Consider the following 1,056,730-nt stretch of genomic DNA (forward strand, 5'->3'; position numbering starts at 1 on the left):
CCATCGCAATTTTTTTTATTGATTTTTATTGATCCAGAACACTTTATAGAATCTTGGGGGAGATTCTGTTCTGAGTTTGAGTAATGTAAATTCACAGTAACTCCTTATTAGAAAAGTTTCTGTAAAATCAAAACCTTTTATTGAGCTCAGTGGAACTACTTTGGATTTATTCTCTCATAAGTGAGTGCAGAATTTAACTCTTGCACTAGCCAAGGATCTCGGCCCTTGTATTTACAAACCCCAAACTTTTAATTAATTTGACTTGAGGAATGATCCCTGATTAAGTATTCTTAGCAGGACACTTTGTCACCATTTGTGCCCATAGCCTTTTCAGGACATCTCCAGGAAGTTCATGCTCAAAATCCAGTTGTGACAGAAATTAAGTTGCCATGCAATAAAACCATACTGCCAGAACTATATTTGCACATTGTAGCGGGGTGATCACACCGCTCCAGCCCTGATGGGGTTAAAACAGCCCTGGGAGAGGGCTGCCCTGGGGAGAACAGCTGGGACAAGCTGAGTGAGTAGCTGACCACAGCTGTGGCCAGCTCAGTCAGGGCCCAGCTGCCCTTTATAAGAGGGCTGTGAGCCAGGAGCAGAAGAAGAGTCTCATTCTAGCCCTGGAGTGGGAAGGACTAGCTGCCTGAGAGCAAGGTACCTGAGCAGAGCAATGCTGGGGAAGGGCAAAGGGAGCTCCAACCTGGTAAAGCCCCAGGCTATAGGCCTTGGTAAAGGCCCAGAAAGGTACTGGGGCTGCAGAGGGGCAGCCTGGGGACAGGCAAAGGCAACAGGTCCTAACCCCTTGCCAATGATGAGTGGCCATTACAGACTGCAGTCTGCCCCAGGGAGCAGGGGTTAGATGATGACTGGCAGTAGCCACTGAGGCAAGGTGGATTTAGAGGGGCAACCCAGAGCAGCTGGGTTACTGCTGGGGGCAGAACCCTGAGGAAAAGGAGCACTGGGGTCCAGGAGGGACACGGGGCCAGTAGCAGCTGAGACACCAGCCTGCAGAGGGTGCTCTGAAGGCTGGAAAGAGCTAATTCCTGAAATGACCAGCAGGAGGTGCTGCACCAGCGAGTCTTGCCTCACTACAATCTCTATTATTACATTTCACAATATATTTTAAGGAAACTGGTCACAGCACCAGCCTCCACTACTCCTGCTTATGGACTAAACTGGTGGAGCAGATGTACAGTACAAATGCTCTTCAGTTTGGCTAAGGGAGAGCCACGTCAGTAACCCCTGTGCATGGTTGCTCAGGCTTTGCAAAGGGGTCCTTAATATGTCACAGCTAATGTCTAATAAAAGGCCTCTAAAATGGAGTCTTCCATTCAAAGCCAAGTAATAATGAACACTGATAGGGTTATAGCAGAGATTGTTTATAAAATTCTGCTACAATTCTTTTTCAGGTTTCCCCCCACACACACTAAGTGATGTCTGTTATATATATCAAGAAAGAGATCCTAATCTACATCTCTGTAAAAACAGATAGGCCTAAACCATGAAGTACAGCTTATGATCTACTCTGAACTTTCCCAAATCTTAAGAGTTTCACATCCTTTTGGGGGGTTAAACGAATCTTAGATTAAAAATCCTCCATGCCTAAAAGTAATGAGCTGGTCTATATGTAAGTTTTTGTACTACTAATAGTTATAGTATCATTTTTTATTTGTATTCTCATAGCTTCTAGAAGGCCCAGTCACAGACTAGGACTGTTGTGTGCTGTATAAACACAGAACAGAAAGACAGTCTCTGCCAGAAAGCTTACAAACGAACTATAAGACAAGACAACAGATGGATACAAATAGACAGATGGGGGAAGCACAAGGAAACAATGAGACAATATTGTCTCAATAGATAAGACAGATGTAGGGGTGAGGGAAGAGGTATACCATGCAAGCAGAGTGAAGAATGCTTTAATTACATTTTCCACAATCACAATGACACTCCAAGCACGGATGCAGTAATACTGGTATAAATGTGCTTACATTGGTATAGCTTATGCCTAAATTTGGAATTTTTGGAAACTTGGAAGTTTCTAAGTCAACATAATGGTAGTAGTATAAAACCCGTGTGCAGATCAACTCTAAATTGAGCTCATCAATACTTCTTTACTTACTGTAGTTCACTTTAAAACCTGATCCAAGTCAGTTGATTCCCTTCAGCTTAGGTCAGTGACAGTCACTTAGGACACTAGAGGAACGTCTTTTCTTTTCAATCTTTGCATTAAAAAAAAAAATCATGATTTGTCAGTGACTAACAATTGGGCCACCCATGATAAAAGTTTACAACAATTCATTATAAGCATATTTTAAAAACATTTTAAACTAGTTAAATCCTGTTACATTGCAACCAAAGTGTTTTATCATTCATAACTATACATTTGCCTACCTACAGAATGATGAGTGTCTGTGAATTGAAAGGAAACTAACTCTTAGCTGCCTTACTTCAGTTTTTTTGCCATGATGCAGCATGAAACTAAAGTCATAGCCAGAGCACCAGGAACTCTGCGCCTAGTACCAAAATTTCAAAAGCAGCTCCTAAATTCCATAGCAGCAACCCCTACAATCTGAGGCAACGTTTATTCTATTGACATAAAATAACCTTTACTTCCATCCCCACCTCAGCTGTGGTTATAACTGAAGATACTCAGGGATATAAACTAGGTTGGTGATTATTTTCAATCACAGATTTCCCCCCCGCCCCCCACTCTGCTTTCCAAACAGCCCAGCTTTACTAACCAGGCCTCAGCTCCCATGATACTCATAACATCCTTCCTGCTTCATGTGTGCCAGGGAAGCAAGGAGTTTGTAGCTAACTTCAGCAGCTCAGAGATTCTCTCCCTGGGCCTCAGCTGCTGTGGTTTTTATCCAGTCTTCCCAGCTCACTGGTCTATACTGCTGCCTGGCTCCATGGAACAGTGCAGAGAGAATAAACTGTAAACTCTTGTCTCTTGGGAGGAATAGTGGAAAACAAGATGCATCTATAAACAGGTCCTGGAAGGTTAGGAATGTTGGGAACACTGGGGCATGGCCACTAGGTAACTCGAGGGGATGGAAGACCACGAGTGTCGATAAAGCCCACTCGCACTAGGCCCAGGTGTCCTTGGCCCCCCTCCTGCCTGGAGGCACTCGCAGCAGCTCTGCGTACTAGGCCCAAGTGTCCTTGGCCCCCCCGTCTGGAGGCGCACACAGCAGTTATGCTGAGAATCTGCAACAGTATGTTGCAGAGTCAGACTGCCTGAAACTAAGCAAGGCCAAACAGGGGAGATATGGAAGAACAATGCTGAATAAAGCAGCTTTATGTATAGTTTAACAAATGATACAGAGAATCAGGGAACTAGCTGGGAACTGGATTGGCTGGCTATATGGATACTTGGGGCAGCTTGCTATTGGATAAGTATGCTGGGAAAAAGGATGTATAAAAGCCTGTGTAACTTCCTGCTCTGTGTGCAGGATTTGAGATTTTATTCTCCCTGTACCTTTTTGCAGCTGCAAATAAACTTTTCTGCTTCTCCACCCTGTTGTGATTATTGGGTGTAGCACACCGGGTAACGAACCACTCAAGCTGTTGTTCAGCCTCTCGGCACTGGGTGCCGGCAACAGCTTTTGGCGTCCCTGGGTGGGCGACGAGGCTGCAAGATGGAAAAGGAAATGTTGGGTGCCTAGTGCAGTAAAATGTTGAATTCTGTGGCACCTTGGAAAAATTCCAGAATCCTTGACCACAGAAGCATGAAGTCTCTGAAGCCCTGACAGAAATGAACAGGGCAGATTGCACCCTTTAAAGCTGTAGATGCAGCCTCTCTGCAGGCTCAGGCAGATGACCCTGCTTTGGTTTACATTTGATTCATCCAGGTTAGCATTGTAACCATAAGGGCTACATGCATTTTTTTAAATGATAACAGATTCTGGAACACAATTCTGCATCATGGAAAAGAATTCTATGGTAAACTCTCTCACAGTGGAATATATGGACCCTGGTGAATGCTGAATGTAATATGAACAAGCACTGGTAGTTTGAGAAAGTCATGCTAAAGTATTTTCCCATATAGCAACACACAGTGTTCAGATTATCCTCATTGACCCTGGTACAACTTCAGAGTGACAGATGGCAGAGTTTGGCTCAGCATTTCTGTAGTCATTTTAGGCTAGTTAAAATCTTTCCTTGTGCTAATGTAGGTAGCATCGGAAACTTAAAGCAGTGTGTTTGTATTTTCAGATGTTACCTGAATTTGACAATGTAATGTAGCTTAAGACAATATAAATCTTATTTAAAAATGGGGAGTAGCTAGTCTAATAATTAACATGTACCTGCTGACAACAATGTAAGCTTGATCCAGAGTCACTGAGGGTATGTCTTCTAGACCAGTGCTACTCAAAGTGGTGGTCCGCGGACCGGTGCCAGTCTGCGAGCCATCGGCAGCCAGTCTGCACGCACAGTGGAAGAAAAAATTGTTGATCCCCCACATCAGATAGCTTGAGAAGCACTGGTCTAGGTTGCAATTTAAAACTTGCTGCTGGCCCAGGCTCAGGGGCTGTTTAATTGCAGTGCGAACATTCAAGCCTGAGCTCTGGTACCCTTGCAATATCCTAGAGCCTAGGCTCCAGCCCAAGCCTAAATGTCTACACTGCAATTAAACAGTGCCTAAGCCCAAGCCCCCTGAGCCCAAGGGATGAGCCAACTGCGGGTGTCAGATTGCAGTGTAGACATATCACCAAAAAGGAACTTAAGGTAACACCAGATCTTGAAAAGATGCAACCTGCTAGTTTATAAATCTTGGATCCAATTTATTTGGCTCTTTGTTCCTAGTGATTAGTAATGCGTCTAAAAATCCAGCTATGTATTTGAGCTCCAAGATGTAATTAAAAGAAAAAACAGCATGAAGCTGCATTCAGGAGCAGACAAACAGTGAAACGGACAAGCAGAGCCGAGTTTGCCGTTGGGCCTATGAAAGAACTGGTTTGCTCATTTTACTTCACATTTCTTCTTGGCAGCATAGTGTTATTGGACGAGGCTTCTTTATTTAGATAAAGAGTGACTAAAAAGGAGTGATTTATTCATATTAGTAGTGACTCTCTGTTAATGACTCATTAGCGTATGATCAGAGAGAGGATTTGTAACCCAAGGGCCTGTGAACAGATTAACAGAAGGAGACAAAGATGAATTTGCCTTGGAGAATCAGTTTGTAGGGAAGTAAGCCAAATAAGAAGGTTTAATAAATAATTAGGAATCTAGAATTACTAGTGGGTATTCCTATTCAAGCAATGAGCATATTAAGAATGTTCACATTGTGTCCTTGAGGTCATATTCCATGTCTGAGACACTATTGCAAATTATGGGACAAGACCATCCACATGGCACAACCTTCAGCTCTGAATAGCCAAGAGACTCCAGCCTGGTTATTCAAACATTAAAAATGCACAAATTAGAAGTGGCTGCTGACTTCCACCTGGACTTGCACCTTGTTTCTCTTTCATCTCTGCCACCCTCTGGCAGCACAAGAAAGTTCATTCTAGAGTTGTCCATTCTGTAACTAATGAAGGGTGTCTGAGTGCTGGGAAGTTCTTCATGCCCAGCTTGCAGTAGCTGCTTTGGGTCCAGGTTAATGGCAGCATCAAGAAGCTGCATTATATTCAGATTTCATAGCACTTGACTTAAACTGCCAGAGTCTGAATCTCCATTCCAGCTGAGCAATGATGAGCCCAGAAAATGGGCTTGCCCTCAAACATGGCTAAGATGGCTTTGGGACATTTTATGCTAACTGTATTCAGTAGCTGACCTGATGTGTGCGCATTCCCCAGTGTAACTTAAGGCAGATAAAGGTTTTCCTAACTTGCATCTGGCTGCCTCCAGCCTCAAGGGGCTGTTCCAGAAACCAGGAACAGTTAATTCATAAGGGCACACCACCATACCCTCTTTTTTCCAGGAATGATCTGTACACCAGGGAAACACAGAGATGCTCTGCCTGCCACATGTGGCTTTTCCCCTATTCAGGAAAATGTTCCCTGGGGCCTGTTCATCTGGGTTTATGGCCCCTTTGTAGCAGTGGAACAGCACAAAGGAGCCATAGCAGAACGGAGAATTGGATCTTAGATGCCAATCAAAACTAAATTTATTTCCATACCAACTTTAAAGTCAGTTATTTACTTAAAACTTGCTACATGAGTCCAGCCATTAATAATACCACCACTCAAAAGGCAGGTTTTGTAATGGCCTGGAGGTTTAAACCTGGATTTTGGTGGCCAAGAAGGGAAAGAGTTCCATGGTTAAGGTCCCTGATTGACAATGTTCTGCCAGCAGCTCTCTCTTAAATCAAAGGGTGTCCAGCTCAAACCCCTCTGTCTTTTAAAGATGATCATTAAATGTCTAAGATCAAGACATCCATTTCACTGATCTATCCCCAATATCGGTCTGAAAGTGCATGCACATAGAATTTGCAGGTTGGGCAGCACACACCATGGAGGCTACACTTATATAAAAAAGATAGGGCTGTCAACTGATTAAAAAAATTGCAATCATATGATTAATTGCACTGTTAAAATAATAGAATACCATTTAAATATTTGGGGATTTTTCTACACTTTCAGATATATTTCAGTTACAATACAGAATACAAAGTGAGTAGTGCTCATTTTAGATTTACTTTATTACAAATATTTGCATTCTAAAAAATATTTTTCAATTCACCTAATACAAGTACTGTAGTGCAATCTATCATGAAAACTTACAAGTGTAGAATTATCTACAAAAAACCCTCCATTTAAAAATATAACAATGTAAAACTTTAGAACCTACAAGTCCACTCAGTCCTATTTCTTGTTCAGCCAATTACTCAGGCAAATAATGCTGTCTGCTTCTTGTTCACATCACCTGAAAGTGAGAACAGGTATTTGCATGGTCCTGTTATAGATATTTACATACCAGATGCACTAAAGATTCATATGTCACTTCATGCTTCAGTCACCATTCCAGGGGACATGATGGGTTCTCCTTGATAACAATCAAAAGCAGTACAGACCAACACATGTTCATTTTCATCATTTGAGTCAGATGCCACCAGCAGAAGGCTGATTTTCTTTTTTGGTGGTTTGGGTTCTGTAGTTTCTGCATCAGAATGGTGCTCTTAAGACTTCTGAAAGCATGCTCCACACCTTGTCCCTCTCAGATTTTGGAAGGCACTTCAGATTCTTAAACCTTGGGTCAAGTGCTTTAGCTGTCTTTAGAAATCTCACATTGGCACCTTCTTTGCATTTTGTCAGATCTCCAGCAAAAGTGTTCTTAAAATGAAGAACATGTGCTGAGTCATCATCCAAGACTGCTATAATGTGAAATATATGGCAGAATGTGGGTAAAACAGAGCTGGAGACATACATTTCTCCCCCAAGTAGTTTAGTCAAAAAAATGCATTAAATTTGTAACAATCAGCATGGAAGCATGTCCTCTGGAATGGTGGCTGAAGCATGAAGGGACTTGAATGGTTAGCATATCTGTCACGTAAATACCTTGAAATGCCAGCTACAAAAGTGTCATGCGAATGCCTGTTCTCACTTTCAGATGAGATTATGAACAATGAGCAGCAGCATTATCTCCTGCAAATGTAAACACGCTTGTTTGTCTTAGCGATTGGTTGAACAAGAAGTAGGACTGAGTGGACTTGTAGGCTCTAAAGTTTTGCATTGTTTTGTTTTTTAGAGCAGTTATGTAACCAAAAAAAAAATCTACATCTGTAAGTTGCACTTTTACGCTAAAGAGATTGCACTATAGTACCTGTATGAGGTGAATTGAAAAAATACTATTTTAGTTACATTTTTACAGTGCAAATATTTGTAATCAAAAATAGAAAGTGAGCAGCATAAGTTCTGTATTCTGTGTTATAACTGAAATATATATTTGAAAATGTAGAACATCCAAAACTAAACACATTTCAATTGGTATTCTATTGTTTAAACAGTGTGATTAAAGGTTTCAGAGTAGCAGCTGTGTTAGTGCATCCGATGAAGTGAGCTGTAGCTCACGAAAGCTTATGCTCAAATAAATTTGTTAGTCTCTAAGGTGCCACAAGTACTCCTTTTCTTGGTGTGATTAAGGAGTTAACTCATGTGATTAACTCAAAATTGCAATTAATCAGTTTTAATTGATGCCCTAAGATAGGTTTTTAGTGAAACAGCTTGGCTGGCTGGCTGGCCCTAAATTGCTGCAAGTCCCACTGCCCCCCTCAGTCCAAAGTTCATTAGATCTCCCATTTGCTTTCACTTGTGATACAAAATGCAGCCTGCAGTTATTATTGCTATCCGATCATTAAACGTCATGGTAGGCCAAAAGACATTTCCATCCTGCCTTCTATGTGCCAAAAGCACACTCCTCCACCAGCCTGTGCCTTTTGAATGTCTCAGTGAAATTGCATCTCTTGTTGTGGGTAATCTGGAATGACTTTATGAGCCATGGAAAATGTGGGTATATGCAGGATCATCTAAAGTCAAAGAGGTGATAAAGACACTACAAATACTTGGTGGGAAGAGAAACTCCCTTTGCCTGTTCTTGAAAAGTCTAAAGTTCTCAAATTCTTCTGTCACATGCTTTGCCTGGCCACTCTAGATACATATCCAAGAACTAGCTTGATGATCTACTGAGCTAGCCTGCATCACCACAAAGTAATACTGCCTTTCTGTAACTATCCTTCTGGGTTTGCTGGGTTAGAGGGGGACAGAGAATGGACATATGGGTTCCATCAATAGCTCCTGCATAGGTCAGAAATCCCAATTGTTTCAATCCCTCAATTACTGGCACACTGACCACCTTGATTGCACACCCCTGCAATACATTATGTTTACAAAGCAAACTTCCACAACAGCATCTACCATGGGCTTTTCAATCCCAAATTGATGCCTAGATGATCCGTATCTATCTAATGTACCTAATTTCCACAAGGAAATTGCCAAACTTTGACAGAAATCAGAGCTTTCATTCTGGTGGATGTACTTCTCAGAACCAGCTCACCACAGAGGAACGTAAATGTCTTTCATTCTGGAATTATGAAGGTGCAGCTGCTCATCCCAATTCTCAAACAACTCAACCCACCAGTCTGTGATTAGCACTCAAAAGTAGTGTTCTGCTCAGTGAACATTACTCAGCTACTACAGAGATCAAAGCAACTCCAAGGATAGAATGCAGGCTTGTTGCAGCAAATACTCTATCAGCTGCTGGTCTCAGCATCTAACTCTCCACAGATACTGCTAGAGCACCCATCACCACCACTGCACAACAGCTGCTTCAAAAGCTTTGTGACAGCTTTCAGAGATCTCCAGCAGAGAGATTTGCAGAGCAGGAAGTGAAAGATGAAATTTCATCCTGACCTCCATTTTCAAAAGAGGAAAACAGCACCAGTTCCTGGGAATTTATGGGAGGCTCCCATGGATGTGGGAGTTTGATCTATTCTCCCACAATTCCTGTAGATGCTGAAGCCCTTTTGAAATCTCCCAGAATACACTGCTTCAAGAAGCTATTCCAAGAACTGAGAGATAAGTGCCTGAAGGGCAGCGCAACTGCAATGGTGTCATACAGTACTAGTGTGGACATGGGGCAAAACTGCAGATGAAATTGCTTGGCTAATGCACTGCACCTTTGCTACTTGAATTGGTGGTATCCCTTCTGGCAGCTCTCATTTATGCCAAAGACTAGTCTGGTCCCAGGACCTAGGTGCCACAAAACCATCTTTATATCTGATCTTGCACTGAGTTGGTGGCAGCCCAACCAGAGAATCAGGGACAAATTCTTTAATAATGTCACTTTCATATAAGCAATTGCTGTAGTTACACAGGATATTATGCAATTGCAAACGGGAAAGAATGTGATCCATAAGACATGATACACATTGAGACTCTCTCAACTTTTCTCAAAGGTTGAGAACTATTCATGTTATCCTGTTAAAATACTTTCTTAAAGAGTCTTGCTTCATATAGGTCTCAGATTAGCAGCCATGTTAGTCTGTATCCACAAAAAGAACAGGAGTACTTGTGGCACCTTAGAGACTAATCAATTTATTTGAGCATAAGCTTTTGTGAGCTACAGCTCACTTCATCGGATGCATACTGTGGAAAATACAGAAGATGTTTTTAAGACACACAGATCATGAAAAAATGGGTGTTTATCAGTTGACAATCTAAATGGGCCATCTTGATTATCACTACAAATTTTTTTCTCCTGATAATAGCTCATCTTAATTAGCCTCTTACAGTTTGTATGGCAACTTCCACCTTGTATATATACACACACACACCTTACTATATGTTGCATTCTATGTATCCAATGAAGTGGGCTGTAGCCCACAAAAGCTTATGCTCTAATAAAGTTTAGTCTCTAAGTTGCCACAAGTACTCCTGTTCTTTTTGTGGATACAGACTAACATGGCTGTTACTCTGAAACCTGTGTACAAGAGAGTACTTAAAGACAATTACAGTGTCCACAATAGCAGACATTGCCCATCCCAAAGCACGTGCGCACAACTCAGGAGCCCCAAAATGGTGAGTAAGCACAGGGTCAAGGGGGACTGATTGTTTCACGGCTGTACTGTCCTCTGGGGTTCTGTACCTTGGGGAGAGCTAACAGCTTCAGGGGGCCCCTATACTGAACACTATCCCCACATTTTCCACAGGAGTGTGTCCTGGAAGATATGTTGCTGCTGAGGGTGACCTGGGAAGCAAGGGAGGGTCTTCTACTGCAATGCGGCTTCCGTCCTGACCCATATGCAGCTTGCCTGTGTGCAGCTATGTCCCCCCCACCCCTCATGGCACAGTGGTGTGGACATGTTAGCCTGACTGGAACAAGGAGCACAGCCAAGGAACCTGCACAAGTGGATTGCCCATCTTCTGCATGAGACCTTTGAAGAGATCACTGAGGCAGATTACTGTGATGTGAGACAGCACATAAACACCCTATTCTGTATCTAGGCATGCATGCAGCCCTAAGCCTCCTTGCCCCAAGAGCCCCCACTGAACTTCCTTCCTTCCTAAAATAAAAGCTGCTTACTGGGCACCTCCTCTGCTGTTTGTTCTTCCCCAAGCACCATCCACTGTGACTGGCTACCTTCCTCCTGGCTTGAAAACAGCTTCTGGCTGCATGGATCTAGGGATGCCGGGCTTTCCCCTCCTCCTCGGCACCCTCACTCCTGCTTTCCTCCTGCTGCCTTGTTGAACTGGGCTCTGAAGTGTCCATGGTCCACTTTGGAGTGGAGGTGGGGTCACCACCAAGTATCGTGTCCAGCTCTTTGTAGAAATGGCAGGTCATGAGGGCAGCACCGGAGCAGCTGTTTGCCTCATGGGCTTTGTGGTAGGCATTCTGCAGCTCCTTCACTTTAACCCTGCACTGCAGTTCATCCCAGTCATGGCCCCTTTCCATCATGTCCCTTGATATCTGCCTGAAGGTTTCAATTCCTATGACTGGAGCGCAGCTGAGACTGGACAGCTTCCTCCCCACAAACACTGATGAAGTAGAGCACCTCACCATTGCTCCATACTGGGGATCGCCTGACACATGGAGGCATGGTCACCTGGAAAGATTTGCTGAGAGCACTCCACTCCTGGCTGAGCAAACGAAGGGGATTTTCAAAATTCCCAGAGAATTTAAAGGGTGGGTCTGATGCTTGGTTACCTGAGGGCAGGGCAGTAGAGTTCAAAGTGATGACCAGAGTGGCTAGAACAGGCATTTATGGACACTTCTGAAGGCCAATCAGCCAGCAGTTAGGTTTTTTGCCCCCACTGCTCCACTTGGAAGGCAGTTCCAGAATCTCACTCCTCTAATGGCTAGAGCTCTTCACCTAATTTCAAGCCTAAAAACTTGTTGATGGCCAGTTTATATCCATTTGTTCTTGTGTCAGCATTGGCACTTCATTTAAATAAGAAGGATGAATACCAGGGAGGGAGAAAACTTGTGTTTATAGAGAGCAATCATATCTCCCCTCAACCTTCTTTTGGTTAGGCTAAAGAAGCCAAGCTTGTGCTGGGCCCAGGTGGGGAGCACAGGGGGTGTGGCAAGCTACTACCCCAGCCAGACTCTCTCAGGAAGCTGCTGGGCTCCACAGAGCAGCAACCCAGAGAAGCTGGGATGAGAAGTGGCTTGTCCTGCCCCTTCTGCTCCCTGCCTGGGCCCAGCTGCCAGGGACAGGGGACAGGCATAGCCTAATTATTAGTGTTGTGTCAGAGGATATTTGAGAAACTCTTATTCCAGTGACATGTCTTCAGGATGCGAGTACCTCTGCAGTTGGAAGACTGGATGTTTTCATCCTGAATTGGAGAAAAAAGTCAAACAGACCATTTCAAAAAAGTGTCAATTCATTCAGAACTTTGAAGATTCAAAATATTTCATTTTGACTTGGCTTAATATTAATGTGTCCCCCTGAGCTGCCACAGAGCCACATAGGATTTGTAGTTCAAGTACCTAATGCCTCCATTCTCCTCTATGGGCTAGGCTTTCTAGATGGACTACATTTCCTCGGATTCCTATGACGCACCATAGTCACATGACTCATGTTGCACCATGTTGGTTCAACTGTTCAATTCAGTTCAACAAATCAAAAGGGTTCAATTCAGGTTGACCTGACCAAAACAAAAACTTCCCCACAGAAAACTGAAAAAATTCTACATAACTATTTTCCATTAAAAAACATTTTGATGGAAAATTTGACTGGTTCTAGTTTTCAGTTCCCATTCTCCACTGGCAAAGCGACTCAAGTGTCACCAGCTCTAATTTCTAGAGTCATAACAGTAGTAATTTGCAATGACTTCTGTTAAATTTCATTTACTAATGCCTCTACCAAAAGAGACAATGGCATGATAATTTTATACTATAACAGAGGAATTCTAACTACTTACAGCATCTTTACAGAAGGAATCCATTTGCAAACTTGGCTGATTTTGTACAAGTATGGTATTAGTTTATACTCATATCCACTACCTATTCATTTTTCCATTTCAGTTATTCTTTCATAAATCTTGCACAGTGCAGCAGCTAACAGCTCTTTCAATTTATAGTGTGCTTAACTTTCATCATGAGGTTTTTCTTTTTATGTTTAAATGAAATAACGCATTTTACATTGACAATTTACGAGAGAAAAACGTAAAAGGTGTTTTTATGGCCTTTGTCCAAAACTTTTCAAGATTGCATTCTGGGATGCATAGACTGAAATCATTTGCTTGGTATATTTTAGTGATCAAACATATTATAAATGATGGAGTCAATAGGGTAAAAGACAGTTCATGATTAAAACAACAAGTTTCACTGCTGAAAAGAGGATTTTTCCCTCCAAGAAGAGGCAGAAATAGAGTTCTGAGATTTGAAATCACTGTAAGGGTAACAGGAGTGAAATATTATTCAAGGAATTAATTGTTTCTTTGCATTTATAAGAATAGACAAAAAGGTACCCCCTCCCAGGATCTAGGTGCCCTTAATATAATGAGATTTACCAACCTGGCTGTCAAATTCTGTACCAGCTTCAGTTTGAGTATATGAAAAAAGCAGTTCCAAGTACAGCATTGCAGTAATGTAGTTTTGAGGTTCATAGATGTACAAGACTAGAGAGGACCACTATGATCATCTACTCTGGCTCCCTGTTTCACACAAGTCCTAGAATTTCACCCATTAGTTCCTGCAGTGGAAGGAATTATTCTTCCTACTGTGTAAGCGAGCACTATCAAGTCAAATAACCTAGAGCATATCTTTTAGGCATCCAATCTCTATTTAAAAGACTCTCAGTGATGATGAATCTACCACTACTTTTGAGAATTTATTCCAGTGGTTAATTACCCTGACTCAAAAATTTGCATTTTTTCCCCAATCTAATTTCAGTTTTCAGCCACGGCATCTTGTAATTCTTGTTTCCTACATTAAAAAAAGGTTCAGATCCTAGAGAAAAGGTTGCAACAAAGCCAGATACAACTAGTGGATAGGAGGTGCAAGGGGAAGAACATCCTGGCTACTGCTGAATCTAGATTACTGGGAATCAAACTAGACTTTCAAATAACTGACCTAAACCCTGTGGCCTGAAGCCCAAATTGTTGGGAGCTTGCTATTACATCTGTTGGTGAAATGGGAGAAGAGCAGCCCAGAGCTGCTGTTGGTGAGCAAGGGGGAATGATTCAACGGCCCAAGCTTTATTTGCATTTTAGTTCTATGACAGTTTGGGGCATGTGGTTAAAATACAGTTAAGTTTTGAGGGAAATAAAATACTATTGACCCTACTGAGAAATTGAGACAAGAGATCAACACCAAATGTGCCAGAGGTCACCCTGACTATTACTTCAGTCAGGCACAGTTGGGCAAGTAAGCCTGGACAGGTCAAAAAATAGAGGATTGTATTTTGCACTAAGTGCTTTTCTGGTGGTAAGGATTCTGTTGTAGATCAGGGTTATCTAGAATCCTTCTTTGAAAAGCTGAGTTAAAGTCAGGTACAAAAAGCAGATGGTACAGAGCTGAGGTGATGCTGACACAAGTGAGAGCCATGAGATAACTTGGGCTGAAGCTGCAGGGAACAACAGTCTACCTGAGGGAGGCTTCCCTATTTGGCCATCAGAACTGGTATCTGCTCAGGTGATAGAGTTCTAGGATAGCCTAGGCAGCACTGACCTGTCAGAATCATTGGTCTGGACAACAAACCAGTCCAGGACAAACTGTGAGTAAAGAGCTGGGGAGGACAGAAGTGGCTTGCATGCATTAGACACTCATAATTGGAAGAGGACTGAGGTTGGGATTATTGTTAAAATTGCCATAGGGCCTTACCTAATAGATATTAATTGCTGGCTTTCCCAAGTTCATTCTGTTGTCATTTCCCTCCACCTGCCCCCTCCCTCTTTAAAAGAAGGAGAACATTATTAAACCCCTGGACTCACTGTTTGTGAATGGGGAAGTATTATCCATCAAGGGTAGAGCATGGCAGCCCTGGATCAAAGGAAGCATGTATGTATGTACATACAGAGAGAGAGGTGGATTCATTCCCCTCTGGGTGAGGGTTTGAGCCAATGGTATTTCAGTTTTTTAGAAGGAACCCCTAGAAAATTGAACCTGGTCCTTTTAGCAGACAACACCTAGCAGAAGTGTTACATCTACAAGAGTAACGCATTGTAGACAAAGATACTCAGAGGGGAGTAGATTTAAACTTCAGCACATCTCCTAGCTGCTTTCCCCAACATCATTTTTGTTTTACCTGGATGAAGTTACAGCCAACCTGCTCTCATCCATGCCCCACTCAGCCAGATGCTGGGACAGAGCTCCTCTGCATTGTGTGTGAGACAAAAAAGGGAGAAACAAAGCTGGAGGTCACTTCTGTACTGAAGACCCCAAAACTCAGGCTCTCTCCCTAGCACTCCCATATATACTGAACAAGAGGATAAGATGAATCCCAACAGAACTCATAAAAGCATCTTTGGGGAACAGGACCAATTGTTCAACACTACCTTCTTGGATATTTTAGAGAAAAAAAATACTTGAGAGCAATCCCACCCACTCCTTTCACCCACAAGCAAGTCAACCACCTCTTATACTGAAGGCAGATAAATATATCTTCATAGATAATTATTCCTCTAATTGCAAGAGCAAGATTGTAAGCCTATGAAGACTAGGTACCACACAAGTAGTTTCACTGACTTGAGGGCTATTTGCATGATTAAGGCAAGCAGGACTTAGCCCTCCAAAAGGCCATTGCAAAGGATTAAACAAGAGAGTCACAAGAGGCTCTAAAAGCACCAAGGACTGTTACAAACCACAGCAGAATTAAAGATTCTTTACTTCACATTTAACATTAAGGTATGTTAAAGAAAAATGCCTGTGCCCTTTGATTTCTTTCCTCAAGGATTTGTTAATGCTCTAGGAACAGATGTCTGATAAGACTAAAACTGAGGGATGAACTACCAGAGCCTTGCTGGGGAGGAGAGAGAAGGATGCTGGTGGGTTGGTACTCCCCTGCCTGAGTAGGTGGCTGAGGAATGGGAAGAACTTGGGCTTCACCATCCAACATAGTGGCCTGCATCTAAGAGGTGGCATAAAGGAGGAAGTAAGCTGTGCCAGCAAAAAGGGTGATGTGACTTATTTCCCCTCTGGAGCAAAGGGAAACATGAGATTAATGACTCAGATTTCCCAGCGTAGTGCAGCTACATATTTCCCCTTTATTCAGACTTAATGGTAAGGTGAATGCCAGTACTTTGTTCATCTGAGACAAAGCTTTATACTAATTTGTTAAATTTATCTGATCTGGGTTTTGTTTGGCTCCATGTACCAAAGTTGATATATTTTTATGCAAGAATCTCTCCCTTGAGGGACTCAAGGCCCATGTTTGGAAGGGCTGTTTTCCATTCAGCCCTCAAAGCACTGCACTAGAAACAAGATAAAGGGTTATATCTGTCAAAGCAATTTTAAGGATAACTAATGAATATACTTGCCATTCTATTCAGCCTCTGTACTCTCGCTTTCTTCCCTGTTATCTATCTCTACTGTGATCTTTGTATTCTGTATTTATCTTTATTAAGATCTCTAGACATGGATGCTTTTTTTGTGTGAAGTATAACAGAAAAGTTATAGCTTCTCACTTCACTAATGGCAATAACAGTCATTTTAAATGTACAGGCACCCATTGCTGAAGGCTCTTTGATCCTTAAACTTATTACAGTAATGCCAACATGTGCAGCTAGGCACTCTATAGACACAGACACACTATCCTCAGCTGCCCTTTTACCCAGCTGTTATTCGGTGGCTAATTTCTTGTAGACACCACAGTACAAGTGTGCCATAAGGTGGGATTAGAATGAGGAGAGGGTAGTGTGGATCAGCTCAAAAAGGGCTTTTCATACACAGGATGGAATGGAAGAAAGTGTAGAGTCTGCATGAGAAATGGACACTGAAGCTAGCTTTCTTGGTACAGTGGAGGTGATAAGACCAATTAAAAACAACCACAGAAACCTGCCTGAATGGAAGCTAATCATAGATTATCAGGGTTGGAAGGGACCCCAGAAGGTCATCTAGTCCAACCCCCTGCTTGAAGCAGGACCAATTCCCAGTTAAATCATCCCAGCCAGGGCTTTGTCAAGCCTGACCTTAAAAACCTCTAAGGAAGGAGATTCTACCACCTCCCTAGGTAACGCATTCCAGTGTTTCACCACCCTCTTAGTGAAAAAGTTTTTCCTAATATCCAATCTAAACCTCCCCCACTGCAACTTGAGACCATTACTCCTTGTTCTGTCATCTGCTACCATTGACAACAGTCTAGAGCCATCCTCTTTGGAACCCCCTTTCAGGTAGTTGAAAGCAGCTATCAAATCCCCCCTCATTCTTCTCTTCTGAAGACTAAACAATCCCAGCTCCCTCAGCCTCTCCTCATAACTCGTGTTCTAGACCCCTAATCATTTTTGTTGCCCTTTGCTGGACTCTCTCCAATTTATCCACATCCTTGTAGTGTGGGGCCCAAAACTGGACACAGTACTCCAGATGAGGCCTCACCAATGTCGAATAGAGGGGGATGATCACGTTCCTCGATCTGCTGGCAATGCCCCTACTTATACATCCCAAAATGTCATTGGCCTTCTTGGCAACAAGGGAACACTGCTGACTCATATCCAGCTTCTCATCCACTGTCACCCCTTGGTCCTTTTCCGCAGAACTGCTGCCTAGCCATTCGGCCCCTAGTCTGTAGCGGTGCATTGGATTCTTCTGTCCTAAGTGCAGGACCCTGCACTTATCCTTATTGAACCTCATCAGATTTCTTTTGGCCCAATCCTCCAATTTGTCTAGGTCCTTCTGTATCCTATCCCTGCCCTCCAGGGTATCTACCACTCCTCCCAGTTTAGTATCATCCGCAAATTTGCAGAGAGTGCAATCTATACCATCCTCCAGATCATTTATGAAGATATTGAACAAAACCGGCCCCAGGACCGACCCCTGGGGCACTCCACTTGACACCAGCTGCCAACTAGACATGGAGCCATTGATCACTACCCGTTGAGCCTGACAATCTAGCCAGCTTTCTACCCACCTTATAGTGCATTCATCCAGCCCATACTTCCTTAACTTGCTGACAAGAATACTGTGGGAGACCGTGTCAAAAGCTTAGCTAAAGTCAAGAAACAATACATCCCCTGCTTTCCCTTCATCCACAGAACCAGTAATCTCATCATAGAAGGCGATTAGATTAGTCAGGCATGACCTTCCCTTGGTGAATCCATGCTGGCTGTTCCTGATCACTTTCCTCTCATGCAAGTGCTTCAGGATTGATTCTTTGAGGACCTGCTCCATGATTTTTCCAGGGACTGAGGTGAGGCTGACTGGCCTGTAGTTCCCAGGATCCTCCTCCTTCCCTTTTTCAAAGATTGGCACTACATTAGCCTTTTTCCAGTCATCTGGGACTTCCCCCGTTCGCCACGAGTTTTCAAAGATAATGGCCAATGGCTCTGCAATCACAGCCGCCAATTCCTTCAGCACTCTCGGATGCAACTCGTCTGGCCCCATGGACTTGTGCACGTCCAGCTTTTCTAAATAGTCCCTAACCACCTCTATCTCCAAGAGGGCTGGCCATCTCTTCCCCATTTTGTGATGCCCAGTGCAGCAGTCTGGGAGCTGACCTTGTTAGTGAAGACAGAGGCAAAAAAAAGCATTGAGTACATTAGCTTTTCCCACATCCTCTGTCACTAGGTTGCCTCCCTCATTCAGTAAGGGGCCCACACTTTCCTTGGCTTTCTTCTTGTTGCCAACATACCTGAAGAAACCCTTCTTGTTACTCTTGACATCTCTTGCTAGCTGCAGCTCCAGGTGCTATTTGGCCCTCCTCCTGATTTGGCCCTCCTGATTTCATTCCTACATGCCCAAGCAATATTTTTATACTCTTCCCTGGTCATATGTCCAACCTTCCACTTCTTGTAAGCTTCTTTATGTTTAAGATCCGCTAGGATTTCACCATTAAGCCAAGCTGGTCGCCTGCCATATTTACTATTCTTTCGGCACATCGGGATGGTTTGTCCCTGTAACCTCAACAGGGATTCCTTGAAATACAGCCAGCTCTCCTGGACTCCTTTCCCCTTCATGTTAGTCCCCCAGGGGATCCTGGCCATCCGTTCAGGAAAGCAGACTTCGACTCCCTCAGGGAAGTCCAGGGTCCGTATCCTGCTGCTTACCTTTGTTCCCTGTGTCAGGATCCTGAACTCAACCAACTCATGGTCACTGCCTCCCAGATTCCCATCCACTTTTGCTTCCCCCACTAATTCTACCCGGTTTGTGAGCAGCAGGTCAAGAAAAGCGCCCCCCCCCCAGTTGGCTCCTCTAGCACTTGCGCCAGGAAATTGTCCCCTACGCTTTCCAAAAACTTCCTGGATTGTCTATGCACTGCTGTATTGCTCTCCCAGTAGATATCAGGAAAATTAAAGTCACCCATGAGAATCAGGGCATGCGATCTAGTAGCTTCCGTGAGCTGCTGGAAGAAAGCCTCATCTACCTCATCCCCCTGCTCTGGTGGTCTATAGCAGACTCCCACCACTACATCACTCTTGTTGCTCACACTTCTAAACTTAATCCAGAGACACTCAGGTTTTTCTACAGTTTTGTACCAGAGCTCTAAGCAGTCATACTGCTCCCTTACATACAGTGCTACTCCCCCACCTTTTCTGCCCTGCCTGTCCTTCCTGAACAGTTTATAACCATCCATGACAGTACTCCAGTCATGTGAGTTATCCCACCAAGTCTGTTATTCCAATCACATCATAGTTCATAGCTAAGCATTACAAACCTCCATATTCCATCTTGCAATATACAAAGCACATGAGCTATTGCACACACACTAGCCATGGGGAGACAGTAAAGCTAGTGGCTAGACCAAGGTACTGTGAATGAGAAGACTAGGGCTCAATTTCCAACTCAGCTCCTGACTCACTCACCAACTGTTTAGGTCATTGTTTCTCCACTGTAAACTGGAGACAAGAGTACATGACTAAATGCTTTGAAATCCTCAGGTGAACTGTAAAAATTCTGATTATTAAAGTGTTACAGGGAAAACAAAGCTCTTAAGGGCAATCTGTAGCTGCTGGGAACCCATAAAGCCAGCTTCCTTTGTGGGAAAGAGGACTAGAAAGGTCTTAGTCTGCCCCTCTACTGGTAGAATGATGCCTTTGAGTGGGAGTGGAAGGATACCATGAAAGGGCACTGGCCATTAGAAGCCATTCATACTAGTGAGCCAATGTTTTATGCCTTACCACAATTTCTCTTCACCTCCCTTTCCCTCCCAAAGGATAATTGCATGCTAATTTCCTGTAACAACTTCTTGTATGAGAGTTTATGGGACTATGTTTTATTTTAATATTTTTCAGAGTAGCAGCCATGTTAGTCTGTATTCGCAAAAAGGAGTACTTGTGGCACCTTAGAGACTAACCAATGTGAGCATAAGCTTTCGTGAGCTACAGCTCACTTCATCGGATGCTATTTTTGTTCATCAAGAGAAACTGGTTTGAGCAAATCTGGCTAGTTGCTCAGGGCAGTAAATTTTCTTCACTTTTCTAATTTGATAATGTATCACTAAACAATTTTTTTTAAAAATTGATATGTGTACTTAGTAAATTATCTAAAAGATATGCAGGGAAAATAAGCAGCTTATTGGTAAGTCCTCAGAACACCTTTTGTACTAGCCAGTGTTTCAATTATCAGTGATAAAATTAATTTTGACATATAAAAATGTGACAGGTAATAGTGAATTAATCCAAATGTGTGTATTGTATCATCAAGATTTCAATTAATTTAGACCAAATTGTTCAATCTTAGTTCATAAAATGTCCTGATTATACAAAGTATAATCAAAGTTGCTTTCATTCCAGTGAAGCTGAAATTGAACCAACAAGTTAACTCTTGTCTAAGCCACTGAAGTTTATATCAGACACATTTTCCCTTATTTTTTACCTAATTTTGAAAACAGTTCCACATGGGGGGTTACAGGACTAGTGAATTATTTGAGCAAAGGAACTGGGCTAGTGGGTTTTAAGATACCATTGACCAAAACTGTAAACCCTGTATATGATGGAAACCACTTACCCTGCATAAGAGTCTGATAGCTAGTCAAAACTTCAGCTTTCATATGGAAAATAGAGTAAAAGAATTACTCTTTTTTACATTTTGTTGGATGCTTTCCAATAATAAATTTGCTCAACTCTAGTGACAAACAAGTCTTTACAATTCGTTCCTAAAATACCACCTAAGTCTGTGTGATATTACTGAGATCCAGTTGGATTATGATATACAAACCTATTGCAAAGCTGACTTAACTGGTTAAGTCAGAATTTCCCCTTGTGTAGATCTGGTATAGTGATTCCTATGCTATCACTTTCCCCTATAACCTTCCTGGATGAGGGGCGTAGCCAGTAAGCTGCTACTGCCATCTGATCCCTAGCGGCTTGAATAGACAACTATGGAGCAAGTTCGTACCTAGTTAACTCTATTCACTCCATTGATTTCTGATTTATTTTTATGAATTACTTGATGCTCTAAATATCCAGTATCTGTGTTTGTTTTGATTTTGTTGTGTCAAACCAGATGCAATTCAGAGATTTACTTTAATTCTTGCAAAGTAGTGTGAAACAGTAAATCCTAGCTCAGAAAATTATGGCTGATTGTTATCTCCCTTGTTATGCTGTTGTGGCACCAAGCACTGGTTCTAGTATGCAAAATTTGCCAGAGAAATCAGTCTAAATTGGAAGCTTTGTCTATTAAGACTTACTTATCCTGCCTATCTTGTATGTTGTAGTCACTGCAGCAGTTGCTTCTGCAGAAGAACTATGAAACTATTTTTATTTGCCTCTGGAGTCGTATTTAAATGTGCCAGCAAGAACACTGCAGATTTCCATTTAAAAGAAAGAATGCCTCCTCAAATTGTACAGCATAGATGAATTATTATTTAACAGCTGTGTGGGTTGGAAAAGCGTGAAGAGTTTTAATGTCCTTGTTGGATCATCTTGATTTCTGGGATGCTAAAGTAGAGAATCTAAAATGCATGACTGCAGCTCAGAAATTGAGGCAGCTATTAACAATAAAGGTTATGGTCCTAGACAAAATTTTAAAGAGGGTAGGCTAAATTCAGCCCTGTTTATAATTTTATGTAGCTCCCTGAGTTTGCTTACAACAGGCCTGAATTTGGCCTATTGTCTTACAGTGTGCAGAAAGAGGGAATTCTTGCTTTCCAACAAACAATAGTTCTCAAAAACAGATATTCAGGCACGGACAGTTAATGACTGCCAACCTACAACTAAAAATGGACATTCCCCATAACCTGACTATCACAAGCGTCTCATCCCTCCTTTCCTGCCTCCCAATGACAAGGACTAGATCATCCTCCTGCTGTCAAACCCTGGCTGCCTTCTCCTCTCGAGTGATTAGCAAGCCACTCCCAGTTTCAAAAACCCTCCTGTCCTGACCATCCAATGACAAAATGCAAATGGTTTTTCAACTCCCTTGCTCATCTAAACAGGAGATTAAAACACCCAATGAAATATAAATGCATTGGGTCCTCTCTCCTTCATGGGAAGTTGTCACTGGGCACAGCTTCCCTCCTACCTTCTTCCCTGCAGAAACTACATGGATTCTAGTGGTTGTGCCTTCACCATACCCTTTTATTTTAGGTTCCTTCCACCATTTCCATAACAATCCCCATGAAACAGTCTATTTACAGCACGACTGTGCTTTTTGGCCCTCTCTCCAGGACCTGAGGAGGTCTCCCTCTCTTGAGCCCTCCACATAACTGAGCTCACATAACCCTAGTTCCCTCCTCCTTGGGGCTTCCTTCCTGCCTCTTTATCAGCCTTGGCCTGGTGGGATAATTGGCTCCTTATCCCACCCAACCAGCCAGCCAGCCTGATTGTCTAGTTATCCCCATCAGCTTTCTTAATGGGAACTAGTGATCAGAGTGCAGGCTCACCTGTAGGCACCATGCTGTGGCAAGAGGGAGACCCTGGCACATGTTTACCTTCAGTGCAGCTCCTCCAGAACCTTCTCCTCAGGTTCTGGCTGCACTTCCCCCTGATCTTTGCACACCCCATCTGTGGCCCTACAATGTCACAAGACATCCTCATCAACCTCTTCCTGATGCAGGCAAAAGTGGCCATTTACAAAACCAGGAGGAGGATGCTGGATGGGGAGGTGGTGTGGCACTGTGGGTCAGACTTCAGTTCCTCCCTTCCATCATGTATCTGGGCAGAATTCCTCTGGGTGGCATCTGCTGGCTCCCTAGCAACCTTTAAGGAGAGTGGGTGCTGTCCAGGATTCTCTACTCAGCGTCCCTGCCTGGTTCCTTTTGTTTGACCCTTTGACCGCACTCTGGTCCCTGTTTATTCATTTGTTGTCCCCTGTATTCAGTTGAAACTCAGGTTTAATGGCTCACCTTTCTAGGTTGGGGTAGTGGCCTTCAGCTGCAGGCAGGCTTGTGCCTGCCCACCATCCCAGGATTCAATAGGTGTTCACACCCTGCTGCTGTGTGAGGGAGACCCAGGCACACATCTACCTTGAGTGCGCCAGATATCCTCTGGTTCTGGCTGCACTTCTCCCCACAAAGTCGTGAGATCTTCTTGTCAACCTCCTCCTGGCCCAGGCCAACGTGGCCATTTATTCCACCAGGAGGAGAATACTGGACAGGGAGGTGCTCTTGTTAAGGAAAAGTTAGCACATATGACTCCATTTTGTTTTGGGGCCCACCATTGTCTAAAAGCAAGCACATCATGCACCAGGAGGAGTGTTCCTTAGATACTGCATTCCTGTGAAAATCCTCCTCCTTGTCTCCAGCCTGCCTTGACTCCTGGTATGTGTTCTTTATCTGACCCTAACTCCCTATCTCCTGGCCTTTGATGCGAGGCCTTCCATCCTGATAATAAAAGTTACTGATGCATTGCTTTAGGACCATGCTGTGTAATTAACATACTAGTTTAGCACGAGGAATGCACCAAGCGGGAATAGGTGGTAGATAAGAAAAGGGTTTATTGGCTAAGGTTTCTGATGGACAAGGGCAACATGCTTTGCTAGGAGGTATATAACCTTTGTATAATCTGTATTCGGGGTCCCCTCCTGGCTAGCAGGGGGGCACCACTCTCGAGCATAATAAACTTGGTGTTTTTTGGGAACTCTGCAGTTGTGGACTTTGTTTATGTGCCTCAGCCTAGATTCAAACTGTGTGTGTCCTACCAGGTGTAATTTGCAGCAGTTGTGGCGACCACGAAGGGACCCTAGGCTTGCCCCGACAAGCGAGCCTGCACTCCTCCTCTCCGACAGCTCCAGCCGGCACAGGGCGAGTTCACCTTTGAGAACTCTGGGGGAGGGGGGGGGGAGATGAGCTGTCGCTTAAGCGATAAGGTGGCACATTTGGTGTCCTTTGGGTAGCCCATTATGGGTTCTGGGCAGAGTGTAAGTAAGGGGACCCCTTTGGCTGAAATTTGAGAATTGGGGGAATATTTCTGGTACCCATGAATTAGGTAAAAAAGCTGTAATCTTGTGTGAGGTTGAGTGGCCAGCACTAGCAACTCAAACACCTTTTGAATGGCCACCGGATGGTTCCTTTGCTGGGGAAAAATTAACAGCGCTTAAGTAAAGCCTGGAGAACAAAGCTCTAGCCCAGATGGATTATTGGTATGTATGGGACAACTGGGCTTATGTGCATGCGAAAGGACGTCCTCTTTCCTCCTCCTTTTCTTATTAATCTCAGGGGTCTCCAGCCCTGCTCTGTGCTATGCCTGCTTCTGCCCCTCCTCCGGCTTACCCTCAGCTTTCTGACTTATGCCCATCACCTCCTTGCTTGCCAATTGGCCGTGCTTTCTGTCCAGGTGACAAGCCTCATGGGGGGAGGACTCGGGTAGCCCTTGTAAGTGAGAATATTTAAGAGAAGAGACCAGGAGGGCTGGGGGGCTAGTTAAGAAGCCCACCCTCCTTGTTAAATTGGTAGTGAAACAAAGCTGGTGCTCATGGAAGGGACAGTTTGGAGAGAAAAACAGGATCGGGCCCAATGCTGGCAGGCAACAGATAGAGAGATTGGAAAACAGGTTGGAAACTTTGAGGTCATAGTGAAAAGAGAGGAGTAAATAATTACAGGAATGGGAAATGTAAATCCCGGAATAATACTTGGAATGGTAAAATCTGAGTTAATTGGGTGTTTTGGGAAATAAGCAAGTGATTTAAGAAAAGAAAGTGAGAAGTTAACTCTGTAGTTGCTGGAAAAAATTAAACAGTTGAACTTTGTGAAATACTAAAGAAGAATTCTTGGTTTCTTTGCAGCCATTTTGGGAAAAATGGGCCCTTTACCAAAGGAATGCAATTATACAGTGCTACTTAATATCTTATTAGGCTCCAAGGGGCTATAATAGGTGGTGTCTTCCTTTTCAGGTTGCTGTGTGCTTGACAGCAGGAGTTAAAAGTGAAAGGCAATCAAAAGTCTGGTAAAGTTTATTGTGCCCTTTTTAAAGTAAGAATCTTTAAGCTGTGGATCCAAAAGCAAGCTGGAAAGCATTTGTTTTAATGTAAAATTACCTAACTGATAAGGTAGAGGCCAGTGAAACCTGGGCTGCCTATAAAACAAATACAAGAAAATATGGGTAATTCCTCTGTTTTGCCTGTAATTAACAAGGGTATTTGTATAAAAAGGAGATATTTTAAGCAATGACTGACTGCCCAGAAGGGGTAGATCTGTGGTTTTTTTTGGTCTTTCAGAAAATCAGAAAACTGATGCCAGCTGAAAAGCAATTCAACATCTCATGAATTTACTAACACAATAAGAATTCTGTTCTGTGTTCTATGTCCTGTCTTGTGGTGTTTGTCTTGTGGCCAGAATTGCTGTGTATAATTTTTCATAGGACAGTTTAGTTTAAAACTAAATAGAAGGCTTAAATCAAAATGCAAATACTTATATCCAACTTGGAATACAAAGTGTTTGGATAATATCAGGAAAATGTGATATACTAAAGTTGAATACATTTGCTTAATTAAGAAAAAGAAATTTCATTGGCCAGATCTTTTAACTGAAAAAGTTGTTGTTAAAATTTGCACACCAACAGTCTTTGGAAGTGAGGACATGGAAGGTTAACCCACTCCCCATATTATACATGGGATCCTTCTGGCTACCCCAAATTTCTAGCCAAAGGGCTGGGGAGGGAGGAAAGCTATTGGACACCAGAGGTTGTACCAAGTGGAGTCCTCAAAAGGGAGTGTGCTTGTCCTGGCTTGTTGCTCCAAAGCTCTGTAATAAAGTCATTTTCCTAAAAGGGTGTATGTAGCATACATTGAATAATAAGACTAAAGTGCAGTATAATAGGCAACGTATAGGTGTTCATTTTTAAACAAAGGTGTATGGGTAAAAAGTGAAAGTTTCCTTTGCAGGTTAATAAAAGCCAAGAAGGGGAGAAAAAAACGGAAAACGAGCTAATTCAACACTGTAGCTGGCAGGCTCAGTCCAAAGATAAGACACTGGCCTGCCCAAAGACACTATTCACAGCTAGGATTTGGCTGACAGCCAAGAAAGAGGGGGGCTTGAATGTGCCCAAGCAGCTGTGAGATCTGCAACACACTGCCAGACATTAATGAAATGTGTTAGGTCTCTGTATTTACAGGTGAAAAGTCCTGCTTCAAGAATCCTGAGCAAACCTGCCATTTGTTAAAACCAGGTGACTGCGTCTACATAAAGGTCCATCAACAAAGAGACTACTCTGGCCCCATACTGGAAAGGCCCTTATTAAGTCCTGCTAACTACCAACACCGCTGTGAAGTGCCAAGGACTGACTGCCTGGACCCATGCTTCTTACTGCAAAAAGACCCCTCCACCTCGAGATGACTTCACTTTGACTACTGATCAGCCTGTCCCTCCTTCTGGGTTTTTTCTTCCTTCTTTCCTCCTTTTGGACAGCAGGGAAAAAAAGGTGAAGTGCTAGTAACCTCTCCCTTGTCCACTGACAGAGCTAGCCTGCATTCAGTATTTGCTAAAGAAACCAAAGCACTACAGGGTAACGTGCTAGTAACCTCTCCCCTGTATAAAGCAAAACCATGACTGTTCCAAGAGAAGAAGGAACACCTGCTCTGCTGAAACCATCAAGATCCAAGGATTCCTGACTGCGAAAGACACTGAAAATTGGCCTTGGTGGCAAAGACGGAGCATTATACATTGGCAGGGAGGAAGTTGCGGGATGTATTCTTGGGAATGTGAAGTGGTGGGGTGGGGTGGGTTTAATCCAGGGGCTGGAATCTGTGCTTGTGGGCAAGTATGAATACCAAAAACACCTTACAGCCACGAACATTACTCCCACCATCTGCCACCACTCCTTTGCAGGTGAAGGTTCCATCATAGCTATGTTAAGCTGGCGCTGGGACCCCCACCTGACCCTGACAAGCCATTGGACAAGCCACTTCACAAATGAACACCACGACCAACCCATGGACTAAGCTTTCCAGCTATTGGGACCTTTATAGCCCACCAGGACTTCTGTTCCTGTTTATTGGACTTACATTGGTGGTGTTGTTTTTTGTATGGTATAAAGGAGGATGCTGACATGGTATGGTTTGTCTGGGGGGTCCTCTCCCTATTCCCAGGTCCAGTACAAGGATGGGAGGGCAATAGCTTCTTGAATTTAACCCACACTACCAAACAGGGTGTAAATTGAACACAGTGTTGGATTTGTATTCATACCCCCACATATTTGGGTCAGGGGTCCCGTTTGTAGGGGTACCTATCCCTCTTAATCAAACACTCCAAGCTAAGCTATGGGCAAACACTACATTTAACTGGAATGTTACAATCCAAATATGGTCTATTGATATGGTGGCCCAGGGTAATTATGCTTTGGGTGTCACGATGTAAGGGCATAGAAAATACAGTTTTTGTAGGGAATTTTGTGGGGTGCAAGGACACCACCCAAATCAGCTCTGGTGCAGGAAGCCCCTCCACCTACTCCAGGACCCTGTGGCCAGTCCCTGAGGGGTCTGGTTGGTATTGGTTATGCAATCACACAGCCTATAAGGTTCTCCCAGCAGGATGGTGTGGTACATGTACCTTAGGGGCTATAGTACCCGCCGTGACAGTACACCAGAACCTGACCTGGGGAAAAATCCGCAATCTAGTATGGAGGGACTGACAAAGTATTCCTTTAAACCCCCTTTCTCAACGGCCCAAAGGCTTTCACTCCTTTGTGCGTTGGTTTCTGCCATGGTTGGGAGTAAGCGAGCTAGAAAAAGCTATAGTTAACATTTCAGCTGCTTTGGAACTAATGGCAAATGCTACTGCAGATGCTCTATTTGCCCTTCAAATTGAAGTAACTCAGCTATCCTAAACTACATTGCAAAACCATCTAGCCCTGGATTATCTCCTTGCAAACCAGGGTGGGGTTTGTTCTCTGGTCAGCTCAAGCTGTTGTGTATTTGTAAATCAGCACCATAGGGTGGAAACTGACATCCACATCCTCAAGCAACAGGCAGCCCTATTCCACCACATCAGCCTCGACAATACCAGCGCTGGATTCCAGGAGGTCTGGGACTGGCTCACTTCATGGCTACCGGATGTGGGGACTTGGGGATGGCGTATTTTGTATTTACTTTTTTGACTGTTATTGTTTTTGCGTTATTTTTTTATGCCTACAATGCTGCAGTATGTGCTATCGGCAGTTGCTAACCCTGCAGCGTGGTTACTCAGACCCGATATAGCTTACTGACGTAAAAAAAAAAGGGGAGGACTGTTAAGGAAAAGTTAACACATGTGACTCCATTTTGGTTTGAGGCCCACCATTGTCTAAAAGCAAGCACATCATGCACCAGGAGGAGTGTTCCTTAGATACTGCATTCCTGTGAAAATCCTCCTCCTTGTCTCCAGCCTGCCTTAACTCCTGGTATCTGTTCTTTGTCTGACCCTAACACCCTATCTCCTTGCCTTTGATGCGAGGCCTCCCATCCTGATAATAAAAGTTACCGAAGCATCGCTTTAGGACCATGCTGTGTAATTAACATACTAGTTTAGCACGAGGAATGCACCAAGCGGGAATAGGTGGTAGATAAGAAAAGGGTTTATTGGCTAAGGTTTCTGATGCACAAGGGCAACATGCTTTGCTAGGAGGTATATAACCTTTGTATAATCTGTATTCGGGGTCCCCTCCTGGCTAGCAGGGGGGCACCACGCTCGAGCGTAATAAACTTGGTGTTTTTTGGGAACTCTGCAGTTGTGGACTTTGTTTATGTGCCTCAGCCTAGATTCAAACTGTGCGTGACCTACCAGGTGTAATTTGTAGCATTTGTGTGCGTGTCCTACCAGGTGTAATTCTGTAACTGTGGGGCCTATTTCTGCTCCTCCCTTAGTTCATGTATCTGGGCAGAGTTCCTCTGGGGCCACATCCACTGGCTCCCTAGACACCTTCGAGGAGCACTGGGTGCTATCTGGGGTCCTCTGCCTGGTGTGCCCTTCTTGATCCCTGATTTTGAAACTGTGGACCCCCCCCCACTCCTGACCCAGTTTTTAGTTTGTTGTCCCCCATAGTTACTTGAGCCCTGAGTTCAGTTGCTCATCCACTTAGGCTGGGGGAGCAGCCTTCAGCTACACCTCCTGGAAAACAACAGGTGTTCATGCCCTGCACTCTGTCACAGAAGCAGTGATGTCAGCTCTCATAGCAGCACTATCCCCCACTTCCTGACTCAGTGGTTCTCAACCCGTGGCTCACATGCAGTCCAATTAGCACACAGCTATGGGCCAGCTGTGTGCTAAAGGTGGCCAGGCTGCACAGAGTCTCAGTTCCCGACTGCCTAGACACCCATCATGGTGGGCTCATGGTTGCCAGTCAGCCCCACATGGTGGGGTCTAGAGTTGCTGGGCAGCCCTCTGGGGTCAGAGGCTGCCGACCAGCCCCGTGGGGTCCAGGGCTTGCCCTGCTCTGGTGCTCCATCCTGGGAGCGGGGTCGAGGTCTTGCCCCACTCTGCATGGTTCCCAGAAGCAGCGGCATGTCCCCCCCTCCAGCTCTTATGTGTAGGGGCAGCCAGGGGGCTCCACATGCTGCCCCCGCCCAAAGCACTGGGAAGCCACCACACATTCTGCCAAAGACTAAGATGATTAATGACACGGAGGGTCTAGAATAGCTTGGATAGATCTGGGAAGTTATCAGTCACTGCAGATTAATGTGGGACTACTCAGAGACCAAACTCTGTTCAGTTCCACTGCTATAAGTCTCGAGTAACCACAGTCCAAGGGAGCAGAATTTGGCCCCTAGTCTGCAGATAATACAAAGATGTACACTAAATATAAAAGATCTACAGTTGAACCTTCTTATGTACAACCTGATTCTGAAACCCTCACTGTCATAAGTAGAATCAATGAAATCAGTGACTACGCATCCAGTTATGGGTTGCGGAACTGGACCCATAAAGTGGGATTTTCAAAAGTGTTCACTGTTGGCCTATGTCAGCTCCCACAGAAGTCAGTATTAAAATTCTTTAACTTCAATGAGAGCAGAGTTACACTGAGAGGTTTTGAAAATCCTGCTGAAAGTGATCGTGTCCCACAGGGCATCTAATAATAAGCAGAAGTTCACTATAAATGGAATTCTAATTGGACAAGTGCAGTTCAATGAAGCAGTTCATGGTTTTCATTTTGCTTTGCTAGAAATAGTGTTTCAACCAAGTATAACTGAATTAACTGTAATTGTGTTCCAGTGCATTAAAAATGAGGGGTATGGGGAATTAAGGAGTTTGATCATATTAAAATCAAAGGAGACTTCATGTAAAAAATTGCAAGATAAAAGCCATAGGGAAAATAAATCAATATAGATATAAATTATGAGAATATTATCTAAAAAGCAGTAATGAGAGATTTGAGGGTAGCAGTGTATTACAAATTGAATATGAATTCACTCTGATGTCGTTGCAAAGGTCAATTCTATTATCTGATGTAGATGTATACAGAGATCTCTTACAAGAGAAAAGGTTTTAGTGCCACTTTAAAACATTCCTAGAATGCTATGCATAATTCTGGTGTTCATACTTCAGAAATGAAACTTAAGAAACATTAAAAAGTTATAGGAGGAACAACCAAAATCATACAGGTACTTAATAAAGGCCAAATTAATTTACATATCATTGTGATGGGTCCAGCACCCCTTTTTGGCAGGGTTATCAGGGCCTCACCACTCTTATGTTCCCACATCTATCCTTTAAGGGTGTTCCCATGTGGCCCAATGGCCGGTTTCCCCGTGCTCACCCCTTGGTCAGGTTAGCAGGACCTAATGGCCAGAGTCCATGTGTCATGCCCCATGTACCAGGGCAGCATGGCCCAGTGGCCAGAGTCCATAGCTCCCCCTCTCAGCAGGGAAGTGTATCCCAATGGTCAGAGTGGTAAGGGGACCCAGGCCCACCCTCTGCTCCAGATCCTGACCCAGGGCTCTCCTATTGGCAGGTTTTCCCCTCATGCTTAGCTCAGCGGGGATCCACCCGCAACACACCGAGCATCAGCGCAGCTTTAACACTGCTTGTCTCTAAAGTTCCCCTGGGTCACTTCCTACCTATGCCATCATGTTCTCCACTCTTGTGGGGGGTCCTCCGATCCAGTCCATCCCCTCCTGTTGGGACCTTCATCTGGGACACCCAGTACATCCTAGCACATTGGCTGTCCCTCCTCAGGAGCTGGGGGTGTGCTTTCTTCTCCTCTAGAGATCAGCCCAGACTGAGCACCTTTGCAGTCTTTTATACCTATTCTCCAGTTGGAGCATGCCCAGCAGGGCTTCTGGGGTGGGGCTTCCTCTGCCAGGAAGGAAGGGTTAACCCCTGTGGTACCAGTGCGGGGCCGCTCTGCCACATCACAATCATACTGAAAGGATTTTTAAGGGAGAATCATGCTATCTCTACATAAAAAAAGGATAATAAAATAAGAGAGGGGAAGCCCAGCAGCAATTGTTGTAGGTGACTCACAAAGCCAACATGAAAACAGTGAAAGATATATCTTTAATATCTCCATTCAAAATAGAGTAGGGGATCAGGGACACACAGAGAAATTTGTTCTAACTTATCTTTTCACACAGCAAATTTTTTTTAAAAACTCTAGTATTTTCTGGTTGCTAGAGATATCACACAGTTATGATGTTCATTATGTGACATGAATGATACCATTAATTCATGGATTCTGAAATGTCTTTAGCAAACCAGGAAATACTTGGGGATTACCATCCAGATGAAAAAATTATTGAAAGGTAAATTTCTCTAGATATCTGGTAAAGGGGATGATAACATTAACTTTCATACAGTCTTCCATTGAGGATTTCCACTCCAGCCTTCATTCCAGATAAATTCCCAAAATTCTAATATCTTTCTTAAAAGGAGCTAAAATGACACATGCATATAATAATAGTCACACAGCAGCTCAATCTTTCATTCCTTTGTCATTGAAGTCAATGGTAAAAAGTTGGTCTTGGACTTCAATGGGGCAGGATCAGGCACTCATTTCCCTTATCCATCCATAAGCCGTCCCCTTATTTATTGTCATGCTTTCTGCTATGTCTAATTTAGAGTGTATCTCCTTGAGACAGGGACTTGTAATTTTTAATGGCCTGTGACATGTATGAAAATTTTAAAAAATATCTGAGCATCAACTTTTCCAACTCTCCATGTTCACAGGCCATTCTCAGCCCTCTACAGGCTTAGAGAAAGAATTTCACTGCTTCCTGGGCTTTTGCACAACGCTGGGAAAAGGACTTGGGCAGCCCTAGACCTCGCCATCTTGTTGTTTGGTTTTGGTTTGCTCACGAGCTCTCTCTCTCTCTCTCCCCACCTTCCCCCCCCCCATTAAAAGCAAAAAAAGGTAGATTAGTGCAATGTTAGTAAACAAACACTATCTAGATCCACTACACGGGGGAAAAGATGAAAAAGGAAAGTATAAAATAATTTCTAAAAAGACTAACAATGCACCAAAGTTAGGTAGACTAAATTTTATCTGGTTTGCTTCTAATAAAGCTGGATAAGCAATTCAGAAAAACAAACATTAGCCCTACCTGGCCAAATTTATCATTAGTGTACCACCACTGACTTTAATGAAATTATACCAGGAAAGAAATTACACAGTATGCCTAAGACTGTAAGTACTGGGAACTATTTGGGCATAAAGGTTACATGTCCTCAACACTGTGGTTTTCTTCATTATGAGGTGACTACATACCCTTACATTTGTAAGTATTAAATGTATAGCCTGTACCATTACCATATGACTTTGTAGGCATTACACATTTAATGCAATTACAGCTGTGATGTTTTCCTCAAAAATTAGTGATATGTAAAAAATAATATCTGTAAATGTTACATCCTAATATTTGTGATTTTTTATTATTACAGTTCTTCAAAATTTTCTTTTCTAAGTAATGTGATGTTAGGCTAGAATAGAAAAGAGTTGATAGAACTCACTGCAAAGTCAAAATGCATTACAGCTTGTTTTTAGTAGGCAGAAAATCTACAGTACAGTGAGATGATGTTTGATCCTGCAGTCTGGACTGAAGTCAATGAAAGTATTGCCAAGCAAGGACTACCGGATTAGCCTATACAACTCAAGAACTCTATGGCAACATGCCTCCAACATTTAATTAGGCACCAATAATGCTACTTTGAGAAACCTTTGTCAAGCAGACGTTCTCTGCCTTCCCATATTTTTGAATTGGCTAATTCTGCATAAGCACTTCTATACAAAGAAGAATTTTTTTCTGAACAATTTGTTAACATGTAAAGCATGTAGTTCAAAAGATGAAGATTCTTAACTTTCAGTTAATAGTACTGTGTACAGTGAATTGAACCATCTTTATCTAAACATATCTCTATAGAGTATAAATTCATTACATGTATTTATTACAAAAAGCACGGGCTTCCACTAGAGACAGCATGCTACTTCCCTTTCAACCTCCTGTTCCATTTACAATTACCTGCTCCTATTCTGACACTCTAGTGTGTATTCTGCCGCTGCTATCACAACCAGAACTGAATCCTACATATTGCCTGTAAGGAGCTAAGTAAATACAGTTTTAATAAATTGTGCAGTTGTCTAATTTAGTTACAATACTTTGCCAGTCCTGGTGGCATATAAAAATATGATGATTTTTAAAGCATCTTAAAAAGTCATTACTAGTTTAAAAGTAGTTCACAGAGAGCCACAGTTTTAAAAAGTAATAATAATTTTGAAGAAGTGAATATAAGTAACTTTCCCTGCAAGAAAGAAATAAAGAGAATCACTGAGGTCCTGACTGAGACAGGTACTGGAGAACATGTATAACTTTAAGCATTTGAGTAGCCTATAGACAGTTATGCATGTACATAAATACCTTGCTGAATTGAGGCTTGAAATAAGTTTCGTGGCCCATATGGGATAGAAACTGTACATTTGTCAGAATATACACAGTTTATGGATTCTTAATTTAATGAAGTCATGGGACTAAAATTCCCTAACAAGTAACAGTTGTTCAGTGTGTTGAGAAGCACAGCCAAGTGACCCATCACAGACCCCATGTAGTACTAGTTTATTTACTCCATGGAGAAATAAAGGATAAGAGAAAAAAGTAGTGGAAGGGGTGGGAGCATGACACGTTTTGGTTCAGGCACACTTAAAATCCAACGATAAATAAAGACCCTGATCCTGAAACGACTTATGCCTGAAAGTAGTCTTACTGGATGCAGTGGGTCTACTCAAGTGCATGAACATCTTATTGTAGCTTTTCTAGAATCCCTCTAGCACTTCAGAATACAGACTTGATGGAATTTTCTGTTGTCACTGAGTCCAGTCCACATGCACTCCAACCACCTTCCCTCTCATTTCATTCCCCTGACCTCACTCATACACCATAGTAAACTCCAGGAACATCTAGTGGGAAATAAGTTTAACATAAGTTAATTGAGAGACAAGGTGGGTGAGGTAATATTTTTTAATGGACCAACTTCTGTTGATGAGAAAGACAAGGTTTTGAGCTACATGGCTCTGTGTAGCTCAAAAGCTTGTCTCTCTCACCAACCAAAGTTGGTCCAATAAAAGATATTACCTCACCTACCTTGTCTCTCATAGACTTTAAGGCCAGAAGGGAGCATCGTGATTATTTAGTCTGCCCTCCTCCAAATTGCAGGCTACAGAACCTCACCCACCCACTCCTCTAATAGGCCCAAAGCCTCTGGCTGAGTACTGAAGTCCTCAAATCTTGTTTTAAAGACTTCAAGTTACAGAGAATCCATCATTTACTCTAGTTCAAACCCGCAAGTCACCCGTGCCCTACGCAACAGAGGAAGGTGACCCCCCTTCCCCCACCAGCTCTCTGCCAATCTGACCTGGGGAGAAATTCCTTCCCTATCCCAAACACAGCGATCATTTAAACCCTGAGCATGTGGGTGAGACCCAACAGCCAGATGAGAAAGCTGACATTCCTTTTATTGTAAAGGCCTTTGCTATAATAGTAACTTCATTGTTTCCCTTTCTGCTGTTTTCATACATTCTTTTTTGTCTTGAACATTTACCACTGTGTTAGAGACTTCTAATAGCAATACAATCCTTTTTGTTAGCAATGCAAACCTGAGACTGTTGCTGCATTTTTCTTCCCACATAAATGACTATTGCAGTTATACACATTGTTGTAAGAGGTTTCCTCTGAATCACACAATTATGGATTGTACTGAAGAAACAGAAACGTTCCTAGCTGTTGCTAGGTGGCAAATGCTCTTAAAGGTTTTGCAGGCTACAGATTCCTGCAAAACTTTAATCCTTCATTATGTATTTTATAGCCCATTGGGACTGGATGTTTATATGGATAAAAAGAATATCTAGAGCTATAATAATTAATGCTAAATAAAAAGAGTTTTTGAAGGGATATAAAACCTCATGCTTCAAGGCTTAAGGCAATCTCAAACTAGGGGTTAGCATGAGACTTTCATGAGGTGAAGATTATTCCAGAGCTGCCTACTATGAGGTTTCTTGCATCTTCCTCTGCGGCATTCAGTGCTAGCCACTCTTGGAAACAGGATCTAAACTTAAATTGGTGTAACTCACATGCCAAAAGGTATGTAAGTTTTAAGTTTTTACATACCAAAAGGTATGTAAAAACTTGTAAATTACAGTAATACGTGGCCTGCTTAACTTATATCTACTTGTTACCTAGCAGCTCTGTGTTCTTGGGGAACCAGGGCGTAGTACCCAGCCTGTCTGACTCACGAAAGACCTTCTTCCCCAAAGCCTCTGTTTGAACCAAAACCAATCAGAAGAAAGATTTACAAAAAGCAATGAAAAGGCAGTGGGAGACACACCTAAACCGCTGGGATAAGGGTGACAGGATTAAGGAAACTCCCCTAGCCTCAAGCTTCAGAGGGGTCGCTGTGTTAGTCTGGATCTGTAAAAGCAGCAAAGAGTCCAGTGGCACCTTATAGACTAACAGACGTATTGGAGCATGAGCTTTCGTGGGTGAATACCCACTCATGCTCCAATACGTCTGTTAGTCTATAAGGTGCCACTGGACTCTTTGCTGCTCCCCTAGCCTCATTTGCATCGAAGATGAGACAAGGAGGCATCTCCATTAGCATACAGCATGGAGAACAGAGATTCCAAGGCAACAACCACACGGAACTTTGGGACCAGAAAAGCAGGGAAGCACTGCATGATGGAGGATCTCTGCTCCAGATGTTAATGAACCCACGCCTGCACACACCCAGCTCAGTAGTTATCAGACCAATTCTAGTAATAAATCCTTTATTGGTATCCAAAATAGTGAAGCTCCCTAATTGCATTGTGAGCTCCCTCCAAGGAACACCACCCAAAGTCAGAAATCATCAGCTCTCATTGTCTAGCCTGAACAAAACAACTTTGGTATACTCCCTTGAGCTATCAGTTTCACATAAACAAATCTAGTGTTCTCCCTGGAACCATTGTTGTTTCTCTACAAAAACCCCTACCCAGACTCAAGTAAGTGTTCTGATGCCTGGATCCAAAATCTGCATCTGTTTGATTGGGACTTCATCTTCTCCTGACTGAGCATGCTGGGGGCTCTGTCTGACTCCAGCACTCTGGACCCTCAGCTACCATCACCACCTGGGACCCCCGATCAACTCAAGCCTCACGGAGTGGTAAGAGCCCAGCTCTCTCTCTCTCTCAGTATAGCCTTCTGACCCTGACTTGTGTGATCAGTTATAGTTTTCTAAACCTGACTTTTATAATCAAATTTAAGTTAGATTTAATATTATAACAGTTTTGTTTGTTTGGCTCCCCTATGATTATTACCTGGCAATAAATAACTTTTATGGTTAAGCTGGTTGCTTCTCTCTTCTCCCTCCCCATTGTGGGTGGTTTTTTTGGTTTCCTCATTCACTCTGCAGCAACAATCCTCATACCTAAGCTAAAAGATCCCTGGAGCGCCCAAAAACCCTGTGTGGTTTGCTCATCAAGAGGTTTACTACCAGAACAAATGTAATGTGAAAGTGGGGATAGAGACGTGCTGAACCTGGGACATACAGGGGTGGCAGCTTGAAAGTGCTGCTCGACCCAGTTTGCTCAGGCGAACTCTAGTCCAGTGCGGTGCCCAGGGCATAGGAGGGTGACAGCTTGGAGGTGTTGTTCGACCCAGCCTGCTGAGTCCAGGGACATTTATTGGGAGTGCTGATTAACCCGGTCCGCTTAGATGCACTCTGTTAATGTGTGTGTGTGTGTGTGTGTGTGTGTGCACTTGTCTGATTCTGGGGCTGGAAGAACCCAGCCCTGGGGAACCGTAGGTCCTGCAGGACAGCTCCGCTGGGAGGGAACTTGCAGCAAGGAGAAGTAGAGCTCCAAATGAGAACACAAGTGACATAAGCAGTACATTGATAGAATTACAGACTGCCCCCCCACCTCCCAAAGAGTAACCCTAATAAAATGAGCATACCCCAAAGTAACGGGCAAATCTGGTAACATTCTTCAGTTTCTTTGCCATACTAACAAGAACTGAGATTCCCGTATACATCAGTAGGGGGGTGTACATATGCCTAAAGGAGTCTAATTTGTACAATACCATTTAGTTATACGAGACAAGAACCATGTCTTTATACATATTTGTATAGGACCTCGTAAAATGGGGATCCAGTCCTGACCAGGGCCTCTGGATCCTATGGCCATTCCAATACAACAAAAACAACTACCTTAAAAGAACGGTGTTATGGTTGCAAAGTCAAGCTGTGACTGGGGTCCCAGTGGGGGCCAGGTGAGGTCACTCAATTAGGGTAAACTGCAAAGAATGGGGCAGATAATCCCCAAAGATGGTGGCTATTTTCAATACTTAGATTTACCAAGCCAGCATAAAACAGCTTCTTTATTACCTCACTGGTTGTCCAGAAGCCAACAACACAGTTCCCTTGAAGTAACCCAGCCTCAGGCCTCCATCCAAATATCCAAGTCAAATATGATGAAGATTTCTGAAAATCTTATTTTATCATATAAAAGGAAAGGTTCTAACAATCCCAAAGGATTGGACACATTACCTCCCAGGTTAATGAATATTCCAGATCTTACCCAAACTCACGCTACAGCCGATTCTTATTAACTAAACTAAACTTTATTAAAAAAGAAAAGCTAGCGAGTATGGTTAAAAGATCAATATACATACAGACATAAGTTTAATTCTTGAGGTTCAGATTCACAGCAGAGATGGTGAGCTTTTTAGTTGCAAACAGTTCCTTTAGAATTTAGTCCAGAGGTTATAGTCCAATGTCCAATATCACATTCAGGGAGCACCAGCATAACTAGGATCTCAGTCCTGTGGCTTAGGCATCCCCTGCATGAAACCTCAAGCAGATCTGAGATAAACAGGATTGGGACCCAAGGGTCTTTTTATACAGTGTTCTAGCATCCACTTGATCATGCAGTCTTGGGTAAACAATAGGCTTTTGATGTAACCTTCTGTTTTCTAAGCACCATCAGTAATTAGTTACACAAATTAACATAGGGCAATTTATTCATTAGGCAGTCTATTACAAATTTCAAAGAGACATATAGACAATGACATTATTTCACCCAAGATTCATCTAAATGTTAATATTCCCTTTTGATCTCTGAATTAATAGTTATAGTGATAGACAGGAACTGTCTGTTTACATGGCTATTCTCTAAGACAGTGCTACTCAAAGTGGTGGTCCGCGGACCGGTGCCGGTCCGCTAGCCATCGGCTGCCGGTCTGCGCGCACTTTGGGGAAAAAAATTGCCAGTCCCCCACATCAGATAGCTTGACGAGCACTGCTCTGAGATACTAATTGTGTGTATCACTTCTAATTTTTTAACTATACAGGTTGGCATTTCAAAGTTCTAGCCTATCTAGCCTTGAATGGTCTTAATTACCATTTCTAACATGTTTCTGCAGGCTGACTCTGGGTTAATTAGCCTGCAGGATACTTAACCCTTTCCGATCATGTGTTACGCTCTTTATAAGATTCGTTGCAAGCATATAACAGTGGTAGAAATAATGATTTGCATGGTTATATTTTAATTAGATAATGTCACACAAGCACTTTAAAGTTAGGAAATTCTACAATTAAAGTTGTTTTAGCAATCTTAATTTTTCCTCCTCGTGTGTATGCATTATGATACAGTTTTTATTTACATAACCACATACTATTTTTCCACAGGAATATGCCTTGTTCAAAGCTGGGGTCAACAGTTCAGTTTAGGTGAAATTCACTTTCCTCTGCATGAATTCCAGGTAAACCGTTTCTTTTCAGGAAATGTAATGGTGGATTCTGGAAGTGAAACCCACACCCTACCTCAGCCTTGGTGAGCAAACTATTCTAAGTAACTCATGAGAGAGTCTAAAAACAGGACGTTTTCAATACACTTAAACATGCTTTTTCATGACTCTGAAATACTGTACTGTTTATCATAGCACAAATATTCCTTCCCAGAAATCAGTAGTCCTAGCATGGTCTGTTAAGGCACGTATATTATTATTATTATTATTGGAGCAATCTCATATTCCAAAATAGAAAATATACCTGTCTCAGGGGACCCTACGTGTCAAGTGGGACTGCCCCCATTGGCCCAGTGCAGGGTTGGTACACCTTGTTACATGATTGGCCAGACTCCCTGTTGGATTAAGCAATTGCGGTTAGGGGGACTCAGGGTTCCTGACAGCATCCAGTATACCCTCCATCTTTGCCTCCTGAGCCTCCTGACTGGGGCAAGCAATCACAGCTGGGCTTTGACGCTCTGGGCAGGGTAAAGCCAACAAATAGTCAGCAGCCACAGGGCGGGGCAGAGCCAATGCTCACTCTCTAGTCTCCTAAGCCTCCTGGCTGGGACAAGCAATAGCAGTTAGGGGACTCTGACTCTCTGGGCAGGGCAGGGCAAACAGTTAGTCTGTAGCCCCTGGACAGGGTAAAGCGAAACAAATAGTCTGCAGCTCCTGAGCCTCCTGGCTGGGGCAGGCAATAGCAATTAGGGGGCTCTGACCCTTTAGGCAGGACAAAGCAGCCAATCAGTTTATGGCTGTAATACCCAATAGGCACACCTAGTCGCAAGTGTGCGGGGAGGGAGTAGGGGAACCTAGGCCCACCCTATTCCACTAGGTTCCAACCCAGGGCCCTCTAAAGCTGGGAAATTCCCAGTTAAGGGTTCAAGCATCAGCTTCTAATACATTCCCTGGATCACTTCCTACCACAAGGCTCATCTCAGGCATCTCCTTGGCTGGCAGCGATTCAGCATCCCAGTCAGCGTCTGCAAGCAGATGGTTATCTGCAGCATAGTCTGGGTCTGTGGTTCCCACCACTTTTGGAGAGTCGCAGACGCCCCTGCAGAAGTCTACAGCACACATCCTTCCTCCTCCTCAGCCAGCCCAGACCAATCTGGGTTTCCTCCTTTTATCTGTCCCTTCTACCTGGAGTATGCGCAGCAGAGGTAAGGGGGCATGGTCTCCTGGGCCCCAAGTGATTGGTCAGGCCCCGTTGGCCCAGTGCGGGCTTGGTACACGGTCACCCCACCATAATACCATTAACAGAATATCTTCTCCAGCCTCTGTTTTCCCTCCTCCTCAGGGTTACTATGTTCAGTTGCTTTGCTTCTCTATTCTGAACAACAAAATTGGCTACATCTCTAGTTCCTGCACATGGAACTGGAGAGCAGATCAACCACAAGTTCTCCTCAGCCTCAAACATGGGAGTCTCAGCAGCAGACACATATGAGAGTGCCCAGAGCACAGTCCTTGCAGTTTATCTAGCAAGCAGGGAGTTAATCCCTGATTACACTTCATATAGGTGTATAGGGGAGACTAATGAAGGAGGGTTGGTGACTGACTGCTCAATCAGGCTTTCAGAAGGAATATAAAAGTCTCCATAGAAACAACTATTGATGCTACTCAAAAGCAGGAAGGGTGCTTTTCAGAAGGTAGAGCTCCACCCACAACCAAAGGGGCTGTAGCCCAAAATGGTAATGTCAGACCATTTTGTTTTCTTGTTTTCAGACACTGTTCTATCTCCCTCAAACATAAAAACAGAAGGAAAAGACCTTGAGGACGATGAACATTTTTTTTGGCCAGCACATTCACTCTAACAGTTTACACACCGCTGATCAGATTTATATCTAAAGCATCTTTTAGTCTCAGAGGCTAAAATTTTCAGACTAACTAGTGATTTAAGGTGCCCAACTTGAGGTTCCTTAGAAGCTTGATTTTCAGAAAGTGCTGTACACCTGCTCTCTGGAAGTCAGGCCCCTTTAAGGCTCCTGAACTTAGGCACCCAAAATCACTGAGGATGTCTAAAAAATGCCACAGCCCAGCAGTGGGCCCTCAGCTTCCATGATTCCCTGCTGCCCTTTGGAATCCATCATGAGTTGCTGTGTGGCTCTGTGGGGACAGGTGGCTCTTCTGGCCTTGCAGATCCTCAACCCCACAATGAGACCTATCACTTCCAGAGGCTATAGGGTATGTCTCCACAGGTACTCTCCTTTCTTCAGGCAGAGGGTTCTCTGTGATGTTCCTGCAGGAGATTCAAACTGATCTGTCTGCCAGAGTTAGCTGGTGGCTGAAGTGGGGGGACGGGGTGTACTTCTGCTGTTTCACCATACACTCAGGCACAAACAAGATGAAGCCACCCTGTTCTTCTCAAACCTACAGCCCGAGGTGCTGCAGGTTGCCAAGGTCACACTGGGATGCCTGCTGTACCTCCGGGTCTGTGTGGAGGGGCTGATTCTCAACCTGTTTTACATCTTTTCCCCTATACTGGGCCTGGAGTGAGTGCAGGGGTATCGGCAGGTGTCCACCTTCCTCGGCACTCTGGATCTTCCCAAGTGCTGGGTCCTGGGTGGGAACTTTAATATCACTGTGGACACGTGGGACTGCCTTGGGATAGAGGAATGCCAGGCTGCCTTGGATGTCTTCAGGGAGACTGTCGACCATCATTTCCTGGTAGATATCCACCACCAGGGTGACTCTGCCACTTATGTCCAGGGGCAGGATACTTGGTCGTGCCACTCCCAGTTGAACCGCATTCACATTTCTTGATTTTGCATCTTGCAGGTCCACTCCTCCAGCAACAGGCCGGCCTCATTCTCAGGCCATCTGGTGGCTGTGACAGCCTTATTGACATCTGAGAGGTTGGGGCTAGCCTACCAGCATTTCAACAACAGTCTGTTGGAGAATGTGAGCTTTGTGGTGTCCTTCCAGGAGTTCTGGCTGGCCTGGTGGAGGTGTAAGGATAAGGCCTTTTCCTGTAGCCATATTGTAAGGCCTAAGGCCTTTGTCTGCAGCCATATTAGGAGAGCAGCAGCCATTAGCTAAGACACAGGAAGTCACATCCTCACATTCCATCTAAATTACAATGAAAGCAATGTAATATCGGGCTGTTAACACAGGGCAATCCTGTCCTAATAGCACTCACTATCACCGGATAAAGAAACAGATCTTAAGATGGTTAAAGAAAACTTAGTTTGATAGCATTCTGTCTGGCAAGAAATCATTTATCAATAGTTGTGGTTGTGAAATCTTAATTTCTTTATTGTTTTGTCTTTATGGTCCCCACTTCTCTATTGTCTGTATGATCTCTGTCTGGTTCTTTGATTGTTTCTATCTGTTACATAATTAATTTTGCTAGGTGTAAATTAATTAAGGTGGTGGGGTATGATTGGTTAGAGAATTTTGTTACAATATGTTCGGATTGGTTAGTAAAATTTTAGTAAAATGATTGGTTAAGGTATAGCTAAGCAGGACTCAAGTTTTACTACATAAACTGGGGTCCAAGAAGGAGACCAGCAGAAAGAGCAGAAGAATAATAAGAAGGAAAGACCTGGAAGAAGAAGAAGAATCACCTCTAAGACTCAGCCTAAGATCAAAGCTGCTAAGAATCTTCTGCATGACTGTGACATGCAGCAACCAGAATCCAGACTAGACTGACCTTGCCTGGCCAACAGGGAAAGTCTGTCTGTCTGATCAGGATTGGTGAGCATAGCATTGTATGCTTAGCATGTGTATTCTGCTTGGTAATTTTTAATAAACAGCGGATAAGGATATTACTGTGTAAGCTTCTTTCACTGGTAAAAGATCCTGCACACGCACAAAGAGTATGATACCCTGAGCCCTAGGAATTGGGTACGGGTGGGTGTCTAAATTAAAAAGAACAGGAATATTTGTGGCACCTTAGAGACTAACAAATTTATTAGAGCATAAGCTTTCATGGGCTACAGCCCACTTCATCGGATGCATAGGATGGAACATATAGAAAGAAGATATATATATATACATACAGATAAGTTGGAAGTTGCCATACAAAGTGTGAGAGGCTAATTAGTTAAGATGAGCTATTATCAGCAGGAGATAAAGATCTTGTAGGTGTTTGTCTCTGTCTGAGGGTTTGGAGGAAATGCGGTTGTATCTTAGAGCTTGGCTGTAGACAATGGATAGTGTAGTGTGGTCTGGATGAAAGCTGGAGGCATGTAGGTAAGTATAGTGGTCAGTAGGTTTCCAGTATAGGGTGGTGTTTATGTGACCATCACTTATTAGCACTGTAGTGTCCAGGAAATGGACCGCTTGTGTGGATTGGTCTAGGCCGAGGTTGATGGTGGGATGGAAATTGTTGAAATCATGGTGGAATTCCTCAAGGGCTTCTTTGCCATGGGTCCAGATGACGAAGATGTCATCAATGTAGCGCAAGTAGAGTAGGGGTGTTAGGGGATGAGAGCTAAGGAAGCGTTGTTCTAAGTCAGCCATAAAAATGTTAGCATACTGTGGGGCCATGCGGGTACCCATAGCAGTGCCGCTGACTTGAAGGTATATATTGTCCCCAAATGTGAAATAGTTGTGGGTGAGGACAGAGTCACAAAGTTCAGCCACCAGGTTTGCCGTGACATTATTGGGGATACCGTTCCTGACGGCTTGTAGTCCATCTTTGTGTGGAATGTTGGTGTAGAGGGCTTCTACAGCCATAGTGGCCAGGATGGTGTTTTCTGGAAGATCACTGATGAATTGTAGTTTCCTCAGGAAGTCAATGGTGTCTCGAAGATAGCTGGGAATGCTGGTAGCGTAGGGCCTGAGGAGAGAGTCCATATAGCTATACAATCCTGCTGTCAGGGTGCCAATGCCTGAGATGATGGGGCGTCCAGGATTCCCAGGTTTATGGATCTTGGGTAGCAGATAGAATACCCCAGGTCGGGGTTCCAGGGGTGTGTCTGCGCAGGTTTGTTCTTGTGCTTTTTCAGGAAGTTTCTTGAGCAAATGGTGTAGTTTCTTTTGGTAACCCGCAGTGGGATCAGAGGATAATGGCCTGTAGAATGTGGAGTTAGAGAGCTGCCTAGCAGCCTCTTGTTCATATTCTAACTTATTCATGATGACGACAGGTGCACTTTCATTAGATCCTGCATCCAGCTCCTTTGGGAGATGGATTGTGGCTCCCGCTTTTTCTACACTCTGGAGAGAAAAAGAGGTGCCAAAAAACTATCACCTGCCTGCTAGCAGAGGATGGCACCCCTCTCATGGATCCAGTGGACATGCAGGAAGGACCAAAGCTCCCTTCCAGCTTTTTCTCTCTAGATCTAAGCAACTCTGATGTTTGTGGGTTCCTGTGGGACAAACTGTCCAGTCAGTGTGGGCAACCGGGCCCTGTTAGAGTAACCGCTCACTCTGGCTGAAGTCTCAAAAGCTCTCTGTCTGATGCCCACTGTGACAGAATATACCTGCCCCTCGCTGGGCTGGAGCGGGTTAACTCCACGCTATGGGCTGAGGAAGCCATGCTCCCTCACCTCTGCTGGGCATCCTCCAACTGGAACCACAGTATAAGAGGGAGCAACTGTGTCTGGGTTGAGTGAGGAAGAGAGCAGATGGGTACTGCAGGCTCCTGCCAGGAAGCTGCTGAAGCCCCAGGCTGCAGAGGCCGACTGCACTAAGGCCCCTGCAGACACTCAGGCAACTGCTGAGGATGTCAGAGAAGTTTGCTGACCGCTGGGACACTACTGATGTGGGAAGTGAAGGTAGGAAGCATCTCAGGGAATGGAGCGGTTGTAGAGAGAGACTGAGCCTGAACCCAAGAGAATCAGTTCCTTGGGACCCTGGGTCGGAACCCAGTAGAGTAGGGTGGTCCTGGGTCCTCCTACCATGCACTGTACGCCCCACTGCATGTGGTCACCACCTGAAGGAGTGGGCTTTACTGCCTTGAACCCAGGGGCAGCTGCTTGGACTCTGGCTGTTGGGCAATGCTGCCTTGAACCCAGGGCCAGCTGACTAACTGGCCACTGGGCTTTACTAGAGAGCTGGGCTTTACTGGAGAGCTGGATCAAGCTAGAGGCCAGGACGTCTGACCAGCTGTAGAGGTGGACAGGGTTGCTTCAGTGCTTTTCCCTTCAGAGGAGGACACTTGTGTTCAACCAGTTGGTCCTGTCTATGCTCTAGCATCAGTTCAACACCCTGAGCCCACCCCTGGGAATCCTGGCCAGCCTGCAGAAGAATATCCTGGAGCTTTTCTGAATGGGGCTGCACAAGGTCTCTGCAGGTGTCCTAAGCCTTCCCCTTGGGGGTTCGGGGGGCAGACTGATCCTGGTCTGCATCCACAGCCGGGTCTACGCCTTCCACCTTTAGGCCCTACAGAGACTACTTTACACTCCAGGTAGTCCAGCATGGGGCATGATCACATAATTATGATACAGTTTGTACAAACTATACGTTATGAGGTATCATTTTAAAAGTTTTCATCTGTTGAACATTAATATCCTGTTGAATTATATGTGAAGTTATGAATCATTGCTACGTTTTACTGAAATATGTTATGGGGTTGGGAATGCTCACAAGCCAGCCTTTCATTTACAATAAAGGAGGGCCAGACAGTGCTTATGGCCCATCAAGGAAAAAATCCGCTATCCCAGAGACTCCTTATAGAAGGCACAAACAAAATGGAAACTGTTTGACCAATGGAGACTATCTGACCCCTCTCCATCTCCCCATCTCAACATCTAGAAGCATGTCTGGAAGACCAAGACTTTGAACTGTGGAAGTTTGGTACCAGGCTGGGAGGTAGTCCCAGCGTGTGTAGTGAGAGATGGTACAAGCAGGTTACAGCTCATCAGGGTGAGACACTGCTTGATTCAAATCCTGCTTAGCGTGGTTAGATGTTGGGCTGCATGTGTGTTCCCTCTGTGCGCCGCCCCAGCCCGGCGCAGACAGCTGGGACAGCAGACCTTGAACAAACTTCCCAATGACCACAAGATCCATTAAGGGGCGAACACAGGGGTGGCAGGTTTGTATAATTTTTGGTGGTGCCCAGAATGGGTCCAACTCCCGCACGTGGCGCACACGCCCCCCCCCCCCATACACACCTGCCTAAGGCTCTGGGAGAGAGTTTGGGTGCGGAAGTGGTGCAGGCTCTGGGAGGGAGTTTTGGTGCTGGATGTGGGCTCTGGGCTGGACCAGAGGGTTAGGGTGCGGATGGGGGGGCGGCCTGGGAGGAAGTTTGGGTGCAGGAGGTGTGAGGGGTCAGGATCTGCGAGGGAGTTTGGGTGTGGGATGCAGGCTCTGGGCTGGGGCAGGGGGCTGGGATGCAGGCTGAGGGGATGGGCCCTGGGAGGGAATTTGGGTCCAGGTTCTGGGCTGGGGCAGGGGTGCGGGAAGGGGTGAGGGTTGCGGTGCTTACCTCGGGTGGCTCCCCAAAGCGACCCGCACACCCCTCTGGCAGTGGCTCTTCGGGGTGGGGGTCTCCATGCACTGCTGCCCACAGGCCCCACCTCTGCAGCTCCCATTGGCCGCAGTTCCAATGGCAGAGTTGGTGCTCGGGGTGGGGGCAGCACGCGGAGACACCCCCCACCTCAGGGGCCACAGGGATGTGCTATCCGCTTCCGGGAGTAGCTCACACACTGAGTGAGGGCAGGCAGGAAGCCACTTTAGCCTCCCTGTGCTGCCGGTGGTGGCAGTGGGGCCCCCGGACCCCTTTAAATCACACAGGGGCAGCAGGTGGGCCCGGAGGCTCTCTGGGGAAGGTGCGTGGGGGAAGCAGGCAGGGCCGGAAGAGAAACCCAGCCCCAAGCATTGGTGGAGCTGGGCTCCCGTGCTCTAAATATACCTGGAATATGGGCATCATGGGCCCATACAACTTGCCACACCTGGACAAAAGCACCCAGCCAGATTTATTGTTGACAAAGCATGGGACTAGGATTCTGTAGACTCTACCGGACCACTAATACATATATGCCTGCAACAATGGACCAGCTCAGTGAACAGTGGGACTTTCTGTTCCTCCCTAGGCTAGACAAAAATACTCCCTCTGAGATATATCCTTATACCGTGATACAAACAAGTTAGTACTGCCCCTCTGACATAGTTACTGCCCTCTGACATGGCTAGTTATCACCCATCACCTCATACATGTTGGTTCAATCAAAACATCTTTATTATGTTATCCTGACCTTATCTTTTAGGAGGGGTCAGTGTGTTCCTGTTAACCTTGGGGAATGTTTTTGTACCATCCTTGATATTGGGACGTTCTGGTACCACTTGATATCGGGATGTGTTTGTGTGAGTACTTTCTAACTAGCACTTCTTAGGAATGTGTATTTCTGCAATATCAGTCCTGGTCTTGCTAAATTCTGTGAGTAGGTCCTGTCTCTTTAGAAAAGCTGGACGTGCACAAGTCCATGGGGCCGGACGAGTTGCATCCGAGAGTGCTGAAGGAATTGGCGGCTGTGATTGCAGAGCCATTGGCCATTATCTTTGAAAACTCGTGGCGAACCGGGGAAGTCCCGGATGACTGGAAAAAGGCTAATGTAGTGCCAATCTTTAAAAAAGGGAAGAAGGAGGATCCTGGGAACTACAGGCCAGTCAGCCTCACTTCAGTCCCTGGAAAAATCATGGAGCAGGTCCTCAAAGAATCAATCCTGAAGCACTTGCATGAGAGGAAAGTGATCAGGAACAGCCAGCATGGATTCACCAAGGGAAGGTCATGCCTGACTAATCTAATCGCCTTTTATGATGAGATTACTGGTTCTGTGGATGAAGGGAAAGCAGTGGATGTATTGTTTCTTGACTTTAGCTAAGCTTTTGACACGGTCTCCCACAGTATTCTTGTCAGCAAGTTAAGGAAGTATGGGCTGGATGAATGCACTATAAGGTGGGTAGAGAGCTGGCTAGATTGTTGGGCTCAACGGGTAGTGATCAATGGCTCCATATCTAGTTGGCAGCCAGTATCAAGTGGAGTACCCCAAGGGTCGGTCCTGGGGCCAGTTTTGTTCAATATCTTCATAAATGATCTGGAGGATGGTGTGGATTGCACTCTCAGCAAATTTGCGGATGATACTAAACTGGGAGGAGTGGTAGATACGCTGAAGGGGAGGGATAGGATACAGAAAGACCTAGACAAATTGGAGGATTGGGCCAAAAGAAATCTGATGAGGTTCAATAAGGATAAGTGCAGGGTCCTGCACTTGGGACGGAAGAACCCAATGCACAGCTACAGACTAGGGACCGAATGGCTAGGCAGCAGTTCTGCGGAAAAGGACCTAGGGGTGACAGTGGATGAGAAGCTGGATATGAGTCAGCAGTGTGCCCTTGTTGCCAAGAAGGCCAATGGCATTTTGGGATGTATAAGTAGGGGCATAGCGAGCAGATCGAGGGACGTGATCGTTCCCCTCTATTCGACATTGGTGAGGCCTCATCTGGAGTACTGTGTCCAGTTTTGGGCCCCACACTTCAAGAAGGATGTGGATAAATTGGAGAGAGTCCAGCGAAGGGCAACAAAAATGATTAGGGGACTGGAACACATGACTTATGAGGAGAGGCTGAGGGAGCTGGGATTGTTTAGCCTGCAGAAGAGAAGAATGAGGGGGGATTTGATAGCTGCTTTCAAGTACCTGAAAGGGGGTTCCAAAGAGGATGGCTCTAGACTGTTCTCAATGGTAGCAGATGACAGAACGAGGAGTAATGGTCTCAAGTTGCAGTGGGGGAGGTTTAGATTGGATATTAGGAAAAACTTTTTCACTAAGAGGGTGGTGAAACACTGGAATGCGTTACCTAGGGAGGTGGTAGAATCTCCTTCCTTAGAGGTTTTTAAGGTCAGGCTTGACAAAGCCCTGGCTGGGGTGATTTAACTGGGAATTGGTCCTGCTTTGAGCAGGGGGTTGGACTAGATGACCTTCTGGGGTCCCTTCCAACCCTGATATTCTATGATTCTATGATTCATACCAGGCCTCTGATATAAGGGCTTATGTTTCAGGCTCTCTTCCTACTACACTTAGTTCGTAAAATTTAGACTGTGAATTTATTTTTATTTCTTAAGTAGCCAACTTTGATCTGTATGGCTACTACTTATAATCACTTAAAATCTATCTTTCTGTAGTTAATAAATCTGTTTTTATATTTCACCTAAAACAGTGTGAGGTTTTTTGGTTGAAGTGTTAAGGGAATCTCATCTCAGGTTAGAAAGGCTGGTGCATGTCTACTTTCCAATGAAGTAGTGAACTAGGTAATGAGCTTACACTGGCTAGGCTTTTGACCAATGCAAGACAGTACAGTTCTGGGATGCAAGACTGGGAAGTTGGGGGGAATTGGCTGGAGCCTCTCTATTGACGTGGCTGGGAGATCATTCATGTAACTCAGTTGGGTGTGTCTGCCTGTCGATGGCTGTGTAAGTAGCAGAGGCTTGTGGATGGCAGTGCCTGTCAGTCGCTTGTAGCTTGACATCAGTTTCACAGTGTGAGAGGCAGCCCAAGTTGGTAGGTTTGGAAGGCTCAGTGGTCTCAGTCCAGGTTGCATCACAAGGACCCCATCACAGTGAGTAAGGATTGAATACCTTGTAACCAGCCACACCAACGCTTGGTATCAAAAGCCCAAATTCATTTCTTTTGATTGATGGGAAAATTACTTGTATATTTCTTCAGTTTCTGTGCCTTCATCTCTCATTCTTTCCCCTTGCAACACTGGACTGGTGCTTGTGGTGAGGAAGGGGCAGGAACACATTTTATAACTTTAGTGGACCTGAAGGAAACCCAGACCTGACTTAATGGATCTCAGGAAAGCCTTATAAGGCGACTGCCATCTCTCCTAGCTCTGTGGCAGTGCTCCTAGTCTATAGCTGACCTGCTCTTTCTTCTGAGGGGAAGTTGTAGATCAGGAGTTAATGTAATGAGCATCGTTAACTCTTAACAATTTGTTGTGTACGTTAAGAGCAAGTACTGGAGGAGGATGTCATGTAAAGCTGCTGCTCCCTAGCACCTCTTCCTTTCTGACCATCTGTTTCTTCCCTTTCATGCATATTTTAACACTCATTGTTTCCACAGAGATGTGGGTGGTGTCTGGATAGCTGTGAGGCATAGCATGCTGTGTGTGTGTTCTAGTATTTATGTATTCCCAGCCTGAAGAATAGTAATTTTTGCTTCCTGAAAATCTGTGAGGAGAATTCTGCCAATATCTCCTGAGGCAGAGAATTCAAGTGTTTATATATTTGGGGATAAAAGTGCTTACATATATCTAATCTACACTTTAGGTGTTTTAATCTTCAGTAGGGATGCATGGGTTTTTTGTTGCTGCTTAGTTCACACACCTCCATCTCCCAACTCCTTGGGAACCCTCTTACTATATTATATTTGAACACCCTCCAAAGCTTCTTTCCCCAAGTATCCTGCCTTTTCTGCAGATTGGTTAGATTTAAACTTTGCTGCCTCAAAGTAATGCCTCCACTAGCATATATAATTTGTTGAGAAAGGGAAGCTACTTTAAATACATATTGACAATTGTTATTGTACATACACTTAAAGTGTGTGTGTGTGACATATCTAAAAATGGGTCACAGAAAGAGAATTTTTTTTTCAGGAGATGGTTTTTACTTAAAATGGTCGTTATGTGGTTCTATTTCTCTTGTCTCGTCTCAGAGCTGAACATTTTACTTATCCTGTGTCTGATCTGGAAACTACATCCAACTTAGAAAAGGCTGAGCCTCAGTCTTTTTCAACACTGAAGAAATGGAGCAGCAGCAGCTAAAACTAACATACATTTTGGTATGGCTAGACAAGTCTACAGTGGGTGTGGGTGCATTGTGCCACATTAGATACAAAATGTAGATTTCATGTGGTTTATATTATGGTAGTGCCTAGGAAATACATTCAAGCACCAGGACCTCACTATTCTAGGGACCGTACCGACAAGTAACAAAGAAGACCGGCTAAGCTTTTTGGGACAGAGTCTAGGATTAACAGGAAAATAGAAGTCTCAGCAGTATTTAGAGCTAGTTGCATAAAACATGATTGACTTTTAATTTAAGAAGGTATACCTCATTTAAACATGTGCTATGAGATATTTCTGTCTTCTGGACAAGCAAATATCTTCATTGTAACACTTTATGTTGTACAATGGATGTCACTTTGGAAGATCCAATATTGGATGGGGATGGAATCCAATTTCCTGAGTTAATAAGAATAGGGTCATGGCTTTATCTAGGGTTATACAGATAGCTCGAACAATTTTCTCTTTTTATTAAAAATCTAAGAAGGCCAACTAAATCTTGACTCCCTTTATCTAAGTAGTAAAATAACTTTCAGTATCGTGTAAATGACACTGAAATCAAACAACTTACAAATGTTTTCAAAGGCTAATGACAATGCAAAACCTTTAATATGTAAAGTTTCAGAGTAACAGCCGTGTTAATCTGTATTTGCAAAAAGAAAAGGAGTACTTGTGGCACCTTAGAGACTAACTTAGGCTCAAATAAATTGGTTAGTCTCTAATGTGCCACAAGTACTCCTTTTCTTTTTAATATGTAAAGTAGAGATTATAGAACATCAGGAAATCCTGGAAAATGAACAGCCATAGGGGTAGAGCAAGTGATGTTTTTTTGGTTTGAATATCGTTTCTATGATAGTTTCAGTAGCTCATAAGGCAATGTGATGAGGTGAGTCAAACCAACCATGAAGCTTGTCTACTCTGCCACCAAAATAGGGAGCGTATAGGACATTTCCTCAAATTGTTGATTTGCAAATCAACAACATATGTTCTAGGTAGAGGAGTGCTTCTCAACCTATTTACCATCCTGGGCTGCATATGCGGCCTGGAATGTGTCATGTGGGCTGCATCCAATGCTACCTATATTGCCCGGAGGACGTCACAAGGGCCCCAGCTCTGTGCTGGTTGAGAACCATTGACATAGAGGAAGGAATCCCTGGAATAGCAGGTGGGGGGCTTATCACTTCAAGGCAGTGCTGCTGTAAGGACAGAGTGTGGGGCGTTTCTCCCTTCAAGACATTAAACCAGCTCCACCTGGCCTTTGGTTTTTCCAAGGGTTTTTTTTTTTTTTTGAAGCAGGATAAAACATATGAATCCCAGACCCACTTGCCTTCAGTACAGAACTGGCTTTGGGGCTGGCTCTCTGGCTCACACCTCATCAGCACCTCTGGGTTTTTGGTTGACTGCCAGAATTCTTATCTTCCTCCCCCCTCCTCAAAAGTTGCCAGCTGCATCAGGAACCATCAATTCCCGCAGCAGCTTCCGGAGCTCCAGCTGTTCACTGGCCCCTATATGTAAAAAGAGGAGGCAGAGAGTCTCCTAAGTGGTTGAGGGAGCAGCAAAGCTTGACCTCTAACAACCTCCCTGCTTTCTGGGCAGCCAGGTTTGCAGCTGCGGGGAGATGGGCCTGGCTGGCTGAGGAGGAGGAGGAGGAGGAGAACTGGCACGCGGCGCTGAAGGGGAGCTCCCGCCCTGCCCGGAGAAGTTCAAGGCACGGGGGGGAACGTGCGGTGTGGGAGACCGGCGCGGTGCAAGGCCGGGGGAGAGCTGATTGGGGGCAGCTAGGGCGCAGGAGAGCCGGGATGGCAGGCGTGCAGCACGCAGAGGGGACGGCTGGAGTGTCCTGTTCTCAAATCCTGTCAGCGCGAGGAGCAGGAGCGCGGGGGCGGGAGCGGTGACTGGGTTTGTTGTTTCCCAGGGGCCAGCGTAGGCAAACGTGCGGAGGCTCCGGCGGCCGCGGCGCGCCGGGGCTGGAGGCAGCTATCGCCGGGGGCGCGGGAGAGCCCGACAGGCCGAGGGGACGTGCCCCTCAGCGGGGGCTGCGTCCCGGGCCGAGGGCAGGTGTTTGCGCGCCGGCTGCGGCCCGGCCCCGCTGGGGGGCGATGTGCGCAGCCCGCGCGGCTCCTGCCCGGCCCCCGACTCCGGCGGGCGGGCCAGGGGGGCGGGGCTCGGGGCGGGGGCGGGCTCCGGGGCCGCAGCGGTGTCGGCGGGAGACGAGCGCGCTGCGGGCCGGGAGAGGCGCCGCCGCGGGGCCGGTCCGGCTGCGGCTCCCGCCATGGCCACGTCCCCGTGCAGCAGCAGCGGCGTCTCCTCCTCCTCCTCGTCCGCGGGGCTGGGCGCGGAGGCGGCGCTGGAGATCCGCACGCGCTCGGTGGAGCAGACGCTGGTCCCGCTGGTGTCGCAGGTAGAAATCCCGGCTCCGCGCGGGCCGGCCCGGGGGTCGCGGCCGCCGCGTGTGACGGGGCCGGGCGGGTTCCCCGCGGCCCGGAGAAGTTTGTGCGAGCGGCCCCGCGGCTCGTGTGCCCGGGCGGGAGGGGACCGCGGTGCCCCCGGCTCGGGCTCCAGGGAAGCGGGGCCGGCCCGCCCGGGCAGCATCCCCGCGCTGCTTTGCGGCCGGGCCGCCTCTCCCCGGCCTCCGGGGTCCGTAACTTCCCCGCTCGCCCTTGGCACGATCCTGCGGAGCCCGCGGGGCGGGCGCCCGGGCCCCCCAGCTCCCCCTCTGCGTGCCAGGGCCGGGCGCCACCTGCCCCCCGCCACAAAGGGGGGCGGCCGGGCGAGGGGTTTCCAACGCTCCCGTGGCGTTACGAATCTGAGCCTGTGCCCTGCGTGCGTGCGGGGTGGCGGGTTACATAAGGGCTGCGCGGAGCCGCCGCGCTGCACCCAGAGAGGTTCAGCCCTGGCAGGCTGGAACCGCGAAGTTGTCAATGTAAAGTACAAAGTCAGGGTGCGCGGGGAGCTCCCTTGGTATCGTTCATTTACGCTGCATTGGCAACGTGCACAACCTCCGAGATTGTGAAAAGATGTGACTTCGTGCGGCTACGTATACAGCGGAGCAATTAGAGTGGCTTCGGGAACAGGACCGTTTCAACTAGCTGGTGTTTTTGTGTTCCACCGTCCAACTGTGGGAGCTGAACATGCTGAACAAACATGCTGTTTGTAATGCTGCCGAGAGTTGGATTAACTTCAGTGGAATTATTCACGGTGGTAAACACCGGGCTCAGTAGTAAGTGCTTGCGTGCTGTGACCTTTAATGTTGCCTGAATGTGTGTTCTCATCACGTCCAAGATAGTACTTAGCAACTACGTTTTTAAAAGGCACAGGAAGTCAATATGCACATTGTGTACAGTGCTATCTGTGCGTTGAAAATAACTTTTGGCTTTGTAGACTTCTGGGTTGGTGGGTATGAAGTGAATTTGAGGGGCTTTTTATGCACTGGTTATATAGGTCCACTGTATGTGAAAATAACTTCCAAGAAAATCAGGTTTCAGATAACAGTTCAGGTAACAGCCCTGTTAGTCTGTATTCGCAAAAAGAAAAGGAGTACTTGTGGCACCTTAGAGACTAACCAATTTATTTGAGCATGAGCTTTCCTGAGCTACACGATTGGTTAGTCTGTAAGGTGCCACAAGTACTCCTTTTCTTTTTTCAAGAAAATCAGTAACTTTGATGACTTAGAAAACTTAGAATAGATTTATTGTGTACAACAACATTATTTTGAAAAGTTGCATGGAATAGTGGACATGAGTGAGAACTGGCAATGCTGTAGTTCGGAATTCGTACTAAACTTTACTGCTGTATCCAATGTACAGTAAGTACCTTGTTAAGTTAATCAGCAAGCTGAGATCACAGCAGCTGCTACCAGGAAGTTTCCTGAGTCCTGTTTTGTGTTCCACCCTGCTCTATGGAGAAAGGGTAAGTGGCCTGGGGAGACACCCTGACATTAGCCTCCCTCCCTTCCCCCAGCAAGCAGGAGGCTCCGGGGAGCTGCTCCAAGGCAGAGGGCAGGAGCAGCGCATGGCAGTGGGGGGAGGGACAGCTGAACTGCCTGGCAATTGATAGCCTGCTGGGCTGCTGGCGCACTGGGAGCTGAGGGGGGGCTGCTGATCCACCCTGGTTCCAAGCCCCCACCAGCTGGCTCCAATGGTCTGCTCATCTTGCAAGCAGTGGACAAAGCAGGCGGCTGCCAAGACATCATCAGGGAGCATTGCATAACTTTAAATGAGCATGTTCCCTAATTGAGCAGCAATGTAACAAGGAAGCAGTGTTAACCAGGAGGACTTTAAGTGGGGAGTTAGTGTACTTAAAAGTGGTGTCAGTATACTGAAAGGGGAAATGCGCATCTCTCTCTCCCACACACAGGGTGTGTCTCGCTGTCTGCCATGCTGTCTTCCCTCTGCATTATTTTTTGGTTAATTCTGCAAGATTCATATAATATAGGAGTTTTCTCACTACTTTGTCAGTTTTTTAAAAATACTTTGGTCAGGTCAAATTATAGTTTTTAAAAAAAAATCCTTATGAGCTCCACAAGCATCCTGTAAGCACAATTTTTCAGAATTGCTTTATTATTGCAACAGAGAGAAACAAAAAGGAAACAGTGGCAAAGAGTCCTGTGGCACCTTTAGACTAACAGATGTATTGGAGCATAAGCTTTCGTGGGTGAATACCCACTTCAGATGCATGTAGTAGAAATTTCCAGGAAACAACAGACTATTGTCTGATCAATTTAACTTTCAGATTTTCCTTCAATAAAGCCTTATGTAAACACACATTATACTGGTTTACTAACTCAGTTTTTAAACCAGTGCAAAAGGCTGTGCAGACAATCTCTTGTTTTGTGTTAAACCTGTTCCTAATTGACTTGCGCTATAAAATCTGGCTAAAATTAATTTTAATTTTAAGAATCCACATGACCTTTTGTACCTCTTTGCCTAAAGTGATTTTTAGTCATACTTTTATGTAATTGGTGGAATTTTGCATGAAAAGAACCCTAAGTGTTGAAACGTTGCCAGCAGTGTAGAGGAATTCTTATTTGTTCAAGTTAAACCAGCTGCCATTAGTATTAAAGAATTAATGGAAATATTTCTTAACATCTTAAATAGTAAGTTTTTACAACACTTGCACACCTAAATATCTTGCTTGACAGCGTCCTTTTAAAGTGTAGCAACTGGTTTTATGTTTTACTTTTTTGTTTGTTTACTAATCAAAACCTGACAAAATAAATCTTTAGTTTTCACTGTAAAGATTGTTTTAAGTATATTCCTCAAACTTTCCCCTCTGCTATTCAGACCTCCACACCCTAGGAAGTAAATTTAACATAATAGCATGGTGTACATCTTAGAGCAGGCAGTTTAGGAGTGATGCTTTTAAACAGGGATTGAAAAATTTACTACCTCAGGGCAAGTAGAAATTTTTCTTGAGCAACTGTTAGCTTCTGCAGAAACAGAGCTGCTACTTCAAGTATGTGTCAGCATGGATCCCACTGTAGGTGCGTGTGCACCTCATGCATGAGATTAGATTTTTTTTCACTAGTAGTTTTTGTTGGAGGCATGTGTTCACCCTGTGCCTTATTGTGGTCTCTTGCAAAGGCATAAAACATGGAGCATAGCCGTGATCCTCCCTCAGTTTTCTTTTACCTCTGAATTCTGTCTTGCTGCCATGAGGTTATGTCCGACCCAGTACTTTCTTCAGAGACCGTAAACCAGGCTTTTACAGCTTATTTGGTGTGAAATCTAGCCTCACTTTTTTCTCATAAGACATTTTAAAAAATTGATTGTATGCCCCCTCTGTATAACAGTGGAATGAGGTGCTGCAGTTCTTCCTAACTGCCATATCTCATGGGAGAGTGCAATTCTTCAGGGTTCAAACCCTGCTCATCCTGTGATGGACTGATTTCCATCAAGGATACACACAAATGATGCCTCTTCTGCCTATGAGACAGCCGCAACCCTTATAAGTGCTCTGTGGTGCAAGCCCTTCTGCAGATCCAGGGACATATGGCTCAAGATGCATTTATTTGAGCAATCCCTGTGGGTCATTTCATACCAGTCATCTTTGGATCTGACTAAAGTGAGACTGGATTAACCAGTGTCGGCCAGCGCTCCCTCCGAGCACTCTTTTTATGCAGTGAAAAGAAAGTGAGGAAGGCTCTGGCAGAGCCAGCAACATTAATGCCAACCACTTCAGTATTGTCAAAGTCCCTGGTGCATGAGACCTCTGTGCCAATAGCCTTGACATTGACAGTCCCAGCACTTGTAGTCCCAGTGCTGATGACTCCTTCTCCACACTAATTGCACCAGTGCTGCACGTAGCAAAGCCAGCAACTGCATCTGCTCATAAACGGGACACTGATTGTGTAGTTAGATCAAGCATATAGAGAGAACTCTGGAGGGGGACATGGTAAATCACTCCTCCAAGGGCAAAGCCCCTAAACAGTTGGGCAGAATGAAAGAACCAGCACCATACCAGTGCCTGTAATGGAGCCAAGCAAGAACTTCAGATATGTTGAGGCATCCATACTTCTTCCAGAAATATTCCCAGTGCTGAAGAGGCAGCTGGCCTCAGATCTGGTACTGGCCTCATACATTCCTCAGCACTGCCCTTCAGTGAGGAGGCCCATTCCTCCTTATTAACATCAGGTAGAAATCCCTCCCCCCTGCCATTTAAGAATGAACAGAGGCTCCCCAATACCCTCCTTAGGATCACAGTGCTGTCCCATCTGGTGTGGGAGTGGTGTTGGGCTGTCCCGTCTCAGCCAGGCCACTACTCATTTGGGTTGCCACCTTGGCCTTACAGGGGACCCTCCTGCCATGTGTGGAGAAGCAGATCACCCTACTGCATGTTTAGAAAAAAAAATCTTGCATCCTGGCCAGGCCACTCAAACTGAAGCTGAAAATGAGCCCAAAGGAACAGAAGAAAGTAAAGAGACAGCAGCAACCCTTGTCCCCTACCAAGAAATCCTCTTCTTTGCCAGACAAAGCAGTAACACTAGCACCTGCCCTGGTGATAAGTGATTTTAAAGCCTTCCGGGACCTCATCTGTCAAAATGCAGGGAATCTGGTCATTGAAGGTACATTCATGCAGGAGAAGTTTCATTAGCTCTTAGAATTAACCAGTGTCATCAGATGGATATCAAAGATCCCTTTGTTAATAAAGAGAGTGATTCTGACCAAAGAGTTGCAAACCCTGGAAGCCCTTCCTTTCACCTCCTGTGTTGAAGTTATGCGGCGAAGTTATCAGGTGCCACACAAGATTTTGAACACTTTTACACCCATCCAAATCCAGAGTCCTTTGTTGTATCTGCTGCACAAAAGACACTGAAGTCTACTAAAGGCACACCTATGGAGAAGGACTCCAAGAAGTTAGATCTATTTGGGCAAAAGGCATGTTCGTCAGCCTCACTGTGGCTTTGGATTGCAGATGGCCAACTACAATTACCTTTTGAGGGAGAGAAAGATCACCAGGAAGAAGCAGACAGTCGTGAAAATATTGCTGCAGGTGGCCAGGGCTATCACCTGATACAGCTACAGGGCTGATGGACATAGCCATCACTAAGAGATGAGCCTGCTGGCTCCAGGCATCATGTAAACCACACAAAGTACAGGCCGCTTTAGAGGACTTGCCTTTTTGGGGACTGATACTCTTAACTAGAGGAAAGATGAACAAACTAAACCTAGTTACTCAGGGGGATTCCACTCCTTGACCAACGTGGCACTCTCTCAGTGGCAGCAGATTTGATGGCTGTTTTGGGATCCACAAAAGTGTCAGCCAGAGGCTGGGAGCTGCCTTGCCCCATTCCACAGGGTCTGGGTGACTGTCACAGCCAATGAATAGGCATTAGACATTGTTTCTCAAGCCTGTCCTGCACAGTTCTGTTCACTACGCCCATCCCATAGCCCTTCCCTGTCTCCTTTCAGGACCCTTTTCAACAAGACCCTCTTGCAATGATGCCACTTCTGTCTGTTTCACCTGGGACCTGTAGAAATGTTATCGCCGGGGAACAGGTGAAGAGGCTTCTAACCCTTATCTGAAGAATTAGGGTCTTTTTGTCTTATTTCAGAAGACTGAACAAATACACGTGTCACCTCGGATTAAGGATAGTAACACCTAACCTCCATTGCTCTATTTCTGTAGGCTCGAGACTGGTTTGTGGCTCTTGACTTACAGGATGTGTACTTCCACATACTGTACACCTGGCCCCCAAGAAGTACCTAAAATTCACAGTAAGGTCCAACAACTCGCAATACAAAGTTCATGGAGGTCCCCACATCTGTACCCTATCAATGGCTATTAGCCAGGATGGGCAGGGATGGTGTCCCTGTCAGGGTTCCTTCCCCACTCTGAACTCTAGGGTACAGATGTGGGGACCTGCATGAAAGACACCCTAAGCTTATTCTTACCAGCTTAGGTTAAAAACTTCCCCAAGGTACAAACTTTGCCTTGTCCTTGAACAGTATGCTACCACCACCAAGCGTTTTAAACAAAACAGGAAAAGAGACCACTTGGAGACGTCTTCCCCCTAAGCCCTACACCCCCTTTTCTGGGGAAGCCTTGATAAGAATCCTCACCAATTTGTACAGGTGAACAGACTCAAACCCTTGGATCTTAAGAACAATGAAAAATCAATCAGGTTCTTAAAAGAAGAATTTTAATTAAAGAAAAAGTAAAAGAATCACCTCTGTAAAATCAGGATGGAAAATATTTCACAGGGTATTCAGAGTCAAAACACAGAGGATCCCCCTCTGGGCAAAACCTTAAAGTTACAGAAAACAAGAATAAACCTCTCTCTTAACACAAGGAAAATTCACACAAAACAAAAGATAAACTAATCTGCCTTGCCTGGTTTCCCTATCCTGGTTACAATATTGGAGACTTGGATTAGGATGGGTTGGAGAAGATGGATTTCTGTCTGGCCTCTCTGAGTCCCAAGAGAGAACAAACACGTAAACAAAGAGCACAAACAAAAGCCATCCCCCCCGCACCCCCCAAAAGATTTGAAAGTATCTTGTTCCCTTATTGGTCCTCTGGGTCAGGTACCAGCCAGGTTACCTGAGCTTCTTAACCCTTTACATGTAACAGGATGTTGCCTCTGGCCATGAGGGATTTTATAGCATTGTATATAGAAAGGTGGTTACCCTTTCCTTTATATTTATGACAGTCCCTAACCTCTGTTTGCCAGAAGTTGGGAATGGACGATAGGGGGTGGATCACTTGATGATTACCTGTTTGTTTGTTTGTTTTTTTTTTTCATTTCCCCTCGTGTACCTGGCATTGGCCACTGTCGGAAGACAGGATACTGGGCTAGATTGGACCTTTGGTCTGACCCAGTATTTCCATTATTAGGTTCTTATATTCTTTTTCTGGCATGAATGGAGCCAGGAGAACAAAGCAGGGTGGATTTAAATTTTTTTTTAAAAAAATAACATTTTTTTAATTTAATTTTTTAGGTCTTACACATCTATTTGAAATGGACAACCTGCATTAAGGACTAGATTTACTGTATTCTCTTACAATTATTTAAATAAAAATATTAAGCAGTACATGTTTGCTGCTGAAGTTTGAATGTTGAACCACTGAACTGGTGGAAGTTACTAGCTAACCACCTGAAGCCAGAGTGTGTTGAAGTGCTAAACCAGTTTTTGACTGAAGTAGTCTCTTCTGCAGATGCAGAGAGAATATTTTCTTCTTTTGAGTTTATTCAACTAGTTCAGTTTAAAGACTAATTCATTCAAGGTTAAGAAACCAGTTAAGAGTTGGACCAGCAGGAAAGCTTGTTTTCCTTTTCCAGTGTATGAATAAAAACAAGGTATGAGAATGAGACCCACTAGTTCTAAAATCTTCAAGGACATGCTAACTAAAAACAATCATTTGTTTTAATTCATTAGCTACAGCTAATAGTTCCTTTGTATAATCAGTTTTAAACGGATGTGTGTTATTCTTGCGTATTCAGGACACAAAGTAGGTTCAACTTAAAATAAACACTGTTTTTTTTATTTATGAAACTTCAGTGCCCATCTATAGAGCTTGGCACAAATCATAAATACAAATTTGTTCATTTTCTAATATTAAAAAATAAAAATTAGTAGTCTAAAGACATAGTAAGCTGTTCAGTTGCTTAAATAAATGCATATTGATACAGTGTATTCTTCTGGTTATGAAAAAAAGTATCAAATTTAGTGTAAAGGCTATATTTAGTTGCAAATCAACATATCTTAATGGTTACTGTACAATAAGTATCAATTTTTCTTTAGGAGGAGAACTGAAAAGTAAAAATGCAAAACAAGAAGAAAAGCAATTTATTTAAATCAAGGTTTCCTGCTTGCTGATTTATATAATGATTAAATTGATGTGTGATGGGACACTTGCCCCGCACTGGACTCTAAGGGGTTAATAGAGCCCTAGGGAGGCTGTGCAGAGGCAGCCAATCCGGGCCCGGCAGGTCCATTTAAGAAGAGCTGCAAGGCAGAGCAGCTTCAGTAGCTGCCTGGCGCTCGAGGAGGGAAGGTCAGGCTCCTAGCAGGAGGAAGGATTTCCAGCACCCTGGACAGAGCAGTGCTGCTAGCAGCAACTGCGGGGAGCTAAAGACTGCTCCTGGGTGGCTGCAGGGATTCGCAGGCTGAGAGTCTGAGGCAAGGGCGAATAGGTTGCTGGGGAGCTGTGAGGAAGTGGCCTAGGGAAATGAACTGAAGAGTTGGAGGGGACGTAGCAAGTGGTGGCCATCTATAGGGTCCCTGGGCCAGGACCCGGAGTAGTAGGTGGGCTCAGTTCCTTCCCCCGTCCCGCCACTGATGAAGTGGCCTGATAATTGGCTGCAGTTGCTACTGAGGGAAATGGCTGGACAGTGGACTGCAGTTCCCCTGGAACGGGGGAGAACAGTGTGACACAGTCGGAAGGTCCTGGGGGTGACATGGGTCGTGGAGCAGAAGTGACGACAGCAAGACACCGCCAGAAGAGAGTGCACTGCTAGCAGAGCTAATTCCTGGGATAGCCAGCAAGAGGCACTGCAGTGGTGAGTTGCACCTTGTCACATGATGATTCACATTAATCTACTCTGGCAAACAGAAACATCTTTAATGTGCCACTGTTAGATCTCTTGTGTAGCTGCTCCACGCCGATGGAAGAGAGCTCTCCCGTCAACATAATAATAAATAAATAATAAAACCACCTTCACGAGCAGCAGTAGCTGTGTCGGCGGAAAAGAGCTCTCCTGCTGACATAGCGCTGTGCAGACTACCGCTTATGCCAGCCAAACTTATGTTGCTTAGGCGGGTGGTTTTTTTTTTTTTTCACCCTCTGAGTGACATAAGTTTTGCTGACATAAGTGTTGGTGTAGACGTGGCCTAAGATGGAGTCTTTCAATTAGTCAGCCTTTGGGTCAGGCCCATACTGAAGTTAGTTGGTGGGCTTGAGGTTGCCCATTATATAGACCAGTGATTCTTGACCCGTGGGCTGCATGCGGCCCAAATAGCACACAGCTGCGGCCCAGCTGTGTGCTAAAAACAATTCAAAATTTGCTCTCTGGTCTGGCTTGGGGTGGGGGCTGGCTGAGGGGGAGACAGCATCAGGCAGCTCAGCTGGAGCACTCCTGCCAGCAGCAGGGTGTGGGAGCGAGAGTCTCTGGGAGGTTTGGGGGGGAGGGGGATCTGGGCAGAACAGGCACATGAACTAAGGATTTGCAGGGGTGCTGCAGCACCTCCAGTTTTTATGTGGAGCTCCACTCCTGGCCCCATGCCTGGGGTCATGGCTGCCGCCCCTGCGCCCAGGACTCTGCTCTTGGCCTTGTAGCAGGGGTCCTGGCCCCACTCTGTGGGGGGAGCCTCTGGGCGAGGGGTACTGGGCATAGGGGTGTGTGGAGTTTTAGCAGGTGGTTCTCGACCTGCGGCCCACAATGATAAATAGGTTGAGGACCACGGATACAGAGAATTGGATGTGTCAGTACAAACAGATCACACATTTCATTGTTCAAATTTTCAGTGAAGATATTTTGGATGAATCAAGTCAGAATTCATAAGCATCTTTGTGACTCAACAGATTACGGAACAAACAACTTGCCGATGTTTGGTGTACATCTGAAGGTAAAATTTAAGACATTTTGAGTAACATTGCATAAATAGAAATTAAATATGTGTAGCCTGCTGTAGCAACATTTGGAAGAGCAATTTCGTAGTTTGAAAAGGAGTACTAGTGGCACCTTAGAGACTAACCAGTATATTTGAGCATAAGCTTTCGTGAACTACAGCTCACTTCATTGGATGCATCCGATGCATCTGTAGCTCACGAAAGCTTATGCTCAAATAAACTGGTTAGTGTCTAAGGTGCCACAAGTACTCCTTTTCTTTTTGCGAATACAGACTAACACGGCTGCTACTCTGAAAGTTCACCGTTTGAGGAATTCCTGAGTGGCTTGAATTTTAACTAATTGCGAATTGTGGATTGCTGGTTTTAGAACTGACTTGTATATCAGGGCTGACATCTCAAATGAGAGAGGTTTGCCGGTGATTGTGTTGTGTTGGCCTGTGGACTTAGTTTTGAATATGCTGTTCCTCCTACAGATCAAAGTGTTTATCAAAGCTTGCTAAATAGCTCTTTACTCTGCAGGATTTAGAAAATCTGGATTCCCACATCCTGTCCCTGTATCTAAAACCTTGTCCACATTCTGGTCATCTTCCATCTTGGTAGCCATCCCATACCTTCTTCCTCAGCCTTGTTGATAGCTATTTCATTCCCTTCAAGTCTTTTTTTCAAAGTGTAACTGCTAAAATCTTCCTCTTGCATTTACCAAAAAGCTTCATTCACTTCTTGAGTACCTTCATTGGCTCTCTTGCCTCCCTAACATGAAATTTAAATTTCTCATTCTTGTGATCAGTTCCACCCCTGCCTACATCTTGAACCTTGCTTTATATTGTATTTTCTCCAGCCCCATTTGCTCCAATAACAAAGAGAACCTTGATGACCCTTCTGTATCCTTCCACTGTGCATTAGGTACAGGATGGAGAATTTTACAAAAAATATTATCCCATTACATAAATCGGTGGTGGGGGTCTCATCTGGAATATTTTGTGCAGTACTAGTCACTGCATCTCAAAAAATATTGCAGAACTAGAGTAAGTTAAGAGAAGGGTTGACAAGAATAACCAGAGGCATGTAAAAGTTCCTATAAAAAGTAGGATTGTTTATCTCAGATGAATAAGGGGGCACATGATAAAAGTATTCAAAATAAGAAACGTGTAGAGAAACTAGATTAGGAGCTCTGGTTTTTCCGATTTCATAATGTACGTGGAAAGGGGACATTCACTGAAATTTAAAATGTGGCAAATTTGAAACTGATAAAATTAAATACTTTGTCACACAACACATTTAGACAGTGGAACTCTTTGCCACAAGACGTCTTTGAGACTGAGAATTTAGCAAGTTTTTTTTTTTAATTGTTACTTTATATGGATAACTGACTTTGGAAAGCATATTAAACTTCATGCTTTAAGGCTTACGCTGATCTCTATTAGAGATCTGGATGAGATCTAATGTGGAAGGCCTAATAACATCTAGCTCTAGTATGGTACTTTTCACAAGTACATCTCAAAAGTGCTTTAAACAGGAGGTAAGTCCTGTTTTATCGATGGGGGAAGCTGGGCACAGAGCTGAAGTTGAGACAACAGGCCAGTGCCAGAGCCAGGAAGAGGACACAGATCTCCTGAGTCCCAGTTCAGTACTCTAGACACAAGACTACACTGTCTTGCAAGGCTTGTTGCACCTTCCTCTTAAGCATCGGGAAATCGCCACATTTGGATACCAGATACTGGACTAAGTGGACTTGCAGGCCTGATCTTATGTTCCTGTCTTTTTGTAACCTTTCATGTTGCTGCCTTCAAGTGGAACTCATTCTTAGGGTATGTCTACACTACGAAATTAGGTCGAATTTATAGAAGTCGGTTTTTTTGAAATCGGTTTTATATATTCGAGTGTGTGTGTCCCCACAGAAAATGCTCTAAGTGCATTAACTCGGCGGAGCGCTTCCACAGTACCGAGGCAAGCGTCGACTTCCGGAGCGTTGCACTGTGGGTAGCTATCCCACAGTTCCCGCAGTCTCCGCTGCCCATTGGAATTCTGGGTTGATATCCCAATGCCTGATGGGGCTAAAACATTGTCGCGGGTGGTTCTGGGTACATATCGTCAGGCCCCCGTTCCCACCCTCCCTCCCCCCGTGCAAGCAAGGGCAGACAATCATTTCGCGCCTTTTTTCCTGAGTTACCTGTGCAGACGCCATACCACGGCAAGCATGGAGCCCGCTCAGGTAACCGTCACCCTATGTCTCCTGGATGCTGGCAGACGCGGTACGGCATTGCTACACAGTAACAGCAACCCCTTGCCTTGTGGCAGCAGACGGTACAGTACGACTGGTAGCCGTCATCGTCATGTCTGAGGTGCTCCTGGTCGCCTCTGTGAGGTCGATCAGGAGCGCCTGGGCAGACATGGGCGCAGGGACTAAATTTGGAGTAACTTGAGCAGGTCATTCTCTTTAGTCCTGCAGTCAGTCCTATTGAACCGTCTTATGGTGAGCGGGCAGGCGATACGGACTGCTAGCAGTCGTACTGTACCATCTTCTGCCAGGCAGGCAAGAGATGAGGATTGCTAGCAGTCGTATTGTACCATCTTCTGCCAGGCAGGCAAGAGATGAGGATTGCTAGCAGTCGTATTGTACCATCTTATGCCAGGCAGGCAAGAGATGTGGATGGCATGCAGTCCTTCTGCACCATCTTATGCCAGGCAGGCAAGAGATGTGGATGGCATGCAGTCCTTCTGCACCGTCTGCTGCCAGCCAAAGATGTAAAGGATAGACGGAGTGGGTCAGAACAAGAAATAGACCAGATTTGTTTTGTACTCATTTTCCTCCTCCCCTGTCTAGATCACACTGCAGTCTCTCACAGAGAAGGCGCAGTGAGGTAAATCTAGCCATGTATCAATCAGACGCCAGGCTAACCTCCTTGTTCCAATAACAACGATAACTTCGGTGCACCATTTCTTATTGGAACCCTCCGTGCAGTCCTGCCTGAAATACTCCTTGATGTACAGGCACACCCTTTGTTGATTTTAGCTCCCTGAAGCCAACCCTGTAAGCCGTGTCGTCAGTCGCCCCTCCCTCCATCAGAGCAACGGCAGACAATCGTTCCGCGCCTTTTTTCTGTGCGGACGCCATACCAAGGCAAGCATGGAGGCCGCTGAGCTCATTTTGGCAATTAGGAGCACATCAACCACCACACGCATTATCCAGCAGTATATGCAGCACCAGAACATGGCAACGCGATACCGGGCGAGGAGGCGACGTCAGCGCGGTCCCGTGAGTGATCAGGACATGGACACAGATTTCTCTGAAAGCATGGGCCCTGCCAATGCATGCATCATGGTGCTAATGGGGCAGGTTCATGCTGTGGAATGCCGATTCTGGGCTCGGGAAACAAGCACAGACTGGTGGGACCGCATAGTGTTGCAGGTCTGGGACGATTCCCAGTGGCTGCGAAACTTTCGCATGCATAAGGGCACTTTCATGGAACTTTGTGACTTGCTTTCCCCTGCCCTGAAGCGCATGAATACCAGGATGAGAGCAGCCCTCACAGTTGAGAAGCGAGTGGCGATAGCCCTGTGGAAGCTTGCAACGCCAGACAGCTACCGGTCAGTTGGGAATCAATTTGGAGTGGGCAAATCTACTGTGGGGGCTGCTGTTATGCAAGTAGCTCACGCAATCAAAGATCTGCTGATATCAAGGGTAGTGACCCTGGGAAATGTGCAGGTCATAGTGGATGGCTTTGCTGCAATGGGATTCCCTAACTGTGGTGGGGCTATAGACGGAACCCATATCCCTATCTTGGCACCGGAGCACCAAGCCGCCGAGTACATAAACCGCAAGGGGTACTTTTCGATAGTGCTGCAAGCTCTGGTGGATCACAAGGGACGTTTCCCCAAGATCAACGTGGGATGGCCGGGAAAGGTGCATGACGCTCGCATCTTCAGGAACTCTGGTCTGTTTCAAAAGCTGCAGGAAGGGACTTTATTCCCAGACCAGAAAATAACTGTTGGGGATGTTGAAATGCCTATATGTATCCTTGGGGACCCAGCCTACCCCTTAATGCCATGGCTCATGAAGCCGTACACAGGCAGCCTGGACAGTAGTCAGGAGCTGTTCAACTATAGGCTGAGCAAGTGCAGAATGGTGGTAGAATGTGCATTTGGACATTTAAAGGCGCGCTGGCGCAGTTTACTGACTCGCTTAGACCTCAGCGAAACCAATATTCCCACTGTTATTACTGCTTGCTGTGTGCTCCAGAATATCTGTGAGAGTAAGGGGGAGATGTTTATGGCGGGGTGGGAGGCTGAGGCAAATCGCCTAGCTGCTGGTTACGCGCAGCCAGACACCAGGGCGGTTAGAAGAGCACAGGAGGGCGCGGTACGCATCAGAGAAGCTTTGAAAACCAGTTTCATGACTGGCCAGGCTACGCTGTGAAAGTTCTGTTTGTTTCTCCTTGATGAAACCCCCTGCCCCTTGGTTCACTCTACTTCCCTGTAAGCTAACCACCCTCCCCTCCTCCCTTTAATCACCGCTTGCAGAGGCAAAGTCATTGTTGCTTCACAGTCATGCATTCGTTATTCATTCATCACACACATAGGGAGATGACTACCAAGGTATCCCAGGAGGGGTGGTGGAGGAGGGAAGGAAAATGCCACACAGCACTTTAAGCACAGCACTTTAAAAGTTTACAACTTTAAAATTTATTGAATGACAGCCTTCTTTTTTTTGGGCAATCCTCTGTGGTGGAGTGGCTGGTTGGCTGGAGGCCCCCCCACCGCGTTCTTGGGCGTCTGGGTGTGGAGGCTATGGAACTTGGGGAGGAGGGCGGTTGGTTACAGAGGGGCAGCAGTGGCAGTCTGTGCTCCAGCTGCCTTTGCTGCAGCTCAACCATACACTGGAGCATTCTGGTTTGGTCCTGCAGCAGCCTCAGCATTGAATCCTGCCTCCTCTCATCACGCTGCCGCCACATTTGAGCTTCAGCCCTCTCTTCAGCCCGCCACTTACTCTCTTCAGCCCTCCACCTCTCCTCCCGGTCATTTTGTGCTTTCCTGCACTCTGACATTATTTGCCTCCACGCATTCGTCTGTGCTCTGTCAGTGTGGGAGGACAGCATGAGCTCGGAGAACATTTCATCGCGAGTGCGTCTTTTTTTCTTTCTAAGCTTCACTAGCCTCTGGGAAGGAGAAGATCCTGTGATCATTGAAACACATGCAGCTGGTGGAGAAAAAAAAAGGGACAGCGGTATTTAAAAAGACACATTTTATAAAACAGTCGCTACACTCTTTCAGGGTAAACCTTGCTGTTAACATTACATACATAGCACATGTGCTTTCGTTACAAGGTCGCATTTTGCCTCCTCCCACCGCGTGACTACCCCCTCAACCTTCCCCCCTCCCTGTGGCTAACAGCGGGGAACATTTCTGTTTAGCCACAGGCAAACAGCCCAGCAGGAATGGGCTCCTCTGAGTGTCCCCTGAAGAAAAGCACTCTATTTCAACCAGGTGACCATGAATTATATCTCACTCTCCTGAGGATAACACAGAGAGATAAAGAACGGATTTTGGTTGAATGCCAGCAAACATACACTGCAATGCTTTGTTCTACAGTGATTCCCGAGTACGTGTTACTGGCCTGGAGTGGTAAAGTGTCCTACCATGAAGGACGAAATAAGGCTGCCCTCCCCAGAAACCTTTTGCAAAGGCTTTAGGACTACATCTAGGAGAACCGCAAATGCCAGGGCAAAGTAATCCTTTCACATGCTTGCTTTTAAACCATGTATAGCATTTTAAAAGGTACACTCACCAGAGGTCCCTTCTCCGCCTGCTGGGTCCAGGAGGCAGCCTTGGGTGGGTTCGGGGGGTACTGGCTCCAGGTCTAGGGTGAGAAACAGTTCCTGGCTGTCGGGAAAACCGGTTTCTCCGCTTGCTTGCTGTGAGCTATCTACAACCTCCTCATCATCTTCTTCGTCCCCAAAACCTGCTTCCGTATTGCCTCCATCTCCATTGAAGGAGTCAAACAACACGGCTGGGGTAGTGGTGGCTGAACCCCCTAAAATGGCATGCAGCTCATCATAGAAGCGGCATGTTTGGGGCTCTGACCCAGAGCGGCTGTTCGCCTCTCTGGTTTTCTGGTAGGCTTGCCTCAGCTCCTTCAGTTTCACGCGGCACTGCTTCGGGTCCCTGTTATGGCCTCTGTCCTTCATGCCCTGGGAGATTTTGACAAAAGTTTTGGCATTTTGAAAACTGGAACCGAGTTCTGATAGCACGGATTCCTCTCCCCAAACAGCGATCAGATCCCGTACCTCCCGTTCGGTCCATGCTGGAGCTCTTTTGCGATTCTGGGACTCCATCATGGTCACCTGTGCTGATGAGCTCTGCATGGTCACCTGCAGCTTGCCACGCTGGCCAAACAGGAAATGAGATTCAAAAGTTTGCGGTTCTTTTCCTGTCTACCTGGCCAGTGCATCTGAGTTGAGAGTGCTATCCAGAGCGGTCAGAATGGAGCACTCTGGGATAGCTCCCGGAGGCCAATACCATCGAATTGTGTCCACAGTACCCCAAATTCGAGCCGGGAACGTCGATTTAAGCGCTAATCCACTTGTCAGGGGTGGAGTAAGGAAATTGATTTTAAGAGCCCTTTAAGTCGAAATAAAGGGCTTCACTGTGTGGACGGGTGCAGGTTTAAATCGATTTAACGTTGCTAAATTCGACCTAAAGTCCTAGTGTAGACCAGGGCACAGTCTACCAAGCTGCCTCTGTCCTCATTTAAATTGTTTTGAAAGATATTCTTCTGAAAAGCCTGCAATAAGCTATGATGAAAAAGGGGTAGTTTTTTTGAAAGGTGACTATAGTAGAATCACACAGTGTACATAATTGTAAGTAGCTGAATTAACTTATTTTTCCCCCTTCTTTTACTACCTTCCCCTCTCGGTTGTTGCACTTAATTGTCGTGACTATAATAAGAGTGTATGTCATTAGGTTTATAAACCCACAAAAAGGCAGGCAGCAGGCTTGTATTTCGCACGTGTATTTGTGATCCACAGTTTAAAAATATGATAGTATCAATATTCTTCTTGATGTGCAGTTTTTTTTAATGCAGTAGAAAATGTTCTCTTTGGTAGCTTTTAGCTATTAATTTAACTAGTCACAGTGAACTAACAAAAGCTGTCTGCAGTAAAATGTTTGCTATTTTAGAAGTATAACTTCTCAGATTTAAAATGAGTGAACCAATTAAGAAATGAAGCATGCAGGGCTGAATTGTCATGGCTCTCATTCAGCTACACAGTTGGAATACGTGCAGCCAAGTAAACGCTCTGATTAGCCTTCATACTTTTTGCAATCAAGCAGCCTAGGGCTATGGAAGTGTCTTGACTCTGCCATACCTATTTGTTGTCCACAGTAGCTGGCTGGATGCACTTGCGGGAATAAACTGCTCCATGAAAAGGGATGAAGTGGCTTAATCCACCCAGCCAGGAGGGATTCATTTAAATAACCAATTTTTATCATGCTTTAAATCAGTAAGCAGGAAACATTGATTTAAATAATCAATTTTAATCTTGTTTTGCATTTGTACTTTCCAGTTTTTTTTCCTAAAGAGAGATTGTGTCTCATTGATAGGTATAATTTGGTACTACTTTTGACTCTCTGGGAAGGTACACAATAGCTGTATACATTTATTTAAGCTGTTGTGCAGCTTAACATACATTTACTGAGGTTCTTAACATCTGCTTTTTTATAATGTTAGAAAATGGTGAATGATTTCTTTCTTTCTTACTAGATTTTTTTTACTTGTTTGCATCAAACTGGATGGAAATCAGACTAGCTAAAATGCACAAGCAGCATTATAAAGTAGGTTTATTTAACTAATAAACCATCTTCAATGTGCTGGATACTCGTAAGTTTATCAGTCAGTTTGAAATGCAAAACATGTTCTTATTAAACAGGGAAATATTATCTGTAGTGAATTGAACTAAGGTCACCATGTCCTTGAAGATTTTAAAATGAGTTGATCTTATGCTCTTGCACCTCATTTTTATTTGTGGATTGGAAGTGGAAAACAAACTTTTCTGCTTTTTCAGCTACCCATCAGGCTCTTAGCTTTCAGTGAACTAGTCATTGAACTGAACTAGTTGAATAAACTGAAATGAAGAAAATACTGTCTCCTTACCTGAAGAAGAAACTATTGTTGTCAAACGCTGGTATATCACTTCAGCAAACTCTAGTTATAAGTTTTTAACCAGCAGTGGTTTGACTTTCTTTAAAGCTCCAGCTGCAAACATGAACTGTCTGAATACTTATTTAATTTAAATAGGTTAAGGCCTAAACTTTTAAGTTTAAGTTAACTTTTAAGTTGTCATAATTTCAAAATGGCTTCTTTTTAAACAGAAAAGTTTAATTTTAAGTGACTTTTAAAAAATAAATTGGTTTTTGTCCAGCACAACAAGGGAGACTAGGGGAAGAATTGTGCCGTGAGAACAAATTGTTACCCATTGTGTTTCTGGGTGGTGCATATATATGTCACCTGTTACTCAGGCCAGAATGTAACTTACAATGTAGCCCCCAATGATTGAACAACTATATTAAAACATTGAGGGGAAAATGAATAAGGAATTATTTCTGTAAATGAAAACATGTTGAACCCCTTTAAGAGCCCAGGAAGGTGCACGTGGGAATTCCTTCTTGTGGGGTGCCCTCAAGCCCTTTCACCCCCTCCTCTGGGGAAGAGTGGGGGGGGGGCGGGGGGGAGAAAATCAACTGTTGCCACCAGCTAATTAAACAACATGTGCACAAACCTCTTAAGACACACACATCCAATTCCGTTCTTAAAGTAAATTTTATTAATTTAAAAAAAGAGAGAAAATACATCTGGAACTCAGGCTATTGCTAGATTTTAAAAGAGCAACTACAAGAATTAAGCACCAAGAATAGCTTTCTTGAGGTCCAGCTTAAAAGTTACAAGCAAAACAAAAGCACCTGGGGTTAGCACAGAGGAATCCATGAGTCATAACAAAATAAAAGGAATAAACCTAATTGCGTCTTCCTAGACATTTCCTGATCTACTTACTTATCTGGGGTTTTAAATGAGTGGTTTCTAGGTATGATTTGTTTTCATGCCTGGCCCAAGCGTCTTACAGCATAGCTGTTGTCCTATCCGCCTCTCCCCAGGAGAACAACAGACAGACAAAAGGGGAGTCTTGTTTCAATTTTAAAAAGTTCTAGCCTTCCCATTGGCTCTTTTGGCCAGGTGCCCACTCACTTCGTTTTACCTGTGCATAGCAGTGAGACTTTTTTAACCTTTTGCAGATAGAGCAGTTAGAGAACAGCTACTAAGAGGGATTTTATAGCTGCTGGGTGTCCATAAAAGGAAGCACCCCTCTTCTCCCCACCCCCTTATCGCAATACACTGATTTATTTTCTTATTCAGTAAGGGCTACGTTTTGTCACCCTTACTCATTATTAGGGCTATGGATTTGTCTTGGCATTATTTTTGGTCATGAAGCGGTCACAGAAGTTTTGTGAGTTTTTTTTATTTAAAAAAAAATGCTGAGATAAGTGGGGAGGAGGGGGCGCCAGAGAAGTGCTGGAGAGTGAGCTTGTCCTGCACTCCACCCCGCAGCTGTTACGCCTACAGTTTCTGCCCCATAGGGGTGGATGTAGCTCCTTGTTCTAGACATTGCAGCTTGGTACATATGGTTGCAGTGCTTCCCAGGTTTGGGCTGGCTGCCCCAATGAGGGCTGGATAGCCAGGCCAAACCTGAGCAGCGCTGCAATGCCCAGAGCCAGTTGCTGGGCTAAGCCCCCTAGGACAGACACTGCTGGGGTGAGTTTATTAAATTCATGGATGCAAAGACATCACACAGACAAGTCATGAGCAAACAGGAAAATGACAGTCTCAATGACCTTTCTCACTGACAAACCTACAGCCCTATTCATTGTCTGAGAAATACCTTACTCTCCAAATAGCCCTATTGATTTAACGGGGCTACCTTCAGATTAAGGTAGTATTCAGTGTTAATAACGATGGCAGAATCTGGCCTCAAGTCTTTAGCTGTAGATCTGTTCCATCTCTACAAACTATAATGAGAATAAACATCACTTTCTTGATTTGGAATGTAGAATAAACGATCTAATATGCAGCTAATTAACATTTAACTTTTGTTAATATAAATTCTTTGAGGATTTCAGCAGCTGGTTATAGGGAGCAAATCTTGGTCTGTTTCTTCATGCCAAAGACCAAGCTGTATTTAGTGATCAAAATTATTTTGTGGTCAGTTTTCTCTCAAAGGATTATCAGACTTTTCTTTGTATAGCTGTGATAAATGAAGGGGGGGGGTAGCTCCCTTTTATGGACACCCAATTAGCTATAAAGTCCCTCTTGGTGGCTGTTCTCTGCTTGCTTTATCTGTAAAGGTTTACCAGGTAAAGGAAAAGGATTGGGCACCTGACCAAAAGAGCCAATGGGAGGCTAAACTTTTTAAAAGGGAATAAAAACTTCCCATTTGTCTGTTTCCTGGAGAAGGAGACAGAGTAGCAATGCTATAAGCAGGAATGCTGTGTAAGACTTGAACCAGGTATAAAAATTCATCTTCCATACCTAGAAGAAATTATTGGACAGGAAATGTTTAAATAGACACAATCAGGTTTATTTCTTTATTTTGGCTTGTGGCTCTCCTCTGTGCTAACCCCAGATGCTTTTGTTTGCTTGTAACCTTTAAGCTAAAACCCCAAGAAAGCTATTTTGGGTGCTTAATTTTTTGGAATTGCTCTTTTAAAATCTAGCAAAAGCCTAAGTTTCAGATGTATTTTCTTCCTTTTTGTTTTTAATTAAAATTTACCTTTTAAGAACAGGATTGGATTTTTGGTGTCCTAAGAGGTTTGTGCATATGCTGTTTGATTAGCTGGTGGCAACAGCTAATTTCCTTTGTTTTCTTTCTCAGCTCTTCCCTAGATGGGGGATGGGTGGGTAGGTTGGTGAGAGAAGGGGCTTGAGGGTACCCCATAGGGTGGAATTCCCAAGTGTTCCTTCCTGAGTCCAAGGGGGTTTTTTGCATTTGGGTGGTGGCAGCGTTTCCCAAGCCAAGGTCAGAGAAAATCTGTAACCTTGGGAGTTTAATACAAGCCTGGAGTGCCCAGTATTAATTTTTAGAATCCTTGCGGGCCCCAACCTTCTGCACTAAAAGTGACAGAGCGGGGATTCAGCTTTGACAATAGCGCAGAATGAATAAAATAGAACTTCTGTTTTGTAGCAGTGTAAAAACTGAATGCATGTAGTAAGTGAAACAGTTACCCTCCTAATGAAAGATACCAGTTAAAGAAGGGGGGATGTGAGTTTGTCATATTTGTTAGTACTCTTCTTCTGTAGATCTGTAGCTGCTTCACATAGATGAGTATTGCCCAAAGTTTGCAAATGTTTGAAATAGAGAAACAGTGCATGGTTTCTCTCAGGATCTCTCTCTTTGAGGTTTCTCCCTTTGTAAGCAAAGATTTGCATAATACTTCAGTATTGAGTAGATGTCACGTTGTATTTTTAAATTCTCCCTTCTTTGCTTGTCATCAGACCCCATAAAATTTTATTTTCAACTACCAGTCTTTCATCAGCATGAGTCTATGAAAATGGTCGTTGGGTTGAGCTAGAGAGAGATGGTCTTCGGGTTTCTAGAGGTGGTTAACAGGTGCTTGGTCATAGCCATAGCTTGAGGGTTAGGTGTCTTTGTATTGTCACTTTGTCAGGATCAGGATTGATGAAGTCAAGGGGAATTTAGGGTGTTTCCTTACAGATAGGTTTCAGAGTAGCAGCCGTGTTAGTCTGTATTCGCAAAAAGAAAAGGAGTACTTGTGGCACCTTAGAGACTAACCAATTTACTTGAGCATAAGCTTTCGTGAGCTACAGCTCACTTCATCAGATGTATTTGATGAAGTGAGCTGTAGCTCACAAAAGCTTATGCTCAAGTAAATTGGTTAGTCTCTAAGGTGCCACAAGTACTCCTTTCCTTACAGATAGTTGCTCTCTGGGACAACTGGATGCCTAGTGTGTGGTCACTTGCTTGACCTATGATCTTTATGCACCATAGGTTGCAAGGAATGAGTTATCTAGCCACAAAAACATTTAATTATCTGGATGTGCATATATGTGCAATAGGGAATTATTCTTGATTGACCTCTGCACATTCCCATTCTTGGAATGTGCTGATTGTGCAGTTTGGACCAGTGGCACTCACAAGTAGCAGTTTCTATTGTAGCTTTCTTATATCCTCTGCCCCACCATCCACAGCTCTGACTGTTCAGAGGGTGGAGCCATAAAAGAGGGCATGATGTATTTTTTTTTTTACATGATTAAATTCAGTTTCAGGGTGTGAAAATGTAGTTAACCAAATAAATATTAGATGTCATGCTGTAATCTAGCCTAGTGTATTATGTAAACTTCTGATCATTGCTTGTGTTAAATGTACAGGTAAGTAGTGTAGTTTTTATGGCCCTTCCAGTAAATGATATTGGATATCCTATTCTTGCTACAGTGCATGCAGTAAAAGGTTTTTGTAGACTTGAATGTCAAACATCATGTGCTTTTCTGGTTAAAGGAGTCCTCATTAGGAAAAATGAGCAAATGTTGGTCCTAGGTATTACCTGAGATTTAGAGAGACTTTATTTAAAGAGTGCGGTATTTGAAATTGATGTTTTGTTTCTAAATGAATCAGCTAGTCTCTCTTTAGTTACCGAGAAACTTGTCTCAAAAGCCCACATACTAAGTCCTCTGCAAGTGTCATCTAATGTGACAAACAGTAGATTTTTATAGTGCAAACTTATGGCAGGATTTGTATGTCTTCTGTCCTATATGTGTTGCCTCAATTTTCATATTTTAGTGAGGTTTCTTGAAATTTTTAATGAAAATGCCTTTTGTAAACAACTTGATGTAGAAGGGAGAAAGATGCAAACCAGTGTAAGAACTAGTGCTCAAGATGTACTGCAAAACTAAAAGGAGTCCTTATTCCCTGTAGAAAATATCTTGAACATTTTGCTGTAGCAGGAATAAAAAACTTAGAGAATTCACTGAATAAAAATCTGATGCAATAAGCTATATGTATGTCGTATATGTGATAGCTATAAATATTTTCTAAAACCAGGTGATGTAATCACTTAATGCTGTCCATGCTCAATGGGGTCTCATACTTTTTACAAAGAAACCATGAATTAAAATATAAAAGTGCTAAGGCCCTCATGTGAATGAGAAGATTATGGACTCTATGACAGACTGAATATCTTTTTGTGGCTATAAAGCATCAGGATACTATTAGACAACTTAACCAAAGAAAGTCAGAAAAGATCATTCTTCCACAGCTGCTCATAAGCAACAAATCACATGACTCCTAATCCCTGGCAAAATCCACTGAAAGGAGGCAGAGTCCACTTATTCTCAGACTGTTGGCTCTCCAGAGCCTCAGACGGGTGTCTCCTGGGAATAGTACAAGGGGGCTTCTCAACAGAACTCAAACTCCACCTGAGGATCTACTTCACCGAGCTACCTTAAATAGAGGGTTGTAGAAGAATTCATTACCTCAGTGAGATTTATCAGGTGAAAATTCAAACCTTTTTTCTTTTGTCAGCAAAAAAAAAATCTGGTAGTACTAAGGCAATACTTAGCCTCAGGCCATGTACTCTAGATATGTCAATTTCAAAACTGAGACTAGATGGTTTCTTTTAATCCCCAGGGATTTCTTACCTTGACAAATATAAATGTGCCTTTTCTGATTCTTGAAGAGATAGCTGAAGGTTTCCTTTATGGATCATACCATTCCATTTGGCCTTTTGTGTATTGCACACTTGTTCACAACTATCACTTGTAGCCTTGAGAGAAACGGCATTCACACTTTTTCTGAATAACATCTTCATCAAAGTGTCCCCACTAATGAAGATGAACAAACATACATAGTATACAGTGATCACCTTCCTCCAAGAATACTGCTTCTCCATAAACAGCTGTGAGTTATACAAAGTTATTCTTCTCTGAGATTAATATCAATAAGATTGTCTCCCCTAAATCTGTGCTGTGTATCAGAAAAGTCACAACAAATCCACTGGAAACAATTGTTGAATTGATTTTGGCTATGTAGTACCACAAAGGAAGCTCATTTCTCTTGTTCAGGCGCAAGAACTTTGACCAGTCGGTTATTTCTGTGGTCACAGTAGGAGTTTGCCTAGGTAGCCCTGCTTTGATCTTCTAGTCTAAGGGAGCTTTGGCAAATGTAATTCACTTCCCTTCCTTCCTTGCTTCTCTTCCCCAAGCAGTGCAGACCTACAGATCTCAGTAGAAGAGAAGTTTGAAGTAGTTAGTTCTGCAGGTGAGCGATCAGAGAAGATTACTCATGTTGTGCATGGATGGGCTTTTACTGGCCTTTCTAAGGAGGGTGACTGCTTTATTGAAAGTGAAGAAACTGGGCTTCCACAACAACTCAGCTGTCCCTAGAAAGGGAGGATCAATGGTTATCCGAGTTATAGAAAAATGTAAGACTTATCATTAAGCAGATAAGACGCTACCCAGTTTTTTATATTCTGGACCAGATATCCAGTCTCTCAGGTGGGTTTCTATTGAGTCATGCCATGTAATATTAGCTATATGTGTGTCCTCTGTCACTTGTAGTAACGAACACATACGACTAAATTATAACCATTTTACTTTTTATAAGCACCTCTGTTTGATGTCTCTGTGTAAGTCTTGCATTTAGTACACAGTAAAAATCCCTTACCCTACTTAATTAGAATGTCTTTATTTAAAAGTCTCCAGTTCTTGAAAACTTAAGATTTTATTTGCCCTTGATTTGGGGGATGGCACTTACCTTAGGGTCACTTTCTCCTAAATGGATTCTACCTTCAATTTTATGTGTTTATCTAAAACAAAAGGGATATATCTGACTATTTGTATAATCACTTTCTCCTTCCGGAGGTTTCAAGAAGGGAAAAAGATGCTTGACTAAAATACTTCCCTGGATCATTTGTTCTTGTCCACCACACAGCTGTGCTTTCTGAAGTAACAGGATATTGGGAGCAGATTTAATCTGTTCCTGCAGAACTCTTCTTATTCTTCTAATGATGCTATTTTACATTTGGTATAATTGTGATTTTATTCATTACTTTCTCTGAAATATTACTAAGCAGTAAACAAAGTTTAATATCCAAAGTCAGCCTTCTCCAGCTCTGTCCTTTTTTGTCATGATTTTCATAACAATCCAGTACCCAGTATTATCACAAACAGCCCTTCTAGTTTTTACACCACAACAGAATACATTGTATCTGATGCTAACGTATTTAATTATATAAATTACACCAACATAAAATATTTCCAACTTCAGTATTTTTGTTTGTTTTTTGTTCTGTATTTTGATTTGTGGTTCAGTTTTTACCTGACATTGAGATGTCTTAACAAAACACAGCAGTTGTCAGTGTTATTTCTCTTTAACACACACAGCCCCCCATCCCTCCCAAAAACCAAACAAACTTCACCAAACATCCTTCCAACTTAAATAAATTAGAACCATCATAGTAACGACCCCAGCCTGCCCCCAAACAAATGAGGATTGTATTTTCCTATCCCATTACTTTAATCCTCAACAGATGGGGAGATGTTACTCCTCTGCATTGTAGAATCTCCTTCCCACCTTGAGTGCTATTAAGTATTTTACAGTCGGAATGAGCTAGGAGGGATTTAACTGCATGTTTTAAGGACATGCCTGCCTTTCTTTTTCCCTCCTTTCAAAGAGCCTGTCCTGATAGCAGAACATCTCTTACAAGTAATAAACTACTTATTGTAATCCCATATTACAAATGTTTGTTTTTTAAAACGCTTCACTTACCTTCCACACATGATTGCAGATGAACATTTTCTCCTGACTCATATTCCATGGCTAACTTCTAGAGTGTTGACAACACACTTCCACAACTAGGAAACCAGTCTTTCTAGACTCTTGTTCTCTTCACAGCTTGCATGGAGATCCATCAACACTGAGTAAGAAACCCAATAGTGGTAACAGAGTGAAATTGTATCCCATGCTATTGTGAACAATGTTGCTGCCAACCTCATTAAAAGTATTTTTCAAATTTGAAAAACACAACTGTGACGACTCCCCCCCCCCCCCCCCCCGCTTTCTTAGATAGCTGGGTGGCATGTCTTGCTTACATACTGATTGCCAGATTTGGGGTCGTGAAAGAATTTCCCCTTAGGTCAGATTGGCAGGGACCTTGTTTTTTTAAATTTCTTTTGCAGCCTAGGGTGTGGCTTGCCTGCTAGGATCATCTGGCCATATTCCACTGTAATGTAGCACTCATCTCTTGAGCCCCTCCTAGCAGCTGGGCGTGGTACTGCAGTCCTTTCTTTCCCCTCGTGCCCCCTGTAGACTGCCAGCTGAAACTGGCTGTTCAGTGATTTAGCCCTCCGGACAAGTCTTAAAGTCCAAATGAACCCCTTCCTTGGTAGGAAAGTCTAGCAAATAAAATTCTCTTTGCCTTCGCTAGGGTCTTCTGCCTTGGCTCTGGACCCTATAAATTCAGCCCTTTTCTCAGGCTTCCAAACAAGCAGTGCCCCTCTTGGGAATTATGCCACTTTACCTGGGACCAGTACAGGAACCTGATCCCACCCAGGGACCCTATACATAGCAGCCACGTACTGCTTTCTTCAGTCCTCTGCTGCTATTTCCCTGGGCCTCTTCCTACCAGGCCCTTTATCACTAGCCCCATCCCAAGGCCAGTGTCCTCTGGTTCTTCTCCCTCTGCAATCCCAGAGTTCAGCCAGCCTTAAATTCTCTGGCTACTTGTCTGGCTCCTTGGGACAGGATGGAGTACCCTTCTTCTCTGCTCTGGTCCCAGCCAGGAACTGACCTGCTAAGACCCCACAGCACCTTTTATCTGAGCCTGCTGGACTCTGATAGGCTGTTGCTAGCTCTTCTAGCTCTTGAAACACCTGGTCTCTCTAGCTTCCAGGATAGGGCTGCCAACTTACTAATTCCAGAAAACTGAACAACCTTGCCCCGTCCCCATCCCTTCCTGAGGCTCTGCCCCTGCTCACTCCATCCCTCCTCCCTCTGTTGCTTGCTCTCCCCCATCCTCGCTCATATGGTCATTTTCACTGCAAGGCCCAAACAGGCATATTTATTGTTTTGACAGATGTATTATTCCAAGTTCAAGTTTCATTTGTTACAGGATGCTAGAGCTGGCAGCAAAATAGCCAAAAAGGATAATTTTTTAAAAAATGAAAGTTTACAAAGGTTTTCATGATTCTTTCCCTCCGCTCTTCCAATTTTTTGTAACCAGCTCCATGTTTTTTGTTCACTAAAGTTAGTGTAACTTTGTGTGTGGAATTAGGACCACACATTATCACAGCTGCAGTGGGTCCATTAAAGGCCCACTCCTGAAGCCCAAATACAAATCCATAGAGCACAACCACAGAAATGCATACCTGTCCAGATAAATAAATCTGTAGAAACTGACTCCCACGCCTACATGCAGATTCACACGTGTATTCATGTGTTCACATCTAGCATACACTAACACGCATACTTCCACATTATTTATATATTACAATTGTTGTTTAGTGCTTAGAAACCCCAACTAAGATCAGGGCTCCAGGGTGGGAGGTGCTGGACATACACATAGAAAGAGAGTCTGCAACAAAGAGTTTATAAAGTAGCTAGACAAAGGTGGGGAGAAATGTATAATACATGGCTTTTCTGCAATTACTCATCAACAGGTTTCAGAGTAACAGCCTTGTTAGTCTGTATTCGCAAAAAAAAGAGTACTTGTGGCACCTTAGAGACTAACCAATTTATTTGAGCATAAGCTTTCGTGAGCTACAGCTCACTTCAACAGGATTCACTTTTTAAGAAATACATTTCTTTTATAGTTCTTCATTTCAGAACAAGTTTTTAAAAGAGAATACACAGTCTGTCATCAGTTTGTTTGGTTTTTGTTTTTTTTTTTTTGTGCACAAGCCAGCAAAAGAAATAAGTCAGAGTGAGGCTGCAAATTTTATTCACATAGGTATACACACATATGGGAATACATGCATCTCCCTACACACAGTCTCTTACACACATACAATGCATGCATGCACAGACTTGCCTACACAAAAAATCTTTTTCATACACTTTTCCAGGGGCTGCCTAAATCACCAAGCCAGGAAGGGAGGAGGGTGGGCTGGAGGGGAAAAAATGGGTGGAGGAGAGAGGATAGGGAGGGAAAGAGGCCAAGGATGAGAGCAGTGTGGGGGGGGGGCAGTGAAGGAGAGAGGAGGGGTGTGGCAGGGGGGTGGATGGGGAGGCAGAAGGCTACAGGTGCATGAGGATGTGGGGTGTATAGGGATATAATGGGAGTGCAGCAGTGTATGGAGGTGAATTGTGGGTGAGGGACGTGGGAGTGGCAGCTCTGGGAGGTGGAGAGGATGGATGGGAGAGCGCTGTAAGGGGTACAGGGCAGGGATGGGTAGGTGTGGGGGGCAGGATGGGATGGGGAGGGATGCAATGACGGGGATGGGGGAGTGGGGGCTGGGATGGGGAGGGCTGCGATGATGGGGGTGCGGGGGCACGGAGGGGTTGGGACGGGGATGGATGCAACAGTTTAGTCTCCAGAGGACCGAAATGCTTTGATCTAACTGAAGTCACTGGGCTCAATATAGGTGAAATTTAATGGCTTTTGATATACAAGAGGACAGACTAGATGAGCTCATGATCCTCCTGGCTTTACTCCGTGAAATGTATGAAAAAATCTTATTCATATATATTTTATTATTTGTTGATAAAATATGGTGACAACACAAATAATTAAAATTGAAAGTTTCTAGAATACTCTATAATTTGTATCTGTCCAGTTTATCTTCTGAGACCAAATACCCTCTGCCTCCTCCCTGTTAACCATTGTCATGTATATCAAGTTGATTGTTCACGAAATGTGAACCCTACCTTCAACAAAAATCAGTTTACCTCTAGTATATCTAACTTGCATTTTAGTCTCAGTGGCTCTGTTTTTGAATTAACCAATTTGTCTGCTAAAAAATAAAAGTTGGTTTCAGATTTTAGAATGTGTGCTTTTATTAGTGAATCTCGTGATACAAAATCCCGTTGCTTCTGTAAATACAGGAAGCACGACTCCCAGGATATAGTTGTGCCCTTCAGGTGGGATTTCAGCCTGCTGTACCTGTTTGTGGTCCTAGGTGCTCCAAAAGAGAACTAGGCCCACAGGGAACTTGATTCTGATCACTCTGAGCTAGCCAAAATATCCAAGCCTGGTGAATCTGGTTGTGGAACTTCAGTGACAAAAGATATCCTGACACGGGACCCTATCACCTGTGACAATACGTCTAATTTCAGGTATAGGGCATGGCTATTTGGAGGGCAAACTTCAGAAATAAAGGCTTTTGCATAAGGTCATTTCAATGTTGTTCTCTTGGAATCCATCTATTTGGTGCAGCATTCAAGCGTTCGGGAACGTGTCAGTTCTTGGTGTGACATTCACTCTATAGTTTATACCCTTCCTGATATTTTGGAGCTTTTTCAGAGTAGTCTGCCTCATAGGGATGAATGCCAGCTCACTGATTATCCAATTACCAGTAAGCGTGACCTCACAGGGCCACTTAGATAATGTGGCGTTGGGGGCATGTTCTGGTCATATCTGGGTTCTGTGGAGAATCTTAGGCTGGTTTTCAGTTCACCTGCCCCACTGAGAATTGAACTCGGCTCTGAATGCTGTCACCAAATCACCATTCAAGCTATTATGAAGAATTCTCTGGTTCTTATCACTGAAGGTCTTGTTACTACTTGCAGCATGGTGAACTGGTAAGTTTAAAGTCATTTTCTTGAAGAGATGGAAGTGATTCATTTGGATGGAAATTAGAATTAAAAATGCACAAAAGCATAATTCTGATATTATTCATTAGTTAAAACTAAAGATGCTGGATACATAAGAAGAAAGTGTATCAAATGTTTTTATTTAAAACTCCTTTATTAAACAAAGGAAGTATTATGTGTAGTTAGTGAATTGAACTTATTGTTTCTGGTCACGTCCTTCAAGATTTTACAGCGAGTAGAGCTCTTCCTCTCGTACCTAGTTTTTATTTACAGAAAGAGGAAAAGAAGCTCTCCTGATTTTTGTGTCTTCTAATTGGTTTCTCAACATTGAACCAGTCATTGAATTGAACTAGTTGAATAAACTGAAATGAAGATATCCTCATCTGCAGTTGCAGAGAAGGATACTAATGTCAAAAGTTGGTTTTAGCACTTAGTCTGTTAGTCAGTGACTTGTACGAGTTCAGGTTTTTGACTTTTTTAAAAAGGCTTTAACATTGGTTGTCATAATTTTCAAACTTAATTTTAAATTGATTTAGTTTTGAAAAGAAAAATATATTTCATTTAAAGTTTAAAAAAAATCAAATTAAGATTTTTTTTGTAAACAAGTCTGTTTTTATCCACGCTAGTGTTCAAGACATTTCTGTGGTTTTTGTGAAAGGCTTCCTGTTTTGTTCCATTTGAACCAAAATATTACTGTCCCTCTTTGTCCTAATCCCAAGGAACAGTAATGAATGTTTGAATGTAATCAGTTTTAAGAATCATCTCTGTCTCAGAAGCTCAGATGCTTTTCATTCTGCATCAAGGCCCTAAGAAAGGACAAACAGCACCCAAGTCTACCTTGTATAATTGAATGCATCCAATGAAGTGAGCTGTAGCTCACGAAAGCTTATGCTCAGATAAAGTTGTTAGTCTCTAAGGTGCCACAAGTACTCCTTTTCTTTTTGCGAATACAGACTAACACGGCTGTTACGCCTCCATTAGAGGATGTGTTATCCAATTATACAAGGTTTCAGAGTATTTCAGTAAGAAGTGTCAGAAACATTCAAGTTTTACTTTATGGAATTATTGGATTTATCATGGGAAAAGTGCATAAGCAGCTCTGCTGGCAATTTGTAAAGCAACCGCTGCATCATGTCACACATTTTTCAGATATTAGAGTGGATGTATAGCCTCAGTAGATGCAGCATTCAGAAGGAGAATACTGCAGGCCACTGTGGGTTGCGAGTGCCTCCATTAGGGGTCTGGAATATGCTTTGGAGAAGGTCCCGAGTGTCAAGATTAACATAGATGATCAAAGAGAAAATGGGGAATTTCCCTTGTTTGATTACTCTCTCTCTTCAGGACATTCGTGCCAGTTCATACTCCACTTTTTTCAGACTAACATCACTCCATATAGTTTCAGTCTAAGCTTAAATTAAGTTTGGTCTTTTTACTTTAAAAGTTAGCAAATGATCATAAACTGTTCTTAGAGGTGTTAGCTGAGCTTATTGAGGGATGACCTCCCCAAAAAGGTTTTATGTACTGTGTCCATCTGCTGCAAGTATCTGAAATGGCAGAAGATCTTGAAAGAATATTATTCAGGTAAAGAAAATTTTCCATTAAGATTCTTCTGTTCAGTTTCAGTGTAGTATTCTGACTAAAATTTCTGTGGAACTGTGAAATGAATGGAGCTGCGTAAGACTGTGACTGGAATATTGAAGTTAATATTTAATGCAAACATGTTCACTTATTTTATGCTGCTGCAAAAGTAAGTTTGCTACAGTGTAGTTAGTTCTTTTGTCTGGGGAATTGGAGAGGGAAAGAAGGGTTTCATAGTGGGGAGAAGGTGAGAGAGCATAAGCCCTTCTGTTACTGGAGGGAAGGTTTGGCAGCCAGCAGGATTTGTTTTTGCTAGATTGGAGTAGGGTGGGAGCATCCCCTTGCACAGACCCCACACACCCAAAAGTATTTTCTTATAGCTGGGCAATGTCCTGCAGTTTTTTTTCAGTAGGTAGGGGAGGTTCTAGGTTTCCTAATCCCGTTTTCTTTTCACTGCTATGAAATAAGACCTATTTTGATGCAAGGCTAATGGGTCCAAAATTGAGCCTGATCTAAGAGTAATTTTTTAAAAAATGCGTATCCGGTCTTGAGAGGTGGGTAAAGTTCTTCAAAATGTAATTTAGCTCCAGCATTGATTACATAAATGCGTTTGCTAGGCAAATTGCTAACATTAAGATTTTGATTGGGTACATGCACATCTCTGCAAATGGCCTTTTTTCTATTTATGTGATATAGCCGTTGATTAAAATACACAAGTTCTGAATAGACAGTCAGAATGGAAAGATGGCAGGACTTGTGAATGTGTTGGCAAACCAAAACAATGCTGGTCGGTTTAGAATTACACAACAACTTTAACAGGGACATTGTAAGTATTATTGGCCTGTCAAGTGACTTAGAATGGTTTATTTTTAGTACACCCGCTCCCATTACTACTTGTGAAGTTTAAAAATAAAAGTCAATCTTTAATCTTTTATGAGAAGAGGGTGTGAGTTCAGAAGTGAAGAGGGAACACCAAACTGCTTTTTTAATATTCAGTTTTGAATTTGTTTCCAGAAATATTTAACACATGATTCCATGTGACTCAGTGCAGTCGTGTGTTGGCTAATAAAATTGAAGGTCTGGCCCCAGGTGTATTTCAAAACTTGCTAGTAATTTTCATGTTAAAATGTTGACTAATCTGCCATCCTAACAATTAACTTTTTTTTTATTATAGATAACTACTCTTATTAACCATAAGGATAAACCAAAGCGGTCAGACAAGACATTGCAAGCAATTCAGCGGGTGGGTCAAGCAGTTAACCTAGCAGTTGGAAGATTTGTTACAGTAGGAGAAGCCATAGCCAATGAAAATCGAGAATTGAAAGAGGAAATGAGTATTGCTTGCATTGAGGCAAAGCGAGCAGGTATGTGATTATTTAAGAAATATGCCATTTATGTTGCTATGCTACACCTGACACTGAAAACAAACAGAATCTACTGCTTTCATCTATTGCAGCCATTAAACATGATTTTGGGAGACCTTTACAGTGATGACCCCTGCCTACATTCAATACCTGATTGGTACCAGTGCTCTCACACTCCACCTGCTGTTTAAATGTCCACCATTATGACTAAAGTTGACAGATGATGGCATTCTTGTGTCATGCTTTATTGTGTGCAACACTTTGCCACAAGAAGATTCACTTTTCCCTTTTTAATTTAAAAAAAACCCCAGCAATTCGCCCTCAACAAACCCTAAAGTTGTTTTTAAAAATACTTTCAGGATGACCAATGGTGAATCTACATATTTTTCCATTTCTCCCAGTAACTTTCCCTATTTCAAAATTGGAGAACCTGTATTTGTAGTTTTGATGAGAGAATCTTTAAATTAAGGAAATCAGTGAATTAAATTATTGTTTATTTTAAAGAAACATAATTTGATTTATATCTGGTTGAGTCTTCACAAAACTAACTTGAAAACTTGTGCTATTGCAATCTGTAATACATTTTAATATAAAACCACACTGTAAATACTGTTTTTAAATTCTTATTTTAAAGCTCCCATTTGTAGGGAATCTTCTATTTTAGTTTTACAAAGTTACTGTAAGCAAAGAACAAAACCACAAGAAAATATTAAACTTATATTATATTTGTAACTTTTTTCCATCCATCCAGTGGAGCAAAATTTGTCCCTAAAAACAAAATTACTTCAGTGTTAACACTGAAATGTTGTGTAGAGCTTCAAAACATGAAGAAAATCCAAATATGTGAGAACCGTTTATAGAGACACGTTCATAGTACAACATGAAGCATTGCTCCAATCAATGATTTAAAAAAAAAAAAAAAAAATTGCAGGCCGTTACCACTGGTTTGTCGTTGCTGACATTCACTTTCAAGGCCTTCAGAATTAAAATACTAGAAGGTAAACCAAACTTGAAAGCACTATTTATTCCCATGCCATATAATCTTTGTGTAATTGTCCATATGGATTCCACTCCTTGTGCTCTTCCCACCCAATGTGCACATGATTACTGTCCAGAAGAATCCAGTGTCCATTGGGGCTATGAAGGGACAGAGCAGGCCCAGTAGGCCATCAGTTCCTCCATACCACCTGGCAGTGAGATGGAAACCTAGCACATTGGGCATTGTAAATTAGTTTGGTTAATTAAGTTAGTCACCTAGTGGCATGCCAAAAAAAAAATTGACCTTTTTTTTTTTTTTTTTTGATAAATGTTTAGGGTAGAGCACCTGCGCCTTGTTACAGTGTGACTAGCATCATGGCACAAGCAAAAACAATAGATTTAAGGCCTGTCTCTCATGGAGTGCTTTGATGCCTGTTAACAACAGGTACTCTGATGTCTGCTCTGCCTTGGAGAAGGACACATTCTGTAGCAATGTTCTGTTTGTTGCTCTTTGTCCAAATTCACTCAAAGCAAGGAAAGCTTGCATGAAACTATTTCCCAAAAGATCGATGCAAGCTGCTTCAGATTACCGAGAAGAAGGCTATAACCATGCCTCAGCCATCCAGTCAGTCCTTCTCTGTTAATGGCCTTGGGAGGCTGGATTCCACCCCGATATCCCGAGCCATATTTTATCAAAGGCCCCATTCATCTGCTATTACTGTGTATTTATATTTTCAGACAGAAAGGAGCACTTCTCCAGAGATGAGCCAAGGCTTGGGTCATCCGTGCCCAGCAAGTTGAGACACCAGATCATCAGACTCATGATTTGTCTTGAAATCACTCTTCTGAGGGCTGGAAGCCTCAGAAGGCCTCTTCCAGTGTCCCAGTACCAAACTCAGAGACAGCATATGTGGTACTTGCTAAATCAGTGGACCGTGCTACCCTTGGTACCAGCTCCTCATCATTGACCCTGTCAAAGAGAGCCTTACTACTTGGTATTCCCAGTACCTTCCACCTTCGTGCAGATGATGTCTGCTTATACCTGTTACCGTGGAACCAACAATCTTGACACCTAAACTATATGTCATGCCACGTGACTTATCAGTGATCTGGGTACTGGAGTCCTCTCTCTTTGAGAGATTGAGGGTGGTGATATCCAAACCCAACAGTTTCAGAGTTACTGGTACATCAGATTCAGGAGGTATCCTTGGCACCCACCTCCACCGTACAGAGACAGACCCCCTTGTGGGAAGTATACCCTTCAGCTGGGCATAGCATGGACTCATCTCCAATCTGTCCATTTTCCCTTTCCTGGGTAGCACATTGGAAGTCAGGGAGGGATTCTAAAGAGGAGTCGATGAAAGGTAGAAGAAAGAGACCTTGGGCACATAGGAATCCTCCTTCTTGGGTACCCCCATGTATCTCCCGCTTCAGTATTCCTATCCTTACCATCCATGGTCCTATTGAACAACCTGTGTTGTGCAGCCATATTCCAGAAAGCCTGCATCATCCACTTTCTCGAGGGCTAGATCAGCCGCTCCAAACAGGCAAATCAGATCATCGCCAACAAGTCTGCGGTGGGTGCATTTCGGATAATGGAGAATCAAGAGGAGGATAGTAAAGGAAGAGTATCAGCTGCAAAGTGAAGAACTGCTGCTTTCTCCTCATCTTCCCCAGATGAGGAAGTGAAACCACCCTTGCCTGCCTCATTAGATGAATTCAAGGTATTCCAGGACTTCATGAATCAGATGGCAGAGACCTTGGATGTGCCCCTGGAGGTAATTCAAGCAAAATGGGACAAACTCTAGGACATCCTACGTGCTGCAGCTAATGGAACCTGCAAAAAAAAAAAAAAATGCAGTTAAGTGACAGGTGATACCAGGTATCTGAAAGGGGTCTAAATATTTTTGGTTACATATACCATCAGGTTCAGGAGAAGCCAAAACGGGGACATCCTAAGTCTACACCAGGAGAGAAGAATCTAAAGAAATTGGACATCTTCAGTCACAAGTTATGCACATCAGTTAGCTCCAGATGAGGGGGCTAACTATCAGACTCTCCTCTCCAAATATGACTATTTAACATAGGACCAGTTGTCTCAGTTCATAGACAAATTCCCTGAGGAACCCCAAGAAGAGATGAAGTCTGTCATGGATGAGGGCTGACTGCCTTCCTGAAATTGACAGCTGGATGCACTGAGTTGTAGTGGAATGAGTTGTGATACAATGACACGTACTATGACCTCAGCAATAGTTGTCATGGCTGCTATCCTTGGTGACCCAGTGAGCTCTAGACAACAGTCAAGGACCTGCCATTTGAAGGCAACAAACTTTTAAGTTTAGTAATGGATGAAGCCATCACTCCTTGAAAGGCTCCAGGGTGATTGTGTGATTTTTTTTTGGGGGGGGGGGGGGGGGCGGGTATCCTTGTCTCTCTTACATTGCTCCAGAGTGGCTACTTGGCAGATGCCTTTCTTATCCCCTGGACACTGGGACTAACATATGCTTTCCCACCAAGCCCCATGAAGAAATAGAGCAAGATGCTGGGTGGATGATTGATAGTCCCTAGCTGAGCCAGGCAGTTCTGGTATTAAGATCTGATAAACCTTTCAATACGCTAGTCTACCAGTCCTGCCTGACAGTCTTGCAGAACAGCAGTCAGATCCTACACCTAAATACAGCCTTGTTGCATCTGACAGACTGGATGCTGGCTGGATGTCATCCACCAAAAGAAGCTGTTCAGCGGAGTTTCCAGAATATTCTGCTCTCCAAAGCAAAATATTTTCAACTAGACTGACTTACTAAGCTTCATGGAAATGATTTTCTATCTGGGCATTTTAGCACAACGTTTCTCACGTGACATTACCGATTTCAACAATATTGGACAACCTGCTAACCCTGATACAAATCTGAGCTTTCCATTAGCTCCAAAGGCATCCATCTAGCAGCAGTCTCATGTCGTCCTCCTGTCCTGGACCATATTATTTTTTTCAGGCCCTACAGTGGCAGGATTCCTTAAGGGCCTCATTCATTATTTTCCCTCGGTGTGTGAGTTCCCTCCCTCTTGGGACTTCCTATGCAGTGTTAGCGAGGTTGATTATTCCCTTCCCTCTCCTCCCTCACCAATAGCAACCTGTTCCCTATACCACCTGTCTATGAAGACTGCCTTTTCAGTATCCATTACATCAGCTGTAAGAATAGGGGCAATTCAGTCCCTCATAACAGGTCTTCCTTTATTCAGTGTTTCATAAGAACAGGATCACTTCACCTTGGGTAGACCTCACCCCAAGTTTTTATCTCAGACTTCTCTGAAAACCAGTCCATTCACATCTCATTTTGTTTTTTCACATCAGCAGAACAAAATCATTCAGGAATACACCTAGACTATTTGTGGCCTTTGCTGATGGAGTTCGGGGCACCCTATATCCACACAGAGATTGTCTTAAGTGGGGCCATGTCTGTTGCCATTTCTACACTATGGAGCCTATATCTGCATATCTCCATAGAGTAGAATTAACGTAATCTGATAGAAGAAGCTCTACTGCAGCTTAGAAATACCACCCCTGAGAAATGTTAGCTAAGACAGCAGAAGCACTCTTCTGTTGGCATATTTGCATCTATAGTGAGGGTTTTGGTGGCATAGTTATGTTTGTTTTTTCTCTCAACACTCCTAGGCTGGCATAGCTGTGCCTGTATAACTATGTAGTGTAAACTAAACCTGGGTCTCCAACTGTAAGGGCATGCGATACATTAACCAGGTGAGATCCAACTAGCTATATTAGAGCTTATTCCGCTAGAGTTCAGGCAGCTCTGTTGCCTGTTTGAGGAATTTCCCTGTTTTGAAAATTTGTAGGGCAGCTGTGTGGATTAAGCTAGTTTACAGGACACTATTTCTTAGTGGAGGCTTCCAGATTGGATAACTGTTTTGGTAGGGCTGTCCAGAGCCATTAAATAGGACTCAGACTACTCACCCACAAGCGAATAGGCTACTGCTTGTTAGTAACCATGAGTGGAAGCCATCTGGACAGTCACTTGAAGCAAGAATGGTTACTTACCATGCAGTAACTGTGGTTGTTTGACATATGGTGCTGCGTAGATTCCATGACCCACCAGCTTTTCCTGCTATATCATTTGGATTCTGTATTGGCAAAGGCATTGAGGGACAGTTGGGCCTACTTATCCTTTATGCTCTTGGGGGAGGAGGGCATCTGGGGTGCATGCACGGCCCCAGTATTCGCTGCGGGCTGAAAGAATCCAAACTCATGCCCATGGGGTACATGCACACCAAGAATGGAATCTGTGTGGACAACACATCTCAGAGAACCACCGTTACTGTAAGGTAAGTAACCATTCTTTCACCAGGCCAAATGATGAAAATAGTCTTTAAACACAGCAAAGGAAGCCATTGCAGTTTACAGTTGACATACTGCTTTCATGATTGCATCTGTTTTCTCTTGGGATATTTACCTGAGACATTAACTAATGAACGGGTATAGTGTTTCAGTATTTAATTAGAGAGCATAACTTTCTGAAACGGAGAATTATTGTTGGCAGAAACACACTTCTAGTAGAAACTTGTATAATGCTTTCTCTGTGGATGCTGGTGATTGTGGAGATTAATCATCTGTTAGAAAACTGCGTGGTTTTGCAACATGATCAGTGTTTTATGAATTCATATTTTTACATTACATAATTGCAAGTCAGAAAATAGATTTTTCAGGCTTCTTCCTGTCTTCAGCGGCTTCAGCAATTGAACATGAATTCTTCTGTACAGAATCAAGAACCACTACAACTGGCATTAATATTCAGAGCAGTTCCCTAGCACAACTTGTCAAATTAATATTTGTTACTTTCTGTCAAAGACAGTATTCTGCTGCACTCCTCACAGACTTTGTGAACTCAGATGTTTGTTTCTGTCTACGTGAGGCATGACAAATATACAGACACTTTCCTGTTAATATTTGGTGAACTACAAAGTAGTTGATGCAAAATAATTTAATTGGAAGTGGGATCTTTGTTTTTTCCTTTCAAGCCTTTTGACAGTAAATTTAGAATGTATATAGATGTGTATGTAGCTATTAGCTGCACTACCTTTTACAAAGATGAATCATATGGCACCTACGTTCCTTGCCACTTTTGACTGTATCCTGAGTGATTGTAATCAAATATTTGGAAGAACGTGGATGACTGGAGTTATGAGTGCTAGACATGTAAATTGCTCCTCCTATAGCAGTTAATGTATCATACACAATAGTTTATGAATGTTACTCCATATATCTATACTCACATATATGCAGTAACTGGACAGTTTGTGAAAATGTGTATGTCCAGATCCTTCAGAAAGACTTCAGCGCCTAAATAGTTCTGAGCTCAGTGAGACTACTCACATTCAGTTAATTGTGTAAATTTCTGCAGGGATCGGGCTGAAGTCTTATTGGCTTGAAACACTTCATCCATAAAGTGCCGAAGTGCTGTATGGTGAAGTATAGCCTGATTGAAGCATTTCAGTTTGCTTGACTAATGGATTTCAGTATATCAGAAGGGGGTGCTGGTTGCAAATAGAATATAGGCTATTTGTAGAGCCCTTCCTGGATGCATAAGTATGACACTAGTATGTGCAAGGGAAAATGGCTGGTGAGCCTGGTGCCTGCCTAAAACCTGTACACAGTAGTGTCATTGCAGTACTTCCTCAGTAGCCCAACAGATACAAAACTGTTTTATTGGCTATTTAAAATTCCCGTTTGGGGGCTGCTTATTCTTTACACTTGAGAATTTTTAAAGCAAAATGAAATCTACAAATCCGCTAGCTTGTGAGAATTCTAGCCGGGGCTTGACAGAATAAATGCTGGTTGGGCTATGGGGTCTCCTGCTTTGTTCCAGTGCTTGCATGAGCTTAATTTTTGTCATTAAAAATAAAAAGTAGGAGAGAAATTCTAACTTTCATTTTTTCCAGAGCAAAATTAAACCTGCAAGCTCTTGAGGGCAAAACCAAAATTTTGTTCATGTGTGAGGAAGAGAAGGAGCGAATATCAAGCAGCTGGGAGCTGAAGTGAGGAGATAGGATCTCCTATAGTTAGTAATAGGAAACAAGACAGGACAAAACGGAGCAAGCAATAGGTCAGCAAGACAGGTGTCACTTATCCCTGCGCTAATTTAGGCTTTTTTTATGTTCTCAGCTTTTTTCTGTTTTAAAAGCACAAAAGTTATTTATTTATTTTTGGGGTTTTTTTAGGTGAAACAATTGCACAACTTACAGATGTAACTAACTTGGATCATCCAGAATCTGATGGCCGGATAACAATTTTTACAGACAAAACGGGAGTAGTAAAAGCTGCAAGATTGCTGCTTTCTTCAGTGACAAAGGTGCTGGTGCTGGCAGACAGAATAGTTATTAAACAAATTATAGCTTCCAGAAACAAGGTACTTAAGTGTCTTTTGTTATTTCTGAAACTATATGTACTGGAGATGTGAGAGCATTTGATACCAAATGAGGTAATACTTTGCATTACACTTAGTATTAAAGAACTATGTTTTTTTCCTCTTGGGTTTAACTATATATATTTTAAGAGAAGAAACTGTGAAGCTTGTAAAAAAGTCTATTTAGATTCTTTATTTCACGAAATACTGAAACGAGACTTTAGGTCACATTTGCAAATAATTTTTACATACTTTGCTTTATATTCTCTTGTCTGTCAATATGGCTACATCTGTGTAATCTATTAGTGGTACTTATTAGAGTTGGGGTGGGAAGTTAAAACAAAAAAATTATATACCTTGTGGCAGTATTTAACTAATCTACCCAGTGTATGAAGTGTGGTGGTGGTTGGGCAAGTGTCTAAAGTTATTTTGGTGACTTTGAGCATTTTGTCAAAAGACTTGAGGTGCTGTTTTGTGAGGAGAAAGATGAGGTGGTGTATTAGTGTTCATTTACTTTGGTACGAAAAAAAAAATGGCTATTATATTTCCTGTTGGGTGCAAAGGATGGCTGTTGGTAAAATGGTCAATGAAAATCTCTTCTGTTGATCCAGCACGATCTTTTTAAACAGGTTTCCACCAACTGTCAGCAATAAAAATTATTACCTCATCTACCTGTGTGTCTCATATCTTGCGCCCAGTATGGCTACAACAACACTGCAAACACAAATGTTATGTGATTTAACTTTTTGAGTCTTAAATTTCTTCAATTGGTGAAGTAAAAAAAAGATTTAGGAAATATACCTTAATTTTAATGTTGGTTGTTTCATATATACAATTAATGAAACTTAAGTGCAAGAAATAAAGCCACATGGTAATACTAGCTAGGGCTGTTAAGTGATTAAAGAAATTTAATTGTGATTGTGCGATTTAAACAACAATAGAATACCATTTATTTTAAATATTTTTGGATGTTTACTACATTTCAAATATATTAATTTCACTTACAACACAGAATACAAAGTGTACAGTGCTCACGTTATATTTATATTTGATTACAAATATTTGCACTGTACAAAACAATTATTTTTCAGTTCACCTCATACAAGTACTTTAGTGCAATCTCTATCATGAATGTTGAACTTACAAATGTAGAATTAGGTAAAAAAAAAAACTGCATTCAAAAATAAAACAATGTAAAACTTTACATGTAAAACTACAAGTCCACTCAGTCCTACTTCTGGGTCAGCCAATCACTCAGACAAACAAGGTTGATTACAATTTGCAGGAGATGATGCTGCCCACTTCTTGTTTACAGTGCCACCTGAAAGTGAGAACAAGCGTTTGCATGGCACTGTTGTAGCTGGCATTGCAAGATATTTACGTGCCAGATGCGCTAAAGATCCATATGTCACTTCATGCTTCAGCCACCATTCCAGAGGACATGCGTCCATGCTGATGACTGGTTCTTCTTGATAACGATCCAAAGCAGTGCAGACTGATGCATGTTCATTTTCAGCATCTGAGTCAGATGCCACCAGCAGAAGGTTGATTTTAATTTTTGGTGGTTTGGGTTCTGTAGTTTCTGCATCAGTGTTGCTCTTTTAAGACTTCTGAAAGTATGCTCCACACCTCGTCCCTCTCAGATTTTGGAAGGCACTTCAGAACCTTGGGTCGAGGGCTGTGTCTATTTTTAGAAATCTCACATTGGTACCACCTTTGTGTTTTGTCAAATCTGCTGTGAAAGTGTTCTTAAAACGAACATGTGCTGGGTCCTCCTCTTAGACTGCTATAACATGAAATACATGGCAGAATGCAGGTAAAACACAGAGCAGGAGGCGTACCATTCTCTCTCCCCCCCCCCCCCCCAAGGAGCTCAGTCAAAATTTAGTTAACCCATTATTTTTTTTAACAAGCATAATCAGCACGGAATCGTGTCCTCTGGAATGGTGGCTTAAAGCATGAAGGGGCATATGAATGTTTAGCATATCTGGCATGTGTATATACCTTGCAACGCCAGCTACAAAAGTGCCATGTGAATGCCTGTTCTCACTTTCAGCTGATCTTGTAAATAAGAAGCAGGCAGCAGTATCTCCCGTCAATGTAAACAAACTTGTTTGTCTTAGCAATTGGCAGAATAAGAAGTAGGACTGAGTGGACTTGTAGGCTCTAAAGTTTTATGCTGTTTTGTTTTTGAGTGCAGTTATGTAACCAAAAAAAATCTGCATTTGTAAGTTAAACTTTCACGATAAAGAGATTGCACTTCAGTACTTGTATGAAGTGAATTGAAAATGTAGGAAAATATCTAAAAATTTAATACATTTCAGTTGATAGTCTAAGTGTGATTAATAGCAATTTTTTAATCGCTATTAATTTTGAGTTAATCATGTGAATTAACTGCGATTAATTGACAGCCCTAGTTAATAATTTAAAATTAGTAAATTTCTGCAAAGGTGAGCAGTATGATGCCATTGTTGCATTAATGACAGTAACTTGAAGGATTCTATTTAGCAGATTCAACTATGCCTGCTCCTGCTTGGACTATTGATGGTCCTACTGCTGTCAACCATCTTTGGCAGTCAGATATGTAAATAAATGAGAATGTGATCTGCATGGCACAAGATACGAAGATAATTCCCATACTTCTTGCTTAGACTTAAACAAGATGAGCTGGAAGTATTTGTACATAAGCTAAATGCTCTGTCTTATTTGGCAGCACAGAGACTTGATGGAATAAATCTCGTGACTAGTATATTGGTACAGAGAAGTATGAATTGTTCAGGAAGAACAGGTGCAATAAAAAGGGAGTAGGTGCTGTATATAGTCTTGATGTATAATGCACTTGATTTGAGGTCCAGAAGAAGGTGAGAGGCAGAGCAGTTGAAAGTCTCTGTGAAAAGATATAAAAAGTTTATATATAAAAAAAAAAGTGGGGGGTAACATCATGGTAGGGGTCTATTGTAGACCACCAAATTGGGAAGTGGTGGTGGATGAAGCATTTCTAGAACAAATAATAGAAATATTGAAAACACAAGACCTGGTTGTAATGGGGGACTTCAATTGCCCAGAGATCTGTTGGAAAAATAATACTGCAAAACACAGTATTTCCAGTAAATTTTCGGAATGTACTGGGAACATTTTTGTTTCAGAATGTCAGGAAGTAACCAGAGGGACAGCCATTTTAGACTTAATGCTGACCAACAGGGTGGAATTGGTGGCGACCGTGAAGGTGGAAGGCAATTTGGGTGAAAGTAATCATGAAATGGTAGCTTTCATGATTCCTAAGGAAAGGAAGGAGTTAGAGCAGCAGAATGAGGATAATGGACCTGAAAGAAGCAGACTGCAGCAAACTCAGAGAACTGATGGGAAGAAAATCTAAGGGAAAAAGTTGTTCAGGAGAGCTGGCAGTTTTTCAAGGAGACTGTATTAAAAGAAAAACTGCAAACTCTCATGATGCAAAGAAGAAATAGGAAAAACAGTAAGATGTCAATATGGCTCCATGAGGTGCTCTTTAATGATCTGAAAATCAAAAAGCAATCCTACAAAAAGTGGAAATTTGGATGAATTGCTTAGGAGGATTACAAAAGAAGAACACAGGCATCTAGGGATAAAATCAGAAAGACTGCAGCACAAAATGAATTACACCAAGCAAGGGACATAAAAGGAAACCAAAGAGATTTAATACATTAGGAGCAAGAGAAAGGTGAAGCCAAGTGTAGGTCTTTCACTTAATGGGGAAGGAGAGCTAAAAATTGATGACCTCTAGAAGGCTGAGGTGTTTAATGCTTATTTTGCTGCAGTGTTCACTAAACATTAATGGTGACCAGATACTCAGCATAATTATTAACATCAAGGTGGAAGGAACACAAACCAAAATAGGGAAAGAACAGATATCTAAAGAATATTTAGTTAAGTTAGATACACTGGACCCTCGCTAGAACATGGGGTTCGGGATCCATGCGCGATACCGCGTTATAGCAGGGGCAGCGTTACCATGGATCCCAATTTAGATATTTAAATTTGGGATCCATTGCCGCGACCGTGCTATATGCGAATCCGCGCTCTAGCGATGTACGCTGTAGCAAGGGTCCGCTGTATGTTCAAATTGATAGGTCCTGATGAAATTCACCCTAGAGTCCTTAAGGAACTAGCTGAAGCAGTCTCAGAACTGTTAGCAGTTATGTTCGAAAACTCATGGAGGACTGGTGAGGACCAGAGGTCTGGAGAAGAGCAGACATAGTACCAGTCTTTAAAAAGGGGAATAAAGAGGACCTGGGGCACTATAAACTAGTCAGCCTAACTTTGATACCTGGAGAGATACTGGAACACATTAACAAAACAATTTGTAAGCATCTAGAGGATAATAGGTTTATAAGGACTATTCAGCATGGATTTTTCAAGAACAAATCATGCCAGAACAACCTAATTTCCTTTTTTGGCAGGGTTGCTGGCCTAGTGGATAGGAGGGAAGCAGTACACTGGATATATCTTGATTTTCAGTAAAGCTTTTGACGCAATTTCACATGACATTGTCATAGGCCGTATTTCTCTAGTTTGCTTATGTGAAATTACTATAAGGTAGATGGACAACTGCTTGAAAGACCATAAAAACTGTAGTTGCCAATGGCTTGCTTTCAAACTGTGTGGGCATATCTAATGGCGTTCCGTTGGGTCCAGTCTTGTGTCTGGTACTGGTCAATATTTTCATTAATGGAATGGAGTATTTATAAAATTAGCAGATGACACTATGATGGGAAGAGGGTTGTAAGCACTTTGGAGGGCAGTATTAAAATTCCAAATGACCTTGACAGATTGGAGAATTGGTCTGAATTAAACAAGACTAAAGTCAGTAAAGACGAGCAAAATACTTCAAATGCTCAACTACAAAATACAGAATAACTGTCTAGACAATAGTACAGCTGAAAAAAATTGAGGGCTTATAGTGAATCAGAATGAGTCATCAGTGTGACGCAGTTGCAAACAGGCTAATGTCATTCTGGGGTGTATTAACAGGAGTTTTGTATGTGAGACATGGGAGATAATTGTCCTGCTCTACTTGGCATTGGTGAAGCTTCAGCTGGAGTACTGCATCCAGTTCTGGGCACCACACTTTAGGAAAGATGTGCACAAGTTCGAGAGAGTCCAAACTGTGTTCCCTCTAAGGTGTGCGCCTGCAAGGCTGCACAGGAAACCATCAAGGGCCGCGCACCTGATTACTACAGGTGGACCCACAGGGTTGTAGCCACAGGGGAGTGTAGGGTGAGCTGGGGAATAGGGATGAGATGGAGGGCAGTAATGGGGGAGCATGAGGCATGGAGGTCTATGGTGGGGAGACACCTGGCCCCAGCTGTGGGGCTACAGTAAGGAGAGATGCCTCTCCCCCAGCTCCGGGGCTGCAGGTGGGAGAGACACCTCTCCCCCAGAGTCCCTTCTGCCCTTGATCTGAGGCTCCTGACAGTGCACCCATACAGGAGCTCACCCACACACAGTTCCACCAAGCTCCCCCTCAGAAAGTGCTCAGACCCTGCAGCAGACACGCACACAATCTCTGCTTTGCCTTTGTCCTCTTTGGCGCCCGATCTCTCTGGATATCACAATAACAGATGTAAGATAAGTCTTACAGGAACCTCTCTGCTGGGCTCCCCTAATCCTGTGTCCCGGACCCTGCTGGGTTTCCTTGTTAGACAAACGGTCCACTCCTGAGTCCTGGTCACTTGCGCTATCAAATCTCCTGGGCACTTTCTCCAGATGGAGAGTGCTTCACCTCTGAGAGATGTCCAAGTTTCCTTCCAAACACATGCACCAACCTGTCACCACATAAGCCCCGGCCAGCTCAGGTAGGCATTTTTTTGCTCTCACTTTTCTGTAGCTCCCCAATAAATTATCCTGAGTAGTGCCATTCCTTTGTATAGGCTGTCAGGCCTCCAGACATTCCACATTTCAGATCTGGCAGCACCGAGGTAGGAATATATCAAAAATGTGCATTGCACATGTGTTGTTTATTAACTCTTTCTACCATGCAATTTTGCAATTGACAGACTTTAGGGTGTTCCGTTGTGGATTACAGAACACGCACGCACACGTTGCTTCAGTTAAGGAGGTGTGAGAGTGTATGTGTTTAACTTGCTTTCATTCATCTGAGCGGTGCCTGCAATTATCTAATAATCTGTTTTATAGGTCAGACAAGAACTGTGAAGATAGGAATTGGGTAATTTACAAGAAACCTTTTTTTTCCCTAAGGGAGATCCTGAGTTACAGCAATTAAATGTTTCTGTTCTTTGTTCTGCGGTACCTCTGGTTACATGTGATTTATGGGGCTAAGCAATATTTTATCTGCCAAAAATATATACCTTTATTGCGTCTGAGCCACATCCTAAACCAAGATTTATACAAAACTGTGAAATACCACAATTTACTACCAGAGAAAAAATACCTTCAAGACACCGTGGAGTTTTAATTTCCTTTGGGTGAGGAATCTCAGTTTAGGTTCAGCTGTGCACTGTCAGCCACTAGTTTAAATTCTGAGCAAAGGGAACTGCAACCTGAAATATGGGTTGCACATTATATGATTTCATTGTTTTCTGTCCTTCAGAAAAGCCGGTTATGTTCATAAGACGTCAGTCTATGCATTTGCAATAGTGATAAGGAAGCCGTTCTAATATGATAAGCTTGAAGGGCCAAATCCTCAGCTGGTGTACAGCAGCCATGATGTCAATGGAATTACTTCGATTTACACAAGCTGAGGTTTGGGCCCTAAATGTCAGATTCCAGGAAATGTATATGTATGTTTTGTTTCTGTTGGTGGTACACATCTGCACGCTACCTCGGTATTGGTGCTGCACATAACAAAATTCATTCTGCAAATAGATGGAAAAGTTAGAGGGAACACTGAGCCCAACTACCAGTAAGGGATGGTCTAAGGCAGTGGTCCCCAAACTGTGTGGCACAGGATTCCCCCCCCCCCCGAGGGTGGCGCAGAGGAACATTTAGGGGGTGTGGAGGGGCAGGAAGGAGTGTCGCCAAGCCCTGCTCTGCTTATGGCCCCAGACGTGACCGTGGTTCCCGTCAGGTTCCAGGGGCGGGGGAGGGAGCAGAAAGTTTGGGGACCAATGGGCTAGGGTTACTTGGTCCTGTCTCAGCGCAGGGGGCTGGACTTTGATTTCTCAAGGTCCCTTCCAGCCCTACATGTCTATGATTCTTTAGAAATCTGCCCTGAAGTGTAGACCATTGGTTCTTAATGCGGGTGGGGGGCTGCGAGCCACTTCATGCGGGTCACAGGGCCCCATAACTAGAGCCACAAGCCCCAGCTCTCCTTTTGAGGCTAAAGCCTGGAGCGGCTGGCTGAATCCTTGAGCCTCAAGCCCAGGCACCCGCCATGAGGCTAAAGCCAGGAGCTATGGGGCTAAAGCCCAGAGCCACAAGCCCCGATGCTCCCACAGGGCTGAATAGGATGCTTGGACTTTGAAAACCCTTTTTTTAAAGTAGGGAAACTGGATCTTCTAAAACTTATTTCTTCAGATAGTAGGAGAAAAGGGAAATGATTTTGTTCTGAGAGGAAAGGGAATATAAAATGTTTATCCTTGTTGGCTTTCAGAACAAATGGGTCTCATATTTTAATTGAAACAGAATGATTTAAAATATTTTTCCATCTACAAGAAAAGAGCTTTTCTCCACCTTTTCCTTCATTTCCAACACTTGAAATAATGGTCTTACATGACCCAATTGATCTGTATATAATCCAAGCACCCTGTCTCTCAACTCATAGCATTTGGTAGTCAAATTTCCTCCTCCTCTATTTACCGAAGGAGCAGTTTTATTGCAAAGTTTTGTTAAAGATGAAATTAAGTAAATAATTACTATTCATTAATAGATAAAATGTAGCTTAATATGTAAATGTATGAAAATCTGCTTTAGAAGCTTCTGCACAACACTTTCTAAGCTTTTAGGAATATTCCTAATTTTATTTTACTCTGCTGCAGTTTTACAGGTTACAAATAGCCATCATAACTAATTTTCTTCAACATATTACAGGTTCTTGCAACAATGGAACAGCTAGAGAAAGTGAGTAGTTTTCAAGAGTTTGTGCAAATATTCAGTCAGTTTGGAAATGAAATGGTGGAGTTCGCCCATTTAACTGGAGACCGACAAAATGTAAGTACTGATGAAAAGCTTCAAGGTTTATTTCAAGTAATTGTGACTTTTGGCTCTATTCAACAGTGGTGTTTGGGTTCTTTTTTAAAAGGAAAAATGATTGTGGTGTGACTACAAAAAAACAATGAATACTTGTATCCTTATCCTGCAGACGTTTCCAAACCCCAGTTTCCTTTCCCCTCCTCTCACTGGGGAGCGCCATTCTTAGCGCATCACTTTCCAGAAGCAAGGGGTGGAGCTATGTGAATAGCCTGCTCTGGCATCATATTACCAAATTGCCAGTATTTTATCATTTGAAAGCTGCCAAAACAGGTGCTTAACTCCATGTTCTTGTTACTTAATACCTTGCATGTAACGCAGATGAGCACCTTCACTGCAATCCCAAGGCACAGTCTTCTCAAAGAACAGCATCAAACAAGCTACAGATAAGTAGGGAAACTCCAGCCTGGAAACTACAGCTTTTCCTTTTCTCCTAAGTCTCACTGGCAGTTGAATCCTATGAAGGGACAGATATTCCCCGAGTCAGTGACACATTAAGGCTAAATATTGCCCAGATCAAATGAAGACTGTGATCTGTTTGTGTATTTCTTGCTGAAGTTACTGCAAAATTTTGATTCTCTTTGGACAATGTGGCCTGATCACTGATTCTGCTTTAATCCATCAGCAACTGTTTTGAAGGAATATAAGGAAGCCAGGCCTCTTTCCTGAAATGGTCGTTTTGTAGTTTGGGCTTCAATATGCTGCTGTCTCATAGTTTTATCAGGGGGAAACATCACTGTCGGTGTTTTCATTATGTTTAATAACACTAGGCGTGTGTGCAAAACTTTAGGTATGTTCATTGTTCTCAGGGTGAAATGTGAACATCTCAGAGAAACAAGGCACTGTTTCCTTTAATGTACTCTAGAGGCTTGACCTTGTGTTCTGCATTTGTTTAAGAGTTTTTAAGATCAGAGGGGACCATTATGATGATTTATCTGCCTAACTGCGACCAGTTAATTTCACTCAGTAATTCTTGCATCAAACGCATAACTTCTGGCTGATGAAATAAAATCTTGTCATAAAGCACTCTCCCTCCCCCCCCCCCTTCTTTCTCATTCCCCTCAACACTTGCTTAACTACTACAGTGATCAAGGCTGACTATGATTAACTGTGAACACTTTTCCAGAAGGTTAGTGAAAACTAGTTTGGGCGTATTTACACTTTTGCTATTCAGAAAACTATATAGTGATTGGGCTATTGAACATTACTTGATTTGTGAAAATTATTGTAGAATTATGCTAAGCGTAGTAGTAATTTGTGGGGGTTTTTTTATGGCTACATCTTGTAAAGGGATCCACTCTGGCAAACCCTTATGCCCACAAGGAGCCTTGTTGAAGTCAGAAGTGTGTGGATGTGGGTGCAGTTAAAGGGTTGGGGCCTTAGTAGCTTGTTATTAGACATACAGATTAAACACATGTACTGTGTGCAGGAGTGTGGATGCTGAATTTCAAAAGTAATTCAGATTTTTTTTAAAGCTGTGCTCTACTCAGCTGCTACTAAAGACAAGTCAAAACTGTTTATGTAACAGTTATGAGCATGTAGGAGTCCTAATGGAACATTGCATCTCATCCTTCCTGTAAGGATGCTGAAAATGAACTGTTTCAGCTTTACTAGAAGCCAAATAATCTTAACACTTTTTGAGGAGGACCAGTTACTGATGACCATTATCAGAAATGGGTCATTTTCCTAATAGAGACTGTCCCTGCTCTAAAGAGCTTATAGTCTAAATGCACTTAAATACCAGTGAATGTTGGGGTAAAGGAATGCAACGGAAAAGCGAAATGATTTCAAAGATGTAAGTAGCTTTTGATTAGCATCACTACATTTCTATTTTTAAAAAAAAACAAACAGTTTCCTGCCTTTTTAAGTGTGTTCTAATTAAGTTTTCCCACCTTATTTTTTTTTTTAAGAAATTGCTTTCATATTTTTTATGTTGACAGGACAGTATTTACATAATGCTTACTAAATATTGGTAACTAACTGGAAAAGTTGTAAACACCTTTTTTTAAAAAAAGAAAGTTTTTAAAAACCCTGAAAGCTAAAAACAGAGTGGGGTTAAAATCCCTAAAGATACCATTATTGCAGGATTCTGACTGCTTTGTCTCAGCTCCCTGCTGTGAGACGGGCAGAACTCTACACTCAGAGCAATAAAACTTTGAAGAGCTGTGGCAGTGACCACAGAGCTCTACTCTTAGCAATTTTTAAGCCTGCCAGTCAGTTCTGTTACCTGGCCAGTGAAAGGATTCCTTCTGTAGCCTGCCACCTCTTTCTTATTTCTGGTTTTCCTTCTGATTCAATCCTTAGTATATCATAGGAGCCTTCATTTCCTGCTAAATCAGGAATTATCTGGAAAGTTTCAAGGGTGGTGCTTAAGCTTTGTGGTGTTGCATTACCAGGAGCAAAGAATGATTGCCCTTATAAAGGGGGGATGGCGGCCCTTTTATGCTCCTAAAAATCTTTCAGTCTTGGTAGAGTTCTGCTTGCCTCACACTAGGGGTCTAAGACTAAAAGTGAGAATTGTGCAAGATAATATCAGAAAGGCAGAATTACAAAGATAGTGACTTTCCCTTATATTCTATGTGGATAAATTTTTCAGTAAAGTTAAGCTTCTAGCAATTGCCTAAAAAATGCCGACTACATAATGTCATTTGCTATAGAATCAGGCTCCTGAGTTTTAAAGGGAAGAGGTCTTTGTAGCTGTCCTGCAGAATTCCTAAGACTTCCTTCTCTTCTTTAATGCAACTGAGCAGCTGGAGAAAAGGAGGAGAGGTTACTTACCTGTACCGTAACTTGAGTTCAAGGTGGTTTTGTCTTGTGGTGCTCCACCATAGGATGTGTATGGGTCTGTGCACCTTCCACTGGAGATTGTATATAGCAGTGTCTACAGGTCTGTGCCTGTGCAATGGATTGCCTCATGCTCCCGGGTGAGGTATTATGGGGAGGCTTGGACCCATGGCCTGTTCAGTTCCTTCTCAGCTATGGTGGCTGGAAGACTCCACAGCAGGTAGGAAGGAGGGCAGAAAGGTAGAGCACACAGAGGGACAAAACACCTTGAGGAACTCCACGTTACTGTACAGGTAAGTAACCTCTCCTTGGAGAGTATGTCCCTATGGGTGCTTCACGAAAGGAGCCTCCCATGCGGCATGTCAGTGTGGAGGCGGGTGCTAAGGAGGCGAATTCAAGACAGTTCAGAGGACTGCATCACCAAAGATTGTCACCTCTGGATGCACGTCTGATCGTGTAATGTTTGGCAAACATGTGAACTGAGGACCGGGTTGCAGCCCTGCAGATTTCTGCTATGGTAGCATCTTAAAGGAGGGCTACAGAGAAGGACTGAGCCCTCGTGGAGTGGGCTGTCATTGTGAGGGTGATGTATCCCACCAGTTTCATAATAAGTTCAGATACCATGTGATACCTACTCTGACAGCCTATACCCCTATATGCACCCCTTTTACAGGACTAGGACAAATTTTGTACAAAGTATGCCTTAGGAGGTATCATTTGAAAAACTCATAATTTGCTGATCATTATTGTCCTGGTAAAATGTGTAGCGACATTGCACGTAAAGTTATAGGATTCCTCTGTATGATATTACTAATACATGTTCCAAGTCTGGGGAGAGCAGCGACAAACCAATTCCCCAGAAAAAAGAAGGCTAACCAACGCCTCAGCCAGGCGTCCTCAAAATCAAATGGACCGTCAACTGGTTAAGTGGCTGTTCTTTGGCGGGAAGGAAGATGTGGGTGAAAATCTACATCTTGACAAAGAAACAGCTTGGGGTTCCCATCCACACAGACATGCTTTCTCGTGAACCTCTGCTGGTGATGATTCTTGAAGAAGAGAAAGAACTATAAAAGGAGACGCCCCAAATTATTCCTCCCTTTCTCTCTATCCATGGCATCCACAGTACCTGAAGAACAAAGGAAACAGCTTTGGACTGGAGTGGAATCCTGTCTGAAAGAAATTCAGCCAGGTAGACTGTTGGAACATGTAGTGAGAGAGACTGCTTTTAATTCACTTAACTTGTCAAGTTGGGCATTAGTTGTGTTTTACTTTTATTTTCTTATAACCAATTCTGACTTTTATGCCTCATTACTAGTAATCACTTAAAATCTATCCTTCTGTTGTTAATAAACTTGTTTTGTTGTTTTATCTAAACCAGTATGTCTGGATTGATGTGTTTGGGAAACTTCATTTGGTATAACAGGATTTGTGCATATCATTTTCTATTAATAAAATGACAGACTTTATATGAGCTTGTATTGTCCAGGAGAGGGCTGGGCAGTACAAGACACACCTTTCTAGGAGAAAGTCTGGGACTGAGCATTTGCTGGTGTTGCTCTGCAGTGTAATTCATTAGTGGCTGGCCATAGCACGCACACAATATAACTGGGAGTAACTTACATGCTGGAGGCTGTGCACGCACAGACAAGGAGTGGTAGCTCTCACAACAAAACAGTGTAAAAGGCATCCCAGGTTGGAGAACTGAGGGGGGACAGCTATTCATCAGTCCAGATTGTACCCTGGGTAATGTCAGTTTGAGTGGAAATTGGCCATCCATTCATCTTCTTGGTAAAGGACACAAAAAGTATGAGCAAGTCCTAAAGGTCTTAGTGCTGTCAAGGTAGATGGTGAGGGCCCTCACCATCTAATTTGTGGAGAATATCTTCCTCCCTTTAGGTGTGGGGCTTATGATAAAATACTGATAAATGGATCTCTTGTGTGATATGAAATTTCACCCAGACTTTAGGAAGGAATCGAGGATGGGGGCGCAGCATGCCCTGGTCTTAGTAGAAGATGGTGTATGGTAGGTCTGCCATGAGTACCCTTAAATCACCCATTCTTTTGGCCAAGTTGATGGCAATCAGGAATGAAGTCTTGAGATAGGAGAGTGAGCAGGTAGCCATTGACACAAATGTGGGCCATTCCTCAAGGCGTTGAGGACCAGTTTGAGGTTCCATAGAGGTACAGAGTTCTGGATAAGAGGGAATACATTGTATAAACCCGTAAGGAATGTTGCCATGGTTAGACTGGCAAAGACTGAAACCCCTTTGATAGGTGAGTAGAAGGCTGTAATGGCAGCCAGGTGTACTCTAACTGAATTAATTGACAGACCTTGTGCCTTGAGGTCCAACCGGTAATATAGGATCACTGAGAGTGGCGCTTCTGACTCTTGGCAAGAGTGGTGACAGTACCAGGAATGAGTGTTTTCACTTTTGCAGATAAGTCTTACAAGTAGTCAGTTTCCTGCTACACAAGAGGACCGACAGAACATTAGCTGAGCAGTTCAACTCTATGCCCAAGAACTGCTGAGGAGCCATACTTTTAGGCTCAAAGATGAGAGATTCGGATGATTCTAGGTGCTGGGACTCTGTGACAGGAGATTCCCTCCCCCAGTCCCTCCAAAGGGAAGGCAGAGAGGCATCACCACAGAGATCTGAAGCAGATCCGAGTTCCACACTTGTTTCAGCCACGAAGGTGCAATCAAAGATAGGGCAATGGCTTTCTTACATCAATTTGATTGAGGTCCTCAGGATTGGAGGTGTAGCTGTGTAGGCATAGAGCAGGATGCAGGACCAAAGTAGTAGCAGGGCATCTCCCATGGAGCTGTGGCTGCATCCTTTCTTGGACCAGAAAAAGCAACATTGGTTGAGGTTGCAAAGAGGTTTACCTTCGGGAGGCTCAGGTGTGACCGATTCTGTGGAAAAAGGAGCTGTTGAGCTCCCACTTGTGGTCCTAATCGGAGCTCCTGCTCACTGAGTCTGCAACTATGTTCTAAAGGCCCTGTAGATAAACTGCAGAACTTTCTAAGTGATGGAAGAGACAACAGTTCCACAGCCTTGGTGGTTCTGCAAATAAGAATTGGGATCTTGCTCCCCTTCTTTGGTGTATGTAGTATATAGCTGTCTTGTCCAATATTACCCTGATAGAAGGGCCTGCTGTGTCATGAAAGAAGTGCTGACATGCATAGAGACTGCTCTTTGTTCCCCATCAACATTCTGGAACTATCTCTTATGGGGACCCATTTGCCCTGTGCTCTGGCACCCTATTCATGCGCCCCCCCCCACCGAAGAGAGAAGCATTTGTGAGAAGAATTTTCAAAAGTGGTAGATGTGAAAATGGGATTCCCATTCAGGGGGTGTTTCCACTGTCTGAGAGAGTCTAGTACCTCTGGAGGCACAGTGATTCATTTGGAAAGACTGTGTCTGTTTGAGGTGTATGTAGGCCTTGGCCAGGCCTGAAGGCATATGAGATGCAGTCGTGCATGTGGTATAATGAACATGGAGGCCAAAGTGTGACCTAGGATTGTAGACAGGCCCTTGTAGTTGTTTGGGGGTTGTGCTGTAGAGCAGAGTTCAGGCTGGATGTAGTGGAAAATCTGTCCTTGGGCTGGTAGAGCCTGGTGGTTAGACTTCATCAGGGCTGCACTAGACTCCCTATCTGCTGGACAGTACTGTTGGGATATTTTAGGGTTAAGTATAACAATAAGCTGCTAATGTGCTAACGTGGCATTAGGGGACAAAGGCATATGTAGGCAGTATTTCTTTGTCTAATATATAAATTGCAGATTCTTTTCTTCTCTGTTGCTTGTAAGGGTTGATAAGGATGCAGCTTTAGGAGAAATGCCCTTTCTGTGAAAGAAGGTAAAAGAAATGTTATCTTCCCTTCTGTTCCTCCCTCCCCTGAGAACTGCTCACGGCCCCTTCCTCCCTCCCTGAGAACTGCTGATGAGGGAGATTTATGGCAACAGATTATTGCCAAGAAACGTATCTTCAAGGTAAAAGTGTCTGGATGAAAAGTGTAATGCTATGAGTAATATATAGGGGTGGGTTTACTAACAGTAGGTGTTTGTTACTTAAGGGTTTTTGGGGTGTTGTAGCAGATGTAGGCGTGTACATACTAACCTAAACAAAAAGTGTGCTGTAACTAATTCAGTGCTTACTGGACAATTGGGTCCAGGGGAACAAGTATCTCAATAAAGAAGCCTGTACTCATATCCGGCTCTGGGTCGATCTGCTGCTGCTCCTCCTTCTAACTAGTATTAACGTAGACTTCTTTTAGATTGATGCAGAGGCCCAGAAACTGAAATAGGGCTACAGCCTTGGTTGTTACTGACTGGGCCTTGTAGATAGAGTGGCCTCTGAGGAGCCAGTCGTCCAGATACGGAAAAAATGTGATGCCCCACTAGCACAGGTGAGATGCTATTGCTGAGAAGACCTTCATAAAGACCCTCAGGGCCACGGATATCCCAAAGGGAAGGACACGGTATTGGTAATGTTCTGAGCCTATTGCAAAAAGCAAAGAATGCTTGATGGAGGGATGACTAGACACGTGAAAATAGGCATCTTGGAGGTGGAGGGCAACGAAACACCCCCTGGAACTATGGGTGGGATTATGGTAGCTAACATCACCATCCTGAAGTACTGTAATAGGATATAGGTGTTCAGATTCCTAAGATCTAATATCAGCCTCCAACTGCCACTTTTTTGAGAACCAGGAAATGTTTGGAATAGAACCCCTTTCCAACAAATTGAGAAGGAACTGGCTTGATTGCCCCTAAGTGCGGGAGAGATTGGACTTAGTGCATTAGAAGATCCTTGTGAGAGAGATCCCTGAAGAGGAAGAATGAAAAGGAGGCTGGACAGGACAGAATGGCAATGAATGGAGTATCTTGTAGTGACCACCCCTAGAATCCACTTGTCTGTGGTGATAAACTCCCAGGCATGTAGGAATGGAATAGGCAATCTCCAGAAGGAGAGTAGATGGCAGAATGGTGCAGTTAGAGGGTCTTTATGAAAAGATTTTTTGAGGCCCTTGACCCTATTGTCAAAATGATGACTTAGAGAAAGATGCAGGCTGGGTGGTTGTAGAGGAGAGTAATCCTCTTCTAAGGGTCTTTGTAGATCTGTTGCAGATAGTACTAGAATGGTGGCTAAGGACTGTGAAGCCATGTCAGTGTCACTGAGAGTAGTCTGCAGGGAAGCTTTAACAGTCAACTGACCCTCTGAAATGAGGGCTGGAAATTGTTCCTTTTGGTCTTGTGGCAGTTCTAGAAAATGAGCAAACTTTGTATAGTTATGTAAAATCACATTTTACTTATCAAGGTCAGGTAGTTCGCAACTTGAAATTGATGAGCAGCTGACAAATAGCTTTTCCTACTCTGGAAATCTAGGTGATTAGACACCTTCTCAGAAGGAGGGAATCTGGAGCGAGCTTGACAGTCATTGACCATGTCTACAGCTAAAGAGTTGAGGAGCAATGAGAGAAGAAATACTCCATTCCCTTGACTGGAATGTAATATTTTTTTTCCGACTCTTTTAAGTAGATGGGATAGTGTCATAGATTACATGCTGGTGATGACAGTGCCTCATTGATGGGTAGGGATATCTTACTCTGCGGGGGGGATGATATGTAAAATGTCCACCTGGGAATGTTGAGGCTCCTGGACTTCCTCCAATGGAATCTGGAGGGATTCTGCTGACCACTTCATTAAGTCCTGGAAGGCCCTAAAGTGATCTTCATAAGAAGGCCATGGCAGCAGCAGCATCGTTGCCTTGTCAGGGATAAGGAAGACTTGGGTGAAGGGGGTGACCCTTCATTTGGTGCCTCTCGCTTCTCGTGAGTCTTCTCGGGTAACAGGGAAACGTTCAGTACTAGTGGGCTATCTTGCAGTGCCAGTGGCTGTTGCAGTACTGGCAGGTCTTTCTGTTGTTTTTTTGTGGGCTGGTACTCTGTAGATTGGGTGCCATAACCTACCCAGGCTTTCCAGTAGTCCCACTGAAGAAGTGGATGGGGAAGAATCCCCACAGGTATTTGTGCTCAGGGAACCTAGGGCATCTGCTTGGCTCTAGAAAGTCATCTTCAGGGTATGTCTCAAGAGGCGTAGTGTGGTAGGTGTTGAGATAGAGCCCTGTATGAAAACCTCAGAGTCTGAGGATGTCATTTTCCGAGTTGAATAGTGAGTCTTTGGGCATTGGTGTCTGGTACTCGAGGCAGAGAATCGGGTCTTGTTCTTGCGAGTAAGGGTCAGTCACCAACTGTTGAAGTGGCATTGAGGAAGAGTCTCTTACCGTGCCCTTTAGGAGAGAGTACTGCAGTTCATCTGAGATGAGATCCTTGGGAGGAAGAAATCTGGAGGGCGTTGGAGGGCTATGATAATGAGCAGTAGGAGCCTGAGGTAGTACCAGGTCCTGAAATGGGGATGGCTGCAGTGCTAGAGATGCATGTGGTATTGGAGAGGTGGATGAGGTGATGTCTCAGTGCTTAGAATGGTTATGTCAAGAGGAAGATGGATCAGCAGTTGGTCTGAATGGGGTCTCTGGCTCCAAGAGGTTGTCTGTACCAGTGCCCTTGAAGTGGTCTTCTTAAGAGTCTCTGGTTTTAGATGAATCTCACTGCCTAGAGGTGTCAGATGGTACAGAGGAAGGTTCCTCTTGGTGCTGCTTTGTTGATGACTTCTCCAGCTGAGGTGACAGCTAGGCCAGGGGTCTCAAACACGGGGCCCACAGTTACTTCCTGCGGCCCACCATAGGCACTGACTCCACTGGCAGTCAAGCTTCAAACATTACTGAGTGTTTATATTTTATTGAAATCCCTCTTTGCATTACAGTTTAAAAATGTTAATACATTGACTTTTAATAACATACTATATTACTCTTCATTTTTTACTATACTTTCGTATCATTGTATGAAAAGGTTTCAGTGATGCAGCCCTCAGGCCAATGTACTAGTCCTCATGTGGCCCTCATGGTGATTTGAGTTTGAGATCCCTGATCTAGCCGGTACCAAAACCTTGGTACTAGAGTCAGCTGGAGCCTGGGCTGTACCCATTGTGGCACGCAAGGTCTCCCTTGAGTCTGCTCTAAGAGGTGACCTACTCATCTTTCGAGAGTCTTTGGTGGGGAAAAAGGAGTTTTCTTCTCTCAGTGGGCTTCATCTCTGAAACTGCCCCAGAGCACTTGAAGTCACTGGTATGGCCTGAGAGGTTGAGCCCGGTGTACTGGGCGGGGGAGAGGGAATTGGACTCCGCCGGAGATAAGGAGCATTCCGTTAGGAAGAGCTTGAGTCTAGCTTCTCTATCCTTGTGGGACCTGCCCTTAAACTCCGTGTAGACTTTGCATTTGGATGGGATGTGAGGTTCTCCAAGGCCCTGTAGACAGCTGGAGTGCCTGTTGCTGTGGTGAAAAGATTTGTGGGCAGGTTTGGTAGGGCTTGTACCTTGAGGCCTTGGACGTAGTCCAGGGAAGTGCCATAGACCACAAAGCCTGCAAGGTCAAGAAATTTAGGGAGGGGGAAATCCCCCAAGGACAAAATTGTGCTACAACTAAGAAAAATTAACAAAACTGGAAAAAATAGTCATTGAAGCAAATAAGTAAGAAAGGTGAAAACACATCTAGGAAGCAGCATTCTGCAGTTGCTCTATTTGCTCAATTGTTCAGGTGGTTGAGCAGGAGTTGGAGTGGTGGCGAGTCTGCGCCTAGCTATATGCCCTTGCCTGGAGCACTAGGTGCTGCACTGTGCAGGCATAGACCTGTGGACGCTGCTGTTTACAATTTCCAATGGAGAGTGCACAGGCAAGTGTACAGCGTACGGTTGAGCACCCACGTGATCATCTGCTCAAAGAAGAACTTAAGAGTATTTGAGCTGGAGTGATGAAAGGGCCCTCATTTCTTTAAAGATTAAGACACTATGCAACTGAGTTCTGCTGGTGTGTGGAAGACCTTTTTCATCTTTAACTCTTTGCTCTTATAATGACTTCAGTGTGTCTGGAGCATCTTTCCTCTCTCCAGCTTATGTCCCTCAAATTCTCTCCTCTTGCAGGGCTTACTTTCCATGGGTTAAGTGACACACACCCCTCTCCTGGGAACTTCCTGACAAATTTCTGCTGTTATTGAGTTCCTCTCCGTACAAATAGATTGGTTTCTAGCTAAGCCACTTAAGTGTTTCATCAAGTAAAATTTTATGCACTTAATATTTTAACCACCAAGGTTGTAATTACGTAATACTATTCTTTTTAAAAGAAGAATAATTTTATAGCCTCTTCCTTTATGAAGATTTCTCATTCTTTGGTTTGCGAGTTTTTCAAAGGTGACCTAACAAAAAGGTAGTTGGTTTATGCTTCTTATTTGCTTTATGATGTATTGAGGATCTGATTTCTCCCTCTACCTTTCACTCTCACTTCCCTGCCCACCATTTTATTTTGGGATGGATTTTTTTGCTTAGTTTTTACATTAAAATGTCATATCTTGCCTTCCTGTTTATTCAAGAGGACTCCTTTGGATTAGCAAATTAAAGGAGTGGGAACTTTCTTAGGACATAGCTGGAGGATCTGGGATATTGAATATATCGGAGACCTTTTCTTCCACGAGTTTGACTCAAATGGATGTTAACAGAAATAAAATATAGTTTTCAAATAGTCTGACATAAAATGTCTTTCCCTTCAGTTGCTCAGGTTTCTTCTTTTGTGTTTTGTGATGTCATAATTCTGCATGTATTCTAGATTTCCAAGAAGTTATCTGTTGGATAGACTGATATTTCAAGACTCACACATCATAAAGTAGCTGAAAAAAAAAAGACAACTTTTAACTTTTTGTTGGTTCTTTTCTTTGTTTATAAGCAGCTAATTTCTTCAGCTATCATCCAAGAATACTCAGTGTTTTCATTTCCTTTACATAGGATTTAAAGGATGAAAAGAAAAAAGCTAGAATGGCAGCAGCTAGGGCTGTCCTTGAGAAATGCACCATGATGCTTCTAACTGCTTCAAAGGTAAGGCTTCTCATACTTTACTCAGTGTGGTAAACCACAGATTATAATAGCTGGTGGGAATAACATAACCCTGTTTCCCCAGCTATATTTATAAAGATTGCAACAAAAGAAATTTGAACATAAAATGATGTTGGAGAGAAGCTTTTCCATGAGTAATGCTAAAAATGTTGCCATATGCAATAGTGAGTTAATTGAGGGAATTTGCAATAACATTACACATTTGTGCTTTAGGCTGGGTATAGAAATGAGTATTTGTTTCATTATATTACATGTGGACTTTTGGGTAATATGTTAAATTTACTTTTAAAGACATGTCTGAGGCATCCTGACTGTGAATCTGCTCTTTTAAACAAAGAAGGAGTGTTTCACCGAATGAGATTAGCTTTGGAGCAAGTAATAGAGATTGTAACTGACTCTAGACTCAGTGGAGAGAATGAAATGGCCCCCATAAGTATATATACTAGCATCAAAGAATTCAAGGTAAGGATAAAGACAGTATTATTATTCTATGGCTTAAAAGAATTTGATTACAGCATAAATTTCAAAAATACATGTGTACACTAGGAAACTAATTTCTCTGCATCTTGAATGAGTGGCAGTTTCCAATGTCAGCCTTGCACAAAGCTCCCAGAAGTTCATTATAGTTTGAAAAAAGATGGTTATGGTTTGTCTGATGCTGCCACTGCACATCATCCTGCTAGTATTCCAACCACTTCTAACACGTAGGGGAGTAGATCAAAATGTATTCAGCTCTATATGCTATGTTGAAGTGCTGTTCTCAACTCTCACTCCTAGGCGGCCCAGATAGTAGGGTATGTCTACACAGCACTAACTCAGGGCTTGGCCTTAAACCTATGTCAGAGCCCAGCCTCTGTCCACACTGAAATCATTCACTCGGATTCACAGACCTTGCTGGGGGCGGGGGGAGGGGGGTGTGTGTCAGAGCCTCAGTCCCCCTTGAAATGATTCAAAGCCTCAGGCATTGCTATGTGGCTGCTAGGTCAAGTCCAGGTTGCCAGATTCAGAATCCAACAATGATATCCCACAGTCCTCTGCGGCTGTGCTTCCTAGCCCTTCAATCCCAAAGCTTTCCACTCACTTCCCAGGAACTGAAAGCAACGTCCTGGTTCAAATGCAGCTGTTTGGCATTTAACCCTTCACTTCCACATGGACTGCTCAGCTGAAAACACAATCAATGCCAGCATGTATTTGAACGGCCAGCAGTAAGATCAAGTCCTGCATCAAGCACATTGCCAGCTGGCCTGAGAAACAGAGCTGGATTCTAGTAAAACTCTAGTGCAAGGAGAGCAAAACATTCAACTTCATCAAGAGCACAAGAAATAATCATGTCTACGAAACTGTATCCAAGCAGATGGCAGTGTTGGAGATCAGGGGGACAACAGAACAATGTAGAGAGTGAATAAAGCAGCAAGTCAACGATGTTAACGTTCCATTCCAGGACCTTCCTGTAGCTACTGAGGTGTGTAGCTGAACCTTCTTTTGCTAGGTCCTCTGAAATGAGGATATGGTTTCATAAGCCATGGCAACAGGTAAGTGGGATCTCCTAGAATAACAGTAGGGACAGTGACTCCATTTATCAGCATGTCATTCAATGGGAATAATGTCCCAGCTTCTCCATGACCCCGGCATCATGCACCATGCCAGCGCATGCAACATTAATGTCCATGAATCTGCCCCTGTGGTTGACCAGGGCCTGAATAACGATGGAGTAGTACTTTGTGGTTTATGTACTCATGCTTCCAGTGTATAATTTATAGGCATGAGTCCCTCTGTGGTCCCGGCGCAGATTGGAAGACTCATTAACTGAAAGCCAGCAATTATTTCAGGAACATTTGTAATGCCCATCACCTTTGGGTACATCCTCTGCTCAGAAATCTCTGCCACAACAATCCTCACAATTGATTTGCCAATTCCAAACTGTAGCAGTCTGGGGTAGCCAGCATACCTATGGCTATAGCGACCTGTGTTTGGACCAGCATGACCTCTGTTATATGGGTGTCCTGGTGCTGGAAGATAGGGAAAGCTGATCACAAACCTCCGGAACATCTGCTTCTTCATGCGAAAGTTCAGGACCTGCTGTTGGTCATTCCCATGTCCACATGACAATGTGATCCCACCAGTCTGTGCTTGCGGCCCTTCTCCAGAAGCACTGGTATAAATAGGGGAAATCTGCGGCTAAGGCAAGAGGCATAAGCAGCATCAGCTGAGTTGTTACTGAAATGACAGTACCCCTATCTCCTCTGGCTGCTGGGAGTATATGGACACAAAATAGGTTGATAGGATGTGTTCATGGGGTAAGACCACCGAAAACACACTCAATTAACTTCCATGGGATAGACAGACAAGTTCTCCCAACACCCTCTGTGAACCAAGCCCTAGAACAGCTACAGCTGGCAAAAGTGCAATAGCCCACACACCCACAAAAGCTGAAGCTTTGACTTGGGTCTGCTTATTGTAGTATGGATGCTCCAGCATGGCTGTTAGGCCTGGGTTTCTAATGCATTGTGGATGTTCAAGGGCAGACGTGGAAATGCCAAGTCTGCAGGCATGGGTCACACAGGTCTGGGCTTAGTGTGCTGTGTAGATGTACCCACAATGTCACAGCCAGCGTTTCCCTAAAATAAGTCATTAGGAGGTGGACTAAGGAAGCTCCTAGTTGATCATTGGTAATTAAACTTCTAACATTTTAAAAGCTACACACTAAAAACATCACCCTTCTGTGAAAAGAGTGTAAAAGAGCAAACTGTCATTTTGAAGAAATTGTTCCAATCCAAAATCATCTCTTCTGCTCATTTAATCTTGCTCTGCTAAAATTCCATTGGATATCACATCCCCCCGAGAACATGTTTCTGATTAAATGGATCTCTTAGCTGAACACTTGACAGTCTGTCCTGCCCAAGATTTATTCCTCAGGATGGCAATCAGGGGAGAGGCTCTTTTGGCCCTTTGCATCCTGACTTTGAGTTTATCTGATATATCCATTCCCTGGAGGTTGTGCTACTCTTCTTTCTATATCCCTGCACCTAAAATTTGGTCAAGATTCCCATGATGCGGCTGCCCAAGAATATGCACTTTACTATATGTAAAATTTTTATAAAAATTTTGAATGCAGGAGGGTGTGTAAAAGACCAAACAAAACATGAATACCACATTATGTTTAGCAACAGTCACTAGATTGGGTTTATCTTCCTATTCACAGCAGAACTATTATAGCACAGAAATATTGAAATATGCTTAACTTTGCTGTTTGTTTCAGTGGTGAGATACAAATAACATTGCTAATGGTGCTAGTAGGTGAAGAAACAAAATGGATGGCTGCGGGTGGGGAAAATAATTTCTCATTGGCAGAAAGTGAGAACAATAGGCTAAAGGAAAGCTGAAGGGTGGGAGAAGAGGCACGATACATGCACTATCTGTATTTACATGAGTGATTCACAGGGAACTGAATTTTATCTTTTACAGAATAAGGTGGAAGGTCTTCGGGAGAATCTTTATTTTCTTTCTAAGGAGAATCTTTCAACAATGCTGGAACTCATTCTGGAACACACAGAAGATTTTACTGATTCTGCCTACACCAGCCATGAACACAGAGAACGCATCTTGGAGCAGTCCAAGCAGGCTAAAATGGAACTAGAGCAGCTGGTTTCAGTGTGGATGCAAGCTGTAAGAGCTTTTTAGCAAAGTAAATCTTTTCATCTATACTTTGGAAAGAAAAACATATTTTTTAGACTTTTCGTCTTTTTTGGTTTAAGAAAACAGAATGCATGTAATATATCAAAAAGCAGTTCTTTATAGCAACCTCCACCCCAGTCCTCTAAAATATCCTCAAGGCTGCAAGAGCAATGTAGTTTTCCATTGTTTTAGTCTATCTCCTTCTCTGACCCCATAATGCTCTGAATTCTGGCTACCATCCTTGCGGTGAACAATTGCATGGCATTCTTTTCAGAGACCGTTGTAGCTCCTTACTTGATTATCTCATTACTCAACAGTAATTCTTTTAATTATTTTCTCTCTCCCAAAAAAAGAGAGCATTAGCTTCTTAATTAAAAACAAAAGTAGTAGCCAGTGGAATATTTTAAAATATACTAATGGAACACCTAGTCATGTGTCCTACTTTTCCAGTATTTTTAGTGTTCAAAAATAATTTTGTTACTTGTGGAGGTTTTAAATTGGTAGAGGTGGTCAGTTTTTTTTGTTTCACGGAAATTCAGTGTACAGGCTAATCCAGAACGTTCAAAACTTTTGAAAGCTAAATTCCCTTTCAGGAATATGAAAAAAATTGTGCAGCCCTATCAGCCCTCCGATGTAATGTTGAAAGTCTGCTCAGAATGAGTGTCCACTCAAATGGACAGGTTTCTGAGTAGCAGCTGTGTTAGTGAGCTGTAGCTCACGAAAGCTTATGCTCAAATAAATTTGTTAGTCTGTAAGGTGCCTCAAATGGACAGACATCACGCTCATATTTGGGTCACATTTTCAAGGTTTTCTTCCTAATCTTAACAGGTGGAGACTGATGTTTTTAATGGAAGCTGAGGCTCTGGAGAATAATTGAGAGGCCTGGGTTCTCTCGAGTAGATTCCTCTGTGCTTTCCCAGGCTGTGTCCCACACTTTGGAAGATATTGGGTTAATCCAGGGGTGGGCAAACTTTTTGGCCCGAGGGCCACATCGGGGTTGTGAAATGGTATGGAGGGCTGGTTAGGGAAGGCTGTGGCTCCCCAAACAGCCTGGTCCTCGCCCCCTCCCACTTCCTGCCCCCTGACCGCTTCCCAGGAACCCTTGCCCCTAACCACCCCCACGGGACCCCACCCCCTATGCAACCCCCCTGCTCCCTATCCCCTGACTGCCCTGACCCCTATCCACACCCCCGCCCCCTGACAGGCTCCCCGGGACCCCCGACCCATCCACCAACCCCCACTCCTTGTCCCCTGACTGCTCCCTCCTGGGACCCATCCCTAACTGCCGCCCCAGGACCCCGTCCCCTGACTGCCCCCCCGCTCCCTGTCCCCCCTTCCCGGGACACCCTAACCCCACGGGACCCCACCCCCATCCAACCCCCCTGCTCCCTGTCTCCTGACTGCCCCCCCCCGAACCCCCTACCCAACACCTCCCTCCCCCCACCCCCTTACCATGCCGCTCAGAGTGGCAGGACAGGCTTATTGGGAAGCCTGGAAGTGGGCAGGCACAAGTTGCACTGCCTGCGTGGCTGCAGGGGAGGGGGAACAGCGGGGAGGGGCCGGGTTCTAGCCTCCCCGGCCAGGAGCTCATTGGCCGGGTAGGACGGTCCCGCGGGCCGTAGTTTGCCCATCTCTGGGTTAATCTGTAGTCTAATTAGAAACCTTACTTACCATTTACTTTTTACAAAAAATTATGGACTGATATTTAAAGCTTTTGAACAAGGATCATGTGTCACTCATACTCGCATGTCGAAGAATACACAAGTAGCATTACAGAAAGCAGGGGAGGGAGGCAAGGATAGCTCAGTGGTTTGAGCATTGGCCTGCTAAACCCAGGGTTGAACGTTCAAATCCTTGAGGGGGCCATTTAGGGATCTGGGGCAAAAATTGGGGATTGGTCCTGCTTTGAGTAGGGGGTTGGACTAGATGACCTCCTGAGGTCCCTTCCAACCCTGATAGTCTGTGATTCCTTTGCGTAGCACCTGACTTTCTAAGACCATGTCCACACTGGGAATTTGGCAATGTAGCTGGACCAGTGCAAATCTCAAGCATAAACAAGGATAGCCACAATTTTCAGGTAGAGCTTACCCCAGCTTTAAATGCCTTTGTCCTGGGGAAACAGCTTAAAAGATCTTTTTTTCTTTCCTCTATTGCTTCATGTTTAAAGTCCTCTTGCAGATGCTTCTGGGGAGTCCTAAGCAAGATAAAGCTTTACTAGCACTGTACTAGTAGTCACTGAAGTCTGACAGCAGTTTAGAAAGCTTCAGTTCCTTGGCTTTTCTTTGTTCAGGACAAAGATACTTTGTATACCCTATGGAAGGGATATTTCTTAGACTTTCTCCCTCAGTGTCCATTCTTCCTCTTGACTCCAGTAAAAGATGGCCTTATGGGGTTCAGTTTAATGGATTTTGCATTTAGGATCCATTGTATATCTGGGCAGAAGGGACTCGGGTTCTGTGTCTGCCAGTACTGATTTCCCATAATATATGGGAGATGTAGTATATTCCATCCTGTATTTGCCCCTTTCAGGGCTTGATTAAGGGATGTGCCTTCTAGGCCCATACTCCAGATCACGGAGTCACGTGATGAGATCACAGTCTATCCTATTTTTTGTTTGTTTGTTTGTTTTTAAAGTTCTTTGAGTACTTGCTCATGTCGATTCCATTTTGGGTTTTGCCAGAGATTTCTGCCTTAGTGGTATTCTTAGGGCCAGCTGTGGCGCCCTCTGGAGTAGTGTGCTCACGCAGCGGTATATCAGGTGCCGCTGGCCCTGCTCTCAGTTCCTTCTTACTGCCCATAGTGGTTAGTCCGAGTGCCTTTACTTGCGTAGCAAAGGCTAGCGGTTTCATCTTGTCCACAGTGGACTTCGTGCCTTAGAGCCTTTTTTGTAAACAGTTTGTTGATAGCGTTACCTAAGTAACTGTTAAGTATAGTTGTTAGCAGTTAGTCCCATCTGGGACTTCATCCCAAGCAGGGCATGCCCCACTCTCTCGGCTTTAAGACATGTTCAACATGCAGCAAACCGATGCCCATCAGCGATCCACACGACAGTCGTCTCAAGTGTCTGGGAGAAAGCCCGAGGAAGGACAAGTGTGATACTTGTAAAACCTTTTGCCCTCGTACCCAGAAGGAGTGGGATATCCACTTGAGGACTCTCCTAATGGAATTGGCTCTTTGTCCTGCGCTGGAGTCCTCCACGGCTGACCCCATGCTGAGTGGATCAGCTTTGGTGTGGAGCACACTACCAGCACCAGACTCTGCTCAGACCGCTCCCCCTCACTGGTGCCCAGGAAGTGGCAGAAGAAGCGGAGCCCTTCGGCGCTGAAGGACTGTGGGCTTATGGGCAATGTGCCCACTTTGGGGCTTCAAAGGGGTATTGCGGCGGTCAGACTCTCAAGCCCGATCAGGGACCCGCCCCCCCACCCCAGGCAGTGGCAGGAGCTCCCAGCCCACAGTGGGGCCTTCAGGGCCCAAAGTTTTTCCGGTGGCTAAAGAGCAAAGCCGACCGGCTCCACAGGTGCCACGCCAAGGGACTGAGTCGGCCCTGCCCCCAGCACCGAAGGGCAAGTCCACCAGAGTGCAGCAACATAGACTCGCGGAACACCCTTGGGCATCGGACCGCAGTTGCAGGTCTCCTTTGCCGCGATCTCTGTCCCCGCCTCAGCTCACCTACCAGAAGGCCTTCGTTCTCAGCGAGATCCCCACTGATCAGATTCTTGTAATGACTTTAATGTATCTGGAGCATCTTTCGTCTCCCCAGCTCATATCCCCCAAATTCTCTCCTCTTGCAGGGCTTACTTTTCATGGGCTAAGTGACACCCACCCCTCTCCTTGAAGGTCCTGACAAATTTCTGTTACTGTTGAGTTCCTCTCTGATCTCCAGATCCTTTCTGTTGGCTATGATCTGAGACAGAGCCCTCCTATGTCCATAGCCCTCAAACATTAGCCCAGACTTTGACATGTAAGTTAGTTTAGTTGTAGTTAGAAAGGATCACTTGCCATTTGCGCCGGCCATACCACGCTGCACTAAGGGCCACCATGGCCACGCTTGCACCAGCAGACCAACCTCTCTGAAGACCCCAGCCAGTTCTCCCACTAAACCTCATTACACCCTTCTCAAGGACCTGGTGCCTTACCCAGACCCTGAGTTGCTGATCCTGTTAAACCTGGTTCTGGTGAGAGGCATCATTACACCATCCACATGTCATTCTATGGTCCCAAACAGTGGCTGGCCCATGGGTGCTTTGACAATGTCAAACTGCTGGTTGCTGAGATATGCCTTTGACTGTGGTGCTACAAGACAGATGGTACCTGGGACAGCAGTCCAGAGGCCCCTACATCCCAGTGACACATACTGTGGAGCTAGAGATAAGTGGTGGCCCACCTCCATACCCATATGATCCCACCCATTGGCCACACAGGAGCTGTTTGGATCCATGTCATCGAGCTCCAGACTGTGAGAACCCAGGGCACAACTTTTGGCAGACAGCGCCTCTAAGAAAGGAGCCTCACACCTCTCAGAGAAAGTGGAGAAGCAAGAACAGCCAGTGTGCCGGCAGGTGTGCTGACAGCAGCATCTTCTCTGGATGAGGCAGTGGTGCTGGCCTCTCCCTCCCTTCCGGATGAGAACAGACAGTGCTAGGAACTGCTGATGAGGATTGCTGAAAAAGGTTCAGGATCTCACCCATGGACATTCTTCAGTCCATAGCTCCTTCCTATGTGGCTCTCCCTAGGCCATTTTGGAGCCTGCTAGGGATATGTGGCACACAGCAGCTGTCAAAGAGGGCTGAGAAAAAATGTTTTGTTCCCTCAAAGGGGCGGGATATTGGTTTTAAACTGTAACCTGAACTTGGTTCTCCTCCATGACCACTTGGGTTGAAGTCCCTTGTCATCTAAGTCTGCCCCTTTGGACAAGGATACCAAGAGACTAGATCTCTTCAGCATAAAGAACTTTTTGTCATCCAGGCTATTCCATATTGTGAGCTACCAAGAACTCATGTCAAAATATGATTTTATTCATTACGCCACACAGTCAGAGATCATCAGTTTAGTACCACTGGAATGTAACCTGAAACTGGGGTCTGTCTTAAATGAAGGGAAGCTGGTAGACAGATTGTCACTTGATGCAGTGGATATGGCTTCCTGTGTCAGGGCAACCTCAGTGGTTATGTGGTGGGCCTCTTGGCTGCAGCCCTCTGGGCTCCCAGTGGAGGTCCAGGAGACAACTGAAGATCTCCCCTTTGAGGGTAACAACCTTTTCAGTGAGAGAAGGTATGTCACTTTATACCTTTAAGGATTAGTATGCCTCTGCTCCTTGCAATTATACATCCTGGCTCCTCACGTGAAATATTCTAAGTCACTGCCGCACAGATACTGGCCAATCCCTCAGCAGTGCTACCACTAGAAGATCTGTGAGCCACCAAGAAAACACCAGAGTGTGCAGTGTGGTAGACATTACACCACCAGCATACCCTCTCTGGACTCAGCTGCCTACCAAGACGACGTTTTGATGGAACACTCGAGAGCTATCAACCAGTCTCCGTCAAACCTTTTGGTGGCCACCTGGCTCATTTCCTTCTGACATAGCAGTGTATAATACCAGGCAAATGGGTCTTAGACATCATTGCAACTGGTGCATGATTGAATTCCTGCTTCCCCTCCTCAAAAACCCCTTCCTCATCCCTATTCAGGGACGGTTCTCACGAGAGGATTCTCAGCAAGGAGCTGGACTCTTTAGTCTAGTTAGGGGCAGTAGAGCCTCTACCCCCTTGTCACAGGAGTGGGTGGAAGAGCTTTTACTCCAAATACTTTCTAATTGGCTGGAGACCCATCCTAGACCGCAGGCAGCTGAACATTTTCATCTGCCATTCAGGATGATTTTACCCAGGCCGCTATAATCCCCTCCCTGAATGCAGGTGACTGTGCGGCTCTCAATTTGAAGTACGTCTATTTCCATATAGATACCATCCAGTGCCGAGGAAATTCCTGCGTTTCACTGTGGGCGTAAAGCATTTCCAGTACAAGGTTTTACTCTGGCCTTTTGAAGAATGTCCTTGACATTCCCAGTAACAGGAAACCCTCTACAAGAAAGTGTTATGCTGCCAAATGGGAGCAGTTCTCCCTGTGGTGCAAGATGCATAATTTGTCTCCGGAGGAGTTTGGATTTCCTCTTGTCTTGGACAACTGTTTTTACAAAAGTCTTGGTGCTGGTGTGCGGCCACCACAGCCATCAGAACCACCCTATATTTCCCTACCTACATGACTGGCTGCTCATGGGATGATTGCTTCAGGAGATATAGGCATCATTCACCTCCTTATTTGGCCTGCGTAATTCCTTGGGATTTCAGGTAAATCCAGGAAAGTCCACTTTAATACCCACAACAACTATAGAATGTATTGGCACAAATCTGGACTCAGCTGGAACCAGGGCCTACTTACCACCGAACAGATTCCTTGTGATGAGAGACCTCATTTAACTTCATTTCATCTCTGACAACAATCTATCCCTGCTAGGTCACATGGCTGCATGCATCTGTGACCCCCCCCCCCCATTGCGGTCTCTGGGATTGGGTGAGGAAGGTTTGTGCTCCAAGCAGAGAAAAGTGTCTTGATTTCCTCAGTCTCCAGACATCATTCCCATAATAAGACAAGAGGGACAATGTTTATATAGCGGTTTGTTTCCATCGCCCCCCTCTCTCCCCCCAAACGCTTGTTACAAGTGCCTCTGCTGGGCTGGGTAGCACTCCTGGATGAGCTCACAGTACCAGGACACAGAGTCCACACTCCACATCCACCTTCTTCGGCTTTGAGCACAACACAAAGTACGCAAAAAGTTTTTGACCTTTATCCAATCCAATAACATCTGGGTCAGGTTGGACAGCATAACTACTGTTAACTATATAACAAAGCTGGGGGGCACGGGGGGGACCAAGGTCCACCCCACTCTGCAGGGAAACAGTCATGCTCTGGCATTGGTGCATCTGGCATCAGATCACCCTCTCTGCAGTACACCTGCTGGGGTAATGAACTCCCTAGCAGACTCTCTCAGCAAAGGTTTTTGCGAGGATCACGAGTTGGTACTCCACTCATCAGTGGTCCAGCAGATTTTTTCATCAGTGGGGATTCCCATCATGGGACCTCTTTGCAATCCAGGAATACCATTGCCCTGCCTGTTGCTCTCAAGATGCCCTGAGGCATGACTCCAGACAGGATGCAATGATCAGGCCCACTGATGTATGCTTTCCCTCCCATTCCCCTCCTATCGCACCCTCTAAAAGATCAAGTGGGACAAAGCAACAGTGATTTTAATAGCATCATGGTGGCCATAACAGTTCTGGTTCACGATGGCTGTGCCGATAGCCTCCCCCCCGTGCGTTCACCTGCAGTCATTTCCGGACCTGCTGTCACAGAGCAAAGGGAGGACTAACCATCCCTCCATCTGGCAGCCTGGTTTTTGGATGTGCAACAAGCTTAGAAATTCTTCTCAGAGTAGGTTCAATCCATTTTTCCCAATAGTAAGAAACCTTCTACAAGAAAGTGTTATGTTACCAAATGCAAGCCGTTCTTCCTGTAGAGCCAGATGCATGCTTTGCGTCTGGAGGAGTCTGGATTTCTTCTTGTCCTGGACAATCTCCTCTCCTCTACTTGAAGTCATCAGGCCTGTACATTAGTTCGCTATGGGTACATTTAGCCTTTCATCCTGTGGTGGTGAACTGCTTAATTTTCACCCACTCTATATCAGCAATGTTCTTAAAAGACATTGTCAGAACATTCCCATCAGTATCAAGATTCGAATCTGATGCTTTTGCAGGATAGGAACCTGCCACTAGATCACTTGGCTTCCTGTACGCTATGTGACAGACCCAGACCAGTGGGGTACAGGAGTCTGGTAGAAAGCCAATATACTGGCCACTGGATGAATAGTTTTCTGTTCCCTGAGTGACCAGAGCAGGGGATGCCTTAGAGCAGTCAGGAATCTGCTAGGACCAGTTAAGACAGGCGAGCCAATTAAGAACATACTAGAATCAGTTATGGCAGGCAGATTAATCAGGACACCTGGTTTAAAAAGTACCTCCCATCAGTTAGTGGAGGGCATGCAAGGAGCAGGGAGTGAGAAGGTGTGCTGCTGGAGGATTGAGGAGTGCAAGCGTCATCAGGCTTCAGGAGGAAGATCCTGCAGTGATGATAAAGAAGGTGCTGGGGGGAGACCATGGGGAAGTAGCCTAGGGAGTTGTAGGTGTCACGCAGCTGATTCAGGAGACACTGTCGACAGCTGCTATCCACAGGGCCCTGGGCTGGAACCTGGTGTAGAGGGCGGGCCCGGTTCCCCCTATCCCTCCAACTCCTGATCGGACACAGGAGGAGTTGAGCTGGTCTTTGAGCAACACCAGAAGGGAAGGTCTAATTTGGAAAGGGATCTGGCCTGTCCCTGACCCACTAGGTGGGACAACAGAGACTGCGGAGATTGTTCTCCGTTTTCCCCCATGCTGGCTAGTGATGAGGTTAGCTGAGTGAACAGCAGAAGCGGCCAAACTGAAGGCTGCCGTGAACCTCTGAGGTGAGCAAATCCACCAAAAAGCCCAGGACTCACCAAGGCGGAGGAGGAACTTTGTCACACCTCTTACTTTTATCAATGAAAATGGCCACCTTAACAGCTATCGCCCCTACCAGGTGAGAGGGGGGGACAATAACAGGAGGACAGGAGACCACTCTCTCAGAATGTAGAGCTCCGTCCTTGTACCTGGATAAGGCAAGGCTCTTTAGAAGATCTCTGTAGTTACCCACTTCCATTACTCAGTCTGTCAGGGCTCATTCCACCAGAACTTAAGCTCCCTTCATGGAGTGAGCTTCTCTGCAAGGAATCCTACTCCCTGAGACCTGTAAAGCAGCAACCTAAGGCTCCTTTCACATGTTTACGAGGCACAATGCCCGGATGCAAGCCTTAGCTGAGGATGCTTCCTTTGGTTCAGTGATCCTATGAACTGTGGTGCAGAGCACTTCCTTGCACCTGCCTCCTCAATAAACGCTCCTTGGGAGTCACCTACGATGAATCTACATAGGAACCAATACTTGAAGAAGAAAGGAAGATTCTTGTTTGAGTAGTGTCCCTGTGGGTGCTCCACTTGAGGCGTGCATATACCTTGGATCAGAGATTTTTGGTAACAGCACCTGCTCAGCCCATGCATGCACCCTTCACAACTTCATGTCCTCTACTAAGGATATACAGGGCTTCATGGGTTCCTTCTCAATTACCTTGGCCTGAGATCTATCATGCCAACTTTTATTATTATTCAAGCTTAGCTTTGCAATTCTTAGTTATAGTTCTGGTGTTAGTTGTAGTTATCCGTGTTAAGTTTTCTTTCATAATGTCTCACTTTTGTTTATTCCTTCTCCTGGTTCCCCATACGGAGAGATTTTTCTCAATGTTGCATGTGTTGCGGGAATATGCCAGGATCTCTAGGATTTAAACATTATCTCACCTGACGAGACCCTATCCCTGTCAGTGGCAGACATTTCCAATGCATTAGTTGTTTGGGGGACATACATGTCCCGCAGAAGTGCAATATTAGCTCAGACTTTAAGAGCAGAGCTAGGCAAAAGTGGGAGATCCTTATGATTAAGGCTAAGATTTTGTCATGGTTATTTTTAGTAAAAAAATCATGGACATGTCACGGACACTAAACAAAAATGCACAGAAGCAGTGGCCTGTCCGTGACTTCTGCTGCTGCAGCTCCATGGTTTCCCCTGCTACCATGGTGGCTGGGAACTGTGGGGTTCCCCTTCTGCCCGCGGCAGTTGGAAGCTGCAGGGTGACCATATTTCCCAAAGAGAAAACGGGACACCTCCAGCCACTTGTCCGAGGCATCCTGCTCCTCCCCCACACCCCGCATGAGGCTGTCGCCCATCACTAGATCCCTGAGGAGAGCTTCCTCAGGAGTCCGTCATCTGTTGCTGGAACCTTGCAGGGGTCCGCCTGGGCGGGGGGGGGAAGAAGGTAGGAGTTTGCAAGGGTCCGCCTGTCGCTGCTGTTGCCTGTCGCTGGAATTCTGTTAGGGCCCCGCTGGCTGCCAGCTCCACCATCCCGCAGCCCTTGGGGCTGAAGCAGAGAATGTCATGGAGTTCCTCCATGACATAAACGTAGCCTTACTTATGATGTAATGTTTTTGCCCTGTCTCAGATCCAGGCCAGGATTCCCCCTCCACCCCCTCCCCCCCACCCTTGTACATTGGTCTCTGAGTGAGCTTAGTGCCCCAGTCACCTCAGTACTGTGTTTGCCCCAACCTTTGTGGGAAACGGCATCAGAAGGTTCTTGAAAGGCCCCTAAAAAAAAGAGTTTTAGTTCTCCTCATAAAGAGTCCACTTTAGGAAAAAGTCTTGGTCTCTGCAAAAATCAACTGTACGAGTGCTGAGGTCCCATGCTGGGTACTGCTGAGGTTCCAGCCTCCTTTGGTTACTGGTAACACTTCTAAGAGCCATGCTACCAAGTATACTTCAGTACCTAAAACATCCTCAGTATCATCTAAACATGATTGTGATAGCTGAGAGAAACATTCTGCTTCCAAGAAGCTTACACCAACAGACTTTAGTATGTAACCTTCAGAACCTAGACATGCGACTCCCTTGGTATTTCAGAAGTCTAAACTGCCATCTCATACCGCTTGGTTACCTCTGAAGCACTCGGCATTTATCGGTACTGACAACTTCTAATGAAAGTGGCTTGTTGAAACATACAACTCCCATGGTACTGCAAATCCACCCAGTACCATAGGAGTTTAGACATTCCCGAGACTTTCTTTTCAGTTGAGCCAGCGTGTCACATTCTGACAGACAAAAAATTGCTTTAAGCAGGAGCTAAATTTGAGAGAACATATCAGAAACATAAGGGAAAAAGCATTACAAGAATATTGTAATTATCCCCAAAGCAAACATTACAAACTCCATTTTAATTTAATTTTTTTTGCCTGTTGTTATGGAGTACATTTCTGGGGAAGGCAATTGAAAGAAAGTATAAAGAAATTCAAGAGACCCTGAACAATCAGGAATATTGGTTTAAGATGTGTTTTAAAAGATACATTATCAGACTGGGCGGCTGTTCCTTTAAAAAAAAAAAAATTATGCCACACACAATCCAGAATCTGTGTTGTTAATCTGTTTGTAGCTATTAGAGAGAGAGAGAGAGAGTCAAGATAAGGTTTAAATCTGACCACATCCATCTTGTGCTGATGCTCTTAATTAAGATAATTTTTCCTCCCCATCAAGTTTTGGAGAAAGAGAAACTTTTTAGCTCCTACCTTCTTCCCCCCCGCCCCCATGTGCATCCTCCTTCACTTTTGTGCAGGTTGTCTTGTTTTGCAAATGCACACAAATTCCAAACCCGAAAGCACTCTTTTTGTATAAATTGAATGAAAGATTCATAACAATAATTCTTACGTTACATGAACAATTGAAATTTGTAGGGCATAGAAAAAGATTGTCTATTATTTATTAAATAAACCTCTTGAATTTAAATGACAAACATTAATTTGGTGAATTACTCTTTTTTAAATAATGAGGGTTTTTATAAAATCTACTCCTGTGGGCTTTTAAAAACTGGAATAGCTGTAGCTAGTCTAACAGGATGGTTCAGGCATAAAGATTTGATAGCTCATACTAAATAAAAAAGCCCTCTTTTTCTCAGAAAGGACACAATGTTCAAACCTGAAAAATCCTTCTTGAATAAAAATAAAGTTGATGGTGTGGCATCATTAATTGTTTTTTTTAATAGACTCTTGATTCAGTGATGAATAAACAAATGCAGTAGTAATAATGAATTCTTAATATAAAACTTCTTTTAAAAAAAAAAAAAAAAAGAAAATGTACTTAAAACTGGATTACTGCATTAACACAGCCTGGGATAATTTGTACATCGTTTGGGGTATTTTTTTTTTAAATATTTTATTCTCTTTTCCTTGTAGCAAAGCCAGAAAACAAAGGATATCACAGAAGACTTGGAAGTAGCCATACTAAAAACATGCCAGTGTATGAATGAACTCAAAAGAGAAGTAAGTACAGCTTATATAAACACAGTCTGAAGAAGATTTTGAACCTCCTTTATTTTCACGTGTAATACAAAATAAGGCCCTGACTCTGCAAAGGCATAAACATCACATTACATGCTGTGAATAGTTCTGTTGACTCAGCTGAATACTCTGATAGTCTTAACTTTATGCCTGTAGGTAGTATCATAGAATCTTATCCTGCAACACTTACTCAAGCAGAAATCAGTGGGACGCTTCTAAGAGTAAGGATTGTTTGCATAATTAAATGTTTATAGGATCTGATTTATAGTGAATTTCAGAGCCAGCGCTGCTGTAGAAGTCAATTAAAAACTTCTTCATAGGGAGCAGGAACAAGTAGTACATTTTCAAATGCATATATGTATAATCCACAGAGAGGCAAGGAAGGTGAGGTAATATCTTTTAGTGGACCAGCTTCTGTCCGAATTTTTTTAGCTCAGACACTCTGCTTCCTTCCCCAAACCTGAAGAAGAGCTCTGTGTAGCTTGGACGCTTGTATCTTCCACCAAAAGAAGTTGGCCCAGTAAAAGATATTGCCTCATCTACCTTGTATCTCTCATATCCTGGGTCCAACACAGCTACAACAACACTATATAATCTGCCAGTTTAGTGCCAGATTTTGCTCTTGGATGCATACATAGCTCTGATTAAAGTTTACTGTATATAAAGGTAGTACTTACTTCAAAGGATTTTTAAGAAACCAGGAGTTATGTTGACCAGTAATTATTACAGTATCCACGTGTAGTTGTGAAAACTGAATAAATGGCTTTTGCAATTTCTTTGCATTTTACTTATTGCAATTGAGAAGAAAACTTCCTTATTTTCTCTATGAAATACATTAAATATGTACCTTACAAAAACATTTTTTCAGGTATCTTGCTACAATAGATATTGTTAAAATGCAGCCTAAAAAAACTAGAAGTTAATTATTTACCAAGATAATTATTGTAGGAACTGCAATTATTCATAGTAGTATCTGACATCCTGCACATTTTTATCTTGAAGAATTCAAAAGTACTCTAAATATTACAGACAAAAGCTGTTTTAAAATAGCTTTTTACGTGCTAAGTCAAGATCTTGAAAGTTAGAAGTGTCAGAATTTAGGTTGATCTTGAAATCTCAATTTGGTCTTTGGAGCATATGTATTATGATTCAGTCTTTAATTAATGATCATATGCTGTTTTATTTTCCCCCATAGGAACTGTGCCTCGTTCAGTGCACAGGGTGGATGGTGCTCAGTGAATGAGGCAGCTGTTTGGTATTCTTGTTTATCCTTATTCAGTGGATGGGTTTGTGCCTTGTTTACTGCACACAACTCAAATTCTGCATTGAATACAGAATTAGTGATTTCCTAATGGTCTTTTCTATGGTGTTCATCACTCTAGTATCTGAGTGCCTCACAAACATATTAAGGAACTTATCTACTCAACTCCCTGGGAGATGAGAGAATTATTGTTGGAGAAACAAAGTGACTTGCCTGAGGTTTACTCATGGGGGAATTCTGCACCACTTTGCACATGCAGAAGTCATGTTGCCTGCAGATTTTTTTCTGTGCAAAATATAGATTCTGCTGGAGAGGTGCTGCAGTTACAGCTTTTGTCCACTAGGGGCTGCTGTGGTGCCAGAAGAGAGGGCAGCCAACCGGAGAGGTGCCAGGTGAGGGTGCACCAGACAAACAGAGAGGGGTACGCAGGGCAGGTAGGGGGTGGTGTCACAGACGGGTTCAGACCGGCTAGTGGTGGGGACAGACTAGGACGCGGGCTCAGGATCTAGTGGGGCGACTGCATTGAGCCGGGGGCTGAATGGGAAGTGGGCTGTGGGGCCACACGGGGACAGAGGCAGATATTCCTAACTGAATGGCATAGGCTAGGAGTCTGCATGGGGGAGGCTCCCCAACTCTCTAACAATCCCGCCCCTCTCCCCCCCCGAAAAGTAACCTGTTCCATGCTTTTCCCACCCACACCCAACAACCCTCCAGGTTCACTCCCAGGCTCCTTTCCTCTCCCTCAGCTCCTCTGTTACCCCTGACTCCCCCCAAGACTTTGCACCGCTTCTGTGAGCGGTGCCAAAAATACGTATCTGTATTGTAGTTTAAATGAATTACTCAAAGTATATGCCTAGTAAAGAATCTTATTTGTCAAAAAACATTTTCTGAATTTTTTTTGTCTGTATTGTTAGACATATTTGCGGACAGATATTTTAAAATAAATTACCAAAATAATTGAAACTGGCATGATTATATTGTTATTTTGACAAATAAAATATACAGAATTTTGCTGTATTTTAAAATTCTGTGCACAGAATTTTTAACTTTTTGGCACAGAATTCCCCCTAGGAGTAGAGGTTCTGCTGCAAGTCATTAGCAGAACCCTAATTTGAACTCCGAACCGACTGACTCTCATCCCTTTCCTCATCCTTCCATCCAGAGCTGTTGAGCATACACAGCTTCAGTTTGACTTAATTTGCAACCGACTGCTCAACGCACCCCACGTGCGTCAAATTGGGCACCCAGAAAATGAGGAACACACAGATAGTAGCCTCCGGCCAACATTTTGATGTGACTTGCTCATCATAAGGAAGTCTGTGGCAGAGACAACAATAGAAGAGAGTTCTCCTGTGCGACATTCGCCTGTTTTAACCACAAGACACCTGTCTCATTCTGTATATACCTGCCTATTCTAGAGCAAACGAGGCAGGGGCTTCTGCACACAATTCTGACTTATTCCCTGACCGCCATCCGTCCTGTGCACTAAAAATAGTATGTGATCATGCAGTTAACACCATCTCATAATTCATATGTGTAAAGGGGCCAGATTTAATTTGCATAGGAAGTGCTTGACTTTGCAACCTTAAATAACTTTCTTATAATGTCATTTTTAATATTTCCATTGTTGGTCTTAAAAAAAAAAAATTAAAAACAAGCTCTGTTTTGTACAAATGTAATGTCAACAGTTTGAACCCTGAACCTCTCAACACTGCAACACAGGCTTCTACCACTAAAGCTCGAAGATTTACTAAATTACCTGGCAGCAACAGAATAGTTATCCTCTGTAAACCAAACACTAGAAGAGGGTATATAATACATGTACCCAATGGGAACATGAGAAGCTCTGCTTTATTGACAGTGTAGCCAAGGTCAAAGATATGGCAAATTATTTGAGAGGCAGTGGAGCTAACGGGGTGTCATTGGGTTTGACATATTAGAAATCTGCATTCTACATTCCCAGCTTTTGTAGCCTCTCTGTGGGGAATGAAGTCTTGCTTAATGAAGGGTTTGTGAAGGCTATAGAACTATTAACACCTCTCAGTAGAAGTGAGTCTAACTTAGTGCTGTCTTGGTTCCCAGCTGTTTGTGCTCCAGGGCTTCTTATCCTGCACCTGTGAAGTAGTAAAGGGGATTGGTCCTCTGGGGCCAGGTTCTGGGTCCTGGGTGTGGCTGAGAAGTCTGACCTGCTACACGCTCCCACATCCCCTGTTTCTATAAATTGATCCATCAGGATCCAGGCTATTTCTGCTTCTGAGGGTTCCAAAACTTTGCAGCAACCCCTATATTTAGGTTGCCTTACAATTTTCATTATGAAAGATTCAATTTTCCGAAGTTATAATACCTCCATTGTTTAAAGACCACTTTATAAACTCAGTAGGGAGATTGCTTTGGGACAGAGGACATGCCTTTTGCTTGCCTCATGAAATTCTATTTAAAGTTAGCTGATTAGTACAATAGTAGTGGGGACCTAGCCTTAGCATGTATAGAGATTATGGCACGCTGCCAAAATTATGCTGCCAGTCCCTCATGTGATACAAGGAATATGTTTGCAAGAATCATTTTATTAATCACTGCAATGAACCCAGCTCTGGTTAAAACATGGCAATATTAAATAGCGCAGGTCAACATTACCTAAGAATTTACAGTGAGAAATGAAGAATACTACAGTTGATTGAAAACATAGCAGGAATTTAGGTAGGCAGAAGTACTGTAGGTAAGTTTATGTGAAGGCACTAATAAAAAGGCAAAAATGGAAACTGGACCACTGATCCTTGTTCACGCATAGCTGGTGGCCGCAATATCCTTATATGCTGGCCTGCCCGAACTGTTTTTCTGTCTGCCCCCAAAAGGCTTGAATACTCAGCTTTTTTTGAGGGTGGAGTGGATTTTAGTCTGTGTATTTGAGTAAAAATTGCAGAGTAAGGCCCCTGAGGTACAAACATTCTTTGCAGACTTCCTCTGAACTTAGTATCAGTAAGCTTCTTTTTTTTTTTTTTTAAATTCCTGCCTCTTGGTCATCTGCTGAATTTACTATCACTAAAGTATTTTTATTGTAGATTAGCTTCACATGTTGTTTATCTTTCAATGCTTGTTTTCTCTTTTCCTTACTACTACTGAAGCTTCACCATGCAGCCACATCATTGGCAGCAGACCTGCTAAGATACCATGCAGATCACATGGTTTTGAAGGCATTAAAAATCACAGGAGTAGAAGGAAATCTAGAAGCTATAGCAGAATATACTTGTAAGCTATCAGAGCAGAAAGAGCAGCTTGTTGAGGTGAGTTCATTTTATTTTCAAATAGATTTAATGTAAAAAGTGCCAAAATCTATCTAAATGAACTGTTCTTCAGGGTGTCTTTCGTGTTTTAACCTATAGAATGTACCTCTGGCGCTTCTGGACTCTACATTCTCCTGGAAGATAGTGTCTGAGTGAAGCATGAGTTTCCTCACTGCACCAAACATTTGGGTCCACTGTTATAGAATTGGACCCACTGCCCCACCTGCACAGTTCCTGTTGCTGCTTGCTGTGGGCACAGGAACCTCATTGCCTGATTTTTGGGGGCCTCTGTGACTGCCTATTGGGGCCAAGATTTTCATAAATAGGAGCTTAAAATTAGGCTCTTAAATCCAGATTTAAACACTTGCCTATTTTCTCAAGAATACTAAGCAACCAAGCACTTCCATTGATTTCAGTGGGAGTTTTTAGGTGCTCAGCATTCTTAAAATCAGGCAAATTCCTAAATGTGAATTCAGGAGCTTAACTTTAAGGATGCATATGCATATAAAATAAAATATATATAATATAAAATACAGACACACACTCACACAAAATAAGTAAGTACTCTATTTTTATTTCCACTTTAACATCTGCTTTTGCTGTATCTGTGTCTGAAGCACTGGGGATAACTTCTAAATGTGGCATTTAGATTAATCCAGCTTCTAATAAACATACCAAACTGAAAGGTAGAGAGCTTTGTGCTTGTAGGAGTGCCAGGGCCGGCTCTAGGTTTTTTGCCGCCCCAAGCAAAAAATTCACCACCCCAAGCTCCAAGAGCACAACTGCCCAAGCAAAAAAAAAAAAGGGGGAGGGGGGGATTTGTAACTTTCTCATAACTTCTTTTGGGCTGACATTTTCTGTTCCTTCTCAGCCCAAAAGTGAATTGTTGCTTTTTAATGTTTGCTCAAAAATGAATATATTTTGCTCAGAGTATGGCAGAAAAATTCTTTTCTGCTTTAAGATCAACTTGACACTGTTTTGCTCAAAGATCAGTCAAAATGAGATTAACTTTGAAATTGAAGTTTTTCATGTGACTAGTAATTACTGATTAAGTTTCTTCCTGAAAGACATTTTGTTTTCTGAGTACAGAGTTATATTATTTACTTGGCTACGGAGGACTATATACTTTGACTACTAATTGGATAATTGCAATGCTCTTGTGCAACAATTTCTTCTACAAAATTTCTTAGTTGCCAAGTTTCTTAATCTTTCATATTTATTCAACTGTGAATCTACAGTATGATATCAGTGTAGAGATGAGTATTGTAGACTTTTTCCTTTCTTTTGGTTTTCTGTTAAGAACATAAGAACAAATGTTGTCCTGGGATGCACGCCCTATGCTCCCATTGACTTCAGTGGGAACGTTGGCTCAGATAAATTTAAATGCAAAAGCTCATGTAATAGAGCATTAAACTGTTGCGTTTGAAAATTAAACAATCATCAGGAAATACTGGTATGAGGACCATATTTCAACTTGATGATATTGCATATCCTGTACATCTTATTTTTAAAAAAATAAGAACACAAAATAGTATCATTACATACAAAAAATGCACATTGAAAGAATGATTGTTATAGTCAAGCATTTGAAAGTTAAGAAATGCCAGGGTTAAGGTTACACTTACACAAGGGGAAAGAATTAAGGTTGTATTTGCACTGATAATATATGATCATGTACTTAGATATGTATTTCCACCAACCCCCTGCCTCATTCAGGATGGGAAGTGTTCTGGGAATGAGACAGCTGTTCAATATTTTTGTGTATGACATCTGCCATAATTACTGCACACTATCCAAAGCCTGCAGTGAATACATAAGTATTAATTTCTTGTTGTCTTTTTTAGGGTGCTCATCATTGTAGTTTTTGAGTGACTCATAAATATTAGTGAATTTATTTACACAGTTCCTCTGAAGTAGGAGAGCATTATTAACACCATTTTACAGATGGGGACAATTGATACAGAGATTTGCCAGAGGTCGCACTGAATCGGGCAGAGATAGGCATTAGAACTTGTGAGCCCCCTAATTCACAACACTTCTCTCATTCCTATAGACCACTCTTCCTACTGGCAGAGATGCAGAGTGGCCACCATAGCTTCAGTTTAACTTCAGGTGCAGTTCAGTGCTCTGCACTTGTGCAAATCTGGCCCCAGGAATCTCAGGTTGTGCACACAGAAAAATGAGGAATGCACAGTAGGGGCCACCTGCCAACATTTTGGTTGCTTGCTCCTGATCATACAGAAAGTCTTTGGCATAGGCATGGATAGAGCTGAGTTCTCACATGTGACATTCACCTGCCTTAACTGCAAGACCATTTTTTCTCTTTCTGCAGTCCCTTGTCCTTTTTTTCCTCTACCTACCTGACAACTTCTACAGAGAATAGCCTCATTCACTCTACAACCCCAGTTCATTCTCTGAGTGCTCTCCATCCTGTGCGATGAATGAGGTGGGGTCCTGTGGGGGGGAAATGTACTCAAGTAATTAAAGACTGTGTCATAATGCACACCCGCAAGGATGCAGAATTAAGGTTTCACGGCCAACATAAATTCTGGAATTTAACTTTCAGGTGTTAGATTTTGTAACTAAATGTTTTTAATGTCATGTGAGTGGATTTAATATGGAAAAATGTTTAAAAAAAAATTGTAACAGCCCCCTCCCATCATGCACCATCAGTAGAATCCGAACCTTGAATCCTCAGCATTGCAGCGTGTGTTGAGTTACAGGACTTGACTTAACATTAGCTGAAAGCAGAAGAAGGCTGTCCCAGCATGGGTAGGGGGGGAAATGGGTTGCTGGAGCCATGTGCTAAATTTGGGCTGTTGTTGGAGGAATCATCTACATCACAATTTTATAGCCCTCTGAGCTCAAGTCAACTGACCCAGGCCAGCTGCGGGTGTTTTATTGCTGGGTAGACATACCCTTTGAGAGGCTGCCTGCACCTGGGGATCACAGTGCAATGTAGTGGTATTTAGTGGTGGCACAGTCCTGACCTTGCATTAAAACGTCTGTATTCAGTATTACTTTGACTTTCTACCAACATTTTGATGACAAGGTAAGTCACAGAAGAGAAATAATGATTTTCAAAAGTTTCTATCTCAGCCAGAATTTCCCTGGACATAGAAAAGGCACTTCTCTGGCCTGTGGGCTTTCTCCCTGTCAAAATCCACAGGCCTGCATCAAATGATCGAAGTTTTTAAACCTTCTCAAAAAAAGGTTGCAAGAATTTTTAATGTGGAAAGTGCTAAGCAACCTAGATGTTGGTGTTGCTACCAGAAACACAAATGCATGTAAGCATGATCAGGGTAATGTTACTGTGAGGCCTGGTGACTTTCAATACCTGACCTGAAGGTCAGACAGTTACACACTCAAATGTAACTTCTTTTCTTAAAAAATTCCTGAGGTTTAGGAGGACAAAGGGGAAGGAGAAGCAAAGGGGAAAATAGCTCAATCCTTGTTTTCATGGTTTGATTTCACTTGAACCCCTTGCTGGAATTCTGACCCAATAATTCATACATCTGCTACACCAGATGCAATTTCTGGAAAATTTACTGTACCTGATAGGTGTTCACCTTTTCTCAGCAATGAAAAGAAAATAAACTTTACTGCTGTGTACGCTGCTTTAATATATCTTATTTATAATATTATTTACTCTTCAAAATATATTAACTTTTTTCTTAGACATGTCGCTTGTTGAGGCATGTTTCTGGAACAGAGTCACTTGAAATTACTTGCATACATGCAGAAGATACCTTTCAGGTCACTGGCCCACAGGTATGCCTACCTTTCATTTGATCACATTTTAAGTAGAATTTTGTAAAATGGCTGTACACTAAGATAAACATTCAACATATGCTCTTGGAGGCATGCCAGTTCAGTTCACAAAGAAACATAGTGAGAGTATTACAAGTAGGAGGCAGTATAAATATTTGTAGAAACGTGTCCAAGCTAGATCTTCTGGTACGTCTTGATTTGTGCTCTGGACATTTTGGAAGACTCTGCAAAGCTGGCATAAAGCTCCTACAGACCCTGTGTGCTTTTCTGGAATGTGCTGTAGCTTTAAGTCTGCTTTAAATTATGCTGGCTTATACCAGCCACTTGGGGCTGAATACTAGCCCAGGGTAGATGTAGAGTAGGGGTGTCCTCACCATGGCCTCCTTTTCAGTGACTATGCACCCCTCTTGCCAGCAGCTGAGCCACTATGCCACTGCAGGATCACTAGGGTTATCTTCCATGGGCCGTTCGCTTGAGTGCTGTGGCCAAAGTATGCTAGCAGTGCATTGCAAAGTGGCCACAATCCACCCAAAGATCTGACCAGTCAGTCTCTTATTTATATAGGGCAATTTTCACCCCTGTGCAGAGAACCAATATAAAGCTTATGAATCATTTAATTCCTGTTTTGAGTGTTTAAATAGGACTTCATTGGTACATAGGCCTTCACTGGGCCTTTGTACAGGGGTCAATTTCACAGGGATAAAAGGTATCCCTGTGTGCTAACCCAAGTATAAAATTATGCCACTATTACATGTGTAAACAGCCCACCAGCTACTTCAGGGCCTTAACAATATTGTGCCTAATAATAGTAATTAGTATTTACATAGTGCTTTATATTTAAAATGTATTTTACAGACACTGACTAATCATGTGTAAGTACCTGTGGATAAATTTTCTTTACAGTTGTCACACGAGTATATGCACAGGTAACTATATATCTTTATGTAGAACAATACTGCACCAAATACTGCATCCTTACCTATGTATGGCAATACTGTACCTAATTTTGCATTCACGGTTTATTTATCTATATGCCTGCCTGCAGATACCCCTGTAAAACACAAATAGCTTCTTTTAAAGTGCTAAGTATTTATTGTTCGTCATTAATTATATTTTAGACACAAGGTGGGTGAGGTAATATCTTTTATTGGGCCAGCTTCTGTCAGTGAAAGAGACAAGCTTTCAAGCTTATGTGTTAACTACTTGTGCTAAACAGCCTGTTCTTTGTGTAGATGCAGCCGTGTATTCCATTTTGGTATGTGCACACCCAGCACACCAAAGCTGGAGAATTTTGCCTTGGAGTACCTGTAGAGGGGCAGCGCTCTCACACCTTGTGGCCATAGCCCCTCCCCTGGCTATATGAGGCTGTGTTGCCCTGACCCTCTTTGGTTCCTTCTTACTGACCTGGCTGGAGTCGACGCTCTGAGTAGTTTCTTACCTCACAACCTCGCTATTTTTTAGTGACTTTTCTAGTTGTATATAGCTAATCAGTACTCTTAGTATAGTGTTTGTTAGTTAGGTTTAGTTTAAATATTTCCCTGGTGACACCCTCACCAGAGTTTAAACAGTGTCTGCTGTGTGGGGTAGTGATCCCTAACAACAATCCCCACACATGGTGGGTGTTGTGCCTAGGCGAAGCCCACATCAAGGAGCGGTGTTTGATTTGCAAATCATTCACGATACTGGGTGAGGGATCTTTTGTCTAAAGCAGCACCTGCTTGAACAGGCCATTCAGCCTGCTTCAGCACTGACACCTAAGTTGGACCAGAGGTCGTCCTCGGATTCTGATGCTGCTGCTGTTTTGTGCTCTGAAGAAAGGGAGAAGTTATTCCCCATTGAGTGTGCTGAGGAAAAGGTTGCATACGACGGATCCAGGTTGCATGGGGAATTGTCTGCCTCCTCCAGAAGGAGCACGAACTGGCACCATGTGAATACTGATGTAAGGGATGGAGCAGGTCCTGTCAACTGCTTCCTGGTACCGTACAAGGAGGTCAGTGACCCCACACCATCGACTCCAGTTCTGGCCCCAAAGCATCCGTCAAATCCAGTACCAACGAGGGCAGTGCGAGCACCGGCAGTTTACATGCTGGTGGCATATCAGATGGCAATGGCCCTCCTCTTCCTTTCTGTCCCATCTCTCACTTTGTCCTGGACTTTGCCGGGTTTGCATTGTTTATAGCCCTGTTGGCTGGGCAGGCGCTGAACCTATGGGTCTGTCGGCACAGCACCCTGATGTTTCCCTTCCATAGTCAGTGGAAGTGGGGCTGGTGCCAGGCTCTGCACAAGGGACCTGCTTGGTGCCGGGAACTTCTTCAGTGTCCCTGCTGTGGATGCCACTGTTATTACGGAGGTGGCACTCACCGCCCTGCACTTCAGCACAGTCAGTCACCTCAGTATTGCTGCCGACTTCGGGGTCAACGCCACTGACAGCACTGGAAATGACAAAGGCATACTGGATGCTGCCAGTACCGTTTCTGCCATCGCTGTCAGTTCCCTGTTCATTCTGGGCTACAGTTGAGTCAGACCAATTGCTCACAACCTCAGAGCTGGCTCCACCTTTCTTCCCTGAAGCTGAGGACTCGTTGGCACCCAGGTTGGGGTCTTCCTCTTCTCGCTCTCTATCGTCTGACCTTCATCACAGGCCATTCATGGAGCACTGTGTGTACCAGGATTGGCACTCATCTTGTGGTCGGGATGGGGGCCAGTGGCCAACCGATGCCCTACCCATACCAGTGAACTCCATGTAATCCATTAGATGCTTCTTGGTCATGGAGGTCTCACTCCTCATCTCACACTAAGGTGAGATCACTGAGCACGTTTGTGGTGGTGACTGTCGCTCTGTCATGGACCCAGCTACCAGTGAACCTTCCCATTGTGGAGTCTCCAAAGTCATCCTGTCCAGGTCTGTCAGTCCTGGAGCAAGATCCAGCTCTGGCACAGTTAACTGTTTCAGCTTTGTCCCTGCACAATTCCAAGGTGCCTGTCACTTCTTCTCCTTTGTTACTGGAAGATTTTAAGGTGTATCAGTACCTTTTGCAGCATGTGGCTGCTTCCCTGGGTATTCAAGCAGAGTTGCTGCAGAATACCCATAAGCTGTTGGATATCCTGCAGCCATCTGCCCCGGGAGAGTCTCCCTCCTTATTAACAGTGTGCTCTTAGAGCTTGCCAAGTTTCTCTGGAGCTCACCGGCTTCAGTACCACCTACTGCAAAGCACATGGGGAAAAGCTACTTCATACAGGTGCAGGGATTTGAAGGTTTTTACTCATATCCAGCCCCAAATTCCCTGGTCTTAACCATGGTGAATGATAGAACCCAGCAGGGCAGATTTAAGTCACAAGGATAAGGATTCTGAATGGATGGACCGATGGGTAGGAAGATTTACACCTCTTCTTTGCAGATGCACATTGCTAACCAACTGGCATTCCTGTCCAAATACGACTTTGTGAACTGGACGGCTATGTCTTAAGTTTGCGGACCAGCTGCCAAAAGACTTGAGGGAGGAATTTCAGGCATTCATCACCGAAGGCGGCTGTTGGCTAAGACTTTGCTGCAGTCCGCACAGGACATCATGGATACTTCAACCAGAGTTATGGCCTCGACAATGGCCATGAGAGAGACATCCGGGCTGCAGAATTCCGATATTGTTCTCGATATGCAACAGGCACAGAGGATTTGCCCTTCGAAGGCAGAGTGCTTTTTTCAGAAAAGACACTGCACTCCTTCAAGGACTCTCAGGCTATCTTTTGGTCCTTAGGGGTGTATAAAGAGCAGTGCATAGATGCCACTTTGGTGGTTGTCAGCAGCAGCAGTATGGTCTGTAGCCTTTCTCTGAGATGGATGGACTACCCCAGAAAGGGGCGTATGTCTCAGAGGAGGAGGCATTCAGATCCACAGTTTGGCCAGTCAATATGCCTTCCTCTGGCGCCATCCTCTCACCCACAAACACCCATTTTGACTCTAAGGGTAAGATGTATCCTTAGCCTTTGTGGCCTCAACAAGTGTATCAGATACATGAGGTTCCAAATGGTCACTCTATCAACTACCTTCCCTGCATTGTCTCAGAATGACTGGTTTGTTGCTCTGGACCTCCAGAAGCCTACTTTCATGTAGCAGTTTTGCTGAGACACAGAAAATCCTTTCAATTTGTCATAGCAGAGCACCATTTTCAGTATTAGATGCTTCCTTTCAGCTTCTCCTTTGCCCCTTGGGTTTTTACCAACTGTATGGTCGTGGTGATAGCATACCTCAGAAAGAAGGGAATCCACATCTTCCCATATCTGGACGACTGGTTACTGAGGGGCAGGCCAACACTACACTGTGCTTGCTCGACCATCTGGGTCTCATCCCGAACACTGGAAAGTCAACTTTGGCTCCTACTCAGAAAATTGAGTTCATTGGGGCCCTAATAGACTCTCCAAATTCAAGAACATTTTTGCCAACTGACTGTTTTCAGGCAGTTCACCACCTTTGCCTCAGCCTGCAGTATCAGTCTTCCATCACAGTTCAGATATGCCTGCGGGTTTTGGCCACATGGACCACCTGCATGCAGGCAGACAGTTTGCAATGTTGTCTCTTCACCCCTTTCAGTTGTAGTCCAGGACAGTTTACCATCTGATTCTTCCCTCCTTGAACAGATTGGTCTGTATCCATCCACAGGTCCTGGACTCCTTGCAGTAGTGGAAGCTTCCAGAGAATGTTTATCAGGGTGTTCCCTTCGTCTGGCCCTTTTCAACCAGGTCTGTTGTCACCGACACCTCCCTGATGGGCTAGGGAGCACATCTGGGGTTGTTGAAAGTTCAAAGTCTGGTCAGAGCAGGAGTTTTCACTGCACATCAACGTGCTGAGCTTTTGGCCATCTACAATGCATCTCATGCTTTTCTGTACTGTATCAGAGACTCATGGTTCACATACTTACCCGCAATACCACCATGATGTATTATGTGAACAGGCCAGGGGGAGCACACTCCAGGATGCTCTGCCAGTAGGTGATCAGGTTGTGGTAGTTCTCCATCAAGGAGGACCATCTCAGCAAGAATTTTTCCCTGAGTCGCCTGTGGTCTCTGAAGACAAGCATTCTCTGGGTCATCTTCACAGCTTGGGGAATTCCATTGATCAGCCTGGTTGCCACAAGGGACAACAGGAAATGTCATCTGTTCTGCTCTTGATGGGGGCCTTGATCCGAACTCCCTGTCCGACGCTTTCTACCTCAGCTTGCCATCAGTTCTCCTGTATGCTTTTCTCCCAATCATTCCACAGGCCATCCTCAAGCTGAAGGTGGATCAGGCCAATCTCATTATCATTGCCCTGGCATGGCCAAGACAAGTGTTGTATGATCTTCTTGTGCTGTTAATTCAGTTTCCCATACCCCTTCCTCTCCATCCTGAGCTACTCACCCAGGATTATAGTTGCACCATATATCCTGTGCTCAGCTCCCTGTATCTCCTGGCATGGCTTGCTTCGTGGCTAAGTGGGGAGAAAATGCATTGTTCAGAGGCTGTTTAACAGATCCTATTCAACAGTACAAAGCCCTCTACCAGAACGGCCTGTTCAACTAAATGGAAGCGGTTTTCGGTGTGGTCTTTGGCCCATGGAGTTCAGCTGACATTGGTTTCTATTCAGTACATCTTGGAATACTTGCTGTACCTTCAGTTGCTGGGCCTTGCACTTAGTTCGCTGAGAGTATATCTGGCAGCAATAGCACTGTTTCATCCCCCCGATCTGGGAAGATCAGTCTTCTCTAATGCCATGGTAGCAAGATTCTTAAAAGAGCTTCTTCATCTCCATCCTTCGATCTGAGGGCTGGTTCCTCTGTGGGACCTTACATGGTCCAAGTGGCTTTAATGGGACCTCGGTCAAGCACCTGGCATCTTGTCCCGTTCCACTTTTTGTGTCAGAAAACTGCATTCCTGGTAGCCTGAGATGTCCCTATGTTACGGTGAATCATGGTGGCTGCCCCGGGCTCCAAGCTTTGAGAGCTCTGTGCTTTAGTGAGGAAGCAGGCGGGGAGGTGAGGTAGGTATGTAGGTGGGGGGGGAGGGAGGGAGGAGCCCACTACCAACCTCCGCCTATCCCCAGCACCTCCTGCCCACCGGCTGCCCCGCTGATCAGCACCTTCCCCTCCCTCCCAGCGCCTACCGCTGATCAGCTGTTTTGCGGTATCAGGAGGCACTGGCGAGTAGGGGAGAGGAGCGAGGGTGCAGCGCACTCGGGACCTGGGAGGAGAAGAGGTGGGGTGGGGAAGGAGCATAGTGAGGGTGGGAAGAGGCAGTGGGGAGCACCCCCCGGAAGTGAGAAACATCTGTTCTGAGCCCTGTAGCTCCCTAGGGACAGCCCTGCTGGTTGCAATAACATCCAAAAGGAGAGTCTCTGAGTTGCAGACTCTGATGGTAGAACCTCCTTATACACAAGTCTCCAAGGACAAAGTGACTTTATGACCACACCCAAATTTTTTGTCTGAAATGGTTTCTCAATTGCATTTGAAGTAGGAGGTATATTTACCTGTGTTCTTTCCTAAGCCGCATTCATCTCCAGAAGAGCAACATCTCTATACATTAGATGCCAGGCAATATCTAGACTTCTACTTGGACAGGACTAAACCTGTTTGTGTCATATGCAGATCGTATGAAAGGGAAAGCAGTCTCTTTCCACACTGTCTCTAGATGGATGACATCCTGTATCAAGACTGCAGATGAAATAGCTTTGGCAGTGCCTCTTCAGTGGTTGTGAGCTTGTTCTACGAGAGCGCAAGGGATCTCAATAGCATTCCTCAGTGACATTTCAGTATGGGACATTTGCAGGGCTGCTATGTGGTCGTCCATGCACGCATTTATGCACCATTATTGCATTTTCCAGAGTGGATGAAAGTTTTGGTAGGGAGGTCCTGCAATCCTTGTTTAAGTAGACTTTGAGCCCTGCTTCCAGGGATGGGTACTGCTTGTGAGTCACCTAAGTGGAATACATGGCTGCCTATACTTGAAGAAGAAGTGGCTACTAAGTGTAATTGTGGTTCTTGGAGACATGAGGCAGGCGTGTATTCCTCGACTCATTCTCCATCCCCTCTGCATTGGATTCTAGTCTCTTGGCATTCAGTGCAAAGTAATTGAGGAGGGCTGGGGTGGTGCTGCCCAAGCACCGCCCCTCTTCGGGTACTACTATGCAAAATTCTCTGGCTTCGGCGTGCACACACATAAGTGGAATACATGTCTGCATTGCATCTCGAAGAAACACAGTTAAAGTAAGTAACCATTTTTTCCACCTTGTATTTAGTTGGGACACTTTTCCCGGACCTGAAGACGAGCTCTGTGTAAGCTCAAAAGCTTGTCTCTTTCAACAACAGAAATTGGTCCAATAAAAGAGATTACCTCACCCATGTTGTCTCCCTAATATCCTGGGGCCATGATGGCTACAATAACACTATAAAAAAGTTACATAATCTCAATAAACCAAACTAATTTTGATAGAATATAACAAACTAGAGTGGAGGAGTTGAAAATATCATGTACTTGGTTCTAAAAAGCAACCTGTTCCGCAGGTATAGTCCTGCAGACCCTTATACATGAGTAATTCTTACTTATGAACATGGTTCTTGTGACTTCAGTGGGATTATTTGCACATGTAAGGATTATTCAAATTTGTAGCAGTTTGCAGGATATAAAACTAAAATTAGTGAGGTCACGAAATACTTGTATTCTTTTCATTCTCTTTCCTGTTGTCTAATATGCTAGAACTCTTTGTCCATGCTGATTTTTAAAAAACTGCGTATTCACAAATACATATAATACCAGAATGTTCCAGCGAAAGGCCTTAGAAATATACCCCGTCTTCGGTCAACAGATGTAATATTAACTCTTTCTTACTGTTGACATTGTTTCTTGTTTTGTATGTGGAGGCATTTGCAAATTAGCTTGTAACGTTACATGAGAAGATGGGTTTTTAACATTTGTTGCTCTGATTGCATTTTTTTCAGATAATTTCTGCTGCAGAAACACTGACATTACATCCATCTAGTAAGATTGCAAAAGAAAATCTTGATGTATTCTGTGAGGCTTGGGAGTCCCAGCTGAGTGACATGTCCATGTTGTTGAGAGAAATCAGTGATGTGTTTGAGGGAAGAAGAGGTAAGAGTGCTGTTCATCATAACACAAATGCAGCATTCCGGGTATTTTACCTGTTCTACTAAGCTGCGGTCTAGCAAATATGCTCTTTTCTGCAGATGGATTAAAAAATAAACACTTCTTTTTTTAATATGACAACTTGGTATTTTAAGTAATATTACATCAGTTCAGTATATTGGTTTTATAGAAACAATGGATTGGAGTATAATTATCCGATCTGCTAAATAAAATACAGAATACTTGATTTTAAAAACTAAGGCTAAAATCTAGATCCTGTAAAAACATATGCATGTGCTAAACTTCATGCACTCTGACTAGTCCCACGGCTCACAGTACATAAAGTTAAACACTTCGTAAACCTTTGCAGGAATGGAGGCTAAAGGCTGAAGGAGTTATATGGTTTTCATAATCATCTAGTGTCATGACCAGATATGTCACTGAGTGATACTAATCAAAATTCTCATAAATTGTAAACGGAAAGTAAATTGAATTGTAGGACAAGTATCGTTTCATCATAGGGATTTAATATGATTAGTATTAGCATTTCAGTTTTATTTTTGAAGTGTAGTCTTTGAGGTTTTCAAAATTTTTCCATTCTGCTAGGCTTTTCATTGTCCAGTATTCCTGGAAAATAAAATATTTTAATTCTGTACTATCAGCTTGAATTTTATTCACTTCATAATGTAGTGAATGTAGCTATTTGATTTTTGAACTGCTGTCCTTTCTCCTGGATGGAATCTCTGACAACACCACACAATCTTGGGATGTTTTCTCTGGTTGGTAAGTTAACTGGTATTTGTACAACATGTAGAATGCAACCATGGAACTTTCAAGAACAAATTGGTGTTTACTCTCATTTTAGTATCCCCTCTATATGGTATTCTTTTTTCAAAATTTAAGAAAATAGCCTGGTGTTTATTTTTACGTAATTTAAATTTTCTTCAAAAAGTTGGTCTTCCGTGCAGCTTGGCATATCACTTTTGTGCAGTTAAATGCTTGTGTCATTCTTCAGGTTATAATATAGAGGTACAATGTAACATGCCATATATGTAGGCTTGGCAGAATTATGATTATTTTTAAAAATTTTAATGGCAATGGTTGCTGTTTATTTTTAAGCACGTTTAAAACTTTTTATAGATTTATATTTTCACGCTTGCAGGAAATTATTGTGGGGAGGGGGGATCAGACAATAATTATTTAATGACAGGAGACGTTGAGATTCAAAAAGTTAAAGCTTCAGAAGTGTTAAAACACAAATTGTCAGAGCACGTCAGAATATACAAAGTGAATATCCATACGTCAAACTCTAGCAAGTTCCCTAGCACCATTTTCTTGTATTTTTCTAACTTTGCCGAGCTGTAAATTTCAATCATCATCCATGGAAATATGGTGTGGGGGAGAGGAGACAAAATCCACATTTATTGATAAAAATGTAATCTTTACAAGCCTAAATATCTAGAATCTGTTTTTGTGTTTTAAGAAAAATTACTCAGGGAAATGCAATGATTTGGTTAAAAATTAGACAAACAAAGGGATTTAACACAATTTTTTCATATCGAAGCTATCACTGTATGTTCTGAATCAGGGTAGACAGATTGTCATTACATACAGTACTTCACTGACTAACAATAGGATTCTTTCAAAGATTGTCAAAGTGTCAAACTGGTAAACCTTCGTTTTTGTATTTTGGTGAACTTCTGCTACAGGGAATTCACCTGAAAATTGTTGGCTTTCTTGGTGTGAAGTCACATATTATCCGTGATGTTTTATGAAGTATGAATTAAAATATACTAAAACTATGAACAGGGCTAAATAAGCAGCATGTGGTATAGCATAGTTAGGCATATGAAAACAAAGGGAAACTTGTGTTCATGTTCCACCTGTTCTTTATCTTATTCCGGAACTATTGGATATGAGATCCTGTTTATGGGCCTGATCTTGTAAGAAGACGAGCCCTCAGACGGCTTTCATTACCTCACAGGATCAGTCGCTAAACTGGGACTATTAACTTTCTCTGAGTTAAGGGAATTTATATTTTTGGAATTTCAGCAAGAACTGTGTACGTAGGTTAATTCCAATTGGCAAATGCAGGTCAATTGTGCTCTTGAAAAAACAGCTTTGTTATAATGTGACATCACAAAGAAGACCTGTTCAGATTTATGGTTAGGGTTATAACTGAAGATATCTTTGCATGTCTTGAACAAGTTCCAATGCTTTAGAGACCATTTATCAAGGAAATCAAAATAGTTTGGGATTAGTTATGTCCGAATAACCCAACTTTCTTTCTTTAGTACCAAAATGATTCTGTGTTTTAAATTATGTTGTATCAAATGCTAACTATATTTACTACAAGTTATGTAAAAATAGAAGGTTTTAAGACTGACTGTGCAGTTTGAAATCTATTTAATTCTTACGTATTTAGGAAATAGTTTCATGTTACCTCATTGGGATGGGGGGAAACTTTTTGGGTGTGTGTTTTGTTATATTTTAAATGTTAGAGCAGAACAGTACTGTTTTGCAGCAAAGTATTTACTCATCACCCACAAAAATTGAATATGGGTTTTGAAGTAGGTTAGAGCAGTGCTACTCAAAGTGGTGGTTCGCAGACTGGTGCCAGTTTGCGAGCCATCGGCGGCCAGTCTGCGCGCACATTGGGAAAAAAAAAATTGCCGATCCCCCACATCAGATAGCTTGAGAAGCACTGGGTTAGAGGACAATCCTAGTGTGTCCTGTTAGCAACAGTTACTTTTCCTATAGTCTTCCATAGACAGTGGCCACAAGCTATATGGGTTCTGTATAGCTGTACTGTTAATATGCACCATGACAGTTGGGGCCAAACTGTGGTTGCTGCCCTAGACATTCTGAAGAGGAGACTGTGCTGTCTCCCTGTTTCTTAGCGTACCTGTGCATAAGGCAGCGCGTTATATGATTGCCAGACTTGGAAGTTGGGGGGAGGAGGTGGATAGCACTTGCCAGCAATCAAAGAAACCTCGTACCATGTATCAGCAGGGATGCAGTAGATGCTGGCTATTCCCGTTCTACAGGTGCAGCCAGGGACATATGTCTACATGTTTATAGCACCCAAAAAGCATTATGTTAGGCATGTCTTCAGGCAGTGCCACTTGAGCAGTGTGCCTGCTTCTCCTTCCTACCATGGCTCAGCCTGCTGAGGGACACAACTGAGCCTTTTGACTCTAATTGGCTATTATAAAGGGGGGGCCTACCTTTTTTAAAAGGACCCTGATAGAAAAATAAAATGGGGGTGAACTCCTCTTTGTATTCTCTATTATGTTTCACTTAATTCTCCATTATGTTTCACTTAAGTATTATCATAAGCCACAAATCAAATTAAGTACTTACGATAGTACCTCCATGGACTTCCAAATGTGGCTTGCCTTAGTGGCAATGGCTACCAGCAATAACCGTAAAAATCACTTTACCAGTTTCAGCATTACATTGTTTTCTAGAAACAAGTTGATAATAGGTGAAGGATGAGGCTAAATATTTAATCATCACGTTGTCATGAGATGACAGAATTTGTGGATGCTTTCATCGAGTAATAATCTCATCACATTCAGTCACAGTGTAGGGCTTGATAACATATTAGCATCTGATCTTGTTTCCCATTGTAAATTATACTACTTATTGTAAAACTGAGATTGGTAAAGTCATCTTTATTTTACTTAGTACAAATGTGAGAAATATTTTGCTCTTATGAGGAGTATGATTGAGTCCGTATAATAGAAGATAAAAATGTAGGAAGATGGTGCCTTTTCTCCTTAATTCTGAAATTCAGAGTTTTTAAAATGTAATTTTGTATTGTCCCTCTGAAACATTTGGATTTGATATGGAGAGTATGGTAGAACTATTATTTAAAAGCCTGAGAGAAAGAAACCTTTTGCTGTTGACAAACACTGAAGAGCAACCAAATGTTCTTGGCACATCTAATAAAGTAAGCATTTTCTGTGTTGTTTCAAAGTGTGGTTGTCTCATCTGTTGATTGGATAAGCAGGTATGCAATTGATTTTACATCAGTGTTTATTAAAAGTATTAGCAAGCTATGCACTTGGCAAACTAAGATTTGATAATTGACATAGAATAAATAGAAAGCCTTCAATAAAAGGAGCCAAATTCACCCTGGAGGTAGGAAGATGCAACTCCATTTATTTCAGTGGAGTTATTCCAGATTACACCTAGGTTAAATTTGGCTAATTGTTTTTATGATAAACAGGCTTTTACAGGGCTGCAAGGGAACTGAGCCTATACCTCATGAGAGAATTACTGCATTGGTCTGCAGGACTGTCCCTACCAAACAGTTGTTTCCTGAGTAAGGGAGAGTTGAGTTCAGTCTGCCCTAGAACAGAGTGCCTGATCCAACCACTGCAGTTAGTAGATGTTTCTCATTGAGGGAAAGGGAGCAAGTGAGCAAAGCATTTTCCCCTTCTTCAATCTCTCTCTGCTCTGTGGTGTGTGAAGAAGAATCCTCTGACAGCTCCCCATGCCTTGAGAAGTGGTAAAAGAATACCTTCCCCTGTAGTGGTCCTCCCCCTCTGTCCTCTTGTCTCTAGGTGATATGAGAGAGTTGATTAGATGTTAGGATCTGTGGGGGAGAAGAGTGGTGAATGCAAACAAAGGTGTAGTAGTTTTGGAAGGGACAGAGACTGAAGGAGCAGGGAGAAAACTGAGGAGTAGTATTGAGATGGCATGTGATGGGAAAAGAGGATGACACAAGGACAAGGTGAAAAGAAAGACTGGAAGAAACTGAGGGGAAAATGATAGAAGTATTAGAAGGTGGAACAGTAACAAGGAAGATGGAAGGAAAAAGGAGAGGTGAAATGATTAAATATTGAAAAAGAGAGGGAAAAAATACATCAGTAGATAGAGAATGGAGTAAAGGAAGGTAAAGAGAAAGAAGAACCAAGGTATGGCGCATATTCTTTTTGATGATTGTATTGACAGCTGGATCCCAAAATGATTAAATGTAAATATAAAATATTTTGTGTGTACGCATAACTCATATTATAGATCTAAAATCCATGAATAAATTGATGTGGATGATCTCCTTCTCAAGGATGACTTATCTTGGGCTTGAATAATTTTGCCTTTGGAAGACATGATCTTGTATCTAGTGACTTAAAAAGATTTTTCTGAGAATAATGTTACCTGCACTTACCTTTGCAACAAAATGCACACAGAATTCTCACTCATAAGTCTTTCACTTCCACCACAAGACAGGCTGGGAACTTCTAGCTCTTAGCATTTTGCCCCTCTCAGGCACTGGTAGTTGAGCGCCTCACTTTTGTGCCTTTTTCAACTACCAATGCCCTTCTAGAGTCTTCATGCCGGTTTTTTTAGTACAGTCAGCAAAGACACTCCTCACTTGAGTTGTATGTTGGTTTTGTTTCTTCTCTTCTGATTGCTGCTGTTTCCCTTACTTTTGTTTACACTCTTTTTCTACTCAGTTCCTTTGTTGATGGTTGTGTGTATGTATGTGCATGCGCATGCAAAAGCTTCCATTTTCGTTTGGGTCTCTGTGCACTTGTGGCTATGCTGCGACAGTCTCGATGTGCCCATTTTCCTCTGACAGCAAAAGTTTTCAGCTTTTCACTTGGAAATTGCATGCATAGCACCAAGGAGACCTCAGTATTTGACACTTTTGAACTGGGATTCTTGGTGCTACTTAGATAGCTTCTTTGATGGTTTTCTTTCTTGTTGCTTTGTACCTGCTTTCGCTATAATACTGAGACCCCTTAATCAGACAGCTTGACACACCTGAGATGTCATCCAGAACATTTGCTAATTTATAACACTCTTCAGTGCAAAGATTGGTCCACTTGGACAGACGTTGGGGCAATGGAAACACCTGAATGATTTTCTCTGTTCTTTTGATCTGTTTAGGTAGACAGTTAGTGCCCTGATGCCCGCTTCACCTCTAGTGTGGGTATCTTGGCTTCTTCTTGATGGAAGTATGGTCCTGGAAAGAATGCTGGCCGACTTGTAGTGCGATTACCGTGTTAATCAGCCACCACTTTTGGAAGGAATTTTGGTTGTAGGTGAAGGACCACTTTGTCATATATTGAAGATTGTAATAGGAGGGTCAGCCATAAGACCCTGGAACTTGTTTACCTTTTTCATGTTGTTAAGGCAATAAGCTGTGGATCCAAAAAGGGGTTTCATTACCCCAGTAAGCACTAAGTTTAAGTGCCAGGTGGTATTTGTCTTTCACCAGAGCATTCTCTATTCACTTATAGTCCATTAATAAAACATTTATCTACAAGATACCAAGCATGCTCTTGTTTTCTGCTTCTGGATTGTGAGCTCAAATGGCTGTAAGGTGCACCTTTTATAGAGGATATGGATGGTCTCATGGATGAGAGGTATAATAAGTACTCTGAAATTGAGACAGGGGCTGTGGTTGGAGAGAGATTTTTGTCCACAGTTATTCACATAAATAGAGATGTTTTTAACAGATGAAAGTAGATGGTGTTCTGTGATTTAGCAAGATCTCTTAAATTTGACCTGAGCAATTAAGTTTTTGTAGCAGTTAGAGACCAACAAAGACTGTCTTGAAGATTTTGGCTGAGCTGGTCCACCAGGATGTTTCCATGCCAGATGAACTATGGGATGTATCTGATGGTTTAGGCACCAGTTCTACACAGTATAATGTCCTTTTGCAGAGCTACCTGGACTTGAGGGACCATCTGACTGCCTGAAGCTTTCAGATTGTGTATTTTATCCTCCTGGGTATTCCAGTATCTGTGGTTCAGTGAGCAGTCCAGGTTTGAGCATCTGAGACAACTGATCATTGTTAGTGGAGGTCACATTCTTCCGGATGTTGCTCCATTGATTCTCCCAGTGGAAAGAGTTGACACCTTTTGTGGTATCCTCAGCAAAAGAGATACGTTATCTACATTGGGGATGTATTATTGCACTAACCTATGCTTCAGAGCCTCATTCTTAGTCAAGCATAAGGAGTTGCATAAATGCTTTAAGTCTTGAGGCCTATCAGTCTATGGAAGAACACCACTGGTTGACATGTTACCTGTCAGTGTTTCTAGCCTTACATATTTTGAAGTACCTCTGTCCTCTGGTAAGAGTGCCTGCCTTGTATCAAATCCAGAACTATCCGAGTGAAGATGATTCTTTGAGCTAGGGTAATGCAGGATTTTTTTTCCCCTCAGTTAATCTCTTGGCCCAACTTTTTAAATAAATAGCAAGTTGTTCTCATGAAATGTTAGAGCTTATTAGGATTGGACTTTGACCAGCCAGTCATCTAGCTGTGGGTATACATTGATGCCACGACAAGGCCACCTGAGAAGGCAAGGCATATGTGTCCTTTTTGTTACTTTATACCCCATGGCCAGAGCTATGTCTTAATAACCACACATGATGTAAGCAGTCTGTTTCATTTACCATGTGTCACAAGTTGCAGTGGGGGAGGTTTAGATTGGATATTAGGAAAAACTTTTTCACTGAGAGGGTGGTGAAACACTGGAATGCGTTACCTGGGGAGGTGGTAGAATCTCCTTCCTTAGAGGTTTTTAAGGTCAGGCTTGACAAAGCCCTGGCTGGGATGATTTAACTGGGAATTGGTCCTGCTTCGAGCAGGGGGTTGGACTAGATGACCTTCTGGGGTCCCTTCCAACCCTGATATTCTATGATTCTATGAAAACTTAACTTACAAAATCAGTTTTGTCTCTTGCTCTTCTCTTAAGTTTCTTCTTTGAGTGCTTGCACATAACCATTCCATTGTAGATGTGTGTGCTCACCCCATGCACCAGTGCCAGAAGATTTTTCCCTTAGCGGTATCCGTAGGGGTTTGGCTCTGGCGCCTTCTGGAGTGGCACGCTTGTAGGCACCAGTATAAGGGGCACTGCCAGTTCCCCCTCCCTCACTCCCTTCTTACCACCAGTGATGGTGCTGGAACATCTCCTTGCCTTGGCAAGCTTTTCTGTTTCAACTCCGCTTAGTAGCGAATTCGTTGGGTATAGTTTTAAAGTTGTATAGTTCCCTTAGTGTTAAGTTAGAATTAGTTAGTCCCATACAGGACTTAGCCTAGAGATGGGGCATGCCCTGGTCCCCAGGCTTCAAGCCTTGTGACTGCTGCAAAAAACCTGTGCCAGTCAGTGATCCCCATAGAAGCTGCCTGACGTGTTTAGGGGAAATCCACATGAACAACAAGTGTCACATTTGCAAGAGCTTCAGGCTGCAGACCAAAAAGGTGCAGGACATTGGTCTTAGAGCACTCCTTATGGAGCTGGCCCTTGCACTGGCCTCTGAGCCGATGAGATCAGACTCTGCTCCAAGCACCATGGCCTCAGTGCAGAGCATGCCACCAGCAGCGGTGCTGATCCCCATCCCTGGTACAAGCTAAAAAGCAAAGAAAGGCCAGGAGAGGGCATTCTCCTACATCCCATAAAGGGAAGTAGAGAGTGAGAGGAGAGCAAAGACCCACGTGGGGCAGCTCTTCCGCTTCAGATGTTAGCCAGGCTCCAGCTCCCATGGAGCTGTCGAGCCCACTTTCAGACCCACCCAACACCCTGGGAACTGGCAGAGGCACTTGGCACCTGATGGTGCCATCCATGTTGGAGGCCTTTCAGGCCACTAAGGACATCCTATGTCTTTCGGTGCTGCCCACGTCAGCTAGTAAGGTACCCCGTTTGAGAGATAAACCTGCCCTGGAACCCTTCCAGCGGTCTCCCATCAGTGCGGCACCACTTCCCGCTGCAGGGTGTGCCCACCAGCCCGCAGATGCAGGTTGGTTTACCTGCCAGAGTTCCCCGCGTTGGTCTCTGGACTCTAGGCAAGGTTCCCTGGGGTCCCGGCATCAATTACTGGCAGTCTGGCGCAGACCTGCGGAGGCACGTCACCAGTCGCCAGAGCCCAGTGCCGGGAACGCCCGAGTCGGTCTCCCAGTCCTTGGCACCGCTCCAGAGGATCGAGGTGCTGGTCCCTGGAGCCCTGTCACCGGTCTCCAGATTGCCGGTACAGATCACTACGAGCACATCGCAGTCTCCAAGACGTCTATCCTCTTGCTCCCGCTCTCTGCGGAGCGGCACCATTCTCAAAGCGTGAGGCATCGATCACCATGGTACCATCACCAATCTGCCAAACGCCGACACTAGTCACCGGAGTCATGGCACTGAGAGCCTTCGTGTCTATACATATGTCTCTCCCTCCTCTGGGTCTGACAGTGAGGAGGAAGACCTGCCTGCAGGCCAAGGTCACCCACTGGGGACATCGGCATTCCCTTCTACACCTTCCCCTCCTACACCAGTACCGCATAACCCCAGGGCCAGTGGCCGGCCCTCTGGTTTCCCCATCCATTGCAAAAGCATTGATTGGTCTTAGGGGCATCCGAAAGACAGTCGGCGACAGTCTCCAACCCACCCCATGAGTTGAATGTGGAGTTGAAGCAAGCTCCCCAGGGACAGCCAGCCTCGGCTGAAGCTCCCCTGACAGAAGTGGTGGAGTTGGCAGACCTACCTGTACCTGCCGCCTCCTCATCTTCGCCCAATGAGGTGATAGCAGGACCTTCCCCCAGGGTGATGCAAGGGCCCACCAAGACCTTTTGAAGAGGGTGGCAGCGAACCTGGGGAACTTGAGCCTGCTTTGTTCTGGGAAAGAGATTTAGGAGGAAAACCCTCAGATGTTTGTGGGCCCTTCATAACTGATGGAAATGGAAGGGGAGTAAAGCAATGATACTGTGAACATACTTATCCTGTGTTCCAGCAGACCTTTGGATCCACTGGTCAGATCCATATTCGTTGAATCTGTCTTGCTTCCAGTTTCAGATGCCAGTGGCCATTTTAGATGCGTTGTCTTAACCCCTAGAAATGTGCTGGGAGCCAGAGAGGCTCTCATTGGTCATGCACAGAACCTGTGGAGCTGAGAGCCTCTGAACTTTAGAGCTTTGCTGCCAAGGCAATAAGACTACTTGGAGGCATTCTCTGCCTCTTTCCTTGCCCTCAAGATGCAGGTCTTACATATGAAATCACATGAGGAGGACCACGCCTTTTCCAGAGAGTTGCATATGAGACTCGAAAAACTGCTGGGCAAGAGGTGTAACCTGTAGAGTCTGATCTCTTTTATTGGCAGGTGCACAAAAAAGCATCTTAGGGGGCTCAAATACTAGCTAAGTGTTTTCTCTCTAAAACTTCCTAAAATTACTAAAACAAATCCTAAGTGTTTACAAATGCAAAAAGAGATTTATTTATTTTTTTTAGCTAGGTCTGGTGAAAGACCAGACATGCTTTCCAGATCTGTACTCTACTGCAGTTGGAAGGAATTGAGACAGTTGTATTGCCATTTCCCCATTTTTTATACTTTGCCACCCTTATGGCTTCCAACATTCAAAAGACATGTGGGCTACCCCAACGGGCACTGTTTCTACAAGGTTCCACTAGTCTGCTGAGTCATGGGCGCATCTCCTAATAGATGAAATGTACAGTGACCTCTTGGATTGATTGGAGTTTCAGGGTCAAAGTAATTTGGGAACCCTCTCACAAGGTCTTCTAATGTTTCTTACCTTCACAAAATTATTTTTAACCAGAACTATGGCAAGTTTTGACATTTCTCCTGTTGTTGTCTTTGTTCTTTTCATCTCAGTCTCCATGTTTTTGGGCCACCTCTTAGTACTTGCACTTCAAGTGAGCAGACCTCTTTACTTTCTTGAAATGGATTCAAATTTTTATCTTCCCCTGAAGACACAGACCTTTTCAGGACACATAATGCCATGTGTAGTGCAGAGGATCAGTATTTGAGGTGTCCTGTGAATATTTCTCTTCTCCCATTGTACCTCTGTGAGCCAGGATGACATGGATGTATATTATTGTAGCCATATACCCATCGAGCTGAAGAAGTTTGTGCTGTCAGGGAGTAACTTATTCGTCACCGCTTCTAGTTAAACAAGAGATGCATCACAGCTCTTCTATCTTAGGATCGAGAAAAAATCCAAGTTTAGTGGAATTTTGAAAGATATGTAGGTCTGCAATAGCTGAAGTTGCTATGCAAGGTTGTCAGCACATGGTACAGTCCCACTTTTGTGACATGTTTATCCTTGGGAAAGCTCTTTAGCTCACTTGGATGTACTTCAAATGTATTTTCATTTTTTTTCTCTCCCTCTGACTCTCGTGTTCAGTTGTACTCAGAATGACTAAGGCACCTGACTTCTCAGGAAATAAAAGAAATAGTTCCAATAAAAAAATTCTAAAATTCTCTTAAACACACATCTAAAATAGTTTTTTCTACAAAATATGTGGCATACACTGCAGTAATGTATATCTGTATATCATAAAGTTTTTATTGGCACTTACTTGGGTCAACCCTGCATAACTCACAGGGGGCTTCACTGCTGCTGTGTGATGCAGCCATTCCAGACTCATGCCAGTAAAACATATCACAATACCATGTGTTCTGCATATGCCATATTTTAAGTGTGCCTGTGCACCCATGTTCATTACTTATTTTTATATTAAGATTTCAGTTTCTTGATTGTCTTTTTATTATTTCCAGGAGTGGGTAACCTGTGATGATGGTTCCTTTTAAAGAAAGGAATTAGTTACTCATAATTCTTTGTAGATATCATCTTGCAGGATTCCCACTCATGTATCCACCTCACTTTGGGGTTCTGTTTTTGAGGCAAGGTGGTGTTTTTATTTTCCATTCTTTTGCTGTCCATAGGTGCCGACTTCTGCTGGCACTGGTGGGTGCTGGACCCATCCCTGCACCACCCCTATTCCAACCCCTTCCCCAAATCCCTGACCTGCCCCTGCCTCTTCGCCTCCTTCTCCCCCCTCCCGCCTTCCCAGAGCTTGTTACGCCGTGAAACAGCTGTTTTGCGGTGGCAAGCACTGGGAGGTAGGGAGAAGTGGGAACATGGTGCGCTCAGGGGAGGAGGAGGTGGTGAGGTGTGGCAGGGAGGGGAGCTTGGCTGCCGGTGGGTGCAGAGCACCCACTAATTTTTCCCTGTGGGTGCTCCAGCCCCGGAGCACCCACATAGTCAGTCTATATGCCTGTCTTCTCCTTGGGTGGAGTGGGGATGCTGTTGGTTTTTGGTTTTGTTTTCTTTCAAGTAGTTCTGATTCCCATGCATTTCAGAATTGACTGGAAGGGTCCGGAGGCACTAGAAGTCAGAATGGAGTGAAAGGGGAGGGGCTTATGCTCAGCTATTGGTGACTGAGGGTTAAAAATCTAAACAGTAGGGGAGTTCCCAGCTTGTCTGTCTCTGGAAGCACAAGGTAAAGAGTGGAAATTCTGAGTGAACTTCAGAAAGGATTACAGATAAGTACGTTTCTTTTATAATTTAAAGTGAAGGAAGGGTGAAACTAGAAGTATTATAGTATTCATTAAAATCTGCATACAAATATTCTTATGTTCTTCATAGGAGAGAAGCGTGCCTACCTATCACTTCCCAGGCCAGGGGTAAGTTTTGTGGGTTGTTACTTTTTTTGTTGTTGTACATCTGTTGATAACTGATTGACCCCCACAACTTGCATATTGCTCACGTATTAACTGCTTTGTAAAGATACAGACAATAAAACCTTGTTAATGCACACCTTGATTGTATGGCCCTTTGTGAGTTACTGAATTAGTTATTAAATGAGTATACATTTTAAAAAGCCAGGGTAATCCATCATAAAATTCGTTTTTGTTATTTACTTTACAATTCTAGCTTAATTTTAATTATAGTTTGAAATGTACAGAATATCTGACTTTATTTTTACAAGATGTACCATAGTACATTGATTATTACAGTATCATGACTGCACTGTAATATATTGTAAAAATAAGTTTTGTGACCTGACACTTCCCTGCACTATTGTCCGAGTTAGTAACTCCTTTTTTATTGAAGGAAAAATTGACTTGTTTGTACATACTAGGAGGTGTCCATGGGAACGAGGCTCTACTGTCTGTAAATAAAAAAAAAAATTTCATTCAGACTTTGTCATCATTTTTTTATGTGATAAATCAGTTTATTACTATGCTGCACAAAAGGTCAACAGATCAAGCTAGAGTATATAATACACTGTTTCTGAAAATATCCATCTCCTGGTAAACCATCTAGTAAGTCCTGTTAGTATTACTTGTAATATAGTCATAAAAAGAACACAATAACATATTAGTCCTCTCATGGGGGAAGGGAAATGATAATATTCTCTCCAACTTTTTCTCTTGCCCTGATCCCTTTTCTAAACCTGTAGCATTGAGGAGTTGGTGGTATGGTATAATCACCTGTTCTTCTTTGAACAGTCTTTGAATCAGTCTTCTTTGAATGCTTCTGCAGCAGTTTCAGAAGCAATACTTTAACTGTTACTTTACCCTTAATGAAGAAATAAAATACCTTAAAGATAAAATTCATTCATTCTTGAGCCTACTTAAGGGGTTACTTAGGATTTAAGTGGTGCTGCGCTGGGCCTTTTGCAAAGGGGTGAATGTCACCTTCTGGAAGTAGATAAGTTGGTTGAGGAGAGATGACTACAATTTTTTTGGTTAACTGCTTTAGTGACTACTGACATATAGTTTGTCCCCAGAAGAACCATCTATGTAGGCTTTGGTTTGGGGATATAAATCATACTGCTCTGCTGTCTTTGAAAGCTCTTAGAATCACTGAATAATAGAATATCAGAGTTGGAAGGGACCTCAGGAGGTCATCTAGTCCAACCCCCTGCTCAAAGCAGGCACAGTCCCCAATTTTTTTTGTCCCAGATCCCTAAATGGCCCCCTTAAGGATTGAACTCACAACCCTGGGTTTAGCAGGCCAATGCTCAAACCACTGAGCTATCCCTGGCATTAAAGAACAGAGCATTGCAGAAGGGTAAAAGAGTTGAGAGGTCACAAAAGAGTAAGGAGGTTGCATTGTTGAGTATTGTGAAGATAAATGGACTTTTTCCTGTTGGTTTACTAGTAAGGCGGTCCTTAGGATTTATGGGGCCCTTTGCAGTATTATTAAACTGGTGCCCCTATGCCTGACAGCAGCCTAGGCTCGCAGCCCGGTGCGGGGGAGGGATGAGGCAGCAAAGGATACCGAGCCACCCAGCCCACCTCCCGGTGGCGGACAGTCACAGTTCCCCGCAGAGACCCCCGCACCCTCTCCCTCAGGCAGAATGCGCAGCAATGGCGCATTCGACTCTCTAAATACTGCCCCTGCCTAAGAACACTGCAGCGCGTGCTAGGTGTGCGGGAGCCAACCCGCTCTTACCTGCTGTCATGGGCGGCGGTGGGTAAAGCTGCCACTTGGGGAGGCTAGCTCTCTAGCCCACCTCTTCTGCCTGTGGCCCTGCCCATACTCCACCCCAGCTCTGCCCCTGGCCCCGCCCCACCCCCACTCTACCCAGGCCCCACCCCTCCCCACTGCCTCCCTCCTCTCTTCTCTCCCCCTCCCTGATCACACCCTTCCAGCCAAATCCCTGAACCCAAATGAAGCAAATGACATTAGAAAGAAAATGCATAAGAATGTTCTTTTCAAAAGAAAATGGAGCATGTTTTCCACTACATGCCAGGTGACGACTGGACATGCAGAAGGTACCTAATTAAAAGCACTAAATTTAGGAATAAAAAATGTCAGTCACAGGTATTTTGATAGACCCTAAAGTTTTGTCAGAGATTTATTTGCAAAAACTTTGTAGTAAGGGCAAGTCAGCTGTCCTGCTGAATACAACATTAATTATTATGGAATACATGATGCAGCTCTTCTGTTTTACATTTTCTTAATCAGTATTTCTAAGCTGATTTTATGTTTTAAATGTACTCTTAAGCCTTCATAAAGTAATCATTCCAGATTACTACATATGTAACTCTCTGAAACAAAGACATTATTTTAAACTAATCAGTCAGAGGTTTAGTGTGTTCATAACAATGTTCATTGCTTTTAGAAAAAGGGAACACTAATTTACTTTGTGTGATCTCCATAACAACAGACATGTTTATGAAATTTCACCAACTTTAAAAAAATGTTTCCAAAGATTTTAGGCATAACAAAGGATTTTATGTCTTACTAAGGTACTGATTTTGCTGGATGGTTCTCTTAAAACTAATTCATCAAATAATCAGAAGTAAAGAAAGGAAAACTAATTTGTCCAGCTATCTGGAAGGAAAGGGGTGTTGTCCCTTTAAGGGCTAGTCTCCCCAACAGATGAAGGGAGTAAGGGATGGACAGAAAGGACAGGAAGACTTCGGAAGGAAGTTTTTTGTACTATACAAAAAGAAAAGGAGTACTTGTGGCACCTCGATGAAGTGAGCTGTAGCTCACGAAAGCTCATGCTCAAATAAATTGGTTAGTCTCTAAGGTGCCACAAGTACTCCTTTTCTTTTTGCAAAGACAGACTAACATGGCTGTTACTCTGAAACCTGTCATTTTGTACTGTAGTAATTAAAATAAAAATGTGTATTTTAGATAAGTGGTCTTTTGAAGGATTTATTTAAAAAACTATATGTCTGAAGATCCAAGCACTACAGTAATGCACAACTGTTTTTGTTAGTAAAGTCAGAAACTGACAGTATATATCTGGGGTTGGCAAATGCCTGTTAAATGGCTTCACAAGTACTCCTTTTCTTATTACTGCTTGAATGGCTCTTTAACAGTTTCAATGTTGTGCTAATAGGGCTGGAAGGCTTTTTCACTTTTAAGTTACTAGATCCCCTCCAGAGTAAGAGTCACCAGGCTGCAGCAGCTAGCTGTGGGAGCCTGCAGGAAGGGTTACAACAGGGATAGGAAGAGGGCGGACCCCGGTGGACACTAAGACCCAGGGATGCCCCAGATTTTCTGGTGCCCTGTGCAGCCTTGTGTGCTGCATATGCCTGAGGACGGCCCTGTTTACTAGTCAGAATCCTAGTTCCCTCTGAGGCAGCTTCATGTGTAAAAAGCTTGATATAGAAAGAAACTGAATAATCCTGGTTGGTTCCCTATTGCTGGCTGTGCATCCACGCTGCTTGAGAACAAACACCAAACAGGCAAAAGTAGTATAAAGTATAAGGAAGAAAAAAGTGTGTGTGGTTGGGGGAGGGAGAAAAGCACTTAAAAAGGGGGGTAAGGGAAGGCGGAGTATAGAAATGCTACAGAAAAGGAGGGAGATACAAAGACACAAAAGACTGGGACAGATTCATAGCTGAAGTAGACCTGGTCAAACATTTTCCAACAGAGCAGTTTCCTGTTGGAAAATGCTGATTTGACAAAAACAAAATGTTTCACGGGAATACACTGAAACTGTCATGGGAAGTAGTCAGATATTTTGTTGTTCTTCAAGTGCTGTGTATTCCACATGTGTGCGCATGCACACTATCTGCCTGAGTCAGGAAATTCTAACCAGGGTCCATTGGCCTGCCTGCCTGCAGTAGTTCTCCTCATGCTTCAGACTGAGGGCATAAGAGGCAATGTGGGCCAACGCCTCTCCAGTTCCTTCTCACCACTGCATGGCCTGAGTTGGAATCCCCAAGCCCACAGATTTTTCCTGCTTTTATCCTTAGTGGTCTGCAAATTTATAAATAATTTTTATGTAAGTAGAGTTAGTGTAAATAGTTATTTCCTTGTCCTGGTGTGGGACTACGCAAAGAGTCCCCGCATTCAAGTACAGTGTTTTCTGTCCTTGCTCCTTCTCTGAGCGATGGTCCCCAAAGCTCTCTCTCTCCAGCTTGGGTGAGATGCATATTGCTGTGAAGTGCGACATTTGTCACTCGTTTCCACCACAAATATTCCAAGTTCATGAGCTTTGATTAAGGAAACACCTTAAGGCAGTGGTTCTCAAACTAGGGTCGCCGCTTGTTCAGGGAAAGCCCCTGGCGGGCTGGTTTGTTTACCTGCCGCGTCCACAGGTTCGACCGATCGCGGATCCCACTGGCCACAGTTCGCTGCTCCAGGCCAATGGGGGCTGCGGGAAGGGCAACCAGTAAATCCCTCAGCCCGCACCGCTTCCCACAGCCCCCATTGGCCTTAAGGAGAAGTCTGTGAGGCCTCACTCTGATCTGGGCCAGAGATTCCACCTTGTACATGGGGCCACATTAGACTAGCAGCACTCCTTCAAGCACGTACTTAGGAATGGAGCCCACACCAGCAAAGCCTAAGGTCTTTTCTGCCATGAGGGAGCACTCACATGATTGGAAGGACAGATCCTCATTCAAATCTGCCCATAAAAGAAGGGATTCCTCCCTGAGCCCATCCTGTTGGTCCATGACCACAAAAGATCCCCAGGCTGGAGGGTGACGCGCACAAGGAAAAGGATCTGTCAGTACCGTTGGTGGCACCAGCTCCAAAACGCAAGGACTGACATCTGTTGAGTCCATCCAGAAGTGCTGGACCTGATGGTTCCTTGGTACCAGCCTGCCCTTCAAGGACTGCCCAACTACAACTTCCCGGAATGTATTGGAACTGTCAAGCCTGACCATTAGAAATGCCCTGAACACCTGGTCATGTGGACACGTATGCTACGCCTGGTCATCCTGAAACACACACATCACTGATGCAGTCAAGTCTTCTGGCGTAGCAAAGAACAGTCCCCTCTCCAGCCCCTGGGCAAGAGCATCCACCTTCCATAACCATTGGCCCAAGCAGTGGAGACAGAGGACTTCTTAGATTCGGATGGATACCCTGGCTGGCTCATCTCATAGAGAGCTGAGTCCTGGTAAACAGTGAAAGAACTCTGAACGCCATCCTCCCAAATACGACTTCCCAGGGACCATTGTTACCCGATGCCATAGAGTCATTTCCCCCCTTCTTCCCCCCCCCATACACGGTTGATCCTTCCATTTGGGCTTATTGGGGCCCCTGGAACCCCTATAGTAGGTGTCCCAGAGCTGTCCACAATCCAACCACACTACTTCTAGCTGGCGCCCACCAGATTCCTAAGAGTACAAGGAGGCGGACGTTGACCTGGGTCTGCAGGAACCGATAGTGCCAACAGGAATCTTGTCCTGGTTTCTGGATGAAGCTGTCACTCCACCTTCACCATCTCTAGTGGATGACCATGAGCAGTACAAGGGGCTCTGGCAGGGGATAGCCAATGACCTCCAGGTACCACTGGTGGAGGTCAGGGACTCCCAACATCAGCTCCTAGATATTCTGCAGCTGTAGGACTATGGAAGGTGGTGCTCCCAGTTAATGAGGATATCCAGGAGCCAGCCAGGTTGGTTTGGCACATTGCAGCCTCGTGCCTCCATGCCTAAGAGGGCTCAGAAACTCTGATTTGTCCCTGCCAAAGGGGCTGAATTTCTTTTCTTCCACCTGGCAACAATGCTGTGGTTGTACATACAGCCACAGAGAGAGAGAGACTGCAGCATCCCAGACCACGCCAGCTGACATGGGCTGAAAGAGGTTGGACCTTTGGGGACAAAAGGACTTTTCTTCTACAAGCCTGCAACTCCATTTTGCTAACTATCGGGCCTTGTTAGCAAAATATGATTTTATGATTTTAACAATTACTCCAGGCTGGCCAACTTTAAGGACAAGCTTTCCTTGAAGACGGAGCCCAATTTCAGCCTTTCATAGAAGGGCAAAGAAGGGAATTCAAGCTGCTGTGTACACTGCATCCACAGGCTTGGCCACTGGTATAGTCATGAGGCATGGGTCTTGGTGTACTGGACCTTCCTGAGGAGTGACGCCATGCAGGACTTGCCTTTCGACAAGTCAGATTTGTTTAGCAGAAAATCAGATGAAAGACTCGACATCAATTCCTATGCTTCTTGGGAATTTACTCTGGTCCAGAGGAGAAAACACCAGAGGCAGGTGTATAAGCCAAGGCTGCCCCCTCTGCAGATATAGTGCCATAAGCATCCAGCCAAACCCCTGTGTAAGGAGAGGGTTCAGGGGCCTCTATTTTTTCAGCCCCCCTCTACTACCGGAACCTCTAACCATTCCCAGCTACCCACTAAGGGATGCTTTTGATACCTCAGTCAAGATCCACCCACCCCTATTGATGCCACCCACGTCTAACTCTCCCCTCCTTATCTTTGGGAGCTGCCTCTCACTTTGCACCCAAACTTGGGACTCTCTCTTGATAGTTGGGTATTAGAAATTATCCATCAAGCATACTCTGTAGAGTTTCCCTCCCCCCTGTCCTCACAAAACCCTTCCTGGTCCCCCTTCAGGGACCATTTTCATGAGGTGTTTGGAGGCGGACTGCTTCCTCCTACAAGAGGTAATAAAACAAGTGCCAACTCAGTATCAAGGAAGAGGGTTCTATACCCTTTATTTTTAGTCCCCCAAAAAAACAGAGGGTGGAGATGCATTCTGGACCTTCAACAACTGAGCATCTTTATTCAAAAGCCAAATTTAAGATGGTTACACTAGCATCACTAATCCGCTCTCTACAGGAGGGAATGTAGTTTGTGGCAAGCAACATGAAGGATGCCTATTTTCATGTAGATATCCATCTGTCCCACAGAAAGTTCCTTTTGGTTTTGAATGGGTCAGGAACATTTGCAGTTCAGAGACCTTCCCTTTGGACTAGCAACAGCACCCAGAGTATTTACAGAGGTCGTCTTTGTGGTGGCAGCCCAAATGAGATGTCAGGGTTACACAGTTTTCCCATATCTCAGCAATTGGCTCGTAGTAAGTCATTGCAGCCATGAGTTCAGATCAGCATCTTCGTTCTTTCTACATCTTCTAGAAGCGCTGGGTGTCTGTTTAAACAAAGAAAAGTCTTTTTCAGCACCCACACAGATGATGAACTTTATCAGAGTGACACTGGACTCCATTGCAACAAGAGCTTTCCTCCCCATGGAAAGATTTTAGTTAATGAGCAAGCTGATAGCACTCACAGACCAAGGACTATGGTCAGGATGTGCCTTTCTCTTCTGGGCCACATGGCCTCCTGTACTTATGACACACCATTCAGCAGGCTTCACTCTTTACGCTGCCCACTGGCCTGGCTCTAGTCAGTCTACTCACCAAATCAGGATCTCATCAACAGCAGAGTGACTTTTCCTATCATGGTCAGTATCTCTCTTACCAAGAGGTTGAACCCGGTACCGGGACCGCCTGGGAGGCCAGACTGCACATCCATTTACTGGAACTGAGAGCAGTCCACCTGGCTTGCAGGGTTTTTCTCTCACTCATTCATTCTCTTCATGTCCAAGTAATGACCGACAACATCACCATGGCTTTACATAAACAAACTGGGTAGAGCAAGATGTCTTCCCCTTTTCCTAGCAGTCAGGCTTTGGAACTGGTGCATCACAAACCACATCACTGTTCCAGCCTCAGACCTTCCAAATGCCCAAAACTTCCCAGCAGATAACCTGAGCGGACACTTCTCTGCAGACCATGCATGGGAGATACTCCGCTCTATCCTGAGCTAGATATTCACGCAGTGGGGAACACTTCAATAGGATCTCTTCACGTCCCAAATGAACGGGAAGCTTCGCTTGTACTTCTCCAGAGGAGCTATAGGTCACAGCTTCCAGGATGATGCTCTCCTGTTGTCATGGACAGACAATCTCAGAGATGCCTTTTCTCACATTCCCCTGTTACCACAGGTCTTGAGAAACATCCCTCAGGACAGGGCCAGAGTCATTCGTCTCATGCCCGACTGGCCCAGATACTTTTGGTCATGTAGCTCCTGAGAATGTCAAGCCATCCTCCTGTCAGGATCTGCCCGTTCCTGGATCTCCTTATTTCCTGGATCTCCTTATTCAGGAAGGGGGCAGAATCAGACACCCCAATCCATACCCTCTCCACCTCATGGCCTAGTGTTTTGGATAGGCATCAGAACGAGAACACTCTCTTGCTCAGTGCCAAGCCAAGCTATTCTTACTCTAAGTAGGAAAGACTTAGAACTTGCTACCTAACTAAAAAGAGACACTTGTCTACCTAGGCTCAGAATAAACCAGCCTCCTCCAACTTCTCCAAATATCCTAGTTGTTTAAGATTATTTCCTGTTTTTAAAAAAACTCAAGTCCTTCCATTAGCTCACCATGGGTCCATCTTGAAGCTGTCAGTGCCTTCCTGACAGCAAGGTTTATGAAAGGCCTAGTAAGACCTTTCTGCCAGTTGTAAAACCTATACCTGAATGTGACCTCAACCTCATCCTGTTAGCACTCACCAGGCCACCATTTGAACACGTAGTAACATGCTCCATGTCACACCTGTCCGTGAAAGTCATGTTTCTAGTTGCTATTACCTCAACCAGAAGGGGGAGTGAGATGGAGCCCTCCTAGCAGACCCACCATATGCTGTTTTTCTCCATTCACCTACAGCCTAAATTCTTCCTCAAGGTTGTTTCTGAAATCCACATCAACCAAACTATCCGCTTACGTATTTTATTCCTGAAACCCTAAGCTTCTGCTAAGGAGAGGTGACGACATTCCCTCAACCTCAGACGTACCTTAGCGTTCTACCTGCAGGGGACCACACCTGTCAGAAAATCATTTAGGCTATTTCTTGCTATAGTGGAATGGACTCTAGGACAAGCTATATCCTCTCAGAGAATCTCTAAACTGAGTTCTGGTTACATCATCATGTGCTGTGAATTACCCCATGCAGAAGGAAGTGTGCTTCCACAAGTGCATAAGCTGCCTGTACAGCATCCCTGCAATAAGTACCAATTCTGGACATATGCAGAGTGGCTACCTGGAGCTCCATTTACAAAACATTATGAGCTAATTCAGGCATCCTCTCACACACACCCCAGTCTCAACACTACTTGTCAGTCACCCAGGTGTGGAATACACATAGGCGCTGGCACTTGAAGAAATGGAGGTTTACCTGTAACTGGAAGTTCTTCGAGATGTGTGGTCCCTATCTGTACTCCACTACCCACCCTCTGTCCCGTCTGCTTCAGATCCTCCTCGATCCACGATAGGAGGAGGAACTGGAGAGGCTTCAGCCTGCACCTCCTCTTACACGCTTGGTCTGGAGCATGAGGATGACTACTAAGTACACGCGGGCTGATGGACACTGCTTGTTAGACTTTCTGGACTGGGGTATATGGCACGCATGGGCACTCGCATGTGGAATACAGTTAGGGACCACACATCTTGAAGAAGTTCCAGTTACAGGGAAGTAACCTCTATTTTTAACTTTGTTTTCTTTTGTTATCTTATTAATTGTAATATAAAAGTCAAAACATTTAAACTTTTAGATACATGACAAATTATAATAAATCAGAACAATGAAGTTGAAACAAAATACTTTTGGAGTGTTTCACTTCATGAAGAATTCTGAGATTTTGATGTTTCTGCCCTGATAAAGGATGAAACCAAAGTAGGGACATGCTGGCCGCCGCTTCCCACAGCTCCCATTGGCTGGGAAGAGTGAACCGTGGCCACTGGGAGCTGCGGGCAGCTGTGCCTGCGGATGGTCAATGTAAACAAACTGTCTTACGGCCCACCAGCAGATTACCCTGATGGACCGCATGAGGCCTGTGGGCCACGGGTTGCCCACTGCTGTAGAGGGAGAAATCAGTGTTGAGCAACTTTTCTGAAACTGACACCAAAACCACACCACTCTGCTATTATCTTATGAAGATACTTTTTCTTTTCTGTACTTATGGATGGCATATTGGGGCCCAAATCTACAAAAATGTATGAACGCTTTTGTGTGTGCTTGATATAGATATGCAGATCTCTATGTGCTCATCCTTGGATGATGGCTGGGTCCCCAAAGGTGGTACTTCAGTAAGGTTACTGAAGCCAGCAAAATCTCCAATGAGGAACAGTAACAGGAAATGAAAGTCATTCGTAACTGAGAATTGCTATGCAAAGTATTATTCTCCTATTTGCACATTTGTGTCAATTGTCTTCAAGATAACATATCTTTATTGGGAGAAGGCAGCCTATTCTGTTATGTAGTGCCATAAATACCTCATACAGTAAGGGATCTCTATACTACCACAACCATGTCGGGAAAGAATTCAGTTGCACAACTATGGTCCCTTTTAGAGTTAAAACATGGTTCTGTCTTTAATATAGGTAATGCTTTAACTGTGTGTGATCTGTGTTTTTGAACTGTACTACAACCTTGGACACAGCAAAGCAGTAACATGGTTAAAGGGCACAGTTAAAACGTTCCCGGGCTGCAGCATCATAAGCCTGCCTGCTGCTTATTGGCAACTTCCAGATAATGGCAACTTTTTGCTGCGAACCAAGAGATTGATAAGAAGCAGAATCCACTGTACATATAAAATATATTACATGAAACAAACTTAAATGACATTCAGTACTATGAATTTGTAAATTCTCTGGTGGATCATTTGGTGCCAGTGCAATTCCCCCTTCCCCCGCCCCCCCATTTCTAATACATCTGCAGAATTAGATCAGGTTTCAGAGTAACAGCCGTGTTAGTCTGTATTCGGAAAAAGAAAAGGAGTACTTGTGGCACCTTAGAGACTAACCAATTTATTAGAGCATAAGTTTTCGTGAGCTACAGCTCACTTCATCAGATGCATATCGTGGAAACTGCTTCCACGATATGCATCTGATGAAGTGAGCTGTAGCTCACGAAAGCTTATGCTCTAATAAATTGGTTAGTCTCTAAGGTGCCACAAGTACTCCTTTTTTTTTTTTCAGAATTAGATCAGTTCTTTATAACTAAGACCCCTGAAAGTGTGTTTTGGATAGACATTCATAAAGTTTATAATAAGCCTTTGGGAACTTTGGCAGGAACTTCCATGCAAGTTAAGTAACAGCAAGTGGCAAATTGTGGCAGGAGATCAGTAATAGTATTCCATTAGTGCCTAGAACCTCAAGCAAGATTGAGGCTGCATTGTGCCTAGATGCTTTACAACAGTGGTTCTCAACTAGGGATACACCTACCCCTGGGGGTACGCAGAGCTCTGCCAGGGGGTATGTCAACACATCTAGATCAGTATTTCTCAACCTGATGGACGCAGGATGGGTTTAGGGGGGTCGCAAGTGCAGGCCCAGTCTTGGGCATGACAAGCAGGGCAATTGCCTGGGTCCTCAAGCCACAGGAGGCCCCACAAAGCTAAGTTACATGCCTCAGCCCCAGGTGGTGGGGTTTGGGCTTCAGGCTCCTGAAAGAGGCACAGCAGTCTGGAAAGGTTGAGAACCACTGCTTTATAAAGAGAGCAAATCCATGGAATGAGAAAAGCAGCAGCTCCACTGAATGTGCCTGCGTTGGCCTCCAGCCATTACAGTCAATAAGGATCTGAATGGTACAGGAGGAGGAGCAGCATGCCCCTCCTGGGTTTCTGTGGATTTCAGTTTGGAAACCTGACAAGGAGCTGATGATGAGTCAACCAGTAGGTAGCGCCTCTCTATAGCTTCAAAATCACCCGAGAGGCAATTTAAAAAAAAAGGGGGGGAGGGGGGTGATGCAGCTATCTGCAAGGACCACTTAGCTTCTGAGCTGGTCATGCTGCCATGCAGGAGGGGGGCTATGAGGTCTGGGTGAATCTTCGGAAGTCTAAGGGGCAGAACCTCAGGGCAATTCCTTGGACACAAATCCCACTCCCACATTCCACAAGGAATGTTTTAGAAGAAACCCCAAGCAGAAAACAATGTCCTGTTCCTTACACAGAAAAATCTCTCATATGGAGCATGTAGGCCTCTGTCTTAGAAGTACTTTGCAGAATGGGATTTTAGTAACTAAAGATGACCAAATATTTTACTCTGTGACTTGTTACTAAATTGACTGCCTATACCTTTTATAAATCTTTTTCTTCCAATTATTTTTTGTTTGAAACAGAAGCATAATGCAAATCTGAAAGCATTAAAGCCAGTCAAACTTGATACTGAGGTAAGATGCTTCCCTCTATTTAGTATTGCATCTTTTAATTATTTGTTAATTTGTATAAAGAATGTAGTGAGTGGAAAAAATGCAGTAAGTTTATCATGTACAGGAACAAGCAAAACTTGGAAAACTTGGATTAGAACTGCATTTGCTCACCTCTGATGTAGACTCTGAGACTGAGAAATGGGAGGACCAGGAGAATGAGATTGTGCACCATGGACAAAGTATATCCAGCATGGCCCACTCCATGTACTTATTTACCAGGTAATTACTCTGAATACAGTTTAAAAAGAAAAAAAGTATTTGTAGGACTTACAGAACCAGAGACAGGTTTTGGCTTTATTGAAAAAGCAGAACATTTTATAGGCAACTATAATTGAGTTTCATCCATATGCCTCCTGATTTTATATTCTAGTGTATAATACTTCATCAGTAAACAGCTTGGTAAGCTTTTCTAAGTGCTGGACATAATTGTGTTGGCAAGCAGCTCTTTTTAGGACCTTCTGTGAAAGATATATATATATTTTTTTAAATAAACATACACTAAAATTTTCAAAGCTGACCAAGAGACTTAGTCACACAACTCCCATTTGAAAGGCAAACAGTAACTGTGGGACTCACTCCCTTCATCAGCTTTGAAAACGTCAATGCTTATGTTTAAAAAAAAAAATTGACATTATTCAAATATAATTTTTGTAACAATTTTTAAAAGCAAAAAAGTCACATGTTAAGGTTAATCCTCCTTTAACTTACAAAAAAAGGTAGCTATATTCTGTTTTTCAAAATCTTGAAAGCTGCAATTAAGGTTGCAGCAGGTCTTTCATCATAACCCCATATTCCAATGTTTGTAACTTCCTGAAAAAATGTCATTCTGCACAGAGAGGTCTGTCCAGATGTGATTTTTTTCATTTTGATTTTTAATGAGGAAAAACCCTTGCAACTATTGAAATGATTGAAGAATGAAAAAACTACTACTTCAGCATCTTAGGACCTACATTTTGCTCACCAATAAACACAAATGACAGAAAAATCCCTTCAGATTTTCCATTTAAATATCACTTTATACGTAATCATCTCCCCCACTTGGGTGGGGGGAAAAAAGATTGGAGTTAGACTGAAAAAATCTGATAGGTCATAACTGACAGAAAATGACAACTGGTTAGGATATTGAAAATACAAATTTTGTACAGAGTGGGCAGGTTAACGTTTTAAGAACCTTTTAATATTTGCTTTCCCTGACTTTGTTTAAATGTGTAGCTTTAATGTTAATTATTGGAGGTTTTATCTATATAATAGAACATTTACTTGAAGCAAATCAAATTGAAACAAAGGAAATTAAAACAAATAGTAAAAGATTCTTTAACTATGTAAATAAACAGAAGAAGAAAAGATATACAGCCACTGTGCTGTGAGGATGGGGTAGAAATCAAGGATAATGAAACTAAATGTATACTTTGCCTTAATTTTCAGTAAGGATTACAATACAGATCTTGGGGGCTGTTGCCCCTTTTCTATCTGAGGGCCTAATCAAATTTCAGAGATCTTGGAGATGTTCCAGTTGGCATTAGAAATTGATGGTCTGGTATTTTCTTTGATGAAAACTTGTTTGTTTATAAGGAATGCACAAAGTCCTGCTTCTCTGAATGCAGGAGGCTTTTCTTAGTTTACAGCCCCAGGCCTCTTTAGCCAACACCAGACACAAAAGTGCTCTTGCTAGCTTTTTTTTCTCTGGTCATACTGTAATCTGCAACTGTTTGTCTTATCTTACTTTTTGCATCTGCCTCTCTCTGTGTTCTGTTTGTTCTGTATGTGTGTGTGGTCTGCCCACTTAGTGCGAACTCTTGCGTGGGTTCACAACTCCCTTTTGTTTTAGGTGGGAGGGGACTTCTGATTAACTCAACCTAACAGTTACATTACTTGAAAGGCGTGTTCATACCCAGGGTATTGTCTACACTGCACAGTTGTCACCAAAACCTTTGTCTTTCGCGGGTACTTAAAAAGAAAAGAAAAAGAAAAAAACCTGCGAAAGACACAAGCAGCAGTGTAAATGCAGCTTTGTCGGCAGGAGCGCTCTCCAGGCTGGAAGTACCGCAAAAGAGCCTTGTCGCTAGAAGCTGCGTAGTGTAGACAAGCTCCCAGTCTGAGGTTTGTGATCAGAGCAGTGACCAGTGCCTCTCACCATAACAGGGCAAAAGCATGACAGCTAATGGGAAGGAGTGTATAGAAATGGAAATTACTACATCCACTGTGAAAGCAAAACCCAAAGAGCTTAATGCATACAGGGTAGGGGGACATAATGACTTCTCTCCCAGAACACTAAAAGAACTGACACATGAAATTGCAAGGATTTTTAATCTGTCCAACCATATGACTAGAGAATAGCAGACATAGTACCTATATTTAAGAAAGAGAAAAAGTTATCCGGACAACTACAGACCCATTAATCTGACCCCAATAGTATGTAAGACCTCAGAACAAGACATGGAGGTAAATGGAAAATGGGTTTACCAAAGGTAAATTGTGCAAGACTAATACTAATACATTAAGTTTTTTTTTTAATAAGAACGGATTTTTGGTGTTTTGTGTTGGATTTTTTTTTTAGACCAGAGAAATGTTGGATCTAAATCTGGACCTCACTCAACCATTTGATACAGTACCACAGGGGAAATTAATAGTTAAACTGGAGAAGATAGGGATTAGTTTAAGAATTAAGGGTGTGATTGACTGGCTATAGGGGAAATGTCAATAGGTTGTGCTGAAATTGGAACTATCTGTCTGGAAAGGAGGTTCCTAGTGGAGTTCAAGGTTTGCTCTGGGGACATTGACACAGAAAGGAGAGTGCTCATAAAATCTGATGACACAAAGTTGGGAGGCATCATCAATACAGAGGAGGACTGGAATATTTCACAGGAAGAAGAGGATGACCTTGAGGACTGGAGTAATAGAAATGAGATGAGATTTAATAGTGCAAAGTGCAAGGTCATGCACTTACGGATTTATAACAAGAATTTCTGCTATATGCTGAGGGATATATATCAGAGAGGTAAACACCAGGGAGGGTGAAGAGCTTTTAAAGCTAAAGGACAACGTTGGCACAAGAAAAAATAGATATAAACTGTTTGTGAATAAATTTGAGCTGGAAATTAGAATGTTTCTGACCATTAAAGAAGTGAGGTTCTGGAACAGCTTCGCAATAGGAGTAGCGGGGGCAAACAACCTAACTGGTTTTAAGATGGAACTGGATCATTTGTGAAATGGGGGTTGCCTCTGATAGCAGGGGACTAGACTCTGTGACCTTGGATGTTCCTTCCAGTCCTCTGTTCAGATAAGCAGACTGGCTGTATATAATGGCTACATTTGGTGAAGTTCTAGGAGGAGAAAAAGCATGTAAACCACATTATGTAAAAAACAAGGGAACAGACTAAGCAATCACCAGCTGTACATGGTATTAATTCTGTTATTGTCTCTTTCAGAGGAGAAGGGCTGCTGAAGACTACCCAGGATTTATTTCACCAAGCAGAGGTAATTTATATTGAGAAAACAGGAATTAGTAAACTGTCTAAGATGCTGTTAATGGCCAGTTTGTGGTGTTCTTGTATCTGAATTACAGAGCAATTTAAAGCTCTGCAGTTGAGGTCCTTAGCATTAAAAATTCCCAGACACCCCATAACTAAGGTAGTATTTTTCCTGAAAGTCAGCATACCTGCATTCCAGGAATTAGTTTGAGGGGCTACTATTAAAATATTAAGACAGTGCTCATCAAGCTTTGATGTTCTGTAATTTGGATATTAGTTTGAGAAAGGTGTAAAATTTCTGTACAAATCAGTTTGCGAAGGGACTCTTGTTTATTGAATCTTAATAGTCTAAGATACCAGATTAATCCCAAGGAAGCAAAGGGAAGATTGTACAACCCAGATCCTACATACACTCACGGACCAAATGTGTGCTGCTGCTATGGTGGCTCCTTAAAAGGCCCCTTCGCTTTCTACAGGCTCGGGCATAGATTTCTCTGCTGTGTGCCACTCAGCTCAGTTGTAACTGATGTTCCATCCTTCCCTGAGCAACATGCAGCTGCCTTTTGAGCAGGAGGAAGGGGGAAAGCAAAAGAATTTAAATAATAGAAAAGACAAGAAGGAATGCAGGAGAATATAGCATAAAAGGACATGGGATAGAAAATGAATTTTGGAGATGGAGGATGAGTGGGTAGTAGTGGCAACTCTTAGGGCAATACATGGGAACAGAGGAGCACCAGGAGGCATCCATAGACCAAATCCTTGCAAGGACTTCAACAAAGAAAATTTGGGAACCACTGAGTGAAAATGAAACCTCATCACTCTGCATCCATGTGCTGAATCTTTGCAGGGAAAGCAATTTTTTTATCTGAGAAAATGTCATTTTGTCCTGTATCATGTAATTTCAAAATTGCCTAAAAATGCAGGCAGATGTATATAATTTTAAATATTTCCAGAGCATGGCACATTGCTTTGTTGTAATACTAAGTAGTAGTCTGTTGCAATGGTTCTCAACCAGGTGTACGTGTACCCCTGTGGGTACATCAGCTCATGTAGATATTTGCCTAGCTTTACAACAGGCTGCATAAAAAGCACAAGCGAAGTCAGTACAAACTAAAATGTCACACAGACATACTCTATACTATACACGGAAATGTCAGTACAATATATTCCAATTGATTTATTTTATAATTCTATTGAAAATAAGCATTTTTTCACTAATAGTGTGCTGTGATACTTTTGTATATTTGTGTCTGATTTTGTAAGCAAGTAGTTTTTAAGTGAGGTGAAACTTGGGGGTATGCAAGACAAATCAGACTCCTGAAAGGGGTACAATAGCCTGGAAAGATTGAGAGCCACTGGTCTATTGTTCTTGAACTATCCAATGTATTTGCAAAATAAACAAACAACTCTAAATAACTTTTTTGTTTCAGGTTTTTGCTACAGAGGGCATAAAGCTTGCTTCAGTTCTTACTGCCTTTTCTGATCAGGTAATGTATGACTAACAAATGGTTATTTACTTCCCTACTTTATTACACTTGTGTTTGCCTGGAAGCTTGGGGTCACTGGTTTTCCTTGTAACTTACATATATGTTCTGTGATTGTAACACTGACTGGTTTTAACATCTTAAAATGTATTTCAGCTAGAAGACGATGACACACCTTTGCTTTTGTTGGAGATTGACAAGCTGATCCCTGTGTGCCAGCAGCTTCAGATAACAGCTAAAACCACTGTTCAGGGGAAAAATGCTACATTTACAAAGGTAAGATTTTTTTAAAAAAAAAAAACGTTTTAGGAGAAGCATCCAAGCCTTGTTTTGAAATCTCATTTACTTGCCTACTTCACTGTTTGCACAAAAAACAGAACTGCTGATTTAAATCTGGTCCATTCTAGTAGGGTTTTTTCTTTTATCACAAAACAGTCGTGAGTGGTGATGAAAATGCGGAACTTTCTGATCCCCCACACAAGGATATGAGCTCTGTCCCACTAATGCCTCAGTTGTGCTGTCTTGCCCAGAATGAACAGCAGAAGTTACTCCCCTTTCCTAACAAAAATATTCTGTTTAAAATTTAAACGTGTTTTTAAAAAACGATATAGAATAGCCAAAATATAGAGGAGCAGAAGAACTCCTTCTCTTTCGAAGAAGCCGTTCTATCTACTGGCTCTGGAGATTTGACCCACTTGTTAACTGTACTCTGAACTGTTCGCTTCAGTTTCAGACATGTCCAGAGGAGAAGAATTTCTTCAGGAAAGATACAGTACCTCTTGCTTTCAGTGTTCCTGTAGGTGGTGGTCTCATTGCACTGTCATTTCTACCATTGTTTTTCCTCACTAGCAATGAAGGCTGTCATTGATGCTTGGGTGCTCTCTTATCGTTAGGCTTTATCCACACTGGAAATTGGCTTCAATTCTAGATATCAGTGGACAGCCATTGATGTACCTGAATTGTTCCAAACCATAAGTAGGGACAAAGTCAAGATTTGTACAAATGGAACTTATCTCTGCTTGAAACTGGGGTAAGCTCTACCTGAAAATTGTGGCTGTCCTTGTTTATGCTTGAGATTTGCCCTGGTCCACCTACATTGCCAAATTCCCAGTGTGGATATGGTCTTAGAAAGTCAGGTGCTACGCAAAGAAATCATAGACTGTCAGGGTTGGAAGGGACCTCAGGAGGTCATCTAGTCCAACTCCCTGCTCAAAGCAGGACCAATCCCCAATTTTTGCCCCAGATCTCTAAATGACCCCCTCAAAGATTGAGCTCACAACCCTGGGTTTAGCAGGCCAATGCTCAAACCACTGAGCTATCCCTCCCCTCCTTAAGAAATATTGGGAAGCCAAGTTTTTCATTCCCCTGTCTCAAGGCTTAATACAGTTCTTGGCTCTGGAAACTTGAATTTGGCTCACATTGACTCTAGAGCCTTAGGTAGCAATTCCTATGTAAATAATAGGTCAGTTATGCATCTCTACACTATAAACACAACCAGTGTTGATTTAGCAAATCATTGTTGTCCTAAAAGTTTCCCCCATAGTTCTTGTCAGTCTGTTATGGAAAAATAGGACACAGTTGCCAAATGGCTTCCCTTTAATTCTTTCTCTGTACTTTGAAAGGTGATGAGATTATGCCACTTACTGTGAAAAGGATAAAAGATAATGCTATTTCTTTCATCTGCCATCAATGAAGACTAACTCTTGGGGAGACTGAATTGTGGGAACCTCCTGATGATAAATTCAGATCTTAATAAATTGCAAATGGATGATGCCATCCTTTGGATTTCACTGTTATGAAATATTCCAGAAAAATATATTTGCCCATTAGAGGCAATTCTATTTCTGGGCTCTCTACATGGAAGAAGAGGGTGAATCGAGCTTTTAAAAAGAGCTTAACTTTTCTTCCACACAGTCTTCTGCTTCTGTACACTACCTTCATGCTAAGTAGGCTCTTGTTACCTCTACTTAGGTAATACCCTGTTATGCAAACCAGCAATATGGAGTTCAATCCAAACATTTACCACTCACTGTTCCTGGTGAAAGCTTTCATGTTGGATGCTGGTTTTGGCGGGGCTGTCCTACATAGAATCATAGAATCATAGAATATCAGGGTTGGAAGGGACCCCAGAAGGTCATCTAGTCCAACCCCCTGCTCAAAGCAGGACCAATTCCCAGTTAAATCATCAGTTGAACATACACTGTTCAAGAAGGCTTCTCACCTACCTGCTGGATAACTGCCTGTTAATTACCACGCATGGAATTTGTGTAGAAAATCATTTGAAGAAAGAATGGTTACTTACAATTCCTGTGCATCTTTGAGATGTGTTACCCACACAGATTCCATATCCTGTCGTCTTTTCCCTACTCTTTATGTCATGGGCTATGGGAACCAAGAAGGCACAGGCGTGGTCCAAATGGATACTGCTATTCAAAATAATCCAATGTCAGGCATAAGTATGCCAACAATGGAAGTTGTGTGGACAACACATTTAGAAGTATCCACAGGTAAGTAACTGTTCTCTCATGCTCTAAGAAAGAGAACATGTTAGTGACAGAGAACTGCAGTCTTGGTGTTCAGTGCATACCCTTACCAGTAGTTATAAGACAGATGCTATCTGTAGGCTAATGTGGAATTACTGAAAACAGCTGTCGCCTTAAATTGCATCCTTCAAGTGTTAATAAAAATTCCAGATGAGGAATTCAAGAGAGCTAGTATATCCTGGATGGTACTGGAAAGTTCTGAATTCTGATTGGTCCTTCCTTGTTTTGTGAAAGAAGGTAAAACCTCTACCTCCATAGATTGGATTGTCAGATCCCTCTTGCAAGTAAATTGTTCTTTCTGGAGGAAGTAGAAGACAACTAACACTTCATTTTCCAATAGAGAACAGGGAAAATGTCAAAGGACAAATACTATTAATAATTCAAGCTGAGTCTGTGCCACACAGATGCATTTCATAAAAGTGTGAAGAGACTGTTCCTTGTCAATTTTAAAAAGGAAGAATCTGTTCATATTTTAAAGGGTCAGCATGTGATATTCTCATCTAATTATGATTTTTACATGAATTCTGTTTTAGGTTGATACATGCATTCGGAAAACAAAAGGTGTGATGACCATATTATCCCAAGTTCTCCCACTCAGCTGCAAGCTACTGAAAAAGGTGAGTTAATGATCCATTTGCAGCAATGAGACAAAATAAAACCATCCTGCTTCTCTGCTTTTTGTTTTGTTTTTATAGTGTGGAACTGGAAATGGCTGGCTTAAATCATCTCATCCATGGAGAGAGAACAGATTACAAACAAATACAAATGACGACAGTATGGAAGGGAAAACTGATGCCTTTGGAATAAAATCCTTGGAACATCATGTAGCAAATCTGACATTTTTAGAGAGCAAATAATAGTAGTATTTAGGAATGGAAGAATTTCATGTGGAAATTACAAACTGGCTCAAGTTTCAAAGTTGCTTTCTTTTGTGAAAGATAAAGCAGGTTATTTGAATTAAAGCTGTTGTGACCTTCTCACATCTAATAGATGTCCTGGTACTTAACAGTAAGAGCTGCATCATCGGTCAGTTTTTAACTGTTCTGTATTTTTATAATGTGAATGTGTCTCCTTTGCTCAACATTAATGCTGTTAGTTACAAAAATAACACTTGTGAACATCTTAATGGAAGTTTCACCCAAAGATGCTGCTAATGGACATTTATGCAGAGAAACTGGATAGTTTGAGGATATGTGCTGCATATACTACTACTGTGGAAGTTTGTCAGTCTCATTGTTGGCCAATATCCAGAAGATAATCTGGAAGGCTATGGCCTCAAGCACTGAATGTTGCTGTCTTAACTATGAGATACTTCTGCAATGAACGAAAGCTGCCTGCTGGTTTGCAATACACATGCCAATTTTTTTAGGCTAGTTTGATTTAAATAATTTAATTTTACTGCTGTCAATCTGAACTAATGATGTGTTCATCCTCCAGACACATTTTATATTTCCAGTGAATACTTAAGAATTCTCTGTTTTAGTGATAAATAGCTGATCTTACTGCTGCTTTTGATTTATCAAAACGTAGAGTAGGATTTGAAATGCATGTGAAACTACTGAAATCTTCATTTAGAATGTATGGCATATTTAAGTTTCATAAAGTAGATTTTTACAGTGCAAGATTTAGAACGCTTAGAAAAGATATTTTGATAGCAATTATGACCAATCGTTGTACAAAGGGCATTATTTGATTCCAAGCCACTATACTCTAATGTTGGAGATGCCTGTTTGCTCTTTGTACAGATGCCATACCTTATTTTGTTGGCCTTGTATATCATTAGGCTTTGTTTTCTTGTTTCTTTAAAACTTAGGGTTTTTTTCCTTGTTTTACTACTTTGAGACCAGTCGAGTACTCTAAGGGATTCAGGTCTTAAGGGTATTTCATTCTTGTAGGGCATCGTCATCTCACCAGTAGCTCTGTGTGTGTCCTTCGCTGGTAATAGACAGACATCAGAATGGGGATGCTGGCTTTGCAGCACCAAAGAAGAAATAGCTGAAATCCTCAACACTAGGGATTGGGGATTAATCTTGATCAGTCAGAAATGGTTTTCATTTGTGTATCTGTGTAAGATGACTTAAGTGAAAATAAGGTTTTTTCCTTATGACATTAAGCACTAGAAAGATAGATATTTTTCTACACTGCACCTGTCAAAAAGATGCAGAAGACTTAAATGTTTAAACTGTTTATTTCTGTATGAAATAAAATGGACTGTTTACTGATTAAAAAACAACAAAACTAATTTTCATTCCCCTACATTGTCTGTACAATTTTACAACTCTTTCATGTTACAACTCTTGAACTATGGGCTATACTGGAAGTAGATGATTACAAGTGTTATCTATGCAATACTTAATTCTGAAGCTACTCACAGTGTAGTTCAGACATTTATGTATTCAGTTAAATACAGAGCTTCATGAAGTGGAATTAAAACGTTTCAACAAAACTTCTTCATATTCCTTTGGTGTCAGAAGTCCTTGAGTTATGGTCTTACTTTCTTCAAATTTGGGTAGTACAACTGCAATGTATCCCTCAGTAGATGGCTAGAAAATAAGACCATGATATATATAGCACAGGAATAAAAAGGAAAAAAAACACAATGTAAGCAAAATTCTTACCTTTTCTTGTAGAATAGCTGGATTATCCAGAATGTTTTCATTAACTTCCATCAACCGCCCTCTGATACAACTGCAAAGAGGTTTCAGTGTTAGTAAAACCATGCTTTGTAATCAAAATAACAAAAAAAAAAAAAAAAACTTACCTATATATAGTATATTCTTCTCCATCTGAACAAGATATCCTGCACAGAGGGGCAAGTTCTGTTAGAAACTGAGCACCCTGCATGTGAAACAAAGAATTCCTATGACTGTAAGAAGTTTGTTTTCCAAAGAGCAGTCTAGGTTGGAGTTCTTTAATCTTTCGAAGTGTGGCCTTCCTAGCATATTAAGAGAAAATTCTGAACCTTGTTACAATCAGCAGTACAAAGTAGTCACATGTTCTGAGATTGTTTGTTTGTTTTAAAAGACTTTTGGTCTGTTTTATCTTTTTCTAAATTTTTCACATGACTAAAAGTAACTGCTGCTGTTATCCACAATGCAGGAACCAAATATCCCCCTAAGGATTTCTTTTTAACAGTGTAAATGAACTGAAATAAGTGTGTGTGGACATTTACATGAAACTAAGAGTTATATTAAGGCCTGGTCTACACTGGGGGCAGGGGGGGAAGTGTATCTAAATTATGCAACTTCAGCTATGTGAATAATGTAGCTGAAGTTGATGTACTTAGATCTACTTATCATGGTGTCTTTACTGCGGAAAGTTCACAGCTGACGCTCTCCCGTCAACTCCGCCTGCGCCTCTTGCCTTGGTGGAGTACCGGAGTCGACAGGAGAGTGCTTGGCAGTTGATAAATCGACCCCCGCTGGTAATGTAGACAAGCCCTAAAATAAAGACGTTTATTTTGTTGTTCTTTGGGTGTAGACCAGCCCTCAGGAGTTATCTACACATATCTCTAACAGCTTACTTAAACCAAAATCAGTTTAGCTCAAACTCTGGTTCTAAATCAACATAAGCTAAATTGAAATGAGTATCCACACTACCTTTTGCACTGGTTTAACTAAAGGTGTAATTTCAATGTGACTGTTTTTAGACAACCCCTAAGCTTGCCATATATATTTTCAACAAAAGGGCAGTTTTCATGTCCATTAAGTCCTTGACATCTCTGAAGAGGCTTTTAATGTTTGAGATCTAGTTTTTTTTTAAAATAAAAGACATGACACCTTTAAGCCCTATACACTGTAGGGAAAGTTTGACATTTTCCACCACTTAACACCAGTATGGGCAAACTACTTTAGACAACCCTAGCACTGGTACTGTAACAGTATTACATATTCCTCCTCAGAACAGATCTAAGGAATGGGGTGCTTAGTATAGACACTGCTGCAGGTATTTGAAGTTCTTTAATCTTGGAGGATCTGCACCAATGTCAACAATGGTAGACCACGTAAGAATTTCTTTCTGGGAAAGGAACCAGCCTCTGATATAGTGGATCCTTTTTATGCTACCATTAGAGATAAGCATTTCAAGGACTTAAGTAAAACATCAACTGACAAGATAGTTTTAAAATTAAAACAAGAAAAAATCCATACCCGCTTTGACTTTCCAGAGACTTTATTTTGAAGTCTACTGCAGTTGGCACTGATTTGGTAATTAATACTCTTAATTGTTTTTCCATTTTGAAGAAGAGGATGAGCTTCTGCCAGCGTGATGACACAGATTCTGCAAGAAAAGTTAGTTACCTACTGTACTTAAGCTTCATCCCTGGGATTGTTTAGTCTTCTAATATGCAAATAACTGCCTCCCGTAGTAAGTTAGTTCTAAGAAAGGCAATATTTTCTTATTCAACTCAGCTGCTACCAAGGGCATGTCTTCACTCCATGGTTCACTCAGGCTCTTCATGGGGTGTTGCCCCTCACACACAAAACCCAACTTTAGTGGAGAGTTCAACACAGACTACCTGGTTCATCTGGGACTGCAGGCTAAAACTTCTGAACATTTCACTAGGGTTGCTCACCTGTCCCCCCTTTGTAGCGAGCTAAGCCACTCAAGTAAGGCCTCATCTGGAGTAGTGTGTCAAGTTTTGGGCCCCACCCTACAAGAAGCATGTGGATAAATTGGAGAGAGTCCAGTGAAGGGCAACAAAAATTATTAGGGGTCTGGAACACATGATTTATGAGGAGAGGCTGAGGGAACTGGGATTGTTTAGTCTGCAGAAGAGAAGAATGAGGGGGGATTTGATAGCTGCTTTCAACTACCTGAGAGGTGGTTCCAGAGAGGATGGTTCTAGACTATTCTCAGTGGTAGAAGAGGACAGGACAAGGAGTAATGGTCTCAAGTTGCAGTGGGGGAGGTTTAGGTTGGATATTAGGAAAAACTTTTTCACTAAGAGGGTGGTGAAACACTGGAATGTGTTACCTAGGGAGGTTTTTACGGTCAGGCTTGACAAGCCCTGGCTGGGATGATTTAATTGGGAATTGGTCCTGCTTTGAGCAGGGGGTTGGACTAGATGACCTCCTGAGGTCCCTTCCAACCCTGATATTCTAAGTACTGACAGTCCTCCAATACCTTCCCACAATTCACTAGGAAAGAATGAGAGCAGTGGTCCCCAACGCAGTGCCCACGGGCGCCATTTCTTGCCACTCCTGCTTCTCAGCGGCATTTCGGTGGCAGGGTGTCTGGCGCCCACCAGAGTCTTCTGGGAATAGCAATATACTATTCCCACAAGAAAGGTTAGGGACCACTAAATCAGAGGCTCAGCTTACAACAGAGCAAAGGACAAGGAGGTAAAGCTCCAGAAGTCTTAACACCCACATGGTTAAGTGCACACCAATGCAGAGAGAATAATTCAGCTATGGTTTTGCTGTGTGACTGCTCACACTTGAGTGCCAATCATTCAAGTTAACTTTGCAGTGAAGACACACCCTGTATGTCAACTATACCTGCTTGCTTCCATGACAAGTTTTATATCCATTGCCCCCTTCCTACATTTTAAAATTACAACTGCAGAGCCAGATTCAACCCTCACTTCCACGTGCGCAACTCACTTGAAACTTTGGGGATTGCACAGTTGTATCACTAGCTGGAAACTGGCCTGCAGATCTGTCATCGCTGATACACAATTCATTAAGCATCCATGCTTTATTGTCAGATGGCAGATTGAAATTGCAAAGCAGGTAGTTAAAGCCATCTTTTTACTTGCAAACTGAACGAGTTTTATACAGATGCCATATAAGAACAACTGCAAATAGGAAAAAGAAAAGGAGGACTTGTGGCACCTTAGAGACTAACCAATTTATCTGAGCATGAGCTTTCGTGAGCTACAGCTCACTTCATCGGATGCTTTCATCCTTTTCTTTTTGCGAATACAGACTAACAGGGCTGCTACTCTGAAACCTGCAAATAGGAAATTTCACAGGTCGTTTACGAGTGAAATCTATCAAACTATTATGACAGCAGTTGCAAACTTGCTCAACTGACAGATCAACCAGAGTCAAGGTATGCTGATTACCTAAATGTCACACATCTGCACTGCAATCTATGCTATTTTTAATCTTATATTTTAGTTTTAAGTGATCTTTCCTCAAATGTAACAGCCAGGTTTCCTAGGTGACACTATCACCTCTGTAAGGTATTTCCTTGTTTTACACATAACCATTGAATTTTAGAATGTATTTTAAAGTCAGCAGCTTTATGAGTTCTAGAAAACACTCAGACAGTGAATAGCAGAATAGGACAATATAGTAAAAGTTAAAGAGGCATCAAGGCTATGAAATGAGAGCACAGCTAGCTAAAGTTCTAGAAATGAGTTAATCCCCTTTAATTGGCTAAGTGTTTTGGTACATTTTAAGGAGGAGGAGTTTCTTGGAGCTGACTAAGCTTTATTATAAGAGGGGATGTTTCTCAAATGAGAATCAAATAGACTTTAAATTCACTCTTATCAAGACTAGTAATGTTACAAAACATAATTTTGTATCAAAAATACATTGGAAACTGGAGGCCCTGTGGACTATGATGTACAATTATTGTTTTTTAAAGGCAGATTAAGTCAAAGTACGGTCTAGGCATTATCACCTCGTAGTAATATGCACATATTAAAAGTGAATTGGCTGTGTAACATCAGGCCTAGAGCTAAAAACCTCATTCCCTACAAAAGGAGATGTATACGAGGGTAGTACCCGATACAGAATTATGCTCAGCTTTTGTTTTTAAAAAGTGTTTCTAGCCCTTATGACTAGGGCTGTTGATTTTAATCGCAGTTAACTTGTGTGATTAACTCAAAATTAATCATTATTAAACAGATTAATCGCACTGTTAAACCATAGAATACCAATTGAAATGTATTAAATATTTTGGATGTTTTTCTACATTTTCAAATATATTGATTTCAATTACAACACAGAATACAAAATGTACAGTGCTCACTTTATATTTTTTATTACAAATATTTGCACTAACAATTATAAGAAATCCTATTTTTCAGTTCACTTCATAAAAGTACTGTAGTGCAGTCTCTATCATGAAAGTGCAACTTACAAATGTAATTTTTTGTTACATTACTGTGCTCAAAAACAGAACAATGTAAAACTTTAGAGCCTACAAGTTCACTCAGTCCTACTTCCTGTTCAGCAAATCGCTAAGAGACAAGTTTGTTTGCATTTACGGGAGATAATGCTGGCCGCTTCTTAGTTACAATGTCACCTGGAAGTGAGAATAGGCGTTTGTATGGCACTGTTGTAGCTGGCGTCAAAAGATATTTACATACCAGATGCGCTCAAGATTTGTATGCCTCTTCATGCTTCAGCCATCATTCCAGAGAACATGCTTCTATGCGGATGACACTCTTTAAAAAATAATGTGTTTATTAAATGTGTGACTGAACTCCTTGGGGCAGAATTTTATGTCTCCTGCTCTGTTTTACCCGCACTCTGCCATATATTTCATGTTACAGCAGTCTTGGATGATGACCCAGCACATGTTGTTCATTTTAAGAACACTTTCACTGCAAATTTGACACCAGTGTGAAATTTCTAAAGATAGCCACAGCACTTGACCCAAGATTTAAGAATCTGAAGTGCCCTCCAAAATCTGAGAAGGATGAGGTGTGGAGCATGTTTTCAGAAGTCTTAAAAGAACAACACTCCAATGCGGAAACTACAGAACTGAACCACCAAAAAAGAAAATCAACCTTCTGATGGTGGCATCTGATTCAGATGATGAAAATGAATATGCATCAGTCCACACTGCTTTGGATCGCTATCCAGCGGAACCCATCATCAGCATGGACTGATGTCCTCTGGAAGGGTGGTTGAAGCATGAAGGGACATCTGAATCTTTAGCGCATCTGGCATGTAAATATCTTGCAATGCCGGCTATAACAATGCCATGCAAACACCTGTTGTCACTTTCAGGTGACATTGTAAACAAGAAGCAGGCAGCATTATCTCCTGCAAATGTAAACAAACTTGTTCAGCCAATCACTCAGACAAACAAGAAATAGGACTGAGTAGACTTGTGGACTCTGCACTCAAAAATAACAATGTAAAACTTCAGTTATATTTTTGTACATAATTCTATATTTGTAAATTCAGCTTTCATGTTAGAGATTACACTACATTATTTGTATTGGGTGAATTGAAAAATATTTTTTGTCTGCAAATATTTGTAATAAATATACAGTGAGCACTGTACACTTTGTACTGTGTGGTAATTGAAATCATTTGAAAAAGTAGAAAACAACCAAAAACATTTAAATAAATGGTATTCTATTATTCTTTAACAGTGCGATTAATCATGATTAATTTTTTTAATCACTTGACAGCCCTACAAACAATATAAAAAAGCAGAAGAATACGTGAAGAGGAACAAACATGTTGTTGTATCACAAAATAAGAGAACTGAGCGGGGCATAGGAGTTGAAGATGTCAGCCATGAAAGACAAGCACAGCCAAGTAACTGAGGATGAACAAACAACATAAAGAATATTCTGAAGAACTGTGCAACCTGCAGAATGCAGTGGATTAAACTGTCCTGGAGACGCTCCCCAGTACAAATAAGGGAGAGCAGGTGCCGGAATTTTTAGGCGAAATAGCAAAGATCTTTATAGAAAGTTAGGAAAAGGTTCTGGGAAACAACAACATAACCACAGAGCTGTTCCACAAGAGAAAATGCTAAGTAAATGGGGGGGAAAGTGAAAATAGTACCAAATCCATAAAGAGAGAAGACTGAATGCAAGAACTATAGAGGAACCAACTTATTGATCATACCAGGAAAAGCATTCACTGAGATGCAGCAGAGGACAACGAAAAGGTATGTGGATGCAGCATCTACGGAGGAATAGGCCAGACTTCAACTAAGAAACTATAATAAAATCAGCTAATTGTGATGAGACATATCAGAGATGTATACAAAACACAACTAAACCTGTTACAACTACTTTATAAACTTCATACAAGCTTTTGATAGTATTTGGCAGAAGGCATTATGGCAAGTTTTGAGAACATATGTATCCCTGAGAAATCAAACTGATAGAAGACATCTACAGCAAGTCAATAAGTGTGGTTAGAAAAGACAAGAAGTTGACGGAATCGTTCAGGATGACTGTAGGAGTGAGACAAGGATGCATGCTGTCACCAGATTTGTTCAGCATGGTACTGGAAGCAGTAATGGCTGTAGCATTGAGAGATTAAACGGAAAGAGTTATGTGGAACAACAGAAAATAACCTTAGATTGGCAGATGTTACTAATCTCGTACCATTGACCAATTAAGATTCACAGAGAATTTGTAGAAGGCAGACAAGGAAAACAGAAAATCCAGATTGAAGATCAATAGAGATTACAAAAATTATGGCAACTGGAAGACATGAGGAAGAGATAAAGATTAAAGTCAAAGACAAAGAACTAGACCAAGAGGAAAAATATGTACTTTGGAGAACTACTATCAAAGAATGGGAATTATGACGACGACATAAGAAGAATCAGACTAGCTGCTACTGTACTCAGAAAAACTGCAAGATCTGGAAGACTAATGACATGTCAATAGAAATAAAAATTAGTGTATATGAGACAGTGCCATATCAATACCACTCTATGGGTTGGAATGTCTGGAGTATGAGGTAAGCTGAGGAACGAAAGATGTTGACTGCAGAAATGAACTGGCTGAGAGTTTCAGGACAGCGGAAAATAATTTAAGTTATAAGAAAACAGTTAAGACAAGAAATGACACTGTTGCAAAAGATTCAAGACAGACAACTACAATGCTTTGGACATGTGTCAAAACAGACCTGGAAAGTATAACATATCTGGTGATTCACACCCAGAGTGCAAAGAACTAGAAATAGAGGAAGACTGAGGATGTGCTGGATGAACACAGAAGAAAAAGTTTTAGAGACTAATTAACCTGTGAAGCGTGTACAAGGCAAAAATAGTTGAAAGACTGAATTCAATGCCATCATTACTTCTGAGCCGACAGACTGGAATTGAAGAACAAGAGAAATGGCTTGTGCCACAGAGTACATGGGGTCCTGCTATTAGGAAACCTCAAATACGTAAGGGCATGTCTACGCAACAAAATTTGATCAACCTAAGTTAGACTGATCTACAGCCGCCACAGCAATTAAATCAACTACCCTCCTTTTGCCAGTGGTGCGTGTCTTCACCAAACAGTGCTTGCACCGACTGAAGTGGGGTATTGTGGGGCACTGACAGCTACATGGGGCTCACAGCTGGAGCCCTCCACCCCCCCCAGGACAGAGCACAATTTCACAGCAGGGAGCCTACCACCAGTGAAACTGACATTCTTGTCAGTTTCACAGTTATTATTTCACATTTTGTCTTGGACTCCTGCTGTCAGCCCCTCATCCTGGGGCTAACAGAGCTTGATGGGAATGGGGGGGCACCTGCTGTGAGCCCCGTACTGGGCTGACAGCCAACAGGAGATTTAAACTGTCTGTTTAAACACTGCATCACCTTAACTACATCGACCTAAGCACTACGCCTCTCGGGGAGGTGGAGTTACTACATCAATATAGTGGGCAACTTACATTAGCAGGAGCACCACTGTAATGTAGACGCTTAAGAGTTAGGTCAGCATAAATAGCCCTACCTCGACCTAACTCTGTAGTGTAAACCAGGCCTAAGCAATACCACCACCTAACTGAGGACTAAAGTCTAGAGAAGAGGCATCTTTGCTTACACGGCTATAAACAAAGTTGATTCTGTTCCTTTACTCATAAAGCATTGCAGGGTGATGAGCAGTGTACTTGAAGACACTCAGTAATGCAGATTTGTAAGTCCAGTGATTCAACTATAATAGAATTGATCTAATGTTTGTATGAATCCTGGAGATGACTATCATAGCTTAAAGGGGTTGAGCTTAATACCCAAGCTCTCTGGTTTTCTTGTCTAAATTTGAGACTCAGTGACAAAAAAATAATTTTTATAACAATAGCATCAAATCTAATAGTTTTAGATGGAGAACATTACACCTCAAGGAAAACAATTAAGCACAGCATGCTGAGAAGGCAATGTTGCCAATGAAGCCATCAATGTGAATAAATGTCAACCTCCTCAGATGTTAGTCAAAGACAACCCACACCAGGGTCGCTGACACTTGAGCCCTAGTGTCTAAGACACCCTTCCTCCTCATCGGAAAGAGGCTCTGACAACTCAAAAGCAACTTTATCTACACAGCTAGAACAGTCTGAGAAAGGCAGTGTTGTAGGGAGCTACTTCAGCGCACCACCAAACTAGGGAAACCAGGGAAAGAATACAGAAATATTGCCAAAGCCACAAGGTCTAGAACCAGCCTGAGCAGCTGCAGTTCCAGTAGGAGCAGCACCTTAGCTGACTGCCATCAGAAATTAAGTGAAACAATGTTCTGGGGTACCCAACCCTCGCAGCTGGTCTCAAAATGAGGCCAGCCTGCTAGTATTTTAAAGGGCCAAAAATCTTTGAGACCTAAGGCAGATCCAGCTTCTCCATTAGCATCTGGAGAATAATAATTTTCCTAAAAGTCTGCCTGTGGTAAGATAGATCAATAAGCAAGGCTAAAGTACACTCCTGGGGGAATTCTGTGCCACTGCATAACTTGTGCAGAATTAATGTTCTGCACAGAATTTTGTTGTTCCCCATAGAACTGGTGCTGCAGAGCTGCTGGCTGCCACTAGGGGCCATTGAACCCAGCAGAGTCCAGCTCACAAATACAGGACACTGCTGGGGTAGAGGGGAGGGAAGGGTGCTGGGCAGCTGTGGTTCCTGGCACATCCTGAAGGAAGAAGGCACCATGCAGAAAACTCCATACAAGCCCAAGACTCAGCATTAGGATGTTTTTCCCTTGAATCCTTAGGCTCTGTGCAGTAGGGGCTGTGGGTGTCTGGACTTGGGCCTACCCCACAGCTGGGCTCTGGGTGTCTGGTCTTGGGGGCACCCTGCAGCTGGGCTCTGGGGGTGCAGGTGTCTGGGGGGTAGAAGGTGTCGGTGTCTGGGCTGGGGCGTGGCACCCTGCAGCTGGGCTCGGGGGTAAGGGGTGTAGGTGCCTGGGCAACCTGCAGCAGGGCTCTGGGGGGCAACTGATGCAGATGTGTGAGCCAAGGAGTGCCCTGCAGCTGGGCAAGGGGATGTGCATGTCTGAGACCAGAGGGGCAGAGTTTTCCCCCTAAAATATGCCCAGGTGGCACATGTGAAAACACCCAAACTGAGGCACCCAACAAAAGCATAACAGAGAAACAGGAACTGGGTTGTCATAGAGGCTTCTTTAACTTCTCTTAACTCTCTCTTTAACTCTGTGTGTATAACAAATGCAAGAAGAGAAATTATTTTTTCCATTTAATGTCATTAAAGCAACACTTTCATCTTGAATGTTAAGTATCCAAGTTGGACAGAAGGCCCTTTAATAGCATGCCTAGTGTTCTTTCTTGGAAGTGTTTTTTTTGTCGTTTGTTTTTTAATGAAGTTACTTTCAGGAAGAGAGACTGGGTGGGCTCAAGAACAGCAAAGTGGGCTCCCCTCTCTATGCACATATGTGTCTGCCTGCTCTTCAGCAGCAGCGTAACTCCTCTCTGGGAATTGCAGAGGAGTCCCTGCAAGTAAAGAATTCCCCACTCCTTTCCTCCCCACGACCCCACCCCACTAATCCCTGCTTCATATAGGGATCTGGAGGCTTCTCTCTGTGAACTCCCTGCTTCAGAGAGAGAAGAGGGCTTCCAGGCCTTCACGGACTTCTGTTACTCCCCAGCCCCATTCATGAGGATAGTGACTGAAGAAAGGGATTGTGTGAAACCCAATGTTTCAGTCCTGTTGAAGAATCTAGGGAGTACATGGAGCTCCCCATCCCCTTGCTCAGGAACTTGGAGAGGAAGAGGTTCTTCACTTTGGAGGAAGCCACAAGTACCAAAGAGTTTTAGAAGTAGGAATAAATAGCTCCTAATCCAATTTTAAAAGATTAGCTGAATCACTAGATTATTAATGTAATCTGTACAAAGCTGAGTATGAACGAATATGACTGTTTTCTACTTTATTATCAGCCTTATGATTTTTAGCAGGACCGGAAGATCAGAGTTGCAAGCAGACAAAGGAACAGCAGGAGTCTTCAACAGTTGTTCAATGTGACCAGTAAAGGATTTTAAAAGAGGATGCGTATCCCTTTTGCTCTTTGTGTTGTAAGAAACAAGACTGAAATGAGGTTTTCTGCTGTGTATTTTTCTAAATTTCTTGATTTGTACCCAAGAAAAATCAGGAACATTAAGTCTATTCTTCCCTATTGTGCTGGAAGCCTTCAGAGATGTTTATTGTCAACTCTCACACCTTAACTGGAGGGAGAAATAAATCAACAAGATACATCTTTCTTACAAATGTTTATGGTGTTAAATGAATTAAACAAAACAAAGTTGAATCTCTTGCCCTCAATTACTCAGCTTGCAGTGACTTATTAACCATTTAGATTGTGGCTGTGCCCAAGATGTGCTTGGTACATGTCCTTTGTAATGTTAATTTTACAAGTTGAAGTAACCATAAAATGTTCCAGGGTAGACATGACCTGGTGCTCTAATATTTGAAAAGAATCAGAAAAAAAACAAAACAGCCTTTTTGAATGAAGCTGGGCATTTTTTATACTTGAAAGAAACAAAATAGGACCCAAGACCAATATCCTCCCACCCTGGAAGGTATAGTTTTTTTTCTCATTTAATATGACTTAATACTTCCACTTTTTGTCAGAATCAGAGACCCAATCATAATAGTAGAGCATAGACTGCTTCTAAAACTAAGTGTTCCCTGTGTGTCTTCCCGTAGTACTGATCTTCATGTCCTGATAGGCACCATTCAGATGCCTTCCTTGGTCTGACCCAGTATGGCCATTCTTATGTTCCTTACTACAATTGTAGCCTCAAGAGATTACACAGCTTCTCAATTCACATTAATCAAAGTTTTAAAATACATTCCAATCTTTTTAAATCTGCTTTAAAAAAATTTTTAATTTAAGATAAAGTCAGTAGGTTTCCTTTAAAAAAACAGGCCTCATTGGAAAGTGGCATCATGGGACTCAATGTCATCTTAGTGATTTTTATACATATTACTAAAACTTTTACAAGTTACAATAATTTTACAGGTACCCACCCTGCAAACCTTGCCTGGGCTCTGAAACTCAAGTTATGTTCTGCCTTCTCATGCATAAATCGCTAGTAGTAGAGGTTCTGCAGGCAATGAGTAGCCCTATGGGTTAACAACTGTAATTTTGTACTCAGTTCTGTTGAGAATGCAGAAGGAATTGAATCCAACTTATACTCCAAGTTGTGCTGACTACAGGACTAACAGAACTACAAACTTAGCAACTAGTTTAAGCAGACGCAATTCCAAATGCACAAAAAGAGAGCTGCTGAGTACCCTGATAACATTCTTACCCAATGATTTTCATGGTAAAACCGCATTTTAAAAATGGGAGGCCATTTGTTCATATTGCAACTTACAGGAGACATACTCAGCAACATGACTAAAAAATTTTAAAATGAGACTTATATTACAAAATAATTCCTTAAACGTTTTTGGCCCAAATGCTGTCAACTAGAGTCAGAGTAGGTATATTGTGACCAAATATAAAAACCATCATAATATCTTCTGATACTAAAATATTTTGGACTTTTTTTAAATAAGACAAGATACTTTACATTTACATATTACAACCATCAGAAATTAAAATTAACTAATCTAGTAATTTGCATTTCACTAGACTGATGAATTTCAGTTTTAGGTTATCATACACTAGCAAAATACATACTCCAAATTTAAACCATCAAATGGAAATGTTTTAATAAAAAGGCTTGTTGAAAAAATTTCAAAAATTCTCATTCATATTAGGTTTTCTAATATTAAAACCTAAATATTGTGTCTAATTTACTTAGCTATGTACTTAGGGTAACTAAAGTATTAATAAAGAAGCTATCAAAGAACGATGGTGCTTACTCTGAAATATAGAAAACCCAAATATCATCCTTTCAGTGTTGAAAACATTAGCTCTCTATTAAAGATGTGTTTTCAAACTAGTAGTGCAAAACAAATATCCTAAGAATTTAACCAGATTTTACTTACCTATTAGAATGCTGCAATATACAGTGGTCCTCACATAGATTACCCTTAACATCTGTAAAAAAGAACCAAAACCAATCACTACACTAAGCTAGAAACATGCAAGAACCAATACACTGAAATATATTTCTGCATACTAAGATGGATTTATAGTTCATGAAGAAGGTTCCTACACACTTCAGTGATGAAGAGCAATCTCTGTGCCTCAGTTCTCCCATCTGTAGAACAGGAGTCATATTTTTCTCCTTTGTAAAAGCTGTGGCAGACCCACCCCCAGAAACCTCCCCCAGATGCAAGAAGCTCAGCATCCTTCCCTGCTTCCTGCCCCCACCACTCCTCAACTGTGGGGGTGAGGAGTCACCGTACAGAGAGCTGCTCCCCAATCCACCCAACTCCCTTGCATCTGGACCTCCCATACCCAGATACCCCTGCCACGCCTCAGCAGGTACATCCAGAACCCCCCTAGCCCTCCATACCCAAACCCCACCCCATTGAACCTCAACCCCTGCACCTGGAGCCCTCTGCACCCAGACCCCCTGCCTCCAAACCCCCAGACCACCCCCCACTGAGCTCCTTGCACTCAAACCCCAACTCTGATGTCCCTTCTCCTGCACCACCCTGAGCCCCCACACCACTGACCCCCAACTAGTTGTACCCAGACCCCTGCCCCACCAAGCCCCATTCTCCCAGCAACCAGACCCCACTGCTGAGCCCCAACCAGCTTCACCTGGAAGCCTTTGCAGAGTCCCATTGCCCCTGCACCTGGAACCTCCCTCTCCCCACCCCGAGCCTCAGTGCATCCACACCTACATCCCCCACTGAGCTGCCTGCACCCAGATTGTCCCACACAGAATACTCTCACCCCACACCTAGATTCCCCCCACACTTGGATCCTGCCTGGTTGAGCCTGCCTACCCCACCCCTGGTGTGCCTGGAGCAGAGGGGCAGGGTCCCAGGGCATTTCTTGGGCAGATCCAGGCCCTGTGCTGTGTCAGGATCGGGTGCAGCCTCACCACCGAGTCTGTGTCCCAGGGGCGGGGGGAGCAGTTGGGTGATCTTCCACCTTCAGCAAGCCAGTGGCCTGTGCTCCCCACTGCCATGCCAGAACCTCTGCATTTATTTATTGACAAAACTTGCAAAATTTTAAAATATTGTGGAGAGAATTTTTAATTTTTGGTGCAGAATTTCCTCAGGAGTACTACAATAACTCCCCACTTAACGTCCTCTCGCTTAACATTGTTTCTATCTTACATCCCTGCTCAATTACAGAACATGCTTCATTTAAAGTTGTGCAATGCTTCACAAAAACATCCTCTGGCTGCCTGCTTTGTCCACAGCAAACAGCCCTCCTATCAGCTCCTCTACGCCCGCCCCCACAGCGCTTCCCACCCTCCTGCAGACCGCATGGATCAGCGCCTTCTCCCTCCTTCCCCCCACCTCCTGCCCACGGCAATCAGCTGGCTTGCAGCAACCACCACGTAGCCAGGTGGAGAGAACAGGGGGAGCGATCCAAAAAAAAAAAAAAAAAAAGGCGCCACCCACTGTGTCGCATTTACTCACCCAGTGGCGCTCAGGCGGCGGGCCCTCACTCACTCCTGGTGTCTTCGGCTGCACTGAAGGTCCCGCCGAAGACCCAGAGCACCGCTGGGGTGAGTAAAAGTGGGTGGCGGGTGGCGCCTTTTTTTTTGGATCACTCCTCCTGTTCCCTCAATAGGTGAAAATTTAAAAGGCGCCAAGGCATTGACAAGGCACCACCTGTGCTCAATGGGGGAGCGCCGCTGCCCCGCTCCCCCCCAGCTACGCTACTGGCTTGCAGTGTTCAGGATGGAGGGGGGAGGAGCAAGGATGCGGTGTGCCTCCTGCCTCCCTCCCCTGCCTCCTACCTGCGGAAATCAGCTGGTATGCAGCATTCAGGAAGCAGGGGAGGGAAGGGGAGCCTGCGCACTGTGTCCTGGCTCCTCTCCCCTGCCTCCTGAACGCTGCAAGCCAGCTGATTGCTGCGGGCAGGGGGAAGGAGCTAGGACATGGCGTGAGGAGTAAATGGGAAGGGGGGGGAGAAGAAGCGGGTTAAGGGTGGGGGCTTGGGGGATGAGGTGGAGTGGGCAGGCCAGCCAAGGGTTAAGCCCCCTGCCTCTGGTGCTTGCAGAGTAGGGGAAGCTGCCACTGTGCTTCTCCTAGCCTACAGCACCTTCAGCCTCCTTGACTGCCTCATTGTCTCCAGTGCCTGTGGGCTGTGCCTGTGTGGGATAAGGCGGGGGCACCTCCCCACTATAATACTATATGGCAAAAAAAAAATTCCCTGGAACCTAAACCCCCCCCCCCCATTTACATTCATTTTTATGAGGAAATTGGATTCGCTTAACATAGTTTCACTTAAAATTGCATTTTTCAGGAACATAACTACAACATTAAGCGAGGAGTTACTGTACTTGTATTCTCACAGCATCTCGCAGCTCCAGTGACAGACCACCACCTCACGGCACTAGCTGATGTACAACACAGAACAAAGAGGCAGCCCTGCAGGCCCAAGGAGTTTACAATCTAAGTATAAAACAAGAGACAACAGACGGATACTACAGGCAGACTAGCAAATGAGTCCAAGAAAACCAGGAGACAACATTGGTCAGCATGAAAGGCAGCTGTCTCAGCACATCAGCAGGGAGTGTTTTCTTACCCAAATAGTTAAATATGCAATCCTTAATGCGGGCTCTGGTAGACTGGTACACAGCTGCCTTATAATGCTGACTTTTATTCTCTTCAGTTTACTGGAATAAGCTGTCCTGGCACAAGGCACCTCTGTACCCAGATAACTGCACCTACACAAGGAAGTGACCCTGCTTCGACTACATTCGTTTCACACTGATGCCCTTAAAGTGACTGCACAGACCAGCCCTCACACGACCAGGGAAGTATGTACAACACAGAGCCACGCACCACCCGTCCCGCATCACACAAAACCCGCCCCCCCCCCGGCTCACTGGGGCTTTCCACGGTGCGGCCTGGCTCACCCAGGGCGGCAGGCTACAGCCTGAGCGGGGCTTTCACGCCAGCCGCGAGCTCAGCCCCTTGGCAGGGAGGAGAGCGGCTAAGCCGGGTACGAGCTGACAGCCCGGCCGCGGCCAGACCCGCCGGGAGCCGCAGCGCACCCGCGGGCGAGGGCCGGGCTCCGCACAGGAGCGGGTCGCGCCCGGCGGGCTCTGCACGGGAAGGAGGCGGACCCTGGGCCGAGCTCTGCCACCAGCCCCCTCCCCCGGGCGGGGTTCGGGCAGGCCCGGCCCGGCCCATCCCCCCGTTACAGGGATTGGCCCCGTTCCCGCGCGACCCCCCGCCCGGCCTCTCCACAGCCCCCGCGGGGGGAGGGGCGGGTACCTGGCTTGTACCAGCGCGTGAAGTACCGCTCCGTCACCCCCGGCGTCACCGCCGCCGCCATGCCCGCTCCCACCTGGCGGCGGGCGCCTCCCCCTCCAGTCACGGGGTCACCGCGAGCCAATCAGCGCGCGAGTCCCTTCCTGGATTGCGTCCCGGCGGCGGCGGCGGGAGGGGCTCCTGCCCCTAGGCGGGAAGAGCCGCCCCTCGCTCGGCGCCGCTGAGACACGTGCGATGGGCGGTGACCTGCCAGCACGTGGCTTCTCACCCGCAGCCGCGAGAACGGCTCGCGCTCCCCGCTGGGCGGTTACGCGCCTGCTCCAAGCTCATTCCCGCCCTGCCGGCGGCGCGTAACCGGCCTGAGCGGTTAAACAGCGCGCCACGAGGGGCCTGAGCGGAAATCCCTGTCGGCTGCAGCGTTCTCCATGAATCGGGGCCTGGGAAGAGGCGCCCTTGGGATAGCCTCCCGTGCACGTGCGTGTTCCGCACAGACACGCCCAGCCCCTGTGCACCCTGGGTGCGTGTCACGCACGGTCCCACACAAGGGTGGGTGTGCGTGATGCTAATGCACAGTCACACACCACACGCACACACTGGGTATGTGTCACGCACAGTCACACGCGCCGGTGTGTGTAGGGCCCTACCAAATTCATGGCCATGAAAAACGCATCATAGAGTCAGGGCTGGATTAAGGTTACGAGGGGTCTAAGGTTAACGGGAGGGAAGGGCTTAAGTATGAAATTACATATTGCAAAAAAAAATAATGAAGTCATCAAACATTTCTCTAGATGCATATTTACATATTATTTATTTATGTAAAATTAACAAGTGTATTCTAATCTCGCTACACTCAGTCCTTCAAACAGATATTTCTGAGTAAGAGGTAGCATGAAGGATGCTACGCTGCCCTTCTCTTAGGCAGAGGTGAAAGTAAGCCAGCAGCTGCCTGAGCCCAGGGTAGCGGTGGTGGCCCGGAGCTCCAGTGGCTATTTAAAGAGCCGGAGCCCCAGGCCCTTTAAATCACTGCTGGAGCCATGGGGAAGTGGTGATGGCAGGGAGCCCTGGGCCATTTAAATCACCACCTGGCCGCGCTGAAGGGCTGGCTACGGGAGTCTAGCCACAGCCCCGCCTCTTCTGCCCGAGAGTCCACCGCCACCTTGCTCAGAACCTCGGCTGCTGTGCGTCCCTTAAGTTATTTTCACCCCTGCTCTTAGGCCTCCTTCTTCCTAGGTAGTGGAGTGCTAGTCATACATAGGCTGGGTACATGTGAAGTTGCGCACAGCACACACACTATGTTCATGTAATGTACAGTCCCATACAGCATACACACACTGGGTTCATGTCACATAGAGTCGCACACCGTACACGCACTATGCTGTCACACATAATGTACACACTACAAACAATGTATAGACTACAGAGCATGTACACACTCAACTACACATAGCGTACACACACAATACAGACTGTACACTACACACAGCATATACACCCTGTACACATACAAATATACAGTAAATACAAATACAGTGTGCACACCAGACACAGCATATACATCCAAAATGTAACACTGTACAATGTGTGTGTGTGTGTGTGTGTGCAATGAAGGAGTACTGCAGAAAAGGACCAGGGGGTTATAGTAGATCACAAACTAACCATGTCAGCAATGTAACACTGTTGCAAAAAAAAAGTGAACATCACTATGGGATATATTAGCAAGACTGTTGCAAGCAAGACACCAGAAGTAATTCTTCCACTCTGCTCAGCACTGATAAGGCCTTAGCGAATACTGTGTGCAGTTCTGGGCACCACTCTGCGGAAAGGATGTGAACAAATTGGAGAAACTCCAGAAGAGAGGAACAGAATCATTAAAGATATAGAAAACATGACCTGTGGGAAAAGATTGACAAAACTTGGGGGGTTTTTTAGTCTGGAGATGAGAAAACAGACAGGGGACAAGGATAGCAGTCTTTAAATACATAAAATGTTGTTATAAAGAGAAGGATGATAAATTGTTCTTACCCACTGGGGACAGGATAAAAAGCAATAGCTTTAAATTGAAGCAAGGGAGATTTAGGTTAAATATTAGGAAAAATTTCCTAATTGTAAGGATTTTTAAGCACTGGAACACATTACCTAGGGAGGTTGTGGAATCTCCATTATTGGAGATTTTTTTAGAACAGGTTGGACAAACATTTGTCAGGAATGCTCTAGGTAATACTTAGTCCTGTGTGTCAGTGTAAGGACTGGACTAGATGACCTATTGAGGTCCCCTACAGATCTATATTTCTGTGAGTCTAGAATGTAAGCGCAATGTATGCACTGTTCACACAGTGTACACACTATTCCCACTCACAAGATATGCACACAATGTGCACACTATACACACAATGTTCACAGAATGTACATTCATATGCAGTGTACACAGAGCAAATACAATCCCTCCAGAGATATTTGCAGTAACCTGGATTGGTTCCCCCCGGCGCTCCCAATGCTGTCAGCTCCAAGTTGCTCCAGTTCCTAGCTTCTATTTGCACTATTATGTGGTGGATGAAACAATAATAATTGTGTGGCCATCTAGACAGGGGTGACCATGCTCAGCGATCAGTAACCTGGGCTCATGAGGCAGCCCTGCCTGCTTGACCTCTTTGAACAGTCACAGACCAAGTGGCCCATGGGGCGAGGTGGATATGATGCTCTTTGTAACATGTCATTGATGTGTCACAAAACCTGACTGGAAAAGTGAATTCAGACCAGCCTGTACGCAGGCATTGTCATGTGAATATGGCCCGCTGATTGGCTCTAAGCAAAAGGGAGCACACAGTGAGAAGTGCTGCATTTTATTGTGTTGGTGCCCACTGCAAGGGTGGATGTCATGTTTTCACTCCTTCTTGATAAGGGAAGGGGAATAGCCTGTCCATGAGACTCATAGACCCTATTCACATCTGACGAACTTAAAAACACCATTGAGGACACTTGCAGTCACTAGTCTTTTTTTTCCCCCTGCTACACCTTCATCGTGTTAACTTGACATATCTTCTATCTCACAGATTTTATTATGTAATCCTATAGGCCTTAGATGCATTATCTTTTATAATTAGCTGATGGTAGGGCCTCTGCTTTGTTTTTCTCCACACGATCTCCTTAGCTACAGTCTTCTTATCATCTGAAATGGGAAGGGGTATTTGGCTGAGTAAATTTGCTGAAGGAAAATTGGTCAGTTGCATGATTTGTGGTACAACAGAACCACTAACCCAGGAACCTATCCTTGCAACAAAGTCCATTGCCAACTGTGTCCACATATCTATTCAGGGGACACCATCATAGGGCCTAATCACATCAGCCACACTATCAGAAGCTCATTCACCTGCACATCTACCAATGTGATGTGTGCCATCATGTGCCAGCAATGCCCCTCTGCCATGTACATTGGCCAAACTGGACAGTCTCTTCGTAAAAGAATAAATGGACACAAATCAGACGTCAAGAATTATAACATTCAAACACCAGTCGGAGAACACTTCAGTCTCTCTGGTCACTTGATTACAGACCTAAAAGTGGCAATTCTTCAACAAAAAAACTTCAAAAACAGACTCCAACGAGAGACTGGTGAATTGGAATTAAATTGCAAACTGGACACAATTAACTTAGGCTTGAATAAAGACTGGGAGTGGATGGGGTCATTACACAAAGCAAAACTATTTCCCCATGTTTGTATGTTTATTCCCTCCCCCCACCCCACTGTTCCTCAAACATTCTTGTCAACTGCTGGAAATGGCCCACATTGATTATCACTACAAAATGTTCCCCCCCACCCCTGCTTTCCTGCTGGTAATAGCTCACCTTACCTGATCACTCTCATTTCATGTTCATGAACATCCATTGTTTCATGTTCTCTATGTATATAAATCTCCGCACTGTATTTTCCACTGAATGCATCCAATGAAGTGAGCTGTAGCTCACGAAAGCTTATGCTCAAATAAATTTGTTAGTCTCTAAGGTGCCACAGATACTCCTTTTCTTAAAGCTTATACTGTATTCAGTAGATGCTGAAAAAAGATTACGTGAAGAGCAGAGGAGAGGAAATGTATGACAGAACAGCCTTCTAAATACCTTTGCATACTTCCCATACACAGGTCTCAGGGTATAGGCCTAGATGTTAACATAACCAATCATGCGTATTTCTGTATCCAGATAGACAACTTTTCAACATTTACTTCTTGCTTGGTACATCTTCTGAAAAATATAGTTAGTTTTTGTCACACAATTGCTCATCTGAAACAGATGCATGCTGTACAGTTGTCAAATTAGGTCAGTTGGAATAAGAGTAATTTCAGAATATTATGTATGAGATTTTAAATGGCTTGGGGAATATGGAGTGAATATTTCACCTTAAATGGAGTTAGTTTTAAGATTACTTAAAAACTAATCCCAGAATGAAGATTCTCTCTCTCTCCAAATGAGTGAAACCTAGCAAATATACATACTAGCTGGGCAAAACATGACCTTGTGACCTTTTGGCTATCTAGCATTCCTCCAACTGCAGCAATTACTGAACACAATGAACCTGATTCTCCATTGACTTCAGTAAAGTGTCTCCCAGTTTGCACGTCTGAGTAAGGGGTAAAATCAGGTCCAATAAGATTTTTTTAACATTAAATGTAAGTGTTTCTAAAGCTTCTCAAAGTAGTGTAATCCTAATTTTCAGTTTTAAAAGAAAATTATATAATAAACTGTCTTTTTGCCCAAATCCCCCCTGCAAAAAAAGTCTGTGGTAATAAATGAATTAAATTTCACTATCTTGAATGCACAGCAAAACCTAAATTCAGCTGACATGGTGGTTTTGACCAAGGAAATAGAGCCACGCTTAGAGCTATCAGAACAAAAAGATGTTCACTCATCTGAATGGATTTTGACATGGTGAAGATGTTTCACATGCCACAGACAGGTTATAGTACACAGACAGGTCTGTCACGGGCTGGTGTATTTCAGCCTCTGGATCACAAGTCAGTTGACCTGTCTAGGATGACATCTGTCAGGAATGCTCTTGACTCCTGCTACCAATCCTCCTTCACACTGGGGCACGACTACTTAATTTTCATCTTAGTCTGTCACATTTACTGCCATGATTAGCACATGATATCACAGAATATAACTAGTCAAGCTTAAAGTAAAACAGACAGAAACCAACAATAAGAATAGGAAAGCAAGAAAATAGTAAAAAGAAAAGGAGGACTTGTGGCACCTTAGAGACTAACCAATTTATTAGAGCATAAGCTTTCGTGAGCTACAGCTCACTTCCTCAGATGCATATCGTGGAAACTGCAGCAGGCTTTATATATACACAGAGAATATGAAACAATACCTATTCCCACCCCACTGTCCTGCTGGTAAATAGAAAAGAAAATAGTGGCGAAGTAGTTACACACAAGGAAGTGCATAGCAGGAATCTTAAAGACCAGAGGTTGCTTAGAATCCAGTTGATGGCCTGATATTCTAGAATCTAACTGTTTCATTTGTGATCCAGAGGTATAGGAGTATTCCCACAGACTTCATAGCAAAGATGTTGGCTGAGGGTGAGGTGAGGATTTTCAGGATCCTAAAAAATGTTAGTGATGTGTTCCTCTAAAATTTTGGTGTGGCATGGTCAAGCATTGCTGTTTCATCAGGCTGATTAGTTGAAAACAAAATATGATGGTCCAAACATAGGCATTTTTTTTCTATTTCAGAGAATACCTACTCTATTTTTATGTCAACTTGTGTCCTTTATAAAAGCCCCTTGAAGGTCATACCACCACCACACTTCAACCTAAACAAACACAATTCAGATAATTCTTTTCACTTTGCCTTCTGCTCATTTTTATTAGCAATTCTATATAACAGGTTTATGGGTTAAGATGACCTGTCACCTTTTATCTACTTTGACTCAGCAAGGGTCTATAAAAAGGTAACACCAAAGTTACGGTCCTTAATACAACAAAGAAAAATTAATCACAATACAACTTCTTGAAGAAAGCAGTTGAATTTTAGAGACAAAAGGAAAACAAACTCTGCATTGGGAAGGAATATTGAAGTGAAAGGAAAAGAGAGACACAGAATATACAAAAGCAGTGTGTCTTTCAGAAGAGAGAAGAAAAGAAAAAAAAAACAGCAAATGAATTGGATTCTGGAAAGAGGACATCAAACTTGCTGTGATATGTTCATGTTCCAAATCTTTTACTGAAATTTTCATTGCTTGTCTGAAATGAGTCATATACATCCAAGCTGCAGGACAGATTGAAAAGAAAAAATGGAGGTGGAAGGAAAAGCTGATTTGCATTTATATCTATTTTTAAGGTCAATAGAAAACTCTCTACTAAAAATTAAACTGCTGAAACAGAACGATGGTCAACAACTTCAGGATACTGTTTTGATTTTTTTCCCCTTACATTTTAAAGAAGTCCCTTTGGGGATGGGAAATTTTCTGCTAAAGCAAGTATTCATTCAATTTTCCATTAAATACAAATGTAACTGAAATGAAGGCCTCTCGTGGTCTTGTCTTCACTAAGAAAAAAGTTGTTGTTTTTTACTATTTGCTAGCTAACACATGGAAACTAACACGTGGTAAAATTGTAGCATGGGCAAGACAGTTTATAGTTTTCACATGTCAGGTGGTCAAAGTAAACTCTAAGCTCACCCCATCTGTTTACCTCAACCGGCTAACATGTGAAAACTACACACTGCTTTGTCCATGCTACAGTTTTGGTAAAATTCTAATGTTACCATCTTAGCTAATGCTTTGAGTTTTTCCTAATGTGGATGTGCTTTCTGTATTCAAATGCAGTAGCTGTTTAGCAGCTGTTCTGATGCTGAGAACACAGTTCAAGTGAGGAAGCAGGAAAAAGAAATTATCCAGCTGAAGTTACATGGGAATTGTAGGTACACAAAATTCATTCACACACACACACACAGAGGTTCTGCAAGGTTGTTATCATAGTTACCAGCCTTAGAGTTGCTTGTGCCAAGGCGCTGGCCAGGTGGCCTGGACACGAGGAGGGAGCAGGGCCTTGTCAGATGCACATCTGATGCTCCTAGAAGTTGATTTGCAGAATCAGACCCCAAAGGTCTCAGTTTCTAGAGTCCATTTTTATAGGAATTTATTCCTATGCCAGTCTATGGGAATTGCTTCATCATGCTGTTGCTGAATCAATCAGCAGATGGCACATTCCTGACGGCTCCGTGTTGCCAGATGTTATCTTGTTCTTCGGTTCTCCCATCCTTGAGGCTGTTGGATGGATTCCAGTCTGCCATCCGGGGGTCCTCTGGTTGTTTCCACTTGACGCCTTCTTTGGCCGATCGACAATGGATTCTTAGGCTGACACTTCCCTGATCATTCATTTATTATCCACACCAAGCATCCATCACACACATCCTCTATCTCTATTTTAATCACAATTGTTAACAAAGCGAGATTAATATAACAAAAGGGCGGAGAGTCTCTGTGTGCTGTTTCTGTTACAAAGTATTGCTTTGAGTCTGTCTCTGTGAGTAGTTGTTGTTACAAAGTACTGCTTTGAGAACAGACTCTGTCTTAGGATGTACTAACACAATTAGCAGCTTGCAAGTTTCACACAGAGGGAGAGAAACAGTAAAAACAAGAGACCAAAAACCAAGAGACCTCTTAATTAGTAATACTCTGGAATTTAAACTATGGGGAATCAAACTCATTTGTGATTTTAATACAGAACTTCTTTAATATGATCCAACAAACTAACAATAGGAATATTAACAATGTTATTACATAGGCAGGCTGCTACATTTCTGCCTCAGAGAATGAGATCAATTAACCATCAACAGCAACTTTAACATTATTACTACACAGTCAGGCTGCTACATTTGTGCCAGAGAATGAGATCAATTAACTCAGGCAGGCTGCCACATTTCTGCCTCTAGCCTGCTTCATGCATAATAAAGAGCCCTACCCTTCCACGCCAGTGAACCGCAGTCGGAAGAGAGATGGACAGAGTCACTCTCTCCCTTGCTTGTTGGCACGTGCATATGCCCAGCACTGCTCCCCCACCCCCAACGGTGATCAACCATGCATGCACACACACCTAGACCCCTCCCCCGTCTCTGAGGCTGCTCCAGGCACACTGGAACAGCCGCACTGCCTGGGCTGCCAGCGAAGAGGCGTGTGTCCCCTGGCAGATTTTTTGTGTGTTTTTCTGTGCAAGGGGCACACAAAAATGCAGGCCATAGGAATTCTAAATCTGTCAGGAGTAATTTGTGTGAGAAATGGAGTCCTTATCTGCATCTGTTGCATTCCTTGTGCTTTAAGTTTAAGAGCCTGTGGAGAGGGCAAAGGGGATCCCCTTCCTGCCTTTGAAACAGTACTTTTCTCTGGCAGAGTGGGAGCCCATGGTCTGCAAACCAGACAGGTCAGAAGCCATTACACTGCTACCAGAGACAGACAGGGCTTTATGGAAATAGCAGTCTTGAACAAAAGCCCTTCCCTGCATGCCCAGACTTGCTTCAGGGTGGGAGAGGGGTTGTGCACCTCATACAGAGCACTATGAAAGAGCCCTGTTTAGAAAAAAGAGCCCTGTTTCGAGAAAACCTGCAGCAAACATTTTTTCACACTGGGAGGATTAAACCCTGATTTTTACACCACTTGCATTGAAGTTACAAATAAGCAACTTGTTAATTTGCTTCTGTCTGGGGACCCAGAGCCTTGTTTGCAGTGCAGTGCTCTGACTGATAGTTCTCTGATTCAATGCTGTCTTGGGAAGTATGGCATCAGCCACATGGCAGACCTCGACCATGAGACTTATACTATTGGCAAGAACTTCAAAGTGGTGAACAACTTTCTATGGCCCTTCTCCTTGTGGTGGAATGAAGAAGAAAACTGCCCACTTTGTGGAAGGTGGAGATGCTGAACATAGGGAAGACCAGATTAACTGGCTCATAAGGAGAAAGAATTAATGGTGACATGCTCCAGACTTTCCTACTCCGTCCTTTTGTTAAAAGAATAAATACATTTAAAAGGACTGAACTGGCTGTGGGGAATCCTTGCTTTTGAACAAACCTGCCTCTGTCAGGGGCCACTGGTCTTGAATCCTGGTCCCCAATAACCTTAAGAGCTAGGCAGACCTAACCTCCCACCCAGTGAGCTTCTAACAGCTACTAGAATAGCAGTTGAATGCTAGAAGAGGACTGTAGTGCTGGGATTTGATTAGTGCAACTCCTGATGGGTCCCCAACCTCTATGTAACCCAAGTACAGGAACAGGAAGTTGTCCATGCAGCTGGGGTCTCCCTGATTTGGAGTGTTTCCTGTGATACCTGCTCCTACTTTCTGCTGCTGATCTCCTGGTAATCTGACCCTGCCTGCCTCCTGACACCTGATTCTCAGTTTGCCATCTCGCCCATCTCAGACTCTGACCTCCTGGTATTGCACCCAGCCTGACCCCCACCACTTGGTTAAACTGCTCACATCCTGGATGTGACAACCTCTGGCTGAATTACGGCTTCACACAAGTATAAGACCTGGCATGCCAGGCCAGTCTGACTCTGCTCAGGCAGAGCACAGCTTGACTATTGAAGCTCCTGAATAGCTGCCTTATAAATACAGCACAACTTGGACTTAGCTCAGTGCTTACAGAGCTTCTCTGTCATTGGACTGAGGAAAGAGGAAGCCAATTAAAGAGGGTCACCCAAAGGATTAAAGCCCCAATACTGTGGTAATTTCTCAGCTGAGGAGAGAGAGAGCAGAGCTAAAAGTGAAATGAAGTCACTACTGCACAAAAATGAATAAGAATTAAAATTATAAAACAAAGTAGTCAGGAAAAAATGAGCCACCAACCCTGCTGCCAGAGGCAGAATTTCTAGAAGCCTGATATGAGGGGCAGTGCTTAGTTTTGGAACCCCCAGCAATAATACCGGACCTCCACCATACTCCATAGGTGAGAGGATTTGCCATTCATAAAGAGTGAGGGGAGAAGCTGTGCATCAGAATATAGAGCTGTCCTAAGAAAAATGAAACAGCAGCTTTATGACAGATATGAAATTTCCCCATTTGTGGCAGTTATATGTCAACTCTGATACTTTCAAAGTAAGATTGTCAACTAAAGCATGTAGTTGCTCATGGAAAAATACATGTCTCATTTAGCATACATAATTACTGCAGTGGTGCACTTAGATCAGGTAGTTCCATATGTATGACTTTGGATCAAATAAATAAAGGGTAGAATTAGCAGTAGTCCTAAAATGACCCTGTTTAATTTTCCACTTAGTAAGGCTGAATGTGAAGTAATTTTAACTAAAGTTGCAATTATACTTGCTTTTTGTGCAACCCACTCATCACCCATGGGAGATCTGCTTGTGTGTGCCTCTGACTTAGTAGCCCCAATTCACACCACATAAGTAAAAATACAGTTAAGGTCAGGCCCTGGAATGCTTTTGACATTGTTCCAAATCATAATCATAAACAGTAGAAAAAATTGCAGCCATCTGCATAAAGTTGCTCTTCTCATGGTAACTTTTGAGTGTGTTTTTATGATATTTATATTATACTGCAGTCCAATGCTACAAAATACCTCAGTATGGAACACCTTATTATATACAATGATATACAAAAAAGCTACACATCATTTAGGCTGCAAAAGCAAGCACTCAAAAGGTAGGAAAAGCCAGACTTATGGTTGCCTGTACAACTTTCATTCTGCCTATTTTAAAATCCATCCTCTGCCTTGAATGAGGCAAGGGTCCTGTGGAATAAATAGTATATGATCATGTAATTAAAGATTGTATCATAATGCAAACACATAAAGAAGCTGAATGTGAACCAGTTACATTTATCAGTCATTGGAGATAGTCAGAAAGACTTGGACAAAGAAACTGCTCTGGATAACTAGGCTCCTATATGGGAAAGGGCAACAGAACCAACTCTCATTCTCCTGGGCAGCCTCAATTGTCCTGTGTGTCTGGCAGACTCCCAAACCTGGTCCTCCCTCTCTCCTGACAGGGTCTTGGCCCAGTTAACGTATTGCTCCATTGTTTCTAGAATGCAAAGCCTCTTGGTGCCCGAGACTATTTTTCCTTGGTCCCAGAGAGCATGCAGTAGGGCCCAACCACAAGAATGCACCTGCCATGGCTGCTCCAGTTTTTGGGCTGTTCAGTCTCGGCATCAATATGTAGCCCTGGTGTTGCCCCTAACCCCCTTTCTGTCCACACACAAAAACCTCTAACCCAGGTTTGAGGGCGCTTTAAACCAGAGCTGGAAGGCATAGCTGATGGTATAGGCTTGAGCCTAGGTTTTGGTTCAGCCCAGGCTGGCAACCCACTGACTTTGCAGTGAGAATGCAGGCTAATCAAGCACCTGTGCTCTTAGTCCTCCAATCCTATCTCATAATTACCCACCTAAACTGTACTCTGTCTAAGTCTTCCCTTGGTTTGCATTGCATTTTAACCCCATGTTTGCCTTCTCCATTTCTGTTGCACTGTCAGACAGCATTTGGACAGAGATTTTATCCAAGAAATGCTTCTCCCCTGCTTCAGTTGGCCAGAAGCTAACACCAGCTGGCAAAGCTATGGTGTGATAGCAGCATGACCTATAATTTGAGGAATTGTACACAAAATAATATTTTTTTATGTGCACTGGGAAGGAAGGAAGCAGAGAGGCAGAGATGTCAGTTGGGTGCACTATGACTCACATTGTGATTTGCAAACTGAATTCCTTAATGATATTCTCAGTAAAAGTTCTTGCTGTTTGCTTTCTTCTTCTGAACTGTCTACATTAATGAGCAACACTGTTTGGAAGTTTAAATCAGGTATTGTTAGCATGTCACTGTCACAGACAGCAGCTCCATACTACCTGAAAGTGAGAGCACATTAAGAATGAATTCAGAGCCAATCAGTTTAATGCACCACTTAGAACCATGGGATAGCCCACCAGAAAACCATCTCCGCATACAGGCTAGTGCAGCAGCATTGTGGACCCAGTTACACACGTCTGGCACAGATAATACTTTGCAGTGGGAATGTGCTGCCCTTGTTGGTTAGCCCAGGCTGACTCCACAGTGAAGACATGCTCAATAATGAGTTGTAATCATTAGTCTGGTGGCTCTCTCTCCTCTGCAGGTAAGGGGGCTGAAAATTGTCTGCTAAGTAGGTGTGGCCTCCTCAACCCTCTTCGCTGTAGTTGAGCACACGAATCACATTTTGGCTACAGATCAAAATATGGAATTAATAGATTCTGACAGTCATGTTTTCATATTATTTTATCCCCTCCCTTTGACTTTGTATTCTTGATCCCTTTTTAATCAGGACCCCTCCTTATTTTTTCCTCTCAGAGTCCTCCCTTCCACCCTCCTACGTCCATAAATCTCCTTCCTTCCAAGTAAGAGTAGGAAACCAGCCTCTGCAGCCTCATAAATAGTTTCACACTGTTATTATTCAACAGAAATTCTAGGTTTAGAACTTTGTATTTTTGTTGAGTCTTCTATCCAAGTATCTCAAAGCGTCACCATGAATGAATTAAAGGTAACATCCTATACAGATGAGAAAAGTAGACACGGCAAAGAGTATGTTATCTCCCTAACTTCACTTCGGAAGTTTGTGTCACAGAGTGGATTAGAACCCCAATCTCTTGACTCTGATCTACTACAAACCAAGAAGTTGGTCAATGTGCACTAGGAACTTTTAGTGTACTGTAGATTAAACTGTTTGTCTAGACAAATCCTAAAAAACATGGTACATCCTGATTTTATTAGAATGAAATCACCCATGAACTTTAAATGGAACACTGAATTAAGCTTTGCAACAAAGCGGAATTTATTGATTCTATCAACTCTATGCAGAATGGAACTTGTGTTTTAAACAGAGGGCTACAGATAACTCAGTCAATTGTTACAAAGAATACACAAGTTACAGAAATAGTGCTGCATTTAATTAATCTAAAACAACACCATCACCTAGAGTAGTTTATTCTAATGAGGCCCTTTCTGTTTAGTTTCCCAAGCACTTCCAGAGGATCATAGGCAGCACTTTTTGGATTTCTGAAGTAGCTACAAAATTTTATAGAAATTATTGTAAAATATCACCTCCTTAATGGATAAAATTGTTGCCTAAATCTTCCTGTGAAACACTAAGGTACACTGAAATCAAGCATTGGGCATGGAATCTAAACTGTACCTCTTAGAATGCTCAGCCCCAGAGATGTGGGTGACAAAGTGGCTGTACCATATTTGTGCTTCTTGAAGTCTGGAGGCAACTGCAAAGGACTAGAGTTGTCCCCAGTCCAAGCTAGAGCAGCACAATAATCTATTTTGCTTTTCTCTTTTTCATGTGGTTAATTCTCCTCCGCCTTCATATAACCAAAATAACTTTTTGAGACCTCAGGTCCATAGAACAGAGGGACCTCGTCAGTACACTTAGGTTAAAAGATAAGTCCCTCTCATCAGGAATAATGGCTTCTTCCTCAAACCCATGGAAGCATTCTGCACCAAAAAATTCTGCAAAATTCTGCAAATTTTGTCAAAATAACACTACATATTTTCAATTATTTTGGTAATGTATTCAAAATACCTGTCAGCAAGTATGTCTGTAACAATACAGACACACACACAAATTCCCCCAGGAGTAGAGAGTTAAAGAAACCCCTATGACAACCCCGTTCCTGTTTCTCTACCCCCTTCCCCCCATCCCACAACCCAGCCAGGGGCCAGACACTCACAATCCCTCCCCCCTCAGAGCCCCCTTGTGGCCTCCCCCAGCCAATACACCTAAACCCACTCCTCCCCAGAGCCCAACCACGGGGGGGCTCCCGTTCCCAAGACACTCATCCTCCTCTTCCCCAGAGCGCAGGGATCCAGAGGGAGAAACAGCCTGATGCTGGCTCTCAGGCTTGCATGGAGTTTCCTGTGCACTGCCCTCTCCTTCCCTTGGGGCATTCTGGGAACTACAGCGGCCAGGAATCCTCTAGCTCCCTCCTGCTCCCCCTCCCCCCCAGCAGTGTCTTCTATGTACGAGCTGGGCTCTTCCGAGTCCAGTGGCCCCTAGTGCTAGCTAACAGCACTGCAGCCCATTTCTGTGGGGGAAAGGAAGTTTTCTGCATGTACGTTAATCTCTGCAAAATCCTGCATTGCGCAGTGGTGCAGAATTCCCCCAGGATTCCTCATCAGCATATTAAGACTAAAGTTAGAGAAAAGTAATTGGTTACAGTAGTCTATATCCTTCAAGATGATGCATCATCAATAGACACTGTAGATATTTTTTTCCTTCTTAAGGTCCTCTGGTAGAATATTGATCATTTCAATGGCAACAATAGACTGATCTACTTCAGATGCTCTGAGTTAAGTTATTTAGCAGGCCTAAACTATATCAGAATAATGGTCAATTTTCAGACTACTTTGAGAATGAAAATACTATATTGTTTATTATTTGGCACTCAGGGGCAAGTTTACCAAAGGCCCTGCCTGCAGCTGAACTGTTAAGTTCTGCCACATGGGTGGAGCAGGTCAATATTTGAGGAGTCAAGAGAGGATCCACACATCCTGTGGAGCACAGAGCTCTATAAAGGTTCCCTGCCTGCAGCTGCTGAAGATGATTAGAGGGGTTCACCAGCTATACACCAAAGGTAGGCAGGGGCAGCACACAACCCTAATAGAGGATACTTCAGCTCTCAGGTTGATGTTTTTATTAAACATTGATATTGTGGTTGCACCTAACACCATAAACTGATTTGTCCCCATTATGCTAGGTGCTGTACAAACATCAGTCCCTCCCCAAAGAGCTTACAGACTAAAATGTAAGACGGACATAGAGAGGACGAACAAGCAAGCTGGGGTGGTGGGTAACAAATCTCAGTCATTTAGCAGCAGTGATCACAATTTACCACACATCTAGACATCCGGTTGTAGTGGCCAGTGTGCATTAAGGCAGAGGTGGGTTCTGAGGAGGGTCTCTAAAGGAGGACAGGGTGGTGGCCTTACTGATTTTGATTGGGAACTTTTCCCATTTGTGAGGTGGGCAGGCCTGGGAGAAATGCAAATGCGCTTGTCAGCAACTTCAGCAATGGAGACTGGCATCTTTGTTAGAATGAAGGCAGGAATTAATCTTGTAATAAGACAGTAGGTAGGGTAGGGCAACATTGCAGAGGGCTTTGAAAGTAAGGACAAGAAGTTCGAGTTTAATGCAGTGGAAGAAGGGGACACCAGACAGGGACTTAAAGAGGAGGGAGATGTAGTCAGAGCAATGACCAACTAACAGTGGCCATATTTTGTGGGGGCTAGAAAGAGGCACAGTTGGCAGGCATAAAATCCAGAGCAGAGTCAGGGCAAGAGATGATCAGGACTGGGACAGGAGTCTTGGCTGTGCAGAGATAGGTTAGATCTTAGAAAAGCTGTGCGGAAAGAAGTGGTAAGATATAGACACAGAGAGGATGTGTGGTTCAAAGCAGAGGGCTGACTCAAAGATAAAGTTAAGACTATGTGTAGGCCCAGGGCTTAACTCACCCTCATACTAAACTATCCTTAGGTGAAACTCAGGGATTTCACCACTAAAATTAAGAGAAATGCTCAACTGCTGCTAAGACACACCCACATCAGGCATGCTCCAAACAAGAGTTATAACACCAAGGATTGTAAAATAGTGACACCCGGGTGCTGGGAAGTTTAGGGAGGAAACAGAGAGGCACAACAAATGGTAAAATAGAAAATATAAACTTTGACCAGCAAATGTATGCTGACCAGCTGCACAAAGGAGGTCGTAAATAAATTATAATGTGGGCATGAGAAATAAAATGTAAAAAAGATTTGAGCAGGGAGAAGGAAACATAGATGCCAATGCATAATTGGTTAAATTTTGTTACCTAGGAGTATCAAATAATGTGATGGGTTTAGTGAAATTAAAGGAGGTAGCCAGTTTTACCCATCTAATGTAAATGAAAAAGAGTGCTCTTTGGGAACCATCTCCAGACTGCAGTTCAACATCAACCTGCTGGAACTCTGATCCCTCTGCATGACCACAATATGCAGAGGCATTGCTGGAAACCTCAGATGAGTTGGTCCTGACTGACCATCAGGTGAAGTTCGTCTGTATATTGGGAGTGGTGAGCATAAGAGATTTGCTTGGCATATGTATTCTGTGTGTGTTGCTAATAAATAGATGTTTAGAGCACAGCCGTGTAAGGCTCTTTCATTACGAAAAGGTGCTGCAGACCCAAAGAGCCCCATGAGAATGGGTGAGTGTTTTACACCCTGAGCCCTCGGTAGGGAAAGGGTGGGGGTGCCTAAATTAACCAGGTCATGTCTTGAGCCTTCAGTAGGATATAGGTGGGGTGCTCTAGATTTTTTGTTGGTAACAATGAGCTCATGTAACAGGGTGGTTACTGGTGATATTCAGTTGATTCTCTACTGTGATAGAGAAAGAGGAGGACTCTGAAGAGACAATTTAAGAGCATGGTGTTGGAGATGTTACGTTTCAGTTGATGGCTGGACATCCACAAGACGGCAACAGGGATAGGCCACAATTTGAGTCTGGAGGGTGAGAGAACAGATGGGCAATTAAGGGATCAGATGTGTTAATGTAAAATTGATGTCCCCAAGGATGCGTATGGGAGACTGTCAGGAAAGGAAGAGAGCAAGCCAGGAGTCAAAAATCAGAGGAAAGTGAACATTGAAGGCATAGACAGCACCCTCACCATATTCTTTTTGGATAAGATTCAGGGTGGGGGTGTTAGGAGGACTTTATAAGAGAAAAGGACTGCTGCAACAGCACTGGACGGAAGAGCTAGAGGTGGTAAAGTAGGAGAGAGGTCATAGATGGCTGTAGCACCATGGAGCGGTTTTGCTACTGCCATGGAGTTTAAGGGAACAATTCCTCCCTCCACCTAAAACCCCTCAGGATCTTCTCTTGCAAACCTAGCTAGTTGGTTTTGGTGTAGGACAAGATTTCCTCCTTAAAAAGTGCAAAAGTTTAATGAAATTGCAGAAGTGTAAAAAGAATCAAGGATATCGTGAAGCTGCCTCAATATGCTCAATCCAAGGGGTTCAAATTCGGGCTGTCAATTGCAGTTAACTCAAGCAATTAATTTTTTTTAGTTAATCAGTTTTAATTGCAGTGTTAAACAAAAGAATACCAATTGAAATGTATTAAATATTTTTGGATGTTTTCTATATTTTCTAATATATTGATTTAAATTTCAGCACAGAATACAAAGTATACAGTGCTCACTTTATATTATTACAAATATATGCACTGTAAAAATGATAAAATTGTATTTTTCAGTTCCTCATACAAGTGCTGTAATGCACTTTATTATGAAAGTGCAAATTACAAATGTAGATTTTTCTTTTGTTACATAACTACACTCAAAAACAAAACAAACATCCATGCTGATGACAGGTTCTGCTCAATAACGATCCAAAACAGCGCAAACTAATGCATGTTCACTTTCATCATCTGAGTCAGATGCCACCAGCAGAAGGTTGATTTTTATTTCGTGGTTTGGGTTCTGTAGTTACCGCATTGGAGTGTTGCTCTTTTAACACTTCTGAAAGTATGCACCACACTTCATCCTTTTCAGATTCTTGAAGGTACTTCAGATTCTTAAACCTTGGGTCAAGTGCTGTAGCCATCTTTAGAAACCTCACATTGGTACCTTCTTTGCGTTTTGTCAGATCTGCAGTGAAAGTGTTCTTAAAATGAACAGCATGTGCTGGGTCATCATCCGAGACTGCTAGAACATGAAATACATGTTAGAATGCAGGTAAAACAGAGCAGGAGACATATTCTCCCCCAAGGAGTTCAGTCAAAATTTAATTAAAGTATTATTTTTTTTACCGAGTGTCATCAGCATGGAAGCATGTCCTCTGGAATGGTGCCAAAGCATGAAAGGGCATGCGAATATTTAGCACATCTGGAACGTAAATACCTTACAATGCCAGCTACAAAAGTGCCAAGTGAATGCCTGTTCTCACTTTCAGGTGACATTGTAAATAAGAAGTGGGCAGCATTATCTCCCACAAATGTAAACACACTTGTTTGTCTTAGCCATTGGCTGAACAAGAAGCAGGACTGAGTGGACTTGGAGGTGCTAAAGCTTGAATTTTTACTGTTGAATGCAGTTATTGTACATAATTCTACATTTGTAAGTTCAACTTTCATGATAAAGAAATTGCACTACAGTACTACAGTACTTGCATGAGGTGAATTGAAAAAAACAATTTTTTTACAGCAAATATTTGTAATAAAAATATAAAGTGAGCAATGTAGTGTTCTGTGTTGTAATTGAAATCAATATATTTTAATACAGAAAACATCCAAAAATATTTAAATAAATGGTATTCTATTATTAACAGTGCGATTAATCACATGATTAATTGCGATTGTCTTTAATTGCTTGATTGCCCTATTTCAAACATGTGGAGCTATCTCAAAATGCTCAGTCCAAGGAGTTCAAATAGATCAAGGGCGGATCTATTTTGGAGATTGTCATCACTTTAATATTAAATGGGAAGGTGCAGCATTGCATCAGCCTGTAGCAATGGAATGCAACAAGGGGAAAAATATGGAGACAAAATAAAGGTTTCCCAAAGGAGTTCTTTTACCCATAGAGGGCCATAGCCAGCCAGCAATCAAATGTTACACGTATGCTCATGCAGAGTGGGTTGAGTTGGTTAGGGGCACATCACTGGTCTCCCCACCTATTTGTTTCAGGATGGAAATTGTGTAGTGATGTTAAACATAAAATATGGGAAGGGGCAAGGAAGGAGCTTTTCCCATAAATTTTTGAAATTTCTAATACAGCATCCTGGATTTTAGAAGATTTAAATACATTTAATCAGTAGGACATTTTGGGGCACTACCTATGGAGTTGGAGAGAGTGCATCTCTCTCCTTTCCTCTCCTGGTAAAGGAAGGGAGACCACAGGGGGTGGTTGTAATCTCCTTGTGGCCCTTGGAGTGCAAAAGGGGCCAACAACTGGGAGATCTTTTTCTTCAGAGGAAAGGAGAACAAATGGAGATACCCAGTTGGGAATCTTTTTTTCTCTCAGTTAGGCGCTGTTGCAGAAATTGCTTGTAGTGATGGAATGCCCCAAGGTGGAAAAATGGGGACAAAAATGTTTCCATGTAGTAGTTCCCAATCCAGGAACCAGTTCCTCCAGCTGCTCTCACTTCAGATTCCCTGTACTTGACCCATGGTGAGCCCACAAGGTCTGGTCCTCATTTTTACATTCTATTACTACTGAGATGTCAATATTAATATATAGAATTGCATGGTAGTTGTAGCAGTGTTCGTCCCAGGAAATTAGGGAGATTAGGGGTTGAAGGAATATCTTTTATTCGTTCAATAAAAGGTGTTACTTCAGCCACCTTGTGTCTCTAATACTGATGTGTGGCTCTTTGAGAATTCAAAACAAAGTGAGGAATGAACTGAATTTTAGATCAGTGCTATTTTAGGTTGTTTTGGAGTGTATAATTCATACAAAAGAAATTTAACCACCAGCAATTAGAATAGTCTCCTTTTATTCTCATTAATTCATGTAAAGTTGCATTACATAACTTAGGTCCAAATGGGCTGTGGGGAAGATACTGAAACCTCGGAGTGTGGCAAGTTTTAGTCCCACCATTTAAAACCTACATTCTATCCAGCAATACTAAATAGACAATTTCAAATTAAACCAAGTGGTTAGCCACTTTATTATTTTGATAAGCTTCTGAAAGCTGGCTTCAAGATCAAGGATAATGAGGTTCAGAATTTCCATTTCAAGTATATAACACAAATACCACATGCATGCACAGACAATGGTAACAGAGAATACTAATGTTCTGTCAAGTGAATGTATTTTGACTAATCCAATCATCCTTACTAAAGACTTTGCACTCAATGGGAGCTTTCTCCATTATTCAGGTGTAATTATGATAGAATTTAAGACTATACCAAACCTTCCTTTCTTCCACCACATGCTAGTGAGCATGTTCATTAGTGAGATTTGAGGGAAGGGTTAATGTTCATCACACAACTCTTTAGTAAGAAAGTTTGTCTAAAGCGTAAACCTGATGAGCTAAAAGGAACTGGAACACACTGCTCAAATGGAAAGGCCCTGAGCAATCACCACCATGGAGAGAAGGAAAACTATGGAGAAATACACAGTGGGATCCCGCAGAGGGGTAAAGCTACTACAGAGGACACCCTTCAGCTCCACATAGGATCCCCATTCCAACTACACAAAAAAAACCCACCACCAGTGGGCAGCATAGACAAAGCAGGCAGGGCAGGAACTGCACTAAGCAGTATGTACTATGGAATGCTGCCCGCAGTGACATGGAGAGCAGATGCAAGTTCTCCAATTCCCACAGAACAGATAAAGGGAAAAAACAGCTACTGGTCTTGTAATACAAGAGAAAAAAGCTGAAGAGAAATCTAGCAAAGTCTTTCTGCAGGGCTGGTATCCACAAATGATCACCCCTATTCCGTGGACACACACACACCTCCCATATTTCCTGCACACCTGTGAGAAGACTGCATGATTTCATGGTTTGGCTGAGCCAAAGTTTTTGAATTACTTTGTTCTTTCTAGATGCCTTTGCTTATGAAAGTATACGGGCTTAAACGCTGAGCTGCATCATTTAAGAAAACTGCAGAGAGATTCTTAGTGCTATGTCAGAGAGTTCAGAATATTTAAGATAAACAAAATGGCCAAGCAGTATACAAGATGCCCCAAAATGTTTATAGATCTCCCCTGGGTACTACCATTTTCATATTTACAAGGGAGACACCCCGCTGACATGCACCAAGCCAAGATCAGACACCATGGGCAGCAGAAGCAGCACTTTTCAGGTAAGTTCTGTGGGTGAAATCCTGGCCCCACTGAAGCCACTGGGGCCTTGCCATTGACTTCAACCGAACCAAGATTTCACCCAGTTTCTTTGTTTGGTTTTATACAGATGCAAATATAGCACATCTCACCACACGAAATACACCATTTATCGAAAAAGAGCTGTTAATGTTTCTTGTTCCTTTTGCCTCAGCTTGTTGTTCTGGTAATTTTTCTTGTACATAGATTATACACAATATCTTCCAGCTTCATTATTTCAGCAAGCTTTGTTATGAAATTTCCATATTTTGACTCAACTTGGGTACACTGGATAAGCCATGTGTCTGATTTGTAACTCCCGTAATAGCTGATACCTATATCCCATTTATTACATTTCTCTCTTCAAATATTTTGTTTTACAATACTCACTCTGCCCACATGTTAAGAGTATTCACTGTTTCTTGAAATAGAAAAAGTGGACAATTTTTGCATTTCATACTACAAGAAGAATATGGCCATTTCACTTGTTTATACAGGCAAGGACCATTTAGGTAAAAGTACAAGACACTAAAATCTCACAATTATTACATGCAGTAAATGAATCAGAGAACAATACTTTAAAATAAAAATTGTAAAAAAAGTGATACTCCTTTATGGATTTGGCACTTTTACCATGTGTAACAGTGCAGCAGTCTGACTAGCGCAGTTATCTATAGTACCTCATACAATACTGAGCATTATGTGTAAACAGTTCACACCATTCAGTTTTACTTCTGGAAAAAAAGATACATCAATAAAAAAATGCCTAGCTTATAAAGCCTAGAGCTCATTTACAGTAGCTAATAGAAAAAGCAGAACCATGTCTACTATAAGCTTCAATTCAACATCAGATAACCAAAATTATAGGTTTATGCTGAACACAATTTTATGTTCAAACACAGAGATAAGCAGCATAATCCCAAAACCTAACAGGATTCCAGCATTCTGTAACAGGAAATATCCCCAACGGCTACATCCGTGATCACTAGCATCATTGTGCAGCATTTCAGGCACCTAAATAAAAAAATAATAATATTACCATCTTCAAAATAAATAGTATCCCTCATTCTGACTTGTTCGCTAAGGGCCAGATTCTGTCCCCCTCACTCATGTGGAGTAGTCCCTTACTCCTTGAGTAGTCCCACTGACTTCAGTGACATCACTTGTGGCATAAAGTCTAGTCCTCAGGTGTAAGGATATCAGAGTCTGCCTCCAAACAGCTCATCATACCTTGGAACGTGATGATGTTGCACAGGTCTAATCAGCACCATCTATTTTCAGGAATTATACCAAATGAAATGAATGCCTTCCAATTATATTATTGGTGCATAGATGACTTATTTACAAACTAAAAATAAGAATATAATCTGATTTTCATAAACAATATAGTTCTAGAAACTGGAAACAAGAACAAGTTTGTACATTATTTCTGCCTATTAGAATAATTTCCAGTCTTGTACTGTCCCAGTTTAATCTAGAGAAGTGCTGAAGATTTATTGCAAGTGTGCAGCATGTCTCAGGATCATGCCAACAGTGTACAACCAGGCCATTGTACCATTATCCAATACACCAGCCACAGCATCTTCATCACTAATAAAACTGATATTAAAAAGTAACTGAAACAGGCTGACATAGGGGGAATGTCTCACTGAAAACAAACATCTCTACCTCCCCTCACTGTTATTTTTTTTAAATGTCTCATGTTTTTGCCTCAATACTTACTGCCAGAGACCATTGTCCTTTAATGTTCCATTCCACCAATATCTCCCATACAGAATAAATCCAGAACCTGAACAATTTTACTCAATTAAGCAACACCATTGAGGTGCCTAGAGATTCTTTACAATGTGGTTATGTGGATTCCCAGAGAATTTTGCTTTAAGCAGAAAAAAAAATTCTAGTAATATTCCAGTTTGGCATAAAATTTCAATTATTTGAATAGGAACTTCCAACACATTATGCTATTCACAATAATTTAATGTCTATTTACTTGTGTGTGTTCCATAGTTATGTTGAAAAGGTTCCTTAAGAACAAATTAAATGGTGTCAGTCTTTAGGTTAAGAAACATGTAATACATGTGGTCAATGTTTTCTAAGAGGAAAGAAACCCACTTCCTATTTTATGACAAACTGATTTTGGTATTGATTCTGAATCTCAGTTATGTAAACAGCAAGTAGTTCTAGTTACATACTTACCATATCAACAAGAGCCACATACATGAACAAGCCAGCAGTAAGTGCAAATATCCACATTGAAACATTGTCAGCATAGTGACCAATAAGAATCCCAGTTGCCATTCCAAGATATGCTAGCATAGCTGATAGAGCATTATAAAGAACAGCTTGTTTGACTGTCATGCCAGCTTTTAGAAGTACAGCAAAATCTCCTATAGCAGAAAAAAAAAAAGTATCTTTTACCCACTCATGTAACTACTGTAACATGCGCAGTAACATTTATTTTCACCACCTAGAAAGAATATATGGAACTATTTTAGTGCCTGTTATTGGCTTTCTTCAAAGTTTTCGTCCAGAAAATAAGTTGTTCATTTATGGGGAAATAGGTCAGTCAATGAGTGAACACGTGAAAACTGCTGCATAGCCACGATCTATAGTATGAAAATTTAGTCCTGCACAAGATCACATTTTTAGTTTATTTTTAGTATTCTGGAAAATGCATACTGTCGGACTTACCTGATTTAATAATGTATATCATTTTAACCGAAGTATTCCACAGTATTCAACCTCAGTGAACACTGTATAAAGTATTTTTTCCACAAACTGGCTTTAATGGATTTTGAAAAAAAATGGCTATGTGATGTGTTCTCATCATGGTTCTACCCAGTTATCCAGTGACTTTTCTAAATACTTTATACTCTAGCCCAGTCATTGCTTAAGAATTTCTTTACTAATTTCTATAAAAGTGACCTTACGTATCTCAGTTTCACTAGAATGATTAACAGCAGTGCTAATTTGAAATGGGTAAGAGTAGGGAAATATCCCTGTGCCATTCCAAACTCACTGTAAAGAAAATTGCCATGTTTTGTAGTGTTTACCTATTACACACACATATATATATGTTTGCAAACCATTTCTCTCTGGGGGATGCAACTCCCCTGCTAATCTCTATGTAACTCCACCATTTTATACCACAACCTGTAAAATCCTATGTCAAGGCAAATTTCCAGACAAGACAGGCTTGATGAGATTCCTTTTTAAAATCATCCACAGAAACATTCTAAGCAATGGGCAGCCTCCGTTAGTTCAGTAAACAAAACAAGCTTCATTCTACTGAGATAAAAAAGACTAAGTGCTCAATCCAATTCCTAATGACTTCTCTGTGACAGATACCAGGCCCCAAACCTATAACCTCATAGTATCTAAATTCTTATGTGGAAGACACACACAGATTAATCCAATCTGACTAGAAAGACTCAAGATGTAGAGTTCCAAACAACATCCCCAAGTTAGACTTTGGATGGGAATCTTTTGCAAGATCTGAACTTGAGCTGAATAATAGTGGAAAAAGCAATCCACCAATGTTTGTTCAAACTTGAAAGTGAATTTTGATTTGATATTTGAGAGTACCCTAAGTACCCTTTCAGCAAATATTCAAGCACTTCCATATTATCCTCTGTGCACACACACAAAAATCAAGTTAAGCAGGTATTTGACAGAAACCAATTGCAAATTGCATATTCAGTTGCAAGATTCACAAGTTACACGTAAGTCACACAAATTAAGGAACAGAAATAATGCCACGTAATTAAACATAATACATGTTGAATATCTGCAAACTGAGTGATCTGATCAACAAAAACTTAACTTCTGAGATTTGCAAAGAATTCTAAATAGTAAATCTATTCATGAATTTTATAATCTGTTTAAAAAACAGCTGTAAACTGAGTGAACACTTCTGATCCTGGTTAGAATTATTTCCTCCTAAGACTTCAGAAAAATGTTTGCTATGCAATAAAACATTGATAAAATAAAGCATTATCCTTTAATGTCTCCCAAATTCCTAGCAAGCTATCCTTTACTAAAATATCGTGTTGTCTTACCTAACTCATGGGGTAATTCATGGCAAAATACAGCCACAGAAGTACTTAATCCACTAGATAAACCTTCAGTAAAGGCTGCGCCTGTGAAAAGACAAAAAAAAACCCCAAAATGTTACAGTTGAAAAAATCAAGCTTGGAAACATTGCTGTATGTGTTCATATCCGATTAGGGCAGAAATGGCCAAACAGCCGAACTCCAAAGAAAAGTGAAAGTGTTTGTGTGTCTGTGTGTCATAGATTTTAAAACCAGAAGGGACAATCATCATCTAGTCAAACCAGTATAACAAAATAATTTAACCTTGTAATTTCTGTTTCAAGCCCATCTCTTATAGCACTTTTTCTTAAAAAGCAAAAACCTACCATTGGTCTCAAATGCCAAAACAAAAAAAAGCAGAGGATTGGTGCTTCATCGACCAACTTCACCCGACGCTTTACTCAAGCTGCTGTAGATTAAAAATGTGATTTTTACTAGCCAGTTCTATATTTACTCCTGACAGCATTCTGCACCAACAAATTTAAAAATTCTACACACAGTATTTTAAAATTCTGTAAGTTTTATTTGTCAATCAATAAATGCAGAGGCTCCAGCATGGCAGTGAGAAGCACAGGCCACTGGTTGCATGAAGGTGGAAGACCACCCTGCAGCCTCCCCACCCCAGGGACACAGACTCAGTGGTGAGGCTGCACCCAACCCTGAAACAGCACAAGGCCTGAGCCTGCCCAGTAACACCCTGGGGCCCTGCCGCTCTGCACCGGGTATGGGGCAGGCAGACTCAACCAGGCAGGATCCAAGTGTGAAGGGAATTGGGGGGGAGGGGGGTGGGCTGCTCCAGGTGTTTGGTGAGAGGATTCTGCGTGGGACAATCTAGGTGCAGACAGCTCAGTGGGAGGGGGGGGGTGTCCCCTAGGTGTGGGGGGATCTGGATGCACAGAGGCTTGTTGGAGAGGGGGAGGGGAGAGGTTCCAGGTGCAGGGGCAATGGGACTCTACCGGGGCTTCCAGGTGAAAGTGGTTGGCGCTCAGGAGAAGGGTTTGGGTGTCGGAGTCTCAGCAGGAGGGTCCGAGTGCTGGAGGGGTGGGGGTCTGGGTGCAGCTAATTGGGAGTCAGTCGCATGGGAGTCTGGATGTTGGAGCTCAAGAGGTGCGGGGGGTAGGGCTTGAGTGCAAGGAGTTCAGTGGGGAGTGGTGTGAGTGCAGGGGTGGGGTTCCAGATGGACAGGTTGAGGTTCAATGGGGTGGGGTTTGGGTATGGAGAGCTGGGGGGTTCTAGATGTAGTGGGTGAGGCTTGGAAGGGGGTGTCTGGGTATGGGAGATACAGATGCACAGGGGTTGGGTGAATGGGGGAACAGCTCCCCATACAGTGACCCCTCCCCTCACAGCTGAGTGATGGGGGCAGGAAGCAGGAAAGGATGCTGAGCTTCCTGCAGCTGGGGGAGATTTCTCGGGGTAGGTCTGACACAGCCCCAGCCTGCAAGGGGAAGTCCCAGTCCCATCCTCTCCTGCCTCCAGCCCAGCCAGGACTAGCAGCTAATCCTGGCTCAAGGTAGAAGCCACTGGCTGGGGTGTCCCCAGCCCTGCAGTGATTTACCATTTTTCTGCAGGGAAGCAAAGAAATCTGCGGGGAACATGAACTCTGCACACGCATCATGGCGCAGAATTCCCCCAGGAGTATATATTGCTCAATTTCACAAAATTTTGTCCTGAATAAATCTAGCACTGAAATAGTGAGAGTTATTCTTGTGGTTGTGTCAACCCTGCTTGTATCAAGAAATACTTGAAATATCACAAGAAAGCTCTTTCCGGATCAAAGGCTCAAATAAACACCAAAGAATTTGAATTCTTAGACACGTCTTAGCTTAACATTTGTGGTTCATCTCCTGCTACTTGCAAGAAATAGTTTATACAGAGTGTATTTTATCAATTTTTGAAGGAGAAGCCCAGGATGTATTCAAAGCTCTATTTGCATAATGTCTTTTGTCAAGGCCTGTACCATGGTTTATTAAAGTCTTAAGTGGATGAAAGATAACACAAAGGCAATATTGACCCCTAACTGTTATATAAAATTTATGAACATACATATAAATGGAACTGAAAAGGCAGACACCAGGTCCTAAAATCTGATTAGGGATTTTCAAGGCTTCCGGTAAGGCTGTATAATTCTATTAACAACAAACAAAGACCTTTCCCAGACCTGAAGAGCAGCTCTGTGTAAGCTCGAAAGCTTGTCTGTCAACAACAGAAGTTGGTCCAATAAAAGACATTACCTCACCTATATTGTCTCTCTAAAAAAACAAGATGTTAAAATGGGAGAGGTTCATACGTGGAACCAATGGATATTAGTTTTTATTGCAGTGGTGACTGGTGCTGAAAATAAGTGTGTGTGGGTGGAGGGCTGGTGGTAGCAAACTGCCTGTGGCCCAGCTTCTGCCAGGGTGATTATGTTTTTCAAAGTGGAAAACTGGAAGAATGCAAAAAGAAAAGGAGTACTTGTGGCACCTTAGAGACTAACAAATTTATTTGAGCATAAGCTTTCGTGAGCGACAGCTCACTTCATCGGATGCATTCACTGCTCCCTGACTGCCCCCTCCCCTATCCACACCCCTGCCCCCAACAGGACCCACAGGACTCTGACACCTATCCAATCCCCCATTCCCCATCCCCTGACCATTCCCCCTATCCCCCCGAACCTCCACCCATCCAACTGCCCCCCTGCTCCCTGTCCCCCGATTGCCTCCGGGAGCCCCTGCCCTTATCCAACCCCCCTGCTCCCTTACCATGCCACTCAGAGCACCAGTACTGGCAGCCACGCTGCCCAACCAAAGCCAACCACACAGTCAAACTGCACAGTTTAGAGCAGTGGGGTAAGCCGGTGGCTCTCGCAGCCACGCTGCCCAGCAGGAGCTCACAGTCCCACCGCCCAGAGCTCTGGCGGCACGGCAAGCTGAGGTTGCGGGGAAGGGCGGATGGCAGGGGAGGGGCTGGGGGCTAGCCTCCCCAGGTGGGAGCTCAAAGGCTGGGCAGGAGGGGCCCGCGGGCCGGATGTTACCCGTGGACCGCAGTTTGCCCACCTCTGGTCTAGATGAATCAGTTAATGAGGCCTTACTAAATTGGCTGGTCTCATTTGTTACAGGTGATATTAGCCTTCCCTTGTATTTTACTGCAAGTCCACCAAATCCATCCTTTCCCAAATCTCTCTCACATATACTTAGGAAAATTGATTCTTCTTGGCTTTTATTACATGCAAATCCTCTTATTTTTCCTACCACGTTTTCACTACTGATAAGCTGGAAAATTTAGATTCGATGGTCCAATTTTTATTTTAGAAAAAGGTTATATCAGAAGCTCTCATCACATTATATTATGAATTGGATACAGAATCTATGTTTGTTCACATCATTATTCTGAAGTCCAAAGAAATACTTATATACTATCACTTATTGTATCCCTTCCTCATGCAGACAAGAAAAAGGAATTCAGCCCTGCAATGTGATTTATAGTAAAGCTACTGTCCTTGAACTGACTACAGTGCATTGTTGCAACTGACCCTACATTAAAAATGAATCCAACATCTGTAGAGCAATGAGCACATCTAGAAAACTGTTGTTAGTCTTTCATGATCTTGACTTGTTGGTGTTGACTGCTCATTTAAAAAAAAAAAAATTTCCCTCCCATCACCATCTTACTTTACATCCAGAATTCTCATTATCCATCTTGCTAGAGAAAGGTAGGGGACAGCCAACCTGATCTCACTTGTCTAATGCCCAAAATGCCGTGCTGCATATACGGCTTTTGTGAATAGCTCATTAAATCTTTCCAAAACAGCTACAGCATTCCAGTATCACAGAACTGAAGGAATAAAACATGCATGAGAGAAGGAATAGGTACACGAACAAACCATGCAGGAAGAGGAGATACTGTTATACCTTTAGACAAGCTATGGTTTAAAAAAAAAAAAAAAAAAAAAGTCACAGGATATACACTAAACATTCAGTCAAAAAGTTTAGGAACCCCTTCCTTAGGGGCTCTGGACATTTAAAGTATGAATCCTGATCTTGGTGAAGGTCAATGAAGCTTGAGGAAAAATATGAAAGACGATGACCTGATTAAAATGAAAACTGGAGACTACATAGACAGGCTATAGGAGTGAAGACATGGGATCACCTATTTTTATGAACACAGCATAGGGAGAATTAACATCAAGCCTGAAATCAGTGGATGCTGCTCGGTGCCCAGCACTTTTGAAACGTGAGGCCAACTACTTAAGTAACTAAATCATGAATTTAGGTGCCTATCTTTAGGCTCCTAGTTTTGAAAATCTTGGTCTGATCTTTTGGGTGTAAAATAATTAAAGCAATATTTATAACTTCCCATTGTCTGTTTCTTTAAGAAATGTCTTTTCTGTTATCTGGTCATTATCCTTATACCTTTCTCAGTTGCAACGAATAAGTTATGGTTTACTGTTTCGCACTAGCTATCCAGGTTTCCAATCTGTAACCTTGACTGATCAATTCAAAACCCACTAGCAGATCACTGGCTAATTTATTATGGCAAGACTCTTATCTGATATCCTCTCGCTAGAAGTTAAGTGGCAGCAGAGGAACAATTTTACCTTGCTGTTATAACATGAGAAGGCAAAAGTATTGTATAAACACTTACCGATTGCTAAGCCATCACTGAAGTTGTGTAGTCCATCACCCATAATCACCATCCAGGCTAGAGTAGCTATCCCAGCATCCTTCAGCTCTTCGCGTGAGTAGCGCTGACTGTGGCTGTGTGGATGATGATTCTGGGTATGATGGTGATGCAGAATATGATGGTAGTCATGATGATGGTGACTCAGATGATCTGACTGTCCAAGAGTGTCATGTAAATGAGAATGGCATTTGTTTCTACACCCCCTGGATACATATTCATTGTCTGTTTCCTCTTGATGGGAATGAGCTATCATGACTTCTTCTTCTTCTTGTACCACAGGTTGCTGAGAAATGAAGTGTGATGGATCTTGTGACTCTGTCCCTAAGTAACCTTCAGGCCCTTGTAAATAATAAAATAAATAAGACTACATAACTGTACATAAAAATAAATCACATACAATGTTACGTTACAATAAGAGAAAAGCAAATAAATTCAGAATTGAGACGGACACCTTCTTCCACTGTGACTAAGTATGGCAATATTTTGAATGACTTACCACAATAGTTTCCTTTTAAATATCATCTCAAATTTCCCTAAACTCACCATGAAATTCTACAGAAATGTTACAAAATTATATATATAAAAAAAGTCTTAACTCCTAACTCGTCTCTAAAGACTCATTTCCAAAAACCAAAATCTTCACAAGTTATACTGCGGTGATCTATCTTCTTTCAGCTGATAAAATATATTATTTTTATAGCAACAATAGATTATACCATATCACATATTAAATCATTTGCTAGTTTTTGAACTATTTTTCTTAGGCACAAATGTGTACAGTTTTTATTTTTTAAACTTGCACAGTTTGACTTGTAGCCCAATTGTTTTGAAAATTAAAAAAAGTCTGAAATCACATTGTATGTACTTTTAATGAATTTTAGGCTGAATTATAAGCCACCAAAATCAGAGAAGTTATAATATAAGGATCAATTCTGGCACTTTGTGATGATATAGATGTAACTGATCACTACATAAAAATCCGGAAGTCTGAACTTCCAAAAAATAGTCAGACATATGCACAGAAGGAAAGTATGCAATACAGAAGGACATAGCAAGTTGTATTAAACATTTAATGTCAAGATAGGTCAGTTAAGTTAAGAATTGGCTCTAACTGGCACTTCAGTTAACTTCTTTACCTGCAGTGAGTGACACTGAAAGAGGACAATTCTTGTGTCTTTGGGGGAAAAAAACAAAACAAAAAACGTAATTTGCAATATAATCCTGAAATAAAAATCCCATTGACCTCAGCACCAATGGGAACTGGTTTCTGCAAAATATGATATGCTCCATATAGCCACATAAAAACTACAAATGGGGATCAGTAAAACCAAATTCCACTGTGATACCTATGCAGACAATCAGATATAGAAGAGTTCTGTTTGAGGCTACAGGATCATGTATGGCATGCAACACTAAGCCAACATATGAGCTTTTATGTATTTTCAGGAGAGTCTGGGGTTCTGTCGAATCAAATAGAGAATATTAGTATTCTGGTAGTTCTAGTCAGTGTTAGATGCTTGAGGTGCTTAAAAAACAAGAGACAGAAAATTGGAGAAAAAAATACAGTTAAAAGAAGCCAGAGATAATTTATCATGCCAGAAACAACATCTCCTGTTAACTACAGATAAAAAGTGCTGTCTCCATATAATATGATTGCAGGAGATACACCCATGCGATTTGGGGTCCCTGCAAACTGAACAAAGTTCCTTTTTTAAACTGACTATTTTGGTACTGTTCTACTCGGTGGAGCAGTTCATACATTTTGATTCCAAGAAATGCTTCTGAGATGGTGTTTTGCTCAAGAGTCTGAAAAACGAGTTAAAGCAGTAAAAGTGAAAGTAACCCTTCTAACCCTGAACATAGAAACAGAAATAAACCCAAATCCCCATTTATTTTTTTCAATTGAGTATATGATTCAGCCTTGCAATAGGATCAAGAGGAGAGAGAGGAAGTCCACAGAGGAAGTAACAGAGGCATATAAGGGCACATCTTAAAACCTCTAATGGGGTAACTAGAGAATATGAAGTCCAGGGCTTAAAGGAGTGAGGCAAAGGGGCATAAGTCAACTTCATCTATGCTTTCAATCCACCAACTTCAGTGGGCTTTCACCAAGGAGGTGTATATTTGTTCACAGACAGAACACTGCTGTACTTGGACAAATTTTTGACATGAACTCCCCTCCAGCAAATAATCACACTAATATGCAAGACATTTTATAATTATATTTTCACCTCAGAATTGCTTTAATCTCACTCTTGCTGAGAATGAGGTATTTTGATCACACTGTAATTTAAAACCCAGAATGAGATTACTTAATGTTAATATATCACACACACACAAGCCCTGTTTACACCTACCTTACAATCCAAGTGCTTATCATAGTGGATATTTCAGTAGCCGAGCACACACAGTACTGAAATCAGCCTATAAAAATCAAAAAGCTCAATGTTTTATTGTAAACTTGTACCAGAAGATCTGGACGTTTGGTGGCACTCTTGTTCCATGAAATTTTTAAGGTGTTTTCATTAATGGTCTGATTTGGAGAAATGCTGAATACCTGCAGCTTCCCTCTCCCCAATTAACTTCATCTCGAATTGTGGGTGCTCAGCCCTTCTGAAAATCAAATCCTCGGGTATTTGAAATATGTAAGCTTGAGTGCTTACGTTTTGATACCAGATTTGACACAGGGACTCTTAAAAATCCTTCCTCCATAGAGTTACAGGTACTATTAGTCTAGAAATTGGTAGATGCATAAGCATCTTAAACTTCTGTAGACAGAAGGGCTTAAACAGAACAGTTTTGATTTCCAGTGCTCAATCCTGTATCACAAGAGTAGAAGCTTAAAAATTCAGAAAACACATGGACTACTTCGAACCCCTATCAACATTAAAAAAAGGTTAAAAATCAACTTACTTAGGGTCAATCCTCTGCATACCAACGTGTATCAAGATTTTGTTTCAGGAAAGATTTAATTAACCTAGCTACACAGTGATCCAGTCAACAGTAAGTGAAAGGATCAATGAGCCTTCAATAGCATAGAAAAGATTCTTTACCCTTTTGATTGATACAATTGTGCAGTAGTATTACTAAGACTTACGATAATCTGCATCTAATTTTTCTTCATTTGTTGAAAACTTCTTACTTTCTGCATCTTCATTTTTTTTCTGACTCCAAAAGAAAAATTGAAGTTATAAATATTTTACTTATTTTTCAGGATATACATGAGCAATACACAGTATATTTATAAAATTATGCAGCATGAAAATCAAGAGGACAGCATGGAGATATCCAAAGAATACATAATCAGGAAGATGACTAGAACGTCAGCAGAAGCAGAGTAAGAAGTAGAGTAAAAAGGCAAAGAATTAGCTAGGGTACAGAGGGAAAAAAAATGTCACAATGAGCAGGCATAAGGATTTATACAGAATTACACAGTAACTATAGTTCCACTTTATACTTGAAACACTTCTAAAGCCTCACAAAATGCCAATTTTTTCCCTATTGTAGTGTTTAACGCATACTCAAATTTTAAACAAATGTCTCTTTAAAACATGATGAAAACCAAGTATCTGCTCTGCCTGGGAACTATTTGCCCAGAGGTACCTTGCAAAGAGCAAAGAACTTTAGCTGTAGTTATGGAGACTGATCCTGCCAACCTCATGAGTATTGGGGGGAGGGATAGCTCAGTGGTTTGAGCACTGGCCTGCTAAATCAAGGGTTGTGAGTTCAATCCTTGAGGGGGCCATTTGGGATCTGGGGCAAAAATTGGGGATTGGTCCTGCTTTGAGCAGGGGGTTGGACTAGATGACCTCCTGAGGTCCCTTCCAACCCTGCTATTCTATGATTTCTTACCCATTTTTACACTATGCAGCTTGCTACAGTGGGCACCATTTTGTAAAATAACATTTACACCCACAGTAGTTAGAATAGGAATAACACCAATGATGTAAGTGTAAGGACTACCATAACAATCCCAATATAGTAATCACTGGGATTTTTGGAGGGAGGAGGAGGAGAATGATGTGGTTTTTGTTGTTTTAAGATGGTACTCACTGTAAATCAGGTCTTTCACTGTAACTTCAAGGTAAACAACTGAAAGATGCAGACTGAATTATCTGCTTGTGCAAGAAAACAGTTAACAGAATTCTTTTTAGGAATATAAATACATGTCTACTCTGAAGGAGGAAAGATGGTTAGGATCACCCAAAGTATAGTACTATACACTTATAAGCAAAAATTGAGTTGTGAGCACATTCCTCATTAGGTACCAAATCTAATCAACAAGCTGCTCTCTACAAAAGACTAATTTTAATATCCACAGACACGACTATTACATAGTGCAATGAGGCTTCAAAAATGTAATTTCCCTACCTTTTTCTTCTTGTCTTTAAACTGCTTAATTAAAGTGATCAAATGCTCAGCTAGAAACATGAAATACAGGCCTCCAAGGGCTGTCAGTCCTTTCCATGTGGAATCCAAATAAGCAGTTTCTTCTACACTTTGAAAGACAAGATGCTTGAACAGGGCATCTTTATTTTGTTCAAGTAAAAGTTTCTCGTGGTGATGGTGATGATTTCCATGAGACTAAGGGAAATTCAAAAAAAAAATAAAAATTCAAGTTCCACTAATTCAGGATAAATTTCAGTACAACAGAAGAAAAAACTGAAAGGTGCTCTGTGGCTCATTTTTATTGATTCCAGAGACAAATCTTATTACTTTCTTAAATGTGAGAAAGAACTATAAATGAAAACAACTCAAAATGGATTAAACGGCTGTGATGTTTGTGGGTAAAGGGAAATATTTAAAGAGTACATGCAGACCCAGCCATCACCCTCTACCAAGTGTGCATATGCACCTTTCATTAGAATGGTTTGCAACATTAGGATGCTCTTGCTAAATCCTCAGCTAGTAGTGGTGGCCCAGACCACCATTTTTACTGCCTCATCTATAGCTGACAAAAAAGCTAGGAACATTCCTTTCTAATACAGACCACACAATAGTGACCCAAGCCTTTGCCTGCTCTCAGAGGACCCCATCTCTGGGGCTCTCCCCCATTGGGAGGCTACTTGAACCAAAGTTGGGCAGCTTTCAGGGCAGGAGAGAAGGACTTCTGCTTAACTTTTTCATGAGTTTGTCTTATTCCAGAAAATTCTGCTGCCAATATATTTTTTGAGGTGGCAGCAACAGTAATTTTGTTTAATGTACACGTTGATTAAATTTATGTTTTGAAACAGTAAATGGCATTCACTTCCTATGACAATAAATAAATCGCTGGTTAAATAGAGCAGAAAGGATCAAAATAATCTGCTAGCTAAAAAAAGATCCCACAACTCAGGCAGATTAGTGTTAAGGTGAATCCAAGGGTGTATAATGAATAAACCATCTGACAGAAGCACCATTATGGAGACTGAATTTTAATATCGGGGAAAACAAAAATCTAGGTATTGCATTATAAGTGCTCTAAAAAGACGACTGTTTAGCACTAAAAATCAAACTATTCCCTCTCCCATTTTTTTGCCAGGTATGTTGGATCTAGGGCAGCAGTTAAACAAGTCAACTCTATTCCCAAAGTAGTCTTGATAGGAGTGTGAAAGTTATTTTGCATTTTTTTGCGCTTTTTGGGGGAGGCGGGGGAGTGGGAGTGGAGGGCATGCAGAGAGAATAAAATGACACCTATTTGAACAAGACAAAATCATAAGGGAAAAATTTGATAACAATGATAAATTTACTCATTTTCACTCTCAGTTGTATAGTAGTAAATTTTCCAGATGGAGATACACAAATCTAGAGTTTCTGACCAGATTTAATTCCTTAGGTCAAATTTTGAGGTAGAGGTGCATTCCCCTAAAAAGCCCCAATGCATTCCTAAAGTATAGTTTCTTGTCCAGTATGAAAGAGGAAATCCCCTGAGGTCCAGATTCAGACCTTATATAAGCATGGTACAACTCCCATAAAACACTCTGGATCAAATGCAATAGTCACAGTGTAAGTGGGTTGGAAAATGAGTGTAAACTAAGGATGTCAAGCAGTTAAAAAAAATTAATTGCACGATGAATCGCACTGTTAAACAATAATAGAATACCATTTCTTTAAATAGTTTTGGATATTTTCATTTTTAAATATATTTATTTCAATTACAACACAGCATAGAAAATGTACAGTACTCACTTTATATTTATTTTTGATTATAAATATTTGCACTGTAAAAAACAAAAGAAATAGTATTTTTCAATTCACCTACTACAAGTACTGTAGTGTAATTTCTTTATCAGGAAAGTTTAACTTACAAATGTAGAATTATGTACAAAAAATAACTGCATTCAAAAAATAAAAATGTAAAACTTTAGAGCCTACAAGTCCATTCGGTCCTACTTCTTGTTCAGCCAATTGCTCAGACAAACAAGTTTGTTTATATTTGCAGGAGATAATACTGCCTGCTTCTTATTTACAATGTCCCCTGAAAGCGAGAACAGGCCTTTGCATAGCACTGTTGTAGCCAGCGCTGCAAGATATTTATGTACCAGATGTCCTAAAGATTCATATGTCCCTTCACGCTTCTACCACCGTTCCAGAGGTCATGCGTCCATGCTGATAACTGGTTGTGCTCGATAACCATCCAAAGCAGTGCGGACCCGATGCATGTTCATTTTCACCATCTGAGTCAAATGTGACCAGCAGAAGGTGGATTTTCTTTTTTGGTGGTTCGGGTTCTGTAGTTTCTGTATCAGAATGTTGCTTCTGAAAGCATGCTCTACATCTCGTCCCTCTCAGATTTTGGAAGGCAATTTAGATTCTTAAACCTTGGGTTGAGTGATGTAGCTATCTTTAGAAATCTCACATGGTACCTTCTTTGTGTTTTGTCAAACCTGCAGTGAAAATGTTCTTAAAATGAAGAACATGTGCTGTGTCATCATCCAAGACTGCTATAACACGAAATATATGGAAGAATGTGGGCAAAACAGAGCTGAAGACATAGTTCTCCCCCAAGGAGTTCAGTCACAAATTTAATTAAAGCATTATTTTTTAGCGAGCATCATTAGCATGGAGGCATGTCCTCTGGAATGGTGGCCGAAGCATGAAGGGGCATACGAATGTTTAGCATATCTGGCACATAAATACCACACAACGCCGACTACAAAAGTGCCATGCGAATGCCTGTTCTCACTTTCAGGGGACATTGTAAATAAGAAGCAGGCAGCATTATCTCATGTAAATGTAAACAATCTTGTTTGTCTTAGCAATTGGCTGAACAAGAAGTAGGACTGAGTGGACTTGTAGGCTCTAAAGTTTTACATTGTTTTATTTTTTGAATGCAGTTATTTTTTTGTACATAATTCTATATTTGTAAGTTAAACTTTCATGATAAAAAGGATTACACTTCAGTATTTGTATGAGGTGAATTGAAAAATAATGTTTCTTTTGTTTGCCATTTTTACAGTGCAAACATTTGTAATAAAAATAATATAAAGTGAGCATTGTCAACTTTTCATTCTGTGTTGTAACTGAAATCAATATATTTAAAAATGTAGAAAAACATCCAAAAATACGTAGTAAGTTTCATATTCTATTGGTATTTGTTTATCAGTGCAATTAAAACGGATTAATCGGGATTAATTTTTTTAATCCTGATTACTTTGAGTTAATCACATGCATTAACTGCGATTGACAGCCCTAGTGTAAACATTAAAGTAGTGTAGCTTGTACTAAACGGACATTAAGTGTGAAAAACAAATGTATCTTGAACATCAAGGAACACAGGAACACAAAAAGCAACTTTCAGGAGGGTGCAAGATAAAGAAAAGCAGCCTGACAAAAGGGTCAGAGCTGTTCTTAATCAGGACCTGCTTTTCCTGCTCCACTCCCTGGTGTGAGAGAATTACTCTTATTGTACCCACCCACCAAATGCCAAATCAGTGCAAGTGCAACTACCTTAATATATGCGCCCAAGTTCCTGTCCCAGTTACGACACTGCTGAATTTAGGCCTGAAGGCTAGTACTTAGCACTTTTGTACACGAGAAGAGTGCTAGTGGAGGTTCTTATGAAGAAGCGTATAGCACTCAGCAGCAGTGCTGCTTTTGTTGCTTCTTTTGAAAATTTTCAAGTTAAGATATATTAGCAACCCCTTAATTGCAGCATAAGTATGGTTCAAGCATCACTGAGAATACTGCTTTCACAAAGCCAGTCTTCCATAAGGTTTGTAAGTAAAGAACATACAATAAAGCATGCTGGATTTTCAGGATACTTGCACCCCAAGCACAGAGGCCCAAGTGCCTCCAGAATCTGAGAAACAGGTCAACAATATAATTAACTGAAGGGAGTAAGGAAAAACCTACACATACAGAAAGCAAGGCTTTCAACTCACTGCATAACACTTAGTTTTACTGATGGAGCGTACCACAGGGTTGGACTGTCCCTGTACTATAAGTCCGGCACATAGACGTCCCTAGAGACAGAATTTTATAGGGATTCTAGTCCAGTTCCATTCTTGACCTAAGTTGAGTCTCTTCAACCCCATCACATGGGTAAGTGGTCTGGTATTAAACCTCTCAAAGTGTTGTGTTCCCAGCATTTCTCAGATGCTCCATTCAGAGGATAAGCAATGTCAGCATTTGAATGTTGTAATTATCTCTCTCCCATCACACTGGAAAGAGATAATGGAGCTATTTCTATTTCTCAAAAAAAAAAATTAAAAAAAAATAAAAAAAAAATCAGGAGGTAGGGGAAGAGGGTGAAAAGAAAAAAAAAAATACCGAAAGGATTTTAAATTGCTGATCTACAAGCGCAACTTGTGTGTGAGGCACTGAGTAATGTACAAGAACGTTGCAAACCAATGTATGATAGTGCAACTGCATGCGTTGTGGGGAATCCTAATCAGATCAGAAACAGCAGCTACAGTTCTACATAGATTACTTGAAGGTAGATCATTTTTTCTTATTAGGTTAATACAAGTTTTCATTAATGTCAATAAACCAGTAGGTTTGGTAGACAGCCAAACCAAGTGTTAGTAGGCTTCCTAAAGCACTTGACATTGATAATAAGGTAATAAAGCCATATTTCACTAACATTTTTCAAGTTAAGATGAATGATTTAATACGAGTAAAAAATACTTACATGTGGAAGGAGATGTAAAAAAGCATCTCCACTCAGAGTCCCAACAGCCAGTGACACAAGGAAACTTAGAAGAAACTTGAAAAATACACGATTCATCAGCGGTATCAATATAACACCCAATAAAGAAAGAAAACTGATGATGGAGATTGATATAAGACCACCAATCCAAGCTGGTAAGAGAAATACAAAATATATCAGATGATGCTTGCTTTCTTCAAAACACTGATTTAGACGTTAATAACTAAGAAAATCCCCAGGATAAGGGTGTCTAGAAAGAACTCTTTGTACAGCATATAGAAAAGTCAAGTATCTAAGAAAAAATAATAGTTTAGAATCTAAATATTTATATTAGCTATAAAAAGAAGCAAATTTCAAGTGCGAATGATTGTTGGTAAGATTTATTCTAAATTTAAAAAGAAATTAAAACCTACCTATTTGCAAAGAATAGCTTTTTGGAGGGCTTTCAGTCTTTTCACTAGCTGCATGGATTATGCAGTGTTTGCCATCAATCTGGTTAATAATTGCTGGACAAAGATAGCTGAATTCTGTAGCAGTCAACAATACTTGTGTGCTTATTCCATGAGACGTCATCAGTTTTGATACATTGAAGCACTGCAGAAAGAAAAACCCAGTTTAAGATGAATAAGAACAGAAGTACTATCATATCCTAGAAAAACTTCAAGAGCAGTCCAATACCAGTTCAAAATACAGTAGCACCTCCCTAAAATAGTTAAATCAATTTTAGCCAAGGTCAGTCGCTAAGGTTGGTAACAAGCTGACTTCAGCTAAATAAACTTTTGCAAGTTTTATTCTGAAATAATTGTCAATGCACAGGCACCAAAACAGTTAAACCTATCAGTTCACACCTTTTGTTGTTTCAGTTCAAATTTGTGTGTAGATGGAAGCAGCCTCTATTCACTACACCCTAACCAAGAAGATACCCATCATTGAAGACACTGAAATCGAATCTCCCTCAAGATTCTATCCTTTCTTGTGTCTACAGTACATGTTGCATACACCTAAGGGAGGTGGACAATGCTAGCAGTACATTTCTCGTTCCATGGGCTAGCCTCAGCCTCCGGACTCGAGAGTTAATTGGACAACATTGCCAGCTGGATGCATGAGCTGACTCATTCCTAATTGAAGGAAGACAGAAATCATGCTGGAGGAAGAAGGCCTTCTTATGAGAGGCTCGTAATAAATCTTTTCAATCACATCATTTCGATCGAAAGTCATGTTCTGAACATGTTTCTTCCTGCAACTATCTTTGTATTCCACACTACTTGCAGTCTTTAAAAGTCTAGTCATTCCTCTTTAGTAGGGCTGCCAGCCTTGTTTCTCCTCTGCTTGTGAAAAATGAAATATGCCTCAACACTGAATTCAGAACCTGTGATTATGCGCGCACACACACACACCCTGAACTATTTAGCTTAGCTACCTCAAGTAGGGTAAATAGGCTTCAAAGAGGATCTGCTGATTTTTAAAGCCCTTAATGGTGAAGGATTTGGCTGTAGGAAAAGCTCTCATTACAGTGGTTTTATTTAGTGACACCAGCCAGCAGTTCCATGAGCATCCCTTTCCCCTTTTAAAAAAGAAAGAGAAAAGACATTTTATTTTCATTTGGGTTTGCCTCTACAAAACCTCCCCCACCTCTTAAGAAAAGAGGTAGGATCCAGCACTCAAAAAAAAAAAAAAAAAAAAAAAAGGTATGTTTGTGATTGAATTTTAATAATCTGTGCAACAGTACCAGTGGAAGGTAGTAGTGGGGTGAATATATACATATTACTTTAACAAAAACAAGATACTTCAGAATTAATTGGACATAGTCAAAAACAAAAGCCTTCTTTTGGGGAAAAAAGCCTTACATTTTACAGAAGAGGACACTGAATGACAGCTACCATGTCCTTACTAAAGGCAAGTTTACACTACAGCACTACATCGGCACAGCTGTACCGATGCAACTGTGCCACTGTAGTGCATCTGGTGAAGATGCGCGATGCCGATGTCTCCCATCGGCATAGTTACTCCACCTTAGCGAGAAGCAGAAGCTATGTCAGCAGGAAACATAGTGCCAGTGTGGACAGCGTGCAACTTGTGTTGCTTGGGATTGGGCGAAGAAGAGGGCTTTTTCACACCCCTGAGCCACATAAGTTATATTGACTTAGATATCGCTTAGGTAACGTAGACCTACCCTAAGAAGCAGGAGAAGTTAGGATAGGAAGAAACTTAGTCTGCATTGAAATGAATGGGAAAAGCATTAAAGACACTGAAGGGTTTTTTGTTTTTTTTTAAGTTTCATTACACTTAAGGCTTCCAGCTAAATTTTATATTATTGTCAGAATGGTTTCAGGAATATCTCAGTGCCCGTATGTCCCTTCCATGCTTCAAGCCCCTCGTAGATCCCATCATTCCCTCAGATCATCTGCCTGTCCTGACCTCAGGTCCATCCCACCTAAACTTCACCTTCTCAAAACCATGCTCCAACTTGAAAATACAGGGTAGCAGCAGGGAAGTGGAAGTGAAAGTGAAATGAGAGGATTATCATTTTTCAGGGACAGAGATGCAAGTATCTACGGCAGCTCTAATTACAGAAATAAAGAAAGCGCAGACAGCAGCTTTCACCAGAGAATGAGAATGTTTTACAAAGGTGATTATTTTCCCCATTTTAAAAGGGGAAAGTAAGGCACAGCAAGACTTATTTGCCTGATCACAGAAGAGTAAGTCAATTGCAGAGTGGTGAACAGAATTTAGGGCTCCCAACCTCTAGAATACAAGTTTATACCAGATTACATTTACCAAAGATGATTAGTAAATATACATAATGAAACTTGCATAAAATCCATACTTAAGTTCCAAGGCCTCTCATTGATTTCTATGTAGGATGAATTACTTTCTGTCCATGAAGGAGGAGTGCTGGGGCAGAGACGGGCTCCACCTTATGAAGAGAGGGAAGAGCATCTTTGCGAGCAGGCTGGCTAACCTAGTGAGGAGGTTTAAACTAGGTTCACCGGGGGAAGGAGACCAAAGCCCTGAGTAAGTGGGAAAGCGGGATACCGGGAGGAAGCACAGGCAGGAACGTCTGTGAGGGGTGATCAGCAGGTTATCTCAAGTGCTTATATACAAATGCACAAAGCCTTGGAAACAAGCAGGAAGAACTGGAGGTCCTGGTGCTGTCAAGGAATTAGGACGTGATTGGAGTAACAGAGACTTGGTGGGATAACTCACATGACTGGAGTACTGTCATGGATGGTTATAAACTGTTCAGGAAGGACAGGCAGGGCAGAAAAGGTGGGGGAGTAGCACTGTATGTAAGGGAGCAGTATGACTGCTCAGAGCTCCGATATGAAACTGCAGAAAAACCTGAGTGTCTCTGGATTAAGTTTAGAAGTGTGAGCAACAAGAGTGATGTAGTGGTGGGAGTCTGCTATAGACCACTGGACCAGAGGGATGAGGCTTTCTTCCGGCAACTCGCAGAAGCTACTAGATCGCATGCCCGGGTTCTCATGGGTGACTTTAATTTTCCTGATATCTGCTGGGAGAGCAATACAGCGGTGCATAGACAATCCAGGAAGTTTTTGTAAAACGTAGGGGACAATTTCCTGGTGCAAGTGCTAGAGGAGCCAACTGGGGGGGAGCTTTTCTTGACCTGCTGCTCACAAACCGGGAAGAATTAGTGGGGGAAGCAAAAGTGGATGGGAATTTGGGAGACAGTGACCATGAGTTGGTTGAGTTCAGGATCCTGACACAGGGAAGAAAGGTAAGCAGCAGGATACGGACCCTGGACTTCAGGAAAGCAGACTTCGACTCCCTCAGGGAACGGATGGGTAGGATCCCCTGGGGGACTAACATGAAGGGGAAAGGAGTCCAGGAAAGCTGGCTGTATTTCAAGAAATCCCTGTTGAGGTTACAGGGACAAACCATCCCGATGTGTCGAAAGAATAGTAAATATGGCAGGCGACCAGCTTGGCTTAACGATGAAATCCTAGTGGATCTTAAACATAAAGAAGCTTACAAGAAGTGGAAGGTTGGACATATGACCAGGGAAGAGTATAAAAATATTGCTCGGGCATGTAGGAATGAAATCAGGAGGACCAAATCGCACCTGGAGCTGCAGCTAGCAAGAGCTGTCAAGAGTAACAAGAAGGGTTTCTTCAGGTATGTTGGCAACAAGAAGAAAGCCAAGGAAAGTGTGGGCCCCTTACTGAATGAGGGAGGCAACCTAGTGACAGAGGATGTGGAAAAAGCTAATGTACTCAATGCTTTTTTTGCCTGTCTTCACTAACAAGGTCAGCTCCCAGACTGCTGCGCTGGGCATCACAGCATGGGGAGTAGATGGCCAGCCCTCTGTGGAGAAAGAGGTGGTTAGGGATTATTTAGAAAAGCTGGAGGTGCACAAGTCCATGGGGCCGGACGTGTTGCATCTGAGAGTGCTAAAGGAATTTGCGGCTGTGATTGCAGAGCCATTGGCCATTATCTTTGAAAACTCGTGGCGAACGAGGAAATCCCAGATGACTCGAAAAAGGCTAATGTAGTGCCAATCTTTAAAAAAGGGAAGGAGGAGGATCCTGGGAACTACAGGCCAGTCAGCTTCACCTCAGTCCCCGGAGAAATCCTGGAGCAGGTCCTCAAAGAATCAATCCTGAAGCACTTACATGAGAGGAAAGTGATCAGGAACAGTCAACATGGATTCACCAAGGGAAGGTCATACCTGACTAATCTAATCGCCTTCTATGATGAGATTACTGGTTCTGTGGATGAAGGGAAAGAAGTGGATGTATTGTTTCTTGACTTTAGCAAAGCTTTTGACATGGTCTCCCACAGTATTCTTGTCAGCAAGTTAAAGAAGTATGGGCTGGATGAATGGACTATAAGGTGGGTAGAAAGTTGGCTAGATTGTCGGGCTCAACGGGTAGTGATCAATGGCTCCATGTCTAGTTGGCAGCCGGTGTCAAGTGGAGTGCCCCAGGGGTTGGTCCTGGGGCCGGTTTTGTTCAATATCTTCATAAATGATCTGGAGGATGGTGTGGATTGCACTCTCAGCAAATTTGCGGATGATACTAAACTAGGAGGAGTGGTAGATACGCTGGAGGGCAGGGATAGGATACAGAGGGACCTAGACAAATTGGAGGATTGGGCCAAAAGAAATCTGATGAGGTTCAATAAGGATAAGCGCAAGGTCCTGCACTTAGGACGGAAGAACCCCATGCACCGCTACAGACTAGGGACCGAATAGCTAGGCAGCAGTTCTGCGGAAAAGGACCTAGGGGTGACAGTGGACGAGAAGCTGGATATGAGTCAGCAGTGTGCCCTTGTTGCCAAGAAGGCCAATGGCATTTTGGGATGTATAAGTAGGGGCATAGCAAGCAGATCGAGGGACATGATCACCCCCCTCTATTCGACATTGGTGAGGCCTCATCTGGAGTACTATGTCCAGTTTTGGGCCCCACACTACAAGGAGGATGTGGATAAATTGGAGAGAGTCCAGTGAAGGGCAACAAAAATGATTAGGGGTCTGGCACACATGACTTATGAGGAAAGGCTGAGGGAACTGGGATTGTTTAGTCTGCAGAAGAGAAGAATGAGGGGGGATTTGATAGCTGCTTTCAACTATCCGAGAGGTAGTTCCAGAGAGGATGGTTCTAGACTACTCTCAGTGGTAGAAGAGGACAGGACAAGGAGTAATGGTCTCAAGTTGCAGTGGGGGAGGTTTAGGTTGGATATTAGAAAAAACTTTTTCATTAAGAGGGTGGTGAAACACTGGAATGCGTTACGTAGGGAGGTGGTAGAATCTCCTTCCTTAGAAGTTTTTAAGGTCAGGGTTGACGAAGCCCTGGCTGGGATGATTTAATTGGGGATTGGTCCTGCTTTGAGCAGGGGGTTGGACTAGATGACCTCCTGAGGTCCCTTCCAACCCTGATATTCTGTGATTCTAGCCTTTTACTTGAAGCAGAAAAATGTAAGCCTACCTGGAATAAGTTCAGCAATATGCATGGTTATAGAAATGTTAAACTTTCAAAGAGTACTATTTGTTTTTAAATTTTTTTTATCTACCCTTTTCTACACCATAAGAAAACGTAATTGTTTTCCTATAAGGATCAAAAACTTTCACATACTTGTGTCAGACATTAACTAGTCTTAAAATGTTCTCCTAAAGAGAGAAACCAGAAAGATTAAAAAAAATAAATCAAATATTACAACTCAGTGTACAAACCAGAATGCATAACTATTCCACACACACACACCTCTTTCATCAAGATTCCTAGAAGTTAAATGAATGTCTCTGGAAGACAAACCATACTAACACACTTCTAATGGGGATATGCCCCCAAGAAGAGTACAGAACACTAGTCTCACTTCTTGTGTATTTTGGTTTTTAAATTTATAATACATGTAACTTCCTCTTTCCGATTCCCTTAGGGAAAGAAGTGATTCATTAGTTTTTCCATTAACAAGTAAACTCACACTGCTGCTGTCTGTGACATTCATGGCACTGGGGCTGGTTAGACTTATATGAACAGGCTTCACTTCTCTGGTTTCTGAATTCTGTAACATAGGATTGCCATCTGTAGCAGTGGTGTTGGTATATGCAGTTATTTCCATAACAGTGTTTTTGTTGCTTATCAAGTTCTGCTTGTGCTCAGCGTTTTCTATTCTTTGTAATTCCTTTGCCTGACCATTACTAGGATCTTTATTTATACCACCAGATTCATGATTTGGGCAATCTGTTCTCTCTAAGTTTTTGCTTAGCATAACATGGTTATGATGAAGATGATGATCATGATCGTGATCATGGCCAATAGTGATACTTTTCACTTTATCTATTCCTATGTTTTGCAGCAACTTTCTAAATCCTTCAATAGTCAAAGTATTGTTCTCCCCATAACGTTGGAAAAGTTCCTGAAGGTGATGCTTCTGCATAAGTGCTGCCAAGTCAGTGTTGACACCAGCTGCCTTATCTGGAATTAATTTCTCAGAGGTCTGTGCAACAGTAGCCAGCTCTACTTCATGACGATGACTTTTGCAGAACAATATGCAAAATGACAGAAGAAAGGTCATCAGAAGCTCATTCTCCATTGCAGCTTCCTATAAAAAAGGAATGACAAAAAAAAGTTATGAGACAGCACATATGTGCTGTAGTGCAACTCACTGTCTAATTTAGCTGATCTGAATTATTACCAGAAAAGGTGCCATAGCAAGAGGAATATCCATCAGTTGAAACCTGGCTTATATTGGTTTAGCTTGTTGGTAAATTTACAAGAGGCAAGCTAAACCAACATAAACCAGTGAGAGAGCATCATCACGCAGAAGTTCAACTAGTTTAACGACACTGGTTTAAAGTTAAATTGGTGCAACTGTGTTTAGACCAGCCCTGTAAGATAGCGTTTGACCAAACTCAACATTGCAGTAGGGGAAACTGTGCTGCTGAAGATTTTAGAGCAGTGGTTTTAGAGCAGTGGCAACCCAGTTGAAGAAAACTGTTGATGCCAACGGGTTTGGGGTATGGGAGGGGCTCAGGGTTGGGGGTGAGGGCTGCGGCTGGGGATGAGGGGTTTGGGTGCAGGAAGGGGCTCTGGGTTTGGGGGGGGCTCAGAGGAGGGGCAGGGAATTGGGCCACAGGCTTACCTCAGGCAGCTCTCTGTCAGTGGCACTGCGGGGGTGCAGAGGCAGGCTTCCTGCCTGTCTTGGGACCACGGACCACCCTGCACCCCGGAAGCGGCCAGCAGCAGGTCTGGCTCCTAGGCGGAGGTGCGCAAGCTACTCTGCGCAGCTGTTGCCTGCAGGCACTGCCCTCTCCAGCTCCCACTGGCCACAAACTGGCCAATGGAAGTGCGGAGCCAGCGCAGCACACAGTGCCCAATGCCCCCCGGCAGGAGCTGGACCTGCTGCTGCCTGCTTCTGGGGCGTGGTGTTGGAAATGGTAGGACTAGCCTGCCTTAGCTTGGCAGCACCACTGACAGGACTTTTAACGGCCCCGTCGGCCATAAGGTAGGAACTACAGATTCAGACCCTTAAACTCTGATTTTTAAAACACTTAAGCTTGTGCTTAATTTTACACATCATGGGACTACTCAGATGCTTTGTTCGAAGCCTGTGCACGAGCATTTGCAGTATCAGAATCTTAGTTTACAAGCAGTAGACAAAGTGTTTACTTCATATTGTGAAGAAGTTGCCCCATATGCTCCATGGACCCTGAACACAAAATACTCAGTTAAATTTCCCACTGACTATGAACAACAGCACGTTCAGTTAAGATTTGTACTTCAAAATTAGCGTGTCCATCTCTTATCAATCTAATGCAACTTTTCTCCAATTATCTCCAATACCCCGGACCAATCCCCTACCGCATCTGGTCCATTTCTAATATTAAACAAATTGCGAAGAGGTGAAGCCAGCCCTGGACAGATGTGCGACTCAGACGACACATTAATTGCACATATGACAAACAGCGGCGCCGGGGCTTGGGGCCTATCAGTGAGTGAGTACGCTAAGGCAGCGCGAAGGCAGATCCGGCCCAGCTCGGAGGACACTGCTCCCCTCCGTACAACTGGAGTGCGGGGGGCCGGGATCCCCACGCGGGCAGCCGGCTGGGCGGGGCACTTCCCCAGGCAGGAGACCGGCCTCCGCCTATGCGCCCCGCTCAGGCATCGCCCGCATGCCGGGCGGGGCTCGGGGCCGAGGCTCGCGGGCCGGCCGCAGTAGGAGCCAAACAAGCCCGGCACAGGCGGGCGCCATCCCCACCAGCCCACGTGGCCTCCCCGGGGAGTCACGGCCGCGCAGGCCCGGCCCGGTCCCGCCTCCCCTCACACCGCTCCGGCGGGGACAATTCACCTCCTCCTGCAGCCGCCCCGCGCCCCGGCTCCTCAGCGCACCCCCGCCGCCCTCTCCCCTTCCGGCTTCGTTCCCAAGCCCAGCGGCCCGCCGGGCAGCCAATCAGGATGTAGCGGAATGTCACGGGTTGACTCCGAGCCAATGGGCACAGGAACCGCGGGCCCCGCCCCCTAGCGGCGAACGCAGGCCGCGCGCCGGCTCGGCGGCAGTTGGGCGAGCGGCCCGGGGTACGCGAGCGCGCTGCCCCGTCCCGTTCCCACTGGTGCCTGCGGGGCCCGCTCCAGGGCGCGGGGTTCGGCTGCTCGCGCGTCCCCCTCGGCAGCCGTGGTCGGGGCCAGGGCTGGAGACCCCTGGGCGGCGGCGACTGCCCGGGAGACCCCGCGGAAGGCGGAACGGCCCCAGCGCCGCTGGGCTGGGCTTAGAGGGCGGGCTGGGCTTAGAGGGCGGCCCGGGGTCGTGCCGCGCCCCGGCGGGGCTCAGAGTCCCGGCGGTCGCGGAGGAGAAACCTGCCTGGGCGGCGTGTCGGCTCGGTGGGGCGGCTCCGCTCGCCGTCCGGCTGGGGAGACTGGGCAGGAGCGGGCGCTGGGGAGCCGTTGGCGGCTGCCTCGCTGCTGCTCAGGGCGCGGAGGGAAGGCCAGGCGCGCGGGCGGGGGCGTTATAAGGCGCGGGGCGACTCGCGGTGCCGTGGGAGCGGCCGGCGCCTGCTGATCGCACCCTCACGGGAGCCAGAAGACCGGAGGGGGGAAGCCGCGGTCCAGGCCTTGGCGTGCCCGGAGTCGTGGGGTGCGGCTCCGCTCCGCCCCGCCCTGCTGGTGGGCTGGAGCCAGGGAGCTTCTTACCGCCACGGCGGCTGGAGCTGCTGCTGGTCCCTGGGCTGGAGGCTGGCTGCGGTGTCACTCGGGTCCCAGTTCCCCATTTGTCTTGGTAACCCTGGGGGCTGGACTGTGTTCAGTTCAAGCTGAAGTGGGGGTACCAGGCACGTGCCTAGTGGGCCGCCTGAGCCGGGATGCGGCTTTCCCCAGTTTAGATCCACACCTCCCTGAGGCAGAACCGACTCTGACAGCTCCGCAAAGCCTGACTTCAGCGCTGTGATGTCTGCACAGCCTGTGTGGGGCATCTCAAGTGGGCTTGGAAGAGTCGCCCTCCCCTCCAAGCCCTAGTCATAGTTTTAAGCCGTGGCTGTAATTTATTTTCTAGAATTTATTCTGACTGTTAGCTGATTATAACTCTAAAACAAGTTGACCTAGACACATCCATTGTGTTTTCTTGAGTTGTGTGTGCTGAGGAGAGGTTCCTTTTAATCTTTTTGGGAGGATGGGATTGTGGGGTGGGGGAAGATTTAGGTGTATAGGGTGAGGGTTTTTTAGTAATGGCTTATAAATATTGTTTATAAACAATCTTAATAAATATTGTATCAGTTCAGGGCACCCACCCCTGTGTTCTCTGTGGTCTTTCAAGGGCACCCAGTCTAGGCTCCTGGATCCTCAGCCATCTCCTCACCATCTCTCGGCATCTCTCTCCCTCCTGACTAAGTTTTTCCCCCAGGCTGCACAATTCCCTGCCTACGCTATGATATCACCAGCAAGCCAGACTGCCTGAACAAGTCAGCATCTGTGCTTTGCTTTCTCTTCAAAGGCTATTAATGTAATTGTTAGCAGTTACAAGTTACCACACAGCTCTTGCTAAGAAAACACTTTTTTCTAAAGGTAAGAGCATTACAGAGAAAACAACAAAAAATCTACCATCATGCTAATAAGCTTAGCAGAGATCACCTGTCCAGTTCCAACAAAGGCTGTGGTAAAGGAGTTAGTCCTTCAAACCACCTTGGGGTTTTTCTGTCCTTACAAGTTCATAACAGCCTCAGCTCAGAATAAGCATACTGAACAGGGCAGATCAGCCTTTTTCTTTATAAAGCTTTTGGGCCTTTGATCTTCAGATTCTGGGAACAGGTAATTAATAGACAATGGTCCCTTCCTCAGGGCATAGCTTCAAAAGTCTGGATTTGTGCATAAAGATATTTGCATTAACCTTCCCATAGCTACTTCCCAGGAACTCCACATGTAATGTCCCAAATTACCATTCTTGTCTGCCACGTTTAATGCAGTCTGTTGATTTTCCAAGTGCACAATAATACATTATATTTGCATTTAATACAATGGACTGCAAAGATACTTATCGGGGTAGCCGTGTTAGTCTGTATCCACAAAAACAACAAGGAGTCTGGTGGCACTTTAAAGACTAACAGATTTATTTAGGCATAAGCTTTCGTGCGTAAAACACCGCTTTTTAAGATGCAGGTAGTAAAAAATTACAGACGCAGGCAATATATTGACACATGAAGGGAAGGGAGTTACCTCACAAGTGGAGAACCAGTGTTGACAGGGCCAATTCGATCAGGGTGGATGTAGTCCACTCCCAATAATAAATGAGGTGTCAATTCCAGGAGAGGCAAAGCTGCCTTTGTAAGGAGCCAGCTACTGCCTGTCTCTATTCAAGCCCAAATAATGGTGTTAAATTTGCAAATGATACTTAAACTTAATTAAATAATGTTTTTCAAGTATATTGTAGGAAATTGCCATATCTGTTACATCTCTGTAAAAATTGAGTGTAACTAGTGTGCTTGAGCAGCATCCTGGGGAACCCTTGACTTATTTTGTGGACAGGTTTATTCCCTGGACTCGGGTGGCAGGTTTGTAGAAATTTTGGTGGTGCCCGGAATGCCCAGAGCCTGCCCCCCCCCGAACTCCGCCCCCCCACATGCCTAAGGCTCTGTGAGGGAGTTTGGGTGTGGGGAGGAGATCTGAGATGCAGGCCCTGGTCTGGGGCAGGGGATTGGGGTGTAGGACGGTTGAGAGGTTGGGCTCTGGGATGGAATTTGGGTGCTGGGTGCAGGCTCCGGGCAGGGGCAGGGGGTAGAGGTGCAGGAGGGGGTGAGGGTTGCAGGTTCTGGGATGGAGTTTGGGTGTAGGCTCTGGGCTGGGGCAAGGGGTGGGGGTGCAGGCTCTAGGAGGGAGTTTGGGGGCAGGAGAGGGTGTGTGGGAAGGGAGTGGGAGTGCAGGCTCTGGGATGGAATTTGGGTGCTGGCTGTAGGCTCCAGGCTAGGGCAGGGGGTGGGAGTGCAGGAGCGGGTGAGGGGTGCAGGCTCTGGGCTGGGGTGGGGGTCTAGGCTCTGGGAGGGAGTTTGGGGATGGGAGGGGGTGCAGGATCTGGAATGGAGTTTGGGTGTAGGCTCTGGGCTGGGGCAAGGTGTGGGGGTGTAGGAGGGAGTTTGCAGATTCTGGGAGGGGATTTGGGTGCAGGAGGGGGTGTGTGGGAAGGGGTGGGGGTACAGGCTCTGGGACAGTTTGGATGCAGGCTCTGGGTTGGGGGTGCAGGCTTTGGGAGCGAGTTTGGGGGTAGGAGGGGTTGCGTAGGGAGGGGGTGCAGCCTCTGGGAGGGGGTAAGGGGTATGGCACGGGGAGAGGACTGCTATCACTTGTGGCTTCTTTCCTCCCCTGCTGCCTCTCACCACAGCCTCGGTAGTGGATGGGGCTGCCCCTTGCCCGGCGTTGGGCAGGATTGGTGGCTGCGGGGGGAGGATCACAGGGTTAAACATTCATGGAAGCCCCAGCAGCTGCTCAGGTGGGTGAGGTCCACTCCAGCTGTCTCCCGCCAGAAGCCCCCTCGGCGGTGTCTCTTCCCGGTGGGTGCAGGGGGAGGGGAGGGCTGCCAAGCATGTGTGCGCCCCCTCCCCCTCCTGAGGTTTAGCAGCAGCAGCCAACTGCCTCAGCCTGCCACCAGCACTGCTCTTGTGCTGTGCTGTAGCCGTAGGCAGCAGCAGGCAGGTGAGGCAGAGCCCTGCCGCTTTCATTCAGGCAGGGACCTCTGGGTCAGCAGGGGGGACTCTCTGGGGCCCAGGTGAGGCGTGCGAGGGGGCAGGCAGGGGCCAGGGGCTGCTCTAGGCAGGGCCAGGTGAGAGACTGAGCTCCAAACATTGGTGGCGCAGGGCCCCCAGCCCTGAATGTTCCTGGACCCCGGGCATCACAGGCCCATACAACTCGCCATCCCTATCCCTGGATGGTGTTTCTGACATGACCTTTATAATTTCACATTTCAGCGATTCAGATAAACATTCTGCTGGCCCAGGATATATCCTTCAAAAAAATCTATTGAGTCTTTTGATGTTTGACAAACATCCTTCATGATTTCTCTCCTTAGAACCTCTGAGCTCTTACATGCCCTTCTTAACCTTGTTCCCCCAAAATCTTTGGGTGTGAATTTGAGACCTGATCCTCAGATTCCCACATCCCATGCAGCTTTTAGGGAGTGTGTGTGGTGTCCCTTTGTCCCTCAAGGGGTCAGCTGCCCCACTGCCCCAGAAGTAGCAATTCTTTGGACCAAAGGGAGTAAGGAACGGCTTCCTCCCTATGAAATGAATTTCAACCTTGCACTGCTTCTAATAACAGGGGGATTGGGCAAGACAGGTTCTTCAGACCTCCCCTACAGCCAAATTCCTTTATCCCATTTCCCAGAGGTCGGGGTCCAGGTACTCGAGTGACTTTACCTCAGCTGCTCTTGGGGGAGGGGAGGAGTATTGATCTCCTACCTCACTGGGGTGGTCTTTTGAGCCTCATATGTAGAGTCAAGGGGAGCAGAATTTATTCTCCCATCCAGCTTAAGTCTTTTAAATTTTCACATACCATCAGGCAGTTGGAGACTGTGGGAAGATCTCCCTACTCCCTCCTGCTGGTAGTTACCTTTGTCGTCTCTCAAGCAGCTAATATAAGAACATAATGGCCATACTGGGTCAGACCAATGGTCCATCTAGCCCAGTATCCTGTCTCTGACAGTGGCAAGTACTAGAGCTTCTGGGGGAGTGTACAGGGCAGATGGAGTGATCCACCTGTTTTCCCCCTTCTGGCTTCTGGTAGTCAGACGTTTAGGGTTGCCCCAAGCACAAAGTTAATAGCCATTGATGGACCTATCTTCCATGAATTTATTCAGTGCTTTTTTGAACCCAGTTATACTTTTGGCCAACACATCCCATGGCAAAGAGTTCCACAGGTTAATTGTGAATTGTGTGAAAAAATACACCTTCTTGTTTGTATTAAAACCATTGCCTATTAATTTCATAGGGTGACCCCTCTTTTTTGTATTGTGGGAAAGGGAAAATAACACTTTTCTATTCACTTTTTCCACACCATTCATTATTTTATAGACCTCTATTGTATCACCCATTAATCATCTTTTTTCAAAGATGAAGAACCTTAATCTTTTTTGTCTCTTCTTGTATGGAAGCCATTCCATACCACTGATCATCTTTGTTGCCCTACTCTGAACCTTTTCCAGTTCCACTGTATCCTTTTTGAGATGAGGTGACTCGAGCTACATTCAATATTCAGGATGTGGATGCACCATAGATTTATATAGTGGCAGTATATTTTCTTATTATTTTCTATCCTTTTCCTGATAGTTCCTAATATTGTTAGTCTTTTTGAACACTACTGTGCATTATTGACCTGAAGTTTTCAAAGAACTATCCACATGAGAAGGGCAAACATAGTGTGACACCCTGGCACCCCACTGTTTACCACTGTCATGTAATTAGGATATGTTTTGTACAAAGTATGCCTTGTGAAAGTCTTGATCTGCTAGACAGTAATATCTTGTTGGATTGTATGTGCTATAGTCAAATGTGAAATTATGCAGGTTGGCTCTGCAAGTGTTACTGAAACATGTTGTGAGGTTGAAAACACCCACAAGCAGCCTTTCAGGTACAACAGTAAAAAGGCCAAACAATGTTAATGTCTTATTGAAGAAATGCGCTCAAGGATTACTCCAGGAACTGTGTACAATAGAAACCTCTCAGAGATAGCACTCCACAATGGGAACTGTTTGACCCAGGTCACACCAAAAGAGCTTTCCAGCAAGTGGGAAGAAGATATAAAAGGGGGGAAATGACATCATGATGGTATCTCACTCTCCTTACAACAACACACCTGGAAAAATCTGAAGGGCAAGGACTGAACTGTGGGACGTAATGGTCCCCGGCTAGAGGGATTTTTAGCCTGTGTGTGAAAATGTGGGGAAGCCAAGGCAACTTGTGCCTTAAGAATCTGCCAACCTGTTTATCACTCAGGGTAAGAATTTGCTAATTTATATCCTACTATCTAGTGTGTGAAACTCAGTTTGCAGTTATGTTTATTTACTAAGGTAATCTGCTTTGATCTGTTTGCTATCATTTCACTTAAAAATCTATCTTTTGTAGTTAATAAACTTGTTTTTGTTTTCTCTAAAACCAGTGTGTGGAAATTATAACTCGGGGCAAAAAGCTGTTGCGTATCTCTCTCCACATTGAGGGAGGGGGTGAATTTCAATGAGCTTATGCTGTATAGTTCTCTGTGCAGCGCACGATGATACAATTTTGGGTTTACACTCCAGAGTGGGAGTGCACTCGAGTGCTGGGCAATTCCTTAGCTGAGCTTTCCTATGCAGAGCTGATCTCAGCATCTGTGAAACTGCAGCTGGGTGTATCCCTACTTGTGTGTGTGCTGGAAAGGGGCTTGAAAGCCAGTCACAGCAGCACAGTATAAAGGGAACCCAGTTTGGTGATCAGGTGGGCTCAGTGGTACCCCAGTTTCAAGTGTCATCACAGGGGTACCTAAATTAACCAGGTCACATCTTGAGCCCTTGGTAGGGTATAGGCAGCATGTCCTAGGTTTTTGTGGGTAACAATGAGCTCAAGCAACAGGGAGGTTAATGGTGATACTAGGTTGATTCTCTACTATGATAGAGAAAGGGGAGGGCTCTGCAGAGAACATTTAAGAGCTTGGTGTTAGAGATGTTACGTTTCAGTTGATGGCTGGACATCCACAAGACGGCAACAGGGATAGGCCACAATTTGAGTCTGGAGGGTGAGAGAACAGATGGGCAATTAAGGGATCAGATGTGTTAGTGTAAAATTGAAGTCACCAAGGATGCGTATGGGAGAGTGTCCGGAGAGGAAGAGAGCAAGCCAGAAGTCAAAAATCAGAGGAAAGTGAACATTGAAGGCATAGACAGCACCCTCACCATATTCCTTTTGGATAAGATTCAGGGTGGGGGTGTTAGGAGGACTTTATAAGAGAAAAGGACTGCTGCAACAGCACTGGATGGAAGAGCTAGAGGTGGTAAAGTATGAGAGAAGTCACAGATGGCTGTAGCACCATGGAGCGGTTTTGCTACTGCCATAGAGTCTAAGGGGAGAATTCCTCCCTCCACCTAAAACCCCTCAGGATCTTCTCTTGCAAACCTAGCTAGTTGGTTTTGGTGTAGGACAAGATTTCCCCCTTAAAAAGTGCAAAAGTTTAATGAAATTGCAGAAGTGTAAAAAGAATCAAGGACATGAGGAGCTGACTCAAAATGCTCAGTCCAAGGAGTTCAAATAGATCAAGGGAGGATCTATTCTGGTGATTGTCATATCTTTAATATTAATGTGAAGATGCAGCATTGAATCAGCCTGTAGTGATGGAATGCAGCAAGGGGAAAAATAGGGAGAGAAAAGAAAAGTTTCCCAGAGAGGGAAACTTTTACCCATAGAGGGCCATAGCCAGCCAGCCAGCCAATCAAATGCTACATGTATGTACATGCAGAGTGGGTTGAGTTGGTTAGGGGAACATCACTGGTCTCCCCACCTATTCGTTTCAGGATGGAAACTGTGTAGTGATGTTAAATAAAATACGGGGAGGAGCTCTTCCCATAAATTTTTGAAATTTCTAATACAGCATCCTGGATTTTAGAAGATTTAAATACATTTCATCAGTAGACATTTTGGGGCACTACCTATGGAGCTGGAGAGAGTGCATCTCTCTCCTTTTCCTCTCCTGGTAAAGGAAGGGAGACAGTACGGTGGGGTGCTAATCTCCTTGTGGCCCTTGGAGTACAGAAGGGGCCAACAACTGGTAGAGATTTTTCTTCAGAGGAAAGGAGAATTGTCATAAATATAAAGGGAAGGGTAAACCCCTTTGAAATCCCTCCTGGCCAGGGGAAAGCTCCTCTCACCTGTAAAGGGTTAAGAAGCTAAAGGTAACCTCACTGGCACCTGACCAAAATGACCAATGAGGAGACAAGATACTTTCAAAAGCTGGGAGGAGGGAGAGAAACAAAGGGTCTGTGTCTGTCTGTAGTCGTCTTGGCCGGGGATAGACCAGGAATGGAGTCTTAGAACTTTTAGTAAGTAACCTAGCTAGGTATGTGTTAGATTATGATTTCTTTAAATGGCTGAGAAAAGAATTGTGCTGAATAGAATAACTATTTCTGTCTGTGTATCTTTTTTGTAACTTAAGGTTTTGCCTAGAGGGGTTCTCTATGTTTTTGAATCTAATTACCCTGTAAGATATCTACCATCCTGATTTTACAGGGGGGATTTCTTTATTTCTATTTACTTCTATTTTTTTATTAAAAGTCTTCTTGTAAAACACTGAATGCTTTTTCATTATTTTCAGATCCAAGGGTTTGGGTCTGTGGTCACCTATGCAAATTGGTGAGGCTTTTTATCCAACATTTCCCAGGAAAGGGGGAGTGCAAGTGTTGGGAGGATTGTTCATTGTTCTTAAGATCCAAGGGTCTGGGTCTGTAGTCACCTAGGCAAATTGGTGAGGCTTTTTACCAAACCTTGTCCAGGAAGTGGGGTGCAAGGTTTTGGGAAGTATTTTGGGGGGAAGGACGCGTCCAAACAGCTCTTCCCCAGTAACCAGTATTAGTTTGGTGGTGGTAGCGGCCAGTCCAAGGATAACGAGGGTAATATTTTGTACCTTGGGGAAGTTTTGACCTAAGCTGGTAAAGATAAGCTTAGGAGGTTTTTCATGCAGGTCCCCACATCTGTACCCTAGAGTTCAGAGTGGGGGAGGAACCTTGACATGGTGGCACAGTGGTGGGATTAACCTGAAATCATTTGAGATCCAGTTGAGATTTTTTGAACTAGAAATACAGATTTTAAAAAGGAAATTTTTTTTTCTTTGGAAAGAAAGTCCAGAAAGCAGCTTTGAAACTGAAAGCAGCTTGGTTTCTCTCTGCTTTGTGGCCAAGCAGAGACAAAAGGGGATTATCTTGTGAATTGCAGGTTTTCTTTGCCTGGAGGCAGGGTACTTAACTCCTGCAGGGAAATTCACAGTCTTCCAACCCAGAGGTTTTTTTTTCTTTTCTTCCTAAAAGTAAATAGGGGGGGGTGTGCTCTACCCATTTGCCTGGAGACAAAAGTGGCAGGGTTTTTTTTAGGATTTTGATTTTTTTATTTTTTTTTTGTTTTACAAGGAGCACAGGTTTGAAAAGAAATTTTTTTTTTCTTTGGGCTGGGTAAGCAGGTTTCCAAGTAGTTGGAGGTTTTTTGCTTTAATTTGGGCCCAGAGCAGAGACAAGGGAATTGTCTTTTTCTGTAGGCTGACAATCACTATCAGAGAATAGGTATTCTATTCCAGCACAGCAAAATTTTACAGCCAAGTTTTGTTTGTTTATTTCTAAACCTCGGGTGTAAAGTTAGTTAAAAACAGAGAGGTTAGAATGGCCAAATCCTCAGCTCGACTACAGCTGGAATTAGCCAAATTTCAGGCTGAGGAAAGACAAAGGGAACATGAAAGACAGATAGAACTCATGCAGCTGAAGAAGGAACAAGAAAGGGAGGCAGAACAACACCAAGAGGCTGCCCACAAGAGGGAAATGGAGGCAAGGAAGCATGTGGAGGAGGAGAGGGAAAAAGAGAGGAAGCATGTGGAGGAAGAGAAGGAAAAAGAGAGGAAGCATGTGGAGGAGATGGAGAGGATAAAGGCCCAGCAGAATATACCAACAAACCCTAGCAATCCTTCTCCAGGTACCACTTCCCATCCCAGAAAGTTCCCCACCTACAAGGCAGGTGATGATACTGAGGCCTTCTTAGAAAACTTCGAAAGGACCTGCCTTGGGTACAACATCTCTACTGACCAATACATGGTAGAGCTGAGGCCGCAGCTCAGTGGACCCTTAGCTGAGGTGGCAGCTGAAATGCCTAAAGAACACATGAACAAGTATGAACTGTTTAAATCCAAGGCGAGAGTCAGAATGGGGATAACACCCGAGCAGTCTCGTCGGAGGTTCAGAGCCCTAAGGTGGAAACCAGACATGTCATTTACCCGACATGCCTACCACATTGTAAAATATTGGGATGCCTGGATATCAGGAGCAAGTGTTGAATCTCCAGTAAATTTGCCCTTCCTAATGCAAATGGAACAATTCTTAGAGGGTGTTCCTGAGGAAATAGAAAGATACATCCTAGATGGGAAACCCAAAACTGTAATCGAGGCAGGAGAGATTGGAGCCAGATGGGTGGAGGTGGCAGAGAAGAAGAAAACTGGTTGCAGTTGGAGCGGAGACCAGAAGGGACCACCCCAGACCACACCCTATTACCGGGGGCCGCCCAAAGCCCCACCTACCTCCCAAAGAACCCTCCAGACCCCTTATCGTCCCACCACCCCGTTCTCCAGCAACCCTCCTCGCCCCAGTGACCCGTCAGCTGGACGATGTTTTAAGTGTAACGAGCTGGGGCATGTAAAGGCCAACTGCCCCAAGAACCCCAACAGATTACAGTTCATTGCACCGGAATCACACCAGAGGTCCACAGGCCCAGATACCTCCCAGATACCCTTGGAGTGGAGGGAAACTGTGAGTGTGGGCGGGAAGAAGGTCACCGTGTGGAGGGACACCGGAGTACAAGTGTCAGCTATCCATGCTTCCTTAGTGGACCCCAATTTAATCAACCCAGAGATCCAAGTGACGATTCAACCCTTCAAGTCCAACTCTTTCAATTTGCCTACAGCCAAGTTGCCTGTCCAGTACAAGGGCTGGTCAGGAATGTGGACTTTTGCAGTCTATGATGATTATCCCATCCCCATGCTGTTGGGGGAAGACTTGGCCAATCATGTGAAGCAGGCCAAGAGGGTGGGAATGGTCACCCGCAGCCAGGCTAAACAAGCTGTGAGGCCTAGCTCTGTTCCGGAAACTTCTATCAGGACCCAGTCAGAGGTGATGGACCTGGACCCCAGGCCAATGTCTGCAACAGCAGTAGTGGATCCAGTCCCAGAGACCCAGACGGAACCAGTCCCAGAACCGGAACCAGCCGAACAACCAACACCAGACCCCGTGTCAGCACTGAATCCAGTACTTGCAACCTCAACACCAGAGGGCCCCACCGAACCTGAACTGGCAGCAGCCGATAACCCCACACAAGAGGCTCAGCCGGAGCCTGAATCCCAACATAGTGCACCAGCGGAGAGCGGTTCACAGTCAACAGAAACAGCTCCATCCCCTATATCGCTTCCAGAGGGACCAAGCCTAGGTCCACAATCCCATGAGGAACTGATGTCTCCAGCATCAAGGGAACAGTTCCAGACCGAACAGGAAGCAGATGAAAGCCTCCAGAGAGCTTGGACGGCGGCACGGAGCAACCCACCGCCTCTCAGCTCTTCTAATCGATCCAGGTTTGTTGTAGAAAGAGGACTTTTATACAAGGAAACTCTTTCTGGTGGACACCAGGAAGACTGGCATCCTCAGAGACAGTTGGTAGTTCCAACTAAATACCGGGCCAAGCTCTTGAGCTTAGCCCATGATCACCCTAGTGGCCATGCTGGGGTGAACAGGACCAAAGACCGTTTGGGGGGATCATTCCACTGGGAGGGAATGGGCAAGGATGTTTCTACCTATGTCCAGTCTTGTGAGGTGTGCCAAAGAGTGGGAAAACCCCAAGACCAGGTCAAAGCCCCTCTCCAGCCACTCCCCATCATTGAAGTTCCATTTCAGCGAGTAGCTGTGGATATTCTGGGTCCTTTTCCGAAAAAGACAGCCAGAGGAAAGCAGTACATACTGACTTTCATGGATTTTGCCACCCGATGGCCGGAAGCAGTAGCTCTAAGCAACACCAGGGCTAAAAGTGTGTGTCAGGCACTAGCAGACATTTTTGCCAGGGTAGGTTGGCCCTCCGACATCCTCACAGATGCAGGGACTAATTTCCTGGCAGGAACTATGAAAAACCTTTGGGAAGCTCATGGGGTAAATCACTTGGTTGCCACTCCTTACCACCATCAAACAAATGGCATGGTGGAGAAGTTTAATGGAACTTTGGGGGCCATGATACGTAAATTTGTAAATGAGCACTCCAATGATTGGGACCTAGTGTTGCAGCAGTTGCTCTTTGCCTACAGAGCTGTACCACATCCCAGTTTAGGGTTTTCCCCATTTGAACTTGTATATGGCCGTGAGGTTAAGGGGCCATTGCAGTTGGTGAAGCAGCAATGGGAGGGATTTACACCTTCTCCAGGAACTAACATTCTGGACTTTGTAACCAACCTACAAAACACCCTCCGAACCTCTTTAGCCCTTGCTAGAGAAAACTTACAGGATGCTCAAAAAGAGCAAAAAGCCTGGTATGATAAACATGCCAGAGAGCGTTCCTTCAAAGTAGGAGACCAGGTCATGGTCTTAAAGGCGCTCCAGGCCCATAAAATGGAAGCATCGTGGGAAGGGCCATTCACGGTCCAGGAGCGCCTGGGAGCTGTTAATTATCTCATAGCATTCCCCACCTCCAACCGAAAGCCTAAGGTGTACCATATTAATTCTCTAAAGCCCTTTTATTCCAGAGAATTAAAGGTTTGTCAGTTTACAGCCCAGGGAGGAGACAACGCTGAGTGGCCTGAAGGTGTTTACTACGAAGGGAAATGTGCTGGTGGTGTGGAAGAGGTGAACCTCTCCATGACCCTTGGGCGTATGCAGCGACAGCAGGTCCAGGAGCTGTGCACTAGCTACGCGCCAACGTTCTCAGCCACCCCAGGGCTGACTGAACGGGCATACCACTCCATTGACACAGGTAATGCTCACCCAATTAGGGTTCAACCTTACCGGGTGTCTCCTCAAGCTAAAACTGCAATAGAACGGGAGATCCAGGATATGTTACAGATGGGTGTAATCCGCCCCTCTGAAAGTGCATGGGCATCTCCAGTGGTTCTAGTTCCCAAACCAGATGGGGAAATACGTTTTTGCGTGGACTACCGTAAGCTAAATGCTGTAACTCGCCCAGACAACTATCCAATGCCACGCACAGATGAACTATTAGAGAAACTGGGACGGGCCCAGTTCATCTCTACCTTGGACTTAACCAAGGGGTACTGGCAGGTACCGCTAGATGAATCTGCCAAGGAAAGGTCAGCCTTCATCACACATCTCGGGCTGTATGAATTTAATGTACTCCCTTTCGGGCTGCGAAATGCACCCGCCACTTTCCAAAGACTTGTAGATGGTCTCCTAGCGGGATTAGGAGAATATGCAGTCGCCTACCTTGACGATGTGGCCATATTTTCGGATTCCTGGGCAGACCACCTGGAACATCTACAAAAAGTCCTTGAGCGCATAAGGGAGGCAGGACTAACTGTTAAGGCTAAGAAGTGTCAAATAGGCCTAAACAGAGTGACTTACCTTGGACACCAGGTGGGTCAAGGAACTATCAGCCCCCTACAGGCCAAAGTGGATGCTATCCAAAAGTGGCCTGTCCCAAAGTCAAAGAAACAGGTTCAATCCTTCTTAGGCTTGGCCGGTTATTACAGACGATTTGTACCGCACTACAGCCAAATTGTTGCCCCACTGACAGACCTAACCAAAAAGAAACAGCCAAATGCTGTTCAGTGGACCGGAAAGTGTCAGAAGGCCTTTAACAAGCTTAAAGCGACACTCATGTCTGACCCTGTACTAAGGGCCCCAGACTTTGACAAACCGTTCCTAGTAACCACAGATGCATCCGAGCATGGTGTGGGAGCAGTTTTAATGCAGAAAGGACCTGATCAAGAATTCCACCCTGTAGTGTTTCTCAGCAAAAAACTGTCTGAGAGGGAAAGCAACTGGTCAGTCACTGAAAAAGAATGTTATGCCATTGTCTACGCTCTGGAAAAGCTACGCCCATATGTTTGGGGACGGCGTTTCCACCTGAAAACCGACCATGCTGCACTAAAGTGGCTTCACACCGTCAAGGAAACTAACAAAAAACTTCTTCGGTGGAGTTTAGCTCTCCAAGATTTTGATTTCGACATCCAACACATCTCAGGAGCTTCTAACAAAGTGGCTGATGCACTCTCCCGTGAAAGTTTCCCAGAATCAACTGGTTAAAATCGTCCTTGAGATGTGGAAAATATTGTTAGTCTTTATGTACTTGGTAGTATATTTTGAGATGCATGTATTAACTCTGTTTTCCTAGAGCTTCAGGAAGAAATCCCAGCCAGTGTTTCACCCTAGCTGAGATTTGGGGGGCGTGTCATAAATATAAAGGGAAGGGTAAACCCCTTTGAAATCCCTCCTGGCCAGGGGAAAGCTCCTCTCACCTGTAAAGGGTTAAGAAGCTAAAGGTAACCTCGCTGGCACCTGACCAAAATGACCAATGAGGAGACAAGATACTTTCAAAAGCTGGGAGGAGGGAGAGAAACAAAGGGTCTGTGTCTGTCTGTAGTCGTCTTGGCCGGGGATAGACCAGGAATGGAGTCTTAGAACTTTTAGTAAGTAATCTAGCTAGGTATGTGTTAGATTATGATTTCTTTAAATGGCTGAGAAAAGAATTGTGCTGAATAGAATAACTATTTCTGTCTGTGTATCTTTTTTGTAACTTAAGGTTTTGCCTAGAGGGGTTCTCTATGTTTTTGAATCTAATTACCCTGTAAGATATCTACCATCCTGATTTTACAGGGGGGATTTCTTTATTTCTATTTACTTCTATTTTTTATTAAAAGTCTTCTTGTAAAACACTGAATGCTTTTTCATTATTTTCAGATCCAAGGGTTTGGGTCTGTGGTCACCTATGCAAATTGGTGAGGCTTTTTATCCAACATTTCCCAGGAAAGGGGGAGTGCAAGCGTTGGGAGGATTGTTCATTGTTCTTAAGATCCAAGGGTCTGGGTCTGTAGTCACCTAGGCAAATTGGTGAGGCTTTTTACCAAACCTTGTCCAGGAAGTGGGGTGCAAGGTTTTGGGAAGTATTTTGGGGGGAAGGATGCGTCCAAACAGCTCTTCCCCAGTAACCAGTATTAGTTTGGTGGTGGTAGCGGCCAGTCCAAGGATAACGAGGGTAATATTTTGTACCTTGGGGAAGTTTTGACCTAAGCTGGTAAAGATAAGCTTAGGAGGTTTTTCATGCAGGTCCCCACATCTGTACCCTAGAGTTCAGAGTGGGGGAGGAACCTTGACAAGAATAAATGGAGATTCCCAATTGGGAATCTTCTTTTCTCTCAATTATGCACTGTTGCAGAAATTGCTTGTAGTGATGGGATGCCTCAAGGTGGAAAAATGGGGACAAAAATGTTTCCATGTAGTAGTTCCCAATCCCCAGGAACCAGTTTCTCTAACTCCAGATTCCCCTTAGTGGGGAATCTTAATTTCACCAGCATTTTGACCCCAAGTGAGCCCACAAGGTATGGTCCTCATTTTTACACTCTGTTACTGCTGAGATATCAATATTGATATATAGTTGCATGGTTGTTGTAGCAGTATTGGTCCCAGGAAATTAGGGAAACTAGGTGGGTGAGGTTCAATAAAAGATATTACCTCACCCACCTTGTCTCTCTAATACTGATGTATGGCTTTGTGAGAATTCAAAACAGAATGAGGAATTAATTGAATTTTAAATCAGTGCTTATTTTAGGTTGTTTTGGAGTGTATAATTCATACAAAAGAAATCCAACCACCAGCAATTTAAAGGAGAAGATTCTATTCTCATTCATTAATGTAAAGTTGAATTACATAGCTTAGGTCCAAAAGGGCTGTGGGGAAGATATTGAAACCTAGGTGTGTGGCAAGTTTTAGTTCTGCATTTAAAACCCAGATTCTACCCAGCAAGACCAAAAAACAGCAGTAAAAAGAGCACCTGTACCCTGTCCGGAAGTTTGCTGTTAAGGCATAAACCCTTTGCATACTATGGATCTGTCAATTATATTGGCTAACTTTTTCTCATTAAACATCCAGTTGTTTGGAAACTGAACCCCCCCACTAAATAGAGAATTTCAAATTAAACCAAGTGTTTAGCCACTTTATTTCTTTGATAAGCCTCCAAACACTGGCTTGGAGATCAAGAATAATGAGGTTCAGAATTTCATTTTTCGAGTATATAACACAAATATCAGATGCATGCACATACAATGGTAACAAAAAATATTAATGTTTTGTCAAGTGAACATATTTGGACTAAATCGATCATCTCTACTAAAGACTTTGCACTCATCCCCCATCATAGCAATGAGCTCTCTCCATTATTCAGATGTAGGTATGATAAAATCTAAGACTAATTACCAGGGGTCTCAAACTCAAATGACCATGAGGGCCACATGAGGACTATTATATTGGCCCAAGGGCTGCACCACTGACCAACCCCCGCCCCCACTCCACCCCTTATGTGAGGCCCCGCCCCTGCCCCGCCTCTTCCCACTCCTTCCCTGCCCCTATTCCAACTCCCTGAAATCCCCACCCCAACTCCGCCCCCTCCTGCCCCCAGGGGGTGCAACAGGGGTGCAGGCTGCAGCAGGGGGCTCATGGCAAGGGGTTGGGGTGCAGGAGGGGTGTGAGGTGTGTTGGGGGCTCAGGGCAGGGGGTTGGGGTGCAGGAGGGGTACAGCAGGGGGCTCAGGGCAGGCAGTGGGTGTGCAGGAGGGGTGTGGGGTGCGGCAGGGCACTCAGAGCAGGTGGTCGGGGTGCAGGAGGTGTGTAGGGTGTAGCAGGGGGCTCAGGGTAGGAGGTTCAGTTGCAGGAAGGGTTCGGGGGGAGGGTCCGGCCCAGTGTGCACCGGGAGGAGGGCAGGCTCCCTGCCTGCCTGCCTGCCTTGCCCCCGCACCGCTCCGGGAAGCGTCCGGGACCTGAGCTGGGGGGGCACAGGGGTCTGTGTGTTGCCCTGGTCACTCCTCCAGGTACCTCCCCTGAAATTCCCATTGGGCGGGAACGGGGAACTGCAGGGCAGGGAGCCTGCCCTGCCCCCGGTGCGTGCTGGGCCGGAGCCACTCTAGGTAAATGCTGGGGGGCGCGGGGGTGCTGCGGGGAGCTGGCGGGCTGCAGAAAATAACCCCATGTGCCACGTGTTTGAGACCCCTGGATTATACCAAACCTTCCTTTCTTCCACCACACGCTAGTGAGCATGTTCAGTAGTGAGATTAGAAGGTAGGGTTACTGTTCATCACACAACAGTTTAGTAAGAAAGGAGTAAAGCTACTACAGAGGATGCCCTCCAGCTCCACATAGGATCCCCTTTCCAACTACACACACACAAAAACCCCACCACCAGTGGGCAGCATAGACAAAGCAGGCAGGGCAGGTGCTGCACTAAGCAGTATGTACTATGGAATGCTGCCCGCAGTGAGCAGATGCAAGTTCTCCAGGTCCCATAGAACAGATCAAGGGAAAAAACAGCTACTGGTCTTGTAATACAAGAGAAAAAAGCTGAAGAGAAATCTAGCTAAGTCTTTCTGCAGGGCTGGTATCCACAAATGATCACCCCTATTCCGTGCACACACACACACACCTCCCATATTTCCTGCGCATCTGTGAGAAGACTGCATGATTTCATGGTTTGGCTGAGCCAAAGTTTTTGAATTACTTTGTTCTTTCTAGATGCCTTTGCTTATGAAAGTATATGGGCTTAAATGCTGAGCTGCATCATTTAAGAAAACTGCAGAGAGATTCTTAGTGCTATGTCAGAGAGTTCAGAATATTTAAGATAAACAAAATGGCCAAGCAGTATACAAGATGCCCCAAAATGTTTACAGATCTCCCCTGGGTACTACCATTTTCATATTTACAAGGGAGACACCCCGCTGACATGCACCAAGCCAAGATCAGACACCGTGGGCAGCAGAAGCAGCATTTTTCAGGTAAGTTCTGTGGGTGAAATCCTGGCCCCACTGAAGCCACTGGGGCCTTGCCATTGACTTCAACCGAACCAAGATTTCACCCAGTTTCTTTGTTTGGTTTTATACAGATGCAAATATAGCACATCTCACCACACGAAATACACCATTTATCGAAAAAGAGCTGTTAATGTTTCTTGTTCCTTTTGCCTCAGCTTGTAGTTCTGGTAATTTTTCTTGTACATAGATTATATACAATATCTTCCAGCTTCATTATTTCAGCAAGCTTTGTTATGAAATTTCCATATTTTGACTCAACTTGGGCACACTTTGGATAAGCCATGTGTCTGATTTGTAACTCCCGTAATAGCTGATAGCTATATCCCATTTATTACATTTCTCTCTTCAAATATTTTCTTTTACAATACTCACTCTGCCCATATGTTAAGAGTATTTACTGTTTCTTGAAATAGAAAAAGTGGACAATTTTTGCATTTCATACTACAAGAAGAACATGGCCATTTCACTTGTTTATACAGGCAAGCACCATTTAGGTAAAAGTACAAGACGCTAAAATCTAACAATTATTACATGCAGTAAATGAATCAGAGAACAATATTGTAAAATAAAAATTGTAAAAAAAGTGATACTCCTTTATGGATTTGGCAGTTTTACCATGTGTAACAGTGCAGCAGTCTGACTAGCGCAGTTATCTATAGTACCTCATACAATACTGAGCATTATGTGTAAACAGTTCACACCATTCAGTTTTACTTCTGGAAAAAAAAGATACATCAATAAAAAAATGCCTAGCCTATAAAGCCTAGAGCTCATTTACAGTAGCTAATAGAAAAAGCAGAACCATGTCTACTATAAGCTTCAATTCAACATCAGATAACCAAAATTATAGGTTTATGCTGAACACAATTTTATGTTCAAACACAGAGATAAGCAGCATAATCCCAAAACCTAACAGGATTCCAGCATTCTGTAACAGGAAATATCCCCAACGGCTACATCCGTGATCACTAGCATCATTGTGCAGCATTTCAGGCACCTAAATAAAAAAATAATAATATTACCATCTTCAAAATAAATAGTATCCCTCATTCTGACTTGTTCGTTAAGGGCCAGATTCTGTCCCCCTCACTCATGTGGAGTAGTCCCTTACTCCTTGAGTAGTCCCACTGACTTCAGTGACATCACTTGTGGCATAACGGGCTAGTCCTCAGGTGTAAGGATATCAGAGTCTGCCTCCAAACAGCTCATCATACCTTGGAACGTGATGATGTTGCACAGGTCTAATCAGCACCATCTATTTTCAGGAATTATACCAAATGAAATGAATGCCTTTCAATTATATTATTGGTGCATAGATGACTTATTTACAAACTAAAAATAAGAATATAATCTGATTTTCATAAACAATATAGTTCTAGAAACTGGAAACAAGAACAAGTTTGTACGTTATTTCTGTCTATTAGAATAATTTCCAGTGTTGTATTACTGTACTGGTTTAATCCAGAGAAGTGCTGAAGATTTATTGCAAGTGTGCAGCATGTCTCAGGATCATACTAATAGTGTACAACCAGGCCATTGCACCATTATCCAATACACCAGCCACAGCATCTTCATCACTAATAAACTGGTATTAAAAAGTAATTGAAACAACAGGCTGACACAGAGGGAGTGTCTCACTGAAAATAAAGATCTCTGCTTCCCCTCACTGTTAATTTTTGTTAAATGTCTCATGTTTTTGCCTCAATACTTACTGCCAGAGACCATTGTCCTTTAATGTTCCATTCCACCAACATCTCTGATACAGAACAAATCTAGAACCTGAACAATTCTACTCAATAAAGCAACAACATTCAGGTGCCTAAAGATTCTTTACAATGTGATTATGTGCATTCCCAGATAATTTTGATTTATTAAGCAGAAAAGTATTCTAGTAATATTCCAATTTGGCATAAAATTTCAATTATTTGAATAGGAACTTCCAATACATTACACTACTCACAATACGATACTTACTTGTTTGTGTTCCATAATTGTGTTGAAAAGTTTCCTTAAGAGCAAATTAAATGGTATCAGTCTTTAGGTTAAGAAATGCGTAATACATTTATAGTTTATATCCTACCTATCTAGTGTGTTAAGATTAGTTTGTGGTTTTGTTTATTTACTAAAGTAATCTGCTTTGATCTGTTTGCTATCACTTATATTCACTTAAAATCCATCTTTTGTAGTTAACAAACTTGTTTTTGTTTAAAAGTAGTGTGTGCAAATTATAGTATGTGGCAAAAAGTTGTTGCGTATCTCTGTCCACATTGAGGGAGGGGGTGAATTTTATGAGCTTACGCTGTGCAGTTAGTTCCCTGTGCAGCACAAGATGGTCAGGGATGCTGGAACAATTTTTATAGTGGGGGTGCTGACAGCCATTGAACCAAACTGTAAACCCTGTATATAATGGAAACCACTTCAAGTCAGGGGGTGCTGCAGTACCTCCTGCACCCCTAGTTCCAGCATGGTATAATTTTGGGTTTACACTCCAGAAGGGAGTATGTGCACTTGAGTACTGGGCAATTCCCTAGTTGAGCCTTCCCATGCAAAGCTGTGTGTCTAGCTGCATCTGGTGTGTATGTGTAAAGTGCAGTCTGAAGCCTGAGGGAGGGCTTGGCTGGGAGGGAGGGCTTGGCTTGGCTGTGTAAAGGGAACCCACACTGGTGGGTCAGGTGAGCTCAGTGGTACCCCAGTTCCAAGCAGCACCCCGGGGGGCAGGGGAGGACAGAAGTCATCACACATAGTACCTATCTTTAAAAGGGGGATCAAGGAGGACCCAGGGAATTATAGACTAATCAGCCTAACTTCAATACCTAGAAAGATACTGGACCAAATTATTAAACAATCAGTTTGTAAACATCTGGAAGATGATAGGGTTTTAAGAAAAAGTCAGCATGGATTTGTCAATAACAAATCATGCCAAACTAATTTAATTTATTTCTTTGATAGGATTACTGACCTAATGGGGGGGGCGGGGGACAGTAGACGTGTTATACCTTGATTTTCAGTAAGGCTTTTGACACAGTTCCACATGGCATTCTTTTAAGTAAATTAGGGAAATGTGGTCTAGATGAAATTGCTATAACATGTGTGCACAACTGGTTAAAAGACCATACTCAAAAAGTTGTTCTCAATGGTTTTCTGTCCAACTGGGAAGGTTTCTCTAGTGGGGTTCCATGGGGTCAGTCATAGGTACAGTATTATGTATTCATTATTTTCATTTATGACTTGGATAATGGAGTAAAGAGTGTGCTTATAAAATTTGCAGATGACATCAAGCTGGAGGGTTTGCAAGCACTTTGGAGGACAGGCTTAAAATTCAAAATGACATTGACAAATTGGAGAATTGATCTGAATTCAACAAGATGAAATTCAATAAATAGAAGTGAAGTACTTTTTACTTAGGAAGGAAAAATCAAATGCACAACTACAAAATGGGGAATAACTATCTCAACCTTTCCATACTACTGTACCCCTTTCAGAAGTCTGATTTGTCTTGTGTACCTCCAAGTTTCACCTCACTTAAAAACTACTTGCTTACAAAATCAGACAAAAATATAAAAGTGTCATAGCACACTTACTGAAAAATTGCTTATTTTCTCATTTTTACCATATCAATATAAAATCAACTGGAATGTAAACATTGTACTTACGCTTCAGTATATATAGAGCAGTATGAATAAGTCACTGTATGAAATTTTAGTTTGTACTGACTTTGCTAGTGTTCTTTATATAACCTCTTGTGAAACTAGGCCTGTATCTAGATGAGTTGATGTATCCCCTGAAAGAACCCTGTGTACCCCCAGGGGTATGTGTACCCTGCTTGAGAACCACTCGTCTAGGTGGTAGTACTATGGAAAAGGATCTAGGGGTTATAATGGACCACAAAGTGAATATGAGTTGCCAATGTGATGCAGCTGAAAAAAAGGGTAATACAATTCTGGGTGTATTAACAGGAGTATTGTAAGTAAGACACAAGACATAATTGTCCTGCTCTACTCGGCACTGGTGAGGCCCCAGCTGGAGTACTGTGTCCAGTTCTGGACACCATGATTTAGGCAAGTTGTGGACAAACTGGAAAGAGTCCAGAGGAAAGCAGCAAAAATGATAAAATGTTTAGAAAAACCTGACCACTGAGGAAAGATTGAAAAAAATTGGGCATGTTTAGTCTTGAGAAAAGTAAATTGTGGGGTGACCTGATAACAGTCTTCCAATATGTTAAGGGCTGTTATAAAGAGGACGGTGATCGATTGTTCTCCATGTTCATTAAAGGTAGGACAAGAAGTAATGGGCTTAGTCTGCAACAAGGGAGATTTACATCAGATATTAGTAAAAACTTTCTAAATATAAGTAGTTAAGCTGTGGAGTAGGCTTCCAAGGGTGGTTGTGGATTCCCCATCATTGGAAACTTTTAAAAATAAGCTGAACACCTGTCAAGGATAGTCTAGGTTTACTTTGTCCTGCCACAGCATAGGGGGCTGGATTTGATCACGTCTCAAGGTCTATTCTAGACCTACATTTCTGTGATTCTATTGTTCCAAGATCTCTTTCTTGAGAAGTATCAGATAATTTAGAACCCACCATTTTATATGTGTAGTTGGGATTATTTTGTGTTGCATTTACCTGTGTTGAATTTAATCTGCCATTTTGTTGCCCAAACACCCTGTTTTGTGACATACCCCTGTAACTCACAGTCAGCTTTGCAATTAACTATCTTGAATAATTTTGTATCATCTGCAAATTTTACCACTTCACTGTTTACTCTCTTTTCCAGACCATCAGTGAATATGTTGTAAAATACAGGTAAAGGTATAGATCTTTGGGGGACCCCACAGTTTACCTCTCTCCATTATGAAAACTGGCCATTTATTCATACCCTATCTTTTTTAACCTGTTACTGGTCCATAAGCAGACCTTCCCTCTTATCCCGTGACCACTTAGTTTCCTTAAGAGCCTTTGGTAAGGGATGTTGTCAAAGGCTTACACGATATCCTTATCCCCATGGTTGTTAACATTATGAAGTAATTCTCATAGATTGGTGTGGCATGACTTCCCTTTACAAAAACCGTGTTGATTCTTTTCCAACAAATTGTAATAATCTATGTGTCTGATAATTCTGCTCTATAGTATTGTTTCTATCAGTTTTCCTGGTACTGACAGTAGGCTTACCATGCCCATAATTGCAGGATCGCCTTTGGAGCTCTTTTTTAAAAATCAGCATTATATGAGTTACCTCCCAGTCATCTGGTACAGATGATTGTTTCAGTGATAGGTTACATACATACTACAGTAGGTAGTTCTGCAATTTCATATTTGAGTTCCTTCAGAACTCTTGGGTGAATACCATGGGGTCCTGGGGAGTTTGTTCTAAATCCTCTTCTACGGACACATCAGTGTGGGACAGGACTATTGGCCTTGTGGATAGACAGAAAGCAAAGTTGGGGATTCTTTCTCTCTCCCCGCCCATGGTAATAGAATGAATTCCCTTGGAAAACACTTCCACAGCTGCTGGGCCAAATAGCTGTGCAAGTAGCCAGCAAGTAGCCAGCAGTGGGCCAGAAGGAGGAGGACCACACAGGAGCTATTGGAGATGGGGGCAAGGAGGAGCAAAAAGCACCTTGCTTTTAAAATTGCCAAGGAGGAGAGGGACACGGTCCATAAAGAGAGACTGTTCCAGGTGTTCCTGGATGAAGAGAGCGGGGGCAGGGAGCAGGACCCATTGCTCAGGGAGAGAATGCTGGATATGTGGGCCAGCAGGGTGGTTCGGCCAGCTCACGTCACAGCGCCAGCACCAGTGCATGGGCCAACTGCAATGTCTGCAGGTCCATGTAGACCTGACAGTGGAATGGTGTTCCTGGTCCTGGCTCCCAATGCTTGAAGGCTGGAGTTTGTGGAAGGGCCAGTGAGCAAAATTACAGATGGCGTTTGTGTTCCAAACTATTGACAGTTGTGTGTCTGAGAGAAAAATCCTCTAACCCCTGACCAAGAGATGTGCCCTGACTCCAAAACCAGTAAGGTGGCAGAGCACATACTGGTTTATGCCATATACTGCACCTTTTCTGGTGGGCCCTGAACTATCCAGTTCCTTGATGAATGTTCTTCTGGCACTTAATAGCTTTTACATTTTCACTGTAGCGATTATTCAGATGCTCAGCCAAATCGGACAGGTCCTTCTCCCATGTGGTGCCTCACTTTCTCCCTCTCTGAAGTGGGGAGAATCCTGACCCACATTCAGAAAGTGTTTGGGTTTGGCTCTGCTCCTGCTTTCCAAGTCCCTGCCCTCCTTGCCCAACCCTGGCTTCTGCCCTATTCCCCAAACGTCCATGCCCATGTTAGTGCCTGTCTCACCCCGAAACCTGCAAGGGCTCATACACAGTCTCCTGCCGGCAAACGGAAGCTGCCCCTGGCTCTGGTGCTGCAATTGTATGTCTTGAGTGCTGTCCTGCACCATGTTCACCATGTGCAGGTAGATCATCAACTTCCATCTCTGTCCAAGGTGCAGAATGGCCTCTGGTCCCTGCTCCCTCATGCACCTGGAGCTGCTGAGATTGGGGTGGGTTTGGTGGAACATGAGGAGAGCTGCAATGTCTGCAGGTGCGCAGGGACATGTGGACATGAGAGTGGAATGGTGTTCCTGGTCCTGGTTCACAATGGTCAGAGGGTGGAGTTTCTGGCAGGGGAAGTGAGCCAATATAAAATCACTACTGATAAGATTGGTGGGTGACAAAATACTGGCAGAGTAGTAATTACTGATGAGCCCAGGGCAGTGATACAGAGCGATCCAGATCTCTTGGTAAGCTAGAGCCATTCAAGCAAAACAAGTTTGAACCGAGCCAAATGCAGGGTCCTATACCTAGCAATAAAGCATGCTGGCCACACCTAGAGAATGGGGAAGTGTATCCAGGAAGGCAGTGACTCTGAAGAGGATTTAGGGGCCATACTGGGCAAGCTATTCAACATGAGCTCCCAGTGTGATGCTGTGGTGAACAGGGCTAAAGCCATCATTACACATATAAGCAGAGCTATGAGTAGGATAGGGAGGTGAAATAGCATCAATGAGACAGATATTGGAATAGTGCATCCAGTTTAGGTGTCCACCTTTGAAAAAGATGTTGAGAAATTGGAGCTGGGGCAGCAAAGAGCCACAAAATGTCCTGAAGGCTGGAGAAAAATGCCTTCCTGTGAGCTATGGAAAGAGCTCAACCTGTTTAGCTTATCAAAAGAAGATAGAAAGGTGACTTCATTGAAGTGTTCAAGTGCCTTAATGGAGAGAAAATATCAGGTATTAAAGGGCTCTTTAATCTAGCAGGGGAAGGCATAACAAGACCCAATGGCTGGAAGGTGAAAAGAGACACATTCATATTACAAATAAGGCACAAATATCCAACAGCGAGGATGATTCACCACAGGAACAAACTACCAAGAGAAGTGGTGGATTCTTCATTTCTTGATGTCTTTGAATGAAGACTAGATGCCTTTCTGAAACGTGTTTGGTCAAAAACTAGCTACTGTGCTGTACAGGAGGCCTGTGACATGCAGAGGGTGAGATTAGATGCTCTAATGGTCCCTTCTGGCCCGGAAGTCTACTAATTTATAAAAAACTGAGTGTGGCATGGAGAGCAGCTTCGGATGTTTTGCTGTGTAGCCGGCTTGCTTCCTAGAATGAACACACATTGAGTGGGGTGATCCACAGGGGTTAGATCAAACATCCAAAGGGGTTAGCCATGGGCAGGACATTAGCCCTGCAGGGGAGGGGTAGGTGTGGCAGTGACATCACAAGGGCCTTTGGCAGGACTTCAGCCTATTGGTTGAAAGTGGTGGGGAGGTGGTGACCTCACAGAGAGATGCTGACATCAGCCAGAAAGGACAGGGGTGCAGGGCCAGGACAACCTCAGAGACCCCTGTGGCTTTGCCTCAGCAAGTCTCCTTCTCAAGGTCTCTCCTAGAGGACTGAGAAAGTATTCTGGTTCACGTACGTGAGCACGAGGAGGACCCTCTTTTGAGTTTTCTCCTTTCCTTTTACTGATTTTACTAAGAAAACGGACGTCCCTGTTCAGAAGGTAAGAGCCTCCAGAGAGGTTTGGAACCTGTTTGGTCTTATCCACCTGGTGCTGACTGAATTCTAAGCACAAAGGTTAAGGTGGCAGAATTTTATTCCCCACCTAGGACTTTGTCCCTTAGAATCACTGGGGACATTGGGGTTTGTCTTTTTTGGTTTCCCTTTTCCTCTGTCCCTCCCTCCTTTCTCTTCTTTTCTTGCTGGGCTGGGGGAGTGCACTGCAGCTCTCATTCTGGGAGGCTCACCCAAAAATGTGGGGCTGGAATATTTACACCTACAGTTAACCCCTGTAGTGGGGACCTGGGCCATCCTTTGGGCTCTTTGGTGAGAACACTCAGCCTCCCGCTCCTCACTCTCTACCCTGATTGGCTGAGCCGGGGGCTATTGACAGGGAGGAGACTCAGGTCCTTGTTGTTCTCTTTTAAGACCAAGCAAATAAGTCATAACCAGTTCTATGTTTGGCTAAATTTACTGCTTCTCTGCATTAATTGTCTCTGAGCAGTTCATGATTCTCTCTAACATTCCAGTATCAGAGGGGTAGCCGTGTTAGTCTGGATCTGTAAAAGCGGCAAAGAGTCCTGTGGCACCTTATAGACTAACGGACGTATTGGAGCATAAGCTTTCGTGGGGGAAGAAGTGGCTATTCACCCACGAAAGCTTATGCTCCAATACGTCCGTTAGTCTATAAGGTGCCACAGGACTCTTTGGCCTCTAACATTCCAGTTCTTCTAAAATACTTGCTGAATAATTACTATGAACAGTTGTTGGTCTATAGCTCAGTTGAAAGCACTTTATTCAGGTCATTCAATGTATGAAATTCAAGAGGTGATGGTTAATTTGAAAGTCAGGACTCCTGGGTCCTATTCCCAACTCTGCCACTGACTGGCTGTGTGACCTAAGACAAGTCACTTCTCCTTTCTCAGCCTTAGTTTCTCCCTCTGTCAAGTAGAAATAACAATCCTCTCCTACCTACCTCATGGTGGGTGTAGGATGGGGATCCATTGGAGAGTGTCACTAGGAGCAGTGCATAATATGAGGTGTCCTATCACATGGAGTCATATCAGATTATAACATACTATAATGGCTGGAAGATTCTATTTTATTTGTATTTTATTGTTTTGAAATTGTTAAGAGCAGCAACTACTTAGATCGGACTGAAGCAGCTCATCTGATTGTCTAGATCACAGTGACTCCTTTTTGTGTGCGACGAGACAATTGAACACACTGTGAGGAACAGGAGATGCTTTTGTTTTGCAAACAAATATTTTTGCAAAGAGTTTTCATCCAACTTGTTACAATTTCAAGAAACAAACTGTTTTAGTCTGAATGGGATTTTCTGACAGAAAACGGTTTTCATGAAAATGTTCCCACCATCGGGATTCCTGGGCTCTATCCCTGCCTCTGGGGGGTTTCTGGTCTGATAGTTAGGACAAGAGACAGGACTGGTGGCTTTTCTATCTGGCTTGCCACTGCCTTGCTGTGTGGGACCTTGGGTAGGTCACTTCCCTTCTCTGTACCTCAGCATCCCCTTTTGTCCCATGGGAATAGGGACAATTCTCTAACTCCGAGCAGCAGTGAGCCTGGGTGAGATAAGGGGCGTTAAAGCTCTCTGCGAAGGAGAAAGGGGTGTTTCCAAGTGCTGAGCGCCAAGGAATTCTAAACTTTGCTAAAATGGCTGGTCTGTGGAAAGAAAAAATGGTCGGGGACAAATTTTAACCATTTTATTTTTTAAAGCCCATTCAGGGATGTGAGTCCCACTATTTTAATCACCTGGGGCTCTTTGCCAGGAGGAGAGAAGAGGTTCCTGCCTCAATTTTTGTGGCCTTAACAAACCAGGTGCTGTGCACCAGCTGTCTTCTGAAATCCCAGAAAAAGAACATCTTCCCACCCATTAACAAGACAGGACCTATCTTTAAAAGCCTGGAAAGATACTGGAACAAATGATTAAACAATCAGTTTGTAAGCACCTATAGGATAATTGGGTTATTAGGACTAGTGAACATGGATTTGTCAAGAACAAATCATTCCAAACCAATCCTATTTCCCTCTTGGACAGGGTTACTGGCCTAATTGAGGTGAGTAAACAGTTGACATGATGTATCTTGGTGTTAATAAGGCTTTTGACACAGTGCCATAGGACAGTCTCACAAGCAAACTAGGGAAATGAGGTCTAGATGCGATTAGTACAATGTGAGTGCACAACTGGTTGGAAGCCCATACTCAGAGTCCTTCTCCATGTTTGGCTGTCCAACAGAGGGGGTGTACCTAATGGGTCTGGCAGGGATTGGTCCAGAGTCTGGTACTATTCAATATTCTCATTAATGATTTGGAAAATGGAGTGGAGAGAATGCTTATAAAATTTGCAGATGACACCAAGAATTTTGGAGCACAGGATTGGAATAACAAATTGGAGAACTGGTCTCCTTGAGCCAAACTCCATGACTGGGCCCTTCTCCCAGCACTTTACACGAGTGGGAAAGTATTAAATCCCCATTTGACTGCTGGAGACAGAGCCATAGAGAAGCAAACAACTTGCCCAGAGTCCCAAGGTCAATAGGAAAACCAGCAATGGAACCCAGGAGTCCTGCCTCCCAATGCCCTGGTCCAGTCACTACAGCAGAGCACACTCCCTCTCAAAGGCAGGGGGACCGGACACGAAGGTCTGGTTCTAATTGCCAGCTGTGGGAGGGAGAGTACAGCAGGGGTTAGTGAAGAGGCCTAAAAATAAGGACTACTGGGTCCTATCCCTGGCTCTGACACTTGGTGACCTTGACCCAGTAGCTTCCCCTCCTCAAGCTCCATTTCCCGTCAGTAGGGTTGGGGTGCCATCCCTCCAGCCCTGGGCATTTGGGAGGCTTCATGAAGGTGTGTAAAGTGCCAGGATGTCAGGAGTTGGAGGCACCATCACCCCCGCACTAGGGCAGTGTTCTGCACCCACTGCTGCTGGCTGAGTTTCTCCGTCCTTTGGCAATAAGAGAGATTCTATTTTTCACAGCCAGTCGATCGCCCAGTGTCATCACCCTGCCTGCTGGCTGGGCAGCGTAACTCCTCAGGTCACCACCCTCTCCAGCTTGGGGAGTGAGGAGGAGGGCAAAGGACAGCTGGTGACTCTGAACATCCTCCATCCATCATACCATCACCTAGAGCAAGTGAGTGACATTAGGGTTCCTTGGTGGCTTCCCCTGTCCATCTGGGGAGAGGCAGAAATAGGGGGAGAGAATCTCTCCCAAAGGAGATTGGATTTGCAAACAGCCCCTTGCTCTCAGACCGGGCAGGGGCTTCTCCAGAGCCATCTCTGGTGTGTTTGGAAATGTCCCAGCAATGGGACTCCCAGCCCTTCCCTTATGGGAGACTGTTACCCAGGCTGAGAGTCTCTGAGCTGGGTCAAACCCTGTGAGCTACTAAGCATGGAAATCAGTGGGAAACGAGGGGGCCCTGGGCTTCCTGTGCCTAGGGATTTTGTGACTTTCACGTGGGGAATGCATTTCCCATGAGAAGTAAGGACCCCTGGGTTCTGTTCCTTCTCTAGCCTGGGCGGGAGTGTGGCCTGGGATGGCAGGATGGGGCTGCTTGTCCAAAGTAACCGATGGTCTTTGTGACTGATCCCACTACTCTAAAAGGATGACGCTCCCTGGGTATTGCAGCACCAGGGCTGATGAGGGGGGACATTGGGAGCAGATCATGCAATGAACTCCTGCCAGTGTGCATAGCTTGCACTCCCTGCACCCCTGTGGAGGGGAGCAGGGAGGAGTTGCTCTGTTGGGGCAGGGATGGGGAGGGACCAAAAAGGCTGGTTAGTGAGAGGCTGCCTTGACCCCAGACTCACAATGCTCCCTGCTCAGTTCCAGGATGGCCTGGCTCACCCTGTCCCCTTCTCTCCCTGGTGTAGGGACCCCCAGGTACTCAGAGGAAGGCTCTGCAGGTGGCCCCAGAGCCTGAGGGAAGCAGCCGCCATCTTCCCCAGGAGTAGAGTGGCCCCTGTGTCCCCGCTGGCAGGGAAGCAGCTCTTCGCCAGGCCAGCAGGTGGAAGTGCCCAGCCTTCAAGTTCTGGGAGAGGAAACCCGCTCCAAGCGCAAGTGCCAAGGCAGGAGAGGCAGTGTCCAGGCCCCAGTGGGGCTGGCCCAGGATGCGGCTGGGCAGGCGGGACCCAGCCCAGGAGGGGAGCAGAGCAGGGTGGCTCTGGGGCTTGTTGTGTGGGCAGCAGCGGCCACAGGAGCCCAGCCCTGATTCCCAGCAGGAGGCATCGCCCTGCCTGGTCACTTGGGACCTTCCAGCCTCCCCGGGGCAGGAGGTGGAGGATCCCTGTCCCCCAGCACCAGCAGCTCGGCCTGGGACAGCAGCAGCTCCTGGGACTCCGCCAGCAGTGAGGCCGATGGGCGCCGCTGCTTTGTTCCAGGTGAGGAGCCAGGCTGGGCTCAGGGAGGGGTGAGGATGGGGCTGTGAATACCCTGGGCCCAGGCGCTCTACCAGTGCTATGGGGCAGGAGTCCCCAGCCCAGGTGTCTGGCCTGAGCCACACGAACCCCACTGACACCAGCAGCAGTCACAGAGCTGACCCTGCAGCAAGGGAAACTTAGGGGAGGGGGCAGCGCTGCCACTTTGGTCTCTGATGCTTTCAGGGGGGCAGGCACCTCCCAGGGAGTCCAGGACAGTGCTCTCTTCTATGGGCTCCTAAAGCCGTTGGGGGCTGAAGGCACCACTGAGTGGGGGGAGTGTGGAGTCTGATCTGCCCTGGGTCCCTGAGGTGGGAAGGGGGGACATTAATCCTTCGCTCCCCACCACGCCCCTGTCCTTCCCCCGAGTAGCAGCAGAAGTCACCCTGTCCCCTTCACTCCCTGGTGTAGGGACCCCCAGGGACTCAGAGGAGGAGGAGGAGGAGGAGGAATGGGTGGACGTGGCCATAGAGGAAGCTGCTCTCAAGGACATCTGAGAGCAGCTCCAGGGCAGAGAAAAGGTACAAACGTTCCCTATCTGGACTAGAACTGAGATTGTCCTGCCCCTTCCCAGCACCCAGACCCCTTGCTGAGGGTCTTATGTGTGATCATCCACCACCTCTAATTAGAACCTTTCTCCTCCATGATCTGGGACCCCCAAGATGGGGGTGTTTGTCATACGCCAGCCGGGGTCTCCTCCCCCCACAGGCACTGTCCCAGTTCCTGACCCTGCTTGTGTAGGAGTCGTGGGTGATTTGGACAATGGGTGCGTCCCCACTATCCCCCACTGAGGCCTGAGGCCTGCAGCTGGTGGGGGTGGGACAGGGAGGTCCCTGGCTAACTGGCTCTCTCTCTCCTGGTGAGTGTAGGATGAGGCCCAGCAGCTCATGTTCCTGCACGCCATCCACCCCGCGTGTCTCGCTGCACAGCAGAGAGGGCAGGACACATTGGAGCCACAGTGCTGTAAGGCGGCTGTGGTGGAGAGGATTGTGGTGAGCGAGACATGGCACCCGGCAGCTGGAATGAGGAGAGAGACATGGGACAGGCAGGGGTCCCCCCGGGCCAATGGATTGGGGCTGGGTGGTGCTGGAGGGGGCAGCACAGGGCAGGGATTGCTGGGGCTGAAAATTGGGGAGAAGAGATGGGAGATATTCTGAGATTGGTCACTAGTGGGCAGTGAGGGAATTGTGGGGCTGGAGGGGCAGCTGAGGCTGGGGGACAAGGAATCAGATGGTCCCAGTTTGGTAGTCGGGATGGTGGACCGAGCATGGCAGGAATCCTGGGAGGGGGCCAAGTTTGATGGGCAGTAAGGAATGGGAGGAGTGGGAGGCATGTGGAGGGATCCTGCTGGCCGTGTGTGGGGCTGGTTGTGTAATCTCCTCACAGGGAAGTGTCAGTGTGGCCCGAATCTCACACTGTCTCCTTGGGTCTCACAGGAGCTCATTGAGAATCTGTCTGATGACTCTCCACCCAGCACTGTCCTCGCTAACTCCCTGATTGCTGTGGGCATCCTCAGGTACTGAGACCCCCTGTGCCTGGCTCCCCTAACTCCGGTGCTGCTCAGGCCCAGGGCTGGGAGTCACTGTCCCTCCCACTCTCAGGTCACCTCCCAAGGGTGTCTCCTCTGGCAGAGGTGGCATCTGTCTGTGAGGCCTTGGCCTTGTCATTCCCTGGCTCAGTGCCTGAGTTTCCATTCTCGCCAGCCCCTGCCTATTTCTCTGCAGTTTTACATCTGTGTTGGTGCCAGTCCCACCCCCGCACTGCACAGTCTAATACCGGCTCCTCTCTCTTGCCAGCACCATGAAACCTGTCCTGGAGCCAGAGCTAGAGACTCACCTCCTGCGAGCTGCCCTACATGCCATCTTCACCCTGGGCACCCAAGTCCAGGTAGATCAAGCTAAATTATCATCGATTGAAGAGCCAGCTGTCATCCTGCCATGAATCCTTGCTAATTGTCTGCAGTGGGATGTGAATGAGAGAGGCCAGGATATGTGTTTGGGGATCTCACCGGTGCTTCCCAGAGACCCCTCTTCCCATCCTGTGGCAGGTATAGCCCCAGTTTCCCTAACTCTGACCCATGGCTCTCCCTTGCTTTGCAGGCTCTGCACAAGGTATTGCCAGACCTCCTGGATGCCATGCTGGGGAACCTGCTGGCAGAGTCCCCAGACACAGCCAGGCTCCACTACATCTTGGAGGTGAGCCCCATGAGAGGGGTGGGGGCAATTTTACCTTAACGCTTAGATCCATTTTCCAGGCTGTCCTCCTAGCTGAGTCCCCAGTGGGCCGTCCTTGGTCAGAGCAGTTGGTGTAATGCAGTGTCAGGTCCTTCCTCCTTGAAGGCCAGAGGAAGGAGCTGGGATTTCAAGCCAGAGCTCTGCCTGGTTCTGTTGAGCACTAACCACAGGGCCCCTGGCTGGCCTGGGGAGTGAGAGTCTGAACCCCCCAACCCTGTGAGCTCCATGAGATGGCCCTCAGAGAAAAGGCACAGGCTCCTTCCTAGAGAAACAGGAGGACCCAGGGAATCAGCCCTTCTCTCCGATGGGCCCTGAGATTCCTGGGGGAATTGTGCTCACACTCAGTCCCTTCATCCAGCCAAGGACTTGGGAGCTGGGGAGGGGTGAGGGGTCTGTCTCCTTCCTGGTGAGCTGTTCAGGAATCAGGAGTTCAGGGTGGGTGGGACCAGCCCCGACACTGAGCACTGTCCCAATCTAGAGAGACAATAACAAGCTGTGACCTGCAGGATACAACCATCGTCCTGGGGGCAACAATCTCCTTCTAAAGCTCTGCGATCAATGAATCAGATATTCCACCCCACACACAATGCCTCAGCCCCCTGGAGATGGGGAGGGGCTCATTTGCACAGCACGTGCACCTGCCTATTGATTCTGACTTGCCTCCTTCCCCCACAGCACACCAACTTCTGGATCGTCCAGGGTGTGCCAGGAGAGAGCCAGGGCCATTAGGAGCAGCACAGCCCTGCTCAGATCCACCATCACCCTCCCTGAGTTTGATGTAAGTGAACTCTGTTGCCAGCTTCCTGACTCCAGGCATGGGTGGGCTGGCTCCGATGGGCTGTAGGATCTGCTGCTGCGGGGGCTGTAGGTTAGGAGTATTTCTCTTGGGGAAGCAGTGTCAGAACAGGGAAAGAGCTAGACTTGAGTCAAGTTCTTTTCCTGGTTAACTGATGACCCTGGGCTTTGAAAGGGACCATGCTCCAGGTTCATGCCTTCCTGTCATCCTGGAGCAGCTGGGGTGGCAAGTCCTCATGGAGGACCCTGCCCACATCCCTTTGCTCCAGGCTTCCTTGGGGGCAGAGAAAATGAAGGGTCTAGCTCTAGTTCCTATCCTCTAGTATCTCCTGCAGAGGGGCTGAGGGGAAGGAGACTCCTGGCCCAGGGGGGACTGGGAGCTGACGGGAAAATGCTGATGGAGTCCCCTCTCCCTCTCCCTTCCATTAGAACTCAGCAGAATTCCCCAGGATGGGTCACCATGTGGCACAACTGGCTGTGTTCATCGGTTACCCAGCCAAGGACATCAGCCAGCAGGCCAGAGAGGGGGTTTACTGGCTCTACCAGCTGCTGCTGCACCAGAGGGGTAAGGAACCCAGCTGGGAAATGGCACCCGATAGAAGAGTGAGACTGGGACCCCAGCCAATTTCTCTCAGACTGACCCCAGCGAGAGGATGAGTCTCTCTCTGTGTTCTACACCACCTCCTGCAATTCTATTGGGCCAGGCACACAACGAGGACTCTGGCCACTGTGCAGCCAACAGTGGGATTGGAAGGACACAGACACTGCAACCAGAATGACAAATGTGTGTCTCTTTCCCAGGGCTGACCATCCATGAGGCTGAAGACTTGTGGTGCTGGGACTGGCACCAGGACAGCAGGCTCCTGGGCTACAGGAACACAGCCACGGTGGGGGAGGTAAGGACACTCTGCCAGGGCATGAGACAGCTCAGGGAGTGAGGGTGGCTGGGTCCCCTGCAGTGGTTGCCTCTTGGGGCCACTAGAGGGCGATGCTGTTCTAGTGCCAGAATTTGGAGCCTGGTTCTGGGCAATCTGCTAGTGCGTCACATCCTTTTGGTGTTAGGTCTTCAGAAAGTTCTTCTCAGAGGAGCAGAGAAGATCCTTTCTCCGGACGGCACTGCTGGCCATCCACGACCCCCTGCTGCGTGTCTGCCAGGCTGGGCTGCTCCTCACCTACTCCCTCCTGGGGGAAGCCCAGCAGTTGGTGGGGGACAAGGTAAGCAGCTGCATTAGACTCAGGAGATTGGGGTGGGTCCCAGGGCCTCATTCCCATCCTTTGCCCATTCACTGGCCTGGCAGCAAGGAGCCTGGTGGGGAATGAGAGTCAGAGCAGATGCTACTGGGATGGGAGATGAACTTAGCTCCACGAGCAGGAGGGAGCCAGCTTGTCCCCAGAGCAGCTCCAACCCAGCTCTTTAGCAAGGCTAATTAATGACAAGTGTTACCTCCTCATGGACTTATGTTCTTAGGACACGGTGCTGTCGCTCTTGGGAAGGGCAGCAGAGTCCCCTAAGTGCCCTCTGCGAGCCTCTCCTGTCCCACAGGACGGCACCCAGTTCCCCGTGGCCTAGTGTCCTTGTCACCCGAGCCACCACTCAGAGTTGCTCTCATCACTGGCAGCCTGGGAGGCCAAGGACTGACGGGTGATGGCAACTGACCAGCCAGGGCTGAGGCACATGGGCAGACATGGGGGAAACTGGGAACAGCAGTCATGGGGGAAACCAGGGAAAACCGCAGCAAAGGTACCGGAGCAGGCCTAGCTGTTCAGTACAGGGCCTTAGGGCAGAACGTAGAATCCAGGGCAGGACTGGGTTCTCCCACTGTCCCCGAGGAAGGGGACATACAAGGCCATAGAAAGGGCTGCCAAGCCTAGCCAAGGGCAGGCCGAGCCGAACTCAGGCTGAGGAAGAGCCCCCAAAAGGGCGGAAGGTCTTGTTTCTGTTTAAGACATGTTTGGACTTTTAGTCTGGGATGAGCGCGACCCAGGAAGGAGTGGACTAAAGGACTGTCACCTGGCTGGAGGGCTGAGTTCCCAGCCAACAAATGCCAGAGTGCCAGAGCAGCTATTGGCAGGGGTGCGAGCCCAGCAAAAAGGCTGAGACACCAGGCCTGGCCAGGACCTATCGGTGAGTGAACTCTGGTACAAGCCTGCTTCCATTATGAAAACAGCCTGGTATTGGAGAGTGGTGAGGATGGCTGGAGGGGTCATACAGGAAGGTCAGCAGGGTCCAGTGATGAGCGTAGGGAACAGGTTGTATTGCAGCCCTGCCACTGAGTGGTAAAGTGATCCTGGCCAGGTCACTCTCCCACCTGGTGCCTCACTTTCTCCATCTTTGAAGTGGGGATAATCCTGACGCAAATTAAGAAAGTGTTTGATCCTCTGCTCTTGCTTTGCAAATTTCTGCCCTCCTTGCCCCACACAGGACTCTGCCCTGTTCCTCAAACTTCCGTGTCCATGTTAGTGCCTGTGTCACCCCCCCAACTGTGAGGTCTCATGTACAGTCTCCTGCCAGGAAACTGAAGCTGCCCCTAAATCCGGAACAGGATTCGCAGTTCCTGTGCACTGTCCTGCATAGATTATTGCCCATGGGCATGAGGAAGGCCAACATTCACACCCAGGTAGATCATCAACGTACTCCTCTGTCCCAGGAGCAGGAAGGCTTCTGGTCCTTGCTCTCTTCCGTAGCTGGAGCTGCTGAGTTGGGAGTGGGGTGGGCAGAGATGGGAACAGGCCATAGAATTAAAAAAGTGTCAGGGGGAGACTCCCTCTCCATGGGAGATTATGTCACCCCTCTGTGGGGGATCCCTTCCTTGCAGATGCTGTGCTTTGGTTCCTGGACTCTGCCAGGAAGCCCAGCTCCCATCCCTAGCAGCTTGGCTGTTCCATACCCTGCTGTGCACCAGGCCCTCTACAGAGAACTGCTCTGGGCAAGGACTGCAGAGCCAGCTGTCACCCTGGCACATGTAGACCCAGGTTCGAGAACCATGACCCATGGTCTCCCTTTGCTGGCAGGCTCTGAACAAGGCTTGCACAGAGACATGGATGCCATGCTGAAGAGCTCACTGACAGCAACCTCCAGCACATCTTGGAGGTAAGCACAATGGGGAGGGGCAGCAGGAATTTTACCTTAACCCTGGGGAGTCCTGGAAATGAGAGACTGGATGAGCCACGTTTCCACTGTGTCCTGATACCTGAGAGCCCATTGGGCCAGCCTTGGTGAGGGGAGTCAGTGCAGTGCAGTGTTGGGCCCTTCCTCTTTCAGGGACAGAGGGAAGGTGCTGGCGCTCGATGACAGGGCTCTGCCTGGTTCTGTTGAGCACTAACTCCAAGCCCCAGGCCAGCTTAGGAAGTGAGAGCATCAGACCCCTGTGAGGTCCAGGAGAAGGCCCTCAGAGAAGAGCCCTGGTTCCTTCCTAGGGAGCTGCTGAGATTCATAAGGAGGAAGTTAGCTCTTCTCTCCCATGGACACAGATGACTGTAAGAAGCAGGGGGTTGTCCTTTGTCCAACAGAGACCTGTCCTAGGTCTCACCCACAAACCTGGGAGAGAGCTGGGAACTTGACTGGGTCCTATCTCAGCACTTCCCTGGTACATTCTCTTCTCCCCTCCCCCCTTGGCTATTTTACTATGGGTCTATGAACAGGAAACAAACAGGAACTTCTTCTCCATCTTTGAGGTTTTGCTCAGGACACCCAGAACCGTCAGCCCCTGTTACCCTGCTGCCTCAGCAAGTGAGAGCTTTGCTGCTGCCAAGCTGTGTCAGCTGCCAGACACGCTAGCCTCTCTGCCTTGCCAGCAAACTCTTCAAGACTCTGCCAGACTGAAACTTGCCTTGCAAGTAACAATCAGTGAACCCCAGTTCCCCAGAGACATCCCCCTGCAGAGTCCAGTCTTCTTACTGGACACTCACTAAAATTATTCGGTTTGCTACCTCCGAAGAGACAGGGCACACTTCAGCCTGTTAGGTAGGCTGGAGACTCACACTTCACTTGAACACACAGCACTGGGATGGTTTGGAAGCGTAGTAACAAAGAACAGAGATTTAAATGATACTAAGGAAGAGAAAGAGACAAGTTTGGTTACAAACAAAACAAATCATGCTTTGTAATGATTAAAACTGAATCTTAGCAAGTCACAATCTTTGCCTCAGGAGTTTGAAGACTAACGTCAAGTTGCCAGCATCTCCAGCTGTTCCCTCTCTTCCCTATGTGATGGAGAACTCAAATGTCTTTTGCTCCCCTTCTATTGCCCAAAGTCCATTGTTGGTGCTTCCAGAGCCAGGAAAGTTTCCTGGGGTGCAGACTCTGTTACCTGGTGTGCTTCCCAAGCTGTCATTTGTTAGCTTAGTTCCTTTGTTTACCTTCAATATTGATGTACTTTCATTGCCTATGGCTTACAAAGTTTGACCCAGACAGATGAATCCACGTTCTTGTCTCTAAGCCAAACTTGTTTATCAAGTCTGATCCCAAAACATAATTTAAGAACCTATTTCCAGCACACATACACAATTTATTATACCCCACCCGGACCTGCATCTCACAAGGATATTCTTGACCAGCGTGTTCTCAGTATTGCTAACAGACCTTACTTGATGTCCCTGGATGGTACAATAATTCTCTATTGAATGAGTTGATTTAATTGCTTAGTCTTTTGGTTTCAGACCCTCTGTTCTCCCTCGGGGGTGACAGAACTCTGATTGTCACATCTGTCTTCCAGCTCTGTCCCAGCCTCTCACACAGACATATCCTGCAGCCAGCCCAGCTCAGGGAGCAGTGGGGACAGGTGATCTCATCCTGTCAAACCAAGGAACATGGATCTCATTGAGGCTTAGATGGAAGATTCCATACATCTCCTGGAGGTAAGAAGCATTCACTCTTCAGGGCACTTGAGGCTTTTGCAACAAAGAAGGAGCTCCTGCTACATTGCCTGTCTGGGAGCTTTCCCTATCCCTGGATCCTAACCCTGGTACAGAGACCTATTTGTCATCATGATATCCTTATTTTATTCTCAGAGGATGTGTCTGGGATCCTGGAGAGTGTTTCCTGCAGGTGGTTCAAGCGGGGAGAGATCACTCACTGTTATGATCTGTGGATCTTCAACCCGGGTCTGCAGGGTTCATGGGAGCAGCCACAATCCAACCTTCCACCTGGAAGCCTGCTGACAACTATTTACCTAGGACCCATGAAGTCCAGCCCCACTTTGAGGCTCCAACCCTGAGGCCTATTGGTGGAGTCCCAGACCAGCTAATTGACCCCCTGGCCCTCCTTAAGCCAGCAGCACGGACAGGAAGCTGTCTGAACACCCAAGCTCCTCCCTCTTCTGGACCGTGTGCTACCTGTTCCTGCTCCCACTCCTCCAGCTTGATTTCCTGGCATCCAGACTCGGTATGACTTGTGGCATCCGATTTGTGGTTCTGATTGCAATTTTGTCTTTTACTTCGGACCTTCCAGTATCCTGACCCAGCTGACTCTCGACTCCTGTCTTGTGAGTGTGGACTCTGGCTCTGACCACTAGGTCTGGCTGCCCCGACCTGGCCGTGACACCGTTTGTACAATTTCTCCAATGCCCTTTTCTGCTCTCCAGCTCTGCTCCCTCTAGCAAGACACACCAATCCCTTGGCTCCCAGAGTCCTAGTTGCCTGCTGTTCCAGGGCTGATGGGCAGTGCTTGTAAACAGCCTGTAATGCTAGGTGAGTACAACCATGGCCACATACAGACACCATGGGCATCCATGGGGACTGAATCTGGGACCTTTGCTACCAAGAGCACAACTCACTCTAACTTGAGCCATGACAGTGGTGACCCCTGCCAGCCCCTTTGAGGTGGGTTAGTATTATTCCTGTTAGCAGGGCCACAGGGATGGAAAGTGACTGGCTGCAAGGTCACTCACAATGTCACTGACAGAGGCAGGACTGAAGCATGGTCCTGATACCACTCCAGCTCCAACCGCTAGACCACACCCACTTCTAAAGCCAGAGAACCCAGGAGCCCTGACTCTGACAACCAGTCCTTAAATGACAAGAGCAAATTCCCTCCCTTTCAGGAAGCCAGAGAAGGGACCGTGTGCTGAGCCCCCGTCTGCAATGCCACTGTCAGAGACCATTTTAGTGGGTGCCAAGAGACTGAGCAGGGAGCTCCTAGAGTGAATCCTAGGGGCTGCCCAGTCGTGTTTCACTGTGACCTCTGGGAGCCATGTAAAGAGTGCAGCATTGAAGAGACTCTCCTGCTCTAACAAAGGGTTTCTGTTCTCCTAGATTGTCAGCCAGGGAGGCCAGCTTGCAGAATGTGGAAGAGCTATTTGGCGATGGAGGATTCACCATATAGGTGGTAGCAGCTGGAGTGCCTGGGGTCCCCATGGGCCAAGCCTCCACTCCCGACAGTCTTGGCTAGTCTCCCACTGCTCTCAGTGGGGCTTTGGCTTTAGGTGCTGGGTCTGCATGCCTAGACAGAGGACTCAGATATTTCCATCAGGCTGCTCAATGGCAAATGCAGCCATCCAAAGAAGTGAAGAATGGAAGCAAAAGAGCAAAGCTGGACCATCTGCTAAGCTGCTGCAATCAAGTGAGCTGAGCCAGGGAGAGAAGAGGGAGACCTCAAAGGTGGCTGGCGGCTGTAGGGAGGAAAAGTGGTTTGGGAGCCAGGAGAGTAGAAATAAATAGTTAATGATGAATACTGTGGACTTTGTCTTGTGTGGTTAAGGGTTTAAAATGGATCTCTTTACACTGACTTAGCTCTGTAGGGTTGGCCTTGCACTGGCCTTAGTGGATGGACTGGGCAATCCCACTGGCCACATATGGAACACCTCTTCTCACTCCCCCGTCCCAGGGTTTCTCAGTGGTGGGTTCCCTCACTTCTGGATGTGGGTTTCGGCTTGGTCCTCATCCCTATCCTCTGATCCCAGCTCATCCCTATTAGATTTTCTGCCAAACCTAGGACAACATCCACAGACTGATTTGCCTATTTCCTAGTTATAGTTACATCTCAGAGATTTCTGTCTATCAACCATGCTTTCAGATGGGGATGGCAGAGTTTATAGAATAGTACTATACCCATTAATTCGTAGGCCTTATCAACCATGGTAACCCCCCAACCAGTTCCCCATTTTCTTACATAACCCCTAATTGGAGCTGAAACCTCAGCATCGGTCATGACCCCTTTTTTCTGCACTCCCTGAAAGCACCTCCTATACTCTTCAGGGAGCAGTATAAACTTGTTTACATCTCTCTTTCTGTTCATAAGGGTGAAAATGTTCAAAGCCTTTGTCCCTGACAGTAGTGGAACCAAGTACCATACCATGTTTTCCTTCCCTACCCTATTTCGAAAGCATTTAGAAACACATCCATGTTATCTCCCTCCCTGAAGGGAGGAAGTAATTTGGAATCTATGCCACCCACTGGGATAGGTACCTTGGGTCTGGCTTCACCTGCTGGACTTATGGCTCTGCTGGCACAGTTTCTCCAACTTGAGCTGAAGGTGATGCTCTTCTTCTCTCTTGTGGTGGTGCTGGTGCACCTTCTACTCTTTCTCATGCTGGCACTATTGCTCCTGGTCTGCAAGCTGCTGGATTTCCAGGTGCAGTTGGTTCCTCTTCAGCTGTATCCTCTGTTGGTTCACCTGTGGACCTTTCCTAGCTTCAGTGATGCATGTGGCTGGATTGTTGCTATTTCCGTCAGCCTCTTGCCTGCTTCCCTCCAGGGAGTTGGATCAAAACTTTCCCCTACCAGCTGGACACTCTGCCAATGGGCTGGATGTTCCCTGTGAATCTGGACCATCATTCCTTTTCATGTCCCCTGAGTATATGGCAAGTCTACTCACTGTGTCTTTGTCAGTGTTGAGCTGCCTTCTCTGCATAGTTCAACCAGCAGACCTTTCTTCAGTTGTTCATAATTCAGTTTTCCTGTCTCTCTTTTTGCTGTTCTGTTCCCGAAAGGACAAGTGAGACTTTTGTCTGTTTTTCAGACTTTTTCCTTTCTAAGGTGCTTCCTTTTGCTGCTGTTGGCACTTATGCAATTCACACTGTTATAGCTCCACAGACGCTACCTCCTTCTGTGTCACAGTTCAGGGCAACTGGACCTGTATTCCCCCTCTGTGGTCCAGCAAGGACACCCACTCTCGGCTCCCAGCTCTTCAGCCATCAAATCTGTTGGTTGGAGATGCATGTCCCTCTCCTTCCTGACGGGGTATTTCCAGGCTGCACAGCTCTCTGCCTGCACTGTGAATTCCCCAACAAGTCAGACTGCTTAAGTAGGCCTGCTTTCGTTTTCTTCTCAGATGCTATAAACAGCATGATTGCTCATAGTTGTAAGTTATCACACAGCCTTTTCTACTGAAGGTGTAAGCTTTATTGAGAAAACAATAAAAATAATAAAAGAAGCTACAGCCTGATACGGAGGATTTTTGGCTGCTCTATTTTGTTTCCTAAGCATAGCACTAAAAAACACAGCCTTGCCAGTTGCCACCACTAACTGCACCTAAGGGAAAAATTAAAATAAAGTTGGTTAAATTGGTAAGAAATAGGGTGGCACCCAGTAGATCATAACATTAAGGTGTTTAAGTTAATAAACAAATATATATTAGAGAAATAAGATTGTGGTTTTTAGTTTAGAAAGTTTTAAGGTATAAGAATTAAAAATGCAATCAAATTGGCACACTGCTAACAGTAACGAAAAAACGGGTCACTGGGCAGTTTTGAGCCAGGTGACCAATAACAATGTGGTGTTAGGCAAAGCCTGAACTGAGGTTAAGTAAAGGTCACTTTAGGCAAGAGGAGGGGTACTCTTAGCCCAGAAAGGGAGTGTCAGACAGATGGACTTAGCTCAAATTCATGTGAGGTTTAGCAGTTATGATTGGTTCATATTTGTAGACCAATCAGAAAGATCAAATAGGATCCTGTAGATGATTGTGTTGGGAACACTGGGTATGGCCACTAGGTAACTCGAGGGGATGGAAGACCACGAGTGTTGATGAAGCCCCCTTGCACTAGGCCCAAGTGTCCTTGCCCCCCCCCCACCTGGAGGCACTTGCAGCAGCTCTGCGTACTAGGCCCAAGTCTCCTTGGCCCCCCTGTCTGGAGGCACTCACAGCAGTTATGCTGAGGATCATGCAACAATATGTTGCAGAATCAGACTGCCTGAAACTAAACAAGGCCAAACAGGGCAGATATGGAAGAACAATGCTGAATAAAGCAGCTTTATGATTTAACAGCTGGTACAGAGAACAAGGGAACTAGCTGGTAACTGGATTGGCTGGCTATATGGATACTTAGGGCAACTTGCTATTGGATAAGTATGCTGAAGAAAGGATGTATAAAAGTCTGTGTAACTTCCTGCTCTGTGTACAGGATTTGAGATTCTAATCTCCCTGTACCTTTTTGAAGCTTCAAATAAACTTTTCTGCTTCTCCACCGCGTTGTGATTATTGGGAGAAGCACACCGGGTAGCGAACTCCCCCCCCCCACTGTTGCTCGCCTCTGGCACTGGGTGCCGGCAACAGCTGGAAGATAAGGTAGGATTGAAAAAATAGGCCAGTCAGAGCAGGCCAACAACTGTATATAAGGCAGAGAGCTGGCAGGCAAAGATCAGTCGGATCAGGAGCAGAAGGAGAAGATCAGAAAAACCTAAAAGAGCAAAGAGCAGCAAGGAAGAAAACCTGAAGGAAGCAGCAGCAGCGGGCTGTTGGGACAGAGCAGAGGAAAGATAGATTCTGGAGAGTAAGTATGCCAGCTATAGTATAGGATATAGAAAAGAAGTGGGGTTAATGAATGTGTATGCTTGGGATAATAAAGCTGGATGTCTGTATGTGTATGTTTGTTACTATAAAGTTTAGAGTTTGTTAAGATTGCTCTCAGTGTCCTGCATGTGACTGATCGCCATATGCAGAACACAATCACTTAAGCCATTCCAACTGTATGCCATTGCACTTTTGGGTACTTTAGCTTGTATACCTGTGCTAAGGAATTTATGTTTATGCTTTCAATTTAAGTTTAGATTAACTATATTAGGGAAAGATTAGTTAAATAAACAAAACACGGTTTTGAAAGAATACTGCCTGAGTGTCAATACTTTTGAGTGGAGGGCTGTATCCATGTCCTCCCAAGGGGGAACAAATCTAGTTTGTTCCAAAGGGTATAGGAGAATCCCTGGTAACCCTGGGTGGGCCACCTCTGGTTACCTCATTAGACTTTAGTAAATGGGCCAAATTAAAGGGGACCTCTAGTAAGACTGAGGAGGGGCAATAGGTAAGCTATTAGGGGTAGTAGGAACAGGTAATTAGTATGATCCTTTCCTTAGGGCATAGCTTCAGCAGTCTGGGGTTTTACCTAAGTGGCAGAAGGCATTTGCATTAACCTTCCATGACAGAATGTACCCCTGTGTCCACACCCTACACACTATTGTAATAATCCTTTTACAAAGTATTCCTTGTGAGATATCATTAAAAAGTCATCATTTGCTGATCAATAATATAATGATAAAATGCATGTAGCAGTGTTAAATGTGAGGTTATAAACATAAGCTGAGATCATGACTAAACCTGTGTTTTCCAGAAAAGTCTGGTGAGTGGCCAGACCAGTTCCTCAGAGACAAAGGGTAAGCTGACGCCTCAGTCAGGTGTAAACAAGGCTGATGGGCCATTACTTGCTAAGTGGCCATCCTTTTGCAGAAAAGGAGACTGGGGCAAAACATCTACAGTGTAGCAAACAGCATGGAGTTCCCTTCCAAAGAGATTGCGTCACTTTGCTCCTAGCCGGAAATGCTTCTCAAATGATTATAAAAAGAAGAGGCAGACACTCCAAGGTGTCTCTGTCTCTCTCTGCCCATTGATTCACTGCATCAGAAGTGACAAAGGAAGCAGCCATTAAACAGAAGACAGGGTCCTGGCCTAAGAAGTTTGGCCAGTAAGACTGTTGAGAGCATGTGGTGAGAAAAACTTTGCTTTGAGTTTAACACAGCTTGTTAAGTTAGGCACCAATTGCATTTTATCTTTATTTTTCTTGTAACCACTTCTGACTTTTATGCGTCATTACTATATTCATTTAAAATCCATCTCTTTGTAGTTAATAGACTTGTTTTATCTAATCTAGTGTGTTTGAATTGAAGTGTCTGGGAAACTCCATTTGGGGCAACAAGATTTGTGCATATCATTTCTATTAAGAAAGTGACAGACTTTATATAAGCTTGTATTGTCCAGGAGAGGGCTAGGCACTATAGGGCATATATTTAACTGAAAATCTAGGATAGGGGTCTAGGTTTTGGTCACCCTGCAATATAATCAAGGCTGGTGAGAACCAGAATATAATCCAAGTGTGAGTGGCAGGCTGCAGTTGCACACAGACACTCACGCTGTGGCTGGCATGCTGGAAAGGTGTTTGTGAGCAGCCCAGGTGGGAACTCCTTCAGCAAGGCATTGTAAGGCACCCATGGTTACAGGACAGGAGTGACACAGCTACTCATCAGTCTGGATTGTACCCTAGGTATGTCACACCTCCCTCTATATATTTCCTAGGAACTCTGCACACATGGTCCAAAAGACCATTCTTGTCTGCCACATTGTTCAATATCGTCCCGTGATCATCCAGGCCCACAATAATACATCATATTTGCATTTAATACAATGGAGTCCAAAGATATTTAAATGTGAAAAACATTATTGAATTAAGAATACTCCAGGAAATTGCCATATCTGTCACAAATATAAAGAGACATTCTGATTAGGGCAGAGTAAGAGACAGGAAAATGTGGCAGGACAGAAATCTGGGAAGGGAGTGGAGTAGGGGCAGGGGATTTTAACAGTCATAAACTAGGTGGTGCATGGAGGGGTGTTCTTTGTGGTCTCAGAATAGGATGGTTTTGTGGGAGGGGAGAGCAGTTGGGGTGGACACTCATGAAGTATGGAGGTATGGTCATAAGGTGTTGCATAGGACTCCAGGAGCATAGAGGAGGGAGGTATATAAGGATATCTGGGGAGGCATAGAGGGGAACAAAGAAAGGGAGAGTGGTTGGTATAAATCAGCTGGAACAATTATGAGTGAAGGATATGTCAATGGGGAACAGGATGGCTCCCTCAACTGTCATTTTTAGACCCTAACATTTAGGGGGTTTAAAAGGCACAGAATTTTTGCAGTGTTTGTGGTTTGAGGGTTAGAATATTGGGGATAAAGCTAAGTGTGGTGTACTGCAGCTCCTTTTTTTTATACTGGCAATCTGTAGATTTACTAATTCTTGGTAACTCACTACATATAACACATTGCTGTCATGGTATTTATAAGAAATGTGATGTAAGGTATCATATGAATATATAATAATGGTCATCATAATCACTGTGTAGTGTATGTATGGGTAACAATTAAAAAGTTGTATGCATATATCAAGAGTATGCTCAAACCATGAAACCAGGCAGGGCTGGTAAAAATGTTTGTCCCAGACAAAGGAATTTTGAGTGGCCTGTGTGCCTGGGTCTGGGATGTAAATGGAGCAGAGTGAGCCAAAGACAGGGAGAATTATATGTACATATTGAAGTAACAAGAAAAGCAAATTAACAGAAGAATGAGAGGAGCACAGCATGACATCTGCACCCCAAAGAATAAATCGGGGATGGGGGGGAGGACAGGAATTTTGCCTGGGGTGAAGATACACTTCAAAGGGTACATTTCAAAGGTTTTACTGGACTATAAGAAGACGGGGGGGGAGTCACTTTGGTTACCCATCATTGATTCATCAAAGAGATCTTTGCATTCCTGAGCACTGGGTCCTGGCCCAGCAGGGCTTGTGATGCAGAGTGGAAGCTTTGGGTGAGAAAATTGCCTTAGACAAGGAGTGTAGTATGTTACATTTCAGTTACTAGAAAGTACATAATACTTCTATTTGTAACAAGTTTCTGTTTCTATTATCTTTGTTTAGTATCACCTGGCTCTGTTCTTTATTAATAAACTTATTCTTGGTTTTACTGTAAGTTCATCTCAGTCCAATATATTACAGTAAAGTGTACATCTTCAGCTGAGCTAATAAGCTGGTGTGTTTACTGTCTCTTTGGAGATAGCAGAGTTTGTCATTTCTGTGAGTGCCCAGTGACAGGGGCTGGGTACTGCAGAGGAACGCTTTTCCAGGGAGTTCAGGAATTGAAGTGCAACAAGTGTTACCTGCAAAGCAAAGTGGGGACTGGCAGCGTCCTAAGGATTGCAGGGAGCTGTCACGCAGTTTAGCACCAGCAAAAGTCTCTCTTGCTGAAGCAGAGGGGTAACAAGGTGACTTACAGTTCTGGCCGCCAACCATCAGATTCCCCCATACCACTTTCCTCCCACTTGGTGACCTGGACCCCCACTGCCCATAAGCCTTGCAAGTGCATGTCCTGAGTTCTGTTACTGTATTTCCTGCTCCCTCCTTCCAGAACTACTCTCTCTGGCCCCCGTGTCAATTGGAATTGCTCAGAGATTGGCTTCAATGCTGCTTGCACATCCCAGCAAATACAAAGGGAAGAAATAACTCTTTCATCCCTCACTTTTCAATCCCTCACCCAGTCTGTACCCATTTTTTCTACTGGAAAAAAATAAAATGTTAATTTCTTTTTATTGAAAAAACTAAAAACATTCAACCAAAATTAAATTTTCACAAATTGTTGTTTTGGTTAAAAAAAGCTATAAGAAGTTGACCAGCTGTATTCATAACAATTTCAAAAATCCAACACTTTCTCTCTGTCTGGACTGCTAAAATTCTAGGTCAGACCCTTTTGACTACTGCAACTGCCTTTTCTTTGGTGTCTGACACACACAACTCCCTTCAGTATATTCACAATGTAGCTTTTAGGATCAGCCTCTTGGTCCATCATTCTAGCCTATCAGATCCCTCTATTGGCTTCCCTTGTTTCAGTGCCACCAAGTCTGAGCTCCTTCCTTATTTTCAGTAGTTGCATCTCTGGATTTAGTTGCTGCGCTTTGCATAATTAGTCTCCCACTATCAGCCACCACTAGCAACCTTCTCTGCCTGTTTGTCATCTTCTCCCACAATCATCTCCATGATACTTTCCACCCTGCCCCATGCAAGGTGGTTTAGATTTTCAAAAATAGAAGCCTAAAGATAGGCTCCTAATTCTGTCTGGTGCCTAATAAGTGGTCTCTTGCTGTGGCTCTGATGTAAATTAAGAGGCTCAGGAGTGAGGTACTTTGATTTGAATGGCTGGATTAGATGTGAGAAGATGGCGCGGGGGACTGATTTCATGTCTTGATTACTGTAACCTCTTTTTCCTACTCCCTCTCTTGCTTCTCTCTTCTCTGTACAAAATACAGCCATTCTCTATTATGATCTTCTTTGCCCATTACTTTGACTATACCTCTTACCCCTTTGAATCTCTCTGACTCCTGAATGATGTTCTAGCTTCTTGTTACTGCCTTCAGAGCCCTGCATAATAGGTATAGTTAATCATGCCTCACTGCAATGGGGTGAGGTGGGGGGATGAGAATAGGGGAAATGGACTAGGTGACCTCTTGAGGTTATCTTCCAACACTGCATTTCTATGATTCTGTAATCTGACATTCACTATTTATCTGCCCTTGTCTCATTTTATTCTGTGGTCACCCCAGTTGGTCTGCTAATGATGCCGGCTTTGTGCGCCCATTTGTCCATTTCTCTCACAAATGTCTCGTAGTCTTTTCCCATACCATCTATCAAATGAATGGGAAGCCCTTCTTGAGCCCATCTGCAAGGCACTACCCTCTCCATGTTCAAGTTCCCCAAAAAACACCCACTTCTCTAATAATACCTATAGGAGACTGGCTTAATAGGGGCAAGTTTGAGGAGTAACTGGGAATAGTAAATGGGACATGTCTCCCTGTCTACTTCCTTCTGTTGAGATAATTGTGTCAGGGTTCTTTTGTAAAGGACTGAGCTATCCCATGTAATTGTAACCCTTCTGCCCGTCAGAGTTGGCAGCAACAAGGGCTGGGTTCAATATCTAGGGGTTCCATTCCAATAACACAATGCAAACCGGCTCGAGCCCCCACCCAGTGACCTGGGACAAATATATACCACCCCCGCTGGGCGCCTCCAAGAGGCAATACTTCCCCTCTCGCAAGCACATAGTCTGAGTGTAGCAAAAGCCTTTTAATAACAGAGAGAACAATGTGGCATTATGTTGGGGAAACACCACCAACAGGATTCATAACACAACCCATGAGCAAAAAAAAAAACCCACCCCAGGCAAATTGGGGCATGCCCTTTTCCCTTTGGTTCTTGAGTCCAGCAACCCCAAATCACCCAAAGTCCCAAAAGTCCAATGCCCCAAAAGTCTCTGTCCCTGGTCAGGGCAGCCCCAGAGTTCGAAAGTTTATCTGTGGAGCTTTACCTCCCAACCTGGGTGGAAATGGGACGGGGGTAAGAGGCACCTTACATGATCTGAAGCTGACCGCCCCATAGCTCCATAGCGGTGCTCCGCTCCGCCAGCCGCCCCACAAACTCCTTCGCTCAGCTCCACAGCCCACAAGCAGCTCCTGCCATCCACACACTGCTCCGCGTCGAACTGCTTCACCAGCCGTCCCGCAAACTGCTCCACAATATATCTTCAGGCTCCCCCACTACTTAACACAACACTCAGTGATTTCAGCTCTTAGGTGAATTCAGCTTGTAGTAGGGGAGCCCCAGTGCTGGTGCACTGTCAGCCCAAAGTGAGCTCAGCAGCCTATAACTAGACTTCTAATGAAATCAAAATTAGCTCTGATATTCCACAGTGGAGAGAGGAGGAAGTGCAATTAGCATGTAAGGCCCTCACCAAGGGGCCCATGCCACCAAGTATTACTACTTGTCCCCAGCCTCTCTCTATTCACACAGTTTTGGAACCCATGACCCTTGCCTAGCGAGTGCTACTTAGTTGATGGTGAGTCACTCCATCATAACAAAAGGCCACGTACAGTTCCAAGCACAGTTCCCATAATCAGGGTAATAACAATTTATTCTTCCTGCCCCAATAACAGAGACACTGGGGATCCCACAGCAGCCAAAGTGACCATTTGGGCAGCTATGGCCTCATTCTAGGTGGGGTGGGTGTGCCTATGCAAATGAGATCAGCCCCTGAAGTTCTTTTCCACAACTTGCCACACCTCACCACCAGATGTCAGGGTGGAGCTCATCCTGACACTGCTTACATAATCTTGGGTAACGTGTTCATAATGGGGAGTACCGGCTCTTGAACGCTAGCATGGGAAGCCTCCGGGCCTGGAACTGCCACAGTCACCAGAAATACACCAGGGGCATGGTAACTGCAGATGGCTGAGGAGCTGGGGTGGGATTAAAAAGCGAGGAAGTGAGAGAAGGAAAGAGCTGGCTGACAGTGGCTGGGCTGGGCCTGGCTTAGTTGCTGGCCAGGCTGCAGGCTGGCTGTGTAGGCTGGGAGAGGCTGAGAGCTGGGGCTTGCAACTCAGGGGTGGCTTGGACTGGCAGTTGGCTGGTCTGGACATGTGACAGCTGTCTGTAAGGGGAAACTGAAGTGTGGTAAATATGGAGGAGAACACTCGTATGTGGACTGTCTGGAAGGAACAGAACTAAAAAGCAGCAATTCTGGGGATAAGCCCAGTTCAGCATACAAAGGGGATGCGGCAACAGAATGCGCCAGAGAGATACCGAAAATTAAAACTCACCCTAAGATAGTATATGCAGAAGCTATCAAAAGATATTGACAGAGGAATATGCAGAAGGAAGAAAATGCCAGTGAGGGAAAAGAGCTACTGGTACAACAACATACAGTTAGGGCGGGAAAGATAACGTAAAGGGAAAAGATGATGCACGGCTTGTAGGCAAAGAGAATTTTATAGCATTTCAGATATAAGTGATTAATTGCACTTTACAGACGGGGGGGAAAAGACTGAAAGAATAAAAATTATAACAAAAGCAGCAGAAAAGTATTTGCATATAGGCAATCTCTCTACAGACCCCATTCATGCCATTTTAAATAAAGGTAATAAAGTAGTTTTAACAACATGGTTCTAATGTGTGGTGTGGTTTTTTTTTTTTTGCTGGAACACCCATAGTCTAATCACACATGCTCACAAATTAAAAAATTGTTTTTTAAATGGAAACCAAACCTGATGTTATGTGTGTACAAGAAACATAGTGAGTGAGAGAACTTATGTTTAGACTTCCAGGATATGATGTAATCAGACATGACCGATGATAACAAGTGGAGGAGGAGTCTGTATATTTACAAAGGAAGGTCTTAGTTATGTTGACATAGATGTTCAGAATTTAAGTTTTGAGCATAATGCTGTTTAGATTACTCTGCAGAATAATAGCTCCTTTATATGAATCTATCATGTTTACAACCCATATAAAAAACTAGACAATCAAGAATTGGAAGAGTTAGTTAAGGGTGTCAAAGGCCTGTATATTATTTGTGAAGACCTTAATAGCCATACTAAGTTACAGTGAAGCAGGAAAACTGATTATAATGGCAAATGCCAGGAACAGTTCATTAACATGCACAACTTGGTATTGTTCAATACTGGAATGCCTGCTAGGTTTAATTTAGTAGATGGAACCTTTTCATGTTTAGATCTGGGAATTGCAACAAGCAATACTGCAAGTAAATGCAATTGGGAAATCTATAAAGAAGATGGAATGCGAAGTAATCACTTCCCTATGCTAATTACATATCAAGGCCACGGTAATGCTGAAAACACTGAAGGAATTCCTACTCGGAGCCTTAGCAAAGCAAATTGGAGACTCTTCAAGAGTAAGCGTGCTTAGTATCTAAGTGCCAATTATATAAGAGATAATCTAGAGGAATTTCATGATAATATAATAGACGGAGTTGTAGCAGCAGCCAACTTACCTATATGTAAGACACTGAATTGCCACAAACTCAGAAATCCCGTTCCCTGGTGGAATGAAAATTGTAAAGCAGCAGTTACAGGCAATAAGGCATACAAACAAGCAAAAAGTATAATGAATAGCAAGGACTTAATGACCTATAAAAGATGTAAAGCAGTGGCACAAAGAATTATTAAAAAGACAGAGACGGTATTTTGGGAAAAAGAACAAAGATTACAAGGATTTAGAAATATAAACAAGTTAAGAGAACGAATGGGATACAGAGTAAAAATAAATTTGTACCTGGTCTTATAGTAAATGATAAAGTTGAAAGTTCTAACGTAGGAAAAGTGAACATTTTAGCAAAAGAGTTCCAAAAAGCTAGTAGTGATATAATTCAAAGTAAAGAGTTATGTGGACAAACAAATATTCACTGAAGAAAATGTTGAGCTCTTGCATGGCTGGGTAGAATATAAAGATGATATACTGGATGAAAACTTCAGCATATGTGAACTCAAAGCTATAGACAAAAATAAAAATACAGCCTCAGGTAAAGATAGCATATGTAATCCAATGCTAAAGCACCTAATGGAAGGGAGTTTGAGTTTTATTGGAATAATATATGGGGGAAAAGGAATACTACTGGCAAAATGGAAGCAAGCAGTGGATATATCTGTAGGAGAAGCTGGCAAATTATACACAGGACCTGATGTATATAGACTTATTGCCCTCACATTGTGCATGGGAAAAATTATGGAAAGAATGACAAATGAGATTGTGAGGCTGGCTGACCAGGTCATGCAAGAGTGTATTCAGGTCAATTCGCTTCTGAATTAGATTGAAGCAATTGTAAATGTATAAGTGTTTTGGGTGTTTAAACTTCATAAAACTAATCAGGTGGTACATGTGTTTTCACTTATCTGTTCCTGTCATCATGTAGTTTCAGAGTAGCAGCAGTGTTAGTCTGTATTCACAAAAAGAAAAGGAGGACTTGTGGCACTTTAGAGACTAACAAATTTATTTGAGCATAAGCTTTTGTGAGCTACAGCTGACTTCATCGGATGCATTCAGTGGAAAATACAGTGGGGAGATTTATATACATAGAGAACATGAAACAATTGGTGTTACCATACACACTGTAACCAGAGTTATCACTTAAGGTGAGCTATTACCAGCAGGAGAGCCGGGGAGAGGAGAACCTTTTGTAGTGATAATCAAGGTGGGCCATTTCCAGCAGTTGACAAGAACGTCTGAGGAACAGTGGGAGGTGGGCGGGGGGGAATAAACATGGGGAAATAGTTTTACTTTGTGTAATGACCCATCCACTCCCAGTCTCTATTCAAGCCTAAGTTAACTGTATCCAGTTTACAAATTAATTCCAATTCAGCAGTCTCTCATTGGAGTCTGTTTTTGAAGTTTTTTTGTTGAAGTATTGCCACTTTTAGGTCTGTAATTGAGTGACCAGAGAGACTGAAGTGTTCTAAACATTTATATGGTAAATACCCTCGTAACCAAATAACTCATCAGACATCGATGAAATCTAGTGAAATGCTAATGAAGGACTTAACATTTTCTGTTAAAGCCCTTAATTTCAAAGCAATTGGCTTGTAGGTGATGGTTGGAGGTAAAAAGACTAAGTGCATTTCTCATGCGTGGTCTTCAAAGGAAAACCCATGTGGGTAGAGACATGTCAAGTTGCTTTCTGTGTGAAGATACTATAAATATGGATTCAAAGAAAGATCCTGTATCTCTGGGCTGTTTGGATTTTAGCAGGGCAAAACAACTGAACAAGAAGCTGGAGATCCCCAGAGTTATTCTGGGTAGATCTAAAAGACTTTTGGGAAACTGGCAGTTTATTATTTCACTGCCACCATTTGGAATTATAAATTGTGATTAATCTGTTATTACATTTCACCTGCTTTAACCTCTCAATAACTCTTATTCCTTTTTTTAGCTAATAAACCTTTAGTTAGTTTACTACAGAACTGTCTGCCAGTGTTATCTTTGGTGTAAGATCCGGAGTGCCAATTGATCTGGGGTAAGTGACTGGTCCTTCGGAATTGGGAGAAATCTGATGTTGTGTGATTTTAGGTTTAAATAACCTTTTATCACAAAGTTCAGTTTGTCTGGGAGGTAAGATAGACTGGAGAGGCTAAGGGGACTGTCTCTGACTCCAGGGTAAGACTGGTATAGTGATCCAGAAGTTCACATTTGTTACAGGCCTGGTGAAATATAATTATAGAACAAGGCACTAGTTTGGGATGTCTGCCCTTGTTTTCTGACAGTTTTCCCTGAGGTCGGCACTCACAGTTGTGAGCTACTCCAGACAGCGTGACAGAGATTAGTAGCATACTTGGAAAAAATAAAATTATAAACCGAACACAGTGATTTCAGGAAAAGAAGATGCACAGTTGATTATGTTGTAAGATTAGAAACAAATACAAAAAACCATGAGGAACATAATTTGGTAGCTGCCTTTTTAGACATACAAAAAAGCTTATAACATGCTATGGAGGGAAGGCTTGCTGTATAAACTACCCACAATTAGAATAAGAGGAAGAATGTTCTGATGGATAGAGAGTTCTTAAGTGATAGAACCAGGGTAGGGCAGCTTTGTCAAATATTTATAAACTTCTTAATAGCACTCCACAGGGGAGTGGTATCAGCCCAACCCTGTTTACCATTATGATTACTGACCTCCTGGTGCATATACCAGCAGGAATAGATATTACTCTATTTGTGGATGTGACATTCCCCAGGATACAATATGGATTGTTGAAAAGCTGTGTCCCCTCAATTTGCAAAATGGGGTGCCTTTTACACTGTTTTGCTGTGAGAGTAGCCACTCCTAGCCTGTTGACACACAGTCTCTAGCATGCAAAATCACTCCCAGTTGAATTATATGAATGCTTATAGCCAGCCACTCCTGAATTTTATTGCTCTGCCCTACCCCATGGGTCAGACCCCTTTAAAACTGTTTGTTGCTCCGCCTTGCCTGAGGGCCTGAACTCCCTAGGGTGTTTATTGCTCTGCCCTGCCAGAACGCCAGAGCCCTACAGATGGCTTGCCGATCAGCCCCAGCCAGAGGGCCAGAGCCTCATAGACTGTGTGTCGCTCGGCCCCGCCCACAGGGCCAGAGACTCTTGATTGCTTGTTGCTCTGCCCAAGCCAGGGGAATCAGAGCCCTGAAAATGCTAATTCCCCCTTATTTTTGTTGGGCAGCCACACAGTAGTGAGGGGGCATAGCTCCCGCACTGAAACTGAGAGGGAGGGACAACCATGGACCCTTACAGCATAATAACAGCCACATGGGTAGGTATCCTGTTGGCACTGAGCTGGATAAGGGATGTATGCCCAACTATGACTATTATCCTATCTGACTGTCCATCACATATAATGGCAATTAGAAAGGCACCCTCCTACACCCCAAACCCCTCATCCCCAGTCTCACCTCAGAGCCTGCACCCCCAGCCAGAGCCATCACCTCCCCCCTGCACCTGAGCCCCCTGCCCCAGCCCTGATCCCCCTCCCACCCTCCAAACCCCTCAGTCCCAGCCCTGATCCCCCTCCTGCATTCTGAACCCCTTGGTCTCAGCCAGGAGCATCCTCCTGCACCCCAAATCCCTCATCCCTGACCCCACATCAGAGCCCACACCCCAACCTCTGCCCCAGCCTGGAGCCCCCTCCTGCACCCTGAACCCTCATTTCTGGCCCCACCCTGGAACCTGAACCCCTAGCCCAGAGCCCATACCTCCTCCCACACCCCAATCCCCTGCCTCAGCCCAGAGTCCCCTCCATACTCTGAACCCCTCGGCTCCACCCCCGAGCCTGGAGCCCCCTCCTGCACCTCAAACCCCTCGTCTCTGGCCCCATCCCAGACCCCACGTCCCCAGACGGAGCCCTCATCCCCTCTCACATCCCAACTGACTGCCTCAGCCTGGCGCCCCCTCCTGCACTCTGAACTCCTCATATCTGGCCCCACCCTGGAGTCTGCACCCCCAGCCGGAGCCCGCACCCCAGCCCCCTGAGCCAGCCCAGTGAAAATGGGCGAGTGAGTCAGGGTGGGGAGAGCGAGTGACAGAGGGAGGGGGGATGGAGTGAGCGGGGATGGGACCTCTGAGAAGGGGGGCCATGGGCAGGGCCTCAGAGAAGGGGCGGGACAAGGGTGTTCGTTTTTGTGCAAGTAGAAAGTTGGCAATCCTACCGGGCAAGGGAAGGTAAGGATTATTTTCAAAGAATTCGGCAGGTGTAGGTTCCAGGAAGTGGGTTCTAGTTCATGGATTACTAAACAGCCTGGACTTAGGTGCCTATCTCTGAGAGATAGGTGGGTCTTAGCATACACCCCTCTCATTGGCTATGTAGGCTGCTCCCTGCCTTGCATGGTGGCTTTTGTGGATTACATCCTAAAGCACCTCTCTCTCTCCATTTTATAGGGAGCCTAGGTGCCTAACTCTGTTTTGTGGACTGCAGTGTTCCTGTGATTTTTTTTTCTAAGCACCTAAAAGTTAGGCGCTGTGACACTCAAAATTACAACACCTAATTTCCTTCCTGGATCCTACCCATCATCTCCATCCTTTATAGCTCTGTTAAGATTTTTCCTAATGCATTGAATTCAGTTTTGAGCAAGTCAACTCAGTACCAGAAAGATGCCAAACATTGGAGAGGATTTAGAGAATGTTATTGGCAGGAGGATTGACGGGCTGAATTAATAGCTTTTATTTTCCATCTCCAATTTTTATGACAGAAAAACTACTCCTTCCCCCCTCACAGGAAGCTATATGCTATGCACTATTAATGTTCTGCAATTGGATACTGTATTCATGTGAAAAACAGTAAGTGGTTAAATTTTCCCAAGTGGCTTTCTATATCCAATGTGGAGGAGGATTTCAGATGTCATTTTATCTGAGAATCTTTACTATATATAGAAATTAAGTGATACATTTGCACAAAAAAGAGAATATTTAATCAACAATAAAGTAGGCTAAAGCTGTAATGTGTGTGGGATAATGATATGCTCATCAAAAAGAGAGAGTAGAGCCTGTAGGGGGAAGTGTATAGAATCAGTGGAAAACTTCACATTTTTATGTATTCCACTTTCATTTAAAGGTGATACTCCCCCTATCTCTACTCCCATAAGCTTCTTGATGCTTTTAAATAGCTTCTGTGAATGTTACCGGTGGCAGGTATGACAAGACCCTCAAATTACATATCTCAAAACACAAAAAAGTGCCATAAAACCTGGAGCTATGTCCTTGTCAATAGTTCAAAATTTTCAAGACAGAAATCATCCAGTCTCATCACTGCAACTTATTGGAATTGATTGGGCACAAAGACATCATGGTTGGAAGAATAGACCCAACGTCTCCAAGGACTTTCCTGGATATTTATGCTGGGATCTGCTTATAGTTTGAATGGGACCTACTTCAGTTGATCGATGGACCCTACTTACTGAATTAATATGGTGATTTTTCATGAGCCCTGAAGTGACACTGTCACTGTGACATGCTATTTGTTTATTTACGAAATGTACATGAGTCCTGTTTCCTTGAATAGAGCTGGTAACAAACACACAAGCATCTGCCTCTTACAGGAATCTCAGTGGACCTCTGCCCTGTCCCCAGAACCAGCTATCTTGTGCCCCGTCTCACTCCATGGCCTCACTCCAATTTCACAAATTCTGTCCCTCTTTCTTCCTCAAATCCTGAGATTCCTGGATTTTACATGGAAAAGTGCTCAATCAAGTTGTTCACCAACACCTAATGGTGCTTCCTTTTATATTGTACTCGGCAGTTCAAAGGACTTGCTGGGAGAGTACTTTAATCCACACCATACCCTTAACAGCCCTCTGGGTTTAGCCACTGTACAAGCATCTTAACTCTTCCTATGTTCCCAATGTACCTAGAACAACAGGTCCTGCATCCTGATTGGGCCATCTGTGTATGACTGCAAAAAAACCTGTTAAACATTTTATTGTAATCACTGAGAAAATCTAAATGCCAAAGCATTTGTTATACAGATACAGCGTCAGAGAGGATGGGGGAAAGGAATGAGAAAGCGGGAAATAACCTGTAAATAAAAACAGTAAAAGTTTGTTTGGCTGTCCTCTTGTACACAACCTACCCCAAAGCCTGTATATTATTTATTTATATTGTAGTGGTGTTTAGAAGTCTCAACCCTGGAGGGGCTGGCCATAGGGTTTTGAGAAAGAAAACAAGAGCAAAATCCAGAAACACTGAGGATGAACAATATTAAAAAGCAATACAAGGAAACAGAAGACAGAGAAATGAAAATGTGAAAGAGAAAGACTTCCACACACAATGTTAGTAGTGGCTGGAATAGAGAGGCTGGAGCAAGGCCCTAGGAATGTTTGTTTGTTATTGCTCCATTTTTGACATGAGTGACTCATTGAATTTTTGGGCCCTGAGGAAGTTCCAGCTGGAAGTAGAAATGGATGGAGTCTGATGTTTTCTTTGATGCAAAAGTACAAAATCCTGCCTCTCCAAATGCAGGAAGAAGTAAGAACAAATGGAGCAGTTAGCCTACAGCCTCAAGTCTCTTTAGTCATAGACTCAAAAGCATCCTGCCTAGCTTTTCCCAGGGTCACACAAAGCTTGGATTTTTTGCTTTTTTGCTTCTTCTTTCTGTTCTTGTCTGTTCCCAGTTTGTGTGTCTTCTCTCACACCCACACCCACAACACTCAATGGAACCTCCTGCACACATGGTGCTAGTTTCTGGGCAATTCTGGTTGTTTTAGGTGTAGGCGTAGGACCCCAAAACTGTTGCAACTAGCTTAAATCTTAAATGAAGTTTGAACAAGGTTTTAACTCAACCCATAACAAAGTTTCACCCAGCTCACTTCCCACCTCAGTTTTGCTTATTGTCCAAGATGAGGCCTAAAATGGAGACACCAACTAATCCACCCCAAACAGAAAGAAAAATAATGTAACAAATTACTAATGATACACACTTACATAAGAATGGGCATACTGGGTCAGACAAATGTGCCATTGAGCCCAGTATCCTGTTTTCTGACAGTGGGCAGATGCTTCAGTGGGAATGAACAGAACATGACAATTTCAAGTGACCCATCCAGTCCCAGCTTCTTGAAGTTAAAGGTTTAAACTATAGGGACACCTGGAGCATGGACTTGCATCTTTGACCATCTTAGGTCAATCAACGGTAGTTACCCATCCTCCATAAACTTATCTAATTCTTTTTTGAACCCAGTTATAGTCTTGACCTTCAAAACATCCCCGGCAATGAGTTCCAAGGGTTGGCTGTGCCTTGTGTGAAGAAGTACTTCCTTTTGTTTGTTTTAAACCTCCTGTCTATTAATTTCATGGGTGACCCCTAGTTCTTGTATTATGTGAAGGAGTAAATAAAACTTCCTTATTCACTTTCTCCACACCATTTGTGGTTTTTACAGACTTCTATCATATCCCCCCTTAGTCATCTCTTTTCTAGGCTGAACAATTCCAGTCTTCTTACTCTCTCCCCATATGGAAGTTGTTCCATACCCCTTATCACTTTTGTTTCCATTCTCTGTATCTCTTCCAATTCTAATATATTTTCTGAGATGGCGGGGGACCAGTATTGCACATAGTATTCCAAGTGTGGGCGTACCATGGATTTATAGAACGGCAATATATTTTCTGTCTTATTTATCCATCCCTTTCCTAATGATTCCTAATACTGTTAGCTTTTTTGACTGCTGCTGCATATTGAGCAGATGTTTTCAGAGAACTATCCGCAATGACTCCAAGAGCATTCTTGAGTGGTAACAGCCAAGTTAGAATTCTTCATTTTGTACATATAGTTGGGATTATTGTTTTCAATGTGCATTACTTTGCATTTATCAACACTGAATTTCATTTACCATTTTGTCATCTAGTGACCCAGCTAAGTGAGATCCCTTTGTAACTTTTCACTGTCAGCTTTGGACTTAACTATCTTGAGTAGGGTTGTATCATTGGCAAACTTTGCCATATCAGCATTCACCCTCTTTTCCAGATCATCTACGAATGTTTTGAAAATCACAGCTCCCAGTACAGCCCTGGAGAGCCCTGCTATTTAACTCTTTCCACTGTGAAAACTTAACATTTATTCCTACCCTTTGTTTCCTATTTTTTAACTACTTACTGATCCACAAGAGGATTTTCTCTCTTACTCTATGACTGCTTAGTTTGCTTAAGAGCCTTTGGTGAGAGCCTTTGAGAGGATCCCTCTGAAAGTCCAACTATACTATATTGATTGGATTACCCTTGTCCACATGCTCGTTGAGGCCCTCAAAGAATTTTAATAGATTGGTGGGGCATGATTTCCCTTTACAAAAGCTGTGTTGACTCTTCCCCCAACATGTCATGTCAGTTTCTATATTTATAGCAAGGAAAAGAATTATTAGTTTCAACCACTTTGCCTGGTATTGAGGTTTGGTTAACCACACCTACACCCAGTCTTTGTCAGGATAGTTTCACATCACCAACATAAACTAATTTCATTCCCACCTGAATCTCTTTTGGGCTTTCCTTTCCATGGATTTCATTTCAATCACCAGAGAAGAATCCATTTCAGTCAACCTCTGAGGAATGCCTATTGTTTCTGTAAAATGTGCTGGTTGAAGCAGACTGTACCCATTCTGTTTGAATAGGGGATTCACCTTTGTAACAACTTTTCCCACCTCAACTTCCACAGCTACATTCTCAGATGTGGGGGTTGGGGTGAGGCAGCCAAGCTGAAATTCTGTCCCCCAAACTGTAAGCACCAGCATCTGTGTCCAACATGAAAGGGGTTTTGAAACACGGATAGTCCAAGACAGCAGTCATTTTTCACCTCTGAAAATTCTAAATCACACCCTGCTCACCACTGAAATGGTTTGATTGCAGCGTTATAGCAGTGTTGGTCTCAGGATATTAACAAGACATAGGGTATGTCTACACTACGAAATTAAGTCGAATTTATAGAAGTTGGTTTTTTAGAAATCGGTTTTATATATTCGAGTGTGTGTGTCCCCACAGAAAATGCTCTAAGTGCATTAACTTAGCGGAGTGCTTCCACAGTACCGAGGCTAGAGTCGACTTCTGGAGCGTTGCACTGTGGGTAGCTATCCCACAGTTCCCACAGTCTCCGCTGCCCATTGGAATTCTGGGTTGAGATCCCAATGCCTGATGGGGCTAAAACATTGTCGCGGGTGGTTCTGGGTACATATCGTCAGGTCCCCGTTTCCTCCTCCCTCCGTGAAAGCAAGGGCAGACAATAGTTTCGTGCCTTTTTTCCTGAGCTACCTGTGCAGATGCCATACCACGGCAAGCATGGAGCCCGCTCAGCTCACTGTCACCGTATGTCTCCTGGGAGCTGGCAGACGCGGTACTGCATTGCTACACAGCAGCAACAACCCATTGCCTTGTGGCAGCAGACGGTGCAATAGGACTGGTAACCGTCATCGTCATGTCCGAGGTGCTCCTGGCCACGTCGGCTGGGAGCGCCTAGGCAGACATGGGCACAGGGACTAAATTTGGAGTGACTTGACCAGGTCATTCTCTTTAGTCCTGCAGTCAGTCCTATTGAACCATCTTATGGTGAGCAGGCAGGTGATACGGATTGCTAGCAGTCCTATTGCATCATCTTCTGCCGGGCAGGCAAGAGATGAGGATGGCTAGCAGTCCTATTGTACCATCTTCTGCCAAGCAGCCATGAGATGTGGATGGCATGCAGTCCTTCTGCACTGTCTGCTGCCAGCCAAAGATGTAAAAGATAGATGGAGTGGATCAAAACAAGAAATAGACCAGATTTGTTTTGTACTCATTTGCTTCCCCCTCTCCCCCGTCTAGGGGACTCATTCCTCTAGGTCACACGGCAGTCACTCACAAAGAAGGTGCAGTGAGGTAAATCTACCAATGTATCAATCAGAGGCCAGACTAACCTCCTTGTTCCAATAAGAACAATAACTTAGGTGCGCCATTTCGTATTGGAACCCTCCGTGAAGTCCTGCCTGAAATACTCCTTGATGTACAGGCACCCCCTTTGTTGATTTTAGCTCCCTGCAGCCAACCCTGTAAGCCGTGTCGTCAGTCACCCCTCCCTCCGTCAGAGCAACGGCAGACAATCGTTCCACGCTTTTTTCTGTGTGGACGCCATACCAAGGCAAGCATGGAGGCCGCTCAGCTCACTTTGGCAATTAGGAGCACATTAAACACCACACGCATTATCCAGTCATATATGCAGCACCAGAACCTGGCAGAGCGATACCGGGCGAGGAGGCGACGTCAGCGCGGTCATGTGAGTGATCAGGACATGGACACAGATTTCTCTGAAAGCATGGGCCCTGCCAATGCATGCATCATGGTGCTAATGGGGCAGGTTCATGCTGTGGAAAGCCGATTCTGGGCTCGGGAAACAAGCACAGACTGGTGGGACCGCTTAGTGTTGCAGGTCTGGGACGATTCCCAGTGGCTCCGAAACTTTCGCATGCGTAAGGGCACTTTCATGGAACTTTGTGACTTGCTTTCCCCTGCCCTGAAGCGCATGAATACCAAGATGAGAGCAGCCCTCACAGCTGAGAAGCGAGTGGCGATAGCCCTGTGGAAGCTTGCAATGCCAGACAGCTACTGGTCAGTTGGGAATCGATCTGGAGTGGGCAAATCTACTGTGGGGGCTGCTGTGATGCAAGTAGCCCACGCAATCAAAGATCTGCTGATATCAAGGGTAGTGACCCTGGGAAATGTGCAGGTCATAGTGGATGGCTTTGCTGCAATGGGATTCCCTAACTGTGATGGGGCCATAGACGGAACCCATATCCCTATCTTGGCACCGGAGCACCAAGCCGACAAGTACATAAACCGCAAGGGGTACTTTTCGATAGTGCTGCAAGCTCTGGTGGATCACAAGGGACGTTTCACCAACATCAACGTGGGATGGCCGGGAAAGGTACATGACGCTCGCATCTTCAGGAACTCTGGTCTGTTTCAAAAGCTGCAGGAAGGGACTTTATTCCCAGACCAGAAAATAACTGTTGGGGATGTTGAAATGCCTATATGTATCCTTGGGGACCCAGCCTACCCCTTAATGCCATGGCTCATGAAGCCGTACACAGGCAGCCTGGACAGTAGTCAGGAGCTGTTCAACTACAGGCTGAGCAAGTAGAGAATGGTGGTAGAATGTGCATTTGGACGTTTAAAGGCGCGCTGGCACAGTTTACTGAGTCGGTTACACGCTGGCGCAGTTTGCTGAGTCGGTTAGACCTCAGCGAAACCAATATTCCCACTGTTATTACTGCTCGCTGTGCGCGGCACAATATCTGTGAGAGTAAGGGGGAGACGTTTATGGCAGGGTGGGAGGTTGAGGCAAATCGCCTAGCTGCTGGTTACGCGCAGCCAGACACCAGGGCAGTTAGAAGAGCACAGGAGGGCGCGGTACGCATCAGAGAAGCTTTGAAAACCAGTTTCATGACTGGCCAGGCTACGCTGTGAAAGTTCTGTTTGTTTCTCCTTGATGAAACCTCCCGCCCCTTGGTTCACTCTCTTCCCTGTAAGCTAACCACCCTCCCCTCCTCCCTTTGATCACCGCTTGCAGAGGCAATAAAGTCATTGTTGCTTCAAATCCTTGGGGGATTTGTGGGGGATGAGTTTGTAGAGTTTCTCTTGGAGTTGTCTGAGGAAGGATTTTGTGATATCCTTAAACTCTGTGGTGAATTTTGGTGTGAGGTCTTCTTTGAGTTCTTTATAATAGATGGTGTCAGAGTTGTTGGTTGGCCTCATTAATGTAGTCATCACAGTTAAGGACTATGATGGCATCCCCTTTGTGTGCTGGTTTGACCTCTATCTGGTGGTTGGATTTCAGGGACTATGTAACTGTTCTCTCAGCAGTGGATTGATTGCAGTGGATGTGATGGTTGTTGAGGGTTTCAGTCCATTTTTTCCCTTAAGCAATCAATGTAAACCACACACTTGATCATTACTTGATATATCACTACATTGCAGTTGCAGGCTGCCTGCCAAATAAGGAAAACAAGGTTACATTGAGTCATGTTCAGAAGGTTCTTCAACCATAAGGGCTAAGAACAGTGGTCAAAACTTTACAGATACAAGTGCCTTTGAAATCAATGGGGCCAGTGGATGCCCAGCACTTCTGAAAGTCAGGCCTAAATATGGGTCTGGGTTCTTATCAGTTAGGGCCCCTGTTTAAAAACATTGTCCTTAATATATTAAAATGAAAGCTTATATTTTGCAGGATCTTCGTTTGTCATGAGGGTTAGGTTTACACATGAAGCAAACTGGATCTGTCCGATGGGCCAGATGTTTGATCCGTGTAATCACTGGATCTTTTAAAAGATAAATAAAGGGGGATTATAATGACTGATGAGTCATTCCTACAGTTACAAAGGAGTGTCAGCAATGTGTCAACCTCAAGACTGACAGCAGTTCAACTTGCTTTGTTAAGTCATCATGCTTGTGAAAGTTGGAGCTGTTTTCAAACCAGTAATTCAACAATAATGATATGACACTTGACAGGTGCCACAAAAATATGTAATGTTAGGGTCATTGTAGTCTCCTCCATTTACCCTATATGAAATTTGGATAGAATAATATCTCTTCTGAAATAGAACACCACTGGATTGCTTGAAAATTGGGTACTGCAATTTTTCCCCTTATCAGGCTAATTTCTTTTAAATCTGTTTGCGCTTGAAGCAGCATCTATCAGATGCTGTCAGCAGAACAATAAGGTACCTACTGTAGATACTCTGTGGAATACCAATGAGCTCCTCATTTTACCACACTATGTAGTCACAAAACCTATTGTTTTCAGATGATGGCAGAAGGTCATTAGAACAAATGATCCTATTTCCAAACAGTGACAACAAAAACACAGCTCAATACAAAGTGGTGTATCTGTTACTGAGTACAAACAGCATGCTAAAGATTGTGCTGTACTAACTTCATCTGGTTCTTTACAGGTGGACTGATAGCAGTGTTGAAGTACTAAAGCTAAACATGCTGTTCTGATTTCTAAGGTTAAGTTGCAACCATGTTTGTCAGACAGAAGATACACAGGAACTTCTAATATAAAAAATGTCAAGTGCTGTAGCTCTTGCTTAGCTTGCAGACTTTGCAGGTTAGTTCCTAGCTAGCACTTCATAACTTCATCCAGATAAACAGCTAATTGATCCATAAAGAATTCTAAATATTGGCCCTTTGTTCTGTGAGAGTCAGAATATCTGTGAATGATAAAATTTTACACTATGTTCAGAACAGTGCATAGTGAGCCAGACCTGTCAAGCCTATGGCTTTTCCCTTTAGGCTTTTGCTTTTTGGCTTGGTCCACTGGGAAACCTGACCAGTCTACTGCTTTTCCTGGTTCTGGTCCCGAGGGCGTCATACGAACTCAGAATGATGTGTATCAGGAAATGGCCCTGTTTCATGCTGCTCTCCACCATCCATCCCTTATTTCTAAGGCCCTACTTGAAATGTGGGATGATTGGCAAAAAACTGCAGTTGAGTTGTGGCCAAGACATGGAAAATTGTGGAAAAGTAACAATGGATCTTATTATTTGAGGTAATAAAATCCATTATTACTTTTCCATGATTTTTCTGCCCAGGGCTGAGAGCGGGGGCTCCCACAGTCAGCCCTGGGCACGGCAGGGCTCCCACTATCAAAATTGCAATAGAAGCCTAATATTGTGGAATCTGCAATTTCTGAAATATCACAAGTTAATTAGGGCCTTACTTATTTCAGAATTTAGATGATCTATCCATATTCCTCAGTCTCTCACATAACGTAATTATAAGCAAATATTTTTCTTTATTTTCTAATGTCAACACTTATCAGATTTCCCATTTCATCCCATTCAAGATTGAAATTCTTCTTGAAGGGTACAATTACTGAGATTCCTCCCTTGGGTCAGAGAGCAAACTGCTTGACACAAACACATGGGAATGCAGTTTTCTGTGCACAGCCTGAAAAGGTCATCACCAAGCTCTAAGCTAACCTGTACAAAATTGTTAGAAATACCTTGATATTTCTGATATTTCTATTGCTTGATATAAAAAAAATTGGGGTTAATCAATAAAAGTATGGATAGTGCTAACAGGCACTAATTCCCATGCCTCTTCCCCCTTCCGCCCTCCCTCCCCCCCCCCCCCCCCCGGACTTGTGCACATGAAAAAGAGAATAGGATCAGTATTGGAAACTGGACATGGAAATAATTGTACGGTATTGACATAGTATCTCCCCACATTGCGGTTTTGTTATAACAGTTTGTCCTTTTTGTGTGATCTTGCTTTTGCTGTTTCTGTGTGTGGAACCAGAGGATTGCTCCAAAACATAGGTGGGAATTGGGCATAAGAAGGTGCATTTATACATAAAAAAATCCTGTGGCATTGAGTCTCAGAACCTGGGTCTAATGTCTTGGGCAGGATCTTGGGCTCTGAAGCCTGGGGACTGGGATTGGCTTCAGAGTCTGAGCTCCAGCCCAAATCACAATGTCCACATGGCTCTTTTTGACACCATAGCGCAAGCCTGTAGACCCAGATTCTGAAACTCACTACTGTGTGGATTTTTATTTATTTATTTTTGCTATGTAGACATACTGAGAGAGACTGCACTCCCAGCAATCAGAAAGGCTGTCTTTTTTCCCTCTCTCTCTCACACTCACACAATGTTAAAAAAAAACATTAAGGTTGCAAAGTCAAGCACTCCAAATCAGGAAATTAGTCCCCTCTAACCTGTCCCAGTCTTGTCTTTTCCCCACCTGAGGCTCCTCATCCCAGTCCCATTCTTTTTGCTTATCCAGTCCCAGTGTCCACTCCTCATCCCAATCTCAGTCTCCTTGCCCAGCCAGTCATGATCTCTGCTTCCGAGCTCCTTGTTTGATTCTTAGTCTCCCCCTCTCAGTCCCAGTCTTCTTGTCCAGCCAGTCCCAATTCCTCCTTCCCTGTTCCTCATCCAATCTGCCTCTCCACCCCTTTCCCCCACTACACTGGGCTGGTACGACAGCTCTGCCTGATTGCAGGCCAGAGCCTTAACTGTTGGTTGCCCTGCCCTGCTTAAAGGCTGGGGAAATAGACTACTGCAGCTCTGCCCTGGTCACCAGCCAGAGCCCAGACTATGTACAGCCTGCCCCACTTGAAGGACAGCCCCCTGGGAATCGCTAATTCCTCCCCCTGTCTTTTTCTGCTTAGAGAAGGATTTAGCAGACCCAAATTGTGGGGAGGCGTGGTCCCCCTCAGACACAGATGCGGAGGGGTGGCCCCGCCAGCCTACACCCTGCCTTCACTCTGCCTCTTCCCCTGAGGCCCGGCCTGCCTCTCACTCCTTTCTGCCTCCTCCCCCGCATCGCTTGCCCTTCAGGCAGGAAAAAAGTGGGAGGGCATAACTCTGGCACTTTAAAAAGTGATGGTCTCATGGGAAGAGGTGGAGTCGGGGTAGAAAGAGGTGAAGAAAGGGCAGGGCCTCAGGGGAGGAGGCAAAGCAGAGGTGGGGTCTCGGGGCAGAGCAGGGGCAGGGCCATGGGCGGGAGCGGTGGCAGAGCACAAGCGGGGCCTTGGGGGGGAGGGGCAGAGCGGGGGAAGCGGGGCCATGGTCTGGGTGCCGGTGGTCCCCCCCCTTCTAGGGACCTTCCAGTGCTTCTGCTCCCAGGGTGAAAAGGCGGCAGGCCGGTATGCCTCCAAAGGAAGGCATCCAGCATTTGCCTCCTGTTCTATATATTCTAAGCTCGGGGTTGGGGCTGACAGCAGGGAGCCCTGGCCGTGCCCACGGCTGACAGGATTTCTCAGTAAAAGTAAGCCTCGCTTTAGAACTCTCAAACGTCAGCATTTTTTTTTTTTCAGCTGAGTCTGAAAAAAAAGTTCTGATATTTGGGAGTTCTGTGGTGAGATCATGAGTGAGGCTTAATTTTACTCAGAAATAGCATCTCTCGTGGTCAGTTTGTGAGAGTTGGCGTGTCTGGAATTGCCAGCCTAATGCTGGCACATGCAGTGTAGCTGCTGCCTATGCCACCTACGTCTCCCCACCCCTTCCTGGTCTAAAAAGGGCAAGAGAGCACGCTGGGGCAGGCAAGGAGCCTGGGGATGTGTGGTGGAGCCAGGCTACGCTTGAACCTCACTGGCATGAACTCACTAAGGCTTTACTTTATGCTCTTATTTTTGAAAATCTTGGGCCAAGTACATAGCGATGTCCTTTCACTGTCTTAGAAACAAAACATATGTGCAGTCATCACATATATATGGTGCATATATATGGCTACAGGACAAATGTAAGGGATCTTAAGAGAATACCACTGGCCCAAGGGCACCTACACTAGATGGTAGCACTTATTTGGTAACACTGTACTCTAGCACTTATTTGCTCGGGTGCTATCAACTCTCACCATTGTGATAAAAAGGCCTGGTATTGCCAATCCCAAGTATTCAAAAAGCATAAGTCAGGTGCCAAAATGATAAATGTTGAGTCCTCTTGATTTGCCTTCTGGTGTTGAGCATTTAAAATTCACATTTTCAAGTTTTTCCCTGCAACCATGGAGGCAAGAACGTACTTATTTTGTGAGACTGAAAGCAGAGTCATTCCCGCAACAATTAGTTCTGCCCCTGCAGCCTTCCAGAAACTCTGTCTTCCACCTGTTCTTCCCTCGCCTCATCTCAGAGCCTCATGTAGTTCCTGGGATTCTTCAGGGCAGGGTGTTGCAGGGAGAGAGGGAGAAGCAGTAAAGGAGCTGTCCCATGGCCCACAGGAGAGAAGAAGGGGCAGAGTCAGTCTGAGCTGCTGGGCTATTTCTGCTCACTCCTCTCCTCCTGTGAGAATGACGTCAGCTCCTGAGGGGATGTGGGTGAGCTCTGTCTGCTTTCTGCCACAGCCCTGACTGACTGATCTTCCCCAGGAGGCAGACAAGTGGGGAAAGCAGCTAATTGAAGGGGTTTCCCCCAGGCAGGGTTAAAAAATTGCACCTGCCACCAATTTGGCTCACTTCTTAGAAATTTCATTTCCCAGGTCTGTAACCGCTGGTGCACACGAAGCACTGCCTGTGCCAGAGGCTCCACTCACTCCTCTGGCAGAATCTGAGCAGGGGAGGCCCAAACTGTGTCCACCCTATCCTGTGTAAGCCCCAGGCGTTATGTCGGATCAGGGTATTTACTTCTTCTGAAAGAAACTGAGAATGGTGGTGGGCAGAAGGAAGGGACTTTCCGGAATTAGCTGTATCTCGGCTCACACGAAAGAAGCAGAGCTGGGGACTCAGCTGGAAGTGCCCAGAAACAGCCAGAACAGAGTGTGCTAGTTACTGATTGTGCCCAGTAGGCTGCTTGAAGCCATATGGAAATCCTCCATTGTGGACAAGCTGTCCTCCCCCTGAGAGCTGAACTAATCGGAGCTCTGGGGGGAAACGTTATGAATACACGAGCTATTGGGAGCTCTAGAGGGCTGAAGAAGATAACGCAAGGTCAGGAGGCATGCTGTCTGTCAGGGCTGGGTCTTAACGCCTGTGTCACCTTGGCTACAGGCAGGATCTTCCTATATGACATACAAGCTGGGGAGTGTCAGCCATCTATTGGGGCCTAAGAGCAGATAGGTAAGAGGGGGTAAATATTTGTTTACTAAGTACTCTCTGAAGGTGAGCAGTTGTTCATACCTCAGTTAAGGTGTGTTAATACAATAAGCCCTGGGGTTTGGATTGTGTGCAGTGCCTTCTGGAAAGAACAGACTCTAGCCTGTGCTTTAGCAAAGTGCTGAGCTGAGGGAGTGTGAAAAAAGGGAATATAATAATAGCTGTACATAACTTGCTCACATCTCATTTAGCACTTGCAGTGGCACAGGGGCCAGTGGGGATGAGTCTCCTTAGCAAGGAGAGTAGGAGGCAGAACTGAGAGTAACTTTGTGTTCACTGAGCACCACCTGGTTGTATCTCTGGAGCCAACACAGCTTCTTTCAGAGATCAGTAACTTGCATGATCAAGCCCTGTGTATGCACTTGTACAGTACTAAACTACCTCTATCGTGGCTATGGTATTTATTCAATTATCTGAATTCCTTTTTCATTCTCATTCCTGAATTCCTTTTTGATACCCAACACACACAACAGCAGGATGTGGCCATGCATCCCTGCATTCAAAAATAATCTTAAAGCAACATACAACAGTATCTTGGAGGGGGTGGGGAGACCCACTGATATTAATAGAATCATGAATGGAAGAGCCAATGTTAATTTTTGCCAGAAGACATTCTTCTGACAGCAAATCTGCATTTTAAGGCATGTTGCTACTTTCAGAAAAAGGTTAGTTTTTAATGTTTATAGTAGATTATCATAGAATTGTAAGACTGGAAGGGACTTCAAGAGGTCATCTAGTCCGGTCCCCTGCACTCAAGGCAGGTGGATTAACTATAAGAAATGGATTTCTCACAAGCTAGAAAGTTAATTTTGACTTCTGTATTGTACTTTGACATTTTTGTGGCAAGATTCTTATTCTTGAAATTGAAATGGGATGTTACTCATTTTGAAAAGAGGCACAAAGTAGCAACAGCTTCTCAAGTTATTCTTTATATACTATACTATTTATTCTAATACCTAGCAGCTGAGAATGCAACTGCAATATCGTTATACAACATATTATTATTTAATACAGACACGGTCTCTTGAATCTTTAGAATATTATAATTTAAATTGTTCCCATATCCACAAATGTTTCTGAACACCGTTAGAGACTGATAGAGACTGTGGACATGGTATTTATATCTGTTTTTCTTGAGGGGCGGGAGGGAACCTCATTAGCAGGCAAGAGCTGAAAATTAGTAAACTAAAAGTGACGTTTAATCAAATCTCCCATCTTGGGGGGGGGTTAGGGTGGGGGAAGAAGCAGCAAATGTATGTGGTAAATTTTAATAAGTGAGAGGGTAGAGCATCAATGAATTTCTGAGCCCCTACATTTTTGTTTGGGGGTGGGATTTTTGGAAGAAAATTATGTTTTTGCCTACTACCTAGGCAAAAATGAATGAAGAAAACAAAACGCTGGTTTACTTAATTTTTTCTGACAGGTTTCAGAGTAACAGCTGTGTTAGTCTGTATTTGCAAAAAGAAAAGGAGTACTTGTTGCACCTTAGAGACTAACCAATTTATTTGAGCATAACCTTTTGTGAGCTTCAGCTCACTTCATCGGATGCATACTGTGGAAAGTGTAGAAGATCTTATTATATACACACAAAGCATGAAAAAATACCTCCTCCCACCCCACTCTCCTGCTGGTAATAGCTTATCTAAAGTGATCACTCTCCTTACAATGTGTATGATAATCAAGTTGGGCCATTTCCAGCACAAATCCAGGTTTTCTCACCCCCCCCCCACAAACTCACTCTCCTGCTGATATTATGTTCATGTAGAAGTTTTACTAGCCCTCTGTTGTAAATTTGTACATTATTGTTTTTCATTGCTTCTTACAGATATGTGAAAAACAATTTACCTGCAGTTTCTTTAAACACATTTACAACCATCATTTCAGTTGAATATTTTTCTCCACAGTTACAGAAATAAGATCTGAAATAATTCTCTCTCCTAAAGACATTTCCTTTGCTGCTCCTACAAGTGGATAATTTAAAATATTACTGTCATAGGAGGTCTGATATGGTTTTTTTATTGCTGTGAACTTCATACCCTATTTGAGACAAATGAGTGTTCTTTTGCTTTCAACTTACAATATACTCCCTGAAGAAATAATTTGCCATGGTGTGTTGTCCTTTAGCCCACATCTACATTCTCAGTTCTGCTGTTATTTCACCATAATTGATATGTTTTTGTTCAAGGCTACAACAGAATTTAGAGTCCTATAAATGGCACTATTTACTCTTCTGTTCCAATTATATCCTATCTTTCTCAAGCTCTTCCTTTAAAACTAACATCCAGTGATTTAAATAAGCTAGGATGAGGGAGGTGTACAGGAGTGTGTGTGTGTCACTTCTCCCCATGTGTGTGTCACCCCTTCCTGTGTGAACCCTAAAGCCTTAAAGATAAGAAAGCAAATAAAGACTCCAGCTACACAGTATTTCTTTTTAACAGGCTCAGTCAACTTGATGTTAATTTGAACATTTGTACTGCATAGTTCTGATTGCTGTTGAACTCGCTTGAATATGAATAATTTCCCCAGGTATCCCATATTCAGCATAGGGAAATATGGTCACCCTAAAATAAGCAATCCTTCATGATGACCATGGTCCTCAGAAATATTACATGAAGAAAAAATTGCTTAGAGGCAGCACTGAAACAGAAGTGGTCCCACACTGTAAAATTCAGAGCTGGACCCAGGGGCTTGTTCTGGCACATTAGAGATGGAGGTTTCAGTTAAGCCAGTATCAAGATCTAGGAGTCTTTGGTGCCGTACCAAACTAAGTATAAACACTTCATTTCAAATATTTAATGGCAGTATCCAGTCTTCAATGTGGACTGAATTTTTAGGATAAAATATGCTAAAATTGTGCATTTTCATTTAGAAACAGTTACTGAATATAATTACTTTATGGCTAGCTATCATGGTGAAAGCAACAGCAATATTAAGGAGTACTAGTGGCACCATGGAGACTAACCAATTTATCTGAGCATAAGCTTTCATGAGCTACAGCTCACTTCATCGGATGCATTCAGTGGATGCATCCGATAAAGTGAGCTGTAGCTCACGAAAGCTTATGCTCAAATAAATTGGTTAGTCTCTAAGGTGCCACAAGTACTCCTTTTCTTTTTGCGAATACAGACTAACACGGCTGCTACTCTGAAACCTAGCAATATTAAGGTTGCCTAATACCTTCCATAATAAAAATTGGTGTGACTGTTTGATTTGCACCAGGACTTGGAAGGGGCATAGTCCATGCGGCCAGTAAAATGCACCCCACAAAAATCTGTTCAGACTTGGCTGAGTTATAAACTGTCCAAAATAACTATTTTTTCTCTCTGCTTTATTTAGTACATCTTGGTTTTTGGCTTGCTGTCAAAACCCTCAGCATTCAATAGCAACACCATGTGCACCAGTAAGGCGTCTTGCTTCAGCATTTCACTCAAAACTCAAATTCCAGATGGGTCACAGACAAAATGGATTGTCCTTCTTCTAAAATACACTTTGACCTAAAGGAATGGAAATCAGGAAATGAGTTCTAGATTCACTTCTAATCTTCTCTAATAATCCTGCACCTGTCACAACCCTTCTTATTAAGCAAGTTTTAATACTCCACTGAGGTTATGTCTACACTACGAGTTAGGGGTGTGATTTCCCCTCCGCTCATATATACACACTTGCACTAGCTTTTGTGGAGTTAGGGTGAGTATAAAGAGCAATGGTTGTGGCAGTGGGGGTGCAGCGGAGCCGTGTTGAGTACAAACCTGCCTGAAACCAGTGGGTTTTCACTTGGCATCACTCAGCTGAGCCTCCATCACCACCACAACCAGTGTTACCATGGCTACACGGTTATTTATACTCACCCTAATGTGATAAAAGCTACTGCAAGTATTTATATAGGAGCAGAGGGGAACATCACACCCTGAGCTTGTAGAGTAGGCAAAGCCTGAGAAGATACATAAACTGGGAATAGAACCCAAATCTAGGGCTGACACAAATCCCATCCACTGAGCCACACTAACTCTTAGAAAGCCCCTGCCATATTTTGCTCATTGTCTATGCTATCCGTAAAATTGGACTAGACATGCACAGGTCAGCCATACATAAATCAAAATTAGATTAATAAGGAATGAGAGGTAGACAACCTCTATGGTTCTTGTAATACTATAATACTGCCTTTGTGAATTAAATATCTAATTATTATAAAGTTCTAGCAGAACTGATGTAATATTAATTGCTAGCTTTAAAAAATGTGAACTTTGTGAATTAGGCTCATGCAAATTTCCTAACATTTATTCACTAATATGAAGATGATGAATTTACTGATAAGATACTTTCATAAATAGGTAATAGACAGTAGCTTCCTATTATGAATCAGACACTTAGACAAATCTGTTCATAGCTCATAGTGTGTCCATCACTAGGAAAACTTTTCAAATTATCTATTGATGCCATAAAACTATTGTGGAAAAAAGTGAATAACAATGTTTTAAATAAACTGAAACATGAAAGAGTGAGATGCATTCATCACAAGTGTCTTGAAATTGCCAAGAGAGAGTGAGGTCACTCCCTTGGCCTCTACCAAGCAGTGGGATTACAACCGGATTCAAGGTGACATATGATACGATACACACACCAGTGATTCATACAGAATCTTGTTCAGAATGAAAGAAACTGACCATGATGGAGGAGGCTGGGAAAAACCCCAAAACACTATAACTAAGGTGGAATAAAGCAGTCTCCTGGCTGATCTAAGTTATGACAGCCTTGCATGCCTGCCTGCGGGATTCTTCACAGCTTGAATGAATAGCCAGATCATGCTTCCTTTCCTGTCTCTAGTATGCCTGCAGCCATGCCCCTGCAGTAAAGGCTATGCAGGATGGTGGTACAGCACTGCCCAAAGAAACCCTCCTACACTGGTGGAATTCCCCAGGGGCCCACTATGCCCTTTTATGCCACAGCACAAAGTAGAGTTGGAGCCCTTGTTTTGCTGAGGTATTTTTGGTCTTGTGCCGTCTTGTTTATATTTAGTCTTTAAATTTTTGCCATCTATAACAACCAACAGTGCTTATGAAGAATCTTATAATATCTGGAGAAAAGTGCAGTATCAAGGCATTCCGCTGTCCAGCTAGCAACCATTCCAGTGTTTTTAAATCATAACAGTATAGAAACCAAAAAAATAAGTTGAGTCTTCCAGTTCTGGGAGGTGGCAGCACTGATAAAATGTATAACATATCTTGAAACATAAGATTTCAATTCTCAGTTTTAGCAAGTACTGTAGGATTCTTAGGAGAAAGACATAAAATGAATACAAACTGCCTCAAATCTACCACCACCAAATAATTTCACACCCCTGAGAGACTTAAGTTTTACTGAAATAAGTGTTAGTGTAGACATGGCCTAAGTAAAACTGCAGAATACCGTTTATAGGCTAACAAACAAATGAAAAGTATGTTTACACTGCAAATAACCTGCAGCTGGTCCAAGCCAACCTGCCTTGGGTACCTGGAGCTTGGGCTAAGGGGCTGTCTAATTGCAATGTAGATATTCAGGCTGGAGCCTGAGCTCTGGGTTTGTGTTTTTTTTTGGGGGGGGGGCGGGGGGAGGGTAACAAAAGCTTAAACTAATGTTCAAAAAAAGTCTCTCAACCACTGTAGCCTCCTTCTTAGGTACATCAGAGTCTTCTCCACAGCTCTAGCCATGAGCACTGGCCCCTAGCATCTCTCAGCAGCATCTGTTCTCCTACAGGCTTTGGCTTGGTTCCCTTCACAAGACCTTCTATGCCCTAGGCTTCCTCCCTTCTTACTGAACTCTCCTTTCCTTTTATGAGGCCCAGTTGTCCTATTACATTGTCACCTGATGCCTCTTTGGCTTCTCTAGGTGAGAAGCAATTTTAATTAATTAATTACTGCACAGGTGCAACAGATGTAATTAAGTGGCTCTTCACCCCTTTCCATCCCCTGGTTGGTTTCACCCCATCATTGGCACTTGCAATTAGAACTTTTCTAAAAAAAATGGCTTTTACAAAATATTTTTCTAATTTTATAACATTCTTAAAGTAGGGAATACAGGTTGTATAGAAGAATAAGGAAATGGTATAACTCATAGAAACTAGAGTCAAAATGAATCTTGGCATCCTGACAGTGAAGGCATTATTCTTTACAGTCTATCTTTCAGTGCTTATCTAGTCCAGTTTTAAATGACAGAAGGCGATAAGACTTTGTGCTTGCCCATTAGAAAGTACACCACGCTTTAGTAGATATTTGCCATTAGGACATGTTTCCTGATATTCAACGTTCAGCTTTCTCAGTCCTCAATTCAAAACCCAATTAATTTTATCCCTTATGTTTTAGCTGAATTCAGATTTCAAAACTTGCAGGACCCTTTCAGCTTTTACTCCTTTATTGGAAAAGCTAAACAAAGCTTTGATTAACAACTCTGACTGAAAAAAAAATGGACGCCCAGGGGATCCGAGATTGAAGATGTGGCATTTCTCTTTGAAGTGTGAGTATTAGTTGTTACTTCTGTAAGCAGAGCCAGAGTGAGCTCTATCCTGACATCTGGTGGTGAGCTGTGGAAAAGGACTTCAGGAGCTGATCTTGTTTGCATGGGCACACCCATCCTGCCTAGCGTGATGGACTGCTTGCCCAAATGGTCACTTTGGCTGCTGTGGGATCCCCAGTCTCTTTGTTATTGTAATAAAGTAATAAAGGAGTAATAAAGGATTGTTATCCTGGTTATGTGAATCAAGGACAGTAGAACTGTACTTGGCATTTTATGACAGAGGGACTTGCCCTCAACTAAGTAGCACTCGCTAGGCAAGGGACATGGGTTCCAAAACCCAGTGAATTGAGAGAGGTGGGGTGTAGGTATGTGTATCTGGCTGTCTGGGCCCTAAACACTACTTTGAGCTCTTCACTGTGTAATAATAGAGCTAATTTTGGCTCCATTAAGAGTCTTGTTATAGTCTGCAAAGCTGAAATCACTAATACTTAGGTCTAAGCATTAGGCCTACTTTGGGCTGGGGTGCACCAGCACTGAGGCTCCCCTACTACCAGCTAAAAAATCACTGAGAGCTGAAATCACTAAAGAGCTGAAGTTGCTGACAGCTGTGTTAAGTTGGGGGGGAGCTGAAGACAAGTTGGTGAGCAGACAGCAAGATAGCTAGCATGTGGAGCAGAGCAGCGTGGAGAGCAGAGTAGAGCAGATAGCAGGGTGGCTGGTGGTGATGTCTGCAGCAGAACCCCATGGAGAGGCGTGGCACTCAGCCATTGACCTGAGCAGTGGAGCATGTAAGATGTCCCCCATACCTCCCTCTACTTCCACCCAGGCTGGGAGGTAAACTCTGCAGATGAGCTTCTGAACTCTGGGGGGGCTGCACTGACCAAGGACAGAAACTTTTCGGGGGGGGGTGACTATTGGGTTGCTGGACTTAAGACCCTGAGGGGAAAAGGACACTGCCAAACTTACTTGGGAGTGGGTCTTTTGCTCATGGTTGGTGTTATGAATCCTGTTTACGGTGTTTCCCCAACATAATGCCGCATTGTTTCCCTCCTTTATTAAAAGGCTTTTGCTACACTTAGACTCTGTGCTTGCGAGAGGGGAAGTATTGCCTCTTAAAGGCACCCAGGGGGAAGGTATGTAATTGTCCCAGGTCACTGGGTGGGGGCTCAAGCCAGTTTTGCATTGTGTTATTGAAAGGGAACCCCTAGATAACCTGAACCCGGCCCTTGTTGCTGCCAACTCTGATGGGCAGAAGGGTTACACTTCTACATGCAGCTTTCAAGGGTTAGTTTCTGAAATATCACACAGAGCATTAAACAGCTCCCAATTTTGACATTGTCAAAAAACGAAACCCTGAAAGGTGTCCAGCTGCCTCTGTGTTGCTGGTAAACAGAGATACTGTGTGGAAAATACTGAAATAAAAATACTGCTTGGCTTTGTTGGATGATGTGGGGGGGGAAGGGGTCCCCTAAAGTCCCCTCCAGATTCTACTTCAGATCCTTGTATAGTCTTTCTCTCCCCCATCCCTGAGGAGACACCCAAGAGGCTCTTAGAGTAAACAAACAAAAAAGAAAAGTCCTCTCCCCTCTTTCATCACTTATGGGAGAGGGGAGTCTGTGGGAAACTGAAAAGAAGCAACTCAGGCAGTCTTCCTGGGTCGGCCCTTTGGGCTTACTTGACACAGGGTCCACTTCCAGCCCCTCTTCATGGGATATGCTACTCTGAGGCTGGGTCATGCAGCTTCAGGAGTGGTGTCTGTCTCCGACTTGGTGAGCCTGTCTCAACTGTCTGAGGCAGGGCAGCCTTCCTGCTGTTCACTTCCCCCTCCTGGGTCATGTTTTCCCTTTTTAAGCTCCCCCCACCAAGCAGAACAAGCCTTACAGGCATAGGCACTGACTTTTCTTTTCCCGCACAAAGGCCACGCCCCCCACTCTGTCCCTTCCCCCGAGGGTCCACCTTTGCTCAGGCTCTGCCTGTCCACACTCCACCTCCTCCTCCAAGGCCCCACCCGCCTGCCACTGGCTCCTCTCCACCCTCTCCTGAGCACCTCCCACCAGCTGCCGAACAGCTGATTGGCAGCCAGCCCCAGGACTCTGCTGAACAACTATGGCTGGTGAGTGCTGAGCACCCCCTGTTTTGTTTTTTACGTGGGTGCTTCAGCAACGGCGCACCCATGGAGTCGGTGTCTATGGTTGCAGGTGTGCATCACTGCTGTTGAACAGGCCCAGAGGAACACATTTAGCCCTGGTCTACCCTACGAGTTTAGGTCAAATTTAGCAGCGTTAGATCGATTTAACCCTGTACCTGTCTGCACAAAGAAGCCATTTTTGTCGACTTAATGGGCTCTTAAAATTGATTTCTGTACTCCTCCCCAACGAGGGGATTAGCACTGAATTGGACATCGCCGGGTTGAATTTGGGGTAGTGTGGATGCAATTCGATGGTATTGGCCTCCGGGAGCTATCCCAGAGTGCTCCATTGTGACCGCTCTGAAACAACAATGACTTTATTGCCTCTGCAAGCGGTGATCGAAGCGGGGAGGGGAGGGTGGTTAGCTTACAGAGAAGTAGAGTGAACCAAGGGGGCGGGTTTTCATCAAGGAGAAACAAACAGAACTGTCACACCAAAGCCTGGTCAGCCATGAAACTGGTTTTCAAAGCTTTTCTGATGCGCACCGCACCCTGCTGTGCTCTTCTAATCACCCTGGTGTCTGGCTGTGCGTAATCAACGGCCAGGCGATTTGCCTCAACTTCCCACTCCGCCATAAACGTCTCCCCCTTACTCTCACAGATATTGTGGAGCGCACAGCAAGCAGTAATAACAATGGGAATATTGGTTTCGCTGAGGTCTAACCGACTCAGTAAACTGTGCCAGCGTGCCTTTAAACATCCAAATGCACATTCTACCACCATTCTGCACTTGCTCAGCCTGTAGTTGAACAGCTCCTGACTACTGTCCAGCGTGCCTGTGTACGGCTTCATGAGCCATGGCATTAAGGGGTAGGCTGCGTCCCCAAGGACAACTATAGGCATTTCAACATCCCTAGTGGATATTTTCTTGTCTAGAAAGTAAGTCCCTGGCTGCAGCTGTTCAAACAAACCGAGTTCCTGAAGATGCAAGCGTCATGTACCTTTCCCGGCCATCCCACGCTGATGTTGGTGAAACATCCCTTGTGATCCACCAGTGCTTGCAGCATCACTGAAAAGTACCCCTTGCGGTTTACGTACTGGCTGCCTTGGTGCTCCGGTGCCAAGATAGGGATACGGGTTCCATCTATGGCCCCACCACAGTTAGGGAATCCCATTGCAGCAAAGCCATCCACTGTAACCTGTACATTTCCCAGAGTCACTACCCTTGATAGCAGCAGCTCAGTGATTGTGTTGGCTACTTGGATCACAGCAGCCCGCACAGTAGATTTGCCCACTCCAAATTGATTCCCGACTGACTGGTAGCTGTCTGGCGTTGCAAGCTTCCAGAGGGCTATCACTACTCGCTTGTGAACTGTGAGGGCTGCTCTCATCTTGGTATTCTTGCACTTCAGGGCAGGGGAAAGCAAGTCACAAAGGTCCATGAAAGTGCTCTTACGCATGCGAAAGTTTCGCAGCCACTGGGAATCATCCCAGACCTGCAACACTATGTGGTCCCACCAGTCTGTGCTTGTTTCCTGGGCCCAGAATCGGTGTTCCATGGCATGAGCCTGCCTCATTGCCACAGGGATGGCCAAATTGCTGGGGCCTGTGCTTTGAGAGAAGTCTGTGTCCATGTCCTCATCAGTCCCATCACCGCACTGCCGTCGCCTCCTCGCCTGCTTTTGCAGGTTCTGGTTCTGCATTTACTGCAGGATAATGCGCGAGGTGTTTACAATGCTCATAACTGCCGTGGTGATCTGAGCGGGCTCCATGCTTGCCGTGGTATGACGTCTGCAGGAGAGCAGAGTTGCAGGGGAAGCGGTGGTTGGATGACCAGTTTTGCAGACCTACTGCACCGTCTGCTGCCAGGACACAACAGCTGAGCGGGCTGCAAGCTTGCCGTGGTATGGTGAGACAAGAGCAGCTGAGCAGAGTTACAGCAGAAGCGGTGGATGACGACAGTCATATAGAGGACCTGCGAGGTGGATTCATAGCACTCGATGATGACGGTTTGCAGCCCTACTGTACCATCTGCTGAAAGCAGTATGGCGCCCGCACCGAAAAAAGGCATGAAACAATTGTCTGCCGTTGCTTTCAGGGAGGGAAGGGTGACTGACGACATGTACCCAAAACCACCCACGACAATGTTTTTACCCCATCAGGCATTGGGACCTCAACCCAGAATTCCAATGGGCAGTGGAGACTGCGGGAACTGTGGGATAGCTACGTACAAGGACAGAACTCAGCTCTCCTGAATAAGGGCAGGTCTACACTATGTCAGGGATCGATGCTCTGAGATCAATCCACCAGCAGTCGATTTAGCGTGTCTAGTAAAGACCTACCAAATCGACTGCAGATCGCTCTCCAGTCAGCCCCTGTATTCTACCCCAGACGAGAAGAGTAAGGTAAGTCAATGGGAGATTTTCTCCCATTGACCCCCATGGTGTAGAGCCGGCGGTAACTCGACCTAAGGTACATCAACTCCAGCTGTGTTATTCATGGAGCTATAGGGTGACCAGATAGCAAGTGTGAAAAATTGGGACAGGGGCTGGGAGGTAATAGGAGCCCATATAAAAAAAAAGTCCCAAATATCGGGACTGTCCCTATAAAATCAGGACATCTGGTCACCCTATGTAGCTGGAGTTGCATAGTGTAGCGTAGGTTGACTTACTGCGGGAGTGTAGACATAGTGTCAGTTCCATGCTCTAAACCCAAAAGAACATCCTTTTTCTTCTTGCAGCCCTCTGCCTTATTCAGTCCCCAGCCTGTGTCCTGAGTAATGCAATCCTGTGATCATGTAATTAAAAACTGTATCTAATGCATACACACAAGGGGACTGAACTAAAGTTGCACGGAGTACCTCAATACTGGTATTTTTGAATTTGAGTCCTTTATCTGATCATCTTAATGTTCTTTAACATAGCTTTTTGTATACGATTTCCTATTTTTTTAAAAATAAAAAATACCCTGATAATATATAAATTCCATTATGTGAAACCATATTGACCCCCTTGCTGCAAAGGTAGTAAGCAGAGTTTGAGTGTAAGACCTTTTGAGCCACACCACAGACCTCTACCACTTGAGCTAAAGGAGTAACTAGGATCAAGCTATCGTCTTCTGTGGACCAGCCACTAGAGGGGCACACAGGAGACACTTTGGCCAAAAAACAAACAAACAAACAAAAGCCCAAGTGTTCAGACCTGTACCCTGGTTTTAAATCATGAACACCCAACAGCAAGGACTTACTATATGAGGGACCTATAACCTTGCCCTGAACACTCAGATCTCTATGCATACACTATTTTCCAGATTGCTTCAAGCTCACAGTACATCTTTTCCTAAGGAAGTAGAACTGCAGATGCAATTTAACAGAGAATTGCATCCTCATAGTATGGTACGAGGGGGCACTCATCCCACACTAGTCCTGCAGGGGTTATTATAGGCAAGAGAGGTCAGTTAGCCATAAACTGCACCTGGAGGGGAGCCAGGATGCAGCGAAGCTTAATTGGGGTGCAGGCTCTGGGAGGGAGTTTGGGTACAGGAGGGGACTCCAGAATGGGTTAGGGGGTTGTGGTGCAGAAGGGGGCTCGGGGTACAGGCTCCGGCCAGGAGGCACTTACATGGGGCGGCTCCCAGTCAGCGGTGGAGCGGGGCTAAGGCAGGCTCCCTGCCTGCCCTGGCCCTACGCCGCTCCCAGAAGCAGCCTGCAGCACCTGGGGGGAAGGGACAGGGCACCGTGCGCTGCCTGTGCACCATCCCCACAGCTCCCACTGGCCACAGTTCCCAGCCAATGGGAACTGCGAAGTCGGCACTCAGGGCAGGGGCAGTGCACGGAAACCTCCTGCCCTCCCCCCAGGGGCCTCGGAGACATGCTGGCCACTTCCAGGAGTGGCATGGGACCAGGGCAGGCAGGGAGCCTGCCTTAGCCCAGCTGCGCTGCTGGACTTGTAGCTACCTAAAATCTCCTGGTTTGGCGTCAGTAGCCTTCGGGAGATAGGACCTAATTCCAGGAGACTCCCGGTGAAACCAGGAGGGTTGACAACCCTATAATTGAAAGGACACTCTGATAATACCCTTGAAGGGGGAGAACTTCAGTGTGACTTGGCTGGAGGACTAAGCCACAAAGAAGAAAGTGCTGCAGCTCCAGCAACGCGAGAGAGGCCACAGAGTGAGTGAGTGAGAGACAATGGGCTGAGCAATTGCAGGAAGGGGTGTCAATGTGGTGAACTTATCCCCAGATGGGCCACTAGGTGGCACCAGAGCAGTAAGAGGGCATGCCATCCCCTATCCCATATGGTTATAGAGAAATAACCATGCAGTGATTAAGCAAATGATTGTAACCTGATGAATAATGGCTGTCAGCCAATCAGTCAGAGTACAGGGATTTGGATACTTGATAGTTCTTTAGGAACTGTATGACCATTATGCAGATCAGACACTCACAACCAGAGATCAGGGAATTGCACAGGTAATACAAAAGGGACTCTTTTTATGTATCAAGCTGAACAGCACCACTGCATTCTGATAGATGATTCCATTTCAATATAGTACATTATCTAGTCACATATTTTCCCTCATTGTTACACAGCTCACTACATTTTAAGCAATTAACTTTATTATCCAAATATAGTCTATATGTAGCCAAATATTTTAGCTTGTTAAAGAAACAAAACCATGTACAGTTTTAACCCTCAGAGAGCTGGTCCTATACCTGTGGTGGATGAAGAGATGTTTTCAGTCTTCAGATTTGTAAATCTTGTACCTTTTAATGTGACTTGAATTCATTTTTTAAAGAGCATCCTGGCAGGGAATGGAAAGGGAAGAAGTATGATACAATGAGTAGAGCACAGGACTTAGTGGGAACTAACATGTTCTCTGGCTCTGCTACTGACTTCCCATATGATCGTGGGCCAGTCACTTAACCTTTCTGTTTGTTTTCACATCTGTAAAATACTGGAGAGGATACTTATCTACTGCACTAGGACTAGTGCTTGTCCCATGCAAACCTAAATGATATATTATTTAAGAGCCTAATCTCAAAGGCCAGTGATTTCAAAGAAAAGACTGAAATTAGCTCTAACTACTTATTTCAAGACTTTGAACATGTTGAATAAATGTGTACAATGAGCTAGTCTTAACTAATGACCAAGGCAGTATAAAAGAATTCAAAATAGTACTTTGAATGCAGTGGAGGGATTCAGAGTGCATTAAACTTTATTTTATTTATAAAGAAAAAGCTAACGGCTCCTGCAACAATAATAATAATTTTATGCTTTTAGTTTAACCAACTATGACATAACTGGAGAACACAAAGTAGGCTAGACTAAAATATTAACATGAGTTATTGTAAGAATTGGAAAAGAGAATGGGCAGCAATAATGACAGTTAGAGCTCATCTCTGTTTGCTTATTCGAGACTAATGACTAGCAGTGTTTGTATTTGCTATATATGGAGAAAGAAAAGGAGTACTTGTGGCACCTTAGAGACTAACCAATTTATTTGAGCATAAGCTTTCGTGAGCTACAGCTCACTTCATCGGACGCATACTGTGGAAAGTGTAGAAGATCTTTTATACACACAAAGCATGAAAAAATACCTTCCCCCACCCCACTCTCCTGCTGGCAATAGCTTATCTAAAGTGATCACTCTCCTTACAATGTGTATGATAATCAAGTTGGGCCATTTCCAGGTGCTTTTGTAAGGGACCTTACACCAAGAATCACAATATTCAGGTTATTCCCAGTCCCAAAACGACTGGTCAACTGCACCTTAGATCACACACCAAAGACAATGCTTGTAGCCAATCCTATAATTAACTATCTAAAGTTTTATTAACTAAGAAAATAAATGAGAGTTATTTACAAGGTTAAAGCAGGTAAACACACACACACACAAAGAGTGAGAGAGAGTTACAGTCTTAGGTTCCGAGGTGATAGAAGCTGCTGTAATATGCAAGCTCTGTATGTCCTTTAAGGCTAACCTACGCTAAGCAGCTGGGGAATCCCTTGCATATGCTTAGAAATCTTGCCCTCCCAAAGTTCAGGCAGCAAAGAGATCCAATTTCTTCCTGTCAGCAGTTTTTATTCCCTTCCCCCAGATTTTACGCTGATGGAACCAGTTTTCCTACAAGTCTCATCTTTATGGGTGTTCGGGGAGTAATCAGCAAAGTTTTTTGCCCTCTGATGTTCCACACTGTTTGCCTGGTGTCTATGTGGCTTCTTTTGCTCAGTAGGAGATAATACTTCTTGTAGTAAGCTAATATTTCACACCTAGTTATACTTCTCTCCTGACTGTGTGGGTTTAGAGTTTCAGAGCAAACACTTAAATATTACCTTATAACATGGGATACGGATATTATACATGAGATTAATGCATGCAGCAATTTACAAGCCTTTCATAAAATCTAAACACTAAATGCATTTTTATAAATCTAATAACTATTTTACCAAGACTAACACAGACTGGTTTCCAGCTATGCATTTGTCAGTGTTCAGTTGAGGCCTCGGGGCCTCAGCATGAGCTGACACTTGATCTGCCAGTGTCGCTGTCACACCCCTCACTAAGCCCTGGAGATCACTGTCATGTCTGCCACCAGAATGCTGATGATCCCTACGGCAAGAAACTCCCTGAACACCAATACTGACATATCTACAGAACACAGTGCTGAAATGAGTAATATTTGATCCCTCAAAGTGCACATGCACCTCTTCTCCCATCACAGTGACAACTCTTTCAACCTGCTCCAAATAATCCCTCCACCATTCAATTCTGCTACACCAAACATAGTGAACAACAGCTGGAGTGCATGCAGATAAATGCTGAAATTCAAATCTGTGGAACACAACAATGGCACCTTCTCATAGTCCTTCCTTGTGTTTAGTTATTATGGTACCACCCTTACTGAATCATTCCCATTGGCTAGTGCCAGCCCCAAGGGAGCAGAGGTAAGGTTCTGATGTGGAGGTGGCATGTACCTTAACTCTATTTCCTGGTTTTCAAGAGGTTTGAGCATAGCTGAACTTGACGTTCTGGAAGGGCACAAGGAATCACTGGACAATATTAACGCTGTATTAATGAAGATTTGGGGCAGCTAATATATTTGTTTATCTAGATGAATATGTACACATTTTTGTGATTTAGTGTAATCCCAGTTCTTGACTAGTGGTAGGACATTTGTTTGCATCCAGTCAAATTCACTCTCAAATCACCCGCTCATTCCTTTCCTACATACACCCACACATCCCATATTACACAGCAAGGAAGTACTCCTACATGTTTACAAGTAGAACAAATATCTGCCCCTGGTTAACTTTAACAATCTGTGATAAATCATGCCTGGTTTTGTTGATTTATTCCTCCTCCCTTACTTAAAATGTCTGCTTCGTTAATCTTGCTATTATTTAGGAAGTTCTCTCTGACCCAGTACATGGTCAAAATCAGTAGGCATGTTTTATCTCTCTTCCATGATAAAAATGTTAAGCCTCAGTGACTTTACCACCCTCTTGATCTCTTTATCCTGCCATATTCTAAACTTCCTTTCTGATCTTTAGCTTTTATAGAACAGAGATAGGAACTATAATTCAAACCGACCCTCAAACTGTATTTATTTAGAGGTTTTCCTTTACAGTTCCCCTATTATTTTGATACGTTTGGAGGGATATAGGTTGTAGTCTCCACAGTCCATTGAAAATATTTCCATTGTTGAAAACATTATAGCAAATATTCTCTTTCAAACTATTTTGGTTTAAGATAATAATAGCCACTTCATTTAACCTCTGGTTGGTTTTCACAAAGCTGCCTATGGGAGTCTGCATGGATACACTTCTAAAAATAAATTTCCTTTTCTGCATGAGTAGGCATTAAAGCTGCTCAATTTCTGTTCAGCTATTTGAATTATAAAGCAGTTTTCAGGGAGTGATCAGAAAAAGGTAATATCTGTGGGTTTTGTTACCTTCCCTCAATCTGACATTCTGTATCTAGGATAATCCATTAGAGCAGGCTGAGGTGAAATCAGCTATTCCTCATCAATCTATCACTTTCCTGTTTCAAAATAAAGACAGTGGATTTCTTGAGAGAATAAAGTAAATGAAAAAGAGTTACAAGTCAATTTACAGTAGTCACGAGTAACATAACCAGTAGATAATATTTGTGTAACTGAAGTGGGCACCTATACATGGTAGCAGTCTGTAGATCAGAGAGAGGTCCATGTTCCTTCTAATTTTTTCCATCCATGTGCAGAATAAATTGTATACGTACTGAGGTATATGTGGATGTATGTCACCAGTACAAACACAAAACCTAGATATAATATATATTTTTTAAAAGTTACCATAGGCATAATTACTCCAGCCAGGACAGGTTAGGCATTTTAGTACCCACTAATCAAAGAATTAAATTGAAGGGTAAGAGAAATAAAAATTATGAAATGCATAGACCAGTCAAAACACTAAAATAACACTTTGAAAGAATAAAATTACAGAGAATATATGTGCATTGTAGGAAGTCCCAAGAAGTAACAACAACAATAATACAACTATGTGCTAGGAGTTGAGTGTGAAAGAGACAGAGTGTCTGTGTGTGTGTGTCACAGAGACTCTGTGTGTGTGTGACACAGTGTGTGTGTGTGAAAGAAAGAGAGAGAGAGAGAGAGAGTGTGTTTGCTGGCTGCTGGGGAAGTTTCTGAGAGATGCCGTGCGCTGCCTCCTTAAGACACTCACTGAAAGCTCTCCTGCTCTGTCCTGAGCCCTGTCTCCCCTGCCCCTGCTCTGTGTGTGTGGGGGGGGGGGGAGAGAGAGAGAGAGTGTGTGTGTGAGAGAGAGAGAGAGACAGAGGGACAGAGCCCTGGTCTACACTACAGGGTTAGGTCGAATTTAGCCACATTAGGTCGATTTTATAAGCAATGCGTCTACACAAGCAACCCTGTTCCATTGACCTAAAGGACTCTTAAAATCTACTGCTGTACTCCTCCCCGGCGAGGGGAATAGCGCTAAAATCAACCTTGCTGGGTCGAATTTGGGGTAGTGCGGACGCAAATCGACATTATTGGCCTCTGGGAGCTATCCCAGAGTGCTCCAAAGTGACCGCTCTGGACAGCACTTTGAACTCAGATGCACTAGCCAGGTACACAGTAAAAGCTCCGGGAAAGTTTGAATTTCATTTCCTGTTTGGTCAGCGTGGTGAGCTCAGCAGTCTGGTGACCGTGCAGACCCCCCAGAATCGCAAACGAGCTCCAGCATGTTGCGAAAAGGAGACACTGGATCTGATTGTTGTATGGGGAGAAGAATCTGTGCAGGCCAAACTCCAATCAAAAAGAAGAAATGCTAATATATATGCCAAAATCGCACAGGGCATGGTGGACAGAGGCTACAACAGGGACGCACAGCAGGGCCGCATGAAAGTCAAGGAGCTCAGGAAGCCTACCAAAAGACAAAGGAGGCAAACGTTCGCTCTGGGTCAGAGCCCCAGACATGCCGCTTCTATGATCAGCTCCTTGGTACACTACCACACCACTGTTCGTGGACACCTACAAGGGGGGAGTCTCACGCAACAAGGAGGAGCATTTTGTGGATGAGGAAAAGAAGGAGGAGGAGAATGTACAGCAGGCAAGCTGTGAATCCGTTCTCCCTGGCAGTCAGGACCTTTTCATCACCCTGGAGCCAATACCCTCCCAAGCGAGGATCCCTGACCCTGAAGCCAGAGAAGGCACCTCTGGTGAGTGCACATTTGTAACTACAATACAGGGTTTAAAAGCAATAGTGTTTAATGTTTGATTTGCCCTGAAGACTTGGGATGCATTCGTGGCGAGTACAGCTACTGGAAAAGTCTGTTAATGTGTCTGGGGATGGAGCAGGAATCCTCCAGGGACATCTCCATGAAGCTCTCCTGGAGGTACTCTGAAAGCCTCTGCAGAAGGTTTCTGGGAAGGGCTGCCTTATTTCGTCCTCCACACTAGGACACTTTACCACTCCAAGCCAGTAGCAAGTAGTCTGGAATCATCGCAGCACAAAGCATGGCAGCGAATGGTCCTGGGTTTTGGTGGAATTCAAGCAACATTCGGTCTTTATCTTTCTGTGTTTGCCTCAGGAGAGTGATATCATTCATGGTCACCTGGTTGAAATAGGGGAATTTTTGTAAGGGAACAGTAAGAGGACCCTGTTTATGCTGGGTGGTTTGCACTTGGCTAAAAGGGATCATCCCATAGCCATGTGGTGGGGGAGGGGTGAAGGGATCATCCCAAATAGCCACGTGGAGGGTTGGGGGGAGGTGTGTGCTGCACATCCACCCGAAAACTGCAACCCTTGCTTTTAAATGGCAAACCCAACCAGCATTGCTTACTATGGGAAAGGAGGACGCTGCCGTTTGAAAACATTCCCACACGTTATGAAGGCATTGGAAACCAAACCCGCGTACCCTTTGGTTTAACATGGCTGCCTGGAAACCGAATTCTGTTGCCCAGCCGTATGTGATGTGTCACCATACCGGCAGGCTCTCAATAGAAAAGGCAAAATGCGACCTTGTACCTAAAGCACATGTGCTGTCTGCTGTGAATTGCTTGATTCATTGTGAAAGAGTCTCCCTTTTGTTCTCAGAAATGTATCATCTTAAATTTTACTCTCCCTTTTTATTCCCCTGTAGGTGCAAATGTTTCTATGCTCCCCCTATGATCTCCGTCCCTGAGGTTATCGCAGATTAGAAGGCGAACAAACCGCCATCCACTATGACCTGCACATTTCCCATAGTTACTACCCTTGATAGCAGAACGTCAGTGATTGCATTGGCTACTTGAATCACAGCAGTCCCCCCAGTAGATTTGCCCACTCCAAATTGATTCCCGACTGACCGGTAGCAGTCAGGCGTTGCAAGCTTCCACAGGGTTATCGCCACTCATTTCTCAACTGTCAGGGCAGCTCTCATCTTGGTATTCCTGTGCTTCAGGGAGGGGGAAAGCAACTCACAGAGTTCCAGGAAAGTGGCCTTATGCATGCAAAAGTTTTGCAGCCACTGGGAATCATCCCATACCTGCAACACTATGCAGTCCCACCAGTCTGTGCTTGTTTGCCAGGCCCAGAATCGGTGTTCCACTGTATCAACCAGCCCCACTGCCACCATGATGTCCCGATTGCCAGATCCCGTGCTTTCAGGAACATCTGTGTCCATGTCCTCCTCACAATCATCCTCGTGCTGCCATCTCTTAGCCAGGTTCTGCACACACTGCAGTATAATGCGCAAGGTGTTTACAATGCTCGCAACAGCAGCAGTGAGCTGAGTGGGCTCCATGCTTGCCGTGCTATGGGGTCTGCACAGGTAACTCAGGAAAAAAGGCATGAAACAATTGTCTGCAGTTGCTTTCATGGAGAGAGGGAAGTAGGAAGGGAGGGGAGACTGACAACATATACCCAAAACCACCCGCAACAATGTTTTTGCCCCATCAGACATTGGGAGCTTAACTCAGAATTCCAATGGGCAGCAGAAACTGCAGGAACTGTGGGATAGCTTCCCATAGTGCACCGCTCCGTGAGTCGATGCTAGTGAGGTAGTGAGGACTCACTCCGCCGACTTAATGCACTTAGTGGGGACATACACAATTGACTGTATAAAATCAATTTCTAAAAATCGACTTCTATAAAATCGACCTAATTTTGTTGTGTAGGCATACCCAGAGACTGTGTGAGCTGGGTGCTAGGGAAGTCTCAGAGACAGTGCGCTGTCTCTTTAAGAAAGGCATTCACTCTCAGATGTCAGACCAAAGCAGCTCCGAGTTCTGAGCCAGGCTGTCCCCTCTGCCTGCTCTGTGGGAATGGGGTACAGGGGCAGGGGGAGGTGAAACCCTGACATCAGCGCCCACCCCATGCTCTGCACAGCCAGCAGGAGGGTCCTGGGAGCAGCTGCAGGAGCAACGTGGCTGCAAAGCAGTGGGGGAGGGCACCTGAACACACACTGCCGGATGTGAGTACTCTGCTCATCAGCTTCACGACACTTGTATCTGTCTTGGGCAGCCACCCAACCGCGCAGCTTACAGGGAACACAGAGAGAGGTGCATTTATACAGGAAAAATTAATAGGCTGGCTATAGCTATCACAAAAGCAAGCTTACCTGGGTGGAAAGATAGAACAGAGTATCCCAAGGGACTGTCTGTGACTCCCTGGTTAGGCTGTTATACTGCCTGAGGAGTGTACACTTGGTACCTGATGAAATCCAAGTATAGATTTCACAACCAATTTGTGGTTTGTGCTCCGCTTAACAGTTTGCCCTGAGTCTGGTACTCACTCTCCAGAGCCACTCCAGACAACTTGACTAGGGGTAAGTGAAAACAATGTTTCTGAAGGAATTCTCAGGGCAAGGGTGAAGGGTTGGTAACATTGACCAAGCCTGGGGTAGTTTGTGTGGAGCAGCCTCAGTGTTTGTGTAAGCCAGGTGTAGGTAGATCTTGTTTGCTACACCTGATTTAAACCCAAGTTTTGCCTAAGGAAAGAGAGGATATTAGGCTGTGTCTACAGTCCCCGAGGTTCTGTAGAATTTATAAGGCGTGTGTGTATGTTAGAGTGCTGGTATGTATCTTATTGGTGTGTTGGGGCATTGCTCAAAAAGGACAGAGTTAAGGTTGCATTATGGGGATGGTATACATCTAAACTCCCTATTTTGTTTGCTTTACAATAATTCTTTGATTCCTAGGTTTTGGATATTTTAATGAACTTGAGTTCTGGAAGGGCACAAGGCACTGCTGAACCACCATAACTCTGTGTTAATGAACGTTTGGGGCAGTCAATGTCCTTGGTTTTTTTTTTAAATAATTTTTCAGCCCCCACACATTCTACAACCCAGGTCTCCCTTTCTACTGCCTCTGGCTCATTGGCAATAATTACCCCAGTCACAGAAGGCACTGGATGCACATTTATCTCTTCATTGCCTTTGCATCATCTACTTGTCTCCCATCTCTCTGCCTGTCCAGCACAGCCTATGCTCCTCTGCATCGATAATACCTCCCTACATTGTCATCAACAAATTTCATTAGCACACTCCTACTTTTTGTGCCAAGGTCATTCATGAAGATATTAAATAATATCAGTTCCAAGACTGATCCTTGAGGAACTACACTATTTACCTACCTCCATCCTGGTAGTTGTCCTTTCAGCAAAATCCACTATAACCTCCCCTTTAGCTAGTCCTTACCCACCTTACAGTTCTTGTACTAATCCCCATATTCTCCATTTTAGCTAGTAATTTCACATGTGTACTGTATCAAATGCCTTATAGAAGGGCTGATAAACTAGCTCTCCCACATTTCCCTTGCCTAGATAGTCAGTTGTCTTATCAAAGAAAGATATCAGGTTAGTCTGGCAGAGAACAATTAATGTGCACAACACAGATTCTTTAAAAGCTGCCAAGGGAAGGGCTCAGACTCTGGATATTGAACCATTTTACTGAGTCTATCTTTTGACTCTGCTAAACTGGCTTTTCTTTGTGAATTATTTTTAAATACCAATTTAGATAACCGCAAAACCCAAACACCTTCTCCCCAAACAAAGGCAAATTTCCTCATAGCAGTCCAGACTCATTCAAAAAGATATGGCAAAGATGTTGCCTAATACTATTTTAATGATACCATAAGCATTAATGGAAATTGGCCTTTCCTTCCAATGGTCACAATAAGTACAATAGACTTGTTGGAAAAATAATTGAGAATATATTTGCCTTGTGTTGAAGAAGATGTCTGATCTTTTTTCCTAATATATTGAAGACATTATTTTTAAAGCTGCATGCTGCTGTTGTCAGTGTAACATGGGCCAAAGTCTTCCATCCTTCCAGAAGAACTTCCAGCGTTTGGCTCTATACAGTTTGAAGTTTCCTGGCCTGCTTTAATTTACTCACCTAGTTTTTCTGGAAGTTTCAAAATTGATGGAGAAAATACATATCCTGTTCTTGTTTTCCCACATCGACTTTATTCTATTGTTGTTCCATGCCCACAGATCCTAATGAAGATAATGAGTAGTGTAAAAATAGTGGGAATCAGTGACTCAGCAATATTTTTAGTTTTTTTTTTCACAACTATGTGGAGGTACCCCTTCCCATCGCCTCCAGGAAAGAAATACCATTATTACGTGATGCAATGAGATGCAATATTTAGCACTTTGTAGATTATAATACGGAAAATCCTCAAACTGTAAATGAAATGAGAATAAGGTCAGAAGAGTATTATGTTCAGTTTTGGCCATCCTTTTAATGACAAGAGAATGCTCAAAGAAGTACTGTAGAGAAGTGTAATTAAGGAAGTGTTAGGAGTATGGGGAAGAATATTCTACTTTGTCTTAACTGACATTTTAAAAGAAAGGTTCTCATTTTACTATACCAAATTACAAACACATTTAATGTCAGATCTGAGGTTTCATCAAATCAGGCAGTGGAGTTAAATGAAAGTCAAGGCAAAGAAAATAAATAAGGAGGATGTTACTTTTACTCAGAAAGCAATGAATCTTTGGAATTGCCCACCTGATAAAGTTAAAGGAGTGAAGCCACTAAAGGAGCAAGTAGGTCTTGTTCTTGGAGAATATGCTTTAACAAGGATAAACTTCATTGAGCTGAATGGCCTATTCCTCTTCTGAATCATTCACTTTAGAGGAAAGCAAATATTATTTATTTTTCTAGCAATTTGCTGATGCCAGTAGAGACTAGCAAAGCTCTAATTTTCATATGCCATAAAACCATGCTGTGAGTTTTAATAAAGTCATTATAAATGATTACTCAGTGCTCCCAAACTTATCATTTAATTGGTTTTCATTCATACTGATAATTGTGGCTGTTTAATAGGAGCAGTTCTCTCTTTAAAATGTAATACAACTTGTATACAGAAAACTATATTTTTGTTTCAACCATTTTTCATGCAATACCAGTTATAGAATTTAAGGAGAGAGAAATTACGATTTTTATATTTTTTTTTATGATGTCCATACTCTATTTCCCATTTTAATACATAGTTTTCTTTAAATAAGAACTTTTAACTTCTTACCTCCAGCTTAATACATTACTACATCATTTTCCCTCTTTAATAATTTCTTGGTATAATTTCTCTGATATTATGAAAGCCACTGAAAATAGAGAAACTAAGCACCTCCCACAAAAACTGTGAATACACAACTACCCACAGCTTTGTGGAACAATATGTCTAAGCATTGCATTGTTATCCAGCATCCATTTAAAATGGGTTAAGGAGTATGCTTTGGGTTTTGGAACAACCTTAGTTGCTACTTTTTGCATTAGCAAGTAAAAGGCAAAACCTGAGAGTGTTCTGGAGATTGGATTCATAGCCTATAAAATGTAGTGAAAGCCCTGAAATCTTCCTGTGATAAAGAAAGATACTGAATTTCCAGGAAGAGGTAGTTTCAAGAACGTGTTTCAAGGAAGAACATAGGATCAGAAATTAGCAGAAACTAGAGGGTGAAGAAGGATTTGACAGATATTGCAACCACATGCAGTATCTTTGAGGTCAATTGTATTAACTTTATTAATGTTATATTTACATATTATATGTATTGTTGTGGGCTAGGGATTGTATTCTACTCCATGGGGGAGGGTTACTGCAGCTTCTCTAGGAACTAAAAATCTTGTTCAAATTTTTACCGCCTGGAGATTGTTGTGCAGCATGCTATATACCCACCCTCCACTACAGAACAGACTGCATTTCTGAGCAGTTATATATTGTTATTTATTTATTTATTTTATCCTAATTGTATTCTCATAATCCCTAAGAGCCCCAGTAATAGTCCATGACCCCATTGTGCTGAGTGCTGTACAAACACAGAACAAAAAGACAGTCTCTGCCCCAAAGAGCTTCTAATCTAGTTTATAAAACACTGGGATCCTTTGGAACATAAGAAGATAAAAAAAAATAATTATATATATGAACTATCTCTGGAGGTCATTTCCTCTACACTTTCAATAATTACCTAGTTTTATATTAAACAGATGCTCAATAATGCACAGTACTTTAAAGTGATTTAAAGTAGTGTAATAAGATAAATTTGTCCAGGTTACCTTACAGTTATGTATAAATATATTCTTATTTTTGCGTTATCAATTAATTCAAATAAGTCTGCCTTTACAATGATTCAAATCCAGAGGGTTCTCAGAATTCAAAGAGAAAATTCAAAACGATATGTTAAACACAGGGGAAGAAAATATATCTTGCTCCTGCACAGAACACACAGAAATCGCAGTGACATTTAGCATCATAGAGAACAAAGCCTCAAGTTGAATATGGCTAATAGCCCAGCCCCACTGAGAAGAATAATATATGCATCGCCTAACACAGAACCACCACCCAGGGAGGCCACCAGCTGGCCTGAGCAATGTACCCAGTCAGTGAAGCATGATTTGAGTTTTAACAACATGGACTATGGCAATAACATTTCACCCCCTTAATTTTCAGATTTCACAAATGCTAACAAAAATAACTTGTCACCAAACAGACACAAAAGCTTTTGTGAAAGTTGTCTTACCAATGAAACTTCATGTTCACACTACTAACCAAGTTAAACCAACCACTGCTATTGTATTCTGACACTGTTCCAACAAGGGGAATGTAAAATTGTTTCAGAGAGTTCTACAGAACTTACTTGGTCAACATGGCCACATAAATAAGCTCTTGGACCACTGTTGAAGAGCTATGTGAAATAGTCATTAGTATTGTGTTGTTATTGGATATAACTCTAATTTAGTATCCATTAATATTAGAAACCTTTTTGCATTCTCTGCTGACCGTGCGTTAGATTCTGACACCCTTAGGCACCGACTCAGTGGGTGCTCCAGGGCTAGAGCACCCACAGAAAAAAATTAGTGGTGGTTATAACTCACTGGCAGCCAACTCTCCCCACCCTCCTGCCCACCAGTGGCCCCTCAAATCAATTTCTCCCTCCTTCCCAGCCTATCTCGCCTGCCACAATCAACTATTCTGTGGCGTGCAGGTGGCACTGGAGGGGGCAGAGGGAGGAACGGGTATGGGGTGCACTCAAGGGAGGGGGTGGGAAGAGGCAGGGCAGGGGCGGAGCAGTAGTGGGAAGAGGCAGGGCAGGGTAGGGACTTGGGGGAAGGGGTGGAGTGGGGGTGGGGGCATCAAAATCTCTCCCAGTATAAGTGTAGATTATGGAATACATGACTGTTATGTCTTTCAGCTCACAAAGAGCAGTCATATAATTTCAGAATGAAGGACTTATTTTAGATTAAGTAGAATGGCAAAAAAAAAAAAAGAGTAAAAAGACTCCATGAGAGAGTATAGTGTGTGGTTGTGTGTCCGCTGTGTCAGTCCATATTGAACTGATTATAACTGCTTATCTATACAGAAAGCAATGACGGTAGAGATTCAATGGTGCTATATGCAGAAAACCAAAAGGCATAGCAACTATGTAGCCAAAATACAAACTGCTATCTGCTTCTGAAACCCTCAGATGGAAATAGCTAAAGGAAATTGCACCTCATCTTATCCAGAACACTCTATGACCTTGATAGATTATACGTAGACACTGGTTATTCAAGTTTATCTCTCCTGGTTATTAAAATTTATTATAATTTTTCAAGTCCTGTAAAGCTGCAGGCACAAATCCAAATTTATTTATTTATTTATTTATTGTTTTATTTGATCTGGAATGACAAAAACCAGTGAGGAGTCGTGTTCCAACCGTGTACTTCTCAAAATTCAGCAGTTAGGCTTCAAGATTGTCCAGCCATTATAAAACCTAGATTTTCAGCATTATGCATGTACATTTGTATGCATAATTGCCATAGTTGTATGTGAAAATTAGGCATCCAAATAAACATTTTGCACATGCAGTAATAAAAATCTGGGCCTGTATCTTCAACACACTAAAAGAATGGAAGTGGCCAGTCTGGATTTCCTTGTCTTCCAGTTGATTAATTCCACAGAAATATTTTTAACCTTTCCCCCTAGGTTTAGGATTTTCTAGAGTGCATATGTGCACTTTGTTATTAAAAGCAAATGCCCATAGCAAGTGCTACACCTTCACCTTTAAATGAAAAAGTCAAAAAATGTAGATGTTTTGCCTTGGAATATATCAGGTCTTGTGCAGCTGGCAAACTCCTCTTGGTTAACATACAGTTTCCATATTTCCAGTTGGAGATTCAAGACAGGAAAAGCTCTTAGTTTCCAGAAGCCAAACCTGGGCACAAGACAGCCCATGAGTCAATTCCCAGCTTCTTAAAAGTTTCCTCAGTACCTCTTATAGACTCGGTCTGTAACCAGACTTTTTTATTCCCCGAATCCTGCTGCTCAAATCCTGGACACTTTACACCCATTGGGTGCAAATAAAGGGACACTCGGCTGATGATTCTTTCAGTCCTTTCAAAACTTCTGTTCATGTTTATTTTTAATTTTCAAACTACAGATTGAATGTTCTCTAGCTTTACCTGGAGAGCAGAGCAGTTTATCTGTAATTTGAGAATGATAATTAAAATTTAAGTTACTTCAAGTTAGCCATGTAAAGCTGTTATATCACCTTTGTAAAATTTTGAGGTGCACAGTAAAACATCAAGAGTTTTCACAGAAACAGAATAGGAAAGTGTTAATTTCTGTCATAATCTGAACCACCTGTGAGAAGACATTGAGCATACTGGAAGAAAACAGTATCATATTGTATGTGCAACAGAGCTTTGCTATCGTACAGAAGTTTTAGTACAAACTTAGTAAAGACTGAAGACCGATTTTATGGCTGCAGGGCAATGGACCAACCAGGGCTGGATTAAGGCACAAGGTAATTAAGCTACAGTTTAGGGCCTCACAATATGAGAAGCCTCTAAAAAAGAAAAAACTGATTCCATTCCAAATTTTATCAAAATCAGTTGATAAATAAAGGAGATATGGGAAAAAGAAGAGTCTCTCTAAATATAGACATTTTCGTTCAAATATGACAAAAATATGCACATCTTGCTACACAAATAGCCTTACCCTTCACTAATTGTTCATTATTGACAAATGGGAGGCCAGGGCTGAGGAAAAAAATGATAATTGCACTTGTAAAATTAGTATTTCTACGAGTAAGTCTGTTATCCTTCTCTTAAGGCAGCGTTTTGTTGGCTGGCTGCTACTGGTAAAATTCTGACCATGCCTCATCATTTATTTAAATAAATAAAAGCGGCAAAGAGTCCTGTGGCACCTTATAGACTAACAGATGTATTGGAGCATAAGCTTTTGGGGGTGAATACCCACTATTATGCTCCAATACGTCTGTTAGTCTATAAGGTGCCACAGGACTCTTTGCCGATTTTACAGATCCAGACTAACATGGCTACCCCCTGATAAATAAATAAATAATCTCGTTGCCAATAAAATCGGGAAAACTGTGAGGTCGGAGACGGCAGTGTCGTGAAGCCATCCTGCCACTCTCATACTCGTATGGGACTTGTCCTAGGAGTGACATCATGTATAGCAACCCTCTTGGCTGGTAATAGCCGGAAGGCCTCCATCTTTTGTTTATGGTCTAGCACACTCAGTTGTATAGTGCCTTTGCTTCTGTTTTTCTTCATTTTCTTAAGTGTTAGTGTATTCTTTCTTCTTTTGATCTGTATATACATACAACTGTGTATTTTAGTATGCACACCACTTTCTGCTTCGTGCCCTGTCCATGCTTCACATGATTTGAGTTTGCAGGTGATTGTCTTATGCACTTGGGTCGAATGGATCTTGAGGAGTGAAGGAAGATATACATATATATCAAAATATTCTGAATACTTGGTGAGCAAGTTATTTCAAACTATGTGCATATATGATTTATAGGCTATTAAAGCCTATAATAATCATTATATTTGCTTGAATATAGGCTAGTTTTTCTCACTTTCTCAATGCCTGTCTAGAGATTACCAGTCTTTTTTCTGGTTAACTTCTTTCTTTCTCTTTTGTGCATATAGCTTGTTGTCATTCTTTGGGTCTGAGTTGTTTATTCGAGATTAATTAGTGGTCCTGGGGGAGACAGAGGCTAGAGAAGCACACACGAAGAGAGACGTCTGTCTAGAAAATGCTGCAAGAAAAGATATCTGTCCTGAGCATTCTGTGCATCAAAAGTGTCAAACTCTGTAGCTTATCATTTGACGACATCCTCAATAACTTTGCTCTCCAAAAATTACAAAAGAAAGAAATCACAAAAGAAATTTCAGTGTTAAAATTAATATGATGTGCAAACAGATATACTGCAGGTTGTATTGCTTCCATTACGTAAGCTGGGCTGTGTAACTGTAACTGCTTTTGCATTGCTGTATATATAAAGTTTTCATATCTACTAATTAAGAAATCACAGATGAAAATATGTTAATTTGAAACTATTTTATAATGCAAATAGGCATATTGCAAGACGTGTTTTAGATTATTATTCTATTTTTACAACTTTGCCTTTGTATATATGCAAATATAAAGCTTTTTGTTTATATATTCAATGTCCTTTCTGTGAAAATAATATCTATTTTTTTATGGTATGGGGCCTCTTACACTTGATATAGCTTAGGACCTCAGAATGTCGTAATCTGGTCCTGGAACCAACTGCAGAATGTCGCGGATAACCAAAGACTGAGTCAGGTATGGTATTGCTCTAACAAAAGCTGATTATGGGACATAAACTCTGAGAGCTGCTGGGAATGTTATATGAAAACCCTGAAGGATAGAACAGCCACCAAGTGCATGAAAAAGCAACAATGAGAAGAGCTTCTGGAGCCTGAGCCAACCACAGGCTCATTGTTTTTTGAAAGTGCTGCTTGAAATTTTAAATGTTCGTGTTCAAGAGCTTAACTGGAAGTGTGTGCCTCTACTACTTCTTGCAAGTTCTTTGTAAGAGATGGAAGAGAAAATCATTTCTGGATCTCAGCCAACCTCCGACTTAAGCTCTGTAACTGAACAAAGAAAACTGAGAAAGTTAAAAGGCAGAGAAAAGAAAAGTTGAAGAAAAAATTCTCTTGACAAGCCAAAAGAAATGAATAGTGTAGCAGATGATAGCCCAGACAGATGGGAAAGTAAATGTAGCTGTGGAATATGTGCAGCCATTTTTGTGTCATGCATGAATGGCAGAGCTTAGGTTGTGAGCTCTGGAGAATATACCGATGCAGTGTTGTTGTACACGTGGCAGTTCCAGGATATTAGAGAGAAAAGGTGGGTGAGGGAATGTCTTTTACTTTCTTGGTGAAAGAGACAAGCTTTTGAGCCATAATAAGCTTGTAAGCTTGTCTCCTCAACAGAAGTTGTTCTAATAAATGAGAATATATCTACTTTTTTTTTCAATCTGACCTCTCATGGACACAAAATAAAACTCTGCACAGCCTCTTCCACGTTTAGCAGCTCGCTGCACAGTCAAGGAGACCACAAGAACAGTTGTGCTGAACCGCACAACTTTGTACTGCAGACAAATGGGAACTGCCATTTCAAACACGTTTCTGAGCATGCTTCGTAAATGCTAGAGCGCCTAAAATAGTGTCTGTTTCAGTAAAGGATCAGAGCTATATTATTTGTGTCCCACAGCCTAGGTTTAAGGTGTCTCAGTTGAGTTCTGATGCAAAGACTGGCATTGCTGAAACTGTCACACCGCTCACATTTACATCAGTTTGAGTTTTGCATTAATTTTAATTAGGGCTGTCAAGTGATTAAAAAAATTAATTGCGATTAATCACGCGATTAATCATGCTGTTAAACAATAATGGAATACCATTTCTTTAAATATTTTTGGATGTTTTCTACATTTTCAAATATGTTGATTTCAGTTACGACACAGCATACAAAGTGTACAGTGGCTCACTTTATATTTATTTTTTATTACAAATATTTGCACGGTAAAAAAACAAAAGAAATGGTATTTTTCAATCCACCTATTACAAGTACTGTAGTGCAGTCTCTTTATCATGAAAGTTGAACTTACAAATATAGAATTTTTACAAAAAAATAACTGCATCCGAAAATAAAACAGTGTAAAACTTTAGAGCCTGCACGTCCACTCAGTCCTACTTCAGCTAATCGCTCCAACAAACAAGTTTAGTTACAACTTGCAAGAGATAATGCTGCCCGTGTCTTGTTTACAATGTCACCTGAAAGTGAGAACAGGTGTTCGCATGGCGCTGTTGTAGCCGGCATCACAAGATATTTACGTGCCAGATGTGCTAAAGATTCATATGTCCCTTCATGCTTCAACCACCATTCCAGAGGACATGCTGGGTTCTGCTCAGTAACGATCCAAAGCAGAGCAGACCGATACATGTTCATTTTCATCATCTGAGTCAGATGCCACCAGCAAAAGGTTGATTTTCTTTTTTGGTTGTTCGGGTTCTGTAGTTTCCGCATCGGAGTGTTGCTCTTTTCAGACTTCTGAAAGCATTCTCCACACCTTGTCTCTCTCAGATTTTGGAAGGCACTTCAGATTCTTAAACCTTGGGTCGAGAGCTGTATCTATCTTTAGAAATCTCACATTGGTATCTTCTTTGCATTTTGTCAAATCTGCTGTAACAGTGTTCTTAAAATGAACATGTGCTAGGTAATCATCTGAGACTGCTATAACATGAAATACATGGCAGAATATGTGTAAAACAGAACAGGAGACATACAATTCTCCCCCAAGGAGTTCAGTCACAAATTTAATTAACGCATTATTTTTTTAACAAGCATCATCAGCATGGAAGCATGTCTTCTGGAATGGTGGCCGAAAATATGAAGGCGGCATATGAATGCTTAGCTTATCTGGCACGTAAATACCTTGCAACACTGGCTACAAAAGTGCCATGCAAATGCCTGTTCTCACTTTCAGGTGACATTGTAAATAAGAAGCAGTCAGCAGTATCTCTTGCTCAGCAATTGGCTGAACAAGAAATAGGACTGAGTGGACTTGTGGGCTCTAAAGTTTTACATTGCTTTGTTTTTGAGTGCAGTTATGTAACAAAAAAAATCTACATTTGTAAGTTACACTTTCACAACAAAGAGATTGCACTACCGTAGTTGTATGAGGTGAATTGAAAAATAGTATTTCTTTTGTTTATCATTTTTACAATGCAAATATTTTTAATAAAAATAAATATAAAGTGAGCACTGTACACTTTGTATTTTGTGTTGTAATGGAAATCAATATATTTGAAAATGTAGAAAAACATCCAAAATATTTAATAAATTTCAATTGGTATTCTATTGTTTAACAGTGCGATTAATCGCGATTAATTTTTTTGAGGTAATCACGTGGGTTAACTGCAATTAATCGACAGCCCTAATTTTAATTGAACCAGGAGGATCACGCTCTGTGTAGCAACTCTTTAAAAGATAAATCAATAGAGCGGCACTAGAAGGTGCTGCTTTGTAAAGTAATCAGTAAAGCTGCAGACCTTAGTGGTGCTTTGTAAGATGATAGCACAACACACAGCATACTGGACATTTCACACTAAATTCTTGCTGAAAAGCAGAATGCAAAGTTTAGAAAACAAGTAATGCCATTTGTGCTATTAGTAGATTCATACATTAGATCATATGTGTTAAACAGGCATTAGTAAGTAAAGCAAGTCAATAGGTCTTAAAATAAAGAAATAGAGGACGCTTAATTCAAAATGTAATGTTGGCTTGCAAGTATTGGCCAGTTAATCTCCTCCACCCCTACCCCCCACACTGTCCCTTTCTATCCCACCTCCCATCAGCATTGGTATCCAGTAGAGGAATAGCAGCAATACACCAAGCCTATAGTACTCTTCCCACAGCAGCAGGATTTTCATCATGTTCCTCTTGGTGGCAGCCAATAAAGCACATAGGGCCCTGGAGAGGAAAGGACTCCATTCAGCAACAGACGTATGGCAGCGCACCTTCCCTGTGCCTGCAGTGACCTGCCTGCATCAGAGCAAATATTCCTAGAACTTTTATTTCTCTGTTATCTGACATGGATTTAGGAGTACATGGTGGGAGGGGGAGGCCAAAGAATTTGGAGAAATCTCTTATCTATGTTCTAGGGCAGGGGAGGCCAAACTACAGCCTCTGGGCTGGATCTGGCCGGTCAGGGCTTTCAATCCGGCCCACAGGATTGCCAACCCCATGGTGCAGTGGGGCTAAGGCAGGCTCCCTGCCTGCCCTGGCCCTGTGCCGCTCCCAGAAGTGGTTGGCACCATGTCCCTGTGGTTCCTGGTGGAGCAGGAGGGAGGGCAGAGAGCTCCATGCACTGCCCTTGCCTGCAGGCACCACTCCCCCACCCCTGCAGCTCTCATTGGCTGGGAATGGGGAACCGCAGCCAATAGGAGCTTCAGGGGTGGTACCCCCAGGTGAGGGCAGTGTGCAGCAGAGCCACCTGCCCCACCCCACCCCCAAAAGCCACTGCTGGACATGCTGGCCATTTCCAGGAGTGGCATGGGGCCAGGGCATGGAGCCTGCCTTAGCCCTGCTACGTGCCGCTGCCACTCCATAGCCGCTCGAGGTAAGTGGCGCCGGGCCGGAGCCTGAACCCTTCCTGCACCCCGCACCCTAACCCCCTGCCCTGAGACCCCTGCCGCACCCTTCCTGCACCCCAATCCCCTGCCCTGAACCCCCTCCTGCACCCCCACACCCCCTCCCACACCCCACACTCCATCCCGCACCCCAACTCCTTGCCCCAGCCCTACATTCATGGCCATGCATACAATTTTCCCACCCAGATGTAGTCCTCGTGCCAAAACGTTTGCCCAGCCCTGTTTTAAGGAGTGAGCGGGGATGATGGTAAGTTACCACAGGGTTAATGGGACTGCTCATGTGCTTATGCATGTGTTTAAGTATCGGGGCCTTGGGGCCTTCCAGAACTAACTAAATAAGGTAGGTGAAATAGAAAAACAAGAGAAGTTTCTTTAGAACATATTAGAAAATAGAAAAATAATAAGGACCTAGAAATGAATTGTTTTTCAAACATAGATAGGAAAAGAATTTTAAGAATACCAAAGGGTTACAAACAGACAATTAAAAGAAATGAACTAAAAAAAATGGCAAGGTAAAGCCAAAAAAGAAAAGAAAGGGGGATGAACAGACAAAGCTGGAAGAAAACAACCAGAAAAAGCCCTTCATTCTTGTTCCTCCAAAGAAAAGAAAATAGGAATGGAAGAAAACATCTAGGGTTGCACCTCTTTCCTCTTCTCCTTTTTGTTTGTATTTTGTTTACTTAAACTGCAAATTCTTTGATACAGGAACCTCTTCTTCTTTGTTAAACACCTAGCCCACTCTTGGCCCTGGTCTATGGGGTTAGGTCGAATTTAGCCATATTAGGTCGATTTTAAAATGAATGTGTCTACAAAACCAACCCTGTTCTCTCGACCTAAAGGCCTCTTAAAATTGACTTCTGTACTCCTCCCTGGCGAGGGGAGTAGCACTAAAAGCAACCTTGCTGGGTCAAATTTGGGGTAGTGCGGATGCAATTCGACGGTATTAGCCTCCGGGAGCTATCCCAGAGTGCGCCACTGTGACCACTCTGGACAGCACTTTGAACTCAGATGCACTAGCCAGGTACACAGTAAAAGCTCCGGGAAAGTTTGAATTTCATTTCCTGTTTGGTCAGTGTGGCGAGCTCAACAGCACTGGTGACCGTGCAGACCCCCCAGAATCGCAAACGAGCTCCAGCATGGAGCGAAAAGGAGACACTGGATCTGACTGTTGTATGGGGAGAAGAATCTGTGTAGGCCAAACTCCGATCAAAAAGAAGAAATGCTAATATATATGCCAAAATCACACAGGGCATGGTGGAGAGAGGCTACAACAGGGACACGCAGCAGTGCCGCATGAAAGTTAAGGAGCTCAGGCAAGCCTACCAAAAGACAAAGGAGGCAAACGGTTGCTCTGGATCAGAGCCCCAGACATGCCGCTTCTATGATCAGCTGCATGGCATTCTAGGGGGGGGACCCTACCACTACCCCACCACTGTCCATGGACACCTGCAAGGGGGGAGTCTCATGCAACAGGGAGAAGGATTTTGTGGATGAGGAGGAGGAGAATGCGCAGCAGAAAAGCGGAGAATCCATTCTCCCCGGCAGTCAGGACCTTTTCATCACCCTGGAGCCAATACCTTCCCAAGGCAGGATCGCCGACCCTGAAGCCAGAGAAAGCACCTCTGGTGAGTGCACATTTGTAACTACAGTACAGGGTTTAAAAGCAATAGTGTTTAATGTTTGATTTGCCCTGAAGACTTGGGATGCATTCGCAGTCAGTACAGCTACTGGAAAAGTCTGTTAATGTGTCTGGGGATGGAGCGGGAATCCTCCAGGGACATCTCCATGAAGCTCTCTTGGAGGTACTCCGAAAGCCTTTGCAGAAGGTTTCTGGAAGGGCTGCCTTATTTCGTCCTCCACTGTAGGACACTTTACTTGCTACTGGCTTGGAGTGGTAATCTGGAATCATTGCAGCACAAAGCATGGCAGCAAATGGTCCTGGGTTTTGGTCACATTCAAGAAACATTCGGTCTTTATCTTTCTGTGTTTGCCTCAGGAGAGTGATATTATTTATGGTCACCTGGTTGAAATAGGGGAATTTTTGTAAGGGAACAGTAAAAGGACCCTAATCATGGTGGGCTGTTTGCACTTGGCTAAAAGGGATCATCCCGGAGAATAGCCACGTGGCGGGGTGGGGGGAGGTGTGTGCTGCACATCCACCCAAAAACCGCAGCCCCTCCTTTTAAATGTGAAACCCAACCGGCATTGCTTGCTCTGGGAAAGGAGGGCACTGCAGTTTGAAACCATTTCCACATGTTATGAAGGTGGAAGAAGCCAACCCCACTTACCAAAAGGCTTACCATGGCTGCCTGGAAACCAAAATCTGTTGCCCAGCTGTGTGTGATGTGTCACCATACCGGCAGGCGCTCAATATAAAAGGCAAAATGCAACTTTGTACCTAAAGCACATGTGCTGTGAATTGCTTGATTCACTGTGAAAGAGTCTCCCTTTTGTTCTCAGAAATGTATCATCTTAAATTTTACTCTCCCTTTTTATCTCCCCCCAGGTGCAAATGTTTCTATGCTCCCCCTATCATCTCCGTCCCTGAGGTTATCGCAGATTAGAAGGCGAAAAAAACACACTTGCGATGACATGTTTTCTGAGCTCATGCAGTCCTCCCGCACAGATAGGGCACAGCTGAATGCATGGAGGCATTCAATGGCAGAGGCCAGGAAAGCAGTAAGTGAGCGTGAAGAGCAGAGGCAGGAGGCGATGCTGAGGCTAATGGGGGAGCAAATGGACATGATAAAGCATCTGTTGGAGCTGCAGAAAAGCCAACAAGAGCACAGACCACCACTACATCCACTGTATAACCGCCTGCCCTCCTCCCCAAGTTCCATATCCTTCTCACCCAGACGCCCAAGAAAGCGGGGTCGGGGGAGGCTCCGGGCACCCAGCCACTCCACTCCAGAGGATGGCCCAAGCGACAGAAGGCTGTCATTCAAACAGTTTTGTTTGTAGTGTGGCTACAATATGCAATGTGGCCTTGTCCTTCCCTCCTCCCGCACCCCACCCCACCCAGGCTACCTTATCAGTTATCTCACTTTTTTTTTAATTAATAAAGAAAGAATGCATGGTTTCAAAACAATAGTTACTTTATTTCCTTTGCCAGCTGTGATCGAAGGGGGGAGGGTGGTTGGCTTACAGGGAATTAAAATCAACAAAGGGGGCGGGTTTGCAGCAAGGAGAAACACACACAGCTGTCACACTGTAGCCTGGCCAGTCATGAAACTGGTTTTCAAACTGGTTGCGCTGAGGGCTAACCTAGTCTGCAAAAAGCGCCAGCAAGCTTTTAAACATCCAAAGGCACATTCTACAACCATTCTACACTTGCTCACCCTATAGTTGAACTGCTCCTTACTACTGTCCAGGCTGCCTGTGTACAGCTTCATAAGCCATGGGAGCAAGGGGTAGGTGGGTTCCCCAAGGATAACTATTGGCATTTCAATATCCCCAATGGTAATTTTCTAGTCTGGGAAGTAAGTCCCTTCTTGCAACTGCTTGAACAGCCCTGAGTTCCTAAAGATGTGGTGTCATGCACCTTTCCCGGCCATCCCACGTTGATGTCGGTGAAATGTCCCTTGTGATCCACCAGTGCTTGCAGCACCATTGAGAAGTACCCCTTGTGGTTTATGTACTGGTTGGCAAGGTGGTCCGGTGCCAAAATAGGGATATGTGTTCCGTCTATCGCCTCACCACAGTTAGGGAACCCCATTGCAGCAAAGCCATCCAGTATGATCTGTACATCTCCCAGAGTCACTACCTTTGATAGCAGAACATCAGTGATTGCACTGGCTACTTGGATCACAGCAGTCCCCACAGTAGACTTGCCCACTGCCGCCATGATGTCCCAATTGCTACAGCCCGTGCTTTCAGGAACGTCTGTATCCATGTCCTCATCACAATCGTCCTCGTGCTGGCGTCGCTTAGCCCGGTTCTGCACATACTCCAGGATAATGCGCGAGGTGTTTACAATGCTCACAACAGCAGCAGTGAGCTGAGCGGGCTCCGTGCTTGCCGTGGTATGGCGTCTGCATTGGTAACCCAGGAAAAAAGGCGCGAAACGATGGTCTGCCATTGTTTTCATGGAGGGAGGGAGGAAGGGAGTGAGGGGCGACTGACGACATGTACCCAAAACAACCCTCGGCAATGTTTTTGCCCCATCAGGCATTGGGAGCTTAACCCAGAATTCCAATGGGCAGCAGAGACTGCGGGAACTGTAGGATAGCTACCCACGGTGCACCGCTCTGTAAGTCGATGCTAGCCATGGTATTGAGGACACACTCACTGAATTAATGTGCTTAGTGGGGACATACACAATCAACTGTATAAAGTCGATTTTTAGAAATTTCATAGTGTAGACATACCCTTGGTCACTATACAGATAATTATAAGGTATGTTAAGGTTACAAAGTCAAGCTCTCAAATGTCAGTAAATGCCAGAGTTAAGGTTGTCCATGTAACCTTAATTCAGCCTCCTTGTGCATATGCATTATGAAACAGCCTTTAATTGCATAACCACAGGCTATTTCCCCAGATTTTTCCTTTTTTCATCTCCCCCTTTCCCACTCCAAGATGGGATTCATCTGATTAGGGTCCCCTCCACCTTGGGAAGTGGAGAGGATGACCATGTCTTTTACTAAATAAAATCAAGAACATAAGTTGAGTGACAGGTCTCAGAGGAGTGGTTCTGTCTGATAGACTCATAGACATTAAGGTCAGAAGGGACCATTATGATCATTTAGTCTGACCTCCTGAACAATGCAGGCCACAGAATCTCACCCACCCACTCCTGCAATAAACCTCTCACCTATGTCTGAGCTATTGAAGTCCTCAAATCATGGTTTAAAGACTTCAAAGTGTCCTTCTCCTCTCTCTCTGCACTACCCTCACAGTGGAAAGAAAGCATAGGATGGCCTTTAGTCCCCTGCCACATGAGCAGACACAGAGCTGTCAGAGCTAGTCTCTGTGCTTCCCTCTCTGCAGCACTCAATGCTGTGGGTGGGGTGTAGTCAGCCTGGGCAGGAATGGCAATCCCCAGCGGGCAAAAAAAAGTCCTTTGTATTTGTGGCTGGGCAGAGGATGAGGGAACCATAATCGGCTCCTTGATAGTCCCCCTGACCCTCCTGAGCATCTGGGCACAGCAGAATTTGGGCCATAACTGGGGTCTAGCCAATGTATTTAGCATCCTACAAATCTACAAGGAAGTGAATTTATCACACCTGTAATTTATTTCAATTTGAGGTTGAAAAGAATGCTGCTGAACTTTAAAGAACATTGTAGTCATAGTGATGATGAACAATGCAGATGCCCAGGAACATTTTTTAAATTAGAAAACTGGAATTATACATTTGTTATTTACTGATTGATTCCTACAGGCAACAAAATACTCTGGTGGTAAAGCAATCACCACTAGTCTTATTTACAGTATTGTAAATAAAAATCCTTTCCTTTTCAGAGTTTGTATTCTTTATGATCTGTGACATGCATTAACTGTCTGTATACCCAGCCCTTATGCTGGTTGATATTCAGTACAGAAAGGAGCTTTTCAGAAAGATGATACCACTGCTCACTCAAAAAATCCCCAATTCCCTCAGTGTTTAGATACAAAATTGAAAGGCATCTTACAAATAGCTATGAAAGATGAATTCTTCTAGTTGTTCTAGCTAATTGCACCAAACACACACATGCTTTTAAAAAGGAAACTATAGTGTTGATTTTATTCCATTTTTATGTAGAACTATTGTGAGAGAAATAATAAAAAACCTGTTAATTTATGAGGTCTGGAGAGAATGTTATGGGAGCTGTCATGATGAAAAAGCATAAGAACTAAGATAAATTATTAAATAAAATGGGATGACTTTTTTGGTTCAAAAAGTTCTTATTTTTATGACAAGACAAATGTAACTAAATTATTAATACAGAAGAGGCATAGTTCCACAATGGAAGAAAATAAAAAAATAAGTACAATAATACAATGGCATAACACAACTATTTCAATGCCCTAATTAAGAGTGCAAGTTATATGACCAGAGAGATACTGAGGACTACATCAGGGGATAAATAATCATTTTTACATTGTGGAAATGTAACAGGCATATGAAATTTGATGTAAGTAAAATACAATATGAGACTATAAAAATATGTAAGTGTCATTTACATACTCCAGGAAATATATATTGATTTGTCAAATTGTGAGATATGAAAGGCCATTCTTCCTCAAAGAAAGAAATCTGCCCCATTTGTTATCAGCTGTTTTTTTCCCCCAATACATGACAACAACCACCACAATGACTAATTACTATTACATCTTTCCAATTAGTAATAATAACTTTTAATGCCAGAAGACTATAATAGGTTATCTTTCTAAAAGCATGACTCATTTCTGCAGAAAGAACTAACGTTTCAGGATTATTATTTGCAGATCTCAAGCTGATTATCACATTGCGACTTCTTTAATGAAATTCCAAATTGGTAACCAGAATCTGAAAGTCAAATGTCAATGAAAAGTGCTAGTTATTTACATTGACAGGAACCTCTGTTCTCTCTCTCTCTCTCTTTGTCTTTTTCTATACATTGATAACACAAGGAATTTCTGAAATATGAAGACTATGTAAGTGGAGGATATAATTTTTTGATTTTGAGGCTCTTGTAAAATGTTACTAAACATAATTCTGGTCTGAGAACTTAAGATCCACAAAGCTCTTTGCCAAATTATCTGTCAGGGCCTGCTATGAGCTATTGGTCCAAGGCTGAGGCCAGGGTGCCAGTGGGTGTGCTTGATGAGCAGTGGTATCACCAAGAGATTGGCGAGACACAGTTGTTTGAAGAGTGAACCAGGTTACACAGTCCAAGGTGCAGACAGGTTCAGCATCTGGGTGTCATTCTGGGGGGGGGGGGTGGGCAGGAGGGAGAAGGCAATGGATGAGCAGGCAAGGGGACAGGCTTGGCAGGATGGGGTTCAGACCGGTTGGAAGACTGGCTTGGAGAAGCAGAAGTTTGGTCCCAGGGCTGTCTGGATGGCAACTGACCTATGAGACTAGTTGCTCAGACAAGGGGTGAGACAGAAATAGGAAGTTCTATACTAAGAGGTGTCCAGTTAGCAGTCTGCTGCTAGTTAGCTGATCCTGTTGAGTCAACAGGCGTAGCCCCTGCTTGGGGGATATCAGCTGCTGTTGCATTGTGGTGGTGCAAGGGATAAGGCTCTTGTGTGGCACCCCCACAAGCTTGTGTTTGAGATTTGCTGTACCTGAGCCAAGATTCAAAAGTGCTCAACATACTCAACTGGGGCCAGATTAACCTCAGGACTCTTTGGAAAATCTGGCCAGTTATTTAGATGTCTAAATGGGAGCTGTTGGATGCGGAGCTGTTTCAAAAATCTGGTAGTATCTGCTTCATCCATCAACCATTTATTATAACAGTTGTGACAATTACTGTGATAGCTGATGGCAAAATGCAGCTTCTGCTATAGCACCTTCTCATCTCATTTCAGTTGTTCATAACTTTGGCAAATTAATTTCTTCTTGGCTGAAATGTTCCAAGCATACTCACAACCCAGCAACGCTTTATTTTGGACTGATTCAGCAGATTCTGTTATACTATTTTGAGCTCTGCAGCGTAGAAGCAGCAGCAGTGAACCCAATATTTAGGTTGCTTAACACTTTCCACTATAAAAATTCTTGCAACATTTTTAAAGAACTTCAATTCCTCCAGGGTTTTCTACAGAACCTTGACATTTGGCATGGGGCTGTCCTAAGATCAGGGAGGTGCCTTATGTTGGCCTCGTGAAAATTCATTCAGATGTTGGCTAGTTATCAGCTTTCAGAAGCTACCGTTTCCCGTTTATGTGGTACAGGCTGGTTTTGCCAGCATGTTAGAAACCCTTAACATTGCATAGTGCTACACATGCAGAGCCCCAACATTTCACAAAGAGTTCAAGCTCCAGATGGGACACAGACAAAATGGACTATTCTCCTCCTCCTCCTCCTCCTCCTGCTTTCCAGGATCAAAATACATGTTGGCCTATTGGGAATGTGCACTGCCCTGGAAACCAGGAGATGAGATTTAGACTCACTTCTTCTACTGACTGGTACTAATAATTCTGTACCTCTCACAACCCTTATTATTAAAGAAGTCTCATGCCCCACAGAGAAGTTACATAAGAAGGGAGGGTGACTCACTATGATTTCTAGTTTTTGTTTTACAGTAGAACCTCAGAGTTAAATATACCTCATGAATGGAGATTCTTTGTAATTCTGAAATGTTTGTAACTCTGCACAAAATGTTATGGTTGTTCTTTCAAAAGTTTACAACTGAACATTGACTTAATACAGCTTTGAAACTACTAGGCAGAAGAAAAATGCTGCTTTTAACCATCTTTAAGTTAAATGAAACAAGCACAGAAACGTTTCTTCGCCTTGTCAAATCTTTTTTTAAACGTTCCCTTTATTTTTTTAGTAGTTTACATTTAATACAATATTGTACTGTATTTTTTTTTAATCTCTGCTGCGGCCTGATTGCGTACTTCTGGTTCCAAATGAGGTGTGAGGTTGACACGTCAGTTTGTAACTCTGGTGTTTGTAATGCTGAGGTTCTACTGTATATTAATTACTATTGACTCTCTTTTCTTCCATTGCATCCCTTCACTTCCCCTCCAACACTTTTTTTTCCTTCTTTTTTAAACGAAGACAGCCTTCTTCCTCACTGTGGTGTTATGGATTTGGGGGCATTTAGTAAAGTATTCTTCAACAATTCCCAATGATAATTTGCATTTTTCTGATTACATGCTTTCTTGCAGCTGATCAGACTCAATTGTTTTCACCGTTGTGAAATTAGTCCCTTTTAAACAACAAGCATATAGATTCTTAGTTTGGACTTTATTCTGTTTGCACATTATAAGTCTTGATAACTTGTACGTAAGTTACCACTAATTTTTAGTTTTGTGATCAGTTCCTCTTTATCTGTCAAGATGTGGTCTACTATAGAATTCCCCTGTGTTGGATGCCACACTTTTTGAGTTAGGAAATTGTCATCTAGAATATTTAGAAATTTCAAGGATGTTTTGAGACATTCATCATATGTCACTCAGATTGAAGTTCCCCATAATCATGCAGCTTTTTCCCCTACACATTATAAATATGTGCATAAAGAGCCAGTCATCCTGTACCTTACTATGATTTGGTGGTCTGTAGCAGACACCAGGTAATAGCCCATCTTGTGTTTATCTGTTCAGACACTGATCCATAAGCATTCATGATCGTTGTCTTTCAAATTTTTAGTAACTCAGAAAGAGGTAATGCCATTTTTGACAATATAGTAACTCCCCACTTACCGTCCTCTCGCTTAATGTTGTTTTGATCTTACATCCTTGCTCAGTTACAGAACTTGCTCCATTTAAAGTTGTGCAATGCTTTGCTATAACATCGTTTGGCTGCTTGCTTTGTCCACAGCTGGCAGCCCCCCATCAGCTCCCCTATACACCCCCTCCCCCACAGTGCCTCCTGCCAGACCCCATGGATCAGCACCTTCCCCCTCCTCCTGCCTATGGCAATCAGCTGGCTTGCGGCGTTCAGGAGCGAGGGGGGAGGAGTGAGGACCTGGAGCGCAGGCTCCCCCTCCCTCTCCCTCCCCAATGCCGCAAACCAGCTGATTGCCATGGGCAGGAGGCAGGGGAGAGGCTGTGAGCCACATCCTTGGTCCCCCCGCCCCCGAACGCCGCAAGTCAACTGACTGCTGTAGGCAGGTGGCAGGGGAGGGGTGGGGAGGAGCGAGGACACAGTGTGTGGAGTAAAGGGCAGCGGGGGAAGAAGAGGCGGGTTAAGGGTGGGGGCTTGGGGAAGGGGTGGAGTGGACAGGCCGAGGGTTGAGCTCCTCACCCCTGGTGCTTGCAGAGTAGGGGAAGCTGTTGCTGCACAATGTGCTTCTCCTAGCCTACAGCAGCTTCAGCCTCCTTGCCTGCCTCATTGTCTCCAGTGCCAGTGGGCTGTGCCTGTGTGGGGTAAGGCAAGGGCACCTCCCAACTATAGTACTGTACGGCAAAAAAAAAATTTCCCTGGAGCCTAACCCCCACCCCCCATTTACATTAAATCTTATGGGGAAATTGGATGTGCTTAACATCGTTTCACTTAAAGTCACATTTTTCAGGAACATAACTACAACGTTAAGTGAGGAGTTACTGTAGAGTGCCACTTCCCTTCCCCCCCAGTCCTTCCTAAATTGGTTATTGTTGGGGGGCTTTCCCTTCACCCCTGCCCCTGGTTCTTGTAACGCAGACCGAAAGCAGGAGATCAGAAGTCTGAAGTGCAGGCAAAGCAATGTTTATTGGGGTTAGTTCCAAGCAAACATATCCATAGCTCTACACGCCGGCAGAGTCTGTTCCCCAGTGTTCCATTCCCAGCTCTGATGCTGCAGAGCCTTGCCTGTGTCCCTGTTCCCCATTCCCACCTTCTTCTTAACAGGTCCAAATATACCTGTGGTGCACACTCCTAGTCCCACCCCTTACAACTTATGGTTATGTTCCTTTTTGAAAGGTCGTGAGTCTGGGGTCTTTGCCCCCTCTCTTTTGTAGCCTACGGGAGGAGTGAGGTTGTGTTCTGGCCCAGGCCAGGATTTCTTTGGTTTTTAGTGTTTCTTATGTCTCCCTTCATCCCCACTTGCCCCTCCTGGTTGCTTGACCTTGACTTGAGAGAAGAGCCAGGCAGCCTTCCAGTATATGGTCATATATTACACTTCCACCATACCCTGTAACACTTTAGTTCCATCTCTTATCGCCCCATCTGCTTGTGGACAGATGCAACACACAGTGTCTTGGTTCACACATATTAGTAAGGATATAAGAGTATAAAAAAGTCAAACCCAAAATTGTATCCCAGGCAAGCAAACAGGCCTATATACTAACAGTTATAATAATTGATTTTAACATTGCAGTCACAGGAATCATCCCAGCAGATTTCAGTAATACCAATTACATCAAATTTAGGCTCATAAATGAGCAATCCCAATTGCTCGTGTTACCCAGTGTCCTAGCATTGGTGCATGGACATTTACAGAATTTCTTCCCTTCATGTACTTTGGTTTCTTGGTTAATTTTGTGCTGAACAACTCAGTTTTGTGCCGAGTGCTCATAGCTTTCCTTTATTTACCCTCTCCAGTATTTGCTGGCTTTGGGCACACAAGCTGAGGAGCAAGGATTCCTCTATATTTTCTGCATTGCTGACACAGTACATGTTTATGGCAAAGATTGTGGTTATTCTGCTGCTCTGTGAGAATCTTCTCATTTTTTTAAATTCTTGAGCTGTGACTTTAATTTCTGTGAACAACCTCAATAATTGTACCAGAATTTCTTTATTGTGCAATGTTTTAGCATATCCATTTATTCAGCTGAGCATTCGCAAGTCCTTTTTTCTCATGGTGCTGATATTTTCTTTTCACATTCTGAGTCTTACCTATGTATATACCTGTCTAAATCTTCTTTATGCTAGGATTTTTTTCTAAAATGTCTCACTGTTGCTACTCCTACTGCAGCTCCAGAAGACGTTGGCACTTTAAACACACAATGTCACGTGGACCTGCTCCAGCACAGTGAGATAGTGCTTAAAATGCTGGTGGCCACCTGGGAGGCCTGACTTCACTGGGACTCCCACTGTTACTACTACTGGTGGAGCAGCAGCAGTGTTCAGCAACAGTGGAAATTTTTAAAGAAAAAAGCCCATCTGGATATGGCCTCTGAGGTTGTTAACATGCCAAAAATAGGTGTTTTAAACTTATAAAGTCCCATGGGGAAAAACTGAGACAAGGTGATTCTGACTCTCTGTAATAGTATGGGACTTACCCCTGTGGCACCTCCTGCTGGTCATCCAGGGAATTAGCGTTCCAGGCTCTGGAGCGCCATATGCAGGCTGGTGTCCTGCTTGCTACTGGGCCTGAGTCCCTCCTGGACCCCAGCACCCCTTTCAGGCCAGGGTGCTGCCCCCTGGCAATACCCCTACAGATCTGGGTCTCCCCTCCCCAGAGAACCCCCAACCCCCTATCCCCACCTCAGTCTATGGCCACAGCCAGTCATCACCTAGCCCCTGTTCCCTGGGGCCAACTGCCATGTAAGTACCACTCAACATAGGCAAGTGGGGGTTTGGACCTACTACCTTTGGCTGCCCCCTGCAACCCCAGTACCTCTTTGGCCTTACTCTAGGCCTGCAGGGTTTGCAGTCTGGAGCGCCCCAGCTCTTCCCCCAGCCCTGCTCTACCTCAGGTACTCTCACTACTTCCCAGCAGCCAGGCCCCTCTCCCTCAACAAGCTCAAGGAAGAGTCCTTTCACCTCCTGACTTCACTGGCCTTTATAGGGCCAGCTGGGTCTGGTTGGGGCATGGCCCCAGCTGTGGCTGCTCCGCCAATCAGCCCAGCTTTTCCCCTGCCCCAGCCCTCTCCCAGGGATGTTTTAAGCCATTCAGGGGAGGAGTGGGTGACCAGGCTACTAGAGAGAGAGAGAGAGAGAGAGAGAGAGCAGTCAGTCAGTCAGTCAGTCAGTCTGCTTGGGTTGCCCTGCTAGTTAGAACCCTTTCTCTTCTTCTCTGGCTGCCTTGGGCTGTTACTGCTGGCTGGAGCTCTCTCCTTCCCTGGAGGACTGCTGCTGAGGGGAGGGGGGCTTGCTGGCCTGCCCCCTTCTCCCCCCTCATCTCTAGAGGGAGAAGACAGGACCCCACTACTGCCACCTGTGAAGGTCCTTCCTGCCTGGTCACCAGGGCTGCTGGAGCTGCTGTGTTTGTCCTGGGGAGCTGCTGGAGCCTGGAGCAGGAAGAGGACTAAGGGGACCATTGGCTGCTGGGGGAGTGCTCAGAGACTCTGGAGACCACTGTGGAGGGGGCCACTGAGGACTGAGTGGCCCCCTCCACAGTTTATTATTATTGAACTGTGCTTTTTTGTGGTCCTGACTGTTTGTGGGGATGTAGGGGGTGTGGTGTGGAGCCTGCCCCTGGTCCATCTGTGTTGACCCCCTGAACCCCCACCACCACCGTTGCCCCCTCCACCACCCCCACCAGTCACATACCATCTGCCTCAAGCTCCTGCTTCTAGGACTCAGCTGCTTGCCTGGCCTGCCACGCCTGTTTCCACCATTTGCGCTAGCAGCAGCAGCCCAGTGACTTTCCGCAAGTGCATGTGGGTGCACGTGCCCCCCCCTTTTGGAGTGCCCCCCTACGATTACAGCTGTTTACCCCCAAAGCTTCTTTGCCTAAGCCCTCTGTGAGCCCAGTTTGTTTGCCTGCCCCACCCTTTTCCCTCTGCAGTTTGGTTTGTTTGTCCTGCCCCAGTCCTACAGTTAGCCCCTTGGTTCACCTGCCCCAACCCCAGCCTGGTTGTTCCCTTTCCTTTGCAGCCGCCCTTGCCCTGATTGGCCCTTGCTTTGTGTGCCCCTGCCCCCTCCCATGCGCTTTTGCCCCCCCCCCCCCATTTTGGATGATCACTGCACCCCCCTGATGTTATTTTGACCTTTGCTCCCCTAGTGCAGCTAGGGGAGCTGGACTTCCATCCTAGGTCAGTGACTGACCTCCCACCAAGTCCTTGATAGCCCCCCCATCTGCCCCCCCCCCACACTTTGACACCCTCCTCCCCTGCCTGCAGCCTAGCGGGGAGGAGCTGTTGACCTGCTTCCCCTCTTAGGCCTTTCTCCAGTGTTTTTCCCCTCCCACACAGCTCATCATGGCAGGAGACACGACGGGTGCGATCCCTGGGGCAGACCCTGCCCCCCTTCCCTCCCCAGCCTATGCTGCCGAGGCCCCTCCAGCCTCTACTTCAACAGCCACTGCCAAACCACCGGCTATTGCCCCTCTGGGGCGCTGGCAGCGGCGGGCAATGGGGTGAACTCCGCTGCTGCCATGTCTCTTGCCCCCTCCAATTCTGGGGGAGCTCCCCCAGCCGGCAGGAAGGGCTGGAGCAAAAAGAAAGGAAAAAGCCCCGCTAAAAAGACTAGGCCCTCCATGGCAGGGGCGCCCCCCACTGCCGCGGTGTCCCTGCCTGCTGCTCCCTCCACCAGCACCGCGGGCATCCCCCCTCTGGCCCTCAGGGCGTACACCCAGGTGGCGGCGGCCCCCCCACCAGCTACTATGCCCTCTCTCCCAGCCACCACCGCTGTTACCATCCCTAGCGGCCAGGGCCCCTTCCCCACCGTTGCCTCCTGGTGCCCGCCTCGCCCCATGTGGAGACCTACGTGTGGGCATTGGCAAGGGTGGTGGGGCCCATGACCATCATGGAGGCCTCCAAAATGCATGGCAAGGTCATCATCTTCCTTGCCTCAGAGGCCGCTGCCCAGGAGGCAGTGGAGAAGGGCCTGGAGGTGGGGGGCATGTTTGTCCCCCTGGAGCTGCTGGAGGACCTGGGTGCCTGTGTGGTCCTGACCTCCATTCCTCCTTTCTTCCCCAATGCTGCCTGCCCTCTCTACCCTGGGGAAACCGATCTCTGTCAGCAGCCCTCTCCCGCTGGGCTGCAAAGACCCCGCCCTGCGTCACGTCCTCTCATTCTGCCGGTAGGGGCAGCTTCAACTGCCGCCGGCAGCACGTGGTGGAGAGGCGCTCAAGGGGTCTTTCCTGGTCCCCTACCAGGGGGCCCATTACCCGGTGCATTATTCCACGGGGGAGGCCCGGTGCTACCTCTGCCAGGCGATGGGGCGCGTCCGGAGGGACTGCCCCTTGGCCCGGCAAGGGGGGGCATCTGGGACCCTGAGCCCCGGCAGGGTGCCGGCCCCGTCATCGCCGGCACCCCTGGCTGCCCAGCACCCAGAGCCACCCCTCCTCCTTCTCAGACCACCATTGCTCCCGCTCGGGCCCAAGGGGTACTCCCCGCAGGGTGCCCAAATGAGCAGGAGAGCCCTGCCTCTGCTGCATGCAGTCTGGCAGGGCCCGTAGAGGAGGGTGCGGTGGGAGTATCGCCAGGCGTGGGAGAGGGCCTGCCCCAGGGGGAATCTGCCTCCCCGCGTGCTGCCCCACCCTTGCCTTCCCGAGTCATCATCCTTGCTCCCTGACCCGACCCCTGTTAACCAGCCCGCAGATGATGCCATGGAGGGCTGGACCCTAGTATGGGGAAAGCAGAAGCCTCGAGCTTCGCTCCTGCCATCCGATGTGGAAGCCCCCCGGAAAACCAGGAAGGGGGCACTGCTGCCGAGACTTCCGCCCTGCCCACGGCCACGTTCCATCCACTGGTGCCAGCTGGGGAAGATGGGGCAGCACCGGAGAGGAGCACCGCCCCTCTGTCGGGGTCTTTCCCCACGGAGGCCTCTGGTAAAGCCCCTCCTGCCCCCTTAACATCCGAACCCCTGCGAGCCCCGAAGCGAACATCGCTCCGCGCACTGGCGGGGAGGGCCCCAGTGTGGTGGGAGGTGATCTCCACTCCATCTATGAGGTGATCGAGGCCCTGGGTTTGACCCCGGTCACCCAAGGGGAGGATGGGCCTTGACCTGAGCGACCTCACCCCAGACCCCCCTTTCCCCATGCCCCCTCCCCATGATCACTGCTTCCGCTCCCACCTCCGAGGGTCCCCTGGACTCTTCGACCTGCCCGGCCGCAGGTGGCGCTCTGCTGATGGCCGCCGAGCCTGCTGAGGCAATGGCCAATGTCTCGCGGCCGGGACCCAAGTTACCAGGAGTATCCCCGTTGGCGTGGGGCAACCGACTTCCTTCCCGGGCACAGGCCCCACTGACAATTGCCCACCTCCTGATGCTGTGGCTGTTATACCTGCCGTTGAGCCTGAGCCTGGCACCACTGGGGACCCCCTCCTGTCCCTCAGATCCCCCCACCTCCTGGCGGCCCACTTACTGGGGCCCAGGATCCTGCCTCTGTCCCTCTCCCTGCCCCTACTCCTGACCCCTGCCCTGCCCCTACTCCTGCCCCTGTCCCTATCCCCTCCACCTCCCACGATGCCATTGCTGCCCCTGGGGCTGTCTCCTTCCCTTTCCTGGAGGGTGACCCCCAGGGAGCAGCCTTTGTGTTTCCTTTTCCCGACCCACTAGGGGCTGCTATCTTCCCTCTGATGCCCCCCATTGAGCCGGGGTCTGAGGCGGGCCACGTGGCGCCAGCCCGTTGGGCACCACGTTGAGGGTCTGCCCCTTGCCTGCCTGTTTTGGTGGGCCACGGGGCTGTGCCAGGGGCCACATCAGAGGATGACTGGGGGCCAGTGACCCCGCCCCCCCATTGGCTGCAAGAGGAGCTGTGGGAGTTTCTAGAAGACGTCCATGGCTCCTGCAATAAGATGCAGCTCGCTCTGCAGCGATGGTGGGGATTTTCATCAAGTCCTCTGGGCCGTGAGGGCCCTCATGGGGGAGGGTAAGAGGACTGGGAAGCTGGGCACCACAGCTTACCATCGGGCCCACGGCTTCTGTGACTCCTTGCTCACCTGCAGGGTAGGTCATGGTTTACTGCATGGCCCACTTGGGGCCGTGAGTGTCCCTGTTGGCAAGGATCCCCCCAGCCCTCCTCATGGCACCTATCACCTTTGCAACACTGAACACCCGGGACTGTAGGATGGGTTTCCGCAGGTACCAGGTGCTCTCCTACCTTCGGGAGAGGGGGTACTCTGTGGTTTTTCTGCACGAGACCCATATGGATCCGGCCACCAAAGACAGCTGGTGGCTGGAGTGGGGGGACATGGTTTACTTTAGCCATCTCACAGTTTGTACGGCTGGAGTGGCGGCCCTGTTCTTCCCCCGACCTACGGCCCGAGGTGCTGGAGGTCGCTGAGGTTGTGCCGGGCCACCTGCTGCACCTCCGAGCCCACATGGAGGGGCTTGTAGTCAACCTCATTAACATCTATGCCCCGACATCGGGCCCGGAGCGGCTGCATTTTTATCAGCAGGCATCTGCCTTCCTCGGCTCCTTGGATCCTTGTGAGTGCCTGGTCCTGGGTGGGGACTTTAACACCACTCTCAAGAAGTGGGACCGCTCAGGGATCGAGCAGAGCCTGGCCACCATGGACGTCCTCTCGGAGATTGTCGAACATCTGTCCCTGGTGGACGTCTGGCGTGACCACCACCCAGACGATGTCTTGACATTTACCTATGTCCGGGTGGAGGCCCATCGGTTGTGCCACTTCCAGTTGGACCGCATCTATTTGTCACGCTTCCATCATTCACTGGCCCACTCCTCCACCATCTGGGTGGTCCCTTTTTCGGATCGCTATCTGGCCACCGTGATGGCCTCTCTCTGTGCGGAGAGGCCGGGGCTGGCCTACTGGCATTTTAACAACAGGTTGCTGGAGGATGTGGGCTTCGTGGCGTTCTTCCGGGAGTTCTTGCTGGCCTGGCAAGGGCAGCGGCGTGCCTTTCCCTTAGTGTGGTGGGACCTGGGGAAGGTGCGCGCTCGGCTCTTCTGCCGTGACTACACCTGGGGCGCCAGCCGATGGAGGGGTGTGGCGATAGAGCAGTTGAATAGGAGGTCTTAGAGCTAGAGAGGCGTCTGGCCACCAGCCCAGAGGATCCATCCCTTTGCGGAGCATGGCAGGAGGAGCTCCGGGCCCTCAACGACCATCGGGCCCGGGTGCTTTTGTTCGATCCCGCATCCTCTTCCTTTGGGAGATGGATCGCGGCTCCCGCTTCTTCTATGCCCTGAAGAAAAAGAGGGGGGCCAAGATGCACGTCACCTGCCTTCTAGTTGAGGACGGCACCCCCCTCACGGATCCGGCGGAGATGTGCGAGAGGGCCAGGACCTTCTATTCACACCTTTTCTCCCCGGATCCGACCGATCCTACCGCTTGCAGTGTGTTCTAGAATGGACTCCCGATGGTCAGCGTGGGCGACCGGGACCAACTAGAGCTGCCTCTCTCTCTGGCCAAGTTATCGGAAGCCCTCCACTGCATGCCCACCAACAAATCTCCGGGCCTGGACAGGCTGACCGTGGAGTTCTACCGCATGTTCTGGGACATCCTCGGCCCAAACCTAGTCACTGTCTGGACTGAGTCATTACAAAGCGGGGTCCTCCCTCTCTCGTGCAGGCGAGCCATGCTCGCCTTATTGCCAAAGACAGGGGACCTCTGTGACTTCCGGAATTGGCGTCCCGTCTCGCTCCTCAGCACGGACTACAAAATCGTAGTGAAGGCCATCTTGCTGCATCTGCGGTCCATGTTGGAGGACCAGACCTACACCGTCCTGGGCTGTACCACCTTTGATAACCTGTATCTGGTCCAGGATCTCTTGGATCTCTGGTGGAGCTTGGGTGTAGGGATGGTCTGCCTTTCACCCTCCTGTCCCTGGATCAGGAGAAGGTGTTTGACAGGGTGGACCATGGTATCTCCTGGGCACTCTGCAAGCGTTAGGCTTCAGATCCTAGTTTGTGGGTTTTCTCCAGGTGCTGTACGCTTCTGCAGAGTGTCTGGTCAGGCTCAACTGGACCCTGACCGAGCCGGTCAGCTTCAGGTGGGGAGTACAGCAGGGGTGCCCCCTCTCGGGCCAGCTGTACACTCTGGCGATCGAGCCCTTCCTCTCTCTCCTCCGCCAGAGGTTGACAGGGTTGGTGCTTCGAGAGCTGGAGCTGTGGCTGGTCCTGTCGGCGTACGCCAATGATGTGCTCCTCGTGGTCCAGGACCCGGGTGACTTGGCGCGGGTGGAGGCTTGCCAGACCGTGTACTCGGTGGCCTCCTCTGCCTGGGTCAACTGGGTCAAGAGCTCTGGCCTCGTCATCGGGGACGGGTGGCAGGCAAGCTCGCTCCCACCTGCGCTTCAGGCCATTCGGTGGAGCGTGGGTCTGCTGCTCTATCTCGGCGTCTACCTTTCTGACACGCATTCGTCTCCGCCGGAGAACTGGCACGGTTTGCATGGCAGGGTGATGGAGCGGCTTCGGAGCTGGACAGGACTACTCAGGTGCCCCTCCCTTCGAGGGAAGGCACTGGTACTCAATCAACTAGTCCTATCTATGCTCTGGTACCAGCTCAACACCCTGGTCCTGGCCCTGGACTTCCTGGCCGACCTCCAGATGGCGATTCTGGAGTTCTTTTGGCCAGGACTGCACTGGGTTTCTGCAGGGGTCCTCCATCTGCTCCTGGAGGAGGGAGGGCAGGGTCTGAAGTGCCTACACACTCAGGTCCATGCCTTCCGCATCCAGGCCCTGCAGAGGATCGTTTATGGTGCAGGTAGTCCAGTGTGGAGAGTACTGGTGCACGCCTTCCTGCGCCGCCTCTGAAGGCTCCGATATGACCAGTAGCTCCTCTATCTTGATCCAAGAGGCCTTCCACGAGACCTGTCTGGGCTGCCGGTCTTCTACCAGGACCTCCTCTGGACCTGGAAACTGTTCTCGGTGACCAGGTCCGTGGCAGCCACCGAGGGGGCAGATCTCCTCGCGGAGCCCCTGCTACACAATCCCCAGCTCTGTGCGCAGGTGGTGGAGTCCCCCTCCGTGCACCAGAGGTTGGTCCTGGCAGAAGTCACCAGAGTTGGAGACCTCCTGGATTATGACCAGGGAGACTGGCTGGATTCCCTGACACTCGCTCAGCGTATGGGGCTCTCCAGGCCTTGTACTCCCCGGCACGTACTTCAGGAGGTGAGGGCCGCTTTACCACCCGCTGCTCGGGCTTACCTCAACCGGGTCCTGCACAAGGGCACGCCCCGCCCACCTGCCACTCCAGGCCCTCTAGACCTTTTCATCGGGCCCCTGCCCCATGGACCCAACCGGTCCCCTCCGCCCCTTTTCCGTGAGCCGGCTGCATGATTTGCAGCTGGTTTGTTTCCAGACTGTGCCAAGGAAACACCTATAAACGCTCGTGCTCCACACCCTTTACTTCCTCACCCTCACGTCCCGCCCCGCCACAAAGTGGTGGGAACTCCTGCCACCTCTAGAGGATGAGGAGCCGTGGTGGGCCAGCCTATACTCCATCCTGGTCCTGAGGCCCGCCAGGGATATCAGTCGGCAGTCCCCTCATGGGGCCATGAGCACGGGCGTGTATTTGGCGTGGTTTACCACTATCCCGGACACCTGCCCCTTCTGCGGCGTGAGGGAGACTCTGGTGCACGTTTACCTGGAGTGCGCCAGGTTGCAGCCCCTATTCTGGCTCCTCACAAATATCCTGGTCCATTTCTGGCTGCACTTTTCCCCTCACCTCCTTCTCTATGCACTCCCTATCCGTGGCCCCACAAAGTCACGGGACCTCCTGGTCAGCTTCTTCCTGGCCATGGCTAAAACAGCCATCTACAAAACCAGGGAGAGGAGGTTGGCCAATGGAGATTCCTGTGACTGTGAGGCCTGTTTCCGAACCTCTAGCCATTCACGTATCCAGGCAGAGTTCCCCTGGGCAGCGTCTGCTGGCTCTCTTGATGCCTTTGAGGAGCAGTGGACGTTGTCCGGGGTTCTCTGCTCGGTGTCCCCGTCAGGCTCCCTTCTTTTGACCCTTTGACCACGCTCCTGTCCCTGTTATTTCATTAGTTGTCCCCCAGAATTGTTTGGTTTCCAGGTCCTATAGATCCTCCACTCCCGCCCTCCTACTTCCTGGAACCCAACAGGTACACTCTTATAAATAGATCATGTAATTACAGTAAGTCAGATGGCCTGTTACCCTTGGAAAATTATTTATCTCTTGTTTTTTCCAACTAGAAAAAACATCCATCATAAATCAATTCTTACTAAATCACTTAACTGAAAGAATGAAAGATTGATTTAGACCAGCGTAGTCAATTATTTTTTGTCAAGCACCAAATTTCTTGGTCAAGGTATAGTCCAGGTCCAGACTACATAGAAAATAATTCAAAAATAATAACAATTTAATAAAGATTTTGGTGTCTATTCAAAAGCAGCTGGCAATCCAGATTTGGCCTGCGGTCTGCCTATTGCCTACCCCTGATTTAGATCTTCAGAATAATGATGTTCTGTCCATCCAGCAAAATTTCTAAATGAGCAAGTAATTGTAAATGTGTTTATAAATGGCTACACCATTCATATCCTACACTGGCCAAAAATGCCATATTTCATGGTGAGACCTCACCGACATGCACCAGATGTTAAATAGCAGATAATACACTGATGCACATGATGTGTCTTGTCATTTTGAGAAGCTTTGGAAGGCAGTAGGAAACATTAAGCCAGGTGGCTGATGCCCTAATCAGTTTATTTCCCTAATATTTTATACACATGGACATAAGTGAACTCACACCAGACAAGTGCTTATGGAAATTCATCAGTTTACCTTTGTTATTCACCAAAAGAGACATCACAAGGTTTGGAAATCTAATAAACATCCTGCTTATAAATCCTGGCTTCCAAATACTTACAGGCTTGCTCTACTGGAAAAAATACATTACTATGTTAATGGACAGGCATATGGTTTCCACAAGATTGGGGATTTCTTTCTGGATCTTTGTGAAGGAACACGATAAGAATAAATTATCATTTTGAAATGTTGTTATTCCCAGCTCCTAATCTCTCATTAACCTGAACATGCATTAAATTCCGAGGTTGGTGTTTAGTCTTATATTTCTACTTTATATGCTACAAACCTTGTACGTAGCCTAAATATTATGCAACCCAATAATAAGTTAGTCCTCTCTTTTATTGAGTGTTTTATTGTTTTTTCTAAGTAGATAATTTGTTTCAAAATATTTATTTCTAAATTTTTCAAACTTCATTTTCATAATGAAAATACAGCTTTTGATAAAAAGAAGCATTCAGGAATACTTGGAAAAGTTCAACATATATTGATGGCAATCATCTAAGGATGTTAATGGAATTGGTTAATAAACTTTGAAAAGTCATGGAAAACTAGAGAGGTAAAGTACCAGGAGGCTGGAGAAAATTAGATATTGAGTTGCATTAGCTTTTTTTTAAACTGACGTATGGCATTGCAATTTTGGATTATAGTCACAGAGCAGGGAAATAATAGTCCTTTTCTATATGTTTATATGACTGACAACCAGAATGCTACATTCACTTGTATGCATCTTTAAAAGATTATAGCGAGCCCCTTGACAAAAATGTCTCAGAATATTCTACAAACTACTAAAACTGGTTATGAGGGGCACGTAAATTCATCTTAAAACATATCATTCTTTAATCTGTTACATTTTGATTAAGAATTGCAGATAGCAACATGAAGGATCTTTTCAAAGAGAGGGGCATAACTGGAAACATCCTTAGGTCCCTTATCTCAAAATTATTCTCATAACAAACTAAATAACCATCTGATTCAGAATGCAGTGAACTGTTGGAGCAAGACAGCCCAAGTCTGGATACACTGGAGTTATAATACACTCAGATACACTGGAGATATATCTTTTGAAAGCCTTAAAAGTTAAAAAGTAGAATTTTAAAATCCATACAATATGTAACAAGGGAGCCAATGTAAGAAATGTAAATTCAGAATAATATATTGTCTCTTATGTCTCTATTAGTATACATGCAACTCTGTTGTAACTTGTGAATGGGTTGCACTCTAGACATAATACGGGATGAGTCCCTAGGAAACAAAGAATGGCAATAGTAAAATTTATGAAGACAAAAACATTTGTCAATTATTGGAAATCATTTTCACGGACCACAGGGCACACCTGGCAACACTTCATAGAATCAGACAGTAACTCCTCACTTAACATTGTAGTTATGTTCCTGAAAAATGCAACTTAAAGTGAAATGATGTTAAGCGAATCCAATTTCCCCATAAGAATTAATGTAAATGGCGGGGGTTAGGTTCCAGGGAAATTTTTTTGCCAGACAAAAGACATTATATATACACACACAGTATAAGTTTTAAACAAACAATTGAATACTGTACACAGCAATGACGATTGTGAAGTTTGGTTGAGGTGGTGAAGTTAGAGGGTGGAAGAGGGTGGGATATTTCCCAGGGAAAGCCTTACCGCTACATGATGAACTAGCACTTGGCTGAGCTCTCAGGGGTTAACACGTTGTTAATGTAGCCTCACATTCTACAAGGCAGCATGAATGGAGGGAGGAGACAGAACAGACGCATGGCAGTGGCTGGAAACATTCCCTATGGAAACTGAACCTACGCTGCTGAACCCATGCTATCCCACTGGAGCGCACCACTCCCTCCACTTTCTAAAGTGCCGGGGAGAGAGAGAAAGAGAGACAGACAGACAGAGTCACACACACACACACACTGTGTGTGTGTGTGAGAGAGAGACGGAGACACACACTGTGTGTGTGTGTGTGTGTGAGAGAGAGAGACGTATTGCCCCTTTAAGCACACTGACCCCACTCTAAGTACACTGCCTCTTTAAGTAGATCAGCAAGATGAGACAGCAGCTGCTGCCAGCAAGCTCCCTCCATCCTGAGCCCTGTTGTGTCCCCCCTGCTCTGTGGAGATGGGGTACAGGAGCTTGGGGAGGGGGACACCCTAACATTTGCACCCCTCTTCCCCCTCACCCCTTGCACAGCAAGCAGGAGGCTCCCGGGAGCAGCTCCAAGGCAGAGGGCAGGAGCAGCACATGGCAGTGGGGGGAGGGACACCTGAACTGCCGGCAATTGATAGCCTGCTGGGCGGCTGCCGCATAGGGAACTTAGGGGAGCTGATAGGGGGGCTGCCGGCCCACCCTGGTTCCAAGCCCCCACCAGCTGTCTCCAACGGGCTGCTCTTCCTGCAAGCAGTGAACAAAGCAGGCGGCTGCCAAATAATGTTATGAGGAAGCATTGCTCAACTTTAAATGAGCATGTTCCCTAATTGATCAGCGATGAAATAATGTTAACCGGGATGATGTTAAGTGAGGAGTTACTGTAGAAGATGAGGGTTGGAAGAGACCTCAGGAGGTCATCTAGTCCAACCCCCTGCTCAAATCAACTAAATCATCCCAGCCAGGGCTTTGTCAAGCCAGGCCTTAAAAACCTCTATGGATGGAGATTCCGCCACCTCCCTAGGTAACCCATTCCAATGCTTCACTACCCTCCTAGTGAAATAGGGTTTCCTAATATCCAACCTAGGCCTCTCCCCACTGCAACTTGAGACCATTGCTCCTTGTTCTGTTATCAGCCACCACTGAGAACAGCCTAGCTCCAACCTCTTTGGAACCCCTCTTCAGGTAGTTGAAGGCTGCTATCAAATCCCCGCAACTTTTCTCTTCTGCAGACTAAGTAAGTCCAGTTCCCTCAGCCTCTCCCCATAAATCATGTGCCCCAACCCTCTAATAATTTTCCTTTCCCTCCACTGGACTGTCTCCAATTTGTCCACATCCCTTCTGTAGTGGAGGGACCAAAACTGGACGCAATACTCCAGATGTGGCCTCGCCAGTGCTGAATAGAGGGGAATAATCACTTCCCTCGATTTGCTGGCAATGCTCCTACTAATGTAGCCCAATATGTTAGCCTTCTTGGCACACTGTTCACTCATATCCAGCTTCTCATCCACTGTAATCCCCAGGTCCTTTTCTGCAGAACTGCTGCTTAGCCAGTCGGTCCCCAGCCTGTAGCAGTGTATGGGATTCTTCCGTCCTATCTGCAGGACTCTGCACTTGTCCTTGTTGAATCTCACCAGATCTCTTTTGGCCCAATCCTCCAATTTGTCTAGGTCACTCTGGACCCTATCGCTACCCTCCAGTGTATCTACCTCTCCCCCAAGCTTAGTGTCATCCATAAACTGGCTGAGGGTTCAATCCATCCCATCATCCAGATCATTAATGAAGATGTTGAACAAAAGCAGCCCCAGGACCAACCCCTGGGGCATGCTGCTTGATACCAGCTGCCAACTAGTCTGATGATCTAGCTAGCTTTCTATTCACTTTATAGTCCATTCATCCAATCCATAATTTTTTAACTTGCTGGCAAGAATACTGTGGGAGACTGTATCAAAACTTTGCTAAAGCCATGTCCACCACTTTCTCCATATCCACAGAGCCAGTTATCTCATCATAGAAGGCAATCAGGTTGGTCAGTTATGACTTGCCCGTGGTGAATCCATGTTGACTGTTCCTGATTACCTTCCTCTTCTCCAAGTGCTTCAAAATGGTTTCCTTGAGGACCTGCTCCATGATTTTTCTGGGAACAGAGGTGAGTCTGACCAGTCTGTGGTCTCCCAGATTCTCCTTCTTTCCTTTTTAAAAGATGGGCACTATATTTGCCTTTTTCCAATCATCTGGGACATCCCCCGATCATCAGGAGTTTTCAAAGATTATGGCTCTGCAATCACATCAGCCAGCTCCCTCAGCACCGTTGGATGCATTCCATCTGGTCCCATGGACTTGTGCATGTCCAGATTTTCTAAATAGTCCTTGTGATGGTGCTGCCTGTGGTAGCCAGCTAAGGTCACTCAATCAGGGTGAACTGCAAACAGAACTGGGCAGACAAACCCCAAATGCTGGTGGATATTCCAAGACTTAGATTTACCAAGCCAGCACAAAACAGCTTCTATATTACCTCACTGGTTACTCAGAAGTCCAAATAATGCAGTTCCCTTAAAGTACCCAGCCTCAGGCCTCTATCCAGACACACATGTCAAACATACGATGATAAATTCTGAAAAATCTTATTTTGTAATATAAAAGAAAAGGTTCTCCTGATCCCAAAGGACCAAGCCCCAGACCCAGGTCAAATAATAACTTAGATCGTACCCCAAATACACGCTATAGTCAATTCTTACTAACTAAACTAAAATTTATTTAAAAAGAAAAGAGAGAGAGTGTTGGTTAAAAGATCACTATACATACAGACTTGAATTCAATTTTTGAGGTTCAGATACATAGCAGAGATGAGCTTGTAGTTGCCAAAAGTCCTTTTAGAAATAGTCCATAGGTTATAGTCCAATGTCTATCTTCAGGGTGACTCCAGTCAGTGATTGGGGATCTCAATGCTTATGGCTTAAGGTGCCCCCCTCTTGAAACCCAAAGCAGATCTGAGATGAAGAAGGATTGTGTCCCAAGGTTTTTATACATTTCCTGCAGCCTTTTGGCCTGAGAAAACAATAGGCTTAACATTCCTTCTTCCAACCATCATGGCAATTAGCACAGGATAATTTATCCATTAAACAGTTCAGACACAGGTTATCACAACCTTCAAAGAGACATAGACAATAATACTATTTCACTCAAGTATATGTTAATATTCCTTTTTTGATCTTTGAATCAAAGCTATAGCAATAGACAAGACTTGTTTGCTTACATCACAAGACCTGAGCAAACATCTACTCTTCTATCTCTAACAATACAGGCTTGCATTTCAAAGCTCTATTCATTTACATATCTTCCTAACCAGTCTCTAAAGTTCAGCCATGGGTCAGGTCAGTGTGAGTTAATTAACTCTTTCTGGCCCTGTCATCTTTCAATGAGATATTATATTACATTCATAACATCACAGTCCTTAACCTGTTCTTTCACTACTGAGGGCTGCTCATCTCCTCCCCATACTGTGCTGCCCAGTGCAGCAGTCTGGGAGGTGACCTTGTCTGTGAAGACCAAGGCAAAAAAGGCATTGAGTACTTCAGCTTTTTCCACATCACCTGTCACTAGGTTGCATCCCCCATTCAGTAAGGGACCCACACTTTCCCTGACCTTCCTCTTGTTGCTAACATACCTGTAGAAACCTTTCTTGTTACCTTTCACATCCCTTGCTAGCTGCAACTCCAATCGTGCTTTGGTCTTCTTGATTACACCCTGCATGCTTGAGCAATATTTTTATATTCCTCCCTAGTCATCTGTCCAAGTTTCTACTTCTTGTAAGCTTCCCTTTTGTGTTTAAGATCACTGAAGATAAGCTATTACCAGCAGGACAGTGGGGTGGGAGGAGGTATTGTTTCATATTCTCTGTGTATATATAAAGTCTGCTGCAGTTTCCACGATATGCATCTGAGGAAGTGAGCTGTAGCTCACGAAAGCTTATGCTCTAATAAATTGGTTAGTCTCTAAGGTGCCACAAGTACTCCTTTTCTTTTTGAAGATTTCTCTGTTAAGCCAAGCTGGTTGCCTGCCATATGTGCTATTCTTTCTGCACATTGGGATGGTTTGTTCCTGCACCCTCAATAAGGCTTCCTGAAAATACTGCCAGCTCTCCTGGACTCCTTTCCCCTTCATATTAGCCTCCGAGGGGATCCTGCCCATCAGTTCCCTAAGGGAGTCAAAGTCTGCTTTTCTGAAGTCCAGAGTCCGTATTCTGCTGCTCTCCTTTCTTCCTTTCGTCGGGATCCTGCACGTGACCATCTCATGGTCGCTGCTGTCCAGGTTGCCACCCATTTCTACTTCCCCTACCAATTCTTCCCTGTTTGTGAGCAGAAGGTCAAGAGGAGCACAGCCCTAGTTGGTTCCTCCAGCACTTGCATCAGGAAGTTGTCCCCAACACTCTCCAAAAACTTCCTTGTCTGTGTATTGCTGTATTGCTCTCCCAGCAGATGTCAGGGTGATTAAAGACCCCATGAGACCCAGGGCCTGTGATTTGGAAACTTCTGTTAGTTGTCTGAATAAAGCCTTGTCTACCACATCCTTCTGGTCTGGTGGTCTATAGCAGATGCCCACCATAAGACCACCCTTGTTGCTCTCACCTCTAAACGTAACCCAAAAACTCTCAACAGGCTTTTCTGCAGTTTCATACTGGAGCTCTGAGCAACCATACTGCTCTCTTACATACAGTGCAACTCCTCCACCTTTTCTCCAGTGCCTGTCCTTCCTGAACAGTTTGTACCCAACCATGACAGTTCTCCAGTCATGTGAGTTACCCCACCAAGTTTCTGTTATTCCAATCACATCATAATTCCTTGACTGTGCCAGGACTTCTAATTCTTCCTACTTGTTTCCCAGGCTTCTTGCTTTAGAAAGATGCTGATAATTTAGAGGAAGTTCCGAAAAAAGCAACAAATATGATTAATGGTCTGGAGGGACTGATTTATGAGGAAAGATCAAAAGAGCTAAATTATATCAAGTTTTACTAAATGACACTTAAAGAGTTTTTTATCTTAACTAAGAAAAGAGAATTGTTTAGAGTGGCCCAGAAGGGACCTACGATATAGAAAGGATGGTCATGTAATTGAAGCACCAGACTGGGATTCAGAAGATAGGGATTCTATACTTGTCTTTTCTACTTCCTAGATTGACCTTTGGCAAATCATTTAATCTTTCATTGCCTCAGTTTCCCTATATGTACAATGGCAATAATCTTACTTCCCTACTTCACAGGGGTGTTATGAGCATAAACTTGTTAATAGTTGTGAGGTAGTCAGTGTGGTAATGAGTGCCACAGAAAAGTCTGATAGTGATAGGATGAAATTTAGAAAAGTTAAATCAGTAAAAAAATTGTAATGGTGAACTCTATTAGACTATGAAATAATCCTCCTGGAAAATGATAGAAGCACACTACTTAAGACATTTTAAAATGGACTAACAAAAAACCATGTTGCAAAGAACTTGAGAGCAATTTCGCACTGATGGGGGGCAAGGAGGAGGGGTGGGGACTATATAGTGGGTTGTGATGTGTTGAAATGGTGGGGGAAAAGTGACAAATTGAAGACACAGTAAGAAAGGGACATAGGATCTCATCAATAGGAATCATTCCATTGACATGAATGGGATTTGGATCTAGTCCATAGAGAGGAGGAGATATTGTGGGAAAGGACAGACAATCTAATAGAAAGGGGAGATGTACAAGTGAGAAGCCTTCACAGGGAAGGACAACAGTTGAGAAAAGGAAAAAAAACAGGTAAGAAAAGCAGAGAAACAACAGAAGAAAAATGGGGCGGGGGTGAGGGGTGGGACAGGGGAAAGAAAAATAGGAGAGTAGTCAAAGATGAAATACCAGATAGAGAGACATAGGAAAATAAGGCAGAGACACTTTATGCTGACAGAAACAGGCCCTCTTGCCAAAGTTGCTGCTAGTGTAAGCGGGTGGATGGTCCTGATATTGTCCAACGTTTTAGCTGGTCCCTCTGTGTTACTCTCTCAGGACCTCCTCGTTCAGTCTGGATAGTGTAAACCGGCAGTTCGGGATTGTTGTGGGTGACCACAGTATGGGGGTTTGACTCCCATTTGTCCTGTATTTTATTACATCTCCAGCATCTATGTTTACAAACTGGTGCACAGTCACCAGGTCTGATGAGAACCCCACTGGAATTGCGATCATAAGTCCTTTTCCTACTTTAGGCTGTGTCTTTAGTTGTACTGAGAGCAACTTTGCCAGCTGTCTTTGGCCTGTCATGGACACCTTTGACTCAGTCATCGAAACTGGTCACCTCATCCTTAGAAAAGACTTCTTGATGCTTCTCTGGCAACACCCATAAGTTAGCCACCTGCACAGGAATCAGCCCTTGAGCGCTGCTTGAACTGGAACTGGCAGTCTCCCACCACATCTTTCTCAAGGAAAGGTAACTTGTCCTCCCTTCTCCCTCCTTGTCACCCGCAGCTCATTTCTGTTCTCTTCAAGTGTTACCTTCACCTGAGGAACCACCTCCTCAGGCCAGCGTACCTCTGCTGTTCTGATTTGAGGATGCAACTCCACAGCCTTTGCACCTGAGTTTAGAAGACTCCCTGGTACTCTTCCTTTGATGGCATTAGTCGGTACATTGGCTGGCTGGAGCTTACTAGCTAGGCTTGCCCCAGATTTAAGCTCTACAAAAGCTCGATATCCATTGGTATTTCCTGGTATCCAGCAGCATTCATCAAGGATCTTCCCTCTCCAAGGAGGAATAACAGTCTTCTGTCTTCTGTCCACTTTAACATTTCCAATCCACCCCATGGAGCCCAGGGAATGGCTCTGTCTCGCCGCTCGAGCCAGTACCCTACTCAGCACAGCATTTTTTTTAGAGTGCCCATGATGGTTCATCCTCCTGGTTCCTTCTCCTGGCAACAGTAGCTCCTTCAGCTCACTAATGATGTCCATTTCTAGAATCCCTGTGACTCCTTCTCTCATATGGCTCCCGTTAAAGGCTTTGTCTTTCAGGATGAAGATGCATGTTCTTGGCAGTGTCTGGCCAGTGTCTGGCCCACTATATCTGCTTTGAGGCATCCCAACACTGGGAATTCCAATCCATTAACTGCTGTTAGATGTACAAACCGTGTGCTGTGCATAATCAGCTCCTTGTCCTTCAAATATTTTTGAAAATGTGACTCAGTAATGGTGATGACTTCTGAGCCAGTATCTAACAAACATCTGGTCCTCACCCCTGCTATCCATACTTCAGAAGTTAGAATGCTCGCTCAACGAAGTTGCTAGCTATGCTGGCCCTGTCTGCGTTCCTTTCCACACTGTATACAGAGTGATTTTTCACCAGGGACAGGCCTAGGAATCCTTCTGCCTTTGTTTGGCTTTCTACTGTAGATGGACCACTCACTCCTGCTGCCCCTTTGGTTTTGAATGCCTGGGCCTCTGTTCTCCTTCTCAGTGGACATTCTCAGCTAGTATGCCCTGGACTTTCAAAGTGTAAGAAATGTACCTTCCCAGCTCGTCCTTCAGTGGGGAATCTTTGGGATCCTGGTGTCCTTGAATACTTTGGCATACTAATGGGATTTTTTCTTTCATCACTTTGGTCATCACTTTCAGCATCTCCTCCTGTTGGATCACCAGTTTTTGGACAGCTTCACTTAAACTTTCCAGTTAACTGTGTTTGGGGCAGGGTCTTTTCCCCAGTAGTTGCATTTACTAGGCCCCTACTTTGGGTAGGCTTGGCCATCTCTTCCACAGGAACTTCCTCTTCTTCAGACCACATAATGGCAGCCTGCATGAGTTCATGGAACTTCTTACCAGGCTCTTCCTTAAAACTTCTTTTCATTTCACGGTGAAGGGAATCATCCCAGAGCTCTAGCACCAACTGTTCTTTCAGAACCATATCTGGGTCTGGAACTCGTTGAAGGTCTTGCCGCTCCACTTTGATCATTCTCTTCTGGAGGTCATACGTGTACGCCTGGACAGTTTCAGCGGACTCCTGCTTTCTCTCCAAGAACTCCTTCAGTCAGGTTCCCATGGGTATCTTGTCTCCATACACTTCTAGGAGGAATTCAGATACCTTTTCCACATCTTTCTTATCTGCCATTGCCATGAACTTTACTGTGGCCTTGGCCTGGCCCTTGAGGTGTTCTTCTATGAAGTCCACACTATCTTCTTCAGGTACTCTTAGCACACGCAGAGCCACCTTCACAGACTTGACCCACTCTACCATAACGTCTCTTGGTCTAGTAGGGAAGCCACCGAACTCCGTGACCTTCTGCTCCCATGGGACATAAATAGTAGGGGGTTTCTTAGCTTCTGCTGCCTGTTGGTCTATTACTGCCTTAGCCAGTGATAAGGCTTCTCTCTGTTTGGTTCTAGTTTGTTGTAATGCCTCAGCTTGGTCTGATAATATGCGCTGAAGTTCAGCAAACTGGGCCTGTAGTTCTTCAGTTCCAGTCATAGTAGGGTTCTTGACCAGGCCTGGACAGTGCTACTAGAACTCAACCAGTAAACCAATGGGGTGGACCCTGTGGATAGGATCCTGTTCATGACGTAAATTATGTAAGCAGAAGAATGTAATTCAAGCAAATACACTTTATTAAACAGCAACCAATTTTAAAAAATAAGGAAAAGGTGGGAGAGGTTAAAGGAAAACATGTCACCCCGCTCAGTGGCACAAGGACATCACAACTAGAAGTCTCTGGAATGTAAGGGAAGTTCAATCTGTTCCTCACATGTCCCAGGCCTCCTTCTCAGGCCTTGGCTGTGCTGCAGGGATGCTGAGCGTCGGACACTAGCTCTGGCAGTGGCCACACACCCTCAGGCTCTAGGTGACAGGATCCTTCTTCCCAGGGTCAGCCCACGCCCCCCCTCCCCCCAACCTCCGCATTGGGGTTATGATCCCCCTCCCAGTCTGGCCTGCAAGGCCACTTGGCTGGGGACCTCTCCCTGCGCTGGGACTGCTGCCCAGGGTCCCCCCCTCACATTCTCCAGCTGCTCACCGCACCCAACTCCAGACTGCTCCAGCCCCAGATCCAGCTCCACTCTGCCTCATCACTGATGCTGCTCTGCCTCCAGTGCAGCTCCCAGGGCTGCTTCTCTGGCCCCTCTGGCTCTGGTTGCTTCAATTCTCCTCCCAGCACAGATCTGCTCCTTGGGCTGCTTCTCTGGCTTTTGTTGCTGTGATCTGCTCTGTGGGCTGCTTCCCTGGTTCTCTCTGGCCAACTTGGTCCTGCTCCCCAGCTCAGCTCGGGCCCCTGCTCTCTCTTTAGCTCAGCCCCACTCCTTTCCAGGCAATTCCAGCTCACATGGAGGATGAGACCTCCCTGGCTCCGTCATTAGCCTGCCTGCCTGTCAATCAGGCTGACATGGAGCATTGGCCTCTCCCCATTGCCCCTGGGGAATGTCGGTCTCAGGGTCCTGATTTCCTGTGGACCCTTCCCCTTTCTTGTGGTACTGTGAGCTAGCCAACCAAAACACCCCCCATTGAGTTTTAGTAAGGGCCAGCAGTCCCCTTACACTAGGCATTGAGAACAAAGGGACATCAAAACACTCGACCAAATTTAAAAAAGGAAAAGGAGAACCGCGGAAAAATAGTCTGCAGGAGAGCTACGTTTGATTACTGCAGTCTCAGATCTGAGCTGATAGAACAGGGGAAACACAGTGCTAAGTCCTGGAAGCAGAGTCTCTTCTCTGGTTCAACAGGAGCCTGTCCAGCTGAAAGATCCTACCTATTCAGAGAGCAGTTGGCTGCATCTTATATGAGTGCATGTCTAAATAAAATGTTTAGGGTGTTATTGATAAGACTCTCGTGGGCTGGATCTGAATTCTGTGTCAGGTTCCTGGATTCTGCACCACTCAGGCATGGCAGACTGAAAATTCTGTGGTATTGTTATATAATTTTAAGATGTAGATTTTTAATTCATGAAGTATGAAATTAAATGATACAATCAGTATAGTAGGCCCTTTGTTATTTATTTTGATATTACACTTAAGGCTGCATGTCTGTCACGGACATCACGGAAGTCCTAGATTCCATGACTTTCCGTGACCTCCGTGATTTCTGCAGCAGCCAGTGCTGGCTCAGGGTCTGCCCGAGTCGGGCAGCCCCTGGGCCAGCAGCAGCAGTTTGGGTGTGTGGGAAGAGGCTCAGGGCTGGGGTGGGGTGGGGGCTCCCTGACTCCCACTGGCATGTCCCTGTAGCTCCTAGTGGGAGGGGCCAGGGGCTCTGTGTGCTGCTCACAAAGGCCACCCGCGCATCTCCCATTGGCTGTGGTTCCCGGCCAATAGGAGTCGTGGAGCCAGCGCTTGTGGTGGGAGCAGCGCATGGAGCCCCCTTGGCCGTCCCTCCTCCTAGGAGCTGCAGTGACATGCCAGCTGGAGCCAGGTAGGGAGCCTGCCAGCCCCGCCAACCTTCCCCTGCCTCAGCACCAGCAATGGTCCCGGGCCACCGCCCGCCTCCTCCCCAGCACCAGCGGGGGTCCTGGGTGACCCCCCCAGCACTCACGGTGCTCCCCAGACTGCCCCTCCCCAGTGCACCTGCAGCCCCCCCCCCGGCCCAAGTTTTAGTTATGAGTATATAGTAAAAGTCATGTACAGGTCACGAGCCATGAATTTTTGTTTACTGCCCATAACCTGTCCATGACTTTTACTAAATACCCGTGAGTAAAATGTAGCCTTAATTACACTTAATATATTTATACCATCCCTGATGCTCAGATTCAAAATTCCAAACGCTTATATTGAAAATGCTTAATTGTATTATCTAAATTGTCCGGGTTCAGGTTGGTGATTTTGAGAAGGGGTTTTTGGCACCTGAGGAAGCATTGGAGACAGCTTGAAACTGTGGGATAAGAACAGTTGTAGGATGAGGTGGATGTTTCTGTTAAAAAGCTCAACCCTGAAACTGTTGACATGAGTCATCCTTACTGAGCTGAAGAGAGCAGTTAGCGTCTCTCAGAGCTATTGTTTCAGGCTGTTTGCAGACTCAGGAAGACAACACTATTCCAATTTACACTTATTTAGTGTTTCTGAGATTTTCTTCACAAGTACAAGTGCTAGAAACATATTTTAACAGAACAAAAACTGAGATTCATAAGTACAATTCTCTAGTAGAGTTGGGCAACTTATTTTGGACAAAACTCTTTTCCAACAAAAAAACACAAAGATTTGGGTTGACCACAATAATTCGCAAATTTGGGTTGAGGAAAAATTGGGTTGGGGAGAAAAAAAAGAAAACGCAGAAAAAAAAGAAAAAATCAAAATGTAATGCTTTGATACTTTTTAAAATATTTTGAGTTTTCAATTTGAAACACCTTTCTGATTTGAATCTTACTGCAGTTTTATTTTCAAAAAAGCATCCCCCCAAATGAAATAAAACATTTTGTTTAACCCAAACCAATTTATGTTATTTTTTACTTTTTTGGTTCACTAAAAAGTTAAAAAAATGTTTTGGGTTGCTCTCTGTCAAATTCAACTCCTCACAGTGGCATCTTTGCTCTTCTCCATACCCACATAATCCTCATCTCTTTTAGTATGTGGGTTCTCCCTCACCCAGCCAATACAGGGAGATAACAATAAAGAGAAGGTAGCTCCATTAGAAGTAGACCCTTTAAATATTATCCTTTGTTGCTCAGGGCCCCTATGAGAGATGAAGATTTTAGGCACTCTAAATAAATGCCACCTTTCACACAGGACCAATTGGAGGTGAGATGAAATGTAAACATTTTTCCAGTAAATGGGGGAAAAAAAGACAGTAATTGAAATAAGGTCATGTTCATTTACCAGAGACTACCACTACCAAATGCTGATAGCGTTTAACGTGATTCCATATTTGTGATTTTCTTATTGTGGAATTCCATTAGTTTGCAACAAACTATGGGTATAGGTAGAGCAGCTTGTTTAAGAATTATAATTATACACTTCAGGTTTCAGAGTAGCAGCCATGTTAGTCTGTATCCTCAAAAAGAAAAGGAGGACTTGTGGCACCTTAGAGACTAACAAATTTATTTGAGCATAAGCTTTCGTGAGCTACAGCTCACCTCATCGGATGCAGTCTTATAATTCTTCTGCTTCTTTTAATGGTCAGGGAAGCTCTTTTTAAAAAAGAAAACCAACCAACTAACCACCACCACCACAATAACAAAAAAACAAAACAAAACAAAACAAAAAACCAAAAAAAACCCCAGAGGGCAGAAGAAGAATCAATACCCACAGGGCATAGTCTGAATTTGCCAAACCAATCAGGCTTCATTGTATCATCCACTGAAGGCTAGCTACTCACAACAAATTTTTGGGTGGCCTCAGAGTGTGGCCACCAACTCTTGCTGATATTTTTTCTAGAATACTTAATTAACTTTAGGAAAAATAAATACATATGCACATATACATGTCCAAATCATTGTAATTTATTTATGTAGGTTTTTTTTTACCAACTCAGTAATAAAAAAAAAAATGTACAGACTTCTCTATTCTTTACTGGACCTAAACAGAATAGAAACATAAATAAGGTGCTTTGCATGTTCTTGTCTTTTTTCTTTTGTTTCTTTTGCTTTTCTGGTTGCTTTTTTAAAAAACTTGCTGGTTAACAAACATATATATATCACTTTTAACAACAGACTTACGCAGCCCCGGCAAGCCTGGGGACAAAGTAAGCCCTGGATGGGGAGGTGGGTACAGAGGCAGCAGGGGCTAGGGGTGATGGGGCACTGGGGGATGCAACGGGAGCCAGGGGTGATGGAGGGGTGAACTCAAGGCCAGAGCCTGCTACCGCACGGCTAGCAAATGGAGCCTGAAGCCCCGTGACTGGAGCCTGCCACCCGCCACCCCAGGGCTGAAGCCTGACCCCGCCACCCCTGGGAAGGTGGGGAACTCACACTTGTTGTCTGTTCCTCCAGCTTTTGTGTTTCCAGAGCGGGGCAGGGCTCAATCACTGCTGGCGGCCCTGGGGGAGGGTCCACTGCTTTTCCCCTGCCCCATCACTGCCCAAGAGGCTGTGGCCACAAGAAAAGCCCCTGGTGGCCACCACGGTGGCCGCATTTGAGAAACGCTGACTAAGCCTGATGTGGCTCTCCGAGTTTAAACAAAGGGCAGAATTGCCAACCCCAGGAATTCAAAAATAGAATACAAACCAAAATAAAAACCATGGGACTTATTTCCATTGTGAAATGCACATAAGACCTCCTTGGTTCCCACCCCATCTCCATAGCATCCCTGCCAGTGATATCCTGAAAGGAGCAAAAAAGTTAGGAATACCATGTGATAGAGATAGTGCTGCACTCCATTTGCCAATAGGAAATTGCTGTTCCAGCCTCGGCAGAATTGATCCTATCTTTTCATCAGCAGCCAGCCCTTCTTTAAGTTTTATGGGGAGTGTTTTAGGCTAGATCTGTCATCCTGGAGGGCTAAACCCACTTTAAGGCCCCAATCCTGCAATGGGATCTCTCCATGGCAGACTTCTGTGCCCACTTGTTGCAGGAGTAGGTCCTTAGTCCTGCCTGCAGGTATTTAATTTGTTGTTTCACTAGGGGGAGCACCTTAAGCACTCTGCAGCAGGTAGAAGAATCTGCTTGCTCTGCAATATGAATGGCTCATGTGGAAGGTTAGAGAAGGCTGCTTTTCCCAAGGACTAGCACCAAATATATGTCATAGTTTAGACTTGTCCAAGGAAAATCTTCTGTTGCATGTGTTATTTTTGTGTTATTTCTATATCAGAAACATGCATCCTGTTGCAAATGTACATTGCCCTTCAGGGCCATCTAGTAAGAACTGGTTTCAGAGTGGGCTTTAGCCCATGAAAGCTTATGTTAGTCTCTAAGGTGCCACAAGTACTCCTCGGTTTTTTTGCTAGTAAGAACTGTATCCTGTCATAACTGTATCCTGTCATTGCAATCTATAACCCACATCCTGCAGACACGTGCTCAGCTTTATGTAGGTGAGTAGTCCCTTTCATTTCAAGGAGCAGTTCTGTCCCACTCACTCCAAGTGCCTCCAGGAGAGGCTGCTTTTGAGAGAAGTGACCAGAAGTGAAGTGACTAGAAGGGGGCAAGTAGTCCCCGCACTTTCCTCTACTGTACTGACTGGGATTTGGAAATTGCTCCTGTCCCAGGAGCCGGGCTGAGGTGCAGTAACAATTACAAGCAAAGCGTCCAGTTAATCAGCAACAATTCCAGTGGGCTGTGGGCTTCCTCCTCAGCCTCCCGCAGGCCAGCCTTGCAGAGGGCACCAAAGCGCCCCGCGGGGGTGGTGACAGCGGGACTCGCCCTGGGGATTTAGCACAGAGAGAGCTGCGCACAGTTCACCCCGCACTATTGTCGCCGCGTCCGCTGCTAGGGCCCCTCTCCTCCGCCCCCGGTGTCTCCGCGCTGCCCAGCGCCCTGCGGGGAGCGGGGGATGCCGCTCCCCGTCAGCTTGTGGCCTCACTGGTGAAGGGTGCTGCTGCAGCCGCCCCTCACCGTGGCCTCCCTGGGGGCGGGGGCGGCTGCTGCCCTTTGCCCAGCGTGGGGCGGGAGCGGCGACTGTGGGCGGGGGCGGGCGAGGTGCCACCGCGCCCGCTCGGGTTCCTGGGGCAAGCCCCAGCTCCTGAGGACGAAGTCCCCTCGCCTCCCCTGTGGGGGGGGGGGGCTGCCATCACGTGTGCGTCCTCCCCTCCTCCCTCCGCAGCAGCAGCCGCCTCAGCCCCGCTCCCTTTGTTGTAGCCGGAGCGGTGGCAGCGGCGCTGGTGGGCGCAGCGCACAAAGGAGCGAGCGGCCGCGGCGAGGGAGCGCAGCGGCTGCCGGGGGCGCAGGGACGCGCCGGGGGAGCCGGGAGGCGCGCGGGGGCGGCGCGGGCCGGCGGCGCCGGGTCTCTCTGGCGGTCCCGGCGGGGATGCTGAGGGCTGGCTCCGGCCCGGCGGAGAAGGGACGGTCCCTGCAGGGCAGCGCTGCCGCCGGCTCCGATTGATGCCCTGGGCCTGCCGCTCCCAGCCGCCGCCGCCACCATCCCGCTGCCGCTGCCCCCCCGCCATGGTGGCGGAGAGCCCGGCCGCCGCCCGGCCGCTGCCGGGCCCCCCCCGGGCGTGGTGCTTCACCTCGGTGATCCTGGCGTTCGCCCTCGCCGCCCTGCCCCCCGGCCGCGCCTCCAACCTGCTGCCCGGCGGCGAGTGCCAGGGCGGCGGCAAGGGGAAAGGCATCAACTGCTCAGGTAATGCCCCGGCAGCGGCCGGCTCCCCCGCGGCGCGGCCCCGGGCCACACGCCGCCCCTCGCACGTGCCGGGCTGGGGGCTGCGAGCCTGTGCCCACTGCGGGCCTGCCTGTGCCCATCGTGTTTACACGGCAGCGTGGAGCCGGGGTGGGAACGGGGCCGCACGCTGCCACTTCCTCGCTCCTGCCCTACGTGCTGCTGAAAACAAAGAGCCCGGGCTCCGGTTCAGGCTGTCCGGGGCTTGGTCCCAGACGCGATTTGCGGGTAACCTGAAAAGGAGGAGAAATTTTCTCCTCCATCGGACAAAATGGGCTTCCTTAGAGAAAGAAAGGAGTTTGTGATGTGTGGACCTTTTGATTTCTTTCTGTCTGTTGGTTGTGGGCATCGGCAGGTGCATGTCAATCGCACCCCCCCCCCCATCTTAACCTCTAATCTTTTATTCCACTTCCTCGGTCCTGTTTAAGAAAGGGGGGGGGGGTTAAATCCCAGAGGAGCCCACGTGACTGTAACCTATTAAAACAGTCACACTGAATATTCTTATATCTGCTTCTCTGTGTTTATAAATACAGTCCAAATACAGAGCCCTTATCCCCTTCAGCTGGTTGCTATGTAGATTCATTGTTGTTCTGATGATTGTTGTGGATGCTCCACTGTATCCACAGAAGCATTTCCAGGTCGTTCCTTATTTGAGCCACGGTAGAGGAATACTTTCTGACATCTGCTCATGCCAAACATATATGTGCACTATCATTTTAAAGTAGAATATAAATCCTTTTTCAATTTAGATGGATTTATGAGTATAAGGGATCGCTATTTTCATAATTCTTTCGGGACATTGAACAAGTAGAAGAAAGTAGCAATATCAATGTTATAATTGGTTTTGAATACTTTAAAATGTTTGTCTTCCTCAGTAATATTTTGATAAAATAATTTTAGTTTTTCCTTATTACAATTAGCTGTGTGTGTTGAACTTCTTTTAAAATCACAGATTAATTACACTAGAATGATCACTAGTAGAAGTGTTGCAAAGTGGTTGTCCGAGGTGATGAGCATTTCCTGTGAGGTGCTAAGTGCCCTCTATTCCCATTGTTTTTGATGAGAGTTGAAGGTAATTTGTACTTTGGAGGTGGCTATCTGCACTTTTTAGAATGGGGTCCTTATGCAGTATAGCAGTTTTGAAATAATTTCAGCAACAATTTCCCTTTTAGTATATGACATTTAAATTGTATAATGTTGGCTAATGCTGGCTATCAAATTTACCACCTAGCAAACCATGTCAAAATAATTTTGCAATATAATAAATCTCATCACTGCTTGTTTGCTCTTAATTTTAGCTCATCTTGACATCTAATATGTTGCTGTGTTGTACCAAACTACTACTTTTCTATTCCTGCTTGACTTTTTTTATTCTGTTTGCATAAATGTGATGGTTATTTTAAAAGGAAGGTTAATAGGTTACTGTGTCACTAGCATTAGTGGCTTACCCAACAGAGACATGTGGGTCATTAGACCACAGTATATGCATAAATCAACGAGGTTAACTATGAATGCTCAGTGAAGTATTTGAGGAAGTTGCTAAGGCAATGTGGAAACCATGTATATTATTATTCTTCTACATAAACGATCTTCCAAATAGCATTTTTAAACCCAGAAACTGAGAGAAAACTATGTGCTGTCTCAAAGCTATTCAGAATGATACAATTCTAGTTAAAACAGGCAGAGGTAGTTCTAATACTATATAAGTATACATGTCATGCATTGATTTTTAGCATAGCTTTAAAAGATGAAATAATTGTTTTATTTAAAAAAAACCTATTCAATTTTTCTGTATTAACCATACTGTGAGGGACTATGGGAGAATATTAAGAGGAAAATTTGTCGCAGTGAGTTTCTGTTATGTAAATCTGCATAATTCTCTTAATTTTTAGTGGATAAGCTTCTCCTAGCATAAGATAAGCTTACTGCATATTTACATATTATGGTCCAGATCCCCCGCTGGCATAAATTGACATGGCTCCATTCATAGTGGAGCTTCATTATATTTACTATCTGGTACCACTTTATTAACCAAAAATTAAGGTAAAACATTGAGAACTCTTCTTCAAATCTACAGAACTGTATAGATTGCTTTTGTATCTATCTATATTTGGAAGAAACAGAATGGATGGCTCTTAATTATTATTATTAGTATTATTATTTCTCTCAGCCTCATGCTGACATCAGACCTTATCCGCTGCTCTGGAGCAGTTTCTTAAACTTTTTGACCAGATGCTGCTTTTGCAGCGTCTTATCACCAGCAGATAAAGCATCTTCCGGTGAAATCTTTGCCAGTCCTACTGTATATCTGGAATTAACTATTGTGAAGTGCTGAACTCCCCTTCCTCACCCCTTGAATATTCTGTTCAAGAAATTGTCCATAATACATCGCCCATGCAAAAGCTCATTAAAAGAATGCAGGGTTGCAAAGTGAAGAACACAAAAGTTAGGAAACATCAAAATTAAGGTAGTTTGTGAAACCTTATTTGTCTTCATTCTAAATTCTTTCCTTTCTTCATAAGCATTACAGCAGTGGTTCTCATCCAAGGGTATGCAGAAGTCTTCCAGGGGGTACATCAACTCATCTAGGTATTTGCCTAGTTTTACAGCAGGCTACATAAAAAAGCACGAACAAAGTCAGTATAAACTAAAATTTCATACACACAAAATGAGAAAGTAAACAATTTTTCTATAATAGCATGCGGTGACACTTTTACATTTTTATGTCTGATTTTGTAAGTAAGTAGTTTTTAAGTGAGGTGAAACTTGGGGTACGCAAGACAAATCAGGCTCCTGAAAGGGGTACAGTAGTCTGGAAAGATTGAGAACCACTGCATTACAGTACGGTCTTTAGTTATGTGGTAACATAGTCACATCATCACTGAACTACTTTCTGTGAGTAAGTAGTTCACTTTGCTGCTCCTTTACAGTAGTATTTACTGGACTTATATATATGGGGTCTTATTCTGGCTTTATGTAACCATGCATACCATTTTTTGATTAGACCAAATATCTCCTTTGTGGCTCAGAGGGCACGTACTCTGCCCAAGGTTTTGACTTTCTGATATATAAAATGGGTGGTATTATACCTTCATGTAGGTTGTTGATGACTGACTGAGGCCAAGGAAAAAATAAGGACAATTTCCCTTATACAGGATTCCCTTTCTGTTAAATGTAGGGGAGCATGAATATTTACATAAGAATAACTTCACTGGATAGAAGGGTTCTAGAAGTGTAAAGTAACTAGGAACCATGGCTGGTGGAAGGGGATTCAATCAAGTGATGATGAAAAGTTTGAACCTTATCTGGAAAGAAGTATGGAGCCAGTGAGGAGACTTGTGTGTGGATGACATGGTCACAGCAGCAGGAGCGGAGAATTACTTTAGTTGTTGAATATATGGAGAGAGGTGAGGGTAAAAGTGGTCATTGTCACTAACACTAGTGTTGTGTGCTGGTATCGGTGATGAAGGGCAGTCTTCATGAGACACTCTCTATTAAGATGAGATCCACTCCACACTATGAAGAATTGACTCAAATTTTTTCATAGTGTGGATCCCATCTTAACAGAGTGAGTATCCCATGAACCCTTCACCTCTCACTCAGGATCATACAACATCCATTTGTCAGTACATTCAGTACATATAACGTGTCTGATTATATTTACACATTAAATACCTTTATATAATGTATATGAATGTTGTCCTTAGTTTGACATTAACCTTCTTTCCCACCCTTTGTATGTTGACTATCTTTGGGGGAAGTAAAAAAATCCTGGACCATTGTGATTGAATGCTGTATCCACCTCCCTTACCTGTCACCTTTCATCTTCTTAGACTGTAAGCTCCTTGAACCATGGACTATCTTTTACTATGAGATTGCACTTTACAAAGCACCATGGCCCCAGACCTTAGCTGGAGCCTTTGGGCACTATTATTATAAATAATAAATAATATTAATCACTATAGCAATTGCTTACATGGAAAATAGTAGAAAAGTGCTTTTGATGTATTTTTAACTCTGTACTGAAACTTATGTTTTGTCTTCTTGAAAAAGCTAAGCACACCTTCTGCTTTTGCTCTTTCCCCTTCCATTTGATTTGTCCTTCTCTCACCCCTTCTTCTCTGCCACAAGGACCTTCTCTCTTGTGCTCCTCTGCACATTCTTTGCCTGATTCTCTTCTCCCCTGAATTTCTCTTTCCATGGATGGCTCTAGTCCTATTTGCAGCTTATGGTTCCTTTTCCCTTTAGCAGCTCCTGCTGGTTGGACCCCTTCCTCCCCCATTTCCTATACTCCTCTTCTTATGTAGCAGCAGCCCATAGTGGAGGCAACCAGGCTGGCTCCTCATTGCCACATCCAGGCTCTTCTCCATCCACTATAGCTATAACTAAGACCGTATGGCTTGCCAGGTCTCTGTGGACCATCAGCAAGTGGCTCATGGTTTGAGAACGTGTGATGCAGGGAATTTCAGGAATGAGGCTGAATCAAAATTGGCAGCAGAATACTTTAAATCCACAGCCTCGATGGGAGCTTTCTCTGAAGTGGTTTTACACAAAGGATCGGGCTGTGAGAGAGAAAGAATCTGAATCTTGCTCCCCTCCTCTCCATCATATTCTAAACTACATCTTGTTAAACATTGATAAACCTATTGTGGAAGAAAACAAATACAAATGAGTTTACCATATGGGAACAAGATAGCTGGTAAAGAAAATTGTGAAGTTTGGGGTAGATTATTAAACTAGGAGTTGAAGCAAAGGAAAAAACACTCTCACCAAAGAGAACTCAGGCTGGACCATAAATCTACTTGTAATTGAAGAAAATAGTGAACTTGCACTACTGAACAGAGGACAATGGAAAGAACTAAGGTCAGGGAAGGGAAACACAAGAAACAGAGGTGCAGAAATTAGACAACATTGAAGTACAGAAACTTATAGATGCTAAAAATAAAAGACCTGTTAGATCAGACATTGAAAACTTTATCAGACACCTATTAGCCTGAGGAATAAACTCACTCACCAGAGACTGGTGCAAAAGGTGAGGCTTGAATAAGCACTGTACAGGTATATGAACTAGTGAAAAGCCCTGCCTTTCCCCAACTGCTGGGAATGGGAAGGGTGCTGGGATTCCTATCAGAGTTCTATTTCTGTCCTTGTTTGGATGCTTCATCTTTTATATCTACCTTTGGCTAAACATTGTCTGATAAACTTAGTAGCCACCAGAACTTCCTCTGGCTGCTGGAAAGCAGGAGAATCTTTCTATCTTTCTGATTCTCCTTTCCCACCATAAAGCCTCCTAGCTGCTGTGAGACTGTGTATCTTCATGATTCTATTCCTCTCCCAGCCTTATGGCGGCTGCTCCCTGCAAAAAGATTTGACAGTTATGTGTGGGTAATAAGAATATCCAGAGTTAAAATAGTAAGTATTAAAAAGAAAATAAACAAGAGCTTTGGTAGGGTTACAGACCCTTAAACTTTGGGGCATAAACCAACCTCAAACTCTTGGGGATGAGGAAAAAACTTTCCTAGGGGGTGGTTTATCCCATAACTGCCACTTGCAGGATTTCTTACTCTGCGCATCTGGAGGTATATCTGCATTAGGCAAAAAGGTGTGTGTAACGGGTAGCAGGCCCACCACCGTGGCACCTCCTGCTGGTTGCTCCAGGAATTAGCTCTGTCCAGCTGTGGAGCACCCTCTGCAGGTGGTGTCCCACCCATTGCTTGCTAAGCTGTGCTGTCTGAGACCCGCGTTGCTCTCTGGCTTGCGGCATCCTCTTCTGGACACAGCCCTCCAGCTGTGCCCCACTTGTTTCTCTCCCCTTCTGCAGGTATCTGCCATCCTCACTCTGCACCTGCCCTCGTGGCCAACTGCAGCTCCTAAGTCTAGCCCCTTGCCTCAGAGGCAAGCCACAGTATGTATCGGGCCATGCTCCTCCACGGCCTGGTGCAGGCCAACCCACTACTCTGAGTCCCAATCCAGGGACCCTCTGGAGGCAGCCATGTCCTGCCCTTCTTCTCTTCCCTCTACTGCTCGTGCTTCCTGGGACACTTCCCTTTGGCCCTTGCACCTTCTTGGCCCTTTCTTTCAGGGGCCTCATCCTGGCAGGTATCAAGCTGGAGATTTCCCTCTGCTCCCCTGAACCTGCCAAGCGCTGCTCTATCTAAGGTGCTATCCCTGGAAGCTAGTCCTCCTCCCTTGCTTGTCAGAGAGAGACTGCTGTCTCCTCTGCTTTGCAGCCTTTATATTGGGCCCAGCCTGGCTCTGATTGGCTGCTTCCAAGCCTTCTTTGATTGGCTGGGTTCTGCTATTAACCTTTTGTCTGCCAAAGTGGGGCAACTGCCCCACTACAGTGTGCTTTTTGAAATACGATAGCTCAAGTTTTAATATACTAGTGTACCCAGGCCAAATTGTAGTTTTAGGATTCATCTGAAACAAAGGTACAAAATGCCTTGTCCACACTAAGCTTTAATCATGTTACTGATCACACGTTAGCTATCGTAGTTTAAAAACACTCTTCGCCCAGTGTGGCAGGACCTAGTACTCACCTCTTTGTGTCTGTTGACATGGTTAAAAAAATGGTGTACTTTTAAAATCGAGTTTAAGTTGATTGAGTTAACTCTCTTGAAGAACACTTTTTTGCCTATGTAGACAAACTTTCTCAGAGACAATATACTGGACTAGGTGTACCAGTGGTCTGATCCAGGAGAGCATTACCTATGTTCCCGGGAATCAACATTTAACACACAATCTCGCTAATAAACAGGATTAAAGGGAGGGAGTAGATCTAACTTCTAAAATAAATGCTGTATCCTCAGTCATTTAGGTTACTTGGCTATTATAGTGATGAATGCTATAAAATAAAACAAATACAGATATAAGGAAAATAAGATTATGGAAATGACATAAATAAAAAAATCACAGTAACAGATATAAATATTGTTTTTGTTTAATATGATTTTTAGAACCAAAGTATCCTCTTAAGACAAATTTTTGTATCCTTTAAAAATAATTAGGGGATGATTAAAGTGGAGTGGAAGACGTTTCAGATTTTGAATAAAGATTTTGAATCAGGTCTCATTACTGAGAATGATGGGGAAATTCCTATTCCATTTATCAAAGGTTATCAAAATGTAGCCCTGACAGAGATAGAAGTTTTAAAAGGCATAGATGATGGAAAAAACTGAGAAACTTGACTGTAATATGTTTCTAGCACCAGATAACATTCATCTGAGTTCAGAAGGAGCTAATAATATATAGTTGTGCTACTAACAAAGATATATCCTTAAAAACAGCAACTAATTTTAGGGATTGGATGGAGGCCAGGTTGGTTATCATCTTGAGAATAAAAAGGAGCAAAATTTGCTCATGGAAATTATAGCCAAGAGGATGTTACTTCTGTATCATATAATACCATAGTTATAATTCCCATTAAGGAGAGAATAATAAATGTCTTTATTATTGAACAATGTAACATTTTTATTGTTGTTGATGTAAGGATAAATAAATTGTGCCTGTAATCTGTTAGCTTTCTTTCAGAGTTGACAGAATAGTGGATAAAGGGAAGAGTGAATACAGTTTATTTGGCCTTTTAAAAAGCTTTTTACAAGTCCCTCAGATAATAATATTGATGATTATTCAGGTTTTTAATACAAAATAAATATAATTAAATAAGCACGTAATCATGCAGTACTGACAGGAAGGTAGATTTGCCTTTTCTCCAGAAGCAGATTATCTGGCTCCATCACTGATCAGTCAGCAAGTAGCGTTGCTGACATTGCCACCCCATGATGAGATCTTGGAGCAGTTCCACAGGTCAGAGCAGTGGTGCCCATGATACCAATGGTTGCAAAATGGTTATTGTGTCAATCTCCTGTTCTCAGTTTAGAATAACTTTCTGTAACTTTTATCTTCTGAGCTGACATTTCTAGGCATGCCTTTGTTTTTGGGGAAAGTTTGTACAAAAACAGTCTAACTGTTTTTGAGTACAAGGAAAGTTGAAAAGAATTATTTTCCCTATTATAAGGCTTATTATGATTGTGCTGAAGCCCTTTCGTCAGTCCCTGCAGATCTGATGAGGTGAGAAAGGGTTGCGGAGGACTGTTCTGCACTTTGCAGGTGTGAGTACCCCTTTATGGAAAAAGGTCTGTAAAATTCACTAAGGTTCTCTATAAATTACTCTAAATAAATGCATTAAATGATGTAAATAGTGCTATATAAGATAAAAAAAATTATGGCTGCTACTGAAAATAATCAAAATAATCCTGTACAATTAAATATTCCTACTATAAAAATCTGTACATTGGTTTAAAAATTCTCATAGGGAATAAATATAAATGTATAACTTCTATTAACTCTATAGAACTTTTCTGTAGGGGCTGCTCTGATGCCCTGCGGGGTTCTGCAACACTAATCTTGAGAGAGAGCCTCTGTCTTGGGGAACTTCTTCAAGTACGTGAGACAGGGCATTTTGGTGGTGTTTAGTAAATTTGTTCAGACCATCACATTTACATGTGCTGTTTTTTGCAAGTCAATAGAGTTTGAAATTTGTGGATAATGCAGCTCTTTTATAAAAGTATTTTCTTCCTTTGCCACCTTGTTTCTTTCAGAAAAATATAAGAAACTCCACATAAAAAACAGGCTAAGAGAATTTTTCTGCTGAAGTGGGGAGTAGCATATCAGTGACATCCTTTGAGCAGCTGGTCTAGTAATAGGAAGTTCTTGCTTACTTAGCTATATCCCGGAACATCCTGGCTAGAGGATGCTAGCACCAACAGTACTGGAGGTTGCTGAAACATTTGTCCATGCATTGTTGTGGTGGTTTTTATTCCCTTTAAGATACCAAATTAATGGGGTATTGATAGCACCACTCTGTTCTGTAAATTTTCTGTGATGCTGTGTTCTAAAGTGATGCTGTGAGGAGTCAGTGTTCTGCTAATCTTTACAGGATTTATTTTAAAATAATTTAAATATGTTTTTAATTTTTTGAGTTAACTGATAAGTACAGAAAAGTCGTGCTCTCCTATTAGTAACCTCTGTAGCGTGTTAGTTAGATCAACGGTCCTATATCAGGGGAGCTGTGTTAGTCTGGATCTGTAAAAGCGGCAAAGAGTCCTATGGCACCTTATAGACTAACAGACGTATTGGAGCATAAGCTTTCGTGGGTCAGTACCCACTTCGTCAGATGCATGACAGTCCTATAGTTCTTAAAGTTACTAGTTTAATGCAATAGGAAACTGGTTTACACACAGAGTATGTCTACACTGCAATGTAAGCCCAGGGTTAGTGGTACTTGAGTCAGCTAACCCATGTTGAGGAACACAGGGCTTGTTCATCTACATTGTTTTTTAAGCCTATCTAAAGACTTTTCTAACCTGTGCTTGAACCTGGCGCTCTGGTGTCCACACTGCAATGGGCAGACCCAAGTCAAACTAACGATATCCCAGAGTTCCTGGCAGCAACCCAAAATGTGGCCACGCTAGCCCTAGGACCATGAATCACTTTGGGAAAATTTTACTGCCTGCCCTGTACGTTACAGGAAGTTTGAACAGCCCGCCAACACTAGAGATGAGCCATTTCCCCCTGAATGGACCTATGACAGTGAGGGGATGCTGGATCAGTACCCTCAGCCAGAAAGGGCAGCTACTGCTGCAGGAGCTGGTTGCACTTGGGTAGCAAAAGTAAGGGATGCTTTGTGTTCTCACATTATGGACTTGCATGGTCCAATGGAAGAGGAGGAATAGTACCAGTATAAATGTGCTTGTGGGGGAAAGTGGCTCATTAATTTTTTTTGGGGGGAGGCACTGCTTGGGAGGGGTGTGAGCTTGATTGCAGTGTAAGTGTGAATAACATAATGAATAATGGATGTGAATGTGGGAGGGGCAACCCAGGTTTACAGATGGAATTTATTGAAATGTGAATTGCTATACCTAACTAAACAGAGGAATACTATTTGCTTACTAATATTTAATTGCTCCTGACCATGCTTTTAGTTTTATTATCTCAAATCATGATTGTCTGATATGATGCAGTGATAGCAATAAATGTTCTTGAAAACATAACACATTTCATTTGCAAACATGTCTTAAAATAGTACAGCACTCACAGTGTTGGGCAGGCTAGCTCCCATTTCAAAATCACCCAAACAAAAAAAGAGCGGGAAATAGTGAATACCTGACAAAATCCCCTTGCTGATGCATGTCCGCTGTCCCCACGTTCTCCTTTCCCTCCTTTCCACATTTCCCCCTCACTTGGGGGCAGAGGAGAAGTGGGAGGTGTCCAGTGGAGAGGGCTTGAAGAAGGAAGGGTACATGGGGTGTTGTTGCCATGCCCAGCTGCTCATGAGTTCTGAATGCATGTGCCAGTTGTCCAAGCCACTGCTGGAGTGAAGGTATGTTGCATGGTGATCGTGCCATGGTGTGGGGGATGCAGCAGGAGACGGTGCTCTTGCAGCCATCATGGACAGGAATTACTGAAGTAGTTCTCTCTGTTGACCTCTATCCTCCTTCCTCAGCCACAGTTCCTTTTTCAGGAACTGCTTTGCAAGTGCTTGCTCCCTCGCTGAAACCCTGTCCTCCACCTGGCAGCAAGCCTCAGCCTTTCCTCTTGCCTGTCAGCATGCCATTGTTCCAGTCTTTTGTTGCTTTGCTTCTGGTACTGGGCCTTCTGATCTTGACTATAAATTCATCACAGAAACGCTTCTGTTTGGAACCATGCATGATGGCTCATTGAGTTCCTGCAGAACAGCAGGCAGTATTAGTTGAAGAGCCTGAGATAGACAAGAAACAGGGGATTATTGTCTGAAGCTGTTCAGTGGGGGAGCACAGAATTAATTATTGTGGAATCTCAAGGACAAAAATTGTAACATTTCTAAAGTGAACCAACACATATTGTCAGGGCAGTGCTTAACTTGTGCCAGAGCTGAGCCCCGGCACCTCTAGGCTTGGCAGTTCATAGCCCCGGCACCTCTGAGCTTGGCACATCAGTTATGAAAGTGAAAAAATGGCTTGAACCCCGGCACCTAATTGCTTGAGCCCCGGAACCTCTTTCATTACAAATTAAGCACCGTGTAAGGGGATGCTTCAGTCTTCATACTGTCTCCGGACATAGTGTTGTTAATTGCAGTTACAGAAGTGCAGAGGCAATGGTAAGTTTAAAATAACCTTTTTTCTGTTCCATAAAAAATTCATAACTAATTGCTATATGGCCAGGGGGGAGGGATGGTGCATATGGTTCCCTTACTGTTTTTTCTGTCATTTCAGACCTTTCACATTTTGGAAGATGTAACTATTCTTGTGGTGCCCGATTGGCAGGGGGAGATGTTATTCCAAGTTGCTGGTGGGAAACCTGCAGTGGATGCAGCTGAAGTATTCAAACATATAGTGACCGAACAGCACATTTGTGAATGGAGTGGACTAGTCAGATTCCCGCAGCCCCCATTAGCCGGGAACGGTGAAATGCGGCCACTGGGAGCTGCAGGCAGCCATGCAAATGTAAACAAATGGTTTGGCAGCCCTCCAGCGGATTATCCTGATGGGCCACAGGTTGCCCACCACTGTTCTAGGAGCTTTGGTTTTTATGTCCTAGACATGGCATCATGCAGCACCCAGACCTTTTCCCGATGAAGTTCATACAGCCTTCTTCTATGCAGAACTGAAGAAGAGACCAGAGGTATCATAGCTAAGACTATCTTTTAGGCATGGGTATTTTTAGTACAGTAACTCCTCACTTAAAGTCATCCTGGTTAACATTGTTTTGTTGTTACATTGCTGATCAATTAGGGAACATGCTCGTTTAAAGTTGCGCAATGCTCCCTTAGAACGTTGTTTGGCAGCCGCCTGCTTTGTCCACTGCTTGCAGGAAGAGCAGCCCGTTGGAGCCAGCTGGTGGGGGCTTGGAACCAGGGTGGGCTGGCAGCCTCCTTATCAGCTCCCCACTCCCCTAAGTTCCCTGTGCAGCAGCCGCCCAGCAGGTTATCAATTGCCGGCAGTTCAGCTGTCCCTCCCCTCCCCCACCATGTGCTGCTCCTGCCCTCTGCCTTGGAGCTGCTCCCAGGAGCCTCCTGATTGCTGGGGGAGATGACGTAAGAGGGGCTAATGTCAGGGTGTCCCCCTCCCTCCTGCTCTTGCCCACCGCTTACCCCTTCTCCATATAGAGCAGGGTGGGGACACGACAGGACTCAGGATGGAGAGAGCTTGCTGGCTGCAGCTGCTGTCTCAACTTCCTGCTTTGGAGTCAGGGCCGGTGCAACCACTAGGCGAACTAGGTGGTCGCCTAGGGCGCCAAGTGGTTGGGGGCGGCCAAAAGCATGCTCCAGGGAGGCAGTGGAGCAGAGGTGAGCTGGGGCAGGGGGGCGTGGGGAGGGCCGCCTGCAGCAAGTAACGGGGTGGGGGGGCAGCGCCACGCAGTGGAATCGCTCCCTCCCCCAGCTCACCTCTGCTCCACCTCCTCCCCTGAGCACACCGCCCTGCTCTGCTTCTCTCCCTCCCAGGCTTGCAGCGCCAAACAGCTGATTGGTGCCGCAAGCCTGGGAGGCGGGAGAAGTGGAGCAGCGGCCACGTGCTCAGGGAGTAGGTGGAGCAGAGGTGAGCTGGGATGGGGAGCTGCTGCATGGCTCCCTGGGCCGAGGAGAGGGAGGGAGGGGGCGGCGGGGAGCTGCCACATGGCTCCCTGGGCCAAGGGGGCAGCTGGGAGCTGCCGCATGGTTCCCCAGGCCGAGGGGAGGGAGGGGGCGGCGGGGAGATGCCGCACAGCTCCCCGGACTGAGGGGAAGGAGGGAGGAGGCGGTGGGAAGCTGCCGCATGGCTTCCCGGGCTGAGGGGAGGGAGCAGCGGTGAGTTGCTGCACGGCTCCCTGGGCCAAGGAGAGGGAGGGGGCAGTGGGGAGTTGCCGCATGGCTCCCTGGGCTGAGGGAGAGGAGTGGGGGGGCGGCGGCGGGGCACTGCCGCAGGGGGGACACCTCGGGGGGGGGGGGCGGGGGATGGGGAGCTGCCTCAAGGCTCGCAGCAGGTGCAAGGAGGAAGTTTCGCCTAGGGTGCGAAACATCCTTGCACCGGCCCTAACTGGAGTTGTGAGTACTTAGCAAGTCAGATCCAACATGACTCAAATTGAGTCCCAAAAACTGGGACATCCAAAATTAGTGAAGGCTCTTGAAAATTTGGGCCTAACTGAATGTTTACGATTATGCTAATTAGCCTAAGTCCTGACTGGATACCTCCTTCCCCAAACCCCTGGGAGAGACAGGGATGGTTGTGCTACATAAATTATTATTTCTAGGACATGGGTTAGCAGCAGTGAATGCTTAGAAAGGATAAGAGTAAGAGAGGACTCCATGTGTAGATGCACTGACAGAGAAGCGTAGTGTCTCCATACAGAGGGGTCTGTCCTCCAGATTCTCTGTTCTAAAGTATTCTGAAAACTCTGCAAGACAAATCTTATGGAGTTTCCACTTTCTTACTGAACACTTTCCAAGCACGAGCCTTTTAGGGGCTATAGTTTAAGGGAGTGAAATCAAACTAGCAGGTTACCTTCATGGAAGACTTTTTCCTATTGTTTGCACATGAAACACCAATCTTCTTGTGAAAATAGTTCCCTTAATTGTGTTAATTCTGTGTTTAAATGTAGTTCTGTCCTGGGTATGTTAGTCCATTTTAAAATGATTTCTGAGCTGAAATGATGACACCTTTTCACCTCAGAAGTTTATTGTTATGGTAGTTATGGAACAGGAAGGATGAAAGGTTCTGGCTAGAAAACGGTTTTGAATCATAGAAGATTAGGATTAGAAGAGATCTCAGGAGGTCACCTAGTCCAACCCCCTGCTCAAAGCAGGACCGATCCCCAATTAAATCATCCCAGCCAGGGCTTTGTCAAGCCTGACCTTAAAAACTTCTAAGGAAGGAGATTCCACCACCTCCCTAGGTAACGCATTCCAGTGTTTCACCACCCTCCTAGTGAAAAAGTTTTTCCTAATATCCAACCTAAATCTCCCTCACTGCAACTTGAGACCATTACTCCTTGTCCTGTCATCCGCCACCACTGAGAATAGTCTAGATCCATCCTCTTTAGAACCACCTTTCAGGTAGTTGAAAGCAGCTATCAAATCTCCTCTCATTCTTCTCTTCTGTAGACTAAACATCCCCAGTTCCCTCAGCCTCTCCTCGTAAGTCATGTGTTCCAGTCCCCTAATCATTTTTGTTGCCCTCCGCTGGACTCTCTCCAATTTCTCCACATCCTTCTTGTAGTGTGGGGCCCAAAACTGGACACAGTACTCCAGATGAGGCCTCACCAATGTCGAATAGAGGGGAACGATCACATCCCTCGATCTGCTGGCAATGCCCCTACTTATACATCCCAAGGCCATTGGCCTTCTTGGCTACAAGGGCACACTGTTGACTCATATCCAGCTTCTCGTCCACTGTAACCCCTAGGTCCTTTTCTGCAGAACTGCTGTCTAGCCATTCGGTCCCTAGTCTGTAGCAGTGCATGGGATTCTTCCGTCCTAAGTGCAGGACTCTGCACTTGTCCTTGTTGAACTTCATCAGATTTCTTTTGGCCCAATCCTCCAGTTTGTCTAGGTCCCTCTGTATCCTATCCCTACCCTCCAGCATATCTACCACTCCTCCCAGTTTAGTGTTGTGTGCAAAGTTGCTGACGGTGCAATCCACACCATCCTCCAGATCATTAATGAAGATATTGAACAAAACCGTCCCCAGGACCGACCCTTTGGGCACTCCGCTTGATACTGGCTGCCAACTAGACATGGAGCCATTAATCACTACCTGTTGAGCCCGACAATCTATCCAATTTTCTGCCCACCTTATATATAATATAAACTGAAATTTCCTATACAACATAAAGTTACAGTACAGTAAATACAAGCTGCTTTTTTGCCATGGTTTTTAAGGCCCCAGTCCTTCAAGGAGCTCAGTGTGGGCTCAGGGGTTTGCCTGTGCAGAACTCATTGCACGATTGGGGGCCCAAGTTTCAAGATCTGTAATGCAAGCCAAATTTGAAGAAAATCAGCTCAGCAGTTTTAAAGTCATGAATGTTTCAAATGAAACTTTTTCATAAGTTTGTTTAGATGAACTGAACTCTAGAGCAGTTTAAAATATCACGGTGCTTTGAATTGGACACTTTTGAAAATGTAGGCTTGAATCACTTTCGCAAAGCTACTTAGCAAGTCAATGAGGGTGAGAATCTAGGGCAGGGATCAGCAACCTTTGCGGGAAGCAGCGCGGGCCGAGGGATGTGCTGGCCACCGCTTCCCACAGCCCCCATTGGCCTGGAGCGGCAAACTGTGGCCAGTGGGAGCCACGATCGGCTGAACCTGTGGATGCGGCAGGTAAACAAACCGGCCTGGCCCACCAGGGGGCTTACCCTGGCGGGCCGTGGGCCAAAGGTTGCCGATCCCTGATCTAGGGGGTCTTGGTACCCAGACCTCTGATTTAAGCCACACTATTTATCTAACCATTTCTAAAATTTTGTGTCAGTGGTACTCACTTGTGGATTGAGCTAGAGAGTTGCTTTCACAGGATCTAGGGTAATTTTATTTGAAAAATCTTTGCTGCTTTTGTCAAAATATTTTGACTGTAGTGTTTTAACAGGTTTTCTTCACATTTGTTTTACAGAATAGATATCATACTTACAGTGGAGAGAGGTGATGAGAGATGGATCTTAGCTCAGTGGGATAGTTATCTCTTTCTATAGATTGTCATTGAAAATTAGACTGTCTGGAAGAGACCTGGGACAAACAATACTTCCCCCACCAAAGAGCCACAGTCACCTGAGAATTGGGAGGTAATTAGGGTTGCCAACCCTCCAGTATTGTCCTGGAATCTCCAGGAATTAAAGCTCAAACTTTAATTAAAGATTATGTCATATGATGAAACCTCCAGAAATACATCTAACTGAAATTGGCAACTCTAGAGGGGAGCAGTGGCTGGTTTCACCTCTCCTTCCTGTGTCTGTAGCCCTTTGATTTCCTGCTGAGTGAGAAATAGGAAAAGGAGGACTTTTGTGGCAAGTTCCTTCTGCTCCTTCTGCTTGTATGGGAGTAGCCTAATCCCTCACTCTAAGGGTATGTCTACACTTCAAAATTAGGTCAAATTTATAGAAGTCGGTTTTGTAGAAAGCATTTTTATACAGTCGATTGTGTATGTCCCCACACAAATGTTCTAAGTGCATGTAGTCGGCGGAGTGTGTCCACAGTACCAAGGCAACCGTCGACTTCTGGAGCATTATACTGTGGGTAGCTATCCCACAGTTCCCGCAGTCTCTACCACCCATTTGAATTCTGGGTAGAAATCCCAGTGCCTGATGGGGCTAAAACATTGTCACGAGTGGTTCTGGGTACATATAGTCAGGCCCCCCTTCCCTCCCTCCTTCCGTGAAAACAAGGGCACACAATCGTTTTGCACCTTTTTTCTTGAGTTACCTGTGCAGACGCCATACCACGGCAAGCATGGAGCCCGCTCAGCTAACCGTCACCATATGTCTCCTGGGTGCTGGCAGACGTGGTACTGCATTGCTACACAGCAGCAGTTTTTTGCCTTTTGGCAGCAGACAGTGCAGTATGACTGGGAGCCATCGTCGGTATAGTCTTGGGTGCTCTTTTAACCGACTTCGATGAGGTCAGGGGCACCTGGGTAAACATGGGAGTGACTCAGCCAGGTCATTTCCCTTTTAAGTTTCATCTCATGGCAATTGAGTCCTATCTGCAGTGCACTGTCTTTTAATCAACAGCCAACAGATGACGATGGCCAGTAATCACACTGCACCATCTTCTGCCGAGCTCCCAGGAGGTGACGATGGCTAGTGGTCGTACTGCACAGTCTGCTGCCAGCAGGATGTATAAAGATAGATGAAGTGGTTCAAAACAAGAAATAGACCAGATTTTTTTTTATTCATTTTCTCCTCCTTCCCTCCCTCCCTCTGTGAAATCAACGCCCTGCTAAACCCAGTGCTGAGTTCTATCCTTGAGGGGGTCATTCAGTTTCTTGCAAAGCCACCCCCTTTGTTGATTTTAATTCCCTGTAAGCCAACACTGTAAGCCATGTCGTCAGTCGCCCCTCCCTCCGTCAGGGCAACAGCAGACAATCGTTTCACCCCTTTTTTCCGTGCAGACGCCATATCACGGCAAGCATGGAGCCCGCTCAGATCACTTTGGCAATTAGGAGCACATTAAACACCACACGCATTATCCAGCCATATATGCAGCACCAGAACCTGGCAAAGTGAAACCGGGCAAGTAGGTGACGTCAGCACAGTGACGAGAGTGATGAGGACATGGACACAGACTTCTCTCAAAGCACGGGCCCTGACAATGTGGACATCATGGTGCTAATGGGGCAGGTTCATGCGGTGGAACGCCGATTCTGGACTCGGGAAACAAGCACAGACTGGTGGGACTGCAAAGTGTTGCAGGTCTGGGACGATTCCCAGTGGCTGCGAAACGTTCGCATGTGTAAGGGCACTTCCATGGAACTTTGTGACTTGCTTTCCCCTGCCCTGAGGCGCAAGAATACCAAGGTGAGAGCAGCCCTCACAGTTGAGAAGCGAGTGGCGATAGCCCTGTGGAAGCTTGCAACGCCAGACAGCTACCGGTCAGTTGGGAATCAATTTGGAATGGGCAAATCTACTGTGGGGGCTGCTGTGATGCAAGTAGCCAATGCAATCAAAGATCTGCTGATATCAAGGGTAGTGACCCTGGGAAATGTGCAGGTCTAGTGGATGGCTTTGTTGCAATGGGATTCCCTAACTGTGGTGGGGCCATAGATGGAACCCATATCCCTATCTTGGCACCGGAGCACCAAGCCAGCGAGTACATAAACCGCAAGGGGTACTTTTCAGTAGTGCTGCAAGCACTGGTGGATCACAAGGGACATTTCACCAACATCAACGTGGGATGGCCAGGAAAGGTACATGACGCTCGCATCTTCAGGAACTCTGGTCTGTTTCAAAAGCTACAGGGAGGGACTTTATTCCCAGACCAGAAAATAACTGTTGGGGATGTTGAAATGCCTATAGTTATCGTTGGGGACCCAGCCTACCCCTTAATGCCATGGCTCATGAAGCCGTACACAGGCAGCCTGGACAGTAGTCAGGAGCTGTTCAACTACAGGCTGAGCAAGTGCAGAATGGTGGTAGAATGTGCATTTGGATGTTTAAAAGCGCGCTGGCGCAGTTTACTGACTCGGTTAGACCTCAGCGAAACCAATATTCCCACTGTTATTACTGCTTGCTGTGCACGGCACAATATCTGTGAGAGTACGGGGGAGACGTTTATGGCGGGGTGGGAGGTTGAGGCAAATCGCCTAGCTGCTGGTTACGCGCAGCCAGACACCAGGGCGGTTAGAAGAGCACAGGAGAGCCTGGTGCACATCAGAGAAGCTTTGAAAACCAGTTTCATGACTGGCCAGGCTACGGTGTGAAAGTTCTGTTTGTTTCTCCTTGATGAAACCCCTCGCCCCTTGGTTCACTCTGCTTCCCTGTGAGATAACTGCCCTCCCCTCCTCCCTTCGATCACCGCTTGCAGAGGCAATAAAGTCATTGTTGCTTCACATTCATGCATTCTTTATTAATTCATCTCACAAATAGGGGGATAACTACTAAGGTAGCCCGGAAGGGTTGGTGGAGGAGAGAAGCACCAGAAGGGGTGGTGGAGGAGGGAAGGACAAGGCCACACAGCACTTTAAAAGTTTAAAACTTATTGAATGCCAGCCTTCTGTTGCTTGGGCAATCCTCTGGGGTGGAGTGGCTGGGTAGCCGGGGGCCCTCCCACCGCGTTCTTGAGTGTCTGGGTGAGGAGGCTATGGAACTTGGGAAGAAGGGCGGTTGGTTACACAGGGGCTGTAGCGGTGGTCTGTGCTCCTGCTGCCTTTCCTGCAGCTCAGCCATACGCTGGAGCATATTAGTTTGATCCTCCAGCAGCCTCAGCATTGAGTCCTGCCTCCTCTCATCATGCTGCCACCACCTTTCAGCTTCAGCCCTCTCTTCAGCCCGCCACCTCTCCTCCCAGTTATTTTGTGCTTTCCTGCACTCTGACATTGTCTGCCTCCACGCATTCGTCTGTGCTCTGTCAGTGTGGGAGGACAGCATGAGCTCAGAGAACATTTCATCGCGAGTGCGTTTTTTTCGCCTTCTGATCTTCACTAGCCTCTGGGAAGGAGAAGATCCTGTGATCCTTGAAACACATGCAGCTGGTGGAGAAAAAAAAGGGACAGTGGTATTTAAAAAGACACATTTTATAGTACAATGGGTACACTCTTTCACAGTAAACCTTGCTGTTAATATTACATAGATATTACATGTGCTTTCGTTCCAAGGTCTCATTTTGCCTCCCCACACCACGTGGCTAGCACCTCCCCTCCCCCGTGGCTAACAGTGGGGAACATTTCTGTTCAGCCACAGGCAAACAGCCCAGCAGGAACAGGCACCTCTGAATGTCCCCTGAAGAAAAGCACCCTGTTTCAACCAGGTGACTATGAATGATATCACTCTCCTGAGGATAACACAGAGAGATAAAGAACGGATGTTATTTGAACGCCAGCAAACATACACTGCAATGCTTTGTTCTACAGTGATTCCCGAGAACGTGCCACTGGCCTGGAGTGGTAAAGTGTCCTACCATGGTGGATGGAATAAGGCTGCTCTCCCCAGAAACCTTTTGCAAAGGCTTTGGGAGTACATCCAGGAGAGCCGCAAATGCCAGGGCAAATGAATCATTAAACATGCTTGCTTTTAAACCATGTATAGTATTTTAAAAGGTATACTCACCAGAGGTCCCTTCTCCACCTGGCAGGTCTGGGAAGCAGCCTTGGGTGGGTTCGGTGGGTACTGACTCCAGGTCCAGGGTGAGAAACAGTTCCTGGCTGTCGGGAAAACTGGTTTCTCTGCTTGCTTGCTGTGAGCTATCTACAACCTCATCATCATCATCATCATCTTCTTCGTCCCCAAAACCTGCTTCCGTGTTGCCTCCATCTCCGTTGAAGGAGTCAAACAACACGGCTGGGGTAGTGGTGGCTGAACCCCCTAAAATGGCATGCAGCTCATCATAGAAGCGGCATGTTTGGGGCTCTGACCCGGAGCGGCCGTTCGCCTCTCTGGTTTTCTGGTAGGCTTGGCTCAGCTCCTTAAGTTTCACGTGGCACTGCTTCGGGTCCCTGTTATGGCCTCTGTCCTTCATGCCCTGGGAGATTTTGACAAATGTTTTGGCATTTTGAAAACTGGAACAGAGTTCTGATAGCACGGATTCCTCTCCCCATACAGCAATCAGATCCCGTACCTCCCATTTGGTCCATGCTGGAGCTCTTTTGCAATTCTGGGACTCCATCATGGTCACCTCTGCTGATGAGCTCTGCATGGTCACCTGCTGCTTGCCACTCTGGCCAAACAGGAAATTGAAATTCAAAAGTTCACGGGCCTTTTCCTGTCTACCTGGCCAGTGCATCTGAGTTGAGAGTGCTGTCCAGAGTGGTCACAATGGAGCACTCTGGGATAGCGCATGGAGGCCAATACTGTCTAATTGTGTCCACAGTACCCGAAATTCGACCCAGCAAGGCCGATTTCAGTGCTAATCCCCTTGTCGGGGGTGGAGTAAGGAAATCGATTTTAAGAGCCCTTTAAGTAAAAAAAAAGGGCTTCGTCGTGTGGACGGGTGCAGGGTTAAATCGATTTAACGCTGATAAATTCGACCTCAACTCCTAGTGTAGACCAGGGCTAAGGCATAAGTGGAGGGGGTGAGGGATAATGATATGCTAGATCCAAGGGCTCTCTGGCAGTGAAGGAGGAGACTGGCAATGATCCTGCCTGCAGCTAGGTGATCAAAGGCTCATTCCACAGCTGGTGAAACCAGACTTCCCTCTTACTTCTCCTTCCCAAACCCTCTTTGGAGATTTTAAGAGATGTCCAGGATAGCCAGATGAGAAAGCAGGAAGGTATTAGCCCTATCTTAGAAATCTGTCTGTTTCTGGAGGGGGCACTGAAAGTATCTGTTAGGAGTAAATTAGAGAACATCTTTTTTCTAACACCAGGGAGCTTCAGGAGCTCCCTGTCAGATGTCATCAGCACACAGAAGATCTTATTCTTGAAAGCAGGCAGGGAGGTGAGAAGCTTAAGGTCTCTTCACTGCCCTCTGGTTAAAAAAGAGTCTATCATTGTTGACTCTTTCCTTCACTCTTTTTTTTAATTAACTGAGGGTCAGTCAGGGATATAATAGGACTTTAAAGAGACACTGTCAACTTGAGTCCCCTTAAAATGAATGAAAAGTAGTTTAAGAAATGTGAGAGGGTCGGGCCAGATGGCTAAAGGAGAGTGATAGAAGGCACATATATTAGCCCCAGGTTAAGCAGGTTCCTTTCCCCTGGGTAAGGTAACAGGGCAGTTCCAGAACAATCAGGAACTTGCTGGAACCAATTAAGGCAGACAGGCTAATTAGGACACCTGGAGCCAATTAAGAAGCTGCTCGAATCAGTTAGGACAGGCAGGCTAATCAGGATTTTAAAAGGACCTCACTTCAGTCAGTGAGGGGTGTGCAAGGAGCTGAGAGTGAGAGGGCGTGCTGCTGGAGGACTGAGGAGTACAAACACTATCTGGCATCAGGAGGAAGGTCCTGTGGTGAGGATACAGAAGGTGTTGGGAGGAGGCCATGGGGAAGTAGCCCAGGGAGTTGTAGCTGTCACACAGGTGTTACATGAAACACTACAGACAGCTGTGATCCACAGCGCCCTGGGCTGGAACCTGGAGCAGAGGGTGGGCCCGGGTTCCCCTTATCTCCCCAACTCCCTATTGGATACAGGAGGAGTTGACCTGGACTGTGGGTCCTACCAGAGGGGAAGGTCCCTGGCATGTCCCCTGACCCACTAGGTGGACCAGCAGAGATTGTGGGGATTGTTCTCCTTATGTTTCCCCATGCTGGCCAGTGATGAGGTTAGCTGAGTGAACAGCAGGTTTGAGCCACTAGCAAAAGTGACCAAACTGAGGGCTGCTGTCATTCTCTGAGGTGAGCAAATCTGCCAATAAGTGCAGGACCCACCAAGGCAGAAGAGGGACTTTACCACAGGAACCACACTTACCCCAAGTTCCTCAGCCAATTGTTGTGGTTTTTAGAGTCACATTTTCCTATTTTTTTAAAAAATGACTCTTCTCTTCTGTTGCTGAGTGATTCACAAACACAGGGGAAACTGACTGACTACATGAACAGAAGAATGAAACTGACTCCTCAAGAAAGGACTGATTTTCAGTGAAACCTCCATTTGAAACCATTGGGAGCCATGGGTACACACTGCCTCTGAAAATCAGGCCCAAAATGCTGTCAAACGTGCACAGCAGACAAAATGGAAAAAAATAATTGTAGGCATTCCTTGTAACAACAGTATCTATCTGTCCAGGTATGTATGACCCGCCTCATTGTAGTATCTGAGCACCTCACAATGCTCCCCTGAACTAGGGAAGGATCCATATTTTACAGATAGGGAATCTGAGGTATGGAGAGATTTAGTGGCTTGCCCACAGTTACATAGAAAGCCTTTAGTAGAGGGGGGTATTGAAGCCAAGTCTCCTGAGTGCTAGTAGTGTCTTAGCCAAACCTCTTGCCCTTAGGTTTGCTGTCAGAAATATGATTCTAATGCCTAAATTCTGCCTTGAATTATACCTCTGTCTGTGTGTTATACCCATTATACCAAATCTAACTAGTGTAAATGAGTGCAAACTCCTCTGCAGTCAATGGGTGAATGCACATTTGTTTATATCAGGACTGAATTTTGCCTATTTCATTGGAATTGCACAGGCATAACCAAGGGCAAAATTCGGCCGTATATATATTGCAGTATTACGTTAAATTTTTCAGTGTTTCATGTTGAAAATACACAATTCTGTTAAAAGATGTCCAGTCTAATCTGTGGCCTGGGGCCACCTGCGGCACTTGTGGCTCTATATTGTCATCCTCTTGAGCAACTATGTTTAAGTAGAAAATGTTTACTTAATTGTGAATTGCAAATGTATTCCCTGAGCTATGCTGTGTGATTTTTTTTTAATCTGAAGTAGTTCTATCAGCCCTGTCACAACTGCCTCCCACTGCTTCTCCTGCAACCTCAGGAGCCACAATATCAGCCAGATGTTTTCTGAACAGCTGCTGTCCCCCATCTGCTCAACAGCTCCCACAGTGGTCACCCTCCACATTGCCGGGAACGGAGGAGAGCTCTGCTTTGCTCCTTTTTACTTGTGTACTTGTCTGGCTGTTAGGGAGCACCTTGGGGGCTCCTCTCTCCAGTGCAGCCACCAAGGGTTGCCCAGGAAATGATAAAATGAGGAAAAGATGAGAACTAATAACTAGTGACAAGCTTCCTGATTCTTTGCCCCCAGCCTGGTCGCAGCAACTCACTTATGCCAGCTGGTAAACGTCCCTCTAAGGCAACTTGGGATTGCTGGACAGTAATGTGCTCCAACCATGTCTTCAACCCTTGCTGCCCTCTGCAGCAGGAGTGCAGGGAGGGGTGCACAGATGTCTGCACTGGCCCTACCCTTACTAGGGACTCTCCCATGGTGAGGGAATCCCCAGCAGGGGTATGGTGGGTGATTTCCGCTCCCCTTGTGCTGCTTGACTGGCACACAGGGAACAAACCAGTGCAGCAAATGTACCTGAAATAATTGCATCCACTTGACCTTTTGAAATAATGCTGGTCCCTCAGGCTGAGAAGCTGGAGCACTGGAGTAGTCTGTCTATCTATTTTATCTAGTCAGTGAGTGAATTTTAAAAAAAATTACAGAGATACCATTAGCTCTGAATAAGTTGGAGTCAGTCAGATCTCCCTATTTGCAAAACTAGCAGCCTGCCCACCAACTGCGAGAATTAGAAATTAGCTAATTGTATTTGTGCTACATTACCTGTGACTGTAATAGGCAGTGAGGCAGGTGCACATTTCTTATTATGCAGTCTGTGCTGGAGCACCACAGTAAATTCATAACTGCTAAAAATCCTTTTGAGAATTTCAGTAGAGATTAATCGAAGCTTTGAAAACAAACATTTCTCCTTATATTTTAGCGAGGATAAGCATCCTGGCTGAATGCGATTATTAGCTCTATAGTCTAGATTATTAATTAACAAGATTCTGCATGGGATGGAGATATATTTCAATGGACTAGATTTATCAGTAGTGTTGGTTTTGTGTTTGAAAAGGGTAATATCTTAAACTTTTCTAGAAATACCTTGTAAGTCTCTTCCTTCTGATCTGTAATTTATTGGCATCATTAGAATTCATTAAATAACTTGGGCTGTCTCTTATTTTTCTCTTGTTTTTCCCACCTCTGACATTTATGTCACTGCTTATTTTGTTACTTTTTCAGTTTCTATTGACTATTTAATTATGGTTTTCAAAAACTGCCCTTAAGAGTTGACCAGACTTAAAGTGTATGAATATATGTAGGAGAGACTTTGCACAAATCTAATCCATCTCCACCATTTTCTTACTGTCCATGTTTCAATAATATTAGCTTTAACATTATCTATTTACTTTTTCTGTATTTGGAAGAGGATTTCAGTCACACAGCATTTTCATGCAGGCATATTTGTATATGTATTATAAGAATAAACAATGATACATTGCTAAATTATAGGTTGGTTGAGGGATTCTAATGATGTAAATGGTGTGAGTAAAATCTGAGTTGTTTGTAATAATACCACACCTCCAGATTTAACTCTTGCAAGTTGCTATCATTAGCATCATGAACTAATTTTCTTACTTAGAATTAGTTTAAGTATGATTTTTGGAAAAATTGAAGAGAGTTTCATCCTTTATGTGAAATTAGTAATTATTTAAGATATTTTATATGATAAATCCTTTATTTTGAAGTAGGCTGGCTTAGTTCTTGGGAGCCTAGAAATTTGTTTCCCTCAAGTGAAGGCATCAAGTGTGTGCTTAGTGTTTGCTTCTCTAACCAGGATTGTAATCTTTAAATGTTCAAAACTGTAATAAAAATGTGGATGAGTACTGACAATATTTGTACAATCTGTACAGTGAATGATATGTTGCTGTTTATGTCTAATGTACTGGTGTGTCTCAAGTGAGGTATAGGTGGCACCTTCGGTGCTTTTTTATAAAAAGGTAAATAAAATAATGAAGAGAAAAGAGCTTCAGATATACTATTTCCTTATCAGTTTGTTGCCATGCATTTTTTTTTATTTTAAAGAGGTCTGATATTTTTAAAATGCTTAGTGTGAGACTATAGCAGCATCAACATTAAGGCCTTTGTTATGGGGAACAACTTCTACTGAAATATTATGAAGCAACAGCTTATTTTTCTGTAGTGAAGGTTGCTGAATCATTAAACCTCTTTATAATCCCAAATGGTTTGAAAATTGGTTTATCATTTCAAGATCTTGGGTATAGTTTTTGAGTGCATATTTAGGGGTCTTTTTTTCAAGGTGTTCCAAAGATACAGATCTCCCTTCTTCTTCGCCATAATTATTTTCAAAAAGTTTGAACACCAGAATATGTACAGTTAATGTCTCTCAAAGAATCCCGAAAAGAATGTTAGTGTTACAAGAATAAATAAATCTACGAAATTTACAAAAACCATGAAATACAGTTAAGCTACTTCTTCACACACAATACAATCCTACAAATTTAACCCTTACTCTATAGTGATTCCAGTACCTTGTTGTATTGTCCTAGGAACAGGGAATATTTGCCTAAACTTGTGCATTACTAGCCTCTTTAATTGTGATTGTGGAACCGGAATCAAGGAGAGTGTCCAAAGTGACTTCAGTCACCAATTACTCCTAATATCAATGTAGCTACATCAGTCATGTTGAGGGCCATGCTACCCTAGCAGGAGAGACAAGGTGGGTGAGAGATAATATTTTTTTTTACTTGACCGACTTCTGTTGGTGAGAGAGATGAGCTTTCGAGCTTATGCAGTTTTTCTTCAGGTCAGGTCAGCTCTGTGTAAGCTCAAGAGCTTGTTTAACCAACAGAAGTTGGTCCAATAAAAGATATTACCTCACTCACCTTGTCTATCTAATATTCTGGGACCAACATGGCTACAGAAACACTGCATACACTAGTGGAAGTCCTGGTTGGGAATTATGGTGGGTGTAAAGAGAATGGCATTTTTGTTAGTACCTTCTTCTTCCCCTAACCAAAAAAAAAAAAGAAAAAAGAAAAAAAAGAAGCCATTTCTCCTGGCAACTCTTGTTACCATACAGCCTTAATTAATTTCTCTTGTGTATACGCGTTAGGATACAAATTAAAACCCAGTCCAAAGCATGCTCTAAGTTATGCATGATCTTATATAAAAATGTGTTGCAATTCTAACCAGAGACAGCTGGAATGTTATACATTCAAACTTTAGTTAAAAAGCTGAATGGAAAGCTGTTTCAAGGCTCTAAATTCTGTTTCTTTAATGAGAACCAAGGTTTAAAAGAGCTAAGCTTGACGCTGGGGTATGACTCAGTTGCATACCACAGAGTATGTTTTTACCTTTTCTCTTAAACAAACTAGCTAACTAGGAAAAACCAGCCCTTGACCACTACAAAGAAAAAAAACTATGTTAAAATAAAATTATTTATGGTGGAAAGTTAAATGCTTGAAAGTTAGGATATGCTAAATGTATGGGTTGCTTGTGCAACCTTAATCTTGGAGCCTTGTGCCTATGTCTTATGATAATAGTCTTTAATTACATAATCACATGCTATTTTTTCCACAGGACTCATACCTCATTCAGCCATAGGATGGATTGTGCTCACTGAATGGATAGCTGTTGAATATTTATTGAATATTTAGGCCTTATTTACTGTACATACTTCAAATCATGTATTGAATATAGAATTATTAATCATTTTCCTCATAGGCTTTTCTGTGACGCTCATCAACAGAGTATCTTAGTGGGTCACAGACATTAATGAATTTATTTTTACAACACTGCTGTTAGGTAAGGTTGACTTATTATCCCCATTTTACAACTAGGGAATTGAAGCACATAGATTTAAGGTCAAAATTGTCGAGAGTGCTCACTAATTTTGGGTGCCCAATTTGAGATGCCCTGTGGCCTGATTTCAGTGAACTTTGCATTTTTATAAAACTTCATATGTTCAAAACACAGCTCCCATTGTCTTCAGCTGCAGTTGTTTGTGCTCAGCACTTCTGCATCAGACCCTAGTTACGTTTTTTTACAAAAAAGATGTTCAGAAAATGAGGAACGCACCACTGGTGGCCAGGTGTGGAAAGTTTGGTTTAAGTGGCTTGTCTAACATCACATAGGACCTCTGTGGCAAAGACAGAGATAGACTCTAATTATTTGGAGTGATATTTGATTGCCTTAACCATACAATCATCCCTTTTCCTTCTGTACTCCCCTGCCTCATTTCACTGCACACCTTCCAACCAGGCAGTGATCCTACAGACAACAGCTTAATTCACTACATATCCCCGATTCATTCCCTGAACACTGTCTGTCCTGTGAACCAAATGAGGCAGGGGCCCTGTGAAAATAATAGTATACAATCCTGTCATTCAAAACTGTATCTTACGATATATGCATAAGGGGGTTAGAATTAAATTCATATGGGCACCCTTAATTCAGGCATTTCATAACCTTTGGGTGCTTGATTTTGCACCGTTAATGTTCTTTTAATGTAGTTTTGTTTTAATGTAATTTTAGACATTCAAAATAAAATTGGAAAAAACTGAAAATCCATCATGTGTACCATATTGACCCCCACATGGATCGTCACCAAGGTTTGAACCTTTAGAACCACAGCACAAATCTCTCACATGGACTAATGGATTTACTGTAGGAGCTGAAAATAGTTATCATCCAGGGATCAGCCACTAGAGAAGAAACAGACACCCAGTTTCTTGGTCGGTTTCATAGCTGTTTACTATGGAATCAGAGGAATATTGGCCAAATTTGGTGGATTTTCACAAGGACTGAAAAAGGTAGCTCTCTGACCCCCATTCAAACACCCTCCCAAATTTCAAGCCAAATGCCTTGAGATATTAGAACTTCTTAATTAAATAGTTGCATGAATATTTTTTAACATTGGCAAAACAACATATTTTCTCCCTAACCTCATGCTTTGCAATAGCTAAACTTTTTGCTGAAACTTTCTTAGAAACCATCAGCCTAAGATAGACACCTGCTAGGAAAAATACTAGCTCAAGCAGTTAAAGTTCAGCTAACTTATAAGCAACTGAAAACAGAATCTTATGATGGGATGTGTTAGGCAACTTTAACTACAGGCATTGTTGCCAGCTCTGGCCATAACTCCATTGAATAAAAAAATCTATTATAAGGAACATTAAAGTTACTCAGTTAAACAGTCAAAAGTAAGAAAATGTCAACATTTTGCTTGTCTCTAAAAAATCACTGTTAATTCAAGTGGATGGTGGAGAAGCTATTTTTGATATTTAATACAAATTCAGCCTCATTCGGGTGAGGTGTGGGGTACCACACTTGTCATAAGATGAAATACCTGGTCTGTTTAATTAGCAGTATCCACTCTCATTTCCCTGGAAAGGATCCTGAAAGGTCTCCTTACAGATAATCCTCCAAAAGACAAGTAATAATAACAACACACAACTTTTTCCTTTTCTATGTTAGGCTCAGTAAGGCTGGGTATTTTCTCTCATTGCTGCTGACTGTAAGAGAGATAAACAAAAATACCAAGCTCACTTGCTATCCAGTAGAAAAATTAGTCAAAAAATGTTAAATAATACCATATAGTAAATCACTTTTTATAAAGTGACTTTTTACTGACAAACAGGAGGCAGGACTTATAAGTGATTCTGTAGTGACATCCAATATCAAGTTTCTATCCTACTGTCCTAATTAAGCCCAGAAGATTCACTAGATAAAAAACTCAAGCCCTCTCTGAGAAAAATTATGACCTCTTTGCTTGCCAAGAAAGGGCATCTATTTATTCCATAAGTGCAGCAGTTTTAAAATGGTTTCTGTGAACCATTTCCATGAACAAATGTTAAAGTTTCCGACTCGTGTCTTCCTTAATTCTAGGACCACTTGAAATTGGTACAGTGGTAAATCAGTGCTATCCCCTGGATTTCACCCCTCTTCACTGAAAATATCAGTTTCAGAACCTTTTCTGTAAAATGGACAGAAATCTTGTTGGAGACTGTGACAGAGCGGACTGGCCCCGCACTGGGAATGAGAGGGTCAACCCTTCCCTGCTGGCAGAGGAAGCCATGCCCCTGAGGCTCTGCTGGGCATGCTCCAACAGAGAGTCAAGTATAAAATCCTGCAGAGCTGCTTGGTCAGGGCTGGTGGCTGAGGAAGGAGGACACCCAGCAGAGGCTCCAGCCCAGGAGCAGTGGCGACTCATACAGGAGGGAGCCGAGGGGCCAGGAAGTGGGACCAGAGACTGGCAGCTGTGGGAACTCCAGGGAGCCCCAGGGACTGAGGAACCAGAAGACCCTGATGCCACAGGGACTGCTACATTTGGAGAAGTGGTAGGAAGTGACCCAGGAAAGGGAAGGGAGTGGTATCTCCCACCACTGTGAGGGCAGTGTGTTGCGGTAGGATTCCCCGCTGACCCGGGGCGGATCACGCCGTCAATGACAGGGCGCTGGGTTGGAGCCCAGTGAAGGCAGGTAGGCCTGGGCTCCCCTACAGGGGGTCTCTAATCCCCCCCCCTTTTTGGGACAACATAATTCAGCGACCCCTCTCTTACCCCAAAGGAGATAGATGAACTCCGGCCGCTGGGCCACAGTATCCTACGAGGGAAAGAGGACTTAGAGGGACCCTGGCCATCAGGCCATGCTGCTTTAGGAGCACACTATAGGGACTCTGGCTGCTAGGCTGCGCTATCCTACCAGGGAAATAAGATTTAGAGGGACTCTGGCCATTGGGCCATACAGCCCTGACTACCAGGGAGGTTGTGGAACTGGTGTAGAAGCCGGAAGGCGGGGTTAACCTCGCCCCCCCCCCCCCCCCGGAATCAAAGGGGTTGATGAGGTACAAAACCCGCCACAGAGACTGTCATGATTTTTCTCACCAGATTATCCAGCAGTGCATCCGTGTCTTTTCAGTGAACTAGCCAAAGTAATCTCCCTGAAAATTTTATACATTTTCTGCAGAAAATTGGATTAAATTTCCAGCTAATGCAGTAAAGTTTCCTACAGATTTCCAATATTCCTACTAATGACCTGCCTATCAGGTAGAGATGTCCAGTCATCGTTTTCAGATTGTTCATGTCTGTCATTAGAGGAATCCTGCCTGGTCTCGCACTGCTTCAGTCTCTGTGTGTAGGAACAGGCAGATACCAAAGCTTTGTTCTGGAGATATTTTGCCACATCGAAAGCTACATGTACAAATGAAGCAAATAATTTATTTCTTTAGTAAAAGTAACACTCAGAAGAAGCCTAATAAAAGAGGGAAATACTGTGTCTCTGTACTGGCTAGCGTGGGGATGCAAGTACTAGCTTTCCTTAAATGTAAAAGCAGTTAAGTTTCATTGTATGGAGGAAGCTAGAACCTGTAAAATAACATGGTAATATAATGAGCAGCAGTTCCTAATGAGGTTTCTTGGGCAGTTATTACTAGCAAAAAGTAGTTAGGTCTATGACAAACAGAAAGTACTGCGAGTACTGTGTAATCAAATATTGGTGTTATTGCAATTAGTTATAGCATTAGACACTGACCTGGTGGAGCTGTTCTATTTAGCATGTCTTTTATGAAGAGCAAAAGAACGAAAGGAAATAATTTCTCTGCAAAAAGTACAGGGGTTCAACCAAGGAAGTGTGAGCTCACAAAAGAGAATGATCGGATTCTCAGTCAGTCAGAGAGTCTTCTATCTCAGAGGAATTTTCTTCCTCAGAATCCGACTCAGAATTTCTGTAAACATGCTTGATGGAAGATTTTAATCACCTCATCAAACAAGTAATAGAAACATTAACAATTTCTAACTTGTTCAAACTGCAGCATTGCTTGGGGGACAATTCAGCATCTGAACAGGTAAGATCTACATCTGTCAGCTTGGCTCATGGGCATAAAACAAAAGAAAAATTAGTTCTGTCTGAGAAAGTCATCCCAACCATTCTCTACTTAAGAAAGAAGGTGACTTTAAAGATGCATTATAAAGTATGGATGGTATTCTTATCAAAGTTTATAGAAAAAGGAATTAATTTAGGGAAAAATTATTCTGTTGCTAACACTGCAGTATTTTTCATAAGAATGGGTGGACAGAGAACGAGCTGTAAGTGTTTTTCATTATTGTTCAGAAAGCCCATATCACTGCCCTGAGGAGGAGCTTACATTCTAATTCAAAAAAATGAAATGCATGAGACAACGGTGCAAATACAGGGAGGTGTAGAGATGTGGTCTGGGAGAAAATCGGCATTGAGAAGCTCCACAAAAGAAATGGATTTTAAAGAGGGATTTGTGTGAGGAGAGGGAGGGCACTTGGCACAGAGGAAGAAAAAAGCTGCTTCAAACTGAGGGGTGGCATGGAAGAAATACAAAGTTTGATTGTGTTTAGGAGGCTACAAAGAGGGGAGAGCATACAAATCTTAATAGGGGTTTAGGATGAAAGGAGAGCAAAGATGGTGGGGTGGAACTGAGCAGAACCTTGAAGGCAAGGAGCTTGAATTTGACACCAGAGGGTAGAAGAAGCCAGTGAAAGGGTTCAAGGAGGTGAGTAAAATGGGAGGATTGGCAAAAGACGAAGAATATCTTAGCTGTATATTGGACAGGGTGGAAAGAGGGAAAGGAGATGTGAGAATGCCGGAGAATGGGAGGTTACAGCACCAGGGACATGGCCCAGGAATTTGGTAATAGGAATGAAAAACTAAAGATGTATTTTAGAAAGAATACAGAGGGAAAATGACAGGATTTAGCAAGAACTTGGATGTGGGGAGAGAAGGAGAAGAGTCAAACATGATAACAAGAGTGGGTGACGGAGCATGGTGCTCCTGCTGTACACAGTGATAAAGAAGAGGGAAAAAGAAAGGAGGTGAGAGGGAATAATAGGATAATTTTTATACATGTTGAGATATGTATGATGGTGAGACATTCAAGAGGATTTATTTCTGGGTCAGGTGCAGATTTGTGATTGGAAAGATGGTGAAAGTGAGGAGCGGAGAAGTAGATTTGGGATCCAGCAGCATAGAGGTAGTAGCTAAACCTTCAGGATCAAATGAAATCATCCAGAGAGAGAGAGTGAAAAGGGAGAAGAGGATGGATCCAAGACAGAATGTGTGTGTGTTTGTGTCTGTCTGTAGAGATAGGACAAGGACTCTAGAAGTGAGGAATGGAGAAGTTCTGATTTTTTTTAAAAGAAAAAATTAAAAATGAAGGATTGGTCAGAATGTATGAGGAGAACTGGGAGAGTGCAGAGCCATGTAAAGCAAGGCTCAAATATTGTGGCAAAGGAGTGACTGACTTTATTGAAGGAAACAGATTAAGGAGAATGAGGCCAGTGAGAGAAGAGGCAGTAGCATTATTTTATTTGCCTAGGAAGCGGACATTGCCTTTCAAAACTGGTTCAGTGGAATGAAGATGGAGAATAGAGAGGGGACAAGAAGACAAAGTTCAGGGTGTGGTGCAAATCCACCTGTACAAGGAACTGAGCAGGAAAAAGTAGGATCGAGACTGGGTGGTAGATGTAGTTGGGGTCAAAAGAGGACTTTTGGGGGATAGAAGACAGAAGATGATGTTGAAAACAGAAGGAAAGAAGGAGCTGTGGAAAGAAAAGTTAAAGATATGGGAAAGAGAAGGAACCAGAGGGCAAGTCATGTAGGAGTAAGAGAGGAGAAAAGGCAGTGGAGGGAATAGAGTTTCTTTTGGATATTGCTGATTCAATCTGATGAAACAAGCAGTATCTTTGGTGGAGGTGGTAGGAGTGTAGGAGAGAGACAAGGCAGAAGGCTTGAATTGCCAGTGGGTAGCCGTGCAGGAGATGATGAGTAGAAACAGAGTTGTTCAGTTAGGGAGATAACTGAGACGAGGAAAGAAAGTACACATCTGTAGTGGTGAGAGTCAGTGGGATTTTTCTGAGGACTTTTATGAGATGCTCCATGGGCTAAATATAGAGGTGGAGGTAACAGATATGGGAGACAGCCATGGTTGGGAGTTAGAGGTGAACAGGGTAGCTGGAAAGAAGAACAAAGGTTAGGGGCTTTTTCAGGAAAGGGGAGAGTTTTACAGATGCTGTGGAATCCACTGTGGATAGGTGCAGCAGAGAAGTCAGAAAGGCTAACTTGCAGTATGTAAAAAAAAAAAAACGTGACAGAATAGGAGAGTGAGCAGTGTTGAATAAGAAATGTCAGTGGTTAGAGCAAAGAAATATGGAGATTAAAAAGTTAGAAAGAGCAGTTAATTAATAAGAGCTGGTCAGGTGAGTGACACAGTCAGGCCAAAACAGATGAGAAAGGAGAAGAGTTGAGAGGTTCAGCAGTAGGTAAAAATAATTACAGTAAAGGTTGAAATTACTTAAGAACAGGATAGGGAACTGAGGAGACAGGAAGAGGGCAAATCAGCCATCAGAATGGGAGACAAAGGAAGAATGAACAATAGATTGGGCAATAGATGACAGCAATTTGACAGGAGGAATCAATGAAAAGTTCTAATGCACTCAGAGCAGGAAGGAACGGAATGTTTGAAGTGATGACAAAATAAGAGGACTGGCCCCTCCCAGCTTTCCGAAAGGGTAACATTTGAAATTCTCCAAAAGAGAAGATGGCCTCAGACAGAGCCAGATGAACTGCAGTGAGAACCACACAAGAGAAGAGAGCAAGGCAGGAAGCTATCGTAGACAACAATGAAATTGCTGAAAAGGGAGCAGGAGAAATGGCAATGTCAAGTTGGAGAGAATAGCGATAAATTGCAACAACTTTAGGAGCATTAGCGTTGGATAGGATAGACAGGGGAAAGATATTGAAAGAAGAGGAGAATGGGCTAAATGTTCCAGAGTGCAGCTATCAGCACTATAAGACCTGAGTGGAAAAATTAATTAAGGGGACTCTGTCAATGGAAAATCTAGTCAGTTTTAAAAAAAAAGTTGAAAATAGATTTCGCTATTGTACCTAATCCTAAATCCCCTTGCCAATATTGTGGTTTTACAGTGACTGTTTCTGAATTTTTAAAAGTATTTTTCTCTCCCTTCTTGGTTTGAAAGACCTATACAAATAGGGGAAACTGATTGACTAGGGTCCTAATCCTGCAAACACATATGTGTTTAATGTTAAGCACTTGAATACTCTTATTAAAGTCAGGCACCTGCATGTGTAACCCACACACCTCTTGGGCGTTTTGTTCTGTCCCCTCTAGTAGCACAGAGACCACTTAGGGCAGGGGTCTCAAACTCAAATGACTACGAGGGCCACATGAGGACTAGTACATTGGCCTGAGGGCCACACCACTGACCACCCCCTCACTGCTGTCCCAGCCCCACCCCCACTCCACCCCTTCCATGAGGCCCCGCCCCTGCTCCGCCTCTTCCCACCCCTTCCCTGCTCCCACTCCAACCCCTTCCCTGAAATCCCCACCCCAACTCCAGGGGGTGCAGGAGGGGTGCAGGGTGCAGCAGGGGGTTGGGTGCAGGACGGATGTGGGGTGCATCAGGAGGCTCAGAGCAGGGGGTCGGGGTGCAGGGTGGGGCAGGGGGTCAGGGTGTGGCAGATGGCTCAGGGCAGGGGGTTTGGGTGCAGGAGGGGTGCAGGGTGCAGCAGGGGCTCAGGGCAGGGGGTTGGGGTGCAGGGTGCGGGGTGCAGCAGGGGGCTCAGGGCAGGGGGTTGGGATGCAGGAGGGATGCAGCAGGGGGCTTAAGGCAGGGGGTTGGGGTGCAGGAGGGGTGTGGGGTGCAGCAGGGGGCTCAGGGCAGGGGGTTCGGCTGCAGGAGGGGTTCAGGGGGTGGGTCTGGCCTGGTGCGCACCGGGGGCAGGGCAGGCTGTTCTTAGGACCTGTTCTTAAGTGATTAGGTCCTGTTCTTAAGTAATTTCAACCTTTACAGTGCCTGGGGGGGCACAGGGGTCTGTGTGTTGCCCTGGCCGCTCCTCCAGGTACCTCCCCTGAAGCTCCCATTGGCCAGAAACGGGGAACCGCGGCCAATGGGAGATTCGGGGGAGGTACCTGGAGGAGCGGGCAGGGCAACACACAAGACCCCTGTGCCCTCCCCCCAGGTCCCGGCCCCTTCCCGGAGCGGCGCGGGGGCAGGGCGGGCAGGCAGGGAGCCTGCCTTGCTCCCGGTGTGCACTGGGCCAGAGCCGCTCTAGGTATATGCTGGGGGGGCGGGGGTGCCGCGGGGAGCTGGTGGGCTGCAGAAAATAACCCCGCGGGCCGCCTGTTTGAGACCCCTGACTTAGAGATTAATGAGTCTGCTACAGCCTTAGCTAAGAGTTATGTCGCTTTTAGCTCATGCAGTAAAAGCTCATGCATTTAGCTCCAGAGGTTCTCTGGTTCGATCCCACCTGCCGATGACTGGGGTCTGTTGACGTTACAAATGGGGGCTCACCCTGGATATCAATAGGGTTGCCAACTTTCTAATTACACAAAACTGAACACCTTTGCCAGGACCCCTCCCCCAGTCCAGTCCCCCTCCCGAGTCTCTCGCTCTCATTCACTTTCACTGGGCTGGGGCAGGGGGTTGGAGTGAGGGCTCCAAGGTGGGGCCAGAAATGAGGGGTTCAGGATGTGGGAGGGGGCTCTGGGCTGCAGCAGGGGTTTGGAGGGCAAGAGGGGGTAAGGGCTCCAGCTGGGGGTGTGGGCTCTGGGATGGGGCTTGGAATGAGGGGTTTGGGGTACAGGAGGGGGATACTGGGGCCAAGGGATTTGGAGTGTGGGAGGGGGCTCAGGGCTGGGGCAGGGGGTTGGGGTGCGTGAGGAGGTTCAGGGTGCAGGCTCCGGAGAAAGTTTGGATGCGGGAGGGAGCTTGGGGTGGGGGTGCAGGGTCTGGGAGGGAGTTAGGGTGAAGGAGGGGGTTCTGACCTGGGGCAGGGGGGTTGGGTGCAGGAGGGGCTTCGTGGGCTCCAGCCAGGCAGCGATTATCTTGGGTGGCTCCCGGGTGGAGGCACAGCAGGACTAAAGCAGGCTCCCTGCCTGCCCTGGTTCCATGCTGCTCCCAGAAGTGACCAGCATGTCTGGCCCCTAGGCAGCGTGGCCAGGCATCTCTGTGTGCTGCCTGCCCCCGCAGACGCCGCCCTCACAGCTCCCATTGGCCACGGTTCCTGGCCAATGGAAGCTGCGGAACAGGTGCTGGGGGTGGGAGCAGTGCATGGAACTTTCCTGATCACCCCGTTCTAGTCGAAAACTGGATGCCTCGTAACCCTAGATATCAACTGGGAAGTTCTGAAGCTTGGGACATGCTTCCTCAGCTAGGGGAAGTATATAACCCACTCACCTCCTGGATGTGGTGTTCTGTCCCCTCTAGTGGCACCGAGACCACTTAGAGATTATTGAGTCTGCTACAGCCTCAGCTAACAGCCATGTGGCTTTTAGCTCATGCAGTAGAGGCTCATACACTAAGCTCCAGAAGTCCCAGGTTCAATCCTGCCAAGGTTGCGGATCTCGAGGCATCTAGGTAGACTTATGTGTAGTGCTGGGGTGGAGCTGGTGGTCGTGGTACATGTAGGTACCAATGACATAGGGAAGGGTAGGAGAGACGTCCTGGAGGCTAAATTTAGGCTGTTAGGAAAGAGACTGAAATCCAGGACCTCTAGGGTGGCTTTCTCAGAAATGCTACCAGTTCCATGCGCAGGGCCAGGTAGGCCGGCAGAGCTTCAGAGTCTCAATGCGTGGATGAGATGATGGTGTAGAGAGGAGGGGTGTAGATTTATTAGGAACTGGGGAAACTCTTGGGATGGGGGAACCTATACAGGAAGGATGGGCTCCATCTAAACCAAAGTGGATCCAGACTGCCGGCACTAAACATTAAAAAGGTTGCAGAGCAGTGTTTAAACTAAGAGATGGGGGAAAGCCAATTGCTGCAGAGGTGCACATGGGTCAGACAGAGACTTCTCTTAGAGGAGAGTCTATTGATAGAGATTCTCTAGGTTTTAGTCAGGAGGAGGGGATGAAAGAGGACAAACTATGTGCCAGATCAGATGAGAAACATTCACATAAAGAATCTGACACATCAGAAAAGGTCAGACAAATAAACAGTGACAAGTTTTAAAAGTGCTTGTACACAAATACTAGAAGTCTAAATAATAAGATGGGTGAACGAGAGTGCCTTGTGTTAAAGGAGGATATTGTTATAATGGGCATCACAGAAACCTGGTGGAGTGAGGACAATCAATGGGACACAACCATTCCGGGGTACAGAATATATTGGAAGGACAGAACAAGGGGTGCTGGGGGGAAGAGGGGTAGTGGCACTATATGTGAAATGTAGACTCAAATGAAATAAAAATCTTAAATGAATCCACATGTTTATAGAATCTCTATGGATAGTAATCCCATGCTCTAATAAGAATATAACAGTAGGGATCTATTATCGGCCACCTGACCAGGACAGTGATAGTGATGATGACATGCAGAGACAAAATTTCTCAATACTTTAAATGACTGCTTCTTGGAGCAGCTGGTACAGGAACCCACAAGGGGAGAGGCAACTCTCGATCTAGTCCTGAGTGGAGCGCAGGATCTGATCCAAGAGGTAACTATAACAGGACCGCTTGGAAAAAGTGACCATAATATAATAACATTTAACATTCCTGTGGTGGGAAGAACACCTCAAAAACCCAACACTGTGGCATTTAATTTCAGAAAGGGGGAACTATGCAAAAATGAGGAGGTTCATTAAACAGAAATTAAAAGGTACAGTGACTAGAGTGAAATCCCTGCAAGCTGCATGGACACTTTTCAAAGACACCATAATAGAGGCTCAACTTAAATGTATACCCCAAATTAAAAACACACTGTAAAAGAACTAAAAAGGAGCCACCGTGGCTTAACAACCATGTAAAAGAAGCAGTGAGAAATAAAAAGGCATCTTTTAAAAAGTGGAAGTCAAATCCTAGTGAGGTAAATAGAAAGGAGCATAAACGCTGCCAAATTAAATGTAAGAATGTAATAAGAAAAGCGAAAAAGGAGTTTGAAGAACAGCTAGCCAAAAACTCAAAAGGTAATAACAAAATGTTTTTTAAGTACATTGGAAGCAGGAAGCCTGCTAGACAACCAGTGGGACCCCTGGACAATCAAGACACAAAAGGGGCACTTAAAGACGATAAAGTCATCGTGGAGAAACTAAATGAATTCTTTGCTTCAGTCTTCACAGCTGAGGATGTTAGGGAGATTCCCAAACCTGAGCTGTCTTTTGTAGGTGACAAATCTGAGGAATTGTCACAGATTGAAGTGACACTAGAGGAGGTTTTGGAATTAATGGAGAAACTTAACAGTACAAGTCACCGGGACCAGATGGCATTCACCCAAGAGTTCTGAAAGAATTCAAATGTGAAATTGGAGAACTATTAACTATGATTTGTAACCTGTCCTTTAAATCAGCTACTGTACCCAATGACTAGAAGATAGCTAATGTAATGCCAATATTTAAGAAGGGCTCTAGAGGTGATCCTGGCAATTACAGACCAGTAAGTCTAACGTCGGTACCAGGCAAATTAGTTGAAACAATAGTAGAGAATAAAATTGTCAGACACATAGAAGAACATAAATTGTTGCACAAAAGTCAACATGGTTTCTGTAAAGGGAGATCATGTCTTACTAATCTATTAGAGTTCTTTGAAGGGGTCAACAAACATGTGGACAAGCGGGATCCAGTGGCCATAGTGTGCTTAGATTTCCAGAAAGTCTTTGACAAGGTCCCTCACCAAAGGCTCTTACATAAATTAAGTTGTCATGGGGTAAGAGGGAAGATCCTGTCATGGATTGAGAAGTGGTTGAAAGACAGGGAACAAAGGATAGAAATAAATAGTAAATTTTCAGAATGGAGAGGGGTATCTAGTGGTGTTTCCCAAGGGTCAGTCCTAGGACCAATCCTATTCAACCTATTCATAAATGATCTGGAGAAAGGGATAAACAGTGAGGTGGCAAAGTTTGCAGATGATACTAAACTGCTCAAGATAGTTAAGGCCAAAGCAGACTGTGAAGAACTTCAAAAAGATCTCGCAAAACTAAGTGACTCGGCAACAAAATGGCAAATGAAATTTAATGTGGATAAATGTAAAGTAATGCACATTGGAAAAAATAACCCCAATTATACATGCAATATGATGGGGGCTAATTTAGCTACAACAAATCAGGAGAAGGATCTTGGAGTCATCGTGGATAGTTCTCTGAAGATGTTCACGTTCACGCAGTGTGCAGTGGCAGTCAAAAAAGCAAACGGGATGTTAGGAATCATTAAAAAAGGGATAGAGAATAAGACGGAGAATATCTTATTGCCCTTATATAAATCCATGGTACGCCCACATCTTGAATACTGCGTACAGATGTGGTCCCCTCATCTCAAAAAAGATATGCTGGCATTAGAAAAGGTTCAGAAAAGGGCAACTAAAAGGATTAGGGATTTGGAAGGGGTCCCATACGAGGAGAGATTAAAGAGGCTAGGACTTTTCAGCTTGGAAAAGAGGAGACTAAGGGGGGATATGACAGAGGTATATAAAATTGTGAGTGGTGTGGAGAAAGTGAATAAGGAAAAGTTCTTTACTTGTTCCCATAATATAAGAACTAGGGGCAACCAAATGAAATGAATGGGTAGCAGGTTTAAAACATATAAAAGGAAGTTCTTCTTCACTCAGCGCACAGTCAACCTGTGGAACTCCTTGCCTGAGGAGGTTGTGAAGGCTAGGACTATAACAGGGTTTAAAAGAGAACTGGATAAATTCGTGAAGGCTAAGTCCATTAATGGCTATTAGCCAGGATGGGTAAGGAATGGTGTCCCTAGCCTCTGTTTGTCAGAGGGTGGAGATGGATGGCAGGAGGGAGATCACTAGATCATTACCTGTTAGGTTCACTCCCTCTGGGGCACCTGGCATTGGCCACTGTCGGTAGACAGGATACTGGGCTGGATGGACTTTTGGTCTGACCCAGTGTGGCCATTCTTATGTTCTTATGTTTTTATGAGGTCTGTCAGTGTTACACATGCTTACCTACGTTGTTGGGTCATAGCCAGAGTGCTCAGGACCTTGTAAGATTGAGTCCAAAGTGCTGCCAAATGCACTAAGTAATCTTTCAGTTCGAGGAACCTTAGGTGTTATATCACTAATATGTTAAATAAAATTTCACATGTGTGATTTCTAAGTTGACGGCATCCCTCAAAATAGGAATATAGTGAATTCTATTGGTAAGTCATTAGGGGAAAGAATTTCAAAAGTACAAAGAACACTTAGGCGCTCAATTACCATTTGTGCCTTTAAAAATCTCCCCCATAGTTTTTTACGGCGGCAAATGAGATCAAATTCAAAATTAAACCAAGAACTACATGGTGCTAGATACAATCAACACTGAATAGACTGGTGGTCATTTAAGATAAAAAATGAATTTTAAAATACCTGCCAACTATTTCTCTGTCATGGAGTCATCACCAGGTTGGAATACACATAGTTCGGATTTTATCTTTGCCATCAATGGGTAATTCATTTGAAGCATAGATTAATAACTGTTTAACTAATCTTATGGTCAGGGTTATTAGTATTATTTTCTTTTTGGTACGGACTTTTAATTATTTTGCCTTTAAAAAAAGAAGAAATAATAAAGAAGAAAGTCAAAAAGGATGAAAACATACTGTCAGAGTTTTATGAGCATACTTTAATTTTATTCTTGAACTGCAATTCCATGTTAAAATATATGAAGTGGGTAATACAGTATTTGTAAGTTCATTTGGGAAGCATGGAATTTAAAAAACTCTTAATTTTTGCATTCTTATTTAGTTTCACAGTCTCCAAATTTTCTGCTGATAAAATTAAACTGGTGACAACAAAATGAATAATGTAAAAAAAAAGTTGATAAATGTATGCATATGTGTAATTACACATACAATATGTTTTGTCTTGTGTGCATGGAGGAGAGATGCATCAGTGCTGCTATAGTTTTATTTCTGTGACTTAGAAAAATAAATTTTAACAGTGTCTCTTATTATGTGATTATTACTCAGAATAAATGTTCTGTATTACACTGTGCAAAAATACTGATCTTCAGTGACTTACATCTTCGCAACCACAAGAACTTTTGGGCTAAAATTTAGTATGCTAATCTAGGTTCTCAATTCACAATAAAAATTAGATTTAGCCATTTTGTTTGCATTTTGTAGGGTTACCATACATCTGTATTTTCCCGGACATGTCTGGCTTTTTGGTTTTTAAATCGCTGTCTGGGAGGAATTTTTAAATATCTAAAAATATCCAGAATTTTGCCATTATTATTTTTCCCCAAAGAAGAGTTGATCATTCAAGAAAGAGAGTGAATGCTGATCATTCGAGAGAGTGCCTGCTTTCCCCCCCACGTTCCCAGTGCTTGCGAGGGAGGGAGGGGGAGGAGGGGGAACGTGGCGCGCTCAGGGGAGGAGGTGGGGCTGGGGTGGGGAATTAGGGAGGGGGTGCAGTTGGGGTGGGGACTTTGGGGAAGGGGTTGGCATGGGGGCGAGGAAGGGGTGGGGAAGGGGTGGAGTTGGGGCAGAGCCGGGGCTGGGGTGGCGTTAGCAAATCCGCCCCCCCCGGGGGAGTGTCCTCTTTTTTGAATATTCAAATATGGTAACCCTACATTTTGAGGATCATAATATAGTGTTCAATTCTGTGGCATTTACCCATTGAAAGAGATAGGATAATTGTTTTTAAAAGGTACAAAAAAATTCACAAAGAATTAAAATTTTAAACGTATTCTAGGAGTTCTCAGAAAATCAAAGTAATTTCCTATAAATGTTTAAAATGTATGGTTTAAAGTGAAACACAATAACTGTCAGACTGATGCAGCAACTTAATACAAGACAGCACTTTTTGTTATATAGTACAGTAGCGGAAGAGTGCATGTTACTGAAAAAAATTGCAAAAACGAATGTTTATATGTGTAACAACAGAGTTTTGGGAAGACCCTGTATGTTTACATTTAAAAGTTCTTTCAAATGTGGATTTGCCATGAATCCACCGTGAAGGACAACATGTTCTTGTGCTGTCCTAGGAGTAGCTCAGAAGAGAGGTTGTTACTTATGGAGTCACAGTCTCTTCCCAGTTCCCCCACTGCTCCAGGAAGGGAGTAAATTGCACCGGATCTATACTCATCACAGCATACGTTCCCATCTCCACATGCCCACCTGCATGAAGACAGGGCCTGTAGCAGCTCTGAGGCGCCTGCTTCCTCATCCCATGCTGCTCCCTGTGATGCAGATTGGAAGCACAATATTATAGAGGTGTGTCTTGCTCCCATTCACACCGCTGTGCCAGCTTGGCCACTATCTGGCCCTGTAGTATTTGCTCAGTAACATGATCTAAGACAAAACCAATGTTCCTGTTGGCAATAACGTTGTATTAACAATTTCCATAGAACAACGTGAATATAATGTTCTGATATCTGGGAAGTGTGTTGTTTTTCAATTAGTTGACGAGTTGATGAAGATAGAGGTCATTAAACACTGAAAAAGTGTTTTCTTGGCAAAATAATACTCAGTAATTCAGAGAAGAGAAAGTGGTGGGACTGTTTTCTATACTGCTACCTTAACAAAATATTGGGTGATAGCTTTTTAGCATGTAACACTGTATTAGCTATATTACATCAATTTATGTGCTGTACTTATTAATGCAAAATTAGGTTAGTCAGTTAGACATATTGGAGAACATTCTGGGGCCAAATTATAGAAACCTTCATTACTCGTGCTGGAGAGCACTTACTCACTTGAGAAATTCTGTGGAATTATTTAATTAAGTAGGAGCTCACCAGAGAGAGGAAGGATTCTAGGATTGAGCCTGTAATAATATATTGCACATGTGTATTTTCATATTATGTTCATGTAATTGCAAAAATAAACTAAATGAATGTTAAAGAAGAACTTTTGTAGAAATGTAACCACTTAGGGTTTCAGTTGCCCAATTTTGGAGCAAGTTGATCACACAGTGCTCCTCCTGCAGTAATATTGTGTGCTCTTGAGCAAGAGCATGTCTGACAATCCCTCAGAGAGTGAGTCCCCTCCTCTGCAGTCTTTTAGAAATAGTTCAGTGCTGAATCCAGCTGGTGTCCCCTAACAGCCCACCTACTGGAAACCTGCTAGAATTTCCTGCCTCTCACAGTAGTAAGAGCTCAGAGTTTGGAGAACTTCCACTGATCTCTGTCATTTTCTAAAGCTCATGGCTTGTGTTTAGCTAAAAACCTGTTTTATTCTTCTTTCTTGTCATGCCTTCTCCTCCCTCTTCCCAGTCAGTCCATTGTCGGGTTACCATCTCTCAGGTTCCCAAAAAGAGAATGCTGTCAGAGGGGGTGGGAGAGTGCTAGAGGGGTGTGTGTGTACTGTGAGGGGTATTTGGGAGGTGTTGGAGGGGGTATTTGAGGGGTGCTGGATCAGTGTGTGTACTGGGGGGTATTTGGGGTGCTGGGGGCTATTTGGGTGTGATAAAGGGGTGTGTGTACTGGGAGGCATACCTGGTGGTGTTGGAGGGAGTACCTGCAGCCTCACTCTTGAGGTGGAGGGCAGTGTCTCTCCCTGTTATGGTGGCAGGGCAGCTGACTGTCAGCACCTCCGTGCCTCTCCTCCCCTCCAGGGCTGGGAGCTGGGGGCTTTGAGGGCAGGATCCGGCAACTGCCGCTGCAGCAGAGGGACCAATGGGGACATGGAGCCAGCTCTTTTTGAGCTGCAATATCTGCTCTGCAAAAATCACAGACATTGCTGCTTATTTGAAAAATCTTCCCAGACAGAGGGCAGAGGGTCAAAAAAGAGGAAATGTCCAGGAAAACCCAGACATATGATAATCCACAGTCCACGTGCTTTCCTTAGACATGTGATGTTTCCATTGCTCAGCATGGCAGACATGGACACAGGAGGCAAATTCTATTCTATTCTAATTCTGTTCTGTTTAGGTTCTTCCACCATGTGCATCACTGTGATACTGAAGCACCTGGCTGTCATGCATTAAGCAATGTAACTAACATTTGTCATGTGTGGTTGTCTCCTTCTTTCACTCTTCCACTCCCAAGGGGGAAATTGCATTTGGATTTTTTTAAATGTGTGCTGTGCTGTGTGTGTTTATTAGTGAAGAAAAGGCTGAAGAAATCTGCAGACCAACAGAAATATATTGGAGGGACAGGTCAAATTCTGCTCCTTAGACACAGTAGATTGAACTATTATGGCAATGGTAAAGCTCACTTGAGCAGGAGATGGAGCTTTCTCAGGAGCCAGTCAAAGACTGTGGAACAAACTCCTGCTGGATCTAGGAACCAACACAAACCGCACCACTTTCTGTTCAAAGAGAAAAGTACATCCCCAGGTTTAGGTGTTGTGTCATGTTGCTCCCTGACACTTGGCCCTCTATTCTGCTTCTTTCTCCTCCCTTAAAAATCCTTCCTTAAACCCCACTTTTTCCAACAATTGGTTCTACTTTTTGTTCTGCCCTATTGTTCCACGCTTTGTTTTTTGGTGATTGTAAACTCCTTGTGGCAGGGAATATGTCTTCAGTCTTCATGAAGTATGACATAAAAATAACTTCTGTAGCACATTTTTTCATCAGTAACTATAATGGGCCCAATGGTCTGGTGGCAGAGCATCAGAATTTGGAAAAGTCTGTCTTTCACTACGTTTGGAGCACTCAAGAGGCACCTTAGGTAATGGTAAAACTTCTGTCATTCTTTAGTAACTGCTCCACCTCTGGCTGACTGAAGGAACAAATTTTTCATTGGTTCTAGACTAGTAGTTGCATCCATTGTTGCCTACCAATGAAGATGGTTGCCTAGGTGGATACTTTGAAGCTGGGGAAAGCGAACAAGAAAATATGGGAAAATCAGAACACTTTCAGGAGAAAAAAAGGAGGTAGGATATCTTGAACAAAGGGTATTAGTGAGATATGTGGAGACAAGCAGAAATAGGATGTATAACAGAAGAGAAAATGCATTATATCTGGTGGCGGGAGGGGGGAGAGGAAACAGAAAAGGAAGAGAAACTGGCATGTTACCCTTAAAAGTCTGAAAGATGTAACAGAAACACATGAATTCCTGTTACATACCACTGTACATAGATATTGGAAAGCCTTTCATATGTAGGTTATTAAAGGTTATTGGCAAAGCTCCATGTAGTCTGCAGAAAGATGGACCTAAATTATATAGCAAGGCCACTGGTTTTTACAGCACTCTGGAAATTATGTAGCAGCTTTATTTACATTAAAAATAAGTTTTGTTCAATAAATATGAAAATGAATAATACACAGTACAGTAGCTCGTGCTATTTATTGTGATATGAAATTTAGTAGCTCTCCACTCCACTTGCTGCATATTTTTGTAATGACAACCCAACACTGAATGATTAGCAGTTGTAAAGGGGAAGTTGTGGCATCTGGCACTCAGAGAGGTGTGTGAGGCCATTTGGGATTGTGGGATCCATTTGGGATTGTGGGATAAGCACATTGGCTGGATACTTTGTGGTAAAACGATAAGCAGTTAACAAAGATGACATTCAAATTGTCATTGGGTTTCATCATTAAGTTATTTATATGAATTAGGACAGTTCAAACCATACAGAGCTACTGTGAATGACACAGACAGATGACACTGCATTGGTTTACGCTCTTTAGATGGCTGGAAGATCTTCCTTGTGAATAAAATGACTAGAAACTTAATTTAAAAAAAACCACAATGAAAGCTTAGATTCTGGAGGAGAACTGGAATATCATACAAGAAGATCTGGACAACCCTGTAAACTGAAGTAATAGAAATGGGATGAAATTTAATAGTGCAAAGTCATACTTTTAGGGACTAACAACAAGAATTTTTGCTATAAGCTAGGGAGGTATCAGTTGGAAGTGACAGAGGAGGAGAAAGACTTGAATATATTGCTTAAACACAGGATGACTATGCCAATGTGATGCAGCCGTGAAAAAGGCTAATGCAGTCCTAGGATGCATCAGGCGAGGTATTTCCAGTAGAGACAGGTAAGTGTTAGTACCATTATACAAGGCACTGGTGAGATCTCATCTGGAATACTGTGTGCAATTCTGGTCTCCCATGTTTAAGAAAGATGAACTCAAACAGGAACAGGTGCAGAGAAGGGCTAGAAGGATGATTCAAAGAATGGAAAACCTACCTTATGAGAGGAGACTCAAAGAGCTTGGCTTATTTAGCCTAACCAAACAAAGGCTGATGAGAGATATGATTGCTCTTTCTAAATTCATCAGAGGGATAAATACCAGGGAGGGAGAGGAGTTTTTTAAGTTAAGTGCCAACATGGACACAAGGACAAATGGATATAAACTGGCCGTTAACAGGTTTAGACTTGAAATTAGATGAAAGTTTCTGACTATCGGAGGAGTGAAGTTATGGAACAGCCTTCCAAGGGGAGCAGTGGGGAAAAAAAACCTAACTGGCTTCAAGACTGAGCTTGATAAATTTATGGAGGGGATGGTATAATAAGACTCCCTACAATAGCATTTAGCTAATCAGTGACTCCTAGCTGCAAATATCCCCAGTGGCTGGCTATGGGACACTAGGTGGCGAGGGCTCTGAATTACTACAGAGAATTCTTTCTCATGTATCTGCCTGGTGGGTCTTGCCCACATGCTCAGGGTCTAACTGATCGCCATATTTGGGTTGGGAAGGAATTTCCCCCCAAGTCAGATTGGCAGAGACCCTGGGGGATTTTCGCCTTCCTCTGCAGCATGAGGCCTGGGTCACTTGCAGGTTTCAACTAGTATAAATGGTGGATTCTCTGTAACTTGAAGTCTTTAATCATGATTTTTAATCATAACCTCAGCCAGAGGTTAGGGATTTATTACAGGAGTGGGTGGGTGAGGTTCTGTGGCCTGCAGTGATAAGGAGGTCAGACTAGATGATCATGATGGTCCCTTTTGACCTTAAGTCTATAATTCTGTATATGAAGGAGGGTACCATACCAAATTCCGCAGCCCCAGCCATAGTGTAAGGATTTTCAGGACTAGAACCCAGGTTTATGGAGCCTGGAGTAGCTTACATTCTTACATCACCACCAGGAGGACATGCAGAGCCATATCCAGGGAGCACTATGGAGATTTAGGTGCCATGGGAAGTACTGCTCACAGGCACCAGAGCAGTTGCACCCAGTATTCTTCTGATTGGCCCATGCTCACTATTTAACCCTTGAGGGTGCCCCAGAAAGTTGTCTGGTCAACCATACAAACTTCTGGCTTACTGTCACCTCACCTGCTGATCTCCAGCCTCTGACCCCAGCCTGACTCTGACCCTGACACTTGCCCATTGATCCTGGCTCTTGTGATTACTCTGATCCCTATTCGCTATCACTTTGTGACCATTTTGACTTGGTGACACCAGCCCAGCTGTGACTGCTAGATCTGACCGCCTATGTCTTGGTCCCTTAAAGTTTTCTCAGACACCTTTGACCTCCTCTGTGGAAGTCCCTTAGCAGTCCCTCTTCCTGCTCCACCATTGAATGTATGCCACCAACCAGGCCGGGGTGGGACTAGTGATAAGCTTGAGAGCCGGAGAAGTAGGACAGCCCGGGAATGCCTTCCTGCAAACATTTTCTGCAATTTTTGATTAACCTTATTGTGCTTGCATAGTGAAAACGGCACTATGAAGGTTCCAGCAAGGGCGTGAGCCAGCTACCTTGTACACTGCCCAGTTCCAGAGACTCGCAGCTGAGGTTGAGTGGAACGATGTGGCCCAACTGAATCAATTTTGGTGTGTTCTTAGTGAGGAGGTAAAGGAAGAGCTAGCCTGTGTTGAGACTCTGACAAGCTTGGATGCTTTTGTTGATCTCTCTCTCCTCATCAACAGCTGGCTGCATGAGTGAAATGAGGAGAAGAGGGGAACTATCCTGCCACCTCATCCACACACCATGCTGAAAACCCCAGGGTCCAACTCTGAACCAATGTAGGTTGATCAGGCCTGCCAGTGCTTGACCCCAAAAGAGAAGGGGCAATAAATTATGCTTTTATTGCAGTGCACCAGGACATGGGGTCGAGGTTAATGTTGGGCAAGAGGTGAGGGCGAAGAATTAGGAAACAAGCAAACCCAGGTTTGTGGGAGGGGGACAGCCTAGGCACCCCCAGACACTGTGTTCTGGAACTACATCCTAACCCTAGAGGGAAACTGTTAGTATATAGGCTTGTTTGTCAGCCTGAGATAGAATTTGGGGTTTGACTTTTGATACTCTTATATCCTTACTAGGGCTGTCAATTAATCGCAATTAACTTATGCGATTAACTCAAAAAAATTAATCACGATTAATCGCAGTTTTAATGGCACGGTTAAACAATAGAATACCAATTGAAATTTATTGAATATTTTGGATGTTTTTCTACATTTTTATATATATTGATTTCAATTACAACACAGAATACAAAGTGTATTTATTTTTTATTACAAATATTTGCACTATAAAAATGATAAACAATAGTATTTTTAATTCACCTCAAACAAGTACTGTAGTGCAATCTGTTTGTCGTGAAAGTGCAACTTACAAATGTAGATTTTTTTTGTTACATAACTGTATTCAAAAACAAAACGATGTAAAACTTTTGAGCCTACAAGTCCACTCAGTCCTACTTCTTGTTCAGCCAGTCGCTGACACAAACAAGTTTGTTTACATTTGTGGGCAATAATGCTGCCCTTTTCTTATTTCCAGTGTCACCAGAAAGCGAGAACAGGCATTTGCATGGCACTTTTGTAGCCGGTATTGCAAGGTATTTACGTGCCGGATATGCTAAACATTCGTATGCCCCTTCATGCTTCGGCCACCATTCCAGAGGACATAGTTCCACACTGATGACACTTGTTAAAAATAATGCGTTAATTAAATTTGTGACACAATTCTCCCCCAAGGAGTTCAATGTCCCCTGCTCTGTTTTACCCGCATTCTGCCATATATTTCATGTTATAGCCGTCTCGGATGATGACCCAGCACATGTTGTTTATTTTAAGAACACTTTCACTGCAGATTTCACAAAACGCAAAGAAGGCACCAAAGTGAGATTTCTAAAGATAGCTAAATTACCCGAGAAGTGCCTTCCAAAATCTGAGAGGGATGAGGTGTGGAGAATGCTTTCAGATGTCTTAAACCACCAAAAAAGAAAATCAACCTTCTGCTGGTGGCATCTGACTCAGATGATGAAAATGAACATGCATCGGTCCACACTGCTTTGGATCATTATCGAGCAGAACCGGTCGTCAGCATGGACACATGTCCTGTGGAATGGTGGTTGAAGCATGAAGGGACATATGAATCTGCACATAAATATCTTGCGATGCCAGCTACAACAGTGCCATGAGAATGCCTGTTCTCATTTTCTGGTGACGTAAACAAGAAGCAGGCAGTATTATCTCCTACAAATGTAAACAAACTTATTTGTCTGAGCCATTGGCTGAACAAGAAGAAGGACTAAGTGGACTTGAAGGCTGTTTTATTTTTGAATGCAGTTATTTTGTACATAATTCTACATTTGTAAGTTCAACTTTCATGATAAAGAGATTGCACTACACTACTTGTATTAGGTGGATTGAAAAATATTATTTCTGGGGTTTTTTTCAGAGCAAATACTTGTAATAAAAAATAAATATAAAGTGAGCACTGTACACTTTGTATTCTGTGGTCTAATTAAATCAATATATTTGAAAATGTAGAAAACATCCAAAATATTAAATAAATGGTATTCTATTATTGCTTAACAGTGCGATTAATTGCACGATTAATCACGATTAATTTTTTAAATCACTTGACAGCCCTAATCCTTACTAATATGTGTGAAGAACAATGAACAAAGACATGGTGTGCCCCACTCTGGCACTTCAAGAGCAGAAGAAGGTGGGGATCCGCAAGGATTCTAAAAATTAATACTGGCAACTCCAGGCTGGTATTAAACTCCCAAGGTCAGTTTCTCTCTGACCTTGGAGGGGTAGATGCTGCCGCCCTCCCCAATGAAAAAAAAAATCCTCCTTGGGACCCAGGAAGGCTCACTTGGGAATTCCTTCCTGTGGGGTACCCTCAAGCCCTTTCACGCCCCCCTCCGGGGAAGAGCTGAGAAAGAAAACAAAGGAAATTAGCTGTTGCCCCCAGCTAATTAAACAACACATGCACAAACCTCTTAGGACACCCAAACTCCAATCCTGTTCTTAAAAAATGGTAAAATTTATTAAAAATGAAAAGAAAAAAAATACATCTGGAACTTAGGCTTTTGCTAGATTTAAAAAGCCCACTTACAAAATTTAAGCAGCAAGATAGCTCTCTTGAAGTTCAGCTTAAAGGTTATAAGCAAACAAAAACATCTGGGGTTAGCACAGATATTCCCCAATTACTTACATATCTGGGGTTTCAGATAAGTAGGGTTGAGGTATGATTTGATGCTTTTTCATACCTGGTTTTAAAACTTTTTACAGCATAGCTCCAGCCCTGTCCTGCTCTTTTCTGGAGAACCACAACACACAGACAAAGGGAAGTTTCCCCCCCAATTTTAAAAGCTCTAACACTCCCACTGGCTCTTTTGGTCAGGTGCCCACTCCTTTCCTTTTACCTGTGGGCTTGTTAACCCTTTACAGGTAAAGCAAATAGAGGACAGCTACTAACAGGGCTTTTATAGCTAACTGGCTGGCTGGGTGTCCATAAAAGGGAGCTACCCTCCTCCCCCTTCATTTATCACAGTATTGCATTTCCCACAACCAGACAGGGCTTTTAGTACAACGAGAAAAGATACGGGATAGAGCTAATAGTGTTACAGGGTATGGTGGGAGTGTAATATATGAGCATACACTGGAAGGCTGCTTGGCTTCTCTCTCAAGCCAAGGTCAAGCAACCAGTTAGTAGGGGCAAGGGGGAATGGGGAACGGGGACACAGGCAAGGCTTTGTGGCGTCAGAGCTGGGAACAGAACACTGGGGAACAGACTCTGCCAGCATGTAGAGCTATGGATATGTTTGCTTGGAACTAACCCCAATAAACATTGCTTTGCCTGCACTTCAGACTTCTGATCTCCTGCTTTCGGTCTGTGTGACAAGAACCAGGGGATGCGGTGAAGGGAAAGCCCCCTAACAGAAATCCCATTTAGGACATGTGGGTCCTCCCCACACTTCCATGTGTGGATACAGTATACTTCGGATGGGGCCAAGCTGATTCCCACTCAGTGGTCCCTGATCAATTCTGGGGCTGCTGATAATTTCATAGATGCTGAAGCCACCCAAGCCCTACAATTCTGCCTCCAGTTAAAGCAGACATCAGTTCTTGCAGAGGCGATAGGTCACTCCTGCCCACAGGGCCAGTGACTCAGGAAACTGTCCCCTACAGGCCATACTCCACGGACATTGGGAGGTGCTACAATTCAGCCTGACTCATTCTCCACATTCTCAGCCTTTGAAGAAAGGCTCGACGGGAGCCAACATCTGGTGCAAGTATTTTCTGAACATAAGAACCTCGAATATCTGTGTAAGTCTCGAGCGTTGAATCAAAGACAGTTCAGGTGGGTATTACTCTTCCCTCGGTTTGATTTTGTCATCACCTATCAATAAGGAACCAGGAATGAGAAAGCCAGTGCCTTATCCTGAAAGGGGGAAGGGTGAGGAACCTCACCAAGAATCACCTATCTCCTAAAGCCTCGCAACTTCCTTGCCTTGCAATACACCAAGACCTGCTTGATCAAATCTGATCTCCTTTGCGGGGATGGCCTGTTAGCCCAGGAGGTGGTGGAACAGCCTGAGCAAATGAAAGCCAAAACCAAAATAAAGTGTTCTACACTGGATGGGGTCACATACCTCATTGGGCACATATGCATCCAACTGGGGCGCTTTTGGTTAGAAGTGTTTCACCTCTGCCATGACACTCTCTTGGTGGGCCATTTTGGCCACCTTAAGACATTCTGCACAGCTTTCAATTTCTTCTGGTGGTCCCGTATGTGAGCTGAAGTCCAGGACTATGTTGACTCTTGTGACCCGTGTGCATGCACCAAGATGCCTGTGTCTCTGATTGGCTTATGCTCATTAGTTAACTCTGGAGGGTGCCCCAGGAAGTTGTCTGGGTAACCACCCAAACTTCTGGTCTGCTGTGACTCCAGATGGCATCTTGCTGTCTGATCTCCAGTTTCTGACTTGAGATGGACTCTGTCCCTGATTCTTGCTTATTGATCCCGGCTGTAGTGATTACTGTGATTCCTGCTCACTGACTACCACTCTGTGGCCATCCTTTACTTGGTAACATCAGCCCAGCTGTGACTGCTAGACCAGACCGCCTATGCCTTGGTCCTTTATACACGGAATCCCAGATTACTCTTGGCCTAGACTATTGGATATTGCTCTGTTGTCTTAAAAATACTTTAATATTAAAGTAGTATGCATGCAAAATGATAGGTAATCCTCTAGTCAGTGTGTGTGTGTTACTTGTTCCCCTATATGCCTGTTCCACTGAAGCTGTTAGTCTGTTACAGCCCCCACATGGAGGACTTGGTCCTATAGCTCAAGCTATATAGAATCAGGCTTTCAGCAAAGATTCCGCTGTTGGCCATGTTGGTAGTTGTTACTAATACACATAACGGCAGGTACAGGCCCATATCAACAGGAGAACATACTTAATTTTCTTCAAATAGATTTTTTTTTAAAAAAAATGAAGGAATGTATTAATTTAGCAGCTTTATTTTATTTGTTTCCATTTATAACTGAAAAACAACCTTATGCAGCCTCTGAGCACTCTGCCAATTGTTTAAAAGTGCAAAATCAAAATAAACATCAGTCAGCATCTCTCCTTTGACTATGCTATAAGTTGTAATCCTAACACCCCCTAATACTGGAAGAGTTGTGGTGGCTTCTCCATCAGTGGCAATTTTTAAATCGAGATTTGATATTTTTCAAAAAGCTACGCTCCAGGAATTATTTGTGGGAAGTTTTATGGTCTGTGCTATACAGGTCAGACTAGATGATCACAATAGTACTTTCTGGCCTTGGAATCTATGAATCTATAAAACAGTATCTCAGCCTTCTCTAACTATCCTGAAAGGCCCGGCAAAACATATTGGCCATATAGCATGCTCTGACACTTGCTACATTTGGCTCTTTTGGACCCAGGCAACTAGGGCCTTTATGGATATTCCAGCTGTCCTCTCTCAACTGTTTACAAATTAAAAATCCAGTCAGGCCTTGCTGAAATGGCCATAATTTGTTCTACACAGGACAAGGTACCAAAAAATAAATAAAATAAAACATTAAAAAACAATAAAAAAGGCAGGGAGGAGGAAAAAGGGGGAAGGAAATGGTTTGGACTAAAATGTGACAGCACTCCCTAAAATGTAAGGGTACAATAATACACTTTCATCTTCATGATCAAAGTTTCATATGCATAATTCCCCTAGGTGTTAGTGAGAGTGCCATACTTGCTTCCTCGAATACACATACTTACATACAAATGAATATGTGTATAAAGACATTCTGTAATTTATGGACTAAATTCTATTGTGGCAAATATCCACAGAAAATGCATGATACAAATGCTATTGCCTGTGCGACAAACTGCTATGGTACTCACAAAATTTACTTACAAAAGATGTTTTTATATATTTTTAAAAAGCAAAATAACTGGATATGCTGAAAAAATAATTTGCAAAATATCTTTTTTCTATATCGCTTTTCTATACCGCCTATTCAGTAAGCTCCTAAATGGTCCACATGCCCATTAGTGATGAATTTTGGTCAATAGTGGTTTTTCTGAAGGCTACATTGCAGAGCTGTTCTGTCGGCTTTTAGTTATTGGATAATTAACATACAAGTCAACCATATATAGGACACTATATATGATGTATAATTATTAGGCTCACTTGCCAACCTGTATATTGACAGGTACTACTTAGTGTACAGCAGTTTACATTTCACATGTCGTTTACAGAATAAAAGGAAAATAAATGTGAAAAAAAATACTTTATAGCATTGCAATGTTGACTGAAGACTTCCTCATCAAATGACCCAGTAAACAAATGGCTCGGAGAAAAAAAGAAATGTTGTCTTTGTTTATAAAAAGACATCTTTAAAATCAGTGGCTATTGTAATACTGCTATTTTCTGTCTATTTCAAAAAGACACATTCAGAGAGCAAGGGGATTTGAAAGGTTTTATGTATTTCTTCATCCTTGGCCTCATATCTAGCACAATGTTTTAAAGGATTTTTAAAGATAGCCTTGTAAAAATTGCCACTGAAAAACTATGCAGAGCATAACATAGCATTCCTCCAGAGTAGCAATATTTTGCTCTGACAATAACATTTCAAGATTTGAATATTAAACAGCTTCCCGTGTAGTATAATTTCAGATTAATGCTGGATAATAAATCATAACCAGCAGCCAAATGCATTTGCATCATATATATTATATTAGTTTTCTTCTAACCAGAGGGGAAATATTTTTAAGACTGCAAAAAGCACTTTTAAAATAGAAAAAATTCACATGAAACTGAATTTAGAAATGGCACAGATTTTAAGGCCAGAAAGGACCATTATGTCTGTCTAGTCTGACCTCCTGCATAAATAGGCCATAGACCTTCACCCAGTAATTCCCTCATTAAGCCCATAATTTCAGGTTGAGCTAACGCATAAGTTTTAAACAAAAAATCCAATCTTGGTTTAAAGATTTCTGCTGACAGAGAATCCACATCCTCATGTAAGTCATTCCAACGGTTAATATCCTTCACCTTAAAATATGCACTTTATTTCTAGTCTGAATTTATCTAGCTTCAGTTTCTAGCCATTGAATCTTGATAAGCCTTTGTCTTCTAGATTAAAGAGTCTTCTGCTATCAGAAATCTTTTCCCCATGTAGGTACTTACAGACCATGATCAAGTCACTTTTTAACCTTCTCTTTAAGCCTATAAAGCAGGTTTGCCATATTTTGAATCATTCTTGTAGCCCTTTCCAAATTTTTAACATCCTTTTTGAAGTGTGGACATCAGAAATGAACACAGTATCCTGGTAATGGTCTTACCAATGCTGCTATATACAGAGGTCATATGACCGCCTTACTCCTACTCGATATTCCCCTGTTTACATACTGAAGAATCACATTAGCCTTCTTAGCTATAGCAATGCAGTAGGAGCTGATTTTCAGCTGGTTATGCACAATGACCTCTAAGTCCTTTTCTGAGTCACTGCTTTCCATGATACAGTCCTTTATCATGACATACAATCTTTGTTCCTAGATATATGACCTTGCATATGGCTGTATTAAAAGCTCAGGTTACCACCCACCCAGATTGCTCTGTCTAACTGATCTATGCTCATCATTATTTACCATTCCATCAAATTTTGTGTAATCTGCAAATTTTGTCAGCAATAATTTTGTCTTTTCTCTCAGATCATTGACAAAGATATTGAATAATATTGGGCCAAGAACACATCACTGGGCTACCTCACTGGAAACACCTGTACATGGTGACAGTTCCCCATTTACCATCACCTCTTGAGATTTATGTGTTAACCAGTTTTTAATCTATTTAATATGAGCTATATTAATTTTGTTTAGTGATGATTTTTAAAATCAGAATATCATGTGGTACTAAGTCAAATGTGCTGCAGAATTCTAAGTATATTATATCAACAAGGTTACCTTTTCAACCAAACTGGTAATCTTATTAAAAAGCAATATGAAGTTTGTTTGATCAGCCCTATTTTCCATAAAACTATGATTGCCATTAATTATGCTGCCATCCTTTAATTTTTTTACTGATTGAAGCCCATATCAGCTTTTCCATGACTTTTCCCATGATCAATGTCAAGCTAACTGTCATCAAAACCACTGATGCCTAGCTTTGCACACTGAGTTTAGAAACCCATTCAGGTCTTGCAGTCACATTTCTTGTCTTTTCCCCAGGAAGACAGAACACTATTCTGCTGTCCATTTGTAAATTGCAGTATGTTGTGTGAACTCTTCCTGATATTAAATACTTGATGAGGATAGTCTGTCTCCTTAACACAATTGGAGATTTTCTCTTGGGCATCCTTGCTATCCTTGAATATTAAGCAGAGCAGCCATCCTCAGAAATGTCCTATGCAGTTCTCTCTTCCTGCTGTCCAGTTGAATCTTCAGAGGCATTCTCTATAGTTGCCATGCTGAGTCCCTGATAGAAATTGGATACTTTTAGTTGCATAGAATTCCTCCTGGTTCTTGTTACTCTGATAGTCAGAAACTGCATATCCTCTTCTACTGATAGCTGTGTAGGACACCTCCTAGTTCTCTTTCCTCAGGTGGCTGGCTGTGAATGGCCAAGCCTCTTTTTTAGTGCCTATTTTTTCCTGTTACATCATTGCCAGTTCTTTCTCTTGTTGTCTCTCTCATGGTGCTGCCCAAATCTAGTTATCCAAGAACTCTTTAGCCTCTCTGATGCTAAACAGGGTCGATAGCTCTTCTTCAGGATCACAAATCTTTTCTTCCAGTATGGCCATAAACTTGTACTTCATACAAAGGAAATTTGTTCTGTCTTCAGGCAGGAAACAGAATGTTGCACATGCCTGGCAGGTCACAATGGCCTCCCCCTCGTAGACAGGAAAGGATCAAATTCTGAGGCTTCAAAAACCTGACCTGATCAAAGCATCCGGAGGAGCTTATCTGCATGAGTCATTTAACCTTGGATTCCCCATGCCTGCCAATATCTGGGTCAAGTATAGGGGGAGGTGTGAGAATTGCATCCCATGATTCTAGGTAACTAGAATTTTGCTTTCTAAACCACCATAGGGATTTTGCAATTGTAGCAGTTTTCCTACAGCCTTGATAGTAAATAAACAAGCTCCTTGGCTGCTTCTTATGTCAATCCTAAAATTTTGGTAGCAGAAGTTATCTCAGAAGTGAATAAGACTGTGAAAAAAGTATTCTGTATTATATGTCTGTCTCCACTTAACTGGTAATTATGATTCTTTAAAAAAAATTACCACTGAAATGATGAACCAGATAAACTCTTCTCCGTTCCAAACAGTACAATGTGATCACTAGGCTTGTTTAAACCCTCTCCCCCAAACCTGCATCAATTTACATCAGTATAATGTACAGTACAGAGAAATTAGTCTTAAGTGAATATTTAGATAGGATAGATGAATAAACCTGCCAGGAGAAGTAAGTTAATTATACATGCTTCCCTTGTATACAAGTTATAATTTAGGTTTTTTTGTATAATTGGAATAACATTAAAAAGAAGCACATTGTGTTTGAATTAGCATTTTAATATCCTCTTTAAAGATTGAACACTATTATTCAAAAGGTATTGTTCTCTTTCCTTTCCTCTAACTATTCATTCTGACTTTAAAACCACTTAAAAGAAAAGAACCTTCTGTCTTACATAACTAAACTAACAGCTACTTTTATGGGACTTGTGATAAAGAGGTCTAAAACTATTAATTGAATAGGCAGACTGCTCTGGTGAATTCTGGTAGAGAAGAATAACAAACAGCTGGCATGGCATCTTAGAGTATACAGAGTGGTCAGGGCCTCAAGACTCTAGTGTTCTATTCTTGGTTTTGCCACTAACTTCTTGTATGATCTTGTGCAAATGTTTTAGTCTCTCTGGTCTTGTCTAAACTGGAGTTTTCAGTCAAGTTGTAACAAAAGTTAGCTGATTTTCAATTGATAGATGTCAATTAAACAAATCGGTTAATGTGTACACTTTACAAATGTTCCATGTCTCAAGCATTTGTTCTTGGTTATGGTTAACCTTAGGCAATGAATTAACATGTGTAACAACGTGGCTGAAAAGTCAAGTCTAGACAAGGTCTCCTTGACTCATTTAAGCCATGTTTAAATAGGTCTAATAATAAAACCTACCTGTGAGGGGAGTTGTATGATTGTAAAGGGGTTTGAGACTTTCAGATAAAAGATGAAGCCATCTCCAAGAACAGGAGTGTTAGGAAAGGATTAGCCATTATGGTCATTTTAATCAGGATACAGTGGCTGCTTTTCTGGTTTGGCCAGTTGACAATATCCAGGAAGAAAGAAAAACCTGTACAATTCAGGCTCCTGAGGAAGATGGAAGGGACTGCTGACTTCAGCGAGGCTGTACCTTCAATTGCTCTGACATTGCCATTGTGTCAGGCTCTCTCTTGTGACTCCAGCATTTTCAAACCTGAAACTTTGTGGTTATATTTCTGTCTGATGGTGGCTGGATGAATTAGACTTCATTTTTTTCTTTCCTTTTTCCCTCTTACTAGTAGCTTGGAAATGTAGGAGAGGGCAAGATATTGATATATGAAGTGACAAATCAACTTCTCCCTCCCCTGTCCAGAGGAACATATTCAGATGAAAAGTTAGGGACACAGGATATAATGCTGAAGTCTCATTTCAATTCAATTTAGTTATTATCTGCACAATTTGGTTAATTACATGTCTTTATGGCACTTGAAAACATAACAGAGATGGTTTAGACAAAACTGAGTAACTATGAGAAAATGGCAACAGTATTCACCAGTCAGTCAGGATGTAGTTAAGCAGTTAACAATATATTGATCAAGGAGAATGAAGTCTTACATAGGAAAAAAGAGAACATATTAGTAAAACCTTCTTGCAAAATCATAATTTAAGGCTCCTATCTCTCCTCGTGTTAAAAGCAAAACTTCAAAAATTAAATCTGAAATTAAAAAAATGTGAAACTGAACACAGAGACAGATAGTGAATGTACTGTTAGCCCTGCACTCAGAAAAATTGAGCAAAAGATAAGAGGATTTATTTCTGGAACAAATGGAATAATTCCCTCCCTCTTCCCCCCCTTAGTTTGTCCTTAACAAAATTAAAAATAAAAACTGGCCAGAGATCTGAATTTTGCTGGTTAAACACTGCAGCCTCTGTTTATTCAGCTCTGGGCCCAGGTGGCCCCACCCAGTGACACCTGCAAAGACTGCACAAACTGGAGGTGGAGTTTAAAACAGGAAGCAGAACAGCTGAGAAGGAGGCAAGTGGTGGGAGGGAACAGACCTTTGCTCGGAGGGCTGAGAAAATAATGGCCCAGGAGTTCTTGTTGCCTGAGATCTGACCATGCCTGCAAAGGAGAGACTGATGACTCTCTGGAAAGGTGAGAAACTTTTTCTTCTGTTTGATTCTTTCATTTACTCTCGGGAGAAAAAAAAAGGGGGGGGAGGCAACTTAAGTAGGAATTGATCCAAGGAAGCATCTATTTAGCAACTCCAGGTGCAGAACTGCCTATCATTGGGCCCTGGATCAGAGCCCAGTGGAGAGGTGGGCCCAGGCTCCCTACCCAACCCCTGAAGGTGAGACAAGAATAGGAGTCCACCCCTAGGTGAGGAATCCAGTTGAGGAAGACCCAGAGTACACAATGGTCCAGACCCCAAGTCCTGGAGCTAAGGAAAAAGCCCTGAACCAGCAGGAGGGCTGAGCCTCGAAAGATGGGACTGACCCCATAGGATAGAGTTGCAGAAGAAAGGGGAGATATCTGGGAAGGGGCCATGACCACACCACTGCCTGACCACTAGGCAGCACATCTGGTCAGGATCATCCTTCACACTTTCATAAAAAAACCCAGAAACTTCACGAAGTTACTTACAAAAACTGCATTGAAAGGACATTATGTTGAAAAATTAAGCATTTAAAAGAGGGAATGTAGGTAGTTAAGAATAATTTGGTTCAGAATACAGCTGTGGAAACTTCATTTAATCCGGATGTCATCTTTCTTCTACTTTTCTTCCTTAACCTTTTTGGAGGGGAGGGGGCTGAGGTAGAGACCACGGTTAGCTGTAATTATATCTTGCTTAACATTAGTAAGACACTTGACACAATCCCACATGAGATGAACAAACTAGGGAAATGCAGTCTAGGTCGGGGTGGGCAAACTATGGCCCACAGGTCAGATCCTGCCCATCAGAGCTTTGGATCTGGCCCATGGGATTGCCACCCCCATAGTGCCCCGGGGCTAAGGCAGGGGAGGGTGGGGCAGAGGTCTCCGTGCGCTGCCCTTGCCTGCAGGCACCACTCCCCAATGGGAGCTTCAGGGGAGGTACCCACAGATGAGGGCAGTGCGCAGAGCCCTCTGCCCCCACCAGGGGCTGCAGAGACATGATGCTAGCCACTTCCGGAAGCAGCGTGGGGCCAGGGCAGGCAGGGAACCTGCCTGAACCCCGCTGTGCACCACTGCCACCCTGGAGCCACTCAAGGTAAGTGGTGCCAGGCCAGAGCCCACACTCATAACGCCTCCTGCACCCCAACTGCCTGCCCTGAGCCCCCTGCCGCACCACTCCTGTGCCTCAACCCCCTGTCCTGAACCTCCTCCCACACTCCACACCCCCTACTGTGCCCCAACCCTTGCCCTGAGCCCCTTCCTGCACACTGCACCCCCTGCACCCCAACCCCCTTGCCCCAGCACTACATTCATGGTCCTGCATACAATTTCCCCACTCAGATATGGCCCTTGGGCCAAAAAGTTTGCCCACTCCTGGTCTAGGTGAAATGAATATAAGGAAGGTACACAACTGGTTGAAAGACCATACTCAGAGTAGTACGAATGGGGAGGGCATATCTAGTGGGGCCCAACAGGGGGTCAGTCCTCAGTACATCATTAGTCAGTGTTTTTCATTAATGACTTCGATAATGGAGTGGAGGGCATGCTTATAAAGTTTGTGGATAACACCGAGCTGGAAGCAGTTGCAAGCACTTCGGAAGACTGAATTAGAATTCAAAATGACCTTGACATATTGGAGAATTGGTCTGAAATCAAGATGAAATTCAATAAAGACAAGTGCAAAATAGTTCACTTAGGAAAGAAAAAAATCAAATGCACAACTACAAAATGGGGAATAACTGGCTAGGTAGTAGCAGTGCTGAAAATGATCTGTGGATTACAGTGGCTCACAAATCAAATGAATCAACAGTGTGATGCAGTTTCACAAAAGGTTAATATCATTCTGGGGTGTATGAACAGAAGTGCTGTAACTGTCTCACTCCACTCAGCACTGGAGGACTGTGAGTACTGTACTCCAGAGTACTGTGTCCAATTTGGAGTGATCGCTTTAAGAAAGATGAGGCAAAATTGGAGAGAGTCCATGTCAAGGTTCCTTCCCCACTCTGAACTCTAGGGTACAGATGTGGAGACCTGCATGAAAGACCCCCTAAGCTTATTCTTTACCAGCTTAGGTTAAAAACTGCCACCACCAAAGTGTTACACAAAGAATAACAGGGGAAGTGCCCACTTGGAAACACATCCTTCCGCCCAAGCACTTCCCCCCTTTCTTGGGGAAGGCTTGATAAAAATCCTCACCAATTTGCATAGGTGAACACAGACCCAAACCTTTGGATCTTAAGAACAATGAAAAGCAATCAGGTTCTTAAAAGAAGAATTTTAATTAAAGAAAAAGTAAAAGAATCACCTCTGTAAAATCAGGATGGTAAATACCTTACAGGGTAATCAGATTCAAAACGTAGAGAATCCCTCTAGGCCAAACCTTAAGTTACAAAAAGACACAAAAACAGGAATATACATCCCATTCAGCACAACTTATTTTATCAATCATGTAAACAAAACCAAATCTAACATATATCTAACTAGATTGTTTACTAACTCTTTACAGGAGTTCTGACCTGCATTCCTGCTCTGGTCCCAGTAAAAGCATCACATAGGCAGACAGGATCCTTTGTTCCCCCCGCAGCTTTGAAAGTGTCTTGTCTCCTAATTGGTCATTTTGGTCAGGTGCCAGCGAGGTTATCTTAGCTTCTTAACCCTTAACAGATGAAAGAGTTTTTCCTCTGGCCAGGAGGGATTTAAAGGTGTTTACCCTTCCCTTTATATTTATGACAGTCCAGAAGAGAGCCAAAAAAAAATGATAAAAGGTATAGAAAGCCTGAGCCCTGAGGAAAGGTTAAAAATAAACTTGACATCATTAGCCTTGAGAAAAGAAGACTAAGGTGGGACCTGTTAAGTCTTCAGATATGTTAAGGAAGGTTACCAAGTGGACTGTGATCAGTTCTCCACATCCACTAAAAGGCAGGACAAGAAGTAATGGGCTTAATCTGCAGCAACTTTCAAACTGTAAGGTAGTTAAACTCTGGAATAGGTTTCCAAGGGAGGTTGTGGAATCCCTATCACTGGAGGTTTCTAAGAACAGTTTGGATAACCGCCTGTCAGGGATTGTGGGTAGCCACTGGCTCCTGTCCTTTGGGGCTTAAAACAGCCTGGAGAGGGCTGTGGCTAGAGCGAGAACCCCAGGCTGATTGGGGAAGGTAGGCTCAGCTGTAGTCATGCCCCAATCAGGCCCAGCTGGCCCCATAACAGGCTGTGAGCCAGAACCTCAGGCAGTCTCCCTCTGCTTGTAGAGGGAGAAGGACCTGGCTGCAGGGCTGGATGCCTAGATTAGATTAGATTAGATTGGATTAGATTAGATTAGATTAGATTAGGGCTGGGGAAGGGCCGGAGGGGCTGGGAGCTCTGGCCTGGAAAGCCCCAGGCTGCAGGCCTGACTACAGGTCAAATAGATGCAGGGTTGCAGAAGGGCAGCCCATGGGTAGGCAGAGGCAGCAGGTCTGAACCCTGTGATGAGTGGCTGATACACTGCAGTCTGCCCAGGGAGCGGGGCTAAGTGAGGACTGGCAGTAGCCAAGACTGAGGCAAAGTGGGGATACTGGGTGGGGAGACCCTGAGTCTGAGGGGTTATTGCCAGAGGGGCAGCACCCCAGACAAAAGGGCACCGGGTCTGGGAGGGACATAGGGGGCAGTGACAGACTGGATGCTAGCCTGCAGAGGGTGCTCTGGAGGCTGGTGAGCTAATTCCCGAGGACTACCAGCAGGAGGCGCCACAGGGGTGAGCTAGGTTTACTTGGTCCTGCCTCACTGCAAGGGCTGGACTTCATGACTTGTAAGGTCCTTTCTAGCTCCATATTTCTATGATTCTATTTTTATACTGTTCAAATGGTTAACTTTCAAACATAGCTATTTTGTAGATATCCCTTTTTATATTGCAGAACTGTTCATTTTATAAAATAGAAATCTTGCTTCAGATATTCATGTTTGTAATTGCTTATTTTATTAGGTTTATAAAAGTGGTAAGAATAAAGTTAATCTACAATCTGATCTAAAAAGATAAACATCTATCAATTGCAACATAAAATTACATTTTTGCATCATATTTCTGTGCATATCTACTGAACCACACAGCCATTGGTTGCCATGCATCTGAATGCACAGATACAAAACTTCAGGGAAGGTCAGATGTTTAAATGAAATAGAAATATAGTAAGAATTTAAAGGTACAGTAATAATAAATATTAGATACAAAGGCTTGGTAGTTCAAAATTGCATTTCCTGGTTCATATCAAAATTTGCAGGCATTCAAAATGTTATGCCAATGTTACCTATGTTTTATGCTCAAATGCTAAAATGGTTAATTTTTATAATTTTTTTCATTATAAAGAAAATAAGCATTGCAAATGTAGAGATCCATTGGAGACAGAGGAAAATACGGATGGAAGAACTTCTCATAAAACTACACCCCCTTCCCAGGATTTTAGTAGCTTCTGCTATTAAGTATACTACCCGTTGAGACCAGGTCATGAAATACTGAACAACTGATAAGTTTATATCTATCCATGCTACCCCCTTCTGACCTTTCAATAACTGAATTCCCCCTCTCTGACCACTACCTTATTTCTTTCAACACTGCTTATTCTCTCCCTGCCCCCCACTCCTCCATCTGGCCCTTCTGTGACCGCCAATCCATCAACATCCTTGACACCTAAGCACCTCCCAACATCATCCTCCCCTCTCTCAGCTCCAGCAGTTCACTTCTTGTCTCTTACCTCCATTCTCTTTTGACCCTTGACTGTCTTTCCCCTATCTCTCACAGCACTGTCTGTCCCAAACACCCAACCCCGGTTCACACCCAGTATTTGTTTTTACTGAGTGCCTCTGGAAAAAAAATACTGAGATCATACAGAATTCCACCACTGAAAATGTTTCCTCCCCTTGTCCATCTTCCTTGCCTAACAGCTCTTCTCCACCCTCAAGTCTCATGCCTACAACCCGTCACCTATTCAGCACTGAAACTCCCTCGCAAAACCTGCCTGCTCCCCTTCTTTGCAGGATTGTTTACTTCTTCTTCAAAGAGACTTTTAAAAAAAATCTGTTTCTCTCCCTCAGCCTTCCCTCTCTTTCCCTACCCCTCATAAGCTTGCTCCCTTTCCCCCATTTCTGGACTGATGTCTATTACTTACTCTATCTTTAATACTCCTGGATCCTTATAGCCCCCTCACTGCTGACCTCTTCCCTCCCCTCTCCCCCCTGCATTCTCACACCATCCTTCTCCTTTTCCTCTCTCATTCCTGTGGCTCCTTTCTCACAAAATACTAGCACACTGTCTTGCTGCCTCTTTCCTTCTCAGAAACACAGGACACCTCCCACCCTTGATCCCTGATGCTTTTACAACCACTTCTCCGTCTGTCTTCTTTCCTTCACCTTTAAACTCCTCTGGCTTTTGTCCTTTGCCCATCACTGTAGTGCTGTCACCAAGCTGTCTAATGACCACTTAGTTGACCATACATCTTGGCCTGTACTCCATCCTCCTCTTACTGGATTTCCCCATTGCTTTTGGCACAAATGCTCATACCTTTCTTCTCAATCTCTTATCCTTCCTGGTGTGCTGATTTTCACAATATACTGTCCTCTCCTGTTTGTCATTCCACCTCTTTTTGGCTTTTTCTTCAGCATTTTTTGGTGGGTCCCCCCACCTAACTCTCCATCTTAATTTAGCTGTACTGCAGGTCTACACCTTCCTTTACTCCACCTCAGATCTTCAATCACACATCATGATTCCCTTCTTCTGACTTTTTTTCTCTTTCTCATTAGGGTTGCCAACTTTGGTTGGATGAATTCCTGGAGATTTCGTTACTTAACAATCTTTAATTAAAGATTCATTTTAATTCCTGGAGACTCCAGGACAATCCTGGCAGATTGGCAACCCTATTTCGCATACAGAGTCCTACATCTGCTTCTTGCTGGCTGACTTTTTTTCTTTCCTGAAATTACTAAATCTTTCTTTTTGAACAAGAATAGACAACACATGCACATATAGGAATATGCAGCATACACATAAATGACAAAGATTCTCAATAAGGCCCTCTCTGTGTGTTCTTGGGAAGCATTAGTGAATGGTCTTGTTGTATCTAGGAGTATTCAGCTCAGTTGACTCCTTGTAGGAACAGTTTGCCCTTATCCCCTACTAAAGTCCTGGAAGAAACTAATTTCAGCAAACTTCTCCAGTACTAGGGGTATGATTCCACATTGTCACTCAGGTCTATAACATAAGCATCATCTTTAACTCTTGTCTACCCAGGCTGTATTAAAATTCTCCTGTTTCTTCCTCCAAAACATTTCTAAATCTGACCTTTTCTTTCTGTTCAGACAGGAAACACTTTTTGATCCATGCCCTTGCCTCTCTTCTTACTTATTGCTTACCTCCTCTGGCTCATAACCACCCACTCCAAGCCATATAAAAGGCAGAGGCCAAAATCATCTGTCTTGTCTGTCATTCTGACCATGCTGTACCTCTCTCTGAATCCTGCCACTGGCTCCCCCTTCTCCAATGCATCTAGTTTAAACTTCTTGTCCTTGTCTTCAAGGCTGTACACAACTTTCTCTCTGGGTTTATGTCCAACCTAGTCTTTTATTGTCTCCCCCATCTCTCTCCAGTTGGCCACTGATGGTCTGGAAGCCTTATTTATCTGCTTCTTCCACAATCATCTTTGTGCATTTATTGGTGCCAATCCCCACCTATGGAATGCATTCCTTGTTCTGGGAGGCCAGGCCAGTTACCCCTTGTCACTTAAATTTTTCTTTAAGGTCCACTTCTTCCAGGCCAACCACAGGAAGTGAGCCATTATTTATTTTTGTATAGACTGATTTTTTTTTTAAGGTTCTATCCATGATGTGCACCTGCCCTAACAACTCTGTGATGTTAGTGCTGTCACCCCTGTCCTTCTTTCATCTACAGTCTCCTTCTGGTTGGTTGTACTGTTCATTGTGCTATATCTGAAATTGGATTTTAAGTTTTTTGGGGCGGGAAGCCTGTCCTTTTATACGTACATACTTAGGTGTCTAGTAGACTTCTGGGTGATGTAAAATTCAACAATTTAAGAGTGTATATGTGAGGAGGTAATTATGGCTTGAGGATCTTTCATTTCCAGAGCTGAGGTTAGCTACCCACCATCTGAGTTTCACCATTATAGTCTGTTTTTATGTAAGTTTTAGTTCATAATAACCAAATGGCTCACTGTTGTCTTTAAAATTAGTTGATTTAATCACACTGTACATTTTATAAATTTTAAATAAGAGTTTAGTCAGTAATGAGTAATATACCTAGTTGAAACAATTTTTCCTTTGGACATTCTTCCATTTCATCTTCTATCTTTTTTTCTTCTGGCTGTATTGCCTTCTGCACCTACAGAATTTGATTAGCCATTTTTAAATCTCCTTTGTGGTCTGTGAATCATAATGCTCTTTTTTAAAAAAAAAAAAAAATTTAAAAAAAAGGGGGAGAATCAGAGCCTGCTCCCTGAGCTTCTGATTTTTATTTAAAATTTTTCTATTATTCCATCCCCCTAAAAGTCTCTAGCTGTTACTTCTAGTTTACATACGTTGACTTTAATTACCCAGGAAGTGTTTTGTGATCTCTCTGTTTAGATACATCATATAAGAATATATTGCAATGCGTTGTATAGTTTCTATTTGTAAATTTGACATAGTGTGACTTCTACCTGAGCAAGCTTAGCCAAGCAACTATTAGGTCAATGTAGGGAGGCTGCCGTTTAGCACATCTGATGGAGTTGCTGTCTATAATCCCAACAAGAGTGTTCACTGCTGTTACAAATAACATGTTAGCCACTGGATGGGGGAATCCACTAATTGCTTGTCTGCTTTGGCATCTGGTTACCAGGTGACAATACCTGCTCAAATCTTGGATTTTAGATTTGACTGTGTTTTAAATAAGAGGGGGAGACTTTGTCTCAGTTAGTTAGGATAACCATAGAACCAAAGAAATTGCACATGGGGAAAAACTACAAAATTAAATCATCCTGTCCATTCTCAAGCAATGCAGCGTAATTTGTACAGTACAATACATATTTGCCCAGTCCAGTTTTTAAGGACTTAAATTATAGGGCTTCCTGGGGAGGCCGTTTCAATATCCAATAGAACTCACTGATAGGAATTTTTTCTTGCTATTCAGCCTAAATTTTCACTTTCTCTATTTCTTTGCATTGCTCAGTTGTATCCTTCGGAGTCACGACAGATAATTAGTCCTTCAACTTTACTCCCATTAGCTGCTGCAGATGATTATTCTATCTGTCCTGAATTGACAGCTAGGATAGTTTAATCTTTCATTTTAGGAGATCTTTTCCATGCCTTTCTAGGAGGAAAGTTTTTTAAAAAAAATTAGGATTATTAGTTTGGAAAGGAAAAAAATTTAGATATGACAGTTATGGTATACTAACTATATGTGATAAAACATATAAAGTAGTCAATAGTCAATAGACAAATTCAGTTGAGCACTTCTGATTACCCCATCTCATAATCAATTTTATTGTGTACCAACTTTCTTTAAAACATTAAGCTAGAAAAGAGTGAGTAGCATTCTTGCAAATCACATAGTTAACATGTGGAACTCGCTGCCACATGATTTTCAAGCAAAGAGTTTAGTAGAATTAATAAAACTGCCACACAACTTTGGATAAAAAATTAAGAGATTTCTCGCCTCTTGCTGTAGGACATGAGACCATCTCTAGGTGTCCGGCATTGGCCATTGTTGACAACAAAATACTAAACTAGATGGTCCCAGGAAATGCAATGCCAGTTTCAGACCAATATTCCTGTGATTACTTTTTTTTTGTGATCCTACAGGCAGTTGAAAGCATAAGCAACAATTGTGTGAGGCACTATATCATGTTCGATAGTTCAGGGTGGCGGCAGCTCTGCCTAGTAGTGATAGTTCAATTGGAGGCAGCTCCTCCTAGTGACAATAGTTTAGTGTGGCAGCAATCCTGTGTGTTGGCAATAGCAATAGCTCAGTTGGCAGTAATCCCTCTGAATAGCGACAGTTTCTGTGGTAGTAATCCTGCCTAGTGGTCATCACTTGATCAGGAGTAGGGGAACCTGGGCCTACCCTACTCCACCAAGTTGTGAGCCAGGGGCCTCGTGGGCTGACTCAGCTGGTCACCTGGCTCCACAGGGAGTTTAGTTTCCCATCAACTTCACTGGGCCACTTTCTACTCTGGTCTGTGTGCCATCTAACTGCCACCCAGCTCTGGAGAACATTGCCTTCAGGGCTCCCAGCCCTCATCCCTGCCATCAGGTGCTGTGTCTCTCCTGCTCTCCAGCCCAAGGCAGGCTCTGCTCCACTCCTCTCTTGGAGCTCCCAGGGTACATCCTTCTCCCTGGCTGGTCAGGCCCAGACTGAGCTGCCTTGCTGGCTTTTAAACTAGGCCTCCAGGTCAAGCATGCTTGACAAGGACTAAGGGACAGGATCTCCTGAGCCCGTAGCTGGACCTCTCTTGGCCAGTGAAGGGTCCATACATCCCATCACACTACTGCATTCTTCTAGTCATAAAATGTTGTAATGGGATGTTTTTCTTTGCAAGTCCTTACTACCTATGGTGGTTGGTCTTCTCTAGATTTTTTCATATTAGTTTAATTATTTAAAAAATTCAAACTAAACTTAGCTTTTATAATCATTACTTGATTTTTTTTCCAGAGCATTAACAGCTTTCTAATTCTCTATACTTAAAAATAATTATCACTCTTTCAGTCAGTGAAACAAGGTAGATGAGGTAATATCTTTTATTGGACCAGCTTCTGTTGTTGAAAGACAACCTTCTTCTTAGGTAGTGTCCGCTGAGTATTCCACTTTAGGTGTGCATGCACCTCTCGTCCTTCATAGGAGATTTTTCCATTAGTAGCATTCATTTGGCCCGTGCATATGCTTTATACAACCTTGTGCCACACACCGAGGATGTATCGGAACGTATGGGTGAACCACCGTCAGTTTCTTCTCTACTATATTGGCCTGAGATGGAGCTTTAGCATGTCTACCTTTTGTGTGTCTCAATGTGTTTTGCAGCTGTTCTGTAGTTTAATTTTTTTAGTATTTTCTCATTCCAAAGAAGGAAGGAGGGTGCAGACTGATCTTAAATGACTGAACAAATTTGTGAAATCTCAAAAGGTCAGGATGGTGACTCTGGCAGCTGTAATCCCTTCTCTAGAGGCCCTTGACCTACAGGATGCCTATTTCTATATAACAATACTTCCTGCACACAGAAAATACCTACATTTCACCGTGGGCCAGGATCACTTTCAATACTGAATACTTCTCTTTGGCTGCTCTTCAGTCCCAAAGGTGTTCTTAAATGTTCTAGCAGTAGTAGCTGCTTATTTTCCATGAGAAGCAATTTTAGTCTTCCTACATATTGACAACTGGCTACTCAAGAGACAGTACTAACTTCCAGTCAGACAGCTCTCTCCGTCTCTTCCAGGAATTGGATCTCCAGCTAAATATAAAAATTATCCACATTAGCCTCTGTACCGAGAATACAATTCATAGGGGCATATTTGGATTCATTGACAGCCAAGACCTTCCTTCCCACCAACAGATTCATAACTTTGGTGGATCTGCTCGGGACAATTCAAGGAAGCCCCTGTACTATAGTTCGGAACTGTTTTCAGCTCCTGGGTCAAGTGGCAGCTTGAACCTTCATGACCCTGCAAAACTGCATGCTTTCCGGGCATGTTCCTCAACCAGTCACAGCTTGGACAAACAGGTCCGTCTCCAGGTGAAGAACTCCCTAGACTGGTGGAAAAAACCAACTCAATATCTGTGTGGGTTTACCTTTCACCTGCCTACCTCTAGCAATATCTGTGACAATGGATACGTCACTATTAGGGTGGGGAGCACACCTCAGTAACCTCACAACTCAGGGCAGATGAAGCCAGTCTCCATATCAACCTTTTGGAACTCAAGGGAGTCAGGAACACCTGCCTTCAGTTCCTACCCGGTATCGGGGCAAATCTGTCCATCATGAACCTGACTATGTGGCTTGCGTATTTTATATCCACAAACAGGGAGGGGAAAGTTCCCCCTTCCTATGCACCAATGTTATGAAGTTGTGGAACTGGTGTAAAGCCCATCAGATTCAGATCTCTGCCATGTACCTTCTGGGAGTCCAGAATGTCACAGCTGATGTGCTCAGCAGGTGCTTCTCCCAGGACTACTATGAGTCTGACTCCTATTCTTCATGAGATATTCCAAAGGTGGGGACTTCCAGAGGTGGAACTATTCGCTACATTGAACAACAAGAAGTGCCTGTCATTCTGCTCAAGAGGAGGCATAGATCACCATTCTTTGGGAGATGCCTTTCTCCTTCCTTGGAGGAAAGGCCTGTCCTACACTTTCTCACCAACACCACTAATGCTAAGAGTGATGAACAAGATCAGACAGGACAAGGCTAGAGTTAAATACCAACTTGGCTGAGGCAAGCTTGGTCTCATCTGTGTCCAACTGGCCTTCAAGCTTCCAACCATCCCTCATCTCCTCTCTCAGGATATAGGTCATGTGCTTTACCCCAACCTAGGGTTCCTCCACACTGAAACATGGCTCCTAGATGGTTTACAGGTTTAGACTTCATCTGCTTGACCGGAGTACAACAGGTATTACTAAAGAGTATAAGGGATTCAACTTGGAAAAACTCACCATCAGAAATGGAAATGTTCAACCACTGGTGTCACCATCACCACCTTTTGCTTGAATCTTCTATGCTATTAGCCATCTTGGATTTCCTGCTGGACTTGAAAAAATTAGGGTTATCAAGCAGCTCTATTAAGGTTCATTGGCTGCAATATGTGCTTTTCATTTCCCACTACTATGGGTGTTCTGTGTTTTTGCTCACCCTATGCCCTCTAGATTTATTAAGGGTTTGAGGAGCCTTACCTCCAGGTTAAGGATTGTACTCTGACTTGAGATTTCAACCTGGTACTCAAATACCTCATGGGACCTCCATTTGAAGCTATGGTAACCTGCTCCTTGCTTCGCTTCGCTTCACTTCACTTCTCTATGAAGATGGCCTTTTAGTAGCTATCGCATCAGCACACAGGGTTGGGGAGATTGAGGCCTTGATGACAGATTCCACACCTTCTCCCCCCCCCCCTCTGAATTTATAGTATTTTTCAAAGACAAGCTCTCCTTATGACCGCATCCAAAATTCTTATATAAGGTGCTGTTGGATTTTCATCATAACTAATCTATTCATCTACTGGTATTTGTCCCTAAATCACATAAATCTCAGTGTGATGCTTCCTTTCATATGATAGATGTGAGACAGGCATTTGGTCTTTTATTTGGATAGGACTAAGCAAGGAAATCATCTAGACTGTCTTCATTGCAGAAAGATCTAAGGAATCCATGATTTCCTCATAGACTTTTGAGGTAGGTCTCTGGGTGTATTATTTACCTCTCTAAAGGATAATAGCATACTCTACCTTATCACAGGCAACTTCCACAGCTTTATTCAAAAACATTCCAGGGTCTGAGGTACACAGAGCTCCAACATGGGCCTCTTTTAACACTATGCTTTGGTGCCCACTTGGTTCTGCAGTACTGTCTTCAGTCTTGGATTTGATTCCAAAGATCCCCTCTCCCTGTGGAGATACTGCTCAGGAGCCACCTGAAGTGGAACACCCATAGGGACACTATTTGAAGAGGTTACTCACCTTGTGCAGAAATTGTGGCTCTTTGAGATGTGTCTCCCTGTGGGTGCTCCACTACCTGGTGAGTAATCTCTTCTTCCTTTTTCAATGAGTTCATTAGCCAATTCATAGTAAATCTTTATCCTAAATATTATACAAACCAGCTGATTGGTACAAACTGTTTTTTTTCAAGTATTTTCTATATTATATTCTCCGCTATAGTTTCAAAAATGTCATTACTTCCTAACTGTCCATACTTCTTTCCTTTATTTTTCCTATGTCTGATTTAAAAAAAAAAAAAAAAAAAAAAAAAGCAATTGTGTGCTCAGTCACTTTTTAGAATCCTCTCATTTTTTTTATCCTTCCATATTTATTATTGGTCATAATTTCTCTAACTTCTCTCCCGCTCCCACCATGGTATATTTATAAGAGCCCTTTTGTTCTCTTTTAATCACTTTAGCTAGCTTTAAATCATTTCCTTTTCTGCTGCCCTTATTATTTTTTTTTCTGCGAGGCTTAACTGCCTGTATAGTCTTCCTTCATTTCCATCTCCTTTTGTCCTTTGCTCTCAGATCTTTGAACAATTCCTCCTAAAGCCACATTAGTTAGTTCTTGTTCCTTTTCCTATGGATTTGCAGTCTGTGGCTCCTTTTAGTTTTGGTTTCCCTTTAAAATGTTCAGCCTTCTTCCACGCTCATGGATTTTAATACCTTTTGCATCATACTGACGAATACCTATCACTTGACTATTGCTTTTCTTTGCTTGCTTGAAATCTAATCAGTGAAACTCTTTGCTATTAAGAGTTCAAGCAGTCCATGAAAACTAGCACCAGTCCTTCCTTTTTATCATACAGGCAATTTTTGCTGTTAAGAGACCCAGTATACAACTAAAACTTCTTACACATAGGTGGACTGCTACAAACAAGATTGTTCAGTCTTATTTTGGAGAGTGTCTGTCTTATGAAATGTCTCCAAATGCCTTATGGAGCTAGAAATAACAGCAAATTACAGAACGATAGCAGAGAAAGTGAAATTAAGGAATAAATATAGAGATGTATGCTGTTCATCCACTTCTACAGTTGATCTGGTGAGCTTTGAAGTAAATATCTTTTTAAATTATCTCTAAGAAATTAAAGTGATTTTGAGGGCATTAGTGAAATGTGCACATGTAAATCCTGTTGAGTATGAAAGCCTTGCATTGAGAGAGATTGATCTGATAATCATAACTGCATATTTGATCAGTTAATAGAGATCTGAACAGCTAACAGCACCAATAAAATGACAATTTTCAGAACAAATTAATATTTCGTCTGTTTTGAGCTTCATAATTTGCCCTACACAGAGAGTGAACAGCAGGAGGGCTTTCTCCTGTATCTCCTTCCAGAAGTCTCTTTTAACATAGACATTTTGAAGAGAGAACCCTAAAATAACATTAATCTGAACTAAATCAGAGAAGCAGAATTAAAAGTACTGTGCTCCTTAGGTCGCAAGGCAGTGCAGCCCAGTGATAGTGTGTGTCCTCCTTGCTCACCAGAGGCTCACAAATGTACTTAAGAATAGAATTTTTGACCCACAGAATTGCTGTTACTGATGCATAGCTTGACTTCCAGGACAGAGTAAGTTTACAGGTAGAAGAGGCTGGAAAACAGTTTCCATCTCATGGGAAGCTTCAAAATGTTTGATCTTTTTGTTCTGAATCTGGACAAAAATATCAAATTCAATTTTTCATGGAACAAAATATTCTGAACTTGGATTCAGAAGTATCAAGACTTTATTGAAATGAGACCCTTTTGAAAACGTTTATTCTGGAATAGTGAACATTTTGAATTCAATTTCCTGTGCATTAGCGATAGGGTGAGAGGAAGTCATTGACACACATACAATATAAATAAATAAAAGGAAGGATGGGTGGGGAGGTCGGAGTGAGTGAGAGTGGGGTTTGGAACAGGGAATAGATGCCTCCCTCAGCAGGCTACAAGAAGGAGGCTCTCCAATATTTGGGACCATTTTGCAGTGGTGGCAGGGCAGCCACACTGGGAGGCTCCCAGGCACCCAGGAGAAGGGGGTCTGGGACCAGTACCAGGTGTTGCTACATCTGCAGGAAGCACCTGGAGTGCTGGGGGATGCACCAAGAGTCCCATCCCAGAGCCAGTAGCCAAGTATTGCCCACCACCCACTGTAACACTGGGCTGGCTTACCAGGCCCTGCTCCCCCTAGATGCAGATCCCAACACCCCACCCAGATCTTCTCCTGGTGGAGTGGTACCAGCCGTGGTTGTGTCTGTAACCTGGTAGGAACCACAGATGATACCAGCTGGTAGGAAGCAGGCTACAGAGCTGGTCTCATCTATGGGAATGGAGAGAGAGAGAGGAAATGTAGGCATGGGCCAATTGACATATGGGTGCAGGTGGGTGGGGGGAGAAAGGAATGTTTAGTGCCTTTGGAGTACTGTAACATCTACCCCACTAGATGATGTAATCCTGTCAGCATTTTGTAGTTATTGTGTTGAAGTTGCTGAGAGGCATAGTGGTGTGAGCATGGAAATATTGCCTGTATACATAACCTTATGGCTACCTTTTTAATGCTACCAGGGCTGTCTCTGTGCTGTGTGCTGGTTGGAAGATCCATAGCAAGACATCCAGGATATTGCTTGTAATTGCATTTTGTTGTCACTACTGGCTCAATTATTTTGCCCTGAAATTTGACATTGGGGATGGAGAAGTCTTCTGCACAGTGTGGGCTTTTTGAAGATTGGGTGGTCTTTTGTATCTTCTAAGTAGAATAGCAGGTTCACTTCTCCGAACTAGGCATTTCCATTAATAGGGGGCATAGCTGTTTTTCACTGGCTTTCACCAGCCATGTGGTGGCTATAATATTTTGAGGGCTTCTTGAGTTTCAGCAGATGTGCTAGGGCCAAACTCTGTTAATGGTGGTGGGATGGGTAATACAGTTTGGTCTATATTAGTTTTCTTCCATGGCTAGTTCCATTTAACCTTTTCAGTAAACGTATAAGAACTCCTTGCTGCTGCCATTTTAAGTAGAATACTAGGTGTTTAGTAGAGGTGGGTGCCTTATATTTGCATCAGAAAATTCTGCAGTTTCCTTAGTACTCATGCTTATTTTTTGTGATGGTCAGACACAACACTTGCAATTAAATAATACATATATTAGGGTTAGTTTTGATTTTTACAAAGCAAGATCAAAAGTCTTTATTTAACAAAAAAAAGAAAATGATTGTTCTTGGCAGCTTTATTTTATTTTGTTTTTAAGAATAAAGGAATATATTTTTAATGACTGAGTTCCTCAGCTATGTCTGTTTCGCTCACTCAAAGACTGTGTAACAACACACACCTAATCAGAACCCCTGTATCTCCACAATTCCACAGCCGCAAATATAGTCATACTTCATGATAGCGAATTGCTCGCTTGATACAGAAAATGCACACTAAGCACCAGTAAAAACTTTCTAAATGCTATTGACTGCCTGCAGTTGGTTCTCTTCTCTGTTTCTCCCTATGTATCTTTGTGAAAGCCAGTTCTGTCATCTACTTAATTTTGTCGTTTTTACTGTAGCTTCAAGAATGAAATATAAGCCAGCCAGTGCGAATTTACTGCTTAGCTAATGCTCCTGCTGCTTTACAAAACAACTAATAAGGCATAGTATCAGAGTATGAGAAATAATAAGAGTAAAGTAAAATAGAAGTGTGATCATAGGAAAGTAACAAAGTGGTGTGGAAGACAAAGAGGAGGGAAGAAGCAGACAATGAAGAAAGGCAAGGATTTTGGAAGGAAAAATGTGTAGATCCTTTATAATATAGAATATGCTGATTTAGGTTTTCTGAACAGTGGTTATGTGCCTTTTCATGTTTAAGTGAATTCAGTGCTGGTAAAAAGTGCTAGTTTTACATTGCTGGAGACTAACTGTTCAGACCCAGGATAACATAAGCAAGTGGCAGTGAAGGTTTTGCCCCACTTGGTCCTTCCAATATACCTCAATTATAACTTACTATTTAATTTCAAAGATCAGCTTTAAAATAAAATATTCCATACTAAGTGAATGCTATTGTCACACACGCATTCACCTGAATTTCCTTTAGTGAGCGATGATGGGTCATTAAAAACACTCTTCATGGCGAGGATGATACATCTTTCAAAGAAAATGTGAAATCATTGTCCACCATAATGGTAAAACTTAACACCACCTGTTTTTTCACTACCCATGTCAAATACACAATAGAACAGTGACTAGGAATGGGAAAAAATCTAATTTAAATATTTTAAAGCCCCCTCCTTAATTTTCTTTTTTCTTGGAATAATTTTAAATTGAATCCCCTTACCTTATGAATTTAAATGAGGTCTTCACTAATTTAAATGGTGAAGGGTTCAGTCCTGCAAAATGTAGAGCACTCTGGTCCCAATCCTGCAAAGTAGTTAAACATGTGTGTAAGCCTCTTGATACTGCCTCACATGACCTTCTCCTTAACAAACTAGAGAAATATAGCCTAGACAAACCTACTATAAGGTGGGTGCACAATTGACTGGAAAACCATACTTGGAGTAGTTATCAATGGCTCACTATAGAGTTGGAAGGGCATATCAATTGGAGAGCTGCAGAGATCTGTCCTGGATCTGGTTCTATTCACAGTCTTCAAAAATGATTTAAATAATGGCCTAGAGAGTACAACTATACAGTTTGTGGATGATACCAAGCTGTAACAGGTTGCAAGAGCTCTAGAGGACAGGATTAGAATTCAAAATGATCTTGACAAACTGAAGAAATGGTCTGAATTAAATGGAATGAAATTCAATAAGAGCAAGTACAAAGTACTACACATAGGAAAGAAGAATCAATTGCGCACATGCAAATTGGGAAATGACTGCCTAGGCTGGAGTACTGCTGAAAAGGATCTGGGGGCGATAATAGATCATAAACTAAATGAGTCCATGTAATACTGTTGCAAAAAACCCAAACATCATTCTGGGGGATGTATTAGCAGGACTGGAAAAGAGAAGACTGAACAGGGACTTGATAACAGTCCTCATAAAGAGAACAATTTATCACCCCTCCTCTTTAACTACCAAGGACCGGACAAGAAGTAATGGGCTTAAATTGCAGCAAGGGAGACTTAGGTTAGACATTAAGAAAAGCTTCCTAATTGTAAAGGTACTTAAGCACTGGAACAAATTACCTAGGGAGGTTGTGGAGTCTCTGTCATTGGAGGTTTTAAAGATTGGGTTAGACAAACACTTGTCAGGGATGGTCTAGATAATACTTGGTTCTGCCACTGTGCAGGGGACTGGACTAGATGACCTATTGAGGTCCCTTCCACTCCTACATTTCTATGATTCTGTGTGATTAATGTTAAGAATGTGAGTATTTGCATTGAACTCAATAGACCTTACCTGCTTAAAGTTTAAGCATCTGCTGAAGTAATTTGCTGGATTGGGGGACAGAATGCTTTGCTTATCTTTCAGGATTGAGCCCCAAATAACTCAAATTAATGGTATTTTAGGTACAAGTGATCCTGACTTGATCCATGTTTATAATATGCAAACAGAATAAAGTCCAAACCAGGAATATATAGACCTGACCTTTTAAAAGAGCCAATTTAGCAAAACTAAAAACTATGAGGCAAGTCATCTGTGAGGAAGAATTTAATCAGAATAATGTGATTGATTGAGAATTTAAGAGCACTTTACTAGGTGCCCCAAAAGCCACAATCAAGTAAGATCATTATACTGGTTAGAAAGCCAACCAGGTGTAGAGTGGAAGTGAAGGCAGCTATCAAAATTATATAAAACATATGGAAGATAGGGGAGTCAATAGTAATATAAACAAAAATTAAGAATTGTAGAAAATTGAAAAGGGAAGCAAATGTGCGCAAGGAGACATCTACAACCAGCAGAGGACGGTAAGTTTTCTAAAAGTATATTAAGAACAAAAAATCCTTTTGATCTTGATCCATTATTAGATGGCAATGGTGGAATGATCAATAATGCAGAAAAGGTAGAAGTGTTCAATAAATATTCTGTATTTTGAAAAAACAGATGTAGTTGTAACATATGATTGTATTCTTTCCAGTCCACTAGTGTCTCAGGAGTATGTTAAACAGCAGCTATTAACTTTAGACATTTTTAAATCAGCAGGTCCAGATAATTTGCATCCAAGAGTTTTAAAAGAGCTGGCGTAGGAGTTTACTGGACCATTAATGTTGGTTGGGTTATTTTTTCAGTGTCTTGGAACACCAGCAAAGTTCCAGAACACTGGAAGAAATGTAATGTGCCAGTATTCAAAAGGGTAAATGAGATGACCTGTCAGTCTGACACCTATCCCAGACAAGATAATGGAGCAGCTGATAAAGGATTGATAAATATAATTATTGCCAAATCAACATGTGTTTATGGAAAATAGATCCTGTTAACCTAACTTGATACTTCTTTGATATGATTACCAGTTTGGTTGATGAAGGCCGTAGTGTTGATGTAATATACTTAGACTTATGTAAGGCATTTGACTTGGTACTGCATGACATTTTTATTTAAAAACTAGAAAGATATAAAATTAACATTAAGTTGATTAAAAACTGGTTAACTGATAAGTCTCAATGTAATTGTAAACAGGGAACAGTCATCGAGTGGGTCTGTTTCCAGTGGGATCCTGCAGGGATTGGTTCTTAGCCCTACGTTATGTAACATTTTTATTAATGACAACCTGGAAGAAAACCTAAAACAATTACTAATAAAGTTTGCTGATTATACAAAAATTGGGGGAGTGATAAATAATGAAGAGGACAGATTACTGGTACAGAGCAATCTGGATCGCTTGGTAAGATGGCCACAAGCAAACAATGTGTATTACTATGGGTAAATGTATACATGTAGGAACAAAGAATGCAGGCCACACTTACACAGTGGGGGACTCTATTGTCAGAAATAGTTACCTTGAAAGATTTGGGGGTCATGGTAGATAGTCAGCTGACTGGGACCTCCAGTCAACTCTTTGGTCAAAAGGGCTAATGTGATCCTTGCATGCATAAACGGGGTAATCTAGAGTAGGAGTTGGGGGTGTGTGTGTTTATTTTACCACTGGATCTGGCACTGATATGACCACTAGTGGAATACTGTGTGCAGTTTTGGTGATTACGGTTCAAGAAGGATGTTGATAAATTGGAGAGGGCTCAGAGAAGAGGATATGAGAGACACAATCAGAATATCTTTTATGAACCAGCTTCAGGTCTGGAGAAGGTAGCCAGAGTGCCTAAGCTAAATACAAGGTGGGACAGATTGTTAAGTATAAGGGGTTTGCACATGCTGTAGAAAACTACTTAAAATAAAATGGGCAATTACGGGTTAGCAGGCAGTAGGGTGGACTATAAAATGTGGTAATGTTCTATAAAGCCAGTGTCCCTGTCTGTGTGATTTTCAGTGTTCAGCAGAGTTATGGATTTAAGTTCCAAGGCTCCTCTTTTGAAAGTGATTTTCTGTTATTTTTTTCTGTATAAATTCATTGAAGAGCATAATGACAGGTTTCAGAGTAGCAGCCGTGTTAGTCTGTATTCGCAAAAAGAAAAGGAGTACCTGTGGCACCTTAGAGACTAACCAATTTATTTGAGCATAAGCTTTCGTGAGCTACAGCTCATTTCATCGGATGCATTCAGTGGATGAAGTAAGCTGTAGCTCACGAAAGCTTATGCTCAAATTTGTTAGTCTCTAAGGTGCCACAAGAACTCCTTTTTCTTATTGAAGAGCACAGTGATTTTCTGATTTAACCCACACAGGTGGTGTTGGGGCATTTTGAAGTGGGAGAGGTACAGAACATGTTGTAGGCATCACGTAGGACCCAATGATCTTGAAAGGTGTGTTGTGGGGGGTATTATCATAACAGTGAAGATACAAATGGATATAAACTGGTCATTGGGAAGTTTAGACTTGAAATTAGATGAAGGTTTCTAACCATCAGAGGAGAGAAGTTTTGGAATAGCCTTCCAAGGGAAGCAGTGCGGGCAAAAGATCTATCTGGCTTTAAGATTAAACTCGATGAGTTTATGGAGGAGATGTTATGATGGGATAACACGATTTTGGTAATTTATTGATCTTTAAATATTCATGGTAAATAGGCCTAATGGCCTGTGATGGGATGGGATCAGTTACTACAGAAAATACGTTCCTGGATTTCTGGCTGTTGAATCTTGCCCATATGCTCAGGGTTTAGCTGATCACCATATTTGGGGTCGGGAAGGAATTTTCCTCCAGGGCAGATAGGAAGAGGCCCTGTAGCTTTTTTGCCTTCCTCTGTAGCATGGGGCTCGAGTCAGTTGCTGGAGGATTCTCTGCTCCTTAAAGTCTTTAAACCACAATTTGAGGACTTCAGTAGGTCAGCTATAGGTGAGAGGTTTTTCGTAGGATTCGGTGGGTGAGATTCTGTGGCCTGCGTTGTGCAGGAGGTCGGACTAGATGATCATAATGGTCCCTTCGGACCTTAGTGTCTATGTCTGCAGGTTTTGCATCTGTTCTGGCAAGGTCTGGTGTTTCCTGGCCTCTGGGGAGCTTGCTTCTGATATGGAGGTTCTAGAAACTTGTACTGCTAGTAGTGAAAATGTATTTTCAAGCTGGAAACACTATTCCAAAAATTGGTATCTTCTATATTACTTTACTAAGATTAGTCTTGTAAACAAATTGAGATTTGTGAATGAAACTTCAAATTAGCAGTCTGGTTATAGGGCATGGGAGCAAGAAAAGATGGATATTGAAAAATGTATCACTTTTCCAGCATGGCTATACCAATTTAACAATGTCAGAGGAAAGCATTTATTTTACTGTTCTACAATTTCAGTAGGGAATTTTTACAGGATAAAGACTGAGTTTTCTATCCTATGATTGCAGCAAAAGCATTGTGGTTGTTTTAAATAAAATGATGAGGACTAATAAGAAAATCAGATTAAAATCTTATCCTTACTAAGAGAACCTAAAACATAGTGTGACACTCCAAGTTATACTTTTGTATAAGGAAACTACTGACTTTGAGTCATTCTACCCTCCGATAAATGCACACTTCTGATAGACTTCAGTGGGTGTTCTATGCACATAATTGAGAGTACGGTTTGACTTTTTATATTGCATTTTTTCAAAGGAACAGCAAACCAAAATCAAGCCAGCATATTAGCTTTCTATAATAGTGAAGGAACATAAATTGTTGTTCACAGACAAAGCTGGCAGATGAGCCAGTTCAATGTGAATGAAAAGCCCCAATTTAAAAGCACGTTGTGAATTACACTTTCTGATACAGGGAGAGCCAGTGCTTTTGACAATGCCATTTTTATGAAGATTTTTTTTCCCCCCCATGGTTTGTGTGACATAGTAACTGAAGCAACAAAGAGGCAGCGGGTGTCGTCTTTGTCAGTTCAGCAGCTTCCAGTATCTGTGTGGCACAGTGCTATGAACAGCACTTAAATATTTCATAAACTAGGCACTGTGGGGTGAAGCTCAAATGAAGAGTCCCCTTTCCAAATGCAATGAAATCACACACAATCATCTGAATAAGGAGTGCTTTATTGGTAGAATTATTTTAAAAAAAATTAAGATTGATTGATTGAAAGGGTAGCCCTCAGTAAAAGCTGTGTTCCTGTGAAAAATTTTAAATTATCTATGAAGTTTTAGTGTTGGATAATACAGTACAATTTTGCTTTCTAGTTCTATCTTACAAACATTACCCTGTGCAATGGTGGTATAACTGTATTGGTCCCAGGTTATTAGAGAGAAGATGGGAAGTAATTTTTTCCACTAAAAGATACAATCTCAAACATTACCCTGAAATTTCCCGGTGTTTTGTAAAACAGCCCTTTATATAATGTTTGTGTATATATACTAGGTAGTTACAAGAAGGAAGAGACTGTTCCCTTTCTTCTTAGCCCTTCTTTGTGTAGCCCAAGTAATTTCAGCTGTTTTCTTTCACAATGCTCCTTCAGATTTATAGGATCTGAAGAGAAACCAGAGTATAGCGCCCCCCCAGCCCCAGGTATATCTTTCAACCTTAATGATGGCTTTGGTCTAATACTTTTGAGAGTTCTGGGCCTGATCTTATTCCCATTGGAGAAAAAGGCAAAATTCCCACTGATACGAATGTGGGGCAGGTTCAGATCCCATGTGTATAATTAATCAGTTGACAAATGGGTCTCTTTGTTTAACTTACACAAAAAGGAATCTTCTATTTTTTCATTATCACAGTAAATTTTGCACAATTAGGCAAAAATAAGCGTTTTTTATTAGCCTGGCATCACAGTGAATAAAACAAAGTCTTGTCCTTGAAATGATAGGGATTTTTTTTCCTTCATATTTTATTTACAATATTTTTGTCTGGCCTACTTTTTATACTCATTGGAAAATTCCCCAGTACATGATTTATAATCCTCTGCTGATACAAGAATGGCAATTTTCCTCCCTACAAAATGTAACCAACAAACTGGTGGTATTCCAAAACTAAATTACTCTTATAAAGAAACAATGAGAAAAAGATGCTAAATTTTTATCTGACAACTCCTTAATCAGAGGAAGGTAATACAGGTATTATCCACGTTGTCCTACAACTTTGAGAGGGAGCCTGGAAATACCCTATTAGGCATCAATTTAATCAGTTTTTCTCTCTTCCTCCTCACACTGCAAACATGCCATAACTTTTGGCTGCCTGATATTTCTGTTTAAATACCAAACCAATAACATTGTGTTCAGTGGAGCTCCCTCTTCCTCTTCCTTTGATGACCCTTAGGGCTCAATCCTTGCCACCCTTCTTTTCTCACTACCTCCTACCTCTGGGTAATCTCATCTGCAAATGTGGCTGGCAAACAAGGGCTTTCACAGAGAATCTCGTTCCTCCTTGTTCCAGTTTTGTTCAACATCTTTATCAATGATCTGGATGATAGGATGGATTGCACCCTCAGAAATTTGCAGATGACACTAAGCTGGGGGGTGAGGTAGATATGCTGGAGGGTAGGGTTAGGGTCCAGAGTGACCTAGACAAATTAGAGGATTGGGCCAAAAGAAATCTGATGAGGTTCAACAAGTACAAGTGCAGAGTACTGCACTTAGGGTGGAAGAATCCCATGCACCGGTATAAGCGGGGGACCGACTGGCTAAGCAGCAGTTCTGCAGAAAAGAACCTGGGGAATTACAGTGAATGAGAAGCTGGATATGAGTCAGCAATGTGCCCTTTGTTGCCAAGAAGGCTAACAGCATATTGGGCTGCATTAGTAGGAGTATTGCCAGCAGATTGAGGGAAGTGATTGTTCCCCTCTATTTGGCAGTGAGGCCACATCTGGAGTATTGCGTCCAGTTTTGGGTCCCCCATTACAGAAAGGATGTGGACAAATTTGGAGAGGGTCCAGCAGAGGGCAACGAAAATGATCAGGTGGCTGGGGCACATACCTTATGAGGAGAGGCTGAGGGAACAGGGCTTGTTTAGTCTGCAAAAGAGAAGAGTGAGGGGGGTTTGATAGCAGCCTTCAACTACCTGAAGGGGGTTCCAAAGAGGACCGATCTCAGCTCTTTTCAGTGGTGGCAGATGAGAGAACAAGGAGCAATGGTCTCAAGTTGCAGTGGGGGAAGTCTAGGTTGGATATTAGGAAACCCTATTTCACTAGGAGGTTGGTGAAGCCTTGGAATGGGTTACCTAGGGAGGTGGTGGAATCTCCATCTTTAGAGGTTTTTAAGGCCCAGCTTGACAAAGTTCTGGCTGGGATGATTTAGTTGGTGTTGGTCCTGCTTTGAGCAGGGGGTTGGACTAGGTGACCTCCTGAGATCTCTTCTAATCCTAATCTTCTATGATTCTGTTTAGGTATAGCTGTGCATCAGGTAGCACATACGGATGATGAGAAAACAATGGCTGTGACTTGCATTTGATATTTTCCTTTCTACTGAAAGAGAACTGGTGCATGAAATGCAAGCTAGTGGCCAGACTGAAGGACCGGATACATAAATCTATAAATAGCCTTTACTCCCATTGTGATGCTAAGTCACAAATCTATCCCTTTGTCTTGACCTGTTTCTCTCTATCCAAACTAGATTCTCATCTTATATTTCCATCTCCTTATGAATGCCTAGCCATCAAATAAACTTAACATGGGCGAAACCGACCTCTTGATGTGTCCCACCAAAGCCCTCTCCTCTCCCTCCTTCCTGTACTATGGGAGACAACTTCACCATCCATCCTGTTGCTCGAGCCAATAATCTTGGCTTTATCTTTGACTCGGCCCTTTCCTTTGAGCCACTCGCCCAGGTCATGTCTGAGTCTTACTACTTTTTCTTGCACAACATCTCTAAGATCCAACTTTCCCACTCTACTCACGCTGCTACACTCCTGTCCAGGCCCATATTGTTTTGTTCCTTGACTTCTACAAGCTCTTCCACTCCGGTCTTAATGCTTGCAAGTTTGCTTAATGCTTCAAATCCATTCCAAACAAGGCTGCTAGATCATCTTCTTCGTTGTTCTAACTACTAGGTCCCCCTCTCTTTCAGTTCCTACATTGAATATTTTACGGAAAATCAGATGTCTTGAGAGATCTTATGGCTGTACTTTGCTTGAAAGTGCCATTCTGGCTCTTTGATGTGGTATGAGGAAAATGGTATAGAATGGGAGTGGGTGGAGATATGAACCCTGAATAGGCACAGTCAATCTAAACATTTGAGAAAGTCCTTGAAGGGAGGAAGAGGGTTAGGTATAGTACGGAGGTCAAAAATTAAAAGGAACCACTGTTTTGTTGGATTTAGGTAGATTTGTTTCCTGAGTAAAAGTTAACCACCTTCTCTCTCTCTCTCAGGGAGGCAAGGCCCAGTGTTTGAAAAAGAGAAATTGCAGCAATATTGATCTGACCATGTCATGGAATTTTTATTATCTCTTTGGCAATGCAATAGTTATGGTTGAGGAGACATTTTCATTATATATCCTTTTTGTTTTTTAGCTGCTTACAGCTCTCAAATTAACGTTTTTGAGCTGAAATGTGTCTACAGCAGGGGTCTCAACTGTCTTAATTTAGTACCACATTTTGAGACAGTCTCATGGACCACCTTTCCTCCCATACATGATTCTGTGGCCAACCTGTCCTTCAATTTGAAATCCTAAAGCATCTAGAACACATGGAAGAATAACTTTAGGAAATTAATTTCTGTCTTATTGCTTTTTTCAATCAAAAGGCTAATGATTTTTATATTTAAAGTTTTTGATTAAAGATTTTCAGTTGCAGTTTTTGCACCAATGTAATGTTAGTCACCTTTTTAAAAAATAGCTTTCAGTTCCAAATGTATTTAATTATCACTCAAGACCAGTGTTTTTGTGTTGAAAGTTTGATTTAGAACTTTGCACTGATGTGCATTGAGACTTTCTAATGCTTATGTGAAGTAATGTGATTTTCTATCTTTTGAATAATTAATCATGTGATGCTGCTGCTATGCTCCAGTTATGCACATATGTGCATTTGGAGCATCACTCACTAAAATACAGTCCAGGCCATCCACGATCTTGAGCCATTCTGGACTAGAGATGGTACTGAACAATAACTTCAGATTTGAATGCCTATGAACTTCAGAACAGTTTGAATCCATATCCAAACTTTTACAGCTTAGTCCTACCTTCCCTTTAGACCCTAGCTGCACCACATCCAGCCAACTGTCCCCCTCTGTGATGTATGTGTGTTTGTTTTTCTACAATCGTTAGATAGCACATCCAGTGCAGAATGGAACATATAGCCTTGCAGCTTGCATAGTGCGTGTTGTGTCCCACCATTTGCTTGACATTTAAAATGGCAGACATTGAGAGAACTTGGATTCAGCTGGACTTTCCTTGTGCCACTCTTTCTGCATCCATCTTAAAAGTGGGGGAGGAGAGAGAAATTAGTCTTAACTGCAACTGCCTTCATTGTGATGTTGGAAGGATTCCAGCACTTCTGGTGGCTTCCTGCTAGGACCAACATACTACCACGTTCATATTTCACACACATAGGAGCATGGGAAATTTTGTGAATGCCCATTAAAATGTTTGTTTGAATGTGAAAGTTATTTTCATTTCTCATTTAGTGTAGTCACACTGGTTGTAGCTTCTACTTCATTCTACCTCCCTTCCATTCAAACTTTCAGTTGCCACAACCCCACCTTCTGTGCCCATAATGCTTCTTATCATCCTCCTCTTTCCATCATCTTTCTACCTTCCTCCTCCTCCTCCTGAGTTTTCCTTTACCAACTTCCCTCATTTGCTGCAGCAGTTGGTCTTGTTTTTCTTGCTTCAGTCAAAGTGCTGCCACAAACAATAGTCTCACCCAAAACTAAGTTTGTGATATAAATAAAATATGTTGGGCATGGAACTGGAGAGCAGGGGCCAGTCTTACATCTACAGAGGGGATCTCTGTGCCTGCCCCATATAGGCTGGCATAGAGATAGCAAGGGCCACAGGATCTGCATTTAGATGGAGCAATGATGAGGGGTTCAGGGGTTGCAACTGCTACTCCAACCACATGGCTAAAGTAGCAACTGTACTAGTGATCAGTGCTATATGGTAGTCTTGCTCCTTAACACCATTTGAGTGGGATTAAATTCTTCTCCCTGACCTGACTAGAGTTTCAATACTTGGTCCTTTTGTGGGAGAAGTAGATTTCATCCTAAAACATTACCTCACTTGAGGTCAGAGGTATAAAGTTAACTCAACAGTTTTAATTTTTATGCTTCTCAAAAGAGTAGTCTTGAAATTTTTCCTTGATTCTTGTCTACACGCTTTGCTTTTCTTCTAAACAGTGGAGCTTAATTTCAAGTAACTCTACTGACAAGGGATTTGTCAATTCTGCCTTTGTAGATCTAATTAAAGAGATTAGTAATGGCTCTTCTACTCATAGTGTGGTGGTTGTGGTTTTTTTTTTTTTTAAAATACGTCAAGTCTATCTTATAGGGCTAGTTGAAAATTTTCAGTTTTCTTTCCTTCTTTTTTTTTTATTTGAGAACCAACATGGAAAACTTTTCCAAATGAAAACTTGGGATGAGGGGTTGGCTAAAATCTCTCATTTTCAGTTAACTTTTCATGTTGAGTTTTCAGTTTGTCAAAAATGTCCAATGTTAAAACAAAACAAAACCCATTTTCTGACCAGTTTTTTACTATCTTGCTGAAGGATGCAGAATTTTCAAAACTGAAGTTAGGCCCAGATCAAGCAGAATTTTCAAAACTGAAGTTAGGCCCAGATCAATTTAACTAACTATATTTAGTCAGGTGAGCAGATAAAAATAGGATGGTCAACAGGTAGTTCTATGATGTGTACGATAATTTCTCTGCCTAGGCATTGTTTAGAGTAGACCATACACTGTTACCATCTGACATCATTCCAGTGGCATATGGTGACTTTTGCTGTACGGACCCACTGGGGGTGGGAGGGAAGGGAACCTGCCTGCCCCCTCAATCAAAACTGGCACTGAGTCATTACCAAAATTGTTGTTTTAGCAGAGACATGAGACTGACGTATCTTCTTATATCCAAAGTTTAGCATTCCAGGTCAAGTTTCAGGCATGTTGCTGGGACAAGGTAAAGGAGTTTCCACTGTCACTTACCCACACTGTGCCTGATCTGTGAATAAATAGAAAACTTCAGTTTTCATTGCTGCCAGACACCATGGTACAAGCATTAAATACACAGAAAACTCTCTTCTTCCTCCTCCCCAGCTAACTGCACTTGCTTTTCAGCATCTTCATGCACATAGACATACAACCTCATAGGCTCGTTGGCATCCATTTTAAAGAGTGACCCTTTAAAGCAGACTAAAATAGAGTAAATGTAGCTATTTTGAAGGTTTTACATAGGCCTTATAAGTGTATTCGTTTTGCCATTTCATCAGAAACGGGATAATACAACTTACAAACACCACAAGCAGTGTTTTTCAGTGTAGTTGCAAAGTATATTAACAATATTTCAGTTCCATTATTAAAATCAATTGTATGTTGTCCAGGAATAATAAAGTTTTGCAATATTGTTTGCTCTTACCAAGCAAACCAAAAGAGAGAATTAGTTACCATGGGAAGACAAAGGTAGAAAAAGGAGATAGTAGGGTGGAGGGCAGAACACTTTGAGAAGAGAATTTTTTTGGCTTGTAATTTTTTTCTACATTAGAGAATCATCTGTTAACTGACTTTTATATTTATACAATTGTTTGGGTTTTTTTCCAATTATTTCACAAAGTATAGCTAGAGTTCAGAACACCCTTCGGTCTCTTAGGAACCTGTTACATATCCACTATGAAACAAGCTTGTTGCACTCATTCAGTAAATGTGTGTGTGTGTGTGTGTGTGTGTGTGTGTGTGTGTTTGTGGGAGAAGGAGAGGATGACTTTCTCTGTCAAATTTCTGTGGATTAAAAGTATGCCATGAAGACTAAAATACAGCTAGAGCTTTGCTCCCCCTGCTGATTTTTGAAGTCCTGCAGATCTAAAATAGACATTTCTCATGTAGCAGGGATTTGAAGTTTGGTTATTTCTTCCTATAAAATACATGATTAAAGACAAGTGGGTTATCTTTGGACATTTCTGTGAAGTGTGCCTTTCTGTCAACAGTTCTAGTAAGACTTTCTTTTTAGAAAGAAATTTAACAGGCTGATAGAAGGCCTCTGTGCTGTGTAGTTGTCTGAGCCTCTGTGGAAGAAAGAGTGACTGCATTACTGCTGGTTGGGAAGAGGACAGAGTGATCTGGATTGTTTGGTAAATGGGGAACAAGCAAACAATTATGCATTTTAATATAGTCAGATGTATGACGTTACATCTAGATCATGCTTTCAGGATGAGGGACTCTATCTTGGGGTAGTAGTGACTCTCTAAAAGGACTTAGGGATTCAGGATCATGGTTGATAATTAAGAGAACATGAGTGCTCAGTGCAACACTGGCCAAAAAGGTGAATGCAATTCATGGATGTATGAACAGGGGACTATTAAGTAGGAACAGAGACATTGTATTACCTCTGTATTTGGCACTGGTGCAGCCACTACTGGAATATCATGTGTAGTTCTGGTGTCCATATTTCAAGAAGGATATTGGAAAACAAGAGGGTTCAGGGGAGAGCCATGAAAATGATTAAATGATTGAGCTGCTTCAGTTTTCCAGTCGGTTTAGATTAACAAAAAAAGGTTAAGGGGTGACTTGATCAGTCTGTAAGTACCTACAGGAGGGACAGACATTTGGCAATAGAGGGCTCTTCAATCTAGTAGACAAAGGTATGGATGGAAGCTGAAGCAAGACAAACTCAAACTAGAAATAAGGTGCAGGTGTAGGTAATTAACCATTGGAACAATTTATCAAGTGATGTGGATTCTCCAGTGCTGGAAATTTTTTTAATCACGTTAATCTTTTTCTAAAAGAGATGCCCTAATTGAACCAGGAATTAATTCAGGGATGCCCAATGGACTGTGTAATACAGGAGGTGAGATTAGATAATGACAATGGTCCCTTCTGGCTTTATTATCTATTAATAAAATAGGGTCCCAGGCGAACATGTATTTAGGAATATCCCCAGAGTGTTCTTCCACAAGGACACTGTAAAGGTCTTCCCTCAGGCACACAGGTATGTAAAATCAAGCCTGTTGTATCTTTTGTGCATCCAACAAAATTGTTGTATGTAGGGGCTGTTCTTAATAGCCATAATCTGTTAGCTATCTACCTACCTATCAAACTTGAAGTAAACCAAAAAATGTCATGCAGGCACAGACAGGATCTGGGATTTGGTAACAAGAAATGGAGAACTATGAAAGAAATTGTGGCACCGTGTAAAGAAGCTGACAAGAACCAGGCCCAGTTCTACCCCCTCAAATTTTTATATGCATCTGAGATAGCAAATGGCAATACTTACATTGAGGTGAGAAGAACAAATGGCTAGGCACATGCTTTTCAGTAGATATGGCATTTGCTTTGGGAGATGTTACCACTCCCCCTTCTGAGTCATTCCCTTTCTTGTGCTTAACTTCAACTCCTGGAAGTGGGGCAGGGTGTCTGCTCTCTGATAGAATGAGGAACATGGGCTAGCCTCAGTCATCTCAGTAAGAGAAATTCAATTTGGTTCTTAGGGTGGAGCAGAGAGCCAACTGCTGCTAAGTGCCTCAAATTCGATGAGTGACAAAGCTATAAAAGACAAATGTAAGTCCAGAAGGGACCATTAGATCATCTAGTCCAACCTCGTGTATATCAGAGGCCACCAAAACCACACAGCACCTGCACACTAAACCCAATAATGAAAATGAGACCAAAGTAAATGAGACCCACAGGAGACTAGACTATTATGAGCCACAGGCAGAGTTTAGGAAGGGCTGAGGTGCACCAGTGCTCAAGACCCCTGCAGTAGCAGGGAAGTAATTAAATGAGAGATGCCCAAATAATCCTGGCAAATGAGCCATACCTACATGTTGCAGTGAGAGACAAAAAAACCAACAACCCCAAAGTCACTGCCAATCTGATCTGGGGGAAAGTTCCTTCCCAACACCAGACGGTGATCAGTTAATCACTACGTAAGTGAGCAAGAACTGGCCAGCCAAGCAGCTGAAAGAGAGAATACTTGGAGCCACCTGAGAGCCCTGACCCACCTTATCTAGTGTCCCATCTCCTCCTCTGCCTATCCCTGATTGATCCTGGGTCCAGTTCTGTTCAATACCTAAATCATTGATAAAGGTAATGTCAGAGAGTACACTTATAAAGTTTGCGGACAATACCAAGCTGGGCGGAGTTGCAAGTGCTTTGGAGGATGGATTAAAAATCAGTGATCTAGACAAACTGGAGAAATAGTCTGAAGTAAATAGGATGAAATTCAATGAGGACAAATGCAAAGTACTGCACTTAGGAAGGAACAATCAATTGCACACACACAAAATGGGAAATGACTGCCTAGGAGGGGATCTGGAGGTTATAGTGGGTCGCACGCTAAATATGAGTCAACTCAATAGTATAACACTATCACACACAGAAAAAAGCAAACCCCATTCTGGGATGTATTAGCAGGAGTGTTGTAAGCAAGAAAAGAAGTAATTCTTCCACTGTACTCCAGGCTGATAAGACCTCAGCTGGAGTATTGTGTCCAGTTCTAGGCACCACATTTCAGGAAAGATGTGGACAAATTGGAGAGAGTCCAGAGGATAGCAACAGAAATCATTAAAGGTCTCAAACGTGACCTATCAGGGAAGATTGAAAAAATTGAGTTTGTTTAATCTGGAAAAGAGAAGACTGAGCGGGGACATAACAGTTTTCAAGTACATAAAAAGTTGTTGCAAGGAGGAGGGAGAAAAATTGTTCTTTAACTTCTGAGGATAGGACAAGAAGCAATGGGCTTAAATTGCAGCAAGGGCAGTTTAGGTTGGACATTAGGAAAAACTTCCTGTCAGGATGGTTAAGCACGGGAACAAATTGCCTAAGGAGAGTATGGAATCTTCGTCACTGGAGGTTTTAAGAACAAGTTAGACAAAGACCTGTCAGAAATGGTCTAGTTGTTACTTAGTCCTGCCTTGAGTGCAGGGAACTGAACTAGATGACCTATTGAGGTTCCTTCCTCTCGTACACTTCTATGATTCTATGTACAGTTCCCATTGACTTTAAGTGGAGCTATGAATATTCAGCACCTTTGGAAGTCAAGACCAAGGTGGCTCAAATTGTATGTCCACAAATTTTGTGTGTGTGCCTATCGACAGTACGCTGTATATTATGTACACACTAATATGTATTATGCAAGTCTTTGGGCCAGAGGCTGTCATCTGTTTATACAGTGCCTAGTATAATGGGGGCAAACCTGGTTGAGGCCTTTAGGCACCACCTTTGTATAAATGTTAAATCCTGATAGTCTTATGCTATTGCCCGGATGCCCCAGTCAGATCAAGGGCCCACTGTGCTGGGTGGTGCACAACCCATAGTAAGTGTTCCTGTCCCAAAGGGTTTATAATCTAGATCAACACAAGACATAACAAATGACTGAAGTAGGGAGAATGTGGGTGGTGGAGATAACCCATGGCTACAAAGACTAGCTGTATGCCTGGTTTGTATTTTTTCAAGTCTTTTCTTTAAAAAATACAAAAACATTTTTTTTACCTTTTCTCTTCAGTCCCTCTAATTTACTTCTTCCTTTTGTATATCTTATGTTACATATCTTATTTCTTCCTCCCTCTTAAAATTGCTTCCTTTTCTTCCCTTAACTCTATATCCCTCTGCTGCCTCCCACTCTTTCACCCATGTACTTTTAATCTATCATCGTCTCATTCCCCAGACTGCTGCATATCAGTGGTGAGTGAAATGGTGTGTGTGTGTGTTTTAGCAAAGTGTTTTGGGACTTGGGGGGATTTACATTTATATAAATAACAAGTACTAGGATAGAAAAATTCATTATTTCATCATTATCCCAAAAATATAATTAGATTTGTGGTAAAAAAGACTTAAACTTCTTGTCGAAGGAATACTGGAAAGTTAAACTCAAGAGTAAGTTTCACTTAAATAATAAAGTGTTCTAATGCTACGTGGATCATTCAAACAGTGGAAATTCTGTTCAAATGCCATTAAACCATGGGAACACAATTTATACCTGGTATTTTAAAGAAAATTTGAAATGTCAAACACACAGGAAGCATATATTGTAATGGTAGATAAAATCACATCATTTCTGTAACTCCTAACATCAAAAATACGAAACTGTTGGAATAATATTAGAGAATACTTACCTGACTATTGAAGTAGAGTTCCCTTATTTCTGAATGTTATAAAGGCTTCTATTTTCAAAGCCCTGTAAAGAATTGGGTACTACACTATGGGAGGTAGTTGGGGGCAGAAGATTTGTATTTAAACTTAGTAACTGCTGTAATTTATCTAAATTTTAAATCACATATAACCGAGCAAGTGAAGGACAAAGTGAGTGAGAATTAATGTATGCCTGTAACTTTCAATAGAGTAATTGGGGCTGTCTGCCCAGGCAAGTCCTGATGATAATACCAGCATAAGTTTTATATTTGTGTGTGGAGAGGAATATACGACATCCTATTTATAGTTAGTATCTCCAAATATACTTTAACTCATATGCCACTGTTGGTAAGCTTAAGGATAATTATAACTATTAAGCAGACTGATGTTAGCATAGTTGTATTAGATTTGTTTGGTCTTATTTCATATGCCATCCCCCTTATTCTCCATCTCCCTGTTAGCTGTTTAGAACGAGATTTGGGCTCAGAGTTGATTTTAAAACTGTGCTGCAGCTCTGCTAAGGGTAGTCTGCAGCCAAAGTGCGATGCAGTTGCTTCAGACCAGCTTCACAGCTTCAGGCAGAATTGACAGCATCTGTAAACCTGAGCTTCAATATTAAGCGTTTTTTTTTCCATTCATTTCTTACATCATTACTTTTAAAACATTGTAGATATAGTTGTTAGTCTCTATTCCAAAGAGCTTGCATTCTCAGTAGAACTACACACACGTTTTAAAGTCAGATATGTGCTTATAGAAAAGGAGGACTTGTGGCACCTTAGAGACTAACCAGTTTATCTGAGTATAAGCTTTCGTGAGGCTGAAGTGAGCTGTAGCTCACGAAAGCTTATGCTCAGATAAATTGGTTAGTGTCTAAGGTGCCACAAGTACTCCTTTTCTTTTTGTGAATACAGACTAACACGGCTGTTACTCTGAAATATGTGCTTATGTGTGTTGCAGAGCAGGGAGCTATGTTAATATAAGAACAATAAGAGGAAAGGACAAACAGATGAAGAGTAGCGGAGAGGAGAAAGAATGGGTTAAAATAGACTGACTATTGACTTCAGTGGAATGCGAATTTGGTCTTTTTTTTTTCATTCTCACAGATAAGCTAAGCAAATGACCTAATTCTAGAGAAAATGACCCCCTTTAAATTTGCAAACGTCTGAACTCTATATTTCAGTTGTGAATGCTTTTGTCCACTTCAATGTATCTTGATTTTTCTTGTAATTTCAATGTTAGTTATATTATACATCTTTCCAGTTGTTTTAGTTGCACTAAATCAGCCTTTTGTTGTCCATGAAATTGAGAATTTATCAAGGTCATTTCCATTTATGCAAGAAGGGAACAGTACACATATCCTTACAAAGGGTTAGGAAACGCACAGATAAGGATGAGTGAACTCTGAACCGAGCCGCCAAGCCTTTCAGCTGCATTCTTTAAAAGAACCCTTGCTTTCTCTAGAAGAAAGCTGTCCAGCTGAGTGATGCACAGAGACAGAGGTGAAAACTCTATGGTGAGAGAGAAGAATTTGATTCCTTATCCTATTGAATCCCATTTCTTTTGATCTTTTCTGTGCTTCTTGCTTTTCAAGACCGTTAAAAGTGGCAAAGTTTAGTCCAGTATTCACTCGTCCCTACACACAGAAAAAATGACCACAGGGCAGCTTTAGTTCATGTGATCAGCCTATGATCCACTTGTTGTCCTCATTACAAAACCATAACTTAAGTATGTACAGTTAGACCATATTTTTAGACAAATAAGGTGTTTCCATAAACATATCAATGAGCAGCTTATAATGGCGCATAAAATGCATTCCTTTTTCATATTAAACAGTGTACTAATAGCTACTTAAAAATCTGTACATGAAATGGGAAGAAGGGCATGAAGTTGCAAACAAACTGTGGCTTACTTGAAATATGAAATTGTTTTTTACAGCATGAATATTTTATACTATGTATATTTCCAGCCCTCCAGTTGAAATCCCTCTGAAAACATACCTTTGTGAGACCTTTTGCTGATGATCCAAATACTGAATTTAAAATAAATAAAAGTATTAAGTTTATATTTATAGTCATTTTGAAAAATTGATCCATTCAAATCTGCTCTACTGGAATAACCTCTGAAAATGTTCTCATTTGATCTACTGTTGTCTTTTTTTTCTTATTTTCCCTACCTACCAACGTATGTTTTTCTTGTATTTCTGATCTAAATTAGATTTATTCTTCCTCGAGTGCTTGTTAATGTCCATTCCACATTAGGTGCGCGTGTGCCGCGTGCACGAGTGTCAAACTTTTTCCCTTGGTGGCTCCCAGCAGGCCCCCCGTGTGGCACCACTGCACCATGCATATAAACCCCTGCCGGCCTGACCCCCTCCAGTTCCTTCTTACCGTCTGTGGCAGTGTTGGATCTCTCTCTTTCTCACACACACACGCAAATAGAAGAGCAGTCCCTTAGCCTTTAGAGTAGCTGTTATCAGTTTAGTTTACGTACAGATTGTGGACACTTAAGTCATTAGGTGCTTGGAGGCCTCCAGCACCTGCCGCGGGCCCACAGCTTCAAGGCTTATGCTACGTGCTACAAACCTATGCCAGTTAGTGACCCCCACGACTCATGTCTACGTTGCCTGGGGGACGGACATCAAACTGAAAGGTGTAGGATTTGCAAGGCGTTTAAGCCAAGGACAAGGAAAGAAAGAGACTTTTGCCTAAAGCAACTGTTGATGGAGGCCGCATTGCAGCTGCTGGGCCTGGAGTGCCCTTCGCTGGCTCAGGCTTCCTCTGCGTGTAGTGCCCTGGAGCCGTTGAGAGACCCGGCACCCGCTAAGCACCGTAAACTGTCAGCCCCGGAGCACCAGGCTAGGCCCCGGCACTGATCATCCTCCCCGGTGCAGCCCCCGGCGCAGCCTAAAGGAAGACATGGTCGTTCCCCGCACAGGAGGCCGGCGCCTCCCAAGGCCCCGAGCACTGACAAGAGCAGGAAGGCTGCGGTACCGGCGCCGACACAGGTGGTCCCGGCAGCACAAGCCCCACCGAGCCCAGAGCTAAGTGAGCTCAGTGCAGACGATGGGCTCGAGGGCATAACGGATCAACCCTCCACGCCTGGCACCTTTGAGGCTGCAAAGGACCTCATTGAGCTGTCGGCGGCAAGCCCCCTCCGGTGTTCGTGTCTTGGGCGCTGTCGAGAGGTAAGCCGGCAATGGTGTGCTGCTCGAAGACACCGTCCCGCAGTTGGTCCTGGTCGAGCTCCAACTCTGCAGACTTGCACTTGCCAGTGGCCCAGAAGGAGGCTGTGGCACCAGCAGCGGGTCAACGCGAAGAAGCACCAGAAAGGGCACACTGCTCTCCAGCGCTGCCCAGAGACCGGCACCGGGAGAAGTCAAGATGGCCCTCACCAGAGGTCTCCCGCAGACGGTCCCAGTCCAGGGAATGCCGGCACTGGTCCCGGTCCCACACAGCCAGGAGCCGCTCGTTCTCTCGCCGGTGCAGATCGTTGGCACCATTGTGGCCTTCACAGTCTGTGTCGCCACAGTCCGGTGCCAGCTCTGGCTGCTATAGCTACCCGCATTGGGGCCCGGAAAGCAGGGACCCTCAAGGGAGCTGGCAACCTCAATGGGGGCTGCCAGGCCATTGGCCCTTTTGGACCCCCTGGGCCTGTCAGGAGTGCCAAGGGGCCCTGTCCAGGGCAAGTTACTCGGTGCAACGGTCCTGGTCCTCACACCAGTGCCAGACCGTGCCGGAGGCAATAGTATCCAGGCCTCCAGCAGCCCCCCAGCATAGACCGGAGAATCTGGCACCGAGCCTGGTGCCATCCCATGGACTCCCACCCTGGCCTGAGCCAGAGGCCCCTACCATGGGAGATGTGGAGCAGGAGTACCAACCAAAGGGGGTTGAGCAGCAGCTAACCACTTCGTCTTCCCCCGATGAGGCGGTGGCGGGTACAGAGGTGTCTGGCCCTCTGCCGATAGACCATAGAGCCCACCAGGAACCGCTGCTCACTTGCCCAAAATTTGGGGTTGCAGGCTGAGGAGACGGTTGAGCAAGAGGACTCCATGGTGGGCATTTTGAGCCCCGAAGGTCCATCCAGAATAGCGCTCCCACTCATTAAGACCATCCAGTCTAACTATAAGACTATATGGCAGACCCCAGCCTCCAGCACTCCAACAGCTAAAGGAGTGGAGTGTAAATACTTTGCCCCATCTATGGTATTTATGGTATTTACCCATCTTTGCTATGAGTTCCTGTTCTGCTACCTGAGTCCATGCTCCCTAGTGGTTTTGGCGGTGAACAAAAGGGAGCGCCATGGTCAGCAGGCCCCAGCCCCTAAGGCCAAGGAGGCAAAACGCCTGGACCTTTTTGGCAGAAAGGTGTACTCATCTGGGGGCCTTCAACTGAGGATTTGCTAACCAGAAGGCCATCCTCAACAGGCACAATGTCAACTCCTGGGAGGTGGTGGGGAAGTTTAAGGACAACCTCCCACAAGGTTCCCAACAGGAGTTCATGGCCCTGGTGGATGAGGGCAAGGCAGTAGCCAAGACCTCTCTCTCTCTCTCTCCAGGCCTCCCTGGATTCAGCAGATGTGGCGGCTAGAACAATCACGTCGGGGTGGTCATGAGGCGCTTGGCGTGACTCCAGGAGTCAGGCCTGCCCCCTGAGGTCCAGAATATACTCCAGGACTTCCCGTTCCAAGTGTCCTGGGCTCTTCTCGGACCAGACAGATGTGAGGCTGCATAGCCTCAAGGACTCGTGAGCTACGCTCAAATCACTGGATATGCACACCCCAGCAACCCAGAGGAAGCCCTCTAAGCCGCAGCCTTCCCCTCAATGCCAGTACCAGCCTCGCCATAGGCATGAGCCTTACCATAGGCGAGGCAGGGATAACCGGCGCAATAACAATTAATGTGCCGGGCCAGAACCAAGGCCAGCACAAACCCCAGCTGGGCACTAAGCCAGGCTTTGGAAGGTGCACACGAGGACAGTGTACCAGATCAGTCACCGGATCCGTCCCTTTGTTTCCTGAACTGCCTGTCTTGTTTCTCCCGTGCGTGGTCCACCATTACGTCAGACCGTTGGGTCTTGCGCACAGTGCAGAATAGGTACTCGCTGCAGCTTGCCTCCCTCCCACCCCCCTTCTCCGTTCCTCTTCACGGACCCCTCTCCGAGCATCTCCTAGAGGAAGTCCGCTCACTGCTAGAGGCAGGGGCAGTAGAGGCGGTGCCTCACGGCCTAAGGGGAAAAGGGTTCTACTGCCGGTACTTCCTCATCCCCGAGGCCAAAGGGGGCCTTCGCCCCATCCTAGACCTGCACGGGCTCAACAAGTTCCTGGTCAAGGCCTGGTTCCACATGGTCTCTGTGGGCACCATCATCCCTTCCCTGGATCCGGAGGACTGGTACACTGCCCTTGACACGAAGGACACGTACTTTCATACCTCCATCTTCCCAGCACATCGACAGTTCCTATGCTTCACCATGAGCTGAGAACATCACCAGTTTGCGGTTCTCCCATTCAGTCTAGCCGCGGCCCCAAGGGTGTTCATGATGTGCGTGGTGGTGGTGGCCTTCTTATGGAGGAGAAAATCTGGGTGTACCCATACCTCGACGACTGGCTCCTGACGGGCCGATCCGAGGCAGAGGTGCAGGGCCATGTGGAGGTGGCCCTGAGATTTGTTCTGTGAACTGGGGCTCCTGGTCAACATCCCCAAGTCCACCGTTGCAGAGAGTGGAATTCACAGGGGTAGTCCTGGATGCAGTGCAAGCCAGGGTCAGCCTTCCGGTATCCCGATTCCGGGCTATCCAGCAAGCAGTGGCCTCCCTGCGCCAGTTTCTAATGACAACAGCCAGGTGCTGCCTGTGGCTGCTGGGCCGCATGGTGGCATGCACATACGTGGTCAGGCATGCCAGAATGAGACTCGGGACTCTGCAGGCATGGCTCGCTCGGGTGTACCACCCAGGCAGGGACCCCCGGACTTGATAGTGACAGCCCCAAGGGATGTGCTGGACTCTCTGCTGTGGTGGCAGTCCCAGCCTGTGTTTTGCGAAGGCATCCCCTTTGCCACCCCACTTCTGGACCTGACCCTGGTAACGGATGTGTCAGACCATGGATGGGGGGGCTCACCTGGGGGACTTCATGACACAGGGGTTGTGGTCGGAGGCAGAGCGGTCGCTCCATCTCATGAAGGAGCTCAGAGTAGTTCATCTCGCCTTCTAGACCTTTCACGCCACTCTGAGTGGTCACAGCGTGACGGTTCTGACAGACAACGCTACTGCCGTGTTTTATATAAACAAGCAGGGTGGGGCTCATTCCTCGCCACTCTGTCACGAGGCCCTCCTCCTCTGGGACCTTTGCATGCCCATGCAATTCACCTCCAAGGCATCCTATATCTCAGGGGTGTGGAACAAGCTGGCAGTCTCCCTCAGCATGCATGACTGGATGCTCAGGGCAGATGTCGTGTTTTCGCCCTTCCACAGGGGGGAGTTTCCCCAGGTAGATCTGTTTTGCCACCAGGGCCAATGCCCAGTGCCCAGGGTTCTGCTCATTCCAGGGCCGCAGCCCGGGCTCACACGGGATTGCAAACATGTCCACGAGGAGAGGGGGCTTGATGTATGCCTTCCCCCCCGCTCCTCTTGGTGCACAAGGTCCTGCTTAAGGTGTGCAGGGACAGGGCAGTGGTGATCCTCATCGCCCCAGCTTGGGCCTGCCAACACTGGTACACATCGCTCCTAGAGCTGTCGGTGGAGGCCCCAGTAGTCCTGCCCCTGCACCGGGACCTCATTACACAGGACGGCAGTCGACTTTTCCACCCCGACCTGCAGTCACTGCACCTGACGGCATGGAGGCTCTAGGGTGGCTAAACGCACTGGAGAGCCAGTGCTCCCTTCCTGTGCAGCAGATTCTGCTTGGCTATAGAAAGCCCTTTCCCAGGGCAGCCTATATGGCCAAGAGGAAAAGGTTCTCGTGTTGGTGTGAACCCCGACAGGTTTTGCCGGTGCAGGCCATTCTGGAGTACCTCCTGCACCTCAAGCAGGAAGGGCTAGCCCCTTCCTCGCTCAGAGTGCACCTGGCGGCTATTGAGTTGTAAAGAGAGGTGGACCCACATGTCCACTCTAATTTTTTTTGCCATTATAATAGGTGGCCACTTAGCCAGAATGGTGGTGTTTTACTATCACAGTTTTGGGAGAACTGCACCTTTTGACCCCCTCTGTGGTCTGGTCAAGGAATGTAGTCTCAGGCCTCCAGTTGTCACCTCTCTCTGGCACAGGACCCATACTTATCTTCCAGACCAGGGGTTTAAGTTGCAGTTGCAATGTGATTCTCCCAATGCGTCTGACTCACTCAGCACCTGCACTTTCACCCCCTCCCCACCCTCCAGGGACAATGAGTGGCTCGCCAATTATTACAGGTGACCACCATTGCAAAGCAGAGTACATTTATTTAAGGACAAAAGAATATAGAGCAGGAGTGCTGGAACAATTTGTATAGTGGGGGTGCTGAGAGCCATAGAACCAAGCCACTTCAAGACGGGGTGCAGCACCACCCCCTACACCCCTAGTTCCAGCACTTTTATGATACAGAAACATACAAAACAATAAAAAGATCTAAATATAGCAGAAGTCAGACTCTGGCAGGTTCAAGTTCTTGTAACTTTTCACCAGGGATGGGTACCCCCTTGGATCAAAGGTCAGATCCATTTGTGAGGGAAAGTTCCCTGTGTCAGAATAAACTCAGCCTTTTATCCTTAAACTCTTGCTTTGTCTTGCAGCCCTTTAGAAACAGGCAAAACCAGTCACTGCTCCTCTCCCTAGGTGGTTGAGCCTCAAGGCTGGGTATCTGCATAGCCAGCCTTGGGATTTTGCATTAATCACCCCTGGTGAATCTAGATTCCACAGGAAATCCACCCAATGAGCCAGGAACATACGAATAAATATATGTATTGAAACAAAGGGCTATGAATTTTCTAAAGGCTCTTATTGTCAGGTCCATCCCAATATAATGGTCTTTGAAGTTGTCATCCTGTCAAGGCTGGCTCAGACATTTACTTAACAGTCCTAATATTAAATGCAAAAGTCTTGTGGTTCGCCGGTGTTCATCAGATTTGTCACACAGAACTTTCATGTAAGAACTATGAATGTACTTTCACTGATGTACTTTCTGTAAGTCTGTCTACACTGAGCTAGTGGTGTGATTCCCAGCTCATGTAGACATACTCCTGCTAGTTCTCATCTGAGTAGGTATGTTAAAAGTAGTAGTGTAGCCATGGGAGCACAGATTGCAGTGGCACTGTGCTAGCTACCCCAAGCACAAACCTTCCAGTCCCCAAAGTTTTGACATACTGCAACCTGGCTGTGCATCCACACTCTCCGGAAAGCTCATTCTCTGAAGATTCTTTGCCCAATATTTATTTTCAAACTATTCAAAAAATTCTGGAGTAACATTAAAAAAACACAGAAGTAAATTTAGTGTTCAAAGTGCTGGATTTACAGCTGTTGTGATTTGGAACACAGAGTAATTGAGAGAGGCAGCAGCAAATGCAGATCTCCACATGCTGTCCTGTCACTTTGTGCCTTTGTAGAATCTCCAGGAATCTCTTAGAGGGAGTTTTCTTTCCATGTCTTTGAATTCTTTGGTAGTCCTGGTGAAACAGTCAACCAAGTACCACTTCTTGCCAATTATGGAAGTCATCTATTGGGAAGTGGACTGAAATCACCAACTAATTTCACAGTTGTTAACATTGATGGCACTGAACTAGAGGGAAAATTTATCAGCATGGGGAGTCCCAGTGTAGACAGGTGATTGGCACATTAAACACCTTGTCATGTAACCCTCTTCTAAGCTGGTGTTTGACATGTTGTTAAAACACTGATGGCAGTTTTTGGCCTGTCTTCAATAGAGCTGTTAACAATGGTAGATTTAAACAGGTGGTTGCAACCCTTGGAAACTTCTAGTAAGTTTCCCTCGTGTAGACAACTGAAACAGCCTTCAGGTGGTAAAGAGTTTCAGTCACTACTGACTTGGGTTAGATCTGAAATGCTGACCTGGAGATGGAAAAACTCCATTTCCTATTCCCAATCCCTGAAACAGCAAATTTTGTTTGTATTCTGAATGTTCCAGAAATAGCTTTGAAACTTGAATTTAATAGTTCCTGATAGTTAGTGCTTGTAAAACGTTTGATGGATTCTTCAAATTCGGCAATTTTAGAATTAAGTAAGATACTTTAGATGTTTAAAGATTTTTAAATCTTGATGGCTTTAAGCGCTACTTGTGGACATATTGCCATATGCACCACCTGCAGAAGCAAATTCCCCAGAATAACTTGCTCAGCACAAAGGGAAAAGGTCAACTCCAGATCTAGCAACTCTCTCTCCCCATGACCCTCACCACCCTGACCTAAAGTGATGGTTGAAGGCTTCTGCTGGTGGGTTGTCTCCTGTGACTTACTCTTGGGCTGGATCACTGCTGCCCAGAAAGCTCAAATGATTAAAGATACAGAGAGAGACTGTTCTGCAAACATGAAATCCTCCCATTGAACTCCAAATGCAACAACTGACAGCAGTGCAAATACTCTCAAATTTTTTCCCCCCGTTTTCCCCCACCACTCCCTAGACTCTGACAGGTTTTCCTCAGTGAAAAATGGCCTCTGCTTTGGCTGAACCCAGTTTGTGCCACCTCTTGTTTCTTTTCCTCCCCTCCCCTGCATGCAAGGTAATGATGGAACTTTAATTATACTTTCGATCTTCTGGTGAGTAAAGCTTAACCATTGCATCTCAAGGTCCAGTTTTTTACAATGTGTATTTCTGAATAAACAAGAGGTTATTCCTAATAGAACTATTAAATGCTCCTTTGTGTTTGCATTGTATTATCTTTATTAAGCCCTATCCTAGCTGCACAGTTTGAATTCTGAGCAGTGATTATCAGCTATTTGAATATGGAATATAAATTGAACAGGCTGCATTAACACATCAGCATTCCTGTTTAGGAGGGTGTTATTAGCATTAGCAAGTTAACAGAAATTCATTCTCTCTCTCTCAAGTGACAACTGCATATACTGGGAGTCTTTTATTTATTTATTTATTTTTTCCTTCCATGCTCCATTTTTTAAAATTTTTGCATGGGCATTTTAGACACACTTTTTTTCTATGGAAAAAATGTGGGGAAGTAGAGAAAAGATGGCCTTGTATTTATGGGACTAGGTTTGAGTCTGGGCTCTATCTTTCTTTGACCTTTGATAAGTCACTTCATTTCCCTGTGCCTCAATTCCTCATCAATAAGATGGGTATGATGATACTTTTGTTTCTCTCACCATTTGTATGTCTTGTCTATTTATACTGTCTCCACCAATATGTGTATGCATAGTGCCTACTTCAGCTGGGGCCTCTAGATACCACAGCAATACTTGTTGTTGTTGTTATATCTTTATTAATACAGATGCAAATTGTATGCACTTCTTTTTAAATAAGCCACTTAGAGGCCACACTTCAGATTTCTGCTTTCAATCCCTGTTGTAGTTTCCAACATTTTCCCCTTTTGAAATTGAATAATTAAGTACAGATTTATATTTTGTTTGACAACTTTGATATGTTTTCTGCTGCACTTAATGGAAGCTTTCAAATATGAAGATGAAATGGCCTCTTAAAAAGTAAGAAAAAAAAATCTGTAAATGCTATAAACTTCTTTCCAAGAGTGAGGCCATAGTCACACTAGTTATTTATACAAAAAGTGGGCCATTAAACAACTTGATTATGGCCCTGATCCTACAGTGCAAATAAAAACACACTTAACCTTAAATCACATTAAGCTCATTAGCTCTACACATGTGCATAAGGTTAAGCATGTAAATGTTTGTAGGATTGGCCCTAAAATTGTAGCCTCTCTTGTGGCAGCATTTCATTTATAATCCAGTTAATTGATATCATTCATTCAGGCCTTGTATTTGTTGCTTCCTATATCATGTTCAGAAAATAGCAAATTCTGCTTTTTCTGCCGTAGGGCAGGAGGGTCCTGCATGGGGAAGCATACCAGAAACCTGTACAGGAGGTCTGTGTCTCCTTTGCACCAAGAAACTGTTTCCCTCCAGGGACTCTTTCTGTGCCATGGCAAAAGTTGGGTGAGAGGCAGACAGAAGGAGCAGGGCCCATGGATCTCTACTTACATAGATCCATTATCCATTCCTCCCCCACCTGCAGAGGGAGATCATACTTGTTATGGAGGTTAGCTCAGCCATAAGGCCACAGAGTGCCTTTACTATGGCTCCAAGAGCTGGTTAGGAGGATTGTCCTCCATGTTAAGACCACAAATAACGAGTTGGCACTGGGAGCAAAATTTGTACTAAGCTATTTTGCAACTGAGACTTAACCGGAGCTACTCCGATAACCTGCAGCTTTGGGGAAAAGTTCCCTGTCATGTATGATGAGACTACTTAGTTTTGTCTCACTGCTGGTTGTGTTACAAATTAGCTACTTTGTTTGGGGTTGTTTTGCTTTTAGGGGAGGTGCTACTGCACCATTAATTGGGTATAAGTGTAAACCAGAGATCTGGTCTCAGAATTTGTTTGAAAATTTTGTAATTCTGGTATTGGGTATCTGGAGCAGCCATCCGACTTACTTTATAAACAGGCTTAAAGAGTTTGTCCTAACTTCTTCTGACCTGTAGAAAGATTTCTTCGGGGAAAAGATGCAAGTGCTTTGTCTTTAGCAGTAGAGGCAATGACTTCCCCAAGGGCAGTGTGGCTGTCCACTCTATCTTTATATAGGAATTGATGAAAAGAGCCAGAGGGAAGGTTCCAATTTTGTATTGGAGCCAGAGTTTGCCCCTAATAGGCAGAGCTAGGAAAGGGTCATGGAAAACTTGGAAAGGGTTATGGGTGGTCAAGCCCATTTACATTGAGGCTGAAAGACAACAGGAATGCATTATGAAAAGGAAAAGAAGTCAGATTCCCTGCAGTAGGAAGACACACTAACTCTATCTCTGGTGGTAATTTTATATAGCAGTTGTTAGTAGTATTACAGTAGTTTCTAGAGGCCCCAGCCAAGATTGGTGCTGCATTGTGGTAGATGCTGTACATACATATTGTGTTGATGGTCAAATTAATCTTTCCTCACTAGCAGCAAATTGTTAAGAGAAAGGTTAGTGGACCAACCAGCTGGAGTTACTAATCTTAAAAACCCAATCCCAGATCACTTGTATTACCATGTGATCCCTAATTCTTTATAAACCTTATCACCACAGTGGGAAAGGAGATGCAGAACAACCTGCTTCTCAAATGGGGAAAAAAGTGATCAGTTTCTTAAAGTCAGTCCAATATTTGTTCCAGCCCTATTCAGTATGAAATCTACTGTATGTAGATACACTGGGAGTGTTACCTTCTGTGCTGTCAATTGGGTGCCCATTTAGCTTTATAGAATTCATTGTTTCTTGGAGTCAAAGGGCCTTAACGGCCTTTGAACACAAGAATTAAAATATTATAAGTTGCAAAAATCAGTTTGATAAGGAGGAGGGATAAGGGAGGAGCTGTTAGGGGGGCTGCCAGTAAGTGCTGAGCACTCACCATTTTTTTTTCCCCCTGTGGGTGCTCCAGCCCACAGAGCATCCACGGAGTCAGCATCTGAGTATTCTGACAGAACTGTTGTCCATACACCCATTACAAAAATGACACCTTCTGTACTTGTTCCTGTAGAGTACTGCACACCTGTGGGTGGTAATGCGCATAATTGCAGTGTGGGAGACTCTCAGATTCCAAAGCAGTGTTGTTACTCCAGCCACCTCCACTCCCCTGCATTTCTGTGGCCTTTAGACATTAAAAATTCCCTATGCTTTCCCATTGTATGCAGGAATTTAAAATTATTTTAGCAGTGTATGTACGTTCTGTTTTACTTCGTTTAAATAAACTTTAAATAGGTCTCTTAAAATTTCTTCTAGAAGACAACGTTAACATATAACTGTGTAAAAGCACCCCAACTTACCCAGATGATTGTAGTTTTACATTTAAAAAAGAATATGTGAGGAGAATTCTCCCAATTAACATTTTCAAGAGCCAAGCTACAGCATTTGGATTTGTCTGCTTGATTGAGCTTTAAATATTGCCTCAAGCCACAAGTCCAGTTTTATTGGTCCTCTAATACATGGCAAGGGTGTTTTGGAAGCAAACAAGTGCCTTCAGCTGTCCAAAATGTAGATTAATTTACCCATAAAACATACCCTGGAGTGTCTTAATTCTGTCAGACTATAGCTCTCTACATTTTAAGTTAAATTTATTTTAAACAAATGTTTTGGTTTTATTATGTCTTATAACATATCCATCCCCTATGAACTATTTTCTTGTAGTGGAAGAGTGAGAAGAAATAATTGGAAAAAGAGTCACTTTAAATTAGTTTGCAGTTGACTTCTGGGCCATCTTCTCATTTTTCCCCTTTCTTTTCTCTTGTTCTTCTCTTCTTTGGCACCTGTTTCCCCATCTGTTCTTCTCTCTCCTTCCCCTTCTGTCTTTTTTTTTTTTTTCATATTCCATACAGCAAACACTAGAAGTGATGTTCCCCAGTTAAACTGGGCTTCTTAAGAAGTGCAGGCATTAGTGAATGGACAGCTGCAAAGGGGTATGCCTTTGGTGTCCCGTCTCCTGTTCAGCTGCAGCCCTTTGCAGGAAGCTGAGCTGCATCAAAGTTTAACTTCCACAAAGCTATGAGTTCAACTACTTAATTACAACTAACTTTAAAAGCAGCCCATTTGCCTCAGAAGCACTGCAGTTCAACAAGAGAAAGATCTATGTGTGTGTGTGGGCAAAATATGGGGGATAAGGCCAGGGCCAGATTAACCCATAGGCTAATAAGGCTACAGCCTTAGGCCCTCCTATTTTTAGGTCCTATTGTAGGCCCTCGATTCCATATTGAAGTAACAGCTGAGTGACCATAGCAGGGTCATCGGAAATGTTTTGTCTCATTAGATATTACTCTGTACAAATTAATCCATCAAGTCTGTGAATACAACTTATGGTGGTTGTGATTTTGTCTTTGTGAGCAAAGCAAGTGTTTGTGGGCCCAAGCAATATTGAACTTTGTACACAGTAGGCTTACACTGGGCAATAAAAACCATGTCAAACAAAGGAAGATGGCAGAAATTGAAGGAAGCCAAAGAAAGACAGCAAAGACAAGATGTAGTGCTGAAAGGTACTCCTTCTCGCCTAACGTTTTTTCTTCCTACTAAGTCTGGCGGTGAGTAAGTCCAGAATACCAACCCAAGTGGTGAAAAGGAGCAGCCTCCTGTGACTTCTCTGACCCCACTCCTATGAAGACTTTCCCAGTGATAGTAATACAAAAATAGCCTTCTCCTATGATCCAGGCAAGTGGGACATGACTTCTCAAGATCTCATTGCATATTGGACTGAGAAGGGCCCAAAGAAATGCCAGAATCTAGATTCTGACTTTTAATTGACAAAGTGAGAGTACACCAATCAGAATCGTTATCTGACCAAATCAGTGTTTGAATATGTGAAGCCTAACAAACAGATTGGCACATGAGAATTGCTCATCCATTTGCCTTCTAAGAAGAAAGTGTACTGTTTTTATTTCATGCCTATTTTCTGAAACCAAAAAGTGGGGAATGTTCTGTGAAGGCTTCAGTGATTGGTAATGTATGCAGTATTCTTCCAATCATGTAATGAGTGAGCAGCATACGTTGTCAGTTAGCTGAAGCTGTGAATGCAGTTGTTCTGGGATACTCCAACATCCTCGAAGCGCTAGAAAGCATTAAAGATGATGAATCGCAAAAATCAGCAACAAAAAAAATGCGAAGATCCTGAGTGATGCAATGCACACTTTGGAAACTGGTATTTTGTGTGAGATCTGAAATGATATACTTCAGCCATTCAGCAGGTGCAGTCTAAGCTTGCAAAGTGCTCAAGTTGACCTTTCTACTGCTGCAAACCTCATGAGGAGTCTTGGAACTGTTCTTCAACAAATGTGGGATAGTTTTCATGAGTATGAAATTCAGGGGGCTGCAAGGACTGCTAACCATGAGTATAAGTAGGCCACATGCTGCAAAAGACAGATATGCAATGATGCAACTGCCCACTCATTCAGTGACAAGGAGGCCTTCAGAGTTAATATGTTCATTACAATCATCGAAAAACTGAAGAATTCATTAGAACATCAGATGGAGGCATACAAAAATATTGACAACTTTTAGTGTACTGACAAATTTTCGCCTAAAATTTCAATTTCTTAAATCAGTGAGGGTATCCAACGTCTGTGTCAGAAGTACCCAGATGATCTCCCAGTAGATTTTACTAAAGAATTTCTTCAATTTGTTGAATTCACATCACACTCAGATATAGAGAGAAGAGAATACGAAAGCAAATCTATTTGGATGTACAGAGTTATCACTGAATCCAACGTGACAGTATGTTTTCCAAATGTTGAAACTGCATTGCTGCTGTATTTGTCACTAATGATCACTAGCTAGTGAAGAACATTCCTTCTCTCTTCTAACAAGGGTCCAAAATGTCCTCCAACCCACCATGACTCGAGCATCTCCATGCTTTGTCCCCCTTGAGCGTTGAGAATGAAATCATCAAGTCTTTGAATTACGATGACATAACATCATTGATGTTAAAGCTAAAGCTAAGGAAAAGAAATTGTTTGAAGAATTGAGTGTAGTGAGAGTAGAATTAACTTGTTAGTTTTACATAAATATGTATGTAGATGTTTGTCACTTTTTTTGCAATATGTAATTCATACCTAGGTCCTTCCCTCCTATTAGCCTTAGGCTCCTCATGACCTTAATCCAGCCCTGGATCAGGCACTTGAATGGAAAAAAGGACTACAAATAGGGCTTGTAGAAAATTTTCTGTCAAAACTATTTTGCTGGAAACATTGGACTTTTTGACTAAATGAATCTTTTTGTGAAGTGTTTTGACTTCAGTGAAAACATTAACTTTTTGTCCAAACGAACACTCAAAAACTGAAAAGTTTTGGTCAAAACATGAAAAAATGTATTTAAAAATGCTACTGAAGTGCAGCATGAGTTGTGGTACAGTTGCCCCGTGGATCCATTCTCCTCTATGGGCCTACTTCTCTGGCTAGACTACCTGTGGACCTGGTGTCATGACGGATAATCAGCTGAACATGAGCTCCCAGTATGAAGCTGTGGCCAAATGAGCTAATGCAGTCCTGGGATGCATAAATAGGGGAATCTCAAGTTGAAGAAAAGAAGTTTGGCACTGGTGCTGCCATTGCTGGAAGAATATTGTGTCCATTTCTGGGGTCTACAATTCAAGAGGAATGTTGATAAATTGGAGAGGGTTTAGAGAAGAGCCATGAGATTGAATGAGGGATTAGAAAACATGCCTTCTAGTGATAGACTCAAGGAGCTAACTCTCTTTAGCTTAACAAAGAGAAAGTGAAGGGATGACTTGACTATAGTCTACACATAGCCACCTGGGGAACAAAATATTTAATAAAGGGCTCTTCAGTCTAGCAGAGAAAGGTATACTAAGATCCAGTGGGTGGATGCTGAAGCTAGTCAAATTCAGGCTGGAAAGAAGGGGTACATTTTTAATGGTGAGAGTAATTAATTTACCAAGCAAAGGTTGTGATTGACATTTTTTTAAACCAAGCGTGGATGTTTTTCTAAAAGATGTGCTCTAGGAATTATTTGAGGGCAGTTCTGTCACCACGTTATACAGGAGGTTAGACTAAATGATCACAGTTATCCCTTCTCTGAATGTATGAATCTCTCGATGCACGTGGTGGCTCAGCAAGAAGGGAGATTGTGATGCATCCTGAGAGATGTGGTCTTGCCAGGGAGCCTGACCCACAGAGGAGAATGGGGACTACAATGTGCCCAAACTTTAACTCTCATGAGATACCTCTGTGGCACTTCTGAACAGACTTTTTCTTTTTCTTTTTGCTGAAAACTTGAAATATTCCATCCGCCACACCATTTTCTGATCTGCTCTAGCAGTAAGCTCTTGCTGACACAAATCTTTCTTTTTTTTTTTTAGACGGGGACAAACATTGGGTGTAAGTCTGAGAGTGTTCGGACTGTCCTCAGACTTTTTACCTACATTCCCAGAATATTTGTATGTTTCTGCCCAAAGGATGAGCAGTGACCTAGTCAACAATACAAACCATCATCATTAGGCTTCAGAATTAACACCTGTTGAAATGAATGTGGACAGTTCAGACTCAAAACTATTGTAGTCTAATTGTGAGAATGCACATTATTTACCAAATTGCCTGGATTTGGGTACTTTTCAAATAATACATTTTTATTCTGTTAGACAAAATAATGAATCTTTCAGAATCTTTAATTTTTGTGCACCAATTTCTGATGTGAGAGATGACTGTAGTACCATTGGACGAGGTGTTGGGTGCAGGACTGAGCCCAAAAGGCCTCCACAAAAGATGAATAAATCAGCATTTTCACTATATGATCTAATTTGTATAGTATGTATTAGACCAGACAGCAAATGTGAAAAATCTGGAGAGGGGGTGGGGGGGTAATAGGAGCCTATAATAAAAGAGACCCAAAAATCAGGACTGTCCCTATAAAATCGGGACATCTGGTCACCCTAGGATGTAGGGATACCTTTTATGCAGCTGAGATATGTAGAAAAAATAAGACAAACTGTTAGTATTTTCCCTTTCACCATTTATTTAAAATATTATTTTCAAAAACATACTAAAGGCATCAGCAGAAAATGCCTCAGGCCATTGCCTGAGAACCTGGAGATTCCCCCTGTGATGGGTTAGACCCCCCTGTCTGGGTGTCACCGGATGTGCTGGGATCCTATTGAGCCCACCGGTCCTACAAGCCTGGGTTTCCCTTGCACTGGGTTGCTGTGCCAGGCTCTCAAGCCCCTTTCCAGCACAAACCCAGACAAGGCCACACCCAACTGCAGACGCAGACTGAAATCAGCTCTGTATAGGAGGATTCAGCTAGGGGAATGAATGGCCAGCACTCCGGAGCACACACCATCTGGAGTGTAAACCCCCTAAAATATTGTCTTGTGCTGTATAGAGAGAGCTGTGCAACGCAAGTTCATAAAAATCTTCCCATCCCTCAATGTGGAGGGAGATGTGCACAACTTTTTGTCCTCTCCCTTCTTCTCCCCCCCCTCCCCCGATATGAATTGCACAAACTGGGTTTTGGAATAAAAAAATGTTTGTTTATTAATTTCTATATTTGAAAATGCTAAATTGGGAATGGTTTGGCTCATAATTCAGCTTTTTCTTAGAAAAACAGCCCAGCCAGAAGTGACTGTATTATCAGGGAAGTGATGATGAGCACAGACAAAAAACCCCTCTGTTTCCAGACTTGTTCCCTCATGTTCTCAGCATGCCGAGAATCATTCTTCCCAGTTTCTTCAAGAAAACTTCTTTGCCTATCTGACCATTTTCAACTTTTAACTTCTACTACAGAAGCTAAATTTGAGAACTGTTTAACACTGTTTATCTATCCTAAAAGAAGTTAAAGGTACCAGGAAAGAGCTGCTATTAGACTCAGTTGTTGCTGGTGTTTCACACAGTCTACAAAGGAAAGCTGCTTTTCAGAGTCCACTAGTGGTTGGTTTTTGCTTCTGCAGCAGCTCCTCAAAGAGAGAGCTACTTTATAGAACCTCCTTTCCCCCACACCTACTTTCCTTGCAGGCTAAGCCTTTTTGAACAGTGTCAAGGTTCCTCCCCCACTCTGAACTCTAGGGTACAGATGTGGGGACCTGCATGAAAAAACCTCCTAAGCTTATCTTTACCAGCTTAGGTCAAAACTTCCCCAAGGTACAAAATATTACACCCGTTATCCTTGGACTGGCCGCTACCACCACCAAACTAATACTGGTTACTGGGGAAGAGCTGTTTGGACGCGTCCTTCCCCCCAAATACTTCCCAAAACCTTGCACCCCACTTCCTGGACAAGGTTTGGTAAAAAGCCTCACCAATTTGCCTAGGTGACTACAGACCCAGACCCTTGGATCTTAAGAACAATGAACAATCCTCCCAACACTTGCACCCCCCTTTTCCTGGGAAATGTTGGATAAAAAGCCTCACCAATTTGCATAGGTGACCACAGACCCAAACCCTTGGATCTGAGAACAATGAAAAAGCATTCAGTTTTTTACAAGAAGACTTTTAATGAAAAATAGAAGTAAATAGAAATAAAGAAATCCCCCCTGTAAAATCAGGATGGTAGATATCTTACAGGGTAATTAGATTCAAAAACATAGAGAACCCCTCTAGGCAAAACCTTAAGTTACAAAAAAGATACACAGACAGAAATAGTTATTCTATTCAGCACAATTCTTTTCTCAGCCATTTAAAGAAATCATAATCTAACACATACCTAGCTAGATTACTTACTAAAAGTTCTAAGGCTCCATTCCTGGTCTATCCCTGGCAGAAACCAGCATACAGACAGACCCAGACCCTTTGTTTCTCTCCCTCCTCCCAACTTTTGAAAGTATCTTGTCTCCTCATTGGTCATTTTGGTCAGGTGCCAGCGAGGTTACCTTTAGCTTCTTAACCCTTTACAGGTGAGAGGAGCTTTCCCCTGGCCAGGAGGGATTTCAAAGGGGTTTACCCTTCCCTTTATATTTATGACACACCCCCCAAATCTCAGCTAGGGTGAAACACTGGCTGGGATTTCTTCCTGGAGCTCTAGGAAAACAGAGTTAATAAGACACATGCATCTCTAAATATACTACCAAGTACATAAAGACTAACAATATTTTCCACATCTCAAGGACTATTTTAACCAGTTGATTCTAGGAAACTTTCACGGGAGAGTGCATCAGCCACTTTGTTAGAAGCTCCTGAGATGTGTTGGATGTCGAAATCAAAATCTTGGAGAGCTAAACTCCACCGAAGAAGTTTTTTGTTAGTTTCTTTGACGGTGTGAAGCCACTTCAGTGCAGCATGGTCGGTTTGCAGGTGGAAACGCCGTCCCCAAACATATGGGCGTAGCTTTTCCAGAGCATAGACAATGGCATAACATTCTTTTTCAGTGACTGACCAGTTGCTTTCCCTCTCAGACAGTTTTTTGCTGAGAAACACTACAGGGTGGAATTCTTGATCAGGTCCCTTCTGCATTAAAACTGCTCCCACACCACGCTCGGATGCATCTGTGGTTACTAGGAACGGTTTGTCAAAGTCTGGGGCCCTTAGTACAGGGTCAGACATGAGTGTCGCTTTAAGCTTTTTAAAGGCCTTCTGACACTTTCCGGTCCACTGAACAGCATTTGGCTGTTTCTTTTTGGTTAGGTCTGTCAGTGGGGCAGCGATTTGGCTGTAGTGCGGTACAAATCGTCTGTAATAACCAGCCAAGCCTAAGAAGGATTGAACCTGTTTCTTTGACTTTGGGACAGGCCACTTTTGGATAGCATCCACTTTGGCCTGTAGGGGGCTGATAGTTCCTTGACCCACCTGGTGTCCAAGGTAAGTCACTCTGTTTAGGCCTATTTGACACTTCTTAGCCTTAACAGTTAGTCCTGCCTCCCTTATGCGCTCAAGGACTTTTTGTAGATGTTCCAGGTGGTCTGCCCAGGAATCCGAAAATATGGCCACGTCATCAAGGTAGGCGACTGCATATTCTCCTAATCCCGCTAGACCATCTACAAGTCTTTGGAAAGTGGCGGGTGCATTTCGCAGCCCGAAAGGGAGTACATTAAATTCATACAGCCCGAGATGTGTGATGAAGGCTGACCTTTCCTTGGCAGATTCATCTAGTGGTACCTGCCAGTACCCCTTGGTTAAGTCCAAGGTAGAGATGAACTGGGCCCGTCCCAGTTTCTCTAATAGTTCATCTGTGCGTGGCATTGGATAGTTGTCTGGGCGAGTTACAGCATTTAGCTTACGGTAGTCCACGCAAAAACGTATTTCCCCATCTGGTTTGGGAACTAGAACCACTGGAGATGCCCATGCACTTTCAGAGGGGCGGATTACACCCATCTGTAACATCCTGGATCTCCCGTTCTATAGCAGTTTTAGCTTGAGGAGACACCCGGTAAGGTTGGACCCTAATTGGGTGAGCATTACCTGCGTCAATGGAGTGGTATGCCCGTTCAGTCAGTCCTGGGGTGGCTGAGAACGTTGGCGCGTAGCTAGTGCACAGCTCCTGGATCTGCTGTCGCTGCATACGCCCAAGGGTCATGGAGAGGTTCACCTCTTCCACACCACCAGCACATTTCCCTTCGTAGTAAACACCTTCAGGCCACTCAGCGTCGTCTCCTCCCTGGGCTGTAAACTGACAAACCTTTAATTCTCTGGAATAAAAGGGCTTTAGAGAATTAATATGGTACACCTTAGGCTTCCGGTTGGAGGTGGGGAATGCTATGAGATAATTAACAGCTCCCAGGCGCTCCTGGACCGTGAATGGCCCTTCCCACGATGCTTCCATTTTATGGGCCTGGAGCACCCTTAAGACCATGACCTGGTCTCCTACTTTGAAGGAACGCTCTCTGGCATGTTTATCATACCAGGCTTTTTGCTCTTTTTGAGCATCCTGTAAGTTTTCTCTAGCAAGGGCTAAAGAGGTTCGGAGGGTGTTTTGTAGGTTGGTTACAAAGTCCAGAATGTTAGTTCCTGGGGAAGGTGTAAATCCCTCCCATTGCTGCTTTACCAACTGCAATGGCCCCTTAACCTCACGGCCATATACAAGTTCAAATGGGGAAAACCCTAAACTGGGATGTGGTACAGCTCTGTAGGCAAAGAGCAACTGCTGCAACACTAGGTCCCAATCATTGGAGTGCTCATTTACGAATTTACATATCATGGCCCCCAAAGTTCCATTAAACTTCTCCACCATGCCATTTGTTTGATGGTAAGGAGTGGCAACCAAGTGATTTACCCCATGAACTTCCCAAAGGTTTTTCATAGTTCCTGCCAGGAAATTAGTCCCTGCATCTGTGAGGATGTCGGAGGGCCAACCTACCCTGGCAAAAATGTCTGCTAGTGCCTGGCACACACTTTTAGCCCTGGTGTTGCTTAGAGCTACTGCTTCCGGCCATCGGGTGGCAAAATCCATGAAAGTCAGTATGTACTGCTTTCCTCTGGCTGTCTTTTTCGGAAAAGGACCCAGAATATCCACAGCTACTCGCTGAAATGGAACTTCAATGATGGGGAGTGGCTGGAGAGGGGCTTTGACCTGGTCTTGGGGTTTTCCCACTCTTTGGCACACCTCACAAGACTGGACATAGGTAGAAACATCCTTGCCCATTCCCTCCCAGTGGAATGACCCCCCCAAACGGTCTTTGGTCCTGTTCATCCCAGCATGGCCACTAGGGTGATCGTGGGCTAAGCTCAAGAGCTTGGCCCGGTATTTAGTTGGAACTACCAACTGTCTCTGAGGATGTCAGTCTTCCTGGTGTCCACCAGAAAGAGTTTCCTTGTATAAAAGTCCTCTTTCTACAACAAACCTGGATCGATTAGAAGAGCTGAGAGGCGGTGGGTTGCTCCGTGCCGCCGTCCAAGCTCTCTGGAGGCTTTCATCTGCTTCCTGTTCGGTCTGGAACTGTTCCCTTGATGCTGGAGACATCAGTTCCTCACTGGACTGTGGACCTAGGCTTGGTCCCTCTGGAAGCGATATAGGGGATGGAGCTGTTTCTGTTGACTGCGAACCGCTCTCCGCTGGTGCACTATGTTGGGATTCAGGCTCCGGCTGAGCCTCTTGTGTAGGGTTATCGGCTGCTGCCAGTTCAGGTTCAGTGGGGCCCTCTGGTGTTGAGGTTGCAAGTACTGGATTCAGTGCTGGCACGGGGTCTGGTGTTGGTTGTTTGGCTGGTTCCGGTTCTGGGACTGGTTCCGTCTGGGTCTCTGGGACTGGATCCACTACTGCTGTTGCAGACATTGGCCTGGGGTCCGGGTCCATCACCTCTGACCGGGTCCTGATAGAAGTTTCCGGAACAGAGCTAGGCCTCACGGCTTGTTTAGCCTGGCTGCGGGTGACCGTTCCCACCCTCTTGGCCTGCTTCACATGATTGGCCAAATCTTCCCCCAACAGCATGGGGATGGGATAATCATCATAGACTGCAAAAGTTCACATTCCTGACCAGCCCTTGTACTGGACAGGCAACTTAGCTGTAGGCAAATTGAAAGAGTTGGACTTGAAGGGTTGAATCGTCACTTGGATCTCTGGGTTGATTAAATTGGGGTCCACTAAGGAAGCATGGATAGCTGACACTTGTGCTCCGGTGTCCCTCCACGCGGTGACCTTCTTCCCGCCCACACTCACAGTTTCCCTCCGCTCCAAGGGTATATGGGAGGTATCTGGGCCTGTGGACCTCTGGTGTGATTCCGGTGCAATGAACTGTAATCTGTTGGGGTTCTTGGGGCAGTTGGCCTTTACATGCCCCAGCTCGTTACATTTAAAACATCGTCCAGCTGACGGGTCACTGGGGCGAGGTGGGTTGCTGGAGAACGGGGTGGTGGGACGATAAGGGGTCTGGAGGGTTCTTTGGGAGGTAGGTGGGGCTTTGGGCGGCCCCCGGTAATAGGGTGTGGTCTGGGGTGGTCCCTTCTGGTCTCCGCTCCAACTGCGACCAGTTTTCTTCTTCTCTGCCACCTCCACCCATCTGGCTCCAATCTCTCCTGCCTCGATTACAGTTTTGGGCTTCCCGTCTAGGATGTATCTTTCTATTTCCTCAGGAACACCCTCTAAGAATTGTTCCATTTGCATTAGGAAGGGCAAATTTACTGGAGATTCAACACTTGCTCCTGATATCCAGGCATCCCAATGTTTCACAATGTGGTAGGCATGTCGGGTAAATGACATGTCTGGTTTCCACCTTAGGGCTCGGAACCTCCGACGAGACTGCTCGGGTGTTATCCCCATTCTGACTCTCACCTTGGATTTAAACAGTTCATACTTGTTCATGTGTTCTTTAGGCATTTCAGCTGCCACCTCAGCTAAGGGTCCACTGAGCTGTGGCCTCAGCTCTACCATGTATTGGTCAGTAGAGATGTTGTACCCAAGGCAGGCCCTTTCGAAGTTTTCTAAGAAGGCCTCAGTATCATCACCTGCCTTGTAGGTGGGGAACTTTCTGGGATGGGAAGTGGTACCCGAAGAAGGATTGCTAGGGTTTGTTGGTATATTCTGCTGGGCCTTTATCCTCTCCACCTCCTCCACATGCTTCCTTGCCTCCATTTCCCTCTTGTGGGCAGCCTCCTGTACCTCCTTCTCCAGCCGCATGAGTTCTATCTGTCTTTCATGTTCCCTTTGTTTTTCCTCAGCCTGAAATTTGGCTAATTCCAGCTGTAGTCGAGCTGAGGATTTGGTCATTCTAACCTCTCTGTTTTTAACTAACTTTACACCCGAGGTTTAGAAATAAACAAACAAAACGTGGCTGTAAAATTTTGCTGTGCTGGAATACAATACCTATTCTCTGATAGTGACTGTCAGCCTACAGAAAAAGACAATTCCCTTGTCTCTGCTCTGGGCCCAAAATAAAGCAAAAAACCTCCAACTACTTGGAAACCTGCTTACCCAGCCCAAAGAAAAAGCAAATGGGTAGAACACACACCCCCTATTTACTTTTAGGAAGAAAAGAAAAAAAAAACCTCTGGGTTGGAAGACTGTGAATTTCCCTGCAGGAGTTAAGTACCCTGCCTCCAGGCAAAGAAAACCTGCAATTCACAAGATAATCCCCTTTTGTCTCTGCTTGGCGACAACGCAGAGAAAACCAAGCGGCTTTCAGTTTCAAACCTGCTTTCTGGACTTCCTTTCCACAGGACAAAAATTCCTTTTTAAAATCTGTATTTCTAGTTCAAAAAATCTCAACTGGATCTCAAAATGATTTCAGGTTAATCCCACCACTATGCCACCATGTCAAGGTTCCTCCCCCACTCTGAACTCTAGGGTACAGATGTGGGGACCTGCATGAAAAAACCTCCTAAGCTTATCTTTACCAGCTTAGGTCAAAACTTCCCCAAGGTACAAAATATTACACCCGTTATCCTTGGACTGGCCGCTACCACCACCAAACTAATACTGGTTACTGGGGAAGAGCTGTTTGGACGCGTCCTTCCCCCCAAAATACTTCCCAAAACCTTGCACCCCACTTCCTGGACAAGGTTTGGTAAAAAGCCTCACCAGTTTGCCTAGGTGACTACAGACCCAGACCCTTGGATCTTAAGAACAATGAACAATCCTCCCAACACTTGCACCCCCCTTTTCCTGGGAAATGTTGGATAAAAAGCCTCACCAATTTGCATAGGTGACCACAGACCCAAACCCTTGGATCTGAGAACAATGAAAAAGCATTCAGTTTTTTACAAGAAGACTTTTAATGAAAAATAGAAGTAAATAGAAATAAAGAAATCCCCCCTGTAAAATCAGGATGGTAGATATCTTACAGGGTAATTAGATTCAAAAACATAGAGAACCCCTCTAGGCAAAACCTTAAGTTACAAAAAAGATACACAGACAGAAATAGTTATTCTATTCAGCACAATTCTTTTCTCAGCCATTTAAAGAAATCATAATCTAACACATACCTAGCTAGATTACTTACTAAAAGTTCTAAGGCTCCATTCCTGGTCTATGCCTGGCAGAAACCAGCATACAGACAGACCCAGACCCTTTGTTTCTCTCCCTCCTCCCAACTTTTGAAAGTATCTTGTCTCCTCATTGGTCATTTTGGTCAGGTGCCAGTGAGGTTACCTTTAGCTTCTTAGCCCTTTACAGGTGAGAGGAGCTTTCCCCTGGCCAGGAGGGATTTCAAAGGGGTTTACCCTTCCCTTTATATTTATGACAAACAGAAACAGTTCAGGTGCCATTAACAGGTTGCTAAAGATATGGCAGCTGGGTTGTGAAGAAGGGGTGGGCAGTGGAGGTACACAAGGGAGGAAATATTAGGAAACAATGAGTCGTTTGAAGATCCAGACTAAAGCAGATGGAGGGAAGAAAAATTCTGTGCAACTGCCTGTAAATACCATTTACCTGTATAGTTTTATCTGTACATATTTCCATAATTACCTATATACTTAACTGCAGCCTTGGTGTGTACTTACTAGTAAATGACACATTGAAATAGAAATAAACACCTATAGAACAAAAATTAAGAGTGAAACATATTACATTTTTTCCTATTGTCTCTTGTACTTCACAGATGAACTGTTTCTCCATAGAAGGACATCAGAACAAGGAAAATAATTTTTTTTCAATATTGTTCCTTAAGAAATATTTTATATATCCACATTAGAATGACATTAAGATACATAATGTTTTATTGGTCCATTGATGCTGTCATGAATGGTTGAAGGTTCATTCAAGGATGACATAATTTCACACCCACGCACATTACACCGGGGTAGTCAATTATTTTTTGTCACGGTCCAAATGTCTCAGTCAAGGTTATAGTCAGAGTCCAGACTCCAGAGAAAAATAATAATATTGATAAGTAAAAAGATTTCGCGTTCGGCAGTCTTGATTTGGCCAGCAGTCCACCTATTGACTACTACTGCATTACACCATAGCTCTTTCTCTCTTGCCTCATCTTGTGGTTTGGAACTGGTATTAGGTGAACATCTAAAAGCAGATGTCGGAGTAGGTCTTCAATATAATTCCCACAAGCATCTCGAGAGGAATGGTGCTTGCCTGAAGACCACAAGAGGCAGAATGCCTGAGCCACTGTCATTGGTACCTCAACGATCTTTACCATGGCTGTAACTTATATAGTCACAATGGAGCCTTTACTGATTTTGCACTGGTTTTTCAGTTAATTGATTCTAAAAACAAAATCTGAAAAAAGTTAAATGAGGTAAACAAATTTTGTTTCTCAGCTGAGACCTTGAATACCAAGCTTCAGTTGGGAGAAGGTTTGCATGGCTAAGTTATAAACCCTTGACCAATAGGGTTTCTACTGGAAGGTCTAACAGCAGCATAAGTCAGTATTCAGATGCGAAGTGACCAAAAAAAAGTAACTTGGTGGACTTTAGACTTGGCCCACTCTGTCACAAGACCTACAAGTTTATGGAAGGGGGAATGGTTTTCTTGAAGAAACCAGACGTTTTTGGATAGCAATGCACAGTATTGCTTACAACATCAGCTAGGTGTTTCATTCAGCAACAATTCTGGTGGCTGTGATGGATCAGGAAGTTTCTTCACTTTGGTAATATTTATGTAACCCATGTTTTCTGATGGTCACATCATCCCAGCCTTCAGGTGTTTGCATTCATCTGGGATTGGAGACTACTAGGGATTGGAGAATACTCGTGTGACCTGCCTCTGTTGTTAGAGGGGTCTTGATGGGGAGGGGATGAGGAAAGTCACTGACATGCATTTCAGGAGCCTCTCCTGGACTGGGAGGCGCTCAGAGTCTGCGAGAGGAACCTGTATAGAAGAACCAAGTTGTGTGTGTATCATGTCTGGGCCTCACCCACCCCTGCTTTTCTGTTGATGACACCATACTGTGGCACTTAGGGGAAACCGTGTGTGAAGATCCTGCCTGGGCTTATGTTGAGTTCTGAAAGGTTGGTTATTATATTATATATGGTTCAATGTTATAAGCCTAGTAGAAAGGATTTTTATCCTCCCCATGGTTCCATAATACAGTATTACCAACTTCAAAAGTTCAAAAATCATGGGTCCGATGACCCAAAATCATGAGTTTGGCCCCAAAATCACAAACATTATATTGTGTATGCTTGGTCTGTCTGAACTCATATTGTCCACCCCAAGATGAGCATGTGTGACAGACTACAGTTAGTGTTGCCCATTCTCCAAAATGTGCGGGGTCAGGTGATTCTGGCCCTGCTGCAGGGTCTCTCGCTGCTGCCTAATGGTGCACAGCTTTCAGCTGCTCCCCAAACCCCAGCATTCCAACTCATTACTGTCTCCTCCCCCCCCCCCCCAGCCCAGCAACTAATTGTGCTCCCTCACACCGCCACACCTGACCACTGCTCCAGAGGTACCTCTGCTCTTCCTGCAGCTCCAGGGGTTCTTCACCCCTTCTCCCAGGCCCGGTGTAGTGGGGTCTTCTCTCTCCTCCCAGGGTGTCTGGGGGCATTTCCAAGGGTATTAACTCCTATCTTGGGAGAGGGGTGCAGACTGACTCTTTGTTGTTAGGAAGGGAGGCAAGAGCTGGGAGCAGAGTCACGCTGAGCTTCTGGGCTCTTTCTGCTCCCCCAAAGCCACCTTCCCGTCCTGTGAGAATGATGTCGGCTTTTCTTGTCTCATGGAAGGAAGGGGAGGAAGAGCTCTGCCTGCCTCCTGCAACAGCTCTTATTGGCCGCTTTCCCTCACAAGGTGGGGTATTAGGGAAGGCAACCAATTGTGAGGGGAGGGTTACCCAAGGAGGGCTGAAATTTGAGTCAGAGCTGGAGCTTCTTGGTACATTGTGAGACTGGCCACAATAGGGGCCGAAATAATGTCACTGGTAATGAGCGTTGACGACGCTGCTAATAAATGTGCCATCTCACATGAGAATCCATCCGCCTTCAGAGTTGCTGGTTCTGCATCTGCCCTAGCTTGTTTAAAATCAAACCCAGGTTTCAGTTACACCAAGCCCACCGTTTTTAACGTGTAATGTAATACCTTGGGTGTAAGGGTCACTGCCTCTCAGATCAATACATATTGATGGTCCGCAGGACAAATGTCAGTATCCAATTATTTGTATCTGATTATTTCTTGAGTAAAAGAGGTGCCAGTTAAAGGCAAGTGCGTTAGTAAATTAAACTTCTACATTACTAATTGTAGCAGAATGTGATTGTTCTAGGATGTTTGGCTGATTTGGCAGAGTCAGTTGCATGGGCAGATCCAAAATATTGAAGTTTTTACTCCATTTTTAGACATTTCTTATTCATACGAACTCTCACTGTGAATTTTCCTGAGAGGAAAGGGGTGGGTGAGGGGAGAAAAGGAAACCTTGGATTGAGGCTTTACAGCCAGATCTCTGCAAGTTGATCTCTGCACCTGTGCAGAACTCCATTGGCTAAAAGGGACAGATACTAACAAATCTTTTCTAATACCTCCTTTCAGGTCCTTGGTCACAAATGTTACCATAAATTTGGAAGCTTTATTTAATTGTACTAATTATGTTTTTCTCCTGGAACTTGATGAATTACTATTTACCCTTTCTGAGTAATCAATTATGCTGATATGTACTGTTATGTACAACTACTTAAAGCCTTGAAAATGAGTTGTGGTTGTTATTAAATAACCATACAAGAAATGATCCTAAATTGCATGCTACATGTTCTTACTCTTATCCATTCTGGTATATGATGGTAAATGATTCTTTCTTCTGGAAATAATTGCAGAAAATCTTCCTTATCTTTCTTTATCTGCAGGGATTTTGTTCAAGGCTGAGCATATCTTAGACATGCCAGACATCTTTTTTTTTTCTCCTAGCCTTTAAATTACACCATTAACACTGATTTTCATTTTTGAATAAAACACTGTAGGTGTGAAAATCATTATGGCTAACGCACATTCTTACAGTACTTGTGATTCCATCAAGTGTAATTGTATACATATCAGGGCTCTGATTTTTACTTTTGCTTGACTGCATTTTCAAATGGATGCAGGGATTAGAGGACATCTCATCAGAAATGTTAATCTAACAGAAAAATGCCCATCACCATAGTACCTAGGTGCATAATACAGCATTGGAAAAGGAACATTTGTTCCATTTCCATGAATAGGCAGTATCTGTTCATTTCTTCCTCGATGATAGTTCTTCCCACTTGTAAATTTTATAACCATTACTTAGAATTGAAACCAAAAGAAACAGATACAATCTGCCCCCTAAAATTAAGCAGTATGCTTCTAATTTTTCATTCTGTCTTCCCCTTGTCTTCAGGGGATACTTTTGTGGGGCGTTGGGAGTGGGTCCATCTAGTTTTACTTTTGTTGTTTTAATTTTGTTCTTCTCTCTTTCCCCTCTCCCGGGGCATTCATACAGAGCTACATTAGTGTCTTTGCAGTAAATCTGGTTGGTAGAACTGGGTTCAGTCTAAAGCTACTCTCCTCCTCCAGAACCCAGTAGGTTACTGGGGCTTGTTTTGTCCTTTCCTTTGCTCATCCCCTCCTCTCCATCCCACAACTACACAAAGATCTCTCCCCTCCCCCATGGACAGTGAGATCCTCTGCCTCCAGAGAAATGAGATTCGTCTCTGGAATCCTGCAGAGGGATATCTGTCAGATAAGGATCCACATGGGGAGAAGCTCTGGGCACCCTCTTGTTTGGGTGTTCGCAGAGTGGGATTCCTCCCTCTGGCCCTGCAGAACATACCCACAAAAGGTTGTATTATCTTTTCCACAGAGCTCTCTCCATAGTTAGGTCCCCTGGGAGCGGGGGGAGATTCTGGCAGTGGGGCTGCATCAGAGCCATGCTGCCAAGGACTGCCTCCACAGCTGCCACAATACATAGCTGCTGCAAAGGTGAGAGGCTGCCACCTGGATGGCCCAGGCCAGGCCTACTGCTGCTCCACAGTTTGGGAGTGGGTCTCTTGGCCTGTACTGCAGGGCAAGACAGAGTGTCTGACAGATCAATATTGAGAAAAATCCATGGGGTGATACTTGCTTAATTTTCCTCATGATGAACACTATCTTGTGCATTAAATTATGAGAGAAAGCAATAGAGCCCATGGATCAGCCGAAGGGCTGAGTAGGGAGGAGCAAGGTGAGCCCAGAGAGCCAGGACTCAGCCTTGCAGAGGGATGGAATTCTCAGCTTCAGGAGAAGTGAAAGTTTGTGGGCTACAGCATTCTTGGACTGCACAGCATACTTACAATTCTGCTTGCATTATGGTGAAGAAAGTTACACCTTGGAAAATGACCTTGAAATTTTTATTTGCTTTAGAGAATAGGGGGCCAGTTCTCTGTTATATTCTCTGAAATAGCCCCCTTATTCTGTGCTAATTGTTTATCATTAGTATTACCATAACATTCAAGTTGCAGTGGGGGAGGTTTAGGTTGGATATTAGGAAAAACTTTTTCACTAGGAGGGTGGTGAAACACTGGAATGCATTACCTAGGGAGGTGGTGGAATCCCCTTCCTTAGAAGTTTTTAAGGTCAGGCTTGACAAAGCCCTGGCTGGGATGATTTAGTTGGGGATTGGTCCTGCTTTGAGCAGGGGATTGGGTGAGATGACCTCCTGAGGTCCCTTCCAACCCTGATATTCTATGATCTAGGAGCACTAATCATGGATCAGGACCCCACTGTGCTAAGCACCGTACAAACAAAACAAATAGAGTCCCTTCCCTGAACAGCTTACAATCTAGGTAAAAGACAACACATGGATACAGACAGGTTGGGGGAGCCGATGGAGGGATGCAAAGAGAGGGCTGACATGGTCAAAGTGATGGACTAGGAGAATGACCTTTGCATCAGCATTTTGAATGAATCTAAGTGGGGCAAGATGCATTTATCGGGCCAGAGAAAAGGATCTTGCAGTAAGCAAGATACAAGATGATGAAAACTTGGATAAGAGTTTTTTGTGTGGGTGGATGGGCAAGGCCATATCTCAGATGTGATGCAGAAAGAATCTGCAAGACTTAAACATAGCCTGGATGTGAGGATCTAAAGAGAGGTCCAAGTTGAAGATGACACTCAGGTTATGGGCAGGGTGGCATCATTGTCAACGGTGTTGGAGAAAGAAGGTAGCAGAAAGGGCTTGGAGTGGAGGAATATTAAGAGCTTGGTTTTAGTCATATTTAGCTTGCACTGACAGCTAGCCAGCCACATGCAGACGTCAGAGAGACAGGTCAAGATGTTAGTTTGGACAGAAGGAAACAGGTCTGGGATCTTCTTAGTATGGGCTAATGTAGTGCCCATCTTTAAAAAAGGGAAGAAGGAGGATCCTGGGAACTACAGGCCAGTCAGCCTCACCTCAGTCCCTGGAAAAAATCATGGAGCAGGTCCTCAAGGAATCAATTCTGAAGCACTTAGAGGAGAGGAAAGTGATCAGGAAAAGTCAGCATGGATTCACCAAGGGCAAGTCATGCCTGACTAATCTAATCGCCTTTTATGATGAGATAACTGGCTCTGTGGATGAACGGAAAGCAGTGGACGTGTTGTTCCTTGACTTTAGCAAAGCTTTTGACACGGTCTCCCACAGTATTCTTGCCAGCAAGTTAAAGTAGTATGGGCTGGATGAATGGACTATAAGGTGGATAGAAAGCTGGCTAGATTGTTGGGCTCAACGGGTAGTGATCAATGGCTCCATGTGTAGTTGGCAGCCGGTATCAAGTGGAGTGCCCCAAGGGTCGGTCCTGGGGCCGGTTTTGTTCAATATCTTCATAAATGATCTGGAGGATGATGTGGATTGCACCCTCAGCAAGTTTCCAGATGACACTAAACTGGGAGGAGTGGTAGATACACTGGAGGGTAAGGATAGGTTACAGAGGGACCTAGACAAATTGGAGGATTGGGCCAAAAGAAATCTGATGAGGTTCAACAAGGACCAGTGCAGAGGCCTGCACTTAGGACGGAAGAATCCCATCCACCGCTACAGACTAGGGACCAAATGGCTCGGCAGCAGTTCTGCAGAAAAGGACCTAGGGGTTACAGTGGATGAAAAGCTGGATATGAGTCAACAGTGTGCCGTGGTTGCCAAGAAGGCCAATGGCATTTTGGGATGTATAAGTAGGGGCATTGCCAGCAGATTGAGGGACGTGATCGTTCCCCTCTATTCGACATTGGTGAGGCCTCATCTGGAGTACTGTGTCCAGTTTTGGGCCCCACACTACAAGAAGGATATGGAAAAATTGGAAAGAGTCCAGCGGAGGGCAACAAAAATGATTAGGGAACTGGAACACATGACTTATGAGGAGAGGCTGAGGGAACTGGGGATGTTTAGTCTGCGGAAGAGAAGAATGAGCGGGGATTTGATAGCTGCTTTCAACTACCTGAAAGGGGGTTCCAAGGAGGATGGCTCTAGACTGTTCTCAGTGGTAGCAGATGACACAACAAGGAGTAATGGTCTCAAGTTGCAGTGGGGGAGATTTAGATTGGATATTAGGAAAAACTTTTTCACTAGGAGGGTGGTGAAACATTGGAATGCGTTACCTAGGGAGGTGGTGGAATCTTGTTCCCTAGAAGTTTTTAAGGTCAGGCTTGACAAAGCCCTGGCTGGGATGATTTAATTGGGGATTGGTCCTGCTTTGAGCAGGGGATTGGATGAGATGACCTCCTGAGGTCCCTTCCAACCCTGATATTCTATGATTAGTGTATGCGCAACATGCCTCAGGTGGCACGTGACCAGGATTCATCACTGAATTTGGTCCCTGGGTTGGATCATTAGTTTCACCGGCCTGGGCTGGCTACTGATGAGGAATGAGACGTGAACACTGATTGCAAAGTCCTTATATCAGGTTTGCAGCAGTGATGGAATAGGCTGCTGGCTTGTAAAGTCTCTCTGGTAACTTCTAAGAGATTGGAAGGTCCTCAGTCCATAGTTTAAGATGTTCCTTTTCATTTGTAAATCCACAATCCAGAGAATTGGAGCAGGAAAGAGGCAAAATGGAGGTGTTTCAAGGGTCTTTTATATCCTTAGCCATGTGCATGAAAATTTACTGTCCCAAACAAAGCCCTCAGGCCCTTTGTAAGGAAAGTTACTGGCCCAAGATGGAGTCCAGGGTCACATGAGCATATCCCATGTTCTTACATGGTTTGCTGAATCACAGGGAGTGGCCATTGGCTCCTCACTGTCTGAGGCATCCACAGAAAGACCTACTGGGTGGGATGAGGGTTTGTTTTAATGGGCCATTATGAGACTGGAGTGTCCTTAATGGGTCATCAACACATAGCTGTCTATCCCTGATGTAAATCTATCTGGAGGGTGACAGGAACAAAACATGTTTAAGATAAAAGTACGTAGCCAACATTCATAACTTCAGATATAAAGATAATACATGCATATAAACAAGATAATCATACTTAGCAAACCATAACTTTTCCATTGACACCTTACATGATACATTTTGTATAAGATTTATGGAAATTGTGTAACCGTGGTAACAGTGATGGTGATGGTCACCTTTCTTATACACAGCATCAGAGTTATTATTTGAGAACACATGTGGTAACCTGGCTAGCCTAGCCTAGCCAAACTATGAGGAGAGGCAGAGGCAAACCAAGACAAGGGGGCTAATTTTAGATTTTTAAAACTTTATAAGGGAAAACACCAAAGTTGTCTCTGGAGTATAAATAATATAGAACATTACCAAAGACTTACTATTTATAGTAATAAACTATGCATTACCATCTCATTAACCTTTGTGAGCTTGTACACCCTGTGCAGTTAGTACCACGTGCATTGTTATTAACAAGAATAAAAGAGATTACTTTACAATACAGTGTCACTCCAGAGAAGAATCAACTTTTCCTCTCTTTGGCTGTAAGTACAGCTGCATTCTTGCTGTCCTGTTCTTTGCTTTCTTCAGCTCGAAGTGCTCCTCCAATTCAGCATTCCTGTGGCTGTCCCTCTCTTCAATGAGTTTATCCACAAGTGGGGTTTATTCACCTAGTGGCCCTCACTTGTCCATTAGGTGCCTTTGAACTGTGTTCAGTCAATAGATGTTCACACAATCTCTCTCTCTCTCTCTCTCTCTCTCTCCTCTCTGTGTTCATGTCTTTTAGGTCCTTTGTGGGTGGGCTTCTGGTTGATTGCTTCCAGGATCTGTTTACATCTAGCACAGCTTTTTGATCAATTCCTTTTTTCACCAATTCCTTTCAGGTTTTTCCCTGGATATTCTCTCTGGTAAGTCTGTAGATTTGCTTTCCCTCTTCTTCCCTTCTCTACCAGCATCTGCTCATGTACCCAGGTCTGCTTTTTTTCTGCTTCTTCTAGCCCAAAACCTTTCCTATTTTCCTCCTCCTCACTTCCTAGTCCTCTACTTTTATTGTCCTGTTCTTCTTTCATTTTATCCCCTCACCTGCTACCCAGGCTCCAGTTCACCTGTTAGCTCAGCACCTCCATCCTTCTTCTCTAATGGCTTTTTCTGACTGCCCCTTCGGATGGATTCCAAGCGCCCTCCCCAGCTCGAGCTGCGCTCTCCTTGGACGTCTCTCTCCCCGGGACAGCATTCTGTGCTGCTGCATCACAACTGCAGCAGGTGCTAGTGCCAGGGTGCGGGTTACTACACATGCACCTAGCTGGTGTGGCAACCAGGGTAGTTAACGAGCACATTAAAGTCTTCATTTATATCTTTTCATGTTTACCTAATTTGGCGGCTGCCGATGGCGCTTCATCATTCAGCTACTAATAGCAAGGTCTGACCTAGCTCTTTTGTCTGTAGCTCTCAAAGTACTTTACAGATGATGGTATGTATAATTGTCTCCATGTTACAGAGGGGGAGGCTGGGGGACAGAGGCAGAATGACTTGCCCAAGGTCACCTCGCAGGTCGGTGCTAGGACCAGGTGTAGAGTGTAGATCTCCTTGCTCCAAGCCCAGGGCCTAACCTATTGGTTCATGCTGCACCCTAGAGTAACCTCACTGTAGCGCGCACTAGGTTCCACACCGCCTACCTTAGAAAGTCTGGCAATATGTTTGTCCTTCTTAAACTGGCATCAAAGCATGATGAAAGCATGTTCTATGTTTTCTATTGGGTTTCCACTGCCAATGTCACCAGTGATGACATCGCCTGTGGTTTTATCCAGGGTCTGTCTCTGTGGTGCCTGAGTATTGACATTTTAGCAGGAAGGTTGCCATGAGCGTTGTCCTGTAAATGATTATCATAACTATTTTGTTTTTAACTTTCACCTACATTTCATAGTTCCTGAAGAGTGAGAAATTCTTTCCTTCTGCTTTTATTCAGCCCAGCCCCCTGAATACAGTTTTCTCCAAATTATTATCAAAAGTGGTAAAGAAAGTTCTGAAAAACGTCGGTGTAAATGGATCTGTGTTTGTGGTTTGTACTACTGTAGAGCTCTGTAGGTCTCTAACACAAACCTAGCCCAAAGCAGGAAAGTTCCTTTTCCATTTAAAGAAATGTTATCAAGCTAAACTAGTGGCGGGTAACCTGCAGCCCATCATGGTAGTCTGATTGCGGGCCGCGAGACATTTTGCTGACGTTGACCGTCCGCAGGCACGGCCACCCGCAGCTCCCATTGGTGGGAACGGTAAACCGTGGCCACTGGGAGCTGCGGAGGTCCATGCCTGCGGACGGTCAATGTCAAAGTGTCTCGCAGCCCGCAATCAGATTACCCTGATGGGTTGCGTGCGGCCCACGGGCCACGGGTTGCCCACCACTGTGTTAAACTGTTAGAGTGGGATTTTTAAAAGCACACAGTGCTGATCTCCCTCTGCTTCCACTGAAGTCAATGGTACAACTCCCATTGTCTTCAGTGAGATTTAAGCATTGGGCTCTTTAAGTAATCGCCCCCCTTACTTTTCATGTTTATGTGTGGGGTTAATAATATTCAAATCCCCCCCCCAAAGTTCTTCTTTGATGTGATGCCTATAAAAAAAAACTTGACAACAGTTAGGCAGTTGGTGCTCTGAGACCATGCTATCATATACCTATCATGCTGATCAGTATTGTTGCTTTGTGCTCCCCAAGTCTGTTTGTCTGTCGCTCAGTCTGTTGTCTCTTGTCTTAGGCTTTGTCTCCACTATCTTGCTTTGAGCCACAGGGCCGTGCTGCTAAAAGGCACACAGGAGAGCTCTCCTGCTGACAAAAGACTTCCACCCCCCAGGAGCAGCAGTGGCTTTGTCAGCAGAGTGCTTCTGCCAATAAAGCGCTGTTCTCACTGGTGCTTTTCATCAGTAAAACTTTTGTCATTTGGGGGTGTGGTTTTTTAACACCCCGGAATGACAAAAGTTTTGCAGAGACAAAGGCCTTAGAGGTTTCAGAGTAACAGCCGTGTTAGTCTGTATTTGCAAAAAGAAAAGGAGTACTTGTGGCACCTTAGAGACTAACCAATTTATTTGAGCATGAGCTTTCGTGAGCTACAGCTCACTTCATCGGATGCATACTGTGGAAACTGCAGAAGACACTATATACACATGCCTACTCTGCAACGTGAAGGTGTGATTATAGCAGGGGTAGGCCTACTTGTCTTAGCTTTTATCTAGCTAGCATGGGTAGTAATAACAGTGTAGAATAGGTGGCCTGGGCTAGCAACCTGAACAGGTCTTGTATTCTGGATGCTAGCCCATGCTGAACCCATGCCACTACGTCTACACTGCTACTCTTGCCCACGCTAGCTAGACTAAAGCTAACATGGATACTCCTATCCCTGCTACAATCACGCCTTCACTTTGCAGTGTAAACACTTTGTTCTGTTATTGTACCACCCCTAGCACAGTGAGGTCCTGGTCCATGACTGGAGCTCCTAGGTGCTACCATAATACTAATCAACAATAATAATGTGGTACATATTCATAATGTTTTCAGTTTGAAGGATAACAGTGTGGCTTGCAAACTGGGCGGGAATGCAGGACAGATGTTTTCTGAACAGATTCCAGCCTCCCCTAAAATCCACAGCACAGCTCCCCCTTCAGGCTTTGTGACGAGAAAAGCAGAAGGGGCAGAGGGGACACGGTCTATATATTTGTGTGTATCTTGACTTCTGCCATTATCTGTCTGGGGAATGGGCCGTTTATGTATTAAGGAGAGCACTGTTCGTGAGAATATGGAAGAGAATAACTGTTCTGGCAGTGTATGTGTGTGCGCCTGTCCGTGTGGTGAGGCAGAATGTAGCTGTAAATACAGTGCCAGTGGAACAGCTATACCTCTGGTAGCCAGTTGGCACACAGCATCCGGAACAAGAGTAGCTACTTTTAAAAAAAATCTGTGTGGGAAACTTACTTGAAGGTTTAAAGATGAAGCTGACATTATACCAAAAATTAAATCATACTACATTATCCATCTTTTTTTCTTTTTTTCCCTTTTACAGAATTAAATGTAAGGGAGTCTGATGTGAGAGTGTGTGATGAGTCATCATGTAAATATGGGGGAGTGTGTAAAGAAGATGGAGATGGCTTGAAATGTGCATGTCAGTTTCAGGTAAGGACTTTGCACTTTTGTATCTGCTGTGATTTGAAATACTGGGCTATTTATAGGAACACTGAGAAGTGTGTTAGTTTTAAAGTTTCAGCTACCTAACATTTGTGCAATCTGATCAGACGTGTTCTCTAGATTCTAAATCTGTACTAGTACAGGTTGTGAGTCCCCCTGACATGGAGTTAGAGGGACTATGCTCCCAACCAGCTCCCCTGCACAGCCTCATTAGGACATTCTGCGTCATAGGTCCAAGGATGGGTAGGAGAGCAGGCGTTGTACATTTGATGTTCATGAGGCAGGGAGGGAGGAAGAGAATGTGTATCCTCCCCAAACTTATAGCACTGACTCTGAGTATAGAATGAATTTTCTGAGATCATACAAGTAAATCCATTAGTTGTCTTAGGAATTAAATGAATTAAGGCATTCATCACCCTGCATCAGACCCTTATTTGGCCCTAATGATCCTAACAGAATAACACAGACTTGTCAAACTTACCATACAGTTAAAACACATCAAAACCTTCAGCACAGGCTACAGCTGAACAATTTTTAAAGCATTATTGTTCGTTTTTTCCCGTTATTCTCCATAACTAAAAGTTACTCCCTTAGCAAAGGATAATGTTCGACTTCAGAAAATTCTACCAAGAATTGCCCCCTTTCAAAAAGGTTACCATCTCCTACTGTTCTGAATGAGAGTAAAGCTACAGGTCGCCCTTATCAAATATGCCCTTCAAAACTACCTTTCTTCAAATCAAGTTTCTTAGTAAACTTGTGCCGTATCTGTATGGCCAGCTTTGTAGCGCCGGAATCTAAAATGATTGCAAGACACTCAGGTTTCTTTAGCTTTCTAAATTATTGGATACAGCGTGCTAAATTATTTTTAAACTGCTAAATCAGTGGCCATCCTATGACTAGTTGACATTGTTGCCAAATTTCACAATTTCATTGCAAGGCTCATATTTTGGTGGGTTTTTTTCAAAACCCTGAGCTCCTGGAGTCATGTGAGAATCTCAGCTTTGATTTTTTTTTTTTTAAGTATGCTTCTAACCATAATGGTTATATGGAAAAAAAACTTTAAAATGTAACTGGAGTGTCCTCCTGAAGGCTCAAAAAACAGAAAGCAAATGACAAGAGCACAACATTTCTTACTTTTTAAAATATGATTTTAAAGACAATTTCATGATGATTGGCGGTGCCTGATTCATGATTTTTGAATCAATAAATCACAAATCACTGGTTATTCTGTCTTGTCTTATTTCTGTTTGCAATGCTCAAAGTGTTAGAACATATTGTATTTTTGTTGGTGCACATTTCCACCTCCTCAGCTTAACTTAAAAGTTGCTATTCTCAGCACACAGGAATTTACAAGCCGTAAAATCAGTTTCCACCAAAAGAAGGAAATGGAATGAGGGAATCAACAGAAAATGCCCCTTGCTTAAAATGTGTATTTTTTTCATATGTAACAAAGAGGTTGAATATTTATTTTAAGTGCAAACCTCAACTCAACCTTAATTAAGGAGCTGCAACTGGCACCACCAATGTATCCCAAATTAAAGACTTATTAAAACAACAACCACACAGAACCAGCTTGACAGTGTCCCTTCAGCTGCTCTGCATATAAATTGAAAAGTCGTGCCTGGCAAGAGAAACAGATAATAAAAATTTCAGTCGATATTCTAGGGATGCTGCAGTTGTTTTTCAAAGATCTGTTCTATCTTGGCAGTTTCATAACTAAAGAAACTAGTCTGGATTAGCTAGCTGAAAATGTCCCTATTGAAGGACAGTTCTCAGCTGGTGTAAAGCCGATGGAGGTGGATCCACTTTACTCACCCCTTATCCACTTCCCCCACCCCCGTATCAGAGATGTCCTGGATGACGAATGGGATACTGTTAAACAGAACAACTACAAAGCTGCTTTAAATAATTGCTGGCACAGATCTTCCCTCATATTCAGGGGGCTGTAACCAAGTCCCAGATGTCCCCCGCTCTCCTTGCTGAGTTGGGCTCCTCCACATGAGAGATTCTGTCCCTGAATGTATAGGAATAACCAGTGACCAACATCCCAGTCTTGTCTTGTTTCTTCTTAGGTTTTTAAACCTTTAGAAGTTTAAGTACTAATGGATCATAACTTTTCCTCTTAGAAGCCCCTTTGGAAATGACTTGCTGTCAAATATAAGGATGTCATTGAAACAAACGTAACATCATTGAAGGAATAGTGCCAGGGGATTTAGTCCATCTATGAACAACTCTTTCTTTCTGTCTTCCACATCTACTGACTTTAGGTGATATTTTGAACTTTAAGACTCCAGAATTAAATTTGCAAACAAGGTTGCTTGCAAGTAGCTAGGGGGTTCTCCAGTGCTCTCCCTGCAGTGACCTTGCACATTTTTAATGATGTCCTGACATTCAGCAGCTGTAAACCTTAAAAGGATAGTTTTGTTTTTGCACTCACTAGGGGGAAAATGTGCTCACTACACTTTTGATAAAGATGTTTCAGTGTTTGATCCTTGCAGAGCAATTTACAGGCTATTTTGCAGGATTTCAATAAAATAAAAATGATTGACATTTATGTCATCCAAAGTTCCCAAAGCATTAAAAACACAAACTATAAAGCAGGCATTACTTCACGTATCACTGAAATACGGTGGAAACTGGCAGCTTTTAAAGAGCACACAGCAACATCTTGATTGAATGTGGGGAATACACATAGGCATTGGAAAATATAGTTCTCCAAAAAAACTTCTCCCATCCCAGCAATGACTAGTCCTGGCCCTGCTAGCATGAGATCTGACAGGTTCACAGGCCAGGGTAGAATGTCTGCAGGCTGCTCAATAAATTAAAAGAACCACAGAGATGCTCTGAACACTTGTCAGAGCAGTAATGTGAATTGTTTCTGTGTGTGGAGTTTATTACATTCTTGGTCACTTCTGATTGGGTGACAGGGAAGGAAGAATAATTTCCTTTAAAATTAACTTTAAAAATGAAATACTTTGCTTGTATGCCAAAAGAGATTCTGATAAATTATACACATTTGAAAAATAAACAAACAACTGCAGTCTCAAAGAAGTTGATCCAGACATCAAAGCATTTGGGGGGTTTGTCTAAACATAAAATTTACATCAGTGCAACCTTGTGTGCAGACACTCTCTTGCACCAGTTTAGCTAAATCCGTTTAGCATCACACCTGTAGTTAAACAGATGCAATATCTGTGAGTACACCAGGCCTTAGTCCCTGTTTTTCCTTGTGGTAATATGGATCAGAAAGTGGTGTACTATGAGAGTTGGATCAGACCCTAAATAGTCATTGGGAGTTTTTTCCTTGATTTTGGTGGGGAGTGGAATGGTATTTCTTTCCCTGGGTATTTGGAAGGTGGGAATGGAGGGGTTACAGTATATTTTCTATGTTGTTTTTATGTACACTGGGTACAGGAGACGCTTACTCTGTCTTTATTAGGCTGGGACAGCTATTACTAAAATACTGTGCCAAAGCCTTTCATGGCAGGCATTGATTTATTTAATGTATTGTCCTTTCTTTTTTTTAAATGGACCTATCACAATATCTTTTGATATATAACAACAATGCAAAAGTATTATGACAGATGTTGACTAAATTTAAAAAATCACATACTAAATAGGAGTATGAATATTCAAGGGATGGGATTTTTGCCATCTTCCTTGAAAGACAATTCCACAGTCTAAATGATCTTGCAGCCAGGAAATCTTCCCTGATGTTCACCTTAATTTTTTCTTTGCTCAGTTTCATTCCCTTACTCCTAATTTATACATTCTTGTTTTACCTTAAAGGACTTTTCTCCCTTCTTGGTGTTTTTTACCCTTCAAATACTTTGTAGATGATTATTGTATTCCCCTTAGTGATTATACAGCCTCGCTACACATATTTAATTCTTTTAATCTTTCCTACTAAATTAATCCCTGTAGCCTCTACAGAGATATCCTTTCACAGGCCACGGGAATGATAGACTATTTTAAGTCATTCTTAACCAAACAGAATGATGATTTACTGTTAACTGGCAGTCTTACAGTTTACCTCTCTGCATTACTATTTTCCTATACGTTCATGTGTATCCTATTAAAGATTATTCATGTGTGATTGCATGACTGAATTTATTTGGTACTTTCTTTTTTTAGTGTCATACAAATTACATTCCTGTTTGTGGATCAAATGGAGACACTTACCAAAATGAATGCTTCCTCAGGAGAGCTGCTTGCAAGCATCAAAAAGAGATAACAGTGGTAGCAAGAGGACCTTGTTATTCTGGTATGTAAGATATGATTGTGCAACATTAATAAATAAGGTTGTGGTTTTTTAATCAAAGTGCTTTTCATTTTTTTCATGCTCTTTGTAGAATTAATTTTCAAAAAATGCAGAAATCACAGATGACCTTTAATTATGAAACGTTGTCACCAGCAGATATAGGGATTCTTCTGTATGTTAGCCAATCAGAACATTTTTTCCTTTTTAAATATTTTTAACCTAGGAAACAATTGGTGAATGCTTTTAGTGCAAAAGAAAAATCTTGATTATCACCTAAAATGCTTAAGGCAAAATTGAGCAGGTTCCATGTTATTCATCTCTTCATGACTCATGTCTTGCGTGTACAGAATTAAAACTATGTTCAGCAAAGGAATCCAACAAGCACATCCTTATAGCTGCAGAGTATCCCACTGAATGTAATGGAGCTCTTTGGCATGTTCCTGGGCAGGTCCATTTGCAGGATCTTGCCACATATTTACAAACAACCACATATACCATAGCAAGGTACTGGCTAATACAACCTACTAGCAAATGGAAAGAAACTAAACGCTTTGTTATCTATTCAGGGGAGAGACCCAACTCTGTAGATTTACTATCTAGGGTAAATGGTGACTCTTCTTTAACCCTTTAGCAGTGCAGGATCTGAGAGTATCGTCTTGTTTCCTCTTTCCCTTTACTCCTTTCTGGAGCATACTTTGGAATGGTTCAGTAGTTTTGGACTCTCCCTTTAGAGCAGAAACCTCCCTGGGAGCAAACAGCTTCTAAGTTCAGGTTCCAGTTCTGTGTCTCTATGAACAGGAGGTGATGGTAGCTTTGGATTAGGCTATTTTAGGGAGCAGGTAAATCTATTTATTGTAGACTCATGGACATCTCATGTTCTTTTTGCCAAACCCACCCACCCTCTATTTTCATTGCTTTTCTACATCAAATTGATAGTTTTATTTTCCAGTACTATAATGTTATAGTGATTTAAAATCAAAGAAAACAATATGGAAGAATTCTAGCCAAAGGCCTTGGATATAAGAAAACTTAATTGCTCGAGCTTTCCTGAACATATGTGCAGATTTTAGTCTCTTAGGCCAGTTTACTAGGATACAAGCAGGTGGCTTCCTCAAAACTGCCCATTTCAGAAGATTTCAGTGCATGATTAATGCACCAAAATCCAATCTTGGGGGACAAATCTGGCCTATATCTGGTCCACGGGAGGTTTTCATGGACATCATGTCTAAAGAAATAATTAGACTTCATTATCACTGGTTTTCACATGGCCAAACTGTAAAAGTCCAAGAGCTTTCCAATCTAACACTTCATTAGTCTCTTAAGTTCTGCTATGGACACACCAGTAACCAGAGAAAGCGGGTTTCTTTGGAGGAAACTTATTTGTGGTGTCATCCAGTGCCTTTTTCATATTGTTTAGGGGAGTAAACCATGCAGAAATGTCCAAGGTCTCCAAGTGTTAAGACTTGATATAGAATTGTGATAAAGCTTTATCTTGACTAGAATATATTGAAATGGGGGAAACCCCACCTCTGGACGGAGCTAAGGGAGTGAAATCTTAAATTGCAGCCAAAGACCAGGCAGAGATACTGGACCCTGAAGCCAAACAATGAAGCAAGAGAAGATGCTTCTATGGTCCAGTCACTTTCTCTTCCCAACCTCTAGCTTTACCTATAGGCAACCATCAATGCTGCCTTTCATTTCACTCAAGGAAAAACTGCCTGATTCTCTGAAACAAAAGTAAAATTCTCCCCCACAACCCCATACCCTACTTAGAGTCTGCAGCCTTTAGATAGAGAGGCGGAGGAAGAGGACTTAGAGCACTGAAGCAAATCCAGTGAAGTGTTTAGGCCCTAGGAGGATCAAATCATATGGGGTTTGTTCCAGGGCTGTGTCCAGCTAAGAGTACTCTCATCTTCAGATCTCTGGTTGCTAATCACCACTTCGCTTAGCTACTCCAAGGCATATGTCTCAATGCTCTGGAGAGCTTCCTTCCTTCCATCTCCTTTTTCTCAAAGATCTACACAAAAAGAAGGGCATTCAGGACATGCAGTGTCACTTTATAACAATCATCATAGTAGCTGAAGACCTGTTTTGAGACACATTGGACCAAACCATATAGAACATACGCTTGACCCTAAGGGCTTGATTCTGGCTTCACACCAGTTTTATACTAGTATAATTCCATAGATTTCAATGGAATTACTCCTGATTTACACCAACATAACTGAGATCAGAGCCAGGACCTAAGTGTCTGCTTTTTTCCATTAAATCCTGGATCATAACACCATAAATTCCTTCCTCTGGGGCTCATCCTGTTCACACGGAGTACTTACCCTGTGATCTTAAGTAATTGTAGGTGAACGTTTTTGTGCTCTTGATCTGCATGATGCATACAGTCAAAAACAGACTCTTCAAATTACATCAAAATAAATACAACAGATGCACATTAATTTTCAACTAGCCCACCAGAATTTGTTGCGATAATTCTTTTTGTTCTGAGATGCCATTCGGAGTTCAGAGCTCTGCCTGGCTGCAGCCAATCAAATGTTCACCAACTTCATGGTGGTCCTGGCTTCGGTCCTTTTGAAGGAAAGGCCCTTTCATCCACACACACTTGGACAATTAAACTGGGGCCGTTGATTCCTGGAAGCACAAATTGCGGGGAGGAGGGGATGGCAAAGGGAAGTAAACCAACCTTGCTCTAGGTTCTTTTCAGGAGCTGGTTTATTTGGGGACCATATTCAATAACCAGCATCCTGTAGCAGAGGGCGCAGGTGTCTGTTCTGATGCAGGTTATCAGATGGCCTGGACGGGTCTCAGAGTGTTGGGATCTGTGACAACTCGCATAAAAGTGGTTCTCTAGCTGCAGGTTCACATGCATCCTATAGTGTTCCAACTACTTAGCCTCAGGTCATCACATTTTGTGGCTGTACACATTTGGGGCAATAATATATTTGAGACCCACTTTTCACAAACGCCAGACCTTATGCTAGCTCTCAGTTAGCGATTACAGGATGGCAAGATACACTGGGGTTACTAGGCTGGAATTCTTTCAGTAATTGCTGTTTAGGGACTATTTTATTATTACAGTATGTGAGATTTTTTTTTTAATTACTTCTAATACTCTAAGTACAGGGCAATTATTATATGTAGGGGACTATTCCCACCTGAAATTATATCACAGAATTGGAAAAGGCCACACAGCATGTTTGGTCTGGCTATTAATATCTATTTCTTATTTGGTAACATTTTAATTAATAGCTCAAGTCAGGTTTACAAGGTCATCAGTAACTTAGCCATAAATGTATTAGTAATAGATTGGCTTGCTTTGCACAGGATGCATGATAAATAAGCCCTGTAGGTTTTTTGAACTCGGAGATTCCCAAATACACAGAATTAGAAAATGGTAAATCTGGGGTGGCATTGGTATAACCAAAATGTAGGACTTCAGACTAAAAGTTCTGTTTTAGGGAACGATAATATTATGTGTAACTGAGGGCTTTGAGTGATTGCATGTGGAGCAGCATGCCTCAACTCTACTAGCAAATTTTAATATAAAAGGCCAAAAATTCCAAACATGCAGCTCTACGGAGATATTCAGCACCCATAGCTCCCACTGTAGTTAGTGGGAATTGTGGATGTTCAGCATCTATGAAAAATCAGACCACTTTGTTCAGGTGTCTAAACAGAGGCGTAGGTACCTAAACATAGGCACCCATGTTTGAAAATTTGGGGTAAACTAAAGAAACGAGTTAAGCCCAGGTTAGCGCACACTTTACGTAATACCTCAGTCTGAAATTTAAGTGCTGATTTTACAAATCTGTTTTTATAAACTGTCCTGCTGTTGTGAAATTCCATGATTGGATAACCACTCCTCAAAATCCATGATCTGTTCATGAAGGTGAAATTCACCCAGGTGCGCTGACACAAGTCCCTCTATCCCATTTAAACCTACTCCATACCATTTGGGGATTTCCCTGTGCCAGGAAGATTCCTGAACTGCCCAGCTAAGCCAACTGTGGTGCTGGTACCAAGCAGATGGGACAGGAATTGCCAAAGTGCTTACAATGTTGAGAAATAGTCACAAAACTTTTAGTTTGCTTCCTGACTCTTTGGTAGGAGGACATTACTTGCTTTGATTTGCATTTTATGGGTCATGAAGAAATCAAACCAGTAAATAAGAAATGAATGTTCATGATTTATTTTAATTTGTGTGTTCCTATTAATCAGTACTGCATGTGTAGATTGTTGCCAAGATTTTGATGTCTTCCAGATTTGTATTATATGCCCATCAAAATTAATCAAGCACAATGACCTAAAACTGATATTTTTATATAATGTACTCTTCAATTCACAGCTCTCAGAGGATAATATTTATTGGAAGAAACAGTCTACTTCTTTTACTGGGACTTCTAAACTGAAAAAAGAACATGCTATTTGCATAATTAAAAGCCAATAATATAGCTCTATTAAATATATATTGTATTTTTTCAGTTTGTTTTCTCTTGGACACACTGCACTGCAGTGAAGAATGAGTCTCCTAAGACATCTTCTAATTTAAACTGGTGTTCTTCAGTTTGAAGTAATCAAACTCTTATTATGAATCCTGACTTCACCAGTTTTTACAGTTTGTAGGATTTTTTTCTGTAGGAGATTCACAATGAGTGTAATTAGAAGTACATATATGAAAAGAACTCCTTGTATCTGGTTTTCTCCTTACTAAACCACTAAAACAGCCTGGGAAATTCATTTATTTATTTTTGATAGCTGAGACGCTGCTAGTTAAATTCTTATAAGGATCAAATACTGGAAATAAAATAAAAAAGCCTTTTTAAGAGGGCCAAATTGTCCCGTCCAGCCTGTGAGGAAGATTTGCTCCAATGCAATGTCCCATTTTTATCATTAGGAAAGAAATGGTTTGAGGGTAAACAATGGATGCTAGCATTTCATCTTCTGACCGTCTGTACTACTTTTCACAATCTATAATTAAGTGAAAAAAGCTGCTACAAGATACAAATTTGGATCAAATAATTGTAAAACTTTTCTAAGAATTTGTGCCACAGTGGACATTCTTGAGATGTAGCCTTGCAAGCCAGAGGTTAAAACCCTATATTAGGCAGCTGGAGTCCCCACAGCTGCTGGCAATTAGGCTTATGAGCATTCCTCTCAGAAAACTCCTGCTGGCATATCAAAATTAAGGGTAATTGCCAGTAGGCAGCAGTGCTCCTAGAGGGTGGGGACATAGCAAGAAGAGGATTGAGTGTTGTTGCTAGGAGTTTGAGAAGACTAAATTGGCATACTTCTTAAACATATTTTGCGTCCTGTTAACTGTGTAAACCTCACTCTGCTGACTGAGTAGCAGGAAGTTGAAGGTTTTTTTGTTGTTTGTACTAGAGCTGTGAGAGCGACCAACCTTTCTGTTCAGTAGCCAAACAAAAAATTGAAAAATTCATTTTGGATTAACCTGAAATGAAATTTTTTGCAAACCAAAAGAATTGTAGGGAAAAAAATCATTTCAGGTCATTTTGTTTGACCCAAAATTAAATATTTCATTTTCTGTTCAAGGGTTTTTTAATTTTTTACAAAAATTAATAAAATGGAAGTAAAATTCAAAATTAAAAGTTGTTTTGAATCAAAAAGAGGACACTTTTCATTTTGAAATCATCAAAACAAAACATTTAGACTATTTTGGGGTTTCTTGGTGGGGTGAATTAGATGCAAATTCACAAAATATTTCAATCACTCTGAAACTGCATTTTTCAGGGGGGGAAAAAAAAGGTTTTGTCCTAAAAAGTATTACCCAACTGTAGCTTGCACTGTGGCTGCTGAAAGCCTTCATTTGTGTGGCAGAATGAATTGGATTGTGCAGTTTTTCTTTTCCTTCCTAAAACACCAGTCCCTATGCTGATGACTGCTCTGACACTCTTGGTATTGCATGGAACTGTGATGCTTCCAAAGGGTAAAAGGTGGAATTGCACAGAGTTGTGAGACAGCTAAAGAAAAAGTTAAAGGCCCTTGTTGAGTGCTGTGACAGATGGGCAATTCTAGTTGCTGGTGAGTAAACAGGAGCTGCAGGGTAGAGGATCCTGATGTTTGATATCAAACTCTCCACAACTGGACCCAAATTTAACCTGAAAGCATTTCTCCTGGCCTGGAGTGAGTTGCAGAAGGCGTGCCTGGCCCAATATGCACTGGGCTATTCAGTTAGTTCCATGTTGTCAGTAGTGGTGGATTAATGATTTTGCTGCTTCTATGCCCTGAAATAATTGCTGCCCCCACCAAGCAGCTTCTCCTGCCCCAGTTCACCTCCGCTCCCTGCCAGCGCTTGTGCGTGAAACAGCTTCGTGAAGAAGGGGGAACGCGGCGTGCTCAGGAGAGGAGGCGGGGCCGGGGCAGGGATTTGAGGAAGGGGACCAATGGGGGTGGGGAAGGGGTGGAGTTGGGGCAGGGCCAGGGCGGAGGGCGCAAACGGGCGCCGGGGGGAAGCAGCCTCTGGTTGCTATTATAAATTTGCCGCCCCTGCAAATTTGCCAGCCTGGGCATTAATATGCTGCTGGTTGTCAGGAAAAGCCCAGGTGAAATATAGGCAGCCACTGGGAATTGTGGGTGACTTGCAGAAAGCATCCAGTCTTGATCTCTTTCACCTTTGGCCTTATTGAGGAGATCTATCAAAAATATTCCAGAACTTAACTGCCACTGAATATAAAACCTGGATGATGCTGACCATTTTATGGAAGGCTACATAGGAAAGGCTGAGTACTGGCCTGCACATGAAGGTAGCAAGCACAAGTTGGTGGAAAAGACTTTAGTTTTCCCTCCAAACAGTTTATGGGAGAAATCAGTGATCTCTACAATTGGTTTCAGAGTAGCAGCCGTGTTAGTCTGTATTCGCAAAAAGAAAAGGAGTACTTGTGGCACCTTAGAGACTAACCAATTTGTTTGAGCATAAGCTTTCGTGAGCTACAGGTCACTTCATCTGATGCAGCTTATGCTCAAATAAATGTTAGTCTCTGAGGTGCCACAAGTACTCCTTTTCTCTCTACAATCGGGACATTCTTTTACTGTCCCTACTCTTTTTGATCATTTGAGAGGTTCCCCTTTTGTCTATGTGGTTCCTCTTGTTACAGCTGTTCTGTGGAGACCACGCTGATAAACCCTGACTTGGCTGAAGACATGTGGAAAGAACAGGGCCCCTCTGATACTAATCAGGTGCCAACAGCCCCTTCCCCCACATCCCTCTCTGCTGGACACAGGTGCTGGTACATACACTAAGCTTGCACTATTCCTCTGCGACTTGGGCATTTGCCACCTTTGCTTATGTGGGTCCAGAAATTCCTGACACAAAACCATTACGTGCACGGAGCTGTTCAAATCATTCACATGACAGACCAATGGGCCCTAGTGGGGCTGGGAAACTTAAGGGAATTCAACAATGGTGAAAAACTGGCAGAGTCCCTGCCCCTCCCACAGTGTATGACTGCCAACCCCACTCGTGGTGCATATAGAACTGAGAGGCGCTAGCCTGGTGAGTTGGCTGTTCCTCTGGTGGCTGCTCAGTGTGGGCCTCCGTCCCAGTGGGGTTGTGGCTCTGCAGCCCCTCGGCCTTCACCTGCCCTCAGGACACATGCAAGCCTGAGGCCAAAGTGCTCACAACAGGACCTGTCTAGCTGTGTCTGTCACATGCCTTGCCCTCAGGCTCAAGCACACCCACACCCAGAGCAGCACAGTCCTTCCTTCCTCCACCAACATCCAAAATGGGGCTGCTCCCAGGTTAAGGTTGCCAACTTTCTACTCGCACAAAACCAAACACCTTTGCCCCACCTCTGCCCCGCCCCTCCTCTTCGGCTGCCCAGCTCTGAAGGCAATGTAGGAAGTAAAAGTAGCAATACTGCAACACCTTCTACAATAGCCAGATTTCACGAGGAAGACTAGATTTCATGGTCCATGACACATTTTTCATGGCCTTGAATTTGGTAGGGCCCTACTTATGAGCATTAAAAACTGGGTTGACAAAGGGAGAAACAGATCTACCCTATCATCCTCTCAAAACTCTTGAGGGTGAGAGACCATTTGTTTTATCTCTGGGCCTCAGGCACATAATCATGCTAATTTAGAGTCACTACAGATGGAAGAGCAGTTTTCATCCCCCCAGGCTGAGATGCAGAATCTAATCAGTAGCTTTTAGCACAGTCTCCAAGAACCAACCACAGTGAGACCAGCCCTAGAGCATGGATATCTCCCAGAAAATGCCAAGGAAGTATTGTTTAATTTATAATATTCCTATTGCATCTCTGTAGGCACACTAATCAAATTCATAATACACACATGAAACAGTTACTTTAAAACCTCCCAATCCACAACCCTTACAAGTTCAAAAAGAAAACCCCCACCTTACTCAACTCCCACCCCCCCAAGTGGGCTACATAAATAAATAAACCTTGCAGCATAGAAAAGAAGAAGCAAATTTGGGATTTGTCAGACCAAACAATAAAACTGGAATTCCAAAGATGGGAACTTGCCAATGAAAACACTGAGACAGATCCTCTGCTGATGTACATTGATTTCAAAGGATGTACACCAGTTGAGGATCAAAACTTCTCTGCACGCAGCCAGAGTGAAATCCCAAAGAATGGAATCTTCCTCCCTCTGCCCTCAGCATGCTAGTGGAATTTCTACTGCAGCCTCTAGGCTGGAATATCCTCAGCAGCATATCCCAGCCTCCATGTAAAGGTGTCCCAGAGGTTGTGTGTGGTTTAGTCACAAGGTTATGGAACCATTATGTCCCCACACCTCCCCGCCTCAAAAGTGCACCTACCTGGTTGTTTAAATGAAGCCCCAGAGAGTACAGGGGATGTTTGAATACTTTCCAGGGAATTTCAACATCCTGTTCACATGCAGCAGACTTCTAGGGTGTTGCTGCCTTTGGGGCTTTCTGGAGCAGGCACTGGGGAATCAGGCTTTGAAATAATTGTATAGATTATGAAAAGTAACTCCTTTAACACTGGAAGAATTGCAACTGGAATAATTCCAATTTCTTCAGACCTAAACATTTGTTGGACAGATTTTAGCAGCTTTTATGTCACAGGTACAGAATCAGCTCATCACACAATTTCACAATCCCAAGGATGCCTACGGGTTTAGCTTATGTATGCAGATGATGCCACCTTCAAATTTGTTAATCAAGCAATGCTGCACCATATGTCACATTGTCTGTTCAATGGTGCAACAGTTGAACAATACACAAGGGCTGTCTGCTTTTCAGGAAATTGGGTCATTATTGATGTCAAGAAAATACCAGACAGACATTTTCCTTATGTTATCCTATTCGTTTGTTTAAACAATGAGACTCCAGCGTGAGACTTGGTGTAATAGTATGGAATTAAGAAAGGAAAATGTAGGTTGAATAGCAGGAAAATCTCCATTCCAGATGACAGCCCCTGTGGTAAGAGGTTATTTTTAATGTGTGGTAGTGACCTAGTGCCATAGAATTTCACCCTGTAATTCCTGCAAATTAGAAAAAGAATTGAACAAGCTGGGAGGTTTTCTGGCTTGAACTATGAGTTCCTGTCAGGAAGTAAGAACCCCCCTTGGGTCTGGGTGTGTAGAATTAAACAGGGCTAACTCACCTGCCTACTCTATCCCCTGAGCAAGTGTGCTGGGGGAGGTGGGAAATGAGTGGAATTCTGGCTCTACTCCCCTCCTCACCTTCTGGAGTGGCTGAGCCAGTTAGTCAATTTAGTGTTGGTATAGGCCAGCTGTAAATTTCTCTCTTCTTCCCCATAAGGAGTAAGGAAATAACAGAGAAGGATTGGTGGCTCAGAAGTGCATGTCTGAAGGCAGTGTGTCTTCACGGCAGTGTCAGCTCATGGTATAACTTGAGTGTTGACCATAGTCCAACTCCAGTCCACACACAAAAATCTGTATCTTGAGTTAAGTGGTACTTTAAATTCAGCCTGACTTGTCTGTTGAGGGTATGCATTGAAGCTTGAGTGCTGCTGATGCAGTAGCCAGTAATGAAGTGAGATGCAGCTACAGGCCACAGTTTGAGTTAGTACAACTCATCAGCGGCTCATCCAATCAATTTGTATTACTAATCAAATCACTGTGCAGCTCCAGTGTTGTTTCACAGTGTGGCCACTTCAGCAGGAGGCTAGTTAACGCCAGACTAGAACATGTAAACTGGAGCGAACTCTGAAATAAAGACACACTGAGTCACAATAACTCCTGAGGCCACTTCTGGAGTCGTGCAATTTATGCACCATCCCTAGCCTAGGACTGTGTTTCAAGTCAAAATGTAGCCACTGTTAAATAGATTGCAAAAATCAAATTGTATATTATTAGTCTGTTTTTTGTTTAACAACTTGGAATCTTTTATAATTTAAAAAGGACTTAAAAGCAATATAAGAAACAAGCGAGGTGAAATGATATACAGTAACTCCTCACTTAAAGTCGTCCCAGTCAACGTTGTTTCGTTGTTACGTTGCTGATCAATTAGGGAACATGCTCATTTAAAGTTGTGCAATGCTCCCATAGAATGTTGTTTGGCAGCCACCTGCTTTGTCCACTGCTTGCAGGAAGAGCAGCCCATTGGAGCTGGCTGGTGGGGCTTGGAACCAGGGTGGACCGGCAGCCCCTCTAGCAGCTCCCTACTCCCCTAAGTTCCCTGTGTGGCAGGTTATCAATTGCCGGCAGTTCAGCTGTCCCTCCCCCCACTGCCATGTGCTTGCTGGGGGCTGGAGGGAGAAGAGGGGAGCTAATGTCAGGGTGTCCCACTCCCCCTTGCTCCTGCACCCTGCTTACCCCATCTCCATAGAGCAGGGGGGCACAGAACAGGGCTCAGGATGGAGGGAGCTTCCTGGCAGCAGCTGTGGTCTCAGCTTGCTGATTAACTTAATGAGGCAGTGTACTTAAGAGTGGGTCAGCGTACTTAAAGGGGAAATGCACATCTCTCTCTCTCTCACACACACAGTGTGTGTCTCTGTCTGCCATGCTGTCTCTCCTCCCTCCATTCCTGCTGCCTTGTAGAGTGTGAGGCTACATTAACAATGAGTTAAACCCTTGAGGGCTCAGCCAATTGCTAGTTCATCATTTAATAGTAAGGCATTCCCTGGGACATGTCCCACCCTCTGACTTCACCACTTCAAGCAAGTTTCACAATCATTATTACTGTGTACAGTATTAAATTGTTTGTTTAAAACTTATACTCTGTGTGTGTGTGTGTGTGTGTGTATTATATATATATATTCTTTTGTCTGGCAAAAAAAAAATCCCTGGAACCTAACCCCCCCCCCGCATTTACATTAATTCTTATGGGGAAATTGGATTTGCTTAACATTGTTTCACTTAAAGTTGCATTTTTCAGGAACATAACTACAACGTTAAGTGAGGAGTTACTGTATTTTGTTGGTGATGCAGCTACAGACTACATGCAATGGTTTTCAGCAACTCATACAAAAAACACTGCTGCTCTCAGAGCAAATTTACCTTGACAGGTAGGGAAAAGAGTGTATGATAAGACTGGACAAATTCTAATAGTGATGCCTGATATGATGGGAGACATTGTTTTCATACTTGGCTCTTGATGTGTAATATTTGTATAGTTTTTGCAATGACAGGTTCTTGAATAAAGAGCTATTCCTGAGACAATGTTTCCCCTTTTATTTCCTTATCAGATAATGGTTCTGGATCAGGAGAAGGGGGTAAGTACACAGTCACAATTGCACTTGTTTTCTGTTGTAGTACATTTTTGTGTGTACTTTAAGTCTGTTTTAGTTACACTCTTTCCTGTAAATTATGAAAAACAGATAATTTTTAAATTCTTTCAGCATGAAAAACCCAGTGTGGTGTTAGTAATACACAAAAGCCGTTCTATGGCAGTTTGTACCTGTCCCACAATGACTTGCACAAACTGTGGCATAATATCTGTTTGCATCCAGTTACATTTTTGGATCATTCCATTGCCTGCTTTGAACAGTTCTGCCCTGCCTGAGGGAAAGCACGTTTCATGAGGAGCTAGATGAGTCTGCAAGGTATAGAGTTACAATGGTGCTTCTCTAGCATGGACAAGGTCTTAATTACAGCTGACCTAGAGCAGATTTGAATCAATGCTCTCGGGAGAAAAATCCCCTAGGCATCCAGCACCCCTGTGTTGTTTAATATTTCAAAATATCTTTAATTACATTAAAAGTTGCTATTGTGGAAAATGATTATTTACTTTGCTGTGTGACTAAACCCTAAATTGAACTCGCAAGGAGTCAGGAGCTAGCTTTTCTTTTTTATATACTAAGAGGGAACTGGGGCAATATTTATCCTCTTCACCAACAGGTGACAATCATCACTCCATTGCACCAGTTTCCTTTTCTACTCTGCTTTGTTGGCTAGTTGCCTCAGCAACCTCTTGCATCTCCGATATAGAGGATACAGATTATGTTAATTCACCCCATATCTACTGATTTTAACTTGGCTTCCAGTTTTAGAAGAGCTCATGTGTTGATAGAATTCACTCTGATTTCGGTCATACAAAACAAATCTTCTTAAAATTAAGTTTAATTTTTAAAAGCATTTGGCTGGAAGATACCATATGATGACAGAATGATATAGTCTTGTTTCACTCTAGCTCTAGCTGCTTAACTGGGAGTTGCATTGTAGGAAAAGAAACTACAAAAAAAATAAGGCTGGTCTTCAACGTGTCATGTTATTGCTCCATGTCTGACAAAGTGATGGAATCAGTCCTTCCTTGAGTCATTGGAAAATGTTCTGGACAAGAATTCAAGAAGATTATTAAAAAAAAATTTGATATTAAACTGAAGCTACAGTTGAGTACATATCAGTAATTTAAGGTAAAGCATTACATGGATGTTGTAATAATCCTGAGAACAAATATTACAAACCCAGGAAATTCAGAGTTAAAGATAAACTTAAAAGAAATCTGAATGTTAAGGTCTTGAAGTCCACAGTTCCAACACCCAAACAGCCTTAACTCTGCCCTGTAGTGACATCATGCAAGAAGGCTTCTTAGGGTTTTTTTTAAAAAAAAATCTTTGTGTACATTTTATTTCTCCACACACCTCAAGATGTTAAGGGTGTTATGAGGGTAACTTTATTAAAGTTTGTGAAGCATTCATATACTGCAGTGACAGGGGAAAAGTAGGGTACAAGAAGATGAGAGAATCCCTGGTGGAAAAGAAAGGGAGGAGACCCCACTTTGTGTTTGTGGGGGCAAGGAGAATAAACTGAAAGTGACAAAAGGAGAGCCGAACAGGGAACTTAGGTTGGGGAGAAGGAGAGGAAAACAGGGGGATATGCTAATACCAGAGGAGGGAGCAATCCTGGTAGCCACCCCAGTCGCAGCAGAGAGGGTAGCAAGCTACTAGTCTGTCCCTAAGAAGATCTGAACCATTGTGGTTGATGATCTTAGCCTACCCAGGGTCGGGTGGTTTTATGCAAGACAGATACAAAGCTCGAAGAGAATTTTATGTGGTTCCAGATAAGTATTCTGGTATGTTCACAGCATACATAAAGAGAAGTTGGATAAAAAGCGTAAAATACTCTTGCTGGAACGTTGCAACATAACACTATGTAATTATTGGGGTTGCTCAGGGCCGGAGTACACCAAGCCCTCAAGATGCTAGTAGTGTGCCAGGTGTATTATGATTTGGAGGCAAGCACTGTAGGTGTTTCAACAGCTAGGTCTTGTAGATGCTAATCCTGATGGGTCCCAGTAACCACTCTGACACATAACTAAGTGAAAGGGTATTTTACTAGGGCTGGCAGGAAAGGGAAAGGTTGCAAATACTGTAGGTACAGAGGCTTAAACAGTTAATGTTCAAAGTGAGTAATATCAATAAATAGTTGGGCCCTGGGGCAGTCCAACTGAGAGTCAGGGTTCTTTGGGCCTAGTGCATGGGATGCCCTCTCCAGTCTCTATTCGAGCAAATCGGAGCTTGCAGGTTTCCAAGCCAGGGTCACTTAGTAGTGTCTCTCTCATGGGGCCCCTCTGCACTGGCTCCCTGCCCAGCAACTGCTGCTCCCCCATAAACTCCATACAAACCTGCACCCTGCTGTAATGTCTAGCAGTCACAATTTGTTTTACACCCAGCTCTGCATACAATTCCTGGAATTCCTCTCTGCATCTTCTGCAGCTCCTGTAGGGTTGCCAGGTGTCTGGTTTTTTACTGAAAAGCCTGGTTGAAAATGGACCCTGAGGACTCCAGTCTGCACCGCCAATCGGGCCATTAAAAGTCCAGTCGGAGGTGTTTCAGGACTAAGGCAGGCTAGTCCCTACCTGTCCTGGCACCGCGCTGCACCCTGGAAGCGGCCAGCAGGTCCGGCTCCTAGGTGGGGGGGGCCACAAGGCTCTGCGCGCTGCCCCCACCCCAAGCACCAGCTCTGCACTCCCATTGGCCGGGAACCACAGCCAATGGGCGGTGCCTGCGGATGGGAGCAGCATGTGAAGTCTCCTGTCCTGCCCCTGCCCTGCCAGGAAAGACAGGGAGCCTGCCTTAGCCCCGCTGACCAGGATCCGCCCAAGGTAAGCCTGAGCCCCTGCCCCAGCCCTGAACCCCTCATCCCCCAGCCCTACCCCAGAGCCCGCACCCCAGCCCAGAGCCCGTACCCCCTCCCACATCCCAACCCCCTGCCTCAACCCACAGCTCCCTCCCGCACTCTGAATCCCTCAGCCCCCATCCCCCAGCCTGGAGCCCCCTCCTGTACCCCAAGCCCCTCATCTCCAGCCCAACCTCAGATCCCGCAGCCCAGAGCCCTTACCCCCTCCTGCCCCCCAACCCCCTGCCCCAGCCCAGAGCCACCTCCTGCATTCCAAATCCCTCAGCCCCACCTCCCAACCCAGAGCCCCCTCCTGCACTCTGAACCCCTGATTTCTGACCCCACCCTGGAGCCCACACCCCCAGCCCAGAGCCCTCACCCTCTCCCACACCCTGGCCCAGCTCAGTGAAAGTGAGTGAGGGTGGGGGAGAGTGAGCCACCAAGGGAGGGGGAATATAGTGAGCGGGGGCAAGGCCTCAGGGAAGGGGCAGGGCTAGGGTGTTTGGTTTTGTGCAGTTAGAAAGTTGGCAACCCTACTTACTAGCCATGCACCAACTCCTTCCTAACAGAGCCCATACACTTCCTGGTTCAGGACCCTTCTGCATTCCCTTTGTCTGGCCAGAGGAAAGGAAAGTACAGTGGGGAGGAGGCTGATGGGAGTTGTTGTCATCTACTTAGCAGATCCATCACAGCTATTTTATTTCTTAGAATTCAGAAGAACGGAACAATAACACACAAGAACCCAAAATAGAGCAAAAAGCTGGGTGCTCCCAAAAACAGAGGCACAACTCACCCTCTTGTACTTTATGCTGTGTGTCTGCTAAATGACTGCCGATCTTATGCTTACCTATGGATACCCCTAGCCTGCAAGCAGGATCGGGAAGCCCCACCACTTTTTCCCCCCAAAGTGATAGCTTGCAAACTCAGTATAGTCCTCAATTCACTACAGGTTCCAATTTTCAGATGCTAATGGTGGGTAAATGCCAGTTATGTATCTAACTGGTCATGTATGATAGTGTATGCTGTTGTGATAACTGCAAAAACAAAGTATATATGTGTAGCTGATCATACGCAGCTCAGAAAATGTGCATGTTGCTGTCCAGGTCCATGGTAATATTAGTAGATTTTTGCACCTGAGTGGAGTAATGGTAAAAGTCTAAATTCTGCCCTACAATCACCATGAATCTGTCTGTTAGGGTTTCCAGTGCTAAAAGGGGTCATTGTTCAACAGACTGCTGGCACTAGGTATGATTTAAATTTGTGGTGTTGGTTCATGTGGTTTTGTTTCAGTTGCCAGTTCCTTAGTTATTCTGTAACTGGACTCAACACAGAATATCCTCCTACTTGAGAATAGCATCATCTGAAATATAATGGTGTTTGTGCCAAAAGAGCAGATTTGCAACAGGAAAAAGACTTGTTCTACAGTGGATTAGCTCAGACAATGTTTCCCTAAATTGTCATGTATCACAAAAAGGCCAAAGATCATGTAACTACTCTGCTGGACTCTCTCTGCCAAATCATGTTTACTGTCACCAAGATGTTAGAATAAAGCAGTCGGAGTTGTAGCATTTTGCAGTATGCCTGACGGTGAAATGACAGTCATATCATCCACCTATTTTTTCAGCTGTGCCACACTTATCTAGGTTGCCCTCTGACATTTTGGATAAGCGATTTTCAGTCTCTTGTGCTCTCACAACACATCAGCGGTCACAAAAAAATTGCCCATGTTGCTCATGACAGAAGTCTGAACTTAAAATACATTATTTTTATTAACCTTATTGAATTTATGAAATTCAGCTGTAGATCACCTGTGGCTATTAGAGTCCGAAGCCACTTAATATGAGGATGGGATGTTAATTCAGAAGGTAAAGCAGTTTTGAAAATCTCATTAATATGCCTTTATGCCCCCACCTTCCTACTGAAAGAAACATTAGTTACTGAGGCTCATCCCTGAAAATATTGCTTATTTGATACAACAACTGATGATTTGGAACTCTTTAGAATGCATATAAAGACAAGGGGATATTCCATTTTTGGAGGCAAAATTGATGGAGTTTGGGTATTTTCTTTGATGTAGTATTGTTTAATTACAAGGAATGTACAAAGTCCTGATTCTCTGAGTGTAGGAAGAACCATAGACAAAAGGAGTAGTTTTTTAATTTACAGCCCCAAGCTTCTTTTCAGCCAGCACCCCCAACTCAGGATCTTTCTCTAAGTTTCTCTCAAGGTCACACTGTCACCAACTGCTGCTTGGGTTTCTTCATGCTGTCTCTGTCTCTCTCTAGTTCTGTGAGCTCCTGCTTCCCCTCCTCCTCACCCCTCTTCTCTCACACTTCTCTCTCATCCAAAACCATAATCAGCAAACCCCCTCTGCCCACACAATCCAAAACTCATAGGCAGGTTCACAACCCCTTTTGTCTTAGCTGGAAGACTGTGATTAATTTATCTTTACAGTTATGTTAATTGAAGGGTGCATTCATAATCATCAATCTCAACAAAGTTTTTACTCAACCCATAACCATGTGTCACCCAGCTCATAACAATATTATTCAACAATTTTTCTGCTCTGTCAAAACACATCATCTTAATTGTTTTATATTCTTCTTCCAATAAATGTGATTTGTTACTGTTGTTTTCGCTTCAGCAAAATAGAAGTTAGTTTTAAATTCATGTCCCTATCTATCATTTCAGAAAATGGGACGAAGTATACCTGATTTATAACAAAATGAAATCAGTGGGATTATATAGGTTGTAAATCTTGGCAGAATTTGATCCAGTAAATTGAGCAGGAAAATTCTTAGAATGGCCCATCCTTACGAAGAAGCTGGATGGCTAGCTTGCATGCATTTTCATTTTTGCATACCAAGGTATTTTTGTCTCCAAACCTTTTATTTCTAGTGGTACTTAGTGCACAAATTCTACCTAGAGTGACAGTTGTGTACATTCACTGAAGTAGCCTTGGGAAGAGTGATTTCAGTGGGATTGCATAGGAATGACTGAGAAGAGAATGTAGTCTGTTTTTTCACTGTGCTTTCTTAGTGAAAGCTCTCTAATGGATGGGAAAAACCCAGTGAGTAGTGGCTTTTGTAGTGACTCACTGTACCTTACCTGAAGCAGCCCCGTATTTGTAGCCCCATGGTTTTAACCTACTCCAATATACCCTGCTTTTTTGCTAAAGGCACTTTAGAGCCAAGCGCTGCATTGGTCCTGCTGCAGGTGAGTCAACTGCAGGAGAACTATAGGGGCCATTGGACCAAATTCTGCCTGGATTTGCAACCTATGCAACCCCACTGGTTCCATTTTGTTGCAAACCAGAGATACTTTTGTATGGCACTTGCAGTGACTAGCAACGTTCAAGTAACCAAGTCCAGATTAGTGAGCCAGTGTGTCGTGTCTGAAGTGGCTTAATGTAGGTCTGAGATGCCACTGGCAAATGATCAAAGTGGGCACTAATTTACAGTGTGGTCCATATTCTGTAAATTTTGGTGTCCACGGTCACATTGTGTATTCTGGCAGCTTCTAGCAGTGTAAGAGATGACAGCATGTGCCATTCGATGTTCTGAAATGGTTCAATACAGACCCTTGTTTCTGAGGAGGTTAAAGCCTGGAAGTTGTTTTGGGGGGGTCAGCAATCAGATGTTTATTCGGTATATTAGCATTATCCCATAATTCTTCCCAGTGAGCCTCAGGATTGAATGAGGATTCTTTAAGAAGGTTTGTGGGATTTCAGATGTGTCTTTGGAAGGTTCTGGAGGTCCTCAGAAGTTGGGAAGTTCAGGCTGGGGTGTTCATGGTTTGATTGTACTCACGAGGTGTGTGTGTGTGTGTGCGTCAGAGTGGGCAACCATTGAATGGGTGTTGATTTTAATGTTCCCGTTATAATTCTCATTGCAGCATCAGGCTGCACATTGAGAAATATGGTATGTGAACTGCCTGCCCATACTGGAGTGCAATATTCAGTGGTTGAATATACCAGTGCATCGGCACCCACTTCGACCCATGACTTAGGATAGTAGGTAGGGATATGAATTTAAGCCTTTAAAGGGAACTTTTTGGGGGGTGTGGTTGGGTTCCATTTTGTCAAAGTTGTTTATTGTGATGCACAAAGGAGGATTGTAGCCAAGTCAGACAAATTTAAAGGGTGTTATTCAATCTTGTCTTATTTGGAGGGCTTTCTCGGACTGCCATTGGTGGTTGGAGAGTGCAACAGTTCTGAAGTCACCATCTTAGAGGTTTGGTTGGGCTCCAGGGGCCCATCTAAATCTACTGAGATCCCTAGTTGGTCCAAAGTGACAGACAATAGCTCATTTGAGGGGAGATCCTCTGGGCAGTTCTTACGGTTTCTCCACACACCAGAGCTTCTTCTTTTCTGGTTCCAGACAATCCTTAACTTCTCTGCTGAGACTGCCAATGAGGATTTCAATTAGTTCCTGTTTTCGTAGTGTTGCTTTTGTGCTATTGTCAGCTGTTCCCTAGGAACAAGTCTGAAACCACTAATCTATGTCAGATAGGCCATCAAACAGTTATCAGACAGTAATGACTTTGTCAGTTCAGGCCTGCTCTTCAGATTCAGATCACTGACCTCAAGGTGAAAGGTTCCATATTCTAGTACCAGTCTCTTAAACCTTCTAGACCCTCAGAGGGCAAGATTTCTAAGCATCATGCTATGGGCATAGAATTAATTTTTTTCTCTTTCGGTGTAAAAATACATATAGCAAGTGTCTGTTTACCTAAGCAAATGCATTTTATGTATTAAAATAAAATTAATTTTAGACAGATGGCAGCTGGTCAATTCAGGTTTTCAAGCTGAGGAAATAACATGCTTGCAATACAGATAGCGAAGTTAATTGTTATTAAAATAATTTGTTTTGAATTCCCAATCTCTCTGAAATTTAGTATCTAAAGTATCTTGTGATGAAAGTTTGGCAGATTGCTTTTTATAATTAATAAATTGATAGACAGTATGTGCTTTTTAGTAGACTACCATCTGTTCCTTACCCTCCTTGGGCACAACAGTTACCCAGGGTTGTCACACACTCAGGCGTGTGTCAACATACAGATTTCAAAACCTTTATATTTTATAAATTTCAAAAGCTTGAATTTTTGGAGCTTTCTAAACATGTCAGTTACAGAAGGTGGAAAAGGATAATGTGACTTTGCATTTCTATAGCACCTCCAATCTGAGAGTCTCAGAGTGATTTACAAACATTACAGGCCTGATTCTGTCCTGAATAGTGCCTTAAACCCCTATTAGCTCCATTTATTTCTGTAAGTTAGTAAAAGTGGCAACAAAACAAAATCTCACAACACGGTTGTGAGGCAAGGAAAGGAGACAAATATAGAGGGCCTGACTGTGCAGCCTTTAGCATTTACACAGGTAGTGACTTCTGGGTGAGTGATCTCCTGGGTTAGTGCTTGCTATCCTGAGTAAGGGTATCACAATCAGGACCATGGAGAGGCTAAGAGACAGATGTCTGGCCCTTACCTGAAGGGGCAAGGAATGAGGAACCCACTCCGCACTGTGTGGTCCTTGTAAGAACTTGGCATAATGGTATTGCCTTTGTTCATGAAAGTGCAGGGACTGCTCCCTCATCACTCTTCTGGGCATATGGTGACTTTCCGACCTCCTCACTATCATATGTTGGTGCATAGTTTGTCAAATGCATATTTTTGAAGTTGTTTAGCTTCCCTTTGGAGCATCAGGAACTGGCTCCTGAGGAAACAGATCACAGGAGTAGTTGAATATTAGTCTATTCCTCCATGGTGATTCTTATGCAGTCAGAGAAAACTCATCAAATGCTACCAGAAATGTTAACTTTGTCTGAGATAACTCATTGTTAATGCATAAGAACACTGTTTGTGAGTTAAGTTTGCCAGATATGTAATATACCTAACACAGAACTACAAAAGGAAGGAAAAGAAAAATGAAAGCATCTAACATACCCTCTACTCCTCCACCCTGAGTCACATGCCTCATCACTAGAACAACCACCGGACAACACAATCCTACCTTTATTCTGCCTCAGGAGGCGTGTCAGTCTTCAAACTCCCCCCTTCCCCAAACTCAGAACCACACTAAACGGAGATGATGTCTCTCCTGCCATTATCTATAGTGATCTCATGGTCGAAGGCAAAGGTGCTGGGAGACTGGCCTCCTACTGGGGCAGAGCTAAGGTTGCTGTGTGGTATTTTATGGTGAATGATGGATGTTCCATCAGTGAGGTGTGGATCTCTGGATGGAAGAGGAGAACTCTGCTCCTAAACTGGCTAAACAGTTTGACAGTGAACAGGATCTTCCACATTGGTAACCATTCCTTACACAAAGACTAGAGCACACAAGCCAGCAGAAAATTCAACTTTATTGAAAGGTATGAAAATTCAGAATAAATATGCTGTTTTTCATATAAAACAAAGGGTATGTCTACACTGCATTCAGAGGTGTGACTGCAGTATGTGTAGACATACCCAAGCTAGCTTTGATCAAACTAGCTTGAATACCAATAGCCATGAAGCTGCAACAACACAGGCTAGCTGCTCAAGTACATGCCCAGGTCACGAGCAGGCTTATATAGCCCATGCTGGCACAGTTTTGTTGCTATTTTTATTGGACTTAGCTTGATCAAAGCTAGCTCAGGGATGTCTACACATGCTACAGTCAACTTCTGATTGCAAAACAGAACACAGCCTTAACTAAGGCATCATAATAGCGTTTCCATAATCTGTCAATCAGACAAGTCACTAGATCGTAGCCTTCAGCTACAGCCTGTAGTAAGGGTGTTGTGGTGCTACACTGCCTCAAGGAGGTGCATTCAGAGGCATTTTGGAGACATCCTAGTTGTGCTGAGAGGAGCACAATAGGAGACACCCGTCTTAAGAGGTGCAGCACACAACATGGTCAGCATGCAGGAGTGATAGAGCTCTGGTTCCCCGTATTTCCCAACCCATTTTAGATAAGTCGCTCTTAAGAGGGATACCTCTCTAGCAGCATTTGTATTCAGAACACAGAGGCTTCAGCTCTTAGTAGGGGGTGCAGGTCAGAGAGCAGTCCTTTCTGCATGGTCACATAAAGACTGGCTACAACTTAACCATAAACACTAGTCACTCCACTCTGGTACAGTGTATTTATATTTCAGTTTCATAGTATTGGATTGTGACTTTAGGCACAGCCCTGAACAAAGTGTGGGTATGTATGCTGCACTATCCTGGGGTAGCCCTGGAAGACATTCAGACTCAGAGAGTATATCTACAACAGCAAAGAAAACCCCGCGGCTGGTCACAGGGCTGTTTCAGTGGTGTGTAGACTTCCAGGATTAGGCTGGAGCCTGATCTCTGGGACCCTGCTACCTTGCAGGGTCCTAGAGCCCGGGCTTCAGTCTGAGCCCAGACATCTACACAGCAATGAAGCAGCCTAAGCCCCAGGAGCCTGAGTCAGCTGGCACAGGCCAGCCATAGAGGTCTAGTTGCTGTGTAGACATAACAAGAGATCAACCCCGGGCTGCTGTGTATGTGTGTGTGTATGTTAATTTGATGGTGGCCTGAGACTGTGAAAAGAGGGAACAAATGAGCATTCATTGAGAACAAAATCAGGATGCTGAGAACAAAATTAATCAAGACAACACAGGATGTGAACAGAAGAAGTTCTTTAATTGCCTATGCTCCAGGGCCAGGAGCCTGGGTAATAAACAAGAGGAATTGGAATTGCTCATTTATGAGCATAAATTCAATCTAGTTGGTATTACTGAAACCTAGTGGGATGATTAGCATGACTGGAATGTAGAAATCAATTATTATAACCCATTTAGGAAGGATCGAGTAGGTAAAAGGGGAGGGAGAGTAACATTCTGTCAAAAATGGCATTACGTGTTTCTGAGTCACTGACAGCTTGGAAGAAAATGATCTTGAATGTTTATGGATCAAAATCCCCACAGATAAAGCACAAGATTGGTACTAATTGTTGTCTGCTACAGACCACAAAATCACATTAGAGAACAGGATGACCAGCTCCCTAAGAACCTATCTTTAATGCGGGGGGGTGGGAGGGGTGAAAGAGGGGGGATCTCTGTGATCATGAAGGACTCTGAGTGACACATGTTTAGGCCTGGAAGGATTAGATTTTTATTAGTTAATGTTGGTAAGCATTGATTTCACTGTACACACACAAACCGATAGATATTTCTATTGATAATAACACAAATGTTAGCACAGTTTGTTTTAAGGATATTTACTGTGTATATTTTGATATGTGATGTTTTATGTTTTAACAAACATATACATGTATAAACATGTATAAAGCTTTAACTTCTTGAGTCTCCACATCTACTGTCATTAAGTTGTCTGTTCCCCCCATAATTTCTTGCAACTGTGAAAACTTAGTGATTAAAAATAGAAAATATGCATAAAAATAAGCATCAGTATTAGCCTCATGCTGAGCAGTCCTTTCGAATGAGAGGAGATATGCCTCTACGTCATCTCCTGATGTCATCTTTGGCAGACAACCAGTGGTCCTCAGGGTTCGCATCCCGTCGGACCCCTGGCCTGGGTGGTGGGGATCTTCAGCTAGTCCACCACCTCTCTCAAGAGGGCACGATCTTGGGTCGCCTGGCTCATCAATAATTGATTGGTTTCCTGCTGTAGCCGTATAGACTCCTGTTATGCCATTGCCTGAACCCGGGTGGCCTCCTGCTGGGCTACCATGGCTTGTACCAGAGCTCTTACCACCTCCTCCATTGTGGTACAAAGCAAACAAACCAAAACAAAAAAAAATCCAAAACCCCAGTGCACTTTTTAAAAAAAAACCTTTCTTCCGCCATGCTGTGAACGAAGTCCCACTCCTGACACTAGTTGTGACAAAGCTCTGTTCTAGTCTCCGTGGGTCCCGCATTTCCTGGTGGATTTCGCTAGCCTCAGAGGCTCACTGTGACCCTCCATGTAACCCTTCTCTCGCTAGAGACAAAGAATCATAGAATCATAGAATCTCAGGGTTGGAAGGGACCCCAGAAGGTCATCTAGTCCAACCCCCTGCTCAAAGCAGGACCAATTCCCAGTTAAATCATCCCAGCCAGGGCTTTGTCAAGCCTGACCTTAAAAACCTCTAAGGAAGGAGATTCTACCACCTCCCTAGGTAACGCATTCCAGTGTTTCACCACCCTCTTAGTGAAAAAGTTTTTCCTAATATCCAATCTAAACCTCCCCCACTGCAACTTGAGACCATTACTCCTCGTTCTGTCATCTGCTACCATTGAGAACAGTCTAGAGCCATCCTCTTTGGAACCCCCTTTCAGGTAGTTGAAAGCAGCTATCAAATCCCCCCTCATTCTTCTCTTCTGCAGGCTAAACAATCCCAGCTCCCTCAGCCTCTCCTCATAAGTCATGTGTTCCAGTCCCCTAATCATTTTTGTTGCCCTTCGCTGGACTCTCTCCAATTTATCCACATCCTTCTTGAAGTGTGGGGCCCAAAACTGGACACAGTACTCCAGATGAGGCCTCACCAATGTCGAATAGAGGGGAACGATCACGTCCCTCGATCTGCTCGCTATGCCCCTACTTATACATCCCAAAATGCCATTGGCCTTCTTGGCAACAAGGGCACACTGCTGACTCATATCCAGCTTCTCGTCCACTGTCACCCCTAGGTCCTTTTCTGCAGAACTGCTGCCTAGCCATTCGGTCCCTAGTCTGTAGCTGTGCATTGGGTTCTTCCGTCCTAAGTGCAGGACCCTGCACTTATCCTTATTGAACCTCATCAGATTCCTTTTGGCCCAATCTTCCAATTGGTCTAGGTCCTTCTGTATCCTATCCCTCCCCTCCAGCGTATCTACCACTCCTCCCAGTTTAGTATCATCCGCAAATTTGCTGAGAGTGCAATCCACACCATCCTCCAGATCATTTATGAAGATATTGAATAAAACCGGCCCCAGGACCGACCCTTGGGGCACTCCACTTGATACCGGCTGCCAACTAGACATGGAGCCATTGATCACTACCCGTTGAGCCCGACAATTTAGCCAGCTTTCTACCCACCTTATGGTGCATTCATCCAGCCCATACTTCCTTAACTTGCTGACAAGAATACTATGGGAGACCGTGTCAAAAGCTTTGCTAAAGTCAAGAAACAATACATCCACTGCTTTCCCTTCATCCACAGAACCAGTAATCTCATCATAAAAGGCGATTAGATTAGTCAGGCATGACCTTCCCTTGGTGAATCCATGCTGGCTGTTCCTGATCACTTTCCTCTCATGCAAGTGCTTCAGGATTGATTCTTTGAGGACCTGCTCCATGATTTTTCCAGGGACTGAGGTGAGGCTGACTGGCCTGTAGTTCCCAGGATCTTCCTTCTTCCCTTTTTTAAAGATTGGCACTACATTAGCCTTTTTCCAGTCATCCGGGACTTCCCCGGTTCGCCACGAGTTTTCAAAGATAATGGCCAGTGGCTCTGCAATCACAGCCGCCAATTCCTTCAGCACTCTCGGATGCAACTCGTCCGGCCCCATGGACTTGTGCACGTCCAGCTTTTCTAAATAGTCCCTAACCGCCTCTATCTCCACAGAGGGCTGGCCATCTCTTCCGCATTTTGTGATGCCCAGCGCAGCAGTCTGGGAGCTGACCTTGTTAGTGAAAACAGAGGCAAAAAAAGCATTGAGTACATTAGCTTTTTCCACATCCTCTGTCACTAGGTTGCCTCCCTCATTCAGTAAGGGGCCCACACATTCCTTGGCTTTCTTCTTGTTGCCAACATACCTGAAGAAACCCTTCTTGTTACTCTTGACATCTCTGGCTAGCTGCAGCTCCAGGTGCGATTTGGCCCTCCTGATAACATTCCTACATGCCCGAGCAATATTTTTATACTCTTCCCTGGTCATATGTCTACTGAGCCATTTTCATCATAAGCCAGCGAGGGAGGTGAGAAGAAGTTATCTTTCCTTGCACAGTCTCTATTGTCTCCCAGTCTCAGTGATTAATCAGGGGACAAAGGGGGAGGGGGGAGAGCCTGGGCCCACCCTCTACTCCAGGCTCCAGCCCAGGGACCCAATAGTATCAGCTATGGTAGCTGACCTTTTAGAAACATGGCATGTACAATTCCCTGGGCTACTTCCCCCACAGCAGGAGCAGTGGGCCAGCATTCTCGCCTCTTTTTGTGTGGAGAGGCCCAGAAGGCCTACTTTGACTTGCCTGCCACGGATGCCACTGACTCTTCCCGTCTGAAAGCAGAGATCCTAGCACGATCAGGGGTAACGGCAGCAGTAAGGACCCAGAGATTCCATGAGTGGAAATACCAGGAGAACAAACCCTCGAGGTCCCAGCTATTCGACCTCATACACCTCTCACGGAAGTGGTTAGAGCCCAAGGTGTGCAGGTCAGAGGAGATTTTGGAGACCCTGGTCATAGACCATTACATGCGGGGACTGCTGCCAGATCTCTGCAAATGGGTAGGCCAGAACGATCCATCCACGTATGGCGAGATGATCACGCTGGTAGAAAGACGAATGACAGCCAGGGAACTGACCCGACTGCCCAAGGAAGGCCCCTTTCAAAGCAAGCACCCGACCCCAAACCTGGAAGTTTGGGCAGCCAAACCCCGGGGAGTCCTAGGTGGAAGAAGGGGGGGCCGAAAACCAGCAGGGACCCCAGAAGGAAGGGATTGGCCTGAGTGGGGGGAACCCTGGGACTAAACCCCCTAATGCCCGGGATAGGGAGTGATTAAAAGCAATTATAGATGTTATGCATGTGCGGAGTGGGGAGACACAGCAGCACAGTGTCCCAGCACTGAGGAGCCTATGCAATGTAACTTGGGGAATTGGGAGGTCCCATGCTCCTTATCCACCTCACGGGAGTCGGATTAGCCCCGCATAAGTACACCAGGCCAGTGAGGATAAATGGAGCAGAGACTACAGCGCTTGTGGACTCTGGGAGTGCTATCACCCTCATATCGGGTAACCTGGTAAAAAGTAGTCAGCTGCTACAAGCCAAATGCATAGCAGTGATGTGCGTGCATGGGGCCGTGAGCCATTACCCCACCATCCCAGTGGAGATAGAGGTTCAGGGAAACCCCATTGAGGTGACCAGGGGCGTAGTTCCTAAACTCACATATCCTGTAGTCATTGGGAGGGACTATCCAGGGTTTGATAATTTACTCCCCCTGGAGAGGCTGGAGGGAGGTGGGGACCCTGAGGACAGCAACTCGTCACCAGAAGAATGTCAACCCCCGAGGTTCGCTGAGATTTCTCAGGATCTGTTCTCAGCCACCGAAAAGACCCGGAAGACAAAACAAGAGAGGAAGGCCGCGAAGGCATTGGGAACCCAGATCCTGACCCAGGGCCAGAAGATTTCCCTAGTAGGCAGATGGACGCACACAGCCAACAGAGAAACTTCCACCACAGAAGGTGAGCCAGAGGCTGCCTCCAGCCATGACGGCAGCGAGCCGTTGGAAGAAGCAGAAGCCAGACCCTGGGAGCTTGGGCAGGTTAGTCCTGGGAGAGAGACTTTTGGGAGGGACCAGGCAGAGGACCCCAGATATGATAACACCAGGAAAGAGGTGGCCAAGATTGATGGGATACCCGTGGATGGGAAGGTCCGGGGTCCCCGGACCTTCCCCTATAGTGAAAAAAGATCTCCTGTACTGCGTGGTGCAAATGTAGGAGCAAGAGATACAACAACTTCTGGTGCCACGAAAACATCAAAAAGCCATATTGAGTCTCGCCCACAGTCACCTGTTTGGAGGACACCTAGGGGTAGAGAAAACCCAGACACGGATCCTGCGGAGGTTCTTCTGGCCAGGAGTACATGAAGATGTCCGGCGATACTGCACCTCTTGTCCAGAGTGTCAGTTACATAGCCCTCGCCCATACTTGCAGGCTCCTTTGATACCTCTTCCAATAATAGAGGTTCCTTTCGAACGGATAGCCATGGATCTGGTAGGGCCCCTAGAGAAGACAGCTTGGGACCACCAACATGTGCTTGTTGTACTGGACTATGCAACCTGGTACCTGGAAGCTGTTCCCCTGCGCAATGCAGCTTCCAAGACAATAGCTAAGGAGCTAGTATAGATCTTTGCCCGGGTTGGGCTACCCAAGGAGATATTGACTGATCAAGGGACACCTTTCATGTCCAAGTTGATGAAAGATCTCTGTTCATTGCTCCATGTACAAGCCCTACGGACCTCTGTATACCACCCGCAAACAGATGGCCTTGTGGAAAGATTCAATAGGACCCCCAAGGCCATGATCAGGAAAGTGGTGAGCCGGGATGGGAAAGACTGGGATACCCTATTGCCTTACCTCATGTTTGCCATCCGGGAGGTTCTGCAAGCCTCCACGGGTTTCTCTTCATTCGAACTACTATATGGGCACCACCCTCGGGGCATATTGGATATAGCCAGAGAAGCCTGGGAAGAGGAGCCAAATCCTGGAAGGAACATAGTTGAGCATGTACTGCAGATGAGAGATCGGATAGTCTGAGTTACGCCCATTGTACGGGAAGACTTGGAGAGAGCACAGGAGACCCAATGAACCCACTTGGAGAAAGTTGAGGCAGTTCTGTGCACCTTAACGCGGGCTGGCCTCACTGCTAATGTGCCATAGGGCTAGCCATAGCTAATGCTAAATGCACCATAGGGCTAGCAGAGGCTAGGTACCTGGGATATATTGTGGGAAGGGGTATAGTGAAGCCCCAAATGAATAAGCTAGAGGCAATTCAAAACTGGCCCTGGCCGACCCATAAGAAGCAGGTCCATGCATTCCTAGGCATGGTAGGCTACTACCGACGTTTTATTCCCCACTTCGCCACTAGGGCAAGTCCCCTAACGGACCTGGTGAAGGCCTGAGGTCCAGACATGGTAAAGTGGACCGACGCAGCAAAGGAGGCATTTACAGACCTTTGGACGGCCCTCTATAATGACCCCGTACTCATAGCCCCGGACTTTAACAGGGAATTTATTTTACAAACAGACGCTTCCGAGGTGGGGGTGGGGGCAGTTCTGTCACAAGTGGTGGGAGAAGAGGAACACCTGATCCTCTACCTAAGCAGAAAGCTTCTCCCAAGAGAAGACTCTCACAGTAGTCGAGAGAGAATGCCTTGCTGTCAAATGGGCTATGGAGACACTGTGTTATTACCTCTTAGGCCGGCGATTTACTCTTGTGACGGACCATGCACCCCTCCAGTGGATGCAGCAAAATAAGGAAAAGAATGCAAGGGTCACCAGGTGGTTCTTATCCCTCCAACCATTCCAGTTCCGCATACGGCACAGGGCTGGATGCCACCATGGCAACGCTGATGGTCTGTCATGAGCATACTGCCTGGCATCCCAAGTTGCCCAACTCTATGGTGTTGAGCAGAGGGGGGGATATGTGACGGGGCAAGGCCAAATGGCTATAGAAAAGTAGTGGGAAATAGATATATTAGCTCCAGGCTAAACAAATCCCTGGTACCAGGATAAGTGAAATGGCAGCTGCTCCAGGTCAATTAAGACACTTGGGGCCAATTAAGAACTTTCCAGAAGGTAGGGAGAATGCTAGGTTGATTGGGACACCTGAGGCCAATCAGGAACTGGCTGAAACTAGTTAAAAGCCTCCCAGTTAGTCAGGTGGGTGTGCATGTCAGGAGCTGTGGGAGGAAGTTGTGCTGTTGGAGAGACTGAGTAGTACTCACCATATCAGGCACAAGGAAGGAGGCCCTGGGGTAAGGGTGAAGTGGAGCTTGAGGAAGTGAGGGTTGCTGTCGGGGAAGTAGCCCAGGGAATTGTACGTCATGTTTCTAAAAGGTCAGCTACCATTGCTGATACTATTAGGGTCCCTGGGCTGGAGCCCGGAGTAGAGGAATGGCCCGGGCTCCCCCACACCTTTGCCCTTTGATTAATCACTGAGACCGGGAGACAACAGAGACTGTGCAAGGAAGGATAACTTCCTCACCTCCCTCACTGGCTTATGATGAAAATGGCTCAGTAGACTGTGACCCTTGTCTTTAGAGAGAGAAGGGTATGTGGAGGGTCACAGTGAGCCTCTGAAGCTAGCGAAATCCACCAGGAAATGAGGGACCCACAGAGGCAAGGACAGAGCTTTGTCACAATATATATATCGATTAAGGTGGGCTATTATCAGCAGGAGAAAAAAAACTTTTGTAGTGATAATCAGGATGGCCCATTTCAAACAGTTGACAAGAATTTTCCCCCTACTGTTACTCACACCTTCTTGTCAACTGTTTGAAATGGGCCATCCTGATTATCACTACAAAAGTTTTTTTTCTCCTGCTGATAATAGCCCACCTTAATCGATTAGTCTCATCAGAGTTGGTATGGCAACCCCCATTTTTTCATGTTCTCTGTATGTGTGTGTGTGTGTGTGTATATATATATATATATATATATATATATATATATCTTCCTACTGTATTTTCCACTGCAAACATCTGATAAAGTGGGCATTGGTCCATGAAAGCTTATGCTCAAATAAATTTGTTAGTCTCTAACGTGCCACAAGTACACTCCTCATTCTTTTAGCTGTTTTGCTTAGCAAAGAGAAGGTTATAAGGTGATTTGATTACAGTCTATATGTTCCTACATTAGGAATAAATATTTAATAATGGGCTCTTCAGTCTAGCAAAGATATAACATGATCCAAAGGCTGGAAATTGAAAGTAGACCAATTCAGACTAGACATAAAGTGTAAGTTTTTAACACTGAGGTAATTAACCGTTAGAACAAATTATCAAGGGTCATGGTGGATTCTCCATCACTGACCATTTTTAAATCAAGACAGGATGTTTTTCTAAAAGATCTGCTCTAGGAATTATTTTGGGGAAAATTCTATGGCCTGGAAGTCCTAGTCTACAGGAGGTCAGACCAGATTGTTGCAGTTGGTCCCTCTGGCCTTGAAATCTATGATAGAAGAATGTTGATAAATTGGAGAGGGTTCAGAGAAGAGCCATGGGAATAATTAAAAGATTGGAAAACATGCCTTATGGTGCAAGACTCAAGGAGCTCAATCTATTTAGCTTAACAAAGAAAAGCTTAAGGGGTGACTTGATCACAGTTTATAAATACATATGTGGGGAATAGAAATTTGATAATAGAGGACTCTTAATCTAGCAGACAAAGGCATAATAAGATTATGGCTAGAATTTGAAGATAGACAAATTCAGACTAGAAATGAGATTTGAATTTACAATAATTAGGATAATTAACCATGGAACAATTTACCCAGGGTTTGATAGATTCTCCATCTGTGGAAACTTTAAAATCAAGATTGGATGTTTTTCCAAAAGGTGTGCTCTAGTTCAAACAGGAATTGATTCAGGGAAGTCCTATGGCCTGTGCTACACAGCAGTGGTTCTCAAAGCCAGTCTGCCGCTTGTTCAGGAAAAGCCCCTGGCGGGCCAGACTGGTTTGTTTACCTGTCGCGTCTGCAGATTTGGCCAATCGCGGCTCCCACTGACCGTGGTTCGCTGCGCCGGGCCAATGGGGGCTGCAGGAAGCGGCGCAGGCCAAGGGACATGCTGGCTGCCCTTCCCGCAGCCCCCACTGGCCTGGAGCAGCGAACCGCAGCCAGTGGGAGCCGCGATCGGCCGAACCTGCAGACGCGGCAGGTAAACAAACCGGTCCAGCCTGCCAGGGGCTTTCCCTGAACAAGCGGCAGACCGGCTTAGAGAACCACTGCTATACAGGAGGTCAGACTAGATTATGACAGTGGTCCCTTCTGTCTTTATAATCTATGAATCTATCACTCTGAATTTATATCAACTATAAATTATTGCATCCAGCTCTCCTCATGCTTTTTCAGCTGTGCTGGCAACTGAGTAAGAAATGGAGCCAAGACTTTACTCATCTCTTTGTCTATCTAATCCCAGTTTATCTGCTCCAGGTGCATCTAGACCTAAGGTCCAAGAAGCCATGTAGGTACAAGGGGGCTTCTTCCTCTTCCATACTCCCAGGCATGCTGCATTTAAGGGATACCAACAACTTAGAATTTACATTTCTGGCATAATTTGTTTAACTGGCTATTGTTACAAATAGCACATGACCACTATAAGAGAAGGAGATGAGAGAAAATACTTTTCTCTGTTACTAACTTTATCTTTGACAACATTTTGTATTTTGTATAGTCAATTTCACTGTTTCAGTATAGTCAGTTTCCCCTGTTTGAGTCTTTTTAAAGTCAACAAAACAGAGAAAAACACTTTAAAAGTAGGAAAATGTGGTTGTAAAAACCACCAAAATTGGCAGTGTGACTCAGGGACAGGTTAGTATCTGAAATTATTTTAAACAATTTTTTTTAATCACTGTATTGTGATGTTAGAGTGTTCCTTTAATGGTATTATTGAGATTGAAAATTTAGCTGCAGAACTCCAAATGTAAAAAAAAAAAAAATACTGTAGGAAATTAAATTAACCAAATTATTTTAAACTATTTCTCTGCAATATTATTTTTATTCCAGTATGGAAAAAATTGTGTTCTTAAAAGGATAAAGACAGATTTAATTCTTTAAGGTGCACTCATCATACACATAAATGTATTATAAAATATAACTAGACACAGCTTTGGTTGTGTTTGATAATTTTATATTTATATTGCCCATCCAACATTAAAATGTGTTTCATTTTTAATGTGTGTGTTTGGCTCAAGTAGATTTTATATTTAGCTTTAACTTGGCCACTAATAAAGGCAAGAAAGCTGAGACAGTAGTTTAGAAAAAATGTGAGCTTTGAAATATGAAACATGTTTTCATATTCTGCTTTCCTGGGGAGTTTTTAATTTAGAATCAATTAACAGAAATATAAGTCATTATGGTGTATAAGGATCCTGTAGTGTGTAGAGATTCACGGTGATCTGACATGCAATGTTTGACATGTAATAATGCCTTTAAAATACACCATGTCCTTCTAACAATGCAGTACTTTTGGCCCAGTGAAATTTTTGTACCTCTGAAGATCTTAATATTCTTATGGTTACATTGTTCTGCACTTTGAATTTGAAAACTATATTTTTCTTGATCAGCTTGATATTTTTTATGAACTCGTGGAGAGAAAAAAAGAGAACACCATTTACTATGATATTCCACCAAATGTGTCATAACAGTTATAAATTGTTATAAACAGCTCAGGATTAAACAAAGACTGTGAATGGCTAGCCAACTACAAAAGCAGTTTCTCCTCCCTTGGTGTTCACACCTCAACTGCTAGAAGAGGGCCTCATCCTCCCTGATTGAACTAACCTCGTTATCCCTAACCTGATGCTTGCTTGCTTGTATTTATACCTGCCTCTGGAAATTTCCACTACATGCATCCAACAAAGTGGATATTCACCCACAAAAGCTTATGCTCCAATACGTCTGTTAGTCTATAAGGTGCCACAGGACTCTTTACTGCTTTTACTGATCCAGACTAACACGGCTACCCCTCTGATACTTGACAGTTATAAATTAGGCATCTATCAAATTCTAGATATCCTACATCAGAACATTGTGGATCTACATTTTCCTCCCATGTGACTGATGAGCTGTGATGTCAGTGTGAACCACAAGAATAATTCTGTTGCCTGTAGGACCAATATTTTTGAACCTTGGAGATGTGTTCTATCTTCTACAGGAAGTTCCATTTCTATCAGTATCTTATCAGGATAATGCTCTGGGTCTTCTGTATGTCCTAAACCACTGATGATGATAAGCATGAAAAGGAATAGGCTGGAACTATGAGAAATTAGTATAATCTAGTACAAAGTAGAAGAAAATCTATCCTCAGGGACGTAGAGGAAAAAATCATTACATGTAACAAGTAGTTATATGGAACTATGTCTATAATTACAGAACTTCAATTAAAATTTTTTCCTTTCTTTCTGCTTGGCTATGTATACATTCTTTACATGAACATCATTAAATTACCAGTCAAATGGTATTAAAAGGTGCATGTTTTATATGGTGTTAGTGTCAAATAAAGTGTCCTTAAAATGAGCTAGTATGTATATTAGTGTTGGATTTAGAGAACTGAGGAAAATCAATAGCAAATCACTCTGTACAACAATAAAGGAGTAGTAAATAGCAAATGAAGCAATGGTTTTTGTTTGGTTGGTTTTTTTGTTTTTGTGTGCTATCTTGTAATTGTTATCACTCTATCAAACTTTAGTTGTTGCCCAATTTTGGAAGAAGTAATACTAGTGAAGCTAATGACTGTGGTATAAATACATGACAACGCTATGCCTACAAGCTGCTTTCCTGTTGAAAGGCAAGCTGCCATAAATATAAAGGGAAGGGTTACCACCTTTCTGTATACAGTGCTATAAAATCCCTCTGGCCAGAGGCAAAGTCCTTTTACCTGCAAAGGGTTAAGAAGCTCAGGTAACCTGGCTGGCACCTGACCCAAAATGACCAATGAGGGGACAAGATACTTTCAGATCTGGAGGGGGGGAAAAGGCTTTTGTCTGTCTGTGTAATACCTTTGCTGGGAACAGATCAAGGATGCAAGCCCTCCAACTCCTGTAAAGTTCGTAAGTAATCTAGCTAGAAAATGCATTCGGTTTTCTTTGTTTTGGCTTGTGAAATTTGCTGTGCTGGAGGAAATGTGTATTCCTGTTTGTGTGTCTTTTTGTAACTTAAGGTTTTGCCTAGAGGGATTCTCTATGTTTTGAATCTGACTGCCTGTAAGATTATCTTCCATTCTGATCTTAGAGTTGTTCTCTTATCTTTTTTGTTCTTCTAATAAAGTTCTGTTTTTTTAAGAATGTGACTAGGTTTTTTTGGGCCTTAAAAATCCAAGGCTGGTCTGTGCTCATCTTGTTTATTCTCAACCCTCCCCAGGAAAGGGGGTGTAAGGGCTTGGGGGGATATTTTGGGGAAATAGGAACTCCAAGTGGTCCTTAGCTGAGTGTTGGTTTGTTAAAGCACTTGGTGGTGGCAGCGTTTTACCTAATCTAAGGGCAAAGACTTTGTGCCTTGGGGAAGTTTTAACCTAAGCTGGTAAAATAAGCTTAGGGGGTCTTGCATGTGGGTCCCCACATTTGTACCCTAAAGTTCAGAGTGGGGGAAGGAACCCTGACACAAGCTAATTTGCGTAGACAGAGTCATAGCATAATGTAAAAGAAGTCATATTTTCTGATGACACTGCCTTGTTTTATTTAGAGTATGAAGGATCTGGAACAGAAGTTCACAGAAAACACTCCAAATGTGGGGCTTGCAAGTACAGGGCTGAGTGTGATGAAGATGCAGAAAATGTTGGGTAAGTAATAAGTTTCCTTCCAAAAAAGAAAAGAAAAAGATAAAATCATGATAATATTCCTGACAGTAATCTTCACTTTTAATATGTGAAATCTTGCAGCTATTTGGTAGAATTGCATGTGAATATATGTAAACAAGGAGCTACATGTAAGGATTTATTTTCTGCTTTACTTTAAAGCCTTCACAAATGGTTTATACTTCATTGGCACAAATATCGCATTTCAGCTTGATTTCTGATTAAGGACATTATATAAATACATTATTAAAATATGAATAAATAAAGGAGTCTATCAATATCATTACAATAAATAGCTTTAATGAGTTTTTTTTTAAATTCAGGTAAGAAGGAATAAGGAATCTTTAAAAAAAAAAAAGAAATCAGAAAAATGTTAGTCCACTTCTCAGTTCAGATTTATTATCTACTGTAGCCCATAAAATGGTACAGGCTTTTGTCAAGGCTGTCATTTCTGTCAAAATAAACTTCAGATCAAAATATTGAGCGGAACTGGGGATCTGATTCAGTAATTTTTTTCTAGGTCATTGTGACATTTGACCTCTGAAACACATCTTTGGGAAACTCCTCTTATGAAAAGAAAAATATCTGTCAGTTGTCAAAGTAAAGGACCATGCAAGGAATAGTTTTTAGAGAATTTTAAAGAAAATACATAGTGCACAAGCAAATGTGCAAATTAGATTACATTGAGGCCCTGATTACACTACATCATATTTATATTGCATCTGACAATATATTTAGGCTGTTAGCACTGTCCTCTAAGACAGTGGTTCTCAAAGCCGGTCTGCTGCTTTTTCAGACCTGTTTGTTTACCTGCTGTGTCCGCAGGTTCGGCCGATCGCGGCTCCCACTGGCCACGGTTTGCTGCTCCAAGCCAATGGGGGCTGCGGGAAGGGCGGCCAGCATGTCCCTTGGCCCGCGCCGCTTCCCGCAGCCCCATTGGCCTGGAGCGGCGATCGGCCGAACCTGCGGATGCAGCAGGTAAACAAACCAGTCCGGCCCGCCAGGGGCTTTCCCTGAACAAACGGCAGACCAGCTTTGAGAACCACTGCTCTAAGGTACCAAACTATGTGTTGTCATGCAAGAGACAGCTCCTCAGAGTGGCCCTACAGGCTTTAGTCCTTTAGGCTTTGGGAAGAAAGAAGTTAAAAGGTTTTGCATTCCAGATTCGCAAGTAGTCATACATTAGCATTGCAGTGCTGAAGGAGGTTATCTTTAGTGTCTGCTGTATGGTGAATACTGGCTTTATGGTTGCTGAGGCTCTGGGTAAGGTGTTGTGGGAAATATCATACCATTGCCTTCCAGGCCTCGCTCTGGTTGTACAGGTTAGTGATATTTGTGATGTTGTTGTAGCCATGTTGGTCCCAGGATATGAGAAAGACCAGATGGGTGAGGTAATGTCTTTTATTGGACCCACCTCTGTTGGGGAGAGAGAAAGACGAGCTTTCGAGCTGACACACACAGAGCTCTGCTCCAGACTTGAAGAAGTTGGTCCAAAAAAAGATACTATTTCACCCATCTTGTCTCTCAGGTTAGTGACAGGCACACACACAATCTGCCAAGTCCTCTGAGCATTCCCCTGTAGTGTCCAGCCTCTGTTCCACTGAACACTCTCAAAATTCTTAGATCCCCTTTTCCCTAAGGAATAATATACCTCAGCTCACCAGTTTTAAGTCAGGGTCACCACTCCACTCAACACACAGCACTTAGATATATTTATACTATAAACAAAAATAAGTATATTGTCAAGGAATAGAGATTCAAATGATGGGAAGTAAAAATATTGGAAACAAATAGTTACATATAAAACAAAATCATAACATCCTTTCTAGAGCCTAAACTTAACTCACAGGATGTTCCCGTTTTCCTACAGAATAGCCTACCCAAAGTCTCTGCACCCCCAGATAGACCAGACCAGACCAAACCTTTGATCTGCACCTGAAAATAGGGTCCCACCCTCTGTGCTGTTTACTTCTTCCTGTTGATTTTCCTCTGAAGTCTTCACAATCTTTGAAGTAGCTTTTGACTCAGTATGCTAACAGGTTGCTATGATAACACACACAATGGGCAACCACGGAGATAAGTGTTTCCCAGCTCCTGTCTGGAGAAGCTTGTCTCAAGGCATGACTTTTGTTAACTGCAGACTTCAAGAACATGATTTTTAGTATCTATACCTAGCTCCTCACTTATTTTCCATACATACCTCTTGCAATGATTATGATGACCAGCGTAATGTAGACTGACATTAGAAACCTTACATGACATTCTTTTGGTGAACCCAGGTGGTTCCTGTCACCCTGTGTGCTCAGCCAGTTGGCATCAAGAGGTTTCTGGGTCACAGATACGTACACACAAGGGGAAGGATTAAGATTGCCTGTGCAACCCTTAATCCTAGTGCTTCCTAACTTTTGAGTACATGACTTTTTTCAACATAAATAACTTCATTTTAAAACAAAGGGAGTTTGTTTATGTAGTTATCGATGCTCTATCTATCTATCTATCTAAAGAGATAAAAACAAATGCTGTTGTGTGCAACTGAGTTATGCCCCAAGATTAATCTTCGATCTTTTTAAACTTTCATTCTCCTTAAAGAAACTGAATTGTGAGTCTTGAAATTGCTCTTAACTCAGCTTTTTAACTAACATTAGAGTTTATAACATTCCAGTGGTCTCTGATCAGAACTATAACACATTTTTATTATGCAAGAACATGCAGAGCTTGAAGAACTCAGGCTTTATGTTGGGTTTTGTATTTTTTTTTTTCATTTTGTTTGATGCTCCAGAAATGTTATCTAGTTAGAACACAAGTGGTAGGAGTGCATGGTAAATTAAATGCAAAAATATAAACAACTTTATCACTTTTACAGTGTCTGTAGAAATTGTTATTGTTGACTTTAATGTTAAGTGGACTGATTAAGAGAAAAGTGACGTCTGAGCAGATGGTTGTCACAAATGACATGCCACAGTTGGAAAATTTAATGTTCAAATAGATGCAAATTAGTATACTGTGTAATATTCCTGTATGATAATGCAGAAAGAAATTATGTTGAGGAAACATCTTAGAAATCTAATTCATCATTGTTTTTCATTTCATACATTGGTGATAATTATAATATATATTTTTAGAAGTAAACAGACTTTTATGTAAAGGCTTTTAAATACTATATAATAAGCATTAACACATGCACAAACAATCTCAAGTTTGTATGCACAAACAGAATATGGTTACAATACAGTATATTTTTATATAAGAGAGATAATGTGGCTGATGAAATGTCTTCTATTGGACCAACTTTTGTTGGTGGAAGCTTTCAAGCATCACAGAGCTCTTCCTCAGGCCTGGAGAAGATAACCAGAGTGTCTAAGCTAAATACACGATGGGACACATTGTTAAGCATAAGGTGTTCCATGTTGTAGGAGACCACTTACAATGAAGTGAGTGATTAACAACTCTGCAATTGTGGGACAATCAAGGGTTAGCTTGCAGCAGGGTGTGTTAGAAATTGTTGTAATGGGCCATAAAACCAGTGTCTCTGCTAAATCCATGGTTTTTAGTGCCCATTATACAAGAATCTCATACTACTCCAAACCTGCAGAAAACCGGACAAATTCAACAGGAATGGGTTTCATGCAGCAGCCCACAACTCTGTTAAATGAATCCCAAAACATGTATATGGGAATGAGAGTGAAGCCGCCGTCCCACCCTACTTTTTAACTAGCGGGTAGTTATTTGCATCCAGTGTGGTAAGATTATCCAGTTTAACCAAGAGGGGGAGATGGGACTCAGCTTTACCCCAGTAGCCTTCAACTGGGGACTCAGCCTGTGCTGAGATCCTTTAAACCCTCTTCTTGTATGGAGGATGAGGGTACTCAGGAAGGTGACTGAGGGTTTGTCTACTCTTTAAATGCTACAGCTGCAATTGCGCCTCTGTAGCGCTTCAGTTTAGATCAGAGGTGGGCAAACTATGGCCCTCAGGCCACATCCAGACCGCAGGACTGTCCTGCCCAGCCCTTGAGCTCCCGGCTGGGGAGGCTAGCCCGTGGCCCCTTCCCCACTTTCACCCCTCCCCTGCAGCCTCAGCATGACGTGACACCAGCACTCCTGCCGGGCAGGGCGGTGGTATGGCTGTGAGCTCCTGCTACTCTGAGCAGCATGGTAAGGGGGGGAGGGGTTGGATAAGGGCCTGGGGGTTCTAGGGGGCAGTCAGGGGACAGGGGGCAGTCAGATGGGGGTGGGGTCCCAGGGAACGGTTAGGGGCAGGGTCCCAGGAAGGGGCAGTCAGGGGACAAGGAGCGGGGGGGTTGGATGGGTCAGTGGTTCTGAGGGGGGCAGTCAGGGGGCGAGAAGTGGGAGGGGGAGGATAGGGGGTGGGGTCCAGGCTGTTCGGGGAGGCACAGCCTTCCCTACCCGGCCCTCCATAAAGTTTCGCAACCCGGATGTGGCCCTCAGGCCAAAAAGTTTGCCCACCCCTGGTTTAGATGCTACCTACACTGACAGAAGGGATTCTCCTGTCAGTGTAGATAATCCACCTCCCTGAGAGGTGGTAGAATTCTTCCATCAGGAGTTGGTCAGTTTAACTACATTGCACAAGGATGGGAATTTTTCAAACCCCTGGAGTGATGAAGCTGGGTCAACCCAACATTTTAGTATAAACCAGGCCTCTGTCTGCGGAAACTTAAGACCACCCTTGTCCCAAACCAATTTCAGTCTGTGTCAGTCTCTCCTGAGTCTGGTGTTCAGGTCACCCTTTTAGTCCATTCATTCACACTGGATGCTGGATGCAAGCTGTAACAAAGCTGGTTTTTGTTTGTTTTTGTTTTAAATTTGTTATTCCTCTTCACTACCCTCAAGATATGTCTACACTATAGTAGCTACAGTGGAACAGCTGTGCTCCTGTAGCACCGTAGTGTAGATCAGGGATGATCAATTATTTTTTGGCAAGGTCCAAATTTCTTGGGCAAGGTATAGTTAAGGTCCAGATTCCAGAGTAAATAATTTAAAAAGTAATAATGATAATGATAATAAGTAAATACAAAGATTTTGTGGTCCATTCAAAAGCCTCTGGCAGTCCAGATTTGGTCCACAGTCCACCTATTAACCACCCCTGGTATAGATGCTTCCTACTCAACAGAAGGTTTTTTTCTATGGATGTAGTTAATTTGCCTCTCCAAGAGGTGGTAGCTAGGTGGATGGAAGAATTCTTCTGTCTACAGTGGGGGTTAGGTTAACCAAACTATGTCACACAGGGAGTGGCATTCTTCACAGTCCTGAGCTATGTAGCTAGATCAATCTAATTTTTAGGTGTAGACTTGGCCTAAGTAACCAGCCAATCCTCTGGGCTTCTGTGAAGGAGGTAAAAAACCCAGTCTGAAATAGGCCAGTCTTGACTGGTGGGGAAAATCCCTTCCCAACCACTAAAAAGGTGATCTGGCTAGGCCCACCATATCCCCAGAGATCCAGCCAGGCACATACAGACCACAAGGGAGGGCTGGGTGGGGGCTGAATGGCCAACCATTCCCAGGAGGCCTTGTATCCCTAGAGGGGGATGATGCAGGAGCCGATTGGATCCAGTAACCCATCCTCAAACTGGCTAGTCATGGATTTTCACAGGGTGGCATAGTCCCGTGACTTGTCGCACCTGTGTAGGCATTCCTGGTGCCCATGAGGAGAGTAAACCTGGAGAAGGGAAAAGTCACAGTGCCTTCCTTAGGACCCAAAGAGTTGTCTATCCCCCGCTGGTCTGACCAAACCCCCTTCTGCACTGAATTGAAGGGGCAATGTACGACACATATAAGGGTCAAAATGGTATCGTAAAAAGGTGAGAGAGGAGCAGATAGGGACAGTAGACGAGAAGAGATAAGAAAAGCTGATACATGTAAGCACTGGTATAGGAAACTGGCCAAATGCTCACTGACTGTGGGCAGTAAAAAAGAAGTGTGTTTTGAGTTGAATTTTGAAATGGTTTGGGAATGAAACCTGGTGAGGAGGAGAATCAGATATGCCAATATAGCGTTTGAGGCATTCTTGGAGGTTAGTATGTTCTAAAGCTGTAAAAAAGGCTAAGGCATTTAAATAGTGTAGGGCAGCAATTGAAACCTCCATAGTTGGTTTTCCTTAGTTATACCATAGGAAAACTACATTGTAACTTTTTCCAGCATGTATTGTACTTTACAGTGTTGTTCTGTTTGCTCATGTAATAGTAAGTAACAGACAATCCTACCAATATGCAATCAACTTGCAATCAAATGTTTCAATATTTATTGAAACATTAAAACCACTGTTGCATAAAGCTTAAATAAACATACGTATGTGTGTAGCATATGTTTTTAATCTTTATAGTGTAGTGTTTTAATCAACTACTTTTTCGGTGCAAGGAGCATTTAGGACTACATGCTTTTAATATTATTACAAGCAGCAAGAACAGTGAGTCAATTTTTTTATAGCTGAAACAAATGGCACCTGATGCAGATTTGATAAGGAATCTAAAGAACAATAAGATACCTTCATTTTGGTCTTAATATTAAAATTTTACCATTAATGGATATCAGGGATGCCTAATACATTTTTCCATCTCTAAGTTTATCTATAATCCTCTGAAACCTGATGTAGTAGCATGAAGCACAGAATCATCCTTTTCGCAATATCCACCTGCAACTCTGGCAAGTTAACTGGCAACAGAAACATGAACATATTTGTGAATTCTTTAAGATGTTCTGATGAGAAAGGTGTGGTATCAAGTATGCATACTTTTTCCTGAGGGTTCAGATCTCTCAACAACGTACCAAATGACATCTGCTTTTTTAAGCTTTAATTTTGTTGTCTTGCTGTTTTCTACTTGTCCCTTTTTGACATACCAAAACTCTTATCAAATTGAAGGCAACATAATAAATATGAATATGTTTTAAACTGGGCTGTCAAACGATTAAAATTTAATCACGATTAATCGCACTGTTAAACAATAATAGAATGCCATTTATATAAATATTATTGGATGTTTTCTACATTTGCAAATATATTGATTTCAATTACAATACAGAATACAAAGTGTACAGTGTTCACTTTTTATTTATTTTTGATTACAAGTATTTGCACTGTAAAAAAACAAAATAAATAGTATTTTTCAATTACCTAATACAAGTACTGTTGTGCAATCTCTTTGTCACAAAAGTTGAACTTAAAAATGTAGAATTATGTACAAAATCCCCTGCATTCAAAAATTAAACAATGTAAAATTTTAGAGCTTGCAAGTCCACTCAGTCCTACTTCTTGTTCAGCCAATCCCTCAGACAAACAAGTTTGTTTACAATTTGCATGAGATAATGCTGCCCACTTCTTGTTTACAATGTTGCCTGAAAGTGAGAACAGGCATCCCCATGGCACTGTTGTATCCAGCATTGCAAGATATTTATGTGCCAGATGCGCTAAAGATTGATATGTCCCGTCATGCTTCAACCACCATTCCAGGGGACATTTGTCCATGTTGATGGTTCTACTCGATAACAATCCAAAACAATGCTGACTGATGTGTTCATTTTCATTATCTGAGTCAGATGCCACCAGCAGAACGTCGATTTTCTTTTTGGTAGTTCGGGTTCTGTAGTTTCCGCATTGGAGTGTTGCTCTTTTAAGACTTCTGAAAGCATGCTGCATACCTCGTCCCTCTCAGATTTTGGAAGGCACTTCAGATTCTTAAACCTTGGGTTGAGGGCTGTGTCTATTTTTAGAAATCTCACATTGGTACCTTCTTTGCATTTTGTCAGATCTGCAGTGAAAGTGTTCTTAAAATGAACAACATGTCCTGGGTCATCATCCGAGATGGCTATAACGTGAAATATATGGCAGAATGCAAGTAAAACAGAGCAGGGGACATACAATTCTCCCTGAAGGAGTTCAATCACAAATTTAATTAACACATTATTTTTTTAATGACCATCATCAGCATGGAAGCATGTCCTCTGGAATGGTGGCTGAAGCATGAAGGGGCATACGAATGTTTAGCAGACCTGGCATGTAAATAACTTCCAATGCCAGCTACAAAAGTGCCATGCAAATGCCTGTTCTCACTTTCTGGTGACATTGTAAATAAGAAGTGGGCAGCATTATCTCCTGTAAATGTAAACAAACTTGTTTGTCTTAGTGATTGGCTGAACATGTAGGACTGAGTGGACTTGTAGGCTCTGAAGTTTTCCATTGTTTGTTTTTTGCGTGCAGTTATGTAACAAAAAAAATTACATTTGTAAATTTCACTTTCATGATAAAGAGATTGCACTACAGGACTTGTATGAGGTGAGCTGAAAAATACTTTTTCTTTAGTTTATCATTTTTACAGTGCAAATATTTGTAATAAAAATAATATACACTTTGATTTCAATTACAACACAGAATACAATACGTATGAAAATGTAGAAAAACATCCAAAATATTTAATACATTTCAATTGGTATTCTATTGTTTAACAGTGTGATGAAAACTGCGATTAATCGTGATTAATTTTTTTAATGACAATTAATGTTTTTAAGTTAATTGCGTGAGTTACCTGTGATTAATCAACACCCTAATTTTAAAATAAATAAAATGAGGATTTAAGGATTGTACAATTCAGCTGTCCAAGTCAGTTTTCTTTCCCTTTATCTTTCTTGCGCTAGGGACATTGTAATTCAGTACAACCATCTCATATTTTGTAATATTTTTTCAGATGCAAAGTATCTTCCATCACAGAAATTAGCATATATTAATAGGGAACTAAATGAGCCTCTTCTGCTTTTTACACTCTGTTATGTGGTACATCCCCGCTTTATCATGCCAAAACATTGCTTAGGGCTTGTCTGCAGAGCAAGTTACTGTGCTGCAAGCCAGGGTCTGAATCTACAACGCACCAGCTTGCCACACAGTAACATCCCATGTCGACTCAGCTATAGTGCAGTAAAAATCTGGGACTGTAGCTGGTGGGCTATAGATTCACACCCTGGCTTGCAGTTCAGTTACTTGCTGTGTAGAAAAGTCCTTAGATAACTGTATAAGATGACATGTTACACTCTAGTGACTGGCTAATTAAGGGTTAGAAAGACTTTTTATTAAAAAACCCTTTTTCCAGCCTGTCATAACTTTAGCAAAAATATTTCCAGGGTGAAACATTGAGTGAAAGAGATTCTCCCCCAACTCATTTCTCTTTTTTGGCAAAAACTAATTTATCCATTTCTGAGTTAAAAGAATGCAAAACAAGATAATTTTAAGTCTCATGTATTTTTCTTACCGAACGCCAAAAACCGATTAATTGTAAAACTTCAAATATTGCATTTCATTAGTCCTGACAGAGGATTACAGTTTTACCTATTCCAGTTTTTTTTTTAATGGATAAGATGTGCAAATGAGGTACTGAGCATGCTCACTCTTATTTTATAAAATGTCAAAGCCCTGTTTTGAAACATGATGTGGATTTTCAAAAGATTGGCAACTGATCCCTAGAAAGAGCTTTCTGGATTAATGTTCGACAACATTCACTTTTTGAAAAGAAACATTTTTAGTGATATTTAGATCAATATGAATGATGTTTGACATTAAACATGTTTCTACTTTATTCAGCGACCACAAAAGAAACTTTGTGGCCCTTCTAGGTTATGACAAAGTAAAGTTTAAATAGCTGCTAATAAACATGTTAACCTTATTTTTGGTGAATACAGGTCAGCCGGAATAATCCTCCTTAATTATTCCTCTTTTCTCCTGAACACTTGTTTGTAAAATTGTAAAACGTATAGGAAAACAAATCAAATTAAATAGTGGATCCATGTAAACAAATTATGTAAAATTGAGCTGCCACAGTCCAGGAATAAAAGGGATTGTATAATAGTATTTTTAAGGTACTGACCATTAAAAACTTGATTGGTGGAGAAAGCTATTACTAAGCTACTAAGGGAGAGGCTGTTCTAGATTTGATTTTAACAAATAGGGAGGAACTGGTTGAGAATTGCAAAGTAGAAGGCAGCTTGGTAGAAAGTGGTCCGACGAAGTGGGTATTCACCCACAAAAGCTTATACTCCAGTACATCTGTTAGTCTATAAGGTGCCACAGGACTCTTTGCCACTTTTCCAGATCCAGATTAACAGGGCTACCCCTCTGATACTTAAATAAGTTACATTAACTGTTACATTTATTTCTTTAAAAAAACAAAAACAAAAAAAACCTCCATGGTTTCGGTCATACCTGGATCCCCAGGCTTCAAGAGATGCGTCTCCTGTAAAGATGCCATGTCCATCTTGGACGGGCATTCACAGTGTGTACGCTGTTTGGGGGAGTCTCATGTATCCCAAAAATGTGTCCACTGCAACAAATTGAAAGCGCGAACCCGCAAGGACAGGGAGCTCAGGCTTAAAAAGCTGCTCCTGGAAAACTCCCTCAGACGTGCGTCTGACCCTGGCCAGCAAACCTCTGTGACAGCCTTCAGAGGCAAAACAAAAGGAAAAAAACATGGCCAGTTTCCTCTCCCCTCAGGAGCCGTTCCTTGAGGAAGAAGTTAAAACAGGCTCTCCTGTCACCAGTAACTGCCGCTCCGCGGCTCAGCACTTTCCACGTGGCAGGCACCTCAGGCACTGACTGCGAGTCGGCTGCCCCACTACATGGTGCCGAGGCTCAGGGCTTCCAGTTGCCTGCCTCTTTCAGCTCTCCCTCGGCCTCCTCTGTCAGTATGGTGCCAAGAGCTGCTACGGTGCCGACAGTACAAGCGGCAGCTGCAGCACCACCCTTTGATCTTGCAGCGCCGCTTTTGCAGCTGCCACTCTTAGCACCGAGCCTGCTGACATCTCTAGACTCCCTTGCAGGGCCTACCTCAGGGGCTCCTATTCCACGGAGCCAGCTTGCACCCCCGGGACACCCTTCGGTGCTCCAGCAGATGCCCTAGCAGACTCTGCTTCCACCAGCTACACTGGCACCAACTCCTGGTCACTCAGCTCCACCGCAGTTTTTACAGCCAGAGGAATTAAGGGTGTCCCATGCTCCTGACTCTCCTCTTCTCAGCACCAGCCTCTCACTGAGACCGTTAGCACCCTACCTTCAGTACTCCCCTACCACTTCAAACCCCTCCAATGAAGTGTGGGAGGACGAGGAAGAGGAATATGATGACCAGAAGTTTTCCTCTCAATACTCTCCCCAGATTCAGTTACCTTCAACTGGGAGACACATTACAGCACAATCTCCATATCCTCAAGGCTATCTACACCCCTGTATGGCAATCCCTGGATGGCCACACCGGGGTCCATAGACCTACACCACACCACACTCAGGTCTTTCACGGGCTGCCCAGAGGAAAGCTGTCAGACCCTCTCCACTGCCTGCTTACACTGAAACCCAGATAAGAACTGAAGTGGCCGCCACCCCTACAAAGGACACTGCCCCGCACACCTCTTCTATAGTGATAACACCACAAGACGCCATGGTACCCCCACCACCTCCCACTACTGATGATGAGCTTCCTCACTTTCTAGAGTTGTTTCAGAGAGTAGCAGAAGAGCTCAAGATTACCCAGGAGGAGGTACCTGAAACATACCACGAACTTACCGACATCCTGCAAGCTATGACCTCCCCCAAAATAGCCCTACCAATTAATGGGGCCATTATGGAACCTGCTAAAGCTATTTGGCAGACCCCAGCTACAATAACACCCACTAGCAAGAGATTGGACCGTAAATATTTTGTCCTATCTAAGGGTTCTGAGTTTCTATTTACGCACCCCTCACCTAATTCGCTAGTGGTCGACACGGCCAATCAGAAAAACAAATACCAGCACTTCCACTCCACTCCTTCAGACAAAGATAACAAGGGAATGGACTCCTTCAGCCGCAAAGTGTATTCTTCTTCCACTTTTCAATTTAGAGTAGCGAACTATGTGGCGCGCTTAGCAAACTCTGACCACAAAAATTATGCTAAAGTAATGCAATTTATTGTGTCGGAGGATAAACGACAAGATTTTAAAGCCGTGGTGTCCGAGGGCCAATTGATCTCCCACACAGTTCTTCAAGCTGCCCTTGATGCTGCGGACGCAGTGGCCAGATCCACAGCCACGGCTGTCGTCATGCAGCGGGCCTCATGGCTTGCTTCTTTCTCCTTTCTGAAGGAGATACAGAATATAGTCAAAGATCTCCCTTTCGATGGAGACAAGATCTTCGTCTCTACAACCAATGAGGTCCTTCACTCCATGAAGGACTCCCGTGCCACACTCCGATCCTTAGGCATCCAAATACCTGCCTCAAAGAAGAGACAATGTAGAGATCAGCCATACCAATGGCTGCATTACCATACCTTTGCGCAACGTCCACTTTTCGGACAATATGATACGCAACACCACCAACGACATAAGCCCAGGAACCAAAGACATTTGCCCTTCGCAAACAACAGCAACCCACCCTCCTAACCCAAATAAACAAATTTGAAGTCTTGGTCGAGGGTATAGAAAACCTCACATCCCCTCCAGTTCCAACTCCAACCAACCATTTTTTTGGACACCATTTGTGTCCATTCCTGGCCAATTGGAAAACCATCACTAAGGGCAGATGGGTCCTGGAAATTATCAGATTGGGTTATGCCATACCCTTCCTTGCCTTACCTCCCACCCCATCCCTAGTCAGGGACCCCTCTCACAAACAGTTGCTCTGTCAAGAGGTACAACATCTCATACATCTCGAAGCAATAGAGGAGGTACCCCTTCAACACAGAGGGAAAGGGTTTTACTCCCACTACTTCTTGACAGAAAATAAAAATGGCTGTTGGCGCCCTATCCTCGATCTTCGACGTTTGAACAAGTTCATCAAGAAACAGAAATTCCGGATGGTTACTCTCCCAATGATAATTCCGACGCTGGAACAAGGAGATTGGTTTTCAATCCTTGACCTCCAAGACGTATATTTCCATGTCTCTATCCACCCTGCCCATCAACATTTCCTCTGGTTTGCTGTGGGAGCGCAACATTACCAATATAGAGTCCTCCCATTTGGCCTCTATACCGCACCACATGTCTTCTCCAAGGTGCTAGCAGTTGTAATAGCACATCTCAGAAAAAAAGGAATCCTCATATTTCCTTACCTGGACGACTGTCTCCTCAAGTCTCCCACTCAGTTTAGAAGGGTTTCAGAGTAACAACCGTGTTAGTCTGTATTCGCAAAAAGAAAAGGAGTACTTGTGGCACCTTGGAGACTAACACATTTATTTGAGCATAAGCTTTCGGATTTGTGCTGGAAATGGCCCAACTTGATTATCATACACATTGTAAGGAGAGTGATCACTTTAGATAAGCTATTACCAGCAGGAGAGTGGGGTGGGGGGAGGTATTTTTTCATGATTTGTGTGTATAAAAAGATCTTCTACACTTTCCACAGTATGCATCCGATGAAGTGAGCTGTAACTCACGAAAGCTTATGCTCAAATAAAATTGGTTAGTCTCTAAGGTGCCACAAGTACTCCTTTTCTTTTTACTCAGTTAGAAGTGAACCACGCAACTCTTGCAACCCTTCAATGCTTCCGCACCGTGGGCCTGCAAATAAACAAAAACAAATCTACCTTACAATCTACCCAACAAATTGATTTCATGGGCACCCACCTCGATTCCACCACTGGTCTTGTATCTCTCCCCCAGGACAGATTCCACACAATGGGCATCCTTATTACCCAGATACGTGCCAGCCCACAGACTACAGTCCAAGATTCCCTACAGCTCTTAGGACATATAGCTGCTTGCACATTTGTGGTAGCAAATGCGCACCTGTACATGCGATGACTTCAGGGTTGGCTTGCCATGGTATACAAACCAAACAAGCACAGGCTAAACAGATTACTAACTATGCCCCAGAAAGTCAAGGACTAACTTCTCTGGTTAACCTCTCCCATCAACCTCTGCACTGGAATTCCTTTCCGACAAGATCCCCCTTCAATTACCATCACAGATACATCCCTCACAGGATGGGGAGCACACATCGGCCACCTCATTACTCAAGGCCACTTCAGAAACCAAGCTTCACATAAATTTGCTAGAGCTCCGGGCTGTACGCAATGCCTGCCTCCATTTCCTTCCCATCATCCAAAACCGCTGAATTCGAATCATGACCGACAACATCACATGCATGTTTTATATCAACAGACAGCGGGGAGCTCGGTCACACTCCCTTTACACAGAGGCCGTAAAACTTTGGAACTGGTGCCTTCAACACAATTATCCATATCTCCACCTCATACCTGCCAGGTTCTCAGAATCCCACCGCAGATGAGCTCAGCAGATCGTTCCCCATACAGCACGAGTGGGAACTCAACAACTCCATTCTTTCCAACATCTTACAGACCTGGGCCTATCCCCAACTGGATCTATTTGCCACAGCAATAAACAAAAAATGCCTGACATTCTGCTCCAGAGTAGGCCTGGGGAAACACTCATGACAAGATGCCTTTATGCTCCCTTGGACCAAAACTCTCATGTATGAGTTCCCACCAATGCCTCTATTACACAAAGTCATTCAGAAGATACAAACAGACAGAGCCAACATCATTCTCATAACCCCAGCGTGGCCCAGGCAACCGTGGTACCCTTTCCTCCTGCGCATGTCAGTCAAGCCACCCATTCCCCTTCCCCCACTCGGCAACCTCCCATCACAACACAGGGGACAACTGTTTCACCCTGACATACAACGTCTCCACCTGAGGGCCTGACTGATCAATGGTTCTCTAATGTTGAGTTAACATGTTCGGACCAAGTATGCACTATCTTGCTACACAGCAGAACACACAACACACACACTACCTAGCTGCATAAATGGAAATGGTTCGCATCTTGGTGCACTGACAAGCAGACCTGTCCAGTTTCTGTTTCACTCCCACGGATACTGGATTACCTGTTACACCTTAAAACATCTGGCCTCTCTATGAGCTCACTCAAGGTCCACCTCGTGGCAATCACCGCTTCCACCATAAGATTGACAACGTAAAGGTCTTTGCCCATCCAATCACCAAAAGGTTCCCGAAGGGTATCCAGACGTTATACCCGGATGTGAAACCATCTGCTACACCTTGGGATTTACTCCTAGTCCTCAAAGCCCTGATGAATACAGCCTTTGAACTGATGGCTACCTGGTCCCTTCTCCACCTATCCATGAAGACCACCTTCCTCATAGCAATCATGTCTGCCAGATGAGTAGGAGAAATGGGGCGCTTATGGCGGACCCTCTGTATACCACATTCTTCCATGATAAGGTCACACTCTGCACACATCCAAGGTTCTTACCGAAGATACACTCTTCCTTTCACCTCAATGAACCTATACACCTTCCAACATTTTCCCCAAAACCTCACGCTAATGCCTCTGAATCAACAATGCACACTCTTGATGTTCACAGAGCATTATCCTTTTACCTGGATAGAACAAAACTGTTTAGAAACCCCCCCAGACTTTTTGTCTCTACTACTCAGCGCTCACAGGGAAATGCTATCTCTACCCAGAGACTTTCTAAATGGATTGCTGACTGCATACGCTTTTTTACCAACTCGGGTAAATACAACCTCCTACATCAATTAGGGAACATTCTACCAGAGCTGTCTCCACCTCCACGGCCGTTTTCCGTAATGTCCCACTGTCTGACATATGCAAGGCAGCTACCGGGGCATCGAACCTTACCTTCACTAATCACTATGCTCTCATCCACACTGCAGCATCTCACACCAGATTGGGTAGAGCTGTTTTGTCAACAGCCTTCTTGCCTCATCCGAAGTCCCAGCCATCCTAAGGGATACTGCTTTTCAGTCACCTGAAGTGGAACACCCACAGGGACATCTCTTAAAGAAGAGGAAGAGGTTACTCACCCTGTGCAGTAACTGACGTTCTTCGACATGTGTCCCTGTGGGTGCTCTACAACCCGCCCTCCTCCCCTCTACTTCGGAATTCGTAACACACTCCATTGAAGGGAAGGAACTGAGGAGCCCGGGCTGTGCACGTGCTATTCAAACACTGACAGCTCGAGAGGTAGGCACAGCGTGTGCGCAGCCCGTGGGGCTACTGCTGTAGAAATCTCCGATTGAAGGTGCTGAGACGCACCTTGATCTGAAGTGGAGCATCCACAGGGACACTCATCTCGAAGAACGTCAGTTACTGCACAGGGTGAGTAACCTCTTCTCTCGTACTTAGTTCCTCAGTCCCATAAAGGGTTTTAAAAAAAGGAGACCAGAAAAAGCTAATGGAAGTTCTGCTGTGCCTGAATGGGTAGAGCAATCACTCTGAAATCCAAATTTTCCTGTTCAAATTTTACCTGAGAAGGATTGTTCACAAGGGAAGAAACATCAAATGAGAGTAGTCCTTCATTTGATTTCAACACACTTGGTTATCTTCCTCACTGCAATTGTAACACCTCTATTGTTATAATTTGCCTAATTTATTCCTGCCATCATGCACTATCCATCTGCTGTTCTTGTGTATTTTGTTTAATTGTAATATTTCCTTTGTAAGTTTGTAAAGAGGTGTGCCAGTAAATAAATGAATAGCTGAAGAAGATTACTGCTGCTGGAAATGTATAGTGAAGCCCAGTCCAGCAAAAATTTAATCAAATTTGTGAGCTGAGCAAGTCTCAGAAGGCCACAGATGCTGGCTCTGCAGCATGCTGACCTATTAAGAGGAAAGATCAGCCTCTCAGAGAAGCCATCTCCAATCCCCCAAGTGTTATCTTTGCTTTGTTCTTTCTACTGTTAAAAGCTCATGGGGTACTTAAGAGAGCAAAACTTTCAATACAACATGGGTATCTTGAAGTCCAGAAAGAAAAAGGAGGCCTGGAATGCTTTGGGATCTGTAGTGGGTCTAATTTGTCTACTGATAATACCAACCTAATCTACACAAGCTAAATGCTGATTGGACATGTTGTATGATTGTACTATGATCATAGGTTTCAGAGTAACAGCCGTGTTAGTCTGTATTCGCAAAAAGAAAAGGAGGACTTGTGGCACCACAAGTCCTCCTTTTCTTTTTACTATGATCATACTGTATGATTGTACTAAACCTGGTAGAGAAACTTGCTGTGCTGTTTGATCTCCTCTTGGCAGTGGTTGAAGATCAAGTGTCAATACCTTGGTTTTGCTTGGATTTTTTTTAAGATCAGTCTGCTGGCTTCTATACTGCTAAACACTAGGGGTTCAAGTCCTGGCTCTATGAGAGTCAATGGCAAAACAGCCTTTGACTTTAGGGAGACCAGGATTTCACTCATGGTTCTTTTTATGCTTTTGTTATCCCTAGCATGGCTACATGGAATTTACCTTGAGCGGCTTCATTCCATTCTTTCCGAGGATAGCATTGGACAACTGCTCATCTGCCCAGAAGATTTTCTTATGTGGGGAAGGAGAGGGCTCACTTGTCACTCCTATTTTTCAATGTGTATTTGAGCCTGTTAACAGGGCTATGGTATTTTCAGAAAGCTGATGGCACTCAGCTCTGACTAAGGGTATGTCTACACTACGAATTTAGGTCGAATTTTAGAAGTCAGTTTTGTAGAAAGCGTTTTTGTACAGTCGATTGTGGGTGTCCCCACACAAATGCTCTAAGTGCATGTAGTCAGTGGAGTGTGTCCACAGTACCGAGGCAACCGTCAACTTCCGGAGCATTGCACTGTAGGTAGCTATCCCACAGTTCCCACAGTCTCCGCTGCCCATTTGAATTCTGGGTACAAATCCTAGTGCCTGATGGGGCTAAAACATTGTCACGGGTGGTTCTGTGTACATATCGTCATGCCCCTGTTCCCTCCCTCCCTCTGTGAAAGCAAGGGCACACAATCGTTTTGCGCCTTTTTTCTTGAGTTACCTGTGCAGACACCATACCATGGCAAGCATGGAGCCTGCTCAGCTAACCGTCACCATATGTCTCCTGGGTGCTGGCAGATGCGGTACTGCATTGCTACACAGCAGCAGTGTATTGCCTTTTGGCAGCAGACAATGCAGTATGACTGGTAGCCATTGTCGGCATAGTCCTGGGTGCTCTTTTAACCAACCTCGATGAGGTCAGGCAATGCCTGGGCAAACATGGGAGTGACTCAGCCAGGTCATTTCCCTTTTAAGTTTCGTCTCATGGCAATTGAGTCCTATCGGCAGTGCACTGTCTTTTAATCAGCAGCCAGCAGAAGACGATGGCCAGTAGTCATACTGCACCGTCTTCTGCTGAGCACCCAGGAGATGACGATGGCTAACGGTCGTACTGCACAGTCTGCTGCTAGCAAGATGTATAAAGATAGATGAAGTGGCTCAAAACAAGAAATAGTCCAGATTCATTTTCTCCACCCTTCCTCCCTCTGTGAAATCAACGGCCTGCTAAATCCAGTTTTGAGTTCTATCCTTGAGGTTTTGAGTTCTATCCTTGAGGGGGCCATTCAGTTTCTCGCAAAGCCACCCCCTTTGTTGATTTTAATTCCCTGTAAGCCAACCCTGTAAGCCATGTTGTCAGTCACCCCTCCCTCTGTCAGGGAAACAGCAGACAATCGTTTCACACCTTTTTTCTGTGCAGACGCCATACCATGGCAAGCATGGAACCCACTCAGATCACTTTGGCAATTAGGAGCACATTAAACACCACATGCATTATCCAGCAGTATATGCAGCACCAGAACCTGGCAAAGCGAAACCGGGCGAGTAGGCAACGTCAGCGTGGTGACGAGAGCGATGAGGACATGGACACAGACTTCTCTCAAAGCACGGGTCCTGGCAACGTGGGTATCATGCTGCTAATGGGGCAGGCTCATGCGGTGGAAAGCCGATTCTGGGCCCGGGAAACAAGCACGGACTGGTGGGACCGCATAGTGTTGCAGGTCTGGGACGATTCCCAGTGGCTGCGAAACTTTTGCATGCGTAAGGGCACTTCCATGGAACTTTGTGACTTGCTTTCCCCTGCCCTGAGGCGCAAGAATACCAAGATGAGAGCAGCCCTCACAGTTGAGAAGCGAGTGGCGATAGCCCTGTGGAAGCTTGCAACGCCAGACAGCTACCGGTCAGTTGGGAATCAATTTGGAATGGGCAAATCTACTGTGGGGGCTGCTGTGATGCAAGTAGCCAATGCAATCAAAGATCTGCTGATATCAAGGGTAGTGACCCTGGGAAATGTGCAGGTCTAGTGGATGGCTTTGCTGCAATGGGATTCCCTAACTGTGGTGGGGCCATAGACAGAATCCGTATCCCTATCTTGGCACTGGAGCACCAAGCCAGCGAGTACAAAAACCGCAAGGGGTACTTTTCGATAGTGCTGCAAGCACTGGTAGATCACAAGGGACGTTTTACCAACTTCAACGTGGGATGGCTGGGAAAGGTACATGACGCTCGCATCTTCAGGAACTCTGGTCTGTTTCAAAAGCTGCAGGAAGGGACTTTATTTCCAGATCAGAAAATAACCATTGGCGATGTTGAAACGCCTATAGTTATCCTTGGGGACCCAGCCTACCCCTTAATGCCATGGCTCATGAAGCCGTACACAGGCAGCCTGGACAGTAGTCAGGAGCTGTTCAACTACAGGCTGAGCAAGTGCAGAATGGTGGTAGAATGTGCATTTGGACGTTTAAAGGCGCGCTGGCGCAGTTTACTGACTCGCTTAGACCTCAGCAAAACCAGTATTCCCACTGTTATTACTGCTTGCTGTGTGCTCCACAATATCTGTGAGAGTAAGGGGAAGGGAGTGGGAGGGTGGCGGGGTGGGAGGTTGAGGCAAATCGCCTGGCTGCTGGTTACGCACAGCCAGACACCAGGGCAGTTAGAAGAGCACGGGAGGGCACGGTGCGTATCAGAGCTTTGAGAAGCTTTGAAAACCAGTTTCATGACTGACCAGGCTACGTTGTGAAAGTTCTGTTTGTTTCTCCTTGATGAAACCCCCCGCCCCTTGGTTCACTCTACTTCCCTGTAAGCTAACCACCCGCCCCTCCTCCCTTTAATCACCGCTTGCAGAGGCAATAAAGTCATTGTTGCTTCACATTCATGCATTCTTTATTCACTCATCACACAAATAGGGGGATGACTACCAAGGTAGCCCAGGAGGGGTGGTGGGAGAGGGAAGGACAAGGCCACACAACACTTTAAACGTTTAAAACTTTAAAGCTTATTGAATGCCAGCCTTCTGTTGCTTGGGCAATCCTCTGGGGTGGAGTGGCCGAGTGGCCGAAGGCCCCCGCACTGTGTTCTTGGGCGTCTGGGTGTGGAGGCTATGGAACTTGGGGAGGAGGGCGGTTGGTTACGCAGGAGCTGTAGCGGCAGTCTGTGCTCCAGCTGCCTTTGCTGCAGCTCAACCATACACTGGAGCATACTGGTTTGATCCTCCAGCAGCCTCAGCATTGAATCCAGCCTCCTCTCATCACACTGCTGCCACCTTTCAGCTTCAGCCCTCTCTTCAGCCCGCCACCTCTCCTCCCAGTCATTTTGTGCTTTCCTGCACTCTGACATTGTCTGCCTTCACGCATTCGTCTGTGCTCTGTCAGTGTGAGCTCAGAGAACATTTCATCGCGAGTGCTTTTTTTTTGCCTTCTGATCTTCGCTAGCCTCTGGGAAGGAGAAGATCCTGTGATCCTTGAAACACATGCAGCTGGTGGAGAAAAAAAGGACAGTGGTATTTAAAAAGACACATTTTATAAAACAGTGGGTACACTCTTTCACAATAAACCTTGCTGTTAACATTACATATATATCACATGTGCTTTCGTTCCAAGGTGGCATTTTGCCTCCCCCAGCACGTGGCTAACAGCAGGGAACATTTCTGTTCAGCCACAGGCAAACAGCCCAGGAGGAACGGGCACCTCTGAATGTCCCCTGAAGAAACCAGGTGACCACGAATTATATCACTCTCCTGAGGATAACACAGAGAGATAAAGAACGGATGTTTGAACGCCAGCAAACTTACACTGCAATGCTTTGTTCTACAATGATTCCCAAGTATGTGCTACTGGCCTGGAGTGGTAAAGTGTCCTACCATGGTGGATGGAATAAGGCTGCCCTCCTCAGAAACCTTTTGCAAAGGCTTTGGGAGTATATCCAGGAGAGCCACGAATGCCAGGGCAAATGAATCATTAAACATGCTTGCTTTTAAACCATGTATAGTATTTTAAAAGGTACACTCACCAGAGGTCCCTTCTTCACCTGGCAGGTCTGGGAGGCAGCCTTGAGTGGGTTCGGGGGGTACTGGCTCCAGGTCCAGGGTGAGAAACAGTTCCTGGCTGTCGGGAAAACCGGTTTCTCTGCTTGCTTGCTGTGAGCTATCTGCAACCTCATCATCATCATCTTCCTCATCCCCAAAACCTGCTTCCGTGTTGCCTCCATCTCTATTGAAGGAGTCAAACAACACGGCTGGGGTAGTGGTGGCTGAACCCCCTAAAATGGCATGCAGCTCATCATAGAAGCGGCATGTTTTGGGTTCTGACCCGGAGCGGCCGTTCGCCTCTCTGGTTTTTGGTAGGCTTGGCTCAGCTCCTTCAGTTTCACGTGGCACTGCTTCGGGTCCCTATTATGGCCTCTGTCCTTCATGCCCTGGGAGATTTTGACAAATGTTTTGGCATTTTGAAAACTGGAACGGAGTTCTGATAGCACGGATTCCTCTCCCCATACAGCGATCAGATCCCGTACCTCCCATTCGGTCCATGCTGGAGCTCTTTTGCAATTCTGGGACTCCATCATGGTCACCTCTGCTGATGAGCTCTGCATGGTCACCTGCAGCTTGCCACACTGGCCAAACAGGAAATTGAAATTCAAACGTTTGCAGGCCTTTTTCTGTCTACCTGGCCAGTGCATCTGAGTTGAGAGTGCTGTCCAGAGCAGTCACAATGGAGCACTCTGGGATAGCTCCCGGAGGCCAATACCATCTAATTGTGTCCACAGTACCCCAAATTCGACCCAGCAAGGCCGATTTCAGCGCTAATCCCCTTGTCAGGGGTGGAGTAAGGAAATCGATTTTAAGAGCCCTTTAAGTCGAAAAAAAGGGCTTCGTCGTGTGGACGGGTGCAGGGTTAAATCGATTTAATGCTGCTAAATTCGATCTCAACTCCTAGTGTAGACCAGGGCTAACAGTGGGAAAACTCCTGTTGACTTCAGTAGGCCCAGGATTTCACCCAGAGTTTTTAATTTGTCTGACCCAGTTGTAAAAAACAATAACACTATTGGGGAAAAAAATTAAATTGTCACCTTTTAAAACACACAAAAAACAGTTTTTTTGCAGTTGGTGCTGATGAGCGATTTACTCAGGGTCTGTGTACACTTAAACTGCTACAGCAGCACAGCTACCGTGCTGGAGCCACACTGCTGTAACACTTCAGTGTAGACACCACCTGTGCCATTGGGAGGGATTCTCCCATCAGCCTAGCTAATCTACCTTCCCGAGAGGTGGTAGCTAGGGTGACAGAAGAATTCTGGGGGTTAGGTTGGCATAGCTACATCACTCGGGATGTGGATTTTACACATCCCTAAGAGACGGCATAGTTATGCTGATGTGAATTCCCAGTGTAGACAAGCCCTAAGTATCTGGTTGAGACTGCAACTGGATGAGGTTCAACTCACAGAAGACTGAAGTAATACTGCTATGTTAGAGAAAACAACCAGAAGAAGAGCAGAGATTGTGTCGGCCCTCCTAATATAAGGAATGCATCTACTGTTACCCCTCTTTGCAGTTTGGGGATTGTTATCCTCAGGTGCAACTTTTTCTTTAGGCTGCAAACCTCACTACAATTATCTTTGCGTTTGTCACCTCAAGGCCAGCATACTCTAATAAGCTCTGTTGAGCTACTCCCGGGGTACGCTTTAAGACCAACTGGAATTTTAAATTAGTGCAGAAAGCAAGTTGCAAAATTAACATGAGTTGGTCAGGAGAAAGCAATAGTAAACATTTCAGCGTTTTCTAAAGCATTTTCATTTTGTTGGCTTTTAAAGCAAGGGGCTTTTTGTTTCTTTTAAAATTTGACAATTAAATTTTTTTTCCAATAGTGTTATTGTTTTTTATCAGTTTTTCATTTTTTATCATCTGTCATTTTTGAAATAGGAAATTCAAATATTTTAAAAGAAAATCTTACCAAATTAGTAAACTGACCAGTCAAAAGTTACACAATAGCAAAAGGTGGGTAGAGGTGGGAGGCAAAAACACTTAAAACATTTATTAAAAAGGGAATGTTTGACTAGGTCTTCTTGTATAAATAATGCAGATTATACCAATTATCTTTGGTTTGAATTGGCTGCCTACTAGATTCAGGTTTTCCATCCTGCTAGCTCAATTCAGCAAGGGTTCTGAAGAAATAACATAATGTGAAAATCTATTTAAAGACTTACTATCATCCCCCTGATTTACACTGCCCATGAAAACTTAATATTGTCCTCAAAATTTGCAAAAATATCCACAAAGGTCAAAATAACAGATTTCTAGGAGATTATTGGAAATGAATCCCTCACACAGAAGTTGTTACCCACGCACCTCTCCCCTCCCCTCCCCTCCTTCATTCCCCATCCCCACTGGGACCCAGTCCTAATCTCCCTCCTCAGGATCCTCATCCAATCTCTGTGTTGCCCCTCACTTAGCTCTTTGTTCCAGTCTCGTTGCCCAGCCAGTCCCAGTTCTTCCCGTGCAATCCTACTCTTCCTTAGATCTGTGTCCCCTCTCCCTCCCCTCCTTCCTTCTATCACACTGATTCTCAGTCTGGGTCTCCAGAGTAGTTGCCAGGCTAGTCCCAGTCTACCCCACCCTCACCCTCAGGCTTCTCATCCAGTCTGTCTACCTCCCCACCTACTGGTTCCCAGTCCCACCCCTGATTCTCTCCCACCCAACTCGCAGTCTCAGTCCACTTGGCCAGCCAATACCAGTCTGGCCCCCCGCAACCCAGTCCCAGTTCACCCCCACCCCACCTTTCCTGCTCCAAGTTTTCCTCTCCCCACCCAGGCTAGCCTCCAGTTCCAAGTTTTCACCCCAGGTTGCTTGTCCCAATCTAGCCCACTCTCTCCTGCCCCTACCCCCTTGTGCACAGGTCTGACGCTTGTCTCTTCTGTATTTGAATCGGGCAGCTTATTCCTCCATGCTGCCTGTGCCCAGCACCAGGCAAACAGGCTTCCTGCTCTCATTTCAGGTTCTGGGACGCAGCGCAGCCCACAGCAGTCCAGAACTGCAATTGCATGGAAAGTCCTGCTCAGCCCTGGGCAGGAACATGCTTAGTGAATGTGGGAATTAAACTGTGAAACTCAAGTCTCTATGGAGCATGTGCAAACTGCTATATTTCAAAGGCTTACAATTTTGCCAGATTTGGGTGGATTTTTACAGGAGCAGCAAAAGATATTCCTCACAGAAAGGCACCCCCCTCCCCACGCCAAATTTCAAGTCCCTGCCCCAGAGCAAGGGCGTACAAGGGCTTTTCAGAGAAAAGGTCCTTAGAACTTCTTAGTGAGGCCAAAACAATTTATTCCCTAGTTCTTGTTCTCAGAAATGGCTGAAGCATATGGCTGAAATGTTCTAAAAACAATTCAGCCGGTGGCAGATACCTGGCATGGAAATTTTCAGCCCAATTAGTTGAAGTTTGACAAGGTTATAAGCAACTGAAATGGGGTCTTGTAATGGGAAGTGCTGGGCAACCTAAATAATAGATAATGCTATAAACCTGGCCTATACAAATATTCTGGATTTGCCAGTTGTGGTTCCATAGTTAAGCTTCAGTTGAGTTTTCAACCTAAAGGAGGAATTATTTGTTATGTATGAAGCACAAAGGTACAGTGTTTAGCCTTTGAGTACAGATTATTTTTCTAAGAATTTACAAGTTGATTTGTTAATTAGTTTATAAATTAATTTTACATGGGTCCTTTAAAAATTTAGCACTTACTGTTAGATCTTTTATTGTCCTGAATTATTATAATAATGAAAAATACAGATTCATCAAACTTTCCATATAGTTAAAACCAAGTGAAGTCTTAGGTACAGGCTAAGTGAAGAATTAAGTTGTAAATAAGTTATTACTGATTTTTATATCTAATTATTATAGACGGGTCAGGTTAACTGCTTAAGACACTCATAACTGGGGCCATAGTAATACGAGAAGTAATTCAATCAATCAACATCCTTCCTCTACAGTGAATTTGCATGTTACATTTCTATTGACTGTAACGACTGTGGTATGAGGACAACTGATCTCTGTGTCAAGAGCTCTCATTGGTTGGTTACTTGGCCCAAATGTCACTGCTGTTTAAAGTTTCCATGTCTGCACGCTGGTTTCAGCATTCATGCTTGGAATGCTCCACATGGCAGCAGTGTTGGGGGCTCAAGCAGGAGCACAGAGGAAGCTTTTAAAAAAACATTCAGACTCAATGACTGCCCCCCACCCTCATCACGTCTCCATTTATGTAGCACCAATCTCCTCATCACAACCTCCTTTCCCAAACATATCCCTTCTGGTCTCAGGCCCCCACGTCTCTGCTTCCCTCTTCCCCCCTCACATCCTGTTTATTCCAATACTCTCCACATATTACCACTGCAACAGGTTCCCCCTAGGGTGCCACCTGGAATTGTGGTATCACTGACCCCCCCTGACCCACCAACCTGGGCTCCTTTTACACTGCACTGCTGTGACAAGCTCTCTCCAGGTTCCAGCCTGCACTGTCCCCAGCACCCATACAGGCAGGGACACACCCAGCTACAGTTACATGTAGACCCTGTGATCAGCCCTGTATGGGAAGGCTCCAGCTAGGGAACTTCCCAGCTACTGAGGTGTGCACCTAAAATTATACCATCTTGCACTGCACAGGGAACTGTACAGCATAAGCTCATGAAATTTGCCCCTTCCCTCAATTTGGAGAGGAAATGTACAACAGCTTTCTGCCCCAAGTTATGACTCCCACACACTGGTTTTAGACAAAGAAAAACAAGTTTATTGACTACAAAAGATAGATAGATTTTAAGTGATTATAAGGGATAGCAAACAGATCAAAGCAGATTACCTAGCAAATAAACAAAAATGCAAACTAAGCTTAGTATACTAAAGAGATTGGATCTGAGTAGACACAAGCAGGCTGCAGATTCTGAAGAGGAAAGCTGCACTTGCTTAAAGCTTGGAATCCCCAAGTGTTCCGTTCACAGGCTAAAAATCCCTTTAGCCTGCATCCAACACTTCCACCAGTTCAGTCTTTGTTTCTCTGGTGTTTCCAGGAGTCTCTTTGGGTGGGGAGTCATTGAAGAACTACAATGATGTCACTCCCCTGCCTTATGTAACTTTTGTATAGGGCGGGAACCTGTTGTTTCAAAGCTTGGGTCCCACACCAGTCAGTGGAAAAACACGGGTATCCCAAGATGGAGTCCAGCATGAGGTGACCTGGTCACATGTCCCTGTACTGTCACAACAGCCATTACTCAGAGGCTGTTTGTAGTGTCCTCAGGAAAGCTCCCCAGGTGGGAGATAAGTTTCTCCTAAGGCCTGTTGTTCTCACTAAAGGCTCATTAACTTGAATGGGCCCTTCCCAGCCAACCAGATTTTAGACTGAGAGCCTTTTGCCTAGTGAGTGTTGCCTAGGAATAGCTACATGTGAAATACATACATAGTCAATATTCATAACTTCAGATACAAAAACAATATATGCATACAAATAGGATAATAGTATTCAGCAAATCATAACCTTTCCAATGACACCTCACATGACTTATCTTTAAGGCTATGATTTAGTCACGGATATTTTTAGTATAAGTCATGGACAAGTCACGGGCAATACTCAAAAATTCACGGGCCTGTGACCTGTCCATGAGTTATACTATAAATACCCTTGACTAAATCCTAAGGGGATCGCTGCTGAAGGGAAGCTGGGGGCTGCTGTTGGGGGGGCACCCTCAGGGGCTGCTGCTGTGGGGAGGCCGGGTGCACTGGCTGCTACTCAGGAAGCACGCCAGCAGCAGCTCATGCAGTTGGCTGCGGGGCTGCCAGAGCGGCTGGCTGCAGAGCCACTCCAGCAGCAGCCGATGTGGCTATTGCCGGGGCCACCTGAGCAGCTGGCCCTGGGGTCAGCCACGCTGGCCCCCGCAGAAGTTCCGGAGGTCATGGAAAGTCACAGAACTCTGCTCCCCTCTCCCCTCCCACCCCCCCGCACCACATCTTCCTCCAGGTTTTCACATCAAAATAAAAAGAAGTTAATTGCTATATCCTTTCAGCTACAACAGTCAAGGTCCACTGCTTCCCATCCTGGACATTTGTTTTGTTCAAAAATTAATTAAAATGTTTTTAAAAAGACCAGGTATCCCAGACATTTACACCAGTAAGTAGATTGTAAATTACTTGTAATTACCATTACACCCCACCAACTTCTTGCTGCTCTGGCAATGCAAAGGATCTATACACCCATCTTAATTGACCAGCATGCGATGGCTGCTGAGATCATTAGAAATATCATATGGTAGCCTTCCCTTTGGGTTTCTTGTTTAGTATTGCTGTATTTTTGTATTATTAATAATCATAAAAAGCAAATTCCAACACATAAACCATGTTAGGGATTTAAATATGAGAGTATATATCTGTACTTGAAGGGTAAAAAAAACGTAGCAGGTATGTTGTAATCATCTCAAAAACAAACATTGCAAACTTTAGGAAATTCAGAGTTAAGGACAACCTTAATAGAAACCCGAATATACTACTGTATGCAAAAGAATGGTGAAAACTCTCAAACAACTTGAACTCTGACCTGTAGTGACACCAGGAAGATGAAAAAATGAATGTGTTAAAAATCAGTTTCACATAGTCTGCAACCACAAAGACTGAAATGTGGTAATTATAATTGTATGGTTATTGAAAGACATCACTACAGGCCAGAGTTAAGGTTTTTTGGGTGCCTTATCTATAGTTCCATCTTGATGCAGAGGATTTTGTCTGGGAACAGAAATTATATATGTATGTGGACCTGTATGCATGGCTGGCTCCAGCGTTTTTGCCACCCCAAGCGGCAGAAAAACCCAAAACTTGCCGCCGAATGGGGAGGCAGAATCCTGCCCGCCGAACACAGAGGTGGAGTGACAGTGCAGCCGCCGGATTGCCGCCGAGCGTGAAACACGCTGTGACTGAGCAGCCGCCGAATTCCCACCGCCGCCAAGGGCAGATTGCCGCCCCAGAGCCCAACCTCCTGCTGCCCCTTTATAGTGGCCGCCCCAGGCACCTGCTTGGTTCGCTGGTGTCTGGAGCCGGCCCTGCCTGTATGTATTATACATGATATTCACACCCAGCACTGGTTCCTGTGGGTTAAAAATGGGTGAATGTGAAACAAATGTTAGCGACAAAATGGTCAATGCCATACAAACAAAAGCTGAAATAAACTTAGTAGCAGTGTCGATCTATGGGAACAATAAAACAGCTAATCTGCTAGCCTCTTATTTAGTGACAGTTATATTAAATCCTTAAGTGTGTGTAAGTCCCTCGTCAGATACCATTATGTGGGAACCGATATAAAATTAAAATGTAAATGTTTTACCAGTATTAACATTTATAGCCATCCTTATTTTAGTTGTACATTTAGAAATAATAATCAGAATCTGTTTTTAACATGATAATATTTAATGATTATAAAAATGTTTTAAGGCAGCCCAAGATACTTAAATACTTAGTGATGCAGTAGCCACGCAATTTTGAAATTACAATCAGAATGGATGCACTTAAAAAGTTCATTCCAGTTTTAGTGATATTACTAGGGCTGTCAAGCGATTAAAACAATTAATCACGATTAATCATGTGATTAATTGCACTATTAATAATAGAATACCATTTATTTAAATATTTTTGGATGTTTTCTACATTTTCAAATATATTGATTTCAGTTAGAACACAGAATGCAAAGTGTACAGTGCTCATTTTATATTTATTTTTTATTACAACCTAATATAAGTACGGTAGTGCAATCTCTTTATAATGAAAGTCAAACCTACAAATGTAGAATTATGTACAAAAAATAACTGCATTCAAAAATAAAACAATGTAAAACTTCAGACACTACAAGTCCACTCAGTCCTACTTCAGCCAGTCGCTCAGACAAACAAGTTTGTTTACAATTTGCAGGAGATAATGCTGCCTATGTCTTGTTTACAACGTCACCTGAAGGTGAGAGCAGGCTTTCGCATAGCACTGTTGTAGCCAGCATTGCAAGATATTTACATGCCAGATGCACTAAAGATTCATATGTCCCTTCACGCTTCAACCACCATTCCAGAAGACGTGTCCATGCTGATGATGGGTTCTGCTCGGTAACGATCCAAAGCAGAGCGGACCGATGCATGTTCATTTTCATCATCTGAGTCAGATGCCACCAGCAGAAGGTTGGTTTTCTTTTTTGGTGGTTCAGGTTCTGTAGTTTCCGCATTAGAGTGTTGCTCTTTTAAGACATCTGAAAGGATTCTCCACACCTCATCCCTCTCAGATTTTGGAAGGCCCTTCAGATTCTTAAACCTTGAGTCTAATGCTCTATCTATCCTTAGAAATCTCACATTGGTACCTTCTTTGCGTTTTGTCAAATCAGCTGTGAAAGTATTCTTAAAACAAATGTGTGCTGGGTAATCATCTGAGACTGCTATAACATGAAATAAATGGCAGAATGTGGGTAAAACAGAACAGGAGACATACAATTCTCCCCCAAGGAGTTCATTCACAAATTTAATTAACGCATTATTTTTTTAATGAGCATCATCAGCATGGAAGCATGTCCTCTGGAATGGTGGCCGAAGCATAAAGGGGTATATGAATGGTTAGCATATCTGGCACGTAAATACCTTGCAACACCGGCTACAAATGTGCCATGCAAACGCCTGTTCTCACATTCAGGTGACATTGTAAATAAGAAGCAGTCAGCAGTGTCTCCTGTAAATATAAACAAACTTGTTTGTCTTAGCAATTGGCTGAACAAGAAGTAGGACTAAGTGGACTTGTAGGCTCTAAAGTTTTACGTTGTTTTGTTTTCGAGTGCAATTATATAACAAAAAAAATCTACATTTGTAAGTTACACTTTCACAATAAAGAGATTGCACTACTGTACTTGTATGAAGTGAGTTGAAAAATACTGTTTCTTTTGTTTATCATTTGTACAGTGCAATTATTTGTAATATAAAGTGAGCACTGTACACTTTGTATTCTGTGTTGTAATGGAAATCAATATATTTGAAAATGTAGAAAAACATCCAAAAATATTTAATAAATTTAAATTCGTATTCTATTTTTCAACAGTGCGATTAATAGTGTTTACATTTTTGAATTGCAGTTAATTTTTTTTGAGTTAATCACGTGAGTTAACTGCAATTAATTGACAGCCCTAAATATTACCCAATTTATGTAGAGGGAATATCACTGGAACAAATAATATCTTTAAAGCCAGGATGAACTGGGTGTGCTCACTGTACTTAATTAAAAAACAAAAGTTGTTCATAGAAAGAGAGGAGAAAAAAAGAGCTAACAGTAAAACTAAGTTCAAAGATTGGCTTGTCTTATTCAGAGAACCTTGCTGGCACCAAGCATTTGCATTAGCATTTGATGTAGATGCCCAGGGGAAGTAGTAGGAACTCTGAAATCAGTACTCCATTTTTTCAGTGTTCAGTTCGAGTTTGGGGAACGATTATTTAAAGCAGTACATCTTGTACTCTAACTCAGTTCTCTAACTCAGCCTCATGTCACTGCCCACAGACTGGACTGCATTGTGGGGGAGGGAAAGCAGCTCCCCATAACGAAGGATGTATGGCCACATCAACTCTCTTCCATTAGCATATGCTCATACCCCTTCCTCCATGCAGGAGGAGGCCAATAGAGAGCTGTTTAATCCATACCAGATACACACAGATACCACACAGCTCCCTTAGTTTTGTGGTATGCCATTATCCTGAGGCATAACAGAAGATGCACAGCAGTAAGAAATACATGGAGCAAAACATTTAAAAACAAGTTGTTAATTAAATTAAAAATCACAGTATTAGTTTTATTGAATTAAACGAGAGTGACACAGACTTCAGAATTGTTAAGCTTTTCCAAGGCAGCCTCCCTGATATGAAATGTCAGGATTGAGTATTGATTCACTGCAGAACTCCACAGCAAAACTCTATCATTTAAAGGTAGTGTCCCCTGGACTATACAGTTTTCTAGTGTAGAGACAATCCTGCCCTTGTGTGGGGATGCACCTTATGTGTAGTACATCTTTTCCCCCTCTCATGGCTATGGTTTCTTTGTTACAAATGATAAAAAAAATGTTCTCTGCCTAAAACTAGAAATGTGTTAATTGGATACATTATGAAATAATCCAGATTGCATAACCCTGTTTTAATTACAGCATAATGAACCACTGAGTTTTCAAAGGCATGAATGAATGGCTTGTTAAACTAATACACTTGACCAAACTTATTGCTGCTGTTCAGCCTTTGAAATGAAAAATACTTAGTTTTGATGAATAGAAATGAAAGTTCATCCCCACTCTCCACAACAGTCATTCAGTTTTCTTTGCCAAAAAACAAACAGAACATGTAAAATCTTTCTTTGGTTTTACCCACATATGGGAATAGACAATGCACTAAATTGTTTTATTGTCGTAATAAATTTTCCTTGTAATATGTTGCTGTTGTTTTTTCAGAAATTAAAATAATCAGTAAGATTTATATCATATTAAACCCATGAAAAAATCAATAAAATATTGAAGGGTACACGGTAGCTTCTGTTTACAACTGTGTATACATTCTGTCTGAAAACCTGAGATGGCAGCAAATTCTTTGGTATACATACACAATAGATTTTTCTCCCAGGTCATGGAGCTGGTGCTAATGTATAAACAAATGTTTAATCAAGACACAACTTTATTTAACTGTACTTCTTTGATCTCATTGTGTGTGTTTATTAACAGGTGTGTATGTAATATAGACTGCAGTGGGTACAGTTTTAATCCTGTGTGTGCTTCTGATGGAAGTTCTTATAACAATCCATGTTTTGTTCGAGAAGCATCATGTTTGAGGCAGGAACAGATTGACATAAGGCACCTTGGACACTGCTTAGGTAGGTTTCATTTTAATTTTCATTAGAATTGTCTCTTGCATCACAAAGGGCCCAAGCAGGCCCTTTAATTCTTTTTAATTTTTGTATTAAAATTCACTGATCTTTCCTAATTGCCACCCAAAATATGTATGTATTTAGTTAGTTAGTTAGTTAGTTGTTTGTGTTGTATGTACATTATGTCTCTATCACTATGCTCTAGGTTGAGGAAAAAACACATGTATTTAAAAAAATACATCTGAGCAATAGTCTAAATGTCCATGAAATCAGCCACAATGGAAACACATTAAGAGAGCTCCATCCTACTAGAACACCCCAAGTCATCCTCTTACAACAGCATGAATTAGATAGGCCTTCCAGCATGCCTAGCGGCTCAATACACTTGGGCCCTGACCCTACAAATACTTATCCATTTGCTTTTTATGCATGGGAGTGCTGCCATATGCAAATCATGAGCATCAGTGTTTGCAAGGTTTGGGGCCTTGGATCCTGCCCTGAGTGTATTCTGCCACCAGCTCCCTGCCACTAACATCTAGATTCCGTAAACTTGAGAATCCCAACTGGTTCAACTGTCTGGCTGAAGAACAAATGAGAGGCTATCTGTAAAATGCACTCAACCACCCCGCAAAGAGCTTTTTAGCTCAAAACCAGGAAGAGCACCCAGAATTGACTGGAAGCTGGTACAATCTCCAGGTGGTGTTTACCTAACTATAACAGAGAAAAAATATTGAATCTGACTGTATGACTGTAACTAAATTATTTTCTCAAATATCAACTTCTTACATTGTAATAATACACAATGATCTGAAAATAAACACTTCTAAACAGATGTATTTTTATTTATTTATCATATAGAAACAGATGACACCAGCTCAGTAGGAAAGAAAGATGATGGAATGCAATATCGACCAGAGGTGAAAGGTAATGTACTGGTATTTTATGCATATGTTACATTCTCCCAAGATACCAAAATATAGCATGCATGCCCTTTCTCATCTGCTTTGCAACCGGGAGAGAAGTGAACATCTGCTTTCCTACACCACTATCACCCCATCTCTGGTGAGCAGGAGATATGACTATGCCGAGTCTGCCTGGCATGTTTCCCTAAAATGCTGAACTCCCTTCTGTATTTAGTAGGTTATAGGATTAGCATTTCGCCAATTGCTGTGCCAGTGCTTTAGCTGGCTCCAAGACTGTAGAAATGTGACTTCTATACAAGTGGCACAGGCCCCCTCTGCCCAGCCTTCCTCGATGACTTCTGAATAAGTGACAGGTTCTATATTTGCTGCTTCTGCACCTGTTGGACCACAGTGGATGAACCATGTTGTTTAAAAGATTTTTAGCCATGTAAATTAGATGGGCCAGATCCTCTGCTGCTGCTTTTGTTATTTTGTTTGTTAGGACTTTGTTTATGTTAAATTTGAAATAGTTTAGATGCCGCTGTGTAACAACGAGAATGAAGCGAGAAGAAAAGCTTACAAGCTCATTAGAAATGCTTATGAATACAAATGAGCATGTGTGTTACCGGTTTGCTTGTGTGCTGAAAGTGCAGCATTGTGAGAGTGAGGGTATGTGGAACATTTTGTCAGAAGAATTAACGAGAAATGAAGGGCGTAGGAAATTAGAACTGGATGAGACTTACTTAGTCATTAAGTCCGGTCCCCTGCGATCACAGGCAACCCCATCATATAATCCATTCATATGTTTTTCAAGATTCATCTTAAAACCAGTTAGCTTGTCTGTCCCCCACGCCTCCGATGTCTATTGGGAAGCTGTTCCAGAACTTCACGCTTCTGATGATTAGAAACCTCCTTCTAATTTACAGCCTAAGTTTACTCATCACCAGTTTATATCTATTTGTTCTTCTGACAGTGTTGTCCTTTAATTTCAGTAGCCCCTCAACTGCCTTGGTGTTTACTCCCCCTCCTCCCGATGTATTTATAGACTGCAATCATATTCCCTCTCAGCCGTCTTTGTGCTAAGCTAAACAAGCCAGACTCTTCTAGTCTCTGCTCATAAGACACGAAGACGTGCCCTCCATTGCCCTGATCATCGTAGCAGCCCTTCTCTGCACCTGTTCCAGGTTGAATTCACCTTTTTAAAACATGGGTGAGCAGAATTGCACACAGCATTCCAGATGAGGTCTCCCTAGTGCCTTCTACAATAGCATTAATGTTTCTCTATCTCTGCTAGAAATATCTCACCTGATACTTCCTAGGATCACATTTTCCTCTTTCACAGCCACATCACAATGGTGTTTCATAGTCATGTTGTGATCACCTGGCTCTTTCTCCTTCTTGTTCACTTACAACTGCTGAGCCCCTCAGCTCATAGCAGAAAGATTTGTTATCTGGCCCTAAGTGCACGATTTTGCACTTTGTACTATTACATTTCATCCCATTTCTATTACTCTAGGCAAGGTCATCTAATTCTTCCTCTATGATATTCCAGGCCGCTTCTGTTTTGATAATGCCCCCCAACTTGGTGTTATCAGCTAATTTCATTAGCACTCTCCTGCTTCTTGTGCCCAGGTCACTAATGAAAATATTTAATATAGGTCTCAAAGCAGGTCCCTGAGGAATTCCACTAGTAACCTCACTCCAGCCTGGTAGTTCACCTTTCAGCACAACCTGTTGTCATCTCCCTTTTAGCCAGTTCCTTATCCACCTTACAGTTCTTATACTAATCCCCATATCCTCCAGTTTAGCTAATAATTTCCTATGGGGCACTGTGTCAAATGCTTATGGAAGTCCAGAACGATTAGATCTACTGTTACATTAGTCACATTTTCTCAGGCTCCTTGAAAAAAAGCTCTGTTTCTGTGAAGATGGTGATATCTTCAGGAAACTGGCCTGTGCCCAGCTACAGTAACTCCTCACTTAACGTTGTAGTTATGTTCCTGAACAATGTGACTTAAAGCGAAACGATGTTAAGTGAATCCAATTTCCCCAAAAGAATTAATGTAAATAGGTGGGGATTAGGTTCCAGGGAAATTTTTTTCACCAGACAAAAAACTATATTATATACACACAGTATAAGTTTTAAACAAACAATTTAATAGTGTACACAGCAATGACGATTGTGAAGCTTGGTTGAGGTGGTGAAGTTAGAGGGTGGAAGAGGGTGGGATATTTCCCAGGGAATGCCTTACTGCTAAATGATGAACTAGCATTCGGCTGAGCCCTCAAGGGTTAACTCATTGTTGTTAATGTAGCCTCACACTCTACAAGGCAGCACAAATGGAGGGAGGGGAGACAGCATGGCAGACAGAGACAGAGGCACACACCCTGTGTGTGGGAGAGAGAGAGAGAGAGAGAGAGAGAGAGAGAGATGTGCATTGCCCCTTTAATTATGCTGACACCATTCTAAGTACATTGCCTTTAAAAAGATCAGGAAGTTGAGATAGCAGCTGTGGCCAGTAAGCTCTCTCTGTCCTGAGCCCTGTCCTGTCCCTACTCTGCTCTCTGTGGAGAAGGGATAAGCCGGGGGCAGGAGTAGGGGGGAGGGGAATACCCTGACATTAGCCCCCTTCTTCTGCCCTCCCTTGCACAGCAAGCAGGAGGCGGGTAGGAGCAGCACATGGCAGTGGGAGGAGGGACACCTGAACTGCCCCGCAATTGCTAGCCTGCTGGGAGGCTGCCACACAGGGAACTTAGGAGAGTGGGGAGCTGATAAGGGAGCTGATAAGGAGGTTGCCAGTCCACCCTGATTCCAAGCTCCCACCAGCTAGCTGCAACGGGCTGCTCTTCCTGCAAGCAGTGGACAAAGCAGGCGGCTGCCAAACAACGTTCTAAGGGAGCATTGCGCAACTTTAAATGAGCATGTTCCCTAATTGATCAGCAACGAAACAACATTAACCGGGACAACTTTAAGTGAAGAGTTACTGTAGATGTCCCTTGAGGGCTAGCTACACTGAGGGTTTGGGGAGGTCACTGTGATGCACTTATGCTGAGGCGTAGGGATGGTGAGAGTCTGCTGAGAGGTAGGGCCAAGCCAAGAGTCCTGCCTGAACTGAGTCCAATTGACCCCACCTCATCTCTTCTCGGAACAACTTTATAACCTCCACCCCCACACTCTTGCTGTTAGCTGCTTCCCCGCACTGCCAGGCCCAGGCCCAGCTCCAGCATAGGGTCTGTTCCAGGCCTGGAGTTCAGAATGATTTTGCTGAAGAATGAGCTGGCTACTCAGAGGTTCTGGTCATTCTGGAGTGGGACTGTTTCAGCAACTGCTGTGGTAGTCAGGGGAGGGATAGAGAGAGGGAGGAGAAATCATTCTGAAGAAGGAAAGGAGGTGGAGGAGGCCTCTTTGCAGGAAAATAAACAGGCCATATTGGGTGGGCTTGGGAAGGGCTGAGGTGCTCAGGAGGAGCCTTTGCATCCTACAAGCCTCAGTACAGTTTACTATAGTAGTCCTTGGAGTACTAAAGTTAACCCTGTGGATCAAAGAGCTGCCACCAGGAGCTGGTGCTAGACATGGGGAGACTTTTATAACTTTGAATTTATTCAAATGTTTTCCTCTGTCTTTGCTTTTAGGCCCTTCTCTCTGCTTTCACATCTCTGCTCTCAGAAGCTCCAGCAATTTGTCCTTTGTGCCCATAGGTCTCTTTCTTTTTTTGCTCCAGAGCCCTAAACTTTTTTCTGCCAGCTCTTCTACCTATTCTAAAGTCTTAGTAAGTGCTCACTGTGCAACACTGACAGACCCCAGTCGTCGTCGTCAGGATTGAACTGGGGACCTCTGGAACTTAGTGCATGAGCCTCTACCGCATGAGCTAAAAGCCAACTGGCTATTATCTAAGGTAGACTCATTTAACTCTCTCTCTCTAAGTGGTCTCGGTGCCACCCAGAAGATGCGCGGGTTACATACTTCCCCTAGCTGAGGAAGTGCATCCCGAGCTTCAGAGACTTCCCATTTGAAATCCCAGACGAGCCCCCACTTGTAACACCGACAGACCCTGGTCGTCGGCGAGTGGGATTGAACTGGGGACCTCTGGAGCTTAGTGCATGAGCCTCTACTGCCTGAGCTAAAAGCCAACCTCCTGTTAGCTAAGGTTGTAGAGCAGACTCCTTTAACTCTCTCTAAGTGGTCTCAGTGCCTCTAGGTGGGACAGAACTTCACACCCTGGAGGTGTGTGGGTTACACCTGCATCTGCTGCACCCTCGATCTTTTCTGCACCTGAGTCATTGCTCCACTTTCAGTCCCTGGCCTTGTCTATGTTGCCCACTCCCTTTCTCTTTCTCCTCTTCCCTCTGCCCTCTTTTTTGTCTTTTGGGTCTCTTCCTCTCTTTTGTTCCTGTCCATCTCTCTCCTCCAGGTTCTTTATCACACTATTTTCTCCTTCGCCCTCTTTTCTTTCTATTATCTCTTGTTAACTCCGGTCCTTTAGTATTCTCTTGTACTCCTATCTTGCTTTTCTCCAGAGCTCTGTTAGGCCTTGTCTACACTTCCACTTACAGCACTGAAACTTTCTTCGCTCAGGGGTGTGAAAGACACAGCTTTCCCCAAGCCAAGTGCTCTGTGTGGCTGTCTACCAGCTGTTTGCCTAGACCCCACTGGCAGAACTTCAGCCCAGTATGTTGATTCTTTGTCAGGAAGGTTTTCCCCAGTTTAGGAAGCCCACAATAGCAGCAGATTTAGTTATCACTAAGGAGTAATTTACAGCATTGAGTGAGTGTGCTGCTAAATTCCACAGGCTTCTGTGAAACTTGAGCTCTAAGCCACTGCTTTATTAATTCTTTGTCCTGTCACCACAGAAGTTTTTGGAAGGATGCTATATGTGTGTTGGTTTTGTACATTTACTAAATCTGTTTGTGTATGTTTTCAAGATGCCAGTGATCAAAGAGAAGACATTTATATTGGAAACCACATACCTTGTTCAGAAAGCTTCAATGGTTACTGTATACATGGAAAATGTGAATTCATTTATTCCACTCAGAAGGCTTCCTGCCGGTAAGTCAGTGAATGAATAAGCAGCACAGATACTATATGCACCTGAAAGTCACTCTCATGTACTGTGTAAAGCTTTAACACAATACATTTTATACACATAATATTGAAAACATTGGTTTGTGATAATGTGCTGTGGATTAGACTGTGGCATTGGAGCCACATCCATGTGTAGGGGGCAGTGCAGAGCTGCCCAATCCCAGTAGGAGCATGAGGAAGGTGGGACTTGGGGGCAGGCACAGTCTCTTCCAGGGCTCATCAGCGCACACATTAGGAAGGAGTATATTGCTCCTCCCAGAGGACCAGCCCTGTTCTGCAGTCCAGTGAACATAGCTGCCAAGCCTTTTGTCACTCTGTGTCACATTTTATAGAAATGATTTAATTATCTAATTTGCACAAACTTATAAACTTACCGGCAACCCACCCTGCCACAAGCAGCAGTCAGGGTAGGACATGGAGCTGGACAAAACTTGGTTGCTGTGTCTAGGTGTTTGATAGATGAGGGGATTCTGGAGGGTGTCTGGGGAGGTAGTTCATTGGGGGGTGGCATCTAAGCTGGGGATAGGTGAGTGCTGGGGCAGCTGTGGATAGGTGGATATTTGGAGTTTGTGATGGGGAAGCCTATGACCTAAATCTTCCCTTTCTCAATTCCATCCCACTATCCCTAGTTTTGACACACACATCCCCATGCCTCTCCTGGTATCGTCCTAACTTGATGATTCCCAAACAATGGCCCATGAAGTGCCAGTGGTCCACAGTGTTGGTGGATTGCAGGGAGCTGGTTGGTCACATGATGCTGGTGCCTCATTTTCAGCTGCTAAATCCCATTAAAAAGAACCCACAAATACAATACTTTCCTTTTATTACTTTCCTGTGTAAGCAATTGCTGTAGTTTGCCACAAGGATATTGTATTATCATAAATGGGGGTGGGAGGAAGTGTTCATAAGATGAGATGTTAAGTGTTCTCATGACAAGGTGAGTGAGGTCATATCTTTTATTGGATCCACTTCTGTTGGTGAGAGAGACAAGCTTTCAAGCTACAGAGACTTGAAGAAGAGCTCTGTTTGGCTCAAAAGCTTGTCTCACCAACAGAAGTGTGTCCAATAAAAGAAATTACCTCACCCACCTTGTCTCTGTAATATCCTGGGACCAACATGGCTACAACTACACTGTATACAGTCTGTTAAGACGTCCACAGTACAAAAGCTTGACAACTCCTGCCCTAAATAATTCTTCTCCTTCCTTGGAGTTTGCATTCTTTGAATATTTGTAGTAATTTTTACATCACTTTTTAATCAGCACTTTAACCAAGTTCTGTAAGTGCTGGTCCCTATGTGTATTCCACACATGGGTGCGCATGCACACGATCTGCCTGAGTCTGGAAATTCTAATGTCTGTTGGCCCACACATGTGCTGTTGTTCTCATGCTCCAGACTGAGGGCACAAAAGGCGGTGCAGGCCGATGCCCCTCCAGTTCCTTCTTCCCACTGCATGGCCTGAGTCAGAATCCCTGTGTTCACAGATTTCTCCAGTTTTTATCCTTAGTGCATACATTTTTATCCTGTACATACATTTGTAAATAGTTTTTATAGTTTTTATATTAGTATAGTTAGTTACTGTAGCTAGTTCTTTCCCATTATTAGGGACTCCCTCGCCATGGTCTGTGACTATGCTCAGAGCTCAGGAGTTCAAGAACTGTGTTTCTTGCCCTTGCTCCTTCTCTGTGAGGTGACTATCACCAATGCTGTGTCTACTGCATATCACTTCAAAGTGCATCATCTGTCGCTCGTTTCCAGCACAAACAGGCAAAGCTCGTGAGATTTGATTAAGGGAGAAGGCTGTGTGGCCTCACTCTGATCTCAGTCAGGGAGAACCCCCTCCCATACATCGTCACTATCAGACAAGCAGCACCCCTCCGAGCACAAGCTTAGAAGCAGAGCCGACAACTGCTAAGGCAAGGAATCTTCTTCCTGGGCTTCCCTTGAGAGTAGGGGGCACTTTGGTGATTGTAAGGACAGAACCCCATCCAGATTTGCTCACAAAAGAAGGGATCCCTCCCTGAACCTGTCCAGACCGGGTGAGCCTTTACACATGGATCCTATGGGTCCAGGACTGTTAAAGACCCCCACCATGAAAGGTAAAGTGGGCAGAAAAAGAAGGATCTGTCAGTATCATTGGTGGCACCTGCTCCAAAACACAAGAACTACCATCTGCCGGTTCTGTCCAGAAGTGCTGGGCCTGGTTCTTTCTTGGTACCAGCCAGCAACAACCGAGGACACATTGGTTCTAACTGTTGGAACAGGGTGGGATATTTTCCTCCCTTACCTTCAGTTTCCCCTCCTCTCCCACCTGATCCTCCCAAGAGACATTTCCACACTGGAGGATGAAACTGCATCAGTGACACAAGAACCATCCCCTCTCCAACCCTTGGGGCACGAGCATCCACCCTCTGGTGCCATTGGCCCCAGCAATGGAGACAGAGGAGTTCTTAGACTTGGATGAGTTGGACATCCTGGCCAGTTCTTCATCTCCTCCTAGAGAGCTGAGTCCTGAGAGATGGTTGAAGATCCTCCCAGATCATCCCTGGAACTGAAGATCACCCCTGGTACTGCTGGGACCTGCTGCTGTGGAGTCCCCCTCACCCACTCGATCCCTCCTTTGGACTTATTGGGGCTATTGGAACCCCTATGGCAGATGGCCTGGATTTGCCCATGAGTCATAGCACTCCTCTCCTACCCAGCACCCACCAGATCCGTTGACCTAAGAGGAGGAGAACATAGACCCAGATCTGCAGGTACTGACGGGAATCTCATCCTCATCTCTAGATCAGTGGTCTCCAACCTTTTTATGCACAAGATAATTCCTGGCAAGTCTCTGCGGCCCCTGGGGTGGGAGTGGAGCAGCAGGTTTCCGTGCGCTCCCCGCACCCGCAAGCGCTGCCCCCTCAGCTCCCATTGGCTGGGAACTGGCAAGTGGGAGCTGCGGGTACAGTGCTGGGGGTGGGGGCAGCGCACGGAGATGCCTCACTTCCCCCCACCCCCAGTGGCTGCAGAGATGTGCCAGCACCCAGCCGCTTCCGAGAGCGGTGTGGGGCCAGGGCAGGCAGGGAGCCTGCCTGAGCCCTGCTGCGCTGCTGGACTTTTAGTGGCCAGAGATCGCAATCAACTGGCAGAGGCTCCAGGATTGACCAGTCAATTGCAATCAATCGGTTGGTGACCACTGCTCCAGATGAAGCCATGGCTCCATTTTCACCATCTCTTCTGGACACCCATACGCTGTATGGTTCTCCTTCAGAGAATTGCCAATGACCTCCAGATACCACTGGAGGAGGTCCAGGACTCTCAACATCAGCTCCTGGATATTATGCAACTACAGGTTCAAGCAAGGTGATGCTGCTGGTTAATGAGGTCATGATGGAGCCAGCAAGTGTGGTCTGGCACACCCCAGCCTCCTGTGCTCCCCACAACTAAGAGGGCTAAGAAATGTTTTTGTCTCTGCCTAATGGGCTGAATTTCTTTTCTCCCACTGAGTGCCAAATTCCCTGGTTGTACAGGCACAAAGAGAGCAAGATTGCAGCATCTCAAGACCACCCCAGCTGACAATGGCTCAAAGAGGTTAGACCTTTGGGAAAGAAAAGCCTTTTCTTCTACGAGCCTACAGTTCCATATTGCAAAGTATTGGGCCTTGTTAGGAGAATATGATTTAACAATTACTCCAGGTTGGCCGACTTTTAGGGCAAGTTTCCCCTGAGAATGGAGCCCAATTTCATTCCTCATAGAAGAAGGCAAGTTAGCAGCAAAGAATTTCCTTTAAGCTGCAGTGGACAAAGCGGACACTGCATCCAGAGGCTTGGCCACTGGAAAAGTGATGAGGCATGAGTCTTAACTTCACTCCTCGGAGCTCCCCAGGAAGGTCCAGAGCACCACGCAGGACCTGCCTTTTGACGAGTTGAATTTTAACAAGAAATCAGATGAGTCCCTGTACTTGTTGAGAGTCTCAAGGTCAACTCTGTGCTCCCTGGGAATTTACATCCTGGCCCCAAGGAAAAAACACCAGAGGCAGGTGTATAAGCCAAGCCTCCCCCCTACCCCTGACTTTTGCCACCAACATCCAGCCAAGCCTCCGTGTAAACAACAGAGAATTCAGAAGCCACATTTTTTCAGCCCCCCACTACCACAACCTCTACCCATTCCCAGCTACCCACTAAGGGCTACTTTTGATGCCTTGGTCAAGATCTGCCCACCACTGTTGATACCAACCACCTCTTCCCCCCCCCCCCCACTCCTTATCTTTGGGGGCTGCCTCTGCCTTTGCACCCACAATTGGAACTGTATCACAACAGACAGTTGGGTTCTAGAAATTATCCATCAAGTGTGCTCTGTAGAGTTTCCCTCCCTCCTCACAAACTCCCATTCTGGTCTCTCTTGAGAAACAACTCTCATGAGGTGATTCTCCAACAGAAGGTGGACTCCCTCCTCCTAAAAGAGGCAAGAGAACAAGTGCCACCTCAGTATCAAGGAAGAGGGTTCTATATCCCTTATTGCTTAGTCCCACAAAAATATGGAGGGTGGAGACTCATTCCGGACCTTCGACAACTTAACATCATTATTCAAAAGTCAAAATTCAGGATGGTTACACTAGCATCAATAATCCCTTCCCTACAGGAAGGGATGTAGTTCACGGCTTGCAACATGAACACCTATTTCCATGTAGATATTAATCCATTCCAGAGAAAGTTTGTTTAGTTTCTAGCAGGTCAGGAACATTTCCAGTTCAGAGTCCTTCCCTTTAGAGTAGCAACAGCACCCAGAGTATTCACGGAGGTCTTCTCTGTGGCTGCAGCCCAATATCTCGATGATTGGCTCCGAGTATATTGCTCCAGCGAAGATGTAAGGTCAGCAGCTATGTTCCTGCTGCATCTTCTAGCAGCACTCGGTATCTGCATAAACAAAGAACAGTCTGTTTTAACACCCACACAGATGATGAACTTTTTCAGCGTGACAGTGGACTCTGTTGCAACAAGAGCTTTCCTTCCCATGGAAAGATATCAGTTAATGAGCAACCTGACAGCACTGATTACTTGCAGACGAAGAACTATGGTCAGGATGTGCCTTTCTCTTCCGGGCCACATGGCCTCCTGTACTTATGTGGCACCATTTGCCAGGCTTCTCCTACGCTGCCCGCAGGCCTGGCTCTGGTTGGTCTACTCACCAGACCAGGATCACATCAACACCAGAGTGACTGTTCCCACCGGGGTCAGCAACTCTCTTACCAGGAGGTTGAACCCAGATAGAGTGAGAGTTGGTGTCCCCTTTGTCACTCCCACTTTCAGCACCATCATTGTAACACACACATCCCTTATGAGGGGGTGCTCACCTGAACAGCCACACTGTACAAGGTGCCTGGACCCCCCGGGAGGCCAGACTGCACATTCATCTACTGGAACTGAGGGCAGTCTACCTGGCATGCAGGGCTTTTCTCCTGCTCATTGATTCTCTTCATGTCCAAGTAATGTCAGACAACATCACCATGGTCTTTTACCTAAACAGGGTAGAGCAAGATGTCCTCTCCTTTTTCTAGAAGCAGTCAAGCCTTGGAACTGGTGTATCACAAACCACATCACTGTCCCAGCCACTTCCAGGTGCGTCAAACTCCCTTGAAGATAGGCTGAGCTGACACTTCTCTGCAGACCATGCGTGGGAGATACTCAGCTCTATCCTGAGCGAGATATTTATTCAGTGGGGAAAACCTCAATGGGATCTCTTCACATCCCAAATGAACGGGCAGCTTCCCTTGTACTCAGGGGTGCTGGAACAATTTTTATAGAGGGGGTGCTGAGAGCCATTGAACCAAACTGTAAACCCTGTATATAATGGAAACTATTTCAAGCCAGAGGGTGCAGCAGCACCCCCAGCACCCCTAGTTCCAGCACCTATCCTTATACTTCTCCAGAGGAGCTATAAGTCACAGTTCCCAGGGCAATGCTCTCCTGTTGTCATTGACAGACAATCTCAGAGATGCCTTTCTTCCCATTCCCCTGTTACCACAGGTCTTGAGAAACATCTGTCAGGACAGAGCCAGAGTCATTCTCCTTGCTCCCAACTGGCCCAGACTGTTTTGGTTCCCGGAGCTCCTGAAAACGTCAGTCCATCCTCTTGTTAGGGTCCACCCCTTCCCAGATCTCTTTACTCAGGAAGGGGGCAGAGTCAGACACCCCGATCCAGACCCTCTCCCCCTCATGGCTTGGTGTTTGTATGGGCATCAGAACTAGAACACTCTTACTTGGCACCTGTCCAATCTATTCTTACTCAAAAGCTCAGTGGTTTGAGCATTGGCCTGCTAAACCCAGGGTTGTGAGTTCAATACTTGAAGGAACCATTTAGGAATCTGGGGCAAAAATTGGGGATTGGTCCTGCCTTGAGCAGGGGGTTGGACTAGATAATCTCCTGAGGTCCCTTCCAACCCTGATATTCTATGATTTATTTATTTAAAATAGGAAGGACTCAACTAGAACCTGCTACCTAGCCAAACAGAAAGACTTCTCTGCCTAGACTCAGCATAAACAGCCTCCACCAACTTCTGCAAATATCCCAGTCATTTTAGATTATTTTTAGGGCTGTCAAGTGATTAAAAAAAATTAGTCGCGATTAACCGCACCATTAAACAATAATAGAATACCATTTATTTAAATATTTTTTGGTGTTTTCTACATTTTCAAATGTATTGATTTCAGTTACAACACAGAATACAGTGTACAGTGCTCACTTTATATTTATTTTTATTACTAGTATTTGCACTGTAAAGAAACAAAAGAAATAGTATTTTTCAATTCACCTAATACAAGTACTGTAGTGCAATCTCTTTATCATGAAAATTGAACTTACAAATGAATTATGTAGAATTATGTACAAAAAACTGCATTCAAAAATAAAACAATGTAAAATTTTAGAGCCTGCAAGTCCACTTCTTGTTCAGCCAATCGCTCAAACAAACAAGTTTGTTTACATTTGCATGAGATAATGCTGCCCGCTTCAGGCTTACAATGTTACCTGAAAGTGAGAACAGGTGTTCTCATGGCACTGTTGTAGCTCGCGTTACAAGTTATTTATGTGCAAGATGCGCTAAAGAGTGATATGTCCCTTCATGCTTCAACCATCATTCCAGGGGCATGCGTCCATGCTGATGGTTCTGCTCGATAACAATCCAAAGCAGTGTGGACTGATGTATTTTCATTTTCATTATCTGAGTCAGATACCACCAGCAGAAGGTTGATTTTCTTTTTTGGTGGTTCGGGTTCTGTAGTTTCCGCATTGGAGTGTTGCTCTTTTAAGACTTCTGAAAGCATGCTGCATACCTTGGCCCTCTCACATTTTGGAAGGCACTTCAGATTCTTAAACCTTGGGTCGAGTGCTGTCGCTATCTTTAGAAATCTCACATCGGTACCTTCTTTGCGTTTTGTCAAATCTGCAGTGAAAGCATTCATAAAGTGAACAACATGTGCTGGGTCATCATCCGAGACTGCTATAACATGAAATATATGGCAAATGTGGGTAAAACAGAGCAGGGGACATACAATTCTCCCCCAAGGAGTTCAATCACAAATTTAATTAACGCATTATTTTTTTTAACGTGCGTCATCAGCATGGAAGCATGTCCTCTGGAATGGTGGCTGAGGCATGAAGGGGCATACAATAGTGAACATATGCAGAGCGGCTACCCCAGAGTTCCGTTGACAAAACATTACCCACTAATTCAGGCCTCCACTACAGATGCAACAGTGAGAAGTACAGAACTTCAAGCATCTTTCCTGCCAGCATCCTCACACTCACCTCTAGTCTGAATACTACTGGTCAATCACCCACATGTGAAATACACTTAGAGACCAGCACTCAAAGAAGAAATGGAGGTTACTTATCTGTAACTGGAAGTTCTTCGATATGTGTGGTCCCTATCAAAGTTGCTGTTTTTTTCCTTTGCCTGGGGGTGCTCCAACCCCGCTCAATCTCATGCCCCGCCCCCACTCCACCACTTCCCCCTAGCCTCCACCCCCACCTCCCCTCTTCCTGCTCCCTCTCCGCCCCCACCCTGTATCTTCCCGCCCAGTTCCGCCATCCTCCCCGAGCGCACCCCATTCCTATTTCTCCCTCTCCCTCCCAGCATCTCCTGCACACTGTGGAACAGTTGATTGCAGTGGGCGGGAGGGAGGGGGAGGAGTTGATTGGTGGATGGGAGGCACTGGGGGAGATTGGGGGAAGCTGGCTGCCAGTGGGTACTAAGCACCCGCTAATGCGCCTATAGTCCCTATCTTTATTCCACTACCTGCCCTCCATCCCCTCTGCTTCAGAGCCTACTGGATTTGCAGTAAGAACTGGAGGGGCGTCAGCCCATGCTGCCTTTTATGTCCTCAGTCTGGAGCACAAGGAGAACTACTGTGCATGTGTGGGGCACTGCTTGTTAGAAGTGCCTCTCTCGGGCACATGGCACGTGTGCACACCTGTGTGTGTCATACAGATAGGGACCAGACAGCTTGAAGAACTTCTGGTTACAGGTAACTAATCTCCATTTATACTCCATTTATATACTGATCTCTTTTAACTTTTTCTTATAAGTCAATCCCTCGTGTGACTGGTTATTATCTGTTACTCTTGTCAAAACTCCCTCTAGTTTGTCAATATTTTACTTTTAACCATTTTTTTTTATTTTATGCAATAGAAAATATTATTTTATAAAAAAAAGTAAACTCTATCCTTGTCTGCTCAGTGTACTATGGTAACTCCGTATACTACCAAAACTTGAAATTAAACATTTCCAAAAATCTACGAACGTTTCACTTTATTTCTTTAGTTTCCAAGTAAAATTAATCCTATTTCTTCTAAAGTAAGAAGTCATTGAGGAGTGTATTTAAAGAAAAGTGGCCACCTTTTTTTGTGGATGGTGATGGTCTAGCAGTCATGAGCAAACATCATTAAAGAATTTTTATCCTGAGTATATGGCCCGTGGTGGTATTTTCATACTAGTGACTGATGGTTCTGTAGCTTTCTGTAGCTCTTTGCTTTACTTTTCTTCCAAAAGATCACTTGTAGAACTGCTAGAGTTCAACATATTTCTGACCTTGATCCTTGAAAGTGCTACAGTAGCCCAGAAGGGAGCAGAGGGCCCCCTTACGAGCCAGCATGGCTGGGAACACAGCCTTTTACAAATCATTATTTTCCTTTTCATCTGACCTTTTTCCTCATTACTGGGACACAATAACCTTTTCATTTGATTTTCACCCTCTTTAGCGAGTGTGTCAGACTCTCTCTTCCTTTAGCAGGGATCAAGCTGCCATTTGCAGCAGTAGAGCTCTCACAACACACCCCTCCTCATTTTTGGCAAATTGTTATGCCCCCGTCTTATTTTTCTGGTAATGAAGTGACCAGAATTGACTGCAATATTGTTCTGGATTGGGGCCTGGATTAGGATGCTCTCCATCCCATCCTCCTCATCATAAATGAAGAGATTAAACAACATTAAGTACTGGACCCATGAGAACTGACTCCATTTGGGTGCTACTGAAGAACAACTTGCCCACCCTAACTTGACAGTGAACCTGAACTCTCCATTGGATTTTATTTTAGCCACTTGTGTATTCATCTTCTCATACTTCCATGTGGTACACATTTCCTACCTTCATTATCAGCTGTTCTGGATCAAAAGTGGTTACATTAAAAGCTCAGCACTTAGTCATAGTAATCACACAGTAGTGTACAAGTAAAGCATTTATCCTTCCTTCTGTATAAAGGGAAATATGGTGGGCAAATGTCAAGGGACAGATTTTTGAAAGGATTTTGCACTCTTGTGCACACCTGACTTACCTGTGTGCAAATTCTGATGCACACAAACTCATTTTTACTCACCTATGTGTATCTGCAAATCTTAGGGTACCTATCCACAATGGAGGTTTTGTGTCTGCTAGTGAGGTGTGCAGTTTTAAAACTTAGTCCTGACAGTTAGATGGTGAGCTCTGATATAGCAATGACTTACTAAATTACAGAGAATCTCAAATTCTACCTTACACAAGTAGGTGTGTAGTGATGGCTAATGGTCTCCTGGTGCATTGAGCAGTCTACGCAGCTGCTAAGCATGATTGCAGACTCTAATGCCCCACAGGTGCCTGGTACCCCAACAGGGGTGTGGAAGGAGAGGGAACTATGACTTCATCCCCTATTCACCAGCCAGTGGAGCTGTCCGATCACATGAGGGGTATTCAGTTGCACCCCATCAAGTGATTTAGCAGTGGTCATGCTGTCTCTAAACAGCTAGTGGCTCTAGGTTGCCTCCAGGTGCTTGCCCTGGAACAGTGCAGCTTTGCATCACCCCCAGTGTAGGGCTGTGCCAACCACACACAGCTGAGCCCTTTGCTTGTTGTCTGAATAAAGAAATACATTAAATTAATTTGACATAATTTTATTTTGTTAAACCCATGTTGTCTACTATTTATCATCTTATTTTCCAGTAAGTGCTTATAAAATGGACTGCTTTACTAGTTTACCAGGTAATTAGAGGTTTGGTCTATAATACTTCATCCCCTCACCTGCCAATTCCAGTCTTGAACTCAGTATTTTCTTTGCGTTATTCCAGTCCTCCGGATTCTCTCTTGCCCTGCAGGAGTTCTCAGAAATAATTTCCAACCATTTCAGTAGTTCTGAGAATGTCTTTAGCATTCTAGGGTGACATTCATTGAACTGTAATGATTTTAATATTTTCAGATTATCTGGATATTCTTTAACCTCTTCTTTCTTGATTCTGCTTTATAGAATGGTTCTTGTATTAAGTCTACTATGGCTACTATCTTCTTTAAAGAAGACAAAAACAAAGTAGGGAATAAGGATTTAGCATTCTATTTGTCACCTGTTCTTTTCCTTTCTTCCTACTAGGTAATGCACAAACAGGTTCCTTTGTCATTTGCTTCCTTCTTATTAATGTACATAAATCTATCTTGGTTCCTTTCCCATCCACTGATAATTATATCTATCGTAATGTTGTGCCTTTTTCTTAATGACGCTATTTTTATTGGTACATATCCAGTCTGTGAGCCAGTGTCTCCTGCAGAAAGCCCATAGATGAGGAAAGTGTATTCACAAGAATACATGGGTTTCATAGCACTGAAAATCCAGGGCATTTTCCCTGCATGCCTGTGGAACAGTTTTTTGCTTTCCCAAATGTAACTAATTCCTGTCTTCCATCATCATCTCACCAAGCACAGGGTTGGATTTGAGGGTGAGTTGGAGTGATTCTTTGTGATACACCCAAGCGTAACTGACTTTGTTTATATCAGAGGTGTTTTGTGTGTGTGTGTGTGACAGATTTTTGTTACCAATCTGCCTGAGGCGACAGTTGATCAGGCTGAGGCCACAGGATCTTTAAGGGAGGAGATGACGTAACACACCAAGTGTTTAAATGTTAAAGCTTTATTGATAAAATGATAAAATAATAAAATAACAGCGAAGAGTGATGGGTGCTCCCCATGTCACTCAGAGGAAGGAAGGAAGCCTTAGTGCCCCAAGCCCTAACCCACTTTCATACTCACATACGCTCTACCTGAGGCTGGCCAAGCCTGGGTGTAACATAAGAAGAAGAGGGGGTAGGGTGGACAGGAGTACTGTCCTGGACCCAGGTCATCCAGGGTCTGCTATGATCTCCAAATTGCTCCAGCTCTCAGGAGGGTTTTAAGGCCTGGGCTCCTTTGAGGGAGTTCCATTCCACGACCTCTGTACCTGGTGTTCTTTGTGCCAGCCCAAACCAGCTTTCTGTGGTCTTCTCTGCTTTCCCAAAACACAACGGCTCCAGGGACGCGAAGCTCTGCTCCCCCCCTCATCATCTCGCCGGTGTTTTCCATCTCTGCAGCCCTGGTTCAGTGTACTTTTTCTTTTCTCATGGCTGGCTGTGGCTGGGTGAGATAATTTTTCATCTAGTGCCGTGACCTTGGACTGGGGCCAGCTCTTATCGTTGAACTGAGCTTGCTAGCTGCAGTGTTGAGTTAACCCATTCTCTGCTCTCTTTCTCCTTCCCCCTTTGGCCTTTTGCAGCCTGCAAAAGAATCTTCCATCCCACATGCACTCACACCTTTGACTCTTCCCAAAATATCCTGCAATGCTTGCAACAGCCTTAGCAATATACAATGCTGATCTGCCTTCCCCAGGGGACCCCTTGAGGGAGGGGGCCATTGGGGTGTGACACGTGTGTGTGCATGTATCTTTAATTCCTCTCCAGCCTGCTACTGCAAAAGTGGAGGCCAATTGCTTGTTGAATTCAACACGACTAATATGTTTACATCTGTTTATTTTCAAGGCTAACTTCACAAGGAAAATGAGCAACACGTTTACGTTTTAATGTTAAAGCTGAGATTTTTTCTCTTTGTAGTTCCGCCCCAAGTCAGGGGTGAGGCTTCTGGTCTAGCTCTGGCTGCATGGAGAGGTAGGGGTAGGGCCTGTTAGCTATGAAGAATCCACCAGCGGATGCTGGCTCCATTAACCCTGGCTAACCAACGTGGTGCTTTCCTCTCTGTGCTCTTCAACCTCCCTCCCCTTGGCAGCATGGCTCAGTCAGGAGCATGCTCTTGTTGTCTTCTTCTCTATGGCTGTGCCCTGCATGGATTGAAAATTTGTGTTGCTCTGATCAGTACAAACATCCACTGAATTGCCTTTGAGAAATCGGCTGGTTTGCTTGGGGAGGATGCTATTTAGAGAACAGTGCTCCTGCTCTGCCTCCTACCAGCCTGTTCACACCCCTCCCAAATTTCCAGGGACTCCCTCAGGAGCACTGCTCACTTGTTTGAGGGTAAGTGGGGCAGCATGCTGTGTAGGACAAGTCTGTACTGTTTCCTACCTTCCAGTAAGGTTCTGATGGGGTGCTCTGTCCTGCCTGGACATTGACTAGTGCCTGTTACTGCACTAATCTTCCTGCATGGCTTTTGAGGGGGTGCCTGGTGCAGTCCTAGAATCATCTGACTTGTGAGCCAGGACTGTGGTCAGCCTTCCTGACCTTTCTATACAGTCTTCTGGGGAGCTAACCTGGCCTTTGTCTAGCACCTGCAGCCTGGAGTTCTGGCCTACTGGGTGTTTGGTGAGTCCAGGTTAAGAGGTGGCTGCGGGGAGAGCACTGGGGTAGGTTTGGGCTGAAACCCAACCATCCCGGTAAACCAGTTGATGTTGTTGGTGCCAGTTCTTACACAAGGGCCTCGCAGCATTCTGTTCCTCCAAACTCTACATGGTTTGTTCATCTCTGACAGGCATATTATAGTTATATACACACCTTCTTCCATAATATCATCATCTATTGTTCTCCATTGTTCCTCATCATTGTCTTTTGATTTGTGTTGTATATTCCTGTTTTGTTCCATGCACCCTGGTCCCTGACTGAGTTTTCTGGAGATCCTCTGCCCACGCGTTTTATCCCATCTATTAAATCTATCTCCCATTTATTGTTCCCTAACTTAGGCCCCAGTTCAACAAGGTACTTAAGCATGTACTTAACTTTAAGCACGTGAGCCGTCCCACTGAAATCACATTCTTAAAGTCTATGCTTAGTTCCTTTGCTGAACTGACACCAAGAAGCCTTACTAGGCAAAATTAGTTGTACTCGATGAAAGTGGAGGACATCCACTCTGTGCCTCCCTCTCTCCACAAAAGGAAAACCCAGGCTGCCTAAAAGCTTGCACTCTACTCAGCCTCCCCACGTCCTGCGTGACAGCTACAGTCCTGCTTGCTTCATCATTTTCAGAACTGGCTGAATCTCAGAGGAAATCCCTTGTGCTGCTCTCGCCCTCCAATCTCATCTGAGGTCACGGAAGTAGCAGTGCAGTGACAAGTGGGTTTCTTTCCTGCTGTCTCTATACTATCCTCCATCCTTTACATTATGTCCCAATTTTTCAAGTTTTCATCGATTCCTAGGCTTTTTGCCCTGTCCCTCAGATTACTGTTTTATCTACAGAATGATTTGCATATTGATAAGATCCATATTCCATGAAATATTCCTTGTCTCTTTCAGATGTGAATCAGGATATACTGGACAGCACTGTGAAAAGACAGACTTTAGTATTCTTTATGTTGTCCCAAGCAGACAAAAGCTTACACATGTCCTTATTGCAGCAATAATTGGAGCTGTACAGATTGCCATTATAGTTGCAATTGTCATGTGCATAACAAGGTAGGTAATTACAATAGCAATATAACACCACACATTTTTATGTATGTGTGATTATTTATTATAAATATATTTAGGAACTTGACCGTCCCGAAGCTCTATGTGCATAACACACGTTCTAAAAAATACAGTGATCAAATACAGAATGATTAATGTGTCCAGACTGGTTACACGATGCCTCTGTATATCACAAAATGTAAATTAGTCCGGACAATAAACTACCCCTTCACACACAAATCACCGCTAGCTGCCCCCTTCCCCTCCACCAATCCCTGTGCCAAAAGTTGAAGAGAAAAAATGAGCTTTGCAATAGATCCCAAACATCAGCAAATTGTTTAGACCAGTGGTTCTCAAACTGTGGGTTGGGACCCCAAAGTGGGTTGGGACCCTGTTTTAATGGGGTCGCCAGGGCTGGCGTTAGACTTGCTGTGGCCCGGGGCCGAAGCCTGAGCCCCACCATGCAGGGCTGAAGCCAAAGCCCAAGGGCTTCAGTCCTCGGCAACGGGGTTCATGTTACAGGCCCCCTGCCTGGGGCTGAAGCCCTTGGGCTTTGCCCCTCCCCCAAACCCTCCTGGGCTGGTGGGCCTCGGGCTTTGGTTTTGCCCCCCACCCCCTCCCAGGACAATGGCGCTTGGGCTGGCTCAGTCCCCCATCCTGGAGTCGTGTAGTAATTTTTGTTGTCAGAAGGAGCTCGTGGTGTAATGAAGTTTGGGAACCGCTGGGTTAGACAAAAGTGGGAGCTACTTCCAGAGTAGAAGATACCTCATGAAAAACACCATGGCCCCTTCCCCCCACCAGAGGATGGGTTGGTTCAGGCCCCTCCACTGATCATAAATGCGGTGCTGACATATGGAGAAAGGGGCATCCCTCGGGTACCCAGCTGCTTAACCATTTAGGACTTTATTGGTTAAAGCCAACACCTTAAACTCCACCTAGAAATGAATATGCAGCTAGTGCTGTCTGTAGAGCACCAGTGCAATGTGCTGTCCATGTTAAGCTCCTCTTATGAAACGAGCAGCTGAATTTTGCACTTAGTTAAGTTTCCAAGATATCTTAAGAGAGAGCCCTGTGGACACGAGAGTTGACAAAGGCACAGATAACTGGAGTGAGGTCCAGATCCTCTTCTCGTCAAAGGCCTGAGCCCATAAGGCACTGAGCACTTTTCTGATCTAACAAAGCTCTTAAGCATGTACTCACTTTTAAATATGTGAGGCATCCCAGTGAAGTCAGTGGGGTTAATCACATGCTTAAATATTTTGTGGGATCAAGGCCAGAGTGCTTTCAGCCCTTGCAGGATCAAACTCCATATCCACATGAAAGAAATCTCTCCTGGCAACTGCTGCTACCACTGTAGTCAGGGATCTCATGGACCCTCCAAAGTACCAGCCTACCAAACCGCCGGTGCACTTCCCCAGTCAATGATGCTGATAGACACTCTGCCATTCTTGAGATTTTTGGTTAAAATCATGAATGCTGTTTTAAATATACAGAATAAGATTAAAATACATTTTCTTCTCCTTTTTAAAAAAATACAGAAAATGCCCTAAAAACAACAGAGGACGTCGACAGAAGCAAAACCTAGGCCATTTTACTTCAGATACATCATCCAGGATGGTTTAACGTGATGATTTTTATACCTACATTGACCATGTGATGTACATTTTTATTATATCTTTTTTTAAAGAATGGAACTATTTATTTCAGAGGCCTTATTTTTGGACATTTTTAGTGTAGCCCTGTTGGTCTGTTGTATTCTGAAAGCATCAGCTCTAACAGCTAAGGACTGTTTTAGTAATTTTCTTTTTATGTTTTTGAATACCGTAGTTCATTTTCTGTATCTGTATCACATGGTTATATAATAGATTTGTGCTTTATTCATGGAATGTAATATTTTTGAGAACACAGACTTATTTCACCAATGGTTGTAGATAAAAAACAAAAATACGCCCACATTACCTAGCAAACAAGGCATGAACTAAAGGTAAAGATGTTTACAGCTTACTTTTCTTACGAAAAACTAGGAGACACTGTGTTTAAATACCGTAGATATTTAAATGTTTTTGAAAGTTAGTAACTGATTTTTTAGACACTGCCTATCGCATGAACTGTGAAGCTGTGTGCTGTGTGTAGTTGTAACATATTCATAAGATGTATTGGCTGGGTCTAAGCACTACCGTCTTCATAAATAATTCTGACACTTTATTTTTAAAACGTAAAAATATAAATTTCATAATCCAGTAGAGCAAATGGCATAGTTCCAAAGGACGTAGGTCTTGGTAGATTTTGGTATTGTAAAAATCTGTGTTTGAATAATCAAACTCACATGATTGGAATAAAGCCTACTTTATTGCTGTTAAAACTGCTTTAATACTTATTAAACTTTTTTTAAGACAATAGATGTTTTAACACCAACAAGACAGATTGTATAGTGTTTGTGATTTAAAAAAATTAAGTTAATTAATGACTAGTGCTCTTATATAGAATATTTTCAAGAGCTAAATAAAGTCCATCCAAGCTAGTCTGCTGGTTATAGTTATATTAATAGATTGTTAGTTGTTGTTTAAAAGATCCAGAGATAGAATGTGAGTAGGATGTGTTCAGCTGTTTAACATGTAGTTTAGGCTTTCAGAATTCTGCATGTAGGATTTAATAATTTGTTCAATAAAAAAGATGCTTTCAACATTTGAACTGGAGAAGCATGTCACAATACAGTGTTTTCATTATATTGCCTCTGCTTTAGTGTGTTTATTTGTTACTTGATTTTGTAGCCAGAATGATTTGAAAACTGCTCCTTTTTTTTTTTTAAATACACTCGTGTTTACTTTTGAAAACTGTCTGAATTCCCCCAAAGGAAATCGCTTCATTAAAATGAGAGCAACAGTAAATCTTAAATAAATATGTCAGTTGGCTTTCCTGCTTAATTAGTAAGTTGCTTAACTTTCCCGGATTAACACTAATAACTTCATTGGTACAGAAGTGTGACCCTTTAAATGTATGTTTCATTCCAGACATTGCTTCCTAATTTTAGAGGTTTCATATTGCAAAAAGTATCCAAATAATCATGGAGGGATAGTCTGTAGTTATAAATATTTGACCAACCTCCAGGGATGGAGTTTCACACCCTGCTCTGAACATCTCTGAAGCCAGCTGTCAAGCTTCTTGCACAGGTGCCAGAATTGTTTCCCTACGATTTGAACAGTCATCGTGGGGAGCATTTATACTTCAGTTCCTGTAAACCTGACTGAACACAGACAAAATGGATCACCATGAAGTTACCTCGGAGGCTGATAAAATCCACCAAAATCGTCTCTCAAATGTCACAGAAGATGAAGAGCAAGATGCTGCATATACAATTGTGACAGTCCTAGATAAAGTGGCTAACATTGTACACAGTGTACAGGAGAGCCAGAAAAGAATAGAAGAGCGACACAGAGAAATGGAGAATGCTATCAAGACCATACAGATTGATATTTTAAAGCTTGCCCAGACTCATGGCAATACAGGCTACACTGTTAACAAGTTGCTTGAGAAAACCTGCAAAGTTAGTTCCCACGTTAAAGAAGTGAGGGCACGTGTGGAAAAGCAGAGTGCTAATGTGCGAAAGGTTGAAGCAAAACAAGAGGAGATGCTGAGAAAAAACAAATTTCGGGTTGTAATATACCAGGTACGCATGCACTTTAATTTATTTTACCTTTGAAGTTTTGCCACAACCTTAATAGTTACTGGGTACTAGTTGTTTAACAAATCAAAAGACAGGTAACACAGTCTTCCCAGTGTAGGAGTTGTGTTATATGTTCTTTAAAATTGATTTCTGCCTCTCGGTGTCTTTCAACACGAACCCACTGATGGCAATTCACAGAGTCTATTATTAGTATTGGTTGGCTTCTCAGCCAGGAGTGTAAGATTAACTGCAGATCAGCAAGGACTATTTGTTGCCTATGTGGAAGGTTATATGAGGCAGGCACTGTAAATCTTGTCATGCTAGTCATGCCTGACAATCATCTGTTATTTTTTCACCATATTAGGTAGAAGTCCAAACAGCAAAACTATTTATGGAGGCTCCAGAATTTAGTCATTCCTTTAATGCTAAATGTAGTGTATTTTATTTGCAAAGTTATCAAGGTTTTTTGTAGCTGTGAAAAGTTTTTTCATGGTCTCAATTCATAGGAACAAATATTCAAAACTAAGTTCAGACCTGCACCCCCTTATCACACAAGCCGTCCTTTTGCGTGTAGTCTCACTGACTGACTGCTTTGGAAATACATGACTGAGGACTACTAACATGAGCAAGGTTTTGCAGGATCAAAAACAAATCATATATTTTTCTGACATTACGATTATTGTATAATGCTACTTGTTCTTGTAAATGAATAAATAGCAATTGTTCTTATTGTCTGAATGCAAGTGGCTTGTCCGTGTGGATCATACAAATACAAAAAAGTTAATCATGCTAGGGGAGTTATAAGGCTAGGCCACTTACTGGAAAATGCTGCAATACTAGGTGTTAAGGACTAGATCCTGTGAAGTTCTAAGCATGCTCCATCAAGCTGTCCTGGAGTGACACAGGAACATGAGTACCAACCTCTGGGCAGACTGCTAGGAAGTGGGGCACAAACCCCAAATTTTGTACTTAGATTTCACCAACCAATTATCCAGCGTAAACTCCTCAGGCTCTCTAACAGCCATAACATGGAGTCTCAGACCATCCCTTTGGGTACTCCAGTCTGTCTTGTCACCCAGATGAGCGGACGTATGGTCCCTGACACCAAGGATCACAGCAATGTTCAGGTTAATCCCAGTCCCAAAGGACCAGTCATTTACCCCAGGTAAAGACAATGCTTGCAGCCAATTGTATAATAAACTATCTAAAGATTTATTATATAGGAAAAGGAAATAAGAGTTCCAATCTTAAATTTAAAAAAACTAATTAAAGCTTTTCTATAATAAACAAGCTCCTTAGGTCCAATGCATATGAAGCACAGGGAATTTTTTGCTTATGCCTAGTGAGCCTTGCACCCCAGAGTCCAAGCAGCATAAAAGATACAGTTCCTCTTTGTTAGGGGTTTTTTATTCCCTTCCCTCCCTGTACTTTGAGATGCAAACTCAGCTGATGGGAAGAATTCACTTGCCAGACTCATCTCCATAGAGGGGAGAGTAAACAACAGACTCTTTTGTCCTCTTAAAGGTTCCATTCTAGTCCGTCTGGTGTTGATGGGCCTTCCTTGTCAGGCAGGACATAACTCCTGTTGGAGACCAGCATTTCACACTGGCTGTCTCCTGCCTGGTGATTTACAGTTACAGAGGCTTACAGTGCAAACACGCAGATATTACCTTGTAATGTGGGATAGGATACAGACATTATAAGTGAGATTAATGCCTGCAGCAGCTCACAAACATTCCATAAAGTCTAAACACATGCTTATCATTCTAATACCTGTGTTAACAGTACTAACACCCAGGTGAGCTAGACTGATTCCAGGTAGGTATTTGTCAGTGTTCAGTGGAGGCATGGGGATCTTGGCCTGAGCTGGCACCTGGTCTGCTAGCATCACATACTCGGCTCCTCTAGAATTCAGTGGGAACTGAAGGTGCTCAGCCCCTTACTAGGACCCTAAAAATTTTGTTTGTGTATATCATTTATCATTACGTAGTCTTTAAAATAGCAATGAACCCATACAAATAGCTTTTTTCGTTCGAGTAGACCCATGTCCGTGATTGGGAATATTCATCTGAGAAAAGTTATTCATGTGCATAAGTGTTTGTAGGCCCTGATTTAGCTTTTAAATTATTTGATTTCTAGTAAGAGGAGGTACTAGTCAAACCTCTGGTTAGCAATGAAAACAGTGCCAGTGGAAACTGATGATGGGGGGAGAAATGTCTAATTCAATACAAAACACGATGTTTATTTTTTCCCACAGACATGTTTGTTGTCATTTATTTTCAAATAGTTCATGAAAAAGTCTGTGGCAATGTCCTACCAGAGATTCACGCAGAACCATAAAAGACAACTGATGCTCTTTTTGCTGTCTCTTCTTATGCTTTTCATACAAAGGAGACTTTGCCGAGAGCCTCTGTGCATCCGATTTTCTTGAACAGAATTAGCATCTCGAATTATCCTCTTCACTCTTCATATTCCCATCCCTGTTTAGATCAGCTACAGCAAGAGTGGATTCCTCTTAGCACGGATAAAAAAGCTACAGTGACACAGCTGAAGCACTTCAGTGTAGACACTACTTATGCTAACAGGAGGGATTCTTCCATTGGCGTAGGTAATCTACCTCCTTGAGAGGCGGTAGTTAGGTCGAGGGAAGAATTCTGTCTACACAGGAACTTAAATTGGTTTAATTGCACCACTTGGGGTGTGGATTTTTCATACCCCTGACCAATGTAGTTAAATCGGTCTTTTCTAGTGTAGTCTCTCCCCCTCCCCCTGCACACACACACTCTTTAGCTAGTGGAAACTTCTCTTATTCCCGATCTGCTAATCCTTTTGGGATGCAACATTTATCACCTGGCTGGTGGGTGATAACTGTCCCCATTCCAGGAGCGTTAGAACAGAGGAACCTGCTAGAAGTGTATTGAAACTTTACACACTGCACTGGTGCAAGTCACTTTGTACAGCAATGCAGTGCTACTACACCAGGGGATTGGTCCAGTGCAACCACACTGATATAGTGCAACCACCCCCTCGCCCCCCACAAACCACTGCCAAGGCATTAATGGAGTAAAACTTCACTATAAGAGGAGTGACAATCCATTGACATGCACTGAAGGAATTTGGGACTTCCATGCTACTGCACTGTATGCTACATTGCACCGTAACTAAGTTCATGACTGAGTTGGATGTTGGAAGGGAAGACTTGGTCTACAGTGGAATTTTGCCTGAGAGGCATTAGGGATATTGTGAAGGACTGTGTGTAATGAGGGGAACGTGACTTACTTGTTTGGATCAATGAGTTTGTATTTCTGTAATGGCCTCTGTCAATCAGCACAGCAGGGTTCGTTTATAAAATGAACACAGAGAAAATTGCCCCAGTTAATTTTTCTTAGTTAATAGTTTTGATACTATTAATAGATTGATACAATTAATAGAGGCAGAAGCAGATTAGAGGATGCTGGCCTGGAAATGATTGTCCAAGAGCCCTTAATCCCTCACAAAAAAGAGTTGTAAGAGCCCTTATGCTAAATGGAGACCTAATGAGAATCTTTGACCATGGGAGTTAGGGAAATGAGAACAAGGGGTGGTTTACTAGACATTGTTAGAATTAGGGCTGAGAAAATAGCTGGGGGTTCAGTTGGCAATCGGGTTAGCAAACTGCATAGTGTAATTTGGCTCAGGTCAGTTGGAAGTAAAGCCGGTTCTCTTGCTGGCTTCACCTCAAACTTCCAATCAGAATGGAAACCTTCCAAACTCAATTCAAATGGGTTTGAGGCTCAATGTGAATATTTTTCACTGTTCTAGAGATGATTAATTTTTAAGCAGGCCATGTAATGGAGAGAGAGGCAGCCAGGTACCCCTGCCACCCAGACTGTTGTCATGGTTGAAGTCACAGTTTTAGTTCAAATTGGGGTACTGTGTGTCCTGTTGGTACTGCAGTAGTATAGGTTGGAGGGACACACAACAGAAAATGGAGAAGGAAAGGTAAGCAGTAGTCTCAGATAGTTTTGAGGAACAGCCCAGAGAAAGTGATGTTTGTCTGCAGTAAAGTGGTCTTTGGCTATTTTAGTCATTCCAGGTAAATAATTAAAAGATGGAATTAAAGTGTGTGCGTGCATGTTCATGCTTTGTTTTTTTCATTTTGAAGGAATCTGTTCCTTTTTTTTTTAGTTATCTCTTGGAACTCTCTGGTCGAGCTGGGAGTTACCTCAGGTGAAATTTTATTGTAATTTAGAAGTTGTAAGCTTAAAAGAGCCTAGGAACCAGTTAGACAAGGTGCCCGAGGTAATGGCTTTTATTTCAGGAACTAGTTACAAAGTCTAGCAGAAAAGATGTCCTATGAAAGGAATTCTGGATCTCACTCCTGGCTACCGCCTTTCACATTTGAAAATGCTTTGGCAAACAAAGTGGGCATTCCTAAAATGAGTTGGCTTTCATGTTTTTTTGGGTTGGCCTGCCAAACAACTTTGCATCCTTGTACCGCACAATAATTGATTCCTCTCCACCATGATCACATCACTACATACAGGGCACGGGCCTGGAATTGTGAAGAGGGTTGGTGAGTTGATTCATTGGGATACACTCCGAACCTACCTGACTCATTTACATGTATAGAAATAAAAATGTAAATGTGACATAGAATCATCAGGTCACCATAAAATTCCTGTTGCAGCTCGGTTGATTGTGTATGGTTGGCTGGACACAGGTCTGGCACCCAGATGACATGATGCTGCTGCTTTTGAGGTGCTCCAAGTACATTCCTTGAAAAATTAAGGTTTTTTTAAAGAGACAATTGTCTAACTAAGCCGATGAATGTGGTTCTAGCTTGGTCCCCAGTCACTGCAGGGTATGGTGTGCATTCTAGTGAATTTTAGCACTTACACTGTGCTTTGCAAACTTTAACTATTTACTCTTCATATTACTTGTGTGGCATAGGTGACAATATAATCCCATTTTACAGATGGGGAAACTAAGAAAGAAAAGTTAATTGCCTTAGCTAAAACCACAGAGAGACTGTGTCAGAGCAGAGCTGTAGCAAAGGAATTGCCTTCAGGGCCATCCTTAGTCCACTAAATCAGGTGGTTGTTCACACTTCTGAGCGGCCCGCACCTGTTGTGGCCAACAGCCAAGTTGGCTCTTCAGTAGCACAGCTAGGTCAGTCAGCTGTGAGTGAGCCCTAGAGTCATCAGTGGCATCTCCGGATACTGCCCCCCACAACTGTGAACTGGCCCGTGGCCCTCCTAAAACACTGGAGGCAGAGAGGGAGACCATGAATAACCTGTGCTCCTTAGGAAAAAGCAGTTACACCCTGTCAATGCTGGAGTGATAAATTTACCCTTTCGGGGATATGTTTACAAGGAAAGAAGCTTGAAATTGAAGGGGGGGTGGGAAAGGATGAGATTAGTCTGATCATTTATATCCCTAAAAGGCGGCTCATGGCTATGAACTTCATGGGCTCTGTTCAGATGGGATTATAAACCTGACTCCATGTATTTTCTGAACCAGTGTAATCAGACTTACCCAGATTTGCTGTTCTTCTGTGATGGTGTGAACTAGGGTGAGTTAATAATCCTCCTAGAGCCAACATAGACTTTCCCTATCCGGGAAAATGAAGCAGTGAAAACAGCTGATCTAAATTTGCATTTGTATGGGACCTGTTTTCAAAGTTTTGCTTGGGTTTGGCCTGGAAGGCACCAGAATATTGTAGTTAGATGATCACCCTCCATTTCCTATGCCACTTCCCCAAATCATGAGACAGCCTAGATAGTGATTTATCCATAGCAATTGTGGCTGATCATTATAAAAGTCTCCTTGGTGCTTATCCTTTTGTGCTCACTCCACACTGGGGAATGGAGTTCTACTTCCCTGTAACTGACCTTGCCTTTCAGGATGAGTAGCTTCTGATTTAACTCTATAAGCCAGTGAAGACTCCTGATGTCATTTTCTTCCATGGGTGTTACAGGACTGAAGTTGCTCAAACCAGCACATTTTCAGAACTGGGGAAAATCTGAGCTCATCAATAGCATGTTACAGACTTTTAGTGGTTAGCAACAGCACCCTGGTGTACTTAATAGATCTGCATCTCTTCCAACTGTATCTAGTCTGCAAGAACCGTACCTTTTGTTATTGTGGGCCAGGACTGAAAGCAAGTTATTAGCAAAGGTCCTGTTTTATCATAGCACCTCCTGTCTGGACCCTGTCTCTGCCCCTTCTCACACATGCAGATGTTCTTTGTATCTACATTTAAAAGAGGCTGTCTAGGAAATTGCATATTTTGAGCTACTAATGACAAATTCACAGGGTTCCCTTTGCTGACACCCACTTAACATGGAACCTCCTAAGGGGTACCTACTGGACTTTCAGGGACTCCTTCAGAGGTACTGATTCACAGGCTTACTTGTTTAGCAAACTTTAAATGTGCCTCAGATGAATACACAGCTTCCTTCTGGGGCTGCAGCTGCCCTTTACATCATTCAGAAGCTGTCCCAAGGAGTGGATGAGATGGGAGATGCTCAGAATGACATTGTACAGTTGTCTAACTTCTTGATCACTGAGTTCTCATTGGATCACTCTAGTCAGTTAATGAGAGAATGGATTTCTAGATGAGATGAGGTGGGTGAGGTAATATCTTCCATTGTACCAACTTTGGTTGGTGTAAGAGAGAGAAGCTTTTGAGGTACACAGAGCTCTTCTTCGGGTCTGGGAAGATGCTCAGTGTCTCAGCTAAATACAAGGTCAAACAGCTGGTTTAGCAGAAGTAGTTACAGAGTAGCAGCTGTGTTAGTCTGTATCCGCAAAAAGAAAAGGAGTACTTGTGGCACCTTAGAGACTAACCAATTTATTTGAGCAGAAGCTTTCGTGAGCTACAGCTCACTTCATCGGATGCCTGCTGTGGAAAATACAGTGGGGAGATTTATATACACAGCGAACATGAAACAGTGGATGTTACCATACACACTGTAACAAGAGAGTGATCACTTAAGGTGAGCTATTACCAGCAGGAGAGCCGGGGAGAGGAGAACCTTTTGTAGAGATAATCAAGGTGGGCCATTTCCAGCAGCTGACAAGAACGTGTGAGGAACAGTAGGGGGGGAAATAAACATGGGGAAATAGTTTTACTTTGTGTAATGACACATCCACCTGTGCATAACCACTTTTTACAACAGGGATGTTAATGGGTCTCTTCACCTTGCATGGCCCCTTGCAACATGTGCTAACTACCTATGCTAAACGTTCGACCTAGTATTTAGCTGTGACATTCTGAGTAGCTGTCCCAGACCTGAAAAAGAGCTCTGTGTAAGAGGGAAAGCTTGTCTCTCTCACCAGCAGCAGTTGGGCCAATAAAAGATATTACCTACAACAACACTGAGGGCATGTATGTGGTTTGGGTTAAATTGGTGAACCCCTGTCAGAATTTAAGGAACAGGGATTGTAGCTGAAGCTTTATGAAAGTAGAATGAGGGATTTACTGTGCTGGCCAAGCTAAGCACCTTTTCATTATGTAAGAACAATTCCACATGCCAGCTGTAGCATTTTCCCCCAGAATGGCATATTTTTTGGTCTTATGAGCAGAAGAGTTTATTCAGCACGTACTTTATGGGGTGAACTCACATAGGTGCCCTTAAGAAATAATCCTATTTCGCTTCTATTTGAACAGACTTGGCCTGAGGGCAGAGATTTTAATTCCAAATCTGCAAAACTACAGCAAGATCACGTGTGATTTAGTCCCATGCTTGCAGTGAAAGAGTGACACTTTTACAAAATGATGGGATGCTTTGTAATTGGGTAGTCACCAGAGGCTAAGGATTGACAGAAGGGTTAATTGCAAGGGGGCTTTAGCAGTAACATAAATTGTTTGATGCTAAGGACACTTTTTGGTCAATGGACAGGTTGTTATGGTAATTTCTGTTAACCAGCTGGCTACATGGTTAATGGGTGTATTAATAGGCATGAGGGTGATGTGGTGTTTTAGCGATTTACTTTGGGCATTGCTTTGAATAATGTACAGTCAATTTAAAATGTAAATTCCTAGGCTGTGATATTGTTTTGATTTCGTTTCTTGTCTACAAGCTGCAGATTGTTTGCAGGCCTTCCCAGTGAGGGTATTTTTGTTATTCTTCATCACGTATCAAACATTTCTAGGTTGTTTCTTTTACAAATCAGTTGTCAGCCACCACTCAGTCAACAACCCTGGCACTGGACTGCCTATTGCCTGATTTGTGCTCCAGCTTCAGGAGTGTGAGGGGTTTATTTATCCCATTTGCAATTGTTAAACATTTTTCACATGAGTATTCCCCACATCATGTAGGCTCAGGGTGACAGGTCACTGGCACGTTACTTTGCACTGAGCAACACAATAAAATGACATAATTCTGTATTTTTGTCTGTTTTGCCTGTAGTTTTGGTATAAGGATGTTCTGACTTTGAGGAGGTTGAGAGTATTTTGGCTTGTAATGGTTATTATATTTTTCAGAATAGATTCTGGAGCTGAAGGGATGTCATGCTATTTGTTATTTTGTTTTTTCTTTGTTTTTATTTTTATTTTCTGTACTTTTTTATCATTTTTCTAACTTTTTACTTGGGGCTGGGAAATGAGTGGGAGCGTTATGAGTATTGATCATTTTAGTTTTAACGTGCAGTCTGAAAAGTGACTGTAAATAAATGGTTTTCTGGAGTTTCGTGGTATTGGCTCAATTATTTCTGGATCAGATGTTTACAAAGAAACAGATGGTCTTTTTTAACTGCCAGCCCGGCAAACTCAGTCTGGGTGCTGAGAGACAAACCTAGTGCACCTATTTAGAATTTTTTAATTCATTGAAGTCATTTCCATTTCTCCCAGTAAAAAATGACCAATTTTTCATTATTTTTGTGTTATTTAAATTACATTCTTTTATCAAATCATCACTGAAATCATTGTGTGTTTTTCATTTACTAAAAATCCATTCTTCAGTCAACAAAAATTTTCAGTAACTGTTTTGACAACATATTTTTTATAAAAATTTATATTAAAAAGTGGCAAAAAAGGTACAAAAATGAAAATTGTTGAAAAAGTCAATAGTTTTGAACAAAACATTTTGTTTTTTAAAAAATGTCATTTTTCTGTGGAAAACAAACATTTTGCATTCAAAAAAATTTGACCAGCTCTGTAAACCAGGCACTTTTCACCTCCTGGAGAAGATTATGGAATTGAACCTCTGGCTAGGTAAGTAGTGTCAGGTAGAGAGTTTTGGGGAATGTTGGTCCAGCTTTTATGGGGAGAGTGGGGTTGTTTAATTTGGATGGCCTCCACCTCAATCTCCTTGGGGACAGGCTGACTCGTTTAGTCAGGAGGGTGTTAAACTAATAGCAAAAGGGGAGGATAAAAAGAGGCAAACTATGAGAATTCAGGTTTCAGAGGAACAGCCGTGTTAGTCTGTATTCGCAAAAAGAAAAGGAGGACTTGTGGCACCTTAGAGACTAACCAATTTATTTGAGCATGAGCTTTCGTGAGCTACAGCTCACTTCATCAGATGTTTACCGTGGAAACTGCAGCAGACTTTATATACACACAGAAATCATGAAACAATACCTCCTCCCACCCCACTGTCCTGCTGGTAATAGCTTATCTAAAGTGATCAACAGGTGGGCCATTTCCAGCACAAATCCAGGTTTTCTCACCCTCCACCCCCCCACACAAATTCACTCTCCTGCTGGTGCTAGCCCATCCAAAGTGACAACTCTTTACATAATCAAGTCGGGCTATTTCCTGCATAGATCAAGGTTTTCTCACATCCCCCCCACCCCCATACACACACAAACTCACTCTCCTGCTGGTAAGTGAGTTTGTGTGTGTATGGGGGTGGGGGGGATGTGAGAAAACCTTGATCTATGCAGGAAATAGCCCGACTTGATTATGTAAAGAGTTGTCACTTTGGATGGGCTAGCACCAGCAGGAGAGTGAATTTGTGTGGGGGGGTGGAGGGTGAGAAAACCTGGATTTGTGCTGGAAATGGCCCACCTGTTGATCACTTTAGATAAGCTATTACCAGCAGGACAGTGGGGTGGGAGGAGGTATTGTTTCATGATTTCTGTGTGTATATAAAGTCTGCTGCAGTTTCCACGGTAAACATCTGATGAAGTGAGCTGTAGCTCACGAAAGCTCATGCTCAAATAAATTGGTTAGTCTCTAAGGTGCCACAAGTCCTCCTTTTCTTTTTATGAGAATTCAGTGAGCACAAAATCAAGATATTGGAAAAAAAATTAATTAAGGAACAAAAGGCAGGAAACGAAGAAATTCTTGAATTGCCCAGACACCAATTACTAGGAGCCTGAGTAATAAACAAGAGGAATTGGAATTGCTCATGGATGGGCATAAATTCAATGTTGTTTGTATTACTAAAATGTGATAGGATGATTCGCACTCCTGGAATGTTAAAATAAATGTTATAACCTATTTAGGAAGGAATAAGTATGGAAAAGTGGGAGAGGGAATGGCACTCAACAGGTCTCTCTACATTTACAGGGGTGTGTAGCGTACAGACACAGCATGCCCAGCTAGCAATGTAAACAGTGAGGCACTATTTAGGTGAGCAGGGTAGAGACACGCCAGTATTACAGGGTGTGGACCCTACACAGCTCTCTACCTGCCCAAACAGTGTCTCCCATGTCTACCCTGCTAGTCTACTGCCTTCCCACTGCCAGAGCCTTTTCCCACCACAGTGAAAGGCTCCAGCCACAGGAAGCTGCCAGAGCCTTTTCCTGCTGCCTCCCCCACCCCTTGCCAAAGCCTTTCACTGCCACCTGAAGATACAGGTACCTGACACATCGCTACAAGGAAAGACAAGGCCTATGTCAAAAATGGCTTTATCTGTTTCCTAGTTACACTGACAACTTGTTGGGTGAACTGCTGGTCCCATTGAAGTCAATGGAAATGTCGTCGTTAATGGGGGGCAGTTTTTTATTCTTTTTGTATTATGGTATGTCTAATAAACTCAAGGTTTGAATTTAGGCTCAAGCCTAACCCTCCTTCCATCGACACACAAATTGCACTAATCCAGGGCTTGCACCCAGGGTCACAGGACCCCATGGATGTACTGGGTCGAGCAGGGACCCAGGATTCAAGCTCTGTTGCTCTGTAGTGTAGACACAGCCCCTCTGGACTTGTGCTGTGGGTGTTCAGCAAACGTATCCCACAGGCCAGCTTTCCTTGTCCTCAAGTTTGACGGACAGACAAGTTTTCCCACACTGCACTGTCAACAAAAGGCTAGAGCAACCACATTTTGGTAGAGTGCTAGGAAGTCTGGGAAATGGGTGTTTGGACTCAGGCTTGCACAATGCAGTGTAGGCACTGGAGTTCCAGGGTTTAACAATTCCTAACCTAAAGTTACAGATGAACGTAGACGCGCCAGTCCTAGGTTAACAACCCAGGGTCTGCTAACTCAGGTTCTACTAACCCTGGGCTTACACTGCACTGTAGCCAGACCCTTAGTTTCCTCGTATGTAAAATGTGACATATTATTCCAAAGAGCTACTAGAGGGTGGATGGGATGGATTGAAATGGAAAGATGATCTAGACAAGAGACTCATTTCCCTGGGGCTTTTTTGTATAGACTTGAACACCTTATGTCCGTATGAAACAATATCTTAATGTGTTTATAAACCAGTGGTAACATTATCACCCCCTTTTATTGGATGCTTGCAAGTTTGTGCAACAATCACCATTTGGGTGGACATTTTCCATGTCTGGTCTCTGCTCACATGTGTATTTTTGTCTGGCAAGATCGAACAAAATGGTTCAGTTGCTTGTGAAAACAAGGGCAGTGGGGGAAAAAATCAGATTGTCTCCTTATTTAAAAAAATAAGGAAAAAGCTTCTTTTTCGAAACAACAACAACAACAAAAAACATTGCAGCCAAAATAGTTGCAGCGGCACAGGAGCTAGCAAACAGAGCTGTAAACAGGGGAGTTTGAGTGGGAGTTTGAAAGGGGAGTTTGTCTTGTGGTGCTTGTGTGGGGTTTGGTTTTGCTGTGGGTGGTGGTGTTTTGGTGTGGTTTGTGTTTCCCAGATTAACAGGATTTAGGTGGGAAGGCTATGACAGATACAGAGGCGGCAGTGGGAGTGACCCATGTAGCAGAAGACACAATGAAGATGACTGGATGTGGAAGCTGTGGTATGTACATGATCCTGGAGGGGGCACCTGGTAAGAGTTTTCTCTGTATGAAATGCCGTCTGATAGAGCTGATGGAGGAAAAGATCCGAGGTTTGGAGATGCAGGTGGAAAGTCTGGTAGAGTTTAGGAAGGAGTTTGAGCAGATTATGGAGCAAGGACATGAGGTATCTGAAGGGAAAAGCTCAGACTTGCAGATGGAAGCAGGACTAGGGAATTCTGAGGGGAGACTGGGGTGAGGAAAGTGGTCAGTGGAAGCATGTGACTAAAAGAACTAGGCAGAGGAAAAGACAGGCTAGTGAAGGAGAAATAGAGCTTAAGAACAGGTTTGCAGAGTTGGAAAATGAAGAAGGGGCTCAGCAGGTAGTCACTGAAGGTGGAGGGGCAAGGAAGAAGAGAAGAGCAGCTAGTCCTATAGGAAAAGGGGAAGAGTTAATGGAGATTACACCAAATATGAGCCCCAGGAGGATACAGGATGGGTTAAAAAGGATTACAAGGGAGAATGGGACTGGAAAGAACTTGCAGCCAGAGGGAACAGAGGATAGACTGGAGAATAGCACCGTCACTAGGAAAAGGCAGGTCTATGTGATTGGGGACTCTTTACTGAGAAGAATAAATAGACCTGTAACTAGAGCTGATCCGGAAAATAGGAGGGTGTGCTGTCTTCCAGGTGCTAAGATACGGGATGTAGACCTGAGGTTGAAAAGGATTCTAAAGGGAGCGGGAAAGAATCCCCTAATTATCCTTCATGTGGGAACAAATGATACGGCTAGATTCTCGCTGGAAAGTATTAAGGGAGACTATGCTAGGCTGGGGAGGACGCTTAAGGAAATTGAGGCTCAGGTGATCTTTAGTGGGATTCTGCCTGTTCCTAGAGAAGGGCAACAAAGGCGTGACAAGATTATGACTATCAACAGATGGCTTAGGCAGTGGTGGTATAAGGAGGGCTTTGGGATGTATGGCTGCTGGGAGGCGTTCATGGATAGAGGACAGTTCTCTCGGGATGGACTTCATCTGAGTAGGGAAGGAAATAGACTTCTAGGATGGAGGCTGGCACAACTGATTAAGAGAGCTTTAAACTAGGAATTTGGGGGAGATGGTTGGGAGATGTCCAGGTAATCTCCACTCCAGAATTTAGCATTGAGTGGAAAGAAAATGAAGTAAGAGTGGATACAGCCATAGGTAGGAGGAAGGGCAGTGTAGATACAAGTCTAATAGGTTATACTGGTAGTAAAATAACCTTGCCTAATAGGGTACAGAATGTGAGTGAGGCCAAACAGCAAAAATTAAGATGTTTGTATACAAATGCGAGGAGCCTAGGTAACAAAATGGAGGAACTAGAGTTACTGGTGCAGGAAGTGAAACCAGATATTATAGGTATAACAGATACCTGGTGGAATAGTAGTCATGACTGGGCTACAGGTATTGAAGGGTATGTGCTGTTTAGGAAAGACAGAAATAAAGGTAAAGGTGGTGGAGTAGCATTGTATATCAATGACGAGATAGAATGTAAAGAAATAAGAAGCGATGAAATGGATATGACTGAGTCCGTCTGGGCAAAAATTAAATTGGGGAAGAAAACTATTAGAGCCTCCCCTGGGATAGTGATTGGGGTGTGCTATAGACCACCAGGATCTAATTTGGATATGGATAGAGCCCTTTTTAATGTTTTTAATAAAGTAAATACTAATGGAAACTGTGTGATCATGGGAGACTTTAACTTCCCAGATACAGACTGGAGGACGAGTGCTAGTAATAATAATAGGGCTCAGATTTTCCTAGATGCAATAGCTGATGGATTCCTTCAGGAAGTAGTTGCTGAACCGACTAGAGGGGATGCCATTTTAGATTTGGTCTTGGTGAGTAATGAGGACCTCATAGAAGAAATGGTTGTAGGGGATAATCTTGGCTCAAGTGATCATGAGCTAATTCAGTTCAAACTGAACAGAAGGATTAATAAAAATAAATCTGCAGCTAGAGTTTTTGATTTTAAAAGGGCTGACTTTCAAAAATTAAGGAAATTAGTTAGGGAAGTGGATTGGACTGAAGAATTTATGGATCTAAAGGTAGAGGAGGCCTGGGATTATTTTAAATCAAAGCTGCAGAAGCTATCGGAAGCCTGCATCCCAAGAAAGGGGAAAAAATTCATAGGCAGGAGTTGTAGACCAAGCTGGATGAGCAAGCATCTTAGAGAGGTAATTAAGAAAAAGCAGAAAGCATATAGGGAGTGGAAGAAGGGAGGGATTAGTAAGGAAAGCTACCTTATTGAGGTCAGAACATGTAGGGATAAAGTGAGACAGGCTAAAAGTCAAGTAGAGTTGGACCTTGCAAAGGGAATCAAAACCAATAGTAAAAGGTTCTATAGTCATATAAATAGGAAGAAAACAAAGAAAGAAGTGGGACCGCTAAAAACTGAGGATGGAGTGGAGGTCAAGGATAATCTAGGCATGGCCCAATATCTAAACAAATACTTTGCCTCAGTCTTTAATAAGACTAAAGAGGATCTTAGGGATAATGGTAGCGTGACAAATGGGAATGAGGATATGGAGGTAGGCATTACCATATTTGAGGTAGAAGCGAAACTCAAACAGCTTAATGGGTCTAAATCGGGGGACCCAGATAATCTTCATCCAAGAATATTAAAAGAATTGGCACAAGAAATTGCAAGCCCATTAGCAAGAATTTTTAATGAATCTGTAAACTCAGGGGTTGTACTGTATGATTGGAGAATTGCTAACATAGTTCCTATTTTTAAGAAAGGGAAAAAAAGTGATCCGAGTAATTATAGGCCTGTTAGTTTGACATCTGTAGTATGCAAGGTCTTGGAAAAAATTTTGAAGGAGAAGGTAGTTAAGGACATTGAAGTCAATGGTAAATGGGACAAAATACAACATGGTTTTACAAAAGGCAGATTGTGCCAAACCAACCTGATCTCCTTTTTTGAGAAAGTAACAGATTTTTTAGACAAAGGAAACGCAGTGGATCTAATTTACCTAGATTTTAGTAAGGCATTTGATACCGTGCCACATGGGGAATTATTAGTTAAATTGGATAAGATGGGCATCAATAGGAAAATCGAAAGGTGGATAGGGAATTGGTTAAAGGGGAGACTACAACGGGTCCTACTGAAAGGTGAACTGTCAAGCTGGAGGGAGGTTACCAGTGGAGTTCCTCAAGGATCAGTTTTGGGACCAATCTTATTTAATTTTTTTATTACTGACCTGGGCACAAAAAGTGGGAGTGTGCTGATAAAGTTTGCGGATGATATAAAGCTGGGAGGTATTGTTAATTTAGAGAAGGACAGGGATACCCTACAGGAGGATCTGGATGACCTTGTAAACTGGAGTAATAGTAATAGGATGAAATTTAATAGTGAGAAGTGTAAGGTCATGCATTTAGGGATTAATAACAAGAATTTTAGTTATAAGCTAGGGACGCATCAATTAGAAGTAATGGAGGAGGAAAAGGACCTTGGAGTATTGGTTGATCATAGGATGACTATGAGCCACCAATGTGATATGGCTGTGAAAAAAGCTAAAGTGGTCTTGGGATGCAACAGGAGAGGTATTTCCAGTAGGGATAAGGAGGTTTTAGTACCGTTATACAAGGCACTGGTGAGACCTCACCTGGAATACTGTGTGCAGTTCTGGTCTTGTTGGATCATATTAAAGAAGTTCTGTATTAAAATCACAAATGAGTTTGATTCCCCAGAGTTTAAATTCCAGGGTATTACTAATTAAGAGGTCTCTTGGTTTTTGGTACTGTTTCTCTCCCTCTGTGTGAAACTTGCAAGCTGCTAATTGTGTTAGTACATTCTAAGACAGAGTCTGTTCTCAAAGCAATTCACAGAGAGAGAGACTCAAAGCAATACTCTAACAACAGAAACAGCACCCAGAGACTCCCCACCCTTTTGTTGTATTAACAATTGTGATTAAAATAGAGATAGAGGATGTATGTGGATGGATGCTTGGTGTGGATAATAACTGAATGATCAGGGAGGTGCCAGCCTAAGAATCCAGTGTCCATCGGCTGAAGAAGGCGTCAAGTGGAAATAACCAGAGGACCCCCCCGGAGGGCAGACTGGAATCCACCCAACAGCCTCAAGAATGGGAGAACCAAAGAACAAGATAACATCTTGGAGCCGTCAGGAATGTGCTATCTGCTGATTGATTCAGCAACAGCATGATGAAGCAATTCCCATAGACTGCCATAGGAAGAAATTCCTATAAAAATAGACTCTAAAAAGTGAGAACTTTGGGGTCTGATTCTGCAAACCAACTTCCAGGAGCATCAGATGAGCATCTGACAAGGCCCTGCTCCCTCCTCATGTCCAGGCCACCTGGCCAGTGACTTGGCATGAGCAACTCTAAGGCTGGTAACTATGATAACAACCTTGCAGAACCTGTGTGTGTGTGTGTGTATGTTTGTATGAATGAATGAATGTGAGAATAAATTTGAGATTGAATGGAATGTTATAACTATAACTAACTGCTTACTATGATTCTTTCTGTATTCACAATAAATGTGGTATTTTGCCTTTTTCCCTTTAATAAGATCCTGCTGGTTTTTATTTTATTGGTACAACATTTTGGTGGAGAATTGCGAAAGGGGGAATATTGGTAAAAAACCTCAGTTATTGTAAATATTGGTGTGCACACCGCCAGCTCTAGTGAGCTAGGCATTTCTATTAGGTTAACCAGACCTGCTGGCCTCCGAGAAGGTAGCAGGGGACCTGCTGGCCTCCGAGAAGGTAGCAGGAAAAACAGATTAAACCAGACCTGCTGGCCTCTGAGAAGGTAGCAGGGGACCTGCTGGCCTCCGAGAAGGTAGTAGGGAAAACAGATTAAATCAGACCTGCTGGCCTCCGAGAAGGTAGCAGGGGACCTGCTGGCCTCCGAGAAGGTAGCAGGGAGAAATAGGTAAACTGGACCTGCTGGCCTCTGGGAAGGTAGCAGGGGACCTGCTGGCCTCCGGGAAGGTAGCAGGGGAAAAACGCATAGATTAAGCTATGATTTCAGAATCTAGGCTGTGTCACTTGCTAAGTAATACCAGCAGTGACAAAGAGATTGAAATATCCATGTTAAGATGTTTAAAAGAAAACAGGGTGAGCCAGTACTAGAGGGAGGAATGGAGTCAGAAGGAACTCCAACCTCACCTTTTGTTAAAGAAATTACACCTTTTAAACAAATCCTTCAAAAATTTGGGCACAGTCCTTGGACTAAACAAGCCCTAGCTGATGTCTGCACTATTTCGGACCTAGAGGATAGATTGGCTCAGTATATCCTCATATACAAACCTTCTAGTGCTGCCAAAAGAGATGCAGCAGCAATTTGGTTGTTGTGGGAGGCATGTAAGGATTCTTCCCTCCGCTTGTCTTCATGTAAAGAGGAAAAGGCACAAATGGAAAAGGGAGCAGACAATTGGAAGGTGCTGGCTACAAATATCCAAAGCCAGCTGAAAATAGTGAAAGAGGCACTCCAGGAATACAAAAAGAGTGAAAAAGTTAACTCTGCAGAGGCTGGAGGGAGGCAGGTAAAGGGGGAGAAGGTCCTATGTACGGCACCCCCAGGCATAATTACAAAGAGAAAAGAGAGTAAAAAAAAAAAAAAAGTTAACTCTGCAGAGGCTGGAGGGAATTAAGCAGTTAAACTTTGTATTTCACCCAAACAACTTTTAACCGAAAATGTTAAAAAGGAAAAGTGTTAGAGCATTCTTGGTTTCTTTGCAGCCATTCTGAAAGAAAAATGGGCCCTTTTCCAAAGGAATGTCTGTAAATTAGCCAGGCAAAAATAAACTATCTGATTAAAATCATTTGACTGGACAATTTAGTCAAATTTGCTAAAAGAACATAAGAGGGTTCTATTGGAACTTAACTGCCTCAAATGTATAAAGGGAATGTAAGATGTAAAAAACAGAGCAGTGTGGAAGGGATGTTAAGGAAAAGAAAATGTGTATGTATCTATCTGTGTGTGTGTAAATATGTAAAGTTCTAAGGACCAGTTTGTTTTGTTTTTGTTTTAAATAATGCCACTAAAAATCCATTTGACTCTTTAATTCAAAGTTGCAAAACTGACAGACCTTTTTGCTAGACACAGGTAATTAGTGTTGTTTGGCTCTGGGATTTGGCATTTAACCCTTAAAAGGTAACTCAATGCTTTACAAAATTTAAAATGTTTTTAAGTTGTGGCTGCAGCAGGGCAGTCAAAATCAGGAGAATATAAAAAAAAAAATTTGGATTCTTTTTGTTTGTTTTTTGTTTTTGTAACAAAATAGCAGATGAGAGTTGTAGTAAAAAAAATTAAAAAAGACAGTGCCTCTCTGAAGCAACAGCAGGGGTGAGGTGCACAAAACAAAAAGAAGCAATGTTAGAAACACTGAGTCTTAAAATGGCTCTGAGTAATCAGACTGTCACTTTGATAAAGGTACATGAAAACTCTGTAAGCAAAAAAAGAAATAGTGACACCTTATGTAAAAATGGATCTGGATAATGTTATAGAAGTTAAACTATGGAAGGAATGTGCATTTGCCCCAGAACATGTGCAGGGTATATTGTAGAAGGGGCAAAAGAAATGCAAACATACCATGCTACTTAATTAAAATGCTATTAGGGCTCCAAAGGGAGCCACAATAGGTTGGGTTTTCTTTTTCAGATTGCTGTGTGTTTTGGAAGCAGAAGTTAAAAGTAATCAAAACTCTGGTGAAAGTTGATTGTGTCCCTTTTAAGATAGAGTCTCTGAGCTGCTGATGGCTTTAAATCCAAAAGCAGGAAGTTTCTGTGAAAATGCAAATTACCTAAATGATAAAGGAAGGAAAGAACTAGCAGCACAAAGGAGCTGCAGATAAAGGACATACCTGGTCAGCAAACAAATTGTCTAAATAAAAGGCATGGGATAACAAGATAATTTTAATACATTTAATGATAATAAGTATCCCTGTAACAACGTATAGTGTGTATGATTTTTGGAAAAATCCTTTAAGGTCGTATGGTAATGATGCTTCTCAGTTATTACCTGTAAATACAACTTAAAGCTTAACACAGCAGGAAAAACATTATAAACTTGGTCTGCTGTATAAGAAGGAAAACTCAGTGATTTAATGACTAAACAGTGGGATAATTTCCCCATAACCCTTAAAAGATAAAAGCCTTTGAAACCTGGCCTGCCTATAGAACAAAAACAGGAAAATATGGGGGCAATTTCTCTGTTTTGCCTGCAATCAGCAAGGGTATTTGTAAAAGAAATATTTTAAGCAATAATCTGCCACCCCAAAAGGGGTAGAAACATGTTCTTTTTGTCTTTCAGAAAATCAGGAAAAGCTGCCAGCTGAAAAGCAACCCAATACCATGAATCTACTGTCACAATAGAAATTGTGTTCTGTGTTCTATGTTTTGTCTTGTGTTTTCTGTTGTTGCTAGCACTGTTGTGTGTTTAAAAAAAAATACTGAAGACCTGCAGGAACTTAAAAATAAATTAAGCTTTCTGTCCCAGCTACAGGACAGCCTGATACAAAAACAAGTACATGCCAATGTAGACTTGGTCCAAATTGGTCTGGGTAACCTAAAAGGCCAATGGAATCTTTAGTAATGGCTTAATACTACCACATGGCTTATCCATAAGAAAAAAAAATATTAGAAATAGGAAACTACACAGCCATAGCTATGGGATGCACTGAAATGCAGATACTTGCACTAGCTACTTTGGAACACAAAATGTTCTGGGTCATATTGGGAAATATTAAGGGTTTGATGCATTTGTTAAAAAAGAAAGAGATCATTGTTTGACACTTATCAATATGAATGGATGCAATATGTTTCCACTATTGTAAACCAGACTTGTTAATGGGAGAAATTGTTGTCAAAATTGCACACCAACAGTCCCTGGAGGCAAAGGTGTTGAAGGTTAACCCACTCCCCATATTACACATGGGATCCTTTTGGCTACCCTGGACCTTGAGCCAGTGAGCTGGGGAGGGAGGGAAGCTATTGGACACTAGAGGTTGTACCGAATGGACTCCTCAAAAGTGGGTGTGCCTCACCTTGCCTGTTGCCCCAGAACCTTATAGTAAAGATACATCACTAGGATCATGTATGTGGCATGAATTGGAATCACAAACTCAAATTGCCTCACAGTACTTTCTCTTGAATAGGCTACATAGAAAGTGACACTGACGATTATAAATCTTAGTGTCAAAAGGGGGATTATGTTGGATCATATTAAAGAAGTTCTGTATTAAAATCACAAATGAGTTTGATTCCCCAGAGTTTAAATTCCAGGGTATTACTAATTAAGAGGTCTCTTGGTTTTTGGTACTGTTTCTCTCCCTCTGTGTGAAACTTGCAAGCTGCTAATTGTGTTAGTACATTCTAAGACAGAGTCTGTTCTCAAAGCAATTCACAGAGAGAGAGACTCAAAGCAATACTCTAACAACAGAAACAGCACCCAGAGACTCCCCACCCTTTTGTTGTATTAACAATTGTGATTAAAATAGAGATAGAGGATGTATGTGGATGGATGCTTGGTGTGGATAATAACTGAATGATCAGGGAGGTGCCAGCCTAAGAATCCAGTGTCCATCGGCTGAAGAAGGCGTCAAGTGGAAATAACCAGAGGACCCCCCCGGAGGGCAGACTGGAATCCACCCAACAGCCTCAAGAATGGGAGAACCAAAGAACAAGATAACATCTTGGAGCCGTCAGGAATGTGCTATCTGCTGATTGATTCAGCAACAGCATGATGAAGCAATTCCCATAGACTGCCATAGGAAGAAATTCCTATAAAAATAGACTCTAAAAAGTGAGAACTTTGGGGTCTGATTCTGCAAACCAACTTCCAGGAGCATCAGATGAGCATCTGACAAGGCCCTGCTCCCTCCTCATGTCCAGGCCACCTGGCCAGTGACTTGGCATGAGCAACTCTAAGGCTGGTAACTATGATAACAACCTTGCAGAACCTGTGTGTGTGTGTGTGTATGTTTGTATGAATGAATGAATGTGAGAATAAATTTGAGATTGAATGGAATGTTATAACTATAACTAACTGCTTACTATGATTCTTTCTGTATTCACAATAAATGTGGTATTTTGCCTTTTTCCCTTTAATAAGATCCTGCTGGTTTTTATTTTATTGGTACAACAGTCTCCCATGTTTAAGAAGGATGAATTCAAACTGGAACAGGTACAGAGAAGGACTACTAGGATGATCCGCGGAATGGAAAACTTGTCTTATGAAAGGACACTTAGGGAGCTTGGCTTGTTTAGCCTAACTAAAAGAAGGTTGTGGGGAGATATGATTGCTCTCTATAAATATATCAGAGATATAAATACCGGAGAGGGAGAGGAATTATTTAAACTCAGTACCAATATGGACACAAGAACAAATGGATATAAACTGGCCACTAGGAAATTTAGATTAGAAATTAGACGAAGGTTTCTAACCATCAGAGGAGTGAAGTTTTGGAATAGCCTTCTAAGGGAAGCAGTAGGGGCAAAAGATCTATCTGACTTTAAGATTAAACTCGATAAGTTTATGGAGGAGATGGTATGATGGGATAACATGATTCTGGCAATTAATTGATCTTTAACTTTTCATGGTAAATAGGCCCAATGGCCTGTGATGGGTTATTAGATGGGGTAAGATCTGAGTTACCCAGGAAAGAATTTTCTGTAGTATCTGGCTGATGAATCTTGCCCATATGCTCAGGGTTTAGCTGATCGCCATATTTGGGGTCGGGAAGGAATTTTCCTTCAGGGCTGATTGGAAGGCCCTGGAGGTTTTTCGCCTTCCTCTGTAGCATGGGGCACGGGTCACTTGCTGGAGGATTCTCTGCTCCTTGAAGTCTTTAAACTATGATTTGAGGACTTCAATAGCACAGATATAGGTGTGAGGTTTTTTTCTTTTGTAGGAGTGGTGGGTGAAATTCTGTGGCCTGCGTTGTGCAGGAGGTCAGACTAGATGATCATAATGGTCCCTTCTGACCTAAATATCTATGAATCTATGAATCTATGAGTTGCAGCTTTTGAATCTCAATGGCACGTGGACAGGCTCAACTGAGGAGCACTGTCCAGCCTTGTGTTGGGGGATATTTGTTGTTGTCCTGGGTCTGACCCTTTCCTATTGGAAAGTCGCTCAACCTCTCTGCCCTGTGATGAGGTTACTCTTGTGTACTCAACTCTCAAAAGTGCTTTGAGATAAATAGTGTTTTTTCATTACGCTACAGCTCTGCTTTATCAGTGGAATAACCGGCTTACTCAACGGGGGGTATTATGGCCTCAGTGGATTATGTACTGGGGCTGAGCAAAGACACTTTAGTTCCAGTCCTGAAGTTGACACTTTGTTGTGTAAACTTATCCTCCAGGTTTCCCCAGGTGTAAAAAGAAAATATTGAGACCTGCCTCACAGGGGCACTGGGGAGGCAGTGGGGAAAGGCTGCAGATGAATTAAGACGTATTTGTACATTTTGAAAAGGGTCTATAGCGCTTTATTCCATATAAAAACAAACAAGCCCCCCTTCCTTTAAAAGAGCTTTGTTTGCAAAAACGAAGCATTCAGAATTTAAGAGTTGGCTGAGCAGCTCTCGAGACCATTGATGTTGGTATTTAATGAAACTTGGAACACTGGCGAAGTTCCAGAGGACTGGAGGAAAACTAAAGTCACGCCAATATTTCAAGAATAAAGGGGATGACTCAGGTAATTAATTATAAGCCTGTTAGCATGACATTGATCCTAGGTAAAATAATGGAACGGCTGATACGGGATTCAGTCAATAAAGACATAAGGTATTGTACCATAATTCATGTAAATCAATGTGGTTTTTATGAGAAATAGGTTTTTGTCAAACTTTATATCCTCAGATGGGACTACACATTCAGTTGATGAGATGTCTGCATGTGAACTAGCACTGCCTGGCACTCTGATTAAAAAAATACTTGCACTATACAAAATCCCTGTAGCATACATTGCATTGACTAGAAAATGGCTAATAGCTAATCTGAAAATGTAATTGTTAATGGGAAAGGATCATCAAGTAGGGGATGTCGTGAGTGGGGTCCTGCAGGAATCTTGGCCAAATGCTTTTTAGTATTTTCCTCAATGAACATATAAAATAATTGATAAAGTTTTCAGATTGCCCAAAGATTGGTGGACTGGTAAATAACAAGGACAAGTCATTGTACAGAATGATCTTGAGCATTCGGTAAGCTGGGTGCAAACATAAATGTATTTTAATTCAGACAAATGCAAAGACGTATATTTAAAAGCAAAGAGGACAGTAGAAGGAACTATATCTTCGAAAGCAATGACTCTGAAAAGGATTTAGCGACCATGATGGATAACCAGCTGAACATGAATGCCCACTGCGAAGCTGAGACCAAAGACAATTGGTGATCCTTAGCTCTATAAACAGAGGACTATCAAGGAGCAGTAATGACGCGGTAATTACCTCAACATACAGCCCTGCTGAGACCATTACTGCAACACTGTGTCGCAATCTGGTGGCCACACTACAAAAGCTGCTGAAAAATTGGAGAGGGTTTAGCCAAGAATGATCGGGGGTCTGGAAAACCTGCCTTACAGTGCGATACTTAAGGAGTTCAGTCTATTTAGGTTATTGAAGACAAAGTTAAAAATCGACTTATAGAAGTCTGGAATTTCCCACCTTAAAAAATAAAGGGGGAAACAAAGAAAATCCACTACTTGATAGGCAGCACGAGCGTGCTCTGGAACCCCCACTATGTACAGTCAGTGAGGCAGGAGCCTTTGCCTCATTCCATGCATCCCTTTCTATAGCATATGGCAGAAGATAGGACTCATTAGGACCCCTGCTTCTTTTCCTGTGCACCTTCACTAAGAGAAAAGGGCAGCACTGGCTAGAAGCGTCCTAAGTTGCATACACAGGCACGGACCCAAGAGGACACTGGCAGACCATTAACAGATTTCATTACAAAGTCCCTGATGCATGCACACAAAGTACAGCTTTGATAACTTTGATTTAAATTGAAAATAAGCACGAAGGTATCCACAGTGGCAACGGAGCTGTCAGGTTCTGCCAGAGGGAATGGCTTTGTGTTATAAACCTCAGGTTTGAAATATTTTACTCTCTGTGGGGACACCTATTCGAATGTAAGCAGTAATGGCGCAGACCTTTATCCTCAAACTAGCTACAGCGAGTTTCATATGGTTTGCTTTGTGCTGTTCAGACCAGAGCTTAAAAACGGAAGCTCTGCTGTACCTGGCTGGTAGCAAGCTGGGGAGGCACACGGTCAGAGTAAAGTACTCAAAAGCAGGACAAACCCAAGTTGAGTTTTATGCATGCAGTCTTAATGCCACTGGTGTACGCAGGCAGACCTAGAAGTGTTCAATGATGTGACAGTACACTATTTCACAAGTAGCACAAATATCGAGTAGTGTAAATACAATTCACAAAAAAAACCCAATCTGTGTAGCATCTCTTACTAAGGCACAAGACTCTGTCACTACTCAGAGACTATAAACGCTATTCATGCAAGGCTTGAGCTAGCAAGGTGCTGAGCACTCTGGCTCCTTTCCAGCCCAACTCTTACTCACAGGCTTAACTTCAATGGTCGTTCCCATTGACTTGCACCAGCATTCTATAACTCAAATAACTCCTATCTCAGTGGCTAGCCAGCTGGCTAGGATAGGTAAGATGAGGTGAGTACATGAATTTACATTTAGGTGGGAAGGACCCACCTTCCCTTTGTAATTTGACCTGGCTATCTTGCAAGCCATCACCTTGTGCTCCTGCTGGAAGAAGGGGGAAAGCAGGCAGGCATCTTACTCCTTTTCCCCTCGTAGGGCTGCTGCCACATCCTTGCCCAGGAGACATACTTGCCCAGTTTAGGGCGTGAGCCTGCACCAATGAAGTCAATGGAACATTGCCTTTGACTTCAGGGGGAACAGGAGCAAGGTTTTAGCTATCTTTCCCCACATCAGCGTCCCCCCTAGTGCTCAGACCGACTCTCCTCAGATGTTCTAACTCTGGGAGACAGAAGCTTTCATCTTCCCTAGTAAACAAAAATGACTTTTGACAGTGTAATGCTAAAACCCATTGGTGGTTCAGAGTGGGCAGGTCCCTACCAGGCTGAAGTATAGCACTGATTTTTATTTTGAAAAACCTTCACACTGTTGACCAGTTCCAGTAAGACAGTGCATTTCTGTAGCACCTCCCATTTAAGGATTGCAGCATGATGTACAAACGTGAATGAATTTGGCCTTTGTATACCTGCTTTCTCCAGGAGAGAGGCAGAAACTGAGAACAGAGAAATTAAATTATTTGGCAAAGGTCACACAAGGAGTCGGTTGAAAAATATTGCCCAGAACTCCTGGGTGCAAGTCCCGTGCCCTAGACACAAAACATTTATCCGATAATTTACAGTTCATAGTTCTTAATTCTAATACGTGTGAATGTTACAGCCAGCCCTTTAAACCAGTGAACAGTAAATCTAAATACAACTGGGGAGAGGGAGAAACAAAGCCTCTCTCTCGGTCTGTGTGATGCTTTTGCCGGGGACAGAACAGGAATGGAGTCTTAGAACTTAGTAATCTAGCTAGATATGCGTTAGATTCTGATTTCTTTAAATAGCTGAGAAAAATAAGCTGTGCTGAATGGAATGGATATTCCTGTTTTTGTGTCTTTTTGTAACTTAAGGTTTTGCCTAGAGGAATTCTCTATGTTTTGAATCTAATTACCCTGTAAGGTATTTACCATCCTGATTTTACAGAGGTGATTCTTTTTACTTTTCTTCTATTAAAATTCTTCTTTTAAGAAACTGAATATTTTTTCATGGTTCTTAAGATCCAAGGGTTTGGGTCTGTGGTCACCTATGAAAATTGGTGAGTATTTTTATCAAGCCTTCCCCAGGAAAGGGGGGTAACGTTTGGGAGGATTTTGGGGGGGAAAGACGTTTCCAAACGGACTCTTTCCTAATAATAATACCGGTTAGACGTTTGATGGTGGCAGTGGACGTCCAAGGGAAAAAGGTAAAATAGTTTGTACCTTGGGGAAGTTTTAACCTAAGCTGGTAAAAGTAAGCTTAGGAGGTTTTCATGCAGGTCCCCACATCTGTACCCTAGAGTTCAGAATGGGGAAGGAACCCCCCCCTCCCCCACTGTTCCTCAGACGTTCTTGTCAACTGCTGGAAATGGCCCACCTTGATTATCACTACAAACCCCCCCCCACTCCACTCCCCCGGCTCTCCTGCTGGTAATAGCTCACCTTAAGTGATCACTCTGGTTACAGTGTGTATGGTAACACCCATTGTTTCATGTTCTCTATGTATATAAATCTCCCCACTGTATTTTCCGCTGAATGCATCCGATGAAGTGAGCTGTGGCTCACGAAAGTTTCTGCTCAAATAAATTTGTTAGTCTCTAAGGTGCCACAAGTACTCCTTTTCTTTTTGTGAATACAGACTAACACGGCTGCTACTCTGAAAACTGAAGAGATGGCATTCAGTAGGGAACACAAGCCTGCTGGAGTCTTCTATTCACTTGAGGATGACAGTTAGCCCAAATGTTGTCTAAAGAACCTAATCTCTCATTTTCTTCTTCTAGGAGAGACTCTTAAATCTCACCCTACTATACTCATCCCTGTATGGACTAAAGTTTCAGAATAGTTAGTAAGGAAATATTGTTGTCAACGTTTCAGCTAAAGGAGTGGTCTATAATTAAGAGTTTAATTATAGAAAAGCTGCTCTACGTAAACACTATCCCTCATTTTATGAAAAGAAGCTATAACACAGCTAGGTAATAAAGTTAATTTTCACACATTAATGAAGATTATTAACAAAGAATTCTAGTTCTTGCTCATTCTGGTTTTGATATATGGAGTTAAATAAAATTCTGCTGCTCTCACAGCAAAATAATTTCCCCTTAATTTTGGTAAGCATTAACAGCCATTTTATGTTTTAAAGAAGCCGGAATAAGATGACCAAACCATAAATAGCCTTTATTTGCTGAGTGGCTTAATATATTTTTATTCTATATTACTGATAGTTAATACATTGTAAAGTAAAATTAAACATGCTTTGCTACTAATCAGTCATTTTGAAAATTACAGCTGTTTTTCTGGCCAGAAATCAGTTCAGTCTGCAGTGCACCATACAGGAATTCATCAGCACAAGATACATTTGAGAAACTAACTGGCACTTGGTGGACTCTCTCATTCAAACTTCTTTGGTAGTTAGAAAAGATTATTAAGCTATGGACCAAATTCTGACAAGCTCCAGGAATCAGGTGTGACACTCCCACAAATGGGAAACGATACATTATGCAAAAGCAATATTAATATGCCATGTATTCTGCCTGAGGCTGTGTGAGGAGCTGCTCCTCGTGGGAGTATGAACAATCTTTGTGCAGCGTAGTTTGTGTGCACAAGGAGGAGATTGCTGGGGTAAGAAAGGGATGTCAGTTTCCATCTCATAGCTGCTACTGCTTTTGCGTTTTCTGCTATAGTACCGGCCAGAACTTGACTCTTGTCGGGCAGATCCAGAATCTCCACGGGAATCATTTCATTGAGCTAATGGTTCTTGGCTCCGCTCCTGTGTGACTATGATTTACAGGTTGGGTCTACTCTTTTTAGACATATCCCTTTATTCACCCTAAACTTTTTGCACATAAATTACCATTAAAATGACGCCCAGTAATTTACCGCCCAAAAAGAGCTTTCAGAAAAAACTTGCATTTTTCTGGCTGTTAAAATCTCTCTTTCTCTAGGTATCTACAGCACCCCTATCACCAGGCTAGCTGAGATGCTCACCTCCTCCACAAGCATTGCCTCCCTCTGTGTCACTTCTTTTCAAAATGCAGCTACCATCCTCACCAGCACCCTGTGAAAGAGGGTTGGGTGCATTTGAAGCTGAACTCACTGACAGGGATTAGTGGATAGAGGGCAGCTAAACAAAGCCAAAGGTTTAAAGTAAATGTATTTTATCATTTGGTTTCACTGCTTAGTATGTGGTTAGAATGGCACTTATCTAGAACATGTGTTTAATATTCAGTACAAATTAGCAATACTTGTGACATGGCAGGCAGTGGATACCAAGGTGATGAATGCACCATTCAGTAACCTCCCATTGAAGCTCTACTATAGAGACCCACAGATATTTGCTGATTGTTCAGCTAATGCATTAACATGGGCTAATACACTTTTACTGTTGAAAATGCCAGAAATACGTGCATGGCATTGTTTAGTATTACAAAGAGTTGCTTGCCTCTACTACTGCCACCTGGAGCTTTGCTTTTGTTGCTGAACTGATAGGGGAGGAGTAAAATGTGGCACTGAAAAGTGACTATGTAAAACTGGCTTCCCATTCAGCAGATCAACTCCTGGTGTGTACTGAGCCTTACCCGCTCGCATCAGTGACATCTTACTCCTATGAACCCAACACTGCCAAGGGTGTGTTATCACTGCAGAGCTCACCCTGGCTCTTACCGGGTTTTAGCCCAACCCATCGCCATCCACACACACAAACCTTTTACGTGGGTTTGGAGGGGTTTTAAACCTGGGCTAGCGTCCCTACTTGGGAATGGATTAAAGCCCAGACTCCACTTCAACTTGGGCTGGAACCTGCCCCCTTTGCAGTGAGGACAGAGGCTATGCTCCCAGTCACACATGGGCATCTACATAAGCTTTTTAGTGTGGCCACCTGCGGTCAGGCTAGGCTGACCTAGGTGCTCAGACCTGTGTACCAATCAGCTGGACTAGCTGCAGTGAAGACATACCCTAGGAGGGTCTGAGCTGGATTCTGTTCATCAACAGATTTCTCTACTAAGTTCCAGTTAATTACAACTGTGCAAACCTAATGAAAGTTAGGAGGGGTTACAGGTAATACTGAGGAGTTCATCTGGAGTCAGTGAGGCTGTATATAGGTGAAGGCCAGCTTGCCCTGCATGATGCTCACTACTGGTGATGTATGAGAAGGGAAGAACCCAGCTTGACTCTCCAACCTCAGAATAGCAGGGCTGGTAGCTATAAAAACATCCTTTCTAATTGCAAACTAAGCACATTTGAGCTACAGACAGTCCATGGAGGCACACTAAAGTGGGACACAATGATGCTAGTTTTACATTGTTAATCCCTTTGCAGAGTAGAACCAGCCTTTAAAGCAATCTCCCTAACAGGCATGGGATTGAACAGAGGCTGCAAAATCAGAGCTTTTCCAGACTCCTTTATCCTCAGGAGATCGTGCAAGTTCTCAGGAGAGATCCCACCTCCCTGTGCCACATGATTATAGCTCAGTTGTTGATACTTACAAATAAGAAGCCCCAAAAATGACATGCTTAAATGCTCTGCTCCCTTAAAACACTAGCAGAAAGATGTCTTTATGTTTTCATTCACAGGAGGAAACAGAATGCCCTTCTTCGCTGTCTGTTATCAAAGACAGGACAAAAGGTGAAAACCTGGAGGACCAATTCTTTCCACCTGATGACCTCTCTTCTGATGAAGAATATTATATAGACGAAAGCAGAGCATCCAGATTTAAAAAATCAGGCATCAGACGCATAGATAATATCAAAAAGGCATTTTCAAGGGAAAATATCCAGAAGACCAGACAAAATTTTGGCAAGAAGGTGAACAGGCTTCGAACTAGAATTGTGACACCGGAGAGGCGAGAGAGAATGAGGCAGTCAGGAGAGAGGCTGAAACAATCTGGGATAAGGCTCAAGAAAACTATTTCAAAAGCAGCTCCAAGAACGGAGACATTCAAGCTCAATAAGAAAGATAAAGAGCGAACAGTAGCTGAAGGGCAAGAAGGAATCCAGGAAGCTGGTGCGCATGCAGTTTCAGCAAGTGGGGCAGAAGAACCGGTTACAGAAGAGATTTCCTACACAGAAGTGATCACTAAAGTGAAGAAAGACAAAGGCAGTGGAACAAAAGGCACGTCCCAGCCAGCAGAGAAAGTTGTGCTCACCCCTGAAAAAATCGTTCTTAACCAGGAGGCAGCAGAAGAAGGAGGTGATAACGTGCTTCTGTTGGACCTCAAGCAACCAGCATAAGTGATGGAGTAGTATATACTGTGCTATTGTACAAGAGAAAACATAGTATCTGTTTATCTGGGCAGCTTGAGAGGTGTGTGTAACTTTTTATTGTTCTATATTGGTGCTGTTCTAGTGTTTATGTGTGTAGCAGACAATGTGTTTGTTGCCTTTTTATTACTACGCAAAGTCACATAAACAGAATGAAGGGTCTCATCTCTCTTGACGTGTACATATAACTTCAATTAATGCGAATGGGAGTTACAATTGCATATCACAAGGAGATGGAAACTCCTTGTATATTTAAATCAAAACTATGAGGCACTTAATAGCCTTGTTGCTATCTTTAGTTGTATGCACAGTGGCATTCAAAGAACATCTCCGTTTATCTCATGCCAACATCAAAAAGCAAACAAGCAACTGAGATATATGTCAGGTTTCAGAGTAGCGGCCGTGTTAGTCTGTATTGGCAAAAAGAAAAGGAGTACCTGTGGCACCTTAGAGCCTAACCTATTTATTTGAGCATGAGCTTTCGTGAGCTACAGCTCACTTCATCGGATGCATACTGTGGAAAGTGTGTATAAAAAGATCTTCTGTACTTTCCACAGTATGCATCCGATGAAGTGAGCTGTAGCTCACGAAAGCTTATGCTCAGATAAATTGGTTAGTCTCTAAGGTGCCACAAGTACTCCTTTTCTTTTTGAGATACATGTAGTATTTTATATTAGCAGAAGGGAAGACTACGACTATGAGAATTGCTCTAAGACTCTTCTTGGAGCGCCTGCTCACATAGCAGGAGGAGGAAATTATTGCTTTGGAGACAGTGCAATAAAAGGCAGCAGAGACCCTAGATTTTTGAGAACTGTTCTCTGAAGTGACTAAGAGGGACTTCTAGCATTTTGAAAGGGGGGATTAATGAAGTTGAGAGATGTACTTTCTGAAGCAGCAGCAGGCTAAAAACTATAGGCCAAATTAAACACTGGAAAAATCTGGAGGCAATGGAGAACTCTGGTAGAATATCTGTATTATGCAAAGGTCAGTGCAAGTGTCAATTGGTACTGAGGACGGCAATGGTATAAATTAAATAAGGGAAACAAGATTAATATATGAAAACTGAGGAATAGAGAGTTAAAAACAAGAATGTGGGACTAAAGTGAATTTTGAGAAGGGCAGGCCCATTTGTCTTTTCTGTGCAAGAACTGATTAATAGTTGTTCCTCTACTCCCATCATACAAAACTAAAAACAGCTTAAGAATTAATTGCCACCGACAGAGCAGAGGAAAAACAGATCATTGTTGTTTTTTTCTTAAGGTAGCTGCTGAGATAAAAGGACCACTGTGTTTTCTGCTCTTAACATTTTGCTGGGGTTCTAAACAATTAAAATAAATTCCATAAAAAGCTATTGACACGCAGGCCAATCCATATCCAGGTCTTTGTTTCCTTTTCATCATCACTATCGACCAGTCACAGCCAGAGAGAGTGCAAGCCAGACACTGTCTTTAAGAGTATGAAACACAGTGTGTTTGTAGCACTAAAGAGGCAGAAATCCATGCCCTGAAATGAGGTATGTTAGTAAACATAGCCATTGTACTGGCAGAATAAGTAGGGTTTAATGGGCCTCTTCTGTTTAAGTTTACTTAATGTCTCCTTAGTACTTACATAAAATTAGATCTCAGAGTGAGGCATTAATATCTGTAGAATATTGACAACAGCTATGAGTTTATTTACTGTCTAAGATTCTATTTTGACAAACATTGCCCCAGGATGGCTAACTGGTCAAGCTGTCATTCAAACTCAGTTTGATTGCCAATACTTTGCCTGCCAGTCCTGTGATTTAGCCCCGGGTACCTAAAATTGGAATGTTCTGAATTAGGAATTAGCTATGGCAACTGTGGAACACCGGTTCTAAGGGCTTAATGATATACTATGTAAATGACATGGCAAAGCTTTCAAATTGGATTCATGTTGCTGGTTTGGGATGAATGACGTCATGCGGCACTATAAGCGAGAACGATGTTTGCATAACATCTATTGTAAATATATTCAATACTGTAATAATAAACTGTTAAAAAGAAAAAAAACCCAAAGATTCCTCAGCACATATGGAAGAAATTTTTGAAAGTTTAGCTTGCAAGCTATGTAATTTTGTAATATTTTTCTTTAAATCACAGGTGCCATCTTAAATTGCACAGATGGTAACGGTGACTGTTTATGATGTTACATAGTCCGTGTTCTATTTTGCGTGAGTTGATGTTATCCTACAATAAAAAGCCCTAATAGAGACTCAGTCTGTTTCTTAAATAAAGCTGTTTTACTGCCATGTACAAATTGTGAAACTTGCAGTAGTTTGCAAGATACTATGTGCTAACGAATGGGCCTAGAGTTTAAAAAAAAAGCTATTTAATTTTCTAATTTTACTATAACTTTATAAAACAAAAGGGTTGATAGAATTAGGATGAAAAGCTTTAGTTGGCCCATTACATGGAAATTCTGTCAAATTACTACATTTATTAGAAGATTTGCTTTTATAGCAAGTGAGCTCTTGAGTTGTGCAGAATATTTCAAAGTGCCATTTTCATTCTAACAGAGTGTATTCTCAACATTATTTTGTTGGCTGCTGCAGCTTATTAAGGCATCAAAGTTAATTTACTCCCCACATACAGAAAACAGTAATTGATTGGAGCCTCTAGTTCCATAGAGTGGAGCAGCCTTATCCTGGTTAACAGCCTCTCTGATCTTTCCCATAGTTTCCCAAAGGGTCTAAGCAATGTTCTTGAAGCCTGATCCTATATCCCTTTCACACCCCAAACTCTCATGAAAGTCAATGGACGCAAGCAGCTGCACTCCAAGTGGGAGGAGCGATGAGCCTTTTGACAGTGTGGTCTCATTTAGGTCTGTCGTCTCCCAGGAATTGTGCAGAGAGTTCTGTGCACAGATCAAGGGTAGAATGTGACCCTTAAGGTACAGCTTGTTCTCTGTTTTCCAGGAACAAGTCTGACACTCTGTGCTAGTTGTGGAAGTGAATTTTATTCCTCCTAACAGTCAGAGTCCTGCAACTACTAAACATAAAATAAAACTGACTGTGTGAAAAGTTGAACCCTGTTTCTGGGCCAGTTGGCCGGATCACCATTTAAATGGACAGAAAAATTGAAGGTATCTGCACAAAAAGCAAAAACACAGAGCGAGACATTGGCAGAGCCTTCCCTGTAGGCTCTTCTTACCCTGGCCCCAACAGTAATGCCTACTACTTTGAAAGTGTCCTGGCCTGGCCAAAAAAAAAAAAAAAAAAAAAGCCATACAGCTTTTCTGCCAGTGGTAGCCTTGTTTCTGTTTTCAAACCAAGCCTGTCTACACCCATCCTTGCTTTACATTGGAAGCTGCATACACGCCTAATAAAAATAAACTCTGCAGCTATTTCTGGATAGAGCTTCTACTATGCCGGCTGCTGTTTCTTTCAGTTTCATCACAAATAGTGATGCAAAATACAGGTATGGGAAATAAAGCCAAGGAACCAGCAGTAACAAAGAGGCTACAAAACTAAGATGTTGTTAAGTAAAAAGGCCTCATGTGAGGTGAGCTTGCATTTCTCTGTGAACGCTCTGCCTGCATGCACAAAGGAGGTAACTGTCAGACAGAGGTATGTCTCTTTGTATGCACAATTACCCACTTTACAAATGAAATCAAAAGTAACTGCGTGCCAATTAGACAGGCCTTTTTGTGTGCAGACATTTAAACTTGTGGTACATCATCAACGTTTTATTTTATTTTACTATTATAAAAATAAGGGGAGAACAGTTTTAAAAAAAAAACCCACAAGGAAAAAGAAAGAAAGGAAGTGGGTGGGGCAGAGAAGGGAAAGGAGAGTGACACCTTGCACCTCAGTTTCCAGTCACTAAGAATTAATCAAAGGTTTCTAAAAGTTAGACCAAATCTTTTCACATTTGTCTGAGGTCCTGTTTCTCCAAAACATTAGCTGCCAGCTTAGCCAAGTGTCTATCCCTGGAGGCAGTCTACGCTACCGTCTAAGCAATCTGAGTCATTTAAAGCAGTGCTTATAGCCAGAGAATCATTTGGATATAGCACCATCTTTCTTCAATTATGCTGCAGCTGATGCACTTGGAACTGAAACATGGCTGCATAATTACAAATCTGTACCCTTGCTCCTTTTTGGCTCCAGAGGCCAGTCAAAGTTCAGGCCCCGAGGGCTGTTCTACTTGGGAGCAGAAATTAATGAGGGAGCTGATATTTTCTTTGATGCAGTTTTGTTTATTTACAAGGCATGCAGGAGGAATTAAAAAAACAGGATCATGTCTTTGATTACAGCCCCTTTACCCAGCACCAAACCCAGAATCTTCCTCTAGGTTTCTCCTGGCTCACCCTGTGCTTACAAGCAACTGCTTGGCTTCCTTCCTACCTCTGAGGCTTGCTCATTCTGCTAGTTCTACATGCACACACATTCACCTTACCTAGCAAAATCCCTCTGCCCACATGGTCTTTAATTCCTTGGCAGATTCACCCCCCCTTTTGTCTTAGGTCGGATGGGGGGCTTGTGATTAACTTGTCCTGACATTTATGTTAAATGAAGGGTGTATTTGTACCCACTTCCAAAGAGGTTTGTGTTGGATGCAATCACCAATAACTGTCAGCATACCTGTATTATAAAGAGGAGATAAGATCTATAAAGAATCACTGTAAAATGTAGTTAGAACAGTAGTCTCAAGCAAGAGGCATTTTTAATGAGCATATATTTTGAATGTGGAATAGAGTATTTAGTAGAATGAGTTAATTTATGCAGCAAATGGGGATAGATTCAGCACAACTAGACTTTATATCTATAATTGGTTTCCATGTTACAGATTTGAAGGTTCCCTGGTTGATGTTCCCAAGTTAAACATGTTTAATGATTCCTGCTGTGAAAAGGTCATACAAATCACCATGGAGATACAGCTGTCTCTACAAATAAGATTTGCTAATGCCCATACCTCTATGAATAGAAATATACCACTGCTATGTAATAAAACCAAAGCCTGAATGCCCTTGGCCCAGTATTCCAGTTGGATCTTATAGCCATAGTGCTATTTGGAATCACAGAGCAATGCAACACCCCTTAGAGTCCAGTGGTCAGGATTTTGCACAGTTTTCAAATATAAAGAGAAAATGTATGTCAGGTCCGTTCGTCGAGGCTTTTTGTACACAGGACAGGAGTACAAGCTCCCTGGCTGTTTCTTTGGATCCAGTGGTGCAGTGGTGCTGATCGCGTACACATGGACTACAGGAAGACTTGTGAACAGCACCTAAGGGGAACATTAACAAAAAACAAACCACTCAGAGAGCCATTCCAGGGACGCTGAATCCCACTGGTGACTTAACAACCCCTTTCGGGATGTAACAGACCAGGGCACGGTAGGTAGCTGCCAGTGGCACAGCACTGCAGGGGACATCAAGGGGCGTGGGCCACCCCCTGACTTTTTCTGCTGCTTCTTTGCTTACAGCAGTGCTGCTGGGAAGCTGCTTTGCTGGGCTCCTAGCAGGTGCAGCAGGGAGTGGAAGCCCCATGCTGCTGCTTAGCCCTGCACGATCACAAAAATATCGTCAAGCCAGTGAAAGCCCCAGGGTGGCTGGGGTTGGGAGGACCCGGAAGGTAAAGGCAGTGGGCAGGGGGACCTATAAAAGAGCCAAGAAGTAGAGGAGAGTGGGGAGATTAGGGGAGAGTGGCAGGGGGCCTTCTTCCTTTTCTTTCCCTGTCCTTTCATTAGCCTTCCTCATTCTTTCCCCACCCTCCTCCTCTTTGCTAACTGGGAGTAGTGGAGCTTCACAGGAGAAGCTGCTACTAGCAGCCCCACTTGCCTGAGCTCTTTTGCTAGCAGTGGAGCTCCAAAGAACAAACAGGTGCCTGTTGGGTGTTTATCCAAGCCAGATCTAACTATCTGAGATTTACCCATCACTACACATTACACCTGTGAGCAGCTAAATACCTGACACCACGAGTCAGCTTAATCACAGTTATACACTGGATTTGCTGCACAGAAACTATATAGCATGCACTGCTTGATGACAAGAAGTTTATAAACGTTTGCTTCAGTCAGTCAGGACAGGCACACGCGTGGGAAACATCTTACCACGAACAGAGAACGCTAGAGTTGGCTGTCACAATGGCAAAGATCTCAAAGACACAGTTCTCATCCAGTGGGAGGTGTACGTGCTTTACCAGCCCCAGACAGGAATTCCTGACCCACGACTGCAATGTAGTTACCTCTGGGGTAAAGCCTGGCAACGTTTTACAGAATACAGGAACCGTACAGAACAGTCTGGAGTGGGAACTGAAGAATACTGCACCCTGCTGATACCACAGAGGCAACTGGTTTTAGATAAACTTAACCAAACTGAGGCTTGAGCAAGACCTCAGAGCTAACACATCTACTTGTGTAAAAAAATGCCAAGGACTTCAATGACCGCAAAGGTCTGGTCTTCAGTGGCTTCTATCATACGCTATCCTACTTAGCTTACAAGTTTTGATGGGAGCACAGCTTAATTTGATATGGATGTGGGCATTACTATTATGTAGCTACGTACCTGTGGCTCCCTGAAGCAGAAGAGTATGCCTTTGAACTGCTACAGTTACACCCATCCCAGATGAGATCCTAAGTTCCTCTTCACAATGGTGCTTCATTGTTCTAAACCCACCCCCCATATTTATCCTTTCCTCCCTAGACAGCCCTGGACACAGCTTTCACCCCCTGGCTATGAGGGTGGCCAGCCATACACATGCCAAAACAACTCTTCCAGATGTGCAGATGAGAGGTTCTTGTGTAATCACCTTTGGCTTCCAAGAGCAGCACCTTGTGCTGTGTGTTTGAGTGGTACCATTCTGGGGAGCAAAAGCTCAGGGGCTGCCTGCAAGCCCGGCTTTTCCACATTCCAGGGCACAGAGCTGCTATCAATCTACTCACGTCCCCCGGGTAGCATTTTATCCCAACTACAATATACTGTGCAATCACTGTCCCGCTCACACTGAATGTTTCCTTAAGGCACCCTGCTAACCAGGTTTTATTTACTATTCTGTAACTGTGCCACACTCTCTTTGTTTCAGACAACTTGACACTAACCTTTGGTGCAGACTCCATGAGCTTGGCATTCCTGCGGTCCCAACCTGCTCCGTCCAGGAAAAGGCCATATATGTAAACCCCACCAATGTCAGCAGGAGGAGGGCTGCTAATATCTTCTTTCATCATCCTGGTTACGTCATTGTGTAAAATAACACTGTCGAGCGCCCAGCCTTTTGCTAAATTCAAGCGTGTTGTTTCCTGCCGCATGGCAGTTAGGAATCCCTGTAGTGAAACAATGTTAAGTGGAGAAAGAAAAGGAAAGTTTGAGCGTTAGCCATGTCCCACTACTATTCCTTCTTCATTATAACAGTGACTTAAAAGCATAAAGTGCTACACTACATAATGTCAGCTGCTTATCAAATCAAGTGCAACAGTGTAAACCCACTGCTTTCATATATAATCACAGTGACATGCCCCATTATGTATTTGCTATTTGGGTGTGGGTGCCAAAAAGCATTTAACATATCAAACATTACATACATAAAGGAGCCCACCTAGCAGACATACTTTACAGCTACAGATACTTTGGACAGATGGAGAGAGATCTGACAAATATGCCAGATTAATTTAATGTGGTTTGTGTCGTCCCTGAACACAGGCAATTGCTTGGCCACAAATAATTTTAGTATTTCACTATATGCTCTACAGCTCTGCTTTTCCAAGAATAATATCATTAGTCATTTACACTGCAAAAGTACTTCTCATCCCACAAGGATGCCAAAGTACTTTACAAACTTAAATTGAAGTACAAAGGAAGTATGCACAGGCATCAAATCATCCCCCTGAAATGCAGCCATCACTGGGGTGAAATGCAGTCACTGCTTAATGGGTCGTTGCAAAGCTATACTAAATTATTTTATTATATTTTATTCATTTGATGCTCATTTATACAGCACAGTAAACGACACAGCATTTAGAAACACTATGAAATCCATTTCTGCCCCAAAGAGCTACAATCTAAGAGAGACAAGAAGAATAAAACAAAGATTCAGGGAAGTGAAAGATGGAGCCCGGGAAGAAATAAGTTTTAAGGACAAATTTCAAGGAATAGAGAGAGTGAGGGTTTGGTGGACAGATGTGGGAGACATGCGGGGCAGTGAGTTATAAGTATGAAACAAAGGGTGGGAGTGCAAAGGGGGCAGTGAGGTTAGAGGACTGGTGGTGTCAGTCAGGGAGAAAGAAATGAGACCATCATGAGATTGGAAGCAATGAAAGACCTTCACTGTGATATTGGAGACTGTTGGGTGAACAGGCCCATTATTATTATTCACTACTAGTAGCAGAAAGCCCATGCTGTTGCACAGGTGTAATTTGTAAAGTTGTGTGCACAAAAAAGCCAAAAATGGCTGAGAAGCTAAAACCTGGATGGTAATAGAATGCTAATCCTGGTGATAATTGAACTTGGTGCTATCCTGAAAAAAAAAGACCCCCCCCACCATGCTTGCAGTTGTATCTGTCACTGCACACTCACTCAACAGACACTCTAGGCTTCAGAGTGATGTTTGGGGCAATTGTGTACACTGGCTGCGTTGTGCGGGAGTTATGTTGTGCGAGGAGAGTTATGTGGATTTGTGCAAGTGGTGAATGGGGGTGCGTGCTGCAGTGATGGGTTATGTGTGTTGGGGGTTATTGTGTGTGCTGGCTGTGTTGTGTGCATGGCTTGTTGATTTGTAGTTAGGGACTGTCATACTGAGAGATTTGTTTTGATTTGTGTGGGTGGTGAATGAGGGGTGTGTGCTGTGGTGAGGTGCTGTGTGTGTCTGGGGTTATTTTGTGTGTGTGTTGCATTGTGCTGTGAGAATTGGGGGGGGGGGAGGGATAGCTCAGTGGTTTGAGCATTGGCCTGCTAAACCCAGGGTTGTGAGTTCAATCCTTGAGGGGGCCATTTAGGGATCTGAGGCAAAAATTGGGGATTGGTCCTGCTTTGAGCAGAGGGTTGGACTAGATGACCTCCTGAGGTCCCTTCCAACTCTGATATTCTATGATTCTATGAATTGTAGTGAATTGCGTGTGTGGTGAATGGTGTGTGCTGCTGTGAGGGGCTATGTGTGTTTGAGTAATTGTGTATGCTAGTTGTGCTGTTGTGTGGGTGGCTGTGGTGATTTGTGTCTATAGGTGTTGTGCTGGGAGATTTGTGTTGTTTTGTGCGGGTGTCTGTTGGGCATATGGGGGGGCAGTTCTTGGGACAAGTAATCCACCATCTGTGCAGTCTCCCTCATATAACCAATGAAACTACTGCATGCAGATTAGATGTAGAGTTAAGAGGGTGATTGGTTGAGTTACCACTGATATCACAATGATCTAGAATTCTTGGCAGGGCATAGATACATGCCTAAATGTAGCTGTACATGTGTAATTCGTAAAGTCAGAATAACTGAGAACTTAAAAACTGGACACTACCAGACTGCAAAATCCAGTGATGATGGAACCTGGTGATATTCTGAACACAAAGAGCTCTCAAGCACACTTGTGGTGCTTCCATCACTTCACACTGACTCACCAATATTTTAAGCTTCAGAATGACACACAGAGTGACTGGAATCTTACTATTTAGATTTGTATTGCAGTAGACCACGTTGGGCCCTTGGTTCAGTACTGCTTCCAAAGAAAGAAAGGCACCTGCTGAATGATCAGCATCTTGGCTCAAACAGGTACAGAACCCACCCACCTCTGCTACTTTTGTGAGAACTAGTGGGATTAGATCACACAGAATATGGCTGCAGGCGCTGTTTGTCACACTACTGGATTCCTTGTTCTTAGTGCCAGTCCCAAGTCCCAATAAAGCGGGAAGGTTGGGTGATGGCCTGGCAAGCCATCCCCATAAAACATCTCTAGCTTCAGCATGTGGAAGAAATGGACATAAAACTTTGGCTACTTCAACAGCTTTGGCAGTTCCATCTGCTACTCACAACAGAACCAAGCTTCAGGATTCGTCTAAATCAATTACGTGCAGAGGAGTCAGACCGTATGATGATGGTCCTTCAATAAACCAAATATGGGGCGGAAGAGCCTGATAATAAAAAAGTACATCCACTTCTGCAGCAATGTCAGTGTCCGAGGATGGGATTGTGGAATAACTGGTCATTAAGAGCTGTTGGAAAAACAACTCTCCCGGTGGAAGAATTGGAATGGTTGAATGTGGATATATGCAGTGTACAGGAGTCATGGTGGAATTTGAGCAGCAAGGGCACAGCTGTGACTCTTAGAGGTTAGACCTTTTAATTGTTACATGCATGATGAGCATGCTGGTGTTGCTCTGGTTTTGTGCCTGAGGGTGCAATTGGCAATACGGACCTGGCACGCTTCATCACCACGCCTGATAGCCACCATTTTCAGTTGGAAGGTAGGATGTGTGGTAGTTATTATTGCATATGCTCCACAGGACACTAGGCCTGATACTGAGATGCTTTTTTTTTTTTTAACCATGGTAGATGACATTGGATCCGATACATCACCCTGACTTCATATGGTCACCATAAGGAGATATGAACATGAGAACTGGCCATGACCGAACTGGATTTGAACTGGTACTGGGACCACACAGTTTACCAGAAGAGAGATCAGATAATGAAGTGCATCTATAAGAATGTGTTTCTACACACAGACTATTTTTAATGGCTACCTGGCTTCAGCAAAAGAAGTGCCATAACATTTTGATATCCATCAGGCAACAATGCAACTTTGGATCACATTTTGAAATCCTTGATTAAAATCATCCGTGGATCTATGTGTATTTAGGAGTGCTGATCTTGCTCCGGAATCTGATCATCGACTCCGAACAGTTCCATTTAAAAAAGTTCCAGAGAGGACATCTATTGCATGGAAATGCTTCAATGTTCATAAACTTCATGAAGAAATGATCACTAATAGTTACCCAGTAGTGATTTCCAACAAATATTCTATATTAGATGATCAATTGTCTTCTGCAGAGGAAGAATGGACTTTATTTGGGGATTTTATCACAGAAGTTGCTGGAAAACAACTGGGACTAAGGAGAATGAACAAGCAATGTTGGATTACAGATGACTACATCAAATTATGGGAGAGAGAAAAAAAAAAGGTGTGATGCCAAAGGGATGCACCTGCAGGTCAGAGCTGAGTCAGCGAAGAGATGAGGAAATGGATAATAGAGGAAAAGAAATGTCTTGAATGAGCAATCAAGAGGGCCTTCTGGAATGATCATAATCAATGTTGAAATAGTATGGCCCAGTACATTGAGAAAGCCTCTGAAAGACATGACCAGAAATGTGTATTTGTCCTAAATGGAAGTCCATTCTTTTGGGTTCTGCAAGTTAAGCATAAAAATGGATGTTGATGCACAACTTAAGCACTTGCATGATCATTTTTGTGAATTAATGAACAGATCCCCATCAAGCTGTAAACTACAACTTAATCCAAAAATGAATCCACCATAAAAAAGGCTGGTGACATTAGAGGAAATGATACTTGTGGTTAAACAGTTATGAGATGATAAAGCATCTGATCTTGACAATATTTTACCATAACTGCTAAAGAGAGGAAGCCTGGATTTTGTTCACTGTCTTCACAAAGTTGTCTTAAAAATTTAAGAAATGAGTTATATTCCATAACATTGGAAAAGGGATTGCATCATCTCTTTTTTCAAAAAAAGGAGAGCCATCAGCTTGCTCAAATTATAGGGGTATATTGCTCCTGCCAGTCAGGAAGGTGTTTACGATCATATTACTGAACCAACTGAAATATTGTCTCAACCCAAAAAAGAGAGACAACCAGTGTGGTTTCCACACAACTTGATCGTTAATCCATGCTATATATTCTCTTTGGAAAATTATTGAAAACAACTAGAACAATGAAAGGAAGCGAACATCACATTTATAGACTTTGCAGCTCCTTTTTACTCAGTGGATCAAGTACTGCAGATACTGCTACACCAGTATGGGATGCGCAAGGATTTAGTGTGCTAATGGAGGAACTGTACCTGGGTACATTTAGCTGTGGGAGGTCACGGTTGCATTACAGACTGGTTTTCAGTAGAATCAGGAGTATGCAGGGTTGCGTTCTCTCACGTAGGTTATTTAATGTTCTAATAGACTATCTGATGACAAAACTGACTGAGGCCAAAGTAGGAGGTGTGAAATTTAAAGATTCATCTTTAGAGGATCTCAAATATGTGGATAATATTGCTTTACCTTTACTGACCAACCACAGCTAATGCTAGAAGAGCTGCAAAAAACTGCAGAATCTATAGGATTTAAGATCAATGGTGATAAAACCAAATGCACACCTCTTCTAAACAGCAACAAAAAAATGATCTGCTAACACTGAATGTTGATGGCAGTAACACTGACCGGGTGAATAGTTTCTCTGCCTGGGTAGCTGTTTGACCACAGGAGATTCTATATCCAGAGAAGTCACACATGGGATTGGTCTTCCATCATGGCATTTCTGCACCATCAAAGGCCTCTGGCTGTGTGACAATGAAGATACAAACATTTCCTGTGGTAGTCATGACAACTCTGTTATATGGATCAGAAACATGGCCATTAAAAACAGCCGAGGAGAGGAAACTAAACAGTTTTCAGTGTCAATAGTTATGGCGTATTCTTAACATTCATTGGTTTGATATTGTCACAACAAGGAGACACTTAGATGATCCTGGCAAGTCACAATCGTGCACTAGTTGAGAACAAGATGACTGCAGTGGTGGGTTTATGTCTGCAGTGCACAAGAAGTTATGCTTTTACAAAAGGTTTATAGAACTGAGATCAAACGAATTAGAGCACAGGGCTGGACATGAACAAGGTTGGAAGATGGAATTTTGAGGGATTTAAGAAATCTAAATCCTCCCATACAGACTCTTACTAAAGAAGACTTGCAAGGAACAGTTCAAGGTGGAACTCCATCTTACATGCCACCATGACCACATCATAGCCATATGAATCTGCTGCTGGTGCGTTTTGTAAGTGCGTATTACTCCTCAAGTTAAGAGAGCTTGGATGCATAAGATAATGCAACACACTGTCTCAGTTAATCTACATTACTACCTTCCTACTATCATTCTAGAAAGCCCAGCACAGGAACATTTTAAAGAGGTTTTGTGTCAACAAATATCATTATAATTGGGTTTGAACGAGTTGGGATCCCTATTATATAGCTAAGGGAGTTGGTAAGTAATGGCCAAATAGTGTCATCAGATACGCCCATTAGCTCAAAGCAGAACCTATGTGACGAGAATATGTTTTTCCCTCTCAGTCTGTAGAAATGATCCCAGTACCAATATTTTAAAATAGAAACCTGTAAAACTAAAAGCCAAGTATCCTTATTCGGAAGGTCACAGAGAGATACCAGATCCCAGATAAACTAAGAAAAGAAAGCACAGAGAAGAGATTAAAGTACAGAGGGTAGGGTGAGGAAAGTGGTTCAGATGCTTGGCCAAACAAGGAAATAGTGATAATAATAAATAAAATACTACTAATAATAAATCATAAGAAGGGAAGGATAGCTGTCCATTAGGAGCAAGCCTGAGACAGACGGCAGAGATCAGCTATTATCACAAAGATGGCAGGACCCATTCATTGTCTATAGCGGGGTTCTTAACACTCATCACCATACTGGAAAGAATCCTAATCAATGCAAGAGATGGGCTGATACTGAAAAGGCTGGCTGCCCAATGATTCTGCCATTACTGACGATGAATCAAGAAGCAACAAGATGTAAATCAGTGTAATAGGGGTTCGGGTTCAGTTCTTCTTCCATTTCTCTCTCCCTTGCGACAATTGACTTTCGTGTGGTGTTTTGTTTCAGTTTCTAGTGGTCTATGCCATTTTCATTCAGATTCTGAAGTAGGGCAAGATATTTAATCCCACTCATCTGCATGCCCACTCATCTCCATGCCCACTCATCTCCAGCATATTCACTAGAGGCTACTGACGTAAACTGGAGTTTTGTTTTCTTTCCCTTCCAAGAACTAATACAATCTAACTTTGACTCTTTGGATGTGGAGGATCAAGACAACTGGGCTATGTGACGTGGTAGACTGAAGTCAATTATTCTTATTGTTACAATAAACATGTTTTCCTCTTCACCTCACCCAGCTAATGTGGGAGGCCTCCCTTTATGGTTTATTTCATATTTCCCAACTATGCTTGCAAAACAGAACTATCATTGTGTTACTGTGGAAATAAGTGTGCACTGGCGAATGGGGCACTGCACCTTACAGAAGAACCCTTTCCTACTGTGCCTCCAACACTAAGCCCCTGCTGCAGCAGAAAGCAGTGCTTGCGGGGTTTTTTTGTTTTTGTTTATCACTCACATTAAAACATCCTTTTTGACACAAAAACAAAACCAAAGACACCATACTAGCTTGTAGTGAAAGTGCAAGAGAGCAAGGGTACTTTTTGCTTGCTGTAACCTGGAGGTGCAAAGATACATGAAAGGTGCTAACATTTTTTTAAACCATATTTTAATCACATTTTGTCTCACTTCTAAAAAAGATTTAGTGCTGGATTAATTCCAGGGGTGGGTGATAGTCCACGTCAGGTCTCATTTACTTGAACTGGTTTCCTTGGCCCAGTGTAAACACAAAAGGAACAGGGTTTCTTTCACATATGGGCCTGATCCTCCTCTCACACCAGTATAAATCAGGAGACGTTCCCATGAAGTCACTGAAGTTACCCTATTTTAGAACCAGCATAAGTCAGAACAGAATTGGGCCCTCTATTTTTAATGTGAGAGCACACTATATTCTGAATGAAGCAGATTTATCTTCTTCTCTTGTGTTAACCATTACCATTATCAATAGACTGATGCAAAGAGAAGACAGCAGGCTATACAGACGGGGATAAGAAATAGATTTCTGAGATATACAAATGAGAGACGTTCTTGACTATTTATAAGTTATTATTAACGAGCCAGTTTTGCCAGTAGAATTAATTCTTTATCCCTTTGAACCCATTTTTGTAGATGGGAATTCATTTTCTAAATCTCTGATCCATGTGATAGTGATTTAAAAAAATTATAACTATATTATTAATTATAATCATTTTAAATAAAATGTAACACAATAAAGTTTAGCAGGATACTTTCTGACTCTTACGTTTGTAATTGCTGACACAAATGAACATTAAAGTCATGTAAACATACAGTATGCAGGGATTCTTCTGTACACTTTCCAGGTTTAGAAAGTTTTACAAATGTGTGTTATGTAGTGTTAAGTTTGCACATTTCTGCAAGCTTTTCCTGTATTGTTGTGGTCTATTAAGTCCCAGCTTGTTTGGAGACATTTTATTCTGATTACTTGGATTCTTATTGAGGTGTCCAGATGTCCAGAGCCAACAAGTAGGATGCCCAATTTAGCCTGGCAGAATTGTAAACCTGTCACTAGACCAAGGCATGAACAAAGCCAACTAACATGGCCAGAGTAAAAACTAGGTCTGTTCTTGGGCATCTTTAGTGCAAAATCTAGCAGCAGTAAGTGAAGAAAATGTCAGGAAACAGTATGAATTTTGAGATGTCTAACCATTCTCTAGACAAGTACTAGTTTACACAATACTTCACGTTACCAAAATAGTGTATCAACACTAACTTAGGTTTCAGAGTAACAGCTGTGTTAGTCTGTATTCGCAAAAAGAAAAGGAGTACTTGTGGCACCTTAGAGACTAACCAATTTATTTGAGCATGAGCTTTCGTGAGCTACAGCTCACTTCATTGGATGCATACTGTGGAAACTGCAGAAGACATTATATGCACAGAGACCATGAAACAATACCTCCTCCCACCCCACTCTCCTGCTGGTAATAGCTTATCTAAAGTGATCATCAAGTTGGGCCATTTCCAGCACAAATCCAGGTTTTCTCACCCTCCACCCCCCCCCCCCACACAAACTCACTCTCCTGCTGGTAATAGCTCATGCAAAGCGACCACTCTCCCTACAATATGCATGATAATCAAGGTGGGCCATTTCCCGCACAAATCCAGGTTTTCTCACCCCCCCCCACCCCCTTTTCCACACACACAAACTGACTCTCCTGCTGGCAATAGCTCATCCAAACTGACCACTCTCCTTACAATGTGCATGATAATCAAGGTGGGCCATTTCCAGCATAAATTCAAGTTTAACCAGAACGTCGGGGGGGTAGAAAAAAACAAGGGGAAATAGGCTACCTTGCATAATGACTTAGCCACTCCCAGTCTCTATTTAAGCCTAAATTAACATTCACAAACCAGTCGGAGAACACTTCAATCTCTCTGGTCACGCAATCACAGACATGAAGGTCGCTATCTTACAACAAAAAAACTTCAGATCCAGATTCCAGCGAGCAACTGCTGAATTGGAATTCATTTGCAAATTGGATACTATTAATTTAGGCTTAAATAGAGACTGGGAGTGGCTAAGTCATTATGCAAGGTAGCCTATTTCCCCTTGTTTTTTTCTACCCCCCCGACGTTCTGGTTAAACTTGGATTTATGCTGGAAATGGCCCACCTTGATTATCATGCACATTGTAAGGAGAGTGGTCAGTTTGGATGAGCTATTGCCAGCAGGAGAGTCAGTTTGTGTGTGTGGAAAAGGGGGTGAGGGGGGTGAGAAAACCTGGATTTGTGCGGGAAATGGCCCACCTTGATTATCAAGTGAGTTTGTGTGTGTATGGGGGTGGGGGGGGTGAGAAAACCCGTATTTGTGCTGGAAATGGCCCACCTTGATTATCATGCACATTGTAAGGAGAGTGGTCAGTTTGGATGAGCTATTGCCAGCAGGAGAGTGAGTTTGTGTGTGTGGTTTTTGGAGGGGGGTGAGGGGGTGAGAAAACCTGGATTTGTGCTGGAAATGGCCCACCTTGATTATCATACACATTTTAAAGAGAGTGGTCACTTTGGATGGGCTATTACCAGCAGGAGAGTGAGTTTGGGGGGGGGGGGGGGCGGAGGGTGAGAAAACCTGGATTTGTGCTGGAAATGGCCCAACTTGATGATCACTTTAGATAAGCTATTACCAGCAGGAGAGTGGGGTGGGAGGAGGTATTGTTTCATGGTCTCTGTGTATATAATGTCTTCTGCAGTTTCCACAGTATGCATCCGATGAAGTGAGCTGTAGCTCACGAAAGCTCATGCTCAAATAAATTGGCTAGTCTCTAAGGTGCCACAAGCACTCCTTTTCTTTGTGCGAACACTAACTTACTGATTCTCACAGCACCCCTGGTGAGGCAGGTAAGACAGCAAATGGTCTGACAGCATAATAGCAGTTCAGGGATATTTAAAAGTGCCTGTCATGGACTCTTGAGTCTTGTGGACAAAATCAAATGTTAAACTATAATAGCTTCTTTGAATCCTTGGATTCTGATGTCTGTAGGACAGGACACTGGGACTATAAAATTGTGACGGTGGACTATTTATTCTCCAAAACAGTCAGTCCAGATAGACACCTGAAGATCCTCTACCCTTAGCCCAGGACAATATTTGCCACACCCATCTCCATCAATTATTTTTCTCTTCCTGGCAACTTCATCATCTAACATTTACATTGCTAACATCCATTGGTATTAATAAAAATACATCTTTTAAATAACTCTCTTTCGGTTCCACAAAATTGGCCATGCACTCACCCAAGACATCTCAGAATCCATCATTTCCAGATGTCACAGCTCCCAGAAATATCTGCTGCATCATGAAACTTTCATCAGTGTGCACAGCCATACAAAGTAGCCACATGATGAAGGTGTGAATTCTTCCTTCTTCCACCCTCAGCCCTTCTCTTTGTTGCTTTTCTTTTTGTTATGTCTGACCTATTTTAGACTATGCAGTGTGGGGACTGTGTTCTTTATCTCTCTGCAAATTGCCTGGCACAATTTTAGGTGCGGTATACAAAATATATAACTCCACATTATGGAACTGGCCCACAAGGGCTCGGAGGCAAGTCCCATTTAACCCATAAATGGCATGTTTTCAAAACTTTCTTTTTAAAATGTAATTATTTCATAGTCTAGGAAGCTTTAAATAAATGAATGACACGCAAATGACTCTTATTACAGGGCAAGGGGAGGGAAGAAAAAGAAAGAAAAAAGGGAGTAAGGAGTTGAAATGTGCAGAAACTCATTGAGACTATTTATATAAATTCTATTATTATTATTATAATAACTTGATGGTGCTACTTTCTGTTATTTCAGTAACCACATTTTGGGCTAATAAACATCTCATCCTTAAGGTCTGGAGCTTATTTAACTCGGGACACAATTATAACTGAGTTAGTGGGATGCTTTCTCAAGTTATCATTTAGTTATTGCATAGGATTTAAAATATCATGCTTAAGCTAACTTGGTAACCTTACCTGTGGATTAAAGAATCCTGTCATCCAGAATTGATTTGGTCGTCCATCCAGCAGCCAGCTGCTAAATTGTTGGTTTCTTTCAAGAAGCTCAGTAAACCAAAACCCTAAAGTAGCAGATTCCCAGGAAATCTTGAACCAAAGCTTGGGAATTCTGGCATCATACATGTTATCTAAAGCATCTCGCAAGTCTTCTGACATAATAATGGTTCCTGAATTGTAAGTAAAACATGTACAGAATGAACTTCTCCCCAGCTTCCAAAGGCAATTAAAACTTCTAAACAATGTTCTAAATCCAAATGGATCTCTCTTGTTGAGCCTTAATTATACAACTGTTCAAATGAAGTCAAATTGCAACAAACATATAAGTCTCAGCCCACAGCTAATAATGAAGGACATTTCTTATAATATTATGTGAAGAAATAAAGAGATTTTTTTCAAACAACTTTTTTTCCCAATTTATATTCATTGTATTGACACTGTGCTTGTAAATGTGATGAATTGTTTCAATATAAGTATATTTTAATGTCTCCCTTCACACTATCAGAGAGAGATGTATGCTGTCTATGCCATCTATATCCTAATCATGTATTGACAGAGAATATATTCATTGCAATTATTTTGTTACAGATGATGAGTCCACACATTTTCATTACTAAGAGCTCCCAATAGTGAAATAGTAAAGTAATGGCAGAGATACAGGCAAATGTTTTCTTTTTGGCAGTGGTAGTCCACACACACATGCTACATACAGTACAATGGTTTCCATTAAAAAAGGTTGGCATTTACTGCTTGTAAAATAATTAACTTCACTATGACATCCACAGTATTCTGTAAAGCAGAGGTTCTCAGCCTCTGCTCTGTGGAGCACTTGCTGGTGGTCCACAGCGAGCTGGCTGTCCTCCATATTTTGAGCTCCTAAATTGTATTAAAAGACACCTATAATAAATTAAATAGAGCAACGAGCTCAATGTATCCCAGTTCCAGTTAGAACCCCTAGGTAGTACCACAATACAAATAACAATTATATTTCATTATAACCAACTGCTGTAGTTGCCACGGGGATTGAATGTTATTGCAGATAGAATGAGGGGGCTCACGGAATTGTACAGGGGGGAGAAAGGGAGGTGATCTGTGTGACTACGAATGGGAAGGTGTGTGATCCAGCAGACTACCTCTGTGCTCTGGTGTGGTCCACACTATGGAAACCTCTTTCCTACACTATTCTCTGGTTCACTGAGATAAAATTTTACAAACCTGGGGTGAGAGAAAGGAGTGGTGTGTCAAGAAACCAAAGTTCAGTCCATAGTTTAGGTGAACTCCTGATTCCTTGCTGACACAGCTCTCACATAGGAGCATCCATGAATACACTACATTTATGTCACGGAGGTCAAGGAAGTCACGGAATCCGTGACTTCTGGAGACATCTGTGACATTCTCTGCTTCAGCCTCAGGAGCTGTAGGATTCTGGAGCTGGCAGCCAGCAGGGTCCTGGCAGGATTCCAGTGACAGCAGCAACAGGGGCCCCCTGCAAGGTTCCAGCAACAGGTGATCAGACTCCTGAAGGGGTCTAGGGGGAGGGGGACACGTTGGGCTAGGAGTGTCCCATTTTCTCTTTGGGAAATATGGTCACCCTGCAGTTTCCAGCAGTCCTGGGCAGAGGGGGAACCCCACAGCTCCCAGCCACCACGGTGGTGGGGGAAAATCATGGGCTGCAGCAGCAAAAGTCACAGACGGGTCACGGCTTCCATGAATTTTTATTTATTGCCCGTGACCTGTCCGTGACTTTTACTAAAAATAACCATGACAAAACCTTAGCCTTATCCATGAGTAGTGCTTTTTACATTCTCCCATTGGTTATAAGACTCCATCCCTTCCTGGCAAACAATGACCTGGCTCAGTTATACCTGCCTTTGTCACCTCCTGTCTGTGCAATATTCCTAGGCAAGAAGCTGTTAGCTTTTAGGAAACTCCAACTAGTACAGAATGCTACAGTGCACCTCTTCAGCAACACTGGTTTTCCATAGATCATCGAGTCAAGTTCAAGATCTTGGTCCTTACCTAGAAGATGCTCAATGGCAAGGTCCAGAATATCTAAAAGATCATCTAAAGCTCTGGGATGAAGAGCATTGTTGACAACTTCACTCCACAGCCACACTACGCTAAGAGGAAAGCTTGTCTTTGCAGGAGACGGGCAAGTCCGAGACTGTGGAAAGAAGTCCTCCAGGAACCATCCCAAGAATAACACAAACCTCACCACCTTCTGCTCCACATTCAAGGGGCATTTCTTCAACCTGACCTTCTCTAACATAAACACAGCAGAATTTACATTACAAAAACACACCAAAACGCTCCTCTGCACACACAATTCTCTCCCTCTAGGGTGAGGATGAGATGGAGAAAGAACCACACGTGACAGATGTTAATCATGTCACATAATACACTATTAGAAGGCACTCAGACAATACATTGATGAGGGCGGAAAACAGAACAGAAAAGTATAAGGGACCCTAAGGGACCCTCTGCCAGTGAAGGATAGCTAGAGTTCATTGCTCTCTGGCCACTCCTCCTCCCCATACTGACACGACCAACAACCAGGATCTGTGAGAGGGCTACTCCTGAGGGAATTCTGCGCCCAAAAATAAAAAAAAAAAGTAAAGTTACAAATACTTGGTAACCAAGACCCTGCATTCCAGGTATAATCCTGGATTTTCATTTAAATTACATTACTTTTATTTTGGTGTTTGGGTGTTCTGTAAAGTAGACTGTCACTTTAAATTGCTCAGACATTCACACGTGAAAGTCAGACCGTTTTACTAATCATTGTCCTGCATTTTTTTTTAAATGGATAAGTAAAATAGATCCCGAGCTGTAATCTAACCCCATTGTGCCTCTCTGGCACTGGAAAAAAAGCGAGACAGCACATAGACTTTCCTAGCTGAGGATTGCTTTACTGTCATTTACAGTAAGGCTCCTTTACACCATTCTGGCAAGGTAAAATTGACCATAATTGACTAAGAATGGGAACGCCTAACTAACAATGGGAACATTAGCAGCCGGCCTGCTTAGTTGTTACATTCCTGCTCTGCCTCAGGGACAGCGCCTGCTTCACGCAGCCCTACGCGGAGAGGGACAGAGTGAGGGCTAGTCGACACTGGCAGCATTAAAGCACTGCTGCGGCAGCACCTGAACGTGCCTCGAGTGGTCGCAGTGCTGCACTGGGAGCTCTCCTAGCTCTCTAAAAAAACCCACCTCCATGAGGGGCGCAGCTCTCAGCGCTGGTGCACTGTCCACACCGGCAATTTACAGCGCTGAAACTTGCTGCGCTCAGGGGGGTGTTTTTTCACACCCCCTGAGCGAGAAAGTTGCAGCGCTGTAAATTGCCAGTGTAGACAAGGCCTGAGTCTCTCTCACTCGATCACACGCAGGCATGCGCCCAGCCCCACTCCCTTAACATCTCTCCCCAGACTCATGCATGCACACCCAGCCTCCTTCCTCCCCCAGCAGTGATCTGCTCTCTGCTGCCAGCTGCTCCCAGCAGACACACCCAGACTGCCGCAGAAGGGGCATGTTCCTCACAGATTTCTTTGCTCCCCTATTTTTCTGCGGAGAAGCCAAGAAATTTGCGGAAGGTATGAATTCTGCACCCCCGCCCCCAAGGGCGCGGAAGTCCCCCAGGAGCAGAGGGCAGTATAGGAGCCAGCTATGCCATCTCTACACCCATTAGGCACTTCCCTATGCTGCAGCCTCCTAGTTGGTGTTTATGTGTGTGTGTGGGTGGGGGGGGGACAGACAAACACAACCAGACTCTGCTCCCTGTGCACCATCTGAGAGACACCAAGGGAGCAGCGTGGACCAGGGAGTCTCCCACTACAACTGGAAACACTGTCCCACATGTCCCTCTGTGATGACTCATGATTGTCGCTGGAAATAATAAACCAGACTTTTGTTACAAACATGAAGCAAACTTAACAAAAGAGCTGTAGAGGCTGAGAAGACGTGCTCAGTGCCCTGGCCTTGGCTACATCTCTGCATTACTATGCTGAGTGAGTGGGTGTGAGCTTTGGCAGCAGGGATATGGTACTTGAGTTGCAGCACCAGGACAGACTGAATGCCATCTGTGGGCGTTGCTATGCATTCCTGCAGCTCAGATGCTTTGATAAAAATAAAACAGTGGAGAGAAATTAGATTAATTACCAAATTAGAGGGATAGATACATCTGTTCCAGAAAACAGAAACTCTCAAATAACAAGGACTGGAAAACAGACACAGGGAATGTTGAGTGAATAATGCAAAACCATATATTTCTACTATCTAACTAATAGAAAACAGGAGGCAGCCCCCTGTAAAGGGGCTGACTGAACATTTTATGAACTTAACGTGACTGGCTGTAATGTTCTATGAACTTCACTTGCCTGCTGTTTATAACAGTTATTTTTGGATTTTATGTGGTCGGGTCCCCTTTCATGGGTACAATGAAGCCCTTATTAAGATGACAGATTAAAGGTCAGATCATTTAAAGGCTCTGAAGGGGCTTTTTGATATTTCTAAAATAATTTGTACTGTAACCATACTGCACGTAGATTAGAGCTTTTAAAACAGGTTTCTACCCTGAGTTGCCCTGTCTCTGGCTATGCCTGCACTATGAAGTACGGGTGTGATTTCCCTGCTGGCATATACTTATTTGTGCTAGCTCTTATTGAGCAAGGGCAAGTAGAAATCGCTGGGTAGTGGTGGTCACCCTGGCAATGGCAGCAGAGGCACAGCTGAGCTATGCCAAAAACCTATACACACAGCACCCCAGCTCGTAGTGTAGACGTAGCCTCTTTTGGCCCGTCTAAATACTTCCAACTACTGTGCAGAGAAAGAGGCAAGGTAAAGCTCCTGTAGGTGTTCAATTCAATACTGGACAAGACGAGTTTTTGTGGCTAATTAAAGTAATTATGTCAAGGGGCTGCACAGCTACATTCTAGCACATTTGTCCTAGTCTGTGATTCTGTATTTAGTGATTCACCATGTAACAGAATGAAAGCTTTGTTCGATTTATATTATCTGAGGGCTTGGCAGAGCTCGATTTTCCCCCCATAATTTTGATGGATAATGTATGTTTATTTTTTCCTATTTTTATCAATTTAAATCTTTACAGTTGCATGAAATTATGGGGTTTAAGCATTTCTTTAGTTTTTATTGATTTAAATTCTCACAATTATGGGAAATTATGGGACAGTCAGCCAATAATTATTTAATGATGGTAGACAATGAGATTCAAAAAGTTAAAGCTTTATAACTGTTAGAATACCAATTGTCAATATCCCATGTCAAAATTTATAAAATAAATGTCCTTAAATCAAACGCTAATAAGTTAAGCAGCATTTTTCTTACTTTGCCTAGCTGTAAATTTTGGTTATTATAGATGGAAGTAGTTTTTAATTGATTTGTGAGTGTCCAGTGAAACTGATGTTCATTTACCGATAACAATTTAATCCTTCCAAGCCTAATTATGTGTATATAGTAGCTCCTCGTTAATACTTGGGCTCACACCTATCTCTGTAATGAGCTGGATCTGAACATCCTGAAATATGGGAAGGTTCGGATTTGGACCACAGTTTTGAACCTCTTCATTTGGAAGAATTTGCCTCCAGCTAGAGAGGTGAAGATCCAGATGTGCAGCTCGAACTAGCAGTTGGGATCTTAAGCTTTGGTTTCAGCAAGAACTCAAGTTTCCAAGCCTCATTCTCTTTTCATGTGCATAGGTGTAAATCAGAAATAACTCAACTGAAACGAGAGAGTTACACAAGGATAAAACCCATGTGAATTAAAGGAGAATCAAGCCTCTAGTTCCTGTATTCTGATATTGCTCATAAAACAGTTGTCATGGTTACAGGGCAAGCTGTGCTTTAGACCTTTTAGTCTATCTGATGTGCACCCCTCAAGAGGCAGTTTTTGCTACCTTCCATCTGGGTGGAACCACACATTCCTACCACTCTTAGACTGTGTTTCTGGGCTGCAGCCCCTCTGTTTACCAACTATATTAACCCAACAGGCCCGAATGAGTTCTGCTCCTGTAAGACCTTTGCTCTGGGGGCCTGTGACAGTGGCTGATTAGAGTGACTCACAAACAGCTGCTTCAAAACAAAGCTTTATTTATTCATTCACCCAAAGGTACATAGGATGCAGAGCAAAGGGTAAAAACAATAAAGGCCTATACTCATATTTACCTTTACCTAACTTTTAATCTTTCCTTGCAAGCTTTGGTAAATTCTATTCAGCCCACTTACCTCCATTTCTAGGCTGGAAGAAGCAGACTGACCTGCTGCAGCATGCTCTGTGTGTCTTCTTGCATCCCTCTCAGTGTTCACTCACACTCCCTGGGTGGCTCCTGGCAACATACCCAACTCTCTTCCTTTTCTAGGCCTGAGGTCCTTTAATGGTTTAGCACCCACTTTGATCCTGAGCTTGTGCATAGGAAGAGTAAACCTTACCAGCCTGGTTGGCGCCAGGCAAGGGCACTCCCCAGTTCATAGCTTCCCCCTTAGTTCCCTCAAGGACTGTTGATATTCTCGCAGACTGTACCTTTTCTTTGCCATTGTTTTGTTTCCTGTTTGTTTCCCCCCTGATAGCCTCCTTTGATTTAAGACCTTGCAGTCAGGCAGGCTACCACCAATCAGGTAAACCGACGTGCATATATTTGTAAAAAAATAGCACACTTAACTCCCTCATTCTCCACAATAGCTATTTACTCTGTTCAGTAACACTGCTGACATATTTTAAAAACAAGCGCACACAATTTATCCTGGCAAACTGTCTTGAAAATTTACCAGCACAGGCACCAAATCTACATGTCCACGCATTATCATGATGGTAGATGATACAAAAAAAATTAATATTTTATGTGTGCGCACATGCACACACCTACACAGAGCCTTGCCCCACACCAGCTCAGTAGAACATTGCAAAACTGTTCTGCAGCATATTTTAAAGTCTTCTGTGTTTCCTGTAGTTTATCCTAAATCTACACAATTTGCTTCTGAACACTTAGATATTCAGCATCAAGCCAAGTGTGTATATAAGATTTAGTAATATATCCAAAAGTATCTTTTATCTTTTAAAAAGATAATCAGAGTAACCAGCTTTCCTCAGGGTGAGAAGAATAAGAGAAATTGGAAATTATTGGGCCAAAATGTTTTTGAGTTACGAGGTGGCAAAACACATTAGTTCTTTTTTTCCAGAAGTCTCAAAACATGAATTTTCCGATTGCCACATTTTATGAATGCTTTCTTGAATGCCTCCAAACATCCCCAAATAAAATTCTCCTCTGGAATACCCTGATGACTCCTGATGTGGCTCCCATACAGTCATTGTGGGAATCAATGGAGAAAGAACAAAGGACTCTTCAGTCCAAATGCACACGCCCCACGATATGAGCTAACAAAAATGTCATTATCTTTAGCTGCACTGGAGCTCTTTTCATCTTGGCAGGCAGCCATCAGAAGCCAATAGGATCCTAGCTCGCAGGAGACCATGCTTTTAATCTGGTTGCTAACACAGCAAGATCAACTCATTGAGCTTCAACTTCTCCCTTTGCAAAATGAAGGTAAAATTATAGTTTAGTTTACCAGGGTCTTTTGAGATCTAACTAACCTACGTTTGTAAGGTGCCATGTATAATGTGTGTAAAGCATTATGACTCACTGGAATCACAGATGGGAATAGAATTCAAAGCCTCCTGTCCTGACTGTCTTCCTCCACCTCCAACTATCATTCCTCCTGGCTACCTGGCCTACTGACTGAAAAATGATGATCCTTCATCATAGTTTTTTGGAAAGATAAAGTCAGCTTGTACAGCTACAAATCTTAGGAACTCTGCAAGGTACTTATCCTCCACATAACTCATATTATGTTTCCACAGGGGTCATGGGTACTTCAACATTGTGGCTGTACAGTGTAGGAAACACGTATGACACTGATGTCATATTTAAGAAGCACCTAAAGCTAGCATGCTAGCCAGCACGCATTACATAGATCAATGCAGAACTCAAAACAGATGATGAAAAGGCTTTTAATAACATATTAAATCTGCAACCGAAACCTATAAAGACTAGTGAAAGGCACCAGTACTCAGCTAGGGCAACATATTAATCTCATATTTGGGATTTCTAGACCAAGCCTTTTCTGAGTTACATTGGTCTGAAAGAGTCAGGAATGTGTCATTTTTAGGATGCCCACAGCTCTATCTCCCAGAAACTTTATCTAAATTATCTCAAGCTTTATACCCTGGCATAAATTTAAGCCTGAAAAAATTCCAAATCCAGACAGGAAATTCACCAAAGTTTGGGTCATTTTGATCTGGGGGTTTGATTCAGAGCCATTTCTAGTTACTCCCAAAATGAAAAGGATATACATCCACAAAAACACGACCCCCCTCTGAAATGACTGCTCTGTGTCAAACTCACACTTATTTAGGTCAGTTGAGAGGACAACGTTCACTTTTGCTTTCAGATTTATGTGGAGTATTATATCATTCCAACTGTGAAATAAATTCTGGGCAATCAGTAAGTAATTAAAACAGCACTAACGGGTGGAACCTAATAGTGAGTACAAAGCACAGCTACATCTCTAATAACCATAATTTGAACTCAAAAATATAATCTGGATGAAAAACTGGTTGAAAAACCCTACTCAGATATCAATGGTTCACTGTCAAACTGGGGGACTTAACTAGTGGGGTCCCACACCGGTCAATCCTGGGTTCAGCACTACTCATTATTTTCATGAATGACTCAGATAATGAAGTGGAGAGTATTCTTATAAAATTTGTGGATGACACCACATTCTACTTCCACGTACTGAAAAAAATCTTCTTAGGCTTTTCTTTTGGGAGTCTGATTTTATATTCTCCTTCCAGCTAGCCATTTTAATGATACCATATGGGCAAAATGGGATGTGAGAAGGAGGAAACAGAAAGCAACACGAGCCATCTATTCCATCGCCTTCACTCCAGCATTGCTTATCTCTTACCTTAAGCTGAACTCTCTCAGCTCCAACATGTGCAGAATGCCACTGCCCCGCTGCTAATTAGTATGTAATTTTATAACTATGCTTCTTCTTAGCTCTATACAATTAAGCCTCAGTTTGATTCTGAATCATTTTGCCATACAGTTTATGGTCCCAATCCTACAATTCATAGCACACAGGTGCAGCAGTGCAGCTCTGCAAAGACGGATTGGCTTCAGTGGGGTTCATGTGGGTACAAAAATGATTAGGGGACTGGAACACATGACTTTTGAGGAGAGGCTGAGGGAACTAGGATTGTTTAGTCTGCAGAAGAGAAGAATGAGGGGGGATTTGATAGCTGCTTTCAACTACCTGAAAGGGGGTTCCAAAGAGGATGGATCTAGACTGTTCTCAGTAGCTGATGACAGAACAAGGAGTAATGGTCTCAAGTTGCAGTGGGGGAGGTTTAGGTTGGATATTAGGAAAAACTTTTTCACTAGGAGGGTGGTGAAACACTGGAATGCGTTACCTAGGGAGGTGGTGGAATCTCCTTCCTTAGAAGTTTTTAAGGTCAGGCTTGACAAAGCCCTGGCTGGGATGATTTAATTGGGGATCGGTCCTGCTTTGAGCAGGGGATTGGACTAGATGACCTCCTGAGGTCCCTTCCAATCCTGATATTCTAAGATTCTATGAGCAGTGCCACAGGGCACAGTGAATTGCAGGACCAGGGCACCATAAATCAAGGTAGATGTGGGAACATTGTTAGTGTCACTATACTGTTATAATCCTTTAGAATCATAGAATCATAGAATCATAGAATATCAGGGTTGGAAGGGACCCCAGAAGGTCATCTAGTCCAACCCCCTGCTCAAAGCAGGACCAATTCCCAGTTAAATCATCCCAGCCAGGGCTTTGTCAAGCCTGACCTTAAAAACCTCTAAGGAAGGAGATTCTACCACCTCCCTAGGTAACGCATTCCAGTGTTTCACCACCCTCTTAGTGAAAAAGTTTTTCCTAATATCCAATCTAAACCTCCCCCACTGCAACTTGAGACCATTACTCCTCGTTCTGTCATCTGCTACCATTGAGAACAGTCTAGAGCCATCCTCTTTGGAACCCCCTTTCAGGCAGTTGAAAGCAGCTATCAAATCCCCCCTCATTCTTCTCTTCTGCAGGCTAAACAATCCCAGCTCCCTCAGCCTCTCCTCATAACTCATGTGTTCCAGTCCCCTAATCATTTTTGTTGCCCTTCGCTGGACTCTCTCCAATTTATCCACATCCTTCTTGAAGTGTGGGGCCCAAAACTGGACACAGTACTCCAGATGAGGCCTCACCAATGTCGAATAGAGGGGAACGATCACGTCCCTCGATCTGCTCGCTATGCCCCTACTTATACAATTAAGAAATTAATGCTGTATGATTATATACTTACCATCTATGGCCAGTTTGAGATTAGTCAGTGTAGTTCGAACTCTTGATATAACACGCTGCATACGGTCAATTTCCTGACGTAGAAATATATTTAAGGGTTGAATTTCTCCCATCTTTTGAAGCTGGGCTTTCACCTAAACAGAGTTTAGGGAAAAAAACATATCTATTATTATGTAGATATACAAATATGGTAACACTTTTAAAAGCACAAAGGTACTTTTTAAAATTTTACCCACGAACCCTAAAAACCAAACTACACAGTAATGGATGGCCAATGGTCATCCTGCACCAGCTTTATGGTCTAGTATGTTGTGACTCTTCAGGCCTAGTAAAAAGGAGCTTCATCCCAATGGAGGGGAGATTGCCAGCTTTTGGAAGGGAAACTTTAGCCTTTACTTCTACAGTAGAAGCTCAGAGTTACAAACACCAGAGTTACGAACTGACCGTTCAACCTCACACCTCATGTGGAACCGGAAGTACGCATTCAGGAATCAGCACAGATAAGAAAAAAGCAAACTCAGTACATTACTGTGTTAAATGTAAACTACTAAAAATATAAAGGGAAAGTTAACAAAAAGAAAAAGATTTGACAAGTTATATAGAGTTAGAATTCTAATAAAATCAAACATCAGCCTAATACAGCGGGTGCTATTTTGCCAAGGCCAAAAGTCCATTAAATGTTAATTTGTGCTTTTCTTGAAAGACACCAAGGTTTTGTAGACACCGGGAAGTTAATGCAGAGTAAGCTAGATGAATTTAAAGCACACTAGTTTTAGCACACTGAGGGCTAGTCTACACTTAAAATGCTGCAGGTGCGCTGCTGTAGTACTTCAGTGAAAACATTATCTATGCTGGAGAAGGGACCTCTGGTGAGTGTACCTTTTAAAATATAATACATGTTATAAAAGCAAGTGTTTTTTAATGATTAAGTAGCCTTGAGGACTTGGGATGCATTCGTGGCCAGTACAGCTACTGGAAAAGTCTTTTAACGTGTCTGGGGATGGAGCGGAAATCCTCCAGGGACATCTCCATGAAGCTCTCCTGAAGGTACTCTAAAAGCCTTTGCATAAGGTTTCAGGGGAGAGCAGCCTTATTCCGTCTTCCATGGTAGGACACTTTACCACGCCATGATAGTAGCAAGTAATCTGGTATCATTGAATGACAAAGCCTGGCAGCATATGGTCCTGGTGTTTGCTGGCATTCAAGCAACATCCATTCTTTATCTCTCTGTGTTATCCTCAGGAGAGTGATATTGTTCATGGTAACCTGGTTGAAATAGGGGAATTTAATTAAGGGGACATTCAGAGGTGGCTGAAAAGAAATCCTCCCAGCAGTTAGCCATGCGGTGGGGTGAGGGGACCATTGGCGCTGAGCTGTTCGCGTTTGGCTAGCAGGGATCTTCCCTGATACCAGCCACACGGTGGGGTGAGGGGTAAAGCAATCATCCCAGAGAATTGGATGGGGGGAGAGAGGGTTAGTTTGGTTTCTGCTGCTGCACGTTAACAGGAAAACCGCAGCACTAAATGGCCAACTCAACATGCTTTGCTTGGTATGGGAGAGGAGGGCACTGCGGTTATGAAGGTTGCAGAAGCCGAAAGACTATGGCTTACCATGGCTGCCTGCAAGCCAAATTCTGTTGCCCAGCACTGCGTGTGTGATTTCTAACACCAAAGCTGCAGGTACTCAATATAAGATGCAAAATGCGACCTTGTACCAAAATCTCATGTGCTATGTAATGTGAATAGTGTTGTTCACCATGAAAGAGTATAGCCACTGTTCTGTAAAATGTATCTTTTTAAATACTTCACTCCCTTTATTTCCTCCAGCAGCTGCAAATGTTTCAAGCCTCCCTCCTCCGTCCCAAAGGCTATCTCAGATAAGGCGGTGAAAAAAACGCACGCGCAATGAAATGTTCTCTGAGCTCATGCAGTTGTCTGGCACTGACAGAGCTCAACAGAATGTGTGGAGGGACACAATAGCAGAGTACAGGAAAGTGGCCAATGAACGTGAGGAGAGGTGGCGGCAGGAAGATCAGAGGAGGCAGGATGCAACGCTGGGGCTACTGCGGGATCAAACGGACATGCTCCAGCATCTGGTGGAGGTTCAGGAATGGCAGCAGGATCACAGACTGCTGCTGCAGCCCCTGTTTCACTGCCCTCCCTCCTCCCCAAGTTCCACAGCCTCCTCACCCAGATGCCCAAGAACGCAGTGGGGGAGGCTCCGGGCACCCAACCACTCCACCCCACTGGACAGCCCAAGCAACAGAAGGCTGTCATTCAAGAAGTTTTAAAGTGGCCTTTTCCTTCCCTCCTACCCTCCTCCCACACCCCACCCAGGCTACCTTGTGAGTTATCTCCCTATTTTTATAATCAATTAATAAAGAATACATGGTTTTTAAACAATAGTGACTTTATTTCCTTTGCAAGCAAGCTGTGACCGAAGGGGGGAGGGTGGGTGGCTTACAAGGAATTTAGAGTCAACCAAGGGGGCGGGTTTTCATCAAGGAGAAACAAATAGTGTCACACGGTTCCCTAGCAAGTCATGAAACTGGTTTTCAAAGCTTCTCTGATGTGCAGCGCTTCCTGCTGTGCTCTTCTAACTGCCCTGGTGTCTGGCTCCATGTATTCAGCGACCAGGCGATTTGCCTCAACCTCCCACCCTGCCATAAACGTCTCCCCCTTACTCTCACAGAGATTGTGGAGCACACAGCAAGCAGCAATAACAATGGGAATATTGGTTTCGCTGAGGTCTGAGCGAGTCAGTAAACTGCGCCAGTGACCCTTTAAACATCCAAATACACACTCTACCACCATTCTGCACTTGCTCAGCCTATAGTTGAACAGCTCCTTACTACTGTCCAGGGTGCCTGTGTATGGCTTCATGAGCCAGGGCTTTAAGGTTAGGCTGGGTCCCCAATGATAATTATAGGCATTTCAACATCCCCAACAGTTATTTTCTGGTCTGGGAAGTAAATCCCTTCCTGCAGACATTTAAACACACCAGAGTTCCTGAAGACCCAAGCGTCATGAACCTTTCCCGGCCACCCCACACTGATGTTAGTGAAATGTCCCTTGTGATCCACCAGTGCTTGCAGCACCATTGAAAAGTACCCCTGCAGTTTATGTACTGGCTGCCCTGGTGGTCTGGTCCCAAGATAGGGATATGCGTTCCATCTATGGCCCCACCACAGTTTGGGAATCCCATTGCAGCAAAGCCATCTACTGTGACCTGCACATTTCCCAGAGTCACTACCTTTGATAGCAGCAGCTCAGTTGGATTGCGTTGGCTACTTGCATCACAGCAACCCCCAGAGTAGATTTGCCCACTCCAAATTGATTCCCAACTGACCGGTAGCTGTCTGGCATTGCAAGCTTCCACAGGACTATTGCCACTCGCTTGTGAACTGTGAGGGCTGCTCTCAGCTTGGTATTCTTGAGCTTCAGGGCAGGGGAAAGCAAGTCACAAAGTTCCATGAAAGTGCTCTTACGCATAAGAAAGTTTCGGAGTCACTGGGAATCATCCCCAACCTGCAACACTATGCGGTCCCACCACTCTGTGCTTGTTTCCTGGGCCCAGAATCGGCGTTCCACGGCATGAGCCTGCCCCAGAAACATCATGATCTCCAAATTGCTGGGGACTAAGGTTTTAGAGAAATCTGTGTTCATGTCCGCATCACCGCGCTGCCGTCACCTCCTCGCCTGCTTTTTCAGGTGCTGGTTCTGCATAAACTGCACGATAATGCGCGAAGTGTTTACAATGGTCATAACTGCTGTGGTGAGCTGAACGGGCTCCATGCTTGCCATGCTATAGCATCTGCTCGGGCAACCCAGGGAAAGGGGCACGAAATGATTGTCTGCTGTTGCTTTCATGGAGGGAGGGAGGGAGGGAGGGTTGACTGATGACATTTACCTATAACCACCCGCGACAAATTTTTGGCCCCATCAGGCACTGGAAGCTCAGCCCAGAATTCCAATGGGCAGTGGGGACTGCGGGAACTGTGGGATAGCTACCCACAGTGCACGCTTGGATTATCGACGCTTGCCACAGTACTGTGGACGCACACTGCCGAATTAATGTGCTTAGTGTGAACGCATGCACTTGACTTTATACAATCTGTTCCCAAAAATCGACTTCTGTAGAATTGGAGTACTTTTGTAGTGTAGACATGGCCTTAGTAACTGTTCTCTACTTGCTTTACCTGTAAAGGGTTAAAAAAGTCTCACTGCTAAGCATAGGTAAAAGGAAGTGAGTGGTCACCTGACCAAATGGGAAGGCTAGAACTTTTTAAAATTGAGGGAAAAACTTCCCCTTTGTCTGTCTGTGGTTGTTCTCCCGGGGAGAGGGGGTTAGAGCAGCGATGCTGTAAGAAACTTTGGGCCAGGTCTGAAGAATCATCTGTATTATACCTAAAAACTACTCATTCGAAACCCCAGATATGTAAGTAGATCAGGAAATGTCTAGGAAGATGCAATTAGGTTTATCTCTTTTATTTCTTTATGGCTTGTGGATTCCTCTGTGCTAACCCCAGGTGCTTTTGTTTTGCTTGTAACCTTTAAATTGGACCTTAAGAAAGCTATTCTTGAAGCTTAATTCTTGTATTTGGGTTCTTTTTAAATTTAGCAATAGCCTGAGTTTTCAGGTGTATTTTCTTTCCTTTATTTTTTTAAATAAAATTTACCTTTTTAAAGAACAGGATTGGAGTTCTGTGTCTTAAGAGGTTTGTGCACATTTTTTTTTAAACTAGCTGGTGGCAACAGCTGATTTCCTTTGTTTTTGCTGCTCAGCTTTCCCCGGGAGGGGGGAGGGCTTGAGGGTACCCCACAGGAAGGAATTCCCAAGTGCGCCTTCCTGGGTTCTCAAAGTGGTTCTGCACTTGGGTGGTAGCAGCATCTACCCATCCGAGGTCAGAGAAAAGCTGTACCTTGGGAGTTTAATATATATATATACCTCTGTATATTCCATAATAGCAATGAAATGTATCAATGCAAGAACCACACTATATTAATTCATCCATAGCTGCATTCATAGCACTCAGCCTTGACCATCAAGTACAACACAACACAAGGCTTTGAATTAATGACATACCAGTAATTCACAACCTGTCATGCCTTTGTTTTCATTGAGATGAGACTCAAATCGTGACCTCCTGTGAGTTTTGCTAATTACAGTACAGTCCTGTTCTTGGAAATCTTATTGTTAATTACATGATGAAGTGCATACATTTTGAGTCATGATTGATTGTTTTGCATTAGATTCTGTATCAACCAACAAGATCACTCATTTCCTGATCCCTATTGTAGAATTACATTAAGAAACCAACCTGCCTGGCAGAAAGGAAACCTGAAGACAGAACCCATTAGTCAAAAGAGCCTTCTCTGAGATGAAACAAACTAATTACAAAAAGCCCAGGTAAAAATATTTCCTCACTAGTTGTATATATTTTATCAAGTCACAGTTGGATGGGGAAGTGGAATGTAAACAGATGTCTGTTAACACGAAATACAACAATTTCAGAAAGGAGGCAACAAAAATCACAGTCATACTAGTTCTTACTGTTTCTATAATGTCATGGTCCTAGCATGCATGATCCTTACTCAGATGTGCATGGGTAACACAGTACTTTGAGTTCCAGTGGAAAGGCCGTTACCATGAACCAAGATTAGTGACCAAGTATCACCCTAAGCATTGCTGATATTTCTACAAAATATGCCTTGTGAGGTATCACTTGAAAACACTGGTGAATAGTATCACAGTGGAAGATATGTAACTATACTACATGTGGAGTTATGGATGTTCTTTGATACTATGTTTTAAAGTGAATTTGAACGAAACAGGTCTGCTCAGGTCAAATACAAATGAAGCAGGGTGACCAGTGACAATGGAGTTGCAATTTACATATGCTGTAAACAGAACCATCAAAGCTCAGAAGTTGGTTTGGGACTCAGCATGTCTGGATCATAAAGAACTGTGTATTTGCTTATCTAACCAGCCTGGGTTATCAGGCAGAGACAATGAAGGTACATTTACTGGGGATATGTTGGGGTCACTTGGCTAATAGTAACCAAGGCTGGTGGAGACCAGAATGTGGCTGTGGTGTAAGAAGCAGGCGGCTGTAGTCAGAGTTGCTGAACCAGGGCTGCTTATGACACAGAAATTCAATGCAGGCTTATATGCTGGCTGGGAGCATCCAGATAAGGGAGCTACACCAGCAAAGCATTTTAAGGCAACCAGGGTCATAGGTCAGGCAGTGACACAACTTTTCACTGGTCTGGGTTGCATCCCATAATGTGACACCAAGGAAGTTACTATAGCAGCTCAGGAATTTCAATCTACTTCTACTTCAAAACTGCAAATTAAGATAATGCTTTGGAATCATTTTCATTAGTCTCCCCCCAGCCCCTGTACTGCCCTGTCAGCAGATTTGGGGAGGACACCATTTTGAGAGGTGATATCCCCTTCCAAAATATGGTAGGGCTGTGGAGGAAAGGCAAGTTCAGGGAGATGCCCCTCCCCCTTGCCACTCCCACCACAAACAGAGCTGCTTTAGAGTGGCACCAGCAACCAGTTCAAGGTAGGTAGGATGAAATCCGGGAGGGGGATGTATACAAAATCATCCTATCATTACTGTTACAGCTCTCTTATTGGTTAAGGGGGGTCACATGGCGCTGTGGAATAACAAAGACACCACAACAGAGGGGAATTTAAAGCTGAAATGTATTTAGAGCAAATCGTATATAGGGAAAAAACATTGTCACTTGGATTACGCAGCTGACCTCCAATCAGCAATAATGCCTTTAGAATTCCATCATTATATTCCCTAGTGATGTTTTTCAATCTGTAAGGCAAATTTTTTTTCATTACTGTCAGGATTCCCGCCCCACTCTGAACTCTAGGGTACAGATGTGGGGACCGGCATGAAAGACCCCCTAAGTTTATCTCTACCAGTTTAGGTTAAAACTTCCCCAAGGCAAATTCTTCCTTGTCCTTGGAACGGTATCACTGCCACCACCAAGTGACAGGTTTCAGAGTAGCAGCCGTGTTAGTCTGTATTCGCAAAAAGAAAAGGAGGACTTGTGGCACCTTAGAGACTAACCAATTAGACAAAGATTTAGAAAAAAGGGCCACTTGGAGTTCCTGTTTCCCCAAAATATCCCCGAAAGCCCTTCACCCTCTTTCCTGGGGAGGCTTGAGAGTAAACAAGGTGAGCACAGACCAGCCCCTTGGGTTTTTAGGGCACTAAAAACCCCAATCAGATTCTTAAAAACAGAACTTTTATTATAAAGAAGAAAAAGTAAAAGAAACACCTCTGTAAAATCAGGGTGGAGGATAATTGTACAGGGTAATAAGATTTAAAACATAGAGGATTCCCCTCTAGGCAAAACTTTCAAGTTCCAAAAAACAGGAATATATCTTCCTCTTTGCATAGGGAAAATTCACAAGCTAAAACAAAAGATAATCTAACGCATTTCCTTCCTATTACTTAAATTTGTAATCTTATTTGCTTAGTTCAGGTATGGCTTTAGGAGATGCATTTTCCCTGCCCTGGTTCCTTGCTGACGCAGAGAGAACACAAAGAAACAAAACAAAAACCTTCCCCCACAGATTTGAAAGTATCTTCTCCCCTTATTGGTCCTTTTGGTCAGGTGCCAACCAGGTTATCTGAGCTTCTTAACCCTTTACAGCTAAAGGGGGGATTTTATGCTACCCTTAGCTGTATGTTTATGACAATTACAAACCTAACTGCATGATGAGTTGACATTTATATTTGCATCTATCCTCACACATATGGAGAGATTGGACCCTATCATTTTACTTCAGATGAGAAGGTTACTCACCCTGTGCAGTAACTGAGGTTCTTTGAGATGGTTGTCCCTGTGAGTGCTCCACTTTAGGGCTCCACTTGGTGCCCTGTTTTTGTAATTGCAGATTTGTAGTAGCAGTGCCCCAGTTGGCTGCACATGGGCAGCAGCTGTCTCACGCCGCTCTGAGTGGCTACCTAGCATGCGCAGCCAACCGACCGCCAGTTCCTTCTCTACCCCAGAGGATCAGCATGACACTCGGAAGTAGAAGGGAGGAGGTGTGAAGTATATCTCGGTAGTGGAGCAGCTACAGGGACAACCATCTCGAAGAACCTCAGTTACTGCACAGTGTGAGTAACCTTCTGTTCTTCTTCGAGGAGCACAGGGGTGAGTGCTCCACTTTAGGTGACTATGGAGCAGTACCCCTCAGTGGAGGGGGGGCTTTGAAGTTGGTTTATTGATGGTGGCTAGCACCGAGAGTCCAAACTGTGCATCTGCAGCTGATTGTTGCTTGAGAACGTAGTGTTTAGTAAAAGTGTGGGCAGAAGCCCAGATAGCTGCTCTGCAAATATCCAGGATGGGTATGTCATTAAAAAATGCTACTGATGTTGATAACACTCTGGTGGAGTGTATGTGGACTCTTGGTGGAACAGGGAGGTTGTTCCGCTGGTAACACAAATGGATACAGCCCGACAGCCATTTAGTGAGTCTCTGTTTAGAGATGGTCTGACCCTTTGATCGTTCAGTTTTAGAGAGAAAAAGAGAGAGACGATTTTCTAAATGTTTTTGTTCTTTCTAGGTAAAAGGCTAGTGCTCTTCAGACGTTGAATGTGTGAAGAGACGCTTCCCTGTTGTTGGCATGTGGTGTTGGGAAAAACACAGGTAAGTATGTTGGTTGATTTAGATCAGTGGTCACCAACTGGTTCATCGCGATCAACTGGTCAGTCCTGGAGACTCTCCCAGTTGATCGCAATCTCCAGTCACTAAAAGTCTGGTGCAGCAGGGCTGCTGCTAAAGCAGGCTCCCTGCCTGCCCCAGCCCCACGCCACTCCCGGAAGCAGCCAGCACACCCCCGTGGTCCCAGGGTCGGGGGGGGTAGGGGTCTCCACACGCTGCTCCTGCTTGTAAGCACCACCCCCTGCAGCTCCCATTGGCCAGGAATGGGGAACTGTGGCCAATGGAAGCTGCGGGGGTGGTGCCTGCAGAGAGGGGCATTGGCCCCTTCCGGGAATGGTGTGGGGCCCGGACAGGCAGGGAGCCTGCCTTAGCCCCACTGTGCCATCGACTGGGATCAGCCCAAGGTAAGTAACATCCGGGGGGAGCCCACACTCCAACCCCACTCCCAGAGCCAGCACTCGATATGCCCACCCTGGTCCATGACCATAGAAATCAGAGTGATTAAATTGAGGAATTGCTGATGGGGTAACCTTGCTGTTGCTGTGAGGCAATCGAGATAGGCCCCTATAAATTCCAGTTGTTGGACAGGGACCAAAGTGGGCTTCTGAAGATTTATTTGAAGTCTGCAGTTCATAAAGAGGGCTACTGGGGTATGTGTGGCTTCTAGTGCTGCCCGCCGTGTTGGTGCTCTTAACAGGCAGTCATCCAGGTATGGAAAAATCATGACCCCTAGTCTGTGAAGTTGAGCTGCAGTGATGGCGAGGACCTTGGAAAAGACCCTTGGGGTGGTTGACAGTACAAAGAGTAGCACTTTGTATTGGTAATGTTGATGTCCTAGGGTGAAGTGCAAGAATCTTCTGTGCACTGGGTGAATGGTGACATGAAAGAAAGCCTCTTGCAGGTTGAGGGACAAGAGCCAATCTCCTTTCTCTAATGCTGGAATCATCATCGATAGGGCCACCATTTTGAATCGCTGTGTTCTCACAAACTTGTTGAGTTTGCATAATTGCAGAATGGGTCTCCATCCGCCGTTCTTTTTCTGAGTGAGGAAATAATGGGAATAAAATTCTCTTCTCCTGTGTTGAGCTGGTACAGCTTCCTCGGCCCCTAATTGCAGGAGGTGCTTTATTTCCTGATGTAATAGGAGCTCATGAGAGGGCTCCCTGAAGAGGGACAGGGTAGGGGGGTGGGTAGATGGGTTAGAAATAAATGGGATGAAGTAACCCTGATGGATAATTTCCAGGACCCATCTGTCTGTGGTGATATTGTTCCAGACTGGGTAATATGGTACCAGGGGTCCCCAAACGGTGTTGAAGTGGGGTTGAGATCCGGAATTAGAGATTGTAGAGGTTTCAGGCCCTTGAACAGACCTTCAAAATGATGGCTTAGAAGTGGAAGGCTGGGATGTGGAAGGCTGGTCTTGATTCTGCCTTTGTCCTGTCTGCCTCTGTTTAGGCGTTGGGTATGGTGTCTTTGAGGCTGGGAGCATGGTGTAGCCTGGAATTTTTGGTTATAAAACCTGCCCTGCTTTTTCATGTTTCCAGGGACACAGATGCTGAGAGTCTTTAAGGTGGCCTGGGAATCCTTTAAAGTATGCGCAAGTACGCATTGGTGGATTTGGCAAACAGTTTCTGACCTTCAAAGGGTAGGTCCTCAACCGCAGCTTGTACCTCTCTCAGGAATCCTGAGCGGTGGAGCCAAGATGCCTGACACATGACCATGGAGGTCGCAATGGAGCATGCTGCTGTGTCTGCGGAATTGAGAGAGGCGTGGAGGGCAGTCTTTGTGATGAGAGACCCTTCGGAGATGTTGGACTTACACGCTTCTCTTGTCCTCTTATATTTTCAATAAAAGATTTTCAATAGAAGATGACATTGTAGAAAACAGGTTTTGTGTGTGTATTCTGCAAGCAGTGCAGATTAATTAGTGATGCGGAATTGCAAGGTGGCGGAAAAATAGGTTTTGTGGCCAAAGAGGTATAGCCTCTTCCTGTCCTTGACGTAAGGGGTGGATCTAGATGGTTGCCATTTGCCCCTCTGATTTACTGCCTCCATGACCAGTGAATTAGGAGTGGGGTGGGTGAAGAGAAATTCAGGCCCTTTTGCCAGCACATAATATTTTTTGTCCGACCTTTTGCAGAAAGGAGGGGCCGTGGCTGGCATCTGCCAGATGGTTTTTGCAAGGTCCATTATGGCAATGTTAATAAGCAGTTCTATTTTTGCTGATGGGCATGCCTGGAGAATGTCAGTGAGCTTATGTTGGGTCTCAGGGATCTCAGACAAGGCGACGTTGAGGGAGTCTGCTGCCCTCTTGAAAAGATCCTGAAAGGACTTGAAGTCATCCCCCGATGCGGAGGGTGGTGGCATGATTGTTTCATCTGGATGAGATATGTGTAGGTGGCAAGGTGTCTCCTTCAGGTGCGTCTGCCTGCTCGTCAGTCTCCTCATCCTGGGCCTCTGAAGGTGCTGGGTCCGTTGGTGCGGGAGAGCGGGGTGTTTTGGTGACCAGTGGGTTAGGTGCTCTAATGTTCTGGGCCCTATAAATGGCCCCTGGGTCCCAGTATGGCCAGTTGGGTGGGAGTGCCATAGGAGGTGGCAGCCAGGATGGGGGTTGACAGGCTCACGTGTCTACCAGTTACTGGTGATATGAGGGTCCAGCTTTAGGAGAGGAGTGGCCAGGGGTGTACAGTCCTGAGTCAACCTCCTCCTCATCATCACTGGATTGAGGTGGAGCTGAAACCCCAGGGGTAATGATCTGACTTAGTCCGCGCCTCACTGGGCTACCATCGGTACCGAATAGGGGGATCCCTAGCATAGAAGAAACTGCCAGGTACGCCTGTCTGGTGAAAAGTTGCGGTACCAGAAAGCTCGGTGCCAGGAATGGCAGCGCAGTCTGAGAGGAAAGGGTCAGAACTATCAGTGCCAAGGTCTTACTGAGCTGTGTGTGTGCAGCAGGTGGTGCCATTACACTGGTCAGTGTTGGGATGTTCTTCGGCACGGTCGGTGCTGAGCTAGGGAGCTTGACTTTAGATTATGCACCTGACTGAGAGCCTGCCCATACCAGTCCTTGGCTCCTCGGGAAGTCTTGGTACCGGGGCTCTTGGTGCCCTCAGTACCAGGGAAGATTTTTCACCAGGACACCATTTCTTTTTAGGCAGATCTCGCTGTGGTGATGACTGAGACTGGTGTTTGGTCACCTTTTTAGAGACAGAGTCCTTAGAAGCAGTCTTGGTAGTGCAGCCCTTGTCTGAGGCTGCTGGCGACCATTGGTCAAGAGGCGTCCTGGTCTCTGGGTCGGAGGCTGGCCTGAGGGATTTCTTCATCATGAGTGACTTAAGTTGGAGGTCCCTGGCATTCAGTTTTTTACAATGAGGACACTTTTGGGGAATTGGGTCTCTTCGAGACAGCAGATGCACTGAGCACGGCCATCTGAAACTGGTATCAATAACCTGCAGGTCAGGCATTGTTAAATGCAGGAGAACCAGGCATGCCTGAGGGAGGTCCAGCACTGGAGAAAAACAGGGTAGTCCATTTTAAAGCAGTCATTGTTGGTGGAGGCCCGCCGGGTGGCGAGTGGGGGAAAACTACACTAATTTTTTTTAATATGGAGGAAATTAAAAGTAATGTTAACTGAAGTTAACTAGAATTGAGAGGATACAAGAAAAAAGGAAGGACCATGATCTATCTATGGAGTTGAAGGGGTGCTGCTGTCGCTCTGACTCAAGCCAAGGGCGGTAAAAAGGAACTGGGGGTCGGTTGGCTGCTCATGCTAGGTACCTGCTTGGAGTGGCGCGAGATGGCTGCTGCGCATGCACAGCCAATCAGGGCACTGCTACTACAAATCTCTGATTACAAGGGCACCAAGACACCAAAAGTGGAGCACCCACAGGGACACTCCTTGAAGAAGAACTCTTTGTTATCTGTTATGTAAGCCCCTGAGCGAGGAGGCTTGGAAGCAACAGAACTCTCCGGTTTCTTCTGTATGTGAAATGGGAAAACTAAAGGGGATCTTACGATGTGCAGGACAGTTTCAATTGTTTGTCACTTGTTTTGATGTAATCTCATTAAGTGTTTAAAGTTGTTTTTGTGACAGGTTGTCACCCTTGGGGTGCAGTCTGGGAGCTGTGGGAACTGTGGCATCCTTCTAAGACACACAGCTAGGTTGGGGACACATCCAGCCTCAACCCAGGCACTGTTATCCCCCAACACAACAGCAGGTGGTGACATCCACCCAAACTGGGCTACCTGATTGCAAACAGTAGACACCAGCCAGTTTTCCAGCTCCGCAGGCATGCACCCCACTCTGGAGTATAAAACCAAAATTATACCATCTTGCACTGCACAGAGATCTGTACACTGTAAGCTCATTAATATGTCTACCCCTGCAACATGAAGAATGTGTTTTATGTTTAAACAAAACCACAAACTAAGCCTAAAATACTAGAAAGATTGGATATGAATTAGCAATTTCTCACCCTGACTGATGATACAAGCAAGCTTGCAGATTCTCAAGGCACTAGCTGCACTTGCTTTACAGCTCAGGCTCCCCACCCCCGTTCCAAGTCCTTTTCCTTTCGAGCTTCTCTTAGGTGTTGAGTTGTGGGGGAGTGAAGAACCACAGATGAGGTCATTCCCTGCCTTATATAGCTTTAACATATGGCAGGAACCCTTTGCTCTAAAAACAGTTCCCAGCCAGTTTGTGGAAAAATACAAGTACCCAAAATGGAGATCAGTGTCATGTGGTCTGGTCACATGCCCTTGCATGCCCTGCTGAGTCATAGCAGCCATTACTTACAGACTGTCTGAAGCGTTCTCAGGAAGGCTCACCAGGTAGGGGATAAGCTTCTCCTAAGGCCTATTGTTTTTCCTAATGGCCCTTTACCCTGAGTAGGCCCTTCACAGCCAACTATCTAGACTGGAAGCTTCTTGCCCAGTGGGCATCACCCAGGTGTAACTACATTTGAAATATAAATACATAGTCAATATTCATAATTTTAGATACAAAAATTATACATGCATACAAACAGGATAATCATATTCAGCAAATCATAACTTTTCCAATGACACCTTACATGATGCATCTTGTACAAAATGCACCATAAGTATGCCATAATCATATCATACTAATATTAAAGGGATGAATATGGGGTGTTGTGTCACAGTATTATTTGGAGATATTTTAAATTCTGTTTTTATGAGTGATGTTCTACTTATCTGAAGGGCTACAGGAGAACATCAATATATGAAGAGGCATACACCATGGGGAAAATGGGTCAGTTTGTTCTGATAGTCAGTGAGCTCAGATCAGGTAGCTGCCCCAGATGGATAAGGAAGAAGACAGGGGCTCTATCAGAGACTCTTGCTTTGTTCTAAGCTTTCAGATTATACCAGAGGCGAACATTCTGCCATAGCTCATCCATAGTTTGCAGTTTCTACTTTCATTTTATTACTCAATTAGATGTTTGTCTTCTTCTGTACTGAAAAGTGGGAGTCTTTGGGAATCTGGTAACACAACCAAGTATCCAGTGAGTAGGAAGAAATACCAATATATTCAGTTGTTGCTAAACTCTGTTGCTTCTTCATTCACAGCATGTCTAGAATCTGTCCCTTCCTGTCTATTTCCCCTGTCAGAGTTCTTGGCCATGCCTTAACCGACACAATCTCTCACTGATTTTCCTGAAACATATTTCCCTTCTTTACAGACTATCCAAACTGTTATCTCCAAGCTCTTCTTCCTTGCTTGCTGCTCCAGCTCTTTTCATGTCTCTCCACTCATACCACATCCGCTTCCTCGATAATTTAAAACTCATCTAGATTATTAAAGCTCTGCAGAGCTCTACCCTGCATTTATGTCACCATTAGTCACCTGAAACTCTGGCAAGCATATTTGGTATGAGATCCTGCTTTTGCTTGCCGCCTAAGGAGCCATCCGCACCTTTGACAAATGTTAATGTAATAAAATAAAACAACAATAATATCCACTTTCTTTTATTCAAACACTAATGCAAGACTCACCACCACTTCCAGACAGCATGTCATGTTAGTGTTTAAATACTATGTAACTAACCATTATTTCTTCATATGTAACTTTTTGATGTATATACACTTTAGATAATAAACCAGAACACTTATACTTTTAATAAAGTGTGAGTTATTTCATTAATTAAAATACTTTAAAAGTTGCACAGAGAAGTGTTTCCACATGAATGGCATATATAATAATTCATATGTATCTATGCAGCAGTGTCTTGCTGTATATATTTGTACCTCATGAGGGATGTAGTCTGATGGCAACTTCTCCAGCATCTCATCAGCAAGACGCTGTACCATTGCTTCTCTGGTTTCCCCTCCTCCACTGCTACTGTCTTTAGGCTGAATGCTAACTATTGTGCTTAATGTCTCATTAGCCATATTAGTCTGATAAGTTATGTCTGCATTAGGGTGAAGTCCAAATACCTTAAGATAAAAAAAGGACACAATAAGAAAAAAATGAAGAATTATGTCTAAAAAAAATAGAGTGCTCTTGTTAATACACTATATTGATTTTTTAAAATATATATCAGTTAATAGTCTACACAAAAGAAAAAGACAAGGGAGCAGATCCTTAGATAGTATAAATCAGCATAGCCTCATTAAGGTCAATGGGGTTACACTGATCTAAACTAGCTAAGCATCTGGATCAAGTTATAAAAAAACTCTAACGTAAGCTGTGAATGAATATGCACCCCCTAAAACCAGCCAAATCACCTTATCCATTTGTTTCAGAAAATGCTTTCCGTGACCTATTAATTTTAACAGAAAAGTTACTAGTGACTACAGTACTGACTACTTCAGTATATAGTCATGTGAAAGATATGCACATGTATGGTATTGTACAAGACATAAATATTAGTAATTATGATGTTTCCTTTATCATTACTTTTCCATCATTTTCCATTTCTGACTCCCCACCCCCAAGTTGTCTTTCTTTTTAATTTTCTCTTTTCTCTAATTTATTTGTTAGGAGTGGTACTGGTGGATTAGGTTCTAAAACATGGACAATAAAAAACAAAACCCAAGCTGTATATATATTTAAGAGCACCCATACAGATGTTATGAACAGAGATATATTCTGGATGTGTTATGTCTTTCTGGTTTTAAGTCTTTTTCCCCTGGCTGTGAAGACTTGATTCTTTTATTTAGTCTGAAAGAGGTATAACATGAGCAGTGACCTATGCCCTCCCCTGCTTCAGTCCTGACCTAAAAACAGCAACCATAGAAGATAACAACAGTTCAGACTTCATGCTTATTCAATCTTTGTATTCTCTGCTGAGACTATCAGTAAGTCTTTAACTGTCCATTTGGATGGTGATTCTTGTCCATCAGGAACTGGACTGTGGACATCAGCTCATTTCATATACACAAGACACTTTTAATTATCAGTAAAATTAAGAATAAAAGGCATAAAACGATTAAATTTAATATTGTTATGCTTGCAACTTTAAAAATTCAGAGTCAGATCTTCAGCTGGTGTAAGTGCATCAGAGTAAATGGAGCTGCACCAGTTTAAACCACCTGGGAATCTGGCCCTGAAAGTGTTATTGTCATAGATCCAGTTCTACTTGCAGACACAGTGTGTGCACACAATTCCCATTGAATTAGGCTCCAAGTAGGATTTAAAACATATTTCACAGATAGAACTTGTAAAGTTAATACAACCTGCGTATTTAGAAATATGTGAAAGAGTCAATGCACAGTATTACATCTGTATTGACTATCATGGAATACAATAAAGCATTTGGAGATTAAAGATGTTCATGATTTTCTGATCTCTTTTGTTGAAGAGAGTGAGATTTTCTCCGGGCAAAGGAATTAGGATATGGCTGGCAGGAACCATATCATCTTTATCATTTTAAAAACAGAAAAGCTTCATTTTTGCTAGAGTGAAGTTGTAGTAATGCCTCTGTCTTAGTTCAAAATAAGAGAAAATGTCTTCCTTTGTGTATGTAAATTATAGTCCTAAACTGAGGGCTAGATTTATCCCTGGAGTAACTTCACTGAAGTTAGAGAAGTTACTCCAGGGATGAATTTGGTCTTGTGTGCATCTTTGTGCATGCATGGGAGAATAAAGAAAAAACAGAAAAATTGTATTATCCTGGGGCAGTTCAGTGTCCTTAATCCTTCTGGACACTAATCTAGAAACTCAATTTAAAGGGTGTTTTGGATGCATAAGGAATCCAGAACTGTACCCCTTAGTTTTTCAACTGACTATTGAGTTTCAAATCCGGCCGTAAACACTCCACTCCCTCCTGTCTAAAATCTAAGTGCATTTCAAAGGGATTTCTGAATTCAATAGCTCTCTTCAGAAGACAGTGTTTATTCTGATTTACTAATGCGAAGGTTGAATTTCATCAAAGGAGCAATGATACAGCAGTCAGATTTATTCAATCTGTCTTTCTTAACCAAAAATGGAGATAGGAGGAAACAAAAATTATACTGTCTTGACTAATACAATATCCTTCTTGGACCAGAGAAGACTGAGCTTAAAAGGTCAGGGGTTTCCAACAGCAATTCAGAAGGAGCTTGGAGTGACAGAAGGAAGTTGTCACTTTCCTCATGACCTGTGAGAATCTGGGTCAGTCTTTTGTAGGAGAAAGAGATCTTTGCATATTCAGGGTTCAATCCTACACCATTGAAGTGAAAGGCAGAACTCCCGTATATTAAAAAAAAACCCACAAATCTGGATTGGCAGGCAACAAAATACTGAGAAAATAAGCCCCCAAATTCTGAAGCAGGCTTCAAAACACTGACGAAAAGCAGGTGCAGGAACCAGAACTGAGATCTGGGAAAGAGCTGAAGCTGACGGGATGCAGTTCCTGTGGTGACCTGCTTCACTGACTATGATCAAAATGGATCCACTGGAATGTTGGGAGAGCAGCATTTACACTCAGCTGGGGAAGGTGCACATCAGCCAGTAGGGAGTCTGGCTTGCACTTACCCCGCTATTGCTGCCTTAAGGCTCCAAAACCTTAATAGCTAAGGGAGTTGCATTAAGAAGCTAAGACCCAGAAATGAGAATCCTGGACAGATGGTGGGTCAGAATCTCACCCAAAATCAATGGAGCTAGGGGATCTGACCAAGTATCTTTAGAGAGATATTTTATCCAGCGCTTTTCCACAGTTGCTTCTCTCCCATCAAGAACTCAGATGATGTCATCTATTTTTGCAGCTCTTTTGTAGAATCCCGATAGTCCATTCTGTATGTTTGGAAGTACCTCTGTGGTTTCCTTTCTTGGAATTAGAAGAGGAACCTTCAATTCTGGATTATACCACTACAAAGTAAAAATCAGGCTTTGCCTACAATGGGCTTTTTGCACGGGACAAACTGCACTGGTCTGAGCCATTACGGTAGTCACGTTGCACTGTGCCTACACTAATTTTACCTCATTATCCAACCAGAGAAAGCCACACTGGTGCAAGTCACCTTTTACAGTGGTACAGTACAATTACACTAGAGATTTGCACCAGTGTAGCTATCTCAGCGCAGCTACACTAGCATAAAAAAACACCAGTGCAGACAAGGCATTCATGGATCAATCCCTGCAGCAACCTGCATGCAACTTGGAGGGAGGAGCCCAGGTTGCCGGAGGAAAGAGTTTGGAGGAGGCAGCAGGAAACCAATCAGGATCTCTGCAAACAGTTCTCTTAATAAAGAGACAGTTTAATTTTACAAGTACGGAGTCCTTTCACATTATTACCTAGCACGTGGTGGTGGTGGATTAAATAGTCTCAGAAACAAGTCTGTATATTCGGTGCATTTTAATTCCAATACATGTTATCTTCAGAGGCATTTGTAAACCTCATAGTATATGCATTATGAACAGTTAATAACAGTGATACAGAAGTCAAGAGCATCCATTTTTATTTCAACTTCAACTAACAACTTCCTGTTCTCAAAATGGAACAGGCCCAGATGATAACACTGGCTTGTTAAGTGAGAACAATTGTTTTCATTTTCATAATGTCTGTTGTCTGAGCTCTGCCCTGTTCCATATATGGATGATTAGAAAAGTCTAGCACTTTAATTAGTATAACTCTCTTAATGCTTTAAAACTTAAAACATTTTTACCTCAGGTGTATCGACCATTGGCAGCTGCTCTATGTGCTGGAGATAGTCTTCAACTGTCTTGCCTTTTGGAATAATGTAAGCTTTGTAGAAGCAAAATTTGTCAGTAAACATACTCTCTCCAAACCACACTCTAGCAAATGTATTTAGCAACATTTTGTCAAGGTTGTCTGTTACACGGCCACCATACTGTACTTCTCCAAGCATATAGCGAACACAGCTCCAGTTCACCCCACGCTTAATGTCAACCGCATCCAAATGATTCTGAATAAACTGCACACTGGCTGCAAAGTCTGCTTGGTTAAATTCATAAGGGATGTTCCAGCCCAACGGACCAAACTTTCGTCTTTCCTAATGGAGGGAGATGTTTAAAAGGGTGAAGTTTAGTAACAGAAATTCTACGTGTAAAAGAATTTGTGAAATATACTAAAAATGCAGGTTTCAGAGTAGCAGCCGTGTTAGTCTGTATTTGCAAAAAGAAAAGGAGAACCTGTGGCACCTTAGAGACTAACAAATTTATTTGAGCATAAGCTTTCGTGAGCTACAGCTCACTTCAAAATGCAATAATCCACTAACCATCAATAGAAATTAAAGGGACACTGAGCTTGATTCTAACTGTGTTTACTCCACTGACTTCAATAAAACTATTCTTGATTTACACTTGTGTGAGAACAAAATCAGCCCCAGAATTAATTAACTGAAATCTTATTTTTTTAATATAATCCACAGGGAGAGGCAAAGGAGCAGGTATTACAAATGACTGGATAGAAATATTTTCATAATTGTTCTTAAAAAGTTCAATGACAGCCACCTGATTAATTCCTGAAAAGATCTTTCATGGAGGGTGAAGGTGTATATTATCTATTTTCCTCTCAGGTGTCTCCTGGTGGAGGGATATGATCAGTGTGGGCAGGTAAGTTCAGTACTGGGGGTATGTTTCAGTTTAGGGTATGGGTGACATCTTTTGGCTGTTCTCATTTTACATGTTCAATTTTGCCCACCACATTATTTATATTTAACACAGCTTTCAAGTTCTTAATTATATTCTCATTTATGAAATATGGTTTTTTAGTGTAATTGTAAGACAGTTAATTAATAACCTGAACAGTTGTATGTAGAAATGCCACAGCATATAACAATGGTTTCCACTGTGGCATATTGCTCACTTCCAGCTGTTCCTGAGTAATAGCAGAGTATGTCCGCTTTAAACCAGCCTTTACACCTAAAAAATAAATAAATAAAATAAAAATCACACTGTATTAGTAAAAAAAGGTATAGCATCCATATCTTGGCATTTTAAGATTGATTTAGGTCTGTTGTAACAGATGGCCTTCTATGAGAAATGATTATCCCAACACAGAGTATCATTTTTTTTTAATATTCTGAATCACTGAACTGTTTATTCATTTTGATACAGTATCAGTCAAATTACATTTTAGATATGCTTATAGGGACAGGCTTAAACCAAAACATTGGATCTAAAATGTGAGAGTGTCAAAAATTCAAACACAGCTCCAGAGCAGAATTTTCTTTTTAAAAAAACCCTCTATTTTTAAAATGGGCAGACCCTACATTACAAACTTGGAGTGTTTGAAACCAGGATCCGTGTCTAAATTTTGGAGGGAAAGCCCATTTCTAATTCTAACACTTTAAACGTTACCATCCTAAAATATGAATTTGCCCTCATACAATTTTTTTTTTCTCTTTGGAGGAGGGATTGATCATTTTTAATGGTCTATAAAGAACCATTGTAAAGCCCCTCATCATCATGGCTTTTGTTTTTATGTAATAACTTAACATATTATTTAGTATATCACAAAAAAGTGGGGTTTTTTTATTTAAAATATTTAAAGTGTGACCTTCTGAATTAAATGAAACAAAGGACATCTTTGGGTAGGAGCAGTGATGCCACAATCTAAGCAAAGCAGTGAGGTGCACTTGCTCAGGCCTAGGCCTGGGAGTCCGCAGAGCTAAGTTCTGTTCTCAGCTTTGTCACTGACCTACTGTGTGACCTTGGGCAAATCACTTAACTTCTCCGCACCTCAATTTACCCAATGATTAAACAGGAATAGTGCTATTTACTCACCACTGTATGGCATTTTGATATCAATGAATGAAAAGGGCTACATGAGTTCCAAGTCTTGTTATAATTGCACTTTCTCTGGCCTACAGCAATCATGCAGTAGGCTGATATTAAGAGCATTCCAATACAACTTTCTGCCGCTTGGACTGCACAAGTATAAATACTTCTTTGATGTTGCCAATCTTGTTAAGCAATGGAAGAGAGTCCCAAAACTCTGCAGCCTAATTTCAGATAAATGATGATGCTCCAAACCTAAATTAAGCTCAGGAATCTTGAAACAATTGTTCATATTTAATCTGATTCTAAATATTAGCGATGACTGTAGATATATAAATACATAAAAAAGTTAAATATACAGTTATAGATATTCTGCTAACCAAGAAAGCCATCCAACATGTCTTATGAAATACAATGATACATATTAAAAAGTGTCTGTGGTTCCAATTTTCAAAGACAAGGTGAAATCCTGGCCTTACTGAAGACAGTGGTAAAATTTCCTTTGACTTTGATTTCACCCTCGGGCCTTAACAGGGTGTCAAAATCCCACATTTGGCATATAGGCACACAAAAGGCCATTTACATCAGCACCTAACTGATGAAATGAGAATCCAGCCACTGTGTTTGGATGTTGTACTAAGGTATCCGCATTTGTTCACTGGGCTTCCTAACACAAATCTGTACAAATCTCCTAACACAAATCTCCACCAGCCCTCTGTGGAGAAAGAAGTGGTTCGGGACTATTTAGAAAAGCTGGACGTGCACAAGTCCATGGGGCCAGATGCGTTGCATCTGAGAGTGCTAAAGGAGTTGGCAGATGTGATTGCAGAGCCATTGGCCATTCTCTTTGAAAACTCATGGTGATCGGGGGAAGTCCCAGATGACTGGAAAAAGGCTAATGTAGTACGCATCTTTAAAAAAGGGAAGAAGGAGGATCCTGGGAACTACAGGCCAGTCAGCCTCACCTCAGTCCCTGGAAAAATCATGGAGCAGGTCCTCAGGGAATCAATTCTGAAGCACTTAGAGGAGAGGAAAGTGATCAGGAACAGTCAGCATGGATTCATCAAGGGCAAGTCATGCTTGACTAATATAATTGCCTTCTATGATGAGATAACTGGCTCTGTGGATGAAGGGAAAGCAGTGGACGTGTTGTTCCTTGACTTTAGCAAAGCTTTTGATACGGTCTCCCACAGTATTCTTGCCAGCAAGTTAAAGAAGTATGTGCTGGATGAATGGACTATAAGGTGGATAGAAAGCTGGCTAGATTGTCGGGCTCAACGGGTAGTGATCAATGGCTCCATGTCTAGTTGGCAGCCAGTATCAAGTGGAGTGCCCCAAGGGTCGGTCCTGGGGCCGGTTTTGTTCAATATCTTCATAAATGATCTGGAGGATGGTGTGGATTGCACCCTCAGCAAGTTTGCAGATGACACTAAACTGGGAGGAGAGGTAGATACACTGGAGGGTAGGGATAGGACACAGAGGGACCTAGACAAATTGGAGGATTGGGCCAAAAGAAATCTGATGAGGTTCAACAAGGACAAGTGCAGAGTCCTGCACTTAGGATGGAAGAATCCAATGCACCGCTACAGACTAGGGACCGAATGGCTCGGCAGCAGTTCTGCAGAAAAGGACCTAGGGGTGACAGTGGACGAGAAGCTGGATATGAGTCAACAGTGTGCCCTTGTTACCAAGAAGGCCAATGGCATTTTGGGATGTATAAGTAGGGGCATTGCCAGCAGATTGAGGGACGTGATCGTTCCCCTCTATTCGACACTGGTGAGGCCTCATCTGGAGTACTGTGTCCAGTTTTGGGCCCCACACTACAAGAAGGATGTGGAAAAATTGGAAAGAGTCCAGCGGAGGGCAACAAAAATGATTAGGGGACTGGAACACATGAGTTATGAGGAGAGGCTGAGGGAACTGGGGATGTTTAGTCTGCGGAAGAGAAGAATGAGGGGGGATTTGATAGCTGCTTTCAACTACCTGAAAGGGGGTTCCAAAGAGGATGGATCTAGACTGTTCTCAGTGGTAGCAGATGAGAGAACAAGGAGTAATGGTCTCAAGTTGCAGTGGGGGAGATTTAGGTTGGATATTAGGAAAAACTTTTTCACTAGGAGGGTGGTGAAACACTGGAATGGGTTACCTAGGGAGGTGGTGGAATCCCCTTCCTTAGAAGTTTTTAAGGACAGGCTTGACAAAGCCCTGGCTGGGATGATTTGATTGGGAATGGTCCTGCTTTGAGCAGGGGGTTGGACTAGTTGAGCTCCTGAGGTCCCTTCCAACCCTGATATTCTATGATTCTATGAAAGGGCCAGAAATACTGTAGCATGAATTTTTAAAGGCAGGTTTCAAATACAGTGAAATAAATGGCTAAGTCCTAAACTGATAAAACTTGAAAACTTCCTTTCTATGACACAGGAAAAAATACCAGTGTCATCTGCCATCCTTTACAACTTTTCCAAAATATATTCTAAAGGTATTAAAGGAGAATCAAAAGAATCAAGACAAAATTATCAAACCACAGTATTTAACAGCACAGTGTGCAGGCAATCTGGGACAAGATCTGAACAACATTAAAACAGTTTACATTCTACTCAAAATTAAACCATTATCCATAACACATCTCTGAATATTGTTAAAATCAAATTGCAGACTGGCTACAACCTGTCTTATAAAAGAACCAGGATGTCATCTGAATACAGACAAATGCTCTAAAAAAGATGCAATATATTTAAAACAACAAAAAAGAACCTAAACCAGAAACTTGGGTAACTGCCCTTCTGAGTGAAAATATCTGGGATTACTCCATAATTCAAACCACGCTGTCTTTCAGACAGATCAGAAGCAAAGCACATTTAGAATTCTTACTAACTCACCAGAAAGTTAAATAGTGAAATAAGAGGCTTAAATGACTGAGGGATCAAATTTGACCTTGGATACATATTCTCAAGCTCCCACTGACTTCAATAATTGAAACAAGCTGCAACATCTACATATAAATGAAAGGCAAACTATTGCACGGTGCTATGGTAGTTGAAAAAAAAGGACTAGAGAATTGCAAGCATTGTAATCTAGCACTCAAAGAAGCCTAGGTTTGACAACAGCTTCCTACCACTGACAAGGCAGACCTTGTCAGCTCCTTTCCCACCTTATCCCAGCAGCAGGCATTAGGCAAGTGGCTTCTTTAAAGGAAAACTAAGGGGTAAGCCTCTTGTGCACTGCCCTGAAAGATCCTTCCCTGTGCTAGCAAAATGCCGTTGGGTACCCACACATGGTTGACAAAACTCTACTCTGCTTCCTGCATGTCTCTCAATAGAGGACTGACTTCGTCCCTAAAACACCAAGAGCCAGACTGTAGTTGGCTGTTGCACAGGTGTGCAAAGTGGAGAAAGCATAAATAGTCTTTCCTCAACCTTGCCTCCCTGTCTCCAGCGCAGAGATCAGCCACGGTTGCCATTCATGCACTCTCCTGAGCATAGGGACTGCCTCTTGTTAGTGCCCCTGTGATGCAATCCTCTCAGAGACAAAGCATGACCATGGCTTAAGAGAGGCTCATTTGAGGGATAAGCCTCTGCACCGCCTCCACACATACCTTGGTCTGAAAGGCAGAGTCTGGTCCTGAGTGAGAAGCTGAGGTTTGAAAAGGGATGCAATGGTGAAGAAATTCACCTTAGCAAATAGGCTGCAACAGGCAGCTCTCTCGAGATCTTCACTATAGCTTAATGACGTGTTTTCTGTTTTTTTAATAAAGCAATCTAGTGAAAAGCAGGAACTCAGTAGCAACAGTGTAAGGAAAAGTCTATAGGGTTTCATATACTACATGCACACCTCTGCACTTCATATTCTCTTAGCCACATGCAAATGAACCATGGAAACAAACTGATCTGCAAAACGAAACTAACATTAATCATTGTATGTCCGCTGGGGAGGAAAACATCCATGTGACATATGATGTGATGATGCCAAAAGAATCCTCGTTCTCAGTCTGATTCTCTATAAACACTTTCCGACTGATTCTCTATACACAATTGCAGTCTGATTCTCTATACACACGTTCAGGAGACATTCACCTCCCCCAGCAGCTGCACTAGTCCAGCTGTTCCTCTCTGCTCTTTCCCTTTGCTTGGTTACTTTGTGCCAGTGTCTTTTTCAGCACAAAAGAGGTCAGAGATAATGGAATTGCCAAGTACAGCAGTATGAAAAAATCGACACTAAAGCACAGGTTCTGGAAGTAGGGGTGCTAGAGGTGTGGCAGCACTCCCTGGCTTGAAGTGGTTTCCATTATATTTAGGGGTTACAGTTTTGTTCAATGGCTTTCAGCACCCACACTATACAAATTGTTCCAGCACCTATGCACCAAAGTAAAATCATATTAAAAGTTGCCAAATTTATGAGACGCAAGAGAGTTAGCCTTCAATTTATTTATTACTTTGTGTTTTCTGAAGAAACAAAAGGTGATATTTTTGAGGGCAAAAAAAGGTGTGTGAAAACGGTAACTGTTGCCTTGAGACAAATATAAAGAAATCTGAGATTTGTTACAGAGTGCAATGTCACCAGTTATGGCAAGAAAACTCAGATTCAGTGACAAACATTAGCCCTTCAAATTTGCAAATTCTTGTGAAAATTCCTGTTTCGACATGAACATTTGTATATAAAAATCTCTTTCCATCTTTCAGCATAGATCAGCCCCTCATTCTTAGCAGAGAAAGACACACAGAAAAATGCATATTTAGGAATAATATCATCTCCTACACCAAACATAGAGTGCTTCCTGTCAGTCAGGGTTGGGACCCAGAAGGGGGATCCTGGCTGATTCCTGCTGAGGTGACTCAGTCTGGCAGGTGTGGCTTATTAACGCCTACTTCCACATAAGGAAGGGGCAAGTGACTCTTTGGGTAGATGAAACTTGGATCTATGGCAGGAAACCTCTGGTGACAGCCAAGCTTAGGAAGAAAGTTCACCCTGAGGTTTATGATTTTATTCTTGTTATTATCTGAAGTACCAATACATCCAAACCCCAGGAACAGAAAAATTTGGATGAGATGCTGTGAGCCAGATTGCCCCCTCTCAGATTATCTCTCTGGTGATGATCACCCCAAATTGTCTGTCCCCCCAAAAGGTAAAAGCCACTGGGGTCAACATGTGCCCCTGCAGCAGCTCTGGCCACTGGTCCTCCTGTGACACCCAGATTCCAGTCAGCGCAGTGGCTTTGGAGCCGTGCTTCCAAGGACTAACCCCAGCCACATCAGCTGCCACAGACCCTGGGTAGGATCTGCAGAAAAGTGAATGAGGCCTGGGGCTATGTTAACTTGTCAGTATAATTTCTGTGGAGCTAGAGTGCGGGATGATGTCTGTCCTGCTAGCCCTTTCCTGTTAACCCTTCCTCCTGCCTGCCTGAATACAACCTCTTCTCACAGAAGACCCTGAACCACACAGAGCCTCTACAGGGTGTAAGGAGGGGAACAGTGTTGTGGATGGTTTGAAGCCCCCCTTCCAGGCAGAGAGGGAAGATCCATGGATGCAGGAAACCTCCTTGCACATGTCTATGTGAAAACACTCCGGCCCAATACGTGTAGTTTCAGTTCAGAGCAGGAAGGGGTTCTACCTTACCATAAAGATTTCTGTAAACAGGAACATAATTTTGTTCTCTAATGAAAACACCATTCTAAATCAGGAGGGTATATTATAATAAACGTAAATACCCTGGAAACTTAAATATCCCAGGACTAAATGGTGGTAAATACTTATGATCTGTGTTTCCAGCAAGATACTAAACTTGTTACAAGCCTCAAGTTCCACAGCCATCCATTCGTTGGAAAATATTTCATTATGAGAAACAGCATCTGTATATTACTGAAAATTCTGGCAGTCTTGGATGCCAAAAGTTAGGCACCTAAATATATTTTTAAGCATCTATGTACATAGCCTGATTGCAAAAGTGCTGAGCACCACAGCTCCTGTTGATATTCAAGCCACTTATTTAGGCTCCAAAATCTAAACTTAGGCATCAATTTTTAGCACTAATTGCAGATTTTGGCCTAATATTCTTCACAATTTATTATATACTGAAACAACAAGATTGCCAATAGTCTGTGTTAGAAAATGAACAATGAAAATGTTCACAAAAACAGTTTAAAGCTTCATGCATAATGAAATTGATTCACACAGGGTTGCATTTAGTTAACTGAAGAACAGGGAGAACATAGAGCAGCACAGAGTAATCAGTAAAAGCAGCAACTGTCAGGATGATTTTTTTTACCTTGAGGTGGTTCATTAGTAAATTTGATAGATGACTGCAAAAGATTAATAGGAAATTTTGAATGGACTTCTGTAGTAATCCACGTCCTGAAACGAGGGTTCATAGATTCTGTTGTTATGATGGTGTCCAATAATTCATCAAGGAAATCCAAGCCCAGGTGGCAGTTCTGCAGAAGGAGCCATCCTCCATCTTGTATACACTGATTTAATAAGCGCCTTGCATGGATCTCCTGGCCCTGGCCCATTGAAATGGCACGACAAGGAGTATTCTGTAAGAAAAAAGTATCTTGTAATCTCTTAGGAATGATTATTAGTGTTGCTTATTATTTTTACAGCACCACAGGGGCTTATGGAACTTAACAGACAAAGAAATGAAATGTAAGGGGGCTGCACTAAAGCTGACACCTCTGAAGATCTGGGTTCTGAACAGGCCCCTATCCTCTGCTCCTTCCGCACAAGCTCAGAGGAAACTACTTCTATGAACATGGTTGCAGCAGGATCCATGAAACACCCACCTTTGCTGCACTTCCCTTCCCCATAACTCTGTGGAAACCTTTCTGTGGTGCAACATGGATAGGGAAGGGTGGATTGGATATAACCAGCAGTTTTCTGCTGGATGCCCTGACACCAGTCAGCTCTGTGTTCTTGGGGAACCAGGGTGCAGTATCCAGCCTGTCTGATTCATGAAGGGCACCCCCACCCCAGTCTTCTGCTTGAACCAAAGCCAACAGAAGAAAGACTTACAGAAAGCAATGAAAAGGCGGTGGGAGACACACCTAAACCCCTCCTGACAAGGGTGACAAGATTAAGGCAACTCCCCTAGCCTCATTTGCATCAAAGATGGGACAGGGAGGCATCTCCATTAGCATACAGCATGGAGAACAGAGATTCCAAGGCAAGAACCACACTGAACTCTGGGACCAGAAAAGCAGGGATGCACTGCATCATGGGGGATCTCTGCTCCAGATGTTAATGAACCCACGCCTACACACACCCAGCTCAGCAGTCATCAGACTAATTCTAGTAATGAACCCTTGATTGATATCCAAAATACTGAAGCTGCCTAATTGCATTGTGAACTCCCTTGAAGGAACACCACCCCTGAATGATCAGTTCCTATTGTCTAGCCTAAAGAAAACAGTTTACCCATAAACAAATCTAGTGTTCTCCCTTGAACCATTGTTGTTTCCCTACAAAAAACTCCTACGCACGCCCAAGTAAGTGTTCTGATGCCTGAATTCAAACTCTGCATCAGTTCCACTGGCACTTCATCTTCTCCGGACTGATCGCGCTGTGGGCTCTGCCTGTAACCAGCACTCAGGACCCTGAGCTATGGAACCTGACCATCACCTGGGAACCCCGACCAGTTCACGCTTCATGGAGTGGTGAGACCCCAGCTCTCTCTCTCTCTGTTTTCTTTTCTACCTCAGGTATAACTTTTTAACCCTGACTTGTTTGATCAGTTTTTGTAATCTTTAATAATGTAACTGTTATGTCTGTTTCGGCTCTCCTTGTGTGGTTATTCAAGAAATAACTTTTATGGTTAAGCTGATTGCTTCCCTCCCTCTCTCTCTCTGAACTTCTCTTTAGTGTTTCTGGCTTCCCTATTTACTCCGCAGCAATGCTCCTCTTACCTAAGCTAAAGATCCCTGTAGTGTCCAAAACTACGGTGGGGTTTGCTCATCAAGTGGGTTATTTCCAGAACAATTGTAATGTGAAAGTGGGGATAGTGCTGAACCTGGGACATATGAGGGTGGCAGCTTGGAAGTGCTGCTTGGCCCAGCTTATTGAGTCCAGGGACATATAAGGGGTCAGCTTGAGAGTGCTGATTGACCCAGTCCACTCAGACTTGCTGTGTTAGTGTGTCTGTGTGTGTGTTCATCTGATTCTGGGGCTGGAGGAACTCAGCCCTGGGGAACCTAGGTCCTGCAGGACAGCTCCATTGGGAGGGGACTCGCAGAAGGGAGAAGTAGAGCTCCATATAAAAACACAAGGGACACGAGCAGTACATTAACAGAATTACAGAACCCCCTCCCCTCAGAAGAATAACCCTAATAAATGAGCGTACCACAAAGTAATGGGCAAATCTGGTAACAGCTCCCCCATCCCTCCAGTTAAAGTACCACACATTACTGTGAGCAGGGTGTGTAGTAGCTTACTGTTCTCCCCTTCTGACACTCTGTACTTCAAAACAGCATCCTGGAACCCCCATATTCACCACTGTGATATAATTATATGTTTTGTACAAAATATGCCTTGTGAGCGATCATTTAAAAAGTCTTGATGTGTTGAACATTAATATCTTGTTGAATTGTAGGTTCTATCATTGTATGATAACTTAGGAAGTATTGCTATATGTTTGTTACTGAAATATGTGCTAGGTGGGAAATGCCCACAGCTAGCCTTTCAGTGGCAACAAAGGAGCAACTAATACTGACGAGACAGATTTACATCAGGACCTGCCAGACGTGTTGATGGCTCATCAAAAAGAATCCCACTCTCTCAGAGAGGGTATGTACACAATGGAGGCTACCTCCCCCCCATGTCACAGCAAAGATCTTTCTAGCACCTGGAGAGAAAGTATAAATGAGGGTCAAGGACATCACCTCTTAGCCTCTCTCCTCCCCCATCTCAATACCTAGAAGATTGTTTGGAAGACAAAGACTTTGAACTGGGGAGATTGGTCCCAGGCTGAGAAGGGAATTCAGCCTGTGCATTAAGAACTGTAAAGTGCCTGGAACATCCAGTGAGCTAAGAAAAGCTGTTTGATTCAAATCTTGCTTAGTCTGTTAAAGTTATACTGTGATTCTATTTTTTTTTCTTATGTAACCAACTTTGACCTCTGTACCTAACACTTATAATCACTTAAAATCTATCTTTATGTAGTTAATAAACTTATTTTAATGTTTTGTCCTAACCAGTGAGTTTGTCTAAAGCGGTTGGGGAATCTGCTCAGATTACAAAGGCTGGTGCATGTCCAATTTCCTGTCACGAAGTGGTGAACTAATTAATGAGCTTGCACTGTTCAAGAGAAGGTCTTGAGCAGTGTAAGACAGGACATCACTGGGGTGCAAGACTTGGAGGCTGGGGTCTCCCTGCATACAATTCATGAGTGGCTTAGAGAGCATTCATGCAATTCAGCTGGACATGTGCCTCTACATGTTGATGGCTGCTTGATCACAGCACCTGGAGGTATTTGCTGTTTGTCACTAGCAAAGCACTGTGAGAGACAGCCCAGGCTGCAGAGTTTAAAGGGACTCATTGGTCTTGCAGACTAGGTTGTACCCTAAGGGTATATCACACCCCCTTATGCTGTGGAAAATCTTCAGGAGGTGTGATGGATTTGGAGCAGTTCTGTAGTGATTTATGAATACTGTATGTTGATCTGGTTATTGGGATGTTTACTGTATGACAGTATGGATTTAGTTTAATCAGGAACTATCTGGGGAAAAAATGTAGGAAAGGAAAGTGTGGCTCAAGATAAGAAGTGAAGCTCTGTGCATGGATGTCCTTGCCTCCAGCAGAGCCCCAGGATTTATGGGGGCCAAACCCTCTCCCGCTAATGTGGGAGCAACCCTGCTGCCCTGAGGCAATCAGAAAGAACCTCTGCAAGTGCAATCTTGTGGAGTTTTACTCCTGGGGGAATTCTGCACCACTGAGTGTGTGCAGAATTCATGACCCCCACAGATTTCTCTGCTTCCCTGCAGAAAAATGACTTCTGACAGGGAAACAAAGGGAAGCTGCAAGAGCAGTCACGCACCACTCCCTAGCTGCACGGGTACAACCCGGAGCAGCCAGTGGAGAGGTAAATCACCGTAAGGCTGGAGACACCCCAGCCAGTGGCTCCCAACCTGAGATGGGCTCAGTTGCTAGTCCCAGCTGGGCTGGAGGCAGAAGACGGGACTTCCTCTACCCCTGAAAGGAGTGGCTGGGGCTGGATCAGACCCACCCCCAGAAACCTCCCCCAGCTGCAGGAAGCTCAGCATCCTCCCATGCTTCCTGCACCCATCGCTCCTCAGCTGCAGGGGAGGGCTCACTGTACGGGGAACTGCTCCCCCATCTGCCCAACCCCCATGCATCTGGACCTCCCATACCCAGGCACCCCACCAAGCCTCACCCCATACACCCAGAACCCCCCTAGCCCTCCATACCCAAACCCCACCTCTTTGAACCTCAACCCCTGCATCTGGATACCCCTGCCCCCAGACCTCCTGCCTCCAGACACTCACTCCTACACCCAGACCACCCCCCACTTAGCTCCCTGCACTCAAACACACACCCTGAGCCCCACCTCCCTGCATCCCCCTGAACCCCATCCTACTGACCCCCAATTAGCTGCACCCAGACCCCCACCCCACCAAGCCCCATTCCCCCAGCACCCAGACCCCCCTGCAGAGACTCCCACACCAGACCCCTCGCTGAGCCCCAACCACGTTCACCTGGAAGCCCCGGCAGAGTCCCATTGCCCCTGCACCTGGAACGGCCCCAATGAGCCTCTGCCTGCACCCAGATCCCCCCCACACCTAGACCCCCCACTGAGCTGCCTGCACCCAGATTGTCCCACACAGAATCCTCTCACCCCACACCTGGATCCCACCCCACCGAGCCCATCCACACTTATATCCTGCCAGGTTGAGCCTGCCTGCCCCACACCTGGTGCACCTGGCACAGAGAGGCAGGCCCAGGCCTTGTGTTGTGTCAGGGTTGAGTGCGTATCCCTGGCATAGGGAGGCTGCAGGATGATCTCTCACCTTCATGTAGCCAGGAGGGTTAGACTGATTAATCTCTCGTCTTCCTCTAAGAGGAGGCTACAGCAGAGACTGAGGCTAGGTCGGCACTACAGACCTATGTCGGTATAACTACATGTGAAAAATCCACACCCCTGAGCGACATTGGTATACCAATCTTAACCCCCTGTGTAGACAGCGCTATGTCAACAGGAGAGCTGCTCCGATGCACCATTTTAAGTGTAGACCTGCCATTACTGGCAGCAAGGGAGGATGGAATGAGGCTATTATTGGCAAAACAGTAGGCCATGGAATCACAAGTATCACGAAGGCAGCCGAGAGTACTGAAAAAATCAATTTCTGGACAACACCTGCAAGACCCCCCTTGTGACAATCAGGGTCCAGACAGGGGAGAACAGGGGGCTTGAACCCCAAAGAATAAGCAGTTGAATCAACTGATTGTATACCATGTGTGCTATAAAAACATGCTGAGCAAGGTCTTTAATGAGTTTGTAATGTTTGTAATGTTCTAAACTTAGTGGTCATTATGAGATACGTAGACAGGCTATGGTTATGAATTTATGTATTTGTGTATATGGACAACTGTGCTCATAATCTGTGGTGCAGTTCCACCTCACCCCTCAGGGTGGAGGACAGACAGGCAGGGAGGGGCTGCCTCCACAACCAGTTGAGACTAGCTCCATGCACCTAGCACTATACCACCCACGAAAAGACAAATGATGGGCCATTCGAGTTACTGGAAAGATACTGAGACATCCCAGCTAGAATTTCCCCAACTAAGAGTCACCATGTCTGAAGGAAAAAAAATTGTGAACCCTTTTAAAATGGAAGGGGTTTGAAACAAAAGGCATCCAGAAACTGAAGGACAGTGACTTGGTGGTTGCTGTCCATGAAACACTGGATCCTCCCTCTGCCTAAGGGGTATGCTAGGAAACGGTTCAAAAGCAATAGGTAGAAGAGGGAATGTATTAGAAAAGGGATTTTATCTAATATGGAAGTGAAACACCTGAGAATGCACATTTATGTTTATTTTCTGTGTAACTTGTATAAGTTTCCTCTCCCTTACTATTTCATCTTTGAATCTGTGGCTTTTCTATTACATAAACCTTTTGTTTATTTCTACCCCAAGCAGGTCTCTGGTGTGGAAACTGAGTGGAGCTTGTGTCTGGGAGGCTGGTTTCACACCTCCAGGGCCTGTGAACCAGAGGGGAAAAGTCCGAGTATCTTGTAGTTAATAGCATGGGGAGGACGGATTTGGAGAGACTCAGGACTGGACGGCCTGCTGGTGTCATCCTGCAGGGAGTAACTAGGCTGGTGGAAGCCAGGGTGAAACCTTGTGCTTGGGGGCACGATACTGGTGTCAGGGGTCTGGACCAAAGCTGCACAGGATAAAGAAACTAAGCAGGAGGTGGCAGAACCCCTTTCTGGTCTGGGTGATTCCCAAAATGTCACACCGCATCAGATCACAGTAAGGATCTTTTATACTCCAAGGAAGAGCGTCTTCTGATCCCTGGGGACAAGAAGGGTAGCTTGAAGATCCACACTGAAAGGTTTGGGTTTTATTTTGCTTTTAATTTTGAGATTGTCTCTTTCAAGTTACCCCTTCAAATGCACTGCTTCCAACAAAGATACAGATCCTAGTCCCTGTCTCAGGGGTGTCTTCACAACCTCTATTTAAAAATAAAAAATTGGAGCTAAGAAGAAGGATGCCATATTCCCCAGCTCACTCCAACTGCCTCCCTTCCCCACCCAGTGATTGTGTGTTAGCTTCCTAGACCGTAAATTCTCTGGGATGGGGATCATGCCCAGGGTAATCCAACTTGTGTTCCTAAAGTTAGACCCTTAAATCTGTATCTTATTTAAGCACCTAAATAACATTGGCCTGAATTTCAAAGGTGCTAAGCATCCAGAGGTTCGAATGAAGCTAATGGGATCTATGGGTGCTCAGCACTTTGAATATCAGGCCACTCTTACCCAATTTTTATAACATTATGCATCTTTATTTGAAAATTTTGGTCAGAGTCTCGTATACATCCTCATAGGCAGGCAGCATAATGGGGATCCATTATTCAGGTGAAAATTTCTTCTCGGTAAATTCATGTTTATATCTACATTTTGAACCATAAATACAAGGGACCACAACCCTTTCCAATGATGCTGTGCTGTTGGTAAGCAATTTTTCATGTATCTACCACGCAAATGTATTGAATGTTATGGTCTCCAGTTTCCTTTTGTCTTTCATCATTCACTGCAGTCACTGACACAAATGAATTGGGAACTATGGCGTGTGTATGTACGGTTCTAGTTAAGAAAGGTGGGTCTGGTACCCCAAAACACCCTCCACATCAGGGCATCAGCCAGGCTTCCGAGGAACATTTTCACAAATCTGTTCACCTGCTGGATTAATTAAACATTGTTCTATTTCCAACTGTAACTGCCATCAGTTCACAGAACAAACAAAAGATAACAATATACACGACCAGCACTGCTTTTTTGTTACAACTAGATACCTCCTGGTGATCTCTGGCACAGAAACAGCTGTCTCTTTGTACAAACTGACTGGGAAAAGTAGAACAGACCCAAAATCCATTTCCTAAGAACACAGGCATGAACCAAAGTGTGCTCATATGAATGCATGTGAAAAGTGACAAAAAGGGGTGAGCTCACTGCAAATCAAAATTCAATTTCTAATTCAACAAAATATTCATCGATAATTTTTACCACTGTTCATGCAGCTCTACTAAATAAGATTTAAGATACCTTTGATTTTGCAAGACGCTCTATATTTTCAGTGGGATCAGATCCCATAGATAAAAAGCAAGTCAAGGGCGTTCGACAGTCACTTTCAGTCCACATTGCTTCCATATCAAGAATAAATCCTTCTGCATATTTCACACCGAGAGATTCTGCAATGTAGTGCCGAGCCTGCAACAAACATTTCCAAATACATATTAAATAATCTTACTTGTATACCCTTACCCACATCAATGTGTGTCACACAAACCCAATGTCTACTACCATGGAAACTGAGGAACCATTCACAGATAGCCCTGGTGGACCAGATGGAGGAGCTAGATCTAAGTTTAATTTTCAGTTTAACTTAAACCCAAGTTACAAATATTATAGCTTTAAATAGAAAATTTCTTACCTGATGCTGTCCTTTCTGGGACTGACCTATTCCCAGTCCAAGACATGTGGGCAGCACCTCTCCTGTAAATACTGGAAGCAGCTCAGATTTTATCCATAAGGCTCTGGGCCTTACCCATACCCTTTCTGCCCTCATTTCACATGAGTACTTCCAAAGCTAACTTGAAAGAGTAAATTTTGACTGGGATATAAAACATAACCTTTTGGACAATAATGCCTCTTCAAGTGTACTAACTATATATATGAATCTTGAAGAGTCCCATTAAAGAAGCACCCGGGAGGACTTATCTTGGGCGTGAGTGGGCTGACAGGGAACTAAATTTTTCATTACAGATCATGACCTCTCCCCCAGTCCAAGATATGTGACTTAGTGAGCAGATTAGGCAGACTCTGAACCGTTCTAGAACTGGTTTATCCACAGCTGTTGTGACAAAGTTCCTCCTCTGCCTTGGTGGGTCCTGCGCTTATTGGTGGATTTGCTTGCCTCAGAGATTCACGGCAGCCCTCAGTTTGGCCACTTTTGCTAGTGGCTCAAACCTGCCGTCCACTCAGCTAATCTCATCACTGGCCAGCATAGGGGAAACTAGAACAACCCCCGCAGTCTCTGTGTCCCACCTAGTGGGTCAGGGACAGACCAGATCCCTTTCCAATTTAGACCTTCCCTTCTGGTGTTTCTCACAGACCAGGTGAACTCCTCCTGTGTCCGAACAGGAGTTGGGAGGATGGGGGGGAACCCGGGCCCACCATCTACACCGGGTTCCAGACCAGGGCCCTGTGGATAGCAGCTGTCTACAATATTCCCTGTATCAGCTGTGTGACAGCTACAACTCCCTGGGCTACTTCCCCATGGCCTTCTCCCAGCACCTTCTTTATCCTCACTGCAGGATCTTCCTCCCGAAGCCTGATCAAGCTTGACCTCTTCAGTCCTCCAGCAGCACACCTTCTCACTCTCTGCTCCTTGCGCACTCCCCTACTAACTGATGGGAGGTCCTTTTTAAACCAGGTGTCTAGATTAGCCTGCCTGCCATAATTGATTCTAGAAAGTTCTTAATTGGCTGTAGGTGTCTTGATTAGCATGCCTGTCTTAATTGGTTCTAGCAGGTTCCTGATTGCTCTAGGGCATCCCCTGCTCTGGTCACTCAGGAAACAGAAAACTGTTTATCCAGTGGCCAGTATATTTGCCTTCTACCAAACTCCTGTACCCCACTGGTCTGGGTCTGTCACACTGTATAGACTTTGGTGATGCAGCTTATCCAGCTGGCAATGGGAGATTTAGAAACTTTCAGACCCCAGAATATAGGGAGAAAGGAAGTGAATAGAGGTATTTTTTCTTAACTGTTTGGTTCCACTAAGGTATATTTTAACTGTTCGTTTCACATCTAGCATGTGCCGTGCTCTTCCTTTCAAAGGAAGAATGCTCTTCTATGATACCTGGAATAAAGAGTTTGTCTTTGTAATGAATGTTTCTGCAGTATGCAAAAGGGCCTTGTCTTCATGGAAGAGGCAATGATGGTCATCCCTTCTAAGGGTGGAAATTCTATAACTTCTTCTTGCTGACTTGATTACTGCCTGGACCCCTCATCTCTACTCTGCCATTGGCCAGGAAATGGAGAGAAACACTCCTGAGGGTTCCCATATCCTCCTCATGGAAGGAAGGAGATTTGGAAAGAATGAAAGACTCCTTGCCAAGTGGTTCAGTTGCACACTTGAGAATGCAAGAGGGAACTGTGGACCTTTTTTTCTGGTGGACTGGGCCAGGGGATTTACCCCACAAAGAATCCCTGATCAGTGAGGACAGAACCACCTGCTAGGTTTCAAATGCTAAAGAGGATGGATACACCATCCAGACTCAGAGTTTCTTCTCCTGGCAGAATGAGGGTCCATGGGTTGGGAGTAATTGTGGTATATAGAGAGTCCCTTCTCAGGCTCCTCCTACACCTAAGCTGCCTAATTCCATAAGAAGGGTTCCAGGTTGTAGATCAGTGGCAGAGATAGGTGTCTCCCTGCAGCCTGGACTTAGATGCCTATCTCTAAAAGAGGGACAGAGGGACAGACACTTCGCTTGTTGGCATCTCCCAATGGATAGCTTAGATTGCTCCCCATCTAGTATGCTGGCTTTTGTGGATTGCATTATTGGGCACTTATCTCTCCCCATTCCTTGTACGGGGAACCTAGGCTCCTAACTCAGGCTTTGTGGATCACAATGTTGTTCCTGTGATTTTCTAGGTGCCTAAAAGTTTAGCATTGCAATGCTGAGTGCCAAAATGTCTAACTCCTTTTGTGCATCTAGGCCTGGGGTATACAGATATTATGGTGGAGCAATCACTAGATCATAAGCACCGATTCTGTGCATGCTCCTTTGTGCTCACATCCATCAGTCACCCACCGACCAACTGTTCGGTGGGCTCCGCCGATCAGCTCCACCCCATCCTGCCCCGGCGCCTCCCGCCCACTGCCAATTAGCTGTTCAGCGGCTGCTGGGTGTATGGGGAGGAGTGGGGAAGGGGCACGGAGGAGCCTTGTGGGGGGTGGAGTGGGTGTGGGGCCTTGCAGGAAAACGTGGAGTGCTGGGTGTCCTCTAGATGGAGAAGGGGCGCTACTCCACAATTTACCTGTAAGAGTTGGAATAATGATAGATGAGATAGGAGAAGTGAGATGCTCCTCTTTAGTCTGGCTACAGGCATAGAATTTGGAGTGAGAGTGGAAGGGACGTGATTAGAGCTGTACAAATAACAGATTTATGAGTTTGCTGGCAATTAAAAAAAAAGGAAACTTGTTTTGTGTCGACCTGTTCCATATTTGCAATGTGCCTTTCAGAGATTCAAACTGAACTGTTCTCTTTCCACTGCTTAAGTGAAGAAATGAGACTGTGTCTTCTTATGTGAAGAACCACAAAAGCTGTACAAATTTCAGGACTATACTGTATAGCTGTGCCACTGTGTAATCCTTCCTGGCACATAAAGCAATATAATAGCTCTAACAAATTAATTAACATATTACATATTTTTTTAATTTGTTATAACCAGCTATGTAAAAAGTATCCATAAAATATTTCCAAACTTTCAGAACAGGCAATTGGATTTCTACCATATATTTTGTTGCAAAACCAAAGAAACTTATATCAATAATGCTCGCTTATGGCTTATACCGTACATTAAATCTCTCCTTCTCACCTGAGCAATGGTATGATCAGGACACCAGCTCCGGATAAGGAGCAGTTTACGGAATGTATCCAGTAAACTGTCATACCCATCAGGAAGAGGGGTCTCTTCAGGTGCTTCTTTATCAAACCAGGATTTCCAGGCCTTTTCATTCCTTGTAACTTGCCCCAGAAGCTGATTAAAAGGGTACAGATTAGATAACTGTACAAGATTGAGCCATGTCATGTCAAGGATCCACTTCTTTGGTTTTGGCTGTACAGAGTTCAGATCCAAACTTGCACCTCCTGCAAGATGAAAAGCATTGTGAAGAAAGCATACATTATTTAAGCCAAAAATTATGAGTCAGCAAAGTACTTAACTCTTAGTAGTAACCATCTTATGGAATTTGCAAACAGAAATTTGGACTCCCAAAACTGCATTGCAAAACTTTGTTAATTCAGAAGGATTGTTTATAACCCAAAGTCCACAAAATGGAAGGGAGAAAAGGTGGTCTTGTATTAACATGCAGGAGGAGTCAAGAGATCTGGGCTCTTAGGGCATGACTCTGAAGTGCACAATGCCTCCTGAGGGGTAGAAGTTAAAGGTTCTCAGCAGACCACAGGGAGGTTATCTTAATTTCTCCATTATTCATTTTCCTCATCTGAAAAGTGGGAATAATTGCCTACCAAATAGGGTGCTGCATGAAAGCCCCCAGAGCGGAAGGAGAGAGGATCCGAGGACAATCTCATCCTCCTTCCTCTAGGCCAGAAAACCTGGCCTAGAATGAGGAAGCACATGATGCATCCTTGTCAAGGGCATCACAATGCTCATGCTCTTCTTGCATGCCAGAAGGCACAGTAGCTGTTTGCACCACCACCCCACCAAGGTCGATAGCTTAATGCCACCACCATGGAATCCTTAACTAATGGATCCTGAGATCCTTGGATGGAAGGCACAAAATACTGGTAGTATAAATATTGCAAAGTGCTGGTTTGACAACTCATGGATATATTTAAATAGGAACATATTACAAGAAACTACCTTTGATGAGTGTCTGAAACTCATTGTGAGAAATTTTCTTGGCCTGCAAGTCAATCTTCAGTGCCATGAGCAATGTGAAGAGGAACTTGTGATTTTCATACAGCCCTCGCACAGTGTACTTGTAAACTTCATAGGTGAGATGCTCAATTATGTTGGCTACTCGTTTGGCTGTGATCTGAGATTTCAATGATTTTTCCACCGATAGATCAAAAATGCCAAGGAATTGCCGTAAGGATGTTTGGTACATTACATTTACCAAGCTCATTTCCACAATTAGGAAATAAAGGATGCTGCCACGACAAGCAACTGGACGATATTCTTCACGTGCGGTGTTGATTTTCACCTCTGTCTCTGCTGCAACATTTAACTTTTCACTCACCTTAAAATACATTGAAAGACCATGTAGATTATGTTGGGTCACTTGCGATTTATACAGCAAAGATAGAAAGGAAGGTATTGATTAAGAAGATGATAGTATTTTTATTTAAATTTTACTTTTTATTCTAAGAGCTTCTGGGCAGGCACTGTCTCTTCATATGTGTTTGCACAACCACAGTGTACTTTGATACTGCTTGGGCCCACTAGGCATTATTGTATTAAAATGTGCCCCGCCAGAGTTGTATTTTCTGTAGAGAACGCAAGGTAGGCTTGCAGAGGGCTCCCTGTGCTGCTGTGAGGCTGCTGACACCTGATCCCTGCAGCTGTGAGTGGGAGGCTGTGACCCTAACTTGGCAGAGCAGAGACTCCCTAGGCAATCTAAGAGGCTGAGGAGGAGCCCCCAGCCACAGGGGAGGCCACCCCAACTGCTGAAGGATCCTGCCATAGACTTTTGCTTCTCTTCCTCCCCGTTCCAGTCCCGGCTGGGGGGTCTCTGCTCTGCCCTGCCAGGACCACAGCCTTCCCAACTCACCCCCACCCAACACACCTTATGCTTCCAGAAATCGTGTGTCAGCAACCCTGGGGGCGGTGCAGGAAGTCCTCTGCAGCTCAGCTCTTATAGGAGCGAGTGAGCAGGTCCTGGGCTCCCTGCACTCTGCTACAGGGCTGGTGACACCCGATCCCTGGAGGCACAAGGTGCTGCGGCGGGAAGGAGAGAGGCTATACTTGTGCCAACTTTTATCAATTGATGTTTTTCCCAAGATTTCAGTGTATTTGTTGAAACTGGTGTTTACTGATCTTTAGCCATTAAAATTGATTCCTGCCAGGCCTAATTAGATTATTTATTTGTTATACAATCAGATATTAGGTAGTATTATAAACTGTGGAACAACAGCAAAGAGGCGAGTCTGTTCAGACAATATTTAAATAACAAAATATATCCCCAATTTATTCAAAAGTCACCTCTTCTGCAGTTATTTTAGTGATTCTTAGGACTTCTATCAGAGATTCATCGTCAACCAGAGACCCTTCTGTGCTGGTTAGACGGAAGAGAAGACTGTCTTCAAGATCCTGCATTTTCCTCTTGTTCGATGTCACTTCTTCCATCAGCTTCACTCTTTCTGCCTCCAGTTCCTACAGAAGAAAATATTAGAATCTTTAAAGTTTATTCAAAGGAGAGACGACTTATACCCATGCAGAAAATGCATGATTTCATGTATGGCAGAAAGAACGGGAATTTTTCTACTGTTTCTCTAAGACACAAAAATGTATGTAAAATGGGATGTATGCGCATACTGTATTAATTTGAGTAATGGAGCATATGGATTAATGAAATAGTAGGTTGAGTATCAGGAAAACTTCCTGACAGTAATGTTATGAAGCTGTAGTAAAAGACACATTGTTTTGGATAGTTAAAATTAGACTGGACAGAGGACTGGAAAATGTAATGCAGGGACTAATCTTGCATAGGCAGGGGAACTGGGTAGATGACCTTTTCCATTTCTAACTTCTATTATTCTTTGGTTTAGCAAAGTAAGAATTTTCTCTCAGCTTATAAAGCAAGAGATGCTCTAGTGGCGAACATCTGTACAGTGTGACCTTTCTATAATATTTCTACAAGAAAGATGAACAACGGAGCAGATCTTCAGCCCATTCAATCTGATTTGTGCTGCTTCAGTGGCATAATACAGACCCAAAGACGGTGTAAGTGGCCACCTCTGGAGTCCCTTTGCATAAATGGAGTGTTGGGGTATGGCCATGAAGGGCCTCTAGGCCCAGCTGCTGGAAGACCCTCTTGACCCATCCTCTGCAGGGAGGATGCTTTGCCTCTCCTAAACTTTCAGTTTATTTAGCCTTAAAGATTAAACCTTTTATTGTAAAATTGGTATTTTTTAAACAAATTATTGGTTTATCTCTATCCATAACTCCTGACAATCTATTTTCATTCATTTCAATATGTCGTGTTACTGAGACAATGGAACTCTGTTCTGAATGCTGTACATTTTATTTGTGTTATATCAAGCATCACCCCCTTACGGTCCCATGCAGCAATTCTATTTATAGTGGTATATGATCATCATCCCCTTTTGCCAGAGAGAAGAGAGGGAAGAGATTTCCCCCTGCAGAGGTCTCCCTTTACCTGGGCCAGGCCAGACTGGGCCTCCCCATCCATCACTTCCTTCCTGTGCTCTTTTTAAAACACTTGCCTGTTAATGGACGATTTAGCTCATTAACTTCCTAACCCCACTCTTGCCTAGTAACCAGGCACCCCTTGACCAATTAGGCCTTCTCCAGGGGAACCTAATTGCTGCCAGTAGTGCCCAGAGTACTGGCTCAAACTCCATCTCTCAGCACTCTGTCACAGGCACTCTGTCATACTTCAGCAGAGTCTTTGAGCATGTATTTATCTTTAAATATACCTTTAAATTCAATTTAATACAGTTTTCATTCCATATTTAATACTTTAATGTATATCTTCAAAAAATGGTTAAACAATTTTTCCCCCTTTGCCCCTCAATGCTAGGCTTCTGCCTGCGAAGAATTTTTATGGATGCATTTATAATATCAGAAAATAGCAGTTTAGAACAGAAGTAGTGACAGCACCTTCACTATCATGGTGCAACAGGGTTCTTCTGTCATTATCATCACCCACGTGGTTTCAGCAACACCTTTTTAAGATGAGAAGAACACACCCTCCACTGGTTATACGTTTTATTGATTCCTGTAGCAGCCCTTAAGAATGTCAGGGCTGTTTCTTTCATTTTTAATCTGTTGCTGAAGGTCAGTAGTTGTGTACTTGCCTTCCTGATTATAACAGGAGGCCTGCTTTTCAGTTTCTCTGATACAATTTACAATTTATCATTATCAGAGAGAGCTCCCTTGGTTTTGAGTTTCTGTGGCAGAACGTTAATCTTTTCTTGAGAGAAGAGGGACAGGTACCTTAACTATTTTATCTCTGCTAAAAGGGAGAGGTTTAATAAATGTTTATCATTTCACAATTGCATCCTAAAGCAGTAGATAGTGCTAATTCTAAACAGATATTCTGCAGCCCTAGTTAGCAAGGCATTGACTGCTAAACTTTCCAGTAAGTAATCAATTAAACCATGAAGTGGCAGGGCAGAGATGAATAGAAAAGGTCTAAGAAGGAAAGAAATGAAGTTGCAGAACTTCACAGGGTTGATGTGAGGGAGTAAGGCTCTGCAAAACACTAGCGATAGGATTTTCAAAGCACTCAGCACTGGCCTAACTCTGTTCCCAATTAAATCAACAGGAGTTTCAAAGGGCACAGTCAGACCACAGTTGAGCACTTTTGAAAATCCCATGTTAGATTTCCTCAAACACTAGAGACAGGCCTGGGTTCACAAAATTGATTTAAGTTCAGCAGCTCTTTTGCATGTAATAAACTCAATTTTTAAACATTCTGATTTATGAAAATCTTTTTCTCATTGAACAGGAAGCCTGTGCTACATATCAGGGAACAAGGAACTGCCTCAAAACCAGGCTGGTTCAAGTGGATGCTTTCATGTATGGAATATATGTTACTCTACATCTTTTATTTTTATTAGCATTTTCTCTCTCCTCAGCTCCTTCCCCCCACCATTCTCTCCTATGTGAGAGTAAGCCCAATAAAACTTACACTTTCATTCAATTTTTTGTACTCACAGTCTTTGAGTTGGTTCAGAGTTATGCAAAACAAGTGTGACACAGAGACCCATTGATTCTTCACTACTCTGTCAGCAACTCTTGTCAGCTCACTACACCTAACACACTGTTGTCATGATATACAACCAAAAGTTGGCATGTAATACGCCATTGGAAAAAAATAGCTTACTGATCATTAATATTCTTACATGATGTATGTACAAGGTATGTACTAAGTGTTATAGACCCGTGCTAGTATTATGTTCTTAAAATGTGTTTGTCTAGGGCAGACTGGGCTTATGCATTGCTTGCCAGAGGAATGTGTATTTCTTTATCTGACCAGCCTGGTCGTGAGGCAACCACAATGAAGGCATATTTACATAAAAGGTAAACAAAGTCATCAAACTACCAAGTCAAGATAGCCCCTTGCGAGGGGCTGAACCTCAAATGATAAGTAATTGAAACAACTGATTGTATACATTATTACTGTTTTATACAAGTGCATCAAGTAAGGTCCATTTGGAAAGCCACTGACACACTGGTGATTAGTATCATTGTAAAACGTATGCATTAACACTATATGAGAAATTATGAATACTCACTGATACTACGCTTTAAAGTCTGTGACCATGAAGGGAGAAACAGGATTTCTCCCAGATCGGAGGGAAGGCAGCTTTCTACCCGTCTCCAATTAAATTAAGCCAGGTGTGATCAAAAACAATGGAAGCCCAATTTACATACAAATCAGCAGGGGAATGGGAAGTCTACAGGAAGGAAAGAATAGCATGAGATCATCCAGAGCCCAGGGACAATACAGTGAGTTTGGGAAGATATAAGGGGAGAGAAGCTTCTTGGCATCCATCACTGGACAGACACCAGGGGCCAGAGCTTTTACAAGCTGAGAAAGATGGGGCCTTCAACCAAGGGGTTGAAGTCTTTGGGATCTGACTATAAATGAAAAATCTGCTTAGGCAAAGATCTTTCACCTAGGAAGACAAGGGAAACCAGCACTGTGTACGTCTGTGGAAGGTCTTGACTAAGAGAAAGTCAGCCATGGCTGGAAGAAAAAGATTGGTAAGAAAACTACCTTGAGCAAAGACTGTAACTTGTAAAGTTAGGTCTTAAGCACTAGAAAGAGTATTTTTACTTTTGTTGGTTTGTAACCCATTCTACCTACAATCCCTTCTACTTGGTATCACCTAACCTATGTCCTTTTGTTAATAAATTTGTTTTACTTTTATTCAAAATCAACCTCGTGTTGTATTTGAATTGAAGTGACTGTTAACCTGTACTTTTGTCCCTTTAAAGGAGCAATGAAACTTATTGTTTCTCTGAGTGTTCCAGGAGGGAGCTGGACACTTCAGGTCAGACAGTTTGGGGAAAATTTGGGACTGGGAGTGTGTTGGGGGTCACGCTGCAAGCAGTAACCAAGGTTGGTGGAAACCACTGCGGAGCTGGTTTGTTGTAGGCAAGCTCCTAGGATCAGAACACTGAACCAGGGCTGCACATCACACAGACACTCAGGGAACCATGCGGTTGTCTGCTGGCTGTTGGTGTCCAGGCAGTGAGTCAGAGCAGCAAAGCATCTAAGGCACCCGGAGTTACAGGGCAGGTGATGACACAACTTCTCACTGTTCTGGGTTGAATTGTGACAAGTCAACTCAAATTGCAAGTACCAAGTAAGCCTTCTTTTTATACCAGTTCAAATGTTGCTAACCCAAAGATCAGCATTTACCTGTTTTTCAGTCAGAATGACATGGCCAAGGAGCTGATCTTCCAAGCCTTTCATGGTAACAGTAAAATCAATCACAGCCGTTTTTGCACTGATTTCTGGAGTATAGGCAGGATTAGCCAATTTAGTTGTTATATAAAGGGTAAATCCCTTCATTATATCTACCTCCTTGTCACCTACTTTTACCTGAAAAAAAATATAAATACATTTTTCATTTTTTAACAGCTCACTTTCCAACAACAGTTGTTTCTTCCGATGAAAGATGATCCCCTCTTAAAAAAAATCAGATAAATTATTTACTTAAATAAATGATTGCTGTCTGCCTGTCTAAACATTTCAAAGGTGCAATCACTGTGGTGTCTAGTCACCAGCCGATATCAGGTATCTATGACACTGTCCTTTTATTTTCATGTTCAAAATTCATCTTACTTTATGAGTTGAGCCAGATTTTATGAAATTTTTTTCCAAAATGTTATCCAGAGCAGGGTCGAGTTCTTCTCCAACATCTTCTATTAACAAAGGTCTTCCTAGGGAAAGGCAGTCTTCTAGGTGACTCCTGAAGTATTTGTGGTTCAGAGACGTAACCTATGGAGATTTGCTTATAATAAAATCCAGTTTTGCTCTATACAGTGATCAACACAAAACCAATCAGAATTTTTTAAACATTCAATTCACAGTGAGAGATCCATATACATCACCACAATTTTTGGGCTTACTCCTGCTCCCATTTAAATTAATAGAAGTTTTGCCGTTGACTTGAATGGGAGGAGGATCTGCCTCTTTGCTTTTCCTCATTGTTATCTATTTTATTTGCTTGCTTTACCTTGCTCCCATCACTGCAGTGCCTGAGTACCTCATAAACATTAATGACTTTATCCTCACAACACCCATGTGAGGCAGAGAAGTGTTACAGTGGATGATCGACAGGGGGCAGCTATTGTGAGGTACTGAATGCCTCCTGAGAGGTGTTGAGAACCTTCAGTTGTCATTGACTTCAACAGGAGCTCAGCACTTCACGAGATCAAATCCCTTCCCAAATCTTTGAATATCAAATGGTCTGATCATGATTTATTTATAATTCTTAAATTGCGTGTAAGTCTTTTTCAGTCTTTGGATGAAAATAGAATAGTGTTCCTCATCAGCCTGGTAAATTGTGTTTTTTCAGATGACACTAAGATACACACACAATTAAAATGAAGAAAGCCCTTGCCCAGAAGACATAGATTCATAGAAAAGTCGGACTAGAAGGGACCTCGATAAGTCACCTAGTCCAGTCCCCTGCAGTGAGGCAGGACTAAGTATTATCTAGCATCTCTATGTATACCTTTTCAATTAAAATGTTAAGAAATATAGTAAACAGATATAATTAGATAAATATAAAACATATAATTGAAAAGATTACAACTATAGCTGTTCACACTTTTAGCCTTGTTAAAACTGAAGTATGTATAAAACCACCATAATAGCACTATGCCCATAGTTTCTGTCAAATTAGGTTGATGGATGAGAAGAAATTTATTGAGAAATAAGATAAACACAACAACCGCACAGGAAATGAAGATGTTCCAGATATGATGCTATGACCTAAACCCTCACTCTTCCGAGGATCTGGCCTAACCCTTTTCACCCCTTGACTCCCACCTTGAAGTCCAACCTTACATAGGGAGGTTTGGTGTATGGTCCAGAACCCCTAGACCAATGTCTGTTGAGTAGTCCCACTCCTAGAAATTATAAACACAGCTAAAACCATGTAAAAAAAACTAAAATGTAAGAAGAGATGAAGAGAGAAGGAGGAATTTTAATATACTTTCAAAGAGACCTAGAAAAGAAAAAGGGATGTTTATAAATCTAAATGTTAGCAAAAAACCCCAGTGTGTTTTTTCACATGAAGAACTGGGGAGAAAATGTTTTTGACTTTAAATTCTGATATAACTACTGGCCTGATGTTAGAAAATTGATGAAAAAGTTATTTCAGGGCCAGTATCCCCCAAGTTCCCATGGGCATGGTGCTAGGATTATATACTGATATGTCTGAATTTAAATAAAGACAGACATCTATTCAAAATGTGTGTGGTTACACCCAATAAATGTACTTTATCACTCTGGTTCCCAAAACATGTATCCTACACAGAACCAGCATTGGAAAATTTCTTACGTATAATTTCCTTTCTGCTATCAGCGTGTCCCACAATTTTGGATGCTTCAGCTACTCTCCTCTTTCTGCAGCTCATGGAGGGAGATCAGCATTTTGGAATGCAAAATTTAGCCATGCCCCCTCTGCTCCTGCTTGAGCCAAATGAGTTATTCCCAAACTGTAAAACTTGCATATTATTATTAACACATATTCCAGAGATAACTATATACATTAGACCAAGGAAGATGATTATATGCTAATGACTATATCTGACTCTTGACTCATGAGCCATCTAGGGAGGGCAGAATTGTGGGAGACACTGCTAGCAGAAATTAAATTATTGGCAAGAAATTTTCTTTTCTGTAGCCTTGCATCTCCCACAATTCCAGATGTTTGGGTAGTAGCGAGTAGTGATCAGGTGTAGGGAGGGATATGAAACAAAAGTTTGGTAGGAAAAAAGTACCCCCCTTTTGTAAGCTCATTGAGAAGTCTGTATTATATTTGGGCCACCGCCTGCAGTGCCTTTCTGCGGAAGGAGGCCTCTGTATTGCTGTCCATCTTGTATTGCCTAATGAAGGGGTAATTTATAGACCATGTGGCCACGTTGCAACTGTCTGAAATTGATGCTCTTGGTCATTCTGTCCACAAGGTTTCTAAGGATCTTGTGGACAGCACCTTGATCCCTTCTGGGACAGGAGCCTCTGATGATTTGTTCTACAATACACAGTCTAATCCATCTACAAATGCAGAACGTGGAAGTTCTGAGTCCTTGCTATTTCATGTGGAAGGACGTGAATAAGGAGCTCAATCGTCTCAGGGATTCTTTATGCTTGAAACAAAATTTCAATACTCTTCTGACATTTGAGGTCTGCCACACCTTTTCAGTTGGATGTTGTGGTTTTTGACGGAACAAAAGAAACACAACTTCTTTGGAAGTGTGGAAAGATGAATTCACCTTAGAAAGAAAGAATTCTGGTGTCCTGAGCACAACCTTGCTCTTGTGGAACATGCAATATGGCTCCTGTATAGATAAGGCTGCCTGCTCTGACACTTGCCTGGAGGATGTGACAACTAATAAGAAACAAGCCTTAGTCGGTAAATAAAAGGCTGACACTGAAGTCAGATGCTCTAAGAGCTCATCAGGGCCCTCAAAACTGGCAGAAGGTCACCAGTGTGGCTTATCAAACTCCTTGAAAGAAAGTGGCTATCTGTGCATTGTCTGCCAGGGAGCCCGAGGATAACCTGCTACTAAGAGCAGACACCTGACACGCAAAAGCACTGGTTTGAAGGCCTCTATCTATGGCTTCTTGGAGAAGTCCAGTATGGTTGGAATTCCTGGATTTCTGGGATACACACTGTGCTCTTGGCACCAGTTGTTGAATCTGGACCAGAGCTGATAGTGTCAATACTCTCCTAGACTAAAGTAATTTTTTAATGACTCTGGTGGACTGACCAAGACCTTCTAGTTCTTCCTTTTCAACAGCAAGGCTGTTAGTTGAAGCTGTTTTGGGTCCAGATGAAGTTGGCGACCTTGCAAGAGGATATCCAGTCTCCATGAAAGCTGGAGTGGGAACTCTAGTTTCAGCTCTGTAAGGTCCGGGAACCCAGGTCTCTGCAGTCAATGAGGAGTTATCACTATTACCGTAGTCTGTTCTCATTTTCTGGACCATCTTCTCCAGTAGTGGAAAGGGTAGAAATTAGAAAGTAGGCCCTGCAGCCAACTGCATGATAAGGCAACTGTCCCCGTGGATCATGGGTCTGCCTCCCTCTGAATCAATCATAGGAATGTAGGACTGGAAGGGACCTCAGTAGGTCATCTAGTCCAGTCTCCTGCACTCAAGGCAGAACTAAGCAATGACTAGACCATTCCTGACAGTTTCTTAAAAACTCCAATGACAGAGATTCCACAACATCCCTAGGCAATTTATTCCCGTGCTTAACTGGACAGGATCGAAAACCTCCTGATTCAGGTACCACTCAGAGTTTTTGACCATGCACCTAAGTCAGTCTGCCTTTTGGTTCAAGTCCCCTGTGATGTGGATTGCTTTGAGAGAAAGGAGGAACTGTTCTGCCCATCTCATTATGTCCATTGCTTCTGTGGGTAGTGCTGGACTCCTTGTTCCCCCTTGGTTGTTTAAATATGCGACCATAGTCGTATTTGTCTGACTGAACCAGGACACGGTTCAGCCTTTGGGTAGGCTGGAACCTTTGCAGAACTAGTTTGACAGCTCTCAGTTCTAGGAGGTTTATGCTGTGAGCCTTTTCCTCCTCGCTCCAGAGGCCCTGGGCTGTTTTGGGTTTCCAAGTGAGCTCCCCAGCCTTCCAGGTTGGATTCAGTTGCCAGGACTAAAGGAAGTGGAAGGCAGTTGGGCATGCCCTTGTGGGCACTGTAGTGGGCTCACCACCATTGTGAGGAGTTGAACATCTGTGTCAGAACCCACAACTGATCTTTCATGTGTTTCGGGGAGTGGTACCACACCTTTAGTATGATGGCTTTAAGACTCCTGATACATGAGTGTCCTCATGGAGTGACCCCTCTGCATTATACCAGCAGTCCTAGCACTTGGAGAAATAGTGCTAGGGTGGGCCTCCTGAAGCTCTGGATCAAGAAAATACATTCCTGGATGGAAAAATAAAACTGTTCTTGGCATTGGTGATGAAGCTGTGCACCTGGAGGAGTTTCAACATCCGATATGTGTGGCTCTGTGCTCTGCTGATGGCGACAGATTAAAATGTCATCCAGGAAGGTACAGGTGAATTTCCTGTGACCTGAGTATAGCTATTATTACCACCACCATCTCTATAAAAACCCTTGAGGCCAACGTCATGCTGAACAGGAGAGTTTAGTACTGATAAATGTTTCCTACATAGATGAATCTCGGAAGTCTGAAGTGGCACAGACTGATGGGGATATGGAGATATGCATTCGCTAGACCTACTGAAGACAAGAAGTCCTCCTGGGGTAGGGATGACACCACAGAAGCCAGGGTCTCCACCCAAAACTTCATTTTCTTTATCTTTATTCTGTTGCGCCTTTTGAGGTTAAGACTGGCTGTGATACCTCATCCCCCTGCCTCCCCATGCACTTCTGTACAATAAAGAAGATGGAGAAGAACTTGGAGAATCTTTCCTCTGTGGGGACACTCCCTATCACTCCCATATCCAGAAGATGAGATATTTCATTCTGGATTAGATTTTGTTTTATGGGGTCATTGGAGCTGGATGACTGGATGAAGAATGGATGGGGTGAAGCCCACAGTTTGAAAGAAAAGTATCCCTGGCTCACTGTCTCCCTGACATGTCTGTGGTTAATGAAAACCATTCCTTTAGGAAATGGGAAATCCCGCCTCTTAGCTTCAGTTATTGATGGAGGTTTGTGTAAACAGTGGATTGGGGCATGGGGGGGACCTGAGGTATGTCTGGATTACATCACACCCCTTAGGCTTTGATTCTGCTGTATTTCCTTTGGGAATCTGTTGTTCCTTCACTTATACCTTTGTGAGGAAGAGGAGTGAAAGGAGCACCTCTCTCCGAAGGGCAGTCTATATTCTTTCCTGATGGCATTTAGTGGGGAAGAAAGTGTTTGGATTTTGCAGCACAGTCATCCACCATCTTATCCAGCTTTTCTCCATAAAGCACGGAGCCTGTAAACTTGGCCAAGCATCAGACCTGCTTAGAGCCACCTTCCAGATTCAGAGCCATAGGCATTGCTGGCACCTGGCTACTGAGCTGGAAGCCATGGTTTGTGCTGAGGAGGACCTCACTGCATCCATTCAGACATCAGATACAAACACTGTTGCTAGGGAGACTTTCTTTAAAGTGGAGCCAAAGTCAGGGTTATCTCTGTCCTTAATGGATTTGAGATATTCCAGCCAGGAAAGAGATGCTCTTGCAAAGCAGGCAGCTGCCAGGGACACTCAGAGAATGATGGAGGAGGCTTGAAAGCCCTTTTGGAGAGAGGCCTCCATCTTTCTTTTGTTGGGTCCTTGGGATAGAACTCACAGTCTGACGAAGTAACCATACCTGGCGAGGGATGCTCAATCTTCAGAGGTGTCAATCTTCAGTGTCTCAGCAATGGTGCCCTGTGGTTCTTGAATGTTATAGACCCTGAGGTCACTCTTGTTAAGGTGTTGCCCTTGTCAGGCTTGTTCCATGTACCCCTAATCACTTCCTCAAGGGACGAGTGAAGGGGTATTGCAGTACTCAGCCGAGGAGCTTAAGGGGAGAAATTTACTCTAAGGCTTAATCTCAGAAGCCTGCTCAGGTTTCTGAGCCAGACAGCTCACCCTCCTCAGTAGAGGAAGAGGGGTCAGGGGTATCTCATCTCCTGGATTTGTTGTGCTTTGTGTTTCCCTTTTTAGCCTTTTAAAAAAACATGTAAACCTCTTTTACCCTTGTTGTGTGTTTTGGGAGTGCAGAGGCTCGGCTGAGGCTTTGGTGAGGCCTTTTGCAGCTTGCCTTCCTTCAGACCTGGAGCCCTCTCGAGACGTCTGTCCTAGAATCCTCCCCACTGAATCCCATTCCCCCTGGGAGGGGGGAACTCATTGTCAGAGCCCTCCTGGTTGGCTTGGGAGGGAGGAGGGCTGATTAGAAGCCCTGCTTCTTTCCCTAAAGCATTCAGAACAAACTTTAAGACTTGGGGGGGCGACTTGTGGCCCCACAAGCCTCCCCTCTTTGTTTGGCAGGCGTTCACTGGGACTTACCCTCTAAGTAGCGTGGTCAGGGTCCTCCCCACTGTTGGTGCCTCTCCCTCCTCTGCACTGGGGTTCCTCGTATATTTCCCCCCACTGGATTCATGGTTACCTTAATGGGTAGGGGACCCCACCTGCCTGTGCAACTTGCAGCCCCAGGACCTAACAGAGTAAGGAATGGAAGGCTGGGTGGAGGCTGGGCCCAACTTGTTATCTGCCTAACCTGGACAGGCTGCCTCCCATAAACAGCATTGCTTGGATTTGACCTGATGCTTTCTTGGCTGCTCTGCTGTTCCTATAAGGGACAGGGAAGCCAGCAGGGAGATGCTGCAGTGGAGGCGTTGGGACTCGGGAGGGTTAAACCCCTGAAGGGTTGACTGATTCAGGGAGGAGGAATGCTGAGGAGCGAGAACACTGCTCCCTACAGCCCCCCAAAAAGGGCAGAAAAGCTGAAATAGAAGGATGAAGGATGAGAGCCAAAGAAGCCACCCTGTCTGCTGCTATAGAGGCAAAAAACCTAGCAGCAAGCAGGAGCAGAGGGGGCATGGCCACCTGGCCAGACCATGTGGCACCAGAACTCTGATCCCACGTCCATGAGCAGCTGAGAGAGGAGAGCATCCCTGATGTCCAGAATTGTGGGAGATGCTGGGCTACAGAAAAAAAAAGAACAGAAGTATAGTGACTTACTGCCTGTAAGAGACTAACAATGGACTTATCTGAGGAAAGATGAGACAAATGGGATTAATTGACTTTTTAAAATTCCTTTAACAGAAATTTTACGAAATCAATATGAATACCTTCTGGAACGCATAACCTATAATGTCTCAGTTCTGTTGCATTCCCTTACTCTTGGTATTTGCTTCCTCTCTTTTAACACTTACATAAGGACATCAACAATTCTATTTATCTTTAAATAAAAAGTCTAATATTTGCCCTCTAGTAGCAAATGTGTAAGAAATATATACCTTATGTCACAGGTTTAAAAAGGATCATTATAAATACCTGTCTTTTACCATTTTCTCTTCAGTTATTCTCATGGAAAATCATACTGGGGTGTTTTTGTTAACATTTGGATCTATAAATGTCCCCTTATCCTTCACAGGACTAAGTTTTTTAAAACACCTCTCTCTCTCTACATTTTATCTTTTCCCATTAATTTAGCTGCAGTTCTTTATCCTTTCTACATGTGGTGTTACAAATCAGTCTGTACAAACTGGGTTACAGTTCTGAGTCATATGCCAAATATTACTGGCTTCCCTCTCTAGCTAAGAAGGGCCTTAGGGAACTGGTAGATTCTTGCTCAGGTACCCCTCTAGCTAAAACACAGATTGAGGTGATTTTGTTAGCCTGTTAGTAAACAAAACAAACCCCCCAAAACACGTAGATTCTAACATCCATTTTTTTCTTGGCAGGTCTCTGCGGATATTTTATATCATTTTTTTCTTTTTTCTCATTTTAGTTTTGTCATGCTCTTAGCTGTGTTTCTTCGCCATATCTGGGGTGGGGGTGATGTTTCTCAATTATTGGTTTAAGGGTTCTGGGCTTGATACCAAATCCTATTGATTTCCCTCCCTAGATGATGTGGCCTTCTGTTTGGAGGTTGCAGGCACAACAGAAAGGTAAGGGTTTAGGTCATAATATCACGTCTGAGACATCATCATTGCCCATGTTTTTGTTGTCCTATTCTTTTTTATTAGTCTCTTTTCTCATCCATCAACCTCATTTTGACAGGCTCTAGAGGCAGTATATTACTCACCATATTAACAGTGATTGGGTATCCATGTGATAAATTGCAATCCTCATGCACCTTCGACTGCCTCGGTGGCACTCTCCCAATAATCCATCTCCACCAGGACCACATTGGCAGACAATAGTATAAAGCTCCCATTTCTACCTCTTCAGGATCATGAGATATTGGACTTTAAATCCATCAAAGATGCAGGATTGCACTATTGCCCATCTTGCATCCTTGAGCAGTGGAGTTTGGAGAGGAGGTAAAAATTCCACACTTGTTGAGGAGAATAGAAAACTATCAAGTAAGAAATTTCTCTTCTGTTAGCAGCTTCTCTCTTCATTCACCACTAATGGATTAATGACCCCCCAACTATGGAATTCAAAGGTGGTGTTGCTGGAGGCTCCAGGATTATGCTCCATCCTTCAGCTCAGGCTTACAGCAGAGTTCTTCCACAAATACAGAAAACCTCCAGCAATCAATTATTAGCATTAAGACACTATATGTCTAAATCTCTCACTAGAGAACATTTTCAATTTATATTCTGGTCATTTACCAAACTACCAGGATGGGTTGAATTCAGAGAGAAGGTGCGGACAAAAATAAAATTATCAGGTAAGAAAATTCTCATTCTGTTGCACGGCTTCTCTCCTCATTCATTACTCCTGGGAAGTAATGAGCAGTGCATACCAGATGTAGAGAGGGAAAGAGTAAGCAGAGTTCAATTATTATAGTAGAATAGTAGGCAGGAACAGATGTTTCCTCCATATAAAGCAAGAACTTTATACACTAAGGAATTATATGGGAACCAACCCAGCAGCACCTTCCTACCAAAGGATGTCTCTACAGAGGAATGGAAACTTACTTTGCAAATACTCCTCGAATGAGGCTCATACACTCATACCCAGTACCTTTAGGGACTTCTGTGAATAGTTTCCCAACTATTCACAGAATAGCATGCCAACTGGTGCAGGATTTTTACATCTTGCCTGCAGCAACTTTGAGGCTCTCGGGCCTTGGCATTATGATAGAATGAAATGAACAGGGTGCAATTGGCATATGCATTCTGTATGCTTGAAATATATCTTTAGAGCTGTAAGAATGCCTATTTATGCCATAAATCTTCCAAGGGTTAGAATACAATGATGGGAGAACTATTTCCCAGGAATTGTAGAAAGCGTAACTTACCTTGAAGAGAAAGGTTTCTGGAACTATAAGAATAACCTTTTCCTCATGACAAAGGCAGTGTGGTTTTTGTAGGGATATGGGAACTAATTCTCAAACTTACTTTTCAGAAGTAATGGTGACAAGAAAGGCCAGCTAAAGGCTCATCTAATTTGTCACTGTGAATAAACTTGGCACCTGATACTCAAATGCAAGATCTGATGTGCCTGGCTACAAAATGCCACTATGGTTGGTACCCACATTTCTATAGCGCTCAGTTGTAGGACTCCAACCAAACCTCCTGGAGAAACTCTAGTGTAGCTGAGATCACCAGATCTTTGGGGATTATAATAATATTCATATCACAACAGCACTGACAGGTCAGGGCATCACTGTGCTGGACAATACACAGTGAGGCAGTCCCTGTCCCAAAAAGCTTTCTGTTTCCCCATAATCCTGACATGTAAATTTGGCCAGATGAGTAAATGAAATATCCTGGTTGAGTTCTGTCTGGATACAAAACTGTATCATTGCTTAATGGAGATTCCATGCTAAACTACATTTCTCTTCCAATGCCCAAGTTGTTAAAGGTAGATGTTCCCAGTCTACATGAAGGAATCCCAGCTTCAAGATGTCTGGTCTTTTCTGAAGGTACAATGTGGGGTCCTTGCCTATTTAGCAAGTCCAAAGTATCTTCTCGGCCAGTGAAGGATGAGGAGGAGGATTTCAGCTTCTTCTTCTTCAATTTCTTCTGTATCCTTTATGTGAACTCTCTGGAAAGGCAGCAGATTCTTCTCTTCCCAGGACACTATTTCCACTGTCATGGAGAAGATTTGGACTCTGGTTACTCCCTGGTTTTCAGAATGGATATAAACATTCATGCCTCAAAAATAAGGCAACTCTTAACAGGAAGCAGGGGGACACTTCCTCTGCAAATACCATAATTGCCTGCCATATAGTATCTTGCACCTTCCATTGAAGCAGCTGGTACTGGTCACAGTCACAAAAAGGACATGGTACTCAGTGGTCCCATCCCATATGGCCATGTTTGTGGTTTTTGCTTTTTAAAATAATCTATTTAAAGACACACCCTTATAGATGTGTCAAAATGAACTAAAAGGACACCTACGATGAGATTTTGGAAATTTGTCTTCCAAGTATGCTTGCTTCCATAGTGAGTTTGCAAGGGTCTAGCGTGAATGTTGTGTTGGCTTTCAACATGTTGTTTATGCTTGCCTCCCCACACAGGGGCACTGGATGTTATCTGAGAATAATGCTTAATTTTGCATTGCATCAAGTACATGGTTTTATGTTTTCAGAAGGAATTTCAGCAGGTGTGCTTTGAGAAACCCATGAGGAATGAAGCTGATACATGGCACTAGCAATCCTAACCATTGGAAATAACTAACTAACTACTACAAGGAGTCCTTGTGGCACCTTAGAGACTAACAAATTTATTTGGGCATAAGCTTTCGTGGGCTATAACCCACTTCATCAGATGCATGGAGTGAAAAATACAGTAGGCAGGTATAAATATACCGCACATGAAAAGATGGGAGTTGCCTTACCAAGTGGGAGGTCAGTGCTAACAAGGCCGATTCAACCAGGGTGGATGTGGCCCATTCCCAACAGTTGACAAGAAGCTGTGAGTATCAACAGAGGGAAAATTACTTTTTGTAATTACTTCTCCTGGCTGTTTACAGTGGTGAGGTAGTACACTATTTATCCTGGCCTGGGGACCTGTTGTGATAACTGGGCCCACAAACTGGGACTAATTGTGAGCTCAATTGTAAAAAGTATGTGAATGTTCATAAGATGTCACAATAACCTATAATGTTGATGGGAAAAGATACAAAAAGGAGGCAGAAAGACTAAATTAATCAAAACAAAAAGGCCTCCTGATATAACTCACGGAATGTGGTAAGATCATGCTTGGTAAATACAAAAAGTGGAAACAGAAATCAGTGAACCAAAATTGGTGTGCCAGAAACTATGTCTAATTGGTGGACAAAATAATGGGGGGGGATGGTCTGTTCCACCCACCACTTCGTTTTGGGATCTGTGATGGGGTGTACCAGCCCTGCACTGGACAAGAAGGGGTTAACTCCATATTGTGGGTAGAGGATGTCACACCTCCTGACCACTGCTGGGCATGCTCCAACTAGAGCCTAGGTATAAAAGAGAGCAGCCCAGCTCACTCAGGGCTGACCACTGAAGAGAGAGGACGCACATTACAGGCGCCCACCCAGCAGCTGCTGGAGCCCCAGATCACGAAAGCAAAGTGCGTTGAGAGCCAGGCAGATACCCGGCTGCCCATGGAAGCCCAAGAGAGGACGGAGTTTTTGAGAGCTTCACAGGCTGACGACCCCAGATGTCCAGGAGACCTGTGGACAGCAACGTTCGAAAAGAGGGTAGGAAGTAACCCAGGGGGACTAGACATTGATCCGGTTGTGGAACTGGGACAAAGGCAGCATGTTTCAGATGGATCCCCGCTGACCTAGTGGCAAATCCACTCGATGTTGACCGGGCTCTGGGTTGGGACCCAGTGGACTATGGAGGGTCTGGTCCCCCGGCCCCTACCCTGGCTACCACCCAGCCCTGAGTGGCATCTCACTTCCCCCCTGGCTTCTAGGCCACACAGCCCTGATAAGTGGGCAGCCATATTGACTCTGGCCACTGGGCCACACTGCCCCGAATAGGTGGGCAGCCATATTGACTCTGGCCACTAGGGAACACAGCCCTGCTTAAGAGGGCAGCCTCACTGACACTGGCCCTTAGGTCATACTGCCCTGGGGCTAAGGGTAGCCATTTGGACTCAGCCGTGGGGCTATAATACCCCATTTCCACCCCAAAGAGTGACAGGGTGTACCATTAACACTGTTTAATGTTGAACAGTGAGTGGCTATGTTATCACTTCTAGCCTATATATTCCATCTAAATTAATACAGCAGACCACACAACAAAGGAAGGGTATTGGTACGTATACCTCGATTGTTGAAGAAGCTTGTTAACTGACTTGGGGAGTCTGAAAGGCCTGTTCCCCCAGGCTAGCTAACATGCAGGTAAGTACTATAGGTGCAACCTAGTACCACTCATGGCTTTCCTCAGTCAGTCAGGATCATTCTGATCATGGGAAGGGATTTCTCACTTACCTCCCTGGAAGGGGAGCTAGGTAGGAGCCCTGCTACTTTCCCCAAGGAGCAGCAGAAAGCCCCTTTCAGGACCCAGCCCAGCTCTGTTGTGGGACTTACCAGCTGAGCTGGCCAGATAGCTTCCTCCTTGTCTGTAGGCTCTCTCCCTGAAAGCTCAGAAACCCCTTAGTTGGCTTTTCTGCTTTGAAGCCGGGACTCCACAGGGCATGGCAGGGACCTGACATGCCAGTCTGACTCTATGCCCCGTGCCCTGGGAAGTGGCAGGACATAATTCCCTCTCTAGAGAGCCTATAAGTGCTGCCTTGTGTAGGGAGCCCTGTTTACATTTAAGTCAGTTGTTTGCAGGACAGCTCAGCCGTGCCTGAGTTGGGACAGAAGAGTCTGGCAGTGGCACATCCAAGGGGTTGACACCACCACACTGCTATTTACCTGACACAGGGGAGGGGGAGGAGAAGGAGGAAGATTAAAACTTGCAACTGCACAAAAATGAATACAAAGATGATAAAATCACTGGGAGAAAGTGAATCGCCAACTTGTCATACTTCTGGAGGCAGAAAATCTGGTGGCCTGAGTTGAAGGGCAGAGCTTAGCCTTGGAGCCTCCAGCAACACTACTGGACCACTGCTGAAGGGGCATTAGCCCATGAAAAATGAATGAAGAGAGAAGGTGTGCAACAGAAAGGAAACATTAACATGGAATGCGGACTGAACAAATCATCTATTTGAAGATCTCACAGATCTGGAATGTAACAGTAAGTCCCAAATCCCAAAGAGGATCGACTGGTCACTAGAGTGTGGGTGAGGTGGTCAAAGGTGTAGGATAAATACAAGTTATCACATGGATATCATCCTTTTACATAAAGACATAATATATGTGTGATCTTTACAGCATTTCTATACATCTTTTCACCATATACAGAATATAAAATGAAGACTTGATTCGAATTACCATAGTGCACAGCCAAAATATGGTGGTGTATAATTAACTTGTATTGGTTATTATACTATTAGCAATGATCTAACATGACACAGAGATGAAAAATGATTTAAACAAAGAATGTACCTGGAGTTCGTTATTCTTTTCCTTATTCTTAATCCAGATCTTTCCTTGACCCTGTGGGTCAATCAGCAAAGGATATCGAGATGCCTTTGTGACAATGATGCCATTCTGAATTGAAAGGTCGTCATTTGGAAGACCCTGGAGGCTCCACTCTCCAATTGTAGCGTTGTCAACAAGCATACTGATGAGGTTAAGATCCTAATATAAAAGCTTAAATTATTATCTGTTAGCATGCTCTTATTAAAAATGCTTAGTTGGAAGCTAAAGTTTGTGAAAAAGCAAACATGCTTCATCTCGCTGGGTTTTAGAGCTTGGGCTCCAGCTTGAATGGGAATGCCTACACTGCTATTTTTATCCCCATAGCATGAGCCCCACAAGAATTGTCTGGGGCTCTGAGACTTGCTGCCATGTTTTTGTTTTTTATTTTGAAAATTAGACGCACCATAAGACAAAAAGGCTAAGTGACCTGACTGGTCCAACGAAGGGAGTCAGTGTCAGAGCCAGGATTAAACTGCAGGAGTACTTTACTCCCAGTTCTGTTCTCAGTCCACAACCACACTCTGTGTCACTGTTAGTGAGCTGCCCTCCTTTTTGCCAGCTCAGCTACAAGCAGCCACTTTGTAGCCACATCTGCTGTAGGCAGCCTTTGTCTTCGGCTTCATCCTGCAAAACACTGCCCATTACAGCTATAAATTCATATCATGCCCTCCAATAGATCCAAAGGCAGGGAGCGACTATCCCACAAACTCCAAATCATAGCAATTAATTTACATTTTCAAGGGTATTTTCAAAGAAAAGGATTAGAAACTTACTGTTAAAATGTCAAGGCTTTCCCCCGCTTTCATTCTCTTTTAAGGCCTGATCCTGCAAAGATTTACTCACATGCTTAACTTTATGTACTGTGAGTAGCCTGATTGGCTTCGATGGCCTAAGTCTCCCCAATTTAGAGGTGGTCAGAGCTAGGCTCGCTATTGCCAACCCCAAGAGTTCAGAAATCATGAGTCAGGCCTCCAAAAATCAAGAGATTTTAAAAATAATATAGTTTGAGTTCTTTTATTTGCCTTCTGTTTGGGGGGCTTTTAGCATTCACATTTTCAAGTTTTCTTTGCAACTACTAGGGCTAGAAACTTCTTTATTTTTTAAATGTAAGCTGAGATTCTTACAAAAGCAGATGACTCTAGAAGATGAAGCTTTAAGAAAAACACCAAAAATTGCAAGACTTGTCATAAAATCATGAGAGTTAGCAACACTGGTGGCTGGAAGACCTAATGGCTAGTTCTATTTGCATTCCTTTGACAGCTTCAGTCTGACCATGTCAAAACCTTAATAATTTCATTTCAAGCTGGGAAAAGTGAGGCACAAAGAAGTTAATAGTAGGGCTGTCAAGCAATTAAAAATATGAAAAAAAATTAATCATGATTAATCTTGTGATTAAAAAAATGAATCGTGATTAATTGCACTGCTAAACAATTATAGAATACAATTTATTTGAATATTTTTGGATATTTTCTACATTTTCAAATATATTGATTTCAATTACAACACAGCATACAAAGTGTACAGTGCTCGTTTTATATTTATTTTTTATTACAAATATTTGCACTATAAAAAACAAAAGAAATAATATATTTCAATTCACCAAATACACGTACGGTAGTGCAATCTCTATTATGAAATTTAAACTTACAAATTTAGAATTATGTACAAAAAATAATTGCATTAAATTTTTTTTTAAAACTTTAGAACCTACAAATCCACTCAGTCCTACTTCAGCCAATCACTCAGACAAACAAGTTTGGTTACAATTTGCAGGAGTTAATGCTGCTCATGTCTTGTTTACAATGTTACCTGAATGTGTTCACATGGCACTATTGTAGCTGGCATCACAAGATATTTACTTGCCAGATGCGCTAAAGATTCATATGTCACTTCAAGCTTCAATCACCATTCTGGAATACACGTGTCCACGCTGATGACGGGTTCTGCTCGATATCGATCCAAAGCAGAGCAGACCGAAGCATGTTCATTTTCATCATCTGAGTCAAATGCCACCAGCAGAAGGTTGATTTTCTTTTTCGGTTGTTCGGGTTCTGTACCTTCCGCATCCAAGTGTTGCTCTTTTAAGACATCTGAAAGTATTCTCCACATCTCGTCTCTCTCAGATTTTGGAAGGCACTTCAGATTCTTAAACCTTGGGTCAAGGGCTGTGTCTATTTTTAGAAATCTCACATTGGTACCACCTTTGCGTCTTGTCAAATCTGCTGTGAAAGTGTTCTTAAAATGAACATGTCCTGGGTCATCATCTGAGACTGCTATAACATGAAATATATGGCAGAATGCGGGTAAAACAGAACAGGAGACATACAATTCTCCCTCAAGGAGTTCAGTCATAAATTTAATAACACATTTTTTTTAATGAGCATCATCAGCATGGAAGCATGTTCTCTGGAATGGTGGCCGAAGCATGAAGGGGCATATGAATGTTTAGCATATCTGGCACATAAATACCTTGCAATGCCAGCTACAAAAGTGCCATGTGAACGCCTGTCCTCACTGTCAGGTGACATAGTAAATAAGAAGCACTCAGCAGTATCTCCCATAAATGTAAACAAACTTGTTTGTCTTAGCAATTAGCTGAACAAGAAATAGGACTGAGTACACTTGTAGGCTCTAAAGTTTTACATTGTTTTATTTTTGAGTGCAGTTATGTAACAAAGAGTTTAAAAATGAAGCATGAAGCTTGAGAAACGGAAAAGCTGTTTAGTTCCATTTTACAAACATTTTCTAGCAAATCTTGATTATCCTGATGTTATACTTAAGTAACCCTAAATCCTAGTAAACCTTATTCTGTGAGTGAGGAGTCAATTGCTTTGCCAACTTAATCTGTAAAAACAGTGGGTTAAAGTATTCATTACACAATCTGGCAGAAATATGAAACAAATAAAGGGAGCTTTCATCCAGATCCATCCTTGATATTCATGGCTTTATACTTCAGGATCATAACAACAAAATAAGTGATTCTAGGTTGACCAGATTTTTAATGTTGGTGGGAGGGATAGTGGGTAACAACGGAAAGGGAGTGGTCTTGGTGACAATAGGAAGAGGTGCTTGGGAGAGTGAGAGAAGGGAACCTCTGCTCTCCTCAGCCAAACAAGCCTCTTCCCTCTCCTACATGCCATCCTGTGGGTTTGTCACAGGAGGAGTGCGGATTAAAGGACAAGTACAGAGGGGTGGGAGAGTCCCTGGAAAGTTCTGGCAAGAGTATGATAATCCTTTCAGGGGGAAGTCCTTGAAACACACATGTACTCATTGCTTTTAGTGAAACACACCCTGAAAACAAGGATATTTTGGTTTTTAGGGACATAATCACCCTATATATGCTGACAGGGATTTGGTGCCTAAAATTGCCGCCATTGACTTCAATGGGAGCAGGAACAGGCTCTTTTTTATATTATCTTACTGTCACGAAATACCATATATAGCTAAAGTGATTCACAGAAATGTTAACATAAGAGGTTCTCAGATTACAGTAACCTGGTTGAATTTGCTAACTCCACCATGTGATTCAGTACGTACAGGATTTTTGATGTACTGAAGTAAAAAGAGAGGATTTTTGAATGAGATTTTTTCATATTAGCATATTTGCCAATTTTTTTGTTTAAAGAAGGAGATGGAACTTGACAGCCGGTAAATCTTTTCAAAGGATTTCTCTGTTAAGAATTACATGTTCTTAGCAGTATTTCTCTGTGGGGCACAATAATGTATCTTTTTCTAGAATGCAGGAATACTTACGTCACTATATGGAATCCTATTTTGGTCCATCTCTGTCTTCCACAGCCGGAGCAGCAAGTTTCTATACTCCTGATTGAATGGCCCAGAGTAGGAGAGAAATCCAGTGGCTAGAAGAACATTTCCAACTAATCGAATAATTTGATCTTGAAAACTTTTGCTGCTTTCTGTCCAACGAATCTAAATTTTAAAATGTTGTAAAGAACTTTGTTAAATAGGCACAAAATTCAACTGAAGTTCAAATCAAAGCATCTATTTTTTCTTCCCAGTATATTTTTACTGCTAATTGAACCAAGAGTGTTTTGGGCTTAAAACAGTCTATTCTGAAAGCATAAGAAATTTCCTAAATCACTTTTTTAATTATTCCCTTACTTTTATGAATTTCTATTCTCATTTGTTTTGTATGCACTATGGGCCTGGTCTTACAATCTTTACTTAAACAAAACTCTCATTAAAGCCAGTGACAGTTTTGCCCAAGTGAAGATGGCAGGACCAGGCTCTGTGTATCCCCTTATCGTGCTGTCGGTCTCAGAAAGTATAGCTGACTCACAGGTCCTGAAAGATCTTACAGCTCAACACCCATGAAAACCCACCATACTGAGTTGCAGACACATGTTCAGATTTGCTCTTTCAGTTTAAGTATTGACTTAAAAATATGTAGCCAAAGCATTCAATACATTTCATATATATTTAAAACACAATAAAAAAACGACAGCTTTTTTGCCTCAAACTTCGAGACTCTGTGGATGCAATGGTGGAGGCAAAAAATGTCTTTATAGTTCTGAACAGCCACAGCATATGATTAAATCATCACATCATATACCTGATGATGGAATCAATTAGATCAAGTCTTGCACCACCACTGGTCTAGCTGTTCCTGTTTCTGCTTCAGCGGTCACAAGTCCTCCATAAGCAGGGTGACTTGTGAAGAACCCAGGGAAGAAGGAACCGAGGAGCCAACCCATCAAAGTGAAGGACATACGGTGAAATCCTGGGCCCACTGGAATCAATGGCAAAACTCTCATTGACTTCACTGAGGCCAGGATTTCACCCAAACAATTATTATAAGGTGCTACCAAATGACCAGCAGAGATGAACAGTATCCTGCTTCAGAGTCCTCTGGAAAGGTTCAGGTTCCATAAGCCTCTGAAGTCGGGCCATCAAAGTAGTTCCCTCACCCTTACAAGGAATGGCAACTTCAAACTCAAAGCACATGGGGCAATGGTCACACCATGACATAGTCAAAATTTCCAACCCTTGGGTTCAAAACATATATCCAGTGTTTACTGGAAGCACACATAATTTCGTAAAGGCAATGCTCCTCTATCTTCAGATATGCATTCTGAATTAAAAACAAAGTATTTTAAAGATCTGAAATGCTGCCAGGTCTTATTCTTCTACTGGGTGAAAACTATAACAACATCTGTGACCCGACAGGTCTTGCCCATGGGATATTGACAAATCAAAATTATACCCTATGGATTGAAATGTTTGTCAACTCACAGACCTGCAACTGGAAGTTTTGCAGGGAAGTAGTCAATACTTTGAACTACTATTCTTGGGTATATATAAAAAAGAACAATTATTTTCATAATATTTAATTCAAATGTTTAATTAAAGACCTATTTCATGATCCTGTTTAAGTTAAAGGAGTTTTGCCAGTATTGCTCCCAGTGCTTAAATCAAACCATTAGCACAACATGAATTGCAGAATAATGATCTAAATATGCATACAAAAGAGCAATATTAACTCAACAGGCTATTATAACTTTGTTATATACACACAGATCAACCAAGAATTTTATATATATATATATATATATATATATATATATATATATATATATATATATAAGCAAAATACAATAACATTCACACTACAGTATATAGATGTCACTTTTTGTCTGTGAATTTATTTGGCACTATTGATTGTTGCTATGGATTGTGCTCAAAGCAATTAATTTATGCTGGATCTCTGCTCAGATGCATCAATACCTTTTCTCCACCTAATCCTTCAATTAGGGCTGTGGCATTGTTCATCTTCCGTCTGCATGCGTCAGCATCATCCAGTAAAGTTTGTTTCTCTTGCATGGTAGCATTATACATGGCTTGTACTTGGTCCAATTCCCTCTGTTTCTCATCAAGCTGGTTCTGTGCGTTATTTAATTCAGTTTGCGCAACTGCTAGCCTTGCTTCCTGCAACGCTAGATTTGCCTACAAATAATTCAAGGTGAAAAATATTGAATCCCAATTATCTGACAGTTCTAACTCATAGCATTCATTCCATACTACTATAGTGTTGTATGTACGGTACAGTACTGGGGTATTATTTTAATACAATGCTTTGTTTGAAACCACAAAATTTGAATATAGTTTCTTTTTTCAATTTTAGTTATTGCTGGCAAGAAATCACAACATTAAGCAGCTTGGTGCAGTATTAAACTGCTTTGATTCGTTAGTATCTTCAGGCTGATCAGTTAATCATACAATGCATCTTCATTTTCAACAGTTCAAAATCGGCAATGCACTCGAAGGCCATCACGAAACAGCTGTACGCTAGGGACTTTAGGCAATCTGTTCAGTATTACACCCAAGACTCAAACTTTTGTAATTTCTTCTCAGGGCAAGAACAAATGACAACTGTGACTTTTGAATTATGAACAGCTACTATGGAAACTACTGATTTTCCTCCCAACTACTTCTGTGATAAAAGTAAAAGGAAGCACACTGTACCAGTTGCACTAAACATGCATTTTTGCTCTTCTGGGAGCTAAAATCCAATCAACATGCTTCACCTAACTGTTTAATTCTTAATTACTAATATTAAATCATTGAAATCTGAGCTCATGACTAGTGCATTCCTACCAGACAAAACTGATATTTATTCAATGAATTATTAAAAGTTTATTCCACTATATACATGATTGTAAAAAATCAGGGAGCAACTAAAGGAAACCCTGCTTAGTAATCACATTTATAATTAAAGATTATTTCCAGCTGAACTGGTTATTTTGGAATTTAACGAGCATCTGGTTTAATCAGCATGTAACTTAACTCTATACTCCTTTTGTTACAAGATTTCTGAAGTGGTCATGCATTTTCTGTCAAAAGCTTTATTACCCGTATATATCTCATAAAAGGTCTCACTTAGGCAAATACCTCCCACCTTGCCCAAGCCAATAAACAAACAGAACATTGACACTATTATGGTGACTCTGTAAACAGTCTAAATAAGCACTGATTTGTAACACAGGGCTCTGCTAAGAAAATGTCCTTAATTCTGATTATAATATGCTGAAATCCAGTAAATTGTCCTTGCTTTAATTAGTGAAATTCTTGTGAAAAAGAAAAGCCAAGTGCATGTCTTGAGATTTTATCCCAAGAGCAGGGCTGGATTTAGCAGCAGATGACCCAGGCAACTGCCTGGGGTGCCGGGCTTGGCAGGTGCCGGGCTTGGGGTGCTGCCTGGTTTACCCAAAATCAACTGACAAAGTGTTCTGTTTTTCTTGCAAAATATTTGACAAGAATGCCAAATTGTTGCTTATGCTTTCTGGGTACAATTACTGGCATAACTTAGCTGATGCTCTGAAGCAACATGAAAAGTCACCTGGCCATTTCGTGCCCTACTCCAAATGGATGGAGTTCGAGTCTAGGCTCAAGCTAAATAAATGCACAGACGCAGAAAACCAACGCATTATTAGTGTAGAAACCCAGCATTGGAGGAACATGCTCAATTACCCTCTTCCTTGCAAACATGGGAGGCCAGTGACCCAGCCACCCAGGGAGGCTAATGCTTGTCTCCTCCCCTTGTGCCTGAGGCCCCGCACCTTCTGTCCCCTCTCCCCTGCAGAAGCCCAAAGCACTCCCACTGCAGCCCCCTGGTCCCAGTGCCGGATGGCCGGGGGCCGAGGGCCCAGCCCCGGTGTGCCACAACCTCAACTCCCACAGCCCCTGGGCAGCGTGGCCACAGCATCCTCAACACCGGTGCTGTGGGTGGCTGGGAAGCACAGCTGCCGCGCCCCCAGCTCCAGGACTCCAGATGTCTGGGAAGCATAGTCGCCATGTCCCCAGCCCCGGGGTCAGGTGGCCGGACAGCACCGGCACTGCACCCCTGGCCCTGGGGTTGAAGCAGTCAGGCAGCACAGTCACCAGGCCCCCAGTCCCAGTGCTCGGGCAGCCAGCCCCAGAGCACCAGGCAGGCAGCACGGCCCAGCAGCAGCTGCCCCAGTGACCCCGAGTCCCTTCAGGAGGCATGCTGGCCTGGGGGCAGGGCCATGGTAGGCTGTTTGGGGAGGCACAGCCTCCCCTTGCCTACAATACCCACCACCATGCTTGCAAAGAATAATATGGCTTTCCAGAGTTTGTTGGATATGTTGTTCACTGAACGTAATGGTAATTTCCTTGGTTTAGTAGAGCTCCTTGGGAAATACTATAATGTCTTTCATGAGCACCTACATTGAGTAGTTCGTAAAGAAACTGTGGACCATTACTGCAGCAAAACAATTCAAAACAAATTGATTGACCTTATGGAAAGGAAGGTGCTTGATAACATATTGATGCGGCTCGGCAAAGCCAAGACTATGCCGTAATAATGGATTCCACGCTTCCCATATCAGTCACATAATGTTATTTACAGTAAGATTTGTTGATGACGAAGATGGCTGTATCCAAGTAAAGGAACATTTTATCTGTTTCCGATCTGTGGACGGACTTTATTAGAAAAGGCCTAACAGAACTGTGCATAAATGGCTTGAATGAGAATAAAATAAAGCTTTAGGACTGCTGTGGTCAAGGCTATGACAACGGTGCGAACATGACGGGAAGAAACAATGGTGTCCAGGCAAGGATCCTTGCGCTGAATCCAAGAGCTGTCTTCCTGCCTTGTGGCTGCCGTTCCCTCCACCGGGTTGTGTCCGATGCAGCATCATTTTCTTTACATTCAGTATCTCTCTTCGGAGTACTGCAAAGGCTATACATCCTGTTTTCAGCATCATTTATCAGGTGCAAGATCCTCACAGCCATGTTACAAATCTGACTGTGAAGCTGCTAAGTGATGCTCGCTGGGAGAGCTGCATTGACCGCATAAGACCAGTGAGGTACCAAGAGACTGAGGTTTACGACGTATTGATGGAACTGGCATAGTCAAGTAAAGCCAAGGCCAGAGCCCAACACGAAGTGCAAAGCCTGGCAAACCAGATCACTGACTTCAAACTTCTGGTCTCAGTTGTGGTTTGGCACAATATCCTGTTCCCAGTAAACATTGTAAGCAAGGCATTACAAACTCAGTCAATGGACATCACGACCACTACTACTTTGAAAAGAAGCTGTCTTGATTTCTTTGTAGCCATCAGAGACAACGGATTTGAAGATGCCATCATGCTGCTAAAGAAATGGCAGAAAACTTGGGAGTTGAGCCAGTCTTCAAGGAAACTCATAGTCATCGGAAAAAGAGAGTTTGGTTACGAGGGCAGAGATGAAGTGATGGGAAGCTCAGAAGAAAAATTCAAGAGGGAGGTTTTTTTGCTCACTTTTTAACTGCTTGAGTGTCCATTGAAGAAAGGTTTGGATAAATGAAGCAGCACAAAAAGACCTCAGGGGGGAGGGGAGGTTGTATGACCTTAGTAAGCTGCCAGCAGACAGGAAAACACTTTTGGACAATTGTACAGACCTTCTCTGGACACTGACACATGGGGAATGTTCTGACATCGATGATAAAGACCTCTATGTCAAATTGGACAACACCTGTCACATTCTACAAAACAGGAAGCACTCTCTTTTCCAATTCATTCATGATGCAGAGCTGACAGACACTTTTCCTAATCTGTGGATAGCTTTCAGGATTCTGTTCACGCTGCCCGTCACAGTTGCAAGTGGTAAGTGCAGCTTTTTGAAGCTCAGGCTCATTAAAACATAACTTTGATCGATGATGGCTATTTTATCGCTTCAAAATGCTATTGGCCAGTCTTTGGATCTCTGTGACACTCTGACAGTTCGCAAGGGCAAAGGTGAGAAAAGCAACTTTTTGAACGAAAGGACTAGAGTTAATATTCTAAGGCTGTCACTTACTGCAACACTATTTAATGCTGGTCCACCAAATATTAGTGCCCAGTTCAATTTGTTGAAGTTAGTACATTTCAGTTATTCTTAAAATTAAAAAGTTTCTATAAGCTTAGAGGAAACCATTTTTATTTGCTTATATATGGCATGAATAAATACAGATTTACAGATCCTATCATGCAAATTTATCATCTTATATGACAGAGATAAATCATGCATGCAAATCATAGAATAACAGAGTTGGAAGGGACCTCTGGAGGCCATCTAGTCCAACCCCCTGCCCAGAGCAGGACCAATCCCAACTAAATCATCCCAACCAGGGCTTTGTCAAGCCTGACCTTAAAAACTTCTAAGGAAGGGGATTCCACCACCTCTCTAGGTAACGCATTCCAGTGTTTCACCACCCTCCTAGTGAAAAAGTTTTTCCTAATATCCAACCTAAATCTCCCCCACTGCAACTTGAGACCATTACTCCTTGTCCTGTCATCTGCTATCACTGAGAATAGTCTAGATCTATCCTCTTTGGATCCACTTTTCAGGTAGTTGAAAGCAGCTATCAAATCCCCCCTCATTCTTCTCTTCCGTAGACTAAACAATCCCAGTTCCCTCAGCCTCTCCTCATAAGTCATGTGTTCCAGACCCCTAATCATTTTTGTTGCCCTTCGCTGGACTCTCTCCAATTTATCCACATCCTTCTTGTAGTGTGGGGCCCAAAACTGGACACAGTACTCCAGATGAGGCCTCACCAATGTCAAATAGAGGGGAACGATCACGTCCCTCGATCTGCTGGCAATGCCCCTACTTATACATCCCAAAATGCCATTGGCCTTCTTGGCAACAAGGGCACACTGTTGACTCATATCCAGCTTCTCGTCCACTGTCACCCCTAGGTCCTTCTCTGCAGAACTGCTGCCGAGCCATTTGGTCCCTAGTCTGTAGCGGTGCATTGGATTCTTCCATCCTAAGTGCAGGACTCTGCACTTGTCCTTGTTGAACTTCATCAGATTTCTTTTGGCCCAATCCTCCAATTTGTCTAGGTCCCTCTGTATCCTATCCCTACCCTCCAGCATATCTACCTCCCAGTTTAGTGTCATCTGCAAACTTGCTGAGGGTGCAATCCACACCATCCTCCAGATCATTTATGAAGATATTGAACAAAACCGGACCCAGGACCGACCCTTGGGGCACTCCGCTAGATACCGGCTACCAACTAGACATGGAGCCATTGATCACTACCCATTGAGCCCGACAACCTAGCCAATTTTCTACCCACCTTATAGTCCATTCATCCAGCCCATACTTCTTTAACTTGCTGGCAAGAATACTGTGGGAGACCGTGTCAAAAGCTTTGCTAAAGTCGAGGAATAACACGTCCACTGCTTTCCCTTCATCCACAGAACCAGTTATCTCATCATAGATGGCAATTAGATTAATCAGGCATGACTTTTCCTTGGTGAATCCATGCTGACTGTTCCTGATCACTTTTCTCTCGTCTAAGTGCTTCAGAATTGATTCCTTGAGGACATGCTCCATGATTTTTCCGGGGACTGAGGTGAGTGAGGCTGACCAGCCTGTAGTTCCCAAATCGTGCATCAAAGTCATGAAATGGACTACAAATGCAGTAAAAAATAAGGTATTCAAAAGTTTAATACATGGTGGGGATCGCTGAAGATGCTCCTCGCCTGGAGCACCATATGGTCTAGAGCTGGCCCTGGCCAAGCGTGATAAAACATACAGCATGAAGTCTGGTGGGCCCTAAGAGAAATGGCTCTGTCAACAGAGAATTAGAGGAGCAAATCTGATTCATGTCAACAAAGGAAGAGTACATTGTTCCATGAATTCAACCTCTGGGGAATAGCAATGTCAACAAGAACTTCAGTAGCTATTGCCACTACATCTGCTAACATACAGCAGATCATAGGGACGAGGCTGGTGATAGCAATTATTTTATAGTGGAGAAAAGCAAGGAAAAATACACACCATGACACCTAAAAGGTGAGATGTGTGAGACTGAGAGAGAAGACTTGAGAGAGAGCTGCCCCCCATAGAATGGGGTATTTGGAGCTGAAAGCTAATCCAACACAAAGAGGCAGGTCTTTGGGAGAAAAGAACTAAATAGATCAACTGGAACAGGGAGCTTAGGTATCAGGGCCTGCAGCAGAGCGAGTTTGGAAGTAGGGCCTGCAGCTGAATCAGTCTCCAGTCAAACTAACCAGTACGGCTGGCCGGAAGTGGGATGCCTGATTGGCTACCTCACCTGATTGGTTGGAAGAGTCAGCAGACTGGCTCTTCAGCACAGCAGCAATAGCTGTTCAGCAGCTGCTCAAAGCATTAGCCCATGGCTGTTATAGTTTTTGTGCCTGCTTGTTCCCACTCCTGTTCCTGCCTTGGACCCAGTCTTACCTCACTCCAGGGAACCCAGTACTGACCCTTGGCTGCAATTCCTTACCTTTAGCTCTGGAATCTGACCTCTGACTCTGATTATGACCCCTAGCTCTGATTTCTGACTTCTGATTTGAACTCTGACCCTTGATTCTGGTGCCTGGCCTCTGACTCCAGCTCTGACTCTGGTCTGTGATTCCTGGCTACCGACTCCTGCTCTAACCACTGGGCATGATTGTCCATGTCCTGATCACTGACAGTGTGCGTAGCCCAATCACAAACAATAAAAGGACTAGGACTGATAGGGCAAGCATGGATTCGATAAAGGTCAGTATCTCTCTGACAGAGACAGTGGAAGCCCTACAAGACCTTGCAAGCCCAGATTGCTGCCCTGCAGGCACAGAATGCAGCCCTGTAATCTCAAGCCATGCTACCTTCAGCAGTGACCGCTGCTCCTCATGGGCTCAAGCTCCCCCTACCTGATAAGTTCCATGGAAATTCAGTGTCAGGTCATATTTCTTCTCTGCCCACAATTGCACCCTACTGACCAAGCCCGAGAGGGATTGATTATAAGCCTGCTTCCCAGGGAGGCCCTGGCTTGGGTATCTCCACTCCTGGAATAATCAAGCCCACTTCTGGGACAATTTGAGGACTTGGTTCAAGCTATGGTGATGATCTTCAGTGACCCAAGTCACAAGTGTATGGCCAAAACCACGTTTCAAGTGTTGTAGCAGGAACACGGGCCAGTTGCTAAATATGTAGTGGAGTTCTGATGTTTGGTAGAAGAGACCGAGTGGAATGAGGCTGCCCAGTGTTATCATTTCCGGATCACCTTAATCAATGATATTAAAGATGAATTGGCATGGGTGGAATCCCTGTCCATTCTGGAAGCCTTATCTGACCTATGCATCAAGATTGACTACCGCTTGACCAAACACTGGCAAGAAAAAAGATGGTCCTCTTGGCTCCAGCCAGCCCTGCTGGTTCAGCCCTTCCCCCATCACCAAGCCCTTCCTTGTTGCCCAAACCCATGCAAGTCGAGGAGGCCTCTCAACATGAAGAAGAATCAATGCTGGGCAACAGCCTATGCCTATACTGCGGGGAACTAGAACACTTTGCATCAAGTAGCCCTGCCAAGGTTCAATCTGTGCCCTGGTCAGGTAAACATCAAGCACCAGCCTCGATAGGGGGTCCAGGCTGGGCTGGCATCCTTCCTCTCTCCCCAAGCAGCCCACATCAACTCGTGTCTGCCAGTACCCTGGTGATGGCCAATCAGGATCCAACATATTTCCAACTCCCTCTCAGGCTCTGGCACTCTGTGATGCCCGATACCAACCTAGAGACACTGGTGGACTTGTTTGCCCTCAGGCAATTTCATGGAACTGGAGTTTGACCAACCACACAATACCCCCATCCACTGCAAGGACTCCACCAAGTTAGTGGAGTCCATAAATGGTTCACTCCTTTTGTTGGGACTGGTCACCCACCGGATGGTTCCCCTAGAGTTAACTGCCATTTGAGGCCACCAAGCAATTTTCCAATTTGGGCTAAATTCCTGCAACAGATTCAACTGTTGTCCTTGGCATCCCCTGGTTCATCACCCACAACCCGCACATCTGCTGGTGATCAGGCACAGTACACTTTGACTCTGTCTTGCCAACAGTTCTGTTTCCCAAGAGTTGACTCAGGACCAGCAACGTACTGCAGTGTACTGTGTCCTCCTCCAAAGAATTCAAAGGGAGGATCCAAAGATGCAAAGGGAGGATTCAAAGGCAACTCCCATGACCTCCCCAATAGCTCCTGGGATTCCTGTTAAATATCAACACTGTGCAACATGCTCAAAAAAAAGAAAGCCGACAGCATACCGCCTCCTCACAGCTATAACTTTAGGATTATAGGAAGTCCAGATAGTGACCCCTATAGTTAAGGTTACCACCATTTTCCATTATAATAAAATGTTTGGCTTATAACTTTGCCAAACTTTAACTGTTCAGACTGATTATTATTTTATTTTTAATCAAAAACAGTTCAGAGAGATGAGGGAAACTTTTTCCCCATTGCAAATAATTCTTTCAAACTTTGTGTTGAGAAGCTGTAGTATCTCCATACTTTGGAGAAGGGACTTGAAATTTGGCACAGAGGCACTCTGGTATCAGGAATGTATCTTTTCCCATCAAAGTGAAAAACCACCCACGTTTGCCCAAGTAAGCCTTTGAAAGATCTCACATATGCTCAGGAGAGATTTGTTAGAGTTTGGCAGCTAAATTCTCCAAAGATTCCATTTGCACCGAGCATGCTCCAGCTCCTCACAGCTTATACATGTGAACTGAACAGAGGATGCTCCATCCCAAGGCTGTGGAGGCTGAGCAGTAATTTCCTTGCAATTGCTCTTCCTAGCAGCAAGCCACAACCTTTCACTAGGCCTAGGGGAGACTCATAACACAGGCCCACATCCCAACGCACACAGACACGCTAATTAAAGGTTTTTTTGTCATGGTCATGGGCTTATGGTCTTCTGGCTGAGCACCTCCCTTGGACTGGGCCCTGGTAAAGTGTACCCATTTCCCCTCTGTATTTGGGGCCTGCCCATCAGCAGGGAGCCACTGTGACACTGTACTTTCAATATTTTTCCATGCTGGAGCCCAAGCAGAGTGAAGGAGAAGGAGAAGCTGGGCTCTGCATGAGGCGGGGTTCTGTCTAAAAAACAGTATGTGATCATGCAGTTAAAGTCTATATTATAACATATATGCATCAGAGGTCGAATTAAAGTTGCACAAGCAAACTTAATTCTGGCATTTCCCAACTTCTAAATGCTTGACTTTCCAACCTTAGTGTTCTTTTAACATAGTTTCTTTCAAAGTAAATAGTTTAGTTATTTCAAACGTGATGAGAAGTTATTTTTACCCATGTGTTTTAGCATTTTAACCTCACTGGTGGAAAATAAATATATGAAATACCTTAAGGGGAAGGACTTCTTTATTAATACTGTAGAAGTATGCCATTGCTTGTGTCCATGAACACAGACCTGCTACATTCCCACAAACTTTTTTAGCCGTCTCCAGATTATAATCTTCCATGTCTAAATAAGGCTGTAGCAGTTCCACAATCTCTCCTGTAATTGAATCCTATTTAATAAAATATATATATATATATTTATATATACACACACAAAACACAATACATCATTTTATCATGCATATAAAAGTAGAACACATTGTAAAGCCAAAAAACTGTAATTAGAGGAGTTTATTTGCAAGAAATCTAAAGATAAAGTTAAATTATAAATTCAATTACATGATTGTGACCAATTAATTTTCAGGCAAACATGCAGTATGAACATATGATCCTTACCAAAATAATAATCACTTTACAGTGTGCATAATTATACTTATTTTAAAAACATGACTGTAAAATAATATTGTTCTTCAAAAAATGTTTTTTCTTAAAAAAGTGATTTACCATTACATGTATATTAAATCACTTCACTTTTCAACTCCTTTTCCCATTTACATGGGGCAGGAGGTGCCCACAGTTCTTCACAACTCCTGCCAGTCCATGGCACAGGTTCACAGGTCTTGGTGTTCCATTGTATTCTCTTCAAACTTCTCTTGACAGAATCTTTCCATCGTATTTTCAGTCTTCCATGTCTTTTCTTGCTGCCCTCTTCCTCCCATTCTTTCTTTGCTGGTTTCTTCCATTCTTATCACATGTTCAGCCTACTTCAAGTATGCACTCTTCAGCCTGTCTATCACTGAGAGTCCCAAGTTCATCTTCCCCCTAATTTCTTCCAGGCACACTCTGTCTACCCCCTGCTTGTCTGCCATTCTCCTCAGTATATTATTTTCAACTATCTGTATCTCCTTTTCTTAGAGTTCCATAAGACCCACCATTTCCAAATCACAGAGCAGGCAGGAACAAATACATGCAGCATACACTTTTCCTTTCAGTTTGTTACTTAATTGCTGACCCTCTTTTCAATTCTCCAGATCTCTCTCCAATTGCACTAAGTGTACTTCCCAAGCACACAAATTCATTCTTCTGCTTCTCTCCTGAAACCTACCAGCCTATATTAAATATCCCTCTTAATTATTAATCATTTATATTACTATTGCACCCAGAGTATTGTATTTGGGTTTATATTTCACTCGGTATTGGAATATGGTGCTCTACACTGTTTTTTTTCTTTTTTAAATCTAGGTTGTATCTACGTAGGATTAAGTTAGTCAAAGTTTTGCTTGGGATCTGCTCTAGAAAGATGATGGAGAATTTATATCCACATGACTTCAATAATTTAACACCAGTTTTAAAGTGATCGATTTATGTTCTTAATTTTCTTTTTGAACTTTCCCCTGTATTCAGTGCTCAGAGTGTGTTGAAAAAAATTAGCAACCTATCAGATTTTGCAGAGTAGGCTTGAATTTGAAAGCAGAACACAAACAATTAAAGCAAATTATTAAAGACGAGATCGCTTCTAGTTCAATATGGATGCACCAGGAGGAGGGAAGAATGCTTTTCGCACCTGTGCAGAGGCCAGCTACAATCTGACTGGGGAGCGAATGCATTCTTTTTGGCTGATGCAAGCCTCCCCAAAGGAGCAGGGAATGATGGGTGAGAGAAGGACTATGGCCACACCCACTTGTCACACTTATTAGCAAACCTACCAGTGTTGAGGGAAGTGCAGGCTGCACACTTTCATCCTTTTTAATGGGTAGTGGAGTTGCTTCTCCTCACAGTTTGCCAGAATTCCTCCTGCAGCCCCACTGCAACATGGCCCCATCTGTACCAACAAAGGGTTTAATCTTGAAAGCCCTATTTGGCTCTACACGGATTGCTGATAATACTGATGCTGATCCTAAATTTTAAAAGGCATTTGTTTCAACTTTCCATTTCATTATTTTAACCTAATTTTTTCTCACAAACTATAGAGAACATTAAAAGGCAAATCAATAAAGCAATGATGATTGTGGTCCTTATATAATTATTTAAATAATGGAAAAAACTGAAACTAACCCCTAAAACAATATAATATGTACTGGTAAGGCATATATGTGGGAGGCATGACTGTTTAATGGAGGAAGTATTAAATGTTTCAAACTTTATTTTACATACAATTTATTAATATGCTTATTTTAATGAGTCTAAAAATCACCCTCCTATTCATAGCATCAAAGTAATAGATCTTTGTTCTGAAGGTACTTGACAGAAATGTCTGCCTTGCTCCTGACAGATCACTAGCTAATGTAATGGTTACAAAGACAGTCATGAAAATAGATGAAATTAGGTTTAGTTACATTATAATGAGGAAAGTTTGCTGAAATTTGGATGTTTGAAAAATATCTAGATTTTATTTCTTCCTATTCAATTTTTGGGTTTAGCAAACTAGCATAGGTGGAGTAAGAACCAGTCTAAATCTCTATTTTGAGGTTTGAAACATGCAGTTAATAATTTTGCTTTTAAATAGATGCATGTCTAAAATCCATCTGGGACCTGAATTGACATTCCTGGCCCTGACAAAACCAGGCGATAAGGAAAATCTCTCAAAAAGTAAGATTTACATCAAATGGTTCAGATGTAGCATTGTAACCAATTCAAAACTCCAAACACTATGAGGTTTCCCCACCACTATATACACTAATGCAGAAATTCAGAGTAAGGAAAGAAGAAGGCAAGAAAATCACTTAATCAAAAATGGAAGATGTTTTCCAGTGTTTTTCATTCCATTTGCCAGTATCACTTACAACAAGAATTTAGACATTCTGATAGAAGTTGTTCTGGTTCCTTGGAGTAAAGTTAAATGCATTGAGAACTACCACTCGGAACATATATAGTATTAATAAGTGACGAACAGGACAACTCATTAGGAGTTTTAGTTGAGAGAGGAGTGCATAATTAGGCCTCATTGTCTTTAATCTCATTTTCTTCTTTTTTACTTTCAGTGATTATAGAGTTTGGGAAAGATACCAGATAAAGAGTCCTAGGTACTGACTGCCTACAGAGGTGTCAGGAATAAGGGCATGTAGCTGGGCCTGGGATCAACTGGCTAACTACAGCCCTGGTTAACCAGATCACTTGACTGACTGAGTGCCATTGCCAGGATTGCTGTTAAGACCAGCAGTAGCACTTGGACAGCAACTGCTCAATGCACTCACCCACAATTGTGATCTCTCTTGCATGTGCCTCGTTCCTGCCTTACTCCCAGCTCTGCTCCTGCCTTGTTTCCAGCCACGCTCCAGTCCTGCCTTCGCCCTGTCCCAGCCCTCTGACACTGTCTCTGGCCCTTGACTTGGCTTCTGGTTCTTGACTCTGGCTGTCACCGCCACTGTTCCAAACACTAGTCCTGACCACCCTCCTCCTGGTCCATGACAAGATATGGCTGAACAGGTGCAGTTGAAGTTTCCTCATGCTGCCCTGCCGATATGCCTCAGGAGGGAGGGACCACCACTAGTGAGGATGAAAGGAGAGTGGAGACTCCATGCACTACAAAAATTACCCATTATTGATAACAGGCATCAACCAAATGTGCATCTGAAACAGTGCTGAAATTAATTTAATTTGACATGCAGATAGGATAAAAGTGTAGTTAGCACCATTTCAGAAACCATGGTTAAAACCTGTCCAGGTCTACTAAGTCTGCAGTTGTGTCAGGATCCTGGTTCCCCTCAAATAGATTCTGTGATCCCCACAGCTCCAGGCCTGGCTCCACAGCATCTGGGTCTTCCCAGCTCCTTGAGGCAGTCCTTTCCCCAGACACTCACCCCACCTGGCTTTTTACTTGTGTCCAACAGCATCTCAGGTTGAGGGTGAAACCTCAGAATCCAATTAAGCTCCTTGTAAAAAAGGGAAGATTTTCTGCCCAGACCCAGAGTAGTTGTGATTATCTTTCTTATATTCGACTTTCAGGCTTTTAATTTTTACTGTCATCAACTGCTTCTCTGGTTTACATTAAGCTCAAAACGTCACTCAGACATCCAGTTAAACACACGTTTTTTTCTCCCATGCTGCTTCTAGATTTCCTCTTCACACTACAATCAGGACCCAAGTGTTGGCCTCTGGCCAGCTGGGCGCATACATATAAACTGTCTTCTTTGGGACATTGTTGTGAGATGAGAAAAAGCTGTTGCAGATCTGTTGCTAGTAGAAGTTGTCTTCCCTTGAAATAGCTCACATAGCAGAGCTCCATAGTGTGTGCAGAGATATTTCTGTGAGTAAGTGGCTTCCAGTCAAATTGACCTCTGTGCAGTGGAATGCAGAAAATCAAGTGCAGGCATCTGAGCAGTGATTGGTGCACTGCAGCACAATCATGGAAGGACAATGTGTGAATGATTTGTGCTAGGATACCAGAAACCTCTATCCACATTGGCACTAAAATGGTTCAAAATGAAACAGTTAAGACTGAACCAGTTCCTATACTTGCTGAAAGCAAGTATAATCAGAATGGTTCCTTGAATACATGCAGACCATTTGGAACACTTTTGAAACATTTCACAAGCTTTTAGGATGACCAAGCAGTTCTTAGAATGGTAAATTTGTCTAGCGTAGACAAGACCTTACATGCATGTATGCAAACAGTTCTGGTAACATAATGATATGAATGGTAGGATGTTGTGGCCTGTTCCAAAAACAGTAGTCCAGATCCAGCTATCCTTACTCAAATTTCAATCCATTCTTTTTTAGGCAAAGTCCCATTAAAGAATAGGAGCTTGCCTGAGTAAGAACTGAATCAAACCAGAGTAAGGATTTCAGGATTTGACCACTGCTTGGGACATTTGTGCCTACCAGCGCAACCCCCTTGCTAGACTCCTGAGCCATCCATCTCTCTTCAGCAGAAAGGACTATAAAAATAATGATCAATGAAAAAGAAATGAGCTTACTTACATTACTGAATGTGAAAGCTATGAACTATAAAAAGCCCCAACAGCTTTAATAAGGTCAATGTTTGAACTACAGCTACTATGAATTATACATAATATAAACACAAAGGGCATGCTCATGTGGATCTATAGGGGTGTTATGAGGAATGATGATGTAATTTAGTTGTTACCTTTTGGAAAGTAAGCAACATGCTGAGAAATCCTGAATTATTCATTAGCTTCAGAGCTTCATTCCATGATGGCTTCACACATGTTCGTTCTGGGTCAGCTGTCACAGAATCAATTTTTCTTTGGAACAGAAGTAGCACACAATCCATGATCCGCATTATCAAGTGAGGAGGTTTACCCAGTTTGCGAACAGTAGCAATGTCAACTGGTTTAATAGTCTGAAAAATTACAAAAGAAAATGACCCTCTTATTTAAGCATCTATCCTTTGCAAACTGAAGTGCATGAGAATTAATGACTGTCTCCATCAGGGACCAATGTCTCTTTGAATCCAACATAATGTAACTAAAATTCAAACTGTAGGGTATCTCTTTTAGCCTTTTACATAAAGAGCAAGACTGTGGCTTAGCCATTACCCATGATGGATAGTGGCGGTAATGAGGTGCTATACACTGGTGGCACCTCCCTGAAGTTCTGTGCCTCAGGTAGACACAATTGACTTGTTTTAAAGTTGTATCTGTAAAATGAGCACTGCAGCTGCAGTTTTGCAAGCAGTTCTGGTGTACCTGATTCTCCACAGTTTTAACTTCATAAATGTACAAGCAGGGGTCCTGGAACAATTTGTATAGAGGGGGTGCTGAGAGTCATTGAACCAAACTGTGAACCCTGTATATAATGGAAACCACTTCAAGCCAGCGGGTGCAGCAGCACCCCCAGCACCCTTAGTTCCAGCACCTATGTGCACAAGTGAAGATCAGACATCCTTTGTGCAAGGGGAGGAGCTAAATGAGTGGGCCTTGCAGCCGACAACCCTATTCCCTTCTGTCCATTCTCTTGTCTGCAGCAGTGGCTTTCTGGAACATTGTAACCCCTGGATTAGTTAATCTTACCACATTTCAGATCAGTTCAGCAAAATGAAATATTCCAATTCAGGTCGAATTGACCTGAAACTAAACATTTTAATTTTCCAGGTGGAAAATCAAATATTTTTTACCAAAAATTTTGATTTTTGCAGAAACTGCATTTTCCATCAGCAAATCATTCTGGAGGAAAGTTCCCAACCAGCTCTTGTCCTGAGTGACTTTTACATGCTGAATCTACACAAACACGCTGCTGTTGCCTGTGGGCAACTCTCTGTGATGAAAGAAAAGGAGTACTTGTGGCACCTTAGAGACTAACCAATTTATTGGAGCATAAGCTTTCGTGAGCTACAGCTCACTTCACTGGATTCATGAGTCATCCCTGAGCCTGAGCTGGTGAGTCATCAGAGGCAACTGCCTGCAGGGCCTATGACAGGGGCAAGCCAATCAGCAAAGGCCCAGCCAATCCACAAGCAGGTATAAAAGTTCCTAATGGAAGCAGACACTCCAGTCTCCTCAATGTTGCTATCTTGCTGGGAGATTCTCCACTACCTGGTAGTTCTGACAGACTCCCCCAGATGCAGCTTGCCCCTGCCCCAGTTTGTGCCTGTTCCTGCCCCGGCTCCAGCCTTAGCCAACCCCTCAGCTATCTGACACTCTCCCTGCCATACACACAGGAAAACAGATTGCTATTTCCACGGACTATATGCCAGGCATCAATCTTACACAAAATGAGAATACAGGATAGGGAATATGGAAAGAGACACGTCTCACCAGGGAACGTCAGTTGAGTGTAGACAAGAAGAATGGCACTCCCAGGACTCGTTATTGAGCAGGGTCCCTGTACACCAGCTTTGCACTTGTGATAAAAGCAGACTTGTGGCTACTCTAGATTACACCCACCACTTATACCTGCTTTATCTAGACACTAGCCAGAGAATCAGTGCAGTGTACATTTTTGCACATTATGTCCCTTTGTGGCTACCTGCCTCCCTTTTTGAGTTTATACCTCAGCACACAGAGGCAGCCAGTGCAACTGTCACTGCACCTACTTTGTACAGAAGGAGAATCACTTCAGAAGCGTAGAATGGGTACGACTCACTTTACATTGACTCAGCAGCCTACACATAGCGCAACACATGGAAGATATGGCCAAAGTGTGCTGAGGGAATGCACACAAAAGCAGCATTTTCTACACTGTGCACTCTCCCCTGGAGCCCACCTCTGCTGCCTGATTGTGGGAGAAACATTGCCCACCTTTACTTCTCTGCTCCCTTCCCCAGCCTTTAGGGTTTCTGCACAGGGGTTAGCAGTCCAGTGCCAGAGCCCTCTGGACGTTGCCAGTCAGAAGAATAAAACTGAGACTGCAACTGGCCTCTGCTTTGGAGTGAAAGATGAGAAAACAGCCTTTTAAATCTCACCCAGGGCACCCTTGCCAAGCTAGGTTCAATCTAACCCAAAGGGTAGTATGTGATTGTGTTTAGTGTAAGGTGTCCGGATGATTCAACTGCAGTCTCTGGACCTTGTATCTCACTCACAATTAATATGGCAACTGGAACCTGTCCGTTTATGCATTTTCAGCATTCTGATTTGCCTTGCTGAAGATGGACAAACAGAATTAAATGCTCTAGGTTCCACACATAATGATCATTACGCTCATTATCCGTATGCGTGTCATGGGATCAATTCAATTCTAACCTGCAGTGCTGCCTCTGCTTCCTCCAGTGCAGGCCTTGCAGCTTCAAGCTTCTCCTCAGCTGCTGCTTTATCAATGGCAATTTCATCTACAATGGCATGGGCTTTATCTTTCACCTTTTGGACCTGCATTTTCACCTTTTCAGCAGCTTGGGCTTTCATAGTCACGTCCAGTAAAACGCCATCAGCTCTTTTAGAAGCAACAGCCAAGTCTCTCTCTTTCACTGCCAGTTCTTTGGACAGCTGGTTTACTGAAATCTCAGCTTCCATGAGTTTTGCAAGACCTGTTTCAATCAAATTATGACAGTATATTTATGCATCAGGAAAAAGTGAGATGTAAGCCTAAATGTTCAAACTTCGGTGCCTACAACCAGTCATCCAAATCCATATTTAGGAACCTGAGTAAGTGACCTGAAATCTGATCTCACTTATTGTAAACCTGTTTTACACCTGTGTAAATTCATTTATTTCCCTAGAGTTACCTCTGATTTTCACTGGAGTAAGGGACATCAGAATCATGCTCCAGGGTCACTTACTAAATATGGATTTGGATGACTAATTTTAAATATTTATTTTCTTTTTATGCATGTTTTTAATTCCTTAAATCTATCAGACCACATTGCATAATGGTACTCATTCAGGCTAACAGCCATTTAATTTAATATTAGCACAGAAATATGAAGCGAGATTTTCAAACATTGCTAAAATTTAGTATTGTGATGTGCAGTTTTATAAACTTCATACGACATGACAGGCACTTTATAAATCCATTAGACACAAGGAGAAACAGGAACTCATTAGATTGCTCCTAAGCTCCATAGAACAGGGCAAAGCAGAGAGGCCTGGAGACTTGTGGAGCTCAGGAGATGCAGCGGACCATGTTGAGCTCCTAAGTTCAGCATTACATGGAAATCTGGGGAGGTGGGGGCAGCTAGAGACAGACAGTATGCTCCTGAGCTCTGGACTGGCTCCACATTTTTAACAAACAATGAGAGAAACAGACACAAAAAAAATCACGTGTAAAAAAACTCACAAATAAACCATTACTTTGCATACTCTCCAAACAAGGATAACTCTGCATTTGTGTAGCCATCCACCGGCCATCTATAGGGGTATCAGAGTAACAGCCGTGTTAGTCTGTATTCGCAAAAAGAAAAGGAGTACTTGTGGCACCTTAGAGACTAACCAATTTATTTGAGCATAAGCTTTCGTGAGCTACAGCTCACTTCATTGGATGCATGCTGTGGAAAGTGTAGAAGATCTTATATACACACAAAAAGCATGAAAAAATACCTCCTCCCACCCCACTCTCCTGCTGGTAATAGCTTATCTAAAGTGATCACTCTCCTTACAATGTGTATGATAATCAAGTTGGGCCATTTCCAGCACAAATCCAGGTTTTCTCACCACACACACACCCCCCCCCCACAAACTCACTCTCCTGCTGGTAATAGCTTATCTAAAGTGTTTCCACAGTATGCATCCGATGAAGTGAGCTGTAGCTCACGAAAGCTTATGCTCAAATAAATTGGTTAGTCTCTAAGGTGCCACAAGTACTCCTTTTCTTTTTGCGAATACAGACTAACACAGCTGTTACTCTGAAACCTTTGGATGATTATTTGTGAGAGTTTGTAGTCCATATTGGAAATGACTATGGAGGTAGAATGGATAGGTGCAGATTTTTAGGATGAATGCTGATCAGGAACTCTGGGAACAGTTAAGCTTGGTTTTGGAAATTTTACCTGGGTATATTTATTTAACAGACTATTAATTGTGAATGTATTTGAATATTTACCTACTTTCCTTTGGTTGTTAATTTCAATACTTTTAAATGCATAATCTGTTTTGGGGGTTTTTTAGCAGTACCATTTCTTGGAATACATCCACAGTAGCAGTTTTAACTTAAAGCGAACAAAGGGTTTTTTATCTGTTAATTAATATCAATTTACAATTCACTTGTAGTCTACAAAACATACAAAGTTAATGAAGCAAAATTTTCAAGTGTTTTGTAAGCACACTGTACAATATAACTGAAAACCAATTATGGTAGCTGCCTTGCTAATCGAAATGAGTTCAATTCATTTAAATCTATACAAACAGGATAATTTTTTGAAATGCTGTGACTCAGATTCTTTGTATAAAAGAGTAACTATTAATGGTATACTACCGTTCCATAAAATGTTAATTTTGCAACGTAGGTTTTAATGGTATCAAAACCATTAATTCCCCATCCAGTACAAAAGAGTTTTAGAAATAATAATGGTCTCTGACATGTTCAGCATTTTGAGAGATCTAAAGGATATGTCAAGCTGTGCAAGATCTAAGAGTGGAATGTTATATACAATTCACTTTGGACCAATTCTGGTCCCACTCCATTTTTTATCCACAGCAATGGGAGCAGGATTGGAAACTTACACTGATCTACCCTATAGGGTGAAATCTTGCCGACACCCACAACCGCAGACAAGCCAAAATGCAACAGAACCACCAGGAAGCACAAAGGGTAGTAGGAGTGAGCAAAATGGAAGCGCTGGAGGCTTCTCCAGACCCTCTTTCCCAAGCTTTGCATCATTCACTGACTCCTCCTCCATCCTTCTGCCTTCCATGTCCCCTTTCTCATCACCTCAGCTCTCATATTCTTATGTCCTCCCTGACCATCAAAAATCTTCCTTATTCCCCAAAAACGCATTGCTACTTATTACATTTAAAAAGTAAGTATGTGAACTTTAGAGTTGTACATAAAACAAATTCTTGTACCACAAAGGAATAATTACACACACACACACACACAATATAAAATGGAGGCACCAGTTGTGACTCTGGACTCTATAGTTAAGGATGAGTTGACTTTTGCATTTAGAGCAGGAATGCAACCTCTTTATTCTTATATCTATTATACAGTATATACATATCTCTTTCTAAAAAAAAGTATATGGTACCTGTTTTCATGCGGTCAGACAAATTTCCCACACCAGCAAATTTCTCTCTGTAGATGGTTTTGTAGCCACTGATGAATGACAGATAAGACTTTGGAGTCACAAACGTTCGACGCCTGTATCGTTCAAAGTACTCAACACATTGTTCAGCTACAAGATCTTGAAACGTTCCCATAGCATTAACAACGCTTTTTTTTACTCCATCTGTGCATTCAATTTTGTAGGAAGCTAAAAAATGCTGTGCAACAGCTACTAGAGCATCTTTAGGCCAGGGCTGGAGCCAGTCCATAGTACATCCTGAAATCAAACCCGGAAACTTCAGTGCGCGAGTTCTGAATTTTTCCCCAACAGGCGAAAAACAAAGAACCACATGCAAATTGTTGCGAACTCGAGTAAGAAAATAGTCATAGAGATTTTCACTACTAGGAGAACGTCTTGGGTACTCTTTCTTCATCACAGATATCAGGTCTTGTGTAATTTCATCTATTTCATCTCGTGCAAAAAGACTGGAAACCTCACCTGAAGCCAAAACATTGTTCATGTACTCAAGAAAAGACTCATCTCTGATTTCATTGTCTGTGAATATAAAGGTAATACCCTGTCCTTTCTGTCCAGCGGTGCGATACAGAATTTTCAGATCATCCATAAGGTTATTAATGCCATACGTTCTAAGATAGGGAAGGGTTAAAGATGGACAAAACAAAATAAATAGATCATTTCAGGAAACAATTTAATATTTTCTGGCTCAATCTAGTTAGGTAAAAATGTATAAATATGAAATTCATTTACAATATCTCATTTCACAAACACAATCTATTGCATTATGTTAGGTTCTCTTACACCATTTGGACAAATTCAGCATTGGCAAAAACTGGGGCAACTTCGCTGAAATTAATGGGGTTGCCTCCTTTAATAGGGTGGAAAGACTAAGACCCTGCCTAGGAATGTGGGACTGCATTGATGAGTCACTGAGACTCAGGTGCTAAAGTTCTTCATTAAGATTCAGGGTAACTACTGCTGAGTCACACTGGAGAATGGTCCAATTACTTCTAACCAAGACATAAAGAATGTGGGATTGCAGTGGGGGAGGTTTAGATTGGATATTAGGAAAAACTTTTTCACTAAAAGGGTGGTGAAACACTGGAATGCGTTACCTAGGGAGGTGGTAGAATCTCCTTCCTTAGAGGTTTTTAAGGGCAGGCTTGACAAAGCCCTGGCTGGGATGATTTAACTGGGAACTGGTCCTGCTTCGAGCAGGGGGTTGGACTAGATGACCTTCTGGGGTCCCTTCCAACCCTGATATTCTATGATTCTATGATTGTCTTTTAGAGCAACTGAGAGTTAGAACTGAGACGATCCTTAGAGGAAAGCCCTAGGAACATCCAAGCTTAAGGTGGAATCTTAGGCTGAGGTTTATGTTGTGTTATTCATTTTGAGTTAACAATTATGCCAAACTCCAAAAAGGGATGAGTCTGGACACTAGCTCAGGGTCTATGTGCTCTGTTGACAACAGAGGAGGGACTCAGCTTGTTCACACATCAAATATGTAAAACTGTGGTCCATATGAAGCCAACGGTCATTTTGCTATTGATTTCAGATGGCTCAATATCAGGTCAATAGTTCATAAACTGGTCTTTTTATCCATTGTATCTTTAACCAATGGAAGTTGAAATTAATATTTTCCCCTTTCCTTTATCAGTTCATCTTTGAAATGAACATTTGGTTTCTAAAGTGCCTTCTAAAACTAATAAATAATACTTGTAATATCCACATAACTAATTCTAAAGCACTTCATAACAAACCTCTGAGTCAAGGTTAAATCAATTACCCAGCAAACATTTCTAAGTTCTGCTGCAGTTCCTTCACAATATTAACATTGCCCTGTAGCTACTGCCAGTTCTGCCACTGCGGGGCACCTGAAGCAATCCATCCGTTTAGTCTACACTTAGTGACTATAGTTATTACAGTAATTTGTATTATACTGATCACCACAACATTTATCCATTCCTGAAAGTTTATGAAATATTTTTTTCATCACATGGATTTGAATGGAATCCTACAGATATAGAACTAAATTCTGTGCTGTCTTGAACCTAATTCTGTACCTGTTTCTCTGCTTTCTCTCTTTCTTTTAGCCAATCTCTCTCCTGCTGTCTCTTTCTTTTCTACCTCTCTGAAAGGTTAGAGGGGCTTGACATGTCTTTTTTCCCTTTCCCTTGGGTACAGCTCCAAGTTGCAAGATTTCCAGTTGCACAATTTTCACTTGAAGTGTTTATTTACAAGTGATACTGCACAGAGAGACCTAATGAAGTATTCAGTCTGGTCATTTTAAAGTGAGAGATTTTTGAAGCAGGATTTAAATAGGATTTTATAGGGGAACACTGTGGGCCAGAATCACTTAAAGGAAGAAGAAAGGCTTTCTGCCAAAAGTTTTTACTGTATCTCCGTGTATTATTAAGGCAGCAGAACAGCCACCCAGTTCTGCCATCTGCCAAATGTGCACCTCAACGTGCACTTTTGGCTGAAAAATGTAGTTTACAATTCAGGCTGAAATGCTTGAAAGGCTTTGTACTATTTGAAATTAATTGTAAATGGTTAATTTACATAGCAGATTAAGGAACCAATATATTAACGTCTGTGTTTATTGCATTGTGTTACCTTGTTAGAGTAATCTGAAAGCTCTGATATCCAGCAATATATGATGCTAATCTGGTCAGGCTCTGTTTTCCAGATCCACCCACACCAACCAACAAGGCATTTCCCTGCGGAGTACGGATAATTCGGGATATTTTAACCAAATGGATCATTGCATCCTGCATAAAGAAAACATTGTTAAAATGATGTAAAGACAAAAAAAATTATTGTCTATCATCTTCATGTAGAAACTCATCAGTTAGTGACTACCTTCATTTGGAGCCAGATCCTCACCTGATGTCCACTCAGGGACCAATCTAATGCCCTATGAAATCAATGGAAAGGCTCCCATTTACTTCAATGGGCAGTAGATCTGGCCCTGAAAGAGCATCCCTATTTCATGCTCACCCAAGAGCATGTGATATGCAGTGCCTGCTCTCAGGGGACCTAAGGGGACCTGTGACTCTGAGGGTAGAGGAGGGCAGGGAGGAAGCCTACTGAGGCTCCTAAAAACTGGTCTCTGAGGAGAAATATTTACAACCTCTCTAAACAGCAGTTTGTCTTATTAGGAAAAGTAGAAGAGCAGTAGTATTTGTATTCTATTAACCATATTATTTATGCCCTAAACGGTGACAGCAATACATAAAACAAGCCTTTCTGTTAATCCGATCACACTTGAATTCAGTTCAAAACCATGCACTCAGCCCCAGGGAACAGGCCCATCCCTTGCAGTGGACATAACAAAGAACAGGATGGTGTCAGTATGGTGAGCTGATACAATCAAAAACTGGTCTGTAAGTCCACCACACCCAGACAGTAAGAAGTGTCTGTGAAGAAAAAGGGGTCAAGGGATCTTTTAGGAGGGGGTAGCCTCGATGGGTAGGAGGGTGGGGAAAATTAGTGAGGAGACGCTCTCAGTGCATGCAACAAGCTTTTGCTTTGGAGTTTCAAGGCAAGAAGAAGGAAAAGACTGGGAGCTGGAAAGTGACTGAATAACTGGTGTGAACAGAGGCAGCAGCCTGGTGGCATAAAGAGCATCCTCTATGGCTCATTTGTAAGAGATACAGGAGTTCCTCACAGAACATAGAATTGGCAGGTTTGGTCAAACTTCAATGACAATCTTGGCAGGACCATATAAAATCCATGCATCATTAAGTAAAGAGAAATCTACACAGGAAGGGCTGTATATTGGGGCACTTTCAATAATAACTATTTTTACTGTCAATCAGAGAAATAAATACCTTGAATAATACTAAGTCCATATGTGTTCCTCTGATGGTTTCATTGTACTGCTGCATGAACATCTGTAATCTTTCAGCCAAGTTATCAAAGGAAGGAATAGACTCATACATTTTAGGAGCTTCTAGCTCTACCTCATCAGGTTCATCCCCAGTGGCCTCTGGGGCATCACGCAAAAAATCCACAAAGTATAATTCTTTGTGGTCATTTCCTAGTAAGTCTTGACCATGATCCTCAGAAGCAATCTACAAGAAAACGTATATTACCATCATCAATTATGTTTTTGGTAAGCCTCCTTCAAAATGAATACTGAACATTATTCATCTTACCTTTCTTATTATATCTTCAAACCAGCCTTTGTCATTTTGGCTGATGAACCTATCTGCAATAACACGACTGCATTCATGCTGGAAGAGAGCAGCCAAAACACTGGTGTTCTGGCAGACTTCAGCGGAAACTGTAAGAATTCCTTGCCAAATACGACTGAGATCTCGTAAATTAAAGATGTAATGAAATTTAGCTGGAGTTGGTAACATCTATAAAAGAATGTTAGATCCATTTTCAAGTAACTACTTAAGAAGCACTGAAATAGTTCTTTCATAATTATCCACGTGGTATTAAATGAACATTGCATTTTTTAAATCAACTTCAAAATTAATTTTGCACTAAAGACAGAAATTAATTCATGATATTTAGAACACAGTTAACATATGAAAGTAAAACAAGATTAGGATGATGATCAGCTCATAAATTACTTGTATGTGGGATATCAGCTTCTCCAGAAATCTTCAAAGCCACAGTAACAAGGAATGAAGGGCAGTAAGGACAGTTCAGCCAACCATGGAATGAAAGGCCTCACTAAAAACAGCTGCAATTCTTGGCCCCTCGATCCTCTCCTCCCTCTTCCCCCGATTTTGTCTCCCTCTTTTTGTTCTTTTTGAGAACATTTGTCTTGTTCACAAGCATGAGTACAAGGAGATGAAGGGAAATGCGGGGGGGGGGGGAAGAAGAGGAAGGAAATGAGGAAGGATAGGGAGGAGGAAAAAGAGCATGGAGGAAGATGAAGAGTGAGAGGAGTTCTTTAAACAAAAAACTTTAAAAGCAAAGTAGCCCCTTTTCCTCTTCTTCCAAAGACAGCTGAGTAATGGATATCTTTAGCCTTTTTGTTTTATATTTAGCAAATTTGGAGTTCTAATAGTTCACAAACACACTTTTTTTTCTCCTGGGGCACAGTTCCCTTTGTGGAGAGTGGGGTAAATAGTGGGGGAACGTATTTACAAATGTTTTATCCCAATTCAGAGACATGCCCCCCTTATTTTGCTTGCGTCTCACGAGCATTCATATGAGTGAAATTTTATTCAAATGAATGTTCACAAGAAGCAAATTTCAAGCTATTAACCAATATTATTTGAATTAGAAAATGAAATTAGTTTTGTGATTCATTAAATTAATTCAGGTGGAAATGGAGTAGTTCATGACAATTTGGTCAGCCAATCAACGAGCAAAACAAATGTCATAGGACTTTGGTGATCAGTCACAGATCTCAAATATCCTGATCATCAAATAACTGACTGACTACTCAATGCAAACAGATCATCAGTGATCTGTAATTCAAGATGTTTGTAGAATCTATGTGTTAAGCAATTTTGAACAATGAATAAATGTGTAAAAAATACAATTTCTTCTTAGACAATTCACTGACAGAAAAAAGGCCTATATTTGTTGAATAAATTGTTCACTATAAAAAGTTTGACTAGCTGTTCCTCTGTGTCTCTGCTGAGGCCCATATAATATGCACAGTTCCTTATCCCCTTTCCATACCCCTATTCTCCAGGCCTCAAGTCATGGTCACAATCCTACTGACCAAGGAAGTTTATAACAGCTAGAGTTGGCTGTGAATACCTGTTCAAATTCAAAAACAATCTGTGATTCAACTGGGTTTGCGGCCTTTTCATATTTAATATCTATGAATATTTGAGCACTCAAGCTTTATTAGCATAAAAACTTGAGAAAAATATTTTAAATTTTAGCATTTGCCAGAAATGAATTTTAAATTGCATTCTATATTGTAAATCTGCCATTCCCACTGTGTGTGTTAGTTAAGCTCATCATCCAGGCAAGGGACAAAAATGCCATCATGTGATGTAAGCAGCTAGCCAGCACAGCATGGATATTGCATATTCACCATGAATCATTTGCAAACAATCTGCAAACCAAAAATTATTTGCTGAAGAAATTCAAATAAATTCAAAAATTTCATAATTCATGTACAGAAAAGAGGCAAAATTTGTATGATAAGTTATTCATTGTTGATTACTTGCTCAGGTCTCCTATCATTATCTCAGAAATGCATATAAAAATACAATTTGATTACAGCAAGACTGATGGCAAGTTATGACTATTGCTTGTGATCAGCTAAGAATTACGGAGACTATTATTTTTTGTTACTCTGTTCCCACATCCCAATATTTGTCCCGCTTCTTTATTTCTTCCACCTGCAATTTTTTGTTATTTAGAGTGTAAACTCCCTGGAGCAGGGACTTGTATTTAATAGATGTTTGTGCACTGCCTGGTACAATGGGGGCCCACCTGCATGGCTTCCAGGAGCTACCATTAATAGTATAAAATAACAAAATAATAATATCATCCCATCAGAATCATTGTCACCATCACATTTTCCGACAGACAATAGATTCTGTGGATACTGATTATCATTACAGCAGAAATTCCACAGGTACTGTGCTATAGTAAAAAGAGACACAATTCTCCCACCTTTTCATTTTATGGTGCAAATATAGGCTTGTTAACAAAAGTCACATTCGTTTTACCTTTACTTTAGTTGCTTGCCAGACTTTTCGAGTTGTAGGTACTAATGCTGATGCCAGTTTACATATTTTGTCTGGGAAGCCTCTCTGTACACAGAAATAGCCTTCAGCTACTGTTCTAAATATTTTGTCAATAGACGAATTGGAAGGTAGGGTGCAGTTATAAACACTAAATTGACGCTTGAGGCGCTGAGGAATGTCATTCCGACCTCCTCCAGGGTGAATCATGGCAGCTACAAACTGGATGTCAACCACATTAGTGAATTCTCCTGGCTTTTCCAAATTGTAGAAACCTTTCTGCTCCATCAGCTGCCTTACAATCTCATTGGTGATCTTACAGAAACATAAAGAGAATAATCAGGAATTATTTCTTGACAGTTCATCTGAATCCAAACCTCCTGCACAATAAATGAGCAAGCAAAAGAAAAAGGCACAGTACTTTGCAGTGAATCATGTTGTTTACCGAATACCATTCAGGAAAGCAACAAAAGAAAACAAATAAGTTATTCCAAATATTCTGGTCCGTTTGGCAGATGTAACTGATTACTTGTCCAGGAATTTTCAAAGCTATCTAGTAACCTCACTTATCTTTTAGAACATTAACTAGCACCTACTGTTCTTCCAAGCACCTCAGAAATGTTTATACAGGATGGTAAGTGGGACCAGCAGCTGCAGGTGCACAGGGTTGGCTGCATAGAATGGTATGTATTGTAGTCATAGTCAGGTGACCAATTGGGTTTGTCACAATGCAAGAGGGTACTGGGGACCAGGGAGAAGGAAGGTGCCTAGGAAAACTTACGCACCTCAATGTTAGGCATGGTGAGGTGCCACCCAACTCATGAGGTGCAGGTGGGTAGAGAATCAGCCTGCAGCCATATACTAGAGACATCAGGGTGGCCAGGAAGCCCAAGAAGGGACAGAGAGAGACACACACACATTCATACAGTAACTGTAACAGACATTTGATGAGTGAGTGGAAGTGGTTACTTCAGCAGCGGGGATGGTTATATAGGGGCTTTGGAGAGTGAGAGAGACAGGTTTCGGGGGCTGGATGGAAGGAGAGGGGGAGACATGATAGAACATGGGCTTTGGATGGGAAGGGGAAGGCTAAGGAGTAGTCCATGATGAATAACCTCTACTTCCAGAGGGAAAGAAAGCAGGAAACTGAGAAGAACCTTACTTTCCAAACCAGGTCTACAAGGCTTGCAGGACCAGGCTGGGGTTCACAGTGCTACAGATTCGGAGGTACAGGCTCAGCAAGGATGCCTGCTGGCCCAGTGTATGAGTGATTAAATTGAAGACAGACTTTCAGAAAGGGCAGGTATATAAAATATTCATTTATTAATTTTTGAAAACTCATGTGAATACCTAGGCACCTAAATACCTGTCTAAGCTATTGTGTTGGAATCCAGCTAGTGGTAACTGTGCTTTAAAGTCTGGATTGATCAAGAAGGAAAGATGCTTTGACTGCTTCCTGGATTCTCATGCTCCCTTTTCCTATCTAGATAAGCACAGTTGTTTCAGTAGAAAATAGAAACTACTGCTTTACTTCCCATTGCTCTCAGTACAGCCAGTTCATAAACACCACAAGTACTACAAGTAACTGGGATGAAAGGCCTAAAAGCTACAATGGTTATCAAATAGCTTAATGCTAATTCTGACCACTTTATTCTGACAATTTCTCATCAATTATGAGGAAAAATAGCACAGAGGTATTTATAATCCAATAGATCACAGGGATATGTCATCCTATGCTATTTGCCCATCTAGTATTCATCACTTTTGCTATGCCTGGTTCTCCACAACCATCAGTAGTAATGGTAGGAACGCTGGAATTGACAGTGCTCTGGTTGCCCATTTAAACTCTGTGTTGTCTAAATGCTGTTCAGAACAAGTCTACAGATACAGCCTATAAAACACTGTTGGCCCCTGGTACCATTGCTACAAATGGTGGGGAATTTTAGGCAAAATGCCCCATTGCTGACATGGCCTAGTATTCATTGCAAACACACCCAGCAAAAAATATGGATTTTCAGTTCTCCTTAAAATATTTACAAAGTCTTAAAAACACCACTGTATCAAGTTGGCTTCTCCTTTATGTACACATGAAGCATCTGCATTCACTCATTACTTAATGCTAACGTTTTTTCACCTGATCACCCCATTCATTAATCACAGGCATGTTGATGTCATCAATAAATATGGTCATTTTCTTTCCAGCTGGAGGACCGTAGGTAGTGCCCATTCTTTTATCTATGTAGCTTTCCATACTCCTTTGGAACATATTTGGCAGAGTGGCAGAAGAGAAGTTTAAGCGCTTTGTCAGGTGAAGTTCAGGATCATATTTGCTGGTATAACCCTATAAAATAAACATATATTTTATGTAATTCAGAACTGCAGAGCACCCACAATTCTAGGTGAAGTCAATGAGAGACACTAAGCTCAGCCCATCTGAAAAATCAGACATAAGGTATCTCAAGTTGGGCACCCATGGACAGAAGCAACCAAAATTACTGTCAACTTTTAAGAATCCTGGACTTACTATTTAATTTAAAATATTAACAGAAGTTTATTTAAAACAAACATTATGAGCCTATAACCTGAAATTCAAAAAAACTCTTAATCAATGTATAGTATTAAAGTTTACAGGGTTTAACAGATGTCTTCAATTGTTGCCACTGTTGACATAATGCAAATAAATCTTAAACTTGTTTTTTTCTGAAGGTAAAGGGGCACTTTTGTGAATGAGAAACAGGCACATCAAAGGGACTGATATTTCTCTTTCCCTGATAATACAGAGAATCTTTGTGATTGTCTGAAAGCTTTTTACCTACAAAGACCTGGGTTCACACTCGTATTATTCCTGCTACTGTTGATGATAACCTTAAGCAGTCAAGGGGGTTCAACTCTCTGCACTGCTTTACATATTTGTAACATCACCAACTGTACCAAAGGCGAAATCCACAAACCCTGAATTTAAGTGAAGTCAAGGCAGGTACATTAAGGAGGAAACTGTTTTCTGATATTTTGTTTAACAGGATAAGTCACTACATGTGCTGCATTAAAAACCTGGGATTTTCAATTGTGTTTTTAACTGAACAGTTTTAAAAGATTCACTTTGCCTATAAGGATGAAAATACCAAACATAATTTAAATTCTTAAATTTATAACAGAGTTGAATGGAAATTCTCCAATTTCAGAACATCAGAACAAAGAATATTTAGAGCTCTGCATTACTCTTAGTCAGATTTTATAACTATCTGATCAACAGCAGATCTAGTGGGGTACTTCAGAAAAGAAAATCAGCTACATCAGAAAGGAAAATATTTTCCATCCCCAAAAAGATATTTTGATGAACAACATTAGGATCTTGATTTTGCTGACTGCCCAAAACCAGAATCTCCCTTTCAGAAGTGCTGCCTTTTAGAAGCACTTTTTCTGAAGAAGACACAAAAAGATGATGTTCCTCGAACACCATAGTTGGGTATTTGAAGAACACCACAGGCAGCTGGTTAACTGGAGCGTTTCACTGCCCATCCCTCTCCTTATGGTATTAATAATAGCCTGTGTAACATTACAAATGCAAGAACAATTCAAAAGAAATCCTGTCTCATTTTTTTTAGTACAAACTTTACATGGTGAGAATAATTACAGCTCAAATAATTAATGCTCATATATATATGGAATAAATAGTTTTGACTTAAATGGGTCTTCTGAGATCTCCTGTTGCAGAAGTCATGTTGCTGAAAATCATTTCTGACATCTGTAGGACAGGAACTCTCAATGTCAAGATTATTAACCGGATTCTGGGCCTGGTTCTCCACTCTACTACACCAGTGTAAATAAGGCTTTCTACTCTTAGAAGAGTAGAACTCCCAACAACTACTACTATAATAAAGGTTTCAGAGTAGCAGCCGTGTTAGTCTGTATTCGCAAAAAGAAAAGGAGTACTTGTGGCACCTTAGAGACTAACCAATTTATTTGAGCATGAGCTTTCGTGAGCTACAGCTCACTTCATCGGATGCATTCAGTGGATGCATCCGATGATAAAGTGAGCTGTAGCTCACGAAAGCTTATGCTCAAATAAATTGGTTAGTCTCTAAGGTGCCACAAGTACTCCTTTCCTTTTTACTATAATAAAGGTTGTAAACCAGCCTCCATTATAACCATCACCATGTATTCACACAAAGCTTTTCCAAATTTTCAGTTAAACTCCTGAAATTTTCCATTTCAAAAAGGTGCTTGGCGATTTTTGTTTTGTTTTTTTATGAAAGCAGTTGCACATATCTGGCAATTCCTGAACACAAGGAATTCCTTTCTATAAAGTGCAGGTAATGAGCAGGGCCAGCTCTACAGTTTTTGCCGCCCCACACAGTGAAAAAACTGCCACTGCAGACGGCAAAAGGAAGAAGCTGCCCCCGACTTGCCGCCGTGGTGGGCGGGACAGAGGAGCTGCTGCCAAATTGCCGCCGTGGCCGGAGGAACTGCCGCCGCTTTCCAACTGCCGCCCCAAGCACCTGCTTGGAATGCTGGTGCCTGGAGCCGGCCCTGGTAATGAGTAAAGTAAAGGAGGAGGAGGAGGATCACTTGGAGAGGCAGTTTGCTATAATCCTTAATATGAAATGAGACTGAATGGATCTTGGTGCTTTTTAAAATTATGCCTCCCTCTGTGAAGGGATATTCTTTTTCTGTTTAGAATAGATAAGAGGTAAGTCACTCCTTGGAATAAGTTCTAAGTATTTTTAGGGAGGGGAGAGGCAGCTGAAGGCTGGAGATTGTTAGCATCTGGCTGAATTCCAGTATGTAGGCTATCAGGACCAACATCCATACCACTCCCCTTCATGCAGCTAAAAGAGTTTTCCCAGCTGGTGCCAGGAACAGAAGTTGACATTATATTGGCACGCATGGAGGCACCAACAGCTGAACTGAAAAAGTAGTATTAATTGCTACTGGTGTCAGTACAAACCAATTGAAGATGGGTCTTAAAATTCACATTCCAGGGGAAGCAGATTATCTAGAGGGTGCGCTGGTGTTTAATCTATAATTTGGGAGTAGATCTTTTCTTCTAGTCTTTGGGTTCTTATATAGTAAGCTATTAAATTTTGTACCTGGACCATGAGACTAACTAGGGGCATTTTATAAATGAAAAAAAAAAACACGCATTGAGTACTTTAAGAGTAATTCTTGTAGCATTCCCCCTGTGGAGAAAAGTACAATAAGTAGTTTTCTATTAGCCAATGAAGAGGGCAGATAAGAACTATTAGACTTGGCCTCTGAAAAATCTCCAAGTGAAGAAAGAAGTTTTTATTTCTGTCCTTCTTAGCTTCTGAAAAAGTCTTTGCAATATGGACAAATAGTGTTGGGGTAAAGGATCAAAAGGATAGTTCATGCATATGTCACAGAAAGAGCATGGAGAGAAACATAAGAAATGCTCCAGCCAGAGGCAGTGTGTTAGCAAACTCTCTAATCTAGCTTCTCATGAAAAATCCGGAGACAGCACCTGAAAAAAGGTGACTTGCCTAACAATTATGTCATGGTCCTATGATCATCACTAGCAAAATGATAAATAGCTATTATGTATCCTTTTCTGAACTACAATTTGTGTGTATTGGGCAAAATGTCTCAATGGGAATTGCTGTAATTTAATGTGGTGGGCATTTAATCATATTTTCTAACCTGCCCATTTCAGTGTAACACATGCGCTAAGGTCAATTATTTTTGTATCAGTGCTGTACTCTGAAGATGGGAAGATTTTTTTTCTGTTCTATGTACCTTAACCATAACTGTTTTTGCTGTTCCCTGCTCTCCAATAAGTAGAACTGCTTTCCCCTGCTTCATGATAGTGTCCATTAGAAAATCTGTTCGGACATTGTCTACATTTGGAACTAGGATGGAAGTATATTCTGGCACTGACTCTTTAGGATAAACATATTCAGGTACCTGAAATAGAAATAATATAAACAATAGGTTAGACATTTTCTTCAGAACCATAAGGGCACTGCATGTGAACACAAAACCAATACACTATTTCAAAAGTATTTTTTCTTGAAAGCAGAGTGTTCGCTAGCAGTTAGTCAGTAGGCTGCCCTGCTTTCCTGAATGGGGTGTAAGACTAATGGAGTATTTTCACTGCCCCCAGCCCGATTATCCATTTTATAGACTACTTTGGTCTTTGCTGGGGGAACTTAATTATATTATGGTGACAGGCACTGGAGAAAGCTAAGACAGGATTTTTTTTTCCTGTTTCATTCCCAAACTATTTCCATTGTCTGTTCTCAATCTCTGACCCAAAATACTTGTGGTGAGAGAAAAATTCCTTCAAAAAAAGAATCTTATGGTCATTTATTAGGCATAATTTTCCAAACTAAATTACAAGTTTTAGTGAGTAAAAAACAATGTTTTTCTTGTCAAATATATTTATCAGGCTTACTCAAAAGAAAGAACTAGTATATTACTGCATACCAACCCTCTTTGACCAGTGCTCCCACTGACCACAATCACTAATACCAAACTCAAACATGGTTTCCTCTCCATTCACGGCTGGGAGTTCCAGCGTTGTAGAATGATTCTGTAAGAACAGTTCCATTTTCACTCTGTCATCCAATTCCAGAAGAGCTCCTACTGACCACATTATAGCAAAAACAAACAAGCGAGCTAGATGCTCTTGGCTGGGCTGCTTCTCATTTCTGTCTGCCAATAAACCCTGTAAAAAAGACACAACGTGTAACCATTGCCTGCTCTGAACTATATCCAGGCACAAATAACAGAATAAGATACAGATAACCTGATGTCATAGCTACCTGTAGGAGGTCAATAGCTTGTTTGATGTACATGCATTCTAAAACTGGCATTTTTGGTGTCACAGCAGTGAAAACAAAATCAATCAAATCCTGCAAAGGAAAACATTATGTTCATCTGAGTATAAAGAAACCCATTTTAAAAACTCATAAATCAGTGCCATGATTTATTTTTAATATAAGTGTTCAATTGCTTTATTCTGTGACTTAAATACATTTCACTTCAATTTCTGAGAGTACGAATATTCAGATTTAAAACATGAAAAGTCACTATTAGCAAACATCCTAAATAGGTAACTTTGATGTATCATAGTGAGTGAAATTATTCATAATGGCTACATAAAGCAATATTCAAAAGGAGTGATTCAAAAAGTGTTCTTGAGTTACACTGCAGATCTGCCATATATGTTGTGCACATTTACTGTTGCCTTTTTTTTGGTTGGAAGACAGCAACACAAAGCTTGCCATAACGATACATACATTAGACCATCTCCCTCTTTCTTGAGTATGATTCTCCTCTCACACATGCTGGTTTTTCACTAATATAACTGCAATGAGGTCCTTCAAACTGATGTGAGAGGATAATCAGGGCTATAGTTTCTAATGCACTTCAAATAAATTTCTATTACTATATTTTAAATGCTTTCAATACATTGGAAGAAAGTAGGTTGCAAGCTCCAGGAAGATAGTTTAAATGAGTTTATCATTTATTTGGATATTTTCTTTAGACATGGAGGAACTGGAGAAATAATAAGAGGAAATGACAAAAAGTATATAAAAATATTAATGGTATTGAGAAGTTAGATCAGAAACTTCTGTTTTCCCTGTCTCAGAACACAAGAACAAGGGGACATTCAATTAAATTAAAAGGTGGCAAGTTCAAAACTGATAAAAGGAAAAAAATTTTCTCAAGATGTGTAGACTGTGGAACTCTCTGCCACAAAAATTGAGCAAGATTCAAAAAAGGCTTGGACATTTATATTAATAACAAAAATAGCCAGAGTCATAATAGTTAATGTTAACAAAAATTTTGGATGGGAGATTAAACTTCATGCTCCAAGGCTAATGCTATTCTTCAACTGTTAGAGATCAGGATGAGATCTAATGTGGGGACCAGATTATCTCCCATCTGTCTATTGCAGTACTTTTACAAGTTCCTTTGAAGCACCTGTTTCTGGCCACTGTCAGAGATAGGACACTGGATTAGATGAACCTTAGCTCTGATCCAAGATGACAATTGCTCTGTATCGAATTGTACAAGAAAATGATAAAGCTCAAGTTGCCTACATCAAAGCAACAACAGATTTTACAGCTTTATATTCTCTGACAAAAAGGACCAATGCCACTAACTGAGCATCCTCTTTGTAGGATTCCTCTGATTACTTCAATCTCCAGAAACTTCCCCAGATGCTTACCTCTTGCAAAAAAGCAACTCTATCAGTTATAGGAGGCTGTATAACTCAGGGAGAGGAAATGTGCATGTACAGCTTAGTGTTAGGATTTTAGATGTGGACAGTAAAGTTTAATATTTTGAAGCCACTTCTGAGGGTCACGGTAATCTGACTGAAAAAGCTCCTATGGAAAAAAGAGACCTCAAAGATAGTCCTGATTCTATTGAAAATAGGTTTTTGTGAGTTTATTCTTCTCTTTTCTTTTGGTCTTTATATCACATTTTATATAGAAAGCTGAACTTCTGAAATTGTGTATATTTTATAAATGAGTAAATAGATACATTTTCCCCAAAGTTTCATACTGATATGTAATCTTCTTCACTTCCTGTCCTAAACTGTTGTCCACCACTGTTGTTTGCTATTAAATAGCTGCTGCAATTCCACACCACATGTGTTCAGTAGTGGGTGAAGTGGTTCTTGCACAGCGAAGTGTTTTGGGATCCTTTGATAATGAAAGTAAATTTAAAATATTGGTATTATTTTTGGTCTCTTAACAGAATGTTATCATGACAAGAATTGTAACAATATTTACCTTGACAGTCCCTTTACATTATGGCTTAGTACAAATTGTCAGGACATCTGTGCCAGACAAAATAATATGGCAACTCTGATTCACAGTTCTTGTTTCTGATTAGGAACTGGCCCTGAGATTTCATTCATGGATCATGTTTACCTTATATACTGATTTTTAATGCTGTATAATCAAAGAACTGATTGTTCCTTGTAAACGAACTGTAAATACTGCATTTGATCTCTCACCTAATTCAGAGCCAAATTTAGTTCAATTCGCATCGATTTAAGTGGTTTTGCACAAGTGGTAATTGAAGACAGATTCTGGCCCTTCTGTAGCATTATCAACACTGTTCTACTACATGTTACTTAGTTATAAGTTATCATCTCTGTATTTTTATCGATACTGGGTCTAATGTGAGTAATCCTGTATTTGAAGTTTGAATACTGCTGTTAGTACACTTTATTTTATGAAGTTCTCTTGTATAGTTTACTTATCCAATTTTTTATATACTGAAAAAAGTAAGAAGAGAAAAAGAAGCCATCTGTATATGGAATCAGTATTATCTCCATCTGTAAAATCAGCGTTATCGCTCACATTATTTGAGAAGCAAAGCTAGCTCATTAAAAATGAAAGGAGAACTGACAGTCTGACAACTTTGGTTTACATTTGGATAGTTCCAAATACAGCCTTCAGCATGGAAAAAACTTTATATTTCACTGCTTTTCCATCTCTCAGGCTAATAAAATACACTTTTTTTCTGAAAAACATCACTCTTATGCGTTCAGAACAAGATACAGCATAAAATATAAAAGAAGATCATGGGACGGAAACAGTAAATTGACCCAAATATACATTATTTTGGAAGCATATTTTAAAAATTCATTATAAAAATTACCTTTCTTACCGCTGCAGGAAATATTAAGTCTGAGCATTACTTTTTGGAGGTTACAGCAAAATGAATGTAATGCCAGAAGTGGGTTTCAATGTAAATGGGAAGGAACTAAGATGAAATGTTTCTATGAGAAGTCATTTGTTAACATTCTAGCTATTGTAATAGTATATTAGTCATTGCTTTTGTCGTATTTATAAATAAATTTTTTAAAATGACAGGTCAAAAGGCCAGCACAAAAAAAACCTCACTTGTAGACTCCAACAAAAATGAAAAAGGTGGGGAAAAAACAACTATGGAATCTGAGGTAAATGAACAGGGAGAATTGGCAAAAGAGACAGTTAATGGGAAAGGAAAGGAAAGGAAAGGAAAGGAAAGGAAAGGAAAGGAAAGATAAGATAGGTTTCAGTTGTGCTACTACAGGTGGCAACTAAAGAAATGAGAAGAAAATTACAAAGGCAAAAAGAATACACAGCATTAACTTTCAGTAGTAATGTTTTATGAAGAAAAATTAAGTTTCAGTTGCATCAGAGATTGTCTATTACATGTAAGACTAATATACATCCACCACTGTGTAGGACTGTCCCTGGTGATTAATGAAAACTCTGTCAATTCTCAGCCTTTGCCTCATTCATGAATATCTTGCAGAGGGTTACATAGCATTTTGTACTTGTAGTATGGAAGGATAAGACATTCTGGATTTTCCTTCTGGTCTTTTTGGATTCAGCATGATTTAGCCTAATAATTTATTAAAGAGATGCTATGTCAAAAGTATCATGCACACAAGTCTTAACTTAAAAGTGCATGGTGCTACAGAATATACACTTCACGGATCAAATGCACCCCTGCTGTAACTGAAGTTAACAGAGCTTCAATAAGGATGAATTTAGCCTGATTTTTTTCTTATTTATTTAAATATAACACAAACAAAAAAGCCCATTTAGACCCTCCTGAGCACTCTAGTGATAATTAAAATACCTAAAACAATGTTAGTCACCAAGCAGCATAAATTAATTCTGCCAGCCAGCAGCATAAAATAATCAAATGGAGATAACAATTTATCTCCAACCAGCCAACAGATTAAAAAAATAAAAACAAAGGGAAAAGCTCTCCCACCACTCAAATTAGTGGCCATATTATCCACCTAATATCGTTTCATTTAGATTACGTTAGCTATTGTCATAGGCCCTTTCTTTGTCCGCATTATGTCTTGTGGTTATCCTTCATGTCAGTTCTTTATTTTATTAAATAAATAAATGGGATAAACAACTGAAGTAGAATTTAGGAAAAATAATGCTAATTTATCCAGATGTGTTAAATAAGCAGATTGCAATTCATTTTAATTTGTAGCAAGTATTGGCCTTAATACCTGAAATACACTGTTAAAGCTGTTCCATAGGACATCAGAGTGTGTAGCAGGCAAAGTTTGCAGCCAAGCCTTTAAAATAGGCCTCCAATCTAACACTGAGGAACTCATGAAGACCATCCCATTACGAGATACTGTTGCTGGGGAAGCATTGTCAATGTTATGGGGCTCAAAAACAATCTTGCAGTTTGGGGACATTGGAATACGATCTCCATTAGCCAAAGTAAGGGTCTTGTTATCATCTAGAACGGAGTTCAGATTTTCAATCCATATTGCATCCACAGGACCATCCAAAACTATCCATATGTGTTCTCCCTAAAACATACATGTGCAAGTGTAAATACTATGATCAAAAATATAGTTTTTTTAACACAGGAGAATACATTACTTTATATAATATTGACTTATAAATTATCTGATCTGGTGCTGAATGCTTTATTATTAATCATAATATTTCCTTTTTTTCCTTATTTACCCAGTGATTTGAAATCTCACTTCATTACTGTGTGTCATACCAAAGATTTTTTGATCAAAGTGACAAAAAGTTAACTTCAGTTGTTATATACAGAGAGATGTTGCTTTCCCCTGTGACAGCCATATGGCCTGATCCTGTTCCCACAGAAGCGGGTGAAAACAATTTCCATTAACTTCAGTGAGAACAGGAGCAGGCCTACAATCCCTTAAGAGATGATACCTAATTCTTTCATATCAACCTTTCACATTTTCCAAGGCCTAAATAAAACACAATGCAACCTTCATAACATATATGGCTCTGTGGCAGCACTGTTGGCAGGTCTGAGGAGAGAGAAGAGAAATCAGTATGCAACATTTTTCAACTGAGGCTATAACTACATTGCTCCAATATAATTACTGATCTGGAGTGGCATGGATGTAAAACATGGGTGGGAGAGATTCCCCCACTTTGTCTCTATATTAAACCACTGAAAATCTTTGTATGGGAGTTGAAAAGAATGGAAGGACTAAAGGTTTACAGAAGATGAAAGAAGAAATAAAACCCTACAGAGCTCACTGATCCAGCCCCAGAACCTCAAGTCTGTGCTTAAGGAGGTGAGTGTTCTCTGGCACGTACTTCAGAGTAACCCTGTATACATTCCTAAATGCTCAGGGCTTGTCTTCACTTCCAGGGATATTGCAGTGGATGTCAATTTAGCGGGTCTAGTGAAGACCCACTAAATCAATGGCAGAACACTCTCCGGTCAACTCTAGTACTCCAGCTCCATGAGAAGATTAAGGTGAGTCGACCAGAGAGCATCTCCCATAGACGCAGCGCAGTGAAGACACCGAGGCAAGCTGACCTAAGCTACATCGACTCCATCTACGTTATTCATGTAGCTGGAGTAGCGTAACTTAGGTTGACTTACCGCAGTAGTGAAGACAAGACCTCAGACACAAACAACAACTAAAATATTATATTTTCAAATTTGATTTGATCAAAACAGACCCTTCATGTAAATGAAGCACTGAAAGGGATGTGTTGCTTTGTAATAATATCTTACAGAAACAGTATTACATGCTATTATTGGCTGTCAGAACACAATATCCAGTTACCTTCTTTGCTTTTAAAGTTTTTCTCCATAAAGTAGAGAAAATGCCATCTGTCCAATCATTTGTAGCAACATCCAGAGTACCAAACATCTGGGAAGCTGTAATTGCCTTTGGGTTCATCCTCATCTCTTTATGAGGAGTGCCACAGTCTGTCATGGCTTTCATCAAGATATTAATGCATTTTGTCTTTCCTGAACCAGTCGGACCCAGAGTCATCATACCTTAAAATAACATAAACTTGTTTTAAATAAAATGCCAAAATGTCAGACACCAATTTAATGATGCATTACATAAGAAACTTGTTTTTTTTTAAATCAAAACTAAATTTAAAAAAGATGTTTTTCATTCCACTTTCTTGATGTTGACTGAAATTAAATTTTTAAATGTTTTATTAAAGCCTTTCATAAATGCCTGATTTATTCTGCTAGGCAAGCCAATGTGGCTCTCTATCCTCCCGTAGGCAGTTCTGTTCCTTTTTCTAATTGGAAAACACAGCTGTCTTTCGATGTTCATATGACACTCAATTGATTGGTGGTAAACAAAAACAATCATTTTTAAATATCTTTTACAAGAAAGAGTTGTTCCAAGTGATATACAAAACTGAACATTTCTTCCTGGAGACAAGGAACAAAAACATACACTTGCATAAACCAGGAAGACATTTTTGATATATTTTTCTTAGTAACAGACAAACTTGTTACTTCGTCAGTTTATACTCATGTTGCCAACTGAGTTCTTAAACAATAAATTAAAATTAGGCTATAGCTGATCCTATTCAGTTACTTTATATTAATTCAAAAAAGCTGTTTGCCAAGAAACAATGACATAGTTTGAAAGCAGATGGGAGATTCAGACTGAGATTTTCAAAGCCACCTAGAGATTTGGATGCCCGTTTCCCATTAATTGTAATGGAAATTGGACATCGAAATCCCATAGGTGACTTTGAAAATCTTGGATGCAAAGTTATGGAGGGATTTAGTAGCATAGAGCTTCTGACCAACATTATGGACCCAAGCATGCGTAATGCAGAGTAACTGTGACTCCCTCTAAAAGGAATAGGAGTTGTATGTGTTCAATATCTCATAGGAGGTGCTCAGAACTGTGCAGGATCCAGCCCTACATTAGGAACATAAGATCTGAGCCAAACCCATTCCAGTTAGAGAGAGACTCTCCGCTGAATCCAATGAGCTTTGGATTAGGCCCATAATGCAGAGCATGCCTCTAGGATCTGCGCAAAGAGGGGACTCTAAACATACACAGATCTCCCTCTCTCCCTGTAGAAGAGAACAATTACAGCACTCTGCAGCACTCTTACCATTTCACTCTGGGTCCCCTGGAGAGCTCTCATAGATCTGAAGATCCAGGAGTGGTGAGAGTATTGGGAGGAACTGGAGCTAAGGGAATGTGCACTGTCTCCCCTCCAATTTATAAAGTTAACGGTGGAAAGTTAATACAGGTAAAGGTGATGTTAACTTTTCAGTGGTGCCTCTCTGCCTTGGCAACCACCTAAAAGGAGTATTACTAGGCCAAACATCTGCAAGGGAGTCTCTGACAGCAGATCTCACAGCTTCCTTTGGAGCTGCACTGCCAGGGAGCTGGGCCAGAGTTTCAGGGGCCCAGACCCAATATGGAGGCACTGAACAGCAGACCCTCTGCTCTCAAGGGATCTTGGGGATCTGTGTGGATCTCAGGGGAATTGTGGTGTTTGCGGGTGAATGTTCAGTTTCTTGCAGTTGGACACAAATCCCACACTCCAAGAGTAAAATTCAAAGGAAATTCTACAAGGGGAACCTTGAAGTTTCCCTGGCCCTCACATTGGTATTGCCCCTAGAGGGTATTATATTAGCCTCAGAATTTCATTCTGCATTAGACCAATGAATCAAGAAGAAATATTATTAGCCATAACATTATTCAGCTCTTTAGTTTAACCAGATATAATATGTGAACTGACTTTCTGAGACAGTAAAGACCACAGATTTAAATATGCTTTTGTGAAGAAAGATCTCCTTTTATTTGTTCTAAATGCACCAGGGTATTAGTTTAAGCTAGAGACCCCTGATTTGTGCACTATGGGAAAGCATAAAAAGGATCATCCTTCACAAATCCCTTCATAAATCTTGAGAAATTTAATCAGAGTCCCTTTATCTCTTTTCCTTTCCAGGCTAAGTAATTCTGGTGTTTGCAATCTCCCATCATTTGTAAATCTGGCTGTACCACTGTCTTTGTTACCCTTCTATGGACTGCGTCAATTTCTATTCTATCTTTCTTCAACTGAAGAGATCAGCATTGAACAGAGAAGTTCTAATGGTGTTTGGAAGTACAACAGGCATGTGGTAGTACCCATTACAGTTAAGGATTCAAGACAGTTCATTTGCAACCTCTTCACTTTAACATGGTCGTAACTATAGGAAACATTCACCTTTTGAGCTGAAAAGAGCCATGATTAGTCTCTGCCTAAATTTGACTTTTTTCAGAATATTGAGCAAAATCAGCTGTTTCTGAGTTTGGCGAGAAGATTTCCCATAAAAAGACATACCATAGCACAGCTAAATTGTCAATATTATGAGGACAAGGTGAGCTCTTTGTTTATGATAAAAATTATTCTTAACAATTTTCTCATAAAAATATCCATATGAGGCTTTAAAAACGACATCTGTTTAGTTTCAAAATACATTATTAAAGAAAAAAATCTACAATTTGTAGAAAACAAATATAAAAGCCTTTACTGCTATAATAGAGTATGAAACCCTCATTTGGCATGCTAACCATGTCGGACTCGCTGAGTTTCATACAGCTGAATAAGCTTAAGAATCCAGGGAGGATGATGAATAAGCCCTGCTTTCTCTGTCTCTTTCCGAATGGCCGACTCCAATTCAGGATACCCAACCTTATCAAGAGTAATTCCAGGGAACAGGTCGTTAATCAGACTCATAAATAAAGGTTCATCTTCATCTACCTGTCAATTAAAAAGTAGGAAAAAAAACCAATTATTTATTCTTTGAAAATAATTATTATTGTAATTACAATCTGCAAGAATATGTTATTTAAATGACAGTAGTAAAATAGATCTCTTTTCTAAAACAAACGTGAAAATTATGAGTGGATGTATGCTATTAAAATGACTTTCAAGCAATTTAGCCATAGATAGGAATTTCTAAATTACATATTAACTTAAAATGTATGTGAATGTTTAAATTTTAGTACAATTCTTGTAAATCTCTCCATCCATTAGTCCTTTAGACAAACAGGCTAGATTTCCCCTTACTTCTTCTCTTGAAGTCTAATTTTTTTCCTATGTAAATCATTATAATATAGACTGTGGTTTAAAAATGTGCATGAATTAGCAAGACAGTTAATTGTGAATCTGGTGTTTGTGTACTTTAACAGAGGTTACACACAGTATATAATCTTCCCACTACAGCAAAATGGAAAAAACGAAGAATTCTTTGGATAGAAGAGGGTAATGGTGGAAGAGAATAGAGTAGATAAGTATTCTTTAGCTGCTTCAAAACAGCTCACTCACTATAAGTCATTCTGGTTGTTATGATGTCTGAAAAGGCAGATGGCCAAGAATTAGTGTAAATTGAAATTCTGGATTACTAGGGATCTAAAATGACAGATGAAATGTTAATTCAATGTGCTCTTTTTCCCTCTCTCTTTTGTTTGCTCTCCTTTCCATTCCATATAAAAGTAATTTAAAAATCAGGCTAGATTTTCCTCTCAGATCTTATAGGATTTCTTCTTCTTATTTCCTCATTTGAAGGCTTTGATTGCTGGGGGGGAGGGGGGAGAGTTGTCCTCTCTTCATAAAAAGGAAAAAATGGGTTCAGAGCCCCATCACTTTGATATGCCAGACATTAAAAGAGAAGTAGTATAATTGCCAATGGATGTAGCCTACTGCTGAGAAAATAAACTTTATTTCATACTAACATGTAATAAATACATTTTTAAAAAGCGTTTTGTGAAGGTAACCAATGTTACGATACCAGCTTGGAGAGGTTCATGTCCCGTAGAACTCTCATCACTACTGTTTTCTCTGGCTCATTGGGATTGGATCTTTTTACTGCTCCAAGAGTTCTTAAGACAGATAAAATATTTCTTAATCCAAAATCATAGTGAACCTTAAAACAAAGCATGAACACAATTAGTACTGTAGAAGTTAAGCACTTTAAAATTATGGCAAAGGCTGGAAACGAAATGCATTTAAGAAGTAGCCTATCAATAAAATTTCACAGTTCTTCATCCTCACAAAAAGAGTAAAGGTTTTGTTGGTGTCAGATCCTATAAATAATTTTCATTGTTGTATCTCCAGTTATAACAAACACAATTACATTTACTTAACCTTAAAGTTGTAACACAAAGCCACAGCAAATAAAATCAAGGGTTCTATTCTTAACACTCTGTGTGATGCCCAGGATTTGACACACATATGGCACTGTAAGGAAAATCACCCATTTTCTGCGTAGAGCCCTCGACAATAGGTAGATTCTACCAGACAGACTCAGGAGTGCGTATCCTGATTTTTTATTGCCTAATTTTGGGACTGACACACACGCACACAAGTATTTGCAAGCTTCTCAGCTGTACAAGTAGCTGAAAGCTGTGGCTCCTGCCTCGCTATAGAATGAACATCCAAGGAAAACAATGGCCTGCCAATGAAAGCCTTCTTCCTCTTCATCAAAAGATTCAGCCTTGCAGCCACAAACTGTTGTGATGCTGAAGGGTTGAGAGCTCGTGCAAATCACAATTCTGGATAAATCATGTGCTTTAAACTGCTGTGAAGCAAGTTGGAGTTACTTTAGTGATAGTATGGAATAACTATCCTACATACTTAATTTAGGGCAGAACAGAGTTGCTCTCATAAGCTGCCAAATATTCTTGTCTCTCCATGGGAAACATGCCTGACCCAATCTTCTACCAAGTGTGCTGCCACTCCTTTGCTCGGCAATGAAGTATTACAGCAATACCAACACTGCGGTTACAAATGCTCACTTTCATAACTTCAGGTGAAAGGTGATACAGAATGGCAAATTATTACCATTTTACTATTATTTCAGGGGAAAGGAAGTACAAAATTAACTGCAAATGTCGACCCAGAGGAGCAGAGACGGGCAAAAAGAAGCAACTACAGGGGGGAGGAAGAAGTGCAGAGTAAATCTAAACACAAAAGAGGAAATGCTGAAAGATCATTTCTTATCCAATAACATCTTTTTGAAGGCCCAGCATCTCCACTAGTCCTGACTGCTCAGTGCGGGCCTCTGCTGGAATTCTGGGGGCTACTGAACTGCTGCAACTGTGCCCCTCAGGCCACACCTCTTCCTCTTGGTGTACACTTGAGTATTTTCACAACTGTGTAAATAAATTCAAGCATTAGCAACCACACCTAATTATATTCTTTGTAACTTTAAACAAAGCTTTAAACAATTAACTGTAAACTGTGTTCAAACATGGTACAATGTCCCTCCTTCCTCTGGGTGGGATGAACTATTGCAGATGCAATTTCTAAAAAGGAAATTTTCAGATAAGAAGTTTGCCATTCTAAGGGAAGGGATCTCCTCTTCTTCTCACAGCTGAGAAATCATAGCAATAAATAAAGAATAAGGAGGGAGAGAGAGAGAAAAGAAAGATTATTAGCTAGATTAGAATATCTCCTCTCTTGAAATACTTCAGAGTTCATCTGGGAACCACTACATGGAGCAACTTTCTCCTGAAGGACGCATCTTCAGAGGAATGTATGCCAAGTCTGTAGTGCTTACAGAAAGAGCTGAATGTCCACAACTCTGCCTTGTGTATTTTTTCTGATGTGGCCATACCTCTGTCTGCCCAGAAGATGGCTGTAGATCTAACTGTGGGAGCTGTTGTTTTCTCTGGGATGGGCTGATCTGGTGACATATAAGAGTGTCTGATGCATTCCTTTATACGTTTGGCTACTTTGAGGTCTTGTGTAATTTGCATTTAAAGTGAACTACCACAAACAGTCACATGATTTTTCTTAGCGCTTATATAGGCTTTATGTATATTAGGACTGCCTTATGTTCAACCAGACTGTGCAAAGGTGATGTTCTGTCATAGACAGGATTAGTGCAAAAAGATGGTAGAATAATTTCCTGTGAAGGATGACGACACCTTAATGGTGAAGTCTGGTATAGTGCTCATAATTCGTCTGTCTTGGTGAAATGTTCAGCAGAGTTGTGAGGTAGACAGGGCCGATATTTCTGATACTCTCCATGCTAGGTGACTGAAGAAATGATTATCTTATCGAACTTGCAGAAATGCTGTCAGAATCATCAGAAAATAGATAGAAAAACTAGGTAGAGACTTTGGGCCAGATGCTCTGGTACACTCTGGCTGCTCCGTACCACTCTAGTGATACAAAATGATCTTAAGCCTGGCTTAATCAGTCTGCTATTTTTACAACTGCATTGCATCTCTGGAATGTCAGAAAGCAGCTGGAGCTTACTGGCAATTTTGTTCTTCTCCTTTTCATCCCAAAACATCTTTACAGACAGAGGGAGCTGTTACTCTTGCTGTTCATTCCTGTCCCTGTCTTGTTCCTCCATTAAGCCCAGTTTGGTCATGACCCTGCACACAATGTCCCATCATCTAGTCAGTGGTCAGCCTCTAGGTCAGACTGACCTTGGGTGTGTTTGCATTACAGGGAGTCCTCGGACTTATGACACAATTTGTTCCTCAGAATTGCTTTGTAAGTTGAAACGTAAGTCGAAACTGCTTTTCCCATAGGAATCAATGGTATGAAGGGGGGATTGGTTCCTGAACCAAGGCTTGATACACTATTTTCACCACAAAAAGAAAAGGAGTACTTGTGGCACCTTAGAGACTAACAAATTTATTTGAGCATAACCTTTCATGAGCTACAGCTCACTTCATTGGATGCATGCAGTAGAAAATACAGTGGGGAGATTTTATATACACAGAGAACATGAAACAATGGGTGTCACCATACACACTGTAACGAGAGTGATCAGGTAAGGTGAGCTATTACCAGCAGGAGAGAAAGGTATCTCGGGGCCTCTCCTTCTGCCCCTCCACCCCCACGAACATGATAAAGTTCTGTGGTGACCTAGAATCCTATTTTTGACGTCTCCAACTCAAGGAATATTTCCAACACACCTCTGAACAACATACTAACTCAAAGATACCTTCCTACCAACACTACAGAAAGAAGGATTCTGGGTGGACTCCTCCTGAACGTCGAAACAACAGACAGGACATCTACATAGAGTGCTTCCGCCGACGTGCACGGGCTGAAATGGTGGAAAAGCAGCATCACTTGCCCCATAACCTCAGCCGTGCAGAACACAATGCCATCCACAGCCTCAGAAACAACTCTGATATCATAATAAAAAAGGCTGACAAAGGAGGTGCTGTCGTCATCATGAATAGGTTGGAATATGAACAAGAGGCTGCTGGCAGCTCTCCAACACCACTTTCTACAAGCCATTACCTTCTGATCCCACAGAGGGTTATCAACAGAAACTACAGCATTTGCTCAAGAAACTCCCTGAAAAAGCACAAAAACAAATCTGCACAGACACACCCCTGGAACCCCGACCAGGGGTATTCTATCTGCTACCCAAGATCCATACACCTGGAAATCCTGGACACCCCATCATCTCAGGCACTGGCACCCTGACAGCAGGATTGTCTGGCTATATAGACTCCCTTCTCAGGCCCTACGCTACCAGCACTCCCAGCTACCTTCGAGACACCACTGACTTCCTGAGGAAACTACAATCCATCAGTGATCTTCCTGAAAACACCATCCTGGCCACTATGGCTGTAGAAGCCTTCTACATCCAACATTCCACACAAAGATGGACTACAAGCCAACAGGAATAGTATCCCCGATAATGTCACGGCAAACCTGGTGGCTGAAGTTTGTGACTTTGTCCTCACCCATAACTATTTTACATTTGGGGACAATGTATACCTTCAAATCAGCGGCACTGCTATGGCCCAACAGTATGCCAACATTTTTATGGCTGACATAGAACAACGCTTCCTCAGCTCTCGTCCCCTAATGCCCCTACTCTACTTGCGCTACATTGATGACATCTTCATCTTCATCATCTGGACCCATGGAAAAGAAGCCCTTGAGGAATTCCACCATGATTTCAACAATTTCCATCCCACCATCAACCTCAGCCTGGACCAGTCCACACAAGAGATCCACTTCCTGGACACTACGGTGCTAATAAGCGATGGTCAAATAAACACCACCCTATACCGGAAACCTACTGACCACTATGCCTACCTACATGCCTTGAGCTTTCATCCAGACCACACCACACGATCCATTATCCACAGCCACACTCTATGGTACAACCGCATTTGCTCCAACCCCTCAGACAGAGACAAACACCTACAAGATCTCTATCAAGCGTTCTTACAACTACAATACCTACCTGCTGAAGTGAAGAAAAGAGAATGACAGAGCCAGAAGAGTACCCAGAAGTCACCTACTACAGGACAGGCCCAACAAAGAAAATAACAGAATGCCACTAGCCATCACCTTCAGCCCCCAACTAAAACCTCTCCAGCGCATCATCAAGGATCTACAACTATCCTGAAGGACAACCCATCACTCTCACAGATCTTGGGAGACAGGCCAGTCCTTGCTTACAGACAGCCCCCCAACCTGAAGCAAATACTCACCAGCAAGCACACACCACACAACAAAAACACTAACCCAGGAACCTATCCTTGCAACAAAGCCCATTGCCAACTGTGTCCACATATCTATTCAGGGGCTGCACCAAATATTACAAAATAAGGTGCCAGGAATCAACAGTACCTAGGAAAAGAAAAACTCTGATTTCAAACCGGGGCAGACAGAGCTCACCTAGGTGGTGGCACTTACCCTTTCATAGTTCTAGAGAAATGAATGATATCTGGTTACTTGTCCAGCCTGCTTGTTGGCCATTTCTCTTTGTTGTCTGGCTTCCTAGACAAGTCTCTGCTCTGGAGTAAGGGGAGGACCCATCTTGCCTCAAAGAATCAAACTGCCTTAGTTAGCAAGGGCCAGATCATATTTTCATAGGTATTTAGACACTCAAAGATGAAGATAGGTGTCTATTGGGACTCTCAAAAGCCCCTAAGCAATTTAGGTACCTAACTCTCATTGAAAATCTGGCATCATGAATCCAAACATATAAAACTTACAGGGAGAGAAAGATTAGGGGCACCTAACATAGCTTTTCTGTACTTGGAAGTTCAGTAAGTTGGGACTTTCAAGGGCCAGAAGCAAGTGATGTGTCCCATTGCACAGCTGGAACTCTCACCTTTTCAGTTGGTATCAAGCTCCCATTACTAGGTGGGTCATGATCATGTTCCCATTACGCCTCTGGCGTTTAGGGCAGTGACGAAGCTCCTCAGTCCTCTCTGTTTCTGGCAAGTCTTTCAGTGGCTCCCCAGCTGTGCCCCAGGTTTTTCAGCTCAGCTCTCACAGCTCTTCGCCATGTTGTTTTCAGGCAGCCTCGTTTTCGCTTGTCTTCAGGTATCCATCTTATTGCTACTCTGGAACTGATGGAATCAGTTTCCAAACAAAGCACATTGCCAATCCATCTCCAGCGCCTCCTGGCAATGATGGTGCTCAGATCCTCTTGGCTGCACTGTGTCAATAGATCTTGGTTTGAGATTGTTCTGGGCCAAAAGATACAGAGGATTTTTCTGTGGCAGGTTGTATGGAATCAAGACAGTTTGGACATGTCATACTTTCTCATTCCCCAGCATTCTGTACTGAAAAGTAATGTTGAAAGTATGCAGCTCTGATACATCTTGAGTTTGGTTTTGGTGTTGTATTTTGATGATTTCCAGACTGTATTTAAGCTCCTGGAGGTGTTCCTGGCTTTATTGATTTTGTTCCAGATGTCCTGGCTTGTTCCACCATCCTGGCTGATGGTGCTGCCCACGTATGTGAACGTTTCTACATTGGTGAGAACATAATCTTCTATCTGTACTGGTGATGGTGAGGCAATATTAAGGGTCATGATATCTGTCTTATTGCGATTGATTTTCAGTCCAATTTGCTGGCTGAATGCATTGAGTTGAGTTGTTTTTTCTTGTATATGGTGTTGGGTATGTGATAGGACAGCGAGATCATCTGTGATGTCCAAGTCTTCAAGGGATGAGAAGAGTGTTCATTTAATGCCTCTTGGCATGTCTTCTGTTGTACGCTGCATTACCTAGTCGATGGCAATGTTGAAGAGGATTGCAGACATGACACACCCCTGATGTACTCCTGTTTTGACTTCAAAACTGAGCTCACTGTGATCAACACTGCATGTAAAGTTGAAATAAAAACTTTAGATGTTGATGATGATATGGAGAGGGATTCCATATGCCCTCAGAATGTGCCATAGGCTGGTCCTGTGAATGCTATCAAAAGCCATCTCAAAGTCTATGAAGTTTATGTAGAGCTGCTGTTGCCATTCTAAGCATTGTTCTATTATGTTTCGTAGAGTGAAGATCTGGTCTGTGCATCCACGCCCTTTCCAAAAACTGGCTCTCTCTTTTCCGAGAAAGCTATCAATTGCCTCTGATATACGCTGGACTATGGTCTTACACAATACTTTGCTTGGAACAGATAAACGTGTGATACAAAGTCAGTTATTACAATCCCTGAGAGTTCCTTTCTTTGGTATCTTCACTATAACCTCATTGGTCCACTCATTTGGCACTTTTTCCCTTTCCCAGACTGATGTAAATAGAGTGGCCAGGATAGATGCTGCTAACTCAGGATTTACCTTGAACAGTTCTGCATTCCAATTATCCTTACCAGGAGCTTTCCCATTTTTTAAGGATTTGACGGCTTGAATGATCTCTTCCTTAGTTGGGGTGTCAGTGTGAATATCAAGATCTTCTTCTGCCTCCTGGATGTTTGCTTCCTCTTTAGGTGGCTCCCTGTTCTGCAATTCTTTGAAATGCTCTGTCCAGCGCACTTCTTGTTCTTTTTCTGTTGTTAGTTGGTGGCTTTGTTTGTCCCTGATGAGAGTGTTTGTTGGTGTCTGCTGTTTACCATTGATAAGCCGCGTCATTTTGTAGATGGTTCCTTGTTCACCACAAGCAGCTGCATCCTCTGCTTGTGTTGCCAGATTATTAATATAATGTCATTTGTCCGTTCTTACAAGAACATAAGAATGGACATATTGAGTCCATCTAGCCCAGTATTCTGTCTTCTGACAGTGGCCAGAGCCAAATGCTTCACAGGAACAGAACATGGCAATTTTGCGTGATCCATTCCCCATTGTCCAGTCCCAGCTTCTGGAAGTTGGAAGTTTATGGACACTAGGAGCATGGGGTTACATCCCTGACTATCTTGGTTAATAGCCATTGATGGACCTGTGCTCCATAAACTTATCTAATTCTTTTCTGAAGTCAGTTGTACTTTTGGCCTTCACAACACCCCATGGCAACGAGTTCCACACGATGACTGTGCATTGTCTGAAGAAGTACTTCCTTATGTTATGCTACCTACTCAACCCCCTTGTTCTTGTGTTATGTGAAGGGGTAATATAACCTTTCCAATTCACTCTCTCCTCCACACTGTTCATGATTTTATAGACCTCTGTCAGATCCTCCCTTAATAGTCTCTTTTCTAAGCTGAACAGTCCCAGTCTTTTTAATCTCTCCTTGTATGGAAGCTGTTCCATATGCCTAATAACTTTTGTTGCCCTTCTCTGCACTTTTTCCAATTCTAATATACCTTTTTTGAGATAGAGTGACCAGAACTGCATGCATTATTCAAGGCGTGGGTGCACTATGCATTTATATAGTGGCATTATTATTATGTTTTCCTTTCCTTTCCATACATTCCGTTACCTTTTTGACTGAGTCTGCACTTTGAGTGGATGTTTTCGAAGAACTATCCATGATGACTCCAAGATCTGTTTCTTGAGTGTTAACAGCTAATTTAGACCCCATCATTTTAAATGTATAGTTGGGATTATGTTTTCCAACGTGCATTACTTCGCACTTATCAACATTGAATTTCATCTGCCATTTTGTCACTCGGTCAAGTGAGATCCTTTTGCAACTCTTCTCTGTCAGTTTTGGATTTAACTATCTTGGATTATAAACTATCTATTCACATATTCATACACAGTCACAGCATGGCCCTAGTCCCAAACTGGGATATTCAGGAGCTTGCCAGTCTGAATACCACAGATGCACAGAAGCTCTGGTGAGCAAACTATTTAGACAGCTGAGTAAATCCCCTCCACATCACACTATCCAGTGTTCTTCCAGTGCACACCTCTGCTAGGTTTACTACAGGTAAACTGGAAGATGGGTAGAGAGTAGATAAAAACTGGCTATGGTCATCCAGATAAGTTGTTATTCCCCTACCTTAAAGAAGCAGTACATAGGAACTCCAGCAGGTCCCTCAAGTTAATCCATCACCTTATCTGTAGCAAGCATGTTGGTACAGAAGGAGATGGTCATGCACAGGCAGGACAAGCTGGCATACTGTAATGAGCCAGCAGATGGTAGCACTTCCAAGCACCAGAAGGAAGTGACAGCTTGGAGCAAACCTCTCCAATGGCCAACAGTTCCCTCTGCTAATAGTAGGTACAGAAGGCCTAGCAAGGAGTAATCAGTATACCATGCATACACACACAGTGCACTGTCCCACAGGGACCCCCTTGGAGTGTGAGGAACTGAGACACCCCAAGTACCACAGACAGGACACATAGGTAGTGAACAACCACTAACCTCAGGAGGTCATCTAGTCCAACCCCCTGCTCAAAGCAGGACTAATCCCCAATTTTTTGCCCCAGATCCCAAATGGCCCCCTCAAGGATTGAACTCACAACCCTGGGTTTAACAGGCCAATGCTCAAACCACCGAGCTATCCCTCCCAGTTCTAGTGTCTGTGAGTGTACCTCCCAGTACAGTAGAGAGAACCATGTCCAAAACAGAAACTAACCGCAACAACACAGACAAACCATTCAGACAAGGAGAAAATCCAATACAATATCCCACTGAGATTGACCCTGGGGAAACAGGCCAGACCATGTCCAATACAATATCTCTGCAGATAACTGTGTTGCTGACCCAGGATATGGTGCGTACACACAATATTCCTAAACTTCATGACAAATCTGCACCCAGCACAGGGTTTCTCTGCGACAAGTCATCTCACTCCACAACACCCTCTGACACAGTGAAGCTCTTTCTCCCGAGGTGCTGGAAGATGTCTCTACAGAAAACACAGTCTGGTTACCTCAAAGGGCCTGCTATAAAGCGAAAAGTGGACAGATGGCTGGACCAATGAAGCAGGATCATAAGCAATATTTAAATAGTTACCAATTATGCTGGATCAATATATGGGACTGTATGGGAAGTTCACAGACAAGGCAGACTCTCTGGCAATATTACAGGAAAGCTAGCATCTGACGTGACCTGTCAGAAAATCAATCTGCAGCAGAGAGCTGCTATATGACCAAAATTAACCTGAAACAAAAATCAAACTAATGTTGTCAAAAATAACGAGGCAAGGCACTTCACAGAGTCTGGGGGTGGAGGTGTGGGTGGAAGAATTAATACATGGAGAGAGAAAAACATCCCAACCTGTACTTTTCTTTTCTCTGAAATAATGGGTGTGATTCACCCCGGATTGCTCAAATTGTATGCCAAGATAACTCCATTGAAGTCAATGGAGATACCATGGGGTAGAAGTGGAGTAATGCAGTGGTGAAGCTGGCCTAATATGACTCTTCAATGGGTCCCAAACTGCAGGACACCTAGGCTTTGGCTACACTAGCACTTTTGTCGGCAAAACTTTTGTCAGTCAGGGCTATGACACCCACCCCACCCCACCGACCGACAGAAGTTTCACCAACAAAAAGCACCGGTGTAGACAGCAGCTGTGTCAGTGGGAGACACTCTCCCGCCGACATAGCTACCACCACTCGTTGGAGGTGGTTTAATTATGCCGGCAGGAGAGCTCTCTCCCACTGGTTACACGGGAGTCTTTACAGTGGTGCAGCTGCAGTGGTACAGCTGTGCTGCTGTAAGGTCCGTAATGTAGACATAGCCCTAGTTTGTGTTTTGCCTCAATGTTCACATCTCCTCTCTCTGGATAACTCCCCTTTGAGAGCCCTTAGTGGGCATCCAGGGCAGAAAACTCAGAATTCAGCTATTTCTGTATAGATTCTCACCAAAAACCTGTACCTTTGTCTGCATTTAAATAACTCTCACTAGATAAAATGGTATGTTTCTGGTAACACCCAGCAAGATGTGCCAAACACAGGAATATGATTTCTGGACATTGTAAAATTGATTATAATTCATAAAATTCAATACCCCTTTTTGACTATATATATATATACACACAGACACGCTCCTGTAGCAAATAACCAAAATCAGAAAGAAGAAAAAAGTTTTTAAGAGCAATGGGTGAAAAATTTGGCTTCTACCAACATATCTGCAAACTGTCCCTGATATTTAATCCCTTAAAGCTTGAGTTTTTAATTAAAAAACAAAACAAAAAAAAACCCCACAAAAAAACCCAAATCAACAAGCTTCTGTTAGTGGGTAAAGTACTTTGAAAATTAGAATAACATGATTATTTACGATCCAGTTGCTAGTACATTCTGAACTGTGAACTTAACCAAAAAAACAGGCTTACCCAACTTCAGAATAGTTAGTAATACACACAGAAAGTGCTATAAATTCGCTTACAGCAGTGGTTTACTCCTAAACAAATGTTTATTTCACCTGTTTAGATAACTGTTCTTCACAAAGTTTGTAGAGTGTGTAAAATTTTCGACTAAGGATTTGATTGTCTCGGAAACCTGCACTTGCCAGCTTGACTCTCATAATGATACCACGGTCAGGCACCATCATAGCTACTGTACGGAACTGAATCTTTAGATTTTCTGGAAGTTCCTGTCGCCCTGCATAACCAGGATTCTGAAAGACACAGAGTGCAAAATAATAAATTATCACTTAAACCCTCTGCTCACACTGAGAGTATTTTTTTCTGGATATTACTTAAAATAAACACAGGAGTGAGTGCTGGAATATGACAAACAGAGCACACAGCACTCACATACCATGATCCAATTTAATCTAAAATACTGCAGCTCATGCAATATGTAATACCACACCCACTATTCTGAGACCACAGGAATATCTAGTAAATGTGTTGCTTTGGCAAACCACAGTAATATTATTAATATTTTTAAAAGTAAACAATTTTAAAATAAAGATAAATGCCTTGATCTTCAATTATGATTGAGGAACACTCAGCACAGCTTTATGCTCCCCTGTTCCTGTACCCATTATGCTGACAGCAGAAGTTATGCACTGCTGCCCTGCCCAGGAGGAATCCTCCAGTGGTCAATTAAACTGGATCTTAGGCAGATTTGGGCCACCCCTAAATTCTGGAGGACTGACACCAAAAATTCTAAATTCTGATGAAGAGCTTGATGAGACAGACTATAGTGGGTCCTGAAAGAGCCGACTGTGTGTCCTTTTGTTCATTCCGGTTTCTAAAAATATTTAGTACTTGAATTTCATCTCAGCCTGACAAGTTTTCTATATCCAATTAAAAAAAACACCCTGAAACATGTGGTTTATGATGGAAATATGACTTGTATTCAGTACAGCAAATCCTATGTTCCTATTAGAGACAAGAGCAACAGAGGACGTCAATATTATTTATGAGCCTGCACACTATCAGTCAAATCCTGATTGCTTTACTCATACAAATAGTCCCATTGACTACATACAAATAGTCCCATAAGACTATTTTGTGGGTAAAGGAAACAGGATTCTGTCCTCTGATGCTATGATTCACACAGACATACCATAGTCAGAAATATGCCAAATTCTCTGTCCATGTCAACAACGTCACCATCAGTAAAGATGAACTGGGGCTTCTTATTTTTTTTACACTGAAGCACAATATAGATCTGCTGAGCAGCTACTGACAGAACAGGAAGTTCAATGCGATTAAATTCATCAAAGCAACCCCATGCACCCGACTGGGCTAAACCTATGAGAAAATGAGGGGGGAAACCACAAGAATTTTGTTAGACACAGTACATCAGGCCATACATAAAGTACAGTATATTTTGGATTTATAATGTAGCATAGAAAAAACTAAGAGAATGTGATAAAACATAAGGAGGAAAAACTCAAAATAAATCAGCTTACCCATTAGAACCACCCAAGGAAACACTCCTCAATCAAATAGATGTATGAACACCTTTGCAGGGAATCCCATGCCTTTATAGCTACCATTATCAAAGCTGTAAATATTATATTTATATATAGCACCTATGGGCAGAAAAAAAGGCCCAACACCCTTTGCAGTGTACGGAGAGCCAAGAGTGCACAGGGCCAAGAACAGGATTGTTTGAGGGGATTCACCTGAAGTAGAGCTTGGGACCACATCCAGATATCATTGTACTCCTGATAGCACCACAGCTGTACTCAGCTTTTTATAGTAACCAATGCACACAGCAAGAACTGAATGGAAAACAGAGTTCTCCTCCTGAAGAACTAACAATCTGAAGTCACACACCATTACAACAAACGCACGTAACAGGTCATGGAGTGGAATTGTGGCCTGATGTTATAAACCTCTTGGTACAGGTGTACTTTTAAGAGGGTCAAATCCCTCCATTTCTGCATCAAGTCCAAGTCACCAGGCTTGTAGCAGGGGATTTTACAGTTATGGATGAGGGAAGAAATTCTCTCCCAAGTTGTGGCGTGGCAGTGAAGGTGCTGCAGTAGCCCCTTCTGCTATTTCACTCCCATCCCAAGAGAGGCAACAGCCAATCAATGTGTGCAGGAGTTGATCCATTCTCTCCTCTCCTCAGTGGTGCAAGCAGAAATCATTTCTTGATGGTATACAGCACTCATGGGAGGGACACAAAGGGGGTGGCACATGACCTCCCCAGATGACCCCCCTCCTGCCCCACTCCCAGCCTTGGGCCCCACGCTCTCCCCATCCCCTCCCTATGATCCACATCCATCCCAGGTTACCTGCGGTGGGGAGGGGGGAGCTCTGTCCTCCTGCTGCTGCGTCAGGGACTTCTGCTGCACAGACCCCAGGCAGGAGGACTCAGGAGATGCAGCTGCATGGAAGGGCTGGGGGGGGGGGGGGCGGGGCTGGGCTGAGGGCAGTACAGCCACGCCAGAGCTGCTGCTGATGTTCTGCTCCTTTCCCCGCTGGGAACGGCAGCAGTTCCTCCGGTGGCTGTACTGCCCCCAGCCTCACACCCCCGAGCCCCGGCCTCCAGCGGGGCTGCTATACAGACGGAAGAGACGCAGCTCCATGGAAGGGCAGGGGGCAGGGTTGGGGGTGAGCTCCTCCTCTGTCTCTCCGGTACACCATACTAGCTATAAATATCTTACTGGTACGGCGTACCAGACTGTACCACCGTACTTGCACCACTGCCTCTCCTCTCACAGCCCACTGCTGCCCCGTCTCCAAACCTTGCTGCACTTGAATAGAGGGAACCTTAGCAGGTGGCCCCTGTGGCGCGGCCTCTGTGCAGACTCACTAAACCCCGCCTGCTCTTGTGCAGCAGAATATCCCCCGTTCTCCAGCAGGAAGGATCTCCATGGACATCCGGATTTAACCCAAACAGTAGTTTGGAGCTGAAGATAGCTAACTCCTGGTAACAACTGATTGGGAGGCCATTCGAAGTATAGAGTGGGGCATGGACGAAGGTATTACACTGGGAGTGGATAAAGAAACAAGGATCATTGTGCAGTAGAGGGAGTGACCTGGAATGAGATGGGAAGAGAGAAGACTAGAGCTGTAAGCTGGAATGGAGCAGTGGAGTGCTTTAAAGACAAGGACAAATAATTCAGACTGAACACACACAAAAAGAGAAGGAGCCAGGACAAAGATTTAAGATGCGGGGAAAGAGGTGAGAGGGAAATGACATTGGTGGCATCCTTTTGCACAGAGCGTAGAGGGAAAGGATGAGGTACAGAGAGGCCAGAGGTTCAGACTGTCATGGTACCCAGGGAGGAAGAAATAGAAAATGTGGCTATTCTGCCTGAAAGACTATTTACAGCAATTTTTTAATATAGTACTATTTTATATTCTTTGTATGGAATGCTCTATTTAAAAAATATCTCTAACATGCACCCACTATAAGAAGAAAACAGACAGGGCCCTATATATGCCACGATTCTGCATATTCATATTCTGTATTTTTCCCTCCTAGGGTACCTTATGAATGCCATATTATCCAGCCCTTGCCACAGAATTGTCCTACAGATTCTAAGCTTTCATTTATAAATTTTGTTAGCCCTTATTGTTATGAAAAAAATTTACAAACATAAACCACCTCTCAATCAACGTAGGGCTGTCTTCCTGCAGACAGTGTGCAACAATATCAGAGAGTTGTGTGCAGTCCTATTCATCTCCACAGGTGGCTAACAATGAAATCTAAAATGTACAATTCAAAACCTGACTCAGGTTTCTATTTCTATTCAGGAAGGGTGCCTAAGCATGTGCTCAATTTTAAGTATGTGCTTAAGTGCTTTGCTTAAAAGGCGGGGGGTGAGATTTAAGAGCATGCTTAAGTACTTTCCTGAATCGGGGCCCAAATGTCAACTCTGTTAACTACTTCACTGCTGATACGTTTAGCAGAAACATCCAGTTAATATGTTTATCCCACAATGCCAAGCTGCCTCTGAAAACCTCAAATATCCAAAACCCAAAATACCCCAACCCAGCTGCCAAAACTTCCAGCTTTAGCCCTGAGAATATCTAACGCAGTTACGCACAGTCCATACAGAAACATGCAGTATACTGAAAGCATTAAATGTTGAGACAGTGGAAATGGAATTTAATATCAAAATAAAATGCACAGGGGGTTTTATACTGGGTATATTTTTCCTTTTCGTACTTAATTTAAACTCTTCCTTTTTAATTTAAACAAAGCTGCTACAGAATTTTTCATCAAGTGTTTTTCATCATTTTCCACCGAAGTGTTGAGGAATCCAGGGCCCTTCTGCAGAATTTAGGTCTAACTTGTCCCAGATTACATGAGGCATAGAAAACATATGTCTCACACATATATACTAGCCAAATCTATGATGAGATATGATAACACTGGCTTTGGCAGGCCACATTTCACTTTATTAATTAAGAACCTATTTTAACTTCACCACTGGAGCTTTTAAAGAGAAATAACAGAACTAAAACTCAGAGTCTTGATCAGGAAACCTACTCCCTGCTCCTCCCCACCCTAACCAGCAGACCTTTATCAACAAAGCATATGTCCTACAAGAGGCATTAGTGACTCTGTGATGTTGAACTATATAGTATGATCAGGGTTCTCAGATTTTTCATGCCAATGTTTGCCGCACAGGTGAAATAAATCAAGGGCTGATTTTATAGATTCTGCAGAAGCTGTTTCCCCACAGAATTCCAAGAAACTGAAAATACCCAGTTTTTTGTGCATATGCATTTACATACACACACAATATGCTAATATAGACTGTGTGTAAATTGCATTCTTTGAGTGAGAGCATCCCTCTGGTTTTAAAAACTGTAGCAGGGGACTGTGTGGGAAGAAATCTTTATGAGGATTTCATCACAACATCCCATGGAAAGGAGGGATTGACCTCTGCATAAAAGGCCACAGGTCCATTCCCAAACCTGGCAGATCTACATAGAAGCCACCGCTTCTACAACAACTCTGGGCCCCAGAAGGCTGCTCCTTGTCACTCTGGCTGCAGTGGCTCCTAGGACTCCAGAGGGAGACTGTAGAAAAGTTATTACAATTTGGGTCTCTATTACCTTTTCCAGGTTTCTCCACAAACCTGGACACACTGGATGATGTGCAAACCCACCTGGCCCACCCAATTTTCTCCCCACAAGTTTACACTGCCAGGCCTCCTTAGGGTCCATGTGTGTGCCAGGATTACGGTGGAAGAAAACCATGCCAAAGAGTGGCTGAGCCTCCTTCTGGGTAGAGAGGGAGATCTTTCCACAGAGGGTCCTCATCACATGTGGATCTAGGGAAGGGAGATGATCCAGTACTTTCCTTGTATCTTGTTTAGCTTGCCCATGTGAACAGCTAACTCTTTTCTAATGTGATAGCTTTTTTAAAGATATGATGGAGGTGATTCCCCACAGTGCTACACTAGTTTTATGTCAGTGAAATTCCATTAATTGTAATGGTGGTATACTGGTATAAACTGGAGGAGCATAGTGATGAATCCACCTCATACCTTTATTTAGCGGAATTCTTTTTTCTTCCTTGGCTTTTGTGAGCACATAAACAGGCACTAAAAATCCAATCCTACCCCTTTAAAAGCAGTTCAAAAACTTCCATTTTCTTCAGTGGTACAGAATTGGATCCCTTTCTGAAGTATTTTTCCTCTATGTAGACAGAGAATTTGATGAGTTTTCAAAGATCCAGACACAGTTAACATTGGGGTCAGATTTGGCCCTACATGTTTTCTGCTTTAAGTGACATACTTTTATTGCAAGTTATCAGGTTCCACTCTAAAAACTATTTTTGCAACAATGATCACCTTGGGGAAAGAACAGGAAAAAAAATAAAACATGCAATTCTTTAACATAAGTGTATGTTGCTGGATATAATATTGACATTTTATGCATACTGTGAGCTGTGTATGAAATTATCTTAAACTTACTTTGCCTTTATAATGGTGAAATTCAGTTCTGGTCAGATTTTTTTCCCCTTTGGGAGGAAATAATAATTTGTTTTGTATTGCCACCTGCTGGAAAAGTTGAGAGTGCCTAAGAATTGGGAGGCCTGACTTTCAGAGGAGCTGAGCATTCCACAACTCCCAATGAAATCTGGCCCTTGCAAAATAATTTCACTTGTGCAGAAAAGGACAATGTGAGGGGTTATCTACCCCACACAAGGCCTGAGTAGGAAAAAGGGGCCAACTGACCCCATGACAGGCCTGGAAGAGAGTCAGGACTGATAAGGCCTAATAGCGGATGAGGCCCAGCCAGGAGAGGAGCTAGGATAGGCATGAAAAGAGAGACCAACCAGGGGGCGAGCAACTGAAAGAGAGCTGGTCTAGAGCTAATCCCCGAGATGAGCCAACAAGAGGCAGCAAGTAGTAAATGCCATGACAATTTGGTGGCAAATACATGTATGACGGTTGCCCCTAGTACAAGGGGAGGATGAGAGGCCATAGTAGCGAGTTTAGAAAAAAAGAGACAATGGGGCCACAGGGCCTGGGGGCCTTTTTTGGAGAAGGCCAGTGTACCCTTCTGAACTGGGCACCAGCGTTTTCACTCCCATTTAACCAAGGAAGAAAAGCATCCAATGGGGATCCCGGCACTGCTTGCACAGGCCCTGCAGAACCAGCAGGGCAGGAAGGGTATTTATTGAAACCAGTGCAACAGCAACAATATTTTTTTAAGACCCTCCCCCAAAGCGAGCAGGGGCGGAAGAGGCTGGGAGTGGAAATGGAGTTCCAGGGCCAGGAGGCTGGTGACCAGGCCGAGAGAGTGTTATGCCTGGGGGCAGAAGGGACGCCTGGAAAGGGAATGCCCCTACATATAAGGGCAAGAAAGCTAGTCATGAAGTCATGAGGGATGTAGGAAAGCCTCAGAAAGTCCCAGCTGCTGAGGGAGTAGGGAAAAAAGGGACCTGTTTTTCATTCGGGGAATGGGGACATGTGAGGAGGCACTGTCTGCTCAAGAAGAAAGAAAGTAGTCAAGAAAAGGGCATAGAGTCAGTAAAGGAACAGAAGGAGGAGCCAGAGGCCCATTGTATGTGCACAGTGGTTGTAGAGAAGGCGGGGGACTTGTGAGGACGGAAGGTGAAGAGAAATTGGAGGGAAGAAAGAGTCCCCAAAAGACAAAGTTAAATGATACTGGGACCAATACAGAGGGTAATCAGAATACAGCAGGATCTCAAACCCTGATCAAAAGGGTGGTGGAAGAATCTGCGGAACAAGGGCAAAAGCTACAAGAGAAGTTAGTAGCTGCAGAGCAAGCGTTGAGAATTGCTTTGCAACACTTAGAATTTCAGAGGGATAAGTATCAGAAAACAATGGAGGAGAAGGGTAGATTGCTTCTCATGGTGGACAAGCTGAAGCAGGAATGAGATGACCGGTGGGCCCAGCTCCAGCAACTCCAGGGGAGAAGGCAGCCGTATTCCTGAGGGTTACAGGGTTACCTTGGAGGGTATGTGATGGGGGTCTACCCCACACAAGGCCTGAGTAGGAAAAAGGGCCAATTAACCGTGGAGGAGAGTAAAAACTGAGAAGGTCCAATAGCTGATGAAGCCCAGCTGGGGGAGGAGTTGGGATAGGCATAGAGAGAGAGAGACCACGGGGTGAACAACTGAAGCAGGGGAGCATCAGACCAGTTGAGAGCTAATCGCCAAGAGGAGCCATAAGGAACAAACTCTGTGACAGACAGGCACAGCAAGTGAACTTCCAGCTCTGTAGGACATTAGAGCCATATTAATTATTTGGAAATATTCAGGTACATTCACGCAGCATATGATGACAGTGCTTGAATCAGCTGTAGAAGCAGACATCATTTCATGTAGAATAAAAAACTGAAAGAAACAAATAAACAAGACTACACAGAGGCCATTTTCCATTTACACAATCATCCAAGGGGACTTCAATGCAATAGCAGGTGGAAATGAGGGTGAGAATGAAAAGTATGTGGGAAAATTCAGTAAAGGTTGAAAAGCCCAATGGAGTCATACTTGAAGCTGTGGAGGTGCAGAGAAGTACAGCAGAGAGGATGGGGATGCAAAAGGAGGAGAGGAGCAAAACAGGAAGTATTCAGGAAAGATGAAGGAAAGAAAGGGGAAGCAGTTTGGAAACAGAAGGAAAGAAGAACAATCAGATATCAACACCTAGACAGTAGAGATAATGGCAGGCAGAGAGGATTCGTTAAGGAAAACAGAGAAAATGGGAATAGTGGGGAAGGAAATATAAAAGAACAAGAGGGAGAGAGGACAAGGCACAACTGGTGCTTAAAAGGAAAATGGAGACTACAGAAAAGGAAGGTAACAGAAAAGGATGGAAGAGGATGGAAGATAGAACACAGTCCCTTCAGAAATTAATTATTTCCTACATCAGCTGTGTACAGTAATGTTATCAAATAGAAAATGGAGAAACAAATACACCATAGCACATGTGTGAAAACTCACTCATGAACTGGCAAATGTTCTTATTTACAGGAGTCTCTCTGACAGGGCAGTGTAGCATTACTGTTCTGTACTGCCTTGCAAGAGACCAAAATGAGATTGTTCCTGCCAGTCTATCAGCACTGGGGTGTGCAGTGTAGGGGAGTGGGATGGGGAAGGTTAGGGTTCTTGGAGAACACCACCTGAGTGCATGATAAATCTCTATGGCTCAACAGGCACTGAAAGAATGCTAAATGTAGAGGCACATGGCCTGATTCTACTCTTACTTATTACGGCAGTGTCCCTACATTGACTGCAGTGGAATTACCCTGATTTACAGCAGAGTGACTGCAATGAGAATCAGGTTCATAGACCAGAGTGCAGATTAGGTGACTTTCAGTGCATCCACCAGTTGCCACTGAGATCCAATTCAAAGTCTGTGGAAGGAACTGTTTAAAGCATAGAGCTCTCCAGGCAGTGGAGAAGGGCAGTGAGAAGAATAGTACGGCTCTCTTATTTGTATCCCCAATTACTTATTTTTCCATCAAGCTAATCTTAAGCAGGTTGCTTCTGCGCTTCTTCATCCTTCTGCTGGCTGTAGACAAAGCTCACTAACCATAGATCATTCTATTGTTTCAGTCTCACTCACAAAACCACTCCACACAGAAACGCATTTTTCTTTTAACGGCTAAAATGAATAAACAGAACAGTGTCTTACCTTTATAAATACGACCTAGGCCTCTGTAGTCCATCTGGTCTGAACAATTAAAGACAACAACGTATTTTCCCAGACATTTGCCCATGTCTTTAGTTGTCTCTGTTTTCCCAGTACCTGCGGGTCCTGCTGGAGCACCACCCATACTCATTCCCAAAGCCTGAGCCAATGTGATATAACATCTGGAGACAGATTGGAAAACAGCATTAATTTTTCTTCACTGTTATCTGCCCAACGTATAGTGACTAAGTGTAGTAACTGTTATATAAATCTGGGGGTGGGAAAGGAAAGGGAATTTCTTCCTTTCAGTACAGCTTGGTAACTCCCATTGGTGTTAACAGTAATTGGTGCATATCAGGGGACAAATCCTGCTTTTCCTTTATGTTGTTGGGAGTAGGATTTTGCCTCCAAAGTGGATACTATACTCCTAGTGTGATTACCTGTCAGTTAAAGGAGTTATAACGAGTCTGTCTGTACAGCCTAAGTATTCATTGCAGTAGCTGAACTCCACATCAGTGATTTGGATGATGCATTTGTCCACATCTTCAATAAAGTAAAACCTGGATTGTTTTTGCCATTCAAAGTCAGATGGAGATTTAATATTCATACGGACCTGTAACAAAAGCACAAAACCATTAGTGTAGACGTGATATACTGTAATAAAAAATATGAGCAGAGAAAGTGACATATCTTAAAGTGTCTACTTTCCATTTCCATCAACAGGTCAGAAAAAACACAATAGGATTAACCAATTTCCGAAGGGTTAATATACAGCAGACGTCAATAATACTTGACATTGAATTAACTGATATGAAATACACATTCAAAAATACTCATAAAAATTAATGAAAAATGATGGGGACAGGAAAAAGCCTCAGACATCATACAGAACTTGGCACTTTGACTTCTAGCTATCAGTGTTAGTTCTTTATACTTTTCTTTCCTTATTTAGAAACTCATTTGGTATTTCTCTCTGCGCAGTATATAAATCATTTAAACAATACATATCCCCCTGAATTACTGCTCTTAGTATGCAGGATGTTTCCTTCAACCTTTTTTTTTTTTTGCTTCCAATTTCTTAATCATTGTCTCATGCTTTCATATTATCTACCATAGGGAAAAGTTTGATGCACTTAAAATTTTAAAAGTAAATCTGTGTAAGTTATTGTTTACTCCTCTTCTCAAAATACATGAAACCCAGCTTCTTTAATCTTCCAGCAGCCCTTGCCTCAAATCAGGAAGTGGAGACAGGGGCTGGAAATCACAAAGCTCAATCTAAAGCTAAAAGGGAACATATTTTTGAAAACTCCAATGATGTAAAGTCTTAAATTTTGAATCACAGGGTAAGGTCAACAGTGCTTTCCCCTTAGCAAAGACAGTTCTTGTATGCTGAAAAACAGTAATAATTTTAAAAAGGAAAACCCACAGTTTATGAGTCTTACTCTGCAAACTGATCCACATGCATGCACCCTTCCACCTGTGTGGAGTCCTGTTGACTTCAATGGAATTCCACAAGGGAGTAAAGATCTGTGTGTGTGGCTCTATTTGCAGGACTGGACTCTAAAGTTGTGTGTTGTGAAGCCCTGGCCCCCCGGAAGTCAATGGCAAAACTATCACTTCAGTGGGCCAAAAATTCACACTATGTTTTTAAGTCCCCAGGCCTGCAATTTGTTTCATGTGGCTGGACTGCTGCCCCTGGAGAAAGCCACAGTGAGATCAATAGGCAGCCATCAATAGTCTGCCCATATGCAACTACTTGCAGGATCGGAATCTACATTTTTCTTAGTGAATATGTTTATGTTGTCACCCACAAATAATTCAATACTGCAAACAAATAAGATACTTGTAATGTAAATCTTTTAAGATGCAGTTAGAAAAGACAAACCCAGATAGCATGCAACTGCATGACAGTACTAACAGCAGTGAAACAAATATTTTGAAATGTTTTTCAATTAGAGAGCTCTTAAAAAAAATCCTCACCAAATCATCAAAGATATCCTTTTGATGTACATGAATAGTGATTAAAGTCTCATATTTTGTGCGCTCCATCCTTGTCAGATTACGTGTTGTCACGTCAATCAAATCATTTAAAAGGTCCAGAAACTTCTGATTTGTTGTGTGCATGACCTTTCCCACACAGCAAGAGAACAGAGTTATATTAATACAAACACCCTTTGCTCTTTCAATCTCTAGAGGATGAACAGTTGCAGAGATTTACAAATATATATCCCCTGTTTTAGTTACGTTTTGCTCCAGCCTCAATTTGTATTAACTGGGGCTGCAATCCTGAATCAAGAGCAGTAGCTAGAGCATATTCCCTGAGCCCCTGTGGAGCCCCAGTGACTTTAGTGGGATGATACATGTGCTGAGGGGTCTATGCTAGCAGGTTCCATTGCAGGACAGTGGCCTAATATAGTACACCTCACCTTTACCTGGTAGAGTGTTTGTATTGTGTCCTTGTCAAAAGCAATTAAGCAATGAGACTTCAGCCTTTGGTTACTAAACTATACACATCAGCCAACCAATATGTTCACTTTTGGGAAACATGAAGCTGGGATTCTGACTCTGTCCTTAATACCACGGTAGCTTTCACAGGAGAAAACTGGTGTAAGGGACAATTTAAATGTGCCTGAAGTGACCCTTTATTTCTGCTACAAGAGACTATGGAATAAAATAGTCTGACTTCTTACGATTATAACAGGGGCTCCACTCCTGCAGTTGCGGCGATAAGTTGGACCCCTGTCAATAACTCCAAATGGGATTCTGTGCAGGCCCAGGGGTGATGGAGTAGTTTGTAGCACTTAGGCCACAGTGAGTGCTTTGAACACATGAAGGGATGATCATATTGGGGATTGTGGGTTTTTTGAGGATATTTGCAGACCCAGACCTATTCCATATGCTGAGGAAAACTACAAATAAATGTTTTTTTAAAGGAGGAAACAAACAAACAAAACCAACAAGAAATTTTGTTTGCCAGTGATGTTTGATTCTAGTTAAATTAGCTGCAATGGAACAAAAACTGGGTCCATGCCCTTTTTTGGCTTTGTCTGATGTAGAAAAATGGGGGTTTAAAGTATTTCCCCCCTAGTCTGGAGACTTGTCTAGTTTAATTTTAGCCAGTAACATCACAATATGGTATGCCGTTTTCTTTAGCTTTTGCCTGTGTTTATGTTCCTGGTAGGACAGTGTTACTAGCTCTTAGCTTGGTACTACTGCAAATGTTCCTTACGCTGCTGTATTAGTACTCTTGGGCTATGTCTACACTGACAATTGAATGACAAAACTTTTGCCTTTCAGAGGTGTTAACCCCATTCCCGCCTGAAAGACAAAAGTTATGCCGCAACAGGTTCCAGTGTGAACAGCGCGTTGTCAGCAGGAGCGCTCTCCTGCTGACAAGCTAACCCTGCTCGTTGGGGGTGGAAGTTTTTTGTGGTCAGAAGAGCCGACAAACAGCGGCTACACTGAACGACTTTTAGCGGCATGGTTGGGGTGACACAGCCATGTCACTAAAAGCTGTGTAGTGTAGACGAAGCCTTGAGCACTCCTCTGAGTTGCCTTCTCACAAGCCTCTATATAAGTTCCAGAGGAGAGGCACTTATCAAAAACATCTATGGTGCTGAAAGCATCTTTCCTGGGCATAAGGTGGAACCAATCCTCCACCAAACTTGCTCCCATGCTCCCCCTTCCTCCAAAAGAGAGGGAGGACGCTAGCACTGTCCCCTCAAGCAGCTCCATGCACAAGAGAGACACTGCTATTCCCCTATACTGGTGGCTCTCACTTCCCCCAAACCAGTTTTGGGATTATAGTAGATGATGACACGCCCTTCACCCTAAACTGCCCATCGTTCCCTCCCAAAGCTTGTAGCCACTGACAAGAATGGGGGGATGGGACACAACATTAGAAACTGTTTTAAAGTTAGTTTTAAAGCAAGTGAGGATTGACCTTCTATCACTTCCTGTCATACTCCTTTCCTCACTAGTTCACAGCATCAGAGGTTCTGAGCAGTGCCTCTCCATCAGTGCCAATATGGACAGCGGATGGAAGCAGGTGGTGCACAAACCCTATAAGCTAGACCCTCAGCTTATGTAAATCAGTGTCTTGCCATTAAGGTATGCTGATTTACCCCAGCTGGGGATTGGTCCCATGTCACCAGTTGTCAGGACAGGTAGCGCAGTAGTGCAAAGAGCATATAGAGAGGATGCTAATACTGTGGGTTAGTATCACCACCCTACATATCAATATGGAGGAATTAACGGGTCATTCCAGTTACTTCCTTTTTATTTTGTCATTTTCTAGCTTTTTTTTTTAACTTGCACAGAGTGCACTGATCTAAACAATGTTTTTAATTAACCCCCAAGGATTTGCTAAGTACAACCTTTTTGTCTGTTTTGGCACTGTTTAGAGCATCCTCTGCATCTCTGGTCCAAATCATTTGAATTCCCAGAAGACCGATTTGTGCAGGAAACGTTGTCTGAAAGTCATACAGCTTAAATCCTGAATCACTAATGGCTATAGATGCCTGTCTAATGATAGAGTGTATTGTTTTCTTAATCCCATTCAGCAGCTGTCCTAGCCAGAATTCCACATTACCCTGGAAGACAAAAAAAGCACTTTTAAAGTAAACTGCTCCAACCCAGCAAAAACTCCACAGAAGACATTTCCTCCCCAGGGCTGATGTTCCCATTTCCCACTTTTCTATTCTCTCATCCTCACAGTTGTGCCTGACCCGTTCTTCCAGATGCAGAGTGATGGATTTAGGAACTTCAGTGCTGCAGGGGAGACAACTAGAAGGGTTGCTACAGAATAATACAAGCCCTTCCATCCTCCCTCTGGAGCAAAAGCACTTTGCCCCTGTACTGGGCACCTGAAGGGTCTCTACTTCATATTCTCAAATGGAAGCATGCTGTGGTACTGCATGGAAGTAGGCCAGCCCCTTATTACACAGATTTGCTTTAAAGTAGCGAATGAAAAAAGCGTAATATATTCTTCTATTACCTGAGCTAGAACAGGCTCAATAATATTGACTTGTTCTCCTTCTTGAGATTCAAATAATAAAATCTGGTCATAGTTCTTTTCATGAAATCCCACTCGGTTAACATTGTCAAACAGACTCAGTAAATGTGCCTAGAATAAACAAACACCGGATCAGCCAAATATGACCGATAAAATGATCTACAATGTTATTTTTAAACTGCATCAAAACCTGCAAGTTTAGAAGGCTAAATGGATCTTTCCACAAATAAACAAACTTAGGTCAATTTAGGTAACAAAAGGAAATCATTCCACTCAGTTATTAATACTGGCTATAAAGGGGGTTACTGCTACATAATTTATACCTGAATAGTGTGTGAATCTGATGCCTGACCAAGGATTTCCAGAAGTGCAGGATCAGATACAAAGAAAAATCTTGGAAATACTAATCGTTTCTTTTCCAAGTACCCAGTTAATGATTTCTGACATATTTCCAGTTGTTCCAGCAAATGTGGTAGTAGCTGTGCCAAGGTCTCATCTCCAACACAGCACTGTACTATGTTTGATGTCTCATGAGCTCTCTGAATAATCTTCTGCCAAGATTTATCAATGTTCTGAAACCTCTTGGCTTCCTGAAACACATTACAAATGCATTAGCTATTCCTGCTGCTTCCCAAAATGCTGAAAAATAAAAGTACCCTGTAAGTGAGTCTGATTCTATTAATCAGTACGTCCTTTGGATGGTCAACACTATGCATATTCTATTGGTGGATATCAAGAAAAAATGGGCCATGAGGCCAGCCTCCATCGTCCACTTATTATATTTTCAAACAAGTACCATTGTGCTTTCTCCCATGCTGTCCCTCACACTTGGGAGCACTCCTCGTAAATATCTGCCAAGCTATCTCATTATCTGCCTTCAAATTCCCCCTTAAAACTCTCCTTTGTTGTGATGTCCAGAAAAAACTCAACAGTTAGGCTGCTGGTGCTGAGACCACTGCCTATCAAGCTGGCCCGCATTGTCTCATTGTTTCCTTGGACTCCCACATCAGTATCTATCTGTTGGCTCTTGTCTTATTCTAGGACTGTAAGCTTTGTGGGGCAGGGACAAACTTTTCTGTTCTGTGTTTGTACAGTGCCTAGTATAACAGGGTCTTTGTCTGTGACTGGGTCTTGTAGGTTCTACAATAATAAATATAATAAATAATAATAATCAGACAAGGTAATAGTTTAATATTCACTTTGCTGCTCGTGTCTGTTGAAGAGTACAGTGCGTGAATGTTTTTAGAGTGCCTTTGTAACACTGGTAGAGCCACAGAAATGCATCAGGTTGATGGGGCAGCAGTGCCTTTTGCCTTATGTCACCTGGTACTAGGCAGCACTAAAGTGGCTATACAATAGGACTTCAATCAACCTCTCAGCAGAAAAGTCAAATAGCACCCTCCTCTAAAAAAGACAAAACATTACCGACACTACGACTCTGTTTCCATTTACATCATTGCTTTTCCACACAGGCCACTCCTGAAAACAATTACTGACATGCTGCTCCAATGTTAAACAATTATTTGGGTAAGATTCAAGGGATGATCTAGAGTTCTAGACAATACTTAGTCCTGTCATCAGTGCAGGGAACGGGATTAGATGACCTCTTGAGGTCCCTTCCAGTCCTATGATTCTATGATCCATCCACAAAGTGTTGAAAGTGAATGAAGCTGAATTTTCAAATCCTCAAAAGGCAAGAAAAAAACTATTTTTCTGAGCTTTATTGTGTGATTTTCTTTTATTCTTCTTATTGCACAATGGGAATAACATTCATGCAGTATACTTACAATAAGTGGCTTCTGCAATTATCAAATTCATAAGCATTGCTGTGGTGTTTAGTCATCTGCAAAAACCACTTATTGCCTCCCTAATGAAAGTTATCCTATAAATATACTGTAGGACCTAAGAGGCAATTTATTATAATCTTAATTAACAACTAAGAAGGCTTTAGCTAATCACAGAACAAAATGTTCTGGGTTATGGAAAATGGAAACTGTAGATATTTAATTATAATGTCTTTGGCCTGAAATAAATGGAATAGTGTAGAATATTCTTGTTTTTATTAAATTATATATTTCTGACATCTTTAAGCAGTAGGTGATCCTACATGCCACGTGCCAAATTCTGACTGGCTGACACACGTAAACCTGCCAGCAGAAGCATGCAATGGAAGTTTATTGCTCTGATTCTGCCTCACCCAGAAAATCAGAGAGAGGTCAGTCTTTAGGTTCTCTACAACTGACATCACAGAAAGACATAACAGGACATGGACTGGTGAAAAGTGAGCAAGATCCACATATGTATATACATATACGTGGCTGCCCAGGCCTAGCAATGTCCCTATGCACAGCCCCTTGCAAAAGTTATTGCAACTCTTAACAGTATTGAATGCATAAATGAGGTGTATAAGGGCTAGTGTAGGCAGAATAAGGGATTGCATTTGTCATAAATATAGAGGGAAGGGTAAACCCCTTTAAAATCCCTCCTGGCCAGAGGAAAACTCCTCTCACCTGTAAAGGGTTAAGAAGCTAAAGGTAACCTCACTGGCACCTGACCAAAATGACCAATGAGGAGACAAGATACTTTCAAAAGCTGGGAGGAGGGAGAGAAACAAAGGGTCTCTGTCTGTCTATATGCTGCTTTTGTTGGGGATAGACCAGGAATGGAGTCTTAGAACTTTTAGTAAGTAATCTAGCTAGGTATGTGTTAGATTATGATTTCTTTAAATGGCTGAGAAAAGAATTATGCTCAATAGAATAACTATTTCTGTCTGTGTATCTTTTTTGTAACTTAAGGTTTTGCCTAGAGGGATTCTCTATGTTTTGAATCTAATTACCCTGTAAGGTATCTACCATCCTGATTTTACAGAGGGGATTTCTTTACTTCTATTTACTCCTATTTCTATTAAAAGTCTTCTTGTAAGAAAACTGAATGCTTTTTCATTGTTCTCAGATCCAAGGGTTTGGGTCTGTGGTCACCTATGCAAATTGGTGAGGCTTTTTACCAAACCTTGTCCAGGAAGTGGGGTGCAAGGTTTTGGGAAGTATTTGGGGGGAAAGACGTTTCCAAACAGCTCTTCCCCACTAACCAGTATTTGTTTGGTGGTGGTAGCGGACAATCCAAGGACAAAGGGTGAAATATTTTGTACCTTGGGGAAGTTTTGACCTAAGCTGGTAAAGATAAGCTTAGGAGGTTTTCATGCAGGTCCCCACATCTGTACCCTAGCGTTCAGAGTGGGGGAGGAACCTTGACAGCATTATCACAGCATTAGCCAGAATTTACCTCTCCACCAATATGTGCTATAATATCTTAATAATACAAAGTGAATTGAGGTAAGCATTTCAGCCTTAACTTTAAAGTGTCTTGCTCTTGTAGGTTTGAATCAGGCCCTAAGAGTCCAACCCTGCAGACCTCACTCTGGAAAAGCTCCCTCTGAAGTTATCTGTGGTAATTTTTCCTGAGTAAAGTATGGTATAATTAGACTTCCACAGTATAGACTAACTTTTATTTAAAAGGTACTGTGGTTTGGCTGTCTATAGTGTGCCTTCATATATTGCTATTATAAATCAACAGACCTGAGGCAGCTGTTTTGCAATGTCTCCACCAACAAAAACAGCTTCAAGGTAAATCCAGAGGTTTTGTACAGTAATCCAATTTTCAATTATTTCTGTGGTATTGGCCAATTTCTGGACCCACTGTTGGATCGTGGGCTTGAATGGTGCATTGTACCTGTTATATGAACATGAGTAAAAAAAAAGATTATGGTATTTTATTTGTACTTATTATATTTATACAATATATTTTTTTGTTAATTTTTGTACCTGTTGCTCATGAGGGATCCCAAAATCATGAGACTATCCTCCATCAGAGCTATCTTCTCAGAAGTATCTGAGCCTTTCAGAAGCAATTCTCCTCTGGTTTTGAACTGGCCAAATGTAAAGACATGAGTACTCCACTCATTGATGACATGTTTCAGTTTTGCTTCAATATCCTTTTCTTTAACAGCACTGATGCAGATATCCTAAGTAATATCAAGTTATTATGTTTTATTACACTGAAGATAATGTAATATCTACTTATCAAAACAATTAAAACTCATGGGCCAAATTCACAGTTCAAAGGGAATTGTATATGCTCAGAATTATAAATTAAAATGGATCAAAATGACTATATTGTAAGACTGGAATATGCTTCACCTGTTCTATGGGCCAAATTTTGTCATCAGTTACACTTAGCTAGTCACACTTCAGTGACTTAATTGGACTTTTACAAGTGCAACTGAAGGCAGAATTTGTATCTGTACATGAACTAAACCTCTGCATTCTGTGCTGGGGATGGGTGGGAATTTACATTACTGATGTGAAATTAACCAGTAAATCTTAGAAAGAGGGGAGAGTCTGTCTCCACATAAGCCCCTCCATGTGAAAATTGTGTATCTGTGTGAACACTGTGTATCTTGGGTTTGACAGAAGCTTGAGGACATGGCTCTCTGAAGGAGGATAGAGCTGTTCTGCTAGATCTTCTAGAAGAAAACCTTGTGACAGTTTACAGCAACATTACCTTCATATCTGCAGCTTCTGTTGCCCCTTGCAGGCACCAGTGGCATCACAGTCACTAAAATGCCCATGTTGTCAGAGGGGAGTGGAGCAGACACTCTGTGTGGATCACCCAAGATCCACCAAGTTCGGCTACCAACCATCATAGATTCCACGAAGCCCCATGACTGCAGGGTGATGTCCCTGATCCTTCCACAAAGCTAAATAATCCTGCCTCCTGTAGAAAGCATCCATACAGAGTGTTTGACTTAGTTTTTCTCCTTCCATGTTGTCATAAAAATAAAGGGAAGGGTAACCACCATTCTGTATACAGTGCTATAAAATCCCTCCTGGCCAGAGGCAAAACGCTTTCACCTAATAAGGGTTAAGAAGCTAAGAGAGCCTCGCTGGCACCTGACCAAAATGACCAATGAGGAGACAAGATACTTTCAAATGAGGAGGGGGGAAACAAAGGGTCTGTCTGTCTGTGTGATGCTTTTGCCGGGAACAGATCAGGAAGGCAGACTCAGAACTTCTGTAAAGTTAGTAAGTAATCTAGCTAGAAATGCGTTAGATTTCCTTTTGTTTAATGGATGGTAAAATACGCTGTGCTGAATGGAATGTATATTCCTGTTTTTGTGTCTTTTTGTAACTTAAGGTTTTGCCTAGAGGGATTCTATATGTTTTGAATCTAATTACCCTGTAAGGTATTTACCATCCTGATTTTACAGAGGTGATTCTCTTACCTTTTCTTTAATTAAAATTCTTCTTTTAAGAACCTGATTGCTTTTTCCTTGTTCTTAAGATCCAAGTGTTTGGGTCTGTGTACACCTGTACAAATTGGTGAGGATTTTTATCAAGTCTTCCCCAGGAAAGGGGGTGTAGGGCTTGGGGGGATATTTTGGGGGAAGACGTCTCCAAGTGGGCTCTTTCCCTGTTCTTTGTTTAACACGCTTGGTGGTGGCAGCATAGGATTCAAGGACAAGGAAAAAAGTTTGTACCTTGGGGAAGTATTTAACTTAAGCTGGTAAGAATAAGCTTAGGGGGTCTTTCATGCAGGTCCCCCCATCTGTGCCCTAGAGTTCAGAGTGGGGCAGGAACCTTGACACATGTAGAATAAGACAACTTAGTCCATAGTGTTTAAAGGGCTAATCTCTTGGCTGACAAGCTCACAATATAATTTAAGTTTAAAAGTTTTTTTTCTCCTTTTTGCCATCCTTCTGCTCTTCCAAAAATTATCAGGCCTTGTAAATCTAACATATTTGCTGGGTGACCGTGCCCAGTAAACACAGAAGCAATAGATTTGTACTGGGTGCACATCACAAAAGACTACTTGTTTGCCAGCCTCTTTTGGTCCTGTGAAATAGTGGATTTCTTGCTCTTCTTTAATATTCTCCCAAATCACCCTCAATATATTAATCTAACACCCAATCCTGCAAAGTGCCAAGCACCCTCCACTCTCACAGAGTTCAGTGGGAGTGGAGGTTGCTCATCACCTTACAGGATTAGGCCTATAATGACCAATTTCTCTTACTCCTGCATGAGACTAGAGGCAAACAAAATTACAATAAGTAGCATCTAAAACCAGAGTTCAAATTAGCCTTACAAACAATAAGAAGAAAGAATTCTTTAGAAGTGTTAGCTTTAATCCATCCAACCACTTTTCTATTGCTCCATGATCAAAGGAAGTGAGCTAACCATTTCAGCTACAACTAGCTGCCAAATTCCATTCTCCAAATGAACTAAACAAGCGAAGTTAAATTTGTTTGCACTATTAAGCTACGTATGAATGGACGACTCTGAAAGTGCAGAATCCCAGATCACAAAGCTAGCCTTTAATGCCAACAGAAGAAGAATGTGTACCTCAATATCTTCCTTATATTTTAACAATGAGGCATCCATTATGTTCTTCAGAGAGAAACTTTCAGAGACGACATCAAACTTATGGCCAGTTACTTGTGCAATTCTTTCCCAGTGTCTTGGCATCATTGCCTAGAAAAGTCCACAGGCATTAGAGTACAATAACATTTTAAAATCAGTATTATTTTTAGGGGGGAAATTATTATGCAATTTTCCACTGAAACAGTTCAATATCGGGAAATGTCTCAATCTTCATTCCATTAAAAGAATTACCATTCATCTAGTCAAGCTGTGAAGTATTTTGTCTTTAGTTGTCTGTAACTAATCCTAATCAGATGTTACCATGCATACAGTTGCTTTAATCTTTTAAAAATGAAAGGTTGAAAGCATCTTATACACATAACATTATTTTGATCATCAAGTTAATCTTATCTTTAAAGTACCATATTGAACTAACTTTGTTTGCCATCATTTCAAGCAAAGGACAACTCTCAGCAAAATCATCAATCTTCTTTTTTAGGTCGTGAAAAGCTTGCCATTCCTTCAGAGCCTTAGGCAATTTACGAATTCTAAAAAGAGAATGGAATATCAGATTTGACACACCCATCATTCATGTTCTTTTATAACTGTTATCATCATCTCACCTTTCAATTTGTGGACAAAAAAGACTGTAAATAAAACACCTGAGTGCGACAGAGTGAAAACATCCCACAATATACTGAAAAAATCTTATGGAATTAAGATAAGTTTTACTGAGTTAAATTAAACCTCATTGAATTAGAGTTAACACTGTTGTGGTACATTGTATTCAAAATGAAATTGTGAATGTGCAACTCTGGAATTGTATAGCAAAGGGGGATGAACTTCCTCAGGGCATGTCTACATTATGGGCAGGATCGATGGTCAGCCATTGATCCAGTGGGGTTCAATTTATCGCATCTCTAGTTTAGGCATGATAAATCGACTGCCGAGCACTCTCCTATCAACTCCGGTACTCCACCAAAGCGAGAAGCATAGGCGGAGTCGACGGGGGAGTGTCAGCCATCGACTTACCACAGTGAAGACACAGCGGTAAGTAGATCTAAGTATGTCGACTTCAGCTATGTTATTCACGTAGCTGAAATTGCGTAACTTAGAGCGACACTCCCCTCCCCCCCGCAGTGTAGACCAGGCCTTAGTGATCAGCCATTCAAGGCCCTTTAGAGAGGTGCAGATATACTAGTTCAAACTGGATTCTCCAGAGGCAAACAGACAAAGAAAAGACTTTTGCATAAAAAGCTTGAGTTTAGGCTGACTCAGGACCTTCTTCCCGATCCCACAAATAGATAGGACCCCTGATCTGTGGAGGGGATTAGAAAGACTGTGGGCTCATTCTGAGATGAAGCTCTGACAAATGTGTGATCACAAAGAAACCGTTACGATGGGGTGCTGCCTAGTAAGCTTATTAGCATGCATGTAGGTTCTTTTATTGTTTTTTATGTTTTCTCTGCAATGTTTTTTTACCTTAAAAATAAAGTAGCCTTGCTTTGAAAGACCTGTGTGGTATCTTATATGTGTAGCAATTACACTGTTATCCATCTCCGAAGAGAAAGTAAGCAGGTCTGTTTGGGCAGACTGCCTGTGCTGTGAATTACACAGTGAAGGCAGGCAACTGTCCAGCCTGGAAATACCCTGGTCAGAAGAGAGAGGGATGTGTGTCTCCACCCAAGAGAGGCCACAGCTGGGGAGTTGGAAGCCTAAGCATGGGTGCCCTTGCTGGAGCACTGAGGGGAAATAGAGGTGCAGTTGCCCTGAACTGTGACATTGACCTGTATGAAAAAAATTTAAGGTAATGAAAAACTACTTGAAAATTGTTTCTCTTCCTCCCTCCTCAAAATGTAGGCCCCAATCCTGCAAAGATTTTAGCATGTATCTGTAGCTTTATATATTTGAATAGTCCACTGACTTCAAGGAGGTTACTCACATGTGTAAAGTATGCAAGTGTTAAAGTTTTCACAGGATCATGGCCTTAATTATTAATTTACAAATAGACCCATTTTTGCAAACATGCACAAAAGATATAAATTTTTCCAAGCAATATGAGACCTCAAAGTTGGAGGGCAAACGGATGGGTTTTTGAGCAGAAAAACAGTCCAGTTTCAGTCCAAATGATTTTGCCTTGTTATTTTACAGGGTCCCCATCACTCTGATATTTGGACATACTTTGCATGACTTAAAGCCGGATCACTTAACTTTTCCATATTAAAGGTGTTTGCAGTGTAGCTGTAGCAGTGTTGGGCCCAAGATATTAGAGACAAGGTGGGTGAGGTAGTATCTTTTATTGGACTAACTTCTGCTGGTGAAAGAGACATGCTTTTGAGCTTACACAGAGCTCTTCTTCAGGTCCGAGAAAGGTACTCACATAAAAAGAGCAGATTCATCACTCAACTTCAAAGCGAGTACAGACACAGCCCTGGCCAAACTGGCTAAATGCCCCAGATGTCATATTCACTGGAAGCCTGAGCAAAGACATGCTTTCCTCAGGCTATGTTTTCGGAGATTTAAGATGAGACAGATGGTCAGATTCTGATCTGAATTGTATCTACTTAAATCCTGAATAATACCAGTGACTTCAGTTAAGTTATTCTGGAGTTACACTAAAACTGAGATCAGAATCTGTCCCAGACTGTTGATAAAGCAGTGAGATACAAGCAGAGGACAGGAGCTGCAGAAGAACAGGCTCTTCCATGTACAGTACTGATCTCGGGCATGATTCTGCTTTGATCAACCTCAGTGGGAAAAGGATCAGGCCTAGTATGTAAAGGGGTCAAGAAAAGACTGGTACAGAGGAGTGGACGAAGACCGAAGGGGACCAGAAAGAGACAAGACTATGATTTTTTTTCCACTAGGTGATTGAGACAAAACTCCTTCTGTTTTGAGCAACACTTTCATTAGCTTATCAGGCGCCCTGTGCATAATTTGGTTATGCTATACATTTTATAATCCCATAAACAGCAAAACATACTATGGACCTGTGACGGGGCAGCTGCCCCCCACTGGCTGGTAAAGGGTCAACAGCAGCCCTTGGAGCGGTTGCGCAGAACCCAGCCAATCAGAAGAAGGCTTGAAAGCAGCCTATCGGGGCCAGGCTGGGCCCTATAAGAAGGTTGCAGGGCAGAGAGGAGCACAATCTTTCCCTGGACAGCAAAGGAAGAAGAACTGGCTCTTAGAGAAGCATCTAAGACAGAGCAGTGGTGGGCAGGGTCAGCAGAGGCCGGGAGAGCTCTAGGTTGACCACTGCCAGACTGGGGCCACAAATGGGCAGAAAAGGTGCTGGGGCTATGGGGAAGCAGGCAGTGGAGGAGAGTTGTAGGAGGGCAGTAAGTGGCTGCCACTAAAGGGTCCCTGGGTCAGGGCCCAGAGTAGCAGGCAGGCCTGGGTACCCCTTTAACCGCCACTTGCCAGTGGTGAGAGTGGCTAAGCCAGACTGCAGTTTGCCCTTGGATGAAGGGACTAGACTGAGGACTGCAGTGAGCCATCGGAGGGTAGTGTCCAGAAGTGGATGCCGCGGTCTGGGAGTGACATGGGTCCGACTGTGAGGACAGTGGAAACCAAGAAAGTAACGGAGGGCAAGACACCACTAGCGAAGGCATGCTGCTGAAAGAGCTAATTCCCTAACCAACCAGCAAGAGTCTGACCCCATTACAGGGCCATAATCCCTGCTGTGACGATGGGGGAACAGAATATCTGAAGCCTGTACATAGGGTCCGCACATTTACTGTCATAGATCTCAGTTCTTTGGCAACTCTGCCCATACCACTGTACACCAGGATTTTGAGTTAGAACAGGTATGGGTCAGAGGAGAAGCAGGAGAAAATCTAGTGGATCTTCCAGTAGCTGTAGTCACCAACCATTGATCCAGATATTGCAGAGGAGGAGTGCTAGGGGTTATTGCAGTCTTATAGATTCAGTTGTGGCCACTCCCTCGATGAAATCTTGGACCTACTGATGTCAATGGCAAAATCCCCATTGACTTCGGTGGGGTCAGGATTTCACTTCATGGCTCTACTGTGTTCCATGGACTGTGGGAAATATTTCTCCTCTGAGCTCTCACAAAGAATCCCTATGAACCAAGCCTGGCTACTCAATCTCAACAGAGGGGAAAGGCTTTGGTTCCTATAAAAGAAAATGGAAAACTGAAGGTATAGAAATTGATAGTCACTTGACAGAATTCTGCCTAAAAAGCTCAAAGATTTTGGTTGCGAATGAAGGACCCAATTACAAAATCATAGACTCTCAGAACTGGAAGGGACCTCAAGAGGTCATCTAGTCCAGTCCCCTCTACTCATGGTAGAACTAAGTATTATCTATACCATTCCTGATAGGTGTTTGTCTAACCTACTCTTAAAAATCTTGAATGATGGAGATTCCACAACCTCCCTGGGCAATTTATTCCAGTGCTCAACCACTCTGACAATAAAGAAGTTTTTCCTAATGTCCAACTGTGATCGGGCAGTCGCCCCACCCCCTGAGAAAAGGGCTGGAACAGGCCTTTTGAGGCTGCACAGACTGGCAGCCAATCAATAAAGGCCTGTGGAGGGCCAATCAGGGAAAGGAAGAGGCAGCCAATCAGGGCTGGGCGAGGCCCTATGTAAAGACTGCCTAGCAGAGAAGAAGGGAGTCTCTCCCTGACTAGCGAGGGAGAAGGACAGGCTCCTGAAGCAAGGAGCCAGCACCTTGGACAGAGCAGTGCTGGGCAGGCTCTGGGGAGCAGGAGAGAGCTCCAGCCCCATTACCTGCGAGGCTGCAGACCTTGCTACCAAGGGCCAAGAAGGTGCATGAGGCCAAAGGGGAAGTGGCCCAGGAAAGAATAGGCAGACAAGAAGGGAACGAAGGAGGGAAGAAAGAGGCTGCTGCTAGAGGGTCCCTGGGTTGGGACTCAAGAGTATCCGGTGGGCCGGGTCCCCCCTTTCCCCCCTTATACTGCACCTGACCATGGAAGACGGTGGCCCATAAAGACTGCAACTTGCCCCTGAGCTGAAGGGCTAGATTTTGGGTTGTGGTTGGCCACTGAGGCAGGTGCAAGTCCCAAAGTCTGCTGTTAACACCCCCCACCCAGAAGGGAGTGAGACTGGAGTAGTGGGCACTGCTGGAGGGCAGTGTCCTGAAGAGGACACCGCCGGGCGGGGAGCAACGCAGCTCCCAAGGCAGCAGAGCAGATGATGGGCAAGACACCACACACAGATGGTGCTCCATGACTGGACAGAGCTAATTCCTGGAGCAACTAGCGGGAGGCGCTGGCGGTGGGGAGTCTGGACCCTGTCACGCCAATCTAAACCTCCCTTGCTGCAATTTAAGCACACTGCTTCTTGTCCTATCCTCAGAAGTCAAGGAGAACAATTTACCTCTCTCCTCCTTCAACAACCTTTTATGTACTTGAAAACTTATCATGTCCCCTCTCAGTCTTAAACAAACCCAATTTTTTCAATCTTCCCTCAAAGATCATGTTTTCTAGACTTTTAATCATTTTTGTTTCTCTTCTCTGGACATTGTCCAATTTGTCCACATCAATGTGGCGCCCATATCCCTTTCCGCAGTACTCCATCTAGGCAGTCATTTCCCATTTTGTATGTGTGCAGCTGATCGTTCCTTCCTAAGTGGAGTACTTTGCATTTGTCCTTATTGAATTTCATCCTATTTACTGCAGACCATTTCTCCAGTTTGTCCAGATCATTTGAATTTTAATCCTATCCTCCAAAACACTTGCAACCCTTCCCAGTTGGGTATCATTCGCAAACGTTATAAGTGTACTCTCTGTGCCATAATCTAAATCATTGGTGAAGATACTGAACAGAACCAAACCCAGAATTGATCCCTGCAGGACCCTCACTCAATATGCCCTTCCAACTTAACTATGAACCACAGATAACAGTTTTCCAACCAATTATGCACCCACCTTATAGTAGCTCCATCTAGGTTACATTTCCCTAGTTTGTTTATGAAAAGGTCATGTGAGACCATATCAAAATCAAGATATATCACATCTACCACTTCTCCCCATCCACAAGGCTTGTTACCCTGTCAAAGAAAGCTATCAGGTTGGTTTGACACTATTTGTTCTTGACAATCCATGCTGATTGTTACTTATCACCTTATTGTGTTCAATGTATTTATATTCATGCAGCACCTGTGTTGTTTTTTCTGCCTCCTTCTGCCTGAAATTTCTGCCTCTTGGATATTAGATAAGGCCAAAGTTAGAAATATATAAGCATGCTGAAAAAATTCCCTAAAGGATCAGCTCTCATGAATGAAAGATGGGAGAGAAGAATTTTGATGCATTTCAACGTATACTAAATCATTTACCTGTTTTGAAAATCCAGAAGCTCACTGTTAATTTTTTCAATGTCCAAGTCACTCCAAAATATTTCATAGTATCCACTGATATTAGCATTAACTGAATTGTAAAGACCATAAAGTTTCTGAAGCAGTGTAAGCTCCCGTTTTATTTTTTGTAGTTCTGGATATTCTGTTCCAAATTTTAAAAGAAGCAAATTGTTATTATCTACTAGATTCAAACTATTTCAGAAAAATATAATCTGTGCCTTTTTAAAATGAAGTTTTAATAAACATAAAGGGTCAGGTTTTGACACCATTATTCACACTGAGTAGTGAATACTCCTCAAATAGTCCCAAAAACAGTCCCATTGAGCAAGTGTCTGGCCCACAGTAATTACTCAGTTTCCAGCCAGTGTATGACCACTTCTTTATATCATAAACCTAGCCATATTATGGAGATACAGCTCATGACTTTGTACTTAAATTTGTGTTGAAGAAGGCAGCTAAAGTGGAGACTTAGTCTACCGATTTCATATTAAAACTAAAATATTTTCTTCCCAAATGCACCAGTTACTTCTTTTGCACCAGTTACAAAAGAGATACAGATTTAATATTAACATTTAAAGTGATCCTATAAAATATGTTAAAAGTTAGAAGCATTTAGAAATGCCCCAATTTTTTTAAAAAATCACTCATTTTATCACAGTGCTTTGGGGATCCCTAGCTAAATATATTGTTAAAATTTAGAAATGTCAGACTTGCCATTTGCAGGCACATTTCTTCCTTTCTTTTTTTTTTTTTTTTTGTTTTGTCAAAGTTACAATAAAATGTTAGCATACTTCATTGTTAATGCTACGATTGTGACGGAGGTCACAGAATCCATGACTTCCACTGACCTCCATGACATTTTCTGCCCTGGGGCTGGAGCTCCCAGCCAGCCCCGCCCCCGCAGCTGCCCAGCCGCGCTGGGTATCATCCACTTGCAGATCCTGCAGCTGCCACAGCAGTGAGGGACCCAGGAGCCCCAGCAGCAGTGAGAGCTGAACCTGCCTCTCTCTTTTGTCAGGGATATTTTTAGTGAAAGTCAGAGACAGATCATGGGTTTCTGTGAATTTTTGTTTATTGCTTGTGACCTGTCCATGACTTTTATTAAACATAAAAGTGACAAAAACTTAGCCTTGTTCATTGTACATTACTTACTCAGGATCAGGTTAATAATCAAAGAACCTGACTAAAGATTCTGGCTTGCTCCATGGAAAGCCCGTCTCCTCTGAGTTTGCTAAAAAAAAAAAGGTGACCAAATTTCTGAACACCAATGAGGTTGCTCTATATAGACTTTTAATAACATTTGAGGAGTTGACCCAGGAGCAAGCTGGAACAAATGGTTTAAATCCTAAGATATACACACTTTTCATTCACAAATTTGTTAGTCTCTAAGGTGCCACAAGTACTCCTCTTCTTTTTGCGGATAACGTGGCTGCTACTCTGAAACTGAACAATTTTGATTGAAAACAATGTTGATAATAACCTAGATGAAAAGATGGGTGAGGGATTAGGACAAAGAAATGGGTATGGATGAGTGGGTCTCTATATGGGAAAGGGGATAAACATTTTTAATTAGTGTAGTTCATAATGAAAATGTTTATAAATTACTGTCTAGATGGCATTGGAGTTCAGTTGAGATCCATCACATTTTTGCTACTAGGGAGGCGCTCTGTTGGAAGGTTGCAGGGAAAGGTGGTTGTGTCCAGAAATGAAACAGTTTTGGGAGGAAATTATTAAAAAGATTCATCTTATGACAAAATGCCAACTTCCTAGAGATCCCTCGACCTGCTTACTTAATGCCTCAGTAAAGGATCTACATTTTAAACAGAGCAACAAATTAATTTATTACTTATTGTTAATAGCTAGACTTTGTATTGCACATTATTATTAAAATGACCCCCTCCTCCTATGAAATTGTGGCATAGTAAAATACAGATGTCCTTGTAATGGAAAAGCTTTCACACCATGAACCACCAAAAAGAGGATAGGTATGTATATATATTTCTGATGTCTCATAGGGAAAGCACTAAATTGAATATTTACAAAATAAGGTGTTTATTACATTTTGGTCATAACTTTAATTTAAACCAAAGCATTTGTTGGGGAAGGCACTTTACTCTAGACAAGGAACATATTTTACTACAACGAAGCTGACACTGAAAGCATTTACCAGTATCACTATCAGGATTTACAGCATTACGGATAAGGTGTCAACGTCCCCACTTTGGTCCAGAGCCTTGCTGGACCCCATCTCCCAGAGAACCTATCCCTGACATAATTTTCTGTAGCCCTATCCCTTCCTGTCAGAGCTCACTGTCCCTTATTTCTAACCCTACCCCCTGTTGTTTTTAATGACCTTGCCCTCATCACCTCTGTCAGCCTCTAGGCCTACACTCACACATACTCATATTAACCATGTACTCATATTAACCATGCCCACTCACACAGGGACCACAGACACCTTAGTACCACACTCAATTCAACAAATTTTTATTTCAATTCATTAATACTGGACTGATAAGACAATCTACTCTAAAAGTGTCACCAAAGCGTAACAGAGACAGAAGCTCAGGTTCTACGTGCAAGGTGCCTTTCCAATCTTCAATAGCATGCACACTGTTTCCTAGATGCAGTCTCTATGGGTATGTCTACACTGCAATTCAACACCCAGGTCTGGCCTCTGTCAGCTGATTCAGGTTCACGGGACTTGGGCTAAGAGGCTGTTTAGTTGCTGTGAAGATGTTTGGGCTCAGGCCAGAGCCCATGCTCTGGGACCACACAGACAAGCCCAATCATCTACACAGCAATTAAACAGCCCAGTAACTTAAGTCCTGCAAGCATGAGTCAGCTGACACAGGCCAGCTGTGTTTGTTTAATTGCAGTGCAGACATACCCTTATACTAACAAGAATTTGTCATGTTGCCTCTCCTTCAGAGCTCCATTTCTCAAAAAAGCTTTCTTCTTTATGTCAGGTAGAATCTATGGTTAAACTCATTTCTGCACAGGGTTGTCTAAATCATCTCTAACTGCAAATAAAAGATTCCTTTGAGGATGTTGACCCAGATCTTCAGGTGTGTCACAATGCCTCTTTGTGCACCGGAGGAAGTCACCTTTGCAGTAACCCAGGGCCAGATTTGTAAAGGTATTTGGGCACCTAAAGTTGCAGATAGGCGCTTAGTGGGATTTCAAAAGCACCTAGGCACTTTTGAAAACCCCAGTAGGTACCTATTTGCATCTTTAAGTGCCTAAATACCTTTACATATGTCACCTCCAGCCCTTGGGCAACAGGGGACCAGTTTGGTATTGGATACAAACTGCTGCAACCGCTATCATTTTCCTTTGATTTTAGTTTGTGCTTTTGAAGCAGAAGTACCTGAGGTCTATTTTGTTGTCATATTGAGGTCCTAAGTTGCCACAGATTTGTTGGAGATGCCTATAATAGAGTTAATTAAAATCCATAACCTTTTAATTTCTCCAGCTATTTGTTTAGACTTCCAGATTACAAAAGCAAATGTTGAGATGATATCCCTGTGACAATATCTGATTAGCCCTTTGTACAACTAAGACCCAAACCTTAATGGACAAAGCTGCCAGCCGGAGAGCAACCACACAAACACTTGGCTAAAATTATTTGCTTGACATTTCTTTTGTGACGTTTTGAACTCCAACTGTGGCATCATTACCTGTGACAGAAAGACCAAATAATTCTTCCCCACCAGAAAAAGTGATATACTTTCTCCACAGTTCATCAAACTTGGCTTGGAAGACTTGTAATCTATCACTTGCTTCCCAGGGAGGAATGTCTTCCACACCAGGGCCTCTGCAAAAATCAACATAGTCAAATTCACATATACAGTAATACCAATTGTGCAGGTTTTCCAAAGAGCATCATAGAGGTACTGTTTAAAGAAATGGAAAACTCTCCTAGCGCACGCTATGAAATATTTTTTAAACATAAGGGATTTTTTTCTGATAATTGACGTTTATCACAAAAGATTTGAGAAGAGAGACCAAAAATATAATTGTTTTGACATCAGATGTTGGTCTTTCCTAAGGGCCTTTCCTACATTTTTGGTGACACAACTCGTCCAACTGCCAGCATCTGAAGTTAACAGGAACAAAAAGTTCAACAATCATTTTGTTTTGTTTCTATTGCATTAATTTTTGTTTTTAAACATATATTTTAATTAATGAGATTTTCACTTTCACTCTTCATGAAACAAGGGAGGTGGTGGAATCTTCTTCCTTAGATATTTTTAAGGTCAGGCTTGACAAATCCCTGGCTGGGATGATTTAGTTGGGTATTGATCCTGCTTTGAGCAGGGGGTTGGACTAGATGACCTCCTGAGGTCCCTTCCAACCCTGATATTCTATGAAAGGAAAAATCACTACAATAGATAGCAATCAACACCCAGTGGAGAAGATTACAACAGTTAGTGCCAGAGACAAAATTAAACAATCTAGTAAATACAATGAAGGTATATGATTTTTGCCCCTAACTGTAAACTTGGACAGCTCAGAGCACTGGGTAATGGGATTCAGCAGGCCTGAATCTCCATTGACTTCAAAGGGACTATTCACACATTTAAAATTAAGCACATGCTTAAATGCTTTGCTGGATCAGGACCTTAGAACAGTTTGACTTGAGATCTGGACTGAGGTTCTGGTTGATTCTTATGTTTTCCAATCCTAATTAATTCATCTGACATTTCAGACTTGAATCTTACACTGAAATTACTGAAATGAATCTATGGCAATAATAGTATTTGCCCAACCCACACCTTTAACTGTCAAACATATTGGGAAAAAATTGTACTTTTTGAAATTATGTATTTCTTTCAGCTGTAATGTGCTTCTTGCAGCCTCTTGTTAGTTTCCTGAAGACAACTTAGATGTACCGTTCTTGAACAATTACCAATGTAACATAATGTTGTACTGCACCATGATTCACTCACTTTTCATTATAGTCTGTGTAAAATTCCACAGCATCAATCTGGAACTTTTTAACACCATTCAGTAAATCTGTTTTCATGGATGGTTGCACTTCAAGCAGCAAGTCCTGCATCTTCAATACCTGTCATAAGTAAATATATGGCATAAAAGTGAAAATAATCAGGAGGATTTGAAATAAGTGAATGTTTAAAATAAACTGGTTCTCCTCCAGTCATGTGGCACAAATTCTGACAAGAATAACTGTACTTTGCCTACTCTAGAAGTGATAAAGCTACAATACCTGTGTGTTTAGGTTCTTCCAAGCATATGCCAACCCATCAACTCTTTCTGCATTTCCATCTTTAAACAGTAGATCATATTTATGTAGCAGAGCATAAGATTCCTCTATAGGTCCAATTGTCATGTCAATTTTAATCTCAGCCTCTCTTATTTCCTTTAGTGCTTCCATTGCTCCTCGCACATCATCAAGATCATTGACAGGCCTGTTTAATCGCTTGCTGAGATTGTCAATGAATGTGTAAATTGCATCCATGTCCATGGCAGCTTTTTTTTTTAAAGCTAATCCAAATGATCTCTGCCTCAAACGACATTCCTGAATTAAGGCCATTTTCAAAGACTCAGTTGCAAAATCCACTGATTCCAATATGCAATGACTTTGCAGTTCTCTAATTTGGATTTCTAATTGCTAAGAATAAAACAAATTATCAACTTTACTGCACTATAACTTTTCTCTGAACAGCAGAAGAATTTTAGGCAATACTTACAGAAAAGTAATTAATCTGTGTTTGGAATTCAGACATCACTGGGTTAGTCTCTAGAAACTCTTTTACTTTTTCCTCTGGATCCTATATAAATGGAGAATTGTGTATTATTGTTTAACATTTATAGTAGCCTCCTTATCCCCCAATTGGACTAGGTGCTGTTCAAACATAAATGAAGACATGGTCTCTGTCTCAAAGAGTTTAAGATCTAATTTAAGTTTTCTAAATCATTCCAACTGCTTTGTTTTTCTGTCTTCTCTCCTTTTCCCCATTACCCTTTTGAATCACATTTTCTGTATCTGTCAGCAGGAAATTGACACAGACCATGATTCCAGTTACCACTCCAAATATTTCTATGGAGTTTGAAATCAAGCGACCAAAACTATGGTGGGAATTTTTAGTCTACCCATCCCCACTCATTGCAAAAAACTCATATTCACCAACACCTAGCACATCTTCATGAAGTTGAAAATACACTCCATAGCAGCCTAACAGTAGCTGAATGAATCAACAGTCCCTTCTCCCAGAAATTGTATGTTTTTTACCTACACTTTACAGCTACTAATATCAGACATGGGCATATTCAGCACCAGATCATTTAGCATACAGTGTAGCTTGGTGGGAGGAGATACTAATAATGGCACTGGCAGGACGTTCTGCTTCTATGGGGGCTGGCTGTTGGGCTCTGTACAAGTTGAAGTTGCAGTTTCACCTCCACCCTTACACCCAGATATATTTTTGGTCGTGTATAGGCTCACTTTGAACTATCTGATCTTCATGCAGGTGCTAATCTGTAGCTGGCATTGGGAAGTCTTTGTGATTACACTTTTTGCATCTGCTGAGGAGATAGAAAGCAGAGTATCATCTGTCTAGTGTTGGTTACGGAGACCATGGCAACTCACAATTTGCACAAATGGCCTCACAGAGACACTGAAGAGGAAGAAGGACAGCACTGATTCCTGCAGAATTCTATACATAAGTGCTCTTGTGGATGAAGAGCAGCTGCCATTCACAACTCTTGGGATATTACTGGAGAAACCATTTGTTTAATGGTTTAATGATTGAAACCATTACAGTGCTATATCATTTGATCTCGCAAGTCTTGTAAGTGCACCAGCAGCAACGGTGGCCAACTCTGTCAAATACTGAGGAAAGATTAGGTAATCACTGAGGTTCAGCCCCTATTCATGGCCATGAGGTATCTCCCCGTTAGGGCTTTCAGAGTGGTCTCAATGGCAATCCCTGGTCTGAAGTCTGACTGATTGTGAATGATCCAGAAAGTCAGCAGATGCCATAGACTGTTGTAGCTTTTTTGTCACAATGTACTCTATGATTTTGCTTAGGAGGGGAGGTTGGAAACAGCCAATAGTTAGAGAGATAGCATTCATCATGTGCAAGGACCAGACAGACTCTCTCATTCTTTAGCATGAAGGGTTCTTTAGCACGAAGCACTAAAGGAGGCACTGATAATATATGCTTCTCTGCACTGGTTTTACTAATCAGGAGCTTCCCAGATCTATGTCACAAGTTATTACTTGCTAAGCCATTGATGGGGCCAAACTCAGAGCAAAATCCCATCCACCATCCTGGTCTCTGTTCTGTTTTAAAATCTTCAGTCCTAGCTTGTTTTTTCTGTATGCAATTTATCCTTTCTGTGAAGTTGGATGAAAGCTCCTTGCAGCAGCTGGTGCTTGTGTCTGAGGTCTCATTTATGCATTCAGGGAGGATTAGCCAGTTCACTCTTTGGAACATCTCTGCAGGCTCTGATTTCCCAGAGGCAATGGTGGAGGAGAAGATGATTCTTTTCACTTTCTATACAGCTGAGGTACATTCCTGTAGCAAGTCCTTCTGCTGTTGTCAGAAAGATTCAAAGTGGATTTTATGCTACCAATGTTTTGTTTTTTCTATCTTCTTCTGACCAATAAAAGATATTACCTTGCCATTTGTTCTTCTGACATAGTTCATCAGTGAATTGTGCTCATTTATATAGTCAGTAAGAAAGGAAGGGAAGTATTAGGGCTGAGGTATCAACTTTATACTGTAAAATCTTAAGATCTAGCAAACACCTACAAAAAATAAACCTATTGCTCCTACAAAATGTTTGAGGGGGAAAAAGCATGAAACAGTCAAAATTATCCACATTTACAGGAAACACAATTTATTCATATAACCAAAAGTAGATCACTCTACCCAGTAAAAAGTAGCATATTTTGCAATAAAGTGAGATATATTAATGTATCTATTTAACCTGATTCCAGATGCTGGAGAATTTAGCAAAGCTCTTCAAAATATCCGCTGCATCAGTTTTAAGAGATAAAATTACTGTGGTAAGCTGGATCATAGCTTTGTTCACATCCTTATGTTCACTGATCTGTTTGTCCAAAGGTCTCAATGCCACCATCTTGGTGAGTTTGCTCTCATCACCCAGCTCTGTGGCAGCAGTCTGTTCCATCTGACATAAATGAAACAACAGTAAACCTGTGTCCAGTAGTTTTACTGAACATTCTACAACAAGCTCAGTGGTTTGAGCATTGGCCTGCTAAACCCAGGGTTGTGAGTTCAATCCTTGAGGGGGCCATTTAGGGATCTGGGGCAAAAAAAAATTGGGGATTGGCCCTGCTTTGAGCAGGGGGTTGGACTAGATGATCTCCTGAGGTCCCTTCCAACTCTGATAGTCTATGAGTCTAAGAATGAGCAACTTATGAGCACAGATAAAAACAAAAGAAAAACACCCTTCATGAATAACCACTTGCTCTTAGTTTGGCTCATGTCACTGAATTATAATTCTATTCTTAAAGGTGACTTTGTAAAAATGGTTTTTGTGGGATTCCATGTTTGTCTCTCAATGATTTCTATATCAAATGTGCAGCATTTATGAGTAATATTGTAGGGGCGGGAGTCTCCTAAACTGCCAGCCCTGCAGTTCCTGTCTGGGCTCTGAGAGCAAAGCTGAGTTTTTTCCTTCTTGCACATACAAGCTTCTGTAAGCTGCAGAGGGGTAACTGGAACATAGTAAACAATTCTGTTCTGATGATGCATAAGGAGAAATTGAACCCTACTCCCTCTCTCTTAGCTGTTTTCATGATGTAGGGTTAAGAGAAGGAAAAAGCAGTAAATCCTTTATTTTTGTCATTGAAATCTGCAGATATCACTAACTACACATGGAACAGATCTGCCAAAGAAAAAGGAACCATTTTTACAAAGCCACTTTTCAGAGAACTAGCTTGGAAATGAAGCATTTTCTCTTTCCCTTTCTTGGAATTAGAGCCAGCTCCTTCCCCTCTTTGATGGCCACAACGATAGAGAATTTATTTGGACAACCCTCAATCTGATAGAGTTTTTCCTTTGACTTTCAACCTGATACAGCTGAGGCATGACACTGCAGGCCCCAAACCCCTAGATATTCCAGTAGTAGCACCAGTATTTAAAAAAACACACACACACACACACACACCCCTTACTGTATGTATTAACGAGGCTAGAAAGAACATGATTTCCACTGTCCAGTGGAGAAATGTCTTCTGTCTGCAAACCTTGCTGGAGCCCTAGGCATAACTAACAGTGTGAACCAAAGGCTGCGAACCAAAGTAGAGCTGGTGCTGGCACAACAGTAACACACTAGGTATAAGCTAACACCAGATAAGCACATTCCTGACCAGACAGGATGGCGCAAAACCACACAGATCTCTCAAGTAACTATGTTAACACATTCCTAAGAGATGGTACAAGAACACACTGACCCCTCCTACAGATAAGGATGGAATGACAGGATAATGGATAAGGATGTTTTGTTCAAACTAGCAGGTATAAGGGTGGCAACTAACAACATCTGGAGTGTAATATGTAACTTGTTTGTACTAATGTATAAAAGAAGTAGTCCTAGAAGGGGCATCTTTGTATTGGCCTAGGGGACAGCATCCTGTTATGCTGACTGAGCCTTTACTTTGTCACAGGCATACATGGGTTAGCGTCCCTGTGACCCATTGGACTCATTGTTCAACTCAAGTGTTCAGACTCATTTCTGACACACATTGAGCATTAGGTTTGAAAGAAGCATGCCTTTGAAAATTGTCCATGTTTCCTGAATCAACTTATCTGAAACCTGCTTTTCCTTTCCCTGTCCCTGTTATATACAGACTTGCAAACCAAAAATGTCAGGTTTCAGAGTAGCAGCCATGTTAGTCTGTATCCGCAAAAAGAACAGGAGTACTTGCGGCACCTTAGAGACTAACAAATTTATCTGAGCATAAACTTTCGTGAGCTATAGCTCACTTCATCGGATGCATTCAGTGGAAAATACAGTGGGGATGCAGCAGATGAAGTGAGCTGTAGCTCACAAAAAGGTTATGCTCAAATAAATTTGTTAGTCTCTAAGGTGCCACAAGTCCTCCTTTTCTTCCTAACTATTTAGTTTCTTTAACCATTCTTTTTTAACATTCTAAGCAGTTTAAATTTTAAAAAGTACTCTACCTGCTGCTGTCTATGATGTAAATGAGCAAACTTCCACAGTGGTATATTTCTGGCCATCGATAATACGATATTTACTGCTTTGTTTACAGCATTCTGAAAAGAGTAAAACATTCACCTTAAACAAAGGTCAGTCCTCGCTTCAAAAAAACCAGCCTGATTAATAGCAAAGTTGAAGAACACACCTCTCATCTTTACATTCTTCCACTTAGCAATGCTATATTCTAGTAAGTGATATATTATAGGGCACCCCAAATAGTTCATATACTTTGAGAAAGCAAAAGGGTGTTCCATAATATCCTATCCACAACAGCACAAAGTTAAACCGGATTTAAAAAATCATCTAATTTAAACATGGATTAAACCACATACTAATAATCCTTACCACTTCTACATGCCTTTCATCCAAGGATTTTAAAGAGCTTTACAAACATTGATTATACCTCATAGCACATTGTGGTTTAATTATTATATTATATCCTGTTTAAAGAGGAATAAACAGAGGCAGTTAACAGAATTAATTTAATCTTATTTCACAACCATCAGAGTGCCTTTATACATTTATTTACTCTAGTTACATACATTTGTAGCTGTACAAATGATGGCGTCATACAACCCTTTCTATCTACAGTATTTAAATTTAATTCTTATTGTCTGACTTCTTGTTCACAGACCACACAGGCTGCAAATTAAATCTGACTGAGAATTCTAAGATTGATTTAGGGAGTGGCAGATCAAAATGTTGCTAGGCTCCCAGTCACGTTATAACCAATTGCTTTTGGAATCCGTGTAAAATGATTCACATAGCAGTTGATTTTTAAGCATGTGCTTAAATGTTTTGATGAAATAAAATAGGATTACTCATATGCTTAAACCTAAGACTGTTCTTAAGTGTGTCACTAAATCAGAGCCTCATTGTGTGGCAACTGATATATAGCTTTCAGAGTAGCAGCCGTGTTAGTCTGTATTCGCAAAAAGAAAAGAGTACTTGTGGCACCTTAGAGACTAACCAATTTATTTGAGCATAAGTTTTCATGAGCTACAGCTCAATTCATTACTGAATGCATCCGATGAAGTGAGCTGTAGCTCACGAAAGCTTATGCTCAAATAAATTGGTTAGTCTCTAAGGTGCCACAAGTACTCCTTTTCTTTTTGATATATAGCTATTATTTCACACTTATATGGTCACTGAATATTCTTCAGGAGTTGTAGGTAATGGGAGCAGCCTAAGTTTTTACTGATGGCTTTAAATTCAACTTCTTTGGTTTGCACACCCTCTTTGAAAAGTTTTCCTTTTTAAAGTAGAGGATTATAGATGGGAGGTGTTAAGTTTCCAGTAGAATTATTGTTTTTATTGGCCAGTATAACATCTTGATGGATGGCTCCAGTTATCTAATTTCTCAAGATGCCATCTTGTGTACCATTGATTTTTTTTTAAATGTAGTCCTATTTTTCTCAGTTCTATTCTTATCTGAGGTTCAATAGACACACCTTATTTTAAAAAAAAACAACTTATTTACATAAGTATGTGATACCAAGAACGATTGTGATGTGCATTTATTTTTTGTTGATGTTACCTGAATATCATCAAGACTTGGCCTCAAGACAACATTTGGAATGGCCAATTGAATTTCAGCTTTGAATAACGGAACTCTTTGATCCTTTATGAACTTGGTCATCTGATATTTAGAGTTGAGAACATGTAAGCGACGCCTTAAAGCATCTAAAGAAATCCTGGTGCCTAGATAAATGCACATTTTAGAAAAATTATAGTTGTGACCACAAGTTCAGAAATCTTTAAAATATTATAAAAATAAGTATAGTTTAAAATGAAAAACCTACATTTGACTAGAGAGTCAGTATTTTTCTGGCAAAGCTGCCCCATCAGGTTATAGTAACTACAGGACAGACATTCCTGGCAGCGTGTTTTCTGTTTCATATCAAGATGTCCACAGGCAAATGAATCCTGAAAAGTCACAATGAAACAGCAAACAAAAAATAAAAAGGCTCCAAATAATTCATATTTAATAAATGAAATATAAGCGGCTTAAGAAATGCTTCATAATTATTTACATTTTAGATCTTACCTGCATATTGCTTTTGTCTTCCGGTTTCAATCTGTGCTTCAGAATGTCTATCAATTCATACATGGAACGTTCCACTTGCTGGCTTTGTCTACAAAGGAACGTTATGGATTTCAGAATATAACCACCCACAAAAGAAATGGGGTGCCCAAAAGAGAAGAGACTACTACCACTCTGGTTTTCAGAACACACTATATTAAAGGGGGAATGCAGAAATACACGTAAACTGTTCAGTTCGTTCGTTTCTACTGCCTGGATGTACTACAAAATAACCAATGGATGTTAAAGTATCCTAGGGATATTATCAACATCCTATTTTGAAGATTGCAGTATATCCAGTACAACTAGATCTCCTGGATTGTTTAAAGAGGATCGGGGGGGGGGGGTTAGCTTTGGTGAGCAATCATAGACACACATTTCATCCAGGTTGGGCTTATCAGGATGATACAGCAAGCTAACTTGATGTACAGACCAAACCATACAAAAATTATAGTAGGCTAGAAGAGAGGCAGCCTTTCATCATTCTGACATGTAAAGCACACTTAGATATGTCTCAGTGGAACACAACTGAACAAGTATTACATGATAATGTAAAAATGCAAAATATTATATGCAGCACCTAGAGAGGGAAAGAGTCTATCTTCTAGTCCTAAATCAGTTAGTTAACATTAAGAATCAATGTTACTTGTCATTGCATAGATAATGGACTGATCTAAAGTTCTCTAACCAAAGGAAAGGAGAGTAAATATCAGTCAAACAAAACAGAAGTGAAATAGTATAAATGCTTTATTTTTGTTGCATTTAAGATGCCTATAGATTTTGTTGTTAAAAGTTCAGAATAAGAGTTCAACTTGGTCCAGCAGTCTTGTTACAATAGAGATTAAAATGCTAACCATACAATTTTAAATCCTACCATTATGGACTCTACAAACCGCGCATGAGTAGACCTACTGAGAGAGAGTTTCAGCAGCTGCAGCAGTAAGTTTTTCTGTCCTTTCCAGGAAAGCAGGTACTTCAATGGGTTCATCTTCGGGCAGAGTTACAAGAGGAATTTCGGACATACCCTGCAGAATTCTTTCAATTCTGCATTCCAGAGTGTCAGAAGCTTCTTTGACTATATATCCCACTTCTTCTAGGGAATTATAAACTTTCTCAAGGACTAAGCAAACAGAAAATATAATGAGAACATACAAAATATAGCACATGAAATCACTTTTTAAAATATCATATTATATTGGAATACAAAAGAGTTATCTTTCTAAATGTGAATCTTAATTAATGATGACATACTGAATTAAAAGTCTGAAACCAAAGACCTAATGGGTCTCTGTGCATCTGAATCTTTAAATACAATTGTTTTGCAAGAAAAAGACATAATGGAATATTTAGTATTATAAAAATATTATATGAAAGAGGACAGTATCTACTGGAAAGGATCAATAACAGTATACCAGAAATAAAAGGAATGTTACTATTGAAAAGTTATTTCATCCTTCACACATACACCTACTTTAGGAAAAAGCAGATCTGCTCCATATTCCATCTAAACTATTCAGGGAAATTCAGTATTTCATCTTCCAAATCATCTTATGGGCAAAATTCCTCAAGGCAAATTAGTATGTAGATTATGCCACTGAATTTCTTCTTACAAATTTATTATCTAATTTATGAGTCCTCTACAAGCATTGTGAGCACTAAATCATGCCAGATAATGGTCTCAGAGACCAGGGAGTAGAGTTTTCCTCTAACTTTTCAATCTTTTTCAAACATTTATCTTCCCAACCCTCTAATCCACAAACCATTGATTTGCAACTAAGTACTATACATATTTTTGTTTTTAATAAATCTTTTGTATTTTTTGATAATGAAGAAGAGGAAAAATAAAATCACATAAAAGTACATTCAGTGCAATCACCGCACTATGTTCCTTCATAACCATACAGCGGTCATAATTAAAAAGGCATAGTTTATCCACACAGTGGTATTGGAATTGCCAAAATTATTTCCTGTTCTAAGTAAGAAGGAATTGCTGGGGTATCTGATATATCAAAATGTGATGATAGTGGGCAAACTGATATTTTTAATGGAAAATACTGAACAAGAAAACTCTCATATTTACCATGAACATCTCTTTTTAACAGACAGTTATTGAGTACACAAGCAAAAGTGAACTACGTGTGTGTTAACTGTCAAAAAAACCTACAGTATTAACTTATTAATTTTGGAATCCAGAACCAAGATGAGGGTTAACCTTCCCTACTGAAAAAATTGGACAAATGAGTCAGTCCATTAACTACACAGCATACATTTAAATTAAGCAATCCTAAACCCCTTTGCCCCTTGTTTCTCAAGTCCTACTTTAGGATGAATCCTATGTAATGATTCACATCTGAACAATTCTGGGATATTCTGGATGTGTTTTAGGAATCCCACTTCTATTTTTAATTGGATGTTATTAATTAACCTGAACCTAGTTCCTTCCCCATCAGTGTGTGGTGGAGGTATGGAATGGTCTTGGAGCCCAAGCACTGGACTGACATTCTGGAGATCCGGGTTCAACTCCCACCTCTCTTACAGATGTCAGCAATTTGCCTAACCTCTCCATCTCAGTCCTTCATCTGTAAAATACATATATTGATATTTCCCTACCTCACTGGAGTGTTATGAGGATAAATTCATTCACAACTGTAGAGTGCCCAGACACAAGTGATGAGTACCATATAAGTACCTAGAGATATAGATGCTGAGTGTAATCAGGTAGCCCCCTTACAGGTAGTGATGTCTTGGGATCAGCCCACCCCCCCTATCACCTGGAATGGCCCTTTAAGATTTGGGACATTTTGATGTATACAAAGACCTAGGAAATAAGAAGGTTTGATAGAGAGGAAGACGCCCCAGAAATCAGTAGTGTTTGGGAGCAAGTCATCTACTGTTTCTTTAAGGGTCTACAATCGGGACCCTTGCAGTGTGGATGGGTCAAGGCTCCCCTCTCACTCAACCAATTGGGGAGGAGCTGTAAGGAAGAGGACCAGCATATATGCTACCTCCTTCCTTAGAGCATGGCAGACACCAAGGGAAGGCTATTTGCTGAATCTTCTGAGCCAGAGGACTGAGCAGGGGTGCTGGAACCATTTGTATGATGGGGGCACTGAGAGCCATTGAAACAAACTGTAAACCCTGCATCTGATGGAAATCACTTCAAGCAGCAGCAACCCCGGTATGCCTAGTTCCAGCATCTATGTGACTGAATGCAATCCACCTGCAGAGCAACGAGGGGGCATGCTGAAGGGAAGCACCCCATGACATTGAGCAATTCACAATTGCCACTCTGTAAAGGTACAACACCTGAAAGGGGACAAGTACTTTTAACTCTCATTTAAATCAACTGGAGTTGACTGCACTCAGCACTTCACAAATTAAAATCAGCAGTTGGCAGGATGAGGCCTTTAATCGGTTTGCAGGGGGTACTATTAAAGGGACATATCCTGCTTGCTGATTTTGAGGTCCAAAATTGTCCTAAGAATAGCTCAGGATGGCAGAGTTCTAGTAAAGAGATTCTGTACTGTGAGAAATGGGAAAGAAAGACTTAAAATGATCTAATTAATATTGAAATAAAAGATGCACTTTATAAGAACCAGTGCAAAATGTACTGGATAATTAATGCTTTTAAAACCCCCATTTAACTTCTACCAAACTAAACACAAAAAGAAAGCATTTCATCCTCACTCAAGAAAAGCATGAGCTTCCAGGAAAGATTCTAGTTCCTTAGAGCCACAGGAAGCCCAGCAGCAGCCACCCGCATACCCCTGCTATAACTACTAGTTCAACAGACACACAAAAAAGCTGCCACAAAAAAAGCTGACCCAAAGAACCACACAGACCACTTGAGCTGAAAGCATCAGTAAAAAACTACGTTCCAAATGTTCAAACGGTAAGGTTTCAAGAGGGCAGTCACTGGATTAACATCCTTTGGGTAGTGAGGTGGGAGTTAGTAACAAATGTTTAATTTTAATTTAAATAATATTTGCAACATCTTTCTTAATAAATGATATGTTACTGTACTAACCAGTAACAAAAAATCCTTTGAGCTGAGATTGTAAAACAAAGCATGCTGCTGTTTAGTGTTATCTTGTTGTTTACATTTTAAAAAACATAAGTAAAGCCATATACCAATCTGTCTCCACTGAAAAATGATCCATAAGCATAGCCTGTTGGCTTATTGTAGAACTGCAACATACTAATTCCTCCTAATGCCTTTACATTTATCCATTTGGATCACTCATTACTGTATTATTAATGAGTTTTATGCTCTTTGAGGCAAGGGTTGTGCATCATGCTAGGTTTGTACAGTGCATGGTACGTTCTGAACACTTACATTTAATTTTTTAATTACTATTTGGATAGGAACCCCCATGTAGATAACTTAATGGCTAGAAACTATAATGTGGACAATGATGTTTAAAGATACTCAGCCTACATTAAAAAACATTTTAAATAAAAAATGAGATCTTCTCTTCTGATAGTTCACTCCCACCCCGATTTCAAATTTGTGCCTCATGTTGTAAGGCATCTCCCTCATCTCAATGGGCCAGCCCATCAGCATACTTTTCACAGAGAAATAATATCATAATAAAGGCATGTGACAAAACTCTTAATAGCTTCCTTAAGTGGTAAATCAGTTAAAAGAAAGATCAAAATAATGCTAATAGGGGTGAATGAAGCAAACTTATAAAAACAACAAATTGTTACTCTAATTTTAAAAACGAAACTTGGACAGTTAGTTTAAACTCAGTACATGAAGATACATACAATTAAAATGAGCTTAGACTGTATAATAAGTAGTTTACATAACTGTACACAAATTGCCAGGTACTAGCTAAAAACTTGTGAGAAAACAAGAAATTTGAGGCCCTAGAGAATCTATACGCCAATAAAGGATTGTGTATGCCAGCTATATAGTGTCAGATGAACAGGCCAAATTCTTCTCTGAGTTACACTGGTATAACTCTCAAGTAACTCCATTGACTTCACTGCAACTTCAGTGAAATTACTCTGGATTAACACTGGTGTAATTAAGAGCAGAAATTGATCTATATATTTGAATGGTTTACAACATTTTCCAAAAGCCATAGTAACCTTGATTGGAAAGACTTGTTTTAATCTGTGTGATACTGCTGTACGTGCATTATTTCATAATGGTAAACAACATCTTTAAGGAGGAAAAGGGTGAGGAGTACTTTTCAGGGTGGGAGCTATTTTAATTTACAACTTTCTCAGGCTCTTCAGCAAATAACTGCACCTATGTACGTTGGGAGAACAGGTTTTAGTAGGTCTTAAGGAGTTTGACAGTGTAAGGTAGAGAGACAAGATGGGTGAGGTCATATCTTTTATTGCAGGGGTGAGCAAAGTACGGCTCCCGCCAGGGAGCAGGGTCAGGGACTTGCTCCACTCTGCATGTGCTGTGGCTCCGCGCAGCTCCTGGAAGCAGAGGCATGTCCCCCCTACCACTCCTACACATAGGGGCAGCCAGGGAGCTCCGCATGCTGCCCCCACCCCAATCACCGGCTCTGCAGTTCCCATTGGCCTGGAACTGCGACCAATGGAAGCTGCAGGGGTGGCACCTGTGGACAGGGCAGCATGCAGAGCCATCTGGCCACCACTGCATCTCTGTGTAGGAGCCAGAGGGGGGACATGCCGCTGCTTCTAGGAGCTGTGGAGGTGGCACCAGAGGATGGGGCAGTGTGCAGAGCCACCTGGACGTGTCTCCACATAGGAGCCAGAGAGTAGACATGCTGCTGCTTTTGGGAGCTGCAGGGGCAGCACCTGCAGACGGGGCAGAGCACAGACTCATTTGGCTGTGCCGGAGCTGGAGGGGGGACATGCTGCTACTTCCAGGAGCTGCTTGAGGTAAGCACCACCCAGAGACTGCACCACTGACCTCCTCCCATGCCCCAACCCCCTGCCCCAGCCCTGAACTCCCTCCCACCCTGCAAACCCTTAGGTCCCAGCCCGGAGCACCCTCCTGTACCCCAAACCCATCATCTCCAGCCCCACCCCAGAGTCTGCACCCCCAGCCAGAGCCCTCACCGCCCCCCCCTGCACTCCAACCCCCTGCCCAGCCTGGAGCCCCCTCCCGCACCCTGAACTCCTCATTTCTGGCCCCATCCCAGAGCCCGCACCCCCAGGCAGAGCCCTCACTCCCTCCCAACTCCCAATTTCATGAGCATTCATGACCTGCCATACAATTTCCATAACCAGATGTGGCCCTCAGGCCAAAATTTTTGCCCACCTCTGTTTTATTGGATCAACTTCTGCTGGTGAAAGAGACAAGCTTTCGAGCTTACACAGAGCTTTTCTTCAGATCAGTGTAAGGTAGTCTAAATTACTGCAGGGGCATGTAGGTTACACAACCTGACACATCCCATCTGAAGGATTCTTTCTAAAGGCTCCAAAATCTCTTTTGAAAATGGGAATTAGGCTGCTACGTCACAGACAGACAGGTGGATCCTGAATCGATCTGGTGAAACTGGTCAGGATTTGTTTGTTTTAAATTTGAATTTTGGGTCATTTTTAGTTTTCATTTACCCAGGAATGGTCAGTGATCACATGGGTACACAGGCTTCAGTGGTGCAATAAGATTGTCAGAGATGGACTTGCAGAGAACATCCAACCAGTATGTCTTAAGGATGTAGCCAGAGATCAGTACTTGATCTGAAAGGAGGCTACGTCCCTTTGAGATTTGCCATAATGATGATAATAATAAGAACAGCCACAATGGGTCAGACCAATGGTCCATCTAGCCCAATATCCGGTTTTCTGACAATGGCCAGACCCAGATGCTTCAGAGGGAATTCTGAGTGATCCAGCCCCTGTCATGTAGTCCCAGCTTTTGGCTAGTTGGAGGTTTAGGAACACCTAAATCATGGGGTTGTGTCTCTAACCAACTTGGCTAATGGCCATTGATGGACCTATCCTGCATGAAAGTATCCAATTATTTTTTTTAACCTGGTTGTACTTTGGCCTTCAGAACATCCCATGGCAACGATTTCTACAGGTTGACTGTGCATTGTGTGAAGAAGTACTTTTGTTTGTTTTAAACCTGCTGCCTCTTCATTTCACCTAGTTCTTATGTTATATGAAGAGGTAAATAACACTTCACTATTCACTTTCTCTACACCATTCATGATTTATAGACCACTATCATATCCCTCCTTAATCATCTCTTTTCTAAGACGAACAGCACCAGTCTTTTTAATCTCTCCTCAATACGGAAGCTGTTCCATACTCCTAATAATTTTTGTTGCCCTTCTCTGCACCTTTTCCAATTCTACTGTATATTTTGAGGTGGGGTGACCAGAACTGTTTGCAGTATTGAAGGTGTGAATGTACTATGATATATACTGTTTTATTATCTATTTCTTTCCTAATGGTTCCTGACACTCTGTTAGCTTTTTTTTAACTGCCGCTACACACTGAGCACGTTTTCAGAGAACTATCCAAGGTCTCTTTCTTGAGTGGTAACAGTTAATTTAGATCCCAGCATTTTGTACGTATAGTTGGGATTATGTTTTCCAATGTACATTACTTTGCACTTAACACTGAATTCATCTGTCATTTTGTTGCCCAAATTTTGTTGTCAATTTAGTGAAATCCCTTTGTAACTCATCGCAGTCAGCTTTGGACTTATCCAATTAATTTTGAATCGTCTGCAAATTTTGCCAAATTCATTTATGAATATGTTGAACCCTTAAGGGACCCTGCTATTTACCTCTCTCCACTGAAACTTTTTATTCACATTGTAAATTAAAATTCACACATTGTGCACGTAATCTGGATAGATGGGGCAGGCACATCCAGGCCTGACTGATGGGGCTGGACATATAAAATTTCCATCATAACCTACAATTTCCTGTCAGATTGTTACCTACAATGGTGACTGTTTCATGGGCAGTGGTTTACCGACCAAATATTCTCCTTCAGCCGCTGTACTTCAAACCCTACGGATTTGTACTCCCCTGGCCCCAAATCATGAAACTGCCATATGGTTAAATAAACATTAAATTAATAAACAAAAAATTCATTGGGAAGCCATTACGGTTGCTATACATATAAAAGATACATGACACAAACCTACATAAAAAAGGAAATGAAAAGTTAAGCCACATAATAATACGTACACTCTTCTCCTTCACCTACAGACACATACATTACCACTGCCACCACTACCATACATGACAGAACACACACCATACCCTTAACTTTCCCCCTAGAGATCCCAAATCCTATCACACCCTTTAATTGCCCTTCTACACACAACCCTTTACCAAACTACCTTCTTCCAACACAAACTAGTCTCCAAGCATCCAGTGATAGGAGGAAAATAATCTGCTAAAGGGGAGTGCAGGAGAGGGAGAAGGGGGGTCTGAATGAAGGTGACAGTACCTGCACTGTGGAGTATGGTAGTTGTGGCAATGATAGGGTGTGTCCTTACTATTATTATCATATTATCATTATATTACCAAGGATGGATTTTAAAACTTGGATTTATGATATAATGGGTGGTGGCAACTGTACTGATCTATTGATATGGATGTTTGGGATCAACATCTTTTTATTTAGTATTCCAATCTACCCAGATTTACTTTGAATGCTGTACAGATAACAATGTATGAATAACAGTAATGTCAGCAAATTAAAATATTTTTTAAAACTTCCTGCTGACTATTTTTGTATAAGACTAGAATTTTCTTCTCCAAAGTAAGACTCTCATGGTACAAGGAATAATTTTTTCTACAAGTTTGTATCCCTGACTGCTTTATTTTGAACAATAATTCCTCTTTCTATTAATGTAAATAGTATGGCGCAGATTGTGACTGGCCTTTCCAGAGATGCATGGCTGTGTTTGAGCAAGGAGTTTTCCTCCCTCTCTTCTGAATCCTGTAAAAGGGTCAGGGACAGTTGCAGTTCATCTATTTAAGGAAGAACAGGGACAGCTCCCTCTAGACAACATTGGGTATGCATACATCACCTCAGAGAAGGTTGAGAGAACTCAGGGCAATGGCTCCATCCCTTATCCACACTGACCCTGCTTTCCTGGGAGCTCAGGAAGGGACTGATCTTCCCTGAGGAACAATCATTGACCGAGTCCCCACAGAGCCATGAGGCAAAGCACCACCCCATTCATGTCTGTGCCCACCTAGCACAATCCATATAAATATAACTAAAATGTCATCACATTTACAATCAAACAAATGTAAAATATTTTACTTTGTGTACACATACGCTAACCATCACTCACAACATGTAAAAGCAAACTGGAAAAAACTAGAGAGTGCACTGCAGAGAACCACGTTTTACTGACAGTGAGATGAACCAGAAGACTTAATAGGTCTTTCCATTTGCAAATGCTAGGACTCTACGATTCGCATAGAAATAACAAAGGTCCATACATTTGTCAATGTTTGAAGAAGTCCATGATAACTGTGTCAGGCCTGGAGTAAGGGCTTCCTCAATTTGCTCCATAAATGGTTTCATCAGTGGTTCCAGAATAGCAGGAATTCCATTTACAAACTTTTTGTAATCAATCAAAAGATCCTGAAGTCTGCAAGATACAATCGTATTTTTTTAAGGCTAGCAATCATTTTTGTATTTCTTTCCATTTATTTAAAATGCACATAAATCTGGGCACATCTGCAATATTAATTAATAAAAATCCATCTATTTTGGACCAACATCCAAAACTAGAAACTCTCCCTAACTGACTCAAACTAAAACTCTCAATAATAACAACAAAACAAAAATCCTTACAGACACTTTACACATCATCAAGAAGAAGGAAATGGCATATATCTTTTTTTAAAATTCCTTTGTAATTTACCTTTATTACTAGTGTGACAGATTGAGGGGGTGGAAGCAGTATGTTTGGGTCAAACTGCGAACTCCATCTTGTTTTGTGAATGCCATTTTGACTGTAACTTTCATTTTCGGGTGTATCCCTCAGAGGCACCTACCCCATGGGTGCTCTAGGCTTTAGAACCCACGGAAAAAAACTAGTGGGTACTTAGCACCCACTGGCAGACAGCTCCCACCAACACCAACCTCCCAGTGCTTCCCATCCATTGCCCAGCTCTGCCAACCAACTCTTCCCCCTCCCTCCCAGCACCTCCCACCCATCGCAATCAGCTGTTTCACAGCGTGCAGGAGATGCTGGGAGGAGGGGGAGGAGTAGGAAGAAGGCATGCTCGCGGGAGGGGGTGAAACTGGGTGGGAAGAGGAGGGGCAGGAAGAAGCGGGCGGGGGTGGGGGCTTGGGAGAAGGGATGGGGTGGGGGTGGGGCCTGGGCGAAGTGGGGGTTTGAGCACCCCCGGGGCCCAGAGCAAGCCGATGCCTGTGGTGACCCTCATATGGTATTGCAACCTCCTTTGTGAAGAACATCCATTTTGGAAAGAGGGCTTGATACCTAGTGGCATGTTTAAGTAGTCTGAGAAACCAGCACAAAACAATCTAGGGCCATCAACATGGAATGAGTCTTCCCTAGTAGAACTAGGGGTTTTCTATCCATAGGGCGTTTGACTTCGACTCTCTACACAGAAGCCGATGGAGGTGGGGCTGGAGCCAGGAACTTCTCCAGTGAAAGCACAAAGGTAACCAAGAGGGCCAGAGTTTTACAAGGTGGCTGCTTCTCAGAGCAAGAGGCTAGAATTCCACAATTCCACAAGGTGGCAGGGGAGGGGAGGGGAAAACAGGCTAAGAGGAGAAGCCTAAGGATGCTGACCAAACCCAGGACTCCCAGGAGGGGTGAGATCAGACTTGGGGAGCTGCATTCAAGATTTTATTGTTTTTCAAAGATCTGTAACTTAGAGAAGTGACTAGTCACTACCCAAATGCAGGGAGTTTAGAAACACATGGGATACAGCAGTTGGGTCCACTCATAACAGATAGTATCAGTCCCAAGAGGGAGACTGGGCCAGACTGTGACAACAAGCAACTGGTATAACATAACCTATGGGCAAGACACTAATAATATGCATAGGTGGCCATTCAAATAGCTACAAAATAACCCTATTTCTTAAACTGCCATATAATTGTTTTCCAGAATCTTAGCCTTTACGGATGCAAAGAAAACTTTCAAAATGAAAACAATGTTCAGGTTTTGCACAGATACATGAGCATCTGCCTGAGTCTGCTGACAACCTGAAACAATCCTAGCCCTATATAAATCAACAAGAGCTTTGCCATTGACTTCAGTGGAGCCAGGTCTTCACCCACCAGACTGCCCCTTGATATTAATCTCAATGTGTGTTAACTCCGTGGACTAATAAGGACAATTTAATTGGGAGCACTCTTACTTATTTAACTACTGATCGCTTCAGCGAAAACATCCAGCTGTGGTACTTATCCATCATTGGCAGATGAAGCAGCAGATACTGGGGCAAGATAACTAGCTGCTATCAAAGAATGGGGAAGTCAAATCTCCTTCACTCAGATGTGAAGATGCCTCTGTTCCAGCCCAAAAGAGGAAGGGTAAGAACAGATGCATCCCCTCCCCACTGAAAAAGTTTCCACAGCCTCTTGAGTGCGAAAAACAAAAAGTGTCTGCTATACCTTGTTGGATACCAAAAGGGGAGGTTACTGACGTGTAACTGCAGGTTCTTCGAGCTGTGTGGCCCCTATCTGTATTCCACAGTGGACTACACATGCACACCATGCACCCAGAGCCGGAGAATTTGAAAGTAGTGTTCGCTGGTCCGCACATGTGCCCTGCTTCACCTCGTGCCTCCATCTGATGGGATAAAGGATGGGGCAGACTGCCTGCCTCTCCAGTTCCTTCTCTACCATCAGTCAGGTAAGATCTGAAGCAGAGGGGAAGGAGGGTGGGTAGTGGAATGAAATAGGGACCACACATCTCAAAGAATCTCCCCTTCTTCTTTGAGTGATGGTCCCTATTGTATTCCACTGAGGGTGACTGACAAGCAGTATCTAAGTAGGAGGGGGATGCGAGGATACAGAGGATGCCCCAAAGGAGGCATCAGCAGAGGAGTCCTGCTCCAGGGCATAAATGTCTTGCAAACATGTGAACAGAGCCCCACATGGCTGCTTTACAGATGTCAAGGAGGGGCACCTTCTGAAGTGATGCCATAATTGTTGCTTGTGGTGTGGTGGAATAAGCTCTTACCCCAGGGGGGTTGGGGCGGAGGAAGGTTTGATAGGGGATAGAGTATAATGTAGCCAGAAATCCATCTGGAGATTCTCTGAGTGGAGAAGGTGTGCCCCATAATTCTTTCTGCTATGGCAACAAACAGTCTCAAGGATTTCCTGATTGGCTTTGTTCTTTGCGGGTAAAAGGCCAGGGCCTGCCAAACACTGAGGGAGTGGAGTCTTCGTTCCTTTGGAGCAGGGTGCAATTTTGGGAAGAACACAAGTAACTGAATTGATTGGTTAAGGTGAAATTCTGAGACTACTTTAGGAGTGAATTTGGGGTATAGACACACAGAAACATTATCCTTATGCAATATAATATAAGAAGGATCTGCCATCATCACTGCAAGCTCGCCAATCCTTCTAGCTGAAGTGACAGTTACAAGGAAAGCAACCTTCATGGAAAGGAGAGCATGAAGCAAGAAGCTAAAGGTTCTAAAGGGGGCCTATGAGTACTGAGAGAACAAGGTTTATGTCCCATATGGGGAGCAGGCTTCTGAATAGATGTGAAAGTTCTGATTAGGCCTTTCCAGAATCTATTGGTCAGTGGATGTGCAAAGACTGGGCAGCCATGAGAAGGTGGATGGTATGCACTGATTGCTGCCAAGTGGTCTTGCAAGGAGCTGATGGACAAGCGGGATGTCTTCAAAGATAGGATATAGTCCAAGATGAAGGGAATATCTGCAGTTTCTGGGAGAATGCCTCTTTGATGTACCCAAGAAGAAAAGTGCTTCCATTTAGTTTGGTAACATCTTCTAGTAGAATCCTTTCTACTGTTCAAAAGGATGTCTCACACAGCTGTGGAGCATGAATGTTTTAAGGATGATGCCCATCCAAATACCAAGCCCTAAGACATAGAGGACGCAGATTTGGGTGCTTGATCTTGCTGTTCCACTAGGTCAGGAGCTCAGGAAATGTTGAGATGAGGATTGGTGTTCAGGATGACATGCATAGGAGGTTGGGAAACAAAAACTGTCTGGGCTAGCACGGGGCAATCAGGAAGAGCTGTGCCCTGTCCTTCTGGATTTTCCATAGAACTCATGGCAGGAGTGGTAGCAGAGGGAAGGCATAGCTGAACTGGTCCAACCAAGAAAGAAGCAGAGTGGAGGGTAGCCCTGGAGTCCTTCAGGATATGGAGGGACTCATCAGTCTTTTGGTTGAAAAGCTGCAATTCATTGAAGGGAAGGTCCTCAATGACATTCTGGGCCTCTTTAGGGAACCCTTACACATGGAGCCATGACTCCCTGTGCATGACAATGGCAGTAGCCAAAGCTCTGGAGGAAATACCAGCAGCATTGACTGAGGATTGGAGAACAGTCTTGGCTATCAGTTTGCCTTCATCTATCAGAGCTTGGAAATGAGCTCTGTCCTGCTGCGAAAGGCCGTCGGTAAATTCCACAAACTTGGCATAGTTGAGGAAATCATATTTAGCCAGTAGCATCTGGTAATTGGCTATCCTGAACTGGAGGCTGGATGCTGAGAAGACCTTTCTCCCCAACAGATCCAAACGTTTACCCTCTTTATCAGGAGGAGTAGACCAGGCCTTTCAGAAATGGCTTGGACTACCACTGAGTTGGGAACTGAGTGAGAAAACAAAAATTCCACTCCTTTGGTTAGCACATAGTAACGCTTCTCTGTCCTTTTCAGGAAGTACAAGTGGCAGGGGTGTGCCAAACTGTCCCAGTTGGCTCCATTAATGGAAAGAGCTATTCTGTTGGGTCCAGATGTATGGAGAATGTCTCAGAGTTTGTGCTGGGAGACCTAGACTTCTTCAAGACAGATCTGAAGTTCTCCAGCAACTCTGCGAAGAAGGTCCTGGAACTATCTGAAGTCATTGGCAGGTGAGGCGAGAGATATAGAAGTCACTGCTTTGACTGGAGATGAAGACAACAGTCTTACTGGTTCCAGCAGAACAGCAGTTTCTGATGTGTAATGTTCCTCCTCCTCTTCTGTCATATCCAGGTGCATATCTGAGTGTTCCCTTAGAGAGGAGGCAAGGGGTGACTCCCTAGCAAATTGGATCGACTGCAGGGGAGAACTGGTCCCAAGATCCTCAATATGGCCAGTAGGAAAGGTCAATATGTTGTCGCAGGGGCCACCATGGCATGGGGTACATCAACAGCTCAGATGAGGCAGAGGTTGGCCCCAAACCAGAGGTTGGATGAGGCAGAGGTTGACCCCAAACCAGTGCAGGTCTTTTGGGTGGCAGAGGATACCTAGGATGGGGGGTGGGGGAAAAGGTTCATTGAGTGGTTCAGAATCTCCCGAATAAGAGAAGGTTGATTCTGGTTCCAGTAGCAGTACCGTCAGAGCTGTCAGAGGGAAGATATTCCCTGTATTGGATGGGTGTCAAACTCCTTCCAGCTGTCAACTCTTGGTGGTGGTGTTATCTCTCTGGAGATGGAGGGACCCGATGAGGAAAGGAATTCTGGATCCAGGACAGCAAAAATGTCCTGTGGAGCAGCAATGGATTCAGCTCTCCCTGGTGTGAGAGGGGTTCTACTTGTTCAAGCCCCTGGAGCCAGCAAGGAAGACAGTGCCCAAAAGTTGATGATGATCGGACTTCGTATTGATTAATTCTGGGGTTTTGGAGGTGCCAAGGATGACGGTACCAACGGATCACGGTCTGGTACCAATGTAGCCCAATACTTATGAACTTTCTTGTCATGCTTCTTTGACTTAGGACGTACTAAGTCCTCATGGGCTGAGCTGATGGGCTTACTTAGAGCCAAACCCAACTTTTTTGAAGTGGATTTAGAGGAAGACTTTAGGGTATGTCTGCACTATGAAATTCGGTCAGTTTTATAGAAGTCGATTTTTAGAATTCGATTTTATACAGTCGATTGCATATGTCCACACTAAGCACATTAAGTCGGCAGACTGCGTCCTCGCTACTGTGGCTAGCATTGGCTTACGGAGTGGTGCACTATGGATAGCTATCCCACAGTTCCCACAGTCTCCGCCACCCATTGGAATTCTGGGTTAAGCTCCCAATGCCTGATGGGGCAAAAACGTTGTCACAGATGGTTTTGGGTACATGTCGTTAATCATCCCTCCCTTCGGGAAAGCAACGGCAGACAATCGTTTCACGCCTTTTTTCCTGGGTTACCTGTGCAGACGCGATACAACGGCAAGCATGGAGCCCACTCAGCTCACTGTCACCGCTGCTGTAGGACTGGTAGCCGTCCTCGTCGGACATATAGCTTGGCCAGGGGTTCTAGGAAGTCTTCCCTGCCCAGCTCCTAGCAACCTCCAGGGCATGGTGTACAGCTCCAGCGCTTCCACTGCAACTCTGCTCTCCTGCGAGCTGGAGGCTTCTGCCTCAGGCTGCTCTCCCAGCTGGCAGCACCACGCGGTTGCACCTACCCCAGTCTACCCCTTGCTCCCATGGCTCACGAAGCCTGGACAGTAGTAAGGAGCAGTTCAACTATAGGCTAAGAAAGTGCAGAATGGTGGTAGAATGTGCCTTTGGATGTTTAAAAGCTCGCTGGCGCTGTTGGTCAGACCTCAGTACAGCCAACAATCCCATTCTTATTGCTACTTGCTGTGTGCTCCATAATATCTGTGAGAGTAAGGGGAAGACGTTCATGGCAGGGTGGAAGCTTGAGGCAAATTGCCTGGAGTCCAATTTTGAGCAGCCAGACACCAGGGCAATTAGAAGAGAACAGCAAGGCACGCTGCGCATCAGAGAGGCTTTGAAAACCAGTTTCATGACTGGCCAGGCTTCGGTGTGACAGTTGTATGTGTTTCTCCTTGATGCAAACGCACCCCTTTGTTGATTTTAATTCCCTGTAAGCCAACCACCCTCCCCCCTTTGAAATAAAGTAACTATTGTTTTGAAACCATGCATTCTTTCTTTATTAATTAAAAAAAATGAGATAACGGACAAAGTAGCCCGGGCAGGGTTGGGGAGGAGGGAAGGACAAGGCCAAATTGCTTATTGTAGCCACACTAAAAATCCAACTGTTTGAATGACAGCCTTCTGTTGCTTGGGCCATCCTCTGGAGTGGAGTGGCTGGGTGCCCAGAGCCTCCCCCTCCACGTTCTTGGGCGTCTGGGTGAGGAGGCTATGAAACATGGGCAGGAGGGTAGGCGGTTATACAGTGGATGCAGAGGGGGTCTGTGCTCTTGTTGGCTTTCCTGCAGCTCCAACAAACTCTTCATCATGTCTGTTTGCTCCCCCAACAGATGCTTCATCATGTCCATTTGCTCCCCCATTAGCCTCAGCATCGCGTCCTGCCTCCGCTCTTCATGCTCACTTAATTCCTTCCTGGCCTCTGCCACTGAATGCCTCCCTGCATTAAGCTGTGCCCTATCAGTGTGGGAGGACTGCATGAGCTCGGAAAACATGTCATCGCTAGTGCGTTTTTTTCGCTTCTAATCTGCGATAACCTCAGGGACGGAGATGATACAGGGAGTGTAGAAACATTCTACGCTCTATGATTCTGGGGAGACTGCATGGTCACCTGTGCTGCTCAGTTCGCCACACTGACCAAACAGGAAATGAAATTCAAAAGTTCCTGGGGCTTTTCCTGTGTACCTGGCTAGTGCATTGGAGTTCAAAGTGCTGTCCAGAGCAGTTACAATGGAACATTCTGGGATAGCTCCCGGAGGCCAATACCGTCAATTTGCAGCTGCATTACTCCAAATTCGACCCAGCAAGGTCTATTTTAGTGCCACTCCCCTCGTCGGGGAGGAGTTCAGAAGTCGATTTTAAGAGGCCTTTAGGTCGACGGAACGGGGTTGGTTGTGTGGACGCAGTCATTTTTAAACCGATCTAATGTGGCTAAATTCAACCTAACCCCATAGTGTACACCAGGGCTTAGTCTCATGCTTATGAGAGTGCTTCCTGGATTTCTGACAAGATCCTGCCAGAGGGCCTGGGGGTGGGGGGTAGAGTCTCCCACAACAAAGTCAGACTTCTCCATGACCTTTTCCATGAGGTATTTGTGGAGACGAAGTTCCCACCCTTCTTTAGTATGGCTGGAGAACGATTGGCAGATTGATTGGCACCTAGCTGTAATGTCGGCTTCCCTGAGGCCATACAGGCAGCACTGGTGGTCATCACTAACTGAGGAGGATTGTGGGCAGGAAGAGCAGAGTTTGAACCCCAGAGTCCTAAGCATAGTCCAGGACCCAAACAGAGTCCAAAACACTAAACTGTAAAAGCCGTTAAAACTATTTATAAAAGTAGATCAAATTCTTATTTTGTAGAATGAAGCTGAAGCTACAGACACAGGAGGTTCCAACCCAAAACATGCAGCGGTAAGAAGGAATTGGAAAGGAAGTCAGTCAGTCCCACTGTTTACTCCTTTGGATGGAGGCATGAACTGAACCAGGGCACATGTAGGCCCAGGGACACTATTTTCAGATTCTCCAGCTCTGGGTGCATGCATAACCCATAGTGGAACACAACAGGGACCATCACTCAAAGATGAATCCCAATTTCCCCTTCCCAGCTGCCAAATTCCCCAGCTTTTCCTGACAACTTCTATAGGGCAGTTATCCATTGTCAACAGGAAAATATTCTACACATTAATAGCTGAAAATCTGGGGACAGCATAAACTAAATTGATTTTTCACCAAAATAAAGAAATAAGTAACACAAGCAATAGTATATTGACAGTACTTTGTACTGCACCTGGATTGTAGCAGGGACAATTGGTAGGGAGAAGAACTGGAGAGCAGTGCTCCATAATTCTAGCATCAATGCAGCATAGTTTTGGCCTAATATGCCACACAAGACATGGAGATTTGCATATGAGTGAATGTCCCTGCCTTTGGAATGATTGCAAGGGTTCAAAGGGACTTTAAGGAAAAGGCATAAGAAAAGAGTATTGATGCTTTCTAATGATCAGGTATTTATGGAGATGGAAACCATGGATCACTACACTGGGGACATTATTATTAAAGATGGGTGGGCAAATGTACTTAGACTCCATTGGACTCTACTAACATCTGTCACAAGGAAAAGTGATTATAATGACCAAAAAAGCAGATAAAAATGAGACCCAAAAGAAAATTTCCGGATAAAGATGAAATCAAGTTAAGTGTTCACTAACTTCATTTGCTGTTTTTTAATCTGTTCTTCTTCTGCACACATGCCAAGGGCAACATCTGGAACTTCAAAATTCATTTTTTTTAGGTATTTTGTTTCACACAGTACTTCAAGGACCATAGGATCCAAATTCACGAATAATTCCTTTACACACCAGAACAGGAGGGGAGGAAAAAACAACAGTGAACACAAAGTGGCAGTTTGGTGGTGACATAGGCAGTGTGATTTTTCTGAAAAATGTATAAAGTGTAGTACAGATGACTGACAAAGATTTTGAAAACAGGTGCCTACATTTAGACTCCTGAACCCATACTCAGGCACCTCAAAACTGTGACAAAGCTCTGTCCTTGACTCCGTGGGTCCCGCGTTTCCTGGCAGATTTCGCTAGCCTCAGAGGCTCACTGTGACCCTCCACGTAACCCTTCTCTCTCTAGAGACAAGGGTCACAGTCTACTGAGCCATTTTCATCATAAGCCAGTGAGGGAGGTGAGGAGAAGTTATCCTTCCTTGCACAGTCTCTGTTGTCTCCCAGTCTCAGTGATTAATCAGGGGGCAAAGGGGGGGGGACCCAGGCCCACCCTCTACTCCAGGCTCCAGCCCAGGGACCCTAATAGTATCAGCTATGTTAGCTTACCTTTTAGAAACATGACATGTACAATTCCCTGGGCTACTTTCCCCACAGCAGCCCTCAATTCCTCAAGCTCCACTTCACCCTTACCTCAGGGCCTCCTTCCTTGTGCCTGATATGGTGAGTACTACTCAGTCTCTCCAACAGCACAACTTCCTCCCACAGCTCCTGACATGCACACCCACCTGACTAACTGGGAGGCTTTTAACTAGTTTCAGCCAGCCCCTGATTGGCTTCAGGTGTCCCAATCAACCTAGCATTCACCCTGCCTTCTGGAAAGTTCTTAATTGGCCCCAGGTGTCTTAATTGACCTGGAGCAGCTACCATTTTACTTATCCTGGTCCTATTGGGATTTCTTTAGCCTGGAGCTAATATATCTATCTCCCACTACTTTTCTATAGCCATCTGGCCTTGCCTTGTCACAATACGTAACTGGATTTTCCAAGTACTGAGCAACCAGCAACTCCCACTGACTTCATTTTTCTGTGAATCTTTTACTGTATCTTCATCATTTGAAAACAAATATTGGCTAGAATAGTCTTCTTTCTCCATACACTGTGGTTAGAAAACCCAAAACTTGCTAAGCTAGAAAATTATTCCTGCCAATATGAAAATAAAAATTAACAGAACAATTCCTTATCATCAGAAATTAACAAAACAAGTTATATTTTAGCAACAAAGCAGCCTTTGAGCTATCTGGGCACAAAAAGAGTAAAACTCAAAATAATTAATTTTTATGTCAATAACTCAAGAATAACCACAATAAAGGCCTGATCTTCCAAATGAAGAGGAGGAGGGTGTTGTTACATTTGGGCACAATAAAATTTGGATGTGATTTTACCTTTTTTTTCTTTTCTTAAAAACTAGGATATTAAATTTTAAAAATGACATTAACAGAATGTTATTAAGGTTGGAAAATCAGGCACTCATAATGTTGCCCATTCTCTCTCTTCCTCTGCCACAGAATTCCTCTGTGATGTGGGCAAGTCCCTTAAATTTAATTGTGGCCAGTGGCCATTAATTGTGTGTTCATCTCTGGATGCCTATAGTGAGGCTTTATTGGGAATCCTGGGAGGTGTGCAGGCACAAACCTGCCCATGTCTAAAGGCCCCTCCCCCAGCCTTGCGGGAGGGACCACTGGACCCAGAAACCAACTAAATGCAGGTGACAACTAATGAATAACAGGGTCAGGAGTGAAGGTCACAGGTTCAAAACTAGGGATCCAAAGGGGGACACCCAGCAGAGAACCCCGGAGAGCACCCACTGCTCCTCAAAGCTGTCTAGGGAGCCAGCGGATGCCGCCCAGAGGAACTCTGCCCTGATATGTGAGGTCAGGGAGGAGCGGAAATGGCCCCCCACTCACAGAGCACCCTCTCTTCTAGCATCCTCCTCCTGGTGGTGAAGATGGCCACTTTGGCCAGGTCCCGGAGGAAGCTGACGAGGTGGTCTTGCAACTTCGTGGGGCCCGGGACAGTGTTTGAGAATATAAACTGGTGTAGGGAAAAGTGCAGCCAGAAGTTCAACAGAAGGAGGAGCCAGAATAGGGGCTGTAACCTGGTGTACTTGAGATAAGCGTGCCCCAGGTTCTCCCTCACGCAGCAAAGGGGCAGGCTTCGGGGATGGGGGTGAACCACACCAGGTACACGCCCGTGCTCACGGCTCCATGAAGGAGCCACCAACCGATATCCCCAGCAGGCCATGGGACCAGAGTGGAATAGAGGCTGGCTCACTGGGGTTCCTCACCCTCCACAGGTCATAGATAGTCCCGCCATTTGGTATCAGGGCGGGACAGGAGGGTAAGGAAGTGAAACATGTGGAGCACAAGCATGTAGAATTGTTTCCTTGGCGTGGTTCAGAAGCAAACCGGCTGCAGAGCATGCAGCTGACTCGGATTGCGGAAGGAAGGGGGCCGGGAGGGCTCACAGGACAGGGGTCCAATGAAAAGGTCCGGAGGGCCTGGGGTGATTGGGGAGCACCCTCTTGCAGTACCCACTCAAGGAAAACCTAAGAGGTGGGCGACAAGGCTGCCCCAACCTCCTGGAGCACGTGCAGGGAGGTCAGGAGGGTGGAGAGCCCCATGCACCAACTGAGCGCTCAGGGATCCACCCAGTCCCCCCGTCGTAGTCCAGGAGGTCTCAGATTCTGGTGGTTTCTGCCATGACCACCCTCTGGCGCACTGAGGGGGACTCCGCTACCTGCACATGAAGGTAGGGGTTGTGTAGCACAGACTCCGCAAGGAGGTCTGCCCCTCAGTGGCTACAATGGATCTGGTTGCCAAAAACAGCTTCCAGGTCAGGAAGAGGTCCTGGTAGAAGACTGGCAACTCAGAGAGGTCTCGCAGAAGACCCCTCGGTTGGAGAAAAAAGAGATGCCAGTTGTATCGGAACCCTCGGAGGCAGCAGAGGAAGGCATGCGCCAACGTGTTCCACACCAGACTACCTGTGGCATAAAGGAGTCTCTGCAGGGCCTGGAGGCGGAAGACATGGACCTGGCTATGGAGGCAGACCAGGTCCTGTCCTCTCTCCTCCAGGGGAAGACTCAGAACCCCTGCAGAGACCCAGTGCAGTCCTGGCCAGAACTCCAGAACTACCCTCTGGAGCCTAGCCAGGATCCCTGGGACCGGGCTCAGAGTGTTGAGCCGGTGCCAGAGCATGGATGGGACAAGTTGGTTCAACACCAGTGCCCTCCCCTGCACTGAGAGACACCAGAGGAGTCCCGTCCATCTCTGCAGCCGCTCACCCACCCTGGCCTCCAAATCCTGCCAGTTCTCCGGCAGAGAAGGATGCGTGGCGGATAGATAAACCCCAAGATAGAGCAGTGGTCCCACGATCCCCCGGATGGCTTGAAGGTGGGAGGTAACTCGGCTGCCATCTGTCTCCGACCATCAGGCCAGAGCTCTTGACCCAGTTAACCCGGGCAGAGGAGGCCACCGAACAGATCGCTTGGCAGGCCTCCACCCGCACTAGGTCGCCCGGGTCCTGGACCATGAGGAGCATGTCATCGGCGTACACCGACAGCACCAGCCACAACTCTGGCTCCTGAAGCGCCAAGCCCATCAACCTCCGACAGAAGACACAGAGGAAGGGCTCGATCGCCAGCGTGTACAGCTGGCCTGACAGCAGGCTTCCCTGTTGTACTCCCCGCCCAAAGCTGACCGGCTCGGTCAGGGTCCAGTTGAGCCTGACCAAACACTCCGCGGAGGCATACAGCACCTGGAGGAAGCCCACAAACTGGGGCCTGAAGCCGGGTGCATCCTGTCCAATGCCTTCTCCTGGTCCAGGGACAGGAGGGAGAATGACAGATCATCCCTACCAGACTTGAGAGTGAAAGACCACTACCCTCCCCATGGTGGGCAGAACCAAACCCACCTCGCCCACCTCGTCAGAAGTACTGGGGAGGGGCACGAAATAGAAAGGGAGGGCCCTGCAGTTCAGTTGCAGCTGTACCAGGGAAGGAGGCGGACATCTTTTCTAGGGAGCCAAACCTTCTTCGGGACCCTGGATCAGCAGCCAAGCAGACAAGCAACCTACAGACTGAAGAGAGTTAGGACCCCGAGGAATGGCTGAAGTGGCCACCGCCCGACTGTGGGGCAACCAGACGGAGCTCCAGCTTAACAGAGCAGTGCCAGCTAAGTAGGGTAGGAAGTAGCCAGGGGAACCAGACTTTGGACCAGCCATGGTGCCAGGAAGTGAGGCACCATATTTCGGTTTCCCCGCCAACCCAGTGGCAGAACCACCTGCCACTAATAGGGCCATGGGCTGGGACCCAGTGGGCTGGGAGTAAGGTGGGCCCAGATCCCTCTATCTCCTTTGCCACTACTTCACATCTGGGGATTGGCAGCACACTCATGCTAGGACGGAAGGCCTCTGCCTTGATTGTTGGTTGTCCCAGCCAGGAGGCTGTGGACTCTAGATTGTTGATTGCTGTCTGCCATAGCCAGGAGGCTCTAGGCTAAAGACTGCTTGTGCCTCTGCCCCTCCCCGGGGGCCAGCGCTCCAGACTGTTAACTGTTGTTTACCTCAGACAGGAGGCTGCAAGCTATAGACTGCTTGGTTTTTTTGTGTGTTTTTTTTGTTTTTTTAGCTTAAGCAGCCTGTTCTGTATTTACAGCTGAAATGTAAACATTAAAAAGAAGAATGAAAAAGGCTTATCAGCATATGACTTGGCACTGAAGACTGGGAATGAGGAAATAATTTCATTGTTTGCTAGTAAACTTGGACAGGGAATGCTGGACAAACTGACCAAGCCCAAGAATATCAGTCTGGCCATGGCTTGATTGGAGCTTTCTTATCCAAGGTAGAGCTGGATGCTGTGTGTGGAGGAAGAAAGTGGGTTTTTTTGGTTTTTAAAAGACTGCATCGCCAAGGCTTGGGTTTTTTCATTTTTTTTTAAACTGACTCTGAGGGACTTTGAATCAAGCAAGTAGTTGATACCTTTTGATATCAAAATCATAAGTAATCTTCTTATACTTGTATTGAGCCCAAGGAGAGTAATTGCTTGTTGCTTGACCCCAGCCAGCAGGGCCCGAGCCCAACTACTGTTGCCTGATGCAGTGAGGCGGAGTGGCCTCCCTCCCAACTGAGAGTGAGGGACCACTACACACTGCCCAACCTGAGTCAAAGAAGGTCTAATATGCAAAAGAGTTAAGGACTCACAAATGCAAATGAAGTCAGTAAGAGCTACTTGGCACATGCACATGAGGCAGCATCGTCTGGAGAAATGTGCATAGGGATGGGAATCAGGACAATTTGAGTTCTAATTCTGAATCTGTCAATGAGTCACTCTGTGGCTTTAGGTAAATCACTCTCATGTCACATCTCCATTTCCCCATCTGGGGATAATACCTACTTCAGAGGAATGATGTTGCGAGGATTAATGCCTGTACAGTGCTTTGAACATGTAAAGTGCTATAAAAAAATGCTAAGTACTCTAAAAAATCAGGTTCTAGGTATCTAAAGTGGGGGTTTTCCAACCACTGAAGCATTCAAAATTGCATATTTTGGACTTACTCTCTCTGTGCTGTAATCCCTATCTATAAAGAAAGGATAATAATACTTTCCTATCTCACCAAGTAGTTGCAACCTCAAATTCATGGATGTTTGTGAGGTACTCAGTATAGTGTTGATGAACATAGAAAAGACCATGAGGCAGTTAATAATTACATATTTGCTGCAGGTTTTGGACAATGTATAATAAATAAGACATGGGGTCTATACACGGAAAGAGTAGGATAAAAAAAAAATCAACTAGCTATATCATTCTCTGAGTATTGTCCGTTATGTGCTCTAACATAAGAACATAAGAATGGCCATACTGGATCAGACCAATGGTCCATCTAGCCCAGTATCCTGTCTTCCGACAGTGGCCAGTGCCAGGTGCCCCAGAGGGAACTAATGAACAGACAATCATCAGATGATCCATCCCCTGTCATCCACTCCCAGCTTCTGGCAAACAGGCTAGGGACACTCAGAAAATGGTGGTGCATCCCTGGCTAACCTATCCTCCACTAAATGAGATAGGCATCCTGTGGGAAAAACTAGCATGTGATCAAACAATTAAAGTCTGTATTGTAATATATACACATAAGGGGGCAGAATTAAGGTCACACAGAGTATCCTTAGAGTGCTTTATTTAGCAATCTTAATGGCATTTTATAAACATAGTTTTTTGTGTGTGATTAAAGTAAAAGCAATAAAGTTCACTGTCCTTTTATTCTTAACTTTTAACTTCTTTACCTTGGTTTCTCGATGTCTGACAAGTAATGAAGCATGCAGTCCATTCTTAGCTTGCTCAGCAAACCTGCACCATGCTCTGTGATAAAGAAGTTCGAATTCTAAAAGAACAGCAGCCATCTTGTTGTAGCTCCAAATTACCTTCTTCATTTCCGGAGTCTACAAATCACAAGAAATTTGTTTTTATAATGTTGCGCTCATATAATGGATTAGATTGTGCCTTTCCTCACGATGGTCAATGAAACCAAACAGGTGTGGAGTTTGTAGGCCAAGCCATTTTGGGGATCAGATGTGCCAAACAACTTAGAAAGATATTTTAAAATTCTATTAGGAAACTTTTAAAACACCTTCTTAAACTCCTTTTCTCATTTTTATCAACCTTACCTACAAAAATTCTACACTGTAATATAAGACATGGCATGTGCAATTTCACTGATTTGTTTCTTTTGGGGAAGTTGAAACAATGGTCTACAGCGCAGGGCAATGTGGGGTAGGCCCAGGCGAGGACAAAAGGAGTGACCTGAGTTACCTACTAGGACCAAGCAGCAGAAGGTGATTGGGAAGCAGCTGTGATGAGCCACAGAGGGAACTGGCATTGCCACCAGAGGTCAGAAGCTAGAGTGGTCAAGTATGGCAGGAGCTACTAGGATCTGAGGGCCAGGCCTTTAAAGTTGCAGAGGAATGGATATAAGGGAGATAAAAGTAAGCTATGTTATTGGCATGTCCTTTTTTTTTTTTTTTTCGAATTTAGAATTCCCCCCACTAATTTCCAACCTTCAAAAGTGCAGTCTTCTTTTTAAAAAATTTCATTGGATGATCTATTTTTCTGAACAACTGCCGGGCCCACATAATCTTCCCAGTTACCTGCAATGGAGCAAGATTTAAGTTTATGTTTTCATTAACATAAAACAGACAAAGAGTAAACATCTTTTTCTCTCGCCTTAGTTTCATCCTTACAGGTGGTACATTACGAGGCATAGGCGGATTTTCTTTTTGCTTCTGGTAGAGTTTTCGAACCAGATCTAAATCTCGGCTGTATCGCTGAAGGATGATTATATATTTTTCAGTAAGATCAATATGGTCTTTACCAATGTGTTCAAACTTCATCAGAAGTCCCAACATCTGTTCAGTCTAAAAAGAGAGATTGGAGATTTGCAGTAAATGCTACATCAAGATGGCAATCGCTTAATAAGTTGTCATTGTGTGTTTATAACTGATTAAGTTATTTTATTGTGAATATAGAACAATCTTATCTAATAGGTTAATTTATTAAATTCTCATTTTGCTCTAATATCATGTTTAAAATAGTCTGATTTGTCAAAAGAGCTACCTACATAGGATAATGGGGCAATACTTAATTTCTCTCTGACTCTTCTCCAAATGATCAGTGTCATTTAGCCATACACAAGTCTGGTGTAGAGTACTCCTGGAATTCTGTGCCACTACACCTGGGAAGAATTCATGTCCCCCACAGATTTCTTTGCTTCTTCGCAGAAAATGATGGAGAAGCAAAGGGAAGCCACAAGATCAATGATGCACTGCTCCTCAGCAGTGCAGGGGTGTCTTTTCAGGTGCCCGGAGCAGCTGGCAGAGCGGTAAATTACAGCCACCCCAACCGGTGGCTCCAACCCTGCACCAGACTCAGTTGCTAGTCCTGGCTAGCTGGGCAACAACAGGAGTTCCTCTTCCCCTGCAAGGAGTGGCTGGGACCAGGACCAGGACCCACCCCAGAAATCTCCCCCGGCTACAGGAAGCTCCACACCCCACTCCCCGTATCCTGCCCCCATCGTTCCTCAGCATGGGGTGGGACACTGTAGAGGGGGCTTCTCTTCTGTATGTCCAACCCCCAGGCATCCATACCCCCCTTACCCAGACTCCCCCCCTGCATCCAGAGCCCCCCTGCACCCAGAGCCCCCCTGCACATGGAACCTCTGCCGAGCCCTACTGCCCCCCCCCACATCTGGACCCCCACCCCACTGAGCTCCAATCAGCTGTACCTAGATCTGCACCCCACCAAACCCCACTCACCCAGTTCTCAGACCCCCCCCCCGCCCCATTGAGCCTCTCACACCCAGACACCCCCCCAATCCCCAACCACCTTCACCTGGACTTCACCCCCCTCCTGAGCCCTAACCACCTTCACCTGGACCCCCCTGGAGAGTTCCATTCCCCCTGCACTCGGAACTCCCCAACGAGCCCCTGTGCATCCAGATCCCCCCCTGCACTTGGACGCCCCCACCAAGCAGCCTGCACTGAGATTTCCCCACATAGAACCCTCTCTCCCCACATCTGGCTCTACCCACACTAAGCCCCTAAACACTTGCATCCTGCTGTCTGAGCCTACTTGCCACACACATGGATCAGGACCTAGGGCTGGGCGTGTGTGCAAGACTGTCCCACTCACTTGTGAAATTGGTGTGCCTGGCATGGAGGGGCAGGGCCCCAGGTTGTTTCTGGAGTGGGCCTGGTCCTTGCACTGTGTCAGTGTTGGGTACAGCCTCACCTCCCAGTCTGTGTCCTGGGGGGAAGAAGGAGACCTGCAGGGTGCTCCCCACTGCCATGCTGGAGCCTCCACGTTTATTTATTGACAAATAAAATGAATAGAATTTTAAAATATTGTGCGCAGAATTTTTTTTTTCTTTTTTTTTTTCAGAATTCCCTCAGGAGAAAGTAGAGCAGTACTTCCCCCTTCATCAAGACTCCGATTCCTGACATCAGTGGGGCTCTGTGCAGGCACTGAGGTCTGCTCACATAGCTTGTTTTAGAATTGGGGCCCAAATCTAAAATTGGTCCTGATTTTAAAGACATAGCTCACAATGTTGATTTCTTTGTTTATTTCAATCTGGAAGGAGGAGCATAAGAAATGCAACTGAGAAAATATTTCAAATGAGCTGCTGGGTAATATATTTTTTAAACTGAGTACAGCTCTTTTCTGTCTTGTGCTATGTACTGGATGAAACCTTATAATGGGTTGAGTTAAAACTGATGTGTGAATGCACTCTTCACTTAAGATAGTTCTAAGAAACACTTAAGAGCCCATATCTAAACATGGCAAAACAGAGCCTGCTCAGAAACTAGCACCATGTGGGTGGAGAGTTCCACTGAGTATTGTGACTGTGTGCATGAGTGAGACACAGACGAACAGTTTAACAGAACAGAGACAGATTGAAAGGCCAAAAACGAAGCAGGAGCCTGTGAGCACAATGTATGACCTTGGAAAAAACTAGAGAAAGAACTTTTTGGCTCTGGTGTTGGCTAAAGAGGCTTGGGGACATAAGCTAATAAACTATTCTTTTGTTTCTGGTTCCTCCTATATTTAGAGTATAAAGAAACAAGATTACATTAAGAAAAATACCCAAGGCCTTCATCAATTACTATCCCAACCTGAAATATTCACAGGGCTTTGAACTTTGACTAGCAACTCAGGTCAAAAAGGGGCAACACTTGGAATAGTTTAAACTTGATTCTAATTCTTTTAAATTTCCACTCCCCATTTTCCCCCTAATAATTCTTGTAATGTAAGCACAATTGGGAATGAAAAAAAAAAAGCCAGCCAACATTTTGGAAGCAATAGGGGGCCAATCTTTAATACACTTTTTAAAAGGGGGAAATATTCATCTTAACAATATCTGTCTGTCAATTTAGGTGTTTATATAACTGTCTTCCTTGCCAGTGTAAAAGGAACAACCAACCGCTTTGCTCTGAGGCATAGAGGGGAGCATAGGCACCGTCTTTCTTAGTTACCCAGGGGTGCTCGAACCCTTACTACACCCCAGGCCCTGCGCCCACTCCACCCCAATGTACCAATGACAAACTGTAGGCTGGAGTAGAGAGAAGAAGGACAGAAAGCACTGAAAGGAAGTAATAGAAGGAAAGCAAAACTGCAGATAGTTCTGGAGGTGCAGAGAGGAACCAGGGCCTGTGAGGTAAATTGGAGAGCTAACGACAGATGCTCCAAGAGGAGCAATTTATTATTTTGTTGCACCAGTAGGGAAGAAGTAAGAGCCTGGGGCAGAAAAGAGAAAGACGAAACAAAATGGGGAAGACGAGAGGGACAAAAGATGTGAGGAAGACAGAACAGGAAATTGGCACTTGACAATTGTCAGTATTTAAATTTCCAATATTTCTGACTGAGTGCACTTGAGCTTGAAGAGTGTGCCGATACTGCTCAACTCCTCTGATATTATCTCACACCGAACAAGCATTGTGGCCTGATTTCCAAAGATGCTGAACATCTGCAGCATACAGAGATTTCAGTAGGATTTGTGGATGCCCAGCACTTCTGAAGGTCAAGTATTTTACTTGCAGAATTACTCACAGTTAAAGATTTCTCAAACCAAGAATCTACTAATTCTTGCATTGACTGGTGCAGACCTTCAATTTGATTCTTAAATTCAAGGTAATCTTTCTCAAACTGAAAAGGGGGAGAGGGTAACAAAACAAAAAGAAACAAAAATGGGTTATATGATGTCATTAATTTTCATGTAAAGCCACCCTCTTGGAGTCAATACAGCATTTGCATATTCTTCCCATTAAGTGTATTCAGCACTGTACAGAACAGTACAGTGACAGAGCCCATAACCCCCCAGGAGTTTACATGCTAGATCAGGCAAACACGAAACAGTTAGCAGGACTACTTTCCATAATGATTTATCTTGAATGCCCAGTGTGAAGAATCCTGTGAGATTCTGAGTGCCTTCATCATCTCACAAGAGACACCCACCACCCTACAGGGGCAGTCCACACTATACTCTCACCCAATCATTTCATATGTAGAAATGCCAAAAAACCCATAAAAGCAGTTAGAGATCTTGAAACAGCCCAAAACCTCAGCAGGCATCCAAATATGATTTTCAGTGGACAACCATACAACAAATATTACAGACATCAGAGCACAGTCCAGAAGTGCTCCAGGCCTGAAACATAAAGAGCGATTTTAAAAATTTGCAAACCATGAGTTAGGAAGAACGGGAGTGCAATAAGTAAAAATATTTTTCATGTGTTGTAATTATGGTCCAGATCTAGCAAAGCACAGGGCCCTGATTCAAGAAACTGGGGCCTTAAATATGGGAGTAGTGACACTAGCTTCCATCAGACTACTCATGTTCTTGGAGCACATGCATAACTGCTTTGATAGAACAGAGTCTAAGAACTGCTATTAAAACAATCCAGTTTGAGCTCTGTGCTTTACCACGGCACATAAAAGAGTCACCTAAGTGCTAACTACAGGCCTGATTCTTCAATTCTTCCTCCTCTAATTAATCCTTACTGATGCAAGCAGTGCCACTGACTTCAGTATCACTGCATGCATGAGTTAGGGTTTTCCAGATGGGATTCAAGGTTCACGGATCTCAAAAAAAAAGGAAAAAGTTTTGTTTTCCAATTAGCATAAAATATGCTCAAGATACAAGAAAAAGTGTTTGCACCACTGGGCCATTAAGCTGTCACATTAACAACTAGTTCACTTATCTGGGTACAACTACCAGTGGTGAAGTCTAACAACTTAAAATTGTCTTAATAAGATAGGAACCTGTTAGAATTATAAACAAATTAATGCAGATATTGTTATAAACTTTACACTGGTTCTTTTGTACACTGTTATAAAATCCACCATATTTTCAAGGAAATGCATAGTTTAAAGTGACTGATTTAGATTTTCACGAGTGTTTAACATTTCTGATTATTATTTCTGAAATACGTACCTCTTGTTTCCTGTGATCCAGAACGTCATAGGTTTTTGATTTGGTGTTTGTAGCAATCATCTGGTAACGAGCACTGATCTTTTCAATACCTTCTATTTTTATATTCTGTAGCTCTAAAAGGCCTTCCATGATATTGCTTATATCTGAAATCTTTTCCAAGCGTTTACAGAATGCGTCAAATTTTCCAAATATATAGTTTTCACTGATGATAAAAAAGGCAATAGAGGGACTATCATAAACATATGGAATAAAACATACTGCAAGAATTTCTAAAATTCAGATATTTTCTTCCAGTACTTGCACAATGTTTCTCTTTTTCTAAAATGTACTCTTCTTAGTGCAGAATCAAGTAAAATACTTTTACTATGAGTATGAAGTACTTAATGCTTAATTCTTACATGTGCCAATTTTGGTCCTAATTGTAATTGTTTTATTTAAAAGAGTATCTCCACTTATGTCACATTTTCAGAACATCACAATTTGGCCTTGTAATGCTAAGATGCAGGCTGAAAGCCTTGTTTGACAGTGCTGATTCAGGCAAAACTCTCATTGGCAATTGTTGTAGCAACCAGGCAAGGTACTAACAAACTTCAACAGGACTTTATTTTTAAAGTGGAAACCTCTTTACCAAGCTGCTGCTGCACCCTCAGTAGTTCTCACTCCGCCTCCTCAACTTCCCCCCCCCCCTTCCTGTTTTCTGTCCTTTCAGACTCCCAACAGCCAGTGCTAATAATTACAAGCAGCATCTAAACACCACATTCCCTCCTCTCTTAAGAAACTCTCCCAATTGAAATAAACATTGTTGTTCTAACCACAGGAACAAATACGAAACAAGACACTATACTGTTGGCAGAAATATTACACTGAAAACACTGTAGATACTACATAACATAGTCTCTAGTCCAGACAGGTGGTCGTCTGGGTATGACAGGCCATCTCTCAAGCCCTGGTTCCAGTGCAATGTCTTGTTGTGTTGATACTATGGTGAAATCATCCAATACAGACTGGGTGTTAGCATAATCTCTCTTGGTGCATAGGCAGGTGCAAGATAAGAAGCATTCCATACCTGCCCATCAGAAAGTCAATAGGTGTAAGGTCCCTTCTTCTCTATGATTTTAAGAGGAGCTATGAATTTATGGTCCCCTTTGCATAAAATTCCAGGTTTTCATATCCTAACAAAGAAACCACACCCAAACTTTGGTTCCTTAGCACCCCGCCACTTGTCTGTGAAAGCCTTATACTTTGCTTGGTTCTGTTCAACTGTTTTTCTCATATCATCTGCGGTTGGGGCATCAGGTCGTGACTTTAACAATCCAGCAATGTTCAGTTTAGTATTCATCTGTTTCCCATGCAGTAACTCTGCAGGTGATCTTTGCATTGTGGCATGTCGTGTAGCCCGGTTTGCTTGCAAGAAATCAGTAGTGAAGGGTATCCACAATCGCCCTTCCAGTTTAGCCATTTGCAAACTCTCTTTCAAACTTTTGTTAAACCATTTGATTTCCCCATTGGCTCGAGGGTAACATAGGGATGACCTTCTGTGTAAAATGTTCCTCTCTGCAAGAAAAGTTTCAAACTCCAAGGAAGTAAATTGACTACCATTATCTGAAACCAGTTCTTTGGGGTTACCTTCCCTGCTAAAAACGAAGAGAGGAACTTAATTACTGTAGCAGAAGAGATTTGCAATGTAAACGCTACTTCAGGCCATTTACTGAAATAGTCTATGAAAGTGATGGCATAACGGCAGTCACTTGGAACTGTATCAAAGGGTCCTAAAATGTCAATCGCCACTTTTTCCCATGCAGATTCAGGAAGAGGAACAGGCTGTAATAGAGGGATACATGTCACTGCTGTCTTATCATGCTTTTGGCAAGTGACACAGGATTTTATGAGTGCTTCAGTTTGAGAGTCCATCCCTGGCCACCAATACAGATTCCGTAGTCGTTGTCTGGTTCTGACAATTCCTTGATGAGGATCATGTGCCAGGTGTATGAGTTTTGACTGTAATTCTTCTGGCACAAGTAACTGGTGTGTACCTCATAGCACACAGCCATCAAGCAAAGAAAGTTCATCCCAAACTCTAAAGTAAGGCAGCAAAACTGGGTCAAGGTTTTTAGGGTTTACTGGGCCATCTCTTTGTCAGAAATTCCTGTAGTTTTTCTTGAATTGGACACACTGAGCAAGCAGCTTGAAATTGTTTTCTTGTAACTGCAGTAAGAGTGCTTGTAATAAGCGCAACTACTACACCCTCATCCTCCGGTGGACCATCTGGTGAAGGCAAAGGTAGGCGAGAAAGGCAATCAGCTACCACATTTTGGTTTCCAGGCTTATATTCCAGTTCATAATTGAAAGAGAGTAGTCTTGCAGGCCACCTAGCAATACGATATCCTGCTCTTCTCAGTCCTTTCGTGGTGAGCAACGTCGTCAAAGGGCTGTGGTCTGTGCGCAACTTGAACGTGCGGCCCCACAGGTAAGTTCTCCATTTTTCAGTAGCCCAGACACAAACAAGTGCTTCTTTTTCAACTGTAGAATATTTCCTCTCAGCATAACTTAGTGTCCTTGAAGCAAATGCAACAGTCCTCTCTGTGTTGACCTCATGAAGTTGTGTGAGGACAGCCCCAAGTCCATAACCAGAAGCATCAATAGTTACAACTGTGGGCAATGCAGGAGTGAATAGTGCAAGTGCTGGACTATGTACAATCAAGTCTTTCACCATTTCGAAACTAGCTTGTGCATCTGTTGTCTACACTAAGATTGAACTTCTCCGTAGTAATTCTCGTAATGGTTCAATGACAGAAGCATAATTGGGAATGAATTGTGCATACCAGGGGGTCAGACCCAAGAAGGAACGTAAGGTTTGCAGATCTGTTGGAGGAGGAGCATTTGAAATTGCCAGGATATAATCTGGATCAGGTTCTAGTCCAGCCTGTGAAATTGTATGCCCCAGAAAAGAGAGTTCAGTTTGTCTAAATTTGCATTTGGACCTATTGAGCTTGAGGCCTGCTTTGCTGATGCAGTTTAGTACAGACTGCAGGTTATTGTCATGCTCCTCACAAGTATTTCCAAACACTATAATATCATCCAGATAGCACTGAACTCCATGTTGATTCTTCAGAATCAATTACATCATTTTTTGGAAGGCACTTGGGGCAGATGCGAGACCGTATGGAACATGTTTAAAATGAAATAGTCCCTCGTGTAATAAATGCTGTGAGGTCTCTGCTATCTTCATGCAACATAACCTGGTAGTATGTGGTCTTCAAATCAAGAACAGAAAACATCTTTGCTCCATGGAGTTCTGCAAATACTTCTTCTATGTGAGGAAGAGGATGGCTGTCAATCACAATAGCTTTATTTGGCTCCCTTAAGTCCACACAAAGGCGAATGCCTCCACCCTTCTTCTCCATCACTACTATAGGTGAAACCCATTCCGAGGAGTCAATCTCTTCCATAATGTCCTTTTGAACAAGTTTTCTACGATCCTCTGAAACAGCATCCCTGACTGAAAATGGTAAGCGCCGTAACTTCTGTCGTACAGGCATCACATTATTCCGCATTTTAACTTTATGCATAAAACCATAAGCACAGCCGAGTTTCTCCTCAACCTGGTGTTGGGTCCCAGCTGAAACTGGTGTGTGTACCGCAAGAGTGCTTTGCTGAGGAAGATCAATTCGTCCATTAACTACCCTGAGATTTAAAGCAGCCAATGAATCTCTGCCAAGGATAGGAGTGCCTTTGTGGACAATGTAGAACTCTGCAGTTACACAGCAATCACCAAAAGTAACTATTGCTGGCAGGCAGCCATGTAGTGAAATATGGTTTTTCAAATAGCACACCAAGTGAAGTTTGGGTTCAGTAAGAGGCACATCGTTAAAGTAATGCAAATAGATGGAATAAGGTAATATAGATACTGCTAAGCCAATGTCCAACATTAGCTGAATAGAGTGTGATTTGTCTGAGGGTATGGTGGAAACATTTACAGTGCACTTTATTTCTTCTGGAATATGTGCAGTAGTGATTTTGTCCACGCTCAGCACAGTAACATCTGGTATTGTAACTGCATGCACCTGTTGATTGAACTGGCTGCTGCGACATACTTTAGCAAAATGCCCAATCTTTTTGCAATGATTGCACTGAGCTACTTTTGCAGGACATCCTGTGTAGCTTGCAAGGTGTTGTGGGGATCCACAGTGAAAGCATGTTTTTACTGTATTTTGAATTTGCTGATTCGGTGGTTTTCCATTAGTTTTCCTCTTGTAATCGTTTGTCTGCAGCGATAGTGAACTTTTCTGCAAAGGAGTCACAGCCTGGACTGTGCCTCCTGTATCCATGCTCATTATTTTGGCTTCAGCTGTAGCTGACTCAATCTGAGTAGCAGTGGTTATTGCTTTTTCTAGTGTAAGTTGTGGTTCTAGAAGTAAGCGTTCTCTTACACGAAGCATGGTTGTTTTCTCAATGGGCTGGTCTCTATAATCATCTCATCTGCCATATTCCCGAAGTCATAAGTTACAATCAGACTCCTCAGGGAAGCAATATACTGCATTATAGTCTCCCCTGTTTTCTGGTCACACTGGCGAAATCTGTAGTGATTAGCTACTACATTCACTTTTGGCACAAAAATGTTCTTTAATGCAGTGAGTGCAGTCTCATTTATCATCTGCAAGGGAAAAAGCGTGAAATATATGCTGCCCTTCTGCTCCAAGGCAGTGGATTAGCAGAGCACGCTTTCTTGCTTCAGAAATCTCTGTAGCAGTGATTGGAAGCAGATAAGTCTCAAACATATGGATCTAGGCAGTAAAAGCAATTGGAGGCTCACCTGGACTTTGCAGAAAGGGTGCAAGTGGGTTCAGAGGCAAAAGATCTATCCTCGTCACCAAAATGTTGTAGCAACCAGAGAAGGTACTAACAAACTTCAACAGGACTTTATTTTTAAAGTGGAAACCTCTTTACCAAGCTGCTGCTGCACCCTCAGTAGCTCTCACTCTGCCTCCTCAACTTCCCCCCGGCCCCGCTTCCTGTTTCCTTGTCCTTTCAGACTCCCAGCAGCCAGTGCTCCCAGTTCTAATAATTAAAAGCAGCATCTAAACTCCACAGCAATATGATTAAAGACCTGATCAAAAAGCCCACTTACGAATATGCTTAACTCTAAATTCATGCATTAGTTCAACTGAAATCCCTTTGGGCCTATATGGGTAACAAATCTGTGACAAACTCTGGCAAAACTTGTCACTGAAAAAATTTTTCTGAATAAATTCTGCAGGATCAGGTCTGGAACATGCTACAGTTTATATTTTCACTGAATGTTAAACTCTCCAGTTCATCTGAACATATGTTGATTGTGCAGTTATAAATTATATAAATGGACAAGATTTGATTCAAGGACAGAATGAATGATTTACCTGAAATCAAACTGCCGATCACTTGGATTTTCCTTTAGCTTCTCCCTTACTCTCTGAAAATATGTTTGATATTGTTCATTGAGATAAATACATTCTTGTACCCTCTTTAATAATTCTTGCCTAAAAACAAAAGTGAACAGAAGACAAACTTAATAACCATAGAAAGCTGCACAAATGATTACAATAATAGAACATTTCAGCTACGTAGACATTTTATCAAGCCCAGTACTTAGAAAATATTGTATTAACATTACAAAGAGTACCTTGATAAAATGTGTACATAGATGTATATAAATACATCATTCAAAATGTGAAAAGGATTAAATTAAAATGTTCATTTTTAAACTGTTTTACAGGCTAGAATTTTGTTTTGTTTTATGTTTTACTGTGATTGGACCAAATCTTGACCCTATGACACTGCTCAGCACAGGCCAGATAGGAACTGCCTACACCATGTAGCCTGTTCAGTTCCTGTACTTCAGCCATTTTTTTCCTCTACAAACTGTGTCCTTGTTTCCAGGAAAGTTTGGATTCTCCTCTTCTTAGGTAGGATCAAACGTCAGAAAAGTCTCTTGTTTCCTTTAAATGTGAACATCTAGAAAGCCACAATTCCCAAGTCCACAGGCTGGGTTCAATTTATGTGCAGTAGTTTGACCAATCTTGACATAGCTACTATAGATTAAATAGTGGGCAGGGGGAGGCTGTACTTGTCCCTTTTAGTTTAAATAATGGACTGTTATTACATATATAAGCCAACTAGTTGTAAAGATCATCACTGTGTTAGGACTTTGTCACTCTGTTTCCAGAACGTTTGTCAGACCAAAGGAATCATAAATTAACAAACGTAAAACCTCATGAATTCACCCTACTCACTCAGAGACTTCAGCAAACAAAGTGATAAAACAAAAAGAATTCATTAGAAATTAATTTTGTTCAAGTATGTTAAAAATTGTATTTTAATTTTATTTATGAACATTCTTTATCTTTAAGGATACAATTTAGTCACGGAGATCAGGGAAGTCAATGATTCTGTGAATTCACCCAACCTTGGTGACTTCTGTGGCTTAATCTGTGAGCAGCTGGAGCCGGGTCACAGGCTCCCATGAATTTTTGTTTATTGCCCGTGGCCTGTCCATGACTTTTACTAAAAATTACCATGACAAAATCTTATCCTTATTTATAATGTACATACCAATATTCTGTCATGTGCTGGTTATTCTCTCGAGTGCTGGTTAAAGATAATTACGTTTTTCTACACACAAAGAGCAACTAGAAATCTTCAGCATGAATTACTTTTATGTCAGTCATGCCTGTAATCTAGGGGTCATCTTTAACTTGATCCTCTCTCTAGATCCTCACATCAAGGCTATGTCTAAATCTTGCTGTTTATTCCTGCACAAGATCTCTAAAATGCAGTCTTCTCTACCCATCCACAAAGAGAAAACTCTCGTCCAGGCTTTCACCATCTTGTTTTCACTATTGCAGCATCCTCTTCTCTGGCCATGACAAATGCAATCTCTCGCCCCATTGATCAGTACATGTAGGTGAATGATGACAGATACAGGGATGGATTTAAGCAGGAGGCTACAACTTTATTAGCACTGGGGAAGGATTCTATCTGTGCGGTCTGCCCATCTCTCACATACCAGGGATTTAAGTGGGTCCAGTCCAGTGAGTTATAGAGCTCCCACCGTTTAACACGTTACTCCAGGGCGGCTCTTCTCTGCCTACCTGTAGGATTCAGCTCACTCTTCTGAATCCTCTCCCCAAAAGGGGGACAGAGGGTACCAAAGAGGTCTCTTGGGCTGTGAAGACATCAGGTTTCTCCTTCACCCATAAGCACAAGTTGCAAGTCTCTCTTAAGTCTGGAAGATGGCCCTTTCGCCTTTTATCCACACTGGACACCCTGCACAGCTTGCAATGAACTAAACATTCATTCCCATTACTAATATTAATTTCTAACTCCTATTTCTTCTTTGTGCTTTCTCCTATGCTGCCCCTCACTCGTGGGAGGAGCTTCCCATAAATATCCATAAGGCCATCTCATTGTCCTCCTTCAAATTCCTCCTTAAACTCTCCTTTGCCATGATTCTACAAAAAATTTGATGATGAGGCAGCTGGTGCTGAGACCACAGCCTATCACACTGATCAACATTGTCTCATTGTTTCCTTGTATTCCCCCATTAGTCTGCCTGTTTGCCTTTTGTATTGCAGCAGCGCCTAAGAGTCATGGATAAGGAGCCCACTGTGCGAGGTGCTGTACAAACACAGAAAAATGGTCCCTGACCTAAAAAATCTAAGGGTATGTCTACATTACAAAATTAGGTTGATATTATAGAAGTCAGTCTTTAGAAATCGATTTTATACAGTCGATTGCGTATGTCCACACTAAGCGCATTAAGTCGGCGGAGTGCGTCCTCACTACCACGGCTAGCATCGACTTACAGAGCGGTGCACTGTGGGTAGCTATCCCACAGTTCCTGCAGTCTCCGCTGCCCATTGGAATTCTGGGTTAAGCTCCCAGTGCCTGGTGAGGCAAAAACATTGTCGCAGGTGGTTTTGGGTACATGTCGTCAGTCACCCCTCCCTCCGTGAAAGCAACGGCAGACAATCGTTTTGCGCCTTTTTTCCATGCAGATGCCATACCATGACAAACGTGCAGCCAGCTCAGCTCAGCTCGCCAACACAGCCGCTGTTCTGTCCTGGGTGCTGCTGGCAGCAGATGGTGCAGTAGGTCTGCTAACCATCATCATCCACCGCTTCCGCTGCAACTCTGCTCTCCTGCAGCTTGGGGGATCCGTTCTGGTCCTCCTGGGTGCTGCTAACTGTCATCATACACCGTTTCCACTGCAACTCTGCTCTGCTGCTATTGTCTCAATAGCGAATTGCTGCATGTTGTCTGTCATGGGCTCCTGGGTACGTGTGTTCTTCCTCGGGAAATGTGCGCAGTGCTAACCGTTGTCCTCCACCGCTTCCATGCAACTCTGCTCTCATGAATCCGCCTAGCAGGTCCTCTTGTCGTTCTCTATAAATATCTATTCTTGTGTCATCCGTCTTTAGCCACCACTTCTGCTGCAAATCTGCTCTCCTGCAGACACCATACCATGGCAAGCATGCAGCCCACTCAGATCACTGTGGCAGTTATGAGCATTGTAAACACCTCGCGCATTATCCTGCAATATATGCAGAACCAGAACCTGCAAAAGCAGGCGAGGAGGTGACAGCAGCGCAGTGATGAAAGTGATGAGGGCATGGACACAGACTTCTCTCAAAGCACGGGCCCCAGCAATTTGGACATCCTGGTGGCAATAGGGCAGGCTCATGATGTGGAACGCCGATTCTGGGCTCGGGAAACAAGCACAGACTGGTGGGACTGCATAAGGAATTGTTGCAGGTCTGGGATGATTCCCAGTGACTCTGAAACTTTCGCATGCGTAAGGGCACTTTCATGGAACTTTGTGACTTGCTTTCCCCTGCCCAGAAGCGCAAGAATACCAAGATGAGAGCAGCCCTCACAGTTCACAAGTGAGTGGCGATAGCCCTGTGGAAGCTTGCAACACCAGACAGCTACCAGTCAGTCGGGATTCAATTTGGAGTGGGCAAATATACTGTGGGGGCTGCTGTGATCCAAGCAGCCAACGCAATCACTGAGCTGCTGCTATCAAAGGTAGTGACTCTGGGAAATGTGCAGGTCGTAGTGGATGGCTTTTCTGCAATGGGATTTCCTAACTGTGGTGGGGTGACAGATGGAACACATATCCCTATCTTGGGACCGGACCACCTTGGCAGCCAGTACATAAACCACAGGGGTACTTTTCAATGGTGCTGCAAGCACTGGTGGATCACAAGGGACATTTCACCAACATCAACATGGGATGGCCGGGAAAGGTACATGACGCTCGCATCTTCAGGAACTCTGGTTTGTTTGAACAGCTGCAGGAAGGGATTTACTTCCCAGACCAGAAAATACCTGTTGGGGATGTTGAAATGCCTATAGTTATCCTTGGGAACCCAGCCTACCCCCTTAATGCCATGGCTCATGAAGCCATACACAGGCACCCTGGACAGTATTAAGGAGCTGCTCAACTGTAGGCTGACCAAGTGCAGAATGGTTTATACTGCCTATAAAATGTCTACTTTGTGTACCCAGACTAATGTATTGTGTTTTGTAACTTAGCCCTGGTCTACACTAGGACTTTAGGTCGAATTTAGCAGCGTTAAATCTATGTAAACCTGCACCCATCCATACAATGAAGCCTTTTATTTCGACTTAAAGGGCTCTTAAAATCGATTTCCTTACTCCACCCCTGACAAGTGGATTAGCACTTAAATCAACCTTGCTGGCTCGAATTTGGGGTACTGTGGACACAATTTGATGGTACTGGCCTCTGGGAGCTATCCCAGAGTGCTCCATTGTGACCACTCTGGACAGCACTCTCAACTCAGACGCACTGGCCAGGTAGACAGGAAAAGAACCGCGAACTTTTAAATCTCATTTCCTGTTTGGCCAGCGTGGCAAGCTGCAGGTGACCATGATGGAGTCCCAGAATCACAAAAGAGCTCCAGCATGGACCGAACGGGAGGTACGGGATCTGATCACTGTTTGGGAAGAGGATCCGTGCTATCAGAACTCCGTTCCAGTTTTCGAAATGCCAAAACTTTTGTCAAAATCTCCCAGGGCATGAAGGACAGAGGCCATAACAAGGACCCGAAGCAGTGCCGCGTGAAACTGAAGGAGCTGAGGCAAGCCTACCAGAAAACCAGAGAGGCGAACGGCCGCTCCGGGTCAGAGCCCCAAACATGCCGCGTCTATGATGAGCTGCATGCCATTTTAGGGGGTTCAGCCACCACTACCCCAGCCGTGTTGTTTGACTCCTTAGAATATCATAGAATCATGGAATATCAGAGTTGGAAGGGACCCCAGAAGGTCATCTAGTCCAACCCCCTGCTCGAAGCAGGACCAATTCCCAGTTAAATCATCCCAGCCAGGGCTTTGTCAAGCCTGACCTTAAAAACCTCTAAGGAAGGAGATTCTACCACCTCCCTAGGTAATGCATTCCAGTGTTTCACCACCCTCTTAGTGAAAAAGTTTTTCCTAATATCCAATCTAAACCTCCCCTTCAATGGAGATGGAGGCAATACGGAAGCAGGTTTTGGGGACGAAGAAGATGATGATGAGGTTGTAGATAGCTCACAGCAAGCAAGCGGAGAAACCGGTTTTCCCAACAGACAGGAACTGTTTCTCACCCTGGACCTGGAGCCAGTACCCCCCGAACCCACCCAAGGCTGCCTCCTGGACCCAGCAGGCGGAGAAGGGACCTCTGGTGAGTGTACCTTTTAAAATACTATACATGGTTTAAAAGCAAGCATGTGAAAGGATTACTTTGCCCTGGCATTCGCGGTTCTCCTAGATGTAGTCCTAAAGCCTTTGCAAAAGGTTTCTGGGGAGGGCAGCCTTATTGCGTCCTTCATGGTAGGACACTTTACCACTCCAGGCCAGTAACACATACTCGGGAATCATTGTAGAACAAAGCATTGCAGTGTATGTTTGCTGGCATTCAAACAACATCCGTTCTTTATCTCTCTGTGTTATCCTCAGGAGAGTGAGATATAATTCATGGTCACCTGGTTGAAATAGAGTGCTTTTCTTCAGGGGACACTCAGAGGAGCCCATTCCTGCTGGGCTGTTTGCCTGTGGCTAAACAGAAATGTTCCCCGCTGTTAGCCACAGGGAGGGGGGAAGGTTGAGAGGGTAGTCACGCGGTGGGGGGAGGCAAAATGCGACCTTGTAACGAAAGCACATGTGCTATGTATGTAATGTTAACAGCAAGGTTTACCCTGAAAGAGTGTAGCCACTGTTTTATAAAATGTGTCTTTTTAAATACCGCTGTCCCTTTTTTTCTCCACCAGCTGCATGTGTTTCAATGATCACAGGATCTTCTCCTTCCCAGAGGCTAGTGAAGCTTAGAAAGAAAAAAAAACGCACTCGCGATGAAATGTTCTCCGAGCTCATGCTGTCCTCCCACACTGACAGAGCACAGACAAATGCGTGGAGGCAAATAATGTCAGAGTGCAGGAAAGCACAAAATGACCGGGAGGAGAGGTGGTGGGCTGAAGAGAGTAAGTGGCGGGCTGAAGACAGGGCTGAAGCTCAAATGTGGCAGCAGCGTGATGAGAGGAGGCAGGATTCAATGCTGAGGCTGCTGCAGGACCAAACCAGTATGCTCCAGTGTATGGTTGAGCTGCAGCAAAGGCAGCTGGAGCACAGACTGCCACTGCAGCCCCTCTGTAACCAACCGCCCTCCTCCCCAAGTTCCATAGCCTCCACACCCAGACGCCCAAGAACGCGGTGGTGGGGGCCTCTGGCCAACCAGCCACTCCACCACAGAGGATTGCCCAAAAAAAAAGAAGGCTGTCATTCAATAAATTTTAAAGTTGTAAACTTTTAAAGTGCTGTGCTTAAAGTGCTGTGTGGTATTTTCCTTCCCTCCTCCACCACCACACCTCCTGGGCTACCTTGGTAGTCATCCCCCTATTTGTGTGATGAATGAATAAAGAATGCATGAATGTGAAGCAACAATGACTTTATTGCCTCTGCAAGCGGTGACTGAAGGTAGGAGGGGCGGGTGGTTAGCTTACAGGGAAGTAGAGTGAACCAAGGGGCGGGGGGTTTCATCAAAGAGAAACAAACAGAACTTTCACACCGTAGCCTGGCCAGTCATGAAACTGGTTTTCAAAGCTTCTCTGATGCGTACCGCGCCCTCCTGTGCTCTTCTAACCGCCCTGGTGTCTGGCTGCGCGTAACCAGCAGCCAGGCGATTTGCCTCAACCTCCCACCCCGCCATAAACGTCTCCCCCTTACTCTCACAGATATTGTGGAGCACACAGCAAGCAGTAATAAAAGTGGGAATATTGGTTTCGCTGAGGTCTAAGCGAGTCAGTAAACTGCGCCAGCGCGCCTTTAAACGTCCAAATGCACATTCTACCACCATTCTGCACTTGCTCAGCCTGTAGTTGAACAGCTCCTGACTACTGTCCAGGCTGCCTGTGTACGGCTTCATGAGCCATGGCATTAAGGGGTAGGCTGGGTCCCCAAGGATACATATAGGCATTTCAACATCCCCAACAGTTATTTTCTGGTCTGGGAATAAAGTCCCTTCCTGCAGCTTTTGAAACAGACCAGAGTTCCTGAAGATGCGAGCGTCATGTACCTTTCCCGGCCATCCCACGTTGATGTTGGTGAAACGTCCCTTGTGATCCACCAGAGCTTGCAGCACTATCGAAAAGTACCCCTTGCGGTTTATGTACTCGGAGGCTTGGTGCTCCGGTGCCAAGATAGGGATATGGGTTCCGTCTATGGCCCCATCACACTTAGGGAATCCCATTGCAGCAAAGCCATCCACTATGACCTGCACATTTCCCAGGGTCACTACCCTTAATATCAGCAGATCTTTGATTGCGTGGGCTACTTGGATCACAGCAGCCCCCACAGTAGATTTGCCCATTCCAAATTGATTCCCAACTGATCGGTAGCTGTCTGGCGTTGCAAGCTTCCACAGGGCTATCGCCACTCGCTTCTCAACTGTGAGGGCTGCTCTCATCTTGGTATTCATGCGCCTCAGGGCAGGGGAAAGCAAGTCACAAAGTTCCATGAAAGCGCCCTTACGCATGTGAAAGTTTCGCAGCCACTGGGAATCGTCCCAGACCTGCAACACTATGCGGTCCCACCAGTCTGTGCTTGTTTCCCGAGCCCAGAATCGGCGTTCCACAGCATGAACCTGCCCCATTAGCACCATGATGCATGCATTGGCAGGGCCCATGCTTTCAGAGAAATCTGTGTCCATGTCCTGATCACTCACGTGACCGTGCTGACGTCGCCTCCTCGCCCGGTATCTCTTTGCCAGGTTCTGGTGCTGCATATACTGCTGGATAATGCGTGTGGTGTTTAATGTGCTCCTAATTGCCAAAGTGAGCTGAGCGGCCTCCATGCTTGCCTTGGTATGGTGTCCGCACAGAAAAAAGGCGCGGAACGATTGTCTGCCGTTGCTCTGACGGAGGGAGGGGCGACTGATGACACGGCTTACAGGGTTGGCTTCAGGGAGCTAAAATCAACAAAGGGGGTGTCTTTACATCAAGGAGTATTTCAGGCAGGACTTCACGGAGGGTTCCAATAAGAAATGGTGCACCTAAGTTATTGTTCTTATTGGAACAAGGAGGTTAGCCTGGCCTCTGATTGATACATGGCTAGATTTACCTCGCTGCACCTTCTCTGTGAGTGACTGCAGTGTGACCTAGAGGAATGAGTCCCCTAGACAGGGGAGGAGGCAAATGAGTACAAAACAAATCTGGTCTATTTCTTGTTTTGATCCACTCCATCTATCTTTTACATCTTTGGCTGGCAGCAGACGGTGCAGAAGGACTGCATGCCATCCACATCTCATGGCTGCTCAGCAGAAGATGGTACAGTATGACTGCTAGCCATCCTCACCTCTTGCCTGCCTGGCAGAAGATGGTACAGTACAACTGCTAGCAATCCGTATCACCTGCCCGCTCACCATAAGACGGTTCAATAGGACTGACTGCAGGACTAAAGAGAATGACCTGCTCAAGTCACTCCAAATTTAGTCCCTGCGCCCATGTCTGCCCAGGCGCTCCCGGCCGACGTGGCCAGGAGCACCTTGGACATGATGATGACGGCTACCAGTCGTATTGCACCGTCTGCTGCCACAAGGCAATGGGTTGCTGCTACTGTGTAGCAAAGCCATACCGCGTCTGCCAGCACCCAGGAGACATAGGGTGACGGTTACCTGAGCGGGCTCCATGCTTGCCGTGGTATGGCGTCTGCACAGGTAACTCAGGAAAAAAGGCGCGAAACAATTGTCTGCCCTTGGTTTCACGGAGGGAGGGAGGGAACGGGGGCCTGACGATATGTACCCAGAACCACCCGTGACAATGTTTTAGCCCCATCAGGCATTGGGATCTCAACCCAGAATTCCAATGGGCAGCGGAGACTGCGGGAACTGTGGGATAGCTATCCACAGTGCAACGCTCTGGAAGTCGACTCTAGCCTCGGTACTGTGGAAGCACTCCGCCGAGTTAATGCACTTAATGCACTTAGAGCATTTTCTGTGGGGACACACACACTCGAATATATAAAACCGATTTCTAAAAAACCGACTTCTATAAATTCGACCTTATTCCGTAGTGTAGACATACCCTAAAGCTATACAACAATCCCAACCACATCACATTATCACCATGAAAATGTTGTTGCTTTTACTGCTGTTTAGCATAAAGTTATGTTATTGTTGCTGTAACACATGTATTTATCATTGACAATCCAACCCTAAACCTGCCAATCTCGGCGCAAAAAAGCAGGCGGCACTAATGATTGTAAATAAAATGTGTAACACAGTTTGGGCAAAAAAACAAAAAAAAATAATTAACGGGCACATAGCTATAAAAGTTTAGGCCCAATCCAAAAAAAAAAAGGGGGGGTGGGGCATGTGGAGGAAAAATTCAGTGGACCCAAGTAGGCCTAAGTTGGTCAAGCTAACTGTGTATATGAAGCATAAGAAAAGAGTGTGGAAAATTCCATTCTAAGGCAATTGCAACAGCACAGCTTAAGAAACGTTAACTGCAAAAGAACACCTGTCAATAACAGGAAAAGCTTATTTTGCTATATTCCAAATAAGGTAATTAAGACGAAAGTATGTGTAATTTGTCTGTGGTTTTAAGCTTTAAAAAGCTGTGTGTGCTTTGCATCTGGGGGCAGCTATTTAGAGCTGTTACCCCCCTGCGATTGTAATCAATAAAGGAGCTTCAGGCTTGGTTCTGATCCAAACACAACGCGTGGTTAATTTTTCCACCACAGATGTTTAAAAGCACGCTGGCGCAGTTTACTGACTAGGTTAGACCTCAGCAAAACCAATATTCCCATTGTTATTGCTGCTTGCTGTGTGCTCCACAATCTCTGTGAGAGTAAGGGGGAGATGTTTATGGCAGTGTGGGAGGTTGAGACAAATCGCCTGGCCACTGATTACGCGCAACCAGACACCAGGGCGATTAGAAGAGCACAGCAGGGCGCGCTGCGCATCAGAGAAGCTTTGAAAACCAGTTTCATGACTGGCCAGGCTATGGTGTGACAGTTCTGATTGTTTCTCCTTGATGAAAACCCACCCCCTTGGTTGCCTCTAAATTCCCTGTAAGCCATCCGCCCTCCCCTCTTCGATCACAGCTTGCTTGCAAAGGAAATAAAGTCACTATTGTTTAAAAACCATGTATTCTTTATTAATTGATTATAAAAATAGGGAGATAACTCACAAAGTAGCCCGGGTGGGGTATGGGAGGAGGGTAGGAGGGAAGGAAAAGGCACAGATTCGTCTCCCCATACAGCGATCAGATCCAGTACCTCCCATTCGGTACATGCTGGAGCTCTTTTGCGATTCTGGGGCTGCATGGTCACGTGTGCTGATGAGCTCGCCATGCTGGCCAAACAGGAAATGAAATTCAAAAGTTCCCAGGGCTTTTCCTGTGTACCTGGCTAGTGCATCTGAGTTGAAAGTGCTGTCCAGAGTGGTCACAATGGAGCACTCTGGGATAGCTCCCAGAGGTCAATACCATCAAATTGCATCCACACTGCCCCAAATTCGACCCGGCGATGTTGATCTCAGCGCTAATCCCCTCATCGGGGAGGAATACAGAAATCAATTTTAAGAGCCCTTTAAGTTGACAAAAATGGCTTCGTCATGTGGACAGGTGCAGGGTTAAATCGATCTAACACTGCTAAATTTGACCTAAACTTGCAGTGTAGACCAGGGCTAATACTTACAACCTGTAATACTTACTTACAATCTAAGTATAAGACAAAGGACACAAATAATAGCCATAATAAATAATAAAAAGGAAGTAACAGAGCGAGGAAGAACAAAACTAAAGTCTCCAAAAAAATCAGAGTGTGTTTAACTTAACTTGCAAGCCTAATGTGGATCTAGCTTTCCTAGGTCAGGAGCTACACTGGCCCCATTAAATCTGGCACAGTTAACATTTGCCCTACTGAATCCCTGTGGCAATACGTGCAGAACAATAGCAGTACAAGCAAGTTACCACTCTGCTCCTAATAGAGTACATACCCACATTGAATATGGTGCAAACTTACCCCCTTTGTAGTGTTTGCCTGTATCGTTAACTTAAGTACACACAAAGCATAAACCTGAGCTTAAGCTTTCTCAGCTTGCCTGTCCCTAGGGTTTTCTCTCCGAAGAATCTATTTGTTCCTAATCCTAGTTTCCTCTCTCTGAGTGTACTTTGCATCAAGAAAGTCATGATGACAAAATAATAGCTTTTTAAATTGTTGTATTTGCATTTTAATGGCAATCTATATAGCATAAACCCTGATCCAGCAAAGACTTACACATGTGCTTAACATTATGCACTCTGAGTATTCCCGCTGAAGAGAACAGAAGCATTCAAGTGCTCCAAATTAAAAACTTATTTGCTTGGGTGAATCAGGGCTTACACAATATTACTTTGTAATAATGTTCATATTTAACCTATGAATTTTCTATTAGTCTTAACTAAAGAAGAAGGTAAAACTAGTAAGAGGTCATGTTACCTGTCCAAGTCCCAGATTTTCAAAACACCTTCACTTAGATATATCTTGCATGTAATAATCATCTGGTTAGTGATTTTGAGGAGAAGAGAAGTCATCTGTTCCGATGTATTATAGTATGGTGATGTACTGTAAATCATACGAATACTGTTCATTAACCTGGGTATGTGTTCCACCATTACTGCCTAAGACACAAAAGGGAAAGGAAAAAATCAGCAATTCAAATGTCCTAAAAACTAGTAAATATGAAAACCTACTGCAAACCTTAAAGAAATGCATGCAAGGAACTAAAGCGACAATCATATTAGACAGGTCTGCTCAATTTACTATCAGTGGCAGTTCATTTCAGCACGAGCAGCGGGTGGGGCTTGGGAGAATATCACCAGGATTTGTTCCTGCCCCTGCATTAGCACCTGGAATGGCAAATGTCTGCTACATGAGAAGCAGTATTTTTTCATTTCCGGAAAGGGGGGGGGCGGTTCTTTGAAATCTATACATTCAATTCAACAATTGTATGGGCACTACATTTGAAAATGGAAAAGGAGAGTTATTCTCCCACTGGGAGTAATAGCCCTTTTTTCTCTTCTAAGTTTCATACCATCTAAATGCTTTATTTAAAAAAAATAAACATACTTACAGGTGAGGCTTTACCAAGTGGACCAAAGAACTTATCCAGTGTATATAAATATTTTACATTGTCTTTAGCTTCATTGGCAGCATTTGTTACATTACCATCCTGAAAGGGAAAAGCCAACTAAAATTAATAGCATTTAGGTCAGGAAAGGGAAAACTATGGCCCACGGGCTGGATCTGGCCCATCAGGGCTTTCAAGCCGGCCCATAGGATTGCCAGCCCCATGGCGCAGCTGGGCTAAGACAGGCTCCCCGACTGTCCTGGCCCCACGCCACTCCTGGAAACAGCCAGCACCACGTCCCTGGGGTGCGGGGGGGCAGAGGGCTCCGTGTGCTGTCCTCGCCTGCAGGCACTGCCCCCCCGCTGCTCCCATTGGCCGGGAACGAGGAACCGCGGCCAATGGAAGCTTTGGGGGTGGTACCCACAGATAAGGGCAGCGTGCTCCAGCCCTACATTCATGGCCCTGCATATAATTTACCCACCGAGATGTGGCCCTCAGGCCAAAAGGGTTTCCCACCCCGATTTAGGGTTATCACACAAATCTCAGTGGGCTCACTACCTTTCCGATGCATGTTATTAAAAGAAGAATAAATACAGGAGCCAATCCTGCAAACCTTTACTTATAAAGGTACTCCCAATGAAATCTATGAGACAATTTGTTGGAGTAAGAATTGGAAAGATCTGTCCCACTCTATATTTAACAATCGCTACCTGATGATCAGCAGCTTTTGGACAGGATTATACATCCCAATTTAGGAAAAATTCCTCACTGAAGTTGACATAGTTTTGCCTGATTAAACCGCAATTCTACTCTGAAAAGTAAGTGTAAAAATGGCATTCTGGGATCCAATGTTTATTGCCTTTCAGTTGTATATTTTTCAAAGCAGTGTTGGCAACTATCATCAATTTATCACAAGACAGCTCCTGCAGTCATGAGATTTCAACAGAATTTCAGCTGACTTTTATTAAAGTAAATTTCTAGTCCTCATGGTTTAAAAAAGAACAAACTTGAAAACATAAACCCTAAAAGCTCAAAAACTAGGATGCAAACAAACAGAGCACAATGTTATCACTTGGTAAAATCTCATGATTCTTTAGCCAATATCATGGTTTTGGGGGCCTGACTCATTATGTTTGAATGTTCAGGACTGGCAATATTGAATGTGCTCAATTTACATAGAGACGGTTGATTTTTCTAACTGCCAGCCCTGCAAAACCAGCTCAGGCTCTAAAACATACTGGGTTCTTCCCTGCTTATACACTATCACCTTAATAAAGTAGTTCCTCAATGACACCTGTGTATCCGTTTTGTCTACAATAGCTTACACAGGTCTGACTGATTTGAACTTGATAAATAATTCTGTTGATGCTACACAGGAAGAAATGGAATCCAGCTCACTATCTCTTACATGTGTTGGCTCTGCAGGGATAACAGATCAAAAACTATTTTTACCACAAAAGTCAGCAGAAATTACTCTGAGCGCACACAGCAAGATTAGTTGAGTAAGAAGTTACCATTTTTCCACAGGCTATTCTCAAAGTAGATCCACACTTTAAAGACTAGAAGATCTTGACGGTAGACCTGCTGTTTCTGCCCATCATCTCCTCTACTGATGAATTCAGTGGCTTTTGAATCTCAGGTCACCTGCACATGGCTTGTGAGTCCATTTTTCTGGACTTGTCTGCACTTTGCATTGTTAAATTTGGACCAGGTGTCCATCTGACTGATGTAGTAAGTGCCCTGGGTAAAACTAGTTTGGGCCTGTAGCCAATACCTCCTCTATCCCCTTCCTGGCAATCCCATAGGCCTGTGTAGATATCTGTGTAACTGGCAACATAGGAGATAGGGTTGCCCCCTCCCCGCCACACACAAATATGTGTCCTTGACTCCAAATCAAGAGAATTGTTATTATTTGTTTATATAAAAAAAAAATAAAGCCCAATACATAAAAACCATCATCCCCAAACTATTATGAGCAATGTGGGTTCATTTCCTTATGTAGCATAAGCACAGCAGCGTGTTTTTAATTGACTTAAAATTATTTCTATTAAAAGCACAGTCATTACCAGTTCTTTCCACTGCTTTAATAGTCTTGATTTTGCTGCCTGAAGAATACTTAGAACTTTATTTACTCTTGGACTCTTGATCTCATCTAAAAGGCTTTGAAAAAAGAATAAATTTTAATTTTTTTCTGCCAGTGACAGTTCATGTTTATAAACAAAATGCCCTTTAGCCTGCAGAAGAAATAATGCAATGCTTTAACCTGTTAAATGATGCCATTCTCGATTTCCAGTGTTCCAGTTCAGCTGCTGGGCCAATGTCATCAGCTTCTTTTCTCATTTGTTCACTTTCCACCAAAATTTGTCCAATCTGTTTGATCCAAATTACTAGCACTCCCTCAAGTTTCTCAATGACCTCGATGTTACTGCCTTTAAAACCACAAGACAAAAGTTGCATTCTACTAATAAGTGCCAAGAAACGTACATAGATTTAAACATTCTATAGAAGAATTCTCACCACCTGGCTCCAGATTGGATGCAGAGCTGACTTCGGAAGGCTTCTTTACCCCAAAGTAGCCATTCATCCTAATCCTGGGGCAGATGACTAGAGAATCCATGCAGCAGATCCTCTATCTTGCCACTGTCTTTCCCTCCCTTGTCACCCACCTATTTCCCCTCTGTACACTGCCATGCAGGGAGCTCCGACAGTGCATGTTCCCTGCAATCCTAATTTGTTAGGAATAAATCCTAACGTCTTTGTGCAAGCTTTGCTCAGTCCATACCCAGGTAAATTCCCAACAAAGTCAAATGAAATAAAACTGAACAAGGACCACAGGCTTTAGCCCCATTAGCACATGCATAACTTCAAAATCAGATGTATACTTAAAAGCCACTGGAATATTGCTGCATTTTTCATGTAGAATTTTCATATCCAACAAAAATGCCAAGCCTAACTAACAATTTAAATTAATGTACTGGTACATTAACCACATTTAGTTAGGTTTCAGAGTAGCAGCCGTGTTAGTCTGTATTCGCAAAAAGAAAAGGAGTACTTGTGGCACCTTGGAGACTAACAAATTTATTTGAGCATAAGCTTCCGTGAGCTACAGCTCACTTCATCGGATGTATCCGATGAAGTGAGCTGTAGCTCACGAAAGCTTATGCTCAAATAAATTTGTTAGTCTCCAAGGTGCCACAAGTACTCCTTTTCTTTTTGCATATTTAGTTAATAACCCTACTTGTGATTAAACAAGGATTCTCTCTTTCCCAGCCATCTCCTTCAGTGAAGTTAGAGGGCCACATTGTCCTAAAGGTGGAAGACAATCCACATAGTGACCAGGAAACTCTGCATGTTTCAAATCAAAAGGTCTTTCAGATTGTTCCATCTGCGGAGACAGTGTAGAGTTTGCCCTCTGCATTATGACTAGGGCTCCTGGACCTTCAAACGTGCAGTTTACCTGAGATCCAGAGGGAAACCTTTCAGACCTTGTGCCATCCATTGGAGAGCAAGGCACTTGCTCAGTGACTCATGATCCCTTAGCAGCCCTGCTGCCATAGGTTTGTTTTTTTTTACTTGCAGCTGCCCCAAAACATACCCACTAAGGGGGTTTTAGTATGTAGCAAGGGATATGATAATGCTGATCGGATCAGCATTATTTTACACTGAAATGTCATGTGGTGACAAGGAAGGGGGGCAGGGAGGAGAGGCCACTGTTGTAGAGAGGGTCCATAAGTCAAGCCCACTTATCCAGCTATGCCCCCTTCCAATCCCTGGATCTCAGAGCCATAGTGTACCTAGTCCACCTGAGGACCAACAAAAGTAAGGAGCATTCCATAGGTAGCAGCTGATCCTCCTTTCTATGCCATCCTCTCCAAACCCACCTTATTGAGCTTCCCTCACCCTGCAGAACTGGATGGTCATAGTGCTGATTTTATCACATCTCAGGCATTTTCAAGATCATAAACTTGGAATTATACTCCACTTCTAAGATCAAGAAGAAGAAGAAATATAGCTCTAAGAAAGAGGACAAATAAACCTTTTAAAAGAAAGCATCGCTAACAGCATAGAGGACATGGAACATCTCTCTTCCTATAAATACTCTCATTTCCATGTTCTGTTTTGGAACATATAATATTTCTCCTTTAAGAATTACTGACCTGCTGTTATGTAGTCAGAAGGGTTATGCAAGTTGTTGAGGTAACTCTCAATATCCACCTTCTGCAGCTGAATTTTATCTTCTAAATTCTGTCTTGCTGATGACAAGGTACCCACAAATCTATCCACAGAATACAGGAAGTCTTGTATCTGGCTGTTCTTCAAGCCTTCTTTCACAGCTCCCCAGTGCTGATTATTTGAAAATAATGAATGCAAGAAAAAATATAAAACAAAGGTATTGTTTTTATTAGAAAAGTATTGCTTATTCACAGAACCATAGAATTTACAGATAAATCTTTCCTGGCCAGTATGGGACCCCTTACAATATATTAGTCAGTGCTTTGGTATGCCCGATTTTAAATGGGCATATTAATTTTGTGTTTGTTGGTGTGATGGGGTGTACAAGCCCCGCAGCGAGGAGTTTAGGGTTAAGGAGCAGCTCTGGACCCAGAAAGCCATGGACAGCCGCCCCTGCTGGGCATACTTCCAGTGGAGGCTGAGCTCAAAAGGGAGCAGCTCAGATCAGTCTAGTCAGACCACAAAGGAGAGCAGTTGTGTAGTGCAGGCTCCTGCCGAGAAGCTGCTGAGGCCCCACGTGGCCAGGACCAGGCCCCATTGCTGGGTTGCTGCAGGCCCTTCAACCATGGAGGCTGACAATGACAAGCTGTGACTGAAAGAAGATGACTTTCCAGGGCGCAACCACAGAGGACTGTAGAGGGGACTCTGAAACAAACCAGTGGCACCAATAAAGGAACCAAAGCCAGGATAAGAAGTGGCCCAGGTTGCAGAAATAGGAGTGCCCAACCCCTACGCCGAGCATTTTGAACTACAGTTTACTGGGCCCTGAGCTGGAACCCAGTAGAGAAAGGAGGAATCAGGTTCCCCACCAGCCCCAGCTACAGACTCTTACCACTAGGCAACACAGTCCAGAGTATCGCCATTATGTAGTTCTGCCAGGCTTGGACACCAGTCTCCTGACAGTTGGGTAAAAATTAGGGCTGTCAAGCAATTAAAAAAATTAATCGTGATTAATCATGCTGTTAAAAAATAATAGAATACCATTTTTAAAAATATTTTTGGATGTTTTCTTCATTTTCAAATGTATTGATTTCAATTACAACACAGAATACAAAGTGTACAATGCTCAGTTTCTATTTATTTTTATTACAAATATTTGCACTCAAAAAAACAAAAGAAATAGTATTTTTCAATTCACCTCATACACGTACTGTAGTGCATTTTCTTTATCATGAAAGTTGAACTTACAAATGTAGAATTATGTACAATAACTGCATTCAAAAATAAAACAATGTAAAACTTTAGAGACTACAAGTCCACTCAGGCCTACTTCTTGTTCAACTAATCGTTAAGACAAACAAGTGTGTTTACATTTGCAGGAGATAATGCTGCCCACTTCTTGTTTACGTCACCTAAAAGTGAAAACAGGCATTCGCATAGCACTGTAGTAGCTGGCATCGCAAGATATTTACGTGCCAGATGCGCTAAAGATTTATATGTACCTTCATACTTTATTCACCATTTCAGAGGACATGCGTCCATGCTGATGACGGGTTCTACTCACTAACCATCCAAAGCAGTGTGGACTGACGCATCTTTATTTTCATCATCTGAGTCAGATGCCACCTGCAAAAGGTTGATTTTCTTTTTTGGTGGTTTGGGTTCTGTAGTATCCGCATTGGAGTTTTGCTCTTTTAAGACTTCTGAAAGCATTCTCCACACTTCGTCCCTCTCAGATTTTGGAAGGCACTTCAGGTTCTTAAACCTTGGGTTGAGTGCTATAGCTATCTTTAGAAATCTCACATTGGTACCTTCTTCGCATTTTGTCAAATCTGCAGTGAAAGTGTTCTTAAAACATGTGCTGGGTCATCATCCGAGACTGTTATAACATGAAATATATGGCAGAATGTGGGTAAAACAGGCCCAGAGACATACAATTCTCCCCCAAGGAATTCCATCACAATTTTAATTAATACTTTTTTTAAACGCGCATCATCAGCATGGAAGCATGTCCTCTGGAATGGTGGCCGAAGCATGAAGGGGCATACGAATATTTAGCATATTTGGCATATAAATACCTTGCAATTTATCTTGCTGGCTACAACAGTGCCACGCGAACGCCTGTTCTCACTTTCAGGTGACATTGTAAATAAGAAGAGGGCAGCATTATCTTCCGTAAATGTAAACACATTTGTTTGTCTTAGCAACTGGCTGAACAAGAAGTAGGACTGAGTGGACTTGTAGGCTCCAAAGATTTACATTGTTTTGTTTTTGAGTGCAGTCATGTAACAAAAGAAATCTATGTTTGCTAGCTGCACCTTTACAATAAAGAGATTGCACTACAGTACTTGCATGAGGTGAATCGAAAAATACTGTCTTTTGTTCATCATTGTTACAGTGCAAATGTTTGTATTCAAAAATAATAAAACAAAGTGAGCACCGTACACTTTGTATTCTGTGTTGTAACTGAAATAAATATATTTGAAAATACAAAAAAAGATCCAAAATATTTAATAACATTTCAATTGGTATTCTATTGTTTAACAGTGCGATTAAAACTGTGATTAATCACAATTAATTTTAGCTAACTGCGATTAATCGAAAGGTCTAGTAAAAATCTTATTTTTTACATAATGACAGCTGAGATTCTCATGTAACCTCTTGATTCCAACAGCTGAGGTTATAAGGAAAACATCAAACATTGTGAACGTCACAATAAAATTATGAGAGTTGGCAACACTGCATTTAGCAGCTCTGTGTATTTATAATGGTAGTCAAAATGGAGCTGTCTTGTATCAGAGTCAACCGTCTAACAAAGCATTATGGCAAGGACACAAAGTTATAAGGAAAATGTCATCTATGCTTCTGACTGCAACTGCTGCTTCAAGAAACTGGGCTGGCCCACTCTCAGAGCTTTGGCAGGTGAGACAAAAGGCTGCAGAGGAGACAAATGAGAGCAAAGACCTCATGAAAATGAAATGTCGCTCTGAGTTCTCTCTCTGAAGGTGACTTGTTGGGCTTTCTTTTCAGCTTGACTTCAGAACAATGGCTCCCTTTGAAGGGAGGAAGTTAGATACTAATCTTTCTTTCTACTTCAATATGAAAGAAAATCAAAAGAGCAGCATCTGGACCATGTGACACCAAATTACTTTGGAGGGGCTGAAGCTTTGGCAAGGCCCACCCTGCTATGTCCGTGCTGAAGATGGACACAATACTGCATTGTGATAAGCAGGGCACACTGAGCTACAAGGACAAGGGAGGCAAGACAACAGGAGTATGTGTGAATGAGGCAAAAGGAAAGAAGCAGCAGAGTGTAGGTGTGGAAAGGTGGCCAGAATGTCCACTTAACTGGTTCTAATGAAACCGGGGTGAGGGCGGGGGGGACGGTGGGGGGGGAGGAATCTCAGTTTCTACTAGATACAAGGCCCAAGCTGCAAAATACAGTTTCTGATTTCAAACCCAACAACGTCTGAAGTTATTCAGATGCTGGGTTTTAATTTGGTCCCATTTCTAGTTTCAACAGACCAAATCAGGACCCCCGGACAGACCCACAAAACCAGAAAAATTCTAGTAGGCTGGGGCTTTCAGGCTGTGCTAAAGTGCTGAAGACCCTCTAACTGTAAACATCTCTGGATTAAATCATGGGCCTACCTATGTTGCAACTAAGAGAAATTGACACTTCTTTTTACTCGAGCTTACCCTAGCATCACACTCACCGTTATTCTCTTGCTTTATCATGCATACCTTATTATGCTATTTTTAAGTTGTGGTATTTTTAAATACGAACAATGAATATGAAATATGAATTTCAGACTCCCAGATAAAAATGTCAGGACCTGTGCACATCCTAATTTAGACCTTTATATCGTTCTCTGTTCCCTTTGACAGACACTTTTGTTTTAGTTCATCTGATTTACAACTGAGATAGAAACAGCTATTAGACATAACTCAAAAGAGGTTTGTTAAGAAAAGATACTGATTATTTACCTGCTGAGATTTAAGTGCTGGTACCATGACTTGGGCCAAGAAAATTTCCAGGCCCTGAAGGATATTTCCATTAGTACAATCAAACATTCCAAAATTCACCTCCTTTGGGGGGAAAAAATAGTTAACAGAATGCATTTAAATGAAACTTCTGCAGTTTTGTGACCGAGTGAACTTCAGACACATTTAAGATGGATGTAAATAGACTATAACCTAAACTTCTAGGAATGAGAAATTTCTTACCTAATAATATTCTGTTAGCAGCTTCTCTCGTCATTCATCACTAATGTGTTCATGATCTCCACTGTGGAATTTGGAGGCAGTTCAATGTTATTGCTGGAAGCTCCAGGACTAAGACACACCCTTCGGCTCAAGTCACCAGAAGAGTTTTTCCAAAGATAGAGGTGCTCCAGCAACCAATTATTAGCATTAAGACAATAACTTGATATAATGTATTAAATAAACTTGTGATGGGGCATCTGTTCCACACTGGCAGAGAAGGGGTTAAAAGCAGCCTACAGAGGCTGGGCAGGGAACAGTGATACCACGAGTTGAGTCATGAAGAGGAAGCTGCTGTACTTGGACTGAGGCAGGTTTGCAGGCGGTGACAATGACAAGCGAGGCACCACCAGAAGAGGGCACACCAGCTAGCAGTGCTAATCCCAGAGATAGCCAGCAGGAGGTGCCACAGTGGTGAGTGAATCCCATGACAAACCTTAAGAGAATTATATTTCTAAATCTTTCTGTACAGAAAAAAGTATTCTTGTCATTTCCACACTACTAGGATGGACTGAACTCAGAGAGAAGCTGCTGACAGAAATAAAATGATCACGTAAGAAATTTTTCATTCTGTTGCACAGCTTTTCTCCTCATTCATCTAATAGGAAGTAGCAAGCAGCGATTCAAAGACATAATAGGGGAAAGATGAGAAGTGTTTTAATTATTATAGTAGAATTGCAGGCCGGAATGGACTCTCCCCCCCCCATATAAAGCAAGATCTTTGTACACAAAGGAGTTATGTAGGAACCAACCTAGTAGCACCTTCCTACCAAAGGATGCCTCTGCAGAGAAATGGAAACTTATGTTGCAACTCTGTCTCAGATGAGGCTCGTACACCTCTTTTCCAATGCCCAAGAGATTTCTGCAAATACTTTCACCGATGCCTAGCATGTCAACTGATGCAGGATTGTAACATCTTGCCTGAAGCAACTTTGAGGCCCTAAGGCCATGACATTTTGGATGGAATGAGATGAACAGCATACTAGCAATGCTCATTTATGTCACAGCCTATCAAATCAGCATCAGGGGTTAGAACAAAATGATGGGAGAACTATTTTGCAGGAATTGTGCAAAGAACTTACCATGGGCAGAATGCTATAACAACTGCCTTTTGCTCATGACAACAACAACATGGTTCTTGTACAGATACAGGAATTAATTCCAAAATCTGCTTTTGGAGGCAATGGGGACTAGAAAGGCTAATCATAGGCTTGTCTAATCTGTCATTCTGATTAATTGTGGCATTTTAAGATACTCAAATGAAGAGTCCAATGTGCCTACCTACAGATCACTGCTAGGGCTGATACCGTGTTTCTACGGTGCTTGGTTATAGGAATCCAACCAACCATTCTGGAGAAACTCTAGTGTAGCTGAGATCAATAATTGTGACTATTATTAAAAAGAAAAGGAGTACTTGTGGCACCTTAGAGACTAACAAATATATTTGAGCATAAGCTTTCGTGAGCTACAGCTCACTTCAGTATAGCAGCATCTGGAGGCCAAGGCCCCATTTTGCTGAGCACTGCACAAAGAGGCAGTCCCTGTCCCAAAGAGCTTTCTGTTTTCCCTCACCATCAGAAATGGAAATTCGACCAGATCAGTGAGTGAAATATCCCGGTTCTGTCTGGATACCAAACTGATTCTGAGGTTAATGGAGAATCCATGCTGAACTACGCTTCTCTTCTGATGCCCAGGCTGTTAAGTGTAGATGTTCCTGGTCTAGATGAAGAAGTTCCTGTTTCAAGAGGTTTGGCCTTTTCTGAAGGTACAGTATGTGGTTCTTGGCTATTTAGCAAGTCCAAAGCACCTTCTAGGCCAGTAAGGATGGGGAAAAGGACTTTAACTCTCCCTTTTCCTTCTTTTCTGTATCCTTCATGTGAACTATCTTGAAAGGTTGCAGATTCTTCTCTGCTCAGAAAACTATTTCCTTTGCCACAGAGAAGTCTGACCTAGTTTTGGAAGGGATATAAACATTCATGCCTCAATTATAAGCCAACCTCTAATGGAAAGTAGGTGACTTCTCTTCTCTTGAGGGTACTGTAACTGCGCACTGCATAGTTTTTTGCACCTTCTACTGATGCAGCTGATACAGGCCACTGTCACAGTCAATATATTGGACTCTATGGCCAATTGCTCTGATACCATATGGCCACAGTGGGAGAGGTGTTCTTGTTCATACATGCCACTGATAGAGATGTCAAAGTGAACCATTTAGTTCACTCTCTGAGACTTTGGAAATTTGTCTTCCAAGTAAGCTCCCCATCCTGGGAAGCTTGTGCCCATAGTGAGTATGCAAGAGTCTAGAGTAAAAATCGGGTTGCCTTTCAGTGTGTTTGTACTTACCTACCCACAAAAGGACATTTGGATGTGATCTGAGAATGACACCTAATTTTGCATTGCATCAAGTGCATAGCTCCATGTCTTCAAAAGGAATTTCTGCAGGCACATTTTGAAAGATCCACTCAGGAATGAAGCCAACACAAGACATGAGCAATCCTAGCCATTGAAAACAATTGGCTATGAATGGACCACGGCCCTGAAATGACTGATGCAATGAAGTTTTGGTTCTTTGCTAATCTCTACCATCGTGGTAAAATTATGGCCAGATCCTCGTCTGTTTTGACCCCTCTGAGCAACTCTCAGCATTGGGATTAAAATCTCTTCTTGATTTTGAAGAAGTGGTAGCTACAAATCCTTTACAGCAGCTGCCCAGTAATGAATGGGTCTGTTTCTCAGGACAGGCTACTTATTGTTATGTTGTCTATACATGGAGTAGAAGTGTGTAAATTGTGACCTGTCCCTTGCTGTGATTACTACCAGCTATTTCTTAAGGCTCTAGGTACAATGGATGGATAAGAAGGAAGAGTCTTGTACAGGAACTGTGAGCTCTCATTCACAAATGCTCTTTGTCTTTGTCATGCTGACAATTTTTTTGTTCTGGAGGAAAATATATTTAGATTTCTTTCGAAACTTCTGCTCCTGATTTTTCGCTCTGCCAGGGGAAGAGTCCCTTCTTGGATACCATTGGTGTTGGTAGAGACCAACGGATTGCCCTGCTGGCATTGATAACGAAGACTGAAGTCTCTGTGCACTCTAAGTTACTGATGTTTCCCCAAATGGTCCCTCACCTGTAAGTTTGGATGCAAAAGGTATCTGTTTAGGATGACTGATTGCTGTCCTGAGTGTAACATGGCTTCTTTGTACCCATCAAGTTGGAAACCATTGCACATCACAAATCACATCAAGGATCTTTAACTGAAGCTTTGAAATTGCTGTGCAGTGTGGCATCAGTTTGATGGTCTATAGGCATTTTGGAAGGAGTCCCTTTCTGAGGATGTGACTGTGTCTTTCACCTGTAGAGCTACAGCTGCACCAACATTAGGCTACTCAAACTTATACCATTTCTTTGGTTTTATATGAGGTTTTAGTTTAACATTTGGTTTTAATCAGATGGCCTCATTTGGATGTTATGATGGTTCTCAAGGAGGCATCTACGTGAAACAGTGTATTTAATAATGCTTGACAGAGAAGATGTTTTATTAATATTAATGAGTTCCTTGCAGAACACTGGCACCCTGTCTTGGAAGAGCAGGGACAGTTTTGTGGAGGGGGTTGGCGGTGCATCTGTGGTACTTCCCCTGGCTTTTTACAGGGAAGAGGTAGTATGCTATTCAACATGACCTCAAGACCACCCAACCAAGGAGGGGTAATGGACCAAATACCTCAATTGTGTAAGTAATTTGCTAGATATCTCTGGGATCCTGAAAGCCTGCTTGCCTGTTCCCTCAGGCTGGTTAGCATGCAAGTAAGTACTGCAGAAACAACCTAGTACTGCTCAGGACTTTACTCAGTAAATCAGGATCATTTTGAACATAGGAAGGGATTTCTCATTTACCCCTCTATAATCCCATGATGGTGCACCTCTGTGGGAACAGACAGGGCTATCCCTAGACATTTTGGGGCCCTACGCAGCCCCACCACGGGGGTGGGGGCAAGAGCAGGCTTCAGGGACAGGGAGGAAATCACCCCCCAGCATGAGCCGGCAGCGGAGCCCCCCCCCCCGCACTCACCAGGGGTGCAGTTGGGAGCCGGCGGAGCCGAGCGGGCTGGGGCGCGTCAATCCACTTCCTGCCGCCCGGTGAGTGCAGGGCATGCCTGACCCTTGCTGCAGTCCCCCGGGATGTAGCTCAAGGGAAGGGGTGGAGTGGGGGCGGGGCTGGGGAGAAGCAGGGGTGGGAAGAGGCAGGTGTGGGAGCTTTGGGGAAGGGGTGGAGTGGGGGTGGGGCTCAGGCAGAGCAGGGGCCATGGGGAAGAGGTGGAGCAGGGGTGGGGGCAGCTATCCTGGGCGGCTCAGCTTGCCCCGGGGTATTGGGCTGGCCACTGGAGCAGCACGCAGCTGCGTAGGGCACCAGGAAATCTGGGGCAATGTGATGCTCCAAATTTCCTGGTGTCCTACACAGCTGCGTACTTTGCATATGGGTAAAGATGGCCCTGGGAACAGAGTCCGCATGTGCCTCTGTTCTGGTCAGACATCACCTCAAATACTCCTTTTGCTTGTCAAGCCATCCTGCGGAGCAGATATGGGGTGATCAGCAAGACAGAGAGCTTTCCCTGCCTTTCAGACTCAGCCCTTTTCCTTGGCAGAGCAAAGGTTTATGGCTGATCACAAGGCACAAATCCCCTTCCACTGCTGCCTAAACCCGAACCCTTGTCTGTGACAGAGAGGATCCTTGGGTTGAGAGCCAGCCAGGCACAGTTCCAATTATGCTGCAGTCTGAGGCAGGGCTGCACAAGAGGGCCAGGCTTTTCTGCAAACCCAGACATACTTCAGGGGGCAAAGGCTGGTGAGCCTTATTCAGTGCACTGTGAGAGCCTGTGTATAGGAGAAAAGCCCCAGAAAACACTCCTTCTGGAGGGAAGGCAAAGGAAAGGGGGTTTAACCCCTGATCTTCACCTCACGTGTTCATTTAAGAATATGAATTGCTGCCTTGGGAAGGACACATTTGTTTTTCCTTTTTGTGACGCAGAGTCTCTGGGGTTTGCAGCACTTATCCCTGAGTACAATAAGAATCTCCTGATTCACAGTGAGAGGAAGAGGAGCAGATTAGGAGCCATGCTTCGTTCCTGAGGGAGTCAAGGACCCACTTCAGTATCTGGGGGAGACCTTGGGTCCTTTCAGTGACATTTTCCCCCTTCAGCCAGGTCTGTTGCAGGACTTACCCAGTGAGCTGCCCAGATAGCGTCTTCCTTGTCCTTATATTCCCTGACCAAAAGCTCAGAGGCTCCCGATCAGGCTTTTTCATGGTGGAGTCACTGTTCCTCAGGCCAGGATGGGGACCTGACATGCCTGTCTGACTCTAAGCTCTGTGCTGTGGCAGTGTGAGGGTCGGCTGGCTGAGAACAGGCAGAGCTTAGTAAACCCTCTGTAGATCTTGTAAAAGCTGCCTCACACAGGGAACACTGCTTAGATTTAGCCTGGTGTTTGCAGGATAGCTCTGCCATACCTAAGTGGAGGAAGAGGAGTCCAGCAGGGAGGCACTGCAGTGCCGGATCCAGGTGGCTGAGACCATCACATTGGTCTTTACTCCATCCAGGGGAGGAGGCAGAGGAAGGAAGGAAGATTATAAATCACTACTGAACAGAAATTAATACAGGTGAGTCGCATCATAAGCGCATTTAACTTACGCAAATTCAACTATACGCGCTCGGCAAAAAAAAAAAAAAGAAGAAGAAGATACCTATAAATAGTTTGGGCGATTCCGCCCACCATTCCACTCAATGGGCGTATGCCCCAGAGTGAGCGTGAGATGGGAGATGTGAATCTGCTGTTCCCTCAGTCGGTCTCAGTTCCCGCATGCCTCTCATAGTGTGAGCATCTCGCGGCGCTGAATGTGATTCTAGTGTTTAAAGATACATATTTTTATACAACATGGCCCCTAAACGCAAGCCAACTACTTCATCTGGTGCTCAACCAAAGAAACAGTGATCTGTTCCAAAGCTGGAGGAAAAACTGGCTGTACTGGACTTATTGAGAGACGGTATGTGGCGCGTAAATATGGCCTCAATAAATCTAGCATCCATGCCATCAAGATTCGAGGGAAAGAAATTCATCAAGCCGTGGCATCAAGTGCTCCAATAACTGCTCAGGTGATGAGCCAGGTGCGTGATAAGACTTTAGTGAAGACTGAAAAGGCATTAAACTTATTGCTGGAAGACATGAACCGTAAATGTGTACCTATCAATGGCAACACGTTGAGAGAAAAGGCTCTTAGCCTCTACGCGCTGTTCAAACCACCCGCCGAAGAGGAACAGCCTTCTGATGAGACGGAATTCAAAGCCAGCAAAGGTTGGCTTAACAGTTTTAGGAACTGCTTCAACCTCAAAAATGTGCAGACTATTTATGAAGCTGCATCTGCCAATGAAGAGGCAGCAAAAGCCTACCCCAAACAATTAAAAGAAAATCATAGAAGAAAAGGGCTATCTTCCGGAACAAGTTTTTAATGCTAATGAGACTGGGCTCCTCTGGAAAAAAAATGCCCAACTGCACTTACATTTCAAAATCAGAAAGACCAGCCCCTGGCTTCAAAGCAGCTAAAGACCGTGTGACTGTGTTGTTTTGTGGCAATGTGACTGGGCATTTAATAAAGCTGGGCTTGCTCTACAGGGTTGCAAATCCCCATGCCTTAAAAGGCAAGAACAAAAATCTCCTGCCTGTGTTCTGGCAATCAAATAAAAAGGCGTGGGTGACGGCAGCATTATTCTGGATTGGTTCCACAAGTGTTTCATTCCAGAGGTCAAGCGGTACCTTGAAGAGAAAGGACTTGACTTTAAAGGGTTGCTGATCGTAGACAATGCTCCTGGTCACCTTGCGGCACTCCAGTTTGCACATAACAACGCTGAAATCGTCTTTCTCCCCCCTAATACCACCTCCATCCTCCAACCTCTCAACCAAGGCATGATTCGCTATTTCAAGGCCACATACATGAGGCTTATGTTCTCACGGATACATAGCACTATGGATGCTGATCCCAATCTTAATGTGATGGAGTGTTGTAAGTCCTTCAACATTGCCGATTGCATCACTTATATTAAACTGGCAATAGATACAATCAAGCCTGAAACAGTCAATGCTTGTTGGCGAAACCTATGGAAAGAATGTGTGAATGATTTTAAGGGTTTCCCGACCATTGACAAAGAAGTGAAACACATTGTTCAGGTGGCTTCGTCAACATCCTTGAGGAAGAAATTGAAGAATTAATTGAGAGCCATAGAGAAACTTTGACTAACGAAGAGTTAGAGGAACAGACAAAATTGTTTACAGAAGATGACGATGATGATGACAAACAGAAAGAGCCAGCAAGTTGGAATCTTCATAAATTTGCTGAAGTGTTCCAAGCAGCGAAACACTTGAATGATTTAATTTCTGAATACGATCTCTCTATGGAACGAAGCCTCAAAATGACACGTAGAATTATGCACGATTTGAGACCGTATCAAGAAATGTTTGAGCAGCTCAACAGACAACAGCGACAGTTGCCGATCACCATATTTTTCAAGGGAAAACGACCAGCAGCAGATGAGCCTACAACTTCTCAAGCTGAACCAGAGCCAACCACTTCATCTATGACTCGCTCTCCTTCACCCAAGCTCTCAGTCACCTCCGTCTCCTGGATCGGCATGAAGCCCTGACGACCCCCTGTAATTACCCCCTGTAATTAAAAATACAGTACTGTAAAATTATATTTTGCATATGTACTCTTTATTATATGCTGTACATTACTGTATACATTATACATTTATACATATTACTGTACAGGATTGTATACACAAAACCATGTACAGTATACTGTACTTTATGGGCAATTTAAGGGATTTTCAAGGGTAGTTTTGACTATACATGATTTTCACCTTACGCGCTGACTTTAGAATCTAACCCCCGTGTAAGATGCGACTCCACTGTAACAATTAAAATAATAAAAAATAAAATAAAATAGTTGGGAGAAACTAAACCATCAACTTGCTCTACTGCCAAAGGCAGAAAATCTGGTAGTCACAGATGAAGGATGGGCATAGTCCTGGAGTCTCCAGCAGCAATGCTGGACCACTCCTGAAGTCCATGGGTGGGGGGCATTAATCCATTAGTGATGAATGAGGAAAGAAGCTGTGCAAAAGAATTCATCAGCTTTTACAAAAATAAATATATCAATAGTTCGGAAGAGTATAGACTCTCACTCTCTCTCTTTTTATTTTTGTATGTTAAATTTGGCATGTTTGGATTCCCTTTATAAAGCTATTGCAGTGTTTCCTGAAAATGACAACCCCTCCAAAGGTCTTGAAATATTTTAATTGTATTTTGCTGTATAGGGTAGGGATATGCTTTGAATTATATCTTGCTTTTAGTTTTAGGGAATATCTATTTCAAAATGTTTTTAAAGGTGCATCTATTCAAGTTGTTGTTTGCATAATTTGGTTGTGCAGCTGTAAAAGAACTTGCATTGACAGTGAGTAGAGAAAAGCAAGGCTTGCAACCAATTGTTAGTAACGCTTGTGTTTGTGTGTTACCAAGACTTGATCCTGCAAACATTTAAACACATGCATAGTTTTACTCACATTAGTAGGGTGCCTACTCATGTGACTAAATTTAAACACATGCATAATTGTTTGCAGGATTGGGGCACAGATGTTTAATGCACCCAGATTCAAGATGAGGGGTAAATTAAACAATTTAAAGTAAATAGTCACACCACCTTGTTTTAAAAGCAAAAATCATCAATTAATTTTAAATTGTCAAAAACAAAATACAAAAACAATTTAAAATTATTAAAGAAACAAAGCCACAATTTCACCTAACTTGTGTGCTAACTTAGGCCCTGGTCAAGCAAAATACTTAAGCATTTAAGCACAAAATTAAGTCCATTCCTATTCAGAAAAGCACTTAAAGTTAAGCAAATACTTAAGTTAACATAAGTTTAATGATTGTTTTGAAAGATGGCCTTAGAGCCAGAAACGTGCTTCTATTGAAATCAGTGGTGGGGGCGGAGGGGAAGGGACACAATCCTGAGTTATGCTGAGCATCCTCAACTCCTTTTTCAAATTTCTGCTGAAAATGTCTCTCTCCCTCTTCTTCTCTGTAATGGCACTGTTATAAATCACATAATATTTTATTAGGGTGAAGGCAATCTAAGATATTTGCTGGTATTCTTGTATATTTCTTGGCTTTTAGAAAAACTAAATTCAGGAGCTTCAGTAGCTACATCCTGCAGAACTCTCTTTATTCCTGAATTCTAATGATTTATTCCTATTTGGGGTCCTTCTGACTTGTGGGTAAAGATTAAATGGGGCCTGGAAACACCAAAACTTCATGTTCTCACATCATGGAGCTGCTTTCTCAGACTCCATTCACTCATTTATCCTCATCTCTCTCAAAACAACTGTTCCTCCCTACCCCAGATAGGTCTACTTCACTGTTTCCTCCAAGTGCATTCCAAAATATTGATCTCCTCGCCTACCTATAAACTTAGTGTCTCACTGACTCACTGCTGTGTTGAGTCTGCTTAGACCGGGGCGGGCAAACTGCAGCCCACAGGCCATGTCCAGCGTGTCAGACCTTTTAATCCAGCTCTTAAGCTCCTGCTGGGGAGCAGGGTCTGGGGCTTTCCCGGCTCCACGTGGCTCTCGGAAGCAGCGGCATGTCCCCTGTCTGGCTGCTACACATAGGGGAATCCAGGGGGCTCTGCACACTGCCCCCACCCCAAGTGCTGGGTCTGCAGCTCCCATTGGCAGTAGGAGCTGGAGGGGGACATGCCGCTGCTTCTGGGAGCTGTGGGGGTGGCGCCTGCAAATGGGGCAGCACGCAGAACCGCCTAGCCGTGCCTCCACGTAGGAGCCAGAGGGAGGACATGCTGCTGCTTCCAGAAGCTGCTTGAGGTAAGCGCCACCCAAAGCCTGCACCCCTGAGCCCCTCCTGCACCCCAACCCCCTGCCCCAGCCCTGATCCTCCTCCCCCCTCCTGCACCCCAAACCCTTCATCCCTAACCCCACCCCAGAGCTTGCACCCCAACCTCCTGCTCCAGCCCCGAGCCCCCTCCTGCACCCTCAACTCCTCATTTCTGGCCCCACTCCAGAGCCTGCATCCCCAGCCAGAGCCCTCACCTGCTGCCACACCCCAACCCCCAATTTCGTAAGCATTCATGGCCAGCCATATAATTTCTATACCCAGATGTGGCCCTCAGGCCAAAAAGTTTGCTCACCATGGCTTAGACGTCTGGGCCTGAATCCCAAGTATCCTTCCTTAATCCTCTGATTATGATTCCGGACTTAGGCCTCATCTCACAACCCTTACTCATGTGATCAGCCCCATTTACTTTATTTGGGTTACTTGCACGAGTAAGAATTAGTCATATGAGTAAAGTCTGCAGATTTAGGCCCTTAAACATTTCTCTATTGAATTTTACATTTTCACTTAGGAAAATAAGGGACTGTTACTCATACAATGGGTCATTACACCTTTGCTGATTTCAGAGTAACAGCCCACTATCAGTCACAGAGTAACAGAACACTATCCCCGATAATGTCACGGCTAACCTGGTAGCTGAACTTTGTGACTTTGTCCTTACCCATAACTACTTCACATTTGGGGACAATGTATACCTTCAGATCAGCGGCACTGCTATGGGTACCCGCATGGCCCCACAGTATGCCAACATTTTTATGGCTGATTTAGAACAACGCTTCCTCAGCTCTCGTCCCCTAAAGCCCCTACTCTACTTGCGCTATATTGATGACATCTTCATCATCTGGACCCATGGAAAAGAAGCCCTTGAGGAATTCCACCATGATTTCAACAATTTCCATCCCACCACCAACCTCAGCCTGGTCCAGTCCACACAAGAGATCCACTTCCTGGACACTACAGTGCTAATAAACAATGGTCACATAAACACCACCCTATACCGGAAACCTACTGACCGCTATTCCTACCTGCATGCCTCCAGCTTTCACCCTGACCACACCACACGATCCATCGTCTACAGCCAAGCTCTGCGATACAACCGCATTTGCTCCAACCCCTCAGACAGAGACAAACACCTACAAGATCTCTGTCAAGCTTTCTTACAACTACAATACCCACCTGCAGAAGTAAAGAAACAGATTGATAGAGCCAGAAGAGTTCCCAGAAGTTACCTACTACAGGACAGGCCTAACAAAGAAAATAACAGAACGCCACTAGCCGTCACCTTCAGCCCCCAACTAAAACCCCTCCAACGCATTATTAAGGATCTACAACCTATCCTAAAGGATAACCCAACACTCTCACAAATCTTGGGAGACAGGCCAGTCCTTGCCTACAGACAGCCCCGCAACCTGAAGCAAATACTCACCAACAACCACATACCACACAACAGAACCACTAACCCAGGAACTTATCCTTGCAACAAAGCCCGTTGCCAATTGTGCCCACATATCTATTCAGGGGACACCATCACAGGGCCTAATAACATCAGCCACACTATCAGAGGCTCGTTCACCTGCACATCCACCAATGTGATATATGCCATCATGTGCCAGCAATGCCCCTCTGCCATATACATTGGTCAAACTGGACAGTCTCTACGTAAAAGAATAAATGGACACAAATCAGATGTCAAGAATTATAACATTCATAAACCAGTCGGAGAACACTTCAATCTCTCTGGTCACGCAATCACAGACATGAAGGTCGCTATCTTAAAACAAAAAAACTTCAAATCCAGACTCCAGCGAGAAACTGCTGAATTGGAATTCATTTGCAAATTGGATACTATTAATTTAGGCTTAAATAGAGACTGGGAGTGGCTAAGTCATTATGCAAGGTAGCCTGTTTCCTCTTGTTTTTTCCTACCCCCCCCCCCCAGATGTTCTGGTTTAACTTGGATTTAAACTTGAAGAGTGGTCAGTTTGGATGAGCTATTACCAGCAGGAGAGTGAGTTTGTGTGTGTATGGGGGTGGGGGGGATGTGAGAAAACCTGGATTTGTGCAGGAAATAGCCCAACTTGATTGTCATGCACATTGTGTAAAGAGTTGTCACTTTGGATGGGCTATCACCAGCAGGAGAGTGAATTTGTGGGGGGGGGTGGAGGGTGAGAAAACCTGGATTTGTGCTGGAAATGGCCCACCTGATGATCACTTTAGATAAGCTATTACCAGCAGGACAGTGGGGTGGGAGGAGGTATTGTTTCATATTCTCTGTGTATATATAAAGCCTGCTGCAGTTTCCACGATATGCATCTGAGGAAGTGAGCTCACGAAAGCTTATGCTCTAATAAATTGGTTAGTCTCTAAGGTGCCACAAGTACTCCTTTCCTTACCTTTCCTGATGTTCATCATAAATCCTGTGAATAGCTACCTGCATAATTATTCACATCAGAACACTGCTAGGCTGTAAATATTTTTCCAGATCATAAAGGAACATCCTAACATATCCAAGTAGCCCTTTTCATGCAAATACTCCCTGCTGCTTTATCTGACTCCTTTGAGACTAGTTGTGTGAGTAAAGGTTTGTAGGATCAAATCCAAAATTTTAAGCAAGCTGTAAACATTATCTGATTTTTGCCTGACCTGAGAGATATTTGCAGTAGTTATTGCTTTATCTGTAGTCCTTAGAAAAAATGCACAAGTTCCTGTTAAGCCCTGTAAAAAAGACATATAACACACATACAAGTAAAAATAATATACTCAACAAATTGGAAAGAGACAAAAACTAAATCATAAAGAAAATCAATTACTCGAAAAAATATTTAACAAACTATTTCCTGAAACTACTGTACATTTATAGGCAAATAACTGGTTCTCAAATATCAATCAATCAGCTTTGTTTCTCAGCTGGCATTAATTCATTGAACATACCGGAGGAAAAGTTCAATTTTCAAGCATTTCAAGTACTTTCATAGATTCATTGTATTTTTAGGCCAGAATGAACCATTTTGGAATATTCTTTCCTTCCATTTATTTAATTTTAAAAAATCCCTAAAAGTGTATTTTTTTCAATCCAAATACATTTTTAAATGTCTAACATCAGCTTTTTCCTTCCTGGTGGATTAGAACCATGGGCAAACTGCACTATCAGTTTCTCAGACAACACTCAGATAAATTACAAGTATCTACAGCTAAATGAGCTTACAAATAAAATGAAAATCTTATAAATCTGAATAAAATTCTGTGCTTCATGTTTCTCTTTATTATTTATTTATATTATGATAATACTTAGGAACCCCAATCAAAGATGAGAGCCTGACTGTGCTAGACACCATACAGACATATGCAACTAGAGATGGTCAAAAATATTTGCACAAAAGTTTTTTCTGTCAGAAAATGTTGTTTTGTGAAAAAAAATTCCGCAAGAAAATATTGATTTTTGTCCAAATGTTTTATTTTCCAGTCAGAAAATTTGAATGAAAATTTTGTTCCATTACAATTTACATGACATTTTGTTAAAGTTTTTTGGAAACAAAAAACTTCAGTTTTCTATAAAGGTTTTGGATTCTGGGGATGTTTTCACTCCTTTCTCTCCCTTCTGTTCTTTCTCCCTCCCTCCTTTTCATATGGTGAGTTGAGGAAAGCATTTTGAAAGTTTGCAGGCATAATGCAGTCACCTTTGGTTAAAGGATAGATCCATAATTGGACAATTTAATCCACAGTTTGAGTGTTCTTGTTTCTTCACTGACCCTAAGTTCTCACAAAGCAGCATCCATGGGTAATGCTTTCTATGAATCTCCAGTTGGACTCCACCCTATACGCATGACCTTAGCTTATATGCCTTTGCTACCTTTCAGCTGGACTGCAGCAATACAATATATCTGGGCATGCAGGGCTGGCCTGAGTGGAAATGGTGCCCTTGGCAAATTTGTATTTTGGTGCCCACCCTCCACCTCCCACTATCACCCTTGGCTCCTACGGGCTCCCTGGGCTCCTCCCCCCACCTCCCACCCCATCACCTCTGGGCCATTACATATACTTCATATGGAATGTCCACAGGAAAGTCCAATCAATGTAGATGGGTGTCTCCCATGGTCCACTGTGAGTTAAGTCTCCCTTGATGAGCCACTTAGTTTGACTAGTCCCTTTAAGATGTGCTGGGTAACTACCTTGTGGGTGTAACCCCAGGAGCAAACATTTGAAATACAGGTATAGAGCCAATACTCATAACTTCAAACACAGAAATGATACATGCATACGAATAGCATAAACATATTCACCAAACCATAACCTTTTCATACATGCCACATTTTGTACAAGATTTGTTGCAAATATATAACAGTGGTTGCAACAATGATCTACATGGTCATGTTTTAATCAGATAACCTCACAATGCGTAACTGCTACAACTAGCAAATTCCTAGACCACTCTAAGCAGAAGCGCAGAAGTAAGGGTGGCATGGTATATGGTGTATTGCCACACTTACTTCTGTACTGCTGCAGTGGCTTGTGGTGCCTGGCGCTTGGCCTGTGGCTCAAGGCAGGCTTTGCACTGTCACATGGGGGCTGCATCATGTCAGAGCCCACGGCCCTCCTGCAGCCCCCTAGCCACTCCTGGCTCACCACAAGCATTTTGACAGGAAGTACTAAGCAGTAATAACAACAGTAATAAAACAAGTATGTGTGTGTGGGTGGGTGACAGAGTGTGTATGTGTATGAGAGAGAGAGACAGCCTGTGTGTGTGTGTTGTGGGACTGTGTGACAGAGTGTGTGTTGGGGAGTGTGAGACTCTGTGTGTGTGTGTGAGACAATCTGTGTTGGGGGACTGAGAGAGGCAGAGTGTATGGGGTGTGAGACAGACAGTGTGTGTGTGTGTGTGTGAGAGCCAGTGTGTATGTTCAAGAGTGTTAGACTGTCTCACACACACACAATCTGTGTTGGGGGACTGTGAGAGACAGGGTGTATGTGGGTGTGAGAGCCTGTGTGTGTGTGTGTTAGGGAAATTTGCGAGACAGTGAGCACACTGTCACTTTAAGCCCCCCCTGCCTCCCAGCTCCCCACCCCCACACCACTCATGTGGAAGTTTTGCTCCTCCTGGCCCCAGCCTGGCTGGACCCGCCGGAGACCGAGCAGTGCAGGGCCGCAGGCAGGGAGGGACTCGGCTCCGCTCTGGGCAGCAAGCAGTGGGCCGTGCTGCCAGTGACCAGCCCCGATTGTGCCGCTCTGGGCTCCTCGGGGCTGGGGCAGAGCCGGAGCCCTCAGCTGGCTAGCTGAGGAGCCAGTGAGGGAGAGGCCAGGGGGGCGGGAGAAGCCCACCAGCCCAGCGCAGGGGAGGGGCCGGAGAAGAGAGGAGTCTGGCCACAGCCATCCAGGGAAGCTCGAGCCCCTTGTGGCAACCTCCTGGCTACAGCCCCCTGGGCGTGGGCCCCGTTTGCCCAGCCCTGTGGGCATGAAATCATCATCCATTAGGCAACTCCAACTAGTAGAGAACACTGCAGTGCATCTTCTCAGCAACACAGGCCATCATACCTGTCCTTAGCACTCTACCCTGGCTTCCCATAAAACGTTAAGCCAAGGTCTCTGTCCTTATCTTGAAGGCACTCAATGGCCAGGGCACAGCATATCTAAAAGATCGCTAAAGCTCCGGGACGAGGACCGTTACTCAACTCCTTAGGCACAGCAGGACTTTCTGCAATAAGGTAAAGCTCATCTGTGCAAGAGGGTGAGCTTTCATGGTTTAGACTTCTCTACGAGCTGGTGGCCTGCACATAGCATTGCATGGATAAAAATATACTACTTTCAATACACAGAGCTAAATACTTTCACATTTATCAGAATTCTCTACACAAATCTTAAATTGATAGAATTCAAGTTTTGACTTTTCAGTATATAGCTTTCACCTGTATTAAACAAATGCTTATTTACATGGAGGAGAAAGTATAAGGGCTAATAAGGCCATATTCCCATATTGTATTGTTAAACACTGCAAAATATATACACAAGAGTAATCTAATATAGGCATCAGTTCTAGAAATATAACCTTATATTTGTACAACATAATTGAGTCAGTATGAAACGACAGCTTTGTTAGCACCAAGCCACCAATGGTTTTCATGAAATGCTTGAGCTTTCTTCTAGTTCCATCAGAAAGGGCTGGTTCAGCAGAATTCTCTAATCGCTGAGCAAAGAAATTGGTGCTTTCAGTACTCCAAGTCCACAAATATAGTTCCCCAGGAATTAAAGATCATCACAAACCTCACCACTGAGTGCTCCAAAGACACTCTTTTTTAACATGCCTTTTCTGAGGGCTTGTCTACACAAACACTTAGTTTGCAACAAGCCGGAGTGTAAATCTACCCCACACTAACCTGCTGCGCACTACATGATCATGTGGACCCTGCTGACAAAATCATAGAGTTTAAGGTCAAACAGGACCATTAGATATTCTAGTCTGACCTCGTGTATAACACAGACCACCAACACCACCCAGCACCCACAGACTAAACTCAACAATCGAAACGAGAGGCAAGTATTACAACCCACAAGAGATTAGATAATTATGTGCCACAGACAGAGAATGGGGGGACTGAGATGCATCAGTACTCAAGGCCCCCACAATGGCAGGGAAATAGTTAAAGGAGATATATCCAGATACTTCTGCCAAGTGACTTGCACCCACACACTGAAGACAAATACAACCTCCCTCCCCTCCCAAAGATCACTGCCAATCTGATCTGGGGGGAAATTCCTTCCTGACTCACATCTGGTGATCAGTTAGACACTGAGCATATGAGCAAGAATCAGCCAGCCAAGCATCTGAGAGAGAGAATACTCGGTGCCACCTCAGAGTCCTGGCCTACCCCACCCAATGTCCCATCTCCAGCTGTGGCCATCCCTGGTGCTGCAGAGGAAAAAGATAAAAACCTCTCTCAGAATACATTGGGGTGATTCTTTCCTGACTCCTGCTAGTGGCAGGCTGAAACCCTGAAGCATGAGCTTTAGGAACATAGGATATAATTTAGAAGTGAGCTCCAGAGCTGTTGAACCTTGCTCCCCACCATCACAAGCAACCGCATCACAAAACTGCATTCATTAATTTGTTCAGCTTAAAACTAATTAAGTTGTTTACCTCCACAACTGCTATTCGGAGCCTGAGCCCAAATGTCACTTAGTGCACTACTAGAAGACGCTCCGATATTACAGTGATGGGGGAGATATTCCCTATATAGAATAGAATAGAATCAAAACTAAAATGATTTTGTTGGAAGAATATACAAAATTTTTATCCTTTAAAATATACATTCTCAAAAAATATGTACATTTTAAAGAACAAAAATCTCTTTTTATTGTGGGTTCCACCTCTAAACTAGAAATGATGGAATAGTGAAAAATATAATTCATGAATTAAAAGTACTTGTTTAAAAAAAACTTCCAACACTTACAATACTATTAACAATGAATTATTTGACCAGCTCTCCTCCTGACAATGAGCTCTGAAACCTGTTAAACATCATTGCCTTCAAAGTCAGCTTTCCTGTAGAATTCCTGTCTCAGTTTATAATCTGGTGGGAGAATTTGCAATTATGGAGACATTGGTATATCTAACAATTATATAAAGCTATTTTAACATTGTACAATATTTAGCGCTTACCAGTATTCCACATTTTCCATCGTGAAAGCATTCACAAATTTAATATAAGGAATAAATGGATCATACCTCGGTAGAACCCATAGTAATAAATAACTTCTTCTGCAAAAGTGAACTTGGGGAAGACCCATCAGTCCTCAAAGGAACATTTGACTTTTGCTGCCAATTAAATTATAAATAAGATGTTACTAAAATAAAAATTCCATAGAAACTATTAATCATTATGTAATTAAATGTATGAACTATAACTATAGTTTATTCTGAATCAGAGATGAATCCATAGCTCTAGACCTAATCCTTGGCTCAGTTTTATCTGAATAACGAGTGCACAATCAAAGCCTCCTGAAATTGGTTTTAAAGTTCCCCTCTCACAGAAAAACTCAGAGGAGGAGGGGGGAAATGTCAGAAAACTTAGCTTGCAATATTTCATAGGCAAGCCTCCTTCATTGGAACAAATCGTTCAAAGCCACATGGAAAGAGCAGAGAGCACAGCTCTGAACCTTTACACATCTGCTGGATCCATGGAGAATTTAGTGCCCAACCTTGTGGATCTTGGAGAAAGTGCAAGGGAACATTTGCATCCCTCCTTCTGAAAACTTTAGCTCTCACACAAGCCGTGCTGTCACTGTCTACCTTTACTGTGCTTGCACACACTACTTTCCTGTCCCTCTGAAGAAGGGGAGAAGCAAAGGTCTGACCAAAATTTACTGCTGTGTAGATTTCTGCTCTGAAATCCACCAGACCCACAGGTAGTGCCAGATTGTGACTGCTCCCCATCACCATTCTTGCTGCCCAAAAACAATCCCTGCAAACCTACACACTGCACCAAGTGAACAGAATGCAGCTGAGATGGTGAGGAGGCAAAGGAGGCTAAGTTACCTTCACAGCTCCATTGATCCTGGGGTAACAGTGGTCAAATCAGTCTTCAGAACCAGTCAGAGCAGCAACAGGGCTGTTCTAACTTACATCAGCCAAAACAATCCCCAAGGGACCATTCCCTTTGACAGGGAGTGCATCACATTCCAGTTCTCCCCTTCACAGTCCCAAATGCTTCCTCTCAACATACTCCCTGTATTGGGGGACCAGAAGGGACTTGGAGAAAACCAGTGTAAGCTGGAGGAATCCTCAGCTACCCCTTTAGGGCAATTTTAAGGTCCCTTTGTGCCACTCTGGCATCACCAAATCACCTTAGTTGGGGTTAGGGATTTGGCCCTCTCTATTAATGGGGGAGCTTTAATAAGCATCCAGGGAGGGAGAAACATGGTACAGGGCACCACTCCCTCTCTCTCCACTACTTTAGTCTGCTTCTTTGCTCCCCTCCATAGTATGTAATAGAGGAGAACATGGGGGCCATTGTGATTTAGCAGGAACTGATACATTTTTCGTTTTTTCTACTCTTTTGAATCAGTGCTTCCCTGTCACTAGAGCTGGGCATGGTTCAGACCAGAGGGGAAGAATGAAATAGTTGGTCCAAGTCTCCTGTCTTCACAATTAGTTCCCCTAGTTTTTGAGTGCCTTATCATAGTGAACAGTTTGCCAAAGTGAACAGTCAATCCCTTTTGAAATCTTGATAACTTCCTCTTTTGGCCATTTCTGAGTTTTCTGTTTTCTACTGAGATTAAGAATCAAACCGTACCATACCATATCAAGAGAGGCTGCTCCAGTTCCCACTGAAGTCAATGGGGATTTTGCCAGTGACTTCAGAGGGAGCAGAATTAGACCTATGGTTTGAAAATACAAATGTATATGTAAGAGAATGCTCTTTAAGATTTTCTGATAAATATGAAATTGCCTTTCAAAAATGTTTTAATCTAACTTTGCTATTTGCAACAGTAATGCTAGAAACATACCTGCCATGCATCTTGGTAAAAAAAAAGTAACTTTTTAAGTCCGCTCTCCGCAAAGAATTCTCCTACAAGCTGAAACTAAAACAAAATTATAGTGCTAGTTAATTATAAAATATTCTGAGAAAAATCTGATGTATGGCAATTTAGGAAGCATTGAATACATACAAAATAAGTATTACCTTTTCATCAGAAATAACAAAGTCCTCTGCTTCCTGTTCATTTAAGCCTATCCCATCTGCTAATCTTAATATCAAATACTTGTGTCTGTCGTCTAACTGAGCTCTTCTCTCCTCCTTGGTGACTTTGGCCTGCTTGGCCAATTCTTTCTTAGCTTCACTGGACAGCACTACATTTTTCTTCCCATTTGGCTAGAAGATAAAAATGTTTTAGAAAATGTATTATTTTTCAGCACCCTTTTTCTCATTTAACATTTAAGCAGCATATGCTGTTGCTTTTTAAGACAGTTTCGAAAATTCTTTGAACAGGGAGATTTGATGGAAGGTACATTACTTGGCTTAGTGAAATGCTTCTTAACACATTTTAAAAAGTTTTTTAAGTTCTTATTTTACAGTAATACAAATAGCTGCATAGATTGATATCTACAACATTGTACAAGAAAATACCATTAAAAAGTTAAATAAAAAAAAGAGAGGAACATCAGTTCTAGGGAACTCACCAAGCCAAAAATATTACACATTATAGGGCCAGTACAATTAAAACTTCACATCTGCACCCCAGAAATAGAGATGTATTCAGACCTAAATTCACAATAAAAACATATGTCAAAACTGGACCTAATCCATAGATGCTGAACTCTGGGAATCCAGCTTCCAAACCTCTAAGTGTTCATTTCTCAGCTTTTGGTCCATTCCCATCTCTACTGTCAGCACTGTGAACTACCATTGCAAGAGTGTTACTCAACAGAAACAAACAAACAGCTCCACAGCAAAATCACCATCATCCTCACTCTCCTTTCTCCCTGGAACATGTTTAACTGGGCTTTCAGATGTAGCTCAGAGAAGGACTGTAACAGAAATGGAAAGAGAAAAGCCCACACAGACAAAGGATTTTTAAACAATCTTCAGATCTGTATAATAAGGAGGAAAGCACATGGTGAAGAAGAAATTTTGGAATAAATCGCAAATCTTTACCAATTTTATAGGAAGAAATATACACCTCATAGAAAAATGAAAAGTAAAGATTCATTCCAATGAGCCAGGTCCTCTGGTTTGTAGGATCCTCTGGCATAAAGCAGTCATACAGCCATCTTAACCACCAACCAGAGCATTCCCTTCATCTGCAGGAGACTGCTTGTGTGGTATGGGGCTGCCTTAGTGGCTCTTACAACTCCCCTCCTCCCTGTTCCCAGTGCAGGAGGTATAGCTGGGGAAAATGGGATGCAGCCACAATGTCCTTCTACTCCAGCAATCTCCAGCTAATGGAACAGCTCTTGGGGTACAAATTATAGCAGCTGTTAGCATGCTCTTAATTACCTCAGAGATTGGGTTGACCCCCACTTGGTCACTGAATTAGGGAGCGTAGATGTGGCCTAAAGCCATCCTTTCCCCTACCCTTTAGTCTTGCACCAGAAAATCTGTCCTGATATTTCTAAGCATCCTTTCCTACCTCTCAGAAGCATTTCCCTTACCACAGGAAGAGGAGCTAAATAACTAGTTACTGGGCAAATCTATTGTTATGCCTCTAAGAGAAGCATTTTTCTGATCCACACAGAATTCTTCTATTCATGAGCCATCTCTATTATCAACGTATCAGCTATGACTTCCATGCCAGTAACAGATTTTGTTGTTTTGTATTAGACTATGCCAAGGATGAAAGATCCAATTCCAGTATCCCTCAAGCCAAATATCATTCAACAAGAGTCAGAAGACTTACCACTTGAATGTATAATTATTAGTGATAACGGCGAGGTATAACAGGAGTATATGTGTTTAATTTAGAGCAGTTAGTGGTGCCATTCTTAAACAGTGCTCCAGATAATGTCACTGCAGTAAGAGTTTATCATCTCTGTGATGGATAAAATACTGGAAATTCAGTCCCTCCTTGTCTCTTAATATGGTTATTAGGTGACTAATCAAGTATCATTTTATATATATCATCTGATGTAGGTTTTGTTGTTGTTGTTTTTTGACAATTCCACTGCTGTAGGATATTTTTAAATTCTTTTCTGAGTGAGGATTGTGACACAGAGAAGGTATACAGCAGATTGACATTTTTATTCAGATCATGAATGAAAGCAGAATGAGGATACACTCCTCAGCTGAATTATCTGGAATATATTGTAAGCTTCCTTCCCTTTGTTTGTGAAGCACTTAGTCAAGTCTTCCTAGGTTATCTTTAACCCATGAAGACAAAGAAAAGGGGTGAACCAGTGTGTGACACTGAAACCAAATATAAAAATATTGTAACCACAGAAAATAACAGGTCTGCTTCTGCACATGTCATGAGGGCTTCCTAGGAACTGCTGGTCATTCAACTGCAGCAGGCTGAAGGAACTCGGCATCATCCGAAAGGCACTTAGGCCTAGATCCTCAAAGGTATGCAGGTGCCTAACTCCCATTAATTTCAATGGGAATTAAACACCTAAATATCTTTGAGGATCCAGGCCTTAGCACCTTGCAGGTCTGTACCAAATTTAGCAACTGCATTTTGACAATGAACCCTTCAGGAATGATCTGTAAAGGAAAAGCTTTGATAGTTAAAAGACAAAAGTTAGGTGACGAGCTTTTAAAATGAAATCGCTTGCCGAAACAGCAGCAGTTGAAGATGACACTCTTATAGCTGATCCTGGCTCAGTGATCTTCTTAAAGGCACCTCCACGCCTGTGGCCCTTTCCTTCACCATCTAGGATAAAGAAATGGCAAGCTATAGTTATTCATATTAACTGGCTGTAGATGCAATACAGTGCATCTTTAACACCAGCAATCACAAGTGATGATAGATGCTTTATAGCAACTTTCCTATCTTTGAAAAGGAACCAAGGAAAATTCTGGGAATTATAGATCCGCGAGCCCTTCCTTGGTGCAAGTGAAACTGAGGGAGTGTCTATTTAACAACAGAATAGTACCACATGCACAATCATTTTGGAGATTTTTTTGTTACATGTTAATTGAAAAAAATTGTAACACTGCATCATACATCAAACAAATACATGCATACGTATTTGACAGGAAGAATGCAAAACTTTCCCTGAACTAATCCATAGTGCCATTACTGTCTCCTCAAGACCTACCTCTGTGACAGTGTCTCTAAGAAATCAATGCCTTTGGGCTTGATTTTGCTACCCTTACTCAAATTGTACCTTACCCTGTGAGCAGTACTTTTAATTTGGAGTGCAGCGCTCCTCAAGGAAAGTAATGTTTGCAGAACTGGACTACTTATAATTATTATTAGAAGAAAACTGAAAATGTGTAAATGTACATATTTAATTGTAACTGTCTTCCACTACTCTTTGTATGTCGCTTGTCTTGCAAGCTCGCTGTGGGAGGGATTGTGTCTTCATATATGTTTGTACAGCATCTAGAACAATGAAGCCCTGGTCCTGATTGGGCCTCTGGATGCTATCATAATACCAATATTAAATAATAATAAAATCCACTTTGCAGTCATTTATATGTTCAGGATACTGAAATATATCAAGTATGTGCTATCTAGAGCAAGTTGGAATACAGTCTTTTTTCCCCAATGGAAAATTTTGATGAAAAATTAAAATTTAAAAATTCAGTCAAAAACTAAAAACTTCTGGCTGAAAACCTAACATTATCAGCCTTGCAGCTGAAAATAAACATTTTTTATTCAAAATGCCTATATAGTGCCTGATGGGAGTTGTAGTTTAGTTGAAAAACCCAATTTTCTGTTTCAATTTTGACAGAAGTTTTTTTTACCAGTCCTAGAGCTATCCTTAAAAAACATACACTGATGCTTCATCAGTATTCTATCTCACTGATGGGAAAAAATCCTGTACTGTGTGATTCCAGACAAATAACACAGACAGAAACTAAAATTGTGCCCCTCTAAAAATTAAAAGGACTCTGTGAACTTCGTTTTTTTTAAGTTGACTATTTTTTAAAAAATTCCAGTTTCGGGATAGAGCATCCTTTATTGTTCTGAATGGTCTTTCTATCTCTTATATTAAAAATATGTTTTTCCTGCTCCCTTGATGTAATATTCCCATACATGAGATTGCTTAAGTGCATTTCCTTTAAAAACAATTATTCAAAATGAAGGAAATCACCAGGTAAACCAGTATCAACATCCATTTACATGCCTTACCACACAAATACACACACAGACTCCTCAGCCACACAACAAAGTTCCTTTCTTTTCCAAAACACAATTATCCACAATGCAAATCCTTTTCCTCACAGTCACACTAACTCACAACCTTAACATGATAAATTAATAATATCCTACAATATCCTGGACAAACCTTACTGAATTGAGTTTAATACTTTGGGGGTCCATAATATTCAAAATGTAGTTGTTCAAGTGTTATTCTGAGATAATATGTAACTGCTCTCGGATGATGTCTGCAAAAGTAATTCTTTCAGTTATCAGTCCTTTGAAGCCACCTTCCTAGAGAGGTTCACATATATTGTTCAAACTGGATTCTCCAGGGACCAACAGACAAAGAGCGGATTTCTGGATAAGTAGCCTGGTTTTAAACAGCTTCAGAGCTTTTGATCTGATCCAGCAAATGGACAAGATCTTCATTCTACAGCAGGGGGAGGGTATTCGTAGGGAACGGTTGGAAGGACTGACACTCTGACCAGAGCCTTTGCCCGGGGGGGTGGAGGATGATCTCCGGTAAGCTTATTAGCATGGGTAGGGGTTCTTTTATTGTTTTAATATGTTTTCTCTGTAGTGCTTTTACCTTAAGAATAAAATATGCTTGCTTAGGAAAAGCTGTGTGATAACTTATAACTGTGGGCACTCACGCTGTGTACTGTCACTGAGGGGACAGGCAAACAGGCCTGCTTAGGCAGACTCTTCTTTGCTGGGAATAACACAGTGAAGACAAGGAACCGTTCAACCTAGAGATACTCTGGTCAGGAGAGACAGGGACACAGGTCTCCACCCACAAAAAGCAAAGGCTGGGGAGCTGGAAGCCTGAGAGTGGGTGCCTTTGCTGGACCACTGAGGGGAAATGCAGGTGCAGTTGCCCTGAGCTTGTGTGTGACTGTGAAGAACTGGATGCATGCATGGTAGGTGGCTGTATGTTGGAATAGACAGGGAGTCTGTTGTGGAATGGAAGAGTCTGTGAGTGTGTCTGGCTATTAGGACATTTGGGTGTTGAGGCCGTGAATCAGCACTATATTGTTATGCTGGATGTTGGGAGGCTCCTAGCAAACATGTCTGATCTATGGACAATCAGAAACTACAGTGAAGCTGATGGTCATGCTAGTCACCTTCCATTCAGGTGAATGAGGGATCGATTAAATGCCCCTTCATTTAGTGATAGCTAAAACAATGAACGCCGTTGCCCAAGGACTAAAGTGAATGCAAACTCGGGTCCAGGGATTGATATGGTTGCTGCTGTCCATCAGGGCATGTGTAAATAGTGAACCAGAGAGCAGACACAAAGCAAAAAGCAGGAGAAATTCTGGTAATGTGGCTCTTGGGGCAGAGTGGTAGCTGGAAAGGCAGGCTTAGAGTTCTCCTAATGGAAACAAGCTGCCATGGGCATAGGCACCAATTCCGTGAATGCTCTGGGGCTGGAGCCCCCGCAGGGAAAAATTAGTGGATGCTCTGCACCCACCAGCAGCCAAGCTCCCCGCCCCTCCCCTGGCCTCACCTCCTCCTCTGCCTCCTCCCCTGAGCACAAGGCATCCCCGCTCCTCCCCTCCTCCCAGCGCTTGCCACCGCCAAACAGCTGTAGCAAGCTCTGGGAGGGAAGGGGGAGGAGTGGGAACGTGGCACGCTCAGGAGAGGAGGTGGGGAAGAGGCAGGGCTGGGGATTTGGGGAAATGAGTTGAATAGGGGCAGGGAGGGGGCGGAGTTGAGTCGGGGACTTTGGGAAAGGGGTGGGAGGGGGCAGGGCATGGCCGGGGCCAGAGGGGGGTCGAGCACCCACCAGCACCATTAGAAGTCAGCACCTATGGCCATGGGTAGCACGTGAATCACCGGGTGGGAGAGGCTAGCCCTCTGCCACACCCCTTCCACCCAAGGCCCCACCCCTTCCACACCCCCCACCGGAGCCGCTAGCTCCCCCCACCAGCCCAGGAACACCGGGAGGGCTGGCAGCACAGCTGCAGCTCCCCCAACCCTGGAGCGAAGGAAAAGTGGGTGGCACGGCCAAAACCCCCACCCAGTCCAGGAGCACAAGGAGGGTGGGTGGCACAGCCCAAGCTGGGGCTACCCCACAGGGAAACTGGACTCCAGCCACGAGCGGGAAGCAGGCAGAAATGAGCCTGGGGGCAGAGCATGGGTGAAACCACACCTTACTATTTGGGGACGCAGAGCAATGTCCAGAATATCTGTTAACTGCTCAGGCCAAAGGAGCAACAGTAATAAGGTCACAGTCCTGCAAAGTGCTGAGAACTCTAGCCCTGATCTAGCAAAACACTCCAGAATGTGCTCACCTTTAAATGTATGAGTGGTCCCAATGAAGACAATGGATTTACTCAGCTGGTTAAAGCTAAGCACACGCCTAAGTACATTGCTGGATCAGGGCTGATGACCTCTGAGTTCAGGACAGGTTGTTACACGTGTTAATGCTAGCTTGTTGAATTCCTTTGTGGACTATAAACTAAACTCTCCCAGGCAAGGGAGAAAGAGACTGAATTGTTCTGACTCTGCCTCCAAACTGTGGAGGAACATTAGGAAAACTGCACCCTAGCAGAAATGCCTGGGGAGAAAAGGATTATTTTGGTGTGAAGGTTTTTGTTTCAAATTTTATTTGAGAGGCTTCGCAGCCAGTCAGGACAGAGCAAGATGGAAATAATTAAAAAGGACTAACTGGGAGAAGCAGACTCAGGTTCACAGCCTGCTATGCTTCCATAGCAGTATTAATAATATCCATTAAAGAACCTACTAATACCTCCTAAATACATTTTAAAATTAAGCTGGAAAGCTGTTAGACCCTGGAATTTCACCACTTTTCATAGTTGCTACTGCCTCTAAGACTCCTCTGTTATTTCTTCATCTAAATTTTCATGATCAATCTCACATATTTTTGGCACGCCTCCTACTTCCAGTTATGTTTTAATAACTTCAGCATATGGAATAACTAGAATATGAAAGTTACTATGATTACAATGGAAAATACACATATTTCAGTAGGATGTGTAACTTCCTCTTGCTGATCATTTTAACCGGTGAGACTGCTTTTGAACCCCTTCAAGTTCATGAACCAACAACTTGTCACATGTATTTTCTTTCTCATAGACATTCTGTTATATATACACCTTAGAGGTTTTCAGTAATGTTTATCATCAGCATATTCAATTTCTCCACAGTATTAGTTATCTGTCAATATTTTTTTCTAATCTGTAGTCCTATGAATCTGTTGTTACCTATTTTTGTTGAGCTCTTTCCTCTTTTGCTCTAGTTATTAGATAACTCCTAAATATTGCTTTTCCTGTCTCCTAAAGAAGCCCTCACCTTATTGTCTTTATCATTTAATTGAAAGTACTGAACAATATTGTCATGGATCCACAGGATCGGTGCTATGGCCCCAGCTTTGGAACAGTCTCTGGGAGGACCCCTTCAGCATGTCAGACTCCCTAGGAGTCTCACTCTTCTCCAGGATAAGCCACGCAACTTCACTGCCTCGTTAGGCTGCACTTCTGGGTTTTCAGCACCCCTGCTTCACACCATGAGCTTTGTGATTCTGAGCCTTTGTTAATTTAGGCCCTACCTTCCCTACAGCTGTAGGGGCCTGTTTTAAAGTGAAAAATTCTATTGAATAGTGAGTTTCTTTTTTTGTTCCTAGAAAACCATTTCCCAAATAGTGTCAATATAAAGCATTTCCCATTATTTCCTCCCCTACCTTTGTTGATAGTGATTAGAGGCGGACTGAGCTCAGTGTCAGGCTTGGAGACAATTAAGGCCTCTCTTGGTTCTTGGACTGCTTCTTGCTGTGCAGGTTCAGGAGTAGAAGGGCTGAGCTCAGCTCCTCCCCCTGATTCAGTCACACATCCCCCTGCCTCCTCCATCTGCAGCAGCACACAAAGTAACCAAAGACAATGAGATAGAAGATGACTGACAGCTGGACAGTGAAGTTCACGAACTGTCCTTGTAATGTTAAAAGAAAGGTGCACATTTACTACACCTTCAAGTTTTTTCCATTTATAGCATCCAACACTACAGAACAGGGGACTTTTGACTAGCAGTAAACAAAACCACTGATCCAATTGCTTTCCATCTCAGGATTTTGCAAATTCAGTTAAAATGGTACTTAGATTCAAACTACACACAGCTTTAGTTTTGCAAAACTACTCCAGCTGGTGGTTTGCAAAACAATAAAAGCCCCTCTCTATTTGTCCTTAAGACAACTATCCTGAGAGTTTTTATGATTGTCTCTATCATTATCCCTTTCCCAGATTTGCAATTATTGGAGTTAGAAACTCACCCTTTCGGGGAAAGCGTAAGCTCCTACTGTAAGCTCTGTTGCAGGTCCTGCAGAGAAGCCTGGGGCACAGGGAATTGGGAGACTTGTTTACTCTCTCAGCAGGTTTTTGAGTTTGCTGTCTTCCCGGGCGCTCTGAATTCCTCAGCTGCTACAAACTCTTGCAAACCCAGCTAGAACTCCACAGCTCTGGAGACACCTCATCCCTCCCTATTCCCCACTGTGCCTGCTGAGGTTTTCATTTCATTATTGCCCATCAGTCTTTTTCATGTAATTTAATTTTCTCTGTAAGAGAAGGGAAACCTCCAGACAAACAGCTCCCTTGAGCCTCCCCACTTGCTAATGTGCTGTTGCTATGGAGCATATGTACACACAGTGGAATTGTACACTGACTCATGGGAGGGCATAGTTAGCTGTATCCCAGCAATGAAGTGTTTCTTCTTAAAAACAACCTCCCAGAGAGCTGGAAATTCTTTGTATTCTCTTCAGGTTACATTATGCAATTGCCTGTGCTCTGTACACAAAGTAAAACTATTTCCCCATGTTTATTCCCCCCCTCCACCCCCCACTGTTCCTCAGACATTCTTGTCAACTGCTGGAAATGGCCCACCTTGATTATCACTACAAAAGGTTCCCCCCCACCCCCGCTCTCCTGCTGGTAATAGCTCACCTTAAGCGATCACTCTCTTGTTACAGTGTGTATGGTAACACCCATTGTTTCATATTGTCTATGTATATAAATCTCCCCACTGTATTTTCCACTGAATGCATCTGATGAAGTGAGCTGTAGCTCATGAAAGCTTATGCTCAAATAAATTTGTTAGTCTCTAAGGCTCCACAAGTCCTCCTTTTCTTTTTGCGAATACAGACTAACACAGCTGCTACTCTGAAACCTGTCATTTAGCAATTACTTTCACTTGGCATTTCTCCACCTCTCTCTGCCTGGGCAAGGCTATTTATAGATGAATATGAAATACATTCTATTGCTTTGCTATTTGTGTTGCTGCTGTAACTGACAATATCTAACATTTGTAATTTGTTTTAAATGTATTACCTGTAACCCCTCTGCGAGGTGGTGTCTGCAGGACAAGGGCTGGGTTCAATATCTTTTCGGGGCTCTCTTAACATAGCAAAACAGAAATGGCTCAAGCCTTCACCCATTAACGTGGGAAAACTAAATACCACCCCTAAGTACCTCTAAGAGGCAACACTTCCCCACTTGCAAGCACAGAGTCTGTATATTACAAAAGAAAACTTTTATTGAAAGGGAACCCAGCATTAATTTGGGAAGACATCACAACAACAATTCAAACTATAAGTAAACACCCACCCCACAGCACATTGGGTAGCGTCCCTTTCCTCAGTTACCCACCTCTGGTGTGAACGTCCAATGGACAAATGTTCCTTTAACATGCCACTCCCCTTTCCCTCCGCTGCACTCCTCTCATGGTTGGTTGTCTGTGTCATGCTGTCTGCAGTGGCTCACAAGCAAGAATACCAAACTCAGGGCAGACTGTTAAGAAGCAGGGTAGACACCCCAAACTGGTGGTGTGTTCTAAAATTAGATTCACCAAGGCAGTAACAAACGTGAACTCCTGGATCACAACAACAGGCTTACCATGGAGTCACAGACAGCCCCCTTAGACCAGTGGTTTTCAAACTTTGTTTCTGGGAACCAGGTTGAAGAAAATTGTTGATGACCGTGACCCAATGGAACTGGGGATGAGGGATTTGGGGTGTGGGAGGGGCTCAGGGCTGGGGCAGAAAGTTGGTGTGCAGGGGTGAGGGATGCAGGGCGAGGCCGGGAATGAGGGGTTCAGGGTGTGGGAGGGGGCTCTGGGCTGGGGCAGGGGGTTGCGGTCCAGGAAGGGGTCAGGGCTCTGGGCTGGGGGTGTAGGCTCTGGAGTAGGGCCGGCGATGAGGGGTTTGGGTGCAGGAAGGGGTTCCAGGTTTGGGGGAGCTCAGGACTAGGGCAGGGGATTGGGACACGGGGTTGGGATGCGGACTTACCTCTGGCGGCTCCCAGTCACCGGCGCAGCTGGGGTGCAGAGGCAAGCTTCCCACCTGTCCTGGCACTGCAGACCATGCTGCACCCCGGAAACAACCAGCAGCAGGTCCGGCTCCTAGGTGGAGGCGCACAAGCAGCTTTGCATGACTCTCACCCACAGGACCCTTCTCCCTTCTCCCCTCTCCCCTGTTCCCATTGGCCAGTTCCCAGTCAGTCCCTGGCCGATGCTCGGGGCGGGCACAGCGCACAGAGCCCCATGGCCCCCCTGCCTAGAAGCCGGACCCCCTGCTGGCCACTTCCAGGGCACAGTGCAGTATCAAAACAGGTAGGCACCAGCCTGCCTTAGCTGGGCAGCACCACCGACGGGACTTTTAACGTCCTGGTCGGCAGTGCTGACCAGAGTGACCCAGTGCCTGACACGCCGCAACCCAGTACTGGGTCGTAACCCGAAGTTTGAAAAACGCTGCCTTAGACTCTCCAGTCTATCTTGCCACCCAGAGAAATTGGACTTAGTGATAAATGGTCACTCACACCAAAAATCTTACAATATTCAGGTTGCTTCCTGTCCCAAGAGACCAGTCACTTACCCAAAGATCAATTGGTACCCTAGATCTTACACCGAAGACAATGACCATAGCCAATCCTGTAATAAACTACATAAAGGTTTATTAACTAGAGAAAAGAAATTAGAGTTATTTACAGGTTAAAACAAGCAGACATATCCGCACAACTGAGATATCTAAACCATAAGAGTGACAGAGTTGTCATGATCTGTCAATTCAAAGTGGACCCAGGGGTAACCCCTGGGGATCTCTGCTCAGTTTAGAGTCTCTGGCCCTGTCAGAATTTAAACAACAAAGAGAGATGGAAAACTTTCCTGTCACTTTGTTTTATTTCCTTCATTCAGCTTCAAATCCACAGGACATGCTTCCTTGCACGTAGCATTTCCAGGGTATGATATGGCCATTAACCAGTCCTTTGTATTGTGATGTTCCTTGACGGTCAATCCAATTTTGATAGTCCATCTGAATGGGCAGAAGAGACAATTCCCATGCCTGAGTTCGCAAGTTCAGAGCAAACATTTTCAAAGTTTATAAAGCAAAATTTACGTATTTTCTTATAGCATGGAATACCGACATTACAAGTGAGATTAATGCATGAAGCAATGTACAAGCATTTCATAGCATTTAAACACTTCATACAGTCTAATAATATATTAACCTATTTTGAGCAAAACTAACATATAGGTGACCTGGTCTGGTCTCCAGCTATGAGTTTTTTAGTTCTTAGCTAATTCCTGCAGCCTGGGCAAGAGCTAGCACTTGGTTTGTCAGCATCACAGTCTGAGGTCACAGAAGTCCCCGAATTCAGTGATGCGTTTACATGGGTTCCCTTCTCACCCCTGAAATCTGAGCAATGCCTCTACTGCTGCCGCTGCCAGCAACCACTGCCACAGTTGGCCACTGGCGGCCGCCTCTGCCACTGCTCAGCGCTGCTGCTCTCTCTGATGCTGTTTGCCGCTATCTCTGCCACCACTTGCCACTGTTATCTCTGCCACTGCTTACTGCCACCTCTGCAATGCCGAGTTCTGAGCTTCTGCCACTTAGCCCAGTTCTTAGTGATTTCAGCTCGATTTTACGGGTAATGGGGAACTTCACTGCTACTCCAGCCTCTGCATAGTCTCTCACTGCAACGCTGCCTGTATAATTTGAGCCGGGGTTCTAGAAGCATAAACCCTGAAAATAGCCATTTTTTAAAAAGTTTCTAGGTGCTTTTTTTTTTTTTTTTTGCCCAGGGCTAGAATCATAAAGTCATAGAACTGGAAGGGACCTCGAGAGGTCATCTAGTCCAGACCCCTGCACTCATATTACAAATCATATTATTGATGTGGTGCAAGGTCTACGTCTGTTGAGTTTTCCCCAAGATAGTGCATGGCACTCACTAAATTTTTGGGGGACCCAAATTGAGAACAGTATTTAAGAAAATGTACATTTTTACACTGCCCATGCATGAGTACAGAAAAATGGCTAGAATGTTTCCAACCTGGCCATTTTATGCACTTTAAACTCAACTCTTGTAAGTGCTCTAAAATCCAAACAGTTACTTAGATTACTTTAAATTTGGTATCCCTCATGGAAACATGAGGCAGTCCAAAGGTGAGACCAAGGGGTTTCAGGCCATCCCCCCAAAATTGTTCTCTTCTGCTGCCTTGTTCTGTTAAACTGAGATTAATGACTGGATGAATCACAGACCTCATGATGACTGTGAATTCACCCTTCAATTAACACAACTAAGGATAAGTTCATCAAAACCCCCACCTAAGACATAAGGAGTATTGAACTCAGTGACTGGTGGTTGCTGCAAATTTGTGAGTTATGGGGGGCAATTTCATTTTGGGGGGAACATAATCAAAAGTACTTTCTGGGAAAATATAAGATGTGAATGCTTCCCATGGGAGAAGTTTTGGGGATGGAGAAGTGCGGGAAAGGGAGAGAAGGGTTTGGGGCTGCATTACGGTTTTGGGGATGGATGGTAGGCAAGTGAGAGAGATTGGGGGCTCAGGTGAAGGAGACATGGGATCCCCAAGCTCTGCCAGTGCATTCCAACTCCCTGGCCCTCCCATTTCTACCATTGGACCCCATCTTTCCTGCACCCCAACCACCCTGCACCCCAGCATTACAAGTACACTCAATGCCCCTGATCCCAACCTTCCTGTACCTCCCAGCTCTACCAGTGCACCCCAATGTCCCTGCACCACCAGCTCTGCCAGAACACATCCAATCCTGCACCCCACACTCTGCCAGCACATCCCACCCAATCCTGCATCTCATGGGCGGCACATGAACCACCCCCAGTTCGGGGAGGCTGGCCCCCAGCCCTACCACTTCTGCCCAAGGCCCCTCCCTCACCAAAGCCCCAAGCCCCCCACCATGCATGGAGGAGACCCGCCCCAGTCACCCCAAGTCCTGACCCACGGGTACTCCCCAAGTCCCAGACTGCTGGCTGCCCCACCCCAGTCCCGGCTTGAGTGGCCCCAGCTCCGGAGCCACGGGCAGCCCAAGCGCCAGGTGGTAGGGTTGCCAACTTTCTAGTTGCACATGTAAGCTGTGTCAGGATGAGCTCCACCCTGACATCTGGTGGTGAGGTGTGGCAAGTTGTGGAAAAGAACTTCAGGGGCCGATCTCATTTGCATAGGCACACCCACCCCGCCTAGAATGAGGCCATAGCTGCCCAAATGGTCACTTTGGCTGCTGTGGGATCCCCAGTGTCTCTGTTATTGGGGCAGGAAGAATAAATTGTTATTACCCTGATTATGGGAACTGTGCTTGGAACTGTACTTGGCCTTTTGTTATGATGGAGGGACTCACCATCAACTAAAAAGAAAAGGAGTACTTGTGGCACCTTAGAGACTAACCAATTTATTAGAGCATAAGCTTTCGTGAGCTACAGCTCACTTCATCAGATGCATATCGTGGAAACTGCATGAAACCTGTCACCATCAACTAAGTAGCACTCGCTAGGCAAGGGTCATGGGTTCCAAAACTCTGTGAATTGAGAGAGGCTGGGGACAAGTATTAATACTTGGTGGCATGGGCCCCTTGGTGAGGGCCTTACATGCTAATTACACTTCCTCCTCTCTCCACTGTGGAATATCAGAGCTAATTTTGATTTCATTAGAAGTCTAGTTACAGGCTGTTGAGCTCACTTTGGGCTAACAGTGCACCAGCACTGAGGCTCCCCTGCTACAAGCTGAATTCACCAAAGAGCTGAACTGACTAAGAGCTGAAATCACTGAGTGTTGTGTTAAGTAGTGGGGGAGCCTGAAGATATAGTGTGGAGCAGTTTGCGGGACGGCTGGAGTGCCTTGTGGACAGGCTGGTGGAGCAGTTCGTAGGATGGCGGGAGCTGCTGGTGGGACGTGGAGCAGTTCGTGGGACGGCGGGAGCTGCTTGTGGGCCGCGGAGTGGAGCAGAGCTGAGTGAAGGAGTTTGTAGGGCAGCTGGCGGAGTGGAGCGGAGCGAAGGCCTATGGAGCTATGGGGCGGTCAGCTTCAGATCATGTAAGGTGCCTCTTACCCCTGTCCCGTCTCCACCCATCTCCACCCCGGTTGGGAGGTAAAGCTCCACAGATAAACTTTCTAACTCTGGGGCTGCCCTGACCAGGGACAGAGACTTTTGGGTCATTGGACTTTTGGGACTTTGGGTGATTTGGGGTTGCTGGACTCAAGAACCAAAGGGAAAGGGGCATGCCCCAATTTGCTTGGGGTGGGTTTTTTTTTTTGCTCATGGGTTGTGTTATGAATCCTGTTGGTGGTGTTTCCCCAACATAATGCCACATTGTTTCTCTCTGTTATTAAAAGGCTTTTTGCTACACTCAGACTATGTGCTTGCGAGAGGGGAAGTATTGCCTCTTGGAGGCGCCCAGTGGGGGTGGTATATATTTGTCCCAGGTCACTGGGTGGGGGCTCGAGCCGGTTTGCATTGTGTTATTGGAATGGATCCCCTAGATATTGAACCCGGCCCTTGTTGCTGGCAACTCTGATGGGCAGAAGGGTTATACACAAAATGAAACACCCTTGCTCCGCCCCTTCTCCAAAGCCCCACACCCGCTCACTCCAACCCCCCTCCCTCAGTCGCTCACTCTCCCCCACCCTCACTCACTTTCACCAGGCTGGGTCAGGGGGTTGGGGTATGGAAGGGAGTGAGGGCTCCAGCTGGGGGTAGTGGCTCTGGGGCGGGGCCAGAAATGAGGGGTTCAGGGTGCAGGAGGGGGCTCCGGGCTGGGGATTGGGGTACAGGGGGGGTGAGGGCTACAGCTGGGGGTGTGGGCTCTGGGGTGGGACCAGAAATGAGGGGTTTGGGATGCAGGAGGGGGCTCCAGGCTGGGGCCAAGGGGTTCAGAGTGCAGGAGGGAGTGTAGGCTCTGGCAAGGAGTTAGGGTGAGAGAGGGAGCTCTGAGCTGGGGCAGGGGGTTGGAGTATGGGATGCAGGCTCCAGCCAGGCAGTACTTACGTCAGGCGGCTCCCAGAAACAGCCAGCATGTCTGGCCCCCAGGCACAGGGCCTGGGGGCTTTGTGTGTGGCCACAGGCACCACCACCGCAGCTCCCATTGGCCGCAGTTCCCAGCCCATGGAGGCTGCGAAGTTGTCGCTCAGGGTGGGGGCAGTGTGCAGAGCCCCCGCGGCCACCCCTGTGTCTAGGACCCTGAAATGCCGGCTGCTTCCAGGAGCCATGCGGAACCAGGGCAGGCAGGGAGCCACTGACTGAACTTTTAGCAGCCCGGAGCCGCCAGTGTCCATTTTCTGCCAGATGTTCCGGTCAAAGACCAGACACCTGGCAACCCCACTGGGAAGCCTCAGCCACCGAGTGCTGGGTAGTCCTGGCAGCCCCAGCACCACATGCTTCAGGGGAGTGACTGAGCAAGGGCAGAAAGAGGAGTAGCCTGCGCTGGGGCCAAGGGAGAAGAGCAGGATGCATGGGGGGACCTTGGGGTGAAGTGTGGGCAGGGCCTGGCTGTTAGGGGAGGATTAGCCTCCCCGGCCTACAATACCCACCACCCATGCTGCACCCCCAGCTCTGCCAGCGCACTCCAATCCTTTTGTGCCCTCCATCTCTGCCACTGCAGCCCAACCGTCCTGCATCTAACAGCTCTTCCAGTGAAGGTGACAGGTATGCATGTGATACTAGACTGGCACAAAGAGCCAGGGGTGGGGAAGAGACGGGCAGTGACAGGGACAAGCTGGATGTGGGGGGTGGTCAAGCTTGGTGGGAACAGTCAGAAGGCCTGTGCCCACTACAACACACTCCCCTGTCCCCTGCACAGCCTGGCATGGAGCCCAAGATCCCTGTGTTTCATCCCGCCTCTGCTGTCCAAAGGCCAGTGAAACCCACCGGCAAATGTGTGTCTCACTCCCTCGGGCTGTCCGCACAGAGGATGACAGCCTACTGCTGCTGCACTCACGCCACTGGCGCGGGCAGTGGAGCCAGGCTGAGGAATAGCTTCCACGCTGCTCTCCAGGGGGACGCTTTCAAATCCCGCCCTATGAGCGCAACGCGGGAAGGGCGCGAAGCCCCTCTCTAGGACAGCGCGAGCCCCCTGCACAGGTAGCATTGAAGGGCTTTCAGCGCAGGCGCAATGGAGAATTGGGAGGGAGGGGAATGGGAAAGGGTTCGGCGCAAGTGCAATAGGAGAAGCTGGGGGGGAGGGGGAGGAGAGAATTGGTTCCGCGCTTGCGCAGTGAGCCTGAGGTGCCGGACTGTCCCTCTACGATTCTGGCGTCGAGGGCGGCGCCTGCGCACTGCGCGCCTGTCAGTGGCTTCCTGGGAGCTCGCAGTGCAGGTAACGAAGTGGCAGTTTTCGAGGCCAGTGTTGCTCCGCCTGGCCCCTGCCGGGAGTCGGCTGCGGGTGGGCCCGGTGGCCTGTGGGCAGGGCCGGGCTCTGGGACCGGGGAGTCTCCCACGCGGGGCCGGGCGCGGCGGGAAGCCGCCCCCGCCACAGAGCGCAGCCGGCCCGGGTGCGGGGCGGGTTGGGGGATGGGAGTGGGAGTGGGGGCGGGTGAGGCTGGCCCAGGTGTGTTTGGCGCTGGTGGGGGCGGGTGAGGCTGGGTGGGGCTGTGGTGGGTTTGGTTTGATGAGCTGTGCAGATATTGTGAGGCGCAACAGTTCTCCTTTTCCTTGTGTGTGGCGGTGTGACCCTAACTCAGGACAACCTGGGGCCCTGTGCAGGTCCCAACCACCATCAGGTCCTTTTCCTTTGTACTGTTGGGATGCAGGTGCAGTGGGATAGATCAGATAGGCCCTGTCCATGTGGTATGCTTTCAAATAGAGTTCAGGTGTCCTTGTATTATTTCTGACCTTGGAGGGCTCTGGTCTGAATTTTAGGATTTGTTATCTTTTATTTGCAGAGGCCAGTGCAGAAAAGTAGCCAGGGACTCTTTAAGCAGCCCTCTTCATTGCTCATGGCTTATGGAGTCCAAATATCACATGTGTTCAATGTGGGAAGCAGTTTTAAATGTTGCCCTGTTACTTTCCTGATGTAGTTGCTGTCCTGAAGAAGTTGTGCATTAGGAGCCTCTCCTGACGCACAGAAGAAAGAGGGGGCAGGGTGGCCCAAATTAGTCTTTACTCTTTATTCTCCTCTTAGTTGCTTACCACTCATGACAAAATCCCAATTCTCCCTTATATCTTGCAGCACTCTGCTCCCCAACTCTTCTTTTCTCTGTCCCTTGAAACATGTCAGTCTCATAATTCAGTTGTACAAACTTGTTTTAAAACAAGTATTGTAACATTAATTTAGATATCTATATTAGCTCCCTTTGTGAAAGCGCCTTGGGCACTTTACATCAGTAAAAATTATAAACAGAATATCAGAAACCTGTCATTCTCTCATTGCCCAGAACTTTGTAGTTGCAAAAAGTTCTTTCAGAATTAGTTCTTAAGTTATAGTCCAATGTTTATATTCAGCATGATTCCAGGTTAGGACTGGAGATTTCAGCCTTGGGGCTTAAGCTTCCCCTGAATGACGCATCAAGCAGATCTGAGATAAAAAGGATCAGGACCCAAGGGTCTTTTATACAGATCCAGGCCTTCTCTTGACAGATAAGAGTTCTTAGGTGAACAACAGGCAATCATGGGAACTTTGAAGGAGGTCTGTTTCCTAAGCATTACCAGTAGTTAGCTATACAAATTAACATAAGGCAATTTATCCATTAGGCTGTCTATCACAAACTTTAAAGAGGCATATAGACAAAGACATTATTTCACCCAAGTTTAATCTAAATGTTAATATTTCCTTTTGATATTTGAATCAACAGGTATAGTGACAGACGGGAACTGCCTGTTTAGATGGCTAACATTTAACAAGATATGAGTACACACTCGGGCTGTCCAGCAATTAAAAAATTACTCGCACGATTAAAAAAATTAATTGCACGATTAAACAATAATAGAATACCATTTATTTAAATATTTTGATGTTTTCTACATTTTCAAACATATTGATTTCAATTACGACACAGAGTACAAAATGTACAGTGCTCACTTTATTTTTGATTACAAATATTTGCACTGTAAAAACAAAAGAAATAATGTTTCAGTTCACCTAATACAAGTACTGTAGCGCAGTCTCTTTATCATGAAAGTTGAACTTACAAATGTAGAATTATGTACAAAAAGTAATTGCATTCAAAAATAAAACTATGTGAAACTTTAGAACCAGAAGTCCATTCAGTCTTACTTCAGCCAGTTGCTCAGACAAACAAGTTTGGTTACAATTTCTAGGAGATCATGCTGTTCACATTATGTTTACAATCTCACCTGAAAGTGAGAACAGGTGTTCGCATGGCACTGTTGTAGCCGGTGTCACAAGATATTTACGTGCCACATGTGCTAAAGATTCATGTCCGTTCATGCTTCAACCACCATTCCAGGGGACATGCATCTATGCTGATGACGGGTTCTGCTTGATAACGATCCAAAGCAGAGCAGACTGATGCATATTCATTTTCATCATCTGAGTCAGATGCCACCAGCAGAAGGTTGATTTTCTTTTTTGGTGATTCGAGTTCTGTAGTTTCTGCATTGGAGCATTGCTCTTAAGACATCTGAAAGCATTCTCCACACCTCGTCCTTCTCAGATTTTGGAAGGCACTTCAAATTCTTAAACCTTGGGTTGAGTGCTGTGTCTATACTTAGAAATTTCACATCGCGTTTTGTCATATCTTCTGTGCAAGTGTTCTTAAAACGAACATGTGCTGGGTCATCATCCAAGCCTGCTATAACATAAAATATGTGGCAGAATGCAGGTAAAACAGAACAGGAGATATACAATTCTCCCCAAAGAAGTTCAGTCACACATTTAATTAACGCATTTTTTTTTGACAAGCATCATCAGTATGGAAGCATGTTCTTTGGAACGGTGGCCGAAGCGTAAAGGGGTGAATGTTTAGCATATCTGGCACGTAAATACCTTGCAATGCCGGCTACAAACATGCCATGCAAATGTCTGTTCTCACTTGAATTTGATATTGTAAATAAGAAGCAGTCAGCAGTATCTCCCATACATGTTGTTTGTCTTAGCAATTGGCTGAACAAGAAGTAGGACTGAGTGGACTTGTAGGCTCTGAAGTTTTACATTGTTTTGTTTTTGAATGCAGTTATGCAACAACAACAAAATCTATATTTGTAAGTTACACTTTCACGATAAAGAGATTTCACTACAGTACTTGTATGAGGTGAATTGAAAAATACTATTTCTTTTATCATTTTTACAGTGCAAATATTAGTAAAAAAATAATATAAAGTAAGCACTGTACACTTTGTATTCTGTGTTGTAATAGAAATCAATGTTTGAAAATGTAGAAAAATATCCAAGAATGTTTAATAAATTTAAATTGGTATTCTATTGCTTAAGAGTGCCATTAATCACAATTAATTTTTTTATCGCGATTAACTCAAAAAAATTAATCACGTGAGTTAACTGCAATTAATCGACAGCCGTAGTACACACATACAGTTAGTGTCACCTCTAATTTCTAACAATACAGTGTAGGTTTACATTTCAAAGTTCTAGCCTTTCTACCATGAAATGGCCCTAATTACCATTTTATACTTTCTAACATGTGTCTACAGGTTGGCTCTGGTTCATTTATTCTGCAAGCTGCTTAACCCTTTCTGGCCATGCCTCACACTTTGTATAAGGTTCATTGCAATTATATAACAGCAGTGATTTGCATGATCATATTTTAATTAGCTAATATCACAGAGGGCATCACAGGATGTGTTATTGGGCGGGGGGGGGAGAGATGACTGGGTGGAAGTTCCCTACTGTTGTCTGAGTCCAATCAGAGAGTAGAGTCTCTGTGTTAATTTTCATAGTCCAACCTCTGGCCTCATTGGGGTGCAGAGGAAGACAGGGTAGTCCTTCCAGTGTCTGCTGCTGAGGTTTCTCATGGTTTTCCCAAACAGCAGCTGAGTGAAACTGACATGATTTTTGTTAGCTTGCTGCTATCTTCAGTGTTGAGTAGTAGCAGTGAACTAAATAGTCTTGTTAATTGCACTCTGAAGCTACTTAGGAAAACCATGAACAGCAGCAAAGGCACTGAAGTTGTCTGTCTACACTCTGAGAGAGTCAATACGTCACTGGTTAATAAGTTCACATTTAGAAGATTACCTTGACAGCTCTAAATCTGAAAAACTTATTTTTAACTTAATTTTATAAAGAACTTAAACTTTAAAAGCTTAGACCTTCTTACTTACCAGAATAATACCTCTTATGTGCTGCTAATAAGTGAATTTTTCAAATTCTATTAAATGATATAATAATTTACTAATAAAGCCAACAAATCCAGCATATACACTTTATTTGTGTCTGTCCAGGAGGAGATTGTCAACCATCAATGAAAATACCATCTCTATACTAAATCCACATCTGAAATTAAATTAGTAGAGACTGAAGATCAGATTGAGATGAGTCTGGAAAGCCCACAAATCCCCCTTATTAATACAGCTTGTTAAACACAGGGGTTTAGAGACGGGTGGTATTGGGACTAAGTCAAGAAATGGTTCCTTGAAGTGGGGCCTCACCAGTACCTTTTCAAAAATGGTTGACACCCTCCCTTCACAAAGGAAAGTGTCAATGATCCTCATAGATCAGGGTGGGCAAGCTAATGTCCAGCCTAAACCTCCCTTTATGCAATTTAAGCTCATTGCTTCTTGGCCTATCCTCAGAGATTAAGAAAAACAATTTGTCTTCCTTTTCCTTGTAACAACCTTTCACATACTTGAAAACTGTTATCATGTCCCTTCTCAGTCCTCTCTTTTCCAGACTAAACAAACCCAGTTTTTTCAGTCTTCCCTCATAGGCCATGTTTTCTAGACCTTTAATTATTTTTGTTACTCTTCTCTGGGCTCTCTCGAGTTTTTCCACATTTTTCCTGAAATGTGCCAAGAACTGGACACAGTACTTCAAATGAGGCCTAATCTGCTTGGAGTAGAGCAGAAGAATTCTCGTGCCTTGCTTACAACACTCCTGCTAATACATCCCATAATGATGTTTGCTTTTTTTGCAACAGTGTTAAATTGTTGACTCATATTTAGCTTGTGATCCACTATGATCCCCGGATCCCTTTCCGCAGTACTGCTTCCTAGGCCGTCATTTTCCAGTTTGTATGTGTGCAACTGACTGTTCCTTCCTAAATGGAGTACTTTGCATTTGTCCTTATTGAATTTCATCCCATTTACTTCAGACCATTTCTTCAGTTTTTCCAGATGATTTTGAATTTTAATCCTATCCTCCAAAGCACTTGCAACCCCTCCCACCTTGGTATCGTCCGCAGATTTTATAAGTGTACTCTCTGTTCAATATCTTCATCAATGATTTAGATAATGGCATAGAAACAGACCCAGAACTGATCCCTGTGGGACCCCACTCGTTATGTCCTTCCACCATGACTGTGAACCACTGGTAACTACTCTCTGGGAACGGTTTTCCAACCAGTGTTGCATCCACCTTATAATAGCTCCATCTAGGTTGCATTTCCCTAGTTTGTTTATGAAAAGGTCATGCGAGACAGTATCAAAAGCTTTACTTTACTTTCTTTACGTTAATACAACTACAATACCCATCTGCTGAAGTGAAGAAACAGATTGACAGAGCCAGAAGAGTACCCAGAAGTTACCTACTACAGGACAGGCCCAATGAAGAAAATAACAGAACTCCACTAGCCATCACCTTCAGCCCCCAACTAAAACCTCTCCAACGCATCATCAAGGATCTACAACCTATCCTGAAGGATGACCCATCACTCTCACAGATCTTGGGAGACAGGCCAGTCCTTGCTTACAGACAGCCCCCCAACCTCAGGCAAATACTCACCAGCAACTACACACCACACAACAAAAACACTAACCCAGGAACCTACCCTTGCAACAAAGCCTGTTGCCAACTGTGTCCACATATCTAGTCAGGGGACACCATCATAGGGCCTAATCACATCAGCCACACTATCAGAGGCTTGTTCACCTGCACATCTACCAATGTGATATGTGCCAGCAATGCCCCTCTGCCATGTACATTGGCCAAACTGGACAGTCTCTATGTAAAAGAATAAATGGAACAAATCAGACATCAAGAATTATAACATTCAAAAACCAGTCGGAGAACACTTCAGTCTCTTTGGTCACTCGATTACAGACCTAAAAGTGGCAATTCTTGAACAAAAAAACTTCAAAAACAGACTCCAATGAGAGACTGTTGAATTGGAATTAATTTACAAACTGGATACAATTAACTTAGGCTTGAATAAAGACTGGGAGTGGATGTGTCATTACACAAAGTAAAACTATTTCCCCTTGTTTATTCTCCCGCCCCGCCTCGTTCTTGTCAACTGCTGGAAATGGCCCACCTTGATTATCACTACAAAAGGTCCCGTTCCCGTTCCCGTTCCCGTCGTCCCGTCCCCCCCCCGCGCTTTCCTGCTGATAATAGCTCACCTTTCCTGATCACTCTTGTTAGTGTGTATGGTAACACCCATTGTTTCATGTTCTCTGTGTATATAAATCTCCCCACTGTATTTTCCACTGTATGCATCCGATGAAGTGAGCTGTAGCTCACAAAAGCTTATGCTCAAATAAATTTGTTAGTCTCTAAGGTGCCACAAGTACTCCTTTTCTTTTTGCAAAAGCTTTACTAACGTCAAGATATACCACGTCTACTGGTTTCCCCCCCCCCCCCCCATCCACAAGGCTTGTTACCCTGTCAAGCTATCAGGTTGGTTTGACACAATTTGTTTTTGACAAATCCATGCTGACTGTTACTTATCACCTTGTTATCATCTAGATGTTTGCAAATTGATAGCTTAATTATTTGCTCCATTATCTTTCCGGGTACAGAAAGAAAGCTGACTGGTTTGTAATTTCCTGGGTTATCCTTCTTTCCCTTTTTATAGATCAGCACTGTGTTTATTACATTTATGAACTTGTCACTGAAATAAGTTGCTTTTTTTAACAAAAAAACAAATTAGGTTACGTATATTGTAATGCAATTTATAAATTAGGTGTTGGTCTTTGGCGGATTTGGGAATTTACGAGATACTTAGGATGTCTCTAAACTGCATATGGGAGTGAATTTCCTAGCCCAGGTCGACAGACTCATGTTAGTAGGGGTTGTGCTAGAATACTAAAAATAGCTGTGTAGACATTGCTTTGATGTTGTAGCTCATGCTGGAACTGGGCTGGGAGGCTTACTCCCAGATGCAATGTAGACATTCATAGTGACAAAGTGTGAGAACATACGGTTTTCGGGTTTTGTTTTTCAGTGCATTTTTGTGTTTAGATGAAAGCCTTCAAAAATGTCAGACTTGACGTATATTCTTCAAATCAGTACTACATATGTGCTTATGCTTTGTCTGGAAAAAAATGTTCTGAAATAACAAAATACTTGAAGTGTCAAAGGAGTGTATTGAGTGTTTGTGATACTTTTCCCTTTAACAGAAGGATATACTGTGTTTTTTCCTTGAATAGATTGTGTGTTCGAATATGGGAAGGGGAAGTGGATAAGAAGTGGGAGGATATTAATACCCAGATGAAAACTGGTAGGATGAAGTTAAGACTGAGGGTACATATCAGTAATTTAGGATAAAATACATTACAGGAATATTGTAATTATTAAAAAAAAAAAACTTAGAATCCCAGGGAATTCAGAGTTAAGGTTAAACTTAAAAGAAGTCCAAAGATGTTAAAGTGTGAAAATGCAATTTAGGTTCCCAAACAAGCTTAACTTTTCCCCATCGCAATAGAATAATCGTATAATTATGCTTAAAGTATTTGTGGTGTTGACTAAACTTATTTTTAAAAGACACATTGAATTTTTTCTCTCCCCCCTCCCTATGAGAAATCCTACAAAAATTGCTCTATATCAAAGTGGCTTCTATTATTTCCAGTGGGACAGAAGCCACAGGTTACCCTCAGTTGAGATGCCCTCTTTCAAATTAGCTCCTTCCTCCCATTTTTCTCAATAGAGGTGAAGCCAGCCTACTTTCAAGGAAGATGCTCTCTACCTCTTAACAGTATTGGGAGCTACCAACATGGTGAGGTGCTGGTGAATGGTGGCATTGGCCTTCTTTGTTTGCTGCTAGTAAAATGACAGACATTTTGAAAAGTGCTTTTTTTTGGTGGAATTATCTGAAGAAGAAGATTGTTGTTCAGTAAGGCTGGTGTATAAACTTTTCCCTTCTGAATGATAAAGGCAAAAATGACCATTAATCTTAAATCTTCAAATGTACCCTCTGCACAAGATTTCACTGAATTTTAAAAACATGGGAAATTTGAAGAGAGAGCCCTCCATGATTTGCATCACTGGGTGCTAGATCAGAGGAGTCCTTGTAGTCCTCCAAGCACAAGAATAGCTGTTTTATATGGCTCTTGCATGGAGAATTCCTCCTTATATGCCTCTCATTCCCCCTTAGCATCCACTCTAGGTGCATAATCTGAATCCTGATTTGCAAAAGGAAAATATTAGGTTTGCAATAAAATTGTTGACAAACTTAATTAGAGCAATTTGTATAGCAGTGTTTTAAGGAAGAACTATTAACCAAAGGAAATGCTTAAAGTAGAGCGATACAATAAAATTGCTTAATTTTTTAAAATATTTTGCTGTGTCTTACTGGTGTTTATAATAGTGATGTTATTTGTTACACTCTTGTTGCCAAAATTGGCTTTCTCTTTAAGTAATACATTGGAACTTTTTATTCAGAAGTGATAAGTAACTATCAAATTGAAATAGATTTTTCTAAACATTTTATGCTTTTCATCCAGGCCTGTTAAATTATGAAGGCTTTTGCATTTTGAGACACTGCTCAACAATGGAGGAAACAGACAGGGAAGCAGTTGCAACAGCTGTACAAAGAGTAGCTGGAATGCTTCAGCGACCTGACCAATTGGATAAAGTGGAGCAGTACCGCAGGAGGGAAGCTCGTAAGAAAGCCTCAGTGGAAGCTCGACTAAAGGTATGAAACTAATAGAGCTGAGCATCAACAAAGTGCATAACAAAACAGAAATATTTACTTTGTGTTCAGATTGTTCTAAGTCGTGGAGTTTAGTCTTTGCTCAGTACAATCAGTATGCCAAAGAACAATTGTACAATATGTGCTAAATTTTGCATGAATGAAAGCTGTATATTGATTGTAACTTCATAATTCATTGTGCTTCTAGATAATCACTCAAATACCCTGAATACCCTCAGATCCTACAACTGCTACCGTTCCGCACTAGGCACCCTCTATTCCTTATGCATTTTAATACCTAAGCAAACAAGGTTCTGTTATAATAATTGGCAATTAATGTTTCAATAAAACTTGAAGATTGCTTCTCAAAAAAGATCCATTCTAAAAATGTAGCCACTGATTTTACTTAGGTTTATAGAGGATCCCTGCAGATTCTAAAGTGTGTAGTATATATGATTCAGGGAGGGAAAGGCACCTGTGTCCTGTCTGAAGGCTGGGAAAATCCTTTTCCTGTTTGCCTTTATTTAAATGTTTAGATGTGTGAATTTGTTGAATTCTTATTAAATTTAAATTATTTTAAGCAACAATAATTTGCAATATGCATCTGAATATCTCTTAGTGCCAGTAGGCTCTTAAATGAGGAGTATTATTCTCCCTGTATCTGCAGAAGGCTGGGGTAGAAGGTTTTTTCAAGGAAATGAGAGTGGAACTTCATAACTTTGTTCCCCTTTCCTGAAGATCCAGTACCCTAATGATCAAAGGAGGGGAACTGACAAGAATTTCTTATCTCAGTTTTAATAATCCAGCTAAGGGAGGGTTCACAGTTATGAAAATGGAAATGAAAGTTAAGTGGCAATTCTGATAGATGAGGTAGTAAAAGACCTGGTATCTATCTGTAGCTGTATTGGGTCTGCAGTGATGACAGAAAAATATGGTATTATAATTAAGAACTGCATATTTGACTTGGACGACACATAGGGCGCAGATATTTAAGAATAACACTTGCAGTTCATTTGTTCTGAGGATCTCAAAATGCCTTAAAAACATCTAATTAATTTAGCCTCACAATACCTCTTTGAGGATACAGAAGTATTCAGGGCTCCCACTTGGTTCTAGAGCTTACATCGTGAGATTGCCAATAACTTCTATAACTCTGAAGGCTTTTTGTCATGTTCAGGGTGCTGGTTTGCATGTCATGTTCAACTAAACCACTAATACCTCAGTTCCGCCAGAATACTTCAGGTCAGTTCTTTTCTGACTGAGGTAAGCAACAGAGCTTCCACTGACCTGTAGTGGCTTTTGACATATCTTTTGAAGTCTCTTCCAGTTTCCAGACCTGCTGTTTTCTTTTCTGATTACCCTGTTCCATCTTGGTCATTCTTCGTTTTTAAAAATTACTTTATTTCGTGGTCTGACTTCCATCAACCCACTGTATTATGCTAACCCACTGTACTGGACACGCTTCGATGCATCCCAGCTGATCTTAAATGTTGTCCCACGCTGGAGACCTAATTGAAGAGTTTTTGCTTGATAGGTGCAGCTGACTGTTCTAGAACTGTGAGCCACTGTTACTGTCCCCCTGCCTTTACAAAAGTGAGAGCTTTGCTGCTGCTAAGCTATGTTGGCTTCCTGTCACACCAGCCTGTCTGCCATGCCAGCAAACTCTTCAAGACTCTACCAGTCTAAACCTTGCCTTGCAGGTCAGTGAACCCCAATTCCCGAGTTCCCCGGAGATTGTCCCCCCTAGAGTGTCCAGTCCTGCTCACTGGACACTCATAGAAATTAGTAGGTTTGCTGCTTCAGAAGAGGCAGAGCACACATCAGCCTGTTAAGTTAGCTGAAGAATCACACTTCAGTTTAATACACAGTACTTAGAGGATTTTGTAATAAAACAGAAATAAGTTTGTTAATAAACAACAGAGATTTAAGTGATTCTAAGCAAGAAAAATAGAGATGGGTTTGGTTACAAACAAAACAAAATAAAACACGCTTTGTAGTGATTAAATGTAATCTTTGCCTTAGCAGTTCTTAGTCTCATCGTTATCGGCATTTCCAGCCCTCCAGGCCAGGGTACCCAATATTCACAGAATCAAAAGGTGCTGTTCCCTGTATTCCGTAAGTGATGGATAACTAAATGTTATCCCCTTCTATTATCCAAAATCCATTGTCTCTGCCTTAAGAGCCAGGAAGGCATCCTGGAGTGCAGACTCTGTCCCCCAAGTGTGCACTGCAAGCTACCATTTGTTAGCTTTATTGTTTTGTTTACCTTACATGTAAAGTACTGTCATTGTCCTCTGGTTTACAAAGCTTGATCCAGATAGGTAAATCCATATTCCTTTGTCTAATGCAGGCTGGTTTATCAGCTCTCTCCCCAACATATTTTAGGAACCTATTTCCAGCACGCATACCTAACTCAGTATACACCACCCATATATACTTCATGCAGTGATGTTCTTAACCAGTGTGTCACTAGTTTTCCTAACAGACCTTATTCGATGCACTTTTATAGTACAATAATGCTGTATACAATTCATTGATTCAATTGCTTATTTTTTGGGGTTCAGATCCTGTGTCTGGACCCTGGTTGTCACACTGACTCATCATGTGCTGACTGTAGTGGTTCTTGACTGTGTGGAAAACTCATCTGATGTAAAGTAATTTTTCTCTCTTGGCCCTCTCTTGGGTTGTGTCTCCCAAGGAGTCCAACTATTGTCACTTTGCAATGGAGAAATTTAATTTAGTCAGTGTGCTTGGTGATGGCTTTGGATTTAGACTCAGTTCTTATAGTAGAGACACTTCAGCTCTCCTGTTTCCTCACAGTCCTGAGGATGTTGAATGTTAAGTAGCATTGTATTGGGGCATCTCTCCTAGTTCATGAAGAGTGCTCGGTCTCTGGTTGCTTCACCGCTTTGTTTTCCTAACAATTAAGTACTACGTTCATGCTTTTTCCCCCCTAATATCTCTTCTCCATTTTCATCCATTGATAGGGAGAAAAAGAATTAACAGCTTTATAGAATGCTTCAGTTATAGCTACATTCTTAATAGACATGGTATAAATAGGTGTCTGGATCATTATGATCCTCATAGGTTTGCCAGTGCAACACTTTTAGTCTGAGCTTGTGAAGAAAGTTTAGAAAACACCTCACTCTGCCACCCCATTATCCCAGTTAACAGAAAGGACATACATTTTACCCAAGGATGCAGTTGAATAATAGTTTGAGCAGCCATAGGGATGCTTGGAATTATTGAAATAGTTATGGCTTGGTCTAAATAAAGATTTTTCCCAGGATTAATTGATATGGAGTAGTGATGGTATTCATATGACTGACTGTCTTACAATCTTTCATAAATGCATTTTTGATTTTTTCTCTCTCCTTTGATAAAAACTACCCTATAGATTCTGAAAAAAAAGTTGATAATTTGTACTTTTCAGGGTTTTTTATAAGGAGATATTCTTCTGTGATCTTCTTTTTTTTTGGTAACGCACATCTCATAGAATCCCAGGGTTGGAAGGGACCTCAGAAGATCATCTAGTCCAACCCCCTGCTCAAAGAAGGACTGATCCCCAATTTTTGCCCCAGATCCCACATGGCCCCCTCAGGGATTGAGCTCACAACCCTGGGTTTAGCAGGCCAATGCTCAAACCACTGAGCTATCCATCCCCCCACAAGAGATCTTGGAGTCATCATAGATAGTTCTCTGAAAACATCTGTTTAGCATATAGTGGCAGTCAAAAAAGCTAACAGAATGTTAGGAACCATTACGAAAGGGACTGGTACCAGCAATGTTGGAAGACGGGATACTGGGCTAGATGGACCATTGGTATGACCCAGTATGACCGTTCTTATGTATAACAATAAGATACTGGTGGAATAGTTGAAAACATAAAAAAAAGACCTTAGTTTTACAATGTTAATATATAGTAAATTTAATTTAATAACTCTCTTTACAGGCAGCAATCCAGTCACAGTTGGATGGGGTACGAACTGGTTTAAGCCAACTGCATAATGCATTGAATGACGTAAAGGACATACAGCGATCTTTGATAGATGTCAATAAAGACTGGCGACAGAGTATCAACACCATAGAAAACCTGAAAGATGTTAAGGATGCTGTAGTCCAACATAGTCAGCTGGCAGCTGCTGTAGAAAACCTCAAAAATATCTTCTCAGGTAATTCATCACTAATCTTTGATGTATGATTTGACAATCACAAATTGAAAGAAAGTATATTCAGATGGCATTAAAGACTATCTTATTGTAAAGGGAAGATGTTGAATTTAGTTTCCCTTTCTTAATTAATCATTACACTTAACCAGACCGAATTTGCCTTTGGTTATGTACATATAGCCTCAATAACTTCAGTGGGGTTGCATCGTTTGTTAGGGGGAGTTTATTGGAGGGAGTTTACTTTGCATGAGGTGCAAGAAGATCCCAACTACCGATATTATAGGGAATAGTGAGTACACTGACTATTCATACAGCTTTATGTGTATTTTAAACAAAAATAAATGATGCCTTCTGTTGGCTATATGATTCTATAAATCTGTGATATTGTGGTCTATAATCAAAATAAAGATTATGATTAAAGATGTAGCACAGTCATTTAAACCTAAAAATGATTTGCAGCAATTCTTGAACGTATCTGTGAGCCATTACTTAGGGGGAACCAGACTAGCAAATAGAATTCATTAATTTTCTACTCTTGTTCTACAGTCTCTCTTGATACATTTATGGTTTTGTAACATTTGTTTTTGTATCCTAATAGTGCCATAGTACTAGTTTTTCCTTTTTGTCTTTATTTTTCAGTTCCAGAGATTGTTAGGGAGACTCAGGATTTGACTGAGCAAGGGGAACTTCTGCAAGCCCATAGAAAGCTGATGGACTTAGAGTGTTCTCGTGATGATCTGATGTATGAGCAGTATCGTATGGATAGCAAGAACACCCATGACATGAATCTCATCCATATTTACTTTGGGGATATGCAAAAACTCTCTGAGGAGCTTGCCAAACAACTCTGGATGGTGGTTCAAAGATCTCTAGTTACTGTTCGTCGAGACCCAACCTTGCTTGTCTCAGTTGTCAGGATAATTGAGAGGGAAGAGAAAATAGACAGGCGCATGCTAGACCGGAAAAAACAAACTGGGTTCATTCCTCCTGGCAGACCAAAGAAGTGGAAAGAAAAAATGTTCAATATTTTGGACAGAACTGTAACTACCAGGATTGAAGGCACTCAAGCAGATACTAGAGAATCTGACAAAATGTGGCTTGTGCGCCATCTGGAAATCATACGCAAATATGTCCTTGATGATCTGCTAGTGGCCAAAAATCTAATGGTTCAATGTTTTCCCCCACATTATGACATTTTCAAAAAATTATTGAGCATGTACCACCAGGCTTTGTCCACACGCATGCAGGATCTCGCTTCAGAAGATCTGGAAGCAAATGAGATTGTTAGCCTTTTAACTTGGGTTTTAAATACATATAAAAGGTAAAGGCAACTTATTTATTTTAAACTGTTTTATTAGGGATAGTTTCAAATAAATAAATATTTTACACATATAATTGGATTGTATATGCAGATAAGGGTGCAGATATGTGGTGAAATATTATTATATGCTGATAGACCCATAAGTTCTTTTGTCGAGCTTATATCATGTTTTGTGCAGAATTGTTATACCTAGCTAGGCATCTAGATTTTGGGGATGCGTGGTTTTGTGTCTGTGTGTATACATATTTAAGGAATAGAGAAAGGGACTTCTTTCTAAACAGAAAGCAGTGTAATCTTAATTCAAGGTTACTGTTGCATTTCTTTGTTGCACATTCAAAGTAGCTCTCTGGCTAAACCCTAATGTTTCTTAAATGGCTTTGGTTGTGATCTGTTTGCTATCTCATATTCCTTGTAAATTTTTAGCATTTTAATGCAGTGATGCATTTGCTTGCACCTGTTAATCTGAAAAAATCTTTGTTTGCAGATTTAGCTGAGTATTTTCTAGAGTTCAATGGACTATGTTCACATCCAAGTTTACTGAAAACATTTCCTGTAAACTTCTACATGTATTTGTGACCAAAATTTTGGGCATGGGCAACAGTCCCAGGAAATGTTTGTGGTTACCTACTTTCCACTTCCGCATTCAGCAAGGGTTCTGGCTGTTCGAATTTCAGTTGGTGATTACTGCAGTGTAGAAAAGAATGTGATAACTTTCCACTGAAATTTTCTCCATGGTGGGGAAAATGTGGTGGCTTGAATTTCTGCCCAAAAGTTGTCTCCTATGGTACTGTGAAGTTCTTTTTCTGGTTTTCTTTTATGTGGTATGATTAATGTTAGGACAGCATCAAACACATATTTGTGATTTTAAAAAAAAAAAGTCTTATTCATACAAAGTAATTAGGAACAATAGCTTGAAAGGCAAAACTGTCTTGCCAGTGTGTAGGATTGGGGTTACTGATTCCTTGCTCATTTAGTTTATAAAAAAAAGCCTTCAGGCAAACATTAGGTTTATACATGTTTTGTGGTTCCTGCCTCATGATGTGTAAATACCATTCTTGTTTACTTACTCTTCTCAGTGGCTGGCATTGACTTGAATTGTACACACTTTCTTTATAGCTGGTTGCTTGGTTTTGCTATAATTTTCTTTGGTTAGTTGAGTCTGGTCTAAATCTGTTAGGTATTAAGTAGTATTTGACAATGAATAGGCATGAAACATAATCACACTGCAGAATTTTTTGTGACCAGCTCCAGGATGCATCTTGAGTCTGGAAATCTGTACTTTCAGTCTGCCTTACAAACAGACAAAAACAATAAGCAACAAAGAACAAAGGGAAAAAAAGAACGATGAACAGGAGATATTCATACTCTTCCTAACTAGAAAAAGTTTCTAAGTTAATGTCCTGCTTCCTGTCTACTCTAGTAGTTTATTTGAATGTAAAGAAATGCTAAAGAGGGCACCTGTGCGTGCTCTAAGCAACTTGGGTGTAACTTAAAAATAAATGGAACAGATTTCAACATTAGCTGCCAGTGATCATGGTTAGAAATGGAAAATTTTTCTCCACTGAAGATGAATTTAGAGACCTCACAAAGGTCATGTATAGTGCTCATATGAAATTTGGGAGACAAAGGAATTCTAAAATAGTCAAGTTTTATTTTGCTTTCCCAAAATTTGGCTCAGAAGCTGTCTTTGAATTGAATCTATGTCTAATAGCTGAGTAGAGGAGAAATTAAGTGAGGCTTGGAGTGAATTAAAAGGCTTAAATTGCTTCCTCTCAAATAAATATTTAATTCTGATAGATTATCTGACTTTTACAATGGTCTTTTAAGGAGTTGAGATCCTTGGAGTCCTGGTGCTATTTCCTTATACAGCCAAACAAACTGCTATACAGAAAGTGTCCTAGAAATACTTTACATGACTGCATTAAAGTCATGGCCTAAATCCAAATTTGTATTTTAGCAGACGCTAATAAGCTGCTGACGTTAAAAATGGAGGGAGGAGAGTCAGCCATGAGATCTAGGGGCAATGCCAGACTCTGAAGCCCAGCCACCTTCAGACACAACTGTTAGAAATCTGATTTTACCACCTGAGTGATATCTTTGCCCATGTTACAGTAGAGTTAGTTGGTGATGGCATAAATGGATGGGATTGACTCTCGCCCACCTAAGAGCCTTGTGACTGGTGAGGGTGGGGAAGTATTAACACAGTACCTTCCTCCTAATATTCTGGGTACTGCAAGGGGAAAGAGAAGTCTCTTGTGGAGAGGAAGAATGATCTTTTGGTTAAGGACTAGGACATAGAAGGTGTGGCCTCTATTATTAGCTCTGCTATAGGCTTGCTTTGTTTGACCTTGGGTGAGTCACTTAATTTCTCTGTGCCTCAGTTCTTCATCTGTAAAATGAAGATGATGTGGGTTCCCTGAGGCTAGAAGTATTCAGGAACTGCAATGATAGTGCCACAGAATAACCTAAATAAACAAACTCCCCTCTACCAGTCTGTTTTTGGGTCCACTTCTCCCATGAATAACACCCAGTGAACCGCAGCAAACAGAATGGAATTCAGGAGTCCGAATTGCAGCTGTGAAACTGACAAGTTTTGTGAATTTTACTCCGCTGCTGTTTGGGAAACTGTCACCCTGCCTCAGTGGGTCACAGCTGAGAATATCAGATTCCGGACAAACTGCTGAGAAATGGGGCAGACTCACCCCAAAACTGGTAGTTATTCTTCCATAGGATATACCAAGCCGGTAACAAAAGTAAACTTCTATCTCGCCACACAGGTTAACAAGAAGTCAGAAATGCAGTCTCCTTAGGTATCCCAGCCCTTGTTTCACCATGCATACACTAGACTTTATGGTGAGTGGTTATTTAAAAACAATTTCATCAAAAAAAGGGTTTTTCTAATCCCAAGAAATAGCCACATAGCCAGGTAAATAAATAACTCAGATCTTACCCAATAATCATGCTGTTGCCAATCCTTTAAGTATCTAATATCTAAAGGTTTATTTATAAGAAAAAAGAAATAGGAGAGAGTTCAGATGGTTGTGGAAAACAAATACTGCATTCATTGCAAAGTTCTTGTATCAGGCTTGAAGCAGTGATGGCATAAACTGCTGGCTTGTAAAGTCTCTGGTAACTTCCAAAAGATTGGAAGGCCCTCAGTCCATTGATTGGAATGCGCCTTTTATTATAAGTTCACAGATCAAAGTATGAAAGAGGCAAAATGGAGATGCTTCCAGGGTCTTTTATATCTTCACCCATGTGGAGGGGATGCTCTCAGTCTTAGTTTGTGGAAAATTACAGGCACAAGATGGAGTCTAGGGTATATGAGTTAGTCCCTTGCATAAATGGATGACTCATAGGAGCAGCCATTACCTGTACTGTGGCTAACGTGTCCACAGGAAGGCTAACCAGGCCGGGACAAGCTTCTTCTATGGCCTACTGTGTTCTTTAATCGGGCCATCAACTTGAATAGTTCATTCACAATGTGCTGGCCAGACTGGATGTAAATTACCTTGTGGTGTTACCCCAAGAGCAAATACATTTGAAATACCAGTACATAGTCAATATTCATAACTTTAGATACAGAGACGATACTTGTATACAAACAGGATAATCATATTTGATAGATTGTGACTTTTCCACTGGTACCTTACATGACATAATTTGTAAAATATTTGTTGCAATTGTCTAACAGTGGCAATATTAAGGATCTAAATGATCGTGTTTCAATCATATAGTGTCACAGAAACCTCTGGATGGCAGCAGAGGCACTGGATTAGTGCTTAGATACCAACATGTTAAGCTTCTTAAAAATACCTCAGGCAAACTGCCTGCATGCTCAGGAAGACGTCACGGCATAGATTATATTTGGAATGTTATTTTTGCAACAGTAAGGGCTAGGAACATTTTAAAATTTATTATAGTAGCACCCAGAGATCTCAGTTGGGACTGGATAATGCACACAAGCAGAAAAGAGACAATTCCTGTTCTGAAAGGATGTTTTTCTGCAGAAATTGATGGCCTAAGCACTTGGCATGGAAAATTTCCAATTTATCATTGGTGAGTAGTTTTTTTAGCTGTAGTGTTAAGCTGTATCTACACTGGCAATGTAAATAACGTTTTAAAAAAGTAAACGTTTATCCGTTAGGCTCCACTGCTGCCCCAGCGTGCCTAGGGGCCGAGCTGCTGGCCTCCGGGACCCATGACGGGAGGGGCCAGGACCCATGTGGGAGGAGGGCAGGGATCCTGGGAGCGGAGTCCCGCAGCAGAGTTTAAATGTTAACTGGAATACCTTACCAATAAGACTGATGCTTATCAGTTAACCAGTTAACATTTTACATCCCTAATCTACACTACAAGCACTACAGCACAACAGCTGCAGTGCTTCAGCTACATTGCTGTAGTGTAGACACTTAATACAGTGAAGGAAAGGGTTTTTCTGTCACATTAGTCGATCGCCCCCTTGAGAGGTGGTAGCTAGATTGACGGAAGAATTGACCTAGCATGTCTACACCAGGATTTAGGTCAGCTTAACTATGTCTCTCAGGGGTGTGAATTTTGCACACCCCCAAGTGTCATGGCTTGGCTGGCCTAAGTTTTAGGTGTAAACCAGACCTAAGACATATCTAGGAGCTACTGGAAGTGATAGTGGTGATTTGGTAGTTGGCACTCTTCCCTCTGAGTTGATATTGAGCCAATTCCCTAGAATGGTGCTATGAAGCATTCTGTTTCTTGAAGTGCCATGTTTTTGGATGAAACCTAAAAGTAAAGTCCTGGTCACTAGCCTGTTTCTTAAGAGCAGGGGTAGAATGTATGTATCCTGGCCAATCTCCAACTATAGTAATTACACTTTGCCCATGTAAATTAGTCCCTACAGTTTCAATTGCATAAAGAAGTTTTTCACTTCCCCTCTCTGAACTCTTGCACAGTGTTGCTGTTGCAGAGTGCTGTTGGAGCGGAAATGTTTCACTTCAGAGATGGCTGCAATTCAGTAGTGAGCAAAGTGATCTCCAGAGTTTCAGTATATCACTTCAAATTTGTAAATTATCTTGCTGATATCATGCTCGGTAAAATGGACATTGTTTATGAGGAAAGCTCCTCCTAGCTCAGTGTTGGATATATGTGAACTAGAAGATCAGTGAGGTGGAACTGGAAACGGGGATTGGTGGCTATCTTCAGAAAAGTGAAGTAGAAATAATATAAAATAGATTTTAAGATTATATTAAATATATTTATTACTCTCATTTATGTTTGCATTTTAGGAATTTTTATTTCCTTAATTTTGATTACATAATTTTTTTCATTTACAATTTACAAAACACTGTAAAAAGTTTCTTTCCAGATATTGGAACCATTTCATAATTGTAATAAAACAATTATGAAAGTGTGTGCTTTCCTTGGATATCTCCATTTTGGGGTTTGGAAGATGAAGGGCTGTTGCTACTATCTTATGCTTTGGTTTTAATCACGTACAAATGCACATATTTGTCATCTTGCTTTAATATCTTTATAGTAATATTTTAAATTCAGATGAGTTTAATTTTTGTTTTTGCCCTTGCTAAATTGCATAAACGTTAGGATTGCCCTGCTTTCTTCCTCCTACAAAAAAGGTGACCTCTTCATCATGACTACAGCATATAGTACCACTATTGTACTGAACATTTGAGCTATATTTCTAGTTCTGTAACAATGTGTATACATACTGTCTCCTCTTTTATATTTATTGTATACTTTTAAAGAACTATGGTGTTATTGTATGGCTGCTTAAAAGAAACTAGGGAATGATCGGTATCGATGACTGTGGATATGTTGATCATTATTGACTCCTTCCTTTCTGATGATAGGCTTCTGTACTTAAAGCTCTGATTATGTTTAATTGTTTACACTGACATTCCCCCAAAATTTTAGAATGTATATGTTCTGTGTCTGCAGTGTCTGTGTCAGAAATCCATAGTCAGCACAACAATTTAGTTTTTATGTATAAAATTGAGTGATTGCTCATTAGTAACTTTAAGTTCTAGATAAAAAATAATTTAGAAATGGATATAGGGATAAAATTTCTATATTAAAAATATATCTACGTAAATGAGTTAGTACTTTAAGTATTTTTGGTTAGCCAAATAGTAGTTCTGGTTTTGAGGTTTCTTTGTACTTTCAATTAATTTATTTCCTGGGTTGTTTAAGAATTTTCAGAGACTTGTAAATAATGGAAGCTCACCTGTTGAAGTCGTATCAGAACGGTTTCAAATTTCTATAACTTCTTTTCTTTCTTCATTTGCAATTTATGGCTTTGTTTTATTTTTTCAATTCAGTACAGAGATGATGGGGAATTCCGAACTGGCCCCAGAAGTGGATGTAAATTCTCTAAATCCTTTAATTTCACAAAATGCGGTAGACCAGCTTCTTAGCAAGTACATGTCGACACTTACTGTAAGTAGCAGTAAACTTCTGGACTCCTTCAAATAAAAATAAGACACGTTGTGTTTGTACCTAAATTCTTAAAATGCTGTTTCATCAGAGGAAAAACTTGTGACTTTTTCTTAAACTTTAATTGGGTGTAATGAATTTTGTGAACTTCATATACATGAGCATTTGGCTTTGAACAGTTAATCAAATGATTTCATGGCTACATTTCAATAAAACACAAAGGATTATTTATGCTGTATAGAAGTTATCAGCCATGAGACGTGGCCACTGTGGTGTTTTGTAATTTAACGACTCCTAAATTCACATAAATGGTTAGATTACATATAGAGGGCTGTCAATTAATTGCAGTTAATACATGCAATTAACACAAAACAAATTAATTAGATTTTAAAAAATAAGTGCAATTAATGACAGTTTTAATCACACTGTTAAACAATAATAGAATACAAATTTAAATTGGTATTCTAAATATTTTTGGATGTTTTTCTACATTTTCAAATACATTGATTTCAGTTACAACACAGAATACAAAGTGTAAAGTGCTCACTTTATATTATTATTTTTTATTATAAATATTAGCACTGTGGAAAAAGATGAAGAAAAGAAATAGTATTTTTCAGTTCCCCTCATACAAGTTCATTCAGTCCTACTTCTTGTTCAGCCAATCACTAAGACTAACAAGTTTGTTTAGATTTACGGGAGATAATGCTGCCCACTTCTTATTTACAATATCACCTGAAAGTGAGAACAGCCATTTGCATGGCACTGTTGTAGCTGGTGTTGCAGGTATTAATGTGCCAGATATGCTAAACAGTCACATGCCCCTTCGTGCTTCAGCTTGTAGGCTCTAATGTATTATGGTTTTGAGTGAAGTTATGTTAAAAGAAAAAATCTACATTTGTTGCACTTTTGTGATAAAGAGATTGCACTGCAATTACTTGTATGAGGTGAATGAAAAATACTATTTCTTTTGTTGATCTTTTTTACAGTGCAAATCTTTTGAAACTTGTTAGTGTTAGCTCTTATATATAATGTTCTATTTCTTTTTGAATTTTGGAGATCTCCCATCCAAATACTGGCCAAATTTGATTTAGTTTAGTTGGAATCTTGTGAGATTGTAGTCTGAAGTTGTATTGATCTTTTTGTACATAATCCGTGTGAATCTCAATTTTGTATATGGCACCTCAATACTGCAGTGATTGTTGTAACAGTAGCCATGAGAGTGAGTGAAAACTGATTTTCCTTATTAGTTTAATTATGAAAAGGGATATTTGTCTAAAGGCCATGGTGGGTTTTTTTTCCTATTCTGATCCCAAGTAATTTTGTCTTTGCTTTTTCCTGTTTCTTTTTAATCTAATTTTATTTATTGCAGTCCAACATCATTGGTTGGCTACGAAAAGCACTGGAGACAGATAAAAAAGACTGGATAAAAGAAACTGAGCCAGAAGCAGATCAAGATGGGTACTATCAGACTACACTCCCAGCTATTGTTTTTCAGGTATGAGTTAATTTAAAAAATTTCCCTGCTTGTTTTTTTTTAACACTAGAAAGTCAGGGTTTGTCAATTGTGGAAGAGTACGACTGACTGGCAAACTAGTAGGTTCATGACATCAGTGAGACGAAGAATGTGAAACCTGAATGAAAAGGGAAATTATTCTTATTCAGACAGTTTAAAACTGTTCATTTGGGCGTTTTTTGTTAGCATTTCTATGCTAACACCTGTTTAACTAATAGTCTGTTTATATTAGAGAAATTTGCACTGAAGTAACTACTCATATATCTACTTCTGTTTAAACTCCTAATGTGGATTCTCTACACTGGGGAGGGCAAACTTTTTGGCCTGAGGGCCACATCTGGGAATAGAAATTGTATTGCGGGCCATGAATACTCACAAAATTGGGGTTGGGGTGTGGGAGGGGGTGAGGGCTCTGGTTGGGGGTGCAGGCTCTGGGGTAGGGCCAGAAATGAGGAGTTCAGGGTACAGGAGAGGGCTCCAGGCCGGGGGGGGGAGTAGGGTGTGGGTGGGGTGGGGTAAGGGCTCTAGCTGGGGGGTGCGGATTCTGTGGTGGGGCAGGGGATGAGGCGTTTGGGGTGCAGGAGGTTGTTCTGGGCTGGGACTGAGGGGTCTAGAGGGCAGGAGGGGAATCATGGCTGGGGCAGGGGTTAAGGTGCAGGAAGAGGCTTAGAGGTGCAGGCTCTGGGCGGCGCTTACCTCAAGCAGCTCCTGGAAGCAGTGGCCATGTCTCCACTCCAGTTCCTATGCGGAGACATGGCCGGGCAGCTCTGCGCACTGCCCCGTCCACAGGCACCACCCTTGCAACTCCCATTGGTCGCAGTTCCCGGCCAATGGGAGCTGTCGGGGCGGCACTTGGGGTGGGGGCAGTGTGCAGAGTGGAGCCCCCTGGCTGCCCCTACACGTAGGAGCTGGAGTGGGGCCATGCCGCTGCTTCTGGGAGCTGCGTGGAGTGGCCCCTGACCCTGCTCCCTGGCTGGAGCGCTGGAGCAGGGCAAGCCCCAGACCCCGCTCCCTAGCAGGAGCTCAAGGGCTGGCTTAAAACGGCTGGCGGGCCAGATCCGGCCCACGGGCCATAGTTTGCCCACCCCTGCTCTACACTGATGCAAAACTACCCATGTAACTTACTTCAGGAAGCAACTGGAGTAATCATACTGGTACAGTGCATCAGTATTAGAAGTTTACACCAGGATAGCTACACCAGTGCAAATTTCCTAATGTAGATAGGCCCTAAAACACTTGGGAGGAAAAGCGCTCTCTGAAGGATCCAAAAACCTCACCCTTTAAATGCTACTTCAGTTAAGAGCTCCCACCAATCCACATGTGAATCATCAAAGAAGTCCTTCAGCAAAAATAGGGAAGACAGGTCTTGATGTTCCTAAGATTAAAAAAGTAGAAACAACCTCCCTTTTGTGTGTGTTTGAGCCTTTCAAACATTCTTTATAAATCATAAAAAGTAGTCACAAACCCATTTTTTTTAATTTTGCAGGTTATCTTTAAAAGTAGTTGGCAAATATCTTAAGGGAACAGATGAGTTTCTTTTCCCAGTCTCTCATATGTTCCCCACCTTGTCTCCATGACCTCATCTACACTAAGGTTTTCATCAAATTTATCCACACTTGTACTAGCACCAGTTCTGGTTATGGGTTCTGAACAAGGCTAGATGACAAATAGTTAAAATGCGGGTGACTGATCTACACTAGCACTACAACCATTAACCGCATCGGTGGAGCAGCTCCACTACTAATGGAACAATGAAAGTCTTTCAGAAACTTGCCAGCATAAAGGTAGCCTGTATATCCTCTCAAGTTCTCATTTATTTCCCTTCTCTTTTTCATCTGTATGTCTTCTCCCCATTCCCTTCCCACTCATCCCCCACAATTTTTAGAGCACCTTCAGCTTGTGCCCAGTTGTGAGCATTCTTCTGATACCAAGTTATCTCTTGCATATGCAGGAATAGGTAGAATCATAGAATATTAGGGTTGGAAGAGACCTCAGGAGGTCATCTAGTCCAACCCCCTGTTCAAAGCAGGACCAACACCAACTAAATCATCCCAGCCGGAGCTCTGTCAAGCTGGGCCTTTAAAACCTCTAAGGATGGACATTCCACCACCTCCCTAGGTAACCCATTCCAGTGCTTCACCACCCTCCTAGTGAAATAGTGTTTCCTAATATCCAACCTAGACCTCCCCCACTGCAACTTGAAACCATTGCTTCTTGTTCTGTCATCTGCCACCACTGAGAACAGCCGAGCTCTATCCTCTTTGGAACCCCGCCTTCAGGTAGTTGAAGGCTGCTATCAAATCCCCCATCACTCTTCTGCAGACTAAATAACCTCAGCTCCCTCAGCCTCTCCTTGTAAGTCATGTGCCCCGGCCCCCTAATCATTTTTGTTGCCCTCCGCAAGACTCTATCCAAATTGTCCACATCCCTTCTGTAGTGGGGGGGACCAAAACTGGACGCAATACTCCAGGTATGGCCTTACCAGTGCAGAACAGAGGGGAATAATCACTTCCCTTGATCTGCTGGCAATGCTCCTACTAATATAGCCCAATATGCCGCTGGCCTTCTTAGCAACGAGGGCACACTGCTGACTCGTATCCAGCTTCTCGTCCACTGTAATCCCCAGGTCCTTTTCTGCAGAACTGCTGCTTAGCCAGTCGGTCCCCAGCCTATACCAGTGCAGGACTCTGCACTTGTCCTTGTTGAACCTCATCAGATTTCTTTTGGCCCAATCCTCCAATTTGTCTAGGTCACTCTGGACCCTATCCCTACCCTCCAGCATATCTACCTCTTCCTCCCAGTTTAGTGTCATCTGTGAACTTGCTGAAGGTGCAATTAATCCCATCATCCAGATCATTGATAAAGATGTTGACCAAAACCAGCCCCAGGACCAACCCCTGGGGCACTCCACTTGATACCAGTTGCCAACTAGACATCGAGCCGTTGATCACTACCCGTTGAGCCCGACAATCTAGCCAGCTTTCCATCCATTTTATAGTCCATTCATCCAATCCATACTTTTTTAACTTGCTGGCAAGAATACTGTGGGAAATGGTGCAGGAGCTGACTTAAAGACATTGGTCCACCATGAAGAGCAAATCAGCATTGATTTGGAGATGTGGGGATGCTTCCCCACGTGGAAAATATCTGACTGCCTCTCAGTACCATTTAAAAAAATCAGACGTGGATGCCTGGCAAGAAGTTACCTATTAAATTCGTGGCAATTGCTATTTTGTGGATTAGCCAGGAGAGATTTAATGAAAAAAAAAAAAATGCAGGGGATTTCATCTCCAAATAGCAGTTTACATCTCCAAACAGCATTTTGTAGGGAATCCTGCCATGTTTGTGTCGCTATTCCAGCTATTGGTCTATCTTTATAACTAACCTATTTCTCATTTTAGATGTTTGAGCAGAATCTTCAGGTGGCTGCTCAGATAAGTGAAGATTTGAAAATGAAGGTACTGCTTCTCTGTCTTCAACAAATGAATTCATTCCTGACAAGGTAAAAAAAAAAAAAAGTACTCCTGGAGTCTCTTAATCCTCCCTCTCTCTCTGTCCCATACTCCTACCTTTGCTTCCTTGTACATGCTTCCCTATTCCCTGGTCCCCGTTCTCTTCCAGATATGCTACCTTGTCCTTTTTCCACTGGACATGGTACCTTGCTGCCTTTTTTCCTTCTCCACTCCCCCTGGAAATTTTGTTCTGTTGGTGACTGGCAGCTCCAATCCCACTGGCGGTCAAGTTCTTGAGATCAGCTCCTGACTCTATATCTTCTGCAATACAGCAATGGTTCCGAATAGAGGCAGCTAGGCAGGCACATCCTTCTTGTACTCAGCTGATTTTTAAAGTCTTGCCATGGAAATCCTAGAGACCTGTGGAATCAGGTGGAAACAGAGGAGATCCAATACTATGTGATCAACCAGCTTTCCACAAAACACCTGTAAATGTTCCTCAGGCTATCAGTAGGCATTTGGCTTAGGATTGTGTAGCTTTTCGTGTATTTAATACCTCTTTGGGTTTTCTGCAGGTACAAAGAAGAAGCCCAATTATATAAAGAGGAGCACCTAAAAAATCGTCAGCATCCTCAGTGCTATGTTCAATATATGATTGCAGTAATCAACAACTGTCAGACCTTTAAGTAAGTTTGCACATTTATACGATATTGTAAAAAAATCCATATTTATTTATCTGAATTTATAATGCATATAAGAAACCTAGATTGAAGGCCCCTCTTGAAGAATGCCCTTCCAGCTGTTCCTTCTTTTTTATACCAAGGGGGCTTCAGCTCAAGTATCTCACCTGACAGCAGGGGGAAAAAGGCAGGTCCCAATCCATTTAAGGTGACACCAAAACTGGCCACTGAGCAAAAGCAGCTCAGGCTAATCAAGCTGTCCACCACTCAAAATAAAACCACCAACTAAGACATTGCAGAGTTTTGGAAAGAAAAATAACTTTTTTTTTTTTTTGCCTCTCTGAGCCATGGCATGAGAATTTAAAGAAATCTTTATCAAATCGCTTTAGCCCATGGCTTCTGCCACGGGCACTCTAGCCGTTTTGCCTTATGCTTGATCTGTCATAACTCATCTGTAAACCACTGTGACCTGTGTAGGCAAAGCTGGAGAAAAGGGTCTGTAGAGACCACTGTAATGATTGAGGATAAATTATTATTATAAAATCTTACCAAATGCTTGATAGGTTGATCTGGAAGAGGACCAATATAATCTCTCATGATCTTTTGGTAGTACTGTGGATTCATTACATTTTGAAGACAATCAAATCATATCCCTTGTTCTGACAGGATAAGAGTGCCCCAATCTCAAAATGTAGAAGATAATGGTTCATGAGGAGGACCTAATTTCCAACTTTCTAACCTCCAGTTTTGGCCCAAATATTATATAAAAAGTGTGATCAACCATGTGAATGGAGCCCGTAACCATCTTTAATGGGCCTGTGGTGGTCAGTGCCATGAAAACCTGAGATGATTCTAAGAATTCTTGATGGATTTTTTCAGTCAATGAGCACTATCAGCCTCGTTTCTTCCAAGATTGCTATAGTGAAGAATTTTATTAGATCACACAGGGATTTTGAAATACAAGAGGGAAGTTACAACTTAACTCCAGCCTGGGACTTGCATCAACAATTAAAGATGACTATCCTTTGTTCAGTTCAGTTTTGGGGTAGGAGACCTTCAACTTTTCAGAGTGGATGCAAAAAGAATTATGTTCCCTCTCTATCAATCCCCCTTTTGTTCATGCTGTACTAAATACCAGCCCAGTACCAACTGTTCCCAAATCAGTCCAGCTATAATGAAATTTCGGTAATATACACAGAAGAGGAGCCCTCCTCTTTAATTAAATCATGAAGAGTTGACGTTTTAACGACCAATCTTGCATTTAACAGCATACTTCTAAGACTGGAATCTCTTCTGACATCCCAGCTTCTTGAGAACTGACTCTAGGCCAAAATAATGCAAAAGAGATTGAATATCTAAACGTTGGTGCCAATACCATGTTTTTTCTTGCCTGGTATCCCACCTGCCCATTACTTCAGAGATCAAGGGACTCAAACCCTCACATCCATTCCTTTGGCCCTCCAGACCTCTATATCTGAAGAAAAGTAGTCACACATGCACAGTGGCACCCTAAGGTAGTCATTAAAGGGACATAGCCGGGTGCTGGAATAAAGACCTAGAGGGCAGGCTTCAAAGGCCATTCATCCTCCCAAACCAACACCACCCAATGTGTAATTCATTCATACACATGCACTCACAAACACAATTTAATAACAGTGTACTAGTACGTACATGTCAGACTGGATGCTGAAAAATTTTCTTGTTTATCACAGAGAATCTATAATCAGTTTGAAAAGGAAATATTTGAAAAATGAAATGGAAGAGGGAATGTCAAGCAGCCATGCAAACATGGATGTAATTTTAGACACCATTGCCAAGGAAGGATGCTCTAGCCTGCTAGATGAAGTCTTCATGGATTTAGAGGTTGGAACTTTTTTTCCTCCAAAAAGAGCCTTTTTTATTATGAAATTCAGGAATAAGGACGTTAATTAAGAAGCTATCTTGGCTGCTAGTGAGGTCGTTTTTGTATTGCATAATGGCAATATGTCAACAAACTTACCAGTGCAGGGCAATAATATATGTAGTATGTTGTGTAAAAATTGACTTGCGTACACTTCACACCAATGATTTGAGTAGGCAGTGTGTGTCTAGCATATACTAAGTATATTGTGCTGACGTAACATTTGAGTATCCAAAGTTGTAGGGAAAATAAAGGCTAATATATTGCATTATTTGGGAAATAACTTAAGATCATGTAATGAGAGTGTATCAAGCACATGTTGAAAGGGGAAGAGTTAAGGTTGTGCCTGCAACCTTAACAGTGGCATTTCCTAACTTTTTGGTTCTGAAACATGCAACTTTAACATGGTTTCTTGTATGGCATTTCCCTTGGAACGTGGTGGGTTTTTTAAAGAAAAAAGTGGGGGAGAATAAAAAGGAGTCAACTCCTCTAGGGCTTAGTAGCTCTGCTGCTTTGAAACAAACTAGCAATAGCACTTTTGAATTCCATATTCTGTAAGTGTTTGACCACAAGCCATATCCATGCACCATGGAAGGTTCACAGAAAACTTTTTTCTTATGAACCTTAGGAGCTGGTCAGCTCCAGTTACTTATTTATCAAGAAGTATATGGGAAAAAGGAACAAAATCCTTCCATTCTAGCGATTGTCCTTAGAATTCCCCAGACATGCCCCTTGCCCCGACTTCTTAACTCCTTGTGCAGACACTCACATTGTTCATATGAGATATAAAATTCAATATTTTATAAAGAATATTCTTAGAGAGGGAAATGAGGAATTAAGACTTAAGAGGCAAATAAAGTAAGTGGGGAGAGGTAATGGGGAGACACAGACATTTAGGCCACCAGTTTTGGTGTGGACTTGTGGAGTTCTGGGGGAAGTAGCCAGTCAGAGGAGGAATTTGTGGTAGCCGATCATAGCTCATTCGGGAGAGGACAGATAATATTTCAGTATAAGAACAATAACAACTGTTACGTAAGTACCTTTTATCTTGGGCTAATAAACGTTTTGTTCTTTTCACCTCTGAGTTTATTTAGGACAGGATAAAATTGTTACCTTATCCATAGTAAACACCCTTAAACTGTCAATGAACTAACACAAAGCAAACACTAGAGTCAATAGTTGGCTGCTTACTTTAGTTTTTGTATGCTAATATGACAATACTGTCCTTTTTTTACTACCAGTCAGATCTATTTGTATATGTAGTTACTTATTTCATATGAAAGACTTACAAATGGGTCTACATTTGTGGAATCAACTTTACCTGTTGTTTTGAACTTCATTTTAAGATCTGTTGGAAATGAGGGGATAGGCACCGTTCAGAAATTGTTCTGATTAGTTTTCATTGTTTTTTCAGCCACATCTCAATGAGCTGATGACAAAGAAGTGGCTGACTGGATCCAATGCTGTGGACACCATCTGTGTCACTGTAGAGGATTATTTCAATGATTTTGCAAGAATAAAAAAACCCTATAAAAAGGTATTTTGCCTAACATAATTCTCAGGTAATATGCTCTATCAAGTTGGATTAATTTATTGAACATTTTATTAATTCAGAAAATTCAGAAAAATTCAGAAAAAAATAACATTGCTTATTCGTAAAAAACAAATCTATCACAAAAAAATCCTAATTTTCCCATGTCTACTTTGTTCACTCAGACTCCTATTAACTCTTCCTAAGGAAGATTAAGACTAAAGGATTTAGCCCATAAAGTTCACAGGAGTTTAGAATAGCAGTATTTCACTAGATTGCGATCCTCACGCCTGTTTATATCAATCAATAGTTAGATTGATTTTTGGTCTCAATGCTATCGCTGCACTGCTGCAATACATTCTTGGAATTGCATGTTCTGTAAATTCCAGAACCAATATAAAGCAATCAGCCTACCTGAGGGCATAAACCTCAAGCTAAAAGTAGAATTGTTAGAGGCATAATGTCCCAACTCAGCTCCTTTTTTTTCTGTCTGCCAATGGATCTTTGAACTGCTGCTATACTGTAGATCAAACCTACTTTTTATTTTTTAGTTTTTAATATATTGTGCTTGGGCATTTCCCTTTAATCAGTTTAATTTTAATTCAGTTTTGTGTAGTTAAAATAATTTTTATAAGGTTTTCCTCCCAGCTTTCTAAATTATCAACATAAAATGGCTGAAGCTGACATGGGTTTAGGAAAGTTCGCTGAACATAAAATCTGATGCATTCTCTAACAATTTGGAATGATTGGAATAAGGACCTTTCAAATTACATGTAGCTACACCTCCCTTACTTTTCAGGCTCAAAAGACTAGAAGAGACTGGTCAGAGTCCTTCTGAAAAAGGACTTTTAGCCCTAGTGAAGACAATTTTGGCATCTTCACCTTCCATATTTACAGGTTTGGAGGTCTAACACTTAATCATACAACCACTTCTTAAATTAAAAAAAAAAATCAGAAGAAAAAGACAAGTCATTCCTGGAATTAGTCCTAATCCAGGGATCAGCTTACTTTACAAGGATATTTCTGTGACCTTGAACCAAAAATGTTTAGCACAGAGAAGACCTCTGTCTACGTCAGAGCTTAGCATTGGCTTTTCAACACACAGTCTGTACCACCATCTCATTGTAAGGGATTTGGGCCAACACAGCTTTTGACAACCAGCAGACTCTTACTTTTATCTGCTCCCTCAGCACCACCATCTGCCTTTTCATCACTGAAGACGCAGTGTAGTTTACCTCCTTGTCACCGATAGCCTGGAGGACACTGAGTTTATCAGTGTGTGGGAACCTTTGGTAAATGTTTAGGAGAGAACAAGAAGGGTCTGTATCAAGCTTCCTCTTAAGTCTTTCACAGTCATCATTTATCTACACCATTTCTTGGGAGCTTCTGAGCTCCTAAACAGTCCAGATCCATCACCAAAAGCAATTGTATCTCTAATGCCTCAACCTTACCGGTATCTGGCCCTTCCTTCAGCACAGGAGATCTGATTCTTATCTCTGCTACTCCGATGTAAATTTAGAGCAACTCTGTGCAACTCAGTAGCATTTTACTTTGGATTTACATGTGTGTGTCTAAAACCAGATTTTGACCCAAAGACTCTGCAGCTGTTCATAAAGTTCCCCACCAGCAAAAGCAGCTTTTTGAAACTTACAAGAACCTTTCACTGCTGCTGCAGGCACTTGTGAGGGACAGCTACCTTTGGGCCAGTTGTGAGTGCAGAAGTACATTTTTAAAGCCTGATTATACCTCTCTCCAGAAGTGACAGGTAGTTTTTTAAATTAACTGGTACAACTCTAATATTTTTCTTCCTCAGAAAATGACTGTTGAGGCCCATCGTAGAGTGGTTATGGAGTACATCAAGGCTATCATGTTAAAACGTATATCTTTCAAGAATGCAGAAGAGAGAAAAGAAGGTGCAGAAAGAATGATCAAAGAAGCAGACCAGTTCAGGTTTCTGTTTAAAAAATTAGCAGCTGTAAGTATTTGTACTCTCCAATTTTGCTATTAATCTGACAGTTAACAAAGGATCAGATATGTAAATTTGACTTTTCCTAAAGATGTATAGACATTTAATTCTGGGGTAAAACATTGTATGCAAGATGTTCAAACTTGTTAATTGGTCTGAAGAGACTTTTCTGTTTTCTGTTTTAAGTTTTCTGGGGCATTATTGCATCCTTTCTGGAATTCTGAGTATGAATTTAGGCTGTAATGTTGGACTCCTGAATTCAGTTGTGCAGAAGTTTAATATACAAGATGGCTGCAGTATTATGTGTTATTGGACAATTTCTAGTGGTGAAAAATACAAGCTTTCAAGCTTACACAGAACTCTTCTTCAGGTCTGGGAAAGGTACTCAGAGTGTCACAGCTAAAGACAAGATGGGACAGATGAGTTAACACATGATGCAAGAGACCATTCAACGTGAAGTAGGCAGTTAATACCTATACAGTCATAGGACAAAGAATTAGTGGGTTACAGATTATTGTAATGAGCCATAAATCCAGTGTCTTTATTAAGTCCCTAATTTTTGGTATCTAGCAGTTATGAATTTCAGATCCCAAACTCATCTTTTGGACATTTTTGTGCCAGTTTCCTTTGAGGACGAGGACTGAGAGGTCAGATATGGAGTGATTGTTTTGTGAAAAGTGTTTACGAAAGGGTGATAAGATGTTTCTGTCATTAATCACTTTTCTGAGCCACATTTGAGAGCCTCCTGATTGTCTGGTTTCACTCATGTAGTTGTAATTAGGGCATTTAGTGGATTTATGGCTCATTACAAGTGTAGCCCACTAACCCTACTTTGTCTTGTGATGAGCAGTTAACACCTTGAATGGTCTCTTGCAACATGTTAACTCTTTACATTGTATTTAGCTGTGATACTCTGAGGCCAGGTCTACACTACAGACTATATGAATATAACTACATCCCTCAGCAGTGTGAAAAATCCACACCCCGAGCGATGTAGTTATACCGACCTAAGGAAGACAGCGATATGTTGACAGGAGAGTTCCTCCCATTAACATAGCTACCACCTGTTGGGGAGGTGGATTAACTACACTGACAGAAGAAGCTCTCCCATTGGCATAGTAGCATCTTCACTAAAGTGCTGCGGCGGCGCATCTGCACCGGTGCAGCTGCGCTGCTGTAGCGCTGTACATAAAGACAAACCCTGAGTACCTTTCCCAGACCTGAAGAAGAGCTCTGTGTAAGCTCAAAAACTTGTCTTTCACCAACAGAAGTTGGTCCAATAAAAGATATTCTCTGACCCACCTTGTCTCTAATATCCTGGGACCAACACGGCTTCAACAACACTGCAAACAGAAGCTTGACAGACAATTTCAGGCACTTTGCATGTCAGTGCTGCAAGATGTATTCAGCTATGGAATAATCTTTGAATGCAAGTGGTAAAATACTTAGGACATTTTAAAACAATACTAGACCAAATATTAGAAGTGTACTGTAGGAATCAATCCTGCATCAACACAGAGATGAACTAGATGACCTCTAATAGGCTTTTTCCATCTCTAACTTCTGTAATACACATGGGAGTGACCCTGAACAATTATTTTGAGAGTATCCTGCTGATGACTGAGCTTTGGAAGATGAGAATCCAAGATGCCTAAATAGCATACAGAGTAAAAATTAGCTCCTTGAAAAAAAATGGGGTTCTTGTCAGAGATGAGCCTAGAGGAGCCAACAGAACTGTATTACAGTAGAACCTCAGAGTTACGAACACCTCAGGAATGGAGGTTGTTCGTAACTGAAATGTTCACAACTCTGAACAAAACGTTATGGTTTATCTTTCAAAAGTTTACAACTGAACATTGACTTAATACAGCTTTGAAACTTTACTATGCAAAACAAAAATGCTTTCTCTTTATTTTTTTTTTTTAAAAAAAAAGGAGTACTTGTGGCACCTTAGAGACTAACCAATTTATCTGAGCATAAGCTTTCATGAGCTACAGCTCACTTCATCGGATGCAATCATCGGTTGCATCTGATGAAGTGAGCTGTAGCTCACGAAAGCTTATGCTCAAATAAATTGGTTAGTCTCTAAGGTGCCACAAGTACTCCTTTTCTTTTTGCGAATACAGACTAACACGGCTGTTACTCTGAAACCTTTATTTTTTTAGAAGTTTACATTTAACACAGTACTGTATGTATTTGCTTTGTGTGTGTGAGTGTGTGTGTGTGTCTGCTGCTGCCTGATTGCATAATTCCAGTTCCAAATGAGGTGTGTGATTGACTGGTCAATTTGTAACTCTGGTGTTCTTAAGTCTGAGGTTCTACTGTACTTGAAACTGCAGGCCATTCTCTTCAGAGCCATGAATCACTAATATGTGGTGGTGGTCTGTCCTAAAGCAGACAAAAAAGTGTTAATTCCTGAATATAAGGGGGAAAGAAAAGAACATTGGTCTATGAAAGAGTATCCAGCTGAAACTAAATAAATGTTTAGACACTCAGATAACCAGGTGATGGACATGGTACAGATTAGATTAGGCAAACAATATTGATCAAGAAAAACTAAAGTAGCTTGGTCCAAACATATTGGGAAAATTGGAGACCGAGAATGAGGAAAATATCATCTGTTAAGTGGCCTTTTTTTCCTTCCAATTTTACTAATAATTTGTCTGAAATTTCAGCTGAAGTTCTGAAAATAAATAATGCAGTTAGTGTCTGTAACAAAATATTGAGAGTAAAGGTTAAAGAATTTTGTTGCTTATGTTTTTTGTTGTTCAATTTATAGGGATCTGAAGAGGACACTGAAGGGCTTTGTGACATCATTGTAGCCATTGCAGAAGTTATCAAGCTGACTGATCCTTCATTGCTTTATCTGGAAGTCTCAACTTTAGTTAGTAAATACCCAGACATCAGGTAATACCATTCATACTGTGTCTTAGCTTTGAGTTTTAACAGTATTGACTCTTTAAGATTAGTTCTAGGCTAAAGAGTAGTCCTGTGCGGGCTATGTATATCTTTTTATTGTTTTTTTCTATTGTATGGTTTAATAACCTTCTTGTGAGATCGATACAATAAAATGCTAATATTTTAACACACATATGCTAGAGTGGTGTGGGTGGATATGTACTCTGACATATCAAAGGAAATATTTTGGGAATATAGAATAAATTTATATTACACAGCATTCATCTCATAGTTTCAAAGTGGGAGGAGAGAATTCTTGACAAAGAAACTGAGAAGTTGACCTGTGAGCACAATATTTGAATGTCTGGAAGCCTTGCTAAGCAAAGGTACTGTGGCACTGAGTCAAAAGATAGAAAATTTGTGATATAACACATTTTGTCAAGTGCTTAATTACTTGTACTAAGGTTTGTACTGACATTTCTGGTTTGTACCTTTGTTTGGCAGGGATGACCACATTGCGGCTTTGCTGACAGTAAGAGGAGATGCCAGCAGGGACATGAAACAGACCATCATTGAAACTCTGGACCAAGGTTCAAGCCAACCAAATCCTAACTATGTGCCAATTTTTAAAGAAATTACAGTTCCTACACTAAGTGTGCCAAAACTTCTTAAGTAACTGACAAGCTAGAGTTCATGTGTCATTTTTGGTATGGGATCAACATATTTGAAATATTCAAAGGCAAATTTGGCAATACCACTTTAAAGGACACTTAATATGATGCTGTTACTTATTGGGTATGAGTTTTTAAAAACTTTTGGTGCGGACAGTTGCAATGAAGATTCTGGAAACAACCAGCTGTAGAAATCACTAGCATGGCTGCTTGAAGAATGAAACTTTCTGATGGCCAGAGTGCTGTGTACTGACCACTTACACATTACAGCCATAGGCACCATCAGCAAATATATTTTCTCACAATTACTTAACCTCCTACTTTATGTATTTACTCTGATGTAAAATTGTTTCAGAAAACAATTATGAAATTCACAAATGTTTGTCTAATAAAATGACTGAAATTTCTAGTACATAATTTGGTTCTAAGATGAATAAATGAAAGAATTTGATACTTGAGGTACAATTTTTCATCCATTTGACTTTCACTTTGTGTGTATTAAGCACTGCCAAATGCCAATTAAATAAAATGTTACAGCTTAAACACTGTATTATTTGCACCTGTATAGATTCACTTTCTCATAACTGTGAAGGTTTAAGTAGAGCAATTTACATCATTGTTTTGTTTTGTTATAATCTAGTAGAGAATCACCCTTGGTAGTTTCTGTAGGTCAAATTTACTGCACACACCAGGAACTCATTGCATATTTCCCCCCATGATGCTCTGTGTACCATTCTTCCATTCCCTGTATTTCAGGAATTCCCTTAATTCCCCCACCCTTTCTGGGTACCCATTTCCCCCATAGCTAGGGCTCTGTGTGCGCCTCCATTTCTCCCTCCATCACATGCCAGGGTCCCTCCACCATCCGGAATTGTGTGCCCCCTGTTCTTTCTTCCTCTGATATTACTGTTGCCTATTCTTTCCTTCCTCCTCCCATTGTAAACCCAGCACTGGCTGCAGCCGCTGAAAGAAACAGCAGAGGTTAAAACACAGAACTGCTGGAATCTCAGGCAGCAGTTAAACAGGTAATTAAGGAGGATGCTGACAATCTGGAAAGGCCAGCCTGCCTCCCATGTGGAGTGTCAACGCCACATCAACCAACTGCAAGACCTGCTACAGTTAGCACAGGGGTTAATGAAGGCAATTTATACTAACCCCCTGGCTGCCGTAACTATGGATTGGTGTGAGGAACATCCACCAGAACATTGGTGTGGGAAAAAGCAGCTCCCCTCTGCACCTCCAAGCTGGGAGGAGATGGAAGCTACACAGAAAGGATGCCCGTTGGCTCCTGTGGTGACCACAGTTACCCAATTTGAAAACATTGGGCAACCCCCCCAGGTAAAACAGGAAAGTAAAGCTCTTACACCAGAGCAGGCTAGAGCCATAGGAAAGCACATGAGCCCTTGTAACCAAGATACAGTGCTTAACTGGCTAGCCAAATTATCTGTTACACTACATTTGACTCAAGATGATGTAATATGTATACTAAGGGAATGTATGTCTAATGATGATTTCGCAGCTCTTCCTTATAATGTATAATTGATGCAAATAATGAACCATCTACTATTTATTCATGTGTATTTCGATTGTTTTACCCACATGATAATGTAATGGGCAAGGCATATTCAGAAAAGCAGAGTGTTGATGAAAGGCCAGAAAAATAATTTCTGAGGAAAAAATGGTTATCCGGTTAGCTAGACTAGGGGTGAACCCAGGGCTGGAGTAACCACTAGGCGAACTAGATGGCTGCCTAGGGTGCCAAGATTTGGGGGCGACAAAAAGCAGTGCCCCCAAATTTTTTTTTATACTATTGCTCAGGGGCAAGTACCTGTCAGTCTCCAGCGTTTGGTTCGCGCCAGGGCCAGCAGCCTCTTCGCCTTGAAGTCTCCCCCACTTACCCAGGGGCCATCCTCTCAGCCTCCCTGGCTGCGGCTGCCCGGGAGGACGCGAGCAGGGGGCGCTGCCACAGAGATGCAAGGGGACAGGCTCGGCTGGGGCCCCGCACCTGCCGACCAAGAGCAGCAGGAACTAGGTGCCGCTCGGCAGGTGGCCCGAGCCCAGGGCAGCAGGGGCAGGCAGGGAGCATAGGTGCCCTGGGCTCGGGCGGCCTGGCTCCCCCTGAGTGGTGCCCGGTTCCTGCTGCTCTTGGCGGGCAGGTGTGGGGCCTCACCTGAGCCCGGCCCCTTGTGTCTCCTCCACAGCGGCGCCGGGCGGCAGTGGCTGGGGAGCCTGAAAGGAGGAGTGGCCCCCGGGCAAGTGGGAGAGACTCCGAGGTGAAGAGGCGGCTGGCTCTGGCGTGGCCCAAGCACTGGAGACTGCCCCTGCCCCATCCCGGCACCGCCTGCCGCCCAGCCCAGTGAGTGTTACCTGCCCCACCAGCCTCAGTGCCCTGCCCCATACTGTCAGCCACCACTGTCAGCTCACTGTGACACCAGCACCCCTTGGCAAAGGGCCCCCTGATCTTCATAAACAGCTGTCACCGCAGGCCTGACAAACTCACTGCACCTTACACGTGTCTTACAGGCACTTACCCACAAAGAGGAACGTGGAAGGGATTTACACAAGGCTGCTAACTTGTCAAGAGTGAGAATCATTGTGAGATGGATGCAGGGGTAATACTGAAGGAATAATGTATTTACCTTAAAAGTACGCTTTACAGATTTGGAGTAGAAATTAGTCACCAAGGGATAATGGCCCTTTGGGGCAAGGGGGGTTTGTCACCCTGCCTAATCTGGCTGGTGACGCAATGCAAGGCTCAATTGTTTAGCTTTACGCAATAATAAGACTTTGAATGGGACACCAACAGAGGCAAAGGCAAACAACTGAAATGCCTAAAAGGCAAAAAAAAAAAAAAGTTACGACAGCCCTTAACCGTTCTGACAGGCTGTGTATAATGCTCAGTTCACTAGTTTTCGGAGGTTGTCGGCGTGGGGGGGGCCGCAAGGTGGAAGTTTCGGCTAGGGCGCAAAATACCCTTGCACCGGCCCTGAAACCGAAATGGGATAATCACGTAGGATACAGTTAAGAGACCTTTAGGTGCAGGGATCAGCGCCTCGGATACAGCAGAGGCCAGCCTGGGGCCTGTTTCCAACCGCCAGTGGCCGGCTCGGGCGGGACGAGGGAGTCATCGCACCGCCAGCTTCACCGGGCGGCCCCTCAGCACCCCCCGGCGCGCGCTCTGGAGGGCGCCATTCCCCCGCCCCCTTCGTTCCAGGGGACAGCGGACCCGACCCCCCCCCCCAAGAGTGCGCGAGCGGGCTGGAGTTCGGAGAACGCTGGCGGCAGCGGCGCGAGGGGTGACGGAGCGCGCGTACACCACACTGCGGAGGAGGGAGGGGCGCGTAACAGCCGCATCAGAAGAGCCGTTGCGCTTGAAAGATTCGCCTGGGGGTAAGAAGGGGCGGGGTTTCTCTTAGAATCCCCACAGTCGGGGGGGGGTCGTTCCCCACCCCGCTGTGGAATCCCAGGGGCGGAGCCAGGCCGCTCGCAAGGCTGGTCAGTCATGTGATCCCCGCAGGGACGCTGCGCCGTAGACGGGCAGGAAGCGGAAGTGAGGTAAGAGTTCGCGGTCTCCTGACCGTTGCGGAGCTGGGTCGCTGTTGCGAGCGAGCAGGGTTGTGTGGCGCGGGAGGGCGATGGCAGCAGGGTATCAGTATCGGCCCGGCGCGGGGCCCGGCGCCCCGGGTATGCAGGAGCCCAACTTCCTGTGGGGCGTGTTCCAGAGGTGAGAGCCCCCGCGCCGAGGGGATGCGGCTGCCGTTACTCGGGTGTCCCCGCCAGCAGCAAACACCCTGGGGCCCCCTTCCCCTCAGCCTGCCCGGAGCCGCCGGGTTACCCCGCCCGGCTCCCACCGCGGGTCCCCGCCCAGCTGAGCCTCGCCGCCCCCTCCCTCTTCAAAGGCCGCGTCTGGCCCGGTGCAGCACCGCGATCGGTGGGTCAGTTCCTCCCGCCCGGCCGCGGGGTGGAGGTGGCTGCACCCGGGGCAGTGTGGGAATAGCCCCTGCTGGGACGGAGAGCGGCCCAACCTGTCCGCGCCGGGCCGTTCCGGTCTAGCCGCACTGGCCTGGCTGAGAGGGGTGTGCAGACAGGCCTGAAGAGCAGCCCCTCCCATGTCAGCACTGAGGCTGGGAGGTGTGTGAAGTCCCTTCGGAGCCGCCGGCTCTGAGGGCGGCTGAGCACGTACTGGGCGCAGCGCTACTTGCAGCTCCTGGGGACACTGCGGGACAAAATAAACGTGGGGCCTGATCCTCTCTTTGGGGGTAGGGAAAGCAACCCTGAAACAGACTGTAGGTTTCCCCACTCTATTGCGCTCTTACTGGAGCGCTTGATGAGCATCATGCGTTGTGCTCTTCTAAGATGTCTCTCATATAGGCATTAATAGCTAATACTTCGTGTTGTATGCCAAAACCTGTGATGAGGTGATTATCCCTTACTGATTATTTTTTCTCCAAAGGTCACTCTCAGTATTTGTAGTGCTCCACCTGCTTGGTTTTAATAATATGGGTTTCTTTCATCTATTCCCTGCCTTTTCTTTTCCATTAGTTCAATGTTCATTGCGCAGGTTTTCACACTCATTTTAAATATCATATTATTGAGTTGATTGTTTTCGGTGGCATATACTCAAATTGTTTGGGGTTTTTTTGGTGGCTTACCAGCATCTTTGATGATTCATTCATAACTATACATATATTCATTTCTATTCATGACTATTTTTCCTATTCCTGTGGCCCTTGATACTTTTTATCACCAGTTAAAAGGATTATATTTGTGATACCTGTAACATATTTACATGATAAGCTTTGTAATGAATGGCTTTAGAGAAGACAAGATCATAGAATCATAGAATATCAGGGTTGGAAGGGACCCCTGAAGGTCATCTAGTCCAACCCCCTGCTCGAAGCAGGACCAATTCCCAGTTAAATCATCCCAGCCAGGGCTTTGTCAAGCCTGACCTTAAAAACCTCTAAGGAAGGAGATTCTACCACCTCCCTAGGTAACGCATTCCAGTGTTTCACCACCCTCTTAGTGAAAAAGTTTTTCCTAATATCCAATCTAAACCTCCCCCACTGCAACTTGAGACCATTACTCCTCGTTCTGTCATCTGCTACCATTGAGAACAGTCTAGAGCCATCCTCTTTGGAACCCCCTTTCAGGTAGTTGAAAGCAGCTATCAAATCCCCCCTCATTCTTCTCTTCTGCAGGCTAAACAATCCCAGCTCCCTCAGCCTCTCCTCATAAGTCATGTGTGCTAGACCCCTAATCATTTTTGTTGCCCTTCGCTGGACTCTCTCCAATTTATCCACATCCTTCTTGTAGTGTGGGGCCCAAAACTGGACACAGTACTCCAGATGATGCCTCACCAATGTCGAATAGAGGGGAACAATCACGTCCCTCGATCTGCTGGCAATGCCCCTACTTATACATCCCAAAATGCCATTGGCCTTCTTGGCAACAAGGGCACACTGCTGACTCATATCCAGCTTCTCGTCCACTGTCACCCCTAGGTCCTTTTCCGCAGAACTGCTGCCTAGCCATTCGGTCCCTAGTCTGTAGCGGTGCATTGGATTCTTCCATCCTAAGTGCAGGACCCTGCACTTATCCTTATTGAACCTCATCAGATTTCTTTTGGCCCAATCCTCCAATTTGTCTAGGTCCTTCTGTATCCTATCCCTCCCCTCCAGCGTATCTACCACTCCTCCCAGTTTAGTATCATCCGCAAATTTGCTGAGAGTGCAATCCACACCATCCTCCAGATCATTTATGAAGATATTGAACAAAACCGGCCCCAGGACCAACCCTTGGGGCACTCCACTTGATACCGGCTGCTAACTAGACATGGAGCCATTGATCACTACCCGTTGAGCCCGACAATCTAGCCAGCTTTCTACCCACCTTATAGTGCATTCATCCAGCCCATACTTCCTTAACTTGCTGACAAGAATACTGTGGGAGACCGTGTCAAAAGCTTTGCTAAAGTCAAGAAACAATACATCCACTGCTTTCCCTTCATCCACAGAACCAGTAATCTCATCATAAAAGGTGATTAGATTAGTCAGGCATGACCTTCCCTTGGTGAATCCATGCTGGCTGTTCCTGATCACTTTCCTCTCATGCAAGTGCATCAGGATTGATTCTTTGAGGACCTGCTCCATGATTTTTCCAGGGACTGAGGTGAGGCTGACTGGCCTGTAGTTCCCTGGATCCTCCTTCTTCCCTTTTTTAAAGATGTCTTATTTTAGCAGGCAGGATAAAAAAAAAACAACTTTTAAAAAGGCCCCAATTCTACAGATACTTAAATATGCTTAATTATATTACTGCGAGTAGTCTCTCTGACTTCAGTGGGACTGTGCATGCCAGTCAAGTAAAGCATGTGCGTAAGGCCTTGTTTACACTTAAGAGTTTTGTTGAGCAAGTTATGCCGACGATCAAAGAGTGGTATAATTACATAACTTGTGCATGTTCACATGACACTCCTTCCGTTGGCGGAGCGCATCCACAGTTGGTGCTCTATCATCAACAGTGGATGAAGTAAACTGGGTAGCTATCCCACTGTGCACTCATCACTTTCTGTAGCTAGGAGTTGTGGGAAGGCAGAGTGGATCGCAGTGCATCATGGTTACAGGCTCAGTGTCCCACAATACAGTGTTTTCCATCCCATCATTCTATGGGCTTCCAACTGTGTTTTGCGGCATTTTTCAATGACCTGTGTTAGCTGTATGGCTGCCATCTCTGTCTGAAAAGATGGATCCTGCACCGCTCTCCACTGTTGTGAACACATCGTGGTTGGTCATGCAGTCTGTCATGAGCACCCAATCTGAACAGGGATCTGAGTTGCCTGACCTGCTGCATGCCCTAGAAAGAAACAACACCAGCGTACTTTTGGCATTCATGGAGCAGCAGCACATGGTGGACCCTTGCTTTTGGGCTCAGGAAGCAAGCAATGAGTGATGGGATCACACTGATATGCAGGTCTGGGATGACGAGCAGTGGATGCAGAACTTTCAGATGCGGAAAGCCATCTTCCTGGAACTGTGTGCAGAGCTCACCCCAGCGGTGTAGCAAAAGGACATCAAAATGAGAGCCGCCCTCTTGGTGGAGAAGCACGTGGCAATTGTTGTGTGGAAGCTGGCAACTCCAGACTTCTACCAGTCAGTTGCAAATCAGTTTGCCGTCGGGAAGTACACCGTTGGGGCTGCGTTAAGGCAAGTGTGCAGGGCCATTAGTCTCTTCCTGCTACGAAGGACTTTGACTCTTGGAAATATGCATGAAATAGTGGGTAGCTTTGCAGCAATTGGATTCCCGAACTGCAGCAGGGCAGTAAATGGCACGCATATCCCGATTTTGGACCCGGACTGTCTTGCAGTGGAGTACATTAATAGAAAGGGGTGCTTGTCTATGGTATTGCAGGCGTCTGTGGATCACCATGGGCGTTTCACTGACATCAACACACGGTGGTCCGGGAAGGTATATGACACATGCATCTTCAGGAACACTGGCCTGTGTAGCAGGGGTTCTCAACCTTTTTTTTTTTTTTTGAGGGCCCCCCCCAATGTGCTATTAAAAACTCCACAGCCCACTTGTGCCACAACTGTTTTTCTGCATATAAAAGCCAGGGCAGGCATTGGGGGTAGCAAGCAAGGCAATTGTGGCGTGGGGTCCTGGGCAGGGGATCCCACAAAGCTAAGTTGCTGTGGCTTTGGCTTCAGCTCCAGGTGGCTTTCTGCACTGGGCCCCAGCAAGTCTAATGCTGGCCCTGCTTGGTGGACCCCCTGAAACCTACTTGGTGGACCCCCACGGGGTGGTTGAGAACCACTGCTGTATGGAAAGCTGCAAGGAGGAACTTTCTTTCCAGACCAGAACATTCCAGTGGGGGATGTTGAAATGTCCATAGTGATTCTGGGAGACCCAGCCTGCCCCTTGCACCTATGGCTTATGAAGCCTTATATGGGAAACCTGGACAGCAGCAAGGAGCACTTCAACAATAGGCTGAGGAGGTGAATAATGACCATAGAATGGTATCTGCATTTGGCAGATAAAGGCAGCGCCCGCGTGCTTTTAATGGCAGATTAGACCTAAATGAGGAAGATATTCCCATGGTCCTAGCAGCTTGCTGTGCACTCCATAATATTTGTGAGGCTAAGGGTCCAAAGTTTCCCCCTGCGGTGTGGAATGCAGAGGCAGATCACCTAGCAGCTGATTTTGAGCAGCCATATACCAGGGCTACTGGAGGGACACAACAGGGTACTATTCGAATCAGGAAGGCCTTGAGGCACCATTTTGACAATTAGCACCACTAATATCTCTTTCTGTACAGCTCTCTGCCATAGCTTTAAAATTGTCATGCAAGGTGATAACTTAATGATTCCTGACTGTGATTTGTAGTCTGCAAATGATCCAGTTGCCATTGTGTATTAATTTCAGTAGCAACCACTGTGTGTGGGAGACAAATAAAGGTTGGTGATCTTTCAGATAATTTTTGGTTTTTGTTATATATAAATAAGCAACATACACAAAACACTTGATGGGAAGGGAGATGACAATGAAGGGCAGGGTGGTCTCTCAGAGCTGAGTGCAAGTCCAGCTATCATTTTGGAAGCTGTCGAGTAGAGGTAGAGTGAATAGGGTATCAAGATGTGTTAGGAGATTGGAAGGAATATATGGGAGGAGTTTGGGGAGAGCAGGGCAAACAGTTCTGTATTGGCTGTAGTGGAGGAGAGCACACATGAATTCTGCCTGCGGCATGATTAGGGACTTCCAACATCTCTGTTTGGTCCTCCATCATTTTTTATCATCCACTGCTGATCTATTAAAATTTGGTACTGACTCCCCTTTTTATCCTGCCTGTCTATTTTATAATTTTCTTTTAAAGTCTCTCTCCACACCCTGCGTTCTTGTTTATCGTCCTCCAAGGATTGGAGCACATCTTGAAACATGTCCTCCTTGCTCTTCCTCAGTCACTTCCGTATCTGGTGGAAGCGCTCCACCCTGAAGGTCACATCCGCAGAAGCACAAGAAACAGAATCATGATTGTTAGTACACTCACAACATTGAATCATGCTAGTAAAATACAGCTCTTTGTTTTACATACGAATCTGTTTCTCATTTTCTCTTGGCAAGCACAGAGCTCAGCTAATGCCTTAACCATGATTAGTTCAGCCCAGGGAAGGGCTCAAGATAGGGCAATGGGTTTAGGTGTTTAAGGGGTTCACTGCAGGTGATTGGGGACAAAATTGTAAATTCTGCCACCACTTTCAACAGGCAGGGGTCATTGTAGCAGATATCTCACTCCTGAGGATAAGCAAGGATGAAAGGGTGCATCTCCTGGATGCATGCAGCTTCAGACTGGGTCCCTAGGCTGCTTACCTGTATGCCGCTTTGCGTCCCTGCACAAGTGACTGCCAATTGTAGGAAACCTTCCTGTGCCAATGGGGGAAGGAACAAAACAGCTCTGCCAAGGAACCTTCAGCAGAGGATTGGCGAGTACCTCCAGGAAAGTTTCTTAGAGATCTCTATGGAGAATTCCTGTGAAATCCTAGTGTGCAACAACACCACACTGTTCCGCAGCACTGCTTAGCTGCACAGGTGAATGTGAAGCACACGCAAACACAGCTAGTTGTGTACATTTCTATCCCTTTACCCACTTCTAGAATATAACAAAGCAAAGAACAGCTCTGCCTCATATAACTGAGCAGCATCAACTCAAAAACATCGCTTACCAGAGCTCCCTTCTCCTGTATCGTGCAGTCTAAAGACAGAGTGCTGGGACTGGCTCAAACCGTCTGGGGTCAAGATGAGGTCCTGGACAACCTTGTCCTGTCTTGTCCTCCAACTCAACCTCCTTGTCCACTACTTTGTGCTCAGGGTTGATTTCACGGTCTCCAGCCCCGTGGAAGTATCCATGGGGTTCATGGAGGTGGGCTCACAGCTGAGGATGGCATCCAGCTCCTTATAGAAGCAGCTGGTCTTCAGCAGCAGAGCAATGCTTTGCCTCTCTTGCCTTCTGGTACGCCTGCTTCAGCTTGATGTTTGCTGGAGTGGAGCTGGGACTGCACAACCTCCCGTCCCCATATACTCAGCAGATCCAACAGCTCCGGAGTGCTTCAAGTGGGACACTATTTGGTTCATGGAGCCGCCATGGTCAATGGGAAGATGTGATATGAGCTCTCCACACCGAGCAAACAAAGCAGAATTTCAAAAATTCCTGGGCCTGTAAAGGGAGAGGGGCGGATGCCTGTGTACCTGGTTGCAGAGCAGCGGGGTTTGAACTGCTGACTAGAACAGTCAGGATGGGGCATTTTGGGACACCACCTGGATGTCATTTATACCAATATAACCAACCACAGTGTCCACGCTGACACTTTTTGTCAATATAACTTCACTGCAAAAAGCTCTACGCTTCTCGTCAAGGTGGTTTTATTTCGCTGGCAAAGCAGGAGAGTTTTGTTGGTGGAAGGAGCATTGAAGAGTGTGCACCTCCACTGTTTTGTCAACGAAACCTGACTTCTGTCAACAAAACTGGAATGTAGACAAGGCCTAAGGGTTTTTGTTTGGTTGTTTGGATTGTTTTTATTTTTTTTCCTGAATCTGGGCTTTAATTAGTATAAATGTTCTCCTTTTTTAATTTTTTCTGATTAAAAACAGTTTTCCAACTATTACTGAAATAATTCTCTCGTTTAAAACAATTTTTTTAAGTTACACATTTTAAGGTGAAATCTTTAAAGTTTGTATTTGTTTTCAGGGTTGATAAAGACAGGAGTGGAGTAATATCTGACAGTGAACTTCAGCAGGCATTATCCAACGGTAAGTGTGACTAAGGGGAAAAAAATAGCTTCTTATAAATTTAGCATATGCATTTCTTATTCCCCCTTTGGTTACATGATGTAGATCTCTTCTAAGAAGTACAAAAGGAAACTGAAAATCTTAACATATAACAGGGAGCAATTCTGCAGTGGAAGACTGAGCAAGAAGTGAATAAAAAAGGGAGCAAAACAAAAATCGGAGACAGATAAGATGTATAATTCATAGCTGCAGAAGGTTTCTTTTTTCAGACCTTAAAGAAGAACTGGATTTTTTTTTTTAACATTCTCTCTTAGCTCAGCTCCAGTTGTCAGTTTCTCTGCATTGGATTGTTTATTCTGGAGAGAGAAAGCATTAAGTAGAGCATCCTCCAGCTGTCCTCGTTTTCACAGAAATTAGGGTGTAATTATGATCCATATTACTCATCGCTTCTCAATGTGCCCTTCATTTTTTTTTAAACCAGGACCAGTATATAATCCAGGAAAATTTTACAGGAGCACTTCCAACCTGTCTTGCTGCATATGTAATCTTTGTTGCATACCGTGGTGCAGGAAATTAGGATGGTAAGAGGTATAATGGTCAGTGATGGTTTTTAATAGAGACAGAAATAACTGGATATTACAGAAGGAAGGAGGTGGTAAAGTGTTCTCATTAGTGCTTCACAAAGCCATTTATTTAGTCTGTCATAAGGTGGGTGAGGCAATATCTTTTATTGGACCAACTTTTGCTGGTGGGAGAGACAAGCTTTCAGGCCACACAGAGCTGCTCTTCCGGTCCCACTGTAGCATTTCAAGTGTAGACAAGTCTTAGTTACAGTTGACTACGAGGTGCTGTTCATACATCTTTGATGTCTAACTACAGTGGGCAGTTTTTTCTGATAATTTCATGCCTTTTTCTGGAACACCTGAGAGGCTCGTGTTGGGTAGCTGTTGCATTCCCTTTTCCTTTCATGTGGGATACCTGCAAAGTTTAATTCTGTCACCCTTTCTGCACAAGGGGTCTGTGATGAAGGTGAGGCGAAGTGACATTGGGTTGCAGTGCTATCAGGAACAAAATATTTTTATTACTAATCATCTGACTTGGAATATACCTAGGAAACAGAACTTACTGTGGAGTACAAAATGCCATTAGTCTTCTGACTAACAGCAAAATAAATTAGTTGTTTACCTGGGATAGTAGGATCTACTCACTGTATCACACATTTTTTTACCCAGTAACTAGAATAGCCTGCTTGAAAGGGTGAAACTTTAAAATTGTGGCAAAAATAGAGAAACTGAAGAAATTTGGGTCAATGTTTTTGTTCACAATTTGTTTACAATAATTTTGGAAACCTGTCTTTGCCAGCCTTTCTACTTTAAATTCCTCAAATTAACCTTTTTTTCTCTGTGACCCACTTCAGTGTTGTTATACAACTGCCATAATTTCTATATGCCTTTCTTCCTTGACTGTTCACAGTATTGGTTAGCAGTTTGAACATTATATATAGTTATAAGGAATCGCCACTTAGGAATTGAACACTGGAAAGACTGAAAAACAGATGAGCTAGGCTGTTTATATAAATGCATTAACAGATATCTTGCCCACATTCCATAAGTTTTTGTATTCTAACAAACCAAGCACCCCAACCATTCTCAATTCCACCTACTCCCTTCTCCCAGGATATAATGGCAGTTGATTCCACACAAGCTCCTTCTCTCTTTCCATTCACCAGTGATTCCACCCATTCTTTTCTAGGCTTCTAGATGGTTGTATATAAATTTACTGTAGTTTCTAATGTGCATAGTAAGAACATAGATGTTCTTATCACATCCCTTTTAACTTTGTAAAGGAGAAATATTCTAAAGATTGACATAGATACTAGAAACATTAAGATCCAGACTTTTGGAGTGAAATGCCTGCAAGCTGCTTGAAAGCTTTTTTTTATTTTTATTTTTTAAACCCCTATTGGCTGTATCAGTTGGCCCGTACACACTAAACAGTTCTATCAATTTGCCAAGGCATTTCTACTTACAATACTGGAAAGAATTCAAGCAGGTCACACTTCATCCTGAGAGCATCTTTGTGCAAAAGAGACATGGGAGGTGGCAAATCTTGCAACTTAACAGTGGCCACTGTAATTGGCAGGGCAATAGTTCTCTTTTAGTATGAACTTATTATAGAAGCGGGTGTATTTGTAGTTTCTTGAACAGACAGTTGTGACGAAGTGGGTATTTTCCTTTATGTTGTATGTGAGCCTATGTGAGTGTTACTGTTTTGCATCACTACTGCATATGCCTCAGTTTCCCTGTGTGCTGCAGCAGTGTCTTGGTGGTAGGAATAAGATGTGAGACTTTGGCTGAGAGCCTCTGGGGCAGGTGAGGCTGCTCCAGCTGCCTGCACATATGCTATGGCCGGTGCCCTTTGTAACCTGAGACCCAGGAGGGGGGTACAACCAGGTGACTCTTTGCCCCGGGAAGCAAGACAAAGACCAGGAGGAGGAGCAACGGGGGAGGTCTGAGGGCAGGTCGCTGGAAACTGGGCAGTCTGCTTGTGGGGACTGGCGAGGGGAGTCCAGGACATCTGGCCTGGGATTCCAAGATGGACTTGGCTGAAAGTCACTAATTTCTGTGCCAGTAAGCTCTGTTCTACACTGTATTCCTGTCAACTAATAAACCTTCTGTTCTGCATGCTAGCTGAGAGTCACAGCTGACTGCAGAGTTGGGGTGCAGGGATCTCTGGCTTCCCCAGGAGTCCCGCCCGGGCGGACTCACCGCAGGAAGCGCATGGTGTGGAAGGGGATGCTGAATGCTCTGAGGTCAGGCCCAGTAAGGTCGAAGCTATGTAAGCTTCTTGCCTTGGCAGCAGTATGCTCAGAGAGAGGAGGCATGCTCCCCGAGAATCCTGGCTGACTTCATGTGGACTAGTTCCAGAGCATTGCGCCGGTGACTTTGTGACAACAGTGAAAAGCCTATGTACTGCCAGCAAATAGGAGACTTCCATGGAGAGCAGAGGCCTAAGCCATTATTTTTGTAGAATTTAGGTTTTCAATATGCTTTGTGGCCCATTTTCATTCATTACCAGTGATAAGCTCAGTTATAAGCTCAGTTATGAGGATGACCTTCCAAACGTGAACCAATGCCATACTGACATCCAAATCTGCAGACAGCACCAATGGTTGTCACTGCTGTTCAAAAGCAGGTGGATGGTGAAAACAACTCCCCCAAGAAAAATAACCCAGTGGGTTTTTTTTGGTTCTTGAACTCATCACTGTGATTTACATCATCCCAACAGCCATTCATAAGAACGGCCATACGGGGTAAGACCAATGGTCCAGCTAACCCAGGGGTGGGCAAACTTTTTGGCCCGAGAGCCACATCTGGGTGGGGAAATAGCTTGCAGGGCCAGGGCAGGGGGTTGGGGTGTGGGAGGGAGTGTGGGGTGTGGGAAAGAGGGTGTGGTGTGCAGGAAGGGGCTCAGGGCAAGGGGTTGGGGCAGAGGAGGGGTGTAGGGTGTATGAGGGGGCTCAGGGAAGGGGGTTGGGGTGGAGGAGGGGTGCAGGCAGAGGGCTCAGGGTTGGGGTGCGGCAGAGGGTTGGGATGCAGGCGGGGCTCAGGGCAGGGAGTTGGCTGCAGGAGGGGGTTGGGGTGCGAGCTCCAGCCCAGCTCCACTTACCTGGAACAGCTCCGGGGTGGCAACAGTGTGCACCGGGGCCAGGGCAGGCTCCAGGAATGGGGAACCACGGCCAGTGGGAGCTTCGGGGGAGGTACCCTCAGGCAAGGGCAGCGCACGGAGCTCTTTGCCCCACCCCGTCCGGAGGGGCTGCAGGGATGTGGTCTGGCCGCTTCCTGGAGCAGCGTGGGGCCCTTGGCACCATGGGGGTGGCAATCCCGTGGGCCAGATCCAAAGCCCTGAGGGGCCGGATCCAGCCCGCAGGCCACAGTTTGCCCACCTCTGATCTAGCGCCACAGCCTACCTTCTGACAGTACTTGGTGCCAGATGCTTAAAGGGCATGAACAGAACAGGGCAATTTATCAAGTGACTGTGGATAATTATAAAACTTGAAAAAAAGAAAAGGAATACTAGTGGCACCTTAGAGACTAACCAATTTATTTGAGCATAAGCTTTCGTGAGCTACAGCTCACTTCATCGGATGCATTCAGTGGAAAAAAAACGGCTGCTACTCTGAAACCTATAAAACTTGAAACATTGACACTGGCTTCCATGAGGAGTAATGCAGTAAATTTGCAAAAAGAAAAGGAGTACTTGTGCCACAAGTACTCCTTTTCTTTTTGCGAATACAGACTAACACGGCTGTTACTCTGAAAGCAGTAAATTTGGTGAAGAAAACGAAAAGAGGTTTTTTTTTAAAAAAAAAAATCACAGCTTCTGTGCATGCTCGGGTCAAATGTTATCAAAGGTCTTACTCTAACACTATACACAATCTAAAGTTTGAATTCTAATGCCAGCCCTAAAAGTTCTGGACTGGATAAAGAACTATTGACTTTTCTGTAAAATAAAAGCAAAGCACTTAAGACTAAAATCCCTATTAGCTTTGTATTTCACAAAGGATTCCATTGAACATTCTTCTTTTAAATGTTTAATTATATGCATGTAGTATTTAACGTAATGGATGAGATGGTAAATCCAGATTTTATATTGCCAGTACCTCAAATGAAGAGACACAAATATTGTCCTCTTCTTTATATGCTCCCTCCTCACTTGTGTACCAAGGGAGAAAAAAAATTCCTTCCTGATCCGTGCAGTAGTGTCTCAACAACCTGCAGAATGAGTTACTTTCCTGTTGATGTGCAAAAGTTGTAAAATGTTGGGTCTGCCTGAAACTAAGGCCACTAAGTGTACACTTGAGACCTATATTGATATAACTACATCACTCAGGAGTGTGGATGATGTCATTATAGCGACCTAACCCCCCACGTAGACAGTGCTATCTTGATGGGAGAGCTCTCCTGTTGGCATAGTAGCATCTTCTGTAAAGCGCTACAGCTGCACCATACGTGAAGATGAGGCCTTAGATACCACTGAGAAACAGCCGTATTATTTTGTGTATTGCCTCCACGAGATCCACCTCTGAGCTTTCTAGCTAGGCTGTCATCTGGGGTATGGTGGGTTTTTTTTGTGTTATGGTTATTTTTCCTATTTAAGCTTCACCATACTGCTTTTCTGTCTGTTTCAGGAACATGGACTCCATTTAATCCAGCAACTGTCAGGTCAATTCTGTGTAAGTATAATTGTACAATGTTACATATTCAGGGTATGTCTTTTAAATAACATTTTTATTATCTCCTGTAGCTGATGGCTAAGGTTTTCACATGCTGCAGCACTTAGTTACATCATTTTAGATTAACAGTAAACTGAAAGTACATGGTACAATGTATAATATATTCTTTATAGCTGATCTTTGCAGCAGCTTTGTGTAACACTGTGAACATCATTAATACAAGCTTCAGTTCTCCCTTCCAGTAACCCTGTTCCAAAAAAGCTATTCATTAGGAAGAAATAGTCCAAAGACCTAGTGACACCTTCTCTGTTTTGAAAACCTGTAGTCATTAGTATATTTTCTGTGTGTGTGTGTATTTTCCCACGGTTGCCGAGCAACTGTTAGGGAAGATTACAAGACAGCTGAGAAAATGGCATGTGTCAGAAACATAGGGAAAAAAGTCACCAATTTTTGACAGTAGCATTGTCTTCATGTTTGTTCCCAGTGACTTGCTGGTATTAAACAATTTTAAAGCCTTTGTTCTAATTACAAATATCAAGCAGAAAAACTGATTCTATGTTAACCTAAAAAAAAGACCAAAATGGAGGAGGAAAAGCAGAAACCATCTGACAGGTATTGGAGTAATTCTCAGCAATGCAAAAGAAGCTGGTAGCAAGTTAGTGGTATAGCAAGAGACAAACAAATGGAACTTTAAAAATGTCTCTGTTCCTCCCTCACACAGCTTATAAACAATGTATTCATAATTATTTACTCAAATCTGTTCAAGTATAGAGCTCAAATTGAATCTCAAGTCTGGTGCCATTTTATGTTTAGGTCCCTACCAAATTCACAGCCATGAAAAACACATCACAGACCATGAAATCTGGTCTCTTGAGGATTTTACCCTGTTCTGTACAGATTTCACAGGGTAGACCAGCGTTTCTCAAACTGGGAGGGTCCTGACCCAAAAGGGAGTTACAAGGGGATCACAACATTATTTTAGGGGGTCACAGTAATTGACACCCTTGCTTCTGTGCTGCCTTCAGAGCTGGGCACTTGGCCAACAGCCACCCTCTCCGGCTGCCCAGCTCTGAAGGCAGCACCCCGCCAGCATCAGTGCAGAAGTAAGAGTAGTAGTACCATAACCTCCTCTCTCCCCACCCAGTAGCCTTGCAACCCACCCACCCCAACTTCTTTTGGGGTCAGAATCCCTATAGTTACAACACTGAAATTTCAGAGTTAAATAGCAATTTACAATTTTTAAAACCCAATGACTGTGAAATTGAGCAAAATGGACCGTGAATTTGGTAGGGCCCAACTTATATTGTAATAAATAAATAAAATAGTTGTAACAAGTCATAGAAATTTCCAATGAGACTGATTGAATGCTAAAGAATCCTTTGGGGGGTTTTCTATCCCTTTCTGATTTGCAATTCCTTCCAGAAGAGCAAAACCTTCATGCTAATCTGCTACTGATCCATTTGATTGCTAGGAGACTTCACTGTCACACAATTGCTCTTCCGTGTTGCCTTCTTCAGTTACTTCCTTTGTTCTTTCCTATCCTCCTTTGCCATTTCACCACTTCCTCTCCTATCTGCTTTCCTGGACTCTTCTACTTTTACTTCAGGTCAGCACTATTTTCACACATCCTCCTCCCATTCATTTGTTTACCACCTCATCAGCCAGTCCAACCAAGCTCTTATTAAAGATGGCAAAATCTTACTAAAGACTTTAGTATAGTTTCTTATGTATTAATCCTTCAATTATGTTGTTTCAGCCATGTTTGACAGAGAGAACAAAGGTGGCGTGAACTTCAATGAATTCACTGGAGTCTGGAAGTATATCTCAGATTGGCAGAATGTTTTTCGAACGTATGATAGAGATAATTCTGGAATGATTGATAAAAATGAACTAAAGCAAGCACTAACAGGTTTTGGTAATATTTTTTTTATAGTTATAGTTTGCTATATAATGGCTGGTTTTGTCCAGAATTAAATTAAATATCTTTAAGGCTGTGCCACTTCGCAGTTGTGACACAATGGAATAATCAATTGTAAGCAATAATTGAGGTTGAATGTGGCTATTTCTCATTTGGATGTATGTGGCACTTCACAAAAGACTGACATCTGTGCCATGAGCAGCTTACAGATCATCTGAACTCTTTTGTTGAATAAAATTGAAAAATAATTAATGGGAATCAATGTATGCAAACTTGGTGTGACTCTTTAAATTCATACTTTATTAAACACCCTAAAAGTCTTACCAACGTTTCAGTTATAAATGTTTTAATTAGTGGCTCACTGTGCCATTGATCATAAAGCATTTACAGGCTGTAGAATTTTCCCAGAACTTTAAGGAATAAATTTAATTACCTACAAGGAAAAAGTTGTTGGAGAAATGCATAAATCTGTTTCCCTTCGCAGGGACACTTGAGGCACCTGTACATTTCTAGTGATAGTTGTCAGTATTCAACTATATTAAGTAACTTTTGAATTGTATTCTACAAATCCTGCTTTGATGAGAAGTTCTTAACCTTTATATGTAAAGTTAATATTACATATGTAACCTGCTGAAAACAAAATTAAGACTCTCATTCTGCTATGGAGAAGTCACATTGTTTGGTAACTTGAATTCTTTTAAAAATGTGAATCAAATCTGCATAGAACCAATGCTCTAAAACAGTTAGTTCTTCAAATTGCCACATCATTATATATACCTCAGAACTGCTAAAAGTTAGGCTAGTGTGTAACGCAGCTTATAGGCTAGCGGAGTGGGAGTAAAGGAGGAAGGGGAAGAGTTATCCCTCTTCTCCCTCCCCTCCACTCCTGTGGAAAGGGTGAAATTTTCTGAAATAGAACAACCTTAAGATTATTTTAATGGTCGTCTACTACACCTCCCCTTAGTATGTGGCCATGATCTAGAGCCCACTGAAGTCAATGGGAAGTCACCCACTGGCTTCACTGGGCTTTAGATCAGGCCCTACAAATGCTGAGATTAGGAAGCTTTTAATTTTTATCTATTTTCAGATAAAAACTGTAGAGGCTCTGAACCCTCCTTTTGATAATTCCTCCTGATTTGTTAACTGTAAATATAGCAGGTAAAACAGCCAAAGTGTCTGAATTGCTAACGCTTTCTTCACTGCCTCTTTTTCAGAGGAGAATGAATAATCCTCATGAATTTTAAAGATAAGCCAGTTCTAACCATCCCTTTTCAAGCAGCTGTGCAGAAACTATCAAATGGGTACCCCCTAGATCTTCTGAAAACCTACAGTAGGTGCAGCTGTGACAGGTTCCAGTAAACTCAAATTTCCACATGGCCAAAGGGATCTTATGAGAGTCTTGCTGTACGCAACTGACTGTATCCCTTCGTCCGTTGTACTCTGGTAGACTGCTAGTAGAACATGTTCCAGATCTTTTCTCTGTGCCTTACAGCTTCTGCTAGAAGTGCTCCAGAGGGTCTCTTGTTTACTTGACATAAGACCTCAGAATATTTAAGTAGTTCCTCTCAAACCCTCTTAATGTTATCCCCATTTCCTCATCTGTAAAATGGGATAATAATTTGCCCACCTTTCTAAAAACACTGTTCAGACCCCGTGATAAAAGGTGTTAATATAAGCATAAGTATTAACATTTTCACATGCTAAGCTTACTCTTAGTGAGCTTTGTTAAAAAAAGATGAGGTGTGTGGAGTGTTTCAAACAACAAAATACTGGTTGAAAATAATTCACTGTGTAATTAGCAAAACTCCTAGTCTTCTTGGTTGCTCCATCACGGCATTTGTATCACCTAGCAGTAATTGGAAGTTGTGACTTCAACAGAAAATGGCATTTGGAAAAAACAGCTTGTGCCATCCTGTTACGGCACAGTTACATTCTCTTTTGATGCAGCGGATAACAAGTTGTTCAATTGACTTCAATGAAAAAGGATATTAAAATGTTTAATTACAAAATATATTGAGCACAGCCCTAAACGCTTGTTTTAATTTCCCTTCTAACAGCATAATCATTTAAAATTCGTTGTAGTATTTCATTTCATCGAGTTTGCAATTCATTCTTTTGTCATGTTCTTAATCATCACATGTTTTTTATATTGCTTCTATTTTGTTGGAGCATTTTCTTCAGTAGATGAATATATTGTAATATCCATTTAAGTTTGATTACTGTTCTACAACTTTTACTTAATGACTCTTGCCTGTTTGTTGCAACATAACTTACGCACATTTGCTTTTGTGTGTTATAATGCTCTTATATAAACTACCCAGCTTTGGTCATGTAAAACTTGTAATCCTTTTTCTTCTAAGGATATCGACTCTCTGATCAATTCTATGATATCCTTGTTCGGAAATTTGACAGACAAGGAAGAGGACAAATTGCTTTTGATGACTTCATTCAGTGCTGTGTTGTGTTGCAGGTAATAGAAGAAATACATCTAATATCAAAATGGGAAGCCATGATTTGTACAGGAGTTGAAGCATGTGGTGGATCAGGAATTTAATTTGACATGACTAACATACTACCTCCTAGGAACGCTGTGCTTATATACACCTGTGTGTTGATCAGCCTTGAAAAATCTTAAAGCTCAATCTTGAGCTGTGAAGTGCTTTGAGGCCTCTTGGCATTACTATAGTACAAATAAGTACAAAATGACAGACCTCAATGTCTAAGTGCTTCCCTATTTTAGAGTGGCTCTTGTCTGAGAAGTGACTTAGTATCACTGAGCGAGAGATTCCATGTTTGCCTTCTAGAGAAAAGCTGGTCTCCCCTTCAATCCCCCCCCTTTTTTTAAACAAACTTTCTGCTGGCTTTGCAAACTCATTCTGGCCTTTGAAAGCCAAGCTGAATTCTTGTCTTGTGGCTCATGGCAATGAAGACTATGCAATCCAGATTCTGCCTTAGCTTACATTCATGCAACCCCAGTGTTGTCTTTTGGGGTGCACAGGGTGTAACTAAAATAGAATTTGTCCTGCTGACTAGAATCTAATTCTTATATTTCAGTTCTTGCATAATTTTATTGGCTCTGCAAGCCCAATAGAAATATATCTGTTCAGATAAAAGATTTTGCTAAGTTATAACTGACTATGCACATGAATCGTTTTAGAAGCCATCATCTTTTTGTAGCCACTCCTCGATAGAGAATTGTATTTTAAAGCTTAATTCAGAGCTGAGTTTGTCATTCAGTCAGCATTACAGATTTTTCATTTTAGCCTACACTGCAGGGCTAAACGATCTCTCACCGAAAAGCTCTCAGCGTTCCTCTGTTACCATGGTACTCAGAAAACAATCTGGAGGATTCAGTGAGACACGGTGGTGCTAAAACAACAAACTGTCTAAAGTTTTGCAGCATTCTGAGTGATGTTCCTTACTGCCAGTGTTTATTCCACAAGGTGTGGACAAATGTGCAGCATGCAGAAAAGGGAGAGAGTGACAAGTAGTATTTCCATTTTGTTTTTTGTGGGTCATCTCCTTAGCTCTGTACTGTTGGTGGTTCTGTCTTCCCACTGCAGAAACATCAGTAGTTTCCTACAAACATTTGTAATGTTAATCAGCACCCACAGCCTTATGCATTGTAATTCCAAACTCTGGTTTAATATAGTAGAGATGTTTAATGATTGACAGGCATAGTCGCTGGTTATAGTGAAGTTATTAAAGTGGTAACTTGTTTCCATAGTATTTTTATACTAGGCCTCTTTATTTTTATACAACACTATAACTATGCATGGTTATTTACATGCAAGTATGATGCAGCACATGACCCATCAAGTTTATAACAGATAGCAAGGTTTGCTTTTCAAACATACAAAGGTTCTTGTTGAACCAGCTTGCGAATCTTATCTGTCCAATGGGGAAGTAATTTTGCCCCCTAAATTTCTTGGCAGTCATGTGCTAACAAACATTGAGCTGGATGCTAAACAGAACGTATACAATTCAAAGGCTACATATTATATATAAAAGATGTAATTCAAGACATGGTATGTCACAGGGAGGTGGCGAGGGGGAAGCTTATTCATCCACCAGGTAAGAACAAAGAGAACCACCTTTTATCTTAGTCATGGAATCTAAATTTCCAAACAATCACCCCAGGGAAAGCTCATGAATTTGTTCTTGCTGGAAATGCATCCCAAAAACCTCAGTTTACATTCATCTGAATGCTTTGTTTCTTTCCAGAGGCTGACTGACATATTCAGGCGCTATGATACTGATCAGGATGGCTGGATTCAAGTGTCTTATGAACAATACCTTTCCATGGTCTTCAGCATTGTATGACAGTGACCAGTGCAAATGAGATTGACCATTAGCGATACAAAGACTGGAGTTGCCAAATCTTGTCACTTACTGAATATGACTAAAATGGATATAACTTGTTTCATTCTCTTACATTGTGATGTCACCAGCTTCAGAATGTTTGTACTCAAGCTGCTCAGCTTTTATGTTGTATTACTATAGCAACAATGGCCATATCACCCCTTAGTGCAAAATTTAGAATTGTTTGTGATGTCAGTGCTAAACACTTTTTTCCAGATTATCATGCATGGGGAAAAAATATTTTTTTAGAAATGCCAAATTAAAGTAATAATGCTTGTTAATTAAAAGGGATGTAAAGGTCTGACAGAAGTTGCACAACGTGGTTTGCACGTGCCTTACTTTTTTATAAGGAATTAATGTATTAATTTTTAATACAGAATTTAAAACAGTAAAGACATTAGACAGTCACACTATCCTGTCCAGTTTTTGTGCATAAGGATGTTTCTCCAAAGGCAGCTCTGATAGATCCCTGCTCTTTGAATCTTGTGCTTCATGATGTCTGAACTTAAACCTCAGGTGTGGTGAGCCATTCAATGGCCTTATCAGCAGCAGGGGCAAGCTTGTCTTCCTGCCAGGCTCAATAGCCAGCAATTGTCCATACGCTTAGTTCTTTACTCATCATGGATGGGTGAGACTTGGAGCCTCCTTTTAACTTCTGCTCTCTGCTCCCTGTTTATGCCTGACCCATTTGGTTCCAGCTCAGTTTTCTTTTGTTGAGTTCTTAGCTAAGTGCAGATACTTCTTTGAGTGATGTCCCTGTGAGTGCTCCACTTCAGGTGATTCTGCACCCCTGGTGGGAGAATTCAGACAGCAGTGCCTGGTCGGGTCACACATGCACCCTCCCTGTCTCGCACCGCCAGTAGCAGTAAACGAGCGCTGTGAGACCAAACCTCCCCTGCCCTGCCTCAGTTCTTTCTCCACCACCCTTAATCTGAGTTACAGCTACCAGCAGTGCCTCTGTATGACTTACCTTGAGGTATAAAATGAGCCAGCATTTCCCAAACTCTTTTGGAAGTTGCCTTCAGGTTCAGAGAGTGCTGCCATTTTGCATCTTGAAGCTGGCACCTCTCTGAAGAGATGGAGAAGTTGCTGCCTGTTGAGTTTGCTGAGGAGAAGGTATAGAACACCAATCGTGGCTGCTCCAGGTTGCCTGTCTTCTGCAGGAGGAGCACAGACTGGCATGGTGTGAATACTGGTGCATGGGATGGAGCTGGTCTGTCAACTGCTCCCTGGTATCACACATGGAAGTTAGAGATCCCATACCGTCTGTTCTGGCCCTGGATTATCAATTGAGTTCTGTACCAAGGAAGGCAAGGCCAGCACCAGCTGTTCCTGTGCTGGTGGCACATCAAGTAGTAACAGACCTCCTCTGCCTTTCTGTCCAGTCCTTTCCCTTTGTCAAGGACTTCACAGGGCTGCATCTTTTATAACCCTATTGGCTGGGCAGGCTGCTGAACCTGTGTGTCTGTCAGCACCAAACACTGCTATTTCCCTTCTACAGTCAGTGGAAGTGGGGCTCATGCTGGGCTTACCCCAAGTCACCGCTTCAGCATCCCTGCTGCCAGCACTGCTGATGTTACCAGGGAGGCACTCACCATCCTGCATGTTGGCAGGGCTAGTCACTGCAGTACTGCTGCTGACTTGGGAATCAACATCACTTCCAGCACCAGAAATAACAGGTGGGCTTGGTGCTGGAAGTACCATTTCCACCATTGCTGCCAGTTTTGGGCTACAGCTGGGTCAGACCAGTTGCTTACTAGGGCTGGCTCCACCTTTATCCCCTGAAGCCTAGGACTCTGCGGCATTCAGGTGGAGATCTTCCACCTGACCCACATCAGGGGCCACTCATGGATCAGTGTAGGCACCAGGATTAGCACTCACCTCACAGTTTGGACAGATTTAAATCCACTCCCAAAGATAAGGACTCTAAATGGATGGCCCTAAGGGGGAGGAAGATTTACATCTCTTGGTTACAGGTATGCATTGCTAACCACTTGCCCTTGCTGTCCAAATACAACTTTGAATTGGATGGCTGTGTCTAAATTTGCAGACCTCCTGCCCAAAGCCTCAAGGGAAGAATTTTGAGCACTTATTACAGAAGGCTGCTTGATGGCAAAGACTTCATTGCAGTCCATGCTGGACATTGCAGATACTTCAGCCAGACTCGTGGCCTTGGCATGTAAAGGGCATCCCTGTGATGACAGAGTCCTTTTGGGGGGTGGGGGGGAAGGTGGCTGAGACTCTGCACTCTTTCAAGGACTTAAGGTTTACCCTATGGTCCGGAGCAAGGCTATATATGCTGGCAGGGCAGAGGCACCACTGTGGTGGTCAACAGCAGCAGTATCATCCACAGTACACATTTGGGCAGCCTTTCCCTACCCCAGGATAGCAGGACTATGCCAGAAAGGGGCATAGGTCCCAGAGGAGGCAGCATTTGGGTCCAGGGTTTGACCAGTCAACATGCCTTTCCCTGGCATGCCCCAAGTCCATTTGGACTACTTGGTCCAGAACAGTGCTCCAGTTATTGCTCCCTACTACCCATCCCCTCCAGTTAGGGACAGGCTGGATTGCTCTATTGACTCTGCTCCTGTGTTGTCTCAGAATGATTGGTTTGTTGCTCTGGACCTTCAGGACACATACTTCTATATGGTGGTCTTGCTAAGTCACAGAAAGTTCCTTCAGTTCGTTGTAGCAGAGCACCACTTTCAGTAGATGATGCTTCCCTTTCTTCTAACCCTTGAGTGTTTATCAAATGGATTGTTGTCATGACAGCATATCTCAGGAAGAAAGAAATCCCCCATCTTCCCATCCCTGGCCTAGTGGCTACTGAGGGGCAAGTGCAGAGAGGAAATCCTTTCCCATGTTGACCCTACACTGTGCTTACTTGACCATCTGGGTCTCATCCTAAACAATGGAAAGTCCACTTTGAACTGTTTTCTGAGTGGGAAAGGGTGGGGCCCTAATAAACTCTAGGACTTTAAGAGAGTTTTTGTTGACTGACCATTTTCAGGAGATTCACCACCTTTCCCTGAGCCTGTACTGGGGAGCATAGCTGGGGTTGCTGAAAGTTCAAGGTCTGTGTTGGAACAGAAATGTTCACTGCATATCAATGTGCTGGAGTTTGGGGCCATCTACAATTCATGTCATGTTTTCCTGGGCCATATCAGGGGCTCAGTATTTCACATACTTACTACATTTGAATGATATTGTCTGTATGTAAACAAGCAACAGGGAGCACACTCCACAGTGCTCTGCTGAGAGGCTATCAGGTTGTGCAGTTACTCATGGAGGAGAGGTTTCAGAGTAATAGCCGTGTGAGTCTGTATTCGCAAAATAAAAGGAGTACATGTGGCACCTTAGAGACTAACCAATTTATTTGAGCATAAGCTTTCGTGAGCTACAGCTCACTTCATCGGATGCAACTGTAGGATGAGCTGTAGCTCACGAAAGCTTATGCTCAAATAAATTGGTTAGTCTCTAAGGTGCCACACGTACTCCTTTTCTTCATGGAGGAGAGTATCACACTGACAGCCAACCCCTTGTCCGGCATCAGAATTCGTCTCGTGGACCATCTCAGCAGGAATTTTTCCCTGAACCACAAGTGGTCTCTGAACACACGTGTCCTCTAAGTCATCATTGCAGTGTGGAGCATTCCAGCAATTGACCTGTTTGCCACAAGGGACATCTGCTCTGCTCTGGTCTCAAGGGTGGTCTCAGTCCAGGCTCACTGTCTGACACTTTCCATTTCAGCTGACAGTTGGCTTTCCTTTACGTTTCCCCCGCTCATCCCATGGGTCATCTTCAAGCTGCAGGACAAGGTCATTGCCCTGGCATGGCGAAGGCTGCACTGGTTCCCTGACCTTAAGCTGTCAATTCAGCCTCCCATGTCCTTTCCTCTTCATGCTGACCTATTCACACAGAACAGTAGTCATACCTTACATCCCCCACTCAGCTCCCTGCAACTCACAGAATAGCTGCTTCATGGCTAAATGAAGAGGAAGAGCAACAGTAGAAAGCCCTTAACCAGAATGGCCTAGTCAGTGAAATAGAAGCCATTGTCAGTGTGGTCATTGGCCCACAGAATTCAGCAGATACTAGCTTCTATAGAGTACATGCTGCACCATCAGTTATTGGGACTTGTGCTTAGCTCTGTGAGAGTGTGGCAGTGATATCAGTGTTTCATTCCCCACCCCACCCCCATTTAGAGAAGGTCAGGCTTCTTTAGTATCATGGTAGCAAGATTGTTAAAAGGTTTGCCTCCATCCTCCAGTCCATGAGTTGGTTCTTCTGTGGGGCCTTAAGATGGTCCTAGCAACTTTAATGGGACCTGTTTGAACTCTTGGCACCTTGTCCCTTTCCACTTTTGTGCCGAAACTGCCTTCCTGATAGCAGTAACATCTGCAGGAAGTGTGAGAGACTTGCAGGCAATGAGCTCACCTCCTTTTACACAGGTTTCAGAGTAGCAGCCGTGCTAGTCTGTATTCGCAAATAGAAAAGAAGTACTTGTGGCACCTTAGAGACTAACCAATTTATTTTGAGCGTAAGCTTTCGTAAGCCAGAGCTCACGAAAGCTTATGTGCAAATAAACCCGATGAAGTGAGCTGTAGCTCTCAAAAGCTTATGCTCAAATAAATTAGTCTCTAAGGTGCCACAAGTACTCCTTTTCTTTTTACACCGTTCTCCAAAGACAAAGTGACTTTATAACCACACCCCACATTTTTGTCTGAAGTTGTTTCCCAGTTTCATTTGAATCAGGCAGTATATTTATCTGTATTCTTTCCTAAGTTGCATTCATCTCCGAAGCAGCATCATCATCTCTGTACCCAGACATCAAGCAATGTCTACCCTTTCATTTGGACGGGACTAATCATTTTGTGCTTCACCTCACTTGTTTGCATCATATGCAGAGTATATCCATGGGCAAGCAGTCTCTTCCCGGACAGTCTCTGAATGGATAACATCCTGTAGCAAGACTGCACATGAAATGGGGTCAGCTATGCCTCCTCAGCAGCTGCAAGCTTTTTATATGAGCGCACAAGCGAAGTCAATAGCATCCCTCAGAGCTGTCAATAGTGGTGTTTGCAGGGTTGCTACGTGGTCATCTGGACATACACTTACAACCCACTGTGCTAGTGCTTCATCTTCTAGGGCGGATGCAAGTTTCGGAAGGGTGGTCCTGTAATCCTTGCTCAGGTAGACTCTGTGCCCTGCTCCCTGGCGTGGGTACTGCTTGTGAGCGACCTAAGTGGAATACATGGCTGCATCACACCTCAAAGAACCACAGTTACAAGAAGTTAGTTTCTTCTTCTTTGAGCAGCTGCAGACGTAGTCCACAACCCATCCGCCATCCCCTCTGCATCAGTCTAGTGCAAAGAAATGGGTGGGGTAGGGAAGAGGGGGGTGGTGCCACATATAGCCCAGGGCCAGGCTATGGCCAGGTGCCGCATGTAGCCCAGGAAAGGGCTGTGGCCACAAGGCCTGAGCGCTGCCCCTCTATGGGTTCTGCTAGGCAAAATTCTCTGGCTACAGCGTCCTGGGCCACACAACTGGAATACATGGCTGCATCACATCTTGAAACATAGTTACAGTAAAAAACCATTTCTTATGGAACCAAGACAGTACTGCAGCACTTTATGAGGGGAAGAAAGTTCTCTCTAAAAGTTGATAATGGAAGCCACAGGAGTGCACAGCACAATCCCAGTCCCACATTCTTGCTTCAGTGATAGTGCTATGGATTAATGAGCTTTTGATTGTCCTTATGACTCTACTGTGTGTTCTCATATTTAACCCCAACTACCACAAGTAGGGGAAGATTAGGCGAGAGGCCCTGAAGTACAGCACATGCCAATTTCAGATGATGCTCCCACAGATTATGGAGCACATTGGAAAATGTGCGTGGCAGGTCTAAACAGCCTATAATCAAAGAAAGGTAACCAACTACAAGACAAAAACAGCCGTGTTAGTCTGTATTTGCAAAAAGAACAGGAGTACTTGTGTGTCAAGGTTCCTCCCCCACTCTGAACTCTAGGGTACAGATGTGGGGACCTGCATGAAAAACCTCCTAAGCTTATCTTTACCAGCTTAGGTCAAAACTTCCCCAAGGTACAAAATATTCCACCCGTTGTCCTTGGACTGGCCGCTACCACCACCAAACTAATACTGGTTACTGGGGAAGAGCTGTTTGGACGCGTCCTTCCCCCCAGAATACTTCCCAAAACCTTGCACCCCACTTCCTGGACAAGGTTTGGTAAAAAGCCTCACCAATTTGCCTAGGTGACTACAGACCCAGACCCTTGGATCTTAAGAACAATGAACAATCCTCCCAACTCTTGCACCCCCCCTTTCCTGGGAAATGTTGGATAAAAAGCCTCACCAATTTGCATAGGTGACCACAGACCCAAACCCTTGGATCTGAGAACAATGAAAAAGCATTCAGTTTTTTACAAGAAGACTTTTAATAAAAAATAGAAGTAAATAGAAATAAAGAAATCCCCCCTGTAAAATCAGGATGGTAGATATCTTACAGGGTAATTAGATTAAAAAACATAGAGAACCCCTCTAGGCAAAACCTTAAGTTACAAAAAAGATACACAGACAGAAATAGTTATTCTATTCAGCACAATTCTTTTCTCAGCCATTTAAAGAAATCATAATCTAACACATACCTAGCTAGATTACTTACTAAAAGTTCTAAGACTCCATTCCTGGTCTATCCCCGGCAAAGACCCAGCATACAGACAGACACAGACCCTTTGTTTCTCTCCCTCCTCCCAGCTTTTGAAAGTATCTTGTCTCCTCATTGGTCATTTTGGTCAGGTGCCAGCGAGGTTACCTTTAGCTTCTTAACCCTTTACAGGTGAGAGGAGCTTTCCCCTGGCCAGGAGGGATTTCAAAGGGGTTTACCCTTCCCTTTATATTTATGACATTGTGGCACCTTAGAGACTAACCAATTTATTTGAGCATAAGCTTTCGTGAGCTACAGCTCACTTCATCGGATGCATCATGATGCTGTAGCTCACGAAAGCTTATGTGTATCCGATGAAGTGTATCCGATGAAGTGAGCTGTAGCTCACGAAAGCTCATGCTCAAATAAATTGGTTAGTCTCTAAGGTGCCACAAGTACTCCTTAAGACAAAAATGGTAAAATACGGCTCAAAGATAGTGGGGGTGGAGATATTGGTCAGTGGCAAGAAACCAGAACACAGTTAACCTAGTGGAGCAATTGACTGGTCTCTTTGCCACTATCCACTCACAGACCAGACCCTGACTAAAGAAATGTACTTGTCTCACATTGTTTCATCTCATTTCTTAGATGAGACCCATAATGCACTCACACACTGGAACGAAAGTACTTGGGATACAGCGGTACCAGAGGGCAGCAGGAGAGTGATCGATGTGAGGTAAAAAACCCCAGGATGATCAGAGCCTTATTCCCTGTAGACTAAGGAGAAATTTCTACAGATTAATTAATGCACCTGGAGCAAGACTTAATAAAATCCCCTGCTTCAGTCAGACAGGAGAAGGGAAGGAGAACTGTCTGTAGTTTGGAGGTATACTGGTGTTGACTAGAGAATTCGAATACCATGGAAAGGGAGACCCTCCCCAAGCAGGGCAGAGGGACACCCCCAGCACAGAAAACCAAGAGAAACCCTGTCCAGGGGGAAAGAGGGTGTGAAGCCAAAGGGGCTGGGACTGGAATAGGGAGCAAACCTGGGTCCCCTCTCTGCCACCATTCTCTTTCCCTCCAGGGCACTTGAGGAGCCCAAGAATAGGGGGAAGGGTAGTGCCCTGACCCCCCACAATAGCATTGGCCATTTGCCACATGTGGTGTCAGGGGTGGGATTATCATGCTGTGGATTTAATCCAGGATGAGCCACACCCCCCTCCTTCCCACAAGGAATGATGCGGTCAAGGTGCAGGTGCAAGCCACAGCAGCCCAACAGGAGGCAGTGCAGCAGGAGACCAAGCACATGCTGATGAGCCAGGCCACCCAGGACCACGCCGTGCTACAGGAAGTGCTGAACCTGGAAGTGGCTACACCCCTTGGCCTTCAGCTCCAAGAAAACGATGGAGCTGCTGGTAGTGGACTGGTGTATGAGGGGGCTACCCTCAGGCCTCAGAGCCTGGGTTGGCCAGAATGATCCTTCCACCTAAGATGAGTTAGGTGAACCTTGTAGAGAGACAACTGGCAGCCTGTGAACTGTTCCAGATCCCAGGAGAGAAGACATGGTGTACCAGGAAGCCAGTCCCAACCCCAAGGCCCCAGATTATCAAGAACTCCAGGAGAACCGTGACTGGAAGGCTGGGGCAGGCTGAATAGACCAAGGCAGAGGGCGACAACTGGAGTAAGGTATCAGTGTTATGGGGGGGGGAGAGGGGGATGGGACTGGAGCACATAGCAGCCCAGTGCCCCAACACAGAGGAGTCCATGTACTGCACTCTAGGGGATTACAGGGAGTTATGTAGTTTACTTGGCCTGGCGGGGGTTACAACAACCCCGCATGGGTACACCAGGCTGGTAAAAATGAATGGCATTGAGACCACAGTCTTGGTGGATTCTGGGAGTGCTGTCATGCTGGTCTCGGGGAAGTTAGTAGGGAAAGACCAATTTACCTGGGCCGAAACCACAGGAGTAATGTGTGTCCATAGCACCATAAATTTCTACCCCACGATCCAGTATGGATTGAGATCCAAGGAAATACTATCAGTCATTGCAGAGGTGGTCCCCAGACTCCCCTACCTAGTCTTAATTGGTAGGGACGGCCCAGGTTCAAGAACCTACTCCCCCCAATAGAGCTAGGGGAGGGTAGCAACCCCCGGACTGAAATTGAGGCACCCAGAGATAGCCCTGACCAATTTTTGCTGGACTTGCCCCAGACTTATTTTCATGCCCCAGGAAGCCCCAAAAATCAAGGCGGGAAAGGGGCAGATAAAAGGTTAGGAACCAGGATTTTGGCAGGGAACTAGAAAGCTGCTTTAGTTGGTAGGCAAGCCTGTCTGGGAGGTGAGGAGACAGCCTGGACCGTTGAGCACCCAGAGGCAATCCCCAGCACCGGGGGCAGAGTTGAAACAGACTCCACAAAATTAGGGCCGATCAACCAATTTCGGTTAGGACTAAGCCTATGATCCACTAAATGCAAACGGCCTGCCCATAGAGAGGAAAACCAAAGGCCCAGAGCCATACCATGTGATCTATTGTTCGGAGCAGTGCAAATAAGAGGGGAGAAAGTAGAAGCGGTACTAGACACCCTTAAACAGGCCAGCCTCACTTCCAACCCTCCCAAGTGCGCGATAGGGCTAGCTGAGGCCAGATACCTCGGGTACGTAGTAGGAAGGGGCTTGGTGAAACTCCAGTGGAACAAAGAGGCAATACAGGGTTGGCCCCCACTGGACTGCAAAAAGCAAGTCGGAGCATTTTTTGGAGTAGTGGAGTAGGTTCACCCCCACTTTACCATGAGGGCCTGGTCACTGACATACATGATAAAAGCTTGGGGTCCACATATAATAAAGCGGACCAATGCAGCGGAAGAAACATTCACAGACTTAAGGACGGCCCCTTGCAGTAATCCAGTGCTCGTAGCCCCAGACTTGGAGAAGGAATTCAGCCTACAGCTGGATCCCTCTGCGGTAGGGCCATCCTTTTGCTAGGGCTAGGGGCCATCCTTTTGCAGATGGTGGGAGAGGAGGAGTACTCAATCCTGTACCTTAGCCAGAAACTCTTCCCCAGGGAGCAATGGTATGCTGTCATCGAAAAGGAAAGTCTGGCAGTTAAACGGGTCAGGGAGACTCCGATACTAGCTCTTGGGATGGCGGTTCATCCTCGTGACAGACCACGCTCTGCTCCAGTGGATGTACAGAAACAACCCTTCCACTGCCGGGTACAGTACAGGGCCGGAAGCCCACACAGCAACACTGACTGCCTATCTTGACAGTACTGCCTCTCATCCCCAGTAGCCCAACCCCATGGTGTTGAGGGGGAAGGGGGGAGAAATATGAAATACAGCAGGGCAAGAGGGCAGCAGGAGAGTGATAGATGTGAGGTATATAAGCCCCAGCATGATCAGAGCCTTATTCCCTATAGACTAAGGCTACATCTCCTCTACCCACCGGATTGGTGATCTATCAGGGATCGATTTATCACGTCTAGTGTAGACGCGATAAATCGATCCCCGATCGCTCTGCTGTCAACTCCAGAACTCCACCAGGGCAAGAGGCGGAAGTGGAGTCGACGGGGTCGTGGCGGCCATCGATCCCACGCCACGAGGACGCAAAGTAAGTGATTCTAAGTCAATCTAAGATACGTCGACTTCAGCTACGCTATTCTTGTAGCTGAAGTTGCGTATCTTAGATCAATTCCCCCCCCCCGCCGTGTAGACCAGGCCTAAGGAGAGGTTACTACAAGTTAATTAGAGCACCTGGAACCAATTAAGGCCTTGCTCAAGACCTAATAAAAACCCCTGCTTCAGTCAGACAGGAGAGGGAAGGAGAGCTGCCTTAGTTTGGAGGTGTACTAGTGTTGACCAGAGGATTCGAATACCAAGGGAAGGGAGCCCTGTGCCCAAGCAGGGCAGAGGGACTCCCCCAGCAAAGAAAACAGATAAACCCTGCCCAGGGGGAAGGAAGATAAGAAGCCTGTGAAGCCAAAGGGGCTGGGACTGGAATAGGGGACAAACCTGGGACCCTTCCCCACTCCCCTTCTCTCCCAGTCTTGAGAAGTCCAAAAATAGGGGCAGGGGCAGGGGTAGGGGCAGGGGCAGTACCCTGACCCACCACACCAAGGAAAAGTGCTGGACCCACCACAATAGCATTGGCCATTTGCCACATACTGCATTAAAAATTAAACTGACTTCCTCAGATACTGTAATGCATAATTAAAACAAGACCTAACTTTCTTCCCAATTTCATCTGTACACTTCCAAGTTAGTTTTTTAACTTCATGAACTGAAAGTGCTTTCTTATTCCTTGCACACAAAGTCCCTCCCTTCTGCGTGCCCGTGGTGATCTTTCCTATATTTCCATATTATCCTTTCTATTAATCTAGTCAAGTTGCTGCTGCTGCATTTTTGGTTGCCTCCTTCAAATACTTTTCACTCCATCAGGAGAGGGAGCTAATCCAAAGGACCAAGCAACAGCTGCAGTTCTTCTAGCATTTGCAGTGCTTGCAGAGCACGCGACAGCAGCTTCATCACCAGAATGAAAGGCCTGAAGGTCACCCTGAAGTCTGGATAATTGACACTCATTGACAACATGTGCCATTGACTGCTAGAGACCACACTGACAAAGTGGGTCATCGCACAGACCTCGTGTAGAGAATGGCTGCACATATTCCTTGGCCAGTGTTCAGCAGAGTCCATAGGTGATGTGGCAGGTCAAATCCTGAAGGTCGAACGGTTGGATCAGCAACAAGGAAACCATTCCAAATGGCTTTGGCTGACCACTTATTGTGCCATAGGGCTGCTGCTGACAGATTCCGATCTGACATTTGAGACCACAATGGATGTCTCAATGTAAATTGTGCTGTAGGGTGACTGAAGATGTCCATGTACAGTGGGAGAACTGGATTGGCATGTAGCTTTTCCATCAGTCCAGCTGCAGACTCTCTGCAACGAATGTGTGGAGGAGGTAGTTACTCACAACTGGTAGCCGTGGATACAGGGTGCCTGTGACGATGTGCATGGTCAAGTTCAATTTGACATCGACCAATTTAGTGTAAGGTGAATGACTCCATACAGGGGCACAGTATTTCACTGAGGAATAGCACGGTGCCAGAGCTATGCTCCATGTTGAACTGGCTAATTTGCTCATTAGATTATTTCCAGTCCTGATTTTGGCACCAGTCTTTTTTAGATGGTTGCAGTAAGTCAGAGCAGTCTGCTGTGACACCAAGGCAGACCAGTTTTCTGTTGAGGTTGCTTATGTTGTGGAGGTGAAAGCTGCACAACACTGTCTTGGTCACATTTGGTTGGAGATGCCAGCTGCTACAGTAGTCTGGCATCTTGGCCAGGTCAGTGTTCGTGATGTTCTCCAATTCAGTGAAACCTGCAGTATGTCATCCCTACTCTTCCCTACACAGCTATGGCTGCCAATTAAAAGGTCAGATCAAAACGTACAAGCTCCTCAGTACAGCCCTAAAAAAGCTGCAGTAATGTTTCTTTGGTTATAATTTCTATCCTTTTTACTATGCTTTCTGCACTCATTTAGGACAACAGTTACCACTTCCATACTTTTTCAAAAAGGAAACTTTGATACTCACTGAAGACACAGTTAAAAGGATAAGCCTCCTTATTTCCTCTCCAAAAGTCCATTTTGTCTATAACTTGTCCATACAGGTATCTAGCAATAACCATACAGCCTGAATTATTAAAACAACTTGAAATCTTTCAATTATTACAACCAGTGCGGGGAGGAAAAACTGGATCTCTGATGACAACTATCAGCTGACCCACAAGCAAACTATTTAAGCTTCCGAGAGGAGAGCTTGAGGGTAAAGTTTAAAAGAACCATAATCAGTTCATTTGTAGCTTGTGTTAAGAAATGCCTCAGACAAACCTGTACAATATTCGATAATGGAGTATAAAAGATATTAGTGGGAAGCAATAGGACATCTCATGGAAACCTAGGATGAAGCTAGCGATGGTTTTGCAGCACCACTAGGTCTTAATGCAGAAAATGAAAGCATCATAAAAGTGGGTGAGAAGTAAAGAAAATTACACTGTCTGCATTACAACACAGAATACAGTTTCCTCAAAGGCACTGAACAGAACGGATCTTTATAATTAGCTGTCCTAGTCCCTTTTTAATTCTGTATCTAAAATCTTTAATCTCATGTTAGGCTTGATAAAGCTTTGTCAATAGTTTATATTTTAGACATCTAGAGCCTGACTTTAAAAAAAAAAAACATAGGTCCTGTGCATTCATAACCCCTAATGATGTCAGTTGGATTTCGGCACCGCAGGGTGGGAGGGAGAGAAATCAGAACCTCAATATGATTATGAATTGAAAAGGGTTCACTTACTTTTTAAGTTTGTGATTTTTTTTATATTTGAACTTTACCCCAATACTGACATTGGATTTCACACAGGTTCCAATATTTCCTAGTTTGTTTTTGAAAATGAAAGGAAGGATGAATTTCTATTTTGGTGTGAGTCACCAATTGTCTTAAGATGGCTGGTGCTGACGTATGTGGGTTGTTCTAGGCCTCGTGATGATTTTAACTGTCTCATTCTTGGTGTTCTGTGTTTTCAGTTTTTACCAATTTTCACCATTACCAGGTGTTTTTTTTTTAATTATTATTATTAATAAAGTAGTGCAGTTTTTTCTGATTTACACCCAATTATCAATCCACTATTTTTTTTGGGTACTTACTTTGTTAAATACTAACACTTCACATGATTGTTGTGTCCTGCAGCTCTAAAATTGCATTATGGAATTGCTTTAACACACAGAACACAGTAGAAATCGGAAAAATTGAATGTTAATATCGCGCTAGGATTGGCTCACATGAAGACGCTACCCACCTATTTCTTTGCATCTGTTTAGTGTGGCGCTGAATTTAAACAATCACTCCTTCACAGATAAAAATAAGGTAAAGGGAAACATGGGGTGAAAACACAGATCTATGCCTGAATACCAACGAGAAAATCAGTGCTTAGAAATTTTCAAGAAAAGTAAAGCTGGGAGTGAAGAAGATGCATTGCGCTGCGAGTACTGCAGCATTGAGGGTCAGTGTTCATGCTGACAGAATAAAGGAGCATGTCAAAAGCAAGCAACACAAGAAGCTTGAAGAAGAAGGTGAGCTTTGGGATAAACAGTCAATATGAGGAGCTTTCACTGGGCTTTAATGAAAGGGAGAACAAAGCATGATTGTGTCAATGAATGTGTGTGTGCTCTTTGTTTTGCTGGACAATTACTGTTAATTGCAGATGGGCCTAGTGGTGACTGTCACAATACTGTCCAGCAGCAAAAGCTCTTTCTAATGCAGACATCCTCACTCATACGTATCTGAAAGAAAATGATGATGCTTTAATATGTAAACTGATGGCAATGTGGTCTCTAGTCTGATTTTTGATGCGTCTTCTGATGTGTGTGGACCATCTGATTGTTTTCAGTTTTTGATTTCAAAGCAAAATTGTTTTGTGCTGATGTGACATTCATTCCATCTACTGCCACCCATTTTGTCGACGCAGCAATAACTGACATGTTTGATACGTACCAACTAACTTGGGAAAACATGGCCACAACACACACAGATTCTGCTTCCTAGATGGTTAAGTTTGCATAGGAGATTGAACTCACTCAAAAACCGGAGCTGCAACGTATTACCTGTCCTGCTCATCTGATTAATGTTGCGCTGTCAGCAGCTATTGCTACAGAAGAAATGAAAGAGTTGAAATCTTGCCTCATTGGATTCAGGGCCGTTTTCAAGCATGAAAACAAGATGAAGGTTTTGTTTCCCACAGTGCAAGATGAGTGCAGAGCCGACTGCTGATTACCTACCCCTGTTGTGCCACATCGGTGGATGAGTTTGTACTTCGCTGCCGGTCATGTAAATAATGCGTCTCTAGATCATCCCAACTTTGATGGTTCTAAAGCAGAAACTCTGAAGAGACTGGCAAATAACCAGAATGACTGCCACATTCTGCATACCAATGTAATGTTCATTGTTGAAAACTTGGAAACATTGTGTGATAACTCCAGCGTTTTCTGTGTTTCTCAGACTACTGCCAACACATGTGCCCAAACAGAGGTTTACTGGATCCTGACAACCAAAATCTCAGCTGAACTGAACACAAAAGGTGAAGGAGAAACATATGATGAGAAAACTCAGCCATTTCTGGAAATCCTTCTGACCCCAGAACACAAGAAAACCAAAAAAGCGTTCAAAACGGTCAACTCAATGCTCAGTGAGAAATGGGAGATGCCTGTGACGCACAACCTGAACCCCAAAGTGTTTGGTGCAGAAGATTCTTTTTGGAATGTCATCCAGGTGTTGCACCCCTTCCTCAAGGTGAATTTTGCAGCAAACTATGACCAGAGCGTTTGAACCATTTGCCACTAACGATAAGATTTCAAATCTAAAAGGGGAGTTTACTGCTTACATGAACTTGCCTGACCCTGACAATGTGAAACTGGATGTGTGGGCTTTTTGGAACAGTCATCAAGACATACTTCCCAACTTCAGCAAAGTAGCACGGTGAGCTCTGAGTGTACCCCCGGGATTTATTGATGCAGAGTGCACATTTTCAAAATTGGATTACCTCCAAGACAGCAAGCGGCTCAATCTGAGTGAGGATACTTGGGAGAAAATTATGGAAGCATATGCAAACCAGAATACTTGGAAAACCTACTAGCTCATAGAGAGACAAAATATCCCTTTGTACATTAAAAAAAGTGTATACTGTAGTAAAATGTGTATATTACAAAAGGGTTTTTTTGTTTTTCTTTTCCCCCTCAATTTTTCTATTTTTTTATATTTTAACCCAATTTCACCCTGGTTTTAATGTTTGGAAAATAAACACTGCAAAATGCTCAGATTTTTTTTTTTTAACACAAATAAAAATTGAAAATGCAGAATGCTATTCTATACAATGTAATTCTGGTTGTATTTCCATATTTGTGTGCATTTTTACAATTTAAAAATAACATTGGTTAAGTTTTTCCACTAACAAGTGTTTGCATTTTCTTATTTAAGAGCACATTTTGAGTTCACAGTAGGAGAAACGTTTTGTTTAGGGCCCATCATTTTAATGCGTTCCAAAAAGAAATTCAGTATAGTCACTTCTAAAATGTACCCTAACTAGTTATAAAGTCTAAAATTAGAAGAACTGGCCATTTGTTCATATGTGAAGTAATGCATTTCTGTATTTTTCATGCAATGGAACTCTATTTTCAGTGAATATTCTTTCTAAATGGATTATAACATACAAAACCTTTTTTTTGGAAAAGGGTGATTAATATTAACCAGCCCTCAAAAATCTAGAGTTTTCACTGCAATCTACTAAAAATATTTAACAAATGCATAAAAATGCCTGGACAGTATATTCATCTCCATGACAATAATTTGTGCTCCAACTACATTTTTACTGTACTAAAAACAAACCCTATCCCCTTCCACAAAAAACAAAAAAACAAACCACATCCAGAACTAAATTGTTCAGTTTGTTTCCTAAAAACTCAAAATGAAGATTCTTCAGTGTTCTGTTCATCTGTTCCAGTTCAGCTGTTTTATCTTCTTAATTTATTTCTCTAGTTTCAATTAATGCTTTGACTAATGTTTCAATATTGATTTCTGGTGAAGGAAAAAAGAAAAAATCTTTAAATTATTCATTCATTTTTATGCAACTTTGCATAAATGCATATATCAGATACCACGTTAAAAATTAGAGATTTAGCTTTCCTAATTTCCTTAACTAACTTTCCTAATTCTAATATAGTCGAATAGTTTGCATTATCGGTCCGGCAAATTCACCAACATGATGATTGGCCCCAGTTATATATTAATTCAGTTCTGCCTTAAATGTTCTAGAAATACATTTCATAAAAACGAATATTTTTCTACTATTTAAAACAAACTGCAATTCATAATGCTTATTTGTGTAGATACCAAAGCAAAATAATGTGACAAATTACCATCTCAACAGCAGTCAGAATCAATATCAAACTGTCTGTTTAAATACTTTACTAGTAAAAAAATTATCCCCAAGTGTGTTTGACACACATTTTGCATGTCTCTCTACTATTATCGCCAATGCTAGATTTCCCCCAATCCAGTTATTTGTACTCAGTCTCTCTTTAGCAGCCACTCTTGTCTGAAGCAAACTGGCTGCTTTATGACAGGTTTCAGAGTAACAGCCGTGTTAGTCTGTATTCACAAAAAGAAAAGGAGTACTTGTGGCACCTTAGAGACTAACCAATTTATTTGAGCATAAGCTTTCGTGCATCCGATGAAGTGAGCTGTAGCTCATGAAAGCTTATGCTCAAATAAATTGGTTAGTCTCTAAGGTGCCACAAGTACTCCTTTTCTTTTTGGCTGCTTTATGAAATTTGAAACCTGGACAGCCAGACAGCCCAGACCAAAGCTCTCTTCCCCCACCCCCCAATGCACAGAATCATAGAAATCAGGGTTGGAAGGGAACTCAGGACATCATCTAGTCCAACGCCCTGTTCAAAGCAGGACCAATCCCCAACTAAAATTAGGTAGGATTCTCTCCCATTTCATAACATCACTTTCCCACAACCACATCACCAAAACAATTATATCAGTCCTCAGAAGAGTTAAATTGAGCTCCCTTCAGAGCAATATTAATGCCAATCTTGAGCTGCAAATGTGATGTTGAGGGAAGTCAACCCAAAAGCAACCCTCACAACTGAACAAGCCATGTCAGCCCTCTGCACAGTTTGAACCTTTGACTACTGCTTCGTAGCACTTCAAACTACAAACTAGATCAACAAGTCTTTACTAAGCTTAAAATCTTTACAATCTTACTTTGAAGTGCTGGATAATATGGAGTCAGCTGCTTGAGCATTCTGGTCATTGTAGGTACATCCTTTCCTCGAAGTCTATGCAGAATGTTGGGAGTAAGACCACTGGCATTTTCATCAAACATCTTATCTGACTCTCTGTCTTGTTGTTGGCAATCTCTGTATGAATTGTGGACAGAAGAGGAGGAACGAAATGAGGTCGAATCAGTCTTGAAATTTGATTTCTGGTATCTCAATTCTTCTGACCAACTAGAACCACCTCTTGATGAAGAAGTGGAATTTGCAGACCCACTCCTGTAGTAAGACGAACAGCCTTGTAAAGGATAGTTTGTTGAATATCCTCCAGATGAAGGATATGTAGCAGAGGAAGCAGAATAGGTTGATCTCTGGTCAGGTAAATTCCTTGTATTTGTAAATGCTCTTTGACTCTTCCAGTTTGTACCTCCAACACCATAAGCCATTTTGTTATCAGGTGCAGTAGTTTTGTTTCCTTGGGCACTATTAGACTTGTATTCTGTTGAATACCCACTTCCTGAATATGTGAAGTAGGGAGAGGTGCCTCCAACTGAAGTGGACTGGGAGGATACAGAAGCAGATTGGTTGAATTGCTTCAGCCATTCATTGATTCCAGTAGCAAAGCCTCCCGTCTGAAGGGCAAATGAATTACTGAGTGCAGCCATTGTTGCAGAATCATTAGGTCTTAGTCCATATGAGGATGATCCATCACCTGGTTGGTAACTGTATGAACTGGCAGTGGTGAATGAAGGGTTTGCATCTAATTGTGATGTAAATTGTGCCTGTTCAGGTCTTTGAGACGAAAAATCTTGATTCCAGTTAGTATTTCCTGAAAAGAAACATGCAGGTAAACTTAAATAAAATGACAGAAAGGCCAGCAGCAGAAGTTGGTCAAACTTAACTAAGCCCATGGCGGGGAGGGTGGGTGGTAATCTGGAAGTTTACCCCCTTTGTATTTTAGGATAGTATTTAAATTATTAAAAACCACTTATGTGTCTCACCACCTACTGGGTGGGCAAAATGTTAAACCACCACCATCAGTTGCCTTTTCACCAGGTTTGTAATAAAATGTTAATAAAATTAATGAAGGAAAGTGGGTGAATGATTCTGACTCAAAAATAGTTAAATCACTTAAGTCACAAATATTTGAATTAAACACACTACCTTCACAGGAGAGAGAAGCATTTTCCTTAGCTGTTCTCTGAAAGTAGTTCTCGGTTGTGCCCCAGTACCTAATTACTTGGCCTGGTCCACACACCATTTCTGTACAGGTATAACTATCCAGTTAGGTTTGTGGGTTTGTTATATCAGTACAACCCCAATGTGGACACCGTTCTATCCGTATAAGGGTGTCTGAAATTGTACAGGTTACTCCCCTCTTCCCTTTTGATATTATTCACCTTTATTCTGGTATAACTTAATCCATGCTAGGGTTTTCTACCACTTCAACTATTCCAGTACACTTAAAGCAGTAACATTTATATGTGTAGGCAAGCCCTTGCACAGAATGACTGAAGACAGCAATAGTTACAGACACAAGAGTACAATGTGTCAAAAGAATGTTTTTAAAATTTAAAGACCGTTTTAATAGTATACTCATGTACGAGTCTGAACACTAAGGGTAGCATGAATGTACCACCAATGGATAGACAGCATATACTAATGAAGTTTCTGACATTTCCTACAAAGAAGTTTAGTTCTAGATAAGGAATCTAGGTGGCAAAGATTCCCAAACAGGTAACAGCCAGCGAGTCCAAAAACAAACAAAAAAACAAAAAGACGCAAATCCATGAAAATAAGCTGTGACTGTGTGCCTCACCAACTAATAGTATTGTGCTCAAATGAAGGATAACACAAATGTTAAAGTGCCTGAAAAACAGTTATAATCTGAAGACACTGAAGGTAAAAAAAAAAAAAAAAAGTATCTGCCTCTCAGCCACCACGTTTAGAATGTATGTCCAAGATGAACCTCAGAAGGGAGTAGATGAAACTAACACAGCACTTTGTCAGGTTTACTTTTCTCATGTCACTTTAGGCCAGTTTAGAAACTGGAATGCCAAAAATATTTAACGCAATTATTATGGAGATTTTCAGTGCTCAGCCTTTCTATTGTTTGCAGAATCTGCTTTCTCAGTGAGGTCTACATACTTGGGGACTGGATTTCCAAAAGTGCTTAGGGCTGGCCTCATTGTTCCCACTGAAGTCAGTGGTAAAACTCCAAGAGTTGTTAACATCTGTTTTAACTCAAATTACTAACATTCTGATAAAGAGGAGGTCTTTGTCTTAGAAATATCAGGAATGTCACTGTTCTTTTGAAGGGGAGGCTGTTGCATTTAAAATGGAAAAAAACGAAGGAAGGAATTTTACAAAAGTAAAACCTTTACAACATAATGAATAAAATATTGATACAAGCCTGATTTAAAATATTTTTTGCAGCTCATCTTTGAGAATTTTCTTCTTGGCTTTAAGCAATATCCTGTTTACACAGAGCTTTTGAGAATCTGCTAAAATTCTAACTTTTCTCCAATTTCTATTAACCTTCTCACTTTGCCTATTTAACCAAAATGCTTCAAGTTTCAAATCTATTTTTTTCTAGCTAATTATATGCATCAGACATTGAAATTTTGCTGCTTTATTCACTTCATGTATAGAATCACAGAACTGGAAGGGACCTCAAGAGGTCTTTTAGTCCAGTCCCCCGTGTGACACTGTATGGAATCTCGGGGACAGTTTAGGATATTATGAATACCAATATTGTAAAATTGCCATGAGTTATGCCAGATATGCCGGGTAAGGTTATCTGCAAAAATGTTATAACTTGCCAGGTATGATAATCTCGTTTATGTGTTTATATCACCTTTGTATTGTAAATTATATGTATGGTACGTCTGTAGTTCCAAACTTGTGCTATGCATCTGGGTAACACATCCAGACAGATTGGTATTAGCACTGCCTACCCTGTTTGACAGCACATTAAGGGACATCAGCAATACAACTGACAGAAGGCAAGGTATATGAATCAGCAAGGCATGCAGGGACATGCTTAAGAAGAGAACTCTAAGAGGCCTTTCAAAGTCATGTGCTCTCTGCTATGAATGTGTTCGAAATAAAGGAAGTACCTGACATATGGCAAAAAGACTATAAAAGGCAGCTGCATCTTCTCCATTTTGTCTTCAGTTCTGCTTCTTGTCCTCAGTCCTGCTTCTTACCCCTGGAGTAACCTTCCTACAAACTTCTGAAGCTCTGAACAAAGGACTGAATGACCCATCCAAGTTGTGGATGTGTCCAGCGGGACTTTCAAGCCAGCAAACTCACTAATACTGCTAGGGACTGGATGGACTTTAAAGTCATTGTATGTGAGTGTTTTACCATTTAACATCTCTCTTTTTCTTTTTTCTTTATAATAAACCTTTAGCTTTAAGCACTAAAGGATTGGCTAGTATTTTGGGTAAGATCCAAACCTACACTGACCTGGCAATGTGGCTGACCCTTTGGGGTCAGAAGAACATTTTGTATATGTGAGCAGAGTTTTTTAAGTAACTTCTCACTGTACTGGACCTAGGTGCTGACTGGGAGCCAGAAAACTGGAATGCAATAAGGGGGCTGCGAGATTCCTTTTTTGCTTCTTGATAACTAGTGTGGGGGGTCAGAAGCACAGTTTGTGACTGGTTGGGGAGTTTAACTTCAATGTTACCCACCAGTCTCGGGAGTACCTGTTCTCCCTTTTGCAGCCTGCCCTGACCTTGGCATTTCCAGTGAGGGCTGCCCCAGGCACACGGGTCAGACCCTGCACTCAAGGCAGGACTAAGTATTATCTAGACCATCCCTGCCAGGTGTTTGTCTAACCTGTTTGAAAATCTCCACTGACGGAGATTCCACAACCTCTCTAGGAAATTTCAGTGCTTAACCACCCAGACAGTTAAGAAGTTTTTTCTAATGTCCAACCTAAACTGCCCTTGCTGAAATTCAAGCCCACTGCTTCTTACCCTATCCTCAGAGGTTAATGAGAACAATTTTTCTTCCTCCTCCTTGTAACAAACTTTTATGTATTTGAAAATTGTTATGTCCCCTCTCAGTCTTCTCTTTTCCAGACTTAACAAACCCAATTTTTCAATCTTCCTTCACAGGTCATGTTTTCTAGACCTTTAATGATTTCTGTTGGTTTTCTCCGGACTTTCTCCAATTTGTCCACATCTTTTCTGAAATGTGGTGCCCAGAACTGGACACAATACTCCAGTTAAGGCCTAATGAGCACGGAGTAGAGCGGAAGAATTATTTCTTGTGTATTGCCTATAACACTCCTGCTTGCAGCCCAGAATGATGTATTCTTTATTTGCAATGTTACACTGTTGACTCTTATTTAGTTTGTGATCCATTATGACCCCCAGATCCTTTTCCACAGTACTCCTTCCTAGGCAGTCATTTTATATGTGTGCAACTGATTGTTCCTGCCTAAGTGAAGTATTTTGCATTTGTCCTTATTGAATTTCATCCTATGTACTGCAGACCATTTCTCCAGATCATTTTGAATTTTAACCCTATCCTCCAAAGCACTTGCAACCCCTCCCAGCTTCGTAGCATCCGCAACATTTGTAAGTGTACTCTATATGCCATTATCTAAATAATTGATGACGATATTAAACAGAACTCGACCCAAATCCAGTCCCTGAGGGACCCCATTTGATGCATCCTTCCAGCTTGACTGTGAACCACTGATAACTACTCTCTGGGAAGAGTTTTCCAACCAGCTATGCACCTACCTTATAGCAGCTCCATCTAAACTGTATTTCCCTAGTTTGTTTATGAGAAGGTCATATGAGACAGTATCAAAAGACTTACTAAAGTCAAGATATACCACACCTACCACTTCCCCCCATCCACAAGACTTGTTAGTCTGTTAAAGAAAGCTATTAGGTTGGTTTGACATGATTTGTTCTTGACAAATCTATGCTGACTGTTACTTATCACTTTATTATCTGTTAGGTATCTGCAAACAGATTGCTTAATTATTTGCTCCATTATTTTTCGGGGTACTGAAGTTAAGATGACTGGTCTGTAATTTCCAAGGTTGTCTTTATTCCCTCTTTTATAGATTAGGACTATAATTTTCCCCTTTTCCAGTCCTCTGGAATCTCTCCCATCTTCCATGACTTTTCGAAGATAATTGCTAATGGCTCAGATGTCTCCTAAGTCAGCTCCTTAAGTAGTCTAAGATGTATTTCATCAGGTGCTGGTGACTTGAAAACATCTAACTTGTCTAAGTAATTTCTAACTTGTTCTTTCCCTATTTTAGCCTCTGATCCTACTTCATTTTCACTGGCATTCACTAAGTTAGATATCCAATTGTTAAACTTTTTAGTGAAAACTGAAACAAAAAAAAATCATTTGGCACTTCTGCCATTTCCACATTTTCTATTATTCCCCCTCCCCCACCCATTGAGTAACGGGCCTACCTTGTCTGGTCTTCCTCTTGCTTCTGATGTATTTGTAAAATGTTTTCTTGTTACCCTTTATGTCTCTAGCTAGTTATCACATTTTGTGCCTTTGCCTTTCTAATTTTTGTCCCTACATACTTGTGTTATTTGTTTCTTTTCATCCTTCGTAATTTGATCTAGTTTCCATGTTTTATAGGATTCTTTTTGGAGTTTTAGATCACTGAAGATCTCCTGGTTAAGCCAGGGTGGCCTCTTGCCATGCTTCCTATCTTTCCTATGCAGTGGGATAGTTTGCTTTTATGCCATGGAATCAGCTATATCTTTCTTCAAACCCAGAATTCCCTTTACAAATCAGACTGTTCTTCAGGTGGACGTGCAGGTTGGTACAGCACCACTCCACTTGTATTTGTTTGATGTAGTGGCTGACCCATACGTAATTTCTTTTTTTTGCCAAAATGGTTTAATAATACTTTAGAGCAGGTCACAAGCTGGGAGGCATGCATCTTACTCTGTGCCCTTAGTGGTTCCAGACGATTTATTTCTGCTCACTGGAAAATATGGCAGACCAACCCCTCACTGAAGAAACCCTCTCATCAAAGCCAGAAGATGACAGCTCTAGCACCGCCTGTTAATCTCAGCTACTCTGGCACCACCCAATGAGATGGGCAGGTCCTCAGGTGGTCAGTACCAGAATCAGGAAGGATTTAACAGATTAAAACCCCAAACTCCTTGAACTGAACCAGACAACAAATGGAAATCACAGAGCACTTCTAAAGCACAGCATTCTAGTGGCAGAGTAGCATGACTGGGCAGAAGTTTAAGTCCTCAAATATCATGTTCTGTGAATTCAAATCCACTTTCTAAATAATATTTCGGCAAAGACACCCTGCAAAGTACCTGAATTGCCTTTGTAATTTTCATAAGACTTATAGGGTTTTTGGATGTTTTTTCCTGCTGAAAGCTCATCCTGAGATATTGACATCAATGGCCTCAGGCTGCTGGCATAATTGACCTAGGGGAAAAAAAATAGCACACCTCATGGTATTTGTTCTAAAAATTTACATTTCATTTCCAACATTTCAAAAATAGCAACTTTTCCCATAGCATGCCAATAAATGTTCACTGGCAATGGTATTTTTAAGCAATGAATCCTATGTTTTGCTGTGCTGCTCAAGTTTGCTCCCTATTTTTCTCCCAACTATCAATGTGAGGAACAATGACTTCCTCCCATTTGACCTGGGTTTTGAATTAGCCATTAATCTGAGTAAAATCAACCTCAAATACACAAGTTAGGCCTTTGAGCTTTCTCTCTCTCATGCATACACACCCACGCCTTATGATACCTGTTTATCAAAATGTGCCGAGTGCTAACAAAATGAAAGCCAACCAACCATACTTACCATTTGGCTAGTATTAATACATTCTAGTTTTGACAGTGCTCATGTTTTTTTCCTTGAAAGACTTCAGTGATTATTTTCCTTATTCCCCTCTTCCTTCTCCAGTTACTGTACAGGTTTTCAAAACTTTGTTATATTTTAAAATAATATTCATGGCAATGTCATGGGTGAACATTTGAATTTCATGGGATATGCATGGCTGCTGAGTCCCCCCAGAACCAAACTGCTTCGATTTTTCCAACAGTGAGGAGGCTGTTCGGGGGAGGGGGGGAAAGGGGGAGCAGGCCAGTCCCAAGCCTGTGGGGAAAGCAGAGATGGTGGGCAGGTCCTAATCCAAGGAAACGAGGGGTGGCAGGCAGGCAGCATGTCTCACCACACGGTGCTAACTGATCTGACCCAGCCCAGCATGAGGCAAGGATCAGAGCCTGGCTCACTCTGCATGCAGCTCCAGGCCAGGCTACTGCATAGTGATTAGGAGCCTCAGTGTGGCCCACACACCAGTGGCCCCTGCAGGTCCCGGGAAAAAACTGAAGCTCCAGCTGGTGAGAAACTGAGACCAGGATCCATCCACTCTATCCTCCTGCCAGGGCAGGGCCCTTCACACACCTGCTCCTGTTCCAAGCAATGGCCGCACAGCTAAGACGTTGGTTACGGTGGAGGGATGGATCCTGGTCTCAGGTCCTGCAGTGTCTCCCTCGGGACTGCAGGAGCCATGGTGTGTAGGCAGGCCAGGCTCCCAACCACTGCGTTGCCAGAGCCAGCCCTTCTTCCCCCCTCCCAACAGCCAGACAGGAAGCAGCAACCTTGGCGGGAGCCAGACAGCATGAACTGGGCCAGACCATCTGGAGCCATATAATGAGACACATCCCCACCCCAGCCAATCCCCTCCCATGCAGAATAGGACCAACCCACCACCTCCCTGCCCCCCTCCAGAATGGGACCAGTCTGCTAACCCGCCACGAGCAGCCGTGGTCTCAATAGGGAGAAAGCAGGGATGCATGCTTCTGCCTCTCTGCTGTTGAAAGTCACAATACAAGGCTAATTTCACAAGTTCCATGAAACCATGATTTTCACTGATCCCTATATATAAGCAGATAGAAACAGAAGAGCAACCAGCCTAGACGTCTCTACTACAGTCTGCTGATATATGAGAAGAAGCAGAAGCTGTCCTCATGGCTCAAAGCCTCAAGCAGGAACAGAACTACATGCCACCAATGAGAACTGCCCACATGTCCAGGGGAGAAAAGAATGAAGTAATGTCACTTGGGGGGAAAATACCAATACTTATATCTTGGATATATACGTAGCAGGAAAGCAGTGTGGTGGGAGAACAATTAGGCAACATGTAAGCATGTGCAGAAGGAGGTAAAGGAGGCCAACTGCAGAGAAGCACATGCAGAGGGGAGAAAAACAGGACAAAATGGGACATGGAAAAGAAATTAAAGGGAAAAAACAATGCAATTAACTTCTCAACACCAAGCACACTTATACTAAAAGACAGCTACTTATATTTATTTTCTAATTTCTGTGCCAATTGCCATAATTGTTGCAGGGACGTTACATTATTATGAATGGGAGGAGTGGGTAAACAAATGGGAAAACCCTTGCAACAGAACACGACAATATAGAACTAGTCATCGAAGTAGACAGATTACTTACAGCTGCTTTCTTTTTACAAAAGGTCTTCAAAGCTTCTGTCAGATCTTGTGTAATACTAACTACCAGAGTTGCTTCTGTGTCTGAGGTGACCCGAAAAGTTTCCTGTCAAATTAAAAATAAGCACACATTCAAAAAGGTTAATTAAGTTGCAAACAATAATTAAAGAATACTTATCTCAAATACTCAACCGGACTTCCCCAAGGAGATCATAAGTTTTGGGAAACAAATAGATGGATTCAAATGAAGTTCTATGACCAACTCGAGCAAAAAATTAAGGAAATGAGATTTATACAAGCAGCTAGAAGAAAAGGAGTACTTGTGGCACCTTAGAGACTAACTAATTTATTTGAGCATAAGCTTTCGTGAGCTACAGCTCACTTCATCGGATGCATACTGTGGAAACTGCAGAAGACATTATATACACAGAGACCATGAAACAATACCTCCTCCCACCCCACTCTCCTGCTGGTAATAGCCCATCCAAAGTGACCACTCTCTTTACAATGTGTATGATAATCAAGGTGGGCCATTTCCAGCACAAATACAAGTTTTCTCACCCCCCCCCCTTTTTTCAAAAACCACACACACAAACTCACTCTCCTGCTGGTAATAGCCCATCCAAAGTGACCACTCTCCTTACAATGTGTATGAAAATCAAGGTGGGCCATTTCCAGCAGGAGAGTGAGTTTGTGTGTGTATGGGGGTGGGGGGTGAGAAAACCTGGATTTGTGCTAGAAATGGCCCACCTTGATTATCATACACATTGTAAGGAGAGTGATCACTTTGGATGGGCTATTACCAGCAGGAGAGTGAGTTTGGGGGGGGGGGGGTGCGGAGGGTGAGAAAACCTGGATTTGTGCTGGAAATGGCCCAACCTGATTATCATACACATTGTAAGGAGAGTGATCACTTTAGATAAGCTATTACCAGCAGGAGAGTGGGGTGGGAGGAGGTATTGTTTCATGGTCTCTGTGCATATAATGTCTTCTGCAGTTTCCACAGTATGCATCCGATGAAGTGTGCTGTAGCTCACGAAAGCTTATGCTCAAATAAATTGGTTAGTCTCTGAGGTGCCACAAGTACTCCTTTTCTTTTTGTGAATACAGACTAACACGGCTGTTACTCTGAAACCTGTCATCATACAAGCAGCTGAAAGCCCTGGCCAGTGGATGGTGTAATTTGTGAAGTTGTGTGTATAGAAAAGCAAAAAAAGGGTTGAGAACTTACAAACTGGATGCTAACAGGCCTCAAATCCCAGTGATGGCTGAACCAGATGATAATCTAAATAAAGAGGGTTCTCATCCACACTGGTAGCTGTTTCCACTGCCTCAGACATTTTAGCATTCAGATTGAGATTCCTGGAATCTTGTTATATAGATGGGGCAAAATGGCATAAAAGAGTGGGAGAGCAGCCAGAGAGCACCACAGTAAAAACCAAAAAGGCAGGATGAAGCAGGTGTTTGAGCTTCTCTCCAAATTTTTTTTAAAGAAAATAGTTAAGTAACCTTTTCTTCTCAGAGCTTCAAAATACAGACTAGACACTTACCTAAACAAATTACAAGCCATAATTAATCATGAACATTCTCCTTGCAAAGCATTTTAGACATTAAACATTATTAAAAACTACTACAGCAGCTAATGTTAAAATCTCTACTACAAAAAGCAGAGATATCAGGCTCTATTTCTTTGAACCCTGAAGCAGTTCAAATTCAAGTTCTAGTGTATGATGTTCTGGGCAACAGCAAGCAGCAAAGGATTTATTTATACTGCAGCTGCCCAATCTTTAAGATTTGGTGAAATAAGATGTGAAGAAATATGACTTGAAAAGTAGGAATTACTGATCAAGTTTATTCATACTCTTCCCAGTGATTCATGCAAGATTTGTTCTTTCTGCAGTGGTGCAAATCCAGTATTAAAACGTAGCAAAATCCTGGCAAAAGCACGTTTTGTACATACCAAGTACTCTAGGGCTTTCTGCTTTCGAACTGGATCATTCTGTAGGGGGGGAAAAACCACCACAAGGACTGATTACAGTGTTTATATATATTCTTCTGCAAAACATCATAAAATATAACAACCAAATGCTTGAGGGAAGAAAGTTTTTACAGCAATTATAATCTTAGGTCCTTATTGCTTGTATATACAACAGCAGCAATATTTCCATTTTGGACTACGTAAATTTCAAAATTAAGACAGACTTCAGTTCCCAAGATATAGAGTTCCTGAAAATCCTCTTCACTTTCAGCAATTACCTTTCTGTTCTCACGTTGACCATAAGAGAACAGGTCTTTTACTGTTAAATATTTAATATTTTATTTCAAATGTTACAGCTATTGATAAATTGATATTCTTAAGGTGAATTGCTAATAGGATTTACTTTACTCTTAACATATATCATATAAGGATAATCAAAGCACCTTACAAAAAAAATAAAAAATTAGCACCTGTGAGGGATAGAAGTAATTATGCCTATTTTATAGTCGGAAGTGAGGTTGAGAGGCTTGTGCATGGTCAGTGTGTCAGTGGATGAATTAGGACTCCGGGCCTCTACTCTGAACATCCAATTGCACAAGTTTAACTAAAGGTACATATACCAAAGCAAGATACAGTTATATGAGACTGTTCTAAAACAATATAAATGTTTCCATAAAAGAGTTTGCATTAGGGTTGCCAACTTTCTGATTGCACAAAACAGAACACACTTCCCCCATCCTCTTCCCTGAGGCCCCACCCCTATCCCAAGGCCCCTCCCCAACTCACTCCATCCCCTGCTCTCACCCACTCTAGCTCATTTTCACTGGACTGAGCCAGGGGGTTGGGGTGTGGGTGCTGGGGGCGAGCCAGAGCTGAGGGGTTTGTGGTGAGGGCTCTGGCTGGGTGTACAGCCTTTGGGCTGGGGCTGAGGATGAGGGGCTCAGTGTGTAGGAGGGGGCTCTGGGCTGGGGCAGGAGGTTAGGGTGCGGGGGGATGAGGACTCCAGCTGAAGGTGTGGGCTCTGAGGTGGGATGGGGGATGAGGGGTTTGGGGTGCAAGAGGGGGCTCTGGGCTGGGTCCGAGGGGTTTGGAGTGCAGGAGGGGGTGCGGGGTACAGGCTCTGGGAGGGAGTTTGGGTGCAGGAGGGGGCTCAGGCTTGGGACACGCAGTTGGTGTGCAGGCTCTGGGAGGGAGCTGGGGTGTGGGAGTGGACTCAGGGCTGGTGGAGGAGGTTCGGGGTGCGGTGCAGGCTCTGGGCAGCACTTACCTGAGGCAGTTCCTGGAAGCAGTGACATGTCCTCTGGCTCCTAGGCGCAGGGGCGGCCATGAAGGCTCCGTGCACTGCCCTAGCCCGCAGACACCACCCCTGCAGCTTCCACTGACCGTGATCTCAGCCAACGGGAGCTGCGGAGCCAGTGCTCGGGGTGAGGACAGTGCGCGAAGCCTCCGTGGCTGCCCCTGAGCACAGGGGCCGCAGGGACACACCAGCCGCTTCCAGGAGACACACGGAGCCAGGGCAGGCAGCGAGCCTGTCTTAGTCCCGCTGCACCTTCGACTGGACTTTTAATGGCCCCGTCAGTGGTGCTGACTGGAGCCACCAGGGTCCCTTTTTGACTGGGCGCCTGACAACCGTCGTTTGTATGGGTTTAACTAGATCAGTTTTTTAAATGTACAAGAAAGCTGCAACTGAAGAGAAGTCTAGTGGTGAATCCAAAGCTTAACAAGTGATACCAAGCCATGATGGAGAGGGAAGATGTCATATTCAAGTGTGGAATTTCTTATAATGTGTGAATATCTTTCTCCTGGAGTCAATTTCTTCCCTGATGAGACACTGTGCCTTGATAGCTCTCATGGCACCGGCAGTTCTTCTTCGAGTAGAGTCCCTAGTGGTGCTCCTCTGTAGGTGTGTATGTGCCCCCGCGCCTCAAATCGGAGATTTTTGGTAGCAGTGTCCAGTTGACCCCGCCCACGTGCCCTCCCTCGAGGCTATTTAGCACTGCACGGTTGAACCCCCCCTCACTTCCTTCTCAACCGCCTTTGGCCTCAGACAGAATGAACAGTTGTCCCTTCCTTATCTGTGTCATTAGCATAAGTAGTGTTTGTTTTGTTACCTTTGTTCTCCTTAAAAGGAGTTAGGCTAGTGTTTATTTTATTTTATTCCTTTGCGTTAAAAAGAAAGAGAAAAAAAAAAAAAGAACTTCAGTTTCGTGCCCTGTCTGGGGGCATTCCCCCCCAGCATCTAGTAGACTTTTTTTAACTGAAAATAAAAAATTAAGTAAAGACAAGGTTCTCCAGCATTCCTCCCTGCTAGAGGATGACAACCACCTGCCCAGGGGCATGCCTGGTGCTCTCTGCTCCAAGCGGTGCCTCTCCTGCCAGGAGTCAGTTCCTGTAATGGCCAGACACTCTCGCTGTGCCTGGAAAAGCCTCACAGAAGTGCTTTACCTGCCACAGCTAAAACGGCAGCCTCACAGGAGCTGAGAGCTGAAGTTAAAACTCCTCCCTATGGAGAAAACACTTCAGTCTGTAGGGGACTCTGGTGGGTGCTGACCCGGGATCATCCCCAGAGCCTTCACTTCAAAAGGGGTCGAGTTGTGAAGAGGAAGAGGAGGAGGAGGAGAAGAAGAGGGAGGGTGAGGGGGAAGCCACCAGCAGACTCCCCCTGGAAAGGCTCATAAAAAGAACTCCTCCGACCAACTGGCCAGCCAGAGGGGTTCCCCAGTGCGGCCATCTCGGCACCAATCCAAACACATGCATTCCTAGTAGCTGGCCAGCCGGTGGGGCTCCCCAGAGCAGCCACCTCGGTAGGAGGACACTAGCAGCTCTGAAGCATGGCACTGATAAGGGGCTGCCTGCTGTGAGCTCTGCTGTGGCACCGTGGGCGCCATCCACACTGCAGCTCTGAAGCAGGCACCTGAGAAGGGGTCTCCTGCTGTGAGCTCTGTTGCAGCACCGTCCCCCCAGCACCGTCCCCAAGGGGCTTCCGTAGTCAGGCTCTCAGGAAACGGTACCGCCCCCTAAGGAAAGGGGACAATTACTGAATCATCTCTAAAACAGCGCCTCAGAGAAACCCTTTGGTACCACGTGCAACAAAACTCCCATCTAGGAAGTGTTCTGCACCTTCCCAACCATCGACACTGACAACATGTTACAGACACTCCTCTGTGGTACCACCTGAGCCCATGGTAACACACGTGCTCTGGTACTCTGGAGACCTGTGGCCTCAGTACCCAGGGAGAGAGAATTACAGTACCATCTCTAAAATAGTGGTGCCAACAAACTTTCTGTACTGGGCACAACAAAACTCTCATTTAGGGAGTGCTGTGCCCAATTATCAGTACTGACAACATACCAGGGACACTCCTCTTTGGTACCAGATGAACCCATGGTACTGCATGAGCTCTGGTACCCTGGAGACCTGATGATTGGGGAAGAACTGCAATCCCCATTACCTGGTACCAGGACCCCGGTATCGAGCACATCCCAGCACCCAGAATCACTCTTGGCACTGGGCTGTATGTATACTGCCAATACCCCAGTCAGCGCCACCCTTACCCACTGAAGAATCTGACACTGGCCAGGAGGAGATCATTTCCCTGGCCCTCATTGTGGCCCACTGTCACACTACAAGAGTCCACCCCAATTTCATCAATCGTGGTGTGGGCCCCCTGAGGTAAGCCCACTGCCCATGCCCCCCTTCCTCCCTCACCCCCCCCCCCCAAGGTCATATTGTAATTCTTGGGCAACGTACAAACATGTCACGACCATCCCTGGTGTGTCTCAGGGCGAGTCCACCAGATGGGACAGCCTGGCTGTCCAGAGCACCTGAGTCAGCACAGGAGGAAGCTTTTTCAGAACAGGAAGAAGAACCTGAAGAGGAAGCTCCCCCTCCAGCACACTTCTCCTCATCTCTCCCAGATAAGGCTGTGCTGCCCACCCCTCATCACTAGGTGAAGATTTTAAGAACTTTCTGGACCATACCAAGAGGGTGGCAGATGAGCTGCAGATTCCCCTACTGGAGGTGGCAGATACACAGTTGGTGGAAATTCTGCATACCACCTTCTCATCTAGAATTGTCCTCCCAAATAATGAGGCAATTCTAGATCCTACTAAAGTCATCTGGCAGACACCAGCTTCCATCGGACCATCCAGCAACAGAGTGGTAAAAACCCAAACCAACCAACCAAACAAAAACAAAAAAACCCTACATCTCTACCCAAAGAGGCAGACTTTGTTTTCAACATCTGCAATCCAATTCCATCATAGTGGAGGTGGTTAATGCACGAAGCAAGCAACATGATGTCAAGTCAACTCCATACGATCAGGCTTGGCAAGATGGCATATTCATCGACAACATTACTGTTTAGAGTAATAAATTACCAGACTGTCATGGCCAAATACAATTTTATTAATTATGGGAAACCCCATCTGTTTCTGGAACATTACCGGAAACACAAAAAGAACAGATTCAAACCATTCTTAGAGATGGTCAGTTAATAGCCAGACTGTTACCAGAGACAGCACTGAATGTAGCTGTTACAGCTGCCCGCCCAGTCTCCATGACAGTGGTACTGAAGCGGGCTGTGTTGTGGTTGGGTTATTTTGGCTACACCTCTCCAGACTGCCCAAAGAGCTACAGACTTCCAGTTTGAAGGGCCCAACTCTTTGAGGAGAAGACAGATTTTCTCTCCACATCCTGAAGGATTCTTGGATCATGTTACACTTCTTAGGAATCTACACTGTGGGACAGAAGAGAAGATATACCTCTCAACCACACCACAGGTCACAATCTTCTCAATACCCACCATCTCAGTGCTGTCATGAGCCACAGTGTAAGAGGACCAGGGCTTAAAGTGGGAACAGGCTGCACCTCAGTCCGTGACCTCTCCAACTGTCTCTTATAAGCACTTTTGATGAGCTGGTCGAGTGCCTGAACAATGATACCTTACAGCATCATCTGTCATCTATACACCTGTCATGCCACTCAGAAGTCACCTTACCCTACTTCACAGCAGTTAGGACCAGCTCTAAACTAAGGAGATTGATTTCTAGCCCTGAGCCTACAGGGTGCCTACTTCCATATCTCAATACACCCATTGTACAGGAGATTTCCTACTGCTTACCTTTGGGGCAGGATCACTACCAGTATAGACTGCTCCACACAGGGTATTCTCCAAGCTTCTCTTCATTGTGGCAGCATACTAACCCCGGTACAGTGACTAGACTTTATCAGCAAACGGCCTTCCACAGAAATGACCTTCCACATCACTCTTTTGGGGCTAAGGGCTGTCAGGAGTGCCTGTGCACACTTTCTGCCTTTCATCGAAAACAACACACAAAGGTCAGGATGGAATTAATGTGACCTATATGTTTGTATAAACTGCCAAGGAGCTGCCAAATCTCCCTCCCTCTACAAGAGGGCACTCAAACTTTAGAATTGATGCACCCATCACAATGTGCTCATCTCAGCTGTCTATATACCAGGGATACAGAACATCACAGCCGACAACAACAGTTAGAATCATAGAATATCAGGGTTGGAAGGGACCCCAGAAGGTCATCTAGTCCAACCCCCTGCTCAAAGCAGGACCAATCCCCAACTAAATCATCCCAGCCAGGGCTTTGTCAAGCCTGACCTTAAAAACCTCTAAGGAAGGAGATTCTACCACCTCCCTAGGTAACGCATTCCAGTGTTTCACCACCCTCTTAGTGAAAAAGTTTTTCCTAATATCCAATCTAAACCTCCCCCACTGCAACTTGAGACCATTACTCCTCGTTCTGTCATCTGCTACCATTGAGAACAGTCTAGAGCCATCCTCTTTGGAACCCCCTTTCAGGTAGTTGAAAGCAGCTATCAAATCCCCCCTCATTCTTCTCTTCTGCAGGCTAAACAATCCCAGCTCCCTCAGCCTCTCCTCATAAGTCATGTGTTCTAGACCCCTAATCATTGCCAATTTCTCATGACAATGAGTGTGTACTGAATTCAGAGGTGGTTATATCCACCCTTTGGGGAACCCTGCCTATGGATCTCTTTGTTACTTAACGGAACAAGAAAGGTCCTTGTTACTGCTCCAGGGCTGGTCTGGGGAAACATTCACTGGCAGCTGCCCTCATCTTCCCACGGGACAGGGCCCACTTGTATGTCTTTCCCCAGTTTCCTACTCTAAGATTCTGTTGAAAATTCAACGAGACAAAGCGAGAGTTATTCTAATTGCCCCTCTTGACCATGACAAGTCTGGATCCCTTACCTGACACAGATGGCAATGCCCTCCTGTTTCTCTTCAGCCCATCCCTCACCCGCTCTCTCAAATCAATGGGCTGACCCTTTACCCCAACCTTTGGGTCCTCCACCTCTAGGCTTGGCTCCTTCTTAGTTCCAAGGCTTAGAGGCAGAATGCTCTGACAAGCTGAAAGATGTGTTGCAACACAACCACTCAACATACTATCTACAAGTTTGTGTCATTTCAAACAAACAGACCCAACCTCATCTTTCCTCCCTCTGATTTTGCACTACATTTTAAACTTTCACTCAGCTCCCTTAAGGTTCATCTCGCGGTGAAATCAGCTTCCCACTTGGTGTTTGCTCACCCACTAATGCATAGATTCTTTAAGGGCATTGGGAATCTCTTCCCGTATGTGACACTACTCACTTCAGCTTGGGACTTTAACCTAGTTCTCAGGGCTTTGATTAGACCTCCCTGAGAGTCCAGGGCAACTTGTTCTCTCTTACACCTATCCATGAAAACAGCATTACTAATTGCCACACCATCAGCTAGGTACATAGGAGAAAAAGCGACCCTGATGGCACATCCATCGTTCACGGCCCTTTTTTTTTTTTTTTTTAAGGCAATAACTCTAAGGCCATATCCCAAGTTTCTCCCTACGTTCTCTGCACTTTCCATATGAATCAACAAATCCATCTCCCTGTTTTTTCCCAAAACCACATTGTGACAACTGGGAGATGATTATGCATATGCTAGATATTAGAAGGACATTAGCATTCTACTTGGACAGGACTAAGGACTTCAAGAAATCCCCTAAATTCTTCCTTTTGTCCACAGAAAGATCCAAAAGCTCTCTGATATCGGCTCAAAGACCATCCAAATGGGTCTCTAGTTGCATTAATCACTTATCAAGGGCGCAACTTGCTTCTGTCCAGAGTCATACCCACTCCACGAGGTCAGTTTCTACCTCAATCACATTCCGTAGGGATACCCCTATCTCAGCAATCTATAGAGCAACGACTTGGGGCTCTGCCCATACTTTCACAGAACATTATGCGATCACTGAAGATTTGGCTGCTGACACCATCTTCGACTCCACAGTACTTTCTGAGGTAAAAGATTCCACTCCGAAGTCCCAGCCTCCAGTGGTGGGTACTGCTCGGGAGTCACCTACAGCGGCACACCGATACGGACACTACTCGAAGAAAAAGAGGAAGTTACTCACCTTGTGCAGTAACGATGGTTCTTCAAGATGTGTGTCCCTATGGGTGCTCCACAACCCACCCTCCTTCCCTCTACTTCGGAGTTCTCTATAGGGCTCTGTGGTAGAGAAGGAAGTGCGGGGGGTTCGCCTGAGCAGTGCTAAATAGCCGGGAGGTAGGGCACATGCGCGGGGTCAATGGGATGCTGCTACCAAAAATCTCCGATTAGAGGCGCGGGGTCACATATACACCTACAGTGGAGCACCCATAGGGACACACATCTCAAAGAACCATCGCTACTGCACAAGGTGAGTAACTTCCTCATATCCATGCCAATGAAATAGGCCACAACTAAGAGAGCCAAAAGTATCAAGACAACTGGTTGGCCTGAGACAACACCCAGTGCCAAATTCCAGAAGAATCATAGTTCTTACAGCAATGGTTCTCGAACAAAGGTACACCTACCCATGGGTGTACGCAGAGGTCTTCCAGGGGATACATCAACTCATCTAGATATTTGCCTAGTTTTACAACAGGCTACATAAAAAGCCTAGTAAAGTCAGTACAAACTAAAATTTCATACACACAAAATAGGAAAGTAAGTGTGTTCTCAGTGTGTTGTGCCACTTTTGTATTTTTATGTCTGATTTTGTAAGCAAGCAGTTTTTAAGCGAGGTGAAACTTTGGATACGCAAGATAACAGTCTCCTGAAAGGAGTACAGTAGTATCGAAAGTTTGAGAACCACTGATTTACAACATATGGTGTGTCAAAGCTTTGATATTAAGATCAAGATAAGGCTGACAAAGCTGTTGGTGGCTAGTGCTTTTCAGGGCAGCATCAATATATATTAATTATTTGTATTATTGTAGCAACTAGGAGCCATGGTCATGAACCAAGACCATATTGTGCTAGGGTACATCTTTGAGAAAAATCTAAGAATTTTTTTATTGTCCTTTTGCTAACCCAAGATTTAACAAGTTATTGAGTATAGAAGGTCTTTGATTTAAAGAAGGAGGGAATAGTGAGGAAGCAGACTGACTGACTTTTGGCTTGGGGTACAGAGACAAAGCTTCCTACAAAAAAACTGATTAATATCCTTTTAGCTTCCTCCAAAGAGTGGTAAGCATCCCTTACCAACATGAAGATTTGTTACGGTAGGTTATTTCACTTTATTGTATAAAGTGGGATACAATATCAATAAAATGGGAAACTGAGTCAAAACACAGGTAGACATTTAGAAAACAAGAACAATGAAACATATCTATCATACAACACATTTCAAAATTACTAACACTTACCTCAGGCTTGTAATCATCTTCCCACCTAGAATAAAAAAGAAAGTTTCGTTGTTAAAGCAACAGCATAAAAGCTATTTTAAAAAGGATTTAGAATTTTTTTTTATCTAGGCCATCCTGCACACAGATTTCAACTTCCCAAGTGACCTCAACTATTAATCAAGGCCTCCCACCAGATGGCATAGCTGTAGTACCACATTCAATGCTAGGATATAGGATTACAGTAAGGCCACCAGAAGAGTCCAGGTACACTTTCTACAGGGCTGTCAAGAGATTAAGAAAATTAATCGTGATTAATCATGCTGTTAAACAATAGAAAACTATTTATATAAGTATTGTTGGATTTTCTCCACATTTTCAAATATATTGATTTCAGTTACAAAACAGAATACAAAGTGTACAGTGCTCACCTCATTTTTTATGATAAATATTTGCACTGTAAAAATAAAAGAAATGGTATTTTTCAATTCACTTAATACAAGTAGTGTAGTGCAATCTTTATCATGAAAGTTGAACTTACAAATGTAGAATTATATACAAAAAATAAAACAATGTGTTCAAAAATAAAACAATGTAAAATTCTGGATACTACATGTCCACTCAGTCCTACTTCTTGTTCAGCCAATCAGTCAGACAAACAAACTTGTTTACATTTGCAGGAGATAATGCTGCCCGCTTCTTGCGTACAATGTCACCTGAAAGTGAGAACAGGCATTCACATGGCACTGTTGTTGCTGGTGTTGCAAGATATTTATGTGCCAGATGCACTAAAGATTCGTATGCTCCTCCATGCTTCAACCACCATTCCAGAGGACATGCGTCCATGCTGATGATGGGCTCTGCTCGACAACGATCCAAAGCAGTGCAGAACAACACATGTTCATTTTCATCATCTGAGTCAGATGCCACCAGCAGAAGGCTGATTTTCTTTTTTGGTGGTTTGGGTTCTTTTAGTTTCTGCACGGAGCATTGCTCTTTTAAGATTTCTGTAAGCATGCTCCACACCCCATGCCAATCAGATTTTAGAAGGCACTTCAGATTCTTAAATCTTGGGTCAAGTGCTGTAGCTATCTTTAGAAATCTCACATTGGTACCTTCTTTTCGTTTTGTCAAATCTGCAGTGAAAGTGTTCTTAAAACAAACATGCTAGGTTATCATCCGAGACTGCTATAACATGAAACATATGGCAGAATGCGGGTAAAACACAGAGCAGGAGACATACAATTCTCCAAGTTCAGTCTCAAATTTAATCAACGCATTTTTTTTTTAACAAGCGTCATCAGCATGGAAACATGTCCTCTGAAATGGTGGCCAAAGCATGAAGGGGCATACGAATGTTTAGCATATCTGGCATGTAAATACCTTGCAACGTCTGCTACAAAAGTGCCATACGAACGTCTGTTCTCACTTTCAGGTGGCATTGTAAATAAGAAGCGTGCAGCATTATCTCCTGTAAATGTAAACAAGTTTGTTTGTCTGACTGATTGGCTGAACAAGAAGTAGGACTGAGTGGACTTGTAGGCTCCAAAGTTTTACACTGTTTTGTGTTTGAGTGCAGTTATGTAACAAAAAAAATAAATCTACATTTGTAAACTGCACTTTCACAATAAAGAGATTGCACCATGGTACTTATATAAGGTGAATTGAAAAATACTATTTCTTTTATCATTTATACAGTGCAAATATTTGTAATACAAATAATATACAGTGAGTACTGTACACTTTGTATTCTGTGTTGTAACTGAAATCAATATATTTGAAAATGTAGAACAACATCCAAAATATCTAATACATTTCAGTTAGTATTCTATTGTTTAACAGTGCAATTAATCACTATTATTTTTCTACTATACAGACAGTTAGTAACAAAGCTCCTTCACAGAACATCAGCTCCTTGAGAAGAAAAACGCTTTAATTATCTTGGTCATCTCCTTTGACTGTGTGCCACCTTTGCAACATTCTCAACCAATGCCAGCCCTGGGTGTGATGGACCATTCTGGGATATGATCTGAAGTTTCTCTCTACATAAATACATCATGCTGCCATTAAATGACTCAGCACGTGCAATACATCAGAAAGTCATAGTTATACATATACATATAAGATTAAAATAACCTATAACTCACTGATAATCAAAAAAGTTTTGTACAAGAGCAAAAACTGAACAAAGACAAAAATGTAGGATTTTTTTCTAAAGACAAGTAGCAATGGTCTGAGATAAACAAAATAAGTGACCACTTAATCATTTCAAATATATGGTGATGTGATGGTAATAAATGTATTCATGTGGGAGTTTACTGGAGGTTTCCTCACCTTGATTTTTTCTTTGATGATGAGGCTAGAAAAAAAACATTGGAAGCGGTCAGCAAGAGCATATGGTCATTATAGTATCAATGCAAACGGATCATAATATAAATTCCATATTTATCTACACTCCCAGCTCAGTTAAGTACAGAACTCTTCAGCACTGGCCCTGTTCATTATGCCAATGGATCTGATTAAATTTTCTCACCATCAGCCAAATTCACTTTCCCTCTTATCTTACTATTAGGCTATTAAAATGTACCAGGTACTGTCTGCCCCCAGCTGGCATCGTTCAGATTGTGTCACACCAAGATGTCCAAGATTATATAAATGTATTTGGATCAAATATTTATAGCTGACCTTTTTCATTACTAAGCTAATTTTAAAGATATAGTATTTGCAATATTCAGCTACACTTACATTCTAATGGGTCAGATGATTGTTAGCATACTGAAGCCAGTTCAGAGGTTCTATAAAGAACCCATAGTTTTTCTAGTGGAGGGCAGACTGTAGAGTACATAACCAGGTAGGCCCCCTTGTCCTGGTATAAATAGCAGTGTAAATAGTGAAGCATGGCTTAGGCAAGTAAAGACACGCCTGAAGGACAGGGGTCTGAGTCCAAGTACATGCCCTACATGGCAGTCTACTTGCCCAAGCTGTGCCTCCCTGTCTACACTGCTATTTTTAACAGCATACAGTCACATTGCCTCCCCAGTGCTAGAGAGCCTTCCCCTGCTGCAGGGAAAGACTCCAGCAGCAATGAGGAGCTCCAGTAGTGGGAAAAAGCCTCCACCCTGCCAGAGCCTCTCACTTACAGGTATAGCTATACACCGCACAGCTGGCTTTTCACTGCAGCATATAGCTACACATATCCTAGACACTACTGCCGGCAGTGTGTGGTGTAGACATAGCCTCAGTTCACTCAGGAAGGAGAAATTTATATCAACTTATTCCAAAACAATGACATAATACTGCATTTTTCACTGAAATACATTTTTCAGTTGAGTTAATGAGTACAATCACTACTAATTATGATCTTAAATAGCAGAGACAAGATGGGTGAGGTAATATTTTTTATTGAACCAACTTCTGTTGGTGAAAGACAAGCTTTCAAGTTTACGTAGCGCTCTTCTTCAGGTCTGCAAAATGTAAACAGATTGTTTAGCATAAGTAGCTAACACATAGTTCACATTATATCTTAGTTATGTGTTAGCTACTTATGTTAAACAATCTGTTCCACCTTGTATTTAGCTGTGACACACTGACTACATTTCCCAGACCTGAAGAGCTCTGTGTAACTAAAAAGCTTGCCTCTTTAACCAACAGAAGTTGGTTCAATAAAAAATATTACCTCACCCACCTTGTCTCTCTAATATCCTGGGACCAACACACATACAGCAACACTACATATCTTCAATACTGCCATATGCATTTTCAGTATTTTCAAAATGTTTCAGAAATGTGAAAAATATAACAAGATCCCTTTTTGCACATCTAATTAAAACACTGGAGGATTTAAAAACAGAAAGTTATATGCATACCAAAGCTATTGCTCTAAAATTTTACATGTTTTAAGTAATCACTAACTTTTGCAGCTATCTGTAATCTCAAGTTAGGTTCAAATATTCAGAATTTGAAGTTTTATTTAAAATATATTAAAATTATATTAATGTAATTTCACAAACTTACAAGATATACTGGGTCTTGTATAACCTTCAGTCTAGGAAGCAAAAACAGGCTTGTTTAGATTAGACGTCCTCACTTACATATGAATTAATATTGGTTGTTTCCCCACAGTTCAAGTCCTCTGCCATGCCCAGCAGAAACTAGGGCCCCCAGAGAACCCATCTCACTATACTTTTATTTACCACTACCTATTGCACCACATAATTTTACATTTAACAAATGCTAAACATTACCAGGCAACCTTACAAATTAGCACTCGTTTTCTGAAAGAATCAAGTTTGAGATGCAAGAATTTCCTCAGGTCCTGAGGATTTCTAAAACATAAGCAATTTCAACCCATTGCCACTATGAATCTTAATGTAATATACCCAACTTTTATCACTGAAAACAGGACTGGCTGGACAATTTCTGATCCCAAAAGTTCTAAATTTCTGTGAAAACAGCAACAAGTTTTTGGTGAAATTTTAAGGAATCCTCCTGATTTTTTGACCAGCATTAAGTGAAATACTGACTCAGGAAGATGTATGCTTTCTGAAAGCATTTTGTAAAATTAAACAGAGTTTACTACTTTTTAAAATTAAAAATTTAACATTGCCTAGTGTCTAGTTTGCCAGAACCTAGATACAGAACCAAAGAACAAATTTAGTTGCTAGTTTAAACTTATCCAATTTACCTTATAGATCTTTAAGCCTTCAGTCTTTTCTATCTCTCTTGCTATCCGTCTGAGAAATGAGACTTTGTCCTCTTTCACGCCTGGTGTGTTCTTCTTCATTTTATCTGGAAATTCTTTAGACTGTCAATGAAAAAAGGTTTGAGACCATTTCAATACTAAATTTGACGAGTCATGCATTTTGGAAAATTTTACAATACCTGTGGAGAAAACTAAACAATACGATTTTAGACATTATGGTCCTACATTTCCTCTAGCAGAATATAACTAATTGTGATTTAATATGATAAATTTTTATTAGTTTTCATCATTACAGAATTTTAACACTATACAGAACTCAGGTAAGACACATGACAAAAGAAACATGCTTTGTACAATGTCCTAAAGGCAACCAGACTTGGGCTCTGATGAACTAAGAGAAGGAGCTGTTGTGACATGCTTCAGGAGTTTTAATAGAGACACCTTCAGCCGGCTTGGTCCCATGGCAAACACCACTAAAAATTCTTGAACCTTTTTTGAAGATACGGAAAAGAAAAGTTTGAAATGTAGCGTATTAAGGCTTTCATTTTAACAGTATCCCTTACTCTTTTTCACTGTAACCATAGACAATTTTTCTATGAACCACCCCGGGTATTAAAGATGGGGAAAGAGGTACAGGGAGAAGAAAAGCAGTTGAGATGGGTTGGAGCTGCTGCTGTTGATCTTAAAATCTGATGCCATTTCCTTGAAGACAAACTAAGACAAGCACACATAAAAGAGGAAAGAAAATAATACAAAGGTAGAAAATGAAGCTTCTGTCTTTGGCGTTGATTCTTACTTGCAAATCTCACTTCTAGAGAAACACAAGGCCAACACACAGTCTTATCAGCTATTCTGAAACTTGTACCAGCGTCGGGTTGTTTAGGGTTTTGCTTGTAGCTGTCTCTCTGGTCCCAGGCTCATAACAGTACTGCAAAGGTGGAGTTGTCTTAGACAGCTAAGCCAGATTCTTTTCAGAAAAAACGCAAAAAGTAATCGATGGGGAAAAAAAGATAGGGTGAAAAAGGAAAATGACACACATGGGAATGGGTTACAGCAGGAACGCAAGGCTCACACACCAGGGAGGCGGTGCTGGGGATTTAGCTGTTGTAGGTGACAATGTCATGATCAGGACATTGATCAGAATCAGGCCTGTGATGGTCCAACAGTATCACAGTGGACCTGGGCAACCCAGAAGATGTTGGAAGTAACAATCACAATGGCATAGATTGATCCGTTCAGGCCCTGGGTTCTCCAGCCATCTAATGTTAATTTGATCCTCCCCTAAGAGTCTTTTTTTTTTTTTTTTTTTTTTAAAGGATCTCAAAAGGAAGTGATGGACAGAATAACCCATCCCCTCATTAGATTCTCTATTAAACCTAGATTCCGACACACCAATTTTGGTCCATTTATTTCCAGTCTCACACTCCTCTTGGTTACCAGACATGATCTTACAGTCTTTGTCTTATATCAGCAGACTTTTTAAGACTACCCAGTCTTTGGTCTCCTTTACCCATTAAAATGTGTTATAAATTACTGGAATATTTTATTAATGTTTATCCACTTTCCTTGCAGCTGAGCTCACAACTGGGCAGTCCTGTCAGCCCCAAATCACTACAACAGAGTCACTGGTGTATAAGAACTTACACTAGGGACTGAGAGCAAGACCATATTCAAGCAATAGAGAAGAGATTGTTTTAAAAAACAACAACAACTGAGTGCTATATCACTTAAGGCTTTAAAAATCATAAGTTAACACACTTACACCCAGAAGCTAGTTTAGTATACAGATTTACTGATTACTCTTGGCAATCTGACCTGCTAAAATGACAAGTCTATTGGATTAAGAGAAGTCAAGAGATCTAACTGAATCAGGAACAACAAATGGGCTTTATCACCATTTGCCAATCATCTGAACACAACCTGTGCCATAATATACTCAATCGCAACTGATGGGGTCCAGAAAACCACAAGTCCGGATATACGGGGAGCTGCCCAAGGTTCTCAGTGACCATACCTTAACTAGTTACTGAGCAGATGACCAGCTGTTCTCTTCAGCCACCATTAGATAGCAATGACTTTTGGTCACTAGTGTAGCTGGACATAAAATGCTCCCTATCTCATTATAGCCTCTTGAGCAACCCTAATTACCACGTGTCTAAACAACAAAAATGAAAATGTTGCCATATCTTCTCAATTCATCTATGCTTTGGATTCCTTAGTATTCTTCATATATTATTATTAGTTCATAATGAGGCCCCTAGGAGCTATCGCAGTATAAACAACTGTTTATACAAAAGAAAATAAATGGTGTAATAGAGTATTTAAGCACTGACTCAAATACATAAAATTTTACTTACAATATATGCTCTTCTGTGTTTATAGCCACTGAGATGTTCTATCATAGGTGCCATCTCTGTGTTAAATTCACATAGTTTGCATTCATAATGTGGCTCTCTCCTCCCTTCAAATCTGATTTCAACCACATGTTCTAAACCTATAAAATCAAAAGTTACAAGTACTTACATTTCTTTATACAGGCAATTATGAACAAATATATTCTTATTTCAGCTGTGTAGGGACAACCAATGACGAATCAATGATAAAAGATACTGATCCATTTTAGGTATTTCCTACATTTCCTCACAATCGCCCATTAAGGATTAGATTTCTTACTGGTAATATTTGTTAGTTCAAGTTTCTCTCTTCACCAGTACAGACTTTTCTCCGAGTAAAAGTTCTGTCCTTGGCAGACTGCCTGTCACAGAACTTCATATACCTAGAATCTTAAGAATATACAACCAGAAGAAAAAACAGAGGGTGCACACAAGCACATACCATAAAAGAATGTTAAGGTCTAGCACTCAAAAGTTAGGAAATGCAAGAATAAAGGTTTCCTGTGCAACCTTAATTCAGCCCCTTTATGCATGTCTATGCAGTCTTTAATTACATGACCTCCCATACTAATATTCCCACAGGATCCTTGCCTCATTCAATATACAGGATGGACCACAGTTCTGGGGATGAATCAGCATTGTGTAGACAGAAGACGCCTGTTTGTAGGATCCTGGGAGGTGTGTACTAAATGAGGCAGGAGATCACAGGAAGGGAAAGGTCTCATGGTAAAGGAACTGGAACACCATCCTGGAGATTTGGATTCTATCCCGGCCTCTGCCACAAATTCCTACGTGATGCTCAGCAGGTCACTTAAACCAAACTTCCCTTATGTGGTCAGTTATTTCTGTACTTCATTTTTTGGGTGCCCAACCTGAAAACCTGAGTTCTGAATTGCAGAAGAGCTGAGGACTCACAGTTGCAACTGAACTCAATGGGAGCTGTGCTTAAAACGTGTACAGTGATATATAATGCTAACTAACTACTCTGAGAAAAAAAAAAGCCCATAAGTGTCTCAAATTGGGCACCCAAAATTAATGGACACTTTAGACCTTAATTTCTCTTAAGTTTTAGCTCCTCAGCTATAAAATGGGGATGATAATAATACATCCTACAGATGAGTGCTACAGAAAAGATTTCAGGAAATAATTCTGTTTTCACAGCAGGGATTGAAATAGTGAATGTGCAGTAAATAATGGTCTAGGCTCCATATTGAACAAGAGGATAAAGCAAAATACCAAGAAGCTGCTCACTGAATGAGCACCATCCCATGGTTATGAGTAAAAAAATAGCATATCACATAGTTCAAGACTATGATAATGCATACGTGTAAGGGGGACAAATTAAGGTTGCACTGGTAACCTGAATTCTTGCATTCCCTGAAACTGTCCCCAGAGTAGCTGGGTTTAGAGGTAGGTGACACAGGAAATGATCTCTCAATCCCACTGTTTACAACAGTAGCTCAATTTAACTCCAACGCTGAACATTTATTCTATACCAATACCATATAAGGCAGCAGTAAGCCACCAGGCATAGTGGTACTTTTTGCAGGACTGACAATGGAGGTAACATGTATTTTGCACAGCTCAAGAGTTCTATTAAATCAGTTAAGAGCAGACCTTCTGTGGAGAAATAATGATCCAAATAGAGGAAACTTACTGCTTACAACAGAGCCCTTATTACTCAATTCAACGTACTCCTCAAAGAGGCTAGCACTTGCTAGGATCATGGAGGACATTGGCTAGTAGGAAATGATAAACTGATGAAGCTAAGCTCTGCCTAGGAAAAACCATCAAGTAGAGAAAAACGGTAGTATGTCCCAGTAGATTTAATATTCTCAGGAACATCATGAGGGTAAACAATCATACAGAAAATCCTGGGCCATCAGAAAAAACTTATGTCTGGCTTTTCTTCTGCAGAACAACAGAAAGAACAATGGCATGTGGAGTTCAATGTGTCCCTCTAGAAATGGAGTACTACGGGGATGAGATGCCAGATAATCTACCAGCCTCCCAGAGTAAGTCCCATCTTCAGAGTGAAAGCTCAGACTGATGAAAGTAGTAACAGAATATTTGCTATTGGAGATCTTCCAAAAAGCATTAAATATGGATAATATAAAAGTGATAAACAATATCTAAAATATTACTTGACTTACACCAGTGATTAAAGTTCAAGCAAAGGGAAGTTGTCTGACCACAAACACAACATACCAACTAGCGGTTCCTCTCTTTTGGGATCTTTCATGAAATCTTTCAGACAGGTTATGTCCTTTGTAAGCTTCCGCTTAACTAGTGAAAACAAAATAGAAATACATATTAGACAGACAAATTACAATTACCGTAAGATACTGGGCATTTTGAACATAGTTTCATATGACTGAACTGACAAAATGAGTTGCTAGCCACGGTTTTTGAATGGTCAGAGTGAATTTTAGTTATGAAATATTGAAAAATATTAGTTTACAATGGAAACCGATTTCCCTTATTAGCAGTGTTCAAATGCACAGTCTATAAAAAAAATCAAAATAATTTGTATTAGTCATCCAGACTTATCCTGGCATCCCATTTTGTGCCTGAAAAACTGGGAGTTCAATATAGGTAACGGACACATCCAAGTTAATGATTTGCAGACAAAGTTAAACAGACACATTGGCATTCACAAAATTCTTCAGCCAAGTCAAAGCACCTGTAAAGGGCTTTTAAGAAGCTTAGATTTAGATTTCATCAAGCTAAGATGTTAGGGATAGAATCCCAATTCCTAGCAAAGGAAGACCTCAGTATTTTTCACACTAACTTCACTTAGGATTCATTAGGGTTACCATAAGTCCGTATTTCCCCGGACATGTCCAGCTTTGTGGTTCTTAAATCGCCATCCGGGAGGAATTTTTAAATATCTAAAAACGTCCGGGATTTTGCCATTATTATTTTTCCCCGAAGAAGAGCTGGTCATTCAAGACACAGGCGAAGAGTTAGCACTGCCCACCCGGGGAGATCAGCTGTTGGCAACTGCCAATCAGCTATTTAGCATGCGCAGCAGCCCTCACCATGTGCTGCAACCAATCAGCTGTTTGGCGTGAAGTCCCTGCCTATCAGCTGTTTCCCCTGCAGCTGCTGAAGCTCAGAGGCTGCAGGCAGATGTGAGTCCTTCTAATTTTCAGAGCAGAGGGAGCTGGGTTAGGGGTGACAAGCAGCCAGGGCACGGCAGCTTCTGGGCTAGCTGTGGAGGGGTGGGAGAGATGGGGTGGGAAGCCTCTCGGCAGGGGGTTGTGGGGAGATGGGCTGGCAGCTTCTCGGCTGGCTCCAGGGGCCTGCTGGGGGGAGTACGGGCCAAGGGCTTTCTCAAGGACTGAGCCAACCATTCTCAGCCCACCCCGGTGTTTCCCCCAGGACCTGTGCTCCCCCTCCAGCCAGGAGAAACCAGCTGCGTACCCACTTAGTGCTGGGCAGGGAGACAAACCAAAGGACATGGCTCCTTTAAGAAAAGTTTGCCCTTGTGTCTAATGAGTGAACTTGGCTGGGGCGAGCAGCTTGCCCCCTCCCCCTCCTTCACCTGTCCAGAGGGGCTTCACTGAAGCCCCAGCCCCAGTTGCAAATGAGCAGCCTCCCCAAGCCTGGGCCCTGCCTGAGCCCAGACCCCTCCCATGCGGGCTCTGGGAGCTCCCAACCCCTACGGTTCTGACCCAGGTCCCGGGGCTGCATATCCCTTCCCCATGCATGAGGAGTCAGGAGGGGGCAACATACCACCAGTACTTCTAGCCTCAAGCTCCCCGTGGAAGCTGTCTTCCCCCTCCCCCACACCCACATCAAGTCTGCCCGAGTGGCTTTGCCTCCCAGAGAGGAAGTTTATCCCCTCCTCCCACGTGAGGAAGGATTGATTCCCTTCCCCTGGATCCACCCTCCCTGCCCAGCTCCCAGGGAATTCCTTCCCTTGCATCCACCCCCCTGTATCAGCTTCAAGTCAGGAAGACGCTGCCTTGCTTCACCTTGGGACACCTGAGCTCCTCTTTCTTCAGGATGCTGGGCTGCTGCAGCCCAGTGGAAGAAGCAACCACCCCTCCTCCCCCGCCTTTGGGCATGGTCCCACCAGGGGCCCCTCTCCCACAAAAGCTGTAGAGTGTGTGAGCGAGTCAGTGAGCGAGCTTCGAAGTGGGGGTGGGCTGCAGCCCTGGAGATTGGGATGAGCTGGAGCGATACAGCAACCACACAGCAGGATGAATGAAGGGGCCATTTCTTTGCTGGGCTGTTGAATTAAATTTCTCTGTGTCAGGGCATGTAGTTTCTGGGCTGGCCACAGGGGGTGCAGTTCAGGGGAGACAGAGCTGCTTTGAGTGCATGGGTGAGAGGAAAGGACTCACTACATATAAAGTAGTACAGTGAACTTTAAATAATTAAATTTCACTTTTGAGGCCACAGCACTTTTTCTTATATATACTCAATATAGAAGACATGTAGTGCACAGTATATATAGCAGTATAACAACACATTAATACAACGTGAGTTGGTAGATACTGGTGAAAATACACCCCACCCCCCCGGGTGGCGTATCCTCTTTTTTGAACGTTCAGATATGGTAACCCTAGATTCATAAAACTATTCAGGGAAGGATCAAAATAATCCAACAGTTACTCTGTCCTGGATATGTTGGCCTGAGAAAATATCCTCAAGCAGTGCTTACATATGCAACCATTTTAGGAAGATGCCTGTATTAAACATCCTTGCGTAATAAAAAACATATACGATAATACTTGAACAAAAAACAGTGCTCCAGTAGTACATTCAGGATCTGCTGGACAGAGATTAGGATCAGGATTCAAACTGATCCTCCTAAAATCAACACAATGTGCTGTCACTAGACTAAGGTTTTGTTTGCTCATTTGAGAGATTTACATCTGAGTAACTGCATGATGCGAGTACTTGCCACAATGAAAAAATATTAAAAAGCAAAGGTATCAAAGCCACATTTAAAATATTTTCTCTTCTTTGCTGACATTATGCACCTCCGTAATAGTCAGTTTCCATAGTTTACTCAGCATTTACTACAAAATCCAGTTTTTGTTAATTTTATGCGGTTACAGTGAAACAATTGGTGAATCAGGCATCCACAGGGTGGATTTATTTATATCATCAATTTTAATCATAATTTCTATCACATTTTTCATTTGTACTTTTTAGTTCTTTTCCTAAAGAAAAGTTGAATCTCATTGATTGGTAACCATTAAAACATGTGGATTTGCAACTACATATGGCTTTTATGTTAAATTTGGTGCTTCTTTTTGCTACCCAGGAGAATACACTATACTTATAAACCTTTATTTACGCAGTTACGTAGATTAATTTACATTTATTCAGATTCAATTTTTACATTTTTTATGTTAGAAAATAATGAATGATGCATTTCTTTTTAATAGATTTACTTTTTACTTGTGATTTGTGTCAAGCTCTATTTGGAAGGAAATTCAAATTCAGTTAAAAATGCACAAAACCAAAAATTAAATTTTGATTAAATATAACTACCTTTGAAAGTGCTGGATAAATGAGAAAAAAGTTCTTCAAAAGACATACTGACTTTAAAAACTGATTTATTACACAAAGGAAGTATTATCTGTAGTTGGTGAATTGAACTGATTGTTTCTGGTAACGATGTCCTTTGAGATTTTAGAACTAGATCTCACACCTAGTTTTTATTCATAGAGTGGAAGAGGAAAACAAGCTTTCCTGCTTCTTCAGGATCTTTATTTTTTGGGGTCACTCAACTAGCTGAATAAACGGATGTTTAGAAAATATTCTGACCCCCAGAAGTGGCTACTGATGTCAAAATCTGGTTTAGCACTCAAACTCTAGTTCACGGTGTTTAAACTGTGACTTCTACCAGTTCAGTGGTTTGTCTTTCTTTAAAGCTTGTCAGCAAATGTGTATTAGACATTTTTTGTATTTAATTATTTTAATAATTTAGGCCTTAGCATAGGCTGTCAATTTTAAATTTAATTTTACATGTTTATATTAAAAATAAACTTGTATTTAGTTTAAATTAAAAAATTCAAATTTAATTAAAAAATCCAACATTTTTTATTTAATAAAACCATAGGTTTTTTAAAAATCTACCCTGGGCACTTGGACTAAACTAATCATAAAGAAAGCTACTTCCTACAAATCTCAGGAAAGTAAAACAGTATTACAATAGCGGTAGTTTAGTAAATGCTATTTTCCCCACCCCAAGGATGCCAGAACAGAGTCATGATTAAAGCTACGTAAACAGAAAATGGGATTAAAAAAAACCAAAACATCTTCTTAACTCCATTACAGGCATGGATTATCTGTGCCAACAGAAACAAAATCCAGGCTCAGTAAGAGAAAGTTTTACCAAACTTTCACACATCTGCTGGAGGATTCATAAGCTAAAAGTCATGCTCTGTATCACAGGTTGCAAGAACATCCCAGATTTGACAAGGTTTCCTTCAATCAAAAGTCTCATATTTTGCTGTTTTTCAGAAATTCTTAAACTGAAGTTAGCCATTGCATGAAGCACTGATGGTCAAAATTTTTGATAACTCCACTTGTGCACTGTCTCTTCCGAAAACTTAAGACTATCTTCATGAAGTTTGGACTCTGACCATCGAAACAAAAATTTTGTTTTCTAGAAGGGCAACTCAAAGGGTCTCGTGGGGGGCCGCGGGCAGGTTTCAGGGGGTCCACCAAGCAGGGCCAGCATTTGACTTGCTGGGGCCCAGTGCAGAAATCTGAAGACCCACCATATGGGGCTGAAATCCAGGGCCCTGAGCAACTTAGCTACGTGGGATACCCTATGGCGTGGGGCCTCGGGCAATTGCCCTGCTTGTTATCCCCCACCCGGACCCTGGCTTTCACATGCAGAAAAACTCTTCTTGTGGCACGGATGGGCCGTGCAGTTTTTAGAGCATGTTGGGAGGGCCTCAAAAAGAAAAAGGTTGAGAAACCCTGGTGTAACATGTTGAATTTATTCATTTATATTCAGTTTTCTTACCTGGTCTCTGTGTTTCATATATCACCGGCACGGGAGCACCTAAGATAACATTTTGACGGTTATTTGTCTTTCTCCGCATAGCAGAACAGACACAGAAAATAAAATTTGTTTAAAGCGATGTCTCCCTTATTCTATGTACCTAATGTTTTCAATTTAACCTCACTAACAATATTTTTCCATCTGAGTATTTGATTTTTTTGGTTTTGTATCTTTTCAGTTAGTATTTTTATTAACAATTTTTTTTAAAAAAGCGTACACCTTCAAATTTCATTGCTTCCCCTACCAGGCAAAACACCAAGTATGGATCACAGAAATATTGACTAAAACATTTATTTGGAAGTTTAACTACAAAAATTATTTAATCTATGTTACTCCTAATCCAGTTATTTTCCTTATTTAATATTTATTATGGTAGCTTTGAAAAACCACAACTGGGATCAAAGCCCCACTGTGCTAGATACAGTACTAAAAGGAGAGTCTACACAGTTTACAATATAATCTTTTAGGTCCAGAAGCAGTTAGGTCCTGATATTGTCCATGATGGGGAAACCCCTTGTACTCATGGGAAACCCCATGCAGGTTCCCAAGTCTATCCCATAGAACTGATTACCCAATCAGGCCCTTACAGGGCCTTTTCAGATATTTTCATGCTTGGTAGTGTTACTTTTGCACAGTTACTTTCCCCCTTCCTGTGTCCCTCACCCAGTCCTCCACACGCTCACATGTCCCCATATAAATACCCAGTATAAAGCTAATTTATGGCACACATTCAAAAATTTTAAAAAAGCCCTAAGAAAAGTATCTTATAAAGTTCAATATGCGGTATTAAAATACCCTTTTGCAGAAAATATTAAAAGTTCAACCTAGATTATAAAGCTCCTGGGGCAAGTGTCTGCCTTAAAATTGATGTAAAATACCATATTAATTTTTATGTTACCATAGGTTTATAGCACACTAATGAAGCTAAGGGAACCCTGGGCTGTGAGCAGTACTGGTTCTCTTTGGCATCTGTACCAGATAAGTATTTCAAGAGAAGATTATAGTGGATTACAATATCAAACTTATGTAAATTTGATAACCATTTCAAGACACTGTGCTAGTGTTTAAATTTAACAAAAGGAAAAAACGTTTTAACCAGATTTCTTCTTAGAATAATCAGGTCTCCCATTTGACTGAGTCAACCACACCCCTAAACCATCTGTCAATGAAATGGTGATTTGACTTGGTAATCCTGGTCTCTGGGCAAAGTCATAAAACATACAGGGCCAAGTCCCAAAAAATATTTCCAAGATGCTAAGTTATAACAAAACTAAAAAAAGATTTAGAAAGGGAACATACTATATTTCAAGTTGTCCTTTCATCAAGTATCACTGATCATCTGAGATCCAATTTAGGTTTCTTTAAAGAAACCCTTCAATATTTTATGGCCATATAGGTCAACACAATTAGCTTGACAAAATAGTCAAGAACAATTTTTCCTCTTGAGTGCAATTATCTCCACTATGCCTCAGGAGAGAAAGCTTACCAGCTATGTGCAACAAGTGAGATTAAAAAACTATTAAAGATAACCCAACACCACACTATTGAGTTACCTTATATATTTCTTTTCAGGGACAAAGGAGGACAATTTGTCCTGGGAAACTGAAACAATCCTGTTCTAGGATCTAGCTCTTTATCGTCATGCTACCTTAAAGATGTGCACTATGGAAGCCTTTGGTGTTTCCCCTCTTCCCCACTCCATCCCCCCCCCCTTTTGTTTGCTGTATGATAATGAATAAACTCTCTGATCCTTGGCTCACCTAAGACACTGATTGAATCTTACATCCCACTCATTTCAAGCCTTTTCCATACAATCTGGTTTAACCTGAGTTTACTTTAGGAATGAAGACTGGATCCTTTGAAGGCATCTAATCTTTGTGAAAAGAGCACAAATGTTTTGATCATACTTCAAGGACCACGGATGATGGATGTAGCATAAACAACAGACAGACAGGTTCAAAGTCTCTCCTGCAGAGCAGATGTCCAAAAGTAAGCCTTATTTTATATAACCAGGAAGTAGGAAGGGTATGGAATTGAGAATACAGTGCCGATACCTAGTATTTATATTCCAGGTCTGACATTTATATGCTGATATGGACTGACAAGTGGTGCTTCTGTAAGAAATGTGTGTATGTATAATGTAGGGAAACCTGGTTTATTCTTTTCTATTTATTGGAAGCAAGCCAGATGCTGGAGTAAATTCAGTTTGTAGATTTCATTTCTGGAAGTTGGGAAAGTTTAAACTGCTTGAAAAGCAGGCCTCTCAATTAGTGATTTTGTCTCATTACCCAGACTGAGGTCTGAGTGCAAGTCTGAACAACTATTCAGCAAATCCCTTCAGCTGAAGGTACAGGCACTGAAAACTAGTGTCTTCTTGACCACTGTGGAACAATTATTAATATTGATCTACTTTATTTTCTGTATCATTCTCCAGGACAGGTAAAATCAGGAAGAGATAGCCAACACTTTCATAACATCATTGCCATGGGTTCTTCGAGGTAGAACATATCTTGGAATTCTTCTGACTAACAGGGATACCAGGAGGACACCAAACTCCTCTGAAGACTTAGATATGAGAATAAATCATCCACTCAATCTACTCTTTGCTGACTAGCTCAAGCTCACCACTCTGAAAGCTGTGCGCCTTTTACTGAACGTTGCACATCAGTAAGACTCTTCTCTACAGAACAAGAGGATGGATTCTTTGTGAAGACTGGTGCTTCTCATCCCTTCTTGTCTGTTGACATAACACAGTCAGGATTATAGCCAGGAAACTCATATGAACATGTGTCCATGTAGAGTGTCTACACTGAACACACATATTCTTAGGAGCTTGCGTCTTCATGGATACTGGAGTGCCGAGTACGTAGGCTACTAACAGAATATTTTTGTTATTTTTGTTCAAAAATGCACTCTTCTCTGCCACAATCCTCTCTACCCACCACTCTAATACTATATAACATGTGTAAAGTTGTTTTTAAAGTTGCCATTGTTAATTTCCAGTTTTATATAACAATTACTAAAAATTGAAATTTTGAAAAACGCACATGATATAAAAAGGACTTAGCTGACCTACATCAGGAGACATCACTACATCAGGAGAGTTTCAGATACTCATGCTATCCCAGAATGATATGTTTTGTACTGTCTGAAGCAAACAAAAGTAGTCAGAGGTTTTTTAAAACCTTCACCTTTTTCCTATGGTAAATGCTCCTTCACAGGCGGAAGTTTCAAATGACTTGGATTTTTCATCTTCCCCAGAGTCACTTAAATTAAATCACAAGTATGTCACACTTCAATACTGCAAGTTGAAACACAGAGGTCTTTAAAACCACAATCAAAGGACTCAAAAAGCAGAAGGAACACAGGTTTTCTTAATTGAAGAGCCACACACAGCGTATAACTTGGGATAACTGTCCAAAAATGGACTGTAATAGAGTTACAGTAGAAACTCATTCATTTCCAATCAAAACTGGAAGACCTACCACAGTTTACAAAATTTGTGAATTAAAACAAATAAAATTAAAAATATTCTAGGATGCTCTAAGATTTTATTCCTCCATTTAAAAAAGCATCATTATAGTATTTAAGATATTAGACTGTATACTAATAATATGACAAAAGTAATGATGTCTTAGTGGTGGGTCTGCTACTAAGTCTTAAAAACTGGTGTTTTGTCCCACTTCAAAATTTGCAAATCTTCCTTTGTTATTAGCAAGGCACTAGCTATATAAGTCTGACATTCCTGTTAACTTGTACGTATTATGTACAAAGTTATGTATTTCTTCCATGTTCACACATACTTTGTGCAGAAGAGGGAGAAGAGGACCACAAAAACTGTTTAAGAGTAGGATATATGAAGAGAGTCAGAAGCTCTCAAGCTGTGATCCACAGAACAGTGTGATCAGACAGACTGCCATCTAAGTCTAACTTGTAGCTTCATAGATACTAAGGTCAGAAGGGACCATTATGATCATCTAGTCTGACCTCCTGCACAACGCAGGCCACAGAATCTCACCCACCCACTTGTTCCCATCTGCTAAACCACTAAAAAAGAAAAGCTAAAAATACTTTACTTTCTTACTATTACTTTTCAAACAAGACACTACAGTAGTGGCCACAGGCTTGCTAAATGATCGTGAATGGGAAGGAACATCATGGTATGTGTGTAATCATGAGTGGAATAGGAGTTGTTCGCAAGACTCTATTAAAGAGTAGTACACACAGTGACAAAGAAGTCTGATTTTCCTTTGAATGTTTAAGTAGATACTCTTGTGATATTTCTGAACAATTTAAGACTATAGATATCCTTTGACCCAGATGCCTCCTCACCAAGTGTGAAAAGGTCCTTATGTGAAATTTACATATGGAAATGCTTAATTACAGTTTCAAGGCAGGTAAGAATTAAACTGTCCCAGAACTGAAATATGGCTTTTATTAGGATACCAAAACCCATTTAAGCTCACAGCATATCACTGAAAAAAGTAGCATAAATTTACCTGAAGACAGATATGGCTACTTCAGTTTTTACTGCATGAACATAAATTAAAATAAAAAACTGTTTCCTATACCCATTTTCATCAGTGTCATTATCTGGTAGTCCTTACTTTCATGGTATCAAAGATGCAAGCTGATTCACTAAGCATGAATTTTTTCTGTTGTAATGCTAAAATGTATTGAACAGATTTGCAAAATATGCAAAACCACCACAAAATGCAGCAAGTGCTAACGCTAGCTGAAATATTGAACAAGCAATTTTATCATTTAAAAATTACAATTTGATAGCACCTATGGAAGCTTGAAGGGAAGAAGAAAAATGTCATACTTACGATAAGCATTCATGGCTCTCTCTTTCTTTAAATATGAAGATGCAAGTCATCCCAAAATAAAATAAGAAAAAAATCATTAATGTGTTAGACCATTTAAAAGAAAAAATGTACTTTCTTAATGCAGCTTTTGCAGATGAACTACAATGAAGGCCAACTTTTCCATTTTTACATAGTAAAAAGTATACAGCCTTTATGATTTTCTGCAAAAGCTGGAAGTGCTGACAAAGAAGTGCTGATAACAATTAATACCAGAAGGTTAACGTAAAGACAACCCTGGTATTACTTGAAGGAAAGGGATCAATTCTTAAAGATGATTAAGGCTTGACAGACTGATCTCAGGGATGCCACACAAAACCTTGATTTTTGCATGTTTGCAGCTCCTAAAATTTTAAGAGCTGTAGTTCCAAAAATCAACATTTTGGGCTAATTTGGCAAAATCCTCTGGCTAGCCAAAATTTCCTAAAGCTCTGATAACAACATGAAGAACAGGCAAAGCAGTTTTCATCAACTGAATCCATCACAAGTGGTTTTTGGGGAGTAGATGGAAGAAGAGGAATTGAAATTTCCAATTCAAGATATGGATAAGACTAAATATTGACTTGTTCCTAGGTCTTTCCAGGTAATAAACACACAAAGAAACAAGTTACTATTGATATTCTAACTCACCAATTTGAGAAATGAACCAATTCAACATATGTCAATGGTGCAGTTGTTTGTTGAGAGCATTCCAAAAAGAGGAAGAGTTTGAATGGCACATCTGAAATATTCAGTGCCACAGAGCAGATGCTGCAAGTCATTTCAACAATTCAATAAGAGATTTTCTAATTGACACAAACAGTTAGAGGATTTGGTAAAGAAACCAAAATACTGCCACAAAAGAAAACAACGAGAGAGAGGCAGTACCACTGCAGACAATGCAGCTTAAGCTCAACAGCATTTTAAAAACTTAGAATCTGGGCTTTAAGAATAAGTCTCCCATCTAGCTACAGAGACACAGGAATTATTACAGATAAGACCATTCTAGTCTGGTGTCTTGTGCCTGAGAGTTGCTAGTACCTGAAGTTTCAGAGGAAGGTGGAAAATGCATGTTCCCAATTGCATACTGCTATACACGGGGGGGGATTTCTTCTGGGTCATTTCTGGGCAGTCAGCTTATGCCCTTGATTGCGTTTTGATTATTGTTTTCATTAACATCAGTGAAGTGACTCCACAGTTGAGGTTGAGAGATCCATTCTATTTCTGACCCCTTTTAAAAAGCTGCGTTGGGACTGAAAATTCTCATGCTAAAATCTCAGGCCACAGGTGAAATTTCTTACAGGAAGCTGGAAATAAATTGTTCCAGCTGTTTTTGAGTTATAGGGCTCTGAGAAGTTAGTGTTTGATTTTTAACAAAGTATCTAACTTTGAGAAGCCATAACTCAAAAACTGCTGCTTTTTAGGGTTCAAACCTCCCATGCACTTTGTCCACCACAGTGCATAGGCTAGTTTTTACGGTTTACAAATTCACTTACAAAACATTTTGTTCCATGCACATAAGTAGACAAATCGTATCTCTTTATTTAAATCTTACTAAATATGCACACTTTAAATGACCTCACAGCAAGATATCAGAAATCAATATATGGAAATTCTTCACATTCCAGTTATTTAAGAACTCCTCCATAATAACCCTGAGGTTTTCCATGAAAGTGAAGCTTTCTTTAACAGAAATTTCTAAGCACTTCTGGTTGTGCAGATAACTTTCAGATCATAAGAGGATACAGTGTTGCTTGGAATAAAATGCAACAATAGCACCAGAATAGAAGCGTAAATTTCCCCAAGTTCATTTCAATGAGGGTAGTAAACTGAGGTCTAACAACGCTGGTATTTAAGTTACCAACTGTTTCATCACTATCAGTGTCATTGACAACATCTGATTAATATGTTTATCCAGGTGTCCTTGGTTTCATTTGGAAGGCCATCCCAAAGGAAATGAAGTTGTGATTGCAAATATCAAATATGCAAACATGTTCTGAAGTTTGATAATTCTGGTCTTCACCAACAAGATTTCCTCCTCCTCCTCCCCCCTGCTCTATCTTTTCCACCACTGTGAGAACTGCCCTGATAGAGACAAGGAAGTTCTGGTTTCATAGTGGCAGCAGAGTCTTGAACCCCAGAGGTTCTCTCTCTTTAGGAAGAGGGGAGACATTTGCATTTGGCTCCCCATTCTCTGGGTCAATGAGGGGAGATGGAAGAAAGGAATTCCACAATCCCACTGAGACTCCTCGATGGATGAAGGTAGCTCGACATGTGCAATTTGTAACATATACACAGAGAGGAGGAAACCACCTCTAGGGATGGAGTGAGAGTGGCCTCTTTATCTGTACTCCAGAGAGGGGTCCCAGAGCAGGGGGACACCATTTCTCTCACACAGTTGCACACCTAACATCAACTACCCCTAGAGCAGGTGAAGAAATGGCAGACAACACTCTAGGACTCCATCCCTAGAGAAGCAGACAGGCAATAAAAGAGAACTGGTCCTTGCTCAGACATGATGCACTACATCTTTTGAGCATATACATACTGCATGTGAAGACCACCACTGCCTCCCCTTTCTATCTGGAGAAGACACCCTCAAGGTCCTGACCCCTCTCCTTCAGCTGTCAGATGCTGCCATCAAGTACCCCACTGTTTTCTAGGCTTGTTACAAAGGAAAGTGTTAGTAAACAGGTATAAATCACAGTATATTTTTGAACCAGGTTAATATAATGGCCAAGATCACAATGATTCAATTATTCTTGAAAGCATAAGACTTAAACATAACCATGCATAAAGGCGGGTATAATCAAATCTCCTTTCTGAAAGTGTCATGCTGCATTAAACCCATGTTTATAATTTACCTGTTTAGTCATTGCTTTTTCATTAATCCACACAACAGAAAGAAAACCAATGGTATGTATCTGTAGGACGATTGTTAATTTATTCATTCTGGAAAACTTGCACAACCACCCTTGGCTTTTGGCCATCCCAATCTCACACACAACTTTTACACCACCATATGCCAGGCGAACCTGATCTCATGAACCACTAAAGCTAGATACAGTTACTTTGTCACTTTAGAAAGCTTGGAATCTCAGAAAGCCTTGTTTTTAGCCCTGGCTATTAGTAAGATATCTTTCTTATCTTTTACCTCCTGTCTTAGATCAGTGCCGTCTAAAGGGTAAACTTAAAATATGGTTCTACTGAACCACCTTTGTTTGCAGGTTTTTATACTGGACATTTTTTTTTAATTTTGAAAAAAATAAAGTAATTTGAACACTGTACCTGACTTAGAATGTTACAAGTAATAATGTAGAGATGGATAATCAAGCAGAGTTCAAGACTGGTTCAAAACTGCAGGTCATGGATGTGATACAAAATAAAGGTACTTTTCACAAGAAACTAAGTATTTCCTAATTTATTTATAATTTTCAATTCATGTGAAAAACTAAGCTTTTTAGTTTTTTAGAACTTGGAAACTTCTATATTTAAACATATGTACATACCAAGATACTAGAAAGTTAATTTTGTTTTAATAATCCAAGAACTGACTGCATCCAACACGATATTAACAGTAACTTCAAAACACGATTAACTAAACTTCTTCAATAAAAATAGAATATATCACTATTATATAGTGTGGACAAAGGCAAGGTGGAGGATGTTTTGTTGAACACTTTGTTGGAGTTTATATTCAACCGCATCTCTGCTTCTAAAATGAGCAATTTACCTGCTAATCTGTTTTTTCCAAGTTCCACAATATGCCAGTCTAGACAGACGATAAGAGGCTCCAAACAGCGAAGAGAGCCAGAAAATAAAATTAAAATCCATAGAACTTCACTCACTTATAAATGTGTAGGCTTAGTTGAATGTGCCAAGTTGTAAACTTCCCAAACAATAGTGAAGTAGTTCCATGCAGTAGAGTCTGAATTTATTTTAACGTGAGTGTACCATGTGAAAACTGCAGCAAAGCACAGATGATTTACACAGCTCTAAAAAGGGTGAGAAAGCATTTCCCTTTTGAAGCAGAAGGCAACCATGCTCCAAAAGAGACTCTCTAGCTACTACGTGACAGCAGTCTTCCTTAAAGCACTCCATCACTCAATGGTCTGTAGAATCCTTAAAGGCTTGTGAATCTCTAGACATACTGTTAAACAGGTTCTTTCAGGTAGAGGGGCAATGCACTCCTCCCAACTTCAGTGGAGAAGAGCTTCATTTATTTCAGAGAGACTGACACATAACAAGGGCAGGGAAACCATTTGAGATGTAGATGTGAGACATCAGTTTATGAAACTAATGAGTTATGACAACCACCTTATTTTTGATTGAACCTCCAGGAAGAGGTAGAGTCTGAATGACCCATCTGACCAAGCAAAGGGGAAATAAACAAACAGCGATTGAGAAGGTCACTAGAAAGTTTATCATCACTAAGCGTTCAAAGGGTGGGCCTCTGAAGGTGTTAAGAACTAGACTGAAGTTCAAAGTGACAGGAAGGAGGGGAGTACAACTGAGTTTTTGCTTCTGCTTTTCCACAGTTTCAAAGTCTATCTTGAGGTGGGACTCACTTTGCTACGGAAGGGTTCCAAATAGTACGCTGAAGCTGTAGTGATCCAAAACTCAGGACTTTGGGCAATCCAGCCTAAAGTAACCCAAGGAATTGTTGTCTCTAAATGCACTTAGCTGCCTCTCTTTGCACGAGTCCCAACACTAATAAATTGCAGAAGCAGCCTTCTGCATCGCTTGGTCAGAGAAGCCCTTTCCCCCTCATTTGTAATCCACTCAGAGTGTCAGAATGACAAACATATGAGTCCTCATGAAGTGGCAACACTGGAACAATAGATTGTGTCTGAAAGGAAGGAACAACTTTGACAGTGACATTGAGATTTGGACAAATTTGAGAGAGAGAGATTCAGTCACTCTAAGAGCTTTTCCTAGATCAGTCCAAGTCTACAATAATGACCTTCTATTCAACCCCATCTATTTTCTGCAGAGTCCTGTCAATCACTTGCAAAAAAGACACGTATTGATCAGGTTAAACTCCCATGAATGACTACATTATTAACTAACAATTCCCTTAATCAGGAGAAGATAGTTATCAACATGTATTTCTAGTATAACCGTTACCAATGAATCTATGTATCAAAGAATTTTTGCTTTACTACTGACTTCCATAGTATCTGAACACTTCAGAAGTTAAAAAAACAAAACAAAACATTCTTCCATCCCCAACAGAAAGGAGTAAATTGCTGGAATGGCATACACAGTTTAAAATATTTTTTTAAACTATGAAATAATTGTGGGAAAGCTAAGGCTAAGAAATGAGTTCTGTATTTAGTCCAATCTGTGGTCATTCTCTCCTCTGTCAGCAAGTTTCACAATCTTGGTCCAGCTCTTGAGAAAGTTCTGTCTGTGTTCAGGGATCTTCCCCTAGTAAACAACACAATCACCATGTGCATTTGTAAATACACATTTTCCAGATGGTGAAAATAAGATACAGAGAGCTTAAGTGATTTGACCCAGGGTCACAAAGGAAGACTGTCACAGAAATGAAAATAGAATCCAAGGTCTCCTAAATCCTGTGCTTCAGTCACAAGAACATTCATCCTCTTCTCCTGATGTTGCACTATCAGTTTGACTCTTCTTTGCTTTGACCTTGGTTTCTATATTTTAAGTCAGAGAATATGCAAAACTAGCCTGGTCATGAGCTATCAGAGTTCTCTCCACTAACCACTATCAACCATACACTGAAGCAGAAATAAGCCTCACCTCAAAAACCTTGCTTCTTTGATGACAGCTGCCCAACTGTGTAAGAGATGGAAGGAGAAGTAGGGGAGACTGCTGCAGAATTTATGTCTAGAAGATATATGATAATTTCAGATCTTAAGAAAATGAAAGGGCCCAATGGAGCTTTGATAGCATTGGCAAGCAACTAAGAAGCCAAAGCGATGTGGCCACTGAAAACTACACCCATGCAAATATGCCCAAATGAGCTGCTGTGACATTGTGCAAGGCATGTCCAAGCTAGACTGACGTCCCCTACCTCAGAGTGGAAATCTGGGCCTTCCGATTAAGACCCAAAAATTTCAGTTCTTAAAGACCACTTATGCCACAATTGTGTAATTTTCCACATGACTGAACCCTACCCACAGCTAGGTGCAAGTCATCCATTTAACATATTTAAGGTATGAACAGACAAAAAAAATCCCTTCATGAAAGGTATCAAGACTAGCTGTCCCTGTCATGTGAGCCCATTGCCAGGGTCCCTTTTCACCTAATATTTCATTTTACATTGAAAAATTTCAAATGGTGATGCATGATTGTCAGTCTTAGCTTCTCAATTTACTCCTCCCGGAAGCTAAGATATCAACGAACATAGACCATTCTTCCACAATGAACAGAAGCTGATGTACTGCATCAGTCTCTCCATGTGGTCTCTCTTCCCACTTACAAAACTTTTTCCTGAAGTTAAAATCGATGCACAAAAATTTACGAAGAAAAATCTAACAAAATTCGAAGGACACAAAATCCAACATTGAAATTTCACATAAAAAGGCTACGGGAGGGTGGGAAAGATCTGTATCAACTTATGAACTCTAGGTTGTACTAGGAATGAAGACAAGCCCAGACATCTCGAAGACAACCTATTATACTGCATTCAAACAACTGCCCGCCCCTATGAGAGGGCAGTTTGAATGCAGTAATAATAGGGTCCTGAAAAGGTGTTTAACACCTCATTGAAAGACTAACATCAACAGACATCAACACTACAATTAGGAGCCACCAACTTTGTCTCTAAACTGCGCTGTTGGCCCACCCACATGAAACAATGGCTTTTCTACACAGGGGCCGGCAGGGAGACAGGCATGAAAGAGAGAGGACTCGGGGGTAGGCTGGAGCTTCTCACGTTTGGTACATAGTTCACAACAGACCCCTATTTAAGGACAGGTTTATGCTCTGCGGAGGGGGTCCAATCATCACCACACAAGAGGAATGGGAGGTGGGGAACTATGACCAGACTGAAATGCTGACAAGCCTCAGACTTGCAGGAGAGGTGAGATCAGAGATGGGGAGGGTGCGTCTCATGACTTTTGGTTCTTTTCAAAGATCTCTGTTTAAAAAAAAACAAAAAACCTCTTGAATGCGTTCAGATTTAAAATCTCTATGGTTAAGAAATTCCTTTGCTAAGCCTGTGGTTCCTTGCTTTCCTGCCATGCCATCCCCAAAAGGGTTAAACTAGAAGCCCAGGCTGCCCACAGCCAAGGCAGAACTCAGGTGAAGCAGGTAAAAGCAACTGACAGGTTTGGGAAGTCTCAGACACTGGTTCTGAAATATAGCGTGGCTGGGCAATGACATCGCACATCCCAAAGAAGGGTGTCAGGCAAGAGGTTTGAGCCTGGGAGTATGCCCTCTTGTCCCAGAGCTAGAAACAATGACTAGACTCTACCTGGACACATTTGGCTTAGAAGCATGTGGAATCCAGTGACTTGGTCCACTTGCAACAGACCAGTGACTAAACAATATAGTACAGAGCCCTGTTGTAACAAAAGCAATCCACACAGTAGAAAAAAAAATAGAGATTTATTTATTCCCGGCTTTAAGTAGATTTCAGAACATAATCTTAACTATGAAGCTGCTAATATGGCAATTCTCCTTCTGCAATTAAAAAAAAAAAAAAGATCATCACTGAGCTCCCACTGCTTTTTAGACATGGGTGAATTCAGTGCTCATGAAAGATGCTCTGGTGACTGGAAAACTAAATGCAGCAAGAGCAACAGTAATGCAAGCTTCCAGATGTTGCTGCCAATAGCGTGCCTCAGCTCTGACCTGGAGCAATCAACTAAAGGGGCTAAAAAAGTAGTTTGGCCTCCATGCAATTCTTGGCTTTTCAGGCTGCCAAATGCAGCGACAGTTTGGAACTGGAATGAGGACAAAAAGGAACTATAAAGTGGTACCATGTCATAAGTCAATTTCCAAACCTAAAGAAAAAAAAAAAAGGGGGAAAACCCAAAAACTGAGCAAAAAACAACTGAGTAACAAACAGCATGCCTCGGATTTTTTAATAAAATTATAAAGTTAGTGGATGAAAGATAAGGTACATATATATATTTGGATTTTAGTAAGACACTTGACACAGAATCAACACTCCACTTTCAAAATTTATTAAAATTGGCATGGATAGGGACACTCACATAAATAAAAGAGTACTAAGTTCAGGGTGGGGAAGGAGAGGATGAGGAAGTACCCATAGAAACCTAAGTTAGATATGGTCCTATTTTACATCTTTATTACTGGAAACAGTTAACTCCATAATAAAATCTGCAGGTATAATCACCAATGGCGTACAAAGGAAACAGCTATTTAGAGTAGAAACGAACAGAAAAAAAAGATTAATTTGGAGAAAATGCAAATTAGTGTTCAGAGTTGGGTGGGGTGTAACTGGGAACAGATATTCAATGGGAGAGAAATCTGGCAGCAATTCTGAAGAAGAACTGAGCAGTTGACAGCAAATTAGACACAAGTTTTATGCTAAAAAGGCAGAGGTGTCACATAGCAGTGAAACAACTGTCCTCTACATAGTTTTGATGCAACCACACCCAGAATACTGTACTCAGTTTAGAATGCTTCACTACTGATACATTCAAGAAAGTTCAGAGAAATGTAATCAAAATAATCTTAAAAAACAAAAAAACAAAAAACAAAACAGGAGTATTTGTGGCACCTTAGAGACTAACAAATTTATTTAAGCACAAGCTTTCGTGGGCTACAGCCCACTTCATCGGATGCATAGAATGGAACATATAGTAAGAAGATATACACACACATACAGAGAACATGAAAAGGTGGAGTAAGAGGCTAATTAATTAAGATGAACTATTATCAACAGGAAGAGAAAAAAGAAACAACCCACCTTTGTAGTGATAATCAAGATGGCCCATTTAGACAGTTGACAAGAAGGTGTGAGGATACTTAATATGGGGAAATAGATTCAATATGTGTAATGACCCAGCCACTCCCAATCTCTATTCAAACCCAAGTTAATGGTATCTAGTTTGCACATTAATTCAAGCTCAGCAGTTTCTCACTGGAGTCTGTTTTTGAAGCTTTTCTGTTGCAAAATTGCCACCTTTAAGTCTGTTACTGAGTGGCCAGAGAGGTTGCAAGTGTTCTCCTACCGGTTTTTGAATGTTATTCCTGATGTCAGATTTGTGTCCATTTATTCTTCTGCGTAGAGACTGTCCAGTTTGGCCAATGTACATGGCAGAGGGGCATTGCTGGCACATGATGGCATATATCACATTGGTAGATGTGCAGGTGAACGAGCTTCAAATAGCGTGAGTGATGTGATTTGGCCCTATGATGGTGTCACTTGAATAAATATGTGGACAGAGCTGGCATCAGGCTTTGTTGCAAGGATAGGTTCCTGGATTAGTGTTTTTGTTGTGTGGTTGCTGGAGAGTATTTGCTTCAGGTTGGGGGGCTGTCTGTACGTGAGGACTGGTCTGTCTCCCAAGATCTGTGAGATTGCGGGATCATTTTTCAGGATAGGTTGTAGATCTTTGCTGATGCGCTGGAGAGGTTTTAGTTGGGGGCTGAAGGTGATGGCTAGTGGCGTTATGTTATTTTCTTTGTTGGGCCTGTCCTGTAGTAGGTGACTTCTGGGTACTCTTCTGGCTCCGTCAGTCTGTTTTTTCAATTCAGCAGGTGGGTATTGTAGTTGTAAGAATGCTTGATAGAGATCTTGTAGGTGTTTGTCTCTGTCTGAGGGGTTGGAGCAAATGCGGTTGTATCATAGAGCTTGGCTGAAGACAACAGATCGTGTGGTGTGTCCTGGATGGAAGCTGGAGGCATGTAGGTAAGAATAGCGGTCAGTAGATTTCCGGTATAGGGTGGTGTTTATGTGGCCATCGCTTATTAGCACAGTAGTGTCCAGGAAATGGACCGCTTGTGTGGATTCGTCTAGGCTGAGGTTGATGGTGGGATCGAAATTGTTGAAATCATGGTGGAATTCCTCAAGGGCTTCTTTTCCATAAGTCCAGATGATGAAGATGTCATCAATGTAGAGCAAGCAGAGTAGGGACATTAGGGGACGAGAGCTAAGGAAGTGTTGTTCTAAGTCAGCCATAAAAATGTTGGTATACTGTGGGGCCATGCGGGTACCCATAGCAGTGCTGCTGACTTGACGGTATATATAGACCCCAAATGTGAAATAGTTGTGGGTGAGGACAAAATAATCTAGGATCTTTAAAGAGGTTTAAGAAAAGGCTAGCACCTTATACTTTTTCAGATAAATCTGAACCATGGAAAAACTGAACTATGGATTCAACTATATAATCTGGTGGGCTATAACTACTTTGCCAAACCTTCAGGAGCATGAATAGTAGCCTAGGGCCATATCACACACACACACACAAAAAAAAACATTAGTTTGCACTTTACATGAGTTCCTTAGACTACATAGACTTTTATCCCTAGCCTTAAAGAATAAATTTTGCAGTTCTGTTGTTAGCTATTAAGATGCAAATCACCTATAAAGAGCGCACCCACAGACGTTTCATCAGAGTGCTCAAAGGTTTTCTCCATCAATCTTGTGCACTGGGTTAGTGGTGGAAGAACATCCTACATTTTGAGAGGATTGGTTAAGATCCAATGCATCACTTGGTATGAACCATAAGTTAAAATGTATTTCTTCAGCTATCTATGCAATCTATACAATCCAGAAAAAAAAATGTCTGGATTTTCACTGAGAGATGAAGCTAGAAATTCTACTGCAGAATAAATTACTGAGTTTGACAAGGATTATTTCCAGGACCTCTCTATTTCCAGAAGAAAAAACTTGAGAAGCCTGATCAGCTTCCCTAAGCAGGCTCAGTTCTGAGTTTTCTTGCACCTTCTCACTTGGTCATGAGCAATCATCACTAAGGGCTTGTCTACACTTGAAACTCTACAGCAGCACAGTTGCAGTAGCACTTCAGTGTAGACACTACCTATGCCAACTGAAAGGGTTCTCCCATTGGCATAAGTAATCCACCTCTTCCATTGACCTGGTGCTGTCTATGCTGGGAATTAGATTGGCTTACATCATCATTCAGGGCTATGAATTTTTCACACCCCTGAATGACATAGCTGTGTCAACCTAACTTCTTGGTGTAGACCAGGCCTAAGTCCAACAGAGGTTCTCTGTCCTCCACAGCTGAAGTAATACAAGTCTCATTCCAAACTGACTCCAAAATTCACTTACCCTATGTTTCTTCCACTATTCAGGATGTTTTAGCAGTAGGTTTTGTTGCCGAGACTTGAACTTTCAAGAAAATGCTAACGTACAAACGCTAAGTCAGGAACTGTAGTGGAAACCAACTATGGCTAACAGGACATCTTACCATATGATGGAGTGTTTACTTACTTTAACCCAGAACCTAGCTATTATCAGGCATGAACAACTGCACCAAATACCTGTCACGGTGTTGCCCACTTGAAAATTAGACTTCTGCCTCAGCAACTGGGCAAGAAAACTTGGTGACACATTTAAGTGTGTCCTCTCCATCAAGAATAAGTGGCTGATGCATATAACAATTTTATTGTATTAATATTAATTATTTATAAAAGCTACAATGAAAGCCACTGTTTATGCACTATTCATAGCTTTAGCATGAATCTAGATTGGGAGCATTTTCTTTCTTGCTTTTAGGTTTGTTTGTTTGTTTTTTTCACTGCTATCTTATTTTTTTCCCCTTAATAGATGCTTCCATGTACTGTTTCATGAGGGTCCAAAGGAATTCGGGTAGAGACTTGGTACTCTTCTTCTGGTATCTAGAACTGACAACTGATGGTAAGCATTTGGGATGTCTCCTGGAGAAATTGTAACTCTTCAGTTTTCCTTTGTGTATTTTATATGTCATGGTCTTCACTTTCAGTCTGCCAGCTGAGCACTGAATAACGGTTTTGCTAACAAAACCCTGTCCAGCCTTAGAATTCTGATTCTCAGAAATCAAAAGCCAGTAACTGAACTGAAGCACTTCCAGTTCCATTTTGACAGTATATTAAAAACAAAACATTTTACAAAGCACCTTTCATAGAATTTCTCAATTAGTTCATTCACAAAGAGAAATAAAAGTGATTATGACTGGTCATCAGCTCAGGGTAAGAACCCTCCTGTGACTTGGTCAGGCCTTCTGAGCAATGTTACTAAATTGATAAACACCAATTACACACACTAGAACTAAACAATATATCAGAAGTTTCCGTATTAATTCTATCCTTGGATGGCAAGATTTATTAGAAGAAAAATAACTTGCAACTGTACAGGTTACGACAGATACTCTATTGAAAACAGCTAGATTCCTTTTCCTATAACACCCATCCTAGACTGCCGCAGCATGCTAATGGCATTATATTTAACAGAGAAAGCACTTTTATTCCAAATCTCCATTCTGAATAGTTTATATCAGAAGAGAGTTGACAGTTTTTCAAAGAGACATTAAGGGCCCAAGAGCAAACTATCCCACTGCACAGGAAAGACAGGAAGTATGACAAGAGACCATACTGGCATAACTAGGAGATCTTCAATTATCTGAAGCTCAAAAAAAGAATCCTACAAAAGTGGAAACTAGGCCAAATTTCAAAGTATGAAAAGAAACAAATAGCACAAGTATGTAGAGAAAGGCCAAGACACAAAACGAGATTAAACTAGCTCGAAACAAAGGGTAACAAGAAAATATTCTACAAACACACTAGAAGCAAGAGGAAGACCAAGGACAAGGTCGGCCTGTCACTCAATGGGGGGGACGGGATGGACAATAACAGAGAATGTGATAATAGCAGAAGTGCCAAATGATTTTTTTGTTTTAGTTTTCCCCAAAAAGCTTAGTAGCAATTAGACACCTAACAGTGAATGCCAGTTAAAATGAGGCAGGATCAGAGGCTAAAATAGGGAAAGAACAAGTTAAAAATTAGACAAGTTAAATGTCTTCAAGTCATCAGGGCCTGATGAAATACATTCTAGAATACTCAAGGAGCTGAATGAAGAGAGATATCTGAGCCATTAGCGATTCTCTTCAAAAACTCATGGAAAATGGGAGAGATTCCAGAGGACTGGAAAGGGGCAAATATAGCACCAATCTATAAAAAAGGAAATAAGGACAGCCCAGGGAATTACAGACCAGTCAGTTTAACTTCAGTACCCAGAAAGATAATGGAGCAAATAATTAAGCAATCAATTTGCAGACACCTAGAAGATAAAAGGATCATAAGTAACAGTCACCATGTATTTGTCAAGAACAAATTGTGTCAACCAACCTAATAGCCTTCTTTGATAGGGTAACAAGCCTTGCGGATGGGGTGAAAGTGGGGATGTGGTATATCTTGACTTTAGTAAGGTTGTTTATGCGGTCTAGTATGACCTTCTCATAAACAAACTAGGGAAATACAACCTAGATGGAGCTAGTAGAATATGGGTGCATAACGGGTTGGAAAACCATTCTCAGAGAGTAGTTATCAGTAATTCACAGTCAAGCTGGAAGGGCATTTCAAGTGGGGCCCCGCAGGAATCAGTGATAGATCCGGTTCTGTTCAATATCTTCATCAATGATTTCGATAATGGAATAGAGAGTACACTCAAAGTTTGCAGAGGATACCAAGCTGAGAAGGGTTGCAAGTGCTTTGGAGAATAGGAGTAAAATTCAAAATGATCTAGACAAACTTCAGAAATGGTCTGAAGTAAATAAGATGAAATTCAATAAGGACAAATTCCAAGTGCTCCACTTAGGAAGGATCAACTGCACACATACAAAATGGGAAATGACTGGCTAGGAAGGAGTATTGTGGGAAGGGATCTGGGTGGCATAGTGGATCACAAACTAAATATGAGTCAACAGTTAAACACTGTTGCAAAAAAAAGCAAACATCATTATGGGATTAGCAGGCGCATTGTAAGCAAGACACGAGAAGTAATTCTTCTGCTCTACTCCACGCTGATTAGGCCTCAACCGAAGTATCGTGTCCAGTTCTGGGCACATTTGAGGAAAGATGTGGACAAATTGGAGGAAGTCCAGAGAAAAGCAACACAAATTATTAAAGGTCTAGAAAATGGGATCTATGAGGGAAGATTGAAAACATTGTGTTTGTTTAGTCTTGAAAAGAGAAGAGAAGATTGAGGTGGGACACGATAACACTTCTCAAATACATAAAAGACCAAGGTTGTTACAAGGAGAGGGGTTAATTATTCTTGTTAATCTCTGAGAATAGGGCAAGAAGCAATGGGTTAAAATGGCAGCAAGGGAGGTTTAGGTGGGACATTAGGAATAATTTCCTGTCAGGGTAGTTAAACACTGGAATAAATTGCCCAGGGAGGTTGTGGAATCTCCACCATTGGAGATTTTTAAGAGCGGGTTAGAAAAACACCTGTCAGGAATGGTCTAGATAATATTTACTCCTGCCATGAGTGCAAGGGACTGGACTAGATGACCTCTCAAGGTCCCTTCCAGTCCTATGATTCTAGGATATTGTTGGTCCCATCACAGAGAATCCACTGCCACAAGTTAGCTCACTATCCCCAACACTGCGGGAGGGTAAAAAGAGAAAATTGCGATCTCTCCCAGAGCAGTCAGAATCTGCTGTTGTTGCCCACCTGTCAAGGGGAAAGAGAAAAGGGTTTTCAAAGGAAGACACGTTTTGGAGGTAAGAAAGGAAAAAGCTGGGTGTTGTTAGAAAGCAAGCAAGCAAACTAATAATTTCTGGTGGGGGAGAAAGGGAAGAAAGAGGTCTCACATTAGAAGCAAGTAGGGTATGAGGAAAAAATGATACATGAGTAAAGTATCATGAAGTTAGCATCAAGTAGGCAACCAGTGGCTCTCACATCTCAAGCAAACTTAATCTGGCTCTTCCATATTCCACAACAAACCAGAGGCAAGAGTGGGGGTATTTTTTCTTCATTTTGATACCCCAGATCCATTATCAGCTGGATACTCTCTCTTCATTGGATTTCTGAAATGGATTTCATATCACCCCAGAACTAAATGTCATTTTCAGGTAGCACAAAAGGAGTGCACTGACGCCACTTCTCCACCATCCATTATGACACACATACTAGAAGGTAGGTCAAACAAGGTTTGTATTTAGAATAGCTAAAATGGAACACTAAAGCCCCAATTCTGCAAACAGACATTTGCTTAACTTTACTCACATGCTTGAAGTTAAGCATGTGCATATTCACACAATAGCGGCCTAAAAAGTACTGAGGACTGAGTTTCTGGGTCTGAGGTCTTTTTCTGCAGCAAAAGCAGCAGCAAGAGTAAAAACAGCAGCTACGACCTAAGTTGCAGAGAGCCACATCCTCAGGTTCCATCAATTGCATCAGAACAGTGTAATATCGGGCTGTTAAGAAGGTGTTCCTGTCCTGATCGTACCCACTATCACCAGATAAAGAAACAGATGTTAAGATGTTTAAAGAAAACTTTGATAACTTTCTGTCTGGCAAGAAACCACTTATCAACAGTTGTGATTGTAAAATCCATACTTCTCTATTGTTTTGCTATTGTTCACCTGTATGCTCCTGTCTGGTTTTTAATTAGTTCTGTCTGCTGTGTAAACTGGTTTCGCAACATTTCAATTGACTCTTGTACGTAGGGGGTAATGGGCTAGGATTGGTTAAAGAATTGTTTCGTAATGTGCTTGGATTGCTTTGTAGTATTTTAGTTTAAAATGATTGGTTAAAGTATAGCTAAGTAGGACCCAAGTTTTAACTATATAAACTGGGGTCCAAAAGGAAGTTCTTTGGAACCTAACTCCAAAACACAGCCCAAGATGAGAGTGGCCAAAACCATCACACCCCGCCGACCATACCATACAGAAGCTGGAGCCCCGGAAAACCTGATCCTGACTGGCCACCAGGAAAAGTTTGTCCCCCTTATTGGGAGTGGAGAGCACTTTATGCTTAGTGTCTGTATTCTGTTGATCAACTGTTAATAAATATAGGTTAAGAATATTACTGTGTAACGCTGTTTCACTGGGAAAAGGTCCCGCAAATCAGCAGAAGGTTACGCCCTGTGCCCAGGACAGGTAAGAGTGAATGCCTTATGTCCTGAGCCCAGGACAGGAAAGGATGGGGTTCCTAAATTTATAGGGTTATGCCTGGAGCCCCCAGTATGGTAAAGGTGGGGTGCCCTAGATTCTGTGTGTAACACCTTATACCGTCCACAATCAGTTACTCTAGCAAAGACTTGTCCCTTCATTACTAGTCAGTTTTAAATTGCATGTTAAGTATTAGTCAGGCAATGGGATGTTTCTAATAAATTAGTAACTGCTGGGAAGTTGAAAGCCTAATTAATTATTTCAGTATTTTAATCTTTTTCCTCAGTGTTATTCTTTCATAATGATTTTTTTAAGAAGTGAAAATGGTGGTAACACTGTATCAGCAAATTTAAGAGACTGCCTGTAGAGCAATCGCAATTCTTTTTGTTTTCAAAAATTTTGCATTATATTACTAATAAGCAACAGACTCAATACAATTAAAAGCAAGTAAAGGAGGTGAGGGACAGCACTTAAGTTAGACAACTGATTTGTGAAGCTGTAATAAATAAATAAAAAGTCCATTCTTTGAGAAAGGATATAAAGAAAGTCTCCCAACTGGATATTAAAGTCTTTTTAAAATGAAAGGGTTTTTTTCCTGGTCTGAGGAAAACCCAACTTTAAGAACAAACTTGAAGTTCACACTTCTGAGACAGCCAGAGACCAGGTGAGTTTGACAGCTAGAGACCATGTTTGATTTCTAGTAGTACAGGAGGGAAAGAAGGTCACTAAAAGTGCCATTAAGATGGCATCCCTCACTAAGGCAGCTCTTATTGCCAAGCAAGAATGCAGTCTGATGACACCAGACAGAAGTAACAGAAGAAAAAACATTAGCCACTGAAGTTCTATTATTATAAAGTTCTGTAATCTTAGACTATCCGAGAAAAGACTGACAACTGTTCAGTTAACCAAGAGTATGAGAACTGCAGAACCTGGCTAACAACTTTGAAACCTTTCTGATTTACAGTACTTTCTAGTAGGAAGTTACCTACTTATATCAAATTATAACAGCAACTTTCCTATTATTGGTTTTATTTATGATTATTATATTTAAACCGTTACATAAAAATGCAAATAATGTTCCTTTGTAACTAGAGTTAGTTATTTCTAATTTATAATCACACTGGAGTTTTTCTCCAAATTTAAGCTCAGGTGCATGGAACCTGGGAAGTTGAGCCAGATTTTCTTTTTAAATTGCAGAGAAAAAAGACTTTGCAGGTCAAGCAACCTTAAATACACACAATTCACAATACGCGCATATTAACTTCACTTAAAAGTTAAATTGTAAATATAGCTGCCTTTCAAAAAAATAATGTTCATTGTGTACATTTAACAATTTCAACAATGTTTGAAAAGGCTCAAAATACCAGCATTGGACAATTTTCTGGGGATTTCGTTTTCAGAAAAATTGAATTGCAAATTACACAAGCATTCAAAACTTTTTTTAAAAACAATTACTCACAATAAGTTTACAGAACATTTAGAAGTGTGAAGTTTATACACAAGACATTAAAATCACATTAGATTACCTTTTTATGTTTTGCTCCACGGAAGTGTGACTGAAGACTTATAGAACTCATACATGGAACTTTACAAACCTAAAGAAATTAATTACATTCAGTTACGCTACAGCCAACTTTAATATAAAAATACTGTTGTGCAAACACAGCAAATGGGCCTGCAGTTATGGATGAAAACCTTTCATTATATTTTACTATTTTAAGAAACTGGTGAAGGCTTCTTTGAGGAAGGCTTGTGTGAGAAATTTAAAGTAAGACACCAGTGAGTGACAAAGAGTAGTACATAACTAATCACATTAAGCCTACTTAGACATCTGGAAAGTGAAGATATTAAAAATAGCACCAGATCTGTGTAAACTGTTTAAGAAGATTTATAAAAAAAAAAAAAAAAAGAGACTTCTGTCAATGAACTAGTTTCTGGAATCCCCCCCGATTTTTGACAGTATCCTTTTAACTCAGTAGTTTCCACACTGTTCTGCAGAGTATTGGTGGGTGGTCTGTGCTGAAATAGATGATCACATCATGCAAAGTCATGGAGAAGGAGCTGGAAACAAGAAGGACTGTAACACCAACACAATAATTATCATAAGATCTCACAGTATCATCAGTACAAGGTCAGCACAAAAATTGTTTACTGTTAACACAAAACAATGACTGAAGGAAGACATCAAACCTATTATTTCCTGCTGTTTTAAAGAACAGCAGCTCAAACAAGCAGAAAAATGTGGGCAGTTGAGGCCTTGGTTTCTTGCTTCTAGAAATCAGAACTGGATACATATATGCTGGATCTCTTCCTCCTGATGCAGATACTCTGCCTCATTTTGTCGGAGGTGATGCCTCACCCAAGGAACTCCATCAGAGCGGTAGAAAACGTGTAAAAACTTCACATAATTCAGCAAAATCAATTTATTGGATTTAGCCTGACACTTTGAGGTTGTTAAAATGCAGCACAGGACTCTATAGAGCAGTGGTCTCCAACCTTTTTACGCCCAAGATCACTTTTTGAATTTAAGGGCAACCCAGGATCTATGCCACCCTTTCCCCAAGGCCCCTCCCCACACTCACTCTCCCCCCCCACTCACTTTCACTAGGCTGGAGTAGGGGGTTGGGGTTGGGGGGGCCTCTGGGCTGGCCCTGGGACAGGGGGGTTGGAGTGCAGGAGGGAGTTCGGGGTGTAAGCTCTGAAACGGGGCTCAGGGCTGAGGTTCGGGGAGCTGGCTCCAGGATGGGGCTCAGGGCTGGGGTGCAGCCTCCCGCCCGGTGGAACTTACCTTGGGCAGCTCCCGGTCGGCAGCGCAGCAAGGCTAAGGCAGGCTCCCTGCCTACCCTGGTCCCATGCCGCTCCCGGAAGGGGCCAGTGCGCCGCTAGGGGGAACGGGGGGCACATGGCTCCGTGCGCTGCCCCTCTCTGCAAGCACTGCCCCCGCAGCACCCATTGGCCACAGCTCCCCATTCCCAGCCAATGGGTGCTGTGGGGGCAGTGCTTCCAGAGAGGGGCAGTGTGCCGAGGGAGAACCCTGTCCCTGAACCCCAGGGGCTGCACTGGCTTCTTCCAGGAGCAGCGTGAGCCTAGGACAGGCAGGGAGCCTACCTTAGTGGCAGCCCTGCTTCACCACCAGAGATCGCAATTGACCGGCTGGTGACCACTGCTGTATGGTCAACATGGACACTAACACTACACAAATAATACACAACCAGGACTCTATTCTGGGTCAGTTGAGGCTGAAGCCTTTCTAGGTTGGATTCTTATCTGATTAAGGAGAAAGTTTGAAGGACACAAGACGACTTCAGGCACTCTCTAGGATTCAAGCGTTCATTGCTGAGGAAATCTTGCAGTCAAGTCAACTGTGGATCTTTTTTAATCAGAATCATACTTATCCTTGAAAGACTCCAATTATCTCCAATTTCTCCTGAAGCAACTTGGGTACAAGTATAAAAAAGGATCGCATATTACAAAGTAGATGCCTTAATCCAGAAAGTGGAGAAGCCATCCTAGACCTATTTTCTAATTAGGAGGAAATGAATTGTGCTAACACTGATCACAAGCTACTTCAGTTCAGCACCTGAAGAAACAGGTTCATGGTACACAGCAGGACCAGGTTATTAAGATCATACCCACTCACTTTAAGAAATTAAATATGGGGCCTTACTAGAAGTGCTTAACACTCTGTTTTTTTCAACACAGCTGGGGCAGGGATCAACACTTAATTACTCCTGTTGTCACAAATCTAATTTTATGTTTGCTTTCTGACTCTCTTGCAGGCTACCAGCATCATCCACATTAGTGAAAAGTTACCTGGTTCCTGCACTTTGACCCCTAGGGGCTAGCAAGTGAAGATGATAATACTGCACCATATAACAGACCTACATTCAGGAGTAAAATGTACTCACTATATCACACAAAACTATGTTATATAATCCATACTTTAAAAAACCACCAAGAAATCCACTCACCTCACAATAAAATATCTTTTTCTCAGATTCTTGTTTAACATCCTCTGGTTTAGCATCATCCACATTGGTGGTGCTCATCTTGTAAAAATGGATCAGAGCACTTTAAAAAAAACACAATGAATTCACATCTTATTTACACATTTATTTTTCAGCTTAAAACTAGTAGTGGAAGAATACCTATATGTAAATTATTAGAAACTTTAACTGTAGAAAACATCTGAATAGAACCTCTAACACAAAGCAAAAGCATTTTCTACGGTGGTCTTAACTATGAAATATTTTTACCACAAAAACAAGGATGAATATTTAGTTAAAGTTCAGTAAGCTACTGAAAGCAATTTGATCCTACTCTATCTTAGACACATACGCTTCTTTTTAGTTATCTGTAGTTTTATGGTTTACAAACTTTTACATGTCGAAACAAGGAACACAATTAATTGAATTCATTTTCTTTAAAATGCTTAACTGCTCTATCACCACGCTTGCTTCAGTTATATCGGGGCTTTTCCGAACACAGAAGATACACCAATTTTTTAGTTAAAGGTGTGACAGTTAAACCTATTTAGTTAAAACTGGTGCCACTTTGTGTCTGGACACTCATCACACGTGCAAGCTAACCTAATAAAAAACAGGTTTAAATTGATGATCTAATATGTACCATTCAAGTGTTAATGTCAATATGATAAAATTCTAAGTTTGCTCACTAGAAAAAGTACATTACCTATTGCTATACTAGCTGAAAATTTATTTCAGTTCCATGTAAATATCTGTGGTGCCCATGTTTTTCTATATCTCACATTCAACCTGTTTTCACACAACTGTGTGCCAAATTATCTGCATTTTATTCTGTTTTATTGACATCAGTAAAAGTATCAGGTATGCGTTACAGTTAAGGTGATCACCTGCATAACTGGCAATTCCTAATAGCTTTCAAGCCCAAGGCAGAAAAACAAATTATAAACAGAAAGTTATAACTTCCCCTGTTTCTTTTCAACTCCAATCCTTTTACACTTTCCTCTATATTAGAAGTGAGGTAATGATTTGTAAATACCACTATTACTCAGCATTAATAAATTTAGCCATAATTAATCAGGCTTAATAAATCCTGTCTTCTCAATGAAGAAACATTAACAAAGTCAATTCAGAAGTACACTGAATGACTAGATTTGAAACATTTTCACTGTTTGATGGTTAACAGAAAACAAGAATTATCATTCATTCACTGAAACCAAAGCTAACCAATCTGCCAGGGGACACCTCCCTGCCCCAAGGCAAGGAAAAACTAGTTAGCTGGAGATGGTGACAGTTACCTTCCACCACCATGGCAAGGCTGGGACCAAGATATCAGTCCAGCACATTTGAGTGGTGGCAGAGATCACAGGCATCCCCCCACAGGACTGTGACAGTGGAGAGTGAGTAGCTACACTACAGCAGGTGCATGGGGCACCACTATTACCATGGTTCTCAGGAGGCGTTAAGCAGGCCCAGAGTACCAGCACAGAGAACAAAGTGCTGGGGAGTGGAGAGTGTCCTCCTTTCCAACCCCTGAGTTATACAGTAATATAAAAAGGCCATAGTCACCAGCTGGGGGAGAGAAGGAGAGTAGAACTCAGAGCCTCAGGCCAGAAAAGATGAGAGGGTGGCAGAGGAACGTGGGTGCTGCAGAGACAAGAGCCACTATAAGCTACAGTCCCTCCCGTGCCCTACGCCCCATACCTGCTCCCCCATACCTTATCTCCCTGCCCCTCGCCCGTGCCCTGCCCCCAAGCCCTTCTCCCCCATACCTTATCTCCCAGCCCCTCGCCCGTGCCCTGCCCCCCAAGCCCTTCTCCCCCATACCTTATCTCCCAGCCCCTTCCCCGGGCCCTGCCCCCCAAGCCCTTCTCCCCCATACCTTATCTCCCAGCCCCTCGCCCGGGCCCTGCCCCCCAAGCCCTTCTCCCCCATACCTTATCTCCCAGCCCCTTCCCCGGGCCCTGCCCCCAAGCCCTTCTCCCCCATACCTTATCTCCCAGCCCCTCGCCCGGGCCCTGCCCCCAAGCCCTTCTCCCCCATACCTTATCTCCCAGCCCCTCGCCCGGGCCCTGCCCCCCAAGCCCTTCTCCCCCATACCTTATCTCCCAGCCCCTTCCCTGGGCCCTGCCCCCCAAGCCCTTCTCCCCCATACCTTATCTCCCAGCCCCGTGCCCTGCCCCCAAGCCCTTCTCCCCCATACCTTATCTCCCAGCCCCTTCCCCGGGCCCTGCCCCCAAGCCCTTCTCCCCCATACCTTATCTCCCAGCCCCGTGCCCTGCCCCCAAGCCCTTCTCCCCCATACCTTATCTCCCAGCCCCGTGCCCTGCCCCCAAGCCCTTCTCCCCCATACCTTATCTCCCAGCCCCTCGCCCGGGCCCTGCCCCCCAAGCCCTTCTCCCCCATACCTTATCTCCCAGCCCCTTCCCCGGGCCCTGCCCCCAAGCCCTTCTCCCCCATACCTTATCTCCCAGCCCCGTGCCCTGCCCCCAAGCCCTTCTCCCCCATACCTTATCTCCCAGCCCCTCGCCCGGGCCCTGCCCCCAAGCCCTTCTCCCCCATACCTTATCTCCCAGCCCCTCGCCCGGGCCCTGCCCCCCAAGCCCTTCTCCCCCATACCTTATCTCCCAGCCCCTCGCCCGTGCCCTGCCCCCAAGCCCGGCTGAACTCCCTCCCAGCCCAGGCAGATGAGACTAGGGCGCCCCAGACCCACTCTCGCTCTCTGCCCGCTCCACTCACCGGCCGTCGCCGGGACGCTCCCGAGGAAGACACCAGCGACAGTGCCTCAGGGAATGCGCAACTACATCCGGGACCCCAACTCGAAACGTCACTTCCGCCCCTAACGGCGGGGCCCGCGAGACTGAGCACGATTATGGTACATGAGACGGAAGGGGGGAGGGATTGACAGCCAGACTCCCTGCCAGCCAATGAGAGAGAGTCTTACAACCAGCCAATAGGAGGGGGAGATAGGAAGGCTCTAACCAATAGCAAGAGCGGCATCGCGGGCCGCTGTTTGTTGCGGCAACAGTTGGGGCGGGGGCGGGGCCAGGGTGCCTTCCCGTCGCGGGGCCCGGAAGCGGGTCTGTCTGTGGCCGCCCGCTCCGCATCGAGACGCCCCCATGCCCAGGCGGGCTCCGAGCGGGGCGGCGGCCTGCACTGGTGTGTCTCTGCCCGGCCGCTCTGACGCAGACCGGAGACGGGGGCCGCAGCTCTGGCTCGCTGGGTCCCCCTCGGTAACGCTGTACCGGGCGCGCCCAGCGGGCTTTCGGTCACTGCTGGCTCGGCTGGCCAGGCTCTGCTGCCCTTTCCCACGGAGCCCTTCGGGTGGGCAGGGGTCTTGCTCTCCTGACGCGCTGCTCCCCCGTGAGGGGGTGCGCACGCTGGCCCCGCTTTACTGACAGCCCTTTGGCGCAGAAACTGCCGTCGGTGATCAGACACACAGAGAAATCGGTTCTGGGCAGCCCTCCTCAGAAAGTGTTCAGCCTTATTACATTACTATTGCTGTGTGTGCTGGTATACAAATATGGCCTGGCTCCCTGCCAGGGGATAGAAAAGCAACAAAGACGTCTCAGATTCATCTTGCCCTTGTGCAGTTTGAATTTCCCACTTAGTAAGAGCTGTTGTTTTGCTAATTTGACTGTAGACTTTTTATTCTTTCAAGAGAAAGGATACATGAAAAATAATAAATACGTTTTCATTTAAAAGTAAATGTTTATCATCAAATGCTTAATTTTACATTTCTCAACGGTATTAAATGCAAACTATAATTAAAGAAATACACATGAAAGCTCTAAAAGTGGTGAAAAAGTACAAAATTACATTCTAGTACACATATTAAAAATTAAGAAAATATAGTAACTTCATTTTAATGAAACATTTTTTCTTTCTGAAGAAAATTCCAAGATAAAAAATATACATTTTCTTGCCTGCTTTTAATTAGCTTGCTATTGATACAGTATTTCAGTCCATTACAATTGTTGTATGCAAAGCAGCATAATATATACTATTTTAAGACAACATATTATCAAAAGATTACTGTTTACAGTTCATTTTCTTACAAGAGTTTAATTTTCCCAGACTAAACATTTAAGGCACAATTTCAAAAGTCTGTTCTACCCATATTTACATGTGTAAATAGGTATTGTCCAGAGAAAATGATTAGATGGTATAGTTACCTGAATTTTATACGTAAATGCCCATTTTTGCACACAAATGTGTTTCTTGGCATCCACAAATTGGTACTTTTACAAATAATACGAGTGCATGTGATACCCTTTTGAAGAAAAAAGTGCTTAGGCTAAAAATGTTGGTAGAAGGCTATGTTCTGTGGATATGATCTTGCTCCACTGGGTCTTTTGAATTCACTGGTTGTGGGATTGGACCTTATTATGGCAGCAGAACTTCTACCAAACTGTATCATTCTTTGATGATCTGTGTGAGTCTTTTTTGTTTTGTTTTATACCCGTAAGTAACATGTAGCCCAAAGATAGTCTCTTATGTATGGCTAGATTTAAACACTTTTTCACAGTTCTTTATGATTTGTGCCAATCCTAAAACATACAGTGGCCTTCCTGAAAATACATATAATGCATTATTTTCTATAGGGTCTTCCATACATTCTCTCTTAAAAGGCTTTACATAATTAAAATATACAATTGCACAGTAAAAATAAAAAGTAAAAGGAAACATATTGACAGGTAATAGCAAGAGAAGAAATGTTTTTAGATTTTGAAAATAAATACAGCGTGAGGCCTATAGATACAATAAGCATGTTTCAGATGATTGGTGTTACAGAAAGCTCTTGCATCAATAGTGATAAGATTGTGAAGGTATATAGAGAACACTGGTGTTAGGTGAATGGGTGGAACAAAGAATGGAGCAGATAAAGAAAAGTCCAGAGGAAGGCTGTAGCAATATCTTTGAGGGAAAGGAA

At 43.3% G+C, this 1,056,730-nt stretch overlaps 10 protein-coding genes and 1 long non-coding RNA gene across 35 annotated transcripts; 5 read left to right on the plus strand and 6 right to left on the minus strand.

Moving 5' to 3' along the window:
- Window positions 1-53,586: 53,586 nt before the first annotated feature.
- On the plus strand, window positions 53,587-180,235 carry CTNNAL1 (catenin alpha like 1). 4 transcript variants are annotated; one of them, XM_073332471.2, is made up of 19 exons: window positions 53,587-53,821; window positions 86,053-86,242; window positions 93,452-93,639; window positions 101,665-101,784; window positions 113,500-113,589; window positions 113,899-114,069; window positions 117,073-117,273; window positions 129,237-129,323; window positions 133,725-133,883; window positions 137,562-137,654; window positions 145,622-145,772; window positions 158,155-158,192; window positions 170,407-170,457; window positions 170,561-170,715; window positions 173,925-173,973; window positions 175,397-175,453; window positions 175,607-175,726; window positions 178,527-178,610; window positions 178,689-180,235. In XM_073332471.2, the coding sequence occupies exons 1-19, from the start codon at window positions 53,693-53,695 to the stop codon at window positions 178,848-178,850; spliced, it is 2,295 nt and encodes a 764-aa protein (XP_073188572.2). In that variant the 5' UTR covers window positions 53,587-53,692; the 3' UTR covers window positions 178,851-180,235. The 4 variants fall into 4 exon arrangements, with proteins under 4 accessions (XP_073188572.2, XP_078707773.1, XP_078707774.1 ...); XM_078851647.1 differs by lacking the exon at window positions 137,562-137,654; XM_078851648.1 differs by lacking the exon at window positions 117,073-117,273.
- On the minus strand, window positions 54,474-69,942 carry LOC144930266 (uncharacterized). The gene is made up of 3 exons (XM_078851912.1): window positions 69,278-69,942; window positions 68,643-68,689; window positions 54,474-54,716 (listed from the first exon to the last, which is right to left on the minus strand). The coding sequence occupies exons 1-3, from the start codon at window positions 69,852-69,854 to the stop codon at window positions 54,474-54,476; spliced, it is 867 nt and encodes a 288-aa protein (XP_078708038.1). The 5' UTR covers window positions 69,855-69,942.
- Window positions 143,876-196,705, minus strand: ABITRAM (actin binding transcription modulator). 17 transcript variants are annotated; one of them, XM_073332491.2, is made up of 9 exons: window positions 196,498-196,705; window positions 195,570-195,669; window positions 193,132-193,183; window positions 183,597-183,790; window positions 182,142-182,271; window positions 180,755-180,793; window positions 180,612-180,681; window positions 158,648-158,680; window positions 143,876-150,333 (listed from the first exon to the last, which is right to left on the minus strand). In XM_073332491.2, exons 5-9 carry the CDS (start codon window positions 182,225-182,227, stop codon window positions 150,124-150,126), a joined length of 438 nt encoding a protein of 145 aa, XP_073188592.1. In that variant the 5' UTR covers window positions 182,228-182,271; window positions 183,597-183,790; window positions 193,132-193,183; window positions 195,570-195,669; window positions 196,498-196,705; the 3' UTR covers window positions 143,876-150,123. The 17 variants fall into 17 exon arrangements, with proteins under 17 accessions (XP_073188592.1, XP_073188576.1, XP_073188574.1 ...); XM_073332475.2 differs by having other exon boundaries at window positions 180,755-180,831; window positions 195,570-195,645; window positions 196,498-196,690; XM_073332473.2 differs by having other exon boundaries at window positions 180,755-180,831; window positions 196,498-196,690.
- A 17,435-nt stretch (window positions 196,706-214,140) lies between these two features.
- SLC39A6 (solute carrier family 39 member 6) lies at window positions 214,141-244,752 on the minus strand. Of its 2 annotated transcripts, none has more exons than XM_078851649.1 (10): window positions 244,529-244,752; window positions 241,656-242,272; window positions 235,625-235,805; window positions 235,194-235,363; window positions 230,453-230,665; window positions 229,179-229,245; window positions 226,043-226,420; window positions 221,387-221,467; window positions 219,525-219,715; window positions 214,141-218,342 (listed from the first exon to the last, which is right to left on the minus strand). In XM_078851649.1, the coding sequence occupies exons 2-10, from the start codon at window positions 242,265-242,267 to the stop codon at window positions 218,190-218,192; spliced, it is 2,046 nt and encodes a 681-aa protein (XP_078707775.1). In that variant the 5' UTR covers window positions 242,268-242,272; window positions 244,529-244,752; the 3' UTR covers window positions 214,141-218,189. The 2 variants fall into 2 exon arrangements, with proteins under 2 accessions (XP_078707775.1, XP_073188593.1); XM_073332492.2 differs by lacking the exon at window positions 244,529-244,752 and adding an exon at window positions 244,023-244,123 and having other exon boundaries at window positions 241,656-242,276.
- A 138,574-nt stretch (window positions 244,753-383,326) lies between these two features.
- On the plus strand, window positions 383,327-608,130 carry TMEFF1 (transmembrane protein with EGF like and two follistatin like domains 1). The gene is made up of 10 exons (XM_073332493.2): window positions 383,327-383,874; window positions 514,172-514,281; window positions 518,428-518,557; window positions 530,227-530,253; window positions 553,201-553,297; window positions 585,134-585,282; window positions 586,135-586,200; window positions 591,102-591,225; window positions 605,252-605,410; window positions 606,943-608,130. Exons 1-10 carry the CDS (start codon window positions 383,634-383,636, stop codon window positions 607,025-607,027), a joined length of 1,188 nt encoding a protein of 395 aa, XP_073188594.1. The 5' UTR covers window positions 383,327-383,633; the 3' UTR covers window positions 607,028-608,130.
- A 533-nt stretch (window positions 608,131-608,663) lies between these two features.
- CAVIN4 (caveolae associated protein 4) lies at window positions 608,664-639,403 on the plus strand. Its single transcript, XM_073329473.1, has 2 exons — window positions 608,664-609,071; window positions 638,565-639,403. Exons 1-2 carry the CDS (start codon window positions 608,664-608,666, stop codon window positions 639,219-639,221), a joined length of 1,065 nt encoding a protein of 354 aa, XP_073185574.1. The 3' UTR covers window positions 639,222-639,403.
- A 3,138-nt stretch (window positions 639,404-642,541) lies between these two features.
- On the minus strand, window positions 642,542-910,601 carry LOC140907170 (dynein axonemal heavy chain 5). Its single transcript, XM_078851322.1, has 77 exons — window positions 910,279-910,601; window positions 909,697-909,862; window positions 904,453-904,550; window positions 901,868-902,056; window positions 901,692-901,766; window positions 899,911-900,000; window positions 894,837-894,908; window positions 881,963-882,064; window positions 877,960-878,146; window positions 876,066-876,231; window positions 875,869-875,962; window positions 873,806-873,904; window positions 873,172-873,353; window positions 861,558-861,677; window positions 856,162-856,363; window positions 854,778-854,873; window positions 851,417-851,590; window positions 851,234-851,323; window positions 850,463-850,618; window positions 844,104-844,243; window positions 835,293-835,444; window positions 826,795-827,002; window positions 825,847-825,934; window positions 825,602-825,725; window positions 825,337-825,500; window positions 823,763-823,855; window positions 821,541-821,744; window positions 819,296-819,376; window positions 818,812-819,216; window positions 818,534-818,652; window positions 817,262-817,398; window positions 813,561-813,723; window positions 807,676-807,787; window positions 807,222-807,350; window positions 804,645-804,844; window positions 804,399-804,552; window positions 801,147-801,413; window positions 800,806-800,934; window positions 800,186-800,401; window positions 797,790-797,936; window positions 796,250-796,422; window positions 795,813-795,991; window positions 787,796-787,983; window positions 786,702-786,896; window positions 775,949-776,083; window positions 774,729-774,918; window positions 771,966-772,183; window positions 770,400-770,711; window positions 766,180-766,269; window positions 765,846-766,082; window positions 765,152-765,319; window positions 761,532-761,738; window positions 759,383-759,712; window positions 756,884-757,090; window positions 756,557-756,799; window positions 755,340-755,494; window positions 752,685-753,349; window positions 749,749-750,029; window positions 747,195-747,410; window positions 742,111-742,278; window positions 732,710-732,928; window positions 730,718-730,894; window positions 726,929-727,123; window positions 713,423-713,578; window positions 712,997-713,179; window positions 708,583-708,753; window positions 707,242-707,620; window positions 706,234-706,505; window positions 702,674-702,838; window positions 695,167-695,434; window positions 687,928-688,049; window positions 686,831-687,178; window positions 682,991-683,179; window positions 668,030-668,162; window positions 657,608-657,816; window positions 646,307-646,528; window positions 642,542-644,494 (listed from the first exon to the last, which is right to left on the minus strand). Exons 2-77 carry the CDS (start codon window positions 909,860-909,862, stop codon window positions 644,276-644,278), a joined length of 13,974 nt encoding a protein of 4,657 aa, XP_078707448.1. The 5' UTR covers window positions 910,279-910,601; the 3' UTR covers window positions 642,542-644,275.
- Window positions 910,602-918,519: 7,918 nt separating this feature from the next.
- EXOC3 (exocyst complex component 3) lies at window positions 918,520-954,379 on the plus strand. Its single transcript, XM_073332495.1, has 13 exons — window positions 918,520-918,622; window positions 927,097-927,287; window positions 931,237-931,456; window positions 932,093-932,774; window positions 939,086-939,203; window positions 940,573-940,698; window positions 944,118-944,218; window positions 944,744-944,854; window positions 946,561-946,711; window positions 948,163-948,285; window positions 950,093-950,254; window positions 953,025-953,152; window positions 953,648-954,379. Exons 2-13 carry the CDS (start codon window positions 927,144-927,146, stop codon window positions 953,817-953,819), a joined length of 2,238 nt encoding a protein of 745 aa, XP_073188596.1. The 5' UTR covers window positions 918,520-918,622; window positions 927,097-927,143; the 3' UTR covers window positions 953,820-954,379.
- On the minus strand, window positions 929,206-957,044 carry LOC140907173 (uncharacterized). 2 transcript variants are annotated; one of them, XR_012157403.2, is made up of 6 exons: window positions 956,845-957,044; window positions 949,452-949,566; window positions 944,102-944,588; window positions 941,994-942,091; window positions 938,992-939,229; window positions 929,206-932,718 (listed from the first exon to the last, which is right to left on the minus strand). It is a non-coding gene; the product is annotated as an uncharacterized LOC140907173 (long non-coding RNA). The 2 variants fall into 2 exon arrangements; XR_012157404.2 differs by lacking the exon at window positions 941,994-942,091.
- An 87-nt stretch (window positions 957,045-957,131) lies between these two features.
- Window positions 957,132-976,517, plus strand: PDCD6 (programmed cell death 6). Of its 4 annotated transcripts, none has more exons than XM_073332500.2 (6): window positions 957,132-957,204; window positions 964,553-964,614; window positions 969,785-969,829; window positions 971,586-971,744; window positions 974,108-974,217; window positions 975,972-976,517. In XM_073332500.2, exons 4-6 carry the CDS (start codon window positions 971,588-971,590, stop codon window positions 976,068-976,070), a joined length of 366 nt encoding a protein of 121 aa, XP_073188601.1. In that variant the 5' UTR covers window positions 957,132-957,204; window positions 964,553-964,614; window positions 969,785-969,829; window positions 971,586-971,587; the 3' UTR covers window positions 976,071-976,517. The 4 variants fall into 4 exon arrangements, with proteins under 4 accessions (XP_073188601.1, XP_073188600.1, XP_073188598.2 ...); XM_073332499.1 differs by lacking the exon at window positions 957,132-957,204 and adding an exon at window positions 957,266-957,369; XM_073332497.2 differs by lacking the exon at window positions 957,132-957,204 and adding an exon at window positions 957,376-957,538.
- An 11,135-nt stretch (window positions 976,518-987,652) lies between these two features.
- Window positions 987,653-1,054,653, minus strand: LOC140907180 (uncharacterized). The gene is made up of 17 exons (XM_073332520.1): window positions 1,054,537-1,054,653; window positions 1,053,367-1,053,444; window positions 1,051,786-1,051,885; window positions 1,049,341-1,049,409; window positions 1,031,732-1,031,756; window positions 1,026,864-1,026,902; window positions 1,022,075-1,022,152; window positions 1,019,831-1,019,967; window positions 1,017,456-1,017,575; window positions 1,016,786-1,016,816; window positions 1,015,106-1,015,130; window positions 1,012,796-1,012,820; window positions 1,004,053-1,004,091; window positions 1,002,097-1,002,198; window positions 999,938-1,000,052; window positions 993,595-994,434; window positions 987,653-992,397 (listed from the first exon to the last, which is right to left on the minus strand). The coding sequence occupies exons 3-17, from the start codon at window positions 1,051,861-1,051,863 to the stop codon at window positions 992,342-992,344; spliced, it is 1,779 nt and encodes a 592-aa protein (XP_073188621.1). The 5' UTR covers window positions 1,051,864-1,051,885; window positions 1,053,367-1,053,444; window positions 1,054,537-1,054,653; the 3' UTR covers window positions 987,653-992,341.
- Between the last annotated feature and the right edge of the window lie 2,077 nt (window positions 1,054,654-1,056,730).

The sequence above is a fragment of the Lepidochelys kempii genome, chromosome 2 (assembly GCF_965140285.1).
Source record: "Lepidochelys kempii isolate rLepKem1 chromosome 2, rLepKem1.hap1, whole genome shotgun sequence".
In the NCBI taxonomy this organism is placed as follows: domain Eukaryota; kingdom Metazoa; phylum Chordata; order Testudines; family Cheloniidae; genus Lepidochelys; species Lepidochelys kempii.

Excerpts from the sequence above, each read along its gene's own strand:
- CTNNAL1 (XM_073332471.2), top strand. The coding sequence starts at position 53,693 with ATGGCCACGTCCCCGTGCAGCAGCAGCGGCGTCTCCTCCTCCTCCTCG. Across the intron at positions 101,785-113,499 it reads TAACTGGAGACCGACAAAAT|GATTTAAAGGATGAAAAGAA; the intron begins GTAAGTACTGAT and ends TCCTTTACATAG. Across the intron at positions 114,070-117,072 it reads CTAGCATCAAAGAATTCAAG|AATAAGGTGGAAGGTCTTCG; the intron begins GTAAGGATAAAG and ends TATCTTTTACAG.
- LOC144930266 (XM_078851912.1), bottom strand. The coding sequence starts at position 69,854 with ATGCAGAGCTCATCAGCACAGGTGACCATGATGGAGTCCCAGAATCGC. Across the intron at positions 68,690-69,277 it reads AGGCGGAGAAGGGACCTCTG|CTGCATGTGTTTCAATGATC; the intron begins GTGAGTGTACCT and ends TTTCTCCACCAG. Across the intron at positions 54,717-68,642 it reads CTTCTCCTTCCCAGAGGCTA|TTGCTAAGTACTATCTTGGA; the intron begins GTGAAGCTTAGA and ends TTAAAAACGTAG.
- ABITRAM (XM_073332475.2), bottom strand. The coding sequence starts at position 183,739 with ATGGCTTTAACTACCTGCTTTGCAATTTCAATCTGCCATCTGACAATA. Across the intron at positions 180,832-182,141 it reads TCTCTGGAAAGTCAAAGCGG|GGTGCTCAGTTTCTAACAGA; the intron begins GTATGGATTTTT and ends TTTCACATGCAG. Across the intron at positions 150,334-158,647 it reads GTTCCCATGGACACCTCCTA|AGACAAGAGGACAGAGGGGG; the intron begins GTATGTACAAAC and ends CATATCACCTAG.
- SLC39A6 (XM_078851649.1), bottom strand. The coding sequence starts at position 242,267 with ATGGAGAATGAGCTTCTGATGACCTTTCTTCTGTCATTTTGCATATTG. Across the intron at positions 229,246-230,452 it reads TTAAAGACAAGAAGAAAAAG|AAAAAAAATGAAGATGCAGA; the intron begins GTAGGGAAATTA and ends TTTTGGAGTCAG. Across the intron at positions 218,343-219,524 it reads ATGTGGCTCTTGTTGATATG|GTGCCTGAAATGCTGCACAA; the intron begins GTAAGTATGTAA and ends TTTTTTATTTAG.
- TMEFF1 (XM_073332493.2), top strand. The coding sequence starts at position 383,634 with ATGCCCTGGGCCTGCCGCTCCCAGCCGCCGCCGCCACCATCCCGCTGC. Across the intron at positions 518,558-530,226 it reads AAGAGGACCTTGTTATTCTG|ATAATGGTTCTGGATCAGGA; the intron begins GTATGTAAGATA and ends TTTCCTTATCAG. Across the intron at positions 591,226-605,251 it reads ACTCAGAAGGCTTCCTGCCG|ATGTGAATCAGGATATACTG; the intron begins GTAAGTCAGTGA and ends TGTCTCTTTCAG.
- CAVIN4 (XM_073329473.1), top strand. The coding sequence starts at position 608,664 with ATGGATCACCATGAAGTTACCTCGGAGGCTGATAAAATCCACCAAAAT. Across the intron at positions 609,072-638,564 it reads TTCGGGTTGTAATATACCAG|GAGGAAACAGAATGCCCTTC; the intron begins GTACGCATGCAC and ends TTTCATTCACAG.
- LOC140907170 (XM_078851322.1), bottom strand. The coding sequence starts at position 909,862 with ATGGAGGAGGCAGGGGGATGTGTGACTGAATCAGGGGGAGGAGCTGAG. Across the intron at positions 825,501-825,601 it reads TACTGACTCTCTAGTCAAAT|GCACCAGGATTTCTTTAGAT; the intron begins GTAGGTTTTTCA and ends GCATTTATCTAG. Across the intron at positions 732,929-742,110 it reads AAGAAGTCCTTCCCCTTAAG|GCAAATCTAGCGTTGCAGGA; the intron begins GTATTTCATATA and ends AATTATTTGTAG.
- EXOC3 (XM_073332495.1), top strand. The coding sequence starts at position 927,144 with ATGGAGGAAACAGACAGGGAAGCAGTTGCAACAGCTGTACAAAGAGTA. Across the intron at positions 940,699-944,117 it reads TCCCAGCTATTGTTTTTCAG|ATGTTTGAGCAGAATCTTCA; the intron begins GTATGAGTTAAT and ends TTCTCATTTTAG. Across the intron at positions 944,219-944,743 it reads ATGAATTCATTCCTGACAAG|GTACAAAGAAGAAGCCCAAT; the intron begins GTAAAAAAAAAA and ends GGTTTTCTGCAG.
- PDCD6 (XM_073332497.2), top strand. The coding sequence starts at position 957,450 with ATGGCAGCAGGGTATCAGTATCGGCCCGGCGCGGGGCCCGGCGCCCCG. Across the intron at positions 969,830-971,585 it reads AACTGTCAGGTCAATTCTGT|CCATGTTTGACAGAGAGAAC; the intron begins GTAAGTATAATT and ends ATGTTGTTTCAG. Across the intron at positions 974,218-975,971 it reads AGTGCTGTGTTGTGTTGCAG|AGGCTGACTGACATATTCAG; the intron begins GTAATAGAAGAA and ends GTTTCTTTCCAG.
- LOC140907180 (XM_073332520.1), bottom strand. The coding sequence starts at position 1,051,863 with ATGAGCACCACCAATGTGGATGATGCTAAACCAGAGGATGTTAAACAA. Across the intron at positions 1,019,968-1,022,074 it reads AAGAGAGGAACCGCTAGTTG|GTTTAGAACATGTGGTTGAA; the intron begins GTATGTTGTGTT and ends TTGATTTTATAG. Across the intron at positions 1,017,576-1,019,830 it reads AACACAGAAGAGCATATATT|TCTAAAGAATTTCCAGATAA; the intron begins GTAAGTAAAATT and ends TTTCATTGACAG.